The 1,153,433-nt window shown below is 40.6% G+C and overlaps 7 protein-coding genes, 2 long non-coding RNA genes, 3 other non-coding genes and 3 pseudogenes across 22 annotated transcripts; 8 read left to right on the top strand and 7 right to left on the bottom strand.

The window, feature by feature from the left end:
* Positions 1-83,985: 83,985 nt before the first annotated feature.
* On the top strand, positions 83,986-185,948 carry CYYR1 (cysteine and tyrosine rich 1). The gene is made up of 4 exons (XM_047099359.1): positions 83,986-84,058; positions 89,332-89,434; positions 173,715-173,872; positions 185,764-185,948. The coding sequence occupies exons 1-4, from the start codon at positions 83,986-83,988 to the stop codon at positions 185,946-185,948; spliced, it is 519 nt and encodes a 172-aa protein (XP_046955315.1).
* On the bottom strand, positions 91,149-135,865 carry LOC124526382 (uncharacterized). Its single transcript, XR_006965656.1, has 6 exons — positions 135,824-135,865; positions 132,938-133,006; positions 130,942-131,314; positions 129,356-129,766; positions 99,800-99,910; positions 91,149-91,383 (listed from the first exon to the last, which is right to left on the bottom strand). It is a non-coding gene; the product is annotated as an uncharacterized LOC124526382 (long non-coding RNA).
* On the top strand, positions 103,361-103,463 carry LOC124527396 (U6 spliceosomal RNA). The gene has a single exon (XR_006965854.1). It is a non-coding gene; the product is annotated as a U6 spliceosomal RNA (small nuclear RNA).
* Positions 185,949-204,281: 18,333 nt separating the features above from the next.
* LOC124527293 (uncharacterized) lies at positions 204,282-418,542 on the bottom strand. The gene is made up of 4 exons (XM_047100468.1): positions 418,214-418,542; positions 413,186-413,380; positions 322,087-322,124; positions 204,282-204,499 (listed from the first exon to the last, which is right to left on the bottom strand). The coding sequence occupies exons 1-4, from the start codon at positions 418,540-418,542 to the stop codon at positions 204,396-204,398; spliced, it is 666 nt and encodes a 221-aa protein (XP_046956424.1). The 3' UTR covers positions 204,282-204,395.
* LOC124526383 (uncharacterized) lies at positions 211,032-220,821 on the bottom strand. The gene is made up of 3 exons (XR_006965657.1): positions 220,790-220,821; positions 220,369-220,419; positions 211,032-212,330 (listed from the first exon to the last, which is right to left on the bottom strand). It is a non-coding gene; the product is annotated as an uncharacterized LOC124526383 (long non-coding RNA).
* Positions 403,250-403,447, top strand: LOC124526381 (SNRPN upstream reading frame protein-like; annotated as a pseudogene).
* APP (amyloid beta precursor protein) lies at positions 418,492-691,266 on the top strand. Of its 7 annotated transcripts, XM_047099050.1 has the most exons (18): positions 418,492-418,691; positions 482,147-482,314; positions 504,856-504,985; positions 533,093-533,205; positions 535,596-535,789; positions 571,577-571,779; positions 587,543-587,710; positions 589,987-590,043; positions 604,703-604,836; positions 611,014-611,088; positions 611,756-611,914; positions 628,442-628,570; positions 629,463-629,562; positions 662,682-662,903; positions 671,612-671,665; positions 678,283-678,383; positions 681,867-682,013; positions 690,044-691,266. In XM_047099050.1, the coding sequence occupies exons 1-18, from the start codon at positions 418,635-418,637 to the stop codon at positions 690,143-690,145; spliced, it is 2,313 nt and encodes a 770-aa protein (XP_046955006.1). In that variant the 5' UTR covers positions 418,492-418,634; the 3' UTR covers positions 690,146-691,266. The 7 variants fall into 7 exon arrangements, with proteins under 7 accessions (XP_046955006.1, XP_046955010.1, XP_046955008.1 ...); XM_047099052.1 differs by lacking the exon at positions 589,987-590,043 and having other exon boundaries at positions 418,493-418,691; XM_047099051.1 differs by lacking the exon at positions 671,612-671,665 and having other exon boundaries at positions 418,493-418,691.
* On the top strand, positions 638,198-638,304 carry LOC124527395 (U6 spliceosomal RNA). Its single transcript, XR_006965853.1, has one exon. It is a non-coding gene; the product is annotated as a U6 spliceosomal RNA (small nuclear RNA).
* Positions 691,267-800,306: 109,040 nt separating the features above from the next.
* On the bottom strand, positions 800,307-840,014 carry GABPA (GA binding protein transcription factor subunit alpha). Of its 4 annotated transcripts, none has more exons than XM_047098961.1 (10): positions 839,916-840,014; positions 832,533-832,635; positions 829,834-829,978; positions 824,916-825,000; positions 820,508-820,753; positions 811,868-812,062; positions 808,470-808,523; positions 807,391-807,531; positions 806,719-806,911; positions 800,307-802,669 (listed from the first exon to the last, which is right to left on the bottom strand). In XM_047098961.1, the coding sequence occupies exons 2-10, from the start codon at positions 832,607-832,609 to the stop codon at positions 802,441-802,443; spliced, it is 1,365 nt and encodes a 454-aa protein (XP_046954917.1). In that variant the 5' UTR covers positions 832,610-832,635; positions 839,916-840,014; the 3' UTR covers positions 800,307-802,440. The 4 variants fall into 4 exon arrangements, with proteins under 4 accessions (XP_046954917.1, XP_046954916.1, XP_046954919.1 ...); XM_047098960.1 differs by lacking the exon at positions 839,916-840,014 and adding an exon at positions 839,406-839,875; XM_047098963.1 differs by lacking the exon at positions 839,916-840,014 and adding an exon at positions 833,734-834,069.
* Positions 839,897-850,328, top strand: ATP5PF (ATP synthase peripheral stalk subunit F6). Of its 2 annotated transcripts, none has more exons than XM_047098965.1 (4): positions 839,897-839,997; positions 844,207-844,383; positions 849,222-849,346; positions 850,144-850,328. In XM_047098965.1, exons 2-4 carry the CDS (start codon positions 844,220-844,222, stop codon positions 850,179-850,181), a joined length of 327 nt encoding a protein of 108 aa, XP_046954921.1. In that variant the 5' UTR covers positions 839,897-839,997; positions 844,207-844,219; the 3' UTR covers positions 850,182-850,328. The 2 variants fall into 2 exon arrangements, with proteins under 2 accessions (XP_046954921.1, XP_046954920.1); XM_047098964.1 differs by lacking the exon at positions 839,897-839,997 and adding an exon at positions 840,042-840,129.
* A 6,154-nt stretch (positions 850,329-856,482) lies between these two features.
* JAM2 (junctional adhesion molecule 2) lies at positions 856,483-906,243 on the bottom strand. Its single transcript, XM_047100467.1, has 10 exons — positions 906,180-906,243; positions 882,110-882,175; positions 876,086-876,193; positions 873,690-873,842; positions 871,861-872,063; positions 869,931-870,030; positions 863,248-863,355; positions 861,313-861,328; positions 858,655-858,697; positions 856,483-856,515 (listed from the first exon to the last, which is right to left on the bottom strand). The coding sequence occupies exons 1-10, from the start codon at positions 906,241-906,243 to the stop codon at positions 856,483-856,485; spliced, it is 894 nt and encodes a 297-aa protein (XP_046956423.1).
* A 30,612-nt stretch (positions 906,244-936,855) lies between these two features.
* On the bottom strand, positions 936,856-936,962 carry LOC124527365 (U6 spliceosomal RNA). The gene has a single exon (XR_006965829.1). It is a non-coding gene; the product is annotated as a U6 spliceosomal RNA (small nuclear RNA).
* Positions 936,963-945,929: 8,967 nt separating this feature from the next.
* Positions 945,930-966,102, top strand: MRPL39 (mitochondrial ribosomal protein L39). Its single transcript, XM_047099776.1, has 10 exons — positions 945,930-946,013; positions 946,779-946,985; positions 948,720-948,859; positions 951,510-951,609; positions 952,795-952,862; positions 955,714-955,826; positions 958,344-958,409; positions 959,312-959,465; positions 963,695-963,742; positions 965,999-966,102. Exons 1-10 carry the CDS (start codon positions 945,950-945,952, stop codon positions 966,047-966,049), a joined length of 1,011 nt encoding a protein of 336 aa, XP_046955732.1. The 5' UTR covers positions 945,930-945,949; the 3' UTR covers positions 966,050-966,102.
* A 120,919-nt stretch (positions 966,103-1,087,021) lies between these two features.
* On the top strand, positions 1,087,022-1,087,838 carry LOC124527291 (60S ribosomal protein L7-like; annotated as a pseudogene).
* A 30,061-nt stretch (positions 1,087,839-1,117,899) lies between these two features.
* LOC124527290 (peptidyl-prolyl cis-trans isomerase A-like) lies at positions 1,117,900-1,118,412 on the bottom strand (annotated as a pseudogene).
* Positions 1,118,413-1,153,433: the final 35,021 nt, after the last annotated feature.

Here is a 1,153,433-nt window from a genome sequence, read left to right as displayed (position 1 = left end):
TTTTTATCACAATAATATATTTAAAAGTTAATTGGTACATTTTTTTAAATTTTTTTTAACATTTATTTATTTTTTGAGACAGAGAGAGACAGAGCATGAACGGGGGAGGGGCAGAGAGAGAGGGAGACACAGAATCGGAAGTGGGCTCCAGGCTCTGAGCCATCAGCCCAGAGCCCGACGCGGGGCTCGAACTCACGGACCGCGAGATCGTGACCTGAGCCGAAGTCGGATGCTCAACCGACTGAGCCACCCAGGCGCCCCTAAAAGTTAATTGGTACATTTAAAGCAGATGTATTTCAAGGAGGTATTTTTGTTGACAACATCTTTTTATTGTTAATTTTTAAATTTGTTTTATTTTTTGTTTTATATAATTTATTGTCAAATTGGTTTCCATACAACATGCAGTGCTCATCCCAACAGGTACCCTCCTCAATGCCCACCACCCACCTTCTCCTCTCCCTCCCCCCACCAACCCTCAGTTTGTTCTCAGTATTCAAGAGTCTCTCATGGTTTGCCTCCTTCCCTATGTGCAACCTTTTTTTTTCCCTTCCCCTCCCCCATGGTCTTCTGTTAAGTTTCTCAGGATCCACATAGGAGTGAAAACATATGGTATCTGTCTTTCTCTGACTTACTTCACTTAGCATAATACTCTCCAGTTCCATCCACGTTGCTACAAATGGCCAGATTTCATTATTTCTCATTGCCAAGTAATATTCCATTGTGTATATAAACCACATCTTCTTTATCCATTCGTCAGTTGATGAACATTTTGGCTCTTTCCATAATTTGGCTATTGTTGAAAGTGCTGCTATAAACATTGGGGTACAAGTGCCCCTATGCATCAGCACTCCTGTATCCCTTGGGTAAATTCCTAGCAGTGCTATTCCTGGGTCACAGGGTAGAGATCTGTTTTTAATTTTTTGAGGAACCTCCACACTGTTTTCCAGAGTGGCTGCACCAGTTTGCATTCCCACCAACAGTGCAAGAGGGACTTTCTCCACATCCTCTCCAGCATCTATAGTCTCCTGATTCGTTCATTTTAGCCACTCTGACCAGCGTGAGGTGGTATCTCACTGTGGTTTTGATTTGTATTTCCCTGATGAGGAGTGACATTGAGCATCTTTTCATGTGCCTGTTGGCCATCTGGATGTCTTCTTTAGAGAAGTGTCTATTCATGTCTTCTGCCCATTTCTTCACTGGATTATTTGTTTTTCGGGTGTGGAGTTTGGTGAGCTCTTTATAGATTCTGGATGCTAGCCCTTTGTCTGATATGGCATTTGCAAATATCCTTTCCCATTCCATCGGTTGCCTTTTAGTTTTGTTGATTGTTTCCTTTGTAGTGCAAAGGAAAAGCTTTGCAAAAAGAAGCTTTTTATCTTGATGAGGTCCCAATAGTTCATTTTTGCTTTTGATTCCCTTGCCTTTGGAGATGTGTTGAGTAAGAAATTGCTGCGGCTGAGGTCAGAGAGGTTTTTTCCTGCTTTCTCCTCTGGGTTTTGATGGTTTCCTCTCTCACATTCAGGTCCTTCATCCATTTTGAGTTCATTTTTGTGAATGATGTAAGAAAGTGGTCTAGTTTCCATCTTCTGCATGCTGCTGTCCAGTTTTCCCAGCACCATTTGTTAAAGAGACTGTCTTTTTTCCATTGGATACTCTTTCCTGCTTTGTCAAAGATTAGTTGGCCATACATTTGTGGGTCCAGTTCTGGAGTCTCTATTCTATTCCATTGGTCTATGTGTCTGTTTTTGTGCCAATACCAAGCTGTCTTGATGATTACAGCTTTGTAGTAGAGGCTAACGTCTGGGATTGTAATGCCTCCTGTTTTGGTTTTCTTCTTCAATATTACTTTGGCTATTCAGGGTCTTTTGTGGTTCCATACAAATCTTAGGATTGCTTGTTCTATCTTCGAGAAGAATGCTGGTGTAATTTTGATTGGGATTGCATTGAATGTGTAGATTGCTTTGGGTAGTATTGACCTTTTAACAATATTTATTCTTCTAATCCATGAGCATGGAATGTTTTTCCATTTCTTTGTATCTTCTTCAATTTCCTTCATAAGCTTTCTAGTTTCCAGCATACAGATATTTTACATCTTTGGTCAGGTTTATTCCTAGGTATTTTATGCTTCTTGGTGCAATTGTGAATGGAATCAGTTTCTTTATTTGTCTTTCTGTTGCTTCATTATTGGTGTATAAAAATGCAACTGACTTCTGTACATTAATTTTGTATCCTGTGACTTTGCTGAATTCATGTATCAGTTCTAGCAGACTTTTGGTGGAGTCTATTGGGTTTTCCATATATAGTATCATGTCATCTGCAAAAAGTGAAAGCTTGACTTCATCTTTGCCAATTTTGATGCCTTTTGATTTCCTTTTGTTGTCTGATTGCTGATGCTAGAACTTCCAGCACTATGTTAAACAACAGCGGTGAGAGTGGGCATCCCTGTTGTGTTCCTGACTTCAGGGGGAAAGCTCTAAAGAGACTAGTGAAACAAGTTCCTTCCACCTTCATTTTGTAGGGTACATATTATAGGGTAAGTATCATATAGCTCCTCCATAAACATCCCACCAAATCCTGTTCTGATTTTGTTTTCAAAATATCCCAAATTCTTCTGCTCTTTTCTAAAACACTGCGGTTACCCAAATCTAGAACTTCAAACTCATACCTCGAGTACCGAGAATAATTCCTTACAACAGTCCTGACTATTCTCTAGGCTTTGAATTTCTACCCACCCCAAACCAATTCATTCTGCTACTAATGTAAAATTTTCAAACAGCTAAAATTATGACTATCATTCAAATATAAGATGAGCAAGAGTCAAAGTGAGGGAATTAATGACTGAGGGAATCAATGCTAAAGTAGTTCAAAGGAGGGGCGCTTGGCTCAGTTGGTTAAGGGTCTGACTTGGGCTCGGGTCATGACGTTGCAGCTCGTGAGTTCGAGCCTCGTGTCAGGCTGTGTGCTGACAGGTAGGAGCCAAGAGCCTGCTTCGGATTCTGGGTCTCCCTCTCTCTCTGCCCTTCCCCTGCTCACACTCTGTCTCTGTCTCTCTCTCTCTCTTAAAAATATATTTAAAAAAAACATTAAAAGTAGTTCAAAAAAGAACAGAATATATATATATATATATATATACACACACACATATATGTACATATATATGTATATGTGTGCACATGTATACATAGGTGTATATGTGTGTATATAAAATCAGGAATGCTAAACTGAAGTTGGTAGTAGATGCAAAACTGACAAATATCCAGTAAGACAATAAAATGTGGTGTTTGAGCTCATCTTTGCTAGAGAGCAGAAATTAATTTTAGCAAAATTTATTTGTATCACTATCAGATTTCTACAACCCAAGTTCTTTCCCTACTGAGTTGCAATAGTCAATATGAACAATCAAAGGTGACTATTTCTGTACAATCAGATAAACCCACCATTTCACTGAAAAAACACCCAATAATCACTTCTGTATTAAGTTGCTTATAATTACTGTTTATTTCTGTTTCAGCTTTTAAAATACAGTCTACAGGGGCACCTGGGTGGCTCAGTCGGTTGAACTTTCGACTTCAGCCCAGGTCATGATCTCACCGGTCAGGGTTCAAACCCCACGTCAGGCTCTGTGCTGACAGCTCGGAGCCTGGAGCCTGTTTCGGATTCTGTGTCTCCCTCTCCGTCTCTGCCCCTACCCCGCTTGCTCTCTCTCTCTCAAAAATAAATAAACATTAAAAACATTAAAAAAGAAAATAAAATGCAGCCTACATCATGCCTCTCCCCCTGCATCTGAATTAATTATCCCTCCACTCAATCCAGGTCAATGTTTGTCATTCCCCGCACATTCCAGCAGTTTAGTTTTCCACTACTCAACCTTCCTCCAAAATAATTCAGCCACCCTGTGTGGTGGGTTCTCGGCACACAATGAGAACGACTATATTTTCTACCATCATGAGGATTTGCAGTCTTAAATGCTTTTCTCTTTTCTCTATGAACTTAACTGCTCTTTACGGTTCAGTACCCAAAGAATTCCTCTACTCCCACAAGAAGCCTTCTCCAGCTGCACCAGCCACCAGTGAGCCACACAATAACTCACCTGCCACAGACAGAAGGTGTCACGTGGGCTTGGAATTCCTGATTGCTTTACGCCAACATCGAGGACAGTCACTCTGCTTTAGCCTTTTATTTTTAACAACTTCTACAACATCTACGACTTTGTGGTTTAAAATGGATAACTGTTCCTTGAGAGGCAGGGATGATGCATAAGGTTCCATGATTCTTCCAGTCTCTGGAACACTTTTGCTATCAAACTTTTTCAATGTGGCTAATTGAGTTTATTCCAATTTATGATTCAAGACGCTTTGATTTCAGAGTGAGAGGTGTCATGCAAATGTAGATTAAAATGAGCATATATATGCAGGTGCTGTTCTATAAAAAACATCTGTACCATGAAGCAAATCACTTTGAAAACACCAACGAAAAAAATTTTCTAGGGTAGGAGGTAGACATGGTTACAACCCAAATGTTTGATAAAGACACTGCTATTCCCTTGATTCCTTCATTTATTGAGAGCTTCCACCATAGTGGCAATCTTATTCTCTTCTGTTAAGAATGAATAGGTACCCCCAAAACCAAGAGCACGCTATACACACTGCATGTTAGCCAATTTGGCAATAAATTATATTTCAAAAAATGCAAAAAAAAAAAAAGAAAGAGTGGGTAAAAGTTACACATCTCCAGGAAGCTGCGCTTTTCAAAATGAAAGTAAGAGAAAATATAGTTCCGTAGGGTTAGACTATCAGCATAAAGCAATTTCAACTCCCTGGTGATATTATTATGGGTCTCTACTTGTAACAGTAGATCCTGAATGGTTTCAATATTTTCAATGGAAATAGAAGATACGACCTGAATACAGAATCAAATGAGCATCTACGACTGCACTTTTTATGTTGATAGTTGTATCATCTTGTTACTAACTCTTGTAACAAGAACATGGTGCAAGCTTCGGTCAGGAGGCTATTTTTTAATTTAGAATGTCATGCCCTACTGTAAAAGTTTCAAAGGAAGCATATGCATCCCATTACTTTCCCTTAGAAGCACAATACTAAGTTTAGGTAGAGCCAAATTGCTTGCCTCATTGGTTACAGGTAGATGATTAGGAATAAAATGACAATGAACTTGCACTTAGGACTGAATGGATGAGATAATCCCCTAATGACTACATTAGAGTGAGGAAGAGCTTTATTTCCATCTGTCCATAGTCGTCCAATCTAGTCGACTAAACTCCATAAAGGCTGAGTCACTGAGGCATACAGGCAGAAATAGAACATTTACTCAAATGATTTTTTTAATTTTTATTTATTTTTTTATGTTTTGAGAGAGACAGAGACAGAGAGAGAGAGGGAGCACATGAGCAGGGAAGGGGCAGAGAAAGAGAGAGAATCTTAAGTAGATTCCATGCTCAGCACAGAGCCAATGCAGGCTCAAATCTCAACCATGAGATCATGACCTGAGCCGAAATCAAGAGTTTGACGCTTAACCAATGGAGCCACCCAGCTGCTCCTCAAACAAAGTTTTTTTTAAAGTATCTTGCTTTCTTCTGAGCTCTGTTCCTACACCCCTCCTTGTTTTTGTTGTGAGAATTGAAAATGAATTCAGTCAACAATTTGAAGGAATGGAAACTAAGGTTGTTTCCTTGTTGGCCATTTATCGTGAAATTATGGAAATCCACATTACTAGCACTTTTATACTCCCTCTGAAAATAAAAGACCAAAACGTTGGATCAAGTAAAATAAAATTATAGCTGCTAAAAGCAATTCTGAAACCAAAGACTTTACGACTGACTGACCTAGGTAACCAAAGCATTAGAAGATTTACCAAGAAAAAAAATTAAAAGGCTACCCATTTTCTGTAAGATTGGAACAGCAAAAATCTGAATGAAAACAAAAGCATGGGCTTGAAAGAACATGTCGTGTCCGAAAAATAATAAATATGATTTTAACAGAATTGATGAACAGAGTGTATTCAGGGGCCAAAAGGGAAGCTATTTTTATGGAATTTGTTCCACCTAAGGAAGAATAATCATTTTGGATTTGATATTAAATCATTTGTTGCCTTACACCATTTCTTTTTTTTTAATTTTTTAATATTTTTATTTTTGAGAGAGAGAGAGAGAGACAGAGTGAGTGGGGGAGGGGCAGAGAGAGAGAGGGAGACACAGAATCCGAAGAAGGCTCCAAGCTCTGAGCTGTCAGCACAGAGCCCGACGCGGGGCTCGAACTCACCAGCAGTGAGATCATGAATGACCTGAGCCGAAGTCGGACACCCAACCGACTGAGCCACCCAGGCGCCCCACCATTTCTTTTTTTAAAGTTTATTCATTTATTTTGAGAGAGTGTGTATGTGTGTGAGTGGGGGAGGGGCAAAGAGAGAGGGAGAGAGGGAATCCCAAGAAGGCTCCGGGCTGTCAGCACAGAGCCCAACTGTGCAGGAACTCCACGGCAGAAACCATGAGATCATGACCTGAGCCGAAATCAGGAGTCAAACACTTAACTGACTGCACCACCCAGATGCCCCTTCTGGCACCATTTCAATGGGAAAAATGACTTTTGTAACTATTAAAATTTAATATTCACTATATATGTTGCAATCTGTATGGCAAAAGCACGGGTCTATTTGCTATTACAGTCAATGTCCTTTCTAATACATACATAAAATGCAAATTACCAAGTTTGGAGCCCAGTAATGATCATATATTTCATGAATGTTTGGTTCTTTGTACGGCTACTTTCCAGTTACATGCTTGACCAAAAGTAGTTTAAAACATTTAAATACCTGTCTCGTCGGGGCGCCTGGTTGGCTGAATCGGTTAGGCGTCCGACTTCGGCTCCGGTCATGATCTCCCTAGTTTGTGGGTTCGAGACCCACATCGGGCTCTGTGCTGACAGCTCAGAGCCTGGAGCCTGCTTAGGATGCTGTGTCTCCCTCTCTTTCTGCCCTTCCCCAGCTCCCACTCTGTCTGTCTGTCTCAGAAATAAATAAACATTAAAAAGAAATTAAATACCTCTCTTGTCTACTTAATAGGATTGGACAATTGGTGACCAGGAAACATCTTTTTAAAAGTACCCAGATGATTCTGATGTTGGTGGTACAAGATCATACTTTAAGAAAAAGTGCTTTAAAAAAATCACCCCCTCATGGATGCTGGTATTGATTCTTTTTTTTTTTTTTTTGAACGTTTATTTATTTTTGGGACAGAGAGAGACAGAGCATGAACGGGGGAGGGGCAGAGAGAAAGGGAGACACAGAATCGGAAACAGGCTCCAGGCTCTGAGCCATCAGCCCAGAGCCTGACGCGGGGCTCGAACTCACGGACCGCGAGATCGTGACCTGGCTGAAGTCGGACGCTTAACCGACTGCGCCACCCAGGCGCCCCTTGATTCTTTTTTTTTAATGTATCTTTTGGTGAGGTGTGATGGCATCCATCTCTCAACTATCCATGGTACTTGAAGGAAGAGACATGATATAACTTATCTAAAAGAGTGGAGAACATAGGTATTGTTAATTGACTTTCCAATATATTATTTGCTTTACTAACTTTGCTTAATATAATTTTGAAGAGAAGTGATGTTCCTAGCCACATCCTGGGTAGGTTGTGAGAAAAGATGGTCCCGTAATATGCTGAATCATTGAGAAGAGATCAAATTGATGGTTCTCTATTACAAGCTTTTGAAATATGGTACATTACTGTAATATCATAAAATGTTGGAATAGACTCTTGGTCCCATTATGCCAACGTCGGATGATGCCACATTGACTGGAATTTTCCAAACCGAAGAAAGATTCAAAATGACAGTGGAGGGCAAAACAAATGATCTTATAATTGACTAAAACCTCAGCTAGTTATGATACTCGATCCCCTCTCCAAACACAAGAATGCAACAAAAAGCACAAAAACATGGACTAGACTTGGACAAGAAATGTTTGGTGCACGTGCCAGGGTTTCAAAAGAGCCGCCACTGGTCACTTCCCACGTCGCTCTAACAATCACCGGAAATGGGAATTTTCCAAAATGGCTCCAAGACCAGAAGCGTTTGTGTGCAGTGGAAACTATTCACCCTTTAATTTTCAAACGAGCAATTCCTTCCGCTTCAACTTCTTCTGGGTCCCAAATAGACACCGCTAACGTACCTTTAAAAAAAGAAGTCAGAATTTTAAAGAAATAGTGCATGAAACCGTAAGACCAGTTCATTAAATGTGCATCATTGGTGCTGGTTCTCAATCTTAGCTCTTTTCTCCCCTCATTGGGCACACAACACTTTCATTAACATTCAGGGAGTTGCATGGATGCAATAAGAAGAAGAAAGTTCTTCCAGAGTAATGAGGCCAGAAATGTAGAACAACATCATCGCTTCTCCCTCTTGCTTCGTACTTACATTCAATACCCCCTCTGCTCTCCCCAGATAAGCCTTCTCAGCCTTATTTTCTAAACACAGATATACGAAGCCACTCTTTGTTAGTTCCTGACCACTGCTACTTTAATTTTACAGAAAGCTAAGCACACTGGAATGTGTGTTTTTGGAAGGAGAGGAATGACTTAAATGATTTCCTTTAACATCTGCTAACTTCCATGCCTGGAAATGCGTTGAATTCTGCCTACAAATTTGCCAGGGCCTATTAAAGAACTCGCAGAAGAAAGTCCCTGCTGTGTCCATGCTTACGACTTAAAGAAATAAAGCAAATAATAAAATAAGCACAATAATTTGCATCTGTATAGCTTTGGTGATTAACAAATCGCTTCCCCTGCCTTATTTCAGAAGTCCATGCTCCAAACTACCTTAAAAGACAAGCATTATGACATTGTTACTCCAATGCTGTGTACAGACTTACTGAAATTATAGAAGCTTTAAGCGACTCAGGTCAGGGGACTAACAGACAGAGCTATGTTTGTGTTTGCTGACTCTTACACCAGTACTCTTTCCATGTGCCAAGTTAATACGACTTTCTGATAGTTGCTTGTACATTATCCCATGGGTGGAAAGATTAGATTGCCGGCCCATTGAGAAGAACAATAAAAGCCTTTCTTATACTATTTGCATAGTTTTCTGACAGTTGATGGAGTTGAGCCTTCTGAGGGGAAAGAGATAGAGACAAACAGAGAGACCTAATTTGAACAGAACCTGAGGAAAGCAGAAGGAGAGTGGGGGTGGGAAAGAGAGAAGAAACAAAGACTAGATGCTCTAGAAAGAACACGAAATGATGTAGGGAAGACAAAACCGAGAGGTGACTCTCCATGAAATAAAGTCACACCAAATGGTCTAGAGAGGATGATGTTTGCCATTTCTAAATGCGGGGCACTTTGGAGTTCTTTTCACAAGTGTGGTTAAAGGGGGGAAAATCCATGGCTCAAAGTAAAAACTGACCAAACCCTTTTTATATCTGAACTGAACCTAAAATGATCTGGGGTTGGGACCCCTGGGTGGCTCAGTCGGTTGAGCAACCGACTTTTGACTTTGACTCAAGTCATGATCCCTGAGTCTTGGGATCGAGCCCCTATATAAGATTCTTTCTCTCTCTCTCTCTCTCCCTCTCTCTCTCTCTCTCTGCCCTTCCCCTCCAAATAACTTAAATACATACATACATATATAAAATAATCTGGGATAGAAATTGAGAAATGCACATTAACTACCGGGAAGAAAGAAAAGTGCTAGAGACCTGAACCACAGTGAGAACATGAAGAGGCCAGCGAAGGAGAGAGGACATCAATCAGTGAATGGTCAAAGGTCTTACCTTCTAAAGTCCAAGCTCTGGGATGCACAGTACAATTATCCCACAAATTAGGAAAACGGGGAAGGAAACCAAGAAGTTTAGTTGAATTCTGACTACAAATTTGCCAGGGCCTATTAAAGAACTCGCAGAAGAAAGTTTCCTGAAATCCTATGATTCTGAAGATTCGGGTTGGAAATCTCTGAAAATAAAAGAACTCAGAAGGTAGTTGATCCACATTAATTAAACTAAGACACCGTCAAGAGTAATACATCGAGCTTACAGGTTGATGAATTTCTGCCTCTTTTGACTAGTCAATATCAACCAGGACACCATTAGCTGCCTTATGTTAATGGATAAATTCTGTTTCGCTGATGTTTGGATAATGATATACTGAAATATCTTCTGGTGCGTAAAACAGCAACAGTGCCTACGTTCTGATGGGCAGATAGCTCATTTTTTCGAAACCAGATAGGATGCTTGTCTCACCTTTTCTCAGGTTTTGCTCTTTGATTCAAGTTGATAAAAAGGGAAGAAATATCGAAATGAGTTTCATATTCTGTTAATCACATTGGTCTTCAGGTCAGAAGTAACCAATCAAGCTCGCGAGCTGACTGACCTTCTAAGCTTGGTTATACTCAAGTGGCTGACTTTTAAGATTAGTGAAGCAGAACCTGGCTCATTTTTATTTCTTTTTATTTATCTTAATTGGATGTGTAATTTTATGTTACACAAGAAAAAGAGTTTTAAAACAGGTTACTTTTTGGTTCAATTTGGGAAAACCACTAAACCATTCTCTTTCACCTTTTGGGTTATTAAGACAATCTTTAAACAATGGTTCTAATTATTTCAGACTCTTCCCAAACACAAAATAAACTAATTATTGTAGTTACATCGACTGCAGTTTTCTTTTGTGTCAAACCAACCTTCTAGGTTCTGAGTACTTCTTTTTAACATATACAACAGAGAACACTTAAAAGCGCTTAACCAAACAGTTAATACAAATGAAGCAAAACAAACATGAGTGTTTTCTTTGAGAGTTTCACGTTATGTTAATATAACATATGCTGACGATTAAAAAAAATTTTTTTTAACATTTATTTATTATTGAGAGACAGAGAGAGACAGAGCAGGGGAAGGGCAGAGAAAGAGGGAGACACAGAATCCGAAGGAGGTTCCAAGCTCTGAGCTCTCAACACAGAGCCCGACGTGGGGCTCGAACTCACAAACCGCGAGATCATGACCTCAGCCAAAGTTGGACGTTTAACCGACTGAGCCACCCGGGCGCCCCTTTATGCTGACGATTTTAAAGAATAATTTCCACAGGCCTAAAGTTCTTCTTGTATGTAAATCAGGTGTCTGTGTAAGTAACATTAATCCCTTTTTTAGTTCGAGAGTGAGGAAGGAAGAAGACTTTTAAAAACATAATATTTATGGCCAAGGTTTCTTCCTACTTACCACATGATCTAGGAATACCAAAGCAATGCCTTTCCTGATGTTTTGATTCTGTTTGCTATGGGAAGAGAAAACAGTAGTGATATGGTTTATGTTCACAGCTAGTCAGTCTCTTTTCCCAGTGAATCATGTGTTTCTCTGCTCCATTTGCAATGCAAAGTGAAGTTTTCCCCCTGCCTCATTAATTTAAATGATCAGTCAAATATGTTTATGAGACCTAAGTAAAGAAATATAATTTCCATCCTAACTTGAGCTTCACTGGGCTTTTCTCCCCTAAGGGAGGATATACTCAGTTTTATCGCCAGTGTTGTAAAACATGAAGGTCTTGCAGTGTGGGACTGAAAGATTCCTCTACACTTTCACGCTCTCCTTTTGGTGGTTTTCGAACTGCTTGAAACTGCTCTTATTTATGCCACTTTTAATTTGTAGAGATAGTAGAGGTGTCAGTGACTTCTTTTAAGCAGAAGGAGAGAAACTACATTCCTTAGAGATTGAAGCAAAAGCAGACTTGAGTATCTGGATAGCTCTACACTCACTCCAACAAAATACTGTTCAGTGCTTGTGTGCTTGGAACAGTTCTTACCTTAGCCATCCTGTGACTTAGGAGAATAATGCTCTATCACCGTCTGATCACCCAGCTGTGACAGTGTGACTGTTCTTATGACATTGGCTGGCAAATAGGAGTACTAAAAGAGCAAAACAATGAAATCAGCAACAGTGTAGAGTAGCCGAGCTTCCTGGGCATTTGGGTCTAAGAAACTGAAGTCCAGAAAAAAATGTGCAGTGGTTGTGAGGTCAGTAATTACTGCAAGTGTTTTCTAGATTGAGCCTGCTGAGGACATACTAGGTTGAAAAATGGCCTAAAATGGAGGTTTGTGGGCCCTTGTGAGGATAATGAAGAAGGAAGGAAGGAAGGAAGGAAGGAAGGAAGGAAGGAAGGAAGAGAGAAAAGAAAAGAGGGAGGGAGGAAGGGAGGGAGAATGGAAGGACATAATGAATGATACATATATCACTTTCTTCTGCCAGGCAAATATTTTATATATTTTATCTTAATTCATCACTGCCTCAACCCTATGAGATGGCCTTATTACCTTCATTTTTCTTTTTTTTAAAAAAAAAATTTTTTTTAACGTTTTTATTTATTTTTGAGACAGAGAGAGACAGAGCATGAACGGGGGAGGGACAGAGAGAGAGGGAGACACAGAATCAGAAGCAGGCTCCAGGCTCTGAGCCATCAGCCCAGAGCCCGACGCAGGGCTCGAACTGACGGACCGTGAGATCGTGACCTGAGCTGAAGTCGGACGCTCAACCGACTGAGCCACCCAGGCGCCCCCTTTCTTTTTTTAATTTTTTTTAACGTTTTTATTTATTTTTGAGACAGAGAGAGACAGAGCAATACCTTCATTTTTCAGCTGTGAAAATGAGGAACAGAAAATTTAAATAATTTTTCTAGTTAGTAACAGAATCATTGTGACATGGTTAAAAAATGTGTAATGTTAACCTGGTTCATCACTGACATAGGCTAATATGATTTACTATATATTTATTAGATGGGGTATTAGAAGTTTGATAAATTTAACCCCTTCTCCTCTCCTCATTATTATTTAAAAGAGTGTAAAGTCCTTGGTGACCTAAGAATTTATTGTATGTCAGAGAAAAAAGTATGGCTGAGGAGAAATGGATCAAAAAAATTGACTGATAAAACTGACAGACAAATTGATTACACAAACTATCAATGTTGTTGTAGTTCAATATTTATTCCTTCCTTTGTTCAGAACATCAGTTTCTAAAGAAACAGATACCAAAAGAAATAATTTTACACATATTCCCTTAAGATTTTCAGTATCATTTCATTTCATCACATCAACAGTAAAGTCAACTTACTTCAGCCAACAAAATCCTGAGAATGAGGAACTCTTTAATTGTTAAGCCAGCATTAGATTATTTGAGAATTCAAGTACAGCTGAATACATGAAAGCAAATACAGTAAATCTACATGAAAGGCGCAAATTATCTATGATTTTCACATACTTCTAAACATTGAAGGGATGTTAGAAGTTGTCTCTTTTTTTAATTTTTTAATGTTTATTTATTTTTGAGAGAAAGAGAGAGAGAGAGAGAGAGAGAGACAGAGGGCGAGCAGGGGAGGGGCAGAGACAGAGGGAGACACAGAATCTGAAGCAGGTTCCAGACTCTCAGCTGTCAACACAGAACCAGACGCAGGGTTCAAACCCACGAACTACAAGATCGTGACCTGAGCTGAAGTCAGATGCTTAACCGACTGAGCCAGCCAGGCGCCCCAAGAAGCTGTCTTGTTTTGTTCAGGCCGCTATAACTAAGTCCCAGACTGGGTGGCTTATAAACCACAGGGATTTATTCCTCAAAGTTGTGGAGGCTGGAAGTCACAGGTAAGGGTGCCATCATGACGGGGTTCTGGTGAGAGCCCTCTTGCAGACTGCAGACTATCATCTTCTCCCTTTATCCTCATATAACAAGGATCAAGAGAGTTCCTTTCACGAGGGCACTAACTCCATTCACGGGGGCCCCACACTCATGACCCACCTCCTAATGCCATCTCATTGGAAATGAGGATTTTGACACATGAATTTTGCAGGGACACAAATATTTAGTCCTTAATAGATGGATAGCAGACAACTAACACCAAGAAGAACATGATGTGCCCTCTTAACACGTAGGATAGAATATAAATCCTGCTCCCCAACTGCCTAGGCTCAAATCCCAGCCGTACCACTTACCAGCCATGTTACCTTAAGCACATGACTTAAACTTTGTGCCTCAAGGTCATCATCTATAAAATAACAGTGTCTCACATGTTGGTTTTAAAGATGAAATGAGTTAACTTATGCAAAATTCCTGGTTTATAGGAGATGGTATATAAATATTAACTATTATTAGGATCAGCTGGGAGAAAAGAAAACTACTCTGTGTATTTTTAAAAAGTAGGGATTTAATACAAGAACTTGTTCACAATGATGTTAAAAAGGGTGGAGGAGGGGCGCCTGGGTGGCTCAGTCAGTCAAGCGTCCGACTTCGGCTCAGGTCATGATCTCATGGTCCGTGAGTTGAAGCCCCACATCGGGCTCTGTGCTGACCGCTCAGAGCCTGGAGCCTGTTTCAGATTCTGTGTCTCCCTCTCTCTCTGCCCCTCCCCTGTTCATGCTCTGTCTCTGTCTCAGAAATAAATAAACGTTAAAATAAAATTAAAAGAAAAAAAAAGGTTGGAGGAGCAAAAAGAAGGGGAATTGTTAGATAAGAAAAAAAAGAAAGAAGAAAGAAGAAAGAAAGAAAGAAAGAAAGAAAGAAAGAAAGAAAGAAAGAAAGAAAAGGAAAGGAGGGAGGGAAGAAAGGAAGGAAGGAAGGAAGGAAACATCCTGAAATCAGGAAATTGTTCAAGCCCATTAGCTTGAGCAATTGACCAACAGAAGTTTCTCCACTGTTGGGGCTACTGGAATCTTTCTTTCGGCCCTGCCGCCTCTACGGTAAACACCAACAAGTGTGGCCACTGTTGGAGAGAGCAACGAAATGCTTCTTCTCTCCCCTTTCCTTCTAACCTGCCAGCACACCGCCCCCTAACAGGACTTAACAGGAACACGGTTGGCCAGATAGTCTGGGGAATGTAGCTTACAGGCATCCCACCCCACAGCCTAGATGAGTTAGCAGAAGTCCAGCCTGAGCCCCACCACCTGAGGGGCTCTGGGCCACGAATGGCACTACAGCCTCGTCCTTTTTTGAGGCAAAGAGACAAAGAGCCTTTTTTGAATCTTTCATATTTCCATCTTTGTCGCATGCTACCTCCTAGGGTGCAGCCTAAGCCCTCAATGATTTCCCAGATGGGTGGGGTGGCTTCTAACAACTCAGGGCAAGTCTCAGACGGACGCAGTGGGCTATTGGTGGCCAACACTCACAAGTGGGACACGGGTGCACTGGCTCCTTAAAATAAAACCTGTCTATTGGTGTCTTTGGCCTAAGAATTTACGGAGGGGAACACGTATTAAGTAGGGGCACCTGCTGGCATCTGTCAATTCATCAGTCTTGAAGTTTCAAAATCTCTACAAGAGGAGGGCAGGGGGGAACCCCACCGAACTTTAAGAAAACTTTAAATATGGAACTACTTAGAGGCACCGGGGGGGGGAGGGGCTCAGTTGGTTAAGCGTCTGATTCTTGATCTCAGCTCCGGTCTTGATCCCAGGGTTGTGAGTTTGAGTCCCACACTGGGCTTCACGTCCAGTGTGGAGCCTACTTAAAATTTTTTTTAAATAAATAAATACTTACAGTAAAATAAAAATTTGCATATTAAATATGGGGTGCGTGTAGAAAATCAGCCAAAACCTTTCATTAAAAGTAATCTTTAGAGATAATTAGCTGCTTCTGGAAGTTTTTTCCCATCATTTCCGTTAGATTTTACCATTGATCTGTCACCAACCTTTTCATACCTAAGGTAGTTTAAAATCAGACTGAAGACTCAAATTCACTATTAGTCCCACGTCTTTGATTAGACCATTCAAAACTAGTGTTCGACATTCTACAAGGAGGCACTCTCGAAGCTCTCCTGAGCTTTCTACTCTCCGTCTTAGAAAACGTCATTGCATAAGAAAATAGCAACAAGTTTTACATGGTGGTGGTTATCGGTGCCATGCTTCTGCATTAGAACTTTCCACAAGCTTTGGCTGGTGAGATTTTTCAGTCCCACGTACTGTATTATGAAAGTTGGAATGGATTTTACACATGCAATCTCTCTCCCTAGTGGCATATAAGAACATTGAGGATTATTGAAATGTAATGACTTTTACAAAATATCAGGGCTAGTTAAGGGCGGAACAGGAACCAAACAGCGATTCTCCAGTTTTAGCCTTGCTACTGCACCACGCATATGTGCAGTTGTTGCTACTTAATGCAGACTGAATTCTATTATCTATTCTTATCTGTTATCTATCTGTTCACCGGTCGATCATCTATCTATTTGCACATCAGCTTGATTCGAAAAGGATACAGGCTGGCTTACAAAAAAACAGACACAACACAACGAGACGGTAAATACTTAATACACGAAGTGAAAGGAACATAAATTTGGGAACCATAAGCTGAAACCATGCGTGAGGATAGTAAATAAATGTCTTTGGTGGGAATTTTCCACTGGCTAAAGGTGAGATGTTAATTAGGACCTGAGACTTCTACTCTGCCAACCAAGAAACAAGGATCCCATGATCATACCAGGGTAGATCAGATAACTGATTCACTGGTTACAATGGATCACAGGCTGCAAAATACAAATAAGCCAGTTGTTTAAGAGAGCAGTCAATACTTTCTGACAAAAGTAATAAGCTGTTTTCTTGAAGAAAATGGCATCTCTCCAAAGAAAGAAATTGCAAATAAAATCAGCTTGATGCTTTTTTCGGACCATGTGTTCCGTCAGTGCGTAGAAAGAACTAAGTGCAACATTTTTTCGTTATAGTTTTGCAAGAATTATAAATAGATCTGTTAAAATGTTATAACTTAAAACACGGCCTGCCTTACTATAATTATACCAGCATATTTGAGGATAGTTTCACGTAAAGTCACAGTAGGTAGTAAAATTGCTAGCCCACAATATCATTTTCCTACTGAAGCCTGAAAGCCGGTCATTTTAAGGTGAGAAGCCTAAGGTAGAGGGAATGTCCGGAAGGTGGAAAGGGCGTGAAAAGTCCGAAAGATGAGTGATTAAGTCTGTGGTCACAGGTAGCAGTCACCTAAAAATTTCACACTTTAGAAATAAGCTCAATTTATTCATTTAAACTCTACCTAGTTTCTTTAAACACTGTTTGAATACAGTTTATTATGCCTCCAAGAATGATTAAGAAATCTGTAGAAACGGAAATATGGCTCCAATTACCTCCATACCATTTCTAGGTCAAGCTCACTGATGTTACATAGGTGGAAAGAAGGTTGCCCAGTAATTTAGTGTGAAAACATTTCTGGTTGATGAAAGCAAAAACCCTTTATCTTTGATCTCTCAGAAGCTCAACATTATTTTTCCTCCAAGACATTGATTCAAATCAGCCATATTGTTATTTTTTTTTTCTCTGTATTAGCTGTGGCTTTCCATAGGATCCAGATTCATGTTTGGGTTTTTTTTATGTTGTTTATTTTGTCTCATATTTCATGTCCATAGTCCCTTTGGTCAGGTAAGCAAATTTCCTGTCAAACACATTCTTTCCAGAACTCATGAGATGGACTACTCCATTCAAAAGACATGTTGGAATCATACATCATTCGGCAGAAAACCAAATTGCATTTTCGCATCAACTTTGAGGAGGAAAATTTCATTCTGTGTGACAGATAAAGGTAAAAGATTTCCATGTGGCCTCAGTCATCAATTGTCTTCCAAGATTTCAATTGCCTTAATATTTCTAGTTCATTCTCATAATAGAACTTGCTTCTGCATAAATCAGTAGACATGGGAGTTTCGATGGGTTTGTTCGTTCTCAGAAGTTTCTTTGCTGCATATGAGATACTTAATGTGAGAAGACAGCTCATCTATAAAATACACTTTGCCACTCGTGCGCCATTTCTCAGAAAATTATCAGTAAGCATAGTTCTCTCTTTCTTGAGAGACCAGAATCATCCTTCCAACCATCAAATTACCCCCTTTGTTCCCTGTGGCATTGGGTACTACCGTTTAAGCAGCTCTGGAATCAGCCTCCTTGAAAAAAGGTTTTACCTATTGCCTGATTTACAGTGCCGTAGAACTTAGAGTAATTATTTTAAGCACCATATTTTTTCTCATTGGCTTCTTGATAATGCTTTTGATATTGCTATACCTTTTTAAAAAATGCCTTTTTGACATCCTTCCTGGATTATTTTTTTCTTTCTATCTAGCAGCTTTTCATCTTTACTAGTAGATTAGAAAGGAGGGGAGTGAGGCTTATACCTTTGACCTTGTGCTCAAATGGTCCAATCTGTTCTCAGAGCACCAGTACTCGGGAAATGTTTTGGCTCAAGATGTCAAATAACACAGCATATATCTGCATGTTATTAAAATAATTCTTTATGTTTCCATACCAACAACTGGGACTTGGGTAAACTATAGTCCTCGTTGCCTACCCTGTGTATGTACACACACACACACACACACACACACACACACATTTCATCTCCTATTTTTAAAACCCAGAAAATTATTACAAGTGTATATGGCAAACCATCTGTTTTTAACACTTATTTTACTGTGATTGCATAAATCAGGAAGCATTTTCAGAAATAAAGCCATGAAGTTAGCCCAATCTCTTTCCCGTGGATCTCTGCTAATTGGGAAAACTTTGAACGATGTCAACCTAGCTCCTTTCTGTATGTTCTCTATTGTGGAATCCTTGGTTTTATGATAATATAATACAAGTCTACTAACTTGAAAGTATGGGCTTTATAGACACATATCCAAACTGCAGATTTAGTTGTTGTATCAGCAGGGGTGTTGGTAAGAAAAGAAGCCATGCTCAAACCGAGTAATTTATTATTTTTTTGGGGGGGGTGTAATTGTTTATTTTTTTCCAATATATGAAATTTATTGTCAAATTGGTTTCCATACAACACCCAGTGCTCATCCCAAAAGGTGCCCTCCTCAATGCCCATCACCCACCCTCCCCTGCCTCCCACCCCCCCATCAACCCTCAGTCAAACTGAGTAATTTAAAGAGAGTTTAATAGGGGCGCCTGGGTGGCGCAGTCGGTTAAGCGTCCGACTTCAGCCAGGTCACGATCTCGCGGTCCGTGAGTTCGAGCCCCGCGTCGGGCTCTGGGTGGATGGCTCGGAGCCTGGAGCCTGTTTCCGATTCTGTGTCTCCCTCTCTCTCTGCCCCTCCCCCGTTCATGCTCTGTCTCTCTCTGTCCCAAAAATAAATAAAAAACGTTGAAAAAAAATTTAAAAAAAAAATAAAGAGAGTTTAATAAAAGGCTGATTTAAAAGGTGCTGTCAGGAATTAGGGAAACTTAGTAAGGAATAGTGTTGAATTTGATTCCAGTAACTTAGAGGGGTGTTATCCCTAGGTTAGAAGGGGAGGGGTCAGAAGCAATGATTTGAATTTGAAAAGGACATTAATATCGAAAGGGATTCCTGAAGAATCTTTGGCCTCCGGTAGACGGAAGAAATAACCAACACTCAGGAGGGGATCTGAGGAATATAAAGCCTAATTTCTGTGCTTCCCATTGGTTGAACCCACCCTGAATTCAGAGGACTGGAGACCTGTGGTCTAGACCAGCATCCTGGGGCAAAGTAGGGTGGGAAGCGGAATTAGGGGAGAAAATGGAAAATATTCCACAAATAGGAGACCGAAAATGGCAACCACATGAGGACACACAGCAGGCACAACAGGACACATCTTTCAGTCCAAGGCAGACAATCTGAGCTCTAGAATGGCATTCCAGAAGTGGGATGCTACAAGTAGTCTCTTTAGAATTCAACCTGCACAATCTATCATCATACCCTTACGATAACTTCTGAAATAATTTGTCTCGGTATCTCCTATATGGTCACATATAGTCTCATCACAGTAAATTCTCAGTAAACTCTTGTAGAGTCATAAAATAACTTGCCTCTTCGGTCCCCAGCCACAGCTGTCAGCTTTTTATCTTGTATGCATTTCCATAAACAATGTTTCCAAGTTCCAAGTCATTGTGTCCACATGTAATGACCCACCAGATCTGGACAAATAATACAGAATGCTGTATTTTAAAAGTTGTGATCAAGGTAAAGGATTCCTGCACTATCCAAAAGAAGTGGGGTCAGGAGCAAAGCACCTGTGTCAAATGAATTCATTTAGAAAAGCCTCGTGGAATAGTTTGTAGTCTCACTCTGACGCTGTCTCGTAGTCTCGCAGAGTTAAAATGATATGGATGAACATGTTCCAAAGAGATTCACAAACTCCTCCTTTCCTCAATTTCACTATGGAAAAAAAAAGGGGAGTGCTGGCCAGTTTTGGGGGGAAACAGGTGCAAGAACATCTTCTTCTGCCCCACAAGGATGAATAATTGCCTGCCATTTGAAAATTGCGGTCTCAAATTCAAAGCATCAACGGCGTATTTTAAAAAGCAGGTAAGGGGGCGCCTGGGTGGCTCAGTCGGTTGAGCAGCCGACTTCGGCTCAGGTCATGATCTCACGGTCCGTGAGTTCGAGCCCCGCGTCGGGCTCTGTGCTGACAGCTCAGAGCCTGGAGCCTGTTTCAGATTCTGTGTCTCCCTCTCTCTCTCTGACCCTCCCCCGTTCATGCTCTGTCTCTCTCTGTCTCAAAAATAAATAAACATTAAAAAATAAAATAAAATAAAAAGCAGGTAAGTACTGTTCTAATGGAAATGCACAAGGTTCACTCTTATGCAGAATACACTGCACCCAAGAAAAGGAGGGTTTTTTTTTTCTCCTCTAAAATTTCAGTATCTTGGGTGACCTATGGGGGAAAAAATCTGTATTGGGTAGTACAATAAAGGCTGCATACACATAAGTATGCGGCTGTGTTACTTTTTAGGCAGACGAGCAAATTCTTTATGTTCTAGAAGCTAATTAAGATAAAGATTTGCTTGGCACGCAATTTTGCTTCCTTAACGTCTTTTATATTGAAGTCACTCTGACTTACAGAGCATCCTACGTTTTAGTCACTGACCCATAAAATACAAATGCAAGCTGGTTAAAGGATAACAACATGCATTCTGAATGACTTGTGAGGAAATGCTTCAAACTTGAAAGACATTTTAATAATAATTCACCAGCCAATTCCATTAGTCTTAAAGACTAGAGAAACACAAAGAGAAAATTTGAATTACATAGCTCCACTTGCTAGAATTTAAAGACATTTCAAGCTAAATTTAAACCTTTTGGAGGTGGTATCGTGCCGTTTTTGAGCTAGCGAAACGCGAGATCCTAATGGCAAAACCCAATTAATGATAAACTCGATTTCTGTACTTCGCACTCTGCTCCTAGTGAGTGTCATTTATATCTCAGCATTGTATTTTAAAAGCTTTCTTCGTTTAAAGAAACATACCAAGCAAAGGTGACTTAAACCGGTTTCATGATATAATGATGACACCTACTTTTTAAAAATAAGGTGTTTCTCCTGTGCGTCAACTTCAATCTTTTTCTCAATATCTCCTGTAGCGTACGTTTTTGTTCTACCCGTGCTGCACACACACTGTCGGCAGGCCCTGTGAGTGAATCTATGTGTTTCTGACCCCTGTTTCAAACGATGATTTTGGGGGTTTTTCATTTTCATAGGTTTTTGCATGTATGTTAATTTTCTGGGACTGGTGTAGCAAAGTGCCCCAAACTGGGCAGCTTAATCCAATAGACATTTATTGTCTCACAAGAAATACCAGAGGCTGGCAGTCCTAGATCAAGGCGTCTGCAGACCTGGTTCCTTCCGAAGGCTGTAGAAGCATCCGTTTCATTGCCCTCTCTGGGATTGTGGCGGTCTGCAGGCAATCTGGCTCTCCTTGGCTTGTAGATGCATCACCACGATCTCTGCCTTCATCCACGCATGGCATTCTCCCTGGGTGTCTGTGCCCAAACTTCTCAGTTTTTAAAAGGACATCAGCAGAGGGGCCACTCTAACTCCAGGGTGACCTAATCTTAATTAATGACATCTGCGAAGACTCTATTTCCAAATATTGTCACATTCTTAGACACTGGAGGTTAGTACTTCAACATATGAACGGCGGGCAGCGGGGGGTGGACAGCACACAATTCATCCTACGACAGCATGTTGGACCATGACTTTCAGTCTTTTTGTGTGTGTGTGCCTACGTTTCTAGAGTTTCAATTACTTCCCTTTCAAGTTTACTAATGAACTTCTAGACTTCAATGTCTATTCTGCATTTAAGCCAATGAGTTGTTTCTTGATCCTTGTTTTGCATGTTCTTTGTTCAGTATGTTCTTTGTGTGCTGTTCTATTTCTATTCTCATTATGTTCCTTTCCCTTTAAATGCTTGAACACATTGAGAATATTATATAAGCTCTTTTAATGTCCTCGTCCGCTAATTCCATCATTTTTGCCACTTAGGATTTTTTTCTATCACCTATTTTTTTTCTCCTGTGAATGTGTGACATTTTTTTTTCTTCTTTGCATGTCTTTGCATGTCCGATAATTTAGGACATGGTGTGCTTATGTTAATGAGGACTAAGTTTTGTAATCTTCCTTCCAAGAGTGTTAAACTTTGTCCTGTCAAGTATTTAAGTTCATTGCAAAGCAGCTTGGTCTTCTCCGAGCTTCTGTTTCACCTTTGTTATGGTGGGTCTAGAGTAGCCATTATTCTGGGCCTTAGCCCACTACAAAGGCATGGCCATTCTGTCAGTCTCACTGGATGTCCCAGGTATTGAATGATGACACTCTTTCTATCAAGCTGAAACATAGTGTCTTGCAGCCCTTGGTGAGGTCTGAGAACCGTTCAGAGTACATCCTCCTGGTTGTTCTTTTCCCAATCTCATGGCATTTTGCCCTATCCATAGAAGGCTTGGTAAACATCAACTCAGTCAAGGGTATCTCTATATGATTTCTAGAGCTTCCTCCACACAGTTCTCTTCCTCCCTAGTACTTTTCCTTGCAAATTGTTGCGAACTCATTCTTCCAAAACTGGACTCCATCCCCTCAAATCCTGGGGACTATCGTGCTCTCCCTATGGTTCCACTCCCTGCATCATGATCCAGAAAGTGCTTCCACACAGATTACCAGAGTGTTCCTCCACTCCCTTCCTTTGTTCCCCTTGACTCATGGATCACTGTTCTGTGTTCTGTTTTCAAATATCTAAAAACCACTACTAATGTTGCCCAGCATTCTCATTGTTTATGGCAGAACCCACTTATTCTCCCATGATCGTAGCAGAAGACTTAATATGCGTTTTGATAAAAAAAATTTCTTTAAGAGAAATTCTTCTTTAATGGTTAGTGGGGGGGGAGTTGTCCTGTTTCATCAAAATTGGGAAGATACGCACTTGAATTTTCCTCTAATATCTTCATGGTTTCGCTTTTAAGCAATTTTCTTCTGAAAAAAAAAAAGTTTTCTTCTGTAAGGTGAGTTAGGGCCAAAATTATTTTTTCCACATTGAATATCCACATAGCCTAGTCTATTTATTAAAAACACCTTAATTAATGAACTGCTCTGTAATAATCTAGAGAGAAAGTATAAGACTTTCAGCTTTGTTTTGTAAAAGATTGCCTTGACCATCGTTGGCCCTTTGCATGTCCTAATGCGTTTTAATTCAGCCTAGTGATTTTCAGTAAATCAATACATACGTAGATACATACACAAATATTCATGCTATTTTTTACTCAATCTTATTGAATCTAAGGTTAGTATGAGAATAATTTAAAACTTTACCACAGTGGGGGCATCTAGGTGGCTCAGCCAGTTAAGTATCCAACTCTTGATCCCAGCTCAAGGTGATCTCTGGGTTATGAGTTCAAGCCCCACGTTGTGCTCCACGCTGGACCAATGCATGAAGCTCAATTAAACAATAAATAAATAAATAAATAAATAAATAAATAAATAAATACTTTATAACAGTGAGACTTCTAAAAATTCATGAAAAAAATCTTTCTAAAATCTTTCTATCTTTCTTGTAAAAATCTTTCCGTGTATATAAGCTTCACTTAATTTCTGCCAATTCATTCTTAGATTTTAGTAAAGAGATTTTGCCCATCACTGTTTAGATTTATTGCCACATATCTGATGGCTCTGATGTTATTATAAGCACTATCTTTCTTACAACTGTTTTTATTAATTCATTGCTGGTACATAAATGTACAATTGTTTTTTGCTTTAATCATCAACATAGTGACATTGCTCAATCTGCTACTAATTTAATAGTTTTAAAAGTATTTTAGAATTTCCATGTGCATGATCATCTTATTTTACAAGTAATGACATCTTCATTTTCCTCTTAATTATCCTTATACTTTCCTTTCCTTCTTGCTTTATTTTATTGGCTAAGGACCTAATTAAAATATTGACTAAAAGAGGTGTCATCATCTTGTTCTTAATCTTGAGGGGATATTTTCACCTTAGTGTATGATTTTTGCTATGGGTTATTTACTGAAATCCTTCGTCACATTAAGAAAATGACTATTTCTAATTCATAAAAAGAATTGTTTGTTTTAATCATGAATGAGTATTGAATTTAACCAAATGTTTTTCTCTGTATCTACATAACCTTTACTTTTTATTCAATAATGTAACAAATTATGTCGATTTTTTTTAAATCTACCTAGATGTTTATCCACTGGAACAAACCCCATTCAGTCTGGTAGATAGAACTACCTAATATCTCTTAAAACATCTTCTCAGACAAGTTGGTTACGAATACACATAGAGTTTTTCCTGAAATTTGTCAGAAAGGAAAGAGCTATGAACATGACAATTCAGGTAATTCCTCTGAGAGGGACATTTCACGAAGGAAAATGGCTATAACAGTCTTAGATCATGTAAAATAGTCTTAGACAGTGGTTAATAGTTTAACAGCTGGCTGAACATTGTAGACTGCGAGATCGGTTTGAGGACGTTAGGTTTTCCTAAGGGTGAACACCATTAGGATTTTAGGAGAGGTTCTAAAGTTTATCAACGCCTATCACAAAACTCCTAGAGAATTTTATCAGGAACAGTAATTACTTCCAGAAGGAACACCTAATCACATTAGACAGTTAAAATCGTCTCGGTTTTGGGCAGTTCTTTTTAATGTCAAACAAAAGATCTGTTCCTTAACTAAGAGGGTTATGAAAAGCTATGAAACCTTCCCAAGATTTCATCCCGTTGTAGAACGAAAGACTCAGTTCACAATGGAAGTTTAAAGGACGGTGGTGGGAAGGTTAAAGATGATGTTTTCTGGTGTCCTATTGAGTCCAGCTGATCGCTATACCATGGCACATACTTTGTTTTTACTTATTTCTTTATTTTTTATTTATTTATTTATTTTTCAATATATGAAATTTATTGTCAAATTGGTTTCCATACAACACCCAGTGCTCATCCCAAAAGGTGCCCTCCTCAATACCCATCACCCATCCCCCCCCACCCCCCATCAACCCTCAGTTTGTTCTCAGTTTTTAAGAGTCTCTTATGCTTTGGCTCTCTCCCACTCTAACCTCTTTTTTTTTTCCTTCCCCTCCCCCATGGGTTTCTGTTAAGTTTCTCAGGATCCACATAAGAGTGAAAACATATGGTATCTGTCTTTCTCTGTATGGCTTATTTCACTCAGCATAACACTCTCCAGTTCCATCCACGTTGCTACAAAAGGCCGTATTTCATTCTCTCTCATTGCCACATAGTATTCCATTGTGTATATAAACCACAATTTCTTTATCTATTCATCAGTTGATGGACATTTAGGCTCTTTCCATAATTTGGCTATTGTTGAGAGTGCTGCTATGAACATTGGGGTCCAAGTGCCCCTATGCATCAGCCCTCGTGTATCCCTTGGGTAAATTCCTAGCAGTGCTATTGCTGGGTCATAGGGTAGGTCTATTTTTGATTTTTTGAGGAACCTCCACACTGTTTTCCAGAGCGGCTGCACCAATTTGCATTCCCACCAACAGTGCAAGAGGGTTCCCGTTTCTCCACATCCTCTCCAGCATCTATAGTCTCCTGATTTGTTCATTTTGGCCATGGCACATACTTTGATCAATTATTTATATTTTTAGTTATTTGACATAAGGAATAATCAAGTATGAATCACATATATAGCTATTAAGATTTTCATTGTTAACATGGCTTATACCAAAAATAAGTAAGAAAACAAGACAAGGCGAGTTAAGGGGGAAAAAAAAACAAACTTCAATGCTTATCACCAAGGAAATGATTACAGAATTAGGATCCATTAGTAAAACTAAATAATTCTCAGAAACCATTCAAATGACCATTACAACATGTTTTCATTAACATTAGTAATAGCCACACATTGTTAAATGAACAATATTCAATGAATACGAATGGTATATTCTCATTAAAAATAATGCATATACAAATACTGTACCCAGAAATCATTTATACAGTGATGTGAAAGGCTATGTTAAATTATTTCTGGGATGATAGCTTATTTTGATTTTCCTTTTGATTTTTTGATATCTTTATTACATGGGTTTTTCTTTTATAATAAGAAAAAAATCAATCTATTTTGCTGTGAGAAACAAATACAACCTCCGCATATTACTTTATAAAAGCCTCGAATGAAAGCCTCTAAAACCCCTTTATTTTTCTTTTAATTAATTTATTTATTTTGAGAGAGAGTGTGTGTGTCTGTGTGCGCAGGGGAGGGGCAGAGAGAGAGGGAGAAAGGAAATCCCAAGCAAGCTCTGCTCCGCGGTTGCAGAGCCCAACGCAGGGCTCCATCTCAAGAACTGTGAGATCATGACCTGAGCCAAAACCGAGAGTCGGACGCTCAACTGAATGAGCCACCCAAGCACCCCTCAAACCCCTTTAAAAAGATTTCTTCCCTGTGAAGCAATTCTCCAACATGCTTTACTGAATGCATAACAGAAGGCCAAGAGAGGTTCCCCGTTTCACTTTTGTCTTATTTCCTACAATGCCCTGTTGAGAATACCGCATTAGTGTGTTTTTATTCTGAGTATGTCCGCCACAAACAGAACACGTTATTTCACCATACTCCGCGGCATCCTTCATGCACATCAGCTGTCAAGTAACCCACCAAAGGCAATTTATCCACTTCTTACACTTGTTGGGGATCCTGGAATTAGAGTCACTGGCCGTTTTCCCCATAATATTTGGTTACCCCTTCAAGCACTAGAATTTGCCTGTACAACAGGGACAGACATAAGATGCAGTGAACCTAAATGTCATCTAGTCACCGGTGGCGACAGTCCTGAAAGCAGGTCAATAACGAGGGGACAAGTGCTTGGGTGAGTCAATCAGATTCCCGTTCTATGTTTGAAGAATGTATTGCCAAGTCATAGTAGCCAGCTGCCCGTCAGCACAGCACGGTTTTTACAGAAGCCAGCAATGAGTACAGGGTTCTGGAGCTCATCAGCTTCTTTTCGGCGGGATTCAGATCGGAAAAATGATCGCTGAAGTGTTTCAAGTCCAGTGTGTATCCTATGGGTTCTTACTATCGCTGCATATCCTATCTCAGAGATAATAGACAACCCAGAAAAAGAGGAGATACTGTTCCCATGTGCAAGGTGGAAATCAGTTTCCAAGTGCCAGTATATGTCTCTTATTCATAAGTGACACATTAAATTTCGCGGGACTACATCTCCTATTAGCCATTATTGTTTGCAACGAAATTAATTAACATAAAAATTTTCCTTTCAGATATTCCATAATACCTCATACCATACACAAACACTTGTCACCAAACGACAAAATATTCATTGAATGTGTTGATCAAACCACAAATAACCAGTTCTCTAGAAGAATGCAATATTCTAGACAAGTTAATTATCCAAATGACTGGAACATCACCCTTTTGGTACTGAATTTTTCATTGATAGCTTTTAAAAGTGTTATATATTTCTAGCTTTCTAAACCATTATATAAAATATAATGTAAGCATTATTAGTATATAGCCCCAACTTTTGTGATAACCTATAGATATACAAATTTAGGCCATTGGATAAAATATATGTTCTCCTGGGCACCTGCTTTATTAAAAAAAATTATGATTTCATTGTTCTTATTTATTACTTGTACCTTTCTTTTATTTTTTTTTTAAACAATTTTTTTTTGTTTATTTTTGAAAGAGAGAGAGAGACACCAAGTGTGAATGGGGGAGGGACAGAGAGAGGGAGACACAGAATCAAAAGCAGGCTGCAGGCTCTGAGCTGTCAGCACAGAGCCCGATGCAGGGCTTGAACTCACAAACCACAAGATCATGACCTGAGCTAAAGTCAGATACTTAACCGACTGAGCCACCCAGGCATCCCTGTACCTTTTTTGTAAATGTGAAAAACTAGTTCTAATCTCTATAGCACAGTTATCTGTGTATACACAAAAAACATTTAGAAGATTATCTTCTTGGCTGTTGCCATTAATAATATTTGTAGTACTATGGTCTTCATAATATGATTTACAAAATATTTATCACTGAAACAATGTAGCCTCTTCCTTATTAGTTTAATCTTATCTGCTTTCTCATTGTATGGCATTTTGCGGTAGGGTGTATGAAGGGAACTTAATTATCAGTATTTGTGAATTGTTATTTAATGAATGGCTTATGATTTTTTTTCATCTAAAACATAGCATATTGTCACATAATTTTTCCAATTTAATTTTTTATGTTTAGCTTTTAACAGATATCTACATGGTAGCAAGAGCCTTGAATGTAACAAGATAAACATTTCATGTTCTCTTCAAGCAATAGAAGACTAGCTTGTTTCTAGTGAATATTTCCATTAAGAACAATTAGAAAAACTAAAGAAGACTTAGATATAAATATATATACTTGAGGACATTAGAAGGCTACCAAGCCAGCAAGGATTTGTGAGACTGAGAGGATGTCAAGAGAGATGAGCTTAATATTTAGTGCACCTTCCCCTTAAGAATTTCCCTTTTTTAATTTAAAAGGGAATTTTATTTAATTTAAAACAAATTAATTAATTAATTTTATTTAATTTAAAATAAATAAATTAATTAATTTTATTTAATTTAAAATAATTTTTTAACTTTTTATTCATTTTTTTGAGAGAGAGAGAGAGAGAGAGAGAGAGTGTGTGAGTGGGGGAGGGGCAGAGGGAGAGAGAGACACAGAATCTGAAGCAGCCTCCAGGCTTCAAGCAAGCTATCAGCACAGTGCCCGATGCTGGGCTCGAACTCAGGACCCAAATGGCCAAAGTCAGAGGCTTAACCAACTGAGACATCCAGGTGCCCTATTTGAAAATAGTAAAGGGAGTGAGAAGTTGAGCAGCTTCATAGAAATAGATTTGTCAATGAAAAGGAACCCTGGTAAACTCCCAAGGCTTTCAACTTGAACATCAAAGACTATAGCCTACAAGTTTGTCTACCAGAAATAGACTAGCACTTATAAGGACTGAAGCCCAGATTCTAACCTGTTCAAACCCTAACTAGATTGATAGATTATAGTAATAAACTAATAGCTCAAGAACCTGCCAGTAGGAAAATTAAATCCTCTCTAGAGAAAAACAATAATTCAGAGACTCAAATTATGTTTACATTGTTTATGCACTATATCTGGAATCAATCAAAAATAACTAGGCCTACAAAGAGACAAAATATTTCAAAAAAAAAAACAAGAAAAAATAGAATCAGAATCATAAGAGAAATATCTTTGAAAAATGAAAGCAAGAGACTTTCACTGCTGGCCATGAGTATCGTATATGCAAAAAATCCAATGTAATATGTAGATAAACCATTAGAATTAATAAGGGAACAGTAAGATCACTATAAATAATGTCAGTATACAAAAAGCATTTACATTTTTATCTATCAGCAACAAAAAATGAGAAAAAGGAACTCTTAAAAATATTATTGATAGCATCAAGACTGCAAATAAGTAGGAAAGAAAACTTTTTAAAGTGTGTAAGAACTCTGTACAAAAAACTAGGAAGCATTATTAGCAAAATTAAAGGTATCCTAAATAAATAGAGGGACGTACTGTGTTAATGGAAAGACTATTTAAAAATGCAGCTGTAACAAATGGCTTATTATTCAATATAAATCCAATCAAAATCACAACAGATAAATTTTGAGAAATGACAAGCTGATTTTAAAATACATATGGAACTGAAAACAGCAAAAAATATCCAAGAAAATCTTGAAAGACCGAAAAGGACAAAGCGGGAGAGATTTGTCCTCCCAGTTACAAAAATTTTTAAATCTTTAGTAATCACACATGAGATATTGGCACGGTGACATATAAATAAACAAGTAAATCAGAATAAAAGACCTAGAAACAGACCCACACATACATGGGTACTTGACTCTGACAAAGACAGAATTAAAGATTCCTGAGGAAAAATACTGTCTTTTCAGCAAATTGTGTTAGATCAATAACATATCTGCATGGAAATAAATTATCCTTCCTATCACACTGCATGCAAAAACCAATACCAGGTTGATTATAGCTCTAAGGATAAAAGGTAAAACAATAAGATTTCTGATAGAAACATAGGAGAATTTTTTCTTGACCTTGGGCTAGCAAAGATTTCTTATCAAGTTAGCATGAACCGTTAGGGTTTAATAAAAATGGACTATAGTAAAGGAGGGACACATACTAACCAAAAGACATCATTAATACAGTGAAAATACAAATCACAGAAAGGCAAAAGACATTTCCAATATCGACAACCAACAAAGGCCTTGCATCTGGGGTCGTTCTTTTTTAACTTTAAAAATCAATGAAAGATTGAGAATACGATAGAAAATACATGAGCGAAAGATTTGAACAGTCTTCTCAAATGACCAATAGACCTGTAAAAAGTTTCTTGGCCTCACAAATAACAAGGAAACGAATATTAAGTACATGCTGTCCTCACCCAAGTTAAAAAGACTAGCAACATGGCGTTGGCTAAAATATGAAGCAACAGAGATCATATCCTGCTGATGAGAATGTAAATGTATGTAACCACTTTGGAAAGCTGGTGGTAGTTACTAAAGCTTAACAAATGCATGCCTTACGACCCAGCAATTACACAGATCGGTATATAACCAACAGAATTCTGTATTTATGCGTGCCAAAAAAGGAAGAGTGTGCATCACAGCACTGATGAATCTCCTATTCTCATTCCGAAATATTTTGCAGTGCCATTTGCAACAGCCCAAACTCAACACAAGCATATGTTGGTCAACTCCAATGTCTGTGAATTTTGGTGTATTTATGGAATGGAATGTCACGGGGCAATGAAAAATAAATGAATTACTGCCGCAGGCATTGGCAAGGAGGAATCTCACAAACGTAATGTTGAATAAAAGAAGGCAAGCACGGGGGCGCCTGGGTGGCTCAGTCGGTTGGGCGGCCGACTTCAGCTCAGGTCATGATCTCGCAGTCTGTGAGCTCCAGCCCCCCGTCGGGCTCTGTGCTGACAGCTCGGAGCCTGGAGCCTGTTTCGGATTCTGTGTCTCCCTCTCTCTGACCCTCCCCCGTTCATGCTCTGTCTCTCTCTGTCTCAAAAATAAATGTTAAAAAAAAATTTTTTTAAAAAAGAAGGCAAACACGAAACATGACATAGAGTATGATTTCACTTTTACCCAAATACACAACAAAGCAGTAGTAAATTGTGGTGTGAGAAGTAAGTACCATAGGTATCCTGTGGTTGGAGGAAGAATTTCCAGAAGGAGGCGTGAGGGGGCACCTGGGATGCTTTTCTAGATTTACCCTCTTTAGGAAACCTTTCGATTTGTGCACTTTTCTGAACATATGTCTTAAGTCCATGAAAGTGTATTGAAAACATTTTTAACCATGCAAAATTAATCTATGGTACTAAAAATCAGAATAGCAATGACCTTTGGGTAGGGATCGGGGTGGCGCTCTGGAGCAGGTCTGAAGGGGGCACCTAGAATGTTGGTGATGTGAACACTGTTACAGAACTCGAACCATGTTTACATGAGTGTTCCTACTATGATTTGTGAAATTTCTCCATATCTATTTCAGTGAAAACATTATTAATCATTGTTTAAGATATACATTTTTGGTATTATTTTCCTTATGTGTGTGCTGTATTTTACATTTTTAAAATGTTTAAAAACAATGATATCTTCATCTAATTTTTTTTCACTGATAGGCATGTCAACTACATAATCAATATTAAAAACTATTTCTGTTAGGGTAACTCTAAATACATATAGCAATACAATGAGGTTCTCTATTATAAAATATATGTGCCTGGGGTGCCTGAGTGGCTCGGTCGGTTAAGCGTCCACTTCAGCTCAGGTCATGATCTCGCGGTCCGTGGGTTCGAGCCCCGCATCCGGCTCTGTGCTGACAGCTCGGAGCCTGGAGCCTGCTTCAGATTCCATGTCTCCCTCTTTCTCTGCTCCTCCCCCTCTCGCACTCTCTCTCTCTCTCTCAAAAATAAATAAACATTAAAAAATTTAAACAAAAATAAAAAAATAATCTGCCTATTTTCTAATTATCTAAATAAAGGTTATCACTCATCATTCTCTTACATGATACATATAATAAAGTAGAACTCTTTAAACTGAACCTTTTTGGATCTTTCCTCATTGAGATTCTTGTCAACTTTTTAAAGCCGATCAACACAAAATAATATCAAATGCCACATGAAAAGCATGACATGGCAAAGGAAGGGACTGTGCAATCTCTTCTCAAGGGTATTGCTCAGATTCAACCAGAGCCAGAAACCACATTGGGGGAAATCTAGCAGTGTGGCATTTTGGAACAAGGGTATTATGCCAGAATTTGAAACACACAAAATCTAATTAATGTCTCGGCTGTTTTGCCTTCGTTCTTCGGTAACATGGAAATACTAATGCCTAAATACTAAACTTCTAAGGAAATACTAAAGAAAAAAAAACCCAAAAACCTCTGAATAAAGAGTACATCTGGGCAAATCTATGTCTATACTATTGGCATCCAATGCTTTTCACCCTGAACCTGGATGGAAAAATAGAAAAATGTAAAAGAACGTAGAAATAAGAACAGCATCCGAGACGGCAGAAGTGTCCCAATGACACGATGTGAAATTAGCATTATCCATAACTTAAGTAAGCAAGTTGGGGCTAGAATAAAAGATTTGCCTAAGAGCCTACTGGTAACCCTCTTTCCCAAGAAAGCAAGGGAGGGAGAAAGGGCTGGAGATGAGGCTGGCAGACCCTTTAGCGGAAGAGAACGCCTCCAGGACGCCCTCCATGCTGCGGCGTCACAACTGGAAGAGGATGATTGCCCCAGGAAGGGAGTGGAAGGTTACAGTGGTCCCCGGTGTCCCGCCAGATACCCAAACTGCCTAGGCTTCCAGCTCCCTCTCTACTTCCTTCAGGTTCTGGTCTCACAGAACTGGTCAGAAAAACTGATATTAATGTATGTCCACAAAAGACTGACCCCAAATGTAGCAGTTTAGTCAAAGCAGTCCCAGACAGGGAACAACCTAAAATGCTGGTGATAAGAAAATAAAACAAAATGATGTTCGAATTGTGTTCGCCAGCGCCGCCTCTTAGCAAATCCGAGCTCCAGCGGAAGGAGAAGGGGGGTAGGTAAGGCGGTCTCTCTACCGAGGCTCCTCCAAAACCCACTGGTCCCAAATATACCGGTAGGAAAGCACCAAGGAAGCAACTGGCAAGAGTGCGCCCTCTACTGGCGGGTGAGGAAACCTCACAGTTCTTGGCCTGGTGCCAAAGCGCTTAAGGAAACGAGAAGTGATCAGAAAAGCCCCTGAACTTCCCATCCGCAAGCTTCCTTGCCAGCGTTTGGTGGAGAAATTGCTCAGGACCTCAAAACAGATCCGCACTTCCAGACCATTGGTGCTCCGCAGGTAGCAAGACCTAGCCGGTGGGCCTTCTGGAAGACGCTAACCTGTGTGCTCTCCACGTCAAACGCATTAACATTTGTGCCCGAAGACGTCCAGCTGGCATGCCGCGGACGGGAAGAACGTGCTGACGAAGAATCCACTATGATGGAAAATATTTCTTCCTTAAAAAAAAAAATCCTCTTCTTATTGGTAGTTCTGAATGTTACATGCTCCGCCCCACCCCGTGGGATCAAAAGGTACCCTAAGTATATGATTGCAATTGGAAAAGTAAGGGATAGAAATCGGGTATTGCCAGTGTTTCCATTTTCATTTGTGTGTGAATTTTTAATATAAATGCAGGGACCGAAAGCATTAATTGATGCAAGTCAAAATATTTCAGTGAATGCTTTAGCAGTTCACTTTTATAACAATTCTAAATAAGCCTCTTAAATTTTTCTGAACAATGCCAGCATTTGGATTTTTCTTAAATACATTTCTTATTGATAGCAAACACAAACACACACACACACACACACAAAAGCAAGCAAACAAACGCCCCCCAAAAAGCACGAGTACCAATAATGCAGCAACATAAACGAATGTAAAAACTTTCTCTTACCAAATAATGCATTAACCAAAGAATGCATCTTTATGAAAGTATCCTTTATTGTAAGGTTCAAGAACAGGCAAAACTAACCTATGGTGGTGGAAATCAGAAGAGCGATTATCTGGAAGAATCGCCTGAATGGAGTCTGAGAGAGTTTGGGGGTGATGGTAACTTTTAATGTCATGTTGTTCGATGGGTATATTCGTTTGTGACAAATGATTGAATTTAATTCCTAATATCTGTGCATTTCACAAAATATCTGTGCATTTCACAATTTAAATACATATATGTGTGTGTGTATATATATATGTTATATATATATAATATATATATGTTATATATATAATATATATGTTATATATATAATATATATGTTATATATATAATATATGTATGTTATATATAATATATATGTTTTATATATAATATATATATATGTTTTATATATATATATATATATATATATATATATATATAACTATGACTCAGTTATATGCTTTTCATTGCTTTCCAAATTCATGGCGCCCCTAACTAAAGGGATGATTCTGGCTCCACTGTATGATGAGAGACTTTCTTTTTCCTTCTGTTTTTCCAAAAGCAACTCTTTTATCCTTTGATCTCAGCTAAAACACACTACAGGGAAATTACCAAACATGAACAAAACCAGCTTTTCTGTTGACTGCACCCATCTGAGATGAAACTGCTTCCTCTGGGCTAGACTAAAATCACAAGATAAGAATTGTTAATATAACTGCTCCAGTGACTTTCTTTGAACTGAATGCTTAATAAACTTAGAAGGCAAAGAAATTCTATTTTATCTTGTTATTATCTTTTTCTTGATATTCTAAGAGAACCATTTATATGGTGACTATATGTAAAAAAAAAAAAGAGTCAGGTAATCATTTCAACCCTATCAACATCAGGATAGATGAGGGGGGGAAAAGTTCCTTATTCCTCACTCCTGTTTTATGATATGAAAAGTTTTACCCACCCTGGTATCGCTCTGTTAACAAGTCCTGCAAGATATACATCTTCTGAAAGAAAATATCCAAAGAGGAAACATAAGTCATGCTTATTGAGTTTTTGTGTTTAAAGAAAAACATGTCAACGAAAAGGGCTTCAACAACCAACATCATAAGATAGTAAAATAAATTCCGTGGGAGCTATTCTGACCCTCGTTCAGCCTTGCTGGGTCCATTTCTAAAGTATCTCTATGGTGTCCTTTTCTGTCACCCCCAACATTCCGTAAGCTGTTGTTTCCTACAACCATACTCTGACACCTAGGATTTATTTATTCCTTCTAATGGCAATTGTCCATTGCCAAGGTGGTCACCTACTTCAGGTACACTTTTTACCTCCCCTGGGTTTCATTTATTTATTTATCTATCTTGTCTATCTACCTATCTATCCATCTATCTATTTATTTTTGAGAGACAGCAGAGAAGAGGGGCAGAGGCAGAGAGAGAGAGAGAGAGAGAGAGAGAGAGAGAGAGAGAATCTGAAGCAGGCTCCATGCTCAGTGTGGAGTCTGTCTCAGGGTGGACCCCACAACCCTGGGATCATGACCTGAGCTGAAATCAAGACTCAATCACTCAGCCTGCTGAGACACCCAGGCGTCTCCTACCTGGATTACTTTTACCTTCTATCTGGTCTCCACACCTCTAATGGCTCCTAGGGGTGTGGCATTAACGGCTGAACACTATATTTTAGTTAAGTCAGACAGAGATAACAAAGTAACACAGACTGGGTGGCTTTGAAACAACAGAAATCTATTTCTTACAGTTCCGGAAGCCGGAAGTCCAAGATCAAGGCTCCAGAAGATTCATTGTCTGGTGAGGGCCCACTTCCTGGTTGATAGACAGCCATCTTTTTGCTGTGATCTTGTAGAGTGAAAGGGATGAAGGATCTCTCCAGAATCTCTTTTATAAGAGCACTAACCCCATTCGGGGTCTGCTCCCTACCAAAGGCCCCATCTCCAAAATACCATCACAGCAGGATTAAACTTCAATAGAAGAATTTTGGAGGGACACAAACATTCAGTCTCTAGCACACCAACACAACAATATTGAGCACACTATTTCCCTGCTCAGAAACCTTCAGCTGTTCTCCTGTTGCTAAACAATCTCCACCTGCTCTCCTAGAACAGTGCATAACTGGCCTACACCCTCCCAACTACCTCTGCTCTGCTTTAATCCTCCTTACATCCGTACTTTTGAAACTTGTAACTAGAAAAGTAACCTATTCTGGACACAAAACAAATCAACTTGTAGAGTGTATAACAGAAAAGATGGCAAAGTCACTCTTTTCCCACCTCTTTCTCCCCATTTCTAAACTGGCTATTGCTGTTAATATTTTGCTCTGTTCTTCCCCCCATAAACTAAATACACTTGCATATTATATAGGGACAGAAATGTGAAGGTAGAATTATGTTTGTGGACTTAACTTTTTTCTATGTAATTTTTAGATATGAATATTTCTTCAAAGTCATGAATGATTTATTCTTTTTATAATTGCCTTTATTCTATTAATAAGATATACCATAATTTATTTAATTGGTCTCTATTAGTGCATACGTAGGCTGCTTCTATTTTTAACCCTTTTGTACAATATTAAATGGAATATCTTTGTATCTATATCTTAGATGCACCTGTGCAGAAGTTGTAATTTTTCTCAAAGTGAAATAATTGAATCAAATGTCATGTTCATATTTTTGAAAAATATTACCTAATATTTCTCTAAAAAGACTGCACTAATGTATGCCCATTTACCTCCTTCCTTGTTGACAACCGTAGGTAATAAAAATGACTTTAATCTCTCTAACAGCTAAGGAATGGTATGTCCTTTTAAATTTTTCATTTAAAAAATCATTAGTGAATTTGAACATCTTTGCTAATGTCAATAGGTCATATATGTCTCTGTTTTGAACTGTTTATTTATTCCACACCAGAATTTATGGAGTTCCTGGTCTTTTCCATATTGATTTCTATGAGCTCCTTTGAACTAATCAATTTTATCATTTCTCCATCATGTTAGATACAAATAACTTCCCTACTTCATTGCTCGCATTTACACTTTTGAATGATATTTTTGCCCGCTTTTGCCACAAATAATGATCTTTTAATGTAATCAAACATATCCCTCTACTCTTCATAGAAGCAGTTCTCAAATTAGCCTGTGTAAGAAGCCTATGAAATGGCTATAATAAATGTACCTTCCAGGAAAAGAAGAAACCAACGTTATGCTGATTAAATAAAAGAATTGAAGCATTTTCCTTCTTTTTCTATGCTCTTGAAGAGTTTAACTAGATTTAGAAGGATCTTTTCCTTAATGCTAACAAACAATAATCTTGTGAAACTATCTGGTCTTATCCTTTCTCTGCTGTGTGTATTAGCTCCTTGACAAGTATCTCATTTTCTTCATTTCTTTTAGCTATTTTTTTTCCTTCTGGGCTCAGTATTGGTAACTTACCTTTTTCTTTAAAAGCATATATTTCATATGAGTTCTCAATTTGTTTTCAAAGATTTGTGTAAATTAATTTTTTTATGTTTTTTATATCTTTTCTATGTGTGTCTGTGTGTGTATATTTTATTTTTCTCATGTGTAATCTGAATATAACTGGAACATGATACCGCTATGTCATATCTCCACATTTATGAGATGAAATTTCCAAAGTTAGAGATGAAATTAGACCTATATTACTTAGATGAAAATGGTCTCACAAAAGGAAAGAGTTTTTCAGAATTAAAGCAATTTCAGGTACTTGAATTATTCATAAAAAGGTACAGATAATACTACATTTTATAATTTTAAGCCAGATATACAAGTTAAAAATTTAAGACTTACTCCTAAAATATAAAAATGAATATAAGTTTCACACCATAAAAATAAGAAAAGAAAGAGACAAAGACATTTTACTAGTCTAATGGAAGGATAGGAAAAAAATAACAAAAGCATGGAAAATCAAGGTAAATAGAAAGAACAAAGTAAGGTGGTAGAAATAAATCCAAATATATGAGTCATTACAATAATATAAGTGGGCTAAATAGCTTTTAATAGGTAGATATTTATAAATATAACTTAAAACTCACCTGTCTACTGTTTATGAAGTCCACATTTAAAATTTAATGACACATAAAGGTCAAAAAGAGTCATGAATCACCTATAACATCAGACAAGCTAGAATATGTAACAAAAATAAATCAATAGAGTAAAAAAAGTTACTTCACAACAATAAAAATAATATATCCAACAACAAATAGTAGCTGTAAACTTATATACACATACTAAAGCAGCCTTTAAAATGCAGCAAACAGGGGCGTCTGGGTGGCTCAGTCGGTTAGGCGTCCAACTTCGGCTCAGGTCATGATCTCCCGGTCCGTGAGTTTGAGCCCTGCATCGGGCTCTGTGATGACAGCTCAGGGCCTGGAGCCTGTTTCCGATTCTGTGTCTCCCTCTTTCTCTGCCCCTCCCCCGCTCATGCTCTGTCTCTCTCTGTCTCAAAAATAAATAAACGTTAAAAAATTTTTTTAAATAAAATAAAAAAATAAAATGCAGCAAACAAATTTTTATAGAATGAGCAAGAATATGACAATTCATATAACGGGAGTTTTATACAATCTCCCAGCAATTGATAAATCAAGCAGATAAAATACTAGTAAAGATACAGAAGAGTTGAACAGCATAACTTAACAAACTTTATCTATCGGTCATGTATAGATGGCTGCATCTTATAATCACAGAATATATGTGAAATTCTGAAACTGACTACATTTTAGAACTCAAAACTTATTTTGAAAAAGGAAAACGTTGGGGTGCTTGGGTCCTTAGTTTAGGTGTCTGACTTCAGCTCAAGTCATGATCTCATGGTTGGTGAGTTCGAGTCCCCCATCGGACTCTGTGCTGACAGCTCAGAGCCTGGAGCCTGCTTCGGATTCTGTGATCCCTCTCTCCCTGCCCCTCCCCACTTGCACTCTGTCTCTTTCTCTCTCTCTCTCTCTCTTTCTCTCCCTCTCAAAAATAAGTAAACATTAAAATTTTAAAAAATTGAAAAAGGAAAAATATTGGGGTGCCTGGGTGACTCAGTTGGTTAAGCAGTCTTGATTTTGGCTCAAGTCACAATCTCATAGTCGTGAGATCAAGCCCCACGTTGGTGCAGGGCATGGAACCTGCTTAAGATTCTCTCTCTCCTTCTGCTCCTCTCCCACTCACTCACTCACATTCTCTCTCTCTCAAAAAAAAAAAAAGTGGGGGGGAGATACTGCCATCACATAGAACGTGACATTAAAATAAAATTAATAATATCAAAGGCTAGGGGCACCTGCCCGGGTGGCTCAGTTGGTTAACCAGCCTACTTTGGCTCAGGTCATGATCTCACAGTTCGTGAGTTCGAGCCCCACATCCGGCTCTGTACTGACAGCATAGAGCCTGGAGCCTACTTCAAATTCTGTGTCTCCCTCTCTCTCCGCTCCTCCCTCGCTCATGCTCTGTCTCTCTCTCTCCTTCAAAAAAATAAATACATAAATAAATACATAAAATAAAATAAATTAATATCAGAGGATAATGTGAGGAAATGCAAACATTTCAAATTGCAAAACACATACATATCTAACTTCACAGGTGAAGAATCATAGTGGCAATTATAAAACACAACACTGAAAATGATGAAAATATTTCCATAAAACTTTTTGGAATTTAGGTAACTCGCTTCTTAGAAATTTGTAGTAATAAATTTTTATTTCGTGTAAAAAGGAAACACAGAACACTAGTGGTGAACACACAGCAGATGTACAATTGAAGAGGTTAGAAACAGAACAGAGAATGTCTACATAAGAATGATAGGCTGGGACACCTGGGTGGCTCAATCTGTTGAGTGACCAATGTTTGACTTTGGCTCAGGTCATGATGCCAGGGTCTTGGGATTGAGCCCCCTGTCAGGCTCTGTGTTGAATGTGGAGCATGCTTAAGATTCTTTCTCTCTCTCTCTCTCTCTAACAATAATAATAACAGGGGCGCCTGGGTGGCGCAGTCGGTTAAGCGTCCGACCTCAGCCAGGTCACGATCTCGCGGTCCGGGAGTTCGAGCCCCGCGTCAGGCTCTGGGCTGATGGCTCGGAGCCTGGAGCCTGTTTCCGATTCTGTGTCTCCCTCTCTCTCTGCCCCTCCCCCGTACATGCTCTGTCTCTCTCTGTCCCAAAAATAAATAAACGTTGAAAAAAAAAATTTAAAAAAACAAAACAAAACAAAAAAACCCAATAATAATAACAATAATCATAGCATAAAATTTTAAATATAGGAGAAAAATATAGATATAAACTCAAGATTTATATATATCCAAAAGCTATTTGTCTGAAAAAGCTCCTTACATAGACAAACATCTAGCAAAACTCATTAAGAAGATAAGAGCAAAGTCACAAATAAACAATATAGGAGCGAAAATACACTCTGACAAAATCCTACATTGAGCAATTTCACACGAATGAATTTGAGAATTTAAATGAATTTCAAAATTTCTTGGAAAAATAAAGCTTGTCAAATCTGACTGAGCACTTATAACATTTTACTACTTATATTTTACCATTGTCAGCTTGAGTAGTGAGACAAGATAATGAAATAAGAATCAGATAGGAAGAACTCAATCTCACAAATGATATCATTAAGTATATAGAAAAGCTAAGACAAACACAAGCATCATTAGAAGTAATAAGAATCAGTGAGTTTATTGAACATAAGGATCTAACATAAAAATTACTCCTCTCCCTATTAATTATCAATAAAAAATGTGTGATGTTAAGTTTTATTATTATAATAAATAATGTTTTCTGTGAATATGTACCAAAATCTGTAGTAAAACTGTATGGGAAATAACATAAAACTTCATTAAAAACTTTGATTTTACATTTATTTATTTTTGAGAGACAGAGTGAGCAGGGGAGGGGCAGAGAGAGAGAAGGAGACACAGAATCCTAGGCAGGCTTCATGCTCCTCCGATGCGGGGCTCGAACCCACGAATGGTGAGATCATGACCTGAGCGGAAGTCGGATGCTTAACAGACTGAGCCACCCAGGAGTCCCTATTAAAAACATTTTTTAAGCCTCGTAAATTAAATGGAAACATACAGTCACAGATAAGAAGGTGTAATACCATAAAGACATAGAGTCATTAAATTATGGATAAACTGAATGTAATTACGATAAAAATTCTAGCAGGATTTTAGATGAATTTAACAAACTCATTTCAAAATATATTCAGAAGGACAAAGGGTCAAATATATCCAAAACAATTTTGAAGAAATACTTTAATTTTGATTGGTGAAGAGCATATTTTTCTACTGAATATCAAGGTTCATTATAAAACTACACTAATGGGGCGCCTGGGTGGCGCAGTCGGTTAAGCGTCCGACTTCAGCCAGGTCACGATCTCGCGGTCCGTGAGTTCGAGCCCCGCGTCGGGCTCTGGGCTGATGGCTCAGAGCCTGGAGCCTGTTTCCGATTCTGTGTCTCCCTCTCTCTCTGCCCCTCCCCCGTTCATGCTCTGTCTCTCTCTGTCCCAAAAATAAATAAACGTGGAAAAAAAAAATTTAAAACTACACTAATAAAGACAATATAGTCTTGACTTCGGAATAAACAAATAGACCAATTGCACAAAACAGACATCCCAGGGAAAAAAAGAGACTGGTGTGAATATTATAATTTGATATAAACCAGAGATGGTATTAAAATTACAAATAAGGGGGCCCCACAGTGGCTCAGCCAGCTGAGCATCCAACTTCATGATGTGGCTAAATGTGGGTTCCAGCCCCGCATCAGGCCCTCTTGCTGTCGGCACAGAGCCAATTTCGGATCATGTCTCCCTCTCTCTCTGCCCCTCCTTCACTTGCGCTCTCTCTCCCTCTCTCAAAAATAAATGAACGTTAAAAAAAATAATAATAGGGGCGCCTGGGTGGCTCAGTCGGTTAAGCGTCCGACTTCGGCTCAGGTCATGACCTCACAGTTCGTGAGTTCGAGCCCCGCGTCGGGCTCTGTGCTGATGGCTCAGAGCCTGGAGCCTGCTTCCGCTTCTGTGCCTCCCTCTCTCTCTGCCCCTCCCCTGCCCATGCTCTGTCTCTCTCTGTCTCAAAAATAAACATTAAAAAAATTAAAAAATAATAATAATAATAATAATAAATAAAATTACAAATGAGGAAGAAGTAATGGGGCCATTTAATAAATGGCGATAGGATGATTGATTATTCAAATGAAGCAAAATAAATACCTGTAACACACAAATACATGCCCGTGCACATGTGCTCATACACACACATACAGATACACCCCCTCCCAAGTGGGTTAAGACTTTAAAAAAAAACAACATTTTTTTTATTGTTTATTTATTTTTGAGAGACAGAGAGAGAGTACAAGCAGAGGAGGGGCAGAGAGAGAGGAAGACCCAGAATCCGAAACAGGCTCCAGGCTCTGAGTTGTCAGCACAGAGCCGGACATGGGGCTCGAACTCACGAATGCGAGATCATGACCTGAGCCAAAGTTGAATGCCTAACCAACTGAGCCACCCAGACGCCTCGGGTCAAGACTTAAAGTGAAAAGGCAAGACATGAAAAATTTTAAAGAAAATATGAAAGAATACGGATATTTGAAACCAAGGTGTGGTAAATTTTTCTATTAAGAATAAAAGAAAGACAAACTATAAACCATAAAGGAATAAATTAGACTACATTAGAATATGTCAGAAGATACCGTTTAGGAAGCAAAACCGCAAGCCCCTGGCATGAAGATGATCTTTGCATATGATTCATAAAAACACTCGACGACAGAATGTGTCAAAAAGTTAGATACATCAAGAAGAAAAGTGCAAAGAACCCAACAGAAACATAGCTAATGGATATGGTAAAAAATTCCAAAGTGTGTGTATGAAAATATGCCCAATCGTATAAACTTGAGAAACACAAAACTGAGCAACATTGAGATAACGTTTAACCTAGTCGGATCACCAAAATCAAAAAGAAAAGAAATCAAACCATCACAACTAGGCAAGACTGTGGAGTAACTGGAACCCTCCTCATACATCGTTGATGGTTATACAAATAGCACCCGGCAACTTGGAAAGCAATTTGGCAATATCTTGTAATATTGAGCATACATATACCCTGTCTTAGGACCTAGAAATTCTACTTTAAGGTATCTGACCTAGAGGAGTTCTGACATTTATCTGTAAGGATTATGATGAGATTGTTCATTGCATCGTCGTTTCTAGCAGAGAAAAAAAATAAAAGAAAACAAACAAACAAAAAAAACCCTGAACATGTCGCCAGTAGGTAAACGAATAAAAAAGTGGTGGTATATTCACACGTACAAGTAATGTGAAACAAGAGTTACAAACATGAACTAGATGTATTCCAATATGGATAATTGCCATAACATAATCACGCTCTCCTAAAGTTCATAACTATCATTGCAAGCTTAGTATTTTGTGAGATAAAGCCTTTCGATTTTCTCTTACCACTTTAGAAGAGCATGACCACATGGGCAGCCACTAACCAAATTTATTGGACTGGTGACTTACCCCTGAGATGGAGGCAGAAAGGACATTTTCACATGCATACATCTTACTTTTCAATTATATTTTGAAGTCTTAAAAATCAAAGTGTGCAAACATAGAGCATTACCCAAATTTGGTATTCAGTTGAATGCTTTCTGATAAAATTTTAACAGGAGATGATCTGAATTACTTCCATGTCATTAGCATTCCGTTTGCTTCTGTAATGATTTCTCCATCATTTTCTATGCAGTAGTACAATTGCATAAAATATAAATACAAAATTGATACGAAAAATGCTCTACAGAAAAAGTCTATTATTTCCAATAGACAGGACTGCGATTCTTTTTCAGAATGAAAATACACAGTTTGAAAGTGTAGCATATAAAATAATGATTATCCTTTTCTATTATGCATTATGCTATAGAGACACAATGAAAAATTAAAACATTTATTTTATTTAAGATAGAAAGCGCAGGATAATTGGCACGGTCTCTTCTTCTTTCTAGAGGTTTCCAGGTTCTGAAACTGCCAGAGGCTTTTTGCCTAGGGCTTTAACAAGCAGAAAAGGTCATTAATCCAAGGTCATCATAGTAAACTTTCATGGGAGAATAATCAGTCATGTAGAAATTATTTAAATGACCACAGAAGCGCATAACAATTTAGCTTGGTGTTTTGCATGATCCCTGTTGACCACTTTTCTACACATTATAGCAATACTTCAGAAAGCTCATCCTTGGAGGAAGGGAGATAGATACATTTTAATTTTCAAACTCTGTTAAGTAAAGAAATGGAACCAGCACAATTAGCACACGATTAGCTCAAGTGCCACGCACACGCACACACACACACACACACACACACACACACACACTCACCCTCCTGGAAAATGCATGCCTACCTTAGTTTAAAGCTTGAGCAAAAGATCTCTTACCCCAATGGAGGCCGTGTTGGTAAGGATTTATCTCTGTATAAGTTTTAAAGTTGCCCCCTCAGCTCTAAAACGGTACCAATGACACTTCTCTTGCGTTTTTGATGGGGATAAAAATTTAAGTAACATTTTATGTGCAGAATCTAACAGAGTGGCGAGCAGTGATACATGCCCCCAAATGGTAGCCTTTTTTGTTAGGTATTGTGCAAAACCCTAACAGACAATGATAAATATTAACCAAATGTTTTTCCTTCTTCAAACTCACTTCAGTTTAATGACATTTGCTGAATTCCTACAGTGTATTAGGCAATGTGATAGGTAAATAAGAAATAGTTTGGGGCAAGAAATGCCATGTCTAGCAGGAAAGATACAAGTAAAATATACTTATAATGTAATAAATAAGATATAATGGGGAGCCTGGGTGGCTCAGTCGGTTAAGCGTCTGACTTCGGCTCAGGTCATGATCTTAGAGTTCGTGGGTTCGAGCCCCACACAGGGCTCTGTGCTGACAGCTCAGGGCCTGGAGCCTGCTTTAGATTCTGTGCCTCCTCTGTCTGTCCCTCCCCTGCTTCCACTCTGTCAATTTCCCTTTCAAAAATAAATAAACGTTTAAATAAATAAACAAGCAAACAAACAAATAAATAAGATATAAGGATCAATTAATAAATAAAAGATAAAAGACTTCCCGAGAGCAGGGAAACTTAATCCAACGAAGTTATAAATGGAAGATTTCATAAAGAAAGCAATGTCTTAGTTAAATATTGAAGGATAAATAATAAGCCGGATATTTTTAAACTGAGAAAGACGTTCCAGGCAGAGAGAACAGGCTGAGCATATATGTTTGAGAAATATAAATTCTTTAGTTGGGTAACAAGTGAAAGAAGTAAAATGTCAGGCCCAAATTAAAGCAGTGAAACTCCCGAGATGGGCGAGGGCCAGGTCATGGGGACTTCATATGATAGGGGCAGAGAAAGAGCATCTTTAGATGGATTTTTTAAAAGGTCACATTTATTTGGGATAATTTTTTTTTTTCTGGTGGTGGATGGATTTCAAAAAGGTCAAGCCTGAAAAAACGGGAGACCAATTAAGGAATTATTATAAAAGTTCAGGTGTGAGAGTCAATCAGAGCCTCAGTAAGATGGTGACTCAGGACAAGGTTGTAGAAATATTTAAGAAGGTTAAGCTGGGGTGTGTCTGGGTGGCTCAGTCTGTTAAGCGGCTGACTTCGGCTCCCGTGATAGTCTCATGGTTCATAAGTTCGAGCCCCGCGTCGGGCTCTGTGCTGACCGCTCAGAGCCTGGAGCCTGCTTCGGATTCTGTGTCTCCCTCTCTCTCTGCTCCTCCCCTGATTGCTCTCTCTCTCTCTCTCTCTCTCTCTCTCAAGAATAAATAAATGTTTAAAACAAAATTTTTTTTAAACAAGGTTGAATTGGGAGGACTTAGATGTGTGGGTTAAAGGAAAGGGTAAGGTTAACATGATTCTTGGATTTCATGCTTGGGTGGCTGACGGGGATAGAGAGCGACATATCCGAAGCATGGATAAGAGAGACCAATAGATATGGAGCAAAGACGACAATGAGTTAAGTGTTAGGAGCCTTGGGAGAATCAGGATGGCTGATGCTGACGATATCAAGCCCATGCGCAATGAAAACGCACCAAAACCAAAACCAGCAGGAAACCGAAAAAGGGAGGCAGAGAATTCAGGGTTCCAGGGAAATGGATTTGAGCAGAACTCTGAGGAAAGACTGTGCTGAGAAGAAACAGAATATGAAAATGGATGAAAAAAATAAAACTGAAAGAGAAGAAAAGTCCTCTTACAAATCCTGAGGAAGAAAACCTTTAAGAAATCAGCAGCAGTGTCATGAACGGAGCTCCACTTGAAAACAATCTACATTTCCCCCCTACTTTTCCATGAAGATTTTCTGGTCATTTTAATGTACCTGAAGATAAACAGTACTTACGCTTTAATGCATATCTCCCAGAGCAGGTACGGTCATATAAAGGAAATTTTCTGTACTCCCCACTTAAGTTTTGCTTGTTTGTTTCGTTCTTTTTCTATTTTTCTATGTCTTATTGAAGTAAAACTTCCGTGAGATGTTGTCCTCATATCTCTACAATCCCTGAAACCTTGTTGGAAATGACATCCAGTCTCACTGAGAATGTAAGCCCATTCTCTGAATAAGGAAAGAACCTGAGAGTTTAAAGATCTACATTCACCAACCACAAGAAACAAACATTTTAAAGAAACCATTAAGAAAAGACACGAGAAGAATTCACCAAGTATTTGGCAGGGATTTGATTTGTGTTCTTCAATAAAGACTGAGTGCCTCCCAGTTTCCAGGCACTGTGCAATATGCTAGGGACAGAATGACAATGACCACACAGTCCATAGTGTTGACAGCTTCCCGGTCTGTAGAAGACAGAAATAAAAGAGCAAACTGTCACCTTAATGGGCCAGCAACTCTAAGAAGGATACAAGATGCTATCAGAACTTGGTGGAGAAAATGGTCAAAGTGCTATTTTTTATATTAAATAAATTGCCACCTTTACATTTTTTAAAATATTTTTAAACGTTTATTCATTTTTGAGAGACAGAGCATGAGAGGGGAAGGGGCAGAGAGAGGGAGACACAGAATCTGAAGCAGGCTCCAGGCTCTGAGCTGTCAGCACAGGGCCCAACACGGGGCTTGAACTCACAGACTGAGATATCATGACCTGAGCTGAAGTCGGATGCTCAACCGACTGAGCCACCCAGGTGCCCCAAATTGTCACCTGTAAAAGGGAGTAGGGATGCCTGGGTGGGCGAGTCGGTTAAGCCTCTGACTTCAGCTCAGGTCATTGAGTTTGGGCCCTGGGTTAGGGCTCTGTGCTCACAGCTCAGCGCCTGGAGCCTGCTTCAAATTCTGTGTCTCTCTCTCCATCCCCTCCTCCGCTCATGCTCTCTGTCTCTCTCTCAAGATAAATAAATAAAAACATTAAAAATTTTTAAAAAGGGACTACATATTTAAAAATTAATACTTTACAAATTAAGGTAGAACACTGTATTAAACTCCTAATCGCGGAAAGCTCTTTTGCTCTTCCCCAGTGTGGCCCTTAGTGTCTCTACATTGAAGAAACAGGTTTTCATTTCCGTTTGGTTTGATTTGGAGTTCTCTCATCTTCCTAAATAATGCAACCTGGGTTGCAATAACATTTAGAAAAAGAAATTGGTGTTTGTTTATGGAAGCAATTAACAGGACATCTGTTATTATTATAAAATTTAAAGGGAAAAATGTTACTGAGAAAACTTAATTCCGTGGATGCTGCATTTCTTGTAAATCAACAGATAAAATTAGCAGGTTTAAATATTATTTATGCAGTATTTCCACATGAAAAGCTGTAAAAAAAAAAACCACAAAAATAATTTTCTAACTTCCTAGGCTTTTTCTCCTTTTACCCTGTGTGCTGAACAAGTACGAAAAGCTATTTTTACGTATATTTTCCATACAACGTGTAAATGCATCCTTTTTCTTAGAAATGCCAACATCTTCTCTCCATGTTTTCTACCTTGTTATGTAAAAAGACGACTGTCCTTCAGATTTACATGCCTCGCTCTCCTGCCCTAGAGGTGCCTATTAAACAAAGAATAGAAAGGGTGAGAGAATGAGAAACAGTCTTAACTCATGGGCAGTCAAAATCAGAAGAAGGTTGCTCACATCGATTTCATCAGGATTCACAAAGGCAGTCTCCATAGCAACATCATTTTCACAAGGCACAGAAAGGCTGCATTTTATTTTGTTTTTTAATGGAAATGCCGAAGGTCAGATGATCATCTCCCCCCCCCCCCCCATACTGTTTATCCTCCACCCTCACACAGTTCCCATAGCATTTAAAAGGAACTTTAAGGACATCAGAGATGGGTCCATTTTTAAGTGGAATAATACTCTTAACCAGGTTTCTAATAGACATATATAGTGTTAGCGGATTTGGGATAAATCCGAGGTGAACTACTCCTGAAATTTGAAACATATTCCTTGACCCTCACTCTGAGGACTTGGGAGCTACTTATTCAAACATGACTGTGCAAATCCAACAAAGGAACTCCTTTAAGAGTCAAGTAAAATCCAATTTGTGTGACCAAAGAGCTTGGGACACATTTGGCCTCTTCCTGTTTTTCCACTTGCTTTGAGGATTAAGTTGAGAAGGAGGATGATTAGAGGTTTCATAGTTTTTCAGTAATAAAAATATATTTATATTCTCCCTCAAGGTATTGTTGGTTTCTAAAATGTTTTCTTTTGTTCTTCATGAAAGATAGTTGTGGAGGAAGAAATCGAGGGAACAATTGACAATAATTCCTTACTCACTAGATTGTTTAATGAATTATCCCTAGAAATTCCTTACTAATTTAAAATTATCTCTTCTCAGTATTCAAACACCGAATATCTAACATCTCTGGTTTTAATGCTAAACTGCATCTTAAGATTCTAATTGTATTACAATTGTATAAATGCATTTACCTTTTTTTTCTGAAAAATTCTAAAATAGACTTTCACGCAAGAGACTGGAATAATTCCATCATGAATAAATGCTTGTTTACTCAATAACCTAGAATGAGTTGAGCTCTCGTGGTCCATTGATTAAATACATAATTAGGTGAGAAATTTTCTGATGTTTTTAAACCAATCAGTGCATACATTAGGCACACCAGAATGATGCTGATAAAAATATTTTATGTGATTAGTGAAACAAGTAATTCTTTCATGTTGATAAAGCAACTATTTTTCTTAAAAATAATATTTCTTCCAAGTAAATATCATGTTTTTTTCTCTCTCTTTTTTTTTTTTGCTTCAAGTTTTTGTTTAAATTCTAGTTAGTTAACACATATGTTAGAGTTGGTTTCAGGAGTAGAATTTAGTTATTCATGACTTAACACACAACACCCAGTGCTCATCACCACAGTGCCCCCCTTAATACCCATCACCCATTTAGCCCATCGCCTACCCATGTGCCTCCATCAACCCTCAGTTTGGATATGAAAGATTTCTAAAGTTAATTTGCATCAATTACAGTTACAAAAATGCAGAAGAAAGTATTAAATTCAAGTACCTAGATAGTATAGACCTTAACAGGTCCTCCAATACCATACGTTTTTCTTCTGTTACTTGCTTGGAAATAATGGAGCTGAGGCTATTAGAAGGAAATTAGGCAACAGCAATAAAAAAATCACTTTTATCCATTTTATTAAAACTCACAATATCAATTATAGAGCTTCTAGGCACAAAATATAACTTTTTAGGTTAGGATTTACATTTTCTGAGAAGAGTAAAATTTACTTGTCCACAAAGAATATTGGAAGAATGGAAAAATAGAAAAAATGGAAAAAGCTTAATTAACATCAAGAAATCACCAACTCTAATGAAATACAGCAAAATTGACCAACAGCTAAAAATTCTAAACAGATACAAAGTCAGTGAAGTAAATTGAGTTTCTAAAGACAAACCAGTTTTAAAGATTGTAAAAATATGTTAAACAAACATCAATACCTAACTTTGATGTTATCCTTATTTGAATATGGAATATTTACACACGGCAACATTTCCTATTATATGAAAGGACCAAAAGAAATCAAATACTATTTATCTTAATACACATTAATACACATTGAGTAAATGTAGTCTCTTTATTGCTTATAACATGGTAGCATAATTTTACCCACATATGGTTCTAGAATAATCTGTCAGCATAATTCTAACTTTTTTTTTTACTTTAATATGTTTGCTTTTTAAAACCCTCTAAGCACTTTTGGATCTTTTATATCATTGAACCAAATAGAAACTTCTTTAGTATCCAACAGAAACTTATATTGCATTTGCTTATCTCTGGCAATATTTCTCATTTCATCCATCTGTTCTGATACCTATCATTTTTCTTACCCGCAAACACCTTCCTTGCCAGCCTTGACTTGGGGGTCATCTACACACATTTCTCACTTTTCTACCTACCCACCTGAGTCTTCCTCCAAGCCCCAGACCACTTGAAACAGCTTTTTCCATCCTGCCTGCTATCTCGCATCCCACGGCTCCTTTAAACAGTGCTGCAAATCTTGTATCTTTGGAAAAACTTGTCCCAGAAAACCTCACCTTTTCTTAAACCTACCAGCAGAGTATCCATCTATGCAGTTTCTATAATTACTGTTCCCTTATATGTTTTTAGGCTCCATGAATACTCCCTCTTTCCCTTCATGTTGTCAATTGCAAGGACAGGGAGAACATACACTATGTAATACACAATGTATTATATTACATAGTAAATATTTAATATACAAAAATTTGTAAAATAAATAAAAAGATTAATATATAATATAATATAATATAATATAATATAATATAATATATATAATATTATATAATATACATAAAATATATAATATCTTGACCAGGGCATGAGTTCTGACATTGAGTCATTGTGGAACTTCTAATTTGTTTATTTACTTTTTAAGTATGCACACTTTTTAAAAATATTTACTTTTGAGAGAGAGAGAGCACATGAGCAGGGAGGGGCAGAGAGGGAGGGAGGGAGACAGTGGACTCTGTGCCGAGAGCAGCAAACCCAACGCGGGGCTCAAACTCACAAACTGCAAGATCATGACCTGAGCTGAAGTCAGATGCTCAACCAAGTGAGCCACCCAGGCATCCCTGGGACTTCTAATTTATAAAGTGCTTTCAAATTTCCCCCAAATGGCTGAATACTGGGGTTTATATATGATGTAATTGTATAAATGAATTTTACCTTGAAGGTATACCCACCAAACAATGTGATTATGCAGAAACTATCACTGGTAAAAGTTCATGTTTATGTTTAACTGGCACCTGGCCCCTCACCACATCTTCTCCAACGAAGACCTGAGTGGGCTCAAGGGGCCATGGTCATTGAGCGTTCTCCAGCCTGACAGCCACTCATGCTTTTGCTACAAATTTGTCCCCTGAATTTATCAGCCATAATTTCCATAAAATCTGTGTGTCAGAGTGATCATTTTCCCCAAGCAGGATCTCTAGGACATTGCAATCTTTGTCTAGTTTACGCACAGTTTTCTTTTGATATTCTTTGATGTATGGCCTAAATTACATTAAATGTTTTTTAATGTTCATGATTGATTTTTGAGAAAGAGAGAGACAGAACATGAGCAAGGGAGGGGCAGAGAGAGGGAGACACAGAATCTGAAGCAGGCTCCAGGCTCTGAGCTGTCAGCACAGAGCCTGATGCAGGGCTCGAACTCTTGAACCGCGAGATCATGCCCTGAGCCTAAGTCGGACACTTAACCAACTGAGTCACCCAGGGACCTCTGGCCTAAATTACATTTTAACCACAAAAGTTGGGAAGGGTATACATAACATAATATACAAATACATATTATACAGCAAATAAATAAATATAGATGCCTATCCCATCCCCCATTGACAGGATATATCACCCCAGAAAAGACCACATTTTTCTTTTCTTTTCTTTTCTTTTCTTTTCTTTTCTTTTCTTTTCTTTTCTTTTCTTTTCTTTTTCTCCTTCTTTTTTTTTTCATGTTCATCCAGTGTCCAGTGGCTGAAAAGTCTGACATGGCCAGTCTCAATTTGAACCAACTGTTGTGTCTCATGATGACGGCATTTATTCCTTGGGCTCTAAAATCTCCAAAGCAATACATCCCAGAGTTGAGGGACAGAAACAACATTTTGCATGCATGTGTAAATATAAGAATTGCCACCTTCACTTCTGCACCCTACTCTCAGAATATATTTGGGCAGTAGGAGAATTGGCAATATATATTACCTTCTGGTTCATACTGTATCTTGCAAAAATACACTTCCAGCTTGGCTATAACTAGGTCACAATAATCCTTTTCTTTGTTCTGGAAGACTAGAAACTTCTAACTTACAGGGCACATAAGAAGACTAGGGAATCCAATGAGTCTCAGCCTTCACTTTCTTCTTTTTTTTTTTTTCATTATAAAATGAGTTCTTTGATTAGAAGCAATGTTGTACTTGGTACTATGATGAATTTTTCAGGTATTCGGTGATTTCAAGGATGAAGGTATTTATAGCATGGTAGGAAAGGTAGAAAATCCAAATCTAAGATGAGAGTGTAAGTCACAAAGGGGAAATTATTTCCTTCCATGATGGAAGGAGCCCAAAGTAATCAACCTGGAGCCTGGAAAATTGCTGATATCCCCCATGTATGGTTCTATATTAAAGGGAGTATTCATTAGAAAGTTTTCAGATGCAAGTGAGAGCGCAAACACCCAAGATGTAGGCTGAATAATGGCTCCCAGTGATATTCAGGTCCTAATCTTTAGAAGCTGTGAATGTTACCTTACATGGAAAAAAAGGGACCTTGCCGATGTGATTAAGTTTAGGATCTTGACAGGGAAGATTATTCTGGATTGTCCAAGTGGACTCTAAGTATAATCATCAAGTGTCCTTATAAGAGGAAGGGAAAGGGAGATGTGGCCTCAGAGACAGAAAGCAATGTGAGGAAACAGAGACAAATTTGGTTTTAAAAATGGAGGGAGAGACACAAGCCAAGGAATGCAACAACAACAGCAAAATGTAGCTCTAAAAGCTAGAAAAGGAAAGTAAACTGATTCTCCCCAAGTATGATCTTGCCTACACCTTGATTTCAGCCTAGCAACACTGATTTTAGAATTCAGACCTCCAGAACTGTAAGAGAATAAATGTTTTGCTCTGTTTTGTTTTAAACCGCCAAGTTTGTAGTCGTTTGTTACGGAAGGCTTATGCCACTAACACGCCCAAGAAAAAGTGGTTTAAATAATAAAGATTTATCCTCTCGTGTCACAGCAGTCCAGAGGTAATTCAGCAGCTCAAAGACGTTCAGGTGTTTGGGTCAAGTTTTTCTGTGAATCTGTTGGCTCTCTTCACCATGTGGTAAAATGGTTGCGAGAGTTCTGAGCTTCGTGCTATGCTGTGATGCTATCCAAAGGCAGAAAGAAAGGGCACGTATTTATTTCTTCTTTGTATCTCTCCTCTGTCAGGATATAACTATTGAGTAGGCAATCAATGACATCTGCCATACGGGCTCAGATTTTACTTCTGCTTGTGGCAAATTGGACATCCAGTCATCAGATAAGACTCGGTACAGTGCAGTCCGCATTATTAAACTCACGCATTTCTGTTATCTTGGTCCCTTTAACACCACTGAGCCAGGGATGGGGTTGTTGGAGAATGAGATTGGCTGACATCTACAGAGCGGGTATCATTGTCCACCTGGTTATTAAGAGCTGTCTCTTTAGAAAGGGCCCTTGGATGAATGTCTTGTTCAGTTTAGGCTGCTTTAACAAATTACCACAGAGTGAGGAGCATAAACAAACATATATTTCTCACAGTTCTGGAGGATGGGAAGTCCAAGATCAAGGTGCCAGCAGATTGCATATCTGGTGAGGTAACTCTTCCGGATCTGCAGACGGTGGTCTTCTTGCTGTGTCCTTACATGGCAGAGAGCAGAAAGAGGTCAGCTCTCTTCTTCTTCTTCTTGTAAGGACACTAATTCCATCATGAAGGCTCCACCCTCATGACGTAATTGCCTTCCAAGGCCCTCACCTCCCAATACCATCACATTAGTGCTTCAAGCATATGAATTGGGGGATGGGGGTGAGGGACATAAACATTCAGTCCATAGCAGTGAGCGTTCACATGGAACCCAAGTAACCCCATACTTTAGTCTCATCCACATGTCTCTACCCAACCTTTTTTCTCCCCGATTTTCATAATCTAGACCAACCGACAAAACTAAGGAAATAATGTTAACCTTGACTTCAGACCCTTCTTCCGGGTGAAAATGGACAATCCAGTGGAAAGCTCTGCCTACTTTCCTTTCTCTGAAAAGAATTCCATTCTGCACTTTCCTTCAGAGTCATACGTGGTAGGATTGTAATGTTGCACGTCTACTTACAGCCCATTTTAGAGTTTTGGGAAGAGCCATCTGTAAACTGGGATTTATACGGGGATTTTCAGCCAACATCTCAAATGGAACTCCCCATGAGACCCTAGCTATAGATTCTGGAACAGGGGGTAGCTGTGAAGCATGACGGATGCTAGGAGTGAGAACAATCTATTCCCATGATTTAGTTGGGCGCTTTGGATCGGGCGGTACCCGATCCCATATATACAATTCCATTCAATAATACTGTGGCCTGGGCAGCCCCTCCTTTATGGACCAGTGGATCAGAGAACATCCAGTTCGAGAAGGTACTATGCTCCTCCAGTGTTACCATCAGGGACTCAGTCTCTATCTTCCAGTTCCCAGTACCACGCCAAGAACTCTTTCTTGAAAGAAAAGTTATTTGACCAAGCAGGCATGACTTCGCTCAAATATCCTAAAGAAGTGGGTTTCCAAAATCGTGGCATTAGGATGCTGTAGGAAATGCATTTTAATTTGTAATCCAATACACTCAGAAGATCTTGAGCAAAATAAACAAGTTTTAATGAACGTTGCCCTTACTACAGGCAATGTACTCTGGTATTTTCCTTTCTATCCTATCATCTTTCATATTTTAAAAAATGCTGCTCTAGACTTGTTAAATGGATTTCACAACTCACTGATGGGTCACAACACACAGCGTGAGGCATGCCGCCCTGGAGGCCTCACAGTCATTCTACCGCGATTTGCTAGAAGAACCACGGAACAATCCAATCTGCTGCAGAAAGTTCAAGCAAAATTGATTCTGCTGGCTCAAAAGGTCCAAGTGGCATAGTCGCTTGCCCTCCAGGACCTGCTGAAGAAGCTTCTCTGGGCCACACTTCAGCTTAGCAGGCAGAGGGTCACCCAGTAAGTGGCTCAGAGCAGCACCTCCCTGCCTAGCATGATAAACATCGCCATCAGAATTAAAGGGCCCACGAAGCAATTTTTTTCCTCTCCTAATACAAGATGCAGCGACTTGGTTTTCACTTGTAAGGGATTTAACTATTATTCTTTTGCAGTAGGAATGATATGATTCAAACAGTACTCGAAACACCCTTCTTACTGCTAGGGAAGGGGGAAGATGAATCCCACTCTGGGAAGTTGAAGGAAAGAACTGACACAGGAGAAGTCCCTGCTAGACAAAAAGGGAAGGAGAGACTTTCTAGGTTCCATGTAGAGCCTGAGGAAAGAGGAGGGAAAAGAATGTACAGGAGGTTAGACACTCATGCTCAGGCTTATGCAATGGTGAATTTGCTTCCAGGCGAATGGCCTGGAAGGGAGTCTGACTTTTTCTTGCCCTCAGTGGCAATGGAAGGTTCTTAGGAATTCTTGATCAGTTATGGAAAATAATGACACTATTACACTTTATAACATAATGAGTTTATATGTGTACATAATGGATCCTACTACCCCTCTGATCTGGGTTCAAGTTTATGAAACCAAATGAAGGTGTCATGCTTGAAAGTTATTTGTGCACCAAAACGATCTGTGCATGTTGAGCTATAGTGAATGAGGAAAAATTCATTTTCTTTGGAAAAAAAACATATTCATTCAAACGTATTCATTCATCCAATGAAATGTTGGCTGGACAACGTCATCATGAAGCATGCGATCCAAAACTACACTTTGCAGATGTAGTAAATGTATAACTGAGACCCAGAGAGATACAACTGCTTGGTTGACATCCCACACAAAGTTAATAGCAGAGGCAGGACTGAAATCCAATCGAGTACACTGTTGACTTCAGAAATTAATGCCCTTAAACTCTCCTTTATGTAAACCTAACCTAGATCTGTAAATGGAGCATAGAAGTAGAATAACATCTGTATATTAAATTTCTACTCACTACTCATCAGCTGAAAAGGTGATGCAGGAGATAAGTCAAATACTTCAATAACCTACTTCTGCAGTATTCATGCATTATGTATGAGCAAGAAGGATATCTAATTGCCATTATAACCTCCAAACAGAGATTAGAGGGTAAAGAGAATTTTTCATTAAGAACCTGTGGTACACAAGTAAAACACACATCAGGGAGATAGATAATTATCAAGACAATAAAAATGTTTAGCCATGGGTCTAAAGGCAGAAAGTTACGTAAAGTAATAGATTTTATATAAAACGGCATTTGCTTTGAAAACAATAATAAATTGTGTTTATAACATATCGAGCCATATTCAGGTAAACCAAAGTTCTAGACTAAGGCCACAACTCTAAAGACAGAAATGCGTATAAACTCTCCTTTGAGCAAACTTCTTTTTGGACTCGGAAACAGGCTGAGATTCCAACCCACATCTTCCGTTCTTCGAAGGGGCTGTAGTACTACCTGCCTCCCACCCATCCATTTCTCCTGTCTCTATCTCACTTTCCATCCCTGTAACCTCCAAATAGCCCGTGTTCACTCCCCTCAACCCTGGCTGGGAGATGATCTAGTTTGGCTCACGGATCCTCCTTCCTGACCGATGGGCTCCTACGCCAGGACTGAGTGCCCGTCTCCTCTATGTGGTTATTCTCCACAAACGAAGGCCATCCTGATCCAAGTCACGTCCCCTTCCCAGGGGCTGCCGGCATTCGGTGACTGGGAGACGGGAGGGTACAGAGGCCTGGACCCCGACCCTATTTGGGATGACTCTCGAGGAGCCTCCTCCTCGGCAGCTTCAGCTGCCTGCCAACCTGGCAGAGACCTGATTGTGGTTACGTGAGATCTGGGCTTCTCTCCCCCTCCAGTTTCCTGCCTCCATTCTCCCACAAAGTTGATCCCGAGAGCACTCCTCAGGGACAGCTTCCTGAACTCCAAAATCTGCCGCACAGCTTCCCAGGGAACCTGTGCTTAATAGACCGCCCTTTCGCTGAAATACTAAACTCTCCATGACGCTACCCATGTTAAGGAGCTATTTTGTTCCCTCACGACCACTAAAATTCGTATCAACAACTACCTACAGATAATGAACACAAAATCATATTTATGGTTTATATTTAAGAATTTTTTATGGTGATAAAAAGCACATAACATGGGGCGCCTGGGTGGCTCAGTCAGTTAAGCGTCTGACTTCAGCTCAGGTCATGATCTCTTGGTTTGTGAGTTCCAGCCCCGCGTCAGGCTCTGTGCTGACAGCTCGGAGCCTGGAGCCTGCTTCGGATTCTGTGTCTGCCCCTCCCCTGCTCACTTTCTGTGTCTGTCTCTCAATAATAAACACACGTTAAAAAAAACTTTTTAAAAAAAAGCATATAATGTGAAATCTGCCATTTTCACAAAGTTTTAGGTGAAAAGTACAGAACTGCTAACAGCATAAGCGTTGTTGTATGGAAGATTTCTAGAACTTTTCACCTTGCATGACTTCTTCATCTTGCATGACCCATTGCAAGAAGCAACGTTCCATTTCCCCCTTTCCCTAGCCCCTGGTAGCCACCATTTCACTTTCTACTGTTGTGAGTTTAACGGCTTCAGATCCCTCATATAAATGAAATCATACAGATTTGTCTTTCTGTGGCTGGTTTATTTCACTTAGTATAGTAGCCCCCAGAGTCCTCCGTGTTGTCAGGTATGACGGCCTTTCCTTCATTTTCCATTTTGGATAATATCCCATTGTGTGTATACATCACATTTTCTTTATCCATTCATCCACTGATGGATAGTTAGGTTGTTTCCACCTCTTAGCTATGGTAAATAAGCCTGTAATGAACATGAAAATGCAAGTATCTGTTCAAAATCTTATTTTCAGTTCTTTTGGATACATACTCAGACGTGCACTTTACTATGAATTGTCTTGTTTACTTACTGATCTTATTATACACATACCTTAATATCCTTACTGATCAATAGAAACATATAAAAATACACACATTTGGATTCTGTTTACAATATCCTAATCTTTGCACATTATGCGGCTATAAACCCCAGGAAATCTGAGGAGGGGTATTATTTACAGGGCTGATTTGATCTTGCCGAGATGAAGGGCATGAACTAGATCAGCTTTTCACAATCTACGATTTGTAAATGTCCAACAGTGGGTCAAAGCACTTGGGAGAGTTCGTGACAACTATTTCCATTTCTCCAATGTTAATCCATTCATGAAACAAAATTTTTAAATGTTTTCTTTGTAACGCAACATGGAGTGAGCTAGTAGAGATCAAGTGAGAGATGTAATTAAGCCCCTGAGTATCACGCACGGATGTATGTATGTATGACTCAGTTGTACCTGACTGGACACCAAGGTAGTTTTGAGGGGTATGAAAGTTTAATTTTTTTTACTACTTTTAATTTTGATCATATCCTGTGTAATGTGTACCCATATTAGATCATTCATTAAAAGCAGGAAACATGAAGAATGAATGGATGAAATTTAATGAAAGGCATACAAAGGACAAAAATCTAAAATTTTGTTTCATGGTAATCTTTACTATATCTAACTGGTCAAAATTCTTAATTGGAACTTTAAATATATTCTTTGAGCTTAAAAATCAATGCTAAAAAGATAAAACACCTGGATGGAATACCGCTAACTTGACCTTTACGTCTTTGGAAATAATGATTACCCAAACTCACAAAGCATTTTGCAAAATATGACTGAAATAATTTTAAATGGCCTCTCTTATTTGTTCACCTATAAACAAAACACAGAATTATTGGGAAAAAATTACAAATTGCAAGATTTCCCAATAGCGGATAAAGAAAGTTGCATCTGTAAACATTTAATTTTTTTTTTAACGTTTATTCATTTTTGAGAGTGAGAGAGACAGAGTGTGAGTGGGAAGGGGCAGAGAGAGAGGGAGACACAGAATCTGAAGCAGGCTCCAGGCTCTGAGCTGTCAGCACAGAGCCCAACGCGGGGCTCGAACTCACGGACGGAGATATGACCTGAGCTGAAGTCGGATGCTTAACTGACTGAGCCACCCAGGCGCCCCGCTTCTATACACATTTAATACCATCATACTTAATATTCCATATACATTTGACTTCAAAATAAAGTGCATCATTTAATTTTTATTATTTATTTTTAAATCACACTTTTCTTGTATAATTAATTTAAAAGAAATTAATGGGTAGATGTCATTTATCGTTTGTAAAAAAGCTAAAACTTCTATGTCTTAAGAATAGCCATAAAATGTACTAAAATGTAACAAATTACACCAGGGTGTCTCAGGAGACACTGTATCCTGGGTCTATCTCAGCAGAGAGAATACATTTAGATGAAGCATCACTGCGACATCCAAGAGAAATTGGAAGGCAATTTAAATTTTTTACTGCTGCTTTTGGAAAGCATTAAAGAGAAACTATATTTTTAACTCTGAGCAAAATGTGTTTAAAATCTCTTTATCTGAGACTCTCTTTCAGTGTCTTTGGCAAGGCATTTGCCCTTAATCTCCGTTCTCTCTCCTCACGCCTCTGAATTCTTTCTCCCTAAATCTTTGCATGCTTCTGATTAACTTACATATGTAAAACCATATGAAATAAAAAGGCATCCCGGGGAGCTACTCAAGCAATAAGGGGCTCTTTCTCTTAATGCGGGTATCTACACTCTTATTTTCTTCTAATATTCTTTCTTTTAAATTGATTTATGATTTACAGTCTGTAAAATGTATAGATCCTAAATGTACAGCTTGGTGAGTTTTGACAAATACATACACTTGTGTAACCAATTCCCAGTGTTAACTATGATAGAACATTTCAATTAACCCCTTTTCACCCCTGTCAGGCAGTTCCCCGCAATTAACAGAGCCAATCAGCATGATAATTCCTAATAATCATTTTGGGATTTATCCATATTTTTCATGTAGCAGTACTTTGTTCCCTTCTGGTGCTAAGTGGTATTTTGCTATATGAATATAGCATCACGTGTTTATCCATTGTCGTGTTGAGGTACGTTTGGACTTTTCCAGTTTTTGGCTGTCTTGCTACTTTGTGTATAGTAACATATTCATCTATCATGACTTTGCTTAAAACCACGTTGTTAATTTCTTATCCATCATACCAGCCAACATTTGAGTCTAACAGTAGCATATTTAGGGCAGATTATGTAGCAACCAGAACAATTACATTCTGCTGGATGGGATATAAATTATTGTAATCACTGTGACAAGCAATTTGGTGATCTTTAAGAAAGTCATAGGGGCACATTCACCACTATCGAGTAATCCCACTCCTGTTTATACCATTTGAAGAAATTCACAGATTCGTGTGTAAGGAGTTCTCCACAAAAATGCTCACAGCAGCACTTTTTACAAAGACCAAAAAACATTAAAACAGCACAGACGTGTTGTCAACAGAATGGATAAACTGTGATATATATCGTTAAATTAGATATTAGATAGCAATGAAAATAACTAAATATGAGCTACTTGGGTAATTGTCACAAATGTAATATTGAGCAAAAAAAAAGCAAGTTTAACAGATGTTATGATACTTTTTGTTTAGATACTTAAAAGAATAAAAGAATAGCATATATTATGTGAGAATATATCAAATATATAGAAATGGTAACCATCATAGGGAGAATATTAGCTACCTTCGCAGAAATGAAAAGAGAATAAGAGAAAGCTTCAACTAATTTTTTTCACTGGGATGTGGATACCTGAGTGATCATCATAATATCTCTTGTGTTTTCTTGTATGTCTGAAATATTTAAGAATAGCAAATTTTCTTTCATGGTACTAACTCACTCAGAAGCGACCCTGTGATTCAACAAATTCCTAAGAGGATATCAAAGTAAAAAGAGTTGACGCCAGAATGTTTGGGAGACGTTGAAGTAGCTGAAATTCTAGGTTCTTGATTCTGTGAATCAGCATTGCAAATAGTTAAGCATGATGAGTGAGACACTGGGTAACCATTAAAGAATATCTGATCTTTTCTCAAGACTGGGGAGGTTGCTTTGAAAACACATTTTCTGTTTGATCCTTTTTACTATGTTGTGCTCAAACATAACATTTAATTAGATCAGAATGTGAATATATAGATAACTTGGGGGCAGTGGTATGCTGGTAAATGTTTACCAACCTGTGTAGGGGCAGGAGGGCAATAAAAGCTTGATTTGTAGCAATGGTCCATTCCAGTGGTGTAAACATTCCACCATGGTTGATTTATGCTACCATAAATCAATGATTTGAAGAATGCAAAGTTGGGAAGAGATGTGCACAGTTGGCTAGTATGAGCAGGCTCTGGCATATTAAGGTCAGAAAGAGTTGTCACAGAAGACTTCTAGCGGTTAGAGAGGTCTGACACAGTAGAAGTCACCCACTGCCCAAGATGATACCAGATTTTCCCCAATGATTAAATGAATACGGAGTGACTCAACAAATACACTGGGGGAGGGGAAAAAAAGGGTAGAGGAATAGGATCTTTTTAAAAAATTTTTTCTAATGTTTATTTTATTTTTGACAGAGAGAGAGTGTGAGCAGGGGAGGGGCAGAGAGAGAGGGAGACACAGAACTGGAAGTAGGCTCCAGGCTCTCAGCTGTCTGCACAGAGCCCGATGTGGGGCTCGAACTCACAGACGGTGAGATCATGACCTGAGTCGTAGTTGGACGCTCAACCGACTGAGCCACCCAGGCACCCGGAGAATAGGATCTTACTAGAGAAAGTTAAGGGTAGTTCCCATGTTGATCTAAAAATACAAGTTTACAACCTTTCCTGCATTTCAGAAGGTAAGTTTTATCCTTCTCGAAAACAGATGTTTCCAGTAAAATGCTTCCATGTCTCAAATACTCTAAATCAGAGGTAGTACATTGTTACCACAATGAAATGATGACATCCTTGATAGAACAAAGTCAACAAGTAGTTAAAAGAGAGAAACCTACAGCAAAATATCTGGAAATGTATGGACTTGGTTACATAAGGGGGAGATTACACATAGGCACAGTTTCTCAATTCCCAGGACTTATCATGGAAAGAGCTAGAGATGGACAGCTGTGCATGATTTCATCTGTGAGGAGAAAGCATACAACCACGTGAGAGAAGTTTCTCGCACATCCGCATAGAGGTCTCAGGCCCTCTTGAACCTCCTTCTCATTGCCGCACTGTTGGAAAGTCTTAGAATATGACTCTGGCTGTTCAGCAGGTGCATGAATCCAGTGTAAAGCAACCCCCAAAACTAAAACGTTGCTAAACATCTCCTGAAAGTCAGGAGTCAATTTTCCAGGCTCTTTTCTAAGCCCATGCAGACTTCAGACCTGTTTGAAGTTTACTCTTCCTGAAGGCAAATTAAGAAAAACTTAGTGACAAGATTAAAACCTCAAATAACGTAGGAAATATTGTAATTTAAGAAGAATTTTTGTTTTGTGTCTCATTACCTTCAGCTCAGCACCCCTGACATCCACAGTCATTAAATGATGGCATTCAATACGCGAACTCTTTCTTTAACCTTAGATCAAAACTAGAAAGATGATCTAACCGCAGAAGTTTCTTGTTTAAAGTTAAAACGGATGAAAGCCTGACCGGTGGGGTCTTCCTAGGAGGACTTAACATTTCTATCTCAGCTTCTTTGTTAAAAGATTTAACATCCAATAAAATTTCTAAAATTTTCATTTGGCAATGTTCTGCACATGTAGCTGGCTTATAGTAAATATTGCTATATATATAACTTAAAAAAACACTTCTATTATTTCCAGAGAGCCATAAAAATAAATTTTGCTGTTCTCACTGTTTAATAATAGATTTTTAATTACTGTTTATTTTTTCCTTGGGATTTGGGAGGTTTGTTTCGTTTTCTGTCTACTTTATGAAGAAATAACATACCCAATTTATTTTTCAAGAATTTATGAACACTTTCAAGAACTTGTTTCTTATGTTGGTTCCGTGGTCTTTCCAGCTACCGAGGCTTTAAGGCACGGAAAATACTAATAGTAATTCAAAAGAGAGCTGCTTTTCAGAGATCCCACACAATTGACTATCAGATGACGTTCTTAACTTCTTTATGCCCTCAACTGAAATGCTTTTAAAAACGCATTTTTCATACATTGAACTGACATTTAGAAATTTGTAGGAGGGGGAGGAGTTTTTTCCCCTAATCTTTTGGAGTATAAACAAATGGCTTAGAAATTCCACCTAACTTAATTAAAAAGTAGCCCCATTGTAAAATATAATGACTTTGTTGGAAAAAAATATACTCCTTTTTATGATCTTTTTTTGATTCACTCAGTTATTTATCTACAATAGGTAACTTTTGGTTAATATCATATCAAATGCTAAAACCAATTGCTAGTATCTCAGGGAAGAGCAGGTTTTCTGAACTGACCCAGATTAATCAGATTAGATTGGAGATGATCGTCTATCCCCAAGCACTTGTCTCAGCCTGAAATTTCAATCAAGAGTTATTTCTTGGTAGTCTAAAAGTCTTTTTGGTCTTTTAGATTTCCACTGAAAAGAAATTCCACTATTTCTTTGTACCTGTCTGTATTTTTTTTTTCTTGCGGCAAAGAGAATGCATTCCTTTAGAGTATGAAAAAATATATGCAGTGTTTCTAGATAGGCTAATTCTTTAAGCTGCTATCAACTAATGTCTTGATGGAGATGAACTGACAGCTGGTTGAGAACTTTATAGGTACCTTTCAGGGCATAAGTGAGATGGAAATAGGAAGAAGACATAGAAAGAAAGGCGAAGAGGAAAGACGTACTTCCCCCTCGTTCCAAATACTGTCTCGGGGACATCTGTTTGAGAATGGCAGATTGGACAGGTGCATTTTCTCATGCTGCCTTCAGGAATCTAACCACAATGACAGTAAAGAGACAAAAAAAGGTAAGAGCCATCATCCCACAGGGTTAAAGAGAGTAGTAGAGAAGTCAAGAGCAGACAGGTCAAAAAGAAATCGAGAAATAGAAAAAGACACAGATAAATGATAAAGCATTCAGGTGGCTGGAGAAAACTGAAAGCTACCTGCCTTTCCAGAAAGCAGATCCGTTGTCCCCAGAGAACTACGAAAAGGCTGAGGACCGACATGTGGTGGGCAGATGCGTCTCAAAAAAGGAAGGATGGTTGAGATTCCCTATAAGAGGCCGTTCGGACACTGATCCTCCCTCACCCAATGGCCCAGAATTGAGCACACTCTTGAGAAAAGGACTTGGGTTGTGAACAGTGGGGATCACAGCCTCACCATACTCTATCCCCAGACCTGGACAAGAAGGAAGGACCAGGAAGGGGGATGTGAGTTTCTTGGGCACCAACACATGGTGTAATAATGAAGTTCTGAGGTCACTACTTAGATTTAAACAGACGTCTCTCCTGGGAATCTGTGGCACATAACTCAAATGAGCATATAATTAAAAAATCATTTCTGTTTAGTTGTGAATTGCATTGTAAAAATTGCAGCTTTTTAACTTTTTACACATTTTCTTAATGATGTTTTGCTTTGTGTGATATTAAAATTAGTTTTAATTCCCCATGCACTTGCTGGCTAAGAGTGAGGAGAGGTAGCCTGAAAATGGAGTGGGTGTTTACAAATGCAGAAACCACAACGATGGATACCTGGTACACACATTCTCACATAAATGGCAATGAAGTTAAATTTATCCCGGATCTCCAAGACTAATACAATTCCAGCCATTTTAAGAATCTGTAACAGTCAGTAATGATTCCAGGAATCAAGATGATCATTCAGGGCATATTTATTCCAAGTGAATAAAAGGCAGATGACTTGAATCAACAGCAAAATAGTCACAAAATTAAATGCAAGGAATGACATCATCTCAACAGATTTCATCTCCCAGAATAGTGGCAAAACTCAAGAATAGTCAGCAACATACACAAAATGTTTGATCTCCAGTCTTGTTACTTGACAGGTCAAAGATGCCCATCCCTACACGTTAATGTTGTGCAGTGGGTTGGATGAGAATCTTCCTCATTAAAAAAACAAAACAGCAAAACAAGGAAGCCACAAACCTTTTACAGAATCAGCAGCAATGGTTATGTGCCCCGAGTGGATTTTCATCTGCTCGTATGCACTGGTGGGCATAGGTAATCATCTGCATGTTTCCAGGAGGTATATGCTCACAAAGAGTTTTTAAATATATGATATCGCAAAATATTTTTTGTCCCAAGCCAGCTTGTGTCCAAAGAGAATTCATGTCTTCCTCTTTCATATTCTCTCTCACTTTCTTTTCTTCTTTTTCCTTTTTCTTTTTTCATTTTTTTTGGTCAGTTAGTGAGATGTTCATAAAACCATGGAAATAGATAAACCTTCTATAACACAGGGTTGCACTGCACATCCTCGCTCAGAGATCTTCTTTTCAAAGACGATTCTTTAAGTTATATGTAATTAAAGGAGGAATGAAGCATTTTATGAAGAAAAATGGAATGCAATTTTTCCAGTAAAACAAAGTTAATACATTTTTCTTGACATCATCTTAGCATTCAACATGTCAATGATTTAGAGTGCAATCATTATTTCTTCAATGCATATTCTCAGGGTTAGAGGAAAGACATTTTTCTTATGAGACAGGAAGGTAAATGAAGAGCTATTAAAGATAGTGATGTATTCACCAGGCTTGAAGGTCACATGTCTATGAATGCCCCAAAGTGCCACAACTCTGAGCCCATATCTACCCTCCTGGAAACTTAATAATATTCTAATTACATCTGTGAGTTTTCCATGATTCTTTCTAAATATGCTGTCCTTCCCATGGGGTTGGCCATTGATGCTTTGGCATAAGATTGCCACTCTGCCAGGCTCAGCCACCTGGGGCTAATAATGGGGAAATTACAACACAGAATAACGATCAGTGTCTGCTGTAAATACATGGCCTCAGAGACCCTGGGTTCATGGTCATTCACAGAGTCATAGAGTGTTCTTAACTGCTGGCCGCACTCAACATGGAGGTGTCAACTCACATCTCTAACAAAGCTTCTTATCATCATACCTCTCAGTATAGCCTCTCCTGTCCCGAGACCCCAACTGAAAGAATATCTCCCTTTCACCTTACTGTGAGCTTTGTCTTCTTGTCACAACTCTCCATTTTTTCCTAGTTGATTAACCGGAAACTAGTTTTTCTAGTTGATTAACTCAAGAAGAGACACTTCCCCCTACCCACACCCATCACGGAGATGTAGCCTTTTCCTCTGGCCCTAACAGGACAATTGTACCTGAACACAGTAGCCCTGCATGGAGTCATTTCTTGGCATCCAGGTCGTTCAGCTCTTAGACAAGCTCATTGCTAAGAAACCAAAGGCCCACAAAAGCGTTCACACACAAAAACAAATGTCCTCCCTTTCCTGGTTTCTTTCCAGTGCGAGTTTAAAATTATGTCTGTATCTCTTTCTTGAAGTCGTCTTCATCTGAGATTCTCATTCCAAAAAACAGCTGCTCAAGCAAGAATACATGCAATCTCAAAGAATAAATTATAGTATACAAGCAGCCGACATTATAAATATATTCATAAAGCAGAAACACATCTCTCAAAGAAGCAACAAAATCTGTAGAGACATAGCTTTGCCAAAAACTTATGCATAACAGTTAAAATTACCAAAGAGACTACATAGTTTCTCAGTTTATAACATCTGCAGTCATGTTTACATACTGAGGAAAAGAGCCAGAGAGGAAGGAGATGCTAAAATGCAGAATAAGAGATACATGCAGATAAAAAGATCTCTTAAGAGGACTCTAATTAGGGAACAGAATGAGATGGAAGTTGGAACACGAATGGGTACAGTGAACTTGGGAAGAAGGTAAAGTTGGTTAAGGTTCGGAAATAGAGGTCTTGGAAAAGACTTCAACCTAATAACAGAAACCTCTAATACGATTGGGGAATAGCTAGGATACAACATCAGATTTATTTCAATTCCCCTGGTAACTTCTGCGTGGTTAGTAAATAAGCCTCTTCACTGGCCTGAGTTTGAATTAACTTCATAAAACAGAAGTATCACTGTATCCCTGCTTATGTGTCCCATTAAAACATAGAAATAGCAAATGTGTGGCCATGGAGAAGTAGAAGACAGCCCTCAGGCATATAATATCTTATCTACAATCCAGAGGCCATATATACAAGAAGCCTTGTATACTTGCGGGATAATGAGAGCACAGGCACTAATTGAAGCAGACAGAAGGCAAGAGTCTCTCCTCATTAGTTTGAATGTCTCATACTGAAGGTAGTTAATCATTAGGTCCAAGACATGGGACATGAGCTGCATCAGATGTTGTGAAGGAGATTCCCAAATAGCACCATATTCACCATTTGGAAAGGTTGCCTGCTCTCAGAATTCTGGTGGAAAGAGAGTGAGTTTTGAAGTTCTGTTATCTTAATATTCCATCTCCGTTGTTTATTATCTGTGAGCCATACATGTCCATAAACCCCTTTAACAAGATGACAATAAAAATGGTACCTCACGAGTTGGCCAGCCTTTCTCTCTCATCTTAGTGAGAGAGCACTGGTTTGAGTCAGTGTAAAAGACAGAAGTGCAAGGGGAACCGCAGGGAACAGGATGATAAAAATGTCCAGAGAGTCTACGTAGGATAACATAAGTTGTCTATGTGGGAAGAAAATGCTTAGATACCACTGGGGTCAGAAACCAGTCAGAAACTGAGGCAACACCATAGAATCTCACAGATGGAGTGCCTCAGGGCTCAGTTATTGTATATATTCTCTGCATATATTCTATATATATTCTGTCACTGAATGTTTTCATCCAGATCCTCACCTTTAAATTTTTTTTTTCAACGTTTATTTATTTTTGGGACAGAGAGAGACAGAGCATGAACGGGGGAGGGGCAGAGAGAGAGGGAGACACAGAATCCGAAACAGGCTCCAGGCTCTGAGCCATCAGCCCAGAGCCCGACGCGGGGCTCGAACTCACGGACCGCGAGATCGTGACCTGGCTGAAGTCGGATGCTTAACCGACTGCGCCACCCAGGCGCCCCCAGATCCTCACCTTTAAATACCAACTTACTAGTTTCCTGGCATTGCCATAGCCTTGGTGGTTACCACAAACCAGGGGGCCTAAAACCACAGAAATGTGTGGTCTCACAGTTCTGAAGGCTAACGATCCAAAATCAGGGTTTCAACAGGTCCAAGTTTCCCTTTCCCCTGTAGTGGAGAATCCATTCTTACCGCTTCCTAGTTTTTGGTGGTTTGTTGGCAATCCTTGGTGTTCTTTGGTTTACAGCTCCATCCCTCCCATCTCTGCCTCCATCAACACATGGCATCCACCCCCTCCCATGAGTCTGTATTTCTGTGTCTATTCTCCATTTCCTTCCGATAAGGACACCCACCAGTCACATTAGATTTAGGGCCCATCCTAAATTAGTCCTCTTGCCTTGACTAATTAATTACATCTGCAATGACCACATTTCCAAAAAAGTCTATATTCGAAGGCACTAGGGGTTGGGACTTCAACATATCTTTTTGGAGGGCACAGTTCAACCCATAATAACATCCATACACTCATGATTCCCAAATGTGTATCTTTATAATGATCCTGAGCAATTTCCCAATTGCTTACTTGGCATCTCCACTTGGATATCTAAATGGGCATTTCAACACATGCAAAACGTATCAACTGTCCTACCTCCCCAAGCCGCCTTTGTCTTATTGTATGGGGCTGACATCTGCCTCACTATTCAGTCTCAAAATCCACAAGTCATCTGTTGTTCCTCCCTTACCTTCGTCTCCTACATATATCCCATTAACAGTTTTTTCTTATTCTTTGACCTCCACGAAGGGGGAGGAATAATTCATTTCTCTCATCAGTTCTGGCACCATACAGGTCCAAATCACCATGAAACACAAAAAAAGTAGTCTCCAAAATTATCTCCTTGCTTATCTCATCATCACTCTAGAATCCGTTCTCCATATGGCAATCTGTCATTTTTTTTAAAGACAAATCGAATTACAACATCCCTCTTCTTGGAATTCTTAAGTCTTCCTGCCATATTTAGAATGAATTTTGAACTTCTCACCACGGTCTGCCAAAACTAATGAGGCTTGAGTCCAACACCACCCTCCCGTCCCACTCCTCCACCACTTGTCTTAGCCCAGCCATGCTTGGAGTCACTGCAGAAACTCTCTCATTCAAATTGTCCAGGGTCCAAAACTGAAAGGCCCGTGAAAGTAGGGAGGAGAGGAGTGGAAGAGCGGGGAGAGAAGGAAAGAATAGCAATGGGCATTTCATGGTTGCAGGGAGACGTAGAGAGCACCCACTTTTATATATTCGCGTTCACCCAATCCCTTTTGTTTCACTGCTGCTTTCCAGTTTACCTGATACCTCCAAGTTCCGAGCATTGCAACCGGGTTACCTTTTGCAGATACTTCAGCTGAGGTGTCTTTTCTCTCTGCTAGGTCAGGTGCTTCTCCTCTAACGGACCCCCTAGCTTCCAAAACTCACAGCAGTCTCTTCTACAGATGTCTTCTCTCCTATTCTGTTTGGCCTTATGGATTGATACACTTTTAATTCTTACTTTGTTCCCAGTGAAGGTTGCGAGTGAGAGTAGATCCATGAGTGTAATCAATCTGCCTGATTTCTAGGAAGTATCCTTTCCATTTATTTGGTTTCTCTATTCCAACTCTTCTATTACCAGTGGCAGAAAACCCCTGGATTTTTAGCAAAGTAAATATGATGTCATGTGGGTAAGAACAATGAATGGGGGGATAGGTTAGAGTAGCATTTGTCCGCCTCAGCACTATTGACATTTGGGGCCAGAGAACTCTTTGTTGTGGGGAGCTGTCCTGTGCATTGTAGGATATTTAGCAGCATCTCTGGTCACTACACATGCTCCCAGTTGTAACAAACAAACTGCATTCAGATATCCTTAGATTTCTCCTGGAGGGTTTCATGAGGGAGATCTCCCCTGATTGAGAACCACCGATTTAGAGAAAAATGGGAGTACTGTTACCAGGGCAAGGAGGAGAGGGTGACAAACACAAGAACGATCCTCGATTTTCATCCACGAAAATATGCCTTAGAAAACCTCTCAGCAAGATATATCTTCATACTTTCCACCCTATCAAAAGGAGATAAACTTCCAGATATAAAATAAGTAAGTCACAGTGGTGCATTATTGGACAGCATGGCGACTATAGTTAATAACACGGTGTTGTATGTTTGAAAGTTGGTAAGAGAGCATATCTTAACACTTCTTATCACAAGAAGAAGATTTTTGGTAACTATGTGTGACATTGGATGTCACCAGACTTTCAGTGGTGATCATTTGGCAATGTCCGCAAATATCGAATTATTGTGTCCTCGACCCGAAACTAATATAAAGTCATATGTCAGTTATACCTCAGTAAAGAAATTCTTTTGACTCTACATTATCATATGACCTCAGGAAAAGGAAATCAGACCCGAGGAGAAGCAGGAAGTGGAAAGCGCCAAGGTGGCTCTGAGGAACCCAGCAGTAGGATCCTTCCATCGTCATACATATGTTCCACTATTTACAACATTCAGCATCTCTGCAGTGCAAAGTGTTTGTTTTCTGTCACCAACCTTCCAATATATGGCATATATAATTTTATATTTATCACATATTCTTTTAAGGAATATTTACTTCCTCCTTCCATATGTCAGAGACCACTGAGGGTACTGCACATACAGCAATTGTATGTGATATTCAGAGACGCTGCCTCCGTGGTGCTTATAATCTTGCAGGGCAACTGATAGTAAATAGCAAACTGATCAATAAGCAAATTAATTCAGGTGGTGATAAATGCTACACAGAAAATAGAAGAGCGTGATGTGTTAGAAATTAACGGCGGTGGGGGAGGAAGCAGAGAGGCAAGATTAGACTGGGAAATTGGGGAAGACTCACTAAAGAGGTGACATCTCACTCAAAACCCAAAAGACAATTGCAGGAGATAATTAAAGGTTTCCCGTATGAAGACCTAGAAAGAGAAATCTAGAAGTAAAGAGCCAGTGCCAAATGTATGTGGGTGTGTATGTGTATACACATGTGTGCATGTGCCCCATGATCTGAATGTTCGTGTCCCCCCATTATTCGTATGTTGAAATCCCAGCTCTCACAGGTGATAGTACTAGGGGAAGGGGCCTTTGGGTGGTGACTGAGCCATGAGGGTGGAACCTTCAGGAATGGGATTAGTGCTCTTACGAGGGAGACCCCACAGAGCTCCCTAGCTCCTTATACCATGTGAGGACACAGTGAAGAGACAGTCAACTAGGTGGCAGGTTCTCACTAGACACCGAATCTGCCAGCACCTCTATCTTGGACTTCCTGACTTCCAGAACCACGAAAAATCAATCTCTATTGTTCATATCCACCCAATCTATGGTGTATATATACACCATATATATATATATATATACATATATATATATATCTTATATATTTTTTACAGCAACCCAGATGACACTATGCACACACACACACACACACACATTTATGTTAACTTGTCTACTTCCTCATTCTATTCATTCATAGTAGCCTCTCCCTCATTGACACAGGCCAGCAAATGGTCATCGGAGTTGCCTGCTGTCTCCTAGTCCGACCTCCTCCACCTTGAGCTCCCACTATTACCTGCCTAATTATTGTGGTATTTCCCAACTTGAAATCATCTGATGGGCTGAATTTATCTTTTGGTTCCAAGTAATGCCATAAACTGCTTGCCAGTCCAGGGATTGACTTGTACATCAGATACCCTTTCCTAATGTCATCAAGTCTGTGACAGAAAAAGATCAGTTAGCACCAGAATACCTGCCTGGAGTTTCCGAAGAGCAGGAATGCAGTCACGTCAGTTTCTTTTAAAGAGCTTGTGGGTAAGCAAGCTTCCTGACTGACATATCTCTTGAAATCACCAGCTGAATCACCCTTTGCTGTGTACTCAAAGTCATTCTGCCCTTCAGCTCTGCTATCATTCATGTTCCATTTTTAATTTATCATCCAGAGAAATCCCTGGAAGGTATCAGAAAAATCGTCCTGGCAGGAGCAGAGGTTAAAAGCAAATAGGTAAGTATATGTCTCCCTCACAACACTGTTGAAACTGACTTTCTGTGGACACTGAAATGAACATATATTTTGTATTTCTTAGTTCACATTCTCTGGTGTGAATCATAAACTCGAGTACTAAACCAAAAATCGTTGCACAGCCATCTGAGCCAAATTACATTTAAAGCTCTGGGTAGACTATCCACAAACAGAAAAGATGCGATTCCTACCTTTAAGGGTTTACGCTGTGGTGGAGAAATGCAGTGGCTATTTACCACACGTCTGTGACTGCCCAGAACTCTTTGAGTACCCTTCCGGTGTTTTTCAAATTTTCCACATGAACTGGTCTGACTCAGGAAGATGCTAAAAACTCAACATCTCAGCCTCTCTGGCAACCAAGGCACAGGCATATGACTGTGCCCTTCTTGTCACATGCATTGTTAAGATATAAAATATAGAAGAAGGTACTGTGAAGATGAAGGAATAAATAGAATCTTTTTTTTTTTTTTTTTTTTTTTTGGTGAGGGTGGCATGGCTTTGCAAAGTCATCCAGGCCAGAGAGAAATAATTTATAGAGATTCTTATATTAGTTTTTGGTGCCCAAAGTGTAGAGTCCCCAGTTAGGCAGGCTTACGGTATAATTTGGCATTTTCTAGATTTGTGCCTCCCAATATGGTAGCTAATAGCTCTATGCATCTGTCCACCTTTCAGAATGTGGCTCATATAACTGATGAACTAAATTTAAAATTAATTTAAAGTAGTATTTTAGGGGCACCTGGGTGGCTTAGTCAGTTAAGTATCCGATTCTAGATTTTGGTTCAAGTCATGATCTCACAGTTCGTGGGTTCAAGCCTCACGTCAGGTTCTGCGCTGAGAGTACAGGGTCTGTTTGGGATTCTTTCTCTCTCTCTCTCTCTCTCTGTCTCTCTCTGCCCCTCCCCCAGTCACATGTGCACCCTCTCTTTCTCAAAATAGATTTTTTAATGTTTTTTAATGTTTACTTATTTATTTTGAGAGACAGAGAGAGAACGAGTGATGGAAGGACAGAGAGAGGAGAAAGAGAATCCCAAGCAGGCTCCTCACTGTCAGTACAGAGGGCTTGAACTCATGAACCATAAGATCATGACCTTAGCTGCAATCATGAGTCAGATGCTCAACCAACTGAGACACCCAGGCACCCCCCCTAAAAATAAATTAGTATTTTAAAGCAGCCACTTCATTTAGTTATTGGAAGACATTTAAGTATAGTATTTGGAACAACTTTTGGTATGTGTATCTACTTTTTCAACTATAAATTTTATGAAGCCAAAATCCAGATCAGATTGTCTGATGGAAGTTCAGTATTCAAATTGAGATAACCTGTTAAGGATAAAATACACAAAGAATTTTATTTTATTTACTTTTTATTTATTTTTTCAAGTTTACTTATTTATTTTGAGAGAGAGAGAGAGAGAGAGAGAGTTGGGGAGGGACTGAGAGAGGGAGAGAGAAGCCCAGGCAAGATGTTCACCATCAGTGCATAGGTCAATGTGGGGCTCGAACCTACAGAACCATGAGATCACGACCTGAGCCAAAGTCAGAGCTTAATCAGTTGAGCCACGCAGGTGCCCCAAATATACAAAGGATTTTAAAGACTTCTTATAAAAAAGAATGTAAAATATCTCACTAATACTATAGTTAGTAATTACTTATACCTTAATACTATACATTGATGGTGTGTTTTAATAATATTTTGGATTGATCAAGGTAAAGAAAATATATCTTTAAGTTAATTTCACCTCTTTCATTTTACTTTTTTAACATAGCTGTGGAAGACTTTCAATTACATATGTGGCTCGTGTTATGTTTTTATTGGACAGCAATTTCCTAGACCAGTGGTTCTCACATTTTAATATGCATCAGAATTACCTGGAAGGCACGGTGGGCACGGTGAACTAATACAGTGTTTTCATTGAGAATGGCAGAAGGAGATGAATGAAGCAGGAATCTGAAGAAGTGACCTTTCAGGTGAGGTCTGAAGGTGAAGGTTTGGGAAGAGGACAGCCACAAAGAGAAGGAATAGTAGGAAGTAGGATCAGAGGCAAGAGAATGAGCGGTACTTCTGAGAAGCTCCAAGAGGCTCTTGTAGCCAGATCGCAGAGCAGAAAGATGAAAATGTGGTTAAGAAATCGGAAAGGCAGATGGGAACCAAATTGTGCATGGCTCTGTCGGTCTTGGTAAGGAATCTGAACTTTATTCAAAGTGCAAAGGAAACACATGAGAGAATTTCAATCAGTGGAATATGGGATCTGATAATATTTCTTTTTTTTTAATTTTTTTTAATGTTTATTTATTTTTGAGAGACAGAGACAGAGCATGAGCGGGGAAGGGGCAGAGAGAGGGAGACACAGAATCCGAAGCAGGCTCAGGCTCCTGTCAGCACAGAGCCCGATGCAGGGTTTGAACTCATGAACTGCGAGATCATGACCTGAGCTGAAGTCGGACACTCAACCAACTGAGCCTCCCAGGCGCCTCTATAACATTTCTAAAAGACTACCCAAGCTGACACTTGGAAAACAGATTGAATATGAGCAAAGCAGGTATGGGCTGGGCACTAAAAAGTCTATTGCAACAATAAAGGGGGGGGGGGGGTTAAGTAAAATATACTAAAACAACCAAACGGAATTCTAAGCAGCTACTGACAGTAATGATTATGAAAATTGTACAAATGCTGAAAATGTTTAGAATTCAATATTACCTGACACAAACATGGAATATAAAATTGAGCAGACATTATGCTTCAACTATGTGAAGTTATATATGCATACAAAGACTACATGGGGATTTATCCCACCTACATCAAAGAAGAAAAATTAGTAAGAACATGGATGATAGAAATAATTTTACTTAATATTACTTTAGAACAATATAAATTGGGACACTTCCTTCTGTTCATTGAAAGAGTTCTCTTGCCTACCCTCTTAGTAAGGTGAGATATTTTTACCAGCCCAGAAGGTAAAATTGTTGATAATATAATTGTTGATAATATGAGCCACATCTGCATTTGTGTTTAACCCTCCACAGTGAGTTCCAGTTCGTGTTTTATGACGGAGACACTACTTTTTCTAGACAAGTCTTTGCACGATACCGCAAAGAAGATATTATCCACTTGAAGAATTCCTAATTCTTTTAAAAGTAAATGCATCAGATCTCCAATTGGAAAGCAATGGGGACCATCTGATTTCAAATCTCCTCATATAACCTCACACCAACAAAAACACGCAAAGTATCTTCTAACTAGTTATGATTTGTGTACTTAAATGCTTAATGATTGTCGCATGCTAACTTTATATCCTGCTACCCTACTGAACCACCTAACCACAAAGAGAGCAAAATGTATAAAATGAAAGCACACGAGGACTGTTTTTGGAGGTGCATTCCTCTATAACCTGGGAGTAAGAAGAGGCTCTCTAACCATGACTTCAAAAGTCAGATACCAAAAAAAATAAAAGTAAAAAAATTTGACCTCTTAAGAATTAAAATAATTTGCATGGCATAAGCACCAAAAGACAAAGGAAAAACTGGTAGAAAAAAAATTGCAAAACATGTAACTTTAAAAGATCAAACATGTAACAATTTTTTAATTGAGGGGAAAAAGCCCCACCAAACTCCTATAGAAAAATAAGCAAAGATGTGAATATCTAATTCACAAAATGATTGAAAGTAACCTATAGAAAGATGTTCGTGGTCACTCATAATAGCAGAAATGCAAAGGATACCACCTTTCCCATCAAACTGACCAAGCAGAACAAAAATCAAAAGCTTAACAATGCATTATGTTGGCAGAGCTGGGGAGAAACAGGCACTCATATATGCACTTCTGGTAGAAATGGAAAAATAGTACATTCTCTCAATGAGAGAATTTAGCAGTATTTAACAAAAGCACATATGCATTTACCCTTCAACCCAGCAATTCTAAATTTACCCTAAAAATACAGCAATAATACATATTTTCAAGGCTATTTATTGCAGCATTGTTTGTAATTGTACACTGGAAGCTATAATGCCACAACATACTAGAAAAGTATGGTACACATCTTCGACAGAATACTATAGAGCCTTAACAAATGATGGAGGGTATTCGCGCTGGTTGCTGTAGGAATCCATGTATCTACGGTGAGGGGTAGGAAGGACCTGTGCCCACCAGCTCTTTTGTCCTTGGAGAGGTTTCCTTAAGATCCCCACCCCTCACTTGTTCTGAGGTTAGTACACAAATATCCTTCCCAATGCCCCAGGCACCTTTTAAACTGCTGCTTCTATGCTGTTCCTAGCAGGTTGTTTGCTATGCTGGCTCTTTAAGGGCAGGGGACTGTTTTCCATCCCACCCCCCCCCCCAGATTTTCTCCTGCCCACTGAATTTCTAAAGTTCCTGATGGTAAGCCTGCTGGTTATAAAAACTTGCAAAGTTAAACGCCACTGATTTTCAAAGACAAATGTTATGAAGACTCATCTTCCAATGTGGGTCCCCCATGCCTGGGGTGCCTGGTGTGGGTCTACTCCTCTCCCCTCCTTAGGTTTGTGGGGTTGGTTAATCTCCCTAGGCGTTTAGTTCCTGATCATGTCTCCACCCCTTTCATCCTTTTGATGTGGCCTCCTCTCTGTGATTTTCTGGGTTGGGTGCACTGATGTGGCTGTCGTCTAGGTGCATCCATGGGACGAGGAGAGCGTAGGATCCTCCTACTCCACCATCTTCCCAGAAATCCTGGAGCAATAAAAAAATGAATGAAGACAAACCCTATGAATTGATACGGAGTGATTTCCAAGATGTATTATTCAGTGAACTTACTTCCCTATAGACAGACTTTTTAAACTAAATTAATATTTCAAAGCATATGGTTATTACATGAACTCTCTCCCAAATTTCCTTTGAAAAGCTGATATAGCCATATTGAGTGAGGACCCCCACAAACTCAAAACCCACTTTTAATTATGAGATGCCCGTCAAATATCCTTAGGAGACATACAAATGAAGACTTCTAAAGGGTGGTTTGCCTAAACCTAGTGTGAATCAGGGATAGGTTTAAAGATCTGTGTTTTAACAGACCTGCAGGTATTTCTGAAGCCCACTAAAGCTTTCAGAACTATACTTCTAAACTATAGTGATTATAGTAATACAATTTATTTTAGGATTGTTGGGTTGATTAAATGAGACCTAGTTATTGAAGCTAACTGTAATAATTGCTGTTGAGAGAGCTCATCTGGAAGTACTTTGTCTCTTGTGTTTGATATGGTCCAAAGGGGAATCTTAAACTTCCCCCAAACCAAACAAGCTATTCGTTTTGAAAGACAGTGTAGCCCCTGTGGTAAAGGGTAGGAGCTCTGCTCTGAAGTTACATTTTCAGGGCACCACTCCTTGCTGTGTGACCTTGGGCAAAGTTATTTATTCGTGCAGGGTCTCAATAACTCTGCTCCTACAACAAGGGTGATAATAATTGCATCCACTTCATCAAGAGGTTGAAAGTAATTACAGTGTTAAAGAACTTAGAAACGGTTCTGACACAAAGTAAGCATTCAATACTCTTCCTGTGCTCTGAGTGCCGTATTTTAGGTTATCTCCTTTCTTCTCTCTTTTTCTTCCCCCCTGCTTGCTTTCTTCTAGATTTTTTGCCTTTGTATGAGTCATGCTTTTCTTGGCATCCACACATCTTCTAATGAAGATAAAGACCAGATACAAGTAGAACCCTAAATGTACCCACTTTTTTTTTTTTACTTATTAATGAGTAACTAATTGCAAGGAGTTATACTGATCTGACTCTATGGTGAAATATATTATCTGAAGAAAGAAAGTATGTGTCAGAAGAACTCAAAGGGAACCATCATAAAACTCAGACATATTCTATCATATCATACCAAAATCCGATATGCGACCTCTCCCCATGGGGACTGCTGGGCCTCAGAAACAGACCTGGACAATCTGTGAAATCCTGTTCTCTTCTAACTCTCTGGTTCTAAATAATACTATAGGTTAACATTACTCACCTCTCATATGTCACCCATAGCTTTTTAATCATCTTCAGACGTTTAAAATGTTGGCTTACGTATCATCCAAAGGCAGAACTATAATATAAATCCAACAACATCAAATTACACATGATACATAATAAATGCTCATTGCTAAATATACATCTTAAAGTTTCTTAAAGTTCTCAAAGTTTCAGAAAGCCCACTAAAGAACAAATTTAAAGTTCTTAAAGTTTCAGAACTATGGCAGGAATTAAAATATCTTCAGAGATAAAACTGTTCAATTTTCAAAATGCGTTAGTACGTAAAAGCTTTCATATTGTTAGGAAATATCCACTCTAAATGACATGACCAGACTAAAAGATTTTATTTAAAAACCCATTTTTTTCACTATACAATAATACACGCTTATTGTAAGATATATGGAAACCATAAGCAAGAATAAAGAAGTATGTATCTATGTGTTCCCTAAATTAGTATCTCAAAGGAAATACAATTTTGCTTCTTCCTTGGAAAGACTATGAGCATTTTTCTATATTATTATTCTCCATAGACATGAGTTTAATAATGTAATATTGCAAAAGATGGATGCCATCTTTTTTTAAAGTTTGTTTATTTATTTATTTATTTATTTATTTTGAGAGAGAGAGCACATTCGCATGCAAGCAGGGGAGGGGCAGAGAGAACGGGAAAGAGAGAATCCAAAGCAGGCCCTGCACTGTCAGCATGGAGCCCGATACAGAGCTTGAATTCATGAGATCATGACCTGAGCCGTAACCAAGAGTCGGACGCTTAACCGACGGAGTCCCCCAGGTGCCCCTGGATACCATCTTTTTAAAGCCAGTATTTATTATATGCTATGAGCTATGTATAGCTATAGTGAAAATTCAGGGGGAATTATTAAATAACAATTAATTAGAACTCTAGCAGTCAAAAAATAGCTATTTTTACAAATTTGTATGTACTCTTATCTCCCGTGTATGTATTAGCAATAGCTTTTAAAAAATCAACTTCCGGGGCGCCTGGGTGGCGCAGTCCGTTAAGCGACCGACTTCAGCTAGGTCACGATCTCGCGGTCCGTGAGTTCGAGCCCCGCGTCGGGCTCTGGGCTGATGGCTCAGAGCCTGGAGCCCGTTTCCGATTCTGTGTCTCCCTCTCTCTCTGCCCCTCCCCCATTCATGCTCTGTCTCTCTCTGTCCCAAAAACAAATAAACGTTGAAAAATCAACTTCCTTGAGGTATAATTTACACACTCCAGAACATGCATATTTTAAGTGTACTGTTAATGTGCATTTCCATGACTTCAGCACATGTATGCACCTGGGTGATGGCCACCATTATTAAGATATAGAACTTTGCCATCACCCCCAAACATTCCCTCATGAGACTCTGCAATAAAACTTATATTCCTACCCCATTCCAAGGCAATCATTAATCTGCTTTCTGTCATTATAGATCAATTTTGCCTTTTCTACAATATCATGCAAACAACATTATGCAGTAATTTGTTCGTGTCTGGCTTCTTTGCTCAGCATATTCATCCAGAGACTCATCCATGCTGTTGCATATTCTTCAAACTTGTTTTTACTGCCAAGTTGTGTTTCACTGTGTGAATATACAGCACAACATGTTTATCCATGGATTACTTCCCTTGGATACTTTCCTTTCCCATTTTTCGTCTTAACTATGTATCTCAAGGACTTTCCCCATTATCTTAAAGTACTGGATATTAATGCATAATATGGAAGTATCCTAATTCACTTAACTGGACATGTAAGCTCTTTATCATGTTTTGAAGTTATTATAAATACTGTTATAAACATGTTAACAAACTCAAATGTTAATGGAATCCGATTTGGAAATAGGATTCTTGGGCTATTGTCTTTATCTTTCAAAGGTACAGAAATATTTTTGCTCCCTTAAATTTTGCAAATGAGAAGTCTGATGTCGGATTCTTTTTCTAAGCAAACTTATTTTATTATACAGAAAAATTTATATTATTTTAAGTTAATGCTAGTTCAAATAGGTCTCTAGGATATGTATATATGCATTCCTCTTTTAAAAAAAGGTTTCCTGGAACTCACTCACCATTTTAAATTTGAAAATTCAAATTTTATTATAGCTTGGAATTTTAAACAATAATCTTTTTAATATTTGTTTCTTCATTTTTTTTTCTTTTAAAACTGCATCTAGCTTACATATTATTTTCATATTCGGTCTCTTCTCTATGCCTTAGCATTTTTTATATTTTTATTCATGGTTTGTATTTCTTTGCATATTTTTCTGTTAGGAAATATGCCCTCTCCTTGAGCCTATACCCTCTAACAGCCTAAGTTGGTTTTTTTTTTTTTTAATCTGTGACAATTTTGTAATTTTTCTGTGATATTTTAAAAATTCCAAGTCAAGTTTTATTTTAATTTCCAGAAACTCTTTTCTTCCCTCTCATGCTGTGCTTTAAGGGTTTTCATTTCATATAGATTTGTGTAGGCATGTACATACATATATACATATATATTTCGCACCTAAAGCACCTGAGTACTTTAAGGTGGATTATCTTTTGCAATGGCAAACCAGGAGGCAAGCCTGCTTGGCCTCTTCCATTGACATGTATGAAGAGAAGCAAGCTGGGATCAACATATTCCACTTGCCACTGGCCTCATTGGCAACAAGCTGCCAGTCCCAGAGCTGTGTGCAACAACTGGGTGGGAGCAGTCCTGCCCTTCATCTCCAGATGCCTGTCCCCACCACCCCAGTCCTAGGGTTCTGCATCCAGTTTTATCTGCAGAGGAAAGCATCTTTCCTTTCCAAAAACCTTCAATATCCTTCTCCAGCTTTGCAAATACTCACTTACATGCGTATCTTCTTCTTTTAGGACGTAAAATCCTATATACCTGAGACTTCCTCCAGTTATTTACAAATTCTCACAGCTACTTGGCAATTGTGTTCCCCAGCAGAATGTTGAGATCAGGTTAAGAACAACAGAACCCACTGATAAAGTTTCTCAAAAACCATGGATTAAATGTCTGGATTTTAACCCAAGAGCAAAACGAATGCACTGGGTTTTAAACCAGTGAGTGAATGTGATAAAATCTATAATTCAAGAAGAAATATTCTAGTTTTAGTCTAGAGAATATCCTTGGGAGCCAGGGAGACTGGTTGTAATGGAGACTCTAAGAGCCTAGCTTAGAGCAGAGATAGAAGGCAAAATGCAAATATATTTGATTGTTGTTTGGGTGCACCATCAGAAAAACTGTGTGATAGATCAGCTGTTAGAACTGAGAGAGAGGAGCAATTGACCGGGCTTCTTATTGGACAGGTGGATGGCTAGGCCTTCGCTGAAGCATACAGCCTGCTAGGGCTCTCCGGTTATATTTATTTTGAAAGTGGTTTTTCCTCCCATCTTCTTACACCAAAGCAGCAGCATATTGATAGGACTAACCTCCTAGAGGAGGACAAACTGCATTAAACTGAATGTGTATTTGCATTTTGATACATATTGCCACATTGTTCTTAAAAGTTGGGTTGTTGGTTTTTATTTTTTATTTTATTTATTTATTTATTTGGTTGATCTGATATATGAAAGAATGATGTCTCACTGTCATTTTGGTTTTCACTTTCTTTTCTTTTTGGGGAGTTAGGATGTTTAGAAGACTAGAAGACCTAGATAGATAGATAGGTAGATCAATCTATTAATATTCCTGCTCAGTTTTCTATTGGTTTTGTTTTCCTTATTGATTTTGTTAATTTTTTTAATGTTTATTCATTATTGAGAGACAGAGAGACAGAGCATGAGCAGGGGAGGGGCAGAGAGAGGGGGAGACACAGAATCCAAAGCAGGCTCCGGGCTCTGAGCTGTCAGCACAGAGCCTGACGCGGGGCTTGAACTCACAAACTGCAAGATCATGACCCAAGCGGAAGTCGGACATTTAACCGACTGAGCCACCCAGGTGCCCCTTCCTTATTGATTTTGAAGTTCCTTACATATTAAGGAGATCAGGACTTTACCTAGCCTATGCATTGTAAATATTTTTCCCAGTTAGATGTGTGGCTTGTCATATACAGACAGTTTTATTTCTTATGGAGTCAAATTGGTCAATTTGTTTCTTTTATGACTTCTGCGATCGTATAATGCTTAGAAAAGCTTTCCATAATTATTTACATGTCATCTTTCCATTTTTTATCCAACATTTTTATAATTGCATCTTTAAGTTTAAATACTTGATTCGTATGCTACTGTTTTGATGAAAGGAGATAAGAATCCACAGATGCTTACGTAAGGCCCCAGCACTATTCACTGGGTAACCCATCATTTCCTCTTCTGCTTTAAAAGTATCTTTTTTAAAACTATAAATTTAATTTCTATGCATATGTATCTCCATTTTTGGATTCTCCAGTCTGATCCATTAAGCCTATCTATTCTAGTGTTAATGAAAACTGTTTCAATCATTGTGATGTTATAATATGGTTATTTTCTGTTGAGGCTTATCCCATTCATACTCTTTTGAATTTCTTTAATAAATAAAGAGAATTATCTTTATTCACTTACTCAAGCTTTTTTTTTCTTTCATGACTAAAACAGAACTTTCTAATCGATTCTAATTTGCATGAAAGAAAATGATTGAGTCTCTGTAACTCTATTTAAGAGCTGTATAGTTGATTCTGTCTGATTTTCCACATACACAAGCATATCATTTGCCAGTGGTAATTTTTGCTTCCAATTTTTATAACTTTTTTCTTTCTCTTGCCTAATTGCATAGGCCAGTAACTCCAGAACAGCATCAACCAATAGCGATGACAGTGCACATTCTTGTTGTGTTTTCCACTTTACTGACAACGCTTTAGGTGTTTAACAAATAAACATTTTATCAGCTCTCAGCAGAGAAGCTACACACGGCCTCTGACTTTCCGATTCTTCTGGGCCTTCTTTAGTGGCTTCCTTTGTCCAGAACCTTCAACCCTGCAACTGCCCTACCTTTGTTGAAAGGTGAAAAGTTAGATTCTTCTTCACCTATTGCCTCCAAAGGAAAAACTGGAGTGCAGGGCTGGAATTCAAAGGAGCAACTGCCAGAGCCCCGGGCTGGAAGAAGTTCCCTCTTGCTCCAGGACTCAGGCCACAGAAGGAAGAACCCGAGGGTGGGGAGGAGTCGGGGCCACCCCCGCCCCCAGCCCCACGTCGGTGCCACCCGCGGAGATGAAATGTGAGCCCGGGTGGCCCAGGACGCCGGAGCGGCTGCCTCGCCTGCCGCCTGAGCGCCGCGGGCAGAGACAAAGAGACCTCGGCCCCCGCGCAGCCCCGCGCGCCCCGGCCGGGCTCCCCTCGAAGACTCTCAGGGCAATGGCCCGGTCCCCGCGCGACCCCCCTCTCGGGAGCGCTGCCCTCTCCCTCTGACCGCGCTCCGGTTCCTCCGCGGCCCGGGCTCTCCCTTCTCCACCCCCATCAGCCCTCTCTCCAGTCTGTGCGCCTGTCCGTCTGTCCTGGCGCGCAACCTCCGGCCACCGGCTTGGATGGACGCGCTGAGGCTGCCCGGGGGTCCAGGAATCTTGCTTCCGAAGCTGGTCCTGCTCTTTGTCTACGCAGGTCAGTGGCCTGGGGCGGCGGGAGAGGGGAACGAGACTGGGGACTGAGCTCGGGTCGCCCTCTGGCCACGCGGGTTGGGCGGGAGGCACGGGGACCTCGGTGGGAGAGCCGAGACGGGGTGGTCCCCGCCGGGAAGCCAGGGAAGCCGGCGTGCTGCGACCCTCGGCTCGACCTCCCCCGAGGTTTTGTTTTGTTTTGCTCCTTTTCTTTAACTTTCCCTTTCCCCTTTCCTCCTCCCTTCTCTCTCTGCAAGCAATTTAAAACTCCCAGTCCAATTTAAAAATCCCAAACGCACATTTAGAGGATTTCACTCTCTGGATAGCGTTCCATTGATCCTGTCCACGACTCAGGAATCTGGGGGTTGAGGGCAGAGACTGAGGGGTGGGAGAAAAGCATTTTTTTTTAAAGTACCCGAGATTCAGAGAGGTGTTTGCTGAAGTTTTAACATGAACTAATGTGGTGACTTTTCCATTCCAAGGTAGTCTATCTCCTCTCCTTGCTACCCCCCACATTCTGAGTATGTCGAAATATAAAGCCTTAGACCATCGGGTTTTTTGTTTTGTTTTTTTTCACTTTAGAAGATGATTCTCAAGTGTGGTAGTCTGGATAATTGGATGCTTTGAGTTCAAATAGGAGGTTTTCGGGAGGCGTAAATTCACCCAGAGTCTAATCCTGTTTTCATCGATTTCGTGAAGCACTGTTTATAGGTGAAAGGAATTTCATTTCCCTCCTCCTAATTATTCTTCCTGAGAATTGCTAATAATTGATGGAGCAAAGCGGTTTTCTTGTTTCATGATTGATATGGAACTCAAAATGGCTTTTCACTGGTTATTCATGTATAAAGTTAATTACACATGTGGTTTTGCATTTGCTTCCTATTCACAAAAGAAGCTGAAAGCAAAGTTCTTTGTAAAATGTTTTCATGTCTCTTGCTTCCTAGGACAAAAAAAAAAAAAAAATCACAGGCTTACCTGTGACCTTGCAATAGTAAATTTATGTAGCACTGTGATTTATTTCTTGATACTTAACAAAGATTGCGACTGACATGAAGAGGTTCTTCCACATTATTGAACGTGAACGTCAAGAGAATTGAACTTCTCATTCAACCTTGCCAGAAATGACTCCCCAAACTTCTATAGAAATTTTCAATTTATACACTAAAATGTGAATTAGTGGCTGTCTTTAAGTTATTTAAAAGATATTTTATTGCAAGGAAAATGCTGACTTTCAAGTGCAAAAATTCATCAAAGTAGGAAAAGAACTTCCTACTTAATGAGGAGAAACTGCATTCTAATCCGTTTGCGTATTTCTGTACCTTAAAGTGTATTCCAGAATTTGCGAAGCTAAAAGAAACAATTGCGTTATTGGCTTTATGGTAAAATCTTCCCATTCGTTCATTTGAAGCAATGATTCTTTTCACCTCCTCTGTTTACCCAAAAACAAAAATAAAAATAAGAAAATAGAACAAAACCTCACTCTTCTTTACTCAAGCACACCGTTGAACAACAACTTACTCTTGTCTATTTTATTCCCTGTGGTAAACTGAAAGCTTCTAATGCACAGGCTTTTCCTTCCTTTTGTCCTGTGCCCCCACCCCACCCCCACCCCACCTCCACCCCCACCCCACCCTGTGCTTGGCGAACAATCCCCAGGGTTCAGGAAATCTGCAAAGCCTTCTGGCAACAAGTTTGGTTAGTTGAGAAAGTTTCTCTGCATTCATTTCTTCTCTTCTTAGGCATACCCCCCTCAAAAGCTACAGAATAACTACAAGCCAATAATACTAAATTAACTATCTTTGATAAGAAATATTTAGCCAGTGTGTTCTTTGGTGTTAACTCCCGAACTCTTTGCTTCAGAAATCCCTTTATGCTTGCCTTATTTATTTACCCAATATTCACTGAGTGAGGCATGTTGAGTGTTATATAGGACAGAGGCCTTGCTCTGAGTTTCATCTGGGAGATAAAGGAGGCCTATTATAATGTATAAAAGGCTGTGTGTCATAGGCGAATTACAGTCATGTGCCACAACTGTTCACAGGAGGGAACCTCATAGCTGGCTTAGGAGAGTAAGCTCCAGGAAGATGATGTCTGTTTTGTTCAGCATGATGTTCAGAGACTGGCAAAATACCCGGCCCGTAAGAAGAACCCAATAAGTAATCGCTCAGAGAAATTGAACGTAAGGAGGAATTTAGGGACTAGCTAGGGAAGCCTTGGACATAAGGAAATGGAGGAGGATATAATGTGAACAAAGGCAAAAACCATGAGATATGTATTTGTAATGATACAGAATTCATTTTGGTTGGAACTAAGACATGTGGCTGGAAGTGAGGACTGGGGGATGATGAGGAAACAATGCCGATCTAACAGTTGAGACACCCTGTTAAATAAATTTCCAGCTTTAATGGGACAAAAACCTATGTAGATGCACCGCCTATAACCTGAATTATTTTCCCCCAAAGCAGATGCACTAAATTCATGCTCCCTTTGATAAGGAGGTACGGGCGAAGTTTCTGTGCCTAAAGCATCACGTTTTGCTGTGGAACCACCTTCGGAAAGAGACCCGATGACATTTATGCTGTTATCCAACTCCCACCGCAGGCAACAAAGACAGGATTTGGCCAAGGTCTTACCTTCCCAGCCTCAGCCAGTGACTGCTGTCCCCTCCCTTTCCTTCCTCCCTTATCCTCAGCTGTAGCTTACAAGAGCCATTTCTGAGCATGTACTTTGCAACCAGATGTCGCTTTTCCTGTGCCACGGATTCCTTGAGGTGGGGGTGAGGGTTGGAGAACCTTCTTCCACATCATGCCTTTGATTCAAGTCACTGAAGAAAGTTTGAACTGGCTACTTTTCAAGAATATTCACTCGAATATTAGAGGTAATATCAATTATCTTCTGAAACAATTGGAATGTTCCATTCCTTACAAGTGAGAAAATGCTCTGGTGCCTTCCAAATCCGATTTTCACAGAATTGCTCTCCACTAAACTGGAGAGAGCAACTGACATAGAAGATTTGACGTGTGGTCAAAACCTCAGTTTGAGAATGTTGTGATTGTGAATCTGTTTGCCATACTCTTACATCTGCCCTTGTCGTTTAATTCTGGGAAGTAGACAGGAGTGCTAGAAAGTGCCATCAAAATAAGGAACAACTTGTGACACGATCCTGATGTTTGCTGCAGGTATAATCCAGCTCCTTGGCTACAAGATGTTGGTTTCCTGTAACATTGGTTCAAAATATTTTGATAACACCACATCCTTATAATAGTAGTAACTGGAATACAATAATAGTAATTGAACCTTTGGTATTCATGGAGAGTTTAATAAGACGTCACTATCAAGGGCATCATTCGGAAGGCACCCCATGAAGCTACTTACATATGGGTTGTCCTGCTCACACAGAAAAAATGGGGACATCGGCTCTTCCACTCTCCGAATGGCTTTAAAGAACATGCAGCAAAACATCCCGGTTAAGCCTCTTGAGACAACTAACTAATCTAAATGTTTGAATTAACTAAACAGCACTAAAAATGAGAGCTATAGAAGTTCATAGGGAAAAATGAGAAGATAAATAGCCTTAAAAAGTGTGATGCACTCTGCAAAGAGCATACCTTGTCAGTAGGTCATTAGATTGTGCTTCTGTCTTCAAAATTTAGCAGTGGTTTTCAGTAGAGTTACTGAATCTTACAAAGTAATTATTTCTTCCTCTCCTTTCTTCTTACCTCATCTCAGAAGAAAACATTAAGGTTTATTAATTTATGGGGTAGAAGTAAAATGGAGGGGGAAAAAAGGTGAATGTTTTCACGTGTTCTGCAAAGGCCATGCATTATTGAAAAAGATCAATGAACTTTGCTACTTTGTGATGACATTCATTTGTCAAGAATCATCCTGTCAGGGAGGTGATTTAAAAACAAAATCTAGGGGCGCCTGGGTGGCTCAGTCAGTTCAGCGTCCAACTTCGGCTCAGGTCATGATCTCACATCTTGTGGGTTCAAGCCTCGTGTTGGGCTCTGTGCCGACAGCTCAGAGCCTCGAGCCTGCTTCGGATTCTGTGTCTCCCTCTCTCTTTGCCCCTCCCACCTTGTCCCCTCTCTCTCTCTCTCTCTCTCTCAAAAATAAATATACATTAATTTTTTTTTTAATCTAAATTTTTCTTTCTGGATAAATCAATCACCTGGACACACAGACATAATGTAACATCTTGTACTTTTCGGTTATGGTTTGACAGGCAAGCAAAAGTGTTACATAATTTAGATAAGAGTTGATATTACCTCTAGGGATTGAGTTGGAAAGGACTTCCTTTGTGATTCTTGAACATGTAACTTAAATTACCAGACTATATTTAGTGCGTTTCTAATCATGTACCTCAAACTCACATATCCATGATAATTTATACCAGTGATCGTAATTAAATAATCATCTGAACTTGTTAAACATAAATCATTTAGGTGGCACGAAGAATTTTTAAAAGCTAGGGCAATTTTTATTCAAATGTGGGGTCTAATTTTCCTTGCCGAAAACATATGGAAGAAAAAAGACAGTAATTTGGCTTTATCAGCTCCAACATGTCCTTTCTGCTCAGAAAGCACCTTTTTCCCTTCCCGTAGTGCTGTCTCATAACTTGTTGATTCTTAAATCTAACATTAAATAAATTCTTAATTATTCACAAGATAGTTATCTACGGAAACGCCTTCCTACAACTAACCCGTTATCTTCCAATCCAGATGAATTGACAGGATATGCACACTCATTTGTGTTACCATATGTGTGCAAACTGTCATTACGAGGGTAAAACAAAATGTACAGAAAGAGTAACATAATGCATTGTCATAAAAATATACATTATCTAAAAAGTATCTCCAGTTGACAATATACACGTCAATAACATATGCCATCAAATGACCTTAATGTGACCCTCAAGTCAAAAGACTTTATCATTTCGAAATTGTTATAAGAATTCTGTGGCAAAATTGAATGGCTGATCTGTTGGATCATTCATTTCTCCTTCCGTTGTCCCGTTCAGCACTTCCAACTACCAGTTATGGTGTTGGATGAAGGAAATTCAAAACAGAATGGTCTTTGCCTCTTCTGGATTTACGTCCAATAGGGAAGGAAGACTAGTTTAGATGCTTATTCATGTTTTAGAATTCTGAGTATGCAAAATGAATACCTAAATGCACCGAAGTGTGGTCGCTGACCGATGGAGATATAAAATAGAATACTTTTCATGAAGCTGTGATTTCAGAACTGTAAAGGACGTGTGTGGTGTTTCTTTTGCAGAGGATTGCCTTGCTCAGTGTGGCAAAGACTGCAGATCTTACTGCTGCGATGGGGCCACGCCCTACTGTTGTTCCTACTACGCCTATATTGGGAATATCCTCTCGTGAGTACTGGTCAAGTTCGGCAATACTGATGCTCTTTCCATTCCTCAGTTACGTGTTCACAAAGTACCAAGGTATAGAGGTAGGGGCAAGAAATTTTAAAGGGGGTTGTTTTTTTTAAGTTTATTTATTTATTTTGAGATGGGGAGAGAAGCGGGGCGGTGGGGGGGAGCCCCAAGCAGGCTCCGCACCGTCACATGAAATGCTACGTGCGACCTGAGCTGAGACCACATGAAACGCTTGATCACATGAAACACTAGATGTGACCTGATCTGAAATCAAGGGTGGGACGCTCAACTGACTGAGCCACATGGGTGCCCAAAGAGTGGTTATTGACATAAAACCTTCCCTGGAGATATTAAACACTCATCACTATCTACAGTGTTATATTATCTAACAAAATATGCAAAGTGATATGCAACATAAGCTGCTTTTGTTAGAAGAGGGTTAAGAAGTATTCTTTTACGCTTAATTTGTGTTCTATAATAACAATGTTTCTAGTCGACCACATGCATATTACTGATCATTTTTTAACATTGTCAATTATATGGTTTTGTCTGCTTTGTTGAAGGATTTGTAAGTTAGAATTTGTCATTTAATTATGGCTAGTATATTTTGCCATGTATTTGTCTATCTCATTCAGTAGATGAGAGACATTATGAATAAAAACAGTTAAGATACGAAATGTCAATTTTCTACATAATGTATGTTGAACAACTTCGGGAAATAAGCTTAGAGCCCAAGAAAGTCTAAGCATCAACCCTATACGGTGGTAACCAAGTACAAACACGAGTGAAACAAACACACATAGACTGTGTTTAACATTCCTCCATAACAAATTGAGAATTTATTTTGGAGATGCCCCTGGGCAAAGGGACATGGAGAAGCTGGAACGGCCTTCAGGGTTGTATGTCTGAAGGGTTTGCAATTCTTTGTTCTTCTACATGGATCTTAAAGTCAAGAAATTAGAAAATTAGGAACGTAAAACTTTTCAGAGTCAAAAATCACACGTGGCTTTCCAATAACAGCCAGGATCTAGTCTTTTAGACTAGCTCCTTAGTTTTTATTTTTCAAGTGAATATCACGATAACTCATTCTCCATTCCCTGAGGACAGAAGAGCTGGCACCACATACACTTTCTAAAATCAAAGTTGGGGCTGATAGTGGAGATCATAACTGTCTGAATAAGGCCAAAAATAATCATACTTCAGGATACTCTTGAAGTCTGCCATGGCTCTAAGACTTGTCAGGCTATAATAAAGATTGATGAACGGAATTTAAGCATTCTTGAAATGCAAAATAAACTCTAAATAAAATGTTTGACATTTTCTCCCGGAAGTCTTGCTGAAAAAGGGTTTAAGTCTCCTTCTTATATTAGAGATCAGTCAGAATGATATTTACGGGATTAATCAGCTCAGAATACGCTCAATATAAATATATAAGGATGTTTCACATTTGTATGTCACTTCTCACTCTTGAAGTACTTTAAAATAGGGGCGCCTGGGTGGCTCCGTCGGTTGTGCGTCCAACTCAGGTCATGAGTTCCGTTTGTGAGTTCGAGCCCCGTGTCGGGCTTTATGCTGACAGGTCAGAGCCTGGAGGCTGCTTTGGATTTTGTGTCTCCCTCTGTCTCTCTGCCCTCCCCCGTTCACGCTCCGTCTTTCTCTCTCTCTCTGGAAAATAAATAAACGTTAAAAAAAAATTTGCAATTTAAAATAATTTAAAATACATATTTACTAAATTCCAATTTCATTTTCCAGTGGATTCCACATGCCAGCTGTTGGTGTTTCAGGGAGAGGTGCAGGTGGGCTCAAAAGGTGGTATGGATTTGAGGAAACAAGCTTCAGAGTGATTCCGTGATTCTCTGGTCCCCTGGCTCCTGGTCCCATCCACTAATATCCATTACTGTGTGCGTTGTGTCCTTACTTGTCACCTCACAGCTAACTGCACCCTGGGGAATACAGAGAGAAGAAAAAATTACTAAAATCAGAACTTTAAAAAATTTAAGTTTACAGATGCGCTTTGTATGTTTTATATTTGCATTCAGATTTACATTTTTATGGTAGGCGTTGTAACTCTTTAATTTTACCCTTGGTTAAAGTAAAGAGTTAGTGGAATTGATCTATTTGGGTTATTAGGGCCATGGACTGGTTATATTTGAAGAGAAGAATTGTGTTTTGAGTTGGGGGGAGAATAAACACAGATGGCGTTATATTTCAGGCGGTTATAACTGAATTCTGTGTTCAAAATAGAAGCCATTAAGTAAATCCTTTGGTAAACAATTCTCAGGAGAAAAAAAAAAAAAGAGAGAAGCTTTAAAGTGTTTTCCCCCACTGAATAAAGAATACATTTTCAGGATTTCCAGTAATTGTTTAAGATTTGAAAAGAGTTCTTAACTCCACCCAAAGCTTTTTTTTTTTTTTAAGTTGTGGGGGGAAAGGAGATAGAAACAAAATCATTCCAAGAATGCTTACAAAAGTTCTTTCATGCACATGTTTTCAAATATTGCTATTTTGGAACACATAAACTACCTTCCTCTCTTCCAAGTATCCAGGCACATTCTTGCTAAAATCATTTTAATCATCTTAACGGAAAGTTAAATCTTTGTCCTTATTAGAAAAGTAATAAGGAAGAAAGCTGTAAACACAATGGGATGTAATGTACCCTAAATGGCTAATTTTATAAATTGGTTATAATTTGCTTCCTATTTTTATATGTTTTCAAAATAGAAGATATCTTGGCTCAGCTTAAAATGAACTAAAAAGAGTGCAAAGTACAATCTGGGTCATTCTAAACTGTTCACAAATCGGTAAGGTAATGTACAGTCAATCCTCATCGCTGAGGCCCCTCTAAAATAATCAGAGAGAAGTGTTCAGCCCTAACTCTGTTTCCTTCAACTCCCTTTTCTGTTTTACAAATGAACCACTAAGGTTCATTTGTAAAGAGATCCCAAGAGTTAAATTTACCTTTTAGTTGAAAAGCCTTACTTACATTACTCAGGTCCCTTGTTTTTAGACATTTTACATTCTAAATATGAGTTAATTTTGACAAATAAATTTAGATTCTACATCCCCACATTTTTTTTTCTTTTTTCAGTTAGGAATTTTTTAAAGTTTATTTGTTTATTTTCAGAGAGAGGGAGAGAGGGAGAGCATGGGTGGGGTAGAAGCAAAGAAAATTCCAAACAAGGTCCACACTGTCAGCACAGAGCCTGACACGGGGCTTGAACTCACAAACTATGAGATCGTGACCTGAGCTGAAATCAAGAGTTGGACGCTTAACCGACTGAGCCACCCAGGCACCCCTTCAGTCAGGAATTTTTAATTTTACATGTGTCTCCTGAAAAATTTTAAAAATTCAACTTTTAAAATGGCATATCTACTTTTTAATTGGAGTATAGTCAGCATATAACATTATGTTAGTTTCAGGTGTGCAACATATTGATTCAATATTTGTACATATTGCAAAATGATCACCACAATAAGTCTATTTTAAATAGCATATTTATTTTTGATCATTATGGTCACACATACTAAGTTCAATATAGAAAAATAGTCCCATTTTCCAGAATTTAAGAATGTTTTCACAGAAGTCAGCATATACTATGTAATCAGTTATTTACAAATACATATTGAGTGCTCATTAATTACTCTAGCAGTAATGAGCTAGGTTCTGGGATCCAAGGATGAATAAATGATATACCTTGACCTCTAGGATCTCACAATCTCATAAGAGAAGAAAGTGCAGAACATTTAATTCTGATTCAGTGAATTAATCTATCAAGTGTTATTGGAGGGCCAGGAAGAGAGAAAACAGCCAAGTCTTTGTGTGTAGTGTTTGGAAAGAAATGTTTAGGGAGAGTCTCATAAACATGAAATTGGATCAGAGTATTGAAAGATATTTATATAAATGGACAGCCAAGAAAGGGAGGTACATTCCAGGGAGAGACTGTCACTTGCAAAGGCAAAGATATAAGAATGGAACTGGTCAGTTTGAGAAAACCCATGTTATTCAATGTTGCTGTAGAAGGAAGGTTAAACTTTAAATATAACATATGAATAAGTAGGGAAGACAAAAGATAGGTCCTTACGTTCACATACTTTTAGTGGTCATGCTTAACAAAACTGAAACAAAATAATGTATTATTTTTCTTGATTAAGATAGCTGGTTTTATATAGAAATGACATACTCTTAGGTACTACTATGACAAAGGACATGGGTGAGAAGGGTACCAAATGGACATTATTTTATTTATGCCATAAAGAAAGGATTTGGAATAAACACTTTGAGATGTTGCGTTATTTAGAACAACTTATGACAGGACATGTGACCTTGGAATTACTTCTCCCTTTTTGAGACTTTTTGTCATCATGAGGGTAATTACCTGAAGATTAAAAGCCTCACTGTGCTTGAAAAAGAGAATTGGGTCAACTCAAGAAGTAAACAATTTCTCATCAAAATGATTCTCAAACATTTCATTTAGCCACTCTTCCCCGTGAAAAATAAATATCTGTGATGAATATGGAAAGGGATATTTCAATTTTTTGCTGCTGATGAAGTTTAATTGACATGTCTGAGGGAGAGGATCCAGCATAAAGACGTGGTTTGTAGAGTACTCTTTAGCATTGGAAGAATTCAAGGGGATAGAGGGTGCACTTGAGTGGCTAATTACTGTCAGTAATGGAATAAAGTAAAAACTTTACTGGACGTGAAGGGAAACTGCTATGTGAGTAAAAAAAAGTATTGTCTGGTGTCGAATAGGAGCCCAGTAATGCCTAGGATGGACTTAGTGAGCCCGATAACAAGATATAAGATTTAATCCTTTTATTCAGAAATAGATATTTACTTTTCCAGTATGCCTCTGTAAAATACAGCTCTGTCGAGGGATTCCTCAGAGCACCATCTGGCCAACATAAAATCCCCGTGGGGAAAAAAATCAAGAGGAAGAACTAATAATGGAGATCCTGGTGGGATTAAGTTTCTTTTCTCCTCAATGAAATGTGAAAGATGTATTGCCCACAGTTTTGCAAAGACAGCTAATAAATATCACCACTGTGATTTTAGAACCATGTTACGCATGAAAGCAAAACCGAGCTAAAAGATAAAGGTTTCATATTTTCAAATGGCATTTGAAGCGTATGCTCATTAAGTAGCTGAACGTTCTGAATAAAACACGTGGGGCTCTTCAAATACTGACTGGGACATAATGTATTTTGAAAGGCCCTTTGGTATTGGGAACATCATTTAAAGTAATTAAAGTAAAATATTCTTAGTACTTAGATATGAGAAAAACAACTCTGAAAGGCGTTTACTGAGCAAACCAAAGCTGGTGGGGTGAGGGGGGAGGGTCTTACCTTTAGTGTGACACAAAGATAAATAATGAATATAATGTTAAAACAAATATGAATTTGGCTTCAAATGTAGTAACAAATTTTGTTTGATTAAGAATAACGTCAGTGTGTCTCAGAAGGTATTTCTATTTTATGGGTTATTTTATAAAGATGTTTATACAATAAACATCTAGAAATCTAAAACTCTTCTCTGTCAAATCTTACGTTCTATTTCATCGTAACTGCCTCTGTAAATTAAGCTTCAATGTCAGAAACATAATTTGTGTTTAGAAAGAAATGGATGAAGTTTCTAGAACATGTTCTCAGGAATTTGTATCTATAAATATGTAGAGAGAGATTCTGTGTTCTACACCAGGTTCTGGGGGATAGAGCCTTGAACCAAACATGGTTCTTGCCCTTGAATTATTTATAAGCTACTGGGGAGCATAGACCTATAAAGAGATAGTTTAATCTACTGGGGAAAGTGCAAAATGCAGTGGAATTAGGGAAGAGAAGCTTTTAGTACAGTTTGAGGGTTCTAGGAAAGCTTCTTGAAGGAGAGTAATTCTAAGATTAACCTCGAAAAGAAAAGCAATTGATAAAATGCATCGCTTACTTGGAGTTAAAAGAAAAGATTTAGCAAACTAAGAATACAGAGGAAAGTCTCTCCACCTTATAAATATCTCAAAAAAGAAAAACCTCCAAAAAGCAAAAAAACCCTATGTCAAACCCCAGACTTAGTGGTACAATATTATATATCTCCTTTCCCTTTAAAGCCACCCATAAGGCAAGCTGGCATCTAGGGCTTCTATTCAGCATCCTGGTCAGTGTAACTAACAAGACAAGTTAAAAAGAGGTGATAAGAATTGGATAGGGGGGAGCTAAGTTGTTATTTATTAATGGTATGATTGCCTGCACTCTTCAGACTATAAAAATGAATGAGAATTCACCAAGATTGCCGTATATAAGCTCAGCGTACAAAAATTAGTGCATCCCTCTATATCAGCAACATTCAGACAATGTAATATGTATGTGTGTACCCAAATCTCATTTATAACATCAAAAATAATAAGATACTTAGTCAGAGATCCAGTAATAGTATATGCATGGCATTTATGGAGTAATATAAATGTATAAAAATTTTGAGAGAAGAAAGAGAGAGCTACAGAAATGAAAAGATCTATCAAATTTTAGATGTGAATATTGTAAGGATATCAATATTGGTATATGTCAGTTCTTCCTGAACTGTATGTAAATTCAGTGGAATTCTAATCACAACCCACAAGACCATTCTTTTTGTTGTTGCTGAGTTTGATAGACTGAGTGTAACGTTTTCATGGGATAGCAAAGGGTGTAAGAAAAAAAGAGATGAAGAAGAACAAAGTGAGAAGATATGCCTTGGAGACATCAAGATTTATTATAAAGTTATAGTAAATAAATTGTGTGATATTGGTTTACAGGTAAACCAATAGAATATAGAACTTAGAAATTGACATATATATATATTGGGCTTTGACAGATAACAGATGGCCTTACAGACCAGTGGAGGCGGGTGGGTTATTTAATAAATGGTGCATTAGCTATCCATATGGGTAAACATTAAATTCGCTCACTCCGTCACACCGCACCCAGAAGTCTATTCGTTCCTATTGGATTAATTATATAAATGCAAGAAGCCAACATTTATCGCTTTTAAAAAAGGGAGAGAATGACATTATGGTATCAGGATAGGAAAGAGTTCTCAAATAAAAGGTAAAAACACAAGTACAACTACTAAAACTGAAAACCAATGAACTGTATACTTCTTAAAAAAAGATTTTCATCCCCATGACTTCTTTATTTTGTGACAGGCAGTTTGTATCTCTTAACCTTAACCTTTAATCCACATGACCAATGTGCGTGCACAAAAAAAATAAGAGAGCAGAGAAGTGGAAGGGCAATAAATGTATAGAAGATGCTCTACCCAGTGAGCCAAAGCTGGGAGATGAAATACCATCTCACACCCCTCAGGCTGGCAGTGCTGTTCAGTGTGACATGAGCCGCTGTTCAGTGAGCCGCATGAGCCAAGGTGAACGGAGCTCACATTGCTGGGGAAAGAACGTCACCTGTCATCAGCACTTGGGGAGCAATTTGACCAAGTACAGTAAAGATGAATGTGGGCATACTTTGGAGGTTAGCGATTCCTCTTCCACGTATATTCCCTACAAATTTCCCAAATATGCAACAAGATTTATAATACTGGCAGACGTGTTAAACTAGCAAAACATTGGAAGCAACCTCAATTTCCATCAGAAGAAAATGGATCGAGTATATTCATACAATGGAACGGGATACAGAAATTACAATGAATCCGTGCATGTTGGGGCACCTGGGTGGCTCATTCGGTTAAGCGTCTGACTCTTGGTTTCGGCTCAGGTTACGATCTCATGGTTTTGTGAGTTCAAGCCCTGGGTGGGGCCCTGTGCTGGCAGCACGGAGCCTTCTTGGCATTCCCTGTCTCCCTCTCTCTCTCTGCCTCTCCCCCGCTCATGCTGTCTCAGTCTCTCTAAAAAATAAATAAATAAGCTTAAAAAAAATCTGTGCATGTTAATGCCTCACTATAGTAAATCTCAAAACTGGTAATGCTATGTGAAAAAGAGCTAACAGAAATAGACTGTGCAAAACATACTACTTGTGTGAAGTTAAACACATAAAATAATTCTGTGCATTACTTAGGAAACATGGGCATGTGGTAAATGTGTAAATATCTGAGGGAGCGAAGGGTATACATGAATTTGAGGATTTCCCAGGACTGAGGGATTTCCTGGAATGCAGAATTTTCAGTGCCACAATGGAGACAGCCCTTGGCAAACTGGGACAAGTTGGCCGCCTAGACACCGTTGAGCAATGAACTCCATTCTGCTACCGTGTGGAGAGAGCCTCAGATCCCAGAGGTGAAGGCCTCCATCGTACAAGACATCCTTCCACTTCAACCATCAAGGGCAAGTCCAGGTGGCCACCTGTGCTTCTGACCAACCAGCTACAGATTGATGAATTTGTTGGAGTGACCCGCAGAACCCAGAGAAACATTTTACTTGGTTATAAAAGGATCCAACTCAGGAACAGCAAGATGGAAGAGTGCAAAGGGCAAGGCCTGGGGAGAAGACTCCGAGCTTCTGTGTCCCCCTAGCAATCTGTTGTCCCCAACTCTCTGTGTGTTCACCAACCAGGAAACTCTCCAAACTCTGTCCTTTGGGGGTTTGATGGGAGCTTCATTCCAGAGGCATGATTGGACTCAATCTCCAGCCCCACTCCCCTCCCCAGAGGAGGGTGGGTGGGACTGAAAGTTTTCCATCCCTTATTACCCGGTTGGTTGCCCTGGCCACCAGCCCCCATCCTCAGGTGCTTTCCAAAAGTCACCTCATTAACCTAACAAAAGACACCTTTAGGAAATTTCAAGCATCTGGGGAGCTCCGTGCCAGAAATAGAAGGAGGGCCAAATATAGATTGCTTATTATAAGCCTCTACAGCCCCTCGTTATCATGCAGATTCTGGTTTGGTAGCTGTGGGATAAGACCCGAAATTCTGCAATTTTCACCACCTCTGATGAGCTGTCACAGCCCAGCCTCCAAGCACACTTGGATAGAGGAGGCTGGCGTGACTTGACAACGTCCTAACCTATGGAATGAAACGGTAGAAGAGATTAGGACTGGAGGACTGCTGGCATGCGGGGCTAGTGACTGGGGCTAAAAGAAAGAACAAGCCCACATTTAATTCTGGAGCTTCTGCTTTGGATGATTGGGTGGATGGTGTGCTGGAACTAATAGGAAATATTCAAGAAGGTTCTGAGAGGGGAATTAATTCCATTTTTAATATGTTGAGTGGCGGGCCAGTAGGGGAGCAGCGGTAATAGACTTTATAGCCTATGGGCTCAATTCAGTGGGTCTTCAAATGGTGAAATGGACTAATCTGAACTCCGTGGGAAGCCTGGAGCAGGCACAGATAAATTTGAGAGGACAAAGCCTAGAGGTGCTGGTTGAAAAAGGTGTAGAGAGAGGTGTATGAAAGAGAACAGCAAGCCAACCAGAGAGCCCCGGGGAGATTCGGGAATACACTGTGAGTTCTTCCCTTTCTATATTTAATCAGTCTTTTGAAAAGTGTTCTACATCTATTTCAGCCTCCCTTAGAGTGTTTTCTATCCCTTCGATATTCCTTCGCCTCTGTGTGAATCGATCTGTTCTTCACTAATCAGCCTGACTCTACCTCCCGTGGTGGGGACCCTAAATGTCCTTATTTTCTCCTATGTGCTTTTTGTGTTTTATTATCTAAAATATATTAGTTTAAATTAAATTAATTAAATTAAAAATGTATTAGTTTATTAATCTTCAGAATGGCCCTCATGACCGAGGTATTGTTATTCCCTGTCTGTACAGATGAGGAAGTTAAGCTCAGAGCTGGGTAATCTCTCTAATTTTATACAGCTACCGTGTAATGAGCTGGCACTTAAAACTGTGTGTGCTCGATGTCTTACTGCCACTGCCCTCTGGCTCCAGAAGATCTGAAGATTTCAGAAGGGATGAGTAGACACTACTCATTGCTGTAAGACCTTATGGAGACCTAAACACCGTACTTTGGGGAGAGCGCTTTTTTGCCCCTAACATCTGGATTAAATTCCCTCCCTTATGCTGCCATAACATTATCCTTTCTCTACTCTGTTATTATTTATCGCTTAGCTCAGGTTCCAAAATGATCTTTCTGCCCTTCCATACTCTAGACCCTGAGAGGGTAAGAAGCCAGTGTGGCAGTTTACCATCAAAGGTAGAGGGGTGGAACCAACTGAATGATCCATAATGAGCTGTTGTTTTTTTTTTTTTAAGTTTTTATTTATTTTTGAGAGAGAGGCACAGATTGGGGGAGAGGCAGAGAGAGAGAGAGAGAGAGGGAGAGAGAGAGAATCCCAAGCAAGCCCCATGCTGACAGCAAGGAGCCCAACGTGGGGCTTGAACCCACGAAACGCAAGATCATGACCTGAGCCGAAATCAAGAGTTCGATGCTTACCTGACCGAGCCACCCAGGCGCCCCCATAATGGATTGTTTAAATGCAGGTCAGTCCTTCATGTGCTCCCGAAGAACCGGATATATTGTGGGTTCTACACAAATATGTATCACCTGGATAAATACAAAACAAATTCGGAAATGTTATTGATTTCAGAGAATTTCTTTTCCTGCAGTATAAATCAGGTGTCATTAATGGAATGGTCTCTATGTAACCACGCATCAGTTTCTAGTCACACCGTTTAGGATAAATTATAATCAGATGATAGGGATCAGACTTTGAAGACCGATTTGATTATGACGATTTGACCTCCTGTCACATCTCTGGAGTGAATGTGCTCCTTCCAGGATGCCAGGCCATGATTACTAAGGGAACAGCCTCCTTGCGACTCGAGTCACTTGCATAATTTGGGGAGATAAAATGTTTTGCTGACAAAATTGAGAAGGGAAGAATTAGGCACACACGGTGCTTTTTACGGGATTATCCTGGGCGAGTTCTGGTGGGCAGCTACGGGCCAGAACCCATGTCTCCCGCCTACAAAATGTTAGGATGAACACACCCCTAGCTGATGAAAATTTCAGAGGGCAGTGATAACCTCATAAAGTGTAATAGGATTCCAACCGAAAGGGCACGGTGAAAGCCTCGCCCGTTTAACCCATAGTAACTCAGAGACAAATGGAATTTGTAGTTTCAGTATTCATTTGTAAGGAAAGAGGAAGAAGGAAGATCTGACACGTAACAAGAATGCTTTTTTTTTTTTTAATGCCCCTGCACCAATCTGCCAAAAATAGAGCAAAACATGACAAATGACTCCAAACATACTCTGTATGAATTCAGGCTGTTAAAAAAGGTGGGCAGAACTGTATCTCCCTGAGCTGCATTTTGCAAAAAGTAAGTGCCGCCTGTGGTTGCAAATAATCACCTGCGCAACGTTGATACAACGTTCTTTCTCTGCAGACACCAGGAATAATATAAGGTCAACCTCCAAAGTATTATACGTGAAGAAATACTTAAATGTATCAAGTTAGTGGTGAAAACTCCACTTGACAATTGCAATCCTGAGCAATACGTATCCTTACGTTGAGCAAATAGACCTCTTTGCCCTTTGCCAGGTGGAATTCAACAGAAAACAATTCTTTGTGATTTCTCTTATTAACTGATAGAAGTCTTAGTGATAGGAACTTGTAGAAGAAAGACCAAGAATGTTTGGATTCACAAAAAATGCATTTGAGTTTCTCTTGCTCTTATGCTCTGCAAACTATTCTCCTAATGTCACCAAGCCTGGGTTTATTAATTTGTAAAGAGGGAACAGTAGTAACAACTTGCCTACCTCTCCGAATTTAGCTAAAGGATATATTTGTTATTAAAAGCATTTAGAAAGGGGTGCCTGGGTGGCTTAGTGGGTTGAGCATCCGACTTCGGCTCAGGTCGTGATCTCATGGTTTGTGAGTTGGATCCTCTCATCCGTCTCTCTACTGTCAGCATAGATCCTGCTTCGGATCCTCTGTCCCCTGTGTCTCTCTGCCACTCCCCTGCTTGCTCTCTCTCTCTCTCTCTCTCTCAAAAAAAAAAAATAAACTTAAAAAAAAAACATTTAGAAGAACTGTGCACATTTTCCTGTCATTAATGAAAACATCGGGCTTTGCAAATCTCTGGAGTTGAGAAGAGAGAAGCAAAGTGACTTCTCCAAGGTCATTCAGAAATCCATGACTGATCTGCAAAGTGAGTGCCACTTTGGGTGTAAGACCTCCTTGGTCCTCCAGGCCAAAACATAGGCTTCTGTCCTCAGGAAAGCACCCTCAGCCTTGAATGAAATAAATGACCTTTTTAATCAAACGTGATTACCATCTCTTAACTGCAAAATCTACTGATTAAGCACAGTGTTCTGCCGCCCAGCAATTGCTAAAAGCGTAATACAGCCCAGAAAGTCACGTGCATGCAATAGACAAACGCTCCGTGTTGCCCTAGGCTGACCTATGAATCAGAGAAGCCAACTCAACACTGGGGTAAGGAAGTCCAAATATATAAACCTGATTTATTAAAAAAGCACACAGGTAATAGCAAATATCGGGGAGGCAATGATTTGTTTTACTAAACTATTATAGGGTTCCAATTAATTCCCCTTTCAAAATTTATTTTATTCACAATTTTTCAGAAATGTATATTGTACATAAGCCTGGTTCATCTCTGTGGATGACATGTCAGTAATTAATACACAAAAAGCGTGTTCTACCTGCTGACCACTTAGGGGCACGTGGGTGGCTCAGTTGGTTGAGCGTCCGACTTCGGCTCAGGTCATGATCTCTCAGTTCGTGGGTTCGAGCCCGGCATCGGGCTCTGTGCTGACATCTCCGAGCCTGGAGCCTGCTTGAGATTCTGTGTGTGTGTGTGTGTCTGTGTGTGTGTGTGTCTCTCTCTACCCCTCCCCAGCTTGTTCACTCTCCCTCTCTCTCTCAAAAATAGATAGACATTAACTGCTGACCATTTCAACAGTGATCACAGTACTCTATAGATCTGAGTGTGCCTTTGCATGTAAAAGCTTAGAAATGCCCTGATTAGGCTTTTTAAAAAATGTCTTAATCAGCAGTAAGTTAGTGCTTAAAAGACAAAAATTAAAAAGGCAATGACTTGCCTCTGATGATATAGTACATAACCTCCATTTGCCACATCGCCAGATTGAAAATATTTTCAGTGGTAACGAGTAAATGCCAGATGCTATGCTGAGTAAAAAGCCATTGATCATGGCAAGGATCAGCTGAGGTCTATCAGTCCTAAAATGAATTCCTGTGTACTCAGTGTGTTGGCTTGAAACAGCCAGCTTATTGCACATGCTATATATTTTGCTTCGCGTTTGTGGTACAATCGTTTCGTCTCACTACCGTGCATGGCAAGGATTGGCTCCAGTTCTGGGGGAGACACAGAAAGGGCGCTCCACTCTCTGCCTCCCGCTGAATGCAGCTATAGAATTGGGGTGGGAGGCAGGAAAAGCCCTTTCAGGTGTATGGAAAGTAAACAGTAGCAAACAGATTGGGGAACAAGACCAAAATTCAAAGTACTGCCTAACTAGCCATGAGTTTACCAGTTGTTTTCCCCCCCTCTGTTTACTCCACTCTGGACTAAACGTAGCCCAAAACACAGAAGCTTACACGGACAGTCAAGTAGATACAGCAGAATCTCTCCAGCTAAGTAACCCAGGACTCCTCGTGCCGGAAGACCGTGGGGGAAAATACCCCGATATTTTGTCTTTGTTCTGCTCTCTTGCGTAGCTCCCGAGTGATCCTTTGGTTGCTGCAGCAGGGCCAGGGGTAGTGGCAGCAGCAGGACCTGGCAGGAGCCTAACATTCCGAGAAAAGGGAATCTTCCTTTCTGATCAGAGTGATGTTATACCAGGAGGATGGGGCAAATCCCCAGTGCTTTTCTTCTGTCTTTGTCCTCCTGGGGTCCACCCTGGCTATGAGCCCATTTGTAGATACGCGCAGAGAGCAAAGTAAATAAAGCCCATTTTTTGACCAGAGAACTGCAAGTGTTGTCCCAGGGAACCAGAAAGTACCGGTGAGATCTTTGTGCTCGCTTTGGCTTCACATATACTAAAATGGGAACTATACGGAGATTAGCAAGGCCCTGTGTGAGGATGGCATGCAAATTTGTGCAGCGTTTCTTTCTTTTTTTTTTTAATGCATGGATCCAACCCTAAACGGTATACACAGAACTTGAGAGCTGAACACAGGCTAGGCAACTAGCAACTAGATCCAAACCTGACTGCAAAGGCTCTGGAAATGGAACTCACATTAAAACCACAACCAGCAGTCTGACTGAAGCTTGTGGTCTAAATTGAAACTGGTTGGTCACCTGCTGAAACAAAAATCTCAGAATTCTCCATGCACTTCACACCAAAATCCTCATAGCATAAGACTCAAAGTCCAGGATACAATTCAAAAGCACCCAGCATACAAACAAACAATCAAACAAACAAGGAATCTTAACTCGAAAGGCAAACAGTCATCAAGCAACAGACATGTTGGAATTCTCTGACAGAGCCTCTAAAGCAGCTATGATGAATAGGATCCAAAAAGTAAGGACAAACACTACTTGAAATTCATGAGAAGACTGAAACAGAAAAAAGAAGGAAATAGGAAACCTGAAGAACCAAATGGTAATTTCAGAACAAAAAAAATTCAGGAGATAAGGCTTAAAAGATTCACCGGATGGGCTCAGTAGCAGAGTAAAGCATACGTGAACTTGGGGACAGAGTAGTAGAAATTACTCAATCTGAGCAACAGAGAGAAAAAATATTGAAGAAGAAAAGAACAGAGTCTCAGGGAAAAGTCTAGCGTTGATGTCACAGAGTCCAAGAAAAGAGGACCACGATGCTTAAAACTTCCCAAGTTTGGTGAGAGAAACCACATATTCAAGAAAATTCAACAAACTCCCAAGAGGCGAAACTTAAAGAAATCCATACCAGACACATCCTAATCAAACTACTGAGAAGTAAAGAAAATAAGATCTTGAAAGCAGCTAAAAAATAAGCAACAAATTACCTCCTGAAGAGCTACGATTTGAAGGAGTCCACATTTGTCATCAGAAACCATGGAGGACAAAGTGTCAACATTTTGTGATGTGATTTATGTGATGAAAGAACAGAAAGATGAGTCCACACTTCTATAGCTAGCAAAAATATCCTTCCAGAATAAAAGTGAAATAAAGATATTTTCAGATTTTTTTAAAGTCTATTTACTTATTTTAAGAAAGAGTGGGGGGTGGGGGGAGCAGAGAGAGAGGGAGACACAGAATCCGAAGCAGGCTCCAGGCACAGAGCCGGATGAGGGGCTCAAATCCACGAATGGTGAGATCATGACCCGAGCTGAAGTTCAACACTTAACCAACTGAGCCACCCAGGTGCCCCAAGACATTTGCAGGTTTAGAAAAACTAAGAAAATATTTAGCAGTCAGACCTGATCCAAAAGGATTGCTAAAGGAACTTCTTCAGAAAGAAGGCAAATGATGCCGGAAGGAAACTTGCAATATCAGAAAGGAAAGAAGAGTACAAAATTGGCATGTATTTGGGTAAATATAATAGCGTAATTTACCCCTTTTGAGTCCTTTAAAATATGTTAGACTGTTGGATGCAGAAACATATACATTGTAGGTTTGTGTTTTCAGTGGAGGGAAATGCTATGCATAACACAACCATAGCATAACGCGGAGAGATTAAGGGATCTGTAAGACAGTGAGGTTCCGCCTTCCAGCTAAAGTATAGAAGTGATTCTCAGTAATGATGAAAAGTATGTGTTCTGCAATCCTGAGAGCATCCACTAAAAAAAGTAAATGAAAATAATTTAAAAATAAACAGAAAGCAAAAAACAAAAACAAAAGAACCAACCCAAAAACCTATAGCGTAACACAGTTAAAAGAAGGCAGGAGAAAAGGGGAATTGGAATGAAAAACAAAGAAAACAAACAGAACGTAAATAATACATGATAGACCAAACGTATCAGTAATTACATGGGTGGTCAAAACACATCAACTAAAGGACAGAGAATGGATTTTGTTTTTAACTGACATAAATTTGTCCTGTCTACCTGATACTTCAATGACAATGATATAGGTAGGTTAAAAGAATGGGAGGAAGGAAAATGGGGAGATGTTGGTCAAGGGGTACAAAGTTTCAGGTATACAAGATGAATTAAGTCCTGGAGATCTGCTGTGTAACCATGTGATTATAGTTAGCAATACTCTATTGTGTGATTGCTAAAGGCATAGATCTTACATTTTTCTCAACACACACACAAAAGAAAAAGGTAACAGTGAGGTGAGGGATATGTTGATTACCTTGATTGTCGTGATTAGTTTACAATATATGAAAATATTGAATAACCAGGTTGTATACCTTAAATCTACGCAATTTTTAAATTAATTATCTCTTAATACAGCAGGGGAGGGGGGAAATGAGCTATCAAGCCATGAAAAGAAAAAAAAAAGTAAAAGGATAGAGAAAATACAGACCGTGCAAACTTGAACCAAAAGAAAGCTAGTGTGGCTACATGAGTGTGAGACAAAGTAAAGTCCAGAGCAGAAAGTATTACCAGAGATAAAAAGTGATATTGCATAGTGAGAAAAGGGTCCATCGATCAAGAAGACATAACCATCAAAAAGAGAAATTCAAACTGTTGATGTTTGGTTTCTGTAAACAGCAAATAGACTCATTGTTTGTTGCTGAAGCGCATCTTAGGAGAGAGCAGTGTGTGTCTCTTGACGTACATACAGGGTTAGATGAAATTATTTGCATTTTCCCTTTGTTCATCTTTTTTCTTTTTAATTATGAGTCATGTCAGCGAATTGTAGATAATACCATGGAAGCTTAGATTTACTGTATTCTAATTCTAAACCAACCTAAAACTTGGCAATTCCTGGCATTTTTATGTGTAATCACCTCAACTAGGAAATGAGATATTTAAGGAGGTGCCCCACACGTGTGGTGCACCAAAAACCCGTCACAGTGATGGCAGAGATATTAATTTAATGGTACCAGATGCAGGGGCGCCTGGGTGGCTCAGTCAGTTAAGCATCCGACTTCAGGTCATGATCTCACAGTTCGTGAGTTCAAGCCCCACATCAGGCTCTGTGCTGACAGTTCAGAGCCTGGAGCCTGCTTCAGAGTCTGTGTCTCCCTCTCTCTCGGCTCTTCCCCTGCTCACATTCTGTGTGTGTCTCTCTCTCTCTCTCAAAAATAAATAAACATTAAAGGGGGGAAAAAAGTACCGGATAGACAGAGTGCCCTGCAGGTGACGTGAAAGGAAGATAAAGACACAAGCAACAGAAAATGAAGAGAATCGATAATTGAATTTTGTGGTAAAAGTGACTACAATAATGAATTTCAACTTGGGCTTATTAAGAGAAATACATTACTTCATGAAATGTAGAAGAGAATTTCAGAAGGGAAAAGAATAGAATATTAAAACCAAGAATCTAATCAGTGGCAGGCTTTCCCAACTATGTTCATACATTTAAAAAAAATTCATTAAACTATTTAAAAGAATGATCTTGGCTTTTCTCTTCTAATCTAAATATTTATGAGAAAGGAGAACTCACCAGGAACTGCAAGACCCAAAAATTCATTCCTTTCCTGGTGCAGGAAGAAAGTAGTTCATGAGGGAAAAGAGCTTATCCTGAAATGATTTATCCAAAGCCAGTAAAATCTGTTCTACTTTTCAGATTATGCTATTAGGAAGACTAACCCCCAGCTGTTTCCATTAATCGATAGTATGATTTAAAGACCTGCACAACTTTGTAGGTTTTTTTCCCCCGTGCTGCGTCATTTATTTCAAATAACGCTTTTAAGGCTATATTAGCATACAAGAAACAAAAACGTATTTATCCATTTCTTAAATCACACCCAAGCTTTTAAATGCCCTGCAGTTGTAAACACCAGACATTAATTATGTCTGTTCATAGGAAAGTAGAGATTTCACAGCATTTACATTAGTTTACTTATTTTTAATTTTTTAACATTTATTTGTTTTTGAGAGAGAGCATGAGCAGGGGAGGAGTAGAGAGAGGCACACACAGAATCCAAAGCAGGCTCCAGGCTCTGAGCTGTCCGCACAGAGCCTGACGCAGGGCTCCAGCCCACAAACCTGAGCTGAAGTCATGACCTGAGCTGAAGTCAGTCCCCTAACTGACTGAGCCACTCGGGCGCCCCTACATTAGTTTAAATTAGAGGTTCCTAAACTTCAGTATGCATCAGAATCACCTGAGAGTGCTTGTTAAAACTACATTTTCCTGGGGCGCCTGGGTGGCGCAGTCGGTTAAGCGTCCGACTTCAGCCAGGTCACGATCTCGCGGTCCGTGAGTTCGAGCCCCGCGTCTGGCTCTGGGCTGATGGCTCAGAGCCTGGAGCCTGTTTCCGATTCTGTGTCTCCCTCTCTCTCTGCCCCTCCCCCGTTCATGCTCTGTCTCTCTCTGTCCCAAAAATAAATAAACGTTGAAAAAAAAAAAAAATTTAAAAAAAAAAAAAAAAAAACTACATTTTCCTAGGACCTAATGTAGAAATTCAGGTTCAGTAGGTCCAAAATGGGAGCCAGAAATCTATATTTTTATTAACCAACAAATAGCCCTTGGGCTACACTAGTCTAAGTTAACTATACCAAAGTACATTTCGTTTTGGACTCTACTATCCTGTTTAGTTATCAAATTAAGAAATAGAATCGAATCGTCATATAACGAACCATAACTTCTTTGCCTTTATGCAGACCTAATAAAGACAGTTCAAATAACTATGGTAAGTGTTTCCAGGAGTATTTTTACTGAAAATAAAAGGCTATAAAGATTTACTTAGGTTTGATCAAAGTAATTGAATAGAAGGAATGACCAATGACTTCTTGGTAAGCCCACAGCAGTCATACTTAAAACAGAGCTTTTACCATTACCAACAGTAAGATTGTAAAATGGTGATAATATTAGAATCTGTCCCATGGGTGGCTACGAAGAATAGATTAGTTTGAACTTATGGGCCACTTAGAACAAGAGCTAGTGCTCAATAATTTTTGGCTACTATCTCTTCTTCTCCATGATTATCAGTTATATGCTACATGTTGGGCAAAGCAGGTAATGGCATGAGCGTAACACAGAAACTGTGCTGGTTCAAACGTTTTTTCCTGGGCAAAGAGAATCAACAACGTAGGAATATAAATACAGTCTTCACCAGGAAAGGCCAAGACCCTTAGCTTAAATGCTGCACGTGGGAGACCTTCTCTTGCTCTATTGTAAGAAAAATAAAAATGAGTCTTTGCACCTGGGGTTCCCCATCTAGAAAAATGTACCCTCCGCCTTGCTCAGCTCTTGACTTTGGGTAGATTACGCTTCCGTCTGCATTGCCTCAGTGCTGGGGAGCTGGCATTTCCACCTGATTGTTTTTGTGCCTATTTATTTATTTATGTTAAGGTTTATTTATTTCTGAGACAGAGATAGAGCCCGAGTGGGGGAGGGGCAGACACAGAATCCGAAACAGGCTCCAGGCTCCGCGCTGTCAGCACAGAGCCCGACGCGGGGCTTGAACCCACGAACCACAGGATCATAACCTGAGTCGAAGTTGGATGCTCAACCGACTGAGCCACCCAGGCACCCCTGTGCCTTTTTAATATCCTCTGAGGCAGCCTCCGGCCACGGCGAGCTTCCTGCCTGAGCTGGGCAAGTTATTTCCTGAGCATCCATTACTGTTGCTGGAATACTCAGTCTGAGCTCAGTAGAATCTATGGTGGCCCTAATGAAGCTTTCTTTTTATTGCGTGGGCCCCTTCATTGCATCGAAGGGGATGCATTTTTGTAGCACTTGTAAAGTAGGATATTTTGACTGTTTCTTTTAAGACCACAATCTTTCCACTTCAATTACTTCTCCCTCAGGGGCTTTGGAATGGCTGTACCGTTTTAGGGACCAGCTGGGGGGTAACGGGAATTGTAGGATATATTTTGTCTAAGTTTAGTATATATTTATGTGGTTTATAGTGACTTCCATATATAGCTGTAACTGTTAGCCATTTCTGTATAGGAACGCTTCCCCCAAATGATCAAACAGCCCCATCCATCATGTTAGAGGAAAGACTGCATTATCTTTCTCTTCTCTGTCTAGGAAAAGATATTACGAGTTACTGTTACATGAAAAGGAGCTCAAAGAATTTGCAGCCACAAAATGTAGTAAAACATAAAGGAATTCGTTCTGCTGAGTTGTGTCAGTCAGTTAATCAAATGTATCTTCTGCAAAATAAAGGGTCCTCAAAAGTCTGCAAGCTTCAGACTCCAAGAAACGCTGATCTACCTACCACTGGTTTTTGATTACCTGACCTGTCTATACTCCGTAGTCCTATTACTTTTAATTTTTAATTCACGATATTGTAGAACTTTTCATAACCCAGGACTACATACATCATGTTATAGCAGAAACATCAGTTGCTGTTATGTTATTACCATTATTAATTATTATTATTGTTATCAATGCAATTATTGGACCTTGGGATGAGGGGAGGGGGATATATTGAACCAAACCTGTTCGATAATAGGAAGTGATTTCCTAAAGTCGTTTTGTATTTATGTTTTATTTATAAATTTTTATACTGTATTTTTGAAATTACATTTTAAGAAAAATCAAGAGACATAAAGCACATAGAAATATTATCCTAACTTTTTCTTAAATTGAAAACTAAGCAAGGGTGCCTGGGTGGCTCAGTTGGTTAAGCGTCTGACTTCGGCTCAGGTCATGATCTTGCAGTTCATGAGTTCAAACCCAGCGTCAGGATTTGTGCTGCTCACAGCTCAGAGCCTGGAGCCTGCTTCGGATTCTGTCTCCCTGTCTCTCTGCCTTCCCCCACTCACACTCTGTCTCTCTCTCTCTCTCTCTCTCTCTCTCTCTCTAAAAATAAATAAACATTAAAAAAAAAAGACTAAGCATGGGGTGCCTGGGTGGCTCAGTAGGTTGAGCATCCGACTTCGGCTCAGGTCATGATCTCACAGTTCATGAGTTTGAGCCCCACGTCCGGCTCTGTGCTGACAGCTCAGAGCCTGGAGCCTGTTTCAGATTCTGTGTCTCCCTCTCTCTCTGCCCCTCCCCTGCTCATGCTCTGTCTCAAAAATAAATAAACATTAAAAAAATTAAAAAAAAAAGACTAAGCAGATCATAGTTTTATTCATATCTGTACTGAAATTGTGTTTTGTTTTAATAGTTACAATTTCTTCCTGCTTTATTTTGTTTTGGAAATCTCTAATATCTAAAGGTAGCAAGGTCCATCCCATGTCCGTCTGAGAAAACACCTAATGTCAGCACTTATTCAAATTATTTTAAAGTATCTGTTTAAGCTTTCATTATTGAAAAGTGAATAAGGTGAACCACCTTTCACTTTGTTAGGAGTACCGAGTTAACCAGGAGGTAGAAACTTCACCATAGAACTGTCTGCGTGTGCGATCACTCATTCACTTTGCTATTTGGGAATTAACCTTCTAGTTGCTTCTTTGTAAAAAAAAAATTTAATGTTTGTTTATTATTGAGAGACACAGAGAGAGAGAGAGAGCATGAGCGGGGGAGGGGCAGAGAGAGAGAAGGAGACACAGAATCCCAAGCAGCTCCAGGCTCCGAGCTGGCAGCACAGAGCCCGACGCGGGGCTTGAACTCACGGACCGCGAGATCATGACCCGAGCCGAAGTCGGACGCTTAACCGACTGAGCCACCCAGACGGCCCTACCTTCTAGTTGCTTCTTAGTATCTTTCAATAAATAAATGTATATATAATTTCGAAATTATATAAATATTTATTTCAATAAATAAGCTTAACTTGAGAGCGATGTGGGTGGGCCCTAGAGATGTGATATTTGAGCAGAGAAATAAAACCAAATGAGGAAGTCAGCTAGATTAAAGAATACCATTTCACCAGGTGGGAGGCAGATCTGGAGATCCTGAAAGAATGTGATAAATGAGAAAACAGAACTTTAAAAGTAAAGTATGTTGAAATAGTACAAATATCTTGTATTTGTAATAAAATTTATAATTTTAACATAGAATTGTTTTCCAAATTAGGAATTAAATACGGACCAGAATTCATAGTACAGAAATGTCGTATTAATGTTTTCTGGAACATTTAACCTGTTCTGAAATGGTTTTGCCATTTAGCTAAATTGTTCTTTTGGTGTCATTTTATACTCAAATTATAATTTATGTTATTCTCTAAATATTTAAACCCATCTGTCTATAATAGTAAAAATATATAAATAGATGCTATGTTTTAATTACAAAGTTAACCTTTAAAACCCATTTAAATGTTAAGCAAATTTAATAAAATTATCTTTCCTTCTGATCCTGTCATTAACCAATGTAACCTAAGTATTACCAGTATACATCACAATCTATACCCGTCAAAAGTGTCATCAGAGATGGACCCTGACTACAAAGAGCTTATAAATTTAGTTGTGTAAGTCAGACAAGATTTATAAACATTGCATTCTTATGATAAACATTCAGCTAATAAATCCTAAATAAGTTTTGATTTATAAATCCTTTCATTGCCCTTGAGATTCTAGGGACTGATTTATGAGTCAGTATGCTAAAATCCATAATTTGATCAGGCATAAATCTTATTCTGTGACTTCTGTTTTAGCCTGTAATTCATAAATCCTGGTCAGTGTAGGTTTTCAGTTTTCTAAGTGTTCTGCATTTACAGTGGGTCTCAGAAGTACATATTTTAGGGTGTTAATGATTAAAAGTGATAATTTGCATATAATTCGATTAAATAAACACAGCAGCTGAATAGAACTTGCTCTGTATTCTAGGGAGTGAGTTTATAGAAATGAACTCTAAACTCAATGATGATTTCAAAGTATTGTAGCTGGAAGAACAATAAAATATTAAAATTAAAGTCATTGTTGACTGTACCTGCCAGGTTAGGATTGGTGTGCCAGAAACCATTAATTGTCTTCAAGTATCCACTCTCTTTTTCTGTAGTAATGTAATTTTCACAGAGCACAATATCTGCCCAGGATAAACACTACATTTCCCAGTCCTCCTTGCAGCTGGGTGTGACCATGTGACTAACCTACAGCCAATGGTACATGGGCAGAGGTGATAAGTACAATTTCAGTATATATACTCTGGCTGGAACGCAAAAGTGGTTCAGGTCCAAGTGGGGAAGGAAGGAGTGTAGCCCCCTGTATGACGCTATCTTTTGTTGTCTGGTACACTTATTCCATGACAGATAGATGAGGGAGAAAACAATTTCTAACATCCTAAGACATTAATTAAATCTCTGTTGTAGCGCACATTTAATAAATATTAAATTTTATATATTTATGCATTAAATGTGTTATTTTTATATTGTACATTTTATTTAAAAAATTCCGTTTGCCAGGGACTCTGCTAATCACTGTGGAAATACAGGTAAACATGATTCAGTCCTTGCCTTTGTTAAATTTATCCCTAAGTAGTAACTTGTTTCTTAACACTTGAATACACGGAATTGTTTGTAAATTTGTTTTCTGTTTGCTGGCAGAATATAAAAATATAATTAGGGTTTGTGTATAAATCCTGTATACCACCCTACTAAATTCACCTAGTACCTCTAGTAATTACTTTGTACAGTAGTTTGGATTTTCCATGTAAAAAATTATCTGCAAACCGAGTTATACTTCTTCCTTTATGTGTATGCTTTTTTTTTCTTACTTCATTGCCCTTCATTGCCAATAGAAATATTGAATAGAAGTTATAATATCTTTGCCTTGCTCCAGAACTTAGGAAGAAGCAACATCCATTAATGTATGACAACTGAAATTTTTTTCATTGATCTTCTTTGTCAGATTGAGGAAATTCTCTTCTGTTCCTCATGATTGTGGGCTCAATTTCATCAAATACTTCTTTGCCTCTCCTGAAATGATTGTATGCTTAGCTTTCTTGTAATATGAATTATATCGATTTTCAAATTTTAAACCACCCTAACATTCCTAGGAGTATCCCTACTTAGTCATGATTTTTTTAAAAATCTTTTTATATGTTTCTGACTTTAATTTGGTAATGACTTTGTCACGAATTTTTGCATCTATGCTCATGAGGGAAATTGGTCTGTAATTTTATTGCCTTGTAAAGTCTTGTTGTGTACTCAGGGTTATACCAACCTCATATAACAGCTGAGGATGTGTTCTTTCCATCTCTATTTGCTGAAAGAATTTTGTGAGATTGACTTATTTCTTCCTTAAAGGCTGGATGGAATTTTATCAGTGAAGCCATCTGAGTCTACAGTTCTATTTGGGGGAATATTTTTTTTTTAATTTTTTTTTAACGTTTTATTTTATTTTTTTTGAGACACAGAGAGACAGAGCATGAACGGGGGAGGGTCAGAGAGAGGGAGACACAGAATCTGAAACAGGCTCCAGGCTCCGAGCTGTCAGCACAGAGCCCGACGCGGGGCTCGAACTCACGGACCGCGAGATCGTGACCTGAGCGGAGGTTGGCTGCTCAACCGACTGAGCCACCCAGGCGCCTGGGGGAATATTTTTAATAATGACTTTAATTTTAATTTTTAGTATTCATGAGGCTATTTAAATTTTCCACTTCCATTTGTATATTTTAAAAAATTCTTTTCACCTGAATCTTCAAATTTAATTTTATTAAGTTCATAATATTCCCTTACTATCCTTTACTATCTGTAGGATTTTTAGTGATAAACCTTCTTTTATTCTAAGTATTGCTAATTTGTATTCTTGTTCTCTTTCTTTTTTAAATTGGCCTGTCTTACCCAGGAGGTTTTCAATCTTATTGATATTTTCAAAGAAAAAAAATTTTTTTGAGGATGGGTTTGCAAGGGTGATCTTTCAACAAATATTTTTTGAGCAGTCACATCTGCCAGGTCCTGGGATCCACACAGTCCCTGCCCTCGTGGGCTTAGTTCCTGGAAGGAGCCCTGTGGAAAGTCTTGGAGAAACCTGAGGCAGTGGGCAGCTTCCTTTTCTTGGGCAGAGTGGCCAGGGATGTAAAGAACAGTAGCCTGGCTCTCAGACATGCCCTCTCGGCTAAAGAGGACTTAAGTCCCCTTGCCCAGATTCCATGTAGCACTTCATTCCTTGGTTTTTACCTTTGGGCTTTGTTAATGTTCTCTGTTGTTTTCTCACTCACTGATTTCTGGTCTTAGTTATTTCCTCCTATTTATTTTATGTTTGCACTGATCTTCTTTTTCTAGCTTCTTAAGTTGGAAGCTTAGATCACTGATGTTATAACTTCTTTTCTAATATAGCCATTTAAAGGTATTAGTGTCTCTCTAAGCATCATAGAGTTACATCCCACAAATGTTATGATGAACTTTCATGATCATTGACATGAAAGTGTACTCTAATTTCCTTGATGACTTCTTTTTTTGACTCGCCAGTTACTTGGAAGTGTGTTTCTTGAATTCCGGATATTTATAAATTTTCTTACTTAATATCATTTTATTATTGATTTCTAATTTAGTTCTCTTTTGGTTGGAGAACATACTCTGGAATATTTCAAATTTTAAACTCTGTTAAGATTTGTGGGGGCGCCTGGGTGGCTCAGTCGGTTGAGCGTCCGACTTCGGCTCAGGTCATGATCTCACGGTTTGTGAGTTCAAGTCCCGCATCAGGCTCTGTGCTGACAGCTCAGAGCCCGGAGCCTGCTTCAGATTCTGTGTCTCCCTCTCTCTCTGCCTCTCCCCTCCTCATGTTCATGTGCTCTATCTCTCAACAATAAAGGTTAAATTTTTTTTTTTAGAAAAGATTTGTGTCTAGTCCAACATGTGGCTTTAGTGAATGGTCCCTGTGCACTTGAAAAGAAGGCTGTATACTACACTTGTTAGGTGCAGTGTTCTATTAATGTCAATTATTCAAGGTTGTTGATAATCCTGTTCAGGCGATCTGTATTCTTCCTGACTTCTTACATAGTTGTTCTATTAACTGCTGAGAGAAGTTGTTAAAAGTCCAACCAAAATTGTGAATTTGTCTGTTCCTCCCTTTAATTCTACTAATTTTTGCCCCGTGAATTTTGAAACTTTTTGTTTCTAAGTGCAAATGCATTTCTGAATATTAAGTCTTCTGTTCAATTTTTATTTTAGCATTATGAAAGTATTTATGTATTTATATGTTTTCTTCCCTGTCTTTAAGAAAGTTTTATTCCAAGTTTATTTATTTTTGAGAGAAAGAGAGAGGGAATCCCAACCAGGCTCCCCCACTGTCAGTGGGGAGCCCATTGCAAGGCTTGAACTCAGGAACCATGAGATCATGACCTGAGCCAAAATCAAGAGTTGGGACACCTAACGTATTGAGCCACCCAGGCGCCCCTTTAAGTAAGTCTTTGAATTCAGAGTACATCTAACTGAAATTTTTTTATTTAAAGTAACTTCCAGGCAGACAGCATATAGTGCCTTTTAACCAACCAATTCTGACAATTCCTGCCTTTTCATTGGAGTATTTAATTTGTAATTCATGTAACTTTTGACGTGGCTGGATTAGGTCAACGTGGTTACTATTTGTTTTCTGTTTTCCCCATTTGTTTTGTGTTCCTCTGTCCCTCTTCTCCTATCATTTTGAGTTCATTGAAATTGCTTTTAAAATTTCATTTTAATTATCCAGTGGCTGTTTTGCTTACGTCTTTGTATTATATTTTAGTGGTGATCTACAAAGCACAACAAACGTCCTTGATTTTTCAGTCCATTGGAAGTTAATAACATAAAATGTAATAACTTTGCAATCTTTTTGGTTTTTTTTAGTGCAATCTTATAGGTTTTTTACACCCTGTAATTTATGTTATAGTTCTCATGTTTATTACACAAGCTATACATGCTAGGATTTTTACCTTAAATGGTCATAAATAGTTTTTAATTAAAATCTGAATTTTTATCTGGAATCATTTCCCTTGCACTTGAAGAACTTACTTTAGCTTTTCTTGAACGCAAAGGCTGCTGGAGAATTACCTTTGTTTTTGTTAATCTGAAACTGCCTTTATTTCACCTTTATTCCTAAAAGTTATTTCTGTTCCATGGAGAATGCTGGGTTCACAATTTGTTGTTTTTATTTGACACTCTAAAGATGTCATTCAACTATATTTTGGCCTCCAGTGTTTCTGCTGAGAGAAGTCATTGGTAACTTGTATTTTTGCCCTGTATATGTTATGTGTCCCTTTTTCTTCTGGAAACTTTTAAGATTTTCTTTATTTTTTTTTGTTTTCATTTGCTTAATAACTGTCACCTTTCCAACTCTTGTGTTCGTTTGTTTGCTTTTTTTCTATTTATACCACATAGAGTTCTCTGAGGTTTTCGAATCTATAAAATTTTGGAAACATTTGTCCATTCTTTCTTCAAATGTTGGGTTACCCAATTCTATCATCTTTTTCTAAAACTCCATATGTAGTCGCTCTTTTGATACAGTGCACTAATCACTGAGACTCAGGTTTTTTCCTATCATTTTTTTCCTCTTTGTTCTCCACACTGTATAATTTCAGTGGAGTGATCGTCAATCACTGACTTTTAATTCCAACATGGTTGTCCAGCCTATCCAATGACGTTTTTGTCTCAGATACTGTATTTTTCACTTCCAGAATTTCCGTTTGATTCTTTTCTTATGGTTACTATCTCGCTGTTGAGATATCCTGTTTATCCATTCATCACAAATATATTTTCTTTTATATCCTTGAGCATACTCATAACAGCTAAATTAAATTTTTTGTGCTCTAATTCTGGCGTCTGGGTCATCTCAGTTGCCTTTCCTCTTGACTATGTGTCTAGTAATTTGACATGTATCCTGGACATTGTGAAAAATACATGATAGAGATTATATTCTGGTATTTCCCTGAGTATTTGATTGTTTGTTTGTTTCATCAGGCAGTTAATGTGACAGGACTCAAGTCCTAATGTTTGTCACCTCCGCAGTGGGTATCTGCTAAAATCTCGGTTCAATTCTTTTAGCCTCAGGGCTGCTCACGGTTTATGCATGCATAGTTCAGATGCCATCCTGATTTTTTTCTCCCAGAATTTATGTGCACAGTTTGATATTCCCCTTCCCCCTTTCCCCAGAGTTTCTCCTTTCCCTGATTTCCTCCCTCATTTTCCATCTGCTTTGACAGTCCTAAATTCTGACCTTTAATTCTTAAAAATGGTACACTGCAAAGATTTCTATCCAAGATTTAGTGAATCTGTTTAATCTGGCCAGTGCATGTCCTTTAGCAAAAATCCTGATCAACAGGAAACTCACCAGTTCCTATTCGCTTCTTCCAAGTTTTGACTCTCTTCCAATTTATGCCTGCTTTTCGTTTCGCTCCAGTGACTTCGGGGAGATGTGTTTTATATTGACAAATAACTCAGTTGCTACCTGTGGTAGGGTTGTACCCATAAGAGCTACTCCACGTTTACCATTGTACCAGAAGAAAAAACTGCCCGCATCCTTGGTTGTTGACTTTGAGAAACTCAGTGTAGTGTCCTAAGCAGAGACACTAAAAGCAGTTAGGGAGAGTCTGAGAAAAGTTCTTTAAGAAATGATTTCCTAAAAACACAGAATAGATGTCTTCCTTAAAGTGGCATTGCATATCAACCTTGTTGTCTCACTTTTATATTAAATCAGAGAGAAGAAGATATGCTACTATGAGCAGAAAAAAAGATGTGAATCCCAGACACAATAAAATGCTACTTATGAATTTATGAATGCATCAAAGCGCTGTTTAAACAGCATAGGCTGAATGCAAATGTCTATCTGAACTTCCTCCTGAAGCCTCACAAAGCAATGACAGTAAAGGAATTAAGAGAAAAAAAAATTCACAAGGACAAAAAGAAGACAGCAGACAACAAAAGTAACATTTTGAAATCTGGGAAATAGTTTAACCACCGGTAGCTGCTTTAGACTGGAGAACGCAGCAATTTGAGTCTGTTGCGACAGCAAGCCAGAAAGCCAGTCATTTTCGCATAAAACTATGAAAATACTCAGACTGGAGACAACCCGTGCTTGGAACGCAGGTGTGCAAAAAATGGGGCTGAAATCTGGAGTGTGAACTGAACTTTTTTTTTAAAGATTTATTTATTTTTGAGAGAGAGAGAGAGAGAGAGAGAGAGAACACAAGTGGAGGAGGGACGGGGGTGGGGGGTACAGAAGATCTGAAGCGGGCTCTGCCCTGATAGCAGCAAGCCCAATGCGGGGCTCGAACTCACAAACTGGGAGATCATGACCTGAGCCGAAATTGGATGCTTAACCGACGGAGACACCCAGGTGCCTCTGAACTGAACATCTTTAAAAGAGAAGCCAGACTTCCCATCTTCCCTCCCCACGCTGGCTCTATCAAAACAAAACCTGGGATCTATTTTTAGAGAGGTTTGATCAGATAGCCTCTGGATTTGGAGACAGCAAGAAGAGTTGAGGTTGGAGGGTGAGTTACTATGCTGAAATCAGAGGGATTATGGGAAAATCTTCCCACTGAAGAGAGATTTGTTCCCTGCATGGCTCTGGAAAGGCCTGCAGCCAGGCATACATACTTGAGGTTGGAGATTGGTGAACTGCCTTCTGGAAGAAAATGGATCCACTCAAAAGTATAGACTTACAGTAGGATTTTTAACCATAGGGTCCATGAGCACAAAAATTCATTTTTGTTTCCACTAACCTGCAAATTAGCATCTCTGTCATTTTTGTTTTTTTTTTTTTATAAATTTTTTTTCAACGTTTATTTATTTTTGGGACAGAGAGAGACAGAGCATGAACGGGGGAGGGGCAGAGAGAGAGGGAGACACAGAATCGGAAACAGGCTCCAGGCTCCGAGCCATCAGCCCAGAGCCCGACGCGGGGCTCGAACTCACGGACCGCAAGATCGTGACCTGGCTGAAGTCGGACGCTTAACCGACTGCGCCACCCAGGCGCCCCATCTCTGTCATTTTTGAATGTAGGTAACAAACCATTGTAATAATCGCAGTACCCATCACTTTGTCACTGGTAGGAATCACGGTAATCTTTTTTATCACATTATCCATCGCGTATATCTTGAAATAATATTTTCATTCATCATTACTTCAGCAGTTATTAGATCAAACTCTAAAGCTTATTATATGATGCATTAATAAAAAGCACATATTATTGTATCACAGATTTATTTTTAAAACTTTGCTATAATTGGTTCCATGCATTTAAATACATCCTGAAATAGGGTCTACAGGCTTCACCAGACTGCCATGGCACAAAATAAGTTAAGAACCCCTAAAATGCAGATACAGGCATTTGGAGATTTCCCCCAGCCAAACAAATGATCTCATAGTGAGATGCACAGATCAGGAAACTACACTTATGCTTCCCAGTCTAGTTCATTTGGGCCTCACTTTTAAATATGATTTGACAGCTAAGGAAGACCAGACATTAAGGACAGCCTCTACTCTGAAAGGTAGAGCCGGAACAAAACAAAATAGGGAGAAACAAAGAAGGGAGAGGAACAAAGTGGTAAAATAAACTCGTGAAAAAAGAACATCGTGATTAATATCCAAAGAGAACTAAGAGACTCTATTTCATCTGTAAAACAAGACCAGAACAATACACATACAAAGGAGCAAAGAATCCAAAGGACTTCTTGAAAACTCAATTAAGATAGATTCAATAAGGGTGCCTGAGTGGCTCAGTCTGTTGAACATCCGACTCTTGAGTTTGGCTCGTGGTTCGTGAGATGGAGCCCCACGTTTGGGATTCTCTCTCCTCTCTCTTTCTGTCCCTCCCCACTTCCTGCTCGCTTGTGCACTTTTCTCTCTCTCTCAAAATAAATAAACATTAAAAACAAAAAGATTCTCTCTTCTGTGCCCCTCTAAAATAAAAGAAAAAGATAGCTTCAATAAAATGTTCAACAGATGGGTGGAAAATAACATTAAGGACAACATTACTCTTTTCCTTCTTCCAGGAAGTGGGAAAAAAAGTCAAAAAAATGAAAATGGTATTTTATTTGCTCTGCCTAGTCTCCATTTCCAAATCATTGCCGTGGTTAGTGAACACCTTCTGATCTCCACTTCTGCACCCTACCACTCCCCTACAATGCCCCCACCCACACCTATTCACCCATATAGGGGCAGCTGGTTGAAAATGAGAGGGCAGAAAATGGGTTGGTTTTAGGCAGGGTACCAGTAACTTGCTCTTTCCATGGACCACAGTATCTGATAAACGAAAGTTCATCTCTATGGTGACCGCTACTGTTCTTACCAGATATTTCTAGTTGTCTGCCTACCAGCCTCATGGCGGTAGGCTCCTCCTTCTCCGTAGTTTGAGGTCAAGCATTGCCCTGTGGCTTACTTCGATCTTACGTCTGCTCTTTATGTGTTCTGGGTGGTGAACCATAGGGGGATGCGACGCCACACCGAAGAACAACATAGAAGAAGCCAGCTTGGACCCTTTGGTATCTGAGCCTTGATCTTATTATGCATAAGTTACCTGGAGCCCAGTGGTTTTAAGTCAAACACTACATACATCAATACCTGATTCTAGCACCACATGGTCTCTGAGTCCCTGCCTATACCATTCTTTCTATCTGATAAGCTCTCCCTAGGCCTTCTCCTGTACCCTTCACTTAATTAATTAGCACACTTATCCATCACAGTCCTTTCCAATAATTCCCCTAGGAAAGCTTCTCTGAATCCACACATCATGTAAGTTTCCCTGGCTGTATGCTCCTACCCTTGTACTTTTCCTTCACAGCGTTTACAAATTCTTGGCTCTTTCGCATGATTCTTTGAATGCAGGATCTTTGGCTGGGCCTGGTACACAGTAGGTTCTCCATAAATATCTACTGAATGACGGAACAAGCGCACCTAGCATCAAGAAAGCTGAGAATAAGTCTGGAGGATATAGAAATGATGCGTTGGGGGAATGCAGAAATAAAGATCAGGGCACAGATGCAAAGAGCCAGTCGAAGGGCTGGTGTGGTGGTGCTCAGGTAACATCCAGAAGCAGGTCCATTTCCATTCCAGTGTCTCAGGGCTGCCAGTGTTATAAAAATAGTGACTGGAAATCAAAGGGGAAAAGTTACCACTTTCTTTCTACCTACGTATTGAATTTTAAAAGCAAACCTTCAGGCCCCTTATAATCACATTAGAGTGACTCCTGCCATGCTTTTCTAAAACGAAAGCCTCTGAAGTATGGAGGCCATGGTGTTTAAAATGTACTAAGGAGACTTACACCATCTGAAAAAAATCCCAAGTTCCTGCCATACCCGATTTTGAAATTCTATAATTTGATATTGCCTTCCTCTGGTAATGTACACTATTTCTTAATTCATAATAGATCATACACATGCCCATTTGTTAAAAGCACAATAAAACAGCTCATAGAAAAGCAGAGCTTAAGACCTGTGTGGCTTTCAACGATATATTACATCTTTCCCTTCCATGCTTCTCTGGAAACTCTGATTCTTAAGTAGCCTTACGTAAGGAGACATACAAACGCACTGGTGGTCTACTGGAGAGGCAAGTTACAAATATCTCCACGTGAAAGTACCTCAGAGTTCACTCAACTCTTGAGCCTGATAGAGAAACTGAAGCAGCCCTTGGCGGGTGGGATCTGAGAGTGACCATTGACCTACTGTGGCCCTCAGACAACCCTCAGAATGCTGACAGGGCGTATATAATGAATGAAATTAGAGAGTCTTCTACATTTTAAAGGGTGCTGTAACAAAACCCAATTTAAAGCTCATTGACTTTCCTCCATAGCCATAGTAAAGGTCTCCTAAGCCTGTCTCTCTCCACCCAAATGAATAGAATGAGCAAAACTCCAACAGTACTGTTCTTTCTTCGTTTAATGTTTTATTTATTTTTGAGAGAGAGAGAGAGAGAGAGCGGGAGAGAGGCAGAGAGAAGGAGACACAGAATCTGAAGCAGGTCCAGTCTCCAAGCTGTCAGCCCAGAGCCCACCACAGGGCTCGAACTTATGAACTATGAGATCATGATCTGAGCCAAAGTCGGATGCCTAACCGACTGAGCCACCCAGGTGCCCCAGTATTGTTTTTTATAATAGCTAAAGTATTCTGCATTCCTCCTTTTATAAATTTCCCCCTCCTGCTCTTTTCCCTCACTCAGCAAAACTAGTTTACTCCCTTAAACTAGTTTACTCTTTTATCCAAAAGAGAGACTCACTTTGAGCCAGGCTGTGTCTGTGCCACTCTGTTTTAACAGGAATTACACCTAGCAGCTGCAGTGTCCACAGACAAATGCCCAGTGGCTTCTGGGAAACAAAATGAACAAAGAATGAATGAGTGAATGGAAATAATGCAAGTTCTAGGTAGAGTGTATTTCTGTCACAGCCATTCTTTAAAATGGGAGTAGTCCTATTTTCCTTGCAAGCGTAAAGAGTAACATTAATTGTTTAAGAGTTATGCAAGCAGCCATATGGTGACTGTCAAGTTCCTAGCAGGAAGCAGCACACTCAAAGGGGAGATTGGAGAGAGTTTAAGAAAAGGATCTTTCATAAAGGTGCAGATGGGGACTGGAGAAACCAACAAAAGATGGTGCAATGTTCTAGGCTATCAACAGCTGAGAGCCTTTCCCAAGGGACAAGGAAAGAGAGGTTACCCAAGTCCAGACAGAGTACCTGTATGAAAAGGACCTCCCACCAGAGCTATGACTATCCCTGGAAGGCAGCCAGCTGACTGGAGGGATAGCCATAGCGTCCTAGGACTCATTCTCATGTTCCTTTCAACCTCCAATCCCCCATATCCAGTTTGGCCAAACCCAAGCATACGTCAGAAGGCAAGTTGGTGTATTGGCACAGTTGTTATGGGTCAGCCTTCCTGACTATTGAGCAAGACGGAGAGGGCTGGAAGGTGGGTCAGGAGGGGTAAGAAAATATCCAGTATATTAACACACAGTAGAGACGGAATGCATGGCCACCGACTCTGAAGCTGAGTGTGATAAAATAAGAAAGTGGTGACTCCTATTCATTGATTCACTCATTTAACATTAGCCCTTTATTCAGCCCCCATCCTGTAAAAGAATTCTGCTAGGTCCTGAGCGTACAAAGAAATAAAGCATGATTTCTGCCTACAAGGAGTTGTAATGGGGCAATCAGACACGTAAATAAGCAACTGACAACACATCATAGTGATATTAGTTAAATATTGACAACGTATTTTACAAGGTCATTCTTTTGAGATTCGGGTTGACAAATTCCTTACACTGATTTGAGACACATGCCGACAGAGTGCCAGAAATACTGGTGAATAGCATGACAGGTGTGCTTACAGCTCCATGTACTTAGAATTTGCTACTAAATTTTATATTATTTGAATCAGTCTTAGAGCAAATACATCTGAGTTTTAAATTCTTCAAACCTTCTAGGCCTTTTGCTGTGAAAGAGTAAGTGGCTTTGGCTGGTTATGTTCCACGACCAGTGTTTGCTAACATTCACTTTTGCAATTGGTCCCCTCTCAGAACCAATGCCAAGCATCGCACACAAAATACACACACACACACACACACACACACACACACACACACACACCCTGCTACCACCACCACCACCACCAATGACAACAGCAACAGCCTAGTTGATGTTTTGTCACGACCAGTTCTGGCACGCGCTGCATGCCGTGTGGCCGAAGTGACAGGATACTCAACTTCTATACCAGTAAAATTCCTCCATTAACAACACATAACTTGATTACGGCAGAAAACGATCGTGCGGGCTGGTTATGAAGGGCTTGAATTCCATAAGCATTTCTCAGCTCCGACGACTTTTATAACACACAAATACAAGCAGATTGACCAACCTAAGCTTCACAGTGTATGTCAAATGATATAGTGTGGGTTTGTTAGTCTCCAATGGAAGATCTGTTCATGTACTCACCATCGTTGTAGAGCTGCTGACCAATACATGTTTGTATTCCTGAAGATATCTATATCAGTGTTGTGCCATAACTCATCATTGTCACTAGAAAAAATGGGATGGGTGCAGTAACATAAAACTGTCAAGAAAGGAGTCCTCATGGGTATTTACCCAAAGAAAATGAAAACACTAACTCAAAAAGACACATTCACCCCTATGTTTATTGCAGCATTGTTTACAATAGCCAAGATATGGATGCAACCTAAGTGTCCAGAGATAGATGAATGGATAAAGATGTAGTGTGTATATACAATATATGCAATGGAATATTACTCAGCAACAAAAAAGAATGTTGCCATTTGCAACAGCATGGCCGGACCTATGGTATTTTGCTTACTGGAATAAGTCAGACAGAGAAAGGCAATTACCATGTGATTTCAATCATATGTGGACTCTAAAAAAAAAAAAAAACCAAATGAACAAATAAAAAGCAGAAATAGGCCCATAAATACAGAGAACAAACTAGTGGTTGCCAGAGGGGCAGTGGTGGGGGGTGGGCAAAACGGATGAAGGGGAGTAGAAGGTTACGGAATGAATGAATCAAAAGGATGAAAGTTACGGCACAGGGAACATAGTCAGTGGTTTTGTAACGTCATTGCATGGTGCCAGATGGTAGCGACATTGGCAGTGAGTACAACATACAGGATAGAGAAGGTGAATCACTGTGTTGTACACCTGAAACTAATGTAACATTGTGTGTCGATACTATACTTCAAGAAAAAATTAATTTTAATTTTTCTTAACATTTATTCATTTTTGAGAGTGAGAGAGACAGAGTATGAGCGGGGGAGGGGCAGAGAGACAGAGGGAGACACAGAATCCGAAGCCGGCTCCAGGCTCCGAGCTGTCAGCACAGGGCCCGACGCGGGGCTCGAACCCATGAACCGCGAGATCATGACCTGAGCCGAAGTCGGACGCTCAACCGACTGAGCCACCCAGGCGCCCCAAAAAATTAATTTAAAAAAAGGCAAGGAACTTCCAAAGATCTCTTGCTTCCTTATTTTGAAGACCCATTATTACCAAAGGTCTAAGAGCTAACTCCCTCTAAAGGCCTCCTAATATACCTCTGCTCGTCAGTCATTCTAGCAAACAGCTTAAGTGCTTAATAACGTAAAATCCAGTAGCACTGAACCACAGTGACCTCTGTCAAAAACAACATTACCTGCAGCTGATAATTTTAAATTAAGTGAAATAGAGACTGGTGGTATTGTCCCTGACGGTCGCAAGCTGTGTCTCCCTGTGCCTTCAGGATCTTGTGTCTTTTTGTGCCACACTGTTGGTCCAGCCAGCCTCCGGGTCTGCAGTAGTGTGCCCTGATTCCCAGCCCGTGCCAACGGCTGCTGCTGGCTCCAGCAAAACCGTGTTCTGTATACATTTCACCCATTTGAAGCAAAGCCGAGAGTGATCATTTGTATTCTAAGATTCAGTTCAAAGTTGTGGTTATCTGTTTTCTTCACACATTTTATGCTTTACAAATGTAATGCATAACACTCATTAATTCAATATATGAATTACATGTGTGTGTTCCATATGAATACGTGACTCAATCTATAAAAGGTCATTTGTATCCAGTTTATCAGAAGCTCATTTATTTCATAAAACTCTTGTACCTTTCTAAAACAATGCAAAAGTAGCATATGTAACAAAATCTGATGTGACAGACACAGAATGGGCTTTGAACTCAGTAAGTAGACTTCTATTCAAATCGCACATTTGCCACTTACTCACCAGGTGACTTTAGACAACTTAGTAAACCCCTCTGAGCCTTACTGTCTTTGTATGGTCAGTGGCAATGACAATACACAACTATTGGATTGTTGTGAGAAATAAGCAAAATAAGTAAAGTATCTTTGTAAAACATAGAGAGGAAGGACTCAGTATTTTAATTTCTTTATGTCCCTTTGTTTGCTATTAATAGTGGACTACGTGTGTGTGAAATAGATACCAAACCAACAAAACTTTATGGTTTAGCCTGCCTGTCCCAGAAAACCTGTGTTGAAAAGGCTCACGAGAGATTTATTTGAATGTGCTTCCTTCTTTTACACACTTTCTTGTCTGACGGCCACAGATACTCAGTAACCGAGCTCCTCAATAACAAGGCAAATTGATTTCCAATTCGGACATTTCTTCCGATTATATAAATAAAGATACCATCTCAGTAGATTGAACTGAATCTTAGATTTTATTTTCACATTTTTCCCCATTTTAGGGTCTTTCCAACAAATTTCTAGCAAATGCTATTTACAGGAATTTCTAAAAAGAGACCAAAGGCTTTTAATTGTAAACCTTTTGAGCTAAAAGCAGAAATTCAGTAACTAACAAAATGATAACATTTTGGCTCAAAATTAATATTTCTATTTCTCTTCTGCCAAAATGGTTTGCTTCTTTTTGATTGATAGTTAACCAGATTTCTACCAGAGCATTTCCAGATTTTTAAGTTTTTCCTTTACCCTTTCTTTATAGAATTGCTAAAGTTTATTTCTTGACATTTCTGTATGATGTTTTCATAAAACAGTCCACTCCTTTGTCTCACTATATTTTGTCTGAGCTTTTTTTTTAAAAAAGGTAACAATAATGCCTTAATATTCATTACCTCAGACTTTGTAAAATATCGCCTGGAGCCTGCTTCAGATCCTGTGTCTCCCTCTCTCTCTGTCCCTACCCCACTCATGCTCTGTTTCTCTCTCTCTCTCTCTCTCAAAAATAAAGAAACATAAAAAAAAAAATTAAAAAAAAAACAAATAACTGTCCTTAAAAGTGAAAGATTTCTAAATTCGTGGATAATATAAAGAACTACTATTAGAACTATAAAGAACTATAAAGAACTACTATTCTTTTTTGGTTGACTTTCTAACCTTCGAGGTTTATACAGCATTCCTTGAGAAAATAACAGTGGTTTGACTTTAATTTGTTATGTAACTGGGGTTATGCTACATAATTAAAATATAATGAGCTTACGGAACTTCATGCCTGAAAAAAAATTAAAAACCGTAATATTTTAGAAGTTGTGCTTGCAGCTTATTGACAGGAAACACTTGTTTTGGTAATATTTTGGCCTGTGGACAAAGACAAGTAGGAAGCTGGCAAGTGCTTCTGGCCTTTGATCTGGCTTTAATTTGCTTCAAATGTCCAAATGCCCTTCTCTATGTTTCCTGGACAGAATAAAGTTATGTGAGGGCAGCCTTTCCTTGACTTCTGATCATTCATGTCATAAACACAATATTTGCAAGAAAAATAAAACACGATAGAAGTGTCCAGAGCTTTTTCACTGAAGGAGTCAACTTTCTTTACTGTCTAATTCATTGCAAGCGATTGACTTGAACTCTTGGCTTATGTTGTGCCCGGAAAGGAATGCCTTCGCTCAGATTTTTGAGAATTAACAGGGCCGCAGTGTTTGGAGGACATGGGATTTGTTCCCTAGATGGGGTTCCTGAATCTTAAAATGCCTCACCTTCCTGTCTCCTTTGATATCTAGAACCCTGAAGTAAGGACAAGAGTTCCGACAGCACTGTAAAGATGCAAACAAACAAAACCAAGAGTCACAGAGGTGACGTGTTTCCCATAAGGCTCATACAGTCACTTAGTTAATACAGAGTTGTAGTAGTGGGCTCAAAAAGAAGATGGGAGAAAAAGAAATACAAATATACAGACGTTAGTCAGGATGTTCGTCAGGGCTGAGGCCTCTGGAGAATGATTTGATTTGTATTTTATTGTAAACGGCCACTCACTTTCATGTGGAGTCCGGATTGTAAGGGGCAAGAGAGAAAGCAGGGACCCCAGTTCAGAGCCACTTTGGGGAACAAGAGAGAGGAAGATGATTGTGATCCTTCTATAGGCTACGATAAAAAAGAAATTTCTATAAATTAAAAAAAAATAGGGACAAGAATATCTATTCTATTACTAATTCAAGATTTTTTTTTTTTCCAGGAGCTTCCTGGTATTTTCGGTCTGGCCTCGTCTTATCCACGAGAGTCAGATTTCTAAACTAATTCGATTCTCTCTCTCCTCTATACTTTTTCCTCACCTTACATACGCAACTCCAAACTCTTAGGATGGTCCCAAGGCTCTTTGGAGCCTGGCCTCATCTTTCCAGACTTCCTTTCAGCCAAGCTCTCCACCCCTGTCCCCTAAGCCTGTGTTCTCACAAAACTGAACGGTCACGCTTTCATACCTGTTGTTCTTTGTGCCCAGAACACTCTAACTTTCTTCCTGGCCTAGAAAAACATAGTCATCTTCCCAGTGCCAATAACCCAGATCTTTTCTGGGAAATCAGTTATCCCAGGGATAAAACCACCATTGAATTCATTTCCCTAATAATGTTTTTCACAATTTATGCTCAATAGCTGTGTCTCCATCTCTCCCGATAGACTGTGAGATTCTCAAGGTCAAGAACCTGGTCTTTTTATCTTTTCTCATCATTGTATCCCTCAGTCTATGGTAGGGGCTCATCAGTGCTGATTGAAATAAATTAAGGTCTGTCTCATTATAAAAAAATAATGACAGGTAAAATAAAATATTTTCTCTAGAAAATCAAGATGTGAAAGCAAAAGGTCCATTTTGATCAAAACAAAACTAAATTTTGTGAGCAATCAAACTGTACATAAATTGAGAGTATTCTTCTGATATATAAATAACCTTTAAAAAGTACCATCTGTGCATTTTTCCACGTCAGTGTTTTTTTAAGTTTTGTTTTTTCCAAAGAGGGGTGATATCACAGGTTCCTTTAAGATTGTGATAAAAACTGTTGGATCATTTCACAAATTCATATGAACACACAACTTTGCAAATAATTTTGGAGGCTTTCAAGCCCACTAAAATCCCCTCATGGGATAGATCAAGACTAGGTGAAAGTATCTTCTGTAAGCTTTTAAAAATATATGGTAAATCTTCTCTATAGTTGGAATATTGCTCACATTGCCAACTGTTACTGTTCTCATAATGTGTCAATGTGCTAATAACTAAAGGTGAAATATTATGTTGTAGGCAGCATATAGTTTTGACAAAATATCACATAGAACATTACAACATCAGTATAAAACGATGTGGATTTTCATTCCAGATAGAATTCATTTGCAAATGATCACAGTGTAACCTTTTCAATCCATACCACCACAGATCCTTTCCTGAAGGGCAAAACAGCTAACAAGGAGCTCCAAAAAAGAGAGAGACAGAGAGAGAGAGAAACATTTTAAATCCTACCTTAGTCAGCTAAAGAAATTAGTTGAATTCTTCCCAGATGTGAGCAAATATTTTATTCTCTCTCTTCCTGTTTTTTTTTCTTTGCTTTTAATTCAGAAGCTATGTCACAGATGAGCTATGAGTAGGTATAACAGAATGTATAGCATGTATCCAGGACTGATTTTGTTGATCATTCTCTTTGGGACGAGATACACTCAAGAGTTCAACAGAGGTAGCAGTTCCATCAAGGATTGTTTAAAAAAAAAAAAAAAAGATGGCAATATTATCACTCGGTCAAAATTAAAACAAATTAACGGAGGCCATTATTAGCTATTATTGATTGATGTGAATTTGAATGTTCCTTTCGGGTAAGTTAGTCCTGATGGTTCTTATGGGAGTTTGTTTGAAGTTGGTGTCCATTCATTGTACCACCTGCTCACAAAATGTAAGAATTAAAAAGCATACCCGAGCATTTCTCGAGGTGAAATGTATTGGCAGAGCTGTATCTATCTAAATAGATTTATTTAGCATATGTATAAAGTCATTTCAGTCTGGGCTAGCTAGCATTGGTAAGTTAACTCATGGGGAACCAAGGTCGCTGATTTCATCTCTGAAAAATACCTCTCACCTGGATTACTGCCATTGCCTCCTAGTCCTCTTTCTCAGGTTACCCTCACTCCTGACCGTCTCTTCTCAGCCCAGCAACCGGAGGGATTCCTTCCAAAACCCAATTTTGGATCATGTCACTCCTCTGCTCAGAGCCCTTTAGCAGCACCCTATGTCCATGCAGAGTAAGAGCCAAAGTTCTTAAATGGTCTCCGAGTCCCTCTGGACCTGACCTGCTAACCTCTGACCTCATCTCCTACCATTTTCCCCCTGCGGCACTCTCCCTCAGCTACGTTGACCTCCTTGCTTGACTATCTGAGACCCAAATTATGCTCTGGTGGCTGTGCCATCTGCTTGGAGTGCCCTTTTCCAGGTGTTCGCTTGGCCAACTCTTTCACTGCCTTCAAGTTGTTGTATCTCAACTCGCTTGTATCCCTTCCTCTGATCCTCCTTATCCTGCTGACTTATCGTTTTATTCCTTGTGGAATTTAATATCTTCTGACAATATTTATACTTTGTTATGTTTATTGCCTGTTCCTCCATTCCTTCCAAAATGTAATCTCTTCAAGGACAAGTGTCTTAATAATGTATTCCAAATATCTCAAATAGTACTTGGCACATGGTAGGCTCTCAATAAATATTTGTTGAATCAAATGAATGAATTGATTACTATACAGCCTAAGATTTACATATTAATTCATTCTGAAGATACAACAATGAATAAGAAGACAGGATCCTGTGCAAAAACTAACCGATGTTGTCTCTACCATTAGGATCTATATTAAACTGTTTGCCACTGACCACAGACAGCCCTGAGTAAAGGAACAAGGATGGTTCTAACCACATCTATTCAATTTTGGGAGAAAAGACATCTGTTGCAAGGATTTCAATGATACTTCAAGAATGTAAATTACTGCCTAATTTTTGAACTCAGAGTGAGACATGATCCTGAGCCCTTTCCCATTCTTAAGGTAATCAGTTGGTGTAAAGCTAAATCCTACCATTTGTTGGTATGTCAGCAGGCTGAACTTTAGGAGGATAATAGTCTGAGAGCCTCGTAAAACACGGATGTACAAGGAGTAAAGTAGCATAATTTCTTCTTTTCATAATGAGATTAAAACAATAGCTTCAAAAACTAGTGTCCTAGACAACCATGCTGGGTGTCTAAGTCTGGATCTCAGACGATTGCAGATGTAGGACCAGACACGTCTCAGCATTGTCTTCCCAAATGCTCAGAGAGTGGCACCAACATCTTCAGCAAGCTGTGTGCAGTCAGCATAGGTGCTGTGACACCAAGATTCATGATCTTGTCGGCCAAGACTTCAAGGGCCACGTGAGAGGAACACTGACAATCCTTATCCTCTCTCCAGTTTGCTGTAACAGAATACCATACTGGGTAGCTTCAACAATCGACATTTATTTCTTCTAGCTCTAGGAAGTCTAGACTTCTAGGGAAGTCTAAAATCAGTTAGCATGGTTGAGTGCTTGGTCCGGCCCCTGTTTCTGATTTAGAGACAGCTGCTTTCTTTCTCCACTGGAGGCGGGGGTGGGGTGGGGGGAGAGAGACCAAGCTCATAAGTGGACTAATCCCATCATGGGGGCTCTACCTTCTTGACCCCGTCTAAATGTAATTGTTTCTCAAAGGCCCCACCTTCAAATATATTGCACTGAGATTAGGCCTTCAACATACGAATCTTGAGGGGACACAAATACTCAATTCGTAATAGTCGCCAAGAAATATCTGTGGAAATTTTCCGGGGCTCCTAGAGACTTAATGAAGAATTGTCTGGTCTGTGTCAAGTCCTGGGATTTGCTACGCCTTCTCTACCCACCTTCATCTTACTTTTGCCAATATGTCTGATACCTCATCCACTTGAGTCTTCTTTTAGAGAAAAAAATAAAGAAGGAAATATTTTAATATGAACTGAATATATGTAAATGGGCGACTAAGTCTTCTGCTACATTTTTCTTTCAGTAGCAAGCCATTTCTAGGAAATAATTAGGTTTATCTGACAGCAGTACTTGAAAGATTAGAAGTAATACCATATTAAAACTGCATATAACATGAAAAGTAAAAAAAAAATGGATTCTAGAAAGAATCAGCTCAGATAATCCTATACAGGGTGTTCTATTTCTTTCTTATAATTCACTTTATTTGATAGGTACATTATTTTTAGTCTTAATCGTAGTCAATATTATAATTGGTTAGATTATCCTAGTGAATTCTTAAACCCTGGCTAAACATTTCTTTTATTATTCCATAGAATCCCTTCATTACTTGCTGGCTTGTAGAATAATCTTCATATTAAGTTAAGCAAAGAATTTTAAAGCAATATCCTTAAAGTATTTAACACATTCTAGAGGCCAATATAAGTGGCTTTAAGTTTTATGTATATTAAGCCGTAATTTACATGGCTACTATTGTCTATTTACACAGACAATTTAAAATGATTGCATTTTGGGAGGCCTCTATCAAAACGAGGGAGCTTATCCAGCAGAAACCATCAGATATTCTATCATTAATATTTTTCAGGTGCAGTTTCCAGAAGAATATATTTTATATTTTCAGCTTTAGTAATAGTTAACTTTCTTATAATAACTGCACACTCAAGATTATTTTTTTCATAATTTAGGACAACCCTAAATGGTTGTCCATCAATAAATGCATTAATATTTATCAAATGAGAAAAAAATACCTTTTAATACACTTTTAAAATGTTCTAAATATAAGTCTTTCAAGGGGTCCCTGTGAACTATCAGACTGTTACAATGATGTAAATTATACAATAAAAGAAATCATACAGTTATTTAAATAGCACTTCTTAGAAGAATACACGATCAGAGGAAGAATACTCGAATCAGTATTTTTGTTAAAGACTTTGAAAAACAGATTGTATGCCAATAGGCCTGTATATCCTACTGGTAGTGAAAAGTACTTTTAGACTCAGGTCCTTACATTGGCTTTGGAACTGGCATAAAATGAAAAGCCTTAGTTACCTTCAATATACCGTCGTCTTCCATTTCATACAACTGCTTCTTTGAAAGAATTCCAGTGACTAGAAAGAACTGTATTAATTGAAAAGAACCAAGTCAAACATAAGGTGAGTGTGGGAACAAACCTCCGAGGGAAAAAATGCCCACATTGAGGAGCCTAAGAAAGTGAAATTTCATGTGTACATTGTTCTTTAATACATTTTTGAACACTTTTTGATTTTTTTTTTCAACGTTTATTTATTTTTGGGACAGAGAGAGACAGAGCATGAACGGGGGAGGGGCAGAGAGAGAGGGAGACACAGAATCGGAAGCAGGCTCCAGGCTCTGAGCCATCAGCCCAGAGCCCGACGCGGGGCTCGAACTCACGGACCGCGAGATCGTGACCTGGCTGAAGTCGGACGCTTAACCGACTGCGCCACCCAGGCGCCCCTTGAACACTTTTTGTATGAATGCCATTCTAAGGCACTGTTGCTGGGGTGGGGGGTGGGGGGCGGACAAAAAGATGTAAACAAACTCTAAAGCTCCTGGAGCTTATATGCAACTATTATTTCAGGTTAAGGATAGAGCCATATAAATGGTATAGAAAGAAATGTCTATCAGAGTGGAGGAAAGAAAGAGATACCATTTCTGCATAAAGAGATCAAGGAGGGTTTTATTGAGGGAACATTTAACATGCAGGGAACGAGGTGTACCAGGGTTAATTGGAAGATGGTGAGTACCCAGGGGGACTGAGCACGCTAAAATAAATCTGGAAATGGAATTTGGACGTGTTTGTGAAAATGACTTGGAAGGCCAGAAATCCAGAGCACCTGACCACAGCAACCAATATGTTTTTAGATTTTTTCGTGTGCAGGTTGGCACATGGGACACAGAGTACCCATGAGTGAGTTGTGAGTTTGAGTTCAATGGGCCAGTAATAAAAGAGACAAATATCTGTGCTCTCACATTTACCATGTTGAACTGTAAAAAGACCGCTTTGTCATTTCTCTACCTGCATTATTCATTTAATAGATATTTATTGAAAAAGTGTGACGGGCAATGGTAGGTAGCAGGGGGAATTGGTGTGGCTTCATTTATGGCTGCCTTCTTACCTCAGCTCCACTAATCTCTAAGCCACAGTTTCTTCTTCTGTAAAATGGGGATATGCTGCTTCCTTGCAGCTCTTATGCATGTCAAATGAGGTATTGTAAGTAAAAGCCTTATCAAGGCCTGACGTGTGGTTAGGGCTCATTTAATTCTCTCTACCCTGGCCTTTCCCAGGCTTTGCTCTCCCCCTCCCTCTGCGTCTCTTGTCTTCCCCCACTGCTAGAGCCACTTAAGCCTTCTTTATAGATTTCTCTGCTCTATAAATCTCAGAATTAAATCCAAACCTAAGCAAGAATAATTTAAGGAGTCCTTACACGATATTTGGGACTCAGCTCCAGTCATTGTCTTGGTAGTAGCCTAGCTCTGACCTTGAGCGTGTTTCTGTCTTTGGACTTTTGCCCAGTCACCTTTTTACAACTCCGGTCTTTCTAAGACCCGGCTGCTATTTTCTCCTGGCCAAACACCACAGCCTCACTTTATCCCCTTTTTTATTGGCTCTGTTGCCCTGGACCCCGGTCTGGTGAATGGAATCTCACTACTTATTGAATGTTGCCGATGTTTAGGGCCTGTCTGTTCCTCGGTGTATTTGTCTGCTTCTGGATTGGGTCCTGGGCTTGTGCCCTTCCAAGATTTTGTTTGTTTTTATGGAACTGAGCCACCCCTCCCCATAGCAGCTTTATTAGAGCACTAACTTGGGTCTTTTGCCATGCCACTGGAATTTCCTTGGACACTGCAACTAAGGAAATACGTGATTGCCTGTGTGCAGAGGCCTGGATGGATGCTGGCATTTGTCCCTCAGTCTACCGGGATCGTCACCAGGCCTGTCCATACCCACACCATTCGTAAAGGTACAAAGGGAACCTAAGGCAAGTCCTTACACTCAAGGATTGCAGGACAAAGTAGGAGAAATGATACAAGAGTATGACTAAGTAGAGTGCAGGGCAAGATACGGTAAGTGTGTCAGAGAAGATCAAGACACTGCGAATTCACAGAAGCGAGGAATCCTATTAGGTAGACGCATCTCTAAGCTGCCAGGTTCAAAGTGACATCTGAGCTGGGATTTCAGGTTGGATATCAACAGACAGATGAAGCTACACAGATGTCAACACACAGCTAGAACATGGAAGCAACATAAAAAGCTACAGGGTACTGAGGAAAGAGTAAGTAATGGGTGGAAAGGCTGGAGAGAATCTGGTCTGGGCCTAGCTTATGGAAAATCTTAAATGCCTAGCTCGAGAAAAAGCACTTAAAAGGATGAGTATTAGAGATCAGGTTTAGTAGACAGCCACACAGGCTAGGTACTACTCAACCCCAGGAGATCCCATTTGCATAGTGGGGGCTGGCAAACTTCTGTTTTATTTGGCCAGATAGTCAATATTTGAGGCTTTGCAGACCATGTGGTCTGTGTTGCAACTACTCAAATCTGCCTTTGCAGCCAAAAGAAGGCACAGACAGCATATAAACAAATGAGTATAGATGTGCTCCAATAAAACCTTGTTTATGGACACTGAAATTTGAGTTTCATAGCATATTATTATTTTGATTGGTTTCAACCATTTAAAAATGTAAAAAAAAAAAAGGGGGGGGGGCTCCTGGGTGGCTCCCTCAGTTGAGCATCCGACTTCAGCTCGGGTCATGATTTCATGGTTTGTGACTTCAAGCTCCGCATCAGGCTCTCTGCTGTCAGTACAGAATCCACTTTGGATCCTCTGCCCCCCTCTCACTCTACCCCTTCCCCGCTCGTGCCCTCTCTTTCAAAATTAATAAACAGTTTTTTAATATAAAAGATGTTTTAAGGGGCACCTGGGTGGCTCAGTCCGTTAAGCGTCCGACTTCAACTCAGGTCACCATCTCGCAGTCTGTGAGTTCGAGCCCCGCGTCGGGCTCTGGGCTGACGGCTGGGAGCCCGGAGCCTGCTTCCGATTCTGTGTCTCCCTCTCTCTCTGCCCCTCCCCTGTTCATGCTCTGTCTCTCTCTGTCTCAAAAATAAATAAACATTAAGAAAAAAGATGTTTTTAGCTTATTAGCATACAAAATAGGCAGCAGACCAGATTTGGCCCATAGGTTATTGTTTGCTGACCTCAATCTAGACTCCATGTGAATGATACTCCTGGAATTAAGATACAGGCCATGATTGAAAACCATTGATGGCATTTATTAAAGACAAGCACGATACTGTCAAATCTGAATAAGAAAGAGATTAGTAAGAAGAGAGACAGAGATAAGAGATCATAGTTCAAGCTGTGTGTATCTGCGTTTGTGTGTGCATGTGCGCTATTTTGGACACAGTTTTTAACTGCCATGTAGAAAGTTCCTTCTGATTTGGACTGTTTATTTTTCTATACTCTCTATTCCAAAGTGTCCACACATGTATGGTCATCAACTTGGAACTGTGACCAGCTCTGTGAATGTCTTTTATCCATGAGAGCAGCAGAAGTGTTTCAAGAGAAGAAAAACAATCATTCTCGAGGTTGTAATCTTCGTGGGAGGTGGGAAGGAACCCAAACCCTTGAGTCAAGGCAATAGTACATAGAAGTTGTTAGTAAAAGGAAACAAAGGAGCATTCGCTTGGCAATAGCCCGGTTCTATTTTATCATAACATCACATAAAACATCCTATAAAATTCACTCACTGTGCTTTCTGTTACGCTCCATTTTAAAAGCCAGCACTTGGACATGTGTCAGAAATCTTGGTTCAGTGACCTTCTGCTTCAGAAAGCTTTATCTCATTGTTGATATGCTATCTGCATTCCAGCACGTGGCCGTGGGTATCTATTTGCAGCTGGCTTTATTCGATCCATTTCTTTTGTTCGTCACCGTAGAGTTATGTGGGCCAATGACTAGGCAGAAAAATTCCATGACAAAGTTCAATTAGCAGATTTTTATATGGATTTTTGTGGGTTGGTTACCACAGTACTGACTGGTTCCTGGACTCTAATATTTTAGGCTGTAATCGATCTGTAACCTTTCAATGACCATATAGGTGTTCCTAATGTTTCGTGTGTGTATAATACTATTACTAGCAGCAAGAAACGTTTTCTGAACTAGAATCATAGGGGAGCTTCTGTAGAGGCCCATCTGTTTAATGTAGGAAATACTCGTCTATCAGACATAGATACATGCAGGCAGAATGAGCTTTCTCAGAAAATAAATGGCAGGCTGAGTTAAAAAGAAGCTCTCTATAGGGACGGTTTGTCACTTTAAAACAGGTGACTTGGACTCTTTCTGTCATGATGCTGTAGATTTCACTGAGTTTTCCAGAGAACCCAAAGCATATTTTAATAGTAGAATTCACACGTTTGAGTATTTTGCATGACATCTATTTATAAGATTACGCCTGCTATTGATGACATTTTTTTGCATACGGAAAAATGATCAATAATCATGATTATCATTATTACCATTAAAATTTTACCATCACGAGCAATCTTGAGGTGACTTACAAAATAACTACATGTACGTTCAGTACCGTTTGATGTCTGACAACAAATATATTTATTAATTAGCCAAATCTGTAAAAATTGATGTCTTTAAAAGACTTTGATATCGCCTCAAATACATGGTAATGAAACTTTTCAAATAGCTGACAGTTGGCCAGTATTATACCCTGTCCTAACTACACATCCATCCTTGGAACATAGGGTCGGCTTTGTGGCCTAGTAGCTGATCTAGGTAGACGCTCTCTAGCAACAGAGCATCAGATACCATAAGAGCCGCCAAACTTGTGCTTTGGGTAATCTTTAATGTTTAACATATATCATAATTTCCTTTGCATTTTCTTCATACTCCGTACATAGAAAATACACGAGTGCTGATACGTAAACAGCTCCTTACTTCGCTGCTTAGGCGTCTCAGCCGTTAAGCAAGCAAGACTGGACATGGTACCGTTGTTTACGGCTCTAACAATGTTGATGTAGAACAGCACAATTCGTTATATCTCATCCAGACAGGCTTTCTAGGTTTCATACTGCATTATTTATGTACTTGCATTTGAACAGTCGCCTAAATATGGTAATTCTGCTTGCAGACTTTTGTAGCGGAAACTAAAAAGTCTCGCTAATACAAGCAGGGTAGGTATTATTTTCCCCATTTGGTGGATTTGAAAACTGAGACCCAGAGGTAATGATTGATTTACTCAAGGCAACATGGGTAGTGACTGGTTCAACAAGATCTATGCTCAGCTCTGCTAGATCCTACTTCTGTGCTCTCTCCATCTTAAGGAAGCCATTCCAAAGCTGGCTGTTGTGCGAAACTTGAGAAGTGCTCACCAATGCCCAGGGTTCCTTTCCTTGAAGGGCCCTTAGAAGACTATACTTCCCAACCAGCCCTCTTATAGTTAAGTGGGACCATGGAACTAGCTGACCATTGGACCATGAGCAGAAGTGATGTATGTCACTTCTGGCCTGAGTTATGTAAAAGACTCTGTGGGACCTTTCAACACAATCTCCTTCCTTTTGGGGGCAAGCATGGAGGCCATATGTTGACCGATTGGGGCCATGAACTACAATGAGCCTGGACTCCTGAGTCACTGCATGGAGGAGAGCCATCATGGTTAGTCACCTGACTTAAATAGACTTTGAGGAAGAAAGAAGCTATCTCAGTTAAGCCACTGAGTTTTGGGCTTGTGAGTCAAGGCAGCACAAGCTCAGCCTATTCTACTAAAACCCATCTAGATCCTTTCTACAGATGCTATCAACAGATGCTATCACCATTATCTCCCGATATGATGTTGGGAGGGAGTGCAAAAATTATACTTTGGCACTACTGAGAAAATAAAGCAGAAGGTAATATCAGGGTGCCTGGGTGGCTCAGTCGGTTAAGTGTCAGGTCATGATCTCACAGTTCACGAGTTTGAGCCCTGGGTCGGGCTCTGTGCTGGCAGCATGGAACCTGGATTCTGTGTCTCCCTTTCTCTCTGCCCCTACCTCACTCACGCTCTCTCTCTCTCTCTCTCTCAAAAATAAATAAACATTTTTTTAAAAAAAAGAAGGTAATAGGGATTGGTAAAAAATTAGTTGCCACAATTTAAAATCAATGGTCAAGGAAGGACTCACTTAAAGGTAACATTTGACCAATAAGTCAAAACCATGCAGATAAATCTGCAGGAAACACATTCTCAGCAAAAGGGAATTGTCACGTTTCTGACATTTGAGGAGTAGAAAAGAGGCCAGTGTAGCTGGAATACAGTGACTGGGGGAAGACAGTAATGAGAAATGGAGTCAGAGAGTTAAGGAGAAAGAGGCACATCATGGACAGCTTTGTGGGCTGTTATAAGGACTTTGGCTCTTACTCTGAGGGAAAGCAGAAACCACCGGGAAGTGTAGTGACATAGTTTAATTTATATTTTTAAAAGATTGTTTCCTAAATGCCTATTTATGACATTAAACAGTTATTTACATTGGATGATGTTGTTGCAATACAACCCTGATTTCAGGATGTGGGGTTTGGATACATGGCTAATTCACACCAAACCGACGCTGGTGGTGTTAACTCACACTGAAAATTATATGGATGACAATCAGACCTCTATCAAGGTTCCCAGTGACACCCTGGACTACAGTGCCTTTATTTGAAACACTTGCCATAAAGCTATCAAAGAAATCCTTGCAAGAGTCCTTATTCTCCTGAACCTCCACTGTAAATCATCAAAAATACTTGCACATAATTTCAAACCAGCGCTTGAAGTGTCCTAGGCAATGACAGAATGAAGACATTAATCTTCCAAACTCTTTGCTTTGTCATTTCCACCTGGATATTCAAAAGACACTTTTTGGCTCAGTGTCTCCCAAAATAGAACCATTCTCCACTCGCACTAGTCTACTACTCCAGAACTTAGGCCCACTGGATTCCTGGTCTTTGTTCAGAAAACCCTTATTACTCTAGTAGCTCGAGTCAGAAACCCCAGAGATTGCTAACCATTTCTAGAAAGTTCTTTGTCCTACACAATTCAACCCTTTCCCCTCACTTTCTCCAGTGCGACCTCGAATCCAGCCCGTGTTCCCTCTCATGCAAATTGCTGGAACAGTCCATAATGGATCTCCTAGGTCCCATTCTTTGCACACAGCTACATGAAGTATCTTTCTAAAACACGAATCTGATTGTGTCACTCCCCTCTTTGCAAAGATGAGCTAAACTCTTTGGACTTAAAGATCCCGTACCATCAAGTTCCTGCGTGCATTTTTAGCCACATCTCTTGTCACTTCTAGATTGCAATTTTTACAGCAGCTACACAAGACTGCTTGTTGTATTCCAAAATCCTAAGCTACTTCACACATCTGTGACTTTGCACGTGCCCTCTGCTGGAATATCGTTTCACCTTGTCTGACTGGCAAATTCCTACCGCTTTCAGCCTCTGCTTATAGGTCATACCAACTGTGAAGCCTTCCCCGACCCCGCCTCCAGGCCCCTCAGATGTAACTGTATTTCAGTGGTGCCTTAGAACTCATATCTGTTGCCCACACCACACAATATTTTATATGCCAAGCCCCTGAGACAGAGGGAAAGGATATATATAGTAGGTGATTAGTCCACGTTGAATGAATTAATAACTCTAAATACCATTCTGACTCTATTGCCTGGTGTTAATATAATTAAGGGGATGTCACATCTGTATGCTGACCCGCATCCTGTGCTGCTCAGTGGGTAGAAAAATGGCATTGTGTTACCACATCCTTCTTGAGGGAGAATGTAGTAATTTCTTTAAGTAGTTTGTTGGGTAAGTTGATTTAAAAAAACACTAATTTTGAATTTGTTTTTGCTCGGGTTTCTGGGTTGGTTGGTTTTTTTTTTTTTTTTTGGCTTTTTATTGCTTCAGATTGACTTATTTTTGTAATTCTTTGCCTTACAGCCGATGTTATTAAATGATTACCATTCTTCTTAGGGCTGACCTCATTTTCTTGTCCAGCGGACGCTTTGACTATGAAGGGGAAACCTGTTGAGAAAAATCAGCCTCTAGCTTCTTGGTTCCTACGGGGATCTGAATTCTAAAACTGTGTAAAAATAGACTTGAGTTAAGAGAGCAGCTACTCTAAAAGTAATAATCAAACAGTGGGAAAAAAGTAAAGATGCTTGATTTTTTAAGGGACTACATTTTAATGATACCACATTGTTTAGTATTTATATTTTGTTCTTTTTTTTTTTCTTATTACAGGATAGCGTATGTTCTATTGGGACATTGCTGTTTTTGCCTCATTAACTTGAAAGCCCTCTCTAGTCAGCATAAGGCATGTTTGGATGATGACTGCAATAATCTGCTGTTAGAACTGGCGGCTGAGTCATCTGTTTTCACAGGATGGTAGTGTAAAGAACTCAGTCATACATCTCGTGTCAAAATTGAGTGTGAATTTTAAAGTCAAACGTAAAATGAACCCTTGAGCGTACTCAAGTGAAAATCACGGCAACCCGAGGGCTGAGGGTTTTTGTAGCTACTATTTGTTTTTTGACCCAGTTGTATTATTATAGTCCTTGTATTTTCATGCAGCAAGTGGAAAAATCCAAGCTCAGAACTCACTAGCACTGTTATGAAAAGGATGATATTAGAAATGATTTGAGTTTTTCTGTGATTGTCTGTAAACTGTGATCCTTTGCTCATTATGGGCTTATTTTCTTGTACAGTCATCAGTGGTCTAGTGCTTAAATGAGAGGTTAGTGTCATTTTGGCAAGTGGGCACCCACCTAGATCGGGTAGGGAGCCTACAAAGGTCAGTGCACCTTGGGCCTGTTTCTCTTCCCTAAAATGGAAGGATTCCCAGGCTGGGCACCTGGGTCAGGTATCCGAGGTAAGATTCGGAGCATAGAACACACTGACGATAGAAACGTGTGGAGAGCTGCTTCAGACCAAGAACACCAAGCTCATTCTGCTGTTGCACCATGATTTAACTCTAACTAGGACCAGAAAATCTTCTTTGGGGAATTTGAGTTTGAAAATGTAGCTGCCCGGGGGCATCTGAGTGGTTCAGTCAGTTAAGCAACCGACGGTTGGTTTCCGCTCAGGTCATGATCTCATGGTTTGTGGGTTCAAGCCCCATGTCGGGCTCTGTGCTGACAGCACAAAACCTGCTTGGGATTCTCCCTCTCCCTCTCTCTCTGCCCCTCCCCCACATGCTTTCTCTCTCTCTCTCTCTCTCCCCCTCCCTTCTCTCTCTCTCTCTCTCTGTCTGGCTCTCTCTCAATAAATAAATAAACTTTAAAAAGAAAAATGTAGCTACCTGTACAGTTCACCTTCAGGTCTTTTTGAAGCTTATTTTCTCTGTCACCTTCTTAGCATTGGCCCAGGATGCTTTGGAAAATACAGTGCAATGATGGTTGTAGAATTTGTGAATCAAAAAATGCAACGAAACATCATTAATGTATAGTGGAGGGAAAGTCCCCTAAATATCAGAAGAATGTCACACAGTTCATCAGCTGTTCCTGTCTAGAGAATACTTAACATAGTACAGATTAATTAGATTAAGGGCATGTTGATGACAAGGTGACTGTTGGCTAGAGGCAAGGGGACATTGAAGGTGGGTGAAGTAAAGGCAGTGGATTGGGAGTCAAGTCTAGTTAGGGTACAGAATGAAGGCTTTGAATTTCTCACAAGCCCCTTTTCTAGATTGGAGAGGGGATCCGAAGCCTCATATCAACAGAGTGATTCCTTTGGGGCCTGGATGGTGTTTTGACTGTTAGTGAGCACAAGGGGGCTTATTGAGATGGTGGCTAAGATCTACATGTTGATGAGTAGGGGTTTACATGACATATGCATAAAATCATTCATCAAGCAGTATTTTTAGTATTTAGGTACTTTGCTTATGTAAGTTATACCTACACACACACAGACACACACACACACACACACACACACACACAAAACAAACAAAACAGATGGGATAGAACTGTGCAGGACCTTGGTTTTATACTTCTCCCAAGAATAAATAGTTCCTAATGCAGCATTACCGCCATTTCTTCTCTCACATCTCCAAGAAGCATTAAAAACACTTTTTTTTTCTAATCTTAACCTAGTTTCTTCAGAATGTACTCTTTGGTACTATGTAGACAATAGCTTCCTTTTATTTTCTTAAACAGCAGTTCACAATTAGCTATGTGACTCTGTCATTGCCCTCAGACTCAGTCTCAGAACTTTATGATCCTATTGGGTTAATATAACTTAATAGGAATGATAATGATAATAGCTCCTGTTTATTAAGTGCTTATAAAGTTCCAGGGACCTGGTTACATACCTACTTATTTGATTTTCATAACAACCTTAGGAGTTCAGTACAATAAATACGTGCATTTTTCTTGTAAAAGAAAAATGAAGTTTAGGGAGGTTGAACAGCCAATACATGGTCACATTGTGAAATATGGCAGAAATTTAGTTTTGTCTGTTATTAAAGCACAATCTTAAGCTTTTTGGAATGTACCACCTCCCAGCAGCCTCCAAATGCTCATGGAGAGGCACATCTTAATTGCAGTTCGGGCTTGTATGGCTTTTTACTTGCTTGGAGATAAAGAATTTTGGAGGAAATGTTAATTCTAAATAATGTACCATACCTTGGCGACCATGAGGCACTGTATGCAAAACAAAGTGTAATTAATAGCATCAAAGCCATAAATGTTTAGCAAAGAAGGGCCGTTGTTTTCTTTCTAATTTCATCTCTGAGCTGTGTTTTAATTCACATTACATTTCTACTTTACAAAAGTTTTTTTCCTTTGAGCATGAACATTTAAAAAATAGTTTATCTGCCAGAAATGCAAAATATTACTCAAATACATCCTAACTTCTTAAACAGGGCACACCTTCCACCAAATATTAATCTCTTCTTGATCCTTGGACACCATTAAGATGTGCTGCACTCTTCGATCCTAATCAGAATGCCCCAAGGTGATACGAGGCTCTTCTGGGTTTTCTTTACTGGATTTATCCGTATTATTTTATTATATTCCAAAATTATAATTATGTCATCATTCTTAACACCTGTCACCTCATGTAGTTACCAAAAGGTTTTTTTTTCCCTTGTAATAAGAACTTGTAAGATCTACTCTGTTAGCAGCTTTCAAATACACCATACAGCATTAATTATAGTTATTTCATTTCCTTTGCGTATGTACTTAGAAGTGGAATTGCTGGATATGAAAGTTCCACTGCTAATTTTTTGATGATCCTCCATACTGTTTTCCATAGTGGCTGCACCAATTTACATTTCCACCAGCAGTGCACCCAGAGAAGGTTCCCTTTCTCCACATCCTTGCCAGCATTTATCTCTGGTCATGTTGATGATGACCATTCTAACAGGCATAAGGTGATATCTCAGAGTGGTTTTGATTTGCATTTCCCTGATGATCAGTCATGTTGAGCACCTTTTCATGTACCTGTTGGCCATCTGAATAACCTCTTTGGGAAAATGCCTATTCGGGTCCTTTGCCCATTTTTAATCGGATTATTTTCTCTTTCGTTATTAAGTTGTATGAAGTCTTTATATATTTTGGATATTAACCTGTTACCAGATGTATGATTTGCAAATATTTTCTCCCATTCTGTAGGCTGCCTTTTCATTTTGTTGATTTTGCAATATGGAGTTCTTATAGCTGTGTTTTATCTCCTTCACTCACTTTTTTTCACAGTTGGCCTTATGTAATTTTATTGAATTTTCTGCTTCACAACTCCTTTGGGCTAACGAGAATGTTAATAGAAAAATAACAGAGCTAAAAATACAGATAGTAGAGCCTTTTAGAATAGTTTGAAAAAAATAGTTTGAAAAATTGGGGGGAGTTGAAACGTTCTTCTATTTAAAAAAAAAGTTGGGGCGCCTGGGGGCTCAGTCGGTTGAGCGACCGACTTCGGTTCAGGTCATGATCTCACGGTCTGTGAGTTCGAGCCCCGCGTTGGGTTCTGTGCTGAGAGCTCAGAGCCTGGAGCCTGCTTCAGATTCTGTGTCTCTCTCTGACCCTCCCCACTCGTGCTCTGTTTCTCTCTGCCTCAGAAATAAATAAACATTAAAAAACATTTTTAAAAAAGTGCACATTTAGGTTTTTTGTCCCACCTCCTTTTTGTATGGATTCGTAGAACTTAGATTTTTCTAAAGGTACTTTTTCTTCTTTGTATCCTATGCTTTAGTTGTTACAGTTACCTGAAATACGTAATATCCAGACAAGTGCTTTATGGTGATTTAAAAAAAAATGCTACTTTCTCAGGAGCAAGCTGATGGTTTCTGTCAGCTCCTTATTAGATGCCTTAAATCTCCAAGAGGCCACAGCAATGGATGTTCAAGAGTGGTCTCCAGGCAACGGGATCCCTGGCAGTTACTGCAGAGAGAGGACACAAAAGTGAACAGAAATGAGATGAGACGGTTAGTTTGAGGAAAGGAAGAATTCAGCAGAAATGTAGATGTATTTGAGATATATATAGATATATATCAGAACTTTCTAGTATCTTGGAGATAGGTGTTGAGAGAAAAATTTTAATCTAGGATTTATTTCTTAAGTTAGATGACATGTTTAATCATTTATTCAGGACTTGTTAATAGCATTTACATTTTTATCAGTAAAATGTAATGCAGAATACTCTGAAAATATCATTTTGATTCAATTTGATCAAATGCTCAAGTGACTTTTATCCTTTTTAAAGACTAAACTAAGCAGTTTAGGAAGGCGGGACTTACATGTTTCAAAGTGTGTCCCACGGCGAAAGAACAGACTCTAAATTATGTCACTAGTATCCAAAATAAATGAAGTCCCGGAATATTCTCTCCATTATAATAGTATCTCCAAGTGCTTTTAATGGTGATAACATTGCCCTACTGAAATTAGGATCCACCTACTTTTATTTTCATTGTTCACTTACCTCCAGAATTGAGTGTAAAACAGACACCTCTAACTACAGCACATACACTGAGACCATATTTGGGGAAAAAAACAAATATTTGGGGGAAAAAACTAACATATGTGAATAAAGAATAAAAAGAAAAAAAACTTATCACAAAAAATATTTATCTATAAGAGCAAAGCACCATCTGTTCCACATGGTATTAAAGATCAGAGAATTTATTTCACCTTATTTTATTTTTTCAGGAGTAGAATTTAGTGATTCATCACTTACGTGTAACACCCAGAGCTCATCCCAACAAATGCCCTCCTTAATACCCATCACCCATTTGGCCCGTCCCACTACCTAACACCCCTCCAGCACCCCTCAGTTTGTTTTCTGTATTTAAGAGTCTCTTACGGTTTGCCCCCCTCTCTGTTTTTATCTTATTTTTGCTTCCCTTTCCCATGTTAATCTGTTTTATTTCTTAAATTCCACATATAAGTGAAATCATATAATATCTTTCTCTGACTAACTTATTTCCCTTAGCATAAACACTCTAGTTCCATCCACAGTGTTGCAAATGGCAATGGCAAGATTTCATTCTTTTTGATCACCAAGTAATATTTCAGTGTGTGTGTGTGTGTGTGTGTGTGTGTGTGTGCCATATATTTTTATCCATGTCAGTCGATGTAAATTTGGGCTCTTTCCATAATTTGGCTATTGTTGATAGTGCTGCTATAAATATTGGGGTACATATGCCCCTTTGAATAAGCATTTAAAAAAATTTTTTAGGGGTGCCTGGGTGGCTCAGTCGGTTAAGCGGTTGACTTCGGCTCAGGTCATGATCTCATGGTCTGTGAGTTCGAGCCCCGCATCAGGCTCCGTGCTGACAGCTTGGAGCACTCTGTCTCTCTCAAAAGTAAATACACATAATGTTTATTTACTTTTGACAGAGAGAAAGAGAGAAAGAGAGAGAGCATGCGCACATGAGTGGGGGAGGGGCAGAGAGAGAGGGAGACACAGAATCTGAAGCAGGCTCCAGGCTCCGAGCTGTCAGCACGGAGCCCAACGCGGGGCTCGAACTCACAAACCTTGAGATCGTGACCTGAGCTGAAGTTGATGCCCAACCAACTGAGCCACCCAGACGCCCCTTGAATCAGCATTTTTGTACCCTGTGGATAAATACCTAGTAATGCAATTGCTCGGTTATAGGGTAGCTCTATTTTTAATTTTTTTGAGGATTTAAACTAAATGTCTTAACATTAAAATCAGCTATAGCCCACTGGTGCATTACAACATAAAGACAAATAATATGGGAGAGAAAATAAATTTTTCATTAAATATATTATGAATGGACCTAGACAGCACTTTAAAGTATACAAGGAATTGGAGCCCTCTCAAAGAAAAGACAGACACTGCCATATCTAATGCTTCTGGGTGCAAAGACCAAGAGAAATTGTAAAGGCCAAAATAATTTAATATTTCCAGTTTGCTGGAGGGCTTTACAGCCCGGAATAATTAGTGTGCAGGAAAGAAACAGTGACTTTAACTTTCTTTTAAAATGCTCAGATTAATAAATAACATATTCGTCTCTTATTGCTCTATAAATGTAACTTACTACTGTCAAACTTGCTGTGCCTTTTCATCTGCTCCCCGACTATCCTCCAAAGCAAGCAATATTCATATCTGCATTTCATCTCTTTTTTGCAAGACCAACAACAATAAAAGCAGTTATCAAATTTATACACAGCAGATGAATTCTGCCCATGCCGCATTTTGAACTGGGGAGGAAAGTATCTTTGATCTCTTTGCCTTGGTTTTATTTCTGAACATCTCTGCCTTTAGTCCCTTGCCTTCCTCCACAGACTATTCTAAAATTTCAAGGCATACATTACATCGTGGGTGTGTGAACCAGTGCTTTATTTTAAAAATTAGCTAGATTTTTTAAGATGCAACGAATATCTCTCTATTCATGTGTTTACGGTCATGGGTGGTCAGGTTTTGTTTTTGCTTTATTTTGTTTTGCTTTATTTTTCTACTTGGATAATATGTATATTCCTTTCTACCCTAACTCATTGAGGTATTACGGCAAGCAAGCCACGATCCTTTTGCTGCATGAATTTCCCATGTTTATTAAAATATCCTTATCCATTGATACTTTTTAAAAAAAATTTTTTTAACGTTCATTTATTTTTGAGACAGGGAGAGACAGAGCATGAACGGGGGAGGGTCAGAGAGAGGGAGACACAGAATCCGAAACAGGCTCCAGACTCTGAGCTGTCAGCACAGAGCCCGACGCGGGGCTCGAACTCACGGACCGCGAGATCATGACCTGAGCCGACTGATACTTTTAAATGATACTTAACAACTCCCTTAGGATGTGCTCTTCATCTTCAGTGCATTTTGCAGACCATCATTAATTCTCACGACACTTCAGGGAGGTAGATAAGTGGGCATTACTGGCCAGAATTGTATTTGGTCTAACTGTGGGAATCCATGCATCAAGAAAACAGAATGAAATTGAGACCCATTACCACCACTGTACAGATGAAGGAAATGAGACCAAAAGATTAAGTGGTGAACCAAGGAGGAAAAGGGAGCCTGTGTGAATGGAATGGAAAAGCTTTTTCAGTTCTGCTGCTCAACCCTAGGTCTTTTGTATCTACCTGGTTGCACACCTTTCCCTTGGCTAGGGAAAACAAATGGAACCTGTGTGTGATGCATTCTGTACAAAAATTTCTCTTAAGAATGATAAGATGTCGCAAAGTTAAAGAAAAACATTGCTTAATAATCACACCATGATGTAGGTATCCTAAATTTAGCACTAGAACTGGGGAAGCATCTGTTCAGAGTGGACCTTTACCACCTTAGTGATTGTTTTCTGAGGAAATACATTGATTACTGGGATGTCTTAGAGGAAATGTCTGTCTTTTTCTTTAAATGTCTAAACAGTATATTGAACAAGCAGGACGTTTGATAAGCAAAATTCAACTCTAACCCACTACCTTTTCACAGGAAGCTTTTCCCCTGCCGTGGGTGAAAATTTGGTGGATCTGTGACTTTCCTGCTCACTCTTAGTCCTTAAACCTTCTAAGTTCAAAACACTCCTGTTTGTAAATTAAAAAAAATTTTTTTCTAATCTTTATTTTTGAGAGAGAGACAGAGCGTGAGCAGGGGAGGAGCAGAGAGAGAGGGAGACACAGAATCCGAAGCAGGCTCCGGGCTCCGAGCTGTCAGCACAGAGCCCGCCGCGGGGCGGCTGGAACTCACAAACCGTGAGATCATGACCTGAGCTCAACCCACTGAGCCACCCAGGCGCCCCTCCTGTTTGGAAATTTTAAATGCCTAATTTAAGATGCAAACATTTCAAACTTCGGCCCAGGCTTCTCCCCATCTTCTCACTGTGGACAATATTTGGTGGGTCACCTGTGTTTGGAAAGAGAAATGTGGCCAAGTGCTCTTTTCCCACCCGTTTCCCACCCAGCAGCTCCCCCCCACCCACCCCCCACCCCCCACCCCCCACCCCCACCCCCCACCCCCCAGTGCATATCCAACCAACCGATGTGAAAGCTGCAGGACAGAAGAGTGAAAAGAAGGGCACAGGAAAGTTCCAGCTCAGTTCCTAATACTTAGCCAGCTTCTTACCCTGTGCTGGGCCCCTCAGACAGCAGTCTTCAGGAGTTGGAGCTTCTCGGGGCACCTGGGTGGCTCAGTCGGCTAAGCATCCGATTTGGGCTCAGATCATGATCTCACGGTTCATGAGTTCAAGCCTCATCAGGTTCTGTGCCGACAGGTTGGAGCCTGGAGCCTGCTTCGGATTCTGTGTCTCCCTCTCTCTCTGCCCCTCCCTCTCTCATTCTCTCTCTCTCTCTCTTTCTCTCTCTCTCAAAAATAAATAAACGTTATTTTTTTTTAAGGAGCTAGAGCTTCTCCTCAGCCGTCCTAACCTCAATGTAATGATATTAGGCGGCGGGACCTTTGGGAGGTGATTGGGTTTAGATGAGCTCATGAGGGTGAAGCCCCCATGGTGAGATTAGTGCCCTTCTAAGACGAGGAAGGGACACTAGAGCTTTCTCTTCCTGCTGTGGGAGGATTCATTGGGAAGGAAGACAGGAACAAGATAGGAGGGGGGCCCTCGCCCAAAACCAAACCTGCCAGCACCTGGATATTCAACGTCCTAGAGTCCAGAAAGGCCTGTCGAGAAAATAAATGCCTGTGGTTTAAGTCGCATAGTCTGTGGTACGTTTATCGAAGCCTGAGTTGACTAAGACACTGTACTTGCTGGGGTGCAAATTCCCCACACCCAGCCCTTTCCCCCTCCCTCTCTGCACTGCCACAGACCCCCTTTCTGCCAAAAAGTTCTGCATTTTGTTCCTTTTTCCTCCCTTTCCAGTTTCTCTTCCCATTCCTCAAGACCATGGTTCTTCTTCAGCCGGTCTGATCCAGTCACTGACATTTTGGCATCCCATGTGCATTCAGACCCAGCATCTTTTCACCAATATAGCCCCTTGCTTGGCTGTCCACCCTCATTTCTGGCCTCTCACTCACAAATGCCCTTGGATTCTGCTCTGCAGACTTTTTTCAGTGTCCCCAATGCACTGTATTTCCGCCTCATGTGTCTTTTTCTTGCCTTGTTGTGTTAGTTACTTGTGGATGCTATAACAAATTACCAAAAACTGTTGCTTAACAGAGAACAACAGAAGTTTGTTCTCATATTTCTGGGGGCAGACATCCAAAATCAAGGTGTATGAAGGACCGTGCTTCCTCTGATGGCTGTAAAGGAGAATTCTTCCTTGCCTCTTCCAGTTTCTCATGGCTGTCGACGTTCCTTGGGCTCATGTTCAAACTTCTGCCTCCATGGTCACATTGCCTTCTCTTCTTCGGTCTGCCAAATCTCCCCTATGTGTCTCTTATAAGGATACTTGTCATTGGATTTAGAATCCATTTAGGTAATCCAGGGTCATCTCGTGATCTCAAAATCCTTAATTTAATTACATCTGCAAAGACTCTTTCCAAGTAAGGTAACGTTCACAGGCTCTGGGAATTGGGACATGGACATAATCTTTTGGGGACCACCATTCCAACCACTATACTTGCCCATTACTTCCCTCGTCTCTTTTGCAACCTTCCGAGTAGCATCTCTGTCTCCATTTTTGCCTCTGCTCCATATTCTCTGACATCTTCCTGAAACACAACTCTATTCCTGCTACCAACCCTTCTGCTTTATAGTTTCCTCTTTACCATGGCTTTCAAAGCCCTTCATGATCTCATCCCAGTTTAGCTCACCAAACTCGTGTGCAACCACTAGTCAGATATCTTCCTGCCATCAAAACTGTATACAGTGCTTGCTGTACTGAACTTTTCTGTTTTGAAATATGCCCTGTTCTCTCTCTTGCTTTTCCACAGGTTGTTTCTTCTTCCTGAGTACTTTCTTTTCATCCTGGGCTAACTCACCTTTCAAACCTCATTTTAATTACCACTTCCTTGATATTTCTTACTGTCTTTTTGTTTAGTTGTCTTTCTTTCCTGGTAGAGAGGCCACTCGGACACCTTCTATGTCACTGTTGTGTCCACAGCTTCTAGACGTATACCTGAATAGGTACTTCATCCATAGATAATGAATACATGAAGAGATATATCCATCACACTTTCTCAAGAACTTATCAAATGTAAAAGATGGAAATCTTGTACAGCTGATGACGAATTTAGCTGCTCAAATTTCAAACCAAATGAAAATATGACACAGGTGAAATAAAGAAAGTAAACGTGAGATTCAATGCAGACTTTCTAATTCAATGGAGAGCATAAAATCAATATTTACACCTGGGTCTCCCTAAAAAAACCATGTTTTCCTTGGCTTTCAGTGTAGAAAAGAATATGTATTTCTTATGTTTTAAAACACAACATTTAGGCACCTTGATCTTAAATTGGATTGATCCCCCAAAAAGCAATTATTAGTTTCACATTGTCATAATGTTGTTGTCAGGGACAGTATGTAGGACTCCTTCTCAGGTTGGTCATGTGACATGAGCCACACTTCACTGAGTCCATGGCATTTTAATAACTTGAACTTAAAATAGTAAAAGACCAAATTATATTTGTTAGCCTCATGTGGTGCAAGAACTTCCCTTAGGGAATGATACGAGAAGCAAACTATCCTCTAGTAGCAAAAGGGAAAAAAGAGGTCAAGATTTATGGAATGGAGCTGAAAGGCTTAATGGCTACTTTTCTTTGTAGGCATGCTTCTCACAGCACTCCTGCTAGCTGATTTGCGTTTAAAAAATGACCTTGTCTGTCTTATAGATTAAAATCCAAATTCTTGTTAATGGTTTATTTTATGTTCTGTGACTTGAGTGATAGAAGATTGATAAAACAGTCTTTGAAATCACAAAATGGTGAATTGATTGGCATAATCCCAAACTGTTTGCATGAAATCAGTTATTGGTGCTGTTCCCTAAAACTTTTTATGATTTGTATTTCCTAATGAGGGTACATTGGTGAGAAAGGATCATTTTTAAATTAAATCTGAGCAGATGTGTGAATATTTTAAGGACCATTCAAAATTATTAAGACTGCTGACTTTGACTTTAAGTTAAGAAGAGAAAATAGAAAGCTTTGGTGCCGATGCAACTTAGTTACATAAGCTGAGTATTCTTTAGTAGCCTCTGTACATCATCAAAAGCAAATAATTAATATGTCACTGTCCAATCAATACCTGTTGTTACCAGCAGATAGTTTTGAGTTTGTCATCTCACTGAACCTTAGCAGTCCAAAAACAGGAGAAATCTGAGTAACGGTTATAAATGACTATAGGAAATTAAGGGTCACCTTCCCATTAAGATTCATTCACATCTGGTAGGAAACTGATCTCCCTTGCTAAATGTGGGTTGATCATAAATAGAATAGGACATTGAAACAATGGGATTGAATCAGTATGGCAATTTCTAGATTGCCGGGATAAATTTTCTCCTCATTTGGGAAACAGCAATCTGCCTATTTTCATAGTCAAACATCTCTTTTAATGGCTATACATGTAAAGGTTGCAAGCATTGTTTAATTTCTGTACCACTTTATTAATGTTTTACTAATTTTGTATATAAACAATCAAATACTTTTCTCTATTGAATATTAATTTTGTAACTTCTTTCCACACTTTAAGTGCATTTAGTAGCTTTGAGAATCTGAAATAGGACTGAAAAGAAAATAATAGCATTCATAACAGCACTCTATTTAATTTCTGTAAATGAAAATGTGTTGACTTAAACTACTGTCTCTGTTTTGTTGAGAAATTGCTGCTAAAATCACCTTTTTTCCTCAGTTCCACATCACTGAATCCACCTGACTTTTCCCCTGGGCTCCATCCTTCACCTCCTGAACCAATTTCAACTGAGGCAGAAAGTCCTTAAGCAGCTTTAAACCCTCTTTGTTACACTTAGTCATTGATTACCAACTTTGACTGATATTAGCACCACCAGGGTAACATTAAAAATATAACCCCTAGCTGGATCTCATCCCCAAGGATTCTGATTTAATTGATTTGGGTTAGGGCTTGGGCATCAGTATTTTTGTGATGTAATTTAAATCTAATGCGAATCCAGAGTTGACTGCAGCCTTCATTCCAAGACAAAATGAGATTGGCTTTCATATTCTATACCAAGTCAGGTGCCCTGTGGGGCCTATTCAGCTCTACAATTCTGGGAGCCTGATAACCACACCTGGGTCCTTGGAAGTTTCATCTCTCTTGGAAGGTAGTCTTTCCAGGGCCCACCCGTGGGCTTCATTTTGTTTCCTGAGTTGGAACTCCGTACAATGTCTCTTTCTGTCATCAAGATTCTTGCCCCCAAAACAGAATTTCAGAGAGGTCAAGTCACAGAGCTCATTGATAATGGAGACGGGATTCAAAAACTGGTATGCTGATTTCATATCCTGTGCTCTGACTCACACCAGTGCATTAATCAGGATAATTATGCAGAAACTGATAAACCCTGAAATCTCAATGCCTTGGCCCAACACCATTTTATTTCTTGATCACATCAGCAGCTCACCCGCGTGGCTGTCTCAAGCCACGCCTCCTCAGTGACTCAGCCTCCTCCCATATTGTGAGCTTACCATCCCAGAATCCTTTGCTTCCAGTCACATAGACAGGCTAGGGTGGAAGAGGTGAAGAAGAAACACCAAATCTTAACTAACCTTGACAGGAAGTGATGCATCGTTCCCTTTAAGATTCTGTCGGGAAGAATTATTCACACAGTCCCTCCCCTCCAAACTGCAGGAGAAGATGAGAAATGGAGAGGAGCACGTGGCTGTTACTATTCCTGCAGCAACTGCCTGCCTTAGGTGCCTCTGCGGAACGAAAGATCATTATTTCCTTGATCTCCTGTGGCTGTGTTGCTCTTTATTGGATCTGCTTCTTTCTGTCCAATCAGCATTAATTTGTCAGAAGAATTGTTAAAGAAGAATCTTTAATCTACAGTAATGACTTACACTGTAATTTGCTATTCTGCCTGTCCACACAGGCAATAGAAGTTACTTGAGTAAGTATAGGTATTCTGCCAGGCTGCACGGTTTACATTGGCTAGTTTTCTTCTCGCTGGTAGAATTGTTATTTCTCAGGCCACTCCTCCTGCCTTTAGTTTTTCCTAATAGATGGGATAGGATGAAGTTTGCCTGACTTCTGAGACATGCAGAAAGATGGTTCACTCAGATGGTTCAAACCAGGCATAATTCCTTCCCTGTAGGTGGCATGGCTCTAGGAATGAGTAGCCCCTTGGCCTATTGGAATGTCAAAGAATACAGTGAAATGTTCAATCGCATTGTAATAGTTACTCTTAAAAATGCGCAGAATCCACTTGATTTTTGAATCTTTTTTTCTCTTTATTAAAAAATAGCATGTAAGATATCTTCTATTCTGTCGTGTCATGGTATAGCCATTTTTTGTCAAGATCCTTAAGATAAAACTACATCCAAAGTAGGAGTAATTAATTAAGAGCTGATTAGATAATATGAATGAGTACATGCAGTTATAATTACTTATGTAAGATATGTAATACTACCTTGGTAATTAATTACATCTCCACAGACTTGAGATTGTTGTTTGTATTAACTATAAATGAGATAAGAAATACTGAAAAGAGATAGTCTCTTTCCACCTCAGAATTGGAGGTGATGTTGGAAAAGAGATTTGTGTGAATGAATATAGCTTGAATTACAATTAGCCAACATTCATAAAATTCTGTTCTTGTTGGAGTGTAATTAATCATCACACTGAAATTTAACCCTCTTCTAATCTTTTCTCAGTGTTCATTAGGCTGAGATTTCCACCTCTGGTTTGCTTTCCTTTTTTTTGACCTGCAGCCGCTGTGTGATTAAAGTGGAATTTCTGCTAACTGGTTGTGGTGGTAGGGAGCTGGAGGGGACCTCTGGCATCATCTGATCCAGTTAGATTCTAACTGTACCAAGACCTGGATCAGAAGATCAGATTTCATGAAGCAATCTAAGAAAAACTCAAAGATTATTATTTTTAATATACATTTTACAGAGGTTTAAAGACAGTTGTTTCAAAGAAGGACGGTTAAGAGCTCGTTGATTATACAAATAAAGCAAACCTTCTATCCATGCATGCTCGTTATGTTCAAAATTTAAGTAATACAATATTACAGAGCAAATATGCCTTTTATAAACATATTCATCTTTGGAAAACACACTTGATTAAAGACAGACCAGGAAAATTTATCTCCTGCGCTTGGTGTGGCACCTTCTGGGCTGGACCCTTCCCTTCTTCCCTGTGACAGGTCTCTTCTTTGGGAGAGATAAGATTTCTGGTGAACTAAATCCCACTGAAGTGTCACACATTTACAGGGTAGTGTTGCACAGTGAAATAAGGTGCCTCCAGATTCAATGACTTCTAAGTCCTGGGAATGTCCAACAGCTTTGGATGACTGGTGGATAACACAGAATTATGATAATCCTTTCAGAGTTTGAACTTGACTTTAAGGCACTGCTAATTCTACTTTCTATGCTGTTCCTGAACTCCCTCCTGTCTGCCTTCCTCCGTATCCCACTACTGTGGTCAGGTTCAGTCTCTTGACATCTTTTTCCCAGATAATTACAAAGATCTTGTAATAGGACTGCCCGGACACAGCCTGGTACCCATCAACTCCACTCCACTCCACATTACTCTTTGACTGGCCTGTGCTTACAGCTTTTCACTTGTTTTCCATAAATTACAATAAAAAAACCAAGATCTCGGCAGTGTCAATGAAGATCCTCGCAATCTGCTCCCTAAATCATGGCTTACTCTTCAAGAGATTTGCCTCTTTCCTAGTCCAGCAGCCCTTGACTTTTCATAATCCCTTTAACATATCATGATACACTACATTCCTATGGCATTTATATGTTGTTCTTTTGATCTTGAGTGTGCTTCTGCTCTAATCTCCTCAATTCCCTTTGATTAAGTCCTAATCTTCTTTTAGTAATCAGAAGGGGTTTACCTCCTTCAGGAATCCATCCTCAAACACCCCCCAACCACTTAGACACTGCACCCGCTTTCACTCACACTCTCACACGTACCCAATCTCTACCCACACATGCTAGCACATACACTAACACATTTGGAATCGGCACTGGCTGCTCTCATAGAACCTGGACTAGGCTTCCCCATTTGCACCTAATGCCATGCATGACTACATGCATGTGTGTCTGTGCCTTCGTCAGTCTTTGTGTTTCTTGAACCTTCAACATCGTGTCTAAGCTAGAAGAGATACTAAGAAGTGTTTGATATTGCATAATTCATGATTCTCTCCAACCTTGAGATTAAATTATTTTTTTTTAAATAAAGTCAGCTAGAATAGATGGCCACTAGAAATCCTCATAGTTCTACACGTGCAAACCTGCCTGAAGCTACCTTTTTGACTTTGTGGCACCTTTAATATATTTGGATGAAGGACAGACAAAACCAGGATTTGAGGGCATTTGTCTTTTTCATTCTCTATCATTGTAGCCCATACTCATAAATTCAAACTTGGACCTGGAATCCTAATCATGTCAACTACACAAAGTTATAGTGTGTGTGATAGTCTGTGTCATTGTATGCCAAAACTTTTCCTTTCTTCCTGAATTGACCATCTCTATTTCCCCCACGTCTTTCCTCATTGGTTATATATTGCAGGTCTGGGGACAAGCATCCGAGCCAAGCTGGGCCAATTGTTTTTTTTTTTTTTCAACGTTTATTTATTTTTGGGACAGAGAGAGACAGAGCATGAACGGGGGAGGGGCAGAGAGAGAGGGAGACACAGAATCCGAAACAGGCTCCAGGCTCTGAGCCATCAGCCCAGAGCCTGACGCGGGGCTCGAACTCCCGGACCGCGAGATCATGACCTGGCTGAAGTCGGACGCTTAACCGACTGCGCCACCCAGGCGCCCCCAAGCTGGGCCAATTGTGATATTCCTGGCTGTGGGCAAGTGGGTTGATCTAGAGGTGGGTCCCCAACTCCAGCTAGGCCAATCTCATTCCTTCACTGGAAGTGTAACTACTGGAATGACACATCGTTAAAATCAGTTTTTCTCTCATGGCTAATTGTAAGCCATAAAGCTCAGAAATTGTTTGAAGCTGTGTAGAGGCAGCCACCTACGGTGAAAAAGAATGATGTTGATGCTATGGTAAGGATGTATTGATTGTGAATGACTTTAAGAGTCATTAAAATGAGCCTGAGGCTAGATCCTACAAAGAAGCCAAAGTGTAACACTTCCGATCAACCACATCAGGCTGGCACAGCTGAGGTTGTGAGCAAGACGTTCAGAGAGGTGTGATCCAACAGCACCTCTTGGGTCTGGGCAGTCCCAGGCTCGTGAGAGTTGTTGGCCGATACTAAATGTCAGAACTGAGCAAATCATTGACAAGCCTAAAACACAAGATGGCCCCAGCAGACAGTGATCAATTGCAGGCTTGTCTCAGCTGAGGATGGGGACTTGCTAAGGTCCAGGAAGAAGATCACAGTTGTTTGGGTGGGAAGGCCAACGTATAATGTATAGTCTAGCCATTGGTAAAACCACATGAGGAAACACCAGGTTAGGCAGCACATGGGCTCGCTACCAACGACCCATTACAATATCAAGGTCTGTTACCAGCTTCAGCAGTTAATTTGGAAAGGTTTACAACCTCCAACATCCACCCAAGTCCTATGGGAACCTTATTAAATTTTTAGAAGTCTACGCCTGGAGGGCAGCTGTTACTCTGCCAGGTCCATAACTGTGTGAGCCTCTCTCCATGCTGGAGTCAATGAAAAGGAAAACAGATTACTCTGAGGGCTCTGAATTTTCATATTCAGATTCACTCTCTTACATCTTAGATGCTCTCAGGACTTAAATCTCAACAAATACATTTTCAGTAGAAATCCCCATAGTCACTGTTAAGAAACTGGTTTGTGATTTTTTTTTTCCCCACTCAAAATATGACTTAAAAAAGTACAGAAAGAAAAAGATAGTCCTGCCTAAAGTAATTATCATAAGCAAGTTAAGGTAATTAGCTCAGTATGAAGTTGCAGCAAAGGTTACTTCAAAACGGTGAACTGTGCCAACGCATTGTAAATGAGAGTATTATATCTACAAGCAATTGGAAATTTTTTAGGTTTGAAAGACAAACTTATGTGGATGTAGGGAAAACCTATGTATCCATTTAAATCTAGCTTATGATTGCATATCTCAGTCTTCATTTCAGCACATTTTTATGAACTGCATTTCATGCAGCAAGGGGCCATGACCCCGAAGACATTCTGCACTCTGGCCTCTTGCTTACTCTCCAATTCAATCAGTCATCAGGTCTTAGAGCTTCAACTTCCCACACATTCCAGGAATCCTTTCTCCTCTCCTTCTCTGCTTTCCTTCGAGACTGTTCATCTTTATATGCCTAGTGCTTATTAGTAAAGGGACTCCGTAAACTTTTGCTGAATGGATGAGACAATGAGAGCAGGCAGTCCACTGGAATATAACCAGCTCTGTAGCGGGGATTAGGACCACTGAGCTCTATTCTTTACCATGAAACTGGCTAGAAGATCTTTATCTTCACCTCTCACAGATTTGGTTTTCTCACTTACAAAACAAGTGGGTCCATTTCTGTTTCACAACGGTACCCTGCAGATCAAAAACTTTTATATGCTACTAAGAAGTATTAAGAAATCATTGCTGCTGTCTTTAGTCTATGACATTTATACTGTTTAAAAAACAACAACAGTTCTCTTTTGCTGAGTCTGATCAAATCCTTTAATTATTTTCTTGTCTCCATCTTATATGCCTACAGATAGGGTCTAAAATTCTTGAAGGCAGGCACCATATATCATTCAAATTTTTTTTGTATCATTCAGATTTTATCTCAGCACCCAGAAGAGTGGCTACCACACATTAGATGCTCAGAACCGATTTCATGAATGAAATAATGAATGTTGCTATCTAGCGGCGGCCATTTAGAATTGCAGGCATAATGCTAGAACTAAATCAAACACCTCAAGGGCATGACTGGAAAATAAGCTGATTTAATTGTGGATCAATACCACTTTTTGAGATGTTGCTGTTTTATAAACAATGAAATGAAACATTTTCTGCATTTGCAAGAAAAAGGTTCTAGGACCTTCTGTAACTATGAATTGTTGCATTTAGACATTGACTGACAGTACATTATGTTGTGCTATCCCAAGTCTATATTGGCAGCTAATCGGATAAATGATATTTGGAATCCACACACTGTATAGAACATATCATGGAATATAGTTTAGGGAATCTTCAATCAGATTGCTGTTTTCCTAAATGAAAGTCAAATTTATAAATAACCGTTATTATCAACATTACTATTATTTTATTATATGCATTTGATCTTCATTGAACTTACTTCATAAATCTAATATAGGTGTGGGGAACTTGTTTAGAAAATTTGGTCAGTGGAGATAACTGAAAAGCAACCAATCCTCAAAGGGTATCTTCTGGTTTGAATTATTCTTGCTTTCTTCATCGGTCAAATCATTTACCATTGAACTCCAGTGATAAAATGTTATTGTGTAGATCACCCTACCAGTCACAACACATTCAAGATCATTTGTCATTTTCATTTTGTATTCTCTTTGACATCGAGGCATTGTAGTGATTTCTTGAAGGTCTCTCACTGAATCATTAAAATTTAGCTGTATATAAGATGCAAGATGAATGATCCCAATTTAATAGAAGTTGGATGTAGTCTCTCATGCTTTCTTGGTTTTGACATGCTTTTTTGGAACTTTTTCACGGGGATGTCAGAGTACCTGTATGCTACTTAAAACTGCTCTTCCATATTGAAGTTTTCTTTTTGTTTATACTGTATGCTAATCTTGGCAAAGGATCTGTATTATGTAAGCTTGGGTCAAGGATTGTGTCACACACACAAAAAAACACACACACACACAAAGTGAAATAACAAAGGTTTTAATATTTTTTTTTAAGGCATTTCTTTCTCTCTCATGAAATCCAGAGATAAGCAATTCAAGGCTGATACAGCATCTCCTTCAAACCTCCATCCCGAGGAGGGCTGTCTTCATTTCAGAAAGCAGGACAGATGGAGGGTAGGATGGAGGGACAAAAAAACCCATTCAAGCAATTTTTTAAGGAGGTTTCTTGAGAGATGTCACAAAATATTTTACTTACAACTTACTTTTCCAGAACTTTATCACATAAAAAAAGACCAGCTTTAAGAATCAGGGAGGTAAGCAATAGTATTTATTTCAGGTAGGCATGAGTTAACCGGCAAGAGTTCTTTTATTAAGGGGGAAACATACAGAACAAATACTGAAGTAGACAACTCTCTACTACAGGATTGAGTCAGGAGATTAGGTAGATTTATTCATGTAGGGAAACATTGTGCTCACTTTGGCAGCACATATACAGAGAAACATTAGTTTCTAATTTTGTTTTTAATTTTTTAGGGCTTATTTTATTTTTGCGAGGGCGGGGGCGGGGGGGAAGAGACAGACCGCAAGTGGGAGAGGGGCAGAGAGAGAGGGAGACACAGAATCCGAGGCAGGCTCCAGGCTCTGAGCTGTCAGCACAGAGCCCGGTGTGGGGCTCAAACTCACAAACTGTGAGATCGTGACCTGAGCCAAAGTTGGACACTTAACTGCCCGAGCCGCCCAGATGCCCCTAGGTTCTAATTTGACTATGAGGATAACAGAGAAGTTACCGGTAAACCACCTCTCCCAAAAGGATAATTTGAATGAAGTTAGTAAAGAAGATTAGCATGATAAAAGGCAAAATAAATTATCTTGAGCATATCTGAATTTTACAGGATTTTTTTTGCAAGTAACATAGACTTATTGGGAGAATCTTATGGATTGATGTTTCTACCCTCCTAAAATAAGCATTTTACATATGGGGTTATAACAATATTTGGTCATGCTTTAACCATTAGAAATTATAGTAGTCTTACTTGATTTATATATTCTGCATATATTTATATATTTATATCAGATATAAATATATCTGTATATATTTATTTATATATTTATATCAGATATACATATCTGATTTATATATTCTGATTGATTTATATATAAGAGAATATATAAATTCTTTATGATAGGTGTACGTGTAGCTGGCTAGAGAGAGACAGATATAAACATAGATACATGTAGTTCTGGGGTCCTCTTGTAATTAATGGAAGTTACGGAACTAAATATTTTTAATATTGAAAACCATACTCCATTGGGTTTGTTTTTCTTTCTTAACATTCTGTAATAACTTATCAAAGCAAGAAAATGCATCATTTTTAAATTAAGCAGTTCAGAATTTTACTAAATCCTATCTATACCTTATCGATTGTCAATACATTTAGAATAAAATATTGGTTTTAAAGACTTCTGGACATGAAAATATTATACCACAATATTTTAATGCATTGGATAAAAGAGCAGTTATTGAGCAAATGGAATAATAGATTGAGGAAAAAAATTTGCCAAGCTTTATTCTGTCCACATGTGCATTTTACTTTCAGCACTACAGTTGGGATATTTTTTTCTTTGCTTTAATTCATTGCATATGGATCACCATAAACAAATAGGATTATTTAGTAGTCCCTTCTTTAATAAAGAGGGCCTCTGTTTCACTTATAAATTTTCATTGTAATAGGAGATGAGGCCATTTTAAGTTTATTCTTTTGAAATCGTGGTCATTTTTTTCCCAGAAAACTCCCTCTTCTAAAAATTGTCTCTCCCTTATTTTTCATGTACTTCTTAAAAACTCTTTCGTCCATATGCAAAGTTTCTCCTAATGGAAATATTCTGTAGCTCTGCCTGTATCTTGTATGGGCATCAAATATTTCTGTGGCCCTTTTTATTATCTTATTTTATTGAGACTGGTGTTATTAGATTATTGCATAGAATATTCATTTGTCCTTTGTATTATGCTGTTTTATAAAATGCATTTGTAAGTTGGTTATGTCAGAGAAGAAGAGAAATATCACAGTGGTATTTTTTCATATCTACTATTTACCGCAAACATTATTTAATTGTAAAACCATGTCAAGATATCTGTATTAAGTTGCTAGATAACAGTGCTGACCCTAAAAGTGTGTCGTAAGTATTACTGTGCCAATGGCAACATTATGAGAATCTTTTTTACTTATGAAAAGCTATTTATGGAATGAAATATATTATCTCTGAGCCTTGTTATAGACCACAGATTTACAGTATCATTAGAGCCACTACAAATACATTTAATATCTTAATTATAAAGTCTCATTTTGGTACAGATTTTCAATCTATAATTTCATTCAAAAGTTTTTCATTATCAGCAGGTGGTCAGTATCTACCCATGGAGTGAAACAATACACACTAATAGGCATTTACAAATATTTTGGAGAACAGAGAAGGAAGCATGTGGGGTGTCTTTCCTCCTGACAGGAATCACTTCTCCTATCAACGGAGTGTCCTACAGTTCAGCTCAATTCTGACACTGAGTCCCTGAGTTGGCGTCAGACTCCACAGGTTTAAGGACTCAGTCCCACAAGACTGTCCTCATTTCAGATGCCAGTCACCAGTATCACGTTCCCGGGTTACCCACACTTCCATCTAACGTGGCTGTAAAGTCAGGGATTCCCATAGCCTCCTCCTTCGGGGTTGAATCAATGCTAGAATTCACAGGACTCAGGAAAACACTTTACGTGGAATTACCAGCTTACCGTAAAGGATACAATACAGGAACAGCAAATCAAAGAGCTGCATAGTGCAAGGTCTGGGGGGAGGTGGGGCACGGAGCTTCCAGAACTTCCAAGCACTTTTTAGATAACTCCCCCTTCCACAGCATTATCTTGTGCTCACCAACCCAGAAGCTCTCCGAACCCGTCACGTAGGGGTTTTTTTGGAGGTCTTCCTGTGCATGCATGATTAAATCACTGGTCATTGGTGATTAACTAATTTGCAGCCCAGGCCTCTTTCTCCGAGGTCAGAAGTAGAGCTGAAAGTTCCAACCCATTAATAGTGCTTAGGACTTTTTCTAGAGATCAGCCCTCTTCTTATAGCTGTCTAGGGGCCTCCAGCTACCAGTGATCTCATTAGCATACAAAAGACACTTTTATCACCGTGTAGATTCTAAGGGTTTGAAGAGCTGTATGCCAGGACCCTGGGACCAGACCAAATGTTTATTTATTTTTTTATTATACCACAAAGCAGGAGTAATTTTTGTATTGAAGTAGCAACAGAAATGAACTACGGTAAATATCAGTAGGGGTAATCAAAAAGTATATTCAAACTTGGCAACTCTCATGAGTTTCTAATTAATAGAATTAAAAGATCTTCCAAATACCATAGACTGTTAGAACTTCAGGACAAATTGCCCGGCCTATGCAACCACTTGCTTTGTTACAAGATCACTAGTGGCATAACGTTTTAGAAAAAGTCATCTAGGAAAAACCAACCTTAATTTATTCGCAAGTGAATTAAATCAGACATCAGTTTACTTTTTCTGTAACAGGTGAGAGTAACTATTTTAGACTTTATAGACCATGTGGTCTCACAACTATTCAGCTTTGACATTAGAGCACCAAACCAGTCAGACAACATGTAAACAGATGGGTTGGGCTTTGTTCCAGGAAAACTTTTATTTGCGAAAACAACTAGGCATGGCCTTAGTTTGCCTCCTGCGGGACTAGGCTGAGTGAAACAGCATTCACTATAATAAATGATTAAAATGAACAATTAAAAAAAATAATTTGCTTTAACCAACTTGGATTTTTGCCTATTGATTGTTGTATATAACCAAGAAAACTGAATGTTTTTGTTTAGTACTAAGCTTACAGAATTATTCAATACCATGAGAAGATAATTATTTCTGAAATGTTTTTTAGAATTCTTGAAAGGTTTTGCAGTAGTCTCCTGAAAACAGAGAATTGTCTTTGCATACATATTTATCCAAATTGTGCTTTAAAAAATTTTTTTTTATGTTTATTTAGTTTTGAGAGAAAGAGAGAGAGAGAGCATGAGCAGTGTAGGGGCAGAGAGAGAATGAGACACAGCATCTGAAGCAGGCTCCAGGCTCTGAGCTGTCAGCACAGAGCCCGATACGGGGCTCGAACCCACGAACATGAGATCATGACCCGAGCTGAAGTCGGACGCCCAACCAACTGAGCCACCCAGTGGTCCCTCAAATTGTGCTTTATAATCCAGAAATCAGAAGTTAAAATTTAAAAAATTAATAGCATCAAAAATTTTAAAAGTATTAAAAATTAACAGCATTTTCTTTTCTCAAGAAAACTGCCCTTTCAGGTTTAATTTAATAATAAAGAAGTGCCAGTAAGAAATACTTCCATTACATTACACTCGTCTGTAATGTAACACATGACACATGAAGAGATGCTCAGCGTCACTAATCATTCACGAATCAGCCATGTGAGTTACCACCTTACACCTGTCAGAACTGCCATTGCCAAAAAGAGAAGAAATAGAAGTGTTGGCGAGAATGTAGAGGCAAAGGAACCCTTGTGCACTGTTAGTGTGGCCCCTGTATGAAAATAGTATGAAATTCTTTAAAATAGATATAATTTTTATATTGATATATATTGTATATAATAAATATTACCTATTTGACATATTAATGTATATATGTACATACATATACATACAATGAAATATTACTCAGCCACAAGAAAAGGTAAAACCTTGTCATTTGCAACAACACGGATGGACCTCGAGAATATTCTGCTAAGCGAAATAAGTCAGACGGAGAAAGACAAATACCGTATGATCTTACTCCTATGTGGACTCTAAAAAATACCAAAACAAATGAACCTCAGGCCAAAAAAGCAGAATCAGACCTATAACTACAGAGAACAATCTGATGGTTGCCACAGGGGAAGGGGATGAGGAGTGGACAAAGTAAATGAAGGGGAGGGGAGACACAGGCTTCCAGTTATGGAATGGATAGGGGGATGAAAGGTACAACATAGGGAATATAGTCAGTAGCCCTGCAATAACGTGGTATGGCGACAGGTTGTAGCTACTCTTGAGTGTAGCAAAACCATAGAGTTATCTAATCATTACGTTGACCACTTGAAATTAATGGCACATTGTAGGTCAATTGCGTTTCAATTAAACAAAGAAATACTTTCATTACAGGGAACGAATTTTATAGGTGATATTTCCATCACAGTTAAAGAAATGTGAGATAGCTTCATTCATTGATTTATTAAAGATTTTTTGGGCACCTCTAATATGCACAGGAAAAGGTTTGGAATCCTATATGTATGTCAATGACATACGATTTTGGCCCTGCCAGCCTAAATTAACAGCTATATCTTTAAAGATATTTATCACATTTTCGTCTCTTCTAAAAAGGTGTTTCTATATTTCGCTTTAAAAAAATCACTTTATAATTTTAAACAATTACCTTTTTGGGCAGTATTTTATTTCTCAAAGCCCCATTGCCTGACTGGACCTACTTTTTCCTATTCTTCCCTCTAAGTACAACTTGAAAACCCTAGATGTTATATATAAAACAAACAAGAAAAGTTTGAAAGGTGAAGAGAAGGTGCTAGAGCAGCTAGGATTCCCATGCCTAAAGAACACAAGAGTGAATTCCTTGTGCTTTCTCTTGACTCATTTATCCCAGTCTTGGAGGTAACCGGCCACCCAGAAACACCAGTGGACACATACAATAAAAGCCCCAACAAAAGCCTAATCTTTCCAGCCGCGGCACCAGTAAAGAGGCAGCCTCGCAAGACAGAAATCTTTTAGACAATAACAATTTGACTACAAAACAACAAAGGAAACAAATACAGCCCCATCCTAACATCTACCGGTAAAGGTCAAACGGCAGCCCAAACCCAACAGAAGAGCTACAAAATACGTGGCGCAAAACTGATGAAAACGAAGGGAGAAACAGACAAATATTTAGTATAGTTGGAGCCTTCAACATCCTCCCTCATCAATTCGTAGAATAACTAGACAGAAAATCAACTAGGATACAGAAGAACTGAACATCATCAACCAGCCGGATCTAATCATTTACCAAACACCCTATTCAACAACAGAAAAATAAACCCCAGAAATAGTCCCAAATAAGCATGGCCAACTATTTTTTTTTAATGTTTATTATTTATTTTTGAGAGAGACAGAGCATGAGTCAGGGGAGGGGCAGAGAGAGAGAGGGAGACACAGAATCCGAAGCAGGCTCCAGGCTCTGAGCTGTTCGACACGGGGCTCGAACCCACAAACTGTGAGATCACGACCTGAGCCAAAATTGGACGCTTAACTGGCTGAGCCACGCAGGCGCCCCAGGGCCAACTAATTTTTTAGAAAGGTACAAAAACAATGCAATGGGGGAAGGACAGTGTTTTCAATCAATGGTACTGGAGCAGTTGGATGGATATCCATGGACAAAAAAAATTACCCTCAACCTCAACCTGACACCTTATCCAAAAATTAAACCAAAATGGACCATAGGTTTAAATGTCAAACATAAATCTAATAAATCTTTTAGAAAGAAACATAGGAGAAGTCTTCAGAACCTTGGGCTTGGTGAAGAATTCATAGGCACGACACCAAAAGCTTAATCCATTAAAGAAAAAATTGAAAAACTGGACTTTATTAAAAGTAATTTTTTGTCTCCGCAAAAGACCGTTAAGAGGATGGAAAGACAAAATACAGACTGAGAAAATATTTGCAAAGTATATATCTGATAAAAGACTTCTATCTAGAATTTATGAAGAATTCTTAAAAGTTCAATAGTAAAAACACAAACAATCCAACTAGAACATGAATAAAAGACATGAAGAGATATTTCACTGAAAAATAAATCCACAGATAGGGGGCCCCCCGCGGGGCTCACTCAGTTGAGTGTCCGACTTCAGCTCAAGTCATGATCTCACGATTTGTGAGTTCAAGCCCCATATCAGACTCGCTGCTGTTAGGCTGTCAGCCCAGAGCTCGCTTCAGATCCTTTGTCCCCATCTTTCTGCCCCTCCCCTGCTTGCACTCTTCCAAAAATAAATAAATATTTTTTAAAAAAAGATAATACACAGATGGTAACTAAGCCCACGAAAAGATGTTTATATCCCTGCCCTCAGCCATTAGGGAATGTAAGTTAAGATCACAATGAGATACCACTACACGCCTATTAAAAAAAAACTAAAATACAAAATAATGACAATACCAAATGCTGGCAGGGATGTAGAGAAACTGGATGTCTCATACTCTGGTGGTAGGAATGTAAAATAGTACAGCCCTTCAGGAAAATACTTTGGCTGTATCTTTTAAAATTGAACATATACTTTTCAAATAACCCAGCAATCCCACTTTGGGGCATTTATCCCAGAAACATGAATACTTATGCCCACACAAAAACCTGTACATGATTGTCCATGGCAGTTTTATTTGCAAAAGCCAAAACTGGAAATAACCAAAATGCCCAACAATAGGTCCTGGATAACCAAACTGTGTTATATCCATACCATGAAATACTACTTAATGATAAAAAGGAATGCATTGGTATGCACAAAAGCTAGGATGGGCTCCAAGGGTATTATGCTCAGTAAAAAAAGTCCATCTCAAAAGGTGATATACTACGTGACTCCATTTGCATAACACTCTTGAAATGACAAAATTGTAAAAATGGAGAACAGATTAGTGATTTGAGCAGTTATTAACAGTGGGGAGGAGGGAGATGGGTCTAACTATAAAGAAACAGCACAGGGAAAATATTTGTGGGCAAAATATTTGCTTGCCATAGTGACTGCATGATCTTTGCCTGTGTTAAAATGACACAGAACTATGCACACACTTCATCCTAATGTCACCTTCCTGATTTTGATGTTGTACTGTAGCCACCGGGCGGAAGAGACACAAGGATCTCTCCGTACTATTTTTACAACTTTCTAGGAATCTATAACTATTTCAAAATAAAAGCTTAAAAAGGAAAATATGTACACCTGGCAGTCCATTCTTTCAAAAAAAAGTACATTCCCTACACTTGTTTTCAAGATTTTCATGATGCCCAATTTCTCCCACGAATAGCTTCTCTCTTTCCGACAGTTGACGAAACCAAATTATTTATGTGCCAGAAGGTTACTGCTTGTTTATTGTTTCTCTTAATTAATAATGGAGTAAATAATGCTATAAATGTTTTACTTGCCATGTCTTTAATAACTAATTTACAGTTGCTAATGGGTGTCAAAAGATCAAGGACACCAAAATCATGATTTAATCAGAAACCTCATTTAACACATTAGTTGCACCCTCAGTATTGACCTCGCAGGCACTGTTGCTGGAGCTGCTGACAAGAAAACAAAATGTGACTCATTTTCTACTTTCCTCTGTTTAAAAAATGAATTAATGAATATAAATATGTACCAACTTGATATCTTAACAGCTTCCATAACACTTATTTCGGAAACTCTATGCCTGAATAATTGGGCCATTGATTACTTCTGAAGCATAAATTAAGCCCACCAAATCAATCTTATTTGGACTTCAAAATTACCATAGAAAGGTTTCCAGATGACTTTTGGTTTACCTATTTCAAATTATTTCCTTTGATAAATCTTTCCTTTTTGAAAAGACTTATATATTAAATTGTTAGACTCTGTCATTCTTTAAGTACTAATAACAGCACATCCAAATACATCTCACATTCTGCTTTCATAATTTACTCACAAAGTTAAGATGCATGTAGGAATATTTTATTTTATTTTTTTATGCTTATTTATTTATTTTGAGAGAGGGAGAGAGTGTGTGTACATGAGCAGGGGAGGGGCAAAGAGAGAGGAGAGAGAATCCCAAGCAGGCTCCACGTTGCAAATGTGAAGCCCCATGCGGGGCTCAATCCCACAAACCACGAGATCATGACCTGAGCTGAAATCAAGTGTCAGAAGCTTAACCGACTGAGCAGCACAGGTGCCTCAACATGTAGGAATATTTTAAAGAAGTCTATTGGAGTCTATTGGAATTATTAGTGGCATTCTGTTTTTTAAGAGCGGGAAAAGTCATAAAAAGGAAATCTCTTCTGAAAAGAACAAATACATGTTCACAATTCCTGATCTGCCGTTCTGAAATCCTCCAAACAAAACAATGACAAATATATGTATCTCCTCACCTTTACTGGGGCGCCTGGGTGACTCAGTTGGTTAAGCGTCCGACTCCTGATTTCGGCTCAGAGCATGAGCTCACGGTGCGTCAGGCTCTGCGCTAACATCTCAGAGCCTGCGTGGGTTTCTCTTTCCCTCTCTCTCAGCCTCTCTCTCTCTCTCTCTCTATCTCTCTCTGTGTCTCTCATAATCAATTAATAAACTTAAAAAAATATCCTCACCTTTACTGCAGAAATGTAAATGTGGGGGTGCCTGGGTGGCTCAGTCAGCTAAGCATCTGACTTCACTCAGGTCATGATCTCACAGTTTGTGGGTTCGAGGCCCACATCAGGTTCTGTGCTGACAGCTCACAGCCTGGAGCCTGCTTCAGATTCTGTGTCTGCCTCTCTCTCTGCCCCTCCCCTGCTGGTGCTCTCTCTCTCTCTCTCTTCTGAAATAAATAAAATAAAAACATAAAAAAATTTTTTTAAGGAAATGTAAATGTGTATGTGCTCGGGATGCTGGCCCTGGAAGAAGTATCCTACAATATATGGTGTATGTACTATATTCCCTTTACAAAATCTTAAAATTTCTGATTTAAGAGAAATATCTGGCCTCAAGGGTTTGGGATGAGAATCACAGACCTGTCTTAGAAAAGTCTAGGACAGATTATAGGATAGAAACAAAGTATAGGATAAAAAGGATAGAGGGATGCCTGCGTGACTCAGGGAGTTAAGCATCGCCCACTCTTGATTTTGGCTCAGGTCATGATCTCACAGTTGTGCGATCAAGCCCTCCACACCCAGTGTTGAGCCTTCTTAAGATTCTCTCTCTTACTCTTCCTCTGTCCCTCCCCTGATTATCATGCCCACACTCTCTCTCTCAAAAACTAATGAAATAACTAACTAAATAAATAAAAGTATAGGATAGATATTTATATGGCATGAAAATATGCCAGATATATATCTGGCAAATGAGTCCAGGAGTACAGATATGAAATCTGAGAAAAGAGTCAGATAATCACCAGGCTGACCTCCGTTTAATTAGTAAGAAAACTAGGTGGGTGGGGGGCATTCAGCAACTTGCCCAAGGTTACTCAGCTACAGCTGGAACCCCGGGCAGTCTGGCTTTAGAAATCATTCTTTTGAAGCACAAAAATTATGTTACTGAAGACTAATTTTGAATGGTTCCACTGTCGCAGCAGAGTGGGATGCAGTCTCTAAGTTAAAAGCACAAGGATTTGTGGAAGTTCATGCCCTTATAGGCAAAACTCTAGGCTCCAAGAAAGTGTCAGGCTGCCTCATACATAACATTGGAGGATCCTGTTCATTGGGCACCATGAACAGCCCCAAAGAAAAAACTATGGGTGCTCTTACACCGTGGATTTCATCTGTCCAATGGTAGCCTTCCACACTGAACTTTCAAGCAGCTAATCAGTGCTTCTTTTTTAAAGAGCAGAAAATTCAGGATCACCAGACATTTAAGGAAAATGCCAAACATGAAACAGATCAAAATAATCCATAAAAAGGAACCTAAACAGGACGGAAGAAATACAAAGTGTAGAAGAGAACATTTCAAAAAATTATACATCATTGTACACCATTCTTATAAGAGGAGCCAATAGATAATACATGAAAATAAAGGGGCGCCTGGGTGCTCAAGTTGGTTGAGCATCTATTTGTACCTTCAGAGATTAGAAGAAACTATATCCATGAAAGCAAAACAAGACATTATACAATAAGGGGGTGGGTGCAATGGACGATAAGATAGAGCATCCAGAAATTAAAAATATGACACCTGAAAATTCAATGAAACTTTGGAAGGTAAAGTCAATGAAGTTCCCCAGAAAGTAGTTCAAGAAAACAGAGATCAGAAAACTTAAAGAAGTTATCCTGGAAGTTATTTCAGAAAAAGCTTCCAGAAAGAGAAACACATAAAATGGTGGAACGGAAATCATCCATTTATGGAACAATTTTAAGAACTGAAGAATGAGTCTCCAGACATGAAAAATCCTAAGGGACTGGAAAAATAATTTATAAAAAAATCCAAGCACATTATGCAACTTCAGAATACTAGTGAAAAGAAAATGCTAACAACTTCTGATAACTGTTTGAAAATTTTCTTACGAATTTGGGGGTGGGGGCTAATAGCAACACGCATATGGAAAGATGGGAACTCATGGAAATTCCATAAACAAAGTAAGTGTAAGAGAGATGAAAGTTACCAATGTACCTTGCTTGACTCAGCAGTAAGCAATGTCATGGTAAATGTCAATACTGGTGACTGATTTAACCATGGATAAAGTTTGTCTGTGGGATCGAAATTCCCAAATACTTCTAAGAGGAGCCAATAGATAATCCATAAAAATAAAGGGGCGCCTAGGTGGCTCAAGTCCGTTGAGCGTCTGACTATTGATTTCGGCTCAGGTCATGAAATCACAGTTCGTGGGTTCAAGCCCCTCATCTGGCTCTGTACTGACATGTTGGAGCCTGCTTGGGATTCTCTCTCTCTCTCTCTCTCTCTCTCTCTCTCTCTCTGCCCCTCCCCCACTTGTGCATGCTCTCTCTCTCCTTTCTCTCAAATGAATAAACATTTAAAAAAAATAAAGGAATGTAACTGTATTAATGAGAAATAAGATGAAAGGTACTAAAACAATGTTTGAAAGAGTTGAAATGGTTACTTCTGGGGAGTTACCCAAATTAGAAAGTGAAATTTTTCTTTATTGTCCCATGTCTATACATTGTTTTTTGTTTAAAGTCTATTTATTTATTTTGAGAGAGACAGAGACAGTGCAGAGAGAGAGAGAGAGAGAGAGAGAGAGAGAGACAGAGAGAATCCCAATTAGGTTCCATTAGGTTCCATGCTGTCGGTGCAGAGCCCTACATAAGCCCTGAACTCAGGAAGTTGTGAGATTATGACCTGAGCCAAAATGACAATCCGGACACTTAACTGACTGAGCCACCCAGGCACCGATCCCATATGTTTAAAATAAATCTTTAGATATACATTCAAAATTTTGAAAATTAAAATATAATTTTCTCCTTGCAATCATCTGTCAATACTGGTATTCTGCGAATATTTGCCTTTTCACTTGTAGTATTAAGTTAACCATGTACCATGAACATTTCACCCCAATCCATGTAGATCTCTTCACCTTTTTAAGTCACTATATAGGATTCATTCTCTGGTGTATTACATTTTTTTTCTTTTTGTAATTTTCTTGATATGGATATTAAGGTGCTTCTGATATTTTGTTATTAGCAACAACACATTGAGAAATACCCTTGTTACATTATTTGCGCCCACACGTGCTGTATTTCCTCAGAAATCATTGCTAGAAATGATGCTGCCTGTTGAAAATTTACCTTTTCACAAAGATTTCCCCATTACTTTCCAAAATGTGGACAAATGTAGACTCTGACAAATCATACTGTGTGCACGTAATGATAATGGTGATTCTTTCATGCGGTATTTTTCCCTTCTATGATTTTGTTGTGAGAGATAAAAGCCTTCCAGAGAAAAACATAACGTTAAAGAACAAAGGTGTCGCTTGCATTATTTCCAAATTTAATGAGAATATTGTTTGTCGTAACTGTTTTCTGAATAATTTTTTAAAACTGTTTGGTTTGGGGGCACCTGGGTGGCTCAGTCACTTGAGCGTCCAACTTCAGCTCAGGTCATGATCTCACAGTTCGTGGGTTCGAGCCCCGCATTGGGCTCTGGGCTGACAGCTCAGAGCCTGGAGCCTGCTTTGGATTCTGTGTCTCCCTCTCTCTCTATGCCCCTCCCCAGCTCATGCTCTCTTTCGCTCTGTCTCAAAAATAAATAAATAAACTTAAAAAAAAAGTTTGGTTTGGTTTTCTCTGTTTTGTTAAGAAAAAAAAAAAATCCCAGTTCTACTTTGTGAAGAGTTTTAATAAAGATAAACGTTCAAGTTTCTTTAATATTTTGGTATTTATCAAATTGTTTTCAGTAAATGTGTACTCAGACAATAGGTAAATCCTTTGCTGCTTAAGTACACAGCAGAATGTTTTTTTTAATTATTGTTTTCGAGAGCATATCTGGATAATTGTGTTTCGTATAAATATATGGATTTCTAAAACCAGAGTTTGAATGATAGTTTCACTGTACTGAAAGAGGATTCCCTGACGGCTTATAACGTTTCCCTATCTATTGAAATACACAAGACTACTCACTTGACTGATTCAGGGAATTATCTTTTTTTTTTTTTTAACATTATCCTTAAGAAGATTTGTAAAGGAGCATTAGTCACATAGTCATGGAGCTGTATTTGAAAGACTTTTGAGCCTTTTCAACAAATGTACTTTTGTTTTTCTTTTTTAGGGGCACCGCAATTGCTGGCATCGTGTTTGGAATTGTATTCATCATGGGGGTCATTGCGGGGATTGCCATATGTATCTGCATGTGCATGAAAAACAACCGTGGGACCCGGGTGGGCGTCATCAGGACCACCCACATCAATGCCATCTCCTCCTATCCCGGTAAGCACAATCGCTTACTCCTTCTGAAGGAAGAGTCAGATTTGTTAGTTATGCTCTATGCCTTGGAGAGAGGAAACATTGAAGAGGTCACCACAATCATCTCCAAGAAGGTAGGGCATTTCTAAATTAACGTAGATTGAAGCTCTAACTTTCAATGGAGATGAATTAGGTCCAAGTAACAAAATCTACCTCACATCTGAAGGTATTCGTATTTTTAATGCCTGTCTCATTGACTGCAATTCCCAATCAGCCGGAGTTAAGAGAAATAGACAATTCACGCCCACTGTGTCTACCAGCCAGAGTTCTGACAAATAATTCTAGAGAAAGTGTAAGTGACATGTCTTAACAAACTGGCATCTGACCTAGTAGGTATGTATGTCTTAAGGAAAAGTATTAACTAAAGTTTTTACGTGTCCTCTTTATGCAAGGAAAACCCTCTTAACATAATAGCAAACTTCTCAACAAAGAAAATTCTCAACAAAGGTAATACATTAATAATTTGACAGGTATTTGACAAGAATCTGCTAGAAGTTCTACATATAAACATATTGAAAAGATATGTTCTTAAAAAGATAATTTCCCATCCACTGTATGTTCTTTCTCAGCTCCTTTATTTATTTTTATTTTTTTTAATGTTTTTTTTTTATTATTTTTGAGACAGAGAGAGACAAAGCTTGAGCAGGGGAGGGGCAGAGAGAGAGGGAGACACAGAATCTGAAGCAGGCTCCAGGCTCTGAGCTTTCAGAACAAAGCCCGACGCAGGGCTCGAACCCACGGAGTGTGAGATCATGACCTGAGCTGAAGTCGGACGCTTAACCAACTGAGCCACCCAGGCGCCCTCTCAGCTCCTTTAGAAAAGAGGGTACCTCGGGGTATCCTCTCCAGAGGAACAGTCAAAGCCAGGGGTTCCTCATTTTAGCCAAAGTAAATGGCAAATTCCTGACTGGGGGCTAGAAGGCAATGCATGAACTGGCTCCTCTTTTTATTTGTCTGACGTCATTTCGTTCTCTACTCCCTCTTGCCACTCTGGCTCTAGTCTCACTCTTCCTTGAACACAGAAACAGGCTCCGTGTACTCTGTGAACACAACAGGGCACACTCCCATCTTAGGGCTTTGCCTAGAACATGGACTCCCGCACTCAATCAACTCTTTGCTCAAAAATCACCTCCTGACTGAGGGCTGCTCTGCCCACTCTATTTAAGAGTGTATTGTGTCCCTCCCCATTGTGTCCTTATTCTACCCAGTTTTTTTTCCCCCAGAGTACTTTTAATCTTCTAAGATACCATATAGTTTATCTCATTGTTATATTTACTATTTTTTGTCCATCCCCTCCTTCTAGAATATTAGCTCCACAAAGAAGAAATCATTGTCTATTCTGTTCACCACTCAATCCCAAGTATAATACCGGGACTGGCACATAATGGTCATTTAAACAGATGTAGTTGAACAAGAGAGGAACACCACTCATGACAAGATCTGATGTAGTTATATACAAAAACCTAGAGAATTTACTTTAAATTCCACCCTGGAATATGTAGCTTTTACTCACACAAAAGCAATTCACAATGTGGATTCTTTCCAACTTAGTAAAAATATTGTTGGGATTAGTGTAATGATGTTAGAACTCGAGGAAAGGGGAGAAAAGGGGGGGTTGTTTTTTATTCTTCACATCTCCCTGTTTTTACCTGATCAGCCCATAACTCAAGAGAACAGAGGAGAGTCAGAGAGATACATTAACTAGAAAGAAGACAAGGAGAAGCCCTCTGTAGATAATATTCCAGATACACTTTAAAAAAAAAAATTCTTAATGTTTATTTATCTTTGAGACAGAGAGAGAGAGAGATAGAAAGCAAGTGGGGTAGGGTCAGAGAGAGAGGGAGACATAGGATCCGAAGCAGGCTCCAGGCTCTGAGCTCTCAGCACGGAGCCTGACGTGGGGCTCAAACTCAGGAACTGGAACATGATGACCTGAGCCAAAGTTGGACGCTCAACCAAACTGAGCAGCGCAGGAGCCCCCAGATACACTTTTGCTTGACCAAAAAAAAGCTTAAATTAAACATTAAACATTTTAAAACATTAAAAAATATTTTGGGGGGCACCTGGGTGGCTCAGTCGGTTAAGCATCCGACTTCGGCTCAGGTCATGATCTCGTGGTCTGTGAGTTCGAGCCCCGCGTCGGGCTCCACGCTGACAGCTCGGAGCCTGGAGCCTGCTTCGGATTCTGTGTCTCCTTCTCTCCCTGCCCCTTCCCCACTTGTGCTCTCTCTCTATCAAAAATAAATAAATGTAAAAAAAATTTTTTTTAAATACTTTTTATAAAAGTAGAATGTAAAATACAAAATATTTGAATGTGAGGGCTTATGTTTTCTCGGGTTTGAAGTTTCTTTTTTTTTTTTTTTTTTCAACGTTTATTTATTTTTGGGACAGAGAGAGACAGAGCATGAACGGGCGAGGGGCAGAGAGAGAGGGAGACACAGAATCGGAAACAGGCTCCAGGCTCTGAGCCATCAGCCCAGAGCCCGACGCGGGGCTTGAACTCACAGACCGCGAGATCGTGACCTGGCTGAAGTCGGACGCTTAACCGACCGCGCCACCCAGGCGCCCCTGGGTTTGAAGTTTCTATTTCATGCATGGATACATGTTTTTGAATGGCATCATATATTCTGGCAGATCACGACAGCATGTTGCATTTTCAGTAAATGCATTGTTCTGGGAACCGAATACCGTGAGAAACATAATAAACCTTATGGTGGAAGCATTTTTACTGCAAAAAGGCTAGGTCTTCACAGACATAATGTGCTTGATCACTTCTCATTTCCTTCACAAAGTAACTAATGAAGCTTTTACTTAAGAGATAGGAAAACACACAGAGTAGTATTGAATGCTTTTCAAAATCTTTCATCTGTAGACATATTACATATTTTACTCACAGTAATTAAATAACCTTGTGATAAATGAGGCAACCACCCAATTTATTGTATAGTCCTACAGCCTGCGGGCCACATGCATGAGTAGAAAATAATTTGGCCAAGGTCATCTTATTCCTTGCTGAAAGGGCTCAGTGAGGACACCTGCAGTGAACGCTATTTCTGTGCACTAGAGAGATTACTGAGAAAAGGTAGTCTGCCCCCCCCCCCCGATACTTTGTTGGACAATGACCTTCCAAAATAGTTTTTGTTCCCGCCATGTTGGGTAGAGTGAACAGTGTCCAGTTTAATTACAATTATTTGTCAAGTCTTATAACTTCCACTACTTTCCAGAACTTCATTGTGAGCAAAGGAAAGTGATCGTGCTAACCCTTTTTTTAAAAATAGGTTTGGATGATACACACTTGAAAGAAAAGAATACAGAAAGACCACAACAGAAGGCTTTGCAAAGATATAAAAATCAACAAAAGGAAAGCAAGGAATTTCAATGCTATCAAGAAATCTGAGATCTGAAGTATATTGTTGAGTCCCCTGCTGATTGCCTAATAGATGATAGATAGATAGATAGATAGATAGATAGATAGATAGACTGATTTGAGTAAACAGTGGAAAAGGAGGGGGAAGTTCCTGCAAACAGAAAAATGACAAAGGATACATGTAGAAAGGGGTTGTGGAATTGGAAAAAATCATCATTTTTAAAACCATCATAAGAAAAGTTTGGGGGTGCTTGTGTGGCTCAGTAGATTAGGCAGCCAACTCTTGGTTTCGGCTCAGGTCATAGTCTCATGGTTCGTGGGTTTGAGTCCCACATTGGCTCTGCAATGACAGTGTGGAGCCTGCTTGGGATTCTCTCTCTTCCCCTCTGTCTCTGCCCCTCCATGCTCCTCTCTCCCTCTCTCAAAATAAACAAATAAACCTAAAAAAAAAAAAGTTTGGGACAAGAGTCATTAATGATGCTGAATCTGGGGGAAGAGGCTGCAGGGGGGCAGGACATTTGCAAGTATCTACCCCCAAGTTTGCTGCTAGTTATAAGGGGAAAGATAGAAACCAGACAGTAGAGAAATCAAACAACATCTTGACCAGCCAGTAAAGTCACCAAAAAAGGACAGATGGACATCTTGCACCTTTGGGTATTAGTTACTCTGAAGATGACACAACTGTATATGTGTAGGATTCTGGTTGAAAGTTTACAGCTTGAATCTAAGCATGAAAAAAAAAATCTGACAAAGCCAAGTTGAGAAGCATTGTATAAAATAACTGACTTATGGTCTTTAAAATCTCCTGGAAATATTTCATTAAGAAATCAAAACTCTAGGGTGCCTGGCAGGTTTAGTCAATTAAACGTCTAACTCTTGATTTCGGCTCAGGTCATGATCTCACGGTTTGTGAGTTCAAGCCCCGCATCAAGCTCTGCACTGACAGTGCGGAGCCTGCTTGGGATCCTTTCTCTCCCTCTCTCTGCCTTTCCCCTGCTCATGCTCTCTCTTTCTTAAAATAAATAAATAAAGCTTTTAAAGAATTAAAAAAACCTCAAAACTCTAGGGGCACCTGAGTGACTTAGCTGTTTAGGCGGCCAACTCTTGATTTCAGCTCAGGTCATGATCTCACAGGTCATGAGATGAAGGCTTGTGTCCGGTCCTGTGCTGAGTGGAACCTGCTCTCTCCCCTCTCCCTTTGTCCTTCCCATGCCCATGCACTGTCTCTCTTTTTTAAAGTAATTAAACATTCAAAAAAAGAAATCAAAAATCTATTTGCATCATTGAATTCACAAATGAGGGTAACCTTATTAGTATTTGCACTGAACACACAAAGACTTTCATATACTTATCAAAGGATTTGGTGATATGAGGATAGTATCTTCTGATTGTGCCTATATTCTTACAGAAATTAGAAACAAGTCTTGTTCTGAAAGTGGGTTGAGGAGATGTTTATAGTTAAGGAATCTCAGAGGGGCAGGGAAATACCTAAAGAAATACATAATTTCCAAGCAATGCCAAGGGTTTCCACACTTAAGAATATAGTCATTCCTTGAAAGTGAAATCAGTTGTTATAATTGTTCATTTTTCTCTAGCCACTTTAAGCTCCTAGGTACCAGTCTGGGAGAGCCAAAATGTTGAATTTAATCAAGATTGGAGATTTATCAGGCAATGGGGAGAAAAAGAGATAAGAAAGTTGATAAATGCACAGAAATAATTTTACTGATGGATGATAAATCTAAGCTTAATAAAGAAAGATAGGAAGACAGGAAAGAGGTGACATCAGTTTAAATTAAATTTTTTAAATGTCATCAGTGAAACTGGAAATCTAGGTGAAGTTCAAGATATGTTGGCATGCGTATTCTAGAAAGATAAAGAGTCGCGGTCAGATTTACATACGTACCATTCTGTTATTGGTTACAGCAAGGGTGAGAAAAAGATTTTTGCAGGCCAAAAAGTTCAAGTGTTAAAAATACTGTTTAACACTTCATGAAATGGACAGTCTTCATGCAGAGAGCTGCAAAATAGGTGGAAGGAAGGGAGCTTTTAGAGGATAAAAAAATAAAGAACAAAGAAGAGAAAAATAGGAAATATCTGACTGGCTGCCGCATAAACCTTGTTTGGAGTGAGAAGGAACAGGAAGTAAGTATAGAGCTCAGAACTGGCTTGGGGTTTGGGGATTAGCTGACTGGATCTAGGTCAAGTGGAGCTTCATAGGGACATGACGGTTATCTAAGCTTTGGTTTGCTGCCATAGCACCCTGGGCAGAAGTAAGCTCCATCTTGGGGCTAGAAATTACTTCAACACATGAATGTTGAAATCATCAACAATGCTAATAGAAGTCATGATGTGGAGAAAGATAATGGGCCGGATGCTAAATCTTCAATGGATGAGACTCTAGAGCAGAGCAGACCACAGGTATTGATAACGAAGAGGAGTAGAAAGTAGTATAATCTCATAGTGTGTGCTACAAAAGAGCCCAGGTTTTTAAAGAGGGAACATAAGCCACGGTTTGAAAAATGGCTATGAGAATCCCAGAAGACACCCAGTGCACCTGCTGGCCCTATAGGACGTAGGATACGGGAGAAAAAGAAGACCTCTGATTTAATAACTGCTGTAGAGGAAGCTGCCCTCTCAGGACAAATCTGACTTGAATGAAAACAGGAAGTGAATGTTCACTTCCTGAGATAATTATCTCCTGTATTCTTCCTTCTTCTCAAAAGCTCAAAAACCCCTTTATTTTTCTCGCTCTCAGCAGATCTCATTTCTCTGGAAAACAGGCACAATTAGAAGAAGACTTCCTCATATTCTGAGCTAGAGTAAAGTGTAAAGGGGTGAAAAGGTGAGGATACAAAGGGCTTTTCTGACGACAGACTTTGTGGTCTACTGAGTACAGTGAAAGGGGGTGGGGAAAGTTTAGAAAATTAATTAAATTCATGCGTAAAGCCTTCCAGAGTTAGAGGTCTACAATGAAGGATGCTCTAGTAGCTTGTCTAGTAGCTTGTTTCTCTGGTAACAGAGAAATGTAAAACATGACTGGACTAGGTCTTGATGTCATCTGAGGGGAAGGGGAATGACAGCTTCTAATAATATCATCTTTTTGGGAAGTGCATCTTAGGCCACTATTGAGAAAAAGTGGGCAGGACTGGGTCTGTGTGGTGGGGATGGAAGCAGTTGGAGAGGTCCTGCTGGGAGCTCTGTGGGCTTCTGCTCTGAGTACGGTTCAGGCAAATTGTGAGTAGTGGGATTTGGGAGACGATGGAGGAGAAGATTTTCTCCTAGCAATAATATTAGGAGTTATCTTTAAAAATAAGTTGTGAGCTGGAGCCCTGGGTGGCTCAGTCAGTTAGGCAGCCAACTTCAGCTCAGGTCACGATCTTGTGATTCGTGAGTTTGAGCCCTGCGTCGGCCTCTGTGATAACAGCTCAGAGCCTGGAGCCTGATTCAGATTCTGTCTCTCTCTCTCTATCTGCTCTCCTTCACTCTCTCTCTCTCTCTCTCTCTCTCTCAAAAATAAATAAGCATTTTTAAAAAAATTAAAAATAAGTTGTGAGTGAACGCTAAAGTATATTAAAAGATAAATTGAGGCATATTAAAACTTTAAGAGTTTATCTGAGCAAAAATTGATTTGAATCAGACAGCACCAACCAGAAGTTGTTAGGAGTACCCTGCCTTATATAGAGAAAGTGTGGAAGTGAAGAAATGCTTGGCTACAGCCTAAATCCTAGTTGGCTCTTTGTGATTGGTTGCCTTAGTGTTTTGATTTTGTAACTTTGAAGCATTTACAGGCTTACGTCTTGGTTTGCTTACCGTGACAGTGGAGTCACCTCAGTGTAATGGGCTCCTTGTTTAATTAATATTACAGGTGGTAATCATATTGCAATATATAAACATGTCAAATCAACATTTTGTACATCTCAAACTTACATGATGCTATATGTCAATTTATCTAGTAAGAAAATTTTTTTTTGAAACATGTTAAAAAAAAGTCATGAGATTCACCTGGCCTACCAGATATTAAAACCATTTAAAATCAATAATAACTAAATGGGATATTAGTACAAAAATACATGTCTTGTTCATTGGAATAGAACAAATAGATTAAAATTTCACAAACAAAAGGAGAGACAACAAAGCAATGTGAAAAATGAGGATTAAGAAGGCATGTAGATAATTTGGCTTAGCCAAAAATTTTCCATTTAGAAAAAATAAACTTTGATGCAAATATACACCAAATAAAATAATACATAAATTTAAATGGAAAACCTCAGAAATAGTTTGGTTACGTATCAGATATCTGAAAGAGGAGATAAATGTCTAAGTTTAGAAACAACACAGAAGAGATAAAAAAGATGAAGCTTATATTTTAAGTACAAGTTTTCAACTGTGGTATGTCAAGGTAAAAACAATATAATTAATCATTTTGACAGTTATTTTTAGAAAAATACCTAGAAAAGATACATACTTCTGTATATTTGTTCATATCATATTATGTTAATTATATTTTGATTCGAATTAAGATCCCACTTTTTAAATTACCAACCTAAAACAAACTAAAAATCACCCAATATAAACTACAAACAGCAAACAAGTTGTAGAACAATGTGAAATCCAGCTACTACCAAAGAAAGGTAAAATAAAGAGCTATTGTTTTTACCATTAAATTACCAAAGTGTTAAGTGATAGCCAGTTGGTTGATTCTTGGAATTTTATTTTAACAAACTAAATCAAAATAATAATACAAAAAAAACCTATGTGTAGAAAGAAAGTCATCACTCCATTATTTATAATAATAAAAAATTGTTAATTTCAAAATAACTGAAGAGTCAGAATAATATGCAGACATTAACAATAAAGTTTATGAAGAATATGTAGTGAATGAAAAAGACTATGTTATAATACAAAGTAAAAAAAAGCATATACCCATTTTACATGACTACAAGGATATAAAAACCATAAATGACTAGAAGAGATTATATAAAGATAGTTGTTAAATCATGGCGACAAAATTATGGATGATTTTCCTGTTTCCAAATTTTTAAAAATAATGTTGTATACGTTTTGGTAGCACTGTGCATCTTCCCCTTTACGTTTGCTTTAGAGATGTTGGCCTGAGTGGATGAAAAGCACTATGTTTCTTCTATGAATTACATAACATCTGTAAATTTTATAATATTGTAGAAAACTATAGTGACATTAAGGATAAACAGCATAGGTGCACCTGGGTGGCTCAGTTGGTTAAGCATCTGACTTTAACTGAGGTCATGATCTCGCGATCGGTGAGTCCAGCACTGCATCGGGCTCCATGTTGGCAATGTGGAGCCTGCTTGGATCTCTCACTCTCTTCTCTCTCTCTGCCCCTCCCCTGCTTCTCCCCGTGGTTTCTCTTTCTCTCAAAATAAAATAGATAAATTTAAATTTTAAAAAAGGATAAATGGCATATTTTCCCTACTTAAATCATAGAATTGGAATATTGATTATGAAAGAATTTCAAAGGCACCATCCCTCCAGCTGCATCCATACATCTTTGAAAGATGATTTGACCTTTAAGAACAAAACCTCTTAGAGTTAGGAATTTTCTAGAATTGATACCTTAAAAAGTTTACTTCCTAGTGAAACCTTATTATCCCAAGAAGGAAAGATTATCACAGTCCACAGTTATACAAGTCTTATTTCAAAATATCTTCCAGTAGCTGGTACTATAAAAGATGTGCCATGTTTATTTCATGATGGATAGTCCTCAAAATATTGCTCTTCTGCATTATGTTATCACTTTATCAAAATTCAAAGGCTGTATGAGTAGAAAGCTATATGGCTCTAATCCTATCTTAAATTTTCATGTTCAACATGCAGCTGTATAAACCATAGGGAATCTCACTGAAATGTCCTCTAGCAGTTTTAATGCAGATGGCAAAACATAAACACTTTGTTACATAAATAGACACTGTCACGGCTTCATGACAGAGAATGGTGCAGAGTCAATCTGTAGAATCATTCTACGTGTGCTCCTCAAGTGGGAGGCAGGGAAACCTTCCGTATAAAAACAGCTTAGAACCACACGCTTATAAGAAACAGTTCAATGGGTATCCAGCTGTAACTTCCTGTTTTACATGGAGCCTGCATTTCTTGGCTTGGATGAAGTATATTATAAATCTCTTTGTCTCAGTCTTCCTAGATATAATGAAGCAAAGGAGTGGGTGTAATACAGCGGGAGTGTGTGCTTTGAGTCCACAGGAGTTGTTCCATTTTGTTATAGAAAACAAAGCTTGTGATAGCCCGGACTCCAAATGTTTAATTAAAGCAGGCTTAGAGAAGCTGTATACAGCTGCGTCCTCTGCCATGAGGCCTTGGCCTGTAGAGCCCACTAGACACTGGCAAAGCCTTTGCTCAGTAGAGCAGTCCTCAGAGGACATCCTGCCCAGTTCTGTGTCTCCACTTTCCTCTTTTCTCAGGTGACTCAATCCTGTGTCCTCACATCCCTGAGTACAGGCAGATCAGTAAGTGGTTCAAGTCATCAAGCTCTTGGTAAAGCAAGCCAAGTTAAAGGGATCCAGAAGAAACATTGTTCGTGTTGCATACAGGGTGAAGCCCTATGTTTGTGCACGCATATTAATCAGAACGCTATCGTAATCTTATTGGTAAGAGCACAATTTAGAAGACTTTTTTTAAAGATTTTATTTCTAAGTAATCTCTGCACCCAACATGGTGCTCGAATCCACCACCTGAAGATCAAAAGTCACATGCTCCACCAACTGAGCCAGCCAGGTGTCCCTGGAAGATATTTTAGAAATAAGTTTATTGAAATGTTGCTTGTTCTTTTCTTCCATTGTAACGTTTAAAAGGCTTGGCCAGGGGCGCCTGGATGGCGCAGTCGGTTAAGCGTCCGACTTCAGCCAGGTCACGATCTCGCGGTCCGTGAGTTCGAGCCCCGCGTCAGGCTCTGGGCTGATGGCTCAGAGCCTGGAGCCTGTTTCCGATTCTGTGTCTCCTTCTCTCTCTGCCCCTCCCCCGTTCATGCTCTGTCTCTCTCTGTCCCAAAAATAAATAAACGTTTAAAAATAAATAAAAATAAAAAAATAAAAGGCTTGGCCATTTTTTGCATTATTATGACAGTAGTCCTGTGATTTAGGCTACATTCATAGTAAGCAATTAAGGCATGTCAATTTCCAATGAGAATCATGATCGTGATAATTCAACTACTGCCAAATCATCAGAGGGGTTGCTCAGATGTTGCAGAATGATTGGTTCTTGAAGACATGGAGTACATAAGGGGTGCTTCTCTTCCAACCCTCGACACGGGATTGGCACACTACAAAATAGACATCCATACAGAGTCGTGATAAAGTGTATTAAATACGATTTAAAACACACTGACATATATTAACAATAAAAAATTAAGAAAATTTTTCAAATAATACTTAGAAAACGAAATTCTTCATTCCTATTCACAAACGTGCTTGCCTAAAGCGAGAAAAACCCTCACTTTTTTTCTTATTCCTATAATGGTTCCATGACCTTCTGAGTTGCAGGAGCCCGATAAAGGGTGCCCAATACCTGGACACCTTCTTTCACTCTCCATCTCTTTCTTCACCTACCCAGTCATCAAGTAAGCACTCAGCTGCTCAAGATCTCTTCTGATTTTTTCACTCAATGCCATGACTCCCTTACACTCTTTCACATATGCTATTACCTCATTTCTCCTTTCCTTCTGCCCACTTCAATCCATACGGCTGAGACAGTCACCTTCCCAAAGCATATTTACCAGCATATTAATATATATATATATATATATATATATATATATATATATATATATATATCTGTTGTGCCTGGGTGGCTCCATCAATTGAGTGTCCAACTTCAGCTCAGGTCATGATCTCACGGTTTGTGAGATCGAGCCCCGCGTCAGGTTCTATGCTGACAGCTCAGAGCCTGGAGCCTGCTTCGGATTCTGTGTCTCCCTCCCTCTCTCTGCCCCTCCCCCCACTTGTGCTCTGTCTCTCTCTGTCTCTCAAAAATAAATAAATGTAAAAAAATTTTTAAATATATATATATATATATCTGGTAAATGCACATCACACACTCCTTATGTGATATTCAGAGCCCTCCATGATGATGCTACAATCAGATTCCTCAACACTTTTTCCCATTTCCACCCTCCACGTACTTTTTGCTTTCAACAAAAGTGTTCTTCTGCTTCTGTGCTTTTGCTCAGTCTTGAATTAGCCCCTAGTCGTTAATTTATCTGCCCTTTCACATATTTCCAAGAAACTTCCCTAAGCAGCCAATTCTAAACATTTTGGCCAATGGCGCCATTTTTTATAGCACCTACCCTTTCATATACATGCATCTTCAACCAAATAAAACTAAGATTTTTTTTCAGACAAAAATTATGTCACCTCCCAAAGTGCTCAGTCCAGTGGCTGAAACATAGTAGACACTTAAGTATTTGCTAAATGTCTGACGCCCTTTACCTTTTCTTTTTCAGTGGCACCACCGCCCTATAGTTATGACCATGAGATGGAATACTGTGCCGACTTGCCGCCTCCCTACTCTCCCACCCCACAGGCTTCCGCGCAGCGTTCTCCACCCCCTCCTTACCCTGGAAATTCAAGAAAACAGTCCTTCTCCCAGAACAGAATATGTGCCAATCAGAGATCTTGCTTGGAATAAAATGCTTGCTCTAAGGAATACATTTTTGGGTGAAACAATATGTCGAGTGGAATGTCCAGGCTAAGAAACACTGAGTTTTTATCCTTCTCTGAGCTGACCCCATCTGACGTACTGTTCGATTTGATGGTATCATATTTGAAGAGATGTACTGGTCAATGTAAGCACATTCAGAGAAGAGTAAGAAGATAGACAAAACATCTGAAAATCATGTTGCTTAAGGAAATTGCAATACTGATCCTGGAAAAGAGAAGAATTAGGAAAGACAGGAGGACAGCCTGGACTACCTAAGGAGACAACTATATTCTGCGTTGCTTTAAAAGTTGGAACAAGAATTATTCTTTCTTTCATTCATCAATAAATACTATTCAAGTGCCTAAGAGCTCACTCTGTGTCTTCCACTGTTTGTGAAGCACTGGGTGGAAGCTACAGGAACTTTGGTTTCTGGATGAGAACAAGAAACTTTGGTTTCAGGATAAGAAAGAGGAGTTGGAGCTTCCTTATTCACTAGATTGTTTTGTGAAGTTCTCTATTACCAAGACTTCAAACAGAATCTGTCTATCTGATAGAGACATGCTCTAGAAAGGATAGCTAAATCAAATGGTAGATGGATCCACTGGGCCCCAAACATTCTGTTCATGTTTTAGGTAAGTGTGAAGTAAGTCTCTATGCCTCCAAGAATTAAAACAACTGGAAGAGTTGAATCTTCTCTATTTAGTTTGACAGCTAAAACAAGATCAAAGGGACTCAACAGCTGCTTAAAGCCAAGTGCTAGCTACTGCTATCTAAAAATCATGTGACTTTAAGTAGTGTTTTATTATGAAAAAGGTTATTCCAACTGTGGGGGGGGGGGAACCGTACTGAGTTCCACAAGCAACAAATACTTCTCTTCAGATTAAGAGATTAGAAGCCAAATATTCCCATGGGATTTTACATCAAGGAGTAGACTCATAGAACTTGACAAAAAAGATATACAACAATTTACAAAAAGAAGAGAGGAAAATAAAATTTGGATTCTGTTCTGTGGAATTCCATTCATATGTAGCTTAGTCAAATTTGTTTCCCTTTTCTTTTGTAATACTTTAAAAACCTAGTCCCTTGAAAAAGTTATACAGTTAATAGAAAGGTTATGATAGTGACACCAAACAGTTGCCTTTTGCCAAAATCCAAATGTTACGAAGTGCCTACCTTCAACTATAAAAGTTTTTACTAAATAATTCTAATGTGCCATATTTTGCTGCAAGTAACCTTAGCATTTATATTTTTATGTGGGTCCTTTCATGTTTTTAAAATTTACATTGACAAAATATTGGGGGAGAGTGATGTCACCAAGATGGTGACATACATCATTGCTGAATTTGCTCCCCCTCACAAGAAGAACAAGTAACAACTATCCAAAACCAGACACCACTGAGAGAATCCTAGAACACAGGAGTGAGGCTGAAGCACCCCCTGAACTTCAGAGACCAAGACACTGTCGTAGAGGAGTAAGAGAAGCGACTACATGTTGACTGCATTGCCCCTCCCTCAGGACAGTGCAGCACCACGGGAAGAGATGTCTCCTGAGCCTCCAGTTCCTCCAGCGGAAAAGAGAACCCAAAGGAGGACAACTAACTGCCCACCCCCGCCCCAGGATGGTGGATCACTCTGTGGCAACCCCTACTCTGATCTCATACCACTGGAATTGCAGGGCTCAGCCACTGTAAATATAACTGTGAAAGAGAATGAGGAGGAGCTTGCAACAACCAGCCCATGGATGTTGGCAGACCAGGTTCATACTGGCAGTGCCCAAATAGTAATCTCAACCAGGGGCTTTGCTCATCTGTAGAGCCAAGTTGGGAGCACACTCTGACCAGGGAACCCAGAGGGGTGCAGATCTGCCTTATTCACATCCTCAAACAAGAAGTTTGCCAGCCCTACAGCCCAGTTTTCTCACACCCAGGAAGGGTACTGAGTCACAGCCCCGCCAACTGTGGAGATTGCCTTCAGCCCCATCTGACCAGAAGGGCTAGAGACGACTCCTGGAAGCTGCGTGACCGAGTGATACTTGAGCTGAAAGAAGAGCAGACAGAGGTGATAGTTTGCAGAGCCAATGGCCTCATCTGGCCAGGGAACGTGTGTGATGTGGGTCTGCTTGAGTTAAGGCAACAAAGAGCTTGACTGGTTTTAGAGCTGCTCCTCTTCTTGCATCCAGGCAGGGAATCTAATTCATAGCCTTGCTTATTGCTGAAGACAGCCTGCAGCCTATCTGAGCAGGGAACTTAACCAGAGCACACAGGAAGCTGCATGGCCCATCTAACAGCCCTACATACCATGGGACTCGAAAAGAGTGCAGCCCTTGGCTTCGTCCATCTGCACAGCATCACCTGACAAGGGAATTCAGTGGACACTCAGGCCTGATTTGTGCCCCAAACAATGATTTGTATGGGTCCTGAGCCCTGGCTGCTGCCCTGCCAGAGCAGAGAAGCAGGTAAGACAGCTCCATCTACTACTGAATATAGACCCAGTCCCAAACATCTAGTAAGTCTGAGCAGAGAATAAGACAACTAAAAACCCCATCCTACAGCTTCATATGGATAGGGAACCAAGCCAGCAATCATATCCAAGTATTTTCAGCCAGTGGTAAACACACTCCATCCCTCTCTTCAGTGTTTGAATAGATGCCTTGCCCAAAGAAGTCCATGATAGCAGGTCCCACCTGCCCAAAGGCATTCCAACAGACACACCCACCTAAAATGAGCTGACTACTGAAGAGCTATCTCTGCCAAAACAAACCTGTAAAGGTCTGGAAAAGGAGGTTAATTACTCAAATGCTCAGGGCTGCCTGGGTGGCTCAGTCAGCCAGGTGTCTGACTTCAGCTCAAGTCATGGTCTCACAGTTTGCGGGCTCAAGCCTCACGTCAGGCTCTGTGCTGATAGCAAAGCGCCTAGAACCTGCTTCAGATTCTGTGTCTCCCTCTCTCTCTGCCCCTCTCCAACTCTCTCTCTCTCTCTCTCTCTCTCTCTCTCTCTCTCTCAAAAATAAGTAAACATTAAAAAAAAATTTTAATTACTCAAATGCTCAGATACCTATGCAAGAAATCAAGGCTCATGAAAAATCAGGTAAATACGTCACCACCAAAGGAAACAAATTAAGCCCCAGTGACTGACCCTAACGAAATGGAAATCTATAAACTATCAGACAAAAAATTCAGAATAATACTCCTAAGGAAGTTTAGTGAATGATGTGAAAGCAGAGACAGACAACTAAACAAAATTAGGAAAACAATGCAGGAACAAAAAGAGTTTGACAAAGCAACCAGCAAAAAATAAAAACAAAAACAGAAATCCTGCAGTTAAAAGATACAATAACTGAACTGAAGAATTCAATAGAGAGTTTCAAAAGTAGACCTAAACATGCAGAGAAACAAATCAGCAACCTGAAGGATAGGGCATTGGAAATTACCCAGTCAAAGGAGAAAAAAGAAATTAAAATGGCAAAGAAAACCCTATGGAAATTAAAGGATAATGAAAACCAACAATATTTGCATCATAAGAATTCCAAAGGAATAAAAGGAGAAAGGGACAGAGAGTCTATTTAGAGCAAAAATGGTTGAAAACTTACTGAACTTGGGGAGATAAATGGATATCTAGATCCATGAGGCCCAAAGGATCCCAAATAGGTTGAACCTAAGGGTATAGGGCTACTCTAAGAGGCATTATAATTATATTGCCAAAAATAAAAGGCAAACAACAACAACATTTAATAGAACCAGGAGAAAAGAGAACTTACATACAAGGAACCCCCCATATGACTATTGGTGAATTTCTCAACAGAAACTCTTCAGGCCAGGAGAAAATGGGGTGACATACAAAATAATAAAAGAAAGTAACTGTCAACAAAAATTCTATACCCAGAAAAGCTGTCCTTCAAAAATGAAGGAAGGATAAAGATTGTCCTGAACAAACAAAAGCTGAGGGGGGTTCATTACAACCAGACCTGTCTTGCAAGAAATGCTAAAGGGAGTTCTTTAACTCCCCTTATAATTAACACAAAAATAAAAACACAAAAAGGTAGCATAATCTCACTGACAATGGCAAATATGTAGTCACATTGGATTATGCAATATGGTAATAGTGATACACCATTCACAACTCTAGTTTAAAAATATTTTTTAAGAATGTAGCAAAAATAACCATAAATACAATAACCTGTTGTTATTTGCACCATATAAAAAAACCATAAATTGTAACAACAATAACCTAAAATGTGAGAGGCAGAGGGGAGCCTAGGAGGCTCAGTTGGTTAAGCATCTGACTTTGGCTCAGGTTATGATCTCACGGCTGGTGAGTTCGAGCCCTGCATTGGGCTCTGTGCTGGCTGCTTGAAGCCTGGAGCCTGCTTCAGATTCTGTGTCTCCCTCTCTCTCTGCCCCTCCCTTGCTCGTGCTCTCTCTCTCAAAAATAAATAAACATTAAAATGTGAGGGGCCGAAATAAAAATGTAAAGTATAAAAATTCTATTTAAGTTATTAATAGGTTTAATATAGGTTTAAAATAGAGTGTTATAAGTTTAAGATATATTATGCATGCCTCATAGTAACCACAAGGGAAAATCTTGTAGTAATAACACAAGAGAACACAATAAATAAGTCAAACTATATTGATACAAAAAAAAAAATCAAAAACACACACAAAAAAGACAGCAAGATAGGAAACAAGGAACAATGGATCTACAAAAGAATGAGAAAAAAATTAGCAAAATGGCAATAGTAAGCCCTTACCTATAAATAATTACAATAAATGTAAATAGATTATATTCTTCAATCAAAAGAATGGCAGAGCGGATAAAAAAAGTTCAACAATATCAGCCTTAAAAAAGACTCACTTTAACCTTAAATAAAAGAAAAAAAAGGCAAGTATAGCTACACTTATATCAGACAAAATAAACTTTAAAAATAATAAATAATAAAAAAGAGTCAAAGAAGGTTATTATGTGATGATAAAGAAATCAATACATCAAGAAGATACACAATTGTAAATATTTAGGTGCCCAAGAAAAGAGCACTTTAATACATAAAGCAAAAACTAACAGAGTTAAAAGGAAAAATAAACAGTAATCCAATAATAGTTGGAAACTTTAATACCCCACTCTCAACAATGGATAGATCATCCAGACAGAGAATCAATAAGGAAACAGTGGATTTGAACAACACTATAGAACAAATAGACCTAGCAGATGTACACAGAACATTCTGTCCAACAACAGCAGAATACACAATCTTCTCAAGAGCACCTAGAACATTTTCTAGGACAGACCATATGTTAGGCCACAAAACAGGCCAGCAAATTCAGGAAGACTGAACTCATACCAGTAGTGTGAAACTAGGAATCAGTAATAAGAGGAAAACTGGAAAATTCACAAACACATAGAAATTAACATTTTCCTGAGCAACCAGTGGGTCAAAGAAGAAATTAGAGGAGAAATAAAAGTTTATTGAGACAAATGAAAATGGAAACACAACACACCAGAACTTATGGGATGCAGCAAAAGCAGTTCTAAGAGAGAAGTTCATAACAATAAATGCCTACATGAGAAGTAAGAAAGTTCTCAAACAACCTAACTGTATGCCATAAGGAATTAGAAAAAGAAGAACAAATGGACCCCAAGGTTTGCAGAAGAAAGGAAATAAGATCAGCACGGAAATAGAGAATAGAAAAACAATAGAAAAGATAAACCAACTAAGAGTGCTTCTTTGAAAAGATAGAATTGACAAAATCCTAGCCAGACCAACCAAGGAAATAAGAGAAAAAAAATTAAACAAATCAACACAATTACAAAGAGAAAAAGAAACATTACAGCTATTACCATAGAAATTCAAAGGAACACAAGAGACTGTTAGAACATAAATTAGTGCAGCCACTATGGAAAATAATATGGAGGAATCATTAAAAAATTAAAAATAGAACTACCATATGATCCTGCAATTCTGCTCCTAAGAACATAACCAAAGATACTGAAAACACTACCTCAAAAAAGATATCTTGTACCCTCATATGAGTTCATAACAGCATTATTTACTATAGCCGAGACATGTAAACAGTCTAAGTATCCATCAATAGATGAATGGATAAGGAAGGTATGGGGTGTAGGGTGGTGTGTGTGTGTGTGTGTGTGTGTGTGTGTGTGTGTACACAATGGAATGTCACTCAGCCATTAAAAAATGAAGAAATCCTACTATTTGGGACAACAACAATGGACTTTAAAAGTAATATGCTAAGTGAAATAAGACAAAAATAATCCTGTGTGATCTCACTTATATGTGGAATCTTAAAACAGTAACAACTCATAGATAAAGAGCTCAGACTTGTGGTTTCCAAAGGTGGGAGGTGGGAGGAGGGGGGATAAGAGGAAGGTGGTCAAAAGCTATAAATTTCCAGTTTAAGATAAATAAGCACTAGGGATGTAATGTACAACATAATGACTAGAGCTAACACTGCTGTATGGTATATAGGAAAGATGTTAAGAGAGTAAATTCCAAGAGTTGTCATCGTAAGAAGACAATTTTTTCTTTTATTCTTCTTTACTTTCCTTTTATCGTATCTATATGAGAAGACGGATGTTAGTTAAACCTATTGTGGTAATCATTTTACAATATATGTAAATGAAACCTTCATGCCGTGTGCCTTAAACTTACACAGTGATGCATGTGAGTTATTTCTCAATAAAACTGAACAACAAAACTGTGTATCACTTCTATTCATTGAAAGAACACTGTGATAATCATAACTTTCTAGTAGCTGGTTAGAAAGATCTTTATTACAAGTCTGCTTAAACACTGCACTGCATGCCTAAAAGAACACTGGGAGCAGATGATCAAATGTTTGTGTCATCTGGCAATTAAATCTAAAAAGTTTAATCCAACGTCATTGTCATAATTTGGTGAAATCCCAAAATGACACTAAGAATTTTGCTGAATAAAATAATCAAAAGAAATGCCTTAAGGTTTAAAATTACAGTTCCGGTCCTCGTAGTTAGGAAACTTAGTAGTTAATATATGTAGCATATTTTTCTTTCAAATACATTGATCTGACTGAAATGCACTCTGTCAGTGAGATCTAAAAGCTGGATTTGTTTTGAATGTACTTGCTTGAGTCTTAGGCACTGACGATTTTCTGGCTTATAAGACACAAAGCATTCAAGAGCTCCAGCCTATTCTAGTGACTGAGATTTTAGCACAGTTTTAAAAGTACATGTGCCTTATCTCTCTCCTGTAAGTGTGATCACATCCAATTACACTGCAGCTATGTGACTCAGTGCTGGGGTCTCTGTGACGTTCACAGTGTTGGTTGCAAATGAACCGTAAATTCCTTAGGAAAAATGGAGAGGAAAGGAGCAGTGGAAATTGAATTCTCATCATCTTCACCATCCATAAACATTTACTGCGTACCTCCTATGTTCTGCAAACATTACCCCCATAGGAGCCATTTCAGTCCGCACCATATCTCTTCTTTGAGTTGTTTTATGGCTACCCTTAAGGCTCAGCACAGGCCCAAAGACCTACAACCGATGACTATTTTTACTATTTGTAGTTAGTGTCACAAGAGCATAAAGGTGAACGTTACCAGTATAGACTTTTGGAGCTCACTGATATTTTCATAGATGATACATCTGAAAGGAAAACAGCATATAATGTGAAAGCTTTGAATTATGGTTGTTCAGAAACCAATGTGTGTGCTGTGGCCAGCGTCTACAATATGCAATAAAGTGAAATGACTCATTATACCAAGGGTTATATTTTAATTGTCTTGGTTCCATTTTGTTTCACCCTCCATTTCTGCTGATTTAGCCTCATTCTTTTGTACAGAAACACAGGGCTGAAGCCAGATAGACTTTATTTTGAATCCTGTCTCCTGCCTGTATTATTTGAGAGAGGCCACTTCATCTCTATGAAATTTAACTTTCTGCTCTGGAAAATGTAAATAATATAATGAGGTTCATCAGGTTTTGTGAAAATTGGATGAATACATGCAAAATTCTAAGTATAGTGCCTGGCACATAGAAAATGTTCTCTAAATATTAACCAAAAATAAGTTAACAAAAGAATAACGTAAGGACGGCAGCCTCTGGAATCGTGCTGTCCAACACATTAGCCACCAGCTACATATGGTTATTTAAATTTAAATAAATCAAATTTAAATTAGATGAAAAATTCTTTTTTTTTTTTTGGAAAATTCACGTCTTCAGTCTCACTAACACATTTCAAATGCTGTATAGCCTCAAGTGACCAGTGGCTACCATACAGGGCAGTGCTGCTCTAGAAAAATCTAGGCAAAGTGCAGTGAGGTAGCAGGAAGGAGGTTACGAAGAAGGATACAGTCATCTCGTCCAGGAGAAACTGAGCTTTCCCAGCGAATGGTGACATCCTCCACAAATATGTGCAAAGAGGCCTTTGCTGTGCAAGTGAGGCTGGGGTCTGCAAGAAGCCCACTCGGTCTCTCCTCAGGGCCAGAAGCAGGGGAGGTATTGCAAGAGCTGAAGGGCTGAATCTAGAAGAGGGACCCTGGCCCAGGAGCTGGTGAGACAGAACCACAGGCCCTTCTCAAAGTCTACTCAGTTCTGCTGAACTGCCCTGCTCCACAATCTTGTTCCCACCACCAAATGAAAGCCGCGCTTACCATTCTTCCATTCTATTCCCAATCCGTCCCTGCTTAGCCAAACCCATTTTGCCAACTTTTGGCCGTGAGGTCAAGTCCAGGATGCATCAGACTATGTTGAGTCTGTCAAAATAGTGGAGAGCTGGGTGCTATTGCTTTATTTTTAACTTAATTAAAACACCCTAGGGGCGCCTGGGTGGCGCAGTCGGTTAAGCGTCCGACTTCAGCCAGGTCACGATCTCGCGGTCCGTGAGTTCGAGCCCCGCGTCAGGCTCTGGGCTGATGGCTCAGAGCCTGGAGCCTGTTTCTGATTCTGTGTCTCCCTCTCTCTCTGCCCCTCCCCTGTTCATGCTCTGTCTCTCTCTGTCCCAAAAATAAATAAATGTTGAAAAAAAAAAAAACACCCTAACACCACAATGCCAAAGTCATATGGTCACATAATCGCTTTCCAGATCCTCAACCTGAATGTGGTTGAAATGCGGTTTTAATTAAAGGGCCAAGTTGCAAGGGAGAGAGCTGAACTTGTAAGTCCAGTGCTTTTCTGGTGCGACCCCACTGTGTGGTATGACTCATTTCAAAGCGCGTCAGGACCTCCAGAAACGAAAGCAACATAACTGGATTCAAAAAGATCTCCAGGTGATTCTGATTTCCACCCTAATCCCCACCACACCCCTTGCCACTTACACTGGTTAAGGCAGAAGAAGGAATGAAGGCTTCAGAGTGAGAGACCGTGTTTTCTCTCACCTCTGTTGCCTTCTAGCTATGTGTTCTGAGCCGAGTAACTTGGTCTCCACAACCTCGGTTTTATCTAAAATATGGGAACACCACCACCTTTGCCAGGTTGTTGCCATGATTATAAACAGTATACAGAAAACAACTGTCATAAGGATTCTCTCTGGGTTGGTGAGTCCGACAGATACAAATATATATACCAATTCTCTTTCCAATGCTTGTTCTCCCACTTCTGAGCCTTACCACTTCTGTGAGCAGATATAATAGTTATCCATTGCTGCGTAACAAACTACCTGAGAATTTAGCACCTTGAAACAACGTTAACGATCTCAGTTTCTATAGGCCTGGAACCTGGGTATGGCTTAGTGGGGTCCTCTGACTCAGGGACTCCCACGGGTCACCTCCACGTGCACCTGACGAGGGACTGTCTCCAAGCTCTTTCCTGTGCCTGGAGGACTCTGTTGACAGGCTTCTATTCCTGGCGGGCTTTTGGACTAAGGGTCCGATTGACTCACTGGCTGTTGGCCAGGGACCACCTGCAACTTGAAATATGTCTGCTTGCTTCCCCAGCGCGAGCAAGCAACGAGAGCCATAAGGCGAAAGAACATGCTAGCAAAACATAGTGCCAACGAGAGGGGAGTCACAGAGTTAAACGCTAATCTTGGAACTGACATCCCATCACTTTTGCCACGTTCAGTTCCTTCGAATAAGGTCACCAGGTCAAGTCTGCCCAAAAGAGAAGGAGATTACACAAGGGCACAAATACCAGGAGGTGAGAGCACTGGCTATCTTAGTAGTCAGCCTACCACAGGAGGGATATTTTTTCTCATCCTCTGTGGGTCCATTATGTGGAGTTTAGTCAATCTTTCCTAACAGGACTGTACCAGCTCCACAGCTGAAAGAATTACAGGGCCAAGCTTGGCTGTGATCAAATTGCTTTTAGTGAACTGACGGGGGCAGAAAGGAGCCGTGACGATCCCAGAGGCATGCTGACTGGGTGAGTGTTGCATTCCTAAGAACACTGAACCGAGATCCACAACGTTTGTGTCTCTCGTGAACTTCATCTATGAGCTGCGATACAGCACATCGAATTTTGGCAGGGGAACGAAGTAAACCATGTACCACATACCTTATGGACAAGTCTTAACGTGGCCCCGGTTCTAACCTTTGTTTTAACTTCGTGCCAAGATATTTAATCTCCATTAAGAAGAGAAATCCCAGACGAGTTTCCAGATGAGTGTTCAGTGGACCAAGCTGCTACCTAACCTAATCTGGAATACCTTCACTAAACATGGAAAACAAATCTAAGGAAATGTTTGCAACCACAGGAACGTGTGCTGGGGACTTTGCCTTCTCTGGATGCATTAAGAAATAAATGGTTTTAAAATGTTCAGCTAGACCCTTCGATTTTAACCTGTTTCAGCTCTGCTTTCCCTTTTCCTACCCAGCTTTGAGCAGCTTTCGAATGTGTGCAGCCCGCCTCCTATTAGTGCGAAGGGGAGGCAGGGGGATCCCTTTCTGAATCACATTTGGTCATAGGCAATAAGTGAATAAGAGATCTCATATTGTCTCCATAATCTGAAGGATGGATAGAACCAAGTGATCTGATTTTCCCATTTCTGTATCTCATTGTGAGTTAATGTCTCCATTATCACACAACTTGCGCCTTATTTTCGGGGTGGACTGGGAAGAACGTGAAGGCAGTTCAGAAGAATTAAGTCATTAAAGTCCAGTCCTTTCTGCTTTGTCTATGAAAATGCATTGGAGACCACTCCCTGGGTCTCTCACCACTCCCTGAACACACAAGACAAACTTGCTTCTTCCTCTTCTTTTTTTTTATGTTTATTTATTTTTGAGAGACAGAGAGTTTGAGCATGAACAGGGGAGGGGCAGAGAGAGAGAGAGAGAGAGAGAGAGAGAGAATCTGAAGCAGGCTTCAGGCTCTGAGCTGTCAGCACAGAGCCTGACGTGGGGCTCAAACTCACAAGCCGTGAGATCATGACCTGAGCCCAAGTCAGACTCCTAACAGACTGAGCCAACCAGGCACCCCCAAACTTGCTTCTTCAAAAGGCTTCTCACTTCTGTGGACCCCCTGCTCATCTTCCCACATGTAGCAAAAGGGCTTATACTCTGGGAGGTGTGATGATTTCTCCCGTCAAAATTCACAGATTCCCACTTCTGCCCCTGCTTCTACCTAGTTTGTACCCTCCTTGTATCCCTTGTTACAGATTTGTTAAATGTCTGTTTTTAAGAATTAGAAGAGGGGCGCCTGGGTGGCTCAGTAGGTTAAGCTTCTGACTTCGGCTCAGGTCATGATCTCACAGTCCGTGGGTTTGAGTCCCGTGTCAGGCTCTGTGCTGACAGCTCAGAGCCCGGAGCCTGCTTCGGATCCTGTGTCTCCCTCTCCCTCCCTGCCTCTCCCCACTCATGCTCTGTCTCTCTCAAAAATAAATAAACATTAAAAATTAAAAAAAAAAAAAAGAACTAGAAGAAGAGAGTTTACAGTGAGTAGCATATTCTCAGTGGGGTCCGTAATCCAAGATAGGGGTCAGAGAACTGGCACAAAGGCTATAGTCTCAGTTTTTAATTGATGGTATACATCGATCCAGATGTAGCTGGATTGTGTCATTAAGTACGGTATTAACACATGTCACTCAAGTAAATGAACATGCTCCTCTTGACTGACTCACTTAGTGGGAAGGAGACCACACACCAGTTTGGGAGCTGTGCTCTTACAATTCTTCAGATTAAATCTGGGCTCATTTTTTACATAAAAAGAATACCAACCAAATATCAGAAAATAATTGTCTCATAAATCACATTTCCCATAGAACAGATTACAATGTAATTTAGACTTCACAAGCAGTGTCCAAAGGATTTGCTAAAGGCATTTTTACTAAAATAAGATTTCATCGTTTTCCCATTACCATTTCCTCAGGGTATGTTAAAAAAAAAAAAAAAGAAAGAAAGAAAAGAAAAGAAAAAAGAAAAGAAAACACTGAATATTCAGAAATGAAGCAAAAAAAAAGAAGAAAGAAAAAGAAAACTGGTCGAAATAGGTTATAAAATGGCTGCCATCCTTTGTGCCGTTATCATTTGATATGTATAGAGAGCATTAGTGCGTTTATCCAAGTTCTGAAAAAGCAGTTATACGATTGTAAAAAGATTCTGAATGAAAGGATCCTTAGAAATGTATTACCTTACATCATAATAATTTTTTTGGTGCCAGGCACTGTTCTAAACATTTTACATTTAATTACATTGAATCTGCCGATCTCATCGTATAGATATTATTATCATCCTCATTTTGCAGATCTAGGAACTGTAAATGTATCATTTCATAATCCTAAAAAAAAAACATCTTTCGGTGAGAATAGATTTCTAATGATGCAAAGAAATATATCCATATTTACTCTTTGCTTGTAGAGCTACCTGTGGTGATCCTGTCACTGATCACAGAAGCTGCCTTTCCATGGCTTGGGTTCTAAACAGATAATTTTACGTGTTTGAACAATCTTAATGACTCATATCCTTCCTTTCATCCCTCTGTTGCAATTCATCACTTTCTCTTCTTCAGTTCCCACTTTTATGTACACTGTCGATGTGATGGAGAGTAAAAGGTCCCTCTGTTCCCTGACAAAGCACCTGGTCCCAGCAGACACCTGCACCCAATTATCTCTCAGGGCATGACTTTCACCAATACAGAAACCACTCTGAATTTTCTGTGAATGCCCTATATTTCTTTGGACCAGTACAAATGAATGAGTCAATATTTATTTTAAAAAAAAAGAGAGAGATAAAGGAAGAGGATATCTGCAGAGTGATGTAAATTTTTAAGTGATTTGGAAGGGACAGTCATGAATGTTGATAGAGTATATGAAAACTGTGAACACTGGCATCTACTTTGTCAGTATCTCAATATTCCTATGGAACTGGTTGTTGGCTTTCTGTTATACATTCAAAAAGTAAAAGAAAAAAACTCAAGATCCCTGCAGAATTTTAAAGGGAAAATTACCTACAAGCAATAAAGTAATAAATTAGACAATAGCAATATGTTAGAAGAGTTAGGGGAAATGTTTAAATAAGAAAAAGGCAGTAATAGTCTTCTAGATAATTCTGCATAAACAGCAGCGTTCTCCAGGAATCCAGGAATAAAGTAGTTTTGCCCAGCACAAAGCTATATATGAATGAATGTCAAAATTAAAATATTTATGAGGTCTGCGTTTCTCCAGGCCAGAGCAATCTAATAAATGGTATTGCCCCATTCTGAGCCTCATTCGTTACTGTAGGACTTCCAGACTCCTGAAAAGTATAACCTGTGATTAGATTTGGGAGTCACCAGAGTATTTCTGGGACCTCTCAGTTATCAGGTAGCATCTTCTGCACCTCCTCTTTTACCGAGGTTATTTTTTTTTATATATATATATGAAATTTATTGACAAATTGGTTTCCATACAACACCCAGTGCTCATCCCAAAATTACCGAGGTTATTGACTGGACATGCCAACCACTAAATTGCACGAAGGTCACGTGGCACTGCCATGCTGCTAGGGACACTGGTAAGATGGTTTGGTGTGCCCAGCCACCAGCACCATCATTGCTGCGGGAGATCCTGTGTTGCATCGTCACTGTCCACTATTGCAGCGGCAGAACTATCCTGGAGAATGACTGGGGTGCTGTGTCTGCCTCTGGCTGTTGTTGAAACCTACTGGCTGCGGACTCCAATAAAGTTAGGACACAGACACCTTGAGGCCTGGGCCACTGAAAGGGTAGAGTCCCCAATATGCTAGCGCTTCCTATATTCTTTCCATCTTTTAACAAACGAATACAATGCTGTACCCTGAGCTAAATGGGAAAAGAACTCTTTCTCTTTTACTGAAGATGCCAAGCTCAAAGCAGTTCCCAATGTCTCAGGGGCTATCTTGTGAAACTATTTCTTTCATTTTTGACCTAGTATCCTTTTCTCTCCCTTAAACTTAGACCATAGATCTACAAGGAAATAACTGTAGGACAAATTCTCGTGATAGACATTGTGCTCTTTTCATTAAAAAAAAAATTCTACTCTTCTCTGAAAACTAGGACATTTTATGGGAACGTAATTCTGCCTCTTTTCCTCCCTTGAGATGAAACTTGCCCAGGAGACTTCATCATCTCTCATACAAATAAAATCTCAGTGGATCTGCTCTACCACTTAGACTTTCGGGCATGCTGGGAATGAACAGTTGAAACTCAAAGTGGGCAACTGCATTCTGCACTACAAGCAAAATACAGTGGTTTCAATGACTCCCAGTATGTCTCCCAGTAAAGAACAAATAGCCATGGGGTGCCTGGATGGCTCAGTTGGTTAAGTGTCTGACTCTTGATTTTTGGCTCAGGTCATGATCTCATAATTCATGAGTTTGGGCCCCACATCAGGCTCTGCGATGACAGCGTGAAGCCTCCTTGGGATTCTCTATCTCTGCCCCTTTCCTGCTCGTGCTCTCTCTGTATGAAAATAAATAAATAAACTTTAAAAACTTAAATTAAAAAAATAAGAATAAATTTCCATAAAGCAGAGCTTAATTGAAACTAGTGTTTGGTCAAATTCAGATGAACTGAGAAAATAATTTTATCAACTTATTTAGATGGACTCATTACTTATTTCAATTTTTTATGTGAATTTCACTGTCATTTTGGCAATCAGTAGACATGTTCTTAAAGACAGGTCAGTAGAAACCAAAATAAAGGCCAAATGTTTATCTATCATATAATAATTTTTAAGCAAATATATGGCATGACATAAGATAACCTAAAGTGTTGATGAAAAAAAAAAACACGTTGAATAGACAGAAAAGTTAAAAATACTCTTTGCATAAAGCCTTTCTGTATCACATACCTCCCATTCTGTCCATCCAGATCTAATCTCCACCCCTCTCCCCTGTATCTCTTCCCAGGGAGTCATACTATATGGACTACATCAGTGAGCTCCCTTGCCTATTGGGCTTCTGGTTGAGTTTGGCCAACAGGGAGCCCCCTCAAGAGAGCAGAAGGAAAACAAAGAATAGGATAGGGTATTTACTTGGGTTATTTATTTGGGCTGTGCCTCTTACACAGAAGTCTCGATTCTCATGGGATTCACTCATCAAGCAGCTGTCTCTGCCAACTCTTTCCTCTGCCCCATTCAGACCCAGGGCTGGTAACACTCCACACTGATACTAGCCTGGGTATACTGTGCAACCACTACCCACACATATCATTAAAGGCTCTTCCAATTACCCAGTCTGAGTGTGCCATTTGTTTCTTGTCCTGATTGAAACATGCATTCTTTTTTAAAAATTTTTTAATGTTTTTATTTATTTTTGAGACAAAGAGAGACAGCCTATGAAAGAGAGATTGGGAGAATCCGAAGCAGGCTCCAGGCTCTGAGCTGTCAGCACAGAGCCTGACGTGGGGCTCGAACTCACGGAGTATGAGATCGTGACCTGAGCTGAAGTCAGATGCTTAACCGACTGAGCCACCTAGGTGCCCGAAACATGCATTCTTAAGAACATATATCTGGGGCGCCTGGGTGGCGCAGTCGGTTAAGCGTCCGACTTCAGCCAGGTCATGATCTCGCGGTCCGTGAGTTCGAGCCCCGCGTCAGGCTCTGGGCTGATGGCTCGGAGACTGGAGCCTGTTTCCGATTCTGTGTCTCCCTCTCTCTCTGCCCCTCCCCCGTTCATGCTCTGTCTCTCTCTGTCCCAAAAAAATAAATAAACGTTGAAAAAAAAATTAAAAAAAAAAAGAACATATATCTGAATATGAATCATGTAATATATTAAAATAGACCAGAGGTCTCTTCTCGACTGCTCTGGGTTTTGTTACCTATTTATTTGAGAAAGCAAGCAAGGCACCTGAATTCTAGTCCCAGCTCTACCACTAACCAGCTTCAGGACCGTGAAGAATTCTCCAGAACCACTGTTTTCTTGAAAACAAAATAAAGGTGTTAGATTAAATGACCTCTAAGATCATTTCTAGTTCTGTGATCCTAGGAGGAACTAACAAATTTCTTCTGGCAGCTTCCAAGAATGAACAAGCCAATAAAAATAACTGCATAGACTCATAAGGATATTTTCATGTAACATCCCTATTTCTTAAGTGAGGAAATAGACACAGAATAGACAGACTTTTTCAAAGTCACTGGTGATAAGCAAACTTCCTAGTGGCCACCATCAGGACCTCAAAGTCATTGCTTTTATCCACTGCACTATGCCATTTCTCTCCACACTTGTTGGTTCAGCGTGTTATTGCCACACCCTTTCCTGTGCTTTGCACATACTGATGCCCCGTCTTTCTTATTTCCTGATCTCATTTGAAATACCAAATGATAATATTAGGGCTTCCCTAACAACCTGATCTGAGTAAGTCTCTAACGGCGCCTTACCATTGCTCTGCAGCACCATCTCCCGTGTGCTGCCTTCACAGCACTTATCTCCAGATGTACTTAAATATTGTTTACTTGTTTCTGTTCTGTCCCCTTTCTCCATTAGACTGTAAGTTCCCTGGGACCAGGGGCATGTCTGTTTAATGTACAACTCTATACCCAGCATCCAGTAAAATGTCTGGAAAAATATAGGCACTCAGTAAAAGTATCTGTTAAATTCATTACTGAATGTGTTTTCCAGAACTGCAAACTAGGGTATGGGATGTCATTGCCCAAATGCTACAATAAGAGAACATTTAAATTTAAGCCCACAGTTCTTAAATTTGAAGTGATCATCTCAAGAAACGCTCTCCTTCCCTCTTTTCTCCTTTTCTCTACAGCCTTCCCTGATGGGAATGATTCAGAATGACGGGTGGTACCACCACCACCAAGAACCAGGGAGTCTTTGAAACAATGTGGTAGCATTTCAGGTGACACTATGTCTATGGAGATGCTACTGGCATTTAGTACACCACAGATGGCAATCACATAAAACAAAAAATCGTCCTGCCCCAAATGCCCCAGGGGTCAATATTTTCTCCAAGATCTTCCTCAGATACCTCCGAGTCAACCCAAAAGGTACAAATCCATGATTACGTGAAGTATCATTAATTTTTAATGTTTCAGATAGTTAATGACCCTAACACATGCCATTAGCAATGTCAGCTGACTGGCTGGCCTGAGGAACAAAGGGAGTCGTAAACGTTCCACCTCTATTCTCTTTTTCGAACTTCAGAGACTGATGGTTACACAGAAAGAATATCTCAAGTAGCGTATTGGCCTCTCTCACTGCAATTTTGCTTTGACTGCTACGTCTCACCCAAGTGATGGCCACACATTGCTGCCTCCAAGAGACAGATGCAAATATCCATTGTTCGAGTCAGGATGTATTTTTACCTGAGAGCAACCTGCATTCTATTCAAAGCGGAGCTTCATTTTATTGTCGGTGAAGAGGCCAGTGATAAGTTGTGAGTGTACAAGTTGTTGGGAATATGAATAACTGACATTGAACATAAGTCCTTTTTATGGTCTCCATTCATTAGGGGAAAATCCAATCAGGCAGCACTGTTTTCTTGTCATCAGGCTTGAAATATGGTTTGGAAATAAAAACATTGGCTTCTACTTGTCCTCAGCATGGATTTAAGTAAGTCAGGCCTTAAAACTATGAGATAGCGGTAAAATTAAAATAGTACAGGCAATATTTCTACTTATATGAAGGGGAACAAAATAGAAAAGTCCATCAGGTTACCCAAAAGTAAGCCTGGTACATTTGTAGGCGTCCACTTTAAGATCACTTTTATCCACTTATTCATGCATTCGGGCATTTACTCAATCAACAGATTTTTATGGAGAACATATTTTGTGTCAGACACTAAAGGCTGGGTTGCTAGCAATGAAGAAAATGGGCACGGTCCCTTGACTCATAGAGATTACAGTAATCTCCGTGTTCTGTACCAGGAAAAAAAAAAAAACAACACAAAACACGAGTCACTACAAAATTAATGTATTAAATTCAATTGTAGGAATTTATCAAATGCAACTGTCAGGTCACATTATCCTAAGAGCAACCGTATAGGTCATTAAGATTGAACATGTTATCTCAGAGGCAGGAATGCTGACATCCTGGGGGGTGAAATGGCTTAGCTGAGTGTAATCAGAGGAAGCAGCCAGCCTGGGGCTCTTACCAGGTAAACACAGAGGAAGCAGAGAAGATCTTCATCCACACCTAAGGCTGACAGGACCGCTAAAAGACAAAATACAACCGTGTGTGCACTTCAGCTAAAGTTAGGCTCATAGCTCATGTCATCTAAAGATTCTTGCCACTTGCTACAGCGTGGATGGAACTAAGGTGTATTATGCTAAGCGAAATAAATCAATCAGAGAAAGATAAATATACAATTTCACTCATATGTGGAATTTAAGAAACAAAACAGATGAACATAGGGGAAGGGAAGCAAAAGTAAGATAAAAACAGAGAGGGAGGCAAACCGAAAGAGACTCTAAAATATAGAGAACAAACTGAGGGCTGCTGGAGGGGAGAGGAGTGGGAGGAAGGACTAAATGGGTGATGGGCACTAAGGAGGGCACTTGTTGCCATGAGCACTGGGTGTTGTATGTAACTGATGAATCATTAAATTCAACTCCTGAAACCATTATTACGCTATATTGGTTAACTAACTTGGATTTAAATAAAATTAATTTTTTTTTAAAAAAAATTGGTGTATCTGAATAAAGAATATAAGGGGGGGGGAGAAAGAACAATGGTCTTCGAAACCCAGGAGTTTTCCTTTTGTGTTTTTTTTTTTAAATGTGACTTACTTAATGGTGGCTGTTTTCATTTGGTTTTGTTTATTAAGCCTTTTGGTTATACAACTATGGTTCATTTGCTTCTTGGTTGGTTTTAGCAAGGCTCAAGTATGTTAGGGTTGGAAAAAGCCCTTTCTAGAAGCCAATGTGAAAGGAAAGGCTCCATAGTATATGATTCTACTATACGACATTATGGGAAAGGCAAAACGATGGAGACAATAAAACAATCAGTAATTGCCAGAGTTTAGGAAGGATTATTAGGGCAGTGAAACTAATATATGTTACTCTAATGGTGGACCCATGTCCATTATACATTTGTCCAAACAAATGTTCGAGCCCCACATCAGGCTCTGTGCTGAGGGCACATGGAACCTGCTTGGGATTCTCTCTCTCCCTCTCTCTCTGCCCCTCCCCTGCTTGTGTTCTATCTCTCAAAATAAATAGATAAACATTTTTTTTAAAAAGGATGTACTGGGAGAGGGAAGAGCAAAAGCTAAGAGGGAGGATTTCTGGTTCCCTGAAGTTTTGGGTGTTTTTTTGGGGGGGTGGGGTGGGGGGAGTTGTTTTTTACTTCTAAATGTCCCCTGCCTTATGCCTGGAGAATACTGTGGTCAAGTTCTACCCAGCCCTTCTTAGCCGGCTCAGAGAGGCACACCGAGAAATAAAATTTCACAGGATAAGATTAGGTCTCAAATATTCATTTTCATCTTAATTTACTTTTTTAAAGTAGGCTCCACGCTGGGCGTGGGGGCTTGAGCTCACAACCCTGAGATCAAGACCTGAGGTGAGATCAAGAGTTGGATGCTCAACTGAATGAGCCACCCAGGCTCCCCTCATTTTCATTTTTAAAAGCCCTTAGGTCTTCTCCCTGAAATATTCTACCACTCTATTTATTGTTTCCTGGACTGGAGAATCAGGTTCTATGTGTGGTTCTGTCTATAATTCTGAATGTTTATCATCTCTATGCTACCACACAAAAATACACAGCTGATTTTATCCCTTTTACGGCTGGTGAATAGAGACGAGAAAGGCTGTGCCAATAACTAAAAGTATATGAGGACTGGTAAGTCCTGGGATCTTATGAATGTTCTTATGGAATGTTTTACTAGCTTTCTGCAAGAACTGACACGCAGCATATGAACCTTTCACTTCCTAAAGGTATTGTAATTTGCGGTATATATTTAATATTCTTTGTGCATTCTTTTGGGCAGATATAAAGTAAAGATGGGAAATATTATTACCCTTCCCCTTTAAAATGAATTTAAGGAGTGTGTGCACATCTAAAGTAGAAATTTCTGGTTTATTGCTGTAACTTTTCAATACTTTCGACATTTCTAATGGTGAGTAATTTGGTGTGTGTATGTGTGTCTGATGCTCATTTAAGCATTCATAGCAGATGGATATGGAGGTAATGTTAAAATCTAGAGAACTCATCTTATGTTTATGAACACAAATTATTGTTTGTCCACAAATTAGTCAATTACTAAATAAAACGTACAAACCAACCAAATGTCTTCTATGTCAATTACCAGATTTAAATTGCTCACCTACCTAAAACATTCAAAGGAGAGATCTCCAATTGGAAAATAGCTACCCTGTTTTCCATTGTAAGATCAGCATTTTCCTTGAGTCAAGAGTTCATAGCATTTCCCAGCTTTCTCCCAAAGCTATCCTCATAAGGTGAGTCAAAGGAAAAAAAGATAAATGTGGACATTTTCAAGAAATCTGCTATCTCTGCAATCAAATTTCCTTTTTCTGAAATAACCATGCCCCCTCCTAACTCACAGACAAAACATGATGATTTAGGGGTTGAACGATTATATTCCAATGAAGTAGTGCCATTTGATTTCTAACTGCTTAAATTTCACATTTTATATTTCCCAGTGGCTTCAATGCACACACTGAATGTATGAGGGTACGCAATACCCTAAGATATAGCTATCTGATAAAAAATGGAATATTCTAATCTCCCTGAAAAGAGGGAAGGGGTAAGAAAGGAGTCTAAAAAGTTCTAAAATGCTCCCCAAATATGAAGACTGATGCTTCCAAATATACATATTTTAGAATACTTCAAATACTTGATAGGGTTATTGACTTTCCTCTTCAGCTCTGCTCATAGAATATTCAGCCCCAACTACAGATCCCTGAATAATTTTCATATGTCTGAAAATGGCGGAATATTTTCTTAAAAGACGGCCTAAACAAAATCATGAGGTTTCAGTTTGTTAGCGTAAGAGCTGCTTTCCTTTCTGACTCAGTTTATCCCCACTCGATGGTGTATCCACCTCTTCAGATGTCAGTGATTATGAGAGATGATAGGGGTTACTTTCTCTTTTCTAGGACGTGGATTTTCCAGGGATCAGGCTAAAAGGGTAAGAGAGGTTAATGCGTGGGGCCAGAGGAGGTGTGTGTGTGCGGTCAAGCGTGTTGCATGAATATGAATATGTGGGTGTGTGAAAGTGTGAATGTATGTAGGTGTATATATTGGGGGTGGGGCGTGAACATGCAATGAACACAGTAGACTTGGGAATCAGTCAGAGACAGATTTAAATCCCAGTCCCACTGCTTACAAGCTACAGGACCTCGTTGAACTTACATAGTTTCTCTGAGCCAAGGTTTCCTCATCTATAAATGGTACACCATTTAGTGTGGGCTATTGCTTTGTCTAAGCTTCCAAGAACCATCTGTGAGGGTAAATTCTGTGTGTCAAACTGCCTAGGCTACAGTGCCTAGTTGTTTGGACAAATACTAGTCTAGATGTTGCTGTGAAGGTATTTGTGTATATGATTAACAATAGCAACCAATTGACTGAAATAGATTACCTTCCAAATTATGGGTGGTCATAAGAACAAAGACTGAGGTTTCTCCCAAGGAGGAGGAGATCATTGTGCCTCAAGACTGCAGCATAGAAACCTTGCCTGAGTTTTCAGCCTACCAGTCAGATTTTGGGTCTGCCAGTCCCCACAATTACATGAATTAATTCCTTAAAAATAAAATCTCTCTCTCTCTTTCTCTCTGAACACACACACACACACACACACACACACACACACACACACTCACTCACAACATGGTTCTGTTTTCTGGAGAGCCCTAACATACTATCTCATATTGTTGCCATGGAAATGAAAGAAGTCCAGTACGGGGCTAGAATGCTGCACATGTTCGATAAATTTTGGTCCCTTACCCCATTACTCCCTCTCCCCCACCCCCAAAGTTACAGGAGATCCACTCATAAGGCAAATTCTGAAAGCAAACTGCCTTTGTCCTTTGGGCTTTGTTAGGTAAGTTGGGAAGGGGGCAGAAGGAAAGAAAGTCACACAGGATGGGCTCTCTCACAGGAGCTTCCTGGGACAAAACAAAACAAAACAAAACAAAACAAAACAACTCCAGTGTGTCATTTGCTATCTTTCAGCCCTAGGCTGGGCCTTATTCCACCAGAGGAGAGGGCTCTAAGCCTGGCTGGCATCATTATCTTTTAAATGAGAGCTACTGGCCTGATTTCTGGAAACCATCTCACATCAAACCCAGACCCAAACTGTGTTTCACTTGGGCTCTGGCCTCTCAAAAGCAATTGAAGAAAAGGGATTCAAAAATAACTCCATGAGAAGAAGCACTATAAAGTGAAGGTGAGGCTTTTCTTTGTCACTGAATGTGATAAAAATAATGCAATACTTTAAATACCATCACCACTCCTTACCAGAATTTCCAAGGGAGAAACTTAAACCAAAATCAGCTCAACTACAGAGTTGACACTATTCTCGTAAGAATATTGATACAGTCTTTTGTCTCAATAACCAGACATACAATTCACTCTCATCTCTCTCTAGAGTCCCTGAAACCTTCTAATATAGGTTAACATGATTTCACTTGGGACGATGTTGAATTTTATGATCATGGCTTACGAAAACACAATCACAAACTTCAACAGTCAAATTAAACCAATTCATGATTTCAAAATTTTGGTGGCTTTCTTAACATATCGAAAAACCTATTTCCAAAGACATGTGTCTAGTTAAGATGTGGGGTACGGGGACAACTCACGCCCCATTAGCATGTAAGTTGGGCAAATCTTCCTGAAGAGCAGCTTGATAACATACACCAAAATGCAAAATGTGCATATGTTTTGACTCTATATTTTCACTTTGAGGACACGATTTAAAAGAAGGAAGACAAATATGCACTTACTTAGCTATTGGCTGAAGATTATTTCCATATTTTAACTATGCTACAGCTGTTCTTATGCATCTTCGATTTATGCAACTGGCATTAAGACTAATTCTAGAAACCATGCCCTAAATCAGGGTTCCCTGAAGCCAGCAGTACAAAATGTGGGCATTCTTCCCTCCAAAGGACATTTGGCAACACCTGGAGACATTTGTGGTTGTCACAAATGGGGGAAGGAGCTATTAGCACTTAGAGGGTAGAGAGAAGGAATGCTGCTAAACGTCCTATGGTTTCCACAATAGTTACCTAATCAATTATACTTCAATTGAAAAAAAAAAAATGGAAAAATTTGATGGCCCAAAATGGCAATAGTGCCGAAGTTGAGAAATACTGCCTTGAGCCTTGCATAAAAGTTATAATAAAGTCTTCTAATAATATTCCTTTACGGAATTAATTGTTATTTCAGTGGCCCAAATAATCCAATAGGACATGACACAGAAATAACTTCAAAGCTGCGGATATCTGTGCTCCTCATAATGTGAAGCATCTCTCTCTTGCTCTTTGATAAGACACAGGAAACTTCAGACACAGTAACATCTTCAGATTAGTTCGGCATACCAAAGGCACTGAACAATTTACTTATGTTCCATTTGCAAAGTCAAAAATACCAAGCACAGATTCTTTAAGAATAGCCACATGTTCAGAAAAAATTGGCAAGTTATTTCCCCAAAGAGCTCAGATTAAACTATTAACATGAGCATAAGATGATTAAAAGTTTGTTATATGTAAATCTCCCTAGACAAGATGCTTTAAGAACTACTATAGACTGAATGTTTGTGCCACCCCCAAATTCATATGTTAAAACCTAATCCTCAGTGTGATGGTATTTGGAGGTGGGGCCTTTTGCAGTTGGAGGCAATCAGGGCAAGACAGTTGAGACCTCATGAATGGGATTAGTACTCTTAGGAAAAGAACCCCAGAAGGGCACCTGCGTGGCTCAGTCGGTTAAGCATCCGACTTTGGCTCAGGTCATGATCTCATGGTTTGTGAGTCTGAGCCCCCTTGTCGTCGGGCTCTGTGCTGACAGCTCAGAGCCTGGAGCCTGCTTTGGATTCTGTGTCTCCCTCTCTCTGTTCCTCCCCTGCTCGCACTCAGTCTCTCTCTCAAAAATAAATAAATATTTTTTTTTAATTAAGGGAAAAAAAAAACCCGGAGAGCTCCCTTGCCCCTTCCAACAGGTGCACAGACGGAGTAAAAAGACAGCCGACTATGAACCAGGGAGCAAATTCTCACCAGGCACCAGATCTGCCTGTGCCTTGATCTTGGACTCCCCAGCATCCGGAACTGTGAGAAATAAATTTCTGTTGTTTACAGACCATTCAGTCTATGGTATTTGTTATAGCAGCCTCAACAGACTAAGAGCAAGCAGCAGCATTTACCCCCATTCTTATAAATTTTTGTGTGTACAAGATGGAAGGTGACTCTGACATGACTTATTTCTAACTAGGATCTTTGGGGTCAAGATCCTTAACCAGTGGTTTGTATGTGTGAATGTGTGTCTGTGTACATGCTTGTGTCCGTGAGTCTAACAATCACAGACTTGATGACATCGCTGAAGTAGGAGTTTACAAATGCGCTGTGTGGCACCATTAGTGAGAAGCTTCATCCATCCTACAGAGAGAGGAAGGCTCAAATGCTTCTTGAGAGGAAAATGCTTCATGTTCTTGGAATTTTGTATTCTAGTATTCAGTATACATGCCATTAGAGATACTTGATTATTGAAAAGTATCTAGGTATTTTCCCAAGGCACATTTTAAGGAACTGTGGATTTAAAGGAGAAAAATCATATTTACGCCAGCCAGTGCGCAAACCCACTAAAAGGTAGAAAGATATATTTTTTCCCTCAGAATTATATAATCAAGACACATCCTATCTCTACCAATGGTCATCAACACAATCTGAAGTTGATGTGGTTTTTCATAAAGCACTTATCTAAAGCCAACTCCTATCATGAATCAACCATCCCTCTTTCCGCTTAGGAGAAAGACCTTTGCACAATTTGATGTCGCCCAGGCTTATCAGCAGTACAAATAATGCATGTCCAGGTACTTCAGAAAGTGGCATTTCTCAAAACAATATTTAATGGCCATTTTTAATGGTTCTTCCCCCCTGGAATTTCTCAGCCATTTATGGAGTTCTAGAACTCCAGACATAACACTGTTCTTTTAATGATCTCCATGGCATGGGATCTGCAGAAGGTGAATTCACAGAAAGACTTCAAAGTCATACACTTTTGGATATAGCAAGGGCCGAAGTGAAAAAATAGGCATAAAATAGCAACTTGCAATGTGAGCAAATATTTGAAAGTTTCTACCATGCATTTCTTCTACAAAAGCCTCTTCGGTTGCACAACAATGTGAATGTACTTAATGTTGCTGAATTGTGCACTTACAAATGATTAAAATGGGAAATGTTATGTTATGTACATTTTACCCAAAACATAAAAATACAAAATAAAAAGCCTAGTAGGAAAAGCCAATCCGTGGAGTGAAAATTCTCAAGATGAGTCTCTTTTTAGAATTAGATTGTATTAAAATCTGAGTCTGTGCTATAATCTCAGTATCAACACCTGTTTCCTGACCTGTCTACTTTGATGGGCTGGCTGTGTATCCCACCAGAATGTCTTGTGTATTGGATGTCTCTTGTGCCTTTTCTCATGCCCTCTTGGCTCAACTTTTTACTGCAAGCTGTCACTCAAGACCCACCTCAACGCAAGCGTAGCTTCGCGCACCTCTTCTCATCCGTACCACCCCCCCGCCACCACCACCACCACTTTCTACCCAATGGCTTCTCTGCTGCTACTGCCTGGTACACCTGTGGAAACCACTCAGACATTCTGATGCATGTGCTGTCTGGAAGTACGAGGGAGCCAACACCACACAGGAAATCAGGAAACTCTACATAGCTCATTAGAGGCTCCCCAACATATAGCATATTTATATCTGTAGATGTATATGTTTATATATGCAGCACAGAATCTCTTTGGAAGGATACCCAAGGAACTGGTGACATTCTTATCTCCAGGAAATGTAATTGGGTGGCTGAAAGACAAGGGTGAAGAGAGAATTTTCAATGAATATTCTTTGGTGCCTTTTGAACCATGTGAATATATTGCTTATTTAAAAATTAAATAAAATTAAAATTGAAATACATAAAATTATCCTTCATTAATATTAGGACATCTTATCTGATACAAGAAAACCTAAATATTCAGGTTGATTGCTGTCATATAGGTGGGGGAAAATAAATTAGATAGGCCACGGTTGTCACTTTGAGAAACTACCTTAAAAAGTCAAGCTTGTCACAGATTATCTGCCCATAAAGATGCTTTTTATAGAGGAAATAGCAGGAGAAGTTCAGAAAGCAATCATCACATTATCTTGGTCACATTTTAGACGGTACATGTCGGAAATGTTGGAATGAAACTGTTGGTTAGAAGCTATTTCTGCTGACCTCGAATTGCTTATATATCAAAGGTAGTAGAAAGGTGTGCATCATACAGAAGACTACTAAACTAACTGACAAAGGCAATTTGCTTTTCTGTGATATTTTATGCAGAAACCTTGATCTAGAAGCACATTCAGGTGAATCCGGACAAATTTTGTGAGATCATTTCAGAGGAATTCCTTGATTTGGGCAGACTTGAAAAATGGCCCAAAGTGCTTCTAACGCTATACCAAACTGTGGCTACAAAACAGATTTTCATATCACAAAATATGGAAACTCTGTCTACCTTCATGAAGTCTATTATAAACACAGGTGCTTTATTGATGGTTTCTGTCATGCTTCCAGCAAGCATGAGAAATGAAAATCTGTCTTGCAGGAAGATTAATCAATGACATTTCAAATAACCAGTTCAACCTTAGTGAATTTAATCTTCTATTCATATAATCTAGATATACAATGAAAACTTTCAGCAATGTTTTTGTGCATAAAACATGGGTATAATGTTCTATATTGCTTGAGGCAAATTCCTTGCTACTTTTTTTGTACCATCCTTCTAAAAGTAGCATCCATTAACTGCAATTTTTTCCATTTTTATACAGGAGAAAATAAGCTAGAAGATGGTTCTGGCTTGCCTTTCTCACTTAGTGTATCAGTACAGGAAAATATGTAAAGGTTTTCAACCTCCACGGCATGCACCAAAAGAAGGTACCTGCTCATTTGCATGTGGCTAAACCATGGGATGTGTTGTCCCTACTTCCCTTCTGCGTTTTGTTAATTACATAGAGATTTATTCTTGGTCAAATTACAAGATCAAATGTGAGTTAAATCAAATTAAAGAAAGATGATAAAACTAGGCATTCTTAAGCACAATAGAAAAGCATAAGAACCACCACACAATGCAGCTACTCTAAAAATTACACTATTGGTGGCTGTCCCAAGTGTTTGTCCACAATAATTCATAAGAAATACTATCACATGCTGGAAGATAGCATAATTCAGATTGCCTGTTGGCATTGCCCTGCATAATATAATTTGTTTATTCAGAAGCTCCACTTTGTCTTCTGAAGGTTGATTCAAGAGCTTCTTAATCCGACAAGATATGGTTTATTATGTTTTCCTTTGTAATGACTATTGGAATAGCTAATGTAGGGACTGATTCTTTATTGAAAACAATATATTACAGGGAAAAACTCTTATTCTGCCTGTGAGAGCAATCTGGTGTGAGTTTATTAACCATCTAAATTTGATCTTCTCATGAAGCTAATCTTTAATTGTCCAACAAGTACATGTAAGGTCTTTTATACCAAAATAAAAAAAAGTGACTATTTTAAGCTAAACACTTATTAAGTATCAAAAGCAACGAACCTCACTTAGTACTTAATAGGCCTTATATTTACTGAAACCTGAAACTCTAGGTTATTACCACTTATATAACATTAAACTTAGTGCTTATGTGAGAGCATGACAGAGGTGACATTGGCCAAATTTAAAAACTCCCCATTAGAAAGTGCCTACTGGTCAACAAGGGACGTTTTAGAACTACCTGGAGAGGCGCAAAACTAAAGGAAGTTTCTGGGGTGGTTTAGAAAGTAAGTCCTGGAATTCTAGGGATGAAACGTTTAATTCTGAAACATCAATTCCCCTTCCCCGGCTCGACACTACTATGGAAGAACACAGTTTTTCGTGCCAGATACGTCTTTCCTGGACTCCTCCTAACATCCATTTTCTTTCACCATTCCAACAATCCATAATTTCCCTAGGAACAATGAGAAGTTTTTGGTTTTTTGTTTGTTTGTTTGTTTTTTCACAAAAATAGTGTCTGTTCAATTCCAAAATAATCAAGGCACTTTTTTGGCAAATAAATCAGTCTCTTATTCAACCGAATCAAATCTGTGATGTCATGTTAACAACAACAACAACATCATTGGTGATGATATTTAATTATTTGACCTTTCATTTGGTAATTTTAGAGGTTGAAGAGACAAACTATGAATCTATGTCTTCAATTCCTAACCCAGATCAAATTTATTCTCAGTGCAACCTTGGAGGGGACCAGATGAAACACCAACGAGCTATTTCAAGGATCATGTTCTGGAGTAAATTTTTTTTTTAATTTTTTTTTAATGTTTATTTATATTTGAGACAGAGAGAGACAGAGCATGAACGGGGGAGGGTCACAAAGAGAGGGAGACACAGAATCTGAAACAGGCTCCAGGCTCTGAGCTGTCAGCACAGAGCCCGACGTGGGGCTCAAACCCAGGGACCGTGAGATCATGACCTGAGCCGAAGTCGGACGCTTAACCGACTGAGCCACCCAGGTGCCCCCTGGAGTAAATTTTAAGGAGTGAAGAATCTGAACTATTTTTGTTTCAGAACTTACCTGGAGCACCTTTAAACTACGGACACATCTTTTTTTTTTTTTAATTTTTTTTAACTTTTATTTATTTTTGAGACAGAGAGAGACAGAGCATGAACAGGGGAGGGGCAGAGAGAGAGGGAGATACAGAATCTGAAACGGGCTCCAGGCTCTGAGCTGTCAGCACAGAGCCCGACGCGGGCTCGAACTCATGGACAGCGAGATCATGACCTGAGCTGAAGTCGGATGCTTAACTGACTGAGCCACCCAGGTGCCCCCGAACACATCTTATCCATGCACTTGTTCAAAACATTCTTCTATTGGTGACTCTCGGTAGCAGACAATCCCCCCAGGAGCTACTCTGGGCATGTTAAACATGATGGACCTGACAATACATGGAATGAAAAATGACAGGCTGACCCTCCAGGTGAAATCGATCTGTTCCTTTAAACTTTGAAGCTTAAAGAGTTATTTGTCATTTTCACTCACTCTGCAGGTATGGAATTCTCTTGTAACAGTGTACAGGGTCAAAGCTTTGGTCACTGTGCAATACTCTATTTCTTTTCCTACTGCAGGGATGCAAGAACTCAACATGACTTATAGCCCAGGCAGTAACCAAAATGACAACATGTAAGAAAGAATAAATCGACTGACCCCAGAGCTCAGCATCCATCTCAGAGATTTACAGTAGGGACCATGAAGAGATATCTAGTAAGCCAAGAAGTACTCCTAGACTCTTTGAATTTATGGTATTCTTCACTGCAACCCACCTAAGAAATTGGGGTTGAAACAAGCATTGTCTTCTATTCCCCCACAAACTATAGTAATTGTGATAATGGTAGTCATGCTCTCGGTAGTAAGAGCAATAATTGTCATAGAAACATTGCAGCCTGATATTCTTAGAGTTCTATAATAGATTTGACTACAACTTTCTAAAGAAGGCTGACTGAATCTAACTGAAAAAAGAACAATCAGCCTATTCTATGTGTGGTAAAGTCTCTTTTTCCCCCATGTTATACTGAGATATCATTGACACACAGCACCATAAAAGTTCAAGGAATATAGCATAGTGACTAGACTTTCATATATTGTGAAGTGATGATCACAGTAAGTTCAGTTAACACACAGATACCAAAACAAAGCAAAACAAAATGAAACAAAATAAAGAACAAAAAACAAAAAACCATCAAACACAAAAAAGGAAAGAAAGAAAGAAAGAAAGAAAGAAAGAAAGAAAGAAAGAAAGAAAAAGGAAGGAAGGAAGGAAGGAAGGAAGGAAGGAAGGAAGGAAGGAAGGAAGGAAAAATTTTTTTTCCTTGTGATGAGAATTCTTAGGATCTATTCTTTTAAAGTCTCTTGCCAAGAGGAAAAAGGAAAAAGCTTTAGGTGCTGCAGAACAAATTAGTGAGGCCAAGCAAAGAATTTGGATGGCCAAGCAAAAAATGTATGCCCTTAATTAACTATCCAAACTTGAGTTATTTATTGAAACTCCCTGGCTCTCAATTTTATCATTCTCTCAGTGAGAGATTAAATGACATCTAATTTCCATCTCAACTCAGAAATTCTAAGATTCTATGATTAAATACATCAGCAAAAAAAAAGAGTGAATATTATTTTCTCACCAAAATTCCTGCCAAGCCCACATTTCACACTTTTGTATAAACATAAAGAGCTAATTTTTTTTTCATATTTAACCCTGAGTTAATACTTGAGGAGGTGCTTGACCAAGACTATCAGATACATTTATTTCCTCGTAGGGTGACCAGCAGTTAAAACAGGACTGTCTTAGTTTTACAACTCAAAGACCCATGTCCCAGAAATCTCTTCTTAATCCTGGACAAGCCAGGAATGCTAGTCACCCCATGTCACCATGACACTGCTACTGTCACTCTGACCCACAGCCTATAGGAACTAATTCCCCTCAACCAGAAGATTCTGTTCCACCCAGTTAGTGATTTCATTTCAACCAAGAAAGACTTTATATAAGGAACCGCCATTTAGATTTGTGGTTCTATTTCTCACCTGCCATCTAATGGGCCCGAAGAGGACATTGGCCAGATACTTGCCTACTGAGAATACCTTCCTGTACTGGATTTGAAATCGTGCTATAATGCCCCGACCTCTTATCTATGGGTTTAACAACCCGCCACACCCTTCCCCCCTTCCCACGAGAGGGTTATGCCTGCCATTTGTACTCCCTGATGAAGGCCAGAGTCTTCTTTTGAACCAGTTCAGCTTCTCATCTGACAGTGAGTTCCACTGCTCCTTTCATTTCTGTACAACAACCCCCAGACCTGGCTCTCCTCTCACTATTCCAAACCTCCCATTAGTTCCAGAAAGAGAATCCAGGCCAGCCCAGATCAAGCTGAGATGAACGTGTTTGAGCAAGCAGCCACCTCTGCGACCACCACTGGTTCTTCTCAGTCCTGGTCTCTCCATTCTCCCACTGGCTTACAGTATTGTTGGAGATGCCAGCCCAAGCCACAGCCAAGCTTGGCGACATTTGGATATGGCCCTATCATCCTAAGCATGACATGCCTCATATTTGACTCCTTCAGCTTTAATTTACTGCTGAAATCTGTCATGACATAGGTGGTATTAGTGTCCAAGGCTCTGCTTCTCCCCCACGTTGGTATCAGCTATGCCTCAATGTTGTTAGAACACAGCCACCGAAAGGATTAAATCGGTAAGAGAAGGCGACTGCTAACGCACTCGAGTCTCTTCAGACACTTAATGGACAATTAGAATTTTGTGCAATTTCAAATATACTTGTATTCTATTATTTTAATATGGAAACACTGTTATAGACGAGGAGTCATGATCTTCAACTTCAAAGGACACCTTCAGGGGATACTGGGTATGAATCAGATCTTCTGTCTTTGCCATTTGCTAGAGCAATCAGGAGAATTGTTTGAATCTAATTCACACTTCCTGGTGGAGCTCTTCAATCCTAAGTAGCAGGCCCCAGGAATAATGAGAACAAGCCCCATGAGGAGCTAAGACCTCCCCTACCCACTGAAGTTAAGACAGTGGCCAGGCTGCAACCTTTAGGAAAATAGATCCTCACTCTAAGCTAAGACATGCACCTCATTCAAGGCCCAGTCAGATGCGGAAGGAGATGAAAAGCACAAAGGTAGGTACTGTCCAGTAGCCCTTTCCCCAAGAGCAATGAGAAGACAGGATTCAAGTGACTAAAAGGCAAATCTGAGTCAAAAGACCTGTACTTGCTCCCTGCTGGTAGGGAAATGCCACATGGATTGGGGAGTCTGGGGTAAAGAAGACAGACAGAGGCAAATTAAGTAGCAACAGAGAGGTGAATGGTCAGGAGGCAGGAAGCCAAGAGCTGCTGGAGCTAGAAACTGCGGAAGACGCAAGTTGGCAGCAACTCTGAGAGAGATGACGGGAACCAATCAAGTCAGAGCAGCGACCAGCTGAGTCAGAGCAAAGCCGAGCTCTGTCTGCACAAGACAAAGCCAGACTGGGACCCAAAGAGATGTCATAGGGGTGACTCACTAACACGACAGGGAACCACAGAGATGGGGAGTTCATGGGTCTGCTTTCCCATTATGATGTCACTCTTTAAACTCTGGACAAAAGGCACACATTGGTTAGTTCTTGTTCCAGCTTTGCTTCCCTTTTCATGTGTCAGAAGAATTAGGTGTGTGAAACCACATCAGTGACCAACCAGATATGTAGGGAGCAAACTACCATATGTCCAAGACTGTACAGTCAAGGACAGCAGAGCAAAACAGTAGTTACAGCGATTTATACCCACTGAAAATTACACAGAAGGTGATGGAATTTGGCCAGACTCGCTTTGCAGATAGCTGTCACTGCTGCTATTGAATTTTGGGTGTGTGAGATGGAGTACAGGAGAGACAGTTGGCTTAGAAAAGGAAAGTGTCTTTCTCTACTGATCTTCCAGTTATTTCTGCCATGCCCCCTTACCCTAACAAGAAAACAAAACCCAAAAAACAATCCATATTGGAATAAGAAACTTGAAAAAAAGAGTTAAGGAACCAAAAGCCAAGATAATGATATGCCACTCGTAAATTATAAAATACTAGACATCACCTAAATGTTTAGGGACTCAGTTCCTTTATCTATAAAATGAGGCGGGGGGGAGGGGTGAGGTCGCTTTTTCAATTTTATCATAAATGTAAAATAAGAAAGTGAAATGTGAAGAAAGTTGAGGTGCTACAAATATACACTACAATTGTGACCGTATAAAGATAATGTGAGACATTTTTTAATCTCTATTTTATTTCTCTTTTACTTCATTTCTTCCTTGCTTCTCTTTTTACTTCTCTACTGAAGCGCATAGGGAATACACTACTTTCAGGTTGAAAAGCCTTCCAAAAGCAATAAAATATGAAGAAGTACAGAGAAGCCAAAAGGAATGTGGAATGTCAGGCTAATCAGAAATGCTATTTATTAAGAGCAATTGTTGGCTAATGTCTGCACACTTATCGCTGACGGAAGATTAGCATTAGCTCAAAAGCATGAAGACATTACCAACAGCCCTTCCTCTGTTTTCCTTCTTATCTTTCCCACATTGTACGTTTTGCTTTGCTCTCCCTTCAAAATGGTGTCATTTTCCTGATTTTCAGCCAAGTAAGTCTTCTGCCCTTATGTATCGAATTTAATTCGATACACTTGATTATACATAAAAAACATTACTAAAATAGATTTCATTTTAAAATGTCTACATAATACAGTGGCTATGTCTATTATTCATCAGAGACTCCATCTAATGGAGACAAATTCTGAAGCCACTGTTCTGGCCTTATAGCTTTCTTTACACTCTAAGAAAAAGAAAGAGGACAAGGGAAAGTAGAATGGAGAGAAATTGGGGGTGGCTGGCTTGTTTGGTTGGCGGAGTATGTGACTCTTGATCTCGGGGTTGTAGGTCTGAGCCCCATGCTGGGTGTAAAAATTACTTAAAAAATAAAAAATTTAAAAATAATAATAATAAATAAATGGAGAGGAATCAGAACATTGAAAATATTAGATATATTTTCATTTAAAAATCGAAGATGTCTTATGCTATGCACTGAATATTTGGTTTCCCATAAAATTCATATGTTCAAATCTCATCCCCGATGTAATGGTATTTGGGAGTGGGTCCTGTGGGGATGATTAAGTCATGAGGGCGGAGTCCTCAGGAATGGGATTGGTGCCCTTATAAAAGAGGCCACTGAGAGACCCCTTGCCTTTCCACCATGTGAGGAAACAGTAAGAAGGTGCTGTCTATGAACAAGGAATCAGACACTCACCAGATACTGAATATGCCAGCATGATGATCTTGGACTTTCAAGCTTCCAGAACTGTGAGAATTAAATCGCTATTGTTTAGAAACCACCCAGTCTATGGTATTTTGTTTTAGGAACCTGAATAGACTAAGACATTCTGGAATCCCTTCACTCTCCATTTCCTATATCCAACTGGTCAATACACCTATCTTTTAAATATACGTCCACTCTAGCCCTTCCCTCGGTTGCTGCCTCTTCCAAATCCTCATAATCATACCATCGACTCTGCCAGTATAGTGGTGTCATGCAAGATTCCCAAATCTGCATAATCCTAACTCTTATAATACTCTTGTAACTGCTTCATTCTCTTAGCCCTCCATTCTTTCAGTCCAGCCTATAACTGTCCTTAGGCTTCTCTGTTTAAAAGCTTCCAATGGTGGGGTACCTGGCTGGCTCGGTCAGTGGAGCATGCAACTCTTGATCTCGGAGTTGTGAGTTTCAGCCACACATTGGGTGTAGAGATTCCTTAAAAAGAAAATATTTTTTAAAAGCCTCCAATGGTTCCTTGTAGCTTACAGACTGACATCAAACATCTAGAGCTCACCCCCAGATCACACATCTTTAACACTTTTTCACTACGCATCCTTCTCTTCAATCAAATTGGACTATTTGTAAATTATCACCAGAGCATGATTTTTAAAAATGAAATCTCATTAAAAAAATCATTTTAGAATTATTATATGGTTTGAACTTTGAAGATTAGTTTTTCATGTAAAATTCCTTATGTTCAGGAAATTACTATTGTCCTCATAGAACTTAAGAGTCAGGGAGAAAAACATTACCAAGATGTGCTCGCTTATTTCTTTCATTTTTTCAATAAACACTTACACAGTGTTCATCATGCATCCCTTATAGTGCTTGGTGCAGCAGACCAAGTGAATGGTCGCTGCCAAATGGAACTGTTAAGGGATGTCTTGTAGAAGAAACAGAAATCCATTTAAGGCCCTGGAGATAGCAGGGATAAAGAACACTCCAAATGAAACGTTACAAGCATGCACACGTATGAGGGACAGGTTGAAGAATGACATGATTATAATGGGTATAGTGTGTTGGAAAATGTAAACTTAGTATAGAATGCCAAGGTCTAGTACCACTTAAACGTTAAGGAATTTTTATAGTAACTTTTTGAGAGAAGAGTCATTATTATCTGATTGGGGGTGGATCAAAGTTAAGGATAAGCTTCATGATATATCATAAATATTTAATGGGTCACCTTCTGCATCTAGGCATGACAGGGTTCCTCGTGTAGAGGATTTTTGGTGAAGCACATGTATGGAGAAAGAGGAAGCAAAAAGAAGGAATATCCCTAAATTAGGGTGTATGTAAATATCTTCAAGTATTTGGATCTTACACGAGAGACAAAATGGTACCCTGAATGGCTTCTTTGATGGCATCATATGTTCTCTCTACCAGAAGATGTGTTGATAATATTAATCTTTTGGGACTGACTGACTGACTTACTGGGTCAAACCATTTCTTTTAGGATTGGAGTTGAGTTTCAGCAATAATTTATTTTGAGAGCATACTAATTATTTATTTTCATGTTATTCTTGGAGTAGCAGAACAAAAACAGTTTCAAAATAGTTTCGGAACAGAGAATGCAGAAACAGACTCAGACATTTCTGTTCAGTTGAGTTGCAACAACCGGCAGAGAGTAGGAAACACTTGACAATAAACAAGGAATAACTACTGACATCCTCAAAGCCATGGACAGATCTCAAAAATAATATGATGAGCTAGGCACAGAAAACAATATATTGCACAATCCTATTTATATGAAGTCTGAGAATAGTCGAAACTAATCTATAGCGATAGAAATCAGATCAGTATTTTTCCTTGAGTAGGGAGTAAACATTGAGCATATGGAGATGCCAGGGAAGTTTCTGGGGCAAGGAGAATGTTGTATATCTTACATGGTATATCCTACTTTCCTAGGGCCACCATCACTAAGTATCACAAACTGAGTGGCTTAAACAGCAGAAATTTTTACTGTCTCATTATTCTGGAGGCTGGAAATCTAAAATCAAGGGGTCAGCGGAATCATGTTTCCCCGGAAGGCACCAACGGTTCTGACCCAAGCCTTTCTTCAAGTTTGGGTGTTGTTTGGCTTCTGGAAATGTAACTTCAATCTTCATAGGACATTCTCTCTGTGTGCATGCCCCTGTGTTCAAATTTATTCTTTTTATAAAGTTAACTGTAATATTAAATTAGGGCCTACCCAAATGACTTTATTTGAACTTGACCACTTCTGTAAAGACTCTCCAAATATGGTCACATTCTAAGGTACTAGGGTTTAGGACTCCAATATATCTCTTTTGAGGTGAGGGGGAGCACAATTCAACTCATAGCCCATGGCTTGTACATTTGGCACAACTCATAGAACTGCACACTTAAAACGTGTGCATTAGGCTACCTGTAAATTATAGACCAATAAAGTTGATTTTGAAAAATTGGACATGTCTGAAAATTCTGACATGTAAAATGCATATTAGAAACTTGCATTCTTCTCTAAGCACAATAGTGTGCTAAAAGGACAAACCTTGATTTTGTTCTGCATCCTTCAACTATATTAGAGCCGGCATATTAAACTCAGCAAAAAGACGCCATTTGTCCCATTCATCCTGTGCATAACATTAACCAAGTCTTGTTGAATGCTGCTTATATTTCATGCAAACCAAGTGATATCCTGATAAAGAACCGACTTTAAAACATAGGAATGTGAATCGTGTTAATGCTGAAGCAATAAAAAGAGTGACCATAATTTAGAATTCCAAATGATTTTAAGCCACTCTGCTTTGGTCTCATCCTTGGCATGCAATGCTGAAGACGGGTGCACTTCGGTGGAAGGAAATCTCACCCTGGAATGAATTGTTGGGAACTCCATAAATCCAGAGACTTGCAGAATGAAAAGCCCTCTTAGCAGCCAAGAAGAATACCTTCTTTTTTAGAGAGGTTAGGTGGTTTGCCCAAGGTCACATGGCTAATGAGAGGTAAAATGGAGACTGGAAACCACATTTCCTGACAATTTAACCGATGTTCATTCCAAACCCCTGCTCTGTCCACACTCAGTTCTTGTTATGCTCTGGGTGAAATGCAAAGGAAAGAAGCATTTAACCTGATCAGCACAGAAAGGAGGGGACAGAATTTCATGCCCAAGAATGTCAAACCCTAATTTCTTTGTATGATGAAAATGCAAGACTGGAAGAAAACAATACTCCAAAATTGAATAAATTATATTGCTTATATTTGGATATGTCTTTACTGTGGATATACAGTTTTTCAAGAAATTCCTGTCATGTGGTTACCTGATGTGTGAAAGCTTGAAAACACAGATAATTTTTGTCTTCAATGGTTCTCCGACTACAATTTAAGTATATTTGTAAGAATTCATATCTTTAGTTAATTAAGATACACTCATATTTTTCTTTCACTTATAGAATGTTCTTACCTTGAAACCTAATGGAGCCACAGACAAAGGATGTCACAATCTTTCTAAAACTCACAAAGCTAAGTGAAATATATTTTATTTGCCACACTAAATAACATTTTTAATATGGGAAGGATAGTAGCCGCAAAATAAGTCATCTGATGATCTAGTAATTTGTAACATGATCTCTGTGTATCCCATATACATATACTTGTATTCATTCTTTCATTTGTTCAACAAAAAGTTGCTGAGCACTTATTATGGGTCTGGTTCCTCACCGTGCGGTTTTAAAACATAAAAATGTAAAATGTTTAAAATGTTCTTTCTGTTTCCTTATCAGAAATAGTCCCTTGGACCATCACAACTGCTAGAAGAAGATAACTCCAGGCCATCTGTCAAATGCTTACCATTCTCAAAACTCTCCTTGGGGAAGATCCAACTCTGGCTCGCCTCACCAGCAATAATTTAATTTTTCCCAGTCTTAAAATGTTCGAGGTGCCCCAGACACAACAAAGAAATAAAATAAGCCTCTGACTCTAAGAAGCTTACATTCCATTGGAAGAAACAACAAAAACATACATATATAATTTAACGTTAGGCAGTAAAAAGTTCAGAAAGATAGCTGGGAGCAGGTGGGGAGTTAGTATTTGGAAACAGTGGTCTAGGAAGTCCTCTGAGTAGATGGCATTTTCACAGAGACCTGAATAAAATAATAAAGTAAGTCTGTACGGATTTTGTCAAAAAGCACTGTAGCCAAAGGACAGAGCAAGGGTGAAAATCTAGGTCCAAACATATCTAGGGTGTTCAAGGAATGGGGAGACCCGTGTGGCTAAGGTGCATGGGAAAGGGGGAGCATGGCAGAAACACAGGGCCTTGTCTTCGGATTTAGTGGCCAGTGTCATGCAAAGTCTTTTGGAAAGTTCTGAGATAAGAAGGGACAAAATCTGACTGGCATTTCTAAAAGGTCTCTTTGTTTTCTGTACGCAAACTAGACTCTAGGAGAGCAACAGGAGTGGAAAACCAGTTATAAGGCTTTTGGTGGCACTCCAGGCAAAGGCTTTGACCAGGGCAATAACGACGAGGAGCTTAGAAGTAGTTGGATTTTAGACATATTTCAGAGACAGAGCCAGAGGATGCATAAATGTATTTTGGGCATAAGGGGAAAGAGCCATGATAGTTGGGCTTGAGCAAGCAGGTGAGGGGTGGTGTCATTTACCGAAACGAGAAATACTGGAGAGAGGAGGAAATCAGTGTTCAGTTTGGGGTCCTGGTAAGTTTGAGACATCCACTAGGCGTCTAAACAGAGATGTCTAACAGTTGGACACTTAAGACTGCAGTTCAGGGAGAGCTCACAGCTAGAAAGAAAGATTGGAGAAACACCATTCTATTGATAATTTTTAAAACCACAGGATTGATGAGGGCACCTGCAAAATGAGTGTCTATTCAGAAAGAAGAGAGCCAAAGACAGAGTCCTGAGTTTTTAACAGCATCTTACAGACATGGAAGGCCAGGAAGAGTCAGCAAGGAATCTCTAGGGAAGAAGCAGGAAAATTAGAAAATGTGAGAGCCGAGAAGGCAACCGAAGTATTTTGAGACGGACAAAATTATCAACTGAGTCAGACATGGTTGAGAGAACAAGATGAGGACTAAACATTCATTGCATGGAAATCAAGCTGGAGAGCATTAATGGCCTCCATGAACAATATAGGGACAATGCCTGAACAGAGTGGATACCAGGGAGCGTGGAAGGTGATGGTAATGTAGCCAACGAGGATAAAAACATCTTCCAGGAATTTTGCTATAAAGAACAGAGATGTGTGGCAGTAGCTGAAGCCTGTTTATGTATCCCAGATTTTCTGGTTACAACTATAAAATAGCTTCTGCCCTATAATCAATTTAATGTCCACAGGTGGGGGTTTCTAAATGTGCAGGCATTCTCTTAAATTATAAATTTTAATTTTAATAATAGCCATAATAAAACTAATTGAAGCTCGGGGTGCACTTTCCATATTATCTGGAAATGTTCAGCAGGAAAAAGTGCTGAGAAATGCAAAGCAACATACACTTTCATTTAAGCTACCCAGCGTCTTAGAGTTTTTCTGGAGCTCTCAGAGGGCATAACCAATTACTGTGCATACCAAAACTCAATAAATTCCAGTTGGAATGACTTTTATGCCACCAAATCCAGAGAAATTAAGGTTTAAAGGAACGCCAAAACAAAATATCTGAGATTGCCTACCGATCAGGACTCTGCCAAGAAATCTTAATGGCCTTGTTCCTAAAGTGTAGCATTAAGCCAAAGCGACTACTTGGGCAATTTGGGTAAGAAACATCTAAAACGAAATCTGTAAAAGCTAGAAAACTGAAACTGAATTAACCAACGAAGAGATGGAAAGATGGTGGGAATTCTCCTACATTCTTATCTCACTGTTTATGGATTTCTTTACCAGCCATGGGGCGGGGGGGGGGGGGGGGACCTTTCCAAAATGTTGCATCAGTTCGCCACGTAATCATTTGGGTTTCTTTTCCCTGAGTCTGGCAACATTTGCAAGAGCATTTCCTTTAATTAAAATAATTTTGGCTCTGCATCCTGAGGTAACGTGCCCCCTCCATAACTCAAAATTCCCATCTTCTGGAGACAAGAGAAAACCTCATGTCCTCAAAGTAACACCCCATCTCCTCAGCCTCCACACATCACTCAGAAGCCATGAAGGGGGTGTCCTCACTCCTCAATACCTTTCCCTATTTGAAGACTCAACACCACTCTGCCTTGAGACTGCCAGGATTCATCACATGATAGCTGTTTGCACTATTTATATGCATCATCCCAAGAGGCCCAGATTCCCAGGCAACTCTTCACCTCTTTAAGGTATCTGTATGCTCGAGTCTGTCCCAATCCCTGACTCTTCCCCAACTCTTGAAACTCTTCCATGTGCCCTTATCCCCCAAACACCCAACCACCTCAACCTTCCCCCGGGGCTTTATCGCCCTTCTTAGTTTAACTAGTATCAATCTTGTGAGGGCATGTTGCACCTCAAGCCCCCTCAAGGTTGGTTGTCTTCTCCCACAGCCCTAAATGGGGATCTTGACAAGTGTCTTCTCTGTTTCTCATTGCCACTTCCACACCCTTGTATGCTTCCTAAGAAACCCAGCTTTGAATTTCTCTTGTTTTGCAAACAAATCCACAACATCCAGCTCACTGTTAACTCTCTTTCCAGAACCACTGCTACCACTCATCCTACTGATTTCAATATTCATATGAATGATTTCTCTAACACCACGGGCTCTTGGCTCATTAAACTCCTCTCACCCATAGTCACAATTTCAGCAATTCCTCAGCCACACACTCCCATGGCCGTAACCCAGGACTGTCATAATAAAGAAATGCAACTCCCCCTTGATCTCAATTTCAAAACTTCATTTCTCTGACATACAACAATCCCTCTGCTCCAATGAATCTTCCTTCCTTTAACCTTGCCCCCTCTCGACTCATTCCCCAACTGTCTCTGTTTTCCTCCTTACCTAAATGTAAATTCCATTTCAATCATTAGAGAACCTCCCTTGTGAACACTCCCAATCCCTGACTCCCCTCTTATTTCACTGCACTCATTGAGCAAAACTTGAACCCTGGTCAAATGCATCTCTCTACTTTATCTACACTTCCATCTATGCAACTAAGTGTGGCTCGAGTGAAATGTGCAAACATGCTGGTTAGTCCCATTTTAAATGTATGACTTCAAATTTCAAGTAAGCTTTTATTGATGTCCCCAAATTGTGTCACATTTCCTTAGGCCACTCACACTCCCATGTATTAAATGATTATAAGATACCTCCTCCTCTCTCTCTGAATCTTCCACACCTTCTTACCCTTTCACACTCCCAAATGATGACCTTTCTTTTCACCTCACTGATAATAGAATTGAAAGAGAACTTCTTTAAGTTCCCACCACCACTACATTGACCCACCCACCAGCATTGGCCCCTATACACTAACTTTGCTGCTATTATTGTGGTTGATGGGATCAAGCCCCGAGTTGGGCTCTGTGCTAACAGAATGGAGCCAGCTTGGGATTCTCTGTCTCCCTCTCTCTCTCTCTCTGCCCCCCCCCAAATAAATAAATAAACTTAAAAAAAATAAAGCAGTCTGTTTTCTTTTCTTTTCTTTTCTTTTTTTTTTAACCGGCAAAAAGAAGTTCATTTGAGAATAACAGATAATTGCAATTTGGGACATGCAAACTATGGCAAAATCATAGATAAGTCCGACAAACAAAAAAGAAGAATGTTATTTTATGGAGAAGAAGGAGGAAGTTGAGAAGGGTTGTTTTGAATGGAAGTCCGTTGCAGAAAAGCAAGAGTTCACGGTGATAATAGTTTCTCATCTGCTGAGCTGCAAGGATAGTCAATTTTTCTAGGAAATGCAATATACATCTTTCCCTGTTAGGTCCTGTATTTGATGTTTTTTCTGTTGAGGTTCTTCTGTTGGGGTCCCTAACTGACCATTCTTCCCCTAGTTGACAATGGGTGACCCAGTTCCCCTTTCCAGCCTCCCCTTCTAACCTCCGGGGTCCATGGTAGTGAGGTTTCCCTTTAGTAATTTCCACAAGGCCAATGGGGAGCCCAGCAGAAATCTGAAGTGGGGAAGAGAGTGAGGCTAGTCTCTTTTTCGCTCCTTTCCCGTGCTTCTTTCCGACAGTGTTGCAGGTCCTATATCCCTCAACCTCGGGTTACAGCTCCTGTCAGGCAGATTTCCAACACAGTTGTTTGTTACTCCAAGTTCCAAGAACCACTTACCAGTCACCCGCTCAGGCTCAGTGATGATCATAGGGCTCTACTGTCTCTAGTTGCTGAACACTATACCATTCTTGGCCATTTCCCTACAACCTATGCACTTCTCTAAACACTACACCGTTCTTTGTCATTTCCCCTACAACCCATGCACATCTCTGTAAATAATCACTTTTGTCAACTCTCCTCAAAATACCCCATTTGATTGAAACATTGGTCTCCTGCTCAGACTGATGCAGGGCCTTTGCATATGCTCTATTTCCTCTACCTGCAGCACTCTTCCCCACATCACTCACTCACTCCCAAGCCTTCAGTCTTTGGTCAAGCGTCACCTTCTCAGTGAGGCTTTCCCTGTTCTACGGATTTAGACTTGCACTTCTCACCTTCTTTTTCCTGTACGTTTTTCCGACTTTATTTTTTTTCTCTGGCACTTTGAATGTACACTGCACCAAGACCTCGTTCCCGCCTCTTGATCGTCACATGGAAGCACCTTCTTCATATCTCAGAAACCCTGCCACCCCTCTTGATGGATACGATGGGCAGAATCACACCAGAAGCTAAAGTTCCCCTCTATCAACTATTCACTAATTTATTTTATTTATGGCTTTCTCCCTCACTCCACTAGGTGCTAAACTCCCTGAAGGCAGAAATTTTTGTTTGGTTTTATTCACAGTGCCTAGCTGTAAGAAGTTATCATAGAATAAACATTTTTTAAATGCATGCAAAACTAAAACAGAAACAACAAACCGAAAGCCCTCCTAAACCCCCAGAAAGTTAAGAGAGCTTGAAAATCTTGCCAAATCTTGTGAAATTACTCTGTGATGAGTTTAGCCTTATCCAAAATCAGGTGAGTCATTTAACTAGAGATTTTATTGAGTCTCACCACCGGTGACTTAAGATTCCTATTTGAACAGGTAAAATTTAGAAAGACAGATTTGCCCTTCAAATTCCACTTTTAAAGTAAATGTTAAAGTCCATAAATCATTTCAGTTGCTTAATTAGACATAAAGCCAGGTCTCAGAAGTATACAGCAGGAACAGTTTTAGTTTGATAAGTGTGATTACTCAGTGTTTTCTATCTCCTGGCAGTGTATCGATCCTCTATTTTGCGAGTTTGCAACGAAAAGTAATTTTTTACTCAAGTAATTTTGCATGGATGAATCCCAACACCTCGGTGCAGTTAAATTCCCGACAGATGTCGAAAAGCCAACAGCCCTGCCTTTCTCTCTGTAATTCTCTGTACCATCTTCTTGCTCCCTTAGCTCATTTTTCTTTCATTGGAATTAGGAAAGTTTTATTCTTTTGTGAATGAAGCCCTCTTGACATCAGCCTACCCAAGATGCAGGTACGTAAACCATAAATAATTTAAAGTTAAAAGAGCTGTCACTCTGACGATTTCACTTGCACCTTCCTTTTAATATCTAAAGTGACTCCCATTGCATATGCCAATATCAAACTGACAAATATCAACCAATATGGCAGAACAATCATTTTCTTTCAGCTTCACAGGAGAACTCATAATTCCTTGATTTATTAGGATGGAATGTGTTTGTGTACATGGTAGGGGCCTGCACATAATAATCTGAAATGGATTCTTAATACGTAACTAACTGCTCAACAGTTAAGATTACTGGTTGCCATATATCATGTTAATTTTCATTTATTGTTTATTAAAAAGGCATTTTTATTCATTGCTAGAAAGGCGGGATACACAGAAATGCAAACTGAAGGAAAATAACAGTCACTCTTACTCCCATATGGCAGACATGGAGATCTGTCACTCAGATTCCTTTTCAAAGAAGAAATCACTGCCCAGCTTCAAGGAGCATGCCTGCCTGACAGCCTCCAACTGTTAACTCCTTCAGCGTCTGCCTCAGCTTTCAGGCGGAGGTCCTGCTCATCTCAGAGCAACCCCTCATCAATGACTGAGTAAGGCATGGTGGCCAAATTCATGATAACCAAAATTAAGGGGTGATGCGAAAGCCTAGCCATACCCACCCAATGCAACCCCTTCTGATGGGCAAACTTTGCTCCAGAACTCCTACCAGCCTACTGGCGACTGTCCGCATCACAGTGTGATAGGTCCCCTGCCTAATTCTCCTTCCTTTCCTTTTTCCTTAACAGGTGTTACTCCCCACTAATCTCTTTAAGTTGTGGCAAAATACACATAACATACAGTTTACCTTATTAGCCATTTTTAAGTATGCAATTCATTCATCTTAAGTATATTCACACTGTTGAGCAACCAACCTTCGTAGCTTTCACCTTGCAGAAATAAAACTCTGTACCCATTAAACAACAATTGCCCATCCCGCCCTTCCCCAGGCCCTGCGAACCACAGGGCCTGTTTTCTATGAATTTGTTTCTTTCTGTTTCTGTGAATTTGGGACTACTCCGGATACCTTATGCAAGTGTAATCATTTAGTATCTTTTTTGTGTGACCAGCTTATTTCACTTAATATAATGTAGCATGTTTGAAAATTTCCTTCCCTTTTTAAGCTAAACAATGGTACAGTATGTACATAGAATATTTTGTTTGCCCATTCATGGTCTATGGACACTGGGGCTGCTTTCACCTTTTGGTTATTGTGAATAATGCTGCTATGGACACGGACACAGAAAAGCAAAGATTTCATTGATACTCTTCTTCCAGCTCTCTTGGATACATACCCAGAAATGGAAAGGCTGTATCATATGGTAAGTATATTTTTAGGTTTTTGAGGAGCTACCATATCGTTTTCCATAGCGTTGCATTCCCACTAACAGCGCACAAGGGTTTTATTTTCTCCACATCCTCATAAACACATTTCTCCACATCCTCATCAACATTTGTTATTAATTTATTGATGGATTCATAGTAGTCATCCTAACGAGTACGAGGCTGTATCTCATTGTGGGTTTGATTTGCATTTCCCTAATGATGAGTGATGTTGAACACCTTTCAATATGCTTGCCGGGCATCTGGATGTCTTCTTTGGAGAACTGTCTATTCAAGTTCTTTGCCCATTTTCAATAATATTACTTGTTTGTTGTTACTGTTATTGAGTTGTAGGAATTATTTATATATTTTAGATGCTAACTTAATATCAAACATATAATTTGCAAACATTTTCTCCTGTTCTATTGGTTGCTTTTTTGCCCTGACGATTGTGTCCTTTGATACACAAAGGTTTTTGATTTTGTTGGAGTCCAATGTATCCATTTTTCTTTTTATTGCCTGTGCTTTCGGTGTCATATCTAAGAACCATCATCAGATCCAATGCTATCAACCTTTCCCCCTGTTTTCTCCTAAGGGTTTTGTAGTTTTAAGTCTTATATTAAGGTCTGCGATCCATTTTGAATTAATTTTTGTATATGGTAAGGGTCCAACTTTTTTATCTTACGTGTGGATATCAGTTTTCCCCAGCGCCATTTGTTGAATCCCCAGTAATCCTTTGGCATTCTTAACTGTGTCACAATGTCTGCTTCCCAGAAAACCCAACCTGAACCAGAGGTAGCAACTGCTAAGAGTTTGTATGTATCCTTCTAGTCCTGTCCCTGTTTCTCCCTCTCTCCCTACACACACACACACACACACACACACACACAGACACACACACACACACACACACAGACTGTTATATATGCTGCTCTTTAAAAATAACAATATATTGTGCTGCTTCATTATGTATTTTCAGCAGCATCAAGTTTAAAAACTCTGTAGTGATTCATTCTGTGGATGTACCATTATTTACTCAACCAATACATTATTTATAATGGACCATATATTTAAATTTTATTTTTTAAAAATTCTGTTTCCTTTAGAAAATTGGCTTATGAAAAAACTCTATGCTTGAATTGCGGAAAAAAGGTTTATTGGTAACTTACTTGATTATGTTCCAATTATTCTTGTTTTCACTCTTCTTTTACATGCTTTTGTGAAAAATACGCAAAAATACATTTTTGGCTTCCGTGCATTACATAAAAATAGAACTTGCTAGGGGCGCCTGGGTGGCTCAGTCGGTTAAGCGGCCGACTTCAGCTCAGGTCATGATCTCGCGGTCGTGAGTTCGAGCCCCGCGTCGGGCTCTGTGCTGACCGCTCAGAGCCTGGAGCCTGTTTCAGATTCTGTGTCTCCCTCTCTCTCTGACCCTCCCCCATTCATGCTCTGTCTCTCTCTGTCTCAAAAATAAATAAATGTTAAAAAAAATATAGAATTTGCTAGATCCTTCATGTGATGCTTCATGAGATCTAAGAACATGCTTCATCCAAGTCTGCTTAGAGGTGATGGGTTTTAATTTCTCAAGGGCAAAGCTATTCAGTGCTACTAATGCTGCATTTGACCTCAAGGCTGACCAATGCTAAGAAACCCATCCTCCAGCAACCTCCAAGCTCTCTTTGCCCCAGAACTCCTAAACCCAGGAACTTACTGATTTTACTGGCTGCTATAATGCTGAAAGATTCCTGACACCAGGGCAGGAGCAACCATAGGCAGAGAAAAGCCACGGAAGACAGAAAAATAAGTTCCCCTTAGCCTTTTGCTGGCTCTGTGACTCTAGCCACAGCCCTTATGTATTTTGAGCCCTGTTTTCCCCATCTCTAAATTAGCAGTAGTAATTACCTCCTCTTCAATGTTGTTATGAGCTTCAAATAAGGTGCCATGTTGGAAAGTAATATATAAATAAAATGCATAAAACAAATTTTGGTTGTTATTCTTAATAATTAGTAAGTATGGTGCAAGTATGCAAATAACTAGCGATGTCAGCACCCTGAGCTTCCTGGGAAAACAGGAGATGGGGCAAACTTCAATTCTTAACTGTAACAAACAACTCACCACAGCTGGTCACATTTTCGCCAAACTGTGCTAAGGCTCCCAAAGACTACTTATTGATCGACTGACCTACAGGTTTCAGCTCAATCAGTGTCAGCTCTTAAGTTACCATTGAGTATCTACAGGAGCCAGTGTGAAGATTTTGTTCATTCAGTGGTGCATTCAGTGGTGCCCAGCTAGAGCACCAAAGTCCGCTTACCAGAATAACCTTGGATTCCAACAGGGTCAGCAGAAGCCCCCGCCAGAACAAGCAAAATGGTTCCGGGCCATTTGACGTTGCCTAAGAGTGAAGTCACTGGCACTCCGATGTGAACAGTGCCAACTCCTGCACTTGCCCTTGGGAAAAATGAAAGTCTGCATCCAAGTACCAAAAGGCAGAGCCAACCTGGTAGTCTACATCTTCCAGCATCCTCTGTCTCTGAGGTATAAAAAAACAACTCCATCTGAGGAAGTGTCCCCACCCCCTTTACCCCTGCTATCTCCACTCCCTCCCCACCCACCCCCATTGCAATCAAATGCTTCTGAAATCAGTGAACTCCACCTTATTTAAAGTCTTTAACTTGTGAACATGAAGATGAAGATAATGTTCACGGTGGTCCCTCTATAAGATTATAAGTGCCTGTGCCCCTACCCCAGCTAAGAGAGGGTGAAGCTATTTCCTGATCCTTGTCTGGAAACACCTGAACTAGGACATTGTTCAGTCTTTCACTCAAGAGAGTGAGAGCTGGAATCGAGGACACAGACTGCTTCGAAGGGAGGAATCAAGACTTCTGGGAATAGAGAGTCAGTTTGACATTGCTAATAACTCCGGATACCGCAGTGTGTCAAACAGGCATCCCGGTCCGGCTCAAAATCTTCTGCCGGCAGTACTGTGGTAGGGACTGCTAATACTAACTTACTGAAAGAAAACAAATGTATTGGTGGTGAATTAAAAATCAGAACTTCTATTCTCCAAGTCCTATGCTTCATTAGATAGAAAAAAAGAGAGGTGAAGGAGGAAAGAAAGAAAACATAAACTATTTTATACTTAAAGAGGTAATATTTGTGCAGGTTGCAAGCCTGAATAAAGCTAAAAGGATACATATAAATAGCACCCCTCCTCCCCTATCTCACATGCATGTTTGAAACAAGTCAGAAATCTATTTCCGAGGCTTTCCAGCATAATCGTTATTCAAGAGTCATCTTTCCTTGGAGTTTCCTTGGAGTCCATCCCTCCCAAATCATTTCCACAGCCCCTCCCAAAAATCCTTCCCGTGACCTCAACCTGCCCTTAGCCACCATTGCACACCTCCCTTGCCTGGGCTGTTCTTTGGAACAAAGAAATCTTTTGAACAATGAGCCTGATACCATCAAATAAAATGGACATATTTCTGTTCTTACCTTACTTGTCCTTGTTGTGATATTTTCCATTGTTGCCCAATTCCTCAATCTGGAATCCCTCCTGGGTCTGGGATCTCTCTCTCCTCACTTTATTCCTATTTCTCCTTCTGTTTCCTCTCAGACTCTTTTTGCAGGTTTTCTTCCTCTTGTAAATCTACTAAATGTTCAGTTTCCACGGTTCTACCCTAAGCTCTCTGCTCTAATGAGTCTACCAACCATCCCTTGGTCAATTGCCCGTGTTTATGTGCTAACAGTTAGTTGTCCTCTAGCTCACAGCCCTCTATGGGGCTTCAATCCCGTACATCCAACTGCCGATGTTCTACAAGCCGCTCAAACTCAACACATCTGAACCCTTCCAAGCCTAATATACCTATATTTCTGCAAATGGCCCTACCTTCCACCCAGTTACCATGGCCATAAACCTCGCAAACATTCATTCTTTTACTTGTTCTTCCACATCCCGCTAGTCACCATCCCACAAATTATATCTTCTTCATTTGTCTCAAAATCATCTTTTCCCTCATCTCCACTGCTGTCGTTCCAGTTCCCACTCCCAGCATTTCCCTCCAGATTTAGGGAAATTGTGTGCTAACTCATCGCCCTGTGCCGATTCTGCCACTCTTCCCCCAGCCTCTTTTCTAGGCACCACTGATCATGGTGATGAAAAGTTTCAGAATTTCGAATTAGAGGTCTGAGAACCCTGAGAATCCCCATATCCCTATGGGAAGTTGTCTAAATTTCTGTTTCCTAAACATGAGAATGAGCCTAATAATACTTTCCCTGATAATAACTTGATTAGTTATTTTTCTTTCCTGATTAGAATCCTAAAATTGCTTTCCAGAGCACCCAGAATAAGTTGAGACCCTTCATTTTAATTTCTATGAACTTCATAATTTGGCCTCTGCCCACCTTTAACTTCATCTCCTTAATCATCCCCACATGCCGTCTCTTCCCTGGACACATGGGACCACTGTAGTTTCCCAAACATACCCTATTGTACTCTCAGCATCTCCACACTGCTATCACACCTCTATGTAAAATGCCTTTCTTGAGGTACCTGGGTGGCTCAGTCGGTTACGCATCAGACTTCAGCTCAGGTCATAATCTCACAGTCCATGAGGTTTGAGCCCCATATTGGGCTCTCTGCTGTCAGCACAGAGCCTGGAGCCTGCTTCGGATCCTCTGTCCCCCTCTCTCTCTCTCTCTCTGTCCCTCCCCCACTCACGTGAGTTCTGTCTCTCTCTCTCACAAATAAATATTTTTAAAAAATAATAAATAAAATGCATGTCTCCTTTTTATCAGCTAGAAGGTTCCTATTCATTCTTTAAAATTCAGACCAAATCTCAGGCTCCTGGCAGTGTCCTCTTTTCCCCACGGTCTCATTTACAGCTTCCTCCATATTTTGGGGAACAGCTCCTTGGGCATATCTACATCTTCTTGTAGCCATATTAAGGCTTTTATTACCTTGTTCTATTTGTACCGCTCAGCCAGACTGTCTCCCCCTGCCGCCCCCCCAACACAACCCAGTGCCATCTACTCCATAGTTATGAGAATCATGTCTGTCTCTTCGCCTCATTGTACATCTGACGCGTTAGTAAGGGCTCAGTACAAGTAGATGAATGAAAAAAAGAAAGAAGGTATGGAGTAACAAAAAGTTAAGAATGAATGGATAAAAGAAGGGAAAACAGCTATTTCTCACTATGCTAAAGTCTCTGGGCATTTTTTTTTCCTTCAGCTTCTGAAAACCCATAGACCCCATTATCCTGCCACAAGAGGTGTTTTAACTTCTCATGTAGAGTCCGTGACTTCATCTCCCTGCAAACAATCTCCCAGGCAGTTCTGTTCTGGCGCTCCCCACTGAATCAAATCCCTGCCTCCAGCCTTTTGTATCCACTGTGATCTGCCAATCTTCATCCTAACAAATGATCCTTTAGTAATTCCGGAGAGATTTATCCCTTTGACTTCTTATAGTACCCTTACAATGAGAGGAACAAAGGACAACCTGTAAAAGGAGCTAGAGAGAGGAATTTATGCTTTCCTTGTATTATTCCTCAGTAACTCAGGGATTCATTGAACAAATACATTTTGGGCACCTGCTCTTTGCCTACAGTGCATCCTGCACAAGAAATACAAAAGTTGATAAGCCAAGGTCTTCACTTCACAAGGAGCTCACAAATTAACCTATCTTTCAACTAACATTGCTTTGAGTGCCTATTGTATGCCAGGCACTGTACTAGGTATTGGGAAAACAGCAGTGAACAAAACAGAAAAGTTTCCTGCTCTCATGGCAGTGACACTCTAGTAAGGAAAGCAGACAATAAATACTTGGGCTGCTGTAAGGATAAAAAATGAAAAGGAGCAAAGGTGGACGTTGGGAGATCAGTTATCCACTCGAGGTTGTCCAGTCAAGAGGTAATTGGACATTTCTTAGCACAGGGTTGTAACAGTGGTGAAAATTTCTGAATTCTGTAAAACCAACTGGATCTGCTGAAAGATTAGATATGAGCTATAATAAGAAAAATGGGTCAATCTTGACACCGAGTATTTTGTCCGCATACCTGGGAGAAAAGAATTGCCTACACTTGAGTTTGAAAACTCAGCATGAGGAATAGGTTTTTTCAGTGAAATAAGAAGCAAGATCATGATCTGAGAGTAAAATGGAGAGGAGATTTAGAAGTTGAGAAGAAAGAAAGGAGAACCAATTGGGAAAGTATTTGATTGTCTATGCCCCCTGTGGTTTGAAGGTTAGGGGAAGATGAACAATAAAATGTTTAATTTTAGATGTGGTGCATTTGAGATGCCTAGAAATAATAACAGCAAACATTTATACAGTAACCACTATAAGAGATAATCCCAAAAAGATGTATAATGTGAACTTAAATCAGGATGTGTTGTGTTGGTGGAGTTATAACAGTGATGTAATATATAAGGTAGGTGTTCAGGACATCATTCTCCTGCATTAGAGTTAAGAGGGGGGAACATCCTGTATTTTAGAAAAGAACTGTTTTATTTTTTGTGGATTAGGATAAAGGATCACCGATCCTTTAAGAGTATTATGCTTCTTAATGGAAGTAGGAGCCATAGATCTTGAGTAATGGTTTATGTAGTAGAAATAAATGAACATTCACAGACAGCAGAGAAAAATTAACTCCTCTCTGAAGGGACATTGGTTTATTGCACATCCAGATTTATTAACTCTTTAGCCTCAGTTTTAAAACCTGTGGAAAGCACAACTCTCAGTTCGCTTCCCAGAAGAACAGAATGTGTCTCAAATGCTTATCATCTCTATTTTGACCATGGAGTATTTAATGGGTTTTAGTAGCCCTTGGTGTAGAATCTGTGTTGAGTTTTAATATTTTAATTACCAAAACTAATTCCCTGTTTACATGTTTTTTTTAAGTGCCTTAAGAAAGAAGAAATGATTGGGGCGCCTGGGTGGCGCAGTCGGTTAAGCGTCCGACTTCAGCTCAGGTCACGATCTCGCGCTCCGTGAGTTCGAGCCCCGCGTCGGGCTCTGGGCTGATGGCTCAGAGCCTGGAGCCTGTTTCCGGTTCTGTGTCTCCCTCTCTCTCTGCCCCTCACCCGTTCATGCTCTGTCTCTCTGTCTCAAAAATAAAATAAACGTTAAAAAAAAAAAAAGAAAAGAAAAAAAAAAGAAAGAAGAAATGATTGACTATGACAATTGCTGCTAATGGTTAAAATAAAATGAAGACTGAGATTTACCTTTGAATTGAACAACTTTCAGTCACTGGTGACCATGACAAGTGCAGTTTTTGAGAAGTGGAAGAGGAGAAAGCCTGACAGGAGGCAACACACAAGAATGAAAGAGAAGCTAGAAACATAGACTATAAGTAACTCTTCTAGGAGAGATGGAGTCATAGCTGGAGGAACATGTGGATCAAGGGAAGCACTTTTTAAACAGTAGATTTTATGGTTCATTTGTATGCTGATGGAAATGATATGGTGAGAGGGAAAATTGATGATGCAGGAGAACAGAAGACCTGGGGTAACAGAGAAAATGGGAACTAATGATAAAGTAGAGGAAATGGCTATAGATGAAATGAGGGAGGGCAGATCCACCACGGTTATTGGAGTTAAGGCAAAGAAACAAGTATTAGATATACTAGCAGAACATGTCAGATTCCCTTTTAATTGCTTTCAAGTTTCAGTGAAATAAAAATCGAGGTTGAGACTGAGAAATGGAGCAGTGTCGTTGGAGGCTTTAGAAGAGAGCGAAAGTTATGAATAGCTGCCTGGGAGAGTTTTTAATTCTCTGCCCTCTCTGTGGAATATGTACTGCAGAAGACCCTATCAAAATCTAAATTTGGTTAATCCCGTCTTCCCTAAAACCTAAGCCTTTTGGATAGGTCAGTAAGTGAGGACCTCACACAAGATGGATGAATACTGATTACTCCCGTGGGAATTTTGGACCTGGAAATGAGAGAGTCAATCTCCCTTGAAAGGCTTGATTTGTGGAGACATAAATCCTTGTTTCATGCCATGAGAAAATGAGAAGCATGTCTGTGGGGGCCTTGTGAATGGGCAGACTGGGCACTAACAGTATGAGGGGAGGGATTCAGGAAAGTGAACCTTGAGCAAAACATCTTCCCTGATTCACCAGCTGTGGTTTATGAAAGTCCACAGTGAGGACACAGTGAAAGGGTATCCCCATTTATTTACAGAGTACCGTCTAGAAGTCTAACCCCGAGCTAGGTGTCTTTAAAATATTATCTCATCTAGATAGTCCATCAGCACTGCAAAAAAAGCTCATTCTTCCAAAAACCATGGAAGAAATATCTCTTCCCAAAATTTATATGTCCAAAATAGTATTGTTTGCTCCAGCATTAGGTGGAAGTGACATTAATTGTAAAAACCATAGAATTTAGAAACGTTAAACATTTAGAAATGTTCTAAATGTTAACATTTAGAAATGTTAAAATTACAATTTAGTGACTGAAAAAAAAAATCAGTGAGCCAGCAAATAAAAATACCTGAACTGGAGACCAAGACATTGGAAATAGGATTGGGGCAGAGGACAGAGGGCTTGGAGTGAAGTGCGAGTCCCAAAAGGCACAACAACAGACAGGGGAAATCAGATTAAAAAAAAAAAAAATGCTTGAAAGCTGTAGGCAGCTATTGAAATAAACTTGTCCAGGGGGCGCCTGGGTGGCGCAGTCGGTTAAGCGTCCGACTTCAGCCAGGTCACGATCCCGCGGTCCGTGAGTTCGAGCCCCGCGTCAGGCTCTGGGCTGATGGCTCGGAGCCTGGAGCCTGTTTCCGATTCTGTGTCTCCCTCTCTCTCTGCCCCTCCCCCGTTCATGCTCTGTCTCTCTCTGTCCCAAAAATAAATAAAAAACGTTGAAAAAAAAAAAAAAAGAAAAGAAATAAACTTGTCCAGGCAGATAAAACATGTCTGGGAAAGAGAGAGACTGGTTCATGGAAATGCCTATTAAGGGAATCACTTAGTTAATGTCCTTAGTTATGAGAATTTCAAGAAAGATCTGCCGGGACTCAGATTAGGACCCAGTGCAGAAAAAAAAAATGCAACACGAAGTAAATGCCTATGAAAGTCAGTGCTCTATTCCATGGAAAGCTTTTTATTTCCAGCTAGAATAAATATGAGGATGTTGTACTTATTGTGATTTAGCTACCAAAACAGAGAGATATCTAATGCATATATATTTATATAGTATATATCCAAGATATATGGGATTTCTCTCTGATTTGGTAAATTATAAATATATAAATATATTTATTATACACAGAAATATATATATAACATACATACAACATACATATATATGTATATATACAATATACATATACACAAAAATATAAATATACTATATATAATATATACATATACAATACATACATATATACACATAATATATATACAATATATATAGACTATATATATATATACACACACACAATATATATACAAATCATATATTTGGTAATATATATACATATATATATATATATATATATATATATATATATATATATATATGCTTTCCCAGCATCCAGGGCCCACTGGAAGATAGCAGCTACAATCTGTGAAGTGTTCATTCAATTCTTGAAACTCAGTTCTTCCTTCCCCCTTTCCTTCTCTCATATGAGTCTCATTTGAGAGATACTCCCTCCAGCAAGTCTCCAATCAGGGTGTGGAAAAATATTTCTGAACAAAAGGAAATGTAATGCTTTTCGAAATGACATATTCGAATGTGATTTCGAATCTCTAAACCCAAACTTCAAAATGTTGATCATTATCACAGACACATAGAATGCTAGGTCTGGAAAGGAATTTAGAGGTCACCTGGTACAAAACATTCATTTTGTTCATAAATAAACTAAAGCCCAGATAGTCAAAGTGAGGGAGAGGGGCCAAGGCCACACTGATTGTATCACACAACTGAAAGGAGAGGAGAGGGATTGCACTTGCAGCCCCAACTTCTTCTGAAATATACCTTTTTGTTTTTTAAAGAACTTGCCTACAACCTTGATGACATTTGGATCCAGACACTAATAGATAATATAAAAGAGATCACTAAAAAAGACAACGAATTCAAGAATCTCAACAGCATATACCCTCTTTGTGAATGAAACTAAGCAATTCAGCAAAAAATGGAAGAGGGGAATTATAAATAATAAAAATAATGCTCTAGAGTTAAAGTTTTATGATCTAGTTATTCATGTACCACATAGATGATTACCATAAAGTTACCAAAAAACCTCACTCATTTATAAGTTCACCAAAAATGACTCTGAATAAACAAAAACAATAGTAGAAACCCGGAAGGAGTGGTTATGGGCAGAGGGTTTCCAGTTGAAGGTGTTCTGCTCCTTTCTCATCAAAAAGTGTTGGCCGAAGGCCACAGCAGGTCTTTGTCCAAGAAGATAGCTGACAAAATGCTAGGCCAGCTGGACAGACACACCAGAACTGTGAATGTCTCTATTAAATTTGGGGACTGTTTTAAACAGAAAAGAAGGTTTTTAAAATTTGAGAATGGAGGCATTGATTAAACAGTGAACCAAAGTAGATTTCACTGGAGCCACTGAAGACTCAGGGGGGCACTCACAGCAGCCCAGGCTTGGCCCCTCATTTCCCTAACCCGGCAGTACCCAGAGATGGAAAATGTCAGCTGACTGGAGTGAGGTCTTTTCCAGGGCAATTTAGGAAGGATGGAAAGACAGGAAACTCAATGTAGGAAGAAAGGTAAGGGAAAGCCCTGCAGGAATAGGGAGGAAATGGGAATAAAGTTGAGTCAGATACCAAGAGAGACTGGGGCCTTGGAAGCCAACAAGCACACTAGTTGGGTAAGTAAGCTGATGGGTCATCAGCCGCCCCCAAGGGCAAGAGACCCTGTAGGACTCCGGTAGCCATCTTGGTTCTGTCTTAAAGGACCCTTTGATGAGGCAACATGGGGTCTTAGCTTATTCCACACCATCAATGACTATGAATCATGTGTTTTAACATGAGCCATTCTAATATAATGCCAAATGAAACTAAAGAAAATAGGCTGCCTGCCCAAAGGAGCAGAAATGATGGGTCTGCTCTCCCCTCAGGGTATTAACCTTCAGGGGAAAAAATGACTTTACGGACATTGGAAGCAGCAGCTTCTCAAGCATTAAGAAGATTAAGGGAAATAGTATTGGACTGGCACAGAGAGGAAATTATTTGCCTGTCTCAGACAGAACAGGTCTGTTGTTATTGCCCCTATAAACTATCTTTACCCTCGATTCCAAATCGGGCAGGGCTGATGGGATTTGTTGAGGCAATATATCAAATTAGTCCTGCTGAGGAAACTCCAGAGGGAGGCCTGGTGCCAAGAGCACCCTGAAATTCATCTATGTGACAGGGAACATAGAGAAGCAAATGGAGCCCCGAGCTTGCCACTGTCGACACCATAGCCAAAATGATGCTAATTAGAAGAAGGCCCACGCCTTTGGTTCCAGGGAGAAAAGGAAGATTCAAAGAGTAAACCAATGACCACCTAAAGGCTTTTTACCAGGCTTGAACTTGGGTGGAAATGGAAGAAAATGCCATGAGCTCAATCAGAAGTTCAGGGATTACCAGCAGTGTTAGGAGAAAACACGAGGGCTATCATGATGCACTCGTGCCCCATGCATTGGATTACGAATGATCAAGATCGTGTAACTATTACAATAGCAAATAAACCGTCTACCTAGCTTTAAGGGAAGAGGATGTGGAAAGATATTCTGCAGCTGAATCAACCCTGAGGGTCCCCAAAGAGCTCTGAGGAGCCCTCTCTGCCCCTTGCAGCTTCCTTTTTATCACCCTCAGGGTATAGGAGGCATAAAGGGTGCATAGCAATGCCGCAAGACATATCCAAACAATCTCTGTGTAATGCACAGTCAGCTGTAACAGATCACAGCCAAGCACATTCTACTTATTTATGTTCTTGAGGGTTCGTAGACTCTTTTTCACCTCTTCTTCACATGAACCAACTCAGCCTGTCCTTCTCCCCGCACCCCCACTCCCCACCAATCTTCTCTGTCCCAAGCTGGTTTCCACAGGAAGCACACTCTAGGGCAGAGTTTTACATGCAAAATGTGCACTTAGGAGAGCCCTAAGATTCAACACCTGAGGAAGGAAAGAAAAGAAAGCTGGATTTGGCAGAAGCAGTTGAGTCATAATCCAGACTCATGACGGCCTCAGCAATGACAGCTCTGATACATCATGCCCCTTCAGAATTGTCCTGAGTTAGATCAAGATGGCCAGGACTTTAAACCGTCACTGAGCAGTCATTGGATGTGTGCCATTCCAGGAAAGGGTGCCTGTCACCCTTGGGCAGGGCAGCTCACTGTAGCTCAGGCAGTCCCAGAAGGGGCTGACAGGTGAGGGCTGATGACAACAGAATCCCAATAGCTGGAGCAACAAATCCTTTCTTTTCTTCATTTTTTAAAAAATGTTTATTTATTTTTGAGAGAGAGAGAGAGAGAGTGTGTGTGTGTGTGTGGGTGTGTGTGTGTGTGTGAGCAGGGGAGGGGCAGAGAGAGAGGGAGACACAGAATCCAAAACAGGCTCCAGGCTCTGAGCTGTCAGCACAGAGCCCAGTGCAGGGCTCGAACTCACAAGCTGTGAGATCGTGACCTGAGCCGAAGTCGGACACTTAAGCGACCCAGCCACTAGGCACCCCAACAAATTATCCCTTAAAGGAGGATCTGGACAGCACATCATGCTCTCTACCACACGCTCCTCATGTATATTTTCAAAATGCACAAAATCCCAGGAAGTGAAACTTCCAACCTTTTGAGTGCAGAAATCATAGTAGGAAAAGAAAAACTGTGAGACATGAAAAATTCTTTGACTCCAAGCGCCCTGAAGAATTAAAATAACTACAGCCTCTGGTCCTGCAACTGTGAGACAAAGACAGAAAAGTTGCCAGGCTCCGAAACAATGTCTTCCCTTTGTCTGCCTCCGAGAAATGTTTACGAGTTTCATTCAGTCAGCGACTTCTCACTGAGGCTCTGTATGTGCTCAGCATTACATTAGATCTAGCGACGGGAGATGCCAGGGAAATACATAACACGGTCTGTAACTTTGAGGATGCTGCAGGCTCCTGGGAGGTTGAGGTAACACAGTAGAGCAAAACAATCCAGAGGAACCTGGGTTCAGACCTTGACTCTTTTCTTTATGGGGTTAGAGCCAAACACATCACTCCTACTGTCTGGAACACCCAGTGATGAAGGCGCACAGGGGACAGAGCTGGGTCCCGTTAGTGAACTCAACCGGGCACAGGAGAAGCATGTTCCCCAGGAACCACAGCCACTGGGGCAGTGGAGACGAGCTGGGAGGAGCTTCCCACCAGACGTGGACCTGTGTTGGAGGATTGTGGGGAGGATTTAAGGAAGATGGAACAAGTTGTGGGCTGGAGACTGCCAGGAGGCGGGGTTTCTCATGACTGATTAGTTTATTATGTTTTATGTAGGAGGTGGGGGGGTTAAATCGAGGTTTAGAGTTATCATAGGTAAAGCAACAGACAGAAGGGAGTAGGGTCATTTTCGGGTCTGCAGTGTGACTGCGTCTGACCTGTGACTGAGCCCCAAATATGGTCACAGGGTGGCCACTGTTCACAGTCTGAACAGCGTATATATTCTGTGAAGATGTTTATGACCCATTGGGAGGCTGCCGGCACGACCGCTTTTCCTTTCTCATGTCGTGCATCTTGCCAAAGGCATTTGCGTAACTGTCTGGGTCCCCTTTGGTAGTCCTCTGAGTTTGCTACTCCTACGAGCTGAACTGTGTCTCCTTAAATTCCTATGTTGAACTTCTGGCCCTTCATTCCTCAGAATGTGACTGTATTGGGAGGTCGGGCCTTTACAGATGTGATTAAGTTTAAAGGAGGCCATGAGGGTGGGCTCTAATCCAATCTGTGTCCCTATAAGAAGAGGAGATTAAGGACACACAGAGACACAGCAGGGAGGTCTGGGCACAGCAGAAAGACCGTGTGAGGGCAAGTGAGAAGACGGCTGTCTTCAAGCCAAGCAGAGAGGCCTCAGAAGAAACCAGCCCCGCGGACACATTGCTCTTGGATTTCCGGCCTCCAGAACTATGAGAACATACATTTCTGTTGTGTAAGCTCCCCAGCCTGTGGTATTCTGTATGGCAACACTAGGAAACCAGAGCAGCTACCCTGCCTTAATCAAGGTACGACAGTTCGTGAGTGGGAAGAGAGGCTGAAGAGAAGCCTAACTGTGCCAGGGGAAGCTGTCACGGAGGAGGTGATGTGGAGACAAGTCTTGAAAAATGAGTTTGAACATGGCAAGTGGAGAAGGAGACAAAGCAGAGATTCTCAAAGTGTGGTCCCTGGACCAGCAGCAGCGGCCTACCTTGAGAACTTGCTAGAAATGCAAATTCTCGGGGCCCCTTCCCACCCCTGCTGAATCAGAAACTGTGGGCTGGGGCCCGGACATGTGTGTTGAACAAGTCCTCCAGGTGATGCTGGTGCAGACTGGAGTGTGGGATCCCCAGCCCTACAGGGGCAAAAATGCTCACCGTGAACAACTATGACTTGTTCAGTGTGGCTAGTAAATACTAGACGGGCCAGGGAAGGTGAAAAGGGAGAAATGGTCGTTGGGCTGGGCCTTAAAAAGAGGTGGAAAGGTGGCTGGGCAGGAGGTGGAGAGGCAGTCGGAGATACAGAAATAATGGGAGTGGAGGCTTCTGCCTCTGGCTTAATCCTTCACTTGGACCTTGAGATGCAAACACTGCAGTGCTTGAAGCTCAAAATGACCCTAAAAATAAGATGCTTACCACCAAGGGCATATTATTCTGGATTTTCTACCAGAACAAAGACTTACTGAAGAACTCTCTCAACATTAATCTGGTGAATTATGCGTTAAATGGTCCATCCGGGATACTTATCAGTCAGAGAATTATGGTCATTGAAAGAGACACTTTAGAGCCAAAATGAAGAGTATGTGAAAGTTGCATTAATCGTCCAACGGGCATCCTTTGTGTTGAATTTGAGAAGGCAACCTCTGCTGTAGGCTTTTAGTGAAATTAAATCTCTTCACACCTGCCAAACTGTGACTTTCCCGAATGAAGGACTGAACCTTCGCTCCTGGAAAAGATTACTACAGAGCTCATCTGCCAATGTCTTACAACAGGGGGGATGTGATGCAGAGGCTGAGAAAGAACAAAAACCCTGGTCCCTGGGAAGAAAAGCCAATCTCCATCATGACACTTTGGACTTCACGAAACTCTGTGCTAACAAACCGAGTCATTCAAATCTAAGACTGGAAAGGATTTTTGTTTTTGTTTTGTGTTTTTGTTTTTGTTTATTTATTTATTTTGAGAGAGAGAGAGCACGAGCAGGGAAAGGGTAGAGAGAGAATCCCACGCAGGCTCCATGCTGGCAGTGTAGAGCCCCACGCGGGGCCCCACACTCAAAGGAACTGTGAGATCATGACCTGAGCCAAAACCAAGAGTTGGAAACAACCGGCTGAACCACCCACGCGCCCCTGGAAAGTTTTAATTAGCCTCTCATTCACGTTGGTTTGGTTTGGTTTTTTGTTTTTTAATACAATCAGTTGAGTTCCTTTCGCCTTTCCATGCCACGTGAATGCCTCTGACCAATTATTCATCCTTTCTATCCCTTTGACAGTGATGAGTTTATGTTCTGTCAGTCATCGTCCCATTCAGCTTAGTGGCCTGAAACTTGGGACTTCTGTGTTGACGGTGTGTGACTAATGTTCACGCTCTGCCTCCTCCCCTTCTCCATACCTTGCACAGATGTTATCATCTATGCGTGAGCTTTTCCAGATCCCTTTATAGCATGAACGAGTTCCTTCATGTTCATTTAACTGCACCCTGAGAAATTATCTATCCACATACTCAGTGGCAAGAGACAATAGCAGATGGCCCTAAGATTGAAATAGGAGTTCTTCTGGAAACCTAAAGGGGAAGATTGTGTTCGGGGACTGGATTATGTCAATTTCACATTTTTTGGTTCCCATAAAAAATGATCACTTCCTCAAATCTGATATAGATTGGACAAAACCATTTATTCAGCAATGGCCAACTTGCCTTTCTTCAACAGTGGCCTAAATAGATGGCTTTAGGAAAACAGAGCATTTTCTTTCCTCACTGATAGGAAAACTATTCAAATGCACTGCCATAATATTTATTTGATTAGGCTGCAGAACTCTTTCTGTGGAGAAGTAAATGCAAGTCTTTCTTCTTTCCTCTTTAGACCTATAAAATAAAGCTGACTTCCAGTAGTACAGTACCTTTGTGTGATTTCAGTCTTCCAAAAGATGAAATTTGGAAAATACAAATTTAAAAGGAGCCTCATATAAACTGTACTGCTATTTTAATCAGCACTTCTATTCACATCCCCCCCCTTTTTTTTATTTGCCAGCTTTCCTTTTGATTGTATCATAATAACTGTCTAGACTCTGTTCTCAACCGTGATGGATTTTAGGAGACTTTGTACAAATGATGCTGGAAACAAAATAAATTAGCAGTACCATGCATTAAAGTGCCACAGTTTAAAAAGTTATGAATAGAAAAATCATTGACTATAGACATACCAGTGAAGATAGCCTGGTATCTATTCATTTCCTCAAGGTTATAACCAGTGATTGGAAAATTCTTATCCACCTGCTGTCAAAACGTACAATAAATAATGACCTAATAATAAAAGTAAGTTTCTACATCCCTATTTAATTTTTGTTTATACTAGATGCAAGGATTTCATGAGAATCTGGATTTGGGGTTAAGTCAGAGATGTCAGGGCTATGATTGTAATTGTATTAGGGATGGGTTTCTGGCTTCTTTCGTTATGGGAAGGACTGCCTTAAGGTTCAAAGCCACAGCTATTAAGGTTTAACTTGAAACAGCACAACAATCACAATGACAGCCTGAAACAACTCTCCCTGGTTGATATTTAGTAAGAGAGGAGATGATTAACTGTGCTCTGCAATGTCATAAAAGACATATTCAACCCCCAAAGTTAGAATATGGGAACATTTGTAGGGAAGGAGGATTCTGCCTACAAGCTTGCATGTATTTAGCAGATGTGCCCCCACACAGATCTCCTTCACTAGGTCAATGCAGCGTCGGCTGCTGGTATTGGTTTCCAGCGGCTCACAGATGCACCCTCTTCTGGATATTTGCCGTCAGCCATGGAGAGCCCCCTTGCCTGGAGATGCCTGGGAGGAATGCTTCCACCACCACTAGAGTAGCCTGCACCTAACGACCCATTCTATGCCTGGCATCCTTGCAGAACAGTCTTGTGGCACCATTCACGCCCCAGAGCTCCTGTGGAATCAGGCAGACGCTAGGTGCTGGGTCGCAGTAACCACACCTCTGTTTAGGTTCCCCCCTTCACTTTCCTGCTTTCTTCCTATCCTTGTAGATTTCTCCTGCAAGCACTCCTTTAAAGGATCCCTGTACACACTCCATTTTTAGAGGACCCAATGCATGTTTTAGAGACAGAATCAAAGACTTCGTTCTTTCTACTATAAATTGAAAAAAAGCTAAGTGGACAATTTTTAGCCCTTTTATCAAATAAATTTGAGGGATGTTAATGCTGTTTAACTTTGATTTTCTGTAAATTTTACCATTAGGAACCTAAAATAGATTGAAGTTCTGTTTTTCTTTTCTGTTGCAATTTTTTTTTCTTTTTGTTGGACCTTCATTCTTGACACACATGTTTTCCTTCTGTTTTCTCCCACTTCTGATTACCCAGCACATACAGATATGGAGGAAAGTGTCAATAGTTTGTAGACCACGAATTAGCCACCTCAGCTAATAAAGAAAGGTATCTTCATATTTTTGTTTGCCCTTCCAGATCCACTCTCTGCCCTTCTCCACTCTGCTCTGAACCCCAAGACTAACCTCTAGGGATGACGCCAGTAGGCTTCCTTGTCCTCTAATTTCTAGGGCAGCCAATGGAAGATATGTGCCAATAAATTGTAAGATCAGTGGAGAGTGAAGAGGGCACTTTTATCCAATAGCAACCTCCCTGCCATGCCATCACAAGTTGGCTCTGACCCTCTACCTGAGGCCACTGAGCAAATGTTTCCACCCAGTTACTCTATGTTCCAGTAACTAATTGCTTCCCATACAGCCTCCTCACAATTCCTGCTTTTGCTGGTTCCAGGCTACTACACCACCCTTTGTTGTGTTACTACACTTACCCCTGCCCACATCACTGGAAACACTCCCTTCCTTAAACTCTCTTCAATGGTCCTTTTGAGTATGTTGTTTCCTGCCTGGACACTGGGTGAAACAACAGGATATCCTAAATTGGCTAATATCGAAACTGAAAATATTTCTTACTTGGAAAAAAATGCAATGTGATAAAAATATTTAAGTAATTCCTATGGCATCTTATTACTTAACAACTCCTTTATACTCATTTTTACCCACTGATTTTTGGTTATTACATTCAATCATCCCTTTATTCATTTACTCCACAACCAGTTATTGATCACAGCTATGACTGATATATAAGCTATAGTAACCACGCACAGCATAGGACTGTAGTCTCATACACTGCATCACAAATTTCTCCCTGTGAGCAATTTCCAGGTTACCTTTGAACAGTGACTCTAGGTGAACAAAAATTATTAAAGAGTGGAAGGAAAAAACTCTGGCCTCAGATTGGGACCAACAGGAGAAACTTACGGATTAAAGGAGCGAAAATGACTTGTTAAAACCAATTCTCTTACATTTAGCAACGGAAGTATCACTCCAAAGGGCTCAACAAATGAAGGTGATAAACCCTTTGTACTGAAAAACCTGTGCCTGAGAAGATGTCTGGTAGTTAAGTGGATGGTCTTGAAGCTATGCTGATCATTTGGGTGCAAAAAGCTGTGAGTCCCAAATGCTTCGGAAACAACTTCCCAGGCTGTCCTACCTCAGGGGCACATCATCCCACAAATGACTAAACAGTCAATTTAGCAAAAACCAGTCAAATAAACTGCTTGATATTCTCAAGACTGAAAAAACCAATTGTGTGACTGAATTTTTCATTTTTCAAGGCAGTCATTGTAGAGAGAATCTAAATTTTGCAGATGATTGCTTTTAGAATAACACTGATGTTTAATCTCCGAGTCATTCTTTCTGCTACAGACAGCTTGAAACAGAGGAAATAAATGCTGTAGAGAAAGGAAAAAAAGAAAAAAGAAAAAGGAAAAAAATACCTTCAGGACAAAACCCTGACTTAGAGTATCACTTACAAAATATCTCTAAACTTTACCTCACTTTCTATAACTGCTGGAACATAACTCAGTATTTTCTCAAAAAAAAAAAAGTATTTATTCAAATAGAAGAAGCTGAGAAAATTCTGATACAATCAAGAAAAGGTATTGAGCTTAACCAAAGTAGCGAGGGTAGCCTAACCCTCGCCCGCCATTACCTAATCTAGTTCTTGGCACTTCTGTTGTGTTATACAGATTGTTGAATGACTAAAACAGAGCAGAGTTATTTGTAGATGGCAATAATCCCATCTGAGCAATGGAGAGATATTTGATAAAGACACTGACTGACCAGTGTAGCAAGTTGGCCGATCCGTATAATGCGAATTTACTTGAAATCACGTTACGCGGAGATCTGTAAGCCCATGTTGAAATATAAAGATTTGCTGACATTTTGGTGACATACGGTCTTATTTCTAGCATCTGCTCATATTCATCACTCCTGCCATACGCATCGTAAGACATGATGGGGAATGGGAAGCATTATCTGCTCTAGGTACAAATTTATCTTCCAGAGGAGTAGGACGGACTGATTGACACTCCTTGGCAAAATATCCAAATGCGGAACACTGTTGGTTAGTTGATTTCGGTTAAATACAAGGGTTCCCTTATAGGGTATGAAGTCGATGGTCAGCTCAGGACCTCTGAGTGCCTCGGGAACTGGATGGTACACCATTTATCTTCACATTCCAAAACCTAGGCCAGTGTTTGGTTGTCAGGTAGACACAGTGTATGCTGAACGCTGGTTGTAAACATGTGTGAAGTGAATCAGTGCATTCTGAGTTTTAGCAAAAAGTAACATTCACCGCACCTCCCTAGAGGGTGATGGTGTTAAAACAATAAATGACCTCGTTTGGTAGATAACATGTATTATAGCACAATTTAACATGAAGTAACTGTGGGGGATAAACATAATAAGTATGATATATGTATCTTCCTGGAAAACAAATAGATTCCATTTGTATCTAAGCCTAAAGGTTTGGTTCTTTATGTGTAATCCTCAGTGGTCATCTGGGGTAGAGGTGAATTTAGTCTAACATTAAGTAGAAGAAATAGCACATCTTTATTTACTGAAACCAACTTAGTTCAACTGTGACCCATGCCGTTGGAATTCCCACATATGTTTAATCCCATCCTCTAACTTCCCCACCCCTAGGTGTGCATGCAAGCACACACACACACACACACACACACACACACACACACACACACTTTATACATAAAGCAACGGTTAGGATAAAACAAAGTTACAGTTTTTGGAAAGGTCCTTTTAAGACCTTTCGATTTTCACTCTACTTCTGGGAACACTTATGTTCTCCTTGTGTCCTGCGATCTGGCCCCTGGGTCACACTTAGAGCATGTGGATTTGGGTGAGTCTGGGAAAACAGAGCCATTCCTTCTGAGGATTCCTCATTCCGCTAGTGTCGCTGGATTGCTCGAATCCACAACACAAGCAGCTTGTGGTCCTCTCTCCCCTTCCCATTCTGACTTAGCTCCTCCCCTGCTTTTCAAAAGCTCTCCCCATATCTCACCAAGTTGGAGACTTCACCTCCTCTAGAGGGCTAATGTTTATATACAGAACAAAAATGAAGCCTTGGATTTAAGATTGCTTATAGTTTCTGCCAGCCAAACATCCATACGGCAAGGAATCTCAAAGTCTGGATTCTGCCTTGAAATGGAGCAAGGAAAAGGGAGAGGCAGAACAAATATAATGTCTTAAATTATCTGCTGCAAGACAAAGTTCAAGAGCTCTTGGTGAATTCAAGGTGGTGGGTGGGAGTGGGGGATGTAAATGGATATCTCTAATACCCAAGCAGGCTAAAAATACAGGTCATGAAAGATGAATTTTAAAACCCTGTTTCAGGAATTGTTTATTGATTAATCATTATGATTTTGAAAGAATCACTGTAATTCCATATTTCTATTCTTCTTATCTGGAATTCTAGTCTATCAAGTAGTAGATGTGGGGTGGGATTGCATTCACTGTGATTTTTGAGGGGGTATCTGTGTGTGTTTCCATGTAGACTCTTATTTTGCAGTATAATTTCTCTCCTAGAAGCTTAGTTGCTTTGAGAAATAAATTTGGAACTCGGGTGGAATGTCTGTTAAATAAAACCACATAAGCCTGAAAACAAAAACAACACAGAAAGCCTGGAAAACAACTTTTTCTAATACAGGAATCTACCTCCAATTGGTACGATTTACCACAATGTTATTTTGAGCTTGACTCAACCTCTCCATACATACTTTTCATATATGGCACATGTTATCAAATATTTTATTTTAAATACAAAGAAAATCTCTTTGTGAAAAAAATGATTTTTTTCTCTGAAATGTGGTATAAAGCAATTTTTAAAACTAATATAACATTCTTTTTTCTTTTGACAAGATTATCCTTAGGCTAAAAAAGAAAAAGTGGTATTTGTAGTAAGTAGTAAGAAAATGGATGGATAGATGCATTTTGTATTAGGAAAGAGTAATAAATATTCAAGACCCATACGCATACCACTGAGCTATGTTCCATGGCTTTGTGTGAAGTATCGTTTCCTAAAATGTTGACCACCTAGTTTCTTGAGGAAAAAAAAAACAAAAAACAAAAAAGTTATATAGTCACTAAACAGACAGATACCTGTTTTCAAGGACAATTATACATATCGTATGTGTGCACATGGTTACCAAATGTTTTCAAAATGCTTTAGAACTCAAACGTGCTCTAGGAATTGGCATCACTCTCAAATATATCAAGGGTTCTATAGTTCCTAGTAATAACCTGAATCACAGGCCATTACTGCGTCCCTGATGGGCTCAACATCTGTTCTGAATATGTGTTTACTGGTGAACACTGTAAGAAGGTAGAGGTTAGTCTAGAAGGACCAGATCAACCTAACTTGTATTTTAATGTTCCATGTGATCTGTATTTAAACATTTTGCTGAATCTTCATACTTTTCCATTGAAGTTCCTGTCTAATATCAAAGACAAAAGGTGTGGGAGAATCCTTTTTATCACTAGTATTTGTTATAGGTGGTTAGCAGATGTAGTCTGATAAAGAATAAGGAGTCTTCACAGGTGAGAAGGGTCTCAGATGTGGGCTCTTTCCTTGGCTTTATAAACTTTATTACTGTTTCTGAAATGGACTCTTAACCTGTTATCGACAAACCTATTTCACTGCATGACTTATAGGAATGTTGGTTGTCTTCAGGGCTTGTATTTGGCTGGTATGTCTGGTTATTAAAATACTAAAATCCTTGAGTGTCCTTAGAATTATCCCAGTATTGCCTCCCCCACAACCTCTGTCTCCCCTGAACTCCCCGTGATCTGGCAAACACTCCAGTTTTATGACTGTGTCTATTCTGATCGTTTGTTGTCCATTCCATCCAGTTAAATATTTTTCATAGTATCTAAATTATCTTAATTATTCTTGCTATTCTATGCTTGGCAATAGTAAGCTAGATTTGATGGTAGGGTTACCAGAATATTCTTTGCTGGGTGAGCCGTTCCCCATTATGGAGTCAACCTTTTAATTCAAGCAGTGCATTACTTTGGAGACCCTACTAATATTATCAGCAGGGCAGGTAGGAATTGAAAATTAGGTCATACACCCAGTGCCTTTCTATCCCTAGGTTCTCCTAATGACCCACGGAGCTGGCCCTTCTGCTCTGTTGTGCAATGTGTATGTCTTCTTCCCATCCCATCCCTTCCCACTCCCTACATACATATACCTCACTCTCAGATTGATTTTCCTCATTCAACTCGCCCTACCTGGGACATCAATGTTCACCTACACAACTTCCTCCCATCCTTTATACTTACTCCCTCTGTCCATATGGTTCCATGTTCTCATCCTTAGAATGCTGCTTTTGGCATCTGGAGGAATCAATTGCCTAAACTTCACTGCTGTTGTGATCATTACTACTACGTTGAGAAGGAAAGACTTGTATCTGGTAAACTGGGTCTTAACTGTGACATTCTGGAGACAGGGTCCTCACCTGTCCTTTGTTAGCCGACCCAAAGTACACTCGCAGTCAGTGAGTCCTACAGACTTGGAAAAGCATGCTGACTCATAAGAGGCTGGCTGAACCTTGTGGGGCCACCATTACTCATGTCTCCTTCCCATCTGTGCAGTCCTTTCCGGGAGAATGAACATTTTCCAAAATGGTATTTATACAGCTCAAGTGAAGAAGAGGTTTTTGTACCATTATTTAACGAGTTCAGAGACTGTTCACATTGCCTGCCTGCATGGGGCAAACAAGAAGGAATAAATCAGTCTGCTTTAATTTTTCAGAATGGCTGGATCGGGTCCCAGATTATCAAGTTCTTATAGCACCTTCGTTTTGCTTTGGCTCTGGAGTCACTGCTGGGGAATATTATCTAACCCAATTATACTCGCCCTTCTCTCAAGTCCTCTTGGGTTCAATAAGGAGAAGCATTACTCAACGGTGTGTTACTCTTCAAAAACGTTTCAAACACATGAATATTAGACTCTATTTCTTCTAGCACATCTCACTGCTTGATACTTCATACCTAAAATATTTAAAGTCGACTCACTATTTGCTCATTCTGATTCAAATAAGAATCCATCATGCCAAACAAAATTTATCTCAGCTTGAGGGTCTTTTTGCGTGGGCGTGGAGAAGCCTGGATATTCTTCCTCTGCCTATATTCTGCAAGGGTATTTATGTGTTATACTGCTCTTAATCTGATATTTAAGAAAAATCATCAGAATATACAGGTTTGCTAAAAATGACCCAAACCACTTGAAGGAGAAACAGTAGCCAAGTGTGTGGAGGTGGAAATGGCAAATGTGTTGCTGGTTTTCAGAAATATCAAGACCATCTGCTATGTCAACAACATTTCTGCCACAGTCAAAACCAGCTGAAACCAGCCGGTTGAGAATAAAGGGTTTGCAGGATGGCTGCCCCTGAGATGAGAGGAGATGGCCCTCCCATCGTGGCGAGGCTTGTTTTGGAAGAGGTTCGACACTCAGGGGAGAGAGCCAGTCAGGAGCTGCAGGCCACAATAAGGTCCATGTTTGCAAACAAAGCATAAATCATACCGCTGATGAGTGCTGCTTTGTCCTGGACGCATCTCAAGAACGCATTAGTCACACATACGGCATTTATAGAAGTGAGCCACCAAATTACTCAGTGGAACCCCATGTCCACACCTTGACTGGAAGTGTTATGGGGCATCCATCAATTTGATTCTCTACTCTTCTTCTTGTAGTTGTCCTGGGAGGGCATGAGAAAGCAATATAAGGAAGCTGGGCATGGTGGAATGGGGGGAATGTCTTAAGAATATTCTGGGCAGTGGTGCATGCGCCTCCATGAAGAAGTAAAGGGTCAGATGACTAACTAGAGGAAGTAGAGAGTGCCTTCCCAGGAAAACGTTCCCCGAAGCTATGTTTACCCAGAAAACGGGTCATTCTGGTCACCATTTATTTCTTCTTGGCTCCAAATATCCAACAAAGCTCATGATTCAGGTTAATCTAATCACCTCATAAAGAATGTCATCATCATTTCAAGGCAGACAGAATATAATTTGATAAAAAGTATAACAAAGGCCTGCATTAGGTTAAATGTATCTTTAAGGTCTGATAATTAAAATGAAAAAGATGTGATTCAATTGTACTTGGGTTTCAACGCTGTAGAATGCTATAATCGGTATGACCTTGCCATTTATAGGTCCAGTCTTTGACATTATATAGTAGTTACCTTTAGCCTCCTTCAAACGTCTATAAATATAATAATTCAGAATATGTTGTGAAACCTTTATACATGGGTATGTGTGCACGCCCGGGTGCATCCCTGGCTTTAAATCCAGTTATTGACCTGTACTGTTCTGTTGTACTGTACTAGGGGCAATAGGTTTTCAATAAAATAAGCAAGTGATAAACTCTATTTTAGTACATATTGGATACTCTCCTAAAAAAGTAAAATGACTTCTTCTATGTCAAGAGGGAATAGTACACCCTCCCAATTTGACTTTATTTATATAGGTAATTCTCAAAATCCCTGCAGTAGCCAGTTCCCAAGACATTTCCCTCTAATAATCCATAAGATCACCTGTATTGCACTATAGTCCAAATGTGAATCTTGCAGACATTTTTTTCATGGCAGTTCATAAATATAATGTTTCCTTTTTAGCTAGATGTGTCACTAACCAGCGTTTTGTTATGACATTTACGAGGCGGGCATCAAAGCCAAGTTCTATTTCTTCATACTAAAGATATTTGTAACAATACTTCCAAAAACAACTACTCAGATTCATTAAGCACAGCTATAAATCTTTCTCTTGAAATGGTGATTCTGCCAGTCTGCACAAGTCTCTGCAGGAAGCACGGTGCTAACTCTGCTATAGGTTGAGTTTAGCCTGCAGATAGGCTGCTACTGAGAAACATCGTGGGCTGGTGGACACCGTGAAAATAATCCACTCCCCCATCCTGCTCTGAGGTCTCAGGCAACCTTAACCAAGTCATCTGGGCTTTTCTTTGCACTTTCATTTCTTTCTACAACAATGGAAAAATGTATACATATTTTCTCTTTGTAGGGATCATTCTAGTATCACCTTAATTTCTTCCTATTATGTGCATTCTCTTTATTATTGGTTTTCTATTTGCCAATCCTTATGATACAGCCATCCAACATTTCTGGTTAACTGTGTAATTACATCAGAGTCCAAGGAAATATTTCTTTGGGCAGAAAGGTAACTGAAAATGATAAGGGAACTGTAAAGGCCTATCATTGTCCTTCATTTCTCATTCTTCATTGAAAATTTATCCACTATGAACTGTATTTTCTTAATCGCCTTATTTCTTTCATATCTGCTCCATGTCCCTTCCCCAGTCTTCTTTTATGTAGCCCACATTGTTTCTCAACGTTCCAAACTCCCTAAATAAAAGAAAGCGCCCCATATTACTGAGTTCTAGTACATGCCAGATGCTTTATTCATCCAACAAGTACGTAATCAATAACAAAGCAACTGTCAGACAAAAACAGGACAATGTTGGGAGAGAGTTTCAAAGAGATAAATTTTGACTCAACATAAATGTTTTCTTCCCACGCAGACTCATCTGGATGAGAGACATGTAGGAGGAGAGCACTGCACTACTAGAAGAAGAAAAAGAAGGGAATTTGGGTTACCACCATGACCTGTGTGCACCCACCCCAGGTACAGTCTGGGTAGCAGAGTCACTGAGTGGTCCAGTGAGTTGTCAGAATGGGTCTGATAAAAGCAAGAGGTGATACCAGTGGGCTCAATTCAGTTATTGGGAAGGAGATCTGGCAAGGAGAAATCAAGGTGGCAGGCTATGATATGAAGTCAGATTTTAGGGTTTCACAACATTATCCTATCTTTAGCAGCCCCCTAACCATCACCACTGCCATTCTCTGTAAAAGGGACTGTCTAGAAATGGACATAGCATTAGCCCCAACGTACATGGACTGTGGCAGCGTCCTATCAGAAAGAAACTAGGCAAGAAAAGAAAAAAAAGAAAAATAGAAAGAAAAGAAAAAAAGAAAAAGGAAGAGGAAAAGAAAAAGGAAAAGGAAAAGGAAAGGAAAGAAAAGAAAAAGAAAAAAGAAAAGAAAAGCAAACTGGGAGGTATTACCATGTAAACTATTGAGAAGAGGAAAAAAGAAAAAACAGCTCTTGAACAAAACGTGGCCTTGCACGAATGGCTGGGCCATGTTATTCTCCTGTTGGATATAAACAATCTCAATGAATACCAACATCAGGCAAGGTTACTCAGAGACCATAATAAAGTGAGACAAACAAGTCTACTTCATAATTTTGTCTAAGTGCAGATAAAACCAAGGTCACCATATCACCCATAAAACACCAAACACTCCATCTCTTGGCACAAATAATTGACTGCTACTTCTTTCCTACTCCGCCCTCTCTATAGATAAGATTTATTGATCCTCAATCATAGAATTGCCCATGCTTTCTGAGAGCACTCAATCTAGGGAGAACTCCTGCTTTCTTAGGCCCTCCCTCATATCAACCAAAGGCTAAATCCTGCAAGTGGATCTAACACCCTCTACTGAGATACCCTGTGGTTTCCCGTGGTGTGTGTTCTCTCTCACCAACACAAGTAATAAACCCAACTGGTGGATCACAGGTATGTTCCCGGTGGTCTTTGGCTGGAGGGCATGGACACCACAAGGTTGGATTCAAGACAGAAGCCCAGGTCTAAAGAATGGACCAACATGTAGAGGATGAACACTTATTAAAACTGCAGCAAGTTAGGAGCTACACAGCAGCGAGGCTTGTCCCAGGGCCCAGGGTCTTGGAAATAGTTCTCAGCACAACCTAATTCCAAACCACACCAGGAAGCAGGGCTGATGTCACAGTTCCAGCTGAAAGTTGCCTCTTCTTTTTGTTTACTGTTTATTAATTTTTGACAGAAAGAGACGGAGCGCAAGTGGGACAGGGGCAGAAAGAGAGGGAGACACAGAATCTGAAGCAGAATCCGAATCCTGAGCCGTGAGCACAGGGCCTGATGAGGGGCTTGAACCCACAAACTGCAAGATCATGACCTGAGCCGAAGTCAGACACTCAACGGATTGAGCCACCCAGGCGCCCCTGAAAGCAGGCTGTTTAAGATGACAAATAACACTTGGGCCTACAGGAGGGACTTAGGGAAATAAGGGCAAATAGAGAAGAAAGCACCAATTAGTGAGCTGAGCTGTTTTTATAATGCTGGTAAACCCTTGGAATATTATAAACCAGGATCTTTGTGATCAGAATTGTCAAATCTCTCAATCACCCAGAGACACATTAAAGAAAACCAAAAGTAATAACAACATAGTTGCTAGAATATAGGAAAATCTTAAGGATGTCTAGCTTTAAGGCCATTTATACTATCTCCTTTTTAGTTTATTCTCTCTCAGTCTCATACCTACACACACACACACACACACACACACACACACACACACATATACCTTATCAATATATTTTTACGCTTTTCTTTTTTCAAGCCCTTTATACTTGTTGCCAAGGCTAGACGCTCTAACTTGTTTTATCCTTTGCTTAAAGCAGTGGTTCTTAAATTCAGCTACACATTAAAATCCCCCAGGAAATATTTTTAAAAAGCCCAGTGTCCAGCACGTACCCCAGACCAGGTGAATTAGAATCCCTAGACTAAGACTCTGATATCATCTTTGGTTTTTGTTTGATTTTTGTCTTTTTTCTTATGTGCAGGTGACTCCAATGTACAACCAAGATGGAGACCACCTGGCTTAGAGTTTCTTCCTCAGCTTTGACAACAGACTCATTGTGTAACTGGCGAATTCCTTTCCAAATAGTAGGCCATACCTTCAGGCTATGTTCTTCTAGTTCTTAACCTGCCTACAGATCCCACCTGGGGGTGTGGGGGGGTTAATGTGAGAGTTCCAGGGTAGGCTTAGTCACCGGTATGGACTCCAAAGAACCATGGAAGTTTGAATAAAGAAGTAAAAGAATAATGGAAGCCCTTTCACCAGGTGCACAGGCATAATATTTAAAATCACTAAGAACAAGTTGACACCAGCCAATCAATATGTGCAATGGCAATCGAGCTGGGGTGGGGGTGGGAGGATCAGAGAGATCTCCCACTGTGCTAAATGTCAAGTTTTAATTGCTGAATTAAAGTGAGGCCCTGAGGATCCTAAGAAGGGGTCCGGGAAGCCGGGGCACTGAAGGGTCATTTGGGGAACTTTAAAGAGTGAACATAAATCAGTAAAGAAGCATTCTAATGTTTAACAACAGGTGCAGGCTTTCCTGCAAGTACCCACAGAGTATCAGCCCACCCCAAAACAAGCCTGTAGCTAGGGTAGCTATCATTCTTATATTGCAATTATGTTTTTGCATATGTTCTCTTTGCGAATACATATCATGTGCTCAACAAATGCCTGATAAGTTCATGAATGAATGGACTTGTCTTATGTAGACAGCCCTTTAATTCTTTCTTGTCATCTGTAAAACTAATTTCCTCTTTTAGACCACAGCTGCCATTTCAGTGTTTTTATAACTGTAAACACTGTGATGTTTCATAATTGCATTTTTTTTCAGTATTACGTATCCTGTGTACTTACCATGGTGTCAGATATTACAAAAAAAATAAAAGTATAAACTGAGATTTCTGAGTGTCAGGTGCTTATGGACACCAATGATTCCACGTTAGACCCTGATGCCATTTCATCCCGTGGTGTTACCAGGCCCTGTTGAATCAGCACCCAGGGAGGCATCTACAATGACAGCATCTCAGGTCCCATGGCTTGCTTTTGGGGGAGGTCATTTTGGCACACAAAGATTTTTCCATTACCCTATTCCCCATAAATAACAAATAACTTCCTACTCATAGGCACAAGGGATGAAATTTCCTTATCTATAGATATCAAACTATATGTTCCTTGATGTATATTATTGTAAGAGATGCCTCTTGGGCCAATTACTTAAAATTCCAGTGGAAGTTAAGGTCAAAACATTTAACTGTCCTAAATCCAGTATGTCACTGATTCTCATTATTTTTCACGTCTCCTTCGCAAAGAAAATTAAACCACAAACCACCCGTAGGTAATAAAGCAGAAAATAAAACTGTATTTTATTCCCTAGAAAGAGCCCATAGTGGAAAGTGAGCAAACACTTTAGCATTCTAAAAATCTTAAAGTGGTTTATTGATTCCTAAAATGTCCCAATTCTAAAGAATCCAGACAAATACATTTCTTTGCATTTTTAAATATATGTGTCTCTATTCAATTTGGTTTATATTTTAAAGTTTATTTATTTATTTTTTTTGAGAGAAAGAGAGGGAGAGAGCATGTGCACACAGGAGGGGCAGAGAGAGAGGGAGAGAGAGAATTCCAACCAGGCTCCACGCTGTCAGCACAGAGCCCGACGCAGGGCTTGATCCCACATACCACGAGATCGTGACATGAGCTGAAATCAAGAGTTGGATGCTTAACTGACTGAGCCACCCAGGATCTTCTGATTTGTTTTAAATATTTTATATCCCCACAATGATTCAATATGATACATGCATTTAAATCAGTCTTTAGAATTAATAATGATTATACTTACTATCATGAAATATCCACCCAAAGGTGCTCTCATGGACATCCAGTGTCATAAACAAATGTGTCCCTGGACTATAACTTTAAGGACTACCTTCCTGGTGTTTCTCTAAAGACAGAATTTATGGTATTTCCATAAATACAGTGACTATCTTGACTTTTGGTACAACACACCATCTGGGCCCTGTTACTTTAATACCAATACGGCTATGGGTTTTCTCCTCTCTTTATCTTAGAATGTTTCTTTGCTACAGCGGCATTGATAATTTTCACAATTAGTTAATATTGAATACAGATTCATAAAGATAAATACTGGTGTATCCTATTAATGACTAATATAAATTATTCTATTTCCCACGCACAGGAAAAGCCCATTTACATGTTGGTGTCAGAAAACAGACCGAATGACCATAATTTAATCGTATCACCACAGAGTATTATAGTATGCAGCTCTTAGCATTCAAGAGCTTAATTTGATGGTTGGTATTCTTTACATTAAATGTCTGTGTAATATTAGGTTTTATCCCAGTTATTTGAATATGTACCCAGTGGAGCTTTAACATTCTGTTAAGGTCCACCTTCTGAAAATAAGCTGTGAGTTTAAATCCTTTTAATGTATTCCATATTTGCTATCTCTCTACTTTTTATTTTTATGAACACCTGTTTCAATAGGAGACGGCTGAGTGAATTTGCAGCTGGAATAATGCATAAGCAGGAAAATATGCTGGGAACCCTTATGAAGAGATGAAGCTTTGAATGAAAGGCTCAGCTAGCACCAAATTAGATGAAGCTGAGAAATACTAACTCACAGAAGGAGAAGTGGCTCCATGCAGAAGGAGAAAAACATTTATGTAACAAGGATAGGAGTAAACTCAAGCTGAGTCTTGGCCAGCCTAGAAGGGGTCTGTATTGAGGAACCAGGATGGAATGAGGCGCTGGAAGTTGTCTGCAATGGCAGCTGTTAACGCCTCACGTGAGACAAGGGGATTTGCAATTGGAGGCATGCATACAAAGTAAACACCCAAAAACCTGGGGCATGGGTTAGAATGAAATCGCAATAGTAAACTCCCCAGTCCACCGGCTGAGACATCAGTGTTAGCACTGCAGCCCACACCTAGCCAAACCCACAAATGGATCACACAGGAAAGGCTGTCACTGATAGGGTTGCAATGAGATGCTCCTGCCTAGCAGGTAAGGTTCCATTTGCCTCTGGGCACTTGAACATTAAGACTGGCTTGAAGGGTATTTCCAGACCTTCTTGGCCACTGGCTACTGACTGAGGGGACAGTCAAAAGATAGGTGTGAGAAATAAGTTAGAAAGGAGAATGGAAAGGATGGTAACAGAAGTAATGCAAAGTCTTAGGACTTACTGATATGGGGTTCCATTAGTAAATCAGGTCAGTTCTAGAGCATATCTGCCCTTCATCAAGACTAAGTTTTCAAATGCAAATTAGCCTCCAGTAAAATCCAACTAGATTCAAAATGAATCATACTTAAAAAGACAAATTTTTTTAACTAAAAAAAATCCTTCCTTTACATTTTGTACAGTTTTCCTGCTGCCCTCTCTGGGAATGGCTTTGAGAACACTGGATCTAACGGTAGGGTAGGTGTCCTCACTGTTCTTCGAGGCAACTCTCACTCTCTTTTTCTTAACCTCCCTCTCTGATCTCGTAACAATAATCATCAGTGTTTGGGGCCCAGTTGTGTCCCCCTAAATTCACGTGTTAAAGTCCTAACCCCCAGGACATCAGAAAGTGACTGTATTTGGAGACAGGGTCTGTACAGAGTTAATTACTATTAAATGAGGTCACTGAGGTGAGGACTAATCCAATATGACTGGTGTCCTTATAAGAAGAGCAAATTGGACACTGACATGCACAGAGGAGAGGACATATGAGGACAAAGGGAAAAGACAGCCATCTACAAGCCAGGCAGAGAGGCTTCAGAAGAAACCAATCCTGCTGACACTGATCTCAGATATATCTAGCCTCTGGAACTGTGAGAAGATAAATGTTGTTTAGGCTGTCCAGCCTGTGGTATTTGTTATGGCAGCCCTGTATGGCTGACACAACCCAGATACCCGCTTTCCTTGCTGCTGTTATCTGCAGCCCTCTCTGGAGATTTCAGAATTGGTTTGGTCCTACTCCTCTCTCCTAAACAACCTATGTCATAATCCTTGGTGATTTCTAGAACTAGGCCTCGGTGTTTGTATTTCAATGAGGAAAATGTGACTTTGCTGCTATACAAGAGACAAATTAACCTCTTATGCAAACCATAGTCTGAGACACAGCCTGAGAGTAGGAAATCCTTGTGGCAGCACTCCCACACCCACACGCCTCTCTTCTCACCCTCCACGTTGTGGTTATTATGGCAACTTTGTTTTCGGGGATCTGTATTATTGTTTTTTTTTAGATATTGCTCATCACAGCTGTTGACAAGAACATTTACGCACTTGTCTTCAAGGATAGGGTGAAGCCACTGCTGATATTCTGCAAAGGGTGGTTCCATGTGCTTTTTAAGAATCGGATGTGACGGTATATTTTGAAAGAAAAAAAAAATCACTCAACGTGGATAAGGAAAGGTTCAGTAGCCTACAGAAAATGGTGCAATCTGCTCAGATGTCCTATTATTACTTGCCTCGTATCTTCAAAATTCTGTAACTTCCTCTCTTCTAAAGGTTCATGTATGTATTTTCAAACTCTCCCGCTCAACTAATTTCGTGGAGCCATGAAATTGCAACGCTCGGCAAGACCGTGAGACTTCATGATAACTGCAGCTTCCCCACCAAGACCAACCCTCTCAGTCTTCCATATGCCATTGACTAGAAGATTTCACCCACATGTCCACTTAAAACTCTGTCTCTTTGGCCCCCCTCATCTTACCCCCACCTCTTCCCAATTATAGATGTTTCTTTTACTCTTATTGCTCCATTTACTTCACTATTTTACTCGGAATTACTTAGAGTCCAGATAATAGAAGCACCTGGGTGGCTCAATCGATTAAGCATCCAATTTCGGCTGAAGTCATGACCTCCTGGTTTGTGGGTTTGGGCCCCGCGTCGGGCTCTGGGCTGACAGCTCAGAGCCTGGAGCCTGCTTCGGATTCTGTGTCTCCCTCTCTCTCTGCCCCTCCTCTGTTCGTGCTCTGTCTCTCTCTGTCTCTCGAAAATAAATACAAATATTTTAAAAAATAAAAATAACTAAAAGTAAAAAAGTCCAGATAATATATGCCTTGGGAAAAGAGTAGGTTTCAAAAATATCAAAAAACATTATTGCATATTATTGTTCAGCCTACTGGGATTTTTTTAAAAGAATTTAATGTGTATTCTTATCTCAGAGTGATGTCCATGGATAGCTAAAACTACACATGGATTTATGATCGTTATTAGCACTTTGTTCATACTTTACAACACTTACTATTGTATATTACAGTCAACCTCTTAGGTGTCTGTTTCCCCAAATGTTCAGTTTAGAACTTATTGTTTAATAAGTTATTCAAGGGCAAGTACCAGGTCTTATTCATATTTATAGCCCCCTAATCTTGCCAAGAGACGAGAGCCTAGAATAAGTTGAATAACAATTTGTTGAGTGGAAAAAGATGACAGGAAGTCATTTAATTTTGTGTGTATATTTATGCAAAAAAATAAACTGGCTGTTGAGTTCTCCCCTCAAGAAAATAAATTAAAAAATAGGATAAAATTCTATTTCAGGAATTTTTGAAAGAGACCTATAACCAAAAATATGTCGTTGCAGAAGTAGAGAAGCAATCACATTGCAAAAATGCAATGCCACCAAGAATAGAAGAAATCTCAGCTTGCCAACAGAACACAACGTGTAATTCACATTTGAATCACTATTCTTGAGGTCAAAATATTTCTCTTCTAGTTTACTTTCTCTCTCTCTCTCTCTGTCTCTCCATATATACATACTACACATATGCTTCACACATATACAGACAACGTATATGCATATATACTCTCCGAATTTCAAGTTTATGCTTCATGTCAGTCCGTATAAAATTATACCCAACTATCTCGAGTCACTTTGGGAAGAAAAATAATGGATTACATTAGTTGAGTAACTGATTATTTTTAAAAACATTTTTTAATCTTTACTCATTTTTGAGAGTGAGAGAGAGAGAGAGAGAGAGAGAGTGGGAGCAGGGGAGGAACAGAGAGAGAGGGAGACACAGAATCCGAAGCAGGCTCCAGGCTCTGAGCTGTCAGCACAGAGCCCGATGTGGGGCTTGAACTCACACACCGCGAGATCATGACCTGAGCCGAAGTCAGATGCTTAACTGACTGAGCCACCCAGGCACCCTCAGCAACTGACTATTTTAATAGCCAACTGAATCTAATCAATTTATTAAGAAGCAGTTATTCAGTCATTCAGTCATTATTCTATTTTATGTAGTTTATCTGGGAAGAGTTTTATTCATCCCGCTCGCCCCATCATAACTGATTTCTTTCCTACGGATTACTGCTCATTTAGCAGCCACCATCTGAGAGAATTGAGAACTGACAATAATGTAAACCTTATAGTGACTATATAGGAAAAAATTTTGTTAAATAAAGAGACAATCTCCCACGTGAAAAATAATAATAACAATTGAAGTGAAGTTGGTTGTCTCCAATCTGATAGTCTAGGCATGCACACAGGCCCACAAGGAGCATTCATTAGTGATCATCGCACACAGACACCCTAATAAGAAATGTAAAAATCTGTGAAGCTGCCCCAAATGTAACGTTATGGGTAAAGAATGTTTAGATTCCCTTTTTTGAAGAAGAACATACATACTCTAGTATAAAGTCTGCATGGAAGAGCAAACCTTTAAATTTTCCAAAACCAGTCAAGAAATCAGGTACGATGAGTGAAATCTGGGAAAAGAAATCAAGTAAAATATTTTGATATCTTATAATGTATTATTCAGACATTCCTTTTCATTGTTTCCAAATTGTAATTTAAATAGAAGCATATTAGGGGTGCCTGGGTGGCTCAGTGGGTCAAGCATCCAACTCTCCTTTTCCGCTCAGGTCATGATCTCACAGTTTCATGAGTTCAAGCCCCACGTCAGGCTCTGCGCTGACAGTGTGGAGCCTGCTGGGGATTCTCTCTCTCTCCCTCTCTCTCTGCCCCTCCCCTGCTCACACTGTCTCTGTCTCTCTCAAAATAAATAAATATACTTAAAAAAACAAAAATAAAGAAATAAATTTAAGTATATTAGAGTTTGAAATGGATGGAGGTTAACTTAAAAAATGACATAACTTGCTCAATTTATATATAGTGATTTGGAGTAAAGAAACCTTTATGAACATTACTATTTTAAGAGACAAGATATGTTTTAAAAGTATCTTTAAAAACAGGAATAAGATATGATTTGACATTTTATTATTAAATGGGATAGACTGTTTATGGGAAATATATGTGGAGATGACCCAGTTAACATACGCTCCTACAAAGCCCAACTAGATATCCTAGTATGACACACTCTAAGAAGTCCAAATATATTTCACACAAAAATAAGCAACCAATGCCAAAAAAATTTACTTTATCCAGAAGCAACCCAGTATAAAAGTATTGGTATCTTATGAAAGGGCTACTTCAGACCAGTCAGACCTTATATAAAAGTAGGTTTTTTAAAGCAGAAGTCAGGAGGCTTTGGGATATACATTCTAAAGAGAAAACCCTATTCACCAGACTTAAGAGGGTTGTTAGTCAGCTCACACACTGGCTTACCCTCTTCCCAAAGAAGCACTGGCATCCATTTTGGATGAACACGTAGTCTTCCATCTTGAATTACTTATCTTTTATAGTCTACTTGGTGAAACCGGAGCTGGGGGAAATGCCACCTCCAGACTTGACTTCCCCCCACATCTCTTGTTAGAATAAATCATTGAGACAGTGGCAAATTAGCAAGAAAGTTTTTCTCTTGGTGTTTTGACTTCCTCATATGATTATGGCTGGTTCCATGGCTTTTGAACGGATATTCTCGTTTCTCTATTTCCTAAGAGGTGAATATATTCAATGCATTCATTTTATGAGAAACCTTCCCTCCCCGAGAACATTTTTCAATGCTGGCAACCTTCCTGGAAGCTGGAGAATTCACAAGAAGTAGGTTTTCTTAGTAGCCTAATCACAGCCTGGAAAGAAGTATGCTAATGTTTTCACCATGCTTCATCTACCTCACACAACATTATACAGATTGATTTTAGTAGAAAAATCACTCCCAAACTGGAGCTGGAAATGGAGTTAGGAAAATAAACGGGTTTTTTTCTTCACTTTTTAATGTCTTCATTGATATGACCCCCCAAAAAGGAAGATGTGAATACTAAATTCTACCTTCATATACACCAAATACCTTTGATTTGAAACAACACTGGCATTCATCCTTTGGGATTTTCATTAATAGTTAATAGCATTATAGTTTTCATTTATGTACGACATTGTATTATTCCAGTCTATCTAGTCTCTACTGAAGAGACTAAATAAAATGTTTCTTTTTCTATTTATAAATCAGAAAGTTAAATCTCCTAAGTTCACTCAAGTTCTCACCAAGATAGAACTAGAACCCGGAGCCACAGCCCCTGAAATGTTTATTCTGTATCATCAAGATTCATTGTTATCTGGACAAATATTAACTTACCATCTTCAGAGAAAACAACAGGCAATGCAGTTGCTTTGCACACAACGTATTTTGAAAATACACATGCTCATATATTTATTCATATTTCTTTTGTGAGACTTCTAACTAAAATCTTGGAGATTCATTTTTCCTATATGACACAAAATCAACCATCAAGCCATACAGATAATAAGCATAATTTTTTGAGGGTTGCATAAGGCTTTATGAAAATATTATCATACACACTTACATTTTTCAAAATATATAACATATATTCAAGAAAAGAAATTCAAATAAAATTATTACATTAAGTTCTAATCATAGTACTAATAGTAGAATTTGAAAAGGAAGGAAGGAAGGAAGGAAGGAAGGAAAGAAGGAAAGAAGGGGGGGAGGAAGGGAGGGAGGGAAGGAGAGAGGGAGGGATAGCCTACCTAAGCCTACCTAACCCACTAGGCTTTTTCTAACATCCTAAACTCAGAGAAGGCTGAATTCTGAATTCAACCCAGTCTGGAATGGATGGGTTGAAGAGTGTATCAGCCAAATGTATTAGACTGTGAATAGCAGAAAATACAGAATGCAGTTGTGCAAATAATTTATTTTTATCTCACCGAAAAAATCCAAAAGGAGATGCTTGAAGACTGGTGTACTTGTGTAAATATTATCAAGGGATTAGGCTCCTTCTATATGTCCGCTCTACTACCTTCAGTGTGTGGGTATTGTCCTCAGCGTCACAAAGTGGCTTCCAGGCCTACTCCTATCATTTGCTCATTCCAGGTAGGAAGAAAGAGGGGGAAGAGAAGGCAAAGAGCTTCTCCTGGTGGGACTTCTATATGTCATCAGTCCTCACTGTCACATGGCCATTTCTAGCTGCAAGGGAAACTGGCTCTCCAAGTATTTCCCTTTGAGGCCTGCATAGTACAGGAAGGCAATGGGAGAGGGTATGATTGAATGAATCCACCCAGAGCACCTCCCACAGAATGTTGGACTGTGAGGCCTTTCTAGAAGAGGAAAAATTGAAACAAACCCTCAAAACTAAGTCCCGAGTATAGTGCGAGAAGGGAAATGAAGACAGAAGCACACAATGAAAATTCTACAGGGTGAGTGTTGTTTTCTCTTTGACACTGTAAATCCTAATAAATTAAAATAGACCCAAGTAATATTCAAAGACAGGAAATCTCCAAGAAGCCCATATGAGTGCATATTATGGTCTCGATAAATATTTATTGAGCAACTGAAGGGATGGATCGTAGTCTTGCTTCTGTTGCCAATGTCATTTGCTTATTTAAGCTAAAGTTTTTGTTATGCTGTTCATGTTTCAAAGCGAATTCCTTGAGTTCAGCTCTTTATGGTGAAAGGTAAAAGCTTGATAGTATGCTTTCAATACTGATCACTAGAATTAAATCTGAAAGCCACTCTTACATAAGCCATTAGTGTTAGCATTTGAAGCCTAGAGAGAAACACACTATTCGTTTGTTTTTACTCCCTGATGAAACATTTCTAGAAAATAGATGGCTACAAAATCTCCATTACTTGCACCACTCCTCACTTTACTTTTAATTTCCTTTAAAATAAATGAAGCAGTAACTTTATAATATATCAAGTGAAAAAGTAATGTTGAGCTTTTGCAATGAACTGGACAAAAGCAGCTTTTTTTATTTTTTATTTTTTATGGGAGGGACCTCACCCAACTGATCTCACCTGAGCTGTAGAAAATGAAGGTAGACCATATAACGTACTAGACAGAGATTGACTCCTTTTCACAGGAAAAGAAAATTATAGGCTAAGGCTCATGTAATAATCTAAACAAGATGGAAGATTTTCTTGCTAAAAAATAAGAAAGAGAAATTGTGAGTACATAATACGATTTAGTTCTCAAGAAAACAACACCAACTACATAATGTTCTCCATTTCAGGAAACTATTGTCTTAGAAGATAGATTTTGAATGCTGAACAGGGATATGTAATGATTCAATTCCATGCAATCTGCATCTATTGCGTTCCCGCTTTATGGCTGTAGATTGTCATAGGCCAAGGGAAATAGACATGAAACTGCACGACCTCTGCCTTTATATTATTTATAATCTTGTGAGGAAGGAGGGGAGATATAAACAACAAACAGACTGAAGACTGCTATGAGGGTGTTTATGGAGGCACCAAAAAGACACATGTAAACTAATATACCTGGAGGACAAGGGAGAAGATCACAAAAAAGTTGATGGCCCCAACAATCTGGACCCCTGGTATTCTAGCTTCTGTATGGTTCCCTCCCACACGGCTCTGGTGACCAACAGACTACTGAGGAAGTGACACTGGTGGGGTCTAAGACAAGATCATAAAAGATATTTCCACTCCTGTCTTTTTCTCTCTCGCATCACTTACTCTGGAGGAAGCCAACTTCTGTGTTGTAAGAACACTCGAACAGCCCTAAGGAATAGTCTACAAGCCCAGGAACTAAGACCTCCTGCCAGAATCGAACACCAATTTGCGAGTAACCGTGTGAGCAAGCAATCCTCAAAGCAGAACCTCCAACTCTAAGCCTTCAAATTAACTACATCTTGACTACAGCTGCGTGACAGACCCCACGTTAGAAGCACTCATCTAAGCCGATCCCAAATTCTTGAACTATGTGTGAGATAGATGTTTATTATTATTTCCTGTCATTAATTTAAGGGTTAATCTGCTATGCAGCAATAGACAGCTAATTCAGGTCCTAATGGGTCCACTGGAAAGAGCCAGATAGAGGAGTGGTAAAATCCATTCCAAGAATAAGAAGCAGAATATGCAAAGGCACAGAGATGTAAAACAACACGATGTATTTAGGAAGTAATGAGAGACTCAAAATGCAGTAGTAGGGATGTGTGGAATGGCAGGACTGGGTATACCAAGATAAGGAGCTAGAGTTTTATCCCTGTAGGCACTGGGCGGCACTGAAGCTTCCAAGTAGTAGCAATCAGCAGCCGCAGCAGCAGCACATATAGAGGACTGACAATATGCCAGGCCCTGTTTGGTTTTTGTTTTTGTTTCAATTTTTTTTAATGCTTATTTATTTATGAAAGAGAGTGTGAGTGGGGGAAGGGCAGAGAGAGGAAACACAGAGGATCCAAAGCGGGCTCCACGCTGACAGCAGAGAGCCCAATGGGAGGCTGGAACTCACGAACCCTGAGATCATGGCCTGAGCCCAGGTCAGATGCTTAACCAACTGAGCCACCCAGGTGCCCCAAAACCAGGCACTGTTTTAAGCATTTTCCATAGATTCATTTAATCCTCACCACCATCGCATAAAATAGGCTCTTCTATTATTCCTGTCTTACGAAGTGGGGAACCAAAGAGCAGGAAAAGAGGGATAGAAATTGAGGATGTTTGAAAGGTAATGACTAGTAAGATAGATGAAGAGAATGGCATTAGAGATGGACGTGAGGTACTCAGGAGAAAGGACAGCATCGGTACTCACCCACGGCACCTCACAGTGAGGCTGAGGTCAAAGTATGGAGCAAGCAAACTAAAATGGAAGAGGTTGCAGTTTCAGAAAGGAGACCAAATGAAAGAGGAAGATTCCCACTGCAAAGAAGAAAGGAAACTATGAAAGAATAAGGTTCGGGAAGATACGGAAGATTAAACCCAAGGCACAATGAAAGGGAAAGAAATCTCATAAACAGAAGAAGAGAAAGACATTTACATGAGGGAGGAAGGAAAGTTTGAAGGAGTACAAGAAGAGGGCCTCGGTATGCTCTGTGAAATGAGATTTCAGGCTGCCTATTAAGGGTGAAGGGATTTGGTCTGAGACAGAATGTTAAGAAGAGTACAAAGGATTTGTGATGACAGCCATGGGAAGAGAGAGGGGAGCTCACAGTACCAAACACCATCACCAGGTAATACTAAGATCTTCTTGGATTTGGATGTCAAAGAAATTCTTTTTAGGGAATGATTTACTGGCTAGAGAATAATCTTCCACTTTTGTGGAAGGACACAGAATTAATCCATTCACTTTGTTTCTCACTTTAAAAAAAATTTAATGTTTGTTTAACTTTTGAGAGAGAGAGACAGAGACAGAGACAGAGCGCAAGCAGGGGAGGGGCAGAGAGAGAGGGAGATGCGGAATCTGAAGCAGGCTCCTGGCTCTGAGCTGTCAGCACAGAGCCCGACGCAGGACTTGAACCCACAAATCGTGAGATCATGACCTGAGTCGAAGTCAGCTGCTCAACTGACTGAGCCACCCAGGCACCCCAAGCCATTCATTTAGTAAGTAGTTAAGTAGCTTAGTGAGAGGAGAGAGAACCTGGTTTATATTATTTGTTCAACATTTTGTTCCGAAAGAATTTACTCTATTCAAAAAGTACTACGTTGTTGGGAGAGTGAAGTCAACACAGTGGTAGAAGAGGTGGCCCTGTCTTCCTGCAGGTGCACTAAAGACACAGCATCACATGGAGCACTTCTCACTGGGAGAAATTCAGAAACTAGTTGGTCCCGCACACCAGGCGACGGAGAAAGCACCCACCTTGAAACAGGCAGGTAAAGCTGAGACACATTCTTGCCATGAACCCCATCACTGGCACAGTACCTTACACTTGGGAGGGAACCCCCAACTCTCACCTTGTCCCTGAGCAGTGAAGGGTTTGAACCATACCTAGTGCCCCAACTTTTTCAGCTGCTACCCAAGGGACTGGTTCAGTCAGGTTTGCCTGTCCCTAAAGGCTGGCAGCCTGGAATTTGCTAGTCCCCCACGAACACAGGTGGGAAAGGGTGGCTTTAAATGGGCACGTGAACACTCCCCTATTTCCAACCTGATCAGCTCAGACTGAGCAGGCAATAAAGTCCCCCTCCCAGCTGCTTCCTGGAAAGAGTGGGACCGCACATCTAATTCCCCAATTTATCAAGCTGCTGCCTGAGGGTGTGGCTTTTAACTCGCTTGTCTCTGGGGGCTGATGGGGCAGTACTCCCCTGGGAGTTTGAATGGCTGTGAGGGCACTTCCTGAGGCTCCTCGCCACAGCTGGATTTAGCAATAAAACCAAGCCTGTCGCTTCTTCCTAGACGTCGTTGGACTACACATCCAGTGTCCCAACTTTTCTAGCTACTATTCGAGGCACTGACTTTGAACACACCTGCCTATGAAAGCTGATGAGGCCTGGCGCAGGGTCTGTAATGGTGGTGGGTAAGTCATTTTTAATTCTAATATAGAAGTTAGAAGACGAAAGTATTAAAAATGCCTATAACTAAATTGCTAATGGATATGCAATATAAATAGATGTAAATTATGACACCAAGGACATATAATGTGGAAACAGGAGAGGTAAGGATGTAGCATTTGGGGGGAACCTGGGTGGCTCAGCCGACTTCGGCTCAGGTCACGATCTCGCGGTTCCTGAGTTCGAGCCCCACATCGGGGTCTGGGCTGACAGCTCAGAGCCTGGAACCTGCTTCGGATTCTGTGTCTCCTTCTCTCTCTGACCCTCCCCCGTTCACGCTCTGTCTCTCTCTGTCTCAAAAATAAATAAACATTAAAAAATTTTTTTTAAAATTGTGTAATGTTTACTTTTTAGAGAGAGAGAGAACATGTGAGAGTAGGGGTGGGGGGCAAAGAGAGAGGGGGACAGAGGATTCAAAGTGGGCTCTGCGCTGAGAGCAGCGAGCTGGACATCGGCCTCAAACTCACAAAGCGTGAGATCATGACCAGAGCTGAAACTGATGCTTAGCCAACTGAGCCGCCCCGGCACCCCTGTTTTTAATTTAAATTTTAGTTAGTTTAACATACAGCGCAATATTGGTTTTAGGAGTAGAATTTAGTGATTCATCACCTACCTACAACACCCAGTGCTTATCACAAGTGCCCTCCTTAACACCCATCAAAACAGATGAACACAGGGGAAGGTGGGGTGGGGGAGCAGAGAGGGAAACAAACCACAAGAGATTCTTAACAATGAAGAACAAACTGAGGGTTGATGGAGGGAGGTGGGTGGGAAGTGAGCTAAAAGAAACTCATTTTATATTCAAAGATACACACTGGCTAAAAGTGAAGGGATGGAAAAAGATATTCCACGCAAATGGTAACAAAAGAAAGCAAGGATGGCTAACTTATATCAGACAAAATGGATTTGAAGGCAAAAACTATCTCTAGAGACAAAGAAGGTCATTACATAATGGTAAAAGGATCAATTCAGGAGGAAGATATAACAGTGGTAAATGTACACGCATGAAACATCACAGCATCTAAATATAGAAAGCAAATAAATATAGACAGATCTGAAAAAGAAACTAATAGAAATACTGTAATAGTAGGAGACTTCAGTACCCGCTTTCAATAATCAACAGATCATCTGGACATAAAATCAATAAAGAAACAGCAGACTTAAACAACTCGATAGAGCAAACAGACCCGGCAGCTGTCCACAAGCTTCCACTCAACAGAAGAGGACACATTCTTCTCAAGCGCACAGTGAACATTCTCCAGGATGGATCACAAAGTTGGGCTGCAAAACAAGTCTTAACAAATTTAAGATCGAAATCATACTAAGTATTTGCTCTGACCACAATAAAATGAAACTAAAAGTCAATAACAGTAAGAAAGCAGGAAAAGTCACAAATGTGCGGAAACTAAACAACACACTCTTGAATCACTGGGTCAATGAAATAATCAAAAGGGGGTTTTAAAAATATCTTGAAACAAATGAAAACAAAAACACAACAGGCCAAAACTTATAAGATGCAGCAGAAACAGTCCTACAAGGAAAGCTTATAGCAACAAACACCTTTAAACACCATTTAAAAAGAAGAAAGATCTCAGGGCTCCTGGATGGGTCAGTCAGTTAAGCGTCCCACTTCGGTTCAGGTCATGATCTCATGGTTCATGAGTTGGAACCCTGCATTGGGCTCTGCACTGACAGTGTGGAGCCTGCTTCAAATTCTCTGTCTCCCCCTTCTCCCTGCCCCTCCCCGGCTTGCTCTCTCTCTCTCTCTCTCTCTCAAAAATAAATAAATGTACATTTAAAAAAGAAGAAGAAGTAAGATCTCAACTTTACACCTTAAGGAACTAGAAAAACAAGAGCAAACTAGGCCCCAAATTATCCAAAGAAAAGAAATAATGAATATTAGGGTATAAATAAATCAAATGAGAATAGAAAATTAAAAAAAAACTAAACTAAAATTGGCTCTTTGAAAAGATAAAATTTGTAAACCCTTAGCTACACTAAAAAAGAGAGAAAACTAAATGAAATGACAAATTAAAGGGGAGACATTACAACAGATACCTCAGAAATAAAAAGGATCAAAAGGGACTATTATAATAATATGCCAACAGTATGGATAACCTAGTAGAAATGGATACATCCCTAGAAACATACAACCTACCAAGACAGAATTAAGGAAAACTTGAAAGCATTAACACACCAGTAACAAATAAGGAGATTTAATCAATAATCAAAAACCTCTCAACAAAGAAAAACCTAGGACCAGAAGTCTTCACCAGTGAATTGTACCAAAGAATATTAATCTTTCTTAGATGCTTCCCCCAAAAAAGGAAAGAAGAGGGAACGCTTCCAAACTTATTTTATAAAGCCAGCATCACCCTGATACCAAAGCCAAAGAAACCACAAAAGAAGAAAACTACAGTCCAATGTCCCTAATGAAAATTGATGCAAAATTCTTCAATGAAATACTAGCAAACCAAATTCAACATTACATTAAAAGGATTATATACCAGGGACACCTGAGTGGCTCAGTCAGTTAAGCATCCCACTCTTGATATCAGCTCAGGTTGTGATCTTGCAGTCATAAGACTGAGCCCCACATCTCTTTCCTCTTTCCCTGCCCCTCCTCTGCTCACACACTCTCTTTCTCAAATAAATAAACATTTAAAAAATAATAAATAAATAAATAAATAAATAATAAAGGGATTATACAGTATGACCAAGTGGGATATATCCCTAGGATATAAGGAGGATTCAACATATGCAAATCAATTAATGTGATACACCACATTAATGAAATGAAAGATGAAAACCACATGATCATCTCAGTAGAAGCATAAAATGCATTTGACAAAATTTAACATCCATTCATGATAAAAAATCTCTCAAAATAGGTATAGATGGAACTTCACTCAACACAATAAAAGCTACATACCAAAAGCCCACAGATAATATCATAATCAATGGGGAAAACTGAAAGTCTTTTCTCTAATATTTGGTACAAGACAAGGATATCCACTCTCACTATTTCTATTCAACATAATTCTGGAAGTCCTACCCAGACCAATTAGACAAGAAAAATAAATAAAAAGCATCCAAGTCAACAAAAGAAGTAAAATTACCTGTTTGTGGTAGATATGATTTAAATATAGAAAAGCCTAAAGACTAAACAACAACAAGAAACCTGTTAAAACTAATGAATGAATACAGAATCTTGCAGGCTATGAAATAAACCCTCAAAAATTGGTAATATTTCTATACACTAACAATCAGCTATCCAAAAAAAGAAATTAAGAAAACAATTTCATTTGCAACTGCAACAAAAATAATGAAATACTTAAAAATAAACCTAACCAGAGAGGTGAAGGATTTGTATACATAAAATTATAAGACATTTATGGAGGACATTTAAAAAGACATACATAAATGTGCTCATGTATTAGAAGAATTAATTTGTTTAAAAGTCCATACTATACAAAATTATCTACAGATTCAATGTAACCCCTATCAAAATCCCGATGGCATTCTTTACAAATAGCCAAAGCAATCTTGAATAAGAAGAACAAAGTTGGAAACATCATACTCCCTGATTTCAAAATATATCACAAAGCTACAAGAATCAAAACAGTATGGTACTGGCATAAAAACAAACATATAGATTAATAGAACACAACAGAAAGCCCAGAAATAAATCCACACATTTACGGTCAACAAGGGTTCCAAGAACACACAGTAGGGAAAGACAGTCTCTTCAATAAATGGTGTTTGGAAACTGGATACGTATATGCAGAATTAAATTGGACCTTTATTGCACATCATATACAAAGCTGAACTCAAAACAAATTAAAGGATTACAGGTAAGACATGAAATTATAAAACTACTAGAAGAAAACATACGGGAAAAGCTTCTTGATATTAGTCTTGGCAACCATACTATGGTTATGATACCAAAACTACAGACAATGAAAGCAAAAATAAACAAGTGGGATTATATCAAACTAAAAAGCTTCTTCACAGCAAAGGAAACAACAAAATGAAAAAGATGACATATGGAATGAGAGAAAATATTTGCAACTATATATCTAATAATACATACAAAATATAGGAGTCAGAGAACTCAATTAAAAAAAATGCCAATACGCTAATTAAAAAGTAGGCAAGTGACCTAAACAGACATTTCTGAAAAGAGTTCAAATGGCCAAAAGTGCATAGAAAGGCACTCAATATCAGTAATTGTCACAGACATGCAAGTCAAAACCACAGTGAGATATCACCTCACACCTATTAGAATGGCTATTATCAAAAAGACAAAAGATAGGGGTGCCTGGGTGGTTCAGTCGGTTGAGCGTCCGACTTCGGCTCAGGTCATGATCTCATGTCTTGTGGGTTCAAGCCCCAACTTGGGCTCTGTGCTGACAGCTCAGAGCCTGGAGCCTGCTTCAGATTCTGTGTCTCTCTCTCCCTCTCTCTCTGTCCCTCCCCCACTTGTACTTTCTCTCTCTCTCTCCCTCTTTCTTTCTCTCTCTCTCTCTCTTTCTCTCTCAAAAATAAATAAACATTAAAAAAAATTTTTAGGGGCGCCTGGGTGGCTCAGCCGGTTAAGCGTCTGACTTCAGCTCAGGTCATGATCTCACAGTTCGTGGGTTCGAGCCCCTCATCGGGCTCTGTGCTGACAGCTCAGAGCCTGGAGCCTGTTCCAGATTCTGTGTCTCCTTCTCTCTCTGCCCCTCCCCTGTTCACGCTCTGTCTCTGTCTCAAGAATACATAAACATAAAAATTTTTTTTTAATTTTTTAAAAGACAAAAGATAACAAGTATTGGTAAGGATATAAAAAAAAGGGAACCCTCATGCACAGCTGGTAGGAATTTGCACTGGTGCGGCCACCATGGAAAACGGTATGGAAGCTTCTCAGAAAAGTAAAAATAAAACCACCATATGATCCAGCAATTCCATTTCTGGGTACAGATCCAAAGGAAATAAAATCTGGGTTTCAAAATCATATCTGCACTCCCATGTCTACTGCAGCATTAATCATAACAGCCAACATATGGAAACAGCTTAAATGTCCACAGACAGATAGGTGTTTAAAGAAAATGTGGTAATACAATGGAATATTTTTCAGCCATAAAAAAGAAGGGAATCCTGCCATTTACAACATGGATGAACCTGAAGAACACTATGTTAAATGACAGATACAGAAAGACAAAAACTACGTGATCTTATATGCAGAATCTAAACCAGTTGAACTCATAAAAGCAAAGAGTAGAATGGTGATTGCCAGGGGAAGGAAGGAAAGGGAACAACTATCAACATTGATCAAAGGGTACCAAGTTTCAATTATGCAAGAGGAATGAATTCTGGAGATGTATCGTACAGCATGGTGACTACAATTAACAATACTATTGTTATACCTGAAATGTGCTAAGAGGGTAAATCTAAGTGTTTGCCCTTAAAAGAAACACAAAAAAAGGGCGCCTGGGTGGCTCAGTCGGTTAAGCGTCCGACTTCAGCTCAGGTCATGATCTCGCGGTCCGTGAGTTTGAGCCCCGCATCGGGCTCTGGGCTGATGGCTCAGAGCCTGGAGCCTGCTTCTGATTCTTTATCTCCCTCTCTCTCTGCCCCTCCCCCGTTCATGTTCTGTCTCTCTCTGTCTCAAAAATAAATAAACGTTAAAAAAAATTAGAAGAAACACAAAAAGAAAGCTAAAGAAAAAAAAGAAAATGCTAACTATATGAGGCGATGGATATGTTGATTAGTTTGATTGCGGTGATATTTCATAATGTATACAGACACCAAAACATTCAGTTGTACACCATAAACACTTATACAATTCCTGGGTGTCATTATGCCCCAATAAAGGTGAAAAAAAAAGAGAAAAAGTACCAGATTCTTAAGACCAAGCTGAGTATTAGGATAAAGCTCCCTGCCCATATCACTCTTATAGTCAGTTTGGTAAGGTAAAATCAATTCACATAAGAATAGAATCAAATATTAAATGCAGAATTATTCCTAGTAAGACAGGTAAACCTTTTGGTATGTATGGTTAATATCCAATCTGGAGGTTTATCACTTAACTAAATGCTGAGTGATACGGATAATAGCAAATATTTATTAAATGTTTGCAATTGTTATAATAAATAATGAATATGTCCATAACCAATAGTCATTGTGTAGAAAATGTAGTTTATCACAAGAAGACTCTTCCCTCAAGGATATTTTTAGGGTAGCTATAAAATGATCATATCACCTCACTTTCCTTTTCCACAGAGATTCTCAGGGAAAACTCCCTGTCTAAATGGAGGCTATGAGTTTTGTCACCTTCCCACTGGGAATTCTCAGTAACTTTGTATTTTACAAGATGCTTCAAACTCCCAGAGGGAAAAGGTGTTGTGAAATCACTATTATTATCCAGCTTGTGTTTTCATCTGTGTTTATTTCTCTAAGTCCTATTGATTGTTTCTGTAAAAGCCAAACACAGAATGTTACCTTGGGGTGTTAACAAATCATTAAAAATCACCCAGAATTGCTTCTGAAGCGAAGGAAAAGTGCAGCAAAAAGGAAAGACCATGTAGAAGGAAAATCAGAATGAATACACCTATTGTTGAAGATAAGCCTGCCCAAGATGTTGTTAAGTAATCAGCGATTGACCTAACTTATCACCTACATAGTGAGGTTCATTAAGAGCCACTCCATCTCGGTTACACCATCTTGTAGAATCAGTATGAATGGGGCCAGCACTAGCTCCCTGAAGTACCCGAGATCTCACAACAAGGTTTATCAACTACAAGGTTTTAAGTTCTGCATTTCCTCCTCTACTCACCCACACCGTTTGCATACTTTATTATACCACATATAATTCTGCATTGTGATTGATCATATTCTTGTTTTACCTACTTTTACTTAAATTTATCCAAGGAACTGGGGAGCCACTGGGTGGCTCAGTCGGCAGGCATCCAACTCTTGGTTTCGGCTCAGGTCATGATCTCGCGGTTCATGAGTTCGGGTCCTGAGTCAGGCTCTGCGTTGACAGTGCAGACTCTGCTTGGGATTCTTTCTCTCTCCCTCTCTCTCTACCGCTCCTGCACTCTCTCTCCCTCTCTGAAAATTAATAAACTTAAAAAAAATATTCATCCAGCGGTGCCCGGGCGGCTCAGTTGGTTGAGTGTCTGACTTCAGCTCAGGTAATGATCTCACAGTTTGTGGGTTTGAGCCCCGCGTCAGGCTCTGTGCTGATAGCTTGGAGCCTGGCACCTGCTTCTGATTCTGTCTGTCTGTCTGCCTGTCTGTCTCTCTTTGTACCCCTTCCCTGCTTGCCCTCTGTCTCTGTGTCTCAAAAATAAAAATAAACATTAAAAAATTATATATATACATATGTATATGTATATATATGTGTATATATATATGTATATATATATATATTCATCCAAGGAACTAACTACATCTTATTCATTTTGAATCACTGTAGTATGTAGCAGAGTTCGCAATAAAAGATAAATAAGTGTTCTAATACTAGGTTATCCAATTGATCAATTTTGCCCAAATATCAGTATGTCAGTTCTTTCACTGAAAATTATCTTTTTAAATATGAAAGGCAAAAAATATTAAGGTGGAAAGCAGTGGTAAACAGAAAACAAGCTGAGTGACTAGTCCTGGGAATATGTTAAAGGGAGACTGAAACCCATTGATGGGTCAAGAGCTCCTTCCCATCATCACCTCTAGGTTATAGTATATGAAATATGTTAATTTGTGCAGCACTGGATTTAGTTACTCGTGCTTTACTCGTCTGCATCCCCAGTGCTTGCCATAAGGTAAGTGTCCAATAAAATTAAGCTATTGAAATTTCTAAGCTCTGGGACTTAACTTCCTAAGAAAAATAAAGAAAATGGATGTTTACATATTATGATCCATCTTTAAAGAAGTATCTTTCTTTCTCTGTCCGTCTTCTCTTAAGCATAATAAACTCATTCAAGTTTCTGTTCAGTTCTCACCTCCTCCAAGAGAGCTTCCCTGACAACTTTTCCTGAAGCGCCCCCCGCCTTTGTACCTCTTTATCCTTTTCTTCTATTTCTGTTCTCGCTGTTGGCACTATGAGTTCCTCTTATACATATGTTTATGCTTGTTCTCCTTTTTCACACCAGAACATAGTTGCCTGTGAGCAAGGCCATCATCTGAGCAAGGTTTGCCATTGCATACACTATCTAGAACAAACATGCTCAAATCTGGCTCTATATTGGAAACACTGATATGTGTTTCCACATATCAGTGTGGAATGATCCACAACAGTTAAATCAGAGAGTCTTTGGTGCAAGACACTCAAGCATCACTGCTTCATCCTGGTGTAAGTTTAACAAGGAGTTGCAATTTGCAGCCAGATTTGAGAACCACTTACTTAGAACATAATGGAAGATTTAAAAGTATGAGAACAATCAACTAGAACTCACTGCTCATTGCTCAGCATTTAATTTTTATGTAGGAAACATCCCTTGGCTTAGTTTCAAAGCCACAGCTGTAACCCTAAGTAACTGTCTTGGAAACAATAGCTTTTAGGTAAGCATATCCTTTTGCTGCTTGCTACTGGAAAAGCTACTCATAGTAGGTCAGGAGCAGATTCTGTTTATCAAGGGCAGTGCACTGTGGAACCAGAATGAGTAAAGGGAATCCTTGGGATATCTGAAGATGAAAAGTCCTGTACATGACAAACGGATGGGTGTGAGAAGGGAATCGGTTAGCACGAACCATGCCAAACACAAGCCTTTATGAAAAATAGAGATGTCAGCTATCCAGACAAAGCCAACACACAATATTCAAAATCACCATAACATGAAATCTTTTGAAAATATTCTTGAAAATATTTGTTTTACCCTGCCTTCTCTCGATCAATAAACTCATGCAGTTCTCAGAGGAGGAGATTTTCAGAATGATTATATCTTGCCCTTCAGTGAACTTCTTGGGCTGGATAGATTTATGCCTGCGTTTTGTAAGTTATTTCATCACCCATTCACAGTCTCAGCCAGTAGTAGAGAAAATATTAAAAATCCTACCAACTTCTGACATTCTAAGAAACAGTCAAGATTCTCCCTTTCATTTTTCTTTAGTCTTTCCTATCAGGCACGGAATAACCAAAAACAAGAAGCTGGTTGAAAAGATTTATTCAACTTATTGGAGGGGAACCTTTTCTCTTCTTCACAAAATTCGGTTCCCTCCATCCTTCCTACAAGTGCCTGATGCCAGGCTATATGGATTTTGGTTAGGTATCATTTTATCTGATGTCTAAATCATTAAGATGCCACAGGTAACAACTAGGAATTATAGTTACTTAAGAGGACCAACCATTCTTCAGGGTCAATACATACATGGAATTAACTTTGGATTAAATATTATTGGCTAAACTATTTTTTTCTAAGGTGAGGATGATTGATTTGACTCTACATAATACTCAAAAAGATAAAAGAGATAGAAAGAAATCTTATAGTTTAAAAGAGATACCAACCAATTGCAACATATGGATCTTATTTAGAACCCAATTCAAATAAAATGAAAAATAATTTTTAAATTCTATAAGACAACTGGGGAAAGATGAACACCCACAAGGTATTTGATGATATAAATGAAATTATATTTTGTGATGATATAAATGAAATATGTATAAATGAAGGTTGTCAGGGTTATAAATGAAATATATTTTTGTGATAATGGTATGGTTACGTCATACTGAAGAGTCCTTTTCTTATAGAGAGAGATACATACTGAAATATGTATTATGAGATGATATGTCTGGGAATTGCTTCCAAACAATCTAGAAGTGGGAATGGATGGGGGTATTGATGAAACAAGAATCGTCATATATTAGGAAGTGTGGAAGCTAGATAATTAGTATATAGGGATTAATTTACTCCTCTGTGAGTGTATATGTAGATATATAAATATGTGTATGTATCTATACTTTTATTTTTTATTATGGGAATTTTAAAATATATATGTATATATTTCCATTATATATGTATATTTCAAAGTCCACATAATATACATGTATGTAATGTACATTGTATATAATATATAATGTATATAGATATACATAATGTATATAGATATACTGTAGATATAATATATAATGACACATAAAAATATAAATAATATATAAATATAAATACATATAAAAATATAATATATAATACATATTTGTATATAATTTCAAATATATATGCATATATATGTGTGTGTATATATGAAATTCCCCATCATAAAAGTGATTTTTAGGAGAATTTTTTATTATGGGAACTTTTATCAAAATTTTCAAATACATATATAGGTATATAAAATTCCCATAACAAAAATAAATAAACAACTAAAAACAAAACCCCAGAAAATAGTAAGGTCAAAGACTAAAACAATTAGATATTTCTTGGTGTGGTAATGCCAGAAGAAGCCAATAAATACAAAAGTGTACAGTAAAATTTTATATATTTATGACCCTCCTTCATATCATTGAATGAAGAAAAACCTTCAGTCCAGAACAATTCCATCTAGGACTCTATCAAAGGACGTTTCATTTTGAAGAGTAACAAAGAGTCTTACTATATAAAATAGTCCCCCACATGGGGTAGGAGTCTAGGTTGCTCTACTTAAGTGTAATGCTCTCCTTTTAAAATAAATTTCACTTTACCATTCATTCTTTCCATAAATATTCTTCAGTGTCTATTATATCCTAGAGACTGGTCTAGATGCTGGGGAGGTAATGATAAATCGTATGGTCTCTGTTCTGAGACTCTGGGATAAAAGCTATTAAACAGATAAATCAAACAAACATAACATATAACTAGATTTGTGGTAAGTGCTATAAAATAAAAATAACAATTTATTATACAGGGATATTGTTGTATGGGAACATAGAACAAGGCCATGTGTTCTCTCTGGATGAAGGTGATGGGTGGCAAACAGTTCGTAGAAGACTACCCTGAGTCTTGCTCCTAACAGGAATGGGAAGCCTATGCAGGCTTTTAAGTAGATAAGACACGATCAGTTTTTATTCTTGTAAACTAACTTATGCCAGTAGAACATAGAGGGTAAGTACATGATAAATCCCAGTTTTTCCTCATAGTGGCTATGCCATCATCAGTGTTCACAACCTTCAAAGTTGTAAAACAATAATTCCTCCTCTGAGGAGCCTATTAGGGATTAAATAAAATAATCCAGAGCAAGTGTTCAAAAATATTACCAATTTTTAACACATGAGAAAAAAGATGGGAACTTGGATCAGTTTGTCAAATTCCAAGGGTTTCATTTGATGATGAAAGAAAAACCGCATTTCCTTTCCATTAAGTATGCCTTTATAAAATCAATAATTGACTTTTGAAAGTCTGTAAAAGTATAACCCATTTTTCAAAATAAAAATAGTCAATTTTCAATTTGATGATTAATGTAGAATACTCCCATGTTAAAAGATTAATAACACTTCCAAAGAATCTATTTTATGTTCATATGCCATGCCCGTTGCTCATTTGCGAGAATATCAATTCAGCTAACATGCATTAATAACATCAAAGTATTCAACCATAGCAATATTTTTCTAATTTCATCATCAGGTTCTGTCATGTTCATAGTCATGAAAATTACAGCTTGGCTAAGTTAGGAATTAGCCTGATTTTTATTCCTACTTAAATATTTCATCTTGTATCATTCAGATAATTTCAGATTTTTATAAATCTCCATGTTTTTCATGTATTCTATCTTCATTACCCATGTTAAAAAAGAGAAAAGACGTACAAGGCCTTTTATTCACCAATTTTGGTTGCTGTGAACTTCATGACAAGGTAAAGAACTATGTTATTCCTTTGTTTCTTAAAAAATGTTTGCCATGGGGTGCCTGGGTGGCTGAGTTTTTTGGGCGTCTGACTTCGGTTCAGGTCATGATCGCACAGTTCATGGGTTCGAGCCCCACTCCGGGCTCTGTGCTGACAGCTCGGATCCTGGAGCCTGCTTTGGGTTCCCTCTCTCTCTCTTTCTCTGTCCTTCCCCCGCTCACACTGTCTCTCTCTGTCTCTCAAAAAAATGAATAAATGTTAAAAAAATGTTTTTTCATGTTTGGCAAATGTTGACATTGCTATTCTAATAACTGAGCTATGTTCAGAAATGTTTCCTTATTTTTGTTTTCCTTATGTAATAAATTCCATTGTTGGTGAAGTGACATACATCTAAAAATGAAGTGCAAAGATGAACTGTTCTGGTCACTACTGCTTGCTGCTTTCACCAGCACAGCATTGTGCCCATGGCAGGGGCTGCTTAGAGAGGAAAGAACACGACCCCAGAAGTGACTTCGAAATGGGATAGTTGTGTGGCTTTGGTAAGCCTTTCAAACTTACCAGAGCATATTATCCACCAAATAAAGCATGGTTGACCACACTAGGGATTGCACATTGGGTGTCTATGGACCACATTTCACTGCAAGCCAAATCCATTGTTTTTTCCAGCCTGCAAAATGTTATATAGGCAGGACCTTCACTTGCTAGGAGGTCACAGACCCACTTTTTTCCTTTAATCTTTTAGAAATTAATAGACTTCATTTTTTGAACAGTTGTAGATTTACAGAAAAATTGACAAGATACTACAGAGTTCTCACATATCCCCTGCACACCGCTTCCCCTGTTCTTACCGTTTTATATCAGTCATGCTACATTTGTCACAAGTAACGAACCAATAAGGATAGACCATTATTTAAATTTTTTTTTCAACGTTTATTTATTTTTGGGACAGAGAGAGACAGAGCATGAACGGGGGAGGGGCAGAGAGAGAGGGAGACACAGAATCGGAAACAGGCTCCAGGCTCTGAGCCATCAGCCCAGAGCCTGATGCGGGGCTCGAACTCACGGACCGCGAGATCGTGACCTGGCTGAAGTCGGACGCTTAACCGACTGCGCCACCCAGGCGCCCCAGGATAGACCATTATTAAGTGAAATCATTAGTTTATTTGAATTTCCTTCCTTGTTGCCTAATGTCCTTTTTGTGTTCCAGGATCCCATTCAGGTATTACATTCCATTTAGTCATCATGTCTCCTTAGGCTCCTGTGGGCTGCGACAGTTTCTTAGACTTTTCCTTGTTTCGATGACTTTGACAGTTTTGAGGAGTACTGGTCAGGTATTTTGCAGGCTGCTTATCTATTAGAATTCGTCTGATGTGTTTCTCATAACTAGACTCATGTCGTGGGATTTGGGGAGGAAGATCACAGAATAAAGTGCCATTTTTATCAAATCATGTCAAGGGTACACACAATCGGCCTGATTTATGACTGTTGATATTGACTTGATCACCTGGCTGAAGTAGTGTTTGTTAGGCTTTTCCACTGTAAAGTTACTTTTTCCTCCTTTCTATACAGGGAAGTAACTGTGCAGCCTACTCTTAAGAGTGGTTAGTTACGTTCCTCGTCCCCAAAGTGGAATATCTACATAAATTATTTGGAATTCTTCTGCCTGGGAAATTTGTCTCTTCCCTACCTTTCAAATGTGTTCAGTCATTTATTCATATCAATATGGGCTAATGGATAGTTATTTTATAATTTGGATTATACTCCAATACTACTTTATTGATTTCATTGCTCAAATTGTTCTTGTGTTTGCTATATGAAACTTTTGCAATTGGATACAGTTCTCCTTTGACACATCCCCCTCAATATAGGTTTTTTTTTTTATTTTTTTAGCACTTTATTGCTTTCTGATACTAAAAGATGCTCATGACTCATGTTTTAGATCTCCTGTGCCAGTCCTAGAATCATCCAGTTCTCCAAGGGCCCTGGTTCCCTTTACTGGAGAATAGTATTAGAAACCAAGATCTCCTCCCACTGGTCAGAGTGGCTAACATTAACAACTCAGGAAAAAACAGATGTAGGTGAGGATGTGGAGAAACGGGAACCCTCTTGCACTGTTGGTGGGAATGCAAACTGGTGCAGCTGCTCTGGAAAACAGTATGGAGATTCCTCAAAAAATTAAAAATAGAACTACCCTACGACCCAGCAATAGCACTGCTAGGAATTTACCCAAGGGACACAGGAGTGCTGATGCATAGGGGCACACGTACCCCAATTTTTATAGCAGCGCTTTCAACAATAGCCAAGTTGTGGAAAGAGCCTAAATACCCATCAACTGATGAATGGATAAAGAAGATGTGGTTTATGTACACAATGGAATATTACTTGGCAATGAGAAAGAATGAGATCCTGCCATTTGTAATAACGTGGATGGAACTGGAGGGTATTATGCTGAGTGAAATAAGTAAGTCAGAGAAAGACAGATACATGTTTTCACTCATATGTGAACTTGAGAAACTTAACAGAAGACCATGGGGGAAGGGGAGGGGAAACAATAGTTTCAAACAGAGGGAGGCAAACCATAAGAGACTCTTAAATACAGAGAACAAAATGAGGATTGATGGGGGCTTGGGGGAGAGGGGAAAATAGGTGATGGGCATTGAGGAGGGCACTTGTTGGGATGAGCACTGGATGTTGTATGGAAACGATGAATCACAGGACTCTACCCCTGAAGCTAAGAGCACGCTGTATACACTTTATGTTAGCTAACTTGACAATAAAATTATATTTAAAAAAATGAAAAGAAAAGAAAAAAGACACCAAGATCTGGGGGTGTCTAAGTGGCTCAGTCAATTAAGCTACTGGCTCTTGATTTTGGCTCAGGTCATTATCTCCTGGTTCATAGGACAAAGCCCTGCCTCAGGCTCTGCATTGACAGTGTGGAACTTTCTTGGGATTCTCGCTTTCCCTCTCCTTCCCCTTGCTCAAACTCTCTCCCTCTGTCTCTCAAAATAAACTAAAAAAAAAAAAAGAAAGAAAGAAACCAAGATCTGGGTGGTAGGTATGCTCATTGTTACTAGGGTGTTGTTTCTTTTAAGTCCTGTCAGCTAACGGGACCCCTTTTGGACTTTACACCTCGCCTGAGTCACACAGTCTGGCCACTGAAGACATCAGAGTTCCTGACCCAGGATCTAGATTACTTTTAAGGTTCCTTCCAACTTGAATAGACTTGTTAGGATTCTGTCAAGGAAAGGAAAGGTAATCATGGTTCCAAATTGAAATGCAAGGAATGAAGATAAGCAGATCCAAGACAAGCTTTCTGTGGGCTCTAACCAATCAAGCACATACTCCCCTGGGTTCATTCTTTATGAAGACTCTGACATACATTTCTTCATTTATTTACATTTCACCCTAGTCCAGATCTGTCTCATCTCCACAGGACTTCCTAATGCAAGGTGTCCCAACTTTAACACTACTAATATTTTAGGCTGGATCATCCTTTGTTGTGAAGGGCTGTCCAGCGCATTGTAGGATGTGCATCCGGGGTGCCTACCCACTAGATACCAGAAGCGCCGCCATCCATTTTGGTATGACAACTAAAATTATCTCCAGACGTCACCAAATGTTCTCTAGGGGGCCCAAGCACCCTGGGATAAGAACCAATGCCCTAATATGAAAAGTTAAATTTTCAGAACCTGTTGCCGAATCCTTCTGCCACCACAGTCCATCTGCCTGCCTAGACAGATACGTTCCCTGGCAACGGAGCCTGTACCTGTGAACTCAGGGTTCTCGTTTTCCTCCACTACCTTGGCCAATGACTGAAACAGCTCTGGCTGTGAAAAGCTCATCGTCTCTATCCTTTTGGTGTTTGTCAGAAGGAACCTTGAGCTCTTATCTCTTCACGTGAATGCTTCCATCTCCACATCTAACCCGCGAACACTTCAAAGTCAATGACTATAATCTGAGATCCTCTTTATCTCCAGCGTGTTTAGAAATGGCCATACTATATAACTTGGTTCATCGATCTTTATTTCAACTCTTTACATTAAGGCATCTCAGTACATCAGAAGAGTTTCTTAAAAACATCAGTAATAATTGGGAACAAGAGTAAAGCAAGTTTATCTTCTTTGTCAGTTAACAATATTACTTCAATAGAGTAAGAAGCTTTTATCGTTCTGGATCCCTACTCAAAAATTTATAAGGAGCATCGGGGGAATTATGTGTTCCCCCAACTGATGTTGGAGCTCTTCTACAACCTTTACCCCTTGGTTAGGGTAAATTTTTTGTAACTATGAGACTAGGGGAGCAGAAGTTTGAATAAAGATGAAAATTCATTTTTTATCTTGTTTCTTTATACTCTGGCCTATACTTCAGTGATGACATCATGTCTATACACAGTGGATGTATTTTCCGGTCTTCCCAACACCTTTACCTGCTTCTGCCAACAGCATTCCCTGACCTCCTTTAGGAAAACATACCTCCTCACTCAAGATATGACTTTGAAGGTTGAAGTCTCAGTCCTTTTCTTTTAACCACATAGAGCGGACACATGGATATGGCCCATCAGTCATCTTGCGGTAAAGCAAGAACTCCTTCTCACAAATTGGTCCTGCAAGGATATTCAAAACTAAGCCCTGTCCTTCTGCTTTTTGTTGCTAATTGGGGGAAGGTATACCTAGGACTGCTGAAGACTTCCTCCTACTTTCAATAGTTGGAACGAATGCAGCTAAAACAGAAAGAAGCATAGGTGGTCACAGATGTGCCCCCAATTCGATGTCTGTCCCCATCTTCAGTGATATGTCTCAATATCTGTGGTAGATTCTACTATTGTTCACAGTGATCTGTTGCCCTCTCTGCAAAAAGGCTCTGGGTCCTCCTATGGTCATATCACATGCAGAATATCTCTTTGGGGGAGGATTGGCCATGTGGCTTGCTTAAAACGATAAAATACCAGCAGAGGAAATTTATGATACAGCCACACGGAAACTGGTTGTATGATTATTTTTTTCTTCTTCCACAAGACTGAGACAGGGGCTGGAGACAGGAGACCTTTCAGCCCAGGTCCCGGAACGGGAAGGTATAGAGAATGCAGCCACACCAGAAGGTAACATGAATGACACACAAAACCTTTGTTATTGTACAACAAAACCTCCTTCTAATAAATCTGTATCTGTCTTTCTGTCTCTCTCTCCTCTGTCTCTATATCTCTTTCTATATCTCTATCTCTCCCAGGAGACAGTTCCACCAGGTTTCTATACCTGTGACTAGAAGCATTCTAATTACCCCATGACTAACACTGTTTATTCCATGACTAATACATACAATTTAGCATCACATTTATACAGCAAATTACCAAAGTCAACATGTGTGACAAGTATACATTAAGCTAGTCTATTCCAGAAATGACTATTTCAATGTCTAATAAAAAATTATTTTCAACATTAAACATATGCTCCTAGATCCTAGATAAGTTTTCATGGCCACCTTAATTTGTTTTAACACTCATATTTACATCATAGCTAGTGTTTGTTTTAAGCCTCTCATCGTCAAATACAATACTTATAATTTTCACTTCCTTTAATAATTCTTTCAACGGGGGCGCCTGAGTGGCTCAGTCCGTTAAATGTCTGACTTCGGCTCAGGTCATGATTTCACGGTCCGTGAGTTCGAGCCCCACGTCGTGCTCTGTGCTGCCAGCTCAGAGCCTGGAGCCTGCTTCAGATTCTGTGTCTCCCTCTATCTCTGCTCCTCCCCCACTCATGCTCTGTCTCTCTCTCTCTCTCTCTCTCTCTCTCTCTCAAAAATTAACAAAACATTAAAAAAATTTTTTTAATAATTCTTTCAATGTATTTTCACTATAAATGCTTCTTTTTACAGCTTAGTCAATTTTTTCAACGTGTATTTATTTTTGGGACAGAGAGAGACAGAGCATGAACGGGGGAGGGGCAGAGAGAGAGGGAGACACAGAATCGGAAACAGGCTCCAGGCTCTGAGCCATCAGCCCAGAGCCCGACGCGGGGCTCGAACTCACGGACCGCGAGATCGTGACCTGGCTGAAGTCGGACGCTCAACCGACTGCGCCACCCAGGCGCCCCTACAGCTTAGTCAATTTAATTAGCTCTTAAGAATTGTTAAATTTACTTTGGACGTGCAATATTGTTCGTTTTATGTTAAAATTAAAATACATCAACATTTTCACATATGTCTAGATATATAGTAAAAGGATGAAACTTCTCTATTTCTGTTAGCTCATGTATTACAGACTACTAGCGCATAGCTGTACCTGCTTCTCTTCCTTCCTATAAAAACCAGATGACCTCTTTCCCCCAGTGGTCCTGCAGTTACAGCTAAAGGACTAGCCCCAGTTCAGTGGTTTTGCAACAAGAGCAATTTTCTTCCCAACCTCCCCCAACCACCAGGGAACATTTAATAATGTCTGGAGATACCTTTGGTTATCACAGCCACAGGCAGTGCTTATTGGCATCTAGGGTGAAGAGCCCAGGGATGCTGGGATCTTACCAAGCACAGCACAGCCCCCAACAACAAACAACTATTCGGCCCCAAATGCCAAAAGTCAAAGTGGAGAAACCCTGTTCTAAGCAATGAAATTTAAGTGTAAGTACTGCAGGTCATTTCCAGACTGTGGCCTTCAAGAGCCTGTCTTCCCTTTAAGAAGCAACTACGGAAGTCATGTGTCGAAATGGACGTGCTACAAGAAGCCAATGGCCTGGCTTTCCGAGTCATCACATAGAGAGAAACTAACCTGGAGAATTGCCTGAACCTTAACAGTCTTTGTGTAACTATTACATAAAACCCTTGTCGTCCTTAACCTTTGTTGCATGTCTTAAACTGGATTTCAGGGCTAACTTGTTACCACAGCATAATCCATCCTAGCCTGACTAATAAATCTAGTTTCACAAATTGTCACTTATGTGCACATAAGGTACCACATTCTTAAAATGGCAGCTCATAGTATATGCACAGCATCAAGCACCTTTCAAATATAACTTATTTTTAAAGCAGATATCTTTTATTATTCCAGTCATTGATACATGCTGAAGACAGAGATGGCATTATTCAAGCAAAAACAGGATTCAAAGGATGTATATTAAAGACCAGTTGGTAGTACACTCAATAATCTTCAGAATGTAGAACACCATTGGGTGCATAGGAAAGAGATCACCCAAGTCTGCAACTGAAACTGAGAAGCTAGAAGTTCCAGGGAGTGTACAATGTTTGTGTCCAAATGTCATAAGAATATAAAACAAGAAATTTGAAAATGATTTTTTTTTCCTCAGCAGAGTAGATACCACGCTGCATTTCACGGCTGCCTAGCTACAGCAAGTTGATGTATGTTCACAACACAGTGGATGGTGGTTTAGGAAGGGAATCCAGTAAAATCAGTTCTGGAGCCAAGAACAAGATCCAAGGAAAATGCCTCTAGTTAATCACTCCAATAACTCCCCATGTGTGCTCGAGAAGGGCTCACTTCCCAATCAGTCTTACTATAGGTTATTGGAAATAGCCAAGAGCAGTGGTATAAGGCTAAGGCCCCCCCAAATTTTAACTCAAGGCAAAACTACCTATTTTTTATGCTTTCCATTTTTTTCCCTTCTCAGTGAAAGATGTAATAAAAATTTGTAAAAATTCAATTCATGCTTCAGAGTCTTTAATGGCCGTCCCGTTAGGAGACCTAGGTGTTGTGTGAAAAGGAACAAAAGGAAATAAGAAATGTGGGTCCTACTATAACTCCTCCAGCGTGCAAAATACTGACAAGCTCCAAAATGGTGATACATGCAGCAAATGGGTATTGACTTCAGGTTTTCCCAGTGGAAATAGTGTACTGCCAAGGAGGCAATTAAAACCAGAACTCATATCTACCATTTTTAAAAATCTGAAATTAAGGGCACCTGGCTGGCTCAGTAGGTGAAGCATCTGACTCTTGATTTTGGCCCAGGTCATGATCTCACTGTTTGTGAGATTAAGCCCCCCATCAGGCTCCATGCTGACAGTGTGGAGCCTGCTTGGGATTCTCTCTCTCCCTCTTTCTCTGCCCCTTTCCTGCTTGTGCGCACTCTCTCTCTCTCTCAAAATACATAAATAAACATTTTAAAAAATAAAATAAAAATCCAAAATAATTTCTATAGGTGCATATTCCACGGCTAGAGATCATTTTGATATAAGCGAAGGAAAAAAAATGCCTTGCCAGATAATTTCGACCTTGTGATACTGCTCATTTCTCTAATACAGTCCTGTGGAAGTGAGACTGCATGATGTTCTGGAAGAAACACCTGACTAGTAGTTCTGTGATTCAAATTCTGATACTAAAGAACTTTAAAAACTCCAGACTGGTTATGCAAATATTGCTGAACTTCAGACTCCACCACAAAACACAAGGACCTCACCATTACCTGGATAGGAGAAGAGGAGAAGTCCACATTTGAGATGACTAAATATTCAACTCGTTGTAGACATAAGAAAACAATTAATGTACTTTGTTCAGGGTCATGCAGAGAAGTCGGCCTGTTTCACACAGGTATGACTTCTCAAGAAGGTCCAATCCAAAAGATGGGATGGACCGAGGGGGGCATCAGCGACAACACTGGTTCCCAATAATGCTCAGCGAGGGATGAAAATCAAGTAGCTCGTAGTATAGGAAGGCTAATATAGCATCATGAATGAAATGTCAGGGCCTTGGCCTCACAGGGTTGGGTTCCAGACACTACAGGAGACAGAAGTACTAAAGATACAGAGATGCAAACCTAACCCTCGATCTGGGCTACCTCAAAAGAGGGATGCACAGGTTATCCAAGCACAAAGATGACCAGAATAGTGTCTATAATAACTATATTACACTACAGCACCCTGGTGTAACTAAAACTGCCAACTTACTCCCCACCCTAGTCAGAACTGGTTTCAAGACCAGAAATCAGAGATGTTCATTTCTACTCACTTCAGAGTCAGGGAAAGGCAATGACTGAAAAAAATATGAAAAATGAGTACATTTAGCTCCTGAAATCTTTTTTTGTTTATCTTACACTACAAAAAAATGTGTCTATACTTTCCCTGAAAGTGCTAATGCAATCTCCTTCTAATCCAAAGGCTTTTCAATAAGTAAGCATTCCAGCACTGTGCATAAATGGAGTCAGTATTATAATTTCATAATGACAGTACAGAAGAAAATAGAAATTCAAAGGTTACAAATAAGAGAAAATATACTCAGTTGCTTAGAATTGTTACATAGTCAGAAACCAGAATAAATATTGAAATCAGTTTGTTGGAAGTATAAAATAATTTATCATTGAGTGTAACATGTTATATTACATAACCTTTATTTTCTGACTGCATTTAAATTGTATCCACCCGAGCCTTTGCTAGACTGTGAAGATGGGTAATACATATTCTTCTTCTTTATAACTCTTCCAGTTACGTGACTCATAGTAGGTACTTCTTCAGTTAGTGTTTTCCAAAGCAATACATTCAAACCAAGGCTGTGACATTAATGAAAAACATTAGCTTTATGATCTCAAGTTTGTTTTTTTTTAAATTTTTTTTTCAACGTTTATTTATTTTTGGGACAGAGAGAGACAGAGCATGAACGGGGGAGGGGCAGAGAGAGAGGGAGACACAAAATCGGAAACAGGCTCCAGGCTCCGAGCCATCAGCCCAGAGCCTGATGCGGGGCTCGAACTCCCGGACCGAGAGATCGTGACCTGGCTGAAGTCGGACCTTAACCGACTGCGCCACCCAGGCGCCCCAATGATCTCAAGTTTGACAGTACGTTTACCACACTGAAAACTGTGGCTATTTTACCCAGATGATTGATCAATAAAGCAATAATATTTTTTAACAAGAACAAAACACCCTGAGGTTTCATGAATTCAGTCCTAATTTATCTATAGGGAAAGTCATGGTGATTCTAGCTCCAAAATACAGTTATCATACTGCAACCGTAGACCTTCATGCAATTGACTGGAGTTGGGTAATAGTTGTCCCTTTTAACTAAGCATGAGCTTAGTTTCCCATGATCACAACTGCTTCTTAACTCTGAGGTCTGCTATTTGCTTTCTGTCACTCCATTTGAGTAGTTAAACTCAGCCTGCCCAGTCCCTGTGGGCATTTCAGTTTGCCCCTGCTGTTTAGCCTTGACCAAAGAAAGGTCCTGCTTTATCTTCTCATCCCTCTCGATACCTCTAACATCTCCTGCAAAGCTCTGGAAAGGACACATGGAGCTGTGATTAAGGTGAAGGGCACTCACACAGCAGCCAGACCAACCGTCCTCAGCCCACAACACCAGTGGGAACAACTACTGCCCTCAAGACCTCAAAATCATCCTTTTTTTTTTAACATTTCACATGCAAATATCCATGAGGCCCATATGTTACCTTTGAATGCCCATAGTGATTTCCACTATGTATTCTTAAAATGCCAAGCATATCAAGAACCAGTTGTCCTGTTGTTTTATATCCCACCATTTTTAAAGGCAAAAACATAAGGCAATTTTCTTGGTATCATGATGTGATCATTATTTACCAGAACTTCACAGGCTATGTATGTAGTTGTCCAACTGAACTCAACGATGAGATCTTTATAAAGAGAGATAACAGGGGCGCCTGGGTGGCGCAGTCGGTTAAGCGTCCGACTTCAGCCAGGTCACGATCTTGCGGTCTGTGAGTTCGAGCCCTGCGTCGGGCTCTGGGCTGATGGCTCAGAGCCTGGAGCCTGTTTCCAATTCTGTGTCTCCCTCTCTCTCTGCCCCTCGCCCGTTCATGCTCTGTCTCTCTCTGTCCCAAAAATAAATAAACGTTGAAAAAAAAAATTAAAAAAAAAAAAAAGAGAGATAACAGGCCATTGAAAATATACTGTTTTTGCTGAAGGTCTCTACTCCTTCACCAAGTTCATTTTTCTGAATGCCCACTTTCTCCTTCAGTGGCTTTGATTAAAATTCTGGAAACAGATGCAACTTGCTAGTAATATAGTAGGCAAATGTAAAGCAGGCCATATTAATCTGCCACTAAGCTTTAAATATTCCTTCTCTTGTCTCATACAAAAGGAGCCTCATCCACCATGTATTTTCATTCCTCCAGCTCCTTTCAGGTTATTGATCTTTGTATTATTTCTGCAAGCACATGGCAAGGTTTTATGGGTATGAATTAAATCTATGATGCATAGAGGCTGCTCTACTCAGCTGAATATGTCTTTAATGCACTTCGAAGTGAATCCTAAAAAAAAATCCTCATTAAGAGTGTTTCCCATTATAACTTCTAAAGTTACTTGATAGCCTTATGCAGTTTTACAACATGCACTAAATATAAATGAAGAGCAAATAAAAATAAATATCACACATCAGGAATGCTCATAAAACCACTGTGCAATTGTTCTGTCCTCGATCCAAGCCCAAGAAAGTAGCACCTAAAATCCTGATTTTAATGTTCTATACTTTCTGTTAAAACCTTATGACTGTTCCTTAGATAAGGCCATATGCTTCAAGCCAACATTAGGCAATTTCTCTTTCTCTCCCCGTTAAAACAACAAAACAACACAAAAAATCCAGAAGCTAAGTAAATCTTAGCTTTAGGTTTTTAGTATCAACTTTTTAAAATTAGGATGATAAAGCATTTTAATATTAAAAGCAAATTATTTATTCCTCAGGGATTTATTTTTCATAATATATAATACTAAATGTTCTAAACACATTATTTTATCCAGTAGATACGTCTGTTGCCCCAGGGCAAAGATACACACCATGATATTCTAACAACCAAAACCAGTTTATTCTCTTATCACTTGCAATGGTTTTATTCGATAATAGCATTTATGATGTGTTAAGAAAATAAACCAAGAACAACTTGAGAGAAAACTATAGAACAGTCTCTACAGAGATCACAAAATACAGCTGAATGAAAAATATAAATCTGAGTAGTTGGGACGCTCCAACACTAATCTTGGGTATTCAACTTCATATAAATCATTTATTCTCTCATTAATCACTATCATTAATATTATTACCATACACATTAATTAATATTACATGTTAACATATTACTATAGATGTTACTACAATATTAATAATACAGTAATTGTATTAATGTGAATTGATATTTGATGAACAATGAATCTATAGAGATATATAACTTATATATGTATCCAAAAGATTGTGCATTCTGATAACAGACGATATAACAATGGCTTTATAATCAAAAATTATTTGGGGGACTACAATTAAGATAGAAAAACTGAAGAACCAGAGTCAAAATCTACAATGTATACAAAGATGAACACATTATGCGTCAAGATTTAAAGCTCTCTGAGAATAAATCAATGCACAGAAAAACTAAATTCTGACCATGAAGGAGTGACTATTTCTGCTCGTGATTTGCCCAAGTAAAAATAGAAAGGCATTTTCAATTAAAAAAAGGGAAAAAATAATGAGCAAAAGCCTTAAAAAGGCATTTTATGAAAGAGGCTATCAACATAGCAGATAAGCACATCAAAAGATGCTCAACATCATTACCCAATAGGGAAGTGCAAATTAAAATACAAAATAAAATACCTCTAACTGCCTACCTAAATGGCAAAAACTAAAAAGGCTAATAATTCTAAGTATTGGCAAGGATGTAAACAAGTGAAATTCTCATACACTGACGGTGGGAGTATAAATTGATATAATAACTTTGGAATGGTACTTGATAGTAACTATCGAAACCAAATACATGCCTACTATGGCCAATAATTCCACTCTTACATATATTTCCAAGAAAAACGAGTGAGTATGTCTACTAAAAAATAAGACAAGAATTCTTAACAACTTTCTTCATGATCACCAAAAACTAACAATCCAAATGTTCGTTAATAGTAGAATAAATCAGTATTTTTGAGAACTATTCACTCGCCTAGGAGTTAAAAAACAAAAAGAACTATTGCTTAATACAATTAACATGAATGATTTTTATGGATATAATCATGAACAAAATGACTCAATAAAATGACAACCTGTGTTTTTATAAAATTAGTTTAAATTAAAAAAAAATTTTTTAATGGTTTTATTTATTTTTGAGACAGAGAGTGACAGAGCATGAGCAGGCGAGGGGCAGAGAGGAGGCAGACACAGAATCTGAAGCAGGCTCCAGGCTCTGAGCTGTCAGCACAGAGCCCGACATGGGGCTCGAACTCACGGACTGTGAGCTCATGACCTGAGCTGAAGTCGGATGCTTCACTGACTTATCTGAGTTCTTCTTTCAGTGGAGAGCACGAGATGAACATTCCTGATGGCTTGTGTTCTTCCTTCTTGCCCAGCATGAACCATCAACAACAATGGGTCATTTGTTTTCTTCAGCATATTGTGCTCTGCCTGTATGGTGTGTGTGTTGATTTCTTGAGCTGCCATAATAAAATAACAGAGATGTATTCCCTCACAGTTCTAGAGACCAGAAGTCCAAAATCAAGATGTCAGTAGGGTTGCACTTCCTCAAAAGTCTCCAGGGGAGAAGTGTGCCTTGTCTCTTCTAGCTTCTGGTGGCTGCAAATGTCCTTGACTTGTGGCCTGTGTCACTCCCATCTCTGCTTCTGTCTTCCCCTGGTCTTCTCTGGGTCTCTGTGTATTTTCTTCTGCCACAAGAACACTTGTCATTGGATTTAGGCTCACCCAGACAACTTAGAATGATCTTACCTAACGACCTTTAACTTCATTACATCTTCCAAGACCCTTTTTCCAAATAAGGTCATATTCACAGGTTCTAGGTATTAGGATATGGACATATCTTTTGAGGGGGCACCATTCCACTACAATGTGTATGGATTAAAATGAATGCGGGGTGCCTGGGTGGCTCAGTCGGTTGGTTGTCCGACTTCAGCTCAGGTCACGATCTCGCAGTCTGTGAGTTCGAGCCCCGCGTCGGGCTCTGGGCTGATGGCTCAGAGCCTGGAGCCTGCTTCCGACTCTGTGTCTCCCTCTCTCTCTGCCCCTCCTCCGTTCATGCTCTGTCTCTCTCTGTCTCAAAAATAAATAAACGTTAAAAAAATTTTTTTAAATGAATGCAACTCCCCATTATAGTAAAATTAAGATAATATCATGTGTAACCTCTATCCAGTTAATAACAATAAAAGTGTATGTTTGCTTCATGTTTTCCAGATGTAAAAAGTTTTTATTTTTTAAATCTGATTTGACCATTATAATCGGACTCATTTAATAATTTAAAAGGAGAGATTGACTGTGGTAACAAGAATATATTTACTCATCACCTCTTCATTTATTTAAATAATAGGAACCCTATTAGCAGGATATAGTATTCAAAGTTTTAGTTCATAAGAGAAAATTGGTTTGAGTCCATTATAAAGGGGAGTATGGCACTTGACTCTTAGCTCATTGCCTAAGGAAAGACTTTGAAGTTACTTCAACAGGAACATCTATGGAATAGGATGGCATGTGACAGAGGACAAAATTCTTCAGGTAAAACTTCCTGAGAAACAAGTTAAACAAGCGAACATAGAAATGTTGCACTAAAAGTATAAAATTGGTCCTTAACTAAATCAAGAAGCCCTGTTTTCTGCTTTCTTCTTTTATGGTTGCTAATTTTGCCCACCTTAAACCAGAATAATATATTATTTCCTATAATTTAATACATTTACTTTTCAAATGTCAAACATTATACTTACAATTTTAGAAATATCAATGTCTTTTACAAATATGCATTGTTTCTTTTCTTTCTCAAACTGTTACAAATATGCATACTTTACATGTGCTCTGTATGTGTACTACATATGTTCTTTTTAAAAACAAATTCGCTACCATAATTAAGTAACTGAATTCACATTAGTGAATATTGAGCAACTGTTTATACAAAACAAACATTCTACTATTAAAAAAATCCTATAAGTAATTCATGGAAATTATATATTTAAAATGCAATTCCATTTAAGATTTTTTGCTTTTCATACAACTGTTTATCTATGCATAGGATGAGACTCATCTTGTTACTTATTTAAAATGCAGTGGTTATTACATTGTAAGAAACAACTTTGGCTTTCATGAACAGTGTAAGTAATTATCTCAAACCAAATATCCTTAACTACTCTTTTGTCCTCTCAAACTTGAGAAGAGAATTTTAATTTGCTAAATAGCTGCACAGAAATGGAGAATGGCCTTTTATTGTTGTGCAAAAGACAAGCTTCTATGAAAACTGCTAAGAAGCATTTTCCTGCAATAGGATATTATGAGGTGTAAACTTAAAAAGGCTTTTCTATCACCAAGATTGAAACTGGGCAGATGTCTGCCGCATATACCACATCTGCATTAAGAGGCAGATTTTCCGAACTGGTGACTATTGGGAGCATTTTAGATGATAGCACAAGATACTCATTGATTATTTTGCAAATGAAAATTTTAGTCCCCTTGACAATTTTGGTGGTGTTTTGGAAGATGGCCTTTAAAATGGAAAGTGCAAGGCAAATAGCAAACCAGATTCAAGACCATAAAGGAAATTAGCAGAAGCTGAAGGCTACACATTTTATAATAGCCAGTAGCTGGGTCCTGTCATGGATGCATCTTCCTCAAGACATGCTGGGATTCCAAATGGTCTGGCAAGATCAGGAAAGATACCAGAAACTAGCCTACCTGAGTTAGGAGAGACCACTTGGTTGCAGATGCAAGCTAGGGGAGAATAGTTAACGGTAGAGCAAAGTGTGCTTAAATCTCAGGCACACCCAAACTCAAAGACTATGTTAACTATTTGCTAGTTGTATGACTAGTAAATAATCTATTCTGACATCTTAAGGCTTAGTTTTCTTATCTGAAAAAGAAGGATTGGAGTACTGTCTACCTTATAGAGTTATGATTGACATTTAGTAAAAACTAAATAAATGGTATTGCCATTATTATTGTTTATTATTGCATAAACAGTTGATAAAGTAAGACTCAATTAGTTGTTAGTATTTAATTAGCATGTGAGCATGGTACAATGGTGTGCAAACAGCAAGTTTCTGGAAGGCGGTGCCGTTTGTTACCACGTAAGTGGTAGGTCTGGTCACTCTTCGATGTAAGCGTAAGACCTCAGTCAATCCTTGGTAGTACTGGGGACCTTGGTATTTAATGAGAGATATGCCTTAGAATTTAATAAAAATACACCTTTTCTTTTTCCTTTTTTCTGAAGTAGCTCTCTACTGATTCTGGTGCTTAACCTAAGGTGAGAGCCTCCACCACAAGGAGAGAAATTTGTTCAGAGTTAGGCAGTATATCCAGTCAGCACCATGCAGACTAAGATATAAGGAAGCTGGAACATATATTCAGAAGTCAGTCAATGTAAAAGACAAAATATGCAGATTTGGCAAACTCAACAGGGATTTGAGAAAATCTCATCTCTACAGACTTGTCAGTCTTAAGAGTCTTAGCCCAGACCCACTGGCTTAGGAAAATTCCTCATGCTGATGGGGCCATGGCCTTTATTCTATTACAGGACTTGTTTAGGATTATCAAGAGGGTCAGCCTCTGCTGGAGACAGGTTGCTATGGGTTGATTTGCACCCCTCCAAATTCATATAATTAAGCCCTGACCCTGCTACCTCATAACATAGCTATATTTAAAGATAGAGCCTTTAAAGATTAATTAAGTTAAGATGAGGTCCTTAGGGTGGCTCCAATTCAATCTGACTGGTGTCCTTATAAGAAGAGGAATTTGGATACAGACATGTACAGAGGGAAGATGATGTAAAGATACAGGGAGAGGGTGGCCATCTACAGGTCAAGGAGAGAGGCATGGAACAGATTCTTCCCTCACGGCCCTCGGAAGAAGCCAAACTTACAGACGGTGTGATCAAACGTCTGGCCTCCAGAACTGTGAAAAAGTAATTTCTCTATTTAAGCCACCCAGCTTGTGGTATTTTGTTTTGGCAGCCCTAACAAACTAAGGCAGGCCTTCATGGGCTCAGGAGGTTCTCTGACAGGCAGAAAGAATGGAAGTGTTTCTACTCAGTTCACGAGTTCTGGCCAGAAATAAAAAATTGGGACCAAAAGAGACAAATTAGTTCAAAAAGTGGAAATTTAAGGGAAAAAAGGGCAGAACAACAGTTTCAGTTTGCCAAGGGCTGTTGGGCAGGCTTCTTCCCAACCCTCCTGTGAGGTGTCTTTGAGCCCTTACCAAGCACCTGGTATTATCTGGGCACCATTAACCAGAAAATTTCAGCAATCCCCATAAGATTAAGACTAAGCAAAAATTGCTTCTTAACACTTACCTGCCTTCTTAAGTAAGAGACACTAGGACCTAAATAGATAAGCTCTGAACAATGGCAAGGTATTCTTGATGCGTGTGTGTGTTTTTCCCCCTTGAGAAAAAAAAGATGACTGGGTTTGCCCATGGTTTTCTTGTTGTCATCTTTTCATCTGTCTTCACTTAATCTGATAATGCAAATCACCCACACACATACCTCCTATCCCCATGCTTTAATAAAACCAACGTTTTGCACCAAAGATGCAGCTCCAAACCCCAACACTTCAAACCACATCAGTAGCTATATGAGAAAAACTACCAAGAGAGTGAGCTAGAGAATAATAGTGGGAGAGTAGCTATTTCATAGGATAGTCTGTAAAGACCTCTCTGATGAGATGGCATTTCTTTCAAACTTGACAATTGGACTGTAATCATGGCAAATTCTGTTCCATGGTTAGAAGAGCATTTTCGCTATAAGGTACAGTGTGAAAATGACAAATTTCTTCAACCAAACCAAAGTTACATGCCTCATATCCTTCTAAAAGCACGAAGATCCCCTGGACACTAAAAAGTTCATGTAAAAAGAAGATAAATGATTAGACTCTGGTGCACAGTCTTCTAGCCTTATGAAATTCCAAACTCACTGTAAATAGCTTACAGAAATACGCAGTTCATTGGGTTCAGTGCTTGGCAAGGCAGCACACGGCACTTAATCCCAGCCAAAGCACTACCTGTACATTCCAGTCCACAAGAGAAATAAATTTCAGCATTCAATTATCAGCTCTAGTCACAGTGAACAGAAAAAAGGGAAAGATGTACTTTGCCAGCATGAGAATAACCCAAGTCTCAAGCAGGTTAGCTGCTTTAGTAAGTTTTCATAAAGTACTACATGGTTCAGCCAATGGTATAGCCAAATGGATATAATATATACAGTGATTTCTAAGTTTTCAATGACTGTAATTTGCTTGATTTTGGGAATTTTCCTTTAGTAAACAAGCTAGAGGTGTTTATCCAGGAAAGATCACAAGATGCAGAAAAGCAAAAAAAAAAAAAAAAAAAAAAAAAGGTAAGAAAGGTAGTAATGGCCCCGGTTTGTCACTCCTTCCTGTATCTACAAACTTAGTCTGTAGCTCTATAGTGCTTTCCCGTTCTGTGCTAGGTCATTTGACTTGCTTTAGGCCAATGAGCTTATGACAAGTGTGATGCAAGCAAAGGCAAAAAAGGCACTTGCATGATTGAGCTCACTTGCTCAGACTCTCTGCCAACTATGATACGAAGGACATGCCCATGCTAGCCCTCTTGTGCCAGGAAGAGGAGAGACACAAGGACCAGAGCTCAGTTGCCCCAGTTATCCTAGTCAAAGTCATCCTAGAAGACACTTACACTTGTAAGAGATCCTAGCCAAGATCAGCAGAGCCATCTACCCAACCTACAGCTGACAGTAAACTCAAGATAAGCCCAGTCCAGGCCTGATCAGCTGAACCCTGCTGATTCAGAAGCTAAAAAAGCACTTGCCACTGTATCCCACTGAGACTGTAACAAACTTTATTAGGGGGAATTGTTGTGATAATCAATTTCTGATATGCTGACCACCCTGAAACAGAACAATTTAACATTGCTCTAACTTTACTTTAGTTTTTTGATCAATTTATGGACTTTTTAAAGGTTAAAGATAACTACCTTCATCAGCATAGAGCACTGTGAGTTCTAGTTTCCAGGATTTAATCATCACATTGGGGTAGAAGAGATATTAGCAGAGAAAAATCCAACTGTAGTTCTGACAGTAAAGTTTACTAGGGTAAAATAAGCAATTTCTGATTTGCCATTCAGGCAATCAGCAAAGAAAATCACGGGGAGTTGGGGAGAGTAGACTGTATCGTCAAGTCAGGAGAGTAAAATTAGCTAGATGTACAGAGTGAACCTGAAAGTAGGGTTGGCTTGGAGGAAGGTAGTCCAAATGGAAGTGACACTTAGGGCTCTTGCCAGGCAAGCAATTAGAGCCAACTGAGGTAAACAAAAGAACTTATTGGAAAGACTCTGGGTAGCTCACAGAATCAAAAAAGAAGACAACACAGCAAGCTTAAATAATATAGGAAAAGGGTACCCTTAGAAAGCTCAGTAATACTAATATGTCTCTTCTGGATGCTTCCTCTAGAACAAGTCAGTTTTAACCACCTTTAGCTTAAGTTGTTATTTTGCTCAGAATCAAAAACCTGGCAAAGATTATCCAAATGGTCTCAGGTTATATATGCCCCTCCCCCACTCAGTGAGCAGGGGAAGGGGAGATAGACACTGTGATTGACAGTGTTAAAAAGGATTAAAAAAAACACAAAAAACAAAATGGAGTCATTTGCCTCAATGTCCCCCCCCCCCATGACAGCAAACCAAGACTTAATTACAGTTTCAATCTACCCCAGGAATGCAACCTTTTAATGGTCAATCTGAATTTTGGTTGAATTTTATTGTTTAACAACAGCTACACCAGATTCATGGAATGAGTAGGAGGAATATCCATAAACTAAGGGGAAAGTGTTTCAGGACAGCAAGAGGAATAAATGTCTACTAGAAACCAGAAGAGCACGTGCAAATGTTCCAGTTTATATGAGACAATAAAGGGGAATAATCTACCTACTTTGGATTGGTCCCTGGTAGAGAAGGGAAATGGTCTATTTGCATCAAAAGACAGATGTCCCCCAGAAAGGTCTCACCATCTAAGTGAGGGCTGGTCTTCTATTGCCCTAAAGGAATTTAGCATCTGGGAGATGTCCTTGCCATGAAATTATGATTGCTTCCCAGCTTGGCTCCCAATGGCTCAGAGAGTACTGGAAAACAATCCTGTAAAAATAGCTACTCCAACACATATAGATCTGAGACAAAAGGCAGTGGGGGCCATATGACTGACTAGGACAGGTAGAAGTGAATCTGACTGTAATTCCTAAGCAGAAATTCTGTATACCCCATTTTCTTTTTCTAAACAAGGTAGACTAAAGTATAACATGAAAAAAAGTAAATTTTAGGGCTTCAGTTGGGAAAATTTTTACTTCTCACATGTGCTAAATTGATCCTTGTGTTGTGCAAATTTCTCCTGCCAAATTTATCCTACAGTGATCCAACAGGGATAGGTGATCAGCTAAACCCCCCTTCCACATTTGCAGGGCTCGGGGCAAGAGTATAAATGGGGGCTCATATTCCATCTGTCTAGAGATATAAAAAGATTTAAGCTAAGTGTTAAATAACATAGGTTCTACTCTTCTACCTTGACAAATACTCCTGCAAAACAACCTGGGAAGTCAGGTTCAAATTTAGAATTCTCTGGCCATTTGGGGTGCTGGGCCAGAATACAAAGTGTATGAAGAACCTGCCCCAAGCCTCTGGCCTGAGGCATGCTCCAATTTTCTTCCTACCACAGCTCCATCCCACACCTCAAAAGCCTTTATGAACACACATGTAGAAAATCCCAGCTCACCATCAATGCCCCATATCCGACAATCAGCCTTCCATTGGCCACACTGGGGAGCAGGGGTATATGTGCCAGTGCAGTTGTCTCCTCTTATGATGACAGTCCCCAGTAAAGGGTCTGTTAAAGTGAGCCCTGTGTTGTAACACCAAGATTTCCCCTCAGTGAAATACAGGGGGTTGCCTCATTTTATGGGAGTGCAGTGGGCAGATACTTTTTAGTTTATCAGCCCCTTTAGGATTACTTCAACTGCAGAAGGTTGCAACACCAAGGCCATGCTCATTCTAGGCACAATCCACATTCAGTGACTGATTGATGTGCCCTCCCTGGGCCTTTCACACAACTGATCACTTTCTCCTCTTTCTTTCTATCTCATTCTGCTTTCTTTACTTCGTATCGTATCTTCTAGTTTTTTTCTCTTACCATTCTATACTCTCCATCTCAGTCTTGTTTGACTACCCCTTCTTATCTCCCTATAATCCTAACTTCAGAATGTCCCTGATACTTACCTGTTTGGGGCTGAACTGTATCCCTGTAAAATCTGTATGCTAAAGGAGCCCTAATCCCCAGTACTTTAGAATGTGACTGTTTTGGGAGTTAGGGTCTTTGAAGAGGTGGTTAAGGTAAATGAGGTCATAAGGAAAGAGACTACCAGAGGGGCACACGCAGTGAGAAAAGGCCACCTGAGGACACAGAGAGCAGGTGCCATCTATATGCCAAAGAGAAAGGCCTCAGGAGAAACCACTACTGTGGGCACTCTGATCTTGGACCTCCAGCCTCCGTAGCTATGAAAAATAAAATTCTTTTTCAGCCACCCGGTCTGTGGTATTTTGTTATGACAACCTAGCAGACTAATATTCCATATTTGGATCCCTTCTCTTTTCTATCCACACATATTCCCTTGGAAATCTCATCCAAGAAGTTTCAAAATGTCATCTATATACTAGTAACTCCCTAATTTATACCTCCAGCTCTGGCCTTTCTTAAATCCAAACTCATATCTGCAACCACCTACTTCCCTTGAATTCCCCAAGGGGTGTAATAAATAGGTTTATTTAATATGCAGTTCATTTAATATTGATATTTAGTATGTAGAAACTTGGGCTCTGAATAGGCCTCCTCAAACCTTCCCTTCTCTCACCCACTTCCCCAAACCACAATTCTTCCAGTTTCTCAGCTCAAACACCTTGGGACTGTCCATGATTCCTAACCTCTCTCACATCCCATGTCCTATCCATCCGTCAGCAAATTCTGTAAAGTTCAGCTTTGGAATATATTCAGAATCAAACACATCTCACCACCTCGACTGCTAAGACTCAAGTCCAAGCCACAGTCATCTTTCTCCTGGATTCCTGCAATAACTTCCTACCTGGTCTCTACTTCCACCTTTGTCATCCTAAGAATTATTCTTAGTACAGTGGCCAGAATAATTTTTTTTATCCATGAGATTCTTCTGCTCGAAACTCTCCAGTAGTTTCCCATCAAACGCAAAGCAAACAGCAAAGACCTTCAAGTTCCTATGTGCTCTAACATCTTGTTAGCTCCCTAACCATTCTCCTCTTCTGTCACCTTGCAGCACCACACTGGTCTTCCCCATACTTCTGCATGCTCCAGACAGGCTCCCACCATGGGGCCCGTGTATTTGCTGTCTTCTCAGATGGAATATGTTTCTTACAAATAGTGACATGGTTCACTCCCTCACCTTCTTCAGATCTTTATTCAAATGAGAACTTCTCAATAAGGTCACCCCTGTCCATACTGTCTGAAATTACAACCCCAGACATTTCGTATCTCCCTTACTTTTTTCTCTTTGGTACTTATGAACTTCAGTATCTTATTTATTGTGTTCATTTTCTGCCTGTTGCACTAGAATGTAGCTCCCTGATGGCCAGAATTTGAGTCTGTGTCCCCATCCCTCACAACAAGGTACCTGGCACCTGGTCAGCACTCAATACATAATGGCCATGTTAGTTAAGTGAACGTTCTACAGTGGGAGGGGAAGAGCTCAGCACTGCTGGAGAAGGGAAAGGATAGTGTCTTCATTTAGGTTCCCCCAGAGGAGAGCCCAGACTAAGGACTTGGTTACAGTTGGTTTATTAGGAAGCTAATTTTAAGAAACAGGAGTGAGGGAGTAAAGAGAGTCCAAACACTGAAGAAGGAAGGCCATAATATGTTGCAGTATTAGAAACTCTGCTATTGGCAGAAAGAGTGGGATTCTGCCAGAAATCCTGAGAAGCACAAATGGAATGCCTCCCAGAATTGATCACCCAAAGGATGGGCGACTGGAACATTTTTTCACTGATTCCCATCTCCTTTCAGTTCAGGGCTCCCCCTGATGCGAATCCCCCGCCCCATTCATGTACCTTTGGGCTATCCAACGCCAGCTAGCTAGAAGACTCATGTGTTGGAGAAGGCCCTGGGGCAGACTGCAGACAGCAGCAAGCACTTGTAGCAAGGTTCTGGCAGGGAGAGAAGAGTCTGACCTTTCAAGATCTATCTACCACAGCTGGGGTTGAAATCAGATGAGAACCGAGTAAATGCAACACAGACACCAAGGGCCTCTGTTTCAAATGAGGACAAGCATAAGGAATGTTAATATTTGTGACTATCACTGAATGAAGATTTCTCATTTTGCCATAATGGCTTCACAACAATAATACTCCCAAATATTCTATTCATACAGCACTTTCACACATATTTGTGTCTCCCAGTTTCTCCATGAAACAACTATTATCATTATTTTTCAAGACTAACAAAAGGAAGGGAAGAATGATATTTCCTATAAAGCTACTAATGTAGCAATCAGAGATTAAAAGATAAAGATTTAAATTAAAAAATGAGAGTTTTTCCAAGCAAATTGGCAGAGTTGTTCTTAGCATCATATTCCCCAGCGTCAATGAGAATACAATGAAATGGCACCCTTCTATGTGAAGAAGGGAAAACTCACACATCTCTTCCAGAGAAGAAGTTGAAAATATGAACCAAACATCATTTAAAAACAGTCATTCATTGCAAATTGGTGAAGCCACTCTGGAGGACAGTATGAAGGTTCCTCAAAAAACGAAATATAGAACTACCCTACAATCCCACAATTGCATTGCTAGGTATTTACTCAAAGGATACAAAATTACAGATTCAAAGGGGGACATGCACACCAATGTCTATAGCAGCATTATCAACAATAGCCAAACTGTGGAGAGAACCCAAATGTCCATCGATTGATGAATGGATAGAGAAGATGTAGTAGATAGAGACAGAGATAGAGATAGAGATAGAGATAGAGATAGAGATAGAGATAGAGATAAATAGAGAGATGTATAGATAATATAGTGGAATGTTACTCAGCCATCAAAAAGAATTAAATCTTGCCATTTGCAATGATGTGGATGGAACTAGTGTATTATGCCAAGTGAAATACATCAGTCACAGAAAGACAAATACCATGTGATTTCACTCATATGTGGAATTTAAAAACAAAACGGATGAATATTTGGGAAGGGGATGGGAGAAGAGGAGACAGGGAAACAAACCATAAGAGACTCTTAACAATAGAGAACAAACTGAAGGTTAATGGAGGGAGGTGGGTGGTGGATGGGCTAGAAGGGTGATGGGTACTAAGGAGGGCACTTGTGATGAGCACTGGGTGTTGTATGTAAGTGAGAAATCACTGAATTCTATTCCTGAAACCAATATTGCACTGCAATAAACAAAATATAAAAATAAACAAAAAATAAGATTCACCATCTGTTTTCTAATATGTATATATATTATGTAATATGTATGTATATATATGTATATATATTAGAAAACAGATGGTGAATCTTATTTTTTGTTTATTTTCTTACATTTGGTCACAATACTTTATTTTATATGTATTTTATATGTATATATGTATACTTTATTTTACTATATATAAATATATATATTTTACTATATATAAATATTTTATATTTTTTATATGTATATATTTATATATGTGTATATATATATACACACATATATATACATAATCATTCATGACCCTTGACCCAGTGATTCCCTCAAAAGTAAGTAGAAAATGTATATATAAAAATATTAGTGTAATCTAATTTTTAATAATAAATAGTTAGAAACTACTGAAATGCCCAAAAACAGGATAGTAAAAAAAATATATGGTGTATTCATATGTTCTTATCCTTTGGATACTTTAAAATTCATATTTTTTGAAGAATACTCTAATTTAGGTGCCAAAGCATCTTTTAAAACTATTATGCGCCATTCTATAAATTTGGTTTAAGTATAACCATATACACATATACACATATGCTATACACAAATATGGTAATCTGTGTATTTATATATGTGCTAATATAGCTAATAGAAAAAAGCATGAGAAGAAAGTAAAAAAATAATATTAGTAGTGGGTAATTCTGAGTAGTTAGAGTAGTTATCTGAGTAGTCAATAATTCAAAGTACCTTTTATTTTGTTTGTGTACTGTTCAGTTTTTAAATTTTCAGACATAAATCGAGAAATAATTGTTTCAATGTGTAAGAAAATCAGTAACAGCTTTCTTTATTTAAGGAAAGAGGATCGCTAAGTATTCCAAAGATAAATAAAATATCAAATAATCCATATTCCTTTCATTTGTACCCCTTACATTTTTAATAAGCTGTTTATGCTGTATTTGGAAAGATGAATGACTAGCCTTCCTTTGTGCAAACTAGAATTTTAAATAAATCAATATTAAGGAGGTAAAGAGATCTACTGAGTTCTTCTGGGGGAAGAAAAAACTGTAGATTATATCGATTGTGAAAATTCTTCAGAGGAAATGAAAAACAAGGCAGCAAACTTTGTATTTCCTACAGATTCTTGCCTCCAGCTATGATATAGTTATCCAAGCTTCGTAGCTTGGGCAAGATCACAAAGGAGTCTGTCTGCAAAACGCCTCTACTGGTCAGGCAGGGTCACTGAATTACAGGATAGGAGCCAGCCTAAAGCAAAATTTGGAAACCAACAAATTTTGTCTTCTGCACTGTATGTGCCACACGCACGTGCACAAACCTATCCTTGTTTGGAGTCCTTCCTCCCACTCTGTGGCTGTAAAGCCCCCCGTCCGGTATCTGGGCACACTGTCACACTCACCCAGTTGTCAGAATTGGCCCATCATAGTTCATGCTGCCTTCTCAGTAATAGCTCAACCCATGTGACTTCTGCCACTCTTCCCCTTGTCTGTCCCCAGTCTCCAACCAGTCTGGGGAATCACTTTGTCCTTTAAAACAAATTTAAAGAGTTGACTGAGTATGAAAATTGGTTATGGGGTTTCCTTCTTCAGGCAGCAGACTCAGATTAACAAGGGCCTTCCAGAGGTCATGAGTAGGTCAGAAGTATGGTGACAGCCATGAGGACAGGGCAACAGGTACTGGTGTTTGACCAGTAGTGGAAATACTCTGGGGCAGGCAAGCCTTTTGAGTCACCCATATCAACAGGCAGCCATTCTGACTTGTAGTGCAAAGCCCTGTTCAATGGAGTAAATGTTAGTTAACTATAAGAATAATTAAGCAGCATTTCGCTGGAGTTTTGGGGGGCAGTAAAAAGGGAAGGGGAGGCAAGAAATGGCACGGAAGCCTAGAATCTGAGATGATGGGAATACCCAAAGCACTGCATGGAAACAGAAGGTCAACTCAACAGGCCATCCGCTGACTCTTTCCATTACACCAAGTCTACAGTAAAGTTGGAGACTCACACACGGTCTCATGTGCCCAATGGTCCTCACTGGGAGCAACTAAGTGAGGAAAAGGATCAGAATCCTCAAAATGACTAAACGAGCCATTTTCCGAACTTCTTCAGCAAAATAAGAGTCTCTGAGACAAAAAAAAGAAAAGAGAAAAAGAAAAACTGACTGCTCCCTGGGAGCCCTACGTGCTACTCAGTCTCTTGATCTTCTACCCCCAGTGAGAACGGGCTCTAGTCGGTTTCACAGGATCCTCCAAGGCATAAGACAGGTGAGCTACAGATGCTAAGTTGAAATATGAAACATCAGTGCCATCCCATAATCTCACAACATGGCCAAGATAATGGGTTCCCATCAGATCAGGCATTTCCTACAAAAGCCTACTGAATAAAAGCTATCAGGTCATGGTTTTCTTTCCTCCTCACCATTTCACTTAGGTCTTTCAGGACCAGAAGGTCTACCAGGGTGCACCCGAGCAAATGTCGCCCAGAAATAGTGAACCCAGGGCAGGCTGATTAATACTTTTTGTCAAGGATACTTTAGATCATTTGAAAGTAAGAGGGGTCATTATGTTGCATTTTCTTGTTCACAGTGAAGCTACAGGACACAATCGCTCAACCTGCCTAGTTGCTGTCTGGTTCAAACAAACAGCATCACCAGGTAGCACATCAATATTTTTAACTCTTTCCTAGTCGGCTGCCTTTTCCTTCTCTCCCCTCTCCCATCAACTCAAAATTTATTATTTTCTTGAATCTCTCAACCCAAATACCACCCCCTTTAACTCCCCAGTGACTCACTGGCACATAAGTAACAAGTGTTTACGCATGTGTGTCTCTACTTCTCCAAAATGCCTTCCTTGTTATATCAAAGACATGACCTTTGAGCTTGGCATTTAGGGAACATTTAGTATTACTTGTTGAATAAAGGAAAGGTCCCCTCCTCCTGTCAGGGGCTTTGCACTTCCCCTGGAATTCTTTTCCCACAGCTTTCTGGATGTCTAGCACTGTCTCATCCCGAGGTCTTTGACTCAACTGTAACTTTTTATTGGTATTTCTTTTCTCTAAAGAAGCCCTCGGCCCCAGTCACTCTCTTAGGCATCGTATTATTGATTTTCTTCATAGCAAAGGTCACAATCTGTATTTATCTTATTTCTTTTTTTTTTAATTTTTTTTAACGTTTATTTATTTTTGAGACAGAGAGAGACAGAGCATGAGCAGGGGAGGGTCAGAGAGAGAGGGAGACACAGAGTCCGAAGCAGGCTCCAGGCTCTGAGTGGTCAGCACAGAGCCCGATGCGGGGCTTGAACTCACGGACCGTGAGATCATGACCTGAGCCGAAGTCGGACGCTTAACCGACTGAGCCACCCAGGTGCCCCGTGTATTTATCTTATTTCTTTCTGTTCTTTTTCAGTAATGTCTGTCTTATGAATTATCTGAGAGCAGGAACCTTGCAAGTGCTATTTACAGCTTCCTCCTTAACATGTAGAACATAGAAGGCATCAGATTTTTGTTGAAAGGATGATTACCAGGTCTGGGTTGACAGCAGTTTTGTATTAGGACTTTCTGCCCAAGACATAAACTGAGAAATACCAGACATCCAGCCAGTAGTTTCTCCGTGTGAATGTTTTTGCCTACATGCTAGGTCTGCACTTACTTGTTAGGCCTGTGAGCTGTGACACTTGATACAACAACATAAATCTTACTAGCCTATCTGTGCAAATGGCTCTACACAGGGAACCATGGCAAACCCATCAGCCGAGGTCCAAATTCATGTTGGATGTGTTTACCAGCCAAGTGGTACACAGCTGAAAAGAATGCTGAAGATTTTCCTTTTAGACACATATAATTCCAAGGAGGCTTTGGTTTATTTTGTTCTCATATATCCATCGTTTTTTTTTTTTTTTTTTTTTTTTTTGGCGGGGGTTAGGGGGAGCAGAGAGGATTTGGTTCTTCCATCAAAAATGTCTGTAAGTCTTAAATTTAAATGTATTTAATCTTGTTCTAAACTTCCACAAGAGCAGTAATGTTTTTAGGAATGAAAGTTATATCTATCTATATGTCAGGATTACTTACCACACTAAGTATTTGAATAAATTTGCCTGTAAATCTCTGCATGTACACAGAGGAGCCTTAAGAAATCTAGAAAAGTGCACCAATATTTTTCTTTTTGGAAACTTTATCTTATTCTAAGTGCTTTGATGCTTTCTAATAATGGCAAATCTTATTTTAATGACACAACCCTCCAGATAACGTCATCATGAAAACTGACATTTTTAAAATTCTCTTTAGGACAAAGTTATGGCTTTGGAACATATGTTCATTTCCCTTAAGAATATAACATATCTTGGGGCACCTGGGTGGCTCAATTGGTTAAGTGTCTGACTTCGGCTCAGGTCATTATCTCACGGTTTGTGAGTTGGAGCCCCACATCAGGCTCACTGCTGACAGTGCGAAGCCTGCTCGGAATTCTTGCCTGCTTGTGAGTCTCTCTCTCTCTCTGTCTCTCTCTCTCTCTCTCCTTCTATCTCTCTCTGTCTCTGTCTCTCTGTCTCTCTCTCTCTCTCTCAGCCCCTCCCCTGCTCAAGCACTCTCTCTCTCTCAAAAATAAACATAAAAAAATATATATAACACTTCTTGATAAAGAGAACATTTTTTTCCCATGAAAATATCTTCCTACTTCTATTTTGTATGTACTTATTGAACAGCCCATTTTAATTTTCTGTCAAAAGCTAATGTGGAAAACATATTTTGTTGTGGCCAATTTTATTTCATTTGTCTTATTTTAATTTTTGTATGCAAATGTCACAAAGCCAGTCAGTCAGGAGAAGTAAATTTGTGAGTGTTTCTATATAAACCATTATCTGCTTAAAAGTAAAAAGCAAAAACAAAAAGTAAAAAGCAAATTATTTGCGGGGAGATGAAAAGCCAAGAAATCTAATATAAAATACGACTTTATGTATAATTGGTCAATAAACATTCTAAACCAAGTAGGCATTTTTTATCAATCTATTTTGTCAATTAAATTCACTATTCTTATCAAAACCAGTTTATACGTCTACTCACCAGTGAGAGACAGACCATCAGTGATAAAGTCTCTCAACCACCCTTATTGCTACATTTCAGCCTTCCCAATAAAGCAAAGGCTCCCTAGCCTGGCATCCAGGGTCCTCAAGATACAACACGTGGGTCCTTTTCCCCTCACTCTTCCCCACACTGTATTTTCTAGGCACAATGGACTATTCTCCATCGTCAGATCACTGGCACGAACACTCTGACTTCTGTGCCTTTCTGCATTATGTTTCAGGCTTTATAATTCCCAACTATCCAGCCCAGGCAAACAATTAATTCCTCTGTGTCCCCATACAACTTGATATATCTACTTATCAAATTAATTGTTCACAGGTCTGCCTCCCCATCTCCCACCTCCCCAACTCCTCTGGAATAGCAATCACGTCATATTAGTTTTTGTATTCCTAGTAATAGATCATCATGCTAGCATATTCTGAACAGTGAAGCACTCAAAAGTTGTCTGAACTTTGTTAAGTTAATTGTTTAAATCTGCATTACTGTTTCTGCTTTGGTCTGATTTTGCCAACTATTGCCAAAGAAAGTTACAACTAATAAAAATACTAACTGTTAATTCTTGGAAGACTTAAATAATGGTCAGAGAAAACTATAGAATTTATATTGGTATGTATTTAAAAAAAAATCCTGGGTGCCTGGGTGGCTCAGTCAGTTAAGCGGCCGGCTTCGGCTCAGGCCATGATCTCACGGCTTGTGGGTTCAAGCCCCGCGTCAGGCTCTGTGCTGACAGCTTGGAGCCTGGAACCTGCTTCAGATTCTGTGTCTCCCTCTCTCTGCACCTCTCCCACTCACACTCTATCTCTGTCTCTCAAAAAATAAACAAACACTAAAAAAAATTTTTTTAAAGCCTTATTGACTGACTGTTATGTCATTTTATCCGGGTGAATTGATCAATTGAATATCTTCCACGTTCTCTTTAAAACAGAGGAGACATTATGTGCATTATTCTAAGAACTAGGGGGAAATATCAAAATCCCTTACTCCTTACTAATTCTTACTAATTTAAATAATTCATATTATGTGATTAATTCCCTGAACCAGGAGTACAGTAGGAAATCAAGTGAAGATGAGTGTGTTTGCTGAAAGACCTGATGAAAACATTAAAAAGGATAAATTTACACCAAGAAATTATGCATCTATTATTAGCAATCTATGATTCATATCAGAGCAAAATCATAGATCACATTAGCTGTCTCTGTCAATCTTCTAACACAAATTACATTTCTACCTCTGTTCAAAATGAAAATTTTGTCTCCCCAGTACAAACAGAAAATTGCGTAAAATCTAGCTCTTTTTGCTATAGTCAGATCTATTTATATGGAGAGGAGTGATTTTTGTTTATGGCCATACCTTCATGTTCAATTTCACTGGAATATAAAGACACTGGTGGAAACACTGGGGCTCAGGGCTTTGCAGTGGCACAGAAAGTGAGGCTCTCTTAGGCCAGGCGACTGTCTCTGCCGCCAGTGTAGTTATAATGACAGATCACTCTCTCTAGGACTACCATTGCTATGTGTCTTCCAGGATTAATATATTTACTGGACAGCCAAAATGTTAAGTCTTCTATTTTTTGTACGTATGACTGTGTACTAAGATTTATTTTTCTAAACGTCTATTAAAAAAGTCGAATGACTCTACCAACCTCTAAAAACTCTCCGACTGTGACACTGTGTACATCCCTAAATTAAAGACAATCTTTAAAATCCCAACAATATAGGAATGAAATAATTTAAGGTATAGTTAGCAGAAGAATGGGTAGGAAGTTAAAACTAAAGTTTGGAGGATGGAAAAAATTCTGTATCAGAAATCTTACTAAATCATTACTATTTAAGACGAAAACAAAACTTCAAATCATTCTACATGCTGCAGAGGAATTAGCTATATATTTTTTGTCAATATCAAGAAAGGGACAGAGATTCTGTGAAGGATGGAAGAAAGAAAACTCACATCTGTGGGAGTGTTTTCTCCAAAAGATTTTCCTATTCAACATTTTGATTCCTCATTAATACACCCCACATCCTGTATTGAAAGAATAAGATTTTCAAATTATTTGAAGAATGGAGTAGCTAATATATTTCCATTTTTCCACTGCAGAATAAGAAAAGTAAATTTTCTCTAATGGGATACCAGCAGGACTGGTTTTGATTTTCAGAACATTGCTCAGCCATAAAAAAGAATGAAATCTTGCCATTTGTAATGATGTGGATGGTGCTGGAGAGTATTATGCTAAGCAAAATAAGTCAGTCAGAGAAAGACAAATACCATATGATTTCACTCATATGTGGAGTTTAAGAAACAAAACAAAGGAGCAAAGAGAAAAAGGAGAAAGACACAAACCAAGGAACAGACTCTTAACTACAGAGAACAAACTGATGGCTACCAGAAGGGAGGTGAGTAGGGGGATGGATAAAATAGGTGATGGGGATTAAGGAGGGCACTTGTTGTGATGAGCACTGGGTGTTATATGAAAGTGTTGAATTACTAGATTTTATACCTGAAACCTATTACACTGTGTGTTAACTAACTAGAATTTAAATTAAAAAATTTTTAATAACAATTTTAAAAATAAATAAATAGGGGCGCCTGGGTGGCGCAGTCGGTTAGGCGTCCGACTTCAGCCAGGTCACGATCTCGCGGTCCGGGAGTTCGAGCCCCGCGTCAGGCTCTGGGCTGATGGCTCAGAGCCTGGAGCTTGTTTCCGATTCTGTGTCTCTCTCTCTCTCTGACCCTCCCCCGTTCATGCTCTGTCTCTCTCTGTCCCAAAAAATGGATAAACGTTGAAAAAGAAAATTTAAAAAAAAATAATAATAAAATAAATAAATAAATAAATAAATATTTTAAAAACTAAAAAAAATTGCAATAGTCAATCATTTGATTAGCTTAACCTTCTTTTGGACCAGTTTTTATAGGAAACAACATTTGAGAAGAGTGGTAAAGAAAGAAGGCATGAAAGAATAAAGTAACAATTTTTATTGTTAGCGTATAGTAGTTCTTAAACTCTCAAAAACACGGAAAATAGCATAAGAAAAATCTACTTTAGAGAGAGGTCATAATGATATGCAGAATGTTACCAAATTGGATCCTGCTCATTTAAGACTATAACCTTGTGGCCTTTCTCAGAAGCAGAATTCAGCACCTGATGGTTGTTTCATATTATCTGTACATACATCAATGTGTAAAGACATCAAAGTGAAATCTGAAAATAAATAGCAAAGCATAATACATCAATGTCTGACAGGATCTTTTTCCCATTATAGAAACTATACAATATCTGTAACCTATTTAGCAAGTTACTTGGGGCAAAAATTACAGAGATGTGCATATACATACACACACTGACACACACACACACACACACACACCACCCTTCTTTTTAATAATTGTTTTATATTCTAGGGGCGGCTGGATGGCTCAGTTGGTAAGAGCATGCAACTCTTGATCTCAGGGGGTCATGAGTTCGAGCCCATATTGTGTGTAGAGATTACTTAAAAATAAAATCTCTTTAAAAATTTAAAAATTAAAAAAATAAATTTGTTTTCTATTCTAAAGTTTCTCAAGATCATAATACTATACAATGCTACTGCCCTCTCCCCTGGAGACTAGATAATAAGTCAGTTCATAGTGTGGATTTGGAAGTCAAAATACTCAAGTTTAAATCCCAACTCTTCCATTCAATATGTATGAACTTGGGAAATTTACTTGATGTCTCTATTTCTCAGTTTTCTCATATGTAAAATGAGGATTTTATCTATTCCTTATGGTTGTAAAGAAGTAGATTTTGAAATATGAAAACAATAGTCTATAAATATGAATATTGTAATAAAATTAACCCCTTTAGTTCCTACTCTGAAATACTGTTAGAAATTTAAAAGTAAACAAAATTTTCATTAATGATATGAAAGAGCCACAATTGGTTTATTTTCTTTTTCCAGATACGACTTATAATTATTATCACAAATGATGAGTTTTCTGTAAGCAAGCTTTGATTTGTTACTTATTTTCTATGTTCAATGTTAGCTAATTCATTCATTTAATTACTTATTTAGAGGGGGAAAAATCCCAGCAAATAACATTTAAATATGTTCAATATTAATAAATCTCTACTATCCACACACCAATCAAATTATTTTAAAACATAGTTTATTTCTAAAATAGCTACACTGTAATTACTGAACTTCAGGCTAAAATATGTTATCATTCCTTCATAACTTATCAGTCATTCATATGTTGGATAATGTCTTCCTAAGGCATAAGAAGAATTATAGGATCGATCTGGATTACATAGTTAACCAATACTCCAGTTGTGTTTTGTTTGTTAAGTCAATCATTTTAAGATATGGTGATAAGTTGTCTAAATTCCATTTGAAGTAGAAAATAATTGGTTCTAAGTAGACTTTGAAAAGTCAAATATATATATTGCAATCCCTAGACAACCACTACGTAAACTATATAAATATAATTGAAACTGGAAATCAACAACAGGTAGAAAGCTGGAAATTTTATAAGCATGTGCAAACTAAGCCAACACACTCTTAAAAAACCAATGACAGTGTGCCCAGATACCAGACAGGGCAGCTTTACAGGCACAGAGTGGATAACACATGTCATCAGGATTTGTGGAACACATCTAAGGCTGTGCTTAGAAGGTAATTTATAGAAATAAATGCTTATGTAGATAACCCTAGCTTTAGAAAGTCCCAATATACAAAAATTTCCTTTACCATAGTTTAAATAAACAACATCAGCCCCCAATAACACTGTTCAAATTTTAATGACTACAATATATTTACTATGAGTAATTGCATGACGTGAAAACTCCATAAATCACTACATAAATAATGGATGCACATCATGATAGGTGACCAATCAACTACTTCTTCCAAAGTTTGTCAATGATTGGTCACTGTACATCAGTTATTCAGTTCATGCACTTACAGCAGAAAGTATAATTGTGTTGTCTCCTTGTCTCCCAGTGATAAACCCATCTGGCATTTTTTAAAATGTACAATCAAAAGAGAAAACTGGCCAACAAAGATGAATGTGTAACAAAAAATAAAGTAAAATTTGAATCCAACATAAATGGGATTATAGAGGAAATAGCTGGCCATGGAAATGTTGACCATGCTATTTCCATTCAAATAGCTGGCCATGGAAATGTTGACCATGCTGCTCTAAATATGCAGCCACATGAATTCAGTAAAGGTGAGTGTGTTAACAGAAATGAGGACAGTGGTAGTGAAAACAGGAGAAAGATGCCTCAGAAGAGATGACAATGACAAAACTTCACATTAAAGGAACAATTGGAAATATTTTACAATATTTGAGGTACAAAGGATAAACTGTTGGAAACCAGTCGAAACTTAGAAAGCAATAAGACAAACTGCCAAAGCACAGATAAGATGCTTGTTCTCACTGTAAATTATACAATGAGAAGCTCACAGTACTTCTATTGCATTTTTATAAACAAAAGACTTCAATTCTCAAAATTCATAATGTCTTAAATTGTGGCCTATTAAGTAAGTATTAATTTCACTTTTTTTTCATTTGACAACCATTTATAATCCACAGCAAGACATATTCTAATGTATTTATAAAAAAAATGTTAACAGTCATGGAAAAATAAAAAATGTTCCTATTGATTATTAAGATTACTTTGAACAGTTTGACCTTACACGATCATTTTTATAGTGCAGCACTACCAGGCAAAGAAAGGACCACTTGTATTAGAAAAAAAGGAAAGTCATAACCCGATAATATAAGCTCCCACCTTAAATTACAAAAAGGAAAGCAAACAAAACCAAAGCAAGTATAGGAAAGAAATAATAAAAATGAAGGCAGAAACTAATGAAACAGGAAACAAAAGAAGGAAAAAATGATAAAGTCAAAAGCTCATTTCTTAGATCAATAAAATTGATAAATCTCTAGTAAGTCTCACAAAGAAAAAAAGAAAGACAGAAATTACCAATATAAGGAATGAAGGAGAATATGTCATTACAGACCTTACTGACATTAAAGGAATCCGAAGATTATACTGCAAACAACTCAGTGCACATAAATGAAACAACTTAGGTGAAATAAAACAATTCCTCAAAAATGTATGCAAAATGAAATAGACCCCTGAATAGTCCTATACCTCTTCAATTTAATTTCTGGTCAAAACCCTTCTGAGAATGAAATATACAAGTATAGATGACTTCACTAGTGAATTCTATCAAACTTTTCAAGAAGAAATAACACCAGTTTAACAGTCTCTTCCAGAAAAGAGGAAAGAAGGGGATATACCTCCTGACTCATTTTATGAGGGCAGTATTACCCTAGTATCAAAACCAAAGTGGGTAGGAAAAGAAAACGACGGACCAATATCTCTCATGAAGTAGACACAAAAAGATCCCCACCAAAATAACAGCAAAACAAATCCAGGAATATATAAAACTAATACACTCTGACCAATTGGAGTTTGCCCCAGGAAAGCAAGGCTGGTTCAACATTTAAAAATCAATCAATGCAATCTATCATGTTAACTGTTAACACAGCCTAAAGGAAAAACAAAACAAAACAAAAACAAAAAACAAAACAAAACATAGGGGCACTTGTACCCCAATGTTCATAGCAGCACTCTCAACAATAGCCAAATGATGGAAAGAGCCTAAATGTCCATCAACTGATGAATGGATAAAGAAATTGTGGTTTATATACACAATGGAGTACTACGTGGCAATGAGAAAGAATGAAATATGACCCTTTGTAGCAACGTGGATGGAACTGGAGAGTGTGATGCTAAGTGAAATAAGCCATACAGAGAAAGACAGATACCATATGGTTTCACTCTTATGTGGATCCTGAGAAACTTAACAGGAACCCATGGGGGAGGGGAAGGAAAAAAAAAAAAAAAAGGACGTTAGAGTGGGAGAGAGCCAAAGCATAAGAGACTGTTAAAAACTGAGAACAAACTGAGGGTTGATGGGGGGTGGGAGGGAGGGGCGGGTGGGTGATGGGTATTGAGGAGGGCACCTTTTGGGATGAGCACTGGGTGTTGTATGGAAACCAATTTGTCAATAAACTTCATATAAAAAACAAAAACAAAAACAAAAACAAAAAAAAAACAAAAAAACCACGATCATATTAGCTGATGCAAAAGAATATTTGACAAAATTCAATATTAACTCATGATAAAAAAAAACCCTCAGGAAACTAGGAATAGAATGAAATATCCACAATATGATAAAGGGCATTGATGGATAACCTACACCCATATAATACTTAATGGTGAAAGACTGAATGCTTTTATCCCAAGAACAGGAACAAAACTAGGCTGTCCACTCTCGTCACTCCTATTTAATATTATACTGGAAGTCCTAATCAGAACAATAAGGGGTGTGGGGAGTGGGCAGTCAAATAGATCATAAGGAAAAAAATAAAATTGTCTCTACTCACAGAAAACATGATTTTCCATGCAGATAATCTCAAGGAATCTACAAAAAAAAAAAAGGCAATGTACAAAATTCAATAATATATTCCCATCTACTAATAAAAAATGATAAGCAATAAAAAATGATTTCTTAATATACACATAATAACTGCAAAAAAATATAAAATCTATGTTCATTGATTGCAAGACCCAATACAGCAAAAATACTAACTCTGCCCCAGTGAATCTACAGATAAAGCACAGTTGCAATCAAATCTCCAGCAGGATTTTTGTTTTGTAGATATGGGCTAGCTGATTCCAAAATTCACATAGATGAGCAAAGCCAAAGTATTTTGAAAAAGAATAACAAATTGGAAGAATCACAATTGTTAGGCCAACAATAAAAATATACTACAGTGTTGGTGGAGAGATAAACATACACACAGTTCAATGAAACAGAATGGAGTTTAGAAATAGACCTCCACAGGGGCGCCTGGGTGGCTCAGTCTGTTGAGCGTCCAACTTCGGCTCAGGTCATGATCTCGCAGTTCGTGAGTTTGAGCCCCACATAGGGCTCTGTGCTGACAGTTCAGAGCCTGGAGCCTGATTTGGATTCTGTGTCTCCTTCTCTCTCTCCCCCTCCCCCACTCATGCTCTGTCTCTCTCTGTCTCTCGAAAATGAATAAACGTTAAAAAAAATTTTTTTTAAAAAGAAAGAAATAGACCTCCACATATATGGCCAGTTGATTGTCTTTGATTATCTCCTTCCCCCCGCACCAAATCCTCTGTGTTCTACCTATCTATCCCTTCCTCCTCATAACCCCTGGCAACCACCGATATTTTTACTGTCTCCACAGTTTTGCTTTTTTGAAGAATGGCATATAATTGGACTCATACAGTAGGCAGCCTTTTCAGATTGGCTACTTTCATTTAGTAATATGCATTTAAGGTCCATCCATGTCTTTTTGGCTTGATAGATCATTTCTTTTCAGCACTGAGTAACTGTCCATTTTTTAGATGTACCACAGTTTATGTTTCCATTCACCTAGTGGACATACTGATTGCTCCCATGTTTCACAATTATAAATAAAACTGCTATAAACATCTGTATACATGTATTTATATGGACATAAGTTTTCAAGTCCTGCGGGTAAATATCAAGGAACGTAGCTGTTAGATTGTATGGTAAGAGTATGTGTAGTTTTTATAAGAAACTGCCAAATTCCTTCCAAAGTGTCTGGACCGTTTCACATTCTCACCAGCCATGAATGAGAGTTCTTGTTGCTCAGTTTCTATACCAGTGCTGCTCTCAGTGTTTAGGATTTTGGTGTTTACTGATACCACATTGCGGTTTCAATTTGCAATTCACTAATGACACATGATATTAAGCATCTTTTCATATGCTTATTTGCCATCTGTACATCTTCTTGGGTAAGGTATCTGTTCAAGTCCTTTTTTGTGGTTGTTAAATTCAAGTTAGTTAACATACAGTGTAGTATCGGTTTCATGAGCAGAACCCAGTGAGTGATTGCTTACAATACAACACCCAGTGCTCATCCAAACAAGTGCCCTCCTTAATGCCCATCACCCATTTAGCCCATCCTCCCACCCACCTCCCCCCCAGCAACCTTCAGTTTGTTCTCTGTATTTAAGAGTCTCTTATGGTTTGCCTCCCTCTCTGTTTTTATCTTATTTTTCCTTCCCTTCCCCAATGATCATCTGTTGTGTTTCTTAAATTTCAAATATGAGTGAAATCATATGATACTTGTCTTTCTCTGACTTATTTCACCTAGCATAATACACTCTAGTTCCATCCATGTTGTTGCAAATGTCAAGATTTCATTTTTTTGATTGCCAAGTAATATTCCATGGTATATAAATACTACATCTGTTTTATCCATTTGTCAGCTGATGAACATTTAAGCTCTTCCCATAGTTTGGCTATTGTTGATAGTGCTGCTATAAACATTGGGGCATTGAGCCCCTTCAAATCAGCATTTTTGTATCCTTTGGATAAATACCTGGTATTGCAATTGCTGGGATGTGACATAGTTCTATTTTCAATTTTTTGATAAACCTCCATACTGTTCTCCAGAAGAGCTGCACCAGTTTGCATTCCCACCAACAGTGCAAAAGTGTTCCCCTTTCTCCACATCCTCTCCAAGATCTGTTGTCTCCTGTTCATTTTAGCCACTCTAACTGGTGTGAGGTGGTACCTCGTTATGGTTTTGATTTGTATTTCCCTGATGATGAGTGATATTGAGCATCTTTTCATGTGGCTGTTAGCCATCTGGATGTCTTCTTTGGAAAAGTGTCTATTCATGCCTTCTGCCCATTTCTTCACTTCACGCAGTATTTATTTTTGGGGTGCTGAGTTTGATAAGTTCTTTATGGATTTGGGGTACTAACTCCTTATCCGATCTGTGATTTGCAAATATCTTCTCCCATTCCGTTAGTTGCCTTTTAGTTTTCTTGATTTTTCCTTGTTTAGGTCTTATAACGATTTTTTTTAAGCTTATTTATTTTTGAGAGAGAGAGAGATAGAGCACGAGCAGGGAGGGGCAGAGAGAGAGAGGGAGACACTGAATCTGAAGCAGGCCCTAGGCTGTGAGCTCTCAGCACAGAGCCCGACGTGGGGCTCGAACCCACAAACTGTGAGATCATGATCTGAGCCAAAGTCAGATGCCCAACCAACTGAGACACCCAGGTGCCCCTCTTTTAACTATTTTTTTGAAATTAGACTATTCATTGTTTAAATGCTAGTTTTAAGAGTTCTTTGTATAGTTTGTATACCAGTCTTTTATCAGATATATATTTTGCAAACATTTTCTTCTAGGCTAGGGCTTGCTTTCTCATTCCCTTGAGCTAACAGGTTTTTACAAAAGGGCAAAGGTAATTAAATAGGGAAAATACAGTATTTTCCACAAATGGTTAGGACAACTGAACATACATAAGCGAAACAAAACAAGACACAACAAAAAACAAAATATAACCTCATTCAAATATTAACTCAAAATTTATCATGGATGTGCATATAAATACAAAACTAAACCTTTTCAAATAATAGGAGAAAATCTTCATTTCTTCAATAAGGAAAAAATTCTTAGATATTGTACCAAAAGCATGATCCCTACAAAAGAAATTATAAATCAGACTTCACCAAAGTTAAAATGTTTCCCTTTTAAAAGACACTGTTAAGACGGGGTGCCTGGGTGGCTCAGTTGGTTGAGCGTCCAACTTTGGCTCAGGTCATGGTCTCACAGTTTGTGGGTTCAAGCCCCACGTTGGGCTCTGTGCTAACAAACAGCTCAGAGCCTGGAGACTGCTTCGGATTCTTTCTGTCTCTGTCTCTCTGTCTCTGTCTCTGTCTCTCTCTCTCTCTCTCTCCCCCTCCCCTACTCATGCTCTGCCTCTCTCTCTGTCTCTCAAAAATAGATAAATGTTAAAAAAAATTTTTTTAAAGACACTGTTCAGAGAATGAAAACATAAGCTATAGACCAGAAGAAGTTATTTGCAAGTCACATATCTGGCAAGGATTTGAATTTAGAATATATAAAAAAACCCTCTAAACTCACCAGTAAGGAAACAATCCAATTAAAAAATAGACAAAATGTTAAAAAAAAAATAGCCAAAACATTTCACCAAAGAGGATATACAGATGGCTAGTAAGCACATGAAAAGATGCTCAACAATGTTTATTAGCCACTAGGGAGATGCAAATTAAAACCACTAGAAGATATCACTCCATACCTATTAGAATGGCTAAAATAAACAATACTGACAATACTAAGTGCTAACAAGGACATAGAACATCTGTAATTCTTACATATTGTTGGTGATAATGCAAAATAGTAAAGCTGCTCTAAAAAATACCTTGGCAGTTTCTAATAAAGTTACATATACTTACCATATCATCATTATGATCCAGCAATCCCATTCTTGAGAATTTACCCCCAGAGAAATAAAAATGTACGTTCATACAAAAATCCTTGCATGAATATTTATAGCAGTTCTATTGGTAATCAAACAATCCAAATGCCCTTCAATAGGTAATGAAAAACAAACTGTGATACATTCATAAATGCAGTGCCACCCAGCAGTAAAAAGGATTGAGCTATTTATGTATCAAACAACTTGGATGAATCTCAAAGGCACTATGCCTAGCGAAAGAAGTCAGTCTCAAGTTTACATACTGTACGATTCTATTTACGTGACGTTCTTTAAGAAACAAAACTACAGTGACAGAAAACAGAACAGTATTTGCCAAGGATTGGGAGGAGGGGAGGGAGGGAAGGGTATGACTTTGCTCAAGGGGAAACCAAGAGGAAGTTTTTTTAGAGTGATGAAATTGTCTCATCCTGATTATGGTGTGATCATACAAATTCATTCATGTGTTAACGTGTATAGAACTGTGCACCTAAAATAGTCAACTTTATGTTAATTTTAAATTTTAAATTTTTTAAAAGTTAATTCTTAGAAAAAGCAATGTTGGGTGAACTCATTTTAAGATGATTTTATCTTGAGATGCTTCTTTGAATAATTATTTTTATATCTTTTATATCCCTATACATTTCTTTTCCAATTTTATCATAAACTATCTCTTCTGCCTCTTTGTTTTTCTTGCTATTAGAACTTGCAGCATCATTCATTCTTGAGATACTTTAGAACTCCTTGTCCTTATATTTTAAAGAAAGCAGATATATGGCACCAGGACAGCATTCTTCAACTTTTATGACCATGGGAATCTGATAAGATGTGTGTCAAAAAAAGATTTCTTATCTTCCCTCTCAGAAGTCATTTAGGTGATCTAGATTAGGTCCTTCAAAATCACCACATGATATGAATGCGGGTGTTCCAGTGACTGCTCTTGGAAAAGCACTGCACTAGAGGCATATAAAATTAAAAAAATAAGAACTCCTTTAGTCTGTTGAGAGTCTCTCCATAAAATGACTCATTGAGCCTGGAAATTGGTAGAAGACAACATCCGTCCGACGAACTTCAGTTCTTATTGTAATCTAGAAGGTACTCATAGATTTGCCTATGAGGGTATAGACTTCATGGCCAGTATTTGAGTAATGTACCGGCTACTTGCTGGAGATTGAATTTTTGAGTGCAATATATTAAGACTGTTACTCTGATAGAAACATCTCCTACAACTTTTACAAAAAATGGATCAAGTTTTTTCTCACCAGAAAAATATAATCACAAATTGTACTTTCTCCAAAGATTTAACCACAAGTTAACAGATGTGCATAGCAATATGTGAAAAAACAAAGCAACAACTGTTAGCAGTGTATTTGTTTACAAAATTAAATGATACCTTGAGCCTTATAAAATGAATATATTTGGGGGCGCCTGGGTGGCGCAGTCGGTTAAGCGTCCGACTTCAGCCAGGTCACGATCTCGCGGTCCGTGAGTTCGAGCCTCGCGTCGGGCTCTGTGCTGACGGCTCAGAGCCTGGAGCCTGTTTCCGATTCTGTGTCTCCCTCTCTCTCTGCCCCTCCCCCGTTCATGCTCTGTCTCTCTCTGTCCCAAAAATAAATAAACGTTGAAAAAAAAAATTAAAAAAAAATGAATATATTTGTGTGTGCATGTGTGTATCAGTATACATATACATATACATATATATATACATGCAATATATATGTATGTACATACATGCATATACATACACTTTTAGGTATATATAAGTGTTGTTGATAACAATTCCAGGTATTAAGTACATTGAGCTAATTGCTTTGTATTCATTTTCTTGTTTCAACTTGGAAGGAACATATTATACTGTCACTTTACAGATGATAAAATCAACGGCCAATAAAAAAATGCTTACTATACTATTTAATTACATCAATTTTCTTGTTTTGATATTATACTACTACAGTATAGGAAGCTCGGTGATGCGTTCAAGGGATTATAGAATCCCTTAATTATAAGCAGATTATAGAATCTACTTTTGCAACTTCTGATAAGTCTGCAATGGTTTCAAAATTAAGAGTTAAGGGGCGCCTGGGTGGCTCAGTCGGTTAGGCATCTGACTTCGGCTCAGGTCATGATCTCGTGGTCTGTGAGTTCGAGCCCCGCGTCAGGCTCTGTGCTGACAGCTGAGAGCCTGGAGCCTGTTTCAGATTCTGTGCCTCCCTCTCTCTCTGACCCTCCCCCGTTCATGCTGTCTCTCCCTGTCTCAAAAATAAATAAACGTTAAAAAAATTTTTTTTAAATAAAGAGTTAAAATAAACTTGGCTGCATCCAAATATTTGAAGGCTTTCCAAAGCTAAAATAGGAAAATATGAAGAACTTGTCTTATCCTTCCATAATCCTCTCTGTATCTCAAACTAAAACTTAGAGACAGCTTTAGAAGAGAAAAGAAGTCTCATATGAATGTCAGGGGAGGAGAAGGGCAGGGGCAGGGGATAGCAGACTGAATACCAGTAAGAGTCCTTGGCCTTGGTACTATTGAGTCTTTGGATCTCTTTGGATGATTTCATTTGCGAGTAATAGAGGATCCAACACAAACTCACTTAAAAAGTAATGCACTGGGTTATGCAGTCTAGAGGACATTAAAACTTTCTGATATGATTTGTTAAGGACTCCAGACTATTTCTCTGTAATCCACTGAGCTCTGCCCATCCTGATGCATCAGCTTTATCTTGAGACTGGCTTTCCTCATAAGAGCAAAATATTTGTAGCAGTTCTAGGCCTCATATCAAGACATCACACCATCCAGGCGAGATGGTGTTTCCTCTCCCAATTTCTGAATAAATGCCACGGCCTATGTCATGTGACACTCCTGAATTAATTATTGTGACCAGGGAGATGGGATCGCACTACAGGCTAGGTCAGTTAGAATATACTTTGGAAGCTGGAGATCATATCAATTACCTAAATAGTTCAAAAAGATAAGGAATTTAAACAGAAATGTGTACTGATTTATTCTTGTTTCACTTAATATATATGGCTGCAACAATAGTGCTCATCCTACTTTTTCTTAAAATGTGATCTTTACATCACTCCCATCAAGTTGTAGTGCCCATGTCACCCTTTCTTTGAAGCTTGTTGGATCCAACCTTGTGACTGTCTTATCCAAGAGTATGGCAGAAGTGAGTTAATGTGACTTTCAAGGCTAAGTCACAAATGCCATCCATTTCAGCCTTGATCTCTTGGGGTTTCAGGTCTTGACATCTACCTGCCATGCTGTCAGGAAGCCCAAGCTTCCTTTCCAACCTAAGCAAAGGTATCCCTTCAACACAGAAAACCTGAAGGCCACAATTCCATCAGGATCTCCCTTAGACACTTTCCTAATACCGGCTGCTTTTCTTATAGACCCATTAACACAATAGTGAGTGATTAACTACTTGAATATTTATTCATTCACAGACATCATCTCCCACTAGAATTCAATTCCAGGAGGACATCAACTGAGTCTGTCTCATTCTCGTCACCCTTGCAGCTAAGGCGCCCATATTATGGGCAGTCAACAAATGGCAACTGAATTTAAGAAGAAATAAAACTGCCAAGCAACTGGTAATACCTCCCTTCAGGTATCTGACCATAAGGACGAGGTAAAGCTCTTTCTGGTGATTTGAAAGCCTCCAGAAGGACCATGGCTATTGTACTAAAGATTAAATGCTCATAAAGCTTATATCTAAAGAAGCTGGGCACTCAATACTCATTTGCACCCAAAATTAGTTATCTGGCACCACAACCCTCTTTGTTGGCAGGAGGATCTTCCCTTCGAAGCCCTCTCAGAAAGCTCTGGAGTCTTCATCAGGATGTGTCATGTGCTGGTGGAATGGATCAAGTCTTTGGTCCAAGGACATCTCCATTTTCCTTTCTTTATCAAAACCATGATAGTGACACACAGATGCTAGTTAGTCATAGACGGTGGCACTATTGGTATTTTGGACCAAATCATTTTTCATATGGTGGGGAGGGGGGGACTGCCCTAAGTATTGTGATATGTACAGCACCATCCCTGGCCTCCACCCACCAGACAGAGATGGTACTAATGTTGGAGAAGCAAGAATAGCATCCACTGCAGACAAACTCACATTTCAAGAACAGCAGCTGTGCCTGCCTAACAATCATTTGGATAGTATTAACCAGAGAGATCTGTTACTTCATTCAAATAACAGATCCATTCAATGACATATGCAGGGTGAAGGATGCTTTTTGCCCAATTGGCCAGCAAGCCATTTTCTTTTTAATAATTAGAGAATTGAATCATTATTTCACTACATTCACAAGATGCCTTGATAGAACGGGTATCCAAACATTGGTTAAATTTTGAGTGTGATTCAGACTGTGTTTACATAGGTCTGGTGTGTTTCAAGGATTTTACTGTCAATTTAAAGAAATCAATCAATTAAAGCAACCAAATAACTTACTCCTTTTAAGAGGATTCATCAATAACCAAGGGCTAACACAATTACACTTTGTGTGTACAAGGTAAATTCAACCCGTTGAAAAGGTGGGGAGACTTGGAGAGTAGGCAAGTATTTTCTTTCCTCTGCAAGTTAACATATAACTGATTTATTACTCCGTCCTCCTCTGCTCTCAAATTCACTTGTAATTTTATCAGATCAACTGGGTGTCCTGGCACCATAAAGCTTCAATATATATTCAAGCTGTTTGCCCAGTAAATTAACTGCAATATTATAGAAGCATTTTTCATATGCAAATGTGCACTCTGAAGTGTACCCAACTGAACACCACCAGCAGTTTCCTCTAAAACTTGAAAATCAACTCTTAAAATTTATCTTCTTTAACCATCTGGTCATGATGCTAAATGACTTAGTAGAAAAACTGTTTCACATTTTTACTGGCTTGCGAGAGGGTAAATTTTTGTTCTCAATATTTTCTATGAATCTTGCGTTCAAAGGGACAAGTAGAAAGACACTGACATTAGTATAAATTTCTGTAAAGCTCAGATACCTACTGTGAGTATATGTACAGTATTTTTGATCTTCTAGAATCGTTCTTTTCCAAAGAATCCCATTTAATGTGTTACTGTTATTCTCTTCTAGCCACACAGTTCTTTTTTAAGCAGTGGTTTTATACATACAAAGAGATCTTTTTTTGTTTTTTTAATCTTCTGATCCTGATGAATTCATGGTCATCCCCCTCTTTAATTATACTGTGCCATCCTCAACCTGACTTTCTTTTGCCCGTTAGGTGCAAATGTTCATGCACAAGCACTGAGTGGCTTTTATTTTTAAAACTCAATATACACATTATTTCTCCCAGGATTTCTGGATCAGGATATTTTTAATAATCAGATAATCTTCACAGATTTGCAAAAAGAAATTTTGCTCCTTTGTTTCTCTCAAGATCTGGACATCAGGGAGAGCTTTGAGACTTCCTAGACCAGAAAACAAGAGTGCAAGACATTTTTACTTATAGAAAAGGGAGTATGTCAACTGAGCAACTGTGAGAAGAAATATCCAAATGTAAGATTCTAGAAATTTCAAAACCACATCTTTATCTTTTTCTCTCTGACCTAAATACAGTCCTTTTCTAAATTATAATTTTTAAAAACGCAAAGCTAATTTCCTGAATCAACATAATATTCTGCAGCAGAAAAGATTAGGAACAGGCCTTCAAGAAGGCAATTTTCACCACCACAGCTATTTCCTTTAGCCATTTCCTCTTCTTTCTGCAAATATCCTTGAGAGAACTACAATACAAATTGTCTTGAAACGCAAATATATTGATTTCCAGTTAACGCCTTTTCTTCCTTATGTAACTTAATCTTTAACCAGAAAAGAAACGAGAAAGAAAAAAAGAAAAAAAAGAAAAAGAAAAGTAAAAGGGCACCTGGGTGGTTCAGTTAGTTAAGCGTCTGACTCTTGATTTTGGTTCAGGCCGTGACCTCAATTGTGAGATGGAGCCCGTGCATGGGCTCTGTGCTGGGTGTGAAACCCCTTTAAGATTCATTCTCTCGCTCCCTCTCTCCTCCTCCTCCCTCTGCCCCTCCCCCACTTGCACATGCTCTCTCTCTTCCTCTCAAAATAAATAAATAAGACTAATAAAGGAAACCACTGTTTTGCAATGATAGATTTGTCTTATATTCTCGGGGAGACATACAACAAGCAATTTAGTAATTACATGACCAGAGAAATTTTCATGCTTTTTCTTCCACTGAAATAACTAACTAACCCGAAGACGGCAAGCTTCATGGTTCTGCTGCCATGAATTCAGCCCAGGAGAAACCCCTTTGCAGCCGCTGGTCACAAGGCGGAAAGACCTCTCTGGCCATCTGTATTCTGCACACACATCATCCAACCTGAATTGCACTGGAGCGGGCCAGCACCCCACTCCACCCCTGCCCGAGCACTACAATGACTTCACGCTGACTTGTTTTCAGACCCTAAACTCTGCTCCAGTTTCTATTCATAACCTCTTCTCTTGTTTCCCTCCATTAGTAAGAAGGAGAACATTACAGTGTAAATCTCATGGAGTCGCTATAAAGGTTAATTGAGATTATACATCAAAGATGTATGACACATAAGCTTTACTTGAAAATAAATTCCTGGGGTGCCTGGGTGACTCAGTTGGTTAAGCACCTGACTCTGGCTCAGGTTATGATCTCATGGTTCGTGGGTTTGAGCCCTGTGTTGGGCTCTGTGCTGACAAATCAGAGCCTGGAGCCTGCTTCGGACTCTGTGTCTCCCTCTCTGTCTATCCCTTCCCCACTAGTGCTCTGTCTCTTTCTCTCTCTCTCTCCCTCAAAAATAAACATTAAAAATATATATTTAAAAAAAAGAAAGGAAATTCCCAATCTCACCTTTTTTCATCAAAGATCTAGAAAAAGGTTGTTTTTCCTTGACGCCTTTTCCTGACCCATATGGAGAGAGTTGAGGAAAACCTTCAAATGTCAACTCTTCACATCATTCGAATATATGGACTCATTAATAATCAAACAACATTTGGTTTTCCATACAGCAAAAGGCAAACCTCCAGCACCAAACAATGGCGTGATAGTTTAATAAAGAGAAAGTTGGTTCTCTCTTAAATTTTTCTTCAAAAAAACACAATGGAATATTATAACAGGAAACATCTACAAAGCATTTACTCTCTGCCATGCACGCATATTGGTCATTTATTAATACTAGGTTCTTATTATTAAACCTACTTTAGAGAGGAGAAAATGAAATGACAGAGAACTTCATTTTCCCAGGGGCACCAAGCAAACAAATAGTAGAGCTGTGCTCGAGACCACATAGGAGCTATGCTTTTAAATCTCCCCATGTGTGAGGTTTTATAATCACACCATTCTGATGTCATTAATGCTTAGCATTTGGTTCCTACAAGATGTGAACCAGTCCTTTCCTAAGAGGTATCTGTGCATCCCCTCTTGAGATGGCAAGAATCAATTTTCTATCCAGAGGTAAGAGTACATTTACAACACATCTGTACAGCTCTATCCGCTAACAGTTTGGCCTTGAGCAGGACAAAGGACCTTGAAAATAAATAGCTTTGATGACTTAAACTGTTTTCATGTTTATTAACAAAAATCATTCACAATGTGTTCCTTTTCCTCTTACATTCGCAATTAAGTATGCGAATTGCTGCAAATCTGCGGAAACTTGAAGCATCTAACACAGAAACTTCTGAAAATGGGGCAAACCTAACATTTCACAGCCATGTAATTAATCACTATTACCTGGTAATGAGAATAGTATGACAGATCATGGGCTTGATTCTGATGGGTTTTAAATTACAACTTATTTCCTCAAAGTAAAACTTCTTCTATGATTTACATTCGATAACCTAGGTTCTATGGCGATCATGGTATGCGCCTCAGGGATTCAAAAAATCTTCTGTGGCGGATGCTGTGATGTGCCCCCCCTCGGAAGTGAAATATTTATGCTGTTCGTGTCTAAAGAGAGTCATTTCACCGAAAGCTCTGCCCCCTCCTCTGGCTCAGCCCATATCCAAAGATGATTAATACCAGGACGTAAGGCCCTGGTCCCTTTGTCTCCAGTTGGTACACTCTAGGGCCATCTCAGTTCCACAATACCCCACGGGATCAGTCCATTCTCCCAGAGGTGTTGATGTCAATCCCCAATAAACTTTCTGCCACACACCTGTTTTAGAGTCTTTTCTGGGGTCTCGACCTGCAACAATTGTTTAACAAAAGAAGTCTGCACATCTTCTGGGGCAAATACTTCCTACCTTCTGCAGATGATCCTGGCCTTGTCCTCTGCTTTTACATGATAAACAATATTTGTATTCTATGATACTGTTCCTTCTGGCAAGGACATTTTCTCAGGTCAACATAATTATGAAAATGGTGTCAGCCAAGGGCTGTCATGGCAGGACTTTATTGTAAACTTAAGGCACAAGTTAATCCCATAATGTCATCTAAGAAATCCTTAAAATTTAAAGTTCAAACAGTACACTCTACAAAATAGGCAGGAATAACTTTACTCGACCATTGACTCCACCTGTGAACTTCAAATCTCTTAACAGAGACCAACAGTAAAAATGAAAAGTATTATTTCAATGGGCAAAATTTTTATAAACCATTCATTTCAGGTAAGATGGGGAGAATATTTTTCTGCAAAATGCTGCTTTTCGCCCAATTTTTCAGGAGTATGCATTTCACCTCTTCGGAGTTCTCCATTTTGTTTGCTCCACATGGAGAAGATTTCATTGTTAACAAATGGAGAAAAACGACATAAAAACAAGGTGTACTCCATCACAGGAAGCTGTTTACAATTACCAACAAATACCAGAGTGTCTTCTTTACATATCAATCTTGTCCAGCTTTTTTCTCAACAAAAATAGAATTTCATAAATGGGGAAGAAAAAGTTCTGTTAGACTACATCTTTAAAACAGGCAAAATAAAAAATAGCATCTCACTAAGAGCAAAACACTGTTTTTACAAAACCACTTTCGATTTACAGCACCCCTTGGCAACTAGAAGATCTTAAATGAACCTAAACAATTTTCGAAAGGATTGAAAACTTGACCATTAGGGGGCGCCAGGGTGGCTCAGTCAGTTGAGCGTCCGATTTTGGCTCAGGTTACGATCTCATGGTGCATGGGTTCGAGCCCCGTGTCCAGCTCTGTGCTCAGAGCCTGGAGCCTGCTTCGGATTCTGTGTCTCCCTCTCTCTCTCTGCCCCTCCCCTGTTCATGCTCTGTCTCTGTCTCTCAAAAATAAATAAATGTTAAAAAAAATTTTTTTAATCTGACCATAAGACTAAGATTCATAAGTTATTATCGTATTCACCAGCCTAGTTTCTTACAATTTGTAGCTTTTCGTTCAGTGATTATCTTTTATTGATTTAGCATTATTTCTTTATTTAGAGAGATCTTTATACTATCTCTATATTTCTTACAGTTTTATCTCTGGCTCAAAAAGATAAGGGATTTAAACAGAAATGTGTACTGATTTACTCTTGTTTCACTTAATAGCAGACTGCGTTTTCCAAATATGGCTGCAGCAATAGTGCTCATCCTACTTTTGCTTAAAATGTGATCTTTACAGGGGCGCCTGGGTGGCTCAGTCGGTTGAGCGGCCGACTTCGGCTCAGGTCATGATCTCGCGGTCAGTGAGTTCGAGCCCCGCGTCGGGCTCTGTGCTGACAGCTCAGAGCCTGGAGCCTATTTCAGATTCTGTGTCTCCCTCTCTCTGACCCTCCCCCGTTCATGCTCTGTCTCTCTCTGTCTCAAAAATAAATAAACATTAAAAAAAAAATTAAAATGTGATCTTTACATCACTCCCATCAAGTTGTAGTGCCCATGTCACCCTTTCTTTGAAGCTTGTTGGATCCAACCTTGTGACTGTCTTATCCAAGAGTATGGCAGAAGTGAGTTAATGTGACTTTCAAGGCTAAGTCACAAATGCCATCCATTTCAGCCTTGATCTCTTGGGGTTTCAGGTCTTGACATCTACCTGCCATGCTGTCAGGAAGCCCAAGCTTCCTTTCCAACCTAAGCAAAGGTATCCCTTCAACACAGAAAACCTGAAGGCCACAATTCCATCAGGATCTCCCTTAGACACTTTCCTAATACCGGCTGCTTTTCTTATAGACCCATTAAAACAATAGTGAGTGATTAACTACTTGAACATTTATTCATTCACAGACATCATCTCCCACTAGAATTCAATTCCAGGAGGACATCAACTGAGTCTGTCTCATTCTCATCACCCTTGCAGCTAAGGCGCCCATATTATGGGCAGTCAACAAATGGCAACTGAATTCAAGAAGAAATAAAACTTTGAAATTTGAAAGCCTCCAGAAGGACCATGGCTATTGTACTAAAGATTAAATGCTCATAAAGCTTATATCTAAAGAAGCTGGGCACTCAATACTCATTTGCACCCAAAATTAGTTATCTGGCACCACAACCCTCTTTGTTGGCAAGAGGATCTTCCCTCTGAAGTGGCCTCAGAAAGCTCTGCGATCCCCATCAGGGTGTGTCCCATGTGCTGGTGGAATGGATCATGTCATTTGCTCAGAGAGACCTCTGTGTCCTGCTTTCTTTATCAAAACCACAATAGTGATATGGTCAGAGATGTGAATTAGTCACAGATGTTAGCACTATTGACATATTGGACCAGATAACACCTTGTTTTATTGGGGAGGAGGGCACTGTCCTGAGCATGTTGGGATGTATAGCAACATTCCTGGTTCCCACCATCAGATGACAGTAGTACGTCTCCCCCATCCCCACCACACACACCCCACTGAATTGTAAGCACTAAAAATGTCTCTGAACATTGCAAGGTACCCTCTGTCAGGAAAAACTGCCAGTATTTGAGAAGCAGGGCCACAGAGAAAACACAGAAAAGTTGCTGCCAGCATAGCCACATACTTCTAGATATATTTCTGCAGGCAAAGGAAACAAAAGCAAAAATAAACGATTTGGGCTGTAGCAAAATAAAAAGCTTTTTGCACGATGAAGAGAATCATCAATAAAACAAAAAGGCAACCTACTGAATGTGAAAAGATATTTGCACGCGATGGATCCATTAAGGGGTTAACATACAAAATATATAAAGCACTTCTACAATTCAACACTAAAAAAAAATGAACAATCTAGTTAAAAAATGGGCAGAGGACCTGAAGAGACATTTTTCCAGAGCAGACACACAGATGGTCAACAGACCCATGAAAAGATGATCATCGTGTCATCACTAATCATCAGGGAAATGAAGATAAAACCACAATGAGGGGCGCCTGGGTGGCTCAGGTGGTTAGGCGTCTGACTTCAGCTCAGGTCATGATCTCACAGTTCGTGAGTTTGAGCCCTGCTTTGGGCTCTGTGCTGACAACTCAGAGCCTGGAGCCTGTTTCAGATTCTGTGTCTCCCTCTCTCTCTCTGCCCCTCCCCCACTCACAGTCTGTCTGCCTCCATCTCTCAAAAACGAATAAACGCTAAAAAAAATTTAAAAAAACACACACACAATGAGATATCACCTATACTTGTGAGAATGGCTAAAATAAAAAATAGAATAAACAACGAGCGTTGGTACCAAGGTGGAGAAAAAGGAACTTTCATGCCCTGTTGGTGGGAATGTAAACTGATGCAGCCACTGTGGAAAACAGTATGGAGGTTCCTCAAAAAATTAAAAATAGAAATACCATATGATCCAGTAATTCCACTACTAGATATTTGCCCCCCAAATGAAAATACTAATTCAAAAAGATACATGCATTCCTATGTTTATTGCAGCATTATTTACAATAGCCAAGTTATGGAAACAACCTAAGTGTCTATTGACAGACAAATGGATAAGGAAGATACGGTGTGTGTGTATCACGTATACATTTTTATAATGTATATATTATATATATAGGAATATTACACAACCATTAAAAAGAGGAGACCTTGTAATTTGCAGCAACATGGACGGACCCAGAGGGTATTATGCTAAGCAAAGTAAGTCAGACTGAGAAAGTCAAATACCATATGATTTCACTCACATGTGCAATCAAAAATGAAACAAAACAAATGAATACACAAACAAAAAGGAGAATCAGACCTATAAATACAGAAAACAAACTGAATGCTGCCAGAGGGAAGGGGGATGAGTGGGTCGGCAAAATGCATGAAGAGAAGCGGGAGATACAGGCCTCCAGGCGTGGAATGGATAAATCATGGGCATAAAGGGCACAGTAGAGTCTAAGCCAATGATACTGTAATCCTGCTGGAGGATGACAGATAGTAGCCATACTTGTGGTGAGCACAGTATGACAAATAGAGAAGCCGAATCACTGTGTGTCCACCTGAGACTAACGTGACGTGTGTCAGCTACTCTAAAAGATTTAGGAAAGGAAGGCAGGCAGGCAGGAAGGAAGGAGGAAAGGAAGGAAGAAAGGAAAGAAAAGCTTCCAGGCAGCCTAAAGAAGCCTCAAGTTGCTGCCTAAGGGGCACACTGCTATCTGTGTTGATCTCAAGGGTGTCATACCCACAGTGTGGCTGGTGGTCGCTCCAGCTCTATATAGCCAGTTCCAGGCGGGTCTGGCGTGAGGATACATTGTCTCATTTTGTTCCAGACAAGTGCATGCGCCTACTGAGCCTCAACAGGTGAGCGCTCCTCACCAACCTCTACGGCTACACTCTGCAATAAAAGCCACAAAACAATGCCTTCATACATTCGATACCTTGCAGAGGTCTTAGACAAATAACTCCTGTATACCTATTCTGTCTTTTATTGTAATCCCTCATCACAGGGTCTGGAATAACACCACATGCCCATCCAAAGTGCAAGCGATAGACACTGGGGCACTCAGGACCCCCACTACCCTCTCAAAGGACTCCTTCAGGACTCAGCACATACCCAAATATATAGGAATCCACAGATGAGCATGGCCTAGACTCAGACTGCTGCCTTTACCATAACTGTGCATGAAATAAGTAATGCTCATAGCGGGAAAGAGCAATAAGTAATCCTATTTCTATTCCCCAAACTAGCTAGAAAATATTAGCTAAAAACTATTAGCTAACATTTACTTTGTAACAATGATGCTCACTTACAGGGATACCAGGCAAGTAAGTGTCATGAAATGAATAGCTCTCCACATTTCTTAAAGTAGCCAGGCTTTTCCAGTGGTCATATTCCAAATGAGATTCCCTCAAACACAGTTGCACATTTCAATACATTAAAATTGATAGTGTCTCCCGAGTCCCAGACAGTAGAAATGCAATAACTCATACGGCTTTCTGCTTTCCTGCTGGTCTGTTTATAGAGGAGGCAGGCTGCTTACAAATTATTGAAACAGGAAAGCCAGATAATGATGTGTTTTGAGAACAGCCTCAGAAACATTGCTCATGCTCATTCCCTCTTGTGTTTCAGAGCTGTCTATATTATCCGGCTGCAAGGGCTCTAGTTTAATGGGAGTGATGCACTGTGGCCCAGCACCCACACAGCTCTCTTTACAAAGCAGGGGTCCCTGTACAGAGCATACAGACCCTCCCAGCAAACACGTGCTGGCCACTGTCTGTGATTTTAAACTTTGTGTTTGCAAATATTCTCACCTAGGATTGAAAAAATAGAATGGAGAGATTTTGTCTTCCTTGTCAATAGTATCCAATGGCTTGGAGGTGGATTTAAGGACATTGTTCAAGACTGAATGAATCACCCACCACTTCTCGGTTCATTTGCTATGTGGAATTTTCGAAAATTATTTTACGTTGTTTAGAAGTTCAGAGAAATCTTTACCTATGATGAAGTGATCTAACAGTGGAAATCTTTTTTTTTCTTGTAACTAGAATACTGAGAGTGAGATTTGAGGTCATATTCCCCTACAGTGAAATACGTATATGTGCTGTTTTTATTGCATCCATAAACAAGAAGTTTCTAGAATCTCAAATAGTCTAGGACATGAATATTCAGGTTATTTATGATGAAACAGAACTCATCACTCACATAGATGTCAATGACTCTCACCTACCTGCCCTGTATAATAGGGGACCTGTCAATGAAGCACTTAGGATGCACAGTACACGCTTCGGAGGGTCAGGAAGCTGAGCAGGGCAAAACTCCAAGCAAGAGGAGCATCCCGTACCTTCCCAAAGGGGACAAGTGAATGAGGAATCACAGGACACCAGCCAATAGTATTTAACAGTTGCCTGTACTATAAACAGTATCAGGCTCATCAGCTTTGAGTGGCAAAAGAATGTTCCTCCATTTTAGGCAATTATTTCGGTCAGCCTTTTAAAATCTCAATCCAACGAGGGGCACATGGGTGCACAGTCAGTTAAGTGCTCGACTTCGGCTCAGGTCATGATCTCACGGCTAGTGAGTTCGAGCCTCGCACAAGGCTCTGTGCTGATGGTGTGGAGCCTGCTTGGGATTCTGTCTCTCCTTCTCTCTGCCCCCTCCCCTGTTTGTACTCTCTCTCTCCCTCTCTCACAATAAATTTAAAAATATTTAAAAAATTTTAAATATCAATCCAATGAGAAAACTATTTCAAGCAGTAGTGTTTTTTGGTTCCCTAAAAAAAGTTAAAAGTTTACGAGAGACCGTGACTTTAGCATAATTTGGAAGGGAAGACAATAATAATAAATAATAAACTGCATCAGCAACCTGAAGAGCAGATCCCAAGCCTACTCAACTAGAGGTTTCATTTGGGACAAAGCTTAACAGCTTTTCTGTCTTATTTATTAGACTTTCTACATGCTTGATGCTTGATATTCATTTTTGCTTCAAGACTCTAGGGCAAGAATTGCTACCATTTTCCACTTAGACTCTTCCCTGAGAACCAAAGCAGGTAAGCCTCATTAGGAATATAAGCGAGGGAAAATGTAATGCAGAAGTCATGGTATTTGAAATCACCAACCCATGCTTGGGGTAGCATTTGGGATAGATTTCTGAGCTCTTCTGCTTCTGTTTATGTTGTCAGCTAACTGCAGAAAAGTAAATGTGGTGGAACAAATGAAGTAAAAATGGCAGAGAAAGAAAATTAAATAAGCATATTCTGAAATACTATGAGAAACAACAGGAGCTATGCCAAATAATGAGCATAAACAAAACGTGAAACTAAATGCAGCTAAAACTATCAAGACTCTCAATATTTACTTAAATGCCCAATTTTACCATTGCTGTGACCACTATTGGAATGCCTTTGTTGCTACCTTGGAAAGATCTAGTCTGAGAACTGAAAAATGACATTCAGGAGAAGAAAATGTGTTCAAATTCCGGTATTTGGTTGTGTCTATTCTAGTTCATTGTATACCTTCCCAACAGGGCGTTGTTGTCTAGACTTCCATTTGGCTATGGTGCCATGGTGCTCTGTCCAGATCCTTTTTTGGGGGTGAAGGCACCCATCTCCCAGTTGCTGAGGGCTCACAGCTGCATCTCACACTGGGAATTGCCACCGCCTTGTCTAAGGCTACACTTCCGGGGACGGTGGTCCCACGGCTAGTGACTGGTTGCTATGGCCAAGCACCCTGTCCTCAACTTGAATAACCATCCCAACTCTAGAACCTCTCTTGGGATCAGCTGAAGCCTCTTTTGTAACTCTATTGGAGGTCAGCTGCTCAGTGTTCTCAATCCTACCACCGATTCCTAACCAGTGAATCTACCAAAGCCACTCCCCTAAAACTTTCTTCTTCTGCTTACAACTTCTTATCTCAGAATCTCTTTCCAAGGAACCTAAGCTAAGTGAGTTGATGCCAGGAGGGGTTCCAGAAACAAGACGCTGACATGGGATTTGGGAACCAGATCGCCTACCAGTGGGCTGGCAATGAGGAAGCCACCAATAATGCAAGTGGGGTATGGAGAGCATTTGGCACGCTATGGCAGTGCAACTGTTCAAACGTTCACTAGTGGTACCATGAATGTGATACCCATGGAAGGCATGAATCTAGTGTTTAAGAGATATGAGGAAGAGAGGAGAGGAAAGAATGTTAGATCCAGGGGGAAAAGAGAGGAATGTGAAATTGGAACAGGGAGAGCTTATTAACATGGGCCATTCTCAGAATACAGATTTAATACTATGGCAAGAACCTTGGAAAATGATGCTTATTCACTATTAGGATGGCTCTTGGAAGCTTAGACAAAGCAGTAGCCTAAACTAAGCGAAGTAGAAATGCCAGAACCAGTATAATAGTGGATGGCATGAGGAATCAAAAGGCTCAGAAAAGTAGGCATGGTTAAGTGGCTATACTTCATAAAGTCTACTATCTTCTGCAAGAAGATACACGGAACACTCCCTTTGCTGACGCACTGGTGAGAAGGGCACCAGTACCACCGAGAAGGTTGCTAGTGGCTGTCCTCTGAAGAGCAGGACCAGGCTTGGCAACATAATGTTCAAAGCCCAACGCAAAATGAAAACGTGGAGTCCCTTGTTAAAAAAGAATTGCAGGACTGCAACAGCAGAGCACTAAACAAAGTATGGGACCCTTCTAAGCGTAGGGCTCTGTGCAAATGCACAGGTCGCATGTCCATGAAGCCAGTTATAAATAGGGCTAATGGTAAAACTTATGGTTACAGAACTGGGCTCCCTCATGATTAAGGAAATGCTGGGATCCTGCCAAAATAGAAACCAAGGGCCAGCATATGCTCCCAGAAGCAAGTGAGCACAAGTATCACAATAAGAAGCAAGGTTGGAATAGCTTTCACACAGCTTTGGAGATGCTCAATAGAAGACCGTGTTTCTAGAGGCAAAATACATGGGCAGTAAATGAGAGTAGTCCTTAACTTACATAAACAAGATGATCAGGAAGCTGACAGCGGCCACCTCAATAAAAATTGAGTACCACTTGCCCAATTTCCAGACATAAGCCTGTTCTCAGACCCAGAGCCCAATAACTAAATGAGAGATCAGTTCCTTTGAAGAAAGATTCTGACACATCACAGTAGATATATTCAGTAGTAAGCTCCCAAGTCCTTCAGCAAAGGGGCCCCAATGTCACTTACTTAACTAACCATGTGCTGAGGACAAAGGAATGCCCAGACCTTTCAAGAATTGAAAGAATCTAAATTAGCACTCATACCCAGGTATCCAAAGCATCACCACGGTCCGCCCATGTTGGGGCACAGAGAAACCAGTAATAAATGGAGTCCTAACTTAGGGCCATGCCACAGTTAAGCTATTGGACCCATGAACCTATCCAGTGGTCATTTCTTCCAGACTCCAACTACATCATTGGAATAGACAGACTTGACAGTTGAAAAAAGTGCTAATTTTGATTCCTTGACATTGGTTCCTTAATATGGTAGCATAAGAGCTTCATAATGAAGAAAGCCAAGTTCTTCCTTGACCAAGACAGTAAATCAAAACAAAAATGCTTGGAGGGAGGGGAAGGCAGGGTCACCTCGACAAAGGAGAGCAGACATAGTGGTTTCCATGATTTCCCAACGTAATCACCAGTCAGATCCCTCAAAAACCAAATGGATCATAGTGGAAGACAATGGACTGCTACCAAGTTAACAAAGCATTAGCCCGATTACAGCTGCTGTGCTAGATATGGTAGCTTTGCAATGACGGGTTTACACAGCTTCTAGCATAAGGAAGGATAACATTAATCTGGCAATTCTGCATTCTTTTCTATTCCTGTCATAAAGAACATCAGAGGCATTTTGCATGCACATAGAACAGAACATACATCTATGTTTTTAGCCCAGGGCTATATTAACTCTCTTACTCTTGTCATAATATGGTCTGAAGGCACCTGGACCATCTTTTTACAGAATATCACATTGGTCCACTATATTAATGACATTATATCAATCAAATCAGATGAACAGAACGTGGCACATACAACTGAGCCCTTATTAAGACATGTGTATACCAGAACATGGGATATAAACACTATAGAGTCTCAGGAGGCCACCACATCAATGACGTTTGAAGTCCAACAGTCCAGTAGCCTGGAGTTCACCAGAACATCTCTAAACTTAGGGGCAAATTAGTGCATGGTGAAGCTCCTCAGACAGAAGCACATTGCTTTAGCAAGGCTTTTCATATTCTAGAGGCAGTACATTTCCGCACTTGGGAATACTATTTTGACCCATTTGGCAGGTGACAAGGAAGGCTGGTGGTTTTGAGAGAAGCCAAGAGCAGATCCAGTCTGTGGTTCACACAGTCCTGTCTCTTAGGCCATACGACTTGGTAGACCCTAAGGACCTAGAGGTATATGTGGTGGGAAGAGACACCATGTGGAATTTAGGGCAAGTCCCAACAGAAGAATCAAAATGTAGGCCTCGAGGGTTTCTACAGAAAGTCTATAGCAAACAACTACATGCTATACATTCAAAAGGCAGCTTCCAGCATGTTATTGGGCCCTTACCCAGCTAATCATGTGGCCGGACCATTAACAGCTGACAGGTCTACTATGTTAACAGGCTAGACAGAGCCAGCAACAGCAGTCCACTATAAAATGGAAATAGTAAATCCTGGATTAGATGCAAAATTAGCCAGAGAACACAAGTAAGCTGCCTAATCAGATGCCCTAGACTCCCATATAATTCACCTCTCTTCCAACTCACACCTTTGACCACATGGAGGAGTTGTTTAGGACCAGTTGACCAGGGAGGAAAAAGGCCAAGCTTGTTTCTTAGGTGGGTCAACTCAGTAGTAGCTCCAGGCTTTACGCTGTTTGCTATGACCTCACTCAATCCTCAGGGCTACACTGAAAAGTTCATAAGGCCAGAAAGTTTGTCTATCTGGTTCACCATTTAATCACCAAGGCCCAGTACAGTGGTTACCTGGTAGGTATTCTATCCATGAATATTTATTGACCCCATAATACATACCAAGTCCTGCATGGGTGCTAGGAATACAGCAGTAAACACAACAGAATTTACCGAACCTTAGTAGATTCAATAAATACTTGTTGAAGAACGAAAGAACCACTCTTTATCACCCAAGGTCCTGCCAGGAATCAGAATCCAATCAAAATGGCTAAAAATTCTTTCTCATGATATGGTCAGAGACCAGAAAGAGTGGGAAGGTTTTACCACCCCTAGGTTTAAAGGCACCAAAGGGGGGGGGGTGGCCTTAGGGAATTTGATTTGAAAATATGAAGCTAGAACCATCCAGAAGCTACAGTTGAGGGACCCACACATTGTATGAAATATGGCCCAGAGCAGAAAGAGAGCCTAGAAGAAACACCTGAGCTCTCTCTCCTCCTTCACCCTCATGTCTCCACCAGTGTCTCTCTTTGGCAACAACTGGAAGCCAACTAACTGGAAAGGGAGGCCTGGTGATGTCACCCCCAGGGATCTCCTGCCACAGACTCAATGAGAGCAGAGAAGATGAAACAACGGATGGGGGGTAGGGGCAAAAGGACAAATGGAGAAAACAGAATACAGACTTTGAGAGAACTATCTTTTCCCAATTTAACAGATGAGAAAACTGAAACTGAGACTGATCCCACAAGTAAAATTATAATAGAGACAGAATTCAAACCCAGGACAAGGAATTCCAAAATCACTCCTTTTAATCAACACCTTATCTTATCTCTAGGCATTCTGATTTCTGGAGAAGTTGAATGTGCATAGATTTCATAAACTATATTTCTATTCCCACACGCATCTATAAATTAGAGTCTCAGTAAATGGTGCCCGATAAGGTAACAGAATCCTAATGAGAGAGCCTGGAAATTTGATCATAGAAAATCATGTGATGGGCAATTCATTTCAAAGGAGAGTGTGCACCATGTCTAGGGGTTGCTGACCTTTACCAAAGACAGTCCTTGGCATATCGGACCTACTGATATGATGGCGTGAAGTAACAATGGAAAGGGTCATACCTTCTGCTCCTCCTCTGTGCATCTGGATTGTGTACTCCTTAGTAGGGGTACCTGAAAACTTCCCTGAAGATACGCAACACGGTGGCTTTAAGTGAATCCATTTCCAGATCCTCAACTTCCATACGTAACCTTCGAAAATAAATTTGCCTGATGACATGCCTGCAGGTTTCTCATTCTTTACCACCTCTCATCTCATAATCACTATTCTCCCACTTTACAAAAGAAAGGCCTACCTCTCACTCATCCGGAGACCTTCCATGGTACCCTGCCCCATAGTTTACTAGCCTCCCCGGCACCAAACACAAGAACATACTGGAGAACCCATTGTCCTTGAGCGCCAGTCCTTTAAGCACAAATTAAGAAATACTCGAGGCAAAGCTCCCTAGTGAAGCGACCTGGCTAACTAGTTTTCTGCATCCAATTAGTTAATCGTCCTAGAATGCATATTCCAAAATGAGGCTGTCACATATTAACAAATTTATGTGAATGAAAACATTGCACCTGACTCTTTTCTGATGGGAAGTAAGCGATCTGACTGAATGACTTGACAATAAGCATCGGCTTTGTGAACGAGAAGGCTTGGTAACAAGCACCATACACAGGATGAGCCAAGTCCACAACTTCAGTTTTGATAAAAATATATTAAAAACTCACATGCAATATACAATGCGGTGAAAACTACGTTGTTTTGTAACTAATTAAACTTATACCATGTGGACTTAAAAATGTGGGGGCACATACCTTTTTAAAATTCTTTTAGGGAGCACATGAGCGAAACAGTTGGACGATACTATTTTAGATCCTATAGTAGGATACATTTTAGAGCAGGAAGGGATATGGTTATTTGGTGCAACTTTCTTTATAGAGAAGCAAATAAACACGGAAATTAAAGGGACTGCAACCAGTTGATGACAGAACTGGAGTTAGAACCTGAATCTCCTGGTCCCTGAGGCATGTTTCTACTTGATTCACTTCGCTCGGAGAACCCTGCCCTCTCTCCCACACCCCGCCAGTCCATCAAAAAGCCCTTAATGCAGAAAGCAGACATAAGTTAAATAAATGAACCATTCTCTTTAGAGCAGAAATGCCAAAGGAGGCAGGATCTACATGGCTGCTTATCTTTAATGGACCTTAGCTATGACACCGATGGGACTAAGTGGGGTGAAATCCTTGGAGTCGGAAAGGTTAACGTGAGTCACAAAACTATCTTGATTGGGTTACTTCACGGTCCCAGACCAGTCATGGAACTGAAAGATCAATTTCACCCCAGCCTCACACAGTGACCACCTCTGTCTTCTGAAATGTGTGCTCCTTGAACACACCCAGCTCCTCTCACTGTACCCCCAGACTCCGGCCTGACCCCTGGTAGCTTCCCAAGATGTCTCCCTTTCAGATTTAATTAGCATGGCGCTCTAGGGGAGCCCCTCACAGAGGTACAGTGGCCCGTGTCCAGAGCACATGTGATCACGATTTTGCCTCACAGGCAAAGAAATTATATCCCCTGCTGATCCAGTCATAACTTCCCTATGACACAGTTCATGTTCTCTGCTTTATTTATCTGCTTTTTCCCCCCTATTCTACAGAATTTCTATTTTTCTGTTCAGCTTAACTGAAGATGTTTACCTGCTTTGGGCTCAGAGGAATGAAGGCATATAAATTATGTCTGGGAGCAGGTGAGGGAAGGCATGGGAGTTTGTCAGATTCCGCTGGTTTTCATTTGCAATGATTAGTTGTGCTAACTAGACTAAAATCGAACACTATATGTTAATAGCAAAAGAATCATCCGTGTTAACTGGGCATACAATTACAGTGGAACATTTAATAAGCAAAAAACTAGGGCCAAGCGGGCTCAGGATAAAAATCATTAAAAGAAGTTCAGTGACTATTGATTTTGAATGGTTGGCATTAATTTATGAGCAATCAATACTCCTTTAATTGGAATTTTGCTGTCTCTGGGTACATACATAGCACAGTCTATTAAGGCAAACGATAAGTCCCCTTCGTTTTAGAGCTTATGGCAGAGGGAATTAGAGATGAGACCTTAGAATGGGGCCTTTATTTCACTCGCCAGTATCATTTACCTATGAAATAAAATCAAAGAAGCAGTTCTATTTACACCAGAGACTCCGAATCTAAAGAGGCGCTCTCCTCCTCTGTATATATAAATAATGCTGCTGCCCACCCCCGCCCCGCCTCCTTACTACCCACTATTTCAGAGAAAGCAAGGCCATGTACTTTAGAGATGGAATTTTTTTTTTCTGCTTGAGAGATTAGATACTAGAAAAATCTATAGAACAGAGTGAGAGCTCCAGGTTTCGTTCGGACGCCATCACTTATCCCATGCACGACTTTTCTGAGCTTCAGTTGCAGCCTATAAAAGAAGGATAATAATATTTACTTCCTCAAAAAAGAGGCAAGGATTGAATGGCAGAAGAATTCTACAATGTAAGTCAGTATGATGACCTTGGCAAATGAACTCTCCTGGGTGGATATTTCAATTGCCAGTCTTAAATACTCACCCACTCTACGAAACAGAAAAGTCTCAAGATTCTAGGAGACCAGGTAGGTCCACGGACAGTATATCATAATCATTTCCATATTACATTTCCCTGCCTCCTCTGCACCTTCAAAACTCACGTCGTTCCACAGGCCATTCCCGGAAAAAGCCAACTACCCTCTGAGCTGAGTTGAATAATATCAAACCATGTTCCAGTTTCAGACAAAGTGAAAACGGGGACTACCGCCCTCAAATCAAGGGAGGGGAGCGAGGGCAGATGCTGGAGGGGCTTGCTGTCTGTCTGGCCTGATTCTAAGCAAATCAGTCCTGAGTGTTTTTCTAAACATCATCTCTCACCTCTCAAGACTAACGTTCAACGGAGAAATATGTGAAGACGAAAGCCCCTTAAAAGGATAAGTTGCAGCAAAATTCTGAAAGCCTTGAAAATGAGCGAGAAAACTGCCAGAAGAGGAAACTAGGAGAGTGTTATGCCCAAATGCATCATCTGTTCTGACAGGCAAATTTCACGAGGAGCCAAACCTTGACAATTCTCCTCCCCTGTTTTTTAAAAATTGCTTCCCTGGCAACCTCTTACCAAGTTACAGCAGTCACACCACATTGCAGGTGCACACTCTCCTTTCATCCCCCTCTCCGTGAGACTGATGCATTCGGGCGAACGGTGCAGATGGAGAGAGAAGGGGCGGGCAGTAGATGGAGGTCTGTGCCCATCTCCACTGTCCCCCAGGACTGTGAGTCCCAGGTTTTGGGGTGAGATAGCACATTTTCCCTTTGTGCACAGCTCTTGTAATTTACAAATTTCCCATCTCTAAAATGCTACGGAAGGGTAGTGAGTTAGATTATTTGCTTGGGGGCGTTTGTTTTATTTCCTTGATGGCAAGTAGGATAGCAAAACAATGCCAATTCACTATAGGGTGTTGACATATTTTATAAACATCACAGAGGAGCCAGCAACATAATGACCAAATCTCGCACAGTGAGAGTTTTGTATATTTAAATTGTGGTAGTGGAAGGGAATAAAAAGGAAGGTTGAAAATAAATGAACAAAAACTACAAGCGTTGCTGAGATGATTGCATGAGATGTGAAGCGTGCGCGTGCGCGCACACACACACACACATATGCACACACATATGCACACACGCATACATACACACATACATGCACGCACACACGCAAATCTAAGCTTAGCAAATATTAGACTAGCATTTTAAAGAGGGGACCCTGTCCTTAAAATCTACTATTTTAGCAAATGAAGAGATACAGCTCTGAAATATTTTAATAAATATTTATTTAATACGGCTATCCAAAACCCAGAGGTTAAAGCAATAGGAAGTTTGCCTTTGGCATGGCTGAAATGCTACAGGCAGATGCTAATTCCATTTTCCTGTACATTTGCAGCAACAACAGGAGATATACCTCTCCACTGACCTACGTGTTTCTGTTTTAAGCTTTAAACCATCTCTACCGTCCTGACCCAGCGGTGATTGGGAAGTTGAACCAGAATATCCCACAGAAATATATCAGTCTTTGAGCTTTTTAAGGACTTTGCAATATTTGTCTCAAATGGTAACTCCTTTCTTAAAAGGACAAAAGCTAGATTGATGTGTTTTCCCAATAAATTGAAGTAAGTTTTATCTTCCAGTCCAAATCCCAACTCCTCTCCCCAGTACAGCTCCCTTTGTCAAAAAACATTTATTTACCATTCTAGAACGAGATGGTGACAAGGCAGGCTCCTGAATTCCCCTCCTCCCACACACGCACCAAATGTGCAGCTGTACACGGAGCAATTCCCTCCCCTGGAGAGAAATTCAGAAACTGAGTGACTCCCACATATGGGACTACCGGGGAAAGGCTGAGAAACCTCGCCATGAGTAACACCCCCAGCACAATGACACACAGTTGGGAGGGAACCCCCAAATACTAGCTTCTCCCTGAGGAGAAAGGGGTTTGGACCGCCACCTAGCTCCCCAACTTTGAAGACTTCCGCCAGACAGAGGGCCCCAAATCACTTGCCTCTGAGAGGCAGCAGGACTTTCACTCAGGAGTCCCAAGGCGCCGTGGCCAACAAAGCAGCAGCTGTTAACGGACAGAGAGCAGGCGAAGCGCGCATCTCCCAGTCTTTCCCTCCAAGGGTCTGACTGTGTACTTCACGATCGCTGTGGAAGAGTCCAGTTTCTAACCAGCACGCATCTAGGAGATCCTCCCCAGAGCCCGCGGCGAGCAGAGGCGGTGAGCACTCCCCAGCCACCCGGCTCTGGCGCACCCCAACAAGGAAACTCCAGAGTCTCCCTGGAAGGACCTTGTCCACGTAGCTAGTGCTCCGACTCTGACTGCAGCCACTTGACCTGGCTCCGAGAGCCAACAGACCTTGCACTGAATCCCACAGGACTACAACAAACAAAGAAGCAGCTTTGAAACCCCTGCGGGAGCCCCCCAAGCCCCTGCAACCATACTCCTGGGGCTCAGCACAGAGGCAACAGGCAGCCTGGCCCGGCTCCCAGTTTCTCCCAGGAAGGAGACTGAGTGCAGAGGGTCCCAGCTGCTGCCCCGGGGGCCCAGCTTCCAATCAGCCTGAATCATCAGGGAAAAGCAAATCAATACCACAATAAGATACCACCTCACACCTATTAGCACTTTTATGACTGAAAAGGTCAGAGTTAACAAGTGCCGGCCAGGCTGTGGAGGAAAGGAGACCCTCTTGGCGCTGTTGGTGGGAATGTAAATTGGGACACCTACCCTGGAAAGCAGTATGGTGGTTCCTCGAGAAACTAAAAATAGTTGGAGCCACTAAAAGCAGAAATGGCAATTTTTTACGCATAAATATGCACACGGGTACGCACAGAGCCACGGCTGGGTAGAGGTGGGTACTGACCCAACGAAGTCACCATTTGCTTTCAGGAAGAAACAGTGGACCCTTCCTTGGGTGGGGCTGGCCAGCGGGTCAAGGAGATCACAGAGAAACAACTGAATAATCCTGGCACTCTCCACTGCCTGGTGGGATCCAGTCCCTTGAAAAACATTTTGGTCAAAAGTCTGTTCAAATTTCGCAACATGAGGCGACAACATTTAACTTGTAGGAACAGCCTAAGTTAACGATCCAAATATGGGGAAGCTTCTTATAGGTGTCTATCACTACGTTATTAAAATGAGTCAAGTAAGTAGTCTATATCTGGCTGGAATCATGGTTACTTGGATGTAAGCACTTATCTAAACTCATTAAATTATTCACTTAGACTCTGTACATTTCACTGTAACTTTTATCTCAAAAAAACCACAATAAATGTGTATAAATAAAATTTCCTTTTTAAAAATAAAATAACCAAATAGCAATTGACCCAAATGGCCCTACACAGGAAAATACTACCCTTGGAGGATCCATTTGATTGTATCTTACATTATTAAAGTATGGATTTAATCACGAATATTTCTAATAATATAAGAAACACATAGTAAGATGTTAATTGAAAAGTAAATACAAAATGCTATAGAGAATGCAATCACAAGAATGTTAAAATATGCGTAAGGAGAAGACGAAAAGTGAATGTATCTAAACATTAATAGCAATTGTCATAATAGAATTATGAATGATTCTTTCATCCCTTCTATTTTTCTGTATTTTCTGCATGTTATACAAGGTGCTTCATTAAAGCCTGAAAAAAAATTTTTTTATTTTTTTAAATAGTGAATAAAGTGCTGCTCCCAGTCACTCCCTGCCCACTCTCCACTCAGTTCGTGAGCAAATTAGCAGGGTTGGATGACACTATCCCTGATCAGGAATAAGAATTAATCAAAAAGGATCTAACGTGAAGTCTGTGCATAAATAAAATCTAACACCCCCTTCAAAAAGGAAATAAGTTGGCAACACTGGAGACAAGGTTTACCAGCTGAGCAGCAAAGTATGGGGTTTCTAGAAGTGATAAAGCAATAGCAAATAGATTGGCAACATATTCCAAAAGAGGAACCCCTCTCAGTAGACAAATAAAACAACCCAAAAGGTGCTCTTTCCCAGAGGAACTCCAGAAGAATGCCACAGTCAGAGGCAGTGGATGCAGGAAGGAGCATGTCACAGTGTTTCAGGTCATCAACTGAAGAGTGGCGCAGATAAGACAGCCACTCCCCATTCCTCTGCCCCCCTACTGCATTTGTCCCCAGATGAGAGTTATGAGACCCCTTCTAACAACTCTGACATAAGAGACTACTAGGGTGGCTACTGAGAAAGAAAGAGTTTCTGTCTGCCAGGAGGTACTGGGAGCCTCGTCCCCAAAAGTCAAGTCTCATTTTTACTTTAGCCACACATTGGTCCTCTTTTCCTACAGACTCACCAAGGTGATTAGTTTGCATCAACTGCCAGACAAACGGGGATCCTCATTTAGCTTGAGAAAATACACTCCAAAAGCAATGAACTGTTCGATCTAGAATCTCAACCACAAAAGCAAACAAGAAACACTAAGTATTTAAGGAATTTAACACCATAAAAGAGACACTCTGAATTTAATAAATACCTATGATAGGAAAAAATTTTTTTAACTGAAAAAACCTTTACAATATTAGAAGAGGGGCGCCTGGGTGGCTCAGTCAGTTAAGCGTCCCACTTCAGCTCCAGTCATGATCTCACAGTCCGTGGGTTCGAGCCCCGCATGGGTCTCCGTGCTGACAGCTCAGAGCCTGGAGCCTGCTTCAGATTCTGTGTCTCCCTCTCTCTCTGCCCCTCCCCCGCTCACACTCTGTCTCTCTCACAAATAAATAAACATTAAAAAAATTAATAAAAAAATAAAGTATTAGAAGAAATAATTGTAAATATTGGAAAGAAAAAGACAAAACTATATTATCTAACAACATGAATGTCCACCTAGGACACACAGTCTACTAATAATCTTTTAGAACAGAGAAATTAGCTAGATGGACACAAGATCAACATATAAGAATTAATGGTTATTTTTTTATACCTGAAATAACTAAATAGCATGTATTTAAGAGCAAAGAAAATAACATACACATAATTAAGTCTAATAAGAGATGCACACTTGGGGAGTCTGGGTGGCTCAGTAGATTAAGCATCTTACTTTGGCTCAGGCCATGATCTCAGTTTATGAGTTCAACCCCACGTCGGGCACTCTGCTGACAGCTCAGAGCCTGGAGCCTACTTCTGATTCTACATCTCTTTCTCTCTCTCTGCCACTCCCCTGCTTGCACTCTGTCTCTATAGTTCTCTCAAAAATAAATAAACATTAATTTTTTTTTTTAAATAAGAGATGCATATTTATGAAGAATTTTGTAAAATTTTACTGAAGAAAGTAAAAGAAGTTCTAAAGTAATAGAAAGGCAAACTATGGGGGCGCCTGGGTGGCGCAGTCGGTTAAGCGTCCGACTTCAGCCAGGTCACGATCTCGCGGTCCGTGAGTTCGAGCCCCGCGTCGGGCTCTGGGCTGATGGCTCAGAGCCTGGAGCCTGTTTCCGATTCTGTGTCTCCCTCTCTCTCTGCCCCTCCCCCGTTCATACTCTGTCTCTCTCTGTCCCAAAAATAAATAAACGTTGAAAAAAAAAAAATTTAAAAAAAAAATAAAAAAAAAAAATAAAAAAAAAAGAAAGGCAAACTATGTTTCTAGATGGAAAGATCCCAGTATTGAAAGATATCAGATCTCTCTAAATTATATATAAATTTGACATAATTCTTTTTTTTTTTTTAATTTTTTTTTTTGAACGTTTATTTATTTTTTTGGGGACAGAGAGAGACAGAGCATGAACGGGGGAGGGGCAGAGAGAGAGGGAGACACAGAATCGGAAACAGGCTCCAGGCTCTGAGCCATCAGCCCAGAGCCTGACGCGGGCTCGAACTCACGGACCGCGAGATCGTGACCTGGCTGAAGTCGGACGCTTAACCGACTGCGCCACCCAGGCGCCCCAAATTTGACATAATTCTTAATCAACATCTTAATGAAATGAAATACGATAAAATGAAATGAAATAGATAGTACAATTTTGCAAAGAATAATGAAGAGGGACTTTCTGGACCATTCTAAATTTTAAAAAGAGTGTTTCACTGTTCCAAGAATCGATAAATAGATCAATATGAAAAGATAAAGCATGTGATATTTCAAATCAGGAGAGAAAAGACCAACAATTCAATAAATGATTTGGAATAACAGGATAGCTATTTATAGACAGATTAAAAACTAAGCTCAATAAAACATTAAAGGTATTAAAAATTACATAAGTATTGGGAAAAATACAGGAGGACTTGATGTCTTAAAGTGGAGAATACTTTCATGAGCAAAGACACAAAAACCATAAAGTGAAAACATTTTAAAAATTTAAATACTTTGAATAATGTAAAAATTCACCTAAAGGAGAAAAATCACAATGGCCTCAGATTTCAGCACCAAAAAAATTGGGAGCCAAGAAGTTTAGAAATAGCCCTCCTTGGAGAAAATCGCTTGATAATAAATTCCCATCAAACAAGTGCTGTAATCAAAAGAACTGAGAAAGAAAGAATTAATGGCATAAAACTATTTGTAATTTGCACTAAACTGATTAGAATATAGAAGGCTAAAAATTATGCAAATGTATAAACACTGAAGTGTATAAGTAAGCATATAGCTAAGAAAAAATGGGCAAGGCAGGGAAATGGGGTCAGGAGAAAAGTACAAATATGTCCATTTCTTAATCTTTCATATCAGGAGTTAAAAGATATTATTTATTCCTGATATTCCACGTTTCCTTCTTTAGCAATTCTTTAGCAGTAATGTAAGGTTGGTTTAACATTAAGAAAAAAAAAAATGTGAGTCACCATATATTAACAGACCAAAAAAGAGTGACGACATAAACATCTCAATACATGCTAGAGAAAAGTATTCTACACACTTCAACGCCCAATCGTGATAGAAACACGGCAAACTGGAAATAAAACAGGATCTCCTCAATCCAAAAAAAAAAAAAGGCATCTATAGGAAACCTGGAGATGGAAAACTACTGAAAATTGCTGAAAGGAATTTACAAAGACTAGAGAAATGGAGAAATGTACTGTGTTCATCAACCCCAAAAATACAACATTGTTAAAATAAGGTATCGATTCTCCTCAAATTGATCTATAGATATGACACCATTTCAAAATGTGTTTTGTGTAGAAATTACAATCTGATTCTCAAATTGATACAGAAATCCAAAACACCTAGAAAAGCCAAGGAAAAGACAAAGTTAAAAGTCTTTCAAAAATGAAAAACAAAATTGGAAGTCTTAAACTCCCACTGAGCATAATGCGCACACTTAAACTCAGTATAAATCTACAGTAATGAAGTTAGTGTTCTATTGACATGAAAATCAATGGAAAAAGCAGTGAGTCCAGAAATACCTACACATAATACAGCTCACTGATTACCAACAAAGGTGCCAATGTATTTCAGTGTGGAAAGGACATTCAACCCTTCTCCTCACACCATATCCAAAATTTAGCTCAGAAAGGAGAGACCTAAATGTAAGACTTAAATTTTTTTAACTTGTAGAAGAACATGTAGGAGAAAAAAAAATTTTTTTTTACCTCTAGTTACACTGGATTTCTATAAAAACATAAACTGTGGGGTGCCTGGGTGGCTCAGTCCCTTGAGCGGTAGAGCACCCACTTCCGCTCCAGTCATGATCTCATGGTCTCTCTGCCCCTCCCCCATTCACATACTGTCTCTCTCTCAAAACTAAACATTAAAAAAAAAAAAGATAAAAACATAAACCATAAAAGCAAAATAATAAAGTGGGCTTCAAAAATTAAAAAGTGTGTTCTTCAAAAGATACTGTTAAGAAAATAAAAAGGTAAGTCATAAACTGGGATAAAATATTTGCTAAGCATAATAGTTGACAAAGTATTTGTTTGGAGAATATATAAAGGACTCAGGACACAATAAGACAAACAATCCAATTAAAAAATTGGGGAAATTTTTTTAAAAGACACTTCATCAAACAAAATAGGTAAATGTAAGTGAGCATATACGAAGATGCTCAGTATCATTAGTCATTAGGGAAATGCACAGTGTTCAAACCACACTGATAAGCCACAAACACTCACAAGAATTAAAAAAAAACAAACAAACTGATTTACGATACAAAATGCTGGTGGCGCAGCTGGCTGACTCACCTGTTGGGGGCAGAAATGTAAAATGGTCCAGCCTTGTGACCAACAGTTTAGCAGCTTCCTTTAGAGTGAAATACACTCTTACCGAGCATCTCAGCAATCTCACTCTAAGTATTTCCCCAAGAGAAGTGTTAACATATGCCCAAAGACATGCATTTGAATGTTCATAGCCACTTGTTTCATTAACAGCCAGAAATTTGCAAATATCCATCAACTAGTGAATATAAACAAATTGTTGTATATCCATATAATGGAGTACCAAATGGAGAAGGCCAGACACAAAAAGATTGCATAGTGTACGGCTCCATTTATACTAAACTCTAGAAAGGGCAAAATTACAATGACAAAAAGCCATTTAGTGGTTGCCAGGGGCCACGCATAGGAAGAAACAAGAAAAAAACCAGAAGGGAACTTTCCGGAGGAGCTCTACATCATGATTGCGGTGGTTATTCACGACAGCGATATAAACTAAGTTTTTACGTAATTATACAAAAATACAACTTATAAAGTAGTTTTATGTAACTACGCAGAAAACAACTGTATACGTTTGTCAAAACTCAGAATTGCCAACTTAAAATTGTCAAATTCTGTTGTTTATATATTTACTTCATTCACAGTGATACTTTTTAAAGCAGGAAATCAGAAAGAAGGTCATATGGAAGTAAGTCATACAGAGAAAGACAGATACCATATGTTTTCCCTCTTATGTGGATCCTGAGAAACTTAACAGGAACCCATGGGGGAGGGGAAGGAAAAAAAAATAGTTAGAGAGGGAGAGAGCCAAACCATAAGAGACTCTTAAAAACTGAGAACAAACTGAGGGTTGATGGGGGGTGGGAGGTAGGGGAGGGTGGGTGATGGGTATTGAGGAGGGCACCTTTTGGGATGAGCATTGGGTGTTGTATGGAAACCAATTCGACAATAAATTTCATATTAAAAATAAAGAAAAAGAAAGAAGGTCATATTCTACAATAAAATCCATTCCATAATAAAAGTCTAATCTCATAGATAGGATGCTTTATATTCTTTGTAGATGATTATTGTGAACTTGAAAACCCCCCATAGAAATCCTCCAAAGACTGGCAGAATAGTAAAAAACAAAACAAAACAAACAAACAAAAAAAAAAACAAAAAAAACCCTGTAACAGGAAAACACCACCTTTAAAAATTCACAAATATACAAATTGATGGCTGGGGGGTGGGGGAGGGTCAGAGAATGGGCATAATGGGTGAAGGGGAGTGGGAGACACAGGCTTTCAGTCATGGAATGAGTAAGTCATGGGGATAAAAGGTATAGCATAGGGAATATCGTGGATGATACTGTAATAACATTGTATGGTAAACGAGGGTAGCTACACTTAAGGTGAGCTCAGCATAACGTATAGACTTGTCCAATCACTATGTTGTACACCTGAAACTACTGTAACATTGTGAGTCAACTATACCTCAATAAAAAAAAAATTAATTCACAAATATATAAAATACATCTTCAACACCTATGAAGAAAGTTTCAAGACACTCCTGAGAAAAAAAGAAAAAAGAAACAACAGGTAACTGTAAAGGCATACTCAGCTCTTGGTTAGTAAAATTTTGTACTGAAAGTCTTTTTTTCTCCCCTAAATTGAACTATAAATTAGTTACAATCTGAATCAGTAGAACAGATTCTAGAAATGGTCCCAAATATACATTCTCACTTTGAATATGACTAATAGGTTACTTCAAGTCATTGGGGAAAAGACAAAGTATTTAATAAATGATACTGGAATAATTTTCAAGCTTCTGGAAAATACGTTTACATGTATATCTCATTCCTTTTATGTACAATAAATCCTATTTACCTCAAACATTTAATATACTAAAAATAAAACCATAAAGTTTGGAATAAAATATGAGTTTTTTTTTTTAATTACCCTACAGTTGGGAAGAATTATCTAAGCCTACATAAAATTCAAAATTCAGAAAGATAAAAACTAATAAATTTGACTACATAAAACTTGTAACTGTCTGCAATACAAAAATTTACTGTAATTAAATTCAAATGATAAATTACAGAGTAAAAACAAATTGGCAACACACATGACAAAGGGCTAATTTCCTTAAAATTAAAATTGTTCTTATAAGTTAATAAAGAGACAGCTAACCAAATAGAAAATATGGCAAAGAACATAAAGAAGGAATCAGAGAAAAGAAGTGCAAATGGCCTATAAAATGAAAAGATGCTCAACCTCACTTATAATTTAAAAAATTAATATCAGATAGGAATGAGGTGGGGCTCCTGGGTGGCTCGGTGTGTTGGGCATCGACTTTTGATTTTGGCTCAGGTCATGATCTCATGTTTGGTGAGACCAAGCCCCGCATCCGGCTCTGAGCTGACAGCGTGGAGCCTGCTTCGGATTTTCTCTCTCTCTCTCTCTCAATCCCTCTCTATCTCTATTTCTCTCTCAAAAATAAATAATAAACTTCAAAAAAAAAAAGAGAGAAAAAAATAGGAATAAGGTGCCATTTTTCAGATAGACAAGAAGCCAAATTTTGGTTATTATCTGGCCATGGCCACTGTAGCATCCTAATGTGGTAAGAAATAGGACACAGAGCTTTGTAACTGTGGAGCAGCAGAGTTTGCCTTTTAGGAGAATAATTGCTCACTGAGTGCCAGTTTGGCTCCTACCTCATCCAAATGGTAGGAGGTACAGAGAATATGTAACCCTGGACACCTTCAAACTTGAACCAGAGAATTCCAGGTTCAACTCCAAGGTCCATAGAAGAGGCACAGGGGGGAACTGTGTCCTCATTTGATCAAACTCTACTGTGCCGGTTCTCAAACTTTGGCAAGTATCAGAATCCCCTGGAGGACTTGCTAAAACACAGATTTCTGGGCCCTGCCATGAGAACTTATAAATCAGGAGGTCTAGGGTGAGACCTGAGAACTTGCAGTTGTAACAATGTAACACACTTTGAGAACCTCGGTTCAGGGACCACCCCACGCCCTGCTTGTTTGCTGTTTCAGCGGCAAACTGAAATAAAAGCAACATTGATTGGAGTCTCATTGCCAGTCTTCAAAGCCAGACCAGCCCTCTGTGGTTTGGCCAAGTTTACCATTTGGTAAAGATGGATAATAAAATCCTTTCCCACAGTGCTAGTGAGAGAACAAACATATGCAGTCCTTCTAAATTTGGCAATATTTCTCAAAATTCACATGCATATATCTTTGGCCCAGGAATTCCATTTCTAGGTATTTATTCTGCATATATGCTCCTCCCAAAATGCACAAAGATTATGTGTACAAAGAAAGATGTTTGGTGTAGCATATTGGTAAAAGCTGAAAACCAGATGCAAATGTCAATTAGGAATTGTTGAAATAAATTAGGATACATCTTAAGGGAATTCTTTGCAGCCATTAGAATGAATGTGGTACATTCATTGTACTGAAATGAAAATATGCCCACAGTGTATAATTACATGCAAAAGACAAACTGCAAAATAGTACATGAGTGTGATCCATTTTTGTCAAAATTAGAAAGATACAACATATATATGACAAATGGTATGAATAATATGATATATATAATGATTGATATATATGCACAGTATACGCATGTGTGTATATAAGCAAGGTTTCTGAAAAGCCCCTTATAAACTTAGCCTAGAGAAAGGGGGCTAGAGTCTCAAAGACAGTGATACTGTCTGGCTAAGGGGAAAACATATATGACATTGAAAGATGTTAACTTTGGGGCACCCGAGTGCCTCAGCCGGTTAAGCGTCTGACTTTGGCTCAGGTCGTGATCTCACAGTTCATGGGTTCAAGCCCCGTGTCCAGCTCTGTGCTGACAGCTCAGAGCCTGGAGCCTGCTTCGGATTCTGTTTCTCCCTCTCTCTGCCCCTCCCCTGCTCGCACTCTGTCTCTCTCTCTCTCTCTCTCTCTCAAAAATAAACATTAAAAAAAAAAAGGAAGATATTAACTTTAAAATGTTCCTTCTTGAATTATTTTATAACAAGCACATATACCCTGTTTAATTTATTTAAAACCCATTTTTTTAAGTCAATGAAAGAGCAAGAACTTAACACCTCCAGTGCCTTGGTGTTAATTTTTATCTATTGGTCACAGATGGCTTGCCAGGACCTTTATCGGGGAACTCTATTAATCACTGTGTATAACTGAAATTAATAAAACAATGCCTCAGGAAAGATGTTAAAATGAGATAGGAAACAAACAAGGTACAAGCCACAAACAGATAGGGCCTGTACTGCTCTCTCGCCCTGTCTTTTGCCCTCATTTTAATTTACTCTCCAAATGACTTGAAGAAAATTTAGCATCATTATATGATTGAAAATGTAAATGTTTGGGGCGCCTCGGTGGCGCAGTCGGTTAAGCGTCCGACTTCAGCCAGGTCACGATCTCGCGGTCCGTGAGTTCGAGCCCGCGTCGGGCTCTGGGTTGATGGCTCAGAGCCTGGAGCCTGTTTCCGATTCTGTGTCTCCCTCTCTCTCTGCCCCTCCCCCGTTCATGCTCTGTCTCTCTCTGTCCCAAAAATAAATAAACGTTAAAAAAAAAAAAAAGAAAATGTAAATGTTTATATTAAGTATCCAATTTCTGGGGCACCTACGTGGCTCAGTTGGTTAAGCGTCTGACCTCAGCTCTAGTCATGATCTCACGGCTCTTGGGTTCAAGCTCTGCATAGGGCTCTGTGCTCACAGCTCAGAGTTTGGAGCCCGCTTCTTTGTCTCTCTCTCTCTCTCTCTCTCTCTCTCTCTCTGCCCCTCCCCTGCTCATGCTCTGTCTCTCTTTCTCTTTCAAAAATATATAAACATTAAAAACAATTTAAGTATCTGCAATTTCTCTGTTGACTCAATAGTGCTTTGGTATGACCCCTGCCTACTTCACGTGGCCCCCATTTCTATGAGTTCTGGGAATGTGACAATAATGACCGCATATGATACCAGTACATGATGACAATATATATGCCAGGATGTGCTAAAATACACAGGACCTAAATCCTCCGTGGCAAGGGTGTCCCTGAAATTACCATTACTTAGGAGAGTAACAGGAAATTACCAACTTGTAAGAGAAATTAATTAATTCTGTTGCGGGCCTGACATTCAAGACTTGCAGGCAGCTAGGTCAAGCTGGCATTTCAATATGCAAACCTACTGCTCTAAGGTATAAGGCCAGCTCTCAGGGGAGAGAGAGCAGGGCCAGAGGTACAATCCAATCTTAAACTTCTCCTTAGAGTCATGAAAGCTTAAGCCATGATATAAATATTTATATGTTCTGGATTTTTTTTTTTTTTTAAATCTGAAAAGCCATTAGGGAGCAATATCCCACATTATTTCCCAACCTGAAAGAATAAAATAAGACTCAGAATTCCAATGAATCACACATTTTCTCATTTCCCCAAAATCATATGGAGAGGCCCTATTGCAATCTCTTGGTTACTCCATAAAGAGGCACCAGCAGTTTCCATAAAGCTGGTATCATTTGGTGGAAAATTGTCTAAGAGTGGATCATTGACATCAAGACAGACCCCAAATTTTATGTATCAAATAATACAAACTAAGAAGTTTCTTTCCTCCTGGAACCAGCTGTCCTTTTTCCTTGGCAGGCCAGGAACATCATGTGTTACAGGTCATATGGCAAGTGCCAATGAACATAATGTTTTGGTATGTTCCCGATTGATTTCGGTCACTCAGTGATTATCTTTCTCTACTCAAGCCACCTTAATTGTTTTCTTTATTTGCCTTAAGATCGGTTCAAAATCCTCTAACTTTTCTATTTTTTACATTGATCCAAGGTGTTAATTGGATTATAGCACTGTCATTTGGGATGCGTGATATCATTGCATCCTTGTAATTGTGTAAAGGGAACTAGGGTAGAATTGGGAAAGCCACAGAAAAGCAGTTGAACTACAAAAAAACAAACAAACAAAAAAACATGGGGAATCAGAGACTTAAGCAATGCAATAAGACTTTGTAACTAATAATACCACTTAAATCTTTGTGTTCCTGGTTTTACTCTATGCAGCTCAAAGCTCTTCATGGCAATTATTACATGAATCACCCAAACATTCTTGCACATCAGCAGGCAGAAGGCACTATAATAGTCACAAAATGAGTTGGAAAAACTGTACCGCAGAAAAGTTAAGTGATTTACCAAATATGACAAAATGAGTCAGAATGACAACAGAAAATAGGTCTCAAGGACACTGATCTGGTCAACGGTCCTAGCTGAATAAGCACCTCTCTGTTTTAACATTCTTCCGTAACGGAGACTAGCAAAGGAATTAATCATCTCCCTGTTGACTGTTGTTTGTTGGTTCTCTTTTGTTTCTCCTGAGTTTTACTCCACAATAATGGAAATGATGCTTGTAATACTTGAACAGCATCATATGCGACAGAGTCTTTTACATTCACGATCTCCTCTAATTAAGCAAGCCCACCTCTGCCTTCTGCATTTCTTCCCTCAATCCTTGACTCAAGCTAACTTGGAGTTGTCAAAAGATACCACGTATGAAATACAGAAGGGAGAATGAGATTTCTCTTATCCACTATTTCCATTGAAGATAATCAAGATGTCCCTGTCATCTTGTGTTGCTTTATTTAACAAACATTTGTTAGGCACCGATCTGTGTCAGGCAACGCAAAGTGTGGAGGATATGAAGATAATTAAGATAGTCCTTAAATGAAGGAGCTTGTGGTCCAAACATGGGAATAATTCACAAAAACAATATGGCAGGTGCCTCCGTTGAGGTATGAATAAAATGTTCATGGAATATCAGTGAGAAAGCAACAAGTTCTGCTTGGGGGAATCAGAGGAAGCTACTGTGCAGAATTATCTTAATTTGCGCCCTCCTCCCCATATCCTCTCTCCACCTGCTCTGTACCCCAGGGAGCTAACTGTTGCGGACTGTACTACCACGTTTCCTTGCTTGTCTCCTAGGTTTTGGTGGGTTGGTCAATGGACACTCCCAGCAGGAGAGCCGAGGACACGCAGAAATAGGTTGGGTGCTTATTTTCCCAGATCCTTCCCTACCCTTTTACAGTTTGGCCCTGACTATATTTCTCTATCAAAGGCCAGCAGCCCTATTCTAAAATCGCAAGTCATTCTGGGTCACTGTTCCCTTGTTTGCTTCCTCAGGCCCAGGGGTGGTAAGCTGGCATTCTCACTAGCCTCAGAGACCTCCACTGTCTTTGTATCATCCTAACCCTTTGTAAATAATTTCTCCATTAAGTCTTTTCAGCAGGAGAGTGACCAAATGAGTTTAGAGGAGGGAGTTGTTCAGGAAGACTCTAGAGCAGGGGTCCTAATTCGAAAGCTGATGGGATCTTGCATTCATGCTTGAGGGCAGTGGTAGCACAGAGTGGAAAGGAGATAATGGACCTGCAACATAATTTTGGAGGCTGAATTGCGAGGCCAGGCAACTAACTGGACAGTGAGGAAAGTGAGTCAAGGTGAAGACAATTTTCAGACTTTGAGAAAAATACACGTTCCTTAAAAAATTGTTTTAAACTTTGCGGTGCCACCTGTGATACATTTTTAATTAAAGATAATTTGGCAATAATGCTGCTGTTTATTAAGTGTCCTGCTCTTGCATTTGGCATGAAATCAATACTCAACTTCAAGAGGGCTTGCACAGCAAACCAGCAACCTGAGCACACGTGTCCATCTTGGGTGCACTCCCCCCACTACTGCACACGCATGCAACCCACAGGGCCTCCCACGGAGGATGTGCAGCCATGCAAAGCCATGTAGGAGAGCAGAGAAGATCACATGCCCTTGGAGCCCACTCGCTCGTTTCACGTACAGTAAAGTCAATATCTTTTGACAGTCTGGACACTGAAATTATCCCTCAGTCTAAATATACTGGGATGGGGCCCAGTCAGTTAGGTGTCCGACTCTTGATTTCGGCTCAGGTCATGATCTCACTCACAGTTCATGAGTTCAAGCCCCACATTGGGCTCTGTGCTGACAGTGCGGAGCCTGCTTGGGATTCTCTCTCTCCCTCTCTCTCTCTGACCCTCTTCTGCTCACGCTCTCTCTCTAAATAAATAAGATTTAAACAAACAAACAAACTGGGATGTGGATAAGAGCATGCCACATTCTAGCATTCATCTGAATGGCAATAAACCTAGTGTTATTATGCCTGAGTGAGGTAAGTCGGACGGTGAAAAAGACAAATATATGATCTCATATGTGGAATCTAAGAAAACAAACTCGAGCAGCTGGGTGGCTCAGTCGGTTGAGTGTCCAATTTCAGCTCAGGTCATGATCTCATGGTTCCATGAGTTCAAGCCCCACATCAGACTCTCTGCTGTCAGTGTGTAACCCACTTTGGATCCTCTGTCTCCCCCTCTCTCTGCCCCTTCCCCTCTCACACACATGCACTCGCTCGCTCTCTCAAAAATGAACATTAAAAAATAAATAAATAAATAAATTTAAGAAAAAAATAAAAAATAAGTAAAAAAGCAGACTCACAGAAACAAAGGTTAGATTTGTAGGCAGGGGCGTTGGATACTGGGTGAAGGGGGTCAAAAAGTACAAACTTTTAGTTATAACATAAATAAGGTCTGGGGACTAACATGATATCTATAATTAACAATACTGTATCGTATATTTGGAAGTTACTAAGATAGCAGATCCTAAAAGTTCTCATCACAGGGAAGAAAATGTAACTATGTGTGTTGATGAATGTTAACTAAACTTATTGTGATCATTTCACAATACATGCATACATCAAATCATTATGTTGTAGACCTTAAATGACTACGATGTTATATGTCAAGTGTATCTCAATAAAACAGGGGGAAACACGCGTGTTATTGTTGCTTTCTTTCTAGGGCTCTGCTGTTGTCAGGGGAGGTCATCGAGAGGACGTGACCACTGGGTGACCCACTAGATGAACCGAGGCACTCAGAAGCTCCTCATACCCCCTGCCCTGTCCTTGGAATGTACATTCTGCCCACTGTTCCCACAGTGGGAGCCATTTCAAGGACACAGCCTCGAGAGAGTAATGTGTTATTGAGACCATCTGGACGGTATATAGGTGACTGAACTTCATTAAGGCTGCCATATAAACTTTTTTTTTTTAATTTTTTTTTTCAATGTTTATTTTATTTTTGGGACAGAGAGAGACAGAGAATGAACGGGGGAGGGGCAGAGAGAGAGGGAGACACAGAATCGGAAACAGGCTCCAGGCTCTGAGCCATCAGCCCAGAGCCTGACGCGGGGCTCGAACTCCCGGACCGTAAGATCGTGACCTGGCTGAAGTCGGACGCTTAACCGACTGCGCCACCCAGGCGCCCCAAGGCTGCCATATAAACTTTTAAAGATTCTGGCAGGCAGGTGCAGAGATCTACTCATCTTGCAGATGTCCAGAACAAGTCACATCAGTAAGTTTCCTTGCTTATTAAACCTGCTACCCACCAACCTCTTTCTTCGGTCTTCGCTTACCCTCTGCATATGGGGGCCAGTTTCAATTTCACATGGAAAGTTCCCAAGGGTGAAGACCAGCAGCTGCCCACCCACACTTCAAATTTCCATTAATTTTAAAAGCACAAAGTGAAAACAAAGACTTCTTTCATTTTATCATCAGATGACTTCCACATGGTTGAAATTCCTAGGGAAATTCTTGTAAAATATATACCTATAAATGAGTATAGACCTGGGTGAAGGTGAAATCCCAGAGGTCGTAAAAAATACATTATTCTTCCTGGAATATTAATAATCAGATATTATGACCACACTGTCAATGCATTCTAATTTTCTCAAAGATAGAAACTGAACCTTAACAACTATTCATACTCAAATAAAAACAGAGGCTCAAATGACCTTAATATTTCTTCCACTTATGAAATCAGAAAACTGTGTTAGGTCTTTATAAGAAAATCTTTTTCTTCAAATAAAATCACATCAAGTCCAAGGAAGCAGCAACTTTTCTGGAGGTACTCTGGCACAATGAAACATGTGACATGTGCATGGAAAAAAATGACTTAATATGTGCAAAAACGTATGTACAGGGATATTGATGATGTTACTGGTAATGGCTAAAAACCACATGCAGGAATATTCAAAAATAGAGAATTGGTTTAGTACATCTCCTTGGGCAACAAGGGATAACTCTTTTGTACATGTATAACACGGGGTCACTGGGGCAGTCTACTCTCTTCTCAAGGTGAACGTCTTTCTGGAGTTCTTGGTGGTCTTTCTCCTCTGCAGCGCTTGATCATTGCAAAGGTTTCCTTAACACTGAATTTTGAAAAGAAAGATTAGTGTCTCTTCCAGAAGGCACTGGGGCTTCTTATGCAAATTATCTTCCATCACTACCTGCATACAAAGAGGAAGGGCAGAAATGAAAAGTGACACAGCCCTTTCAAAGTGGCTCAAATTGAAAGCATGTGTTTATGTCTTCTGTTCTCCCTCAAAATACTGCTAAAATGATGATTTTAAAAAAATTCACCTGCAAAAATAAGAGGAGGAAAGGAAATAACAGCAGGCAAGCTCAGATGCCAAAAAGCAGACAGCAAAGCTGTAACTGAGAAAGAGAAAAATAGGTTGCAACCACAGGTCAGGAGTCAGAAGGACATCTGCCTTCTTAACAGAAACACTGGACACAAGAAGACAATAAAGTAATGCCTCCAAAACCCTGAGGAAAATGACTTCCAACTGGGAACTCTATATTAAGCTACACTCTTATTAGAATATGAAAGTAAAATAAAGATTTTCCCAGACATGTAAAATTTCAAAAAATGTTTATTCCCAATATAGCTTTTCCTCAGGAAACAACCAGATAAGTGTTCCCCCAAACAAGAGAATTTACCAAGACAGCAAAATCCAGACACCTTGGGGTCCATTTAGGACAAGCTACAAAATGTACAGGGCCCAGTGCAAAATGAAAAGAGCCTTCACAATGTTTGAAGACTTTCAAGATGGCGACGACAAAGCACTAACCCAAATGCAGAGCCTTTCGAAGTATAATTGTGCAGGACGCAGAAGTTATGAAACTGGTCTTGGGTCCGCTCCAGAAGAGGGAAGAGAGAATTCTCAGAATGATGACGAAGAAAGACCCCAGGACAGTAGCTGTGCAAGTCCAGACAATCACTAGTCCACACTGGAGCCAGAATGTGAAGTACATCAAGATGGATATCTTCAGGGGCACCCGGGTGGCTCAGTTGGTTAAGTGGCCGACTTCAGCTCAGGTCATGATCTCATGGTTGGGGAGTTTCAGCCCCACATAAGGCTCTGCACTGTCAGTGCGGAGGCTGCTTGGGATTCTCTCTCTCCCTTTCTCTCTCTGCCCCTCCCCCACGTGTGTGTGTGTGTGTGTGTGTGTGTGTGTGTGTGTGCGCGCGCGCATGCATGCTCTCTCTCTCAAAATAAATAAATAAACTTAAAGAAAAAAAGATGGATATCTTCAAGGAGAAGAATGAAATACAGAGATTACTCAATGCATTTTAATGGACTGAGAGGGCATTTCCACTTCTTGGGGAAAGTATATGAAAAAATTAGTGGTGGGCACAGTTAAAGCAACATTCCAGACAAATCAATTAGTGGTCAGTGTCAATATTTTATGACAAACTTGCTCTTACAGAGCAAAACCACTGTGCTCTAGAAAGTGTGAAGACACATAAGCAAGAAACTGACCTGCAAGCAGTTACATAGTTTTGGGATGTGCACATGTGAATCAAAGCCAGTCTTGGTACTACAGTAGGACTTTTCTAGGAATTCAAGATGGACAGTGACGTTCCGGCCCCACATTGAACAAGTACAAAGGCATGACAGAGCACGAACAATTCTGAACAAGCCTAGACAAACAACCCTCTTCACTGAGGATGAGTGCCAGAATGGGGAAATGTCCTAGATTTCTCTCTCACTGTCCCCCACAAAGTTCCATTCAAAGACAGATGTGCTAGAAATATATGCTAGTAAACAGATTTTATTTGGGATCCTATTTGGACCTGTAAAACAAGCACATTTTGTTTTGTGTATATTGATTCCAGTGTATCGATTTTAATTTATTTGCTGTAATTAAACTTGGGTAATTATTGCAAGAAAATTCAATGAAAACAGGCTCAGACATTTCTTTTACAGCAGTGCTCCATGTTGCTCTGGTTTCTTGGGATTCTCTTGTGGCTTGATGTTAGGAATCCACGGTCAAAGTCATATGTTCCCCAAATGCAAGGAGAGAGAGTAAGAGTCAGGTACCCTTACAGAACAGAATTATTTTTCCTTTGAAATTACATTTATTACTGTTCTTATAAAACATGCTGATATTTTGAAAGTTCAAACAGTAAAGAAAATCTCAAGGGAGAAACAAAAAGGTAATCCCAAGCCCTACCCCTTTAGAGGTAAGCACTTTTACCAGTTATCCTGTTGGTCGTCTCCTTATGTATACAAACACAAAGAGAAAAAGGTGAACACTTTCACACAAATGATAAAATGGCATTTTACTCTGTGATCCACTTTGTTCACTCAGGGATAGAGTAGTCCCCCGCCCCACCACCCCTTACTCCCCCCAACCTTACTTATGGTTTTGCTTCCCAGGGTATCAGTGACCTGCGGTCAACCAAGGTCAGGAAGCAGATGATCCTCCTGAACTTATGGTCAGGTCAACAGTAGCCTAACACTACATCACAGGGCCTTCATCACTCTCCTCACTTCAACGCATCATGTGGGCATTTATCATCTCACATCATCACAAGCAGGAGGGTAGGTCCAGTACAATAAGATATTTTGAGAGATCCCATTCATATAACTTTTATTATATTCTAACTGTTCTATTTTATTATTAATTATTATTGTTAATCTCTTACTGTGCCTAATTTATAAATCAAACTTTATCACATGTACGAATGCATGGGGAAAGCATAGTATATATAGGGTTCAGTACTGTCTGTGATTGCAGGCATCCACTGGGGGTCTTGGAACATACACGTGGATAATGGGGGACTACTGTATACCATGGGTAGTCTATGTGTCAAAATATTTCCATATCATCATTTAAAAAAAATTTTTTTACATTTATTTATTTCTTGAGAAACATAGAGAGACAGAGCACAAGTTGGGGAGGGGCAGAGAGAGAAGGAGACACAGAATCCGAAGCAGGCTCCAGGCTCTGAGCTGTCAGCACACAGCCTGATGCGGGGCTCGAATTCATAAACCGTGAGATCATGACCTGAGCCGAAGTCGGACACTTAACTGACTGAGCCACCCAGGTGTCCCCATATCATCATTTTTTAATAGCTTCATAGCATACCAACTTATGTATACAATAATTTAAAAAAACCTTTCCAATTATTCTTTACTGTGGAAAAATAAAAGCTGCCATCACTTGAGCACATATCATCTCCTACTTCTGTAATTATCTCATTGAGGTAAATTCCTATAAGTGAGTTTGTTGGCTCAAAAGAACAACTTGCCAAACTGTCTTCCAGAGTTTTTTTTTAAATCAATTTACACTTCCACTAACAGCCTAAGAATATACAAATGACCAAGAAGCACATGAAAAGATATTCAACATTATTAGCCATCAGGGAAATGCAAATCAAAACCACAATGAGATATCACTTCGCACACACTAGTATGGCTATAATCAAAATGACAGACAATAACAAGTATTGCTGAGGCCATGAAGAAGCTGGACCCCTCAGACACCACTGCTGGCAATGTAAATTGGTGCAGCCACTTTGTAAAGCAGTCTGGCAGTTCTCCAAACAGAGTCCTCAAAGGACCCAGCAATTCCACTCCTAGGTATGTACCCAAAAGAATTGAAATCAGGGACACAACAAATATCTGCATGGTAATGTTCATTGCAGCATTATTCACAAGAGCCAGAAAGTGGAAACAACCCAAGTAGTCATCAACAGGTGAGTCGATAAACAAAATGTGATCTATCCATTCAATGGAATATTCTTAATATTCAGAAAAAGGAACAAAGCTCTGATATATGCTGCAACACAGACCATCCTTGAAAACCTTGATAAGTGAAACAAGCCAAACACAAAAGGGCAATTATTGTGGATTCCACTTACATGAAATATCTAGAGTAGGCAAATTCATAGAGACAGAAGGGAGATTAGGGAGGCTCAGGAGAAGGGAGATGGGGTGCTACTGCTTACTGGTTATAGTTTCCATTCGGGGTGATGAAAACATTGGAAATAGTGGTGATGGTTACACAACATTGTTAGTGTTATTAATGCCACTGACTTGTGCATTTAAGAATAGTTAAAATGGCAAATTTCATGTTTATATATTTTACCCAATTAAAAAGGCGCAAAAAAAAGTTCTTAAGTTTAAAAAAAAAAAAAGATAGGAATGAAGCAGATACATGCTACAATATGGATAAACCTTGAAAACATTTTGCTAAGTAAAATACGCTAGTCACAAAAGACAGCATATTGTTTGATTCTATATAAAATGTCCAGAACTGGCAGATCTATAGAGATGGGAAGTAAATTAGTAGTTGCTTAGGGCTGGATGGTGGGGGTTTAGTGGGAGTGAAGGGAGGAGTAAGTACTATAGGATATGGGGTTTTTATGAGGGAGAGTGAAAATGTTCTAAAATTAATCATGGTGATAGTGTACAACTCTGTGAATATACTAAAAAAAAACACTGAAATATACGCCATAAATATATGAATTATATGGTATGTTGATTATATCTCAAGAAAGCTGTTATTTTTTTTAAGTAGGCTCCATGCCCAGCATGGAACCCAACAAGAGGCTTGAACTCATGACCTAAACTGAGATCAAGAGTTGGGCGCTTAACTGACTGAGCTACCCAGGCACCCCACGTTATTTATTTAATTGTATATATATATTTTTTTTTAATTTTTTTTTTCAACGTTTATTTATTTTTGGGACAGAGAGAGACAGAGCATGAGCGGGGGAGGGGCAGAGAGAGAGGGAGACACAGAATCGGAAACAGGCTCCAGGCCCCGAGCCATCAGCCCAGAGCCCGACGCGGGGCTCGAACTCACGGACCGCGAGATCGTGACCTGGCTGAAGTCGGACGCTTAACCGACTGCGCCACCCAGGCGCCCCTAATTGTATATTTTTTTGATGATGAGTTGGACCATCTTTTCACATTTGTTGCACATTTGTGTTTATTCTGTTGTAAATGACTTGTTCATCTTCTTTGCTCTGTTTTGTTTTTGTTTTTAATAATGCAAAAACTCATTTGGAGTCTACACTGACAAGTATTTTGTAAGTACATTATGTTCTTGAAGTTGATGCAAAATACTACAGATGGCATGCCTCCAGCCAATAGACAAGGCCAGTTCTAGAGGCTGACAGGCTAACAGGTTGAATTAATTTTATCTGTAACAGAGTGAACACAGCATGGAAGAGTAACACAAAGAGAAGACTCCTGGATTCTTGGGTGCCGTAACAGGTGCTTTGCAAATATGCTCTCATAGAATCCATCACCCCAATTTACAAAGAAGGGAGGCCAACTTCCTCAAGGTCACACAGCCAGCTGTTGCAAGTGGAACTGGAACCTGGTTCTCTCTGCTCCCAAAGTGCTACTGCACCTTAAGTGCCCTCTGAAGAGTGCTGATCGCATATGCATGACCAACAATAATAGGAAGCTATGATGATGCCCTTTGTGCCTTCCGAGCTCCAGACACTTATGACTGGAATGATGCTGAGAAGGCACTGGCATTATGAAGTTGAAGCTGTCCGAATACACATTTTCTTCATTGCTCCCAGGGAGGCCATGAGGAGAAATTTATCAACAGAAACATAAATTCTTCAAGGTCCCTCAAACGTCCCTGTGAGGAATTATGAGCCACTCTGGGTCATAAGAATTGCATTTGGACATCTCTGATCAGCCAAAGTCCTGATTCAGAATGGCACAGTAATAGGTCAGATGTCACAGAGACCCGGAAATGACAAAATCACAAAAAAAATGATAGACAGCCATTGAAGGAGCTCACAAATACCATATTTGGGAAATTTGGAGATTCCGTAGGATTATATTACCCCTCTGTGTAATTACGGATGGTGTCATGCAAGGATCAAATTTTTAATTTGAAAAAGACCTTAGAATTTATCTACTCAAACCTTGAACTTTACAGATGCAGTAACTGCGATCCTAAGATTTTAATGAACTATTTTACTTAGAAAAATCTCAGCGAGGGGAAGACAGAACAATTTCTGCTGACTCCAAACTCCAAACTCCTGGATTTGTTGCCCTTCCTCCTCACTCTGAGAAACCTCCCAAGTCGCTTTTCAATGGTAAAACCTCAGTCTGAGAATTTAATATTTTTCAGCTGTCTATGCCGCACTGGGGGTTGTTCAACTCTAACTCCCGTTAGCCATGAAGACTGGGAGAGAATATAATTCTCAGCACTGCTCATGTTTTCAAGTCACATGTCCTCAGGTTGCTAAAAATTTCTGGTCTGTGAAACATGAAATGAAATGCCAGGATGCTATTTTTGATTGACAACGGAAGCAAGGGAGCAAATTTATAACCATTGGCAAAATCTTACAATGACAGTGAGAAATTGCTAGTGATGAGCTATGTTATCACATAGCATTGATGAAGGTTCTACCCTTCCTGTTGTGAGGTTATTTCCCTCTAGCCTCCAGTTTCTAATAAACTAGACATTTAATTTTATCTTTAAATTGATTATAAATGTAATGGTTTCATAAGTATGATTTAGTGAGGAAGGGTGAAAAGAACCACACTTGGGAAGAAAATGCATACTATTTTTTTTTCCAATTTTCCATTTTACTTATGTTTTCCTTCACTTGGAATTTGTTTTAACAACATTTAATTTTTTTATTTTTTAAAGATTTTTTAATGTTTATTTTTGAGACAGAGAGAGAGAGAGAGTGTGTGTGTATGTGTGAGTGGAGGAGGAGCAGATAGAGGGGGTACAGAGGGTCTGAAGTAGGTTCTGTGCCAACAGCAGACAGCTCAATGCAGGGCTTGAACTCACAAACGGTGAGATCATGACCTGAGCCTAAGTCTCATGCTTAACCAACTGAGCCACCCAAGTGCCTCAATTTAAGTTTTTTGAAGTATACCCCTGCTTAAAACCTCCAACTAGTTTATTTTTTAAAACACTTATTTTGAGAGAGAGAGAGCATGAGTGGGCAACGGGCAGAGAGAGAGGGAGAGACAGAATCCCAACCAGGCTCCGTGCTGTCAGCGCAGAGCCCAATGTGGGGCTTGATTCCACAAAGTGTGAGATCACGACCTGAGCTGAAAGCAAGAGTTGGATGCCAGACTGAGTCACCCTGGTGCCCCAGTGTAATTTAATTTTTAAAAATACTTCTGTAACTGGGAATGCTCAGAAAAAGCAGACAAAGGAATGTTTCAAGTAGAGAAGGTATTACAGAAAACAACACCTAGCTCAGTAACTGTAAATGTTTTTTGATCCTTAGGTATATTCTAGGACAATAGAATGAGTTGCTCTAAAGGTAGAAAGCGTTCATTTAGTTAAAAAAAAAATACTTCATGTATTTTGGTCATCAGCCAGTCCAGTACCACAGCAGTAGGCAACTTAAGACAAGCACACTTGGGGCGCCTGGGTGGCGCAGTCGGTTAAGCGTCTGACTTCAGCCAGGTCACGATCTCGTGGTCCGTGAGTTTGAGCCCCGCGTCGGGCTCTGGGCTGATGGCTCAGAGCCTGGAGCCTGTTTCCGATTCTGTGTCTCCCTCTCTCTCTGCCCCTCCCCCGTTCATGCTCTGTCTCTCTCTGTCCCAAAAATAAACGTTGAAAAAAAAAAAAAAAAGACAAGCACACTTGAAAAATAAGGAAGGTACACAAAATATTAAGTCTGTGGCACATGTACATAGCAATAGAGAATTCTGCTCCACTCTTTGACTAACGAACAGACTTAAAAATAAATACTTCATATGCAGTATCTAACAAATTTATATTTAATATATGTTTATGTAATATATATTATTAAATAATATATGCTTACATTTAATGTATATTAAATAAGTATTTGAGAATGGAATATGATTGGAATCCTTAGGAAAATTCAAAATTTAATTCTGTATGTACACAGATAGGCATACCTATTCCGAATTAAATATATATTATTTAAAATGTAACTATAAATCAATATAAAATGTAACTACACATATATCAAACAAATATACATGTATATTTGACATATGTATATATTCACACACATCTATGTATATACATATACATATCTATGTATACATATTTGTTTGACATATGTATATATGTCTGAATTTTCTTTTTTTTTTTTCTTCCACTTAATTAACTGGTCATTTGTTTTCACCATCACGTAGTTACAAATACAAACAAGAATCCGCACTTAGCCGGCAAAGAACCTGAAGTTATCATCTTTTAATTTTAACTCCTCTTTTATTGTCCCTCATTTTCTAAGGGATTAGACTCTTTCCGGACGTCAGTGTCTTTATGTTGGTTTTTTCCAAGTTGATTTTGTTTTACTCTTTTAGTTCACGCCATTGTTTGCTGACATAGTGAAATGTGATTTACAGCACAATAACCAGCCGACTGGAGAACATATTAAGTGGAAACTGGGAATGCAAGCAGTAAAGGATGTCAGGATCCACTAAAAATAGAAGGTTCCATACTTTCAGTTTAGTCATCTTTGGTTGGTATAAAAATCTCTGACTTCAGCTCATTGTGAGTTTGTTTTTTGGGTGATTTTGTTTCTTTTTCTCTTTCTTTCTTTCTTTCAAAGCATAACAGAATGAACAATTCAATATGAAAATTCCTTTTTAAAAACTGGGGTACTTTTTTAGCCCATCAAATTTCAGTATACATGGTTAATAACCACTTCAAATTGCTATGCCAGGAGAAACTTTTACCTAATTGCCTGCCAAGGCTCATAAAGCACCTCTGTGTCATTGGCAATTCATTGGTCTATTGATGTCATAACTCACACTGATATTTTCTGGCTCTCATTTTTCACTCATACTGATGCTTTACATCCTTTGATAATTTTTACATCCAGTAGTTCCAAAACTCAGGGCTATGCCTTGACTATAAAATTTTCAGAAGGTTGTATTACACTTTCTTTTACATGGATTTTCTCTTTCCCTACAATACGTGCACATGCAAACACACGCACACACACACGTGCGTGCACATCAATGCATGCATGCACACACACACTTTAAATGTCTGAATACATTCTCCTCCAAGTGGAATTTTTTTCATTAGACTCAAACATTTTATTTTCGTATTGATCTACAGGTCCTTTTAAAGCTATTCCAAAGTCCCTCTTTATGTGACATAATAGTGATCAAACCACTTTACCTCAGAATGCCAGAATTTTATAAGATCACAGCTAACGAGTTACTTTCCAGCAAGGTGTCATGGGGATCAGTTCCTAGAACTGAATCACACGTCAGTTCTTTCCACAGGGCACACCTTCCTGTTGGTATAGAGTGCCCTGCATGGCCAGCACTGGGCAAAGGGAAAGAGCTCCTATCAGGACATCTCTGTCATTTTCCCCTAGATGACTGTAAGGTGTGAACAAAGAATGTTCACACCTGCCAATTCTGCCAAACTTCTTGCTTTCATGCCGCACACCAATTAGTTTCACGTTCTCTGGAGGAAGGCGAGAGTGTGAAAAGCTGTCTTTTGGCGCTAACCTAACTGTCCTCTACAACCTCAGAAGAGGATAGCAGTCACCTTCACTAGTGGGATGGAGGAAAGTTTGAGGTGCGATGGGAAATCGTTCCTCTAAGGAGAAAAGTTTTCTTGGACATGTCAATACCTTGTCAGCTCAGTGAACATGGCGACCCATGTCCAAGCGAGCCAAACTCCTCATTCCCTCAACTCCACTTCCTGAGTTATTTAAAGACCCAAGCAAAGGGTGGAAATGTGGTCAATGAGGGCTGTGTAACCCCCAGATGGGCAGGCTAAATGCAACAAAGAAATGAGTCATTGTACAAAGATTGGTCCATTTCATAGAGCTGTAGGGGTGCCACACGCCTCACAATTCTGAATGAAAAATGTACATTTGGATCATTTTCCAGAAAGGGGCGAAAGCATTACACAGCAGTTGTATGTACCTTTGACACTAATTAGTTCACATTTTTTTTAAAACCATACAAGCTTACAATGGTAAGCTGCTGAAGTTATTGCCCGTGTCCACCTCACAGATCTTGAGGTAACTTAATAGAGCCATCTGAATGACTAAATAGCAATCAAGGAAACATTTGCAAAATGATTTTCTCCATCAAAGATTGTCTCACTGACCTCCTCAGGTGAACCAGCTATTCCCCAGGTTTGGTACTACTTCTGTCACATTTTTTTTTTTAGTCCTAGGACTTTCCTTTTTCTAGTTGTTGCTTCATTAAAGGCCACATCCTGAAAATCTCAAAAGATATATGCTGTCAAGTCAGCGCTCGGCATTCCTTAGATGATGTTGTGATGTTGTGATTTATAGGAAGAAATATACATCGAGTCTTTGTCCCACTTCTGGCACAGAGCTCCTAAAACTCTCAGAATTTCCTAAATGTGTCTCTTGTTACGTCGATGAGATGACTTACAGAAAGCACAAAAGGATGAAGGCTGTTTGTCAAGGGAACCAACCCAGCAATTACAGGGTTGGAACTTTCAGCCCCACCCCTCTAAACTCTGGGGAGGAGAGGAGGCTGAAGATTGACTTATTGCCAACAGTCGATGACTTAATCAGTCAAGTTTATGTAATGAGCCTCCATAAAACCTCAAAAGGATGACACTGGGAAATCTTCTAAGTTGGTGAATGACACATGGAGATTCGAAGAGTGTGGTGGATGTGGAGAAACCATGGATGGGGTTGGGTATGGGATCTCTATGCCCCTACACGGTACTTCGCCCTATCCATCTCTTCCATCTGGTTGTTCCTGCATTATATATTTTTATAAGAAACTGTAACCCGGTAAGTAAAACGATTCTGAGTTCTGTGAGCCACCGCAGCAAAATCAAACCTGTAGCTGATCAGTCAGTTGGACTTTCAACTAGCCTCTTAAGTGAGGAAAGGGAGAGGGTCTTGTAGGACTGAGCCCTCAACCTGTGGAATCAGAAACATCTCCAGGTAGATAATGTCAGAGTTGAGTTGAATTACAGGACACTCAGCTGGTGCAGGAGACTTGCTTGGTGGTTTGGGGGTAACCCAAATACACATACACCTTGGAATTGGGTAGAGTTGGAGATGTGCCTTGAGGGGAGAAGAACCTGAGACCTGAAAGTTGTGAGCTTTCCTGTGTAGGGACGTGAGTAGTGGAGGATGGCTGTAGGGGGAAAAAGAAAACATCAGTGGGCGTAGAAACAATCTGTGATGAAGGGCTAATCGTTCCTCCAATTTGTATTTAAAAATAAAAACAAAAGAAAGGAAGATCTTGCAAGTCCAAAGCACACACAGAATAAGCCCACTGATTCCACACTTGGATATCACGCAATGTCAAGCTGCTATCGAGTTCTCTTAACGTTCACTCTCAATCCCTCACCCAGGACCTGAGAAGCAATTCACAGGCAACGACCTCACCTCACCAACGAAACCGGCAGCCATTGCACGTGGGCCTGCTGGTGCGTTAGATCTGGCAGAGTTTTAGGATCTGAGTTGCCAGTGTTTTTGCAGGCTGTGGCCCCAAGAGAGCAACCCCTTTGCTCTGGGTTGCTGTATTTCAGCCCTCCGGAGAGTCCTGGAATGCTGATTCTCAGATGAAAATAGGCTCTCTCAATCTCTGCCAACCTTCTTCTCATTCATCTAGAGATCTCTATGGTCCTGAGGCCTGGGGTTGTGTTCTCACCTCCGAGCTAGTGCAGTTTCCCAAAACATGTGCTTTCTATGTTAACAGCTGGTTTTACAGCTTGGAGAAGCTTAACTGCTTTCTTTATGCTTTTGGAAATGATGAAATGACCATTTTTGGTGGAAGAGGTGGATGGATTCCATGATCTTAATTTCTCTCTCTCCTCTTACGGCTTAGATGTATTCCAGAGCTTGTTCCCCAGCCCGCTTTGACCCTCTTGCTCAATGTGGGGGTTCGGTCTGAGAAATGCAACCTATCCACAGCTCATTTGATGAGCTCAGGTGATTTACATATGTCAGGCATATCAATGCTTCCTTTACCGGTCCAAATCTAATTTCGCTCCTAACGGCAGGATGCTAACTCTTGCCACCTGCAATCGTGGCACAAAAATTTGACATCAAAAACCCTCCCCACGCATTCAGGAATGCTGTCATATATAAAGACAGGAGAGTTGTTCTCTCACACCCCTTCAGGAAAGCAGATACAAGATTTATGGATGTTCGGTGGCATTTTTCCTGACTCCTGGTGACTGTCTGCACAGAAACAGGGAAGATTTATTTTCTGACTGGCCCTCATATGTGCAAGCTCAGTCATCCGCAACCCAGCTAATTAGAAAGGTCAGTGGTACCTTTTGAGAAAAGCAGAGAAAGAGACTGGAGCCAAACTGCAAATGTACACATTACTGATGACGGTGCCACACTGAAGCAACGGAAGGACTAAGAATAATGCTCACGCCTCCTGGAGAATCTTCGCGAGACATTTTTTTAAGGCAAAGGAGTGAATGCTACTGCTTGGAGAGGTCACTGTCAGCAGGCTTTGTGCAAAATTCATAACAGAATGTGGTCAGTCCCGTGCTTCATTGTTCCTGTGGAAGGCGATGGCTGCATTATGAAGAAAGGGCAATTATAAGGATAAGAAAGAAAAGATGAAGTATGAAATAGTCCAAGTTCAATAACAGACTGTAGCCGAGCATACAGAAACTACAAAGTGCCACCTGACTCTTTCCTCTAGTGCAAAAAAGGGCATCGTATTTCCTGGGCATTTGGTATGTTCCAGACATTGGATTAAGGTGATTTTCTATATTACAGAAGTAATATACTTTTGTCCTCTTTTTATAGTTGAAAAGCAGAGATTCAGAGAAGTTAAATAATATGTTCAAGGTCATACAACCAGCAAGGGGAAAAGCTGGGACCAATGTCTGTCTGAATCCAAAGCTTATTCTCGATGTACCAATTATCAGTGCAAAGCAGATGGGCAAAATGTCTTTGATATCAGATCACTGTATACATCATTGCTACTTCAATTCTACTTTGCTATCAAAATTAAATAAGTGTGAATTAATATTACATTAGATTATAATAAAAGCACTAGGACAGTGCATAGCCTGTGTCTGTTAAATAATGCAACTTAGAAATAATATATGAAACCTAAATATATAGTATATAAGTACACAGGCACAAATCCATTAATCCTTCTATATTATCCAAACAGATGTTATCAAAAGAGCTGCACAACATTTTATTCTATTAGATTACATTCCGATGTAAGAACTGTAAGTACACTCAGAACCTCAACACATTTATTTATCTGAAAGAACTTGACGAAAAAAAAAATGCAACTTCTCAGAACACCTCAGGATTTAACATCTCAGGAAATTATGCCACCCGTGGAGGTTGGAATATTTTATGAAGCCCTCTGCTACTGATGTGACTATTATTTTATTTATAATAGGAAGTTCTACCAAAAATATCCTAGTCCATTTGAGCTGCAAGTTCAAAGTACTATCTTCATTCCCAAGTGATGGGTTTGACATGTCTCCAGGGATAAGTATCTGCCTTAGGTATGAATACGACCCTTGTAAGAACCTATGTTTGTGAATATGCAGATTCTTAGACCTTACCCCATAGAACTTTCATTCCAATAGGCCTCAGGTAGGGTGCAGGAATCTGCATTTCAACATACATCAGTTTCTACCACAGGTGGTCTAATGCCTATTGATTGAAGATCACTAGACTAGAAGATCCTTCCCTCTGGTTTGGAATTAGTCCCTTAAATTCTTGCTTATATTCACAGTAGAGCTACCACAGGCTTTCCAAATGAAATTTTCCCAGCTTCTCAAATTGCTGGAGTATTGCTTAAACTGAACCAAGTCTCAATGTGATAAATCCCAAGGACACACCTGCAGGAGACTGGCCTTTACAAGCAGCAGAACTGCTGAAGTCCTGTTCAGATAAGAAGTTGCTTCCTTTTATTTGCTCTCCTTCCTACCTTAGGCTGTTCTAAAAATAAAGCTGTGAACTAGAAGAATTTGGTTCTTATATCTTACTTCCTCTGCCTTCACCACTTCTAACTTCAATATCCAAACCACAAATTGGTAACTAAAGCTTCTTGTCTACTCAGGATCTTCAACTGGGGCATCCAACCAAAGCAGTCTGGCCCTCCTTCCCATGCTCTGGATCTCTATTTCCTCCACCAACACGTATTTCATCCATTTCCCATCTGGTCAGGATCCTAGCATCAGAACAGTGACAAACTTTCATATAATACATTAAAATAAACTAACAGACTAATATTTTATTTAGGAACCAAACTAGCGTGAAAAGAGGAAGATTTTGTGTTGGGTCGAACACATTGCAAAAGGAAGTTGATAAAGTTAGAATAGTGGCATCAGGTGATGTGGAAAGGCAAAGACATTCCTTGCTCCACTTTTCTGCTGGAGAAAATAAATACCTACTTCATCAGTAATCCACAACCTTTGCTGACAATTCAACAAGGTCACGGAAAGACGTAGCCAGCTAATGGGACATGGAATTCAATACGACAAAAACTGGACCCTAAATATGCTTTAATTTTGGGGCGCCTGGGTGGCTCAGTCAGTTGAGCTTCAGACTTCGGCTCAGGTCATGATCTCGTGGCTTGTGAGTTCAAGCCCTGCCTCGGGCTCTGTGCTGACAGCTCAGAGCCTGGAGCCTGCTTCGGATTCTGTGCCCCTCTCTCACTCTGCTCCTCCCCAGCTCATGCTCTGTCTCTCCCTCTCTCAAGAATAAATGAAACATATAAAAAATATTAATATCTTAAAGGGAAATTCAAGATAATTTATTAGAATACAAAATATAATCAAAATCAAAGAGAAGGGGCACCTGGGTGGCTCAGTTGGTTAAGTGTCCAACTCTTGATTTTAGCTCAGGTCATGATCTCACAGTTCCTGGGATCGAGCCCCTTATCAGGCTCTGTGCTGACAGTGTGGAATCTGCTTAGGATTCTCTCTTTCTCTCCCTCTCTCTCTCTTTGCCCCTGTCCCACTCATGCTTGCTCCCTCTTTATCTCTCAAAATAAATAAATAAACATTAAAAAAAAAACAAAGATAAGGATGTGTACCAACAACCTGCTTGATTAAACATGAGGTTTCATGGCAATGTACAAAATCACAGTTCCAACCTGAGACCAAGTACTATAGCATTAGGACAGACCCAACAGTCAAGCAAAATTCTCAAGAGACAAAGAAGGAAACCAATTCTCCCATAAAGCTCTAAAAAGGAAGCAGACTCAGTATATTTTAGATCATCTTTGATGACCTCACAGTATCCACCATGATTAACACTTAAACATATCATGAAATATGAAATAGGCAGGGAAGATTCCATAATGTGTTGATTTTTTTGCAGCATTAGAATCATTCAAACTTTGGCTCTATCCTTGGATCCAGACATATCTAGGAGCCTTTGGTTTCTTAGTAATAAATCATTTAGCCATAACTTTCAAACTTCATGATTATAATTAACACTTAAGCCTTGATAGATGCTAATGGGTTACTTTTTTTAGGTAGCATGTTATTTTAATAGGGGCTTTTTATACACAAGGCCTTATCAATTCCAAGGAATGACTCTTAAAGATAGAAACTTCAGGTACTATGATAAGATAGGAGGAAAGACTTCAGGGAGGGAGGTAAGTGGGCTTGTAACCTCTAAAATAATTCTACATTGTCACCCATGGCCCCCAAAGTATAGGGGAAAAAAAACAACCTTGCTTTATTACAGGGCTTACCACATGGTACAAAATCACGTGTAGCATAAAATAAGGTGCAGTGCATAAATATGGTTCCTATTGAAAAAGATCTCCATCAAGAGATAAAACATAATTCCAGCTCAAATGGGTAGAATTCTTAGTATCAGAAATATGTTCAGGACAATTCATTTTGCTTTGCTGTGAAAGTCTCTCCTCTGGGCTGAACCATAGATTTCTTAAAAAAAAAAAAAAACAAAAACTTTTTTTTTTTTTTAAATTTTTTTTTTCAACGTTTATTTATTTTTGGGACAGAGAGAGACAGAGCATGAACGGGGGAGGGGCAGAGAGAGAGGGAGACACAGAATCGGAAACAGGCTCCAGGCTCTGAGCCATCAGCCCAGAGCCTGACGCGGGGCTCGAACTCACGGACCGCGAGATCGTGACCTGGCTGAAGTCGGACGCTTAACCGACTGCGCCACCCAGGCGCCCCCAAAAACTTTTTTTAATGTTTATTATTTTATTTTTGAGAGAGAGACAGAGTATGAGTGGGGGAGGGGTAGAGAGAGAAGGAGACACAGAATCTGAAGCAGGCTCCAGGCCCTGAGCTGTCAGCACAGAGCCCAACGTGGGGCTCAAATGCACAAACTTCAAGATCATGACCTGAGCTGAAGTTCGATGATTAGCCGACTGAGCCACCCAGGTGTCCCTGAACCATAGATTTCTGAAGAGACCTTGGTGGGCTTTGGAGAGTAGGAGAAGAAACACAGGGAGTCCTCTGCAGAACCTCACTTCCAGGTGAGGTGAGCTCCCGGGAAGCTGGCATGCCAGGATCGTATATTGTGTACATGTGAGCATACAGTGGGGGCTCAAAACGGACACAATGATAGTAATAACAGTCCTAGGTGCCACTGACTATTTCCTTAGCACAAACCACTGCGCTCAGCTCTGCACTGTGTCCGTGCAGCAGAGCTCGACATTTCTCTCACGCCTGGGCAATGATCATAATGATCCATGTCTCTAAGGCCACAGTGAAGATGAAACGAGATGGCCAGTTGCAACACATGACAACAAGTGTCACACAATTCTTAAGTGAGTGTGATCCGAAGTCAAATGTTTTTCTCTTCTCTGCATACCTCTCAGTAAATGAGTTGGCCCTACCCATATACAGAGAAGCCTTTAGAATCACAAACAACTAAAATTCTAACACTTGTTAAGGGAGGCCTATTTGCAAGCTGATTGAGTTTCTGACAAATAAAATTGGCAGAATTATTAAACATGTTTTAGAGACTTGTAAGAAATTTTACTGCAGTAGAGTAGGAGGATGATTGGAGAACCAGTGCCCCAGCTATTTATCTGCAGGACAGAGACCAAGGGATTAATTCCCCAACCCATTCCCGGTGTCCCAAACGATATTGACCTGGTGGTGGACATCTTGCCCTCGCTTCACAGGTAGTATTTCAGTTCAAGGTCATTTTCTCAGAGAAAAGCAAAGCACTGACCTCATTCCAGACTAAGTCAGACTCTTCTGTTACACTCTCTCATAGCATTTTGTATTTCCTTTCTTAGCACCTAGCATAACCGATAAATAACATTTATTTGTGTGATTCTTTGATTAATGTCTGCCCCCTCTCAAGTATAAGCTGGTTAGGGTGGAAATCGTGACCGCTGAACTCATCATTGTATCAACTCAGAGCCTAGCACAAGGTCTGGTACATGGAAGGAGTTAAATAAATATTTGGTGCTTTGATGAGGAGTGAAAACTTGAAGCCAAATCCTCTAACACCAAAGCCAGGGTTCATTTTATTACCAAAGAAATGGCTCCACCTAAGAATTACCTGGGCAGCCGAGAAAATACAGATTCCCAGGCCTTATTCTGACCCTGTAGAATCAGAAACTGGAAGAATTTGTATTTTCAAAGTGCACCCCGTTCGTGGACCAGCTGTATGAACCGCTGCACTCCACATACATATGCATCAGCTATAATCCAAAACAATGTGTTTATAAATAGAGAATCTAGAATTTTCACTGCCTACTCTCTGCTCCATGCTGAAAGAGTCCTCCAATCTGTCTCCTATTATTCCAAGAAAATGAACAAGTATCAAAAGCAGCTCCTATGTCTTCACATAGAACATGCACTGTGTAATTCTTTGCATTAAGTAGAATTCCATACATTTTTTAAAAAGATGAAACTTTGCATCATACTGCTCAATGGAAAAAGTCAGTCTGAAAATGCTACATATTATATGGTTCCACCTATATAGTTGCAAAAGGTGAAACTATAGAGACAGAAAAATGACTTCTGGCTTCCAGGAGCGGGTGCAGGCAGTGGTCGTGATAGATGGAGCACAGGCGACTTTTAGGGTGGTAAACTTGTTCTGTTTGAAACTATAACAACAGATACATGACATCCCCCATTTATCAAAACCCAGAGAACTATACACACACACAGTGAACCCTGATAGAAACTGCAGAGTATTGGTAATAATAATGTATCAATATTGGTTCATTAATTATAACAAAGGAACCACACTAATGCCAGATGTTTAATATAGGAAATAAGAAGGAAATGGGAGAGTGGCAGATACATGGAACTCTATATACTATCTGCTCAATTATTCCGTAAATCTAAAACTGCATTTTTTTAAAGCCTGAAAAATCAAAATGCACCAAAAAAAAAAAAAAAAAAAAAAAGTGACGCGGAGTGGAGGATGCCAGCAATCATTACCTTCACATTTATTGCTATTCATTCTGTGGGGAGCACCAAACTAAGCATTTTCAAACACTGTATTTAACCTGATGACACTCCTCTAAGGCAGCTGCTATCAATTTCATCAGATGCACTTAAGGGTTGAGAGAACTGACAGTGAGTGCAGGGAAGCCTTTGCTCAAAGCAAAGTGCCAGCCAGTGTTCCTAGGTTTCAAACTCGGGTCCCAGCCTTGCCCAGAGCCTGCATGTATACCCACTGTCCCAACCCACTGCGATGTATTGCTTTTGCCCACATACAAAATGAGTGGGTTACTGCAAAGTTTAATCAGTAACTATAGGCCAACATGATTAGAATATTGTAATGCGGAACCGGATGAAAAGATTCTCACAATCAGGCAATGCCTATTGATAAGCCAGGGATACCCAAGGAGTAAAACACAAACAGTGCCCTCCAGGAGCACGGGATGGTAGAAGGGCACATGGTATTTTCAGCACAGAATCATGTGTCCAATAAACCAATCCTGGGACACTGATATATGGACTTAAATGACAATATTTTGCATTAAAACTGGACTCTTTTATTTAAAAAAATGTTTTTAATGTTCATTTATGTTTGAGAGAGACAGAGTGTGTGTGTGTGAGCAGAGGAGGGGCAGAGAGAGAGAGGGAGACACAGAATCCAAAACAGGCTCCAGGCTCTGAGCTTTCAGCACACAGCTGGACGCAGGGCTTGAACCCACAGACCACGAGATCATGACCTGAGCCGAAGTCAGTCACTTAACAGAGTGAGGTGTCCCTAGACTATTTTTTAATAACAACAACAACAACAACAACAACAACAGAAACTCCACAAGAGGGGCGCCTAGGTGGCTCAGTCAGTTAAGCATTTTTAAACATTAAAAAAAAAGTTTAAAAAAAAAAAAAGTCCGTAAGAAAGAGACGCACTGAGAACTATCACAACTACAAGAAACTTAGGGGCCATATCTGCCTAATGCGATGGGTGAATGTCATATGGATCTTTTTTTATTTATTTTTTATAGTTTTTTTTAAATGTTTATTTATTTTGAGAGAGAGGGACAGAAACAGAGACAGCGGGGGCAGGGGGGCAGAGAGAGAGAATCCCAAGCAGGCTCTGCACTGTCAGCACAGAGCCTGATGTGGGGCCTGATCCCACAAACCATGAGACCATGATCTGAGTCAAAACCAAGAGTCAGACGCTTAACCAACTGAGCCACCCAGGAGCCCCATGTCTCATATGGATCTTTATTCAAACACACTGACTATGGCGAATAAACTTTGAACACAGACTGAACATTATATGATACTAAGGAGTTAAGTTTTAGATGTAACAATTTTATTAAAATTGGTTTTTTTTAAAAAAGATCAAAACTATTAAAGATAAACCCAGAGAGATTTGCTTCAAGACCATTTGAGGAGGAATGGAGTGTGGGTATAGGTCAAATAAAATAGACTGCGAACTGATAATTGTATAATTGTTGGAGCAGAATGATGGGAACATGGGGTTCATTGATACTATTCTCTCTCCCTTTGAATATATTTGAAATTTTCCATCATGATAGGGTTTTTTTTAAATTTCTTATCCACCATTAGTTCTATTGCTTATTCAACCGTGTCCATTGTCTTCATTCAATAAATACAGATATGAGTATTCACGATAAAAATAAAAATTGAAATTAAAACATATCAGTACCCTATTTAAGTATTCTCACTCAGATTGTAACTCCTGCCCTGTCGCTTCTGTTAACCTTTCTAGGAAACAGCCCACGTTGATCTTCATGGCTTCTGTTGTCCCCTGTCCTCTCATTACTCGTTTCTTTCAAGCACTTATGGCCAGAAAAGGACATCCAGGGCAGAAAGAAAAAGTCCAAGGGGCGCTGTTACCTGTTGGTGTTTTCCAGTCAAGTAGGGGCCAGAATAAGCTCGGGGATGTTGGCAGCTGCTCTGAATACAGGCAACAGGTCTCCTTCACCGTGGGCATCACCCACTGCCACAGACACCCATCCTTGGGCCTGGGGGATCCAGCGCATCTGAAAAGAGTCTGTATCATCCCCCCTGAGTTTGGATTAGTTCTTCACTCTTGAGATACCCAAGAAGTATGAATCCAAGGACTCTGAGTGATTCATCGGAGATACATAAAGAAAAATGAGGTTCTATCTCCTTCCCAAACAGAGCAGGAAAAGCTCTTGGCTAGCCACAGACATTGGGGGTCCCCACCCCCCAATGTTGGGCAGGCTGGTGCCAAACAAAAGGAAACAGTGAATATGCCATTTCCCCAGCAATAAAAGTATAAGTCAAAGTCATGAAGCACCTTCCTGAAATTCAACTTCAGAGGCTGGTACGTTATTTTGTTGCAGAAATTTCTTGACAGCAATGTCCTAGGTCTGCCCAGACCTAGATGACCATAGCACTCTGGACCCCACAGGCCTCCTTGGATTAAAAAAAAATTGGTTTTGTGTTATATATAATGTGTATTAATAAATATGCAGCACATTCTGTCTCCAGAGGTGGCAAGAGGTGAATGCTCTTACCTGTTACCCTCTTCTCCCTAAGGAGTCCCTTATTTGGAGGAAGAAAAATTCTGCAGACAAGTTAAATGAACATTTCAACTTTAGGTGATTCACTCAGCCAGTTGTTAGGGTGTTCTTTAAAACTCTTGTCATTTTATTTGTGCAGTTTTGCCTTCTGGTATTCAAAATATTCTAAGTGCCCGCATTCGTATGCCTTTCTACAAGTTTCCAAAGGTGTCTGGGGAATTTCACTAAGCCCAGTGATTTAAAATTCTAAAGGTCAGGAAGTGTATCACTGAGTACTTAAACAATGACCCTGCAATAGTACAAAAGTGAAATATTGATTATGAAAATTGACAAGTGCATATTATCTACCATGTTGCAAAATATTGAACTGAATTCCAGGAGGGGGTGGGGGTTCTAGTCCTGGCCTGTCCATTCACAAACTCTGTGATATTAGGTAAATTATCACAGTCCCATGAGCCTCTATAAAATAAGGGGCAAATTAGATGGGTGTTGATGGTCATCGAAGATGTCAGATTCAGTGAAATACTTATTACTCTAATGACCTTTCAATTTACAATGATTTGGTTTTTCTCTGGGATGGTAAGAATTTGAAACGTGATAATAAGCCTCCAAGAGACTGCCTCAAACCAGAGTTCTGATAACGCTAACTGCACCTATTGGTAGCTTTATCTGAAAACAGGCCATTTGCAAACTCCATTCCTGAGGGTAGGTCCATCTGGAACACCAAATTACAGATCAGACATGACTTAATGAATTTAGGATCAGAACGTCCGACATTGTGTTTTTAAAAACCTGCTTCTTTCAAACTAAAATAGCTTGTTAAACTTCAGCCATTACAGAAATACATCAATTTAGATACTCAACGTCAATCATGAGAATCACAGTGTTCTCTGCTCTGATGAATTCTAGAGAAATGCCTTTAATGCTCATTTTCCACTTCATTTGGCCTCATGACCCTACAACTACGACATTACCTCACCTCTATTATAAATAATTCGATAATGACTTTTGTTACACTCTCTGTTTCCTCTTCCTTCTAGCAGGCACTTGGAGAGCCTTGGCCATATCCCTTGGCCCACCAGATTTCAACACAACTATGAAGGACAATTCCGTGCAAGTGACCAGTGTAGGGGAGCAGAATTTACCACCCCAAAATATGTCTCTTTGGCATAAAGATTATTTTAGGGTGGCTATTTTTATTCCAGTTTGTTTGTTTGTTTGTTTGTTTAGAGCGTGAGCAGGGGAGGGGCAGAGAGAGAGGAAAAGAGAGAATCCCAAGCAGGCTCTGCACTGTCAGCACAAGGCCTAACACAGGCGCAGTCTCACGAATGGTGAGATCATGACCTGAGCCCAAATCAAGAGTCTGATTCTTATAGATCTACCCTATGACCCAGCAATGGCACTGCTAGGATTTTACCCAAGGGATACAGGAGTGCTGGTGCATAGGGGCACTTGTACCCCAATGTTTACAGCAGCACTTTCAACAATAGCCAAATTATGGAAAGAGCCCAAATGTCCATCAACTGATGAATGGATAAAGAAATTGTGGTTTATATAGACAATGGAATACTACATGGCAATGAGAAAGAATGAAATATGGCCCTTTGCAGCAATGTGGATGGAACTGGAGGGTGTTATGCTAAGTGAAATAAGTCATACAGAGAAAGACAGATACCATATGTTTTCACTCTTATGTGGATCCTGACAAACTTAACAGAAGACCATCGGGGAGGGGAAGGAAAAATAAAAAGTTAGAGACGGAGAGAGCCAAACCATAAGAGACTTTTAAAAACTAAGAATAAACTGAGGGTTGATGGGGGGTGGAAGGGAGGGGAGGGTGGGTGATGGGCATTGAGGAGGGCACCTGTTGGGATGAGCACTGGATGTTGTATGGAAACCAATTTGACAATAAATTTCACATTAAAAAAAAAAGAGTCAGATTTTTAATGGACTGAGCCACCCCCGGGTGCCCCAAGGCTAGCTACTTTTAAGAAACTGAAAAGAAGTTCTGAAAACCAAGTAGAAGTTAGCCTTTTGTAAGAGACATTTGCATTTATAAATGTGGGGGTGTCTCCTTCATTATACCAGGAAGAGAAGGATGACTCTTCATCTCTAGAAACTGTTATCAATAAAGAAGCATGGAATTTAAATCTTCATTACAGCCTTAACTCTTGTTTATTGTATTCGTTGTGTAATCTACCATAACTGACTTAGAATCAGCTGTTCAATTCATTTTGAATAAATCTTAACACTACCCCTTACATTAACATGCTTAAGACTTACCACTTAGAGATGATTTGGGGTACGAAAGGCATACCATCCTTGAAATTAAACCTGCTTTTACAAGGTAAAGACTTTTTGAATTAACACTTTTGAAACTTTTTGGAATTTACAGTAACTACCTAAACATTAAAAGAGCAAATATATTTACACTCATTAAGTCCAAAAACAAACTTACATTTGCAAATTTGCATTTTACAAAACCAAAATTCTGTCAACAGTTTTTTTTTTATTTTTTTTTTAACGTTTATTTTATTTTTGAGACAGAGAGAGACAGAGCATGAACAGGGGAGGGGCCGAGAGAGGAAGACACAGAATCTGAAACGGGCTCCAGGCCCTGAGCTGTCAGCACAGAGCCCAACGCGGGGCTCGAACAAACGGACCATGAGATCATGACCTGAGCTGAAGTCGGTTGCTTAACCGACTGAGCCACCCAGGTGCCCCTGTCAACAGTTCTTAAGGTAATTTTATTTACGTTATTAGTTCACTTTCATTTGGATTTTTTCTTAGTGAATTGTTTTACGTTTAAATAAATGATTTTTTTTTACAAAATACTAATAGTGCCCTACATCTGCACAGCACTTTCAAGTATTGAAATGATTTGACTTTATTTATTTTAACTGAGGCTCAACAAAAAAACTTTGTGAGATAATGATAAGGCCCTATTTTACAAATGAGGAAACTGAGGCCACACTGCTAGTAAGTAACTGTGTCCATATTCAAATCTAGGTCTCCCCGTTTGACACAAGAAGATATCCAGATGGCTAACAGACACATGAAAAGATACTCAACACCACTCGTTATCAGGGAAATACAAATCAAAACCACAATGAGATATCACCTCACACCTGTCAAAATGGCTAAAACTAACAACAGGAAACAACGGGTGTTGGCAAGGAGGCAGAGAAAAGAAAACCTTACATGGCTGGCGGGAATGCAAACTGGTGCAGCCACTGTGGAAAACAGTACAGGGTTACGCAAAAAGGTGAAAATAGAACTACCCTGGGGTGCTTGAGTGGCTCAGTTGGTTGAGCATCCGACTTTGGCTCAGGTCATGATCTCACGGTTCACGGGTTCGAGCCTCGTGTTGGGCTCTGTGCTGACATCTCAGAGCCTAGAGCCGGTTTCGTATTCTCCGTCTCCCTCTCTCTTTGCCCCTCCCCCACTCACTCTTTTTCTCTCTCTCTCTCAAAAATAAATAAACGTTTAAAAAAAGATAGAACTACCCTAGGATCCAAAAGTTGCACTTCTGGGTACTTATTCAGAGGATACAAAAATACTGATTTGAGGCGATATATGCACCCCGATGTTTATAGCAGCATCATCAACAACAGCCAAATTACGGAGAGAGTCCAGATGTCCCTCAACTGATGAATGGATAATGAAGAGGTGATATGTATACACAATGGAATATTGCTCAGCCATTAAAAAAGAATGAAGTCTTGCCATTTGCAATGATATGGATGGAGCTAAAAAGTATTCTGCTAAGTGAAATACATCAGTCAGGCAATGACAAATACCATATGATTTCACTCATATGTGGAATTTAAGAAACTTCAGAGATGAACATGGGGGAAAGAAAGACAGGGAGGCAAACCAGAAAACAGAGTCTTAACTACAGAGAACAAATTGGGGCTTGCTGGAGGGGAGGTTGGTGGGGGGATGGGTTAAGTGGGAGATGCGTATTAAGGAACGCTCGTTTTGATGAGCACTGGGTATTGTGTGTAAGTGATGAATCATGAAATCCTACCCCTGAAACTAAAAACAAAAGCAAAAACAAAACAAAACAAAAACACACCTAGGTCTCCCAGCTCCAACTAGAATACTAAGCCATTCCTCCCTTAAGTATTAACATTTCCTTGAAGAATGTCTTAAAAATCACCTCAAGTATTCTGGGGTGCCTGAGTGGCTCAGTCGGTTGAGCTTCCAAATTTGGCTCAGGTCATGATCTCACAGCTCCGTGAGTTCGAGCCCCGCATGGGGCTCTGCACTGACGGCTCGGAGCCTGGAGCCTGCTTCGGATTCTGTATCCCCCTCTCTCTCTGTCCCTAACCCACTTGCATTCTGTCTGTCTCTCTCAAAAATAAATAAACATTTTAAAAAAATCACCTCAAGTATTCCACAGAGTGAAATAGAAGCACCTTTTAGCAGTGGCATTCAATAAAAAGTCAAAAAGTGGTCTCTCCTTCACGGAATGAAAAACCGAAATAAGAAGCCATAGCAGTTCATCAAGAAGAGACATCGGTCACCTCCCAGGTGTCCGGAAAGATGGCTTCATTGAGCCTGCAAGGCAACTGCAGCAAGCTGATAAAACACAAGGGCTTTAAGAAACTCCTTTTGATTTATTAAATCAACGGTCCATCAAGTCAAAAATCTCTCTAAAGTAGAATTTGCCATGATAGACTGTAACAATTGTGTGACTTCTGTTCAGGCTTATTTCATTCATGGCATTCCGCATGTAGCCAATAGACTAGAGCAAATCTTAAAGGCATGTTGATGCTCACAAAAGAAGTAACTATTGATCAGTGACATGACCTGGTGGGGTGTTAATGCTGGAGTCCTAGGCAAACGCCCCCTGTGGTTCCTTCTGAGAAATTCCACCACCACCAGCTTCCGTGTGAAGGTAACTTTGCTATGCTCCTGTCTTACTCACTGTTTTATTATATTTTGCAATTATATTTTGAGGAAGCCAATGCCCATCTCTCATATGAAATGTGTTTGGTAGTCTGTGACCTAGCAAAGTAACAAACGAGTTAAAATGGCTTAATACCAGGAAAATATTAAGAGTGTTAACTCTGATGATATCGAAAGGTCAGTCCCTCACAATCACAAACTCTAGGACCATTTCTAAGCAGCAAAAAAATAAATAAAAATAAAAATAAAAAAGGAACCATCACAAAAAAAGACTGAAGGAGGGAAAATGGGCCCTAAAACTCCATCTGTTTGAAACTGTATTGGTGACTCACCTCTACCCCCTTGAAACCATTGATCAAGGCTCTTTCTTCCATGGTGCTGCAAGTCATTTGCCAGCAAAGCATATCCTTCATCCCACACTGTTTTTATAAACCAATAGCAAACAAAGAAACAAACAAAAAAAAAAACTCACAAAAACAAACAAAAAAACCCCCTCCCTTTCCAGAAATACACCATCTTTCTCTTCACAATATACTAAAATAATAATACATATACTAATATACTAATATACTAATATACACAATATACTAAAAATAATAATAATAATACATTAAATTATTTATTTTAGAAATTTGGCACTTAATAAATCTAATGACTGGTGGTTCCCTTTCCATTTGTTTCTTTCCTGGAGAATTTAGTCATGAACCCAATAAATTAGGGCACAGCAAAATAGGCAAACAGGCCAGCAGGGGTGGGGGCATGGGGAGCTGAATGGCTCAGCTCAGGGTACCGCAAACAGAAGGCAGTGAGGACATCTGTCCAGGAAGGCTATCCAGGGTGGGGTGTCAAAGCCTAGAAGAGCAAGGACAGCCTGGTGCAGGGCAAAGAGTAGCTGGGGCAATGGAAGTGTGGTTACATACAGGGGTGTGATCAAATAAGCAAATATATTCCATATAACTGGAGCTGGGTTTCTCACTGTCAGAGAAGAAAGATATAAATATTGAAATGGAAAAAAAAAAATAGAAAGAACTCAATGGTGATAAGTTGAAATTGAAGGCATTGGTATGAACTTACGGATTTCAATCTATCTGCTAGATAAAGTAAGAAATTGGGGCATCTGAGTGGCTCAGTCAGTTAAGCCTCTAATGGCTCTGGTCATGATCTCACGGCTCATGAGTTCAAGCCCCACTCAGGGCTCTGCGTTGGGCTCTCTGCTGTCAGCACGGAGCCTGCTTTGGATCCTCTGTCTCCCTCTCTCTCTGCCCCTCACCCCCTCTCCTGCTTGTACATGCACACACACACACTCTCTTTCTCTCTTAAAAAAAAATGGGGGCGCCTGGGTGGCTGAGTCAGTTAAGTGTCCGACTTCGGCTCAGGTCACGTTCTCATAGTTCTTGAGTTTGAGCCCCACATCAGGCTCTGTGCTGACAGTTCAGAACCTGGAGCCTGCTGTGGATTCTGTGTCTCCCTCTCTCTCTGCCCCTCCCCACTCACACTGTCTCTCTCTCCCTCTCTCTCGAAAATAAACACACACACAAATTTTTTTAATAAAACTAAAAATTAAAAAAAATTAAAAAGAAACAAATATATCTGTGCACATATGTTTACTTTCATATACTCTTTAGTTTTACCCTCTGAGTTAGTCTGGAAGAAGTGATGCCCCAATAGCAATGAGCACATTTACCATCCAAACCTTGGCTTCTAAATATTCTCACTAGAAGGAACAAGATTCCTTAGAAAAATGACGAATACTAGGATGGGACAGGAAAAGTATAAGATGAGACCAGAATGTTTTACTATGCTGGAAAGTAAAGAAATGCTCAAAGAATAATGGAGACACATCAAAAGAATATAGAAACAATCAAAGTGGCTCCCACAACAATTTTAGCATCAAAAGAAATATAGTAGTGGATTTTAGTCCATTAAATAAAACAGCAGACCATGAGTCTATAAAAACATAAACAAGTAAGTGAATAACTCAAAATCTGAAGAGGAATGAAATGCTTACACTGTTTTAAAGTACCTCCCCATGAAATACTTACTAGCTACAAAGAGTGAGTAACTGTACTGTGAATAAACCTGCAGAAACCACTTTAACCTAGTTATCAAAGTGCACATCAACAGTAATTGGACAGCTCGAAATCCTGCACCTCTGCCGAGATGCGATGAAAAGAAAGCAGCATCACTTTTATAATATTCTTGCCAAAGATGTATTAATTTAATCACAAGGTAAAACTAGACATATCCAAATTGAAGGACATTCCACAAAATAACTGGTCCTTAAGCTTTAAAGGTGTTCAATTTATGAGATTTAAGGAGACTGAAGACTTTCTTAAACCTACAGAGTCTAAAGAGACAGCGCAGTTAAATACGTGCATTATTCTAAACTGGATCTTTCTACTAAGATGGGCATTATTGAAATAACTGGGGAAACTTGAATGGGATGGAGGAATGGATGATAGTAATATAGCAATGTTAATTTCCTGATTTTGATGGTTCTCCGGTAAAGTGTCTTTGTTTGTTGGCTATGGAGGTATTCTGGGGTCATGGGGTATGATGTTGACAGCTTGCTTCCAAATGGATTTGGGGGTCCAAAATTCTTTGTACCTGCTAAGAAGATATATTCTTCATTGGGAGTGATAAAAAGCTTGCTAATTTGGGGCTATTTCTGTGTTTGTCTTCTGATATGCACACCTGAGGACCAACCCGAGTAATATGAATCATATTAAAAATTCAAGCTATTTAGAGGATACCAATGAATCAGTAAATAATAGTAGAAATGTATGGACTGAGGAAGCAGTAAATGGAATCTATAAAATGTAACATACTTTTGCTACTTCAAGATTAAATTATTTTGTTTATTAAGGCTTTTCTTAGAAATTATCTACTTTGAAATTAATTTTCTTAGAAATTAACAAATGAGGGCACCTGGGTGGCTCAGTTAGTTAAGCATCTGACTTCGGCTCAGGTCGTGATCTCATGGTTTGCAGATTTGAGCTCAGCTTCGGGGTCTCTGCTGTCAGCATGGAGCCCACTTCAGATCCTCTGTCCCCCTCTCTCCCTGCCCCTCCTCTGCTTGTGCTCTCTCTCTCTCAAATAAACAAACATTAAAAAAAAGAAATTAACAAATGAACTATGAATCAGGTTATAACTATTTGAATTCTGAATGTTTCTTAAGGTATGTAATTTATGCCCATTGTTTCATTATGCGAATTATTTGCAGAATATAAGCCTTTAACAATGTGGTAAAATGAATAGAAGGTTGATAAGTAATATAATTATTCCTCATTAGTTAATTTTCTCAGAGATTGAATATTGAAAAAAAAGAATTCTTTGTCACATCAGATAAAATATTGCTTTTCTTTTCAATTAGGTATCCACTCTTCTGTAGACAATCCACTTGATCCAAATGGATTTTTAAAAATCCAACAGCCCATAGATTTGAGTAGGAGGCATACTCCTGAGCATTAAGTTGACACAGGCACAATCACACCGGTAAGAGTCTAGTGATGAAGATAATCTATATAAAGAATTTGTTTATACACTAATATAAGGCACAGAAGTGTAAGACTTATTCTCAGACGGTGTGGTTTTATAAAAAGAAAGACACTTAATGGAAATTCAAAGTGGTTCCCCAAGTCCAAATTTCATTTACATACTTCTATTTAAAAATTAAGATAAAAATCCTTATATCATTAAGAGAAAAATAACACTCGTCCATTAACAGATGAAAGAACCATCATAAATAATTTTCTTTAAAGTACTTGAGAAATTTATTCCCATCGATTTATCTCAAAATGTGGTCAAAATATTCACCAAAATGTAACAAGCTATATTAGCACACTGGACCAAACCCCTGTTCTATAGGAGGTTAACTTTCAGCTACTTATTCAGAATTCCAAATGCTGTACTCAGCAAAACTCACACACTATTAAAACATTGAACTTACTAAGATAAAATCCTCAAAGTTGTGACAAATCAGATGTCATGAAAGATATTCACAAATACTAGTTGCTATGATTACTGAACTATAGATGGGTTAAGGACTGAATAGAATAAATAAATCAAGACATCAAAATCTAATGCATGATACAGGATGGACTGACTAATCTCTTAAACATGGGAGTTCTTGTGTCCAAAGTCTTGAAGAACTTTACAGCATGGATGCTAACCTTTAGCATCAAACTCCCAACGATATAAGTAGCATTTTCATTTTTTCAGGAAAAAACAATTAAGACACATAATATTTAAAGACAAATACTCATACATTAAATCATCATAACTACAGGATTATTTAGGGGAGGGGTAAAGGCAATAGATCCAATTTTCCCTGTGACAATTCTGGAATATAAATTAACAGAGGAGTTTAAGGCAATCGGGAAAGGCTTAGACATTGTTAAATATTTGAAAGCCCTAGGAAACCACAAAAATGTAGACAGAGCCTATAAATTCCAGAAATCATTTGCAAAAAGGATGGAAGTCAGACCAGGAATGATTACAGCAGCAAATTTGGCTTGGGAGCTCATTTCTGCCTTTTCATGTCTGTAACCACAGCAACAAGCATGGGACCCCAGAACAGAAGAGGTGCTCCTTAAATATGGGTTGAATAAATAAATGAATGAGCCTCAATCTCAAATCTGTTGTCTTTTTCTTTAGAAAAATCAGGACAGAACTTCTCATCCAGTGTCTGACTCAGCAACTGGCATTTCCCCTTCTGCTCATTCCCGAGTTTTGTGCTTTTCTGGACTTACATAAACTCCTCTGGACAGATGGGAGTCCAGAGAGATGACAATATTACAGACAGATGTGAGTTTTATCCTTTGATCATTTAGGGTAAAATATGATTGTTCCAATTTCATTGCCCTTTGAGAACCCAATTTAAAACTTCTGTAATCTTTGTCCTCTCCAAACCAACAGTCAACACTTAATAAAGTGCATTAAAGATTCTGTTTTTACATGATTCATAATGTTAATGAATTCATCAATCCATTATTACACTTCTTTCTGTAAATGTCAAACAGGATGTAGCTGACAGGGTCATGATCATTAAATGTAAGTTCATAGATGTACACACTTGTTCTTGATGGGAGTCATCTATGGACAACTTTTGGCTTTCTGTGCTTCAATTACTTGAATGTCAATCATTGTATATAATATTCACATTACTCTGTCACTATATGTCAAACTTTCCAGACATCTATGCATATTTTTATAAATTTAGATGGATATCCTTTAATACTTTGTAAAGTTCCTTTTTCCAAAAATGGTTTCTATTGCTTTGTTTTATTTTAATTTTTTTTTATATTTACCCTCATTTGAAACTAATGAGTGTTTTCACATAGAGTCTCAGATGGGGTTTCTTGAGGTGGGCCCGAGATAAAGATCCTTACACAAGTGATTTATGGAGGGAGTGTTTCAGAACAAACTTGTACAGATGTGAAGGAAGCAGGATAAGGTGGGAATGAAGCAAAGTAAAGATGTAGTTACAGCTGAAGTCTAGGCTCAGCTTGATCCTACCGGGAGTTTGGAAACAAGAGTAACACACAAAAATTGTCCCACCCTGAGGCAAATGGGCAAGTTGGGCAGCTGTAGCCATTAACAGCTCAAACAACAGCAGGGCAGAGGGAACGGAGGGAGGCCTCCCAGTGGGTTTCTTTCTGATATTTAATTTCCCAAAAGAAAATAGAACTTCCTATGGATTGATGGTCTACTTTCATTGTCTTAGTAATATACATATAAATCATGTTTTCTATATGTAAAACATTTTCTGTAAAATAATAAAACTGAAGTAACTTGGTAACCCACCACTGGACAACTAAAGACTGATGAAGCAGATGAAAATAAAATGCGTAAGTGGTGCCTGTACTAAAACCTTAAATTCCAAACAGCCTTATCCTAGGCATTCAGTTCTGGAAATCACATTCCATGAACAACAGCCACCATGGAAATTTCAGATTATGCAACTTTAAAATTTTGAGGTCACAAATGGTGGTAATTCTGTGACTCGAAAGTGAATAGCAGCTTTACCAGCAATGATGGAAATTTCACTTTCACCAGGGTAAGGTCTTCCTTTATTAATCACAATGCACCCACATCAGCAATGGCTCTTCTGAAGAAGTACTGTAAAGGAGAGTGTACTATATTAAATGATCCTAGAGCAACTTGAGAACATAGGTATTAGTTACTTAATTAAACCTTTCCTCCAACATCATAGCGTACCTTTAATTTGTTCTTTCTATGCCCTTTACATTTAGTGTCTTGCAGGTTCCATCATGTTCCATGCCATTCAGTATTTGTTCCTCTTTCATGGAGATAACTATTAAAGAAGGAAGACAACCTCTCAGACGGATCAAGTGGATGGAAGAATCAGAAATCTTTCCCTCTTGTGCTTATGTACACTTACGACTGAGCCCATTATTTGGGGACAGTTCTGTTTGGGCATCAAAGCTACTCCTGGTCTTCCTTATAGCTTTATCAATATGGGGTGATGGATAAAAGCAGAGGCTCTGGAGGTAGGCACATGTCAAACTTAAAGAGCTGCTGTGGCTCTTTCTATTCTCTCTGCTTGTGTATGGACAGTAAATGAAGCTAGAGACAGTAAATGAAGATAAAAAAATAAAGCTGTATAGGTTTCGAAAAGGGAGAGGGGAACTAAATGACCACTGCTAGCATACATCTAAGAATAAAATGTGATGCAGTCCTTACAGAGTTTCCTATATGATCTTTTTTTTTAAGTTTACCCATTTATTTATTTCGAGAAACAAATGAGAAAAGGGGGGGGGAGAGAACCAGCAGGGGAGGGGCAGAGAGCGAGGGGGACAGAGGATCTGAAGCTGGCTCTGTGCTGACAGCAGAGAGCCCGACACGGGACTGGAACTCGAGAACTGTGAGATCATGACCTGAGCTGAAGTTGGACACTTAACCAACTGAGCTACCCAGGTGCCCTCCTCCTATATGATCTTAAAGACATAGAAATATCCAAATTTTACAGGAGAAGGTAGCCACCACTTTATCTATGAAGAAATGAGTACTGAGTACTATGGGATAGCTACATAGCTTACAATGATCTACAATCCACAATCTGCCGAGATGCCTCAAGTGTTCCAAAACAACTATTAGGGGAGGATTTGAAGTCAGATAAAAGGTGTGCCCTTTTCGTGATTCATGAAGGGTGGAGCTGGAGAAGGATAAGAGCAGACTTGAAATTGGGGTTTGGAAATTTTCTTCTGTAGGCGGTTGGCATCAGTGGGGCACCAAGCCAGGTTCCAAATTCATCTGCTTCCTTATTTCAGAGTCCTTTACTTCAATCTGTTTAATCTGGAATCCAATCTATGACATATCTCCTCGATCCTATATAGTTTTATCTGTCCAAGCCTTGGCTATATTTGAGACAATATTAGAAAGTTCATTAGGACTTTAATTTTGTTTTAGCAATTCATGGGTCACTTTAGAAAGGAGATATCTATAAAGTGTATTTCCCACTCAACATTTGATAACAAATGAGGCACAGAGAGGTTAATGGCTTGTCTGATATCACACAGCTATTTAGTGGGGAGTTGTAAATCACTGCAGAATCTTTGCTCTCTTAACGATTAATTCCTACCGGCAGGCCACACATTAAGCAATTATATTTTCCCTCTGAAGATTCTTTGTCCCAGAAGCACGCTATAATCCAGCAATACCGAATTATTCGTACCATATTTCTTTCTTCTGCATCTGCTTACACCAATTTCTCTTCCTGGAAAGTTCCCTAAACTATCTCTATATCCATGTTCTACATCTCTATATTTCAGTAAGCCTTCTGCAGTAACCCCAAGATGGATTACGGACATTTCACCAGTACCATATTGTATTATACCAACCTATTTATGTGTATTTCTCTCCAATAAGAAGTGCATGTCTTAAATATCTTTATATCCATCAAGTCTAGTACAGTGATTGACAGGAGGTAGGTGTTTAATAAATTGTATTGAGTGAATGAATGAGCACAATAATGAATACAAATATGAGTACATAAATAAGCAGTGAAAGAAGCTTCTATGAGAGGGGCGCCTGCATGGCTCAGTTGGTTAAGTATCTGACTCCGTTTCAGCTCAGGTCATGATCTCACAATTTGTGAATTCAAGCCCCACACTGGGCTCTATGCTGACAATGAGGAACCTACCTGGGATTCTCTCTCTCCCTTCCTTCCTGCCCAACCCTCCGTCCGTCCCTCCCTCCATCCCTCCCTCTCTCTCTCTCTCAAAATAAAAAAATAAACTTTTTTTTGAGATGCTATTTTTTATTTTTTATTATTATTATTTTTTTCAATATATGACATTTATTGTCAAATTGGTTTCCATACAACACCCAGTGCTCATCCCAAAAGGTGCCCTCCTCAATACCCATCACCCACCCTCCCCTCCCTCCCACCCCCCATCAACCCTCAGTTTGTTCTCAGTTTTTAAATAAATAAACTTTTAAAAAAATAAAAGAAGAAGCTTCTATGAGAGGTTATAGAGGTATTTATAATAGGAGCTGAGAAATGATGACAGTTTATTTCTTATTTCTTAAATAACCAAGAAAGATGCAGGTTAAGTGCTATTTTTGCTTTCCTGTATAATGGAGTCTACAATTACGTTTGCTGCAGAAAAAAGTAGTTACCCTACTGTCAGGTTCTGTCTAGATCCTGAAGAGCCTGGAACCCAAAGTGCCCACCAAAGCTGCTGACGAGCAGGAACATTACTTGATAAGTAAAAGTTGCTCACAGGGAAGTATTTTAGGGAGATAAGAGTAGAATCACTAACTCTTTCCCGTCCCAAGGATAGGAGCACAAAGGAAGGCTGCAATCCAGCAATTCCACCCCGAGATACAGATGCAACAGAAATAAAAACATACATCCACACAAAAACTGGTACACAAATGATATTGCAGCATTATTCATAACGACAAAAGGGGAGAAGACAACCCAAATGTCCAGCAACTGACAAACGGATAAACAAGATGTAGGAATGTATACAATAGAATTATTTGGCCATAAAAAGGAATGAAGTACTGGAACATGCTACCACATGGATGAACCTCGAAAACATTATGCTAAGTGAAAGAAGCCAGTTACAAAAGACCACATATTACATGATGCCATTCACATGAGATGTCCAGAACAGGGAAATCTACAAAGATAGAGTGTAGGTTAGCAGCTGCTTGTGGCTGGTAGGGGTGGAAGGTGATAGGTAAAGAATATGAGGGCTTTTTAAAAAAAAATTTTTTAACATTTATTTATTTTTGAGAGAGACAGAGACAGAGTGTGAGCGGGGGAGAGGCAGAGAGAGAAGGAGACACAGAATCTGAAGCAGGCTCCAGGCTCTGAGCTGTCAGCACAGAGCCTGACGTGGGGCTCAAACTCACAAACTGCAAGATCGTAACCTGAGCTGAAGTCGGACACCCAACCGATGGAGCCATGCAGGCGCCCCAAGGATATGAGGGCTTTTTAAGGTTATTTATTTATTTTTGAGAGAGAGAGACTGTGAGTGAGGGAGGGGCAGAGAGACAGGGAGACAGAGAGAACTGAGGGTTGTTTTTTTTTTTTAAAGAGATGACGAAAATGTACTAAAATTGGGGCAACGATTGCACATATCTGTGATGTATTAATAACCATTAAAGTGAACACTTTAATTTTTTAATCATTTTTAGAGACAGAGAGAGAGTGTGTATACAAGCAGGAGAGAGGAGTAGAGGGAGAGAGTGAAAGAGAATCTTAAGCAGGCAACACAGAGCCTGATGCGGGACTTGATCCCACAACCCTGGGATCATGACCTGAGCTGAAAGCAAGAGTTGGACACTCAACAGACTAAGCCACTCAGGTGCCCCTAAAGTGTACACTTTAAGTTGTAAATTGTATCGTGTTTAAATTATGCCTCAATGAAGCTGTTAAAAAGTGACAAAGAAAAAGAGAGAGAGAAGAGAGAGAGAGGTTGAAAACATCTCAGACTATAGGCTGCCATCAGAATCCTCCCAGAATGTTAACAAGATTCATTTCAGGTATTTGCTAAAGATGTCCCAGTCTCTTACCCTCATTTCTACCTTGCACACTTCCAAGGCCCCAACCACAGCTCACTAACACTCAGCCTGTTTTTAGCCAACTATCACATCATGAACTCTTCTTTCGTGTGTGTGTGTGTGTGTGTGTGTGTGTGTGTGTGTATGATAACCAGCTGAGCCAGATAAAAAGTCCTTGTCTGTGCCACATCCACAGTTTCAATACCAAAGCACCATTTATTGAATGCCCATCATGTGCCCAGCACTCGGCATCTGTCATCACTAAGCCTCATAACAACCCCAGGAGGTAGGCTGCATTACTTCATTTCACAGAGGAAGATGTGAGACCAAGCCTCGCTAATTGCATGGGACCACTATGTGGGAACTGACAGACCCAGGTTGAAGATGTGTGTGATTCGCAGTATCTGTGCTCTATTTACAATTCGTGTCCTCAAAGTCTAGAATGGATCGGAAATAAAACTAGCCCAAGAGAGGTAATAAAGAAGGAGAGTATGGAACGGCTGATAAAGACAAATAACCTGATTGGTGTTCCAGAGTGGAACAGTGATATGACGATTCTGGTTTAAAATCCTGCCCTAATGGCCTGGACAATGACAAAGAGTTCTCCTGGGTCTGTGCCTACTCAACCTGTCTGCTTGGTGAGAGAGCCTTTAAATCTTGTTCTAGCTGAGCAAGCAATAGCATACTCTCAAGTCAGTTTCTTTTGTAAAAGAGCTATGCTTTTGCTCCTAATTCTAGTCGTCAGTCCTATTCCAGCAGGACTCGGTGCATCTTAAAGCCACATGAACTTTCCTGTGTAAAAACGTCAGACTGCGGGAGTGGAGTGGTCGCCAGAGATGCCCGACGGTCTGTTCTGAGGAGTGGCCAGCAGCACAATGGAGGGCACGAGGGACCACTGACACCTGAGACAGACTACAGATCAGCACGTACCAGAGGTGGAAATCCAAGTCAAACACAGAAGGACAGCCTCGCTGAGCAACCAAGAGTGTCAGTGTGCCCAAGGCGATCTCAGCCGCAGCATGTACCTGTGGTGGAGACAGGCATTCTTCGCTGAGACACCAAGAGGTGGTTAAAGCAATCCGGGCAGCCGATGTCCCAGTGACAGACCAGCTGACAATGTGCCAATGTATTTGATTCAGCTAATGTAATAAAAATATTATCCATGAAACATAAGTAAATAAAATATCAGATTGCTTTTATGTCTTACACCATCAACTGTGGTATGTAGCATCAGAGGCACCACTGAAGTTTGACTCGTTAATCTACGTCCTGTTATTTTTACGTGAGGGTGTCTGAGGGTGCTGTTTTTCTGCTACTTCTCACGCTCCTTTCTCCTCTTCCTTGGTGCACTTTTATCTAGACATCATCCTCCATCCACCCCGCTTTGGCCATTTTGAAAGCACACTGGCCAGTCTCTTGTCATGTGGTCCTTCATGAAATGCAAACTCCTTCTTCCTTGTAATATTTTAGAATACTAAATTCAGGTCCAGTAAATCAAACCCAGCTTTGCTACCATCAAATGGCGGGTGGTTGTTCATTTTCCCGTTTTCCTTTCTCCCCTGAAGTCAGTAACTTCAACTATCAGAAAATAAGAAAAGACTCCCTCCACATAAAGGAGCGTAAGCATGCAGACCAAAAGATTAAAAGGCTGGCGTAAGGACACACAGAAGAGGAAGCAGGGATCTCTGGAAGCTTAAGCTGGCACAGACTTACTGGGAAATGCCTGCCAGACTAACCTTTATTAGATAAGTGTGGCTGGCGTGGCACTTTTGGACTTTAACAGAGCGTATGACTAAGACTCTCGTGACACTTTTATGGACGAGCTATATTGGATTAGATAAGAACCTAATTGGATATAGCCATACCCGGCTGGACAGTCCTAATAAAAATATTATAACTGATGGGTACTTAGTAGCTTTGTCCTCACGAACTTACATAAAGATGTCCAAGGCAAGCATAGCAAATTCAGAGTGACTGCAAAGAATATTGCACGTTAAGTATGACTTTAAAATGATTTCGGTAGAGTGGATAGTAACTCAATGTTATCAGAATAATTTTTAATTGGTTATGTTCTGTATGTCAAGTTAGCAAAGGATAAGTCACATATATATATGTGTATATATACACACATATATACATAAAAGATTGAATATATTACAGTATTACAGTACGTTTGTATTCTGGAAAAAATGTCCTATAAGAAATCGTGCAACATTTACATCCTCATCATGACCACTTGGACCCATAGTGTCCACTATGGTGCCCACCAGCTACATGTGGCCAGCGAGCACTTGAAATGTGTGTGCTCTGAATTGAGATGTGCTGTGAGCATAATATCCACAACAAACTTCGAAGACAAAGTGTAAAAAAGGATGTCAAATATCTCATTAATAATTTTTATATGGGGGGGGTGCCTGGGGCGCTCAGTCAGTTAAGCATCCGACTCTTGATTTCACTCAGGTCATGATCTTGCAGTTCATGGTGTTGAGTCCTGTGTCGGGCTCTGTGCTGACAGAATGGAGCCTGCTTGGGACTCTCTCTCTCTCTGTCTCTCTCTCTCTCTCTGCCTCTCCCCAGCTCACTTGTACCCACACACACAAAAAAAAAAACTTAAATATTTTTTATACTGATTACATGTTGAAATGATAATATTTCACATATATTAAGTAACAGAAAATATGTTACTAAAATTAAGTTCACTTGTTCCTTTTTCTTTTTAATATGGCTACAGAAAAGTTTGTAGTTCTCTATGTAGTTTGCATTATATTTCTACTGCCTGCACAAATTTAGGCCAGCATGGCAAATTTCATTGTGTTCTTTTCCTGGTTTGTACTAGTCACCCAAAAAGCCCTAGATTCCTAGCACATCCCTCACCCTTCATCAGCCTTGAATATCCCCCAATCCAAACACCCTCCACAAATCCTGAATCTCTTTCATTGTGCCTTGTGGAACCAACGGCCCATCGTTAAAATTCCCCTATCCCTCGCCTCTTCTTTGCACATTTTCTTCCCCTTCTTACTCTAATTCAGTGGTTCTAAAACACATCTGTGCATTAGAATCATGTTGGGGATTTTAAATGAATCAATGCCCAGGACTCATTCTCAGAATGTTCAATCAGAACCTTTGCCATGGGGATAAAGCTTCTGAATGTTTTAAGAGCTCACCCAAGTGGTTCTAATGCGCAGCTGGGATTGAGAACTACCCATTAAACCAGTGTCAACCTCCCACCTACTCCAACCCCACGTCTGTACTGGTGAACATGGCCGGAGAAAAACACACAGCATGCTGACTAGTCTCCGTAGCCTACCCTAACGTGGATTTAAAGCTGTCCAGCGCTCCTACAATGTTTCCCTTGTCTGTGCACTATCTTTTATCTGCTAGAGAAATATCCTTTTCCCCCATCCTCACTCTCAGCCCATGACCTTGCTGTCTAGTTAGGCAAAAACATGGAAGAATTACTAACAACCTTCCACAAGATCCCTCCACCGCATCTAGCCTCCGTCCATATATATTCTGCCTTTCCCCATTATTATAGCTCAGGCTGTCCAACAGAACTTTCTGCGATAATAAGAATGTTCTAGGCTGGCGCTGTCCAGTAATGTAATCACTGGCCACTAAGGGGATCTGGCAACCAAAGCCTATGGGCCACAGTTCAGAAAATCAGATATTTAGGTGTGAGAAGAGAAGAGGCACCTAAGGGAATGCTGGAGAAGTGTTTTAAAACTTCTGAAGGGGTGTCCTGTGGAAGAAAGTGGAGTCACTCTTTGCATTTAGCTTTACTCCGCGTGGCAGAAATTGGACTAAAAACCGGAAGTAAAGAGAAGGTAAATTGTAATTAATTAATTTATTATTTATGTATAATTAATATGCGGCCTTCTACTGGTTTCAGGCGTATAACATAATGATTCAACATTTGTATACATTTCTCAGTGCTCATCACGATAAATGTACTCTTAATCCCCTTTACCTTTTTTCATCCATCCCCCTACCCACCTCCCCTCTGGCAACCATCAATTTGTTGTCTGTATTTAAGAGTCTGGTTTTTTTGTCTCTTTTCTTTGTTTTGTTTCTTAAATTCCACACAGGAGTGAAATCATATGGTATCTGACTTTCTCTGATTTATTTCACTTAGCATTATGCCCCCTAAGGCCACCCCTGTTGTCACAAATGGCAAGGTCTCATCCTTTTTTATGGCTGAGTCATAGTCTATCATATATAGGTATAGATGATATATTTATCCACTCATCTGTGGCTGGACACGTGAGTTGTTTCCATATCTTGGCTTTTGCAAATAAATGCTGCAATAAATAGAAGGGTGTATCTATCTTTTTGAATTAGCATTGACATTTTCTTTACATAAATATACAGTAGTAGAATTACTGGATCATATGGTATTCTATTTTTAGTTTTTTGAAGAATCCCACCAAAGTGCATGAGGCTTCCTTTTTTTCTACCTCCTCCCCAACACTTAATGTGTCTTTTTTATTTTGGCCATTCTGATAGGTGTGAGGTGATATCTCATTGTGGTTTTGATCTGCTCATTTCCTTGATTAGTGATGTTGAGCATCTTTTCATGTGTCTGTTGGTCATTTGTATGTCTTCTTGGAAAAACTGCCTATTCAGGTCCTCTGCCCATTTTTAATTGGATTATTTGTAGTAATCCAATTATTTGGATAGTAACGCCTTATTGGATATATCATCTGCAAATATCTTCTCTCGTTCTTCAGGTGGCTTGTCATCTTGTTGGTGGTTTCCTTCACTGTGGAAAGGTTTTTTATTTTGGTGTAATCCCAATAGCTTAGTTGTGCTTTTGTTTCCCTTGCCTGAGGAGACATATCTAGAAAAATGTTTCTACTGCCAATGTCAAAAAAATTATAGCCTGTGTTTTCTTCCAGGATTTATACGATTTCAAGTCTCACATTTAGGTCTTTAATCCATTTTGAGTTTATTTTTGTGTGTGGTGTATAATAAAGTGGTCCAGTTTCATTCTTTTTCATGTAGCTTCCCGTTTTCCCAGCTCCATTTGTTGAAGAGACTGTCTTTTCCCCATTGTATATTCTTGCCTCTTTTTTCACAGAAAAGGTAACTTTTAGCTTGATTTAACAACAAAAACATCCTAGTGAAATTTTTATGTTTCCTGAAGACAGCTCCTAATAACATAATAAGAAGGCAGAAACCAAATAATTGTCTCAAGAATACTGCAGGTGAGAGACCTCCATTCGTTGGAGGATCAAACAGGTGATTTCCACGTTGGGCTGCAACTCCCAAGTTTTTATTGTTTTTCATTTTTACGTTATTTATTTTTTTTTTAATGTTTATTTATTTTTGAGAGAGAGAGAGACAGAGACAAAAAGCATGAGCAGGAGAGGGGCAGAGAGAGAGAGAGGGAGACACAGAATCCAAAGCAGGCTCCAGGCTCTGAGCTGTCAGCACAGAGCCCAAGGCGGGGCTCAAACTCACTAGTCATGAGATCATGACCTGAACCAAAGTTGGATGCTCAACTGACTGAGCCACCAAGGCGTCCTTATTGTTTTCTATTTTTTAAGTTTATTTATTTATTTTTGAGAGAGAGAGAGAGAGAGAGTCAGGGAGAGAGGGAGAGAGAGAGGATCCCAAACAGGCTCTGCACTGATAGCACAGAGCCTGATGCAGGGCTTGAACTTACAGACCATGAGATCATGACGTGAGCCAACCAAAAGTTGGACGCTTAACCGACTGAGCCACCCAGATGCCCCAGCAACTCCCAAGTTTTTAGAAAGATAAACCAAGTTTAGATGAGGAAAAATACCAGGACTTTATAAAGTATGGTTGGCCTCCGTGCCTCGCTGCTTTCATGACTCAGGTCTGGCGAGATGGCCAGACGTGAGGAAATGAGAATGGGAAGTCAGGGGCACCAGGGCCAAGCTTTGCCCCTAAGGAGTCAGAGGACCGGATGCAAGTTACCCCACTTCTCTGGCGTGCCAATAAGCCCTCAACAGAGGAAGGCTCGGCCTGGATGAGCCCTACGTCCACTTCAGCTCTAAACACTATAATTCTGTGTTCTTTTTCAACTTATAGGCACTGAAAAAAGGGCTGGAGATGAATGGGTGAAGTGGTCACAGGATAGTACAAGATGAGGGAGGGGGCACCTGGCATGCTCAGAGTAAAGGAAAACCAGGCTAAATCAGATTCTTCCTTCCCAGATAAATGAAAGATAAGGTTCCTCAGGGCCAGCCGGCCAACATCTTCCCTTCAAGTGTGTGGAAGATGAGAGAGCGCCAAGCTTGAAAAATCAGGATGAAATTGCTACTTATATACAGAACTGCGTCTCAATCCCAAGGGATGAATAAAGCCCAAGGTTGTGCTGTTGTGGTTCATGGAGACTAAAGCGTACACTGAGTGATCATCACTGAAGACTGATTTCAAAAAAACGTAAGCCTAGGAGCGAATGCACCTCACTGTGCATGCTGGAGCTCCTTCGTCTCGACTGAAAGAATCTCTCATGGATGTTGTCTAGGTGTTAAATTATGGAGACTAATGAGACAGTATTAAGAACTTGAGTTACTCCAGCTGTTCCTAATATATCGGTCTACATTCTTCTATTTTTTTTTTAAAAAAAGTTTATTTTGAGAGAGAGGAAAAGCAGAGAAGGGGCAGAGACAGAGGAAGACAGAAAACTCCAAGTAGGTTCCGTGCGGTCAGCACAGAGACTGATGCAGCGCTTGATCTCACCAACCTGGAGACCATGACCTGAACCCACATCAAGAGTCAGACGCTAAAACCGACTAAGCCACCCAGGCGCCCCTACCTTCTTCTAGATATAACCTGTGTATGGCTTTTGGCCTTGTTTAGACATTTGGGTGGAAAAGCACCAAACAATGTTGATAGGATCTGAGTAAAAAAAAGAAAAAGTATTTCCCAGTATCACCCAGATAGGTGATGCCAAAACGCTCCAATGGAGTTTAAGCAAATCTATGACTTGCTTCCTTCCTTAGGCCAAAATTAGTACTAAAAACTTGACATTTTCTAAGATTTAGGTCAGGGTTGAGGCCAGGGCTCTAGAATCATCTGAAAACCAAGACTCGTGTCTTCACCGTTTCCTCTGTTTATTTCCATCTCATTTTATTCTTCCTCTGTGAAAGGAACTGACCTGCCTTGTTCCCCTTTTGATTTAGTCAGTATCTCTTACCAGGCTTCACAGACTCACCAGAACAAGGTGGTTATCTGGACCCTTGGCTCTGTGAAGTTTAGATAACAGAATCAATTTTTACCAGATAGTTGGAAAACAGAAATGACAACATTCCTTTCCAGACTGGGCTCCCTAAACCTTTTCATGATTTTTCTTTTTGGTACAATAATGAGGGCTGACGGGGCCTCTTGACACCATTAGCAGTAAATGAATTTTTCAATAAAGACTAACAGAGAAAAAGTATGGGAATTTGGATTTTTTTTTTTTTGACCCAGAGAGCTATATCTCCTTATGTCTTTACTTTCCATGTATACTCTATGGGAAATTTCAGCAAAAGCTTCTTAAAATTAATCCAATAGCTGTCTCCTTCAATTCTCTTTCCTGAAAGTCTTCACTCATCTATGGAGAGGTCCTGGCCACTTCTTAAGGGCTCCTATCCAGGAGTATTAAAGGCAGCGCAGTGAACTCAGGTTTTATCCTGAGGCATATCTTTGTAAACTTAGCAATACTTCCTTCTTTTTACATGAGGAAATTTAAAGCGAAGCAGGCTCAAATGTGAATTGGATTCTGTCCTATTTCTCCCCCAAACTGGGAAGACACTGGTCATATACTCGCACATTCGTATTATAAATATTCAAAGGCTCTAATCCGGTCTCCTCCATATAACACACATTTTAACTCCTACTTTAAAATTCCAGAATGCTTTTTTTTTTTGGCATCTCTTATGCCCTACTTTACAACGTCTGTCAGCCTAGTATTTCTACTTTCTTCTTTTATTAATCTATCTTCAAGGTCATGTGTGGAAACACCTTTCAGTGGAAAGAACCCATCCACTTTGACAAAAACGTACACTATAAACCTTCATTACTGCAAGGATCTTAAAAAAAACATTCCAAAAAAAAATGCCTTCAAAGCAGAGTTCCCTAAAATTTGCTTGGGGCAACACTGGTCCCAGGAGTTGATGCAGTAAACAAAAACAAAAACAGGGGAGCAAGGGGGATGCTGTACAAAGAGCTACAAAATTCAAAAAGCAATAAAATTCCAATTGTACAGCAGCATTTTGAAGGGTGGTAGACATTCTAAAGTAAAAATATATATTTAATTTTGTGTAATTGCATATTTCTCAAACTTCTTTGATTATGGAACTACTTTCATGTATGTATTTAACACTTAGTAACATACTGCTGTACTAGGGTTCCACGGTACACAGTTTGGAAATTGTGCTAAAAGACGTTACTCTTCCATTTTTCAAGAATTATTATTCTAGCTCATTCATGTATTGGAAAATAACCTTGCGATATAAATATAACTCATTTCTTCTTCACACTGTATTCACAGGAGTATTTATGGTTCATCTCCCAAATACCAAATCTCTGAGTGACTATTTGGCTGTTACAAGTAAACACAAAACATCTCTGCTTTTTTGTAATATTATGGTAACTTCATCTGAACAGTTCTTGGCTCATGTGCTGGGGACAGGCCATCAGTCATCCCAGACAATTGCCACACTCACATGGCCAATATTCATCTCTCATTTGCCACTCTTCAGTCTTCATATACCATATTCAAGTTACTGCCTATTTTATGTACTTCTGATACCTACATCCAAACAAACTAAAAGTCATATTTATTATTTCCCTCACTAAAAAAAAAAAAAAATGTAATTAATGGTGTCCAGGTGAGACAGAACAGAGTACAAATCCTTCCTCCTCTTTGAGGGAGGGAGGGAGGGAGGGAAGGAGGGGGAGGGGGAGAGAGAGAGAGAGAGAGAGAGAGAGAGAGAGAGAGAGAGACAGCAGGCACAAGGGAGGTAGGGACAGAGAGAGAGGGAGAGAGAGAATCCCAAGCAGGCTCTGTGCTAACAGTGCACAGAGCCTGATGTGGGGCTTGAACCCACAAACTGTGAGACCATGACCTGAGCTGAAACCAAGAGCCAGACGTTTAACCAACTGAGCCACCCAGGTGTCTCTGACCCTTTCTGGTTCTGTTAACCTCGGTCACCTCCTCGTCTGTGACATGGGAGGTTAACCCAACCCAACTCACAAGTATTCAGTGAGATCCTGCATGTAAATTCCTCAGCCTGGCACACAATAATCCTTTGTTCTTATTAGTAATGAAGTGTCCTACAATGATTTTTCACAAACTTTTTACAGATTTCATCCATGGTCATCCCTGAAACTTCTGGCAATTCTCCCCATTTTTCCCAATCGATTCCAACTTTTTCACCCTCCAAATTTCCCTACACCTTACCCACTGACAAACCTTTTTCTAGAAATAATTAGAAAATGCCAGACTGATTAGGAACCTGTAGTGAGCAGTATTAGCCCACTGCTGCCCATTCCAGCTGACCTAAATTCCTCGCTCCTCAAACATTAACATGTTCCCCCCACACCTCAGTCCCAATTACCAGCCCCATCATGAACCTTCTAGATGTATTTACATGGTTCTTCCTTAGAATATCCTCCCTCTCACCCCCTTTTCTTTTCTTTTTATTGTTAGTATCAAATCCCCTGCAAAAAAAACCCTCTTCCTGATGTCCCTGATTAACCCTTTCCTTTTTTTAAGCTTATTTGTCTGAGAGACAGAGAGCATGAATGGGGGAGGGGCAGAGAGAGAGAGGGAGAGAGAGAATCACAAGCAGGCTCCACACTGTCAGCAAGGACCCCGATGTGGGGTTCGAACGCATGAACTGTGAGATCAACCTGGGCCCAAATCAAGAATGGGACTCTTAACCGACTGAGCCATCCAGGCGCCCCCGATCAACCCTTTCAAGGGCTATAGATTTATGACTCTAATTTTCTTCTGACACATTCATATATATACACACACAGACGTTATACCAAGTTGTACTTACTGATGTTAAGTTTCCCACTCTACTATGCCTGTTATTTTTTTTAAGTTGAGATGTAATCGACATATAACAATGTATTAGTGTTAAGTGTACAACCTGAGGATATATGTATATATTGTGAAACTGATTACCACGGTAAGTTTAGTTAACATCCCTCACTACCATAATTACAACATTTTTTTCCCTTGTGATGAGAACTTTTAACATAGACACTCTTCGCCACTTTCAAGCATACAATACAGTGTTGTTAAATAGAATCACCATTCGCTTTGTCTTTTTCCTCCCAGATAGTTTTCTCACATAAACATAAAGCTTTTTAAGCGGAGTGAATGTATCAGGTTTTTCTCCTTCCCACAATGGAAGCGTAAAAATACTTGACTGATCCATCAATGCCAAACACTTTCATTCTCAGTAGTTATATATACTTTAATGGGAATAAAAATCCCATGGGACATTTGGGGGCTACAGCAAAGTAAGGTGTTTGTTTCAGGACAAAAGCTGTATACGGAGTGCCTGTGAAGTTGCCATTTATTTGTTGGTTGGTTTGAGTGTTTTGTCATTCAGGATGTTGTTTATTGACCAAAGGTGTTCATGAATACTTAAAGCATATCTGCCTGGAATCTTCCCAATCATTTTAGGGTTAGGTAACACTTCTCTGGCGATAGCCTTTGCTAGGATTTTGAAAGTTGAGTTACTTATCAAAGATTCTAGAACTTCTCTCTCCTTAAGGAGGCGAACGTAAAGGGCAATCTCTAAGTATGATTCGTGTGGAGACAAAGAGGTCTTCAATACCTTGCAGCAGAACATCCCTCAGCTTCAAAGTCTGTCACCTGTAGGGGCTGGCAATGGCCCCAGGCCACCGCGAGCTGTGGTTTCTGGCAGGTACTCTGGGAAGTTATTCCTCTTCCCCTCCATTCTGCAGGAGGCAGCCTGTCCTGTGAAATCCTCTCAGCACCTCTGCCAAGCAGCCTTTCCAAGCCTTTCCATCTGCAAACCAAGATGCATGTCTTTCACATACCTGCCATGTGCCCTTGGGAGGGGTCAAAGTTTTGCCTAATTCTTAGCATATCCCGTAGTCCTACATCTCTGTCCCTTTCTCCCCCACTCAAGAAAGCATATTGGAATACAAACGAATAGGCTGATAAAAGAGTCACCTTGAATCTGCTCTCATTTATGTGTTTTTTTTTATTTATTTTTTTTAATTTTTTTTTTTCCAACGTTTTTATTTATTTTTGGGACAGAGAGAGACAGAGCATGAACGGGGGAGGGGCAGAGAGAGGGAGACACAGAATCGGAAACAGGCTCCAGGCTCCGAGCCATCAGCCCAGAGCCTGACGCGGGGCTCGAACTCACGGACCGCAAGATCGTGACCTGGCTGAAGTCGGACGCTTAACCGACTGCGCCACCCAGGCGCCCCTCATTTATGTGTTTTAAAAAAGTAAATCACTCACGAATTTGGGACGTTTATCGGCAGAGCATTACTCAGGGATCCATCTAAGTAGCCCTGGCCTGACAGTTACTGTGCCAACTGACGGTCCCTGGCAAGGTCGATGCAAGGTCAAATTAAGACTATCCTTGTCACTAAATGACAGCTAATGTAAATTCCTGTGCTTTCAAGAAAAGAGAACTGCTTTCTATTATAAAGCAGGCACCGTGTTAAGCGCCTTCTGAGTTCGGCACCACACCACCTGACAAGGGGGGATTTTCAGTAATGGAGGCTCTGGTAGCTTCCGTTACTATTTTCAATAACGATACATAGTAGTCAAGATTTCTCAAAGCCTGAGTCCTTTTCCACCATCACTTATTGCTGCCCAATTAAAATTCTCTGAAGAAACAAATTGGTGTAATTTTCATCCAGTCTCCATTAAGCCTTCCTGCTACTGGGTTGATTTTACGCTTCTTACCTCCACCCAAGAGCTAATTTTAAAAGTATTGTATGGGGCGCCTGGGTGGCTCAGTTGGCTAAAGCATCCAACTCTTGATTTGGGCTCCTGTCATGATCTCCCGGTTCATGAGTTTAGGTCCCATGCTGGGCCCTGCACTGACAGTGCGGAGCCTGTTTGGGATTCTCTTTCTCTCTCTCTCTCTGTGTATCTCTCTCAAAATAAATAAAAAAACTAAAAAAAAAAAAATATTGTATTGGTTGAAGATATATGAACACTTCACGGATGCCATAGTGAAGTAAAGGCCCATGAATGAATCGTAACTGAAGAAAAATGGCAAGTGAAATGTCTCACCCTCTGTCTTCGTGCAGGCCTATTAGACATGTGGAGTTAAATGTAGGTATGCTAAATGCTAATTATCCACTTAAGATTTTCTTTACGTCTATTCGTTAGAAAGGAGAAAAAAAATCTCACTATGAATGAAAGCTGCGCTCATCATTGGGAGAAAACATTTTATGGTGAAAAGTTTGAATGCTATTTACAGTTTAGACTTCTGTAGATATTGAAGATTGCGGTCAAGTCAAGGCAATAATAATGTCCTGTTGTCTTTGGGAAGGTAGAAAAAGATGAGTGAGAATACAATTCAAGACCTCCTTCTGGTTTACAAAAAGGAATCAGCATGAAGTTTCAGAAGGGAAGACAAGTTAACAGGCATGTGAAACTCTCAAATACGTCACAGTGCCGTCACAGAAGAAACCAACCCTGCCGACAGCTTGATCGTGGCCTATTAGATTCCAGAATCATGAGAGACCAAATTTTTGTTGTTAAGCCACCCATGCTGGGCTACTTTATCATGGCAGCCCTATGAAACGAACACAGCACCCAACTTCCAGCTTCTGTGGAGCTTGCTTTCGGTGACATTTGCAGGGCGCAGATAACACCTTAAACGCACAACAGCAACACTATTCACGAAATACATTTGGGAGGTTTGGTAGTGAACGTGACCAGTGTGAATCCACAAAGTCAAAGGCCACGCTAGCCTGCAGACTGAGGCGGCAGTCAACTACTCCACGCTGCAGTGCTCACCGCACTCCCGGAGCACTAGGAAAAGACAGGGACAACCAGCACATGCTCAGAGGACAATGGCCAGAGGATGGGAGGCACCAGAACCCATGCAATTTGCACAACTGTTCAGAGAAGCGCTTCGGTTACTCTGTGAAGAGAGGACACTGGAGGCAGAAGCGGCGCGAAAACAGTTGGCAAATACGTGAAGCTCTGTGGTGTGGAAAAGACTAGTTTGGCCCAGATATGGGGGTACAGAAAGGACAGCTAAGTGGAGGTTAAAGGAGATGAACGTGAGAGATGCCTGGGTGGCTCAGTCGGTTAAGCGTCTGACGTCAGCTCAGGTCGTGATCTCTCAGTTGGTGAGTTCGAGCCCCGTGTCGGGCTCTGTGCTGACAGCTCAGAGCCTGGAGCTTGCTTCGGATTCTGGGTGTCCCTCTCTCTCTGCCCCTCCCCCACTCGTGCTCTGTCTCCCTCTCTCTCTCTCTGTCCCTCCCCCAACCCCCTCACATTCTGTCTCTGTCTCTCAAAAATGAATAAATGTTAAAAAAATTTTTTTAAGGAAAGCAATGTGGCCCCTCCCCCACCCCCACTCACACTGTCTATGTCTCTGAAAAATGAATAAATGTTAAAAAAAAATGTTAAGGAAAGGAATGTGGGTTTTATTTTTAACTTTTTTTTTAAGTTTATTTACTTTGAGAGAGAGAGGAGAGAGAACAAGCTGGGGAGAAGGCAGAGAGAGTGAGGCAGAGAGAGAATCTCAAGCAGGCTCCATAATGTCAGCATGGCGCATGGAACTCAATGTGGGGCTCAAACTCACGGAACTGTGAGATCATGACCATAGCCAAGACCTAGAATCGGATGCTTAAACCACTGAGCCACCCAGGTGCCCCAAGGAATGTGTGCTTCAAATGGGGCAAGAACTTTCTAGTAACTAGAACAGCCCAAAGACAGAACGCACGCCTGAAGAGCGAGTGAACCTCTCCCAAGCCGAGGCATTTAAGCCTCAGAATGGTGTTGCAGACTTTCCTGCCAATGGGTGGTCAGTCCCTTCCACAGCTCTCCCGTGTTCTTGTGGCTAGGGATGTTCTTGTATTTCCTGCTCAGGGGATCCAGAAGGCACGTCAGGGCAGGAAATGACATTAAATGCAGAACAGAGAGAGTCGCTGGAAAGTAAAAGCCATCAGGATCTCTGAGTAGTGATAGAACAGGGGAAAATGTAAAGAAAGTCCATCATTCTGACACAGTCAGGACCTCACCCTCTTTCCCTGGGGAACATCTTGTCCAAGGGATGTGTGAATGAGGTGAATTTCAACAGGCAAAAGAGCAAATACTAAACCTGAGAACTTTTTATTTTTACAGATTATAACCCCACCTCTGTATTTTTGAATCTGTGCTTAATAACATCCCGTATTCTTAAAAAATTGCTTCCTCCTCTCTAGGACTGGCTTCATGGGCACGCGATCTGCACGACCGGGGCCTGGTGATTGGTTTAATGTTCTGCTGTCGCCGCCTTAAAATATTTCATTTTGGAACAAAGGGTCCCACCTTTTCATTTTGCAGTGCACTCTGCACAATTTCTAACTGGCCCTGTTCCCTCTCCATCTCGGAGTGACGCTCCTTTTTGCATTCAGAGGCTTTCAACTGTTCATACCAACCTAGGGAGAACAGGGAATTGGGGTGGTGGGTAAACGCGTGTTATTTGCTCTCAGGATTTGCTTAGGCAGCTCCCGAACTTACCACTGGGAATAACAGCAAGGGCCTCGCTGGCTTTTGTAGGTAGCATAGAATATAGAGCATGTAAACAAATATTGCACTATAACAAGTATTTGCTACTATTTTCTGGAGACCTTCCAAGAACGGGGGGCAAAGGAATCCAGGGGTCAGACTGGAGGCCTGGAAGGGGGAATGCTGGAAGACAACATTCGGGGGAGCGGACAGCTGAATGCTGACTTCTCAGGAAGGAAGCCAGCATCCTCCAGGCTGAGCCTTGATCCCAATGGCCAGAGTCTGTGGCTTGCTTCCCTCCCACTCAGCACCACAGTGGACCGTAGCTTAGCGACTTCCGCTCCTTCAGGTCAAGAGCAGGGAATACGGCTGGGCAGTTCTAGACCATTCTAGCCCAGCTCAACACTAACCGGGAATTGGAAGGCTTGTGTCTAATCTAGGAGACCGTGGCTTCCCAGCAGGTTCATTTCTGTCATCTAGGGCAGACACAATGGAGAACAAGGACAGAGTTTGAGGTCAGGAGTTCTCAGTCATGGGGGTCTAATAGGAATCCTCTCTCGAAATCCTTTCCCGCTGACCTTTCACTTCACCCTAGTCTCAGATGGATGTGACATCCCTACCTGACAACCCCCCTCCCCAAAACAGCAACAAAAAACCCTGCTGATTGTTCCCTTCCCCAAACAAAAACCAAAAACACCCAACAAATAAGCAAAACTTTTTTCTTAAACCCTTCCTTCAAGGAGAAGTAAATAGGTCGCCCCCTCGTTCACCAGGTCCAGGGTCTTTCTCCTTCGGTTTGTCCTAAAGATAGATATGCCAGGTTGCTCCCGGCTGCTTTTGACGGGAAAAAAAATATATATACATACGTATATTAAGCTTTTACTCTCTCAACAAGCAAAGAAATTCCTGTTTCCTTTCAGCTTGTCCGGTTCCTGGTCTCTTCCAGAAACGCCTCCCCACCCCACCCCCCCGCAAACCAAGACAAAAAAAAAAAAAAAAAAAACCGAAATGCGGATAAAAACACACCCCAGCAGCAGCCCTTTATACGACATCCCTGAGAGGCCTGCGGGGTCGGATGAGTCAAGCTCACGGGGACGAGCGGCGAGCGCTCCCGACTTTTCTGGAGCCCGAACGTCCTACGACTCACCTTTCCCTGATCCTGCACCGGTCCTCTCCCGGCCCCAGACTCTCGCTCCCGCTCGCGGAGGCCCCGGGGGCCGGCGGCCGGCGGCCGGGGCGGGGCGCGCAGGAGCGGAGGCCGCCGCACCTGTGGGCGCCGGGGGCGCGGGCCCCTCCCGGCCCGAGCGCGCGCAGCTCCCCGGCGGCTCCGCTAGGGGTCCCTCTCGGGTGCCGAACGGGGCGGGCTGGATCAGCTGACTCGCCGGGCTCCGAGCCCAGCCGCCGCGCTCCAGCTCCGTCAGTTTCCTCGGCAGCGGCTGGAGAGAGCAGCCGGAGCGGCGCGGGCGCGGGGGCCATCGGAGACGGCGGCGGCGACGGCACCGGCGGAGCCAGGGCGCGGCGGATCCCACTCGCACAGCAGCGCGCTCGGTGCCCCGCGCAGGGTCGCGATGCTGCCTGCTTTGGCACTGGTCCTACTGGCCGCCTGGACGGCTCGGGCGTTGGAGGTGGGTGCCGCGCCTCGGAATTGGGGGTGGGGGCTGCGGTGGGAATCCCATTTCCTTAAATCTTTAATCCGAAGAAGCCGGGGGCAGTCCAGGGAACCCCTCTTCCCCTCCACGTCCCACGCCCCCGCTTGCGGGCGCCCTGCGCATCCGCGCCTCCGGCCCAGCCCTGGCCCGGGAACGCGCGCTCCGGCCGGCGGAGAGGGAGCTCGCGAGGCGTCGGGCTCCCGGGGTCCGCGGCGGTTGTGGGAGAGGAGGGGTGGAGGCGATCCTGAGCTCTGACCCTGACTCAGTCCCTGCCTCGCGGGCGGGGGCTGGGGGAGAGGCGAGAGACTTCCAGATGGGGGGTGGGGGAGAAGGGGGACGGAGCACGTGGGGAAAACCGAAAACGCAGCGTCCCTGGATCCCGTCCTCGGCTCTTGATCGGTGCCCTTCCTTCTTTCCGACCCTGGGGAGGAGGAGCCGGGACAGCTCGAGAAGCAGCCCCCCTTTCCCTTTGCCTTTTCTGCCCCGTTTCACCTTCTCTTCTTATCCCCAGCACCTCTTGCCTGCCCGACCTCTCGCTCCTTCCCTTTGGCGGCCGCTCGGTGCGGCCGCCTCAGTGCGACCCCAGGAGGGTCGCGCACCACCTTCCCTAGGCAAACTTTGTACATTCTGCGTCTCCCTTTTGTGTAAGTTGAGAGAGATGGGAGGGGTCGAAGACCCACGGCCACCTCGCACCTTCCCCAAAGCCTGGACGGCCCTGGCGCTCGCTCCGCACCTTCAGCTCCTTCCGGAGAGGGAGAAGGTTCCCGGGAACAAAAGCCGCGACACCCCGCCCTCGCCAGCCCGGGGCGCGGTGGCTGAGCCAGCCGCCTGGGTCTGTGCGCCACCGAGGCTCCCGCCCGACTCCCTTCCCGGAGCTGCGCGTCTGTCCCAGAGGGGGCTGGGGCGCTGCTGGGGCCGCTTTGGCGGAGCCTCGGGGGGCCCTCCACGGCCACTCCTCGTCACCTCCGAGGCTTGCTAATTCTGTGTCGGGCTGGAAAGTCCTTGGGGAGAAATTCGCGGACAGTGGGGTGTGCGTCTGATTAGGGCAGTGGCGGGCGGAGGGGAGGCGCGAGCTCTTCTCCCCTCCTGTGCATCAAAGGAGGCGTTTGTCTGATTAAGGCGCGGTCTCTTCCCTGGCAGCGCTGGGCAGTCTGGTTTAGTCCCCCTGGGGGCGCGGGCTGCCGGGGAGGGTCCTCAGGGTCTTTTTTTTAGGGTGCAGATAAAAGGATTGAATTGAGTGAAGATTAAGACGGAGAAGATGGCGCCTCTGCAGTGCAGCAAAGAAAAGCTGTGTGGAGGCTGCAGCCTGGTGAAATCCACCCACCACTAGGTGTATAACAAGTCTTCCCCATTCATCCAACTCTCGAACATTCAGCTAACGCCTGTGCAAAATGACTATTTTTCTTTTTACCTAAGGATGCTAAGAAGTTGTTTGCGTGACAGGAGGGGCAGACGAGCTTGTATGTCTCATCGTTTGGGTTCCCTTTTGGTATCTTAGCACTTGCAGTCTCTCCCAATTTTTCCATTTTTTTTTTCCTCCTTTTCCCCTACCTCATGGTAATTTTCCAAAAAAAGCAATTCCCAGACCAGTGTTTTTCTGTAATTACCCTGAGGCTATGCAGATTACCACACCACTATGGTTTTTGAGTCCCTAATTTACAAGGTCATTGAACTTTTCCCCCTTCTTTTACCTGTAAGTGGCTCAGAAATCATCTTAGGGCTGGTTAAGACTGATTTAAGAAGTGAAGAATTTGGTTTTCCGTATTTTTTAAAAACTGCATTTAATTAAGGGGATTCTTTTTTCCTCCAGTTACTTACATTTACTCCTACAAGTGTTGCTGTTATTTTCCCGATTGTCTTTCTACACGCTAAAAAACAGAAATTAAGTAATTAAAAGCATATCATAACCTTTACATTTGGAGTTTTTGCCCAAATGTGAATATTTAACTTTTTTGAGCACTGGTTTGTTTTTTTTCCTGTATAAAAAGAGGCAGCATTTAGGCAAATATGAGTCAGGTTTATTTTATTTTTTTGGCCTGTTTGCATTTCTTTGCTCTTTCTGCCATTCTTTTGGACATTTTTACTTGTTACTGCCACTTCTTTCAAATAGTGGAGGTGAAATTCACAGTCCGTTTTGCAAAGCATTGGTGGAAGGGTAGGCAATTCACTCTAATGAGGTTTGAGGAGGATTAATTCAGCTATATCTATGTCCACTGAAAGATGTAATTATGAGTTGAGTGTTTTTTGTAGGCCTTAGAAAATAGGTCTACTGCAGGTGGCTCTAAAAAAAGAAGTGAATAAGGGCAATGTTAATGGGGCCTCGACTTTTGGGGTTATTACCTGAGTCGATGAATTTGCCTGGTGTATTGACAGAGTATAAAATTAAAAGGCTCTAACATTTATTTGTTTAAATAATAGTGCTTCTTACATTTTAGTTTACCCTATTGAGGGGTTTAATCTAAACAGGGGAGGTTAACCTAAAAACAATTACTTGTTTTGATAATGGTGGTAATTCACAGATTATGGATACCTAGTCATACTGACTAGTCCTGCCTTGGGAGTAGACACCTATACACAGAATCGTGAAGCCCAGATTTGATCGTGATCTTTAAGGAGTCACCGTTCCTTGCTAATCAATGGGAAATCATGCTAACTGGCAGGGCACAAAAGCTTCTCTCTTGTCACCCTAGCCAGAAGAGGTGCCTGATGGCATTTGGGAAGCTATTAGTACTGCGGAGAAGTATTCCAGATAGAATAATGATCCCTGGTCCTGATGGGGGAAGTGAAAAGGAACATGCAACTGAACAGATCTCAAGGTTAAGTTAGGAATGACTGATGGAAAAAAAATACAAAAGAAATAATGTGGCCCACTGAATAATGGTTTAAAGGAAAACAGATTGTGTTTGTGGATGAGGCTTTCTCCTTGTTGCTAGAGGATCCCTATTGTTATGCTACTGTTAATGGCATACTGGAGACTTCTATAGAGATATTTATAAGAAGATGAAGGGTGTCAGTCATTCCAGAAATAAGCATAGCTATTATATGCCTTTCATGTAGCCACTAAACTGTCACCAAAGAAATGCAATAAAATTCAGTAGAAATGTGCATTTTGTTTCTGCAAATTTGATCTAAGTGGGGACACGTATTACCTTAAGAGACTTACAAAGCATCTTTGATATATATTCCTTCTTTATTCCCAGCTTCATTATGTCAATTACAAATGCAAAGGTAAACCTTACAAATGTATTTTAGATGTAAAGCCCTGGGTGGGAAGGTTTAATTTGACTGTATTTGCCTCATTACCACCCACCCGCATTCCCCTGCTCACCCAAAGTTTGCAGACTAAATAAGACAGGCACAGGATTGTTAAAGGAAATAGAAAGTGTTGAATACCAGGAGGAAAGGACAGATTAAGTGGTTTACTGAATAAAAGCTTTACAGTGTAAACATCTATATTTGAGGAATAAAGAACAATGAGATGAGATAATCCTAGAGAATTTCCTGGTAGGAAAATTCCAGCCAGTATTGTACCCCAGGTCTGGGGAAGGGAGTTTAAGTCTTAGCATTTACAGCATTTGTTTACATGCCTCTCCCAACCTTCTCCCTCCCAGAGACAGAGGGACACACACACACACACACACACACACACACACACACTACCCCTGAGGTGAGGGTGGAGCCAATGTGGGGTTTGATTTTCCTAAACACTGCATCTATTCATTTGGGACAGTTGTATTGATTCTCTTCTTGGGCCAAACACAGTCCACAGCTCTGAAAACGTTGTGAGCAACGCAGTCTTTTCCTTCATGAAGCTTCCAGTCTAGTGGGGAGGACAGACCATAAATCACTATAAATGAATGTTCATGAACTGAGATGCCAAGACAGAAAGGAGGGGGCAGGGTACAATCTGGCGAAGAGTAGGGGCTTCGGAATAAGGGGTTGAGGGGCGTGAGGGAAGGGGCTGCAAGTAAGATCTCAGAGTTCTGCTGCAGTACCTTCAGTAGGACCTTCACTAAGGAAGTGAGTACATGACGAAAAAAGTGATTCGCTGGGCCACTGGGAGGAGGGTGGGAAAATACAATGTTAAATGTCTGTTTTGGTTTTTGCTGGTGGTTTCTACTTCTCCGCATTCTACATCATTGTGAAATGGTTTCCTTTTCGTAGTGGGATCCCAGATACAAGTGTACGGGGTGGGGGGTGATGCCACATACGACCTCCTGCAAATCTCTGGAAATGCTGTCACCCTGTGTCTCAGAGCCAGTATGCAGATACACCCTCATAAGGGGCTGGAAGGAGCGGGAGGGGTGGCAGGCAGAGGAAGTTAAGGAATGAGCATCCCCCCTGATTGAGTAGCAAGTTTAATCAAAATGTCTATTTCTTAATTTGTTGTTGTTAATAAAAAAATACGGTCGGGGCACCTGGGTGGCTCAGTCGGTTGAGCGTCCGACTTCGGCTCAGGTCATGATCTCACGGTCTGTGAGTTGGAGCCCCGCGTTGCGCTCTGTGCTGACAGCTCAGAGCCTGGAGCCTGCTTCAGAGTCTGTGTCTCCCTCTCTCTCTTCCCCTCCCCTGCTCATGCTCTGTCTCTCTCTGTCTCAAAAATAAATAAAAACATTAAAAAAAAAATTACGGTCAACAGTACCTAAACCCTCAAACTGAATTTGCAGATGAAAACCATGGTGAAGAGGAAAATGTTACGTAACCATTTCTTCAGTGTCCTAGGGATAGCTTAAGAAATAACCGTGTCTGTGAGGGCACGAGTGTTTTTTCTTTGAAAACAGTGTTTTGTGAGTTTTCCCTCTTGAGAGTAAATCCTGATTAATAGATAGGCATCCTCTTTAGAAGTCCACCAGAAACTGGGTTAGAATGACTGGTCAAGAAATAAAGCACAGTACAAATAGCCTACTCTTGTAGCCTTACCGATAGCATAGTTCGTTAGCACGTAGTTTGTATATGAATTATGTACAAATATATAGTTTGTGTATGTATTATGTACGGATTCTTAACAAAAGAGGAAGCTGGAGAAAAGATGTCAGTAGGCAAATCCTAAGGAAGAGAAAGTACATTAATAGGAGTGTATTGTATTTAACAGAAAAGGTCTGCGTGTAAGTGGACCCTTGTTCAAACCCTTGTTCAAGAATCAACTAATTCGTTACAAAAAAAAACCACTCCAACATGTTCATCAGTTAATAGGTTTATGAAAATGTGATGCTTAATAGATTAGTTTGCCGACTCTTCAAAGTAGGATGGATACAGGGGACTCCCGTTCATATGTATGAAATGTTAGCTGCAGTAAGGAGCTTAGATTTAGTTGGGCCACATTTCTGAAGAAACCTACAATACAGATTTAGCTTGAACTATGTTAGGATTATAGTATTTTATGAAAGAAGGTAGTGCTGCTTGAAATGGGGAAGACGAGAGGTATTTAAAAGCCTGCCTCTGTGGTAAGGAGTGGAATTGTCCCCACATTTGTAATGGTAATTTCGGTACCCATGTGATGTTAGGCAACACCTGATTATTGAGATTGTCACATGTTCAGGGAAGGTAACATCTCACACTGATGCAGAGCCCGGACTAGAGCAGGATTGCCTGGGCTTAAATCCTGGCTCTGTCCCTTGTGAGCTATTGACTGTGGGCTAGCTCCGGACCTCATTTTTTCCTTTGTGAAATGGGGACGTATGTAGAAAAACATATATGTGTAAAATGCTTGCTTGGAACGGGATATGAGTTAATATATACAGTATGATGTGGCACTTTATAAGAGCTGTGTGTTAGTTACTACTGTATGTGATGATGATATAAAATGATATATTTAAATCACACAGAATTGAAAGGTACAAAGGCAAGACAAAACTCCTATATGATGTTTTACTTATATATTGAGTAATGCACTTAACTGACCAGCTAAGATTATTGCAGGAAATGGGCAGTCCTCTAAAAAACAAATGAATTTTATTTAAAGGATGACATACCACAGATAACATTTGCAGAATACATGTTTTAAAATTTCATTTACTAAACATGCATATTTTGGTTTTTTTTTGTTTTTTTTTTAAATTTTTTTTTTCAACGTTTTTATTTATTTTTGGGACAGAGAGAGACCGAGCATGAACGGGGGAGGGGCAGAGAGAGAGGGAGACACAGAATCGGAAACAGGCTCCAGGCTCTGAGCCATCAGCCCAGAGCCCAACGCGGGGCTCGAACTCACAGACCGCGAGATCGTGACCTGGCTGAAGTCGGACGCTTAACCGACTGCGCCACCTAGGCGCCCCTAAACATGCATATTTTGTATTTCAGTTGGCTTTTTAAGAAAACATTAAAATATATTGTGTTCATTGAAAAATTTTAAACAGTACAGAAATGTGTAAAGCAGCATAAGCAGTTTTTGCACAAATGGACAGACCGATTTTAAATGTATGCATATGGGCAGCCTGCCACATTTGTCTAATATTGAGCGAATTTGTATACTGGCTTGATTATTAACTCGCTATTAGTTGACTATCAGCTGTATGCAAGGAGCTGTGAAAAAGCTTGGTTTAGTTTTTAGCAAAATCTCTTCTAAAAAAAATGACTAAACAGGTTTTGCCAATCAAGGCCAAAATGGAAGGTTTCAAATGCCAGCTAAAGATTTTTGGTCTTAAAATGAAAGTGTGAAACGAGCTTCACCAGCATGTACAAGGAAACCGAAAAGCAGACTGCTTGAGGGTGCAGCATTTCTATAAGAACTAGGTTTTAAAATAAAACGAATTAGTTATGGGGCGCCTCGGTGGCTCAGTCGATTGAGCGGCCGACTTCGGCTCAGGTCATGATCTTGCAGTTTGTGAGTTCGAGCCCTGCATCGGGCTCTGTGCTGGTGGCTCAGAGCCTGGAGCCTGCTTCGGATTCTGTGTCTCCTTCTCTCTGCCCCGTCTCTGCTCATGATCTGTCTCTCTCTGTCTCTCAAAATTGAATAAACATTGACAAAAAAAATAACGAATTAGTTATCAGTCAGATGATGAGTATAATGGTCTGCTTAATTAAAAGCAGACTCTTTAAGAATCAGCGTATTTTGTTTATTATATAATACGAGGTTTCAGTCTCAATTTCAAAATTAGGCTAAGGATATTTGAGAGTACACAGAACTGGTGTTACTGAAGTTCAGGAGCGATTAACACATTGGAGAATGAATAAGCAAAGTCCCAAGGAATCTGTGGGTTTTTGTTAACACCACTTTTGTATTTATCCTTGTCCTACTCAATCAAAAAAAAAAAGTGGGTTCAAGTAAGAGAATGTATCCATGTTTGAAATAAACCTGCTCAGACTAGATCCAGTGAGTAGCGAATGAGATGGGTCCACAGCCACATGTAAAGGTCAGTGAGGAGGGACAAGGAATACGCAAGACAAGCGTTTCAGAAAAGGGAAAATAACAATGAGAGTATTATTCTAGAATTCTTAAGGTCTTATCGGTGATGGACCCCAAATGGTGTTTGTATCTTTCAATTTCCAGATGGTCCTTGTCTATTTTTTCTTCCCAAGTGCAGATGATTTTTAGCTGAGAAATTTGATTGAGCGAGAAAAGTCCATGTTGTAACCAAGGAGGGGTTTATTTTGTTGATGTGAAATTGTTTTTGGCCTAATTCTTTCTTTGAGAATCTAACAGTTTGTCCTATGCTCTCAATTTGCTTCCACACAAACCACATCCTGTCTTCATTGAAGGATGTAAGGAAGTCTCCTAGATGATAGAGACTGATAAATTACTCTTCGGCCTTAAAGGATACTTCGTGAGAATAAGAGATCTGGTATATCAAGAAAAGTCAGTTGTATTAAGTGAAGAAATGGGTGATTACTCTTGTGGCTTGGTTAAACTTCAAACCTTTAATGACTAATATATTTTGGCCATATATGGAGAAATTTTGCAGGAAGAAACACAGGAGATTTAATCCCACCCTTGAGGTATTCATGTGTACCTTAGACCTGACCCCTTACCCCCAGCTACCACAAACTCATTTGTTCAGTTTTCCATGTCTGCATGTGCTTAATTACGATAAAATTAATGAGGCAACATAAATTTAAGTTTTAATCAAAAATAAAATAGTATTGTCTGTCAGGGCTTGATTAGTCCAAAAAGGAACTTAAAAAAAATTTTTTTTTTAATGTTTATTTATTTTGAGGTGGGGGAGAGAGGGAGAGAATGAGCGGGAGAGGAGAAGACAGAGAGGAAGACACAGAATCCGAAGCAGTTTCCAGGCTCTAGCACAGAGCCCGACATGGGGCTTCAACTCACAAACCACGAAATCATGACCTGAGCCGAAGTCGGACCCTTAACTGACTGAGCCACCCAGGCGCCCCCGAAAAGGAACTTTTTATATCTGCCCTTACTGTTGGGGGAATTTTCATAAGCATAATTATTGTTTTTATCAATAACACTACTCAGTTATTTTATAACGGAATTAATAGACACACATGATAAAGATAGACATAATGCTGTCTTAACCATATTTATTGGAAGTATCCTCATTTTTTTTAAAGTTTATTTATTTTATTTTATTTTGAGAGAGGTAGAGACAGTGTGAGTGGGGAAGGGCAGAGAGAAGGAGAGAGAATCCCAAGCAAGCTCTGCGATTTCAGTTTGGAGCCTGATGTGGGTCTTGACCTCGTGAAACAGATCATGACCTGAGCTGAAACCAACAGTTGGACATTCAACCAGCTGAGCCACCTAGGTGCCCCAAAAGTGTCCTCATTTACTTTGAAGGTTGAACCTTTAAAACTGATGCAGATTTTTGAAATCATAGCTTAACTTTCAGACACTCAAATTAGAACCTATCATGCAAATTGATATTGGAGAGCAAATCTTTCCCTTACTGATGCTCTTATAATTGCTTATTATGGTTTGTTTAAAATAAATAACAGTTTTGTCAATGCAGCATATTAGTTTGAAAATGTAAGTGATGAGTCTTAAGAAACTCCCATAGAAACTTGCAAATATGGGGTGCCTGGGTGGCCCAGTGGGTTGAGTATCCGACTCTTGATTTCAGCTCGGGTCATGATCCCAGGGTCATGGGATCAAGCCCAGCGTGCGGCTGATCGTAGAACCTGGTTGAGATTCTCTCACTCTCTCTGCCCCTCTTGCCCACTCACCTGCATATGCATGGGTGCTCGCTCTCTCTCTCTCAAATATAAATAAATAAATAGAAATTTGCAAACATGCAAACTAATCATCCTAAGAATAATATAGTCACAGACACTTACCTATTAAATCTATTAGCAATTCAAAATTAAAATTAAATTTTTATAAGAAAGTTAATAGCTTTTTTTACATAGAGGAACAGATCTTTAAGGGCACACCATGCAAAAGAAAATTCACTTTTTCATATAACAAATATTTCTGAGTCCCCTGCCCTCAAGGGAGCTTACAATATAGTGAGGGGCAGACAAAATAAACAGGATGTAGTAGACTTGGAAAAATTAAGTTGGGTAAGGGATATAAGGGAATGCTATGTGGAAGTCTCTTGTGGATGTAATCATATTTTATGGGGTATTATCGGGAAAGGTCTCTGATCTTGTCACTATCCAAATGTAAAGTTAGCTATCTGGAGGAGAGAATTACATACTCACCGTAACGTAAGAGAATAACTGGGGACAGGGATCTACTTTGGAGTGGTTAAATAATTAAAAACAACAATGGTGGGGTAGAAAATTAATATGGATTGGGATCACAGTTTACCACACCTGTTTCATCACTTACCGCCACCATTGCATTTAGCATTTACTAAATATTTGATAAATATTTTTAATGAGTGCTCTAGAAATTTTATATTGTGACGGTAAAGAATTGTGTTTGATTCTTGACAGTTGAATTAACGTACATTTAAAAAATTGTGAATGACCCTTAACTGTAAGTGTAGGGAGAATATTAAAGTCTTTTAAAGAAGATTTATTTTTTTAGCCTTTTCTGAAACATTTTGTTGTGAAAAGATTTCACATAAATGTTGTCAATAACTTAATGTTCAGTCATTTGCAACTCTTTATTTCAGAAATTCAGTTGACCTAGCAAAAAAGGTCTCATTCTTGAAATGTTTTGTGAATCCTCAGATTGAATGGGACAGTTTCAATTGAGGGTGCCTAGAAATGATTTTGTTTGAGTCAAATTTGCGTACAGGAATGAAATCGAAATGGAAATTTCATTATCATTGTCTTTTTTTCAGTTTGTTGCGCTTTTTTTTGCTGTTATACAGCTAATATTTACTTTTACTTTTTACTTTAGTGTGAGCCAGGATCAAAAGTTTGCCTTTAAGACAAAAACTGAGGGCTGTTACTTCTATTCTCTAAAAGAATTGTGCTGTTCAAGTTCAAGGGCTTGAAGCCAATGACACTATATGCTATTAACTTGACAGGCATTGAAAATCTAATTGAGGTCATTATGATGAGTCTTGTATCTTGCTAGTGTTTTCTCAGGCTTGTTTTTAATGTTTTATGTCAAGTGTTAAATCCTCTTACAACCCTGAATCCAGAAAATTTAAATCCAATAAAAGTAAACTAAATTTTAAAATCCTACGGTTGTTTTGTGTGTGCAGCGTTCTTGGCTGATAGGATATTTGAATGTGAGGGCAGCTTGCATATTGCTGTTAGTTTGAGGAATGAGAAGGGCCCCACTTTCAAGAGTACAGTTGTGACAAAATTGCAGTTTGGAAGTTACTGCATACTTGTTCAGTGAAGTATGAGAGGAGGGACTGCTCCCAGGGTAGCCATGTGACTGGGTGGCCCAAGCAGTAGGAGCGAGGTGCTGGATTGAGAGGTCCTTAAAACAGTGCGAGTCCTGGGGACTGACTAATTTATCAGCATGGCCATTGGAGATACCCAGGACAAAGGTAATGAACATTTGGTGGCAGGGAGGACATACTTCAATGAGCAAGATAGGAAGTACTTTGTTTCCAGGCAATTCCTTTCCTTGTCTGTGTTTGCCATTTGAATATTTCACATCACTTTTGCGAGCTGGACTCAGATTAAATTTTTTATCATTGTGAATTTTATTATGGTGAAGTTTTTGTCATGTTGTAAGGGCACGGATGGGAAGTATTCAGTTTGTTGGGAGTATTTCTTAATGTGTGTATGTTTTTAGTTGTATTTATTGATTTTGTAAAGAACCAATAAAGAGATCAGAAAGAAATTTTAGCATAATTCCCCCCCCCCGGGGGAAAAAAAAAAAACATTGGTTAAAATAGAATTCTAAAGGTTTATTGCCATTGTTAAATTACTTATGCTTTTTAAAAATTCTGACACGTAACCTCATTGCTTGCTTGCTCATTCATCTCAGAAGTAGAACACCGAACACAAACCCAAGCCTATTATTGATCGATTCTTCTAGCAGATGAGGGGAAGCTTTAATGCAGCAGATTTAATTGGCTATTTGAATTCTGCATTCATCTGCTTTTTCTCTATTCCAAATCTTCTCAGAGCATTTGTGATTGACTTCTGTGATATTGACCCTGATTTGGAGTTACATATTTTTTATTATTACTAATTTATTGTCATTACTATTAGTAATTTATTGTCATATTGCATTTTTCTCCCCTTTTTCTTGAAATTTTAAAAACATCATTCATTTGATGGACGTGTACTGGATGCCTTCTGTGTTTCAGGGGTGATAGGAGCACTAGTATCTTTGTGGGGCTGCAAGGAAACAAAGAACTCACATTGTGTCTTGAAGGATTTTGCACCCTGATGGAGGAAGAAAAAAGATGTAGAAATAATTAGGCCCGGTATGCCACGGGCTACAGTGGAAGAATATACAGAGTCCTGATAGCAAAGGCAGCCAGTATTTAAACTGGGTTTCCAGACTGAGTGGAGGTTAACTCTGGGGCGTGGCAAGGATTTCCAGACTGAAGGAATAGTGAAGGTGTAGACAGGTTCAAAAGAGGAAGCCAGAGGAATGTGGGTAGGGGAGATGATGTGGGGACGGTAGGAGGTTAACAGTTGGGGATGCCTTGAGGAGTTTGAACTTCATTTTCTCAGCAGTGGGGGTATTTTTAGATGTTCCTAAAATGGAGGTAGCCATTGATAACTATGGTTCACCTGCATTTAGTAGCCTTTGCCGAAGTCCTTGTCAATCAATGTCTGCTTAATCCCATTAGCTAGACCTTAGCACACAATTCCAAGAGAGGCTGGTACCTGTAGCGTATTAGCTGGGAATATTACCACCAGGAATACATTCTAGATTCTTATGGGATACGGAGAGGGGAGGATAGTGAGTGACAAAGAGCTGGCATTCGGGAATGTGCAGGACATGCGGTACAAAGGGATGTAAAGGAGAGTGGGTAGATTCGGAAACATTCTGATTCAAACCAAAGGAAAGATTCTACGTGAGCAGTTAGAGTAGGTTTTTGTGATTTGCTCCCTTCTTATCTATCTCTTGGCTAGCCACATAGGAAGCACATCTTTAAGAATGGAGGAGGAGGTGGGGAATGCTTTTTTGTTTTTATGGCAGGAACACCCAAGAGCTGAGCCTTCACTCTGGCCATTTGTACCCAATGTGGTTTAGACTTGTGTTCCTGGGAACCCCTTCCAATCAGAGTGATGGAAAAAGGGATAATTCCAGTGGCCCTGTGGAAAGTAATGGCAAGGTCAGTTTACTCTCCCTATACTCTCCCTCTCCCGGCTTTCATTTGATCTAGAGCCTCCCCTAAAGCAACCTTGTGCTCATGCTTTGCAAGGACTAGCAGGTAAAACAAGCTTTGACATTTTTAGAAAGTATCACGATACTGAGAACCTCTTTTGAGCTAGAATTGCCTACCATGCTCAACTTGTTTTTCATAGCTACACAGACTTTGAGATATGTTTATGTGCACCTGTGTCATTAAAAGTTTCCTCTATGAAAAAGAGGAAAATAAACCTTAATACATTTACATGAGTAACAATGGGACCGCCATTTAAATTCATCTTAATTATTTATCTATTTTTTTTTTATTCATTTCAATTATTCTAGAAGTGGCCGAATGAAGATACTTACCAGGAAGTGTGTGATGATATAAAGATGTGGGAACAACTTAGAATCCTGAGCAGACAGGGTATACTTATTAACATAAGGGAGTGTTTGAGGTTTTATAGTACATATTTTATTAGCACCTAAAGATGTATTTAACATATGTCCTAATAGTTTGATATATTGTACATGGTTCCATCGTAAGGAAATGTCTAAAATATCAAGGTTCCTCTTGGTTTTATTTCTTGTGTTACTTCTTTTTGAACCCTTGATTCTCTTTAAGAGGAATCAAAGTGTAATTCGAGACTGATCATCTTAAATCTGGCATTTATTTTCTTTTTGTTTTGATTTTGAAGTATCTATCAAGGAAGTATTTTATCAGTTCTAGAGACTGCGTTCAGAAAAACAGATGATGTGGTGCCTGTGTGACTTAGTTGGTTAAGTGTCTGACTTCCACTCAGGTCATGATCTCACATCACAGTTTGTGAGTTCGAGCCCCATGTCAGGCTCTGTGCTGACAGTGCGGAGCCTGGAGCCTGCTTCAGATTCTGTGTCTCCCTCTCTCTGCCCCTCCCCTGCTCATGCTCTGTCTCTCTCTGCCTCTCAAAAATAAATAAACATTAAAAAAATTAAAAAAAAAAAAGAAAAAACAGATGATAATTTGCATGTGTCTAGAATAGTTGTTGATTGATTGATAATGAGAATCAGAACAGCCATTGTGTATTTGAATATATATTGCTCTCATGTTACCCTGGCCATGTTTTGAAATTCTACTTTTTCTCTCCCCCCCGCCCCAAAAAAAGAGTAGGTAGTCATTATATAAGTTTGAAAAAAATTTTTACATTATGGTAGATGGAATTTGAAAGTATAAGAAAATCGTGTTCTTTAATTCCAGTATAACTTTATAATGGTCATATAGTGTGTGTATAATTTGAGAAACTAATTTCACCAAACGACATGTATTTTATGCTGAATTCTGTTCTATTTTTATATATTTGAAAACACTTGACCTGATAACTGGTTGTGACTTAAGGCCGGTCTGAAATGGGTTTGCCTTTAGTTGGCTCTGGATGGTAGAGTTCAGGACTATTGCTGCTGGCTTTGTTGACTTTAAACAGTTGGTAGTTTATTTTGTGGGCAGTTAGATGTATGCCTTTGTTTAAGATCACCTCATTGGAAAAGTTGGCAGTCCAAGAATATGTTCTGAGAAGAATACTTGAGTATTCATTCTCAATTTACCTGAATCGTATAAATATTTTATTAGATTTGTTCATAATCTATTGTATTTCTAAGTAAACAAGCTCTCTAGAAATGATTTCTACTTCTTTGATCATTTAAAATGCATCAGGGGCGCCTGGGTGCCTCAGTCTGTTGGGCAGTTGGGCGTCTGAGTCTTGATTTCGGCTCAGGGCATGATCTCACAGTCATGTGATCATGAGCCCAGCCCCAGGGGCTCTGCACTGGGTGTAGAGCCTGCTTAAGATGTTCTTGGGGCGCCTGGGTGGCGCAGTCGGTTAAGCATCCGACTTCAGCCAGGTCACGATCTCGCGGTCCGTGAGTTCGAGCCCCGCGTCGGGCTCTGGGCTGACGGCTCAGAGCCTGGAGCCTGTTTCCGTTTCTGTGTCTCCCTCTCTCTCTGCCCCTCCCCCGTTCATGCTCTGTCTCTCTCTGTCCCAAAAATAAATAAACTTTGAAAAAAAAAAAAAAAAGATGTTCTCTCTCTCCTTCTCCCTCTGCCCCTTCCCCCCTGAAAATAATAAATGAAAATTAAAAAATACATTAAATAAATTGATACAGATCACAAAGATTAGTGGTATCTATTAGCTAGATACCAGTGAAATGTCTCTCTGTGCAAGTTCATTTTAGTTGTTCCTGTTAAATTCAAGTGTAAGTTTTAAAAAAAGATTGTGGTCTTGTTTATGAACTAAATGATTATTTTGCATATTTAATTCAAAGGGAACTGAAAAACAGGCTATAAGTGCCTATGGAAAGACACATGCATTTATGATTATGCTTAAAGCTTGCAGTTGAAAATTAAGATTTAGCCTCAGAGTCAATGAATTGATACTAATTTTAGGCCAATTATTTGCCGTTTGTTATCTGCCACTGATTCATTGTTGGTGAGCAAAATGGCTTTAAAACAGCCGTCTATACATTTTGTATGGAAACAGTTAAACTCCAAGTCCTAATGGTGAAGAAGCAGGGAATGACTGCTTCCATTCTGATGCTCTCCTGGTGTCATTTCATCTCATAATTCCCCTCGCCTTTACTTAATCCTCAAGGCTAACTCTAAAGCAAAACTCTTCAATGAAAGTATAATGGGATCACAGATGCAATTCAGACTCTTCTAGAAGCCACATAAAAGAGTGAAACAAAACAGGTATTATTAGTTTTAGTATGTTGTACTGAACCCAATAAATCAAATTATTATTGCAACATGTACTCGGTATGAAAACTATCAATAAAACCTATTACATTCTTTTTTTTACTTTATATCTTGAGACTTTTATCTGTAGAGCATATTTTAATATGGACCAGCCACATTTGAAGTACTCAATAGCTACGTGTGGCTAGTGGCTACCATATTGGACAGCGTAGCTGTAGAAAGGCCAACTCAACATACTGGTGTCCAGGAAAGAAATCAGGTTTGGGAGCAGGTAGTATCCATAGTGCTTTCTAAGTTTCCTCATTTTACAGATGAAAAAACTGGAATCAAGAAAAGTTGGATTGCCCAGTATCAAAGCCCAGACCCTTTCCTCTGACTTCTGGTCTCTTTCGTCATCACCCTGACTCTTCCTTTTCCTGTTCCACATTCTGTGACTACTTCAGTGTGTCCCAAATGTTAGGTGGTTGCCATCAGTTATTTAAGCGAGGAGCCTTAAGATCTTCCCCACTAAAGAACATATGGTCCAATCTGGACAAAACTCTGTTTCGGGGCAGAGTAAATAAAATTGCCAGGTATATCTAGAACCTTTTTTTGGTATGCGCACTGTTGGAGTAGGAAATGGGGAGATCCTTTGGGACCCAGGGTGTGTGACCCAACACTAGTTGGATTGTCAGCTGCCCACTGAAAGGAAAGATCTCCAGGGCACTATTACAAACATTTTGTTGTGTATATGCAGTCTGTTTCTGGAAACAATGGGGTTAAGTTTTCCTTTTTCTTCTTTCATTTTCTGGAAGGCTGCGCCTGTGTGTGCCCATAGTTCTTACCCAATTATACATAAAGTGTGATGTTTTTTGACAACTTAAGCCCAGTGCACTCCTGGCATGTTATTTTCAGAATGTAAGCAAATGTGGAAAGCTTTCTGCATGGCATGGTGGGTTGGCAAAGACGGGATCACCGTGCTCCTGGGATCATTGCTGTAAAGTATTTGTTTTACAATATGAAAATGCATGTTGGGTGAACTTTGAGAGTTGGAGGTTATTTTTCTAAAATATTCATCAGCCTGGATGTTGTAGATTGTGTAAGAGTGCTTTGAAAAGAATTTTAAGTTTACTCATGTGACTTAGGTTCAGTGATTTTAGGTTTCATGTTAAATTTAACCATTTTTCTATATGAACCTTAGGACTTCTCATCTGGGCTAGCCTTTACCCACAAAAGCACTCCTGATCGTTAATTTCAGCATGCATTATATTTTCTTCATACTCTGTGAATAAAATAATTGTATCCTGCAAATCCTGATGTATGGGATAATAACTGAGAAGATACACGTCTTCCAGGAATGACTTAAAAGTACAGAGATATCTGTATTTCCTTTAGCAATTGTCTATTAAAAAATTATCTTTAAACTTAAAAAATTCACCGTTCTTTTTAGCAATTTTGCCAATATTTTGCATAGTAAATATAACCAAGAGGAATAGAAGTTTAGAGATTTTAATGTTTGAGGGAGTCTTTTTTATTATGATTCTGTTTAAGTTAGAATTTTTTAAATGGAAAAGTATTACAAGTACATTGTAGGTAACTTAGAGAAAATATAAAATCACATATAATCCTACCGCCCACAAATATGTGTTTTATGTCATGTTTTTAAAAAGTTTGTTTGTTTGTTTGTTTATAAATAATACACACACACATGAATGAATGAGTTGGGGAGGGGCAGAAAGAGAGAGGGAGAGAGAGAGACTCCCAAGCAGGCTCTGCATTTTCAGCACAGAGCCTGATGTGGGACTCAAAGTGTGAGATCATGACCTGAGCTGAAATCAAGAGTCAGGCACTTAACTGACTGAGCCACCCAGGCTCATTTTTTGAAATGTCATTTTTAAAAAGCAATTTATTTATTTATTTATTTATTTATTTATTTATTTATTTAATAATTTACATCTCTAAGTTAGTTAGCATATAGTGCAATAATGATTTCAGGAGTAGATTCCAGTGATTCATCCCCTATGTGTAATACCCAGTGCTCATCCCAACAAGTGTCTCCCTTAATGCCCCTTATCTAGTTAGCCCATGCCCCCCTGGGTGGCTCCGTAGGTTGACTCTTTATTTCATCTCAGGTCGTGATCTCACGGTGCATGGGATTGAGCCCCGCATCAGGCTCTGTGTGGAGCCTACTTGGGGTTCTCTCTCTTCCCCCCCGCCTCTCTCTCTCTATCTCTGCCCCTTCCCTGCTTGTGCTCGCTCGCTCTCTCTCTCTCTCTCTCTCAAAATAAATAAACTTAAAAAAAATACAGCATTTTTGAGATCATGCTGTAAATTCTATCATATATCCTGCACTTTATTCCTTAACATTAAATCTTAAGCTGTGATAAGCTCTTTGTGAATATAATGTTGAATGGGTATATGAATCTGTTTAGGGCAACAGGAGCTATATAATTATGGGTGTGTGCTTTTTAATTTGGCATTTCCAACCCAAACTGAGGTTGGAAGTAGTGACGTCAGAAAGGATCGTGTACCAAATACCTATTAATATTTTTTAAGTGTTTAATGAGTGACCTATATTGCTGCCCTCAAGTAGTGTTCAACATGGTAGTCCTTCACCTATAATGTAGTACTTAAAGAAAATGAGATGGACAGAAACCGTGGGATTAACCACCACAAAGAAAGAAGGAAAACCTGAGGTCCCAATTCAGTCACGCAATCCTCTTATTTAATAATTCCATGATCACTTGTGTAGGAAGAAGTTTGACCATAAGAAGTTGTTAAACTTGACAGGCAGACATAGCCAGGGCTCGAATGTAGACATCAGTGAAACTGTGATTTCAGCCATCCAGTGGAAGCATTAATTTTGTTACATGATTACACGGATGTAAATAAAGCTCTGTCCTTTCCATTTCCCTGCTTTTCAAAAGTCTCTCCTGACAGGTCACCTGGTTGGCTCAGTCGGTTAAGCATCAGACTTCTCAGGTCATGATCTTGAGGTTTGTGAGTTCAAGCCCCGCACGCATCGGGCTCTCCACTGTCAGTGCTGAGCCCGCTTCTGATCCTCTGTTTCCCCCTCTCTCTGCCCCTCCCCTGCTTGTTCTGCCTTTCTCTCTCTCTAAAAAATAAACAAACATTTAAAACAACAAAGTCTCTCCTGACTTAATGTGGCTAAAAAATGTCAGAAACATTTAGTCTCAGAAGTTCCCTAAGGTAGGAATATTTAGCCACAAAAAAGAACTAGATTTGTCTTTATTTTTTTTAATTTTTTTTAACGTTTATTTATTTTTGAGACAGAGAGAGACAGAGCCTGAACGGGGGAGGGGCAAAGAGAGAGGGAGACACAGAATCGGAAGCAGGCTCCAGGCTCTGAGCCATCAGCCCAGAGCCTGATGCGGGGCTCGAACTCACGGACCGCGAGATTGTGACCTGAGCTGAAGTCGGATGCTTAACCGACTGAGCCACCCAGGCGCCCCCTAGATTTGTCTTTAAATTTAACAGTGTGTGATGAGATTCCTCCTCCGTAGAACCTTTTGTAAGGTTGTGGATCTCATTTAGGCAAACCCATATAATCTGTGATTATTAACTGCTGTTTACATGGCCAGTAAACCAGTTTTATAGTCTGTTTCACATTCTAGGTTTTTGGAGCAGGGACTATGTTGTTTACTTATTCTTTACTTATTATAAATAAATATAGTGCTGTAAATTTATAGTGAATAAATGCCACCCCAGTAGCCTAAACCTTTTTCTTTTTCTTCTCATGTCTCCACAATCTACTGCTCTTTGTTGAAATGGAATGTAACCTTTCACAACTAACCATATCTTTGAGCTTCCACTTTTTTTGTTTTTTAACTTTCTTTACCCTCTCTTTCCCCCCATCCCATATCCAATAAAATTTATAGGCCTTTTCTCCTGTTGATCTGCCTTTTGTCAGTTTAAGTTGCATGGCCTCAGTATGCTGAACCAAGAGGGTAGAGGAAAACCTTTTTCCCTTTCCTTTAAGTATATGCAAAGGCTGTGAGGTGGGACCATGCTGGGGCATGCTGTCTGAGGAGGTATGTGAGCCATTACAAATGTCCCACCAATCGTGTATACGTAATTTATCAATAACAGTTCACGTTGATGAATCGTTTGTAAAAATCGGCAGTAAGTGTCCTCCATACTGGATTTACTCAGTCTTGGAGAAGAATGTATATTTCAATCCAAAGGAATTTATGGAAGACCTTCTGTATTCTAAACACTTAAGATAGCTCTTACAGTACATAATAAGTTCTCTTGGCCTCTGCATTTAATGATTTTTTTAAGACAGGGAAAAGTACTGTCTTACAGTTATTTTAGTTTGGTGTGTGTGTGTGTGTGTGTGTGTGCGTGTGTGTGTGTGTGTGTGTGTGTGTGTGTGTTTTGTCCCAACTGAAAGAACTTGGCGTTAGAAACTTGGCAGTTAATCATGTCATACTGTTGTGATTTATTAGTTCTGAGATAAACACCTCTATTTTTAGCATATGTAAAAATAGATGCTTCCTTGGCTTTTGCTAGAATAATAAGAATAAGAAGAAACTTACATACCTCTTTCTATGACCCACGCACTGTGGGAAGTGCTTTTCATGTAATCCTCAACAGCATCCTGTGAGGTAGCTACTGGTATCTCCATTTCTTTTTTGTTTATTTGTTTTTAAGAGAGAGACAGAGAGGGAGAGTGGAGGGGGGGGTAGCAGAGAGAGAAGGAGAGAGAGAATCCCAAGCAGGCTCTGCACTGTCAGCACAGAGCCTGATGTAGGGCTCGAACTCACAAACTGTGAGATCATGACCTGAGCTGAAACCAAGAGTCAGATGCTTAACCGACTGAGCCACCCAGGTGCTCCTGGTATCCCCATTTCTTATATCAACTGTCAGCTGGCGGGGGCAGGGGACAGCTTAAAGAGCTGTCTTCTTTTTAATGTTTATTTATTTAGAGAGTGGGGGAGGGGAGGGTGGAGGAGGGGCCGAGAGAGAGAATCCCAAGCAGGTTCCATACTATCAGTGCAGAGTCGGACACAGGGCTCGATCTCATGTGAGATCATGACCTGAGCCGAAATCAAGAGTCTGACGTTCAACTGACTGAGTCACCCAGGTGCCCCTTCGCTGTCTGTCTGCTTAACCACTTCCGTCCCCTGCCTCCAGCAAAGTGGAATGATGGGTGGAGTTCAGCCAGTCTTTCCTCTTGGACCAGGCAGTTAGCTCCTTGAGGAAGCAAGCTTTGACAGCCACTGTTTGATAAGAAGAAGGTCTGACCAGTTCCACCCTCAGTTCTGCTGCTCCCCTCCCTCCGGCCTCACTTGTATGAACTTCTGAGCACCCATGTCTCCACAAGAAGTCTTTCCCTTCCTCTGCAGCCACGCCCATTCCTCCCCTTTCTCTCACTCCAGATAGAATGATCCAGACCGTAGGCGTTGGAGTTATTTAGACTTTGCATCTGAGTTCACAGCTTCTTTAGTTACTAACTAGAGCTATGACCGCAGGAAAATGGCTTCACTTCCCTTAACCTAAATGTCCGTGTCTGTGAAATATCTGTAAATAGGCTGATCAGCAGAGAAATTTGAACTAAGAATAAGGTAGAAAGTCCAGAGCCTGGCCCATAGTGGGCTCTGAAAGAACAATGGCTCTGATTTTCCACTTCAAGCCTCTTTGTAACATCTCCTCTTGGACCCTTCAGAACTGTCCTTGATGTTCAAGTCAGCTACACTTTACCCCGTGAAGATGCCACGGCTGGGGGAGAGGTCCCGTTGCCTATGGCACTGCACCCCTTTTTCAGCTCTATCAAACAGCTGCAAGGAGGTAGCATCTCCACATTTCGTTGGTAACATTTTTGACATCTGAAAATAGGAATGACATTTAAAATTATGCCTAGGGACGCCTGGTGGCTCAGTCACTTGGGCGTCCGACTCTTGATTTCGGCTCAGGTCATGATCTCACCGTTCATGGGTTCGAGCCCCACATCGGGCTCCATGCTGGTAGCACAGAACCTGCTTGAGATTCTCTCTCTCCCTCTCTCTCTGCCCCTCTCCCTCTTGTTCTCTCCCTCCCCCCCTTCAAAAAAAAATAAGCATTTAAAATAAATACATAAAATGCTACGTAAACTTTGAGTTACTAGAGTTTGAAACGTCTGTGAACCCAGTAGAAAAAAACCACTTGGGAAGGAATCTAAAGAATGCTTGTCCAGGATGCAGCTCTGTTGCCTGTCCCCTTTCCTGCCCCTCCTCCTTCTGCCCCTCCTTGGCATTTTCAGCAGTGACCCTGCACACGTGACAGCTTTGGCTACTTAAGACCAGCTGGAGACAGCCACCAAATTCCTGACTGCTATCTCTCAAGGATCTCTGCTAACCCCTTTGAAAACAAAGAGATTGTTTACCACACGTCACAGGGGACTGGAAAGGAGGTAATTGAGAGATCTTTCTGGAGGGACCTGTGGCTTCTGAGCCCCGGCAGAAGATTCCTGAAATGGTAGTAGGCAGGACTTATGGATCTGTTCACGTGTAGCATTGACTGTGTATTAGAAATGTGCATTTCTTTTCTTTTTTTTTTTAACGGCAGGGAACTTGTGTTTATTTTTTTAAGTTTATTTATTTTGAGAGAGTGAGCATGAGTGGGGGAAGGGCAGAGAAAGAGAGAGAGGGAGAGAGAGAGAGAGAGAGAGAGAGAGAATCCCAAGTAGATTTTGTATCATCGGTACAGAGCCCGAACCGTGAGACTGTGACCTCAGCTGAGATCAAGAGTAGGACGCCCGGGGCGCCTCGTGGCTCAGTCCAAGCATCCGACTTCAGCTCAGGTCATGATCTCGCCGTTTGTGAGTTCAGGCCCCGTGTCGGGCTCTGTGCTGACAGCTCAGAGCCTGGAGCCTGCTTTGGATTCTGTGTCTCCCCTTCTCTGTGCCCCTCCCATGCTCGTGCTCTGTCCCTCTCTGTTTCTTGATAATAAATAAACGTTAAAAAAAAGAAAAAAAGAGTAGGACACTTAACCTATTGAGCCACCCAGGTGCCCCTAGAAATGTGCATTTCCCATCACATTTAATCCCTGTATTTCTGGACTCGGGTCATGAGGACATTAGATTCAGGAGAAAATCGCCATGTACCTTTGGTGGTTTCAGGCGACTTTTAAATTTTGTGAATTCACAAAAGGTGATTTCAATGTAGCAGTCTGTGTTTTGGTTTGTGTAGGTTTAATTTTAGGGTGGGGTCTTATTCTGGAGTGGGGGAGGGACTGGAGTTTTCAAGACAAACCCAGGGTACTAGTGGGGTTTTGATGTTCTGATTCTAGAAGGATATACTCCACCCCCTCCCCCCCCACTTCTTCCTTCTGTCCTGGCATGTGTAAGGCCCTATCAGGTGTTAGTCTGTGTGATCCTATTACACCCACATCCTGTAGCTGCATCCAAGTGCTTTGAGGCCGACTTAATATGGATTAATTTAACAGTTGCTCTGTGAAAGCAGTTGCTCTCGGCTTCTGATCTCTAATGAATTAATCAAGCCACATAAAAGGTGTTTTTCCCCTTTAAGAAGTCACATCTTCCTACAAATCTATAGACCGATAAAGTGAAACTAAAATGCTTCCCTCTAAAATTAGTGTATTATATTTAAAACCTTTAGCCTGAGACTGGTTATGATATGCTCCTTTATTAAATTCCTAGTCAGGTGCTTCTTCATAAAAATAAAGCTTATATAAATGGTAGTCCTCAAAGGTTACACTATTCTGTTTTGGCAGTTTGACCTTTCACAGTAGCCAAATAAATATTTTTTACACTGAGAAGAGAATTATTTAACATTTGTGCTACAGCAGTATGCCAAGTGAATTCAGAGCCTGAACGCAATAGATGAGACTCTAGGTGGAAAATACACTGATGGAAGAGAGAAGACCAGTCTATACTGTGTTAGGGAGGTAGCTGTATAGGGAGGGATGTTTGTAATAGACACTCAGGAAAATTGACACAATTAAGTCATCTCGGAAAACCATTAGGGTAAGAATAGCCAGAAAAGTCTAAAGAAAACCGTAAAACTGTAGAAATCACAACTGCATAGCGAGTGCAAAGACAAATCAGTGGGACAAAATGGAAGCGTAGAATTAAGCTTGTGTGAATATTACATTCATACGTAACTAGTACAGGATATGAAATTAGCGCCGGAGAAGGGTGCCGTCCCACATCAGAAGGGTAAAGGATGGATTATTCAGTAAGTGGTATTGGGATATCTGCCCACAGAGAGAAGCTAGGTGATTATAATATTTACAGTCTGTAACAAAGGGCACATTTCTTTATTCCACAAAGTGCTCTTACAAATCAATTAGAAATACTAAATATGAACATCCTGAGGGAAAATGAGTGAGACGTTTTAAAAACTTTTATGAAAAAGATGAAAACATTTATAAAAGAGAGTAGTATGATGAATCCCCCAATACCTGTCACCCAGCCTCCGAAATTATAAACTTCTCACCAACCTTATTATCTCTTATTATCTTTAGCTAAATGCCTCCCTCACTTTTCCTCACTGGGTTCTTTTGAAATAAATTCATTCATGTCATTTTACCCATCATATTTCATTGTGATATCCTATCATAATCAATTCCGAAAGAATTAAAAGGAAATACCCAAGGGAAAAATATTTAATAGAGCGTAGTCAGGAAAAATATACACAGCCAATAAACCTATGAAGTTATGCTCAATCACATTAGTAATTTGGGAAATGCAAATTAAAAGTGGGCTAACAGTATTTAGCCATCTGATTGGCAGAGACTGAAAAGTCTTGTCAGAGTTGGCAAGAATGTGAAGAAACACACTTTCTTCTACTGTCAATGGTACAGAAGTCTTTAAGAGCAGTTATTCAAAACTTTACATGCATACCCCTCGATTTAGCAATTCTAGGAATTAGGAGCAATGTATATTGTATGAGTGCCCACAGAAGAGGACATTATTGGAGCATTGATTGTATCAGTTGAACAAATGTATCTTTTCTACTGCACCAAACTTGGAATAGAATTCCATCATAGCTCTAAAATAGTGTTGAGTGAAAAAAGGAATTTGCAGAAAGCAAGCATAATGAATACTGAGGAAAATTTTATATATATATATATATATATATATATATATACACACACACACATACACACACAATATGTCTATATCATATATGTAATAAGTAGATATAATAATATATAATATGCATATACACACACACACACATATATATATATATAAAACAAAATTTATGTGCATTGGACATAGCTGGACAAGTGGGAATATTCACCTCTATACTAATGAGGACAGTGGCTGCATAGAATGTCTCTGAAAGAGTCAAGTAAATCTAAGAAAATTTGCCTCTGGATAATGAGACATTGGAATGGAGGAGAGGGTAGGGCATATTACTTTTTATGCTGTCACCTATATGTTTTAGTCTTTGTCACTGTAAGCAGACACTTTATTTTTTTAATGTTTATTTTGAGAGAGAGAGAGCAAGAGAGAGCATGAGCAGGGGAGCGGCAGAGAGAAAGAGGGGACAGGATCTGAAGCAGGCTGTGTCCTGACAGCAGAGAGCCTGATGCAGGAAGACCTGTATTTTGATGTGATACGTAGAATCTTTCCTATATATCACTAGCTATAGATTTCTTTTTTTTTCTTTTTTTTTAACGTTTATTTATTTTTGAGACAGAGAGAGACAGAGCATGAACAGGGGAGGGGCAGAGAGAGAGGGAGACACAGAATCTGAAACAGGCTCCAGGCTCTGAGCTGTCAGCACAGAGCCCGACGCGGGGCTCGAACTCACGGACCGTGAGATCACGACCTGAGCTGAAGTCAGATGCTTAACCGACTGAGCCATCCAGGCACCCCTAGATTTCTTATCAGTTGAATGGAAATGTTCTCTCTCCCACTGAATGCCATACTGGAATTTGTTATATTTCCTGAATTTTAATCCAGAAAGTTACTGAAAAGAATGGACCATGAGAAAATATTTGTTTTTAATCTTACTGATAGTTTCCTAATAGATGGAAATTATAACTGCCTTTTTAATTAAAGGTTGAATGTAGACCCTCGTAAGTTAAGAAATGTTTTAATGACTCTTTGGGTATGGGAGATTCTAATAAAACATACATCGCTTAAGATGAAAATAATCTGTGCAATATCATGCCTAATTAAAACAGTAAATTGAGAGTGTATCAGGCAATAATGTAAACTAAATACGATATATGAAGAACATTATTTCCTTCATAACAAAGGCAGGGCAAAGACTATCTCAAAATGAAAGATGAACAAAATTAGGTTTAGTGAGTCTGCATAATTTGCCCCCAAATCACAGGAACAACAACAGGGCTGAGGTTGGAACTCGGGCTCCTGATATTTCATGTCAAAGTGACTTGACCACAGCCCCTCTCTGCAGTATAAAGTAAAAAAAGGACAGTAACCCCAAAAGGCTTGATTTTCAAAACTTCATTATTTTTGAAGGCATCTTTGTTACTTACCTTTTAACATGTTTTTTTTTTTTTTGGCTTAAATGTGAAATACTTAACATTTAAGCTTTTTTTTTTTTTCTGTCTTAAAATTCATTTTCCGTGTTCACTTGATGGATCAAAACTATATCGGAATCTGTTCCCTTTCCACATTGGCTATAAAAGTTGGAGGTTATGGCAAGTGAAGTAATATTGGATTTTTCTAAAGCTGTCTTTGACCTTGAATAAATTAAATTTCTGATCAACTTCAGTGATTTTTTTTTTTTATATCGACCTCTTTTTGAATTTTTTTTTTTTCGACGTTTATTTATTTTTGGGACAGAGAGAGACAGAGCATGAACGGGGGAGGGGCAGAGAGAGAGGGAGACACAGAATCGGAAACAGGCTCCAGGCTCCAAGCCATCAGCCCAGAGCCCGACGCGGGGCTCGAACTCACGGACCGCGAGATCGTGACCTGGCTGAAGTCGGACGCTTAACCGACTGCGCCACCCAGGCGCCCCAATCGACCTCTTTTTGTATAAATACAGTATTGACGCTTCCACCATAAGTTTTGCTGATAACTGAAATACAGGTAGGGTGTATTTTTACTCCTTTTCTTAAGTGACACTGAGTGACAGTGTCTTAATTTTGAGTCCGGGAACCTCTAACAGGATTGAAATGGGTCTGCAGAAAAGTGAGCGTGAAGCTTGGTGAAAATGAGCACATGATACGTCCGCTTGGAGAAGTGTTTACTGCAGCAAACCAGCCACAAGTTTCTTAGCAAACCCCACAGGGAGCGTTCAGGCTAGAGAATTCTGGTAGCGAAGCGTCTTCAATTTCCCTCGGTCCTTAACACGCCCGCTTTGGTGGCCAAGATAGGTCACCTGTTCTACAGTGCATCCTGCCAGCTTTGAAGGAGCCCCCGTTGGTATTGATCAAGCCACTTACACCCCCAAACATGTTACATTGAAATGCCAGCATAGTCGCCTTAATGGTTGCAAACATCCCTTTTGGGTACCCTGGTTTTTTTTTTTTTTTAACGTTTATTTATTTTTGAGACAGAGAGAGACAGAGCATGAACGGGGGAGGGGCAGAGAGAGAGGGAGACACAGAATCCGAAACGGGCTCCAGGCTCTGAGCGGTCAGCACAGAGCCCGACGCGGGGATCGAACTCACGGACCGTGAGATCGTGACCTGAGCCGAAGTCGGACGCTTAACCGACCGAGCCACCCAGGCGCCCCGGGTACCCTGTTATCTAGACCTGACATCTGTGTACGGCTCTCCTTCCCCGTGCAGTGCTGTCCATGGGTTACATAGTGTGACTGGTAACACACGTGCTCCTTCACAGTTGGTTATTTATCTACGAGCTGTTCGCCTTCTGTGCAAGTCAGAGGCCTTCTTCATTCAGGTCCAGCAAAAACAGCTCATTATCTTTCTGAATTCTGGAACGCTTTATTTGTGAAACTCTTTACGTAATAACTGTTTATATTATAGTTTCTTTTTGAAAGCTCATCTTACTCTTACGAAGATTAGAAGAGATAATACAGCCGGGAGGACAATGGTGTCAGCACAATAAATATTTATTATTACTACTGCCGTCAGCCAGCGTTGGTGATTGGCTCAGAACATTCGCCAGATGGTTTTAGTGGCTCTGTCCCTGTACACACCCATGTTGATGAGTGACAGCATGTAACCTTAGCCCTCTGCCTTGTCCCCAAAGTGAAAGAACTCAGTCATCCACAGTCCTGCCTATACATATTGTCAGTGGAAAATTACAAGCAGTCTGTCGTCTTCCCTTTGGTTTTGTTGCTTGCTTTCCTCTTGTAATGTGGCTGTGCCCAAAATGTAGGCAAAATTAGGAAATTGTAAAATACATACTGTCAGGCTATTAATGAAACGTTAAGTAACATTCAGGTTGATTTGTGGTTTTAGCAAACTTCTGAGGCTTATAGGGGACAAATGGCATGTAGTTTTCCGAGAGTTTTAATGAGACTCTTTGTGTTGGTATTTGCAACTTTAGATTTACATGTCCTTGTTGGCATTCCTGTTGTTGCTTCTTAAGCAATTTTCATCTCATTCTTACAGTGTTCTCTGAGTAGGTACAATTTTATCCCCTAATTTACAGATGAGGAGCCCAAATCACGGCCTTTTGTCCATGGTCACAGTCAGGGGGTCGAATTTAAGCCTGTATGCTGTCTGATTCCAAATTTCTTCTCTTTTCTACTCTAGAATGTCTACATAAATGAATTGTTTTCCTAGACTCCTAGTGTCAAAGCTAGAAAGGAACTTGAGAACCTTAACCCAGGCACTCACCATGATGGTTGTAATACGTGTTGCCATTCTTTCAATAGTTAATTGCTTTAATTTGGCAGTTGAAAGTATCTATTGACCCCAGCACCACTCCCACCCCTGCTGCCTTAGCTTCTAGTGTTTCTTTATCACCAGATTTTTAAAGGTGTTAATTCAGCCATTTTCTAATAAGTTTCCTATATTGGTTAAACTTAAGTTACTCTCCTTCTGGTTGAGATGCAGTAGACTTTGAATTTGCTGAAATCCAAACTGTCCTCTTGATTCCAGCTGTGTTTTTAGAGGTCTGATTTGGACGAAGCAGTTAGTGAGAATGAACTCACTGGTAAACCTCTGACAGAATTTCAGGCCATCCTTGTTTAGCATTCTGCTCCTCCTGCCCTGTGCTGCCACTATGCTTTGTGTTGAGAAATTTACAAAAGGAAATTGTTTTACTGTATCCGGGCTGTGGTTGTCCATTGTTGGCTCTACATCACCTCTTAACTTGGCCCCAGTGCCTGTGATCCACGCCTAAATCGCATGGCCTTGCTGTGCTCAGTGGGAATTGGGTTAGTTCTGATGCCCTGGTGATTCACCCTGCCTGGGACAGAAAGGTCTGACGAGTGCGGGTCAGTTGTGGTCACTGTAGCAACAGTTTGTTGATCTTCGGGAGCATTCCACAGCTGCTGATGTAATTGGAAATGATTGGAGCAAGGACCCCCCCCCCCCAGATTCAAATGGACCTATGAGAGGGCCTGGCACCCAGCTTATTAACTGTTTAAGCGAGTTCTGTGAAGGATGCATTTTTTGTTTTAAGTCTGTGTTTGGGTAAGGTGAAACTGTTCTCAGACATTAGTATCTTTCTGTAAGTTGCAACATTATAAAAATTTAGAACTATCAGTAGGGATGACGTTTACAAATTATTCAGTACTTTTGTAATTTGTGAGTCCCTGAAATGCAATTCTCTAACCAGGGTGATAACTCTTTGTAAAACACTCTTGCTCTGCCTGAAAATTCTGTTTAGTGAGATGCTTCTCATAGAAGGTGTATTGGGCTTTTAAAAATTATAGCTCCTTTTAAAAAAAAATCTGGTAATTTGCAGGAATGGATCATGGAATAACCCCTAGTGTGGTCTGGGGGAAGGCCAGTGATTTAATTTTTTTTTAAATGTTTTTACTTATTTTTGAGACAGAACATGAGCAGGGGAGGGGCAGACACAGAATCTGAAGCAGGCTCCAGGCTCTGAGCTGTCAGCACAGAGCCCAACGCAGGGCTTGAACTCACAGAGTGTGAGATCATGACCTGAGCGAAAGTCGGAGGCTCAACCGACTGAGCCACCCAAGTGCCCCAAGGCCAGTGATTTAATGATCACTCTAGTGGATGCTGATGGAAGCTAACATCACTAAAGTATATTTACCTGTAGAGTTACAAAACGTTGACAAGACTATGAGCTTTTAGAAGCAACCCTTTGGACCCTTCACAAGGGAAAAGGATAGTTTTATACACAATTATTTGATAATGAGTTACCTTTGATTTTAAAGTTTTTCCTCATGATAAAATGCATTCTTCTCAAGGGCAAAGGGGATGCACTGTTAGCTCTTCTGTGTATTAACATACCTTCTTCCCTTTCTTTACTTATTTCAGATCTTTTACTTACGTTGCCTCATGGTGTTTCTTGTAGCCCCTGCAGTTCAAGATATTGATCAACGTTTTCTACCATATTAAAACGTACAGATTCGATCTGAAATCATGGTTCAGAGTAATATGACATCTTTTTTTTTTAATTTTTTTTTTCAACGTTTATTTATTTTTGGGACAGAGAGAGACAGAGCATGAACGGGGGAGGGGCAGAGAGAGAGGGAGACACAGAATCGGAAACAGGCTCCAGGCTCTGAGCCATCAGCCCAGAGCCCGACGCGGGGCTCGAACTCACGGACCGCGAGATCGTGACCTGGCTGAAGTCAGACGCTTAACCGACTGCGCCACCCAGGCGCCCCTAACATCTTACAAAAGTACAGTTGACTTAAAATTTTTTTTTTTTTAATTTAAATCCCATGTTAGTGAACATAGTATAATAATGGTTTCAGGAGTAGAATTCTGTGATTCATCACTTGCATATAACACCCAGTGCTCATTCCAACAAGTGCCCCCCTACCGTTGACTTTTGAACAAAGCAGGGGTAGGGTCACTGACCAGCCAGCCCCCCGCTTGGGTCGTTGAAAATCCACATATGATTTTTGACTCCCCCAAAACTCAACTACCAATAGTCTACTGTTGACTGGAAGTCTTATCAATAACATAAACCAATTAACACATATTTTAAATATCATAATATATACTGTATTATAAGGTAAGCTAGAGAAACTATTACTAAGAAAATCATAAAGAAGAGAAAATACATTTACAGTTTTGTAACGTATTGGTCAAAAAAATTTTGTATAAATGGACCCACGCAGTTCAGACCTGTGTTGTTCACTGGTCACCTGTATGAGAGTGTCATGATGTTTCCCCACAGTCTGCATACGTTTGCAAACACCTCATTGCTTGCCAAGAAGGTAAGCAATAGTGTTGAAGGAAGTCTTCCTTTACCTTTCCTTAGATCAAATAGTAAGTAACCAAACCACAGTTTGCTTTTTGAGTCAGTTAGATTTCCATTTTGTGTTTGCAGTTGATAAATATTGAGTAAGAGTTACCATGATGTTATATTCATTGGAAACTATCTACTGACAAATTATTTATGAAATTGGGAGAATGATATTTTATAAATTCTTTTAATCCTTTGGTTTAATCCTGCATTTTAATCGTATAACATGCATACCGTTTGTGTGTAGTTTACATAATCTGACAAATTTCCAAAGGGATTCAAAACATTTTTGTAATGTTTTTTTTTGACAGAGAGAGAGAGAGAGAGAGTCAGAGCACAAGTAGGGGAAGGGCAGAGAGAGAGGGAGACAGAGTCCAAAGCAGGCTTCAGGCTTCAAGCTGTCAGCACAGAGCCCCTCGCGGGGGCTCGAACTCACAAGCTATGAGATCAGGACCGGAGTTTAACCGACTGAGCTACCCAAGCACCCCAAAACATTTTTATTATGAAAAATTTCAAGCATACGTCTCATTCACCTTCAACAATGGACTACCTTTTGCTGTTCTTGTTTAAGTGCACACACACACATATATTTTTGTTAGTTGTTTGTAGTATTTTAAAGTAAGCTCTAGGCATCATATCATTTTACCTGTAAATACTTTTGGTCGTAGGTTTCTAAACGGATCTGATGCAAGATTTTACATTTAGAGCGGTATCGACTAGAAAAAAAGCCACCAGATATTAGTACATGTTTTGTTATTAACTTAGAGAATCTTGGTGCATCTGGGGGGCTCAGTCCTCTGCCCCTCCCCCACTCATGCTCTGTGTCTCTCTCTCAAAAATAAACATTAAAAAAAATTTGGAGAATCTTTATAAAATATATTAAAGTGCTTATAAATTTTCTAAATATTCATTAGAGCCACAAAAAATACCAACAATTCCCGTTTAAGAGGCAAATGAGTTCCCTAGGAAGCTCTTTGTTTACAGAACAAATACGTATTTTGTTTCATCAGTAAAATCCTAGGGACGGCCATGACTCATATCCACTAAATGAAGGAACAGAAATGAGATCTCTCCTGTCTTTTTATTTATCTCTGGGATGGAAGACCAGAATATTTTTATATTATTGCTAAGTGACTTTTGAAGAACTCTGACATATTATTTAAATTTTAGGGTTATATATATATATACACACACATATTTAACTGAATTCTACATATACATTTTTGTCTAGTGTTTCCAAATGAGAGATTATAGCTCCTAAAATTTGTCTGGTTTTGGTGTCTTGTTTTCTTCTCTCACGCTCTACAGGGAAGGGGTCTTGTTGGGAGTGTTTCCTTGTTAGGATGACAAAGCCTCCTCCCCCCAGCCCACCTCCCACCTACTTGTTTTGTGACAGGTGAAAATTATAGCAACTTGAAACCTTTTGGAGTGTGATCACTATTACAAATTTGAGATACTGTAATTGGCATATAACATTAGTCTCAGGTGTACAACATGATGCAATATTTGTATGTATTGCAAAATGATCCCCAGAGTAAGTCTAGTTAACATCCATCATCCTATACAGTTTCAAAATTCTGCTTCTAATTATAATGTTCTAGAGTGTGTAGGGCATGGGTTTTCACTGGGGTTAAAGAGTAAGGCAGCATAACCAATTTTCCTTTTCAAACATTTTGTTTGATTAGGTAGGACCTCAGTCTATAAAACTGGTTGTGGAAACCCGTTTGCTTTCATTGAAGCCTTAACAACCCGTACCCTTACTTAGCGTCCTCTCAACTACCGAAGCACCTCTAAGGAACCCCAGGGTTCCAGAGAGTACAGTTTGAAAACCAGTGACCTAAGAGGGTTGGTTTCTGGTTTATCAGGGGGAAGGTCATTGTAGCCTCTTCACAGATCTAGCAGCAGGAGACAGATGTGCCTTGCAGTCAAGGCCAAGACTTAATTCTGCGTTAGAAACAAGCTTTAGTTTTTCAGAAAATAATCAACCTGTGTTCTGGGTTTAGCGTCCACCTTCTAGGTTGCTCATAGCTTAGATACAAGGAAGTAATCACAAATTTATACAATAGCATTTCTGAAAATGGAATAGGTACACTGAGGTAAATTACCTGCTCATTAAAAATCCATATTCTGACAGGTGCCTGGGTGGCTCAGGTCATGATCCCTTGGTTTTTGAGTCTGAGCCCCGCATCAGGCTCACTGATGTCAACACAGAGCCCTCTTTGGATCCTCTGTCTCCCCCCTCTCTGCCCCTCCTCTGCTTGCGCTCTCTTTTTCTCAAAAAGAAACATTTAAAAAAAATCCACATTTTGAAATTATTTATGACTCAAATTGCTATAGAAGCCAAAGACGAATTCTAGAGTTCAGACTTCTGTCTTATAAAATTCAAATGTCAGTGTTTCTTAGGGGGGGCAAACATTGTAGAAACCTTACTGAGAGCCTGAACGATTTTGTGCACGTTAAAAAATAACATTCCTTACAGCCTGATGGCACCGAGATGGAGTAGAATCATCAGATTATCTATTTTTTTAAAGCTTTATTGTGATGGGTGATTGCATTTCACATGTGTGTGTTGTGTGTGGGGTGGTGGGTGTGAATGGTGGGAGTGGGGGGGTTTGTGTGGGGTGTGGAAGCGGTAAGTTTGGTGCATACGAGTGTGTTGGTTGGGTAAGTCGGTGTGTGTGTGTGTGTGTGTGCATGTGTATGTGTGTGTGCATGAGTCTATTCTCACTCAGAGAGGCAGTGGGGTACAGGATGAGAGGAGCACATATGTGCACGTGACAGAACTACTTCTGAAAGACAATTCCGAATACTCCTGCCTCTTGTTTTCTCTGTTGCTTCCTCAGTGTATACAAAACACTCCTGGTTTAGTGAACTTGAGAAGATGGAAGTCTAGGACAAGAAAGAGGGAAAGTCAGGTAGGGCTCTTAGACTTCCAGAATCTTCAGGAAAGGCTTGCATTTAACATTTGGCAAAGGCAGATATTTCGGAATGAGTTTGAGAAAATAGTAAGTATGTCGACTTCCCTAAGTAGCTTGCATTTTTCCTGAGATAGGACAGTAGAAATCGAAAATGAAAATTTGGGGTGGTAAACATGAACAAAGGTCTGTATGAAGTGATTGGATTGAATTTACATTGAATTAAGAAGAAAACTTCTGGATTTGGAATGTGTTTTTTGTGGTTCTGTGGTTACAAGTTAGCAAGTGGTAGAAAATTAAATAATTTCCATTGATATGTACTTGAATGTCCTTCAGTTACGGAAGTCTTTGCATCTCAGGGGGCTGCTTTCAGTCCCTATAAGCTTTCTGACAGATTGGAGAGGTCTTGAATCCGGGGTGAGAAAGTCTGGTGCTGCTGCTATAGAGGTAGTAATATGCACCTGCTTTATCTTCTTGATAAGCTAAGAATTTAAGAAGGTAATTCTAATCCTGGCTTTATCTTTGGCTTGCTGTCTGATTATGCTCAGAGCATAATTATAAGGGATAGTGTCTCTTGCTTCCTATTCACTAGAAACAGAGTAAGTGCATAGCTGTCTTCAAATACTAGGGAGGGCTTCTGGGTGGCTCAGTCGGTTAAGCGTCTGACTCTTGATATTGGCTCAGGTTATGATCTCCTGGTTAGTAGATCGAGCCCTGAGCTGGGCTCCGAACTGAGTGGAGCCTGCTTGGGATTCTCTCTCTTCCTCTCTCTCTCTCTTTCTCTCTCTCCCCCGCTCCTCCACTCACGTGTGTGTGTGTGTGCACGTGCTCTCTATCTCAGAATAAATAAACTTAAAAAAATACTAGAGGATGGGCACTGTTGTATATGCAGAGGGATGTGATGAAATGTTAACAATGCTGAATGATTTTGACTGAGAATCTTGTTGCAAGTGGAATGATGAAAAATTTTATTTTTAGATACTTGGAAATATTTGGGTTATAAGAATTACCAAGTAGGGGTGCCTGGGTGGCTCAGTCGGTTGGGCATCCAACTCCAGCTCAGGTCATGGTCTCACAGCTCATGAGTTCGAGCCCCCCGTCAGGCTCTGTGCTCACAGCTCAGAGCCTGGAGCCTGCTTCAGATTCTATGTCTCCCTCTCTCTCTGCCCCTCCCCCACTCACACTCGGTCTCTCTCTCTCTCTCTCTCTCTCTTTCAAAAATAAACAAACATTAAAAAATAAATTAAAAAAAAAAAGAATTACCAAGTATCTTCACTTCAAGAAAATGTTCAGTTGTGGTCTTTTGGGAAATCATTCTAAATCATGTATTAAAAACATACAGTCTCATTCTGAATTTTGACATCTTCACAATAGATTTTACAAAGTAATTATGGAAGATTATTATTATCACTGTTCTGGGGCAGAGGGGTGGGAACTGAAGAGAACAAATGGGGGGTTCTGCATTTTCTCCTAGAATCACACTTAGAAAATTGCTGTGCTGTGAGAAGCAAATTGTTTTAAAAGAAAAACATTCACATTTTGTGTTAACTAACAAAGGGTGAATATTCCTATTGGAAGGATTTCAAGAGTGGATATATATTTTTTTAAATTCTGCTTCACAAAATGGCCTTGATTTTGTTCTCCATTGATTACCTTTTGGAGTTAATTCTCCGCTCTGTTAAGCTGATTTTTAATTGATTTGTAGCCGAGGTTGTCTTATTTGCACTATTAATAATACTAATGATTTCATATTTATTATTGTTGGTACTTTTATTATTATTATTATTATTATTATTATTATTATTTGAGAGAGAGAGAGAGAGTGCACGAGTGGGAGAAGGGCAGAGGGAGAGAGAGATTGAGAATCTCAAGCAGGCTCCACACCCAGCACTCCATCCCACGACCCCGGGATCTTGACTCAGGCCGAAATCAAGTCAACTGACTGAGCCACCCAGGCACCTCTGTCGGTACTTTTGAAAAGAGTATATTTTAGGGTATTGCTTCTTAGATATGCAAAATATGGGCTGGGAATGGAAACAAGTATGTAGATAATCATAGACCAGCAAGCATTGCTTTTCCTTTAAATGGTATATTTTAACACCTTGGGAATTCCTGGAAAGGAGTAAGTCAGTATAAAAGGTTGAATGTCATTTTGTAGTTGTCTGAGCGCAAGATCATTAACCAATTTAAGTTCTAGGTTAGAGCCAGGCAGAGAGATTTATATCTAGACAGCTGTAACATCTCCATTTTGATGTAGGAAATTTTTCTTGTATTGGTTCTGATTGGTTTTATATTGAAAAGGGAACACTTTCTTTTATTCTAATTGTTAATCAACTAATAGCCAAAAAGATATGGAACAAGATTGTACACCTAATCCATGGTCTAATGATTCATCTCCTCAGTAATTGTAATGAGTAATTAAGACATTCAGACTTAATCTGGATCTAGTATCATACAAACATTAGGTGAGTCCTAAAGTCAAAATGTTGTGGCAAGTGTGTTAATAAAAATTGCATATGCAGTATTAATAGTTTCCTTCTGATTACTCAGGAGCTATCAGATTTTTTTTTTAATCTTTTTGACATTGAGCTTCAGCAATGAAATATTTGTAATAAACTGCTAGTGTAGAATACATGAATCAGAAATCACACATTCCTTTACTTTCTTGTATCAAATAAAGCCAGGTTGTTTTTTTTTTTTTTAGTGTTTATTTATTTTTTTTAAATTTTTTTTTTTTCAACGTTTATTTATTTTTGGGACAGAGAGAGACAGAGCATGAATGGGGGAGGGGCAGAGAGAGAGGGAGACACAGAATCGGAAACAGGGTCCAGGCTCTGAGCCATCAGCCCAGAGCCCGACGCGGGGCTCGAACTCACGGACCGCGAGATCGTGACCTGGCTGAAGTCGGACGCTTAACCGACTGCGCCACCCAGGCGCCCCTAGTGTTTATTTATTTTTGAGGGGCAAAGAGCGAGGGAGATACAGAATGTGAAGCAGACTCCAGGCTCTGAGCTGTCAGCACAGAGCCCGATGTGGGGCTTGAACCCAGGAACTGTGAGATCATGACCTGAGCCGAAGTCAGATGCTTAACCGACAGAGCCACCCAGGTGCCCCCAAATAAGGCCAGTTCTTAATGCATTTTTACTTTTGGCATCTTTGCACTTAGATTTTAATAGAGGCCCTCAAGAAGGGTTCTTTTTGGAGTCAACACAGATTATTTCCCTTAGAAAATAATCTGGCTGGCTGGCTGGCTTAGCCAGAAAAGCATATGACCCTTGATCTCAGGGTCGTGAGTTCGAGCCCCACTTTGGGTGTAGAGATTACTTATAAATAAACTTAAAAAAAAAAAAAAGGAATGGCTTTAAAACTCAAACTACTGTATTTGGTAACATAATTTCCTGGGTTTTTAAAACTAAGTTGAAGTAACCAAATATTTTGTTCTTTGGGCAAGCACTACGCCAGTGGATTCAGGACTTACGGAGATAAATATATGCTGTGGATGCTAAACCAATATCCAGGTAATAAGGCAGATATCATATGCTGCGTAATGGAAAATTTAAAGTTCCGTCGTAGGTAAGGAGTAAGAAAGATTTTTATTTTAATGTGGGGGACAACTAAACTTAATTACTTAAAGAGGCGTGACTTTTATATCCTGGAGTCTAGAAGTCTTAATTCAGTGCGCTGGGACCTTGTTCTTTTTGTAGATTTTAGTTTAATGAGTTTTAGTTTGCTGAAACATGTAATGGGCGCAAGGTGCAGATTTAATCACAAGGCTGAGCTGAAATCGGAATTAAGGCGTATGGCATTTATAATATTAATTTAAAACTTTTCCCCACCGGACTGAGTCCTATCTGGTGAGCTTCAGATGGCATATATGAGTAACTTCTTACTATGGCCAAGCAACTTTTTCTTGAATTTGTTTGTCTTAACTGTCCCCGTTTACAAGATTAATCCTTTATCTAGTGGCAGAGCTCAACTGATCAGTTGTCATTGAGAGCCTAGATGGGCAGTTTGTTTATTTGTAGCTGTTAAATATGGTGAGGACTTTGTTTTAGAAAACAAGGTCTGGGTGAAAAAACCTAATTAATTCACACTAACCTGTGTAACGTAGAGACTCCTCTGTGATAAATTGAGTGCCAAATTCAAGTTTCACAGTTAATTATTCTGAAGGTTCGACATGCCGGACTATGCTGTCTTTTAACCGTATCATGTTATATATAACATTTATATTATATCAAGTTTCTCACTGATGAAATCAGTTAGGTTGATCTCTTAGATAGATTGAATTAGGTATTCAAGTTAATTGTCAATAAATTAGGCCTTGCAATTTAGAGGAGCTTGTTATATGATTGGGTGTTTTTCTCAGTTGTTACTGAGTAGCTTGTTTTGGCTATAAAAATTCTCCATCAATACTTAAATTTTACTTAGTACAGTAGACATTTTCTTATTTCCTTAAAAAAAATTTTTTTTTTTTAATTTTTTTTTTTCAACGTTTTTTATTTATTTTTGGGACAGAGAGACAGAGCATGAACGGGGGAGGGGCAGAGAGAGAGGGAGACACAGAATCGGAAACAGGCTCCAGGCTCCGAGCCATCAGCCCAGAGCCTGACGCGGGGCTCGAACTCACGGACCGCAAGATCGTGACCTGGCTGAAGTCGGACGCTTAACCGACTGCGCCACCCAGGCGCCCCTCCTTAAAAAAATTTTGTAATGGTTATTTATTTTTGAGAGAGAGAGACACAGAGTGTGAGCAGGGGAGGGTCAGAGAGAGAGGGAAACACAGAATTCGAAACAGGCTCCAGGCTCTGAGCTGTCAGCACAGAGCCCGACGCAGGGCTCGAACTCATGGACTGCGAGATCATGACCTGAGCCGAAGTCGGATGCCCAACTGACTGAGCCACCCAGGCACCCCTAGACTCGATGTCTTTAAGGGAAAAAAAAAAGCTTATAGAACCACCGTGAACTATAAAATGGTTAACATTTTGCTAGAAAACTGTGGTGCTCCTTGGGTAAATAATGAAGTGTTTTACTTTATGGGCCTTTTCAGTACTTTATTGATAACATAAATTTATATTACCCAGGAATAGGCATGCTCAAAGGAAAAGAATAGAATTTATTCTTAGTAGTGAACTCCCATCTAAAAGATGGTTTGGGCTGTTTTAAGTAGATTTTTTTTTTTTCCCCTGCTTTTCTGTGGTGGTGAGGGATGGAAAGAAGGGAAGGCTTACCTACTAAAAATATGGATTGTTAAGTAGAAAGTAGAGTCTTTTTGTTTGGGCGTTTAAAGCTCACATATTTGTGCTGTCCAGACCTGACACATTTAGAAACAGGAATTTTGCCTGTAGCATAATCTTAACATAACATAAAACTGTTTAGTCATTCCGGGAGATTTTAGTGTTATAGAATATCCTGTGGAATGTTCTGAATACCTAAAACCGCTTTCCTTGAAGATTTTGAGTGTTGTAAAATATGGAGACATAGGGGGATTCGCAGAGCGGGTACCGAAAATTCAATGACTATTGGTAGCTGGTGTGCTTTTCAGCTCTAAGCCACTTTTTTTTTTTTTTTTTTTAAATTTTTTTTTTTTTCAACGTTTATTTATTTTTGGGACAGAGAGAGACAGAGCATGAACGGGGGAGGGGCAGAGAGAGAGGGAGACACAGAGTCGGAAACAGGCTCCAGGCTCTGAGCCATCAGCCCAGAGCCCGACGCGGGGCTCGAACTCACGGACCGCGAGATCGTGACCTGGCTGAAGTCGGACGCTTAACCGACTGCGCCACCCAGGCGCCCCTAAGCCACTTTTTTCATGGGCAAGCATGTCTCCTTATGAAGAAAGTCTTTGTTCTTTTCTGCAGAAGCGTCGTCTTTCCTTGAAAAATCCGTGCAGTGCTACTGCGTCCAGAGAAACCACTGTCAGTCTTCAAACAGAAACTCAGAGCAAGAGACTTTTCCTTCATAGATGTTTTAAACTTTACCGTTGAATCTATTCTGTGAACAACCAGAGGACCTAATTTATGGCAATTAAAACACACACACACACACACACACACACACACACACACACACAGATTCTGCTGTGTCTTAAACATAACAGAATAATGCTCTGTGTCTAGTTTGGATTCTGAATGTAGCCTTCATAGAAATTACAGTCTGCTCATTTCTCATGGGAAGTATGACCAGTCTGGCTTTCACGTGACATTGAACCCTTTATAGCTTCTTCATAGTGAAAATTAACCCACCAGTTCAATATAATATTTAATTAAAGGAAAACATTATTTAAGAAATAGTGAAGTTCCAGGGGCGCCTGGGTGGCGCAGTCGGTTAAGTGTCCGACTTCAGCCAGGTCACGATCTCGCGGTCCGTGAGTTCGAGCCCCGCGTCGGGCTCTGGGCTGATGGCTCAGAGCCTGGAGCCTGTTTCCGATTCTGTGTCTCCCTCTCTGTCTGCCCCTCCCCCGTTCATGCTCTGTCTCTCTCTGTCCCAAAAATAAATAAACGTTGAAAAAAAATTTTTTTTTAAAAAAATAAAAAAAAAGAAATAGTGAAGTTCTGGGTGTTATGTTAAATTATCTTTTACTTATCTGGTGTTTTTTACTTATCACCATCGTTGAGCTCCCCAATGTCACAAGACAGGTATAAAGATCTGTAAAGTTTCTTCTAAAGGACTTTCCTTTGTAGGAAGGGAAGTTTAAGAGTTGGGCTGATTTCACTCTCACTTGTGTGAAAATGGGAAAATCAGAAGTAATTTGTATTCTCTATTGTGAAATCAGTAACAGCTCATGCTCATGCAGAAAGAAAAGCATTAATTGTTTCTACACTTAGCTATGTGCTTTTAGTTCAGAGTTAACTATATCAAGCTCTTCTGCCTTTTCTTAGTTCTTATCCATTTGTTATTTTTACTAGTATCACATTATTGAATTTTACAACTGTGATATTGGAATCCAGGGATGTGATTTAGGTGTTCGCACCTGTCATCAACCATCCCACATTTATTTCACTAAATGAAACTCTAACTTTACTTTTGTAATAAACCACATTGATTCAGTTTACCTGTATAGTTTAAGAGACGAAAGACGTTGAACTTTGCACTGTATTGAAACCTTATGAAGTTCTCGATTTTTACTTTTTTTTGCGTGTTTCTAAATGCCCATGATTTATTTTTGAAATATTCTGGTGGTGAACACGTATTTATTCTTATCCTCTGTTTTTTTGCTCTGCGTGCTACATGTCATAAAATTACTTTGTCTAGAGCCAGATCTGACGCCTTATTATCATACATTCTGTGGGCACTTGGTGACATTGACTGCCCTTGTTCCCTTAAAGACTTCTTTTGGTTTTATTTATTCTGATATACTCAAAAAGGTCTGATTAAATTTTGCTTGGTCATTCATTTCAAATGTCTTAGCATGTTTTTCGAATTCTGTTCCAAATATGTTAAATGTGCTATATTAGAAGACTCCCGTGGCCAAATACGTTTGGGAAACTTAGTGTAAAAATAGTTAAGCTGGCTTCATTATTATAGGATTTTCACAAAGCCTCCATCTTGAAGGGTCCATTTCCCATATGTGTTTGACAAGAGTAGCACCCCATCCTCCTTGCCTCGGGAATAACTGTTAACATCTCTTGGAAACTGTTTTTGAGGACACTGATTTAGGAATTACATGAGGGATTTATTAATAATTTGAAAAATCTCTCTTACACTTCACTTAGTCCCTTTTGAATAGATGTTTCTTAGTGATTAACAACTTGCTAGTATGAGCTTGCCACAAAAAGTTTCTTATGTAAGAGAAGCTCTCTGTAAAGAAATGCATTGAATACGTTGTGGCTAAACAAACCAAAAATTCTTACCATCTTGAAATTTGTTACAGCCCCTTGACCCAGATTAGAGTCCTGGCCACTCACGGATAGTAAACCGTATCGGAGTGGACTTCATGAACCTTACAATAGACATTTTAAACCTGCACGAATGAAAATATCTTCAGTGCTTCAAAAATACTATGTCAACGTGGTGAGTCAGATCTGCCACACTGAGCATGCAGGTTGTGGCTGGAAATGATGGCACTGTGTCGTTACTAGTTTGTTTCTCTTAGAAACAACTTGGCAGGCAGACATCTTGCAGATAAATGAGGAAAGATGGTCTATTTCAAGTGGCATAAGACATTCTTTAAACCAGTGTGTCATATCTGGTTATATAGTCAGCATTTTCTTCAGAGCAGAAAATCCTCTCTCGGGATTCCTAAATAAGGAGCAGACGTCTTTGTGGGGATAGCACTCAGGAGAGTTCAAGTGCCGCATTTCCTTTTGTTCAGTCTCTCCGGGTGTCCCAGAAAGGTCTCATACTGGAATAATTTCTTTGTTCCTGGCCAAATCCAAGTAGAGTCAATATGATTAGCTCTTTTAAAAACAAATGACCTGCTATCCATCTTATGTGTATTATTGGATTTTAACCTCATAGGAACATGTGAGGTAGGGTGTTGTTACATCCGTTTTAGAGATGAAAAGGATCAAGAGGTAAAGAGTTTCCCTCCAGGGGCACCTGGGTTCCTCAGTTAAGCCACTTTGGCTCAGGTCAGGTCTCACGGTTCGTGAGTTCAGGCTCCACATCGGGCTCCACTTCCGATCCTCTGTCCCCCTCTCTCTCTGCCTCTTCCCTGCTTGCACTATCTCTCTCTGTCTCTCTCAAAAGTAAACATTAAAAAAAAAAAAGGTTCCCCCCCCCAAATTTCCCTCCAAACAGGTGGTAAATACCAGACAGAATGTGACCAGTTTTCTCTTTGGATTCCAAGATTCATATTGGTACCTTCAGGTGTGGGTTCCCTCCACCAGTTCCTCCTACCAGGATCGTGAGCCATCTGTAAGCTCCCTGAGGTCTCTCGAAGTAGAGACAGTGTTGGATTAGACCAAGTTTATAGGTGTGCAGTTACAGGGCGTGAAGAAGTTTTCTGGAAACAGTATTTTTTGGTCATGTCTGTTTATAGGGCTTTTGATTTATGTAACCTGTTAGCATACACATGTAATTCTTGCAGAGTTAAGAAGTCATGCAGAGGGATTCCAATGGTTTAGCCCTCTCTCGCTTTGTCTGAGTCCTTCATTATGAAAAGAGTGGCTAGAATGAGGCCAGAATTACCCATGGACAGAAGGGCTGGTTGGATTCCTTGGTCGTGCAGTCCTTGTAATGAGTGCATGGTCCTGTTTTGTCAGCTTTGCTTAGAAGCAGTTACCTCGCCTTTTGTGTATGTTTGTAGATTGGACAGTTAGCCCTCAAGGCTTCTTAATTGTTGTTAGAGTATTGCTATAGATTGACCCCACAAGGGAGTTAATACAGTAAAGTTATTTTTTTGTTATTGTCTACAAAATAATCCCGGGCCAATCTCGACTGGGATGCTTTATCCTGCTTCATGTTAATAACTTTTGATAGTCCAGGCACCTTTCAAAAATTAACATGTGTATCTGTTTTTGTATCTGTGGGAGGCAAAGTATATTTTGTAGAACTTATATGATTGTACTTTTTACATTACTTCAGTTGGATTAGTTATCTCAATGTGTTCTGGGAGAAATTCTATTCGGTTCAACCAGTATTTGGGTGCCAATATTGTGCTAAGTATTATCCTAGAAATATAGAGACGAGTAAGACGTGACTCTTTCACGCTGCGGAAGAGGCTAGATCAGGGTTTTCTTCAACCTAGGGGCACCACTGACGTTTAGAGCCAGGTGATTCTTAGTTGGAGAAGGCTGGCGGAGGCTGCTTGGCGAGGGTTTAGTAACAAAGGCCACACCCAAGTCGTGACAGTTAACTTTCCCTAGAACCTCGAGCCTCTACCCGGAAACAGTTCATGGAGCTCAAAAAGCAAGACGGCTCATGATCCGTGTGGGCTGAAAAGCCCTCCCTGGTAGAGCCGCACCGCACAGCTGAACAGCATCGGAAGGCGAGTGCCAAGTTAAAGCAGCTGTTTACGAAGGTTGGCTTTGCGTGTGGATATTTGAGACTTTTGCCTTCCTCAGGCCAGAGTAGCTTCGTGTGAGGTACACACTCCCATCAGTCGTTGCCTCTTTAGGAAAAAAGCCAGGCCTGTGAAACACCTTCTAGCAAATCTGAAAAAGGTACCTCCATTCCAATTACTTAAAATTCTTATTACTTAGGATGATACACCGTGAGCAACTACGGTAATGTGCGAAGCCTGAATCTATATGCCGTCGAGTGTGTGTGTATGTGTGTGTGGTCACAGTTGTGTACTTCTCTTGCTTTCTTTGGACAAATTTGTTTTCTTGAAAAAAATTTTTTTTAACGTTTGTTTTTATTTTTGAGAGAGAGCACGAGCAGGAGAGGGGCAGAGAGAGAGAGAGAGACAGAATCCGAAGCAGGCTGCAGGCCCTGAGCCGTCAGCATAGAGCCCGATGCGGGGCTCGAACCCACGAGCTGTGAGATCGCGACCTGAGCTGAAGTCGGAAGCTTAACTGACTGAGCCACCCAGACCCCCCTGGACAAATTTGTTTTAAAAGTTTAGCTTACATAAACACTCCATGGTTCGATTTCTTGGTAGAACTTAAATCTTTGCAACACCGTATAAAGGGGCAGGGGCAGGGTGTAGCCTTTGTGGCACGTTCTTTCTCTGTTTGAGGGCTGTTCCTCTGTGCACATGTGGGCAAGACTTCCCTGTGGCTCAGGAATGGATTAGTGATGCAAGACTGCGGACCATCCTTTCCCCAGGTTACATAGACACCACCCCATGAAGCGTGTGCTAGTTTTGAAACTTAAAATAACTTCCCATCACTCAAGGCAACGACATGCAGATGGGTTGATCACCCATACTGAGTACGAGAACTCCTGCTGGGATGTGGGGCACACGGAGGTGGTGGCCCAATAGGCTGTTTGCTGATGAACCAGGGAAGTGGTGACTAGAGCGTTTCTTTCCTTCCTCCGTTCCACTGGGACGAACTCGAGTTCTCCAGCATGACGTATTCTGACACCCGTTGCGGTTGGCTGGGAAGGTACTACAAGCTCACTTCCCACCACCAGCACCCCATGTGTTGCCATCCTTGACATTCACAAGCCTCAGAGTTCTGTCCACCCCTGCTTCCGTTTTCTGCCTTGGCTGCCTGTTTTCCTCATGCGTGCTGTGCTTCTTGGCTTCTCCCCTGTCCCTCACCCCGGGCCCGGGTTCTCCGCTATTGCATGGTAGGCACGGTGCTTTGGGCCCATGAAAATATTTCAATTTTTTTTTTAGATGTTTATTTATTTTTTGAGAGGGAGAGACAGAGTGTGAGCGGGGGAGAGGCAAGAGAGAGAGGGAGACGCAGAATCTGAAGCAGGCTCCAGGCTCTGAGCTGTCAGCACAGAGCCCGACGCGGGGCTCGAACTCACCAGCCGTGAGATCATGACCTGAGCCGAAGTCAGATGCTTAACTGACTGAGCCACCCAGGCGCCCCGAAAATATTTCAATTTTAATTTCTTTTAAAATGAGAAGGGAAAGGGGGCACCTGGGTGACTCCATCTGTTAAGCATCTGCCTTGACTTTGGCTCAGGTCATGATCTCACAGTTCGTGAGTTTGAGCTCTGCATCCGGCTCTGAGCTGACAGCATGGAACCTGCTTGAGACTCTCTCTCTGTCTCTCTCTCCTCCCTCACTTTGTGCTCTCTCCCTCTCTCTCTGTCTCTCTTGCTCTCTTTCTCAGAATAAACTTTAAAATCAGAAGGAAAAAAATGACTATAGTCAGGAATATATGGTAATGAATCTAGCCTGAATTACAATCACCTTTATGCAAACACAGCCTTAAAACATAAGTTTAAAATTTTTTTAGACACAGATGGGCTGTTGCTCTCTGTGAAATGTGGCTATTGTTCTCCTTTGCTTTGGATATTATTTCAAATTCAAGGTCATGTATACGTAGCCCTGTCTTACCTTTCACACGTGCTCTCCCTATATTCCTCCCATGTCCATTTTCTGCTCCAGTTTTGGTCTGCCTACTCCTTGCCAACTCTGTCCATCTCTTCCTTCTCCAAGTCAACCTAGTCACTGCTGTGTCACTTCAGCACCTTTTTCACTAGTGTGCGGGGCCTCCTCGTTTTTGTCTTCTTCGTTCACTTTGTCCACTGAAGTCAGGGATGTTTGGCTCCCCCCCCACCCCCAGGCTTGCGTGTGATCGGTACCTGGGAAATGTTTATCTTCATATAAGGCATCAAGCCAGAACTTTCCTGAAACGTAACCCAGGAATCAAATTCTGAAACCTTCTCTGTTAGAAGTGAGAAGGACAAGTATTTGATAGCAATCAGCAAGTGCTGTTGAGCTTAGCTGTCCAACAAATAGTTTCTGTCTCCTCCTTGTAATATTTTCAGGTGTATTTTTTTACACTAGCCTTCACTTTAGGTGTCAGGTTACGTCGCAGTCTCTGAGAATCCGTTTCATGCCGCTGAGGGCCTTCCGCTGCAGGAATGTTTTAAATAGTTGATTGGATGCTTTATGAAAGGAGTCTGGCCGCCCACACCGTTTGTGCAAATCTTGGAGTCTAGTGCGATAATCTGATTTTTTTTTTTTTTTTTAAATGCTGCCTGAATTGTAGAATGATACTCCTCTCAGGAATGGGTTACGGAAGAGTCAGGAAATTAACATTGAAGGTTACTGAGCCATAAGGATCACAAGCCACCCTGCTTTTTGCACCCTGCTGTTTTTTTTCTTAGAGGAACCGGAGGTCCTCAAACAAGTCAGGCTGTGGCTGGTACCTGGGAGTTGGTAAAGACAGGCGTGTGGGTGCTGTATTTTCTTTTTTCCGCGTTAGGAAATGACTCTCCTGGTGCCACAGTAAAAAGAATCTCATGGGTATCTAAGTTGGAATGTATTTTGTATTGTTCTATGCCTTTGTCAATGATGATGGATTCTACATGCTGGTTCTTACTGTTCGTGTTTTTCATGCCAGGCATTCCCTAATGCTTTCCATACTTGTTTATTCAGTGCTTGTATGTGGGGAGAGAGAGAGGCAAGGGGGTCTCAGGTGGACAGTGAGGTACCGATGATTCAACGTAAGACTTTGTAGTTTCAGGATAATGTGAAACAAAAGCAATACGCTTTCAGTATAAACTGTACTTTTGAATTTGAATCTTTTCCCGGGTTGGCAGTCTGTGGTACAATCCTCTCTCGTGATCCTGGGTGGCAGCAGCCAGCCACAGCTCCCAGGGTAAACGGGGCAATCGCGAGAGTAAACAGCCGATACAATGACAACCATTCTGGTTTTTGCTTTCGGTACCGTGTTTAAGAAATTGCATATGAAGTAGTCAACACTTTAGTATGAAATAGGCCTGTGTTAGGCACTTTTGCCCAACTGTGGGCCAGTGTAAGTGTCAGCATGTTTAAGGGAGAATAGACTAAGTTATGATGTTCAGTAGGTTAGGTGTATTAAATGCACTTTCAACGTGAGATGTTTTGAATTTACAATGGGTTTATGGGGATGTAACCCCACTGTAAGTCAGGGAAGATCTGTAACTCATCTTGTTTGCGTTTACATTGAAAAAAAAAAAAAGACTTGGGAATCCTTGTGCACACGCTTGAAGCATGTACACATTCTCTTCTGCTCTGACAGATAAAACTTAGGTGAATACTTACAGGGGGTACCATCAACTGCATCCTCGTAGTAATAGCACCATTTAGATGTTTTGGCACTGAAATTGACATTGGAAGTAAATGGAAAAGGCTCCAAATACATACATACATCTATCTATCTATCTATCTATCTATCTATATATATCTATATATCTATATATGTAGATAGATATATATATACGTATATCTACACACACACACACACACATATATATATATATATATATATATATATATATATATATATATTCTTTTGGTCCTGGCCTTCTATTGTTTCTGCAACATGTTTTTTAACATAGCCAAGAAAATAGAAACAGAGTCTTCACTTGACCTCCCTTCAGAATGATTTTCTCCTGGTATTGTAGTTCATAATGTTCTTTATTCTGATAGGAAAGGCAATTTGAACAATTCTCATTGTGAGTCTTGAGCTCCAGAAAGGGAAAGCTTCTTTGAGAATTGCCTTGGTGCCTTATTTAAGAAGGATAATCTGCCTCTGCTTATCAAGCAAATAGCCTGAAATTTAAACCTTGAGTACTCTTCAGTGTTACAACCCTGGAGGAAAAGAAACAATCTTGGCTTACACTAAAAGTGGTGAGTTCACAGACTACAGTTTGAACAATGAGTAGGAATGCTGTTTGAATGTTATCGTAGCGTCTTCACATCAACTTAATACTCTCTCCGACTTTCTATTACATTTTGCAAAGCGGTTTTCTCCTATACCGAAAGTCCTAGTAATAAAAACACAATAAATAGCATGAGGCTTTTAAGCGGACCGGGAAGGTAGACGATAAGTAAATATTATGCAACTTTGGAAGGAAATAAACCAAAGGGCGTAATGTAAATATCTTCTCTGCACGTTAAAAATAAGGTACTTCATGTTCTCATTCTGAAACAGTTCGATAAATATTCTAAAAATAGCATTAAGTTTAAAGATCATGAATTCCCTGATGCCACTTGACATACAGGTATTCAAATTCTTACCCCGTATAACATGCTTATTTATAATCTTTCTTGGTCCAGCAGACTGTAGGTGGCTTCTTATCTATGGTAAACATGAAAGTATGTGTGAATGTGTATATGTATGAAGAGGTATGAACAGAAGTAAATGATAAATATCTGAATTCCTTGGTCTCAGCTTTCACAGAGCAAATTCTTTTATTCCCTCTTCTTTTTCTTCCTGTGTGCCTGATCTCCTCTGAACATGACTTGCTTTAAAGCTGTTTCAAAACACTTTGCCTATAATTTGTTATTTATCATTCTCCCACTTAAGAGCTTCCTTGTTAATTGAAAACAGTCTACTAATGGTGATGGCCAGTAGGTACCATTTTCTAGGACACGAGCTCATGGACCCCTGCTAACACATACAAGTCCCTTAAATTTGGCACTTATATGACAGCAGGCCAACGGACTCGAGAGTGTTCTAACACTCCACCTCAGGCTAGTAGGAAATCAGGTGGAAATGACTTCCTGGAGAGGTTAGCGAGGCTCTGGGGTTTATGTGTGCACCCCTTATCCCCCTGAGAGCTGTTCTGAGAGTGTAATGTAATTTGAAGGACAGTATTATATCTTAACTTACCTACGAAGTGAGCATTTTTGTAAGGAGGAGCTGCAACCTTGTAAGTAGTTTTGTACCATTTTAGTACTAGAAATTATAGAGCTATTAAAGGAGGTGGATAGTCTGGAATGTACCAGGACAAGATGTGTGTATACTGGCTCCTTCCCTAAGAACAGCCCAAGACCAAAGATCCCATTCACCACCTCTACCTGTTTTAGCTCCGTTTGTCTCTCTGCCTACATGGGGTTCACAGTCGCCTGAAGCCTGACACATGATAGAGACTGTGAAGGAAAATAGGGATGTATTTCTGGGCTGACAAAGGGTAAAGGAATATGCCCATTCCCTCCCCACCCCCCTGCCTCCCCCCCTCCGCGGTCGGTCGAATGGATAACTCTAAGATGCAGCCCTGTGGGCGTGGCCCTCCTGTACATGTTCTAATTAATTGATAAACTGGCTCCGTTTATAAATCCACAACCTGTTCTGGAAGCTCGTTTTCCATTTTTTCCCGCCAGCTACAGTTTGTTCAGAAACTTCCTGTTCTTTTCTCCCCATCTAATGATCCCTTGGGACTGTTTCTTCTATGCCAAACACGACCGACGAGTGGGTCAATAATGCAGCGGGAAAAGGGAAAAGAGAAAATAAAAGAAGTAAACGGTTTTTACATTTGCACTCGCTTGTACCTTAAGCAAGTTAGCCTGAGCCCTGTGCCTCAGAATATCCATTGCAGCGCTACAGATAAAGTGCTATCAATAAAGTCCACTTTAGAGCTGTATCATTAGACAGTGATGAATAGGGTATTGGATAAAAGATACAGATAAGTGCTTCTGCCGGATGACGAGTGAGGTATCACAAATACCACGTCAACATCCAGAGTCCCGTATCAAAGAGAGAAATGACCCCCGGGAATAGTCCTATTTAGCTTGCAGATTATATGGGGATAGTATATTCCCAGGTAACGTGATAAATTATATGTAGAACTCATAAGTATTCTACTTTACTTGTCTGTGTGCACTAAACCCAGGCGATACGGAGGCTTTAACTTCAGGACTTGTTTGGTGCCATGTGGGAGAAATCTGGTATGATCTCAGTGTGAGGTATCGAGCGACGTAAGTGCTTGTTTCCATGTTCCCAATCTCCATGCGTCCTCGTTTTTCTTACACACCTCTACCTTCTTGGGGGGGCTGCTCCAGGCTCTGCGTGGCAAGTATCCACAACTGCTTGTGTTCATACTGCTTGGTGGGGTGTGATCTTCGTGCTTAGTGATGAAATTTGCATGTTCTTTGCCGGGAGAAGTGTAATTAGAACATGATTTTGCATTCACACAGCCACACGTGAAATGTGAGCCAGAAGCCTTGTCTATTCAATAGCCTTAGACTGTTTTCATTAAAATACTTCCCTTTAAAAACCTATTGAGTGAAAACCAAATACATTTAATTAAAAAAAAAATCTGTCCTTAAACAAAGTGTCATTTACAGAGATACAAAGAAAAAGAAAGAAAAGATTTAGAAGCCCACAAAATCAGATTTAAAGATAGCAGCAATCGATTGCTATCTTCTTAAAAGCTTCGCTGCATGTATGTAGAGCATCTTATTTATGCCTTAGTTTTTAGCTCTAGGAGATAAAGCAAAGAGAATATGGCTCGTATGCCACAGCTAAGCCATTGTTTTATCTCATCCCTATCTCATATCAAATATTCATCAGGTTTCTGGATATAAATGTGCTGGTCTGGGCCAACGGAACTAATTGAAGTCCTCGCTTTCCAAGACTTGTTAAAAAAGACTGAGAGGAAGTGATAGGAGTGCAGTAAGATTAATTAAAGAAAATGGGTAACATGTTGACATGAATATTTCATTACAGTTTTTTGTTTTTTTTTTCAATTCTGCATTGGCTTGTGCCTGACATGGTTAAGGTGGCACTGTCCAATAGAAATGTAACTGTGGGGCGCCTGGGTGGCTCGGTTGGTTAAGCGTCGGACTCTTGATTTCGGCTCAGGTCGTGATTTCATGATTGTGAGATCTAGCTCTGTATTGGCCTCTGTGCTGGGCACGGAGCCTGCTTGGGATGCTCTCTGTCCCTTTATCTCCGCCCCTCCACTGCTTGCACTCTCTTTTTCAAAAATATAACGTGATCACATATGTAATTAATTCTAGGAGCCACATTTTAAGAAAGTAAAGAAACTATTGGAATTAATTTAAAAAAATTTTTTTAATGTTTATTTTTTTATTTTTGAGAGAGAGAGAGAGAGAAAGCGCCAGTGTGAGCAGGGCAGGGGCAGAGAGAGGGAGTCACAGAATCTGAAGCAGACTCCAGGCCCTGAGCTGTCAGCACAGAGCCAGACGCGGGGCTAGAACCCACAGACCGTGAGATCATGACCTGAGCTGAAGTCAGACGCTCAACCGACTGAGCCACCCAGGCGCCCTGGAATTAATTTTAATAATATTCTTTTATTTGACCCAGTGATTATCATCTGGCATGTAAAAATTATTAATGAAGCAGTTTACAACATAATCTTTCATACTAAGTCACCACAATCTCAACTGGAACACTAAATTTACCTCGAAAAGTTTTGAGAAGAGTTGATAAAATTTACCCTCAAAAAGTGGATTTGCTTATTCAAGTTATAAACATCCTTAGAAGTTTCTCAATAATAGGACTCATTGGGTTTGAAAATTTTTTAATTTACATTAATTACAGTGAAATCAAATGAAAAATCAAGTATCTTCCATTGAAACAGCTGGTGTTCACCCTTAACCGGTTCAGGGTACTCAACAGTATAGTCATTTTCTTGAGACCTGTGTTAAGTATGTGGTACCAGAAGGGAGCAAAGGTGTTCGAGGGTACAGGGTAGTAAGGCCCATAGGCTAACAACAGGAAAGACAGCAGAAAAGCAAATCTGGGGAGAGACCAGTGTTCCACAAGCTGTGTGAAGCTGAAATCCAGATTTAGAGGGGGAGGTGCCCAGCTATGAGGGGTTCACACAGAATTTTGTTTGAGCACAAGATCCTACTGCTTTAACCTTCTGAAAACTTCTCACCTCTTCCACCTTCCCACCCCATGGAGCAGCCTCCTCTGAAACTCTGACAGATGGTTTTCCGTCCACCTGAGTGGCTCCTTGATGAGGTGCTCGCCGTCTGCTTGATGTCCCTTCTCAGCCACTCTCCATCACTGTTGTCATATTGATAGACTTGTCCTTGTGATGTTCCTTCAGGTGTTGGCTTCCAGGTTTATCTTTTCTTATTTTCTCTAAAGTTGCCTGATTGGGGGGGCGCCTGGATGGCTCGGTCGGTTGAGCAGCCAGCTTCGTCTCAGGTCATGATCTCACAGGTCATGAGTTCGAGCCCCGTGTCAGGCTCTGTGCTGACAGCTCAGAGCTTAGAGCCTGCTTCAGATTCTGTCTCTGTCTCTCTCTCTGCCCCTTCCCTCCTCACGTGTTCTCTCTCCCTCTCCCCTCTCTCTCACATATAAATACACATTAAAAAAAATTAAAAAAAAGTTGTCTGATTGGGGCACCTGGGAGGCTCAGTGGGTTAAGCATCTGACTCTTGGTTTCGGCTCGGGTCATGATCTCGTGGTTTGTGAGTTCAAGCTCCTGTAAGGTTCTGCACTGACAGCTCAGAGACTGTTTGGGATTCTCTCTCCCTTGCTCTCTGCTCCTCTCCTGTGCGCGCGCTCTCTCTCTCTCTCAGAAAAATATTTTAAAAATTATAAAAGAAAATAAAGTTCCCGAATAAAATTTTGTTTCCCTTGTCAACCTTAAAACTAAACCAGCAAAATGGGTTCATTTGGGAATAGCAGAGGAATTGCATCTTGGGACACACAAGCTGTGGCAAACCGAAGGAGATCAAAGGACGGGAACTGTTACTTCATATAGAGAAAAGGGGGAAGTTGGGAGGGGCTGCTTTGAGTAAAAGTCCTTCGAAGGAAAGCAAGAGTTCAGAGTGGTGATGGTTTCTCAGTGGCTGAGCTGGGGAATTTTCTTATTGGCTGCGCTTGTTGCTAGGCAAGGAGAAATTCCTCCTCCTGCTGGGGTAGCAAAGTAAGCTTTTTCCTGTTGGGCATGCGAGGTTCCTCTCTTCCTGTCCGTCTGCAATTGAAGACTATCCATAGTGTGTTAGACCTCTCCTTTCTGGCCTTCCGACTCAGTTTTAAATGAGGTGTCCTTTATTCAACTGCACACCCTCTGGAGGAATCTTTTTTTAAAAATTTTTTTAATGTTTGTCTAAAAATGTGAATACGTACGTCCTTGTAGATGTGAATTGGCACAGCAAGACTTGCCCTGATCATCTGGAGCCTTGTATTTGTAAAACATAAAAAAAAGTGAGTTAGCTCGTTTCCCCGCACCCCCCCCTTTCATTTTCATGTCTTAAAACCTTTGGAAGTTTTTCTTATAGAACTGCTCCCCAGCTGTGCCTTTCCTGTCCTGCACTTACTTCAAAGAATTATTTCAAGCAAAAATACAGGATATTGTATATACTTAAAAAATTCAGTTTGAAAAAGTTTCTACCTTCTGAAATAATTTTGAGCCCTGATTCTATTACTTAGTATTTTAGTATTCCTATCAAATACATGCCTGTATTAGTTTCTGTTGCAACAATAATGGTGCAAAGCCACAACCCACCCCAAAATTCAGTGGCTTAAAATAATAACCGTTTTAATGTAGCTCGGGCCTATGGGTCCACTGATCTTGGCTGAGTTTGGACAGATTTGGTAGAAAATAGTAAAACTTAGGAAATTGAACATGTATAGAATTGTTCTTGTGTCAAAAATGGAGAGGAGTACTCTCTCTCTCAAAAAGAAATGAACATTAAAAAAATTGAAAAACAAAACAAAACCGGGGCACCCAGGTGGCTCAGTCAGTTAAGCATCAGACATTTCGAGGTTCATGAGTTCAAGCCCCGAGTCAAGATCTGTGCTGACAGTTCAGAGCCTGGAGCCTGCTTCTGATTCTGTGTCTCCTCTCTCTCTGCCCCTCCCCCACTCTCTCTGTGTCTCAAAAATAAGTAAAACATTAAAAAAAATTTTTTTTTTAATACAATGGAGAGGAGTAATAGAATTTAAATGTTCTGTGTTGCATTATGTACTGAATGCTCATATGCCCTAGCTGTCAGAACTAGTAGAAATTATACTGGAAAACTGTCCATTTGTTATCATCAAATTTCTTCACAATGAACGTCATTCAAACCAGCATCTGTGAGAAGCCCAGTTTCAAGGTCTTCCAGCTGGTTAGCAATAGGACTTAAATGCATTAAGTCTAGAATGAGAATGTAAGGAAGCACTGTCATTTGAAATTTCCTTTAATTGATCTCCATCAGTAAACCACGTGTGTGTGCATGCGTGTTTACTGCTATCCCTAGCTAGCTGGATAGTATGTTTATATACAGGGATATGTGTATATCCCTGAAAATATAGACGAAGTAAGGTAAGGATGGATGCGCATACGTTAACAGTTGGAATGTTGGGGATTCTGGGCCCCTGCTTTGTAGATTCAGTTGGCTGCTTCCGACTTAAGGAAAGAACAAATTTAGGAGGAAGTTTTCATTTGCATTTCAAGGGAGATTCCAAACATTACGCTAGGTTCTAGTAATTTAAATTTAAGAAATGCAGATTAAACACTTACACTGTGGATTTGCTCCCCCCTTTTACTTCCTCGAAGAATAATATTTTAAAAAGCCGGTAACAAAGAACCACAAAATATTACTGCCATCGTGGGAAAAAGTTGTTTGAAAATAATATTCAAGATTTAAAAATAAAAAAGGCTTGGAGAACTAGTAGAAGGGATGCCAGCTGGCTTAGTATGAAGAAAAGCAAGCATAGGCTGTAGAGTAACAGACTTGATTAGACTCCTAGGCAGGTTTTGAGCTTTTCTGATTATTTAAGCAGATGTGAAAGGGACTATCTCAGTTTTTCTCAGTCAAATGAGATCATGAAAGGAAAGGCCTAAGTAGATGCTTTGATTTTTGCCCCTTCCCCTTTTCCTATCTCCCGGTTCACAAGGTCAAGGCTGATAAGACAGCAATGCTGAGTGAAAATAGTATGAAGATGTGATAACTGTGTGTTTTTGTTGGGCGACTATATAAAACATACCAGTGAAACTTACAAGGAAAGACTGAATTAAAGGGATAAACGATTTCTACATCAAAATGACCTTAAAAAGAATTTTTGAGGGGCGCCTGGGTGGCTCAGTCAGTTAAGCGTCTGACTTCAGCTCAGGTCATGATGTCACAGTCCGTGGGTTAAAGCCCCGCGTCGGGCTCTGTGCTGACAGCTCAGAGCCTGGAGCCTGCTTCAGATTCTGTGTCTCCCTCTCTCCCTGCCCCTCCCCTGCTCATGCTCTGTCTCTCTGTGTCTCAAAAATAAATAAAAACATTTAAAAAAAATTAAAAAAATTTTTTTGACTATTACCAATATAAGTACATTAGACAAATATAGGGCATAGTATATATGATATATATGGTATATATAAGCATGCAGTCTATACTACATATCAAATATAAAACATTTACTGTTTAGGACTAAATGGGTGTTAATTAGATAGTTATTTTTTAGGCATATAGTTTGATTGCCATCTATGAAGCGCTATTTTTTTTTTTAATTCCAGTATTATAGCTGTTCTAGACAATGGACATCGCTCTTTCTTGGGCCTGCCTAAAATTCATGCTTTAAATGTTGATAATTTAATTTCGTGGGTACTGAATAACAAAGGTTTCTGTTGAGAGAGCTCCTGATACTGGCCACAAGCAGCAAGAATTATTTACTGGACTTGCTATGAAATGGAAGGGGCTTGGGGCCTGATTTAGAATATCCGTCTTTTGGGCAGAGAGAAAAGCTTGATATTGTCAAATGACAAAACTAAAACATTTTAGGTTATGAGTTTGATGTCCTTCAAAAGAAAAGAGCCCATGAATTGGGGGAGCACTGTGTTCCCAGGGATTTGGGGAAAGAAAGAGTTTTAAAGAGCTTTAGAAGAGGCAATCCGGAAACAGGCATAATTGGCCGAAGTGGGAAATTTCCTTATAAAGCTAGCAGGTCCACTTTTCGAAGGTAAAGTAAACTAGCTAAAGCTTAGTTGGCACATTGTGAATGGTGTACGTTAAAATTCCCGGACAGGTGTTTTCCCTTAAGTGCCGGCTGATTTAGGTTTAGATTTGTGCTGTGGGCCCCAGCCACTGGGGTGGTCTCCATTGTGTGGGTCCCTATATAAGAACTAACTTTATCCATATCAACAGAGACGATGTACTCATCAAAGAGGGATAACTTGTCATTTGAAGCCAGGTCAACAGCGTTCCAAAAAGAATGTCAGATTTTGGGGTGCCTGGGTGGCTCCGTCTTTTAAGCGTCTGACTCTTGATCTCAGCTCAGGTCTTATATCAGGGTCATGAGTTTAAGCCCTGTGTTGGGCTCTGAGCTGGGCCTGAAGCCTACTTAAAAAAAAAAGTCAAATTTCAAGGAGTGAAATCTGCAGATTAGTTCTCAGAAAGAATGTTTTCTGTCTTGCGGCAAATCATTGTTAGCCTGAAACCGGAGATCTGAAATAATTGTGCAGCAGACGGTGGGTGTAATGAATTCGTCTACTCTCCACACAGGTAAATCAAAACTGTGTACAGTTTCTATAATCACATTTCGTTTTTCTGTATGCGTTGACTGGCCTCTCTGTTCTTTCCTTCGGCAAATACATGCACCCACACACAGGGGGCAAAAGCTAGGAAATTTTCAATTTTCTGTTTTAATTTGAGAGTCATCCTGGTCATGTAAACAAAACCTTGATGGAGTAGGCCCAACCCCCACCTTTTGGTCTTAGTGACACTGTGGCCTTAGATGAATCCTTATCAGAGCCTTTTCCTTCTCTTTAGAATTGGAATGGGTGATTTTACAGATTCTTGAGTTCTACGAATCTTAATTTCAATGTCCCGTTGCCCTCTTTTAGACACAAAATGGGCAATTGCGGATGTTATGGTTCTGCTTATGATTTGGGGGGGGGTGCATTTCAAGGGAATAGTCTTTTTCTTTGGAGAATACGAATTTGTTATGTTAAGTGTAAACGTACTGCATTTCCCTTGAAAGGGGTTCACTCTCACATCCCCTCCATTGTGATTCTAGGGAACAGTTATAATTACATTGAACATGGAAAAATCTGAATGTTTTAAAAGTAAACTTAAAGTAATTTTGTGGGGTATAATTGAGTTATGCCCAGGTTAAGGGAAAACTGTGTTTACGTGAGGAAACCTTGCATGTGAGAGAAATGGTATCGCTGTGTGCTTTTAAAAAGATACTGTACAAGAATCCGGGGCCCCGGGGGAAATCGTGAACTGATTAAATAGGACGGTATGAGGCTGGCCATTCAGACCAGTGAGAAGTCCGTTTAAATGCAGAAACCAGATGGTTTTCATTAGCCACAACCCCTAAAATTACATAAATCCACGGATGCAACTAAGCTATGGATCCCTGCCCTCTTCTTGCCAAGCAGGACTTTTCAGCCAGCAAAACAGAGCGTTCCTTGTTCCCTTTCCCTTTTAGTCAGGACTGCGTGGGAGCATGTCTGCCAAGCCAGCTCTATAAGGAATTTTGATCTCCTTGATGATAATAAAGAGAGAAACTTTTTTGGGAAAGGGAACACCCAGTGTGAAAGACTGCAGGGGACCTTGTTGGAGAAGCTGGCTTTGCCCTTGCAAAGTGCATCAGTTCTTGGTGTAGGTTTCCAGGTTCACCTCCACGGATGGGCTAAACTAGGTAAATATGTTTCTTTCTGTTTAATTTCCCTGTAAGCCCTTTTAAACCCCTTTTCTAGCTAACTTGCTTTGAAAGTCCATTTTCACTTCAGTATCCTATATATTAAGGCCCTACAGTATTTTTCTGGTAGTCAAGGATTGTTTTTAAAAGATTTACAGCATTTTTAGGTCGTTAGGTCTCTGTCGTTCAGACATTCTGTAACAGACAGGCTGTTGCTTTTGAGGCAGCGTGTGGATGCACCTTTGTTTTAGCCAGTTATTTTGTTCATTGTCACTGAACGCTGTTTTCCCATGGGAAAGCGTCTCTGGTCTTATGATGTCAGTGGAAAGTCATTCCATTTACAAGAATTATCTTCATTTTCAGTCTCTCAGAAATGCGTGCACCACGAATGGCCAATTATGCCAGGGTTCCAGTCTTGTAGGTGTTACCTTGGATTTCCACAAAGTAACCTTAAGTTACCTTAGTGTTCAAATGAAAACAAAATTAAAATACAATCATTATTTAAGTGGCTGTATTTCCCATCTACTAGAATTTTGTATTTCTTTTCTGTTTAAAGGAGTAAAGTTTTGGGGCGCCTGGGTGGCGCAGTCGGTTAAGCGTCCGACTTCAGCCAGGTCACGATCTTGCGGTCTGTGAGTTCGAGCCCCGCGTCGGGCTCTGGGCTGATGGCTCAGAGCCTGGAGCCTGCTTCCGATTCTGTGTCTCCCTCTCTCTCTGCCCCTCGCCCGTTCATGCTCTGTCTCTCTCTGTCCCAAAAATAAATAAATGTTGAAAAAAAAAAAAAAAAAGGAGTAAAGTTTTTTTTTAATTAATTAATTAATTGTTTATTTACTTTGAGAGAGAGTGTGTGCACATGCAGGGGAGGGGCAGAGAGAGAGGGGGGAGGAGAGAGAGAGAACCCCAAGCAGGCTCTGTACATCAGTGCAGAGCCCGACATGGGGCTTGCACCCACAAACCTTGAGATCATGACTTGAGCCAAAACCAAGCGTTGGACACTTCACCGACTAAGCCACCCAGGCACCCCAAAAGGAGGAATATTTATTTTTAGGATGACTTTGACAGAATATGCATTTTCACTGGCAGCAAATGACTTCCTCTAGGACCAGATGATTTCAGTTTTAAGACTGCCCATGTTAACAGGTCCTGAATTGGACCTTGTGTATAATTTAATAAGCCACTTTTTAAGGCTTCGTTCAGGAAAAGGGATTTGAGTAAAACTGTCAGGCCCTTAGATGATGGCTCAGTATTCTCTCCTGTGTGACCGTCTTGGCTGGCGATGGTTTCCCTCTGGCTGGATGCCAGAGAGGGGACTGCTTTTGGCAGCCGGGCTTTGTTTCTTAAATCCGTTATTTCATGCAGGTGAGGATCCTTATGGGTTATTCTTCTTTTAATTAACAGAGCCAGGAAAATGTTACTTAAAACATGGAATTCTTTGCAGGTGGGCTTCAATAAGAAGAGAAAAGCTTCTTGTTCTGTTTGCATTTCCCAGCTAATTGCTGTGATCTCCTACACAGCTGGTATTGCTTTGGGAGAGAATTTTTGCCCGAGAAACGTGTTTCTGTGAATTGAGTATTAATTTGTGAAGGGCCTCTTGTAATGTCAAATGTAACAGATGTATACATACCGCCAATTTCGTAATTTCTAGTATAATAATTTGCCCTAATTATTGAGGAATCAAAGTTTGAACTATTAAACAATGTCCACCGTCAGCAAATGGAGCATGTTAATGGTCATGACTCACCATAGTTATTTTTTAAAGTTAAGATTAGATCTCATCTAGGGGCATGTGGGTGGCTCAGTCAGTTAAGCATCCGACTTTGGCTCAGGTCATGATCTCGTGGTTTGTGAGTTCAAGCCCCGCATTGGGCTCTCTGCTGTCAGTATAGAACCTTCTTCAGATCCTCTGTCTCCCTGTCTCTGCTCCTCCCCTGCGTGCTCTTTCTCTCTCTCAAAATAAATAAATGCATATTAAAAAAAAAAAAAAGATTAGATCTCATCTAATGGAAAATCCAAAAGGAACTGAAACATGTATCTTCTGGCCTTAACTGCCGTTGTTCAATGAAAGAGATCATAAGGCAATTAAAAATGTTTTCCAGTAATATGATAGAGCCATAATCCATTCATTTGAGATGTGAGAAAGATTACCACCATTTGGTAGTGGGCTTGTGCAAACACACACGCCGATGGCCTCAAAATAACTATAAAGTCAGAAAGAGGGAAGGATGACGAAGTGCAGAATGGAAGAAATAAAAAAGAAGAAGTCAAGGTAGGAACAAAGGAAACACATCTACTCAATGTGTTTGTCCCGTAAGATGACGTTGTCTCAGCCTGCCAGGGACTTTCCCAGTTTCAGCACTTAAAAGTCTTGCATCCTGGAAACCCCACAGTCCCAGGCCAACTGGGGTGGGTGGACACCCTGTTGTCAAGGCAAGGACTTGGCCTGATTTACCACTTTGTTCCCAGAACTAGTTCAGTGCACGTGTTGGGTCCTCATAAAGAAGTGTTAATTGCTGTCCTTTACAACTGTTGTGGTTGCATTGGAGTCGCCTCTCTGCAGCAAGGGGTTCGAAGAGATCATGAAGACTTTTGTAAGGAAGGTAGAAGAGAAGCGACGCTCCCCTGTCTTTAGGAATGTCTTCTGCTATGGAATTGCAGGCTTGTGAGTTAGTAATGGGATAATCAAAGGGGTAAGACCTCTGATCATTCCAACAGAGTCCGAGGGAAAAGACTCACAAGGAAGAATTCGTCAATGGCAAAGAAGTTGAAAAGCAACAGGTACTGAAGAAAAAGCCTATTTGGTTTCTGCAGAGGTCCTATGCAACCTTTGAGAAGGCAATCTGAGTTGATGGGTGGAATGTAAAGCAGACAGCAGGGGGTCTACGGGGCAGGCGAGAAGGTGGTGTCAGTGAGTGTTGAAATCACCAGCTCATATAATTTGTTGGAAGAAATGGGAGGAAGATAGTTCTTCTAGAGAAGGGACAGGGAAATGACGGCCCATTGGCCGAATCTGGCGGACTGCCTGCTTTGTAAATACAGTTTTGTTGTAAAACAGCCACACCCATTTGCGTGTTGTCCGAGGGTTGAGTCGTCACAGCAGAGACTGGCTCACAAAACGTAAGATATTTACTATCTGGCCCCCAGCAGAAGAAATTTATTCACCCTCTGCTCTGGAGGATAAGAGAATGGAGGAAGTTTTGTAGGGGTTTTTTTGTTGTTTTTTTTTTTGGTCTGTTGTTTGCTTTTTTCAGTAGAGGAGATCAAAGGCTATTTGTGGATGCCTCATAGGGCTGGAAAAGAAAGAGCTTGTTAGGTATCTGCTGCTGTGTAGCAGGTTACCCCAAACTTAATGATTTAAAAAAAAAACAAAACAAACATTCAGTCTCTCAGTTTCTGTGGGTCAGGAATTTGGGAGTGTCTTCTGGGTGGTTCTGGCTCCAGGTTTCAGTCATGCCAGCCAGGACTGCAGTCATGAAGGCTTGATGTGGCTGTAGGCTGTTGACACGGAGGCCTTGCTTCCACATCTCATCACGTGGGCCCCTCCGTAGAGCTGCCTCAATGTCAGCACAACATGGCAGCTGACCTCCTCCCAACGCGAGGGATCCCAGAGAGCAAGAAGGACGCCGGGGTGCCTTTTTTGACCTTTCCTTGGAAGTCACATATTATTTTTTGCCATATTCTATTTGTTGCACGGACAGACTTCTACGCATTAGGGGATAGCACTGACAAGAGCTTGAACACCAGGAGGCAGGGATCCTTGGGGGCCTTGTTGGAGGCCGGCTGCCACAGGGAGAGAAAGTGGCACTGAAGTGTTCTTGAGGAGAAGGTACAGAACGAAGGGCACTTTTACTGGCGAGGATGTAGAAGCCTGTAGTGAACAGATTGTGGAGAGTCTGAGGTACAGAGAAATTTTGAGCCAGCAAGGGGGAAATTCATTCAATAAAATAATTACCAACTGTGCTGGGGGATCAATAGTCTCTCTGTTCAGTTAGAGATAAGTTACCAAGATTCTGCTCAGACTGGAGATCTTGGGGACAAGGAATGAGTTGGAGCAGAGTAAAGTATCATGGGGAATACAGTGGTGATTTCATTACTAGATTGTACATGCCCTGAAGGCGAGGCTTATATTTTACGTATGAATAACTAAATTTTATATATTAAAAATATCTTTATAACCTTCATAGTCTCTAATACAGGGCCTTACCTATAGGTGCCTGATTATTGTTTGCCTTTCTTGCAGTGTCATTATCTTCCTCCTTACTTCAATAAAATTGGCAAAATTTGTATTCTGATTTTAGGAATCAAGGTTTTGAACTTCCTCCTATGCCCTCAGGAAAGCTGTGAAACTTAAAGTTTGTGGAGCATTCTCCTTAGACTGCTTTTTGCATCTGTTGGAGAAAGAGCCTCCCAGGTTCCGGCTTGGAAATTGTGGGAGGTGTGCAAGGGGCCCAGCTCTTCTTGTTGATGACCCGATGCCGTGGCCTCAGCTGCTGTTTTGTTCCATCTGGCAATGTCGAGGCCAAATTCTGTTTGGTATGCCTTACAGAGTACAATTAGACATGGAGAAAATGTTACCTGAAATATGATTCTAGAGATTCTGCCAGGAGCCCTTGCACTCAGGTCTGTGATGGGTCTCAGCTGGGTTCAGTGCAAGATTGTTTTTTTCTGTTTTAAACAACAGATCTTCTGCTGTGGTTGGACAAAATATATATGAAGATGACTAGAACGGACAGATGTTTGGTCTATTTTTACATTTCTGTGGGAAGAAATGTCAAGAAGCTATTTCTTAACTGAAATCTCTCAGTGCAATTTTAGTATTTTGTTTTTTATTCCCTCCTGTGAACAATTTTTAGAAATGATACGCTTTATTATAGAATCCTCCAGTCCTTGGCTGCATGAATGGCTTCTGGTGGCAGTTAACTCTTCTCGACACGGGTCTCACACGCTTCCTCAGCAGCTGGCTTTAACAGAGGAGGAATTACTTTGCTTAATGTGTCTTTTGATTCCCTGGTTTCAAATAACGCTTTTACTCCTGTGGATTTATTTATTTTTTTTATCCCTCGCTGTTATCTCTCTTCTTGGCATTTCAGAACGTCCATTTTCCCTTTTTAAAATATTTATATGAAAAAAAAATTTTTTAATGTTTATGTGAAGGTAATACCTGTGCACAGAAGGCTTTGGAAATACAGAAGGGCAACCTTTTCCTTTATTTTGGGCAAACGGTATATTGCCTCCAGTGGTAATGGCCAAGACCTACTAAGAGCTTACTACACAGCAGATACTCTGACAGTCTCAGAGAGTCTGCATCCTTCCATAGCAAAGTTGGGGAGATGAGACTCGAGCACCCTTAATCTATTCTTAAGACCTGAGAGAGTGATAACCAGAGAATCTTCTGGGTAAAACCATTGGAATGGCCGACATATTCAGTCACATTTGTGCATGGCAAATTCTACAGTAGTTTTTATGTTCAAACGATCATAATGTCCACTTGCTAGCTAATAAGCACACTAACACTATGGCGTCTGCTCCAGGAGGCACTGTACAACCTTATTTTTAGACCTGGTCATCAGGCAGGGACTTGGCATTGTTCTTTGTGTGAGTCCGTTGGAGATGATTAGGAGAATATGGTTTCCTTCAGGGTGATTACATTTATTTCAGAAAAACACCTTATTTTATTTTCAGAACCTTTTCAGGAGGCACGGCAAAATCTGCTGTGGGGAATCGCATACACTTTTCAGTGAATAAATTCTTCTCCATCTTGTTAATTCCTGTGTTTCAGTGTGAAAAAAGCACTATATTGTAGGTGGCTGGAGATAAAGGTAACACACATTCTACTTCACTCAAAGGAACGTTGAAGGCAAGGCTAATCCCTGCTTGGAGGAATCTCCGAAAGCGAGAATAAACTATTTTTGGTGCCGCTCTGTGCCATGTTCCTCTTTACCACCCTTCCCCAACCCCATCCGCGGAGCTGTGGATTTGGATAACTAACCTAAACTTCTTTTTTTAGGTGCCCACTGATGGCAATGCTGGCTTGCTTGCGGAACCCCAGGTTGCCATGTTCTGTGGCAAGCTGAACATGCACATGAACGTGCAGAATGGGAAGTGGGAGTCCGATCCATCGGGGACCAAAACGTGCATCGGCACCAAGGAAGACATCTTGCAGTATTGCCAAGAAGTAAGTCCCTTCTGAGAGCCAGCGATTCTTGTGGGATCAGACGCGTTCGGTGTTTTTTTTTTTACTTTAACTTCTTAAATATTTATGTTTTGTCTCTTGTAGTAACGATCTTGGTTCCTAATGATCCACTATACTATTTTTTTTAAGTTAATTTATTTTGAGAGAAACAGACTGAAAGAGCGAGTGGGGGAGGAGCAGGGCGAGAGGGAGACAGAGGATCCCAAGCAGGCTCCGTGTTGTCAGCACAAAGCCCAATGCGGGGCTCCAACACATGAACCCTGGGATCATGTCCTGAGCTAAAAACAAGAGTTGGGCCCTTAACCAACTGAGCCACCCAGGCGCCCCTCACTATGCTGCTAATATATTTACTTGCTTTGCCATATATAATATGTATAAATTTTTTAAAAAAATTAGGATGTCAGGGGCGCCTGGGTGGCTCAGTCGGTTGGGTGTCCAACTTCGGCTCAGGTCATGATCTCCCGGTTTTTGAGTTCGAGCCCCACGTCGGGCTCTGTGCTGACAGCTCCGAGCCTGGAGCCTGCTTCTGATTCTGTGTCTCCCTCTCTCTCTGCCCCTCCCCCACTCGCTCCCTCTCTCTCTCAAAAATAAGTAAACATTAAAAAAATTTTTTTTAATTATGATATATTACAACCATCAATAAACCAACTGAGTAAAGTTTAAGATATCTTGGCACTCCATTTATCTTTAGAATGTATCTCATTATGACTTTACAGATTTACAGATAATGTTGTGTTTTTTTTTTTAAGTTTATTTATTTATTTTTGAGAATGAAAGAGAGAGAGCTTGAGGGAATGGCAGAGAGAGAGAGAGACAGAGAATCCCAAGCAGGCTCCACACTGTCAGCACAGAGCCCGATGTGGGGCTCCAACTCATGAACCATGAGATCATGACCTGAGCTGAAATCAAGAGCTGGTCACTTAACCAGCTGAGCCACCCAGGCGCCCCAAGATAATGTATTTAAAAGTTGGTAGAATTAATTTTCCCTACTTATGTTACCCGTTTGGTATATTTTACTTCTGTTTATCTTCAATTTTAGTTTTTCCCTCCTTATTAATTTTATGTCTTGAAAACGTGAAACATTCACATTGCTAAAACTTAGAAACTCTTAAAAAGTTGCCCTTGTCCTCTGTTGATAAACATTTTCATTGTTCCTGATATACCCTTATAACAAAGAAGGATATATGGTTTTCCTTCTTTTTCTTATAAAAACGGTGCTTTCAGGAAGCATTCATAAAGATTTTCATCCTTTTTGTAATTTTTCTCGTTTACTTTCTATAATTGTATAGGGTATTCTTTCCTTATTAATTCAGTTTAAGATAACTGGAGTCCGGGGGTGTCTGGGTGGCTCAGTCGGTTAAACGTCCAACTTCGGCTCAGGTCATGATCCCGCAGTTCGTGGGTTTGAGCCCCGCATCGGGTTCTGTGCTGACAGCTCAGAGCCTGGAGCCTGCTTCCGATTCTGTGTCTCCCTCTCTCTCTGCCCCTCCCCCGCTCACAATCTGTCTCTCTTTCTTTCTGTCTCTCAAAAATAAATAAACATAAAAAAAAAATTAAAAAACTGGAGTCCAAGACATTTTATCCCACGCTTCCAGACAATTACCTATTCTAGGTTATGTGGCTGTTTGTGTTTTAAGAACATTTAAAGGAATTAGTCTTATGCCTCGTGGCAACACTTCCTTATCCTTCATAGAAACAGCAGATAACCTGGCAACGTTTTCTTTGTTGTATTCTCTTATGTACTAGAAAATTTCCTTTAGTCTTTTTGGATCCAAAATGAGTATTTAATGAAGTATGTGTACGTGTGTGTGTGTGTATTGTTAATAATATTTGTATTAAAATATGTAATTTTTTACATATATACACAATTTTTTTGGTAGCACTCCAAGAAAGGACAGTCTCTAAATATTAACTCTTTTGTTTTGAGAAGCAAAACTGCATCCATATCATCACAATATATTATATATCAAGTCACTTGTATCTTGAAGAAGTATGAACCATGCTGTAAAAGGATAATTCTTCTAATTTAAGTAAAAGTCACTAATATTTAAGTCTATTATATTTCTTATTACAAGCATTTATTAAGGGACACCTGGGTGGCTCAGTCGGCTCAGGTCTTGATTTCACGGTTCGTGAGTTCAAGCCTGGCGTTGGGCTCTGTGCTGACAGCTCAGATTCTGGAGCTTGCTTCAGATTCTGTGTCTCCCTCTGTCTCTGCCCCTCCTCCGCTCTCTCTCTCTCTCTAAAATAAAAAACTTTTTTTTTAATTAAAAAAAAAAAGCATTTATTAAATAGGGATTGATAAGAAATTAACTTTTGCCCGGGTATGGCATTTCTAAAATACACATTTTGGGGGCGCCTGGGTGGTGCAGTCGGTTAAGCGTCCGACTTCAGCCAGGTCACGATCTCGCGGTCCGTGAGTTCGAGCCCCGCGTCGGGCTCTGGGCTGATGGCTCAGAGCCTGGAGCCTGTTTCCGATTCTGTGTCTCCCTCTCTCTCTGCCCCTCCCCCATTCATGCTCTGTCTCTCTCTGTCCCAAAAATAAATAAACGTTGAAAAAAAAAATTTAAAAAAAAAATAAAATAAAATACACATTTTGGAAAAATAATATTCATATTCTATGAAAGAGTTCCTCTTTGCATTTTAAAAAGTCATCCTCTTGCTTTATCACTCTGACCCTACATCTAGATTCTGGGTTCCCTGCTGGAGCCTCTGTGCTGTTAGGTAAGTATGCTCTAGTACAGTTTTGTAATGAGTTATGAGTTGGATAAGTTGGAACTTCTGTGCATGCTTATAGGTTTTTCATATCATTTCACTCCACTTGATACACATAGAGATTATGCATTCGGAATGTTAGATTAATTTTTTTTTTTTTTTTTAAAGGCTAGAACTCAGACTCAGTTAATGATGTTGACCACATCATCTTTTTCGGTTGAATGGCTAATTGATGACGCGTCATAGTTTGCGTCTAAAGTTTTCCTCCGTTACTGCCACTTCTGAGTAATCACATGCTTTTGCATTTGTATGATGACCCTATAAAAATTACTTTTCACGACCCTGAGAACAACCCTTATTCACTCCCACATCACTTAGCGATCCCACTAATGTCTAGCTTCACTTCTTGTCTTAGTCTGTTTTTTGTTCCAGGGCTAAGCCACAGGGTAGTTCTTCTGGGTCCCAGACTTCTGGGTCCCAGATTGTTGTGGCTATGGGACTGGAGAGTAAGTAAGCTTCTTGGTTGTTTCTCGTTTGTCTCGCAATTCTGGTATGATTTGCCTGTCTCACCTCACTACCCACAGAGGTCTTCTAAAATGATGTGCGCAGGTCAGAGACTTAAGGTGGTTTAAACAAACATTAGTCCATAGAAGTACGAAAGGGCCAGAACCTTGGACTTGTGAGCCTCTTAATGAATTGGTTTTTCTCCATAACAGCAGGAAGTCATTGGAAGTATTTATTTATTTTTAAAGAAGGGGAAGGACTGTAGATTTGCATTTCAAAAAGTCATGCTTTGTCACTCTGACCCTATATCTAGATTCTCAGTTCCCCACTAGATGCTGTTCAGTAAGGTAACCACTAGCCACATGTGGCCGTTGAGTATTCCCAGTGTGGCTAGTCCAAACTAATGTGTTCTGGAAGTGTAAGATAAATACTGTATTTTAAAGATTTACATGAAAAAAGAATATAAAATGCCACATTAATTTCATATCCATTTCATATTGAAATATTTTGTATATACTGACTTAAACATCATGTGTATGTTTTTAAATTGTAAATGCTATGTTATTAAAATGAATTTCACCTGTTTGTTTTACTTTTTAATGTGGCTACCAGGGAATTTAAAATTACATAGAAGTATATTTCCATTATATTTCCATTGAACTGTGTGGCCGTCCCCGCTGCCTCATGCCGCTAGTGAGTCTGGGCTTAAAGGGTCTCAAATCCCATCATCTGCGAGTGGGAGAGGGAAGCCGAGGTGAGGAGTCCCCCCCCAGACCTTCCACCAGAACCTTACTGGTGATTGGGAATCAGGGAAGAAGGCTTGTTTGGGGGGCATTTTTAATACATCTTTCATTAGAAATATTTTATCGCAAGGGGATTATATGAATACCTTTTGAGGGTCCAATGGTCTCTCGCTCCCTCAAACATGTATCTCTGGGCGCTTAAGGAGGTTGTGATACGTGGAACACATGACTTGTTCTTAAAGGGGGATCTAGAGTGGGGCGCCTGGGTGGCTCAGTCGGTTAAGCGTCCGACTTTGGCTCAGGTCAGGATCTCACATTTTGTGAGCTCAAGCCCCATGTCAGGCTTTGTGCTGACAGCTTGGAGCCTACAGCCTGCAGCCTGCTTCGGATTCTGTGTCTTCCTCTCTCTCTGCCCCTTTCCACTTGCTCTCACGCGCTCTCTCTCTCTCTCTCTCAAAAATAAATAAACATTTAAATATTTTTTTAAAAGGGGGATCTAGGGAGAGAGAAAGGCTTGTGGAATACTTTTAGCAACTTAGAAACCGACAATGTTGATGATGCTAATACCAGCTAACTTTTACTGAGCATTAACAAGGTGCTAAGCTACCTTGCTAAGTGCTTGCTCTCATTTTACCCTTATGATGCCTCTGGGGAAGAATCTGGAGAAGAATCTTGCTGAATTGCACCATTTAAGGAGAACAAGTGAAAGAGCACCATCCAGCCATCCATCCGTGGAGGAGGAGCAGTGGCCAGAGACCTAGGAACAGAACTAGGAGCTGTCATGTGCAGGAAGTCAAGCCAGGTTAATTTCTACATGAAGGAAATGATAAGTGCAAGTGTGATGTAGACCAAAAGGCTGAAGTATAAGTTTTGACAGTGCAAAAGCTTGGCTCTTGCAAAATGAACACACATCAAACATTTTATTCAGTTCATTAATGAATGAGGTGACCTGGAAGATGCTAAAACTGGTTCAGGTTGACCAGAAGAGATTTAAATTCCTTTCCCCACAGAGTTCATGTGCAGGGCTACGAAAGGGACCCATCTGACTGGCATCGCATGGGACAGGAAACATTTGCACTGCTATCCAATGTCTACATCATCTACCCTTACAGAGCTGTAAAATAGCCCAGTCAGTAGCAGCCGCAAGTTACTCAGAAGATACACCCTGTAGAATCAGATCTTTTCCCCTCCCGCCCCTGGCTCTCAAAAACCACACCTGCATGTCACTGCTGAGACACCCAGTAATCTCTCTTGCCCATTTCTTTTCTTTTTTTTTTTTTTTTTTTAGTTTTTTTTTTTTTTTTAACATTTATTTATTTTTGAGAGACAGAGACAGAGAGTGAGTGGGGGGCGGGGGTGGCAGAGAGAGAGGGAGACACAAAATCCGAAGCAGGCTCCAACCGTGGATCATGACCTGAACCGAAGTAGGACACTTAACCAACTGAGCCACCCAGGCACCCCTTCTCATGCCCATTTCCAAGTCACAGGTATTGTTTCGTAATAGAACAGTCTTGTAATTGGCATACAGGTCATTGTTGATCTTTATGATAACAATTTCAGTGGAAGAGCCTGGGACAGGTCAATTTGCAAGAAGTTACAGGAAGAATAACATGAATGGATGGTGAGGACATCTGTGAACTCTTTGAGGAAAGACCTAGAGGCAGAGAGCTTGAGGGCAATTCAAGGAAAAGAGAAAAGGCTTTGTTTCTTGTTGTGTCTTTGGTTTTTTCTTAAAGGGAATTAACTTAAAAGCCAAGAGAAGCCTAAGCTAAACTTAGGGAGGAGGGTAGATGTCCACTAAAAGAAAACTAGGCTCAGGTATCTATAGGAATCAAGTAGGGATGAGATCCAGGGGATAAGGCGGAGTCTTAGAAGGAAGAAAAGATGGGAAAATTGTAAGGGTGGGTTAATTAGGCAGTTTCTGTTGCCAGGTGACAGAAACCCACTAAACATTTTACACATGGAGAATATTTTGGTTGGACCAAAAAAGCAGGGCCTACCTGTGTATCAGTTACCGTATCTACAAGGACTCAGTGCTTGTAGACTGGGACTGGTCCACCTTGGCCTTGAAGGCATGTGGCCTGTTTGACATCCCAACCAGATGGAACGGGGAGAGGGGCTTTTGCCAGAAAAAGGGTGAAGAGTGAGTGGCATGGGGATGAAATAAAAGAATGGCCATAGTCCCAACATAATGGACTTAGAAAGATTCAGTGCATTAGACAAGTTATAGGCTTGGAGAGTAGGTAGCTGAGAGAATTCATAGTGTATCACGACTGTAACTGGCTTTTGAGAAACCGCGGGAGGTTAGAGAGATGGTCACTCAGAACTTTTAAGCAGCGTTTGGCGTTTTCTTATTGAGTGGTGCATCCTGAAGTATCCGGAATATTCCTTATTGATGTTTTAAGGTCTTCCTGCCACTTCTCGCTTTGTAGGTGTTCTGATAGTTTGCTTTTATAATTTGAAGTAAAGAATAGTTTTCTTTTGTAGGATTGAATTTTTTCCGTATTGTTGGAAAATAGTTCTTTTCCTTTATTCCTTTTTTTGACTCCCATGTTTTTGTTTTAGGCAGTATTGAATGTTTTTTTTTTTTTTTCTTGCTAGGAACGCCAAGAGAAATAATATTCACAATTTTTCTATCTCCTCAATTTTTCTGTCTCCTCACAGGGTTTATAAGTTACAGTAATTTACTATTTTCAAAGTTGTAATACTACAGTCCGTTTCATTGCCATAATAATCACAGTGGCAGGTTCTTTTTTTAATTTTTTTAATTTTTTTTAACGTTTATTTATTTTTGAGACAGAGAGAGACAGAGCATGAACAGGGGAGGGGCAGAGAGAGAGGGAGACACAGAATCCAAAACAGGCTCCAGGCTCTGAGCTGTCAGCACAGAGCCCGACGCGGGGCTCGAACTCACGAACCTCGAGATCATGACCTGAGCCGAAGTTGGACGCTTAACCGACCGAGCCACCCAGGCGCCCCAGCAGGTTCTGACTTTAACTGGGTTCATTGTTGATAACGAATCCTTCCACCAAAGTATCTCTCCTATATTATTATTTTTGTTGGATGACCATTATCTTGGTTATTTCTAACTGCTTATTGAACAAGGGCTTAGTTTAGAGTTAGAAATGGCATATTTGTTCAGCATCACGAAGATATTTATCCACTGTATTCTGACATCTATCATTGTCCAAATGCCTTTTTTTAAAAAATAAGCAGAAACCAATACTATTAGTTACCGTTTACAGTGCTACTCATTTCCTGATTATTTTTCTCCTGATAGTGATGAGTAATTTTTTTCTTTATGTTCTCAGTCCCTCTTGTGACCAAAACACAGATGTTTTAGAGACAGCTGGCTGAGTCGGAGAGGCAGCTGTTAGCAGTCTGTGGTCCGATGACAAGACGAAACCAACTGAACTCATGACCGTGACCTCATTTTGACCTTTTGCTAACCAATTTAACTCGTTAAATTTATTCTTCCAACGGGTTGCGTGTATAGCTGCACAGTGTATGTGTTGATGCTTCGTTTAATGTGACATGTCAAATAGTATTATTTCTTTTTTATTAAAAAAAATTTTTTTTTAATGTTTATTTATTTTTGAGAGAGAGAGAGAGAGAGAGAGACACCGAGCATGAGCGGGGGAGGGTCAGAGAGAGAGGGAGACACAGAATCCGAAACAGGCTCCAGGCTCTGAGCTGTCGACACAGAGCCCGATGCGGGGCTTGAACTCACAAACCGCGAGATCATGACCTGAGCCGAAGCTGGACGCTCAACCGACTGAGCCACCCAGGCGCCCCCAAATAGTGTTATTTCGATGGTGAATTACCTAGTCCATGTCCTTCGTATTCTCATGTTCCTCTCAATTTGTGTTCCCTGCTCTTGGTTGTTTTGTTATCAATATTGTCATTTTTGCCTCCTGATTTCTTCAGCAATATCCTTGTTCAAGAGCAAGATTAGGCACATAAAGTAAAAGTTGAGTCTTTTATTTTTGTACCTGGTTAAAACCCCTTATGCAGTTTGATTGGGAAGATAGTTTGAAACTTGGGGTTTAAGTTGAGTATTTGTTTCATCTGTATTTTATCCCTAATCATCCATTCTTGGTACCCATAAATGCCCTGTTTTCTCTAATCATAATAGTTACCCTTCAAATCTTTGCATTTCTTTACTTCCTTTCTGTTTGTTTTATTAACACACTCAGTACTATTTGAGGATTTTCTTTCATTTCTTCATCAAATATGTATTGAGGACTGCAATGCACTGAATGTTTGTGTACGCCCCCCCCCCCCCCCCCCCCCCCCCCGCCAATTTCATATGTTGAAGCCCTGACATCCAAGGTGATGGTATTTGGAGGTAGGGCCTTTGGAAGCTAATTAGGGCTAGATGAGGTCGTGAGGGTGGGGCCTCATGATGGGATCAGCGTCCATTGACGCAGAGACAACAGAGAGTGGTACCATTTACCGCTGTGCACGCAAGGCCTGGTTCATCCTTGCGGCCTTCCTTGCAGTAGTCTGGCCGGCAGCACCCTGTGGAGAATTGCTCAGTTAACCCACAGAATAGTGAGAAATTCTAAATGATTACGTGGTAGCTACCTAGCCTCCCGGCTGCCTTCCAGCGGAACTTGCACTCACTCCTGTGCCTAGTCTTTTCCTACACTCTGCGGGGCTGACACCCGCAACCAGGAGGACATCACAGAAATGATGGCGTGTGACTTTGAGGGTAGGTCGCGAAGACCCATGACTTCCACCTTGCATACTTGCTACAGTAAAGCCAGCTGCCGTATCGTGGGGATGTGACTTGGGCGTGAGTGGTTATCTAGTCGTCAGCGTGGGACGGGGTGAGCTTAGGGTCCCCCGACTCTGCCGCCTTCCCGGCACCCCTCAGGCAGCACCGTGGAGATGTACGTGTGGTGAGGAACTCAAGCCTGCTGCCCACAGCCGGCACTAGCTTGTCAGGCACGAAAATGGACCTCCTGGAGGTGCTTCCCGTAGCCAAGTGGAGCCTTCGTGTGACCATGGCCAACATCTTAACAGCGCCCTCATAAACGTCCATATCACTCCCCGATTCCAGACCCACAGAAACGGTGCGAGCTAAGAAATGCTTATTGTTTGAAGCTACCGTGTTTTGGGCTGGTTCGTCCGCAAGGGTTGCTGACCACAACAGATACTCGCTCAATTATTACTTTCCTCTGTGGTCCTGTGGTGGAAAGCAGGACCTTTCCTCTGTTCTCTGCTAGACACAGAAAGTGCCGCCATCACGGAAACAACTTGAAACTAACCGTATGAATTATTCATCATTTAACAGCCTAAAGTGGCCACTTGCCTTAATGAACTGTTACATTACCCCAACCGTTAGATTCTTCTAAGGAGCTAGGAGTCTTATAAATAGAGCAGACATAGGATAATACTCCCCTCGAAATATACAGCGAAGCCTACAACAACTATTGCAATTTTTAGATTTTATTGTCCTGTTTTTCTTTTGAATGAAGTAAGATTAAAACAACAACAACAACAACAACATTGTTTTACTTAAACCGAAGGCTTCGGGATGGGAGAATAAAAAATTGGAAGTGTAGGGGCACCTGGGTGGCTCAGTCGGTTAAGCATCTCTGACTTCAGCCCAGTTTGTGGGTTCAAGCCCCACGTCAGGCTCTGTGCTGACAGCTCGGAGCCTGGAGCCTGCTTCGGATTCCGTGTCTCCTTCTCTCTCTGCCCCTCCCCCACTTGCGCTCTGTCTCTCTGTCTCTCAAAAATAAATCAGTGTATAAATTTTTTTTTTTAATTGCAAGTGTAATAAAGAATCTTGTTCCTTCCCAAAGTTAATTCAGGCAAATTCAGCCAATATTTACGGAGTGCTGTTCAGGGTCGGATTTTGTGTCATGTGTGGCTGAGAGGCGAGACACCATGCTTGGCTCCTTAAGTCGTTTATAAATATACAACTGGATAAATTGAGAATTCAGAAAATTGGAAAGTAGAAGGTTTTGATTCGAAATCTGGGGATTTCAGGTCTAATTCTGGAAATAAGAGCTGTGGGGTTGTTTTTCAGCATGAGTGTTCTTCGGTCAAGATGCTTTTAGAAAACTTGGCCATGGGGCGCCTGGGTGGCTCAGTCGGTTAAGCGTCCGACTTCGACTCAGGTCACGATCTCGCGGTCCATGAGTTCGAGCCCCACGTCGGGCTCTGGGCTGACAGCTCGGAGCCTGGAGCCTGCTTCTATTCTGTGTCTCCCTCTCTCTCTGCCTCTCCCCCGTTCATGCTCTGTCTCAAAAATAAATAAACGTAAAAAAAAAAGAAAACTTGGCCTGTATCCGAGGGTAGGTTGGATTAGGAAGAGAAGGGGATTTAGATGTTCCAGAGGTCAGCGTGAAAAGGTGAAGTAAAGGATCATCCTGGTGTGGAGAAGATCATACAATAAGGGAGGAAAGGGGAACATGGGCTTCACCGGACAGACCTTTCAAATCCAGCCTTTGCTCTCTCGACACCTGAACGGTCCAGGAAAAGCTGCCTAACCAGTCTTAGAGCGTGTTCTCGCTGTGTGATAGGAACCTACAGGTGTGGGCTGTTCAAGTTAAATACCATCCGTTAAATGAGAGATTATACAAGCCCCACCATTATCACTCCTTTTTTAAGGAGAGAAATGAAAACATAGGCCCTGCTGTCCTCTGGATCCCTACCAGTCAGAGCACCTTTTGTAAGGTAGGCCTGAGAGCAGGGGGTTGACTCACCTGGGAGCAGGTCTCTGGAGGAGGGGTCTGGAACAGGTTCAGCCTCGAGCAGGGGCAGAGATTCCCCGCTGGGAAAGTCAGGTGAATATGGCTGTGCTTGTAATCTCTTCAGTTCAATTATGGGTTATCCTCTCTTTTTCCTAAGTGTTAACCACAGCTAACAACATTTGTTCCCTGTTTTGTTTTGTTTTTTTTTAGTTTTCTTTCTCTAAACGAACAGCTGTTTTGTCTGCAAATTAACAGGATCACCAAACACAACAAAATCTGCCTGTTTGATAAGTTGAACAAAACCATTTCCCTTGCCGGGCTTCCTTCTATAAACCGTGTCACCAAACGTGGGTTTCCCAGGCAAGAATTATTCTTCACCCTTGATTCTGCAATAGCGTGGAATTAAAATTAAGTTAAACACACAAGCATCACGCGTGATTCTTTTAATCTGACCAGGTTTGAGGACGTGCTGCATACACAGTGAAGTGGTAAAGCTGTGGCAGGTTCTTGGCCGTTATTATTATTTTGCTTTGTGCTCCATCCACCCCTGTAGACTTAAAATGGATCCACAAATTACAGGCGCAGATGCTTTGTGGTTTCAGTATTTGAAAGATCCAAAAATTCATGTGAGGTCAGACAGTTTTCTAATAGAGGCATCCGGGCCGCCTGTCTATGAGAACGGATATGTTTTATGCATTAATGGCTTGTATACTTGTAAGGATTGTTTGCACAAACCATAGGGTTTAGAGCTAAATAAAAGAGATGCAACAAGTTAGGATTTTTTTTTTTTAAACGCATTTGTCATTTAATCAAATTAACGTTTGATTTAACTTTTGTCCTTGTTCTCACGTAGCACTTTCTTAAATGGGTAATTATTACACATTTGCAGGCATACTATGTAATTTTGTAGTATAATACTATATTCTGTAAGGTTATAGATAATACTGTGTACTTTTATGTACGCAGTAATACTGTGGACTTGTGTATTTCATATGTAATTAATTGATATGCTGGAAGTCTTTTCCTGTAGCATATTTTTTTCTCTTTTCAGAGGTATAATCGTCAAATAAAGCTGTATAGTTTGGGTATTTTAAAAAATAGCCGTAAACTGACAAAGAATGAGAATGTAGGTTATATGCATACATATCTGATTATGTTTTCACAATCGCCTATTTTAGTAATTCTCCCTGCCCCATCTGTTCCTGCACTCAGCACTTCTGGAGTAAGACTTGTTCCTTATGCATTGAACAAAGTTCTTTGACAATATTTTCCAACCCTGAATATGAGTGTATGTATATAACACTGTATGTATGTCCAGTGTCGAAAGCAGACTTGGGCCAAATTATTGGGAAATAGGCTGGTGCCCTGCATTTTACATCCCTGGCTTTTGCATAAGATCGTCGTTGTGCAAACCCAGCGCCACTCACACCTCCCACTGTTGCACTCATGTTTCATCAGCTGTATGCTGCCCCTTAGCACCTTGTTACACCATAAGCAGAGACCGTTTTCGGTTTCCAGTTCTTTCTCAATTAAATTAGATCTTGTGTTCCCAATATCCCTAGCATTATTAAGAGAATTAGAGTGGAGAGCAGTTTTATAGGCTTTTTCTTTGTATTTTGGAAGACTTTAAAAGGAGAAATCAGTACATTTAATCCAGAGACAGAAATGTATTGTCTGGGACATACTTTGTTTTGGCTTACATACTGAAGCGTAAAACTTATTTTAAACTTAGAATTAATGCACTCTGAGTGCTCAGAAATGGCACTGACTTCGGTAGTGGATGACTGGCTCCATCAGTTTGATCTGTGAAACGGAGCAGTTGCTGAGGATGGCAGGCTCTCGGCTGCACGTAAAACCTTTGCAGTGACTCTGGCACATGGGAAGTCATTACTGTGTTTTTCTTAGTCTCCTCTTGGATATGTTCTTTGAAAAGGAACTTGGTATGTAAAAGCTTTCACATGAAAGTGTCTCCCGTTTACCTCCCTACCACTTTGCCGTGGAGTTTCCGATTCTTTGTTTCTTTTTTTTTTTAATAGAGTTTTTATTGTCAAACTGGTTTCCATACAACACTCAGCGTTCACGCCAACAAACGCCCTCCTCCATGCCCATCACCCACTTTCCTCCATCACCCACCCATCCCCCCCCCAACCCTCAGTTTGTTCCCAGTCCTTGAGAGTTTCTTATGGTGTGCCTCCCTCTCTGCAACTTTTTTCCCCCTCCCCTCCCTCCCTCCCCCATGGTCTCCTGTTAAGTTTCTCAAGATCCACATGTGAGTGAAAACATATGGTATCTGTCTTTCTCTGCCTGACTTATTTCACTTAGCATTACACTCTCCAGTTCCATCCGCGTTGCTGCAAATGACCAGATTTCAATCTTTCTCATTGCCAAGTAGTATTCCATTGTACATATAAACCACATCTTCTTTATCCATTTGTCCGTTGATGGACATTTAGGCTCTTTCTATAACTTGGCTACTGTTGAAAGTGCTGCTACAAACATTGGGGTGCATGTGCCCGTATGCATCAGCACTCCTGAGAGACTGTCTCCAAGTCTTTGTTTCATGGGTATACATGCCCACTGCATTCGTGCATATGCCGTTTGGATCTTTGTGTTTTCACTTGTAGATTTAGAAATTGGACTCTGTTTCCACTGGACTAGTTTTGTTGTTGTTTTACCTTTAATTCAAAATTTCAAATGCATATAAAAGCAGAAAGAATGGTATACTGGATGCCCCAGGTGCCTGTCACTCAACTGCAGTAATGATAGAATCTAGTCACTCTGGTTTCTGGGGGAGTCTGGAATGCACGTGCTCTATCCTGCCTCCTTCAAGGTCTGCATTGTTTGGCCAGCCCCTCGTGCAGATATGTGGCTTGTCCCCTTGGCAGAGCTGTAAATGGATTTAAGACAAACCAAAGCATCCTGTTATTTGTTGACTTCATACTTAATATGTTTAAAACATAATTTTATTAAGTAATGTTACATACTTTCTAGCATTTCTTTTTCCAAAAAGAAATATCTTTGGGAATTTGGTTATAAATTTATGTCAAAATTTAATAGGCTAGAAGAACAGTAGGCCATTTATGTTCAGAATTTGTAGCAGTTCTTTTTATTATGACCGTTAATTCTGTTTTCAGCTTTTCCCTAGCTGCATTTGATTTTGTGGTCTTGAATATCCTTGATCACTTGGAATTTAGCTGTCTTGTCAATAGGCCTTTCGGCATTAATCATTTGTCCCGGGGGCCTGTTTGCAAAAGGGACTTGGAGAGTTCCCCTCTTTGCTTTAAATGTTGGAAATAGAAGAAAGTTCTGCAGGGCTTTGGTAACATATGTCAGATATATAACTATAAAATATATACATAAGATATATATGTAAATGATATATAATAATTTATATGACATATTATAATAAATAATATAAAGATACATGAAGTATTTTTATATATTGTATATGTAACAGCATGTTCTTGGCCTTCTTAAATATCATCAATGTCGGGGCATTCACTTTCCAATGTCCCCTCTCTATAAAGAGAGCTTTCCTACTATTCTTACTTTCTAATCTTATACTTTAATAAACTTTAAAAAATATATTATCAGTGTCTTTTCTCGCTTTATGTTCTTGACAACTGAAAAGTTATCTTTAGGGGCGCCTGGGTGGCTCAGTCGGTTGAGCATCTGACCTCGGCTCAGGTCATGATCTCGCTGTCCGAGAGTTCGAGTTCCGCGTTGGCCTCTGTGCAGACAGCTAAGAGCCTGGAGCTTATTTCAGATTCTGTGTCTCCCTCTCTCTCTGCCCTTCCCCCGCTCATGCGCGCGCGCGCGCGCGTGCTATCTCTCTCTCTCTCTCTCTCTCTCTCTGTCAAAAATAAATAAACATTAAAAAAATTTCTTTAACTTATCTTTAGATTAATATATTAATCATATCAATATTAATATTATTAATATGTTTCCAGTTTTGATAGAGAGAGACTTTAGGTTTTTTAAAATGTAGAATGAGAATGTTCTGATGGTGACCAGGTCTTAAGGTATTTTTCGATAATGAGGAAAAACACTTAGGCTACCATATCACGTTCTAACGTGGATCTAAGATTGTTTTTACTCTTCTCTTCTGGCTGTTGATTTTTTGAATTGCTTCAACTCTTTTTTTTATTAAATTTTTTTTAACGTTTATTTATTTTTGAGAGAGACAGACAGCACGAGTGGGGGAGGGGCAGAGAGAGAGGGAGACACAGAATCTGAAGCAGGTTCCAGGCTCTGAGCTGTCAGCCCAGAGCCTGACGCGGGGCTCGAACTCACGGACCGCGAGATCGTGACCTGGCTGAAGTCGGACGCTTAACCAACTGAGCCACGCAGGTGCCCCCTCAAGTCTCTTTAAAAAAATAATAATAATAATTTATGTACTGATAACATATGCTTTTCAAAGATAAAACCTATTTCTATGGCCTGGAGAGTAGGCCGCTTTTCAGGTTCCTGGAACCAAAGTGTCTAAGTAAGAGCCTGACTTCTAATTCTTGCTGTGCATCTTCTCTCTCACTTTGTATTTATTAACATTAATGTGCTGCCCCTTTTCTTTTAAGTTTATTTTTTTTAATAATATATATATATTTTTTTGTTTATTTATTTTTGAGACAGAGAGAGACAGAGCATGAACGCGGGAGGGGCAGAGAGAGAGGGAGACACAGAATCTGAAACAGGCTCCAGGCTCTGAGCTGTCAGCACAGAGCCCAAAGCGGGGCTCGAACTCACGGACCGCGAGATCATGACCTGAGCCGAAGTCGGATGATTAACCGACTGAGCCACCCAGGCGCCCCAAGTTTATTTATTTTTGACAGAGACAGAGTGCAAGCATGAGCTGGAGAGGGGCAGAGAGAGAGGGAGACACAGAGTCGGAAGCAGGCTCCAGGCTCCAAGCTGTCAGCACAGAGCCTGACACGGGGCTCGAACTCACGAACCGCGAGATCATGACCTGGGCTGAGGTCGGACGCTTAACCGACTGAGCCACCCAGGCGCCCCACATACTGCCTCTTATCTGAGGCTGTTACTTATATAAGTTGTCACATCACACGTGGCAGAACAATATTGGAGGGCACTGAGATGCTTATTTTTCTCAAATGCTCATTGTCCAACTGTAGTAGTATACTGTTGAGATTATTTTAAGAGACACATTGCTAATACCTGATGGGAGTTTAAAATATCCTGAGTTTCCCTATAATTCATGGATTTTGAACTTAAGCAGGGTTAATTATATATAATAGGTATAAGTAAATATCCATTAAGTACCTGTCAGGCACTTTCTGTGCTGTCCCAGTGTTGGCCACAGTGAAGGGAACACAAAGATGAATCCTGTTGTCCCTGCCTTCGAGGAATGTGTATTGTCATAGGGCAGAAAGACCCATAAGTGTCACAGAAGGTAGAAAGTGGTAAGCGATCGGATGAAAATGGTCAGATAAAATGCTCTGGATTCAGAGATTGAAGGGATCAGGGAGGGTTTTGTGGGGTTTTTGTTTGTTTCTTTGTTTCTTGTTTTCTGTTTTTGGTGAACGAGCATTTGAGCTGGGCCTTTTCCTTGGGTGTGTTCAATTGGAAGGAAAATAAAGCTAGCAGAGGGGGCTTGTAGGAGGGGCCCCTGGAGTTAGAGGTATGCCGTGCGTTCTTGGAGTTGTGGGTAACTGGCAGCCCCTGTCTGCCCCTCTGTCTTGTCCGTCTGTCTCCGCCTCGTGTGCCTGCCTCGCTCAGCTCTCTCCCTGCGCGCACATCTTCCTGCTTCATCCCGCAGCCCGCTGCTGCTTCCAGATGCCTTATTCTCCTTCGCTCGCAGGTCTTGAGATGTGCGCCGTCTCTGACGGTGATTCATCTGGCCTGCCTGCCAGCCAGGGGTGGTCCCCTGTGTAGCCAGACCTCATAGGTGTTCATTCAGAGCTCTGGAGGAAGAGAATACGATTTACAGTTTGCCTTCCTGGGATTCTCATTAGCTACAGGGACAGAGCCACAGAGTTACAACACAGCCACTAATGAGGACTCCTTCAGAAGGCTGCGGGCTGGAGCACCGCAGAGAGCGGGAGGGGGTGGGCAGCCTCCCCAGAGCCTTAAACCAGAGGTAATGAACATGGAGAACCGGAGGGAGGCTACGGGGCGCCATATTGTGTTTCCTGCCCTTCAGGAAAGTGCTTTTGCCCTGGGAAGCCGGTATACATATGTATTTAACACAAAGGAGAGGCACACTGTGATAAATACCATAAAGCATTCCTGAAGTGGGAGAGAGGGATTAACATTGCATTACACTGCGAGTGGGGGAAGTTTGTCGACGTGGGGGAACCCTAACAGACTTGGGCATCTGCAGTATGGTGAAAGGGTCTTATGTAGGAGTGTGTTTAGAGCATACTGTGCGTATTTGTACAGCGATTGTTCTGGGCAGCTGTCATTTAGGAAGATTTGGAGGCACGGAGGGCAGTTTCCTTTGCCAGTAACTGACACAGGTCTAGATTTGCTTCTGCTTTAAAAATTGATTAATGTAGCTCTGGTCACCTAAATGTTTTTAATTAATCAGGAAAATGGTTGCTCCTATTTGGGAACAACAGGAAGCATTTTAGAAAAGAAGGGGGCCAGGGCACCTGCTTAGTCGATTGAGCGTCCGACTCTTGATTTCGGTTCAGGTCATGATACCCAGGTCATGGGTCATCGAGCCCCACATCGAGCTCCACACTGACCAGGGAGCCTGCTTAAGATTCTCTCTCCCTCTCTCTCCCTCTCTGTCTCTCTCTCCCCACTCCCTCGCTCACACACACACACTCTCTCTCTCTAAAATAAGAAAAAAAATTTTTTTTGAAGAAATGAAGGGAGCTACATAAAAAGTTCATTTGCTAATCCTGCAGAAGCACATTAGTAATGCTTGTTGTGTTAGCACATGCATTGCATGTGTTGGAAACTTGCAGAGGAACTCAGATACCTTTATTTCTTTTATGTTAAGGTTTGAGATGCCACAAAGAAAATATGGAACATTGAACCGATGCTTATAATTAATTATGGTGTAAAGTCAGGGACTTAACTAGCCACGAATACATTTGTGTGTCTAATTACTTTAATTTTTATTCTTGCCTAACCCTGTGAGCTATGCTGGCTTTTTCAGTATAAAATGGTTATCTCTGGGCACCTGCTGGAGCTGCTTAATAAAAAACTAGGTGTCTAGTACTTGAATTTTTTGGTCAGAAGCTGTTACATTTTTTTTCATTGTATTGTTTTGTTTTTGTTTTCTGAGTGGGGGCTTGTGTGGCATGTGGTAATTGCTTGGACCTCCTGGGGCTTCCTGTGTGCTTCCAAAGAAATTTTGTTACCTGTCTTGTTGATGTTTCTCCCTCTTTCAAAATAAACCTCCTGATTTTGGGGTGCCGGGAGGGGGGGGCCTCTGACTCTTGATATTGGCTCAGGTTGTGATCTTGTGGTTGTGAGTTCAAGCCCTGCATTGGGCTCTGCAATGAGCATGGAGCCTGCTTGGGATTCTCTCTCTCTCTCTCTCTCTCTCTCTCTCTCTCTCTGTCCCTCTCTCTCTGTCTCTACTCCTCCGTCAATCGTGCTGTCTCTCTCTCTCAAATAAATAAACATTTACAAACAAAGCAATAACAAATAAATAAGATAAAATAAGATAAAATAAGATAAAATAAAATAAAAACCTCTTGATTTCAGAACAGCAAATTTTTACTATTGGCAGATCCAAATTCGTAACTCCTTGTCTCTGAAAAATAGGTGATTCAGGTTGAACTTACTTCTGCAGACTGTGTGTGGAATTCATGCAGTTCAAGGTTTCTCATCTCGTCATCCGCTTGCATATTAACACGTTCATTGTCGGCATTCTGGAGAGAGAAGTTGAAGCACAGGAAGTAACACATATGTCCTATGTTGCATGGTCGGAACTGGAAGTAAATTCTGTGTTTATCACTTTCTGAAGCTCTAGTAGTGATCTTGGGGAGAAGCCTTGTCTTCGCTGATTTTATTTTGTCAGTATGCAACTCTGTCTGCTGGACAATTACCAACTGAGTAAGTTACTGCTCTGTTGCCCAGAGATTACTATTGTAAACTGAAGATGGTGTGCAGCATGATGAGAGAGTCTTCCTTTCTTCCTTATCAATTTGCACCCTGCAAATGTTTTGTCGTTGGTGGTGGTGGTGGTGGTGGTGGTGGTGGTGGTTTGGAATTAAAAAGAAAACAATGTGACTTATCTGTGCCTGCCACAGACAGAAAGCTCGGGAGAAAATTCTCAGCAGGGTAGTATTTCTGTGAAGTGGCCAGAAGCCCTTAAGAAAAATGTAGTAACTCACACTTTAAGGCACATAAAATCATGTCCCTCAGGGCAAACTCTCTAGTGTCATAGAGTTTATGACTCATGAGTGCTGTACTTTTGTGACCTAATAAACAAGGAAGAGTGGTGGGAGAATTACATTCCTGTACAAAGAGCCACTTTACCCTTCATTGTATGGAAGAAAGCCATGGAGATATTAAATTTTTAGTGGCATTTTCAGGTTGAGCATTATCTGTGACTGAAATGCATGCATCGAGGTGTTAAGGTACTTAAGAACAAAATAAAATAAAGGGAAGGTGGCTGTTTCCATTTGGAGCTGAATTACTGGCAGTGTTTTTGAAAAGTAACTTCCTCGGTACCCACCCCAGGATTCTGATTTAGATCCCCTTTTTTGTGCGTGTTCTCATAGCACATACCTCTATCAGTGTGCCCCACACTACACAGATCAGTGCCTTATTGGGGTTTTTTTTTTAATGTTTATTTATTTTTGAGAGAGAAACATGAGTGTGAGTGGGAGAAGGGCAGAGAGAGAGGGAGACAATCCAAAGCAGGCTCCAGGCTCTGAGCTGTCAGAGCAGAGCCCGACCTGGGGCTTGAACCCATGAACTGTGAGATCATGACCTGAGCTGAAGTCGGACGCTGAATCGACGGAGCCACCCAGGCGCCCCTTTTTAATTGTTTAAAAAATACACTTTATGTTTTAGAGTAGTTTCAGGTTCACGGCAAAATTGAGAAGGTGGCCCAGGGATTTCTTATGTGTCCCCTGTCCCCCCTCTTCATCATCCCATCATCCACACCCCCCCACCAGTGGTACATTTCTTCCAGTTGATGAATTTACCCTGACATCGTAATCACCCAGAGCCCAGGGTTTACGTTAGGGTTAGCTCTTGGTCTTGTACATTCTATAGGTTTGGACAAATGTATTATGACACATACTCACTATTATAGTATCATATAGAATAATTTCACAGCCCTAAAAATCCGCCTTCCCTTTCCCTGACTCCTGGTTACCACTAATCTTTTTTACTGTCTCCATGGCTTTGCCTTTTCCAGAATGTCTATAGTTGGAATCCTACAGTATGGAGCATTTTCAGATTGACTTCTTTCCCTTCGTAATATGCACTAAGGCTCCTCCAGGTCTTCTTGTGGCTTGGTAGTTCGTTTCTGTTTGATGCTGGATAACGCGTTGTCTGGATGTACCACGGTTTTTTTAATCTGTTCTTGTTCCTTTACTTATTTATTTTTTGACTGCTTTATCTCGGGGCTGGGACTAGAGTGCGGTGAGTGAGGCACTCAGGAACCAGATAATATTTTAACGCAGTATTTTAAAAATCAAAATTAATCCCAAAAGCCCACCGTGAACAAAATAACAAGTTCAAACGAAGATAGGATCGTGGCAGGTTCTTTCCGAACGTCACTGACAATCAAAAGCGGAATTCCCCATACCCATAGCCCACGCTGCGGGTGTTATCTTCTTGCTTGGAAACCTGGTTCTCCCCCACAAGCACTGCTCCCCCTGGTAGAAGTTCTTCCCGCACAGCCCTCCTAGCACTGTGCCTACAGAGGGGGATGGCCTCCTTCCTGTCCTTCCTCCTCGTTTTCACTTCTGAACCATGTTTCCTCTCTTCCCCGGGAACGCCCCCCTGCCCCACACATAAGGCGCATGCGTGCGACCTAGATTACCTTTCTGTTCTGTCTGTTGGAGTCCTCTGGATGCCTCAGTGGCATTCCCCCCCCCCCCCCCCAGTCTTCGAAGGGTTTAGTTCTTGGCTTTCTGTAACCCAAACCACGTCAACCTCGACGGCCCTTCCGCGATTCCAGTGTCCCCAGTTCCTTGATCTTTCATTCTGCCAGTGATCTTGCCACCAGCCATTCCCTCCCATGGCCGGATTGTACTCTTTGAAATTACTCATAACGTCACTCCTCCAAAGTCGTAATTTCAACGCTCTGATGTTGCAAGTACCAATTCCAACCACCGCACTTGCTTCGGTACCTTTACGCCAAAATTCTGTAGCCCGCACCGGGACTCCCTGATACTACAGCCTTTGGAGCAGGTATCGTAGCGGGATTCTCGCACAGAGAGTCGTGACCCGGAGGCTTGTCTTTCCAGGAAGCAACTTTATTCCTATCGGCATGGTTTAGTTGGGGTCGTACCCGAAGAACGGAGCCCCCCAAACGCCACGTGGTGTAGTTTCTTCTATATTTGTCTACTTCTTCGTCTCCCATATATGGTAACACACAAACATGTGGTCTGATTAAGTGATTTCGCGTTACAAGGTCATGAGGGATGTTGTCACTAAGCCTATAGCCAGGTTGCCTTGAGGTTGTTGTTTTTCCTTTTTTTCTTTTTTTTTCTTTTTTTCTTTCCTTAGGGAAGGAATCCTACCACAGTATCCCACCTTCATATTCCCAGTTTAGATTTCACAGCCCATCATTATAAGCATTCGTTTGCTGATCACCTCAGTTGTCTTAGGCTTTTCTCTCTTTATTGTCTTTAGGACATTAGCAACCCTGGAGAAGTACAAGATTCATGCAAGGGAAAGCCTATTTGGGAAATACATTTTTATGGGTTTTTTTTTCTTTCAAGTCTCTACTTTTCAAGTCTCTACTCTATTCTAGTCTATTCTAGTCTTTTCAAGTCTCCACTCTATTATTAATAGAAGTGATCTGGTATTTCACACATACAGTTGACCAAGTTTTCACATTTTATTCCAAGTGCTCAGGAAACACCATGATTACAGAGATCAGTGATCAAACCGAAGGGCTGTAGTTAGTTCTCAAGGGAAGAGATTCCTGAATGCGATTCTTTATCTAAATGACACCCATGATAACTGTTTGATAAATTATTTTTATATAAAATTACATTGAATAAAGAGAAGGGTTTTTATATGGAAAGCTTGCTATGTGTCAAATCCTGTATGTAAAATGTTTGCTTAATTAACAAAATAGGGGTGGGTTGAATTTAAGTAATGGTAATATTCCCAGAGGTATCTACTGTAACATTTTTTTTTTAATGTTTATTTTTGAGAGAGAGTGAGCAAGCCCAGAGGAGGGGCAGAGAGAGAAGGGGACAGAGGATTTGAAGCGGGCTGTGCACTGATAGCAGAGGGCCCAATGTGGGACTTGAACTCCAGAACTGTGAGATCATGACCTGAGCCGAAGTCGGCCGCTCAATGGACTGAGCCACCCAGACGCCCTTGTACTGTAACATTTATTTAGGGCATTACAGAATATCATTCTCATACCAGTGTATTTTGCATTAAGATAACCCTGTACTTATTAGAGGGTCCCCTTCTGTTTCTGTTTTATCTCCCCTGGAAAAAAAAAAAGTATCTTGACCCCAAATGGGTGCAGGAAGATTTTATAAAAGTCACCTCATTTGATATTTTGAATGGAACGATTAGGTTCTTGTCACTTACATCTTTTTCTCTACCCTGAATGTTCAAGGCTTGTGCGAACGCCGGAGATCGCGGTGCCTTCGAACAGCAACCATGGATCGGGTGTGTGCACACAGTTTCACGGTTTTTCTGCTTCACAGTTTGTCCTTCTTGTGTGCTCCCCCAGGTCTACCCTGAACTGCAGATCACCAACGTGGTGGAAGCCAACCAACCAGTGACCATCCAGAATTGGTGCAAGAGGGGCCACAAGCAATGCAAGACCCACGCCCGCATTGTGATTCCCTACCGCTGCTTAGGTGAGCTGGCCGGCCGCGTAACTGCCGCGGATTGTTTTGGACTTTGGGGGTGAAAAAGAAGGAGGTTGTTTGTTTGTTTAATGTCTATTTTAGAGAGAGAGAGAGTGCATACACGCGCGCGCGCTCAATTTGGGGAGGGGCAGGGACAGAGAGGGAGGCATAGACTCCAAAGCGGGCTCTGGGTTCTCAGCTGTCAGCACAGAGGTCAATCTGGGTCTCGAACCCACAAACCAGGAGATCATGACCTGAGCCGAAGCCGGACACTTAACCAACTGAGCCACCCAGGCGCCCAAGAAGGGTGTTTTAATTAAATCTAATATGCAGTTTCTTTCTGCCACTGTATATTGGACTGTATTTTAGACTATTAAGGTGTCAACACAGGAGCAATATTTCCGAACTCCCTGCCTCAGAATGAATTTACCTAATATGTTTATTCAAATGACAAATTCTTGGACCGATTCCATAACTGCTGAATGAAAAGACCTGGGGGCGGGGCCCAGGAATTTTCATTTTACCAAATCCCATAGGTGATTCTCATGCACGCTAACTGTCTAGACTTGGAGAATTGGGGCCGTGTGTGTTTTGTCTCCTGACTCCATAGAAGAGAAAATGATACGCGAAGCTCCTCCATTCTGTTCATTTCTTAAAAACCTCTTTTCCTGAGACAACTTGATTATTCCTCCTGGCTATAGTTGGGACAGTAGAGTTGGCGAACTCTTTTTTTCTGCTTCTGTCAAACTGGAGGACCCAGTGAGATCACTAAGGTTTAACTGGGTGCTTCTCGCACAAGCCTCAAATTTTACTTCCCCCTTCTATTTTAAAAACTGAGCTGTTTAATGTGATGTCTGACTTTTTTCCTCTGGAAACACTGTCACACTCCATATTTAATCTGACTTGGTTATTAGTCTCTTCCTAGTTGATATTTTTATATAACCAGGCAATGTGGAAATCCGCAGTCTTTGGTCTGGTGGTTAACATGGTGGTTTATGCATGGTTATAAACAAGGACATAGAGGTCTATACAGGGAGACCTTGGACGAATACTGATATACATTCTAGCGACTTCTTGTAAAGACTAAAAGGGATCTTTTTTTCACAAAGTCCCAATAGCAAACTTAGGATAAGTGCCGAAGATTCTGGAGATCTGTTTAATACTTCATCAAACATGAATGTCATGAGAGCATACGTGCTGATTACTGTTCATGCTTGTGCATAATTTGAGACATTCATAGAAAACACTAGCCATTGGAATGAAGTTTTCATTTGGTGGATTTACTGCTCACAATAGAATTGATGGACAGAGCGTGGAAAACCAGATTCTTAAACATTTGATGATTCAAGACTTCCCCTGTTCCTCCTTATTCTTTATTCTTAGATACTTTACAAGGGCTCTAGCCCTTTTCTGTCTGACTGGTTAAGAACTGAAAATTTAATAAGATGAAAATAAGTAATGTTTAAATATAGAGGTCAGCTGTCTCCGGGAACTGTGTATTTCAAACCCATTTAGTTATTATGTCAAGAGACCGTTTAATTCAGTGTAAGCTAAGAAGTAGATCATGAACCAGTTACTTAGGGGGGCCAGATCTTGTTAATGATTTGTTTTCTTTTGGTTCTCACCCATTCTGTGAAATGTTTCAGATATATTTCGATGAGAATATAAGCTCACCAGGAACTAGGTCTCAGGTCTTTGGATGAGCATCATTGCTGATGACACCTGCTAGGTCACTTGCAACTGCACCTGTTTCCAAAGTGAACATGTATCATTTTGCTTGCGATCTCCCCACTTCTTAACTATTCAGAAGTGTGAGAATTGACTAAACGGTGGAATTGACCGTAAGATTATAGTTTGCCACCATGGTGCCGCTTAGTTGTGTCAAATTTCCTTTGACCCCAAACTTCCTGTGGCCCCAAACTGATTGTCTTCCCTCTCCTTACCCCCACTCTGTGCCCCTCCCCTTGGCAAGAGGGAATTGAAACTCCCAAGGGAACAAAATACTGTCAAAAGGAAGAAACGATGTATGAAATGTCTTCAGATCTAAATGTGAAGTCAAAAGATTTTATGATAATGCTGTGATGAACTGTCAGGATGTTTTTATTGTGAGAAAACATGTTATACCCCATGCAGGAAGGCTCATCCTAAGTGGTCTCACTTCTCAGGCACAAATATTGAGAGTCACGGGGATGTCTCGCTGCACCTCACACAGGTGTTTGTGGCAGAATTAGGACCAAAGCCCACGACCTTTCAGTTAACACTCCAGTGTTCCTTACAGTATTAACAGAAAATTGTGCTGGAGCTAATAACCACCTGATTTACAAAATCAGATCATTGAGGAAAAGTTGTGAATTGCAGGCAATAAATAAGTTTTTTTTAAAGTCACAACACACGTTGTGTTCATAAAAGAAACGATCCTGACTCTGGTACAGAGTAAATCTTTCCTTGATAACGTTTTCCACTTTGTGGTAGGAACAGGCAACATTGTTGTAAATTACTTGCTGCTTGAACAAGTAATTAGTGTTTAGCATTAATATAAGTACTCTGCAAACTCTATGGCTATATGCAAACATCCTTTAGACAAGAGATGATTTTACTGAAGGTAATTCTCAGAAAGGTGCTACCTAGAAAACAAAGTACAACGGGCTCAAACATTAAGCATATTAAAACCCAAAACAAAGCTTGAGAGAGAAATGCCAGTTACATCTAGCACGCACCCTTCCTGACCCTTCTATCAGATGCAGGATCGGTGTCATACTGGCTTGTTTTTCCTCAAATCCTGTATTTGTCTTGGGCATACTTGCTCGGCACTCTCTTGCACTCTTTCTCTAGTTGGAGAGAGTATATTAGGTTGTGGTTGACACTTTCCTTCCTTGGAGCGAGTGGGTGATGTCCCTTGAGGGTGAGCTGGCTTTCTCATCTTACCCTTTGCTTTTGATTGTGTTTCTAGAATCAGAATGTAAGATCGCTCTTAATCATATGAACATTTTTATTGAACTTTCTGTCAATATTTATTTGAGAGAGAGAGAGAGAGAGAGAGAGAGAGAGAACGGGGGAGGGGCAGAGCGAAAGGGAGGCACAGAATCTGAAGCAGGCTCCAGGCTGTGAGCTGTCAGCACGGAGCCCAAAGTGGGGCTCAAACTCACAAACCATGAGATCATGACCTGAGCTGAAGTCGGATGCTTAACCAACTGGGCCACCCAGGCGCCCCTCATATGAACATTTTAATCATGATCTCATGCGGAATTCAGCACATCATTACCATTACTCAAGGAGAGTATTTTCTTTGCAAAGCCTTCAACCCCTTTCTACTTGAACGACTGCTCTTCATGGTGTAATAGATCTACCGCTGAAACCGGAGCTCCTCTGGACTTGGTTCTGTCCAGTACAGGCAAAGCGGGTTGCGTAAGACAAGTTACTGATCTCTGAGGGCAAAGTCCGGTTAATAGCTTAACCCAAAGGAATTTAGAAATTAAAGAATTGCTACCTTAAGTGTCATTCTATTTAATTTTATATTCAAGACTCTCCAAACATACAAGTAGTAGTGATCAGGAACCATTCAGATAGGGTCAGATGAGAAACTGAAGATACTTGCTTCATTGATTTTGAATTTTCTGCTTTAATAAAGTTTGTTTTTTTGTGTGTCTTTTTTTAAAAAAACACTTATTTATTTTTGAGAGAGATAGAGACAGAGTGTGAGCATGGGAGGGGCAGAGAGAGAGGGAGACACAGAATCGGAAGCAGGCTCCAGGCTCCGAGCTGTCAGCACAGAGCCCGACGCGGGGCTCGAACTCACAAACCGTGAGATCATGACCTGAGCTGAAGTCGGATGCTCAACTGACTGAGCCACCCAGGTGCCCCAGTAAAGTTTTAAGACAGTCGTACCTTGTCTTTTGGTGGCTACTTTTGTGTGAATTGTCTACAACTATCTTCATCCTCTGTAGTGTGAAAAGTTTGTTGTTGGATATTCTGACAGATACTGCACCAGAGTAGTTTTTTGGATTTGACGCTGAACAACAGCTACTCTTGAGTCCCATCATATAGCAGAACAATATCCAGGAAGGTTGCACGAGACTTAACCTAATTTTTAAAAAAAAATTTTTTTTTTCAACGTTTATTTATTTTTGGGACAGAGAGAGACAGAGCATGAACGGGGGAGGGGCAGAGAGAGAGGGAGACACAGAATCGGAAACAGGCTCCAGGCTCTGAGCCATCAGCCCAGAGCCCGACGCGGGGCTCGAACTCCTGGACCGCGAGATCGTGACCTGGCTGAAGTCGGACGCTTAACCGACTGCGCCACCCAGGCGCCCCTAACCTAATTTTAAGAATGGGGCTGGGCACGGAAGAACGTTTTTATTGTAGATTCTAGGCTCTCGCAAATGCCCAGATGCCCTAGCGCAGTAATCCGGTGTGATTCTGAACCGGCGGTTCTTGCAGCGTTCGCTGACCTCTGCGGTCAGTACAGCCGCTTAGGAAGTCCGGGGAGATTGTGTGTGGGGTTATATACGTACACACCGTGGGAGTGGTGCTTGATGAGCCCGGCTTTTACACACAAGAGGGATAGAAATTCTTGAATATCCTATGGGTTTTTTTTTTTTAATTTATTTTATTTATTTATATATTTTTAAGTTTATTGATGAATTTTGAGAGAGAGAGAGACAGAGACAGAGAGAGACAGAGAACAAGCTGGGGAGGGCCAGAGGAAAGGAGAGAAAGAATCCCAAGCAGGCACTGCACTGTCAGTACAGCGCCCCATGCCTGGCTCGGACTCAAAAAAAACATAAGATCATGACCTGAGCCTAGATCAAGAGTCGGACGCTTAACCAACTGCACCATCCAGGCGGCCCGAATATCCTGCGTTTTTAAGAACTGTCTGCATCATGCTATCACAAAGAATGGCTAGAATCCCTGGGCTTCTCTTCATCAGGGAAGGCTGATCACTCATTGCTCCTTGAGTGTTCAGTCTGATATCACTGAGCTATCAGACTTCTTTCTTATGTGGTCTTTCACGTGAGACCTTTGAATATTCCAAGTTAGTCACACTTCAGGACCACTATGTCCAGGCTGATTCGCAACTATGTAAAAGAAAACATGAGTGGAAAAGAAATCTTAGCAGTGTTTATCTACAACCAATGGGATTACGGGTGATTTTGATTTTTTTGAAGTTTTTTTTTTTCCTGTTAATTTCTATAATAGGTGAATTTTATCAGAAAAACATCTGAAATCATACATAAAATGTCATATCCATCAACGGGGAGTGAGAGTTGAAAAAGAACTCAAGGGGCACTTGGGTGCCTCACTCGGTTAGAGTTCATGAGTTCGAGCCCTACATCAGGCTCTGTGCTGACAGCTCAGAGCCTGGAGCCTGCTTCCGATTCTCTCTCTGCCCCTCCCCTGCTCATGCTCTGTCTGTCTCTCTCAAAAATAAATAAACATTAAAAAAAAATTTTTTTTAAAAGGAAAAGAAGTCAAAAAGCTTGAAAGAGCACACGGAATAATCGTTATATCTGCTGGTTGTTGTGCTTTTCAAGCTTTATACAGTAGTAATAACTTCTTATGGGAAAATATTTTAGTTTTAAACACAGCATACTGCCAAAGTAAAAGAAAATGTCTCCATTCTTTAGCTACGTACAAGCAGCATTCATCATTACTAATTCTTCAGAAATGTCCTTGATCTTGTTTTGTGCTTGTTTTCTCCCCAAATTTGTATATGGGAGCTACATTTGTTCCAGGGAGGATTGTTGAATGGGAAGAAACTACGTTTTCCCTATAGATTCCTTCGTGTTGGAAAGGACATTTCATTAAGTAGGAGAAGTGATGCAAATGATTTCCTTCTGGGTAGGTTATCTCCCTCTGCCGGCTCCCCATTCGCCATAATTATATTGGCCCCAGATGGATTTGCTTTCTAAAGTAGAAAAGATTGATACTTTAAAAATAAATCCAATTTTGGGGCACCTGGGTGGCTCCGTCGGTTAAGCGTCCGACTTAGGCTCAGGTCATGATCTTGCACTCCATGAGCTCGAGCCCCGCATCAGGCTCTGTGATGACAGCTCAGAGCCTGGAGCGTGTTTCAGATTCTGTGTCTCCCTCTCTCTGTGACCCTCCCCTGTTCATGCTCTGTCTCTCTCTGTCTCAAAATAAATAAACGTTAGAAAAAAATTTTTAAATAAATCCAATTTTGAAAAAAAAATTAGTCTTTTTTGGCTCCAATTCTAATTTAGTTTCATCTTCTTGTTTTAATTATTGTATCTGCTATGATGGCTTCTTTCTGGGACTTTTAACAACTTGTGTTTTGTCTGGGATGAGAGCTAGGATAACATGAATGATTTGCTTAGTTAAATCCTTAATTTTGCCTTTTTTTTTTTTTAACTGAAGATAATATTCAGAAGTCATTAACATTAATTACATAAAGAAAAACAACGATCTTTGAAAGTCTCCTGTTATGACTTGTGGGGGTGCTGTGTTGTGAGTGCTTTATTAAAACACAATTTATTGATGCAGGTCCCTAATGACAGGCATAGAAAAGAAACCTCCGTTTATTTATTTAAAATAGCACTGTTCCCATGCTTCTCAGTAATGCATTGAAAAGTACATGGCGTAAGGTTAATGGGCATTGTCCTTCGCAGTACGTGCTAGAATTATAAGCGTGTACTCAAACTTCTCTGATTACAAAAGTAATACCTGGTCATCATACCAAGTTTAAAAAATGCAGCCACTACCAAGGAATAACAGCTTCCTTTCACTCTGTATTTTCTGCTTATATTTTGCTTTCAGTATTTTTAGCAGTTATGGGTATTTTTTTAACTTTATTTACTTATTTTGACAGAGAGAGAGAAAGAGAAAGTGTGCGTGCACACGGGGGAAGGGCAGAGAGAGAGGGAGAGAAAGAATCCCAAGCAGGCCCTGCTCAGTGCAGACCCCGATGCGGGGCCCAATCTCACAACTGTGAGATCACGACCTGAGCCACCATCAAGAGTCAGGTGCTTAACCGACCGAGCCAGCCACCCAGGCACCTCTAACAGTTACGTGATTCTTGTTTCCTATTTTGTGACCTTTGTTTCACTAGCATTTTTATAATACTTCATGCATGAAATGAAATTATCTTGGAAAGCACAGCTTTTAAACTAACATTATGCTGGACACTACAATGTGTTTTATTCCTTACTTTGGGTCATTTAATTGTTTACTTTGTAGTGGTGGCTATTATAAAGGGTGCATTGGTAAACATCATGGTAAATACTTTGCATTCATTTGTGGGTTTTCTGGGAACCGATTCTTGGCCGAATGTCTTGCAAATCTTGTAGTTGCTTTAATAAAGTATATGCTATTTAATTCTATGAAAATATGAAGGAAATTTTTATAAATTTTGTTAATGCATATTTATTTTTAAGAGATAGAGACAGAGCGTGAGCAGGGGGTGAGCAGAGAGAGAGAGAGAGGGAGACACAGAAACTGAGGCAGGCTCCAGGCTCTGAGCTGTCAGCACAGAGCCCGACACGGGGCTCGAACCCACGAACTGTGAGATCATGACCCGAGCTGAAGTCGGATGCTAACTGACTGAGCCACCCAGGCGCCTCTAGCTGTCTAACTTTTAAGTGGAAAAAACTAACCTCTGATTTGATAGCTGAGCTTGTTGTGGGGTATATATCGACCTCATAAGATGTGTGCTTCTCCTTGGCTCTAATTTATGACTGTACGTAGATAAAATTACCTTTATACCTATTTTATAGAATTTAGGGCATTAACGACATGGGATGTTACAGAGGTTTGTATTTGTGATAGTCTTTACTCTGGAAACACACTGATCCTCTCTAGTTTAGCAACAGGGGTTTGTTCAGGGACCAGACTCAAAGATGATCAAAACCAGCCTCTTCTTCCCTGGAAGTTTCCCCCCCCACCCACCCACAAATTTCCAGTCCTAGTAAGCATCCACTTCATGACCGGATTAATGTGAACTTTTTTTTGGTTAAGTATTAGGATGAAGGATTGGTTTAAGAATAGGAGTTAGGGAGACGGTGATGGTGATAGAGTGCCCTGGAGCAAAGGATAGAAGCTTCTTGAGAGTAAAGGGTAAAGGATCGTTTTAGCAGAAAATCACTTTTGAATACCATGTATAATGGTAATGGAGTTTAGAAACTTCTTTTGGATTTTCATGTTGTACCTTAAGAGTTAGGGTCGTAGGGGCACCTGTGTGGCTCAGTCGGTTGAACATCCAACTCTTGATTTCAGCTTGGGTCATGATCTCATGATTTGTGAGTTTGAGCCCCACGTTGGGCTCTCTGCGACAGTGTGGAGCCTGCTAAAGAGTCTCTCTCTCTCCCTCTCTCTCTGCCCCTCCCCTGCTCGTGCTGTCTTTCTCTCTCTCTCCCTCAAAATAAATAAAATCTTATTTTATTTAGAATTCCAAGAAAAGAGTGATGTTTATGAATGCTGACCATTAATTCCTATCGTATTTAAATGCTTTTATTAAATGATGGGATGTATGTGGTGTTTAGTAGGTGCTTGATGTGTAGATGTAAACCTCTCGAGGGGGAGTACTTATATCTTTTTATGACATTAAAATTTGGGGCCATCCTGTTGGTTTGTTGATTAGGTTCATGCATTTTCAAGAATGTGTCACCCAGCTCAAATTTCCCCTAAACCTTACCCTTCGATATGAACTACTTTGCTAAGAATGTGGCATGTGACCTTGTTTGTGTTTATAACCTAACGGTGTGGCCGTCACTGAAGAAGGCCCCCTTCTTTATTGTGGGGTGTGTTTATCAGTTCAGGATTGCTAGATTCTAATGATTGGGTCATGTGGTTTTCTGTTTTTGCTTTATTGAGAACGTAGAATTATCATATCAGGGGCTATGATATTCTGTATTCTCTAAAGCATATTTAATACATGAGGCTCATGTTCAATGTGCCAAGAAGTTACTGTCTTTAAAATTTGAGCTTTTTTCTCTTCTTCCACTTTTGTTCTCAATTTAAGTTCTTAGAATTCCCGATTGAGTCTAAATTCATGGGAACCAATGCACATATTTTCTTCAGTAAATTTTAACTGTGTTGTCTATGATCTTTGACTTTAAGTACCTTTAGTCAGTAGACCCTTCACTGCACTTCATATGTCAGTAACTTTTAACCTCCTGGTATTTCCCTGTTCCCCAGAGACCCCTGGGCCCTCACATTAGTCACTTGACCCCACGTCTTTAACCTCCACCGATCAGTGCGCGTTCACTGAGCTCTGCTCGCTCACAGCTGTGCTTCTTGACTTGACATGGTGGTCAGCCATTCCTGTTTGATCTTCCTAACCTCCGGCTCCCTCCACACGCAGCTGTTCCAGGCATCCCTCCCTTCAGCTCCCTGGGATGAGCCCTCTGCTGCCTTTCCCATCAGGTCCTTCAGACGCCTCTCTGTCCTCTTTCACCTCCCAGTGGTCTCTAACTCTGTGGCCCAGTGCCTTCTCCCCGCACCATTATTATGCTGCTGCTTCTGCTTATCTCTCTGCTGACTCTCCTTCTCCTTCTCCGGCTCATTTTTCTGTAGCCCCCTTCGAACATCCTCAATACCGGTGTTGCATAGGAGTCCTCCCGGGTGGTTCATTTTCTCGCAATACACATAACTTCCTAGGAAGCCCCAGTCAGTGCAGTGGCTTCCAAAGGGCTGGCTTGATGATTCTCGAGCTATTAATCCATGGTTATGTGAGTTTCCATAACTATAATCAACAAATGGTAAATGTGGCCTTCTCAGATTAAACAAAGAACACAGGAGCATGGGCTATGCCTATTCCATTTTTCTCTGTTGGTTTATTGTACCATTTGGGATACAAAATCTGTTTGAGGCAAAGGGTTGGATTGTTTTCAGCTTCTATTAAAAGTCTCCTGGACCCTTGATTTCACGCAGAAGAATTAATTGGATTTGAATGAGGTTAATGTAGAAACTCTAATATTGATGCAGAAATACACCTCACACTGGGCAATCTGTCATGTTTTGAGTTTTCTGCCCGTCAGTGACGACTAGTAGCAAGAATAAAATGAATCAAGTTTAAATCCCTAGGGAGTACTTATATATTCACTTTTCACATATATTTTTAAAGAGATGAGGATACAATTATAGAAATAAAGAAATGGATGACAGGCTGAACCTCAAAAAAAAAAAAAAAGAAATGAAGCTAAACATGGTAAGCAAAATTCTTTCTTATATTTCAAAAAGCATTTTTAGATACTTTAACTTAAATAAGATTTCTTGCTTTATATATATATATATACACACACATATATAGATGTGATCTCAGTGTTGGAATTAGCATCTTCCACTGTGAGGAAATGTTACATTTGTACTAAAAGTGTAACTTGGAAAGAAGAGAATTAATTTCTTCTGAAGGCAAAACGTTTTTGGAAAACTGCCCTAATGTAAGAATGGCAATTCAACAGCTGCCCAGATGAGTAAAGTTACCTAAGGATTTATTGTTGCAGTTAATGAATGTTCACTTGTACGTGAGAACTGTTATCAGGGATGTCTTTTGTACTCAGTGGGATTGTTGGCTTCTCATGCCATTACCTCTGTTTTTCAAAAAAGGGAGCCTCCTATATATGGTTTTAAATTCACCTCTTGTATGGATTTAGGTAAATAGCCAGCTATCCAGACGGTTTGAACATCAACCAAAAAATGAAACATCTAGAATTATCACGTCATGAGTGGCATGAGTGGGAAGGGTGTCAGGCCAAGAGAGGGGACTGACCTTTTGTTTCTTTTGACTGGGAGAGAGACAGTCATGAATAAATACTGCATTAAACCATAAAATGTGTTGCTTTTAACTTAGGTGATGGAGATCCTGTGTCCTGTTAGCCTTGTGCATTATTAGAAAGTCTACTTCTGGGGCACCTGGGTGGCTCAGTCAGTTAAGCGTCCGACTCTTGATTTCAGTTCAGGCCATGATCTCATGGTTTGTGAGATCGAGCCCCACATGTTACCACAGACCCCACTTGGGATTCTCTCTCTCCCCTCTCTTCTCTGCCTTTCCCCTGCTCTCTCTCTCAAAATAAATAAACTTAAAAAAAGAAAATGTGCTTTTGCCCATGAAATGGCAAATCAACTTACACTTTTCTTAGAAGGTTCGGATAACTAGTGTTCTTACCCCAAGTCAAAGGTCTGTCCTCAGCTTTTTTCTAAAACCACAACATTTCCGGGTTAAAACAACTGAGACTCTAAGTATAACTTTCGTCTAATCTACATTTCAGTCATGTTTATAATTTTAAGTGAAAGACAGAAACTGTAATATTTGGAATGAGAGGTACCCTAAAATTAATCACCCCGTGTCATTATCAGCCCTAATCATACTCAGATTCCTCATTTATAAATGTGAAGGCTAAATGAGAGCTTTGCCCTCTTCAGACACCTTCTGTGTGCTCCAGGGCCTTCCTTTGAAAAACTACTTAAAGATCTAGTTTGATTTAAAGGCTGAGCTCCCGCATGCCTGAAATGCTTCCTCTTCAAAATATTTGCTCCCTGGAGAGGTCAGCTGAAGATGAAGTTTTCATGTGACTTTAGATTGTTGACCTGGAAGACCATTTGGGTCATGGAAATGGCTTTGGCACAGTTTCACCACTTTCTGGTTGACAAGGGGCCAGGACGGGAGGGCGGGGCCGGCTGTGCAGAGCTGGGAGGAACTAGGCTGAGAACTAGGCTGAGAACGTTTGAAGCCTGAATGCACCTACCTCTGGCGCCTTTGCTTTTGCTTGAGAGAATTTGAAACTACGGCATGTGTAAATGTGCCCTAGCTTGTATGGGCGCACCTTTAAATGATTCTGCAGCTACAAAATGCATTCGCTCTTTGCCCGGCGTGTAAAATTTGAATGATGCTCGTGCTCTGTTGGAAGGGCACAGACGTTTTCATTATAAAATTCATTCAAGCAGAAAAGGAGCAGAGTGAGCAGAAATTTTCATTTACATCCGTGATTGAAGTTGCGACGATAAAAGAAAATTACTAGGTTTAAGAATAGCCATGTTCTCATTCTCTCACACGACCCAAGGAGTTGCGTCAATATGGAAAATAATACGTTATTGGGGAAGGCTCTGATCAGTAGTCTCAAGTTTTGCATACCCTTTAACTGACCTCAGATTTTTCTAGGGTTTTTGAGTTATCTTGAAATAGATTACAATACTCCCTTTTTAAAAATCAGGTCCCTTATTTGTTACAATGTGGGCTTTATGTTTCATTACCACAGAGATTCACAGCAGTTTCTTAGCTTTTATTGTATTAGCAGGTGTAGACAGATAACTCAGTTAGGCCAGTCTTAGAAGCCATGAGATACTGGATTAGAGACGTGGAATCAGAATTTTCCGGGGAGAATTTTCTGCTAAACAGTTTGTGATATACATCTTGGAAGCCTTAAGGTGGTAATTTCATGCCCCAAACCCTCTTCGTTAGAAGTCCAGAAATTCAGTTCTCTCGGGAATGGCAAGCCTTGGCAGATTGATTTATAATAATGAAACTAAGCCGTGTGTATGAGTCTGAGTGGCGATTTCTAAGTCCACAGTGGAGTGGTAAGGCAGGGAGAGATTCTTTTTTTATTTTTAAATATTTATGTATTTATTTTGAGAGAGAGAGCATGCGCATTTGAGTGGCAGAGGGACAGAGAGAGAGAGAGAGAGAGGAACAGAGAGAATCCCAAGCAGGCTCCATGCTGTCAGCTAAGAGCCTGATGCAAGGGCTCAGGCTCATAAACCATGAGATCACGAGCTGAGCGGAAATCAAGAGCCAGACGCTTAACTGATTGAGCCACCTGGGCACCCCAAGACAAGGCAAGATTCTGATTTAGCTGAGATCCATCCCCATTGAAAAAAATCACATGATTTTTGAAACACAACTCAGTGGAACTGGGTAATTTCTAAAACATATTTTTATTGAAGAGCTTGATGAATCGTGTATCCTTATTATATTTATTCTATTAGATAGAATAAATCCTTCTTCCCTAGATGATGTTGCAGGTACAGTGACAGAACTCTAATTCTTTTTTCAGTGTTTTTAACAAAGCCTTGAGCACTTAGCAATGTTCTGATACCAGTAGAAGGTTGTGCTGATTCCAAATACTGTACCCTAATTATTTCCTAGCTAGCTCTTTTGTTAAATACTGTCATGTCTTTTCATTTTCATTTTTTATTCCCTCTTTACCTCCTTTTGCCCTAAATAGCTATGTATCTGCTATGTATATATAGTTTTTGATAGAGAGCATGAGCAGGGGAGAGGGGCAGAGGGGGTAAAAGAAAGAGAGAGAGAGAGAGAGAGAGAGAGAGAATCTTAAGAACCTGACACAGGACTCAATCCCACAACCTTGGGATCATGACCTGAGCCAAAATCAAGAGTTGGACGCTCAACTGCCTGAATCACCCAGGTACCCCTATATTTTGTTTTTCCTAGAAGTTTTGAGTTGGAGACCCCCTGAAATATAAAGCACTATTTATTCCTCTGGTCACTAGGAGACGACTCCATTGTCTCCTAACGCTGGACATTTCAAGTCGGGGCTGGACACAAGAGGATCCAGAAGGGACACTTACTAAGCGCTCAAGGGGCACAGTGTGGCAGCTGGGTCTCAGAGGTCTCACGCTTACGAGAGAGACAAGCTGGAACAATAGGTGTGAGCATGATGAGTGCATGGGGAGGTCGCTAGCTGATGGTCAGCACTGGTGATTCACGGATTCGTGTCCCAGGCCAGACTGGCAGGGACTTGGGAAACCTTCTCTGCCAACCTTAGTGAGTGATGAAGAGTTGGGGACTCAGGGGCATAATGAGTAGCTGTAGTGGATGAAGAGGAGTAGGGAGAGGTCAGAGGTAAGTTTCTGCTCACAAAGTGGTTCACTGGATGGAGTTCAACATTTCAGAACATTTCCACGTGTGACACGATAGGTGATCCAGCTTCTGGAATATGGACAATCTGAGTGTTGCAGAGGTACAGTCCATGAGGATTGGCACATGAATTGTGACACATATTAATTGAGAAGGCAGAAGCGTTATTAAGTGAGCAGGGGGACCTGGGTGTTATAACCACGTAGAATTTGTTCAGCAGGCCCTGCCATGTTTGGCTCCCCTAAAATGTTGGATGTTGGCGCTATTCCCTTCTCTTGCTTCCACATAAGATAGATTTTTGACCTGAGGCGCCTGGGTGGCTCAGTCGGTTAAGCATCCAACTCTTGATTTCGCCTCAAGTCATGATCTCATGGTTCATGAGTTCAAGCCCTACGTCGAACTCTGTGCTGTCAGCTCTCTGTCTGCTTGGGATTCTCCCTCTCTCTCTCTTTCTGTCTTTCTACCCCTCCCCCATTTGCACTCTCTCTCACTCTCTGTATCTCTCAAAATAAATAAATAATCATTAAAAAAAATAAAAAGATAGATTCTGACCCAGTGAAGAAGTGCTTATTATTCTTTGGGTACAGTTCTAAAATTTGGCGGTCAGGTGTCCTTTTGCTAAAGTCAGTACCCTCTCAAGTAGGTGTCCAGCTGGTGACTGGAATGTCAACTGAAAAGTCAACATTGAAAGACTAGAGGAAGTTGTTGAACCCCTAGGCATGGATGACAATACAGTTGACTCTTGAGCAACATGGGGTTTAGGGGTGTTGAGCCCCGACAAAGTCAAAAAATCACATATAACTTCTGACTCCCCCAAACTCAACTACTAGTGGTCTCCTCTTGACCTTTCTGATACCATAAAGTCACTTAACACATACTTCATATATTGTACATATTATATACTGTATTCTTACAATAAAGTAAGGTGGAGAAAAGAAAATGTTACTAAGAAAATCCTAAGGGAAAGAGTACTGTACTGTGTTTGTTGAGAACATTTTGTGTGTGAGTGGACCCGCACAGTTCAAACCCGTGTTGTTCAGGGGCCGATTATATCTGAATGAGAAAGTGGGAGCAGAAAGTAGAGGGCGGTTGTCTTGTTTTAAAATCAGAATTACTATTTTTTTTAATGAAACACATTTATTTATATTCTGCAACCTAGATAATAAAACAATATAGGAGGCCTGAAGTGAATATAAAATGGCAAAGCTAATAGCATAATCTTATATTCAGCCTCTGATCCAATTATTACTCCTTAGATAAAAATTTCTCTACATTAAAAACTGACTTGAGATGATAAAATCAGAATTATTAAAAGATGAATCAGTGAGGGATGCCTGGATGACTCAGTCAGTTGAGCATCCGACTTCGGCTCAGGTCATGATCTCGAGGTTGGAGAGTTCGAGCCCCACATTGGGCTCTCTGCACAGAGCCTGCTTCAGATCCTCTGTCCCGCCTCTTTCTCTGCCCCTCCCCTGCTTGTGTGCCTGCGCTCTCTCTCTCTCTCTCAAAAACAAATAAACATTAAAAAAATAAAAGACCCAGTAAAAGGGGAAGAACAAGTAGCTCAGGACAGCGAATGAAATACAAGTGCTGTCTCCAGAATCGGGAAGCTAGAGAAGAAGAAAAGAGCCAACTACTGTGGTGAAGAAAATGGACAGCAAACTTGAGAGCAGATTAATATGCTTGTTGCTCTAAACCTTAAGAGAAGACTTGAGGGGCGCCTGGCTGGCTCAGTCTGTTAAGCATCCGACTTCGGCTCAGATCATGATCTCACGGTTGGTGAGTTCGAGCCCCGCATTGGGCTCTCTGCTGACAGCTCAGAGCCTGGAGCCTGTTTCAGATTCTGTGTCTCCCTCTCTCTCTCTCTCTGCCCCTCCCCTGCTCATGCTCTGTCTCTCTCTGTCTCTCAAAAATAAATAAACGTTAAAAAAAATTTTTTTTTTAAAAAAGAGAGAGAGAGAGAAGACTTGGGGAAGATTGTTCCAGCAAGGCCAGATGGTAATGGGCTGGAAAAAGGCAGTCAGGGGTTTGGAAGTGATAGTCCCCAACTCTGTTGAGAGGTTTATCCGTGAAAATGCCTCTTCCTGTCTTGATGACGGCCTACCTCACACGTGGGTTTCTGAGTATGGTATGGGGAAAAAACGGGCTGTGTATTTTTACCTCTCTGTATAATTTAAGGTTTTGGTAATAAGTGGTGGTTCTCTGGCCTCACGGCACCTCACGCTGATTGGTATTTTGTTAGCAATTATGCGGCTTTTTAAAAGGCCCATATATAACCCTCATTAATTGCATCTTTAAAATCTATCAGGCTATGAATATTTTAATAAGGCAGAATGAAAGTGTTAGGAGAAAGCAGCCAGTGAGGATACGTGTGTTTCTGAGAGACAGAATAAAGAATTTAGGACACTATCCCTCTACTTTCTGCTTTTCCCCCTCTCCTCTCGATATTCAACACTGGGCTAGGCTAAAGCTGAGGAGGCTTAGGTATAAAGGAAGCCTGATTTAAATTTCCACATCCGAATTGATCACATACTCTATAAATAAAAATTAAAATATGAGAACTGCAAAAGGAGAAGTGAGAGAAAAGGGCTGTTTGCTGGTAAATAGGGTTAATGGTGGTAACAAACTGAATTGTAGTGATCTTCCTCTCGGTGATTAAAATGTACGATATTCCAGGGATGCCCGGGTAGCTCAGGCGGTTAAGCGTCCGACTCTTGCTTTCTGCTCAGGTCATGATCTCCCGGTTTATGGGTTCGAGCCCCACATCGGGCTCTGTGCTGATGGCCCGGAGCCCGCATGGGATTCTTTCTCTCTGCCCCTCCCTGCTGTGCTCTTTGTCTCTCTCAAAATAAATAAATAAACTCAAACAAAATGTCTGGTATTCTGATAGCATATAGAACTATGAATACAGCCTTTTCCGTGTATTCACACTTGGGATTTATTTCTCCGTGTAGGCCTTTATCTTTGGATTCAGATTTTACCCCATAACCTCAACCTGCCCACATCCAACGGCTCACTCGTTGAAAGATATTCCTGATCTCTGAAATTTGACCCCAAGCTAGTACTGCCCTATGGTGGCCACCAGCCCCGTGTGGCTGTTGAGCATTTGAATTGTGGCCAGTCCAGACTGACACGTGCCATAATGTAAAATACACGGCAGATATCGAAGAGTTAGTCTGGAAAATGGCAGGGGGAGAGTGTAGACCGTTTTAGGGATAATTTTTTACATGGATTGCGTGTTGAAATGACAACGTTTAGGATCTGCTGGGTGAAATAAAGACTATTACCAAAACTAAGTTGACCTTTTTTAATGTGACTCCTAGAAACTTAAAACTGCTTCCGTGGCCTGTGTTCCAGTGGACAGCCCTCCTCTGTGCTCTTTCATGAAGGACTCTGTGTCTCCTCCATGGAGCTGGGTCCACAGTGGGATTCAGCAATACTGAGTGGGAGCAGAGATGATCTCTTAAAATTAAACCAAATTGTTTCAGGTGTTAATTTGTATCCTTGTCCCGCATCTTATCTGAGCTCCTGTGGCCAGAAGGTATCATTCTCCTCCCCTTTTCGTGCATGGAAATCACTAAATCCTCCTGAGTCATTCTGTCACTTTCTCCCTTCCGGCTTCAAATGCAGAATTCTTTCTACCCTATTCCTAAAATTGTGCCAGAATGAGAAATCTATGGGACAAGACCCAGGCTTATGGGAAGAAGGCATGAATAACTTGATTTTATATATATATTTAACGTTTATTTATTTTTGAGAGACAGAGACAGGGCGCAAGCATGGGAGGGGCAGAGAGAGGGGGGAGACACAGAATCTGAAGCAGGCTCCAGGCTCTGAACCGTCAGCACAGAGCCCGACGCGGGGCCCGAACTCACGGACCGCGAGATCATGACCCGAGCCGAAGTCGGCCACTTAACCGACTGAGCCCCCCAGGCACCCCGTTATGCTGTGCGTATTTTAACGTAATTAAAAGAAAAGGCAAAAGACAGGCCATTGTAACAAGTGTTTCATAATAACCTGTAACCTGAAAAAACAAAGCAGCCGAAACGTTAATAAGATTAGTTATAATGGATTACCTTCAGTCCATTCTCGCTGCCTGAAGGAACAGCTGAATCAAATCACTTGGGAACTTGTTACACAGGCAGACTGGGTCCCACCTTCAACCTGTCCAGTCAGAGACTGTGCTTTAACAAGATCCCCAGGCGATGCGTGTGCGCCTCGAAACCCGAGAAGCCCCCTGCTGTTTGCACAGTTTCTCAGTGTAGTCGGTGAACCACCTGAATCAGAATCCCTCTGGGGAGGTCTGTTTTTCAGGCACATCCCACACGCCCAGATGCAGGTGCTGGGATCAGAGGGAGGAAGGATGGGTCTATATGCTGAGGCCGCATGCCAGGGGTTTCCGAAGCATTTTAGAGTTTGTACACCCCTGATCTGGAAAGACTTAGCCATTATTTTCATAATTCTGTCTTTTAACTGATGTTGGAATTACTACAGATGTAAGTAACAAAGAAGGCCCATTGTTGATAAAACAATGAATATGAGTAACACAGCAAAAGAGAGGCAACAGATTTAACTAATCTGGGGTCGGTTAGCCAGGAAGCCGTGACGCAGAATTTGTGGAATGTGGTAACACTTTACTCGGGTGTAGTGAGCATTACAGTTGAGCCAGACCTGGAGCCCAGCCTGGTTCTGTTATTAGCTGTGCAGAAATTACTCTTCAAGCGTGAGATTCCTCACTTGTGAAGGGTAATTGAATTCTATGATGTCGCGTGTACATTTCTAAGTCAAGGTTAAACTTAGAAACCAAAGCATCTCCTTTCCTATTGATATGTGTGAGGACTCTGAAATTCTTCAGGTTTTTAAAAGAATTTAAATGCTGCACATCACACAAATGATTCGCTGAGAGATTTGCTTAGAAGACTGTAAACCAAACTCTGTCTAGTTATTATAAATGCCATAGAAGAGAAGCCCATCTTAGCAAGATCTTTTTAACCCCAGTTTCTTTGCAGCTATAGTGATTTCACAGACACCGTTTTGAAGGCCAGAATGGTGATGCAAAGGCAAATAGGTATGAAATTTTATATGGAGACTTCCAAAAAAGTTTTTAAGTAAACTTGAAGTTTTAGACTTAGAGAAAAATTGAGATGATGGCCCAGAGGATGCCCATATACCCCCTCAACCAAGTTTCCCTTATTATTAACATCTTCCATTGGTCTGGTACATTCCTTGCAATCAATGAACCAGTTTTGAAACCTTATTATTGATAAAGTTCATACTTTGTTCAGATTTTTTTTAATTTTCAGGGTCCCCTTTAGGAAACCCATCACATTTGGTTGTCAGATCTCCTTAGCCTCCACTTCGCTGTGACAGCTTCTCAGACTTACCGTGTTTTAAATGACCACGGCAGTTTTCAGGGGTACCTGTCAGGTATTTTAGGTCGTGCTCCTGTGTTGGAATTGTCTCCTGGTTGGACTGGTGTCACGAGTGTTTTGGAAGACCACAGAAGTAAGGTGCTCTTCTCATCGTATGTCATTTGCGCATGTTATCAACTTGGTATGTCACCGTTGATACTGACCACGATCGCCTGGCTGGGGTGGGGTTTGTCAGCTTTCTCCAATGTAAAGTTACTCCCTTTTCTACCATTGCCTGCTGTGTTCCGGAAGGAAGTCACCATGGGTAGCCTATAAGGAAAGGAGTAGAGATTTATGCTTCACCTCGTTGAGTGAGGGTAGAGTATCTATGTAGATTGTTTGGAACTCTCCTGCACATATTTGTCCCTTTCCACCTATTTATTTATTTATTCAGTCATTTGTACTTAGGAATACTTTGAGTTATAATCCAAGACTACTTGATATATTTTATGGCTCAAATTATTTCCGCGCTGGCCACTGGGAGCTTTTTCAGTGGGCTCTTGTGCTTATTTGAAATATCTTCTTCTTTCTTTCTTTCTTCTTCTTCTTCTTCTTCTTCTTCTTCTTCTTCTTCTTCTTCTTTTTTTTTTTTCTGAACAAGATGCTCCAGGCTCCTGTTGTATATTTTCTGCACCACCCCCTAGAATCAGCCATTTCTTCAAAAAGACTGTGTTCCTTTTATTGGAGAATGGTATTAAAAACTGAGGTGTGGATGCTAAGTGTGGTCATTGCCTCCAGAGTACCTTACCTACTGGGTCCTCTCAGCTGAAAGAGGGAGCAACATATTTCTGTACACTCACCCTTGTATTCTACATATCTGTACATACTCTTAAAGCCACGCATCTGTATCTGTATTAAGCCAGATACGAGTTCATCTTGATGTCTCCAACTCTCCTGTATTCCTACCACATGGATCATTTCACCTGCTCTACTTATCGGTAAATTCTCATTCCAACAGTGAAAAGCCTGGCTTCCAGCAGCCCTCATCCATTTAGTTAATTATTCAATTTCAGCACACTTGCATAACCCAATCAGACTTGTTAACTCATTCCTACGCGAGGTTTTTTAAAAGCTGCAGAACTGCCAACAAATCTTCATTTTGTTCCTGTCTTTTAAAAATGTATCTGTTGCACTGTTTTCATTGGTTAAGACCAGTGTTATTCAGAGTCTTGGTCAAACGCTATTTCTGTCTTTCACCCAACCTGGCATTTATGCGTGTGTATAAGGCTGTGCTCCCCTCACTTGAATAAATCAGAGAGACAATTTAAGTGAACCTTCTGGTTTTCACTTTATTTTTGCCTTTACCTTAACATGATCCATTTAGTGTCTGCCCTCTGGCAGAGACTTCTGAGGCTAAGAATGCTCAGTTCTGTTATCTAGTAATAGCTACAATGAAATGTTGGCGGTAGCAACAGTCCCTTCTTAAAGCAGTTTGTAATTCACCCTTTTGTCCCCTTGGAGAACCCAGTAACTCCCTCTATGAAGTAAAACTTAACCACAGTTTTATCACAGGAGGAGGTTTGTTGAGAAATATTTTGGCTACTCCGTAAGTATTCTTCCCATCTCTTGAGTACAAGTGCCTCCCAGAAAAATTTCTGTTTGTTAACATATGGAAGTTACAGAATACTGATGCGTAATGAACAAATTCAAGAAAAAAATGTCCATGGAGGGAGAATCTAAAATGGTAAAGTAAAAATTTGCCTGAGTCAGTATCTGTCTGCGGTCCTCATCATGCTATGCATTATGTAGTTGTGTGGGTTAATAAGCATGTAAATCTAGGACATTCTACTTGTCCGCATGGCCACGAGGGACAGATGGAAGGTTCTTGTCCAGCCTGTTTTTGGTCATTGTCAGTATAAAGTATCCTCTAGCTACTGGAATAGGAACAAGTGAGATCCTTGACTCTGTCCTACACCCTTAGTTGATCCTTCAGATTCTTCCTTCAGACTTTATCCAGAATCTTACCATTGCTCACCATTCTCTACTATCATCTTGGTGCAAGACATTGTCATCTCCCACCTGGATTACTGTAACGGTTCCCTACCGGGTCTTTGTACTTCCAATCTGGACCTGTAGGACAGTAAGAATTCATTTAGAAAAACACTCCAGAGTCTTCTTGTGTTACTTAGGGTTCTGGCCAGAGTGTGGGCAATGTTTAGGACCCCGCACAGTCCACTGTCACTCACTCACCCATTGACCTCCTCCCCCTGTCATTCCTTTGTGACAACACTGGCCTCCTCCCTATTCTGTGAACTCAGCAGGCATGCTCCTGCCTCAGGACCTTTGCACTTGTTCCTTCCTCTACCCTGAATATTCTTTCCTCTGTTATCTTTCTGATTTGTTCCCTCACTTCCTTAGGCCTTCACTCAAATGCCGTATTTTCAGGGAGGCTTTCCCTGACTACTCTATTTAAAATTCCACCTCCTCTGCATGACCCCCTCCCACCAATCCCTCTCCCTTTATCTGCTTTATCTCCGTAGTGTTTATTACTGTTTGACCTTCTGGTTTGGGTTTTTTTTTTTCATCATTTCCCACTAGAATTTCATTTGGTTTCATCTCTTTTGTCCACTGTTGTATTCTCAGCATTAATTAAAAGTAGAAAGTATGCGGTTAAGAGTTGGCACAGGAAGCACTGACTGCCAGAGGGAATCCAGGAAACCCCGCCCCTCACAGCCACGCCCTCTGTAGAAAGTGAAAAGATTGGTCACGTGGATTCTGCACTCATAGGGACTCCATCCCGCTGTGTTGACCATGATTACTTATCCATTACATCATAAGCAATGCGCCAGCATAGAACCGTGGGACTATAACTGAACAGTGATAATGTACTGAGAATAAAACCTCACTGCCTTCAGTAGGCACATAGTAGGTGATCAGTAAACAATGAAGAGTAGTTGTTTCTACTCTTATTAACTATAATTAATATTAATACGAGAAGCAGTAGTGGTTGATGAATGGATGCTGGGGTGGGGGGGGAGTAATAATACCAGCAATAATAATTGTTGCAGGCACGGAGCTGAGTGCTATATGAATATTAACTCATTTCGTTTTCCCAGCTCTCCCATTTACTGTGTGTGACCTGGGCTGATTATGTAATTTCTCAGGCTCACCTTCTCCCCTTACACAGTGAGACCATTGTAGTTGCCTCTGAGTGTGGTGTGAGGTGATGTATGGCCACGCCAGGCACGGAGTCCAGAATCACTGAAACCATCCACATCTTACCTGGAGGGCCAGGTCTGGGCCATGTCTCATCTCTCATGGTCAAGTATAGCACAAAGAAGCAAACAGGCTTTGCCACTTTTCAGTGATTATGTTGCCGGAACATTCTTACCCCGACCCCCTTTCTCATCTCCCCTTTCCTGAATCGTTTTTAACTCGAGAGACCAGGAAGGGAGGACGCCCTTTGACCAAATCCATAGACCTCTGACATTTTTAGCCCTTTTATTCCCACGATTCTGGCCGACACCACTTTAGTCTTTGCAAGTTCATAGTAATATTTTTTAATTCTGAAATCTCTGTACCTTGAAGTTCTTAATTATGGTTCTGGAATCTGTAATCAATCTATTCAATCCCACTGTGACTCTGAAAAATCTCAGCCGTGTGCGATGTTGCTCTTTTCCTCTGACAGCCCCCACCCCGTTTCTCCCCGTGCCGTGAATTCAGGGTCCAGGTGGTTTTCATTGTAGCACCTCATACTCAATTCTGGCTTCTTCCTGGAATCATCTGTCTTTTGAAAAGGCAGCATAAGAAAATTGAAAAATACATTCCTATATTTGAATTCCATGATCCGGGAGACTCCACTACTTGCCTGTTTAATATTTATTCCCACTTCTTCCTTTCTAAAAGAACCCCAGATTTTTTTTGTTCACACTGACAATGTGCTCTGCTGAAAATAGTCTCACAGATTCCCTTGCAGCTGAGTGCGGCCAGATAACATAGTGCTGGCATGTAGGATGTAGATAATGGGGAGGAGGGTGTCCATCCCGTGTAAAACAGCCAAGCTGCATTAGGGCAGGAAAACAGGAAGCCATCATCCCTTGGCCTGTTCCTCCTGTTTCCTGCATGCAACTTGGACTTGAAATGAAGACTTGGGTTACCGTGGCCATTTTGACCACGGAACATGAAGACAAAAACCACCGTGCTAAGGATGGCAATACAGAAAGATGGGAATAGCCTGGACCATGAGTGCATCATTGAAAATGTCTAGCAGCCCTAGCCTCAGTACCAGACTTCTTGTGTGAGAGAAAGAACCCCGTCATGTCTTTAAGCCACTGCTCATCGTGTGTCCTGTTGTATGCCGTGCAGTGCATCCCCAGCTGTTTTATGTGGCTTGCCAGGTAATTTAAGTCTAGTTTTATCGTCAAATAGACTGCATCGTCGGTTATAACGTTTCAGCCCTTTTTAGTCTAAAAGTGAATCTGCTTTTATAAAAGCCGAAGAGAATTTGCCAAATAACCCATTTCAACCAGAGTTTAAACAATGAGTTGAGTTACCACTCCTGGATGAAAAGCTTAGAGACTCAGATTTTTAGGCCAATTCCACCGCCAACTGGCTGTGTGGGCAAGCCACTTGACCTCCCATCTGCAGAATGAGGTAATTTGAGCTAGACAATCCTCTCCAAGACCACCAAGGAGCCAGTGGATTTAAGGCCTGCAGAGACCCGGTTGAACTGGGCATCATTGTGCATGTTGCCAAGACTTTTTGGCCAAACCCAGATCTTGTTCATTAGCTTTGAAAATCCCCTTTCAGTTGGAGTGTGTGTGGTGTGTGTGTGTATGTGTGTGTGTGTGTGATATAAATTGTGAATTTTTTTCAACAAGAAACCAGATTGTATGCTTATTCATAAATGTGCACAGTATATATTGATGAATTTATCCCTAGGATTAAATGGTGCCAAATGCCCCAGAGGTCAGCATTAACAGGAATCTGATTTCTCATTATGGTACTTAATTTATTTTGATCGCTTTCACTTGAATTCTTTTAAAAATTGTGTGTATTTTTGGTTTTGGTTTTGGTTTTATTTTTGTTTTTTACCTGAAAGATCAAACCAAAGAAAACCAGAAGGTTTATTTAAAAAATATGTTTCATACAGAAACTCCAGGTAAATACTGTCAGGGTTTTTTTGTTTTGTTTTGTTTTAATTAAAAGACTATTTTTTAAAGCAATTTTAGATTCACAGCAGCACTGAACACAAAGTACAGAGTTCCCATGTGTCTCCAGTTGTATCATAGACATTTAAGAATAATTCTTTTAGACATTTAAGAATAATTCTTTTAGAATTAAAAGGGGAAAGAATATAGGCCATATTAAGCTAAACTAGCTTGTGAGAATGGATTTGTTATATTTTTACCACTCCTTTTTAATTCTTTATTAAAAATTGTTAACAGATTTTTGTGGTTTAATTGCTTAAAATTTCTGATGTGGAACATTCTAGGATGTTTCATCCATTTTGAAAGTAATAATTTAAGCAGGGCTGTAAAACCATCAAGTCATTGCCAAATTTTATTTTAATGTTAGAGTACAATGAGTTTCCTATTTTGCCATTAGTCCTGAGGGCTTATTAAATAACCAGTATTTATCCTTGGGGAAAAAAAAGCAATTTCATTTGAGGAGGCATATATTTCTTGGCTATATACATTGTTAGAAGCCCAAGAGCACCTTTACAATGCTAAATGGAGGCTCCTTTTGCAAATTAAAAAAATTCTAATATCTTTTTACAAATTAATGCAATACGTGTCCTTTTGATGAACATGACATTTACCAAGGCAAGTATCTTTCAACCACTTTGGCTTTTTGCATTAAAATCTAGTCTTCTGAAGACTGGCCTAAAGGCAAGTAAAACAAGACCTTCTGTTTGGGAGCTGTTAGCCAGTTTATGCTGCAAGAACTCTTTCAGGTCAAGGTTGAGAGTATCCAATATTCGCTCCTTATTGTCTCATGAACTGATTTAATAGCCTTGGGCCAGGCATTTATCTTTCCAATAATTACTTGTAAAATTAAAAAAAAAAAAAAAAGAGCACTTAGTGGTTGGACATTTGTGAATATGGTGGTATGGCTTGACTGACCAGAGCCAATAAATGAAGGAGATTATCTTCAAGCCTTTGATCACTTCTGGCCTCCTGTGGCCTTGAAAATTGGGATGCTGAGATATCAAGTATTCTTGCTAACAGCTACAGTTGACTGCCTTTCCTGAGAAACCATCAAGAGTCCACCTGGGGAAGGTGTATTGGCTTTGGATGAGATTACTTTTATTTTCCATTCTCCATCTCCTCTGGATTTTAGTTTGGTTATTTTTGTTTTGTTTGATCATATTCTATGTAAAAGAAAAGGGAAAACGTGATGTCACTTGCATTATTGTTATTTCCTTCCCTATACTGTACATCTTAACGTTCATCTCGGGGACTAGGTTATCATCTCCTGAGAGTAGGTGGCCTTCAGCACGTGTCTTGGCAGTCTTTTCTCCCGCGGGAAGTGAGATTGATACTATAAAAGGTCTGCGCACGGCTGTTGTGACGCTGAGGTGCAGTGACATATGTGACTAGGTGTGTGGGTCCAAGGTGCCCAGGACTCCTGGGTTCCTTTGCCACGCCCCCTACTTGCAGCCCTTGGCGGCTCATATTTCTTGCATTCTCTGTGACTCACAATACGTTGCTCGGAGCATCATAGACTGTCTTAAAAGATTTAAGGAATGACAAGACGAAAGGCTCTTTATCCTCTATGATTTGGTTAGGTTTTTATATAAATATTATTAATTAGACTAAGTGCTTAAGTATCAGGAAACATCTTGCATGTTTGAGCCACAAACCGACTAAAGTTTAAGCGCCTTTATAGAAAGTTTTAAAGAACCCTTTTCTATAACGGGAATAAACAAGTTTTTTTTTCTGCCCCCCTCTGAGGGCCTTTATTGCTCTTCAGGGTGCATTTCAGAATATTTTATGTTAACACACTGTGAAAGAAGAAAATGTGTTCTTTGCTGGAGTGTGGATAACTTTTATATCTTATTTGGAGTCATTGGTTTAAATATGTTCGTGCATGTCTTGCCCAAAGGATGGCAGCACCCTACTCCGTGGTCTCCCTGCTTTCCTGGTCTACCTACGCTCACTTGATAAAAGAGTTTCTCAGAAAAACAAACTTGAGCATGTCATTCCTGTTTAAAGTATCTTTTGGCTTATGTTGCCTCCAAAATGGTATCCAGAACCTTAAATTCTCCAGGTGGGAGTCCAACATTTTTCTCCAGCCTCATTTACTTCTGGACTCCCTTATCCACTCACCTTGTATTCCAGCCATATTGTGCTTTTGTCTCCTCTACAAATACCCTTGCCCTTTTTTCTCTTTTTTACACAAGAAATTCCCTTCTTCTGAAGGGCCTTTTGCCATTCATCCATCCATCTCTCCAGGATGCTCATGTCTGCCAGAACTGGGCCAGGGATTGGGAGCTGAATGTTAAACAAGACAGGTAACTGTCCTTACATCATGGAGCTTCCATTCATTTCTACACGGCATCCTCCCACGTATCCATTTGGACTCATCTCTGATGTTGTTTCTACTTTGAGTTTTTCCCCAGTGCCTCCAAGCAGTGTTCACTCTTTGGGCCCAGTCTACATGTGTTACATCTCTTCTTTATCTCGGTTACAGCATTTCGTGTCTTCATCAAGATACCGGTTGCCTGTTGTGTACAGAATCTGTGCTAAAAGCTGGGGATACTTGGGGGATACTAAGTGTGGCTCAGTCGGTTGAGCGTCCAACTTCGGCTCAAATCATGATCTCGCGGTTTGCGAGTTCAAGCCCCATGTCGGGCTGTGTGCTGACAGCTCAGAGCGTGGAGCCTGCTTCATATTCTGTGTCTCCCTCTCTCTCTACCCCTCCCCTGCTTGCTCTCTCTCTCTCTGTCAAAAATAAATAAACATTAATTTTTTTTTTTAATCTGGGGATGCTCTAGTGAACAAATAAAAAACTAAGCCTGTAGCTTACATATTGGAATTATCCAACTTTTACCCTCATAAGAATGTAAGCATTCTTGTAGGACTTTATGTAATATCTTTATTATATCTGTGGTACCAGGAATGCTAGAAATAATTTGCATGATCCACATTTTCTTTAAAAATACAGCAAAAGTCTAAGGCACAGTCTTCATAATTTAATTGAATTAATCTCTGTGTGTGTGTCACATATATAAACATATGTATGTCTATAATTTTAGGAAGTAGAAAAATGCTAAATTTTGTAATAGTTTACAAACAGATTAAATGTCCAAGAAGGGGAGGGAGGGATGAATAATTATTTATATTGATTCCACTCAAATGATTGCCCAGACAGTGTCAATCTGCATTTTTTCCCTCCTCGTTGTAATTCACTGGAAGCCTTTTGCATGATTAACTTTGCAGTCAGAGATATATGTTAATTACATAAAGATTTCGCTTAAAACATGTAGGAAGTATTTTCTTTTAATTTTTTTTATGTTTATTTATTTTTGAGAGAGAGAGCAGGGGAGGGGCAGAGAAAGAGAGGGAGATACAGAATGTGACACAGGCTCCAGGCTCTAAGCTGTCAGCACAGAGCCTGACATGGGGCTCGAACTCAAGAACCGCGAGATCACGATGTGAGCTGAAGTCAGAAGCTTAATCGACTGAGTCACCGAGGTGCCCCATGTAGGAAGTATTTTAACCATGAAGGTTGATATAGCAAGAAACTGGGCTCAGGACACAGGACTGTACATTGTAACAGTACTTGTCTTTCAGTACTGGATTGATTACTTGGTCATTCAAAAAGCTGTATAACTTCTGAAGTACTTTTAGCCCTTCTTTGCTCGATATCAGCCCAGTGATAAGACATCTGTGATGCAGATGGAATGACACGAAGTGTTTTCCTTTCTTGCAGTTGGCGAGTTTGTAAGTGATGCCCTCCTTGTTCCTGACAAATGCAAATTCTTACACCAGGAGAGGATGGATGTTTGTGAAACCCACCTTCACTGGCACACCGTCGCCAAAGAGGTACCAGCCGTACATTTGTTCTTTTAAAGTGAAGATTTCCTAAGGAGACGTGTCACGACATGTTAGAAGATGTTTTCAGGCAATAGCTATGTTGATAAACAAGCTATAATTTTTAAATTTTATTTTAAGGATTTATTTATTATTATTATTTTAATGTTTATTCTTGAGAGACAGAGAGAGAGAGAGAGAGAGAGAGAGCGCGTGTACGCGTGAGCCAATGGAGGAGGGGCAGAGAGAGAGAGAGAGGGAGACACAGAATCGGAAGCAGGTTCCAGGCTCTGAGCTATCAGCACAGAGCCTGGAGCCTGCTTCCGATTCTGTGTCTCCCTCTCTCTGCCCCTCCCCCGTTCATGCTCTGTCTCTCTCTGTCCCAAAAATAAAATAAACGTTGAAAAAAAAAATTAAAAAAAAAATATTTATTTTTGAGGGAAAGAGAGAGACAGAGTGTGAGCAGGGGAGGGGCAGAGAGAGAGAGAGACACAGAATCTGAAGCAGACTCCAGGCTCCGAGCTGTCAGCGCAGAGCCTGATGTGGAGGAGATCATGACCTGAGCCAAAGTCGGACGCTTAACCGACTGAGCCACCCAGGCACCCCTATATTTATTTATTTTTTTTTAAGAACTGTCGAGCAGTAAACTTTTAGGAGTCCAAAACAGATTTAGTTAGCTAGATCTATTATGTGTCTATGCCATGTTGTATAAATCAGAAACTAGAATCTTACACTGCATAAACCTTATAATATACCTTTTTCCCGATGATTTTTTGCCAAATTATTTTTTTTAACCAATTGCTTGCTTTCTTTTGTCATATACAAAGCTTTTGTAATTTGACCTTTTTCCCTGTCGTCTCTTGGGGAATACAGTGGCGGAAGAGTACCAGTACCAGTGGTCTCTTCAGTTACGCCATCCAATTTTGTGTTTGCCACACCATACCGCCACCTTCATTTTTCCACAGTGGTTGAATCACTGGATTCACCAGTGCAAACCTTTGTCAACCCCTGCTTTTGGCAAAGTGGACAAGACCTAAGACAATTAGCATAAAATGTCCCTTTTTATTATCATCTTCAAAAGTGCTTTGTGCCTTTGATATATCATGAAAGTGTTCTCGTAAGTGTATATAGTTTTTGAGGAAGACCAGTCTCCTAGAATTAGGCTCCCTTGTCTAGTCTAGTTCATTGGTTCTCAAATGCAGTCAATTTTATTTCCTCCTCCTTCCCCAGGTACATATGCCAACGTCTGGAGACATTTTTGATTGTCACAGTTGGAAGGGGAGGTGTTACCGGCATTTGGGGGCTAGAGGTCAGAGATTCTACTAAACATTCTTCAGTGAACAAGACAGCCTCTCCTCCCTCTGTCCCCTGTCCCCAAGAATTATCTGGTCCAAAATGTCAGTAGTACTGAGGCTGAGAAACCCTGATCTGGCTCACATAGCTTTGAAGTTGTTAGGCAGAAAACACCCCTTAAGAGTTAGCATTAATTTTGCCTTTTATAAAAAAAAAAAAACAAAAAACAAAAAAACTTTTAATTTACTGTAAAACAAAATTTTCTTTATAAAAAAGGAGAGCTTTTTCAATCTTAAAAAAACAGACCAGATACTTTGAAGCTTAGCTACCCATCTAATAACCTCATTTTCTTTTCTTCTTGAGTTAAAAAAAAAAAAAATTGTTACTAAGAAAGAAAAATGACTTTAATTCCTATGAGGTCAAAATACAGTCTGTAATATTTTCATTGTTTATCCATATGTGTTGAATTATTAATCTTTCCTCTGTCACCAGTGGATGCCTTCAAAGCTTTATGTTAATCTCGAGTTGTGCAAACCTCGCAAATCCCAGGAAAGCAAAAAAGATGTTGAAAGAGAAATCTCTAATTTAGACTGTAAATTTTGATTCATAGCAGAGGATAATTTCTTTTCTTCCCAGGATTGTTATTCTGGAAGTGAGCCAAGAGAGTTCAAATTTCTAGAGTAAGATACATCCAAGTGAGAGAAACTTCCATCTGTAACGGAGATGGAAGTAAGCTGGGGATGTACATCGAGCCGTCACGTCTTCCTGATACGCTAATGACACAAGAAAGCACTGGTTCTCTGATATCTATTCACAATACAGTTCTCTTCTAGATCCTTTTTCCCAATTAGTTTCCATTCCGGTTGTTTTTATTAATTTCCGTAATATCACAACATAGCCTTCTTAAATAAGTAATACGTAGGTTTTAAAATAAGGGTGCCAAAGTGGTCTGTGCTGAAGACACTTGTAAATCCACTCAAAAATGCAGATGGTCCTTTGCACTGTCCAACTGGCCCTTGGTACGTTGGGTCTCTGTCAGTTACGAGATTGGGGCTTTTCTTACAAAGAAACCAACGCACTCTCACTGTTTCCTCCTTACCTTGCTGTAGACCTGCAGTGAGAAGAGTACCAGCTTGCATGACTACGGCATGTTGCTGCCCTGTGGAATTGACAAGTTCCGAGGAGTGGAATTTGTCTGTTGCCCGCTGGCCGAGGAGAGTGACAATATTGATTCGGCAGATGCAGAGGAGGATGACTCGGACGTCTGGTGGGGCGGAGCAGATGCAGACTATGCCGATGGGAGGTAAGGTGGCTTTTGTGTTTGTTCTCTCGTGGACGCCAGAACGTCCAGATTACAGTCTTGTTTCTTCTACAGATGTATCTTCCCGTTTCTCATTAAAGGGATCTCTGCCCACTCCTGTCCAAGTTTGCTTGTAGGAGGGAAATAAAATCTAAACCACGAAGTCCTATTATGGTAATGGCCACCTGTGTAACCTAATTGATCAACCACCGCTGAGTTACTTTTAGCTGTTTTATGTCGGTGTCCAAAGTTGGGATCAAAATACCACTGATACTATAATAGGTAGTTCTGTAGAGAATTGAAATCTGAGTGAGTGACTGGCATTCTGTTTTGGTCTAGAATTTAGAAATATTTTTTAAACAAGATTTTGGAATTGCTTCATCAGTCAGTAGCTAAGTCTGAATTTTTTGTTAGAAAGGTTGGTTTTGTCTTTTGGTTCATTTTTGTCAGTTTTTTTGGCATTTAATCATCTCTTTGTGAATGACGCCAGAGGCATTCATAAATGTTTGCTTAAAGTTCTTTATCTTTGATTTCATGATAGTTAAAAGAATTGTATTTTCACCTCTTTGGGATCTTAAACCCATAACTTCTAGATGCTTATGTTTTATTAAAAGCAAACCTCTATATTCACATCATCAAGTTATAAAACTAGAAGTTGGGGGTTAGAAAGGTTACCTGCTTCGGTCATCAGTTTCACGCTCCATCATCCCCCAGTGGTGATGATTATCTCACTTCTCTTTTTCCTTCAGGACCCCCTCAAATGTTCCCTGGTGTCACAGGTTTTCCAATAGAACATTAAGTATGAATTTGTTAAGACTGATGGTTATTAATATAAAGTTTTCTGACTTACAGAGTCAGGTACAGATCTTTTATAATGTATTTTGTAGAATTAAAAAATTAAATTTAGGGGCGCCTGGGTGGCGCAGTCGGTTGGGCGTCCGACTTCAGCCAGGTCACGATCTCGCGGTCCGTGAGTTCGAGCCCCGCGTCGGGCTCTGGGCTGATGGCTCAGAGCCTGGAGCCTGTTTCCGATTCTGTGTCTCCCTCTCTTTCTGACCCTCCCCCGTTCATGCTCTGTCTCTCTCTGTCCCAAAAATAAATAAACGTTGAAAAAAAAAAAATTTAAAAAAAAAAATTAAATTTAAAAAATAATTTTACAAAAATACAACTAGATTTTTCAAACATATAAGGCATCCTAATTGTCATTTCTTGCCAGTTTAATAATATCAGGTTTCCCTTTAGGGGCTATTTTCCAGTTTTACTGTAACTTTTTTTGTTAGTTAAGCTCTTTTGTGTTCCCTCTTTGCTAGATTGAGAAAAATTGTGTTCAGTGTAGCAGGATATGGAGCTAAACAGACAAATCGGGGAATTACAAAAGAGAGAAAGAAATAAGGGAAAAGCCAACTGTATGCTTCACAATATTTCTCTCTGTAAAAGTTGGAAGTTTATTAGAATAAACTCCTTCTCTGAGGCCATTAAACCCCAGGGAGAGCAGGACTTGCCAATGGGAAAGCGTCTGAGCTCTTTTTCCACAGGATGGATGGATTGTGTTCTGGGCCGTGGCTGGGCCCCCACCAGTATTCCATGAGCCAGGTATAGAGAAATGTCTGTTGGTTTGGGTTTAATGGCTGCTTTGTCTAAAAGTTGGAATTGCCTAGTTCTTTTTGCTTTTATGATAGTTTTTTTGTATTTTTCTTCAGTCATATCTAGATTTGAAATTTTCAGAGTGAGTTCTTGAAAGAATTCTTGTCATCGGGGCTCTTACTACATTATGCCAGTGCAACCAGTATTGAAAAGGGAATTTGAAGCTGGACAGCCATTTTCTTTGTTCATAGCCTGTTAGATACTTGATCATTCCACATCACTAAATTGACTCCGTACTTCATCAACAACCCAAATAATGCCGAGTAAACCAAGAGAGCTCCATGATTGCTGTTAAAATTAGACAGCTAGCTGTGCACTTGTAACCCTGTATCAAGGTTGGTGACCAACCATTCATGACCATTCATATAGAAGGGACTTCTGTAATTAAGAGTGGGTATTTTGGAGCACCTGGGTGGCTCAGTCGGTTAAGTGTTTGACTCTTGATATCAGCTCAGATCATGATCTCACAGTTCATGAGATCAAGACCAATATCAGCCTCTGCACGGACAGTGTGGAGCCTGCATGGGATTCTCTTTCTCTTTCTCTCTGCCCCTTTCCTGCTCATGTGTATGTGCACCTGTTCTTTCTCTTGCTCTCAAAATAAATAAATAAAAAGAATGGATATTCTTGTTGTATCCTGAGAGTGACAGGCTTTTGCCAGGGTCTCTTTTTTCCCTCAGTTAACACTTTTTTTTTTTTATGTCTTGTAAAACCTACTTTCTATTGGGAATAGATTTGGATGTGTCTTTTTTTTTTTCCTTCTGCAATCCCTTCAATTTACTGACCTAATTGAAAGCATTACTAACATGATATTTTATGAAACCTTCTCAATGGCCCTTTCTTTTCCTGCACCCCTTCTCACCAGTGTTGGAAAGAGATCCATAGGGCTTCCTCATTTATTTATTACTGTTATTCAGTAATTAGATTCTTTGATATCCAGTCTCTCTGGTTAAAACCACTGTCTTCTGTGGCAGTCACCAAACTATACGATGCCAGTGTATTATTCTTTAATGTTGTTTGTTGTTTTTTTTAATTTGCTGTATTACCTACAACTAGGGCAACTATGCAATATATTATTCAAACCAGATTTGACCCTAGGACCACAGTGTATAAGCACAGACTGAGCTATATGGTCATACTAGCTATCTCTATCTTTAGCCATATCACCATCCAGGTTGGCAGCTAGCTGAAATGCTAGCTGGCTCCTTCCTAGTCCCCTTTATTTAAATTCCATTTCTGCTGGCTGCAACACAGATATCCCTTGGACTCTGTCATCACTTAGAAATACCGTACCCATAGGGTTTGTCAGCTTTGACATTCCTCTCTGACCAGGATCTTCTCATCTTACACCCAAAACACTCATTGAGTCTTCTTGAATTTCACCCTGCTTTCATAATCCCCTCCCCAATTCAGGCTCTTAATCCATTATCCTCTTTTTCTTTTCTTTTCTTTTCTTTTCTTTTCTTTTCTTTCTTTCTTTCTTTCTTTCTTTCTTTCTTTCTTTCTTTCTTTCTTTCTTTCTTTCTTTCTTTTTCTGTTTTGGTTAGGAGGGAGGGCCCTTCCTAATGTGGATGGACCCAATGGGTAACTATTTCTACATATTCATTTGAATATCCTGGAGTTGTCGATACCTGTCACATTTTCTTACCAAATTTTGTCAATCTTTTGTATTTGGGAAAAAGTAGTTTCTCCCTTTTAATGCTTCCGAGTTTTGTAAGGTTGATGTATCATGTCATGTAACCCTACCAGTTAATTCTATTTCTTATTCATGCTGTAACATCAGCTGGGATCTTAGTGTTAGTAGATGTGTCTAATTGTCATTATTTGATGACCTATCACCTTCCACATAGCAGCTGACCCAAGCCACCTTCATTCTCCTTGGTTCCTGGCATCACTCTCCTTCATGCTCCACACATGACCCCTAAATAGTCCCTTATCATGAATTTCTGCATCATGGTACCTGGGAGTTTATAGGTGCTTGTACATGTTTATTGAGTAAATTCATGAATTTTCTTGATATCAGCTTGAGGTATCTTGAGAGGTACCTCAACATCTTTCTCTTTCTACCTTCTTCCATTTCTTCGTTTCCCATTTTCCCTGTTACGATTATGTTCTATCTGAACGCGACTTGATTACCTCCACTCCTTTTCTTGGATTTTTTTAACAAAATGTATTCAAGACTTTTTTAATGTAGTTTTAGGGTGACTCAAGTCAGTTGAGCGTCCGACTTCGGCTTTGGTCATGATCTCACAGTTCGTGAGTTCAAGCTCCACATCAGGCTCTGCGCTGACAGCTCAGAGCCTGGAGCCTGTTTCAGATTCTATGTTTCCCTCTCTCTCTCAAAAAATTAATGAACGTTAAAAAAAATTTTAAATAATAAAGTAGTTCTAGGTGAGCAGAATGTACACAGAGGTCCCGGATATCCCCGCCCCCTTCACACATGCATAGCCTCCGCATCATCAACAGCTCCCACCAGAGCAATACGTTCGTTACAATTGACACATTATCATCCCACTTCCCTACTTTCCAGTCAGGGCCCAGCTCACCCTTGGGGTGCATACTGTGGGTTAGGACAGATGCGTAATGACATGTACCCATCCTCACGGTGTCGTACAGAGTATTTTCACTAAAATCCCTTTGTGTTTCCACCTGTTCGTCCCTCCCACCCTTCAGCCCCTGGCAACCACTGATCTTCCTCTTGTCTTCGTAGTTTCACCTTATCCAGAATGTCACATCATTGGAATCATACAGCATGTAGCCTTTTTCAGATGAGGTGCTTTCGCTTAGTTAGTAATATGCATTTAAGATTCCTTCATGTCTTTTCATGGCTGTCTTTCTAGCTTGTTTCTTTTTAGTGCTGAATAATACTTCATTGTCTGGATGAACACAGTTTATTGGTCCATTCATCTACTCCAAGACAGCTGGATTGCTTCCAGGTTTGGGCAGTGTGAATAAAGCTGCTGTAAGCATCCATGTGCAGGTTTTTGTGTGAACCTAAGTTTTTTGTTCCTTTGGGTAAATACCCAGGAGCCCGATTGCTGGATCATATGGGAAGAGTATGTTTAGTTACAGGAAAGCGGCAAACTGTCTTCCAAAGTGGGTGTCCTGTTTTGCATTCCCACCAGCAGTGAGTGACAGTTTCTGATGGTCCACTTCCCCACCAGCTAGTGGTGTCATCAGTGTTCTAGATTTTGGCCATTCAAATGGGGGTGTAATGGTATCTCATTGCTTTAATTTGCATTTCCCTGATGACACACGACGTGGAGCATCTCTTCATACGCTTTATGCCACTCACATATCCATTTTTTTTTTTTAATTTTCAGTCTTCCTTATCATTTATTTGCCCCTTCACCTCTACCCACAGAGTGCTGTTTGTGTCCCGAACTGACACTGCCTGAGTTCAGGTCATCATTTACTGGCTACTAGGCTAACTTTTGTGACTGTCCCTTACTACCTCAGCGGCTCACTTGCCCCTGTTAACCTTGGTGCTTTTTTTCTTAAAGGACCCACCATACCTTGACTTCTTATTACTTGGCATTCATTCTACCTGACCCACAAACCTCTGTTTATTCTCTTCCCAGATCATTCTCCATGCCTGAGTCATGTTCCCATTTTGCGTTTCTGATCCTGTTCACACTTGGTAGAAAATACTGGATGATCCCTGCAGCCTATAGGAAAGTTCAGATTCCCTTGCAGGCCATCCAGAAGTCATTACCTGGCCCTAGCCTGCATTTCACCATTCTACGTATGCCTCACCTTACCTACTGCACCTGCACACCTCGACCTTTTCTTTGCCTAGGCTATCGATCCCACCTTTCTAACCCCTTCTGCAATCAAATGCTCTACCCCTGAGCTATACCCCCTCTAGCCCCTTCTGAAAATGTGTTTCCTTTTTCAGAAGATGGTGTTAATACGCCACAAAGACATTTGTCAATTCTAAAGTGCTAGACCTGTAAAATCCTATGTATTTTTTAACATTCACCCCAAAAGACCCCTCTTTTACAAGTCTGCTCTGATTATCCCTTGAAATACTTTGCTTCACTGTCCTACCCTTGCTTTGTATTATTTATATTGAGTTTTCTTCCAGTTGATTGTAGTCATTTCTTTCTTTATCTGACACAATCTAACCTGTAGTTTATGTACCAAAAATGTCTTGCACATTGGTCTTCAAGAAATATTAGCCAAATTCAATTATTTATTTAAAAACATTTTTCATAGCTTTTGGTAAGGACTTCATGGCCCATAAATAGATGTTATAGACACGCTTGTGTTTCAGCTCACTTGTGTCCCTTAGAAATATAAGGTGAGCCACACAATGCACATTATACTTTCTAATAGCCACTTTTGAAAATAGCAAGAAAAAGCTGGTGAATCCATTTTGATAAGATTTAATCCAGTATATTCAAATATTATCATTTCAAGATGTAAATAATCTGAAAAAGTTGTTAATGAGATATTTTTTGGGGTTTTTTGTTTGTCTCTTTCATACAAGGTCTTTAAAATCTAGCACATGCTTTCCGCCTATAGCCTGTCTCATTGGGACTTGCCACATTCCAAGTGTTCTGTGGTCACACATGGCTGGTGGCTCCCGTACTGGACATCATAGCCCTTGATACTTCAGATTTCGAATCACTCTTTATTTTCCGTTAAGACAATGGGTTATAGGGGCGCCTGGGTGGCGCAGTCGGTTGAGCGTCCGACTTCAGCCAGGTCACGATCTCTCGGTCCGGGAGTTCGAGCCCCGCATCAGGCTCTGGGCTGATGGCTCAGACCCTGGAGCCTGCTTACGATTCTGTGTCTCCCTCTCTCTCTGCGCCTCCCCCGTTCATGCTCTGTCTCTCTCTGTCCCAAAAATAAATAAACGTTGAAAAAAAAAAAAAAAAGACAATGGGTTATATAGCCAGTAATACATTCTAAGGTGGAATTCTTACTTTTTTATTACTTTTGTAACTGTCCGTGTTTTTAAAATTTAAAGGAATTGTTTTGAACTTACTATAGTTAGGGTATCCGGTTCCTTGTATCACTTCATTTTTTCAGTGTTTGTCTGTTAGCCCTGCAGGCGTGTATTCCTTTATCCGCATCTGGCAAAGCAAGTGGCAAAAGGAAGAGCTTTTGCATCACTGACCTGCCCACAAGCTGGGCTCCTGCCAGCTGGCAGCTTCCCAGTTCCAGGAGCTAGCCCTCCTTGTGACACTTGAAATGCAGAATCAGTACAGGAATTTGACACATCTTTCTTAAAACTTCCTCTGGGGACACCATATGACAGTTTTTGAAGAGGAGAAAATGTAGCGTTACTCTGATCCTCCCAGAAACAAAATTTGACCCACAGTTGAATACGCTTTGTTGGTTGGTGGGTAATGAGATTTGTTTTGGTAGGAGGTGAGGGCTTTCCTATGGCTAATGCGGCGTTTAGAAGAACATTCTTGGTAGGATGAGCTCTGTGTTAATGACCTTATTGAAAAAGAGGTAAGTCTTTCGAAAGAATGAATGTGGACAAATCAGTTATTTGTAAAGTTCTTTGGTAAATAACTCGGTATTTCTCTCTCCAGTGTTAACAGTGATTAAGTTCTCAGACCCCCTCAAAATACCTTTTTATGCGATCAGTAATGTAGCTTGCTTATGTGAATAGGATGCGGATTCCAACTATCATGGGTAAGAATTTTCTATTGGAAAATTCACTAGAAAACTAACATACGCAGTCTGGCCTTGCGAGTGCAGATCTGGGGTGCAAATTTGCTCCCACCTGGATCCATAGAATACAACCGAAAATCCGTTATCATCCACGGGGCTTGTTGAATTTGTAACGCAAATAACATAAGGGAAGACCCTAGTAACAGCATTTTCCCTCGGGGGAGTGGGTCCTTCCTCTCCAAAGTAGGTCCCCACATTGTTTCCCCCCAAACAAAATCTCAAATGATACAGCTTCTTGTTTTCAGGGTGGCAAACATAGATGAGTCTGTTTTGAGAGGTAACCTAGTGTATCTTCTTAGATAATGAGAGGATATTTCTTTCTTTTTAATTAAAAAAAAAAAACTCCACTTAAAATAGATCCAGATGACTGATGGCTTTTGACTGCATCTCACTGTGCCCTTCTTTGAACTGTATTTTGTAGCTCAGGAGAGTTTTCTTTCATTGATTAAGGTTTCCTCAACAGTGTGTGTGTATGTGTGTGTGTACACGCATGTGTGGGCACCTGGGAACACACAATATCTTAACAGCACTCACTGAGCCCAGGCAACTGAAACACTTCTGACGGCCTTGCCCTGCTTTGTACCATAAAAGCCAGCCCAGCACCACTGACTTACCAAGGTACGGAGGACCCTTTATATTATTATGATTTCTAATACTTGCAATTATCTTACAAAAGTAAGAATAAAGGGATAGTGAAAAATAACTTTGTTTAGAAATTTTAATAAGAATTAATATAGTAAAGGGGCACCTTATAGTAAAGGGTGGCTCAGTCGATTAAGGGGCCAACTTCGGCTCAGGTCATGATCTCACAGTTCGTGAGTTCGAGCCCCGCGTCGGGCTCTGATGCCTGGAGCCTGTTTCAGATTCTGTGTCTCCCTCTCTCTCTGCCCCTCCCCTGCTTGAGCTCTGTCTCTCTCTGTCTCTCAAAAAAATAAACGTTAAAAAAAATTTTTTTAAAGAATTAATATAGTAAACATTTTAATTTGAATTAAAATTTGAGTATGGTAAACCCAGATTTTTGTTACATCTTTTCTTGATTTTGAAGGTAGAGATTTCTGAAATGGGCAGTATTTTGTTTTTAATGGAACTAGCTGCTAAACAGTCACCTGCTGTGCATGAACCTGGGCTATATTCATCTTAAAAATACCGACTGCAGATTTAAAATACATCTCTATTAGGTTACATCCTGTTGTACTTCTTGGTTTTTTTTCTTGAGTTTTCACTGATAATTGTAAAAAGAATTGATACTTTAAAACTTGGAGAGCTCACAATTTTGTTGAAGAGACCAGCCACTTTCTGTCCATTATTACAAAATATTTCTAAGTTTGGATATATAAATCCCCACGAGATTCATCAATCCTTTTTTTTTCTTTTCAACTTTACATTGGTTCTTTACTTCTGATCACCTTTGTACACCCTCCTGCCTTTGGTAGTTGTCTGTTTACAAACCACGTACAAAAAATTTTGTTGCCTAAACATGATAAAATTTATTATGCAAGGATCCTAAAGGAGGAGAAAATGCTGTCACACATCTTTTTAGCAAAAATAGTGAACGGTGTTCTCCTTCCTGTGGAATGACTCCTTGGATGAGAATCCTGTATTTCCTTCTTTGCTTAGAATTCTAACACTGCTCCCTCTTCAGTTCTCCGGCCTGAGAAAATCCATCTAGGATATCGTCATCTGAAGATATCTGATATCTGATATCGTCTGTGGTCTTGCCTGTGTGATCAGTTTCATTCATAGCCAAATTTGTCTAGTATTTGTGAAGTACCTCCTGTCGCTTTTCTTCTGTTTGCTAATGTGGAAAGTGAGCATTTTTGATTTTCAGTTCTGTTCAATTAAAGTCTCCTGACGTGTTTTATAACTTCTGGAAAGGGGATGCAGTATTTTGGAAATGCAGGAATAAATAATCTGCCTGTTGCCTGTAGGCAACTCCTTCAGCCCTTCATTCTTTTTTTAAATTTTTTTTAATGTTTTTATTTATTTTTGAGACAGAGAGAGGCAGAGCATGAATGGGGGAGGGGCAGAGAGAGAGGGAGACACAGAATAGGAAGCAGGCTCCAGGCTCTGAGCTGTCAGCACAGAGCCTGATGCAGGGCTTGAACTCAAGACTGTGAGATCATGACCTGAGCCGAAGTTGGACACTTAACCGACTGAGCCACCCAGGCACCCCAGCTGCTTTTTTTTTTTTAAAGTAGGCTCCACCCCCAGTATGGGGCTTGAACTCAAAACCCTGAGATCAAGAGTCACACGTGCCACTGACTGAGCCAACCAGGCGCCCCTATTCTTTCATTTTCATATTATTTGGTCTTTTTCAGCATAGTTGGAAATAGTCAATCAGAAATGATGAAATAATTCTTGGAATGCTAAAAAATAGGAAAATGTTGCAAAAAATTTTAGTTACATAAAAAGTTGCGGTGGACTGGTAACAGTAATTACAAGATAAAGCAAGCTTTTATTCAATTTTTAAAAAAATAAAATCTCTCTAAAAAGGGTAAAAGCCAGACATATCAACCCTTATAAGAACTTTTCAAAATGAAACTCAAAAGGTAAAATTATGTCTAGTGGATCCTCTTGGTGTTCTGAGGGTTAATAGCTGATTGTATTTCTCAGGGGTTTATATTTGTTAGGAGATCTCTGTGACTTGACACATTAAAATATTCGGGCTTGGGGCGCCTGGGTGGCTCAGTCAGTTAAGCATCCAACTCTTGATTTCAACTCAGGTCACGATCTCAAGGTTTGTGGGTTCAAGCCGCACGGTGCGGAGCCTGCTTGGGATTCTCTCTCTCCCTCTCTCTCTGCCCCCCCCCAAATAAAAAACTTAAAAAATATATATGGCCTAATTTTCTGCAAACTAGGGGCCCAACACATACTAATGGAACTTTAAACAAAAACTACTAAGAAATAACATTCCAGATAGACAATAGTTAAGTGAAATTGCATCGGAAGTCTCTAAATATTTTTAAGCTGGAAATACTGAAAAAAAAAAATGCTAGGACCTCTGGAATATTTTTAACAACTGCTTAGCACCATTACTGTAGTTACTACTTGAATATCTTTTGATGGCTTCGAAAAATGAAATAAAATAGAATGACATTGGAATTCTGAATGAAGGTAAGATTCATCTCTATCTGAGCTTTGGAAGAAAAAGTCCATTCTTAGAGTAGCTTTCCTATTTGAACCAAGTAACTACCTTTTGTTCTTCGGTGTCAAATTGGACGTCTTGGCTACAAATAAAGAACAGCAGGACGTACAAGTTACAGTCATGAGACTTGCTCAGCCCGTTAGCTGTTGGCAAGCACTGTGTGATTGTAAGAAACAAATAAATAAACATCACTTTAGAGCCGTGGTTCTCAACTGGGAGTGATTTTGCTGCCCGAGGGACCATTGGAATTGCCTGCAGACATTTTTAGTTGCCACAGCTAAGGAGGGTGGGTGCTCCTGGCATTTGGTGGGTCGGGGCTGGAAATACTGCTTAGCACCCCTAACACACAGGGCAGCCCACAGCAAAGAAATGTCAATAGAGCCGAGGTTGAGAAACTGGTGCAGAGGTCTCTTCAGTACTGGGAAGCTTGGGAAATGATTCTTTAAAAAAACCCCAAAACCAAAAACAAACCTCCATTCCAAGATTGTGTCTCACCCTGATCTCCTGTGGGCAGAAACGCAAACACCGCAGGAATATAGGTCTCTTAAGGGCAGCTCTTGTACAGATGGAAATGCTTGAGATGAAAACAAACTTTGCAAACATCTGCCTCCATAGCTTCAAAGACCATCCTCAAGATGCACTCAAACACAAAAAAGATGATTAAGGCTTCCGATTTGGACCCAGTTACTTCATTAATTCTAATCATTATGTCATTTTTTTTTCCTTTTATTAGTATCACTGCTCTCCATTTTGACTACAGTAAATACTAACATTTTCCTGGGGCTAAATGATCCCATTTGGAAGTATTTGATGTATTTAGAAATATATATGTATTTCCTATCTTTACCTAGAATGTGTTTTTCATTGCATGTAACTAGAAAAATAATTGAAGTATGATATTTTCTTAGAAGGTTTTGAGTTAGGGAAAATCACCTGTAATTTGGCCTTGTTGTAAATTTTGTGTTCCTATTTGTTTTTGTTCATATGGATATGTTTTCATTTAGTTGTGGCTAAAATATCAAATCTTTGTTTTTAAATACTATTGTAAAATTTAAAAATACACTTATAGTCTTCATATCTATTCCTTTAATTATGTCTATTCCTTAAAAGTGTGTGCATCTATGTGACTATATTGTCAGACATTTTTTTGCTTTTTCTTTTTTTTTAATATACTTTTTTAACATTTATTATTTTTAAATGTTTTTATTTATTTTTAGACAGAGAGAGACAGAACATGAGCAGGGGAGGGGCAGAGAGAGAGGGAGACACAGAATCAGAAGCATTCTCCAGGCTCTGAGCTGTCAGCACAGAGCCCGACGTGGGGCTCGAACTCACAGAGTGTGAGATCATGACCCGAGCTGAAGTCAGATGCTTAACCGACTGACCCACCCAGATGCCCCAAACATTTATTTATTTTTGAGAGAAAGAGAGAGGCAGAGTATGAGTAGGGGAGGGGCAGAGAGGGAGACAGAATCTGAAGCAGGCTCCAGGCTCTGAGTTGTCGAGAACGTGGGGCTCGAACTCATGAACCATGAGATCATAACCTGAAGTTGGAAGTTTAACCGACTGAGCCACGCAGGCACCCCTGCTTTTTTCTTTTTTAATGTTACAGGGGCCATGCTTTTGAATTCCTTAATGACCCTAGATTTTCTCCCCATATTATATAATTGCTTGAAGGTATATTTCCAAAATTAGGATTACTGAGTTAAAAGATAAGAATAGTTTTGACAATACCTGAAATGCATCTCAATAATGTTTATGCATCATTGCATACTCCCCAGTACTGGATTTTAGTTGTTGTTATTAATAACATGGCCCCTGCCTCATAACCTCCAAGCTTGTAGGGTCTTCTAGGCTGAATTTCATGAGCGTATGGACTAGGTTTTAGTGCCTTCTTATACCTTTGTCTGCACATGACTAGGAACAATCATCGTAGATGTTATAGGGTCTTGCTGTGTGCAAACCACTGTTCTGAACACCTTGCAAATGTTAACCCGTTTTACGTTCACAGCTTTTTTAAGGTCTATAGTTATTTGTTGGATGATTTACTGAGTTTTGTATAGGCTTTTCCAAAGTTAGGAATAAATTTGTGCTGATGTATCTGTAGTTGAAGATTTCATTTGTTTATTTTTGTTGTTTTTTTTTTGTCTTGTGCCAAGCAAATAGTATAGGTATATCAAATATAAACTTCAGCAGAACTCACTTGCAGATTCTCATTCCCTAAGTTCTACATCAATGAAGTCTAATTAATACTCTGCACTTTTCTCATTCAGCTACGTTGCTTCTATTTCACCTAAGAGCACATACAAGTCAGAACTTTAATGACTAACTTTTTTAAATTTTATGTGTTTTTGAGAGAGAGCGAGAGTGAGCAGGATAGGAGCAGAGAGAGAGAATCCCAAACAGGCTCTGCACTGTGAGCACAGAGCCCGATGTGGGGCTCGAGCTCATACACCGTGAGATCATGACCTGAGCCGAAACCAAGAGTCGAATGCTTAACCGACTGAGCCACCCAGGCACCCCATAAGTCATAACTTTAAAAAGTGATTAATTCGTTTGACTTTAACTGTTACAAAGTTTCAGATCATAAAATTTCAAACCAATAATTAATTTTGACTGAACGATTCATATATATTTCAGGGAAGTTAAAAGTCCTTGATTTTGACGCATTACATATACAGTATATGTTGATTCCATAAACAAACAGTTTAATCTGCCCTAGTTAGAAGCTTTAGATTTGTTTAACACAGATGGGAAAGAAACAGGAAGGAAAATGTAGGTTGTGACACATGCCTAGAAAAGACCAGAAACTGCAGAAGGCTTACTTACTCCACTTGAAAAACATCAGTTGGACCTAAACTGAGCAAGCTATTCCTTTCCAAGTTCCTGCCTTTTATTTATTTGTGTGAGAGTGGGGAGATAGAAGGTATATAGATCCTGCTTCTGCATCAGTAGAGGTCTGTCTAGTGTAATTCTCTTCCAAAGAAGAGAAAGCCATCTTACATTTCTGTGCAGAATTCCCACAAAGATGTCTTTTTTTATAGAGACTGGGTTTATGAACATAGAGAAAGACACATAAAAATTGCATCGTCATTTGATCAGCAGCTAGGCCATCTAAATGCTGCTATTTTGGGCTAAGGTGGTCCTTCTTTGAGTCAAGTAGGATAGAGAGGGAACTAGTTAGGTAGCTTGTAAGTCCATCGTGTTAAAACTGTTTGTGGAGGGGGGAAAAATGAAACTATTTATGGAGGGGAGATGATAATCCAGGAGCCTCAACCCAAGATAACATGTCACAGTATAAAAGATGGGAATGCTAAACTTATCTTATTCTTTTTTTAATTTTTTTATGTTTTCATTTTTATTTTTGAGAGAGAGAGAGAGAGAGTGCGAGGGGAGAGGGGCAGAGAGAGACACACACACACACAGAATCCGAAGCAGGCTCCAGGCTCTGAGCTGTCAGCACAGAGCCCGACACGGGGCTCGAGCCCACAGACCGTGAGATCATGACCTGAGCCGAAGTTGGAAGCTTAATGGACCGAGCCACCCAGGTGCCCCTAAGCTTAGCTTATTCTGAATTGAGGACAGCCAGGTCCATGGCTTCATTTGAAGCTGTTGGTGGTCTTACAGCATAGAGGACAGGAACATGACTTCGCGGTGTCTTCATCTACCTTTCCTCCAAGAACTTGGGGGCACAATAAATACATCAACGTAGCCCATACAGTTGGGAGCATTTTTCGTACCCTACACACGAGCACAAGTTAGGAGATACTTTAAATCCATTTATCAAGCCCCCCAGGGACGTGGACTTGGGCATTCCCTCTTCCAGAGAGAATGAAAGGTGGTCATAATGCTGGGTGCTGCCCCATATGCACTCGAGCAGAGGCCCACACCAGCAGATACTGAGCATAAGGGGGGAGATCGTAGTCGTGATCATTACCGCGGTTCGCATAGAAAGTGTTTGTTAAGGCTCCATTTGTGGTAACGCAGTGCTGGGTGTAGATGAAACCTGACTGAACTCTGGTCTGCGTGTTCCAAGGGCTCTTCTCAGAAAATAATCACCGGATGGTAGTATGGAGGGAGTGCATGTCACAAATACAGTATTGGTGGTTTATGAAAACTTATCGTTGAGTCATGTGGTATGTTATATACGTGTTGGCTTCCAGTTAGCTTGGGATGTGGAAACATTCATGGCCTCAGCTAATCTCAGGCTGTCTTGAAAATACAGGGCTGTTGGCGGGTCCGTATTTTTCTCTGTCTTTAAGATTGGTTTTGACAAAGAATGGGAGAGGCTTTATCTGACTAAATCTTACTTGGAGCTCTGGAGTTAAAATCCTTTGACTATACAATCTTTCAGCTGCCTTTGTGCCTTGCATTTTGAGAAAATGGTATTAAATGCTCAAAGGGGGAAGAAACTAACCACTTCGGAGGCGAATCACAAAGTGAATCATCGAAATGATAAATTACAGGCTTAAATCTTTGCCAGTGGATGAGTCAAGTGGAATGGATTTGATGAAACAGTTTGTGGCTTCGAGACGTAACGGCCACCTTGCTGGCTGGCAGCTTCCAGCACTGTTTGAGGCTGCGACTGTATCACTGTGTCTTGTGCTGAAATAAGGGAACTAATTTGAAAATGATGAATAGGAGAAAAGCAGAAGCTTGCATTTTCTCTTGAGGCAACTGGCCGCCAGCTCTGAGGTCTTAGTAAAAATGCTGAATTTCTGTATTTAATAAGCTTGGACCTCGTGTACAGCAAGAAGAAAAACAAATTATTTTAATAGTCTTAACCAGAGTACAGTTGCGTGGCCAAACCAGTAGGGTTTGGTCTGATTTCCAAGTTTTGCCAACCGTTCATTTTGTAATAGTTACTCAGAGGGCTGGATCCTTCACTGCCAAGGAGTTTACACCGTTGAGGAAAGGAAGACCTCTTTGTCCTCCCGATGTCTTTGAATTAAACTGTTGAGGTTTCCTGGATTCCAAAATAGTAAGAAAAGACGAAGGAAATCGAGAGCCTCGTGATTTAAACAGTCCTGGCAGTGGTGTCCTCACACATGAATTCCATGTTGAAACCAACATGGAATCTGGGTATTGTTATTCTCACTGTAAAACCCCTAATTTAGATGGGAATCACCATTATTCTACGTAAAGGTGGCCCTTAGAAATATGCATTATTCATTTTTTTTGGTTTCTTTTCCCCTTTGGACTGAAGATCTACATCAACGTGTTAATGCCCAAAGAAGTTTCTGTTACTTGAGCCATGTCACTCATCAAATCTTTGGTAATAATAAATTGCATGCTGGAACGTTATTTGGTAGTTAATAATAATAAATTAGCTTCCAGAAACCCTAAAATAGGAAATCAAGCTATATTGTACATGATGTCTGTGTCTCCCCATCTAAGTCTAAACTAGTACCAAGAACTTATTCCAAAAAAATGAAGCAAAATTTTAAGAAGCCTGTGTATAGTTTGGAAGGAAGCCATTCATAAGGAAAAGAATTTGGGGAAACTCAAAACTCGTTTCTTTTGATGAGAGGTAGAAAAGAAACAAAATCTTTCCCAAGTAAGGACTAACTATAGCTTCCTTCTTCACCCTCCATATTTACAAAGTCACACTTTTCAGCGTCCCCGTGTAAAGTTTCAGAGGGTGGAATTATTCTACTTCACTGACGCCGGTGGTCACGTGGACCGTCTGCCTATGTTCCCCATCTGCATGATCTCTTGATGCTTCATTTGTTTTGAAACGGTCCTAAAGGAATAGTGTTCTTTCCTCCCTTCCGAAATAGGCTCCCTTATCTGCAAATGAAATTGTTTCCTCACTTAACCTGTAGTAAATTTCCTGTAAGGAGACATTAGAACACTAATCTTAATTAGTTCAAATTCTAGAGTGCACACCATTTTTAAAGAAATGTGTTCATTCCTATCAGATAAATACAGCCGCTCAAAGTAATGATTTTGTATTCCAGTTATTATCCATAGTATTTTTGTCTACCATTTGTATATTTATTTTGTGTATATATATATTTTTATAGATGCATTTATAAAAAAACATTTATTTATTTGTAACTGAGCAAAACAATATGGTGTTGGTAACAGTATTTACTTAACTTCCCCCTCCCACCCCCGCCCCGACACAGATCATATAAATATAAGCGCATTTTTGTCTTTTGTAAAACTGTATCACTGATCATATTTAAGCAGCTTCAAATGAGGGTGATTTTACTTGCATCAGATGTTGTGGTTATCTTTAATCAATGAGGTTTCTGTAGGAAATAATAACATTACACATGTAATGTTTTATTCACCGTGGCCTCTTTCCCTGATGTCTTAATTGTATACATAAACTAGTATCATACTGTTAAATAGCAAGCGTCTCCATCAACTTTTTGAAGGCAGCTGAAGTGCAAACTATGAATGTTTCTGTATTTTTAAATACTCCAAGTAATAGTGGTTTCTTCAGCTCCACATCTTATAATGTCTATTCATGCCTTGTTAATTTCAAAACTAAGTGAAGGACACACTGAGCATCTTTCTGGTCGTGTTGACGCAGTTAAAGACACAGCAGATGGGTGTTCATTCTTGTCATTTATGTCCTGTTTTCTACCAAACACGTTTTGCCCTTATTCTAAATCGTTATAAAGAGAACTGAATATTGAGCATCTGATAGGCTATGAATGTTTGTGTACTGACTAAATTGTTTTAGTAAAGTATAATGTGTCATTCTGGGAGGATTTACCCAAAGATATCCGAAAGTCCAGTATGGTGTTGGAAGTTACTTGAAAATACATTTGTAGGGTAGCAACGTTTTATTGAGAACAACGGTAAGTCAGCCTATATAAATGATTTGTTATTGTATGGTCCTTGAGGCATATAATTGAAATCTTCTTTTGCATTTGAGACCATCGTTTGAATTTGGTCCTAAGTTTTCTGCTTAGCGATCTCTTGCCAATCTGATGTGAGGCTATAACTGTATCGTTGAAGGACACAGTAGATATCTGCTCCCCTTCTGTCAGCTGCTCCAATACAGGTAGTTACGAGATTAATGCTGTTGGGTACTAAAACCATTAACATAACACTGGCTACCAGACTGCAAAAGAGATTATCATTATGATGGAAAGGGCAGTATGACATTTAGAATCATTTAATATGTTTGTAAATCAGATCTGCATAAAAAGGCACAGTGAAGAAACAGAACTCCAGTGTAATAGATGCACCCAGAGAGTTTAGAAAAGACTTGTTAGTAAATACGATGATTCTGGCTTCAGAAATGTCTTCAAAGGTTTTAAAGGATGCTTTGAGCCTAATAAAGTCTTCTGGAACCTATTCCTTTACATCGAACGTGGAGAAAATTGCTGTCACCTGTTATCGTTGTACTTGCTTTCAGAACGGAGTTAAAGATATGGTAGCGTGTTGAACTAAAATGTGCAACAGGCTCGTTCATGGTGCCTTGAGTGGAATTGTAAGGGAGGGCAGGCCAGGGTGGGACTGCTGGTTCCTTAGTCGGTCTACCCTCCCACCTCTTAGCTCACATAGTCAAATAGAAAAGCTCTCCTTAGGGCATAATGACTGATCTCCCACCTCTGGTTTGATAATCATGGCTGTTATAACATGTTCCTTTTTAATTAGGTCTTTAAAAAGTATCGTGGGCCTTGTAATAATTACAACCAATAGTAATAGGTAATGACTTCAGCACTTTCCGTCCTAGATGAGGTTTAGAACATTATTAAAATAGGCTTTAGTAGGAAACAAGTAATGCTATTCCTATTTTATGAATTTAAATACATATGTAGGGAGTCCTTTTTATTTTAGGGAAGCAACACATTAGAAAATGTGATTTTTTTTAGGATTGGAAAATAGCCATAAAAATTAATATGGAATCAGTTTGGGCTCTTTGGGACATTTGAAATAGAAATTCAGTAGATATTCAAATAGCAGTAAGGTCATTCTACCCTCGACTTCTGTGTATTTGCAGATCTTCAATTTTATATTTAAATTATATTTCAGGAATAGTTCTGAGGCACCTGGGTGGCTCAGTTGGTTAAGTGTTGGACTTCAGCTCAGGTCATGATCTCACGGTTCATGAGTTCGAGCCCCACATCAGGCTCTGTGCTGACAACTCAGAGCCTGGAGCCTGCTTCAGATGCTGTGTCTCCCTCTCTCTCTCTGTCTGCCCCTTCCCTGCTTGTGCTCGCTCTCTCGCTCTCTCTCTCTCAAAAATAAATAAATAAATATTAAAATTTTTTTTTTTAATAAAAAAGAGAAATAGTTCTAAAAGAGTGATGACATCTTTAACTTTACTAATAAGTAGGGGCAGCCCCATCACAGTTTTTTAATCTTTTATTTCCTGGAATATGCTGTTCATTTGTTCCCCTTTAAGTGTTTCATACATCCTTTGAGTGGTAATCAGTTAGCCTCAAGTGGTTCTCAGGAGAATTTTATAGTTACTGTTATTGGAAAATTGGAACCAAAGAGTTGTATACCTGTCGACACAGTAATGAAGCACTTAGGTTTTACAAAACTGTTTACAGGGTAGTCACAGGACAACAACACTGCATTTAAGGTAATTGATGATGGTGGCACCAATCACAGAGGAACAAGATGCCGAGACCACACTTTAGAGCATCTCTGTACCTGGTCCGGTTTCATATAAAACTCCCTGTTGGTGCTGAAACACACGTAGCAGCACTGACGTGCACAGAACATTTCATAATGAGGTAGCTTTGTCACCTCTTCCTATTTGGAGAGTGTTCTTTTCCAACATGCACATTGGTAAGTTGACTCTGTGTGTCACATCTTGTCTTGAATACTATATATAGAACATCTGTGATCTTTGGCCATGAACCCTCAATAGGACTGAATATGCTCTTGCTCTATCTTTGCTATTAGTTGACAGACGAATAAGGTAGTACTTTTCCTCATAACCTCTTTATCTGCCTAATCAAAGTACCAGTGCAGACAGACCCAGATGCTTCTGGAATTTCCATAGAAAGCACCTTAAGGTTAATAATCCCTTAGAACCGATTCTTTTTGCTTTTTCTCAGAAGCCTTTTTTCCTATATAACTTGTTTGTCTTTATTTCCAGTCTGTCTTTCCTAGACATTCTTTGCACAAGGCTTTGGAGGTTTTCTGTTTGCTTCTTTTTAGCTCTCCTGACATCACTGTGTTTTGTTTCGCTTTGTTTTTAAATTTCTGACTCGAGTTATCTCCTTTGGATTATTATAGTATTTCCTTTACTGGACCGTTCATCTTGGTTGCTGTAATCAACACCCTTGACTTTATATACCAGTTGTATTTATTAGCCCTGGCTAGCTGGGGTGAGTCCCCCAAGTGGGAAGCTCAAATGTCTATGTGGTCAGATTGAAGAACTAAAGCCAGATGGATGGTTTCCTAATGCGTCCGGGAGAGTTCTTAGTTTCTATACCCCACACCCATCTTGGTTCTCTTGAAGCTGTTCTGTCGTGGTAATGGCCCCACCCCATCTCTTAGGAGTTACAGCTAAGTACCTGGGACTCATGTTACCCTTTCCACAAATCCGGCCTGTTCTGGATTCATGCATGCACTTGTCTCCCATCTTCTCTAGTGCAATCCTAGTACCATTATTTCTTGCTGGAGTTACTGTAGTATCCTACTGATTTCTGCTCCCATTGTGTCTCTGCTGTATACCCGCTGGTTTCCACACACAAGTCTTAAGCCACTCTATACACCACAGCCTGGACATGGAGCATGTATATGTGTGTGTGTGTGTGTATTTATATTTGCATTTGTATTTGTATTTATGTTTATATATAAATAAAGCTGATCTTGGAACTCCCAAGGCGAAGGTGGGCTAGTGGCTTTCCAGCACATTTAACAACCAAATACACAGATAAAAAACAATGAGCCCTTTTGTTGGGATGCCAAGGATGATGTTGACCGAACACTCAACATGTATTTTGCATTCTTATCCAGGTATGAATGTATTTGATCCAGCTTCTCTGTACCTTCCTGGCATCATCACCCTGTTCCTCTCTTTCCTCACTGCTGTCTCTGTATCACGCAAAACATGGCAGGCCTTCCCCACCCCACAGTTGACGAATCTCCCTGTAAAATTTCCCCAGTTCTCTAGGTTTCTTTTTATCCTTAGCCTCAGCCCCACTGTCCCGTTCTCAAAATACATTCCCCTGATCACTTTGCAAAACACTCTCCTCCCAATATTCCCAGTCTTCGCAGCCTATTTATTTGATCCTGACATGAGTTATGCCTTTTAGTATTGTAGCTGCTGATCGTTTTTCTCCCCGCTAATAGAATGTAGGCTCCCTGAAGGCAGAGATCTTATCCTTTTCTCTTTCAGAGCCTCAGATCTGGCAGACTGCCTGGTGCATAGTTGATATCCACTAACATTTGTTGAGTGAATGACTTTTCTTCTGCTATTACAGTAGGATGTAGTAGGATGTTCCTGATTAGGCTCTTTAATCAATACAGAAAACATCTCCTTGGGGAATTTTTCACATGGATCACTGAATCGGGAGGCAGCTTGCATTCTGCTTGTGGGGAAAGAGGAGAAGCGGAGAAGAAAAGCATAATTAGACTTCAGAAGGCTAGATTTTGTTTCTAGTTAGATAGGATATCATAACAGGACATACCAACAGGGCAGAAAAAGCATGGCTGTTCTGGTCTATTATCTGCAGCCTTTCAAAAATGGTAGCTCTGGAGTTTTTAGAAAACAACAACAAAAACGTGCATTGCTGTTGACCTAATGGAAGTAGAAACACAATGGCTCCCGGATCCATATTATATTCTGGGCCCGGACTTCTAGTGCTTTGTTTCTGGCTAGCGGCTGGAGGCCCCCGATACCGTCTTACAGCATCCGAAATCTATCCTGGTCCAAGCCGACCCTTCTTCCCTCTGTTACCCTCAATAGCCTTTCTCCATCAGTCGCTCCATCTCAACACATCAGCTTCATGCTGTCACCAGCCCCCTTCATCCAGTCACCAGTGCTGCTGGGTTCTTTTTCCAAGCTCTCACCTCCCTCATCCTCCTTGGCCAGGCTTCTGGAAGAGCCTTCTCCCACGCCCACCTGTCACTCCTCCACCTGTCTGTCCTTCATACTTCCGCCAGCTCATACTTCTTGAAATACAACTAACTTTGCCACTCTTCTGCTTAAAGTTTCTCTCCTAGCCTCTGAATCACGAGTAGAATGAAGACAAACTCCTTAGCCTTTCAAACAAGGCCCTTGGTAATGTGTCTGCATTCCACTCCCTTCCCGGCGCCCATCCTGTCTCCCCAGCCCCGCTCAGCTACCTGCACTTCCTGCCAGACGCTTCCTGTCTTTACAGGTGCTGGGTCCGGTCTCTGCCATGCCCCTTGGCCATCGTCCTCTCTGTAGATCTCTGTTCACTCATCAGTTCCCCGCTCACCTCTAAACCGTCTCAATCCGTCCCTCCCAAGTCCTATTAACGGACCTTTTTAAAAATCCGTTACAGTTAATGTTCGTATCTCTTACATCACTGTTCTGTGCTTGTTTATATATCCATCTCTGCAGGACTCTGAGTCTGTGGTCAGCAATTGGGACTTTACTAGGCACTGTACCTGGGGCGCCTGGGTGGCTCAGTCAGTTAGCGTCGACTCTGGCTCAGGTCATGATTTTGCAGTCCATGAGTTCAAGCCCCGCATTGGGCTCTGTGCTGACAGCTCAGAGCCTGGAACCTGTTTTGGATTCTGTGTCTCCTCTCTCTCTCTCTCTCTCTCTCTCTCTCTCTCTCTGCCCCTTCCCTGCTTATGCTCTTGTCTCTGTCTCTCACAAATAAACATTTAAAAAATTTTTTGAACAAGAATAGGTCTTTATAGATTTTTTTTCTGAAATAATAAACCCCAAGGAAAGTACTGTATATGAAGAACCAATGATAACTTTTTATTTGCATCATTTTCAAAACCTAATAACATTAAAAAGGAAAAAAAACATATCTGTCATACATAAATTTAAGCCCTAGTCTCATAACAGCAAATAGGTATGGTATTTAGTGCTACGCTTTTTCTAAGTGCTTGTCATACGTTAACTGCTCACAGCATCTCAAGAGGTGGGTAGTGTTTTCATCCCATTTTAAAGATGGAGAAACTGAGTCAGGGCAGGATAAGTCACATGTCCATGGTCACACCATAGCTGGTAGGTGGCTTCCAAGAATGTGCCTTTAATTACCATAGTGTTTTCCTTCTGTATGTCCCAGAGAATGAAGACACTGAATTAACTGGAGTGAACTGCAATGTAATTTTCCCTTCAGAAAGAATTTTCAAAAATGGCTATTATCAGTGATTTAACCTAAAAAGTAATGGCTCAGTCGGTCAGGCTTTGGCTCAGGTCGTGATCTCGCAGTTTGTAAGTTCGAGCCCCGCGTCGGGCTCTGTGCTGACAGCTCAGAACCTGGAGCCTGGATTCTGTGTGTCCCTCTCTTTCTGCCCCTCCCTCCCCCCGCCCCCTCTCTCTTTTTCTCAAAAATAAACACTAAAAAAATTTTTTTTAATATAAAAAAAAGTAATGCACTTCCACATTCATTTTACCCCACATTTGTTGCATCGTTCGTGCAGGATCAACACGTGATATTTTGACTTTACAGCTTTCTCAAATGGCAGCTACAAATACTTCTTAAAAGCAACTTAGGAACAAGGAAGCAGGCTTGCTGGAAGAAGAAGCTGACTCACCTGTGGAAATGAACTAGAGGTTTTACTTCTCCAGTTCATGCTTTTCCCATAAATCTGCCTGATCCAAGACTTGCATCGTCAAGCAGACTCTGCTTGTCATTAGTTCTTGTCTCCGTCTTTTCCACACGATTCGGAATACTTGTTTCAGGGCCACCTGGGTGGCTCAGCGTCCGCTTCTTGATTTCAGCTCAGGTCATGATCCCCGGGGCCGTGGGATCGAGCCCCGCGTTGGTGTCCGTGCTGAGGCTGGAGGCTGCTTAGGACTCTGCCTCCTTCTCCCTCTGCCCCTCCCTCGCTCTCTCTCTCTCTTCAAATAAAATAAAATACTTGTTTCAAGCTGTAAAAACAAAGGGGCAAAGGCGTCCTTGGGCTTGTTTTAAGGATAAATGGCACTTTGCACCACCTGAGGATGGGGGCAGGTGTACCCATGGGCCCCACTGCAGACTCTGGGGGAGGACAACGGATAAACTGTTGCAGCATGTGTGGTAGCAGGAGCAGCAGGGTTGTTTTCTCTTGTCACAGGAGAGAAGAGGAAAGCCCACAGAAGCGGCAGGGTGCTTCCCTTCTCTCTAAGGACAAGGTACTTCACAAGGTGTCTTTGAAAGAAAGCTGCCTTGTGGCTTTTCTAGAAGGCTTTGTAGCCGTTGTATACACAGACCATCTGTAGCTTTATAGTAGTCCCTGTGTGTATAGACACGGTGGAAGACAATGCGAAGCACATAGTATTTGCTGAAAGGACACCTGTTCAGGGCATTGTTCTCTTAATATTCTCTTGATTTGTTTTTGTGTTTTTTTAACGTTTATTTATTTTTGGAAGAGAGAGAGAGTGAGTTGGGGAGGGGCAGAGAGACAGGGAGACACAGAATCGGAAGCTCTGAGCTGTCCGCACAGAGCCCGACACGGGGCTCGAACCCACAAACCGCAAGATCATGACCTGAGCTGAAGTCAGACTCTTAACCTACTGCGCCAGCCAGGCGCCCCGCTCACTAGTCTCTTGAAATGTTAATTACATCAAACCTCCCTACTGTCCCCTCCCGCACACCTCATCTGGTTTTCCTGCTTTCAGACTTGCCCATAGCACCTGTCACTCGTAACATGCAGTGTAACCATCTTCGCTTTGGCTTCTTACACTGTCACCTGTCCCCCGAGTAGACCGGAAGTGCCACGAGGGCAGGGAATTTTAGTCTCTTTCCTTCCCAGCAGTAACTTCCGTGCATGGAATGGACCCTTCAGAGCCTAGTTCACCCTCAGATATGTTAAATGACTGAAGAGCATGTGTTTCCAATTCTTCGCCCAAAACGTATGCAGACCACCTGCACTTAGCAACACCCAGCTTCTCTAGGTCTGAGGAAGGTGCTCACAGTTTTCTGGCAAAGCGTCTGATTAACCAAGGTTGGGTCTCACTTATCAAGATTTTTAAAAGACTCTGAAAGTTTTTATCACCTTAGGTGCTTCTCCTTAGTCCTAGTCGGTTCATAAAGCTGTCAGGAAAAGAATGTGCTTTTGATTATATATGGCTTTTCATGCCTCCGAGATGGTCTTTAAGAAAGCAATTTAGCTTTTTACTATAATTACATGCTAAACTTTACATTCCTTAAGTCTTGCCAGAATATCATTTTCCCCCTTTCCAGCATACCTTTTTTTATGATTTAAAGTCCTAGCAGCAAATATTATTAACAACTACTTCTACATCTTTAAAAATCTAATCACATTTTTCTGCAGAGCTCAAAGGATACCATCTCACCCACAAAATTAACGGTCATTTTTTAAAAAATATCAGCAGATACTGAGTCCATAGTCGGATTTTCCCTGAGCCCCAGACATGGCCTTCGTGGCTCATTTTTCTACACCACATTCCTTCCATCCAGCACCAACCCCGGCATCCTACATCCTTCACACTCAGCACTGGGAACAACCCTTTTTGTACCTTTACACCAACGTGCTGAAGAAGCTTCGGCAATATTCTGTGAAGCCTTCTCCGGCTTTTGATGTGTCTCGTGTCTTAGGAGTATCACTTAAATTGGTTTCCTCTGTTCTGCAACGCTTCTTACTCTGCGTATGTAGGGAGAGGGTGGAGAAAAGGGACATTGTTCCTCCCGTGTTCTAGCCTTGCTAGTTTACATCCAGGCTTGGATTCTTCTCTTCTCTCTGCCTATTTCGGCCTCATACTTTACAAGTTCACTAAATCAAATAGGCCAGAGTTTATAGGCCAGTCTGAAGAGCAGTTGATTTTATACCGAACCACCCTTTTCGTAACGTTCCTTCAATTTTCTTTCATGCGTGGCCCTTTTTAGTGAAGGCAGTTAGTTTTATTCCCAGTGTTGGCAAAAACCTTCGTAGCCAGTACACTACCTGAATTTAATACTGGGTCGTGTGGTGGTATCCTATTAATGTCATTGTGCCATGTGGTGCTAGAATTCTGAAAGTATCGTCTGTAACAGGATTTCTTGTTTTCCTTTAAAGATCAACTGATTTGGGGGGCGCCTGGGTGGCTCAGTCGGTTAAGCGTCCGACTTCGGCTCAGGTCATGATCTCACGGTCCGCAAGTTTGAGCCCCGCATCGGGCTCCACGCAGACAGCTCAGAGCCCACAACCTGCTTCCGATTCCGTGTCTCCCTCTCTCTCTGCCCCTCCCCTACTCGCGCTCTGTCTCTCTGTCTCTCTTATAAATAAACATTAAAAAAATTAAAGATTACATAATTGTGTATTCTCTTAAAATCTTTTCAAGAGAACGACCTAATATCTGACCCTTTTATGTTTTCTAATAGAGAGGAAAATCAAACTGTGTGTAATTGTCAGAGAATACACCAGTTCTGAGTGTTCTGGAGGAATGTCTCAGCGGTATTTAGTCCTAACATTCATTCATTCAACACATTTTTTTTTTTTTTGAGCTATTTTCAGTAGCTACTGTTTGAGCTATTGTCTGTCAGGTGCTGTGTGTGTGGCCTTTGCTTTACCGCTTACATGCTACTCATGGTGAGTCAGGTGCTGTTCTAAGTGCATCCCAAGTATGAACCCGATTTCTCGTCGTGCCCCTGTGAACGGAAGCACCTCCTGTAAGTTTGCCATTTTACAGATGAAGACATGGGAGGCACAGAGAGGTTAACTAACTTGCTCAAGGCCACAGAGCCAGGATTCAAATCCAGGCGGGCCGGCCCCAGGGTTCACAGCTCCACCATGCGGCAAGATACCCCGTCTCATTGTGCCCTGTGTTCTGCTGGCTCCGAAGGAGGCAAGAAGCAAGGATCGCTGTTGTTTCTGCTCTAGAATTTCACAACTTGGACATCCTAGATGCTTTTTGCTTTGTTTCGTTCTATCTCATTTCAAATCAGGACAAAGCACCGTTGTTTGGTCTTTCCATACCCACCTCACCCCATAGTTCACCTTCTATGCAAGGAGTCCACACACTTTCTGTAAAGGGCCAGATAATAAACATTTTAAGCTCTGCAGGCTGCATGCCATCTCTGTTATATATCTTTTTTTTTCTTTTCATAATTCTTTAAAAATGTAAAAACCGCTCTTAACTTATAGGATGTGTAAAAATAAGCTAGGAGCCATATGCTCCATGCCATTGATCATTTGTCCTTCTTTGATTACTCTCTGTGTTTTCAGCCAACTCTGTTTCAGACTCTCAGGATTTCCTCCTACCACCGGACCTTTGCATATGCTCTGCCTGCCCTGGTGCAGAGTGGTCTTTATCCTCCAGACCTCATTCACCTTGGTTCTTCTATAGGTCACATTTCAGTCATCCCTTCCTCATGTCTTCCTTGCTGTGCACCCCAGGTCTGGTCAGATCTTATTCTTTTGGGTCTCGTAGTCATTCATAATTGTTATCACCACAGTAATGTCACATTTAATATGGATGGTGATGTCATTGTGCTTTTGACTTTAGCCCCATGAGCTACCCTTGCTCCCCAGTGTGTTTCTCCCAATGTCCCAGCTGCCATTCTTGTCTTCCTAGAGTCCACTCTCCACCCTAAGTAGCCAGAGCCATCCTTAAAACTTATATCTCATTGAGTCATTTCCGTTGCACATGAGTATACTTGCCGTTTCTTAACATGACCAACATGACCTCCCACCCTTCCCGTCTGGCTCCAACCTTAATTTCTCCTGAGAACCTCATCCTCTGTCCCCTATGCTAGCTGGCTTTCTCTGCATCATGCTAAGCTTGCCCTCACCCCAGGGCCTTTGCATTTGTTCTTCCTTCTGCCCCAACCATCCCCCCATGCTGACTCTTCCAGGCTTCTCTGTCTCAGTGGCCTTCCCCGACCATCCTATTTGAAATGCTGCTCCCATCCCTCCCTCCACAAACACATCTATTATAGTCACTGATTAGCACATTAGCCCCTTTCCTTTCTTTGTATACTTATGAATTTTTTTTTCTTATTTATTTGCTCCTCTTGTGCCTTACCCACTAAAATGTATGTTCCAGGAAAGCAGAAGCTTTGTCATACTCACAAGTCCACTGCCGGTGTCTCGAATAGCACCTGGCACTTGGCAAAAGCACCGTAGACATTGTTGATCAGATGGCCAGCGTGCAGTATAGACAGGGCTCAGTGGATAGGTGAACTAATGCCTTGCCCTTGTTTTTGCTCATTAAAGTTGATGCCCATTTCTTTCAACTCAAATACTTAGCTAACCATTGACTAAAGGAAAAATGTCTGGATCCTTGGTCTCTGCCATTTAGCGTTCCTCACTGTTAAAATTCAGTACCACATTGAATTATTTTATTGTCAACCTTATGTATTTGTTCTTCCTGATTGTGCATCCTGTGGCTATCCCTACCTCATCCTTACACCCACTTTCCATGTCCTTACCAGCTCACACACTTCTAGCTCACAAGAATCACTTCCCTCTTTGAATTTCTAAAGCATTTAATAGGCAGTGTGTCTGTTACTCATATAGTAATTAGTGTGATTCTCTTGCCCAGAAGAGAGAGTCGTTAAATCTGTAACGATGATACGTTCTCATTTCAGATGAAGGTTTGTCTATATATCTCACCCTTAATGCCTGAGTCATGAATTTTTGGTATCTCAGTTTCGTTCTTATCTTCCTTAAGCAGGAGTCCATAACCTAGTGTCTGGGGGAAGCATTTAAACCATCTGCAAGGAATGCTTTTAGCTGCGAATAACTGAAAACCCAGATCTTGGTGGTAGGGAGCCCTTCACTGGTGCAGCAAGGCAGAGATGTGACCTTTCTGGATCTTTCCATCCCAGCACCTTTATCACCTTCTGCATCTGAATGTTTTATCAACTAACCCTTGACAGATGGCTGTTGCCCTTCCAGGGAGAAAGTAGAAACATAAGAGGGCAAAGGAACAAAAACACTCCGACTACTCAGTATGATGAGTGTTCTCATCTGGAAAGTAAAACCTTCCTAGACACCCCACCTGGAGGTCCAAGCAGATGCCCTCTGGCATCTCATTATCCTGAGACGTGGCAGTCGCATGACCTTCTCTACCTGCAAGGGAGACGGGGTATGGAGTGTTCAGTGCCTTACTATCTCTGATCGATGAAGGGATGGCAGAAAGGAGTTAGGTATGGCTTTGGGGTAGCTTACATTTTCTGCTACGGCACAATTTTGGGGAGAGAAGGCTAACCAAATTCTCTGAGATCCTTTAAGCGAAAAATGAACAATACCTAGTACCTGAGGAATGTCATCAGAACGACTCTACTGAAACTCAGTAGACTAAAGAGAAATCTGTGGAGATCTGTTTTCACATGATATTACCTATAGATGGGAGAGATTCTAATAGTACAACATTAAAGGAGGGTAGCTTTTGTTTTTCTTTAGTAATCATCAACATATGTGGATTGAATTCTATACGATCCTCAAATTCATTTATAAAATGTATTAATGAATTAATTACTTTGGAGAATTAATTACTTAACCAATATAGTCTAGTTAGTGAGGCCATGGCTATATATGAATATATATGGCTCCTTCAGCCATGGCCTCACTAACTAGACTCACTATATGTGTGTGTGTGTGTGTGTGTGTGTGTGTGTGTGTGTGTGTGTGTAGGTACATATGTATATGTTTATATATGTGTTTATACGTATGTACATGTGTATGCATAAATATGTATAAACATATACATTATTACTTGCATTTCCTTCAGATCATGATTTTCACTAGTGAGAAAATTCATACATATATTATGTGTAATTATTATATATAATATATCATATACCATTATTATTATTGTTAATATTATCATGCTTCTACCTTCATAACTTGTGCCCTAACTGGATTGAGGGTTTGGAGTGGAGAGGTATTTTTTTCAGATTTGGAGACCTTGAAAATACAATTATTATATCAATTAAAGGGGCGCCTGGGTGGCACAGTCGGTTAAGCGTCCGACTTCAGCCAGGTCACGATCTCGCAGTCCGTGAGTTCGAGCCCCGCGTCGGGCTCTGGGCTGATGGCTCAGAGCCTGGAGCCTGTTTCCGATTCTGTGTCTCCCTCTCTCTCTGCCCCTCCCCCGTTCATGCTCTGTCTCTCTCTGTCCCAAAAATAAATAAATAAATAAAAATAATAAAAAAAAAGAGCTCTTATTCTAGCCCAATTGTGAGAATATTTAAGAAGAGTGGGACAGTATAATAACAGCATCCTCTCCCTTTTTTTTTTTTTTGTTAAAATTTTTTAGGGGCACCTGGGTGACTCAGTTGGTTAAGCCTCCGACTTCGGCTCAGGTCATGATCTCATGGTTCATGGGTTCGAGCTCTGCATCAGGCTCTGTGCTGACAGCTCAGAGCCTGGAACCCGCTTTGGATTCTGTGTCTCCCTCTCTCTCTGCCCCTCCCCCACGCATGCTCTATCTCTGTCTCTCAAAACTAAATAAACATTAAAAAAAAATTTTTTTTTAATTTATTTTGAGAGAGGGAAAGGGACCACATGAGGGAGCTTGGGGGAGGGACCAAAAGAGGGAGAGAGAAAGCAGGCTCGATGCTGTCAGCACAGAGCCCGACACAGGGCTCGAACCCGCAAAACCTGTGAGATGATGACCTGAGCTGAAATCGGGAGTCCAACACTCAACCACCTGAGCACCCAGCCTCCTCTCCCTTTTATCCCTCTTTCCTGAACTGTAACTTACATAAAGAGAAATGGCACATAACATGGGTACACACGGCTCGTGAATTTCAAAATTGAGCATACGGGATAGCAGACACCCAGATCCCAGCACCGCCTGGCCAGCCCCCGCAGAGGCCTCTCTCCTGTTCCCTGCCAGTCACAAATCTCCCCCTCGCCAAAGTGCAGTGCCTCTGAGCTCTGGCAGCAGCGTGGAGGGTGCCTGTTTTCACACTGTATGTAAGTGGAATCAGGCCCTGCATCCAATTGTACATTTGGCTTCCAACAGTCCCTTAAGATGGGAGAGATACCGGCTTTTTCTTACTTAGCTCTGCCCCCTCTTGAACCATTTACTGGGAACCATGAAAAATAAGCTTCCATTCTTTTCTATTTTCTCACGTTTTCTGACAACTAATTTTCCTAATTTCGCAGCAGCAGTTTTCTTTTTTTTAGTGTTTATTATTTAAAGAAAGACAGAGCGTGAGTGAGGGACGGACAGGGAGAGAGGGAGACACAAAATCCAAAGCAGGCTCCAGGCCCTGAGCTGTCAGCACAGAGCCCGACGCAGGGCTCGAACCCACACACCGTGAGATCGTGACCTGAGCTGAAGTCGGATGCTTAACTGACTGAGCCATCCAGGTGCCCTGCAGCAGTAATTATTATAGATACTGCTTTCTGGAACAGACTCTTCAGCCCTTGTACCCTCCAGGTTAAACTCTGAGAGCACGAAGAACTGGGGCAGAGAAAAAAATTTGCTTTATTTTCCTCTCCTATATCCTGACTCTGGGTGACGCTTTCTTCCCCTTTCTAGTTCAATAAACATACATGTGTCTGGGCATCTTCCTGTTGAGACTTGCCCCCGCCCTGGCCCGGGGTTGATCTTACATTTGGAGAATTGACAGCTGTAATGTTTCATATCCCCCACCCTCCCCCCCTACTCCCCCCACCTCGGCCATCACTGGGTGTTCAGGTCCCATGATTGTCCAGTTCACATAAAGCATGGGAATCACAGCTTTTTTTCATGCTGTTTCCTCTCCTTTGTCCTACAAAGGGGCGGAAGAAAGTCGAGTCTTAGGAGACACTATGAAAGAGTAAACACAGCTCTTTTAGAGAATGCAAATGGTGACTTGTTTTGCATGACTCAAACAAAAAGGAATTAAAACTGGTATGTGAATCAAAATCTTTCACTGTCTGAAGGGAACATCACAGAGGAAACCACAAGTGGAAGGTATTAAGGTCAGCCTTTATTTAGAAATTGAAGGAGAGTCACCTTCGTGATGGAGTGTATCCTTCACTAAAGTAAACTCTTGCATGCTGACACATAAAATTTCATTCTCGGTGATTTAATTCCTCATAGAAATGTCCCTCTGACCCTTTAACCTTCTTATTAAAGTCAGGTACTCCTGAGATGATCAGCATTTTCAGATAGTTCCCTCGTTCTTTAGAAGCGTTTCTCATTATTGGAATTTAAAAGCTATACAAGCTGTCTACTATACATTGACAGACGCAAAGATGTGTGAATGTGATACGAATATTCCACTGTGTTACCAAGGGACTGTTTCCTTGTCAGTCCTTTGATTATTTGTAAGGAAATTGCTTCATGACGCCCAGCCTCACACTTCCCAACTGGCCCCTCCTTGGCCCTTTCTTGCGCGGTGCTCAGCTCGCCTCAGTCACATCCAGGAGCAGAGCCGTCCAGCAATTGAAGAGTCGGTGGAAGATTAATTTTTCTCCCCTTTCTGGGTTTCCTGCTATTGGTGAAAAGTGCGGCAGGCAGTGGAATGCTGGCGTTTGGCATTCTTTGTGAAGATGCACCATTGTGAAAACATAAGTGCGCGCTGCTGTTTTAATAGTGTCCAAATAGATCATTGAATTTATGGACATCTAAATTTAATTCCAGAAATCAAAGCTATGGTAATAAGAGCTGGACCTGCGTTCTCTTAGGCCAAGTAATTTAATTCCTCAGCGAGTTGAACTATTATGTATTTCTGTTCCTTATTATGCCAGTAAATTGCTCAGGCAGATGCAGTGATGGATGATAGGCATGTATTTCACTCCTTTTTTTTATGGCTAGACACATTCTAGAATGCAGATCACTTTATTTTTTTTTATTTTTTTTTATTTTTTTTTTTTAAATTTTTTTTTTCAACGTTTATTTATTTTTGGGACAGAGAGAGAGACAGAGCATGAACGGGGGAGGGCCAGAGAGAGAGGGAGACACAGAATGGGAAACAGGCTCCAGGCTCTGAGCCATCAGCCCAGAGCCCGACGCGGGGCTCGAACTCACGGACCGCGAGATCGTGACCTGGCTGAAGTCGGACGCTTAACCGACTGCGCCACCCAGGCGCCCCAAATGCAGATCACTTTAAACGCAGCTGTTTTCATAACCGTGTTTTCTGTTTGGAGCCTAAGTCAAGTCCTAACAGGGGAGGTGGGGGAGGTTCTTGGGGGTACCCATAGTCATACTTTTATTGTCCCGCCTAGAAGCACAACGCTGTCTTAACCCTGGGTCACGTCCTTGGACGCTGTCATTCCATTCGTGCCTCAACACAGCATTTATACTTCGTGCTTTAAGGAGAATATTGGCTTGGTCTGGTTTCTCTCCTGGGCTCTACCTCACTTTTCTACTTAATTTGGAGACATAATTTGACTGGACACAGAAGGGAATAAATCAGCGGGGGGCCCACGTCGGATCATTCTTCTGTGCACACGACTACAACAGTGAGATCCTATAGAAAAGTGAGGAAGCAGGATACTGTGTAAAATTCAGGGCATCTGAGCACCTGTTAAGAATTCTTGGGAACTGTTGCCTCAACTAGACTTCTGTGCGGGAATGCAGGCAGTCGAGAAATAACGATTGCACCCTGTTTATCTTTAAGTGGACGAAGGCTCCTATCACCTGATTATCAATGGCAACATTTTCCCTTCTTACTTTTTCTTCATGGCCTCATGGAAGTGTTAAAATTCCTGGTCAGGGTCTTCTCTGTGCCGTTTGTTTTATTACCACACTAATAAGTTACCATTGATATTATTCTGCTTAGTAAGTTTCTCCTTTTTCTCTAGGCACATGCTTCAATTTCTTTGGATGTGTTCATTCATGATCCTTGCATCATTGATCAGCATCAGAAAGGTGGTCCACTTGGCAGGCCATACACATTTTTATAGAACTTCCATAAAAGTTCCTTACGTTATGAGTTAATTGATAAAAGGAATTCCTTCTAGTGCTATATCCATCTCTTTACATACCTTTTTTTTTGTTGTTTATTTTTGGGAGGAAGAGACAGTGCAAGTGGGGGAGGGGCAGAGAGAAAGGGAGAGGAGGACACAGGATCTGAAGCACAGACCCGTCAGCACAGAGCCTGACGCGGGGCTCGAACCCACGAACCAGGAGACCATGACCTGAGCTGAAGTCGGATGCTCAACCACCTGAGCTACCCAGGCGCCCCTCGCTTTTTCTTTTTCATTCTCGGCGAAATGACTTGGAGCTGTCTTTCAGACTTCATTTGCAGGCGCCTTTTGCCATCTCCCTTCCTGTCCCCCCCACACCACAGAATCCTACTGTTCTAGTTCCGTAACATGTTCGAAATCTGATTCCCTATGCAATGCCCAGCTCACTTGGAGCTTTCCCAGGCTCCAGGCGTGGCTCACACAAAGTCTTTAGGTTCCTGTCGCTTCTCCCAACCACAAGCTTCTTATAGGCAAGAATCAGCTGTGGGGCCACAATACCCCGGTCTCTTTTTTTTCTGTGGACAGAAATTGTCAGCATGGCAACCCTCAATCCTATTCTTGTGGTCTGGTCACATAAGACCTGTGGCAGTTGCTCTGGTAGCTTGAAACGCCCAGCACATGTAGATCTTCTTCCTGTACTGTTTTTGTGATCTGAGCTAGGATGAAATGTGTGTTTCTGCTATCTAGCCAGATGGTATGTGATCTATACTTTCACTTGTTTAATGCTTAGGTTCCTGTCTTCATTTATCACCTTTCAAATGCTCTTGACCATGCCTGCACTGCAGGTACTTGATTTCTACAAGGGTGTCTCGCTCGGGCTTTCTGATTTTGTTCGAGACTACCCTTCTGCCCTCCAAATGTGTTGATTTATTATTCAACACTGTGCATCAGGATATGCATACTTAATGCCTTATGTATTATTTCTGCTCCCCTTCCCAATTATACTGTGATTTACTGGCTATCTGTTAACCATTATTCTCAGCATTGCATATTTCAGTGGTTCTCAGAATACCATACCCTGAATATACCAGCATCAGTATTGCCCAGGAAGTTGTTAGAAATACAGATTCTCAGGCCCCGTCCTAAACCCACTGATTCAGAAACCTTGGTGGGTGGTGCCTGGTGGTCTGTGTTTCAAGAAGCCTTCCAAGTAATTCTGATAGTCGCTGACATTTGACAACCCCTGAAATACTTGATATTCTACAGCATGCCACAGGGAGCAAGAGTAGGGAAGACAACTGTATAGTTTCAGTAGGTCTCGCTGACCGCTGGGTATCACAGATTTATTTACACCAGTTTCTTTTTCCTCATCTATATCCAGTTGAATAGCAGTATTTCAACTGATTTCCGCCTTTACTGAGTGTCTGCCATGCAGATGCTGTGTGGTATTTTCGCATACATTATGAGAAATCATCCTACACAGCAGATTCAGCTTGGATATTCCCCTTCCTCTCTCCTGTTTAAACACGCTTTGTTTTTTTTTTTTGTTTTTTTTTTTTTGTTTTGTTTTTCAACGTTTATTTATTTTTGGGACAGAGAGAGACAGAGCATGAACGGGGGAGGCGCAGAGAGAGAGGGAGACCCAGAATCGGAAACAGGCTCCAGGCTCCGAGCCATCAGCCCAGAGCCTGACGCGGGGCTCGAACTCACAGACTGCGAGATCGTGACCTGGCTGAAGTCGGACGCTTAACCGACTGCGCCACCCAGGCGCCCCTGTTTTTTTTTTTTTTAGAGCACTTTTAGGTTTACAGAAAATTTAAGCAGCGAGTAGAAAGACCGCCCCCCTCCCCTCTCTCCCCCTACCCCCACACTTCCTCTGTTGTTAACGTCTTTATTAGTATAGTACCTCTGACCCAATATTGATACATTAGTGATAAAGTACATAGTTTATATTAGAGTTCACTTCTTGTGTCGTACAGTTGTGTTGGTTTTGACAAATGCATGTGTCCTGTGTTCACTGCGACAGTATCTTACAGAGCCTGCTCTAAAAAATCCCCTATGCTCTGCCTACTCATCCCTCCCTTCTTCACCCCGACCGCCACCCCCACCAGGAACTACTCCGTAATTTTGCCTTTTCCAGAAAAGCATTTAGTCGGACTCATGGTATAGCATTCTTGCAACCGTGTAAACTAAGAAGAGCTGTGCCCAAGGGGCAGAACGCTGTGGACCTAGTGAGCTAGGATTCCCACATACACCTGCTGGCTTCCAGCCTTGTGTGTGTTGTTTGCCTCGAGGGCCTCATTCCCTCCAAAATCACTACCATCCTTTGTTGTCGCTTCCCCCCTCCCCTTTCTGAAATTTGTTTAAATGACTGTCACCGTTGTTTCCATTTCCTGCTGCAGTGAGGACAAAGTAGTAGAAGTAGCAGAGGAAGAAGAGGGGGCTGACGTCGAGGACGAAGAGGCCGAGGATGACGAGGATGACGAAGATGGTGATGAGGTGGAGGAAGAGGCGGAAGAACCCTATGAAGAGGCCACCGAGCGAACCACCAGCATCGCCACGACCACCACCACCACCACGGAGTCTGTGGAAGAGGTGGTGCGAGGTAATGCGCTGTTTGTTGGGATTTCCTCCGTCAGGGAAAAGGAAAGCCTCATGCCCGCTACCCAGCCTAGCACCACCGCCGTCCCCAACCAAAAATAAGATGCACGATAACGGGTCTTAACGCTTGTGAAGCTCTCTTTGGCTTAACCAGCAGTCCAACAATTCATTTCAAATGATGTGAAGTCCCGATGATACGCACTGTTCCGCTTGGCACATGCCAGCTTGTTCTGCAAAACTCCAGCCGACCGGGTGCGATCTCACTCGGCTGAGTTAGGTGACCTGGTTGGTACGTCCCTGGCACTGGGTATTTAGTACAGTCTTATTACCTGTTGTCTCTTTCACCACTTGAACTATGAGCATCTCGAGGGCAAGGACTGGCTTTTACTTATCATGCAGAGTGCCTGCTTTGTAGAAACTTCTAGATAAATCTTAGGCGAGTGAGTAGTTGGAAGTAAATGCCATTGAACAACAACTTTTGGTGGGTTATCACATTACTTTCTACTTTGGTACTTAATTAATGCTCTTATTAAGAATGTTGGGATGCGAATGAACTAACAGACTTCCTTTTTTGTCTCCCTGAAACGAAAGCAAGCGTTGAGTTTACCCTGAACAACCAAATGTCATGATAGCAACTAGTGAATTGTAGGGTTGTGTTTCTTAAAGGGGATGCCTTTGTTTTGCAAATAGTGAAAGATGGTCCTAGAATGAGATCCAGTGACTATGGATGGATGGAGTTTTAATGTATTCAAATACTTTTAAAGTCCGCCACAAATGCTACAATATTGTAAGTTTTCCTCTCACTTTTTATTAAGGTAAAATGAGTTCAGCGCCTTTGTTAAATTGGAGCTTAAAATGGGTTAGTTTCTCTGCCTTAAGTAGATTCCTAATGACCACAGTAACATCTTCTTTCCTTCACTGCAAATTATCTTTAATTTACATATAATTTACATATAAAATTCACTCATTTTAAGTATATAAGTGTATAAGTCAGTGGCTTTAATAAATTTACCAAATTAAGCAACCACCTTCATAATCCAGTCTTAGAACATTGTCATCATCCCGATAAGATCCCTCACACCCATTCAGTTCATCCTTGCTGTCACCGCCAGCCCCCAGCAACAACCAATGTGCTTTACGTCTCTACAGATTTGCTTTTTCTAGACATTTAGTGTAAGTGGGATCATACATGCTCTTTTGTGTCTGGCTTCTTTCACTTAAAATAGTGTTTTTGAAGCTCTGGGTTTCTTTACCTTGTAGCTTTTAAGAAAGACCGACATTACTCTGGGGCGCCTGGGCGGCTTAGTCAGTTAAGCGCCGGCTTCGGCTCAGGTCATGATCTCAGGGTTCACGAGTTCAAGCCCCGCGTCAGGCTCTGTTCTGACAGCTCAGAGCCTGGAGCCTGCTGTCTCCCTCTCTGTCTGCCTCTTCCCTCACCCTCTGTCTCTCTCAAAAATAAGTAAACATTAAAAAAAAATGTCTTTAAATAAAACACTCAGACTTAACTGAACATTCATTGAAAGAGTCACATATTCTTTAAAAAATGTAGCAGAAAATAGATTGCTTAACTTTATCATTCTCTGCTTAATGATAACTTCTTATTGCATTTAGCACATAAGGGCTTCTGTGAGTAGATCTATATTTAAGTAAATGCAGGTTTTATTTGAGCCGCTGCTTTCTCAAAACTCCAGACATCCTTTCCTGGAATGTTCTTCGTGTACCTCTTAGGATCACCTGTGGCAGATCTGACTAAATGAACTCGTTAGCTTCTCTTTTCCTAGAAAGGAAAAGAGGGATTTTTTTCGGAGCTTCTCTTCTTGAAACCTAAAAGATGTGTGACTACAAATTACTGCAGTTAGTATTCTGCAGTGACTCTGACTTTTTCGGGGTCTCCACCAGGGTAGCTATTTACATAATAATGTCCGTCTACTCAACATTGGTTTTTGGGGGGTGCCTTTTGGGTACAAGCCATTTTGCTGGGCTTGGTGAATCATAGGATGAGAACACACGGGATAGCCGGCCCTCATGGATGTTAAAATCTCGTAGGAAATTTACATCAAAGAAACACAGAGAGTCATCTGTGTTAAAAAGCAGGAGCCCTGAACCTACTTCAAAGAGTAAGAGATTGATCAGAGAAGGATCTATGGAAGGAGATGGAAGTGGAAAGGCTCATGGCAGCGCTACCAACGGATTTTATCTTAGCGTACCTTAGAGTCCGTGGGGATGGCAAAACAGATTTGCCCTGGGAGGGTACATGGCAAGTCTGGGAGACAAGGGTAGTCTGATTTAAACTAGAGCAGATGTCTTAGATAAGAGAGTTACAGGGAATTCGGTTGGGGCTAAAATGTGGAGACCTTCAGTGCCAGGCCGGCAAGCATGAGCATGAGCTGACGGGGATCACTTCTGCCACGTGCGGAGAAATTTTCTGGTAGAAACAGTGAAGGGATTTTGTTGTGATGTTGCTGCCATGAGGAGATAGGGGAACAGGGAGTAACACAATGAATGCAGTGTAATGAGAAAATACCACGTAAACTTTTGCCGATATTCCAAACCAACAGAATTCCCTTGAGATAATACGGTCTTATTATGTTCTGAATAAGAGAGAGAAGTCTCTTGAGATAATGGGGTCTTGTTATGTTCTGAACAAGTCCAGATCTTTTGCCTGAGTTTTTCTCTCGATGTAGCGTGATTAGCTAAGATCAAACCAGAGGGGGACGTATGTTGCAATATTTTCTGTAGGAAGACAAAGGCGATTAAATGATTGGTTTTTTTTTTTTTTAATTTTTTTTTTCTTTTTTTTTTTTAAATTTTTTTTTTTCAACGTTTATTTATTTTTGGGACAGAGAGAGACAGAGCATGAACGGGGGAGGGGCAGTGAGAGAGGGAGACACAGAATTGGAAACAGGCTCCAGGCTCCGAGCCATCAGCCCAGAGCCCGACGCGGGGCTCGAACTCACGGACGGCGAGGGCGAGATCGTGACCTGGCTGAAGTCGGACGCTTAACCGACTGCGCCACCCAGGTGCCCCTAAATGATTGGTTTTAAATCTCCAAGCAAGAGACTTTTTTTGGTGTATTGGGTCCATGTCAGAGAGTTTGCTGAATTCCCAGCTAACTCCAACAAAGAGGTAGAAGTTTAAACGGTTCATGTTAAAGGGGCCAGCTGCAGAGAGCTCATTCCCTCCTGGTCACTGGTGTAGGTGAGTTATGGTTCCTCCCTGAGGAAGAACAACGGTAATGCCATACGTGATGGCTGACTTTGTACAACTCTGCTTAAAAGTAGCCCAGCTCCTGTGCTGAAAATAAAAACCACAAGTGACTTGCAAGGAAGAGATATTGAAAAGAGGCTCACAATATAGTTGTCCCTGGTAATGTTTCAGTGCCTGAGAGAAAATGTGATTCACACCTATACTTAATAAGAAAACTGTTTCTTCATTACCAACATACTGCTACTAATACGATTCCTTAACGTGCTTCGTAATAAAAACTCAATCCCTCTGTAACCTGTTTAAATTTGAAAGAAATAAGTAGGGGGAAGGAAAGTCTAAGACGCTTCGACATGGTCATCAAATTTTCAGCTATTTTGTATTAGAATCAATGACGCTGAAGTGGAAGATGTCAGTTCTAACTCTGTTAGCAATTCCAGAGGAAAAAGTGAACACACCACCATATCCATCCTGGCTTCAGGATTTATTGGTTTAAGTACCTAAGGAAAACTTGGATATTGATCCAGTGGAATAAGCCAATACCAATTTGAGTGAAACCACAGTATATTTAGACTCTTGCTCCTAATTTTCTTTGATTTGAGAAGGAATAACACTTCATGAACCCAAGACGTCAGGGCGATTTCTGACTCACTCATGGATTCTAAACTGGTTGGACATTGGTATTATAGGGGCACCTGCGTGGCTCAGTTGGTTAAGTGTCTGACTGTAGATTTCAGCTCAGGTCATGATCCCACGAGCCCCACGTCAGGCTCTGCCCTGACAGGGCGTGGAGCCTGCTTGGGATTCATTCTCTCTCTCTCTCTCTCTCTCTCTCTCTCTCTCCCTCCCTCCCTCTCTCCCCCTCTCTCTGCCGCTTCCCTTGACACACTCACTCTCTCTCTCTCAAAATAAATAAATAAACTTTAAAAAAGCAATTGTTTCGGGGCATCTGGGTGGCTCAGTCAGTTAAGCGTCCGACTTCGGCTCAGGTCATGATCTCACGGTTTGTGAGTTCGAGCCCCGCATCAGGCCCTGTGCTGACAGCTCGGAGCCTGGAGCCTGCTTCAGATTCTGTGTCTCCCTCTCTCTTTGGCCCTTCCCCTCTCTCTCTCTGTCTCTCTCAAAAATAAATAAACATTAAAAAAAAATTTTTTTTAAAGCAATTGTTTCTATCTTTTAATCCTTGTGACAGTGCTGTGTGGTAGAAATCTCATTTCTGCATTTACAACTAAGACAACTAAGGCCTAGAAAAAAAATTTTTTTTAATTGCCCATGGTCACAAAGGTGAGAGGCATGAAGGCAACACTTAGATCCAAGTGGACCAGGGTATTTCTACTACATTAATGTCAAAATTTTCTTTTTCCTTTTCCTCTTGTTTACAAATACTATTTCAGTTTAACCCGTGCTCCCTGGTAGATATGGATCCCTTTTCTGTAGTCCTATATTCATCCTATAATATTTCACATCCTATAATATTCACTTCCTAAATTTTAGAATTATTACTTAAATATAATAATAATCGGGGCACCCGGGTGGCTCAGTTGGTTAGGCATTGAACTCCTGATCTGGGCTCAGGTCGTGAGCTCGGTGAGATCAGGTCCCAAGTCAGGTTCTTTGCTGACAGTTCCCAGCCTGCTTGTGGTTCTCTGTCTCTCTCTGCCCCTCCCCCACTTGTTCTCTCTTTCTCTCTCTAAATAAATAAACATAAAAATATTTTAAAAATAACAAAAAACACTGTGATAAGTAATAAGTAATAATGATAATCAGGGGTCAGCAAACTATGACCATGGGGCCATATGGCCAGTTACCTATTTCCTAATACAAAGGTTTTCTTAGGGCACAGCCAATCCCCTTTGTTTATATACTGTCTGTAGCTGCTTTCGTGCTATGGAGGCAGAGGTGAGTATTTGCAAGAAAACGCCATATGGCCTTCTAATCTGGGTCCTTACAGAAAACCGAAGAAACTGGTCATTAGAAAAGTATGAGGGAGTTTTTTTTAATTTCAAATACTACTTTCATTAAGGTAGTTTGATTAAGTTTAGTGGCAGACTGCTATGGTGTTTAATAGAGAATTTTTAATGATTTCATGGCCTTGGGCTGGTTAAGTAACATGTGAGTCTATTTTCATGGGTATGGTATAGACACTGATAGGACGTTCCATGTGTGTTGAACAAATTACTTTGGACAATCCATGTTGAGCATTTACTATAATGCCTGGCACATTGTAAGTATTTGGTTTCTTTTAGAAACACAGGCTGCCTTCGGGCACCTGGAGGTGGGGGGGGGGGGGCTCAGTCGGTTATGCATCTCTTGGTTTCAGCTCAGGTCACGATCTCACGGTTCATGAGTTCGAGCCCTGCGTCGGTCTCCACGCTGACAGTGGGGAACCTGTTTGGGATTCTCTCTCTCTCCCTCTTTCTCTGCCCCTCACCCGTTCACACTTGCGTGCACTCACTCTCTCTGTCTCTGTCTCTGTCTCTCTCTCTCTCTCTCTCAAAATAAATAAAACTTATTAAAAAAAATTAAAACAGCACAGGCTGCCCAGAATCAAATCCCAGTTCTACCACCTAACCATGTAGATTTGTATCAGTCAGGGAATCTGTAAGTCACGCTGCTTCTGTACGTCATTTTAATTGTTTTGTGAGGATTCAATGAAATACAATCTATGAGCAACATTTAGCACAGTTCTGGTAGACAGTAAGGGTTCAATTAACCCAAAGTGCTATAGCTGTCTTGATTATAAGCATTATTCTGATTTTTCAGAGAACTAATGTTTACTACTAATTAGGAATGACCAAGGTAAACCAACAGACTGGTTTTTTAATAATAAAAAACATAAATGTGATACATCCCCATCTATCAGTATAATAGAGGTGGTATTCATAGACATATGTTAAGAATAACGAGCAACTTAAACTCAGTTTCTTGGTTAAAATTTTAAGATTTTTTTGTTTTGTTTATTTATTTCGAGAGAGAGAGCAATCGTGGAGGAGGGGCAAAGAGAGAGAGAGAGGGAGAGAGAGGAAAGAGGATCCCAAGCAGCCTCCATGCTGTCAGCACCGAGCCTAATGCGGGGCTTGAACCCACAAACCGTGAGATCATGACCTGAGCCGAGATCGAGTGTTGGCCGCTTAACTGACTGAGCCACCCAGGTGCCCTTGTTTAAAATAGTTTTTAGGAATATACATTGTATATTAAAATACCTGCAGTTAAAGTTTATGTCTAGGTGACGATTAAACCCAGACACTATTAAATGCTACTGCATTTCAAGATAGTGTTTCGCTTCTTGCGGGCATTTTGAACCTCTTGGAAGTTCATCTATTAAATGGACCGAGACACAGATACAGGTAGCTCTTTAAGCATCGCACACTGATGAGGTTAAAAAGTTTGATCTCATGTTGCTTGCCTTGGGCTAGATGACCGAACGCCACAGAATTATACAATTTTTCTTCTCCCTCTCGTAGCCATTAACCTGGGAGTAGCACGATGTGATTTACTGCTGTATATTGTACCAGCATCAACCCCTCGTAGGTACGGGGCATTGCGCTGGTTCCTGAGGGCACGGGGACATGATTATGGTAGCTCGCTCAGGTTGCTTTCCAGCCACACCTGCTCTCGCCTTCCTGGGGAGGGACGCGAGTGTGTCCCACCTGGCTGGTTAGGGAACTTCGGCAGCAGAGGGGAAGGGAAGTGCTCAGTGCGGACAGCAGTTATGGCCAAGGTGTTGATGAGAAGTTGGCATTGGAGTGACTTTGAAAGAAGAATAGAGATTTGCCAGCTTGTGGAGCACCAAGTAGAAGGAATTCAAGAACTATCATAAATCAGAGTGGCTTGCACTCATCTCATGGAGAGAGGAAACAAGCCTCAGCCTAATTCTCACATCTCCATCGTTACCTGCCCGTAATGGGTGTCACAGTCCTGCAGTTCACGAATAGGATTCCTGCTTATCACTCACATTTAACTTTTCACACAATTTGGGGGAAAACTGAACCGAACCGGCACACATGAAAATGTGCTCACATACTCTTGTCAGAAGCCTCGTGGCAGCGTGCTGCCCAAAACTGAAAATAAAGCTCCAATTTGTATTTGGGAACAAGGCAAAGGGATAACGGCTCCTCCCTTTCCTGGAAGCCTTTGCCTCAGTATTAATGACTAAGGGCCAGCAAGATCCACCCCTGTTCCCGGACCAGAACGTAGCATCCTTCCTAACGATGTCAAGAGAACCCGTGTTGGCCCTGGGCCATGGATGTGACAGGTGGCAGCCTGTTATTTTGTGCCCATGGCATGGCAGCCATTGATTTTGAGGTATTTGATGTTTCCATATTGCTTGATAGTCCTGATTCAGAGAGCCCAGTCAGGTAGTTTGGTTAAAATGTGACAGTGAGGAACACAGTCATATAAAAAATTGTGTGTGTGTACAGACATAACTTTCTATTTTTTAATAACAAATTTATTGAGATATGATTTGCATAATCGTAAAGTACAGAATTCAGTGGTCTTAGTATATTCACATAGGAAATGTTTTTGAACTTCATTTTGCTTGGTATTTCACATGACTAGTAGTGCTCATGGCCAGTACTTTCCATCTCCCATTTCTACCCTGTGTGTATAAAGACGCCATGTCAGAGGGGCGCCTGGGCGGCTCAGTCAGTTAAGCATCTGACTCTTGATTTCAGCTCAGGTCATAATCTCACGATTTGTGAGTTCAAGCCCTGCATCAGACTCTGTACTTACCAGCATGGAGTCTGCCTGAGATTCTCTCTCTATCCCTCCCCCGCTCATGCGTGCCCTCCCTCCCTCCATCTCTCTCTCTCTCTCTCTCTCTCAAAAGTAAACAAATGAACTTAAAAAAAGAAAAGATTCAATGTTAGAATAATGGACATAATAAGCCAAAGGTATTTTAATGCAATTATGTTTAACTCTATTAAAAATAAATATTTTCATTCTAGTTCAGTTAAAGTCCAGAAACCTGATCTTTCTCATGTTTTCCCCCAAATCAGTTGCTGTTCAAAAAATACACAAATGCCTCAGATAACAACAATTGCATATATCTCCACAACGTGAAGTTTGCAGTTAAAAAAATCAAGGGGCACCTGGGTGGCTCAGTCGGTTAAGCGTCCGATTCTTTGGCTCAGGTCATGATCTCACAGTTGGTGAGTTTGAGTCCCATGTCAGCCTCCACACTGAGCATGAGAGCCTGCTTGGGATTCATTCTGTCCCTCTCCTTCAGTCCCTGCTCGCTCGCTCGCTCGCTCTCAAAGTAAACACTTTTTTAAAAATCAACCCTAATAAAAGAAATCCAGCAAATGAGAGGAAACTTCATTTAAACACCATGTCGTTTCCAGAGGCACTGCCTTTTAGCGGTCCATACACCTCCCTGAGGAGGGTCTCAGATTCCACCGGCAGATCCCAGAATCGGGGGTTTTCATGGAAATCTGTAGTTCCCTTGTAGACAGATGCTTTCTGGACTTTGTAAGCAGGGTGGGTTACACCTCTTTCTCTCAACCATGAACCATTTTGCCCTTCTGACACTTCATTGCTGGTTTCCAGCCACCCTTCCAACGTATGACCTGTTAGGATTTTGTTAAAAGTGTGAGAAATCAAGGTGAGGCGAGGCTGATATTCAGGAAAACCCTTCAGCCTTCCAGACAGCAAAAAAAAAAAAAAAAAAAAGCCCAAATTTTAAAAAGTAAGACACTCCCGGTGCACCTGCCTGGCTTGCTCTGAGAAGCATGTGACTCTTGATCTCGGATGGTGATTTCAAGCCCCATATTGGGTGTAAAGATGACTAAAAAAATAAGTCAGTAAATGTTAAAAAAAAAAATAAGTAAAAATATGAAAATTAAGAGACTCTTGAAATGGAAAAAGGAGTTTTGAACAGAAGACTGGTAAAGCTGCACTGTGTTTAGTTTATAATGGTAAGACTGTTCAGGTATTTAACTGTGAGGGCAGGGTTATCTCTCTTTTTCTTGAATTTATTTATGTTCTTGAAACATATGAAAGTATCACAGACTAGGGACAGAAATTTTGTGTTCTTGCATGCAAGCTCGAATTCCTAATGTTTCATGCTAGAAGCATAGAAAGCCCTTGCTGGGCAGTCTCATGACTAAATCCGTTCTGGAATTTTTTTTTTTTAAGTTTTTGGGGTTTTTTAAAATATTTATTTAATTTTGAGAGAGACACAGAGCGTGAACGGGGAAGGGGCAGAGAGAGAGGGAGACACAGACCCGAAGCAGGCTCCAGGCTCCAAGCTGTCAGCACAGGGACCAATGCGGGGCCCGAACCCACAAACCGCAAGATCATGACCTGAGCCGAAGTCCGACGCTTAACCAACCGAGCCACCCAGGTGCCCCGGAATTGTTTTTTAAATTTATTTATTTATTTTGAGAGAGAGCACGCACACAAGCAGGGAAGGGGCAGAGAGAGAGGGAGAGACAGAATCCCAAGCAGGTTCCACACTGTCAGTGCAGAGCCCCACATGGGGCTCGAACTCATGAACCGTGAGATCATGACCTGAGCCGATGTCAAGAGTCAGATGCTGGGGCGCCTGGGTGGCGCAGTCGGTTAAGCGTCCGACTTCAGCCAGGTCACGATCTCGCGGTCCATGAGTTCGAGCCCCGCGTCAGGCTCTGGGCTGATGGCTCGGAGCCTGGAGCCTGTTTCCGATTCTGTGTCTCCCTCTCTCTCTGCCCCTCCCCCGTTCATGCTCTGTCTCTCTCTGTCCCAAAAATAAATAAACGTTGAAAAAAAAAAATTAAAAAAAAAAAAGAGTCAGATGCTTACCCGACTGAGCCACCCAGGTGCCCCTGTCCTGAAATTCAATGCCAGTTGTTAGGCCAGACTTGTGAGGTGTCAGTGACTGTTGCTTATTATCCCCCCAGTCTCAGGATTGGGCACAACTACTAAAATGCCGTGTGAAACCTTCTGGTAGTTGGTTGGACTGAGGCAGGGCTTCTCAGCCGCAGCATTAACAGTGTTTGGGGCCCGATGGTTCTTTGTTGGTACTCTTCTGCTCATTTTAGGATGTTCAGTAGCACCATCCCTCCAACCTGGTACCAGTAACACCCCCCAGCTGTGACAGCTCCAACTGTCTCTAGGCATTGCTGGATGTGTCGTGGGAGGGGATGGTTGGGGACAGATCCTCTCTGGTTGCAGACCACTGGGCTGTGCTACTGAGATCTACAGTGATGCCCAGCGTTAAATCTATCTGAGCAGAGAAACTCCCCTGCAATGTCGTGTCTCGTCTTAATGCCAGCCGTAACCCTTCGCTCGGTGCTTTGCACATTCGTAGGTAGCCGGTGAAGAATAAGCAAACAAAACCTATGCTAAAACAAAGAGGGTAAATATTCATTTATAAGGTGAAAAACAGATATTTGAGATGTAATGTAGTTTCATAGCTTAGAGACAAGTCACAAAATATTTTTTAAATACTACGTATGCACATTTGCCATATAGGCAGTGAGAGATGGAGAAAAACTGCCTTCCTCACTTTGTTTTATATTCTTCCAAAAGCAGTTTGCTCTCCCCTGGTGCACTGTTTTAAAATCGCAAATGGGGGGCGCCTGGGTGGCGCAGTCGGTTAAGCGTCCGACTTCAGCCAGGTCACGATCTCGCGGTCCGGGAGTTCGAGCCCCGCGTCAGGCTCTGGGTGGATGGCTCGGAGCCTGGAGCCTGTTTCCGATTCTGTGTCTCCCTCTCTCTCTGCCCCTCCCCCGTTCATGCTCTTTCTCTCTCTGTCCCAAAAATAAATAAAAACGTTGAAAAAAAAATTTTTTTTAAATTGCAAATGGGTGGGTAGCAATCAGAGACACGTGTTCTCAGCTGGAGGCTGCCCAGCCTTCCTGCTGGGCTCTGTGACAAGAGACCAGCTAAAATGGCAAGGTGGACATGCTCAGTCTCCTCCAGAAAAGAGCCTGAAACAGCAGGACCCTCCTCCAACTTCTGCCTCGCTTTTCCTGGAGCATCCTTCTTGTAGGAAGAACAACCCCTGCATAATAACCCTTTCTTTTTTTTTTTTTTTTAATTTTTTTTTTTTAATTTTTTTTTTCAACGTTTATTTATTTTTGGGACAGCGAGAGACAGAGCATGAACGGGGGAGGGGCAGAGAGAGAGGGAGACACAGAATCGGAAACAATAACCCTTTCTTTAAGGAGAGGTGCTACAAAGAAAGTAAATTTCAAGTCTCCTTCGTTGTGTCTTTATTTGTCTAAATAAAAATAATAGCTGTGATATTTCTGGTGTTCTGGCATGGTCCAAGAACATCACTTGAACTCAGATTTCGGGGAAGTTCTCATAGACTTAAATGTAAGTATAGTAGTTATTATCTCAGTATTGGATTTAAGGCACACGTATTGAAACTCTGTCAAAGAAATATGTATCTCTAACATATTTAAATTTTTGAGATGCAGCGTATTTGAGTTTTACAGCTCTACTGAAATATGTCCTATTCCTCTTCTCCCAAATATATGTGGACTTCTTTTTGTAAGCCAAAACCTACGCTGCCTTTTACTGATCCTTCCCCTCTTGGTCATTTTGGAAAGTGATTGGCTCTTACATACCTGGCTTTGACATTTCAACGGCTCATAAGAGGTGTAGGGTTGATCACGCTGCTTTCTCAAACATTAACGCCCATTTGGGTCACTGAGGCATTTGCTAAACGCGGATTCGGAGACAGCGTTCTGGAGTGGATCCCGAGTCCCAGGTATGCTGGCCCAGCGGATCATGGACGGCATTTCGAGGGATAGTTTCTAGTAGCAGATCATGCCCCCCATTCTTTGCAGTTGTAGGAGATTGAGACAGGGAATAAGAAACGGAAAGGGAAAACCATCCTTACCTTTCTCTTTCATACAAAGTGTGAAAGAACCCTGATGTGTCTTCCCGCTGAGCAGCTTTGTAAAAATTCAGCTTTCAAAGACCAAGCAAATTAGAAGAGTCTTACTATCTTCCTACATGTACCTGTGACTAGTATCACTTGTGCCCTTCTTTCCTCTCATTGGCGTGGTGTGGACAACTGCTAGCCTGTAAAAGATAATTCAAGGGTACAGGAATCTGGTGAGCCACAGCCACTGGTAGCTTGAAATACCCATGGCGGGACTGTTTACACCGTGGACATCATTGAACATTATAAATCACACTCCCCCACCCCCCACTGGAGATAACCAGTTTCCCAGCATACCCTGCCATTCCTGTCAGTGAGAATAATCGCTTTGCCTTGTTTCCAGCAGAGGACACGGCATCTTACCTTATTCAGAGTTTGGAGCTTCTTGTAATACTGTGTTGCACTTCTACACAGCTTAGTGAAAAACAGGTTTATTCCCATAACAAAGTGGAAACAAAGGACTCAGGAAAAGTCCCAGTGGTGCCCTCTTGTGAATGCTTGCCAGCACGTCACCACGAGAAGACTGATGGGTCTAAATACTTACAAATGGATCGCCTTGAGGTGGCATTTTATAAAAATACTCTCTCCTCATGGAGAGATGTGAGAACTGGGTCAGGTGTAAATGGAGTGACAGATGTATTGGGTAGCCTCAGAGAATCGACACAATTTGGTAAAGGGCCAGTCAACCACAGATACCTTGTAGAGACTTCCGTGACACCCGTCATTTCATACTGAGTCCGTGAGTTCATTACCGCGCACAGCTGTTCCCATCATTTGCTTATCTGGTCCAACGCGTATTTGGGGCTTAAGTGAGATTTCTAATAAGACGTTCGTTCAGCCTTGCTTACCTGTATCTATATGTCTCTATTTAATAAAATATGATTACTATATAATAAATACCCGGTCATTTATTGCCCTGATCAGAATTATTTTCTGTTGGGCAGGTTTTCTGATAACTACTTGCTAATTGCAGGCACGTTATAAAATCTCCTTTTAATTAAAAGTACATATACCGGGGCGCCTGGGTGGCCCAGTCAGTTAAGCATCCGACTTTAGCTCAAGTCATGATCTCACAGTTTGTGAATTTGAGCCCCACGATGGGCTCTATGCTAACAGCTCAGAGCCTGGAGCCTGCTTTGGGTTGTGTGTTTCCCTCTCCCTCTGCCCCTCCCCTGCTTGCACTCTGTCTCTGTCTCTCTCTCAAAAATAAGCATTAAAAAGAAAAAAAAAGAAAGTACGTGTATCTATTGTTGCGAAAAACACACTCTTAAAAAATAATTGTTTTTCTAGTACGTTGACTTTCTCAAATTTTTCTTAGAAGAGTTCAACACAGATGTGGCCACTTTATTCTTCAACAGAATATGAGATGTGTTCTAATAACTTAGGCTCACAAAGTTGCACCCTAGAGCGATGTTTAGAATTGCAACGACAAATGAAGCTGAAGAGTAGCTATTATATAAACTTGTCATTTGCATTTAGAACATAGGAGATTCCGTAAAAACGGGTCTCCTGCCCCTGCATAGCTGTGATGTTGGGGGGGGGGGGGTGTCTGTGGCAGACAAGTACAAGAAGACACATTTGGTACTCCTAAGAGGTCTAAAAGGGGAGGACTGCTATGAGTTACAGAGCCGTGATGAGTTTTGTTGCCTATGCTCCTGGGGTCATGCCATGGGGGAGAGGCATTCGAGTGCCAGCTTCAACCACAGCGGAGACCCAGAGGACACCGTTGTCTGGGAGTCTTGTTGGAATTAGTACAGCCTGAGGAAGAGGTTAATGATGAATACTGTCATGTCTTAGAAACAAGAAAGAAAGAGCATGTCACATGAGCATGTACAGATTGGTGAGGGGAATGCAGAAGAGAGAGCCTGTAGGTATTTCTTACAACTGACAGGGAGAGAAACTAAGGTCCGTGAGTGGAGACAGCTTAATGGCTGTGGTTTGCCAGGGACCCCGCATCTGGGGCATGTGGCTTTTAGCTCTGTAGCCCAGAAGCTGCTTTGTCAGTAGCTCAGAGGTGATCAGACTCTCTCCCCTCCCAAAACCGTTTGACCCTTTAGAAGTATGAATACCAGTTCTTTAATTTGTGGGGGATAAATCAGACTGCCAAGGGGGTGGGAAACTTGTGTGAATGGATTGGCAGATTTTCATCAGACAGGAGAGCTCTGTGCAGAAATCAAATTGAAAACACATCATGGCTTGACAAGGATGGACTTTTAAAGCAGCAGTTGAATGGGAAGACCTTAGTGACGGTGCCATGGAGCTTGATGCTCCCAGAGCCAGATATTTCCATCCGAAAACCGCCTAAAGAGAGCCAGAAGCACCTTAGGTATCTGTTACACTGGCGTTTCTCCTGCACAGTGTTTGACCTCCACCTTCTGAGCTCAGTGCTGACCGTCCTTCCCTACTCTGTTGACGTCATCATGGTGGTGGTCACTTCTGGTTTTGCTCTGACCTCTTTGTCTCAATAGGAAAGAGCCTTAAGTGGTGTGTATAAGCAAGTTAAATAGTAGTTCTCTTTTACATAGACGTTGTCGATCTTTGAGTGAATGATTAGTCAGTCTGTTAAATATTCCTACTTTGGAAGCTCTGAACTCTGCATGACTTTTATCTTTTAGAAGGATGCTTTTCCTTGGTATGACAGTAAAATTAATAAGCAAGACATCTGTGTGTGCTAAGGCATCAGCAGGCTCTCTAGAAGCCTAGCTAGGGCAAGACATAAAGTCAGAGGGAGAATTGTTTTCCCTTTAAAAAAATGGAATCTACGTGGGAGGTAAGGTTCCTATTCTGATCACGATAACTTTGCAAATGGAATCCGATAAGTTATTGCGCTTGGATCAATCAAGGATCATGAAATTGATCTTGGGGAGGGTGGCCAAGCATGCTGACAGGTAAGATATATTTTCACGTAAGAGCATACGTGGTGTGTGTTAACAAATCAGAATTGATTGACTTTGTTTTGTTGTTTGGGGCATTATTGTCCAAGGGACGGATTAATGAAAAATCAAAAATTATATTTCACTAGAGTTAATATAACTGGCTGTCAGTCCCATTTACAGATGTTGACATATGTTTTCAAATATGGTCAGTGGACAGGCTGGTTCTCTGGGAACTGGATCACATTCGAAGTATATTTATTTTATACTTTATAATTTTTTAATGAAATTTAATACTTATTTTATACTTTATAATTATTTTATACTTTGAGTCAAGGCTTTTCTTCGTGAAGGAAAACAGTCAGATGTTCGTGAGAAGATAACGTTCTTTGCATCCTAAACAGACACAACCCTTTTACCTTTAAAGCTGACTGGAGGTTCCTTGAGAAATTTGTTTCTTACCGGGAAGAAATGTTTCCGCGTGCAGACCCTTTGGGGCATTTGCTATCAATCTAAAAGCAGCTACAAAATGTGCTCACGTCTAGCAGGAATCCTTTCATTCCTACTGAGCCACTCATTAAACCAGATGAGAATGCACTGCTTTGTTTCAGAGGGAATTCTAACCTCCTGGCTGGCGATTAAAGTCCTCGGTAAATGTTTGGCAGAGCCCACCCAATAATCCCAGCCCCGGTGACCCCCCTCCGGGGGGTGGGGGGGGGAGGAGTAAGGTGTAAGAAAAGTAAACATGCACGCGAACGGCGAGCAGGTGCCTTTTCATGCTAAATGTGGTTCCCCACGTCTCCTCTGATTAGAGGTGTGCTCTGAACAAGCCGAGACGGGGCCATGCCGCGCAATGATCTCCCGCTGGTACTTTGATGTGACCGAAGGCAAGTGCGCCCCGTTCTTTTACGGCGGATGTGGCGGGAACCGAAACAACTTTGACACAGAGGAGTACTGCATGGCCGTGTGCGGCAGCGTCAGTAAGTGGACCTTCCCCGAGCCTGGCCACCTCTCGTCTTTTCTCGCCACTGACTCTGCTCTTCGTAACAGATTGGTTTTCCTGGTTCTTGGGAGTGGGTCTGTCGCTGCCACTAACCACGTTTCTGTCCACTTTTCTAATTGCCCGGCGTCTCCTCCCGTATGTTCGATCCCGAGCACCCATCTCCGTCTTTCTCTAATAAAGCATGGCCGCGGGTGTGTTCCCTTCCCAGCTGTGGTGCATCCGTCTTGCGGTCTCTAGGGACTTCTCTCGAGTGCCCCTCTTGAAGCCACGCCGGAGTCGCTGTGTTGTCTTCTCGACTGTCTGTGCAAACGGATACTTGTGTGTTTGTCTGTGCACATGCGTGTTCAGGTCTATGCATGTGCAGTACATGTGCCAGTAAGGTTTCCCGCCGGAAGCCTGGCGGGTGCGGCTTCGGTTGCACTGGCAAAAGGCGCACTGCTGTGATGAGCACCTTTAAGCTGTTTTGTAACGTGTGACTTTTATTGCGGCCGCAGAGAATGTGCTTGAATGGAGCATACGCACGCACGTCGAATGCCAGAAGACAGAAAGGGCCCCAGGGGCCTCTGAGCTCACACACGGACGCTTGCAGTATCAATGTTTCATGCCTCCTCTTGGAAATAGAAGAAAAGTCTTCACTTAACATTAGAAACCTGGAAGGACAAAAGACTCAGGGAATATAATTTTCAAAGCCTTTTCTCTTGAACTTTCAGTTTTTCATAACGCTGGGGGAGAGAGACGCGGAGTGATAATGACTTAACTACGAGATGAAACTCTGTCCACAGAGGTGATACTCAGGAGGGAGTGAGCCAAACATACGGGACTTCTGTGCCTGTGAACAGCCTCCCAAGTTAAAGTCCCCATTTTATTTATTTACTATTGTTCGTGAGTAGGACATTTGAAGTACTCAGGGAGATTTGCTCAACTTGATAAATTAAAGATTAAATTCATTAATTGTGCATTTCTTTAAGAGACTCCTGCCTTTTCTCCCTTGTGCTTAGGCAGGTGACGGCTCCCACTTCCTGCCTGGGATTCCTAGGGAAAGTATACATTGGTCTCCACTGCGATCCTAGGCTTAAGCTAAACACAAAAGGACCTGCGCCATTAAGACCTATTGTGAAGCCGAGCATCTAAGTGGAATCTAATGGAAAAGTTCCCACTGGTCTCCTGTATGAGGGATGACTCCATTTCTGTCATGTGTGAGAACAGGTGTAGGAATTGGTAACCCCAAGGGCCTCTTTCCTGGCCGCCATTGGATGATTGTGGCTTCTTGCGGCAAGGACTCCTCTCTTCAGTTTCAAACAAAGAAGTTAATTAGGTCAGGTAACCGGGAACACAATGGGGGATTCTGTTGCCTGCAGCCTCTTGAACAAAGAACTTTTGTTACAGAGATTCTAACTGGCTTAGCTGCCGAGGGAGGTTTCTTGGCACATTTCCAAACTGTTTTCCTCTATTTCCCTGAGGTGGATTTATTTTTTGGAATATAAATTGTGTGCGCGCGCGCGCATGTAATAAGAAAGGGTTTTTGAAAATTATCGGCAGTGAGGAATTTGCCTCGAGTTGGAAATAATCCCCCCACCAAAACACGACAGCGGCCTATACGCACGCAGTCTCCCTTTGATCAGTCTGATTTGACTCAGGCTGGGAGCGAACAGTGGGCAACACAGGTCATTTGGAGCCTCTGGAGGTGCCCTGGATGGTACACCTTTTGCGGAAAGATTTGCAAAAGGCAGAGATTCCCAACGCAGGTGTAATGGATAAGCCAAGCCGTCCGTATTTAGTTCCAGGGTAAGGAGGTTATAGAATAGTTTATCAAGAAAGCAAATGTGAGAGGCTTAAGGTCAGTCAGAAGGGTGGACAGATCTAAGGGGACAGTGAAGCCTCAACATGTGGCCGGAGATGAGAGCTGGAGGCTGCCCTACGAATGGGTGAAAGGCGTGGATCCTTGGGACCTTGGTGATGGTTGACACTAAGGAGGGAGAATGGGAGCAGGAAATCCTCAGGATGTTACTTACAAGTGGTATTGGAGACAAAATACCCAGCACGCTGAGATATTATTGGGCAAATATATTTATGTTTACTTTGGTCCTGAGCTGGGGCCAAGCCTGAAGGTGTTTGTGCAGTTTTGTTTTAGTTTTTAATTCAATGTTTGTGTTTTTGTTTTTCCCTTTGGTCAGTGGAATCATGTAAGTTTCAGCCACCATTCCCATGTTTCTATTTTTTGTTTTTAGTTATGTTCTCTTATTTTCTCCATAGTGTCCCAAAGCTTACTCAAGACTACCCAGGAACCTCTTCCCCAAGATGCTGTTAAACGTATGTTGTCGTTCACTGGAGGGGGTTGGGGGGAAGGAGGAAGGAGATAGTACAGTGCATGGCCATATAACTCCAGCATCATCACTTTCTTTGCATGGTTCTGTGTTTCTTGAACACCTGTCTTTCCATAAAATGTGTATTTCCATTGCTTTGCTTGTAACTGTGTCCAGTTTTGCCAGACAACTTCAGATGCCAGGCTCCGAGGATTGACTCAACTTCTATTTCTGATGAAAAATTTTTTTTGATGAAAAATTTTTTTTCAGCTTCATGTCATTCTGCTACATACCGTACGTATAACATTACTGTGTTTTATTTGGCATCACTATTCTATTTCCTAAAGCTGTCAAGATGCCATAGCTTTACAAGAGGCCATGAATATAAGCGACTCGTTTCCCAGAAAAATACATCCTATACATGCGTGGTGCTGACTCCACGGACCAGTGTGTATGCACGGGCTTCACTTATGTGTTGTAAGGCAGATGTTAAGCCTTAGGAAGTGAAAGACTACCTTTAGATTCCCTAACCACCTCTTCTTCCTCTCCCTGAATGCACCTTACTAGGGCAAAAGTGCCCGACCTCAGGTTTGATCATTAGGTTGTGGAAAGATTCTTCCAAAGAAATCATCATCCAACCTTAGAATGTCTGTGTTTTGTGATTGATTTCACTTGGTGTATCTGACTACCTTGGTTTTAAAATGTTAACACACAGGTATTTATTATTATTTTTTTAATGTTTATTTTTGAGAGAGAGACAGAGCGTGAGGAGGGGAGGGACAGAGAGAGGGAGAAGCAGGCTCCAGGTTCCGAGCTATCAGCACAGAGCCCGACATGGGGCTCGATCTCATGAGCCGTGAGATCATGACCTAAGCTGAAGTCAGACGCTAAACTGACTGAGCCACCCAGGAGCCCCCACAAGTACTTATATTAAAATGTGGATTATATCCATAAATAAATTTATCCTTCTTTAAGTTAAGGATGATACATGTGCACACACACACACATTATTGATGCCTATAGTTGCTAGAAAAAGAGACACGATTTCAGCTCGTGTTCATATATAATGAAAATGAGCATATATTTATATTATCCTTAAAAAACCTGGTCTCCAAATTGATGAAACCAATTACCTTTAAAAAAAGGGATAAATAACAGTTGGAGAATTATGTAACTTACAATTTCATCATAGACCATTAAGGTTTTTTAATGGCCACCATGAGATTCACATTCATTCACTTTATATATAACTTGAAAGATGTGGGAGTTTCACTAGTATAGTCCACATATTTCTGTGATTGTGACAAAGCATTTTTTCTAACAACATTGAAAGTATTACAAGTGAGTAGACACACAGGACTGGAGAAAACTGGATATTACACTGTAGGATTGATAATATATTGATCTTTGTGGCAGGTTGCAATTTACCCGGTGTTTTCATGGATCATTTATTTTTCTCAGGAACACTTTGTGGGCATTTTCCTCATTTCCTTTATACATACGAGAAAATGAAGCTGTGAGAGCCATCAAACGTGGCAGGACCAGCTTTGAAACCTAAATGATATTGTGGCTCTGCACTTATACTCCATACGGTCAAGTATTGGGCTCTGTTTTTTACGTTAGAAAAATTAGTATTTGGAGTTCAAAATGCATTTTAAGAATACAGAAAATAACAGAAAGAGGAAGAATATTAAAAACATTTTTTCTAAATGCAGTAAATAAAGCATGCATCAATAAATGAAATATCTTCCCCCCTTTTATAAAAACTATTTCATTTCATAGCATGTTAGCATACAATTGTATTTTTCCATTTTTAGTAATTAACAGAAATGAACATGACTTGATAAATTTATTTTCATGAAGTACCTGCGTCCTCAGATTTTCCAAACAGACGTTGAAGATCTCTCGCAATCTTCTCTTTCCCAGTAATTTTCTCCGACTACTTGCAGTGTATTTGGGATCATGACACCTTTCCTTTCTAGGAGGGGAAGTGATTTTGGCGGCTATATTTTCTCGTCTACCTGCAGAGACTATTCATCACAGCGAGTGAAGTGATCTGCAGTGCTGGTACAAACAGACTAGAGAAAGCATATAATTTCCAGTTATTCATAGCCTGCACAGCTATGCTTCCTTATTTATAGCAAAGTTACACATCTGATTTAAAGGATTCACGGTCATCTGGAGGTCAAATGCAGATGGCAGGATGTAGTCGGAGGAAAAGAGCCCAAAAAGAAGGTGAGCAAGCCCATAGGATTTAGCAAGATGGGCTTGCACTTGGCTTCTCCACCAGTCTGGGCTTTACTGGAGGATCTCTCTTTTCCCCAGAGTGGTTTGTTTGATGGGTTTCTCAGTTTGAGTTGCTTCTAGCCAAATAAGAAATATGAAAGGAGATAGGAAAAGCTTCTCCGTTAAACTGATGTAACATTGCACACAAGGAGAAGATGTGTGATGGCCTACATTACACGTACAATAATTTTCCTCTTCAAAGCGGATTATGATCAGGTTAAATCTTTGTCATAAAAACCACTTCTGAGCATTGCAATTTTAAGGAATACTGATTTTTTTTATTATTATTATTTTGTTCATAGAAGATAAGACTCTAAACCACAGGTAGAGAGAGAGATGAGGCTAAGAGCTTTCATTTTTTTCATAAACTTGTGGATTTGAGTCCTTTAAAGAAAAAATCCTTTCCTGTTTGAAAAAACTATCTGGTGAGACCTGAGTTGTTTCTGACATTATTTTGTGTCTGCCCATTTGGGTTTAGAACAACACAGAAGGTTCACATTCATTCTGCCCAGTGCAATGTTTGCTAACGACAGTGAAAGTACTATATAAATATCTATTGATTAGTTTCTGTTTCAAATGAGAGAATAATTTTTTTTCTAGTGTTCTTCCCATCAGATTGCATCTCAAAAGGCAAACAGAATGACTCCTTAATGGCATTTGATGTCACACAGAGCATCGTGCCCGTATTTAGTCAGCTGATTGCACAAAAGGCTCTGGCCAAAGAGAATGACAAATGACCCATCTTTTCCTCTTTTCTTGCAGTGAGTTGTGGCACAGACAATAAATAAACCCAAGTCTCTCAACCTTGACACTGTTGACATTTGGGGCTAGATAATTCATTCTTGCGGATGCTGTCCTGTGCATGGAGGACGTTTAGCAGTATCCCAACCCTCTACCCGCTGGCTGCCAGTAACGGCACCCCAACTGTGTGAACTTAAACTGTCTCCAGACTTTGCCAGATTGCACCCTGAAGCAGGGACGGGCAAAGTCAGCCCCAGTTGAGAGCCCCTGATCTAGACTAACGGTGAGCCCACAGCTGACGGAAAGATACAACCAGCCTGGTGCAAACAGTCACACTTTGCACGAACTCTGAGGGCATGTTGCTGCGTTGCCGGTCAGAAGCCTCCGATTCTCGGTTGACGTTTGTGAAAATTGAATCCGTTAGACCCGCATCCCTGCTCTCCGTATGTACAAGTTGGGGTAGAAGTCGCCGTTGCTGCCCTGACTGTAGTCTTAGTTAGAGGTCTCAGTTTTTCTACTCTGACGCGAGTGCTGCTGGGGAGGCAGAGAACAGGCCAGCGAACCCCTGCCCCACCCCCTCCTCCTCTGTGTGTTTCATCTTCGTTTCACAGAATCCCAGCATATGCTAGAGAACAGCCATCTGTCATGATGCCGCACAGCCTTGCCACACAGATGACTTGGCATCTAGGATGCTCTTCGGGATCGTGTTTGTGGCCTTAGGGTCTGTGCAAAGGCTGGATCTGGCCTCATGCAGGATCCAGAAAGGAAAAACATTATTTTTGTCCTCACATCAAAATGGCCAAGATACCATAGAATAGACTAATACACTGCCAGAGTGTATAAAAATAACAAGGACAAGGGTGCTCTGCTGAGCATCTGACTCTTGGTTTTAGCTCAGGTCATGATCTCACAGTTCATGAGTTTGAGCCCCGCTTCGGGCTCTGCACTGACAGCGCAGAGCCCGTTTGGGATTCTGTCTCCCTCGCTCTCTCTGCCCCTTCCCTGCTCACACACGCATGTTCTCCCTAAATAAATGAATGGGATTCTGTCTCCCTCTCTCTCTGCCCCTTTCCTGCTCACACACGCATGTTCTCCCTAAATAAATGAATGGGATTCTGTCTCCCTCTCTCTCTCTGCCCCTTCCCTGCTCACACACGCATGTTCTCCCTAAATAAATGAATGGGATTCTGTCTCCCTCTCTCTCTGCCCCTTTCCTGCTCACACACGCATGTTCTCCCTAAATAAATGAATGGGATTCTGTCTCCCTCTCTCTCTGCCCCTTTCCTGCTCACACACGCATGTTCTCCCTAAATAAATGAATGGGATTCTGTCTCCCTCTCTCTCTGCCCCTTTCCTGCTCACACACGCATGTTCTCCCTAAATAAATGGGATTCTCTCTCCCTCTCTCTCTCTCTGCCCCTTCCCTGCTCACACACGCATGTTCTCCCTAAATAAATGAATGGGATTCTGTCTCCCTCTCTCTCTGCCCCTTTCCTGCTCACACACGCATGTTCTCCCTAAATAAATGAATGGGATTCTGTCTCCCTCTCTCTCTGCCCCTTTCCTGCTCACACACGCATGTTCTCTCTAAACAAACAAACAAACAAACTTCAAAAAAAAAAATAATGAGGACGTCAAATCAGGCCAGATCACCACCCCAAGTTCTAAAGCTGCCGCAGTGGCTCACAATTTGCAAACCACAGATAGCTCACCGTGCACCCTTTGAATGGAACGTGTCTCCTTTGCCGCCGATTTGTCATATCCTGTCCTAACACACAGGCATTCGGTGTTTGTCCAGACTTGAACCATTGTTCTTAATCACACTGTACGTGTTCTTCTGATGGCAACAAGCAAGTATTAGTCCTCATTAGCACATTCTCGAATACTAATGGAACTGTGATATTTTTCTAAAACTGCCAAGCACTATTAACAACAATTAAAACCATTAAAACATCAGTGGCAGTAAAATCTATTAGATTGACACATGAGAAGCCACATCTTTGGTATTGAGAAATAACCAGAATAAAAAATGGCTTTTTCCTCCAAGCTATCAGAGGGAGAGATCCTGAGATTGACAGGAATCGATTTGCTCAGCAAACTGGCATTTAAAAAAAAAAAAAAAAAAAAAAAGCTCATCTACTCAGAATAGTAAAAAATGCCCACCATATATATATATATATATATATATATATATATATATATATATGCTCTATTCTCCAGCTATTTCGAAAGAAGAGTAAGTAGATAGTTTAATAAAAGTTTTGGCAAAAATTTTTCCACAAAAGGCCAGAGAGTCAATATTTGAGGTTTTGCAGGCCATATGGTCTCTGTTATACATACTCAACTTGGCAGTTACAGCTGTGAAAACAGCCACAGACAATAGGTAAACAAATAGATAACAACTGTGTTCCAGTAACACGTTATTTGCAAAAAAAAAAAAAGACCAGCATGCCAACCTTTGATTTAATAAAGCCGTTAACTTCTGAGCTCAGGATGTGCTGGTGCTAAGCTGGGTATTTTGAGGGACACCAACAAAGTAAACCAAGTTCCCTGCTTCCAATAACTTGACAGTTTTATTGATGAGATGAGACCTCGGTGTGTGATAGGATTAAATAACAATATAACGTTAAAACACACAAGTGTAGAGAAAGACTGGTGTGGACGGCCTGAGGAAAATGAAATTGGTTTTATCCTTAAGACCTCCGTCGAGGTTAACAGCTTCATCTGGCTTTTACTGCTACAGTTCCTTTGCAAGTAGATAATATTGCAGATTTTGACTCTTTGAACTCATCTGTGGAGTGTGTGACAGGTAATCTCTTTATGATCCACCATTAATGAAGTTGAGAATGGCTTCGGACACATGGACAGAAAACAATAACCAGAGGTTAAGGCAGCCTAGATGCCAGTTATTACGGCTGTGGCTGCACATGTGGTTTTCAGATGCAGACTCGAGGTTGCTCTCCAATTTTGCGGTGCACTGTGATATTAATAAAAATAACGCCAGCCTTCATGCCTCCACGCTCCTTTCACAGATCGACGAAATTCCCACATCAGTACGTGTCCATAAGACATAAAAAAGAAATGTAGCTTGACTAGAGTAAACACAGCGTAGATTACATTTTTATTACCTTCTGTCGGCACGATGCAGGGTCGGCCAGCTATGATCGCACTGCCTATAAAACAAGCGTGGAGCCAGGGCGTGCCGGGGAAAGGGCCTTTGTTCCTTTTTTCTTTTTCATTTTTTTTTTTAATTTTTTTTTTTTCAACGTTTATTTATTTTTGGGACAGAGAGAGACAGAGCATGAACGGGGGAGGGGCAGAGAGAGAGGGAGACACAGAGTCGGAAACAGGCTCCAGGCTCTGAGCCATCAGCCCAGAGCCCGACGCGGGGCTCGAACTCACAGACCGTGAGATCGTGACCTGGCTGAAGTCGGACGCTTAACCGACTGCGCCACCCAGGCGCCCCTCATTTTTAGAAGAGTCTGAAACGATATTTAAGGGTCGCACAAGCTGTTTTCGCATCACAAGCGGCCCCTCTCACCTGGACCTCGCGGGTGTGATAAATATTTGAGTTTAGGATGTGTTTGGGATTTAAGTAAGTCATTTGGAATGAGAGAAATGGACTTTTCCTTCTTTTTCTTTTCATTAAAGTCAGGGTGGCAATCTGCATGCTCTGCCTTGTTTCGGGGTTAAATTTTCAGGTTCATGTTTCACCCGTATGTGAAGGACCCTTACTGCCACCTCTCATAGGAAGCACTGCCATTTCTGGTCCCACTGTTGCCAGCACTGGATCAAAGAGTATTTTCAGCGATAAAGCAGTGACTGGAATAGGTCTTTATTGACTTTCATCTTCTGTTGTCAGTGCTGTGGAGATAAATTGCCTTTCTCCTGATGAAAGGAGACTAACCAGACTTTCTTGTTAGAATCTAACACTGGTATATTGACCAAATGCCATTCACGGGCCTCTGTTTGGGGAAACGTTCTGCCTTCTGGCTTGTAGGTCGTCATAGTTGTTACTGTTTGAAGGTGGGGTCATTCCTCCTTCTACATCCTGAGCCCTTCTTGACTGTAGAACTATGTATCCCCTACGGGGCACCTGGCTGGCTCAGTCGGTTGAGCATCCACCTTCAGCTCAGGTCATGATCTCACAGTTCGTGAGTTCAAGCCCCGAGTTGGGCTCTGTGCTGACAGCTCAGAGCCTGGAGCCTGCTTTGGATTCTGTGTCTCCCTCTCTCTCTGCCCCCCTCCTGCTCGCACTCGATCTCTCTCCCAAAAATAAATAAACATTAAAAAAAAATTTTTTTATATTATGTGTCTCCTAGAGATTGAGGAAACAAGTGAATGTCAAAATGATGGAGGCAGTTTTTCATGATGTCTGCAGTGTTTTGACTCTACATTCTTGCCGTCTTGGGTATGAAATGGAGTACATCGTAGTGATTATATAGTCAGAACGAAAATGAACTAAAAATTTAGCATCAACTTTGATTTATTAGCTGAATTTGATCATGTCCCTGATACAGAGCTTCTTCCTAATGGGCAAGGGGAGGGACTTTTACCACATCCTAAAAATAATACCAGTTTTCCCCTCGTTTGGAAGTGAGTTTCCTAAAAATTGTAACATTTTCTCAGGGGAAATGCTGCAATGGAAACGTTTCATTGGCATCGTGTCCCCAGTGATGGTGATGTATTTTGTTACAGGAACATAGGGTGCAGCACCAGGCGTCATTAATAAACTGAAAGCAGATGTGTGCCAAACTCCATCCACCAAAAAAAAAAAAAAAAAAAAAAAAAAAAGGCTCCGACAGGTACCAAGAGAGTTTACAATCAACGTGAAGTGAGAATATTGTGACACCCATTGGTACAAAATTATTAAAACTGAAATGAACCCCCCCCACACACACACACATATGAAAAGAGTTTCTCCCTTAGTATCTGGTTACCTGTGGTTTAGGTGATGAGAAAGAAGCAAATCTGTGATTCGTCTTATGTCTGGGAGGAGGGGTGGAGAGCCTTCCAAGAGAACGCCTCACTATCTCCTGCTGCTTTTCCAACCCACCCTCATTTTTATCTTTTACCCTTGAGAGACCTCCTTCCTCTGCTTTGCCCCTTGGCAGAGACAGAGTGACCTTTTTTTTTTTTTCTTTTTTAATGTTTGTTTATTTTTGAGAGAGAGGGAGACATAGAATCCATAGCAGGCTCCGGGCTCTGAGCTGTCAGCACAGAACCCGACGGGGGGCTCGAACCCACAAACCGCGAGATCATGACCTGACTGAAGTCAGCCGCTTAACCGACTGAGCCACCCAGGCACCCTTAGAGTGGCCCTTTTAAAGCATCATATCACATATTTCCCTTTCTCAAAACAACTCCCATTGGCTCCTCGCCATCCTTACGGAGGGTAGCAGGCCTCGCCTGATGTGACCAGCGTTTCCTCTCTGCCTCTGCGCTACTTACTGTCTCCCTTGCTTCTTCAGCTCTGGCCACACTGACCTAGCTTGTCCAGGAATTTTCCAGGCACTCTCACCTCTTAGGGCCTTTGTGCTCGTTTCTGCATCTGCCTGCTACGTTCTTGCAGCTGCTAACAGGGAGGTGGGGCTTCAATTCTTTGTCTAAACATCACCTCAATTAGACCCGGCCTGGCCACCTCCTTCCTGCTGTGGTCTCTCACCCACCGCCAGCTCCCTTCCCCTGCACCCCCTGATTCTTGCCAGCCCTGCTATAGTTTTCTTTTTTCTCCGTGTCTTAATTTTGTCTTTTTTTTTTTCCTCCTGAAGCGGTGGTTTCTCTCTCTAGAATATGATTCCCCAAGAACAGCGGTCTCTGTTGTCTTCATTGGTTTGTCCCATGCGTCTCACATTAGTGTGGGGTGTAATTTTTGTGAAAACAGAGGGATAAAGGAATGAACGGGCACACTCGAGGCGGCACAGTCTACATCCGAGCCGCTGTCTCGGCTTTTCAGATACCTCTGACCTCCCAGAGTAGCAAACAACCCAGGATGAGGTTCATATGGAAAGCATCAGTCATCCAGAATGCGCTGGATTTGGGGAAGCAGAATGTTCACCTTGAGGCGGTAAAGTGCTGTGAAGTAGAACTGCTTTCCTGTAGCGTTTTTTTTTTTTAATTTGGTATTCCATTCAGACACCCAGTCTTAGTATGAAAAGGTGTATGTCCTAACATAGTTTATAAGGCTGTTTTAAGACACGAAGAAAATCGATGGGGCGCCTGGGTGGCGCAGTCGGTTAAGCGTCCGACTTCAGCCAGGTCACGATCTCGCGGTCCGTGAGTTCGAGCCCCGCGTCGGGCTCTGGACTGATGGCTCAGAGCCTGGAGCCTGTTTCCGATTCTGTGTCTCCCTCTCTCTTTGCCCCTCCCCCGTTCATGCTCTGTCTCTCTCTGTCCCAAAAATAAATAAACGTTGAAAAAAAAAAAATTTTAAGACACGAAGAAAATCGAGATGAAGGTCATTTGACAGTTTAGAAGCCCACGCATAGGACGGTGCCATGTGCTGCTAATGATTCGGCGGCTAGAGGTCAAAACCCAGAGCTAAAGGCGTTTAACCCTGAATTTTAAGTCCAGTTTTCCGTGAAAGGGGAATATATCCAGCGAGCTTGCTTGCAGAAGGCATGAATGAGCACGACAGAGCAGGGGCCGAAGGCTAAAAGATCATCCAGCTTCACACACCTGACCCCAGTCTCATAACCCTACTTCTGCTGAACCTTGGTTGGAGGTCATTTGCCAGGTAACATTCAGGGCAGGAACGGCTGTTTGCTAGAAAACGGGTCTGCAGATAACTTAGCAAAGCATATTTTTCGCCAATTGTCGTTCAATAACAAAAGCAAATACTTTCCAGTGCCCTGGGCGTATCCATGGGATTAACCCTCTTCTGCTCTAACGGTTCACTTTATAAGCCTTTTCATGGTTTACCTAATCTTAAATTCAGACCTGTTTGTGGGTCGGGGATATGAGGAGCTGTGTTAAACGCACAATAAATGCAATGGGGTAATTTTTGATTCTCCCCACGTATTAAATGGGGACACCTGGAAAGCACCTAGCGCAGTAGAAGCAAATGAACCTGGGCTATTATTATTTGGCCAACTTGGAAATCTGAACCTGTGTCTCAGTTTTTAAGGAGCCTCAGAGGTCTCTGGACAGCACAGACTGCTGTATGTTAGCTTATAAAACCACAACAAAAGTAAATGTCCTAAGTCCAATTTGCTTCCACTTTCTTCGTTGTTGAAATGACCTATGTTTTGGCGTGCCTGGGTGGTTCAGTCGGTTAAGCATCCAACTCTTGGTTTCAACTCAGGTCGTGATTTTGCAGTTTCATGAAATCAAGCCCCACATCGGGGCTCTGTGCTGACAGCATGGAACCTGCTTGGGATTCTCTCTCTCCCTGTCTCTCTCTGCCCCTTCTCATGCTACTTCTGTCTCTCTCTCAAAAAATAAATAAATAGATGCGCCTGGGTGGCTCAGTCGGTTGAACGTCCAACTTCGGCACAGGTCATCATCTCACAGTTTGTGAGTTCAAGCCCCGCGTCCGGCTCTGTGCTGACAGTTCAGAGCCTGGAGCCTGCTTCCAATTCCTGTGTCTCCCTCTCTCTCTGCCCCTCCCCTGCTCACACTCTGCGTCTCTCTCTCTCTCTCTCTCCCTCTCTCTCTCTCTCTCTCTCTCAAGAATAAACATTAAAAAAACTTTTAACAATACATAAACTTAAAAAATATTTTTTAATGACCTATGTTTTAAGTGACCCGTGATATACAGCTTCCCGTTCCTTTGTGGCCTGTAACATACCCTGTTGTTCCTCGATCCACTCTTTTCCCAAAGGAAGCACGTTTTTGAAAGGGCACAGGGTTCCTGCCCCTGCCCACTGTCCTCGTTATCCTGTGTCTGGCCTACTGTGGACTTTATCACAAACCATCAGCTGTTCCTCGTGTGACCATGTCTTTAGGACATGGGAATATTAGAGAAATAGAAGCCGAGCTCTCTGTACAAACCCCTCCTTAAAAGCATTCTTCCCTTCCTCCCTACCAGCTGCAGGGTAGTGATAATGAAATAGTAAATTCATTTTCACATATCAAGATGTACCATCATTCTTCTGTCCTTGCCTGTACAGTGATCTGGTTTGCTCATTGGTATGAATACAGGAATGTTTCACTCCCACTAATTGAAATGGAAGGTTAGTGTGAATGGCTACAATGTTTGATTTAAAGATTAAAAGAGAGACTGCTTCCTTTAAAGTCCTTAACTAAAGGAAATAACAAGAGCCGCTTACAAGGATTTACTCGAAGGGAAATACTGGGTTCAATGGAATAAATCAGTAATACAGTATTTGTATTTATTTCCATGTGCCTAAAAAGAAGGTTTAACACTTGAAATATTCTTAATCGTATTAAATATACCTTGCATGCTCATTTCTTTATGATTCTTTTATTCTTAATATTGCAAAGCTACATTTTAACATAGGCTATAATGCGATTATACTGACTCGGATTTTCGTGTTGATCTCCTTTTCCATAAAACGGTAGACAATATTTGCAAATCATAAGACTTGGAGAAAACCATAAAATTTGCCAACCATAAAAATTGGATGGAGAACTTCCCCTACTTATGTAGTAACTTTTATAATTCCAGTTTTCGAAGAGGATGCTGCTATGGTTCTTTTTTTTTTTTTTTAATGTTTATTTATTTTTGACAGAGAGAGAGAGAGACAGAGCATGAGTGGGGGAGGGTCAGAGAGAGAGGGAGACACAGAATCCGAAACCTGCTCCGGGCTCTGAGCTGTCAGCACAGAGCCCGACGCGGGGCTCGAACCCACAAACCGTAAGATGGTGAGCTGAGCCGGCTTCGGACTTTCAACCGACTGAGCCACCCAGACGCCCCAGTTGTGGTTCTGACACTTAACGGATGGCTATCTCGATCAGTGAAAATAGCCTCAAACATTTATACATTTTCATGTGTTCAAAATGAAAAGTACTGTTTGCCTAATTTTGTCATTCTGCCAGATTGCACTGTGCTGAAAAGAACTTTAACTCGTTCTCGCTTGAGCCATACCAGTTTAAAGATGAAAAAATGATTAACACCATGGGAAGCAAATTTAACATGCTAAACATCACTTCCATTTCAAGTGGGGAAAATGATGAAGTAAAATAGACTTGCATATTGATTTGCTTGAATTTATGCAGAAAAATACTTGCCTTTGATTTCCTTTAAAAAAAAAAGATTTTAAATTGAAAATGATTTTCAGTGTTAAAAATTAAGGACTCATTTTCAATAATCTGTGGGCCTTTTATGTGGGTTATACCGAAGATCTTTTTTTTTTTTTTTTTTTTAACGTTTATTTATTTTTGAGACAGAGAGAGATAGAACATGAACGGGGGAGGGTTAGAGAGAGAGGGAGGCACAGAATCCGAAGCAGGCTCCAGGCTCTGAGCCATCAGCCCAGAGCCAGACGCGGGGCTCGAACTCACAGACCGCGAGATTGTGACCTGAGTCGAAGTCAGACACTTAACCGACTGAGCCACTCAGGCGCCCCCCCGAAGATCTTTTAGAAAAATACCTACTGCTTTTCCCGTGGGTGGTGGTCCTGTGTGTGAAATAAAAGCTCATTTTTTCTATGGTTTGTTTACGCTCCAAGATTTGGATTACGTGTGATGCCAGGGAAGAGACTGAGGGCACTGACGTGAAGGACCCTGGGTGGCACCCTGGGTGCAGGCTGTGTAACACACATGGGGTGGCATCTCATTTTCCCAGTGCACCTAGCATGCTGGCTGACAGATAAAAAAACTGGTACATAGATGACTCACGTTACCTGCCCTGGGTCACAGCCAGTCTAAGAAACACGAGCATCAAGGTGTGCCTAATTCCAACGCTTTCCCCGTTCACTGCTGAAACACATTCTCACTCATCTACCCACACAGAAGATGGGACCAGATGCTTTTTAATATGTACGTCCTGTGCCAGTCCCAGACCTATTGACTCAGAATCCCCTGGTGGCAGCCGAAGAGGGAACACAAAGTGTTTTGAAAAATAATTCCAGGAATATGCCCCACTTCCTTCCTTCCACTTAAAAGCAGCCATCTATATAGACACCTAAACTGCTCTTTTTTTTGTTGTTGTTAATAATAATTCTTAAACCTTGATTAAAGAAAAAGGGGAAGAAATCTGAACAGATATTTTCTCTTTAAAATTAAAGATATTGTTTGATTATGTAACGAAAAAAGCCTTCTGGTTTTGGTTCAAATCTTGGAGCCTTTGGGTTGTGGAGATTCCAGGCGTTTTTTCTCAAAGCATGTATAAAAGACATTTATCTCAGAAGTTAGTTTCCAAATGATTTAGCCATAAATACTTCTCATTTAACTCTTTGGGATATTATATCTCAAATGTAGAAGTCAACAACTAGATAAAATCAGTGAAGAGTAGTGCCTAGAACATGGGTGATATTTTAATAATCTTTTGAATAAAACACTTGAGTTGATTTGACCCAAAAACATAGTGAAAACACCTAATTTCACTGTTTTGGTTGAACATACTCTATTCTTTAAATCAAAGTCTTTTTTTTTTCCTTTGTTTCTTTTTTAAATTATTTTTTAATGTTTATTTTTGAGAGAGACGGAGCACAAGCAGGGCAGGGGCAGAGAGAGAGGGAGACAGAACCCGAAGCAGGTTCTAGGCTCTGAGCTGTCAGCACAGAGCCCAACGAAGGGCTCGAACTCACGGACCACGAGATCATGACCTGAGCCAAGTCGGACACCCAACCGACTGAGCCACCCAGGCTCCCCTCTTTTTTTTTTTTTTTAAGTATGCTCATAAATGCTCTGAATTCCCACTAATCATTGCTAATCTTTTGGAAAATTGCTTGTTTAGGCATTACAATTCACTCGGCTCATGAGTTAAAATAGTTTTGTTTTATCATACTCTTCAATTTTATGGGTATTTATGTTTCCACATAATTTAGCAGTATATGTTGCAACTCAGTAATATTGCTTAGCAGTTTTAGTTGAATTCAAAGTAGAAATCACTTTCTTTCTTTGTGACAACTCTAATGAATTGGTCGGCTCTTGTCAAATTTTGCAAAGGCAGAAAGGTCCCTTTGTGATTTTGAAAATGCATTTATTGACGTTTATGGGGTTTGGGGTAGTGTTTCAAACACTCTCACCAAAAGATGGCTTTGAAATCAAGCTATCTGAAGATGCTGTAGAATTTACCTTTTTACTCTATGGTGCCATTATTCTGCAATAGACTTGGAGATTTGTTCAGTTTCTGTAGGAATCCTAAGCTGTGATATTGACAACATATCTTACTGTCAAGACTACAAAAGTTAATTTTGCAAGGCATCGGGATTTGGGACAAAATGCGTTAAACACCAACTGGTTTCACTCTACGCACGCTTGTTTTGCAAAGAAATGTAAATATAACGCTACACTTTCAAAATGGACTGTTTTATAGATTTTCCTTCACCCTGTCCTTGAAAGGTGTCCTGTGCTGGGAAGTGTCTCATGGTGTTCTCTTAAACAGCATTAACTTCTTGTCTGTGCTTCTCTACTAAAGTCTTTGTTTTGGAGTAAACGGAAAAAAAAATGGCTTTCTTTGAAATGATTGGATACCGTTTCCCTTCTCAAACCTCCTTCTTTCTGCCTTCTAGTTCCTACAACAGCAGCCAGCACACCTGATGCCGTCGACAAATATCTTGAGACACCCGGAGATGAGAATGAACATGCCCATTTCCAGAAAGCCAAAGAGAGGCTGGAGGCCAAGCACCGCGAGAGAATGTCCCAGGTAATGTGACTTTTCCGTCCTGGAGTCTACAATAAAGGGGAAGTCTGGACTTGCCCCTGCCTCAGAGTCTCCCCAGGGACCCTATGGCTGATGAATGCCTAGGAATGGGAGGGGTCTTTAATTTTATCCAGCTCTTTAAAGGCGTAAAGTCTTAGTTTTAAATGTTTGCTCTGAGGGTACCCGTTTGGGGTTTTTAGAATCTTCTTTGAGCATGCCACCTAGGAGAGATCCATTGACACTAAGGATAGCAGGATTTTGTAAGCACAAATTCGGTTACGTCTACAACATTCCCTCTGGTTTTATTACCTGGGTGTATGCGGACCCATAACTATGGTGTTGTCCATTAAACTCCCTTAGAATGATCTGTAGTCAAGATGAGTATTTTTTTATCAGTTGCCAAATTATTATAACTTTGAACCTAACATGTCTTACAAAGCAAATTCATAGAACCACAGGAACGTAAAAGCAAAGTGAACCATAACGATCATACCATCTTGTTTCATCAATGATAGATAATGCAGTGTGGTTCAAGAGTGTGACTTCGCACTCTAGAAGAACGCAATATAAGTAACGCGAGAGACAGGCATTTGGAACTGGAGCCTTTCTTGCTCCTGATATAGTGCTCTTTTCAGTACACTGTGCGGCAAACACTGGTTTTGTTTGTTTGTTTGTTCGGGTTTTTTTTTTTTTGGCAGATTCTTTATGAAACAAATTAAAAAATAATTTGTTAAAAACTGATTTACATGTAATAATATCAATTTATGATGCCTATACCAGGTGCTAGATGTTGTATTTATTAGAGATAGATAATATTAATTTTAGCCCTTTCTCAGATTCTTCGTTCATTCATTCATTCATTCATTCAACAAATATGTATCAGCACTTACTTGCCAATCACTGGCCAACTTGCGTCCACAATTTAGAGTGTGAATAAAACATACGAAGAGTCAGATTTAAGGAACCATAAGTGAGTAAATGAGGAAAGCTCTCAGGTTAAAGTCAACCATTCCCTTATTTGGTGTTAACATTCTGTGGTAAATATAGGAAGGTATTACTAATTCTTGTACTGTTTAGCAGAAATACTTGTAAGTTTTCATAATAGACATTAAATAGGATTCATTAATTAGTCTGCTGTATGTTTTCTAAGACCACAATAAGTCTTTAGTAACAGCATTAATCATGGTGTTTTGACATGTGGGGCCTTACTAACTGTAGGGAGACCTCCCCCTCCAAGAGTTAGCCAGTTCTAGAGGTAGCAAATGACTAGCCTTTGGGCACACCTTCCATCGTCAAACCAACCACTTCAAAGCCCATATCCCCCAACTACCTTCTTCAGGCTCTTACACTCTGACCCACTATCTACCTCCTCACCCCAAGTCTAGGTATCAGACATCTAGGGAGAGCCCCTGTACCCCAGAACCTACCAAAACTGTTCAAACTAGCCGAATCTAAGCCTGCTTACCCTGACTCACCCATTCCTTCTCAAGGAACCCAGACTCCTGGCTACATTTTCCCTCATGCCCTCTACCTCCTGACCCACCCTGGTGCTTCCCCGCCCTCCTCCCCTCAATGACATGGCATGTCGCCTCCTCTTGGGAACTGTGTGTGAGTAACAGTCTTTTTTCAATGGCATTTTTCTCCTGATCTGTTGACCTCAACATACTTGAATATTTAAAAAAAAAAAAAAAAAACCTGTATTTTTTATTTTATTTTATTTTTTATGAAATTTATTGTCAAATTGGTTTCCATACAACACCCAATGCTCATCCCAACCAAAAAAAAAAAAAAAACCCTACATTTTAAAACAGAACTGCTAATGGATCTAGAAGACACAACACAATTAGTTGGGGTTTTTTGTTTGTTTTGTTTTGTTTTGTTTTTAAGAGGAATGACCATAACACTTGGATCCTTTTTGGAATAATAACAAGTGGGGGGAGAGTTAAAATTCTTTGAATCTGGAATGTAACGTGCAATTGTAGTTGTTGGCCATGATGAAAACATAAAAGCAAGTTGAACTAGAAAGCTAGGTAGAATGGAATACTGAGGTTTCACCCGAAGGCAGTCCCTCTGAAAAACAGGACTTTTCATTAGGAAAAAACGCAGGCTGGTATATAATCACTGTTAAGAAAGCATAGGATGACTTGGAGTTGTATTTATTACCTCTGAAATAACACCTTTTAAGCTTAAATCCTGTCTCACTTTTTGCTTCTGAAGCTTTCAGAGCCTTCTTGCTAGTCTCAAAATCATTTCAGGCACAATGAAGTCCAAAAAAGAATAATAACAAAAATAAACACTGAAAGCTTGGCTTGGCTTGGCTTTTCCAGTACTGAGTGATTTATTAGTGATTTTTTTGATACATATGTCAGTTTCAGATACTCCAGATCTCTCCTAGAATAGCAACTTAATTTTATTTTAGCAAATCTATTTAACCCATGACTTAGTCCATATAAATCTTTACAGAGTTTCCTTATCTCTTAGTTATTAGTTATATCTGAGATATGAGATGTTATATAAGATATAAGATATATATATATATATATATATATATATGATGCTATATAAGATATAAGAGATGTTATGCTAGAGCAGAGAGTGCATTGGTCTGCTAATTCCAGTGGTCGTAGGAAAGCGAGATGCCTGAGATTAACATTTATCTTCATAATCTGTGGTCCTGAATTCTGGGGACTGTTTGACTTTGAACTTGCCTGCCTCTTAAATCTCTATCTATGTACTAGTTGCCATTTTTTCTACATAAAATAACTAAGTCTTTGAAGATCCATAAATCCAATGATAACTGATAACTTTTGTTCATGCAGTAGAAAATTGCTTCATAAGACTATATGGAGGAACCAGAGACTTCTAATTGAATTTTTTTGTAATTTTTGTTACTATTTGTTTTCTTATGAAAACAGACATTTTGGAGGGTTTTTTTTTTTTGGTATTTGGTTGCTGGGGCTCATGATAACTAAACTTACAGATTGCTGTTGAATAGGGTCTAGCAAATCTAAGATTCTGAATAGTCTATGAATGCTTTTTATTCTATATATATATATATCATGTAATAATTATATATGTTACTTATTTAGTAGTTTTACTATATCATTAAAATGAAATTTTTCAAAATGAAAGTTGACATTTCTCTAAATTTATTATTTTTAAGATAAGCATCAACATCTTAGGAACAATCCTTTTCCTGTCACCAAATAAAAAGAAACTTAGCTCACCTATTGAATTTGCCTTTGTTTTATGTTATTATATAAATATTATATATTTTATATATATTTATGTATATTTATAAATATACATGTATAACATTTATATATTATTTATGTGGATATATAAACACATAATTTATATAAGTTATATATATATACATATATATAATGTATATGTAATTTTTGTATTTTTTAATGGCACATTGGGCCATGGAAGATAAAAGCACGGTCTTTAGAGCTACAATGATCTTGGTGTATATCCTTCCTTCTCCATTTTTTTTTTCATTTATATAAGTTATATATATATATACATATATATAATGTATATGTAATTTTTGTATTTTTTAATGGCACATTGGGCCATGGAAGATAAAAGCACGGTCTTTAGAGCTACAATGATCTTGGTGTATATCCTTCCTTCTCCATTTTTTTTTTTCCTCCGTGACCTCCAGCAGCTAGCTTAACCTGATCCATAAAATAGAGACCGCCATGACTCATCTCATGGACTCCTTAAGTCATCAGTTAAGCAAGATAGACTTTATGAAGCTCTTAATACAAGATCTGCCATGTAGCAAATGTACAGTAATGTTTGTCATTGGAGCATTGCAGTGGAAGCCGCTGTTCCAGGAGAGAGACTGAGCCTGTGGTGTGTGTTTATCTTGCATTAAATAGGCCTAGGGTGATGGTTTGAGTGAATTGTTTTCTTTGGGAGGGCACAGGATATGGTTAAATTGCTCTGAAAGTCAAAATTCAATTTCATTTTGTAGTAGTGTTTATTTTCAATGCATCAGCCAAATCAGTCTCTTTAATTATTCCATGTATTTCCCAAGCTTAAGGTTTACAGACCAGGTTCGGAATGTACTAGGTGAGATGGCAGAAATGTAAAGGTAATACAGGAAATCAGTCTTCGCATTCCAATAAGCCCCTTGGTTTCTCTCTCAGACGAATTTTGAGATTCCTTGCCGTAAGAGTTCATGGTAGAGCACCGCCACCGTGAACATTCTCAAAGCAGGAAATTGAAATATTTTTTTTTGCGAGCCATATCTCCTCCATAAAGCAGAGGTGGTCTTCGTAGCCCCCTCCCTACAGGTGCCCTTTATTAACTCTTAGAGACACCAAAGCATCTGGGACCACGTGTTCTTTTGTGTTCTGTTCATATTCATAACAGTAGGACATTGGTTCCAATTTTGTTGTGACCTGTTTAGGTTATTTTTTACATGTTCTTCAAGTATAATAGAAAATTCACTCCATTCTGTTTTCTCCATAATTTCATAAAAACAACACAAGGAAGCTAGTCTTGTATCCTATATAACAAATTAATGCTAGTAGCTAATAAAATACCTACATAAAAACCTACATGGTGATTTGATATGGTGCTATCTCATAGAAGTTCTCTGTCAATAGTTTTTATCCTAAGTCTCTCTCTCTCTCTCTCTCTCACTCTTTTTCTGATCTTGAAGGATGTCAGAAAAAAAAAAAATCAGTGCTTTAGGGATAAATACCTATAAATAACAGGCTTTGATAGTGCAGATATTAGGTTCTTTTGTGCTTTGTGTAGCTACAAAGTATGTAAGTACGTATCTGTCAACAGACCTTTATTTTGCTTACTTGATCTTTCTATTCTTTATTCTACCTAGTTCCGGTATGAGTTGCACTTAAAAAAGCTCTGCCTGACAGAGTATAGTACACTGGGAAAGGAAAGGCAGCCATAGGTGGTAAGAATCTAGTTTCATTCCATTTCAACAACACGCACGCAGCTGCAGGCTTCTTGGCATTCGGGCCAATGAATGAACCTCTCTCGGCGTAACCCTGGGTGGACTTCGAGGATGAGAAGAACAAGTGTTCTTCTCCTACAGAGCAGATTAGCCTGGTTACTAAATTAGCAGTACTTGCTAAGAATACGTTTTGCTACATTCGGAACATTATAATGTGTACTCTCTTGGAATTTCTGGAGGTATATAGGGTCTTCTTTGCTGTTCATGATGGGGTTTGGCCAGCAAAGGCCCCCCTTACCTACCATCAGTGGGGCGGACCTGACGATTTCTGACAATAGAATTCTTCTTTTTCTTCCTCCATTATGTACTTCTTTTGGGGAGTGTGTTCATGGCATGTATACACATCCGTTAAATATTCATGCCTTGGGGCGCCTGGGTGGCTTAGTCGGTTAAGCGGCCGACTTCGGCTCAGGTCATGATCTCGCGGTCCGTGAGTTCGAGCCCCGCGTCGGGCTCTGTGCTGACAGCTCAGGGCCTAGAGCCTGTTTCAGATTCTGTGTCTCCCTCTCTCTGACCCTCCCCCATTCATGCTCTGTCTCTCTCTGTCTCAAAAATAAATAAACATTTAAAAAAATTAAAAAAATAAATAAATATTCATGCCTTCCCCACTCCCCCACCCCCCACCCCATTTACTGTTTAAAAATACACAGTTGGAAATTTTGTAACTCGCTTTCACAAAAAACTAAAACTAAAGTATTCAATTTAATGTTGGAAATCCTTGTTCAAGAAATATATATAGAGGCGTCTGGGTGGCTCAGTCGTTTAAGCATCTTAACTCTTAATCTCGGCTCAGGTCATGATTTCACAGTTCGAGAGATAGAGTCCCACGTCAGGCTCTGTGCTGACAGTGCAGAGCCTGCAAGAAAAAAAAAAATACATATCTATATGCCCTTTATGGATCGTTGACATTTGTGCACATCAAACAAAATGACTTGCAGCCACTTCTCAGGAAAAGAAAAAAAGACTACCTTTGTTTCAAAGGGCCATATTCCTTCGATGAACGTGAACATTGCTGTGTAATATACTGCTATGAGAAATGATACACTTCTTAGTGGGAGGTCAAACAGTTTGGAGATAGCACTGGAATGCGATAATTTTCTTAATGTTTACAGTGTCGAATACAGAAAGAATAGATCTTTGAGAAAAGAACTGAGGGTTTTAAATCGAAATGTTTTCTCATCTTGTAGGTCATGCGAGAATGGGAAGAGGCAGAGAGGCAAGCAAAGAACTTGCCTAAAGCGGACAAGAAGGCAGTCATCCAGGTAAAACCCAGGCGGGTTCTCCACCGGGCAGCGTGGGCTAGCACCTCTAGAACCCCCAGGGTGATTGTTCACATTCCCACTAATTTGGACTATTGTTCATCATTGTCCAGGAATTCAGTTTCTTCAGCTCTTCCTTGTATTTGTTCTTAATTAGCTCAAGTTTTAATGCATTGCCATAAAACCCCTATTGTTCCTTGCATTCTGCTTTTGGTTGCCAAATTCTTCCTTTACCTCTTCCCCTGGCACAAATCACACGCCATGATTAGACTTTTGCGACAGGAACTCCTCTCACAGCTGCCTTAAGCAAATTGTAAGATCCTCGTGGTCACTTTCCTATTAAAATACGTTGAGGAAGAGCGGAGTTGTTTTGGTTGGTTTTTCTTTGTTTGCAACGTAATTTCGAGTTTTAAAAGTAACAGAAATTTAGCCTGTGCTACGGCTCGTCCAGTCAGTCTTCGGGGGCCATAGAGAAGAATGATTTACAGTGAGAAATCGGGATTGAGGATGGGGTGCAGGAAAGGGAGGCAACCCATAGAGCATGCCGAATTAGTCACAATGTTGGAAGGACTGTAAATCTTGGAGTCAAATGGAGTAGGATACCCCCTTGGGAAGCCCCATGCTGCACGTCCGGTCCCGTGTTGATGTGTGCACGTGTTTGCAACGGCAGCATTTCCAGGAGAAAGTGGAGTCCCTGGAGCAGGAAGCAGCCAACGAGAGGCAGCAGCTGGTGGAGACGCACATGGCCCGAGTGGAAGCCATGCTCAATGACCGCCGTCGCCTGGCTCTGGAGAATTACATCACTGCCCTGCAGGCTGTGCCCCCTCGGGTAGGTCTGGCGAGGCCTCCTTTCACAACTCGCTTCGGGGCCCAACACAAACAGGAGGCGTGGGGGCACGGGGGGTGCTGAAGGCCACCGGAAGGAAATCTGGGAACTGTTACGAGCACCATTATGTACAGGTTTGGCCTCGGTTCCCTTGTCTTGAAGGTTATGGGGTCACAGGGGAGCCGCCTACACAGGGTCATCTCAGCGCAATAGACACTCACGCCTTTCCACAGAGCCGTCAGGCAGGCTTCCCGGGGACTCAACGCGCAAGACCTGACCCCAGTTAATGTGCCTGGGACAGTGACACGTCAGGAAACGTGTCAGTGACAGCCGAAGTCAGGAAACCGCAAAAGTTGACAGGACTTTCTATGTAACCATCTAATGACAAATAACTGAGGGTTAAGAAGAGTTGGGGCGTGGTCGGGCTGTTAGGATTTCTGTCAGGATTTTGAGGAACTAGAACTCAAGTTTCCTGCTGAGGGAAGCAGTCATATTCTCTGGTGGGAAACCCTCATCAGTTATAGTGTCCACAGAGAAGAAGCCTTGTTTGAGGTTTTCAGCAATAAATGCCCAGAAAGGCTTCCTGAGCAATGTAAGCAGATCTCCTCAGTGAGGCTTCATGGGAGAGTTTACTTTGGACATAAGGAACATTCTGAGCGGGAGTGTGTGTGTACTATGTCCGTTAGTTTATCCGTTACTGAGTGAGCGACATTAAAATCTCTGCTATTTTCTCATGTGATGCTATCAGCTTCTGCTTTTTATATTTTTGAGGCTTTGTTTTTAGGCGCAGAAACATCCAGAGCTCTTACGTCCTCCTTCGCGCCCCCCCCCCCATTATCATTATGACATGACCTCTTTATCCCTGGTACTGTGTTTTGCTGTGAAGTTACTGTGTCTGATATTAAAGGTATTTCAGCTTTCTTCTGATCAGTGTTATCATAGCATATCATTTTTCCATCCTCGTGGAACCTGTCTTTACAGTTGAAGTGCATTTCTTATAGGCAGCATGCAGTTGAATCTTGCCTTTTAAAATTGTGAACACCATGTAATGAAGTTATTGATACAGTTATGCCTAAATCTGTCGTCTTGCTGCATCTCCTATTTGTTTCATCTATTCTTTGTTCCCTTTCTCTTCTTTTTTCTGCCAACTTTTGGACTAATAAGATATTTTTTTATGGTTTTCTTATATGCCCATTGTAGGGTTTTTAGAACTGTAACTCTTTCTTTTGTTATTTTAGCGTTTGCCTCAGAGTTTTAGAAAATGTTTCTAACACTTCCCAATATTATACCAGCACAAGTGATACTATGCCACTTCATGTACATTACAGGAACCTCATCAGATTCTTCCATTTCCCCTTTCCCAATCTTTGGTCTGTTGTTGCCATACTTTTTCCATACTACATTATTGTTAGTTTTCTTTTAAACAATGAATTATCTTTTAAAGAGTTACATAATAAGAAAAATAGTTATCTAGATAGTTACCATTTCTGGTGCTCCTTAATCCTTGCATAGATCCATCTGGAATTATCTTCGTTCTACTCAGAGGACTTCCTTGAAAGTTTCTTTTAATGCATGTAGATTGGTGAAGAATTCTTTTGCTTGGGTATACCTGGAAAGATCTCTATTTCACTTTTGTTTTTGAAAGACATTTTTGCTGGGTATAGAATTATAAGTAGAAGTTTTCTGCAGCTACTTTAATGATGATGTTCCATTGTCTTATTTGCATGGTTTCCAACAAGAATGCTAATACCCTTTTCTTTATCTCTGTAAATAATATATCTTTTTTTTTTTTTCAATCTGGCCACTCTGAGGATTTTCTCTTTATCACCAGTTTTGAGCAATTTGATTATGATGTGCCATGTGTATTTCAGTCAGCTATTTATCCCATATGGCTGTTTTTTGTCTCCCACAGTGTAGCTTTCACATCTAGAAGTTTAGTCTGGCTTTTGTTTGTTATTTTCATATCTCTCATTTCTTCACCTAAGTTTTTAAACTTTTGGAATGCATTTATAGTTACTTTTAATATCTTTGGTTGCTACCTCTAATATCAGCTTTGGGTCAATTTTGATTGATTTTGTTGATTGTTTTCATTATATGTAGTATTTTCCTTCATTTCATACCTAGTAGTTTTTTATTGGCTGTCAGACATCGTGAACTTGACTTTGTTGAGTGCTGGGTACTTTTGTACACCTCTATTTTTTTTATATATATTTTTTAATGTTTATTCATTTTTGGAGAAAGAGACAGAGACAGAGTGCAAGCCGGGGAGTGGTAGAGAGAGGGGGAGACACAGGATCTGAAGCAGGCCCCGGGCTTGGTGCTCGAGCCCAACATGGTGCTCAAACTCACAAACCACGAGATCGTGACCTGAGCTGAAGTCAGATACTAAACCGACTAAGCCACCCAGGTGCCCCTGTATACCTCTGTTCTTGAGCTTTGTTCTGTAATGTTAAAGTACTCAGAAACGGTTTGATCCTTTTGGGTTTTGCTTTTAAGACTTGTTAGGTGGGTTCAGGGCAAGTTATCAGCTTATGGCTCATTCAGCAATACAGAGGTAAGATTCTTCTGAGTAATCTACTGTGAACACTGAGCTTTCCCATCTGGATGGTGGGAATAGGTGCTATCCCTGACCCGGTGTGAACACCAGGCGCTGTTGCCGCTAATCTTTTTGGGTGTTTTTTTTCCCCCATGGTCTCAGCTGGATTCTTTCACTTGCGTGCTTTGATCATGAGTCAGCTACTTTTTGCATAGGGTAATGTCCCTGTGGGTTCTCTGGGTTCTCTGAGCAACTCAGTCCTCCCCAGCACTCCTTCAGTTCTAGAGCTCACCTCCTTCATGTCCCCTTTCTCAGTGTTCACTGTCCTTCACCTGATGTCAGATGTCTTTTAGAAGCATAGTTCTGTATATTTTGTCCATATTTTGGTTGTTATAGGTGGTCGGGTAAATCTGGTTCTCATTACTCCATCTTGGCCGAAAGCAGCAGTTGGCATGTATGATGTGACTAAACCAAAAAGTCTCCCACTTACACTGATTCTCCTCATTTTGATTTTTCCTTTGATGCTAAAGTTACAGCCCAGAAAGCTCGGAGGAACCATAGAAGAGCTTCCAGTACTCTTGTATAGATAGTGAGATTGAATTGACCTTGTTCTACCAGTGACATCACTGAGATTGAGTGTCTGGTCCGGGGTGACACCACCACACTGGTTCATGGACAGGGTGGAGCTGTCACAGCCGACCACTGGAGTGCCTTCTTACTAGACCACACTTCCTCTCTGAACAAAAGGCTTTTGAAAAAGAATATCACATTAGCATTTTCATGTTCTATTCAGAAAAACAGTCTCTGTCCTAGCACTGTTCGGTAAAATCCTGTTTACATGCGTTTGGAGAAGAAGTTCCTTGGTTACTCTCTTTTTCTAGAGTACTTGATTTTGGAGTCAGGGCCGTTAGGATCGTTTGCCAGAGCAGGGCTGGGTGTGGGTGTTGAGACCAGAATCTCAATCACTGACAGTTTACTGGAATGTTCCAGCTGAAAGTCCGGTCTCTGAAGTAGGGTCTTTGCAGTGTGGTCATTGATGGAGCTAAAAATAAGATGGGGACTGAATGGAGTCCTGCACCAAAGCACATTTCAGAATTTTCAGTTCTGTCCCATCTGCCATCACAGGAAAGATGGTGATGAGAAGAGTATTTGCCAAAGCTTCCTGTATTACCAAAGGGGATACTTTCAGACTGGTCACAATCGTATTCATTCTGGGCCTGTTGATCTCTTCATGCAGAATTAAACATCATGTTAATTTGAAATAAAAATTAAAGACTGGATTAGGGGCTATTTTACTGTCAAAAAAATCAGATTGTTGTTGATTGATCCAAGAAGTCTATTGAATTCTTCCCTAGAAATGCATAAAACTCTCCCATGTAATAAAAACTGGGGCTGGATAGTCATGGGGCTGCAATCTTGCTATCACCTGCCATTTTAAAAAAAAATTCTTTTTTAGGGGCACCTGGGTGGCTCAGTTGGTTGGTGTCTGACTTCAGCTCAGGTCATGATCTCATGGCTCGTTGAGTTTGAGCCCCACATCAGGCTCTGTGCTGACAGCTCAGAGCCTGGAGCTTGCTTCGGATTCTGTGTCTCCCTCTCTGTCTCTGTCCCTCCCCACCTTCTCTCTCTCTCTCTCTCTCTCTCTCTCTTCTCTGTCAGTAATAAATAAACACTAAAGAAAATTTTAATTAAAAATTAAATTTAAATTAAAAATTAAATTTTAAATTAAAAATAAAAAATTGTTTAACATTTATTTATTTTTGAGAGACAGCATGAGTCGGCGGGGGGGGCAGAGAGAGAGGGAGACACATAATACAAAGCAAGCACCGGGCTGTGAGCTGTCAGCACAGATCCCAATGCAGGGCTCAAACCTACTAACTGTGAGATCATGACCTAAACCAAAGTCAGACACTGAACAGACTGAGCCACCCAGGCACCCCCATCACCTGCCATGTTTAAGTTAATGAGCATCTTAATTTAAATTTTATTTCACGTGTTTATTTTAACATATAGCTGGACCTGGCTCTGCACTTCGGAAAAAATGCAAGAAAATTCTAAGTCCCCTTTTAAGGACTTTTCTGTATTCCTGTTAAAAGACAAATCAGGAGCATGCCGGTTACTGTCCAAGGAAGGTGGCATCTTATATTGGAGCCATAAATACATTTTTCTGAGATCTCCCTCATGCTTAACACAGTGCCTGGAAAAGATGAAGTATTCAGTAAATGTTAGTTGAATATAGGAAATGAATTAGTCAGTGTTTTTTCTGTGGATTCTATAGCTGATAGCACCTTCAAAATAATTATCCCCTTAACCCTGACCATACTGTGCCCGTCCTGGCCTTGGCACATGGGAATCTGAAACAACGTGGATTGTTTTCATCTTTGAGGCTCATATTTAATCTGTATTTTTATCTATAATTTTGAACCCAAGCTTGGAAGTGTTATCTGATGATGTTTTGATGATGTTTTCATGCAGCTAGAATTCCTTGCCGTACTATGAATTTCATTTGTGAGTCCCCATGGCTGTGTGTGCTTTATGTTCTAAAATTTCCTTTTTAATTAATTATGTGCCTGCTGGCCAATACCGTAAATGGCTAATCTAAAAGTGCATTGGAATTATACTTAGAATTTTGCCATGTCCAAATACTTCCAACATCACAGGAGATAAAACAGTTGAATTTCCTCAGGAATAGTTTGGTCTTTGCACTCAGGATAAACTATTAATCTGTAGAGGGCGACTGACTCTTCTAAGGACCAGCCCCTTTCATTTTAACTCTTTTCTTAAAGTTTCCTTGGAAAATCAAGGAGTTGCACCCTTTCTCTTTCCCCTAGAATTGTTAAATTCCTCTCCAGAGTTGCATCACACATGGTCAGCCTTCCGCCACTCTTCGACCACTACCAAACTTAAGTACAACTTAAAACTGAATTATCATTTGGCCACCAGATCTCTCTACCTATGCTTCTCACTTCTTACTTTATCAGAGCTCATATTGAGTCACCTTACGGCCTCATGAATGATGAGCTGAATGTGATCTGAGCCTTCCTTTTTGTAACTGTCAGGATTCCACTTCACAGACGGAGAGAAGACGAAGCTGTTGCCTTACTGTCCATCATTCTCTTCAATATGCAGACCAGTTAGCCTTTAGCAGGCCCCCGTACAGTTAAACTAAAGGCTAGATCAGAATTTCTGTTTAAGATAAACATGGTAGGCTGAGGTCTGAAAAAACTTAGGAATTCCTAATTAGTAAGAATTGAAATGTGTTAAACATGGGAGCCAAATAACAAAAGCTTTCTTTATAATTCAGAGATTCTCGGTGTCTTTACAGATACTTATTCCAGATCTTCCATTAGACAGCGTTCTAATTATCATCTTGACCACAGAGGACTTTGAAGCATTTTCTACATGGAAGTGAGAATGAGGAAATGTTTTCGTGTAGATCTGTCTTGTCTGTGTGCCCCTGGTGTTGTGTGTTTGTGGTGGTGGTGGTGGTGTTTTCCAGTGTCTCACAATTGCAGTCATCTTCTGTGCGCTAAAATTAATTTCATGCTTATATCGGATGCCTCACATTCACATTCAGACTTCCAACATTCAGCTGAGGGATAAGAAGTTCCTTTAGCACCAACACTCTTTCCTTTCTCATTTCTGATTAGTTCAGCCAAATGTTAAATTTCCTGAGATTCCGGAAAACTGCCTCATAGAATTCCTTGGTAGGGCATTAATGTAACGACTTGTGAGATTTATCATCAAGGAACATGGTTTTGTCCCTAGGTGGAGATTTTGCTCAGTGCTGTTTAGTGAATTCTAACAGCAGGGAAATAAATATCCAATGAGAAGCAGCACAATAATTGGAGAAAATCAAGGACAGAAATTCATGAGTGCGAAACAGAGGCGTTTAACTTGGCCATTTTAAAAAGTTTTCCTGTAACCTTGCAAACTGCCCTTCTCCCTACAACTCTTCATTTTCTGCTAATCGCTTCGGGTCCAAAAAGAGATATGAGCATTTATAGAATATATGCAGACAGCATGCATCCACATGCCAAGGTAAATCTGGTACATCTGCACCTCAATATAAGGGACAGGAAATAAGTTAAAAACCATTTGCCTAGTTCTTCATATGTGAAGGACCTGAGACAGAAGAGTCCCAAGATGTTTGAGGCATTCTATCCTCAAGCTTTCAGTATAATACAGACTTTGTAAAGCTGATATGAATGTACTTAAAAGTTAAAAGACTGCTAGGTTGAAAATCACCTTTGAGATATATAAGTAATTATCTTAAACCTTACATATTTACTATTCATCCATTCATCATTCATTTATTTTTAGTTGCAATTTGTAAAATTGGTGGGCACAAGGAGACTCATTAACTTGAGAGCTTTTTTAAAAAAAAAATTTTTTTTAATTTTATTTATTTATCCTGCGAGAGACAGAGATAGTACAAGTGGAGGAGGGGCAGAGAGAGAGGGAGAGAGAGAGAATCCCAAGCAGGCTCCACACTGCCAGCACAGAGCCCGAGGTGGGGCTCAGACTCACGAAAGCATGAGATCATGTCCTGAGCCGAAACCAAGAGTCAGATGCTTAACCGACTGAGCCACCCAGGCGCCCCTAACTTAAGAGCTTTTAAGGACAGACCCAGTAACAAACAGATGGAAAGGAAAACAGGAGAATTAGCATTCATTGGACAAAATCCTAGAGACTCTGCTGACTGATTTGCACACTATTTCCGTAAAACCTCTTAATATGACCGCCTTACCTTGCTTTGAATCTGTACCAATCTTGATAGACGGATCTAAAGACCAGCAGGCGATATGAAACCAGAGACACTAGTGCTTTCTGTTTTTAATTGAATTAAGTTAAACAGAAAATTACGAAATATGTAGTGAAGGCGTTAGCTTGAAAGCTGTCCTGTGCCCCTGAATCCACATTCATCACCCGGATTCCCTCCACCGCAGAGCCCTGCTTTGGGACTGCCTTCAAAGTCGGAAGGGCTCTTCATCGGATACTGTCAAACCCTACAGCACTGGGATGTCCTGTTTCTTTCCGGGATAGGTTGCATGTACACATTTATATGATGACATCTGTTTTCGTTTCATCCTTGAAAATCAAAACCCATCACGAAAACGTAAATGTTTTTCAGACAAATGCATAATAGCGCATTATTTAACGACGTAGGGGTTACTTACCTTTCTGGCCTCACAGACGTCTACCCTGTGGGGGCAGATAGTAGCCCGGGTCTTCCCCTTAGAAACATGCACGCACATGATGTTCATCCACTGATGAATTTAATTGCATTTGGGTTTTTATAAGCATTGTTTTGGGTTTCCTCGCATTAATGTTTCCAGTAGGTCAAGGCGCTGTGGTTAGCTGGAGTGTGAGGAGAGGGGGAAATTAAAAGAGATATGAAGGTACGCGTCTTTGAGCGTGGTGCAGCCAGTTGGAGGATGTGGGAAGCAAAAATGCCAAAATGCAAGTATGGAGATGCAAAATGGAAACATACTATTTTACCTCTCTTCTAAAAAGTCAAGATTATGTCACAGTTGGCATTTGTGGGGTGATCAGACCACTTGGCAAATCATTGCACAAAGTTCTGTGGTATCCTTTCAAACGTGCTTCGTTTATGGTTTCCTCCATTAACTCCGTAGGCTTTGCCTTTGGGGTTGTATTAATAATCCAACTCGTCATGAAGAGCTTCAGCGTGTTTCACTGCTTGCCTAAATAAGAATTGAGTACCTGCAACTCCAGAGAATTTCTGGCCCTTCTTGGCTCTCAGCTTGGTTGATCTAAGCTCCACATCGAGTGGATGCTACAGTTGATCCAAAAGCATTGATCCTGGGTTTGGATCAGGTGTTGAATTTCAGTTCTGTATGCTGTCTTCGCTGATTTATAGCTGTGGTCTGTGTGACTCTACTCTCCATATTCTGACACCAAATGTGAGGATTTTTTTTCCCCCTCACATTTGATGATTATGACACTCCCCATCATTAGCATAAGCCCTACAGATTGAGGCTCCGTCCTACCAGACTGCCCCCCCATTTCAGCCACCCATCCCAAGTCTCAGATTTTCACTCACATTTTTTCCTTCTGACCAACCAGCCATGCATCAGAGGTTCCCACGACCCCCTTCTTGGGTTTGATAATTTACTAGAACAACGCACGGAATTCAGATCAGTGCTTTACTTACTGTTAGCAACATATTCTAAGGGATATAACCCAGGAATAGCCAGATGGCAGTGACACATGGGGCAAGGCGTAGGGGAAGGGATGGGGCACTGGGATGTCCGCTCTGTCTGTGCTCTCCTGGCACCCCACTGTGTTCCCCAAACGGGAACCTGTCTGAACCCCACTGTGAGCATTTTTTTTATGGGGAGGTTCCATTAGGTAGGCACAACGGATTAAATCCCCGGCCTTTGGTGACTGAACTCAATCTCCAGTCCCTCTCCCCTCTCAGGAGGGTGGAACTAAAAATTCCAAACCTCTAATCACTGGGTTTGAACCATCCTCCAAGAGTCACTGGGAGAGTGTACCAAAGACAACACTTTATCGCTTCAGGGGTCCTAGAAGCTCCTGTGGCAGGAACCAGAGGCTCAGACTGAATATTCTGAAAAAAGATGTTCCTGTCACCCCTGTCACTCAGGAAATTACTAGAGTTTTAGGAGCTCTGTGTCAAAGACTAGGGAAAGAGACCAAATAATAGATTTCCTTATGATGTCACTGTACCCAGAAAAAATGATTTCTGACAACTAGATTAAAACCACTCTTATTTTCTAAATTTTATAGTAGATGTCAACACCTGTCTTTAATTCCCAGGTTCGCCATCCATAAAACCTGTAACTTGGAACAGACGACTTAATTGAAAGGATTCTTCCTCCTTCATTTGCAAAATGGGGCTAATTGTTCTCTTTTACAATTAGCCTTGTTCTAGCTTTCTTAGCCATATTCGAAAAACAAAAGGATTAATCAGAGGTTGGGCTGAGATTGTGAAGTAGGGAGATACCTTCCTCCCTGAGAAGAGAAAGGCTAGAATATACTGTAAAAACACCAGAAACGGAGGCATTGTTGCCAAGTCCCTGTTAGGAAGTCCACTTCCCTGTGGAGGAGGGAAGGGGTAGAAGATGACTTTCTGTTCTCCTGGGGGCCACCGTCTTCTGTTAACAGCACAAGGCCAAGAGCCGAAGCAGTTACCTGGATAGGCGGGGAGGGGAGGATATCTAATGCCTCCCTGTTCTCCAACCTTGAGAAATACTGAATGGAGGCAGGCCCAAGAATCTGGTGCCATTTCCCCGGCCGCTTCCTCAAGACTTCCTTCAGTGTTCAACTTGGCGTAGAATTGTCATTTGCCTTCGTAAACTCATTTTAAACTACAGAAATCGTGTATGTGCTCTTCTGAAGAAAGGAATGTGGATGAATTTTGCAGTGAACTTTAAAAATTTAGTTCAACTCCTATCTTTAAAGACAAACACAGCTGTGATCCAAAGGTTCCCGTGGACGCTTCCCTGACTGTCTCTTTTATCCCCCAGATTTTTCTTGCAACAGTGAAGGTACTTGTGAAATGCTGAAATTCTGAGGGCCAAAGTATCGAAAAGAACTTAACTGAGACCATCTCAAGCAGAGAAAGGTTTAACTCTAAGGGTGTTTTTTAAAACCTGCACAGAAATTGTATACATTTTACATTTAGATGCTTAAGATTTCTTGAAATCCAAGATGAAAATAATGGCCTTAGCCTGTTTGTGAAAACAGGAGAGACTTGTGTTTTCTTGATAGGCAATTAAGTTTCCTGGTTACATGGTTAGAAACCAGTGGGATGCAATTTAATGCTCCAGGAGGCGGCTTTATGAATAGGTCCCTAGCCACCTGGAAAGTTTCGGGTGCTCCTCATAAAGTGACCCATTTATTTCCTCCTCCCTGGTGAGATTACACCCAGTGCCTTTAAAGACTCTTGACATATCATTCCCTCTCCTCGGGAAAATGGCTTAAGACACAAGTGTATTGTGATAAGATGCCAGATTTCCAAATCAAGCATAAAGCATGGAGTAAAATAGGATCAGTTGGCCATGTTTTAATATGCCTCCCACATGAACTGCACATCCAGACATGATTGCATGGAATCAGTTAGACGTGTGTGATTGACCCCAAGTCCAGCAACACGAAATGTATGAAATTGCATAAAAACCCAGTGAAAAGGCAATACAGTTGAGAAGAGGGGAAATCATTTTTTTTTAATGTTACATTTTATAGAGGAGGGCCATGAACTTTCCTTCAAAATTATTTACATCAACCTGGCATCAAAACCCAAACCATAAGACGAGCTATGTCATCTTTTGAAATTAATGAGATGAATTCTTGTTGATATTAGTTTGAACGTGCCATGGAGTGCATGAAATATTTTCTGGGAAGTGTTCCTCGTTAAAACAACGTTCTAAAGGACTCCAGCATACTGGATAGATAGGTCAAGTGGGGTTGAAAAATCAGTATGTCTCATGAAAATCGGGAGTGCGTCTTAGTGGAGAGATGCTTATTATCAACTCAGATACCATGAAGGATAGATTTTGTTACTGGAACCACGCGTGAAATTACAATTAGGTCTAGGTTATTCGATAATTTAATTAACAAACATTTTTAGCAACCAAATTGTGCCAGGATCTGTGCCGGCAGCCAGAGTTATGCTCTTGTTCCAAGAAAAGAAAATGGTTAACGTTCCAAAAGATAAATCTTCTATTTTAGGTTAAATCTAATCCATTTTAGTAATGCCCAGTCTCAATCCGTTAAGAAATTCTTTCTGAAATGATTTTTGAAAATGCATTGTGATAGTGAAGTGAATTTAGTGCAAACTGAAAAGTGTCACATCACATGCAAATAGACACTTTGTTGTTACGGGCTAAACACCCGGAAACAATAGTGACGATAAAAACGGATTGGATGTAATTAGTCCCCCTGGGGCAGATCTTTTCCTTTTATTTTCTCTGCTCTTTGCTATAAATTTTAATAATAAGATCAGCCATCCTATGCCAATGTAATCAGATTGTAGTATTTATATGTACAATATGTAAATTGTGAAATAAGGGAAATTTGTCAGGAAAAAAAACGTGATTTACTAGTTACGGAAGATTTAAAGACTTGAGAATGATTGGAAGTAAATGCATAGAGGTTAAACACAGGTTCCTTACACTCTGTTTCCTGTGAATATGTTTGAACCACTGAATTCTTACGCTCGTATTTCTAATCATCCGAACAATCTTGTCATAAATGTAACTATTGTGACAATAGTAGAATCATTTACTTTAAGAGAATACATTTCTGTAGAGATGTTTTTTTTTTCTCTTATTTTTGTATATTACTGTGCTTTTAATTACAATTTTAAGAAACTTATGTTTGTCTTAGCATAATGAAATAAACCCCCGAGAGATTCCCTTTTATCCTGAAATGCATGGATGGTACATCTCTAGAAATAACTCGTTTTAATCCTTGGTAATTCTGTATTCTGGCTAAAAGTGGTAAAAGCAATTACTTCTTTGATTAAAATATGCAATGAATCATATACCAAAGGCAACGCCCTTTTTGGCTTTTTTTTTTTTTTAACTTAAAGCAAATGAAAGATATAAAAGCATAGAGAAATGTTAATGTTTTTCTTTGTTACCTAAGAATGATATTTGTTTCTCAGGTGCAGACATAACCACCATTTTATTTGGTGTGATATATCTGCCTGTTCCAACATAAGAGCTAATCTGATTTTTTTTTTTTTCATTTCTAAGCACGATTCTTAGAAATGTGTTTGCATGGATGCATCAACCGAGCAGAACCATGTAATTCATTTATTGAGGGGCATGGTAATGTCTTCCTGAATTATCTCATGTCCCGAGGCGTAGGCATTAGGAAGAAAAAGGCTTATGTTTATATTAGACACACACACACAATGTGTGTCTGAGCTCATATAAACAATGATGAGGTCATAGCTTACAATGGGCTCTTAGGGCTCATTATTCTTGCCGGAGCTTTGTTTCCTGGTAAAGTGAGGGCAAGCCATGCTGAGGCCTTGGGGAATCATGAGATCCTGGTGTGCTTCTGGTTCATTGTCAAGCTCTAGGGATTTGTTGGGGGAAGTTAGAAATATATTTCTGAAATGAAGAAATGTTGGTGTTAAATAAGATAAACAATTTTAAACACGTGAACACAATGACCATTTAATTTTCCATCTTAATAGGCGATAAGTAAGGAAGGATGGATTGAGAACTAGAATCTGTGCGTGTCATAAAAGCCTGACTTTTAACTAATACCTTTAATCGTTTTCTAGTAATCCTAAACAAATCGACAAAGGACATTCCTGTCTTGCCATTTCACCTCCCTACATCTGACACACTAGCTGAAAATGGAGCGCCAGAAAGCAGGAACAGCAGTTGAGAGACTGAATAAGCTAAATCTGGATGGTCTTCTGCACAATGGCAAGAGTGGGTGTGATCATGTCCCCAAAGAATATCATCTGAGCTTGTAAGCACTAGAGATTTAGGCGAGGACTCCTAGAACAGACTCATTTCTAACCACTCAGTTATTTCCCTCCGTCTTCAACTATGCAAGTTGCTTTTGGAATTATTTTTAGCTTGACCCATGTTAGAGTTTCCTTGAAAGGCATGATCACTTAGCAGATCGGGAGAACAGGGTTAAGAGCCAGAGCCAGACTCTGTGTTCTCACTGTACCACGGACTAGCTCTGTAACTGGCTGTGTAACCAGCCATATAACCCTGTACCTTCTTTGTGCTGTGTTTTATCTATGATAAAACCCCAGCCATAGGGTTGATGGGAAGATTTGGTGAGTTACTATGCATAAAGCACATGGTCTCACTCATTCATATAAATAGCCAATAAGTGTTGAGCCGTTACTGCTTAGAGGAAAGACAAGGGGCTGGGCATTGGAGGCAAGGACTGAGGGGAAGAAATAGATGTGTACTGTGCACCTGCCGTGAACTAAGCATTACCCTCGACAGCTAACACAGAACGTGGTTAATACTCAGTGTACTCTGTATGAAAGGTACTCTTATCTGAATTGCACAGAAGAAAAATTTGAGGCCTGGATAATATGGGGGACTCTCAAATTCATTTTAAAATTCATATTAACAGTAATAATTTGCAAGTGGGAATGTGTGCTGTTTTGGGCGATAGTGGAAGAAAAAGGGGAGACCCAAATGTTAGTTGTCAGAAGTTACCCCTCCATTGTCCAATTTGAGATTCGGCTTTAATGCAGTAATGACAAGGCCAGTGTGGCGCCTTTATATTCTGGTGCACACGCTCTTTGGTGACCGGCGTTTCAAGACAAAATGCCTTATAGAAACATTCATAGGTGACTGGCTGCAAAATAAATAAGAAGGAAAGAAGGTTATAAGAAAGCAATCCTTATGTTTAATTGAAGTATTTTTTCTTATATGAACTCTTTAAAAGAAAAAAAATTTCCATTTTCCTCAAAACAATGAAGCCTTTTCAAGAGAAAATAATGAAATAGAGCTAAGAAAGCACATGCAGTCAATCAGCTTGCACACATCAGGGGCAGGGACATTGTGAATAGATGCAATTAGATCCCTTCTGTCTCCAGCCTTGGAGGGATCATCATGATAGAAATAGAGGGAATTATTTATTTTTTTATATTAAATATAATTTACTGTCAAATTGGTTTCCATACAACACCCAGTGCTCATCCCAACAGGTGCCCTCCTGAATGCCCATCACCCACTTTCCCCTCTCCCCCACCCCCCATCAACCCTCAGTTTGTTCTTAGTATTTAAGAGTCTCTTATGGTTTGCCTCCCTCCTAGAGGGAGTTTTTTAAAGGCTTGTTGTTAAATAACAAGCAAGGGGATCAAGGGTTTGTAATATCCTGACTGCACAATCCTGCATATAAAGTATCCATTATATTCAATAATATCCTGCCGTTAAACGAATCGTCTTTTAAATACACACACACACACACACACACACACACACACACACATATGTACATATATATAATCAATGTAGCTGGTCAGTTGTTATCTCTTTTATTACTTTTCTGCTCTGGAGTTTAAAAGATCATTCTCTGATTTGTAGATTCAACTAGACTTCAGAGTACAAATGAGAATTATAATGATGCATTGCCAAAAGCTATGTTGCTAGCTGTGATGTCTGCCTTTTTTTGGAATTATGGAGAAATACGTTTCTTGTAGGATGAAAGAAATAAGGCAGATGAGCACAGGCTTATTTTCTTTTTATTGTATTTGTTTCCTTTCTTAAGTGTAGGAAGGTGGCCTGCAGACAGCTAAAGCAAGCAAGTACACGGTACCCTCTCTGCATCAGGCACTGGGTGCTGTGTGATCCCTGATAAAGACAGACCAAATCTGGCCCTGAAAGATGTCACAGTTCAAGAAAGCAGTCAGAAACATAAGTAATTGGGGGCGCCCGGGTGGCTCAGTCAGTTAAGCATCCGGTTTTTGATCTTGGCTCAGGTCATGATCTCATGGTTTGTTGGATCCAGCCCCACGTCAGGCCCTGTGCTGAGAGCAGAGCACAGAACCTTCTTGGGTTTCTCTCTCTCTTTTCCTCTCTCTCTCTCTCTCTCTCTCTGTGTCTCTGTCTCTCAAAATAAGTAAACTTTAAAAAGAAAATACAAGAAAAGTAATTTAATAGACTGTGGTAAGTGCAATAATGGAGATATATGTAGCATTTCATGGGGTATAAAAAAAGGATACCACTTCTCCCCGGGATATCGGGGAGGTGACCCCTAACTCAGCCAAAGGAGAAGGGCAGGAACATCCCATAAAATGCTACGGCCTTCGCCCTACTCCCAATATACCATCTCTGGAAATAAATTCTGTACCTTCCAGCTAGTTTTCAAGGTGCCCATGACCTGGTTAGTAATAACTGGGTTTGCCCAAATGACGAAAATTCTATTCCTGACATGAACTTTCATAGGGTTCGTTTGCTTGTTTGTTTGTTTGTTTGTTTTAATGAAGAAGAAATATGTATCTTTGGAAATCACTTCACAAAATCACATAGTAGGATGCTATAGTAGAATACACATAGCAATGGAATCATTGAAGGCAAAGGAGCCTTTGTCCTTTTTTTTATTAGGATGAATGTTTTCAAGTAACTCTAGAGTAAAAATGAAATATAACCAATCAGGAAAAAAAAAAAAGCACCCAAGAAACTTAATTGTTGCTGAAAGAATTAGAATCTGATGGCATAGAAAGAATTTAATTACATTTCAAAGTAAAATAACTACAGTTTCACATTGGCCTTTCTCCTGGGAAACTAACGTGCCTGAAAGCTTGTGAGTTATTCCTTGGCCTACAAATTAGTAGTGGTTAAGTTGTCTATTATTTTTCTCATCTTGATTATTGTATTTTATACGCTACTGGTGATGGGGTTATTTGTGCAGTGTTACTATGGAGATAAGCACTAAGACTACGCATGTAGAAATGTAGTCTTACATATGCCCCTATATATTTGGTTGGGGAGAGGGGAGGGACCTAACATAAATATTACAGCTCCAAAACCATCTCTTTGGGGCACCTGGCTGGCTCAGTTGGTTGAGCGTCCGGCTCTTGATTTTGGCTCAGGTCATGATCCCAGGGTTGTGGATCGAGCCCCGCATCAGGCTCTGCGCTGAGCATGTAGCCTGCTTAAGATTCTCTTTCTCTCTCCCTCTGCCCCTCTCCCCCCCTTGCACATACTCTCTCTCTCTCTCTTAAAAATAAAAATCATCTCTTTCTGTAGCAGTATACTGCCATTTAAAAAGAAAATGTTGATTAAGGACAGTCATCCTGTATGCCGAATGCTAAATGCTCTTGTCAAAATGAAAAATGGCCAATCAACTAAGTAATTACCCATTAAGAAAGTAGTGGGAAAATTGCAAAAAGATGACTCATAATCCTTTCACATGATGGGATGAGTTCGTGGGACCTCTGACCCAGAGCCCCTGGAAGAAGCAGTATTTTGCACAGACCTGAAAGGTGTGGGTTTTTTTTTTTTCCACGACAGCCTCGTCATGTGTTCAACATGCTAAAGAAGTATGTCCGCGCTGAACAGAAGGACAGGCAACACACCCTGAAGCATTTTGAACACGTACGCATGGTGGACCCAAAGAAAGCTGCTCAGATCCGGTCCCAGGTGAGCACTGAGTGTGGTCATCATGTGCAACCTTGATAGCACAGTGGCCTTGCAAGGTATTCCCTGAGTACTTGTGGGCGCTTGACCTCTGTAGCAAGAGTTCTTTAATACCTGGTAAATTCTACAGGCTTGTCTTACACCAACATGGGCTTTGACATTTCCTGATTTATGAAAATAATAAGGAATATAAAAATCCTGAGTGTCCATGCTGCCGATTCTTAAGGATCCATTTAAAACTCTGATGACTAAAGTGAAGAAAACCAAAGTTGTATTAACCGAAACCTCTAAAATTCGTTCAATTAGATTGTGACAGGCAATCATAAATTCCACTGCTACCACAGAGCTTGGATATAATGGGAGCCTAGGTGAAGCCCTTGTAATAATGTGTTTTATTCACATTCCCAATGGTTGACAGATGAAATCTACCTCTGGCAATCTGAAATTTTACATTTCCTGAAATAGAAGAATTTTAAACAGGTAGGTAGGTGGGTAGGTCGATCAATCGATCGATCGATAGAAAAAGAGGGAGGAAGGAAAGGAAGGAAGGGGGGAAGAGAAAGATCCAGTCAAATTGAAATGTGTGCCTATCTTTTGGAAAATTTGTGCAGAAATATAATTAGAGCATTAGGGGTTATTTAGGGAGTCTAAATATTAGGAATCAGTGTTGGGCAGAAATGCTCTTTTCAGTTGGCCTTGTAATTTATGGCTCCAAGCATACAATACAATAGGAACTTGAAAACAGCTCTGAAGTTAGAGAATAAAAAAATGGAAGAACAAGAAAAATAAGAATGCCCTTTTAGGTCACAAGTTCCAGCATTTTGTCAGTTTTATTTTGGAAATTTGTATCTATCTGTGGTGCTCGGTGAGGAAAAAACTTTTCCTTTTATCGCAGGTTATGACACATCTGCGTGTGATTTACGAGCGCATGAACCAGTCTCTGTCCCTGCTCTACAATGTGCCTGCCGTGGCCGAGGAGATTCAGGATGAAGTTGGTAAGTCAGCTGCTCTTTTCATGCCGAACCTTTAAACATAGTTCTCTCCTGTAGGAGAAAATCAGGTAACTGAGTTCGTCTGCAGCAGGAATCTCCAGTGCTCTCGCGGGGCAGGGCGGGGGGTAGGGGGGAAAGAACTAATCATAACCTTACACGTGGGCATGATATTTCCATTTTATGGGTGAAAGAGCTCAAACCTAGAATTTAAGAAACTTACTTGCCTGTGTCACATGTCCTCCGTAGTAGAGCAAGAGCACAAAACCGTGTCTTCTGACATGGAAGTTCAGTAACCGTTCTTTCTGATGCCCCACCCCCAATGGCCATGTGTGTTCTCTGAACCGTGTTGTTGTTTAAACTTCAGTAAATATGTGCCTCTCATCTTTAATTAAGCCTTTATTTTGACATAATCACACACTCATGGAACACTAATACAGAGAGGTCCAGTATACACATCACCCCCCTTCCTCAACAGTAACATCTTACAGAACTATGATACGTCATCAAAACCAGGAAATTGGCGTTGTGTGTCCACTGTCTTTTATGTCCCTAGTTTTCCTAACGTCATATTTAATATTTCAAATCAGTGCGTTTTCACATTTTTGTTTTTCTTAGAAAGGGAGTGAAGTATCGCATAATATCATTCTCCACAACCCGCCCCCCACCCCCGCCGAATGCCCATATTTGTTTGGCTTTACCACGCAAAAGCCCATAGATGGCAGTTATGTTAATGAATCTTTCAATCTAAAGGAAATGTATGTGTCCTGGAGATTGGTCCATCAGCTGTCAGGAAATAAGCAATATATCCCTGTCCATAACAAACCTGCCGTTTGTTAATTGGGTTGGAAATAGAGGTAGGTTGTCTGAAATCAGAACACCCAGGATGTTGTAGATGGGTACACCCATTACAGGAATTCCTCCTGTAAAAGTGCCTGAAACACCACTTGGCTTGCTTTGTTACATTTCGTGCCAATGCTATTGTACTCTTTCTTTTCTAGCTCAGTCCTGCCTTGTAAATATTGTGTGTATTGCTCTCAAGTATTCGGCATGTAGCAGGTGATGGCGGTCTGCTCATACTATGTGTTAACAGATGGATTCAAGTATCCTTCAGGCTACATGGTTAAAAAAGAGACTTCATGATAGTGTTCTCTAAACTTCTACTCAAGTCAGTGTTGACCAAGATCTTAAGAGGACAGTCCGGAGAGTTTTTAATGTAGACCATGGATTGAAGACAGGCTTTCCAATTAATCTTTCATGCTATTATGTTTCTAAAAGAAATGAGTATTCTTGTTCGATGTATTTGGGGATAGAAAATTGGAAGGAACCTTTAAATACTGTGTGTTGAGGAAGTATAAGAAAGTCCTCCAGGGTCGCGTGGTTGGCTCAGTTGGTTAAGCGTCTGACTTCAGCTCAGGTCATGATCTCTCAGTTCGTGGGTTCAGGCCCTACATCAGGCTCTGTACTGACAGCTCAGAGCCTGGAGCCCGCTTTGGATTCTGTGTTTCCCTCTCTCTCTGTCCCTTCCCCACTCGTGCTCTGTCTCTTTCTCTCAAAATTAAACACGTTTAGAAAGAAAGAAAGAAAGAAAGAAAGAAAGAAAGAAAGAAAGAAAGAAAGAAAGAAAAGAAAGAAAAGAGAAAAGAAAGTCCTCCAGGGATGCCTGGGTGGCTCAGTTGGTTAAGTGTCTGACTTGATCTCATGGTTCATGGGTTCGAGCACCTCATCAGGCTCTGTGCTGACAGCTTGGAGCCTGGAGCCTGCTTTGGTTTCTGTGTCTCCCTCTTTCTGCCCCTCCCCAGCTCACTAACTCCCTCTCTCTCTCTCTCTGTCTCAAAAATAAACATTAAAAAAATAAACATAAGAAAGAAAGTCCTCCAATAAGTTGTAGAAGGGACAAAATCAAAGAAATCCTCACTCTTAATGAAGTGGAGTTCAGATCTTCTGGATGAATGCATTTTTGCCTTGTACCTGTCTTAATAAGCTTATTTTCTTATGTGTCTTCAACTGAGATGCTGTTAGTAATACCAAACTATAGGGGAATAAGCTATTGCAAAGGATTAGAAAGTTAATGACCTCACCCAGTAATTATGGTGGACTCTTTCTCACTAAATTATCAGAGCTTTTTATTCAGCAAAATGCTACTGAAAACAGTGGCCACTCATGAGTTCCACTTCCACAGAACAGATGGTGATTCAGCTATCTTGAGTGTTGCAAAATGCCTAAGAATAGGACAATATAGTGAACTTCAGATCTCAGTTGACAGGGAAGATATTCACATAATTTAGAATCGTGGGATTTTTTTTTTCTTACAAAAAAACAAGCCTCAACTCTGAAGTTGGATTGTGAGCATGTTGTTTAAAAAAAAAAAAAATTGTCCTTCTAAATGTACTAGATATCAAATCCTAAAATAATCTTTTAAAAAAAATCCTTCTTGCTTCCATTTTTAAATGGCTGTTTTCTGTAGAACAAGGCGTTTGCCTTCATGAATGTCCATGAAGTAGACCTATTTACCTCCGATTAGAGCTCCCAGTATCAAAGCTATGGAAGAGAGCACCCTGGGGAGAATGCCTTTTCTGGATTGAGCTTAGTTATCTTCTTCATTTGAAGGAAGATTTAAAAATAACTCACTTTTAGGGGCGCCTGGGTGGCTCAGTTGGTTGGGCAACCGACTTCAGCTCAGGTCATGATCTCACAGTTCGTGGGTTCAAGCCCCGCATTAGGCTCTGTACTGACAGCTCAGAGCCTGGAGCCTGCTTCGGATTCTGTGTCTCCCCCTCTCTCTGCCCCTCCCCTGCTCACTCTCTGTGTCTCTCTGTCTCTCAATAATAAATAAACGTTAAAAAATTTTTAAAAATAACTCACTTTTAAAGGACGAATCTAGATGAAAGAAGGTCGGCAACAGTGCTAATCTGTTTAAGCAGAGTGGGAGCCCTTCGTAGTATTCTCTTTCCTTTTGTAAAAGTTTTAAATTTTCCACGGTAGAAGTTGTTGGGGTTGGTTTTTGTTTGGTTTTTAGCCTACTTTCTAAATAGGATCTTCATAGATTTCTTCCAGTTTACTTCTTGTACTCTTTCTAATAATTTCGGATAGTCTTTGTCATTAGTCTGACTTGCATTTTTAATATAATCAAACTTTAAATGATTATTTATTTTTTGAGAGAGAAATAGAGAGCAAGCAGGGGAGGGGCAGAGAGAGAGAGAGAGGATTCCAAGCAAGCTCCACACTGTCAGCACGGAGCCTGACTCAGGGTTCAGGCCCATGAACCATGAGATTGTGACCTGAGCCAAATCCAAGAGTTGGATGCTTAACCGACCAAGCCACCCAGGAGCCCCTATATAGTCAAATTTTAGATTTAGAGCCAGTTCTGTGCAAGTAAGAAGGATACTAAAATTTAGATCCACTGGCAAAGCAAGATTGGAAGTACCTGTGAATGCATGCCTGCTGTATAAAAGTTTGTGCTTATGAATGTGGGCAATTAGGACATGTTTAATGCAGTAAAATATCTAGAGAAAAAATAACAGTAGTTTTATTAAATAAGGAAAACAGGTGCTCTTGAAGGGTTTTTGCCAGTCTCAGGAACTGCTGGAAGCTTTAGTGACACAGCTGTATCTGTTTCACTAAATTTATGTTCCCATTAGAGTAGAATTCTCTGATAGGAACAAAAATGAGGAAGAAACTAGCCATAGTAGAAAGAAGGGAAGGGCATGGATTGGCATGAAATTTGTACGAACGGTAAAGTGACTGACTGGACCATAGCATTCATCATGCCAGTGAATTCGGCTCTGGCCTTGTTCGCCATTTTGCTTTCCTGAGGAATCCGCTCTGTCTGTGCTATTTCACTGTTAACCCCAGGAAATTCCAAATCCCTTGGTCTAGCAACAGCCTGTCCACTAAATCCCAGTAACATATCCCAGACTATCAGAATATCCCACACATTGCTCACACTTCAGCCAGTGTGTATAAGGAAGAAATCACTGTATTTCTCTTGAAATCGATTCATACTACAGTCTCCATTATGGGTTCTCCCAGTTGACCTATATTTATCCATGACACCTTCCTCTCCTGCAGCCATGATTTCTTACCATTCTCAAGACCTGTAAATGGTTCTTCCTTGTTTCAAAAATGGCATCCTTCAATACTCAACTGAAAGGTCCATGCTCCTATAAAACCTTGACTAGTGTATAGGGAGCAAGAGAGAAGGGCTGGTAGTTGAGTGACAGCCATGTAGCAAACTAATGTGTGTGTGTAGGATGATGTTGACAGTCCAAGTTGTTTGTGAACATGCACCCTTGAGGTCCAGGGCCACCACATACAGATGCGGCAGGTGGTTTAAGTGAAGAGTACAGCTGACATTCTGCATCCCACTCACAGAGCCAAGCCCTCTGATGTTGGGCCATGTCCACTTGAAGAAGCAGAGCTTTCTTGTAATTCACCCAAATGCAGCATGGGAGCTAGCAGCATGGGACAACACTGATGAATTCAATGATAGCATCCGCCGTCTGCAGTTGCAAAAACGAACCGAACCTTAGAGAGAGGTTGCTAACTTGTCCTTACAGATTGTAGTGGTGATGGTGACATTGGACCCAAGGTCTACCCAAGTCCAACATTCATGCTTTCTCTACTACCCGTTCTCCTCTCTCACGTAGAATTTTCTTCTACTTAACCACAGCGTCTAAAGCACCATGTACCCACCTCTAACACTCCACTTGGTATTTAATTATTTGTTTACATGTCTACCCACCCCACATCCTCTTCCCGGACACGTCTTGGTCTTCTTTGCATCCTTAGGATCTAGCAGAGGACCTGGTGTTTATAGGTATTAGTAATTGTAGACAAGGTTGAAGCAAATCCCCAGGCTGCAAGATAGATGCTCCTTCACTTAGGTTGATCAGATGGACTCCTTCATAACCCCAAAGACCCACCCTGAGCTCCTTCCTTAGCGTCTAACAATGTTGCACCAAACAAATCTCTTTCCTTGGCTGCAGCGTCCTCTGTGGGTGTAAATGATCAAGCCAACAAACTGGGTGCAGTTGGCAAAGGTATCAAAGCAATTTGATATAATTTCCATGACCCTCTGCTCTTTGGTTATCTGTCCAATTCACATATTTTGACACTCGACTTACTAAGTATGTTGTCTGGTTTGACTCTCCTGTCGATCAGAGTCTGAGGCTATTTATTTGATTTGCTTCCCCAGTAAGAAGGATTATCAAAATGGCCCTCTTAGTTTTATAAAAGCTTCTTTTCTTATTATTTTATAACAATTTTTCAGTTCGGTTTGAATTATTATGTGCAAGTTCCCAGGCACAGCCATATATTACTTAATGTTTTCCCTTTAAAAAAAAGTCATTTGCATGCAAATTATGAAGTTTTATTGCAAAAAAAAAGGGCTTAAGACATTGTAGACGGGAAAAAATCCCCTCATTCATTTAAAATAGCTGTTTAGGACTTTGCTTTTCATTCAGCAAATGATAGAATCCATATTTTAATGAAAATATGCACCCTCTTGACTGTCCACATTCTGTTTTAATTGTCTTTTAACCCTTCCAAAAGGCAGAGTCCCTTCACCTCTGCTGTTCAGCCCAACCTTCACGTTGGCAAATTGCTATCTCAGAATGGTTGGGTTTTTTTGCCCTTTGTAATCTTCCTTAAGTCTGTGCTAAAAGATTCTTTTCTACCTTTTCTATCAGCTCTGAGGTTATTTATCAAACGTGCTTCCTTTTGCAGCTACCTCAAGGCTAAAACTATTGGCGCTCACAACTGAGAGATGGCTGTATCGCAGAACGCGGTGATAACCAATTTATGAGAAAGGCAGTAGGAAGGAAAGGGGAAAGGAAGGCATAATTGTTTCATACCCTGAGATTGTTTTTTTTCCTTTTAGCATTCAAAATTAATAAAAACACGTATTATTATAAAACAGATGTTGGAAGGATCTCTGGCTGAATAAATCCACAGTGAATGGGGTAGGATTGAAATATGTGGCAGGAGACCAAGAAACTAGTGCTAATGAAAGAATGCTTCTAATTTATTATTACAATTTTACTGTGGCCTCTTGATAAAATGTTCTACTCTTTGGGAAAAATTCAGCATGTTTATTTCAAAGACAGTGTTTCCATTCTCTGCCCCTAACAAACCTATTGATTTTGGGATTTAATGAATCCAAAGTAGTCTAAGTTTAAAATAGAATATTTATAGCACTTGCCAAACCGACAGAATGGGACATTCATTTGTACCGAGAATTTTAAGTATCCTTATATGTATAACTGTTAGTCAAGGAAGGGAATCAAGGAGAAAATAAATCCTAAGAGAAAGTGAGAGAGAGAGAGAGAGAGAGAGAGAGAGAGAGCTATCAACTTATTCGACTCATACTCTTCATTTTTCATAACGAATGACTTCTCAATTAGGTAGATTTTATATTTATTTTATTTTATTTATTTTAGACAGAGTGTACACGAGGAGGGGGAGGGGCAGAGAGAATCCCAAGCAGGCTCTATGCTCAGCGTGGAGCCCGACTCAGGACTCCACAACCCTGGAATCATGACCTGAGCCGAAACCGAAAGTCAGATGCTCAACCAACTGAGCCACACAGGCACCCCTGGGTTTGTTTCTTGACTCTCAATTCCATTCCTTTGCTCTGTATGTCTGTCTTCTTACAGTATGACACGGTTTTGATTACTGTAGCTATGTAGTAAGTTTTGAAATTGAGAGGTATGAGTCTGCCACCTTTGTTCTTTTTTTAAGATTGTTTTGGCCGTGTGGGGCCCCTTGCTTTTCATATGAATTTTAGGGTCCTTTTTTTTCCCCCATCTCTGCAAAAAAGAGAGTGGCAATTTTAAAAGGGATTGCATTGGATCTGTAGATCAATCTGGGTGGTACTGCTGTTGTTTTTAAAGCACCATCGCTCCTTGAAGAGGTATCCATTATGAGATGATTCCACTCTGGCCCCATTTATGAGGGTAACTAACTGTCTAGAAGTAGGAGGAAAATTGATTTAGCAAACTGTCACCTTTTACTCGGAATTTTGCTTTTTCTTTAATTACGATGAGCAGTACACATCAGTAGTTTTTGTCTGTTCTCATGCCGTATCTCGTGTGTGTGTGTGTGTGTGTGTGTGTGTGTGCACCCTGACCACGTGGGTGAAGCTGAGGCAGTGCCTTCCACACTAAGCTCTACCAATTCCTCTGATGATCCAGCGCAGCTCAGGAGTTTTCTATTAACTCATCAGCTCTTACGTATGGCCCTATAATTTGAATCAAATTCCAAAAAGAAATCCTTAGCAACTAAAAATGATTGAGGAGTAAAGTTTGACCACAGTGGTGGCTGCTAGGCTACTTCTTGGCATAGAACCTTACAGCAGATGTGTCCTGAATTTTTTTTTTTTTTTTTTGGTCGAGTCTTGGGAACAACCAGTGATTTTAGACTGGAAGAAAGCTGGTGATTTTGTTTTTTGCAAGCAGCTGCCGTCAAGGTCCGTATTTTTAAAAAAGGAGAAAAAAATGGCAGTATTTCTGCCACCCTGGATATAGAGATGCATTGAAATTGAGATTAATTTTGAAATATATTTCCACAAAGACTCACCAGGAATGAGATGAATGTGTTTGCATGTGAGGCAAGGTATGGAAAGAATGTTAATTTGCCTCTTGCTGTTTAACTCAGAAACACATTTGACAGTGTATTCCCCTAGTTAGCCCCATTACTTTTGGTTAACTGTTCTCCTGTCATATATACTGTGGGCTGCTTGAGAAAGTCAGTCATGGACAGCGGGGAACCATTTCTGATCGAGAATAAGAGATCAACCCATTAACCTGTTTCAAATTATGAGGCACTTGTGCAAAGGAATGTTGACTGGGTATGAATCAAAATACTATTCAGAAAGAATCTTTTGGACTGAGAGTCAGAAACCAAGTGGTCAGAGGCCCAGGACAGGGGTACTACTTAATTTCAACTATTATGCACAGATTTATTGACCTAAAACAGTGGGTTTAAAATAGCCTATTTAATATGTTTAATTTTTTATAAATATTATTTATTTACCTATGCTCGTGGAAACATGAGTTAAGGGCACCTGGTTGGCTCAGTTGGTTAAGTGTCCAACTCTTGATTTCGGCTCAGGTCATGATCCCAGGGTCATGGGATTGAGCCCCGGGTCAGGCTCTGTACTGTGCATGGAGCCTGCTTGGGATTCTTTCTCCCTGTGCTCCTCCCCCACTCATTCCCTCTCTCTCTCTCTCTCTCTCTCTCTCTCAAAAATAAACATTAAAAAAGGAAAACTTTTCTTTCCTTAATGACTATGACCAAACAACATACACTTCTTGCTGTTTGTAAGTCTCCAATGATACCAGTAAGTCATTTTCTAAAATTTTCACTTACGAAACTTTGTTCATAGTTACAGCTAATAGTTACAGTTTTTAAATTGTTACAGTTTTCTATTATCAAACAGATTTTATTAAATAAAAAGAAAACTAACATTACCTTTGCCACTGACCTATCACTAACAAACGCTGTAGTTCTCAGTAACCACTCACAGAATTTGTAAGCAGTACTAGAAGGTTCTAGTACTAGTACTAGAGTACTAGTAGTTCTCAGTAACCACTCACAGAATTTGTAAGCAGTACTAGAAGGTTTCAGAAGTATCTCCGTGGGGCTTACTTCAGTAGCACACCTGCTAAAATTGGAACAATGAAGAAAAGATTAACACGGCTCCAACGCGAGTATGAGATGCAAATTTCTGGAGTGTCCTATATTTTTTTTTATCTCACTTATATCTAGAGTATAACTAGAGGTATCTGGCGTAATAAATTCAGAGACTGGAAGTTGAATGGTACTTGTCAGGTCCTGGGGGAAGGAGGAAATGGAGAGTTAGGGTTTAATGGTGCAGAGTTTCAGTTTAGGAAGATAAAAAAGTTCTGGAGAAAGATGGTGGCGATGATTTCACGACACTGGCTGTATTTAATGCCAATGAACTGTACACGTGCAAATGGTTAAAATAGTAAGGTTTGTGTTATGTACGTTTTGCCATAATAAAAGTACATACACATTTATTTATATCATTTGCTGTGGTAAACAGCCAGGGAATCCAAGAATCAAGGATGTTGGGTCTTCCATAAGTATTTATTAAATGCCTACCATATTCCAGATTCCATGCTCATTGGTAGATATATTGCATGTGTAGAGCACAATCTTTCCTACTTAGAATCTGCCTGGGGAGACTTTGGGTAAAGATAGTCGGGAAGGAGACTTTGCTCATTAAGCTGAGGGATGTCGATTGCCATGTCTCTTGGTATTAGGTAGTAATATCTGACAGCCATTCCTTCCTTACTCACTGAAGATTATTAGAGGAGGGAACCTTAGTTTTTAGCTGGCTCAACTACATCGTTTCATAAGCTCAGAGAAACGGTGATGTGCCCAGCATCATACTTCTGCTTAGTAAGACCTGAAGACCCACTCCGTTCTGATGTCTTTGTATCCCCTGGTATTTGTTCTACCTCACTGCTGACACCTAGCTAAACAAAACTGGGTTTGGAGAGCTACTTAATTAGCCTCAACAACTTTTCTTTGAAAGTGTCCCCTCTTTCAGCAGATGTGACTCAGGAGAGATGGCTTCCAAAGTTCAAAGACTCAACACCCTTGAATACTTAAGTCAATGCTAAGGTGTTTAGAAAGGACATAAAAATCGGCTACGTTGCACCTTTTGCAGGATTTTTTGTCACATTTGTATTGTGTATTTGCTTAAAAGTCATTTATCAACACACGGAAATTGACAACTACCATGCCTTCTCGTACATAATTGCCACTAGATTTTTCTATGCAGGACAAGCACAGATTTCTCTGAAAGCGTAAGGTAATAATCGCTAGCCAGGGCTTAATCGCTTGTCAGGGATCCCACATAAAGGTTTTAGCTCTGTGAATGTCAGTGGCTGAAGACCTTCAAATCATACACAGCGTTAGGCAGTCTCCCAAGCCAGGACAGGGAACCATTTTCACGACTGTGCGGGCGTAGTTCATTTGGTGCCACTCAAATGTATTTAGAAAAAGGAATAGAGGAAGAAAGAAAAATAATTTAATGGAAGATTTTATGGATATTTTTTGTAAGTTTATCTTACGTACTTGGTTACCTTCTTTTTGATGACTGATTTTCTTTTTTGCTTTCTTTTCATAAAGATTCACTTGGTCCTCAAAATAACCATGGACAGGCAGGGCAGATACTTATTCCTTTTGTTCTGCGTGAACCTGACTTTCCAGGAGAGCTGATAATATCCCTACAGTCCTGGCCTGGATACATTTATTGATGCTGTTCTGTTTGTCTGCATGCCCAATCAGCTTTCAAAACCCCACCTCTCATGTTATCTCCCTTTCTAAACCTTTGATTAACACAAAACATCTGTCCTCTGATCATATATTTTGTATATTACATGTGCCCACTATTGTTTTGATGTGTGGATAGTCAACTAATTGCCGCATCCTAAGTAAAAGCTCTTGGAGGGTATGACTCAAATATCATGCATTTGTCTCTCCTGAAGCAGATTTTCAATATAAGTAATTACAGATGCCTGTCTCCAAGGAATTCTTCAGTTAGAACCGTTCTAGGACTGGCACTATCAGCATCCCCTGCAAACTTGTTAGAAATGCACATTCCCCGGGGCGCCTGGCTGGCTCAATCAGTAGAGTAAGCAACTCTTGATCTCAGGGTCGTGAGTTCAAGCCCCATGTTGGGTGGAAAGATTACTTAAATAAACTTTAAAAAAAAAAAATGCACATTCTCTGGTCCCAGCCCTGACCTTCTGAACCAGCAACACCGGGGTAAGGATCAGCGATCTTTTAGCAAGCTGTCCAGCTGACCCTGATGCATGCTAAACTTTGTGAACGACTGATTTAGAATGTATTTAACTTGCGAAAAGTGAATAAACAGTAAGGATCTGTCCTAGCACCCCAGGGAGCCCATTTTATCACGTAAATCCACATGACAAAAACTGCATGCCACAACAAAAATGTTTAAGAAAAAAACCTGAGTGAATTATTGTATCTGCTTAATTCATAGACTACAGCAGCCCTAGTTCACAGGGAAAGATAAATAATTACTGAGCAGTCATAGACGATGCACAACTCTCATGATTAAATAGTACAAATCAAAACATAATTTTTTCAAATTAGTCATTTTAAAAATCTTGTCCTACTGCTGTCACGACAAGGGTAACTGGAAAGTCACTTACCTTAGCTACGGCCCAGTATAAGGGTGTAACCTGCAGGACCATTTGACTCTCCCTAACAAACATAAAACGTGCCGTCTTTTCTAATTTCGCACCAGATGCCTGCGGATACACTGGGACACTTGTGGAGACACTGCTGCTTATAATTTTCATGCCCCTCAGTACTGCTTATACTTTTTTGATAAGCATTACGACCTTTAAAGTAACTATTAGAAAAGGATGAATGATATACAAGACTCAGTTTCCCCCTCTCAGACACCTCTTTAGTTTATCGTTCTCTCGTTTTGGGGTTCAGTGCCTCTAAAATTATAGGGGAACTGCAGTATGTGATGTTGGCTTGAAATGCAACGTTCCAAGAAACGAAATAGTCTAAGCCACCAATTTAAATAACCAGTGAAAGCATTAGAGCATCTCTGTTTTCTTCTCCCAGGATTTTATTTAAATTCCATGGTCACCCACAGAGCTCTCAGTTTTTCTGTAATTCTGGTGAAAAGGAATGGAATACTTCCTACTACACGATTGCTATCCTTTCTATTTATTAGGGTAGTTGATGTCAGTCAAAGTGAGTTCTAGAAGTTCTTAGCAATTTTCTTTTGTCTTTTTTTAAATATTTTTTTAAGTTTATTTATTTAGAGAGAGAGACAGCATGAGCCAGGGAGGGGCAGAGAGAGAGGAGAGCGAGAATCCCAAGCAGTCTCCATGCTGTCATCACAGAGCCCAGTGCAGGGCTCGAATTCTCGAAACCGTGAGATCATGACCTGAGCCTGAACCGAGAGTCAGGTGCTTAGCCGACTGAGCCACCCACACGCCCCAGCAACTTTTTTTTTTCAATACTAAGAGCAAACAGTTGGAGGAAGCTAACCAAATTAAAGTGTTTTGAGGATAGTAACAGCAATAGGAACAGCCCCTTGATTGTCTGCTAAGAATCAAATTGAATAGTTGCCAAACTGCTGTTAGCAAATGCCCATTATCATGAGGAAGAGAAAAAAGAAACTGCTTCAAGAAAAGGAGGGATAGATGAGAATATTGGGAGGCATCTCTTTAATCCAGCATTTAGGCCATGCCGGAACGTGTTTAGAATTTATAGGATGAGTCCCTCCATCAGTTGTCTTGCCTCCTTTTCCTCTTTAAGGAGGAAGTCTTCCTGTACCTGAAGTATTTCCTTTAGGTATAAGAGAACTTAAGGTGACACTATCTATGAGTTTACTAAAACACAGTTATCAAAAAAGGGGGGGGTCCTAGAGAGCCTATCGATTATCATGCAGTCGATGTAAGTCAGATGTAGTATGAAAATATGAAAGAGACCTTGCTTTCTAGAACTCCTTGATGTAAAATGAAGAGGTACGTCCCTTCCTACATTCAGTATGGACCTGTATCCACTCTGCTGCCTGTACCTCTTCGAAGGAGCAGAAAAGTGGAATCAGACCTTTCGTTGTTCAGATTAAGGATTCTGGCTGATTTAGAGTCTTGATCAAAATCAGAGACTTGTGAATGTGCTATAAAAACAGCCAAAGGCCAAGGGGTTCCATATGTCTTGCCATAGCCCTTCAGAAATCAAAGCAGGTCTTCACGTACTTGGGTGTGGACAAATACGATGTGTTTTCGAAAAAATAGTCACATTGGAACAGAATGTTCGCTTGTGTGGGCGATTGGGTCTGAGTGTTGTGGTTTTACCTACAGCCTTGTTCATCTGGGCTTCAAGCCCTTGGAGCAACCCACTAATCGAGCAGGCTAGTATAATGAGCTGATTGATCCATAGCACATAACTTGAGCTTTCCTCACTGTTTTGTGTGGTTGCTTCACCTTTGTGCCATCAGCCCGTGGACACAGAGTATCTGGCATTCACTGATGTCTTCAGTCTGGTTGCTCTAAGCCCTTGGACCTGAAAGGCATCTCGGAGTTCATCCAACACACACCCTGTGGAAATTGTTATTCTGGTAGCCATTGTTTCTTAATGTGTTCTTGGGACCAGTCGAAGCACAATAACCTGGAGGAATCCTTGTTAAAAATACACGTTCCTAGGGCCCCTGGGTGGCTCAGTCGGTTAAGTGTCTGACTTCAGCTCAGGTCATGATCTCACAGTCTGTGAGTTAAAGCCCCGTGTCGGGCTCTGTGCTGACAGCTCGGAGCCTGGAGCCTGCTTTGGATTCTGTGTCTCCTTCTCTCTCTCTGCCCCTCCCCTGCTCATGCTCTGTCTCTCTCTGTCTCAAAAAAATAAATAAATAAAAACATTAAAAAAAAAAAAAAACCCACATTCCTGGGCCCCACCTCTGAGCTACAGAAAACTGCATTTCTCTTACCCCCTCAGTTGATTCTTAAATACTCAGAAGTCTTGGGGCACCTGAGTGGCTTACTCAGTTAAGCATCTGACTTTGGCTCAGGTCATGATCTCATGATTCATGAGTGAGTTTGAGCCCCACATCTGGCTCCCTGCTGTCAGCACAGAGCCCACTTCAGTTCCTCTGTCCCCATCTCTCTGCCCCTCTCCCACTCGCTCACATGAGCACTCTCTCTCTCTCTCTCAAAAATAAACATTTTTAAAAAATATTCAGAAGTCTTATATGAAATAGCAAAAAGTTAAGAATTCTTAAACAGCCTTAGATTACAGTTAGATTAGTCTTGAAATAGAATAGCCATTGTTGTCATTGAGAATTAATATATCCTGGTAATTAGGCCATGTGGATTTCTAGTCGTCGCTTGTTTCCAATGCTGTGACTTGTATGAAATATGAAAGTGAAGCATTATTAACCTTGAGGTTCAGATTCGTTGGGAATTGGTTTTAGGTGCGACAGAGTTGATGGTTTTATTTATCCAAGTTAAGACTTCTTATTAACTATGAAAAAGGATTAGCATAAAGTGCTTATCAGTGTTGATTAACTGTATCTAAAAGGACTAAATAGTACAAGCAGAGAGCAGTCTTCGGTCGGAAAATGCCATCTTTCATAACGTTTTCCCCATTTACTTTTTCATGTGCTCTTCCAGAAACTGTGAATCTACTACTCTGTCTTTTCTTCCCTCTTTAGATTCTTCATTTTTTATTATAGATACTGACATTTTACTTGAAGAAATTACCCATTTAGGCTCTCTTCAAATTCAGAGTGATCTTATTTTAATAAGAAGTGAGAGGGGAAATTGACAAAATACACTTGGAGTTGTCAGCGTTGTACATGGCAAACAGTAAAAGCTTATTCTTAGAGGATTGTCAGAGAGCTTAGTGCTACCTCAGGTTGTCAGAGAATTTAACGTGTGTTCTCAGGGAATTGACAAAAAAATTACCAAGAAAAGGCGTGCTCTGAACCACCTCCAGGTGCCCAGCCTGAGAAACAACTGACTCTGTTAAGCAACGGCATACGTATTTTGCAGGTTATACGGGAAAGCAAATTATATTCCTTTGCTTCTTAAACTATCTTGTGTGGTGACTTGGTATGGAAAACATGTACCATCTCCTCGTTTCCCTCAAAGCAAATAGACAACATAACTAGAAATGCCCCAGACACATAGGGAAGTTGTCATTTGGACTTTTCCCTGCCACCTATAGTGAAGGAAGAAGGTAGCAGAGGGGAGCACTTGAGAACTTCTTGGCGAATGGCCATGAAAAATAAAGAAAACTGAAAAGCCCCAAAGGTCAGGTGCACTTCCAAACCCCAAACTGAATCACACCGGAAATAAATCACTTCCTTGTCATTTCCATGAAAGGTGCAGTACAAGACACTCCCTGGTGACCTCTTGATCACTTATACTACTTTTCTCATCTTTAGCTGTTGTCTTTCTTCAAACACACATACACACAGAACAAAGAAACAAAATGCCGCAGAGAAAGCTGTTCTGACCTTCTTCTTTGACGTGGGTATGACAAAGTGAGTGTCTTAGTGACTTCAAGCTGCCATAACAAAACTCCACACACCAGGTGGCTGAAGCATCAGAAATGGGCTCCCCCCCCCCCCAGAATTCTGGAACCTGGAAATCTAAGATCAAGGTCTCAACTAGCTTGGTTGACTCCTGAAGTCTCTCTCCGTGGCTTGTGGGTGGCTGCCTTCGTGCTTTGACACGGCCTTTTCTCTCACGGAGTGACAGAGATGCTTGCTGTCTCTTCCTTTTGTGAAGGACACCAATCCTATCGGAAGAGGGCCCCTCCCTGATGACCTCATTTACCCTGAATTACCTCCTTAAAGGCCCTGTCTCCAAATATAGTCACATTGAAGGTTAAGGCTTCAACATACCATTTTGGGGGGAAAACATGGTTGAGTCTGTAACATTTGACTAAACGTGCATTTGTGTATATCCAGTGTACCGTACCCCTCTCTCTTCAGCATTCCTTAACTTTCACCTTTGTAGTGCACACGGGTTCATGTTAAGAAAGTCAGGGGAGGGCGCCTGGGTGGCTCAGTCAGTTAAGCGTCCGACTCTTGATTTCTGCTCAGGTCATGATCTCACGGTTCGTGAGTTCAAGCCCTGTGTCAGGCTCTCCAATGACAGTGCAGAGCCTGCTTGGGATTCTCTCTCTCTCTCTCTCTCTCTCTCTCTCTCTCTCTCTCTCTCTTTCTCTCTCTCCCCCTCCCCAACTCATGTGATTGCCTGCTCTCTCTCAAATAAATATACTTGAAAAAACAAGAAAGGGGTGACCATGAAAGATATTCTCCCTAAATCATTGGAACTAGGTTTCCCTTTGGCAGCCTACAGTCTGCCTTTATGAACTTAATATAAGACCTTGTTGATAAAAAAAAGGTCTTATATATATAAGCATACATTTGACGTGGAGAGAGATTTGGTGGGTTTTTATAATTTGTTTCTAACTAATTTATCCACACACTCTTATGGGGTTTTTTTGTTTGTTTTTTAAATGTTTATTTATTTTTGAGAGAGACAGACAGAATATGAATGGGTTAGGGGCAGAGAGAGAGGGAGACACAGAATCCGAAGCAGGCTCCAGGCTCTGAGCTGTTAGCACAGAGCCTGATGCGGGGCTGGAACTCACGAGCTGTGAGATCGTGACCTGAGCCGAAGCCGGACGCCCAACTGACTGAGCCACACAGGTGCCCTTGTTTGGTTTTTTTTTGGGTTTTTTTGAGTAACTAAAGCCAAGCATTCCCAATAGGAATGTGGAAGGACAGACCAGACAGTGTAACGAAATATGTAACACAATATGGCCTGTAACCTGGCATTGGTAGCCATATTTTCCTCCTCTCTTGAGCCAAAGGGTCACAAATAACCCAGAAGTTGCTATTAAACACTCTACTTTATAAAAGTATTCTATTCCAATCATCTGTGTGCCATACAAGAATAAAGAAAAACTTGGGGCACCTGGGTGGCTCAGTCGGTCAAGCGTCTGACTTCGGCTCAGGTCATGATCTTGTGGCTCATGGGTTCAAGCCCCACGTCGGGCTCTCTGCTGACAGCTCAGAGCCTGGAGCCTGCTTCAGATTCTGTGTCTCCCTCTCCCTCTCTCCCTCCACTCACACTCACTCTCTCTCTCTCTCTCTCTCAAATATAACTATTTCAAAAAAATTTTTTTAAAGAAAGAATAAAGAAAAACTTGTAGGCAACAGAGTATTTTTTTTCAAGATCTGACTTGTCGAATGTGAATTTTAAATTGCCCCTGATGAGCTCAATGCTATAGATTGACTCCAAGCTGTTCCAGCTTCCCTCAGTGTAGTTGCTGAATGCAGGTATGGTAGCAAACTCAGTTCTGGCATTAGTGATGGTGGTGTTTTCATCACCCTGGAGTTAGTAAAGCCTGAAACCTGCCAGGCATTTGCCACACGGTATGCTACCAGGGAGGGCTCAGCTTCTGGCTTCTTAGAGAGGATATGGCATGACCTTTGTGCTTAACAAGGTATTTGAAACCGAAGCCTTTTCACTTCCTTGCTGAGCTTAAGAGTTGACACTGGTGTCCCAAATTCCTTTGGCCTTATCAGGATAAAGCATGCAGTCATTGATGGCCAAGAAAGGGAAGTGGATGGTATTCTCTCTAGATGGGAGAGAGTTGCTGAAATGAAGGGACCATTTAGTCTCCCCAGAACACTTGCTGGTGTTCAGGGGAAAACATTTCTGCACTAATGGCAGAGCTCTTTACTCTTCTCCCCAGTCTGCCTATTCCAACCTGGAGTAAAGGGCTCAGGAAGAAACCACATTCTATTCCCAGGTGATTATTATAGCCAGAAATGGTTGTCTTATTTGCAGATGGTTCATATTCACCTGTATGGGTGGTATTTTAGTTTCTTAGGGTTGCTAGAACTAACTACAACAAATCGGGTGGCCTGAAACAACAGAAATCCCTTCTCATCATTCTGGAGACCAGGACTCCAAAATCAAGATGTCCACAGGGTCATGCTCTCTCTGAAGGCTCTAGGGGAGAATCTCTTCCATTTCTTTCTCTTGTTTCTGCTGCTGGTGACAATCCTGGACATACTTTGACTCATAGATACTCCAGTCTCTGCCTTCACGTAGTGTTCTCCCCTCTTCTCCAGAATGATCAAGAGCCCACCTTAACTCCAGTGGGGTCTACCCTACTCCATATTGGATGAGGGCCTGTCTTATTCCAGTATGATCTCATCTTCACCTGATTACATCTACAAAGACCCTCTTTCCATATAAGGTCATTTTCATAGGTAGTGGGCATGAGGACTTGAATATATATTTTAGGGAGACATAACTTGACCCATATCACGCAGCTATATTTTTTCCTTTCCCTTGACTTTCATGAATCTGAAAAATTGTCCACGTTTCTTTCTAAAACACTGCCAAATTTAAGTCAAAGGGCTGCATGTCTTGAATTTATGACCTCTTCTTTTAAAGAAAAATAAGTTCCATGTAAAATTGGTCCAAATTATGAAAGGCTTTAAATGCTTTGCATTTGCTTGAGGCTGATTAATGGGTAAATTTGTAAACCATGGTTGTTTTAATTAGCCGGGGTTAATTAATGTTTACTGCGCTTGGAAGATGAAAAGACATGTATAAATGCACCATAATGTGAATCATTTTTTAATTTGTTGTTGAAGCTTAAAATATATTCAAATAAAGATTTGCTTACATCACATCAAAAATTTTAAAAAGCTGTTGGAGCACTATGAGAATTAGTATAGAGGACTCTGAATTATAAAGCGAATTAATTATGGGGGCACCTGGGTAGCTCAGTAGGTTAAGCATCCAACTTCAGGTCAGGTCTTAATCTCACAGTTCGTGAGTTCAAGCTGCTCATCAGGTTCTGCTCTGACAGCTCAGAGCCTGGAGCCTGCTCTGTTTTCTGTGTCTCCCTGTCTCTCTGCCCGTGTCCCATGCACACTCTGTCTCTCTCTCAAACATAAATAAATGTTAAAAATAATTTTAAAGTAAATTATGTATTATCGAAGATGATCATGTTTTAGTATTATGTATTCAGAGAATGGTAGTTACATTTTTAAGGCTGATTACGTAAAAAGGGAAGAGTAGAAATCTCAGACCCAACTGATAACTTTTCATAAAATGTGTCATAATTTGAGGTGAAGTCTGTTTTTTGTTTTTGTTTTTTTTATTTCTAAGTCGAGACTTTTTCAGAGCAGGGTGGAGGACAGACCAGATTGAACTGTGCTGAGATGAGAATAACACAAGCAATTTTTTTGAAGAAACGACTAGAATTCCATGTAAATTTTCAACAGGAAAAGCATCGGAGACCTGGCCGAGGTCTAGTGCAGAGACCCGGAAATGTGGAGATTAGAAGCCCTTTAAAAAGGAAATAGCGGGGCAAGGTCTCCCACATGGGGCTGGAAGCTGTACGTCATGGAAGGCGGTTGTCTCTGGCAGCGAAAAGGGCTATCCGTTCTCAGTAAGAAAGTGGCCCCCTAGGGTAATTTCCCAACATGCTCAGTGGAATATACCTTCTGGCACCAGGATTCATGGTTCACTTGGTAACTTTAAAGCACAGCCAGACTCAGCGATAACCAGTCCCCTTTGGCTTGATCATTGTCTAAGAGGAGAGCGTCTCCAAAGTTAAATTAGCAGAAAGGTTGGGTCTACTTTATTTTTCACCTCCCACACAATTTTCTCTTTGTGCTTTGCAGAGTAAAAAAAATAAGGTTGATTTTTTTTCTTTTTAACATCTCATGGATATTGACAATGAGGTGATTGGAGAAAAAACAAAAGACCCATAACCCTAATAGCTTGCTCCTTGTAGTTCTTACCCATAACTGCTAATTTGACATTATTGGCAAGCACTGCAGGTTGACACTCGAAAGAGTCTTCAGCTGGAACGAGGCACTTCATTCTGGGTGGCGCTGTGTCGTATTATCTAACAATTCAATTCATGATAAACCCCTCTTCGGGAATCGAGTATGGGCTTCTCCCCCCAGAACACTTGCAGGATTGTGCTAAAATCTGGGAAATTTTCCATTTTCGCATCTGTGCTTCCCCTTGGGCTGTTTCAACATGGCCATGAGCTCTCCGGGCCCATATTTCCAGGGGCTGCAGGACATCGCCATCCCAGTGTGCTGGAGTATCACAAACATGTCTGAGGAGAAGTTGTCTTTCTCCCCGCATCTTTGCTCTTCCGATAGACACAACTCCAGTCAAGACTGAAAAATATTAACGGCTCTCCTGTCCCGGTCACAACTTCCCCCACCCCCACCACCATCAAAATAGCACCGTTCTTCCTCCTATCACTTCCTTAAATGTGTTTCTGGTTTGATCAGTGTAGTATACACCTTGCCCACTCCCTTGCCCGGTTTTTTAATGTTGACATGTCTCTCAAGTATCCTATAATTCCCCTGCCTATTCATGAGCTGCGGGTACCAACAGAACCCATAGAATTTGTGAATGGCATACACCTAGTGTAGGTCAGCGTGTTCCTCTCCCCTCTGGGTTCCACACACTAGAGCTCCTGGCTTCTGAGCTGCTTCCTTTTCACTGCCCTCGTGCCAGAAAGGTCCCAGCCTTTGGGCAGCCCACTCTGTATACCTTGGCAGTCTCTCTTCCGTAATAGCATCATCCACTGTCTCCAGCTGGAAAATCCAAGCTCATTTCTTTTCTCACTCGGTCCATACCCCTTCCCATAGCACTGGCATGGAATTACTTCTATGCTCATCTGTCCTCTGGGCCGTGAGCACTGAGTAAAAAGAAATTACCTTAGTTAGTTCCTGCACTGGCCTGCAAGATAATAGGATTGCTGAACAGGTAGATAAGTGAACAAATAAATGAATGAGCTCATTCATTGATGATAAGATGTTTTTATTTTTCTTGGCTTCAGATTATTTTCCTTAAAGCGAGTTCTTTCAGTCTCTCCACTCCCCTGCACTGTTAATGCTTAAGACAGACAGTTCCCTTCTGTCTCCAAGCATTTTCCATCTCCAGGCTAGGTGTCCCTATGCGTTGTTGAGGGATTGTATGAGTCAGCTGATTAGAAGAGGAAGGGCCATTGCTGTTCCAGAAACGTTTAGTACAGAGCGAGTTTTGTGTTAAACACAGCTATGTTTATGGTCAGAAGACCATACAGAATTGATACGGGCTTTTTTGATCTGCATAAACGTACATTTCAAATGAGCTATCGTATATATAAATATGATGTGCTGTCTACAGGAACAGATCTCTTCCTCCCCTGTCATGAGATATATGTCTATCTATATCTGCATAGATAAATACATATACATGGATGGATGGATAGATATAGATAGATAGATAGATAGATAGATAGATAGATGATAGATACATAGATACATAGATACATAGATTTGTGCTGATCTTATCCATACTTGCCTGTTACCCTTATAATTATCAGCATAAATCCTTAGGCTCTTTGAGTGAAATTAACTATTTATGAATGTTGAAATCTTACTTTCTCCCATGACCTGACCTGCCTTGCTTAACCAGTACTTTCCATCATTCTAAATATAGAATTCCACCAATGAAGCACTTATCAGATAGGAGTGCATTAGAATGCACTTTTTTCCAGAGAATAGCAGAGAACGATTGCTCACTGTTGAGGGGGGACACTGTGTGCCATTCCTCTGGCCCACCTTCAGGGTATTTCTTACTCCGGTAAGAAGGGCTAATCTCACAAGTCTGGGAAAGGGTGCTGATCGGGCAGGATCACCACTTACCTTGTGCAGGTTGGACAGGACACAGGGGTGTCGCTCAGACTCCCTCTTCTGTCATAAGAGGGTGCAGCTGAGGGTACAGGTTGGAGCTGAAATTTGTCTACACTGCACATGGCTTAACAAGCCATGTGCCCTACATGTGACTCACTCCCCAAAGAAAGCATTGTGTGGGTTAGTAAGGGCCTGGCTTTTGTCACAGGTAAAGATGATGTTTTCATCTCTACCTGTTCCCTCTTAATTGGCTCAGAGCTCAGGGGGCAAGGCGGGGATATTACGGATGGATGCCCAGAGCACCCCAACACGAGCAGTGGAGGCTCCAGGGGAATATGAGCCCAGATTGTATGCAGTTGCCAGAATGACTTGGCCTTTATAAAACCGCAAGAGCAGTAAAATTGTCTTTTCAGTATTTTGTGTTTAAATAACCTTTCCCGTTGTACTTACTTGGACTCACTAAACGCATTAGCAGTTTTTAAAAAATGAAATGTGATACTAGCCCCGATAGAGCAAGCCTCAGGTTTACTTTAGTTTTCCAGTTTGCTCCGTATCTGATAACCTAGTTGGAAGTAAAAACAAACAGAAAACTGCACCAACTATGCAGAACAGCCTACCAGAAAAATCGAGAAATGCATACTGAAGAATGAAACTGGAGGAAAATTCCCTTCATGATTTCATGTCTGTGTCCTCAGACCTGATTGTTCGGATTCCAAGGGCCTCCCCGCCTGCTTCAGGAACCTCATAGAATCCATTCTCATTGGCCACAGTAATAAAAATTAGATAATAAAATGATTGAAGCTAATAAATGATATTTAAAAAATATCTTGGTTATCTTGCTGGTGGGATTGCAAGTGAATTATTGTTATTTTTTTGTTCTGTTTTCTGTGTTTTTTGCACCAAATTTATGTTATCCTTATAATTACTACCAATGCCACATTTTTTTTTAATTTTTTTTTTTAACGTTTATTTATTTTTGAGACAGAGAGAGACACAGAGCATGAACAGTCATGAGGGTCTGAGGGACCCTCCCATGAGGGAGGGTCAGAGAGAGGGAGACATAGAATCTGAAACAGGCTCCAGGCTCTGAGCTGTCAGCACAGAGCCCGACGCGGGGCTCGAACCCACGGACCATGAAATCATGACCTGAGCCAAAGTCGGACGCTTAACCGACTGAGCCACCCAGGCGCCCCCTGCCACATTTTTTTTAATGTTTATTTATTTTTGAAAGACAGAGAGACAGAGTGTGAGCAGGGGAGGGGCAGAGATAGAGGGAGACACAGGATCTGAAGCAGGCTCCAGGCTCTGAGCCGTCAGCACAGAGCCCGATGCAGGGCTCGAACTCACAAACCATGATATTATGACCTGAGCCAAAGTCAGACACTTAACAGACTGAGCTACCCAAGGCACCCCTCAAATGCCACGTTTTTATATAAAAGCGGAATCACAGTGAAGTCCTAGCTTGTGCTGCTGGGGTTAGGCTCTTTTTAAAGATAGATTTGAAGAGAAAATTCCTCAATCATAATTACTTGGAAACCCCTTCAGTGAAACAGTAAAAGTACACATCTCTCAACTAGCCCAAGACTGACAGCTTTTCCTCCAGCACGTGAAGAAACCAGTGTTTCCTGGCTTGAAAATCATATGAAATAATTGACTTATGTTTAAGGGGGATGACTCATCAAAATGTTCATCCATTTTTATTTTATGTTGCAGAGGACGTGTCATTTGTATCTGTTTATGCCAATGGTCATATGTGCTTTTCCCCTATATATTGACTGGAGGAAAACATCCGGATAGATACAGGTTAAAGCCGGCACTACAGTTCAGTGCCACGGTCCTGAACTTTTTATTTTAATGTAATTCCAGACTTAGAGAATTCCAAGCAGGCTCCACACTGCCAGTGCAGAGCCCAACGCGGGACTCCAACTCACGAACCGTGAGATCATGACCTGAGCTGAAAAACCGAGTCAGAGGCTTAAGCGACTGAGCCACCCAAGCGTCCCATAAAATTTCTTTTCTTGAGAGGGACTTGAAGACATAGTGGCTCTTTACCCCTAAGTTCTTCACTGTGTGTTTCCTCAAAACAAAGACACTTGTTTGTATATGCAAATTATAACCTCAGTACAGCATACTTTCAAAGAGTCTCTCTGTAATCTGTAAACTTGGTTTGTTGTCTAAACTTGAGAAGGTTTTTCCTCTCCGGAGTGCTTAGACTTCCAACCATGTAGGCAGGACCAAGATTCCTAAGGTAGTTGGAAATAGGATCACAACTTTGGCACAGATTCTACAAAGAAGCACAGAGAGGAAACTCTTTAATCTGTTTTTTGATGCCAGGGAGATGGACTGACTTTTCTCTTGATTTCTGACTGATGCCATTGGTTAGATCTAAGTTGTTTGATCTCTGTTGTTTGAAAGTCAAAAAAAGGAAATCTGTCTTAAATAGAAAGGGACTTCTTTCGTACCCTCAGCCTTAAGCTGGACAAGTGATACTTTTAAGCAATGTCACTTGGCAGTAGGAAATATTCTCACAAGTAACGTGTAGCTGTGTTTGTGTCCCCTCCAGGGACAGATTGTTGCCACGAGTGGACGAAGCATGCTTCGTTTAAAATCTATGTCCAAGAAAGTACTAAAGCAAAATAAACCCAGATTCAGAGGTGAAATCTGAATTTTGAGACTGTAAGAGATTCTCAATTGCTAGTGTGGCTAAAAATAAGAGGACTGACCCAATTTTATGGAGGTCGAAATACAAACTAGATTTGTGGAACAGCATTACGTTGTGATAATACATCTATAATCTTTTGCCCAAGGTGGAAATGCAGCATCCTACAGGGCTGTTTCGCTCTTTTTAAGTTCTTTTTTAATGTTTATTTATTTTTGAAGGAGAGAGAGACAGAGCATAAGTGGGAGAGGGGCAGAGAGAGAGGGAGACGCAGAATCCAAAGCAGGCTCCAGGCTCTGAGCTGTCATCATAGAGCCCGACGTGGGGCTCAAACTCACGAACCGTGAGATCATGACCTGAGCCGAAGTCGGACTTAACTGACTGAGCCACCCAGGTGCTTCCTAGGCCGTTTGGCTCTTGACCACTGAAGTGTTCAAGTCCCTGCACCATTGATGAGAAGGGATATTTGGGATAAGTATGCAGGGTTCAACCATTTACTTGGCTCAAAACCCAAAGGTGTCTACTTATCTTAAATTTGACTCCGAATTGATGATACCTGATAACAGTTCACATAGCTACCCTACTATGCCAGTCTTCCAGAGAAAGGGAAATCTAAAGAAGTGGGAGATACGTGTCCACAGGGGATGGGCTGTCAAAATGGCTCCTTTAATTAGAGGAGGGAACAGTGGATGGCTGTGCAGCTGGGAACCACCTGGCTTTTCAGCTCTGCTCCTTCATCATGGAAAAGCTCTATGACCTTGGCCCATGGCAAAAAATCTCTTATCTTGGTTCCTTTGTGTGGAAAAAAAAAAAAAAGATACCACTGAATTCTTCACTTTCCAAATCTGTCAAAAATTATGAGAGGGGCATCCGGGTGGCTCAGTCATTTAAGTGTCTGACTTCAGCTCAGGTCATGATCTCGAGGTTTTTGATTTCAAGCCCCGCGTCGGTCTGTGTGCTGACAGTGCAGAGCCTGCTTGGGATTCTGTCTTTCTGTCTCTCTGCCTCTGTCCCACTCACTCTCTCTGTCTCTCAAAATAAATAAACCAACTTTAAAAAAGATTACGAGAAACAGGATGCATGTGATGATAGATGTGTATGTATTTCTATAATATTAGTCAGTAATCAAATAGCCTTGTCAACCGTAAAATAGAATGTTTCATGGAATAGTGAAAACATTTGGACTCGGAATCAGGATACTTGGGTTCGGATCTCAATTCTGCCACCTGATAACTGTGCTTTCTCAAGAGGGATGTCACAGTTTGGTCAGCCATCAGTGGGGATAGCATCCCACAACGCAGACCATTGTGGATATGAAAGGAGCTAATGGATATGAAAAAGCAACTGAAGTGGAAGGTGTCTCTGTAGGGTTGATCTCCTGCTTTCGAGATGCCCTAGCATAACACAGTCCCGCCACTGTGGCTGTCCCACAAGTCACACACGGATCAAGACGTCCCGACCATGTACAGTAATCCCTTGAAGACCACATAGGTTCTCCCCCAGGTTACCATTTTATTTATTTTTCTTAAATTTTTTTTTTCAACGTTTATTTATTTTTGGGACAGAGAGAGACAGAGCATGAACGGGGGAGGGGCAGAGAGAGAGGGAGACACAGAATCGGAAACAGGCTCCAGGCTCCGAGCCATCAGCCCAGAGCCCGACGTGGGGCTCAAACCCACGAACCGTGTAAGAGATCATGACCCGAGCCAAAGTCAGACGCTTAACTGACTGAGCCACCCAGGCATGCCACCAATTAGCATTTTAAACAGCTTCTGCTCCATCGAACTATGCTTAGAAGTAAAAGAGTCACCAGCTAGGGCTGGTCTTCAGTAGAGGGAAGCAGAGCAATGAAGTGTGTCCTCTAGTACTCTTAATACTTACGTATTAAGTTCATATTCTTTTTCTCAGAGTCTGAACAATGCTGACCTGTCTGCCGAGCACTTCCCTGCTCTGGCTCCTGTGTAATTTCCTGCCTGACAAATGTTCTGGCAAAAAAGGAAATTCCTAACTAGCCTTTCCTTTTCCCGTGGCTTTCTGACTCAGAAACGCTGTCGTGAATGGTAGTTTCAAGGCAACGGAGTGGGTTGGGTTCTGAGAACGTGACTTCGAGGTCTTCAGACGTAAGGCTTCTTCTGGCAGTATTCTTTGTCGACCGTGCTCGTCTTGCACACCTTGTTTCCAAGACTTGTTTTGTCTTTTATGAAGCGATAACTGAGATAGTTGTGTAGTGATGCCTCTTTACAGCTTGTGGCAGTGGTTGGACTGTAACGTGACTAAGAATCATGTGGGTGGGGGGAGCCTGGGTGGCTCAGTTAAGTGTCCGATTTCAGCTCAGGTCACGATCTCACGGTTTGTGGGTTCGAGCCCCACGTCAGGCTCTGTGCTGACAGCTCAAAGCCTGGAGCCTGCTTCGGATTCTGTGTCTCCCTCTCTCTCTCTCTGTCCCTTCCCCCCTCTCAAAAATAAATAAAACATTAAAAAAAAAAAGAATCACCTGGGGACCACAGTGGGGTGCAGATTCCGGTTCCCTCGCTCTGACAGGGGCAGGGGCACACCTACCTAGCAAGAGTATAGGTAATAGAATTCAAAGTGAAGGAACTGCTAAGACCATCCATCCAACCTCCTCTAATTTGATGGGTGAGGAATTGCAAGCCTTAGGGGGTTTCATGCACAGAACTGTGATTGGAAAATTAAATCTGATCTCCTCGTCCTGGTGTGGGCAAAATGCCTAGAATGGATGACAGCAGATTTATAGTAGAGCTTCTTGATAGGAGAAAAATGACATCCCTTTCATAAATACTTCCCATGCAGCTGTGGTGGCACGGGGGAGGGGGTGCATTGTTCAGAGGTGGAATCCTCAATCCTTTGAGATGTGTAAGTATTTATGAAACAGGTAAGAATTGTGAAAACATAAATGGACGGATCACCGCAGAGAAACACATAAATTATGCTTTCTTATTTATTTAAAAAAAAGAGGTAAGCATTGGTCATATAAGAGTCCCCTGTTAGAGTTGAAGGGAAATTTCCATTTTGGAGAGAGGCTATGGATAAATACATATTTTCCACGAGGAACCAGAAGAATCAGAAAATAGAAAAAAATAATAATAATGAAAGCAATGCCGTTTCAATCCTATAAGTAGAAAACCCAGCAAGCCTAGGGGACCTCAGTTGGTGCCAGTGTCCAAATCAGACCTTTAATAGGTGTGTATTACAGAGGAAAAGGCTGAGGCTGAACTTCCTTTACATGAAGGAGATTGTCCTCCCCCTCCCCCCCGTCCAAGCGTGTTTAAAAGGTAGAAGAGATAGTTCATCGATTATAACTGAAGCTTGTGAAAGAGAACTGCTTCAATGTTTATAAACTGTATTTCCTTGAAACCGAAAATATGGCAGTTAAATCTTTAGGAGGTTGGCGAGGAGATTAATCATTTGAAGAGGCATGTGAAACAAATGATCTAGAATTCCTCTGTTTTCCCATTCAGCAATCCTTTCATGAGGCCATGTCTCTCAAACTCTGGTGGAAGTCTATTCCACACCACAAAAACAAAGTATTTTAGTCATTTGAAGATGGCATCACTGTTGGGTGACTCTGTTGATGTTGCTTTCTTCAGAATATTTTTTTAGGTTTTTATTTAAATTCCAGTTCCTTAACAGACAGTGTAATATTAGCTTCAGGAGCCCAGTATAGTGATTTCCATGCTTTCGTACAGCACCTGGTACTTATCACAAGTGCCCCCCCTTAATCCCCATCACCTCAAAATATTTTAAATATTTCCTCCGATAACTACGTGCTGAGGCGTTTTTTGTTTCCTTTTCTCTTTACTATTAAGTATGCCTAGTGTAGGTTCTCAGCACACTTTTCAAAAGGGCAAGGTTTGCCATATGTTTTATATTTGAAATTGAGTATCTCTGTTTGGTTTAAGCTGTAGGTTAAAATTACCATCACTGAACCCAGTTGAGTATTCCCGCTTCTAACTACAGCGCTCGTGTGTGCTGAGTATTCTAGAAGAGACTAAATCTGACTCCGGAGATAATTGCCGCAACTCTGGGCAATAACAAATAGCTTTTAGAAAGGGGGGGAAAAAAGAGGAGAGTCTTGGGGGAGAAATGAACCTAGCGTCTTAGTTTAATATAGCAGCTGGCAAATGTAGACATTTAAAAGCTTTGGAAATCACCATTATATGGCATCGGGCGCATTGTAACAAAATATTAAATTAAGTCCGATAAACAGGTAATCCATCAGGGCCAGCAGCATACCAGATGTGTGGTTTCTGTGTGATGAGTCTTACCACAGAATTCAAAGATGAAGCCCCACTTAGAAGGAGCAATGAAATAATTATATACGTGGCTCTGTGTTGTTTTGTTTTGTTTTTTTAATCACAGGCAGAATAGCCTGGTGCCGATTATCTTAGCCATTGGTAAAATCCTGAGCCCTTAATAATACCAAGAGGTAGCTGGCTGCCTTCGACATTTTATGATCACAAAATGGAATAATCCTTCACCAACTAACGATAATCCATCATTTCCACCTGCTTTTGGTCCCTTAAAAACCACACAGACGGACCTCATTGTTCCAAATGAGATAACCAGAGATGGTTGTTTCTAAATCTCCCGTGTTAAACTGAGGTGAGAGCACTTACTTCTGCTCTTTTGTACTCCCCCAAAAAAGCCTAAGTGCTTTTCACTCTGCCAGAAATGTAACATTTCTTGAATGTGTCATTCTCTAATTTTCTGCACATGAATAAACCAGGCAAATTAACCACCATGGGGCTCAACATTTTAGTGGCCATTTGGAGGAAATTTTCTGCCAACAATAAAAGAAATAAAAGAGAAAAAGAGGCACCGCAATTTGCTGCAAGCCAAAGTGTCCTGGATATTTTTTGAAGCACAGATGTAAGGTTTTCCTCTGTGACTGTTCCCTGCTTCACCCTTTTCACTGCCGTGGGCCGAGATGGGGACAGGACTTCCTTCAGCTCCTGGGCCTGGAAACTGCCTATTTGAAGGCGCAAAAGCAATATAGCCATTCCATGGGGCTGGTGGTATTTGAGTCCGGTTGCAGCCCTGTAAATGTGCAGAACATTCTGGAACAGTCAGACGTACAATCACTCTGCAAATGAGCAGCGCAGTACTGAGACCAGGAGTGAGCCCTCCTTTGGTACCGTGGAGGCTAGATGGGTGGGGGTTGCAGGGAGGAAGGCTGGTTTTCTGCAGCCCAGATCTTGCACTTCAGCACAGACGCTTACTGACCATGGGATCTTAAAGAGATTCAGCCACCCCTCCTCGCCTCAGTTTCCTGGCCCATAAAAGTCATGATGCTTGTAACCCTCATAAAGTTGTTGAGAGGAGAGTTAGAGAGGAGAGGGCGTTTGAGCTGGGCTTTCAAGAGTTCATATAATTTAGGGGCGCTTGGGTGGCTCAGTTGGTTAAGCGTCCAACCTCAGCTCAGGTCAGGATCTCACAGTTTGTGAGTTCGAGCCTCGCGTCGGGCTTTGTGGTGACAGCTCACAGTCTGGAGCCTGCTTTGAATTCTGTGTCCCCCTGTCTCTCTGCCCCTCCTCCACTTGCACTCAGTCTCTTCTCTCTCATAAATAAACGTTTAAAAAAACTATTAAAAAAAAGAGTTCATATAATTTAGATAAGCAGAAATGGTCTTCCTGTGTAGCAGGAACAGAGAGCAAAGGTGCCCTGATGGGAATGCATGGTCCCATCTGGGGATAATCCAAGCTACTCAGCTCGAGAGAGCTGTGGGTCCAATTCCAATGTGTGGGTTTTTCCCCACACCACCAAGCAGTTTTCCTACATCAGCTGGAGAATTCAATCATTCAACCCAATTCTGCCACCATCTCCCCGGAGGTAGTGCAGATCCCACAAGAGTTACGGGCTCAGTCCTCGGACTCCCCTCCCCCACCCCCAACAGCCAGTCGAAAGTCCAGATTGTCACCTGTGCTGCTGATGACCAGTTGTACATCAGAAGTTCCTTCTCCTTGGGTTCTATTAATTTGCTAGAACGGCTCATAGAACAGAGGAAAACATTTCACTCACTAGATTACTAGTTTAGTATAAACAGATACAACCCAGGAAAAGTTAAAAAGTAGGGTAAGGTATGTGGAAAAGGGCTCACAGCTTCCAGCACGTTTGCCCCCCACCCACCCACACCTGCACGTGTTCATCAACTCGAGGCTCCCAGAACCCTGTCCTTTCAGGTTTTTACGGAAGCTTCATTACATAGACTTGACTGATTTATTTATTGGCCATTGGTGATTGAGCTCAATCTCCAGCCCCTCTCCCTTCGCAGAGTGTGGGACTGAAACTTCTAACCCTCTGATCACATGGTCACTTCCTCTGGGCACCAGCCCCCCATCCTTAGGTGACCTACAGGCTTTTCAAAAGTCACTTCATGACATAACGAAAAATACCTTTATTCCTCCCATCACCTATGAAATTCCAAGGGTTTTAGGAGCTCCCTGCCTACAGAGACCAAATATATGTTTCTTACTATAAATCACAGTAGCATAGGTATATACAGCAGAAAGTTTAAAAGCCTCATCGTTAGAAAGATGAGGTGAGCCCAGATCACAGAGGGCCTTTACCATCTGGCAAAGTAGTCTGGGATTCATTCAGTAGGAAATGAGTTACCGAGACGAGGCAGAGCCTTTCGGAGAGGGATGAAAAGTAGAGCAGAGACCATCACAGTGATCAAGGCAGAAAGTAACGATGGTTCAAGGGAGGTAGGCAGTAGAAAGGGAGAGTGAAAAATGAATAAGAGAGCATCCGGAAATGGAATTTTAAAGGGAGGTGTCAGTAATAGAAGTATGGGACACAAAGAAATACAGAGAGCCGCAGACGGTTATGAAGGTTTCAGCCTGTAGCTCTGAAAGTTCATGAGAGATATAAGCTAACAGACCCAGCGGACTTAGAAATGCAAAGAGCCTGGGTAGGAGGCGTGGGAGGGACAAGGGCAAGCTAGGAATGTACATTTCAGATTCATCCGTAGAGTTTCAGGAGTGGAAGGGATTTCCAGATGAAAACTTGCAGAAAGAGATGGATGGAGATCCGAAAAGATAATAGATGGACAAAGAGATTTTAAAAAAAAGGAACAAGAGGAGTTATTCAGAGAAGTCACAGGGAACCAGCTTGGTACTGGGTATGCAAGACAAAGACAAAACGTTTCCAGATGGAAGGGGAGGTGGTTAAGTGACTGTAAATGCCACAAAGGTACCAACATGGCCCCAGGTGGGGCCGAGAGTGGATCATGCTGGTGAAGGTTATTCCCTTCCAAGATGAACTTGTGAGCACCAATAATTATTCCAAAAGATCATCTCTTCAGTATTGTAAGTGCTTAACAGTCACAAGCATGAGATTTATATAAAAGAAATGCCCATTAAATTCATTAAAGCAGACATTGGCTAAGTTATTAGCCATTACCTATGAGTCTGTAAGACATGAAAAAGTTGAAGTAGATCTAATGGGGACCTTTCATCTGCATGGGAAAGTCATTACAAGCATCAAATATTGAATTTAGAATGGTGCTGCAGAAAATAGCTATATATTATAACTCAAATTAGACTTCAGGAGGACTGATTGGCTTGAGATTTCATCATTTAAAATAATATCTTGCAATAAACCTGACTCCATAGGAGGATATTAATCTCATGCTTTAATGCTATCCTATCAAATTGTTTTAATAGATCTATTTGAACAGAATTTTAATTTTTCAAGTAAAAAAAAATTCCATTTAAAAGACAATGTGAGGGATGACGGTAAAATGTTACAAATCAAATTTAAATCCTGATTTTATTTTCTTCATTTTTTGCAGCAGTAATACTAACCAATACTTGGTTTGAAAGATCTAGTACAGTAAATTCTTGACAGAGGTATGATTAGGAAATGAGATACTCTGGTGAATATCATTTCTAATGGCGCCCATGCTATTCATGGGTGTCTCATTTTTAAAAATACGTCACACAGAAAAATCTGGTGAACTGTGGCCGCATAATAGGGGATTCACTAATCTTGTGATAACCCTGTATTTAAAGCAACGATTACAGTTGGTGCCGGGTTATATTCCCAGCTCTCTTTTCTAGTAAAAATGCACTGCCATCATGAAACGTATAATTTAGGAATTTTCACCAGCCCACAAGGACTTCAGATAAGTCAGTTCTGGTCCTCAAAGTCGATGTAGTTTAGTTCCGTGTTTAGAAAAGGGGGTAACTGATAGCATCTTTTTTTTTTTAACGTTTTATTTATTTTTGAGACAGGGAGAGACAGAGCATGAACAGGGGAGGGTCAGAGGGAGAGGGAGACACAGAATCTGAAACAGGCTCCAGGCTCTGAGCTGTCCGCACAGAGCCCGACACGGGGCTCGAACTCACGGACCGCGAGATCGTGACCTGAGCCGAAGTCGGCCGCTTAACCGACTGAGCCACCCAGGCGCCCCCGATAGCATCTTTTGCAAAGAGAGGCAGCAGAGGGGAGAGGCGGGAAATCTGGTCTGAGGTGGCGTGAGATGTGCCGGGAGTCAGGGAGGTTTCACCCAAGGAAGAGGCTGGAGCAGAACTTTGTGCCCATAAGGCCACAGCCGGGAAGGCAAGGCGACTGCTTCCCTGTTGCCTCAGAACACAGATCATGTGGCCCCGAGGGGGCCTTTGAGGAAGGCAGATCTATGCAAAGCAAAACAGTGAGAACTGTTCGAGAATAGAGGAGGCTGCCGTCATTTAGGCTCCCGCATGTTCAAGGGAAGACTAGGGAGGGATCCACTAGATTATATCCTCCAGCGTGAAAGTAACTGTACCTCGTATGATGCCACCGCTTCCCGTCAGACACCTCACCACAGCACACTATTGATTCCTCTGCAATCACAGGATCCTAGAATCCGTGTCAGAGGAGGAAGTGGAGGTACAGCTCTCGAGGTCGTTCATCCCTGGGAGGAACGGCGGGGTCATTCGGAGCATCAGCCTGGGTGTTAGCCATTCTCCCTGGGCTCCGGTCCTGCCTTGAGCCCTTGCTATGATTTTGCCCACGTGGCTCAACTCCCACGGGCCTCAGTTTTCACATCTGTAAGATGGAAACGATGCCGGTGCCCACCTCACGGCTCCACGTGAGCTCACGGGTGTAGAACAGTTACAGTCGTGTCTGGCAGACAGAAAATGGGAGCCACTGCTGCATTGTCACCGGGACCCACCAAAGGCATGGCTTTCTTTTGTTTAGATGAGCTGCTTCAGAAAGAGCAAAACTACTCCGATGACGTCTTGGCCAACATGATCAGCGAACCAAGAATCAGTTACGGAAACGATGCCCTCATGCCGTCTTTGACCGAGACGAAAACCACCGTGGAGCTTCTTCCCGTGAACGGGGAGTTCAGCCTGGACGATCTGCAGCCCTGGCATCCTTTCGGGGTCGACTCGGTGCCGGCCAATACAGAAAACGAAGGTAAGAGGCCCCGGAGAGAGCAGGAACATTCTAGTATGGGTACATCTTTCTGATATTCTTGAGTGGTGACTTCTTATATGAATTTGAAAAATGTACTTTCTCACTGAGAGGTATTCTGTTGCCTCTGGGGAAAAAAATTTAAAAAAAGAACAATATTCAGTGTACGCTTATGAGGCAGTGGCCATTCAGAGCAAACAGGATGAAATGATGTGAATCACAGTTCACCCCGTGACGAAGCGTTTTCGCGGGCCCTGCATAAATGGAGGCTTGAAAAGCACCCAGGTAGTTTTTGTTGATTATTTATTCTAATGCATCAAATTTCAGATTGCATTGAATGTTAAAGACAAAGGTAAAAAATCACCTGCAAATAAAATGTAATTTTACTCAAGACTTAAATAACTTTGTGTTTAGAAAGTTAAATTTAAGACCACTGTCAAAATTAGGATGCGTATTAATTAGTACAGGTTTTTTCCTGTGACAGCTCAGAGATTTTCTCTGTCAACAGATTTGCACATTGGATGATGTACTTTCTGATGTACTTTCTTTCACAGGGATTTCTTAGCAGAAACTTCTAAATATCTCTTCAGGAGAGGGTATCTTTTAGTTCTCTTCCGTGATCGTTTTTACAGGTTCGGAAGTATAAAATTTCAAACGCAGGAACACCTTGATTTCTAAATACTAATAGCATGTTTTTTAAGAACACAAGATTTTACCTGTGAGTTTCTTTGTTAAAGTAGCAAATTTGGATAGTGGTAATATTTGTGATACGAATATTTATAGTATGGATATCTCGAAACGCAATCAGTATACACATCAGACTAAATATGAATTCAAGAGTAGACCTTCAGTGTACTACAAAAGTTTGTTTTTTTTTAAGAACCATTACAGAAAATATTGGACCGTTTCCATATGAGAAATCACTCCAAATTTGTTTTAATTTGAAAAAGGGCACCTTATACTCATAATATCAGATCCAAACAGCGATGTTCTATATAACATAAAAGTAAGACTTTACCAGTTATAAAAATAATTTTTACATAGAGGAAAAAAATTAAGACTTCTGCAGAAATTTAAGAACTTTAGTTATGAGGCTAACTTCCTTATTTTTTTTTTTTTTAAATTTTTTTTTTTTTCAACGTTTATTTATTTTGGGACAGAGAGAGACAGAGCATGAACGGGGGAGGGGCAGAGAGAGAGGGAGACACAGAATCGGAAACAGGCTCCAGGCTCTGAGCCATCAGCCCAGAGCCTGACGTGGGGCTCGAACTCACGGACCGCGAGATCGTGACCTGGCTGAAGTCGGACGCTTAACCGACTGCGCCACCCAGGCGCCCCCTTATTAAATTAAAATAGAGTGCTTGTTATACCATTTTTTTTTTTAATAGGTGGATGCATTTTGGCCATTTAAAATCCTCATCATTCAGTCACTAATGAGAATTCTTTGTAGAAAATGTCCAGTCTCATTTGTAAATTGAATGCACACTAGGTTTCCTCTTTTCCTTTAGAACATTGAGTTGTTTAATTCAGGGAGAAATAGGTACCACATTTGAAGTCTGATGAACTTCCTTGAGTAGAAAATTACAATCTTAATTCCCTTTATACCAAATAATGTTAAATGTTTGTCATTTATGTTCACCTCCTAGCTTTTTATGAAAAAATTTAAATCTATACATTAGACTTTTTTTTTTCTTAAAAAATTCCCTCTGCTTTGGAGAATTTATTCATCTGCAGTGATTCTAAAATTATAATTTGTAAAGAATTTCGAATTGGTTTCTCATAATCTAAGACCGTTTCACATCTTTGAAATGTATAGTTTCTATAAATAAAATGTTCCCATTTAATACTTTCCATTACTTATTGATTTTGGAAAAGTAGGATAAAGCCTATTTCAAAGCCTACCCGAATTTTTATGGCCACACACACACACACACAAATAATAGAAACTAGAAATTATAATTTATTTACGGTAAACTTTATAGAAAGAGGTTTAGAAAGCCAAAGGAAGCTAGATCAGAGTAAAAATTAATTTACAGAAATTACTGTGTACGTTTGATGTAATACTTGGTATTTCTCTTAAATGTCGTAAATCCTTTACAAATGTAGACTGTACAAAGTTAACAACAGAGAAAAAGACACTCAAGCCCTGTTTATGTTAACCTTCAAGTTTAGTGAATACAGTGAAATGCAATGATCTTGGTCCCACATAGCACAATCTAGAAGAGCCAAATAGTGCATATTTTTCTCAAAGGTGTTGCATTTCCTGAATTTCAGATTTTTCTCTTTACTTTATCAGATACTGAGAGCTTAACTGCTTACTGTGAATATCATATTTTCTCGGTATCTTTAATGAGGTAAATTTAACTTTACATTGATCATATTAGTAGTATAAATAATACCAACAGGTAAATAAATCTGCCTTTATATGCTCTAAGCATTTCATCTTGACTTTGTATGTATTCATGTGCATATATGTGGCCTCCATTAAAAATTACATGCATTCTGTTAAACACTCTGCTTATATTAAAGTTTTTAAACAGTAGCCAAACTGACCCATTCTGTTTAGGGGGAAAAATGCAAGGATATCGGTTGTTCTTTTTGCGTAGAAATAGAGAGAGGAACTATTTTACCGAAGCAACTTCCTACAATCCAAACCTCGATGCCATTGTCAGCATATCCACTGTTTGCCTGGTCTTCTGCCCCTTGACAATCCTCCCAAATCAAATAAGAAAGAAGCCTTGGTCCAAGCTAGAAAGCAAGTAGTGATTCTCCCTGCAACTCTTGCTAAATAATCCAAAGAAAGAAGATGAGATTCACTACTGGGTTTCCCCAAAGTGATCAGTTTTTGGAAGACTAGGAACAACAGATTTTGGGTTCAAACACATCTGCTCAGAAGTAGACTCTGAGAGTGGCCTGTGGCCATTGGTGCTAGGAGACAGTCTCTGCTTTTGCACATATACACACACCGTGGTCCCTTGGGTGTTGCCAAGATGCCCCCTTGGGCTCAGTCCTTGAATGCCTCTGGGTCCTTGACAGGCAGGACACAGCTGTTACATTGCCCAAGCCTCATCAGAAGAGCTGATACTCTTGTTAAATAAAGATGTGTTACTGATAAATAGTGAAATCTTACATGAAAGTGTTACAAGGCAATAATATTTAGGATCTCAGAGCTTGAGTTCTGGTTCTCACTGTTACCAGACCCAACACTGCTTTTATCGCATTTTGAAAAGCCTTCTTAACAATGAATCTTAAAACGAGCTGACCAAATAAAGAAAGAAAGAAAGAAAGAAAGAAAGAAAGAAAGAAAGAAAGAAAGAAAGAAATTTAAAAAAACGATCTGACAATGTTTGGGGGGAGAGGATAAATCAATATAATGGGTGTAATTCATAAGTATTTCACCATGTAAGTATTGAGGCTTGACTACTAACAGAAATAATGGCATGATCAGATGTTTGTCCTGAATGGATGTGACAAATACAAATGCAGACTGATATAAGGGCTGATTCCATGATTCAGGCTTTGTGAGCAACAGTGGATGATTTTCCAACACCGTAAATAACTCCTGAGAAGGCTCTAAATAAAGCAGTCTTTCCTCGTCTTGCCCAATGGTGAGCTCTTAAGGGTATCCAGATTGCAGTAAGAATTGCGCAAAAAATGCTTTGTGTTTCACCTGAGTTAGGTTCTGGACTCACATAATCATAGATAAATGAATGTCCAGCAGGAATTTAGGAGATCGTATAGGATGCTATTTTGTGTGTGTGTGGGATTGCCCTGTGCACGGCGTCTAGCATCCTTGGTCCCCGTCTGCTAGAAGCCAGTAGTGTCCTCCCTTCCCCCGTGGCCGTGGTGACCACCAAAACCAGCCCCACATCCCCACCATCCCACAGGATAGTAGCTACCCCACATTCCTGAATGGTGTGGATCAGAGTTTAAATTCCAGTGCTGCTGTGTGTTGTGGGCGAGTTAGAGAGCCTCTCTGGCTAGTTCCTGGTCTGTCAAACAAAGGTGACAATAATTCCTAATTCAGAGATAGGGTATGAGCATTAAAAGAGATGGCAGAGAAAGCTCTTAGCTAAGATTCTGCAACACAGTAAATGTTTAGTGTAGCTTGCTCTTCCTTGCTTGCTTGCTTTCTTCCTTTCCTTTCTGTCTCTTCCCTCCTTTCCTTCCTTCCTTCCTTCCTTCCTTCCTTCCCTCCCTCCCTCCCTCCCCCTTCCTTCTTTCCTTCCTTCCCTCCCTCCCTTCTTTTCCCCTTCTTTCCTTCCTTCCTTCCTTCCTTGCTTCCTTCCTTCCCTCCCTCCCTTCTTCTCCCCTCCCTCCCTCCCTTCTTTTCCCCTCCCTCCCTTCCTTCTTTCCTTCTTTCCTTCCTCCCTTCCTCCCTTCCTTCCTTCCTCCCTTCCTTCCTTCCTTCCTCCCTTCCTCCCTTCCTTCCTCCCTTCCTCCCTTCCTCCCTTCCTTCCTTCTTTCTTTCTTTCCTTCCTTCCTTCCCTCCCTTTCTCCCCTCCCTCCCTCCCTTCTTTTCCCCTCCCTCCCTTCCTTCTTTCCTTCCTTCCTTCCTCCCTTCCTTCCTTCCTTCCTTTCTTCCTTCCTTCCTTCCTCCCTTCCTTCCTTCCCTCCCTCCCTTCTATTCCCCTTCCTCCCTCCCTCCCTTCCTTCCTTCCTTCCTCCCTCCCTCCCTCCTTTCCTTCCTTCCTTCCTTCTTTCCTTCCTTCCTTCCTCCCTCCCTCCCTTCTTTCCTTCCTTCCTTCCTTCTTTCCTTCCTTCTTTCCTTCCTTCCTTCCTCCCTTCCTTCTTTCCTTCCTTCTTTCCTTCCTTCCTTCCTTCCTTCCTTCCTTCCTTCCTTCCTTCTTTCCTTCCCTCCCTTCTTCTCCCCTCCCTCCCTCCCTTCCTTCCTTCCTTCCTTCCTGCCTGCCTTCCTTCCTTCCTTCTCTCCTATAGAACCAGGATCTTATCAGAGAGGTTTTACCAGCTGGTCTTAGGGAGAATCACCCTATGGCTCAAACAGTATATCCTTAAAAATGCATGACTGTAACAAGCCATATCATGACACAGTCCTAAAATCTTGCCCTTTCTCTCTCCCTATCTCCCTTTACTCTCTCTCCCCAGGGCCTTATTCCTTGTAACCATCTCAGACAGGTGCTTACACACAGTCATGGCAAACATCGAAAATTCTCAAAGGATTTCCTTTCGTTGTTCATGCAGTCCTTACCATCACAGCTTCAAACGCCTACAGTTTATTGCTTTTTTTTAAGAACAGTCCAGAGAGAGGGTCAGGCAGCCAGGCATTCTTTTAATTTATATTGAAAAACTAAGCATATCACAGTTTCCCAATATTTGAGGCTCTTTGACCAGCTGTAGTTTTCGTTGAGGGGTTTTCTGTGGTTTTTTTCAGATCCACGAACCCTAACTGGATACACTGAAGTGAGGCTGTTGTTGATCAAACCCTCGGTCTTACGGACCGTGAAGTCATCTGGCTAAAGGCATTTGTGTTTTTCCACAACTGCCTGCACAGGCCCGCCAAGAAGTGGCCACCGGTCAGCCTCTTCGTATAGAATGCATGCACGAAATACTATAATATTCCCAGAGAGGCACAGCAGGTTTTGGTAAGACCGTATGCATGTAATAGAGAGGCAATGACCAAATCACTTTAAATGGTGAATTTGAAATTAAGTAATGTCCTTTTCACACCTGTGTTCTGTACGTGTAACACTATTTTCCTGCTGATTCCTCCATTACCTTTGGCCTGGTGACATGTTCAAGCAGCATCCAACTCAGGATTGGTCTGTTACAAGAGGTACGAGAAGAAACTCAGAAGCCCCAGAATTTTGATCAGTTTCTCCCCTGCCCTAGGGAAAGTTTTGACTCAGAGCTGCTGAAGGCAGGGGAATAACGCATTTCTGCTTAAGGTTTATCTAAACTCTCTAAGATGACCTCCTTCTTATTTTTAAGTTATGAAACAGCTAGTGTAAAATGTCGTGAACACTGTACTGAAATTACTTTCAGGTTCAACCTGTAATAGTTCATTTGGAAAATTAGAAAGTGTTTATGTTGGGCTGGGAAATAACGCACCACTTTGTCCTGTTGATATGTATTCATTTGGGGCAACAGTGTCATAAATGTCTTCTAAAAAAAATTGATGTCTGCTCACTGAACACAAGAGTTACTTATTTTTTGAATATTAATTCATACTGAATCAGTCTCAAGCCATGAAAGCAGACGAGGGCTTAAGTCTGTAAAACTACTCATTGTTTTATCTTCCAAAAAATAGACAAGGTTTTATTACTGTTTTCAAATAATACACACACATTGGGAAGAAAAGACAGAGAAGTTTGTAAAAAAAAAAGTCTTTTCACCCAGAAATAACTAATGATAGCTTTTGGTGGTAATAATATCTTTCAGACCTTTTTCTCTACATACATTTGATGCTTTTTCCTTAAGCATCAAAGCATCAAAGCAATTTCTTTAAGTAATTGGGGAATGGGGCTTTATCATTTGTAAGGTTCTTACGCGTATGTGTACACATTTGAGCCCTGGAGATACCCTGTTTACTTAGAACAGAACTGAGAATAGGAGAGAATGTGGCTTCCCAAGATCACAGAGTAGACAAGTGGTGCCATGACACTGGACCCTGGGACCAACCACCAGTTCTTCAGCCTGCGTTTAAACCACAGATGAATTGCTGCTTCTCTCATGAGTCAAATACAGTTTCCGATGATTTAGCCATTGATGAATGGGATCACCACTTAAAGATACTTTTTCGCTCTGTGAGTGTGCTTTGGCACACTGTTACCTTCACCTGAAGAACCGTCGGAGCTCTTGTTAGAGCTTCTTGAGGAAATTCTCAAAAAAGAAATAATCCCTCTGTTAACTCTATTTTACAAGGAATAATAAAGTCCCTTGCTGAATACTGTTGCAGATGGGGGAAAAAGTGAAATACAGAGCAACTCTATCATTCAAATGGATAAGGATCATTCAAATGCAGAAGGAAGCATGTCTTTTAATCTATCATACCAGTAAAGTACTAGAAGTTAGTCATCCTTCTCCATAATAAACAGGACATTCAATAAATGCAGTCGTGTAATATTTGAGCGTTTCTGAACCAGCTTTTTCATTTTTGGGGTATTTCACTACAGTTAGAAGATGCTAGCTTACATATGAAGAAATGGCCTCAGAAGGGGTCATTCGCCCACAGTTGCTTCCATCGTGAACGTTGGGTTTAGACACCTCCATCTCCCCCTTCACCATGTTGCCGGTCTGCATGATGAAGGACCAGCCCACGCTGCTCTTTTTGTTTCATCCAAATGTCTCAGAATTCTCAGCAACCTGATTTTTTCATATTTTGAAGGCTTGACTTGCTGCCACTTTCTTCTCCCTCGCTGTTCTGCCAACATGTGACGTTCAGAATCAATTTGGGTTTGTAATCCCACCTTGGAATGCCTGGGCTGTGTGCACCAGTAAGCTGTGTGGTCTCATTGAAATTGCTGATCCCAAAGCCATCCTGTCGAGCACACGTTATCTTCCCGTGGACGTCGCCCACCTTTCTTTCCCTTCTTACCCTGTATTTCCCAGGTTTTACCCAAGGGGCTTTTCCCCTCCCTTGGCTTCATTCGCCCCTTGTTCAATTATTAATCCTTAAACCTTGGTTTCTCTCCTTTGCCGGTTTCTTCAAAGACCAGTCTAAGTTCAAGTTAATATTTTCTGAGGATCAAGGGGCACCTGAGTGGCTCCATCAGTTAAGCGGCCGACTTCGGCTCAGGTCACGATCTCACTGTTCCTGAGTTCGAGCCCCGTGTCAGGCTCTGTGCTGACAGCTAGGAGCCTGGAGCCTGCTTCGGATTCCGTGTCTCCCTCTCTCTCTGCCCCTCCCCCACTCACGCTCTCTGTCTCTCAAAAATAAATAAACATTTAAAAAAAAATTGTTTTATTTTTTTCTGAGAATCAGAAGCACTTTGGAAATACCAGCTAATTATAAGCAGTGGTGGGGCACCGTTGTCCCACCTGCACTGTTTTTTTGGGTCTGGCCCAGAATACTCACAAAGGAAACACAGTGAAAGTTGAGAAATACGAAAGGAAATACTCACATCGCACACATTTCAGCTGTATGTCATCTATGAGAAGAGAAACCAGCCTTTAAAATTAGAGAGAGACTGACTTTCCGGATTACTTCTTTTACCCCCAAACTGGGAGCAAATTTGATTCACTAAAATGGCAGATTATGTGGTGAAACTTTTCTCTCCCGATAAATTCACGTTGGCATTTCCCCTGGGGATTCAATGGAGCCCTTTTGTAGTTAATTAACCGTAAAATAAGGTAAGATCGGACAGTTGTAAAAGGAGGTATCTTTAAGATTTTCCGCCAGGCTGGGTATAATGTATTTTATTTCTAATCAAAAGCCAAGAAACCATCTCTAAACCTGATGAGAGGTAAATCCACGCTCCCCAGCCCCTCCTCTTTGATGTGTCCTGGTGGGTGCTTTTATGAGAAAACTAAGTAGTAGGGTTGGCCCATCAATAGCGAGAAGCCTTTTGAGGTGGTACCCCTCCCCTGTTCCTTGATACCCAGGATTAACTCACTGTGGTTCTTTTCCAGCTGCTCCTTTTTTTATAACTTGTGTATTTCACATGCTTTGCCCTGCCCTGTGTTCAGGAGCCACCACTTACCATCTTGATTTGTCTTGTTTGCTTTCCGTGTTTCTTGCTTCCTGTGCCCAGTTGAGCCTGTCGACGCCCGCCCTGCTGCCGACCGAGGACTGACCACCCGACCAGGTATAACCCGGTTACTTCTATGTCTCTGCATCGTGCGCTTGAGCAGACGCTGTCCCCTTCCTTCATCAATGGCCTCTCTAACCTGCAAATACTGAGAGAGAGGATGTGAAATGACCTTGGAAGCCAGACTTGCTTTCCCTTACACTTTACCTTCCGAGTTCCTATTTAAATAATCTGTTTTTTTCTTTTCTGAGCTTCCCTTTTCAAACAGTAAAACAGCCCTTCCAACTTAGGGTTTGTTTTTTTGTTTTTTTGTTGTTGTTTTTTTTTCTCCTTAAGTAGAGAAGATTAAATAGACCTCTCTGTCCTCAAAAATGGAAACCAACAGAGATGCAGTTTCTGTCTGGTGGTGACTTGGTGTCAGCTATGAATATCTCCTCCTTCCTTTCTTGTCTGGTATGCAGATGGGTCCTTTTCTGCCTGAATTGGGCTCAGACTTTAGTCGGTTTCTCAAGTCGATGTGACTTCCTAAAAATACCAGGATGGGACTACCTCTAGAGCCCTGAAATACTTGCATTTTCTCTTCTGTGGGTCGTATGGACTTATTCCCCATGAGTAACTAAAATGACAGAAAGGATGTGTGTGCACAGTTTTATGTAGAAGTCTTTTATTTTTCGTACCACTTAACATTGCCATTAATACTAAAATAGACACTTTTTTCTTTCTTTTTTTTTAAATTTTTTATAGTTTCCCAAGCGTTAAGAAATGCACCTTCACCCTTTTTTCTGTATTTAGCCTCTGTCTCAGACTGTTTTCAAAATAATGTCGCACCACAACAGAAGCACACACGAGCCTGGTTTTTGACTTTGTGGACAACTCTGCCCAACTCACAGGAGCCATCGTTTTCAGTGGATCAAAGACAGTAGTTACTAAATTGACCAATCTGTATACTCTAGAAAGATTTAACTCCACAAACGGTGCATACCTTCTTGTATTTATTTCCTTCCTCATCCTCATCATGTCCCCGTGGGATCATGAAGGAACAGGGAATTCACCTTGTTCGGAGATGCTAACCCTTGGAGGTCCCTGTTTCCAGTACAGTTGGTCACAGGCCGAGAACAGAACCTGCCCGTCTCATGGCCGGTGCAGGCTCGGGCCACCACTGTCCCCAACCACAGTCATTGATGAGAACTCCAAATCTGCCCTGTGGCATTGTCATGCCCTCTGTGTGGTTGTTAACAGGGCAGCAGGGACAGTGGAGTGACACATCTTGACGGCTGATCTCATTGATTTTATGAATCTCTGCCTTCAGGGCTTTTCAGAAGAACTTACATTATAGTAAGTCAGACACCGTTTTGGCTCTCCTAATGTCTCCCTTATTGCCATTGTCACACCGGTGAATTTTAAGGAGCCAGCAGTCGACATCCAGTTGACATCCCCATTCTGCTCAGCCCGTGGTGGAGCTCAGGGCTGAGGGCCAGCTCCATTGTAACTGTGACCAAGACCAGCTGAGGACTGTCATTTGCCTTGGGCCTTTTTTTATGGCACTTTCTATTTTGTTTTTAAGAAAGAGATGCTTTTCATCTACAAGAATAAAAAGTGTATTACAAGCACTCTTTCAACCAATTTTATAAAGTTCCTGCATTGGGCCTTCTAGGCTAATATGTTCTTATTGAAATTTGGGCAGAGGTGGGGAGAATGACACCAAAAAAATCACCCAAGTTGATATTTTTCCCCCATCTTTTAAAAAAATCTAACATGAAAGTAACTTTTCCGTACATTCCCCAAAACAATCTGCTGTAAGGGGAGAGCTAGAAAATAGAGGTGTTCTATAGAGGGAAGAAGCCATCTGAAGTCTTTATTATAACAATATTTCAGTAACAGCAGTGTCTCATTTTGATATTTCACAAAGATCAGTGCATTAAATGCTATGGTGGGTGGAAAGAAATGAAATGAGAAGGTGCCCGTTCTCAGGGGCTTGATGTATAATAGAAGGAACACAGTTTGCGTATTTAAAAGAGGAGATGGAATTAGAAAGGCAGAGGAATCCAAAGCACCGTAAAAGTATAAACCAGGGTATCTGTGATGTAAGCAGATGGGGCACTCACCAAGGGATGTGTTAACCTGGGCACGTACTGGAAGACGACTTGGAGAAAGGTTTTGAAAGATTTGAGTCTCATCCATTCGCAAAGAAGGGGGAAAGGAGTCAAAGATGAGAGAATGGCCTCAGTTCTGCTCTCTTCTACTGTGTAAGGCTAGGGTTTCCCAAATAAAACAAGGCCATAGGCAAGAAAGACCGATCAGATACGAAGTGAGGAAGATTCTAGTTTATGAATAGCTCTATTTGCTGGATCTGTATTAAGACATACATACATATGCTCTCTATTTCTGTGCTTACAGTGAGTCTCCCAAGCATCTGGACCAATTCCCCGCTACGTTCGTAGCATTAGTTCTGGTTCTTCCAACATCACACTTCAGGAGACCGCATGCTTGAGTCTAATGTGCTAAAGTATATCTTTAGACTTTCCAGACTTAGAGACTCTTCCCAGGATTGTCCTATCATGTCATTCCGTTGATGGCATCGCTGTTGAATGATTGCTGTTGTCGCTCTGAAACGAGTAAAGAAAGGGTTTTTGTATAATCATGACCGAGGAACATGACTTCTCTTTGTCTTTCATACCTGAAAAACCAGGGCACTGGAACTTTCAGAAAGTAGGATCATGTCAAATAGGGGAAACAGTGGTAGCAGTGGAGATTTCTGGGCAGAGTGGCCATTCCAGCTACTCCCCTGGCTTATTTCCAGGGAACAATGGACTCTGAAGGTCAAGTTACACCTTTTGACGAGAATAAAGAGGAAAAATACTTAGCAGGCTCTCCACAGGGGGAGGAAAGCTACTCTTTCCACTATAATTTATTACCACCCTTCTCCAGTCCCCATGAAAGAGACCAAGTCCTTGACCCCAAGCCATGTGACAGGTTTCATGAGGGACATGCCTCCTTCCCCCTTCAAGTGAACTACAGATTCTGCTCACTTACTATGATGTAGACATCTGGAGCCACACCAGGGCTTAGAATGGAATCCACACAACTGAGAAAACACTGTCTGACGAGCCTGTAAGCCAAGGTCCTTGTGGTGTATTTAAATCTACGCTTAATATTTAATCACGTACGTAGTATGAGCTTGTTACCCATGATGTTTGCCTGTATGCAAACATTAATTTTTCTTACCTTGTGGTGAGATTTGCTTAGTGTATAGACAGTCTTTCCACTAAGTGATTGTACATGCGATACAAAAAATGACCTAGAAAGATCTCTTTCTGCCAAGAATCTCACAAACTGTTGAACTATATTATCTGTTCTGACTTGTTACACGAATTTCAAATTTTGGGGGGCTCTCAAAAGTATTTTCAGTATTCTTTTGGAAATAATGTGGGCTTTTACAATTTTGAGTGGAGAGCTCATATTTTTTTAAGTAACTGGTCCGCTAAATTTTTAAAAAGACTATTCAAGATACTTTTTTTAAAATCTCAGAAATATAGGGGACGTCTGAGTGGCTCAGTCGGTTAAGCGCCCGACCCTTGATTTCAGCTCCGGTCATGATGTCACAGTTGTGAGATCGAGCCCCAGCTCGGGCTCCATGCTGAGTGTGGAGCCTGCTTGGGATTCTGTCTCTCCCCTCTCTCTCTGTCCCTTCCCCACTTGCATGCCCACACTGTTTCTCGAAAATAAATACATAAACATTAAAGAAATCCCAGAAATACAATTTTAACTGTTGCGTTGCTAGATCCTGATGACAGAAAAAGGGTAGGCTATAAAGAAATCACTGTGGTTACACCAGCATCTCAGATTTAAAAGGGGCTATAGAAAGATAAAAATATACAGCTGTTATATTATATAGGCAAAAATATTCTCTGTTAGGAGAAACAACAGAGCATTAGCATCACAGCCCGATAAAAATAGTGTCAGGAAGATTATAGGTCAGAATGAGTTGAAAAATCATGAGAAAATGGGAATAATTTTAAAGCAATTTAAATAGAGAACAGAGAGCCCTGCAGCTCTCAGGACAGGGCCAGGCGTTAAGGGATGGTTGAGAAGACGCCAGCAAAAGATGAGAGAGAAAGGGAAACTGTCCTACTTTGTGCTTCTGCCTTTATGTCTATAGCAAAGATAGTAGGAAATTAAAGCCCAAGGTAGATCAAGACAAAAAAAGGAAGCACTTGTTCCTTGTAGTAGTTATCTGCTAATGTAACAAATAAATAATTCCATAACTTAGCAACTTAAAACAACAAGCATTTCGTTTCTTACAGTTACTGCAATGCTCAGGATTTCAGGCATGGGTTAGCTGGGTGCCTCTGGCTCAGAGTTTCTCATGAGGTTGCAATCAGAACATGGTCCAAAGCTGCAACCATCTGAAGACTTGAATCTTGACCCTGGTGGGTCTGTTTCCAGGATGGTGCACTCACATGGCTGCTGGCTTTCCCAGACCAAGTGATCCAAGAAAGAGAACAAGAAGGAAGCTGCATTGCCCTTTTTTTTTTTTTTTTTTTTTGACCTAGACTCAGAACTCATCCAGGATCACTTTCTCTATTTTCTATTCATTAGAAGCAAGGAACTCCATCTAGTCCACACTGAGGGGAAAGGAATTAAGTCCCACCTCGGGAAAGGGGGAGTATTAACAGATCTGTGGGTCTGTTTTAAATGTTTTTATTTATTTTTGAGAGAGACAGAGCACAAGTGGGGGAGGGGCAGAGGGGGACACAGAATCCAAAGCAGGCTCCAGGCTCGGAGCTGTCAGCACAGCCTGATGCGGAGCTCGAACTCCGGACCCGTGAGATCATGACCTGAGCTGAAGTTGGACGCTTAACCTACTGAGCCACCCAGGCGCCCCCTGTGGGTCTATTTTAAATCTACAACACCTCTGTACCCACATCCAAGTCCTTGTGACCCAGACAAATTGTAGGCTAGGAGAACTTAGGGGTGAAATCCTGGAACTGCTCTCCATAATCGTGGATGTCTGGGAAGATAGAAGACTAATTCTGATCAAGAGGAGAGAAGATAGGGTGACAGCCTACAGGCCAGGGGTAGATTGACATTGGTCTTGGATCTGTTTTCGGATGAGTTATTAAATGGAAGCTTTGTGAACAGTTTGACAAGGAATCAGGTATCTCTCGCAACCAGCACGGGTGTCCATGGTCTTGTCCAGTTATCCTCCCTTTCTTTTTATATGAGCCGTGCCGTTAGACTGGCACACGGTATTTTGTGGACATTGTGCGTTTAATTTCCAACAAGGTGTGTGACAAGTCTCACAGCCCCTGGTGGACAAGACTGTAAGAGTGACTAGACAAAAAGCAAGAAATTAGGTCCCATGGGAGCTGAAGGACCTGGTAACATGTAGCCTGAGCAAGAACCATCGGGAACATGATGCCTCTCCTGGAGTGTCTGATCTGTTCAAGGCCGTAACACAGGGGGGAGGTTTTGGCTTGTTCTGCTGCACAGGCTCAAAGAGTCGCTGCTGTAGGGGACCTGATTTAGGCTTAATGGAAGAAAGGACATCATTCTTGTAGTCAGGGCTGTTTGAAATGGAGGTAAATGTATAGATTTTTTTTTTCCACTCAGGAGCGGGGGGTTTGGCGCCCACCCCCACCCCTGCCCCCCACCCCCGTAGGAAAACTGTAGAGGATGTGATTTTGTTAAGTCTTTCTCATCCTAAATTTCTGACACTTGATCTTTAAATGCTACAGTATGGGAACTGATGTTTATATTTTGTGCTTTCAGGTTTTGTGTTAAAACTGGCTTTATATTTTGTTTTTTAGCCTCAAATTATTATTTGAAAAATGAAATGTATTATAACCATTAGTGTAAGGAATCATATAGCAATTTGTAGAGAAGGAGTTAGTAAGTTTCAAATTCTGTTAGCCCCACAGAAACATTTTCAAAAATTATGTACTGCAGCTCTTTATTCAGCAGATGAACTGATTACATTCTGTATCTATAACTAAGTCACTTAATTAAATAAATGATAGGATTTTTACAATGCTTCGCTGCATAGGTACACGAACATAATTTATATGTAGTTGGAACAAAGCCCTAAAGTAGCAGATTGATTCTACCACGTAATTAATGCTCATTTTTTAAAGACTTTTATTATTTTTTCTGGAGGAATGAGAACACATGAGAAAAGACACAGAATAGACTAAACTATGAATAAGCCCCCAAAACAAGCCAGTATATTCTGGGAACACATCCTTGCTAACCTCCCAGCTGGCATTTAACTTCTGGTTTTCCCCATGAAAAATATATGTGTGTGTGTGTGTGTGTGTGTGTGTGTGTGTGTGTGTGTGTATATATATGTATATGTATATATATTTAAAGGCAATTGATATATTATATATATATATATATATATATATTAAAGGTGTGTGTTTAAAGGCAGTAGAAGCTTTAACTTTGGATTTCTTTAATCTTTAATTTCTTTTTGTTTAAAATAGGTAAGGGTTAAGGGTTTAAATACAGGGTGTCAGTTTCCTTGAAGAAAGTCATTAATCTATTTCCTCTCACTCCAGGCCTAGAAAGAAGGTTTTGGTAACCTTTGTGTTACAGTCTTATTGTTTACAGATAAAATGAATTGACCGCCCTGTGTAATTTAATTACGGTGCGATGCTTATGGATTAATGCAGGTTCGGGCTTGACGAACATCAAGACGGAGGAGATCTCTGAGGTAAAGATGGATGCCGAGTTCCGACATGAGTCAGGATACGAAGTTCATCATCAAAAACTGGTACGTCAACTAATTTACCTCTTCCTGCCAAATGACCTGTTAACGCTTGTTCGTTCTGGGCCAGAAATCCACAAAAATACAGCGCTTGCCTATATAGGATCATCATGGAAACGTAAAGAAAAGGAGGGTCTTTATATAGTAGTTTTTTACACCTAGAAGGTTAGCTGAGCCCAGGGAGGGCTTAAAGTGGAATTAATTTATATAATCATATCCACTCTAGGGCGCGCCTGGGTGGCTCAGTCAGTTAACTGTCCGACATCAGCTCAGGTCATGATCTCATGCTCCGTGAGTTCAAGCCCCACATCGGGCTCTGTGCCGACAGCTCGGAGCCTACAGCCTGCTTCGGATTCTGTGTCTCCCTCTCGCTCTCTCTGCCCCTCCCCATCTCATGTTTTCTCTCTCTCTCTCTGTCTCTCTCTCTCTCTCTCTCTCTCTCAAAAATAAATAAAAACGTTAAAAAATAATAAAAATATCCACTCTAATTAATTTCCACTCTGTTTTCTAGGAAGACAGGTGATAAGAGGTGGATTTGAAATAACAAAATCTCAAATGAACACGTGTGCGAACATTACTTGGTTTCCCAGAACACGTTTTATGGCTCTTCTCTTCAGTTGGCGTTTATAATTGTCTTGCTTGTGCCACTTCGTCTCTCCTTCTTGTCCCTCCCTGTCCCTTCCCCAACGCCCACATTTTAGGTTCTGCAGGGCCAGGATCTTTGGGTTTCTACCGAGGTGGGTGGAGGCAGGAGGTAAGCAGGACATGACTTTCCCAACAGGGTCGCTCATTGAAAGGTTGGAGCAAAGAAGATGGCAGCTTCCTTTTCAGACAAAATCTCCTCCCTCTCCTCTTTTCCCCCGAATATTAGAATCATGGTAAATCAAAGAGCACCTGTCCCTTTGGAGGCAGCTCCAGTAGATACATAAAATCTTTTACCAAAAGCTTCAGATAAATGAATCCTGCATTATGTTATGGTTTCTTTCATCGTTTTTTATAATTTTTTTTTATAATTTTTTTTTAACATTTATTTATTTTTGAGGGAGAGAGAGACAGAACACAAGCAAAGGGGTGGGCAGAGAGAGAGGGAGACACAGAATCCGAAGCAGGCTCCAGGCTCCGAGCTGTCAGCACAGAGCCCGAGGCGGGGCTCGAACTCACGGACCGCGAGATCATGACCTGAGCCTAAGTCTGACACTCAACCGACTGAGCCCCCCAGGAGCCCCAAGGGTTTCCTTCATCTTATCAGTAAGCATGGTAAGGAGGTTAAATAAACAAAGAAGACGATTGTATTGCACAGTCAGTACTCAGCAAAAAATGGTAACAAGGTTCTCCTAGCAATAATAATGCTTGAGAAGAACTCGCTCTCAGGCACGTAAGTGTACGCGTGTGTGTTTGGGCGCGTGCGTGCTCTTTCAGGGGGGAGTATCTTTCCAATATTTACCAATAAAATGTATAAATCTCAGTAGTCAATTCCAAAAGAAATGCATGTGAAGTATTGTGTAGGCCTCTTGTCATTTAACAATCGGTGCAAATGCCAAACTGACTTGTGGTTCAGATTTGCATTGTGACTCCCATAAGCGTTTTTGTACAAGAACATTTCGCTTTTTTTGAAGCACGATTTTCATTGGCGGGTTAATCCAGTCTCGGTTATTATAGAATCAGGGACACTCTTGATCTGGCTACTGCTGAAGAGGTTAAAAAACCCTGTTGGGGGGTTCCCTGGGTGGCTCAGTCGGTTAAGCATCCGACTTCGTCTCAGGTCATCATCTCACAGTTCCTGAGTTCAAGCCCCGGGTCGGACTCTGTGCTGACAGCTCGGAGCCTGGAGCCTGCTTCCGATTCTGTGTCTCCTTCTCTCTGTGCCCCTCCCCCACTCACTGTCACTCTCTCTTTCTCTCTCACTCTTTCAAAAATAAATAAACGTTAAAAAAAAAACAATACAAAACAAAACCCCGGGGGAACTACTGAAGAGTTGGGGGCTTGTGGGGCACAGAGCCGAAGATTAATGTGCAGACTTGCATTTTCTGGAGCCTGTGTCATAAAAACCCATCTCCACGGTTACACTAACTCCTGTAATGTGACAGTGACTAATGGCAGTGCAGCAATTAGGAGAATCCGCTCCCTCAACTGAGCTACTTGATAAGATAATGTACTATAATTAGTGCGATGAATATTACAAAATTACAGTATTTTCTTAAAGGCATAGGAAGATGTCCAGGCTTGCACTTATTCCTGATTACCTCACTCTTGTATCATTAGCTAATTAACAATTTGCTTTTTTATAAGTCTGTTGAACTAGCATATTTGTTGAGAAAGTGGAATAATTATGAACAGTTTCTCATTTTGTTGCAGCTACACCCTGAGTAAGACTCCTTTAGAAATTGGCTTCATTGGCTGTATTTTATGTTGCCTTTTCAGATTGCTAGGATGTTCCTTTTCCCTGTGAAAATCAGTCATTTTACTATGCTGCGGTTGTACTGAAAGAAATTATTTAGGGAGCTGTTTTTATTAATTTAGGTGCTAAATATGGTGCGTGTTTAGTAGTCGTGAGGCCCAGTGATCTGGCATATGGTCATCTCCTTACATAACAGGATTCTAGAAGGTGCAGTGTGGTCTTCTAATTCCCTTTAGCTTAGATGAGGTTGAAGATAGTGACTTGCTTTACAAACAGTAGGAAGGAATGCTGCGCAGCAAAGTGAATGCATATCTTCGGCCGTGTTTTCCAAATTTTTTGTATGTTAAATCCAAATGGACAGCAAGAATAAAACGACAGGTTTACTTGGGTTTCTCGAGAAAACAGCCAGCAGGAGTTCTGCGTCGCTATTAAAATTCTCACCTCGTCGCCTCCTACCTCTTCCCTTTGAAAGAAAACTGTCTTTGAAGCATCACGCTTCTCAAGGTTAAGTATCGTCCTCTTGAATTATTGAAGTATTGGCTAAAAGGAGGTAACAAGATGTCCTTTTTCTTCTGATGAACTCCTTTGTTTCAGATGCTTGATTCCTACGTATTAATGTCCATCTGAGGAAGTTGGGACATCTGGGGGGTTTGAAAAGGACCTAAGGCGTCGTGGTCACGCATCAGGTCTCCCAGCTGATCTGCTTTCAAAATCACGCTCGGTGCCTCTACGGCCGCTGATAGGTCCCCGCCCCACCTCTCACCGGTGTTCCACCTGCCAAGGGTTTCAGGGTTCCTCTTGGCTTCTGTTTTGCCTTTCTAGAGACATGCAGGGGATGGCAGGGGAGGGAGTAGACTTCCCAGAACTGGGGAAGCCACATGCTGTACTTTGTTGTGTAGACCACAGATGTCATTCTTGATAAATAGAATGTGTGGGTTTTTGGGGGGTTTTTTTGTTTGTTTGTTTTTTCCCCCAAGTACACAGCAGGTAACAAAGTAGCCACCAACTCACACTTCCATACTGAAACTTTTCACATACCTTCTCCGGTTGTCGCCTGCGATTACAGTCCTTTTTCTTGATTTGTTTTCAAGGTGTTCTTTGCAGAAGATGTGGGTTCAAACAAAGGTGCCATCATTGGACTCATGGTGGGCGGCGTTGTCATAGCAACGGTGATTGTCATCACCTTGGTGATGCTGAAGAAGAAACAGTACACGTCCATCCATCATGGTGTCGTGGAGGTAGGTGACCTTGGCCGCATGCTTGCAAGTGGGAGTTGAAGGCTACGAGGGAGGTTGTCCGTGGCATTAAGCTCAGAATCCTCTAGGTGTCTCTTCTTTGAAAAGGAAAGTCCACGTTCCCGCATGGTGCTCACTCAGGGTGGCCGCTGTGTTCTTAGTCTGTCTTCATGCACGCCGACTTAGAAATACTGTGATCAAGGCACTGGGTTGGTTGCTGCTCCCTCAGCTTCTTATAATACGTATGGAAATGTCAAAATACTACTGAGTATAAAGCCTGACTTCAAGAGATTGCGATTACCCTCCAGCATGTAAAAGAAAAGAAAAAAAGACAACAGAAGTCAGAAGTGAAAAGGAATGAGGAAGTCTGCTTCAAAAAAAAACCTAAACCCTAGGTTTATTCCCTAACCTTTTTAAAAGTTTAGTTATTTATTTTTGAGAGAGAGAGACAGAGAGCAGGGGAGAGGCAGAGAGAGGGGGAGAGAGGGAATCCCCCACTGTCAGCCCAGAGCCTGACGCGGGGCTTGAACTCACGAACCGTGAGATCATGACCTGAGCCGAAATCAAGAGTCAGACGCTTAACCGAGCCAGCCACCCAGGCGCCCCTGTTCCCTTATATTTTTTTTTTTTTTGTCTTAAAGACTGACTTGTAACTAAAACCAGGGAATAGTAACTAATGCTAATTTTCGGGTGAGTTTCACAGGAAGTGACATTATACCAAGTAGCCAAGCAGAGCCTACAAGGTCATTCCAGATGTTCAGCCTGTTACCCTGCACGTCTGGCTGAAATACCTTACTTTTTCAGAGTTTAGTGCAGTCACACTGGGGGTAGAGAGAAGGTTCACCAAGTGACAGTCACGATTACTGCACAGTTACGCTTCAAGATTTTGTCCCCATGGGCCAATATGTGACTGACGTGTGTATAGCACAGAAGTCACGAGTTGCACCAAGAAAAGACGGTAGCTGCAAGGTTCAAATATGACTTTTGGGGGCACCTGCGTGGCTCATGCCATTAAGCTGTCCAACTGGATTTTTGGCTCAGGTCATGATCTCATGATTTGTGAGTCTGAGCCCCGCATCGGGCTCTGTGCTAACAGCACAAAGCCTGCTTGGGATTCTCCTTCTCTCCCTCTCTCTCTGCCCCTCCCCAACTTGCATGCTTTCTCATGCTCTCGCTCTCTCTCTCTCTCTCTCTCTGTCAAAATAAATAAAATAAAACATTTTTTTTAAAAAATATTTTACCGGTAAGTCATCTCTACCCCCAGCGTGGGCTTGAACTCACAACCCCAAGATCAAGAGTTGTACGCTCCACCAACAGAACCAGCCAGGTGCCCCCTATGCATTTAAAATACGGTTCTGGGGTTGTGGCAGAGAGATCCTCGTAGTATATGCAGTTTTTTAGGGAACTGTTGGAGAAAGTGAATGAATACATCTTGAGAAGTATTCGAATTTTTCAAACTAAGGAGATCTCAGTGACCAATCAAATTTATCTTTTCATTTTGTAGATGAGAAAACAACCACACAAAAGTGCTCACCCAGCGTCAAATATAGGGCCAAGGTCCAAATACAGATTATCTCATGTCCTAGTCATTGTTTCTTCTATCAGAGAAAACTCCAGATACTTCCAGTGAGCCAAACTTCTCATCAGCCCCACATGGGCTCCAAATCATTCTTGATCAGAGAAGGGCAGGAAAAGTTTAAAGAAGTTAAATGTATGGCAAAGCCAAAAACCTCGTTTTGTTCAGCACTTACATTCTCGAGGCTACTTGCTTATGGGATCTGCTGGTGGAAATTGGGTTTGAGTCTTCTTTTCCCTCTCCGTGCTGGTGTGGACATGCTAGAGATCTGACCCAGGGAAGCACTAACAGGTTTTCAGTGTTGTTGGCCTGTGTGTTTGAGAAGCCTGAACTCATTAAGATAAAACCTAGCATCAAAAATCGGAAGGCAAGTAGCTTGTGCAGAAGGAATAGAAAACATTGGCTCGTTTGGCTAAAGCATAATTAGGGCAGGATGCATAGGCTAGATTTTCTGCTTTTCAAAAGTTGGAATTGTAATAAAAGTTTTTTGATATGCGAGTTCAGTTTTCAGTAGCAAACGTGTGTATACAGGCTCTTATTAAAATTGAGACTTGCTGGGGCGCCCGGGCGGCTCAGTTGGTTGAGCGTCTGACTTCGGCTCAGGTCATGATCTCCCCGTCCATGAGTTCGAGTCCCACATCGGGCTCTGTGCTGACAGCTCAGAGCCTGGAGCCTGCTTCCGATTCTGTGTCTCCCTCTCTCTCTGCCCCTCCCCCACTCATACTGTGTCTCTCTCTGTCTCAAAAATAAACACTAAAAAAATTTTTTTTTTTTAATTGAGACTTGTTTGGGAAAAAAAGAGAGATGGGGCACCTGGGTGCTCAGGGCTCAGTCGGGTAAGTGTCCCAACCCTAGATTTCAGCTCAGGTCATGATCTCCTGGTGCGTGAGTTCGAGCCCTGCATCGGGCTCTGTGCTGACAGCGGGGAGCCTGCTTGGGATTTTCTCTCTCTCCTCTTTGCTCTCTGCCCTTCCCTCTCTCTCTCTCTCTCTGTCTCTCTCTCTCAAAATAAAGAAACATTTTTTTTTAAAAGAGAAAAAGCTGTGAAAGAACAGAATGATTGACAGATTAGACGGTCAGCACATCAAATAAGCGATGACGGCACCATCGACTCTGGGGTGTTGCTCTTATAATGGTATTTCGGAGCTTGCGTCTTTTGAAACCGTGTGAGGTGTATCATTGTAAGCATCAGCTGACTTCCTTTCTACTCAAAACATGACTCTTTTCATTTCAGGTTTGGGCCCAAAAAAAAAAAAAAAAGTGTTTTCATACTTGGGTAATTAAACCGCCCCTTTTTAATTCTTTATTGTGCCGTATGGGAATTTCGTTGTTTTTAATTGAAGATGAAGACACACCGTGTTTTGGTCGTTGCAGGTGTACAACCAAGTGACCTGCCAATTCTGTGCCTTACACGGTGCTCAGCACAGTAAGTGCAGCTGCTGTCTGTCACCTGTAATTGTATGTTTTGACACATACAATTAGCCTGACGGATCTCCCCCAGAGGCCTCTTCCTTTTGATCAGTTCCAAGTGCCCGTTCCAAACAGCCGATATTGGTAAACAACAAAAATTTATCTCCTCACAATTCTGGAAGCTAGAAGTCTCAGTTATCTTTTCCTGTTTGTTTGTTTAATGGTTTTTATTTCTGAGAGAGACGGAGAGCGAGCAGGAGAGGGGCAGAGAGAAAGGGAGACACAGACTCCGAAGCAGGCTCCAGGCTCCGAGCTGTCAGCACAGAGCCCGACGCGGGGCTTGAACTCCTGAACCGTAAGATCATGACCTGAGCCGAAGTCAGTCGCTCAACCAACTGAGCCACCCAGACACCCTGCTTTGTTATCTTTTTATAGAGTTATGGCACATGACGTTTCCTGATGAATGTGCCATCATACTGATGTGATTAAAAAAAAATATGTCTAGGGAGCGCCTGGGTAGCTCAGTCTGTTAAGTATCTGACTTCAGCTCGGGTCATGGGTTTGAGCCCCATGTCAGGCTCTCTGCTGTCAGCGCAAAGCCTACTTCAGATCTTGTCTCCCTCTCTCTCTCTGCCTCTCCCCCCACTCATGCTCTGTCTCTCTCAAAAATAAATAAACATTCTTTTAAGTTACTTACTTTGAAAAAAAAAAAAAAATATATATATATATATATATATATATCCTTAAGGGTCCTTCCTGGCAAGAAGTGGCGCAGAAAAGTGTGGCTGGACCCAAAATCTCTTGTGGCTGCAAGCAGACAGCCGGGAGAGGTTTTGGGAGGTCAAAAGAAAGCATCAGTGATCAATGACGATGAAGGCCTAGCAAAGAGTCCATCGCCTGCCTGAAAGATCCCTTAAACGTGGGCAGTAAACCTAAGTGAACCAATTCTAGAAAGATGGAATTACAGTTAAGAAAATGAACGTGGGGGCGCCTGGGTGGCTCGGTCGGCTGAGCACCTGACTTGGGCTCAGGTCATGATCTCGCAGTTCGTGGGTTCGAGCCCCGCGTTGGGCTCTATGGAGCCCACTTTGGATTCCGTGTCTCCTTCTTCCTCTCTTCTTCCCCCACTCATGCTCTGTCTCTCGCTCCTTCAAAAATAAACATTTTAAAAAATTAAAAAAAAAAAAAAAACATGGACACAACTGAACAGAAAACCAACAGTGCGGAATTAGAGGAGGAAGAATGACCAACTTGAAAACGTGGTTGTTGTTTGCTCTGTTTTCCTTCCCGCAGTACGAGCTCCTTTGGTCGTCTTGCCCTCTATGCGGTTGTGGATTAAGTCGCTGTGATTTATCTTATTCTCCTTTAGAATAACAGCTTCGTTGTTGTGTCATTCCATCCAGAACAGGCAGCTCTGTCTCCAATTTCCCCCGACTGCTTTAGGGGAAATAATAGTGAGGTGTTCGTGCTGAGGCCCTGCCTGCCCGGGGCCGCAGTGGGCTGGCCCGTACCTGGTGGCCCCCACCAGTGCGGTAGCTTGGCCGTGAGGGACCTGTCGCCAAGCCCCACTGGGGAGGAAGGCTCCCCGTTAACCTGCCGTTCTTCCTCTAGCTGTAGGTTTATCCCTGAATGTGAGTACCCAGTGTTTCACTTCATGCTCTCATGGGGCCGGGGACAAAGAGACACAACCCAGGCTCCTTGGGTGCCATTTTGTAAAAATAACCCCCCTGCTCTAGCTCCTGAGCCAGCCGTCTGAGGGTCTGAGGGCTAAGCCTCCCCACCACTTGAGCTGCCCTCCCAGCAACAAAAGATAATAATGAGGATTAGCAGGGAGAAAGGAGGCCAAGAAGACAGGAAAGTTAGATGCGTGGGTTGAGCCCCGGCCTCAGCCTGGAATTTCTGACAGGGCTGTTTTAAGCGTTTGGCTTTGGCCTTTGAAGAAGAGAGAAACTATTAAGTTGCCGGGTGTTCCCCTGACCTTGATGAATGCAGATGACAGGTGACAGCCAGTGTGAGGGTTGATGTGCTTCCTGGAGGACATAGAGCTCTGATATTCTAACAGTCGAGCAGCGTTTTTTTCTACACTCAGAAATACAGCAGCTTTGTGCTGGCTCTTTCCCTCAGCGAGACGTTTTGTTGTTGCGTTTTCGTTTTGTTTTCTTTTTAAATCCTGACGCTCTTTGAAATATCAGTTAAAAGGTGGCACAGAAACCAGAAGATGGCCCAAGTTCGAATGGCCTCATGCTACATACAGGCCGTTCCCTGGCAAGCAGATCTGGAGAGTGGTCAGAATCTCTTACTATCGGTGCTAATCTTTGATGATGACATTTTAGCTTACGAGTCCGGGGCTAATTACCCAATTGCCAATTAACGCACGGTGACCTCATTTGTTGACAACATAGCGGGTCAAAGGAAGAGGAAGGGATGGGAAAAACATCCATAATTATTCCCATAAGGACAGGGGTGCTGAACATCGACTTGCGCGGTGTCGTCGGGGTACCGACTTGGCGAGAGCTTGTTTGGTGGCTTTGTTCTAAGGGGAAGTGCCCAGACTTGTCACTAGAACAGGAGAACTTACCCAGAATGCAGCAGCTCTGACGAGGCCACGTTAGGGGAATGTTCTGTGGATGGGGACTCGAGAAGCATGCACGTGATGGGCAGTCTGAGGGAGCTGCCCTGGGATTCGCTAAAGCAGTCATTCCAGTTCATTCTGGTGAGGTGGAGTCCTGTGCAGGATCCCTGGCAGAGCCAGAGTGTTCCGGTCGTATTGAAATGGAACCGACATATAACGCCATATTAGCGTTAAGTGCACAACATGATGATTCGATATGTGTGTGTATTGTGAAATGATTACCACGGTATGAACTGAGCTAACACCCATCACCAGACAGTTACAGTTTGTTTCCTTGTGATGAGAACTTTTAAGATCTACTCTTTTAGCACCTTTGAAATCTACAGCACAGTGTTACCAACTTACGGCCACCATGCTATACACGTGGCTCCAGAACTTACTTATCTTATAATCGGAAGTTTGTATCTTTGGGCCACTGTCACCCGTTTTTGCCACCCCTGGCAACCTCTAATTCTCTGTATCTTTGAGTTTGTCTTTTTTTTCAGATTCCACATATAAGTAAGATCACACGGTATTTGTCTTTCTTTGTCTGGCCTGTCTCACTTAGCAGAATGCCCTCACGGCCCATCCACGTCAACAAATGACCGTGGTTCCCTCTTCGTGGCTGTGTAATATTCCACTGAATAATAATCCATTCCTCCGTTGGTGGACACTAAGGTTGTTTCCATGGTGTGACTGTTGTAAATAATGCTGCATTGAACATGAGGAAGCAGATACCCTTTTGAGGTAGCGATTTCATTTCCTTCAGATAAATGCCCAGGAGTGGAATTGCTGGCTTGTTTTAGTGTATTCAGAAACTCCACACTGCTTTCCATAGTGATCGTACAAAAATTTCAGTCTAAATTTTCCATTAGCCAGTGTGGTTTAGTCCTATCAGGCTGCATCCCTAGACCTGGTGTCTTAGCCTCCAGCACTCCTGCTCTCTGGTATTTTTACTTCTTTGGGTTCAGGGATGGTGCTTCAAGAAGACAGGTGTGTGGGTTCAGAACCATGCCACCAGACGGGCTGTCGGTAGGGAAAGATGTATAAAGAGCTGAATGTCACCTTGCAACAACACTCAGCTGTGGGGAATGGGCAGGCCGTATTCTCCTAAAATGATGGGGACCCCAGTTCCATCACGGGCAGAACAGACCGCATCCTTTTGAAGGAAAGACCGTCTTCTGCACAGCACATTCTAACTTTTCGGTGGAAAACATGCTTCTCCATTCTGGTTAAATTTGTGTCCATTCTCTTTATCTTCCAATGGTCATACAGAAGAGGAATTTTTAAAATAACAAAACTAAGCTTTCACTCACTCAGCAAAGAGTTAAGTACTTTGGCCCATCTGTTCGGTGTGAGTGGTACAGCAGATAAGAACAGCCACTCCCCACCTTACGGGACTAAGTCCACCTTGCCTTGCCGGGTGTGAAGAGAGTCAATACCCCTGCACAGCTCTGTCCTAACCGTGATGCGGGGGTGGGTGTGGGCAGGTTTACAGTCCACCCGATCTTGGAGGGAAAGCACCACATCAACACAGAGGATCTGTTTGCAGATCTTTAACTGGACATACTTCCATAGTCTTAGTGCTCAGTTTTTAAAAAAATGCATGGATAGGGGCGCCTGGGTGGCTCGGTCGGTTGAGCATTGAACTTCAGTTCAGGTCATGATCTCGCGGTCTGTGAGTTCGAGCCCCGCGTCGGGCTCTGTGCTGACCGCTCAGAGCCTGGAGCCTGCTTCGGATTCTGTGTCTCCCTCCCTCTCTGCCCCTCCCCCACTTGTGCTCTGTCTCTCTCTGTCAAAAATAAACATTAAAAAAATTTTTTTAAATACGTATATACATGTACAATCTGCAACAGCATATTCTTTCAATGTTTCCTTTTCTCCTGCGCCAAGTAGCGCCTTTGATATATGTAGATCATTTTAATTAAAAGATTCTCAGACCTCTCGTCATGTTAAATTTAGTGAAAACAGGGACAAATTAAAATGAGCATGGCAAGATAATCAGTCTACATTTATTTGCCTCCCGGTCTACTTTGCTGACGCTCCGTGATGCTCTTGGATTTTTTTTTTTTTCCAGCTTACCACCACACTTTCAAGTAAAACAGTTTTTGCACTGTGACCTTTTTATCCCTTGTTGGGCCAACAGGGAAGAAAAAAAAAGATTTATTGTGCCGCATACATCCAGTTACTGTTAAGTTGGGAAAGCAACCGCCGCGGAGCACTTTGCAAGCCGAGCCAGCTGGGCAAGGTTTGAAGCGCCACCTGGTGGCCGGACGGAGCATCTGTGTAACTGGTGGGCGCAGGCGTCGTGCTCTGAGATGGGAGAGGAGGGAGAAAAGAAGACCCCGCTCTTTCTCCTTTACTGTTCAACGTGAGCGCTCCTGAAAGATTGATTTTCTTTTTTTTTATTCATTTTTCCTCGCCCTTGCTTTTCAGGTCGACGCTGCTGTGACCCCAGAGGAGCGCCACCTCTCCAAGATGCAGCAGAACGGATACGAAAATCCAACTTACAAGTTCTTTGAGCAGATGCAGAACTAGACCACCGCCACAGCAGCCTCTCGAGTTGGACAGCAGAAACCATTGCTTCACGACCCATCGGTGTTCATTTATAGAATAATGTGGAAAAGAAACAAACCCTCCCGTTTTCTTCTTTACTCATTATCGCCTTTTGACAGCCGTGCTGTAACACAAGTAGATGCCTGAACTTGAATTAATCCACAAATCAGTAATGTATTCTCTCTCTTTACATTTTGGTCTCTACATTATTAATGGGTTTCGTGTACTGTAAAGAATGTAGCTGTATCAAACCTAGTGCATGAATAGATTCTCTCCTGATTATTTATCACGTAGCCGCTTAGCCAGTTGAATATTATTCTTGTGGTTTGTGACCCAATTAAGTCCTACTTGAAATATGCTTTAAGAATCGATGGGGGATGCTTCATGTGAACGTGGGACTATAGCTGCTTCTCTTGCCTAAGTATTCTTTTCCTGATCACTATGCATTTTAAAGTTCGGCATTTTTAAGTATTCCAAATGATTTCGAGAATTTTTTTTCCATGATTGCATTTTACTGTACAGATTGCTGCTTCTGCTATATTTGTGATATAGGAATTACGAGGATACACATTTATTTCTTTGTGCCTGTTTTATGTGCACACATTAGGCATTGAGAATTGAAACTTTTTTGTCCATGTATCTTTGGATCTTTGATAAAGAAAAGAATCCCTGTTCATTGTAAGCACTTTTATGGGGGGGGGGGAGGGGGGCGGGAGTGTTCTGCTGGCCTCAAATTACCAAGAATTCTCCCAAAAAATTTTCCGCAGGACGATTGTACAGAATCATTGCTTATGACCATGATAGCTTTCTACACTGTATTACATAAATAAATTAAATAAAATCACCCTGGGCAAGAGTTTTCTTTGAAGGATAACTATGGATGTTAAATATTCACAGTAATTGGGGAAGGGGGGAGTGGAAAGAGGCAGATTCAGTTTCTTTTAACCAGTCTAAAACATTTTATTTATGATAGCAAAAGAAAGTGAGAGGGGAAGGGGCAAAATCAGGGAATGGGCAAGTCCTGCCTGGACAAACCCTTTTAAGATTTGTCTTCAATTTGTATAAACTGGTGTTTTCATGTAAATAAATACATTCTTGGAGGAGCGCCATTGTGCTGGTGTGAATGATTCCATGGTAACCACCGTTTGACCATGTAGTCCTTAAAGCCTGGTGAGAAACCTTCTGACGTAATCTGCTCTTGGACATCCAACAGATTTGTATCTTAAGTGCAAGGTGTCTGAGTAGGAAACATGCATCTTCCAGTGCTAGTAAAATACCTCATTGATCTAATTCAGTTTTTAGCTTGGTCCAAAGTATGTTTGCTGCTGTATCGTGGTCCTCAAGTTGGTCTCCGTCGTAGTCTGTTCGGACCGCCATAATAAAATACCGCAGACTAAACAACAGAAATTTACTTTTCGCAGTTCTGCAGATTGGAAGTCCCGAGGCAAGGTGCCAGCACGGCCGTGTGAGGACCCTCCGGCTTGCAGATTCCTCATTGTACAAGGTCACTGGTCCCATTTCAAGGATCCTCATGACCTTAGTCCCCTCCCAAAGGCCCCACCTCCTGGTAGGAGCACACTGGGCATTTTAATTTCAACACAAGAATTGGGGGAGAGGGGACAGACATTCAGACAGACCATAACAGTCCCAAATAAGAGCTGAAGAGAGAAGCTCCAGGGAAGTAAAAACTAAGACAAGCTGATGGCCAGCTCTAAAGCAGATCTTCTGAATGCTGACACAACTGACATTTTGGAAGGAATCCTTCCTTGCTGGGAGTCTGTCCTGAGCACTGATGGATTTCCGGTCTGTACTCCCGAGACGCCAGGAGCACTCCCCACGTGATAATCAAAAATGTCTCCAGACATTGCCACGCGTCCCTTGGGGGGAACTAAATCGCCCCCATTTACGAACCACAGCTCTGTAGCTTTTTTTTTGCTTTTTTTTTTTTTTTTTTTTTGAGATAGCATTAGTGGGTGAGAGGCAGAGAGAGAGAGAGAGAGAGTCCCCAAGCAAACTCCACACTCAGCCCGGAGCCTGACACAGGGCTCAATCCCACCACCTGAGTCAAAATCGAGATTTGAGTGCTCAGCCGAGCCACCCAGGCACCCCTGTAGCTATTTTAAAACAATGTCCTGGGCACATGATTTTTAGTTGGAGAGCCTGTCCCATCTGCTATCCCAAAGGTCTAAGAACACATTGATTGACCTGGTGTTTTTGCTGTGTTGTGCTTGGAACCAGGTGAGCACGTGCATCAACCTTCCCATTTGAGCTCTGGATTTAACCTTTCAAACCAAAACACGAAACACAGAATTTTAAATTCGTTTCCTCACGTCACTGTGCTCTAAGAACAGACTCCATGAAAACTCGCCCGAGTGAGGGCGCCTGGGTGGTTCAGTGAGCTAGATAAGCGTCCGACTCTTGATTTCAGCTCAGGTCGTGATCTCACGGTTCTTGAGTTCGAGCCCTGCGTCAGGATCTGTGCTGACAGCACGGAGCCTGCTTGGGATTCTCTCTACTTCTCTCTCTCTCTCTCTCTCTCAGAATAAGTAAATAAACATTAAAAAAAAAAAAAACTCGTCTGTGTCCTGTTCTCTTGTGAACAAAACAACTCTCCCCCTTATCCTGTTAAAGGCAAGTAGACGTGAAGGCTATATGAAGGTGTGTTAAGGTATGGCCATTTGGGTATAAGCTGCGATTCCATTTTGCCTGGCTAGAAGGTGGCCAACGGGGGGAAAGTTAGTCCTAGTATGACGGTACATTTCTCATGACACTAATGAATTAAAACCGAACTTTCTCATAGGTGTGGAATGTTACTCCCAGGCAGGCTTCGGTCCCAGTAACTGCAAGCTTTAGTTTTGATCATTTCAGAGCTAATGAGGAAATTTTTAAAGCATAGAGAGAGAGCTTAGAGAGCTATACAGATAGAATTTATGAAAAGAAAGGATACTGCCTTATAGTCTTGGTTCTCAGATTGAGGTATAATGAAAGGATTCTCCAGATGGCCTGGGGATTAATCAATAGGTAATTTATCCAGCCCAAAGATCAATGAGATCTTGGGGGGTGGCGGGGAGGGTTGCACGACCGACCTGATGGGTGAGGGATGGCCTCTCAACACGCTTTTCATTTGCATTTACTTTATGATGAATAAAACTTGATATGCTCAAGGACCATTTTGTATCTCTGAATTTTCTCTTTACATCTTTTTGTTTGGGGCTTGAAATCTATTTTGCCATCAGGATTGCAGTCCCTGCTGTCTTACTGTTTCCATTTGCCTGATAAATTTTTGTCCAGCCTCTTTATTTTTAGCCTTTTCAATTGCTGCATTTTCAGGGCATGCCATGTACACAGCACAGAGCTGGGTTTTTGCTATACGCGCCAATTTGGAAGTCTTTTTGGTTTAATAGGCAAGTTAGACCCATTCGGTTTTATGATATGATATGACTATGTTTGCTCTGAGTTCTGTCAATTGTTGTAGTTACTAAGTATTATATTTAATGTGTCTCTATGGAAGGAGGATTCTTACCCGCGTGTGTAAGTGTGTGTGGTTTATAGGAAGCGTATTTTTATTCTAGTGGTTACTTTTTTACAAATGATTTTTGCAGTGCTCTTAAATCCCTTTTTTTCTTAACCTTTACTAGCTGTCTTTTCCAAATGATGTTCTTTGATCCCTTCCCACTGTCAACACAACAGTGAATGGTCTTACCCTACCCTCTCCCTTTTCTTTCCCTTCTCCCATTTTGTCAGTTGTTATTTGTTCTATTTATTCAGACATAAATGTTTATCTATTTTTCTTCAACCCTGATCCCACCCGATTTTAGTCTCTACAGTGGAATATGTGAAATGCTCTCCACCAGTCTTTTGTCCCCAGACATCTTTTGGTTGGATGAAGCTCACCCTTCTAATTAGAAACTGTTAGAATTCCTCAGCAAGAGTGGCTAAAATGAACAAATCAGGAGACTACAGATGCTGGCGAGGATGTGGAGAAACGGGAACCCTCTCGCACTGTTGGTGGGAATGCAAACTGGTGCAGCCGCTCCGAAAAACAGTGCAAAGTTTCCTCAAAAAATTAAAAATAGATCTGCCGTATGACCCAGCAATAGCACTGCTAGGAATTTACCCAAGGGATACAGGAGTGCTGATGCATAGGGGCACTTGTACCCCAATGTTCCTAGCAGCCCTTTCAACAATAGCCAAATTATGGAAAGAGCCTAAATGTCCATCAACTGATGGATGGATAAAGAAGATGTGGTTTATATATACAATGGAATACTACTTGGCAATAAGAAAGATTGAAATCTGGCCATTTGCAGCAACGTGGATGGAACTGGAGAGTGTGATGCTACGTGAAATAAGTCAGGCAAAGAAAGACAGATACCATATGTTTTCACTCCTATGTGGATCCTGAGAAACTTAACAGAAGACCAGAGCGGGGGGAAAGGGGGGGAAAAAAAGTTACAGAGAGGGAGGGAGGCAAACCATAAGAGACTCTTAAATACTGAGAACAAACTGAGGGTTGATGGGGGGTGGGATGATCACTGGGTGTTGTATGGAAGCCACTTTGACAATAAATTATATTTAATAATAAAAAAAAAAAGAATTCCTCAGCAAGAACATGTGTGAGGGGCACCTGGCTGGCTCAGCCAGTAGAGCATGTGACTCTTGATCTCAGGGTTATGAGTTCAAGCCCCTCTACACGTTGGGTGTAGAGGTTACTAAGAAATTAATTAATTAGTTAATTAAAATAAAAACACATGGACCGTATCTCTAGAGTCCTAACACATTCAAAACTGATCTTTATGACCTTGAAACTTGAAAGGCAGTTTCTTTATCCTTCGGTGTCTAGAAAAATGCTGCTCTACTGTTTCTTTGCTTCGTAATGTTATTTTTGAGAAATCCGAGGCCGTCTACTTCCCTTTCCTTTGTTAAGTGTTTTCATTTTTTGCCTAGAGGCTCTGACAATTTTGTTCCTTTAAAGTCTAATAATTCAAAGTTGATTATACGGGGTCAGTTTTCCAGGTAACCCCCAGGACTCTTTCACTGTGTGGATTCAGTTCCTTGTTTCTGGGAACTTTTTCTTGGATTACAGTTTTAAATATTCTGTTCCATAATTTTATTTTCTTTTTCAGATATATCATTAGCACACACTTTGGGGCTCCTTTGCCTCATTTCCATTTCAACCTCTTTCTGATCCTTTTTATGTATTTGTTGTCTCGTGTTCATTTCTCTTGGTTGTTTCCCTTCTTTTATTCGGTTCCCTTCATTAAGTTTTTATTTGAACCCATTCTCCCGCGGGCACCTCGTGACCTGTTCTTTATCACTGATACAGTTCTGTGATTTTCCTCCTCTGTCTTTCCTAAATTCGATCAGCTCTTGTTTCATTTCTTCCTGATTTTTTCTTGATCTCTCTACTTAGTTTTTCTATTTCTGATCCGGGGCATTTTCCATCTTCCCAGATGCATGGTGCAGACTGTTTAATTGAATCTTGTGTTGCATGGTTTCTGTTCGTATTCGTGTCTGGGCAGGTGCCTGGTTTACAGCACATTCTTCTGTCTGTCCTTTCATGGATGGCGTTGGGAGGGCAGGACGCGATGTGTCTTGTTCCTGCTTTCTGTAGGATCCTCCATTTCGCTCATTTCCTTCTTTCCCTTCATTGCCTGTCTCCCAGGAGCACCCCCTCTTCTCCATATTTCATTCTCCTGCAGATTCATGGCTTCTGCAAGTCACCCGCTCTGGTCCTGCACACTTTGAGACAGCTCTCTATAGCCAGGGAGATAACGCTACCAGTCCCCCTCTCTGTTCGTTATTTTTGTATATGTTCTTTCACTTTCTCTTTTGAGGGTGGTTTTGCCTTTTTTCCCCCTCAAACTCCCTTGCTTCCCTCCAGTCTTTCCCCAGGATTTCCAGACTTCTCTCTGCCCCTCTCTGCACCCACCCATTGGTTCGGGGTGGCTGCAGCAAGCCAGCAGAGGACATGCTGTTGGCATTGATTTTGCTTTGTTTGTTTCCTCTGCTTACACACAATTGGAAGGTTGCAGTTTCTCTTCCTCTCAATAATGCTGAAGAGGGAGAGTCAACCAGCATTATGGGGAAATCTCCACAATGGTAGGTTTTAAAAGCTCCCCCAGGTGGGGGCACCTAGGTGGCTCTGTCTTAATCATCTTGGTTTCCGCTCAGGTCATGATTGGCGCGTAGCCCGTTTGGGATTTTCACTCCTTCTCTCTCTGCTCCTCCCCCGCTCATGCTGTCTCTGGCTTTCTCAAAAATAAATAAACTTTAAAAAAAGTTAAAAAAAAATTTCCCCCAAGTGATTCCACTATGCAGTAGGGTGGAGACCCACTTACTATATCACAATTATATCACAATAATAAGTGGAGAACCACTTATTATAACACAATTATATCACAAACCACATAATATATCACAATTATATCACAATGTGCTTTTAATTTGTTTTACACGTATTGCTTCAAAAATCCTTCGGCTTCCTGGCCGTGACTGTCTGGCTTTCTTTCTACCCGCACCCTCCATGGAGTGCTGGTCTTCAGATCTGTGTTTCTCAAAGGCTCTTTCATTCTCTCATATCAGAATTACCCGGAGGCCTTGCCAAAAGAATACAATTTCCTGGATCTCATCTTGGATCTACTTAGATAATCTCTGGACCCAGGACTCCTCATTTTGTATGATTTTTTTCATGTTTATTTATTTTTGAGAGTCAGAGAGAGAGAGAGAGAGAGAGAGCAGGAGAGGGGCAGAGACAGAGGGAGAGAGAGAATCCCAAGCAAGCACCGGGCTGACAGCACAGAGCGATGCGGGGCTCCAACTCACAAACCGTGAGATCGTGACCTGAGCCAAAGGCTGATGCTTAACCGCCTGAGCCACCCAGGCGCCCAAGGACTCCTGATTTTGAATAAGCAATTCTCCCCATGATTATTCAAGCCACGGAAGGTCATAAGAATTGCAACTTTAGATGTTGGGGGACCCCAAGGCTCTGGCCTCAGTTTTCCCTTCTATACACTGTCTCTAAGTTACCACGGCCACACGGAAAGTATTAGTTATAACTCGTATACAAAGCTTAAACGTCGATCTTTTCCCTGGGTTTCAGGCCCAGATGCCTATTTCTGCTTTAACAATATATGTCGTGATTATAAATGCTGTTTGCGTTAATTGTACGTAAGACAAAATGTAGGAATAAAAAGGATTCACCCATAATCCCACCATCCAGACAGAAGTACCGTTAATACTTTTGCATATGCACTATCAGTATTTTTAAATCACATGCATTTATCTCACTTTCCATTCTCTCATATCTCGTAGCCTACATGCTGTTTTTCCATTTGCTTTAATATATGCATATTCTCATATCACCTAAAAACTTCTTAACTATTTTTTAAAATTTTTTACTATATTTATTTATTTTGAGAGAGAGAGAGAGAGAAAGAACAAGATGGGAAGGGACAGAAAGGGAGGGGACAGAGGATCCAAAGCAGGTTCTGTGCTGACAGCAGAGAGCCTGATGTGGGGTTCAAACTCACAAACCGTAAGATCATGACCTGAGCCGAAGCCCAATGCTTCTCCGGCTGAGCCACCCAGGCGCCGCTCTTCACTATTTTTAATGACCACATAAGGCTATCTAATCCACCTTCTTTGGGAAATTCTTCTGCTATGATTTTAAGCCAATCTCATCGACCACAAATCAATGTGTTCTTTAGTTTTTGCTTTTTAATAAAAGATCGTTTAACATCTGCTTCAAGACTGCACACCTGAGTCAGGCTCTGCCTCAGTCTCCCGCTTTGTAAAAATAAAATAATAGGTCTTCATTCACGAGGATTAAATTTGTTAAAATATATGAAGTTTTCAGAAGTAAATGGTAGAGAAGCGTTAGCTACTCAGGAGAGTGTCAGAGAAGTAGAAGGGCGTTTTTACTTCTTATCCCTTTTTCAGAAAAGGAAGTCCCACCCTCATCAGTAATATAGGTGAGTGCCCTCTCAAAGTACCGCAGGACTCAGGGGGACTTGGGTAATGTCACATATTGCCAAGTTGAAATGAAAAAAGAGAGACTAATTTTGGCTTCACTGTACACACCATTTTCCTATGAGGCTGGTCATCTAGGAATAATTCTCTTGTAGAAGATTCCTGAAAGGTCCCTGTGGCCATTCTCTTCTATTCCTTCTTTCCTACATGCAGATCTAAGGGCCCTACAGTAGTGTGATTTTCTATATATAGGAAAAATCAGAGCACAAATCACCATGTAATTCCCTTGCTTTGATTACATTTACATTTGCAGATCACATCGGAATATCCATTGGGGCTATTAAAGCAACAAAAGCTATGCCTCTTCAGGCAACAGGCTCTGAGGCTACCCAACAGGCAATGTCGCTCTCTCGCTCTCTCTCTTTTAATGTCTTATTTATTTTTGAGAGGTGGGGGCCAGAGAGAGGAAGACAGAGGATCCGAAGCAGGCTGTGCATTGACAGCAGAGAGCCCAACGCGGGGCTTGAACTCACGAACAGTGAGATTATGACCTGAGCCCAAGTCAGACACTTAACCAACCGAGCTACCCAGGCACCCTGGCAATGTCTCATTTCTGACCTCGCGGTCTTTGAAAAGGTTTTAGAGTGATTTCCAGGGTTGATCATTTTAATTGTAAGTTGTCTGGGATAACAAAGTATTCTTGGATAACCTGCTTTACACACCTCAGAGCATACTATAATTTTTAACCACCCTAAATTTAGTTTTTTCTTTTTTTTTTTAAGTTTATTTATTAATTTTGAGAGAGAGAGAAAGAGAGAGCGGGGGTGGGGGGAGGGGTCAGAGAGAGGGAGAGAAAGAATCCCAAGTGCGCAAGGAGCTTGATCCCACAACCACACGTTCATGACCTGAGCCCATATCAAGAGTGAGCCGCTTCACGGACTGAGCCACCCAGGTGCCCCTAAACTTAGTTTTTCTTAGGCTGAACTCTGTTTCTCCAAACTAGGACTCTTTCTCAAACAATCCTCCTCCGGTGTGTAAGGTGGCCACAGCGGCTTCATCTCGAGTCATTCGTTCACGTAACACTCTTATTGAATGTCTACTGTATACACTCAGACAATACCAGTGATGGGGGATACAGTGGTTAAAAAAAACAAGCATGTGGTTCCACTCTCAAGACCTTACAAATCTCCAAGTAACCGTGACTAAACGGTGCTTATACACTAACAATTTTTATTTTGCCACAAATCTGCAATTTGAACAGGGCTTGATGGAGAAGGGTCGTGTCCCCATAGTATCAACTGGGGCAGCCCGACTAAAGCCTAGAGGATCTGTTTCCAAGATGGCACATTCACACGGCTGGCCGGTTGGTACAAGCCATCAGCCTGGGAGTTTGGCTAGAAACCTCAGTGCCTCTAAACGTGTGCCTCTTCACGCGGCCGGGGCATTCTGATAGCGTGGTGGCAGAGTTCCAACGGTGAATGTCCCAAAAAGAGGGCAGAAGCTATATTGCCTTTTATGTCCTGGTCTCGGAATTTCCATGACATCACTTCTGTCATACCCAATTCATGGAGGTAGTCACGAGGACGTTCCCCAGGTGAAGGAGAGGGCACAGAGACCCTTATGTCTTGATGAAAACCATGTCAGAAAATAAAACCACAACATTAAGAAAAATATATATATTCCATTCAGATAAGTAGAGGTGACAGCCATTCCTCTTTCTTGATCTGCCTAGCATAATTGACTGGTGATGAAAGACAGTTTGGGGCACACAATGATGAACGATGTAGCTCAATTCCCTTGGGTAGGACAATTTCTTTTCACATTTCCCTTTTTGGACCTGTCCCCTGGACTTCAGATTCCCTGTTGCCTGCTGATACCTGCTTCTTTTTTTTCTTTTTTCTTTTCTTTTCTTTTTTTTTATTCTCAAGTTAGTTAACATACAGTGCAGTCTTGGCTTCAGGAGTAGAACCCAGTGGTTCATCACTTACATAAGACACCCGTGCTCATCCCAAGTGTCCTCCTTGATGCCCATCACCCGTTTAACCCATCCCTCCCATCCCCCTCCCCTCTAGCAACCCTCAGTTTGTGCTCCGGCTCTAAAGGTTTGCCTCCCTCTCTGTTTTTATCTTATTTTTCCTTCCCTTCTCCTACGTTTATCTGTTTTGTTTCTCAAATCCCACGTATGAGTGGAATCATGTGATATCTGTCTCTCTCTAACTTATTTTGCTTAGCATAATACATTCTGGTTCTATCCACGTTGTTGCAAATGGCAAGATTTCATCCTTTTTCATTGCCGAGTAGTAGTCCACTGTATAGACATACCACATCTTCTTTACCCATTCTTCAGTCAATGGACATTTGGGTTTTCCATAATTTGGCTATTGTTAATAGTGCTGCTATAAACATTGGGGTGCCTGTGCCCCTTCGAAACTGATATCTCCATCTGAATATTTCACAGACATCTCGTCCTTAACATGGTCGGCATCCAGCTCCAGATGTCTTCCTCCCCTTTTTGCCTTTCCGTTCTTTTTAAAAATTTTTTTAATGTTTATTTATTTTTGACAGAAAGAGAGAGACAGCCAGAGCACGGGTGGGGGAGGGGCAGAGAGAGAGGGAGACACAGAATCCGAAGCAGGCTCCAGGCTCCGAGCTGTCAGCACAGAGCCCGACACAGGGCTGGAACTCACAAACCGTGAGATCATGACCTGAGCCAGAGTCGGACGCTCAACCAACTGAGCCACCCAGGCACCCCTGCCTTTCCCTTCTTATTAAACAACTCTGCTCTCCCAGTTGCTGGGACCAAAAACCACAACCCACTGGTTATCCATTCACCTTATTCCTTTATCTTCTGTAGGTCTTTGACCCAATGTCATCATTTTGATGCTATTGTTCCTGACCATACTGGTTAAAACCAAACTCCCTCCCTGCCCCCGACCATTTCCTACACCCCTGCCCCCCATCGTTTGTCTCCTTGGCCCCATTTTACTTCCATTTGCTCACGGTTCTCCTTTCATTACAATACAAACTCCACAAAGGCAAGACTTTGTTTCTATTTTGTTCACTAATGAATCCTTAGTGCCTAGAACAGCGGCGCACCCATGATTGCTCGATGAGTATTTGTTTGAATAAATGCATCAAATTGAGTTGTCACACTTGGACAATGAGCACAGAGAAAAGACTGAGAAGGGGGAAAACTGGGAGGAAGGGGAATGACTTACTCAAATATCTTAGAAAAACTGGAGAGAACCAACACAGCTCCATATCTTGCTTTGCGTTCTCAAGATCCAGTCACAGACTGAAGAGTCTTAAATACTCTTCACAGTGTGTAGGCTTTGCTAGTTTCAGTTTCCTATGGTAGTTTCCTCCATGTGGAAATGGAGCAATGGCCTGGCAGGGGACATAGGCTTCTGCTACGTTTCCGTGGCAAAGAAAAACCAGCTCTCAATTGCCCCCAGCGTTTCTATTCATCCTTCCAAACCAGAGGGTTTTTATCTACGGCCAGCAGCCCTTTTACATCAAGGGACAGAGCTCCAACCATAAGAAAAGGAAAGCGGTCGTTTAATGAAAATTACACCTATTATTGAAGAATTGTACTTCAGCCTAAAAACTACGATCCAAGCTTTGGGGAATTGCACCATGAAATACAGATAGTTAATAGAACAGAGAAAAATGGCGAACTCAGAGAAATAAGCACCTCAGGAGTAGTCAACCAAAGGCAAGCGCAGTGTAGAATCTTTAATAAGTTTTAGGAATTGAAGAAGCAGAATTGAGAGGAAATGAGCCTGAGAGAGATGAGTTTCTGGAAGTTTCGATTTCAGTGTATATTTATAATCACATGTCTGCTCTCTCTTGGCTCATTTTAAACTAAGGTACCCCTAAAAGCTCTGCATATATGGAAGAAGATTCATTTCAAACCTAAAGGTGATCCCTAAAACTCTGGAGTCCCACCAGCTACCTCAGCACTGTCCTCTCGAGCGTTCCCTGACAGAGGCCCACGTGCCTGCAGGGCCCGGCCCCTGGACTCTTCTGAGACTCTCTGAAGATATTTCTGGCTCAAGGTTTTGTGTCTTTATCTCCAAGAGAATGGAAAAGCATTCCATCTGACTTTATGACTGCTTCTAAAAAATAAAGAAAGGGGCGCCTGGGTGGCTCAGTCAGTTGAGCGTCCGACTTCGGCTCAGGTCACGATCTCGCGGTCCGGGAGTTCGAGCCCCGCGTCGGGCTCTGGGCTGATGGCTCAGAGCCTGGAGCCTGTTTCCGATTCTGTGTCTCCCTCTCTCTCTGCCCCTCCCCCGTTCATGCTCTGTCTCTCTCTGTCCCAAAAATAAATAAACGTTGAAAAAAAAAATTTTTTTTTAAATAAAGAAAGAAGTAGTTCTCAGGTCCCCATGCTACCCGTCTCATTCCAGTCACCCAAATTTTGTCCAAATGCTTCAGATCAGAGAAATACCAAAGGTGAGGGGGCATTAGAGATTATTTGGATAGGTCCCTTATTTTACTGAGCAGGAAACTAAGGCCCAGTGATGTGAGGTGACTTACCCGCAGCTCTGGAAGATATAAGCAAGAATCTGGTCCATTCTTTTTACCTCCAGCTCTCCCTGAAGACTCCATACTACAGCCTGTAATACGCTCCCTTAAAACGAAGTCCTGGCTCCCCCAGATCTCTACCTTGTCTCCCCAACAGCCTTGTCAGCTGCGGCTTCCCCACTGTCATCCAGTGGTAGAGTGCAAAGTGCCCCTCAGCGAATTCAAGGAATTTACCTGACGACAGCATTTAGGGTAATCTCACCAGAAGAAATAACCCATATGGGGGAGGATGCCAAAAAGTATCATTTGGTCTTTCTCCCAGGTATACCATATAGAATCAGGTATGTGCCACTTTTCACAATGGTAAATGTTGGACTGCCAAGACCAAATTCATCTTAAATGTCACAGCCAAATTGTATAAATACATTATGTTTGGTTTCCAAACTATGTCAGGAAAAGATGAACCGCCAGGTGCTAATAAGGTAAAATAGAAAGTCATGTCGCTAATAGGCCACACAAATAAGGGATGTGATAATTATCCCACAATATCCTCATACTCTGAAAGTCCCCCACCCTGTCATCAATAGCGTTAACCACGTAAATATGATTTTGTTGCGTCAGCAGAATGAGTTATGTCTCCAGTTTTCACTGTGGTGAATAACTGCACCTAAGATTGTTGAAGGGGCCAAGGAGGCCAGGTTAGGACTGAAAATTGACTAGAAAAAAATTTACAAGTCCTCTGGTTCTAATGATTTTATTCTCTAATGGGCAAAAACTCAGGGGCAAAGAGATAAGAAGAAAAATGCATGCCATGGTGGTATTTCCCACCCACCCCCCCCCCCCGCCCCTTCTTTCCAGAAGAAGGTTAAAAAGCATCTCCATGTCTTGGTTACAATGGGGCTGCAGTTGCACCGTGGGTTTCAGCTGCTGTCTGCTGAGAAGTGCTTACACTCTGCCTTTTGCCTTTCGAATGTCAAGACCAGCAGAGAGAGTGCCACCGGCAGTTACCTAGAAGGATGGAAGCAAAACCACAGCACAAGCTGCCCATCACTTCTGCCCATCATCTTGGAGGCAGGAACCGCTTCTGCAAAGGAGAAACAATTAGAATTTTCTCAAAGGACAGCTGGAGGGAAAGGTTTCTTTTTCCTGTCCTAGCCAGTAGGCAGAATTTCTAACATCAGAAAACTTTGAGGAAAAGAGAAGACACACACACACACACACACGCAAAAACCCTAACAGAACACAGATGTTTTATTTAGAAAAAGGAAAGGCACAAGAGCCATATATAAAGGAACCTAGAATTAATGTCCAAAAACGGTTTAGCCTATTATGATGTAAATCGCTCTGACACCAGCATTTTCTTTGTATCTGCATTTTACTAAACTAATTGCAAAGCCAGCCCTGTGTTGTCTGACCATTGGTCTTTTTATTGTTTATGCTAATGGGTTTTGTGGGTCGTGGATTAGTTGCATTTTAATGCCCAGAGGCAAAAAGATGAAAATATTCCAATGACAGTAATGGATGAAAAAGCACCCTACTGTTTGCCGTTTCAGACACAGAACTATGTGATTTTTGTTTTCATGTTATGTTGCCTGTGCCCGATTAACCATTTTGACAATAGCCACAGAGACTTTTCGCGAACAATCCAAGGTCTCCTGCATATGATTTTTCTCTAGACCATCCTCTACATTGCTCCTTAAAATTTCCTAAAATTATAGGGGCGCCTGGGTGGCGCAGTCGGTTAAGCGTCCGACTTCAGCCAGGTCACGATCTCGCGGTCCGTGAGTTCGAGCCCCGCGTCAGGCTCTGGGCTGATGGCTCAGAGCCTGGAGCCTGTTTCTGATTCTGTGTCTCCCTCTCTCTCTGCCCCTCCCCAATTCATGCTCTGTCTCTCTCTGTCCCCAAAATAAATAAACGTTGAAAAAAAAAAAAAATTAAAAAAAAAAAAAAAAAAAAAAAAGTTTAAAAAAAAAAAAAAAAATTTCCTAAAATTATAGATGAGTCTGGCAAATGTATATGGCTCACTGTACATGAATCTAATTCTCACATGTATAAGTGGATTCAGGTAAGGGAAGGAAAATTACATGACTCTAATATATATATACACACACACACACATATATATGACGTATATGACGTATATATATGTTAAAGTTGGCAAAATTTTGAGAGGAATGGAGAGAAGGTTTGGGGCTTATAGACCAGCCAAGGCTTGGAGAATATTTACTCTGCTGAGCGGGTGAGTCTATCTTAGCATGATAAAATACTGGATCTTACCCACAACCAGTATAATGTTTCCTGTCCTGAAGCTTGGCAGACACAAATGGCCTTGTTAGATCTTGTCTTTTCTTTCGGAAAGCAAGTGCCACAAACATTCCACAACTTAATGCAGTAATTATCTGTTCTCAACTACCAGTGTGGAGCCTTCTTAGATTAAATTCAGATGGGCCAGAAGCACATGCTCATTTCACTGGCAGTGAGGCTCCAGAGGGTTTTTTTTTTTTTTTAAATTTTTTTTTCAACGTTTTTTATTTATTTTTGGGACAGAGAGAGACAGAGCATGAACGGGGGAGGGGCAGAGAGAGAGGGAGACACAGAATCGGAAACAGTCTCCAGGCTCCGAGCCATCAGCCCAGAGCCCGACGCGGGGCTCGAACTCACGGACCGCGAGATCGTGACCTGGCTGATGTCGGACACTTAACCGACTGCGCCACCCAGGCGCCCCTCCAGAGGGTATTTAAACAACCCAGACAACAGACTGCCGAGGGTTCCTCTCCCTTTTCTTTGGAGTGAGGAGGGAGTAGTACGGGAAGTAGAGAGAGCTTAGAGATGCTGCAAATGACTCTTGCAAATAAATCTTTTCCAATCTGAATAGCAAATTGATCCTTGAACTTTTCGTGTATGGCTCCTTTGTTCATCTCGTCAATCAAGCACATATAAAAATCGTTGAATCACTATGTTCTACACCTGAAACTACTATAACCTATGTCACGTACATTTTTAAAAAAAGAAAAAGAGCACAAAACCAAGATGTTAACAATAGGGGAGACTGGGGGAAGGGTATATGGAGTGCTCTGTACTATTTTTGAGCCTTTCTGTAAGTCTAAAAGTATTTCAAAGTAAAAGATTAAAAATAGTATTATATGGTCCAAGACTATTAAAAGAGAGATATAATAAAAGTCCAGAGTCTATGTGACTGCCTCTTTTTTGGATGATTATCAAGTTAATCCTTGTGGCCACTGCCATTATGTATGAAAAGTTAAATACTTTCATGGGGACTCAATAGCTATTGACAATGAAAACCTCAAGGTGCTCCAATTTGAATCAGAATTTAGATTGAAATGACACGAAATATACTCTAAGGAAGAACCAGTTAATCAAGAACCATGAAATTTCCAGATAACCCAGAAGTCTTTATTAGCAGTCTTGTAAGGGGAAATAAATTTGGTCCCAATGGAAGGAAAGAATACATTTGGGTCCCTATACTTTTTACATGGTCTGCTGCCTGGTTCACTTATTTCTAACAATCCCTCCAATTTCCACTTCAATACACTGATTTTGAACTTTCTTTTTTTTTTTTTAATGTTTTTTATTTATATTTGAGACAGAGAGAGACAGAACATGAGCAGGGGAGGGGCAGAGAGAGAGGGAGACACAGAATCGGAAGCAGGCTCCAGGCTCTGAGCTGTCAGCACAGAGCCCGACGCGGGGCTCGAACTCACAGACTGTGAGATCATGACCTGAGCCGAAGTCGGACACTCAACTGACTGAGCCACCCAGGCGCCCCGATTTTGAACTTTCTATACAAAATGGCAATACTGGTAAGCAATTCGCATGGAGTACTTTAAATTTACTTTAAAATTTTCTGTACTATTACTCTTTTATCTTCTATACTATTATATCTTTTACCCTTTTATTTTTAAAATAAAAATATCAAGAATTGCATTTGTTAAGAAAACAAATACTTTTTTTTATTTTTTTAGTTTTGGGGGGGGTAAGCATGAGTGGGGGAGGGGCAGAGAGAGAGGGAGACAGATTTCGAAGCAGGCTCCAGGCTCTGAGCTGTCAGCACAGAGCCCAATGCAGGGCTCGAACCCACAAACCATGAAACCATGACCTGAACCCAAGTCGAATGCTCAACTGACTGAGCCACCCGGGTGCCCCAAAAAACAAATACATTTTATTTTAAAATATTCTTGTATACACATGCCATGTCCCTTGGCATCCTCAATCTTCTAATTATTAAAAGTACGTGTTCTGTGGCCCGAAATTGTGGCACTGAAAGTCACCTGGGGACAGGAAAAGAGGTGAGGGCACAAGTTAGAGAAAAAAAATGTCCTTGAACCCTTGAACAGCAAAGGGATCAATACACTCCTGTGGAAACATGGGTAGGCAATTAGTATGTGGTTAAATGAATATTTCAAATAGTTTGCCCCACGGAAGCACTCCAAAGGCATGGGAAGGAGGAAGGGCTGACTATAAGGCTTGGTCCTGCCCCGACTTGGAAACAATTGAAACAAATGTGTAATTTACAAGATAAAGCAAAAACCACAGATCTTCTTGGACAACATGAACCAATGGATGAAATTAAAAGTGGAGAGACTGCCAGTCAGCCAAATATTTGAAAAATTAAGGTTTTTAGCTGCCTGAATATTCTGTTTAATTAACCTTAAACAGATTTGGATTGCCACTTAAAAAAAAAAAAAAGGAAATCAACAACATTTGACTTTTATTGAATAATATTTGGTCTTTGTTTAGCTTTTTTTTTTTTAATGTTTATTTACTTTTGAGAAAGAGAGACAGAGTGTGAGTTGGGGAAGGGCAGAGACAGAAGGAGACACCGAATCGGAAGCAGGCTCCAGGCTCTGAGCTGTCAGCACAGAGCCCAACTTGGGGCCCGAACTCATGAACCACGAGATCATGACCCGAGCCAAAGTCAGATGCTCAACCGACTGAGCCACCCAGGCGCCCTGTTCAGCTATTTAATAGAACCGCTGAGAACTTGCAGTGCTTTTGTGTGATTCATTTCTTCATTTAACAAATATTTATAAAGTATTCCCGGTGTTCCAGGTGCTGGGGATAGAGCAGTTAACAAAATAGACAAAATGAGTGCCCTGTGGACTTTACATTCTAGTGTTAGTCTGGAAAATGTCAGTTATCACAGATGTTCAGAGATGTGGTAATTTCTGTTAGTTCATGGACCACTGAGAACGTGTTGAAAACTGTGAGTCTTCTGTCTATAATTAATTCACTGATAGAAAAATTTATGAACATATTCATATAATTTGGTATAAATATCAGCTGTGACTATTGTTGCCACATCATCTGAGATTTCAGACCTTCTACTCTGGTTTTTGAGCTCTGAACCTGTAATGCATAGATTTATTCAAACAGAAAGCAGGTATAAATTGGTCTACGTTGGCTAATTTCAGATTATTTTAAAGAACCACTAAGCTGTCTTCTGGAATGAGAAAGTTTACATATGATATATAATGACAGAAGCCCCCTGGCCTTTGTTTTCTTTGAGTCATATCATTGGATCATTGGGTATATCCTATTGATTGCCCATGCCTTGGGTTAAATTATTAAATTATTAAACTGGATTAAATTCTATTCTAATACAGAGTCACTCTTTTTAACAGAAAGCAATTATGAATTGCATGAAGAAACACTGACTTCAGCCAAAAGGAGAAAATGCATCATTAAGTTATTTAACTGTTACAGGAACCATGTTTAGAAGGCATATCTTTAGGTTACTAAATATATTCTTTTTTAGCATAAAAAATTAGAGCAGACAGCATTCAGATGAAAGGATAATTAAGAAACACCCTTGGTTGCTGAGTTGTTTTGTCATGAAATGAGGCACTCAAATTTTCATAACCCAGGAAAAAGAAATTTATTTACCACTAAATCAAATTTATTCACCACTAAAAATTCATTTGCATTTTAAAGTGATATAAAAAAAAACAAAAAACAACCTGGTAATCTTTTCATAGACTATGTAACTTAATCCTGAGTCGGGATCCCCTGAAGAGACTCTAAGTTAATCCTAGGTGCCAAGGGGAGAGGTATAGTAAAAAGGTGGAGTGGGTGAAGCTCACTAAAGACTGAGTTATTGAATTTTAAACCAGTCTCCAAATCCCCTTTTACTGCAAGCAAATATTTTGTCATGAACACAAAATGGCACCGCAAAATAACCAAGCACCTCAGTCTCTTTCTCTGTGGGGTCAGTAATACGGAAGCCGCTGCTGCTGGGGTCAGGTTTGAACGGAGTAGGCTAGGCAATGTTGATTGCTCTTAGATGTCTTTGACACCAAGTACTGTCTGAACTGTGGGGGTCACAAAAAAGAAAGAAAAGGAGAAAAATGAGAAGAAAAGAAGGTAAATAAGGAGGAAAGGAAGGAGGGAGGATGCTTCCTGATCTCTATACTAGATTATAACTTCTTCCCTCCTGAATAAGGAAAGCAAGTGACGGGCCCAACTAAGCTGGGAATTCTATTACTTTTATAAAGATTGTCAACTTTAATTGATGATCCCTATAACCAAAACCACGTCCTTTCATATCATTTTTTAGAAACTTCCTGGCAGTTGATCTATTACATTCCTCATTAGACATCCTGGCTCTTAGCTTTGTAGCCCAGTTTCTTGGACTTGAATCGATCTTGCGACCCTAAGGAGATTCCTAATAGATGCAACGCCAAGCCCTTTTGTTTGATCAAATTGTGATAAGTTAATGACTTCACCAAAGTGTATTCTTCATCCAAGCTTCCTCGAGCACACAGACTTTTTAAAGGAACAGTATTTTCATACTTGGAGAAAAATACAACAGAGCTTTAAAAATATTCAATTTCCTTTCTTGGCGTCCTGGCTGAAAGCTGTCTTAATCCTCCATAGAGGTTTTAAAGGAAATAAGCAAGTATAAATCACCTGCTTGACTAAAGTTAACCTTCAAACACTTAGGTGGACTATAGGTGATGGTCTTTTCTGATTTATATTATACAACTCCCCCAAAGGGGCTAGTGAATAATGAGCCAGTTCAGGAGAGGCAGAAAGCCCGGGGTACAAGCCCTGCTGAGCGACCTTGATTAAGCCTTGCCTTTTGGTTCCAGATTCTATGTCTCTGAAGTAGGCTCCCAGGACTTTTCTGAGAAAGGGGTAGAGAGGAGATGGGCAGAAGCACGAATAACTGCTGAGGTCATTAGAGGCAAGAAATTGAAGATCCAAAAGGGTTGCCTGTCAGCTAGCTGCAGTCAGGCAGAACGGCTTAGGCTCCGAACACTAGCTCCTTTCCAGAATCGGATGTGATAAGCGAAAGGCTGTTGCAACGATAAACTCCTATAGTCAAGGTAAATGTAGTTTCCAGTTACAACTTGTTAGTGTGAAATGTAATTTATGAACTCGGCAAGTAGAACATTGTCTTTCAAAATAAAGTTATCCATCTTGATTAAAAATAGGAAAAAAAAAAAACCCGGAGTCATTATGGCTGTATTGGTTAAAAGCAGGGTGGGGTGTCCAGGTGGTTCAGTCGGTTGAGCTTCAGACTTCGGCTCAGGTCATGATCTCTCGGTTCATTGGTTCGAGCCCTGTGTCAGGCTCTGTGCTGACAGCTCAGAGCCTGGAGCCTGCTTCGGATTCTGTCTCTCTCTCTTTCTCTCTCTGCCCTTCCCCAGCTCATGCTCTGTCTCTGTCTCTCTCTCAAAAATAGGTAAGCATTTAAAAAACAATAATAATAATTAAAATTTGAAAATATATAAAATATTTAAATATATAAATATATATTTATTAATTAAATATATAAATATATTTAAACATAAAATTTTAAAAATGTAAAATAAATTTTATAATTTATTTAAACAGCACTAGTGATGTTTTGGGCCAGGTAAGTCTCTGTTGGGGGTACTGAGTACTTGGCCCGCCAAGCACAAGGCGCCATTGCAGCATATTTAAGCAGCATCCCTGGCCTCTCCCCGAGTGTTAACGGAACCACCCCCACCCCAGTCGTGACAATAAAACATGTCTCCATACATTGGAAAATGTCCCCCGGAAGGCAAGATCACCCCTGGCTGAAACCACTGATTTGGATTTTGGTGGAAAGATAGGGAGCCACTTATGATATTTTAAAAGCACGTTTCGTTTTTGCGCGAAACCCTCAGGTCCAAATTTTTGAGGCTTTGGCGGAGTTCATGAAGGACACCCACAGCTTCTCATTTGAGAGCTCTCACTTTAAGAGACTGGGACTATGGTGATTATGGGAGGCTTGAATGTTTGCAAAGGCCAACAAGGCTGCTCCCTGGGGACAGAAATCGTGGCTTTCCCACCTAGGCTACACGCCAGCTCCTGGCTTAGTGCCAACACATAGTACGCCCTCAGTAAGTACTAGATAGGTGAACGGATGGATAGATGGAAAAGTCCAGGAAGAATGAAATCAAGCTAGGGAGATTTGGATTTATTTTCTTTGCTTGTCTCTAGGTGTACATCAGGTCTCCTTTACCTACACGAGTGTACTGAAAAGAGCGTCTTAGTGATGAAAGCAGAGTCAATGCGTCTGACTCGAAGAGAAATCCCACTGAGTTTCTGAAGGAAAGGACCAGACGCCCCCTGTGATACTTTGGGCCTTTCATCCGTTCTGCAATAAATCATGCGGGTAAGTTGCGAATTACATCAGCCATGGTCCTGGTCTGGGGAAGCAAATAGGCACATAAATACACCAAGGTGTAAGACCTTCTTCTATGACCTGCATTACTCTGCTCGTTCCTTCCACCGTTTTGGAGAAAAAGAGCTGCAAGTAGGTCAGCAGTCGGTATAGAAGATGCAAGCTTCTCAGGGAAAGCTCTCAGCGCCAACGACACTTGATGTTTCAGGCCGCCTGAGGTCTGTGAATGCAAATTCCTTTTCCACAGCAGTAATTTAATATGCCATCCTCTATTGCGGTTGGCCAAGTTTGCTAAATTACTTACCCCTTCTGTGACGCCGAAACTTGACCTGGTACATTTGTTTTTGGAAAATTCTTTTTGTAGTCTGAAATCAGTTGGTTTCCAGTTTGAAGATACCGCCTTTATGTTATATAAATAAACAAACTTCTAACAAAACAACCCCAGGCTCAGTGGGCTCTGACTTTTCTAAAAGAACAAAGTTGGGGCCTGTGGGAGGCTGGGGATGGACAGTTCCTGATGTTTCCGTTTTGTGGAAGGTGTTTTTATTGCTATAGAAGTAAGTGGAATATTCCCCACTGGTCCCAATTACCACGGCCCCTTCATTAATGGATCCTGCCAGGACCCCGTCTCTTCAGTGGGGAAAATGGCTTGTTCACAAAGCCATTCACAGCAGGACTATTTGGTTCCCACCCACAAATGTACCATAGGGATTTTCTGCTTCCTGGAAATGATTCTCTTTCTAACCCAGGGAAGAGACTGCTCTTGACTGTTTTAAATGGCACCCTGTGCTCAGCAGGCTAAACAAGGAAGAGAAGCTAATCAACCCTTTTAAGGATTAAAATTGAGCACCGAGGCAGAAATGGCAAAAGATGAAGAAGAAAAGAAGAAGAAGGAGAAGAAGAAGGAGGAGGAGGAGGAAGAGAAGGAGAAGGAGAAGAAGAAGAAAGCTTCAGAACATTGGAAATACAAAGAAAAAGAATTTAAGTATTTAATAGTGTTGCCTTCCACCTCTGTGTGGAAGCCCAGTGCTTTGTGACCCACTGTGCCTCCAGTCTCTCTGTGCACAGGGCCCCAAAGCTCAAAGACAAGTAAGACCAGAAGGAGACCAGTCCCTGATCCTCAAAGACTGAAAACCCAGATGTGTAGTCGGGCGAGAAATAATAAATACAAATAACAACAAAAGACAGAATATGATGGCATGAATGTCCAAATGGCTCTAAGGTCTGGTAGAATGACAAAACATTCTGGGGGATGGAGGGGTGAACGATAGTTTCATGGCTTGTGAAATGGATCTTGAAGAATGGATTGAATTTGTATGGAAAGACATGAGTGTGTGCAGGAGAGGGAAGGCTATATTTCACGTGACACCAAATATGAGCCAAGTACAACTTTGGGAAAGCTCTCAGGAGTGGGAAGGAGAACAGGAAGAAGTCCATTTTGTACTTAGAGGTCACATCATTCAGGGTCTACACAGGAGCAAGAAATCACATCAGCTACGAGAAGTTAATATAAAGAATAGTTAACTAATATAAAATTCTGAACTACGTAAATGAAAAGGCAGTGCTGTGCTGAGCCATATTGAAGCCTGAGGCAAAAGGAAAAGTTGTGCATGACTGTATCGTATTGTATGTATTCTTTAAATACCAAATTCTTCCAGAACATTAAAGTAGTTGAAAATATAATGAAAAATCAAAAATTAGGTGTATTAAAATTCACAGTGTTATTTTAAATTTAAATATTTAATTTATGCCAAAACCTAATTTTTATCATTTTACATTAGCTTAAGCTAATTCAGAATCATTCAAGATCATCCCTTGGACAGGAGAAATGATCAAACATGGTAATTCTCGCAACTGGAAATGAAGTAAGCAAAGAAGTAAATTTTGAAAATACTATTGATGAGCTTGTTTCTATTAAAGCCAGTGGAAATATCCCTGATGAATATGGATGCAAAAATTCTCAATAAGATACTAGCAAATCGAATTCAACAGCATATAAAAAGAATTATTCACCATGATCAAGTGGGATTCATTCCTGGGATGCAGGGCTGGTTCAACATTCGCAAATCAATCAACGTGATACATCACATTAACAAAAAAAAAGAGAAGAACCATATGATCCTGTCAATCGATGCAGAAAAGGCCTTTGACAAAATCCAGCACCCTTTCTTAATAAAAACCCTTGAGAAAGTCGGGATAGAAGGAACATACTTAAAGATCATAAAAGCCATTTATGAAAAGCCCACAGCTAACATCATCCTCAACGGGGAAAAACTGAGAGCTTTTTCCCTGAGATCAGGAACACGACAGGGATGCCCACTCTCACCGCTGTTGTTTAACATAGTGCTGGAAGTTCTAGCATCAGCAATCAGACAACAAAAGGAAATCACAGGCATCAAAATTGGCAAAGATGAAGTCAAGCTTTCGCTTTTTGCAGATGACATGATATTATACATGGAAAATCCGATAGACTCCACCAAAAGTCTGCTAGAACTGATCCATGAATTCAGCAAAGTTGCAGGATACAAAATCAATGTACAGAAATCAGTTGCATTCTTATACACTAACAATGAAGCAACAGAAAGACAAATAAAGAAACTGATCCCATTCACAATTGCACCAAGAAGCATAAAATACCGAGGAATAAATCTAACCAAAGATGTAAAGGATCTGTATGCTGAAAACTATAGAAAGCTTATGAAGGTAATTGAAGAAGATTTAAAGAAATGGAAAGACATTCCCTGCTCATGGATTGGAAAAATAAATATTGTCAAAATGTCAATACTACCCAAAGCTATCTACACATTCAATGCAATCCCAATCAAAATTGCACCAGCATTCTTCTCAAAACTAGAACAAGCAATCCTAAAATTCATATGGAACCACAAAAGGCCCCAAATAGCCAAAGGAATTTTGAAGAAGACCAAAGCAGGAGGCATCACAATCCCAGACTTTAGCCTCTACTACAAAGCTGTAATCATCAAGACAGCATGGTATTGGCACAAAACAGACACACAGACCAATGGAATAGAATAGAAACCCCAGAACTAGACCCACAAACATATGGCCAACTCATCTTTGACAAAGCAGGAAAGAACATCCAATGGAAAAAAGACAGCCTCTTTAACAAATGGTGCTGGGACAACTGGACAGCAACATGCAGAAGGTTGAAACTAGACCACTTTCTCACACCATTTACAAAAATAAACTCAAAATGGATAAAGGACCTAAATGTGAGACAGGAAACCATCAAAACCTTAGAGGAGAAAGCAGGAAAAGACCTCTCTGACCTTAGCCGTAGCACTCTCTTACTCGACACATCCCCAAAGGCAAGGGAATTAAAAGCAAAAGTGAATTACTGGGACCTTATGAAGATAAAAAGCTTCTGCACAGCAAAGGAAACAACCAACAAAACTAAAAGGCAACCAACGGAATGGGAAAAGATATTTGCAAATGACATATCGGACAAAGGGCTAGTATCTAAAATCTATAAAGAGCTCACCAAACTCCACACACGAAAAACAAATAACCCAGTGAAGAAATGGGCAGAAAACATGAATAGACACTTCTCTAAAGAAGACATCCAGATGGCCAACAGACACATGAAAAGATGTTCAGCGTCGCTCCTTATCAGGGAAATACAAATCAAAACCACACTCAGGTACCACCTCACGCCAGAGTGGCCAAAATGAACAAATCAGGAGACTATAGATGCTGGAGAGGATGTGGAGAAACGGGAACCCTCTTGCACTGTTGGTGGGAATGCAAATTGGTGCAGCCGCTCTGGAAAGCAGTGTGGAGGTTCCTCAGAAAATTAAAAATAGACCTACCCTATGACCCAGCAATAGCACTGCTAGGAATTTACCCAAGGGATACAGGAGTACTGATGCATAGGGGCACTTGTACCCCAATGTTTATAGCAGCACTCTCAACAATAGCCAAATGATGGAAAGAGCCTAAATGTCCATCAACTGATGAATGGATAAAGAAATTGTGGTTTATATACACAATGGAATACTACGTGGCAATGAGAAAAAATGAAATCTGGCCTTTTGTAGCAACGTGGATGGAACTGGAGAGTGTGATGCTAAGTGAAATAAGCCATACAGAGAAAGACAGATACCATATGGTTTCACTCTTATGTGGATCCTGAGAAACTTAACAGGAACCCATGGGGGAGGGGAAGGAAAAAAAAAAAAAAAAAGACGTTAGAGTGGGAGAGAGCCAAAGCATAAGAGACTGTTAAAAACTGAGAACAAACTGAGGGTTGATGGGGGGTGGGAGGGGGGGGAGGGTGGGTGATGGGCATTGAAGAGGGCACCTTTTGGGATGAGCACTGGGTGTTGTATGGAAACCAATTTGTCAATAAATTTCATATATATATAAAAAAATAAATAAATAAAGCCAGTGGAGCACATTTTTCTTTTTGCCTCAGGCTATAATGTACCTCACCTTGGCACTGGTCTGCAAAATGTTGATATTTTGTTCATCATGGTTTTTTGCATTTCATTTTGATTTTTTGTTTTAGTGTATTTATTTATTTATTTAGAGAGAGAGAGACAGAGAGAGAGCACAAATGTGGGGGGGGGGGCACCTGGGTGGCTCAGTCGGTTAAGCGTCCAACTTTGGCTCAGGTCACAATTTTGCAGTCCGTGAGTTCAAGCCCCACGTCAGGCTCTGTGCTGACAGCTCAGAGCCTGGAACCTGCCTCCGATTCTGTGTCGCCCTCTCTCTCTGCCCCTTCCCCACTCACGGTCTGTCTCTCTCTGTCTCTCAATAATAAATAAATAAATGCTAAAAAAAAAAATTAAAAATGTGAGGAGAGGCAGAGAGGAGAGAGAGAATTCCAAGCAGACTCCACACTGATCTCACGTCTTGTGAGATCATAACCTGAGCCTAAATCTAGAGTCAGACACTAACCGACTGAGCCACCTGGTGCCCCTAATTTTTATTTTAAAAATATTGCATTAGGACGTAATATATCGGAGTTCCTGAGTATTCTGGCGAACCCTTCAATTTTGTGTCTGAGGAAAACGCCTCACGGACCTCACTCCAGTCCCTGCCCTGTGAAAAGGTAAAATGAGAATCCACAGCCAAAGTGAAAGGGTGTTGCCAGCTCATAGGAGCAGACAGCCAGAGGGAAGGACCCAGAAAACAGAGAAGGATCAGACCCTTCTTCCTCCTCCAGCACTGCAATCTCCATCACCCCCTCTAGGTAAAGTCTAACAAGGAGCCTGCCAGCAAAGTAGAAATGCAGGCTGTTGAGTCCTGGCCCCAACATCACAAAACCAACCACAGAGGGGTGAGTTTGGAGCTAAGAGGTAACAGACTAATAACTGGCAAATAGGTGATTTCTCCTGAGTTAGATACTGAAGGGCAAGCGGGATAATATTTTTTCAGGCATCACACTAAGCTCTTTACAATGCCACACAGTTAATACGTGAAAGTGTCCTGAAATCCACACCTAGTTCAATCTCACTCCAAAGCACATGCTCTCAACCACTATGCTGTAATGAAGGAGAGGACGTTCCAGGAAAACAATACGGTAAGACGAAGAGTTGAAAACTAACATGGCGTCTGATGGAAACAAGTAGTGTGGTGTTTCTCTAACATTATAGACCATCTATTATGTGTCAGATGCTTTACTGAGTGGTTTATAATAATTATTTGATTTTTTATTTTAGGTGCTTTTTAAAAATTCTTTAATGTTTATTTACTTTTGAGAGAAAGAGAGAGAGAGAGAGAGCACAAGCAGGGGAGGAGCAGAGAGAGAGGGAGACACAGAATCTGAAGCAGGCTCCAGGTTCTGAGCTGTCAACACAAAGCCCGATGCGGGGTTCGAACCCGCAAATCGCAAGATCATGACCTCGGCTGAAGTCAGACGCTCAACCGACTGAGCCACTCAGGTGCCCCTAGGTGCTTTTTAAAATTTATTTATTCCTACTTTACATATGGAGAAACTGAGTTATAGAAGATTAATTAAATTTGCCCAGGGTCACTCAGCTCACAGATGAAGCAAACAGAATACAAATACAGACACTTAGACTCCAGAGCACTTGCTTTTAGTCACTTAGCCATCCTGCCTCCCCCAGAATGGAAGATAAACATGAGTCCAGAGATATGTAAGAACCAGGTCATGAAAGCCACCCTAAGGTGCATGGGCTTTATTTTCTGAAGGAAGAAGGACTGCTAAAGCATTTTATTTTTTATATGTTTAATGTTTATTTATTTTTGAGAGAGAGAGAGAGAGAGAGAGAGAGCACGAGTGGGGGAAGGGCAGAGAGAGAAGGGGGACAGAGGATGTGAAGCAGGCTCGGTGCTGACAATGCGATGCGGGACTCAAACTCGTGAGATCACACCTGAGCCAAAGTCAGATGTGTAACTGACTGAGCCACCCAGGTGTCCCTGCTAAAGCAGTTTAAATAGCAGCAGTTTTATATTTGGAATGGATCACGCTGGCCTGAGCCCAGTTTGGAGGATGGATTTAAAATACAGACCTAGGGGCGCCTGGGTGGCCAGTCGGTTAAGCGTCCGACTTCAGCCAGGTCACGATCTCGCGGTCCGGGAGTTCGAGCCCCGCATCAGGCTCTGGGCTGATGGCTCAGAGCCTGGAGCCTGTTTCTGATTCTGTGTCTCCCTCTCTCTCTGCCCCTCCCCCGTTCATGCTCTGTCTCTCTCTGTCCCAAAAATAAATAAACGTTGAAAAAAAAAATTAAAAAAAAATAAAATAAAATACAGACCTAGGAATTAGACATAGTAATTAAGAAGCTCTTGCAATGATTCTTTGGGCAAAGCATGGAGTTCTGATAGTAGAAGTTGAGATTAGGGGACATGAGAGGCTAGAGACATTTATGACACTAACGATTCAATATGGATGATGAAGAACAGGGAAGAATATTGGACAAGCAGGCTTTTTTTGGATGGCTAATACGTGAGCATGCCATCCACTGATCGAAATACTAGAAAAGGAACAATCTAAGTGCAGTAGATTAGTTACTTTCAACATTTGAGTTCTCTGGAGCTTTGAGCATATGTGGAAGCGTAAGTTAAGCCAAATCCATATTTTCTTGGCGATTCAATGCCAGCTAAGGAATTTTAACTCAATTTTATTGGAAACGAGGACCTCAAAAAATTATTTCTTAATAAAATGCTATGACCGCACTGAAAGAACCCCAGATTTGCTCCTCCCTTGGTAGAAACACATGTGGTAACTCAGGTCTCTAGAACATACCCAATTTTAAATATGTTTCAACACATATATCTACTGAGCTAGTGAGTATCAAGCTACTAAGAACCTGATCAGTACTGTAAAGTGTCTGATACTTTACCTGACTTTCTAGCCAACACATTATCTTACCACAATTTCAGAGGTGCCGCAGAAGACAAGAGACTCCTGGTCAGAGACAAAGGACTCTATTACCTGTAGCGATAGCTATAGGCAGAGAATCAGCATTTGTACCAGTTTTCTGAGACTCAATTCCCACAGGACAAGGTGCAGAGAGAGAGAGAGAGAGAGAGAGAGAGAATACCTATGTAAATGTGTTACAGGAGAAACCCAAACAAAAGAAACCCTTATCTTTTGCAATGAGCATTGCACTACTTTGCTCCAGAGGGAGATAACTCGTTTTATCTTCCCAGGCTGAGCAAACTTTCCTTTGGTTCTGGAGAGAGACACCATCCCTAGCTTCCACGACACAATTCTTGAGAAGATAGCCCGGAAAAAAAGGCAGCTCTGATCATAAGACATGTATAAATGTGGGATCTATGAAGATTAAGCTTTCAACAGTTAAATATTTTTTACAATTTTCAAGTAACTATACAGAACACTTGGCTTGGCTTGGCGCGTGTACGCCACCAAAGTTTTAAAAGCATAAAACATAAGGAGAAAGAATTAAGGTGGCCCAACAAACGGAATGTGTAGTAACAGCTAACACAAATAAATTAGCTAGATCAAACTCACTGGGAAATCGAGAGGCACCCACAGATACCGATTCCAGCAATGCTTTGGGAAGTGAGGAACAGGGGGCCAAGAACAGACTACAAAACAGATGCTACTTATCTCCAGAAGAAAGAACAAAAGGACTGGGGGGTGGTTCCCTTGCTTGCTGGGGCTGACATCTGCAGTTGTCTGCAGCAGAAGAATATACCAGAAATTGGAGACCAGTGATTCATATCCTGGCTGCAAAGATACTACAGTAAGGAGTCAGGGATTAGAATGGGTTTTAATGAGAAGTAATAATCCCATTTTGTACTCACACTTGACTGTCTGAAACAGTTTTTTACAGATGTCGTCTTATATGCTTTCAATCAGCCAGAGATCAACATAATAAGAAAATACAAGAGGCTCACAGGAAGCCGGGAGTGAAAGGAAAGGAAGTGTTTCCCACTCCCCCACCCCCCGCCCCACTTTTTAAGAAAGCCACAAACTTGTACTGGGAATGATGTTGCTAGGCAACCACCAACTTCTATAGGCTTTGGGACTAGATGTTCCTGCTCACTGGTAGAAAGAAATATCAGATTGAAGGCACGGGGCAGAGAAGAATGATTTGCTTGTTGATGGCGGTGAACTTGCCTATACCATGAGGGGCATTGATCCCTGGGTTAACTCCAAGGGAAGTCATGGACCCAAGGCAGGCCTCACGCAAATTGAATTTTGGAGATTTTTTGAAAGCTTCTCTAGACAGCTATAAAATTTATTTTGCCTTTCAGAGATTATCAACCAATCAAACATAATTACACACAGCCTCTGGAGAAGCTCGTGTGGCAGTCTTGAAGTGCCACAGGACGAACGAGTTCAGCTCCCTTTCATGCTGCCCAAGTTTTTTTTTTTTTTTATTTACAGAAGAGAAGAACAGGGAGACGGAGAAAATGAGAAGGCCAAGGCTCTCTGGGCCATGCATTATTTAAGAAAATAAGAAGAATGAATATTAAAACCACTCAAAACTCCACCCACAAATAGGCCCAGCTACATGATTTTTTCCCCAGTAATATTCATCGGCATCTATGCAGTCAAGGAAAAAAGGGATGGTGTTCTAGGGCTGTTGATTTACTAAATTAGCTATACTGGAGGGAGAGAGGGATAAGTCACTTGGTGTAGATTCAAAGAAAGGATATAATGATGAATTCAAACATCTAAATTGGGTAAAGAGGAAAGTGAAACCACAAAGTATTAAAGAGAGAAGACAGTGAGTTGAAGATCCTTATAGAATATAGCAAAATTGGGCTCAACACTTTCCTTCTATCAATAGATGGAACTTATTTTCTCACTCCTTAGGTTTGAGCTAGTGTTATGTCTTGCTTTGATCCATAGAGTATGGCAGAAGTGATATGCAAATGAGCCCCAAGCCTTGACTTTAAAAGCCCTAAACACTTCTTTTGTTGCTCTTAGAATTCTTCAAATTACACGTGAATAAGCCCAAGCTGGCCTGTTGCTGGAGGAGAGACCACATGGAGGGAGACTTCAGCCATCCCAGTAGTCCCAGCCATCCCAGTTGAGGCCATCATCACCCAGCCAGCTCTAGCCGCCCCAACTGCTGACCACAGATGCACAAGAAAGCATAGCCAAGAGATCAGCTGAGCCTGGCCAAGAATTGAAGAACTTCTCAGCTGAGTACCTCCCAGGTCGTCAATATAGAGAATCGTGAGCTGAAAAAAATGGGTTCTTGTTCTAATCCACTAAGTTTTGGGGTAGTTGATTATGTAGCAAAAGCTAACTTTTACATACCAATGAGAGAAAAGAATAATTTTTATGAGGTATTTTACGCAAGTGAGCTACAAAGATAAGGAGTCGTTGTTGGCGAATACGATGTTCAAACTCGTAATGTTCACAGTAATGTTCCTGTTGAAGACAAGGCCCAGATGGTGGCCATTCTTAACCATGTGGCTAAGAAAGAGTAGATGAAAACATCTTTGGGAGTGGGGAGGTAGAAAAACTTAGAAGTTAGAGTAATTGATGGCACATGGACACTACCAAGGATGATAACAGGAGTAGGACTAGAAAAGAAGTTACGATGTCAAGGGCAAAAAATAATGAACAACCCAAGTGAGGACAAAGTGAAGTTGGGTGATGGGAAAGCCAGATGCCACAGGCTGTCAAAGGACTGGTGTCCTAGAAGTGGGCAGAGGAGTAGTGGTCTGAGACGGGCATCAGAGAACGAGAAGACGCTGACATGGCACTCCCGCCTTCGGTATCGGTGGGAATGTGTGAAGATCTTGTCCTTGAGAGCAGTGTGGACAGAGTACCATCCTCAGAAGGCACAGTCTACGCTGGGGAGAGGAAATGAAGGGTATGGAGTAGATGAGAATGAGGTGCAAGAGAGGAGAAGGAAAAAGAGATAGAGGTGGGAAGACTTTGAGAATATGCAGAGGGTGGCACCCGCTGAGATGGCATTCCCCAAAACCTCATAAACAGGTCGAGGGAGTTGTATCTAGTGGTGAGGGGGTGGCATGAACAAAGCAGAATAAGGTGAGATTGGGGGAGATCATGGACAGTTAGCCAGGCAGAGTATAACAAGGATGTGGGATTTGGTGGAGTTAGTCCCTGGAGTCTCAGGCAGAGTGGTGAGAACTTGGTCATGGTGGTGAGGTCCTAAAGGTGCAAGGCAATGGCTCGGTGCTGAAGGAGTTAAGCTGGTGTATCGTGGGGGGATGCGGGAGCTATTCTGGCAGGCGTCAGCTCGCAGGTGGCCTGTGTGGCGTACTTTTGGTAAACCTTCCATGTTTGAGAAGCAGATACTTACCGGTCCTGCTCAGCTGCAAGGGAAACTAGCCCCACAGGAGGGGGTGGCAGGGGCTCTCCTGCTATTTTTTTTTTCAACGTTTATTTATTTTTGGGACAGAGACAGAGCATGAACGGGGGAGGGGCAGAGAGAGAGGGAGACACAGACTCGGAAACAGGCTCCAGGCTCCGAGCCATCAGCCCAGAGCCCGACGCGGGGCTCGAACTCACGGACCGCGAGATCGTGACCTGGCTGATGTCGGACGCTTAACCGACTGCGCCACCCAGGCGCCCCTCTCCTGCTATTTGAGGAGGTGACAAGTAGATGCCCAGGCAGGGCTATGTCACATGGCCTCATGGCTGGACCGGGGATCCCAGAGCAGTGTGGGTATGGTCTATGGCAAAGCCATGGACACCACACTTCACGGTGAAGATGTGAGGTCTGGGGCGCCTGGGTGGCTCGGTCAGTTGAGCATCCAGCTCTTGATTTCAGCCCAGCTCGTGATCTCACAGTTTGGAACCCTGCCTTCGGGCTCTGTGCTGACAGCATGGAGCCTGCTTGGGATTCTCTGTCTCCCTTCCCCCCCTCCCCCACCTGCCTCTCTCTCTTTCTCTCAAGATAAATAACGAAGCCTTTAAAAACAAAAAAATGTGAGGCCTGTAGCCCAGTAGAATATAGATGGGGCCAGAGGATCAAGAGGTCAGTCTCTTGCATTTCAGAGATAGGACCCATGCCAACTGAAAACAGAATACAGAAGCTGACTTCAAGACCAACACTTGCTACTCCTATAGAAGCTTCATGTGAAAAATACAGGTCTTGTTTGGCACACAGATGAGGTTCTTATCCGGAGAGAGACTGAGAAGTGGACCCTGAAGCCTCTCCCCGAGATCTCAATCTACACTCGAACACATAATTGGGAAAATGGGAACTTTAGCAGACAGGAGCAGAGATAAAGGTCAGGGCCCTTATTAGCATCCATCTTAGAGGACACTCCACGTGAGGGGCAAAGAACGCTCTGGGGAGCCGCGGTGGGTGTGCTGAGGGATGAGACGAGGTCGAGAAACTGCCTTCTAAGTGTTAACCTGACTGTGTGCTTAGCAACGTGGATCTCCGCAAGTCTGGAGAAATAACGAAGAAACTGAGCATAGCCCCCTATATCCCCACTCCTCTTCTTTCTCCGAACGGCACTTGGCCTCCTCTTCTTACCCACGTGGGAAATTTTTGAAAGCAGTTTTGCTCGGAAGGATGCCAGATTTGCTAGTCTGCCTCAGTAGCCACTTCTCCATCTGGCTCTGACTTGTGGTAACTTGTTTTCCTAACCAAATGGCATTTTGAAGTCCCTTAAGGACTACACCAAACTCTCTGTAGTTTACCTCTTTCCAGGCCCGATCTGGTCTGAAACAGAGCTCATCAGGGCGCTGCATTCATAGAAGATTTAAAATGTCTCTTTGAGGAAACGCACATAACATCACAGAGGCAGAGGCTGCTGGTAACTTTTTACATTATGTCCGCCTCGCCCAAGAACAGATTCTGACAGTGAGCAGTCCATTGTTTTCTAACACTGAGTAGCTCAGGGAGCAAGTAGCTAATCCCTGGTCCTTTACATAGGGGTATTCAGCTGGTTGATCTACACGACAGTGCTGTCATGACGAATCGTATCAGAGGGATGCTAGGCGACACTGAAGAAAGGAGATATAAATACTGCCCTGAAAAAGAATTCTCTAGAATGGGAGACTGATGAATCAATTAGTGTAAGGCAGGTTTCACTGCCGGTCATCCTCTAAGTTTAAATAAAGATGTTTATGCTCCAGAGCAAGAATTTTGAGATGAGGGTATTACGAACACACGTCTTAATAGCATATGATAACCAGGTTACACAAATAGATAAATGCAAACAAAGACTTGCCAATAATACCAAGTTGACCATGGCCATTCCCAGCCACGGAGAACCAAGAGTTCCAGCTGCCTGTCTATAGCATCTATGCGGCAGGTGACAAAACCAATGTTGAGAAATGAAACAGATGGGGCGATTCAACTGTAATGTACCCTCTAGGACGGGCATTTGTATCTATACACATAGATCTGTAAATCTTCTATTGGTGGTGTTTTTCTCCCCCCATCGTTAACTTACTATAACTCAGGGCTATATGCACTAGATTCTGGGGATGAAGAAATAAAAGATGGTCCTTGCCCTTAAGGTAGACAGAGAACAACGGAGGAGAGAGTTATGTAAACAAACAATTGCAGTATGAAAGGTTCATTGCTATGATAGAGGTATTAGGTGCAGGGGAGACCCAAAGGAGCTAAGGCAGTTCCCCAGAGAAGTAGACACCAGACAATGGTTTAGATGGATGTGCTGAAACTATAAAACCCGAACGAGGACAAAATCTCCAAGCAAGTCCTCTGTGAAGACATGAAGTGGGGTCCTCAAATTACAATTCTTTTTTTTCCACTTTGTCTGCAAATCCCTGCTAGTTAACACAAAATGTAATATTAATTTCCGTTGTGCAATTTAGTGATTCAATCCATACCTCCAATAGCTGCTGTTCATCACGACAAGTGCCCTTCTTAATCCCCATCACCTATTTAACCCATCCCCTCTGCCCTCCAATTGCAATTCTTGATAAATGTGATGTATGTGCCATAGCCGTAGACTGCAGAAAAAAATTATCATCTTTGCCCTCAGAGGATTGAGACGGAGTGATTCGTTGAGCCAAACCAGACGTTGATATCAGGAAAAGCCAGCAAAATTAAAACCTGACCATCATCTCAGAGATTTACTTCTGTTTAGCCCACCATCCAATGAATACATCTGTTTGTGACCCGTTCCCTCCGTCAGAATGCAAGGTCTTTGAGGGCAGAGATCACTGTGGTGTCCCCTCAAAGTGCCTGGCATTTAAGAAGAGTTCAATAAATATTTGTTGAATGAGTGAGTATACATATGAATGAATAAGATGTTATGTGAGTTTTTGAGTCTCTTTATCTGTAAGATATCTCAGAAACAAGTTTCATGAAGACATTGAGGTGGCTTACATAAAACCGGTTCTGTCTAACACTGTGACAACCACATAAAAATCACTCAATATTAGCTATCATTTTTCTGAGTACTGTCTTCATCAATACTGTCATTTGCAACAAGGCAGTCACTGAGTTAAATACGTTAAAGACATTATAGCTTGTTCTCTCCCCAGTCCTTTCAAGAACCCAAGAAAAGTAGATAGGTAGGCTTATTTTCACTTTGTAGATCAGAAAGTGAGATTTAGAGAGGCTTACTAATTTGCCCAAGGTCACAGAGAGAGTTGAGTAACCAGGATTGTGATCTTATCTCCAATGCCCACTGTCTCCTTCACCATGATCCAGCGAGAGCTAGTTGTGTGTTAAGCACATAACGTTTGCCCCACTCAGCTGTGAGCTCCCCAAGGGAAGGGGCTGTGTCTGTCCATCTTTGTAGCAACTTGCAGAAGCAGGTTTCCAGCTAAATTCTGCAAGCCCAAGAGGTTGTCTTGGTGTTCCTTGGGGACTCCCACAAGGCAAAAGAGCAGCGGAATTCTCTGAGCCTTGTTTCCCACCTCAGTTATTTGCTTTTCCAAATAGGTTTCGATACCGTTTCCATTGAAGAGGGGACTCTGGGTAGGGAAAAAAAAGTCAAGCTCTAGAATTCATCAGTGCCTGAGCAGTTAATGCTGTTAAATAAAGCCTACGTAGAAGCAGAGGACAGACTCTAGGTGTGAGGAGTATGGAAGGAATTAGTGTTCTTCACACTTTAGTCATTTCTGTGTTACTTATGTGAATAAATCTAAACCTTGAGTGGTATCGTCCCACATCACAAGCAGTTTAATACATATAATATGGATGCAAGAGAGAAATTCAATCTTCTACCTCAACCGCTTCTGGTATGAGGCCACCTGTTACACTGGACAGCAAAAAGGGAACATGAAACTAATTTTTTTTTTAAGGCCAAAAAAGGCGTACTTAAACTTGCTTATATAACTGAGAGACAACAGCCTTGAAAGGGGGTGTAAATTTAGTGTCACTCTCAGAGTTGAGCCTAGGAACATGCCCACATATAACAGAGCCAGGAGAAGACACGCTTTCTCCATAGCAACGACCTGGAAATACAGCGCCACTCTCATTACCAGAGAACATTTGACAGAGAAATCTTGACAGGCAGTTTCCCGCGCCACCAACCCCCCCACCCCCCCTGCCCCAAGAGATGTATCAGGCTGCAGAAAGGGACATGTGGAGGAGAAATTGAAAAAGAACGAGTGCCAGGAGACGGAGTTACCAAGGTGTGGGAGGTGCTAAATGGGGGAGAAGCAGAGAGGAATCCACAGAAATTATTTCAAAAATTCAAAAACATTGATGCCACATAGGATTAACAGAGTGCTGAACCACTCCCCCACAAACCCTAATCCTTCTGCACCAAAGCAGGGAGGGTGAAGAGCAAATTACTCACTCTTGACAAGGAGGCCATGCCTGTCCCTCAAAAAGTGGTCGTGATGTCAGACTAATTTGTCCAACTACTGACTCTACAGATGGGCCCTTGCCAAGGAGGGTCCGACCCACGAAGCTACCTGAGGAGGCACTGTGCTGAGACGCGTCAACATTCCAAAAGCTTCTCCAGCATGTGAAAGGACACCAGAATGCCCAGGTGGCCACTTTCTGTGCCAGTCTGAGAAACTCCATCAAATCTGGGGTTAAAATTCATTCATTCAATCCATTTCGGAAGCATTTATGGAGCAGTTAGACACTGAGGTAGAAGTTATAGATGCGAAGATGAATTACATGGTCTAGGTGCTCAAGGGCCCCATTTAGAAAGGCATTTGGTTGGTACCGTACTGGAGGGTTGAGGACAGGGTGGTCTTTGGGTCCCTGCAGTCAGAAAGACCTGGGTTTGAGTTCTAGGTTGGCAGTTTCCCAACTGTACACATTGCTTTAATCCCCCCTTGCCTCAGTGTGGAAAGGAATCATTCCTCCCCTGCAGGACTGTTTTCAGGACTTTTGTGCTGGCCTAGAGAAGGTTCCCAGCACTGACGTGAAAGCATTATAATTGCTAAAAATATTAAAATAAATAAATAAATAAAAAGAGGGAGAGATTTTATTCCTTACTATTTACTGTTACGTACCCTGCGTCGAGAACACAGAAAATGGCCGTGCGACTTGTTTCTCTCTCGACTCTTGAAGATTCTGTTCTTAGCCTACAGTTGGCAGCTGCCAAGACACCGATACCAAAAAGGGATTAAACTACCCTTCTGGATCGAAACAGCAAACACACACACTAGCGACAGCGCCACGGCGTGAAACAACATGGCACCCAGGGTCACACCGCAATAATTGGCCAACCCTCACCACGTGCGTCCTTCCTAACAAGTCTCCCACGTCTGTCAGTGCGCACGTTGCCACAGCGTCCAAGGGCATCCATCCTAACTCCGGGGCTTAAGGAGCCTCCACCTGAATACCGCCCAGATTAAGGCTGTTCACTTCCTTTGTCACCTCAGAGCGTGAAGGACACTTCCCAGAGGGAAAGTTTCAGAAATACCCTCGTTGCAAATCACTCCAGCGGAAAGCAAGAGAGGGTCTCAATAAGCCACTGTAATGAACAGCGGCCTCTGAACGTACTGTCAAAAATGTCATCTTCTCACGATACGCGCCCCTGCTCAGAGTCCGTTCTTTATTTCTCAGCCCCCAAGGGTGACAGAATCGAATTTCAAGGGATCTGGGAACGAGGAATGTGGGCAGGGAATAGGTAATGAGATCCCAAGGCACTGGCTCTCTCAGGAGGTGCTAACCCTTCTCAGGAGAGGGTGAAGAAGCCTCTGGCCTGACTCCGAACAGCAGGCCTTGTTTGAGGCCGCCATGCTGTGTGCCTCGGGCAAGTCCCCACCGTGCTTTCTGCTTTGCTTGTGCCACTTACAAAATGGAACCCCTTCCATTGCCTTCTCTCCTCCTCACGAGGGGATATGGTGTCCCCTGCTTGCTTCGTTTCGGCAAGCCAACTTGGACGACCGTGAGCAAGTTGTTGGTAACATTCACGCATAGGAGAGCTGGGCTTCACAAAATAAAATACAGACCTGGAAAGTGAGGAGCTCAGATGGTTTTCCTCCGTCTCTGCCCTGCTTACCCTGCCTCCCTCTGAAGACCCGCTTTCGTTGCTCCAGCATGCATAGGCCCAGGTAGACTTGTCATCAAGTTCATGAAGCGTAAGCCTCAGGATTTCTCCCTTGCAGACTCTCTTCCAAATATGTATTCTATGTCACACTCTATTTTGTCTGTGTGTGTGTGTGTGTGTGTGTAGGACCCTTACATTGTACATGCTTCCACAATCTGAATCAGTCCTTGCCCGTGAAGCGTATGTTACCAGAGCTTACACATTTCATGCTTCACATACCTACCATCTAATGTTACTTAGCCCCGAATTTAAGTGGCCTTCATACCTGGAGTTTTAAAGAAGTTGGCTAGATGATTTTTTTTTTTTAATGAATGGATTTTATTTTCTTAGAACAGTTTTAGGTTTACAGAGATACTGAGCAGTCAGGACAGTATGCTTCCCACACCCAGCTTCCCCTATTATTAACATTTTACATTGGTGTGGTATGTTTGTTATAGTTGATGAACCAATATTAATATGTTCTTATTAACTAATGTCCATAGTTTACATGGGGTTCACTCTTTGTGTTGGACAGACAGAGTTTTTGAGTCTCAATTCCAAGGTCCTAGATGAGAAAACCTAATGGGCTTCATTAAACAGGTATTCACCACAGCCAGGGGGTGAAACTATAAGGTCTGTTGCCCACTCAACGGGGCTAAGAACAGGTCCAGTGAGGTGGGAGGGTGGCCATGGCTGTGCCAGTGATAAATGGGGTGTGTGTTGGGCAAGCATCTCTACAGACGAAAAGAGGTATTACGTATATAAAGGAGTATTATGTATACAGAGGATGTGATTCCTGCTATGTATGTGAAAAAGCTTTTCTTCCATTGTCCATTTCTGTCTGAATGGGTCCAAACTGGTTCTAAGAATGAGTCAGATTTTTGCTTGATGCCCTGCTCAAAATCATTGGATTTGCTATTTACAATCAAACGTTGACGCACCTGGGTGACCCAGTCGGTTGAGTGACAGACTCTTGATTTCTGCTCAGGTCATAGTCCCAGGGTCGTGGAATCAAGCCCTGCTTCAGGCTCTGTGCTCAGCTTGGAGCCTGCTTGAGATTCTTTCTCTCTCTCTCCTCCTCTGTCCCTCTCCCCTGTTCACTCACTCTCTCTCTGTCTTAAAAAAAAAAAAAAAGTCAAATAAAATCAAACATTGACAGTTAAAGGAAGAGGGTACTACAATTCCATGATCTGATTTGGGCAGTGCGGATGGTGGAGACAATAAAGCAAAAACTGGGTGTAGTTTGAGACTTGAGATTTCAATTATCTGTCACTCCACCCAGTACCAGAATGGCTAAATATATTTATATTTTTATGAAACATATTTACCAAGAAGAACAGTTCTGGAAAGCCTCCCACCATTTTTAGCCAAAGAGGACATCTATTTACCCCCTGCTCTGAGCTGAAGAATGGGCCCCCGAAAATGTCCATGTCTTAATCCCCAGAACCCGTGGATATGTCAGGGTAGGTAGCAAGGGAAATTAAGTTGCAAATCAGCTGGATTAAAACAAAATTATCCTGGGTTTCCTGGGTGGGCCCAAAGTAATCACAAGAACCATTAAAAGTGGAAGAAAGAGACAGAAGTCAGTGTCAGGAATGAGACATGAGTGAGACGTGACCAGTGATTACAGCCTTTGCAGATGGAGGGGGGTGGGGGGGGGGATATGAGCAGGAATGCAGGCAGAAGCTAGAAAAAGCACGAAAACAGACCCTCCTCTGGAGCCTCCAGAAGGAATCGGCCATGCCAACGCTCTGAGGTAATCCCAGAGAGACCCACACCAGACTTCTCACCTCCCGAACCGTAACATGATACACGCGTGGTGTTCTAATTCACCAGATTTGCGGTACTTTGTTACAGAAACAAAAGAAAACTAACACACTCAACATTCTGCCGTTCCTGCAATTGGTTCATTCTTGGGGAATTGAGGCAATAAGATGGCTGAGGGCAGAGATACTTCCGAGCCTAGATTCTCTGTGAGTTCCAGTCTTTAATGCATTGCTCTGCACACAGCAAGCCTTCGGGAAATAGAGACTGAGTTCATGCTTCCATCTCAATGCAGATCAACACGAAAGAGGAATGTGGAAAGGACTATCCAATTCCATTATTTACCAGTTCTATCTGCTTCTCAAAACGTTTTAATTAGAATTTCTGAACACTGATATAAGGGAGGAAAGATTGATATCGAAAATTCTCCTTTCAAGGGACTGCTCACCCATTCTGCCAATGTTTTGGAATTTAGCAGACTGAATTATTTGTGACAGCTGGTGTAATGAAAATTATTAGCCCTAGCCAGCTCCAAAACACGCGGGTCCCTAGTGACGGAAAGTCAGTTCAGGAAGAGTTCTGTCTGCTATGACATCTTTGAGCCCAAGGAAAGTAACAGCACAGATACACAATAATATAAGAATTTTAAAAATTACAAAACAAAATGAAGCCAAAGGAAACCGAGAGCAAAATCATTCTAATTGTAAGGAAATAAATACTTGGTTTATTTTGAAAGACCTTAATACTCAGAGTACAATTCATCATGGAAGTCACTCAAATACAAAGGCCAAGTCAGCCAAATGCCCTAAAATAAGCTATACCAATTTTGATAAGTTCTAGGGACCCTGGGGCATCATCAGGAGAATGCCTTTCTAGCCTCAATGCACATAAAAGTCTGAGAGTTGAATGTCCTGATTAAGGAGATGGTACTCTCCCAAGGTACAGCATATCGAAAACGACTACAACTTTGACTAATTTTAAGTGGTTTGTGGAATTTTAAGAGTGTATGCACTCTGTTTTGCAGTTTCCACGTCAGACTTGCTCAATTTGAAAGGAGCGAATGTTCTCTTGAGGCTAGACTCGGGGGGTTAATCTGTTTTCCACTACCAAAAATTCCATGATATAAAAAAATCTGCGGGATTTTTCATTTTCCCAGAGAGATCCCAGCTTTGACCAAAGCTTGAATACAAAAGTCATCATTTGTTACTCAGCACACCATGCTCATTCCCTGCATGCTAAGTATTGACTCTTCTGTTAGGCTTATCTACCTACTTCTCAGTAGCCTTCTGTTGTTGGTTGAACTGAGTCCCCGCAAAAGATATGTTGAAGTCCTAACCTTTGGTACAAGTGGATGAAAATCTATTTGGAAAATGGATTTTTGCAGATGTAATCAAGTTAAGATGAGGCCATACCAGATGAGGGGGAGCCCCACTTCCAATGACTTATAAGAAGGTCATATGAAGACACAGGGACACACAGACCCACAGGGAGAACACCATGAGGTGATGCAAGCAGAGAGAGAGGAGGGATCCAGTTGCAAACCAAGGAATGCCAACGATGGCTGGGAACCATCAGAAACCGGGAGAGAGGCATGGAGCGGACTCTCCTTCAGAGCCTTCTGAAGAACCAGTCTTGCTGACACCTTGATTTTGGACCGTCGGGCCTCCGCAATGGTAGGAGAAGACATTTCTGTTGTTTTAAGCCACCCAGTTCTCCGTGATTTGTTACGGCAGCCCTGGGTGACGAATGCATCTACCAAGGCTCGTTTCAAAATCCGATCCGGTTTTTGCTTTACACTTGGTTTTCATTCCCAGCAAGGTCCTCAGAAGGAATTATTATTGTTATTAGTTTCAGGAAAAGTAGAACTCTCTTACGTAATTGCTGACGAACGAGTAAGATCACGGATCATATTCTGTGCTCTTATGCCAACACACACAGGGTGCGGTTGCTGGAGCCTGAAGAAAAAAGTGGGGGCCAACCACTCAGGCTGATTTTTCCCACACTCACAAGCCCACCGGCCTCAAATCGCCAGTGCACAACGCACAGCACAGAGACATTTCTCATGCCCGTGGATTTGTGCAATTATTATACACTCATGGTGTACTGTGTATCAATGTGTATCATCGATATTCACAAAAAAATGGTTAAGATGGTTACCAAGGCTCAAATTGGATAAGAGTGTTCAATATTTAAAAACCAAACTGGGGCGGGATCCCTGGGTGGCTCAGTCGGTTAAGTGTCTGACTTCAGTTAAGATGATGATCTCACAATCTGTGAGACAGAGCCTCATGTTGGGCTCTGTGCCGACAGCTCAGAGCCCAGAGCCTGCTTTGGATTCTGTGTCTCTCTCTCTGCCCCTCCCGCCTCATGCTCCGTCTCTCTCTGCCTCTGAAAAATGAATAAACCTTAAAAAAAAATTAAAAACAAAAAACAAAAAACAAAACCGGGGCACCTGGGTGGCTCAGTCAGTTGAGCATCCGACTTTGGCTCACGTCATGATCACACAGTTTGTCGGTTCGAGCCCCACGTCAGGCTCTGTGCTGACAGCTCAGAGCTTGGAGCCAGCTTCAGATTGTGTCTCCTTCTCTCTCTGCCCCCCCCAGCTCACACTCTGTCTCTCTTTCAGAAATAAATAAGCATTAAAAACAATTCTTTTTTTAAACAAAACAAAGTTCACTGCTTTAAATTTTGTTTACCTCCATTCTGGTAATTATTAGAACTTGATTTGTATAGTTATGCTGGGGGACTCTAGATTTTATATCAATCTGTCTGTGTCATAATATGTGAATGTGTGGTCTGAAGCTTGTAGGGAAGACATTTTAAAAAAAAAGGCAATATATGAGTCTTTGCAATTTCATTAGGTACCAGACGTGAGGAACCGGAGAGGGGTCAAGTTCCAGTAGGTGACAAGGAGACCTGCCTTAGGAGAACACATATTTCGAAAGCACGCTTTCTCAAAAGGCTTTCCTCTCAACACTGGTGCCAAAGCCTCAGCAAAGATGCCTCTGTGGACCCAGACCTGCTCAATATAGAGTTTAGAAATGGTCCCAACGTACAGAGCGGAGACCTGCTGAGTGCCACCTTCAGAGACGGTCGCTCATTTCCAGTGCTGTGTGGCATGTCCAAATATCTCTCATCTTAAAAACAAAAACCAAAAATCGAAAACCAATTTCCTTTTGGCCCAATGTCTACTGAGGAGATCTCCCTCCTCGGTTCAAAAAAATTCTTCTTAAGAGAAACCAGGGCGTCTGTGTGGCTCAGTCTGTCGAGCGCCCGACTTCGGCTCAGGTCATGATCTCACAGTTCTAGAGTTCGAGCCTCGTGTCAGGCTCTGTGCTGACAGCTTGGAGCCTGGAGCCTGCTTCGGATTCTGTGTCTCCCTCTCTCTGCCCCTCCCCTGCTCACACTCTGTTTCTCTCAAAAATAAACAAACATTAAAAATTAAAAAATATATATATTTTCTCTTTCTCTCCCTCTGCCCCTCTCCTCTGCTTGCACTCTGTCTCTCTTTAAAAAAATGTGTATATATATATATTTTTTGATCTATGTATATTGTGTATATATATAATATATACACAAATATATATACAATATATAGTATATATATTAGTATATACTATATACTCAATATAATAATTGATAATATAATGATAATATATACAATATGCTCAATATAATAATTGTATAATATATATTGTATATATAATATACATACAAAACAATATATATGCATATATATTTATATATACACACACAAATATATATATATTTATATATATACACAAATATATTTATATATATAAACACACAAATATATATATATTTATATATAAACACACAAATATATATATATATATATATATATATATGAAACCTATATTCCCCCAGCTCTTGTTTACTCCTCAAACCATGGCAATCTGGCTTTCCAAAAACTCTTATTCAGTCATTTCAAAAAAGCTCTCACTAGCACTGACAAAACCTCTTTAGATAAGAAACCAAAAGGTTTGTGGGAATCTCTCTTGACCTTGCTGAGGCATTTCATCACTTTCCCTGGACAGTATCTCCTCCCTTACCTCTTCCCTCTGTTCTCATGTTCATTGGTAACTTCCTTGCAAAGCCTGTCCTAGATCTCTCTTTGATATTTGTGTTCTGTGCAGTTCCTTCTGGGACCCTCCTCTCCTTCTACTGGTCGTCAGAGCCGTGGCTTGAATCAAGTCTGATTCAATGAACTACACCTCTCCCTTTAGCTCCAGACTCCTATGTCTCCAGCTGTCAGCTGGGCGTGTCCACAGGAGTATCCAAACAGGCAGTTCAAAAATCATCAGACTCAAAACTGGTACCATTTCCCTCTCCTTCCCACCTGACCCTTTCCCTACGATTCCAATCTCAGGAGCTGTTCCAGGTAACGGGAATAAGGCGACACACAAAGTAGCCAAAACTCCTACTCCTGTGGAGTTTTATTCTAGCTGGAAGAGATGAATAATAAATAAACTACTAAGCATGTAAAACATCAGGTGGGAGGAAGTGCTGGGGAAAACGATTGGAGCGGGGCCAGTGTTTAGAGAGGGAGACAGAGATGAGCTTTGTGTGGGTGCTGAGGGAAATCTCACTGATGAGACGGTAGGTTGGGCTTGGAGCACTAAGGGGTTCTGGGCAGCTGGGACAGAGTGAGCTAGAGGTGGCTGCTCGCAAGGCCAGAGAAGTAGCACCCAGCACATGATGCAGGACCTTGTCGGCTAGAGCAGGAACTTTGGATCGTATTTTTATTGGCACCAGAAGCCACTGCAGATAAGCCCTGACATGTTTTAAAACTATTCTCCTGCCTGCCACGTGGAGAAGAGACGGCAGGGAGGTTATACATCAAGGTCCAGGCAGGAAATAGAAATCACCCCAGGTATTTCAGGATGATCCTGAGCAGAGCAAAAAAGGAAAAAGAGAGCCTTTTCTCCTTCCTCCTACTTTCCAGTATCTTTCTACTGCCCTCCTTCATGGGGACTAGCAGGAAGCCAAGGGGCAAAGGAGATGGGGAATTTGTGCAAAGCAGAATCCAGACAGCAGTTTGTATCACTAGGGATGAAAAAACATGCAAGTCAGAAAGAAATTCACTAACAGTGGCTTAAATAAATAAGGAAATATTTAATAGAAAGAAATGTGAGCGTATGTGGCTACAAGTTCAGTTATTTAAGGCGTCAGACACGCATCTTGGAAATTCTCTGGGTGGCTACAGTTCCAGGCATCACACTCAGAGCGCCTGGAATGAGGAAGGGTAGCCTCAGCTCACAGAGACCCTTGATCACAATTCTTCTGACCTTTCATTGACCGGAACACTGTCCAATGACCTCTCCCCACTGCAAAGAAGCCTTGAAGTGAGTGCTGGGTTTCCAGCTTCGCTAGTGGATATTGGCAAGGGAGAAGGGCATCCGTGTTGAGAGAGACAATAGTGACGACCACTGCCCTTGATCCAAGGGGTCAAGCTTTTGAATCCATTTGAGCACGAGTAGAGAATACTATGAATGACTCAATGAACAAGGTTACTAACGAATGTTCCTCAAGGAAAAGAAATTCCTACCTGGCTCTGTCCGAGGCAGTAGACTCGAACAGCCACATGTGGCTATAACTGAAATGTAGCTAGTCTGAATTCAGGTGCCCCGTATGGGTGAAGATCTGAATTTGTAATGCAAAAAAAAAAAAAAAAAGTATTTAAACTATCTCATCAGTAGTATGTTATATTGATTACATGCTACAGTGATATATTGGATATCTATCGAAAATTGATCTTACCTGTTTCTTTTTACTCTGTTTGATGTGGCTGCCAGATAATTTTTAATTACATATGCGTTCGTATAATATTTCTATCTGATAACGTTGTTCTTGATTATTGAATGACCCTTTCTTTCTCGAAGGCAAGTCCCTAGTTTCTAGCCTCTAAGCCAACATTTCCCTCTCTGGAGATGCTGGTTGTCATGGTTTTCTAAATCTGGGAAGATCTTACCAGAAATGCATGCTCCATGATCTTTATTGGTCTGACAGCTCAAAAAGGTATTTTCTGGTGCCGGGTTAAACAACAATAACAACAACAAATTCTTTTCATAAGGAACAAACTGTGACCGTTGTGGATAGTTCAAGCTGAACTAGATAAGATACATTATAAAGATGATTAATTCAAGGAAAAGATTCAGGGGAGGAATCAAAGTAGTCACCATCAGAAACACCCCCAGGCTATCAAATGAGCTGATTTGAAAAACTGCTGGGAGCACGATCGCAGTTTTACTTGGTGCTTTACTTAATCTTTAACTTTTTTTCATCAGATGCAAGGAATCATGAAATTCTAATCTGCTACATGCTACAAGCTTTTCCATGACTTCCCATTAAAAAATTTCTTCAGGGGCACCTGGCTGGCTCAGTTGGTTGAGCATCTGACTTCGGCTCATGTCATGACCTCATGGTTAGTGAGTGCGAGCCCCATGTCCCAGGCTCTGTGCTGACAGCTCAGAGCCTGGAGCCTGCTTCAGATTCTGTGTCTCCCTCTCTCTCTGCCCCTCCCCCACTGGTGCTCTCTCTCTCTCTCTCTCTCTCAAAAATAAATAAACATTAAAAAAATTTTTAAAAGACATTAAAAAAATTTCTTCAGTGACTCTGGTGAGAAAATGGATGTTGGAACATGAAATCTATAACCAACCTGCAACAGGCAGAGTTATGTCCCCCAAAGATGTCCATGGAATTGACATCTTTCCCCATTGGAATCAGAGGGAGATGTGACTACAAAAAAAAAAAAAAAAAAAAGGCGGGGGGGGGGGGACCAAATCATGCAACATTGATTGCTCTGGAGAGTTGGGAAAGGAGGACTGAGCCAAAAAATGTGTGTGGCATCTTGAATCTGGAAAAACACAAGGAAATAGATTCTCCCTGACAACCTCTAGAAAGGAACACAGCCCTGCTCACACCTTAGCCCAGTGTGAACCGTGTCACCTTCTAACCTCCAGATGGTAGAATAATATGTTTGTGTCATGGGGTGCCTGGGTGGCTCAGGTGGCTAAGTGTCTGACTTCTGATTTTGGCTCAGGTCACGATCTCACACTTCGTGAGATCGAACCCCATGTTGGGTTCTGCACTGACAGTGTGGAGCCTACTTGGGATTCTCTCTCCGCCCCTCCCCTGCTCTCCTGTGCGAGTTCTTTCTCTCTCTCTCAAAATAAATAAACTTTTTTTTTAAACTGAAAAAAATAAATTTGTGTCATTTTAAGATACTGTTTGTCTTAGTAATTTGTTCCGGCAGCAATGAGAAACTAGGAGGCAACTCAGAAAAACAAACATTAAAATAAAAAAGAAAACAATGATTTTTTAAAAATATTGCTATCCGCAAAAATTTTACCCTCATAAAATTCTCACCAGCCTCCATGCCAGCTATCAGAAGCTAGAAGTCATAGAACAACTGGCTTATGAGAAGTTATTCTGCTGTGATGTTCCTGATTTCTAGTTCCATTATTCCTCCCCCCCCCCGCACCCCCTCACCCCCCTCACCCCCGCCCCTGAACTCAACAACACACACAAGAAAAACCTCATTACCATTTCTTAGAGGATTAAAAACATACTTCCCTCTCTTGCCTTTCACTGTTTTTAAATAATAGAAAATATCACTAAGTTTGGAGGAAGAAGGATTTTTCTTTGTTCATGTTTATACCTTATCTTAACTAGCTTACAGGTTGATTTCTTTTACGTTACAATTTTTCTTAGTTTCTTTCTTACAAGACAGCAGTCATTCTAATCCATTCCCCTCAACTACATTGTACTTAAACTACCATGACTTGCTCACTATCTTCTGTCTGTGTAAGGAAATATGTTCATGCAAGAGAATTTTGCTGTCAACAATAGGGGGGATGAAAACCTCTATCCATTTTGTATTTAGACTAGTTGAAGTTGAACACAGTCATAAATGATGAAACACTATCTGCTTCCTAAGCAAGAGTTTATTTGAAAATTCAGCATCAGGGGTGCCAGTTAAGCGTCCGACTTCAGCTCAGGTCATGATCTCACGGTCTGTGAGTTTGAGCCCCGCATCAGCCTCTGTGCTGACAACTCAGAGCCTGGAGCCTGCTTTGGATTCTGTCTCCCTCTCTCTCTCTGCCCCTCCCCTGCTCACGCTCTGTCTCTCTCTCTCTCAAAAATAAGTAAACATTAAAAAAAAGAAAGAATATTCAACACCAGGCTGACAATAAGAATGACAGAAAACTAGGAAAACGTAATAATGAAAAAAAGAAATGGTGAGGAGATAGCCATATGTTTTCCAAGTCAAGGTTCCTCTTTCAGATCTGCAGGGAGACTTGAGAATGGTTAGTGAACCTCTTACTATGTAACTGAAAGTTCCCAGGTCTTCCAGTTATGAAATAGGTTTAGATGGGATAACTCAAAACCTGTGCATATAAGTCTAGGGATTCTGGCACACTTACCCATGATTCTGAGGAGTCTCAGACCAAAGTCCTGCTCCTATGTATTCTTCCATCATGTCTGACAGTTTAAATCTGCCTCTTGATACTGCTTTAGGTCTCTCTGGTCTGCCTGCCTTGCTCCTGAGCCCCAAAACATGATTCATTAACAAAGTCTATGTAGTGTATGAAGATTTGGATTGCTGACAACAAGACAGCAGGCCCCAAATGGAGTCATTTATGTAAAGCCCCACAACATCAAATCAAGACTTGACTTAATTTCAGTTTCAGCTCTCTCAGAAATGGAATCTTAAACCAGCCAACCAGGAATCTGCCTGGTAGATTCCTTTCATCCTCTAAAGGAAAGTAACCTTGAAATAACCAATATGTTTTTGTGCTTAGTATAACTTCCTTTCTCCTCCTCCCTTCTGCCCATGAAAGCCTCTCATTTTGTACATCTTCTTGGAGCTCTTTTCTATCTGCTAGATTGGATGCTATCCAATTTGAATCGTTTCTGCTAAAAAAAAAACACCTCAATTCTTAAAATGTTTAATATGCCTCAGCATATCTTTTATCAATTCAAAAGAGAATAATTTGCAACAGGCAGAATCAGACAGCACTGCTTCTAAAGTTGATCCGCCATTCCCTGCCCCAGGGCATCTTTTGCTCACTCTCCCCTCTAAGCATCTCCATTATGTCACTTCAGCCCCTTCCCCCCTGTCTTCTCCAAGTTCTAGAGATCTGAAACCAACTCTTTCTGGAGCGTGGTCAATGGAAACCCACATAGCAGTTGCCATGTTAGATCATTCTCTCCACCCCCAGGGAGGACATCATTTTATCTGGCCATGAAGAGCAGTTGAACACCCCTTGCTACTTCCTCTCTGATCCAGACTGGTTTTATGACCAAAGGGCCCACTAAGCAGTTTTTCTAAACAAAAGCATAACATTTTCCATGAATCTGCTATCCCTACAGAATAAAAATGTGGCTAGTCAATTGAGGGTTTTTTTTAATAATAATATTTTCCTTCCCACTGCAATATAAGATATATTTTTTCATCTGTTTTTGTTGTGTAAGCCCACAAATAGTTGCATTAACATGGGATGTTGGTTTTAACAAAATGCTATCACAGCACATTGGAAAGTGTCCCTGCCTATCCAGTGAGGGGTATGAAAGTGCTTTTAAGAGGAAGAAAGCATTGGGTTAGATACTAATTGTATCTTATGCCCTGAAATAATGCCCAAAAGGACACCTCAAAGTGAAATTTTCCTCTACTCTAGCATCATATAAATTGAAATGGCAACTTCTGAGTGTATCCAGAATTTCTCCTAATTTCCTGTTATAGTTTAGGTCTTTTTTCTCAACATGTATATAGTCTAGAGACCACTGGATTGGAATAACCTGTGCTTGTTAAAAGTATAGATTCCCTACAGACAACAAACTGAAGGTGGACAGGGGAGAAGGGAGGGAAAATGGGTGGTGGGCAGGCATCGAGGAGGGCACTTGTTGGGATGAGCACCAGGTGTTGTATGTAAGCCAATTTGATAATAAATTATATTTTTTTAAAAAAGTATAGATTCCTGCCAGGGCCTCCCTATCCAAATGAATCAGAATCTTCAAGGGTTGGAACCCTGGAAAGAGCTTTATTTTTAAATTTTTTATGTATTTATTTTTTTTTAGAGAGAGAGAGAGGGGAGAGAGACAGGTGAGAGAGAGAGAGAGAGAGAGAGAGAGAGAGAGAGAAAGAGAAATACAGAGAGAATCTTAAGCAGGTTCCATGCTCAGCATGGAGCCCAACACAGGGCTTGATCCCACAACACTGGGATCATGACCTGAGCTGAAATTATGGCTGGCCAGCCTTCTTATCCATGGGAAAGTAGATTCAATACATAGGTTAAACAATTAAGCATTCCAAAAAGCATATGGTATCCCTTGCATTCATATCTCCCCAGAATAAAAAATGCAAATCAAAATAAAGAGCAACTTTACAGTGGAGAAACCTGACAAATACTTCCTCAGCCAAGTGATTGATGTTGACATCAACAGTGATAAATTATATTGATGTTATGCACCTGGATATGATATGATATGATAAAAATGGCACTTCACCCCTGGGTCTTTACCTCTGAACCCATAATTCCAATCTAACCATGACAAATGCAGCAGACAGATCTCAACGGAGAGACATTGTACAAAATCCTGGCCAGAATTTCTCAAATCTGTCAAGGTCGTCGAAAAGCAGGAAAGTTTGAGAACTGTCAAAGCCAAGAGAAGCGTTGGGAGACATGATGACTGAATGTGATTCCCTGGATGGGATCTTGGGACAGAAAAGACATTAGGGAGAAACTAAAGAAATCTAAAGAAAGTATGGGCTTTAGTTAATAATAATATATTGACATTGGTTCACTAATTGGGACAAGTAAACAGTGGAAGATGGATGTGGGTTATATGGAAACTTTCTGTACCTACCTTCACAACTTTTCTGTAAATCTAAACCTGTTCTAAAGTTAAAAGTTCATTTAGAACATTTTTCTTTTAATGGGAGTAAGACAAAGAAAACTTAAATTGATCTATGCTCATTTACTTCACATTCCCTCTAAAAACCAACTACACAGTACATTGGTCAAACCTTCATCTCACACAGGTTAACATCATCAAGATGAGAAAATTGATCAGATGAGTGACATCAAGGTATATTTAACCAATAGGCTTAATTCTTCTCTAGTGTTTACTCACAGGGCTCCCGTGTTATACAATTCTATGGTGTTCTATTCCCACAAAGTGTGAGTGAGGAAAATCATGGCTACAGAACTATAGGAGAGGAAAGACTTGCCTTCTACACTCTTAAATCTAATAGTTGGGTCTGAAATAAACTGAAAATAGGTCAACAGGAAATAAGGTTTACAAATCTATTAACTGTTAGGATTAAGTGTATGAAGGCACCAGAGGGGAAAAAAAAGTGAATGCTCAAAAGAAAGGTGATATTTGAGAGCGTATGAGTGCACTGTCTTACTAGGAGGGGGGTAGGCCACATAAAGGAAAGAAAGTGAGTTTTAGGAAAGATGAAGTGGCCCTTAGAAGAATAAATGGGAGATAGAATAGCTTGTGACAAAGTTTGCCTGGGTGTGGTGTCCACTTCTAGTCTCTTCCTGTGATGAAAGCCAATCTTCCCCAGTTAATGAAACTCCTGGAGAGAAGACTCATGACAATTGAGTTCCTTCTGGAGGACCTGTCTTTAGGTAGATAAAGGGTGTTCGGAGAAAGCCTCCCCCTGCATTTGCTGTTTTTCAAGTACTCCCAACTCAAAAATAATCAATATACCAAAACAGTATATTTTGGGGTGGCACGTCCTGAACTGCAGAACACAATATATCTCTAGGATTATTAACTGCTAGCTTCCTTACACATTCCAAGTAGAAATTATCAATTTAATTAATTTTGAATTAAATTTGAATTATTCAATTCAATTTTACCTGTAGATGGTAAAAAAAAATGGGGAAAGGGGTGATAGATGCATTTAAATAGATATGATACATTTAAATAAATTGGTGTGCCATATTTATTTCTCAAGTGACTCTACCATGAATAAAATAAAAGCCATCTCTATATCTGCTCCCCACACCGCTAATCTTCACTTAATGAATACTCTATTCATCGTCTCCACTGACAAGACACTGCTTCTCTCCATCAGTAGTTACCTGCCGTTCTCTTTCCTTCTCACTGCTTTTTAGATAACTCAGTCTCCTCCAACTGAGATCCCACTTCTTTCCACTCAGGTCAAAATGAGAAGAGAAGAGTGTAAAGGGAAACATGGCCTTGAAGTTCTTTTTCTCCCCAACCCCTACTCCATCTGGGGTTCATTAGAGCAAGTGTTTAATGACTTGCTTGCAAGAATCTGTTGTTAAATTTACAGGAATCTTGTAAATTGGTTGTTAAACCAATTCCATCGCGGTTTAAGTATTTATATAATTCAGGACTGCTTTTCCCCAGCACTCCCCACCACATCTTTTTTTTTTTTTTCATAAATGCATCTACAGACCTCAGAGCTCTGCTCTTCTCCTCAGTTCCTGTAAAGGCTTGTGGGGTTTTCCTCTGAAAAGCAGAAGATAGGTCTCTTTGAGCCTTAAAGACCTAGCTTCATGATCTTGGTCAAATCGTTTTGTTCTCAAGAAACTGAGCTCCTGTCATGATAGCTGGAAAAAAAAAAAGAAAAAGGTTTGGGATAGGAACGGAAAAGACACAGAAGAATCTCAGACAAACAAGGCAGAAAGGACACAGTCTGATGTTAAGGTACACTGGAAACCCAACAGATTTCCACCAGTGAGAATGACCCGATTGGCTGGTCTATGATACACTCAGCCGCAGGCTGGGGACTCTCTTGATAAGTTTGTCAGCGCCTTCCCTTCGGGGGCCAAAGTTCACACAGGCTAACCCAGTGAAACATGGCCAGTATATCTTCCTATAAGATTCATTGCTTGTTGTCTTTCCTTAGAGGGTCGGGGTGAAAATAGATGCCCTATTTTTATTTAACTGTTTGCAATGAAATTGACAATATGCGCCAAAAAATCTGAGTTGTTACACCAGTGACAGAAGAAGTAGGAGAGAAACTATCAAATTATACAATTCTCCTTGCAACCGATCAGTAATGGTTAGAAACTGGAGGGATTTCATGTCAACAAATATAAACCCCTAATATGTGAAGGACAATGTGGTTAGACAGTCATGGTAAGGGCTTTATCAAGGATCAATCCTTTAGGAACTCATTGCTTAATAAGAAGCTCATGATCTAACTTAAAATAAGTGTAATAACAGCAGAGTTTGTAGCATGCTATAGAGTAAGCCCTGGGAGCCTCAAAAAAGCCGATTAATTTCAGACGTTTTCCTGCAGATGGTTCTTGCTTTGAAGGCTCTTTGTTTCCACCTAATGTCTCAATCTCATTCTTTGGTCCAGAGGAAGCCACTTCCTGCTTAGGAGGAGAATGGAGGCATCATTACTTTCAAAGACAGCAAGTGGAGGGTGGAAAGAAGTGTGGTCCCTAATTTCACTTTTTTAAAAATGTTTATTCATTTTTCGAGAGAGAGGGAGACAGACAGACAGAGCATTAGTGGGGGAGGGGCAGAGAGAGAAGGAGACACAGATTCCGAAGCAAGCTCTAGGCTCTGAGCTGTCAGCACAGAGCCCGACGTGGGGCTTGAACTCACAAACCATGAAATCATGATCTGAGCCCAAGTCGGATGCTTAACCGACTGAGCCACCCAGGCGCCCCCTGAATTTCACTTTTAAAAGAAAGATGCATTTCTGGCTCCCTAAATGGAGAGTCTGTAAATATCTTTGCTTAAGATCATTACAAATGGTGGCTGGATTTTTTAGTACCATTCATATTGAATTATCCTTCATCAATAGTGAGACTAATAGGATTCCTTGGGCTGATTGTAGAACCTACTGCCTAATATTGCTACTCTAGGAAAAATACACTTCAGGTAGCACCACCAGATCGTATGTGCTTAGCTTTTGGAACCTACTGTATGCTTCCCAGCCAGCAGAACTAGGACTGTTGATCAGGACACAGGCTCCACTCTACCAGCCTCCCCTTTCTCACCTTGCAAGTATGCTTGCAAATTAGGAGAAACAGAAAGGGAACACTGAGAGCGGAATCATGAGTTATTGTGGCAAATTGATTGAATTCTTGACTGGAGACTTCCCAGACGCGGAGGGCTTCCTATTCACATATAGATATATTTCTGGAATTATTTTTATTCTTCAGTTGTAAGAGTAAAGGAGATTTTGAAGTGCATGACTGGGAAAATTATGGATTCACAGTCTCTCTTTTCAAGTCTAACACTCCAAAAATAATGTTCTAAGCACTTTTCATAGATGAAAACAGCTAATGTGGAAATAAACTTCCATCGTCTGAACTGTGGTTGTTACAAGACATCACTGTCTCCCTCTAGGACGTGCTGAGCTCTTTTTGTGTTTGGGTTATGAACATAAGCAGCCAGCTGCTCCTAATTCCTAAATTACAGAGTCTAGGGAAAACAAGAAATAAACAAGGCAAGAAGGCAAGATGAGAGCCTTGCCAGTCACCCCATGTATTCACTCAATTGCTATTAAGTCACTCCCAAACATTTATTGAGCACCGCTATTTGCCAGTCACTGTAGTTTGGCACTGGGGATATACTGGTGCACAAAAAAGATATGTTCCCTGGGATGCCTGAGGGCTCAGTTGGTTAAGTGGTTAGCTCTTGATTTCAGCTCAGGGCGTGATCTCATGGTTTGTGAGATCGAGCCCCAAGCCAGCTTGGTATTCTTTCTCTCCCTCTCTTTCTGCCCCTCCCTTGCTTGTACTCTCTCTCAAAATAAATAAATAAACTTTTTTTTTAAAAAGATATGTCTCCTGTTAAGAGCCCTAATGAAGAAGTCCTAGCTAACGTTTATACAGTGTTTACCAGTTTCAGGCTTGTTCTCAGCATTTTCTTATATTAAATTTATTTAATTAAATCTATCAAGTAGGTACTGTTACTATCTCTATTTTAAAGATGACAAAACTTAAACAGAGTTTGAAATGGTAATCACGTAATCTCGTGAGTATATATAATTTCAAACTAATCTAAGGTCCCTGAAGGAAGGTCCCTGAAGCTTGCTTCAATAACAGAAAGAGAAATCAAGGAATCAATCCCATTTACAATTGCACCAAAAACAATAAAATACCTAGGAATAAATCTAACCAAAGAGATGAAAAGTCTATACACTGAAAACTATAGGAAACTTATGAAAGAAATTGAAGAAGACACAAAAAAATGGAGAAAGATTCCACGCTCCTGGGTAGGAAGAACAAATATTGTTAAAATGTCGATACTACCCAAAACAATCTACATATTCAATGCAATCCCTATCAAAATGACACCAGCATTCTTCACAGAGCTAGAAAAAATAATCCTAAAAATTTTATGGAACCAGAAAAGACCCCGAATAGCCAAAGAAATCTTGAAAAAGAAAACCAAAGCAGGAGGCATCGCAATCCCGGACTTCAAGCTGTACTACAAAGCTGTAATCATCAAGGCAGTATGGTACTGGCACAAGAACAGGCAATCAGATCAGTGGAACAGAATAGAGAACCCAGAAATGGACCCACAAACATCTGGCCAACTAATCTTTGACAAAGCAGGAAAGAATATCCAATGGAATAAAGATAGTCTGTTCAGCAAGTGGTGCTGGGAAAACTGGACAGCGACATGCAGATGAATGAACCTGGACCACTTTCTTACACCATACACAAAAAGAAACTCAAAATGGATGAAAGACCTCAATGTAAGACAGGAAGCCATCAAAATCCTTGAGGAGAAAGCAGGCAAAAACTTCTTTGATCTTGGCCGCAGCAACTTCTTACTCAACACGTCTCCGATGGCAAGGGAAACAAAAGCAAAAATGAACTACTGGGACCTCATCAAAATAAAAAGCTTCTGCACAGTGAAGGAAATAATCAGCAAAACTAAAAGGCAACCTACAGAATGGGAGAAGATATTTGCAAATGACATATCAGATAAAGGGTTAGTATCCAAAATCTATAAAAAACTTATCAAACTCAACACCCAAAAAACAAATGATCCAGTGAAAAAATGGGCAAAAGACATGAATACATGAATAGACACTTCTCCAAAGAAGACATCCAGATGGCCAACCGACACATGAAAAAATGCTCAACGTCACTCATCATCAGGGAAATACAAACCAAAACCACAATGAGATACCACCTGACACCTGTCAGAACAGCTAACATTAACAACTCAGGCAACAACAGATGTTGGTGAGGATGCAGAGAAAGGATCTGTTTTGCATTGTTGATGGGAATGCAAGCTGATGCAGCCACTCTGGAAAACAGTATGGAGGTTCCTCAAAAAATTCAAAATAGAACTACCCTATGACCCAGCAACTGCACCACTAGGAATTAATCCAAAGGACACAGGAGTGCTGATTCATAGGGGCACATGTACCCCAATGTTTATAGCAGCACTATCAGCAATAGCCAAATTATGGAAAGAGCCCAAATGTCCACTGATGGATGAATAGATAAAAAAGTTGTGATATATATATGTGTATACACACACACACACACACACACACACACACACACAATGGAGTATTACTCAGCAATCAAAAAGAATGAAATCTTACCATTTGCAACTACGTGGATGGAACTGGAGGGTATTATGCTAAGCGAAATTAGTCGGTCAGAAAAAGACGAATATCATACGGCTTCACTCCTATGAGGACTTTAAGAGACAAAGCAGATGAACATAAGGGAAGGGAAACAAAAATCATATAAAAACAGGGAGGGGGACAAAACATAAGAGACTCTTAAATATGGAGAACAAACAGAGGGTTACTGGATGGGTTGTGGGGGCGGGGGGGATGGCCTAAATGGGTAAGGGGCCTTAAGGAGTCTACTCCTGAAATCATTGTTATACTATATGCTAACTAATTTGGATGTAAATTAAAAAAAAATTAAATTAAAAAAAAAAAAAAGATTTGCTTCAAGCAGTGGGCCCTGGGATTGTAAAGGATTCTTTGAACATCTGTGTGAAAGGGCAGATCCGAAAGATGTGTTATTATGCACGTGGCTTTAATCTTCAAAAAAGAGCAGTCAGTTAACAATAGGGGAACTGTCTCCCATTCTATATCTCTTTCTACCATCACCCTTCGATGAAATGTTGTCATAAGTCTTGGTCTTCCTGTTTTAGGGCAAAACATCTCCTACAAGACTGATGTCTGAATGAAGTTTGAACCATTTTCAGATATTACTGTAAAAAAATGTCCTATTGGCATGCCAACCAATGCATTTGAATTTTGTGCTGTAGCAACGATGGATGGGTACGCCTCCCCCTGGTGACCCAGTGACGTGCATTGGTAACATGTGAAGTGAATCAAGAGTTCTAATCTTGCCAGGGGGACAGTTTCCTCCTCCTTAGAGGTAACTAACACCTTTGTCTCATCAGCTCTGTGCTCTTATCAACCAAGCTTACTAGACCCGCTCAAGCGCTAATTGCAATGGCAGAATCTACCTCTCCAAAGAAATGTGCAACGTTAGGTTACAACTAACATCATTTTGCTGTGTTTTTGCAATTTCAAAAGATGCAAGCAAAGGAAATGTTCAGAATAGGGAAATGGCTAATTAAATTAGGACCCAATCATTTGAAATTCACGCATGCATTGAAAAGAATAATAGAAGACTACATAGAAACAGTTCCGTGAAAATGATAATACAAAGGCTATAGAGAAACATAATTTGTGATTTGAATTGATGGGGGAAAAATAGGATTTAAAACTACATGAACTATATTTATAGCTAAATGATATACGGGAACACCAAAGACTAGAAAGTCACAGAAATGAAAAAGAAGTCAAGATTGCATCAGAGTGAAGAAATTATGACACTTCCTGTATCTTTCTAGCTTTTTGTAATGGGTTTTGCCTTTTTAAATTGAAAAGAAAAATGTAATGTTTACTTGCCATTTTAAAATGTCAAAGGCCTTGGTTTAGTGCTAACTGCTCTTGTCAAGGTTCAGAAATGAGAGCCATATCTCAACTAGAGCTTATGAATCCACAGAGTTAGCATGGCCTCCATCATCAAAATAGAAATCCTAAAAAAGAAAAAAAATAATCTGCATATCTCCAGCACACAGAAAATCACGTAGTAATTTTGCTTAATAAGACATACACAGTCTTTTTTTTTTTTTTTTTAGCCAGGTTCTAGAATACTGCATATTTGTCTCCAGTCTTAAAGTCACGTGATGCTCTGGGCTCAAAGAAATTAAGGCTTTGTCAGGGTGTCTCTGTTCACCCAGGCAGCTTCCAGTGGTCAAGGCTGGCCATTCATGCCTGGGAAGGGTCTGAAGGAACCAGTAAATTCTGAGACTTTGTCACACGGACATTTATACACTTGATAGAGTTAATGCTATTCCGGTGATTCCCAAATTGTGGTTCCTTGAATAGTAGCCGCAACACTTAGAATCTCATCAGAAATGCACATTTTTTTCAGCTTCCCCCACCACCCCCAACCCCCTGCCCCTCCGATCTACCTAATCAGAACCTCTGGGTGAAAGCTTAAACAAGACCTCTGGGTGATTCTGATGCACACTATTCTATGCACACTATAGAACCGTGCTGTTCTATAAAACGAATCATAATACGTTTCTATTCAGATACAAACACAGCAGCAAGAGTATATACCACTTTTTATTTCTTCTTCTTTCTTTTTAAAAAATTTTTTTATGTTTATTTATTTTTGAGACAGAGAGACAGAGCATGGTGGGGGAGGGGCAGAAAGAGAGGGAGACACAGAATCCGAAGCAGGCTCCAGGCTCCGAGCTGCCAGCACAGAGCCCCCCACTGGGGGCTCCAACCCACGCACAAACCCTGAGATCATGACCTGAGCCAAAGTCCAGCGCTTAACTGACTGAGCCACCCAGGAGCCCCTAACGCTTTTAATATCTAATTTGCTATTGTAGCCACAGATTTTCTTAACATTTCATTTTTGAAACAATTATAGAATTATAGAAGAATTGCAAACAATGGTACAGAGACTGTCCATATACCCTCCACCTTGCTCCCCTGTTTTTTTTTTAATATTTATTTATTTTTGGGAGAGAGAGAGAGAGAGAGAGAGAGAGAGAGAGAATCAGTGGGGGAGGGGCAGAGAGCGAGAGGGAGACAGAGAATCCCAAGCCGGCTCTGAGCGTTCAGTGCAGAGCCCAACAGGGGTCTCCATCTCAAGTGAGATCACTACCTGAGGCTCCCCTCACATAATAATGGTGTTAAGTAGAAACTAGACTCGAGCAGTGGAAGGAAAGCCCGAGGCAGAGTCCCAAGTCCTTGAAGGACAATGATACAGGCACGAGCTGGTGGCTAGGACAGTGATGAATAGGTTGCATATTGGAAGCCTGGGGCACGACCACGTCCTGACCCGTGCTTAGAAGACCTTGGGCTTGACAGATTAAGAGCCACAGGTGCAGAGCTGGTTCTCTCCTCTTCCGCCTCAGCCCCAGGATAACCCCTAGACCCATTAAATGCATTTGCCTTGTGGTGATAGCCCTCCGCCCCTTGGAGAACGGCAGCCTTGACCTTTCCGGTTCAACCCTTATAAGGTCAAAAACTCCCCCTCCCAACCTGTGGGAGGAGTTTCCCAAAGGATTGGAAGCAGCCTCCTTTAGAGACCACCCCCACTGGCTCCTCCCAGCCCAGAGAGACTGCAAATACCCAAACCCACAACTACCTGGGGCTAGTTCCACTTGGGATCCCGCCCCCTCTCCCACCTTGGGAGTGTACTTTTGCTTTAATACACTGCTTTGTGCTTGCTACTTTGCTTCTGCCAGTTTTTATTTGAGCACAGATCCTCACGTAACACTTTTCCTGGGAAATCCAAGGTGCGAGACCTCCATTCTCACAGCGCAGACTCTCCCGCGCCAGTAACAATGGGACGTGAGTCAAAACCAGGAAATTAATTCTGGCACAAGACTATTAATTGAACTACAGTCCCCATTTGGATTTCGCCAATCTTTCCACCAATGTTCCTTCACTGTCGCAGGATCCATTCCTGGAGTCCACTTTGCATTTAATCCTCACGTCTCCTTGGTCTCCAATCTGTGACAATTCCTTGGTCTTCCCTTGCTTTTCATGATCCTGACATTTTTGAAGAGTACTAGTCAGTTGCTTGTAGAATATCACTCCATTTGAGTTGCTCTGATATTTTCTCAGGATGAAATTGAGGTCATGTATTTTGGGGAAACACCACAGTTGGTGACGCACCTTTCTCATTGCATCATGTTAGGTGACACGGTATGTTGATGCATCTTACTGCTGGTGATGTTACCTTGATCACTTAGTTGAGATGCTATCTGCCAGGTCTCTTTACTATAAAGTTACTATTTTTCTCATTATCATTAATGAATACATATTTGGAGGAAGACACTTTAGGACTATGCAAATACCCAGTTTCTCTTTAAACTTCCATTCCACTGGGGCGCCTGGGTGGCTCGGTTGGCCCTGGTAGGGCTCTGCCCCAACAGTGCGCACGCAGCCTTCTTGGGATTCTCTCTCTACCCCTCCCTGCCCCCTCTTTCAAACTAAATAAATAAAATAAAATACACCGTTAAACTTTCGTCCACTAACTTTAGTGCTCTTTGGATAATCACATCTTTTTAAAGACACTTCCCTAAATCCACATCACCAGAGTTTAGTGGCTCTGGCTGAGACACACTGAGTGGTATACACAGGTCTCGTCTGTGACAATGACATTTGGGGCATTTGCTCAGATAAGAAACAGAAGACCCGGGGAAGCAGCACAAGAGGATCACAGTTCTCCACACCAGTGCCAGGAATACCCGGGACCCCTGTAGAATACAACCGAAGGGAATGATTTCCAGCAGAGATTTGAAGAGATGTGTGTCATAAGCTGTACTGCAGTGAAGCTCGGGTGACAAAATGGAGCCCTGAGCTGGGCAGAGAGGCGTACTCGTTTTCGCATGGAACACAGAGAAAGTGCAGTAACTGCAAAGAAAACACAGGAAACTTTCTAGCAGGAAAGTCACGTCTTCCTCAGGGCGTGAGTGAGGTAAATTCCATCTAGGGACTGGGCAGCCACCTTCAGTGAGGATGTCAGAACCAAAAGCAAGAAAAAAGAGTGGTCCTGGGGCGCCTGGGTGGCTCAGTCACTTAAGCGGCTGACTCTTGATTTCGGCTCAGGTCATGATCTCACGGTTTGTGAGTTCGGACCCTGCGTCAGGCTCTGTGTTCACACCTCGGAGCCTGCTTCAGATCCTCGTCTGCCTCTTTCTGCCCCTTCCCCATTTGCACTCTCTCTTTCTCTCAAAAATAAATAAACATTAAAAAAAAAAAAGTTCTGTTTCAGAGCTGGGGGAAATTCTATGAGGAGGTAGCGAGAAGGGTAGAGGTAGGAATGTGAGACAGCGAGTTGCCAGATGAGTGAATAAGCCAGGAAACAAGAATGATTAGTATCGTGTCACTGCATCTGCACCCGAAGACTCTGGTGGAGGCAGAGAGGAAGCGTCTGGGCAGATGACAATGCAGTCGTACATTCAATTCATCAAATTTGTCACATGACCTGATCAATGCTATTTTGGCTGTATTATTGTGGGTCTGCCTTACCATCTCACTTGGAGGAGATTACTGAAACATAATCTTCAGGTTTGTGTGGATTCCATCTTTATTATTGGCCTTCGGATGTAGCATGGGTTCTGTGCCCATCCCCACCGCATCACAATGGAGTTCTCAAACTAGCTTTTCTTGGTTTTTACCCCCTTTTCTTATCACTGGCAACCATTATGTTGGTCCCACTTTCCAGTCCCTCACCTTAGACCAGTTCTGGAGGATCCTCTAAAGCTTGTTGCTTCTGAATATTTTCGAACTCTGGTCACTACAAACACACTAGAATGATCTTAGATGTTGAGACCGCATGAGCCCACAAGGCCCTGGGGGAATATCTAGTATCCAGTTAGATGTCGTTTCGGTGTCTAGTAAGAGTTGTGAGCTTACAAGATAAGGAAATATGAAGAGGATGCTGAATGCTCTCAATTCAAAGTGTTTAGACCTATCCGTGGAAATATTGAAATATATGAAGCACGTGCACACACCCGCGCGCGCACACACACACACACACACACACATCAAGTGAACTAGTATCCTAAGTTTTAGGTTGCAATTTTGTATTAGCAGAGGAAAGAAAGAGGTCATGGTATCAGGCCAACTCAGTTTTGATGATTGACTTTATGCATCAACTTAACTGAAGTAGCGGTGCCCGGATATTTGGTGAAGCGTTATTTCTGGGTGTCTCTGTGAGGTTTTTCCAGATGAGATTCGCACTTGAATCTGTGGACTCAGGAAAGCAGATGGCATTCTCCAGCGTGGGTGGGCATCATGCAATCCACTGAGGGCCCGAATAGACAAAAAGCAGAAGAGAGTGATGGAGTTTTGGAGTGGTTGGGGTCCAGAGTTGATGGCCAAAAAAGAATTCTTGACATGTCTTTGGTGCAAAAAGATGATTTTGTGAAAGCACAGGGATGGGACCTGTGGGCAGAAAGAGCTGCATTATAAGTGTGAGAGGTGACTGATTATATACTTAGGAGTTAGGGGAGGTAAGGAAAAGGGAGAGTTCCAGAAGGACTTTCATATGCTATAGAAGACTCATGAGACACTGGAGGCCTAGCTATTGTCAAGCTAAGGTTGTTTTTTCTCTAGTAAGGCATTAACATTAAGACAGTAGGGAGTTCTTGGGGCGCCCGGGTGGCTCAGTTGGTTGGGCGACCGACTTCAGCTTGGGTCATGATCTCGCAGTTTGTGAGCTCGAGCCCCGCGTCGTGCTCTGTGCTGACAGCTCAGAGCCTGGAGCCTACTTGGGATTCTGTGTCTCCCCCTCTCTCTACCCCTCCCCTGCTCACACTCTGTGTCTCTCTGTCTCTCAATAATAAATAAACGTTAAAAAATAAAAATTAAAAAAAAAGACAGTAGGGAGTTCCTTGGAGGAATGTTCTACTAGGCTTGTCTCAAGTGTTTATCAGTGGGCTGCAGGTTGTAAGGAAATTTAATTTCACCTGCTATTTCCTTCTTGCTTGTTCCCCACATCTCTATGGAGGGGAGGATGATGTTAGGGCTCCAGGAAACTGGGTCTTTGGGTTTCTGGAGGTTAGGTTATTGATAAGATTGCCTTTTTCCTGGAATTTACTAAGACGTTTGTAACCTGAGGAGACTCCTGTCTTGCATGACTGTGATCTCTATCAGTTAACCATTCGTCTTCTCCCTTTCTCAGCTTTAGGGCAGCCAGGAATGCCTGAGGAATGTCACACATATCCCACCTGAGGTGGAGGGTTTTGTGGGGTCTCAGCTTGCCTTATGCTCCCTCATCAGGAGAATTCACCCCTTTTTTGTCTTCCTGTTTGAGCTGAGACATGGATCTTCTCTGCTTTTGGGTCGAGACTTACACCATCAGTTCCCCTAGCATTCAGGCCTTCAGACTCAAACAGAACTATAGCATTGACTTTCCTCAGTCTCTAGATTGCAGATGGCTAATCAGGAGACTTCTCAGCCTCCATAAGCATGTGAGCCAATTCCACACTGTGTATACATATACCTACATACATACACACACATACATATACATACATATATATCTGTACATATATATACATACATATATACTCTGAAGAACCTTGACTAATAAATACTCAAGGAAAATGACAACCACCTTCTCTAAATGCGGAAATCATGATACAGGGACTGAAAGTCTTGGCTTATCTGTTGGGGATTGAAAAAAACCAATCCAGTCAGTATCCTGGCCAAAATTTCTGTTTGTCATGCCACCTCAACCAATCATGTTCTGGGAATCTTTAGAATTGTCCAGAAATGTTTAGGAGAATCAAGCCCATGGTATAAATATTTTTTTGGTATCGTGCTGAAGAAAAATACCCATAGTATTTGGTACTTACATCAAACTTGTCACACTTAAAAGAATATGGCTTAGAAACATTTCAGTCTTGTGATTCCAACTTAAAACGTGTAAATGTTAATTGACCTGAACTTACTATTTTAGTGGAAAAGAATGAGAAAAATTCTTACTGAGCTGATGACATTGAAGTTACAAGAAGATTTAGGATTAATATAGATTATACTATATTAATACATTTTATGTATTAGAGTTAAACAAATTTAAGTTCCCTGGAAGGTTTATTTGTCAGATAACTGAAGTTTTAAAAGGTTTTAATTATTTTTTTAAGTTTATTTATTTATTTTGAGAGGGGGCAGCAGAGAGAGGGAGAGAGAGAGTCCAAAGCAGGCTCCTTGCTGTCAGGGCAGAGCCCAGCATGGGGCTCAATCCCATGAACTGTGAGATCGTGACTCGAGGCAAAATCCAGAGTCTGATGCTTAACCGACTGAGGCACCCAGGTACCCCAAAGGCAATTAACTATTTAAACTAAAGTTTTCATTGTTTAAAGAAGTTTGTTTATAAATGAAACCAAGGATCAATCCTCCCCCACTCATACCGATGTCTATAGCTGCTGTAAAAATTGCCACCAACTAGGTGGCTTAAAATAACAGAAATGCACTGTCTCCTAGTTCTGGAGGCTGGGAGCCTGAGATAAAGGTGTCAGCAGGGCCATGTTCCCTCTGAAGTTTCTAGGAGAGAATGCTTCTTGTGTCTTCTTGCTTCTGGGGGCTCCCGGCTTTCTTTGGTTCATGGCTACATAACTATAACCTCTGTCCCCATCTTCACAGGACCTTCTCTGTGTATCCTTTTTGTCCCTAGATGGACACCCTCACTGTATTTAAGGCCCTCCTAAATCCAGTGTGATCTCATCTCTATCATCACCTAAATCTCATCTGCAAAGATCTTATTTCCAAATAAGGTCACATTCTGAGGTTCCTGGTAGATATGAATCTGGGGAGAACACAGTTCTACCCACTACGTCCCCTTAAGCGTGGTCATTATAGGTTGCTAGATTTATAAGTAGAAAAATAAGAGTTTTCATTTTTAAGACTACTAAGAACAAGGCCTTTGGAAGTGTTTCTTTAACCAACTGATTATTAATTTGAAAACCAAGGTAACCTCTGAGTAATCGAATTCTGCACCCAACTCACTCTCAAGGTCACCAAACAATGCATATTAACACCAAAGAGTTCTTTGATTAAAAAACTCTGGCAAGATAGCTTTTCTCATTCTTATTCTACTCTAACATTTCTCTCTGAAGAGACCAGAGTCTCTGCCTGAGATTCACCTAACCTAAGAAGTCCTGGGAAAAATGAATCCCCGTCAGGATAAAGCAGCTTAAGGATCGGATTCCCTATCGAAGGCCAAAAGAATACTGAAAAAATGGATATGAAACAGCACTAAAGAACACAGCTACAAAGATTCAGTCTCATGTTGAGCCAAAACACTCGTTAGCCAATTAAAGGAAAGTAGACCACAACAAAATCATAATTCATTAGTTTTTGCTATTTTGAAAGCCTTCAGAAGGCAGAATTCTAAGACAGAAATGATTTTCAGATAAAAACATCTTGGGTAACTCCAGTCTATCTTCCAAAAGTCAAATGATCCTGAGTAGAGAGGAACTCCTTCCAGAATTCTTGGATAATGGATTTGACTCCACTGAGGTCAAGGCCGGGTTCAAGGCAGTGGGGCTGCAGGGGCTGAGTTCTGCCTATGAGAACATTCTAGATCTTCATTACATCCTAGAGACAGCCTACAGCAAGACACTGGAGGAAACGGTGTGCAACATGGCCGTCCCCAGGCTCCGGTGTGCAACAGGGCCAGAGAAGTAATAAGGAAGCTTCTGTTTGAAAGAGAGAGATTAGAAGCCGCACAAGATGCGCCACTCAAATCAGCGTTACAAAGATCAAGAGAAGCAAAGTCCCGATGGCAACAATTCCTGGAGGCTGATTTACCTGAAGGAAGCCTACATAAAACTGTATGCAATTGTAAGAAATAGGCTTTGTTTTTAACAGCCACTATATGTAGCTTTTCAAAAAATAGACTTCAGATTGGGGATGCGGTGGGTGCGGGGGAGAGAAGAAATACAGAAAATAGAAACTCTAACTGACATAATCGTTGGGATGGGGGCGCCTGGGTGGCTCAGTCCCTTGAGCGTCTGACTTCGGCTCAGGTCACGATGTGGAGTTCTGTGAGTTCGAGCCCCGCCCCGTGGGACTCCGTGCTGACAGCTGGGAGCCTGGAGCCTGTTTCCGATTCTGTGTCTCCCTCTCTCTCTGCCCCACCCCCGCTCATGCTCTGTCTCTCTCTCTCTGTCAAAAATAAACATCCAAAAAAAAATTTTTTTTTAAATCATTGGGAAGACTTTTCTAGATGTAAAAGAAAAATGTATATAAGATGCTACAAACAAATTAAATACAAATAATAAGCTAAAAAGACGTTTTCAAATAATAAAACTATAATGGAAACAGTTAACAGCCTTAGTTTATAAAGAGCTCTACTATCAATGAGAAAATAATAATAGGCCATTACAATCTGGCAAAGGACTTGAACAAACATTTCCCAAAAGAAAAATAAATGACCCAAAACATGAATATTTCACATTATTAATCAACAAAGACATTTACCACAGAAGCCATTTTCAGCTAATGACAGGCTCAGATTTAATGCGTAGGTAGCACTTACTGAACACTGTTATATAGCACTATTCTAAGTATTTTACATCTGCCAGCCACTTAATCCTTGCAACAACTCAACATTAGTAGGTACCATTATAATCCCCATTTTACAGACAAGGAAGCTGGAACCCAGCAATGTGAGTAATTTAACGAAGTTCATGTAGCTTTAAACCCAACAGTCTGGCTCCCTACCCGTGCTCTTAACCACTATGCTTCACTTCCTTCCCGAGCGCTTGCAATGGACTGAATGTTTGTGTCCACTGCAAATTCATATGTTGAAATCTTTGCCCCAGCGTGATGGTATTAGAAGCTGGGGCTTTTGAGGGGTAAGCAGACCATGACCGAGTTCTCACAAAGCGGATTAGTATCCTCATAAAGGGGACCCACAGAGAGCTCTCTCATTCAGTGAGAAGTCAGTAGGCTGAAACCTGGGAGAGGGCTCTCACAAGAGCAGGGCTATGCTGCTCTTGAACTTCCTGCCTCTAGAACTGTGAGAAATAAATGTCTAATCTTGAACTTCCAGCCTCTGGAATGGGGAAAATAAATTTCTGTTGTTTATTAAGCCACCATCTCTATGGTTATTCTTTTTTTTTTAACATTTATTTTTTTATTTTCATACATATATATGTATACATATATGTATATATATATATGTACATATGTATATATATATTTTTTTTTAATGTTTTATTTATTTTTGACAGAGAAAGAGAGAGTGCATGAGTTGGGGAGGGGCAGAGAGAGAGGAAGATAGAGGGTCTGAAGCTGGCTCTGTGCTGAGAGCAGAGAGTCCAACGTGGGGCTTGAACTCACAAACTGTGAGATCATGTCCTGAGCCAAAGTCCATGCTTAATTGACTGAGCCACACAGGCGCCCCAATTTTTTTTGAGAGAGAAAGAGGGAGTAAGTGAGCAAGGGGGAGAGAGAGAGAGAGAATCAGGGCCCACCTGAAGTGGGGCTCCTGTTTTTACCCGAAGTGGAGCTTGAGCTCACGAACCATGAGATGTTTAACTGACTGAGCCACCAGGCGTCCCAATGTCTACAGCCTGAACTAATACGCGAGTGTTGGGTGCAGTGAAACTCCCTTTCACATACTGTTGAGGGGACAGGCCAACTGGTACGGTTGTTGTATGGGTACAAATGGCAAGGGGAGCAGGGGCTTGTGTGAAAGTTCTGAAATACCTTTGGATGCGATAAGATACATTCTTTCAAAGGGATGAAAGCGTTGATGACAACGAATAGCCTCTGTGTGGAATGGACCCCCCTGGAAGCTTCGGCACCAGGTGTGAACACAGAGAAAGGGTCTCACTTCAGGGCTGGGTTGCGGGCAAAGCTGCAGCCAGAGAAACACAAAGAAGTAAAGGGTTAAACACGTGTGACTGAGGGAGTCGCATTCGATGGCCTCATCTTTCCAATAACTTTCGAGGCCCGGTCACTGGCAGAAAGCTAAGTCACGGAAAGGGAGAGAGAGGGGATGTCAGGCGCAATCACCCACGGATCGTGGTGGGGAATCAGAAGAGATGAATTCCACGTTTTTCTGAGATGCAGAAAGAGGACATTTGAGCCAGGCAAGGGGAATTTTCGACCGACTTGGATTTGGTGGTGAGCTGTGTTAGTCTAGACTCAGGGGTTCAAGACAGAGGCAGGGATCCAAGGATGGGGGCTGACAGGAAGTCAAGGGAAAAAGACATTAGGATCATGTTGGACCGTTACATCAGGATTCCGGGTAAATGTCAGTCAACAGTGCCCAGGAATACCAGGCACAAACCCCGTAGGTGCGCATTTGTGAATCAAGTCAGCGGGAGTTCTTAGTATCACCTAACTGAAAATGTCGGAGGACAAATCAACATTCTTACAGAAAACCAAGCATCTAGAAGAAAAAGGATGAAAATTTCTTACTGTCGCTCACGGCCTTTATCAGAACCTTGGAAATCGGCTTTCAATGAGTGAAAGACTGTTGCTTTCTTCCTCCAGTACTGATCGCAGAAATGGCCGCCGACACAATGAAGATATAGAACATTTCCGTCACCCTAATCAGCTTCCTCATACCCCTCTGCACTCAATTTTCTGCCCCTCCTCTTCTAGCCTCATCTGCTGCCACCATTAGATTCGTTTTGCCTGGTCTAGAAATTCATATCAATGGTTCATAATACGTACTCTTTGGTTCTGTCTTCTTTCACTTGGCATTAAACATTCATCCTCATTGAGTATCAATAGTTTGCTCCTTTATATTGCTAAAAAGTATTCCAATGTATGAATATCACAATTCATTGATCCATTTACTTGTGGACGGATACCCAGGCCTTTTCCACTTCCGGGCTATTAATTAAGCTGCTGTGAACATTCATGTACATATCATTTTGAGGACATGTTTTCATTTTTTTATGGGTATAACTGTAGCAGTGGAATCTCTGGGTCTAAGGTAAAGCATGTTTAACTTTATAGGAAAGTGCCAAATTGTTTTCCAAAGTGGTTATACCATACTGTTTTTTCATTTTTGTCTTTATTTTCAATTGTGGTAAAATACACCTACCACATACCATATTAATAACCATTTTTTAAAATGTTGATTTATTTATTTTGAGAGGGGTGGGGTAGAGAGAGCGAGAGGGAGAGAGAGAATCCCAAGTAGGCTCCACACTGTCAGCACAGAGCCTGACCCAGGGCTCAATCTCACCCCTGTGAGATCATGACCCAAGCCTAAATCAAAAGCCGGATGCTCAACCCACTGAGCCACCCAGATGCCCCTACTAACAATCATTTTTGAGTGTTTGGCTCAGTAATGTTAGTACATTCACGTTGTTGTACAACTGATCTTCAGAACTCTTTTCACTTTGCAAAACTGACACTCTTCACCCATTAAACAACTCCCCATGCCCCTCCTCCCTTCCCACCTGCCCCTGATAGCCACCATTCAATTTCTGTCTCTATGAATGTGACTACTCTAGGTACCTCATATAAATTGAATCATATAGTATTTGTCTTTTTGTGACTGGCTTATTTCACTTAGCATAAAGTCCTCAAATTTCATCCATGTGTTCTTTGTTTTTAAGGCTGAATAATACTCTATCATACATATATACCATATTTCGTTTATCTATTGATCTGTTGATGAACACTTGGGTCGCTTCTCCTTTTTGGCCATTATAAATAATACGTGGATTATTTATTTTACATGGAACATGGATATACAAATATGTCTTCACCATCTTGATAGCAATTCTCTTGGCTATATGCCCAGGAATGCAATTGCTTGATCATATGGTAAAAAAATATTTTTGTTTATTTCTGAGAGAGGGGCGAGGGGCAGAGAGAGAGAGAGAAACAGAGGATCTAAAGTGGGGCTCTGCTCTGGACCTGATACGGGGCTCAGAACCATGAACTGTGAGATCATGACCTGAGCCGAAGTCGAATGTTTGACTGAGCCACCCAGGAGCTCCAGTAAAAATATTTTTAATGTTTTGAGGAAACTCCATAGTGTTTTCCATAATGGCTACACCATCGTAGATTCCCACCTACAGTGCACAAGAGTCCCAGTTTCTCCACATCTTCATCAACACTTATATTGTTTTTTGCTTTGTTTTGTTTAATATTTACTTATTTTTGAGAGAGAGAGAGACAGGTGGGGAAGAGGCAGAGAGAGAGGGAGATATAGAATTCAAAGCAGGTTCCAGGCTCTGAGCTGTCAGCACACAGCCTGACATGGGACTCGAACTCACAAACTGTGAGATCATGACGTGAGCTGAAGTTGGACACTTAATTGGCTGAGCCACCCAGGCACCCCAACACTTGTTCTATTGTTTGTTTGTTTTTTTTGATAGCCATTCTACTGGGTAAAGATCTCGTTGTAGTTTTGGTGTGCATTTTTCCTAATGATTAATGATGTTGAGTATCTTTCTATGTGCCTTTTGGCCATTTGTATATCTTCTTTGGACAAATGTCTATTCAAGACTCTTTGCCCATTTTTTAAATTAGGTTATTTTTGTTGTTGCTGAGTTGAAGGAGTTCTTTATATTCTGGATATTAACCTCTTATCAGATATATGATTTGTAAATATTTTCTTCCATTCTGGAGGTTGCTTTTCCACTCATTTTAATGAGACCTCCCGATGATTTATATGCAAATTTCGGTTTGAGAAGTGGTAGCCCAGATCTTGTTTCTAGGTTGATTGGAACTCACAGCCAATCTTTTATTATAACTGGCAACAAATCCAGATACCACATGGGTAGATATATTAGAATGCATCTGTAAAAGACAAGAACTCTTTAAAAAACATATCCACACTACTTTATCACATTTAAAACAACTGACAATAACTCCATAATACCATGAAATATAGAACAGTCTTGTTGATGGTTGAAGTTGCCAGTTATTGTGACAGGAATTGATGTAAATATCAAGGTTGACAGTCAGGAACCGACATACACTCCCTCTCTCCCATGAGCGGAAGTGACAGGGTTGTCACCAGATAATGAAGATAAAGAGAGGGGACGTTTTCAAGTCCCGTAGCTTAAACCCCAAGGGTATGGGTGAAATCCCAACACCCCTCACCCCCATCTCCAAGAAAGGTGGAGACGTGGTTTGGAAATGGCAATGAGAAACAAAGAGGGAAACTTTGAGCTGGGTGCAAGGTGTATAACAGCAAAAATGGCCACTACTTGAGAGATTTGAAGGAAGAGAGTAGTCACAGGGAAAGCCAGGTTTCAGGTGAATTCAGGAGGTGAAAGAGACTGAATGTATGAAGGTCACTTGATTGCAGACCTGGAAGGCACAGTGAAAAATATGGATATGGGTGAGAATGAGGCAGGTAGAGAATTATGTCAGATTTATGGGGGAGATGTTCTGGACAGTGTGGGTCATGATTAGGATGACAATACATCCCCAGTTTTCCCAAGACCATCCTAGTTTATATCTGTCATCCTGACATGCAATTTAGCATATGTCTGGGTTCAGACAATGAATTATGTGATCTCCCCAGACATAAAGTCTGATTGAAAAAGTTCGTTCTCCAGGCAGTGGCTGGGTGAAGAAGGATGTGCAGTGTGGTAGGTGGGTCCTGAGAGCCAACCTGTTCTAGTTCCACGTAACCTTGGAGCGACTAACCCACTTCCGTGCTGGGAGCCAGTGTCTAGGATGGTCTTTTCTCCATCCGTAAGCCCATTTGGGGTGAATAATGTTACACTTATGATGCAGAAATTCTGTAGCTGAGAGTCTCTCCCTAAGAAGGCAATCAATACTGCAAAGATTATTTATGAAAAGGTGCTGTTCCAGTATTATTTATAACAAGTGGAATTCCCAAGATAAATTAGAGAATAATTAACTATCTTTAAAAGAAATAGCTTTACTTCTCTCCTGGGGAAGAAATTACGCAGAATTATCCATGCTTGACATATCTGAGTCTCTTATTTGACCTACAATCACAGTGCCCGCCATTGTGACCTTTGATTTTTGAGACTCATATTGGACACCATTTAAATAGCTATCTGTGGAGGTTTTGATAATATCAGTGAATTTAAAATACTTATTATTTGTTGAGTTTTCTGTTTTTCAAGCTAATTTTAATGCATGTTTCCTAGATACTTAAAAATGTTGTGTAATTTTTCAAAACGTATTGGTATAAAGTTGTTCAGAGTGGTCACTCATGATTTCAGAATTCCTTATATTTTTATTTGTTCTCTGTCTTGTAATTTGATCCAGTTCTAGTTTTCTTGACTTTATTATTTCTTGTTTTATATCTCATTCATTGCTAGTCCTGCCTTTCTGTCCTTATACTTACCTTATTTATTGATCAAGCTCTTGAGGTAACTTCTTAATTCATTTCTTTTCATATTTCTTGCTTTCAAACGAAAAAGAAGGCATTTAAGGTTGTAACTTTACTTCTAAATATGGATATTTGAATTCCACAAGTTTTGATACACCATACTTTAGTTTTAAGTATTTTATAATTCTCTTCCATGAATTCTTTTAGAGTAATTTTTTAGGATTTAAGCCATATGGTATTTTTTAAAGTAATTTTAGTCTTGATTTCTCATTTAATTGGATTATGGTGAGACCACATGGTCTGTATCATGTTGACTCTTTAACAATTGCTGAAATATCTTAGTGATCCAGAGTGTGGTTCATTTTTGAAATGGCTTGTGTACTTTTCGTGAATGTACTCTAACAACGTATAATATCTATTTGTTACAGGCAGAGTTCTAGATATCTATTAGATAAAGCTAGTTTATCTTGTAAATCTTCTGATCCTTACTAATTTGGGGTCTAATTTATTGGATTCTGATAGAGACATGTTAAAGTATGCCACTATTTTGTGGTTTTGTTCATCTCTTGTGGTAATCCTATCACTTTCTTTCATATAATTCTGGGCTTTGTTTATTATAGATATAGTCAAGCTCATAAATATTACATTTTCTCCGTGAGTTTTCCCTTCAATTATTAGGGATTGATCCTTTTTATCACTAATTTTATCACTTTTGATTTTGTATGGTAATAATATTACTACACCCCTTTCTTTCTTTTTTTTTTAAAGTAATCTCTATGCCCAATGTGGGGTCCGGACTTACGACCCTAAGATCAAGAATCACACATTCTACCAACTGAGTCAGCCAGCGACCCCTTACCCCTTTCTTTTGGTTATTTGAATGACATATCTTTTCCCCATCCCTCTTTTTAAATATAATTCTTTATTTTGAAATAATTATATACTCCAGAAATTTGCAGCACAAAAAAATGTAACAAGGAGATTCGTGCACACTGCAGCTTTCCTCAGTGTTCACATCTTGCAGAACTACACTTCTCTTCATTTTAAATGTTTATTTATTTTGAGACAGCGAGGGAGGGCAGAGAGAGAGGGAGACACAGAATCTGAAGCAGGCTCCAGGCTCTGAGCTGTCAGCACAGAGCATGACTCAGAGCTCGAAATCACGAACTGTGCGATTGTGATCTGAGCCAAAGTCAGATAGATAGATAGATAGATAGATAGACAGATAGATAGATGATAGATACACATACTCACACACCACATCTTCTTTATCCATTCATCTATCATTGAACACTTGGGCTGATTTCATAATTTGGCTATTGTAAATAATACTGCAATGAACATAGGGGCGCTTACATCCTTTCAAATTAGTGTTTTCATATTCTTTGGGTAAATACCCGTAGGGTGATTACTGCAGTTCTATTTTTAATTTTTTGAGGAAACTCCATACTGTTTTCCAGCAGCTACACCAGTCTGCATTCCCACCAGCAGTGCACAAGGGTTCCTTTTCCTCCACATCCCTGACAACAGTTGTCATTTCTTGTGTTTTTTATTTTAGCCATTCTGGCAGGTGTGAGGTGATTTCTTATTGTGGTTTTGATTTGCATTTCCTTGATGAGTGATGTTGAGCATCTTTTCATGTGTGTGTGGCTATCTGTATGTCTTTTTTTTGGAGACATGTCTTCTGCCCATTTTTAATTGGATTGTTTGTTTGTTTGGTGTTGACTCGTATCAGTTCTTTTAAAAACTAACCTTTTAGGGGCGCCTGGGTGGCGCAGTCGGTTAAGCGTCCGACTTCAGCCAGGTCACGATCTCGCCGTCCGTGAGTTCGAGCCCCGCGTCAGGCTCTGGGCTGATGGCTCAGAGCCTGGAGCCTGTTTCCAATTCTGTGTCTCCCTCTCTCTCTGCCCCTCCCCCGTTCATGCTCTGTCTCTCTCTGTCCCAAAAATAAATAAACGTTGAAAAAAAAAAACAAAACTAACCTTTTATTGGATATGTCATTTGCAAACATCTTCTCCCATTCTATAGGTTGCCTTTTAGTTTTGTTGATTGCTTCCTTCACTGTGCAGAAGCTTTTTATTTTGATGTAGTCCCAATAGTTTATTTTTGGTTTTGTTTCCCTTGCCTCTAGAGACATTTCCAATAAGAAGATGCTATGGCCAATATCCAAGAGGTTACTGCCTGTGCTCTTTTCTAGAATTTTTATGGTTTCAGGTCTCACATTTAGGTCTTTAAGCCGTTTTGAGCTTTATTGTTGTGTATGTTGCAAGAAAGTGGTCCCCTTTTATTCTTTTGCATGCAGCTGTCCAGTTTGCCCAACACCATTTGTTGAAGGGACTTTTTTCCATTGCTTATTCTTGTCTCCTTTGTCAAAGATTAATTGACCGTATAATTCATGGGTTTATTTGTGGGCTTTCTGTTCTGTTCCATTATCTAAGTGTCTATTTTTTGTGCCAGTACCATACTGTTTTGATTACTACAGCTTTGTAGTATAACAACTTCCAGTATAAAATCTGGAATTGAGACACCCCCAATTTTGTTTTTCTTTTTTAAGATTGCTTTGGCTGTTCGGGGTCTTCCGTGGTTCCATACAAATTTTGAGATTATTTGTTCTATCTCCGTGAAAAATGCTGGTGCTATTTTGATAGGGATTTCATTAAATGTGTAGATTGTTTTGAGTCGTATGGGCATTTTAATAATGTTTCTTCTTCCAGTCCATGAGCATGAAACATCTTTCAATTTATTTGTGTCTTCTTCAATATCTTTCATCAATATTTTATAGTTCTCAGAATACAGATCTTTCATCTGCTTAGTTAAGTTTATTCCTAGACATTTGATTATTTTTGGTGTAATTATAATTTCAGTCATTTAAAAATTTCATTTTTTATTTTGTTTATCTTATTTTTTTAAAGATGTTTTTAGTATTTATTTGTTTTTGCGAGAATAAGAACACACAGGAGCAGGAGGAAGGGCTGAGCGAGGGAGACAGAAGATCCAAAGCAGGCTCCGCTCCGACAGCAGAGAGACCCACGTGGGGCACAGCTCTTGACCTGAGCCAAAGTCAGATGCTTAACCTACTGAGCCACCCAGGTGCCCCCAATTTCAGTCATTTTAAAAGGTGACTTTAATCTGTTGCCGTTAGAGTTGTTACTGATATCGCTGGGATAGTTTCTACTTTCTTTTTCTTTTTAAGTTTATTTATTTATTTTGGGGGGGTGGGGGCAGAGAGAGAAGAAGAGAGAGAATGCCAAGCAGGCTCCATACAGTCAGCACAGAGCCCAGTGCGGGGCTCAAACTCACGAACCGTGAGATCATGACCTGAGCCAAAACTAAGAGCCCAATGCTTAACTGCCGAGCCACCCAGGCACCCCACCTCCCCTTTTTTTTTTTTTTTAATTGTCAAGATGTGTGTAGTAAATTCTGGTCTTGGTATATCTGTCATTCTCTGAATATAAAAGTCTAGGTGGATAATTATTTGCCTTTAGGACATTTGAGATATATCTCTATGCATCTATCTCTGCTGATGATACTTCTACAGTCATTAAAATGGGGAAATCTGTCTTTCTGCTTGATAACTTTTCTTAGAGAGTTTTATTATAATATATCTTGTTTAGATTTATTTTTATTCATCTTCCTTGGTACTTTGAATAACTACCCTTTTCATTTAAAAACTCTTGTTTGGGGGCACCTGGGTGGCTCATTCGATTGAGTGTCAAACTCTTGATTTTGGCTCAGGTCATGATCTCAGGGTTCTCAGGATTGAGCCCCTCCTCAGGCTCTGTGCTGACAGGTGAAGCCTGCTTAGAATTCTCTCTCTTTCCCTTTCTCTCTCTCTCTCTCTCTCTGCCCACCACCCCCCCATGCATGTTCATGTGCTCTCTCTCTCTCCCAAAATAAATAAACTTAATAAATAAATACATACATACATACATACATACATACATACTTATGTTTGGATTCAATTCTGGAAAAGCCTTTACTAATCTCTTCAAATATAATTTTTCCACCCTCCTCTCATTTTCTTTCTCTGTACCTTCCAACATTGCTTTTCAATGTAATCACTATTTCTGGGTGCATATTTCCATTAACTAATTTTTTCCCCTTCCATTAGGTGCAATAGTTTATTCCCTTTCTTAAGGTATATTCATGCCTATGTTTTTTCATTTCTAATATTTATAACTCATTATAGTTCATATCCACACATTCTTGGTTCATCTATGCCAATTTTGTTCCATAATATTTTCTTTCCCATTTACTTTTCTTTTTGAGGAAGATGTTTCCATTTATTGTCTAAGCATCTTAAAATATTTATGTTACAGCCTTTTCAGAAATTCCTATCATTTTTAATTCATCTGAACTGCGTTTACTTCATGATTTTGCCAGTTGTCTTTCTTGACATTATAATTCTATCTGCATTATGAATATTCGCTTTGCAGGCTCTTTGGATGCTGTTTCCCTTTTTGTTTTCACCCTCCCAGTGTGCACCCCGCATTGTCACGTGGTTGTAACTGCGCCCACTCACTGGAGGTGCCCCTGGAGCTGTTGCAGTTCAGTCACTGAGCCGCTAGGCGGCCTATTTCGTGCATCTCTCGCCCTCTTAACACCGCATTTGTCCCAGAGACCCTAGTGGCAAGAAGCGTGCACAGCAGGAATTCTGAATTCGATTTCAGATGCAGAGGATCCACACCAGCCTTTGCTTCAGTAGAGAGCTGGCTCTGGCTTCTGTCTTTTGTGGAGCGATTGACCCTCCAGAGCCCAGTGCCCGTTTCTCTCTGCCCGGTTCCAGAAGCACAGTTCTGGTCTTCCTTCAACCCACTCACTTCTCGCTGGTTGCTGGTCTACGTTGATCTTTATTTTGTTTTTGAACATAATCATGTTTTTGTATTTTTCCGTTTTATGCTCTACCACTGCTGGGTGTTTGGAAGGGAAGGAATGTCCCAAAGAGTGAAGTTAATGCCCACTAGAGTGTAGATTCTGTATTAATTCAGACTCAAAGGACTTAAAAGGAAAAATTGTCTCTTCAGCAAATGGTGCTGGGAAAACTGGACAGCGATATGCAGAAAAGTGAACCTGTACCACTTTCTTACACCATACACAAAAAGAAACTCAGAATGGATGAAAGACCTAAGCTTAAGACAGAAAACCATCAAAATCCTCAAAGAGAAAGCAGGTAAAAACTTTTTTGACCTTGGACACAGCAACTTCTTACTCAACACACCTCCAGAGGCAATGGAAACAAAAGCAAAAATGAACTACTGGGACCTCATCAAAATAAAAAGCTTCTGCACAGCAAAGGAAACAATCAGCAAAACTAAAAGGCAACTGACAGAATGGGAGAAGATATTTGCAAATGATGTATCAGATAAAGGGCTAGTATCCAAAATCTATAAAGAACTTATCAAACTCCACACCCAAAGAAACAAATAATCCAGTGGAAAAAATGGGCAAAACACATGAATAGACACTTCTCCAAAGAGGACATCCAGATGGCCAACTGACGTATGAAAAAAATGCTCAACATCACTCATCATCAGGGAAATACAAATCAAAACCACAATGAGATACCACCTCACACCTGTCACAATGGTTAACATTAACAACTCAGGCAACAACAGATGTTGGTGAGGATGCGGAGAAAGGATCTCTTTTGCATTGTTGGTGGGAATGCAAGCTGGTGCAGCCACTCTGGAAAACAGTATGGAGGTTCTTCAAAAATTAAAACTAGAACTATCCTATGACCCCGGCAATTGCACTACTAGGTATTTATCCAAGGGATACAGGTGTGCTGTTTCGAAGGGACACATGCACCCCCATGTTTATAGCGGCACTATCAACAATAGCCAAAGTATGGAAAGAGCCCAAATGTCCACTGATGGATGAATGGATAAAGAAGATGTGGTGTATATATATACAATGGAGTATTACTCAGCAATCAAAAAGACTGAAATCTTGCCATTTGCAACTATGTGGATGGAACTGGAGGGTATTATGCTAAGTGAAATTAGTCAGTCAGAGAAAGACAAAAATCATATGACTTCACTCTTATGGGTACTTTAAGAGACAAAACAGATGAATATAAGGGAAGGGAAGCAAAAATCATATAAAAACAGGGAGAGGGACAAAACATAAGAGACTCTTAAATATAGAGAACAAACAGAGGGTCACTGAAGGGGTTGTGGGAGGGGGGATGGGCTACATGGGTAAGTGGCATTAAGGAATCTACTCCTGAAATCATTGTTGCACTAGATGCTAACTAATTTGGATGTAAATTAAAAATAAATAAATAATTTCAAAAAAGAAAATAAAAAGACTTGGATTATTAAAAAAAGGAAAAATATGGTTTTAACGGTTGGAATATTGTATTGTAGTTTCTCAAAAGTGTTGCAAGGCATAGTAACTATGTGCTCTGATAAATAAGGGCTGGTAACAACCCTGTGTTCAGTAGCTAAGAGGTGGGATTTGTAAAGCCTTTATATAGCAACTGCCCACTAAGCATTTCACTGTGTCTTGTGATTTCTTTTCTCTTTGAAAACTGGGACTTTTCCCAAATGTATGTCCAGACTCCTAGTCTTTTCGTGAGAATTGCAACAATCAATAAGGAAAATTAAAACCTCAGAGGACAAAATGCTGCCAAACTAGTAATGGCAGGTACTGAAAGCAGCAGAAAAATAGAATATCAGAACACAAAGAGTGACTTTATCTTTCCTAGTTCTGTTCCCTGATGGAAAGATGATCTTATTCCTCAGGGGTTGCTAGGAGAACGGAAGAGAACCTAAATTTCTGAATAGCAATTGGTTATGGGGGAGGAGAAAAAAGCTATGCCTTGGAGAATAATTTTTTTCCTAAAAACATATTTTTAGTTTTAGCTTCATGCTGTTTTAATTCTCTCCGGGTATGATGCCCCTGACATTTTCTTCAACAAAATTCATGCCAAAATGGAAGCTCTTCTTGAAATATGCATTTCTTACATTCAATTTAATGGAATGTTGAGTCTAAATTAAAAAAAAAATGTTTTTTAGTGTTTATTTATTTTTGAGACAATGCGAGAGACAGAGTGCAAGCAGTGGAGGGGCAGAGAGAGGGAGACACGGAATCTGAAGCAAGCTCCAGGCTCTGAGCTGTCAGCCCAGAGTCCGACGCGGGGCTCAAACTCACGAACCACGAGATCATGACCTGAGCCGAAGTCAGTCACTTAACCAACTGAGCCGCCCAGGCGCCCCTGAGTCTAAATTTTAAAGCGTGAATATAATAGAAATGGCTTGTGCATAGCTTAAAGCCTTATATTTGAAGACTATTCAGGATAGAGTTCATCATATTGATTCCTAGCTTGTTAGCATATCGGTGATGGTGCGTGTTTAGTCTAACTATATTGAACAAGTTACTATATAAATAACAACACAGAATGGTGAATATTGCATGGTTATTGGTCCCAATTATCAAAAGGCATCATCTCTTTTATTTTCCCATAGTGGGTTTAAGAGTTTTTATTTCTGGGTCACCTGTGCCTCCATTTCTCAGTTGGTTAAGCGTCCAACTCTTGATTTTGGCTCAGGTCATGATCTCATGGTTTGTGGGATTGAGCCCCACATCTGGCTCTGTGCAGACAGCATGGAGCCTGCTTGGGATTCTCTCTCTCAAAATAAATAAATAAATAAATAAATAAATAAATAAATAAATAATTGTTTAAGAGTTTTTATTTCCTTTACAAGCAATAAGCTCTATTTTTCTATATGTTGCCCACTAGAAAGAATTTTGGTACTTTTTTCAAAAAGAGTTTTGTGGATGCCATGCGCGTGAATGTGAGTCTAAATATACACACAGACATTTACATACACAATACGTATATTGGCTGAAAGAGACCTATCAATGAACATCCTAACTCCATTCTCTTAGGACAAGTTTTATAGATTTAACATCCTAGTTTTAGGCATAGAATTTCTAATTGTGTAAAGAAGGCTGTGAAGTTGCCTGCTCAACAGTAAGAGGAACGGTCAAATCCATAAGCCTCTCATACCAAAAGCCAAACTATAGCAGCACTTTGGGAAGGAAGGACGTTGCGAGAAAGAGAGCACTGACGGTGGAGCCAGGTGGATCTGGACTGGACCCTCCAGTGCCACCAATTCACTGTGTAACCTTGGGGACTTGGGAGCCTCTTTCTACGCATCTCCCTACCTGTACAGAGAAGATGACCTCTGCCTTGAACACTCCTGTGACGTCAATGACCGTTGTCACGGCGTCATGTCAAGAAGACGTCATCCTCTTTGACCGATGATGCATCCAGAAACTAGGACAGGGACGCTCTTGGAAGAAGAAAATAGGAGGATTACGAACATAAAAGTATGTTTCAAAGCAAGTGGCATGCAATGTAAACTAAATATCTAAAGACGCATGGGCGGCTATTTGCTGAGAAAAGCAGTCTTATCTGAGGTAGCCTAGCTTTATATGGTACATACTGGTCACGAGAGTCTGTGTCCTGAACTCTTTCATTGTTTCTCACTCCTTAAGACTCCCTAGCTATAACCTATTAAAACTCGTACAGACCACTAGGTGTCTATTCAAATGTTTTCTGACGGCATCGGGGATGGGTCACGTATCCCAACATTTGTTAGAAGATTAAGAAACATAGCAGGTCAACAAATTTTAGAGTGTCAGGAGCCATTTCGTAACTACAACAAGGCACCCTTGTAGGAGCTTTAAAAATGAACTTCACGTTGAAAGTGGCACCTGGAGGGGTGCCTGGGTAGCTTGGTCAGTCAAGCCTCTCTGCCCCTTGATTTCGGCTCAGGTGGTGATCTCACGGTTCGTGAGTTTGAGACCCACATCGGGCTCTGCGCTGAGAGCATGGAGCCTGCTTGAGATTCTCTCTCACCCCCTCTCTCTCTGCCCCTCCTCACTCACACTCTCTCTTTCTCTCTTTCAAAAATAAATAAATAGACATTTAAAAAAGGTGGGGGGGGGCACGTGGAGAGGATCTCCTACTGCAGTCACTGCTAAACTGTGTTGGACATTTCTGCAAACACTAACAACGATAAAAACTCACAGGGCACTGAAAACCAAACTGACATACAACGGCTGCCTGAGTGCCAGAGTTGTGCCCTCCAATTATAAGAAAGATGAAGACGAAACAGGAAAATTAGTCATGGTCTGCCCTCTGCCCTAACCCAGGAAGCACTTGTGGCGCCTTCCAGAATCACCTCCCAAACGCAACTGTCTTGCTCTCACCCCTTAGTATCCCAGGACACAACACGGGGGTACAAACACAGCACCCCTCCACGCCCGCCCGATGAAACCTACATTTGTCCCTCATATTTATGCCCAACACATTCCTCACTCAAAGTCTGAGTAGTAGTTAAAATGGTGAGGATAATAATCACCACCACAGCCCATCATGAGCCAGATACTGTTGGCATCAGTTTTATAGATGAGGAAACAAAGCCCCGGTTCATCTGCCTCCAAATCTGATATGAAAATAAAATGCACTTTTTATTGTTTAAGCCTCTGTGAATTGGAGTGTTCCAGTTCCTAGAGACCCAAACTAGGAGATACAGCAATATAATACCCCATCTTTGTTTGTTTGTTTGTTTGTTTGTTTTTTAATGTTTTTTATCTTTGAGAGAAAGAGAGAGAGAGAGTGCAAATGGGAGAGGGGCAGAGAGAGAAGGAGACACAGAATCTGAAGCAGGCTCCAGGCTCTGAGCTGTCAGCACAGAGCCTGACGTGGGGCTGGAACTCACAAACCTCGGGATCGTGACATGAGCCGAAGTCAGATGCCCAACTGACTGAGCCACCCAGGTGCCCCAATACTCCATCTTTTCTAAAGCTGATTTTGTGTGATCCATGATCCTTTCTCCTTTCTTTCAAAACGACTTAAAAAAAAAAAAAAGGGAAAGGAGAAAAGCAAGCTCTTGTTAACCTAAGCAGTTTTTGCAAGTCTCCGGTCATGCTGAACTTTCACTTTTTAAATGCTATTTCCAGAGATAACCTTTCTGTCTTTTCTCTATGTCCTTGCTTTTCTATCCCTTTTACACATGATCTTTTAAAAGCCATAAACTTATTTATATCCTGCCCCATTAGGAAATGGATGGCAGGTTAGGGCTTAGAGATCTTAGATCATTTCATATTCAAGGAACCCAAAATATGACTTGCCGGAGCCTTGGCTCTGTCTGACCTGAGCCACCCCAAATATACAGGTATTATTGTTATTCTCACAGTTTTTTTAAAAAGGTGTGTCTGCCAACTTGCTTAGTAATGAGGTCACCTTCTCAAGCCAGGTAATTAATTTTTAAAAAAATAAATTTTATTTGATGTATTTTTTTAATGTTTATTTTTGAGAGAGGCAGAGACAGAATGCGAGTGGGTTAGGGGCAGAGAGAGAGGGAGACACAGAATCCGAAGCAGGCTCCAGGCTCTGAGCTGTCAGCACAGAGCCCGACGTGGGGCTCAAACTCACAGACCGTGAGATCATGACCTGAGCCGAAGTTGGACGCTCAACTCACTGAGCCACCCAGGCACCCCAATAAATGTTATTTTTATAATCATTTTGGATTTACAAAGAAATTGAAAAAAAATAATATAGGGAATTCCGAGAGGTACACACGCTCTGTGCCCAGAGTCCCCTTATTAACATTAGTCTCAGGTAGTTTGTCACAGCTCTTGAACCAGCAGTGACACAACATTACTTTACTAAGGTCCAGCTTGTCATTCATTCCATTTGAATGGTTTCACTCATTTTCCGTACTGATTTCCTGTTTTCAATTTCAATGATTACTGCTCTGTTTATTTTATTGTTTCCTGCTTACTTTTGTCTTAAATTGCCCTTCTTTCTCTAGTTTCCTACAGTGGGAGCTTACATTATTGACGTTAGACCTTTCTTATCTCGTAACACGTGCACTTAATGCTGTGAATTTCCCTTGAAGCTCTGCTTTCACTGCATCCCAAGAATTTTGATAAGTTGTGCTTTCATTTTCATTTAGTGCAAAACATTTATCATATCTCTTAAGACTTCATCTTTGACCCATGGGTTGTTTAGGAAAGTGTTGCTTAATTTCCAAACATTAGCGTTTTTCTAACTACCTTTCTGTTGTCTATTCCTAGTTTAATTCCATCATGATCTGAGAACATTCTTCGTCTGATTTCTTTTAAAAAAAAAATTTTTTTTTTATTCAGGTGTGTTCCGTGGTCTCTTGATATATTTTTCATGTAAGCTTGAGAAGAATGTGTGTTTTGCTGTTTTGGATGAAGAATTCTGTAACTGTCTATTAGATCCAGTTGATTAATGATACTGTTCAAATAAACTCTGTCCTTACTGATTTTCTGCCTGCTTGAACTATCCATTACTCAAAAAGAGGAGCGTTGAAGTCTCCAACTATAATATCGGATTTATCTATTTCTCCTTGAAGTTCCATCCATTTTTGTATCTTGACACTGTGGCAAGGTGCATAAATGTTAAAGATCATTTTATCTTCTTGGAAAATTAACCCCATTAGTTTTATGTAATGCCCTGAAATATTTCCTTACTCTGAAGAGTTTATTTCGTCTGAAATTTATATAGCTATTCCACCTTTTTAAAAATTAATGCTAGCATGATATACCTTTCTCTATCCCTTTACTTTTAATGAGTCTTTATATTTAGAGTGGGTTTCTTGTAGACAACATATAATTGAGTTTTGATTTTTAATCCATTTTGACAATCTTTGTCTTTTAATTCATATATGTAGACCATTCTCCTTTAATGCAACTCTTGATATATTTGACTTAATACCTACTATGTTTGTACCTATTTTTTATTTGTTGTCTTTATTCTTTATTTTCCTCTTTTTCTGCCTCCTTTGCTTTTAATTGGGTATTTAATATGGTCCCATTTTACCTCCTTTCTTTGCATATCAACTATGCTTCTAATTTTTAGTGGTTGCTCTAGAGTTTGCATTACACATTTTTTTTTGCAATATACATTTTGACTAATCTAAGTCAACCTTCAGATAACATAATGCCACACATCATGCAGACACTCTATAACAGAGTATCCCGATTCCTCCTTTTCATAAAAGATTGTATTCCATTTTCACGTATCCCTTTTCCAGCATCTTCTTTCTTCACGTAGATCTGAGTTTCTACATCTGTGTCAGCTTTCTTTTCCTTGAAGAACATCTTTAAACATTTCTTGTAGGACATGTCTGTTGGCAGTGGACCCCCTCAATTTTTGCTTGCCTGAAAAAAGTCTTTATTTCCCTTTCATTTTTAAAGGATAATTTTGTGGGATTTCGAATTCTAGGTTGGTGGGGTTTTGCCTCTCTACGCTCTAAATATTTCACTTCACTCTTCTTACTTGTGGGTTTTTTGATGAGATGTCGGCCGTAATTCTTATCCTTGTTCTTCGAGATGTAAGGATTTTTTTTTTTCATTCAAACTTAAGATTTCTCTTTGTCTTTGGCTTTCTGCAGTTTGAATGTGAATGTGATATGCCTATGTACAGACTTTTTTTGGTATTTATCTAGCTGGTGTTCTCTGAGCTTCCTAGACCTGTTGTTTTATGTCTTATTAATTTTGGAAAATTCTCGGCTACAAGTTCTTCAAACATTTCTCCTCCTTCAGTCTCTTTATTCTTTTTCTGGTATTCTAGTTAGGGACAAGTTACACTTTCTGAAATTAATCCACATGCGTTGGATGATCTGTTCCATTTTATTCATTGTTTTTTTTTCTTTTTGAATTTCAGTTTGGGAAGTTTTCTATTGACAAATCAAACTCACTGATTCTTTTCTCTGTTGTTTTCCTTTAATGCCTTTTTTTTAAAATTTATTTTTGAAAGAGAGTGAGCGAGTGGAGGAGAGGCAGAGAGAGACACGGAATCTGAAGCACGCTCCAGGCTCTGAGCTGTCAGCACAGAGCCTGATGTGGGGCTCGAACCCACAGACCGCGAGATCATGACCCGAGCTGAAGTCAGATGCTCAACCGACTGAGCCACCCAGGCGCCCCTCTTTTCTCTGTTATATCCAGTCTACTAATAAACACACCATGAGCATTCTGCATTTCTGTTTCAGGACTTTGAATTCTAGCAGTTAATTTTGATTCTTAGAGCTCCCATCTTTCTGCTCACATTTTCCATCTGCTATTGCATGTTACCTACTTTTTCCATTCCAGCTCAGGCCACAGCAATCATACTTATTTTAAATTCCCTGCCTGATCCAAACCTTGTGTCATAGCTGAGTCTTGTCCTGATGCTCATACTGTCTCTGGGTTTTGCTTTTTTTTTTTGCCTTTCAGCATGTCTGGAAATTTTTCTGTTGAAGGCCGGACGTTATGTATCAGGCAATAAGACCTAAGTTATAAGGCTTTACAATGCGTTTTTTTTAATGTTAATTTAAGAAATCGGGCTGCGTTTACTGTAACTGTAGGTGCTAATGGCTTCAGACTCCTCTAGTGTCCGTGTTTTTGTCTCCCCTGTTGATTTTGCGACCCCTTAAGAACTACTCCGTAGCCTGCAGCCTGCACTTTTTTATTTTCTAAGAAAAGAATCGAAAGGAAATGCGAGGAATCAAAGACATTGTAACAGCAGTCCACTATTATGATACCGGAGCAGTGTCGGTGTGGTGATAAGGTGTGGGGGGCAGAGACGCATTCTTTAATCTCTGGATTAAATCCCAGCATTTCTGTCGGTCTCTGGGCTGTGACCTTCACAAACGTTTCTTATCTTCCCTCCTTAAGTGAGAGTCTGGTGGTGGGTAGAGTGGCAGAGATGCCCTTCCCCAGTGGAGATAATGCTCTGGGGAGGTCTATTCCACAGAGTTCTCCTTTGTCATGGAGAAGTTTACAAAGGCTATTCTTTCTCTCCACTAGAGTCAGAGGGGATCTTTCCTGGCTTTTCATCATGAGAAGGTGATGGGACTCCTGAGGTAAAACGTAGGGAGGTTTTAGGGGGCACCTGGGTGGCTCAGTGGGTCAAGCATCCAACTTTGGCTCAGGTCATGATCTCTCAGTCCGTGAGTTCAAGCCCCACATTGGGCTCTGTGCTGACAGCTCAGATCCTGGAGCCTGCTTCCGATTCTGTGTCTCCCTCTCTCTCTCTGCCCCTCCCCTGCTTGCGTTCTGTCTCTCTCTCAAAAATAAATAAACATCATTATTATTATTATTTCTAATGTAGGAAAGTCTTCGGTAAAATGTAGGAAAGGCCCCTTTAAGACTGGGCCTCAGGGGTTTCCAACCCTCAAGCTAATTCATCTGCAGCTTTCAGCAGTTGATCAAACTTGCGAGTTAAGTCTTCCTACTAGTTTATAGCTCCACCAAGTTTTGTTCGTTTTAAGCAGGTATTGGCTGTGACTCTGAATACAACTTGCCTCTCCACACTCTGCGTGGCCCTTCATCCACCCTGTAACTTCAACTCTCTGATGGATCCAAGAAAAGCTGTGGCTTTTCAGTTTGTTCAGCCTTTTCTTATTGTGAACCCAGGAATGTCAACTTTCAAGCTCTTTGCATGTTGGAACCGAAACCAGAAGGTCTCCAGATATTTAATTTTCATTTTTCCATGCTAAATTCAAGAAGAAGATGCTGTGAATGTGACATAATATTCCCACAGTTGAGATTTGTTCCCAAGTATAGGTAGAGGTATTTTCAATTCGCTCTCGTGCCGTATCCAAAAAGGAGCATAAATATATCGTATCATATCAGAATGCACCGTTTTAGGCCAAGAATTTCGTGCTCCCAGTGATTTGTTGATGTGACCGTCACATTTAGAGTGCCACCACCATGCCAAAGGCTGTACTGTTTTCTTTCCTCTCTGTGTTGAGTATCATTTGCTGAGGAAGTTTTTATGCATATGCTGACAGCTCTTAGCGTCATGAAATACTTTTGTGTGTTTTGTTAAGCTTTTTCCTACTGTGATGTAAAACCTTATTGTTACATCTCTTGTTTCATTTTCCGTGAACTTGGAAACTTAAAAACTCCTTGTCTCATTGGAAAACAGACCCCGGAATTTTAAGACTTGAAAGAACTGGAACTGGTAATCAGGTACAACATTTACAGAAGCACCAACGACATCCGGTGATCGAAGTAAACAATATTTTGATGCAATGTTTTTTTTAATGAATGCAAAAAAATCCACGATGAACAAAATACAAAAAGTTTTAAATCACATCAAGACATCCGTGTCTTGTCTAACGATGGCAAATCCTTCGCACATGGGGCAAGTGCAGAACAGCTCTTTGTTTTCTCCTTGCACAGTTGAGACAGGTTGCAGTCTTTAGTAAGACTTTACTCAAGGTTCAGGGTTATAGAAAGTCATTTCAATGCAATGGACAACAGTTTTCTTTTAGCTCGCAATGGATACTGCGGCTGCCAGAGCCCCTCGGACAAGAGTCACCCTTGTTGGATGCCTTGAGCCAACGTGCATGGAGACAGGGAGTCTCATTCTCTGCTAGAGTACCCTTGAGCTGGTCTCCTGACGTTAGCATCCCATCCTACCTGCAGAAAACCCACACAATGGAGCCAGACTCCATCCACTTCCCCGCTGAGTCTTCCTCTAGATGGGTTCACATCCCAAGCCAATCTAACCCTGAATTATCAGTTTCCATTCCCTCCTGTAGAATGCACTTCTTCCTGGGATAATTAACGTGAGAATATCCCTTGCCTACAGGGCTTTAGATTTGTCATAGGGCCTCTGTAGGGAATTAACGTCAGAACACACGAGTACAACATCAGAACGTGTCTCCAAATATGGATGATTCTGTTTTAACAGCTCTGCAAACAGCAGTTCAGCAGCATAGTCTGGGCTGAATGCCATCTGGGCTGTTACTTCCCTCTTCGTGCGAGATGAAGACGGGGCTTCCCAGGGTTTTCACCAACATCACGTCTCAGCTCCTGATCACTGGCGAACAATTTCTCAAATGACAGAAGCAACAACACACACACACGTCCATAAAAACGAGTAGCAAATCATAGGCGTGTGCGGTTAAATTCAAGCAGAGAAATGCGACACACTGTCTACAAGTGCCCCCCTGTCTTAATTCCTCCCCCCACCACCCCCTCTCTTTCAATTATATTACACAGACCCTTCTACATCTTTAGGCGTTCCTTTTTGGTTTACGGTATCTGCTTAATCTACCCCTAGCCAAATAATCCCTTCTGGCGGTTTCCCCAGAATGGAGGCCTCGGTATATATTTAGATCTTCACTTCCTGCAATGTGTCTGCCAGTGTGATTAAGGTTTTGAAATACCACATTTTAGTTAGAGCACCACGTTACAATTACTTTGTTCTCAGGGAGCCTGGGTGTCTCAGCTGGTTGAGCGTCCAACTCTTGATTTTGGTCAGGTCACGATCCCAGGGTCATGGGATTGAGCCCCGCATCAAGCCGCATGTTGTGAGCATGGAGCCTGCTTAAGATTCTCTCTCTCTCTCTCTCTCTCTCTCTCTGTCTCTCTCCCCCTCTCTAAAAAAACCCAAAAAACAAAAACCAAAAATAAACCCACAATTACTTTGTTCTCTCTTCTGGCAAATCAGCATCAGTCACTAATAAAGATGTCAAGATTTTGCTGGTCCTGAAAACAAGGCCATATCTATAAATGTTTGTTTTTAAAGTTGATTGTATTTAGTTTAAAGAATACTCCTTTATTCCTTGATTATTCTTTGAAAAAAAATTTTTAATGTTTATTTTTAAAAGAGAGAGAAAGAGAGACAGAGCATGGCGGGGGGCAGGGTGGGGGGGAGGTAGAGAGAAGGGGAGACACAGAATCCGAAGCAGGCTCCAGGCTCTGAGCTGTCAGCACAGAGCCCGACATGGGGCTCGAACTCACGGACTGTGAGCTCATGACCTGAGCTGAAGTTGGACGCTTAACTGACTGAGCCACACAGGGGCCCCTATTCCTTGATTGTTCTTTAATAATGAATCTTTTATTAATTAAGAAATTATTTAACACTTAATCATTTATTACTGATTTATTATTTATTCTTTTTTCCCACTAATAAATTATTTCCTATATTAAATTACGATAATAGTGAAGGGGAGCAGAATATACCATCCCAAAATATGCCACTTTGGCGTGATGGTTATTACAAATTAAAGTTACTTGAGAAATTGCCAGTGCAAGGACACTCTGACAATCCTTTGTCCCCCTGAGAGCAGGAAGTAGATCTCCCATCTGAAAGGTACCCACCTGCCCTCCCTGTACCAGGAGGGTAGAAGTCATTCTTATCATCAGAGGTAGACTTTAGAGAAGTCTGTGTAAGCAAACTTTGTTACTTCCTCACTAATTTACTACTCCAAACCCAAATCCCGTTGTGTTGTCAATTCTTCATGCATTTATTGGGGTTTTGTGTGTGTGTGTTTATCTAAAAGAATATCAACTTCCTGCTGTGGTCACTTTTTTAGTCCCATATTTTTCTGGGGCTCTCACATGTATGAAAATTACATCTGGCTTTTTTCCTGTTAAGCTGTCTTACTTCAATTTAATGATTAGGCCATCCAAAGAACCTCGAAAGGAAGAAAGGAAAAATTTTCCTTCCCTACAATATCATGTGTTGGTATTTTTAAACTCCTGACTTGGCCAAATAAAATGTCTGAAGCCAAGTGTCATCCACCTGGGATTACTGGTTTGTGGGTTTGTTCACCTTGTTTGCTGTGGGCTTGGCTATGTCTCCCCACCCATTCATATGCTGACCACTAGTCCTTCAAAATAAGGAGGATAGAATTTAGTCCTTCAAAATTTTAGTCTTTCAAAATAATACCTTTAAGGAGGTAGTTAAGTTAAACCGAGGTTATTAAAGTGAAACCTGACCCAATATGGCTGGTGTCCTTATGAGAGATTAGGACACAGACATGCAGACATATAAAGGGAAGACTGTGCGAAGACACAGACAAGATGGCCATCCATCCGCCAAGAAGAGAGAGTCCTCAGAAGAACCCAACTCTGCTGACACACTGATCTTGGACTTCCAGCCTCCAGAACTGTAAATTAAATTTTTATGATACGAGAAGATAGGACTCATTAGGCAGAGAAGGAAGGGTTAGGACCTGAGGTCCCTGGGTGGGAAAAAAACACACACTTGGGAACAAGGCTGGGAGGGTGTGACCACAGCAAACCCCCTCCCGTGTAAGGTTCCTCTGAAGACTGTAACAGACTCCACCTACTCCCCTCAGGTTTTCCTCAGGAATTGACAAAAGACCTAAGCATGGCCATACTTTTCATACCATGAAAACAAGCCAGTCAGGAATGGACAACCCAGCACCTAAGCTATCAAGCCAACAAGGGTGGGATCTGAGAAGCAACAAGGGGGAAGGGAAGGGAAGGCCGACAAGAACCTTCTAAAACAAGGACTCTCCCCTATAGTCCTCAGGCGTTCACTTTCCAACGTCCCCTCTCTGTAAGAACTTTCCTACTATTCTTCCTTTCTAATCTTATATTCTAATAAGCTTTGCCTGCTGCTCATTTTGTGTCCACCTCTTCATTCTTTGAAGCGGTGAGACAACGAATCCCTGGTATTGTGGTAAAAAAATCCTGCAACATTTCTGTTGTTGATACCACCCAATCTGTGGCACTTTATTAACGCAGCCCTAGCAAAATGAGATATTTTTGTTTGTATTGTTTTTGTAATTTTATCCTACCATGAAATATCAATCCTAGAGTCATTTCAATTTATTATGGGGCAGTTTGGTAAGGGTATCACAAATGCTTCTTTTATACTGCTAGCACAAACAGACATTTAATCAAAATTTGTTGAAACCTAGAGATACAGAGGAAATTCCCAGAAAGATCACTGGGAAATTCTGGATTAAGAAAATACTTCACCTGGCTTCGGCTCAGGTCATGATCTCACAGCTCGTGGGTTCAAGCCCGCGTGAGGTTCTGTGCTGACAGCTCAGAGCCAAGAGCCTGCTTCGGATTTTGTGTCTCCCTCTCTCTCTGCCCCTCCCCTGCTCACGATCCATGTGTCTCTGTCTCTTAAAAATAAATCAACATTAAAAAAAAAAAATACTTAAACACAGTTCCAACAGACAAATTGGCAACTGTCTGGCTACGAATACTAAACCCAAACTTGAAAAACGAGATTCATTTGGACCAAATTTGCTTTACAAGGACGATTTTCTTTCTAGATTTTCTTCTGTGAACAAGAATCATCATTTCCTCTCATCTCTTTCCCATTCTCCACTTCACCTTTGTTATTATGACTGTCCCTCTTCCTTGGATTTTTCTCTCCTCCTCCATGTGATTAAGTTACTTCAGAGATCTTTTCTAGGAACAAACTGTGTGTTCCTAGTATAATAGGAAAAGATAGGATTCAGTAGGCACAGACGGAAAGATTTGGACCCGAGTTCCCTGGGTGGGAAAAAGCACACATTTGGGAACAAGGCTGGGAGGGTCTGACCACAGCAAACCCCCTCCCGTGTAAGGTTCCTCTTAAGAATGTAACAGACCCCACAAACTCCCCCTCAGGTTTCCCTCAGGAATGTGACAAAAGACCTAACTAAAAATAAGTAGTTGACCGTAAAACATATGACCCACAAGGAACGATATGGCCACCCTTCGTGCAATGAAAATGAGCCAATCAGGAACGGACAGCTCAGCACTTAGAGTTATCCAGTCGATAAGGGTAAAACCTGAGAAGGAACAAGAGGGAAGGGAAGGTGGGGGGAGGGGGCAACCAGAACCTTATAAAACAAAGGCCCTTGCCTATAGTCCATGGGCATTCACTTTTGAATGTCCCTGCTCAGCAGAGAGCTTTCATACTATTCTTACTTTCTAATCTTACTCAATGACACTTTTTCCTGCTGCTTATTTTACTCTGTGTCCAGCTCTTTATTCTCTGAAACAGCAAGACAATGAATCCCGGGTATTGAGGTAAAAAAATCTGACAATACTAGGAATCCCATTCAAGGTCCACATGTTAGAGTAGGCAGTTTAGGTTCTACGAGGATACCTGGAGGCCAGCAAAGGGGAAGTCACAGCCAGCTATGGGGAAAGTCACAGGCCTGTCCTGGTGGCACTCCACAGGAAGCCAATCACACCAGAGGGGCCTAAGATAGCGCCTGCCATGACAGGAAATCCCTGACCAAATAAGGAAGAACAGGCAGGAAACTCCATTTCCAAGAAATCTCCACCTTGTATCTCCACCTTGTGTAATGAATATTTCACCTCCTAGCTAACTGTTTGAAGATAAAAACCCAAACCCCAGGGCGCACAGCTCGTGGGCTCTCTCAAGCTCACCCAGTCTCTTATCTCTCTTATCTCCAGAGTATACTTTTGCTTTCTTAAACTCTCCTCTTTGTGTTGCTTATTTGCTGTGCTGTCTGTCCTGAATTCTTTCCCTTTTTTTTAAAAAATTTTTTTAACGTTTATTTATTTTTGAGAGAGAGACACACACAGAGTGCAAGCGGGGGAGAACCAGAGAGAGAGAGGGAGACACAGAATCCGAAGCAGGCTCCAGGCTCTGAGCTGTCAGCACAGAGCCTGACGCGGGGCTCAAACGCATGAACTGTGACATCATGACCTGAGCCAAAGTCGAACGTTAAACCGACTAAGCCGTCTAGACGCGCCTGGAATTCTTTCTTTTGACAGAATTCAAAAGAATTCTTCAAAAGAATTCTTTCTTTTGACACCAAGAACCTTCCACAACATTTTTTGGGCTGAGCAGAGTCAAGGCCCTGGGGCCTAGAGTCTCCCTAGTTCACCAGCAATACGCTTGTAATCAAGTCCTAGTCAAGGGCGTGAAAACCCTAGTCACCTCTGTGGCTTTCAATCCATCTCATTGTTTCAGTGCCTGTTTTGTTTTTTGTTTTTTTAATAATTTATTATTTATTTATTTATTATTTTTATTTATTTTATTTTTATTTAATGATTTATTTTTATTATTTAATCTTACCCACGGACCGCTAGATCATGAGCTGAAGTCAGATGCTTAACCAACTAAGCCACCCAGGTGCCCCTCAGTGCCTGTTTTTAGAATACCTATGAGGGATTTAAGACACTGATTTTCTCCCATCTCTGCATCTGAGGGACGGAGTGCCTTCCACATAAATCCCTGCCCCAGGCCTTCCCCTGAGGGCTATGACTTTACCAACAGAGGACTTCAGCAGGCAAAGCTGTGGATGACAAGGAAGGGCCACACCATCCCGACTTTCTCCAGCAGAATTCCACATACATGCTGCGCTCCATGATCGTCATTGTTACTGATTCATAAGATTTAAAACAGGAAAAGCAATTCTTAGTTGATGTGTTTAGTTCTGGCTTTAGTATCAATGACATCTCACAGTCTTACCTTGAATTTCCTTCAGCTTTGGAAAAACCATTGTCTTCACTGGGGTGGAGTGAATTGAATCTTTTTTTTTTTTCTTTTCCAAATTGAATCTTAAGCAGATTCAGTTTCCTACTTTTGGACAGAAAGAAAACAATAACCCCAAACTTTTAAAAACCACACACACACACACACACACACACACACACACACAAGAATAGCTATTCTTGTAAACAAGGCAAGATGCAACTTATTGTTGTCTTAATTGGAAAAACCACCTTTCACATCAAGCATGACAACAGGAAATGGTCTAAAATGAGAATCTCCTTGAAAATCAAGGTCCCGTAAAGGCAGGTTTCGTCACGGAAAACATTCGTGTGACCTCAGCTCCCGCACTTTCCACTTGCGAATATCACAATATGCTCTGTGGGGAGTGTTAATGGATACATCTGTTTGCCTCCCTGCACAGCTGAATCGTGTCTGAAAACAGACATGTTTTTCCCATTTCAGAAAAATACCCAGTGAATGCTCGCTGATGAACGGTGGTGAGTTATGTAAGTTCCTTTACCTTGCCACTTAACACTGACACTGAGAGAGGCAGGTGCCCCCAAACAGCTGCTCGAACTTAAGGACCTATTACTTACTTTGGAGCCATAAAGGGCCCAGGCAGTCATTTTTATCCCGAACTTCTGTTGATTTTCAGACACTCGGAATCATTACCACTCCTTTTAATAAACAAGGCTGTGCTGGCTTCCGACTTCCTTGGTTATCTGTCCTGTGGTCCTGCGGGGGAGGGAGACACTCTCCCAGACATTGCCAGAAATACAGCCTAAGGGGTCCATTTCCTTCTTTCTAAAGAGCATAGAAGCCGCAGTAAAGGGTGTAACCTGCTACCTCAATGCTTCTCTGCTTCGGTGGCAAAGATTTACCTGCTCGGTCATCACAAAGAGAAGCCGGTTCAGCAGCTTCCGAACTCGTTACAGCTTTGTTCCTTATTTGCTGACTCAGATAAGATCAGACCAATGCGTCCCAAGAACTGGATTCTGATGTTTTGCCCCTCTCCCCATCCTCATTTTAGCAAATTTGCCAAAATATACGCCTCCTCTTGGTTCAGTCACATTATTAGGTTTGTATTCTCTCCTCTCTACTGCTTTTACGCCAGATGTTTCAGATACCTTTGCCACAGTGACATCAACTGGAAATAGTTGGAACTGGACCCTCTCAGCATCACAGAAACCCCCAAATTCATATTTTATCCTATCTTACTTAGAAATACTACTCACAAAAAAGTACTTCTCAAATAATCTCCGTATAAGTACCACAAAAAGAATCTCCGCTGTTTTTCAAAAAAGGACTTTTCAAATTCCAATTGTAAATAATACAAATTATTTTTTATTACTATAAAAACAACCATGAGAACTAACTAGTCCATATTTTTGGCTCGCACCTTGAAAAAACATACTAGCAATAATGAGTGATTTTATTTTATTTTTTAAATGTTTATTTTTTTTAAATTTTGAGACAGAGCGAATGAACACAAGGGGAGGGGTAGAGAGAAAGGAAGAGAGAATCCCAAGCAGGTTCTGGGCTGTCAGCGCAGAGCCTGAATTCACAAAACCGGGAGATCATGACCTGAGCAGAGATCAAGAGTTGGACGCTTAACTGACTGACTCACCCAAGATGACTGATTTTTTTTTTTAAATATAATTTGTTGTCAAATTGGCTTCCATACAACACCCAGTGCTCATCCCAACAGGTGCCCTCCTCAGTGCCCCCAAGATGAGTGATTCTTAAGCTGACCCTCATATTTTAAAAAAGGTAGAATTATACAAATTAGATGGCAATTAATACTTTTGGATAACTTTATGTAATAGTCATTTATTATTAGGCAAACGTAATTTTGAAATCAGATTATAATAAAGTATCAACAATGCAAGAGAGCTACAAATATGCATACATCTTGGGTCTTCTTGGTCTCCCAGGAATCTGCAACACAACTAGATAAAATCATTTACAGTGCAACTGGATAAAACCCACAAAATGTAGGCTCTGTTAAGTGCCATAAAAGAATGCTAAAGTAATTTCTTTTTTTTTAGTGGTTGTTCATTTTTGAGAGTGAGAGTCTGAGTGGGGGAGGGGCAGAGAGCGGGGAACAGAGGATCCGAAGCGGGCTCTGAGCTGACAGCAGTGAGCTGATGTGGGGCTGGAACTCACCAACCCTGAGATCATGACCTGAGCCAGAGTCAGACCCTCAACCGACTAAGCCAACCAGGAGCCCCAGAATGCTAAAAATAATTTAAAAGAAGAAAATCAATGGGAATGCAAACTGGTGCAGCCACTGTGGAAAACAGTACGGAGGTTCCTCAAAAAATTAAAAATAGAACTACCCTATGGCCCAGCAATTGCACTACTAGGTATTTATCCAAGGGATACAGGTGTGCTGTTTCAAAGGGGTACATGCACCCCCATGTTTATTTATTTATTTTTTTTTTAATTTTTTTTTTTTCAACGTTTATTTATTTTTGGGACAGAGAGAGACAGAGCATGAACGGGGGAGGGGCAGAGAGAGAGAGGGAGACACAGAATCGGAAACAGGCTCCAGGCTCCGAGCCATCAGCCCAGAGCCTGACGCGGGGCTCGAACTCACGGACCGCGAGATCGTGACCTGGCTGAAGTCGGACGCTTAACCGACTGCGCCACCCAGGCGCCCCTGCACCCCCATGTTTATAGCAGCGCTATCAACAGTAGCCAAAGTATGGAAAGAGCCCAAATGTCCATCGACGGACGAATGGATACAGAAGATGTGGTGTGTAATACAATGGAGTATTACTCAGCAATCAAAAAGAATGAAATCTTGCCATTTGCAACTATGTGGATGGAACTAGAAGGTATTTTGCTAAGCAAAATTAGTCAGTCAGGAAAAGACAAATATCATGTGACTGGGACAAAACAGAAGAGACTCTTAAATATGGAGAACTAACAGAGGGTTACTGGAGGGGTTGTGGGAGGGGGGATGGGGCTAAATGGGTAAGGGGCTTTAAGGAATCTACTCCTGAAATCATTGTTGCACTATATGCTAAGTAACTTAGATGTAAATTTTAAAAAAGTAAATTAAATAAAAATTTAAAAAAATAATAAAAGAAGAAAATCAATTAGCATTTTTACTTGGAATTTGAGGGCTAAGGTTTTTGTTTTTTTGTTTTTGTTTTTAATAATGTAATGAAGCAATGCTTTATTATGTTTAATTCCTGCTGGTATCTTTTTAATTTTTTTTTTATTAAAAAAAATTTTTTTTCAACGTTTATTTTATTTTTGGGACAGAGAGAGACAGAGCATGAACGGGGAGGGGCAGAGAGAGAGGGAGACACAGAATCGGAAACAGGCTCCAGGCTCTGAGCCGTCAGCCCAGAGCCCGACGCGGGGCTTGAACTCACGGACCGCGAGATCCTGACCTGGCTGAAGTCGGACGCCCAACTGACTGCGCCACCCAGGCGCCCCTTAATTTTTTTTAATGTTTATTTATTTGAGACAGAGAGCCCAGGCGGGGAAGGGGCTGAAAGAGAGGAGGACGGAGGATCTGAAAGCAGGCTACATGCCCATACCGGCCAGCCCGGTGCAGGGCTCAAACTCACAACCGCGAGATCATGACCTGAGCTGAAGTCTGACGCTCAACCGACTGAGCCACCTGGCTGCCCCCTTACCGGTAATCTGGAACTTCATCCTGGAATGAGGCTTGCTTTTTAGGCTTTGTTATCTGGGACCAGGGCAAACCTAAGTAGCTAGCCTGAGAACTCCACTCCGTGCCTCCTGGATGAATTGAATTCCACCTCTATCTGGTGGAAGCATGTATGGCTGTATGTGAGCTCCTGTCGGGGGGCTCTCTCCTGGCCGTGGGGAGTCCCACATATAGGAGCCCTGCCATTGTGCTCTGCACACTCCAGCTGCCTCGGCTTCCCGCTCTTCTCTCTCTGGGCTCCATGTCCCCCCACTGCGAGCTGCACGCTGGACTCAGTCCGTGCAGTAAACCGGGCCATCGTAGGGCTCATCTCATTTGAGCCCTCATCTCATTTCCTTCCCTGAGGATCCTGGTTCTGTGCTGCCTGGTATTCAATGTCTGAAAAAGGTTTTACATTCCCCCACCTCCTGGTTCTGCATATGTTTATGGAGGGAAGATGGATCCGGTCCCGTGTCTTAGTCCATTCGGGCCGCCATAACAAAGTACCTCAGACTGGGTGGCTTGTAAACAACAAAAATTCATTCCTGAAGTTCTGGAGGCTGTAATTCCAAGATCAGGTGCCAGCAGGGCAGGGGGAGGGCCCTCTTCCAGGCTGTCTTCACGTGCTGGAGGGTCCAGCGAGCTCTCTCTCAGGCCCCAGGTAGGTTATTAATCTCATTCATGGGGGCTCCTCCCTCATGACCTACACCTCCTCATCTCATCACCTTGGGTCCTAGGATTTCAACACGTGAATTTCGGGAGGACGCAGACATTCAGACCATAGTACCTCTTACTCCATTTTGACCATGATTGAAAGTGTGAGTACAGTAATATAGTTTTAATGTAGAAAATTTGGAATATACAAAATTTTTAAAGTCATAATTCTCTCACCTAGAGATAACAAATGTTTGTATTTTAGTGAATTACTTAAACGTCATACACAGATATACTCAAATGTAGACACACACAAACACAATGTCAGCTGGGAGGCTTTCCGCTCTTGAAGATTCAGTTACGTTTCTTGGCGGATTTGGTGCCTCCAAATGTACCTATTCAGTCCATTTGCACTGGAGACAGAATTGTGCAGGTGCAAGCAGGGGATAGTGAAGGGTATGTAGCAAGGCCAACATCTTAGAATTCCACATTTGGAATCCATCTTGCTAAGAGATTCTGCAACTCAACCTTCACAGACACCACACTCAGCTTTCCTCTTCTCCCTTATTTTCTGGGTCAACAGGAACAAAATTTTATCTTTTTTTCTTTTCTTTTTTTTTTTTTTTCATTTTTTTTAGAGAGAGAGAACTCGAGTGGGGGAAAGGAGCAGAGGGAGAAAGAGAGAGAATCTTAAGCAGGCTGCACGCTCAGCACAGAGCCCAAAGAGGGTCTCGATCTTACAACCCTGAGATGATGACTTGGGCCGAAATTAAGAGTCGGAGGCTCAACCGACTGAGCCACCTAGGCTCCCCCCCAAATTTTATCCTCTTATGTGGAACAATTCAGCTCTCCTCAAACCCTACTTGTAGGCTCAGTTCTAGGCTTTCTTTCACATGCCCAAAGTCATGAAGATTCTGAAGAGAGTAAAAAGGTCTGGTGAGGAACAATATCCACATTTCTTAAAAGTTAGCTGTAGTGTAAATATCACATATACGTGGGGCGCCTGGGTGGCGCAGTCGGTTAGGCGTCCGACTTCAGCCAGGTCACGATCTCGCGGTCCGTGAGTTCGAGCCCCGCGTCGGGCTCTGGGCTGATGGCTCAGAGCCTGGAGCCTGTTTCCGATTCTGTGTCTCCCTCTCTCTCTGCCCCTCCCCCGTTCATGTTCTGTCTCTCTCTGTCCCAAAAATAAATAAACGTTGAGAAATATCACATATACGTAAATGTACATGATTTACATATATAGCTGACCCTTGAATAATGTGGGTTTGGGGTGCCTGGGTGGCTCAGTCAGTTAAGCATCCAACTTCAGCTCAGGTCACGATCTCACAGTTTGTGAGTTCGAGCCCCACATTGGGCTCTGTGCTGACAGCTCAGAGCCTAGAGCCTGCTTCGGATTCTGTGTCTCCCTCTCTCTCTGCCCCTCCCCTGCTTGTATGCTCTCTTTCTCTCTCTCTCAGAAATAATAAATGAACAAAGTTTATAAAAAAAAAAACAACAATGTGGGTTCGAACTGCATGGGTCCACTTATGCATGGGTTTTTTTCAGTAAATACAGTACAGTATTTTAAATGTAATTTCTCTTCCTTATGACTTTCTTAGTAACATCTTTAGTTTAGCTTCCTTTATTGTGAGGATACAGTATATGATACATATACAAATTATGTATTAATTGACTGCTTATGTTATCAGTAAGACTCTTAGTCAACAGCAGGCTGTAGTAAATATTTGAGGACTCAAAAGTTACACCAAGCCCTGCCTTTTTCAAGGGCCAACTGTACAGATGTACATATACCTCAAAGTGAAATATTTGAGTAGTAGGTCCTAACCTGTTTTTCCCCCTTAATAAAATGTGCTTCATTTGTCCTTTAATACGTAACATCAGGTGTTTGTTTGTTTGTTTGTTTTGTTTTGTCTTGTTTTTGAGAGAGAGAGAGAGGGAGGAAGAGGGGCAGAGGAAGAGGGAAAGAGAGAATCTTAAGCAGGTGGGCTCCATGCGTAAGCCCGGGGCCCCGGGATCATAACCCGGGGATGGTCCTGGTCACTCAGGACCCCGGGATCATAACCAGAGCCAAAGTCAAGAGTTGGGCCCTCAACTTGACTGACCTACCCAGGTGCCCCTATGCAGTATCATTAAGTTTTTCTTAATTTTTAAATTATTATTTATTTATTTATTTGAGAGAGAGAGAGCACACCAGCAGGGGAGGGGCAGAGAAAGAGGGAGAGAGAGAATCCCAAGCAGACTCCGGGCTGTCAGCACAGAGCCCAATCCGGGGCTCAAACTGACAAACCTGTGAAATCATGATCTGAGCCAAAAGAAATCAAGAGTAGAACACTCAACCTACTGAGCCACCCAGACGCCCCTATGTAGCATCACTGTAAAAAAATTTTAATGGAGTGTATGTAACATTATGTTAATTTCAGGTGTCGAACATGATTCAATATTTGTACGTATTGCAAAGTGATCACCACAATAAGTCTCATTAACATTTGTCACCACACACAGTTACAAATTTTTTTCTCTCTTGTGATGAGAACTTTTGTGATATATTTCGTTAACAACTTTAAGATGTGCAACACAATATTAACTATAGTGGCCATGCTACACATTGCTTCACAATGACTTACTTGTTTTGTAACTCAAAACTTGTATCTTTTGACCCTCATCACCAGTTTGACCACCCCTCACCCCCTGCCTCTGGCAACCACTAATCTGTATCTATGAGCTCATTTCTTAGGGTTTTTGCTTTTGTTTTGTTTTTACATTTTTTAATTTTTAATTTTTTTTCAGATTCCACACGTACATGAGATCATACGGTATTTGTCTTCATCATTTTTCGCAGATCGAATTTTTATGGGTTTCCATAATAAATGTAAACAATACCCTTCTGAGAAATGTGGGTTATTTATAAATTTTTATAATTATAAAAAGACTGTAATAAATATTCGAAATTAACATATTTTAAAACTGCCAAGGGTGCAAAGAGGAAATGATAAGAGAAGTTAGAATATATTTGAACTGAATTACAATGAAACTATAATGTTCTAAAATTTGTGTGATGCAGATAAAGCTGTGTTTAGGAGAAATGTTCAGCTTTATTTTTATTTTTTATTTTTTAGAGAGAGAGAGCATGAGCAGAGGGGTTGCTAAGAGATTCTGCAACTCAGAGGGAGAGAGAGAGAGAGAAAGAGTGAGAGAGAGAGAGAGAGAGAGAGAGAGAGAGAGAGAATCTTAAGAGGGTTCCATGCTCAGTGCATAGAGCCCAACTTGGGGCTCAATCCCACAACCCTGGGATCATGACCTGAGCCAAAACCAAGAGTTGGATGCTCAAACGACTGAGCCACACAGGCACCCCAAGCTTTAAATATTTATGGTAAAAAAGTAATTAGTGTGTAAAATCAATAGACATAAGTTTCCATTCTAATAAACCAAAAGAGTATGATTATATTCAATCCAGACAAGAAGGAAAGCAATAAAGGTAAGAGTAATACATCAGTAAAGTAGAAAATAAATAGTGGAGAAAACTAATCAAGCCACAAAAATGATTCTTTCACAAGATTAATAATATTGACAAACCTCTAGTAACACCAGCCAAGAGAAAAGAAACAAACCCAGATTACCAATAACAAGAATGCAAGCAAGGTTATCACTATAGATTCTATAGACATTCAAAGAAAAATAGTATCTTTATGCCAACAATTTGACAATGTAGATGAAATTGACAAATTTCCTGAAGAAAAGATCAGCTTATCCTAAGTGACTCAAGATGAAATAAAAAATCTTAATTTTGCTAAGTGAAATAAGTCAGTCAGAGAAAGACAAATATTGTATGATTCCACTCATATGTGGAAGTTAAGAAACAAAACAAATGAACAAAGGAAAAAGAGAGAGAGAGAGAGAGAGAGAGACCAAGAAACCAACTCTTAACTGTAGAGAGACAACTGATGGTTACCAGCAAAGGGGAAGTGGGAGGGGGGGGTTGGGTGGGATAGGTTTTGGGGATTACCATGATGGACACTGAGGAAAGATGTATAGTATTATTGAATCACTACATGGTACATCTCATGTTAACTGTATGCTAACTGTACTGGAATTAAAATCATAAACTTAATGTCTTCTCACAAAGAAAACTCCAGGGCTAGATGATTTCAGTGGTGAATTCTATCAAATATTTAAGGAAGAAGTAATATCAATATTATCCAGAATTTAGAGAAGAAGGAAACCCTTTCAACTTATTTTATGGGGTCAGGAAAAAAAATGGATAACCCAAGTCTGACAAGAAAATAATATTACAGGTGCATATCGTTATAATTATAGAACCCCCCCCCGCAAAAAAAAAAAAAAAACCTCAACAAAATACTAGTAAATTCAATACAGCAATGTATCAAAATGATGATATATCAGGACCAAGTGGGATTAATTCCAGGAAAGCCAGATTGGTTTAACATTAAAAAATTACTCAATGTAACTTACCATATTAGAAGAGGCTCTTCCTGAAATCCACATTGAGTGTTAGGGGCTTGGACAATGGGGTTAGTAGTAGTGGGGGTGCAAGAGAGGGGATGAACGATATTAGTGATAAAATATTTACTGATAGATTGGATGTAAGAATGAGAAAAACAGAGGAATCAGGAAAATTTTGAGTCCTTCCTTTTGAGCAGTTGAGTGGATTGGGGTGCTATGTACTGAGAAGGGAAAAACTGACAAGAGCAGAAGTGAGTTGGAGAATTAAAACTCTCTCTTTTTTTGACCCACAGTAAAGCCTTGGATTGTGAGGAACTTGTTCTGCAAGTGCTCCACAAGACAAGCAAACATTTCTAATGCCTTTTACCTTGATAAACAAGTGACATCCTGCAATATGAATATTGTGTGATGCTGAACGTCACATGATCACAACTGAACTAACGGTTCTTCCCTCTCTCTCTCTCACGCACGCGTTGCGGGATTGTGGGTGATTGTCTCCCATGCTTGGATGCTCGGTCTCAGGCCGTGGGGTTTGGCAGAAATCAGTGATTTTTCAGAACGTTGGAAGGTGCCCGCAACTGGCGCTGGTGGATTTTTTGTCACTTCCAAGCCCCTATGGACAGTCCTTCGCTTTTCCATACAAGAGTAAGCTTAGGAATGCTTTGCTTCATTCTAGGTCAGGCTGCCTGCAGATAGAGACACTTTCCTCTGCTGCCTCATTGCCAGTTACATGAAATACAGTATATGACAAGAGCTTATTAACACTGTACATGTAGTCAATGTCCATGCGCGCATATACAATGGTCCCCATGCAGAAAAAGGTTGAAAAGAAAGGTGGTAAGAAGAAGGAGATGAGTAGAGTGGACGTTAAGAAGGAGATCACCAAGAAGCACGAACGAGGTATGTGAGTGGCTGAAATTGCAAGATTTTATAAGAAGTCTGCGTCTGTCTCTCATCTGCAGAGGAGGAGGAAGAGAAGGAGGAGGAATCCCTCACTTCAAATGAGATAATGGAGATGTGTAAAATGTGGAAAACTGCAAAATTTTGCAGAAAAGCACCACCCGAATAAGGCTGTAACATTGTGAGGGATGAATCTGTTTAACTACAATGCAGTGTCACATTTCCACGAAATCCTCAAAAGGAGGCAAACAAGTGCCATTGGATAGGTTCCTTGTTAAAGTTGTACAGAAAGAAGAAGATTCCATTGAGCCAATAGCAGCGATTCCCTTAGTGATGGTGAAAGTCATTCTACACAATAACCCTCCTCTCTCTTGTCTCCCTCACACCAACCACAAAGGTTTTCAAAGGTAAATACAGGTGAATTTATTTTTCTTTACATTTTGTATTTTCTTCATTATTTTGTATTATATTACAGGATTGTAATCATTTTTATATGACTGTTTTTGGGTTATGGAATGAATCATCTGAGTTTCCATTATTTCTTATGGGGAAATTTGCTTTGATATACAAGTGTTTTGGAATACAAGCATGTTTCTGGAACGAATTATGCTCACAGACCAAGGTTTTACTGTATTTAGATTAAAATGTTCTATTATATGTCCTTGTAAGCAGGTGAAGATATTATTCTTGGATTCTGGGAGAGGTCAAGTGTAGATAATTGACATTTGCTATCGCATCGATGGCTTAGATGGAAACGAAAGTATGTTTGAGAAGGAGAGAATGACCAATTCAGCACAATAAGATTTTTGACAGGCAGAGAACTGGGAAGAAAAGAAGGACAAAAAGAAAAAGCATGTCAATTAGAGAGAACAGGTTGAAGAAATACTGTCCCTATCCACACTCCACCTCAAAAGAGACACCATATTGATCTAGTTATCAGCAGCTTTTGGGGAATGGAGAAAATATAGGAAGATTTACTCCAGGAAACTAGTATCCTGATTCTGGAGTAAAGATGTCTAAAGCACAACATTCACTCCTTCTGATTTCTGGGATGCTTTTTAGTAGGCTGAGATAATCACCAGACACTCAGAAGGAGTGAACACGGCTTCTGGCTTCCACGGTGTATCTCATTTACTCTGAATGGGTCCCACAAGGTGATACAAGTTCAACTACTTCTCATCTGAGAGAGAACACTCAGGATCATTCTGTTTCAAAGATTTTGCCAATGACTTGAAAACCAAATAGCCAAAGGACATTCCGATATCGTCGCAAAGTGAAAATGTAGAAAATAACCTTACTTTTATTTTTCTTTGGGAAGATACGTGGCATTATTTATTTCTCAACAGGGATGAGAGGAGATCATTTTTACTCAGGAAATAAATAGGAGAGAATGTTTTCCCCAGCAGTATGAAAGTTTATCCAGTACATATCAGGGAATATGTCAGCCCTAAATCCACCCAGCTGAAAGATTTCACCTCTGAAAGCCTTTTGACTTCGTTTGCTAAATTCTCCTGAAACTTAACTGCTCTCAGACTTCACTGCCTTGCTTCGTTTGGTTCTCAGAATTTGACAAGAACTTGTCATAAGAATTTTGCTTGGCAGCTGCTTTTTTTCAGCTTGTGGAACAAGAAAGGTGAGGATGAATTTTGAGTCCCCGAATAATGTCTTAGCAGGATGGGAATCCTGCCACTTCTGGAACTCGACACCAAAAATTTTGGCTTAAAAAATACAATACCGCAGATTTGTCTAATCATCCCCTCTTTGCTTTTTTTTTTTAATTCCATTTCTTTTTTTTTTTTTTAATGTTTTCATTTATTTTTGAGACAGAGAGAGACAGAGCATGAGCAGGGGAGGGGCAGAGAGGGAGACACAGAATCCGAAGCAGGCTCCAGGCTCTGAGCTGTCAGCCCAGGTCCTGATGTGAGGCTCGAACTCACAAACCACAAGATCATGACCTGATCCGAAGTTGGACGCTTAACCGACTGAGCCATCCAGGCGCCCTCCCGGAAAAAAAAAATTTTTTTAAGTGGATATGTACTTTAATCTTTTTCATTTTGTTTTTCTAGCAATTCAGTTTTTAACTTCGTTGAGGTGTAATTTAGGTATCCTCATGCCTGCCATTTTAAATGTACATTTAAATGAGTTTTTGGCAAATTTTTCCAGCCGTGGAATCATTGACAAAACATAATGTAGGGATATATTCATTACCCCTCAAAATTTCATTGTGCCCGATACAGAAAGTTACCCTCATCCCCAGCCCTAGGTGGCCACTGATCTGCCTTCTGTCCTTAGAGATGAGATATGCCTTTCCTAGAGGGGCTCAGTTCTTTTTATTGCTGTCTGCGTATTCCACAATTTATTCAGTTCCCTGTCGACAGGCATTTGGATTGTTCACAGTTTGGGGCCATTATGAATAAAGTGCTGTAAGCACGAGTATACAGTCCTTCAATAGGTATTCTGTTTAGATAACTGTTTCTGTTAGGTAAACACCTAGGATTGGAATTGCTGGCTTGGGACAAAAATGTGTCTACCTTTTCCAAAGAAGTGTGCTAGTTTACATTTTCACCAGCAATGTGCATACTTTCCACGGGGCCCATGCCACCGCCAAAACTTGATGTTGTGAGACTTTTTAAATTTTCAACAATTTTAGCTTTCGTATGCTTTGCTGGATGTCTGTATATCATTTTTTTTTGGTGAAGTATTTGTTGAAACCTGTTGGCCATGAACTCTTATTAGGAGTTCTATAGTTTTTTGAAATAAGAACTTTGTAAGATTATGTTTTGCAATTATTTTTCCCAGTCTGTGTTTTGCCTTTTAAAATTATCTATCAAAAAACTGAGGTTTCAACAAACGGTGATGCAGTTGATTTTGCTGACCTAAAAAAAAAAAAAAATTATTTATTTTGAGAGAAACAGAGACAGGGAGAGAGGGAGCGAGAACCCCAAGCAGGCTCTGCAGTGTCGACACAGAGCCTGATATAGGGCTTGAAATCAGGAACCGTGAGTTCATGACCTGAGCGGAAGTGGGACGCTTCAACTCCTGAGCCACCCGGGTGCCCCGATTTTACTGACTTTTTAATGCTTTTGCTTTTTCTATCTTATCTAAGAAATCTTTACCCCAAGATCATGAAAATTTCGTTTTATGTTTTAGAGTCTTGGTCTTTATATTTAGGTTGACGATCTGTTTCTTTATCCGTCTGATGTTTACGTGTGATACGAGGTAGGGAGTGATGCTCATTCTTCTCCATAAACATATCCAGTGTTCCAACATTCATTGAAAAGACCATCCTTTCCCTATTGAATTACCTTGGCACCTTTGCCAAAAAATCAATTAACCTATCTACGTGTGAGTCTTTTTCTGGACTCTATTCTGTTCATTGGTCGTGTCTATTCCTATTTCAACACCACATCTTAATTACTGTAGCTTTTTTTTTAAGTTTAGCAACTTAAAACATTTTTTTTTAATTTTTTTTTTTTTTTTTTTTTTTTAGAGAAAGGGAGTGAGAGCAGGAGAAAGAGACAGACAGACACAGAGAGACAGTGAGAGACAGGATCTTCAGTCGGCCCCACGCTCAGTGAAGAGCTTGGCTTGGGACTCGATCCCACAACCCTGGGATCACAACCTGAGCGAAATCAAGAGTAGGATGCTCAACTGACTGAGCCACCCAGGCACCCCGTAGTGTGGTGTTAAATAGCAAATCTTTACATAATGCCACTACTCTAATTTCTTCTCAAAATTATTTTGGCTATTCTGGGTCATTTGCACTTACAAATAAATTTCACCATCAGCTCGTTTACAAAAAAAGACTCCTAGAATTTTGAGTTGAATTGCACTATTTATACACCAACTTAGGGACAGTTAACATTTACAAAATTAAGACTTCCAATTCACAATTACGGTATACCTCTCCATTCAGATTTTCATTAGTTTCTTAGCAGTTTCTGTGGTTTTCGTTGGATGAGTCTTGCACAAATTTTGTTACATTTGTCCCTAATTATTTCATGTTTTCAAAATACTATTGTAAATGGTAACTTTTACATTTCAATTTCCAATTATTTGTTGGTAGCATGTAGAAATAACACTGAGTTTTGTACACTGACCTGGTACCATACCTCACTAAATTCATTAATTCTAGTTGTTTTCATTAATTCTAATTGTTGTGGTGGTGGTTTTAAAGTTCATTTTGAGAGAGGGAGAGAGAATCCCAAGCAGGCTCTGCACTATCAGGGTTCAATCCCAAGAACGGTGAGGTCATGACCTGAGCTGAAGTCGGATGCTAAACTGTCACCAAGGAGCCTCTAATTGTAGTTGTTTTGTTTTGTTTTGTTTTGAATCTGTATGCTTTCTCTTATTTTACAGGCTCTATCTCTTTGCCTTTTCACAAATCTTAGAAGGAAGACAAACTATTATGTATGTTAGCTGCAGGTTTTTCAGAGATACTGTGTCAGGTTAAGGAAGTTCTCTTAATTCTAGTTTGTTCAGTTTTTATCAGGAGCAGATGTGAAATTTTACTGGATACTTTTCCTGCCTCTATTGAGATGATCAGGTTTGTCCCCCTGTATTGTGTAATCTGGTGAATTACATGGCATTATTAAATTCTTCTTGTGATTCGTTTTTCAAAAAAACATTTATATTGTGGTAAAATACACAATTTACCGTCTTGCCCACATGTATGTGTACAGTTTGGTAATGTTAAGTATATTCATTCTTGTGTAACCAATATCCAGAAATTTTTCATCTTGCAAAACTAAAAATTTATACCCTTTAAACAATTTCCCATGTCCTCCAGCCCTCTACTCATGCATCTGAGAGTTTTATGTAAGAGTTTTGGTCTCTGACACACTGGAAATAAAAAAGTGGTCCTTCACCAGAGGTTTTAAAATCAGTCTAAGTTAGTATTTTAAATCAGTTTGCTAGTAGTAAAAAACCTTTTAAACAAGTGGTTGGCTTGCAAATTAAGCTTTCGAGTCGAGTCGTACACACACACAAAAAGCCAGTGTTTTGAGAGAACAAATGCACCTAATTTTCCGATTATTTTCATGACTTCAAACTTAGTAAAATTAGACTGTGTTTTTAAAGCAGTTCATTTCACCAAGCCGTAATTTTTTAAGCATGTCAGAGTTTGGCTTGACCATAAATAACATACAGCACGTTTTTCCCTGAATCCTTTGATTCCGTATACTCTGGTCCTGGCTGAAGCGTCTTGTTGTTACACAGGCAACATAAACAGGTAATTTTTTAGTTTAAAAAAAAAAAAATGGCCTACCAAGAACCTCTACCTGAACAATCATTGGCTTGCTTTTGACAATTACTAACACTCAGTGGCCCCATTTCTTCTGTTGCTGTTCTAAACCAGTTTGGCTCTGTGGATGCGATTTCATCTATTTCCTCATAAAGACTCAACTCTAGGGGCATCTGAGTGGCTCCGTCGGTTGAGCAGCCGACTCAGGCTCAGGTCACGATCTCCTCGTTTGTGAGTTTGAGCCCGGCATCTGGCTGTGCACTGACAGCTGATGGTGTGGAGCCTGCTTGGGATTCTCTCTGCCCCTCCTCCTCCCCCACTCCTGCTCTTTCTCTCTCTCAAAATGACTAAATAAATAAACTTAAAAAATAAAGACTAAACTGTAACATCTAATTTTAGTTGTGGAGTCAGTTCTTCCCAAATCGATAGTTAAGTACATGGGACTCATGCACACAATCCAGCAGATGTAGACGGTCATATTTTCCTCCAACCCAATATTCCAGGAATTTGACAACCATTTTTTTTTATGCAGGGAAAAAAACTTCCAAAAACACAGAAATATACTGTATAATAGTTTTATTTTTCTCATATTACTATTTTTACATTTTATGCACAAATATTTTATCTGAGTAAAAATAGAAAATAACTGTTTTATGTAAAATTACAAAAAAAATAAAACCCACAAAGAAATACATAATTGTTATTATGACCGTATAAGTGTCTTTATTTAAAGAGTAAAAATGTAGGCAAAAATCCTCCTTCCTTTTACAAAAGACTGAGAATATTTTTTTTTTTTTCTGGCAGCAAGTGAAATATCACTGAAATATCAATATTTTTACACCTTCTAGATGTGAAGACATCAAGTTAGTCACAGGTTGTTTGGTAATTATGAATCTTAAAACATTTTTGTGCTATTTCAAAGATACACTAGTTCTTTTTAAAAGGCGGTAGCATAAAACGATGAGTATGGAAAACAGCTGACCTCAGCCAAAGTGATGGGAGGTACAGCCCTTGAAAGGAGTATCATACTCGAGTGTCCCCATTAATCGGGAGAGAAAAACAAGTACTTAACAGACATGGATGCACACACGCGAACGTGTCGAGCCGGTCGTTCCACGTGAAGGTCAACCACACGGCATTTCTGTTTAATGTGTCCGACTTTCCAGTATCAACACGCATCTTCCAACTCCGGGCTAGGTACATATGAAAGTTGGCTCAGGGAGAACCTCATGCGGAAAACAAGTTTTAAAACAAAAACGGGCATTTCCTTATTTTTGTACTTAGAGGGTACAAAAGATGGCCAATGATTCTTTCTTCCTTTAAGTATACTGTAAATTCTCCTATTGAAAATTTATTCATAAGAACAGCAAAGAGTGAATAACATGAATTCTATTTTCTCTTACGACACAAGTTATCTTTCAATAAAAGAAGAGACTACCTGGCTTTCTGATGATTTGTAACCTCAACACGGACGATGGGAACAATTTAATATGTAAGTTGAGAAAAAGTCACTCGAGTTTCTTGACTCCACTGTGGAAATGAGTCTCATGACTTCACCTATGTTACAGTATACGAAGTGATGATGACAGATGAAGAAGAAAGAAATAGCACCTGATCCTGTAGGAGAATGATCCTTGTTCAAGTTACAATGGGGAATAAAAACTGCCAAAGGAAGAAAAATGGGTAGGATGTATTTTAAAAAAAAAAAAAAAAGGAACCTGAGGACTTACAGAAAAGAAGCAATAGTTTGACTTTAGGATCTAAAAGAATGTGGGTGTTCCTTGCCTTAAAATACACATATACATATAATTGCAACATAGAGGAAGTCTGTCATCTTTGCTAAAACTTTAAAATAATGTCTCCGCAAAAGCATTTTAAATGTTAAAGTCAAAACTTTTAAGTTGCTGATAATATACCAGAAGAGTAAACTTTTTTATGGTTTTACAACTATAAGCAACGTGTCAACTCTCCAGACCAGAAGATGGGGCAAAACCTTTTTAGTGATCTATTTCTTACGTGAACCTGGAGCTTCTATACAGGACTTCATGCTGTCATTCTACTCAGATACTCTTACAGTCGCCGTGCCCAAATTAAACTAATAGTTTGTCAGTCTCTTCTGTATGTGTTTATAAAAAGGTAAAAATAGAAGTTACAAGTTTTATTTTTTTCCGGCATCTACTGGGGGGCCTTAAATGACTTGATAATATAAAGGGACTGACATTACGCAGTCCTCTAGCCACAGCACTTCAAGTCACGATCTGAGGTGACCAGAAAAGAAGATCCTTCCTCTCCTGCTTGTTCCTAAATTCGCCTCCTGCTACGGCTCAACACAAACGACCATCTGGTTCTGGTGGCAGCGACTGCAAGCGATGCCTCCTTGACTCACTACCACTGCCTTTCCTCCGGGTTAGACAAAAGCATCAGCTGAGCTTTTATAAAGCTGTTCAGGGAGATGGCTATAAAGGAAATGATGAGGGAGAAGGTGCATAAAGAAATATCTGAGAATCAATCTCCTGCTCTAAGAGGATTAAAAAGCTCTCTGCCAGTATGTCCTTTCGATTCATGTATCGCAGCCTTAAAACAAAAAACAAAAAGAAAAAAAGAAAGGAAACCAAGCAAAAAAGAAACATTTCTAGTGATTTCTGTTTAGTGTTGGATTGTGATGACGTTTTCATAGATATGGGGATCATTTAATTAAAAAAATTTTTTTTAAATGAGGTATTGTCTTTTAAAATACATTTCCTTTTGAATATCATCATGTATTCATATATGTGTACAGTTATACATACAACAAAATGGTCAATTGGACATGTATACGGATATACGGGTACTCACACATACATAATATTCAAAAGGAAAAAGTTAAATAGATGGGAAATTTGGTTTTGAGAGAAGACTTGCCTATACTGGAGGTCAGAATTTCCTTTTAAATGTACTGGCAACTAATTTGTTGTTGTCTCGAAAGGTAAGGTTAACTGCAGACTGATTTCAAGGCTTCCTTTGATCAGAAACACAATGACTCTATAAGCTGCTTTTGCATAATACACCTGCAGGCAGAACAGGCAATGAAAACAAAGAAAGAAACAAAGCAATCCATACCAAACCAAACTAAACCAAACTTTTATTTTCTGGCTGAGGTATACCTTTCCGTTTTTTTCAATCTCTGACAGGAAAAACAGAGATCATTTCAGGATTTTTGTAATAGTTGGTTTATTAGAATTAAATGCCTCTCTTAAAATAATTTAAATCCTGGCCTGACATTATGAATAATCTATACAGAAAATCCTTAAAATTAGCTGGAGTTAAGCCAGATTTCAACCTGGATCTCCTTCTTCGGCAGTGCTCTTCTGCCAGTCGACTTCTTATTGTCCTTTGCTTGCAAATATATAAACTATTTTAATAACTTGATACTCTCAGTTTAGTAACTTATTAATATTATAGTTTTATTTGATATGAATATTTTAGCTCTGCTTGATTAGATGAAACAGGCACACATGCTGTAGCTGTGAAAAATTCCACTTTCTGGTTCTATGTAAAGCAACATCTAAAGCAGCAGAGAGGGGAAACAGTTATATTTTCAAAAATAGTTAAGCCAGACTGTTTCCTGGAGATACTTCACTCATTCTTCATCCTCAGATGCTACTGGCTATTTTTGGTAGGGCTAGACATTAATACTGACCAGTTTAGCTTTCCTGACTGTTACCAAACTATCCCACAATGAGCCTGACTTCACGCTGAAGACATTGTGGTGATCCTTAACATACACGTATTCTAAAATATATGCTTCAAAGTAAAAAGATCCAAATTCACAAGAGTATGAAACATTTATAAAAAAATCATGCATCAGATTGTACAGTCTAGAAATAAAAGAAGATTCAAATTCAGTAATAAAGGTAAGAGCAACACTTGCTCTAACGTTTAAGAAAGACCTTGGGCTCCCAGAAGGTCCGGGCTCAATTATCCTTTTCCGTTTGCAGAGAAGCAGTGGCCAGGGCGACCGCCGTGACCGGCTGGGCAATCCCGTGAAGCTGCATCTTCGCCAGTTTCTTCTGTTCACACTCCGTGACCAAGCGGTTCAACTCTGCCGCACTGTATCCGATAAGAGTCTTCAAGTCACAGACAAACTTGTACACAAATCTCTTGCCTTGGACTTTACAAATCATGTCCCCATCATAATAATACCTTTAAAAAGAGAAGGACACATTGGGACCATGTAAAAAATACAGAATTTGGACTTCTTACTTACGATATTTCACAGATTCTTCCATAAACAGGAGCCTGGTAGAGTATTGCGTCTACCCCAACAGCAATTAACATTGAAGTTACGTACGGTCCAAGCAAACTTCAAAACATGACTTACTAAAATTTCAATGCTCAACACATTTTCACAATTATGATAAAATACTACTTTAAAAATAAACAATGTTAAACAAAACAAAAAACCGTGGGAGTGGTCACAGAACCTAAGAACAAGGGCCTGGAGTCAGAATGTCAAGGTTCAAAACCCCGAGTCTCTACTTAACTACCTTTGTGATTTTGTGACCACAGGAAAGCCAAATTTTCTCTAAGTTGTTTTTGTTTTTTAAAGTAGGCTCTGCACCCAATGGGGGCTTGAACTCATGACCCTGAGACCCTAGAGTCGGATGTTGTACTGACTGAGCCAGCCAGGTGCCCCGCAAAGTTTTTATTCTCCATCTATACAATGAGGTTAAAAATAGTACTTACCCTCACAGAATTGTTGAGAATTAAAAGGATTATCTTTGCAAAGTGCTTACTTAGCACACAATGACTGGCACACAGCCCTCTATAAAGTATAAGCTATGTCAATAATTAAGAACCCATATAATAAGAAGAAAATTTTAATATACATATTCAATGGATTGTGGGAATGTCCCCTTCTTTTCTGCATTGTACAAAATCCTTTGTGATGCAGCCACACCTTCACCATCACCATTTTAATATGTAAAGGCTCAACTTGGAGAGAAGTTCTCGGAATCTAACAGGGAGCCTCAAAAGTAGAAGTAAAAGGCCAGAAGAAAGACAGGATACAGAAAACCAGGCAAGAGGACATCATAAAGAAACAAGAGTTGCCTCTGTGGGAAACCCTCTAGAAGTCTAGCTTACTGCTGGTTTGTATGGAGATGGAAATAGAGCTAGATTTACACTCTGAAAAACAGACCTGATTTACTGTCATGCGCTGCCAATTCCGATAACAGGGAAAAGGTAAGTCAAGACTTATCTGGGCAGGTGGAATGTGAAGGCTTTGTTTTAAAACTGCACTGCCCATCTGTACCAATCTGACAATGAGCAGTTATGAAAGGAATGACTATTTGCCCAAATACCAGTGGTGTAAACTACCACAGTTGGCAGGATTTTATTACAAAAGTCATTCAATTTAATCAGGAGCCCATTAGTGAAAAGGCGGATCTACATGCAGGAAATTAGGTCACTTTTCTTTAATTCCAGAAGAGCAAAAGTGTCACAGTCGGTCACGTTGACTCTCTCAGTAAGAAAGACCACACACTGGGTGGGCACAGTTCTTGTGTTTCCTTTTGTGCCAATCACGTTAATACAGAATTTAGATCTCAGCCCAAAAACCACCAAGTTCCTGTCATCCAGTTTAAAACGAGATTCGTATTTCGACTTCTCAAGAAAATTTCTACGTAATACGTAAGGCTGTAACAGACACTTGAGAAAAAAGTAAAATAAAAGAAGAAAGTGGTTTTACATGTCAAGGAGAAAAACGGAGTTGGTATAATCTTCTGTCTCTTGGTAAGAACGGATAAAGAATACAAACACTAAATTTAATTTTACTTAACGTGTCTTTCAATCTACTAGACGCATCATACAACCACACCTAATAGCAAGCATCACGTCTGTACCCTCTCTACAATGAAGTCGAAAGGTACACAATACCTGTATTTTCCTGGATAGGATTTTTCTTAAACTTGTCTTTTTTTTAACCTTTTAAATTGTGAACTATATTACATAAACAGAAAGCACACCCAAGTGAACAGCTCAGTGATTTATTTCAGTGAACATTCGCCTGTTAACTACGACCTAGGTCAGGAGACAGAACACTGCCAGCCCCCAGAATCCCTCCAAGGCCCTTCCCAGAAATCACCACCCCTCCTTTACTCTAAAAGGTAAACACAATCCAATCCTGTTCCATGATGATAATTCATGGCTTGTATTTACACTCTCATCACCCAAAAGTGCATCCCTAAACTCTGCAATTTAGTTTTCGTTTCTTGAACTTTACACTATAAATGTAATCATATACAGTCTTTTGGGTCTGATTCTTTGAACATTACATTACATTGCATTTGTATCAGCGCTTGTAGCTTTGTTCATTTTCTTGGATACACAGTCCACTCTCGTTTACCATAATTCATTTATTTACTCTCCTGCAGACGGATACTTGGTTTCTGGATATTATAAATAATGCTGCTATGCGCACGTGTGCGGACATATGCAGACGCTTCCGTTGGGTAAATATTTAGGAGAGAAACCGCTGGGTTCCAGGTTCCGTCCCTACCAAAAGTGCAGAAGCACCCCCGTGCTCACAACACCTGGTACCAGCGATCTTTTTAATTTTAGCCATTCGAAGATATGTGTTGTGCCATTTTATGGTGGTTTCCAACCGAGTTTCCCTGATTACGAATGAGGTTGTGCACCACGGCATATGGTCACTGGCCATTTGTATCATCTAAATTCTGAAGTGTCTATTTAAGTCTCTTGCCTATTTTTTCTAGTTTTCCTATTGACTTGCTACATGGAACCGATTTCTAGTATAGTATAAGGAAGGGCTCAAGTTTCACTTTTTCCATATGGATGGCCAACTGTCCTGGCTCTGCTGATTGAAAAGCAAGTCTTTCCCCCACTGCCATCTTTAAATCAAATCCTCTTATATACCTGGCTCTATGTGGGCTCTCCATTGTAGTAACCTGCGGTCTGTTCGTCTCTCCTAAGCAAGCCATGTGCTGTCTTACTGTCGAAGCTTTCCAGCACTTCCCGCACTGCTCTCCTTCCTCACATGCCCTGCTTACTGCGCACTTTATGTTCCCATATATGTTTTACAATCAGCATGTCAAGTTCTACAAAGAAACTTATCCAGATGGTCTCTGCATTGAAACTTAATATCAATCTGGGGAGAACTGACATCTTAATGATTAATTCTAATAATTTATGTGTAATTTTGAAGGGACTTGTATATATATATACATATACATTCATAGCAACCATCAAAAATGAAAGTTTTAATTCTAAGTATATGGAAAGCATCTTTAGATAGCTGGCAAAGTGTGTGAGACTAAATAAGTGATAAGCACATTGAAAAGAAAGCATTTTAGTTACTTAGGAATGCTACTTTGGAAAAGTAAATAATCCTGTAACAGTACTCACATGATCATGATATATATATAACTGTGAATACTGATCTAACCACAATTTCCATGTAATTATGTAATGACAAGAGAGTGGAGAAAGTGTGTGTGTGTGTGTGTGTGTGTGTGTGTGTGTGTGTGTGTAGTGATGGGAGGTAAATCATAATCTCTCAGTGTGAAATTCACAATGTTCAAGTGAATCATGAAGTAGCAGTAAAAGCATATTATTTAGAAATACAGAGGTAAATTGCAAAGCTATTTTACACTATATTCACTCTTCCAAAAAAAAGACAGTAATTCCATGATATTTCTATATATCCCACTTCTCAGTTACTTAAATGAACATACTGAATTTCCCACTGTAGTAAGCATAATTTCTGAGAGTAATTCTGTCAAAAAAATTCATACAAGTTATGGGATATTATAAATAATTTTATTCTATTCCAATTCAGTGTGAAGGTTGGATATTCAGAGTTAGGCAGGTTGAAGGGGAAGAAAAAATAGAGGAATGGGTCGACCTTTTGCACCTAATTATAAAAAAGGGAAAATATCTGCATCTTTGCTAAACTTTACACTCAATTCACCTATGCAAATGACAGCATCTTTATCTGTTAGGTAAATGACAGAAAACTCAGAGATTAAACAGTTAAACACATATATTCTTTTCAACCAGATAAAAACAAATAAGCTTGGAATCAATCATCTTTTAAGGAAACTGTTCCTCAAAATTATCACTAAAGATCTTTGTAAAAAGTCATTTTTAACATAAATGTAAAACCTTTAGCTTTCTGGGGTCATTTTTTAGAAAGGTTTAATGTTGAAAAGAAAAAAAAAATCATCGCCTACCTTAATGCACGACTTAGTTTCTCATAGTTCATTGTAGGCTTATTTTTACGTTGTCCCCATTTTTGTGCAACCAGTTCAGGCTGATTTAGCTTAAACTCGCCTTCGTCACCAACCCAAGAAATGCAGTCTCGAGCATCCTTGTCAGTAAGAAGTTCTAGCAAAAACTGCCATAGTTGAATTTGGCCATTGTTTCCTACATGGACAAGAAGGACAAGTGCTGACCACAGTGCTATGAATTAACAGCAGGCCAAAGACAACAAACAGACTCTCTGGGTCATTCATTCCCAGCCATGCTAAAAATACATTTGTTTAGGGGCGCCTGGGTGGCGCAGTCGGTTAAGCGTCCGACTTCAGCCAGGTCACGATCTCGCGGTCCGTGAGTTCGAGCCCCACGTCGGGCTCTGGGCTGATGGCTCGGAGCCTGGAGCCTGTTTCCCATTCTGTGTCTCCCTCTCTCTCTGCCCCTCCCCCGTTCATGCTCTGTCTCTCTCTGTCCCAAAAATAAATAAACGTTGAAAAAAAAAAAATTTAATAAAAAAAAAAAAATACATTTGTTTACAAATGCTTTTTAAATACTGCCAGGGAAATAGCATATTCACATTTTCATACAATGAAATGAAATACACATTAATTTGACAAATTTTAAAATACCATTAGATAATGCAAAAATACCTGTTCTGTTCCCAGGAGAACTTCTATCTTCTCCTGAAATCCTTGGAGCTCTCTGTACTTTAGCTGCCTTTGCACTACTATTTATGACTTTAATGGTCGTTGGTGTAGCAGACTGCACGGATGCTGGGATAATTTGCACAGCTGCAAAGAAAAACAAGGAGAAATTTTCTTCTCTTCCACAACAAGCAGTGAAAAAAATTACTGAAAGACACAGAATGCAGTTAGTTTTACTAATGCCCCTCTAATTAGCTCAACAAAAGGCCTCGTTTCAAAAAAGCCTTAATCCACAACAGTTTTGAACAAAATTACCAAAAAAGTTCAGGGGATAAGGTATGATGTTTGCTGTATGGTTTGCGAATCTTAACTTGAGGAGTAAGTGTTGATCTTATTTGGAATTAACTTAGTGGTGTGTATATGTTAGGCAAAGAATTATGAAAACGTTTGTTTTCAAAATATTTCTTCATTAACAACAGTGTGTCAAATGTTGGAGAAAATATGGACAAACGAGAACTCCCATGCACTGCTGGTGAGAGCAAACCCCTGCCCCCACTTTGAGAAAAGCTACGGTAATCCCTCATCAGGTGGGAAGCACAGAACTCCTGGGATATAGAATCTCACACTCATTCTTACAAATACTCATTCAGTGCCAGTCACAGAGTTTTAAAAACAATATTTAACAGCAGTGAAAATGAATGAAATTACACCACCAAGTATCAATATGGGTCTCATAACTGTCAAACAAAAAAGCAAGTTACAGAAGGATATGTACAGTTTATGATTTTTACCGAAAAAGTTTAAATATGTGTAAAACAATACTATAAAGTGTGGTTACCTACTTGATAAAAATATAAAATATGCACAGAATAATAAACACCAAATTCAGGACAGTCATTTAACGCAATATATAGAAGTTCTAATTCTTATGGTGCACATAAATGGTTATACTTCATTTCTTGGTATGTCTAAAATATTTCATAAAAAGTTTAAAAATTAATTTTTCTTTTTATTACCTTGCAGTGAATTAAAAAAAAAATTTCTCACTGACAAATGGGCCACATGTTATGTGCATGAATACTCACGCTGATCAATTGTAACTATCTCATTCATCTGTTGTTCTTGGCTTGCCAACACATCTGAAGAACATACATAAAAATTTCTGTTTATATTTAAATCCAGAAAATCAAACTCAAGTTAGTAAAACCCACCCGAACCAACCAACCAAACAAAAAAGCAAAGCATTCAACAAAACTCATTGGCACAATAACCTAAGAAATAGTTGATAGTCACTTTGCAAGGAAAAGATATTTTTAAGACAAGTAGCAGATGGAAAGCTCTAATTCTTTGAATGGTAAGAAAAGTTATTCAGAGAATCACGGTTTTCTAAACATAAATATCTGTATCTATATCTCCTTCTGTATAAAACCATGTAAAACAGGGGACTCTTCAAGATCAGATCAAAGATGAGACTATATACACCACACTGAAATGGCTTAGATCTACATTCTTTAGATGTACGTTCTCAGTCAAGATGACAGATCTTCATAATTTATTAATCTAACAGACTGGATAAAAGTTTTGAATAAGATTGCTTTAACTTTATAAAGGCTCCTTCTTAAAAAAATTTTTTTTTTTTTTCAACGTTTATTTATTTTTGGGACAGAGAGAGACAGAGCATGAACGGGGGAGGGGCAGAGAGAGAGGGAGACACAGAATCGGAAACAGGCTCCAGGCTCCGAGCCATCAGCCCAGAGCCCGACGCGGGGCTCGAACTCACGGACCGCGAGATCGTGACCTGGCTGAAGTCGGACGCTTAACCGACTGCGCCACCCAGGCGCCCCAATAAATAAATATTTAAAAAATATATTAAAAAAAAAAAAAAAAAAGAGGCAACACAGGGAGTCACCATCGCAAAACCCATGTGTTACCAACCTGTAAGATCAGCTTCTAAGCTCTGAGTCTCAGAATGGAGTTTGGTCTGTCTCCTGGGAACTCTCAAGATTAAGGCACAACACAGAGGAGGTTTTGAAAACTGGGTTCAAGACCACACAGACTACCTATCATATTCCTCTACTGTAGTCCTCAAATCCTGGCCACGTACAAAAGAATCATCCTAAGAGGCAGCGCTCTGGGTGAAATGAATCCATTTTATGAAGAAACTTTAGACACTAAAGATACAAGGCAATTCTTTTTCCTAAAGGAGGTCCTCTGCAAACTGAGAGCTTTGGCTTTGGTGACAGCATTTCAAGAGGCTCTTCAAAAAGCTGTCAGAAATGGAATATTCCTAATTATCCTCGCCAGTACAGCAGGACTCGGATGAAGTTTCCAGATGAACTGCAGGAAGGTGGGGGTGACCAAGGTGGAGAATCTAACATAAATGAAGGAGAAGCTCTGTCTGTGCAGCACTGCTTCTTCTTGAAAGATCACGGAGGACGACTAGATGATAGATGCCGGGTTCGTAAGACATATGCTATAGACTTCACGCTACAAGACGGGCCAGAGTACCTGACTGTGCTCAGAAAAGCCTGTTCTGGGAAATGAGGCTTGTGAATTACAGAAAATCTGCCAGAAATAGCCTTTACACATCAACCTACCAATCCCCCAATTCAGAACTGGGCATTAGGATCCCAAACCAGATGGGACCTTCCTTGCCAGGACAAAGCGAAGAACCATGGCCAGATAAGCAAGGAATTTGCAAGATACTTATCTAAGCTGTGGGGCTTTGTTACTTTTGAAAATAACATTCCAGGGGCACCTGGGTGGCGCAGTCGGTTAAGCGTCCGACTTCAGCCAGGTCACGATCTCGCGGTCCGTGAGTTCGAGCCCCGCGTCAGGCTCTGGGCTGGTGGCTCAGAGCCTGGAGCCTGTTTCCGATTCTGTGTCTCCCTCTCTCTCTGCCCCTCCCCCGTTCATGCTCTGTCTCTCTCTGTCCCAAAAATAAATAAACGTTGAAAAAAAAAAAAAAAATAACATTCCAGGGCAGAGTTTTTCAGAGGAAGACCCACTCCACTTCAAGGAAATGAATGAACAGATACACGAGATTCCTCTACTCCCCATACCAGGAAAAGTCGCTGAATGAGCTTTAAAGATTTTGGGAAGCACTCGGGAGAACCAGACAGCCACAACAAAGTGCTGCCCTCAGGGAGAGAGAAAACCCGCCAATCTGAGAAAAATCAAACTGCAGTCTAAGCACCGTCATTGTCCTGTCCTAATCTTTAGAGTTCGTATACGAAAACATTTCAGTAAACATGACTCATATGCTAAAAATCTGAAACAATTCAAGAGTTTTCAATATTTATCTGAAAGGCACGAAGGAGAAAAAAAACCGTGAAATCAAGGACAAAACTTCAACTAGAACATTTAATTTCTTTACCTATTAAGAAAAACTGGAAATAAACCCTGTAAATGTAACAAATGTAGTGAGTCAGTGTCATAGATATGTTTTCCAATATTTAAGAGATTCCATAAAAGAGACAAACTATAATCAGTGAAGGAAAAACCCTGTCTCCAGAGCTCATTTCTTACTCAGCAGTAAAGAATGCACCCCAGGCGGTCAATTACTACGTAAAATCCCTCCAACCTGAGCTGTTCTTTTACTGGGCACATAACAGAATAAACCCTACCAGGTACCTTTATACACCATTACAAAACCAAAGTCAGAGTCTGTCCTGTTCACCCATTCTGAAAAGTATGTGTGTCTGGCTAGCATTTCTGGCCTCTAAACTGGGTGTTAGGGAACAGGTTACTGCTAAAATATTTTAACAGATAGTCACTGTTGGATTAAAGTGGATTAAGATGGATTAAAAATCAAACAAAATAATTTGCATTTACTTGAGCTTTTTGTTGGTCAGCCAAGTAGTTTCTAATTTCTGTATATAGTCACTTAATGATAATAATAATGTCTGTGGAGCCAACATGGAAACACTTATAACCAGCTGCTTTCGATTCAAGATGGAGGGATGCACACTTACACTTCTTTCTCTTAAGATCCCATTCAATTAAAAGAAATTGTAGAAGACTTAATTCCACTAATGATGAAAAGAAACAGGGACGACATCTGTGGACAATCTTAAATTTCTAGAAGATAAACAGTAAATGAAAGAACTGACGGATGAAATAAAAGTCAATGACTAAAATTTATGAAGAGAGCTAAGTATGCGGCACAGCATCTTAAGAACTGAGATTCTAGTGTTCACCAGCCTGGTTTTGGATCCTGGCCCTGCCACTCCCTAGCCTTGTACCCTGTGGAGCTGTCTAAGCCTCACTTTCCTATCTAAAAAACAGGGAAAGAAAGGATCTGTGGCATTAGAAGGATTAAATGAGATAATGCATATAAAGCTCCGAGCACAGCCTTATACAATTAAGTGTTAATTATTATTGCTATTATCTATGATCACAATGCACAATGAAGACAAAATTATAACGAAATAAAATTAAGCTGAAGTTACAACGCAAATAGGTAATAACTTAAATTTTATACATTTTCGAAGAAGCTCCAGATGACTCCACAGAATTTCTCCCCGAGGGACTCGCTGAAAAAAATCTTCTTGGTTGAGACTGCATAATTCTCTTCCGGAAATGTTGAGTGTAGTAAGGTCTATATCAGTCATGCTGAATTCCTTCATTACCCAAACCACCCAGTGCAGGACTTGGTCTGTGGACCACTGTATAGGATCTAAAGAGAAAAATATTACCATTAGCCTAGCTCTATCTCGACACTACATGAATTCACGGTTAATTTGTCAATACGTATAAATATATATATACACACATATATATGGAGATAAAATCCAGACAGGTTTTTTTCCCCCAAGTAAAGTATATAAACTCAAATAAAATTAAAAAAAATTTGTTTAAAGTTTATTTATTTTGAGAGAGAGAGGTGTGGGGGCACCGAGAAGGGGCAGAGGGAGGAGAGAGAGAACCCCAAGCAGGCTCCGTGTTGTCAGTGCAGGGCCCGATGCGGGGTTCAATCTCATGAACTGTGAGATCGTGACCTGCCCAAGCTGTGATCCAGAGTCGGATGCTTAACCGACTGAGCCACCTTAGGTGCCCCCAAATAAATTTTAATGATGTATTTTCTCCTCAGCTCCTTTTGAATTTTTCAACCTAAATCTGTAATGACTTCATCTGGCTTTACATCTGTTGGTCTGGAGTTTTACTAAGAAAAACAGTATAAAATTGCTCTCCAATGGGTCAACTGGAAGAATAAAATATGTGATTACTTTAGAGAGAATGGGGTTAAGTTATTCAAGTTTCAAACATTATTTTGTAGCTGTGTACAATTTGGTACACTGAAAAAAACCCCAAAAAATCCATAAGGGGCTTTTGAGGAGCTAGACTTATTCTCCAAAATCTGCACAACATAATCTTTCCTCCCTTTTGCTTCTTGTAAAAAGCTAGTGCTCCTGTATCTCTACCCTTTGGTGGCACTTACAACATGCAAATTGCATGTTTACTCAGCTGTCTTTCCCTGTAACACGTTAAGGTCTTGAATATAAGGGCTGTGTCTTGTAAACCACTGTATCTTCAGCGTTTACCGCAATGCCTTATGCATAATTTGTTAAATCTATAAAAAGTAAATACAAATAAATTCATTTTCCTAATCATTTGTTACTATCTAATTGAATTCACAAATGAAAAGGATGGCCAACATGTACGAATATTTAATTGTTGTATCCCTGGCATCTAACAGAATATTTTACCCATATAAATTTAATAAATACTGACTGAATTAATTTTGATACAGATACTTCTGCATGGAGAAGATGACCTATCCAAATAGCGTTGGTTACATGCCCTAAGCTGCAGGCTATTCAATAGGAGTAAGTGGGGAAAAAAACATTTAGGTACTTATCAAGAGCCAATTTATAGTAAAAAATGGATCAAACATAATAGAGGATTGATAGTCACAGAACTGATTTTTTATTTGATCTTTTCACAAAGAGGTGAAGGGAGGAGGATGGCAGTGAAGTTTTTTAATGTCTCTAAATGCACATGTTAAAAAAACACCACTAAAAGCAACTAGAGAGCAAAACCAAAAATCCAGGTATATTTACAATAAAACGAGGTGACAAGATATCCCCAGGAAAGCCCAAATACACACAGGTGAAGACAAAGCTGTAACAGTCACAGACCTTCATGGTGTCAGTTATCTGTGCAGGAGACAGCAAAGCGGGGAGGAAGCAAAGGGACATGTGACCCATTCTTCATTCTGAGCACGGGAGAATGCGAACACAGCCAGGGAGTTCTTACTGAAAGCACGACAGGCCAAGCCAAAGCAGCAGCTCAACCAGTCCTGCCCAATCCAGTAACAGGTGAGCCCAAAGGTCCGAGGTAAAGGTGAAGGGGCTGGAGGCAGTGTAGCATCTGTGAGCTCTAAAAACTGAGCCTGCGGATCACATCCAGGAGAGTGGACCACAATGAGGAGAAACTGGAGGGAGTGGGATCGAAATTGAGTAGCATAGGAACACCAAGGAAAAAGAGAGAGGAGGTCCAGATAAAAGTGGAGTAAGGGAACAGGCAGGAACTGAGCAAGCAAGTGGCTCTTTTTTAAAGTTTTATTTATTTAAGTAATCTCTACAACCAACGTGGGGGCTTGAACACACGACCCCAAGATCAAGAGTCACATGCTCTTCTGACTGAGCCAGCCAGGGGTCCCTACCGGCTCTATTTTTTAATATTAATTGAAAATAACAGATGAAGGAGTTCTGGGAAGTTAGAGAAGCTATCCTGAAACACAACTCCCTTTAAAAGTTCAAGTAACCTCATTTTACAAAAACATGAAGAAAGTGTCAAGATAAAAAAGTTGGGGGAAAATAGAAGTAGTCTGATTTGTTTTCTTAAATAACATTAGGACTTCTGTCCTACATTAGGACTTCTCTCCCACGTTAGGACTTCTTAACACAACTAATTGTCCATGCATATTCGCCTTCTTATTTTCTCTAAGACCCTAGTAAAATTATAGTTAAGGATTTTTTTAAAAGTAAACTCATAGGACCATGAGTGGAAATGACAAATGGATGGGAGATTTTCAACTTATTTTTGAAGACCATAAGCAGAGTGAAAATCCAGTGAAGCAGGAGAAGCTATGACCTAATATATCTTTCAAGGAGAATATAGCAAGAAGAGTTTCTTGCCTGCAGAACCCCCTTATTGGCTCGGGTCATGGTGGCACCAGGTAGCAGAAGAAGTGTACATGGTAAATGAGGGGACTGATTTCTTTCTTTCTTTCTTTTTAATATGAAATTTATTGTCAAACTCGTTTCCATACAACACCCAGTGCTCATCCCAACAGGTGCCCTCCTCAATGCCCATCACCCACCCTCCCCACCCTCCTGCCCTCCATCAACCCTCAGTTTATTCTCGGTTTTTAAGAGTCTCTTGTGGTTTGGCTCCCTCCCTAACTTTTTACTTTTCCTTCCCCTCCCCCACGGTCTTCTATTAAGTTTCTCAGGATCCACATGAGAGTGAAAACATACGGTGTCTGTCTTTGTCCGTATGACTTATTTCACTTAGCATAACGCTCTCCAGTTCCATCCACATTGCTATAAAAGGCCATATTTCATTCTTTCTCATTGCCAAGTAGTATTCCATTGTGTACATAAACCACAATTTCTTTATCCATTCATCAGTTGATGGCCATTTGGGCTCTTTCCCTAATTTGGCTATTGGTGAAAGTGCTGCTATAAACAATGGGGTACAAGTGCCCCTATGCATCAGCACTCCTGTATCCCTTGGGTAAATTCCAAGCAGTGCTATTGCTGGGGAATTAAAAGCAAAAATGAACTATTGGGACCTCATGAAGATAAAAATCTTCTGCAATGCAAAGGACACAATCATCAAAACTAAAAGGCAACTGACGGAATGGGAAAAGATATTTGCAAATGCCATATTGAACAAAGGGCTAGTATCCAAAATCTATAAAGAACTCACCAAACTCCACACCCGAAAAACAAATAATCCAGTGAAGAAATGGGCAGAAGACATGAATAGACACTTCTCTAAAGAAGACATCCAGGGGCGCCTGGGTGGCTCAGTCGGTTAAGCATCTGATTTTGGCTCAGGTCATGATCTCACGGTTCGTGAGTTCGAGCCCCACATTGGGCTCTGTGCTGACAGCTCAGAGCCTGGGTCCTGCTTCAGACTCAGTGTCTCCCTCTCCTGCCCTTCGCCCACTCATGCTCTGCCTCTCTCTGTCTCTCAAAAATAAACATTAAAAAAAACATTTTTTTTAATAAAAATAAAAAAAAAAAAAATAAAGAAGACATCCAGATGGCCAACAGGCACATGGAAGATCGCTCCTCATCAGGGAAATACAAATCAGGGGACTGATTTTAAGTGTATGGTGGTGTCAGAACCTTCAGGGCCTCTCCTTCATTCTCAGGAGCCAACTGAACAGAAGCATCCCTCAACACACATGTCCATAACCCTTCCCCCACTCCCAGGAACACTTTAAGATCAGTGACAGACATTAAACAGATCTTGGGAGAACAGATCCCAATAAAAGACCCTAATAAAAGTCTACAAACTGAAGAGTGAGACCCTCTCCCCTTCCCTTTCCACTTCCACAATGCAGCATTCACATACAAGTCAACCATAAATCCTCACTGCAATGTTCTACCCCTGTTAGGTATTTGGCCAATTCTCCAAGAAAAGTTAAAGAAACCCAGGAAAAAGAGCTATACATACTGGCACTTTCAAATCTTTTAATGAAATGACCAATACCCCATTTTACCTGTGTATGGTCAAGAAACCCCTTCCAGAGCTTCAAACTAATTAGCTTTAAAGTTATTCACTCTGGGGCGCCTGGGTGGCTCAGTCGGTTGAGCATCTGACTTCAGCTCAGGTCATGATCTCAGAGTTCATGAGTTCAAGCCCCACATCTGGCTTACTGTTGTCCGTGCAGAGCATGCTTTGGATACTCTGTCTCCCACTCTCTCTGCCCCTCCCCCGCTGACGCTATCTCAAAAATAAGTAAACATTAAAAAAAAGTTAGGGGTGCCTGGGTGGCTCAGTTGGTTGAGCATCCAACTTCTGCTCAGGTCATGATCTTGTGGTTCATGGGTTCAAGCCCCGCATCGGGCTCTGTGCTGACAGCTCAGAGCCTGGAGCCTGCTTCGGATTCTGTCTCCCTCTCTCTTTGCCCCTCTCCCATTCACCTCTGTCTCTCTGTCTCTCTCTCTCAAAATTAAACATTAAAAAAAAAGTTATTCACTCAATGAACAGATGAGCAGGAATAATCAGATATTTGAGTCTAAAAACAAACAAAAATAAACAGAAAAATAGAACCCAGAAAAGACAGAAATAATGCCATAACAAAATGGAAAACAAATTTTTACAAACCCAAACACAACGATGAAAATATTCAGAGAGGTAAGAGAAAACATGATATCCATAATACTGAGCTCAGAATACTAAAATCAACAAACAAATACCAAGAGTCCTTGTAAAGTGAAAGTAACTCTCAGATCAGGTTGTTATATAAGGACAAGAAATTTGGCAAAGTTGTACAGACAGATACAGAAATGACGGAAGAGTAAAGACACAGAGGATCAGCCCATGAGACTGAACAGGAATTTCAGAAAAAAGAAGAAAAACAGAGAAGGTAATTATCAAAAGACTAATACAGGAAAATTTCCCAGAACTGAAGGCTACAATTGTCTAGATTAGCAGCTGTCCAATAGAAATATAATGCAGGGTACTATGTAATTTAAAAATTTTCTAACAGCTACATTAAAAAATAAAGAAATTAGGTGAAATTTATTTTAACAATAATTTCATTTAATGAATCCAAATGTTATTTCAGCATGCAATCAACATAAACAATTTTACATTCTTCTCTTTTTGTACCAGGTATTTTACACTTGTAGTACTAAAAAAAAATTTTTTTAATGTTTATTTTTGAGGGAGAGAGAAAGAGAGAGACATGAGCAGGGGGACAGAGAGAGAGGAAGACACAGAATCTGAAGCAGGCTCCAAGCTGTCAGCAGAGCCTGACATGGGGCTCGAACCTATGAACCATGAGATCATGACCTGAGCTGAAGTCGGACGCTCGACTGACTGAGCCACCCAGGTGCCCCAACACTTGTAGTATTTTAAAATGTTAATATTTGACAATTTGGGGAGCCAAAAACGTGACTATCTTTCTTAATTATTCAAACAACTGAGAGAAAAAATAAAAATAAATAAATGTAGTCATCTTTTTAATATTCTTATTAAAAAAGGACAAGAATAAATACTTTTAGTCAGTTTGAACATCCCATTTGACCAGACTTCTAACTACTATAAATTCATTAATTTGAGTTTCATCTACAGCTTTTAAATGTGAAATAGTAAACAAAACAAAAACAAAACAGCAGGAAAATAGTTAGAGTCCTGGAAAAATCTAAAAGTGAAGGGATTGTACATATATGAACAGGTGGTTCTAAACTCCTCTCAAGATATAAAACTGATACGTATAAAATGAACTTTAAGGAACTGTCCAATGTGGACCAATATTTCAAAGAGATTTAAAGTAGCTACGACCAGTCAGCCATATTTCAATTTTGCACAGAATTAACAAGCAATTGCAAAATGACTACCCTTACGTGCAGAAAGAAACCTGAAACGACAGTTTCCTAAGAAAACAATAATTAGGGGCGCCTGGGTGGCGCAGTCGGTTGGGCGTCCGACTTCAGCCAGGTCACGATCTCGCGGTCCGTGAGTTCGAGCCCCGCGTCGGGCTCTGGGCTGATGGCTCGGAGCCTGGAGCCTGTTTCCGATTCTGTGTCTCCCTCTCTCTCTGCCCCTCCCCAGTTCATGCTCTGTCTCTCTCTGTCCCAAAATAAATAAACGTTGAAAAAAAAAAAAAAAAAAAAAAGAAAAAGAAAACAATAATTACATTCCTAAAACTTTCCAGTTGCTAATGATTTTAGGAACAACAACAAAAAAAAAAATGATTTAAAAAAAATCTTCCTATACCTAAATAAATGTCAAGTGTTTGAAAAGAGCTTTATTCTAAGTAAATAATACCCTTGGTAGGAACTTTGAGTCAAAGTTTATAATCTTGCTCTCTACAATTCATTTTTAAATATTATTCTCCATAAAAGATTCTGCTCCTCGGGGGAGAAGGCAAAATGGGTGATGGGCATTGAGGAGAGTACTTCTTGGGATGAGCACAGGGTGTTGTATGTAAGCAATGAATCACGGGAATCTACCCCCAAAACCAAAAGCACACTGTATACACTGTGTGTTAGCTACCTTGACAATAAATTATATTAAAAAAAAAAAAAAAAGGATTCTACTCCCCAAAAGGTTCTTGTTGCAAGTCTAGCAAACCATAAAATATTATTTCAAATGTTTTTATGCTCCTTCTTTCCTTCTCAGCATTTCCCCTCTCAGGGGTGACTCAGTAACAAGAAGGTCAAGTACAACATCTATGCTGGCTTCCACACGTCAAAAATAGGTAAGAATACTGTCAACTACACCGTCTCTGAGGAACAGCTTGATCTCCTCCAAACTGGACTTACTTTCTTATGTTGCAATTAAAAGTCCCTCTCCCTACCCTACCCTACCCTACCCTTTTCCAGCTAGTGCTATATCATTTATCTACATTTTATCTACAAATACTCAGCTTATCAACAACTCTTGAACCTTCAATAATATTTACTTATTCTCTCAACACTCTTCCCATTTGCCCTCCCCATCAAAGGTTAATATTCAGTTTTTTCCATTTCCATGTCTATTTATTTCCTGTAACTCATCTTTAACTCTACAGTTACTTTTTTCTAAATCTACCAATAAACCTCTGATCACCAAATTTAACAGATACTACTCAGTTGGCATTTTTTTACTTTGCTGGCAGTGTGGAGATTCTTGCCCATCTAAAACTCTTTCTCAATTTCACAGTCAACTATATACATTTCTTGTTTTCCTTCTATCTCTTCAGCCATTCTGTGTCTCCCTTCTTTTCTCCTCAAGCTGAAATTCTGACAAGCTCCAGGAACCAGTCTTTAACACTGTGTTCCTTTCCATTTTCTCTCTCTCCATCAGAGACTGCATATACTCTATGGCTTCAATATAAATTCAACACAGTGGAGTCCCAGAAAACATCTTTATCTCCAGTCCAAATCTTGTATACCTGAAAATACTTTCTGGTTACCTTTAGTTAAGTAGGTACTATTCAAAAGTAGAACCACTTTCCCTTGAAAAAAATCTTCCCAATACCAGACTTCCCCAACTCTCCCACTTAAGCTCCGGAGGGCATGGACTATCTTTCTTATGCACCATCAAAAGCCCAGCATTTAACATGATGCCTGGCATATGTAGTTCACTAAACATGTAATGAAGATGTCACCAATTCTCATCAATATCATGATTACCCTATATGCACCCAAGCTTGAGAAGTTGCATCAGTACTTGAATCTCTCCTCTCTACCCTCACACAATCCATGAGTCAGCTGCTCAGCCCCATCACTATTTTCATTCATTTCTTTCCCCAGAAATTATCAAGTTTAAGCTGACCTAGACATTATCACCTAGCCACAACTCAACTATAACATGCCTCTGTTTTCCCTTCATTCGGTCTCTATGTGCACCAACATATGCCATGCACTCCCACCACGTGGTCACGTCCATCAATCAAAACAGTTCTATACTTTTAAGAGTTAACTCCACCAAACCTCACTACTCCTGAATACTCACTCCCATGTCTAACTTTTGCACATGTGTTTCCTGTCTGGTCTGCCCTTCTCTGTCCATCAGTTTCTTTGTCTGTAATAAACCTTTTCCCAGTTTCCACACAGGCCACTGTGATCCCTTGAGACTGTGACAGCATATTCCCTTTATATATGTAAGTTACAGCTTAAAACCATGCTACCTTTTATGGCAACGATTTCCTTTCACTTAGCTTCTCTGTCTTCAACTACATTATGAACACCTTGAAGGCAGATTTTTTTTATTTCTTTGTATTCCCAACATCTGCAAAAATATTTGTCCAAAGGGGATAAAAAAAATACGGAAAACGATATTCTTTCTAAATATTCTACATTTAATAGATTATAACTTACTCACCCTAGTATCTTCTATGTCAAGCTTAATTCCTATTATACTACCAGCACATAATTAAGTATTTTATTACCATAAGGTATCCCGAGGCGTTCTTGCTCTTTCCTGTAACCTTCCAGTGCGGCAGCCCATCTTGTCACTTGTTCTGAGGTTTCATCTGAAATAGTCGTGATGTGTTTTGTGCCATCAAGAGTTATTACTTGAGCTTCTTCAACAAGATGTGCTTCTGCTTCAGCATGGTGGGCATCTGGATCAATAACTACTTCAACTGTTTCCGCAGGTTTAACAATTTCAAGGATGTTTAGTTTAGGCTCAATTCCTTAAGAATGAATAAAAAAAAAAGTAAATTCAAATGGATACATAAAAGTCACTAAAAAGTCATTAGCTTAGTTTATGCGCTCTCAAATGGTAGAGCAAATACTCTCTTGTAGACATAAATACAATTATTCAATGGAACTTTAGTAGATAACAGTATTGTGTCAAGATTAATTTCCTGATTTTGATAATTGTAATGTCATACAAAAGAATTCCTTGTTTTCAGAAAACACATACAATGATGTATTTGGGGACAGAAAAAGATCATGTATGCAACACATATTCTTTTTTTTTTATGTTTGTTTATTTACTTATTTTTAAATGTTTATTTATTTTTGAGAGAGGGAAACAGAGCGTGAGCGAGGGAGGGACAGAGAGAGAAGGAGACACAGAATCCGAGGCATGCTCCAGGCTCTGAGCTGTCAGCACAGAGCCTGACGTGGGGCTCGAACTGATGAACAGTGAGATCATGACCTGAGCTGAAGTCAGACACCAAATGACTGAGCCACCCAGGCACCCCACGTTTGTATATTTTTGAGAGACAGAGACAGAGCGTGAGCAGGCGAGGGGCACAGAGAGAGGGCAACACAGAATCTGAAGCAGCCTCCACGCTCTGAGATGTCAGCACAGAGCCTGACATGGGGCTTAAACCCATGAGCTGTGAGATCAGACTTAAGCTGAAGTTGGATGCTTAACTGACTGAGCCACCCAGGCACCCCCTGCAACTTATTCTTAAACAGGGCAAAAAAGATAACAAGGGGACAGGTGGATGGAGAACAAAGCAAATGAAATAAAAGTTAACATTTGGGGAATCTAGGTAAAGGACATCCAGGAATTCTTTTACTCCTCTTGTAACATTTTTGTTTTTTATTTTTTTTAATGTTTATTTTCAAGAGAGAAAGAGAGAGAGAGAGGGGGGCAGGGAGGGAGGAGCGGGGGAGGGGCAAGAGAGAGGGACACACAGAATCCGAAAGCAGGCTCCAGGCTCTGAGCTGACAGCACAGAGCCCTACGTGGGGCTCGATCTCAGGAACCACAAGATCATGTTCTGAGCTGAAATCTAACGCTTACCTGACTGAGCCACCCAGGCACCCCTGCAACTTTTCTACTAAGTCTAAGATAATTTAACACCATCACCACCACCACTACTACCACCACACGCACAGCTACTTATAAACATTTATTAGAAAGAAAAAGTACCAATATGGATTAGAAAATAAAAACTAGACTACGGAGAATATAAAGGAGTAGCTACTCACCTGCGGAATTTGTAGAAGTCCTTCTAAGCAAATTAAGATTATTTACTGACTGATTTTCTTTTAATTTTTTTTTATGTTTTTTTTTTTTTTTTTAATTTTTTTTTCCCAACGTTTTTTATTTATTTTGGGACAGAGAGAGACAGAGCATGAATGGGGGAGGGGCAGAGAGAGAGGGAGACAGAATCGGAAACAGGCTCCAGGCTCCGAGCCATCAGCCCAGAGCCCGACGCGGGGCTCGAACTCATAGACCGCGAGATCGTGATCTGGCTGAAGTCGGACGCTTAACCGACTGCGCCACCCAGGCGCCCCATTTTTATGTTTATTTTTGAGAGAGAGAGAGAGACAGAGCACAAGCATGGGAGGAGCAGAGAGGGAGACACAGAATCCGAAGCAGGCTCCAGACTCTGAGCCGTCAGCAAAGAGCCCGACGCGGGGCTCGAACTCACAAACCGTGAGTTCATGACCTGAGCTGAAGTCGGACACTTAACTGACTGAGCCACCCAGGCGCCCCGACTGCTCTTCTTTTCAAGGGTCAAAGTACATGTCTTAAAAATGAATTGGCACTGAGTTTGCTAAATACACATTATTAACTTCTGATTTCCATTTTCAATTGAATGAAAAAAAAATACCCCAAATTCTTAAGATATTCAAAACAGAATAAACTAAGCCTTTATAAAATCATCTCAGATACTTCTGTTATGATGACAGCTCTAAGAAACTATCATATTATTTAACAGCTACTGTTTGGTCATTGCGTCTGTTACAATCTATATCAAATTTAATCAAAGTATATTTGAAAGAAAAAACAAAAGTCAACTTTAAAGTTGAAAACCTTGAAACCTCTTTGAAAACCAACTCTATAATAAACTGTATTGCTTATCATTCATTTTCTGATACAAAGATAAGTCAGTTTTCAAATATACATGAGGAAAAGAACTAGAATTTTTGAAAAAAAATTTCCTAAAATTAATCTCTAATCCTCCATTCAAATTTCATCAAGTCAACTCTCCCTACACTTGCAAGAAGTCACTAGGCTTTTAAAGAAAACAAAGAATTTTTGGGAATGCAAGCTGGTGCAGCCACTCTGGAAAACAGTATGGAGGTTCTTCAGAAAAATAAAAATAGAACTACCCTACGACCCAGCAATTGCACTACTAGGCATTTATCCAAGGGATACAGGTGTGCTGTTTCGAAGGGACACATGCACCCCCTTGTTTATAGCAGCACTATCAACAATAGCCAAAGTATGGAAAGAGCCCAAATGTCCATTGATGGATGAATGGATAAAGAAGATGTGATATACATACACACACACACACACACACACACACACACACAATGGAGTATTACTTGGCAATCAAAAAGAATGAATTCTTACCATTTGCAACTACATGGATGGAACCGGAGGGTATTATGCTAAGTGAAATTAGTCAGTCAGAGAAAGACAAAAATCATATGACTTCACTCATATGAAGACTTTAAGAAACAAAACAGATGAACATAAGGGAAGGGAAACAAAAATCATATAAAAACAGGGAGGGGGACAAAACAGAAGAGACTCATAAATATGGAGAACAAACAGCATTGCTGGAGGGGTTGTAGGAGGGGGGATGGGTTAAATGGGTAGGGGGCATTAAGGAATTTACTCTTGAAATCATTGCTTCACTATATGCTAACTAATTTGGATGTAAATTTTAAAAAATAAAAAATAAAACAAGTTAAAAATTAAAAAAAAGAAGAAAACAATTTCTTATTGCCAACGATGGTCATTCTGGGGGAAATTGTAGATCAGGAGATAGCTACCATTTTCATAGTTTGAGAATACTTTGATTTGTGAAATGCGATTATAAGCAATACATTATGTTCAATTTTTCATAGTTTGAGAATACTTTGATTTGTGAAATGCGATTATAAGCAATACATTATGTTCAAACATTTAAATTAGTCTAAAACTGTGGTCAGAACTCCCAACAAGCCACATTTTTTATTTTTATTTATTTTTTTAATTTTTTTTTTAACGTTTATTTATTTTTGAGACAGAGAGAGACAGAGCATGAACAGGGCAGGGTCAGAGAGAGAGGGAGACACAGAATCCGAAACAGGTCCAGGCTCCAAGTTGTCAGCACAGAGCCCGATGCGGGGCTCGAACTCATGGACCGCGAGATCATGACCTGAGCTGAAGTTGGCCGCTCAACCGACTGAGCCACCCAGGCGCCCCAAGACACATTTTTAAAAACCAAAATTCAACCTACCCAAAATGGTTTCCTAATTTTCTAACTTTTGTACTTAAACAAGATTAGTAAAACACTGTGATGGATATAGGTGACTGAGTCACTCTATACCTTGTGCAAATTCCTCTCTCTGTGCTAAACTGTAGAGACTAGATTTCCTTGGAGCTAGGGTTCCAGTTGGGATTCAGGTTGTAGAATCACTGGCATAAGCCTGCTATTAGGAAGTGAGTAAAGAAGGGACAAGCAGGCATATGACATCCACGTTTTTGGCTAATGTGGATCACTGTGGGGGCAGCATGGTTCTAAGTTGACAGCTATAGTGGTGGCTTTTAGATCTGGCATTTTCCAGATCATGACAGGGCAACAGCTTCCTTGGCAATCCAGTTCTGCAGTGTGGCTAAACTGTTCTGAGAAAGTCAACCAGAACGTGTATTTCCACCTTTCTCTACTTTACAATATATTCTTCTCAGAGTGAACTAGGAGAATATGTTATACTATCTACCTCACCCTGACAGATATAATAATTAAACCAAAGACAGGAATATGTGACTACAACATCACATAAAGTAATTCAGACAACCACCTAAAACACCTAAAACTTGTAAAACTGCGTTCTCTCATAATTAAAAAAAAAACACAAACTAGACTTTAAAGTAACAACATTAAAAGCAGCTTACCTTGGTAAGAAATTACCTGTACACTAAGTTGTACAGTTCCATCTGTCTTTACTCCTTGGTCAAACAAACTTCGTTCTGGATCCAGCTAAACATGGGAAAATGATAAAGGCAAATTTTAGTTCAGTCATCTGGTTTAATATAAATGGATGTACCAAACAGGACTTAATTACTGAGGCATACTAATGGAATTATAAGAACACATCTAATTATCCAAGTTGTCATATCACTTAATTCTTTGTCGAAATTAAAAATATTTTAACCACCATGGTAGTAATTAAAGACAACATAAATTAACCAAATTTATTTGAGGTGGTGGTTTTCTCTAGCTCTGGAGTTTAGGATTTTAAATAATGTCAAAAGGCATTATTACTGTTTATTCTGCATATATATTTAAAGTAGAAGATAATGCAATTTTCCTGTCATAAATAAAGAAGGGTGTTTAATTAGTGGGGAGATTTATATAAATCTATTAACATAATTTTTGCCAAGTCCCCCGAATTACCAATGCCACACATTTAAGATCAAGGTTAACTCTAAATCTCTGGCAATACAGTTAATAAAGTTAAAGGACTTATGAGCTCACACCTGACCTAGCTTTGATATCTTCCACAATAAGTCTATATCCTTTCAGTATTAGTGCTTTTATCCTTCACCTCGCCTAACAGTCGATGCATTTCACACAATGGGAAATTGATGACAAAATGTAAGGTTCTGCCTTCCAGACATTCTGTCACCATTTTAAAAGCACACTAGCACTATAATTATCTTGAATAATGTATACATCTGTGTGTCTGCATTCCACGCAGCTGGAGGCACAAAGCTCCTCCCATTCCCCTTCCCAAGAATTCAGTCAATGCTGTAGTCATGGTACAAACACATTTTCTAATATTAAAAAAGCAGTCATACAAATAAAACCTAAAATCTTAAATGACTTTAGGTCTAAATGCGAACACAGACAAAACACTCTGTGTAACCCTGCAGAAACAGAGGGCAAACATGGTAGTTTCACTCCTTAAAAGAAGTCTCTCTGCTTAATGCTCTGTTAAAAACTCTCCCGGTACCCAGATTCCTCCTCTCTGAGGTAGGCACGGGTATGATCCAGCAGAAGCTACAGCATGTGGAACTCTGACAGTGAACTCTCACATAGTACTGTATATCCTAGCTAGTTCACATACTCCTCAAAGGAGCACAACTCTGCCACTCCTCATCAGCGTTCAAGTCGACATTCATCTGAAAATACAAAAGCATCACCACAAGCAGCAAGCATTCTGACTCCAGATGCATGTGGTTATTGTTATGAAGATGAGAAGCTGCTATCCTCACATTCTTTTTTTTTTTTTTTATATTTCAAACTAATTTTATTAGGAAATAAAGTTTTAGCACTAACTTACAAATTTATAGAAAAAAAATGCAGTTAACATATAAGAATGGAAACCTCTGAGTTTTCCAACCACTTATATGTGTTATAAAGAATCTGGCCTTGTCGGAAGAGAGGTCTGTTATTTTCTCAGCCTCTGGAAGGTAATCTATATCGTCTTTTTCTGTTTGGGTATCTTGGATGATACTGGATAGACTAACAACATGATTTAGAGTGGGTGTTAGAGACACCTGTATACTTTTAGACTTAGGGTCTAACACTGTCTAGTGACTTAGGTAGTGGCTTTGGTCATGTGGTATCAGTCCAATCTTAAGACTGACATTAACCATATGGTCAATCAAACATGCCTACATGGTTAAGCCCCAGTAAAATCTCTGGATACGAAAGCTCAGGTGAGCTACCCTGGTTGGCAATACTCTGTGCACACCGCCACACACGTAGACTGATAAAGTAAAGCATCTTGACTCTACAGAGAGAGAACAATGGAAGTTTTGTATTTCGTATTTTTCCTGGACTCTGCCCTATGCACTTCTTCCATTGGCTTATTTTAATTTGTATTCCTATAACAAACTGACCATAAGTATACTAGCATTCAGGAAGTTCTGTGAGTCCCTTCCAGCAAATCAAAACTGAGGGTGGTTTTGGCAACCCCTGGAACTTGTAGTTCATTTAAGAAATGAAGATGGTCTTGGAAACTGTACCCTTTGTAGTTGGCCTAGTTCCTCATAGTGCCTTACTAAATAGCCTCACATTCTTTTTAAGAGAGGAAGGGAGACAGGGAGGACTGCAAAAGGCTTTAGATACTACGGTAGCTCTGAATTCTGTGATACTACGAATGATGCATATTTCCAATATTATTCAACTAATATTTACTGAGAACTTATGATACTTTGGGTACTTTGCAGGTAATACTTTCATTTTGGTTAGGTCAGGTATGATTAAAAAAAAACACAATAAATGTTAGAGCTGAAAGACAAGAGATCAAGTCCAGATTCCCCTTTATTTTAGAGGTAAAGCCCAGTGACACTAAGTTAATACAAACTTTTTTAAAAGTCTGCCTTAAACAGGAGCTTGGAGTCACATAGGCCTGTGTTCAAATTCCAATGTACCTCTTTGTAGCTATGCATTGGGCAAATTTTTAACTTCTTTAAATTTCAGTTTCTACATCTGTAGAATGTAATTAAGAATATGCTGATTTGGGGGCTACTAGATGGCTAGTTGGTTGAACATCTGATGCTTGATTTCGACTCAGGTCATGATCCTAGGGTCATGGGATCGACACCTGTGATGGGTTCCGACTCAGGTCATGACCCTAGGGTCATGGGATCGACACCTGTGATGGGTTCCATGTTGAGTATGGAGCTTGCTTAAGGTTCTCTCTCTCCCCAACTCTGTCCCTCTCCTTACTCCTGCTCTCTCTAAAATTAAAAAAAAAAAAAAAAAAATGCTGATTTCAAAAACTGATGTGAATGTTAAATGATATAATGTAGCAGTGTCCTGCAATTATTATTTTTTAAAGTTTATTTATTTTGAGAGAGACATTTTTGACATTTAAGTCTTCTCTTGGAGAGAGAATAAATTAGCACAGTCTTTTTGGAAGATAATCTGGTATTTAGTGTCTACTAATATTGAATGTGAAATACCTAGTAGCTCACCTCAATAAATTGTTATAAATTGACACAGAGACACCAAGAATAGGGGAGAGGCAGAGAGAGAAGAAGAAAAAGAGAATCCCAAGCAGGCTCCATGCTGTCGGCACAGAGCCCAAAGTGAGGTTCAATCCCATGATCTTCCACAACTGCGAGATCATGACCTGAGCCAAAATCAAGAGTTGGGTGACTAACTGACTGAGCCACCCAGACACCCCTGCAATTATGTTTTCATTCAAGGTAAACTGCCCATACAGTTCCATTTCATCAATTTTTAACGGCTGTCTTAAATGCCAATCTACAGAAGGTATTTATCTAAGTCCGTTTTTGGAACATTTACGTTATTTTCAGTTTCTGCACAACAATGAATGAATATTTCAGATGTATAACTGTTCACCTAGGTGAGGATTTCTGTAAGAACAATTTATTGGGTGAGCTACTAGGTATTTCACATTCAATATTAATAGACACTAAATGCCAGACTACCTTCCAAAAAGACTGTGCTAATTTATTCTCTCCAAGAGAAGAAAAGACTTAAATGTCAAAAATTCTAATATTACTAGACTCACATACATTCTCTAATTCTAGAAGAGCAAGATCCTTGTCCCTTTCAACATTCACTAGATTTACTGAAAGGAAAAGATAAAAGTATGGTTGAGTGGCAAGTGAAATGCACAAATTTCATCTAAACATTTCAACTTATTCTACATCAAAATATTATTTAAAAATAATAGACAGGGGTGCCTGGGTGGCTCAGATGGTGGAGCATCAGATTCTTGGTTTCGGTTCAGGTCATGATCCTACGGTTCATGAGTTTGAGCCCCACATCGGGCTCTGCACTGACAATGCAGAGCCTGTTTGGCATTCTCTCTCTCTCTTCCCCTCCCGCGAACTCTCTCTCAAAATAATAAACTTAAAAAAAAAAAATAGACATACGATGATTTGAATTTCTAAAAAACTAAGGTAAAAGTCCTACAACACATGGAGTGCCTATGTCATAAGGCAAACAAAGGGAAGAAGAGATTAAACAAACCAAATAATCCCAAAAAGGACACCATTTGTATTCATATAATTTAGCATACAAAAACAGTATAAAACTCTAATACTTACTCTTATATTCAAGGAAGGTCTGGAGAAAGTATTTGAGCAATTCTATCTAAGCCACTACCTTTTATACATGAAAATACTACCTTTCTTGAAAGAATACCATAAAATACGACTATGAATATGCTGAAAACATAATATACTGTTAAAATACTACCACAGGTAAAATCCTATTGCAATAAACTCTAAGAAATATATACACTGGTACTTAAGTTCTTATCCGAAATGCATTGCTGGAGCAAATAAATATGGAAAGGAATATAAAAATCATTTAGGCAATTTTTTTCTTTTTGAAGATAAGGAAACTAATGCACAAAGAAGCTAAAAGCTAGTTAGAAACAGGATGTGAGGAGGGCACACTGCAGGTTCCAACGTCCATGTGCTTCTCACTACTTTATGTTTAGGCTTCGATTCACATGTATTTGAACTTATTTTATATTTGTAAAGTAAAAAGCAAATGTTTCGTTTAGTACTCAATCTTTTAAATAGAATTTTGAATGGAGAGAATTTTGCTGGAATAACTTTTACTCCTAAATGCTTAAATTTTGTAAAACAGGTCAAATTTAGTTATAATGACTATAGCTGTACAGATAAAAGGCTAACAAGAAAACATTTCTGGGACGCCTGGCTGGCTCAAGTTGGTAGATCATCCAACTATTGATCTGGGGGTTCTAAGTTTGAGCCCCACCTTGGGTGTAATGATTACTTAAAAAAAAAAAAATTCTAATGCAGACTTAAATGCTGAAACATAAATCTAAAAAAAAAAAAACCAAAACTTTTTTTTTACCTGGATATCTTGCAGGCAAATTTCATGAGCATCCAAAGAACACTGTAGTCTTGGTTCTAGTAGTTTCTTTAAATTGCCTATTGGCTCATTGATGTCTATAGCCTGGCTTACACATTCAGCCGGAGTGTAGGTTTGTTCTACAATGCTAAATGTTAAAGGATATAATTGTTAACATTTTTACCCTGGATATTAAAGTAACAGTATGCTCAAACCAAAACTCAATATCAAAACACATTTCTGGTCTTTGAAACTCATTTCTGCATAGACACTATTCACAGTGGTAGGCTTGTCACCAACTAGTGTTGCCAAATTGAATACTGAATTGCAGAGAAATGTGAGCTTGAAATGTGAAGATACAGTCCTGCAGACATATCTTTCTAGGTATATAAATGTCCATATGTGTGTATACATATAGAAATACTACATATACAATATTTACAGGGAAATGTTTGCATTATGTTACATTTTCAAGTCATTTTGAAAAATTTTAGGCCCAGAATGGAAGGTAAAAGTCTCCCTAAAATTTGTATGCCATCTCTACTAGTCAATTTCCTTTCCCAACATAAATGTAAATAATAAGGCACGAAAATGTAAGTTACATAAAATACTTCTGATTTAACTTAATCTGAGAACTACTGGTTATAATCAGCATAACTCCACATTAAAAAAATTACATTCCTGCTTTAAAGCTTTCTGAGGCTCTTCCGTATTGTTATTTCATACTTTGAATTTTATGAAATCGTAAGTTCCATGAGAGTAAAATCTTGGCAAACAATTCTACATACTTTTTGAAATCCTTATATGGTGTCGAATAGAAGACACACATCAAATAATATCTGCTAAATTAGTGAATCTGGAGTTCAACTAAGTTTCACAGCATGTTTAATATGATTTGAATCTTATTTGCATCATGTATTTAAAAATTTGTCCAGTTCCATTTTCACATAAATTCCAAGTATAATGTGATATATGCATGATATTCCTAAATATCACTTACTAGTGTACATAACCCGAATTTCTTCTAAAACTTTAACAAAAGTTCATAATAGAACACTCATGATTAAAAACAAAGATTATTTTTAAATACTAGTAAACTATTACTATTATTTTTATTAAGGTAAAACAATTGGGTCTTTTGGCCACGTATTTCTAACAAATTCCTTAGCTATAGCACAATAGGCTATCTTTTCCTTTTTCTGTAACAATCATTCTTTAAAAGAAATGTCACTTTAAGACAGATTTTAAAGACCCACTTTATGTGAGCTCAACATTTGAAAATTTTTTTAATATTTTGTTGATACTACTTAAACTTTGGAAAATTTCATGCAAAACTGAGAATGTTCTTATATCCCTCGACCTAAATTCCTGCACAACAACAATGTACAGACGACAGCTTCATAGCAATAACTGCTCCTTTACAAGCTACTCCCCTGGTCAATGTAGTAACTATCAATTTCTTACAAGAGACATCTGCAGAGATTTTCTATAAAGGGCCAAACAGTAAACACTTTAGGTTATGTGGGCCATTTGTGTGTGTTACATAAACATAAATACACGCAAGTCAGGCTCTAAGAGCCCAAATGATCCTCACCTCCTAATAATCTACCTTTTAGTAGTTACCTTCCACACTGTTTGGAGGTTGGACTGTGTGACCAAAAGACTAAGACAGAAGTGATATATCACCTCTTAGGTAATTTAGAAAGAGACTACAATGTCTATCTTGGAAAGCACTATGTCAGACCATTTGTGGTTTTTTTAATTTACATCCAAGTAGTTAGCATATAGTGCAACAATGATTTCAGGAGTAGATTCCTTAATGCCCCTTACTCATTTAGCCCATCCCCTCTCCCACAACCCTCCAGTAACCCTCTGTTTGCTCTCTGTATTTAAGAGTCTCTTATGGTTTTGGCAGACCATTTATTTTAGGGGGAGCCAGCTTCCATGTCATGAGTAGCCACAGAGAAAGCCCACGTGGGTCAGGAGGTGAGTGGTCCTGCCACATGCCACATGAGTGATCTTGGAAGCAAATATGCTCGCCCCAGTCAACTTTTCAGATGACAGTGGCCCACAGTGACAGACAGCTTAACTATAAGGTCATGAAATACCCTGAGCCAGAACCATCCAGCTAAATTGCTTCCAGGTTCTTGACTCTGAGAAACTGAATAAATGCTGCACGTTTCAAGTAGCTAAGTTTTGGAGTAATGTGTGACATAAACAAATGTACATACACACACACATGTATCTGATAATCAAAGGAAGAGAAAATAGCATAATCAAACATGCTGGAAAGCTCTATTAAAAACTTAAGTTTTAAATTTCAGCTCTACTCTCAATGCTCAGCATCCTTGTCAACCTTAGTAATTCTGTCCATTCAACACAGAATTGTTCTAAACCTTTTTATTCCACAGAAGTCCTCTACTCTTCAGTTCCTTTTACTCTCAATGTATTATGTCATCTGCTTTACAGAGAAAAGTACGGACCCATTATCAGCTATATTTATTACTAACTTTAGTTTAAAACTGTCTCTCCCTCCCAGCTACAAAGCCATTAAGTCAAAGGTAAAAAAGCAATACATTATCTCCCCAAAATGCTAAGGTCATTTGGAAAAAAAAAAGCCTCTCCCCACCAAAAACTATGGCTTGATTTTTAAGTAGGTATGCTGAGAATTATAAGAAGTAGTAAATTCAGAAAATACCAACCTTTCTTCTGTGCACTCTGGTTTCTCTGTCCCATCAATCTCAATTTCTATCAGCTCCTCTGCTTCTCTTTTAGTCATGGTTAGAGTATTTCAATAGGTCAGTCCTGCAAGAGTTAAGGCAGAAATGCTACACAAAAAGCAGAAATCCAATTTAAATAAAAGCAGAGGGTAAGCAGAAGAGGAGGAAGTAATCTTCGCACATAAAAGAAAATCCACAACGATTATTTATATTAACCTGACATGACTTCATCATTCCACTGTATTTGTTGGGATGTTTTCTGGCCCAAACTCTCGGTCAATAAACTCATCCAAGTTACTTCAAAATCAAGTGAAAGGTATGTCAATTCTATTATAGCAACTCAGTCTTAATAACAGATTCAAACCTGTACCCTAAAAATTAACATGGAGATGAACCATAGTTGTTCAGCTAAAAGCTATACATTAGTAGCAGAACTTACAGCAAAGCATTATAATGACAGAGTGATGTAGATTAAAGTTCATTACAGCTAGCATTTGTGTTACAAATTACAGGTCTTATAAAGGTCAGTACAGCATTCTAAAATAGCAAAATAAAATAGCAAATCATTATAGATAGGCACATTATTGTCCTGATTATATGTTATAATCTTGAGATTTTTTTAGATGTGCTTTTATGTATTTTAAACAAAGCACTAATTTCAATTTTTATTTCTCTCATGTAAAATTATTACCTGCTGCTTTAAACTATCATTGATACAAAACCATTATAATTTAAAAAAATGCTAAGCAATGCATAAGAGAGCTATATATATTGATACTTCTTTGTGGCCATTTCTGAGGTATTAATGCTGTTAAGTTCCAGGTTCTGTTACTATCTCACTGGAGATCAATGAATTTGTCTTTGGACTCCATATACAGTCCAGAGTAGAGTTTTCTAAGTTTATTATCATATCTAAAAGGCACTTCTAAGTGTCTTTGACTTACAAGGAAATGGTCCTCTAAATTTGGTATTCTAATATCTGCAAAAGAGTCTCCCACTTAGAAGACTTGACAAAATGAAGAATTTAAATATTCATTCCAAATAATAACCACGATTATGGAGCGCAGGGCACAAGCATTCAAATGCTTTAGAATCTTCACAACAGGACAATGTTATTTTGAGTATATATGAGTGTACACACACACACACACACACACACGCGCGCACGCGCGCACGTCCTCACATGACAACTATCCAGAGGTCAGTGACGCTTAGCTGCTTGTGGCTCCACGAGACACTTTAGGTGTAACAACCTAAGTCCACATTCTTCCAGGTGGGACTGAACCGTGGTTTGTTCAAAGACAGGCTCTATATCGCAAATGCACACGAGTACGAGAACCACCACCATCTCTAAGCTGGAATACTGCCACAACCCCTGCTAACACATTTCCCCCTTTCTGTGCCCTTGCTCTCACTACCGTCCATTCTCAGTCAGTACAACAGCCAGTGTGATCCTCTTTAAACTGTACCACTCCTGGGGCGCCTGGGTGGCTCAGTCGGTTGAGCGTCCGACTTCGGCTCAGCTCATGAGCTCGTGTTTCAGGAGCTCGAGCCCCACGTCAGGCTCTGTGCTGATAGCTCAGAGCCTGGAGCCTGCTTTGGATTCTGTGTCTCCCTCTCTCTGGTCACGCTCTCTCTCTCTCAAAAATAAATAAACATTAAAGAAAAATTTTTTTAAACTGTAGCACTCCTTTGATCAATACCAGTCACAGTAGAACCTAAACACTTCACAGTGGCCAGCAAGGCCCTACCAGATCTACCCCCAGCCCCACCCCCTTACTGCTCCAATTCTCGCTGCTACAGTCTTTGCTCCTGCTGTGCTGTCTGGCTGGCACCTATTTCCCCCACATGTCCTCCGGGCTAAATCCCTCACCTCTTTGATGTCTCTGCTCAAATCTCCTTTTCCCAATGAGGTATACCCTGACTACCCCCATTGGCCTTCTCTATACCCCTTTCTTCTTTCTTGTTGTCTGCAGCACCTAACATACTTTATTATGAACTTCTGTATTCACTGTCTTTCTTCCTCCATTCTATTACCATCAAAGCACAAAGACCACATTGTCCAAGTGACTCCAGGAACGTAAATTGGTTTGTCTAGACCAGGGACTTTGTCTAGCTTCTTGAGGTGGGAAGAGTTTTGCCAGGTTTCAACTTCTCAAGGGACCAAAGCCTCTGTGAGAGGCACAATAACCCCAAACCTGTGACTATATGAAGTTACATGGCAGAGGGGAATTAGGGTTACTAATCAGCTGATCTTAAAATAGAGATTATCCTGGCTTATCCAGTTGGGCCCAACAAAATCTCAAAGAGTCCTTAAAAACGGAAGAGGGAATCTGAAGAGATCCAGAATGATTCAAAGGGAGAAAGACTCAGGGGTCAGTTACGACTGACTGGCTTTGATGATGGAGGCAAGGCGCCACAAGAACACAGGCAGCCTCTAGAAGATGAAAAAAGAAACACATTGTCTCCTGAAATCTCTAGAAGAAACACAGTTCTGCCCACATCTGATTTTAGGCCAGAAAGACCCATTTCAGACTTGATTTCCAGAACAGCAGATAAGTAATTGATGGTATATTTAAACCACTACCCGTGTAGTAATTTGTCACACAGAAGAAAATGGTCTTTTTTCCCACTTTAGAAGGAGTATAACTCTCCTTCAGTCCCACCATCTCTAACAGCTGGGGCTGGTTTTCTGACAAGTTAAGTCTCTAGCTAGTACCTAAATCTAGACTGACTGGTGTAAGATAATCTGATTTTCCCCACATTATCAAGGTTGCTCTCACATCTGCCCTATAAGGAAGAATAAGGAGATGAGTTCTCCACTTGCATAGGTACACAACATGTACACCCAGCAGACTGACTTGGCCCCAGGTGACTTTTGTTTGGGATGGTTTAAAGATTAAGGCCTTTTCTTGTTGACTTCGGACTAATTAAGTTTTCCGCTCTCCCAGGAGGACACCACAAAGCCTGCCCCTTAACTGATGCTATGTATAAAATTGTGGAATTCAAACTGAGCACTATAGCAAAATAGGTGATGAGCCAGTAGGCACCTACCTCATAGGATTAACTGAAGCTCCCAGGGCAAGAGTATTTGTTTATACGCGTATACAAAGTACAGTACTGGGAACGGTGCCTCACCCTTAGCAGGCATTCCATTAATATGTGTTGAAAAAGCAAACGCTATAAGGACTATTACACATCATATAAAATTGACTCCAGATGTCTAAAAGGCTTAAACACGAAAGGTAAAACTATAAAGCTAATAGAAGAAAATGGTGGGGAATGTTTTGCAGTCTAAGGATAGAAAAGGATTTCTTAAATAAAATCCCAAACACATTAACCATAAGGTGAAAAACTGATGGATTTGATTGCATAAAAATTAAGATTTATGTTCAACAGTCAGGCTACAGAGTAGGAAAATATACTTCCAGTGTTCAAAAGTGGCAAGGGACTGGGGCACCTGGGTGGCTCCGTCAGTTGGGCGTCCAACTTCGGCTCAGGCATGATCTCACAGTTTGTGAGTTCGAGCCCCGCATCGGGCTCTGTGCTGACAGCTTGGAGCCTGGAGCCTGCTGCGGATTCTGTGATTCCCTCTCTCTCTGCCCCTCCCCCACTCGCACTCTGTCTCTCTCAAAAATAAATAAAAACGTTAAAAAAAAATTTTTTTTAAAAAGTGACAAGGGACTAATAATTGGAATACTAGAAAATGAATTCCTCGAATTGATAACAAAGAAATCAGGAAAAATCAGAAGACCAAAGCATGTTAAGAAAAGGAAATTCACATGAAAAGAAAACAAACTGGTGAAGGATATGAAGAAATGCTCAAATTCAAATCATCCAAAATGCAATTTAAAATAAAGAATTATCACTTTATACCATGTGCTGGTGTATGTATGGCAAAACTTAGAATATTGACTACAGAAAATAGTAGGGACATGAGGACATGAAAATCCTCTACCTCTGTATGGACAGGTGTAGCCATTCTGGAGAAAAATCTAGCAGCACTTGCTCAGCTGAAGTATGCTTATATTTACAACCCAGTAATATTGCCCTTAGATAAGCACTACAGATATTCTCACACGGATTGATAATAGGATGTCCAGGGCAGCTTTGTTGCTGATAGCCAGAAGCCGAAGCCAATAGGAGTATCCATTGTAAAAAAGCATGCTAGGAAACTTTATTAGCACAGAGAAACAACAAAATAATGTTTACACACACAATCACAAAGCTGTCCATATAGGAAAAAGCAAGAATACGATTTATAGCAGAACGACACTTAAAAAGATCACTTACGTTTTGTTTTCAGGGCTTACATTTATTGCTCACTTTCACCTCCATTACTTACTTATTTATTATTAGTTTTTTAATCAGGAGGCTCCACACCTAACATGGGGGTTGAACTCAGGACCTAGAGATCAAGAGTCGCATGCTCTACCAACTGAGCCAGCCATGAGCCTCTCCATTAGCCAACTTGGCAAAAGAATTAGAAAACAAGTGAAATTTCTGGGAACTATGGAAAAATAGAAATGAAGAAGTAACCAGAGGCTGAGAAACGGCCCTACAGGCTTCACAGCAGGGATACCTGTGGTTGGACTTAAAACAAGCACTAAAACAGGGAGGTGTTTAAAAGTAATTTATCCTGTGAGCTTCCAAAAAAGTTATAGATCAGTGCCCACAAGGTGCCAAATAAAGCAAAAAATGAGCACACTTTATGTGCTTTCGGAAAAAATCACATTACTCATGAATTGATCTCAGAATTGATCTCTTTCTCTCTCACTCCAGGCTAGAGAAACAGTGGCGAGGTTTGGGAAATGATCCAAATCTTTGATATCACTGCTTGAGCTTACCTCTTTTTCTGGAACCAATTCTCCACAATTTTATGTCAATGCTTAAGAAAATGAGGAAGAGAGCATTACTTGGTGCCTCTCCCCATGAGGGCTTCCCCCCAAAACCGTGGTTTCTCCTAGATTAAATCTAACCTGGAGTTCAGAACACTTCACAAAATGGATACAAACTAACTTTAAAAATTCCTAGAAAGACTAGTTTTCTTTAAAATACAGTTATGAATGGGACACCTAGGTGGCTCAATCGGTTAAGGGTCCGACTTCAGCTAGGGTCACGGTCTCTCAGTTTGTGGGTTCCGGCCATTTGTTGGGCTCTGTGCTGACAGCTCGGAGCCTGGAGCCTGCTTCAGATTCTGTGTCTTCCTCTCTCTGCCCCTGCCCCGCTCGTGCTCAGTATCTCTCTCTCAAAAATAAACATTAAAAAAAATTTTTTTTTAAATACAGTTATGTTTAATATTCTCTTTTGGGGTCACAGATAAATTTGAGGATTGTATTTCTTCATTGGAATGCATTGCTGCTTTACAGAATTTAAGAAAATTTTGCCCAATAAAGGAAAATAAAGAAAGGATAAAATAAATAGATGTATAGTGTGGCAGGACCTGCAAGGATGACAGCACATTTCCCCAAGCTAACAAACACTTTTAAGTATCAGAGGAAATTAAAAGACATTTTGAAAAATAAAGTCAACGGTTAAGAAAAAAAAAACAAAACACATACATCTGTGTGTGTAGAGAGTAAGAAAGCAAGTATGGAGAAAGGCTAACACTTGGTGACCACCACCACCCCCCCCCACCCCCCCCCCCCCCGCCTGGGGAGGTTTTCACTGCATAATTTCCAGGAATGCAGATTTGAAGTTTTACAAACAGAAGTTGGAGAGGGAGTAAACTCAACAGTTTTAATTTAGTAGTCAGCCTCCCCATAACTCAGCTCTTATAACTGATCTCAATTTAACATCTAGCTCCTTATTTTGTTACTTCGAGACTATGTATCTCTCATGACATACATACAATTCAGGTAAAATTGCCTTAAGTCCACCTAGTGCCAGACTATGTCTAAAAAAACAAACAAAAACAAAAAAAAACTTCGAAAGCCTGGGTCAAATCCTGATACACACAAGTTGTTTCCCTAAAGTTGCTGTTTACGAGTTGATCAGTTTCTCCTTAAGCTTAAAATCACACAGGACCTAGGAATGTTATCACTGCTCAGCTCTTTGCTCCCGGGAACCTTTCTAAATCTCCTCCCACGAGTCAGACCTGGAATTCCTGCTAGTGAAATTCACTAGTGGAAACTATGAAGTGGGCAGTATTTCTAAATCACTACTCATCATCTTGCAAGGCAGTATCAGGCACTGTTTGGCTGTTAACCAAAGCAAGTCAGGATTCCCTAATACACTGCAAACACGTACAGGCGGCTTATCTTCTAGTACACGAAATACTAAAAATGTTGGCAAACTACATTAACCCATTGTTTTCCCCTTTTCTCACTTCCCCATTTCTAAAATAGATCCCTACGGACATCATATACGGTAATAAATGGCTTTGATGCTATTGTAGGGCAGTTCTAGAAAGATAACTGGAGTTGAAGTGTTGGCGCAACGCTGGGTCGGCGAGGAGACTGGTTGAGAACATTCCTCTGAAATCCCGGGGGCGTCAGGGTCTCGTCCCGACCTCGGCGACTGCGGACCGCCAAGGACGGCGGACTGGCGAGGACGGGACAGCAGGGGAAGAGAGCAGCGAAAGGTGACACGGGTAGCCCGGGGCCCGGGGGCGCGCGGCTTCCCTGGGCCCCGCGCCGCGCGCCCCTCCCCTCCGCTCCCCGCACTGCCTCACCCGCCCCTCCCCACCCGGCTCCCTCAAGTCTCCACGAACGGAAATGGGAGTCACAGCGCCGGGGACCAGCGGAAACAAAACACAGAGGCGGCCGCGGGGGGGCCGCTGTGGGTGAGAAGGCCCCGGAACGAGGCCGGCCCGCGCGGGCCCGCGCTCCCTTCCTCCCCCGCGGCCGCACTCACCCGCTCCGGAATCGGCCCCGTCGCCCCCACCCGCGCTCCAGAGCCGGCTGAGAACAGCAGGGGCGCGGGCTCCACGTGCAGCGCTTCTCCCAATAAGACCCGCCGCTCCTGCGACTCGAAGTGTAAGGCCCCTAGGCCTTTCCCGCGGAATCGGCGCTGAGAAACTCCAACCCCCCTCCCGCCTCCCAGGCACCCCCGGGTCCAGGACTACAACTCCCAGCAGGTTGCGCGAAACAAACGCCCGAGGCAACGGAGGCTCACGAGGCACAAGAATGCCCAACGCCCCAATCCGCTTTGTTTTACATTCTCACTTTCCGGGCAAAATCATACACCTCAACAACCACAAAGAACAGGATGCTGACTTCGGTCCGGGAGGACTGAACTAGGGGACAGGCCAATCAAAGTGCGCATGCGTACACTACAAGGATTCCAGGAGGGAAAAAGACAGCAGGTCAAGTTAGGCGAAGGAAAGATGGCGGAGGCTTCGCCAAGGGACCCGGAAGCACTTACCCTCCACTTCCTCCTCCTGTTTGGCTTCTGTCTCACCTAGAGCTGTCCGGTCGCAGACCGCCTCCGAGACGTTTCCTGTCCGGTGAGTGTCGACCGACTGAAACGGCGGCCCATAATGCATTGCGATGGCGGGTAGGCGGGTGGGGGTGGAGCCAGGGCCGGAAGTAGAACGGTGGCGGCAGCGGAGGCCTGGCAGCTCGGGACTGAGTGCAAGGTGACTGGGAGGGTTGCTAGACTAGCTTGGCCTCTTGGGACTCAGATTCTGGGTTTCTTTTTGGGGCCTGGGCTGCCTATTACCTCTGTCCTTCAGGAGTATAGAGCAGCCTGGTGTCACAGGCACCTTTACCGTCTGGCCCAGGGTCACTGCTGACCTCGGCGCCCTTAGGCTTTGAAGTTTGCGGTAGATTCCGGCGTGGTCATCCCTGCTCTGAGAGTAAACCGGGGTGGTACGCGAGGCAAGGAGGCCAGGGGTTCCCGGACCCGCGGCTCAGCTGGGGCAGCTCAAGGTCATTCCCACGGGACAGGTCTGCGGCCAGGCCTGCCGTACCGGGGCGCGCAGGAGGTCGTGCCCAACTATTGAAAGCAGAATGCGCACCATAGGAGGGAAAGGGGTGACGGTAATCTTAAAAGTTTGCATCCCACCTGAAAATATTGATAGTGCTGAAACGTGGCTAGGCAGCTTTGTTTTACACTCTCATTTTCCTGCACAATCCTACACCTCACCCCCAAGAAACAATACGCTGACTGGGGTAGAAGGGGGTTCTTGAGTTAGGGGTGAGGCCAAAGTTCGCAGGCGAACAAAACAAGGTTTCCAGGAGGGCGAAAGAGAACGGGTCAGGTTAGGCGGGTTGTGGATTGACTTTAGGAATATGCACGGAATGGGCCGCGGAAGTACTAACCTAGGCTGGTCAGTCATCTCTGTAACCCTGCACCCTCTCATCACAAGGAGAACCCTGCACCCTCTCATCACAAGGCCTCTTCTCATGTGTACCCTTTCTTGCTGTTGCCTTCCCCAGTCTTTTGACGTCAAATCCCAGTCACAGGTTCTGGGGGGGTGGGGGGGGGGGCGATCGTACTTGAATAGAGAACTTATCACACTTGGTATTTTACACCTATTTGTGTAATAACATGTGTCTTCTGCGGGACGGTGGACTGACAGTGGACACTCATATATATTACTCAGTGAAAAAATAAAAGAGAGTAAAAGAGAACAAGTTTTGATAGTGAGATTGTGTGTTCATTTTTTAGACAGGTTGAATTTGATGGTCCCGTAGGACTTAGGAAAGGAAAAGACCTGTTGAATGGGTAGGTTTAGGGTTCAGAAAAAAACGACTAAAATTAGAGGTGTGATTTGGGAATCGTTAATACTTAGATGATAGAGGGGTCCCTGGCTGGCTCAGTTGGTGCAGCGTGCAACTCTTCATCTCCAGGTCTGAGTTCAAGCCCCACATTGGGCGTAGAGCTTACTTAAATAAAATACTTAGATGATAGAAATTGAAAAAATGAAAACAGACTTTACCTAATAGGAATAACACGATTTTTGCCATCGGAGTTAGAGCAAATTGACTGTGGAGATATGGGCAGTGTAATAACTTTTCTTTGACATAGTTTTATTTTCTGTAAAGGAGGGGTAAGAACACTTTCCCCTAATTGTTAATAATGTTTTCCTAAGGGTTGAAGAGGAGAATATATACGGAAATACTTTGCAAAGTATTTTGGGATGAACCAATGTTAGGTGAGCTTATTGCTGAGTATTAAGCATGTCCTTAAATTGCTATAAGGGAAAATAGCACCTTGAATTGCATGATTTTCTAAAAAAAAAATGTTTATTTATTTTTTGAGAGAACACAGGCTCCTTGAACCGGAGAGGGGCAGGGAGAGGGAGAGAGAGAAAGAGAGAGGGAGAGAGAGAGAGAATGAATCCCAAGTAGGCTCAGTGCTGATACTACGAACTGGGAGATCATGACCTGAGCTGAAGTCAAGAGTCAGATGTTCAACCCACTGAGCCACCCAGGCACCCTGAGTTGCACAATTTTTAAAATAGATCCGTGTCCACTTAGATTCTACCGTGTAACCTTGGGCCAGGTACTTAATCTCTAAGCCTCAGTTTATGTGTATGTAAAATGGGAATGGTAATATGTAGCACTTTAAGGTTATTTGTTGTTTGCTTTGAGTCTTCTTAAGTATTTTTCTCTGGTGGGGTATAAGGGGTGATATATGGTGAATTTCTCCAAATAGTTTGCTTTTGGGGCAGGTGAAGGATATTTTGTTGATTATGGGAGTTCTTTTGGTAGTTTTTATGTGCGATTCCAGGGCTTCTCAGCCTTTGCATTATTGACATTTTGGACCAGATAATTCTTTGTTGTGGGATGGCTGTTATTTTGTTTTGGTTTTTATAGGATGTTTAGCAACATCCCTGGCCTTTACCCACCGGAGGCCAGTAATACCCCGGTCAGGACAACCAAAAATGTCTTCAGACATTGCCAGTAATCCCTTGAGGTATACTGCTGTCCCAACTCAAGAACTACTGTGTTACTCTACAGTCTTCTAGCTGAGTGCTTCTCAAACTGTCAGTAGTAAAGGACCATTTTTCCCCTAACCCTGTGGCTACCTTTGAAAACTACAATAAAAGTTACTGTAAAAGTTAGATGAAAGAACATACAGTGAAGACACCCAAAATACGAACTGATTTTTTATTATTCAACAGATATATGTGACTCTGTCAAATTGTTATAAAAGTTTCTAAATCGTTATTAACGATTTTTGTTACGATAGACCAGTAACACAATTTGTATACTATTGCTGGCCCACAGACCACACTTTGAGCACTTTAATAGAAGTTCAGCATCAAGATGACAGTGATCATGGTTATTAATAGGTAATTTTGGAGGCTCATGGGACTCAGGTTAGCATGGCAGGTTTCATTTTATCTGTAAGATTCAGAAATTTTAACCAGGCTGTATTGAGGTGTGAATCTTGGATCCCCATTCCAATGTAGGGTTTAATAAACTCTGTTTAATAGACATCTTCTTTCTCAATCTGAGGGAAATGTCTTCTAATTATTTATGGCTTTCTTATCTATTCTTTTTCTTTTGGAATTCTTGTTTGCATTTATTTGTTGTAATTTGGAAATTTTTTTGGCATTTAATCTTTCAAGGTACTAAATTAGGTCTCAACTGAAATCATCTTCTGTTTTACCTGCTGAAATGCTTAAAAAAAATTTTTTTTAATGTTTATTTTTGAGAGAGTCGAGTTGAGCGGGGGAGGGGCAGAGAGACAGAGACACAGAATCTGAAGCAGGCTCCAGGCTCTGAGCTGTCAACACAGCACGATGTGGGGCTCAAACCCACGAACCCGCAAGATCATGACCTGAGGCGAAGTCGGACACTTAAGCGACAGAGCCACCCAGATGCCCTTATTTGCTGAAATGTTTTAGTTAGAAAATCATATATTTTAGTTTCAGGAGCTCTAAAGACTTGGAAATCTTTAAGTCCTTATTTTTTTTCTTTTTATTTTTTAAAAAATGGTTATTTATTTATTTTTGAGAGCCTGATGTGGGGCTCAAACCCACGAACTGTGAGATCATGACCTGAGCCAAAATCAAGAGCCAGACTCTCAAACGACTGAGCCACCCAGGCACCCCTTTCATTCTGTTTTATTGATTAGGTTGTACTGTTTGATTTTCTCTTTCTCACTGGTGGGCTCCCTTGGGCTGGTTCTTTTGAACTTAGATTTGGCTGTTACAGTATTCTTGAATGCCTGGAATCCTACAGTTGGAATAGGCAGAACACTTTCCCCTGCTATGGGGCCCGTGTCTCCGTGCTCAGCTCCCTTTTGGTCTTCTGAGGGGGCTCGGGGTAACCTGGCACATTAATCTGGGGGCCAGTGTTCTTTTCTGCCTGAGATGGGCGGTTATCTAACATGCTACCTTGACTATGCTTATTCTTGACCTGTGGTCCAAGACCAAGTTTATGGAGAAGAAATACCTCATCCTAGATTTTGTGCTTTCTTTCTGCATCTAACCCAGCACACAGGCCTGAGTTGTTTCTAACTGCCCCTAGGTCCCAGGGCCTTTTGGTTAAGAAGCAAAAAAACTTGCAGTGGGGAGTGGAGAGGGGGAAGGGAGCTCTGGTCAGGTGACTGTTCTTAGCATTCAGCAAGTTCTGGTGTGATTTATGATTGACTTCTGTAACAATTAGTAGAATTAGATTCCTCCTATATGATATACTTAGAGGTATTTTACAATTATGTACATTTTAAAGTATGTTAATACTCTCGTGCTTGTTTTCAGTAATAGAATCACCATGATTCTCCAGAGGCTCTTCAGGTTCTCCTCTCTCATGCGGTCCATGGTCTCAGTGCATCTGAGGAGGAACATCGGTGTTACAGCAGTGGCATTTAATAAGGAACTTGATCCTGTACAGAAACTCTTCGTGGATAAGATTAGAGAATACAAAACTAAGCGACAGTAAGTGGGTAGATAACCACCTGTGGAGTAAATATAAATATTCAAGATATATGTAAGTTGTGAGATGGGGAAAAGAAATTACTAGGTCTTTGAAACTGTTAAGACCTTCACTGAGCTGATTGCTGACATAGAGGTTCATTAGGTGTTCCAAAAGAAGATAAAGATCTTGATTCTTTTTTTAAAGTCCCAAATTTTATCTTATATGAGTTCCAAGGGAGAATTCCATTATATCTATTGTCATTTTAATGTTTATTTATTTTTGAGAGAGAGAGAGAGAGAGCATGAGCGGTAGAGGGGCAGAGAGAGAGAGAGGGAGGGAGGGAGGGAGGGAGAGAGACACACAGACATAGAATTAGAAGCTGGCTCCAGGCTCCGAGCTGTCAGCACAGAGCCCGACGCGGGGCCCAAACTCACAAACTGCAAGATCATGACCTGAGCTGAAGTCAGACACCCAACCGACTGAGCCACCCAGGCACCCCTCTATTGTCATTTTAGATGTATTGTCATTATAATGTCATTTATTATAAACTAGAGCCAATTCTTAGAAGTCTATAGGATCTTGGAAATCATTTAGGAACTATATTTGAAAAAATTGAGTCCCTTAGACATTAATTAGCCTAAGGTCATAAAACTAATTGTAGGAAAAACATATTATCAAAATATTCTAATTATCAATTTAGTGCCCTTTCTTTGACATCATGATTTGGGAGGGAAATGTATGAACCCAGCATTTTTTTCTTTAATGCTATTTCCATAGTTCTGTATTTCTGGGAATGTCAAAGGTCAAGAGGGAAGTGGCATAAAGCAAAGTCCAGGATAAACACAGTTACGGAACCACACAGCTTTGGAGGTGAATGATGACCTTAGCCATCATCAGATTCAACCCCCAATCTTATGAAAAGCGATACAGAGCAGTTTGGTGTTCATTTTATTTAGTTGTCTACCATGTGCAAAGCACTGGGCTATTAACTGTGGTAGGCCGCAGAAGAAAGCCATACTGCATTTCCATAATATTCTTGAAATCTGGTGGGGTGGAAAGCTTGTAGGAATGTATAAGGTAATCTATGAGGAAAAATGGGTTAGATACTAATATAGTGACACATTCAGTGTTTGGGGACTTCATAGAAAGGAATGTTCCTTTCTTGCTGGAGGCAGTATTTGAGATCCTTAAAAAAAAGTTTTTTTTTTAACATTGTTCATTTTTTGAGAGACAGAGACAGTACAAGTGGGGGAAGGACAGAGAGAGAGAGAGACACACAGAATTGGAAGCAGGGTTCAGGCTCTGAGCTATCAGCACAGAGCCCGACGCGGGGCTCGAACCCACATACTGTGAGATCATGACCTGAGCCGAACAACCGACTGAACCACCCAGGTGCCCCTGAGATCTTTTATCCCTTTTAAGAATATGGACAGCTATGGATCAGCCCTTCAGTTTAAAACTGTGAAGAACTTACTCACATGATTTTGTTTATAGCTTCAAAGGTTCTCAAAACCAAGAAAGGCTATCAGTACATATCTCTACCTCTGGTTATGAAACAATTGGTGTGAAGGTTGCACAGATAAATGGGAGGGGGAGAAGGATATATTTTAGGAAGAAAGAGTGGTGTGAGCTAAAGCATGAAAACTGAAACGACCAGGTCGGTTTGAGAAATTGTGTAATGCTGCTTCCCAGGACTGTAGAGTGTATGAGGAGAGTGGGGAGCAGTAAGGATGAGAATGGGGTCGGAATGAGGGGATTATGAGAGGCCTCGATTATAGATGGGCAGGTAAAGTATTAGATGATAGGCATTTATGAGGAATTAAAGGTTTTTGAGCAGGATGGTAGGATGGAACAAGGTTACTCTGTATTAGGAAGATGGTTTTAATCAGAGTATTAGGAAGATTGGAATGAGTAGAGAAGACAGACAGACATGGTAGGAAACTTGTAACAATCCAAGCATTGGATTGACAAGGTTGATGAGAACCTTGTCTTTACAGCAGTGGGAATATAAAAGTGACAGTCGAGACATTGAGGGACTGAGAACTGGGTCTTGGTTATCTGGTGGAGAGAGAGAGGAGAAGGAACAGTTAAAGAGCCCTGAGACTTTGAGACTGGGCAACTAACCAAAAAGGTTTTGTTCTTACCACAGCTAAGGATGGAGAGAGCTAAAGGATTAAAATGAAGACATTGTTAAGAAATTCTCACAACAGTCTTATAGATCTTATCCCCTTATTACATGTTAGAAAAGCAAGGCTAAAAGAGAAGAATTTGTCTAAAATCACACTATTCAGTAAGCAGGTGTGCAGGATCCGTTGACACTCGTTTGAGTGTCTCCTGTCCAGAGGTAGTTGGCATCTTAGTATTGATGCTGTTTGCACTCCAATTGTCCTTAAAAAGCCTGTCCAATAAGAAGTCAATCCTGAGGTGTACTCTTTTTTTTTTTTTTTTTTTTAAGTAAGCTCTGTGCCCAAAGGAGGCTTGAATTCAGGACCCTCAAGAGTTACATGCTCCACCGTCTGAGCCAGCTAGGTGCCCCCGGGATGTACTCTGAATCTAAGGGGACTCTAGTTCATTCATTTGTGCAAATTGTGTGGGAAAATGTTCTGCACACGGACTCTGACCTGGAATGCAGCTCTGAAACTTACTAGCACTTGGGCCTTGGGCAGGTTATTCAGCTGCTATACCTTATCTGTACGTAACATGGGGGTGATAATAACAGCATGTATTTCAGAGGATGTTATAAAAATGAAGTGATTCAGTAAGTTAGCATGCCTAGTATTTTTTACATGAAATAAACAAGTATCCTTTGAGTGTCTGCTTTGTCCAGGTCACCATGCTAGATCCTGGGGATATAATAATAAGATGGGCTGGGAGACATACTCAGTTGAGGAGGTAGATGAGATCTGGCCTCTTTCTATCGTAGGAATCCACATGAAAGTTCTCTAGCAGCCATCATCTGTCAGTAACCAGAATATTGGTGAGACTGGCCGGATGTACTCAAAACACTGTCTGAAACTTGTAGCTCCCAGAGTTAGAAGACAGTCGTTAAAAGTGTCGGGTTGAAGGCTCCACTGTCTATTTCATTAGCCATTGTCCATATGTGCCTATTGAAATCTAATTAATTGCAGTTAAGTATAAATACAAATTCAGGTCCTTAGTTACATTTCTAGTGCTCACTAGCCACATATGGCTAGTGGCCACCTTAATTAGCGCAGATACAATTCATTACGGAAGGTTCTATTGCATGTGCTGATGTAGAAGAAAACTGAGTCCATGAGAACAAGCATCATTAACAAGTTCTTAAATTAGAGCTGTCTCTGGAAAAACACAAAACAAAAAAACCAGAGTTGTTTCCATATTTTTGTGGAAATTCTGTAACATAAGGCCCTCTACTTTGATCATAGGCCTATGTAAAAATATTATTACCCTTAATGGAGTTCTCACTTACGAAGTTTTTGTTTATTATGTTCATGATAGGCGGGCAGTAACGTGACAAACACAGAATTTCTGCAAAGAATTAATTACATCTAATTGGCCCCACTGCTGGTCTTGATGCTATATTTATCTTCCCAAAGCACAACTCTAATTTTGTCGTTTTATTGCTTAACACATAAAATACACACCCCCTGCCTTAACATTCCAGGCCTCCCGTGACCTGAGTCCTGCTGGCTTTTCCATCTAGATGGCTGATTCTCCACATACAGCCAGTTTTTTATTACCTCCACTCTTTGCTTTTTCAGTCTTAGAATATCTGAAATTAAAATCTGACCCAAATCTGGGGCGCCTGGGTGGCGCAGTCGGTTAAGCGTCCGACTTCAGCCAGGTCACGATCTCGCGGTCCGTGAGTTCGAGCCCCGCGTCGGGCTCTGGGCTGATGGCTCGGAGCCTGGAGCCTGTTTCCGATTCTGTGTCTCCCTCTCTCTCTGCCCCTCCCCCGTTCATGCTCTGTCTCTCTCTGTCCCAAAAATAAATAAACGTTGAAAAAAAAAAATTAAAAAAAAATAAAATCTGACCCAAATCTGACCCAAACGCATCATTTGTCACAAATGCCACCTTTGTAAAATGAAACTTTTTTCCAATTAGCTCCGCAAAAATGCTCTCTCCTCAACTCGAGTAGCTGTTTGATAAGCCATGTCTTTGAAGCTTATCAATAACTCTCTTATAGCACGGATGTTTCTAAACATTTTTTTTCCCCTAAATGGCAAAATCTCTGAGGGTAAGAAATATTTGCAGCTTTGTTAGGCCCATATTATAGAGACTTAAAGTTACTAAGACCTTTTAAAAGACGTTTCGTGGTGGCCGAATTAAATCGGATAATAATAATAATAATAGCACTTATTGGCCACTATGTCACCTCACTGTGGGCCAGGCACTGTGTTAAGTGGTACATGTACATTATCTCTGTAATTCTCGTCACACCATCATTAAGTAGGGCCTTCAGTTTTAGATGCGGAAACTAAAGTTTAGAGTGTTTCATGCCTTGCTTCAGTTTATGTAGTTTCAATAAACTGTGGAGCTGACATTGAAACAGAAGTAGTCATTGACTCAGGGAACCCATGGACTTAGCCATTATATCTTATCACAACTTAGACCTCAAGAGATTATGACTTGATAAACATCCTTGATACTCAAACCTTGAATGTTAGAAGTTTGTTTGAAGTTGCCTCATTTATGTGATGCCTCATCATTATAGAAGTTTGAATTGAAATTCAAGCGGAAATGCTTTTTTTCAGAAGCTACGTTTTTCCCTTAATGATGACTTTTAAAAGGTCTATTGAAACTTGATGGTAAAAAGTAATTTTGGTTTTGTAAACTAGTGCATAAGAAGAGTTTTTACTTGTTCATTTGCCCACAACAGGGCATCCGGAGGACCTGTTGATACTGGCCCAGAGTATCAGCAAGAGCTGGAGAGAGAGCTTTTTAAGCTTAAGCAGATGTATGGTAAAGCAGACATGAATACTTTCCCTAACTTCAATTTTGAAGGTAAGTGTCTTCAATCATGGATTCATTCTTGGGGGAGATTTGTTTTTTTTTTTTTATAATTTTTTTTTTTTTCAACGTTTATTTATTTTTGGGACAGAGAGAGACACAGCATGAACGGGGGAGGGGCAGAGAGAGAGGGAGACACAGAATCGGAAACAGGCTCCAGGCTCCGAGCCATCAGCCCAGAGCCTGACGCGGGGCTCGAACTCACGGACTGCGAGATCGTGACCTGGCTGAAGTCGGACGCTTAACCGACTGCGCCACCCAGGCGCCCCGGGGGAGATTTGTTTTAAGTCGAGACTCTTTATGCCTTATACTTGGGTTGTTTAGAGGATTAAATGACAATCACACGTAAATTTATTAGGACAGTGACATTTGCATGAGAAGCTCTCGTACAAATGCTTGCCATCGGTATAGGAGATTATGTAACAGGTCAAATGGTGGGGATTTGAAATCAAACTCCCTAATCTTGAATCGTGACACTATCACCTATGAAGTGTGTGATCTTGGATAGTTAACTGGTGACTGTTTCCCATCTGACATTCAGGGAGAATTCTAATACCTCTCTCGTGGTTGTTGTAATTAAATGACATAAAATATGTGAAGTCAGTTAATAGCCTGGTTTATAGTAAGTGCTTAATAAATCGTTATCAATTGTAATAGTTCTATGTAGGTGTTAAAAAACCATAGATACTAAAAAAAAATAAAAAAATTGATCAGTTAAATATTGAAGCCTTCTAGATAATGCATTTTATTGCAATATAGCTAAGCGTGGACCTTTTTGTTCCTTTTCTTAGATCCCAAATTTGAAGTCATCGACAAACCCCAGTCCTGAAGAAATAGTGTAAAATGTATTTGGTAATTTGTCCTAGATTAGTTGTACAACTGGTCGGAAGTATCGGGACAAACGTACGTTTCTCAACTGTCAAATGTGTTCTTTTAATTCTGATTCCAAATAAATTATTTGGTGATGGTGAGTGTACATTTGAGTGTATTGAATTCTGTGTTTCAGCATTGTTTTTAAATCTGCCCAGTTGGCTCTAATGAAACAGGTGGAGATCTTGGGTCAGTTGGCCACAACTTGCCCACAACCTGCCAGGCTCCTCTCGGTGTGCAGGGCTCGCCTTTTACTAGTGGAGACTTCCCGCCTCAGGGGGCCGCCCTGACCTAAGGAATGTTTGCCACAGAGGGATGTTACATCCGTTCCCAGAATATAAAGAAAAGGCTTGTAAACCTTTTATCATAACTTTTCCAGGAAATTCAAGTTAAGCTTGAATACACACGGGAACATTCATTGTGTTTTAACTACCATCTCCTCAAACGTTAAATGCTTTTATCCCAACAGCCAGGTCCCTCCTCTTCCCTTGCAGTTTATGATCATAGATCTATTACTGTGCTACACAGATGGAGGAAGGAAAGCTGGGAGCAGGCGGGGTTCTACAAAGGAGCCTCCTTGGAAAGAGTAAGCTGTATGGTGTTTTGCCCAAGCGATGGGAGACCCAGCAAGTAGGCGGCATAACAGGCACATCAAGATTTCAGTTAGCGTAGCTGGCTCTTGAGGAAATGATTTTTTTTTTTTTTTTCAAAAGGAAATCAGCTGTGCCTTTTTATATCTGACAGTCTGACTTGTGTCAGTAAATATGGATCTTAATAAACCTTTAAAGGCTTTTTTTGTTTGTTTTTTGGTACCGATTTTAAATATAATTTTAAGACATTGTATTTTCCGCTTAAAAAATACAGTGCTTACAAAGTGCAATGTTTATTTCCTTTCCCTGGGCACATAGTCCATATTCAAGTATCAAGAATGACCGGTTTATTTACTATGGCAACTCGACTTTATAATAGCCATGGAATTTGCTACAAATTTGGGTCCTTCAAATGTTGTGTGTGGAACATGCCTTGTCTGGGCCCAGAGGAGGCAGCACCAGATGGGGGAGCTGCACCACCAGGGAAGCCTCCAGGCATTCCTCCCACGTGCCCCTTGCGCTTTGGTACAGCTTCGGAACCATGGGGTTGCAGACTTTCTCCAGCTCTTTCTGCTGATAAAGGTTTTTGTTTCTGTTTTTTAAATACGAAGTCAAAAGTCAGCCTTCTTTATGAGGTTAGCTCACTCAAAAAGAGGAGTAGATTTTTACTGTGGGTGCCATTCTAGCTGGAGTCAAACCTGCTCAGGACTACCTTTTCCAAAAGACCTGCAAACATTTCCTAGTGATACAGGTGTGATTAAACTAGTAAGATGTGTGGAATCGGAATTGGGGAGGGTAAAGTATTAGGAAGAAGAGCCCCAGTTTCTTCAAATGCTGCTAAGCAGTGACAGTTCAGTTGACCTCCTTTTATTTAAATAACTGCAGACACTGAAACAATTCAATGTTTTTTTTTATGGTGCTATTTAAAGGTAACCGAGGAAGCCGAGTTGCTCAGGTTCTTTCTCTAACCTCCCCTGAAGCACCTCCACCCACCTGCGGCAGGCAAGCTGCCTGACTCCGAGGTGCAAAGGCCCGTCTAGAAGGGCCTGATCCTTTTCAGCACCTCCTTCGTCTCCCTTTCCTCACTCTGCCACTCAGGTTAGTTGTATTTTACCTTTTATAATTTCACACCTACTTTCTCATACACGTTTGAGAGAGCAGAGCATGAGCAGGGAAGGGGCAGAGAGAATCCCAAGCTGGCTCTGCACTGTCAGCACAGAGCCCGATGTGGGGTTCGATCTCACAAATTGGGCGATGATCGTGACCTGAGCCTAAATCAGGAGTTGTTTGCTCAACCAACTGAGCCACGCAGATACCCCTCACATTTTTAAAAATCTGCCCTGCAACTAGTTGGAGTTTGCTTCAACATCCCAATCTCTTCATTCATTATGTAAACATAAGGATTCGGGGCTGTAAGAATACTGCATTAAGTACCCTACTCCCGGGCCCTACATCATAGGGCGTTTATTGCTAACTTTTGACCAGGGAAGTACGCTCTTTTTCCCGGCTGAATGCTACAGTAGTGCTTTGAGTCAGATGTTAAAGGCCTCATCTTCCTCAGAGCCCCTTCCTCTTTCTGGTGACGCTGCCCCAACCCTGCAAACTCCAGCCTTTATCTGTCACTTCAGTCTGCCAGTACACTCCTTATCCTGTACTTACTACCTGAGATGTTTATCACAAATGACCTCAGCCTCCTAGGTTTTCGTGTTGAAAGTAACTTTTCTTCTCCCGTGCCTGGTGTCACAGTTTGAAGTGTGTTCCCCTAAAATTCATTTATGGAAGTCCTAACCCCCAGCACCTCCGGATGTGATTGTACTTGGAGATACGACTTTTAGATGGGGTTGAGTTAAAGTTAGGCCCTTTGGGTGGGCCCGAATCCACTCCTGACTACCATCCTTATCAAAAGAGGGAATTTGAGTTGAAGAAAGGTACAAAGAACTGGAAAGGGACACATGTCTTATCTAGTGTTACCTCTTTTTTTTTTTTAAGTTTATTTATTTTGAGAGAGAATGTGAGCAGGGGAAGGGCAGTGACTGGGAGAGGGAATCCCAAGCAGGCCCCATGCTCTCAGCATGGAGCCTGATCCAGAGCTCGAACCCATGAACCGTGAGATCATGACTTGAGCCGAAACCAAGAGTCAGTTGCTTAAACAACTGAGCCACCCAGGTGCCCCTCTAGTGTTACCTTTAATGATAACCAAAGAAGACTTCTGTTCTAGGCAATTTTTGCTTATTTAAATCCATCTAGTGTGGGACTTTTTTGTCTTTGTTACTAGTTCTCTGCTGCTGCCCTTGCTTTAGCAGAGCCTATAAATGCTGGCTCTCTCTGGTTAGGGGCTGCATGTATAAATTCTTGGGGGGCTCTTTGGGGCCAGGAGGTCTTCCTGTTGTACAGATTACCTAAGTGGGAGGTCTGTTTCAACTCCACCTCTTCCAAACTCCCCTCTGTTCCCCATCCCAGTGGGACAGTCTTATTTCAGATGTTTGACCTCAGTAAGACACTGGCAAGAAGGCACAAGGCCAATTACTTTAGATGATGCCTCTGCTTGAGTACGGGAAACTTACCATCCTTGTCCTAAGAACCTGGGGAAACAGGTCCTTCACCATCTCCTGCTGTCTCCTTTGATACCTTTTGCCAACTCTCACCCTGCTCAAAAAAGCTATTTCCTTTTTGGCAGGCACTTACAATTTGCAATTTGCAAAATTTGGGGATAGGCAAGACAGAAAAAGGTTGTGAGCTGTGAGACTGGGGAGGGGTGAACTAGCCAGAGATTACTAAGGGTGAAGAGAGGGTGTGGCATGAGAGAAGTAAGTAAGGATCTAAAAGAAAGTATGTTGGGGGCAAGAGAAAAAACATCTTGTATGAAACATCCTGAATCAGATGGACCTGTGTTTCTTAGACCATGAGCCCTCACTTCCCTTTGTGAACTTGGCAGACTGACTCTTGAGTTTGTTTCCTGGTCTGCAAATGACCACATGATCCGCTTTATAATACCGTTGAGATGAATGAGATTGTATACACCTGCACCTCCATCCACCCCCACTTCACATGTATAAAATGTTTAATAGTTCTGACTTTTTATTTGCAAGGTATTTTCTTTTTCCCCCGGCATTTGGGAAGTTGGCAGGCACCCAGAAGAAAGAGGAGATTCTAATCTTAAGCAGCCGAAGAGGTAACCTTGTAGCTATAGATGGTAAGAGGGCATAGTTTCCCCAGGTTTTATTGAACGATAGGTGGATGACTTTTCCCCTGCACTGGTTAAGTGGGCCTAAAAAGTTGAACAAGTTCAGCTATTTTTATTAACATAGACTTTAATCAAACAAAACCACTCATGAGATGAAGGAAATTCTTCGCAAAGTTATACTAAAAAACAATCATTCCAGATTTAGTTAGGTTAAACCCCTAACTAAAAATAAATTAAATCCAGTTACAATAGCAACAACGATAATTAAAACCAAGCAAAACCTGCTATTAGAGATTTTAGAGCCCTCATCCTTATAGAACACAATTTCACTGCAGGAAAAGAAAATCAAAACTCTCTATGAATTATAATGAGGTTCTGCCTCAATATTATAATATTGTTAATATTCAAGTTCGTCAAAAGCAAATGGAAACACAAGTCCAGATATAGGTGGATATACTTTTAATAAATGGAAAACGAGTGTTCAACATTATGTCCTTTGTGTGGGAGCAAGCATCCTGTACACAATGACTTACTTAGCTACGTACAATATATTAAGATAATGTATAATACATATTTGACTCAGAGAGTGTTACATGTTAACACTTTATAAGATGAGTCTTCTAGCCAAATGGCTCAGCAGCTTTCATCTGTTAGTAAGGCACTGCATGTTTTCCCCCACAATCTGTGTCATTTAAATTGAAGAAGTTGATCTTGTGTGCTGGTAGGTATGCCTGAAGAGCCATCTTTGAGACTCACATACACTCTTGGACCCTTGGCCATGCAACAAGAAAGCATTCCTTATACCCAACCAAATCAAAGCATGGGCGACATTTAGCTTAATTTATTTTTTATTTTTATTTTTTTTGGCAAAAGCTTATAGATAGGTGTTTTTCTCATGCTTCAGCACCAGGCGTTGGGAAAGTATGCGTGTGGGTCCAGTCCTGTCTATGCCTGCTGTTTTTGTAAATTAAGTTTTGTTGGAACACAAACGTGCCATTTATTATTGTCTACGGCTGCTTTTGTGCTACCAAGGTGGAGTCGAGTAGTTGTAACAGGCACCATAAAACCAGTATGGCTTAAAATATCTACTATCTGGCCCTTTATAGGAAATATTGCAAGGAGTCTGGTGAGAAGCATCCAATGCCACAAAAGAGTGGGGGGCAAGGCACAGTCTGGCAACAGACATCTTCCCAGTGACCTGGTGTGGTATCCAGGTACCATTTGTTGGCCCAGTGAATCCTGGGATTTGCTTTGTCTATTGAGGGAAAAATGGATTCCTTTAAAAGTAGCTTAACCATGTTCAAAGTTGTCAAAGTTTGTAAGCTTTTCATCCAGATTTGCCCAGAACTGGAAATGCCCTACCCATATTTTATTTTCAAGATAAACTGAATAATCACAATAAGTTATAGAAGATTATGCTTTTTAACACAGCCTAGTTACTCTTACACGGATCATTGGAATTTTCACTTTGTAACACTAGCTTGGACACCGTGGAGAAACCAGATGATTGGACTGATTTTTCATTTCATTTGTTAGACAGCTCTTTCTCCTCTGTATCTCTGGCTCCTCAATAAGCAGGACTGGATTTGATTATTAATTCTGGACTTGACCCAGCCCAGAATTTCACTGCATGATTATCAGAGACAAATATGAAGTCCCCATCATGCAGAGAAGGGTGCCTGCCTGCAAGGTTATGTGTGTGGGGTCCAGTGGCGAGGTCTGATGTCAAGTTCACTGATGATCTTCAAAGCGGTCTTAGGAGAAGGAAACAGCAACAAGCAACTCAAGGGAAAGAAGACATTGGGTTTGGGTTTGACTCTCAAAGTTACGTTTAATGAAGAAATCAATGACATCAGGTGAGTGAGCTCTGGTCATTAGGTATTTCTTCGTGTTGTTTTTGGTTCTCAAAAATAAACACCAAGTGCAAATCCTTGGGAATAAGACCCACTCCTGCTACCTCCCTTCTGTGAATAGATTAGTGATAAATGAGCAGTGGAATAAAGATTGTATTAGGGGAGAAAAGAGGATTCTGGTAGAAATAAGATCAGAGGTTCCCTTTGCATCTGTCAAAGTGTTTTAGAGTGCATCTGTCTTAGAGTGTTTTCTGAACCCTCTAAATCAGACTCTTGTACAGAAAGTGGATACAGTTTATATTTTCATGCTCTGTGGGTTCATTTCACAATCGAACTTCCTCCAGAAGTTAGGGCATTTAACATCTCATAAACCCCAGAATACTATAAAGTATTGTGATTCTCTTAACTTTGTCCAGACACAAGAAGCCAGACCGTATTTTATTTAGGTGCTGACAGAACTATTTGTTTAAAATAACAATTTCAAGTAATTTAGCGATCATAAAAATTAGAATGAAATACCAATTTAATCTCCTCATGTACCTCCTTGCAAATGTAAGACAAAGCAGAGATTTAAATCTTTTAATAGCTTGTGTAACAACTGTGGTTTTGGTGTATCTCAAAGGTGGCATTATTTTAAATTATAAAAGATTTTGTATGCTTGAAATCCTAGGAAAAGGAAAAAAAAACCAAGTTTAAGTATAATGTATTCATTCATATTTAAAGAAATAAGTACATTTTATGAGTATAAAGCTACATGCACTATGAGAATCTTACAGGTACAACCCAGCATATATTTAACTAACTCTATTTTGCGGGGAATTAAATAAATACTAGGAGACAAGATCTTTGAAACTTTGCCTAAAGAGTAAGGAAGTAAATGTGGGAGTTAGAGCAGGAGAAATCTTATTTGCTAGGGGTATACTATTGGTATCGACAGGGTGGAGGTTGGGTGCTGCTAAGCATTCTATAATGCACAGTACAGCCCCCCCAGCCAAGAATTCTACAAAATTGTAAGATTTCATTATAGAAGAATTCATAGAAGAAATTACAAATATAATGGGGTGTGTAGGTGGCTCAGTCAACTAAGTGTCCAACTCTTGATTTTGGCTCAGGTCATGATCCCACAGTTCATGAATTCGAGCCCTGTGTTGGGCTCTATGGTGACAGTGCGGAGCCTGCTTGGGATTCTCTCTCTCTGGCTCTCTCAAAATAAATAAATAAAGCTTAAAAAAAAATCACAACATAAGAATTATAAGAAATTGTCAGTAATGCCAAGACCAAGAAATTCTGCTCTGGGGCAAATTGGAGGCTCGACAATTGGAGGCTCGACTTCTCAGTGGATGAGGGCAACTGAGAGGAAGACAGTGAAAAAAAAAAATAAAAGGTTTTTGCTCTTCTGACTCCACCACAAAATATCTTTAAAAAAAACTTTTTTTAATGTTTATTTTATTTTTGAGAGAGACAGAGCATGAGCGGGGGAGGGGCGGAGAGAGGGAGACACAGAATCCGAAGGAGGCTCCAGGCTCCCAGCTGTCAGCACAGAGCCTGACGTGGGGCTCGAATCCACGAACTGTGAGATCATGACCTGAGCCAAAATCGGACGCCCAACTGACTGAGCCACCCAGGTGCCCCACAAAGTGTCTCTTACTGTTTGGTAGGATGCGATTATTTTATTCCACATTTAAGGAGTATTTTCTAGAAATTATAGGAGTTACATATTGCTTTCTATAAATATGGAGTTATAGACTGCTTACCTACTAATGAAAATATGATTTTGGCGTAGTAAACCACAAATAAAGTGACTTCTATGATGGAGTTTGGAGTAGACAATTTTAGAAAATCAAATTTTGGCAGAAAACAAGAATCCATGCAGCAGTGCGTGGGTCATAAAGTTCATATCCATGAGGATCACTTATCTGTTTAAAATACGTGTCCACTGCCTACCGCAAGCTCTACAAATAGGATACCTAAGAGGATCCCTGCCGGAGTGCCAAGGAATTCAAAAAACCCATGCTCTGTTTCTCAAGAAAGCGCTTAGACCTCTAAAAACATTGAAAACCTTCCTTCCTTCCTTCCCGCATTCCTGAAAAATAATCCAGAAGGTTGAATATCCATGCAGAGAGCTACAAAGTCTGAGCAATGATGGTATTTACTGCTTCACTCTAGTATTGATGAATGCAAAAGGGTCCAATTTATGTTGCCTAAACCATCTGAGTTAGATAATTATTGCATCTCCTCAGGGATTTCTAGAATGTGCCTTTCAGTATTAGCAGAGGATCTTCCATATCCCTAAATTTTCCAACTTCTCTGTATAACCAAAGGAGAGTCCTGGAATCACAGATCTGTTGGAAGCCATCTGCTGAGGCAAGCTGACAAGAGTCAAGGTCCCTGAATCCAGCGCTACCACTGTAATCCTATGAGAACTTGTGTCTTAATGTTCTTATCTATGAAATGGAGCTGATAATACCAGACTTAATGATGCTAAGAAGGCTGACTAATAATAGCAAACATCATGAAAGAAAATTATGGTATGGCAAAGCCCCGACTGGTCTACAAATGCTGGGCAACTTTATCATACCGTCCTAGACAGAGGATGGAAACTAACATTTACTCAGCTCCCTCTAAAGACCAGTAATAATAAAAAAAATAATAATAAATAAATAAATAAATAAATAAATACCAGTAATAGACACTAGCACAAAGTATATTAAAAGTCAAAATTCATCATTTCTGTACAATCACTTCATTTCCCTGCCCCATTTCCCAAACACATCTGGTCTATAAATATGCTTTAAACATACTCACATTTTCACTCATTGTGGTGGCTTTAGATGCAGAATTACTTCTCCTGTTTATAGAATATAAAAGACAGTATTAAAAAAAAAAAAAAGGCCAGCAATCCCAACTGAATTTCTTCTGTTTGTAGACAAATTTCACAGAGAAAGCCGTGCAGCAAGGGATTGGCCCGGGAAACCCTAGGTATCTCATTGTAGCCCTAGGACTAAAGATTTCTGTGGATTATGTGAACAGAAACTCACTCACTTTTCACTTACCGATTTTTTAACATTTAGCATTTTGAAAGCTTGATCAATTATCATCAAAGTCCACTTTTTCCCATGGGAAGAAAGCTTTACACAGTAACTAGGGTTCTAGTCATCTGTTGTAGGCTGAACTGTATTCCCCTCAAAAATTCATGCTAAAGTCCCAGCTACCAGTACCTCAAAATGTGACTGTATTTGGAGATGGAGACTTTAAAATGGTAGTTAAATTCAAATAAGGTCATCAGGGTGGGCCCTAATCCAATATGGCTGGCGGCCTTATGGGAAGAGTAAATTCAGACACAAACACAGGCAGACAGAAGACAAGGTGAAGACAGAGAGAAGACTATCTATAAGCCAAGGAGAGAGGTCTGAAAGAGATCCTTCCCTTGTCGTCCTCAGAAGGAACCAACCTTGCGGTCACCTTGATCTGGATCCCTCCAGAAGTGTAAGAAAACAAATTTCTGTTTAAGCCACTCAGTCTGTGGCACTTTGTTACGGCAGCCCTAGCAAATTAATGTAACATCCAATTCATTATCCCCCAAATTTTGAGGGTGATGGATTTGACAAACGGCAAAAACGTATCTGGGAGTAAAGATATTGCCTCCCAGATTCCTACCTGCGTTAACAAAGACATCGTGATTGAAGAAAAGAATTACCTTCTCGCCATAGCAATGCCAGCCTTTCCCCTTGTATAGGATGATGCTGTCCAAAACCTCCCATTACTTTCTACCTTATTCAATGAAAGTGGAAGTCCCTACAATTGCCTAGGGTGGAATGCAGAGCGGCTATATCATCAGGCAACCTGTTTTCTGAACTTTCCCCCTTTGCTACTGCTATCCCTGATAACTTGGAGGTCATCTTGGACTTGTAGTGGCATATTATTAGACAGAGAGACCAGGGTTGAGTAGGAAGTCTGGGAACAGGAAATCAAAGGCAGCTAAGTCTTCAAAATGACTTAGAAGATGAGCAAGTATCTGAGGCCACGCAGCTGAGAGTAGAGGGGAATGACCATAGATCTGGGTTGGGTCTGCCACTTCCACGTACACAGAACGGACCGTCACAGATCAAGTGCACGTAAACTTGGTGATCTCTGATTCCTAGATTTCTAATCCTAGTTAACATATGTCCCCCAAACTCCAGGTTTATACATTCTGTTACTTACTAATATCTCTTTTTGGAAGCTTAGTAGGCATCTCAAATATTAAAATTCCAAAACATTCAGACCTTCCCATCTAAGCCCCCCAAACCTGCTCCCCCTGAAGTCTTACACATTTCAGTAAATGGTAACTCTATTCTTCTCAGATCCTTGGAGCTATCTTTGATTTTTCTTTTTCTCCCATATCCACATCCAACAAATCAGTAAATTGTTTAAAATATATCCAGAATCCTATCATTTCTCAACATCTCCAACACCATCGCTTTGGAACCAGCCACCATTTTCTCTCGGCTAGATTACTGGGTAGTTTCCTAACTGGTCTCCCTGCTTTCTCCACTCTATGTCACCTTATAGTTTATTCCTCACAGAACAGCTAATGTGAGCTTCTAAGAATTAAGTAACAGGATACTACTCCCTCATTCAAAACCTTCCAGCGACTTCCCATCTTACTCAGAATCAAAGTCAAACTCCTCACAACTGCCCGGAAGGGGCTGCATGTAATCTGGCCTCCATTACTTTTGTGCATCCCCTCTCTCCATTGTCCTCAATCTGTTTCAGCCACACCAATCCCCTCGATATGCCTCAGATACTCCAGGCAAGCCGGGCCTCAAGACCTTTCCATCCGTTCTTTCTCCTCTGCCTGAATGCTCTTCTCATGGGTATCAGACAGATTTCTGCTCCTTCGGGTCTTTCTCAAATATCACTTCATCAGTGAGGCCCTTCCTAACCACCCTAAAGGACAGTCTCCACTCCCACCCTGTGCATTCTCTTACCCGCTTTAGTTTTCGCCATAATACTATGACAATCTGACAAACTGCAGAGTTTACATTTGTGTGTATTGTCCATCTTTTTCAATGTAAGCTCCGTGAGGCAGAGAGTTATTTGGTCTGTTTTGTTCACTGCCGTATTGCCATTCCCTAGGACAGGGTTGGGCACAAAATAAGTATTCAATTAAATGTGAAAATGCTGTTAAGTAAAAATTTATTTGAAATTTTTCAATTTAGCAAAATACAGCAAATATATTTTCCAAAGTAGTACTACGGAAATGCCTACAGGGGCAAATTAGTGACTACATTTCTTCTCTAGGTAACTGAGCAACATTGACAGATAGGCATGAGGCATGAGGTGGGATGTATTTCTTGATAAGTATGAGTCACTTCCATAGGATACTTCACAACCAACTTTTCATGTTTGACTTGAAACAGATGATTAATGGAAAATTAGTTGAGGTGGGGGAAAGGCATGCATTTAAGAAAGTATACTTACTGGAACGAGGTCTCTTCTACAAAAGAATAAGTGTATATCATTAATGCAAGAGTTAATATGGTATGATGCAGATTAATATATTAATATATTAATATAAAATATATTAATATATTAATATAAAAGTGAGTTTAGGCTTAATTTCTTTTTCTCAATCTTGATTCTCTCTTGTTATATCCGTACTTTCTAATCAAGGTTGGCAAACATTTTCTGTAAAGGGCCACGAGGCAAATATTTAAGCTTTGTAGGCCAATAGGTAAAACTGAGGATATTATGTAGGTACTTGTATAATAAGAGAGACCAAGTTTCCAAAAATTTTTATTAATAAAATTCAACATATAAAAATAATCAAAGTCTTAAGTATAGGTCTATTAATTGGAAGACTAGAATTCTTCTTTGGGGAGGGAATAACATTTCTCTTAATTAAGATTCAAAGTTAGTGTTCCTTGTTATCAAACAGATTGCAAATGTTCATTTGTAAAAACCATTTTTAGCTTGTGGGCCACAGAAAACCAGGTGGCAGGCCGGATATGGTCCACAGGTCATAGTTTGCCAATTCTTATCGGAAATGCAAGCAAGTTTAAGAAAATGATCCTCTCGGATATGTTGTGGAGTAATATTCTTCACTAATGAATTCGTAATACCCAAGGAGAATCTTTAATTATTTTAAGAAAAATGTATTCACCAAGCCTCCAATAAAAACATTCAGACAGATACTTTTTACAAGGGGAGATAAAGATGGCAAGAATTCTGGAGTAATCTTATCTGTCTGTACTTTCACTGGTGGCCAGCAGGGGGACTCAGCTGGATTCCACGCAGAAAGTTCCATTTACACTAGTCTAAGATTGGAGCACTAAGCAAAAGAACTATTAATTCACAGAGCAGTTATTCTTAATTATAGGGAACATTCTTGAAACAATGCTCATGGAAACATTTTATGACATAGTATCTATTTATGGGTTAAGTTTTGTGTTGCATAAAATGTTTTTTAAACCTAAATTCTAAAATTAATGTTCACTGTGAAACAACGGGTCTAAAACTTGCTTATGCTATAAATGTACTATTCTGTTAAAAAGAAACTCTGCTTTCTACACTATTGCCAATGGACGCGATGAAGTTCTACAGCTTTTGAGCTCTCAGATAATTTTAAAGACCTGGAGTAGAGAAATATGTTAAGAGAATAAAACATTATTTTTTTAATAATTCATATTATAATCATTCATATCAAACATATTTTATCATCAAATGGGGGTTTGGAGTTATAAAAAGTCCAAACTTGAAGAAGTAAAAACTATGTGGGGCACTTAGGTGGCTCGGTAAGTGGTTAAACGCCCAACTCTTGATTTTCACTCCGGTCATGACTTCATGGTTCCTGAGATCAATCCTGGCATCAGGCTCTGCACTGACACTGGGGGGCCTGCTAGAGAGTCTCTCTCTTTGCCCCCCCCCACTTGTTTTTATTGAATAATTCTCTTGTATATACAGTGGTGCTAAATTTGATATTCCACATTCCACTGTTCGACGCTGATAGAATATTTCACTGAAACTTCTTATGATAAAAGTGGAAATCAATTTACATCTTGAGATATGTAATTCCTAACGTAAAGAGATCTTAAATACATGTAAATATACTGGAAATATCCATGGATGTTGACTATCTCCCAGTAAGTGCTGCGGCATTACGCCACTCCAGGGCACCTCTCACATATTCTGTGGTGTTTCCTGAATGTTCCGATCAGGCAGCTCTGCCTTTTGTCCCTATGTTTGCCAAAGTGCTTCATAACTCACCTACATGTCATGTTGAACACTTTCTTCTGCAGAAAAACCAATGAAAAATAGTATCTAGGGTTTGTTAGAACTAATTGGGAGAAACAATGTCTCATAAGAAAACTATATCCACCGGAAGTTGTCTAGCAAAGAAGGGTGAAATCCACTTACTTGAAAAGTAGCCTTTCCTCTGAGCATAGCACACACCAAGGCCACAAACAGAAATCACAAAGGCCACACCTACTACAGCTGCTATGATGCCACGTATGTTGAGATTGTCTGGAATGCAAAATAAACCATGCATGAATTTGGGTCAAACAGACAGACAGATGTAGTTATTGAATTGAAAAAAAAAATCACAAAAGCTCCCCTTGGCTTCTATACCATAAACATGGATAGTTTCATGCTGTTAAAGCCTGTTCAATTGACTCACTTCCAGGACAAGGTTCAAAACTGCTTGAAAATATTAACAGAATTAAGTTGTGAGGGGCACCTGGGTGACTCAGTCGGTTAAGCAGCTAACTCTTCGTTTCAGCTTAGGTCATGATCTCACTGTTCGTGGGATTGAGCCCCACCTCAGGGTCTGTGAAGGGCCCGCTTGGGATTCTCTCTCTCTCTCTCTCTCTCTCTCTCTCTGCCCCTCCCTCCCTTGCGCACACAATCTCTCTCTCTAAATAAATACACTTTAAAAAAAAAAGAATTGGGGTGCCTGGGTGACTCAGTCGGTTGGGCATCCGACTTCAGCTCAGGTCATGATCTCACAGTTTGTGAGTTTGAGCCCTGCATTGGGCTCTGTGCTGGCAGCTTGGAGCCTGGAGCCTGTTTCAGATTCTGTCTCTCTCTCTCTCTCTCTGCCCCTCCTCCGCTCACACCCTGTCTCTCTCTCTCCCTCTCTATCAAATAAACATTAAACAAATTTTTTAAATAAAAAAAATTAAGTTTTGCAAGAATCTTACATTTAAAGAAATTCTAGATTCAGAAATAATACGTATGGTATATTCTCTTGCAGTCATTTTAGAGGTAAAACTTCAAAAGATCAAATATCACACTGGAAGTGACCTTCAAAGTTCAGTGAATTCAAGTATTACACCATCACATACCCCCCAAATTCTACTTAAAATTCTTCTACATCATCATCTGTGTCAATTTCACCAATGCTGGAAAACTCAATCAGCTCCAAAGAAAGCTGTGCCACTGTTGTTCTATAAAACTAAGAATCAGTAACATCTTTCTTGAATTTAATCAGGCTTGTGTGTGTGTCCATATACACATATACACACCCACCTACATATATGCCATTAAGCTGTCATCCCATTAGGTTTAAAATGAACTAAACTCCCCAAGACTTTTTCCTGTTGTTATTAAGTCGTCTTCCCTCTAACCTAATACAATTGGATTTTTTGGAACTCGCTTTGAAATCACTACCATTGTTACGAACCTGCGAGGCTTTTTCAGATTCTGTTGTCCAAGAATTAGATTATTAACCTTTCAAGATTAATATTTATGTAACTGGGAACTGCCTCAAAAATACCCTCATTCAAGTAATTAATAAAATGATGATTATGATTTTGTTAGGGAAAGAACTATGGAAGAGGCTATTACACAACCCCCTTCATATAATAGGATCTATTACACCCTCTGGGTATGGGATCCAACTATGTGTGAATCCGTCTAAATATTTAATTTGGATCACATTTCTCCAGCTCATCCATAAGGATTTCATGAGCCTCACTCCTCTGTCATTTGGGTACTGCCTGTGTATTGATTAATATGTAGATTACGTATACATTTTAAAGGAACAATTCCTCAAAGGGTTCTTGTTTTTAAAAGCAAGTATTAATTAGCATGTGATTAAATAACTTGGAGAAAATTTTAGGTAGCATTTTCTCAACAGTAATTTTAGATATTTAAAAGCACCACACATTTGGGGAAAGATTTTTTTTAAAAGAAACATTATTTAAGTGAGTATGCTTATAAAACTCTCTGGTCTCAAGTTTTTTTTTTAATTTTTATTTATTTTTGAGAGAGAGAGAGAGAGAGAAAACGTAAGCAGGGGAGGGACAAAGAGAGAGGGAGACACAGAATCTGAAGCAGGCTCCAGTCTCTGAGCTGTCCACAGAGCCTGATGCGGGACTCAAACTCACTAACTGTGAGATTGTGACCTGAGCCGAAGTCGGACACTTAACCAACTGAGCCACCCAGGCACCCCACAAAATTTTTTTCTAATGCCAAGTGTTATTAATTTTCTCATATGTCTCTGATATGTTAACTGATTTTTTTAAGAAAGAAAAGTGGATACACCTTTTGAAAGGCTGAGTAATTTGACCAGAGTAGAAAACATTAATTATTGCTTGGTATAAACTCAATTCATTTTTAGGGTCAGCTGGCTGGCTCAATTGGTAGAGCATGTGACTCTTGATCTCAGGGTTGTAAGTTCGAGCCCCATGTTGGGTGTAGAGATTACTTAAAAGTAAAATCTTTTTTTTTATTTATTTTTTTTTTTTAAATTTTTTTTTTCAACGTTTATTTATTTTTGGGACAGAGAGAGACAGAGCATGAACGGGGGAGGGGCAGAGAGAGAGGGAGACACAGAATCGGAAACAGGCTCCAGGCTCTGAGCCATCAGCCCAGAGCCTGACGCGGGGCTCGAACTCACGGACCGCGAGATCGTGACCTGGCTGAAGTCGGACGCTTAACCGACTGCGCCACCCAGGCGCCCCTAAAAGTAAAATCTTAAACCAACAAACAAAACAACAACTCAGGAGCACCTTGGTGGCTCAGTTGGTTAAGCATCTGACTTTGGCTTAGGTCATGATCTCACGGTTCATGAGTTCGAGCCCCACTTTGGGCTCTGTGCTGGCAGCTCAGAGCCTGGAGCCTGCTTTGAATTCTGTGTTTCCCTCCCTTTCTCTGCCCTCCCCCTCTAAAAAAATTTTAAAAAATAAACTCAGTTCAATTTTGCTTAAGTATTCAGAGGTCAATGAGATCCAGCTATTTATTTACTTAAAACAATAGAGGAGGGGTGCCTGGGTGGCTCAGTCAGTTAAGCATCCGACTCTTGATATTGGCTCAGGTCATGATCTCATGGTTCGTGGGTTCGAGCCCAAAGTCGGGCTTTGTGCTAACAGCAAGGAGCCTGGTTGGGATTTTCTCTCTCCTCTCTCACTGCCCCTTCCTTTCAAAAATAAATAAATAAACTTTAAAAATAAAATAATCTTTATAAAAATAGCAGAGAGGGAATATCCACAGTATTCAGAGTCTTTTTTTCTTTTTCTTTAAGTTTATTTATTTATTTATTTAGAGAGAAATAAATTTATTTAGTGAGACAGAGGGAGAGAGAGAGAATCCCAAGCAGAGGGAGAGAGAGAGAGTTTGACGTGGGCCTCAAACTCACAAACTGTGAGATCATGACCTGAGCTGAAGTCAGACGCTTAACTGACTGCATCACTCAGGCACCCTACAATATTCATAATCTAAGGCAAAATGAAATTAATAGGGGAAAAAATCCACAATAATCATAATCTAAGGCAAATTGGTAACTAAATGAAACTCCTTAGAACCAAACTGTATCTACTATTTTCTTTGCAGTAGTCAAAGAATGTGGTATCTGTGGAGTTTTCAACCTCAAGGTTATTATCTGACAAAAATCCGTCTTACAGTTTGACAGTGAATTTGACATCTAACAACGACAAAAAAAAAAAAAAAGTCTTCTCCTGTAAGACACAGTATAAATTTTATTTTATTTTTTTTTAGTGAAATGGAAGGAGTCTTGTAAGTTAGAGGTAAGATGTTCTCATGCCATTTGCCATTTACTGCGAGACTGAGAGCAAGTTCTAAAGCCGCCTTATGCCTTACTAACGAGAAAATGTAACACACACAAACCTATTGTGTTCTTTCTTTGAGAAAAAAAAAAAAAAAGTCCAGTATGAAAGGAAGGTATCATTATTCTCACTGAAAGGAAAGGAGCCAAACTGTTAAAATACTAAGTGGGAGTGGGGTCTTGTGGAGTTTTACAGGGGCAGCTTGGGAATGATCACCAGACCCATGATTTACCTTCTTTCTGAACTTCAAAAAGAGCTTCTTTAAAGCAGTTAACAGATTCTGTTTGGGGTTACAAGTTACTACTGATGGTTTACCAAAAAAACCTTTGATACGTGATTTCATGAATTCTTACGGATTTCAAAAGATATACATTCCAAACCAAGGGCATGAAACACCTAGGATCAATGGATGAGCATTAAACAAACTAATTGTAACTTGTAAGCTAACTTATACCAGAAAGAGGAGATAATGGGAAAATCCTAGTCAAATTATAGTGGTGATACTAGCAAAACACCAACTACTGAATTTCATCTAGTATGTATTTATTTACTCCAGGCCAGGAAAAACATTCACTAGTCCATTAAAACCATGCCTTCATCGGGGCGCCTGGGTGGCGCAGTCGGTTAAGCGTCCGACTTCAGCCATGTCACGATCTCGCGGTCCGTGAGTTCGAGCCCCGCGTCAGGCTCTGGGCGGATGGCTCGGAGCCTGGAGCCTGTTTCCCATTCTGTGTCTCCCTCTCTCTCTGCCCCTCCCCCGTTCATGCTCTGTCTCTCTCTGTCCCAAAAATAAAAAAAAAAAAAAAACAAAAAAACCATGCCTTCACGGATATGATTTCTCAAGGTGAGACTACATCAGGCACTGAAATTAAATGGGACCATGTAAAGAAAAAAAACTAAAATAGTAATACTGCAGGGGGAATAAGGCTACCGTAAAAAACATGAGGATAGTAGGTGAATGAATGAAGTTAAGGAAACACTGTACTAATGCATTAATTTTAAACATGTTCTGATAAATTTTTCTAATGATAACTCCAAAGCAGCACTAAGAGGGATACTTTCTTTTTTTTTTCTTTTTTTTAATGTTTATTTTTAAGAGAGAGAGAGAGAGAGAGACAGAGCACGAGCAGGGCCAGGGCAGACAGAGAGAGACAGACAGAATCCAAAGCAGGCTCCAGGCTCTGAGCTGTCGGCACAGAGCCCTACGCAGGGCTTGAACTCCCAAACCGCGAGACTATGACCCGGGCTGAAGTGGGACGCTTAACCGACTAAGCCACCCAGGCGCCCCAAGAGGGATGCTTTCTGATATTTTAAGCAAACACTTAATGTTTGACTGTTACCGTCAACACTTGGAGTGAATTTGGTGGATAATATGCATCTCTGAATTTCAAAAAGACACTTGTGGAAATTAGAATACCCTATTGAGTTTCTTATACGTTAGGGTATCCTGACCTCTAACAAGATCATATTTTCTTTAAAAGACAATGCCAAGAATTTAACCGCACATAAACAACACAAATTAGTGTGCATGTATCTGCATATCTCCGAGCACACTGAAAAAACAAATTTCTGACCTCACAAAGATGAAGACAAGCTCCTGACCCCAGGGGAGCCATGGGTATTCAGCTTCAGGGTGCAGCCCTCCTGAGTGACCTTTCACCCCGCAGGTGCGACCCCCAGCCACCCCCCTCCATTACACAACCATTTGCAAAACACAGGACTTTCACAAAGGGAGAACTGAACCAAATTATTAAAAATAAAATGAAAGTAAGTATCTGCTCTGGAACTCATATAATCTGAAAAGATTCCTGAGTACTAATTTTTTGAATTCTAAGAAGCTTACGTTGTGAAATATGGCAGGTATGTTTTATAGCAAATAGGGATTCATAACTACATTTAACATGTCTCATTTTTTTTTTATTTAAATCAAAGTTAACATACAGTATAATAATGGTTTCGGGAGTAGAATGTAGTGATTCATCACGTACATATAACACCCGTGTACATCCCGAAAGTGCCCTCCTTAATGCCCATCGCCCATACAGCCCATCCCCCACCCCCACTCCAGCAACTCTCAGTTTGTGCTTTGTAAGATCTCTTATGGTTTGCCTTGAGAGCCTACTCTGATAAGTAAAGCACTGTATTTTAGGAGATTGAAAAAAATTACCAATAATAATCTGATAACAACAACTAAAATAGCCAACAATCTGCCAGTGCTATTTCAATAACCCTTTGAGGTTTTTTTGTTTAAAAAAAAATTTTTTTTAACGTTTATTTTATTTATTTTTGAGCATGAGCAGGGGAGGGTCAGAGAGAGAGGGAGACACAGAGTCCGAAGCAGGCTCCAGGCTGTGAGCCATCAGCCCAGAGCCCAACGCGGGGCTCGAACTCACGGACCGTGAGATCGTGACCTGAGCGGAAGTTGGACGCTTAACCGACTGAGCCACCCAGGTGCCCCTGTTTTGTTTTTTTTTTTAAAAGTAAGCTCTACTCCCAACATGGGACTTGAACTCACGACCCCAAGATCAAGAGTCTCATGCTGTACTGACTGAGCCAGCCAGGCACCCCCTCAAATACTGATTATTCGAATCTTCATAATAACCCTATGAAGACAGAGTATTACTACTTCCATCTTGGGGAGGCTGAGGCTAAATAATTTGCCCAAGAATATGTAGCTAGGAAGTGATGGAGCTAGAAATCCAACACCATACCGAATCCTTGACCCTGCGCAATTTATAACAGTCACAGTGTTTGTTTGAAAAAGGCCGCCTGGACAAGCATATTTTTAAAACAATTATCTGAAAAATTAAGAAACTTCAACAGTATAATGCTAAACATTCTTGGCTTGTTTGGGAGACGAACTAAGAACAGAATGTGTGCTTTTTGCAACACATCATGTCCAAGCGAATTTTAAACACTCCGTCTGGCTTATCTTTCCAATCACTCGGCCCGATCCTACCCCTTGCTCCTTCTCCCCAAGCACTCGTGCGTTCTGGCTGCAAACCACTGCTCCTCCCACTATCTCATGCTTACCTACTTGCATTCGCTTCGCGTGACACCTGCGACGTCCCACGGAATTATGGGCTTCACAGAAATATTCTCCACTGTCTAGTTTTGAAACAGTGTTAAATTGCTATTTGCGGAAGGAAAACAAACATATATGTTAAGCAATAAATCTCTAAGTAGACTCCTAAAGCAACCGCATCCTTTGATTTTAGCCATCAGTGGGCCTTTCCTTTTTCACCACCTAGGCCTTTATACCTTTACCGCGAATTCAAAAATCTGCCATGACTTCCAGGCGTAATTAGCTAGGTTTCCTGTTTATTTTGACAGAGAAGGACTTAAATATATACGGGGAAGTGTCTTTGTTTTGTGATACTGAGGAGGCGGTATGGTTAAGAAGGCAGTGGGCATTTTTCAAAGTTTACAGCACGTGGTGGTATGACGTTTTGTCAGTATTTCTAAGTCCTGGGATGTACCACTCGGAAAGGGAGGCCTCCTTGGTCTGAAGGGGCTAATGCAGTTTTCTCAGCCACGAGTGAGCTCGCTGCAGCAGCAAACAATCAACACTTCCTCTAAAGGGCCAGGACTCCTACCAGGAAGTAGCTTAGGGCCTAGGAAAATCGTAATCGGTGTAGCTTACAGGGTTACAAATCCTCTCCGTTGTAGAATTCTTGAAAATTCTGAAAGAATAAAGGGCTAACCTTTGCTCCTTCTACTCTCTGCCACAATGACTGAAAGGTAAGACTTTGGTATTATAGGCTTTGTAGTTTTTATTAGTGGATTTATTCCCTTTGTGAATTTCTGGCAGGAAGGAAGGAAGGAAGGAAGGAAGGAAGGCAGGCAGGCAAGGAGGGAGAGAGGGAAGGAAGGGAGGGAGGGAGGGAATGCAGTGGGTCCTGAACACCTTAAAGGATCCTGCCAGTGCAGAGGGTGAGAGGGGTACTCAGAATCATTCTTTTGGTGCCCTCCTGTCACACCCTCAATACTGCAGTGGTCACTGTGGACTGCATCCATGACAGCCATGAATCTCTAAGGAGCACCTCCTCATTGTCTTAGATCCTCATGCAATACATGTTCCTAAAAACCAGGCTTTTGATCCATGAACTCCCTTTTCTCTCTCCCTTTCCATCACCCACCGCCTACACATCGCCCTTTTTTTCTGTATACTTCAACATGATAGGACAGAAAGCTTCTCCTCGTGTATTTCACTTTATGAAATCATCTCTTACTGTCCCCAAAGCCAGACTATAAAAATATTCACCAGGAATGTAAGGCCAAGGGTAAGTATTAACAACAAGTTAGATTAAAACCATAAATGATTTACTGGTGCATAAGTAATAATTGAAAGGAAGTCATTATCATCCATCCACTGGAGTCTTTGTTGCTTATTTCTCAGGAAATAACCCATCCTTGTCCTGCCCTGATGCCTCCCTTTGACATCATAAGATATTTCAAGTGTTGAGGCTAAGTGGGGAAGGTGAATCTGTATCATTTCAAACTCACCTTGAGGCTTTTATCACCTGCTCTGAGAAAAAATAAATTTGAAAGTAAATATAGTGAAGTGTGACGGCAGGTCTTCTGCCCAAGTTCTCAGTGTAAAATTCATCGGACCTGCTGACTGAGCCCGCTGACGCTGCAAGGGCTGGAGTGTGGCCCTCCTCAAGGAGCCACAGCCAACAATATGCTTTATTATTTCCCAGAGGATCTGGTATTTAAATGTTACGGTGCGCGTGTAGATTGAAGGAACGAACCTTTTGACAGTTGTTAAAGTTATTATTATTAGTTCTTTGTATGGCCTTCCCATCACTTCCCTGGGCATGTGCCATCTTTCCAGCACCCCCCTCCCTCTCTCCACTTAAGCAATGGTTATCAGCCCTCTATTCTCCATCATTTTAGTTCTAATAATTTTTCTTCTCCAAATACAAGACTGCTATTAGGCCAATGCTTATCATGACCTTACCAGAGTCCCAGATTTTGTATTCATTGTGTATGAGCTGTTGCTGCTTTGGGGGCCACGTCTTGGATTCTCTAACAAATTGACGCCATCTTTAAACCACGTGTACTCAGGAGCTGGATTCCCTTCTTTGTCGTGACATCGCAGCTCTACCACAGTTCCACTCAGAGCAGAGCTGGGGACGTTACACAACGGAACTGCTGGAGCCACTGAAGGATGGAAGTCAAACGGCACTGGTTATTTACAAGCTAAACAAGAATTTTAACAGCCAGGTAAAGATGGGTTTATTGGACCCCTGGGATAGAGACTGGCTACTTGTTCAAGAGATCCCTTTCCTTTCTTCATGGGGACACAGCTAGACCACGTTGGCCAGGCCCCTTGCAGCCAGATGGAGTCACATGCGTGAGTTCTGGCCAATGGCGTGTGGGAAAAGTGATATATGCCATTTCTAGACCTGATTCTAGACCATAAACACTAATCTAGGTACTACTTCGAAGAGATTTTGGAGCTGTAACTAAGGTCCCAAATCTACTGTCTTTTAAAATAGGGAGATAACATAGATGGGTCTGACCTAATTGCATGACCCCTTGAAAAGTCATTTTCTCTGGTCGGTCACAGAAGGGAACGTCAGAGATTCAAAGCACAGGAAGGATTCAACATGCTTTTGTCGGACTCTAGGTGGAGAGGGCCACGTGGCAAGAGATGTGGCGCCTCCAGGAGCCGAGTGTGGCCCTCAGCTCACAGCCAGCATGGAATGGAGACTTCAGTAGTGCAGCCACAGGAACTGAAATCTGCCAACAGTAGTGAACTTGGCAGTGGGCATCTCTGCGGAGCCTCCAGGCAAGAACTCAGCCCAGCTGACTCCCTGATTTCATCCCTGTGATACCCTAGGCAGAGAGCACAGCCTTACCTCCTGGACTTCTCTGATCTACAGAACTGTGAGCTCGTAAGTGGCTGGTGTTTTAAGCTGCTAGGCTTGTGATCATTTGTTCTGTAGCAACGGAAGACTGATGTACCAGCTCAATCTCCTGCAAGGTTTTCTGAATTAAATTTCTACTATACTGGTGCATCGCTAGCATTTTAGGAAGACCCTGGGTTGTATAGAAAAAGGAAGAGGAGTTATTTGACTCTCTATGATCAACAGTTTATATTAATATCTATGGAGAAGAAAAGACCATGTTCCTCCACTAACTGTCAGCATGAGCTATTAGGATCTATCGATGAGTCTCAGAGTAACTAAATATATTGGCTTTGGAGTTAACTCCACCAGGGTCCGAATCCTGGTCCAGACACTTATTGGCTGTGTAGACTTGGGAAATCATTTAGCTTCTATTTTCTCATCTATAAAAATGAAGTTGTCAGTGAAGATTAAGTAAAATTACATATGTGGAAAAGCCTAACACATACGAGTTGCACGGTAAATGCTAATTTCCCCTCTTTACCAAATAACCTCTAACTCTTTCTCTGGCCTACTTTTTCGTTTTATTGCTTTTCCATCATCTCATGTGATAGGATTTTATGTGGTAAGAGATATACCACATATACTGAAAGGTACTGAAAAATAAACTCCTAGGGGAACTGCTCCTATGTACAGGATAGGGCCATTAAGATACCTTAATCTTAAATGATAAGAGATTTTGTCAGGAAAAATTAGTGAGAGTAAAATTTCAGCAGCAAATGAGGTGAAGAGGAGATATAGCCAAGATTTTGCAGGAAAGGTGCTGATTTCTAGAACTTTCCTGACTGGGGCCCCAGGTTGCCTCATTGTCCCAGGGCTGGGGGATGAGGGAGGGAGGGTGGACAACAGTAATGCCACAGATACAAGCGCATCATACCTAGTACTTCCAGAGTAACCGTATCTTCTTCCAGGTTTTGGCCTTTCTTAGATGGGGCACTAATTTCACAACGATATTTCCCAGCATCATTTCTTGTAACATTTTTGATCCGTATACTGAAATCTATCATCTCGGCTCGATATTTAAAATCACCTTTTAGAAAAAGAAGACAATGACGTTAATAAGAATGCAACTAACTTTCCCTATACTACCTTCCTCAAGTCACCTCGCTTTTATTCTATTTGTGCCTCTAAGCACTGAATTATTTTGAGGCAAATTATTTTATTTTATTTTTTGAGGCAAATTATTTTAGCATGTCATCTATTATTATCAATGCTTTAAAAGCTCATTACATATTCGACAGGAAAAACAGGAAGTGGAAAGAAGTGTATAATAAATTAAAAATTAAAAATAAAGCCCCACTAGGGGCGCCTGGGTGGTTCAGTCAGTTAAGCGTCTGACTTCAGCTCAGGTCATGATCTCACAGTTTGTGGGTTTGAGCCCTGCATCAGGCTCTGTGCTGACAGCTTAGAGCCTGGAGCCTGCCTCGAATTCTGTGTCTCCCTCTCTCTTTCTCTGCCCCTCTACCGCTCACACACTGTGTCTCTGTCTCTCAAAAATAAATAAACACTAAAAAACAAATTAAAAAAAATAAAGCGCCAGTTAAAGGTAGTTGTATTTACCCTCTACCCGCTCCCCTCCCCATAAGCCTAAGTCTTAACTCCTTAGGCTTGTTAGTGATGGCCTAGCTTTCTAGACGGTGATATGGACATAGGGTAACATGACTACAACTGAGCAATGACCCTCCACCACACTTTCACACCATCCCTTCCTCCTTTCTCTCAAGAGTCTAATCTACTGAGCCAGCAAGAACAACTGCATTTTACATCCTTTACAAATGAGCTGAGACATGAAGGGTCCAGGGTCTCCACGGACTTCGCCTTCTTCTGTTCTCTGTCCTGTTTGGGGGGTGTTGTGTTCTAGGTCTCAGTCATTGTTGGTTTCATCTCATACTTACAAAACATATTCTCTTTCACCATACACAAAAATAAACTCAAAATGGATTAAACCTAAATGTGAGACCTGAAACCATAAGAATCCTCGAAGAGAGCATAGGCAGGAATCTTTCTGACAGCAGTCATAACAACATTTTTCTAGACAGATCTCCTGAGGCAAGAGAAATAACAGCAAAAATAAACTATTGGGACTACATCAAAATAAAAAGTTTCTTCAATGAAGGAAACAATTAACAAAATTAAAAGGCAGCCTATGGAATGGAAGAAGATATTTGCAAATTATATATTTGCTAAAGGGTTAGGATCCAAAATATATAAAGCACTGATATGACTCAATACCCCAAAACAAATAATCCAATTAAAAAATGGGCGGAAGACATGAACAGACATTTCTCCCAAGAAGACATACAGATGGCCAAAAGACACATGGAAAGATGCTCAACATCACGCCTCATCAAGGCAAATCAAACCTACAATGAGATATCACTTCATACCGGTCAAATGGCTAACATCAAAAACACAACAAACAACAAATGTTGGTGAAGTTATAGAGAAAAAGGAACCCTTGTACACTGCTGGTGGGGATGCAAACTGGTGCAACTATTGTGGAAGAGTGTATGGAAGTTCCTCAAAAATTAAAAATAGAACTACCGTATGGACCAGGAATCGTACCCCTGGGAATTTACACAAAAGATACAAAAATTCTAATTCAAAGCAGTAACACACACCCCTATGTTTATTGCAGCGCAATTTACAATAGTCAAATTATGGAAGCAGCCTAAATGTCCATCAATAGATGTATGGATAAAGAAGATGAGGTATATATACAAAATGGAATATTACTCCGCCATAAAAAGAATGAAATCTTGCCATTTGCAATAACATGGATAGAGCTGGAGGCTATTACCCTAAAAGAAATAAATCAGTCAGAGGAAGACAAACGCCGTATGATTTTCACTCATATGTGGAACTTAAGAAACAAATGAGCAAAGGAAAAAAAAAAAAACAGAGAGAGAGAGAGAGAGAGAGAGAGAGAGACAAACCAAGAAAAAGATTCTTAATTGTAGAGAACAAACTTATGGTTACCAGAGGGGAGATGGGTAGGGGAATGGGGGAAATATGGGATAGGGATTAAAGAGTATCGTTATCATGATGAAAATAAAATAAAAATAAAATAAAATAAAATAAAATGAAATAAAATGAAATAAAATAAAGTAAAATGAAATAAAATGAAATAAAATAAAATGAAATAAAATAAAATGATAAAACCCCCCACATTGTCCATAATTAGCCCTGTCCTGTTTTTATTTGTAAATTAAAGAATCTGGGCTACATTTGGTGTTCTCTTGCTCTCACCTCCTCAAGTCTACAGCATCTTACCTTGAAGAGACTGTTGGTAGTAGACAAAGGAGACACTCCGGCCCAGTTTCTTCCACTCTAACCTGGAGGACATGGTCTTCTTTGCATATTTGCAGGCTAATATAACCTCTAGGAACAACAACAAAAATACTTGTTTTCTAATTGTTCCTATGAATTTATATTTTACTTAAGTAAATTGTTAAACAGCCTTCAGCTATTCCCATTCATTCATTGACTCATAAATCACTTCAACAGACTCCATGATGAACCTGAGAGCATTACAGCTCTTCTCCATAATAATTGCACGACACTATGTTACTCACCCTACTTCTTGAGCCTCGGTTACCATCTGTAAAATGAGACGGTATTTCCTAGAGTCGAAGTGAGTCCTCAAATACAATAATATATGCAAAACACACATGCCTGGACATAGTAAGTAATGTGAAAATGGCAGTCAGGTCAATGATTTATCTCACTATTCCCAGTCTCAGTCATCAAGATTACAGTTTGGTAGAAGAGGCAAACAAGATCATGTAATTTTGATCCATTGTGATAAGTGCCATGAGTGCCATGGAGGTTAACAGAAAGGGTGCTTCACACCTAGTGCCTAAGAAAGGCTCTCAGTCCAGCCTGTGGAATCCACAAACATTCAATCAACAAGCTACAATCTCATTCGGGTTCCTTTTTTGATAACCCTCTCTATGGATGTATTAATACAAACCCAGTATGGACTTCTACTAAATCATGGATTCCTATTCTTTCTCCAGATAAATTATGAAAAGATTCAGTCTTGGCATCAAGTTTAACTGCCTCCCTGTAGTTCATTTCAGTTACTTTATTACAGGAAATTTACTGCAGTCACATCTTTAAAGAATTCCTGGAACCCTGAAGGAACCCCCACTTAACTGTCCAAACAAGATCACCAAGGTGGGGAGAAATCCTGTGTCTGCTTTGAGTTACCAAAGGAAACTCTGCTTGTAAATATTTTTAAGGCACATTTCAATCAGGCAATCTAGAGTGTCACCTTCATATTTCTGAGATTTTTTTCCCCCACGATGCATCTAGTTTGACCCCAAAACACCAATCTTTGACTAGAAGAGACTAATTATGTTAAAATCCTTTCCATATCTCTGATTTTGATATAGGAGATTGAATGCCATTTTTAAAAAGAATTCAGGATATTACATGATATGGTAGATTAGAAAGTAATTCTTGTACTACCCCAGGTTTATTAATATACAGACAAATATGGACAAAAAGCCTGTAGAAATATGTATGAAAATATTAACCCAGCGGTGATTTTTGTGAGATAGGATGATGACTTTTCTTTTTGTTATATGTAGCTTCTAATTTTTCTTTTAGTTTTACACATGTTGTTAGGATAAAAGGTAATGGAAAAAAGAAAACAGAACAGAGAAAAGGAAGGCAAGGGGGGGGGGAAGCCCACAAAATTTGCTATCAAGAATGCCTGAAGTTTTTAGAGCAGGTTTACATTACGAAGAGACATCGTTTTACAGGCATGTTTACAATTATGCCACAAAGACAAATGTGTGCTGAGGGACTTGTCTGAGGAAACACGGTTCTGTTCTGTTGATTAAGGAGAATGGGTGGTGACTTTCCGGAGTCTTGAGTTTTAGATAGGTTTCCTTCCCGTATTTTGTTGAGTTTCCAACAATTAAACACACACCCACACTCATTTTTAGCCCACACGCCTACATCTTAGGAATAAATTTGTATTCAGTCACACTGCTCATATATTTCATATACTTTTAACTAGACACACACACGCATACACACACACAGCTCTTTTTACCAAGAAGATTTGACTTCTCTCCTCGCTGCTCCATGGAAAACCTCTGCAGAAATTATATTCAAAAATGAAACCAATGGATTGCCTAAATACAGTGACACCACTCCAGCTTCACTCCAATGACCATGTAAGATGTGGAGGAATGTTCTCTCCAATTGGTCCAACTATTGAGTACTTACTGTTGTGTCCACCTTTGTTCCTGAGCTATATCAGTGAGCAAAACAAAGATCCCTGTTCTTTTGGGTCTTGCAATTTGCAGGGGGAGTCAGGTACATAAGAAATATCATAAAGTGAATTAAATACCACATTAGGAGGCAATGAGCGCTATGGAAATAAAGTAGAGTAAATCAGAATAGAGACTGAGTGCTATGGAAATAAAATTGAGTAGATCAGGAATGTTGGGGTGCAGTAAAAAGAAAAAGAGAAATGGAGTAGTCAGAGTTCAACTCAATTAGAGAGTGACATTTGACCAAAAACTTAAAAAAAGAAATTAGAATTCTTTAGAATTTAAACACAAATTTCCTAGAATTCGAAACTGGAATTCATCACGTGTTTCTTTGGGAGTATTCCAAGCAAGGCAATGGCCAGTGCCTAGATCTGAAGGGGCCAACACCATGACCTCCAGAACTGTGAGAAACAGTAAGTCAAATGGAACCATGGCGTCAACATCTGAGGATAAAGAACCAAATGAATGGAGAAGCTAACTACCACAGACTCTCCTGTCTCTTTGCAGCTAAAATACAGCACTTATGATCAGAATAATTCTGTAGGTAGCCCTCAGGGTTACTAAACCCTAATGTAGTAGTTTAAGGCACGGACTTTGGAGTTGGAGCTCTGCCATATACAATGTGTGCGATGTTGGGCAAATTACTTAACTCTTTTTGAACGTTATATTCGCGTTTGTATAAAGGAAAAAAATGATGGTATTCATCTTACAAAGTTATTGTGAAGATTACATGAGGTAATATACTTATACACTTGGGTATGTACTTATATATATACTTATATGCTTGAGGTAATATACTTATATAGTTGGTACACAGCAGGTGTCCCATCAATGGTTATAACTGCTTTCACTCACGAAAAACTTCTTGTCATTGTAGTTGAAGTACGCCTTGACGTGATAGAAACCCACGCTTTCTACAACCCAAATTTACCTAAAAAAATCACTCGAATTTGAACTAAAATGTTATCTCAGTTGTAGACAGCAAAAAATAGGATACAGACATAAATCATATTTTCCCAAAGCAAGGCATACTGAAGCATACAAATGTACCATGTTTTTTAAATAAGATGATTATTTCATTTCCAAAAACATGTCTCTCTTGATTCGAGGAAAGAGATTTCTTTGTTTAGAAGAACTATTAGCAATAACTATTTTCATGTAGCAAAACAGCCACTTTTAGGAATCACCTCGATAGAAAGCACTGTGGGTTTTAGTTTTTCTAGGATTCTGTACTGCCACTTATCTTTTGATTTTATTCTCTGTGCTCAAGTTAAAAAATCATCAGAATCTGATGTAACGCAAAAACAGAATCCATGCTACCAAAGCAGTTCTGAAGACTTATGAAGAAATTACTTCTGTGAGAAAAAGGTGTTCTATAAAACTGATTTATAGCTCTCAGGATTGGACACTCTGCATAAAGGCTGCTTATATAATTTATAAGCCTAGCAAAGCTGCCCTCGCTTCAGTCTTGCTCTGTTCTTGGCACCGCTATGGGAAGTGACACAAAACAGCAGTACCGAAAAGAAGGAATTAATTCATGATTTGTTGACATCGGAGAGACAAGAAACAAAAAATGAATGAGGTGGAAAGTACCTACACAGAGACATAAATTACAAAATATTTTAGACTTGAACTGAAATTAAGTTACTGCGTAAGATATCCTGCAACTAAAATGTGGATGAAGATAGAAATTTATTTTTTGCCTTTAAGGAGAGCTAGGTTGGAATGACTGGAGCACATATGAAATCGAATCAAAGTACAATTCTTACGTAAAAGGAGCAAAGGGGAAACAAAACAATAGAAAATACTTACTTGGGAGTAAGACTAACATTTGATTGCAATACATCATAGAAGGATTTTTTATATTGAAAATAAAACACGCATTAAAAAGTAATGTAAATAGTACAAGATTTTATTTGGAGCGATGGAAATTTTTGCAACTAGACAGAAGTGGTTGTTACACAACATTGTGCATGTACACATGTACTAAATGCTACTGAATCACTCATTCGAATGTGAATTTCACCTCAATACATTTTAAGTTTATTTATTTTGAGAGAGAGAGAGAGAGAAAGAGAGAGAGAGAGAGAGAGAGGAAGGGAGCAGGCAAGGGGCAGAGAGAAAGGGAGAGAGAGAATCCCAAGCAGGCTCCACACTGTCAGTGCAGAGCCCAACACAGGGCTTGAACTCACGAACTGTGAGATCATGACCTGAGCCGAGATCAAAAGTTGGATGCCTAACTGATTGAGCCACCCAGGCACCCCTCATCTCAATACATTTGTTGAAAAGTAATGTAAGACTGAAGAATATAATTTTGGCGACCTCACTGAGATATCATGCCATAGGGCCTGGGCAGAAGCGGGGGCAGGGACATATATTCATGGTACCCAGCTGGTTCCAACAGTAAGAACCTCCAGAAAAGTACAAAGTAGGACGGTTCACTTCCTTTGTCCCTCACAGAATTCTTGCCCATCTTCTCTTCTCACTGTGTGATCCCTCTTTTGGCCTTTCTTGTCAACTTTTTGACATCTTGTCCAGCCCTGTTTATCCTCCAAAGCCCTAAATTACCCCCAATCATTAATTTGCTCTTCCCACTTCTTTCCACTTAAAACTAATTCATGATAAAGAAGAAGTGTTTTGTTACCTTAATCATATAAGATATTAGGACTTTTGAAAGAACTCAGTTGACTGAAATAGGTATTTAAGTGTTTTGTTATCAACTGAGGTGTTACTTTTGAATGGCAGGCTGGTGGTTACGATAGCACATTTTTACTGCACAAGCTTAGGTAACACTATGTGCCAGGCACTGTGTAAGTACTAGTTAAATACTAATCTACTTAGTTCCTCCCCACCCAGTTCTCTTCTTCAATCTTTGTCTCTTTCCTTCAAGCCTGTCTGTCTACACTCCAGGAACTTAAGACGTGCCTGAAGAAGAGGGATCAGACACATTTGAAACTTGTTTCTTAAATGTTTACAATCTCGGGCCTAAACAAGCAGCACACTTAGGAAATAGTAATTCTTCTGTCTGCCTAGTATTATTGTGTTCTAGGTAAAAGAGCCTTCAGAAAAGTAGCAGGTAGTCAATATCTGAAGTAAACTTATAAAGCCCTTAAAAAGTTTTTCTTGGTTATTAGAGCTTTGAAATTTTTTTCAATTGTGGTTAAATACACAGAACCTCTGCCATCTTAATAACTTTTAACTTTTTGCCACCTTAATGATTTTTAATTTTTCAGTAGTGTTAAGTACATTCACATTGTTAAGCAACCAATCTCTAGAACTTTTTATATTGCAAAAGTGAAACTTTATACCCATTAAACACCAACTCCCTGTGATAAAAATACTTGACAGGACAAAATCATAAGAAAAAATAGGCTATATAAATGTCATCTTAAATATGTTAAGTAGAGGGGCGCCTGGGTGGCTCAGTCGGCTAAGTGTCCGACTTCAGCTCAGGTCACGATCTCGCAGTTCGTGGGTTCGAGCCCCGCATCCGGCTCTGTACTGACAGCTCAGAGCCTGGAGCCTGTTTCAGATTCTGTGTCTCCCTCTCTCTCTGACCCACCCCGTTCATGCTCTGTCTCTCTCTGTCTCAAAAATAAATAAACATTAAAAAAAATTAAAAAATAAATAAATAAATAAATAAATAAATAAATAAATATGTTAAGTAGAGTGGAGTTTGCAGTGTTAATTTCCATTTGCCATATCCAGCTGGCTGGAAACTTTGCAAGACCTCCATCTACCAGTTTCACAAATTAGATTTGCTTTGTTGCAGATAATTTACGCAATAAGAGGCCTTCTTTGTACGTCAGGTCTTTCATCAAATGTCCAAAATTTCCATTGAGGAGGTGGGGAAAGAATTCCCAAGTGGAAATAGCACAGAGTGGCATGTTGGAAGGAAGGATCAGTATGAGGCAAGGCAAAGGGTCCCAGCAAATAGAAAGATAACATCATACGCATCATACTTTTGAGGTAAACAACCCAGCCCGTGAAAATCAGTAAGTTACTCTACCTTGATACTCTATTGCTGTGACTACTTGATGGCCTTTTGGGGCAGACGATCCATAGGCCTTATGATCTGAAAGATTAAAACAGATAAGACAATTAAAACAGCACCAAAGGCCACTTGCAACTATCTGAATGGAATGGAACAATAAGGAAAAATGGCCTAAAGTTTGATGACTGCTTCACACATTCGTAACACATAGGTGTTAAAGTATCAAAATAAGAAAAACGAAGCCAAACCGTGGATGTCTCTTCCATTTTTTTGTACTGTGGTTTTCTGCTTTTCTTTCACAAAGCCAAACCCATGAATCTATTAGGGCTCCATGACAGACAACACAATCTCTTAACAAAGCCTGATTGTTAAACAGGTGTTTTTGCCCTTAATTTAGCTTAATATGCAATATACTGCCTAAGATAGTGTCCCTTTAAGATAAAAGCTAATTGTTTAAGGGTTTAAGTTGCTTTACAAACTTGTCCCTTGACTATACCTATATTATATAGAAATAGGTCATTTAACGTATTTTGTACTATGAAACATATATATAATATATACTGCATATAAATTTTATATACACAATTTTGATGAAAAATGCAAGCAGAATATCTTTATTTTTTCCCCAAACATTTCAATGTTTTTCCACGATTGGTCGGTCTATAGGATTGAAATGACTGACCAGTTATGGTGTCTAATGTGATCTAATAATAATAATAATATGATGATGATGATGATGATGATGGTGTATCATCACTTTCATAAACCTACACAGAAATTTTCATTTTAAAAAGAGCTTTTACTTTTTTTTTTATTTGATACAATTCAACATTCAAAACAACTTGGTGTGGTAGGCATGATTAAGACTTCAACAACAAAGTAGTAGAACCAGGAATTAAAACTTTTTTTAATGTTTATTTATTTTTGAGAGAGAGAGAGAGAGAGAGAGAGAGAGTGCGCGCACGGGTGGGGGAAGGGCAGAGAGCGAGGGAGACAGAATCTGAAGCAGGCTCCAGGCTCTGAGCTGTCAGCACAAAACATGACGCGCGGCTCGAACCCACGAACCACGAGATCATGACCTGGGCTGCAGTCGTCTAACCGACTGAGCCACCCAGGCACCCCAAAACTTTTTTTATATTTATTTTTGAGACAGAGAGAGAGAGATAGGGAGAGAGAGAGAGAGACAGAGCATGAGTCGGGGAGGGCAGAGAGAGAGGGAGGCACAGAATCCGAACCAGGCTCCAGGCTCCGAGCTGTCAGCACAGAGCCCGATGCGGGGCTGGAACCCACAAACCGTGAGATCATGAGCTGAAGTTGGACGCTTAACCGACTGAGCCATCCAGCCGCCCCTAGAATTTCTTAACTATGAAATAATTTATTACATTTCTGGGAAGGAAGAAAAAATGTTTCCTAAAACATGCCATCTTTGATTTATCCGTATGTACATTGGCATGTAAATTAATCTTCCCTGTGTTGGGTTTCATCACTCCTAAGGAATACATGCTATTTTGGATAACTTTCTTTCTTTTTCTCTCTCTTAGAAGCCTGGACAGCAAATATAACTGTGAAATTAAAACTCTCAGAAACCTACAGGCCTCAAATGTCTAGCTCTCCTGTCTAACACTGTATAACTATTCAGGTTCTATATCTCTAAATTGCAAACATCTTTGTTAGGCAAGTCAGCAAAGGTGGTGTCTATGAGAAGAATGTAGAATTGAGCTGGTCCTTTTTATTGGCATTTGTAAATATATATATATATACATATACATATACATACACACACATATATATACACAAATATATATATATATGTATACATATATATATATTTTAAAATATTTTTAGTTTTTTTTTTTTTTTAATTTTTTTTTTCAACGTTTATTCATTTTTGGGACAGAGAGAGACAGAGCATGAACGGGGGAGGGGCAGAGAGAGAGGGAGACACAGCATCGGAAACAGGCTCCAGGCTCCGAGCCATCAGCCCAGAGCCCGACGCGGGGCTCGAACTCACGGACCGCGAGATCGTGACCTGGCTGAAGTCGGACGCTTAACCGACTGCGCCACCCAGGCGCCCCAAAATATTTTTAGTTTTAAGTAAACTCTACACCCAACATAGGGCTTGAACTCACAACCCCAAGATCAAAAGTCACACACTCCATCGACTAAGCCAGCCAGGTGCCCCCACAGTTGTAAATATATTTATATACAGCAGACTTATGTGGCTCAGTCTTAGAGAGGCTTCAGGTCACCAAAGAATGATCTCATAATATCACTTTTGCTTGTATAGTAATAAAAAAAAAAAAAATGAAGGGGTCCAAGCAATCTTTTTAAGTATCTCCCTTTTCCCTTTTCCATCTATGTCTGTCACATACCAGAATATGTGCCATAGGCCTCTGAACCCCACCGTCACCCCTATTTGCCTTCCTTTTCCAGTTTCTCCTGTCCTTCCCCAACTTTGTTTTGTAGATCCCAAAGGGAGGATCCAGATCTCCAGAGGTCATCGGGAGGGAAGACCCTAAGCTGGCCAAGCTCAAAGAGTCAGGATCTCGTACGTTCCTGCTTCATGATCGCGGACTGTTTTTCCAGTGATTCTGATTCCCAACCATTTTTCTGTGACACTTCCAAAGCTCACTTTGAAAAAGCCTCTATTCTCCGTTAGCAATGTGTAAATTAGTGCCCTCAGAGAAGTTCTGATTGTGACAGGCATTTCTTGTGATTTTTGAACTATTTTAGTACCTTTTTTAGACAAAACAATGAAGATTTCTATTCCCTAGAAGCCAGTTGAGGGAGAAATCTGGGCAGAAGAGAAAAAGAAAATCTTTGTTCCCTCCACATCATCACATCTTTGAACTTTTCAAACACTGCACTGCCTACTGAGAAAGTTTATTTTCTTCAGCAGGCTTAGGTCTGCTTTCATTTGAGGCGAATGTTAGTCTCATCTGAGATCGGAAGATTTAGCCCTGGCTGGGCTCAATTGTTTTCCCCTCTTCTCAATCCCAGTTTCCTATTTGCTAAAACATCCTTTGAGAAAGATTTCTTAAATTTGCAAAAATCGCTTGAAAAGTCCTATGGAAAAGTAGCAGCGGTGAACTTCAGAAACGTGATCAATTTCTTCAGAACTTGTATATGTATACATATGAATAGAAAAAAAAAGTGTCCCAGATACTAAGAGAGGATTGACTGAATGGGAAAAGCTATGAAGGCCAAACAAATTATAAAGGGGATTAGTTTTAGTAAATTAATAAATAGATGCTACTTCTTGATACCTGAATATTTATTTCTGTGATTTTAAGTGATGTCTTCTAGCTACCTTGCTTCCTCTGGTTCTATTTACTTCTAGGCTTGCTTTTATTTAAGTAAAAATATCAAAAATGTGTGGTCATCTATGATGAACTTATTTAAACAGAAAGCTGTGAATCTTAAAAGAAATCATTTATTATAAGATTTCTGTCTTGTTTCAAGCCTTTTTGGTCTTGGAATTCAGTTGTGTTTTGTTTGTTGGTGGTGGTGGTGGTGTTTAACTTGAACCCTGTAACTTTATGAAAACAAATGTTGGGTTTTATATCAACATTTTACTAACAGATTTTAGGAAGAGTCTCTGTTGGCTGTTTTCTTGAACTGATTTTTATTTTTTCTTCACTTTTCCAGAATGAGTTTAAAAAGAAAACAAACAAAAAATTGTCCTGTAGGTCTGCTGGCTGAGGTCAACAATTGTTTTAAAGTTAGCTACAAAACATCTCTAATAGTTTTTGGATGTGTTCCAAAATCACTGGCAGAAGTTCATAAAATGAGGTTAAGAGAGAATTATTTCCATAATTGTTAACAACTCCAAGTCAAGTAATCCCTAACCAAATGAAACCTTTTATGTTTCTTTTCTCCCAACTCTAAAAATAAAATTTCTTACACTATCGCTCATCTAAAATACTCTTGTGTGACTAAGAATAATCTAGTATGATTAAGAATAAATATTTATATTTATGCCACAATTTAAAAATTTACTATAGAAGTATTTTTAAAGTAACACTTTGGGGGCGCCTGTGAGGCTCAGTTGGTTAAGCATCCAACTCTCCTCCATGACTCAGGTCATGATCTCACAGTTCATGAGTTTGAACTTCAGGTGGGCTCCAAGCACGGAGCGTGCTTGGGATTCTCTCTCTCCCTCCCCTCATTCCCTCTCTCTCTCTCACGCACACATAAATAAACTTAAGAAAAAAGAAAGTAACACTTTTAATTGGACATGGTTACGAAAAATTGATGTGTCACAGAGGTTTTTTTTTTGCTTTAAGAGTACACTACAGAGAGTACCAAGCAAGTTCTAAAAACGGTGGATATTAGTTATTTCATAAGTTTTCAAAAATGATAATAAAATGTGGCTTTAACAGTCACTAATATACAATCATTGTGCTAATGAATATTGAAAAGATGCATGGGGCTAGTGGTAATAGATAAAATAATACCATCCAGTATTTATTATGGATTAGTGTATTTATAAGGTAGAAATAACCCAATGAAGTAGGAATTAGGAGTTAGATAATATACTTATCTATCTCACTATCATGCAAGGGGGGAGAGGATGAGAGGATCAGGGAGAGGGGGAGAGGGAAGGGGAGGGAGAGAGAGACACACACAAACAGACGTGTCCTAGTCTCTCAAACTGGACATTCTGGCCCTTCCTTTTAACGAGACCTTGATATCCTATATGCAGAGAAAGGGAAATCATGCCAAAGTATAAGGAAAAATAAAAGATGTGACTTTGGACCTACCTACCTGTGGCTGATGTCCTGATGAGTTAATGATGATCTAAAGAATTAAAGGGTGATTTTGACTATGAATAAATTTTCCCCTTAAGAACCTAGCATCTAAATAAGATGCGACTCCACTGTGTTAATATCCTCATTTGACAGATGTGACGATTGAGAGAGGTCCTTGCTCAAGGTCACAATGTTAGAAAGCAGAGAAGCAAAGATGTGCAGTTTCTTCTAGTTAGTGTGGCTGCACAGACCCTTTCCCCTCCTCTCATTCTCAAATCAGCACAAGGCATTGTGAGAAAGTCATATAAAACTGGATTCTGTGAGAAGCTCTGCAGATGGCCTCACATCCATTTTCTTCCCTTTTTTTTTTTTTTGAAGTTTATTTATTTTGAGAGAGAGTGTGAGCAGGGGAGGGGCAGAGAGAGGGAGGGAGAGAGAATCTCAAGCAGGCTCCGTGCTGTCAGTACAGAGCCCGACACAGGGTTCCATCTCACAAACCGTGAGATCATGATCTGAGCCGAAATTAAGAGTCAGACGCTTAACTGACGGAGCCAGCCAGCACCCCCACATTCACTTTCAATCTTTAGGGTTGTAAAGATATTGTTCTGAAATATAACAAATTGTCATTTTAACAGAGCAAGTGTTAACGGGCAAATATTTATGATGAATGAATAATTTGAATAAACCTTGTATATTTATTATATACTGCACTAAAGTTTTATGCCCTCTCCTCGTTTCTGTTTTTTTAATCACTTGAGTATAAAAAGTATGATTGGTGCTTCAGAATTGAGTATATAGTTGTTTTCATATAAATTATATGCTTTAGCATATTTAGGGAAACTTTCAGGGGATTCTGTTACCAAAACCACTGAGTGATTAAATTTGGGGGGGGGGTGATATTAGAGATGAAGTAAATTAACTTCTTACAGTAAAATAAATTCTCAAAAAATGTTTAAAATGTTCTTCAAGCCCATCTTGCAATGTTTAACGGTGGCCTGTGATATTGGAAAGCCATCAACTGGCTGAATTTCTCACTAGGTACTCCCCATTAGGACATGAAAGAAACCATTTTAGGATTCTGAGATCTTTCTTTAATATTCCCCAAGTGACAATCCCAGTCAAACACAGTATGTTCACCAATGGCATTAACCATAGATTTAAAAAAATTTTTAATGTTTTTTTGAGAGGGAGAGAGACAGAGGAGAGGAGGGGTGGGGGCAGAGAGAGAAGGAGACACAGAATCGAAGGAGGCTCCAGGCTCTGAGCTGTCAGCACAGAGCTCAACGCAGGACTTGAACTCATAGACGGCGAGATCATGACCTGGGCTGAAGTCAGGTGCTCAACCGACTGAGCCACCCAGGCGCCCCTAACCATAGACTTTAGATAGACGACAACAGTCAACTGAACTCCAGTAGGCTCTCAAGGTAAGATGAAGAAATGCCAGGGTGCCTGGGTGGCTCAGTCAGTGAAGTGTCCAACTCCTGATTTCAGCTCAGGTCACGATCTCATGGTTTGTGGGATGGAGGCCCGCATGGGGCTCTACACTGACATCACTGAGCCTGCTTGGGATTCCCTCTCTCTGCATCTCTCCCTCTCTCAAAATAAATAAATAAACATTAAAAAAAAAGATGGAGATGTTAATACGAATCACATACTCAATGGAAGGTATGGGTGTCGACCATTCTATGCTCTGATCGGTTCTCCCTAAGATTAAGGTGCCAGGAAGCCTAAATCTTTGTAAAAGTAAGGTAAATTGTTACTAAAGATGCCAGATATCAAAATAGACACATGGTGTAAAGGCAAAGAACATTAAAATGGGAGAGGTAAAGAATAATAAACCTGAGTGTCTCTCCTCACTAATTGACTCATGTGGTCTGGATTGTGTCTCAGGCACATCCTTTTATTAGAGATGGTGCATCAAGCTTTGAGAGCTTGATGACATTTTAACTTAACATTATTCATTGCCCTTTGATCTGAAATTGTAGTCACTAACTCCTAACTTGCAATATGGTTTTTCACGATTCAAAGTACAGAACCACCACCAATATCTGATCGTTATATTCCTAAGCAGAAATGGACATACTAGTGTAATTGTCAAATAAATAATTTTTGAGAGCAGGTATTGTAAATCATTTCTCCAGAGTTCGGATCAGCTCTGGGCAAAGAGAGCTAAAACCACGTTTCTGAATCTGGGTTCTGAACTCTGGTTCTGAGTCACCGAAGTGTGTGAGTCTGGGAATCCCTGCCCCAAATGTCCTAACAGCTGATACACACAGATCACTCAGTGGCTGACTGGGTCAGGGGATAGTGAAATGGTTATTCTGCAGTCATTTGATATGTATAAAGCCACTTAAGCAACATATGCGAGTAGAACTCTACCATCTACTAAGCTCTTTCCACCCTGACCCTACATAGATGCTTGTTTTAAACTCGTTGGACCTCCAGAGTCTTACTTCTCTGCTTTACTGAATGAATTTGGGGAATCACTTTGATGCATCCAATGTTTTCACGTTTTGAAAGCACAATCATGCAGTAGTGAGTACAAATTAAGTTTTACACGGATTAGCACAGAATGTCGAAAATATTCTCTAATATTTCTAATCTGTCAAGTTTATAGCCTGCAAATAAAGTTATCTTTGCATTTCTTTTTTAATTTTTATTTAATTTAATTTTTTATTTTTTAAAATTTACATCCAAATTAGTTAGCATATAGTGCAACAATGATTTCAGGAGTAGATTCCTTAGTGCCCTTTACCCATTTAGCCCATCCCCCCTCCTACAACCCCTCCAGAACCCTCAGTTTGTTCTCCATATTTATGAGTCTCTTCTGTTTTGTCCCCCTCCCTGTTTTTATATTATTTTTCTTTCCCTTCCCTTATGTTCATCTGTTTTGTCTCTTAAAGTCCTCGTAAGAGTGAAGTCATATGATTTTTGTCTTTCTCTAATTTCACTTAGCAGAATACCTTCAAGTTCCATCCACGTAGTTGCAAATGGCAAGATTTCATTCTTTTTGATTGCCGAGTAATACTCCATTGTATATATAAACCACATCTTCTTTATCCATTCATCCATCGATGGACATTTGGGCTCTCTCCATACTTTGGCTATTGTTGATAGTGCTGCTATAAACATGGGGGTGCATGTGTCCCTTCAAAATAGGACACCTGTATCCCGTGGATAAATGACTAGTAGTGCAATTGCTGGGTCGTAGGGTAGTCCTATTTTTAGTTTTTTGAGCAACCTCCACACTGTTTTCCAGAGTGGCTGCACCAGCTTGCATTCCCATACATTTCTTAAATGAAGACAGAGCACTGCTAATGTTTAAGTCTTTCTCTGAGTTAGGAGATTTACAAATAATGAATAAATGCATCAAGGGAGGCCAGACGTGAATTGAACAAGGCTTAAGCTTTGGGGCCCTCCCTCGCAATAGCACCTCCGAGGCCCTGGGTGGGAAGGCCTAGCAATGGGTGTACATTCTGTAAAACTTGCAAGGACAAGATTTTTTTTTTTTTCTTGGTACAATTTTTCTTAGCGAGGGCTCTAAGAATCCATCTTTGCACAGAATTATGGGCTTCTCCATATTGAGTTTACTTAGCTTTCTAGACTTGACTACCTATAATAAAGAAAGCGATCTCCAGAAATCATTGTCTGATAGTTCAACCTTTAAAGCACTAAGGATTTTATATGGTCAACAACTTAGTGCACCCCTGCCCTCTCCCTCTGTCTCAACTTTCATTTCTTAAAATATGGGGGTTGCATGAATCTTATTTTTCATCTCTCCTACTGGATGATGATTCATAAAAGCTTTAGCCTTTACAGGGCATACATACGTTATTAATTAAATTCTATTACCATAAACACTTGCAGAAGAGATCTGAAAACTAAGGGAAACCCTCCCAATTTTTATTGTTGCTTCATGTTCCCTTTCATTAGTCTTCAGGAAGCCAGAGGAACCAGAATCATTTATTCTGAAATGTAGAACATGGAAACAATGGTTTGGCATTGCTTAACTGTCATATTTTACCACTGTTAGGTAAGACTCCTCAGAATTAAGTACCCTGATTTCTCAGGTGCTTTACATCCAGGGACTATAATCCCCCCCCCTTTTTTTGTTGTTTTTTTTTTTAGGTAAAGACAGTTCTCTCACTCATTATTTTCATTTTGAAACTGGTTCTACACATCCAACAGTGAGCTAACACCAAAACATACCTTTTAAGGTCAGTCAACTAGACCAGTCAACTAGGAAATGGTTTAATGAAAGTTTGTGTCATGGATTGAATGTTTGTGTCCGTCCCCCCTCACTCCCAAAATTCGTGCATTGAAATCCTAACACCCAATATGGTGGGATCAGGAAGCGGGGCTTTGGGGATGAGTAGGTCATGAGGACGAAGACTTCACCACTGGGAATAGTGCCCTTATGAGAGAGACCCCAGAGATGCCCATCTCAGCCATGTGAGGACCCAACAGGAAGGTGGCAGTGTCTAACCAGGAAGCAGGCTCTCACCAGACACCGGATCTGCCACCACCTTGGTCATGGAATTTCTAGCCTCCAGAACCACGAGAAATAGAGGTTTGTTTCTGAGCTACCCGGTCTACGGTGTCTTCACTCTTGCAGCCTGAACTAAGACAATCTGTCGACATTCAAATCAGAGCTGCGTCCTGAGCTGCTCAGGACATGAGCAGGTACCATTCAAGATCCGATTTTTGAAACTTATTCACATGAAGCAGTTAAAAATGGACAAAGGTATCTGTGCACAAATAGGGTGTAGAAGTCTAATTGCCACAACAAAATTCAGGTGAAACGGTTGTTTGACATCTTGTGTAGCGTGGGGAAGACTGGATTTGTGACAGAATCAACCAGATAGTTTCAATGTAGAGGCAATCTTAGCACTTCATTTTTTGATGAGGTGCTATCAGAACTGACTTCTCATCCAATGGGATAAAGAGCGAAATACACCAGCGCCATTTTCAACAGCTTGGCTTTTTGACTAAACTGTTGATTATCTGAAATCAAACAAAGAGCAACATTCAAGCCCAGATGGCTGAGGAAAGCGTTGTCTGTTTAAAGGTGGCAGCCCAAGGCTTGATTACAGATGAGGACAGAATAAATCCTTGTCTTCAGGAAATCACAACTAATAGAGATAAAATGAGACCTAACTGGCTTTGAAACCCAGTGCTGTGAATTACTGGTCACACCGCCTTGGGCAAGCTACAGCCTTAACCTTGTAAACCTGTTTCCATTTTCGTAAAATGAAGCTAGTGGTGCCTTCCCTCATTGGTTACAAGATTAAATTAAATAAAGTATGTAATTGCTTAGCCCACCTCCTGGCACACAGTGGATGCTCTACACATGTTTGCTTCTTAGCTCGCCCCTCTCACTTGACTGCTTTTTATCCAATGTGACGATGCGAGTTCAGTGCATTACAAATGATTCCACGGATTGCATGGATGGATTGCAAAAACAGTGAATGAACTGGTAGGGTTATATTTTTTCTTCCTTTTTAAATGATTAGCACGATGTCCTCATTGCAGTGGCTCCTCAGAGTGGTGGGAAGTCCTGTGTTTAAATTCTACCTCCTCTTTATGCTTGCTGTGACATATTTGGGACAGCTATAGCCTCTCTGGGCTGCAAAACATGACGCATGACTTATGATGATGAAGCCTTCCCTAACTACTTTCACTGACACAAGTCACCACACCCTTCACCTTGGTAACACCATCTACTCTTAGCATCCAGGACAACACGCTTCCCTGCTTTTCCTTCTCACAAGTCTTACTCTTGGTCCTCTCCTCTTCTCTATGCTTCTTCATTAATACTGTGATCCAGACTCATGGCATCAAAACACCCCCAGATCCTAACAATTCCCAAGTATATGTGTCCAGTCTGGATCTCTGCTGAACTCTGGACTCGGATTCAAATGCCTATTTATCTTTGCCACTGGAAGGCTTAACAGACATTTCAGACACTCTGTCCAAACCTCATCTTTCTCTCTAAACCTACCTCACTTACCTCACCTCAGATGATGGCAACTCTATTATTCCAATTGCTCTGGCCAAAAAGTTTGCACTTGTCCTTAATGAGTCCCGTCGCTATAGCCCATGTCCAATTCACCAGCAAATCCTATTAGCTCTACTTTCAACATGCATCCAGAACTATTTCTTACTACCGCCACTCCTACCACCTGCTCTGAGCACCATACTCTCTGCCTGGACCACTGCAATAGACTCCTGACTGGTCTTCTACTCTATCCTGGCCCTCTCAGATCTAATGTCAGCACATCCACTAGAGTGATCTGTTAAAATGCTAAGTCGGATCACGGCACTCTTGCTCAAAACCTTGGACCAGTTCTCCATTTTCCCCAGACTAAAGGTAGAAGCCCTTACACTGGCCTGGAAACCCTACACAGTCTGGTCTCACTTCCTTTCAACCTCCTCTCCTCAATTCTTCCCTCCCTCTGGCCTCCCGGTTCATCCTCAAAACAGGCCAGGTTTAGGCTGCTCCCTCTGCCCCAAAGGCTCTTCCTTCAGATGTCGACTGTGTTCAAAGGACACCTCCTTAATGAAGGCTACTCTGGGCATCCTATTCAATATTGCAACCGCACCTTTATCTGGCCTTTTTCCTTCCGAACTTCCTGATTTCCTTTATCCTGCTTTGATGTTTCTTTTTCCCATCGTACCCATCACCTTCTAACATACTATATAATGTACTGAGGCACTGAAGGCAGGGACCTTTATTTTCCTACCTGTATCCCAAGGGTCAAGAAGTGTTTGATATGTAGTAAACACTAAGTAAATATTTGACAAATGAATGGAAACAAAGTTAATTTGTGGGGGGAATGAAAATGGAATATAAAGACCTATGCTTAATTTTTTTAATTAAGAGATGTGCTGCCCAAGATTGATCTGTGAAAGATTTTGAAGCAGCTAATTGTGAAATTAAAAACACTTTATCACAATGGAATAATTTTCACATTATGCTGCAGCAAAAAATAATGCTGTAATGGTAGCAGTATATAGTAGGTAGTATGTAGGAATAGTTACCTAAAATGTGATTTTATTTTATTTTATTTTTTTTTAAAAAATTTTTTTTTTCAACATTTATTTGTTTTTGGGACAGAGAGAGACAGAGCATGAACGGGGGAGGGGCAGAGAGAGAGGGAGACACAGAATCGGAAACAGGCTCCAGGCTCTGAGCCATCAGCCCAGAGCCCGACGCGGGGCTCGAACTCACGGACCGCGAGATCGTGACCTGGCTGAAGTCGGACGCTTAACCGACTGCGCCACCCAGGCGCCCCTAAAATGTGATTTTAAAAGGCACAAATCACCATTCTTGTTTTTAGAAATATGTCTTAAAAATGTATAATTTAGTAAAAAAAAAATTCTAATTTTAATAACACAAGATGAGAAGTTTTAGTTTTTTAATTTTTAAAAAAATGTTTATTTTTGGGAGAGCAAGAGACCACGTGAGCAGGGGAGGGGCAGAGAGACACACACACACACACACACACACACACACACACACACACAGAATCCACTGGTTCCAGGCTCTGATCTGTCAGCACAGAGCCTGATGTGGGGCTCAAACTCATGAACTACAAGATCATGACCTGAGCTGAAGTCGGACACTTAACAGACCTGGGTGCCCTGAGAAGTTTTATTTTTTAAAGTCAAATTATTTGCTTTAAAACTTTTGATATATAATTTAAAATAACATTGTGATGGTTAATTTTGTGTTACTTTGGGTGGGCCAGAATGTCAGATATGTGGTCAGAGATTATTCTAGATGTTTCTGTGAAGGATGAAATTAACACTTCAATGGACAGTTTTCGAGTCAAGCAGCTTGCCCTTCATAATGTGGGTGGGCTTCATCCAATGAGTTGGACTGACCTCCCCTGAGCAAGAGGACAGCCGGCAGACAGCCCCTGGACTTGGCTCTTCCAAGTGGCTCTTCCAGCGTTGGCTCTTCCTAAGTCTCCAGCCTGCTGGCCACTCTGCAGATTTTGGACTTGTTGGCCTCCTTAATCGCACAAGCCAAGTCCTCAAAATAAATCTTTTTATTTATATACACATCCTCTTGGTTCTGTTTCTCTGAAGAACTCTAATACCAGAATCATAATGAATTACAGTAATATATTAATTTGGGGGTGTCTACTTTAATACAAGTGTGCTTTGTATCTTAGCAGTTCTTTTCGGAGGTTCAGCAATGTACCGTAATATTTTAAAATGTTCCAGAGTCATTTATGTTCCAAGAAGAGTGACCTAGAACAAACACCCTGCTCTGAGCCATGTCTATATCCTCAAGGACAATGAGTAGTCTTCCTTATCTTTTCACACAGCCTTCACTTGGAGAGGAGGTGGGCACAGGAGTGGAAGCTCAGCCTCCTCTCCATTAAAATTCTCTCCGATCTTCAAGGACTCTCCTAACTCTCACCACCTCTAGCAAGTTCTCCTGTCAGAGCTGTAGGTAACATCTTGACTACCCATGGAACTTTCCTTCCCCATCCACTTAGAGAAAGTTAAATAGCATTTATAATTTGTCATAGTGGATGGCTTTTGTGACACCGTTCTCTCCTGGTTCTCTTCTCTGACGCCCCTTTCCTGTCTCCTCTCCCTCACACTGGCCACTGACTTTCAGCATTTTAGAGAAGGATGAAGGTTCCATGGTCATGAAAGTTTGAGAAAATTCCATTAATGAGTTAAACAGGGGGGTATTTGGCTGGCTCAGTCAGTACAACATGTGATTCTTGATCTCGATCTTGATCTTGATCTCGATCTTGGTGAGTTCGAGCCCCATGTTGGGTGTAGAGATTACTTAAAAATAAAATCTTTCATTAGATTTTTTTTAAGTAGGTTCCACACTTGGTGGAGCCCCAACATGGGGCTTGAAATCACAATCCTGAGATCAAGACCTGAGCTAAGATCAAGAGTTGGATATTCAACCCACCGAGCCACCCAGGCACCCCAAAAATAAAATCTTAAAACAATTAAAATTCTTCATTGTGGGAGATATTAGAGTCTTTACGCTAGGAAGCATTGTGACTCTCCAAGAGGAAGCGTAATTTAGAGCATGAACACTGGAGTAGAATAAGAGAGAAAAAAGCCCAAGAAAAACTCTTATAAAAGAGAAGAGAATCAGAGAAACAAGAAAAACTAGGGCAGAATGATGTCATAGAAGTCAGGGATGGGCAGACTTTCAAGGAGGGAGAGTCAACAATGTTGGATGTTCCAGAGGGTCAAGTAAGGTTTTGACTGAAAATAAGCTGTGAATTTAGAGACTAGTAAATCGTTGGCAATACAGTGATAGCAAGTTCAATGGCATGAGAAAGGAAGTCTGCAGTGGGCTGAACAGTCAGTAAAAAAACAGAGACCAATAGAGATCACCGATTCCAGAACTTTATTACAGAATCATGGTGAGTATTTTTCCCCACTGAAATTGTAGAGACTTGAACATGTGTGTAACCCATGATGAGAGAGCTGGCAATGAAAATAAGGTGAAGGTATATGAGGGAGGATGGAACAAAGGACCCAAGGAGACTCTCATGAGCAAAAGAAACTAGCTTTCAACAGGAGGGAGGGCTCTTTGGTTCAGGAGGGAAATTACTAAGGATGAGTAATGAATGTGCACAAGTTTGTAATTCATCTGCCTCACTCCTGCATGAGGTAGTTTCTTCTTCTTTTTTCTGTTACAAAGAATTTTTTAATTTATTGTTTACAAAGAATATGGGGGAGGGGCAGAGAGAGAGAGGGAGACACAGAATCCAAAGCAGGCTCCAGGCTCTGAGCTGTCAGCACAGAGCCCAATACAGGGCTCGAACTCATGAACCTCAGGAACCGTGAGATCATGGCCTGAACCGAAGTGAGATGCTTAACCAACTGAGCCACCCAGGCGCCCCATGAGGTAGCTTCTTAAAATACAATCTGATCCTATGTAGCTTCCTTCAGCGGCTTCCCCTTGACTTCAGGATCAATGCCAAATTCCCTTAAATAGCCTTTCAGAACTGGCTTGTCTTTCCAGCCTCCCCCTCAATCGCTGACCCCCCCCCCAACAAACCCCATGTTCAAGTCCCCCCATCTCCCATAGGGCTCCCATGCTCCTTGAACACCACATTTGCAATGTCCATCCTCTCTTCCTGGAGTCCCCTCCCTCCAATACTCCTCTGACAAATGGTGAACTTCTGTGGATAACTCAGTGTCCCACTCAAATGTCATGAAAGGTAAACCCTTCCCAGCCCCTTCCATCCTTCAGTGCATAGTCAGCCCTCCCTCTAACTGACACAGCACTTTTTATAAGCCTTTATTACTTTTTTATTACAAACCCTCTTTTACATGTCAGTTTCTTCCATTGAATAGTGTTAGGAACATGATGATGTTAGGAACTGTTGACATGTTTGTATCTACATCATACATACTTTGTATCTACATCATACAATAAGAGATAATTAAATGTCTGTTGTAAACAAAACTGAACGTGTCTTGTCTTCAAATGAGATGTACACACTTTTTTTTTACTGTATTTTATATATAGTATAACTATATTTATAAATAGCATAAAATATATTTTAAATATAGTATAGGGGCACCTGGCTGGCTCAGTTGGTGGAGCGTGTGACTCTTGATCTTTTGGGTTTGAGCCCCACCCTGGGTGTGTAGATTACTTAAAAATAAAATCTTAAAAAAAAAAAATACATATATATATATATATATATATATATACATATACAGTATAAACAACATATCTTTGTAATTTAGCATACCACCTGGCATACTAGACCCACAAATATTAGTTGATTTAAAATATAGTATTAGGCTTTAGTTATATTTTAACGATTCTTTGATAATATTAAAGGTTTATAGCCTCTTTGTACAAAAATCTACAAGGAATTTTCACACTGCAGAAATCTAAACTACCCTCACCATGACTACATATAAAAGGAAAATATGACAAACATTTTAGTGAAATGTGTGTGCTTGTACACATAGGTATTCTTCAGTGTATTCTGCAGAGTCATTTTAACATTTTTCTCCCATTTAATTTTTTTTCTCACATCAGCTAAGAATGAACCTTAGAAAGGGAAAAGCTAAAAATAGAATATATAATAAATTTCCTGTCTTCAACTGCCACAAACTGAAGAATTTACTGTAGTAATGAAATACATGTAATTTGCATCCATTTATTTTAATTGGTTGGTTTTCAGCACTACCAGAAGCTCTTTTTCTAATAAATTTTTGATGCCCTTCACTATCCTGAAACCATTTATGGGTAACATAACATTTATATGTTCATATATATATGTTATGTGTGTGTGTATATATATAGTTATATATATAGTTATATATATATAGTTATATATATAGCTATATATACAATTATATATATATAATTTATAATTATAAATTATATAAATATAATTATAGTTATATATATAGTTATATATATAGCTATATATACAATTATATATATAATTATAATTATAATTATATATATAATTATAATTATAATTATATATATAATTATATATATAATTATATTTATATAATATATTTATATATATAATTATATTTATATAATTTATAATTATAAATTATATATATATAATTGTATATATAGCTATATATATAACTACATATATACAACTATATATATAGCTATATATATAACTATATATATAATTATATATATAGCTATATATATATAACTATATATAGTTATATACACACATATATGCATACATCAAATTTGGAAAACTAAATATAATGTTCTTTTAATGTCAAAGAGAAATAAAAAGAAAATTTATAGTAAAATAATACATATTTCAACTGATAAATGTTTGTACACGAATACACTAAAATGACACAATGATGAAGAATTCAGATATCAGCCTGTACTTATAATGTTACATTGGATTTAGGAGAAAAAAAACCAGAAGCCATTCCAAATGGTACAGGAAAATGAAGAAAAGGCTTACTGTGGACACTGGAATAGAAGCGTGTATATTTAGTTATGTAAGAAGGTTGTGCAAAAAACAATTTTGTTTACAGCTAAATTAGTGTTAGTTATAGGCTCAGATGGTCATAAAGTCCTCACTTATAGGGACATTCAGTGAGACTTGGGAGAGAGTCCCTGCAGGGGGAGGCACACAAGGAAATTCTTTATTTTACCACATTGTCTGGCACATGGAGATTTATCAGCTCTGGTCCCTGCCCAGCAGATGTATAGCACTCAGCCGCTCTTGTGACAAATAGGTCCCCCGGAACCCCCACAACACTCCTTGGGGCAGTGAGGCCCCTCTTGTTGGTAGCTCCCCCATTGAATTCCTTGGACACACTTTCAGCTAACAGAAACTTGGAAGCTTTGCATTACAAACTGAGTGTTCTCCACTGAGCTGAGGGAACGTGGCTTATAAAGTTAATTTTTTAAGGGCCTGCGATTTCCCGTGTTCCACTGGTGGTACTTGTTCGCACAGGAAAAGTACGAAGGAGGTTTTGGAGAGGACACGGGATTTACTGAGGCCTTTTGGGTACAGTTTGGTGGCTTTTCAATGCTGTTATTTTCTATCCCACCTCTTGAGTTTTAATCACTCGCTGCCAAATCTAAGCCCAATATAATTCTTCCTACTCACAATATGCTGGTTTCAAAGGATAGCATTTTTAGCTAAGACACATTTAACCAATTTTGATGATTTAACTGAGATAATTGATGTCTCTTAAGTCTTCTTATCTGTCAAGAATAGTAAGCCTAAAGATATTTCTTTCCTTTTTTTTAGGCATGCACTCCCACGCCCTTAAATGATTTTTAGAGCTCTCTGCCCCAAATCTTTAATAAAAATCTTTGAAAAGCAAACACATCGTGCGATCATAACCCACTTTTCTTTACCTTCGAAGATGTAACACAGAGACTCATGTTAATTAAGCTGCAAGTGCCTGAAGCCTAATTAGGAATCCTGGACTCAACATTCCGAAAGAGTCCCACATATTTTCTGACTGATCCTGCTCCCATGGAAACTAAAGTTGGGAAGTAGTAAAAGCCAGAAGAAATTACAAAATGGTACCACAGAAATTAGCTAAAGGAGTTATTCTTCATTTCAAAATAAAGGGAAAAAAAAATCCTTGTTTCCTATCATCAGGTAGCACATGGTAATTTAAAAGGTAATACATATAAGAAATTTAGGAAGGGCGTGATATATGAAAATATTTATTTTTGCTTATGACAACATTAATGTTTTTCTTTTAATATCAACTTTTAGAAAGCAAGCCAGAAAATTATGGGGACTTTTTCTATTTCCCTTGTAAATGATCTGTGTTGCCGTAGTGTGACTAAATTTGATAATAAATCCCTCGACGATATTGCATGATCTCATGTTTGAGTATTTTTCCCCATTTAGGTAAACAATATTTTTCAGATCATGAAATACGTATTACAGGCTTATGGCTTACCCTTCAGGTGAATATCGCTTTGAATTCAATTTGAGTTGCGAATGCAGAAGGCATTTGTATATGTTAAGAGACAACTAGGCTACAAATATACTAAATGTGAGAAAGCATTTTAATAACATATTATGATATTGAAGCCATTAACCATGGCCTAAATGGAGGACTCAAATTCTTTTCTTTTCTTTTTAAAAATCTTTTTTAATGTTTTTCTTTATTTTTGAGAGAGACAGAAACGGAATGCGAGTGGGTTAGGGGCAGAGAGAGAGGGAGACACAGAATCCGAAGCAGGCTCCAGGCTCTGAGCTGTCAGCACAGAGCCCCACGCGGGGCTCGAACTCACGATCTGTGAGATCATGACCTGAGCAGAAGTCAGATGCTCAACTGACTGAGGCACCCAGGCGCCCTTCGAATTATTTTCTTATTATGACAAAAAACATCAGCCATTTTTGCAGTGCCCCTGCAGGATACTGTATGCTGAGTCTAAATCTGTACATGGGAGAGGGCCCCCCTCTTTTGTCCTTGGGACTTTATAGCGCCAAAGTGAACACCAGAAAAGAGCGCCTCCAATGGCGCCTTCAAAGAGCGCCTTCAAAATCTCCTCAATCCTTTACCTTTCCTTAGACTTTCCAGTATCCTCATCCCCCACGTGGAAAAACAAGGGATCTGGAGTCAGCAGTTCCAGTTTCTTCAAGTTCTGCCTCTGTGTGTCCGTAAAAATATTCTGAGCCTCTGCTTCTCATTTATGAAGACTTGATAAAAAATAGTTCCAGGATAGCCCGCAGGAACATTAACAGGAAAATCAAGTAATGTAATTCCTGTGAAGTGTTTTGTCAATCGTAATTCCATTCAAATGCTAATTTTTCTTTTTTAATCCTTCAGGTTAGCCAAGACTTCGCTCTGATCTCCCTTCCTTCTTTCTGGCCTCCAGATAATAACCGACTTGGCAAAATTCCTCCCTGCTTCCATGACTTCCACGATGCTGGTGCTGTTGGCTGTCTATTATTATTTCCTGGGGGCACTTTTTCTTCATTGTCTCTGCTCTTTTATGTTCTTTAACGGAGCGTGTTCTCAGGAGTTCAGTCCTTTGGCCCTACTCATCAGCCTCCATGTATTCTCCCAGAGAATGTCTTCTCCCTGAGTGAATGGAACTTTCTGTCTTTGTTTGCCACTTAAGTACAGGGGATAGGTACAGATGATTTACACTTTCATCCTCTTTCCAATGCTCTATAGAGGCATTTTTAGTTGCATATTTTGTTGCCTCCTGATACATACAAAATAATCATTCCTTCTTGGTTTAAATATAATGGTTTTCTGGTTCTTCAAATTTACAAATTGAAATTACTGTTTTGATTCCTTTGATGTCTCCCTCTATTTAATCAGCTACTAAATCTTACCAACTTCTAATTTCCAAGCCTTCTGGATTCAACTCTTCCTAAACAGCGGTGACAGCTGCTACCTTAATCCTGTACCCCATCACCTCATGCTTGGGCTATGGTCACCTCTTTCCTTCTAAGTCTATCCTATATATAAGGCTCAAAATTATTGTTTACCTTAAATACCATTTTTTTTAATGTTTATTTATTTTTGAGACAGAGAGAGAACATGAACGGGGGAGGGTCAGAGAGAGACGGAGACACAGAATCTGAAACAGGCTCCAGGCTCCGAGCTGTCAGCACAGAGCCCGATGCGGGGCTCGAACCCACAGACTGCGAGATCATGACCTGAGCCAAAGTCAGTCGCCCAACTGACTGAGCCACCCAGGCGCCCCCCATTTTTTTTTTGTATATTGCTTTAACCTTCAAAACTTCCAGCAACTTCCTAATAACTACTGCATCAAACAGAGACTTTAGGCATAATATATAATCGACTTCACATATACAAAGCCATCTTTTGCTTCTTTTCAGAACAAGCTCTGTGTTCTAACCAATAAGAACTGTGAAAAAGGCAGTTTAGACGAAAACATATTCTCAATGCCATACAAAATAATTTTATCATCTAAGTATGGTCCGTTTTTTTTGCATTTGAAAACAAAATATTAAATTATAAAGAACTCTAATCATCATTAAATCAAACCTCCTCATTTCACAAATAAGGAAAACAAGATGCAAATAAAATAGTTTTCTAAAGCCTTATCATAACCAAGACCAGAACTGACACCACCTTAGTTCTTTGCACCCCCAAGCTCCATTTTATTTAGACCATACTTTTTGCTTCCTTGTAAACATGTGACCTTTCTGGTTTAAAGTATAAGGAGGTCCTCTGACCCTCCAGTAGAGACTTTTCACCTGGACATTTAACTGATGAATCCAACAAGGTACCAAAGTCGAACATACTCAGAATTCTAATTTATAAAACTGAACAATTTAAAAAGTGAAGGTGATTCTGCCCACCATCCCAGTCAGGGGAAATGTGACTCATACTCTTTCAGGTAAAAGATGAGAATCCGTTGTCCTCTGAGAAAACAATGTATATTCAACACACTCACTGGTGAGATAACTCGGCTGTCTAAAAGCAGTGTTTCTGTATCCCATTTCCAAAATTATTTGTCCTTTTATTTTCTAATAGTAAGAAATAAATTTTCTCAAAACATTCTAGCCCATGAAATGAAAAAGTCTTACTTTTTTTTTTAATGTTTGAGAGAGAGAGAGAGAGTGTGTGCACACAGAGGAGGGGCAGAGAGAGAAGGACAGCGAGAATCCCAAGCAGGCTCTGCACCATCAGCACAGAGCCTGATGTGGGGCTCAAACTCACCAATTGTGAGATCGTGACTTGAGCTAAAATCAAGAGTCTGATGCCTAACCGACGGAGCCACTCCCAGTAAAGGCTTGTCTTAACTGATCTCATCATTACTCGGCAGATTTCGGTATCTCACCACCCAAGACAGCAGTTGAATGTATGGGAAGGCACAAGCAAGGGAGACATGACCTGTTTGTTCACATAAGGAGGACTTTAAATAAATATAAATTCTATTAGAGGACTGGAACGCGGGCTTCCTTCCACTCTAAACCTAAGAGGTTTGTAGGGGATGGGAGGTGAAGTGAAAATCCCGCCTCTATTTTCTCTTGCTCATGAATTCGTGGTGTATCTGGAGTAAGTGTTATCCTGCATAGAAACCGCTTCTGACATAAAGGGCTACAATGAGAGCGTGCGTACGCTGCCGACACAGGCTCTGGGCTGCCCATAATGCCTCTACTTCTTTCATTCTTCCCCCATAACCAGAGTCTTCTCTAGAGAAATCGTTAGAGCTTTGGAGTCCTCAAGGTTACAGGAACTATGGGAAATTAAGTCCTACCAGGAACTCATTTGGAACTTGATATTAAGTTATTAACGACACGGATTTGAACGTGAAATGAATATTTTAGAAAGCGTGAGCAATTCCGAAATGTGCTTGAGTTGGTACATTAAATGCTGGATATGCCCTTACCCCATAAAAAAGACTGTTGTTCAGAAGAGCCAGAGGGTTCACAAAGGAGGCTTGATTGGACCGTCCTCCATTAAATAAATGCAAGGGAAAAATTTTACGTTTTTAGGAATTTAATCAACTCTTTTTTACATTCACCTTTCTTGCCATCAGTCTATGACTGTGACATGCATTCATCTATTGGGTACTTTTACATTTTAAGGAATAAAATATTAAAGTCCCTTTCAAAGGAAATGCACTAAAAGGTTCATGCTACATTATGAAGAAAAATGTAGCTGTTATGCAGATTTACTAATGGATTTTGCCATATAACCCAGGATCTTGGAGTTCAGTTAATGACAGGGTGTTTTGTTTGTGTTAAGGCATTTCATTTTTCTGTTTGTGTGAAATAGACTAACTAAAGAGGGGGCTATTCAGACAGAATTTGGGTTTCTTATACTGACTGGCTAAGGTATAGAGCTTAAGAGAGCATATATTTCAGATATTTCAAGTAGACTCTGGTCTATTTATTCTTTCATTAAACCAGTAGACTTTAAGGTGGATTGTCCAACAAAACCCAGGTGAAGAAAATAAATATTGGATTTTTTATATATTTATCACACTCTTTTTTCTGTTTTTATGGGTTTAGTTTTTTTAGTATGACAAATTTTCTTTTTTTAAGTTTATTTTTTTTCAGAGAGAGCACACGTGAGGGTATGAGTAGAGAGAACACACGTGAGGGGCAGAGAACGAGCGAGAGAGAGAATCCCAAGCAGGCTTTGCACTGTCAGTACAGAGCTCAACCCGGGGCTTGAACTCACGAACTGTTGAGATCATGACCCGAGCTGAAATCAAGAGTCAGATGCTTAACCAACCAAGCCACCCAGGCACTCTTCAAGATTTATTTAAGTAATCTATACACCTAACATGGGGCTCGATCTCACAACCCTGAGATCAAGAATCTCACGCTTTACCAACTGAGCCACCCAGGCACCCCTACAACAAATTTGCAAATATACACAAAAGTAGAGCGAACAGAACGATAAGCTCCATATATTCCTAATTTTGATTCAACAGTTGTAAAGACTGCCACATTTACTTCATCTATCCTTTTAGTTGTTGAGAGTTTTAAAGCAAATCACACATATCAATCACTTTTCTTTATTATTTTAGTAGTATCGATACAAATTAAAGACATATAGCTATGATAACATTAAATAACAAATTATAATTCATTCCTTTAATATAATCTAATACCTCACCCTAGTCAAATTCCCCTAATATCTTGCTTGAATTGGGATCCGCATTTCAGTATTACACTTGCCTCCTGGGCTCTGTGTCTCATCTTGTTTTTAATCTAGAGTTAACCTGCCCTTTTCTCCCTTCTGCCTTTATTTTTTCCTTCCATGACATTGACTTGTCATGGAAAGCTGGTCAGTTATTCTATAGAATAACTTTCTTTTTTTTTTTTTTTTTTTTTTCAACGTTTATTTATTTTTGGGACAGAGAGAGACAGAGCATGAACGGGGGAGGGGCAGAGAGAGAAGGAGACACAGCATCGGAAACAGGCTCCAGGCTCTGAGCCGTCAGCCCAGAGCCTGACGCGGGGCTCGAACTCACGGACCGCGAGATCGTGACCTGGCTGAAGTCGGACGCTTAACCGACTGCGCCACCCAGGCGCCCCAAAACCACCCACTTTCTAAGTTTATCCATATCTTTAATTTGTGTATCTACCTTCCTATAAAGAGATGTTAGCTTGGTTAGAGGCTTGATCCAAATAAAGGTCAATTATTCTTTTTTTTTTTTTTTTTTTTTTTTTTGAGGGATGAGCATAAACACTACATGGGGAACGCTATATGCCTCCTGTTGTATCATACAATGTTTGAATGTCCTACTTTTAATGATGTTAAGATTAGTCAGTAGTTTCAGGTGATAACAGACTGGTCCTTCCATAGCCTCCCAGTAGTGGGGTTGATGAGTCAGAGCAGACATGTAATTTTTGTACGTATTGCTGAATTCCTCTCCATAGCAGATTAATCACTACACAGCCCATCAGCAGTGAGAGTGCCTGTTTGCACACAGCTTCAATAGTAGAGTATGCAGATGAGTTCTGTATTTTTGCTAATCTGGCAGCGAAGAGACGTTATCTCTGTGACAGTTTAATTTGCATTTAAGTGATGTTGAGGGCAGCGTTGTATTTGAAGAACTATTACAATTTTTCTTCTGGGAACTCTCTGGGGTTTGTGTTGTATGTACACCATTTTTCTATTTTGTTCTTTATATTTTTATTTTCTTTCCATATTTAGGGCTTGTTCGTACATCAGTGACAATACTGTTTGGTTGAGATTTAAATTGCAGACATCTTTTTTTAATCAGTCATTTGTCTTTTGACCTGTGTATGTTATTTTTGTTCATGCAGATGCTCTTTTGATATATATTTTATAGAAAAATGTACCCATGCTTTTGGGGTTTTTTTGGGGGGGGTGGTGAGTTTATTACTCACTTACATTTAGATCTTTAATCCATTCGGAGTTCATCTTCATGCACAGTCTCAGGATCAGATCCATTTTCCCTCAAATGGCTACCCAATCATAATGATACTTGTTAAGCATTCTCTATGCTTTGAGATGCTAGTATTTTATATTCATAAATAGAAAGATAGGTCTCACATCTATACTAAATTTCCAATGAACTTGGGCCAACTTATATTCTGTTCTATTAGTCTGTGAGTCTATTCAGTACCAGTCTCACAGAGTTTTAATGATAGAGGTTTTATCATATCAAGCAAGGGCTGTAATATGGGGCCATTACCACCTCATTTCTGCCCCAAGACGTTACTACTTATTTTTCATTATCTCATTTGTTTTTTTTACTTTACATATGTTTTATAATTAGTGTAATATATTGATACAGAAATACATGTATATAATCCATTACTAAAAATGTATGTTGGGGCACATGCTCTTTTTAAGAGAAGTAGGACATGGAATAAAAAAAAAAAGTCTGGAGGCCAGTGTTCCAGGCAGTGTTGTTCAAACATTTCAACACGCTCATTAGATTTTATGGGGGTGAGTAGCGCAAAGAGCTGAATTTCTTAGGATGCATCGAATCCTAGCATTTGCAATGAGACGGTACCCTTGGACCTTCTTGATGAGTCATCTGGATCTAGTAAAAAAATTTTTCCCTGCTAATGAGCAGGTGTCAAAATCCCACAAGAAGATACGGTTACTGGAGAAGAATGCCTAGGAAAGTCATCTTTGGTTTGGAAATAAAGATAACTTTATAAGCCCCCCCCCCTTTTATCAAACTTTTACCTACTGTGGGACATGGGTTGCTATGATACCAATTGTGGCAAAGGGATTGGACTGTGAGGGGAAAAACTGGACCCTTATCCCAGAGAGTACTTTGACCACTGTCTAATATCCTGTATTGTGTTTTATCTCAGGCAACTTGTGAGGAGGTATTCTTTTACTCATCTGAGCTTTTAGTCAATGCTTACTAATCCAAGAGCTTATATGGGTTTTTTTTTTCTTCTTACAATACAAGGAGGCATCAGGCAATCAGTAAAATGTCTTAAAACTCCCTAAGGCAGACCAGTCTGTATATTACCTTATAACTCTAAACTCTAGGGAAACTGTATTAACAGGAGAGGAGGGAGTTCTAAGAGCAGTAAAATTATGCATTCGTTAGGAAATATTCATTTTACATATGTCCTGCAACTTTTGTTATTAAAATGTTATTCTAGGGGCGCCTGGGTGGCGCAGTCAGTTAAGCGTCCGACTTCAGCCAGGTCACGATCTCGCGGTCCGTGAGTTCGAGCCCCGCGTCAGGCTCTGGGCTGATGGCTCGGAGCCTGGAGCCTGTTTCCGATTCTGTGTCTCCCTCTCTCTCTGCCCCTCCCCCGTTCATGCTCTGTCTCTCTCTGTCCCAAAAATAAATAAACGTTGAAAAAAAAAATTTTTTTTAAATGTTATTCTAAGGGCACCTTGGTGGCTCAGTCTGTTAAGCATCAAACTCTTGGTTTCAGCTCAGATCATGATCTCATGGTCATGAGACTGAGTCCTGTGTCAGGCTCCAAGCGGAGTGTGGAGCTTGCTTAAGATTCTCTCTCTCTCTCTCTCTCTCTCTCTCTGCCTGTCTCTCCTGCTTGCACTCGCTCTCTCAAAAAAATTTTTTTAAAAATTGTTAAATGTAATTTTAGGAAGGTAAGAAACAAATAAACATTACACTTGAGGTTACTTACTTACATTCAACTAATTACTAGAGAACCATTAGGTGTCAGACATGATTCTAGGTGCTAGAGACACAAAGATGTGTTCTCTCTGGCCTTAAGAAACTCACAATCCAGAGAGAAGCACATGTAAACATGGTAAGGGTACAGCCCTGTAAGTACCATAAGAGAACCAGGAACACACTAATATCACCGGGAATGGGGAATTGAGGAGGGTTAAGAGAACGAGGAAGGGGCTTAGACCTTCAGGGAGGAGTTGCATTTGGCACATGGAGAAAATTTCAACAATGACAACAGAAGAGCAGAGAAGATGGCTGGGAAGGAGAAACACTGTATCTAAAATGGCATAGTTCACTCCCTTACACACACAGGACACAAAAGCACCTGACTTGTTCTGGGACCAAAAGTATTGCATGGAGCCAAAGGGCAACAATCCATGGCTCCAATCAGCTTATGTAGAATTTTTATCCTATCTTTTAAGACATAGCCAACTGCGTGTTTAGATTATTGGACAGACACTCAAGTTACTATTCATGCTACTGTGGGAGTTCTGACTTCTGATTAGAATCCATTCCTATTTGAAAGTGCCTCTCGAGCCTTTTTTAAAACATGAGCACAATTCTGCCTTTTCAAATTTAGCACTTTCCCAGTAGTTCAACGTGTTCCCTTTTTATTTGCGGTCATTACTTCTTCTTTGGTCTCCTTTAAAAATAGCACCAGTTTGCACTTGTCTGTAAGTCTTAGCTGGTGCTGGTGTTGGTTTTCTCTGGGCGTTGGCCTTTACACTTTTCTTTGGACTTTTTCATTGCATCTGAGTTGGAATTTTTCCCTTCCTAGGTTTCGTCACTGGTCTGGGAATTTATCTCCCTCTGTTTTGTTCTATTCACTTACTCACTTTGTTTCACTATTTACTTTTGTTGGTTTGTTGTATTTTACCTTAAGGATTTTTTTTTTTTTTTTTATACCTTAAGGATTTTAAAGGCCTCTGCGAGATGCTGTCATGAGTCCTGTTTGTGACAAGTTGCTTTGGGTTGTGGCTTCATTACTAGTAAAAATAAAGCTTTGCAGGAAGTCACAGAATATCATACATAATATGATTTGGTTTGTTGGAAGGACAGAACAAGAAGCACAGTAAATTTTTATTTATTTTTATTTTTTTATTATTAAATTTTTTTAAACATTTATTTATTTTTGAGAGACAGAACACAGCATGAGTGGGGGAGGCGCAGAGAGAGAGGGAGACACAGGATCCGAAGCAGGCTCCAGGCTCCGAGCTGTCAGCGCAGAGCCCAATGTGGAGCGCAAACCCACAAACCGTGAGGCCATGACCTGTGTCAAAGTCAGAGGCTTAACTGACTGAGCCACTCAGGTACCCCTAAATTTTGACTCTTTATTTTTAAAGAAACTATACAGGTATGCTCATATATGCTAGAACTATATTTTTCCCCCAAGTTTTCTGAAACTATATGCCAAAAACTTAAGAGTGGGTTATCTGTGAGGAGTGGAATAGAAGGCCAGGGGTGGGGGGCTGGAGAGTTATTTTTCACCTTATAATCTTTCTGCACTGTTTGAACTTACCATATACATACACTGTTTTTAATTAAACATGTAAGTAAATGCATTCAACAGTGATCTATTTTTGTCTTTGATTATGGTCATAATAATGTATTGAGCAAGTTTTTAGAGTGTGGGCAAAGCTAAAACTAAAAACCAAAAACAAGTGACTGTTTTGACAAAATGAAAGTGAGTGAACTAGAAACACCCAGAATAATGGAGTAAGCCCAGGTCAGGCTTTTTCACTCTTTGCCATTATAAAAACAACTCAGTCCCAAACCGCCCCTGTAAAAAATGTTGAAAACTGAAACAGAACAGAAAATCTAATGAAACAAATAAAACCTTGATGCCGTTGACATAAGAAAGAAAGAGAGAAAGGCAAAAGTTTTCAGTTAAGCACTAAAACTCCTATCTGGTAAGATCACAGGGCTTCCTCCTCAGGGCTGTTTGACCCAAGACCATGCAGAGCTAAGAGGGTAGCTCTTGAAACACCTTCATGGGACCAGGTGCAGAAGCTCTTTGCTTCTCTGTTTAGAAAATGTAGGAAGAATTCAAACTACAGAACATTTCCAATCCACTCACCGGCCTAAAGGTCCCAAGAGTAGGATTTTGTGGTCCTGTTACCAGGCATTCATGTGAGCACACACATTCTCTCCCCCTCTCTCTCCCCACCCCTACCTCTCTCTTTCTGTGTCTCCGACTCATACGTGCACACCCTCACATACAGAAGGCTACTCCTCTCCCTATCAAATGCAATCCAGTCACCTAAGGATGGCAACATAGGAAATACGTAAGACAATACTGAAGGAAGACAAACCCAGGGGTGGGAAAGAGAATAATACTGAAAAATGATAAATAGTAGCCCCTAAAGCTACTGTTTCATGCTTAGATGTTAGGGGCTGAACAGAAACTTAGAAACATTTGCAGCACACACAATTTTTAAAAATTCCTTAAAAACCAATGAACAATTTTTTCTCAAATCCCTGGTTAAATTCAATTAATTACATCTCAGATATAAAACAATTTTCTGTGGGTGTGTGGGTTCGGCTTTTGGCTTTGACCAGCAAAGCCGAGGGCAGCAGAAAGAATTACTCAAGACTCCATGCAAGTCAAGAGAGGTGAGAGGGAGGCTAAGAGAAGTCTCCCCAAGCTGCTCTCAAGCTCCCATATTTATTAGGCATACATCAAAGGGAAGACATTGCGTAATATGTCAGTGGCTACGTGCCGGAAAGAACGTATGGGAAGCGTGTGCTTCCCAAGACGACAAAAGAGCAGATGCCGAAAGCAGGGTGGAGAACAAGATAAGATATTCCATAGATAACACAGTCTAAGGAATTCATGAGTACAGGTAAGACCTGACTTCTATATATCATTGACTAGATACTGGTCAGCTGTTTTCAGCAGGGCCAGAAAGCAGTGTAATGTGTTCTCTATAATCTCCTTAACCAGGACCTCGCTATTTGATTTCCCACGTGGGCAAATGTAAATGTCTAATTATATATGTGCACATATAGGGGCGCCTGGGTGGCTCAGTCTGTTGAGCGTCCGACTTCAGCTCAGGTCATGATCTCATGGTTCATGAGTTCGAGCCCCACATCGGGCTCTTTGCTGATGGCTCAGAGCCTGGAGCGTGTTTCGGATTCTGTGTCTCCTTCTCTCTCTGCTCCTCCCCCACTTGTCTCTGTCTCTCAAAAACAAATAAATTATATATATATGCATGTATAGATTTCAATAAGCCATATCAAGGAAATACTTAGGAAGTGATAGCCTGGACCACTCTACTAACATCTCACTGGGTTCCTCACTTCAACTTCCCATCCATCCACCCTGCCCATTCTCATTACTCCATCCAATATGTTCTCTTTGAAATGCAAATCTAACTGATATTCAGTGATTAAAAACCTTCAATGGGCTTCTCTTAGTTTTGAGGATAAATTCAAATATCCTAAATCTGTCCCACAAGGCCCTCCACCACCTGGGTGCTGCCTTTTGCCCTCTCCTCTCCTCCACGTTCTGGCCATAAGGGACTTCTTCCATTCCTGCTTGCTCTTGCCCAAGTACCTCTGGGCAACATCGTTCCCTCCGTATCTGAAGTGGTCTCCACCCCCACTTTGACTTGCCTAGCATGTTCTTTTCATGGAGATAGATATACAGATATACAGTCCTATTAGACAGGACTCTCATATATACAGGAAATCCATTATAAACAATAACATGAATGTTTAACTCCACTGCCTCCAAATGTTGTCAATACTAACAGGACCATTTTTCTAACGTGTGCTATACATGTGTACACATTTCTTTCTCCCTACGCCTCTAGGACGTAAGTCTATTACTGGGATTATCGCCAGTACAGATGGGTAAAGTGACACACACAGAAATCAAATAACTTGTACAAGGTCATACAGTTAGTTAGTAACTGAACGTAGAGCTCAGCCTCAGAGTGCATGGTCATTACTGCTACAATACGTGATCTGAAATATGACTCAAAAAACACAATTCTATATCACGATGAATTATAATTTAAAGGTAACTGTTACAGGGGATCCTGGGTGGCTCAGTGGGTTGAGCGTCCCACTTTGGCTCTGGTCATGATCTCTCAGTCTGTGAGTTCAAGCCCCACGTCAGGCTCTGTGCTGACAGCTCAGAGCCTGGAGCCTGCTTCGGATTATTTGTCTCCCTCTCTCTCTACCCCTCCCCCATATGCTCTCTCTCTCTCTCTCTCTCTCTCAAAAATAAACATTAGAACCATTTAAAAAAATAATAAGGGTAAAAGTTACAGTTGTCCCATGGGATCTAGAACATTCTTGGCTACAGCGCTGATTGCACTGCTTCTGTGCACTTCGTAATTTTGGTTGGTGCGATGGCCTCCCAGAGATGTCTACATCCTAATCTCAGGAACCTATACACGTGTTATTTTACATGGTCAATAGGATTTAAGATTGTAGATGGAATTAAAGTTGCTAACCAGCTAACTTTGGGATGGATAGATTATCCTGGATTACCTAGGTGGGCCCAATGTAATTATGAGGGTCCTTTTAAGTGGAAGAGGGAGGCTGAGAGACAAAACCAGATTGGTGGCAGCCTGGCACCGCTGGCTTTGAGGATGAAGGAATGGGACGATGAGGCGGTGGCCTCTAGAAGCTGGAAAAACACCTTGGAAGCTGATTCTCCCCTAGAACCTCCAGAAGATAGCTGCCCTTTGCGTACTTTGATTTTACTTTTTTTTTTTCTTTTTTTAGTGTTTGTTTATTTTTGAGAGACAGAGAGAGAAATGGAGTGTGACTAGGGGGTGGGGGGAGAGAGGGAGACACAGAATCCGAAGCAGGCTCCAGGCTTCGAGCTGTCAGCACAGAGCCCGACATGGGGCTCGAACTCATGACCTGTGCGGTCATAACCTGAGCTGCAGTTGGACTGATGCTTAACCGACTGAGCCACCCAGGCACCCCCAAGCGTAATGTGATTTTCGCCAAGTGACACCTATTTCAGACTTCTGGCGTCCAGAACTTTGAGGTAATAAGTCCGTGTTGTATTAAATCTGTGGTAATTTGTTTCTGCAGCAATAGGAAACTAACACAGTTGGGTTGTTTTTCTGAGTCCCAGTCATGTTAAGAGTAACCCCTCCCAAGAAAACAGTACCCGGTTTTAAGTTTTCTTTCTCTGCTTTTGCCAAAGTAAGCACTTGACCTACATTCTGGCCCCCTTTTCCTCTCCTCGATTTTATCTTCCTCAAAGCATCAATCTGGCAACACAGGAGTACTGAGTCAGCAGTGCTATGGGATGAAAAGGTTATTTTAAATAATGGCCTTTACAGAGATCTTCTGGTCCAACTTCGACAAACAGAGCAGCACTAGCTTGCATAGTTCAAAACATCTTCTCTACCAGCAAGGCCAGCAGGAGGAAACCAAAGTGATAGAAAATGGGTAGAGCAAACACACGTAAATTCACACAGACTCCTCTCATTAAACTGCTCTGGGGGAAAGATAAAGGAGTGTTCTCAGCCATGGGGAACTCACTGTTTTCTTTATGCTAACTTTTTGTTTTAGACTTATTTTTGAATGCCATTTGTGTCTGAGTCTTAAACCGGTCATCAGGTCTACCAGCAAGCCCAGTTTGACCTTTACGTTCATCAAATAATTAAGACCATGCCTGGATGGAGCCAGTTCTCCCCCCACAAATGGATTGTGCTTTGTTCTTAACAATGTTTACAGAGGGCAGGATTTTCCTGGCATTGGATCCCTGGTGTGCTGTTTTGGGTAAGTCCCACCCCTGGGGCAGAACCTTGTGATTCTGCAGAAGATCCAGATTTCTCCCTGCTCCACAGTCCTCATCAGTTGATGAGAGATTACAGACTCACAGGCCAAGTGGCCTGGCTTTGGTTCCAGTCCAGATTTGAGGACCGACTGCTACCAGCCATGTAGTGTTAAGAACAGCACATTGCTCTCATTCACATTTGACTCCTTGGCTTAGATGTCGCCTCAGAGAAATCTGAGACGTCACCTACTTAGAATTAGGGCTTCATGATGTATATCAGAATCGTTAATTCCACCCATACATTTCTTTCACTTATTCCACCTCATTCTCTTCAGAGCTGGTCAACAGGTATCTATTTACGCTTACTATTAGCCAGGCACTGTGCTCAGCATGGCACGTACACAGTGGTGTGCAAACATGAAGAAATTCTTCCCCTCGTGGAGTTCCCATTTTAATGGTAAAGAAAAATACAGTTCCACTAAACACACAAATAAATGTCCATATATCAACAGGTACACCGAAATCATAGTTTAAATAACAGCAGCAACCACAAAAATCTTCTAGACTACTAAGAAAGAGATGAAAATAGGGGCAAATAGAAATGAAAGAATGGAATAAGTGTGATATTATATATATAATAGGATCAAGGATAAAAGGGTGGTACAGTTATATTTGGGGTGGATAGTAAGAAGATGAGTATAGAATTAGAGCATAAGAAATCCACAAAGTCTTTTCCTGAATGAAGACAGAGGAAAGGGTTCAGTGCTTGGATTCAAAAAGAAAGAGAGAAGTCCAATAATCTATGGAACAAATCCTCAGATCCTCAAATCCCAGCTTCATTTCTTTTCAGCCTCCGTAAGTGAGCTTTCCTGAGCCTTGGGGGTCATTATCTGTAAGTTGAAGATATGTTCAGTCTTGTGCATTTTTGAGAACTTAAAAAGAGAATATTCAAGAAAGTCCCTAGAACAGTGGCTGATATATACATAGCCTGTAATACCCAGTTTTGGGATCTGGACATGAAACCTGAATGGATAAACCACAAACAGGATTGTGGAGTGAAACCTGGCCCTGAAGAAGACTCTTGTTTTTCAACAACACTGACAGCATGTTGGTTTCTAACCATTCTCCACTAAAAGGAACCAGGGCTCCTGAGAGAAATGGCTCATCCTAGGACTAGAGCAGGAAATACACACGATCAGCATGAAGCATTTTGTGTTGCCAGAAAGTGAGGAAGCACTAAAAACAAACAAAAATGCACATATACATTTATACAACGAGAGGGTTATGTCCAAGGATACAGAAACCACTGGAAGAACTCCCAATGGCCAAAGCTGGAAGAATGTTAGCACTAAAATAAATATAATCATATTAGACTGTAATCCAAAGTATAAAATAAATACTCACAAGCCCATACTGGTATAGAAATCATGAGAAAACATCAGAAAAATACCCACTAAGGGCCATTCTACAAAGTACTTCACCAGTACTCCTCCAACTTGACAAGGTAAAAAAAAAAAAGGGAAGTCTGAGGAATTATCACAGCCAAGAGCCTAAGGAGACATGACTACTAAGTGTAATATGGTATCCTGCATGAGATCCTGCAATAAAAAAGGACATTAGATAATAATGAAAGAAATCTGAATAAAGTGTGGACTTTAGTTGATAATAATGTGTCAAAATTGTTTCATTAATTATGACAAACGTAACGGACTAATGTAAAATATTAATAAAAGGAGAAAGTGGGTGTGGTATGTATGGGAAATCTCCATACTATCTTCACAATATTTGTTTAAATCAACTGTTATAAAATAACAAAGTTAATTAAAAAAAAAGACAAAGAAATGAAAACATTCTTGCAATGCCAGACTTTTAGGCATCCTAGGAACGATATAGAAAAGATCCCCCCACACACCCAAATTATTCCTCCACTGGAGTCAGGGTTAGAAGAGCCAATGGTTAGATTTAATCAAAGCCTGAAGAAGAGGTTATTCTGCCCATTTGATCACTGAATAAGAAGGAGCAGAGTAAAACCATTTGGTCTGTTTTCAATTAGTGACAATTCTTAAAGTCAGTCTTGTTTTAATTTGAAATTTAGGACCATCAACAAAATATGTATCTTTCCCAGCAGTTTTGTTACAGTTGCCCCACTGTGTGTCTTTGCTGCCTTTCTTCATCACTGCATTTCTTTTGTGTGTTCAACCTGATTCCAGTTGATATTTCAAAATTGCATAATGGTTTTATTGTGAAGCCTTGCCTCCCCGGTTTGATTTTCTATAATATAGGTCAGCGCACCCCGTTCCCTGAGACAACTTGTGCCTTCCTCCCCCAGGAACAAAGCTCACGTCACGTCGAGTTCAGGAATACTCACTTTGGCAGTAAGAGCGTGAGAAAAAAGTCACTGCATTATGGTATTAGACACTTATCCGGCGGGTTATTTTAAATATTATATTACCAGAACTTGAATAGCAACAATAACCCATTCTGTTAAAAAAAAAAAAAAAAGAGGAAAAAAAATAAAACAAAGTAAAAGGAGGATTGCTCAAGTGCTTCAGATCTATTGCAATTTCGTCCATTTTCCTAAAAAGTTAAGGCGAAGAAAACAAAATAATAGGAAACGTTCCCAGGATTTTAAATCTCATGAGCTCAGAATCCGTGCAAATCCTGTTTAGAACCACCCCGTGAAATTGGCTTTGGGACGTCCCCCCGCTACTCGTTCATTCAGCTTCTGAATCTTTCTAACAATCATTCCGCTGGAAGTCCCCTGAGGACACAGCAGCTGGCTGGAATCCCCAGACCAGACTTCCCTAACCGAATGTAGAAGTGCAGGTGGAGAGGATAAAAGGAATTCTGGCTCAGCAGTCACGAATTCCCCTCATCCGCTGCCCCACAAGTGCACTGCGTCGCACCCGTGCGGTCGGGAGCCTCGGAAACCCGAGAGAAACTCTGACCCGACCCCCTTCTCTGGTCCTGAGGAGTGTGGCCAGCGCCTGCCTCCCTGTGATGCCATCTTGAGATCTTAGCATCTTAGAAGTAGTGCTTGAGTTTTGCGTTCTGTTCGCGTCCCTGGGTCTCTGAAAACTTACCCCAACTTTGCAAGAAGCCTGCTGGTGTGGACTCTTAATGTTCTTGAACCAGAACTGACAAAATCGGAGGCTATCGACCGCGGATGCCCGCCCTCCCCCCGCCGCCCCCGCGCCGGCCCGCACCCCGATTCCCGCTCGCCGGGGTGCCAAGCCAGACGGCCCCCGCGGCACACGCGCGCAGCCCGGGGCGCCAGAGACAGCCGTCGGCGCGCGCCGCTTCCCGGGGCTGGAGGTCCGGGTGGGGGGAACGGTCCCAGCACGCGCGGGCGGAAGGGGGGAGGTACCCCAGCAACTTACAGCCCAGGGCGACCACCAGGTAGCGCAGCAGCAGCAGGAGGAGGCGGTGGCGGCTCCTCCTCGCCATCTTCTCGGGGTCCGAGCTGGCTGCGCCTCGGAAGCCGAGGGTCCCGGCGGCCGGAGCGCGGGAGGGCCCGGGCTGGGGGGGTGGGGGGGCCGGGCGGGGGCTGAACTTCTGGGGCAGGAGAGGAGAGGCCGGCTCCGGGGAGACCAGGGGAGCGGTGGGCGGACCCCAATGGATGTCAGTTTCCCCCTGCCGGGGGCGCCTTCTCAGCCGGCCGCCTAGGGGCAGGTCTGGCTTGGCCGGGGACTTGGGGGGGGGGGGTCTGGGCTGTTCCTTTTGTGGGGTGGAGGGTGGGAGCGGGAGGGCCGTGGATGCCGGGCGAGGTGTGGGCTGGGTCCTAATGAGGGGGCAGGAGGAGGCGAGGAGCGGAAGGGAAGCCCCGGCGGGCGTCCCTCCGCCCCCGCGCCGCCGGGATTGATCGGCTTTGTGTCTGGTCCGGCGCGGGGACTGCCAGCTGTCCCCGGGGTGAGGAGCCAGGGGGGGCGGGAGGCGCGGGCGGCGGGCGCTCGGGCGGGGTGGGGGGGGGGGGAGGCGGCGGTGGAGGGCAACTCCGCCCGCCTCGCTCCAACTCCTTTCTTCCCTCTCCTTGGCACAAAACTTTTCGGGTTTTCAGCCTAGGGGTGGAGATTTTTGGAAAATTTCTGTCCAACGGGTGAAGCTGCGGGGGGGCGGGGGCGCTGCCGGGAGATGGGATCCGCCGGCTCCGCCTTGGACGCGAGAGGGGAAAAAAAAAGAAAAAAAAAAAAAAAAAAAGCAATGAGGACTCACGCTGGAAGGCAGGGCTCCGATTTTAGCAAGAGCCTTGGCCCCTTCTCAGCGTAAGCTTTGTGCTCTTTGGAGAGTTAAGGTGTGTTTTGTGTTCTTTGCTTTTCACGTGTCAGAGTTGGAAGTTCATCTAACGGTGTGAAATATTTATTATGTTTCTTTTCTTTCCAGTTACATAACTGCTGCCTGTGGAGTTTTCCACATGTTAAAACTCTACAGCTGCCCTTTGTCAGGTTTATTTTTGGTCTACTGTGCTTTTAAAAGGGAAACCCATTATGAATGCTCTGTTGCCTGCTTTAAAATTGACCTGCACTTATACTGCACACACTCCAAGGGCTCAACAGACAATTTTTCTATTTGCTCCCAGGGACCAAAAATGTCTGGTGCATTCAAGAATAGTGACAGGTCTGGAAAAAGGCCATTCCCAAGAGAAGAAATTGTGATACATCAGTTTTTCAAAGGTAGAATAATGGATAAAGTTCTGAATAGAAGACAGTTGATTTAGTGGTGTGCACATGAAGAATTTAGCTCACTGGACAAAGGCGACCAGAGTTTAGATATGCGGAGCTGTGAGCAATGAGACCTCCCTGCTGTTTCCTTGGTGACAGGGATGGAAGCTTGATACTCAAGGCAGGAGACGGGCAGAGGACCCAGAAAGTCAAAATGGCAAAAACGAAAGAGCTACACTCCCGTCAAGCAAGGGGAGAGGACACAGATTTAACAACACATTTTTATGCCAGTTTTCTGGGCAGTGACCAGAAAAATATAATGCTTTACAAGAGTTGTTGGCATTCTCTTTTCTTGTTCTTGTCACTATGGATCTCTTTTGCTCCTCCCTAAAGACACACACAAAAAGGCATACTTCTTTTTTTTTTTTTTCTGCGACATCCTAGGTGAACAAGTGATTCACTCAGTTGTCATCAGTTAAAGCATTTGTCAAATAGCTACAGTGTGTTGGATGCTGGGGTACAATGATGAACAAGACTGAGTCTTTGCTACTAACGAGCTCACGGTCTTGAGAGAGAAAGTCCCATCTGGAAAGATTTCTAATATCACATAAGTGTTGTGGGAGAACAGAAAATAATAACAGCACTTTTTACTGAGTGCTTTCTCAGTGGGGGAGTCTGGCTAGTGCCACACTGAATCCCCCAACAACTCCGTAAGGGAGAAAATGTTATCATTCCCACTTTGCAGATGAAAACTGGACTGCTAGATGCCAATGGCTTGTTCAAGGTCAAGAATAAGGGGGATGTTCCTCTATTGAAGGGTGTGTGCAGGGCTTTATAAGGCATGAAAAATTGTAGTTGTTGAAAGGAAGAAAATAAGCAAATGGCATTCTAGGTAGAGAAAAGAGCAAGATGGAAAGCTGGAAAATTCTGGCTTGTTTAGGTAAAGCAATGTTCTACAGTGCCAGCAGAAGTGGCGAGAACCGAAAAGGCGGTTGGATTATGAGAGTCATTCAGTGCCATACTACAGACTCTGGACCTTATCCTGCAGTTAAAGAGCTTTTTGAAAGCACTAGAGTAGGATATGAAAAGAAGAAAAAAAAAATCATGTTTTAAAACTGTGCTATCCCATATGGCAGCCTCCAGATCCGTGTAGCTGTGTCGATTTGGATTCAGTCAAATTTAAAATTCAAGTCTCCAGTCATGCTAGCCATGTTTGATGTTCTCAATAGGAACATAGGGGGTAATGGTTAATCTATTGGCCAGTGCAGATATAGAGCATTTCCATCAGTGCAGGAAGTTTTACAAGACACTGCTGCCTTAGAATGATGACTGGTGTGGAAATGTAAAGTGGATTAGAGATCAGACAATCAGGAGGTTAGATAATTCGGAAAACTATTGCAATATTCTGAGAAAGAGCTGAGGCATGAGGTAAATGATCACAGTGGGGGAAGTAAAGAAGCAAGTAGCTTCAAATGATATTTCACAAACCTGGTTAGCAGGATTGTCATGGATTAGGTATGGGGGTGACAAGGGGGAGAGGGTAACTGAGATTTTTAGCCTGGGTTGGTGTATGCATTTGTTATAAATAGCACATTAACTGAATAAGAAACATAGGGAGTATACATAGTTCCAGCAGATTTGGAATGAGTTGACTGATTTGCTAGAATTGCTCACAGAATTCAAGGAAACTTACTGACTTACTGTCCCCTGTTTATTAAGAAGGAGGCAACCAAACAGCCAGATGAAGAGATACATAGGGTGAGGTGTGGAAGGGTCCTGAGCACAGGAGCTTTTACCTCATGGAGTTGGGGGACACCGTCCTCCTGGTATATGGATACATTCGCTAACCTGGAAGATCTCTGATCCCTGTAGTTTAGGGGTTTTTATGGAGGTTTTGTTAGGTAGGTATGACTAAAGAAATCATTGGCCATTGATGATTAACTCAATCTCCAGCCCCTCACCCCTCTGGAGGTGTGAGGCGGGGCTGAAAGTTCTAACCTTCTAATCATGCCCAGGTCCTTCTGGTGACCAGCCCCCAATCTGAAGCTGTCTAGGAGCCCCCAGCCACTAGACATCTCATTAGCATTCAAAAGACACTCATCGTTCCAGAGATCCCAAGGGTCTTAGAAGCTTTTGTGTTAGGAAACTGGGACTAAGATCAGATATTATAACAAAAGATGCTGCTATCAGCCCATCACTCGGGAAATTACAAGGATTTCAGGAGCTCTGTACAGGAATCAGGGATGGAGACCAAATCTATATGTCTTATTATATCACGATATCACACTATACAGTCTAGTAATTTTGCTTCTTGGAATTTATCCAAAGGAGCCGAAAAACTTATGTCCACACAAAAACCTGCTCATGGATGGTTGGAACAGCTTTATCCATAATTGTCAAAACTGGGAACCAATCAAAATGTTCTTCAGTAGGTGAATGGATAAATAACCTATAGTACGTGCAGACAGTGGAATACTATTCAGAGCTAAAAAAGAAATGAATCCATGAAAAGAACTGGAGGAACCTTAAATGCAGATCACAAAGTGAAAGAAGTCAATATCCCCAATGGCTACATCTGGTATGATTCTGACTATATGACATTCTGGAGAAGTCACAAGTATGGAGGCAGTAAAAATCAGTGGTTTTCAGGGATTAGGGGAGACAGAGGGATGGATAGGTGGAATACAGAGGATTTTGTAGGGTAGTGAAGCTACCTACCCTACAGCGGTGAATACATATCAACATATATTTGTCCAAACCCACCCATAGAATATACAACACCAAGAGTGAACCGTAATGCAAACTGTGGACTCTGGGTGATCGTGATGTGTCAGTGTAGGTTTATGAATTTAACCAATGTATCATTCTGGTGGGGGATGCTGATAATGGGGGAGGGTATGTGGGAAATCTCTGTGACCTTCTGCTTAATTTTGCTGTGAACCTAAAATTGCCCTCAGAAAAACCCCCAAGATCGAGCAACAAAATTAAAACAAACCAAAAGAAGACCGAGAGAAAGATCACAGAAAAGAGCAGCCAAAAAAGAGTGAGAGGAAATGGGAGAGAATTAGGAGCAAAGGTGTTTACAGCGTCACATGCCCAAAGAAGAGGACTGAGAATTTCTCCTGCAGTCCGCAATTATGAGGGCATTGACCCCTTGGACAACAGAGAAAGCAAGCCTCCACCCAACTTTTAGGAAAAATGTAGACACTTGTGTTCCATACTTAACAAGGTATAAAACTAGGGCATGGGATAGAAACAAATACTGACGTGATTACAAACATCAGCGGCCGGATGCTGGAAGGAATAGCAGTGGTTAATACTGCACAGTGAGTGCTTGGGAGCTGGTTTCATTATCTCCCTGATGGCAAGAATCCCTGCCCTGAGGCAGCATGGGGCGGTTTGTCCGGAGGCCTGGAGGGGAAACACAGGAGTCCCTCAACCTCCCTTCTATTCTCCGTGCTCCTACTGGGCTCCCCCTCTCCCCACGTGTCATAATCCCTCTTACTATGACACTATACACAGTTTTGTCAGGCCAGCATCCATGGGGACTTGGTGCTTTGGGACATCTTACCATTGTTTCTTTCCACCCACCCTCATTCTGAATTCAAGGGAAGGTTGAGGAGGTGTGGAGGCACACTTCCTGAAACGAGCAGTGGAGAGAAGGCTGGGTTTAAATTGAGTGACTTCTCACAACATCTCAGATTTGGTATTTCTGTGTTGGATGGGTTATTTTTCTTCCTGGGTGTGGAGAAGATGCTGGAAAGTGTGCCCACACTCTGCAATTTAGAGAAAAGAAGGGGGAAAAAAAGTCTTTCGTTTCCTGAACCACATAGATTCCCAAGTGTCTCTCCTATAAATTTTAAACTGTGGGTAGAATTTAAGGTCTTTAACTAATGGGATTCTTATGACTTGTCCCTCAATTATTATCTCCTCAGATCACTTTCTGGAATAAGCCTCATTTCGACATTCCATTCTGATATGTATATAAGCACACTCATGGCTTGTGTTCAAACCACATCCCTTTCCAGCCAGATAAACCTATTCAGAGAAACCCACAGTGTTTCCCCAGCATGCAGCCTTCATTACTGTCCCAAAGTGACATCTTTCTTCAGGTACATTATAACAAAACTTTCTTCCAAGAAAAACAAACAAAAACCTCTCACTAGCCTCACCTGGTTCTAATTACTACAAGCAGGAATATCTTTCACATTCTTTACTCTCGTATGATTTAACATCACTAAGGTGGTTCTACATATCAATTAAATGAAGTTCATCGGCAATCAGTAAATTATTAATACTTTCATTTTTTTTTAAATTTTTTTTTCAACGTTTATTTATTTTTGGGACAGAGAGAGACAGAGCATGAACGGGGGAGGGGCAGAGAGAGAGGGAGACACAGAATCGGAAACAGGCTCCAGGCTGTGAGCCATCAGCCCAGAGCCCGACGCGGGGCTCGAACTCACGGACCGGACCGCGAGATCATGACCTGGCTGAAGTCGGATGCTTAACCGACTGCACCACCCAGTCGCCCCTAATACTTTCATTTTTAAAAGCACATTTATTATCAACTCAATGGTTGGCGTCTTTATTGAATGACAATTAGCAATTTTATAAAGAATTAGATAATATAAAAATGGTATTTTTTTTGTACATGAAATTTCCTTGGGGGAGGAGCTAGCATCTAACAAACATTTGCTGGGATCAGTGAAGAAGGGACAGGCACCAATTAGTCTATAAGCATGGAATCATAACACCTACAACTTGGGGAGAACTTAGAGATAATTCGCAGCTCTGTTCCTCCCTCCGTTCTCCCCTTTCTCATGTCACAGTTAAAGATGATAGATAATGAGACCCAAACGGTGAAATGACTTACTCAAGGTCACATGGCTGGATAAGAAAAGAGCCTGGAAGGGACACTAGTGGAGTCCCCAAAATGGATCCTCTGCATTGGCTGGGAATAGGTTTGCCTTTCTGTATACACCTTGACCCAAACTATTACCTGATTTTCCCCCATGGATCCCTTGCCTGGGATGACGACACTTAACATGTCCTAATTAAAGAGAGAGTGGGAAAGGTAAGAACTCTCCATTGTGTTGCAGGGAACTCTGCCATCTCACTCAACATCTTGGATCTGGGGCAATACAGCCCAGAAGAGAGGATACTGAAAGAATTTAGGCAAGATTCAATGATTCCTCCATTTGGTCACTGCTCTCCAGGACACTCCTAACGATAATGATACTGTATTAATTGTTCACATTTATTAAGCACTACTTATGCCTGGCACTGTGCAAAGCCCATCATAGGTGTCACCTAATAAACAGCTTTGGGAAGAGGGGCTATTATTATCTTATAGATTGGAAGAAAGACTTAAGAAAACTAAGTCCCCGATTCAGGACTAGGCCACTACGAAATAATTGAGCCAGGTTTACACCCAAGTTATTTGGACTTCCGAGACCCATGTTCTTAACTGCTAAGGTATCTGAAAAGATGGACTCCAGTGGAATGTGTTTCTCTCTTTTCATAGGATGGAAAAAAAAAAGAGATATTATCATGGGTATTATCACTTAATCTCTATCATGATAATGGCATCTTCATGTGTTTGATTTCTGTTTGAGATTTTGCATGTTCTCCACAACAACCCAGTGACGGAGCTGGGGAGAGGTAAAATTATGCATATCTCTAACTGACAGATATCAGTCTGAACTTGAGAAACTCCAGATGCCAAGTCAATGGAAATATGTCATTTTTCTGTATGGTTAACATTCAGGGTAACCTGGGTGACCAGCTGGGTAGGTGTAAGCAGCCTGGCTACATGGGAAGCACGTTGTTGAAAGCGTGACTGGCTATGATAGGGTCCTACCTATGTCTTGTTCTTAAAGGAGACCTAGAGACTTAGCAGCCTGCCCACACAGGTAGTGACCCCAAAAGATCTGTCTCCAAAGGCCCTGCTATTCCCCATTCCCTTGCTTCAGCCATTTTGCGTAATGTTTTTATTTATTTTTGAGAGAGTGAGAGCGAGAGTAAAAGAGAGAGAGAGAGGAGAGGACAGAGAGAGAGAATCCCAAGCAGGCTCCACACTGTCAGTGCAAAGCCCAACACGGGTTCAAACCCACAAAACGCGAGATCATGACCTGAGCCAAAACTAAGAGTCAGACCCTAGGTGCCCCACTATTGTTCATGTTCTAATGACCCTAAACATGTCTCCAGCTTAGATCTCTCAAAGTCCAGATCAGTTTTCTCTATTTTTAGAACATCTGTACATAGATGGGCCACACAAAATCAATTTCAGTTGATTTTAAAAATGTGAAATTAAAACTGAGTCTAATATTGAACCGATTTCATTGATTCTTCACCCCATCTCATTTTTCTCCTTTAAAAACAATTTTTTTTTAATGTTTATTTATTCTTGAGACAGAGCGTGAACAGGGGAGGGGCAGAGAGAGAGGGAGACACAGAATCCGAAACAGGCTCCAGGCTCTGACTCAGCACAGAATCTGATGCGGGGCTCGAACCTACAAACTGTGAGATCATGACCTGAGCCGAAGTCGGATGCTTAACCGACTGAGCGACCCAGGCGTCCCCCCCCCACACTTTTTTTTTGTTACCTTCCTCCTCCTCTTCCAACCTTTCTGTCTTCCCATTACCTACTATGAAATCAACATCTACTAGAGGCCAACCGCTGTGCTAATGGTAGGGGACACAATGAGGCACAGTAACTGACAGTGCCTGGTCTCTGGAGATGTAGGTGGGGGAGACAGACCTCAATCAGGCAAAGCGAGCTTGCACTCTAGGGGAGCTATTAACTAGGGTTTGGCTGGTTGGGGTCAGGCTTCTCTGAAGAAGTGGCACTTAGCCTGAAATCTGAAGCAAGTAGGAGAAGACAGGTGGAAAGAACAGTCTATGACGAGGAACCAGCATGTGCAAAGGTGGGCAGGTGGGGCTGTATGTAGCACTATGCTTGAGAGGGAAAATGATGGAGACCCTGGAGTGCCCACTGCTTAAATCCTTCAATGGCTTCCAGCAGCTTTCAGAATAAAAGGAGAATTTCCAACAGGGAACGAAGCCCTGTGTTTGTCATCATGCTGCCCCAGGGACTTTGCATACCCTATTCCCTCTTTGCACTTGGGTCTTCATTCTTTGTCCTTCCCGCCGCCCCCCCCCCCCGCCAACTTTGGTATTCTCTAGCATTTATTAAATATATTCCGAATATTGGGCACCATGCTAAGCTCTTTTCATTTTGTCTATTTTGACTCTCGTAACAATCGTATTAAATAAGGAAATCTGTTACGTCCATTTTACAGGTGAGGTCACTGCTATGGAGAAATTGAGTGGCAGGCCCCGAATCATGACTGGGATTCTGTGGGTGGAAAGGTGAGCTTTGGGACAGCACCCGGCTCACTCCAGCCTCAATTTGCTTAACCATTATGTGCACTGCTTCCCATATGCTTCCCTCTCACACGGTCAAAGCCTACGTATTTTTCTGTCTCTGCTAAAATGCAGTTTCCTTAGGAAACTTCCCTGCCCTTCCTGATTGGATCAAATCCTACCGTTGCAAGCTCTCATTACCCCCTTCCTCTCAGGCATCCCAGTTGGGATATTAAACTCAATTAGTCATCACCAGTCACCAGTAGTAGACTGTGGACCCCATGAAGGCAGAAGTTTGTCTAATTTTTACTTCACTATTATAGTCTCTTTTACCAAAAAAAGGCTTGTCAGTTATTAAATGCTCAATAAATATTTGGCTACTAGATGAACATACAGATCGATAAATGTTTGACGAGAATGTGATTGTACTGTAAGTTTTTTTTTTAACCTAATAACTTAGTTTCTTTAGGCTGCTATAACGAAGTACCAGATACCAGGTGGCTTACAAACAACAGAAATCTATTTCTCACATACTGGGGGCCAGAAGTCTAAGATCGGGGTGTCGGCATGATCAGCTTTTAGCAAGGGTCCTCCTCTGGGTTGCAGACAGCCAACTTTTCATGGTATCCTCACGTGGCAGAATGAGAGCTGGTTGCTTCTCTGGCCTCTTTTTATATATATGTACATAGATGGGCCACACAAAATCAATTTCAGTTGATTTAAAAAATGTGAAATTAAAATCGAGTCTAAAATTGAGCTGATTTCATTGATTCTTCACCCCATCTCATGTTTCTCCTTTTTTAAAAAAATTCTTTTTAATGTTTATTTATTCTTGAGACAGAGACAGAGCATGAACAGGGGAGGGGCAGAGAGAGAGGGAGACACAGAATCCGAAACAGGCTCCAGGCTCTGACTCAGCACGGAGTCCGACGCGGGGCTCGAACCTACAAACTGTGAGATCATGACCTGAGCCGAAGTCGGACGCTTAACCGACTGAGCCACCCAGGCGCACCCCCCCACTTTTTTTTTTTTTTAATTTTTTTTTCAACGTTTTTATTTATTTTTGGGACAGAGAGAGACAGAGCATGAACGGGGGAGGGGCAGAGAGAGAGGGAGACACAGAATCGGAAACAGGTTCCAGGCTCTGAGCCATCAGCCCAGAGCCCGACGCGGGGCTCGAACTCACGGACCGCGAGATCGTGACCTGGCTGAAGTCGGACGCTTAACCGACTGCGCCACCCAGGCGCCCCCCCCACTTTTTTTTAATACCTTCCTCCTCTTCCAACCTTTCTGTCTTCCCATTACCTATTAATGGTATTAATCCCCTTCATGAGGGTTCCGCCCTTATGACATAATCCCCTTCCAAAGGCTCCACCTCCAAAATGCCATCACATTCGGATTAGGGCTTCAACATATAAATTTGTGGGAACACAAACATTCAGTCCATAGCACCCAACAGTATCTTTTTCAAGTCACTGGTACTTTTAAGCTTCAGTATCTCCATATGCCCATCTCATTGCCCAGTGCTCTATTTTCATTATCTCCTTCAATTGCACACTGGAGGAAGTGAGGGTAGGAGTGAGGTCCAAAACATTGACACAGGCCACCCAGTTGGTCAGTGGCAGAACAGAAGATGGTTCCATGTCTGCCTGCGTCTAAAGCCATTACAACACTGCCATGTGACCTCCGCTCTTGTGACCATCTTTGCGAGTAACCAGTCTATTGCGGCAGCATTACTTACGGCGCCTTTGCATTTATTGTAGGGATTTCATAATTATTTGATGGGTTCATATTTCGTTTACTTTGAGGTGGGTTTGATTTTTTTAACAGCACAAAGTATGATACACATTCTTTTTTTTATTAAAAAAATTTTTTTTAATGTTTATTTTGGAGAGCGAGAGAGACTGAGCGTGAGCGGGGGAGGGGCAGAGAGCGAGGGAGACACAGAATCCGAAGCAGGCTCCGGGCTCCGAGCTGCCAGCCCAGAGCCTGACACGGGGTTTGAACTCATGAACCGTGAGATCATGATCTGAGCCGAAGTCGGACGCTCAACCACCCAGGTGCCCCTATGATACACATTTTTATGTACCTGTCTCCAAAGGTCCCGCTATTATTATTGTCTGTTACCTCAACGTAGTTGTGCGTAAAAAATTCGGAAGTTTTTGGCTCGTGGCCAAACTGACAATGGCAATATTTGAGTTTTTAGTAGTAGAGTCTCTTACCTGCTTATTTGCCAAGAGAGTATTTCTGCCATTGAACCAAAAAAGAAAAACATGACTTAAAAGTATTCTTTGGGGGCTCCTGGGTGGCTCAGTCGGTTGAGTGTCCACCTCTTGATTTTGGCTCGGGTCATAATCCCAGGGTCATGGGATCAAACCCTGTGTTGGGCTCCACACTGAGCATGGAGCCTGCTTGAGATTTGCTCTCTCTCTCTCTCTCTCTCTCTCTGTGTTCCTCTACCCTGCTTATGTGCATGCTCTCTCTCTCTCTCTCTCTCAAATAAATTTAAAAAATTAAAGAAAGCATTCTTTGCATTTCGGTTAATTTTTCTTGAATTACAGATAGAAAAAGATAGAAGCCACTGCAGCCCTTTGTCTTTAGCCCTAGTCCTCAAGCCCTCTTTTGAATTTTTTTTAATGTTTATTTACTTTTGAGGGAGAGAGAGAGACAGAGAGAGAGGGAGAGCACGCTCGCGCACACAAGTTGGGGAGGGACAGAGAGAGAAGGAGACGCGGAATCCTAAGCAGGCTCCAGGCTCCGAGCTGTCAACGCAGAGCCCGCCGTGGGGCTAGAACTCTCAGAGAGCAAGATCATGACCTGGGCCGAAGTTGGACGCTCAACCGACTGAGCCACCCAGGCGCCCCTCAAGGCCCTCCTCTGAAGTACGGAGTTCAGTATGTCCTCCAACATAAGGCAGATAAATAGAAGTGCGTGTAGCAAACGGACTGTTTATTATTTATTTGGTGTTTATATCCCGAACATATTTTAATGTTTTGCATAATCAAGTTCTTAATGCTATACTTAGCATTCGATACTCAAAACAACTTTTCCTACCAGCATCTCAACTGTGTTCTTTCATCTTTAAGATCTTTGGGAGAGGGTTGGAGAACACAAATGAACTTGATGTACCTTGCTCTGGCAAAAACTGGATGAGGTGGACAAGGAACAGAATGATGCCTTTTTGCTCCCAAAGATTTAAGAATTCCACTGTGTTCTTGGATCCATCCTCTTTAAACCAGGTGGACAGTGTTAGTCTTTCCAGAATGCTTTTTTTTTTTTTTTTGGCCCTGATGAAAAGTAGCTCAAATTAACCTTTAGTTTTGCCACTAAAAACACTGTAAGTGACAACATTCTGTCCACCATGTAAGCCAAGGTTTATGTTTCTTTGGAAAAGTCAAGAGAGGGCATATTTTCTCATATGATAGGCTTTAAAACTCTGTCATCTCACCGAATTTTTAAGGCTTGCCTTGTGCCTTATAGATGTAAATACTTCTGCGAATTAGAACACTCTGCGAAAATATTTTTTTTCCTGGAAGTGTAATACTATAAAGAAAGCCAGGCTGTTGGTTCCCTGAAGGGCTCGGAATCATCTCAGGTGCAGAAGTTCAAATGCTTGTCTGCTGGCTTGGAGCCAGTGAACACAATGGCTGGCAACAGTGGAGACTTTGAAAATGCCCCGTGGGGAGGGATGCTGTTTAGCAAGCAGCATGAAGGATTAGAGTCCTGGTGGTGGGAGTGGCCATCCTCATCAGTCCTTCCTAGGATAGGGACTAAACATCCTGGAGTACTGAAAATCAGAAGTGAGGATATACGGGTCATTCCAGAAGTAACATCTCTGTTTCCTAGAGACACTCTTAGATGAGCCACCTAATGCCTCTGGAACCTCAGTTCCTAATATCTAGAAAATGGGTCTGAGGTAGGATTTTATTTTTTTTTTTATTAAAAAAATTTTTTTTTAACATTTATTCATTTTTGAGAGATAGAGAGAGACAGAGCATGAGCAGGGAAGGGGCAGAGAGAGGGAGATACAGAATCCAAAGCAGGCTCCAGGCCCTGAGCTGTCAGCACAGAGCTGAGGTAGGTGATTTTAAAGGCACTTTCCCGGCACCTGGGTGGCTCATGGTTCCTGAGTTCAAGCCCCGCCTCAGGCTCTCTGCTGTCATCCCAGAGCCTGCTTGGATCCTCTGACCTCCTCTCTCTGCCCCTCCCCTTCTTGCCCCCAGCCACTAAACACACACACATGCACACACACACACACACACACACACACACACACCACACCTCTGACCTCCTCTCTCTGCCCCTCCCCTTCTGGCCCCCAGCCACTAAACACACGCACACACACACACGCACGCACACACACACACACCACACCTCTCATGAACTGTCTAAAATATATTTAATTTTATCCTGGTAAGTCAAGATGTAGAAAGGGATATTGGGAGATAGAAGAAAGAGATGCCTTTTGAGCGGCATTTGAGTTGGGGTTTTGAGTTGAGTGGCATTTGAGTTGAGGTGAAGTTGTTTCTTCTCTCTTCTGATCTTCCTCTTACCTCTTTTCTATACTCTCTTCTCTTCCTTCTGCATTTAAAAGCTCCAACTTGTTAGCTGAGTTTCTTGATTAAGAAAAAGTGGCTGGTATTTAGCCTAATCTTCCACAGCATTTTCAACGAGGAGCACTTTGGCTTTTGGCCTAACTTGACCGCGGTCTTTGTCAATAGTGGAGAATTGAAGAGAACTTGGCTTTCTGCTGTCAAGGCTCCTCTGGAAACATCAAAAAATAAAGACTCAGCTGGTACTTGGACCAAGTCTGACAGGTCCAGGGTTTTTTTCTCATCCCTGTAGTGGGAGAAAACGCGATGGAAATAACAATGGAAGATTCGTGGTAGTGGAACTCTCTCTAGTGTTAACCTCAAAAGTCTTAGTTAAGTAAAACTCATGATAAATATTAAAATGTTTCAGAAAAATATGGAAGCAGCTACACGTAGCAGATTGCTCACCTGGGTAGTAGGTATATGGTTATTTGCTAGCCTATGTCTTCTGTATGACTGAGATGTTTCACATTTATTTCACACGCGTTTCAAAATTTCATTCTTAGACTCCCCCAAAATTAACGAAAAACTTAACTCTATCTTTATAAATGAGGAGCCAAAGTGAATTAACTCGGTATCCTCTCATCCTCATGCTAACTTGCAGGCTCTTTAAAACAGTCAAGTAGATAAAAATCTCTTTGCTTTATTACTGGCTCCTTCTGTCACCTGATCCAAGTGAAATTATTATTATCGAAACAGGCTTCATTTTATGGACAGCGAGGTGAGGCTTCATAGGGATTTTTCAGTTGCTTAGAAGGACATAAAATTAACCTTTCTCAAACAAACAAAACACACCCACTTCTGTGTTTAAGAAAATAATATCGATGGGGGGGCCTGGGTGGCTCGGTTGTTAAGCATCTGACTTTGGCTCAGGTCATGATCTCACGGTACGTGAGTTCGAGTCCCATATCAGGTGAACTCAAGCCCCGCCTCGGGTGAGCCACGCTTCTCTCTCTCTCTCTCTCTGCCCCTCCTGGGATTCTCTCTCTTTCTCTACCCCTCACTCACTTGCACACCTCTCTCTCTCTAAAAAAGGAAAAAAGAATACTGATGACCAAAAAAATTTGGTGTATTAGAACTTGCGAGGAAGGGGTGGGTTACCTAAAACCTGGTTTCAGGGCCCAGGCATATTCTTTGCATTCACACATTAAGTTAATGTTTCCTAACTGAGTAGAGGACTGTAGTCTAAACCAGTGCTTCTCAGGCTAATGGACATCTGAATTAACAGAAGATCATGTTCAAATGAGATTCTGATGGAGGAGGTCTGAGGTGGGGCTGAAAGTCTGCATTTCTGACAAGCTACTGGGTGATGGTGATGCTGTTGATCCATGGACCACACTGAATTAGCATGGCAATATTCGAGTGTTTTTCGGATGTATTTCTTTTTTAATTAATTAAAAATGTTTATTTATTTTGAGGGGGGGATGAGGGAGGGGAGGGGCAGAGAGAGAGGATCTCAAGCAGGCTCTGCACTGTCAGCGTGGGGCCAGACGTGGGGCTCGATCTCACAATTGTGAGTCCTAAGGTGACATCAAGGGTCGGATGCTTAATTGACTGAGCCACCCAGGCGCTCCTCAAGTGTATTTTTGCTACTGAAATAACAAATGGCAGGAGGAGGAAGTTTACCATGTAAACTTTGAATACTAGAATTAGGCCATGAATTCTCAATGGGTGCAATATTGCCCCCAAGGGGGGACAATTCTTTTGTTGGTGGTAAAAAAGCTTAAACAGATATATAGTCTAGCTGACCTGGAACAGCAGGGCTTTGAACTGCATGAGTTCACTTATACATGGATTTTTTTTTCCAGTAAATACAGTACTGTAAGTGTATTTTCTCTTCCTTATGGTTTTCTCAATAACATTTTCTTTACTCTAGCTTACTGCTTTGTAAGAATACAGTATATAATACACACAGCATACAAAATATGTGTTAATATACTGTTTGTGCTATCCATAGGCTTCTGGTCAAAAGCATGAGGCATCTGGATGGCTCAGCCGGTTAAGTGGCCGACTTCCGCTCAGGTCGTGATCTCGCGGTCCCGGAGTTCGAGCCCCGCGTCGGGCTCTGTGCTGGTAGCTAGGAACCTGGAGCCTGCTTCTGTTTCTGTGTCTCCCTCTCTCTCTGCCCCTCCCTATTCGCACCCTGTCTGTCTCTGCCTTTCAAAAATGAATAAATGTTAAAAAGGGGCGTCTGGGTGGCTCAGTCGGTTAAGCGTCTGACTTCAGCTCAGGTCACGATCTCACGGTCTGTGAGTTCGAGCCCCGCGTCAGGCTCTGGGCTGATGGCTCACAGCCTGGAGCCTGCTTCCGATTCTGTGTCTCCCTCGCTCTCTGCCCCTCCCCCGTTCATACTCTGTCTCTCTCTGTCTCAAAAATAAATAAACGTTAAAAAAAATTTAAAAAGAAAACAAAAATGAATAAATGTTAAAAAAATTTAAAAGAAAGCAGGCTATTAGGAGTTAAGTTTTGGGGAGGATTAAAAGTTATATGTGGATTTTCAAGTACGTGAGAGGTTGGTGCCGTAACCCCCTTGTTGTTCAAGGGTCAACTCTGTATCAGTGACACTAAAACGTCATGGAGGGGGCCACCTGGCTGGCTCAGTTTGTAGAGCATGCAACTCTTGATCTCGGGGTTGTGAATTTGAGCCCCACATGGGGTGTGGAAATTACTTAAAAATAAAATCTTAAAAATAAAATGTCATGGGGGTGGGTACTAGGAAAAAGTCTAAAAAAAGCTACTCAGGGAAGATATAGAACCACTGCTCTAAACTATTATAAAAGCTCATGAAAGTGTCACAAGTAAAAAACAAAAAAAGTCAGCCAGCCTGTCTGTTTATAAATACTCAGTTACCAACATTTGAGATATCTGTTATATATTACTACCTGGATTCTCAAATTCTCATTGACAAACATGATGGAAATTTTTTATTGAAGAGAACACTGAATTGAATTTTCCAGCTTGTCAAAGCATCTAAATACTGTTGATTGCAAAGGAAAGGGATGAGAATAAATACACGATGATTATCAGAGATGACTTATACCAACAGGAAAATTAACCTAAGTTGAATAAAAAAACACAATCAGGTTACAAATAAGCCAAAAGTTTAAAACTAGAATTGCAAATACACTCCCTTCTTTCAACGTTTTAAAGGTGCACTACATTCTATTTTTTTTTAAAAACAATGTTTATTTTTGAGAGAGAGAGAGAGAGAGAGGATGTGCACATGTGAGCAAGCAAGGGAGGGGTAGAGAGATTGGGAGACAGAGGATCCGAAGCAGGCTCTGAGCTCAGCGCAGAGCCTGATGCTGGGCTCAAACCCATGAACCTTGAGATCATGACCTGAACTGAAGTCGGTCGCTTAACTGACTGAGCCACCCAGGCGCCCTTTCAATGTTCACTATCTTCTAAGTGCATTTCTTTATACTCCTAATCTATTTTATGTGTAATTATTTTTCTAAGAGTGAGATAATATGTGTCCCTTTAGTTGTTACACACTTGATGCAGAAAATGTTCTAATTAAAAACACATAATTCCCCTTAACTATGGATTTGTACTAAACTACCTCCCATGCCCAAATGGCTGTGCTGCCCACCCACGGCGTAGCAAAGAGGCCTGGTGCCTTCTGCTATGTAACAGAGCCCAGTGAAGGCAACTGATGTTATCTCCATGTGAAGTAAAGTGAGAAATCATCCAAATGTGGCCGGAACTAGACCCACAAGGGTCAGAGTATGAACAGGCAACTCCCAGTAACAAAAACTGATCTCATTGAGTATACCCATTAGTGTGTTAAATGCCTATGTATTAACTGCTTTAATTGTCCCCTGATGCTACAAGGTGTTATAATGGCTCCAATTTTTTATGATTAATTAGAAGGATGAGGTGCAAATAAACTAATAAAAGTCAAGGGCTAAAAAGTGGAGAGGAGGGATTTGAACAAAGGCAGCTTATCTCTGGAGCTGTGCTATCTCACTGGCATTTCACGTTGGTTGTATCCAACTAATTTGGGGTGGCTTTAAGTGGTCAGGACCCAGCTTGCCTTCTCTCTGGGGCATGTCAAGTTTGCTGGGAAGAGGCAGGCAAGTGTCATGACCAAGGGAGTAGGAATAAGGTATCCTTTCAAAAGGCCAGCCAGACTGGTCAGAATTGTTTTTAAAAACAGCTTTGTTGGGGTGCCTGGGTGGCGCAGTCGGTTAGGCGTCCGACTTCAGCCGGGTCACGATCTCGCGGTCCGGGAGTTCGAGCCCCGCGTCGGGCTCTGGGCTGATGGCTCAGAGCCTGGAGCCTGTTTCCAATTCTGTGTCTCCCTCTCTCTCTGCCCCTCCCCCGTTCATGCTCTGTCTCTCTCTGTCCCAAAAATAAATAAACGTTGAAAAAAAAAATTAAAAAAAAAACAAAAAAAAAACAGCTTTGTTAAGGTATAAGTCCCATGCTATACAATCTACCCATTTAAAGTGTAAATTCAGTGTTGTTCAGTATATTTATAGGGATGTGAAACCATCGCCATATCTAATTTTAGAACATCTTATTTTGACTGTCACAACTGTTACCCACAGATACATCTATATAAAACAGAAAACAAATTTTCAATAAACAATACTTGTCTTCAAAAAAATTTTTAAAAAGAACGTTTTGGTCTTTTCCTAAAAGAAACCTAGTACCCATTACATTCACCCTCAGTCTCAACCCCTTTCCTCCAGTCCTAATCAACCACTAACCTACTTGCTGTCTCTATAGAGTTTCCTGTTCTGAACACTCAATACAAATTGAACCCTACACTATGTCATCTTTTCTGATGGGCTTCTTTTACTTCGCATGTTTTCTAGACTCATCCATGTTGTAGCATGTATCAGTACTTTATTCCTTTTCACTGATGAATAATATTCTGTCATATGGATTCACTACATTTTGGTTTTCATCCATTAGTTGTTGGACTTTTGGGCTGTTTCCACTTTTTGGCTATTATGGCTAATGCTGCTATGAATATTCAGGTACAGCTTTTTGTTTGGATGTATGTTTTCATTTCTCTTGGTATATGCCTACGAGTTGAATTGCTAGGTTACACGATAACTGTACATTCAACATTTCAAGGAACTGCCAGACTGTTTTTCAAAGCAGCTGTACCACTTTCCATTCACACCAGCAGTGCCTGAAGGTTCCAGTATCTCCATATCCTCATCAGCACTTGTTAACAACTGCCTTTTTAATTATAGCCAACCTAATGGGTGTGAAGTAATAACTCACTTGGTTTAGATGTGCTTTCCCTGATGGTTAGTGATGTCGCTTTCACGCCTGCTGGCTATTTGCATATCTTCTTTGATAAATGTCTATTCAAATGTTTTGCCCACTTTTAATTTAGATTGGTTGCCCCTTTTTTGTTATTGAGTTGTGTTTTTTATATGTTCTGGATACAAGTTTCTTGTCGGATATATGATTTGCAATTTTTTTCCCCATTCTGTGGAAATCTAATCACTTTCTTGATGCTTTGTGCAGAAAGTTTGATGTAGTGAAATTTATTTTTTCTATTTTTACTTACGCTTTTTTTTTTTTAAATCTAAGAAACCACTGCCTAACTCAAGGTCAAAATGGTTTACTCTTAAATTTTTTTCTAAGAGTTTTGTAGTTTTCCCACTTTCATTTAGGTTTATAATCCATTGAATTAACTTTGTGTATATGTTGTGAAGAAGTCATATAACTTTTGTGTATGTTGTCTGATATGGGAAATATATCTCAGAAATAAACTCTGTTCTTTTCATGTGGATATCTGGTTGTCCCAGGAATATATATTGAAGATATTGTTCTCTCCCTATTATGTCTTGGTACATTTGTCAAAAATCAATTGACCATAAACGTAAAGGTTCATTTGTGGACTCTCAATTTTTCCATCATTCTATGTTTATCTGTAAGCCAGTGACACATCATCTTAAATACTGTAGCTTTATAGTTAAATTTTGAAAGCAGGAAGCATGCTTCTTCAAACTTTATTCTTCATTTTTTTAAGATTTTTTTTTGTTTTTCTAATTTCTTTGCAATTTTATATGAATTTTACGATCAGCTTGTCCATTTTTTCAAATGCCAACTGGGATTTTGATAGGAATTATATTGCATCTTTTAATCAGTTTGGGGAGTATTACCATCTTGACAATATTAAGTTTTCTGATCCATGAATATAGAATATCTTTCCATTTTTTTAGGTCTTTATTTTCAATGATGTTTTGTAGTTTTCAGTGTACAAGTCTTGCGCTTCCTTTGCTAAATTTATACCTAAATAATTTACTCTTTTTGATGCTGTTGTAAACGGTATTGTTTTCTTAATTTTATTTTCAGAACTTTCAATGCCAGTCTATAGAAATACCATAGATTTTTGTATATTGATCTTGTATCCTGCAACCTTCTTGTACTCTTATTAGTTCTAATACATTTTTAATGGATTCCTTAGAATTTTCTATGTACAAAATCATGTCATCTTCAAATAGAGATAGTTTTGCTTTTTTTTTTTTTTTCCAATACGGATACTTATTTGCTCTTTTTTTAATGGAATGCTTCATGAATTTGTGTCTAATCCTGGTTCAGGGGCCATGCTAATCTTCATTGTATTGTTCCAATTTTAGTATATGTGCTGCTGAAGTGAGCACTTTTATTTCCTTTTCATGCCTAATTGTCCGGATATGACATTCAGTACAATGTTAAATAGACGTGAAAGAGTGGACATCCTTTTCTTTCTTGTTCTTCACTTAAGGGCAAGTATTCAGTCTTTTAGCATCATGTATGATGTTATCTGTGGATGGTTGAGCAAGTTCCCTTCCATTCCTGATTTGTTGAGCGTATTGATGAAGAAACCATGTTGGATTTCATCAAATGCTTTTTCTGCATCTGTTGAGATTATCATGTGTTTTTTTTTGTCATTTATTCTATATATAGTGTATTACATTGATTAATATTCATATATTACACCACCCTTGAATTTCTGGGATAAATTTGGTCCTGGCATACAATCTTTTTATATTGCTGGATTCAGTTTGCTAGTATTTTGTTGAAGATTTTTTACATCTATATTCATAAGGGATTTTGGTCTACAGTTTGTTTTTTTTCCTTGTGATATATTTTTCTGGTTTTGGTATCAGATTATTCTGGCCTCATAACATGAATTAAAAGTGTTCCTGCCTCTCCAATATTTTGGAAGAGTTTGTAAAGAAAATTTTAAATTACTAATTTTATCTCTTTACTTATTATTGGCCTATTCAGATTTTTAATTTTTTTCTTGAGTTAGTTTGGGCAGTTTGTGTCTTTCTAGGAACTTGTACATTTCATCTAAGTTATCTGATTTGTTGGCATACAGTTGTTCATAGCTTTCCTTAAAATCTAACTTATTACTAGAAGGTTGGGAGTAACGTGCCCTCTTTTATTCCTGATTTTAGTAATTTGTGTTTTCTCTCTTTTTTCTTGGTCAGCTTAGCTAAAGGTTTGTTGATTTTGTTTATCTTTTCAACTAACTGACTTTTGGATTCATTTTCTCTGTTGTTTTTTCTGTTCACTATTTCATTGATCTCTGTTCTAATTTCCTCATTTCCCTCCTTTTGCTGCCTTTGGGTTTCGTTTGCTCTTTCTTATTCTAGTTCCTTAAGGCATAATGGTAGCTATTGCTTTGAAATCTTTTTAAATGTAGGCATTTACAGATACACATTTAGGAAGGAATGTGGACTTTTATTTGGTATAAAGAAAGTCTAATAGTTGACCCAAAACCTACCAGTGGGATTGAGTTACAATTGTACTTGGGTGCCTTTGCTTAGATTCTGATTCTGTGGCACAGAAGCAACCAAAATACACAAGTTTAAATATATCAACTCCAGTAGGCTTGTGTTTCAGTGGTGACAATTATTCAGAGTTCGTATACTTTTTTTAATTTTGAAGGGCCATTTATTTGATGACAATTGTGAAACGTTCCCAAACCTGTCACATGTAGTAAGTCTGCGGTCTGAGAAAGCGTTACTGGCATTTGCAAGCATTGCAGAAATTTAATAAACTGTCGCCAAACCATTTGCTTGTTCGAATGCCAAGGTTTCCTTCCCCACATCACATGCAGTGTCCTGCTGCCAACACTTATCAAAATACTCCCACAGTTGTCACAGAGAACTGTTCAAGGAGTTTCTATTTCTTTCTCTAGTTGTCCCTGTATTTCACTGCCTTTGCCACTTCTACTTGGGGATTCATTTGAACAACCTGAATGCTGTCAGTACGCGGAGCAGTTGAGTATCAAATCATGGACTGAAAACCTAAGCATGGCTGAGATATAGCTACAGATATTGACATATAGGGTGCAGCGAGACTGGGAAGGACAACTCATGCTTTGCTCTCTATGGGTTTGAATTTTTATAGAGACGTTATGTTGTTTGTGTAATGTAAAACAGCAATAAAAGCATTAAGAACATTTGAGAGGGAATCTAGAGGAAAACACTAAGGAAAGTCTGGATAGAACAACTCATTCTAATTGCAGATATGCAATTAGGTAGTACAAGCATCTATAATAGGATTGAGAGATATAATCCAGCGCTTTGAAACAGAGATTGACAAATTACTGGCTCTGAGTTTGCATTTCCTCTGAGTACTCCAACAGATAAGTGCCAGACTCAAACAGGTAAATGCCAGGCCACATTTAAAAAGCTCTTGCATACGAAGCGGGAAAGGAGGAAGATGAGAGGGTGTGACTTTGGACCCCATTCACCAATTCAAAGATGCATGAAAGTGTAGCCTTTTACCACTACGATAATACCTGCAACTGTCATCTGGAACAAACACATCTCTGCTTTGTCTTGTTCGTTAATGGCTTTGATGGACATTTTGGCAGAGTACCTATCAAAATTTCAAACACATATACCCTGGACCAAACAATTTCACTGCTAGGAACCTCTTCTGAAGAAATATACCAGTGCACAGATTTTAGATAGCAGATGCTCACTGCAGCAAAATAGTTCAAATATCCTGAGTGTACTTCAGAGAGAGTATGTTTAAGTAAATTATGGTCCAACTGTCCCAAGGTCATAGGGCTAAGAAGTAGAGATCTGGGATCTAATACATGCTTTTACTTCCTCACGTAAATACATTTCATGAGTTAGTCAGTGGGTGTGGGTGGTTTTGGGGCATTCAGGACTCAGCTTGTGTGTTCTTCCCAGGGCAGGTCAAGATTGGATGGTGGGGAGAGGAGGAGGGACAGGCAAGTGTCATGCCAAGGAATAAGGAATAAGACAGGGGAAAGTCAAAAGTTTAAAACAACAATAAAAAGTGGGAAAAAAAGAAGTTATGCATAATTAGGGAGAGGAATTCTGGAGGAAAGTATTTCACTTCACCAAAGAGCATCACTTTAGCTAATTTTCACCCTCAGGAGCCATCCTGAAAGACGCTAAGTGAACTGGAAGGTACTCACTCTGAAACCGGATGGAGGAAGGAAGGAGGAGCTTAATTCTGGAGAATATATCTGTCCCTTTTCATCAAAGAAAATCCATATTAACATGTGTTTGAGGGATTAGTACATCTTTGAAGTCCTAAGCAAATGGGAAGAGAATTCTTGCAGTGTTCCCAGAACTATGAAATGAAGGGTTTGGTGTGACTGTTGCAGGGTGGGATGATTCAGAGCATTTTAAGGAGCACATGCCAATTTCAGAAGTCCTGGCATTTTCCACATGCCCTGGTGTTTCCAGTTTTCCCAGATGCTACCCTAGCATTCTGTATGACCTTGAGCCAAATACCAATCTTTCTGTGAATCATCTTCTCCATCTAGTAAATGAGGTGGGTGGAATAAATGATCCATACACTCCCTTCAACTTGTGATTCAATGTCTCATCTTCAAGACTTACTGAATCATTAACATTTTAAATCAGCATTACTTGGTATTTATTAATGAAGGTTAGAAGCAAAAAATGTACTTTCCCAGCACAATTCTTACATGCACGCACACACACACACACACACACACACACACATATTTGTCAAATGAAATAGAAAATATTACTTAAAAAAAACCCTTTCACTTTGGTGATTTGTGTCTCTGGTCCTCTCTTGTTTACTAGTAACAAAGAACGGATTTTCTTGTGGTGTGAGGAAGAAAGGAATGGTTTAAAGGAGGAATGCTAGCAGAAGGAGTGGGCGATACGTATATTTTTATATTCAACTGCATTTCATTTCTCCAGAAGCCCATGGATACTCTCTCTCTCTCTCTCTCTCTCTCTCTCCCTCCACTGCTGCCTCAAAGTAAAGGTACCAATTTGCCCCATGGTATCACACTAACAGAAAGAAAAGCCTTGAGTTGCACCTGATTTTTCCTGTGTTCTTATAATCTCAGGAGTTGTGTGTTTGTCTGTACCTTTCAGGCCACGTGGATGTGGAGGGTGTCGAGCCCTGCTATGAGATCATTGACAGAAATGTTTGTGTGGGATTATTATGTAGTAAGTGTAAAATGCATAGCAAGTGCTTCTTTAATTATTTGATTTCTTAAATACAGCTCGTTTTGAGTGCTTCATAGATGTCTAAATACAGGGGGGGGTGTCATGACCGAGAGCCCCAGATACTGAACTCTGAAATCCACCACGTTTGCTCCGAGGGCACACCTCCCACCAGCTGCTCCCAGCCGGGAGGCTGAGTGTGGCCGGCCTGCCCCTGGGAGACTGGGAGCCCTCTAGTGGTAGGCTTGGGCTTAAGGAGTCCCCCTTCCTTTCTTGGTCTTGACCAGGCTTCCTTATCCTGCTTGGGGGGGGGGAGGGGGTCAGGAATGCTTCCATTGTCTCTTCCTTTCCCTTCGATTTCACGTGGAGCCAGTCTTCCCCTCTTCTCTCACTGGTATGGAGCCCAAATGAAATCTTTGCATATTTAACTCTGTCTTGGTGCCCATCCTCAAGAGAACCGTACGAACAGATTGACGTTGATTCAAAGCACAGCTTTGCAAGGCAAAGAACTATGTGTTTGGTATGTTACATTTTAGGTCGTAAAGGGGGAGGAAATAAGTTTATACATTTGGGTTAGCTGATAGAGGCACCCAGAACTCTCAAGGATACACAAAAAATTAGTAACAGTGATAGCCTGTGTGAGGTTTTGGGGATGAATGGGGATAAGAACTGGGAGAGAAACTTTTCAAGGTATACCTTATATATTTTCTCGAGTTTTCAAGCAAATAAATGTATAACAATTTGAAAACGTAAAATCAAATATTTTCATTAAAAAAACACATGAATTTGAGAGAAAAACAAAGCATGACTTTTGGAGATGGATCTGAGCTGGAGTCCCTTATCAGCTAGTGATCTTGGGAAAATAACCGAGCTATTGGATTCTAGATGTCAGTGAGTTATTTTCCTCCTTGAATTCGATAACCTCATTCGCCGGATCCCAAGAAGGCATACACTGCCCACCGGATTGCCACTGGGCTTGGCCACTGAAATTGCTGGGGCTAGGGGACCATGAGGCCGAGAGCTAGTGAGCCTGAGAAGATTTCAAGAACCAGTGCACTGAGCAGACCAAACTCTCCCTTCCCTCCGCCAGGTAACCAGGCTGGTCCCAGGCTGGTCCCAGGCTGGTGGGGGGTGGCCGGGGGGCCGTCTGGATTCCGGAATGAAATTGCTGAACCACAGCTGGCCTGTAGCATTGCAATGTGAGCAAACTTCTGTGGTTGAAAACTGTGGTTTATTCCCCCAACTTTTCATTTTGAAAAATTTCAGAATACACTCGAAAGAGTAATATGATCAGCACCTCACTTAGCCTCATCAGGTGTTGACATTTTGCCACATTTGCTGAATTTCTCTTGCTTCCTCTCCAGATATAAAGCCCTCCATTTTTACTGAGCCATTAGAGAATTAGTTATAGGCAGGAGGATACTCACTCCTAAATATTCCCACATCCTACGAACATGGATTTCCTCCTTCATGACCATAATTCTGTTATCAAATCCAAGAAATACAACATTGATACAATAATATTTACTATACAGTTCATATTCAAATTTGTCATACTAATGTCCTCGTAATTTTTTTCTTTCACATCCCAAACCCGAGCAAGGATCATACATGGCCATTCATTGCCTATCTCTTTAGGCTCCCTTAATTTAGAACAGCTCCCAAACTTTTTTGGTTCATCTGTCGTGGAACCGATATTTTTGAAGAGCTTAGGCCAGTTGTTTTGTAGAATGTGTCATTTTCTGGATATATCTGATTTCTTTTCCTCGCGGTTCTTTAGAATCAGGTTAGACATTTATACTACATGGGTGATGTTTATATCACAACCAGGAGGCACAAATAGTGTCAGATGGTCCCATTTTGGGTGATGATAATTTTGACCACTTTGGTAAGGTGGTGTGCGGTAGATTTCTCCATTGAAATTTCATTTATCTCTTTGGGGGATAACCTCTGGGGTGATAGACACCAGGAGAATATCTTGATCTTGGAAAAATGTTCCCCAATGCTGTTAGCATCCACAGGTGACTCATTTCCGAAACAATTATTACACTGGTGGATGCAGAGTCGTGATTTTTCCCCATGCTGTTGTTCTACCCTCTGGATTTTGTAAAGAAAACTTCCTCTCTGCTCCCATTTATTTTTTAGTATCGCTATGAAGTGGATTTTTAACATATACAATAATGTTAGACTCCTTTATCAGTATTCTTTTAAACGGTCCTAAATTTGTACAACGAAAACCCTTGTCAGGCTGCATCCTGCGCCCTTTCAGCATGTTTCTGCCTGTCTTTGAGTATTTTCTTGCTTTCTGACACAATAAGACGTTCTATCTAGGCCGACCTTTGATAGTTACTGCCACAGACCTGATGACTCTTTTTGTTTGGGAGAGAGACCGAGAGAGTGAGGCTAAGACTTGGGGAGAAAGTTGGTAAAGAAGGAGGTGAGAAAGGAGATTTAGTGTAAGGAAATATTTTGGGGGAGTTCTTGATCTACTGTGGGTAGCTCTCCCAGGTTCTCCAAACCTGAATTTCCTCTTCTGGAAAATAAAGATTATTATGTGCCTATTGAAGGAGTAGGTTGCAAGAATTAATAAACCTGATTGATTGGCATATGTTCAACACCTGTTGGACATTACCGTTACTAACATCCTTCCAAGTTAATTTCTGTGATACTTGTGACTTCCAATTATCCTCCCAATGTGACATATATAGGATTCAACTTGCTTAAATTTATGTTCTGAGGTTTCGTTCAAATATGGCTCTAAAATGTTCTGAAGGCAACTAGATGGGGTTCAAGTCTAAAGGGACTGATAAAACAAAGATCTTTCAAGAGAGTAATTGTATGCAAGTTTAAGGAGAAAGCAAAAGACACACACATCATACATACATGTGTATCTATATTTCATAGTTTGAAATTGTATCTTAAATGAGAAGTGGCCTAGTAAAATTTGACTGGCATTATCAAAGCTCTACTGCTTACTTACATTTCTTCCCCTCTCCACCCCTCCCATTTCTTATTTTAATTTTTTTTTATGTTTATTTTTGAGAGAGAGAGAGAGAGAGAGAGAGAGAGAGAGAGACAGAGTGAGCAGGGGAGGGGCAAAGAGAGGGCCATGCAGAATGGGAAGCAGGCTCCAGGCTCTGGGCTGTCAGCACAGAGCCCAGTGGGGGGCTCGAACCCACAAACCTTGAGATCATGACTTGAGCTGAAGTTGGATGCTCAACTGACTGAGCCACCCAGGTGCCCCTGCATTTCTTATTTTAAAACCAAAGATAATGACACTCCCTGAGCCGTTGGGAATATAAAATTCAGGCCACGGAGACACATCTATGGAGGCAGGGAGTCTCTGTTGTCTTCCAGTTTTATAAGTGACGTACAACACTTTCAGTTTAAGGCGTACAGCACAAAGACTTAAAATACATTCATACAGCACGAGGATTAGCACAATGAGTTAACACGAGTCGCTTCACTGTGTTTGTGATGAGAACTTTCAAGACTTACTTTTTTTAAGCAACTTTCAAATACACCATACAGTACTGTTAATTATAGTCGTCATGCTGTACATAGCTCCCAAGTGCTGATTTGTCTTATAACTGGGAGTTTGTGATTCGTGACCACATTCACCCAGTTTCCCAAGGGAAGGCACGGAGCCCAGCCTGGTATTTGTTCCTTAGCAAGTACCGCCCCCTGGTGGTGATATGTTCCCATGGCAAGTCAGAACCCAGCGTGTGGGGGTGGGAGCGGAGGTGGGGTGGGGGGGGGGAAGGACATGGGTTGAATTTGTGAACTTAACAAGCCTTAAGTAAAGCCACAGCATTCGACAACTTTGAACAAAAAGCATTATCATACTTACCATCTACGGAATGCTTCCTTCAATAGCAATAACATCCTGGGGTATAACAACGGTATTAGACGCTGCTCTGGAACTGCCCCCATTCAACACGTACCTACTGAGCTCGTACCGTGTGCCATGCATCGTTCCGGGCCCTTGGGATGAGACAAAAATTCCACCCCAGTGAGATAGGGAAACTGAAGGGCTTCATAAAACTCTTTTTTCTTCCTTTTCCTGCTTCTATTTACCCCTCTGCTATTCTTGCTAGGACCTGCACCCCCATTTTACACATGCCTTATAATGCAAATAGTGGATGTCGTCCTTGTAAGGGACTTCTTTAGAATAGATAACTTTTTTATCCTATTCTATCCTAGTCTGGTGAGAATGACCAGAGGAAGCTATCATACAGTATTCCAGACCACCTGCGCTAGACATCTGGACACCAAGATACCCTGGCTTGAAGGAGTAAGACCTGGACCCTCATCTTTGTTCTCACTGGTTCCTGGATGCCTAAGAGGACACCTACACCCGACCACCGACTGTCCTCAGTGAAAAACCCCAGACCCCAAGCAAAGATGAGGCTCTCTTTTCCTTTGAATCCCCCCGACACTGTCTGTGATCGTACTCTCTCTGTACCTTCAATAAACTCTGTTTTCGCCTCCTGCACGCATCCAGGGACCCTCTTAAGTACCCCCTTAAGACTCTGGGTCCGCAGAACGGCCTGCCAGCATCACCGGGATGCCTTTTTACATGCTCTTTATATTCTCTGTATACTACACAAACGAATCTAACTTGTAAAGAGCTATACGAATTATAGAGTTCCCTTCAATGGCTCAATAAATGGAGAACCCTGGCGCAGACCACCCTTACAAAACCGAGAGTTAAGATGCCATTAGCTTGACCAGCCGGGCAGACCACGAAAGCAAATCCACAGAAGCTGTCTTTGCCCAGTTTTTCTCCCCAGAAATATTCTTTGCGGGGAGCAAGGGTTTCTCCCAGCCTTTCGGGCTCGAACTCGCGGAGGGAGGAGGGTGATGGCGCGGGTCGGACTCTGCGACCCCAAAGAGGACGCCCGTCTCCCTGCACAGCCCCCGGGGGTGGCGGACCCGTCGCCCTGCGGTCCAGCACCTCTTGGTCACCCTCTGCGCCCCTGGAACGTACCCCAGCTCCAGACCTCCTGACCTGCCGCCACTAATCCTCAACGAGACGCAAACGCGCCCCCTGGTGGAGGCGTGCAGCGCGGCCGACGGGACCGGAACAAAAGTGTTCTACGGAACGCGGTGCGGGCTCAGAGTTTCCGGGGAGGAGGGCAGAGGAGGACTTCCGCGAGGCGGTTCCTTCGGCAGCGGAGGAGGCAATGGCTTTGGGGGTCCGGGGGCTGCGCCTCTGGCGGGCCGCCCCTGCTGGCGGGGCTGGCTGGAGTGAGTTTCAGCGGCCGTGGGGACGGAGAGAGAGGATTAAAGGATTGTCGGCTCGGATTGGGCCTGAGGCGGGTCCTGGGAGGTCTCACGGGGCTGCGGGCGCAGGAGGGTCTTTACGTCCTGGCTGTGGCGGCCACCCCTTCCCGGCCCGGGGGCACAGATCTCGGGGCGCCGGCTGGTAGGGGGCCGTGGGAGGAGCTTGGGGCGCCTCTGAGAAGGACCCCGCGTCGTGGTGCAAACGTGTCCTTATTTTCCCATTGGAATACTCGTACGGGCTTTGTCAAATCCTCTGATTGAGGGTTTGGAAAATAAGCTCAGCATTTCTCGCTCCAGATATCGATAGTTTTGGCGAGGGATCCCCAGTCTCCTGGAGCTTTCTTGTCCCCAAAACGTTTCAAGGCGACAACTTTGCTCACCTTCCCAGTGACTAGTGTGACTTTGACTACTTCCTGGTTACTTTTTGCCTCTTATTGTAAAGCACAGATTGGAATACGACAGAGGAAATTGATGGGCAATGGGGATCTGATGGTGAGAGAGCCAAGTTGAAGGAAAGGTGTGGATCTGGGCTAGCTGCGGGTTTCTTCCCTTGGCATTTTAGTTATTAATATTAGAAAGTGGTTTAAGTTAATCTCTGAGCGCATTTTGGCGAACGGCGTTTTAAAATCGTGTTGCCCCGCATTCATTCTTGTAGGACGGTGGTGCGGGGTGGGGTATCATCGGTGTGTTACTCATTCACTGTTTATATTTATCGTAACTGCTACACAGGATTGATAGCAACATCGCCAGCTTCGCACCTGTCACCGACAGAACTGATAGAAATGCAGAATGACCTCTTTAATAAAGAGAAAAACAGGCAGTTATCATTAACTCCTCGAACTGAGAAGATTGAAGTTAAACACGTTGGGAAAACGGACCCTGGCACTATCTTCGTGATGAATAAAAACGTTTCAACTCCTTATAGTTGTGCTATGCGTAAGTAGTGAATCAGGATACAGTTTTGACTTTTCCCATAAGCTGTGCAGAAGGACTGGTTCAGAAGAGACAAGACTCGGTAATTGCTCCCTGACCTTATAGAAGTTCTTTATCCAGCATCTTCCTCTCTGTTCACTGTCACTTTAGCTCTGGAGGGTCCTGTGGGTCTTGAAAGGTTGGTACTGTGATGCACAGGTTTCCTGGCACTCACTTGAATCTGGCTAGGTTTGGGGTGCTGTAATTGTTTCTGGCAGAAGAAGACGGAGGTGAAAGCCTTGTTACTATATTAGTGTGCTTGCCTTTTTTAGACAGCACCCATGGGGGGCTCGTTAAAGGAATTTGGGATAGAGGGACCGCCCAGGCCTCCGAGGACCAGCTTTATAGGCCTTCTTTTCCTTTCTAGCTCTTTATGGCCTAACTTAAACCTTAGGTGCTTCCCGCTTGTCTGATTGTGTGTTATGTGTTTCTTTATACTTCCGTGTACATGTAGTGAATGTGTAAGTGGAAGTGTGCATGGGGTGAATGCGGTTAGGGTAAAAGTGTGTGTTGGGATTCATATCTTAAAGGAGAGGACTGTGCCCTGTGTGTGATTTGGTGTGTAAATGAAGGGAACAGAGCCTCTGTATGGATTATTTTTGATCAAAATGCTTTCAAAGCAGCTTTGATAGAACTGGTAATATTTAAATTTAGAAAGCTCTCCAAATAGGTATATACACCAGGATGCTCATTTAAACCACATTGTTTAAATGTTTGGAAAACTGAGTAGTGATTCCATTCAAGTAATTAACAATTTTAGTTAAAAGCTTAAGATAGTCTACATTCTCAGTCTTTTTTTCACTCTGGCACTTGGATGAGTCCTTATGACCGTTGTTTGGTTGTTCTGTGAACATTTATTTGAACCTTTGCTGTGTGATAGGCATTAGGATTACAGAGGAGGGTTAGGACGAAGCACAGGCCCTTAAGGGGTTTTGTGGGTTTTCAGGGGTGGAAATGAAACCTTTGTGTCCCCCCACAGCATGGCACCTGCACTGACAAGTGCTTCTCATTCATACTTTCGATCGTTCAGTACACTTTTGAGTATTTACTGTATTACAGGCCTGGGGCTAGGTTCTGGATATACTAATGAGTGAACAAAAACAGACATGATCCTCTCTCTGTGGGACTTATTTAGACTCTAACCCTGTAGTTTGAGCACTTCTGTGACTAGCTCTGTACTTGAAGAACATCTAATCAGGCTTAGAGTTAGAGTTGCATTCCGGTCAAAGAACAGACCAGGGCTGATGGGCTTATATGTGAATTCATACCCATAATTAAAAACTGTTAAGGTATTTGACTTGGACAGTCCATGTTAGGGAAGGACGAGGTGGTGTAGGAGCAAGACACCCAACCCATTTTGACCAGATTTACTACGGTTGTATATTTATATATACAAGTGTAACTCTTGGCAAATTGTTTTATTAGTTAATAATAGATTAACTTCAAATTAGACTTAGCCTCAATGGTTTTCGTAAATGGTTTTGGCAGTTTTGTTAATAATAACACATTGGGTGTGTTGGGTATTATTTTTTTATTGGTACAGAGGTACTATGTAATACCTTTTTTTCTCCCAGAGGAAGTCAGCTTGCAGAATCTCGCCTTTCTGTTGGTTTTATTTCTTAATGTAGCACTTAAACACGTAACTTTTCAATTTGAGTTTTGTTAGATTCAGACCTTCAATCTATTTTAAATTCCTAGATTTAAGTGAGTGGCACTGCAGGAAGTCCATTCTGGCTCTTGTGGACGGACAGCCTTGGGACATGTATAAACCGTTGACCAAATCCTGTGAAATTGAATTTCTTACTTTCAAAGATCGTGATCCTGGAGAAGTGAATAAGGTATTTCTACTTCTGTGTTCTTTTTTTTTTCTCCTAGTGTTCTTCTTCTTCTTTTTATTAACATCTGTTTTGCTTTGGAGTATGAGATGTGCAAACGTGGCCAAGGTCAAATGTAGTAATGCCCGTGATAATCAGCGTTTTGATTTTTTTGCATTTTCACAAGCTCCCAAAGTACCAGTGGCATCCTTTCTTTGTATTTTGGTTTGAGAAAACTGTGTGACTTGTATTTTACTTTCATGACTTTGTTCCACAGACGTTTGTTGATTTTCCTCTATATTTCATTCTCTCTACTGCTTGAATTCAGCCGTTGACCATCGTTGGATTATTTCAGTAGCTTTTTAACTCTCTGTCCCCACCTCCCTCTTTAATACTAAAGTCTTCCTTAGTAGGCCTGTAAGACTTTTATTAAGCGACATGACTGAGTGTTGTGTCATTTCTTCCTCATGACTTTTCAGGCCCTGTGGGATCTGACCCCAGCGTGGCTTTCATGCTTCACCTTCGCTGCGTCTTTCCACTTCCTCTCTGCTGTGGCCACATTTGAGGACGTGGTCACTAGTGGTTTTTGCTGTGTGAGCCTCCTGGCTTTTATGGGTGTCCTTCTTCAACTCGGGGTATTTTCTTTCCTCCCTGTTAAAATCCTGTTTATCGTTTATGGTTCTATTAAAATGCTGTCTGCTCTGTGGAATCTTCCCAGTTTCTTCTTGTCAGGATGAATCCCTCTGTTCTTTAGGGCCTCACACTTGGCTAACTTCTTCAGATATAGTATTTTAATCATGCCTTGTGATGTGAACTGTTGAATGCATTGGATTCTCGGCTCTCTGAAGACAGGGATCACATCCTCTGTTGGACCCAGTCCTTGACTTACATACAATAGGTATTTAATAAATACATGTTGAAATGAAACACTTAAGCAAGAAAACGATAGATATGATAATAGTAGCTTATATCAAGTATTAATTATGTATCAGGCACTGTCTTAGGTGATTTACAGGTATTAACTCATTTAATCTTCATAAAAACCACATAAAAATAGATGCTATCGTTCCCATTTCCCAGAAAAATAAACTGAGGCAAAGAGAGGTTCGGTAGCTTGACCAAGGTCACCAGTTTAGGAAATACTAGAGCCTGGATTTTAGTCCAGGCATTCTGATTCTGGAGTTCAACAGACATTAAACACATTTAAGTAGGATAGATAGGAAGTGCGTTTTGCTACTTGCCTTCAAGACCTGAGTTTGTACTCCTTTTTAGTGTATGTTGTGTGGTTCTGTAGGATACGTTCTGGAGCGGTCTCTGCTGCACACAGCGAAGTGGGCCCACTCTTGTCCGCAGATGTGAAGAGCTTGTGAAAGTCAAGTGCCCAGTTGTAGTAGTGCCAGTGTGGGGCACAAGATAGGCGGATATGATAGGACTTGTGTTTCTCTTTACGACTCTGATAAGGTCATTGCATGGATACCCACATTAGGCGTGTCCATGGGTCAAAACGTGCGAGTAAAACGAAAGCCCAGTTAATAGTGAGTTTGCTCTGCCGTAAATATGAGTAACTTGGGTGATGTGCTCTGTGGTGTTAGGCATAGGAGAGGAGTCACAAGTTCAGAAGAGTTCAGTGTTCCCTATTATATATGGCGTAAACAGGTGTATATTAATATGTGTATTTTTTTTACTTTAGTACAGGTTTGTTAACAAGTTCTCTTTATCCTGGGTTAAAGAGAAAAGTTGCTACCAGATAGTAAAACTATCTTGTGTTTGATAAACATCATAGTGTGTGATATCTTGTACAGAAACACTGCTAACAACAGAAGTTGGTACTTCATTCTTCAGTGCTTTTTGCTCGGTAGAGGTAATGTCGTGGCCTGATGTTAACTATTGCTACGTGCCAAGGATGGATAGAAAAATAGTTCCTAAGTCAAAAGTTAACCAAAAATTTTTTTTTATTTACTTATTTATTTTTCAATTTACATCCAAGTTAGTTAGCGTATAGTGCTACTATAATGATTCAGGAGTAGATTCCAGTGATTCATTCCCAGTGTGTAACACCCAGTACTCATCCCAACAGGTGTCCTCCGTAATGCCTCTTACCCATTTAGCCCATTCCCCCTTCCCCCACAGCCCCTCCAGCAACCCTCAGTTTGTTCTCTGTGTCTAAGAGTCTCTTATGTTTTGTCTCCCTCTTTGTTTTAATACTATTTTTGCTTCCCTTCCCTTATGTACATCTGTTTTGTATCTTAAATTCTTCATATGAGTGAAGTCCTATGATATTTGTCTTTCTTTGACTGGTTAATTTTGCTTAGCGTAATACCCTTCAGTTCCATCCATGTAGTTGAAAGTTAACCTAAATTTTAATATTGAAGAAACAGCGAATCTTAGTGTGTATTATGGTTTTTTTTTTTTTATTTTTTTAATTTTTTTTTTTCAACGTTTATTTATTTTTGGGACAGAGAGAGACAGAGCATGAACGGGGGAGGGGCAGAGAGAGAGGGAGACACAGAATCGGAAACAGGCTCCAGGCTCTGAGCCATCAGCCCAGAGCCTGACGCGGGGCTCGAACTCACGGACCGCGAGATCGTGACCTAGCTGAAGTCGGACGCTTAACCGACTGCGCCACCCAGGCGCCCCAGTGTGTATTATGTTTGTGTATGTTTTATTTTTCTAGGCTTATTGGCGTTCCTGTGCCATGATGATGGGCTGTGTGATAGAGAGGGCATTCAAAGATGAATATGTGGTCAGTTTGGTCAGAGCTCCAGAAGTTCCTGGTAATGTACATATGCGTGCACACACGGATTTTGTAATCATTGAATATTTTGGTACCTATTTTTGATATTTTATAGAGCTTCTATTTTTTCTTTTTTAATTTTTTTTAATGTTTTTATTTATTATTGAAGGAGAGAGAGAGAGACAGAACATGGGCAGGAGAGGAGCAGAGAGAGAGAGGGAGACACAGAATCCAAAGCAGGCTCCAGGCTCTGAGCTGTCAACACAGAGCCCGATGAGGGGCTCGAACTCACGAACCGTGAGATCATGTCCTGAGCCGAAGTCGGACACTTAACTGACTGAGCCACCCAGGCGCCCCGAGCTTCTTTTTTTTTTTTTTTTTTTTTTTTTAGCTCATTTCTAATTTTATGTGATAGAAATTACTGTCGTACATACATTCCATTTATAACCGGTAACAAAATCCATCTTATTTAATTACTGGAGGTCAATAATTAACATAATACAATTTGAGGATAATGTTTCTCTTGAATATGAATTCTGTGTAATTACCCTGTTTCAGTGTTTGTTTCCTACCACTTTAGGCACTTATTTCTAAATCGAATGTGTGGAGGAGGAGGAAATAGGAGTATAAATAGAATTCTGGAAAAAGCTATGTTTAGGAGGTACCGTTTCAGCAGAAATGACATGACTCTGGGGCGGGGGGGGGGAACACTTTTGAGAAGATGGAAGAGTTCACAGTCTTTGCAATTTTGCCAAGATTCCGCATCAGTATGTGCATTTGTAAATTTTCAAAAAAGATAGGAGTATATACGCCAAAAAACTTAAAAAAGCTCAATAAGTGATTCTAAGAACAAAACAACAAAAACAAAGCTTAGAAGACATTAAAAAATTCAACATTTCACGCCCACGTAGTCATTTGTCTACATATTAAATATCTGATTCTTTTGAAGTTTTATGTCTACTAACTGTGAAGTCTCTATAGTGATAATATTCTGGACGAAAATGTGAATGTTTAAAAAGTACTAGGGATTTGGGTTCAACAAAAAGAGAGTGAGTGAGGGAAAGCTGGTAGAGCTCTGGCAAGAGCTGGGATAATGGTAACTTTTATAATTTGTCGAGTTGGCAGAGATTGCTGGCCTTCCCTTTTATGGTCTAAATATTCAGTTGTTGCAAATTAGTAACTCTAGTAGATTTGACTTTGCCTCTCATTTTGGTTGGATTTACAGTAATCTCTGGAGCCTTCTGCTATGATGTAGTTCTGGATAAGAGACTTGATGAGTGGATGCCAACAAAAGTAAGTATAGTGTTTAGAATATGAATTTTAGAGTATGTACCTTCTTTGGTTAGAACGATTCTTGTGTCAGTGTTGTTGAGTGATACTGCATGTTGAGGATATTTGAAAGACCTTACCTGCCTACCTGTGTTGCATTTTCAGTGTATTCAAGACAGAGCATAGGAATGGGGGTTTTCCTCATGTGGTCAGCTTTATGTCCTGCTTGACCTTTTCTGGAAGTGCTTTCTTCCTTGTACTGTTCATTCCTTTTCTTAAGATAGTGGTTTTCAAGATGCCCAAGCTATCAAATTTACAAGTTTAATTGTCTTGGTTGATGTGGTGGTGAGGGCCCTGGAGCCTTACTAACTTCCTGGGTCCTCAGAGCACAATGTAAAACTCATTGCCCTAACCGTTTTAACCTGTTGCATACTGCGAGGTCTCCCTGTATACCAGGGTTACGTTGAGAGGAGGGGTGGAGGGGGTAGACGGTTAGTGAATTAAGAATCAGACTTTGACAAAGCTAAGCTAACTCAAATAGCAACAGACTAGACTCTTGGTGAATGGTCTGATTGCACGATGAGCGTTCTCCTGTTTGATCTGGGAGTTGGGTAGCATCAGGGACCTGGCTGACAAAGACGATCTGGATCAGATTCTCTGTGGGTAGGATGTGCCGGTGGCTTTCAGATGTCCAGCCCAGAGATTTTAGTTATGATTGGGGAGACAAGGCAGATGCCTGATTCTTAATTAAGCAAAACCGTATGTTCTACAGATTGAAAGTCTGGAGGTCAGAAAAGGAAAGGCAGTGTAGCATAGCATTTTATCAATTCCACAGTGTACGTTTTTTTCACATTTTAGTATCTCTGGAAATGTCTTTAAAAAAATTTTTTTTAATGTTTATTTGTGAGAGAGACAGAGAGAGAGCAGAGAGCGAGCAGGGGAGGGACAGAGAGACGGAGGTACAGAATCTGAAGCAGGCTCCAGGCTCTGAGCTCTCAGCACAGAGCCTGACGCAGGGCTTGAACTCATGAACCACGAGATCATGACCTGAGCTGAAGTTGGATGCTTAACTGACTGAGCCTCCCAGGCGCCCTCAAAATGTGTCTTATGATAGATGGCATCTTATGATTATAATTGCTAGTGTTTTTTTCCTTAGTGGTACATTTTAGTGAAATATTATAGTTCCTAAAAGCAAAATTTTGGAGTCAAAGCAGATTCAGGTTTAAATTCTGACTTTGGAAGTTATTTCTTATATAATCCTGCTCATGTTGCTTAGTGTCAAGAGGGAGAGAGGAGGGAAACAGGAAAGAACAAAGAAAGGGAGGGAAGAGAGGTAGAAAGAGAGATGGGGAAGGGGGCAGGGAAGGGATTGAAACTTTTTCTCCGTGATTTGTGAACTGTGTCAATATAATTTATTTTTCAGATATGCCCTCAAGTTGAAGAAGGGATTCTTACTTTATATATTTGCATTATTTATGTCATAAAAATGAACGCAATCAAGATTCACTTCTGAGCTGTAAAACTTGCTGCTTCTTTTTCCTGTTTTAAATATAAAACTTAAAAGGGCACCTGGGTGGCTCCCTTGGTTGAGCCTCTGACTCTTGATTTCAGCTCAGGTCATTATCTCACGGTTCTTTAAGTTCGAGACCCACATAGGGCTCTGTGCTGACAGTGCAGAGCCTGCTTGGGATTCTCTCTCCCTACCTCTTTGCCCTTCCGCCACTGTGTCTTTCAAGATAGGTAAATAAACTTACAAAAACAAGTTTTAAATATAAAACTTAAAAGGCACTGGCTAATTGCAGGCATCATGGTATTGGGTGGACTGCTTAGAAGAAGTGGTAGAGAGTTACGCAAGGAACAGCTGTATAAACTGTGAATGTGGATTTGTTATACAGTCAGTTATCCCTTTAAGAATGGAGAAGAGGGGCGCCTGGGTGGCGCAGTCGGTTAAGCGTCCGACTTCAGCCAGGTCACGATCTCGCAGTCCGTGAGTTCGAGCCCCACGTCAGGCTCTGGGCTGATGGCTCGGAGACTGGAGCCTGTTTCCGATTCTGTGTCTCCCTCTCTCTCTGCCCCTCCCCCGTTCATGCTCTGTCTCTCTCTGTCCCAAAAATAAATAAATGTTGAAAAAAAAATTTAAAAAAAAGAATGGAGAAGAGTCATTCGTGCAAAAAAAGTCTCATAATTTATGGAAATAATTTTATTACAAAAGTTGTGTAACAGTGCCTGGTTTTTCTGTATCAGTAATGAAGGATCTATAGTATGAAAACTCAATTATGGTTTTAATAAAAATCTCAGATATTGTTAATGTGTATTAATGATTTTAATTGCATAAAACCTCTTCATTAAACAGGTTTTTTTAGATATATGCCATATTTGGGGCAGGGCCAATGATGACATTACGTTTCCTGGTGAAACTTTCTGAATCACATAAACAGTGTTTTCCCTGTGCATTTATAAAAGCTTAGTTTTGCTTACAATGTAAACAGATTTTTATATCTTTTATTTCTTAGCGTTTCTAACTGCATCGTTGTTTTAATAAACATTTGTTTGATTATGTAATTCGAATAAAAACTTAAAATTTCTTTGTAGGATTATCTTTAATAATTATTAATATAGACTGATATCTTAATTACAAGTAAATTACAAGTTTATAGTTCATAGAGTTGAGATAAATTGTTGACCTTACATTTTACGGTCTAAAAATGGTCTAAATAATTGCTGCAAATTAATAACTTTCTTTCCGAATAAGTTTGCTTTTGCTTTTTCTTTTAGTTGGATTTATAATATTTAGCATACGATTTTATCTTACCTTCCTTATGGAGAAATGCTTTTAAGTAAATTGTTACAAAAGGTTAATACTTTCCTTTCGAAGGAGAACCTGCGTTCCTTCACAAAAGATGCCCGTGCTTTAATTTATAAAGATCTTCCATTTGAAACTCTGGAAGTGGAAGCAAAAGTGGCATTGGAAATATTTCAGCACAACAAGTAAGTGTTGGCTTCCTTGAAAGCAAGGCTAAACCCCCCAAAGTTACATGTAATGAAGGAAATTCAGCTCTTAAGAATCTTTATATCTGATGTGGGTAGGACACTGTTCTATTTTTAGCTCTAAGATCTCTTTTTCTGTACCAATCTATTTACTTTCATTCATCCCACTTCCCAGCCTCTTTACTTATTTACTTACTCATCCCATTATTTATTTCCCTGAGAAAAAAACTTCATTCACCTTTGGTAATTTTCTCACTTGGTCTCACTTCTCTGTTTCTCTGGCTGGTCCGTCCTCATATCAGCTTGGCGGTGTGTTTCCCTCTTTTCCTTCCATCGTGAGGTGATAGCATACATGAAGCTGTATCATTTTGCACGTTCGGCAGCCTTTCCTTCTCATCCTCTACTCTTTAAATGCGAAGGGTGAGATAGAGAATGCCCGTGGTCTGGAGGGAGCTAAGGGGAGAAGTGAAACGTTTACACAGCCGCGTGGGTCTTCGTCTTCTGCACCAAATTATCCATTAGGGGGATTTTCTTTGCCAGCATTTTAAATCCTCCCTGCGTTCTTAATTCCCTTTCTCACTCGGAAAACTTCCAGTTTACCTTTTACTAAATTGTAACAACATAAACTATGTTTTAGTATTAATCTAATTGAAGCCAGAACTAGTTAGGGAAATCTACATTGCAAAGAAAATAACATAGGTGCTAGATTCTGAAGACAGAATATGCTCTTGCAAATTGTTCAAGGTTCTGGATTGGAAAATCTTTAGGTATTTGTGAATTGAGACATACGTTCTCGTAATGGTAGTTTATAATATTTTGCGTAGCCTGGAACCAGTGAATTAGAAAGCAATAGGAATGTACTATTTTAACTGAACTAGAGTGCAGGTAGTTCTGTAGAACCAAACCACCGTTGATTCTATGAGAAAATTCCTTGGATTGTTGGAACATATCAAGACACTTCCAGTGCCCCAATTCTAGGGTCATGCTGTCCAATAGAGATATAATGTGAGACATCTAGAGAAGTAAATTTTCTGGTAGCTACAGTAAAAAAGTCAAAAGAAAAGGTGAAGTAAATTTTAATAATACATTTTATTTAAAGTGTATGTAAATGTTATTTCAACATGTGATCAGTATTTAGAAATTAATGATATTTTGTATTCTCTTTTTCATACTAAGTCCTCAGAATCTGGTGTGTTTTACTCTTGAGGCACATTTCAGTTAGGACTAATTACATTTAAGTGCTCCATAGCTTCCATAGTTTATTTACTCTAGCTGTTCATTCCATGTGATTTCCCATCCCCTCCACTGGACTTTCAAAGTCCAGGAGAGGCTTATAGGACTTTGGTAAGTTAGTTGAATGTGTGGAAGGACGTAGGGATGGCTTGGGGCAAGTTTGAAGGGACAGAGTTTTGGATGGTTGAAGGTAGATCTGTGATTGGGCTTTTCTGCTGCAGGGGGAGTTTTAAGTGGCTTCGGCTCCCCGGGGACAGGTGCATGTCTTCGAGTTGGGTCAAGAGAGACAGGTAGTCAAGGTAACTGGCATCCTTAGTACTGCATGGGGGCTTTGGCAGAAGGGGTGTGGGCAGTAGGTAGATGTTTGCATGTGAACTAATGCTTCCCGAGTTTGCCATATACAAACGTAATACTTTTTAGCACTCTGGCATGAAGAGAGAAGGCTCTTAGTAGTGAGTGGTCAAGTTATGGTTTGTACCTGGGCTGTGCAGTTCCGTCTGTGCTATTAGCTGTAGTGACAGAACTGGGTAGGTTTGAGAGACATTTAGGCAGTAGCATTGACGTGATTTGGCAATGCGTTGGATGGAGGGGGTGTGGTAGGTGAAGCAGGAATCGAGGAGATCCCTGCAGTTTTTCTCTCAGACACGTGGGTGGTTGGTGGTGCCATTTGCTAAGCGAGGAAATTCAGCAATGAGGGTAAGTGTGGTGGGAAAAGAAGGAGTAAGTTTTCACTCTATTTGAGAATTCAGGAGTGTAAGATGCTTGTGGAAGAGCCTGGTGCGTGTCCGGAAGGGTCTTAGATACATAGTTTGGGGCTCAGAAGAAGGATGTGGATTAGACGCTGAGATACGGAAGATAAGGACACAGAAGTGGTAATTAGAGCTTTGCGCATCAAGGAGCCAGCCCAGGGAGGATGCTTGCTTGAAAGGAGGCTTCAGGACAGGTCCCCTGAAGGGGACAGGGGAGGAAGAGTGGCCAGAGAGTTGAAATAACAAGCAGTAGAGAGTGCCACAGAAACCAGTGGAAATGAGCACTTTGACAGATGGAGGTGAACAGTGGAAATAAGGACAGAAAGGTGTCCGTTAGGGTGAGGCCAGGGAGGTACCTATGGTTTTGGCGGAGCAGTGAGCTTGTGGCCAGACTGAAGGAGGTGAGGTGTGAAGAGGAGACTCCAAGTGAAAACCCGTCTGAAAAACTCTGGCCAACGAGGAAGAGAGGGGAGATGTCCTTAAATCCCTTTTTGTGCATTTAGGAGTAAGTCGCTTTTTCTTTGTTCCTCTTCAGGTACAAAACGGATTTCATAGAAGAGAAGGCATCTCAGAACCCTGAGAGGATAGTCAAGCTGCACAGGTAAGTAAAAATAAAGTTGCTGTCCTGCTAATTTATAGAAAGACTTAGGCAGTGGAATTGATGTGACTCAACATACAGTTATGACTGAAAAAGATGAATCTGTGCCATAATTTGTTATTCTTGTTACCTTATTTTCTGTTGCTTTGTGCATTGTTTTGGTATGGTGGTAATTGGAAGGTTTAAATTCTCTTCAGGAGCCATTGTGGTTTCTGTTCCTCGTTTTGTTTCTTATTTCTATTTCCGCATTTCAAGAGTTGAAAACCATTGTTTAAAAATGTGATTTTTAAAACTTAACTTTGAAATTGGGCAAAATATTCATTGTTGTGAATTGAGCATAATTCACGTGTATGTGCAAATATGGATACTGACTGGTAACTACTTATGTTACGTGTAAGTGAAATAGGAATGTGCTGATACTGGGATGAGGAGGGTAAGACCGTGCATAATGGATTTGCAGAAATGACTTCATGGCCTGTATCTGTGTTCTCAGCTTCATGTTTTCATGACTCAGTTAATTTTTTTCTTTTAGAAAGCTGCTCTTTGGACAATCTGTCCTGTATAGTGAGTTCTAAACTCTATTACAGTGAGTTGTTATGAGGTCGTAGATGATCAGTTTTAGACATTGGATTCACTTGAGAGCATGATGTGTTCAATGATCGTAAAAATCTCTAAAGTTATATCAATGCTAGTAAGGAACAAGGTTCACTTGACTTTAATTTTCATAGTTTTAGCCACTTCACTTGAGATTATTACGTCAGGGGCAATTAGAGATTGAATTGAGCCATATAGAATGTTCTTGATTGTGGACATTGCCTCAAACAGAATGAATAGATTCTTTTTTCCCCCCAAACTACTCTAAATGATTTGATTTTGAGGTTTTATTTATTTTTAAAATCAACCAGATTTGGTGACTTCATCGATGTGAGTGAGGGTCCTCTTATTCCAAGAACAAGTATTTGTTTCCAGTATGAAGTATCAGCAGTTCACAATCTTCAAGCCACGCAGTTGAGTCTTGTACGAAGATTCCAGGGTCTGTCTTTACCGGTACACTTAAGAGTAAGTAAAGCTGAAAGTTTCAGGTCGTCCAATTTGGGAGCGGATGTCATTCTGGTTCTTGATTTTATACTAATTTGAAGAATGTACATTTTAATTTTCATTAAATTTTGTGACACTAATATTTTGTAAATTCACGTTTATGCTAAGAACAATATTGCTCAGAATGTAAACGGATAATTCACGAAAGAGATATTAGTTGAAAAAGTTGAATCAAACTGAGATAGTTATTTTAATTTTTCAAATTAATATAGGGGAGGGTGCATTGAGATTATTGGAGTGCATGTTGGTAAGACCCTCTAGAATGCCTTTTGGTCTTAGGTTTGGCATGATCTATTCATTATTCATGACTCAGAGTCTTTTATTTTCCGTATTGCTCCCACCCGTCACTAATTTTTTTTTTTTTTTTTTTTTTTACTTTAAATCCAAGTCAGTTAACACATAGTATAATAATGCTTTCAGGGGTAGAATTTAGTGATTCTTCACTTACATATAACACCCAGTGCTCATATCGACACTGGCCATCCTCCTTAATGCCCCTTGCGTATTTAGCCCATCCCCCCACCCAACACCCATCCAGCACCCCTCAGTCTGTTCTCTGTATTTAAGAGCCTCTTAGGGTTTGTCTCCCTCTCTGTTTGTATCTTATTTTTGCTTCCCTTTCCCTATGTTAATCTGTTTTGTTTCTTAAAATTCCACATATGAGTGAAATGATATGATATTTGTCTTTCTCTGACTTACTTCACTTAGCATAATACACTCTAGTTCCATCCACGTTGTTGCAAATGACAAGATTTCATTCTTTTTCTTCGCCGAGTAGTATTCCATGGTGTGTGTGTGTGTGTGTGTGTGTGTGTGTGTGTGTGTGTGTACACACATATATATTCACACCACATCTTTATCCATTCATCAGTGGATGGACATTTGAGCTCTTTCCATACTTCGGCTATTGTCGATAGTGCTGCTTTAAACATTGGGGTGCATGTGCCCCTTCGAATCAGCATTTTTTAATCTTTTGGATAAATACCTGGTAGTGCAATTGCTGGCTTGTAGGGTAGTTCTATTAATCAGCTTTGGATTCTGAGATAGTTCAAAATCTTTGTAGGTTCACATGCAGTTACAAGAAGTAATATAGAGATCCTTGATCCCTTTACCTAGTTTCCCCAATGCTGACACCTTGCAAACTTTCGCAACCGATGTATGGACTGTGACACAGTGAAGATGTAGTACAGTGTCTTCACACGGCTCTCTCCTATTGGCCATCGATAACCACGCCCACTCTCCTCTGCCCCACCCCCACCTCCTTGCCCCTGGCAAATACTCATCTGTTCTCTGTTCCTATGCATTTTCATTTCAAGACTATCATATGAATAGGATCATGCATTGTGCAATCTTTTGGGATTGGGTTTTTTTCACTCAGTAATAATTCTCTTGAGTATTCATCCAAGTTGTATGTATTGGTAGCTTGCTTGCTTTCTTTCTTTCTTTCTTTCTTTTTTTTAGATTGCCGAGTAGTATTCTGTGGTGTGGATCTACTGTGGTTGGTTGAACCATTCACCCATTAAAGGACATTTGGGTTGTTTCTAGTGCTTTGGCTATTACGAATAAGGCTGCTATGAACATTGGTGTACCGGTTTTTGTGAATATATGTTTTCATCTTTCTGGGATAAATGCCCAGGAGTAAAGTTGCTCGGTTAGAAGGCACATATTTAGTTTTTAGGAAACTATCACACTGAGTTCCACAGTGACTGCCATTTTGCCATTCCCGGTATTTGACATTGTCACTATTTTTTATCTGAGCCATTATGATAAGTTTGTATGATTTCTCATTGTGGTTTTAATTTGTGTTTTCCTATTGGCTAATTGTGTTGACATCTTTTCATGTGTTTATATGCCATCTGTATATCTTTTTTGGTGGGAAATTTATGTTTTTTGCTTATGTTCTAACTGGATTGTTTGCTTTTTACTGTTGAATTTTGAGAGTTTTTTTCCTAGTATATTCTAGATATCAGTCCTTTGTTAGATACATAGTTCGCAGATACTTTCTCTCTGTGGTTTGTCTTTTTATCTTCTTAACAAAAGATCAGAAGTTTTGCAGATCATAAGTTTTAAATTAAAAAAAATTTTTTTTAATGTTTATTTTTGAGAGAGAGAGCATGAGCAGGAGAGTGGAAGAGAGAGAAGGAGACACAGAATCCAAAGCAGGCTCTGAGCTGTTAACACAGAGCCCAGTGTGGGGCTTGAGCCCATGAACTGTGAGATCATGACCTGAGGCGAAGTTGGACACTTAACCGACTGAGCCCCCCAGGCTCCCCAGAAGTTTTTCATCTTGATGAAGTCCAGTTTATTAGTTTTTGTTTATGGATCATGCTTTTGGTGTTAATTCCAAGAATTCTTGGCCTGGATCTGGATCCCAAAGATTTGTCTTCCTCTTTTTCTCCCTAAAAGTTTTATAGTTTTATATAGGTTTGTGGTCCACTTTGTGTTAAGTTTTGTACGCGGCGTGAGAAGGAGGTGGAGGTGCACTTTTCCTGCCTGTACATGTCAAGGTTCTCCAGCACCATTTGTTGGCAAGGCTGTCCTTCCTCCAGTAAATTGCTTTCACCCTTATTAAAAATCAGTTGGGCATATTTAATGGGTCTATTTCTGGGTTCCCTGTTCTGTTCATTGATGTGTGTCTCTGTCCTGCCAGTATCACAGTCTTGATTACTGTAGCTGTAAATGGTTCTTCAAATCAGGTGGAATAATTCATCCCATGTTGTTATTATTTACAAAAATTGTTTTAACTGTTTTCGGTTCTTTGCCTTTTCATTTAATTTTAGGATAATCTTTCTGATTTGACAAATCTTGCTGAGATTTTGATAGGAATTGAGTTAAACCCGTATAATTTAGGGAGAATTGACATCATTACTAAATTGAGTCTTCTAGTCTATGAACACAGTATATCTTTTGTTTAAATCCTCATCTCTTTCATCAACATTTTGTAATTTTTAGCGTATGTTCTGTTTTTCGCCACATACCTGCTTCCTTTCCTAGCTTTCTGCATTTCAGTAAATGGCATCATCATCTGCTTAGCTGTGACGTGATCCTTGGCTTTTCTGTCTCCCTCCCAGCCATGCTCCGTCCCATCCATCAGCAAGACCTTTCAGCTCAACTGTGAAACCCTGAATACCTGAAACTCTGAAGCCCTGAATACCTTCCATCACGTAGCGTCTCATCTGTGCTCACCACTCTTTCCAAGCCCCTTACTCATCACCAAGGATGCTCCCCCTCCAAAGCACATTCCCTGCTTAGTAGCCAGAATGGCCTTTTTCATACTCAGATCATGTAATCCCTTTGCCCCAAACACTCCAGTGGCTTCTTGTAAACAGATCCCAACCCTGTAGCCTGTCTCACGAAGGCCTGCATTACCTGGCCCCTTCCTGCCCCTCTGATCTCTCATAGCACTTTCTCTGTCATCTGCTGTCTTCCAGCCACACACTCCGGGGTCTGCACCAGCAGTCCATTTGGCTGTCTTCCCTTTAAACATGCGATGCTGCTCTTTTCTCCAGAAGGGCTTATGTGTACATATAGTAATTTTACCTTTTATCATGGATTCTGCCAGGTCATTCATGTGACTTAGTAAAATTGATGTGGTCCTTACGCATTTGGCACAGTTTTCATCTGCATTCTGATGATCCCTTGCTATATAGAATTGTTAAGGATTAAGTAAATTGGTTTTATAATTTTATTATTGTCTGCGTTAGTTTTTACTTGTTCTTAGGGTGATTAGGTAAAACCTCTGGGGCTCCCATTTCAGTGTGAAGATATCAGTCGGTTCCTGATGAACCTCTCCTTGTGACTGCTGATGGTGTGGAGAATAACCTCTAGCTGGTTGTAAATGGCTATTTAAGGAAAGAACTACAACCTGTGGGAAGATGGGGCACAGTTTTGCTTCCTGTTAGAAGAAACACTGTCTATGATGGTGATGATTAAGGACAAAAGAGGAAGAATGGCATGTTCTTTAAAAAGTCTGAAAAAAGACTTAGTCTTTCTTGCTTAAATGCCAAACAAAGTGGCTGTCCCATTAAATACCTTTTCCCCTACTCTAATCCACTTCTGTAACCACTTAACCTCATTAGTACTGCCTTCCTTTTTATGTGTTTGCTTGCTTAAAACCTATATAAGACTCAGCTACTTTTGTTTTAACTTCATTGCTTTATTTAATTCATCGTGACTCTTTTCTTTTCAAGGCACATTTTACTATATGGAATAAGCTATTGGAGAGATCTCGGAAAATGGTAAGTATTTTTGACAGCTAATGAGTACTGTTCCATGAAGAAAGTTGTTTTGAAATTAAGCAACAACACAACAGTAAATAAAGAAATAAAAGAACACAGAAGAAAAAAGTTAATTGGTTGTCTCTGTAGCTAAAGCGGTGTTGTAGCTGTTGACCCCAGTAGTATCTTGGCAAGAGAAGAGCTGTAATTTGGCACTTCTCTTGTTTTTATTTGTGAACATTGTGCAAATGATGTTGTGGAACCTGAAGAAGAATAAGGGGACTGCTGTATAATAGCGATAGTTCTTAAGGGGGTCCAGTGGTGTTAATTGGGTCTTCAAGAGATGGTATTTTTTGTAAGCTTAATGAACGTTTAAAGAGTGAGATTTGTCACATGTATTTTGAAGCTGCCTTGACTGTTGGTTGACAGATGTGCAAATTTCCTGGGTACTTGGGTTTGTAGCTCATTCTGTGTCATTAGTATTTACATTTCACAAGTAGGAATGATTATGTTTCTTGACCAGTTCTATCCCTGTTTACTCTTTCATAGACTAAGTACTTAGTCTTTAGTTACATTATCTGAGAGCTATTCTGTGTAGTCTGGCCTCCTTGAACTCATCCTGGTTATTGTAATTTTCCACTGTAGTCAAGCTTGCAAATACACTCAAACTTTTTTTTTTTTTTTTAGTTTACATTCTTATATCACTTTATTTCTTCCCAGCTTTACTGAGATGTGTGACACCTAACATTGTTTAAGTGTAAGACGTACCCTGCAATCATTTGATATGTGTATGGATTGCAGACCGATTACACAACAAGGTTAGCTAGCATATCCATCACCTCACAGGGTGACATATTCTGTGTGTGTGTGTGTATGTGTGTGTGTGTGTGTGTGTGTGTGAGATGAGAACTTTTAAAATCTACTTTCAGCAACCTTCAAATATACAACACTAGTATTCTTAACTCAGACTTGTTTTCTGGTTTGTTTATTCATGGCAGTTTTTCTGTCTGGACTCTGTTTCCCTTTCTCCTCCTGTATATAAATGAAACATCCGACTGATTCTTCAGTACTTCGTCCAAGTCTTACTGTTTCCATGAAACCTTCTCAGAGCAATCACTGAACAAATATCTATTCCTGCAGTTTCTGCTGGCTTATATGCCTCCTCGTATAGTTTTCTAATTGTTTCTGCTAGTACTTTTACATTCAGTCTATGAACCCAGTCAGTGCTTGTTATGTATGTGTCATGCCAGATTTTGAGCTCACCCTTTGGTATGTGGGGTTGCTTGGGGCTGGGTTGGGGGGCTGGCTTGGGAGTTATCTCAGAGGAAACTGCTTGCCTAAAAGCACGGAGAAATGGAGAGCATGGTGACTAGAACATAAACCTGGGTGTACAGTCGTATGTAGGGTGGGCAATGAGTCCAACAAAGTGAGCTTCTTGGAATAGCATCTGAGGGGCTTGTCTTCCATGGTAGGGAATTTGCATTCCCCTCCTGAAGGTGATTGGAGGCAGCTGGGAATTTGAGAAAGGAAGTGACCTATTGGTCAGCTATTCCTGTTCCAGAGCTCACTCTGGGGCAGCATGGAAGAAAGCTGTGACGTAAGCCCGCAGTCTGTTAGAGGGATGGAAGAGATGAGAGCCTCAAGTTCAGGTGTTGCGGTGAGAGCCCCGGGTAGAGTTCGTTGAATTCTTGTTGATTGAAATGTGCACAGAAGAAAACCTGGATTCTGCAGCGGCAGGCTCGGGTAGCTGGGCAGAGCCCCTCAGCGAGATAGGTAATGCATGACGTGGGGCAGGTTTTGGGGTGATGAGTATAGTTTAGCTGTTTGATGGATGTGTTTGAGTGACACAGACTAGAAATAGGGACATACAGGTCCCTATTTCTACTAAACCTGTAATATTCTATGTTTAAAATAGAATTATGTCTCTCAAGAAAGTGTTGATTTAAAATACTGTGTGACAGCATTACGGGGCTTTTTCTCACACTAAGGGTTTCATTTTGTAATTGAAAAATAAAACGACAAACTTGGGAAGCCTAGATGGATGCCTCATTATATTTTGAGTGGAATTGTTGTACTTTACTTGATAATTTCTGTTGTGACCCTGGCCTTATAAGGTTTCTTCTTTTTCTACTTACCTTTCTTTAATAATTACTAACGAAGGAGAAAGACCAGGGGTCATTATAGGAGAAGGACTGTGGAATGATCTAAAATGGTGGGGGGAGGGTGGAACTAAAAGTTGTTTTTATTAGAAAAGTAAAGCTATTCATGTTTTTACAGGTAACTGAAGATCAAACTAAACCTACAGAGGAAAGTGCATCGACCCAGTAATTTCCTAAAAATTAAATATATATAGTAAATTAAAATAAAAGTTTTCTACAAAATGTTTGTGTGGGCTTATAAAGATTAACTGTCCTTTTCTCCCTAAGATTTATACTAATTTATACTTTTTCCTTTCTTTAAAGGATAAGACAGCTTATACTCTTCACAATAAAAATTTTACGCAGAAACAACCCTGCGCCCTCCAGCTCCCCAGATATAACACCTTGACATGTTTTCTCCATTCAGTTCTTTTTTCTACATGTATAAGCACATGTACAAATACAAGTGGAATCTTTTGAAAACAAAGGATCATACTAGTTTCCGTTTTTGCTGTCTTATTTTATTTTTTTATTTTTGAGAGAGAGAGAGTGAGTGGGAGAGGTGCAGAGAGAGAGGAGGATAGAGGGTCACTCTGACTGCAGTGAGCGTGATGTGGGGCTCGAACTCATGAACCACAAGATCACAACCTGAGCCGTGGTCAGACACTGAACTGACTGGGCTACCTGGGCGCCCCCATTTTTGCTATTTTAAACAATGGCACGGTAAACATTTTTGTACAAAATGTTTAAGTGCTTTGTGGTTAGCTTAGTTGAGTAAGCTTAGTTGAGTAGCTTAGTTGACCAAGTTAACAGTATTTCCTATGTTCTGGCCATGGTGCTAAGCCTTTCACATGGAATCTCTTATTTAATCCTCAAAATGTGTTGACAAGGTGTTTCCATTTTGTAAGGGAGGAAACCGACAGACCGTAGAACTGGCCAGTAGCAAAGCTGGAATGTGGACCCATGTAACTTCACCCGCATGCTCTACACCGCCTCACATATAAGTGACGTCAGAGGAATAGACTCTGGTAGTAGACTTATTGACAGATGCTACCAGAGCTTAGCCTCCACAAGGTTTTGCCAAATGGCAGTCCCAACCACAGTCTGGGAGTGCCTGCTTCCCGTGTCTGGGGCAAATCTTGATTATCAGCCCTTTTAAAACTGTTTGGCCAAAAGATTTCTTTCTGTTCCAGGTTGAACACTTTGCTTTCTGGGCTTAGTGCACAGGTTTCTTCTGAAGATTTGATTTCTTCCCTGGGTGGGATCTACTTCCTAGAGACCATATCTTCCTGTTCCTTTGGGAACTTTCTCATTGTGTTGGAATCTCTAGTGAGTTCCATCTTAAGAAAAAGCGTCTAAGAGGTGAGCCCTTGCATGTCTAAAGGAGCTTTGTTTTGCAACTTACGTGTGGTCAACTGGCTAGAGTTGTAGACTGAAATGTAATTTTCTTTTTACGCTTATTTATTATTGAGAGAGAGAGAGACAGAGCATAAGTGCAGGAGGGGCAAAGAGAGAGAGGGAGACAGAATCTGAAGTAGGCTCCAGGCTCTGAGCTGTCAGCACAGAGCCCAATGTGGGCTCAAACTCACAGACCGCAAGATTGTGACCTGAGCCAAAGTCAGACACTTAACCGACTGGGCTACCCTGGCGCCCCTGAAAGGTAATTTTCTGTCAAGATTTTGAAAGCAACTCAGGTTAACTTCTGGCATCTGATGTTGCTAATGAAAAGTCTGATACCCTGTCTGATTTTGTTCCTTTTTATATAAACTGTTCTCTTAAACCTGCCTTCCTCCATATCACCTGCCCTACCACACCCCCACATGCATACACACTTGGGGTACTTTTAGGACCTTGATGTTCTAGATGACTTAGATGTTTCATATCTATCTAGGTTTTTAATTATTCTCCTGGTGCTTTCAATTTTGATAACTCTTGAGCTCTAGGGAATTTTTCTTTTTAAATATTCCTTTTTCTGTTTCTCTAATACCATTTAGTTAGGTTTTAGATCTGTATTTTTCCCCTCTCTTTTCTTTCTTTCTTTCTTTCTTTCTTTCTTTCTTTCTTTCTTTCTTTCTCTTTATTCTTTCTTTCTCCTTCATTCTTTCTTTCTCTTTCATTCTTTCTCTTTCTTTCTCTTTCTTTCTTTCTTTCTTTCTCTCTATGTATATCTTTATCTTTTTAATTGAAATTCATGTATAACAGACACAGTGTATCTTTCTGAACCTTTTATTTTTTTTTTAAGTAGGCTCCAGGCCGAATGTGGGACTTGAACTCATGACCCTGAGATCAAGAGTTGCGTCCTCTACCAGAGAGCCAGCCCTCTCTGTGACTCTAAAGAACAGAATTATATTCATTTATTTCCTGGTCCCTGAATTCTATCTTTCCTCAAGTGATAGATTTTTTTGCTTATCTCAATTTTTCATGTTTCAGGGTTTTCCCCCCAGCCTCCGAAATCTAGTGATTGTTGGTTATTAGTTTTAGTTGGAAAGGTGGTTATGGGGAGATTGGATGGCAGCTCTGTGGTCCAGGCAAGGTTTAGCTTCTGTGAGGAAGAGTACTGATGCTGGCTGTCACGATGGGGATTTTCGAAATGCTAAAATGATGGGGTCTTCGGTTTCGGTGACAGATGCCTATATTGACTGCTCTTGTTCCTCCCAGACGGTTCTTTCACTTATGAGATCCCTCCAATATTTTGCCTGGGGGGAGATAACCTGGACTCAGGCCTTTCTGTATTTGGAGATCAGGGATATGGGGTTGAGGTCAACTGGTTTGTATATAGACCTCTAATCCCCCCTTTTAGCTCCTCTTCTGTCTTTTACCACCTCTGGGCTTCTCCAGGCCCATCTGCTCTCTCTTCTGATGGGCTCCCTCCACATCCAGTCTAGGTGGTGACATCCTCTACTGTTGTATTAGTCACATCTTTTGGAGATTGCTGGAAATTTCTTGTCTGCTCCTGCTTTCCTCTCCCATCCCCTTTGTGGATTTATACTTTGATTTTTTTTTTTTTTTGAATTATGAGCTATTTTAAACAAAATAGTTGTGTATTTTTATACAGAGACATGCAGAACTTCACCCTTATGTGAGTGGACATCTGTCATGCTTTTTGGGGACCTAGCACTGTGTGAACATCCACTCTGGTGACTTCCCCCCTTTATGGATCTTATCTCAGCAAGTGCAAGAGTGGAACTTACTTTCCGAAATTGCCTGGCAGCTGGGGCTCAGCCAGACTTCACGCCCAACATGGGACTTGAACTCACGATTCTGAGATCAGGAGTCACATGCTTTACCAACTGAGCCAGCCTAGCTCAGCAAGAGTCACCAGCAGACACACTTGTGTGACATTTGGGAGTGACACCAGGAAGACAGTGGCACATGGGATGCACTTTGTCGAGGGGAGCAGTGACTTGTGGCTTCCAAGGCAGCAGTGCTCCAAGGGTGCCAGCAGGTCCCCCTCTGCAGCCACTCTGGTGTAAGGGCATTTCTTCGAGCTGTGTAACCCGATTTCCAAGCCTGGGCCTGTCTGCGAGCCATTTGTTTCCTGCGTAAACTAGCTAGAGCGGATCCTGTCATTTGCAACCGGGCTTGTTGACGTGTGGCCACTACCCAAGTGTAACCATTGTTAACCTTTTCCCTTAGTTACTTCAGATCCTTGTGTTTTTAAATAAAAAGCTACCTCTTCATTGAAAATCTTCCTCTTCTCATTTCCTTCCAAGAACTGCTCTCCTTTTTGTGCAGAGCTGGACCCTTCATGATTTGCAGTGTGTCGTATCCTCCGTGTTTTAAACTACACGCAGTTGGTTTCGTGATACATGTCCCTTTGCAACGTCTTACTCGGCATTATGTTTTCACGTTTAACATGTTGATATGTGCATAGCTGGTCGATACGTGTAGTATTCGTTGTATGATTAATCCCATGATTAATTCATTTCTCCTATCGGTGGCCATTGAGGGTGGGCTTTTTAGTGTTACAAAAAGAACATCCTTGTGTAGGTTTCTTCGTGTACACATTTGAAGGGGAACATGCATCTTCAACTCCACGAGATGTTACTAGTCACGCCAATAGTTGTACCGGCTTACTCCCTATCAGCGGTGAGAGTCCTGTCTCCCCTCCCCCTCACACACACTTGCCATCGTCAGACATTCAGGTTGATTGGCTCTGCTTGATCCTGTCTTTTGATTTAGTTTGTTTAATACCGAACAGAACAGAGACCATGAGCATCTTTTCATTTGTTTTTTTATCCAGCACGGTTTCCTCCTCTCTGTGTTACCAGTTTATAGCCTTTGCCTCTCATTTTGCCTCCCCAACTGGATCTTTTGTCCTTTTGACAGGAGTTCTTTATATATTCAGAAAGTTAAACCTTTGCCACTGTACATAGTTTCTCTAGGCTGGCTTACCTTTTAACTTTGTTGTGCTGGCTTTAATTTTACTGGGGTCAAAATTACCCATTTTTTCCTTTATGATTTATATGTGTTTAAGAAACTTAAGAAAGCCCTTTCTGACTTGAAGTAGCTCGGGGTGTTGTGTGGAAATGACCAATCACTAAATTGTACGCCCGAAACTAATATTAACACTGTGTGTTAACCCACTGGGATTTAAATAAAAACTTGGAGAAAAATAAAAGGCATTGTTCTGTGCTTTGTAATATTTTCAAGTCTCGTTTTTCACATTTTTTAGTTGTGTACTTGACGTATAATTTTGCATATAGAGGGAGGGAAGGGACTGATCTGATTTTGAATTCCTGCCTACCCCACGCGGAGAGTCACTTATTCTCTGCCATGTTCTTTCTCTCCACCCCGTGCTCCTGCCTTGCTGTCCTGTGTCCGATTCCTTCACAGTCCCCGGGGGTTTTCACCGGCCCATGTGTCTGCCCTGTGCTGCTGCCTTGCAGTTTTCATTAGTACAGCTGTCTAGCATGTTCCGAGTTCTTGCTTATTCTCCTTTTTCAAAATTATGGTTATTGTAGGACCAACTTGTCAGCTCCTGAGCGACTTGTCTTAAAATCTGTTCTTCTGATTCTGAAATTTCTCCACCAGATTTCTTTAAGTGATGGCAAATATTCTTTTACTCCTTTTGGCCTTTCGTGTCGCAATGCGTTAGGTTTTCTCTTTAAAAAAAGCATGGGGGGTGGCACCTGGGTGGCTCAGTTGGCTGAGCGTCCGACTCCGGCTCAGGTCATGATCTCACGGTTCGTGGGATCGAGGGCCGCGTTAGGCTCTGTGCTGACAAAGCCTGTGTCTCCCTCTCTCTCTGCCCCTCCCCTTCGTGTGCTCTCTCTCTCTCTCTCAAAAAGAAACGTTAAAAAATAATTTTTAAAAAAGCATAGAGGAATCGTTTTCCCCCTAAATCCGCGTTCCTGCAAAGATTGTAGATCTGACAGTTTCTGCTGTAATTAAATTAGTATTTGCTCAATATTTTGAGACTATTTTGTTAGCACCATGTATTCTGGTTTGCGGTTTTTATAACTTGCTGGCAAATTGTTTCTTTTTTGTCATTAAATAAGGGTCTTCTGTATCCCTTATAATGATTTTATCCCCTTTAATTTGGTTTCTTTAATCTATTTTTTTGTTTAATCTGGTTCTATTATTACCTTGGTTTTTTTGTTGTTATTGTTCTTTTTCTTTTTCTTTCTTTTTTTTTTTTTGAGAGAGAGAGAGAGAGAGTATGAGCAGGGGAAACAGGCAGGAGGAGAGAGAGAGGGAAAGAGAGAGGGAGAATCTTAAGCAGGCTCCACACTCAGCACAGAGCCCGGCGAGGGGCTTGATCCCACGACCCTGGGATCATGACCTGAGCTGAAATCAAGAGTCGGATGCTCAATGACTGAGCCACCCAGGCTCCCCTTACTTTGGGTTTTTAACATTTTCTTGGTATATGTTTTTTCTGTCCCTTTACTATTAACTTCTCAACTTTTTTTTCTTTTTTTTTGGTCATGAAGTTTCAAGTCTTTTGCAAACAGCATAAAACTGTTGTTTTCTTTTAAAATCCAGTCTTGGAATTACTGTCCTTTACTAGGTAAGTTTTAGTGCATGTACATTTTACTGTGATTATCTATTTCTTACATTTTTTTTTGTTTCTTGCCAAGTATTAGATTGATCTGATTTTCCTTATTTTCTCTTCCTTTTTCTCTTCTATTTCAGAATTTACACATTTTGTTCCTATTCTTTCAGTAGATAGTATTGCATTTATAGGTGTACCATTATTTAATCAGTCCCTGTTGATGGTTGATTTTTAATTTTTGCTATTCAAGTAATGCTTCAAGTAACCCAGTACATACGATTCTACACATGTGCTTGTAGGTCTAGAATATAAATTCTTATAGGTGATCCTGTGGATCAAAGAGTATGTGTATTTTAAGTTTCGATAATGTAGACAAAGATAAATTTATTCAAATGAGTAGATTTTAGGTTTCCTACATGATTAAATATGTTGAAAGAAAGGGGAAATATTTAGGGGAAGTTTTTGGGAGAGGCTACTACTGCAATGTTATTTTGTTGCATTTATTAAAACAAATTTTAATGTTTATTTTTGAGTGAGAGAGAAAGAGAATGAGTGGGGGAGGGGCAGAGAGCGAGGGAGACACAGAACCTGAAGCAGGTTCCAGGCTCTGAGCTGTCAGCACAGATCCTGACGCAGGATCTTATGAACTGCGAGATCATAACCTGAGCCGAAGTTGGATGCTTAACCAACCGAGCCACCCAGGTGCCCGGAAAATTTATTTACTTTTAAGTAGGTTCCATGCTCAACATTGAGCCCAATGCAGGGCTTGAACTCACGACCCTGAGATGAAGGCCTGAACTGAGAGCAAGAGTCGGATGCTAAACCGACTGAACCACCCACCCATGTAATTTATTTCCAAGGGATCTCGAAGTTGGGTGTTATTGTGAAGCCTGCCTGTAGAGATTAAAAGGACAAGTTTTCATATATATTTTTTCAATAATGGAATTTCTTTTTTTTTTCAACGTTTTTTATTTATTTTTGGGACAGAGAGAGACAGAGCATGAACGAGGGAGGGGCAGAGAGAGAGGGAGACACAGAATCGGAAGCAGGCTCCAGGCTCTGAGCCATCAGCCCAGAGCCCGACGCGGGGCTCGAACTCACGGACCGCGAGATCGTGACCTGGCTGAAGTCGGACGCTTAACCGACTGCGCCACCCAGGCGCCCCAATAATGGAATTTCTTAAAATGAATCTGGAGACGGCCTCCTTTATGTGCAGAATTCAGGAAAAGCCAAATTGATGCATGAGCTGTCTGCGATAAGTCCATACAGGTCAACTTGAAAAACAGTTCTTCTAGTCGGGACATATACATATGCCAGGTACAGATAGTCTCCAACATCGGAACAAGCTGCATTTTTCCAAAGTCGGTGGAGACTTGGATACAGTTTCCCATTCTACTTAAGCAACTGTGAGCAAGGTCCTGAGCTGAGTGGGATACAGAAAAGTATAAAACGGTGTTTCTTCCTACAGGAGCTCATGATCTAGAAGAGAAGACAGCCTGCAAGCAAGTAACAAATGTGGGGGCACCGTGAGAAGCACTTGTTTATAGGGGAGCTACAAGCTGTACTTTGGGAGAACAGAGGAAAAAGAAAAAGATCACGCCGGATGGAACCCTTTGCAGAGTTCTTTTCCTATGTGCCGGACATGGGCTAAAGGATCAGAAATTGTTGAATGTCAGCATTTGGGAAAGGGTTGTATTTTCCTAAGGGGAGACCGGATATCTCGATTGGTGAAGCTTTGACAGCACGAGGTGAGTCAGGATGGCGGTGACGTTTTGTGATTGTTCCATCAGGTCAGCCCGCTCTTTCCGAGGCAGGAACCGGCACCCAGTCCCTTCTCCCTGACCTTCCCTAACAGCTGCCCTAAGCAGCAGCCGATAGCTTGGGCATGGATAGTTCAAGGTCATTGATTAGTTGCAGCTGGGGACAGAACGCAGGGCACCTGATTTCAGTGGGCAACTTTCAAGTCAGGTGGATTTTATGGAGATGGTTAGGACGTTTTTGGTGGGGAGGGCTAATGGGACCTGAAGTTGCTCCTCATCCTGCAAAGAGACCAAGGACAGGGCACCTCCCCACGCCACCCGTGTCACAGAGCCTCTCATTGCACAGAATAAATGCCGTGTAAACAGTAAACAGAAGCGCATCTGTGCACTGCAGGATTTCTGCTGAGCATTCCCAACTGTCACATGGACAGTAGTGCTGGGTATAAGCCACTGTCTCTCAGTTGGTTATTGAACCACTTGCCTCTAGGTCACTTGGTGAGCCTGGTAAAAAGGCAGTTTCCTCAGCTCCACTGCAGGATTGGGAGCTCTGGGGTGGGATCCTGGAGACAGATTCTCAAAGTGAGAATCACTGCCCCAGCTCTTCAGTTATAGGTAGCATTTTTCAGTCATTTGTTTGCTGCGATGAGCTTCTTTTTCCCAAAAATCGCCTCCTCGAGCCTATGGGTATAAAGTGAAATGTTCATGGTATTTAAATCTACTTGTTTTTACAACTGGACTTGGAATAATCAAAGATATAAATCTGCAAGATGGTGGAGACTGTCGCTTCTCACAGTGCGGTCATTTACACACCACAACCAGTTATGATGCATTGTGTTCAGTGCTAGTGACCTGGGAAATCCCTGAGTTCTGCAAAGAAGTCAGGAAGAGTTATATTTGAGCAATCTATCTAAAAAAAAAAAATCCATTACCTGAGTGGTTAGGAATATATGTGTTAACCAGCTGGAGATGAATACTGGAAGACTTAGATCTGTTATAATAGCAACAGAAAAAAACCCAACCCCTTTATGTGTATGTTAGTTCCTTATCCTTATTGCTCTGGGAGAATTTGAAGTCCAAAGTGGAAAGCTGAACTCTCACGTGTAAGTTTAATCTGTTGGTTTCACTGTTTCCTACTAGAAAACCACCTAATGGGTCAACTTTTCTTGAGTGCTTCCCATTTATAGACTTCTTATTTTCTTCAAACTCTTTTTCCTCTTTGACCAAAGTACTGGGGTCGTCTTTTTATTTTTGGAAAAATTCTAATACTCCATGTTTTCTGTATATTCTTCAATCTCCTGACTTCATCCCTCCCCTTCCCCCGTCCTTGTTCTATTTTTTAGCTACTGGGTCTTACTGCTGACACTGAATAGGAAAAGGCTGGTCTCTAATTCAGCAAATTTCTGGGGAAGTGGGTCAGATCCTAGGCAACCCTCTTGACATTCTTCAAGTTTTTTTTTTTTTTTTTTTAAAGAAACCATGTCCTGCATAATGTAGTGTTTCCTTCGATTCATTATTCTGGGTTCCTTTTACCTTCTCCATGTAACACAGAACACACTATTACTTCAAGCATCCTTAGTTTGTTGCTTCAACACACACACACACACACACACACACACACACACACTTTTTTTGCTACTTACGCCTTCCTCCAACCTAAACACACACCCAGTCTTATGCATGTTCCAAGAGTTTTTGGCATGACTGAACATATCGGTCAAGAGGACTCCATCTAAGACCAAGAGAACAGGAATCAGCAGCCTAACGAGATGAGAGCCGGGCATCAGAGAAAACCCAGCCACCCTGGCTCATCTAGGTTCTCTGGGTTGTCACCACGGGATTATGGTTAGGTTGGAGCTAATGCATCACCAGGGAGGTGTGCTACAGTAGATCATTTATTTGATTTAATGACTGAAAATTAGAACTTTTAAAGCTAGTGTTCATTATTGCGTAATAGACATTGTGCACTTTGTGCACTCACAAAGTGCACTATCTCACTTAAGCCCACCGTCCTTCTGAAACAGTCGTCATTTTACTGGTGAGAAAATTGAGGCCTACAGAGATTAAGGAACCCACCCAAGTTTCATGTAGTCTAGTGCTCTTCAAATAAAGCATTTCACAGCACAGTTTTTCTCAAGCTGCCTTTTTGGTGTTCATAGCTTTTCATTAGAACAGCAGGAAAAGGATACCTGATCAGGCCAAAACATGCCTAACATTCTGGCTGTAGGCAGCAAACAGGGTTTTGGAGAATTGGGACTCAAAACAAGGACCCCTTTTATGAGATCAGCAGTGTAGATAAAATGCACAGTCTGAAGAAACACCCTTGAATGTGACGTGCCTACTTCGGAGCTCCATGGAACCAGAGGTTCGTTCCAAGGGCTAAGAGGAGAAATTGATCTTGGCAGGACAAGAGCTTGACCACAAATGTGGGCTAGGCTGAGGGGATGCCCTCAGAGGAGAATACCATGTCCTAGGGGTCATGGCTGTTCCTTTGGTATTCTCATAATTTTTTCCCATTGTCTTTTTTTTTTTTTGGTGTGAATGACTTCTGAAGTTACAGTTTGTACTTTGCAAAAGAAAAAAAGGCCATAAATGAAACATGATTTTAAATCAACTAAGGGCTAAAAGAGATTTATTTGGTTACAGTGCATAACTGTTTGACAAAATGTTGAGAAGTCGCTAATACCAGTATACATTCAATAGGCTCACAATTACAATTAACTATTTATTTGTAAATGATATAGTCAATTATGAGGAAAAACTGCATGGAAATCCAAACCTGAAAAAATCTGTAAATTAAATCATTAGCTTTTCTCTAACAAAGTCGGGAAGGTGGGGGACTAGTTCTTGGATTAATTTTACTGTAACATTAATGTTATGCTTCGTCTTTTTCAAAATAGTTCTCTATTCCATGTAAGACTCACACCAACCTTGTGAAGTGTCAGCTGCATTCTGTGGGTAAAAAAACAGGCTTAGAGAGGAAAAGTGGATTCTCTGACCCCACGACATTATTATGTGGCCAAACTATTATGCTTGAACCTAGATTTGGGACTTAATTTCAAATACGAAATTTTTAAAATTAAGTCTTTGTGTCTTGTAGGGAAAAGACAGGGGTTGTCTCTCAGACATCATTTACCATGCAAATTGGGAAAATATTTCATTTTTTAAAAATATTTCATTAAAAAAAATTCATGGTCACAGCCTTTCCATTCCCTCTTAAGTTTCAAACAAAAGTCCTACCTTTATTAAAAAAATTTTTTTTAACGTGCTAACTTTAAAGTTGTGAATAGAAAATTGTCGGGGCACCTAGGTGGCTTAGTAGGTTAAGCGTCTGACTTCGGCTCAGGTCACGATCTCACGGTTCGTGAGTTCGAGCCCCGAGTTGGGCTCTGTGCTGACAGCTCAGAGCCTAGAGACTGCTTCACATTCTGTCTCTGTCTCTCTCTGCTCCTCCCCAACTCCTGCTCTCTCTCTCTCTCTCTCTCACAAATAAATATGAAAAAAAAATTAAAAAAAAAGAAAATTGTTAAGCAAGGGGGAAAATAATACCAACTTTTCTGTTTAAAAATGTTGCCAGACCATCCATGATGTAACTGGAGAGGAGCAGTCCTTCTAAGTTTTAACTACAAAGATATTCTAGAAATTTCTTGCAGAATGGGTTTAGTCCATATTTCTTCCAGGGCAGTTATGAAAAGTACTTCTGGACAGTTACGATGAATAAACCATAACTCTGAATTAAAAAATGACACGAATACGTTTTCCACTAAAAGATACAAAAATGGGGGCTTGAGGATTAAAGTAAAAATGCTTGCGTTCAGAATGCTGCTGATCAATCTTTTAAATGACGTTACTCTCTTAAAACTTAATTTAAGGTGGCAGGAACGTCCTGGTGACCAGATCATGATTAACAGAAAATAAGACAGCTTGAAGTCTTAAGTTTATCCAGCGGGGTGACTCATGCTTCTTTGTCGTCCTCCCACGGCAGCAATTTGTTCCATGCGAATGCTAGTAACAGGCATCATACCCTGTTAATGCTAACATGTAGGAGTCAGTCGGAGGTAAAAACCCCTATCACGATTAGCATTAACAGCATACAGCCTACAGCAAGCCTCGAGCATTCAGGGGATGAGGCATAAAGAATTTAAACCACAGATTTCCCCTTCCTGGTCTGCGCCACCTGCAAGAGAGAGAGAAATGGTTGTGTGTGCACATGCAGTTCTAAAGCTGGAGTGAGGGAATAGAAGTCTGAGAGCAAAAATGGCCTTTATTTTCTTTTCAAGGGAGAGAGTTAGCTCATGAAATCCTCGCAAGTAATTTGTTGGAAAGGCTAGAGAAATTGGCCATCACAAGACATTTTTACCTTTAGGTCTACTGGAAGACCATTTGTAAATTTATGGTTTGGGGTGCCTGGGTAGCCTAGTTGGTTGAGCATCTGACTCTTGATTTTGGCTCAGGTCATGAATCCAGGGCGGTGGATTCCACACTGAGTATGGAGCCTGCTTAGGATTCTCTCTCTCTCTCTGTGTCTCTCTCTCTCCCTTTGCCCGCCCCCTGCTTTCTCTCTCTCTCTCTCTGTCTAAAAAAATATGTTTTAAATTCTATTCTGTAGTTGTGAATTGTTTATGCACAGGTATCATCTTCTTTTGAAACAAAACAAAACAACTCTTCAAAAGTTGCCAAATGCTAAAATGCAAACAGGGGATTCTGAATTCTGATAGTACTATCTTTTTTGATTTATGTTTTACCTGGGAACTAGATGATTTAAGTAAAGGGCCAAAATATTCAACATAGTACTTTCTGATTTGTAAGAATTAAAACCGAATTAGCCTAATTTGTAAAGGTTGAGTTCAGGCTAGAATTGTATTCGTGGTAAACACTTGAGGCTTTACCTTTATTTTTTCCAAGAGATATGGTGCACGCAGTGGGGATCTCTCCTATAAATGAATCCATCACAAAATGGCCCCATCTGCTATTTAGAGATTCCTGTGGCCAAAGCGCTACCCGGTGGCTTTGGTTTTTGATCTACGTAAAGGAAGTATGACTTAAAAGTGCTGTTTCTCAAACTTCTTGTCTTCAGCAAGGAGTGGATTAAAAAAAGACAAAGATGAATTTGCTACTTCCTGTTGGAGTCTGATTTTACTCTCTCAGATAAAGTGACATTTCTCCCACAAGCTTCTGGTTTCGGTGTTACTATAGCAGAACCTAGAAGTTAGAGTACCATTCAAGCATGTGGTCTCTTCTGTGCAAGAGGGGAATCACCTTCTCCTTTATTTCATCATGAAACCAGCTAGATGTAAAACTGTGATTAAGTTCAAAAGAAATGTATAAAAGTTAAAAATTCCCCAATGAATGTATTTTGACAGAGCAGAATACCGTGGTTTGGAAATTTCCAAACCAAGGAAATATATCATTCTTACTGATAGTAATTTTTTTTCTTAACTTTGCTGTTTCTTGAGATGAATTAACTTAAGGATGAAGAGCCCTAAACAATGATGCCAATTCAGGATTTTAATTCATTTTTACAGATTTTCGGTCAATAAAGATTATAAAAATAACTTTTCCCCCTATCCACAGTGCCTTAGATACAGTAAATACTCAATACATGTTAATATCCCAATGTTGGTTCCTCTCCAACCAATATAATTCAACCTTTTCTTAAAGAGTTATGTCTAATTCAAATTTAAGGTAAATTGTTTGCATCTTGTTCTACCCATAAATTTTTCTCCTATTCTTTAAAGGTGACATCTGATCACAGGTATTAAAATACATGTAGTATAATAATTGGATTTTTTTCTCTTTCATCTTTTTTTTTTTTAACAGATTGCCTGACTACAGTGCTCAGAAAAGTGACCAGTTGTTCACAATGTGCTACACTATAGTAAACATTCTAACATCTTTTTTTTTTTATTGGTTCAAACTTGAAAAGTATGCCGAAGTGAAAAGGGTCACATAGGTCTTTTGTTCTCAGTGCTCAAACACAAACTGTGCTATTGTGTATCTAGACAGACTTCTCAGGCACAGTTTGTCTAACTACACTACACAGTCTGAAATCTCACTTAAAACATAAGGAGAGGTGAAAAACATTAACCCCAGTATACAGAATAAAGGAGAAAATATCTTAGAATGGCCTAAGAAGTATATTCAGTAGACTTTTAGATGTTCGATTGGCCAGATGGCCCGTTAGTGTGGAAGTGATGCTCACTTCCAGTGTTTTTGACCAGGCTTCTTAACCAAATTAACCAACAACTGAAGTTTTCTGCCTTCCACCGTTTTCCAGAATTGCTCCGTGTCTGAGTGGAAACTAGTGACCACAGACAACAAAGGTTAGTCTAATAGCCAAGACACTGGGCAGAAGATGCTGTCATGAGGCAATGAGGAGTGAAGTGGCCCTTTCTGGCACCAGTATAGTCACCCCACTGGCAGGAGAAGAATTAGACACAGTGATAGACCCAGCCATCGACAGCCCCCAGCTGCTAAGCATTTGATAAGAATGCGACAAGCATGATTTCCAATGTATAGCGATACAAGAGCAATTTATACGGCTCACTCAAAATAGAGTCTTCACTAGGGTCATTCTGAAAACCTACCTCAAACTCCCTCACTCCACAATACTTTCAGGCCCACATCCATTGTCAAGATAAGCTTTACCACTGAACATCTTTTGAATAATGATATAGGTTCCAGGCTAAATCTAGTACTTTGGAGAATTTGTTACTCAGTCATTGTCAAAACCATCCCTTCTCACCTTGGATAAAAAATCTACCAAGATGAAGTCCTGGATATGTACTAGATAAATAATAACACTGGATACCTTTTATCATATGGCAGGCCTAGTTTTCCTCTCTGGTAAGGCATTACCAGAGGTGTCTCTGAAGGGTGCATTCTGGGAAATTTTTCCTTAACTTATGCTTTTTCTGAGAATGACTTTTTTTCTTTTTTTTTTCTGGAGGAGGGCCATGTCATTTCAGTATATACTTTTTTTTTTTTTTTAAAGTAAACTCTGCACCCAAGTTGGGGCTCAAACTCACGACTCTGAGATCAAGAGTCGCATGCTCTATCAACTGAGCCAGCCAGGCACGCCCTGATCCTTTCATTCTTACCTTACTCATTTGCCAGGAAAGACGTTATCAGCTATGTATTCAGAGCAGAATATATCCTAAGTTTGTCACTAAGGATCTCTTCTCATAATGAATCATGACATATCCTTCCATAATTTTATATATCTCTATATTTCCCCATTTTTCTTATTCCCAGTACCAACTACTTAATTTTTGCATACCAGAAGAACTGCATGCCATAAAGTTTTCTTTTAAAAGAGTCACGTGGTTGAATTTCATAACTAAGCCATCATGAGTTGATTCATCCTGAAATGTGCAAATATTTGGAAACTATTAATTTGTTGTCAAAAAGTGAATATACACGAATTTCTACTGAAAGGCAGGCAGGATCCTGTATTGATGTAGCAGTAAGGGCAAATTCTAGTCCAAAGCCATCTTAATGGGTGAAAAGTAATTAGGCGTTCGAAAATTAAAATGATTAAATCTAGATACGTTAAGTATTTCCCATTTTCTTATACACCAGGGAAAAACATAATCATTAAGATGGCATTCAATGTGGACCCATATTGGGATCCGATCACTAGAAGTGCCTAGTATACAGCTGCGTAAGAGAGCATTGTCTGGCTTTCCCACCAGAACTCACGCTGATTCTCTATATTCTGAAATTGCTGTTTTGGCTCAGGTCATGAAAGTAAGCAGTGAAGATTAATGCAGGTATGTAAGGATCAAGGACCCGAGAAAATTTGGACCTGTCGTAGTTAATCTTTACAGTGACAATTTCTTGATTACCTTTTTGACCTAAGGTCAGAAGATGAAGGTGGTTGAAAACACGGGTCCTCAAAGACCTTCCCTCTAAAAATGCCACATCTGTCATAGTGCCTCGCGTTCCTTCCACTCCGTCTGCATTTCTTACCATTCGAACCATGTCCTTTGGGCGGGAGAAGCAAGGTGCCAGGTAGGGTTTCAGGTAAGCTGTTCTTGAAATGGAAAGGAGGTATCTGGAGAGGGAGAAGCCCCTCTCATTGGCACTGGAACTTGGACTTATTTAGTGGGTTGGTTAGCTAGTCATCTTTGAAAGCAGAGATCAAGGACTGAGAAGAGAGGACTCAGGGCGGGTAAGTGTTAATGGGGATGAAGAATGATTTAGAGGAAAGATGATGATGTACTCCCACCAGTTCAAGAGCTCGTCCTTTTCCCGTCCGGCATGAAACAGTCACCAATTGAGTACCTGAAGCAGTACTGCTTGAGTTTTAGTTCAGTCCTCTGTGTCTGAATTTCCTACATGGTCTAAAATTTCCTAGAAAAGTGTACCATCTCAGTAATTCCTCATACAGACCTTTAATATTGTGAAAAAATAAATATTCACAGGAATGGTTTTCTAAACTGTGTGTTTTTTTTTACGTGTGTGCAATGTTTTAATCGTATGTGTTCTGTAGCATATGATCATTCTGTGTTACCTCTCAGCAAATGAGAAGCGAAGGCAACTTCTGTGCTATCAGGAAACGGGCCAAAGAATATTATGTTTCCTCTCGAATTCACATGAATTCCCTCAGTAAAAAGGGGTTGACCGTGTGGCTTGCTACTGATTGAGATGGTCAGTGATGGGGGTCCATGTCTTCAAAAGCACACAAATGCATCTTCTAAAAGTAAAATGCGTGGTCTGTAAGTGTCATCCATATCCTGACCTCCGGGTGAATGGTAAAATTACTCTTCATATTATTAACTTTTTTCTTACATTTAAGAAAAACTCCCTATAGAAGTCATTGCTGGGGAAAAAATGATCATCCACTCTCTAGGTCATGATATTTTCTTTCACCTATTTTCACAAAAATCTAGCATCCCTTGATAGTTCTAATTATGAATCCTTTAAGGCAAATACCTGCTATTTGCCAAATAAGGGCTCCTTCTGTGAAACAGCTGTAATACAATATACCTTTCTGTATTTTGAAATCCAGAAAATGAATGTTTTTAAAGATATATGCCAGTAATGATATTAACACATAAAACTAAGCCTGACATACTTTTGCACTGTCTCAGAAGACAGCCAGTGTGGAATTCACAGGATCACTATGGAAACATCATATTGAGTGGCCGTTTTAACTGTGAATGTACAAATGAGAAAGAATCTGGACCTTAGAGGATTACTCTGCTTTTCCCAATTTTAAAACCAGAAAATTTCACTGAAACCACTTGTGGATCTTATGTACAAGCTAAGCAGCCTTCCCAATAGATTTTTATTACAGACAGTGATTAATACCTTCACTTTTTCAGATAAGGATGTGGGGAAAAAAACAGGTTAGAAGTATCTGCCCCCAGAGCCATTCTGTAGCGTAAGCAGAAGTGGGTCCAGAGCCAGCATGAGTCCCCTCCCCTCCTGTCCTGAACCAGCGTCTCAACACCGGACCTCACACTGGCTCAGCTGCCAGCCCCAAACTTGGGGAATATGTTACTAAGCAAACATGGATGAAAACAAGGAGCAGGAAGGAGAGAGCTTGGGATGGGGGGAGACGCATTCTTTCTCTTTAAATCACGGCCATTCATTCTTACTTCATAAGTACTCAAAGGTTTTTCCACGTGCCTAACCACTTAAACTTTTTAATATCATACTTCCATGAGAGAATCTTGACAATCATTTTCTTTGTTTGTAATTTATTTTCAATATCCTTGCTCCCCTCTCTATCCCCATCTCCCCCCAGAGAAAGGAAACGTGATGGCAGTTGTCAACTCTGGCATGCTCTGTCATCCTCGGAAGAGTCTCCTCCTCCAGAGACCTTCTCTGTGCCCTTGAATTCACTGTATTTATTCCCAACGTGGAACGTCAATAAAATGCCTCCTTTGGAACTTACTATGTGCAACCTGTTTGTCACTTACGTGGACTTCCTCGCAGGAAAAGTCCTCTTTTCTATTTCTACACACAGCGATGGCCCCACACAAGGAAGAATTTGTGTCCTGGGAAGGATGTGAGACAAACTGATGGAGTTTGTGGGGAACAAGAGGCTTGGTTTTTGCCTGCTTAAAAATCAGTTTTCTCATGATGTATGGCAAGACCCTGTTACACAGCAAACATCATCCCATCCCCTACTTACAGCCCCGCGGTGTTTTACGCAACGTCTTCACGTACCAAATGAGGGTCGTATTTGGTGCTCCCCAAGATGTCCTCTGCAGATGTCATGTCGCACGTACACTTAGGCACTAGGACACCTACTTCCAATTGCTCCTAGGATACGGACTCACCCGCCTTGCCTTCTTCTTCTTAGTTCTTCTCTCACAGAGCAAATTCTTGGAGGTTGGGCCCTCTTCAGTGCCCGGCGCGACCCTTCCTCACTGCCTCCCCCAAGACGGTTAGTCCTGGTTCTGACCTCCATCAAAGCTGTTTTCACACTACGCTGGGATGATTTCTTCTTGTCTCTTCTGAGGTATACTTGAGGGCAGAGACTGGGTCCTACCTCAGTGCTTGATACATGACTGACAGTACATGCTGTTGGGTAAACCCCTGAGATGCTCCAGAGGTACTTCTGTCTGCACACTCGCTTTGGCTCTGGCCCTGGGGCATGACTGAACTAACACGCAGATTCTTGGAGAACTGGCGTAGTGGCAGTTTATGAATGCGGAAATGTATTAAGGAGGTCTGTTGCTTTTCCGCATTAGTAACTCACATTTAGCGGATTTGAGGCTTGGAACTGAGTCCACAAAGTATAATCATTATAGGATAAAGCTGGAGAATGCTACCAGAAATAATCTGAAGTTGTGGGTAGAAACTAGGTTCCATTCCTGTGTTTTAAAACCACACTTGGATGTCATAATACATGTTTTCATTGTTGGTAGGGGTGTGCCCTTATTAGGAGATAAGTGCCCAAGCATCTAGAGGTGAGATGCCAGGTCTTCGTAGAGACAGAGAGAGATAGGCAGACGGACAGGCACAGAGAGAAAGAAGGCAAATGTGGCAAATGTTAACAATTAATGTCTCAAAGTGAAAGGGCGAGGCGTGTTATTGGTCTGTTGTTTTCAACCTGCCTGCGTTCTGTTCCTGACCACAGCAATGGTCCTAGCTGTGCAGTGTTCGGCAATTTAACTAAACTCTGTGTTAGCTGCTTCTTTAAAAATGGAGATAATGATAGATCCTGCTCAGAAGGTCGTCGTGAAGATGAAGTGACACAATGACCATAAAGCATTGAGGGTGGGCGCTAGGCCCACACTCAGGGCTCAATGGATGTTAGCTGCGGTACTAACAACATCGGTCACGAATACCTGCTGAGTCCCTGAAATTACCTGGATATGTACCGCCTGCTGCCCTGGCCGTTTGAAAAGTACAAGATACATTTACAACTGCATGGTTCAGTCATCCCCTAAATTAGAGGCTAGCAACAAACACATACAAGTCAGAGGAAAATCATCCTTTGGTATTCTAATCTTTGAATCATAAAGGTACGCCAAAATGTTTCCGTGGAAGCAATTTTCCAAAGTGTTTTATTAGTTTCTCGGGGCTACGGAGGGAAAAAAACGTATTATGAAACTGTTAAAAACCCATCAAAACCGAACAACCTTGTCAAGAACTTCTAGAGGCCATTTTGTACCTACATACCTCACTCTTTCGGACTGTTTTTGTATCTCACTTTCCAAATCGGTTTCTTGAAATACGCAAGATCATACACATATGCACGCTAAGTGCAAACACTTCTATGGGTCTCTGGGCCATGCACTCGTTTGACTTCTTCTTCCTCATAGCAGCCTTAGGAATGACTTTTATCATCCTCTCCATTTATCCCTGGTGGCACTGGGGCTCAGGCAAGTGAAGTCATTTGCCCAAGGCTAAAGCGTGGGTAAGCAGGGGTGCCGATAGAATACAAACTCGAGCAATCCGCCACCGGTGTCCATGCTCTGAACCACTATGCTGGCCCCATGGTGGCTGAACAACATAAAGGAGCACAGCACTTCGTTAGGACAGCCAGGAACTTACACCGTGTATAGAGCATTCTCATCATGGAGAATTGCGTAAATGCCACTGAATGTCATTCACTTCTCCAAACATCAGCTTCACAACTTGATCACACGAGCTGTGTGATATTCTTCACTAACCTTTATGCCTTTGCCTTAACCCCATCTACCCGCATGTGGGTATTGTTTTCCAGAATTGATTCCGAGGTGGCACAACCCATCAAGCCATGCCACTTGACCGATGTGAAGTCTCTTTTTCTGGCTAGAATGTCATCGGCATCTACGGGTGGGAATTGTGCCTTTTGGTACACTCTTCTTCCACGCTGCCGAGAGAGAGCCTTGGAGCCGTGAATGAAGATGCTGAACTACTCAGATGTGTGATGTGTTAATTTGAGGATAAATGTGCTTTTGGTCCTGACTCTTGTAAGCCCCAAGATAAGACTGATGGACACAGCTTCAGTGTTTTATGGCGGGTGAGTCTTATGCAGCAATGAACAAATTAACATTGTTGTTTTCTTTAAGAGTCTGAGATAAAGGGAATATATACATATAAGAAAGATGTAGTCAGAGAAAAGGTGGGATAAAGAGCGGCCTTTCAAATTTTAGCATTTTTCCTTGAGACAAAGTGTGTCATGATTTTCTTATTCTGGCCAACTCAGCAAACGTGTGACAGCTTTGAAGCCAGTAAGATGGATGAAAGACAAACATACATTCTCCAGTCAATTGTACTGGTGCTTACTCACTCTGACTCTTTGGACAGAGGGGATATGGATTCACTGAGTCTGGTTCTGTCTTAGAAGATGTATGAAAGTGAAGTGAAGTGGTAAGTTATCATGCTGGAATCACAGAATTTCTTCATCAGTTTGAGGGACTCTAGAGATGACTCAGTCCCCACCACCCATTTTAGAGATGAGAAGAATGAGGCACAGGAATTTGCACAGAGGTGGGACTAGAGTCCTACCATGGTTCTCAGGCTGGTACCTCTTCCAAAATACCAGGCTTTTGCTCTGTGGGCGGCAGGCCCACCACCAAAGCAGTAAAGCTATTAAAATCAATAGCTTGAGCTATGATTCACAGCTAGTGACTCACAAAAATGTAGAGACACCAACGAGTCAAGGACCAAGATGTCCTGTCTAGGTGCAAGGTGGAGTCCACACGTCACTCTCTATCTTTCAAGCTATTCAAGTTCTACCAGGTTAGAATAGGGATGGATGAGGAAAGTCCACCCCAGGAGGGTTGTGCCTGAGCTTCAAGGAAGGCTGGAGCCCACTGACACGAATACAAAATTGTGTGTGAGGATGCATATTTTCACTTCTTAACATTTCTGAGAAAAGCACACATGGCTTCCATTAGATTTAAGGTAGGAAAAAAGGGGCTTAAGAACTAATGCTCTAAAATGAAAAACCTCCTTTAGACTGAATGGTAGATCTTAGTCATGACATAAAATAGCTGATGAAAAAACTCTTCAGAAGTTGAAACCTAGGGGGCTTTTTAGGGGTGGATTTTTTGATTCACCGAAGACTGATCTGATGAGCTATGAAGAAAGATGAAGGTTATTAATTTTCCATGTATGCCACTGGAAAGTAGAGAATGACAAAATTCACAGCACATCCTAAGTAGTTTAACTACTTATGTTACATGCCGTTGACCCAGCAATGTACTGTTAGCCCTTCCTCCAACTTTTAAGATTCCTGAGGGTAGGGCTGTGCTGTTTGTTCACTGCTAACTGCTCTCCAGCGTCCAGCACAGTGTCTGGCCCAGACAGAACGTGATGATGGCCTTCCCATTTAGGGAACGTGGCATTTACGGATTTTTTTTTCTTTTAAAAACCAGTAAGTTATACTTTTTACATATGACTAGTTAGGTAAAAACAGAGTAGGAGTTTGTGCAAACGCCACTGTTCGGTCTTGAAACAGTGTAGGTCTCAGCCAGCACTCACGTTACTCTTTCTTAATACGTGTGGTGATGAAACTCTGTCCTGTGGCCAAGGTGAGCTGCCCCCGCCATGTGAGAGAACCCAGTTATTACAGGCCATTACGGAGTAGCCTGTGCAGCAGAAGTAATGACTAAAAGTGCTGTGGTTCTAAGGAAGGAATCAGGGAGGCAGCAAAATATGATGGGAAGGAGCCTGAGCTGAGAGGTTTCATGTCCCAAGTCCCCCACCCACCACCGGCCAACCCCCAACATCCCACATCTCACATCTGCCCCTAACAGTAGGCTTTACACTAAGAACCTAATGACCTTACCAGAGAAAACACAAATTCTCTGAGCCACAAGTCCCCACGGACAAAATGGGGATAACACCACCTAACCCTGCAGTTTCTTATCATTATGACTATTAGAGTAGACAATATGCAGGAAATTGCTTTGTCACCTTCATAGCTTATATCACTGTTCGCATAGATAAGCAATTAAATATACATGCCCATTTTAAAAGATGAGTCCTGTGATTATTAAAAGTTTGGCTGCCCTAGTTCATTTAGATTCTACATTATGTTAAAGCCATATAAAAGAGGCACTTCTTCAGGGAGATGAACGGAGATAATGAGCGACTTTGACTTTGAAACATCTACGTAACATTAGGGGAAAAGTCTATCTCCATTGAACCTCAACTATTTGGCGCAAAATATAAATTAAATTACAAGCATCGTTAGGTACTGTCGGCCTCTTGAAATCATAGGGGAATCCTAGATTTGTTGTGTGGCACCAGAGAAGTAACTTCACCTCTCTCGGCCTCAGCCCCCTCATTTTTAAAGACTGGCTTCTCATTTATATCTGTCAGCCGTCAGCTTCAGTAATTCTAGCTTAAATTTTATTCATAACCGTCCCAATATGCCTGCTTAGGACGATATAAAATTCGAAAGACCGGGCCCTGGGGTTTTACGACAATAAAGAAAGATATCCAACGTGCTCCGCAAAACCAAAACAAAACAAATACAGAAACTAACCCCCCCCACCCCCCCCCCCCCGCACCCTGGCACCACGGGGGTAAATCAATCCCGAAGTTCAATGGCCTTACGTCCATTATACAGACATTGGGATCTGATAAGTTAGGACTCGGACTTTTGTAAAATTAAACTATATGATTATGAGTTGCGTTTCCAAAGAAAATAGAAAGGACACGTGTTTTGAAGGCGGTCCCTTCAGATCGACCCTGTCCCTCCAAGTGTGTTTTGCACACACTTGGCCACCCCGCTGGTTAAGCTCGTCCAAGGCCAGGTCACGGGGACCTACCGCCTCCGCCAGCCAAGGGAACCTGGCGCAGAAGCTGCGTGCGGGTCCTTCCACCCTCCCTTCCCCGCGCTCCCCCCCCTCGCCCTCCGGGCTCGCCCCCCCCTCCCCCAGCGGCCTCCCGTCCCGGGCGCGGCCCCGCGCACTGCGCCCCTCCGACGGGCGCTCGGCGGCCACGTGCGCGCGGGGCGGGGGCCGCGGCTCCGGGGGGCTCGGAAGGGCGGGCGGGGGCGCGGGGTCGGCGTACCTGGCGGCCCGGGCGGCCTGCGCTGCGCCCGCGCTCGCGTCTGCTCCGGTCCCGAGGCTGCAGGCGGCCCGACGTGGCCGGCCGCGCACAGGAAGCCCGCGCCAGCGAACGTGCGACCCTTTTATAACCCACTTGTGACTCATAACCGAACGGCCGCCTTTTCTGTAAAACCCCCCGCCTCGGCCCCCTCCTGCCTGTTCTTGGAACCTACAGCTTGAAAACTTTTTTTTCTTTTTAAAGGAAAAGTCGAAAAAGCCCAGCGCCCCGAGGATTGGTGTTTTCCCCTCTCCCTTTCTCGTGGGTCAGTGTGTGTGTGTGGGGTGTGTGTGTGTGTGTGTGTGTGTGTGTGTGTGTGTGTGTGTGTGTTCTCTCTCGACACACGCCGCGAACTTTCCTGCCCCCGCGCAGCCGAGCTCGGACTCCAACCTTTGTTCTTAATGAAAAGGAAACGCATTCAAATGAGCGCTCAGTCGGCCGGAGGGGAAGTTGCTACTTTTTGCAACTGGGTGGCAGGGGTGTCTTTACAAAATCCTCGCGCAGGAGAGAGAAGAGGGAGCCGCAGGGAAGCAGATGGGAGACTTTTCCTCCCCCACGGAGTCCGCGGAGGCAAGAGGGTCCCTCACAGAGGAAGCAGTGGTCAAGCGGCCCCTCCATGGAACTCCTCCCGTCTCTACCCTTCGAGAGTCAGTGTTTGGTTGGGGAAGTATCCGTGGGGTTTGATACAGCCCGTATCACCCACATTTGTACTTGGGGATGCGAGGATACAGGGCTCGAATCTTCTTTCATTTTGACCTCAGCAACATTCTTTCCCTGATCCCTTCCCACTTCCAGAACATATTCCTGGAGCATGTGAGACTTCAGTCTTTCAGAGTGTGGACTTCATTGCCTCCCTCTGGACTTCCTCCAACCTACCAAAGGGTTTGGGGGGGGGGTGCATTTTCCTGGAGCAGGTCATTTGACACCCTGGATTGAAATGAATAAAATAGATCTAAGACATGGCACATGCATACCGCAAGGCTGGTTGGGTAACTCGTTCTTGAGCCTTGGTGTAATAAACTTTCAGACCTTGAGGAAGAAGAGAGGCATGTGAGGGAGAGAGACGAGGTGGTCTGGTGTGGATTTAGCCTCACCGACACGTGATTTGTGCCTCTTTGTAGATAAGACAGACTCACTCCTGGATCCCAGAGCGACTCTTTCATACTTGAATCTGCAGCCCAAGTGCAGAAGACATCTTAGAAGAGTTTGGGTTAAGCTGATGTCAAAAATTCGTTTCTGGGGCCTCTGAACGCAGAGAGCACATAGTCCTTAACTTACAGATAGCCCCAGTTGGTTAAGGAACTTGGGAGCATTCAAAAATTCTTCATTCTTAAGGCTTATATGGCTTTAATGATAGCAAGTAATATTTCTAAAGCATCTATAAATTTACCGTGTGCCGGGCCATATTCCGAAACTCCTTGCACAAGGGACCCTGAGGCACAGAGACATCAAACATTTAGGTCCTAGTAAGGTCACAGAGCTGAGATTCAGACCCAGCTCCGCCCCGTGTGCCTGGCTGGGCAGTACAGCCTCCCAGCCCGCTGGATCCACCATGCCTCCAGGATCTGGAGCAGAGTAGGGTGGTTGGCACTGGGGAGAGGAATCATGGTCCTCACCCGGGTGCGTCGTACCTCTCTGCCGGTTAGAGACACCTGCAAAGCGCTTCTAAATTTCCCTTTTTTCATATTAAGTCATATAGTGTGGGACACCCAATAATGGTGGACAAATAAATGGCTTTTGGGAGTCCAACTTGCAGCTCATTCCAGTTCTAGCTGTGGGACTGGGCTTAAGTTTCTTGTGCCTCGTTTCCTCATGTGTAAAATGAGGATGGTATTCTCTTCCACTGGGGATTGTGATGGAGTGAATTGTGTGTCCCTGCCTCCCCGCCTCCCCCCTGCCCTTCATATGTTGAAGCCCTAACCTGTAATGTGAGTGTATCAGGAAATGGGGCCTATGAGAGGGAGACTAGGGTTAAATGAGGTCATAAGAGTGGGGCTCTAACCTTTATAAGAAGAGGAAGAGACCTAAGCACCCTCTCCGTATTTGCATAGAGAGATCATGTGAGTACACAGTGGGATTTGCTGGGGCACGCGTGTTGTTCCCTGGATGTTGTTATGGGTTGAATTGTATCTCCCCCCAAATGAAATATTAAGTAAGTCCTAATCCCCCGTATCTTAGGTGGTGACCTTAGTTGGGAATAGGGTCATTGTGGATATAGGTAGTTACGGTGAAGTCTTGGGGTGGGCTCCTAATCGATTGGACTGGTGTCCTTATTGATAAAAGTGCTGTGTGCAGAGAAAGAGACACACATGAGGGGAGATGATGTGAGGAGACACAGAGAGAAGTTGGCCACCTACAAGGCCTGGACCCGAACCTTCCCTCACAAAGCTCCTGCGGAAAAGACGCATTTTCCCCCCAATACATTTCTGTTAAGACACCCAGTTGGCGTTACTTTGTTGCGACAGCCCTAGCAAATGAATCCAGATGTTGCACCAGAGGCTGACCAGGTCAACCCAGTGACTTCCCAGGTAAGGGCCGCACGTGTTGCTATTACTTTTTGCAGAGAATGATGAGTAGATGGTGGCAGCTGGCATCATTACCTACTATTGAAGAAATCTTGCTAAAAGCACCGTAAGTTCATGAAATCCTGCAGAAAACTCAGTAATCACAGGGAATGGTTAGGAACCAGCCTACAGTCTCACTCCTTAGAAAATTAATCACGGAGAAAAAATAAATTCCTGGGGGCTTTGTTCTAAACTCATCTTGAAGAATATGAGAGACGTTTCTGAGAGCGGATAATACTTTTTAGATGGTGGGTGAAGAAATAGACATTTCAGGCTTGGCCAGCGCATTTAATGTAGCACAAGGTTTCAGCTCATTCTTTACTCTGTCGGACAATAAAAGGAGATAATGCATGACTCTGTGAACTTGTGGATGCTCTCTCCCTGGGGATGAAGCGGGTTGAATCTGCTTCCTCTAGACCCCATTAGTGGCGCAACCATAATTAATGCCCGAGGTTAAAAATGTTTCCTCCATAAGATGTTCAGATTTAATAAATAGTGTTTGTTTTTATTTTTCAGACACAAAGCATCAGAAGTCTTTTTTTTTTCTGTCATAATTTAATTTTTATGCCTGTCACTGTTTATAACATCTTGGAAGCTCAAATCTGAACTCTTAGGTTTTTCTCAGCCACATTTCCTCTGTAAATGTGTTACTGGTTGAGAGTGTTATGTGACACTCTCACATGCTGGGGTGCCTTTCCCTTCAGAGGATAAAGCAGTGGTCTCTCTCTCTCTCTCTCTTTTTAAAATCTCTTTTGGTTGGGGAGCCTGGGTGGCTCAGTTGGTTAAGCATCTGACTTCGGTCGGCTCAGGTCATGATCTCTGGGCATGATCGCCAAGTTCCAGCCCACAGAGGTCTCTCTGCTCTCAGTGCAGAGCCCATTTCGAATCCTCTGTCTCCCTCTCTCTCTCTGCCCTGCCTCCCCTCTCTCTCTCAAAAATAAATAAACATTAAAAAGTCATTAAAAAAAATCTCTGTCAAAGAGATGGGGTTTACAAATTACAGGGAATTAACCTTTCAACTTTATCTTTCCCATTCACCCCCTCCCAAAGCACAGTGAAATGAAGACAGATCTCTGAATAGGACAATAGTAGTTATTGCAATGAGTTACAGGCTCTGATTAGCTGGGCCCTAATTGTGTAATCATTTGTATGTACCAATTGTCTGATGAGAGTCCTTTGTTTGCATATGTGCTGCCTTCTATAGATAACTTCTTTCATAATCTGAATGTTTAAACTTCTTAGTAGTGAAGATCGTTTGCTCCAGGCTCATTTCTTCTCCTCCCCCACCTCCTTTTTCTCTTCCTCCTCCTCCTCCTCCTCCTTTTCTTCTTCTTCTTCTTCTTCTTCTTCTTCTTCTTCTTCTTCTTCTTCTTCTTCTCCTTCTCCTTCTCCTTCTTCTCCTTCTTCTCTTTCTCCTCCTCCTCCTCCTCCTCCTTTTCTTCTTCTTCTTCTTCTTCTTCTTCTTCTTCTCCTTCTCCTTCTCCTTCTCCTTCTTCTCCTTCTTCTCTTTCTCCTCCTCCTCCTCCTCCTTCTTTTCTTCTTCTTCTTCTTCTTCTTCTTCTTCTGTTTTGGGAAGCCAGGTTGTCATTGTCTGTTGGAAGTATTTTATATGGGAAGTGTTAGGGTCTTGGAACTGAACTGAGATTCTGAAAGTATTTTGGTTCATGAATAACATTGGCAGAGACCATTCTGCTTCCCTGTCTCCCATCATCATATAGAGAGAAAGTTCCTCTGCCCACCCCCATCACTCACTTCATCCATATCTGACCTCAGCCTCATTCTTACCTCCCCCGGCCCGGCTCAGTGTTCTCAACTTCAGTTGGCGAATTGATGAGTCACTCTTAGTAAATCACTCTCCACTGTCTTTTTTTTTTCCCCTTCCTCCCTGAAATGACCAAGGAGACTTCTCTGAGTGCCAGCACTGTCTGTTCTTCTGTTTCTTCTGGAAGATCAATGCGTATAAATGGGCACTGGAACCAGCTGTAAACTCAGTACTACTCTGATGTTGTTCACTGTTTTGGCTCTGGCTGCCAGAACAAAATACCACAGAGTGGGAACCTTAAACATAGACATTTATTCCTCATAGTTCTGGAAGCTTGGAAGTACAGATCAAGATGCCAGCCAATTTAATTCCTGGTGATGACTCTCTTCCTGGCTTACAGATGACCACCGTCTTGCCATGTGCTCACCTCGCCTTTTCTCGGAACATACATATGGAATGTTCTCTCTCTCTCCTTTTCTTATAAGGCTATTCATCCTTGGATTAGGATCCTGCTCTTCTGACCCTCATTTAACCTTAATTTCCTCTGAAAAGCCTCATCTCCAAATAGAATCACACTGGGGGCTAGTTAGGGCTTCAATAAATGTGTTTGGTTTTCTCTTCGTATTCTTTTATGTGAATAGGATAATCCTAGTTGTCCTTTTACAGAAATTTGTTTTTAATATTATAGTTGTATTTTAATTATTTTTTAAATATTATTTAAATGTTCCCAGTGGCTCTTTTATCCTCTTATGCATCTCCATGCCTGGTTTAAGAACAGTATTCTAATGTTTATTCTGTTGACTATAATTTAATAAGGACTCCAGTGTTGGGCTTAGGAAATGGGAGTGGACTCAAGGGAGTAGCATTCACAAATTATCCTAACTGTGAAATGATACAAAAGAATTCAAAAAGGTTTACTCCCATTGGGTCAGTTGGCAGAGAACAGAAGATCCAATATCATATGGAGAAAAGGTATAGACAGATTACGAATCTACAAATAATTTTGGCCTCCCGGGGGGAATAAATTGTGTGTAAATACTAATATAATCTTTCAGGGAGTTAAATATCTTGGGACCACGCACTTACCGGGCAAGTGTTCAAGGATGAATAAAAGAATCTAGACAAGTTGCATATTCTTTTTTTAAGAACTTTATGTACTTATTTTTTAAGTTTACTTATTCATTTTAAGAGATAGAGAGCCTGAGCAGGGCCGAGAGAGGGAGAGAAAGAGAATCCCAAGCAGGCTCTGTGCTGACAGCTCAGAGCCCAGTGCCAGGTTCGTCCTGGCAACAGTGAGATCATGACCGGAGCTGAAATCAAGATTTGGATGCTTAACCAGCTGAGCCACCCAGGTGCCCCAGTGAGTTCATCTTTTGTCTCCTCCCTCTCAGAGAAGCTGCAAGTGACCCTTCTTGCTAAAGCTAGCTGCCCATTCCATTTTACTGCTCCTGTCTCTCCAGTTTGTGTGAATATGAGTTCTGAATATATTGTGGGTTTTTCTGTTGTTATTCTTCTCTTCTCCATTACAGCATTACTATCTTCTATAATAAAATTTTGCTTGAGTTTACTGAGTGTGAAGTGCTTTCACTTGCTCTTATGAAAACTATCTATCGGAACTAGGCCCAACACTGTGGTTGACCACGATTGATAGCTTTAAGCAGGAGGATACAGTTGGTTTCCATGGATCAAAGAGCTTAAGAGCACTCAGCCTGCTGGATTCGTGTTCGCTGGGGAAACATCATGGGCATAAGGGCAGTAGCAGACGTGAAATTTCCTTGTTTCCATTTATTCCCACTCTGAAGCAAGTTGCAGCAACGGGATGGGGCAAGATGCTAGCTTCTGGGAGACTGACCTTGATCCCTAGGCTGTAAGGCTTTAAGCATGACGATTAAGGAAGTGCTTGCCATTTTGATGTGATCAGGGCCAGGGTCCCAACTTTATGAAGCTGTACAATAGAACAAGCTAGTGACAAAACTCGCCACTTTCCTTTTCATAGTTGGGGAAGCATAAGCCTCTTTCCTGGCATGTTCTGAGTGGGATGCTAGGCAGAATAATGACCCTCTCAAAACTGTCCTTGCTCTAATTCCTGGGACCTGTGAATATGTTATGTTACATGGTGAGTGAGAATTTAAGTTGTAGATGGAATTAAGTTTGCTAATCAGCTGACCTTAAAATAGAGAGATTATTCTGGATTCTTCAGGTGGGCCCAATGTGATCATAAGCGTCATATAAATGTAGAAGCGGGAGAGAAGAAAACCACTGTGGCTCCCAACAGCATCAACATACCACATTTGCTTTATCCTACTACACATACACATGCACACTCACACACAGACACACAAACACCTCCATACTACTGAAAACAGCTTCATAATTTATAATTTTTTTTCGGTTCTCTTTGTCCCACAAAGAATATAGTCCACATTGGGACATGTGATCTATCTTGTTTTAAAGTCACTTGAAATAATTTCTCTCAGTTGGCTACTAACTTCATACATGATTAAGGTCATTTGTTTAATTTACTTTCAATTTTTAGGTATTGCTTTTTTAGGTTGAGTTGTTTTCATTTTATCTCTTTCCACAACGCATTTGCATGGTTTCAGACTCAAGTTTATAAAACAAGGTATATTTTGAGACTATCGTCTTTCTTTTCCTTAAAATGTACTTTTATACTTTATCCTTCAATTTTTTGAATCCATGCAAATATGTATCTCATTTTCCTTTTCTCTGACGAGTGTCAGTGTGCTGTCTACACCTTCCTCTTTTTTTTAAGTTTATTTATTTAAATTCAACTTAGTTAACATACAGTGTAGCATTGGTTTCAGGAGTAGAACCCAGTGACTCATCACTTACCTATGACACCCAGTGCTCATCCCAAGAAATGCCCTCCTTAGCGACCATCACCCATTTAGCCCATCCCCCCTCCCCACACCACTCTAGCAATCTTCAGCTTGTTCTCTATACTTAAGAGTCTCTTATGATTTGCTTCCCTCTCTGTTTTTATCTCATTTTCCTTTTCCTTCCCATATTCATCTGTTTTGTTTCTTAAATTCCACATATGAGTGAAATCATATGGTATTTGTCTTTCTCTGACTGACTTATTTCGTTTAGTATAATACATTCTAGTTCCATCCATGTTGCTGTAGATGGCAAGATTTCATTCTTTTTGATCACTGAGTAATATTATATTATATATATATACCACATATTTTTCCATTCATCAGTCGATGGACATTTGGGCTCTTCATAATTTGGCTAATGTTGATAGTGCTGCTATAAACATTGGGGTGCCTGTGTCCCTTTGAATCAGCATTTTTATATCGTTTGAATAAATACCTAGTAGTGCAATTGCTGGGTCGTAAGGTAGCTCTATTTTTAATTTTTGGGGAATATCCATACTGTTCTCTAGAGTAGTTGCACGAGTTTGCATTCCCACCAACAAAGCAGAAATGTTCACCTTTCTCTGCATCCTCGCCAACATCTGTTGTTTCCTGAGTTGTTAATTTTAGCCACTCTGACCGGTGTGAGGTAGTATCTCAGCATAAGGTTTTGATTTGTATATCCCTGATAATGAGTGATGTTGAGCATCTTTTCATGTGTCTGTTAGCCATCTGGATGTCTTCTTTGGAAAAGTGTCTGTTCATGTCTTCTTCCCATTTCTCCACTGGATTATTTGTTTTTTAGGTTTTGAGTTTGATAAGTATTTTGGATACTAATCTTTTATCTGATATATCATTTCCCAGTATCTTCTCTTATTCCATCAGTTGCCTTTTAGTTTTGTTGATTGTTTCTTTTTCGGTGCAGAAGCCTTTTACCTTGATGAGGTCCCAATAGTTCATTTTTGCTTTTGTTTCCCTTGCCTCCGGAGAAGTGTTGAGTAAGAAGTTGTTGCAGCTGAGGTGAAAGAGGTTGTTGCCTATTTTCATCTCTAGGATTTTGATGTTTTCCTGTCTTACATTTAGGTCTTTCATCCATTTTGAGTTTATTTTTGTGTCTGGTGTAAGAAAGTGGTCCAGGTTCATTCTTCTGCATGTCACTGTTCAGTTTCCTCAACACCATTTACCGAAGAGACTATCTTTTTTTCCATTGGGTATTCTTTCCTGCTTTGTTGAAGATTAGCTGGCCATACGTTTAGGGCCATACTATTCTATTCTATTCCATTGATTTATGTGTCTGTTTTTGTGTCAGTCCCACTACTGTCTTGATGATTACAGCATTGTAATACAGTGTGAAGTCTGGAATTGTGATGCCTCCAGCTTTGGTTTTCTTTCTCATCATGACTTGGGCTATTCAGGGTCTTTTCCGGTTCCATACAAATTTTAGAATTGTTTGTTCTAGCTCCATGAAGAATGCTGGTGTTATTTTGACAGGGATTTCACTGAATGTGTAGATTGCTTTGGGTAGTATAGACATTTTAACAATATTTTTTCCTCCAATCCATGAGCATGGAATGTTTTTCCATTTCTTTGTGTCATCTTCACTTTCACTCATAACCTTTCTATAGCTTTTAGTGTTCAGATCTTTTACCTCTTTGGTTAGGTTTATTCCTAAATATTTTATGGTGCGATTGTTTTTGAGAGCAATTTTTTGGGTTTTTGGTGTGATTATAAAGGGGATCAATTCCTTGATTTCTCTTTCTGCTGCTTTATTATTGATATAAAGAAATGCAACTGATTTCTGTACATTGATTTTATATCCTATGACTTTGCTGAATTCATGTAACAGTTCTAGTAGTTTTTTGGTGGAGTGTTTTGGGTTTTCCACATAGGGTATCATGCCATTTTAAAAGTGAAAGTTTGGCTTCTTCCTTGCTGATTTGGATGCCTTTTATTTCTTTTTGTTGTCTGATTGCTGAAGCTAGGACTTCCAGTACTATGTTGAACAGCAGTGGTGAGTGTGGACATCCCTGTCATGTTCTGATCTTAGGGGTAAAGCTCTCAGTGTTTTCCCATTAAGGATGATATTAGCTGTGGGTATTTTGTGCATGGCCTTTATGATGTTGAGGTATGTTCCTTCTATCCCTACTTTCTTGAGGGTTTTTATCAAGAAAGGATGCTATATTTTGTCAAACGCTTTTTCTGTACCTATTGAGAGGATCATGTGGTTCTTGTCCTTTCTTTTATTAATGTGATGTATCACAATTGATTTGCAGATATTGAACCAACGCTGCAGGCCAGGAATAAATCCCACTTGATCTTGGTGAATAATTCTTCCAGTGTAGTGTTGGATTCGATTTGCTAGTATCTTGTTGAGAATTTTTGCATCCATGTTCATCATGGAAATTGATCTGTAATTTTCCTTTTTAGTGGGGTCTTTGTCTGGTTTTGGAATCAAGATAAAACTGGTCTTATAGAATGAATTTGGAAATTGTCCTTCCATTTCTACTTTTTGGAACAGCTTTAAAACTTAGGTATTAACTCTTATTTAAATGCGTGGTAGGATTACCCTGGGAAGTCATCCAGTCCTGGACTCTTGTTTGTTGGGAGATTTTTGATTCCTAATTCAATTTTTTTACAGGTTATGGGTCTGTTTAAATTTTTATTTCTTTCTGCTTTTGGTAGTTTTGGTAGTTTATAATTTTCTAGAAATTTATCAATTCCTTCCAGATTTCCAAATTTATTGACATTAATTGCTCATAATATTATCTTATTATTGTTTATATATCTGCGGTGTTGGTTGTGATGTCTCCTCCTTCATTTGTTATTTTATTTATCTGGGAACTTTCCTTTCTGTTTTTGATAAATCTGGGTAGGGGTTTATCAATTTTGTTAATTCTTTCAAAGAACCACCTCCTAGTTTTGTTAATATGTTCTATTTTTTATTATTTTTATTTCGCTATCTTTGATTTCTATGCAAATCTTTATTATTTCTCTTCCTCTGTTAGTTTTGGGCCTTATTTGCTGTTCTTTTTCAGGCTCCTTTAGGTGTAACATTCGGTCATGTATTTGAGACATTTCTTCCTTCTCTAGGATGGCCTGGATTGCTATATACTTCCCTCTTATGACCACCTTTGCTGCATCCCAGAGGCTTTGGATTGTCATGTTTTCATTTTCATTGGCTTTCATGTACTTTTTAATTTCCTCTTTAATTTTTTGGTCAACCCATTCATTCTTTAGTGGATGTTGTTTAATCTCCAAGTATTTGTGGCATTTCCAAATTTTTTTCTTGTGGTTGATTTCAAGTTTCATACCATTGTGGTCTGCAAATATGCATGGTGAAATCTCAATCTTTCTGTACTTGTTGAGAGCTGATTTGTGAAACAGTATGTGTTTCACACATACTGGAAGATGGAGAATGTTCCATGTGCATGCGAGAAGAATGTGTATTCTTCTGCTTTAGGATGAGATGAATACACCTGTTAAGTCTATCGGTCTAGTGTGTCATTCAAAGCCACTGTTTCCTTGTTGATTTTCTACTCAGATGATCTGTCCACTGTTGTAAGTGGTGTGTTAAAGTCCTAATGTTATTGTATTATTCTCAATGAATTCCTTTATGTTTGTGATGCACTGATTTATGTATTTGGATTCTTTCAAGTTAGAAGCATAAATATTTGCAGTGGTTAGATCTTCTTGGTGAATAGACTCCTTAATTATAATATAACACCCTTCTTCATCTCTTGTTACAGTCTTTGTTTTAAAATTCAGTTTGTCTGGGGGAGCTTGGGTGGCTCATTCGGTGAAGCATCCTACTCTTGATTTCAGCTGAGGTTGTGATATTAGGTTGAAGACTTGAATTGGGCTCTGTGATGACAGTGTGGAGCCTCCTTGGGGTTCTCTCTCTCCTTGTCTCTCTACCCCTCCCCGTGTTTTCTCGCTCTCTGTCTCAAAACAATAAATAAATAAAGTTAAAAAATAAAATTCAGTTTGTCTGATATAAGAATGGCTACTCTGTCTTTCTTGTGACAACTATTAGCATGATAGATGGTTCTCCATCCCTTTACTTTCGATCTGCAGGTGTCTTTAGGTCTAAAATGAGTCTCTTGTAGGCAGCATATAGATGGGTCTTATTATTACTTTTTTTTTTTATCCATTCTGATACCCTATGTCTTTTGTTTGGAGCATTTAGTCCATTTGCATTTAGAGTGGTTATTGAAAGATATGAATTTAGTGCCACTCTGTTACCTGTAGGGTTGATATTTCTGGTGATGTTCTCTGGTCTTTTTTAGTCTGTTGCAATTGGTCTTTTTGATTTTGTTTTGTTTTTTCTCCACTCAAAGAGTCCCCCTTCAAATTTCTTGCAGGGCTAGTTTAGTGGCCATGAACTCCTTTAGTTTTTGTTTATCTGAGAAACTCTTTATCTCTCCTTTTATTCTGAATGACAGCCTTGCTGGATAAAGAATTCTTGGATGTACATTTTTCTGATTTAGCAAGTTGAATATATCCTGCCACTCTCTTCTGGCCTGCCAAGTTTCTGTGGACAGGTCTGCTGTGAACCTGATCTATCTTCCTTTGTAAATTAAGGATTAAAAAAAATGTTTATTTATTTTGAAAGAGAGAGAGAGAGAGGGAGAGAAAGGGAGAGAAGGAGAGAGTGTGTGTGAGCAGGGGAAGGGCAGAGAGAGAGGGGGCAGCAGAGAGCCTGATGTGGGACTTGAATTCACCAACTGTGAGATCATGACCTGAGCCAAAGTCAGACGCTTAACTGACTGAGCTACCCAGGAGTCCCAGGACTTTTTTTCCCTTGATGCTTTCATGATTCTTTCCTTGTGTGTGTATTTTGTGAATCTGACTATGATATGCCTTGGTGATGGTCAGTTTTTGTTAAATCTAATGGGAATTCTCTGTGCTTCTTGGATTTTGACATCTGTGTACTTCCCCAGATTAGGAACGTTTTCAGCTATAATTTGCTCACAGAAACCTTATGCCCCTTTTCTCTCTCTTCATGTTCCAGGACTCCTATGATATGAATGTTATTCCTCCTTCATAAGTCGCTGAGTTCTCTAAGTGACCTTTTGCCTTTGTTTCCCTCTTTGTTTGCATTCCTACCAAGAGTGCAAGAGGGTTCCTGTTTTCCACATCCTTGCCAGCATCTTTTGTTTTCTGAGTTGTTAATTTTCACCACTCTGACTGGTGTGAGGTGGTATCTCAGTGTGGGTTTGATTTGTATCTCCCTAATGATGAGTGACATTGAACATCTTTTCATGTGTCTGTTGGCCATCTGGATGTCTTCTTTGGAAAAATGTCTATTCACGTCTTCTGCCCATTTTTTCACTGGATTATTTGTCAGCTGTTGAGTTTGGTAAGTTCTTTATAGATTTTGGATACTCACCCTTTATTGGATATGTCATTTACAAAAATCTTTTCCCATTCCATTGGTTGCCTTTCAGTTTTGTTGATTGTTTCCCTTGCAGTGCAGAAGCTTTTTTATCTTGATGAGGTCTCAATAGTTCATTTTTGCTTTTAATTCCCTTGCCTTTGGAGATGTGTTGAGCAAAAAATTGCTGCAGCTGAGGTCAAAGAGGTTGTTGCCTGTTTTCTCCTCTAGGCTTTTGATGGTTTTCTGTCTTACATTTAGGTCTTTCATCCATTTTGAGTTTATTTTTTGTGAATGGTGTAAGAAAGTGGTCCAGCTTCATTCTTCTGCATGTTGCTGTCCATTTCTCCTAGCACCATTTGTTAAAAAGACTGTCTTTTTTCCATTGAATCCTCTTTCCTGCTTTGTCAAAGATTAGTTGGCCATACATTTGTGGGTCCAATTCTGGATTCTCTGTTCTATTCCCTGGGTCTATGTGTCTGTTTTTGTGCTAATACCATACTGTGTTGATGATTACATCTTTGTAGTAGAGGCTAAAGTCTGGGGTTGTGATGCCTCCCTCTTTGGTTTTCTTCTTCGACATTACTTTGGCTATTTGGGGTCTTTTTGTGGTTCCATACAAATTTTAGGATTGTTTGTTCTAGCTTTGAGAAGAATGCCAGCGCAATTTTGATTGGGATTGTGTTGAATGTGTAGATTGCTTTGGGTAGTATTGAGATTTTAACAATATTTATTCTTTTAATCCACGAGCATGGAATGTTTTCCCATTTCTTTGTGTCTTCTTCAATTTCCTTCATAAGTTTTCTATAGTTTTCAGCATACAGATCTTTTGCATCTTTGGTTAGGTTTATTCCTAGGTATTTTATGGCTATTGGTGCAATTGTCAGTGGGATAAGTTCCTTGATTTCTTTTTCTGTTGTTTCATTATTGGTGTATAGAAATGCAACCGATTTCTGTGCATTGATTTTGTACCCTGCGACTTTGAATTCATGTGTCAGTTCTAGTGGTCTTTTGGTAGAGTCTTTTGGGTTTTCCATGTAGAGAATCACATCATCTGTGAAAAGTGAAAGTTTGACTTCTTCTTTGCCAATTTTGATGCCTTTTATTTCAACTTGTCATCTGATTGCTGATGCTAGGACTTCCAACACTATGTCAAATAACAGTGGTGAGAGTGGATATCCCTGTCATGTTCCTGATCTCAGGGGGAAAGCTCTCAGTTTTTCCCCATTGAGGATGATATTAGCTGTGGGCTTTTCATATATGTCTTTTATGATGTTTAAGTATGTTCCTTCTATCACGATTTTCTTGAGGGTTTTTATTAAGAAAGGATGTTGCATTTTGTCAAGGGCTTTTTCTGCATCTATTGACAGGATCATATGGTTATTATCCTTTCTTTTATTAATGTGATGTATCACATTGATTGATTTGTGAATACTGAACCAGCCCTGCAGCCCAGGAATGAATCCCACTTGATGATGCTGAATAGTTCTTTTTATATGCTGTTGAATTCGATTTGCTAGTATCTTGTTGAGAATATTTGCATCCATGTTCATCAGGGATATTGGCCTGTAATTCTCCTTTTTTTGTGGGGTCTCTGTCTGCTTTGGGAATCAAGGTAATGCTGGCATCATAGAATGAGTCCAGAAGTTTTCCTGCCATTTCTATTTTTTTGGAAAAGCTTGAGAAGGGTAAGTATTAACTCTGCTTTAAATGTCTGGTAGAATTCCCCTGAGAAGCCATCTGCTCAGGACTCTTATTTGTTGGGAGATTTTTGATAACTGATTCAATTTCTTCACTAGTTAGGAGTCTGTGCAAATTTTCTATTTCTTCCCATTTGAGTTTTGGTAACATGTAGGTGTCTAGGAATTTGTCCATCTCTTCCAGGTTATCCAGTTTTTGGCATATAATTTTTTATAGTAATCTCTGATAATTGCTTGTATTTCTGAGGGATTGGTTGTGATAAATCCATTTTCATTTATGAATTTATCTATTTGGGTCATCTTTCTTTTTGAGAAGTCTGGTTAGGGGGTTATCAATTTTGTTTATTTTTTCAAAAAACTAGCCCTTAGTTTCATTGATCTGTTCTACTGATTTTTTTTTATTATTTTTTTATTCTATATTGTTTATTTTGGCTCTGATCTCTATTATTTCTCTTCTTCTGCTGGCCTTGGGGTTTCTTTGTTGTTCTGCTTCTAGTTCCTTTAGGTGTGCTGTTAGATTTTGTATTTGGGATTTTTCTTGTTTCTTGAGATAGACCTGGATTTCAATGTATTTTCCTCTTAGGACTGCCTTTGCTGCATCCCAAAGGGTGTGGACTGTTGTGTTTTCATTTTCATTTTCATTTGTTTCCATATATTTTTAAAATTTCTTCTTTAGTTGCCTAGCTGATCCATTCATTCTTTTTTTTTTTTTCCATTCATTCTTTAGTAGGATGTTTTTTTAACCTCCATGTATTTGGAGGTTTTCCAAACCTTTTCCTGTGGTTGATTTCAAGTTTCATAGCATTGTGATCTGAAAGTGTGCATCGTATGATCTCAATATTGAAGGCTGTTTTATGACCCAATATATGATCTATCTTGGAGAGAATGTTCCATGTGTGCTCCAGGAGAATGTGTATTCTGCTGCTTTAGGATGAAAAGTTCTGAATGTGTCTGTTGAGTCTATCTGGTCCAGTGTATCATTTAGGGCCATTGTTTATTTATTTTCTGTCTAGATGATCTGTCCACTGTTGTTAAGTGGAGTATTAAAGTCCCCTGCAATTACCATATTCTTACTAATAAGATTGCTGATCTTTGTGACTAACTGGTTTATATATTTGTGTGCTATCAAATATGGTGCATAAACATTTATAATTGTTAGCTCTTCTTGATGGATAGACCCCATAATTATGACATAATGTCCTTCTTCATCTCTTGTTACAGCCTTTAGTTTAATAATCTAGTTTGTCTTATATAATTATGGCTACTCCAGCTTTCTTTTGACTTCCAGTAGCATGGTAGATAGTTCTCCATTCCCTCACTTTCAATCTGAAGGTGTCCTCAGGTCTAAAATGGGTCTCTTATAGACAGCAAATAGATGGGTCTTGTTTTTTTTCTTTTTTTAATCCATTCTGATACCTTATGTCTTTTGATTGGAGCATTTAGTCCATTTATATTCAGTGTTACTATTGAAAGATATGGATTTAGAATCATTGTGTTATCTGCAGGTTTCATGCTTGTAGTGATGTCTCTGGTCCTTTGTGGTCTTTGCAACATTTCACTCAGAGTCCCCCTTAGGATCTCTTATAGGGATGGTTTATGGTGATTATTTCCTCCAGTTTTCATTTGTCTTGGAAACCTTGATCTCTCCTATTTTGAATGAGAGTCTTGCTGGGTAAAGGATTCTTGGCTGCATATTTTTCATATTCAGCACATTGAATATTTCCTGCCACTCCTTTCTGGCCTGCCAAGTTTCAGTAGATAGATCTGCTACTACCCTTATGTGTCTAGCCTTGTCGTTTAAGGCCCATTTGTCCCTAGCTGCTTTCAGAATTCTCTATCTTTGTATTTTGCCAGTTTTCCTATGATATGTTGTGCAGAAGATCAATTCAAGTTATGTCTGAAGGGAGTTCTCTGTGCCTCCGGGATTTCAATGTCTGTTTCCTTCCCTAGACTGGGAAAGTTCTCAGCTATGATTTGTTCAAGTACACTTTCCTCCCCCTTCTCTCTCTTCTTCTTCTTCTGGAACTCCTATGATACGGATATTATTCCATTTTATTGAGTCCCTTAGTTCTCTAATTCTCCCTTCATGGTCCAGAATTTTTTTTTAAATCTCTCTTTTTCTCATCATCTTTTTCCATAATTTATCTTTTATCTCACTTATTCTTCCCTTTGCCTCTTCAATCTTCGCTGCCATCACCTCTAGTTTCTTTTGCACCCCATTTACAGCATTTTAAAATTCATCATGACTATTTTTTAGTTCCTTGATCTCTGCAGCAATAGATCTTCTGCTGTCTTCTATGGTTTTTTCAAGCCCAATGAGTAATCTTATGACTATTATTCTAAATTCTTGTTGAGTTACATTGTTTATATCTGTTTTGATCATTTCTTTAGCTGTCATTTCTTTGTCGAATTTCTTTTGAGGAGAATTCTTCCGTTTTGTCATTTTGGCTAGTTTTCTATCCCTTATGTGTTTTAAAAGCTTGTTATGTGTCCTGCACCTGTGAGCACCACCATATTAAAGAGGAGTCATATACTGTCCAGGGCTTGGCCCTTCAGGAGGTATTTTTTGGAGTGTGGTACTTGCTCTCCGTTGTTGTGACTTTGATTACTTTATCTCCCTACTCCTAGTGATGTTTTGGACCCTCCACCAGGTGTGCTTTGATTTGTTCGTTGAAGTAGCCCTAGAAAGGAAAACAAACAAATAAACAAAAAACAAACAGAAAATAAAAACAAACACCGAAGCAAACAAACAAAAACACCCCAAAACAAAAAAAAACAGAAACACCAACTACAAGTAAACAACAGGGTGGAGGTGGTGCTGATGGAAGAGGCCTTATTCCACGCAAAGAGAAGTGACAGGGGCGGGGAAAAATTAAATAAAACAAAATTCACCAGACAGAGAAACTATACGGCTTAATCCGGAGAGAGAGAAAGGAAAGCAGGAGGTGTAGAACATGTGTAAAGAGAATAGATTAAATGCGTCTGCCTAAATAAATCAACAACCAGAATAATCAGACTAGAGGAGGGAAGAGGTAAGAAGGAGAAAATGAAGGAAGAACATAAAGAGTTGTCTGAGAATTAAAACAGGCAAGGCAGCAGCACTGGTCTGGACGAGGGACTGGCTGGCTGGTCAGCGTCAATCCAGCTCCCGGCTCCCGTAGATCCGCACTTAGCTGGTGCGGAGAGGCGTGGCTTGGTGTAGGCGGGTCCCGCCTCCACCGGGGGCCGGCTCTCTGTTCCCTGAGCCCCTACCTTGTTGGTGATGGAAAAGGTGAGGCCCCAGTCTCTCCTCCGGACCTGGTGTCCCAAACGGCTCTGTTCAAGCCGCTCTCACTGTGCTACGGGCGCTAACGAGGCGGTTTGTCCTGCTCCGCCGACTCCTGTGCCTCCCTGGTGCTCAGCTGGGTCTTAAACCCGGAAGTCTTAAAGGTTCCGGGCCCGCGCACCCCAGTTCCGGGGGAGTGCCGCTCCGCATCGCGGATATATGGCTTCTAGCTGGCGGGCACAGGCAGTCTTTGTCCTTTGAACGGGTGTATACCTTCTTGCCACAGCACTCCAGGGAGGGGACTGCTTTCTCCCACTGTGGACTGTGCCTCTGAACTAGCTACCGGCCCTGGACTGGCTCCCCTCCTCCCAAGGTACACAAACAGGGCAGCCAGCCCCAGTCTGTAGAAAGCGCCACAGTTCGAGATTGGATCTTTCTCCATCCTGGCCCATAGTTTTTCTCTTGTCCAGGTACAGTCCTACACTTCCTCAGCCTCTCTTTCTCTTCCTTTTGTCTCTCCCTAGAAGGGGATCCCTCCCCTCCATTCCTCTGCCACCCGTTTTATCTCTCCCGGTTCACAATCACGCACCCATGGCTCGCCGGGTTGTCCCTGTGGGTCCCTGAGGCATCTCTGTCACTTTGCTGCCCAGACTCTTAGAGTGCAGAGTCCTTTGGCCTCAACACTGCTGTGTTTGAGAGACGAGGGCACTTCGGATCCCCCTACTTCTTGGCCATGTTAGATTCCAACTTTCTCAAATCTCTTTGAAGGAAGGTATTTCTAGTTATGGAGCCATGAAGAGATTGGGCATTGGAGACCAACCAAAGGCAGATAACAAATTGAGGAGCCTTTATTCTTGGAAAGCTGCTAGAACTTCAGGTAAGAATAGTAGGAATACGTCTTCTCCACCCCCCCCCCCCCCAACTTAACTTGGCTGCCAAGAATAATAGTTTCATCAGCATGGGGGAGGAACATGAAAACCAACAGCTTTGTTGCCAGAGGGGATGAACTCAATCTGGGTGTGTGTGTGTGGGGGGGGGGTTGGTGGTGGTGAAAATATTTGGCTTTATTGTTTAAAAGGGGTGGACATGGCTGGGGACAAAAAAGGAAAGGTGCAGCTTTGCAAGCCTGACCGTATGGTTCTGGTTGGGGTGAATGGTGAGTGGTGGACCAGCCCGAAATATAATGGGGAAATCCTGGAGATGAGAGACCCACAGAAAGGCTGAGATAATCTCACCATATGTTCTTGACTGACTAGAAAACTCTCCATGCTTGGAGGAGACCTGAGGGAGGCTGGTGAACATTGAAAGCTGAGGGAGACTTGAGAATTGGCTGTAACTTGAAATACATTTTGCCAGCAACATAGAAATTAATCGACAGAGGTGAAAGCTTTGTGGGATTGAGGCATTTGACCTCAAGCTCTGCCCAAATCACTGGCTGACCACTAAGCTATGCACATAAAAGAGAGATCTTTAGGAAAATAGTCTAAAAACAAAAATAAGAATTAAAACACTGAGCAGAGACATCAGTGATTCCACACTTTAAGTACAAGTAAGTTACTAAAAAAATTATTTAAAGATAATGACCCCATAACCTTAAGAAAAATAAAGCAGAATCAAGAAGTAATGTCTTCTCACTCTATCTATTAAAGAAACAGTAAGAAAAGATACAATGCAGGAAAAACACCAACCATCCTTTCACGTCAGGCTGAGAGAAGCACAATGATTTTTTCTTTCATTCCCCAATTCCCATATTCCCACCCACGTCAGTAGAAAAAAAAAAAAGAATTGCTACAATATTTATCTAGAAATGTTGATTTTTAAAACGAAATTGGCTAGGCATACAAGAAAGAGGAAAATATAATCTACACTCAATTAAAAAAAAAGACAGTCAATAGAAGTTGCTCAGGGTGAGCCCAGATGTTGCTTTATAGACCAAGACTTCAAAGCAGCTATTGTAAATATGTTCAAAGAATTAGAGGGAATTATGGGGTGCCCAGGTGGCTCAGTTGGTTAAGCGTCAGACTTCAGCTCAGGTTATAATCTCATGGTGTGTGAGTTCGAGCCTCGTGTCAGGCTCTGTGCTGACAGCTCAGAGCCTGGAGCCTGCTTCGGATTCTGTGTCTCTCTCTCTCTCTGTCCCTCCCCCACTCATGCTGTCTCTCTCTGTCTCTCAAAAGTGAATAAACATTTAAAAATATAAAAAAAAAAGAATTACAGGAAATTATGTCCAAATAATGAAAGGAAAATTTAATGACACTGACTTAACATACAAGAAATAGAAGTAGAGAACTAGAAAGTATAAGAAAAGAACCAAATGTAAATTATAGAGTTGAAAAATGCAATACAGTAGTGTTTCCTTATCCAGGGGGATTATGGTCTAAGAACCCCAGTGGGGGCCTGAAACCTTGGGTAGTACCAAACCCTAAATACACTATATTTTTATCTATATAGACATACCTATGGTAACATTTGCTTTATAAATTAGCACAGTAAGAAATTAACAGCCATAACTAATAACAAAATAGAACAATTATAACAATATATTGTAATAAAAGTTATGTCTCTCAAAATATCTTTTTTTAAAAGTTTATTTATTTGTTTTGAGAGAGAGAGAAGCAGAGAGTGAAGGAGAGAGAGAATTCCAACCAGGCTTTGCTGACAGTGCAGATGTGGGGCTCAATCCCATAAACCATGAGATCATGACCTGAGCTGAAATCAAGAGTTGGATGCTTGACTGACTAAGTCGCCCACGTGCCCCTCAAAAGATATTATTGCACTGCATTCTTGTGATAAAGTGAGATGATCAAATGCCTGCATGATGAGATGAAGTGAGGTCAATGACATAGGCATTGTTACATAGTGTTGGGCTACTATTGAGCGTGTGACGATACATCAGAAAAAGAATCATCTGCTTATCCACTAGGGTTGACTGTGTGTAATTGAAACCATGGCAAGAAAACTGTGGATGATGGGGGACTACTTAACTGAAATAAAAATTTACTACATAGGCCCAGTAACATATTTGAGATGGCAGAAATAAAAATGAGACTTACAGAAAGATCGATAGAAATACTCCAATCAGAAAAATGAAGAGAAAAAAGATGGAAGAAAAAGGAAACTTTTGAATCACATAAAGTGTGTAACATACATGTAATGGCAGTCAATGAAGGAGAGGCAAGACAGAGAGAGAAGGGTGTAGAAAAAAATATTTGAAGAAGTAATGACCCAAAACTCCCCAGATTTGATGAAAAACTTTTACCTAGATACCTAAGATTCTCAGCGAATCCTATTAGAAACATTAAGAGAACCAGTTAGACATATCCTAGGCCAACTATCAAAAGCCAAAAATAAAGGGCAGTCTTAGAATCAGCAAGAGAAAAGCGACTTCCCACACACAGAGCATTAACAATACGGTAGTAAACAGCCAGCTTCTCATCAGAAACAACAGAGACCCAAAAGCAGTGAAATGACAAAGTGCTGAAGAAAAACAAGCCTGCCGATGGCCAACAAAAATACTCTTCAAAAATGAAGGTAACGCTAGGACATTCCCAGATAAACAGAAGCTGGCAGAATTCATTTCTAGCCATCTTTTACTGCAAGAAATGCTAAAGGGAGCCAGAGAGGAAGGAACTGACATGAGATCGTAACTGAGATCCACAGGAAAGATGAAGGCCATAGGAAATATTAAGTATATGGGCATACGTAAAAGACCACATATATATTTTTTTTCCTCTTTTCTCAGTTTCCTTAAAAAAACCCACACAGGAATGTTTAAAACAACGATTAACTAATTATAGCTCCATATTGTTGAATATATATTACCTATATAAAATATACATTTGAAAAAATATATATTTGACAACATGCAACGTAGGTGATAATAATAGCACAGAAGGAGGTCATGAAGCAACATCGGGGCAAATTTGCTTTACTTACCCCAGAGGTAATTACAGCAGCCAGCTGCCACAAGGGTGGCGGTGGTGACCCTATTCTGGATGCAGTTCAGTTCATTTCATATCATTCATTTTATTTCATTTCAGTACGGACGTTAATAACTTGGCTACTCATTTAAAGTAAACATTTACCAAGCCCATTGTTTACAAAATCAAATACAGAGACTGAAGTTTAAAAACCACAGTTCTGCCCCATCCCTCCCACTCCGGCTTCTGCTTCCCAGAGAGCAATTTTAAACACTTTTCCCTGCTTTTCCAGGTGATTTCAACCATATTTCTAAATGAAATATTTATATCACTCACTGTTCTTTACTTTTTCAGATTTAGACATTTCGCTCATTTACACCATACATTCCCTTCTTCCTGTCTTCTCAGTGTGATTCCATCATCCCCTTTGATTTCTGTATTGGTTACCTTCCGCTTCTTTATTACTTGTTACATCAGAGCCGTGCCTCATTTTGTAGGAAGAAGATATTATAAGGAGTGGGAGTTTTCCCTTAAGTCTCCTCTCCCTTTAATCTTTCAACTTCTTTGATCTGTATTTTTACTTTTACACGGTAGTGATTGGTGATCTTTACTTTCTGTTCTGCAGCCTTGGTTAAATCTTTCACGTTTGCTTACAGATGGATGCTACAAGTTGAAATTCAATATTCAGTGTTTATGTTACTTATTAGTGTAGAATATTGGAGGTAATAGAGTTCCCTCCTTGAAACTTCTGAAAGGGGCCAGATAGTAACTATTTTAGACTCTGTGGGTCACAGGGCTTATGTTGCAACTACTCAGCTCTGCCTCTGTAGCATAAAAGAAGCTATAGACAAGAGGTAAATGAATGAGTCTGGCTGTGTTCCAGTAAAACTTCATTTTCAAAAGAAGCAGCAGGCTGGATTTGTCCCACGGGATGGAGTTTGTCAATCCTTGCTTTAGAACTTTGAAGACATGTTTTCATTGTATTTCTAATGATGCTCAACTGACCCTTGTTCCTTTGTATGTGGCTTCCTTTTTTCTTTTTTCCTTTTTTTTCTAGCTGGGAATAGTTTCAATTCTTGCATGCTACAATTTCACAATAATATGTACAGGAGAGGGCATTTACTCATTATTATTTTTTGACTATTGTCTCTGTCTTTTTTTAATGGAAACTTTCTTGGTCTGATTATGGGCCACCTGGATTAATCCTCTTTTGTGTCTAATCTTTTCTGTCTTTTTGGGAAGGGGCGTTCTGTGTCTTATTTTTTGAAATATATTCAACTATGTCTCTTAGAACTTTTACTGATGCTTTGTGGCAGCAATTTAGAACAAATTTTTTTTTTTTTAATTTAGAGAGAGAGAGCGGAGAGAGGGGCAGAGGGGGAGAGAGAGAGAGAGACAGAGAGAGAGAGAGAGAATCTCAGGCAGGCTCCATACTCAAAATGGAGCCCAACGTGGGACTTGGATCATGACCTCAGCTGAAATCAACGGTCAGATGCTCAACCAACTGAGCCACCCACGTGCCCTATCAGCAGTAACTTTTAAAAATACTTCTTTCTTGTTCTCTGACCTTCTCCACCTCCTCTTTTTTTTGTGTCTGTGCTAGAGTAGATTTGCCATGAAGCTGATTTCCCCACACTCAGGTCCTGGAAGTTTCTGGGAATTATAGAGTGTTCTCAGTGGGAAGGTACAGCTAGATTACAATCAGGAAGAATTTCTGTGAAAGTGTTTTGGCTAAATAGGTTTCAGAAGAAAGGGATTGGAACCTCTAAGATTCTGTAACTTAAATTGTGGCATATTTTCCACATATAAATGTTTATTTTTTGTACCTAATTTTACATTCTAATTTCGTACTTTTAAAAAGGCCCTCAATATTGATTAAGCGTTAGGGTTACACAAAATCTAGATTTTCATTTTAGTTTAATTTCTCTGAGAGTACAAATTAGCATTTTTCTAGATTCTTTTCTGTGTTCTGTTTTGTTTTGTTTTGAATTTTATGTTTCCTTGAGGTAATTTTGTGGTTAGTATACTATTGTTCCCCACCCACCCCCCCATCCCCCCAAATGTCTGGTGATTCTTGGTTTTCCATTCTTATTTAAAAGTGAGAAAATAGACAAGCTGACTCTGGGGTCTGTGAACACGGATGGGACATGTCAGCTGGCACATTTTCCTTTAGGAAAGCTGGAAGGAGATCTCTGAAGTGCTAATCCCCAGCTGCCTTTGTTCTCCCAAAGAGTTCATTCAGTTTTTTCTTTTTTAAGAATTCATTCAATTTTTTAAGAGAAGAATTCCCCATGTTCTCTTCCTTAGGAAGAAACACCTGGCTGTTAGGGAAGGATTGACTGTTTCCTCTATAGCCTCTTGCTTTTGGGCCCATGCTTCACTTCCGCCAGCAGACAGGTAGCTCCTTCTGCCGGTACAGCCTCTGTCTGTGTGTTTTACGCTGCACCTTCCTGTGTTCTACAGTATTAGTAACTATTCCTCCTCATGCGTTGTGTCTTCCAGGAATTTATTGAGATTTCTTATTAACTGATAGTCACCCCCTGTTCTCTCAGCGGAGGGCCTTGGAAGAAAGAGATTAACGTGTACCCACTGCACCTTCAATCTGGAGTTTGTGGGCCTTTAATCTCACCAACCAACTCCTAGCCTACTAGATGGCTCAGGTTTTGCTGCTTATGCTTTTAGGGGTTTTTCAGGGTTTCTACTGAGAACACATACAAAAACCCTACCAAACTCACTTTTTTGAGCAAAACTCTCATTTGTGGACATTTGATATCTTCTTTGGGAGGACATCTGGCTCTCAAGTTTCAGCATCCATCTTTTTTTTTTTTATAATTTTTTTTAACGTTTATTTATTTTTGAGAGACGGAGAGAGAGACAAAGCACAAGTTGGGGAGGGGCCGAGAGAGAGAGAGGGAGACAGAATCAGAAGCAGGCTCCAGGCTCTGAGCTGTCAGCACAGAGACCAACGTGGGGCTCGAACTCACGGAGCGTGAGATCATGACCTGAGATGAAGTTGGACGCTTAACCGACTGAGCCACACAGGAGCCTCCAGCATCCATCTTAACTCCTTTGTATCTTCGAGAAATTCCTCACTGTTTCTGTCCAAGCCTTCGTGGCTTTCCTGCATTGTCATATTTGTTCATTTTTTAATATTTTGTCATTTTAAAGGGATTTGCAGTGGGGAGAAAAGTAAATGTGTGTGCTAAGCCAACCGTCTTCATCTGGAAGCTGGAACCTTCAAATTTCTAAATGGTGTAATTAAATGGTCTTTTCTTTCTTAATAAAATCCTCATAGTCTATAAATCAGAAAGCTTTTAGAAAAAGCACTCTAAAAATATAATTATGCACACCCACTTATAGAAGCTTTTCATTAACTTCTCTTTAAATGTATTTGATCCTAAAGACATAATCTCAAACTTCTTATCACTTACATTCCATTTTTGACTTATTTTCTTCTCACAAGATATTCTTATCTGTCCCTTCCTCTTTTGGTTGGATATTTAACGCCTTGATACTGTATGATTTAAAATCTCCCCGTCTTTCTTTGAAATTGTACTGCGCTCTTAATTCTTATGTGACTCTTCTGCCAAATATTATTGATATTTTAGATGAATGAGAATCTGTTGAAAATGATAGGAAATACTGTGTGTTATGTTATTTAAACTGAAAGGAGAAGACAGTGTTTTTCTGAATATTCTTAGATCTGTATATATCTATTAATTAATCCAGTAAGAGGATTTTTGAATGCATACAATGCGCCAGGCATCTTTCAGGCTCTAAAAGTGACTGAGTGATCACTGACCAAGACAGAAAGATCTTTGACCTCATGATGTTTACTTTCTAGTGGGAAACAGATGGCAAACAGGATAGCTAGGTGAGGATATGTGTATTAGGGTTCTCGAGAGAAACAGAACTAATAGGAGTATATATGTAAAGATTTATTATAAAGATTATGTGATTATGGAAGCTGGCAAGTCCCAAGATCTTCTAGATGAGTCAGCAAGCTGGAGACCCAGGAGATATGATAGTTTAGTTCTAATCTGGGTCCTAAGGCCTGAGAACCAGGAAAATCAAATGTATAGTCTCAGTCCAAAAGCTGGCAGGCTCAAGACCCAGGAAGAGCCTAGGTTTCAGTTTGAGCTTGAAGGCAGGAAAAACCAATGCCCCAGCTCACAGGCAGTCAGGTAGGAGTTCCCTCTTTAGGGGAGGATCAGATTTCTATTCTGTTCAGACCTTCAACTGATTGGATGAAGGCACATCAGGGAAGATGATCTACTTTACTCAGTCTGCCTATTAAAATGTTAATCTTGAAAATTAAAAAAGAAATTTAGAGATGAAACTGACCATGAGGCTTAGAACATATTCTTCTCATTCAGTTGTAACATATGTTTGGGGAACCGACTATAACACCTTGGAGATGCACAGTGGAAGACTACAACACAGAGCTGACAGTGGAAGTGGCCCTGGAATTATCTCTGTTCTAAGCATTCAAGTCAATAATGGGCTGTGACAAGTAGTGTCTCTCAACGTGAATGGAAACTATACTAGATTGGTTCTAGATCTAGATGCAGTCCACACTGCATCAGGCACAGCCCTGGGGATTCCACTGCTGCCCCAAACGTGCCTCCTCCTCCTTCAAACTCCTTCTAACAGCAACTCAATCTAGAAGCCCAACTATGATAAGATCAGTGGATCCTGATCTCTGCCTCTGCAAGAAACCTCCAGAGGAAAGACCTTCTCATCTATACAGTGCCCAAAACAGCCTGTCTGAAGTGCAATTCCTAGCTCCTTTTAGGGTAAAGTGTGTGATGACAATGGGTATCACTGAGATATTTCAGATTCGATGTCAAGTGTTCCTCTGCCAGATATACAAGAATTCCCCACTTACAAGGTTATTGACGTGTAGACACCCCTGTACTCAGCAGATCCAAATACCATCGATACAGACTATTACCCTGGAGGTTATGACATTGAAAGTGATTTTCTACCACCAGCGGAAGAATTTCCTGTGCCTGATGAGTTACCATCACTGCCTCTAGAATTCAGTGATCAGTTTCAATCAATGGACCCTCCTGGAGACATACTTTCTGCAGGTAGTTTGGGTTTTTCGTTGGGAAACTGGCAGGAGTTCAGCTTAAATCAGTTTATCTGCCCAGTTTCTAACCTGTCAATATGTCTGAACTTCCCCGAACAGGCACTGGTGAGAACAGTGCTTGTAGAGAACTACTCACAGCATCAAAGAAACTTTGAAGCCTCTTCTGTAGAAAACATACGCATGTCTGTGTGTACTTTCACAGCTTCTTGCTCTGATGTGTCGGCATGCTGTTGGAGTCCAAGGTCATGATGAGTGACCACAAGAGAGGGGACAGTGGGTGCTTCGAAGAGGTGACAATTCCTCCACCAGATTTGCAACAATTTAGGGAAGTCTGAGGCTTAAAACCCCCACAGTACCTGCACTTTAATGAAGTTATAGAGATTATGTAAATAATCTGCATTGTTCTGGTTTTTTTTTTAATGTTTTAAAATTTGTTTGAGAGAGAGAGAGTGTGAGTGAGTGGGGGAGAGAGAGGGAGACGCAGAATCCGAAGCAGGCTCCAGGCTCTGAGCTGTCAGCACAGAGCCTGACACAAGGCTTGAACTCACACACTGAGAGATTATAACCTGAGCTGAAGTCTGACGCTTAACTGACTGAGCCCCTTCTGCATTGTTCTTTGTAGCAGTGCTTAAGCACTTTTCTCAGTGAGCTAAAATGGGCCTGCCTACACTGATCCATATGCCTCTTGACATGTTAGCCATTTTCCGTGTCCTAACCCACTTTAACTGGATGAGATTTATGTTGGCTATGCCATTTTTGAACATCTTTTTGTATTAATGTTTGTGTTGAAATAATGAAATAAAAATCAGTCCTACTATCTTGTTAGCATGACCATAGATTTATATAAAATTGATTATTTTAATTTTCCTGTCTTTTGGGGGGTAAATTTTATGTACAGATTTAACTTTTCATAGTTTCAACTGGACTTTCAAGATATTTTGTGCATTTGTTTTGGACTGAATTTTGGTGGTGTTAGTATCATTACCTAGCACCCTGATTTTTAAATATAATCAGGAGGGGCGCCTGGGTGGCGCAGTCGGTTAAGCGTCCGACTTCAGCCAGGTCACGATCTCGCGGTCCGTGAGTTCGAGCCCCGCGTCAGGCTCTGGGCTGATGGCTCGGAGCCTGGAGCCTGTTTCCGATTCTGTGTCTCCCTCTCTCTCTGCCCCTCCCTGTTCATGCTCTGTCTCTCTCTGTCCCAAAAATAAATAAACATTGAAAAAAAAAATTAAATATAATCAGGATTTCATTAAATCTTTTTTCCACTAAAGTATGATTATTTCATTAACACATTTCTATACACTCATTCATTTCTAGCTGTACATATGATAAGGAAAGATCTGATATACCAACATGTCTTAAATGGATTGTTTAGAAGTGTAAACATTTTTCATTATTGGAAAGAGTAATTGTACCTTCTGTGTATCTGTTAATAAACCAAAATCATCATGACAGACTTTTAATGGTATCTGTATATTTTGATGCAATGGTGTTGTAAAGGTTTTTATTGAAAATGACCATTAGCCAGTCTTTCTTACTGTCAATAAATTATAAATAAAATAAAATAAAATAAAATAAAATAAAATAAAATAAAATGTTAATCTCATCCAGAAACACCCTCACAGACACATTCAGAATAATTTTGAACAAATATCTGGGTACCCCAAGGCCCTGTCAAGTTAACACATAAATGAACCATCACAATGAAGTATATTAGATAGAGTGTGTCTGTCATGTTAAGAAACAGCAATGTATCTGCAGTGGAATGAACATGGGGCAAAGAAGGAGGAGATGAAACCAGAGAGGTAACGGGGGTGCCAGATACACTGGAGCTTGGTAGGCTCTTAAGAGTGGGAACCAATAAAAGGGATTTGAACGGAGAAGTTTTTTGTTACTGTTGTTTGTTTGTCTGTTTTTAAGTAAGCAGTATGCCCAACATGGGGCTCGAACTCAAGACTTTGAGATCAAGGGTCACACCCGAACAGGGATGTCTTGATCTGATTTAAATGTTGAGTCCTGCCGGCTGCAGTATTGAGAACTGACTGAAGAAAGCAATGGCAAAATCAGAAAGTTTATTTAGGCTGCCTGTAGTGGGTTGAATGGTGCCCCTTTCCCCCAATAAGTCCATATCCTAATCCCCAGAACCTGTGAATGTTACATCATTTGGAAAACGGATCTTTGTAGACATAATTACACAAAATATCTTGAGATGAGAGAGAATTCTGGGGTATCCAGGTGGCCCTGATATCCAGTGACAAGTGTACTTACAAGAGAAACACACAGGAGGATTTGAGATGGACAGAAGAGGAGGACAGAATGGAGGCAGAGAGGAAGTGACGTGGTCACAAATGAAAGAATATTGACAGCCTCCAGAAGCTGGATGAGGCAAGGAAGGATTCTCCTTTAGAACCTCCAGAGGGAGCGCAGCTCTACGCATACCTTGATTTTGGACTCCTGGTCTTCAGAGCTGTGAGAGAATACATTTCCATTGTTTTAAGCCATCCACGTTGTGGTAATTTGTTGCAGCAGCTACAGGAAATGAATGCAAGGCCTTTGTGATAGTCTCAGTGCAAAAGGTCTCTCTGTTAACAATTTTCCATGAGCTCTGGATCCTGATTGCCTAATGGCTGTCACCTAGATTAGCCAACATGCCAGTCAATCACAACTTCAAAATAGAAAATATTATTTCTCCTTTTCTCAGATTCTGTTGCATGTCTTGAATTCCCTATATCAGTTGATGGGACCTCATTCTTCTCGGAGTTTTACTGTGACTAGTTTTATATATTACTCATTTCCAAATAAAGTTCAGCACTGTCTTTCGTTTTTCCCCCCATTGGACCTTGCCTATAGATCTCTAATAATATTTATTATGTTTTATTACATTTTTGTCTCTTTCACTACACACTCTGGAGAGCAGGGACTGTGTTTTGTTTATTTATCTTATGGTCTTATCACCTGGCGTATGGCCTGGTTAGAGGATAGGCTTAAAACGATTTGATGATTTTCAGAATAAATGATCCATCTTCCTAGCCACACAAGCCAGGAGTCTTAGAGGTGCTCTTGGTTCTTAATGCCTCATTAACCCCCTATACTTAGTTGGCCATTTACTTCAATTTACTTTACTTTCCAAGTATCTTTTGTATCGGCTTTCCATCCGCCATCCTTGCTGTCGTCAACTTGTTTTTCATAACTGTTCACTGGTACCATGTCAATGTCTCTTGCTTCCTCCAGTTCTATCCTTCTATGGTCTCTTCACCACATGACCACGAGGCTGAGGTTTCAAACATGCACGTTTGATCATATAATTTCCTGTTAAAATGACTTTGATAACTTTCAAAGACCTTATCTGGCATACAAGATTTTTCATGTTCAAGCCATTTTCCTGTATGTCCTTAAAATACTTCTGTCCTGAACTGCTTGCTCTTCATGCATGTAAATTTGTATATCTGTAAATTGATCTGTAAATTGATAGACCCTCAGGGCAGGGAGATTTATAACCATGATTCCTGTCCTTACTGAATCCCTGTTGCATATTGGAGACAGTGATTTTAAATAGTATAACTGCTCCAATAAAATTGATCACAACAGTGATATAAATATTTGAAAATAATATGAAACCTACAGAGAGGGATGGACTTGTCAGACACAGACTTCTGATAAGATGAATGGGAATTGAGTCAGGTCAAGAAGGAAAGGTAAGGTTTTAAATTTTTTTCCAGTTAGAACTACGTATGCAAAGAGAGAAGATGTGTTGGTAGGGAAAATGGTTGCATAAGCCTGTGTATATGAGTTGGGTAGAAATAAGACTGCAATTAATGGAAGGGATTAGATCAGGAATGATCTTGTATACCAGATTAAGGGGTCTGCATGTTATATTCAAGGCAGTGAAGAGTTACTGAAAGAAGTAAGCGTGTAAGTGGCATGATCATATTTGTGTTTTAGGGAAATAATTCGGTGAGGAATCTAATGAATGGATTGGAGTAGAGCAAAAATGGAGACAATGGAAGACCTTGGCAATGATCCCCCTGGTAAATTATGAGAATCTGAATTCAGTCAGTAGCAGGGAGGCAGAGAAGAAGGTATGAATTTGAAAGGTACAAATAGTAGTAATTGATGCCTGACGATATAGGTCAGGGAGAAGAATGAGTCAAGCAAGATGATCCTTAGGTTTCTAGTTTGGGAGAAGAGAAAAACAAGTATATGAAGAAGGTGTTGGAAAGAAGATGATCGGAGCGAACGAAGATGCTCATTGGACATCCAAGGGGAGATGTGCACGCACAATTAGAAACGATGGTTTGGAACACAAAACATTCATTTTGGTTTCAGAGGTATATATTTTGGAGTTATTGGAATATAGGCATTAGTTGATGCCATGGAGATTATATAATGGCAATTAGGAAAAGTGCTTGTGTAAGTGGAGGAGTTAGGAGGAGAAGTTTGTTTGAAAGTCTGAGAACCTCAGTATTTAAGAGTTGATTGAAGAGGAGAAAGTAGAGGGACAAGAAAGGAGAAAAACCAGGAAAGAGTCTTAAAGCCAACTGAGGAGCCAGCTGACAGGAGCCAACTGAGGAGGACGGAATGACACAGGGAGATGACGTCCAGAGTTAGGTGTGGCAGGGACGTCCAGTAACATAAAAATTTAAAATTTTTCTTTCACTCTGGCAGCAAGAAGTTCTTTCATGATGTTAGTGTAGCAGCATCGGGAAAGAGTGAGGCTAGAAACTGGCTTGCAGCCGTGGTTTGAAGATCAGATAAGTGTTTACAACTTGGGGACATAAGATTGGAGACAACTTTTTCAAATAGGAAGTCGTTTGGCATTAGAGAGAAGGATGTAGAGTTGTGGTCAAGGAGCAAGACTTTTCAAACAGGGAAAGTAGGAAGAATATATGCTGAAGGAAAAGAGCTGGAAAGAGAGAGATAGAGATATAGTCAAGAAGGGATAATTAGTTTAGTGATGTCCCTAAAGACATGGAGGAAGAATTAAATACAGAGCTCAGGGGAAAATACTTAACCAGAATTTTTCAGGGAAAATAATAACTAAGGAATAGGGAGGTAACAACTTAAAAGGCCTGGATGTGAACACTAGAGCTAGTTGAAATGAAGGTTCATCTAACTTACTTTATTAGAATCTGAGAAAAAAAACCATTTTCTCCTGAAAGTGAAAATATAGGATGCAATACTATTAAACTAGTGGCAAATATTTAAATATAAAATGTAAGATATTATTAATAACAACGGACAAATAATGGCGGTAGGGCTGGGGATTAAACATGTTCTAAATGAAATAAGACAGCTGGAAAGATTTTGACTAACTCCCACTCGGTCTTACAGTCTCCACTTAGATGTTGCTTCCTCCATAAAATGTAGTCAAGATGGGTCTCTTCTATGTGCATCTGTAGTATCTTTTGCTTTCCCTTAATTGTCTTAAAATGCTCAGTTGTAAACACCTTTTCATTCGCTTATATTTCAACTAGATTTTAAGCTGTGTACAGACAAGGACTAGGTTTATCTTTTTTGGCATTTGATTTTCAAATTTATTTATTTATTTATTTATTTAAATTTTATTTTTTATTTTTAAAAATTTACATCCAAATTAGTTAGCATATAGTGAAACAATGATTTCAGGAGTAGATTCCTTAGTGCCCCTTACCCATTTAGGCCATCCCCCCCTCCCACAACCCCTCCAGCTACCCTTAGTTTGTTCCCCATATTTAGGAGTCTCTTCTGTTTTGTCTTCCTCCCTGTTTTTATATTATTTTTGCTTCCCTTCCCTTATGTTCATCTGTTTTGTCTCTTAAAGTCCTCATATGAGTGAAGTCATATGATTTTTGTCTTTCTCTGACTAATTTTGCTTAGCATAATATCCTCTAGTTCCATCCACATAGTTGCAAATGGCAAGATTTCATTCTTTTATATATACAATGGAGTATTACTTGGCAATCAGAAAGATTGATTTTCAAATTTTATCACAGTGGTTGCACAGAGTAAGGGCTCAATATGTATTTGTTCAATGAATATATGAGTTTCATTTTTGATTCTGAAGTTTGGATTTGTAGATTAAAAATTATTTAAAAACAGGGGCAACCTGGATAGCTGATCCAACTTTGGCTCAGGTCATGAACTCCTGGTTCATGAGTTTGAGCCCTGTGTAGGGCTCTGTGCTGACAGCTCAGAGCCTGGAGCCTGCTTCGGATTCTGTCTGTCTGTCTCTCTCTCTCTCTCTGCCCCTTCCCCATTCACACTCTTTCTCTCTCTCAAAAATAAATACACATTAAAAATTATTTAACAGAAACATAACTATAGAATTTCTACAAATAGGACATATTTTCCTATATATTAAGACTAGCATAGATAGCTGGCTCATGTGGTAAAAAATGATTAAAAACAGCATTACAAGAGAGAATTAATATGACATATATACATTATAACAATATTTATAAATCAGTTGAACTCCTCTATTAAAAGAACAAGTTCAGGTAGGATTTTAAAAAGTCAACAAGTTAATGGTGAAAAAAGATACCATTCAAGAAAAATCACCTAAAAAGTTAAAAGTTAAAGAATAAGCACAGGTCAATGCAAACAAAAAGAAAACTGACATCCAGAGCAAAATTCATATTGATAAAAGGTAAAATTCACATTTTGTCATCACTTTTTCATCTATCTCTATCCCTTTATGTTTGTGTCTATTTAGTTAATGAGTTATTACTGTTGTGTTTTAAAGCATATTCTAGGTTATCTTAGTTTTTCACTAATAACCCTTAAACAATGTAGATATTAGGAATTATTGTATTCTATAAACAGAGAATATATTCTTAAGACATTAAAGCATGACCACACATCAGAACATATAAAGCTCCATATGTTACTTCAAAAAGCAGAAATTTACAGGACACAACCCTTGAACATAAGTAGGAAAACAGAAATATAAACAATATAATTTTGACTTAAAGACTCAATCACTTGGAAATTAAAAAAAATTACCCCTAGTAGCTTCCAGGTCTGGAGGAAAATAAAATTGCAATTACAAAATATTGAGACTAGTGTGACAGTCAGAATAGTAATAGTGTGCTTGAGAATTTTAAATATGTTATTTATTAAAGAAGAAAAATAGAGATTAAAGAGGCTAACATTAATATAAGAAGCTAAGAAAGGGCAGTATAAGGAGTCTAAGAACATCAGTAGGATAGAACAAAAAAAATTAAAGCAGAAAATTAGGAAAAGAAAAATTCTAGATATTCTTTCAAAACAGTTCATTTAGAGGCTTAATTACTAGACAAATTGGAACCAAACAAAGAAAACGATAACAGCAACAGAAGAGAGATACACATTATAAATGAAAATGGTAACCACCACTAATATGAAATTTCATTGTTATAGGGATAATAATTTTTCCCAAATCATTCATAAATATCATGCATTTCAGTTAAAGTTGTAAAAATTTTTCAATGGCAGATTTGATAAAATGATACTAAAGTCATCTGTAAAACTAATGTTTTCTAAAGTGAAGAAACAAGTAAAATGGACAATGTTTGGTTAAACATGTAAAAATTATTTTAAAAAGTGGGAAAATGATAAACACAAAATTGAGGATAGTGGTTATGTCCAGGTATGTGTGTGGGGGGAAGAGAGACAGGAGAATAGAATGGGAAGAATATGGGAAATGGAAGTTACTGTTAATGTTATCTTGGCCTGGGTGATGCATTTTTTTTTTTTAAGTAGGCTCTACACTCGACTTGCGGCTCAAACTCACAACCCTTAGATCAAGAGTCACATGCTCTACAGACTGAGCCAGCCAGGTGCCCTATGGGTGATGGATTAATGGGTATCCATCTCATTATTAAACAATCACTGAATAAATGTTAAATAAATAAAACAGTAAAATAGGTCTGTTTCAAGAACTAAGATTGACCAAGAATTATGATTAACCCAATTTCATGCACCCAAAACTCACTGTGAAAACTTAAGAGAATAGCTAAAGAAAACTTTAAATAGAATAATTGTGTGTATGATGGGCAGGGGGCATTAAGAACTAGGACTTAAACTTCTTGGTATTAAAATATACTGCATTTTATATTATTATATTTTTATATAATATATACTATATATATAATGTCAAATATATAATATATTTTTATTAAAATATACTGTAAAGCTACCATAATAAAAATAGTGTGTTTCTGGTCCAGGAATTACACAATCTGATGAAACACATTTGAAGTCCAGAAATAGATGTGTGTGTGTGTGTGTGTGTGTGTGTGTGTGTGTGTGTGTGTATTAATTATGATATATGATGTATTGAAGAGAATTTAGCATAGTGATCCTGGCTCATCTACTTCTCCATAGATATTTTTATTATCTTCATTATGTTGGTATTTTAAGTCAAATGTAAGCAAGAATAAACATTTACACATTATTTTGAGATGATCATTACAAAGAAGAAGATTAAATTCCATCCCTTGCTTCCCTAATAACTAAAATAAATTCCAGTTGGATTAACCTTAAATAGAAAAGAGAAACATAGAGATTTTTGAAAACAATATGAACAAATATTTATATAATCAAAAAGAATGTGAAAATCTTTCTGGGTGCTTTTGAGTCTTACTTCTTCCATTAAACAGTATCTCAGAGTGTGCCTTCCCTCCATCCCTTAGGATTTTGTGGATAGTTGCCTTCAGGAAGTCTTGGCCAGCCTGATTTCTGTGTCCTCTTCTAAGAAATTTGCTTTTTCTGGGTAGATATATGAATAATAATTGATTTTTCCTGACATTCCATCAATTAAAAAGGATAGTTATGAGGAAGCTATAGTTTGCAACAGACATACCTGAAACACACACTCTTGTGCTTGGCATATTGAAGTCATTTCTTCATTTTAGAAAGATTTTTCTGTATTACATCTTTGAATATTTTTAATAGAAGGTATTTTGCTGGACTTTGGAGGACCCATTTCTTTCTCTGCCAAATTTGAAAGCAAGCAAACCCAGGAGACAGGTTAATGGAGTTTAACGAAAGCTGGAAAATATGACTTGAGAGCTGAGGTCAAGTTTATGATATCAAGATTTGTGATATTCCTCCTGAATTAGGAGACAGTTGTACTCACCTGTGTCCCTCCGAAGCCTGTACCTCTCCACAGATAGGCAGACCAGAAGCAAGAGCCAAAGTGTACCCATCCACCCAGTTTCAGCCTTTTATTCTAATTTCACCCACCAGACAAATCACTCTGTCCCTGGGGAAAAGGGAATAAAGCACAGAGTAAAGATGAAAATTTTGTTCCACAGGTTTTCTTCTTGGAGAATTGAGTAGAGCTTCCCTCCTCTCTATAGAAGGATGAGGCAAGGAGGAGTTTGACAAAGGCTCTGTCCTTGACCAGACTTCAGACAGGCTCCTGAACCTTCTCCTAGACCCATGTATGTCCCTCCTTGTAAAATCCAGTTTTAGAAGAACTGTGCTGAATTAGTTTAATTAGATTCCACACTCTCAGTATCTGATCACCTTCAGTATCTGAACTGGATCCCTCCCCTCCACACCCCTTAAGGATGTCTGATCACCCTGGCCTGTCTTCAGCAAAGAATCCTGTCATGTCCATTTAGCCAGAATCTCTCCTCACTCCAGATATTTCCTCTTAGTAATTTTCTATCCATTGACCCCCACCCTGCTCCTGTAAATTCCTACTTGTCATGCTGTATTCGAATCTATATCCGGCACTGTAAAATCCAAGTGCAGGGGTCCCTATACCTGTCACGATGAATGGTCCTGAATAAAGTCTGCCTTACCATCTTTCACAAGGGCCAATGGGTATTTTTTTTCATTAACAGGGTTACTCCAACATTTTTGGGGGGTTTTCTGCTTCAGACATTAATTATGCCATACTATGTTTACCTGGCTTTCATCATTCTCAGTTTCTCTCTGATGTAATCTCTTTTTCATCTGCCTTCAGCATGACTGTCTCCATCTTTCCTCCATGTCAATTATTTTGTCCGTATCCATGTGTAATAGTTTCCTGTTTTAAAATCCATCCGTCAGGTCTTTGATAATAGCGTTTAGGTCCTTAAATAGTTTCATTAAACCTGTAATTTTCTCATGTTATCCTTCCTTTAAAAAATGTTTTTTAAATGTTTATTTATTTTTGAGAGAGACAGAGAGAGAGCGAGGAAGGGAGAGAGAAAGAGGGAGACACAGAATCTGAATCAGGCTCCAGGCTCTGAGCTGTCAACACAGAGCCTGATGTGGGGCTCGAACTCACAAATCGTGAGATCATGACCTGAGCCGAAGTCAGATGCTTAACCGACTGAGCCACCCAGGCGCCCCTCATGTTATCCTTCTTTTAAAAAAAATCTATCTTTGAGCAAATTTGTTAATGTTCTAAGTAATTTGAAGCCCTTGTGCGGAATTCTTCACCTTTAGGTTATACATATATCTCTTTTATGCTAGTTTCTTCCCCTCTCTTCCCCTTTCTTCCTTCCTTCTTCCCTCCCTTCCTTCCTTGCTTTCTTTTTCCTTCCTCTGTGTAGCTTCCATGCTTGCCATGCCATTTTTTTTTCTAGCTTATGCATGGTTAGGTGGCTCTGCCACGAAATTTTATTAAATCTGGGAGAGTGTGAGAAGATTCTTACTTCTCTCTTCACCATACATACCTTTGACACATATACTTCCTATACTGCTCCACAGTTTGCGTGCTGGATTCTTGGTGATCCTTCTGTTTTTTGTAGCACCATTTTTTGTGGCCAGGAGGATGCGCTCAGCTAAGCTCTCACCATTATTGGAACACCTGAGCTCTGCTGTCACTTCCAAGATTATGTAAATTAGTGGAGCCGCTGTAGGATCCCCTCGACTTGTTGGGGCTAGTATTCCATTCCCAGGGAAGAATATCTTTGCATTTCAGGTGGGATCCTCAATTTGGTTATATGTAGCTCTGGATCTTGTTTTCTGACAACTTTTCGCCAATTTCTCTCTATAAATCATTTGTAGTATTTTTGATTTAGAAGAGGGGAAAGATGATATCTCTAGCCCTTCACATTTAGCTCCTTTTAGCTGTGGGTATGGCCAACAGAATGTCTCTCTCTACCCCAGAGATGTCTGTGCCCGAATCTCTGGAACCTGTGAATATGTTATGTTACCTTGCAAAGAAGACTTTGCAGATGACCATAAAATAGGGAGGTTTTCCTGGATTATCCAAGATAGCCCAGTCTAATTACGTGAGCATTTAAAGGCAGAGCACTTTCTCTAACTGGAGGCAGAGGAGATGTGGCATTTTAAAAGAGAAGTCAAAGAGAGCCCAAGCATGAGGAGGACTCCACAAGAAGTTGCTGGTTTGAAGGTGGAGGGCAACATGATGAGGAATTCAGGTGGCCTTACAAAGCTGAGAGAGGCTCCTGGCTGACAGCCAACGGGGAAACAGGGATCTCACCTCTGCAGCCTGAATAACTGAGTTCTGTCAACAGTCTGAATGAGCTTGGAAACAGAGTCCCCCTCAGAGCCTCCAGATAAGCGTCCAGCTTGCCAAATAGTTGATCTCAGCCTGTGCAACTCAGGCCAGAGGAACGAGCTGAGCTCACCAGACTCCTGACCTACAGAACTGGGAGGTAATAAATTTGTGTTGTTTTGAGCTGCTAAATTTGTGGTAATTTATTATGGCAGCTATAGACAATGAACACGTGGAGATATTAGTAAGAAATGCCATGGTTTTGATTACTGACTAGCCTGTGATCAGGATGTGAGGAGGTATGGGTGGGACTCACCATGCTGTGCCGATTCTGCTTTAAGTTCTTCTTCTTGGGTACTTTTTCTTTGGGAATTGATATATTTAGACTCTGCCATGCCACCCCCCTCCCCACCCCAATTTTTCCAAGTACTATTGGTGAACTTATTTTGTTAATTTTGAAGTATTTGTGCTTTAATTCATACGGCGTTGTAAGAAAGAGGATCAATATAGCTTCATTCAGTCATCTGAATCCAGAAATGTCTTGCTCATCAAATTGTCAGAAATGAGAGTGAAGGAGCATTTCATAACTCTAGAATCAAAATATGTTAGTAAAAATAAAGGCTATTTGAAAATAAAATGAATTATATATATGTATGTGTGTGTGATAGTTACTTTTAAAAAATGTATTTATTGTTGAGAGAGAGAGACAGAATATGAATGGGGAAGGGGCAGAGAGAGAGAGAGAGAGAGAGAGGGAGAGAGAGAGAGAGAAAGAGAGGGAGACACAATCCGAAGCAGGCTCCAGGCTCTGAGCTGTCACCACAGAGCCCAATGCAGGGCTCAAATTCACGAACTGTGAGATCATGACCTGAGCTGAAGTTAGATGCTTAACTAACTGAGCCACCCAGGTGCACCAAATTTTATGTGTCATCTTTCCTGGGCCATAGGATGCTCAGATATTTGCTTAAACATTATTTATGGGTGTGTCTCTATCTGTCTATCTGTCTGTCCATCCATCCATCCATCCATCCATCCATCATCTATCATCTCCAATTGGTTCTATTTCTCTGGAGAACCTTGACTGTTACACTATATGTATATATTTATATGTACACAGACTTATGATGTGATATAGTTTCAGATTATTCGTATATTGAAGCTGAAAATACCAGTTCTAAAATATTTTTAATCTTCCTGCTGGAAAGGAAAAGTATAAAAGGCAGTATTACCTTATCTTTGAAGAGAACATCAATAGTATATTGATCTATTGGTGACAGAAATGAAAACATTCATCTTGGTGACAGGAGTGAAATTGGAATACAAGAAAAAATGAACAGACCTAGATTTTATTGTTTGGTCTTTTAGTTTTCGCATCCCACAAAAATCTGCTGGGCACCCATCTTATGTCAGGTACAATAATAAATGTTGAGGAGTCAATGGTGGGCAAGCTGGATATTATGTGTGTCTTTTTAGAGCATTTGTGGCAGCCCAAGAGAGCTGGTTTGGCCCATGAAATCAGCAAAGGTGGATTTTTACGGATATGAGTATGGTTGACACAGGTGCCCTTCTGGATCCTTGGACTGTGCCAGTGTTCCTGCTTTAGGGTGTACTGGGAAATACCAGTTGCTAAACAAATGTCATGGAGTATACGAGTCTATGGGAGTATGCAGTTGGGGACCACACCCAGTCAGTAGCCAAACGAATAAATTTCTTTAAGGAAGCCTGTAAGAGATGGTGTTTAGAAGTTAATGAGTAGAGGTGGTTCAGTCAGTTGAGCTTCTGACTTTTGATTTTGGCTCAGGTCATGATCCCAGGGTCGTGGGACTGAGCCCCGTGTGGGGCTTTGTGCTGAGCGTGGAGCCTGCTTGGGGTTCTCTCTCTCTCTCTCTCTCTCTCTCTTTCCTGCTCATGCATGCTGTCTTTCTCTGTCACTTAACTTTCTTTCTCAAACAAGAAGTTAGTGAGTAGACAAGGGAGGCCTGGTGAACCTGCCAGGCTGAGGCAGCAGCGAGCTCAAAGACCTGTTGTTTTCAGTCTTGACCAATTGCCACAATCACTTGAGGAATTGGGGGATAAGCCTGATTTTTATTTTTATAGCTTCATTGACGTATAATTGGCATATCACATTGTATAAGTTTAAGGTGTACAACATAGTGATTCCATACATATATTGCAAAATGATTACCACAATAAGATGCCTAGACACACCCGTCACCTCATTAGTTACATTTTTTGTGCATGTATGTGATGAGAACTTTTAAAACATGCTCTGTTAGCAAGTCTCACATGTACAATATAGCATTTTTCATTTTGTCATCGTGTTGTACATTACATCTCCAAAACGTATTTATCTTATAACTGGAAATTTGTACCCTTTGACCACTTTTACCCATTTTCTCTACCCCACACCCTCCACCTCTGGCAACCACTTGTTTCTAGGTGTTTGGTTTTTTTAAGTTCCACATATAAGTGAGGTCATACAGTATTGGTCTTCTCTGTTTGACTTATTTCACTCAGTGTAATGCCCTCACGTTTCATCCATGTTGTTACAAATGACAGGATTTCTTTTTTTATGGTTGAATAACATTCTATATATATGTTATATATATGTATATATAATAAGTGTGGTATATATGTTATATATAAATATATATATATAATAAATGTGGTATATGTATCTCTATTTTCTATCTATCTTTCTATCATCTATTTTCTATCTATCTATCTATCATCTATCTGTCTCACATTTTCTTTATCCATTTTGATAGATACTTAGTTTGTTTCCATATCTTGGCTACTATAGATAATGTTGCAATGAACATGGAGATGCAGATATCTCTTTAAGATAGTAACTTAATTTTCTTCAGACACATACCCAGAAATGGAATTGACAGATCACATGGTTGGTCTATTTTTTAGTTTTGGAGGAAACTCCACAATGTTTTTCATAGTGGCCGCACTGATTTACATTCTCACCAACAGTGCACAAGGCTTCCCTTCTCTCTACATCTCACCAGCACTATTGCCTCTTTCTTATCTTTTTGGTAATAGTCATTCTAACAGGTGTGAGGGGATATCTCATTGTGTTATTGATTTGCATTGCCCTGATGATGAGTGATGTTGAGCACCTCTTCATATACTTAAGTCTGGTTTTCTTTCTTTCTTTCTTTCTTTCTTTCTTTCTTTCTTTCTTTCTTTCTTTTCTTTCTTCCTTCCTCCCTCTTTCTTTCTTTCTTTCTTTCTTTCTCCCTCTCTCCCTCTTTCTTCCTTTCTTTCCTTTTCTTTTCTTTTCTTTTCTTTTCTTTTCTTTTCTTTTCTTTCTACACATAATCTCTACCAGACAGGTTTTATCCACACTCAGTAGAATGGAAAGGTTCAGGGAAGATGATGAGCCTCTGGGTCACTTGTTTGTCAACATATTATGTGTCTGGTGACGATGCTCTTATGTTTCAGGGACCCCAGAATGGGATTGCTAACTGCCCTATCTTTCTTTATTCACTAATTTTTTCATTCTTTCAACAAAAATTCATTGAATACTCTGTTCTTTTATTTGTTCTTAATTCTTGGGTACAGATCTGTATTGGTTTTCAATCACTGTCTAGCAAAATGCCACAAACTTAATGGCTTAAAACAACAGAAAATTATGATTTCATAGTTCCATAGGTCAGAAGTTGAATACTGACCTCACTGGGCTAAAATCAAGGTGTTGGTAAGGCTATAATCCTTCCTTGAGGTTCTAGGGGAGAATCTGTTTCTTTGCTTTGTCCAGCTTCTAGGGGCTCATATTCCTTGGCTTGGGGGCCTCCTTTCCATCTTCAAAGCCGACAACATAGTGTCTCTCTGACTCCCCTCCTCTGTCGCATCTCTTTCTCTGATTCCCTTCTTTTTGTTTCTTTTTTTCCACTTCTAAAGACCCATATGAAGACATTGAGACTACCCAGATAAATCAGAAAATCTCTCTAGTTTAAGGTCATCTGAACAGCAACCGTAATTCCATCTTCAGCCTTAATTATTTTTGTTATGTAACATATTCACAGGTTGTAGGGATTAGAACATGGACATCTTTGGGAGGCCATATTCTGTCAACCACATGATCCTTGGTAATCTACTTCTTGCCTTTTCTTATTGGATGACACATAACTGATTTCTTGGCTTTTTTCCTCTAGACATTTCTCTAGAGTAGTTGATCTCTTGCCTGTTGTCCCCTCCATGCTTTATCACTTCTGCGCCTCATACATTCCCATACCCATCAGCCGGGTTGACTCCCAGTCCTGACATTTTCTGGCCTATTTTTCCCATCATCTAGTATCAACCACAGTTTTGCATTTAGGCACATCTTATCCTTTGTGTTTGGGGAGCTACCCTATTAACTTCTTCCCAATGCTGAGAGTTGCATGGTTAAAATGTAGAGAGTTAATCATGCTGAGTGGTTCTAATGACCCCTCCTATGGTTTTTGCTATGGGAAAAGACAGATGTCGCCCTTCTGTGTTGTGTTATGCAGTCGTAGCTGCTGTTCTTAAAATTTCAGTGCTAGCTCATTCGTCACTTTATTTTTCGATTAGCTTTACCATAGTAAGAACACTGTTAGAGATGGATTATGAAGGAGGACTTACAGAGCTAGAGAGTATGTGAAACAGTCCAATTATCCCTTTAAATTTTTACATGGTGTGGAAAGTTCTTAGAATCAGGGAAATTATCTCTATTTGTATTTAGAGGACAGGTTAGTAGAGAAAACATTTTTAAACATTTTTTTTAGTTAGTTTATTTATTCAGAGAGCAGGAGGGGGGCAGAGAGAGAGAGAGAGAGAGAGAGAGAATCCCAAGCATGCTCTGCACAGTCAGAGCTGAGCCTGATGTGGGGTTCGAACTCACGCATCATGAGATCATGACCTGAGCTGAAATCAAGAGTTGGGCGCTTAACTGACTGAGCCACCCACGTGCTTCAGAGAAAACATTTTTAAAGAGAACATGCCAGCCAAACAAACTATTACTCATGTAAAAACACTGAAGAAGCTTTTAGCTTGCACTTACAAACATAACAAATTAGGTGAAAATTTCCCAACAAATCACAAAAACCTATTAAGTTCTTGGCTGACGAAGCTTTCAGTGGTATGACAATATTTTGTTATGCAATTTAGGTATTTTACTTAATTCTATTAGAAATCTAAATTTACTATCAATGGGAAAAATGACTTAAAGGCACAATGATGATACTAACTTTCTGACATAGCAACTCGCACAATTTGGTTATATTCTATTTTAATTACAGGTAATACTCATTTTCCTTTAATTTTTGATCAAAAGGAAAAGCAATATTCATTCTTATAAATTAAGTTCTTACATCTTAAATTTCTTGTGGACAAAAATTAAACCTACCTGGAAATATTTACATTTTCTTTCTAGAAGAAACCAGTTTCAAGGTTCTTGAAATATACAATAATATTTCAGTGTAAAGTGATAAAATAATATGTCCTTTCATGGTTTTTGAAAACTTTCCTTTTTAAAAAACATGTCAGGATATCAGCAGGAATGTTGTACATACCGTAGCAAGTAGTCGATGAAAAAAGAACTGGTTTTGTTTCTTTGATGACTTTCAGGCTGAATTATTTCCCTCGGAGATTAAAGCCGGGGTTCATAGCCAGATAAAGTGGAAGAATAGAGTCTTTAACAGACTTTCAGGCCATTTTACCTGCAAACAGCCATTCAGAAAAGAGTGAAGTTAAACCCTGAAAATGTCTGAACGTGACCTCTCAGAAACCTACCCATCTGCCCTTGTCCCTTCAGCAAACAAATTGGTGGCAGGTGGTGGGTGTTTGACACTATAGACATTTGACATCCTGAGAGAGCTAGAGAAACGTTGGGCCAGTCTGTGTTCTTAGTTTGGGTTTTTCTCCTAAGGATCAAAACTGAACAGCAGGTTTATGCGCAGCTATCTTAGACATTCAGGTGAATTTGTGTTTGCTTGGCTCGTTCAGTGGAGCAGATGACTTACGACGTGGCAACACAGTCCATTTAAAAGCTTTGAACAAATAAGGTACTTCAGCAAATTTTAGCGCCCCTGAAGTTCTAGATCAGCCGTTTGAAAAGTAATTTGCTTGTAACATTGGCAACAAATTCGATTAGTAGATGTTAACTTATCTGACAGATCTAATGTGCTTCTTTACAAGTGTACTATATTAGGAGGAGAGACTTTTATTCAGAATCTTCTCTAGACAGTATGAATCACACTCAGATTTTCTGAGCCCTGTGTTGGAAATGCTTCAAGAGGTCATTGGCAGGTCCTGTAGTTATCAGAAATCTGGGGGCAGAGAACAAATAAGACACGATGTGAGAGATACATAAAAAAGAATGGAAAATATAGTCCTTTATTTTTTAAGATATTGACAAAGTCAACTTAAAGAGCTGGTATTTGAGATGGAACATGAGCAGTATGGAGGGGGGCTTTTTTTTTTCTTTTTAGTGTGTGTGTGTTATGTTGCAGAAATGAGAAGAATCTAAATCATATTTCCTGTAATGTCCCGAGATTGAATGTTACATATTTGACTTTTAAAAAAGCACATGTTGAGAAAAAGAAACCAACACGTATTCTATACTAAGGAATAAGAAGGTTAGGACTTTGAGACATGCTTCAGAGAACAATGTGGGTGGGGAGTTTTTAAAATGAATTATCCACTTGCAACGTATTCAGAAAATTTTGATCAAGACAGTCCTTTGATTTTAGTAGCACATGGGATTTCACACTTTCTCTGAGCAATTCAAGTTTCCTTCTCTGAATCTTTTGACTGCTTAGCTTGAATTGTATCATATCATAAACTGAAGATTTTATGAGCTCAAATCTAAAATGATTCTCAAAAATAAAGTAGAAAAACAATTTTAGTAACAAACCTTTTTGGTTTGAGATTTGAAAATTCTTATTCAATGTCGTACTCAGTGGAAGAGAAAAGACTTCCCAGATAGAAAAAATAGATGCTAGGGACTCACCCTTCCATCCATACTTAAAGTCCTTATGCAGGAGAAAGGTGGACAGTCAGAGATTGAATTTTAAAATTAATTAATAAAAAATGCCTCCCATTTATGTAATTAAAAATTCAAGTGTGGGAAATTGTGTTAGGTATTTGGAGAAGAGTATAGGAGTAAAGAGTATAGGAGTAAAGTAATTAGTGAAAAATGAATTAGCATCAATAAAAAATAAAAATCATAGACAAAAATAAATAACAAAAAATAAAAATCGTAAGATTTAATGGATCTTATTCTGGGAGACCTACTATTATCTGTCAATATAAAGAAGTTAAAGCACAGGATTATAATATTGGTTCTCTTCTGATTAACACTTTAAAATGTACTTAGTGTCCCAGGTGCCTGGGTGGCTCAGTTGGTTAAGTGTCTGACTCTTGGTTTTGGCTCACGTCATGATCTCACGGTTTGTGAGTTCAAGCTCCGTGTCGGGCTCTGTGCTGACACTGTGGAGCCTGCTCAGGATTCTCTCTTTCCCTTTCTCTCCACCCCCCCGTGCCCCTGCCCCGCGTGTGGCACTCTCTCTCAAAATACATAAATAAACTTTATAAAAAAAAAAATAAAATGGACTTAGTATAAACGAGAGTTTTGTTAGATAAAAACCAAGGTTGGTGGAAAACATGATAGTTTGAGATAATTGGACATTTTGGGTGATTTTGTTTCTGCGTACCTCTTTCTTCCTAAAATTCTACTGAAAGAAAAATGCTTCTGGAAGCAGTAGGCAGTTATGCTCTTACCTTAAATATTTACTTGGGAAAAGATGATTTGAATTTTATTCATAAATGAATTTTGAAAGTGCTTGATTTTACAACGGTTGGGCATGAGTCAACATGGAGTTTTGACAAATAAATCCCGTCAAATAAATCGACTTTTCAAAAGCTGAAATAATCGTGGTCATAGATACATACCTCCTCCACACTTAAAAAAAAAAAAAACCTGTCTAGACAGTTTTTATATAGTTACAGTTTGGTTTTAGGATTCCTGGAATATAGTAATAACACCTACCATTTGCTGGGCAACTACTTTATGCCAGATACTTTTCCAGGAACTTTTCATGGTTTCTCATTAAATTCTCAAAAAGTTATGGGGCAATTATCTTCATATTACAGGTAAAGAAAATGATGTCTCAGAGGTTAAATGACTTGTCCCAGATCGTACTGTAAATGGCAGAGGCAGAATTGGAATAGAAGCCTGTTTTCCTGAACACCCTACCCTGTTCTTTGCCTCACCCTTCAGCTGCCTTGCCCAAGGTCAAAGATAGCACTGGCTCTAGGATGGCCAACTGTCCGAGGATTCCCAGGAAAGAGGGCTTCCAAGAATATGGGACTTCTAGGGCTAAGCTTGAGAAGGTGTTGGGCAAACCCAGGGGCATTGGTCTCTTTATGAGTACTTTGTTCTTACGGCTACTGCATGGTTAGCAAGGCCGTGCTGTTCTATTAGAAGCTTCCAACCCTATTAAATTATCTGCACTGGTGAGGCTATTTCTCTAACCAGGAAGATAAACCTCAGAGAGCTGCCTCCTGGAATAGCTGGAAAACTGTGCTGGCCCGCTCTTGACACATAGGAAGAATTAAGCCTGCGTTTTATAAATCCATCCTAATTTTTAGCATAACTGTAGAACTCTTAGATACAATTTGGAAACCTTCTCTCACTCCACGACTCTATAAAGAGAATATTAATCAAAGATATATTTGTTTATTTTGTCTCTAACGAAAGCAGAATTGGTATTCTCTGCTTATTAAAATGCTTTTCTTATAAATATAGTGTACCACTTACTGGTCCTTTACTTCTCAATCTAATCCCTTACCTGGTGAGTATTCTCACATCTTTTTCATCGGATATATGTTTTTTTTCCCAGTAGGATTGTAAGTTTCTTGATAGTGGAATGCATACCATTAGGTCAGCATAATAGGTAAGATCACAGACTCTGGGGACAGACTGCTAATTTCTAGCCATTGACCATGAGCAAGATCACTTAACTTCCCTGTTCTTGGTTCCTTCGTCTTTATTTTTTTTTATAATTTTTTTTTCAACGTTTATTTATTTTTGGGACAGAGAGAGACAGAGCATGAACGGGGGAGGGGCAGAGAGAGAGGGAGACACAGAATCGGAAACAGGGTCCAGGCTCTGAGCCATCAGCCCAGAGCCTGACGCGGGGCTCGAACTCACGGACCGCGAGATCGTGACCTGGCTGAAGTCGGACGCTTAACCGACTGCGCCACCCAGGCGCCCCCCTTCGTCTTTAAAATAGGGACAGTAGGGGTTCCTGGGTGGCTCAGTCAGTTAAGCGTCCATCTTCGGCTTAGGTCATGTGAGTTCGAGCCCCGCGTCAGGCTCTGTGCTGACAGCTCGGATCCTGGAGCCTGCTTCAGATTCTGTGTCTCCCTCTCTCTGCTCCTCCCCTGCTCATGCTCTGTCTTTCTTTCTTAAAAATAAACATTAAAAACATTTTTAAATAGGGACAATAATAGTTCTTACCATATAGGTTACTGTGGAGATTGAGTTATTTACATTAAGCACTTAAAATAAAACCTGGCACAAAGAAGTGCTATGTAGGTGCCAGCTGTATTCATCATGTTTACTTTTACTGGTTTTAGATGGTGCTGTGGTGTTCTTTGTATTGGGCGCACTCACGGTCACGGCTGACAAGTTGGCTACAGTTGGGGAGTGTTTGGCATGTAGCTTGTGTGCTGAAAACTTCACAGCCACTTTTTTCAAGAAATCAGGACTTGTTATTGTTCTCTGTTTTTAATGTACTCATCAATCTTATGTTGGAAGGAAGAGTACAATGATTCTTATCAGGATTCAGAGAGATAGCCGTCTGAAATTTGAGGCTAGAATGTTCTCTGTGTATGAGCTGAAAACAATCTCTCTGGTCATTCTTGTTGCTCACTTTTTTTTTTTTCCCCTGTGTAAATTGCAAACGATTCATAAATGTTGAGAATAGTTTTGTTAAGGAGAAAATGCTCCCTGATTATTTATTATTATAAAAAAAATTTTTTTAATGTTTTAATTTATTTTTGAAGGAGAGAGACAGACCATGAGTGGGGGAGAAGCAGAAAGAGAGGGAGACATAGAATTTGAAGCAGGCTCCAGGCTCTGAGCTGTCAGCACAGAGCCCGATGCGGGGCTCGAACTCACGAACCGTGAGATCGTGACCTGAGCCGAAGTCGGACGCTTAACCGACTGAGCCACCCAGGCGCCCCTCTCTGGTTATTTAAAATACACCTAAGGCATATTATTTATGCACACTATCAACTCTTTTTAGCTAGTTGGCTAGGGTCGTCTTTAAGACACGAAAAGATTGCCAAGCAGTGACACTTGGCAGTGGCCTGTAAAGATTTACCTACTGTTACACCGAAGTGCTTCCGTTAAAATGTAAATATCAAGTGAGAGAAATTACACCTTTGTAATTTTGCCGTCCGGAGACTGACACACACTTTAGGATATATGCCTTTTAAATACCAAATGACTCCACTGACATCTGCCATACCGACTTCATTGTGTCAGTGATTCAGAACACTTACTGACATAGTGAGTCACTCTACTCTTGGTTAATCAAGAGAAGTTGCAATTGCTTGAAGGAGCCATGGCATGAGAGTCTGTAAGGAAAGCAGCTGGCTTGTAGCAACAACCCACATGTGTACATGAAAAGACAGTAAACAGAGGTACAGCGTTGAAGGAGTCTGGATTCTCATTGCATGCTTTCTCTGTTTCATGTATAATGCCAAATTATCTAACATAACAATATTAACAATTGTTTATTAAATTTTAATAAGTGCCAAGAATTATGCTGAGGAGATTAGTGATAATTATTGTTTGGAATTAAAGGTGGTGATCAACTCTGTGAAACATGACTGCAAATGTGAAATAGTGACAGAAGCTATTAAAGGTATTTATTCTGGTTGAATATTTATTTAATATGTTCTATTACAATAGAATAATAATTCTGGAAAACGCCAAGGCACTTCTATCTGAAGGTGTTGTATTGGGAAAAATCAACATATCTTTACTGAAATTAGGGCTTCACCTTTTCTAAGAGGCTTCTGATCCTCTAATTTCCAAATATCTCCTTGGCCGTTATATTAGAAGTGATGTAGTAATCTTTGAAATGCAGGAAGTCTTTCCAGAGTATTGACCTTAGAATATTTCAGACCAGTATTGCTGGACTATCCATCATTGGCATCTAAGTGTTGGGGTCCCCCCAGTGAGGAATACTTAAGTATGGCTGAGATGTTTAGAAACAGCCAGGAGCCAGGAGCTGATTCAGTGACAAAGGTCCAGCTTCTTTTCTTGCTTGTCTTATATTACTCTGTCCTGAATACTGGTTTTTTGTGCTTGGGTACTCCTTTATTTTTTGAGAGATAGGGAGCAACGGCCCAGAGAGCTGATTATAAAGGCCACTAAAGGGCCAGGGGAGTAAATTAGAAGTTTGCCGCCAGTTAACTCAGCTTTCTACAAACCACACTCTAAATAATTGTTAATATATAATAATAAGTAAATATATAAACTTGCATCTCTCTCTGGGGACTGAGGGAGGGCTTTTCCTGTTCAGTAAAACCTGTCTGGAACATAGATGTGATGCTTGGGGATGAGGCAGCTATTTTGTGAACATAATGACATTAGAAATCTTGAGAGAAAAAAAATGACGTATGTGAATTTATTTATTTATTTTTTTTTCAACATTTATTTATTTTTGGGACAGACAGAGACAGAGCATGAACGGGGGAGGGGCAGAGAGAGACGGAGAGACAGAATCGGAAACAGGCTCCAGGCTCGGAGCCATCAGCCCAGAGCCCGACGCGGGGCTCGAACTCACGGACCGCGAGATCGTGACCTGGCTGAAGTCGGACGCTTAACCGACTGCGCCACCCAGGCGCCCCGACGTATGTGAATTTAGTGCTTGCAAGTGTAGATTATACACTATAATTACAGGTAGTATCACGGTCTCTTACGACCAGCCAGTCGATAGTCAGCTGAAGCTGATAGTTATCAGCAACTCAAATTCTGAAGTGAAATATGGCATACACATTATTTCATGTATGAATGTTTCCAGACTTTCATTTTTCTCTGCCTGCCAAGAGGATTCTAGTTTCTGTGGGTCAGCGATGTTCCTCTTTGCACCCTTTGCGGGTAGCTGCGTTGACAGAAGGATTCTTTTTGTCTCTTACGATGCAGAATCAAAACACAAGGGCGATGACAGGAAGGGCAATAGTCTTGCAGGCAGGTCAGGAGGAAAAGTTTCTTTTCTCTACCCTTTTAGGGGCTGTGTATAAAAAAGATACAAGAGCAGCTGTGGCATGTGAGGAAACTGGCGATGAGGTTCAAGACACCCACATCTGGCAGGTGCCGAGGGTTTAGAAATTTCATGCCGTCCAGCCCCTGTATCCCTTGCCTTTCTCTAACGTGGAGCCTAGAGAGCAATGCGCTCAGTGTCTCGAGCGCCCTTGCAGGTTGGAGGGCCATAAAGGTGATTCTGGCTGGGAAGGCATGGGATAAAATGTACGGAGAGGCAAAAATTACATTTCGGAATAAAGCCTTACTGGGAGAAAGCTCTTGATACATTTCCTGTTGTCCCTCTAGAACACGGAATATCTTGGAAACATGACAGTGAAAGTCCCTTGCCAAGGGTGGCAGCTTACGCGAAGGAAGGAGTGAAAGGCGGATCTCCCACCCTGAAACGGAATTGCCTACCTCTGGACATGGGGAAGTGAGGAAGGAAGAAAAAGGAAAACCTTATGTATCAGATACGGGCCTGGAAGGCACAAGATGTAGACCCAATCGGCTTTAAAAATAATTTCATGAGGGGCGCCTGGGTGGCGCAGTCGGTTGGGCGTCCGACTTCAGCCAGGTCACGATCTCGCGGTCCGTGAGTTCGAGCCCCGCGTCGGGCTCTGGGCTGATGGCTCAGAGCCTGGAGCCAGTTTCCGATTCTGTGTCTCCCTCTCTCTCTGCCCCTCCCCCGTTCATGCTCTGTCTCTCTCTGTCCCAAAAATAAATAGATGTTGAAAAAAAAAATTAAAAAAAAAATAATTTCATGAAGAGACTCTTTACAGAGATGTGAGGGAGGATACAGGAAATGTGTTGCAGTTCTACGGGGAAATAAAACCAGTAGGTTCTTTCCTTTCTTTTCTCCTTTCTTCCTCCCCTTCCTCCCTCCTCCTTTCTTTTTTTCCCTTTCTTCCCTTCCTTCTTTCTTTCTTGGAAGCGGTTCATGTCATTATGGAGGCTGGCAAGTCTGAAGTCTGCAGGACTGATGTCTCAGTCTCGGTCCGAAGCCCAGCAGGTTGCTACGGAGCTAAGAAGAGCTGGTGGCTTAGCCCGAAGGCCGTCAGGCAGGAGGATTCTGCCTTATCTGGGGAAGAGTCAGCTTTTCTGTTCTATCCAGGTCTCAACTGATTGGATCAGGCCCACCCACATCGGGGAGGACAATCCACTTTACTTGGTCTACCAATCCAACTGTTAAATCTCATCCCAAAACACCTCCACAGGCACACTCAGAATAATGTCTGACAAAATATCTGGGCGCCCCATGGCCCATGCAAATTGGCACACCAAACTGACCCATCACAGGAACTAAGAAGAGAGGATGCAACACCCAGGGACTAGAAGCAGTGGGGATTCTGACAGGTTAAGGGGAGGAACAGTATTCACTGGAGCCAGAGCCTGAGTCAGAGAAGAGATGCTACCTCATATGACCTGTGACTACAAAGGAAAGTAACTCTGCCAGAACCATAGCTGTGTAAGTAAGGGGGTGGGAGTGGAGATTATGGGAAATAATTATGTGATCCTTTCTCTTTCCACCTAAGCCAAAGGGCACTACAGCTTGGATGATGCTGCCCATGCAGGTCGGAGCAGCTCAGAGATTGGAGAACGTGAGGGAAATTAGGATTAACCGGAACACTTTAATAATTTAAGCCGTTCTGTAAATAATGACTTCATTATTTACAGAACTAACTTCATTAAGTTCCTTTAAAAAAGCCAGCGTAGGGTGATTCAGCCACTCAGTCAAGTGTAATCCTCGCTGACACAGAATGTGACAGATGAGTTTTTTGGTTGCCGGCCTTTGTGCCCTTGCTTGAAATACTATTCAGATCGGACCGTATGGATGGTGATTTATATGTCTTGGCCCACCAAGGCCAGTTTGCCTGGAGCAAATTGGACTATAGTGGTTTACTTTATTATTTACATGTTAAAGTGTATGTGTATGTTTCTTAAATTTTCCTCACTGGAATAAATACAAATAACAAATATAAATTAAATAGCTGCATACGATTTTTGAGAATCATAAAATTAGCTCCAGATTTTGGCTAAACGAATGTTGGATAAATACTTAAATAATATTTATTTACCGGGGACGTGAAGTACTTAGTCTCCCTTGTTCTCATGTTGGATCTCAGGTTCTAGCTAATTCCTACTTTATGGACCGAGGCGTCTCTAACGTCGGAAGAGACACTTTGGGCGTGTGGTTGGGTAAATACGATCTGGCTATTGCTGGGGCTTTCTTGGAGTTGACTAAGGTAGAGATTCATTTCAGTTGTGGGAATCAGCACATGGGACAATATCTGTGTCTTCCAGAATTCCAGCCTATTCCCATGGGCCTTGGAGTTTGGCTGAGGAAGTAGAAGGTTGTAGCTCTAGATTACATGATGCAGACCTTCTGGGGTTGGGAATGCTGGCCTTTCTGCTCATGGAGAAGACAGACGGTTTTCAGTAATACTACCAAGTGGTTTATCTGGAGGGTGGGCAAATATTTACGTCAAATCGGCCATTAACTCATAATTCCTACTTGAAAGCGGACATGGCCAAGTGCTTATCTGACTCTGCTCTGATTTTAAAGCTAAATATCTTTAAACATATGGGTGTGGCAGTCCAGGATGCAAACAAGCCAACGATCTGAACTGCTCAGAGAAAATAACAACTCCGCTGATCCAAACTTGGCAACACTCTACACTGTTATTAAAGAGCACTGACTCATAGCAGTTGTGGTCATTTCCAAGTGGCCAAAAGGATTGGACGAAGGAACAGGAATCCCACAGTGTGCGACGATCACCTAAATTGCATTGCTACGGTCCCTGGAGTGCTTTAACCTGTCTCAAGTATCCGAACCTGTGTTCCTTTGAGCCATCAAGGCTCGGTGGCACTTAGGGACCCCCATATACTGGAGAGTCCGGGTTTTGTTAACAGACCATAATATTGGCACGGTCTGGATGCTGAGAACTGGGTATTCTGTTAAGGACAGTATACCGCTTGGAAGATTCTCAGAGTCTAGATCTTTTCCAGAGAAATGGTGGGTGGGTAGTGCTCTTGGAGGGGACTCTTGACATAACCATGGAATTCTGACTATTTGTAGTCACTGTAAATTGTATGGATCACTGGAGATTTTTTCAAATCGTACTTCTTTTTCCTCTTGCTGAATTTTTAATATTTTGAGCTATTATCATGAAAACCCAGTACTTTCTGTATGGGTATGAAAAGCTTGATTTTTGCGCTAATTATTCAGAACTTCTGGTTGGTATTACATGTATTGTCCATATAAGGTATGTATGTATGTATGTATGTATTTTTTTTTTTTCTGAATGTTTATTTTTGAGAGAGAGAGAAAGAGAGATGCAGAGAGAGAGAGAGAGGGAGACAGAGGATCCAGAGTGGGCTCTGTGCTGACGAAAGAGAGTCCAATGCGGGGCTTGAATTCATGAACCGTGAGATCATGTCCTGAGCTGGAGTCGGATGCTTAACTGAGTGAGCCACCCAGGCGCCCCTGGTTTGTTTTGTTTTTTAGTGGACTCTGCCTCCAACGTGGGACTTGAACTCACAACCCCAAGATTAAGGGTGGCATGCCCTGCTGACTGAGCCAGCCAGGTGCCCCAATATAAGGCATTTATCTCTCACCTCTCCATCTCAGCACTGAGCTGACATCTCGAAAAAACTGAAAAGCAAATTAATTCTTTTCAGTGCAATCTCTTGAGAGACTGCATTCATAATGTCCAGTTGAGTGTCTTAAAAATCTTCTCTTCCCGTGTTTTCCCATGTGCCCATGTTATCTTTTGCTGTATAGCAAACCACCCCCCAATTTAATGGCTTATATCAATAACTAGGTTGACGATATCGGCTGGGTGGTAGTTCTCTTCTCATGCTTTTGTCGGGTACTGCAGTCCTTTGACAACTCATTTGGTGGGAACACCCAACTTGGCTCGTTCCCGGGGCTGGCGGTAAGCGCTGGTTGTCAGCTGAGAGCTCAGCTGAGGCGGTCAGTCAGGATGTCTTGATTTCTTTTCACGCCCTGACTTTGGAATTCTCACAGCATGGCAGCCAGGTTTTAGGAGGGACCCTTCCAGGTTTGCGTAAGAGACCACCGCAGATCTTCTTAGACTCTGCCTTGGAAGCTACACAGTTTCACTTCTGTCACATTCCGTTGGCCAAAGCAAGTCCCAGATTCAAAGGAATTGAAGAAGGCTCTCCCCCTGGGCAGGTGTAGTGGCAATTTGTGGCCACCTCTCTTCTCCTATGCCTGGCTTTCTCAGAATCTCAACCACATAGTGGCTGCTTCCGGATCTTTCTCTTCTCTCATTCTCAACTCTATCTAGACCTGCCTTGCTCCAGTTCTGTTTCTCACAGTGTTTCTCTCACTTCCCTCCTGCTTCCTTTCCAACCCATACAATGCATCCTGCTGGTATACCTCCGCCCTTTCCAGGGCTAACCCAACTAGCTAGCCTTTCAGCGTGTCTGCTATTTCTTCCTTACTCATTTACCTTGGTTTTCGTAATAAATTGTTAGTTTTTTCAGGATTATTAAGGGGATTCTTAAAGAGTGTCTTAAATTTTTTTTTTAATGTTTATTTATTTATTTATTTATTTATTTTTTTTAATTTTTTTTTCAATGTTTATTTATTTTTGGGACAGAGAGAGACAGAGCATGAACGGGGGAGGGGCAGAGAGAGAGGGAGACACAGAATCGGAAACAGGCTCCAGGCTCTGAGCCATCAGCCCAGAGCCCGATGCGGGGCTCGAACTCACGGACCGCGAGATCGTGACCTGGCTGAAGTCAGATGCTTAACCGACTGCGCCACCCAGGCGCCCCAATGTTTATTTATTTTTGAGAGAGAGAGACAGAGCGCGAGCAGAGGAGGAGCAGAGAGAGAGGGAGACACAGAATCCGAAGCAGGCTCCGGGCTCCGAGCTGTCAGCACAGAGCCCGACGCCAGGCTCAAACTCACAAACTGCGAGGTCATTACCTGAGCTGAAGTCAGACGCTTAACCGGCTGAGCCATCCAGGCGATCCCCCTCCTCCCCCACCCCCCCACTTTTGAAAAGTTTATTTATTTGTTTTGGGAGTGAGAAAGAGAGAGCACAAGTGGGAAAGGGGCAGAGAGAGGGGAACAGGGGATCCGAAGTGGGATCTGCTGAGAGCAGAGAGAGCCTGATGCGGGGCTTGAATTCATGAACCTTGAGACCATGACCTGAGCAGAGGTCAGATGCTTAACAGACTGAGCTCACCCAGGTGCCCCGTGGGCATAATGCTTCTTAATGGGAGCAAGCAGGAGTGGAGAGTGGATATAATTTTAAATGTTATTCCTGTTATATCCATGTTTAGGTGACACACAGCACAATGGAATTGATTCTGCTTTAACTGAAAATGACGTTGGTGGATTGTTAGCATGTGACACAGGGGCGGGCTAGCAGAGAAGATAGACTTGATTCAGGACTGAGTCCTGGAAATCACCCAAGGCACATCTTGGTGGGATGGATGGCAGTGGTACTTACTGGGCACTATGTTATCTTGAAAAGCAGTGCTGGTCCCAGGGAAGTCCTAAAGAGTTTAATTGTGACTTGACACTTAGGAGTAGATTCCTTGCAGAGGTTAGTTTCTTGAACTTTAGACGATGAACTTTAAGCATATAGGCCTTTCACAGGTCTGTCCCTAATATTGTCTGCAGGCCGAGAGTGCAAATTGAGGCCCACAAACCATGTCCATCAAAAAATTATAACTCAAGTGAATAATCTGTTAAATAAAACTTGTTTTGTCCTCCTTCCTTAACAAAGATACCTTTATATTGACCTGGGAGGCCAGGCAGAAATTCATAATTCTCAGACTTCTCAGAGTTCTGTGCTAAAACGTGGCATCTTGACATTCTGAGAGTTGGCCTGCTCCCCATCTCTCCCCTACGAGCAGCACCCTCCTGGACTAGGAGGGACCTCACCACATGTGTGTGGGCACCTCAAAGCTGTGTCCACAGTTCCTAAATACAGCAGCCCTTTAGCTACCCCTCTGCCCTGAGGGGGGCAAATGGCCACTGCCATCTGCTTTCAGGAGTGAAGAATTTCATTCTGGCCTTACAAGCAGGCTCAGTGATGGCTGGGTAAGGAATTTCAGAGGTCCAGGTAGCCAGAGTCTGGTCTGTAAGGGGAGGCATAGTTTCCACGTGAGCACGTTTAGTTCCATGAGCTTCTTGACTTGGGAGAGGCGTGGTGGCAGGGGCCCAGAATGAGACCTCTAAAGCATAGGACGCAGTGCAGGGGCCTCATCCAGGTCAAGGGAAACACTGCTTTTAGCCATGGGTGTGCAAACAGTCAACCTATTTTTTTCCACCGCAGGTACAGCGGCCAGAGTTCCATCCTGCACTTTTCTCCCCGGGGTAAAAGTCCGTGAAGGAATGAAACAGTTGGGGGTTTGGTTGGGGTGTGAGTGGACAGAAAACGCTGAGGTGAGTTAGAGAACGAAGGGGGCCCAGGCTGGTTGTGGGCTTCTGCTAAGAGGCAATTGGGTGCCGAGCCAGTGTGGAGGCGCAGAATGGGGCCATGTGACCTTGGTAGCATACGATTCTTGTCCAATGAGGCCACCTTACGTACATGGCCACACTGGGACTGTAAGGGTTTAGATTTTTCCGAACAGGCTGGTGTTCATAGAATACCCACGTGTAAGCTGTATGTAAGAAGTCCAAAATATTCAAGAGTTTTTTTTTTTTTTTTTTTTATGAAGTTTATTGACAAATTGGTTTCCATACAACACCCAGTGCTCATCCCAAAAGGTGCCCTCCTCAATACCCATCACCCACCCGCCCCTCCCTCCCACCCCCCATCAACCCTCAGTTTGTTCTCAGTTTTTAACAGTCTCTTATGCTTTGGCTCTCTCCCACTCTAACGTCTTTTTTTTTTCTCCCTTCCCCTCCCCCATGGGTTCCTGTTGAGTTTCTCAGGATCCACATAAGAGTGAAACCATATGGTATCTGTCTTTCTCTGTATGGCTTATTTCACTTAGCATCACACTCTCCAGTTCCATCCACGTTGCTACAAAAGGCCATATTTCATTTTTTCTCATTGCCACGTAGTATTCCATTGTGTATATAAACCACAATTTCTTTATCCATTCATCAGTTGATGGACATTTAGGCTCTTTCCATAATTTGGCTATTGTTGAGAGTGCTGCTATGAACATTGGGGTACAAGTGCCCCTATGCATCAGTACTCCTGTATCCCTTGGGTAGATTCCTAGCAGTGCTATTGCTGGGTCATAGGGTAGGTCTATTTTTAATTTTCTGAGGAACCTCCACACTGTTTTCCAGAGCGGCTGCACCAATTTGCATTCCCACCAACAGTGCAAGAGGGTTCCCGTTTCTCCACATCCTCTCCAGCATCTATAGTCTCCTGATTTGTTCATTTTGGCCACTCTGACTGGCGTGAGGTGATACCTGAGTGTGGTTTTGATTTGTATTTCCCTGATAAGGAGCGACGCTGAACATCTTTTCATGTGCCTGTTGGCCATCTGGATGTCTTCTTTAGAAAAGTGTCTATTCATGTTTTCTGCCCATTTCTTCACTGGGTTATTTGTTTTTCGGGTGTGGAGTTTGGTGAGCTCTTTATAGATTTTAGATACTAGCCCTTTGTCCGATATGTCATTTGCAAATATCTTTTCCCATTCCGTTGGTTGTCTTTTAGTTTTGTTGGTTGTTTCCTTTGCTGTGCAGAAGCTTTTTATCTTCATAAGGTCCCAGTAATTCACTTTTGCTTTTAATTCCCTTGCCTTTGGGGATGTGTCGAGTAAGAGATTGCTACGGCTGAGGTCAGAGAGGTCTTTTCCTGCTTTCTCCTCTAAGGTTCTGATGGTTTCCTGTCTCACATTTAGGTCCTTTATCCATTTTGAGTTTATTTTTGTAAATGGTGTGAGAAAGTGGTCTAGTTTCAACCTTCTGCATGTTGCTGTCCAGTTCTCCCAGCACCATTTGTTAAAGAGGCTGTCTTTTTTCCATTGGATGTTCTTTCCTGCTTTGTCAAAGATGAGTTGGCCATATGTTTGTGGGTCTAGTTCTGGGGTTTCTATTCTATTCCATTGGTCTGTGTGTCTGTTTTTGTGCCAATACCATGCTGTCTTGATGATGACAGCTTTGTAGTAGAGGCTGAAGTCTGGGATTGTGATGCCTCCTGCTTTGGTCTTCTTCTTCAAAATTCCTTTGGCTATTCGGGGCCTTTTGTGGTTCCATATGAATTTTAGGATTGCTTGTTCTAGTTTCGAGAAGAATGCTGGTGCAATTTTGATTGGGATTGCATTGAATGTGTAGATAGCTTTGGGTAGTATTGACATTTTGACAATATTTATTTTTCCAATCCATGAGCAGGGAATGTCTTTCCATTTCTTTAAATCTTCTTCAATTACCTTCATAAGCTTTCTATAGTTTTCAGCATACAGATCCTTTACATCTTTGGTTAGATTTATTCCTAGGTATTTTATGCTTTTTGGTGCAATTGTGAATGGGATCAGTTTCTTTATTTGTCTTTCTGTTGCTTCATTGTTAGTGTATAAGAATGCAACTGATTTCTGTACATTGATTTTGTATCCTGCAACTTTGCTGAATTCATGTATCAGTTCTAGCAGACTTTTGGTGGAGTCTATCGGATTTTCCATGTATAATATCATGTCATCTGCAAAAAGCGAAAGCTTGACTTCATCTTTGCCAATATTGATGCCTTTGATTTCCTTTTGTTGTCTGATTGCTGATACTAGAACTTCCAGCACTATGTTAAATAACAACGGTGAGAGTGGGCATCCCTGTCGTGTTCCTGATCTCAGGGAAAAAGCTCTCAGTTTTTCCCCGTTGAGGATGATGTTAGCTGTGGGCTTTTCATAAATGGCTTTTATGATCTTTAAGTATGTTCCTTCTATCCCGACTTTCTCAAGGGTTTTTATTAAGAAAGGGTGCTGGATTTTATCAAAGGCCTTTTCTGCATCGATTGACAGGATCATATGGTTCTTCTCTTTTTTTTTGTTAATGTGATGTATCACGTTGATTGATTTGCGAATGTTGAACCAGCCCTGCATCCCAGGAATGAATCCCACTTGATCATGGTGAATAATTCTTTTTATATGCTGTTGAATTCGATTTGCTAGTATCTTATTGAGAATTTTGGCATCCATATTCATCAGGGATATTGGCCTGTAGTTCTCTTTTTTTACTGGGTCTCTGTCTGGTTTAGGAATCAAAGTAATACTGGCTTCATAGAATGAGTCTGGAAGTTTTCCTTCCCTTTCTATTTCTTGGAATAGCTTGAGAAGGATAGGTATTATCTCTGCTTTAAACGTCTGGTAGAACTCCCCTGGGAAGCCATCTGGTCCTGGACTCTTATTTGTTGGGAGATTTTTGATAACCGATTCAATTTCTTCGCTGGTTATGGGTCTGTTCAAGCTTTCTATTTCCTCCTGATTGAGTTTTGGAAGAGTGTGGGTGTTCAGGAATTTGTCCATTTCTTCCAGGTTGTCCAATTTGTTGGCATATAATTTTTCATAGTATTCCCTGATAATTGTTTGTATCTCTGAGGGATTGGTTGTAATAATTCCATTTTCATTCATGATTTTATCTATTTGGGTCATCTCCCTTTTCTTTTTGAGAAGCCTGGCTAGAGGTTTGTCAATTTTGTTTATTTTTTCAAAAAACCAACTCTTGGTTTCGTTGATCTGCTCTACAGTTTTTTTAGATTCTATATTGTTTATTTCTGCTCTGATCTTTATTATTTCTCTTCTTCTGCTGGGTTTAGGCTGCCTTTGCTGTTCTGCTTCTATTTCCTTTAGGTGTGCTGTTAGATTTTGTATTTGGGATTTTTCTTGTTTCTTGAGATAGGCCTGGATTGCGATGTATTTTCCTCTCAGGACTGCCTTCGCTGCGTCCCAAAGCGTTTGGATTGTTGTATTTTCATTTTCGTTTGTTTCCATATATTTTTTGATTTCTTCTCTAATTGCCTGGTTGACCCACTCATTCTTTAGTAGGGTGTTCTTTAACCTCCATGCTTTTGGAGGTTTTCCAGACTTTTTCCTGTGGTTGACTTCAAGCTTCATAGCATTGTGGTCTGAAAGTATGCATGGTATAATTTCAATTCTTGTAAACTTATGAAGGGCTGATTTGTGACCCAGTATATGATCTATCTTGGAGAATGTTCCATGTGCACTCGAGAAGAAAGTATATTCTGTTGCTTTGGGATGCAGAGTTCTAAATATATCTGTCAAGTCCATCTGATCCAGTGTCTCATTCAGGGCCCTTGTTTCTTTATTGACCGTGTGTCTAGATGATCTATCCATTTCTGTAAGTGGGGTGTTAAAGTCCCCAGCAATTACCACATTCTTATCAATAAGGTTGCTTATGTTTATGAGTAATTGTTTTATATATTTGGGGGCTCCGGTATTCGGCGCATAGACATTTATAATTGTTAGCTCTTCCTGATGGATAGACCCTGTAACTATTATATAATGTCCTTCTTCATCTCTTGTTACAGCCTTTAATTTAAAGTCTAGTTTGTCTGATATAAGTATGGCTACTCCAGCTTTCTTCTGGCTTCCAGTAGCATGATAAATAGTTCTCCATCCCCTCACTCTCAATCTAAAGGTGTCCTCAGGTCTAAAATGAGTCTCTTGTAGACAGCAAATAGATGGGTCTTGTTTTTTTATCCATTCTGATACCCTATGTCTTTTGGTTGGCGCATTTAATCCATTTACATTCAGTGTTATTATAGAAAGATACGGGTTTAGAGTCATTGTGATGTCTGTCTGTTTTATGCTTGTAGTGATGTCTCTGGTACTTTGTCTCACAGGGTCCCCCTTAGGATCTCTTGTAGGGCTGGTTTAGTGGTGACAAATTCCTTCAGTTTTTGTTTGTTTGGGAAGACCTTTATCTCTCCTTCTATTCTAAATGACAGACTTGCTGGATAAAGGATTCTTGGCTGCATATTTTTGCTGTCTAGCACCCTGAAAATCTCGTGCCAATTCTTTCTGGCCTGCCAAGTTTCAAAAGAGAGATCAGTCACGAGTCTTATAGGTCTCCCTTTATATGTGAGGGCACGTTTACCCCTTGCTGCTTTCAGAATTTTCTCTTTATCCTTGTATTTTGCCAGTTTCACTATGATATGTCGTGCAGAAGATCGATTCAAGTTACGTCTGAAGGGAGTTCTCTGTGCCTCTTGGATTTCAATGCCTTTTTCCTTCCCCAGTTCAGGGAAGTTCTCAGCTATGATTTCTTCAAGTACCCCTTCAGCACCTTTCCCTCTCTCTTCCTCCTCTGGGATACCAATTATGCGTAAATTATTTCTTTTTAGTGTATCACTTAGTTCTCTAATTTTCCCCTCATACTCCTGGATTTTTTTATCTCTCTTTTTCTCAGCTTCCTCTTTTTCCATAACTTTATCTTCTAGTTCACCTATTCTCTCCTCTGCCTCTTCCATCCGAGCTGTGGCGGTTTGCATTTTGTTTTCCATTTCCTTTAAAGCGTTTTTCAGCTCCTCGTGCCTGTTCATTAGTCCCCTGATGTCTGTAGCAAGAGATTCTCTGCTGTCCTGTATGCTGTTTTCCAGCCCAGCGATTAATTTTATGACTATTATTCTAAATTCACTTTCTGTTATATTATTTAAATCCTTTTTGATCAGCTCATTAGCTGTTGTTATTTCCTGGAGATTCTTCTGGGGGGAATTCTTCCGCTTGGTCATTTTGGATAGTCCCTGGTGTGGTGAGGGCCTGCAGGGCACTTCCCCTGTGCTGTGGTGTATAACTGGAGTTGGTGGGCGGGGCCGCAGTCCGACCTGATGTCTGCCCCCAGCCCACCGCTGGGGCCACAGTCAGACTGGTGTGTGCCTTCTCTTCCCCTCTCCTAGGGGCGGGATTCACTGTGGGGTGGCGTGGCCCGTCTGGGCTACTTGCACACTGCCAGGCTTGTGATGCTGGGGATCTGGCGTATTAGCTGGGGTGGGAAGGCAAGGTGCACGGCGGCAGGGGGGGGCAGGCTTAGCTCGCTTCTCCTTAGGTGATCCACTTCAGGAGGGGCCCTGTGCAGCCGGAGGGAGTCAGATCGCTGCCGGAGGTTTGGCTCCGCAGAAGCACAGAGTTGGGTGTTCGCGCGGAGCGAGCAATTTCCCTGGCCGGAGCCGGTTCCCTTTGGGATTTTGGCTGGGGGATGGGCGGGGGAGATGGCGCTGGAGAGCGCCTTTGTTCCCCGCCAAACTGAGCTCTGTCGTCCGGGGGCTCCGCAGCTCACCCTCCCTTTGTCCTCCAGCCTTCCCGCTTTCTGAGCAGAGCTGTTAACTTATGACCTCCCAGACGCTAAGTCGCGCTTGCTGTCGGAACTCAGTCCGTCAGGCCCCTCCGCTTTTGCAAGCCGGACTCGGGGGCTCTGCTTGGCCGGCGAGCCGCCCCTCCGCCCCGGCTCCCTCCCGCCAGTCCGTGGAGCGCGCACCGCCTCGCCGCCCTTCCTACCCTCTTCCGTGGGCCTCTCGTCTGCACTTGGGTCCGGTGACTCTGTTCTGCTAATCCTCTGGCGGTTTTCTGGGTTATTTAGGCAGGTGTAGGTGGAATCTAAGTGATCAGCAGGACGCGCGGTGAGCCCAGCGTCCTCCTACGCCGCCATCTTCCTAGTCTCTCAAGAGTTTTTAAAGGCATTTCAGGCAGTCCTTTCTGCCCATGGATTAAAGGAAGGAGAAAGTTCTGTACTGGATGTCCCGAACCACCTTTTATTCTTGACCTGATTCAGCTTCCTTGGAAGTGCTTTCTGTGCGTGGGTAATTATTTGTTTCTGGTACTTTCTGAGTCATGGGTTAGTGCAGGTTTGCACCATTAGATACACCTTTTAAGTCGATCTCTAGAATTTTTTTAGTCACTTTTTGTGATAGGATTTGTGTGTGTGCGTGCGTGTGTGTGTGTGTGTGTGTGTGTGTGAAGGTGTGAGAAGGGTTAGGTGTTTGGACCTCTGGAATTAACCACCACTCAATCATTTCCTGAAGTTTGAGACTCCCTTCTGCTTACTGATAACACTGTCAATGTCACCTCGGACTGAAGTACGGGTGCAGATTAAGTGAGCCTTCCCGAAGGCTGCCACAGTGTACTACATGGGCAGCTGGTCTTCTGATCTGGACCCGGGTTATTCCTTTTTTTTTTTTTTTTTTTTTTAACTTCTGTGATCCCTAAGCATCATGTAGTCAATAAAACCCGAGCTTTTGCAACTTAGGCTAGCTTCAGTTTTTAACCGAATTCTTTTGTGACTGCATTCAGGGCTACTACGGAGGTCTAGGTTGTGCATTTCCCGTTTGGGAAAATGGGCGGTGGGGCTAGAAAAGGGTGGACAATGCAGTTGTATATATCTTTGTGTGTGTTCATGTGAATGTGCACACGTGTGTATGTGCCCATGTGCCGGGTGGCTACCCCTGGAATCAAGCAGGAAATCTAAGGGTGGGCTTGAGGAGAGAACTATCTCCCAGGCTTGCAGAGTATTGGGAAATACAGAGTTTTTCAAAATGGGAGAGAATGGGTTAAATATAGCTTTGTGGCCACTGCCCAGGAAATTAAAACTCAGTAGAAGAATCAGAACATATTCCTTCTCTTAGTTTTCCACTTTTCCTCCTTCATTTGAATCTGAAAGGATATAAAAGAGAACATTATTTTGATTTTGCAATTTACAGCTCCAAAAAAGTCAGGGTATAACAGGTGGTCATGTATTTGTTGAATCTAAAACAACACAAGCTTTCTGATTGAAAATATATCCCAGTCAGCACGAAATGGTGTTGGAAGTTTGTACCGTGTGTTTTACTTCACTAGATTAGGAGGCAGATTTCAGAAAGCTCTGTTGAAATCAGAAATGTTATCTGAAAAAAATTCACCTATTATTATCTCTCAGAAAGGATTGCATTTTATTCTAGATTGAGTGGAATAAACCAGGCAGTACAAGTACGTTCTATCATCTATCTATTATCTATCTATCTATCTATCTATCTATCTATCTATCTATCTATCTAATTTATCTTCTTCCAAGATTTTATTTAAATTGAAGCTAGTTAACATATAATGTAGTATTGGTTTCATGAGTAGAATTTAGTAATTCATCACTTACGTATAATACCCAGTGCTCATCACAAGTGCCCTCCTCAATGCCCATCACCCACTTAGCTCATCCCCCTACCCACCTCCCCCCAGAAACCCTCAATTTGTTCTCTATAGTTAAGAGTCTTATGGTTTGTCTCTCTGTTTTTATCTTATTTTATTTTTCCTTACCTTCCCCTATGTTCATTAAATTCCGTATATGAGTGAAATCATATGGTATTTGTCTTTCTCTGACTTATTTCACTTAGCATGATACATTTTAGATCCATCCATATCATTGAAAATGGCAAGATTTCATTCTTTTGGATTGCTGAGTAATATTCCATTGTGTGTGTGTGTGTGTGTACACACACATTTATCCATAATATCTATAAGTACCATATATTTGTCCAAAGGCTAAAAAATACTAATTCAAAGGGGTACATGCATCTCAATGTTTACAGTAACATTATCAATAAAAGCCAAACTATGGAAAGAACCAAAATGTCCATCGATGAATAGATAAAGCACAAGTTTTTGTTCTTGTTTTTATATTTTTGAGAGAGAGTGTGTGAACTGGGGAGAGGGGCAAAGGGAGAAAGAGAAAGAATCTTAAGTGGGCTCTGCACTGAGGGTGGAGCTCAACGCTGGGCTGAATCCCAAGATCCTGGGCTCATGACCTGACCTCAAATCAAGAGTTGGGTGCTCAACTGACTGAGCTATCCAGGTGCCCCCACAAGTACGCTTTATAAAAATCCCAAGGAGAGATCTGGGATGGGGAAGAGGCAGGTCTGTGTGGAGTACTTTTCAGGGAGGGCTCTGAATTACCAGAGGCTGGCTTGTGTGCATTGGGGGCCTGAGAGGAACAGTTGGAAGTACAGTAAAACTTTGGTTTACGAGCATAATTCATTCAGGAAACATGCTTGTAATCCAAAGCACTTGTATATCAAAGCGAGTCTCCCCATAAGAAATACTGAAAACTCAGATGAATCATGCCTCAACCCAAAAATATTCATGTAAAAATGATTACATACTGTGATATAACACAAAATAATAAAGAAAATAAAAAATATAAAGAAAAATAAACAAATTAACCTGCACTTACCTTTGGAAACCTTCGTGGCTGGGGTGAGGGAGACGAGAGAGGAGGGTTATTGTGTAGGATGACTTTCACTATCACTAATGGAATCACTGCTATCGATTGGCTCAATGGAATCTTATTCTTTTCATGCAGCTTTAACAAGGAACCTATCCAATGACACTTGCTTTTGCCTCCTTTTGAGGATTTCGCAGAAATGTGACATTGCATTGTGGTCAAACAGATTAATCACGTGCACTGCTACAGCCTTATTTGGGTGGTGCTTTTCTATAAAATTTTGCACTGTTTCCCACATATTACACATCCCCATAATCTCATTTGAAGTGAGGGATTCCTCCACGTCTTTCTCCTCCTTCTCTGTAGACGAGATGCAGATGTAGACTTCTTATAAAATCTTGCAATTTCGGCAACTCTCCTACCTCGCTTGTACGTCTCGATGATCTCCTTAACTTCCCCTGTAATCATCTCCTTCTTCTTACCACTTTTCTATTCAACCTTTTTCTGCATGGGGGCCATTGTATACACTCACACAGATGTTGGCTACAGTACAGTATTGATAAACTCTTGTCATAGACTGTATTTAACATAACTGGCAATAGGTCAGCAGAGGAAAGGGTCTCTATCTGCAGGCAGCCTGACCTAGAATGAAGCAAAGCATTCCTAAGCTTACCCTTGTATATAAAAGCAAAGGATGGTCCATAGGTGCTTAGAAGTGACAAAAAAGTACACTAGGCCAATTGTGGGCACTTTGCAATGTTCTGAAAAATCACTGATTTCTGCCAAACACTGCGGCCTGAGACTGAGCATTTGAGCATGGGAGATGATCACCCACAATCCCGCAGAGAGAGAGAGAGAGAGAGGGAGAGAGAGAACCAATGGCTCAGTTGTGATCATGAGATGTTCAGTGTCAATAGTACTCGTATTGCAAGACATCGTTCATTTATCAAGTTGAAATTTGCTAGAAATGTTGGGTCGTCTTGCAGAACACTCACAGAACAAGTTACTCACAATCCAAGGTTTTACTCTACTTCAGAGAAAACAGGGAAAAGAATATAACTAAGTTTTGACACTATAATTTTTTCTAGAGTAAACCTTGAACATTTATTTAGTGTCTTTCACAAATATTTGTTAGTGCTGTCTAAATGCCAACTATTACAAGTTACTTACTGATATTAGTGGCTACAAACCTCAAATTATGAGGTGGTTGCTGTTAATACTACCCTTATCACACACAGGTGAGGACACTGAGGAAGGGAGAAGTTAGCTGCGCAGGCATTTAAGTAGCCGTGGCCTTAAATCTAGGTGCTCCGAGTCAGCAGTCTTTTTGCTACACAAGCTGCCGGCCACACACACACAACACAGTCGTGATGAATGGCAGGGTCCATTGAGAAGCACAGATGTACTTACCCCTCTACCTTAATGTTTCTTTTAGAAAATCTGAGGATGATGATGTATCTTGCTGGTTTTAAGTTTGCTTCCAGTCTTTCCATTATCTAGGCCACATCGTCACATGCTGGGATGACATTCTTCCCTACTTCATTCATTCACTCCTTCCTTCGTGTATGCGTTTATTCCTGTGTGGAACACAGCACGGTGCTCCCTTTGTTTGGCTTCTCATATCTGAAGGTGGAAGGGCTTGTGGACTGTGTCACAATGCTTCAGTTTACAAGAAATGAGTATTTGTAGGAAAGACAAACCAGAAACTGTAGTTCAGTAAAGGTTATTGAACACTTACTATGTATCGGGTGTTGTTACGTATATTACAAGGATTTGCTCATTTAATACCTCCAACCTATGAAGTAGCTACTGTTATTGCCTTCATTTTATGGATGAGAAAACAGGATTAAAGAAATAAAGATGGGAGAAGCAAAAGCAGCAAAAACAAAACAAAACATCTAGAAATTATCAGAGCCTAGATTTAAACAAGGGCTCAAGCTGTCTACATTAGAATGCTGGATTCAGCTTTATTACTGTAGATGAAAAATATTAGCACATAAAAATGAGATAGATCCACGTAGTTGCAAATGGCAAGGTTTCATTCTTTTTGATTGCCAAGTAATACTCCATTATATATATATATATATATATATATATATATATATATATATACTGCACCTTCTTTAACCATTCATCCATCGATGGACATTTGCGCTCTTCCCATACTTTGGCTATTGTTGATAGTGCTGCTGTAAGGGTATTATGCTAAGCGAAATTAGTCAGAGAAAGACAAATATATGACTTCACTCATATGAGGACTTTAAGATACAAAACAGATGACCATAAGGGAAGGGAAGCAAAAATAATATAAAAACGGGGAAGGGGACAAAACATAAGAGACTCTTAAATACGGAGAAAAAACAGAGGGTCGCTGGAGGGATTGTGGGAGGGGGGATGGGCTAAATGGGTAAGGGGCATTAAGGATTCTGATCCTGAAATCACTGTTGCACTATATGATAACTAACTTGAATGTAAATTAAAAAAAATAAATTAAATTAAAAAAAGAGATAAACACCAGTTGATACAAAAGCAAGCCCTTAGTATAGAATAGCAATTAGTTTTTTTCAGTTTCAAAAGTTTTATGTTTTTTTTAGTTGATTAAACTTTTTTTTTTTTTGTAATTTTTTTTTTTTCAACGTTTATTTATTTTTGGGACAGAGAGAGACAGAGCATGAACGGGGGAGGGGCAGAGAGAGAGGGAGACACAGAATCGGAAACAGACTCCAGGCTCTGAGCCATCAGCCCAGAGCCTGACGCGGGGCTCGAACTCACGGACCGCGAGATCGTGACCTGGCTGAAGTCGGACGCTTAACCGACTGCGCCACCCAGGCGCCCCTGATTAAACTTTTAAAAATGAAAGCCATAGGTACATAAAGTGCACCTACCCTAAAGTGTAGAACTCATTTAGTTTTGACGAACTGACCACTCCCATGTAATCAGCACTCAGATCAAGAACACAATATGGCTAATACCCAGAGCTCCTTTTTGTCTCCTTCCTGGTGCTGTCCCTCAAGCCCCCAAGATAACCACTCTCTTGACTTCCAACTGCATTGATTGCTTTCCTCTGCTTTTGTTCTCATCTAAATGGAAGCATATAGTTTTATACTTTTGTCTTGGGCCTTTTTCACTCAAATTATGTTTGTGAGATTCATCCATATTATTACATGTAGTTAAGCTTGTTTATCTTACTGTATTACATTGTGGAAATACACTGCAATCTACTCATTCTACTGTTGACAGGCATTTGGTTAGTTTACAGTTTGGAGCACTTGCAGATAGTGCTGTCTTAAAGGTTCTAGTACATGTCTTTTTAAAAAAATTTTTTCAAAGTTTATTTATTTTGAGAGAGATTGAGAGACAGAGAGAGCAGGGTGGGAGCAGAGAGAGAAGGAAAGACAGAATCCCAAGCAGGCTCTGGACTGTCAGCATGGAGCCCGATGTGGGGTTCTAACTCACAAACCGTGAGATCAAGACCTGAGCTGAAACCAAGAGTTGGATGCTTAACTGACTGAGCCACCCAGGCGCCCCTCTACTACATGTCTTTTGCTGAGCATATATTAGCTATTTTTATTAACGATTATGTATGCTAGAGATAGTGCAGCATAATGATTTAGTCAGAAGGAGGTCAAGAAGAAGATCCCGAGTGATTAGCATGTATTCAAAACTAATGTCAAGAGTGAGAAAATATAGCAAAACATAAATAAAAGGAAAAATAATCAGAACTCGGTAGAGCTGGCCATCGGTTCTGTGGTTCAAACCGTGTTGTGTGAATGCGTGCCTTCAAAAAATAAGAAGCACTCCATAACTCACAGGTAAAAAGGGGACGAAGGATGTTAGACCACGGGGGGATTCTGCTAGAGTTTCCAGAAGTTTGAGAGGGGTGAAGGTAATGCTGAGGTGAGGGCCATGATTGCCCACAGCAGATTCCACGTGGTCATTCAGGAGATGTGTTTATTTTTCAGGGTCACCTCTGAGTTGGGAGGAAGAATCTGTCAAGACTCATCAGTCCACTCTCGACAGACCAAGCAGTTTGCTGGAAAACAGGATGAGTCATGTTAAACAAGAGCAATTGGTAAGGAGTGTGTAACTGTGGTCCCAAATAATCACAGTTGGATATAATCAGCGTGTATGTCACATGGGAACACACAACATAATAGGAAAGAGGGTGTGATGTGCTTCTAAATGTGATTTTAAAGTCTGGGGTGGGAAACTAAGTATGGGGTATTAATAGGTTCTTCTAATTGAAGGTTACAACTTGGAAGGGGAAGAGGATATGGATAGAAAATGGTTGGAGATAGATATTGCCAAAATATAAGAGTTGAGTTTGAGAGACGTTAGCTACTCACAAGAGACACAGTTGAAATGATAAGTACTGGGAAAAGTATGTAGGTCAGATTTGTTGAGCTGATAAAACTAGCTTTACCTTTATTTTAAGGGGCAGGGGAAACATTCAGCTACAACTGTTAAGATAAATAGCGTGTCTTCAACTAACTATACACACAACTCCCCCCCTGCCCCCCCCCAAAAAAGTAATGGGGATAGTTTTGCCCAAATCAGAGCATTGAACATGGACATGTTATCTTTGAGAAGGTAAACCAGGCAGAGGGGGTGTCAGAGAAATTTAAGGTTAACAGACATCTTAGAGATTCGTCCAACCCGCACATTTTATAGATGAGTAAAATGGAAATTTGAATAGGCTGAGTCAGGCTCTCAAGTCAGTCAGGCTGTCTGGGTTCAAGTCGCAGCTATCAGCCTTACTCTCTGTGCTTGCAAAATGGGCTAGTAATTATATCTATCTCTGAATTGTTTTGAAGATGAAATGACATAATCTATGTAGTGCTTAATGTCTGACATACAGCAAGAGTTAGCTACTGGTTTTAAGTGCCTGACCTACATTTTCACAGCTGGTTAGCAATCGAGTTGTAACTAGACCCCAAGTCTAGCAGGCTCTCAAACTTCCAATTTAGTGTCATCAAGCCATATCAGACTGTATACGTTGCTGGCATTTCAGAAACGCTTTTATTCTTTGCTCTGAATTCAGAACCAGTTTTGGGGTAGACATGAGGGTCAGGAAGATGAGACCAAACTAATCAGTTCTCTTACTCCTAAAAGTGGATTGGAGGTTATGACGAAGGTACAGGACAACAATTGGGTTCCTGCCCAATTTACTTGCCCCTGCCCCCACCTGCCCTAATTTAAACTTTCGTAGAGCACACCTAAAGGAAAATTTATCAGCAACTAAGACTGCTGTCTTGTTGGGATAGGGGTGAAAGTATGACAGAGGGGGAGAAAGGCAGAAAGATCTCAGATCCCTCTTGTGTAGAAGTTTTGCAATATTAGTTCTATTCAGTCAAGAAATATGGACCGATGACTGATGATGTAGTCTACCTTCAGAGGTTGATTATTCAGAAGGTCTCTTTGGGAGATGACCAAAAGTTGATGACCAAAAGTTGATCAGAAAAAGAAGGGAAGAAAAGACCTTCTGGGCAGTAGGAACAGTGCATGAATAAGTCACTCTAGGAGATCAAAACAGTGAAGTGAATGAAGACTTTGGAAGGAGGGATGCTAGCAAATCAGGAGCAAATCAGCTTTTTTCTCCAACTTTTTCTAATATGGAAAGAGCAATCTGAGATTTAAAAATCGCCCCAAAGAACTTGTTGACGATATGGAAATGAAGAGAACACAATTTGTTGAATTCACTCAACAAACGTTCAACAACTGCGTTTTTAAATGCAAGCCACTTTGTATCACTATTTTTAAAGCCCTCCAGTGGCTTATATTTGCACTAGAATAAAATCCAAACCCTTACCATGGCTTTCAAGGCCAAACCTGATCTGTCCTCTGCCTACCTCTCTTTCTTTCTTACTTGCTATGATCTGCTCACTTAGGCCTCTTTCTGTTCCTTGGGCAAGCTTGCTCCTGCTGTAAGGCCATAGACACTACATCCAGATCTTTTTCTTTCTTTCTTTCTTTTTTTTTTTTAAAGAAAATGTTTCAGAATCTTTTCACACCGAGCTTTATTGAGATATTACTGACATAAGATATATGTAAGTTTGGGGGGAATAATAGGATGATTTGATACATATGAATGTTGCAAAATGATAGGACCACAGTGATAAGGTTAGTTAACATATTCATCCTCTCCATAATTACCATTTTTGTGTATGTGTGTGGTGATAGTGTTTAAAATCTACCTCTTTCACACTTTTCAAATATATGATACAGTATTGTTATAGGCACCATGCTATACATTATGTTCCCAGAACTATTTACCTTATAGCTGGTAGTCTGTACCTTTTGACCACCTTCATCCATCCCTCATCCCTTGGGCCCTGGAAACTACCATTTTACTCTGTTTCTTTGAGTTCACTTTTTTTGGATTCCTCATATAAATGAGATCACACAGTATTTGGCTTTCTCTGACTTATTTTAGTTAACATAATGCCCTCAAGTTCCATTCTATGCTGCTGCAAAGAGTAGAATTTCCTTCTCTTTTAGTAGCTGAATAATATTCCATTGTGTGTATTTATGTACGTGTGTGTGTGTGTGTGTGTGTGTACATACAGATATCTCTTTGAGATAGTGATTTTATTTCCTTCAGATACATACCCAAAAGTGGAATTTTTGGATCATATGGTGGTTCTATTTTTAATTTCTCGAGGAACCTCCAAACTGTTTTTCATCATGCTGCACCAATTTACATTCCCACAAACAGTGCACAAGGGTTCCCTTTTGTCCACGTACTCACCAACACTCGTCTCTTGTCTTTCTGATAATAGCCATCCTAACAGGTGTATTGTGCTATCTCACTGTGGTTTTGATTTGCATTTTCCTAATCAGATGTTCTTAATCCTGCTTTTGCATGCCATGTGGATTGCAACTCAAGTATCATTACACAAAAAGGATTTGCCTTACCACCCTGTCTATATTACCCTCCCCATCACACTATTACTGGACTGTTTTATGTATTTTACTGGTAGCAGTTAACGATGGAAATTATCTTGTTCATTTATCTGCCTACTTGCTCATCGTCAGGCTTCATCCCACTAAGACACAAGCTTCCAGAGAACAAGGATATTGTTTGTGTCGTTCACTGCTGAGTTTTGGAGCCTGGAAGATTGGCATATAGTAGACTCTTGAAAAATGCTTTTAAATGAATGACTAAATGAGTAAATGAACGGACGAATGAATGTAACGGAGAGGCACCAGGAACTTCTGGGTCTGTAGTCCTTCCAGAACTCACAGTCTAGGTAATTCATTTCAGTGCAATGTGCTGAGAGTTAGTAGAGGCACATGCAAATGTCATGGAGGAACAGAGATGAGGGACTGGAAGGCTTTAGAGAAAAGTGATTACTAAGTAGATTTCCTTAAGGGATGACTGAGTTGGCCAGAAAAAGGAGGGGAGAAAAGCCATTCTGGGCAGAGGGAACAGTGTGTGAATAGTCATTCGTGAAAATCAGAACAAAGAAGGGAGCTCAATTCGAGGCACTTGAAAATGTCATTCTGGACTTTTGTGGAACAAATTCCAAATACAACTAAAACAAAAAAGTCGTGTCATTCCTAGTAGGGATCCTAGTGAGTAGATAGTGTGGTTCAAGAGGGATTAGAAGAATCTTTCTAAACAATGAATCCCTAACAAGAAAGAAGGGGCATCTAAGAGGTTCTCAGGTGTATTTAGGTTTTGAAAGAAGAATGAACAGAATATTGACAAAGGAGTGCCATGCTCTTGGGAGACCTGGAATGAGTGAGATAAACCTGAAGAATTAAGGACTCCGTGAAGTCAGAAGTAACTGCAGTTTAGAAAACTTGTAACAGCCCAAAAGGACTTTCAGGCCCTATGGAAAAAAAAAAAAAAGGGAGAGAGAGAGAGGGGTGGGGGAAGATACAAATTAATAATGAAGAGGCAGTTGCTCTACTTATGGAAGTTGACAGAAAGAAGGCACATTTTTCAGACTGGAAATGTTACAAGCAGCAGGAAATAAAGATCAAGATAGATGAGTGCCATTTTATATGTGTTTGTGCTTCCAGACTAAAACCACATTCAAATTTATGAAATAATTGAAAGTTTTGGTAGTGGAGAGATTTGCTAATTTCTCTGAAATAAGGAGAATGAGAGAAGGAAGTATCAGAACAAATAGTGGCAAGCACAGAAGAAAAAAGATTATTGTCCCATCCAGGAATGACTTATATAGGATATTTTAGTTAATTCTGGCTTAAGAGCACACAGAGATTGCTTTTACTCCCTCCCCAAAATACCCATTTGGATTATAGTAACTGTATCTAAATTCAGACATTTCCTGGCTTAGCTTTGTTGTAAGGAATTGGGTTTAGATTATTTTTAAGTACTTATGTATATTTTCCATTACATTTCTCTAAATCTCAGATATTTCTCCCAAAGGTGCCCTTTGGCTGAACTGTGAAATGTAGAAAATCTTTCAGAACCACAATATTTTGATTTGGGCATTGATCCCCTAATGAATATTAAAGAGTTGTGAAATATTGAGAGTTAATGAGCTTGTCCTCAACAATAGGGAAAACCATCATTCAGCTCACAGGGACCTGCTTTTCCACTCCTAATTACTTAGCAGGAAATATACGTTCTGAATGTCTGTGGTACCTATGCACACGTATGACACATAACTGGATTTTTCTGATGTCTTTAAAAGGCAAAAGACAGAAATGATTAAAGCATCCCTGGGGAAATGTGAAGAACCCTTTGAGTCACAAAATTACCCCCAAATAGAGCATGTTCAAAGGGACTTTTTGTCCACATTGTGAATAAAATCATTTTTTTCATGCAAACTACATATACTTTTGCAGCTTAGAATTTAGCAACTCATCTAAACCACTGAACGTTAGGAAGTATTCCTGCCCAGTTTCTTAGAACTTTCACTGTTCCCTTTTCTTCTGAAGCCTGTTGTTATGAGCATATATGCCAGAAATGATTTGTGTGCTTCAGGATAAGTCTTGGTCCATGTTGTTATTCAGAATCTTCCTGTGCTGATTCAAGACTGCATTGAAAACAAATTTATGAGTTGACATGGTTGAGCTGTAAAAAACTGATGTTAAGGTTTTAGATTATTTCAAATAAATTGCCTTGCCGAGTTTCACACCTCTTTCTGTTCAAGTGGTTTAATTTTACATTGCATGAAGTCCATACACATAGAGATATTTATCATTCGCACTTACTAACTTTAAAATGACAAACAAGGAGGAAGTGGGTTTTTTTGCCCTCAAGATATAGGTAATCATTTAGCAATACTTATTATATTCCAGATGATTGGTGTAAATTTTGTCTCAAAAAAGAATTTTTCCAATCAGTAGCCTTTTAAGTTATATTTTCTAAGCACATACATTCCCAGACCATCAGAACATGCGTTCAAGATGTGCTCAAAACCAAGTTTTTTCTGCTAAGTCCAGAAACTATGAAAGAAGAATCTATATGTATTGGAAGAATTTGTGAACATTCTTTAACTTTTTCCTGTCAACCTTATAGTGAAAAGGGAAGACTTTCCAGGAGGATACTGAGAGGCCCTGTAATGTATTGAAGCAATCCTAGAAATACTGTCAATAAATATGACCAAGCATGCTGAAATGTTCAAAGAAGTAAAGATCATCTGAGGGAAGATATGAAACAAAAAGAGAGGAGAACTGGGCTGGAGTCAATATAAATGTAAGACTTATGATATGAAACAAGATATTTATACCCTTCTGTAATGGCTATCTAAGACCAATCTCTTGCTGTAGGGTAGATGGTGGCTGTCACTCAAAAGGAAAAGATGGCTTGCAATACAAAACAGGACAACGTCATGCCCCATGTCTGTCTTCCATGTCTGTCCTTCCCCACCCCCTTTTCCTCTCTTCCTCTTTTTCTTCCTACCTCTCCTTTGTATACTTGCCATGTGCTCTCACTGTGGTAAGTACTGGCCACAATATGTTTAGCAAGAGAGGCTCCCTGCCCTTCTGGAGTTTGTCATATACAGATATACAAGTGGTGTCAGGAGGGGGATGTCCCTGAATTTTGTGCCTTGGTAGACTCTCCCAGTGCAAATGGCTGATTTCTTCTCTTGGCTGTTTCTTTAAATGTTCTCTTGCGTTTGCACTCTTAACAGCTTCTCTGTTAAAATGGCTATATGCTCAAGACTTTCAAATATGAAAAAAAATCTATGCTAAATTTTTGAGTCCCTTTCCTATTTTCTTTTCTTTGTTTCCTTTCAGTTTTTCTTTTTTTTAAGAAATGTGACACAGAACCTAGACAAACAGACGGCTTGGGTCTATAATCCCTATCTGAAAGGACAAAGGCCATTCTGAACTGAAAGCAGCTAAGAGGTGGAGCTATGGTTAGAATCTCTTGGTGGTGGAGAGAAGATAAGGGGCGGGGGCTACTCTGTCAAAGCAGGACAGAGGTCTTATCATATGCTCACTTAGCTCCCATCCTGTAGCCCACTCCACTATCAACCAGAAAAGATCCTGAATAGCCAAAGTGATGTTGAAAAGGAAAATGAAAGCTGGAGACATCACAGTTCCAGACTTCAAGCTGGAAGAATTCCAGACTCATCAAGACAGTTTGATACTGGCACAAGAACAGACACATAGATCAGTGGAACAGAACAGAGAACCCAGAGGTGGACCCAAAAATGTACAGCCAACTAATTTTTGACAAAGCAAGAAAGAATATCCAATGGAAAAAAGACAATGTCTTCAGTAATGGTGTTGAGGAAATTGGACAGTGACATTTAGAAGACTGAACCTGGACCACTTTCTTACACCAGGCACAAAAATAAACTCAAAATGGATGAAAGACCTAAATGTAAGACAGGAAGCCATCAAAATCCTCGAGGTGAAAATAGGCAACAACCTCTTTGACCTCAGCCGCAGCAACTTCTTACTAGACATGTCTCCTGAGGCAAGGGAAATAAAAGCAAAAATGAACGATTGGGACCCCATCAAGATAAAAAGCTTCTGCACAGCAAAGGAAACAATCAGTAAAACTAAAAGGCAACTGACAAAATGGGAGAATATTTGCAAATGGCATATTGGGTAAGGGATTAGTATCCAAAATCTGTAAAGAACTTATTAAACTCAACACTCAACAAACAAATAATCCAGTGAAGAAATGGGCAGAGGACACGAACAGACACTTTTCCGAAGAAGACATCTAGATGGCAAATAGACACATGAAAAGATGCTCAACATTGCTCCTCATCAGGGGAATACAAATCAAAACCACAATGAGGTATCACCTCATACCTGTCAGAATGGCTAAAATGAACATCCCAGGAAACAACAGGTGTTGGTGGGGATGTGGAGAAAGGGGAACACTTTTGCACTGTTGGTGGGAATGCAAACTGGTGCAGCCACTCTGGAAGACAGTATGGAAGTTCCTCAAAAAATTAAAAATAGACCTACCCTGTGACCAATTGCACTACTACATATTTATCCAAAGGATACAAAATGCTGATTCAAAGGGGCACATGCAGCCCAAAGTTTATAGCAGCATTATCAACAATAGTCAAATTATGGAAAGAGCCCAAATGTCCACTGACTGATGAATGGATAAAGAAGATGTGGTGTATACACACACACACACACACACACACACACACACACACACACACACACACACACTGGAATATTACTTGGCAGTCAAAAAGAATGTAATCTTGCCATTTGCAACAATGTGGATGGAACTAGAAGGTACCACGCGAAACGAAAGAAGTCAATCAAAAATAAAGATCACATGATTTCACTCACATGTGGAATTTAAGAAACACAACAGATGAACATAAAGGAAAGGAAGGAAAAATAAGGTAAAAACAATGATGGCGGCAAACCATAAGAGACTCTAAACTACAGAGAACAAACTGAGGGTTGCTGGAGGGGAGGGGGGTGGAGGGATGGGCTAAATGGGTGATGGACGTTAAGGAGGGCACTTGGTATGACCATTGGGTGTCATATATAAGTGATGAATCCACTAAATTTTACTGAAACCATTATTATGCTGTATGTTAACTAAGTTGGATTTAAATTAAAAAAAAAAAAGGATCTTTGTTGCTCCAGCTCCTCTTAGCTATAACAGCTTGTTGTTGTTAATTTTGTAAAATGTTTTTATGTATTCTTGAGAGAGAGGCAGAGTGTGAGCAGGGGAGGGGGAGAGAGAGGGAGACATAGGCTCTGAAGCTGGCTCCAGGCTCTGAGCTGTCAGCACGGAGTCTGATGCAGCGCTTGAACTGGTGAATCCCGAGATCATGACCTGAGCCGAAGCTGGATGCTTAAGTGACTGAGCCACCCAGGTGCCCCTACCCCATCTTGTAGGAATAAGCCCACAGACTTCACATTTATTTAAAAATCTGTACACAGAGAGAAATGAGGCGGATGGCCTGCCAGCCAGGAGCCCAGGATTATTTTAGTTCTCTTTTTATATATGAATAAAACCCAAGACACGCGTGATCTTTCTGGGTGTTGTTTTTGGATGTGAAGAGGAGAGAGTCCCTTGTACTCAATAAGAAATACACTTATAAACTTATACTTTTGAGAGATTCAAGTATATATTTTGAAAACCGGGTGAAAAAGATACCGTGGAGGTCATATGTATATTTACAGATTCAAATTTATGTTTTTAAAAAATGTATTAAAAATTTTTTTAAATGTTTTATTTATTTTTGAGAGAGAGAGAGAGAGAGAGAGAGAGAGCAGGAGTGGGGAAGGGGCAGAGAGAGAAGATACAGAATCTGAAGCTGGGCTCTGGGCTCCCAGCTGTCAGCACATGACCTGAGGGGAAGTTGGAAGTCGGATGCTGAACTGACTGAGCCACCCAGGTGCCCCTGAATTTACATTTTGAAAACAAGGAGAATTGTAGTAAACAATGCAAAATATACCTGTGAGAAGGTGTTTGGGTTTATTTAAAAAACAAAACAAAACAATGGAGCCACCATATTTGTTCCAGAGAACAAAGGGAATAATGACAATGAGGGAATACAGCCTATAAGGTATTGTCTGTAGGTTGAATTTTTTTTTTTTTTGAGAGAGGGCAAAAGAGTGAGGGGCAGAGAGAGAGAGAGAGAAAAGAGAGAGAATCCTGTGAGGGGCAGGGAGAGAGAGAAAGGTAGAGAGAGAAGCAGGACTCACCCAGGGCTCCTGTTTTACCTGAAGTTGGGGCTCCTGCTCACCCTAAACCAGGCTGGTGTTCACCCAAAGCTGGGCTCGAGCTCACCCAAAGCGGGGCTCGTGCTCACCTGATGTGGGATTCAAACTTGCGAACTGTGAGATCATGAACTGAGCCAAAGTCGGATGCTTAACAACTGAGCCACCCAGGCGCCCCTGAACTAAATTTTGAACACATGAAATCAATTTCTGTTGATTGTGATGGGGGGCCCTGATTTTCCTCATCAGAGGAGAGAGTGTAAGTGTGGATTATGAAGAAGGATAGAGCAAGCTTTATAATAGTTTTACAAACAATATCTATGGGAGCACAAAGAAGAGAGAGTTTTAACTCGGGTGGAGGGGGGGCAGAAGATACTTCATGGAAAAGATGTCAGTGGATGAGCCTGGAGGAAGAAGCAACATTTCTAAAGGCGGGAATGGGGAGGACAGTAATCTGGGATGATGCTAGCTGAGAGGGTATGGACAGTCATCTGTTTATTCAGAAAATCTTCACTGAGACTTTACTTTGTATCAGGTAATGATTTTCATTCACCAAGGGTGTTGTGTGATTGGAGCTTAGGAAGTGTATAAGGGGGATAAAAGGAGATAAGATTGGAAAAAGGAGGTTGAGGCTTGGTGACATGTAACTGGGTTTCGTGTTTAGGCAATTTTATGTAACTTTGGTCAGTACTTGGTATCTTATTTAAAGGAAAGATTGTACAGAGTCCCAACAAGGGAAGTTCCTTTTCTTGGTAGGGGGGCTTGGAGCCCAATGCAGGGCTTAACCTCCTAACCCTGAGGTCAAGACCTGAGCTGAGATCAAGAGTCAGATGCTTAATTGACTGAACCAGCCAGGCACCCCTAAAATAAAGATTGTAAAAACAGAGGTTGAGAGTTGAGGGGTTGACTCTATAATACGCTAGCTTGCTTTCCTGCTGTACATTTTTTTTAAATAGCTTCTGTTGGCCGTATATTTTAACCTCTAGAGGGAACTCAACCCCCCCAGAAGGAAATCCTTCTATCATCCCCCATCCATTCTCTAGGAGAATCATCTTTTTGTTTTACATTGTCTCTTTTGGAGATTTTTCATTTCAGGTAAGATGTCTGGCTGTGAACCAACTTTCAGAGGAATCCTGGGCCTCAGAAAGGTTTGGGAGTCCAGGGGTGCTTGGGTGACTCAGTTGGTTAAATGTCCGACTTTGGCTCAGGTCATGATCTCACAGTTTGTGAGTTTGAGCCCCACCTCGGGCTCTGTGCTGACAGCTCAGAGCCTGGAGCCTGCTTTGGATTCTGTCTCCTTCTCTCTCTGCCCCTCCCCACGTGTGCTCTGTTTCTCGGTCTTTCAAAAATAAATAAATGTAAAATAATTTTTTTTTTAAAAGAAAGATTTGGGAGTCTAGGGTAAAGGGAGGGTCAGGATGCCTTGGGTCACAGGTGGTCCAAATTAGGTGGCTGTTTAGGTGCTAAGCAACATTGGGAGGTCAGAGTCCTAGCCAGTCCTAGCCTGATTGTGTTCTAGGTATTATATGCCTGAGCCTTTACTTACTTGGAAATCCCTATCTCCTACATCCTAGAAATCTGAACATAATTTTAAATTTTATTTTACTTTTTATGTTTTTATTTTAAAGTGTAACATACATGGAGTAAAGTGGGTGAAACAGTATCCTAACTGTAAGACTTGCTGAGTTTTAAAAGTATCCATATCAAGATACTGAATATTTCAAACATCCCATAAGTTTCCCTCTATTTTCTCAGGCAGTAACTACCCTCTCTTCAGAAACATCCGCTATTTTGATTTCTGTCATTATCTAGTAGTTCTGTTATTGAACTTCGTACACGTGGAATCATATCATATGGACAATTTTATGTGTGGCTGCCTTCACTCAACACAGTGGCCATGAGATTCATTCATGCCTTGAGTGTGTATTTGAATGCACGCTCTTCTTAATTCCAAAGCTGTATTGCATTATGTTAGTATACTTCAATTTATTTTTCCGTTTCCCTTATTTGGGGCATTTGAATTATTTCCAGTTTCTGGTTATTCTGAATAAAGCTGCTTTGGACATTCTAATTAGGATTCCTATAGGAGTCGGATTGTGGATAGAAAGAAGTCTAACCTCAGGAGGTTGTACCAAGCAACTTTCCAAAGTGGTTGTGCCAATTCACACTCCACCAGCAAGGTTTGAGAGTTCAATTTGCTTCATATCCTTGCCAACACTTTATATGACAGTCTTATTAATTTAGACAGTCTGTGGGCGTAGGTTTGTCTTATAGGGCTTCAGTTTATCTTCTCCCGATGAGTAATGACTGTGAATATCTTTTCAACTTTTGTTGCTCATTTCGATTCTTTTGTGACGTACCTTTTCGAGTTTTTTGCCCATTTAAAAAATTGGGCTGTGTGTCATCTTATTATCGATTTGTGGAAGTTACCTCTATATTCTGGACACAAGTTCACTGTGGGATAGATTTATAATTAATATCTTTTTTCAGTCTGTGTCTTGCCTTTCCAGTACCTGATGGTCTTCCCATAAAAAGGTGCTCTTAATTTTCAATGAAGTCATATGAATTTGTTTCCTACGGCTGCTGTAACAAACTTAGCGGCTTAAAACAACACATTTCTTATTATACAGTTCTGCATATCAGAAGTCAGATGCAACTCTCACTAGGCTAAGATCAAGATGTTAGCAAGACAGTACTCCTTTCTGTGGGCTCCAGGAGAGAATTCATTTCTTTGATTTTTCTAGCTTCTAGGAATGCAGCTTCTGCATTTCTTGGCTTGTATTCCCTTCCTCCATCTTCAAAACCAGTAACCCTAATGCCATTTCAACCTTAGTTCTCTTTTGCAATGTAGTCTAATGCACACACAGATTCTGGGAATTGAGACCTGGACATCTTTGGGGAGCTATTATTCTGTCTACGACATCATATTTATCAGTATTTTATTTTGTGGTGAGACTTTTTATTTGTGTGTGTCCTTTTTAGAAATCTGACTGTCCCAAGGTTATGAAGATGTTCTGTGTTCTCATCCAGAAGCTTGATTTATTTTAGCTTTCAGGTTTAGGTCTATAATCTGTATAAAATTAATTTTGGAGATAAAGGTCATTTTTTTTCCACTCATAAATATTCAATGGACCCAAACACATTTATTGAAAAATCTTCTTTTCTCAACTGAATTGCAATCCTGTGTTGTTCAAGTTATTCTGTAAAGGTAGATCTGTGTTTGGAATCTCTTTTGTTTCTTCTTGTATTACTTTCCTAGGGTGGCCCTAAGAGCCTACTACCAAAATGGGGGCTTAAGACAAAAGAAATGGTCTCAGTTGTGGATACTGGAAGTCTGTAATCCAGATATTGTAGGACTAAGCTCCCTCTGTAGGCAGCCGGGGAGAATCATTTCTTCTTCCAGCTTCTGGTGGCTCCAGACATTTCTTGGCATGATTCCAATCTCTGCTTTCTTCCCAGTGGGTCTGAAGTCTGAAATGTCCCTCTGCTTTTCTCTTACAAGGATGCCTGTGATTGGATTTAGGACCCACCTTAACTACATGTACAATCTGATCACATCTGTTTTTCCAAATAAGATCACATTCACAGGTTCTGGAGTTTGGGACACAGATACATGTTTTTGGGGCTACCACTCAACCTACTGTGCATTTCATTGGTCTATTTATTTATTCTCACACTAATACTCAATACCTAATGTCAATTACTGTAGCTTTACAGTAAGTTGTGAAATTGAATTATATAAACATTTCAACCTCAACTGCAAATCACTAGGGGTCAGTTTCAAAGCAAAAGGATAAGTAGCTTTCAGTCTGAGGTTAATGAAAAGGATGCTTAAGTGCCTCTCTGGTATATAGGACTCTGCACAGCCTCATTGTGAGGGTCCTCTTGGGACATTAATAGAGTTCTTGTATGTGGAGTTTTCACTGCTCTTCTGCCTTGGGAATATCAAACTCTTCTTTGCTCAATTATATTTAGCACATGCTTTGAATGAGCAGCTAAAGTCATTTCTACTTTTATGATTGGTGGCTAACTATATGAGCACTTCTTTTGTTCTTCCAGAAATAATAGACATTTTGACAGAAAGTAGAGGCTAATCACTTCCAGAAACATCAGACAATTGGGGAGAAAGAGGTGCCCAAGGAATTCCACGGTTCTTCCCCGTTCTCGGTGAGGTCCTCTGAGATTCTCCTCCTGTCCCCAGCATGAAGGTTATATCCTGGCTTGTCCTAAATGCCATTCTCTGAACATGAATGATCCATTGCCACCTCAGTCCCATAGCTCACACTCAGTCCTTGATGTCTTAGTCTGCTCTCATGGACTGGGAGGCTTAAATGACAAATATTTATTTCTTACAGTTATGGAGGCTGGGAAGTTTAAGATCAAGTTGCTGGCAGATGCAGTGTCTGGTGAGGATCTGCTTCCTGGCTTATAGACCTAGCCGCCTTCTACCTGTGTGCTCACATGGCTTTTCCTTGGTGCGTGCTGGCAGGGGTGGGGAGGATGAGCAGAGGAGAGGGAGAGAGAGATAAGAAAAGAGCAGGCTCTGGTGTCTCTTCTAATTATTTTAAGGTATTAATCCCATCATGGGGACACTGTCTCATGATCTCATCTAAACTTAATTACCCCTCAGATACAGGAGTACTGATGCACAGGGGCACTTGTACCCCAATGTTCATAGCAGCACTCTCAACAATAGCCAAATTGTGGAAAGAGCCTAAATGTCCATCAACCGATGAATGGATAAAGAAATTGTGGTTTATATACACAATGGAATACTATGTGGCAATGAGAGAGAATGAAATACGGCCCTTTGTAGCAACGTGGATGGAACTGGAGAGTGTGATGCTAAGTGAAATAAGCCATACAGAGAAAGACAGATACCATATGGTTTCACTCTTATGTGGATCCTGAGAAACTCAACAGGAACCCATGGGGGAGGGGAAGGGAAAAAAAAAAAAAAAAAAAAGGACGTTAGAGTGGGAGAGAGCCAAAGCATAAGAGACTCTCAAAAACTGAGAACAAACTGAGGGTTGATGGGGGGTGGGAGGGAGCGGAGGGTGGGTGATGGGCATTGAAGAGGGCATCTTTTGGGATGAGCACTGGGTGTTGTATGGAAGCCAATTTGACAATAAATTTCATATATTGAAAAAAAAATTAGAAGAAGTCCTTGAGTAGGAAAGAAAGGACAAAAAAAAGGAATAAAGGATCTAATGTCCAAAGATTCAAAAATAAATAAATAAATAAACCTAATTACCCCTCAAAAGCCCCACCTCAAAATACCATCACATTGGGTTTTAGGGCCTTACATGTGAATTTGGGAAGGATACAAATGTCCAGGCCATAGCACTTGGCATACACTTACCCACTAGCTTCCCCTGGTGGGGAAGCCATCATTGCTACTGAGTGGAGGGCACTTACTATATCAGGCTCTGGATTATATGCATTGCTTAATTTAATTCCCCAAACAGGCTTAGAAGATAGGAATCATCATTACCAATGTCATTACCTTTATAAATGGTAAAATTGAGTCTCGAGAGGCTGAGACCTTTCTGAATATCAGCCAGCATGTTGTGAAGGCAGGAATCCATCCCAGGTGCTTTAAATCAGTGGCTCTCAAATTGTGGTTATTGGACCAGTGGAATCAGCATTGCCTGGGAACTCAAATGCTTGAGTCCCACCCAGACCTACTAAATCAGAAGCATTGGTGGGGCCCAATGATCCATTCCAACCAACTTCCCAGGAAATTCTGATGCATGCTCCAGGGGAGAATCACTACTCTAAATAAGTATGAGAAAGAAAATTATAGATAATCGGTTACTTATTAGTGGAGTTAGTTGTTTCCATGAATATTGGGTATATGTTGATGTGAACAATATTCATCAGATGTACTATAACATTAAAACAGGAACTTGTGGCTTAAAACCACCGTATGGAAAACCTCCCCAACTTCCAAGGCCCATTTTAAATTTCACCTGCTCCATAAAGGTTTTGTTTTGCTTTATTTTGTTTTGCCTTGATCATTTCCATTCACTTGTATCACTCCTGTGGTTGATGTAAAAATATCATCTATTCATCTCCTTCAGGGTTGGGGCTATCTTTCATCACTTTGATTCAGCACATCAACAGGAAGTGTTTATTTCCTATATACCGTTTGCTGAATAAACATTTGCTGGATTATGAATGGGATTCTATTTACAGAAAAACTCTGTTTGGCTCCTTCTTCTTAAAGTTTTATACCAGAATAAATATATATTATATATATATATATAATATGCAAAAAATATATAAAATCAATATCAATATATATGCCAATATGATATCTATCTATCTATATCTATATCTATATCTATATCTATATCTATATATACAAGCTAAAGGTTTTGTCCCTTTTCACTCTGGTATATATTTATTTTGAACTATTGCTAGCTCCCAACAGAGAGGAACACCCCATTACATTACTTTATAACAAAATCCACAGATACTTCCTAAATATGATGTTATTATTATTATTTTATTTGAGAGAGAGGCGGGGGGAGAGAGAAAGCGCACTTGTGGGGGAGAGGGGCAGAGGGAAAGAACGAGAGAGAATCCCAAACAGGCTCCACTCTCATTGCAGAGGCCGACGCGGGGTCGATCCCATGACTCTGATATCAGGACCTGAGCCCAAATCAACAGTCAGACACTCAACTGGCTGTGCCACCCAGGCACCCCCTAAATATGATATTAAATTGAAGGATAATACATAACAGTTTAAAATGCCCAAGCATTAAGGGAATAGGAGGGCTAAAGAAGGAAATTGGGAAATCTAAAAATATATAATTAATTTTTGGAATAACTGAACACGGGACACATGCTGAATTGGCTTAAGATGAAACAAATTTTTGACCATGCTATTACTTTCTATTGCCTCCTATCTGCCTGCTTTCCAGTCCATCCATATGCTGTGTCCATTGTTATTTAACACGATACTATTAGGAATTTGGTCTCGTTAGCAATAAAGATAGACCCTGGTGTATCCAAGTAACATTTTTGTCTAGTTTGTCATGTTTGTGCTTGTTTGCACTAGTACGAAAGTCTGCTCTTGCATACATGGTCTGCACCCCTGTTCTATGATTATATGCTGCTTCATTCACCTGATACATCTTTGCATCCTAACCAGGGTCCACATAGGGTCAAAGAAGGACTAGCCAATGAGTACTTAACTTCGCAGCCACTTGACCCTACAGATTCTATGGGATGCGGTGGATGTTGCTGACATCCATGATTCTCAGCTGACCAAGACTAATAGGGAGACTAAAAGCCAAGAGACTGCGTTAACTGTGATGCTTGTAGAGCTAGTTCAGGTCTTCCTGATGGGTTGGGAGGGGATGAAACAATGTTATGCATTAACTGGATCTCCAAGAAAAAAAGCAAGAAGAGCCTTGATTTGTAGCATTTTCTGATTTCAACTCACCAGCATGAAAATGTGTACAATTAATTCTCCAGCGTACTAGTGCGCAAAATGGAAATGGATTTTTTTTTTTTTTTAAAGAACTAACCCCAATGCTTGCCTCAAATGCTTTAATAACAACCAGGGATTTAGCAACAAGTAAATACACAACATATTTCAAATATGTTTTGATTTTGGTTAAAACGTCATCCTATGCTAGTCAATACAAGAACTGAAGGTTGAAATTGAGAAAAATCTCTTTAAATGTCTATTTCAGATTTGTCTCAGATAGGTACTTATCTCCAAGAACTAATTTTTCACTTCCTTTCTCCCTTGAAGCCAAATTTTACCACAATCTTTGATATGTTCAGAATCAATAGAATCGTGTTTCATTCTCCAGCCGATGTGTGGACACAAAACTTTCAGATACAGTGTCTGTGGTCGTGCAGGAAGAGATGGGGACTGAGGACAGGAGAGTATTTCTTGTTTTAGTTTATGTTCAGTAAAAACTCTTGCACTGCATATCAGGTAGGTTCCGAGGAATGAGTCTGACCAATGAAAGCGGGTAAGAATCTGAACAGAAAGAAAGGATGTATTGATGGTAGAGGGATAGTGGGTATATTTTTGATGAGCTAAAACTAGTGATGAATTTTCTTATACAACATCCACGAACATTTGAGAAATAGGAGGACGTTCTTTGTCTTAATGTTTTGCTCCAAATACAGAAGAAATATTTTGTCATTTGTCCTGAAATATCTGCAATCATTTTTGTCCTAATTGAGTAAATAACCTTCTGGAAATTTGTATAAATGCACAGATTTGTAAACTGTATTAAAAAGAACAATTTTTTGTGAGTCTACTATGAAATCTATGATCATAAAGGAAAAAATCAAAAGATGCAGACCAGCAGAAACGATCTCAAATTGGTGACATTTTCGTGCATATACTTTCTGACATTGGATTGTAATGCTATTTTGTTGCCTTTTTTCCTTGAAAGACTTTTCCATGCTAACAAACACTATCTACCACATGATTTGAACTGGCTTTACAGAATTTCATTATGTGGGTGTCCCCTAACTTAACCAATCCCTTTGTTGGATGTTTAGATCGTTACCAACTTTGCTATTCTATGCTGTGCTATGATGATCATCTTTACAGCTTAATTTTTGTTCACACTGTACTATTTTTTTCATATAATATACATCTACATTATTTTCTTGGTATATAGATGTGGGATTACTGGTCAAAGGTAAGAAATACTACTGGAATTATTTGCTTAAAAAATAGATGTGGAATTTTACGTCAAACATGTTATCCTGATTTCTTATACACATTGCCAATTACTCTCCCCAAACTTTTGACCAATTTATATACCCATCAGGCACGTGCTATCACATGTGATGTAATGCATTTCCCTACCACAATTTCTTTTTATATATTTTCCCAGTATAATAAGTAAGACATTATAATAACTTCTCATTGTCTTACCTTTCATGTTAGGAATGTCTTTTAACATGTTCAGGGGCACCTGGGTGGCTCAGTTGGTTGGGTGGCCGACTTTGGCTCAGGTCATGATCTCGCGGTCTGTGAGTTTGAGGCCCGCGTCGGGCTCTGTGCTGACAGCTCAGAGCCTGGAGCCTGTTTCAGATTCTGTGTCTCCCTCTCTCTCTGCCCCTCCCCTGCTTGAGCTCTGTCTCAAAAGATGAATAAACGTTAAAAAAAAAAAAAAACCTAAAATGTCCAGCTATTGGGTCTTTGTTATGTTAAGTAGGATGTATTTGTTACCTATGGCCACCTTAGAGGTATCACAAATGTAGCCATTCAAAGCAATCACAATTTATTATCCCCAGTTCTGTAGGTCAGGAGCCTGGTGAGCTCAGCTGGGTCCTCTGGCCAGAGTTGCACAGGCTGAGATTAAGTTGTTGGCAAGCTGGACGCTTATCTAGAGGCTCTGAGGGGAAATTTGTTTCCAAGCTCATTCAAGCTGTTGACAGAATTCGGTTATTCAGGCTGCAGAGGTGAGGTCCCTGTTTCCTTGCTGGCTGTCAGCCAGGAGCCTCTCCCAGCTCCGTGAGGTCACCTGAATTCCTCACCATGTTGCCCCCCACCTTCAAACCAGCAACTTCCTGTGGAGTCCTCCTCATGCTTGGGCTCTCTTTGACTTCTCTTTTAAAATGCCACATCTCCTCTGCCTCCAGTTAGAGAAAGTGCTCTGCCTTTTTTTTTTTTTTTAATGTTTATTCTTGAGAGAGAGAGAGAGAGAGACAGAGTGTGAGTTGGGGAGGGAGGGGCAGAGAGAGAGAGGGAGGGAGGCAGACACAGAATCTGAAACAGGCTCCAGGCTCTGAGCCCTCAGCCCAGAGCCCGAGGCCGGGCTTGAACTCTGGAACGGCAAGATCATGACCTAGGCCGAAGCTGGATGCTTAACCGACTGAACCGCATAGACGCCCCGAAAGTTCTCTGCTTTTAAAGGCTCATGTGATGAGGTTACCCCCTCTTGGATAGGATAATCCAGGCTGTTCTTCCTGGTTTAGGTCTAGAAACTTAATTATTTCCGTAAAGTCCCCTTTGCCACATAAGGTTGTTGTATTAGTCAGGATTCTCCAGAGAAACAGCTGATGGGATACGTGTATATATCCTATTTGAATATGTTCAAATATATAATGATTTGTATACATTATTATATATTATATATTATAATGCATTATTAATATTGTATAATAACATAACATAATGTATATTATGCATTATACATATATATTTAAACATAATATTTATTTAAAAATATATATTGATTTATTATGAGGAATTGGGTTATGTGATTATATGGGTACTGAGGAGTTCCATGATCTCTGTCTGCGGCTTGGAGATCCAGGAAAGCTAACGATGTACTGACAGTCCAAGGCCCAAACGCCTAAGGACTGGGGGATCTGATGGTATGAATCCCAGTTCGATGAGGGCAGAAGATGCCATGCGATGTTCAAGCTCAATCAGTGAGGCAGAAAAAAGAAGTCATTTCCTCTTCTCTCTGCCTTTTGTTCTATTCAGGCCCCCAGTGGGTTAGATGAGGCCCACCCACACTGGGGAGGGTAATTTACTTTACCGAGTCTGTCCGTTCAGACGCTAATCTCAGCCAGAAATACAGACATGCCAAGAAATAATGTTTCATTTGGGCATCCCATGCCAGTCAAGGTGACACAAAATTAATCGTCACGTAAGGTAATATGTTTTTCCATCTCAGGGGTTAGGGTGTGGGTATTTCTATGGAGCCATTCTGTCTACCACATCATACAAGGACTTCGCTATTTGATTTGCCTACCACATTCTAAAGCAGGAATATGAGGCTTTTGTCTTTGGGAACTGAGGGAAAATGTTCGCAAACATCTGTAATAGAATTATTTGCCACTATTTTTTTAAATGTTTATTTTTTTTTGAGAGAGAGCGAGAAGAGGAGGGGCAGAGAAAGGGGAGGTGGTGGAGGGTCCAAAGCAGGCTCTGTGCTGACAGCAGGCAGCCCGACTCGGGACTCAGATTCAGGCACCGGAAGATCATGACCTGAACCGAAGTCAGACACTTAACTGACTCAGCCATCCAGGCGCCCCATATTTACTACTTATTTATTTAAAAAAGAACATACTCGAAAATGCTCAAAAGTAGCATGAACAGCACAAAGAAGTCCACGTACCCATCGCACAGCTTCAACAATTATCAACATTTGGCCAATTTGACACAGCTATTTGTTCACACCCTGCTGTTTTGTGGTTTTGATATGTCTTTTGGTGCAAAAGAATCATTATTGGCAAAGACAAATGAAACTTCATATTTTATTGGGAATTGTAATAGTTTCATACAATACAAATTAAAGAACAAAACGGTAATAGTTTAACAAAGGCAAAAGAACACTAGTGTTTTCCTCTCATTTACTGGATGGGAAATCATGTGCGCAGTAGTAAAATCTTGCCCAACTTACATAATTGCCATTCTGATTCATTGACATTTGGGTTTGTCTCACATTATAGGATTCTCTCATTTCATTCATGTGCTGGTACATAAAGGAAAGTTGAATGAAAGGGTGTGTTTGAAGTAGACAGCTTGTCTCAGAGAATTTAAGAAATGAAACCCAAGTTGCATGACATTTCTGCTTATTTTCTTCTTTTCTCTCGATGCCAAGTCTTGGGTATTTGCAGGGTAAGTTATAAATAAAGCTTACTTAAGAAGATATTTTACTATTATAACATGATTACTGGCCGTCATTGGGGAGTACAGAGTTATATATAGACCAAAATCTGTGGCTAATCCAAAAATAACATTTCTGTACTTGCAATGTGTTTTCATATCATATTTAACCGAGCATGTGCTGATGTTCTGGGAATTTAGTTTGAACAGGATAATAAAAGTATACCATAAAAATCTGGCTTCGGTCTATGAACACCTGGCTCAGAGACTAGTACAGAATACTCTTTGCAAGTACTCCCTTGAATAGGGAAATCACGTTCAACTCTTCTATTTAAAAGGGCTCTGCTCGGTGTAAACATTTAAAAATTAAATCACATGTAAAGTACATAGTTTGGAGAATCATCCTCAACTTTGTAATTTATTACCACACTGCATTATCTCTTACTCTTTGCTTCTCCCAGTTTTAGAGACTAACACATTCCTCTTTGAGAAAATCGAACATTTGTGCCTTTGTTCCAAACTTTCTCATCTCCTCTGGGGTCACACTCCATTAAATATCACTTCTTTCGTCTCTCTCTGCCTTTCTTGCATTTTCAATCACTCATATTTAATTTCCCAGTCACTTACAAGTAGACACAACTTCTGTCCTATCTGAGAAACACAGTTGCTCTATTTCTTTTTCCCTTTACCAATGGAGGGATTAAATACCTACTTTTTCAGCACCCATGTGGTTTTAAATTCATTCTAATTTATTTTCTGTTCCCCACTGTGTTTACACTGCGTTCTGAACACCCCCTAGCTACTTACTATTCACTGAATCCAATAGCCACTTTCTCTGTTGTCATGGTCTTTAACCTCTTGTACCAATGGAAGACACCATTAACCAACTAACCCAACTGTCCTTTGCTAAAATCTCTCCTTCGTGTCTCTTTAGTCACTTTGTTTTCCTACTCTTGTGCTACTCCTCTAACTACTCTCTTCTCTTCCTTCAATATGATACCCATTTAGATACAGGTGTTTAAATGGAGCATCTATCTCTGGTTGCTTCCTTTTCTATTTTGCACTCTCCTCCTGGGCAATCTCAGCACATGACTTCAACTCTACTTTCCTCGTAAATGGCTTCTAAGTCCACGTTTACACTCCTGAGTTTCCCCCCAAAGTTCACTCTCAATTTTCCAATTTCTGGCTTGACATTTCTATCTGGATGTTCTTCTAGTACATTCTATTTTGCAATTCAAAGAATTGAACTCATCTTCTCTTTTAAATCTGTTTCCCTCACTATTGTCCACTTTTGTCACAACCACTACCTTGCCATTAGGCTCAACCTATCACGGCCATCTTTGATTCCTGTCTTTGCTTCCCATTGTCAAAACAACAAACGTTGATAAGCCTGTTTGATTCTATACCCATAATGAGTGTCTCCCTCTGTAAATAAATAACACTTAATCTGTCATTTCCAATTCCACGACCTCTTTTGTATTTCAGAACTCTATTATAATCTTTGAGCAGGAATATTGCAAAACATATCTTCACTTTTTTCTCTTGCCTGCTCCACCCAGTTAGCATGGGAAGTCTTGCCAGTTCAATTGATTTTATTTTTTGTGTTATCTGCTGCTTCAAATCTTCAATGAGTCTCTCTTTTTTCTAAGTTTGTTTATTTATCTTGAGAGAGACGCAGATGGTACAAGCGGGGGGTGGGGGGTAGGGCAGAAGGAGCGGGAGAATCCCAAGCGGGCTCTCTGCACTGTCCGTACAGAGCCCTGTGTGAAGTCAAACTCATGAAACTGTGAGATCATGACTTGAGCTGAAATCAAGAGTCAGATGCTTAACAGACTGAGCCACCCAGGCACGCCAACTCTTTCTTTTTAAAACCATAGTTCTCAAGTGGGAGCAATTTTGCCTCCCAGGGAATATTTGGCAACATCTGCAGACACGTTTGATTGCCGTAACTAGAGACAAGGGTGCCTGGGATACTATCAGATACCCTACAATGCACTAGACAGTTCCCTATAGCAAAAAATGATCTGGCCCATAATGTTAATGGTGCTGAATTTGAAAAACCCTGGTCTAAAGAATAATCCACAAATAATTAATTTGGCATTCTTATTTTCTTCTAACTTTATTTACAACCCCATGGGATTTTTATAATTGTTCCTCTTTTCATTTCTTATACACTTTCCTCCCTCACTGGTATTTTTTCTTATCTTCTTCTTTTATTTAGAAAAAATCCTGGGGCCCCTGGGTGGCTCAGTCAGCAGATAAGGACATCCAGTGGTCAGCAGATAAGGAAGACCAAGCAAAGGAGGCAGAAAAGGAGAAAAGGCAGGTGAGTGCGGATTCCATCTCCTCATTAGATTGTCAACTGTGTGAGGACAGGAATCCCATGTGTTTATTCGGTTGTTGTCTTTTTTTAGTATCGCATTCACAGGAAGCAATAGTAAGTGCTGACTGAATGCGTAGGACAAGGTATCGATAGCTTGTATATGAAGCAGAGTTCTTCTTTTCTGGGCTACCAGATTCGTGATTTTTTTTTTGAGGTACAATTGGTATATAACTTATAAGATTTAAGGGTACTTTCTGTAAGTCCTTCTCTCAGGTACAGTGATTGAAGATGTACAGATTCTTCCTTTTCAGATCCAGATGTGTCTTCCAAATGTCCTCTGGTCCTTTTGACCTGGTGGCTCTGACCCAGTAGGGCAGCCATTGGGTTATTCTTTTATTCTTCTAGATCGATCATGCAGGTCAAGGTGCTGTCATCTGGACTAGCTTTTTTTTTTTTTTTTTTGGCTCCTCTAAGACTCACAGATGATAATCAGCCCGAGGTTGCATTCTCAGGGAGCAAGAGGGGCCTTTGGTCTTTTCTTCTACGCTTTCCATATTTTCCCGGCCCATCACGTCCTCCTGTTTGATGCTTTCGTGTTTTGGAGGAGAGTCACTTATGACCTCTCAAAGTCTCTCAAAGAGACTTTCACAACTGCCCAGGCTTCTGAGCCTTAATTTAGTACCATTTGCAGCACCGAGCCCTGCAACCAAGGACCCAGTGAGTCATTTTAGTCCTGTTACTCTGGTAATATTGTAATATGGGTACAACAAATTATCTCCTTGTTGGTGCCTAGAAACCGTGTATGTTGTCCTAGTTACAAATGTTCTCCACATGATGCAAAACTATACAGTACGGAAGAATCTACTTGGACATATATTTTAGAGTCCAATGATATAATAAAGAATAAAACTCAGAATTTCACTTTCAAAATTTTTGCCTCAAGAAAAAGTAGCAAATTTGATACATGAGGCTCATAACTATCAATAAAAAAGGCATAGCAAGTATAAGAGAATACGGTTTTGAGTTTTACCTTTCAAATGTTCACGTATCACTGTGGCAATTCTAAAATTGGAGAGATCTGATAACAAATATGTCAGAATGACTGAGAAATTAGCAGTCTTTCGGCCAGCAGCCAAATGCGGTAGATATGATTTTTGAAGGGAAAAAAATGAAAAGAAAAGAAACAGCAAAAGCAGTGACCTTCAGAAGAACCAAACTATTGTCCTTCTTAAGTTGCCTGCACTTTCATGAAAATGTCAAGCATCTTTGTACTAATGGCTTAGAACATCCTTCTATTTAAAAGCTGGTAAATGTGAGAAAGTAACGTAGATCTGTATTTCTAAACCTACACTAATGTGGTCATTTGGGCATGATAACAGCAAATGTGTTAAGTGTGTGTCACGTTTCAGAGTTCATTGCCTTACTCCATAAAGGCAGCTTTCCTCCAAGGAACTCTATAGGGAGGGTGGATTTACAAACTGCTATCTTGCTAATTTTGGTCTGCAAATTTCTGATGACCAACTTTACATAAAAATCTGTCAAATCATGAGACAAATACGAGACATAAATGACATTTCTTTTTGTGTGGGCTCCTATGCTTCATAAGAAACACTTGAAGCATTTCCCCTCTCCAAATTAGAAAATGTAGTGGGCTATAGTTTGAAAGTAACACTTATGCAATGTGTTACCAATCTTTGATGAAATCTAAGAAGAGACGGGGCCATTTGCATTAGGCTAAAATGGTTTTCAAGCTTTATTAGAGTTAATCAAATATAATCAAAGAGCCCTCTGTCAAATGACATGCAGGCTGAATAAATGGTTCTGCAAAGAACAAACCCTTTTTGTGTTGAAAGTAATTTACAGCTCATATTTTAAATTCCCCCCTCTCATCTACTTTGTTATGTACTATTCTCAAGCTTTCAGGTTGCCCTTAAATTCACACATGTCAAATATTGTGCTAAAATTCATTCTTGGGCGATCATTATAATGACTTTAAGAAAGCCATTTTTCTTTGGTCTTGTTCATTGTCATAAAGCCAGTGAAAAGCATTAGCATTTGTACTGGTTGTTGATTTGGTCTCCTTGTGCCGCCATAACAAAATACAAGAGACTGGGTGGCTTAAATACCAGAAACTTATTTCCTCATAGTTTGGAGACTGGAAGTCCAAGATCAAGATTCTAACCTGGTAAGAGAGCTCTTTTCCTGGCTTGTAGATGACCAGTTCTCCATCTGTGCTCACATAGCTTTCACTGGTGTGTTTGCCCAGAGATGTCTCTTTTCCTCTTGCAAGGCCACCAATCCTATTGGGTCAGGACTCTGCTTTTATTATCTTATTTAACCTTAGTTACCTCCTAAAAGCCCAATATCCAAATATAATCACATGGCAGGTTAGGACTTCAATATACAAATTTGCATGGGGCAGAGAGCAAAATTCAACCCATAGCCCTGGCATAACAACAGATCTAACTACAGTATTTCCGGTGGTTTAACATCAATGTTTCAATTTCTACATTCAGCATTTATGGAGCATGTACTCTGAACCTGACACTGTGCTAGATTTGGGGCATTGAAAAGATGAATGAAGAGCCTTCTGCCTGTCAGCTTGTAGACGAATGAGCGACACTGATGTGCACACCCACTAACATCATAATACCATGTGAGACACCCAAAAAAATGTGCACATGCTCTTCCAGAAAGAATGTCTCTTTTCACTGTATTTCCCATCAATATATCTTTTTTCTTTTTTTGAGTAGGTTCGTGTCCAGCGTGAAGCCCAGTGCGGGGCTGGAACTCACGACCCTGAGATCAAGACCTGAGCTGAGATCAAGAGTCAGACGCTTAACTGACTGAGCCAACCAGGTGTCCCTCCCATCAATATAAATGAATCCGTGATTGTGTTTTTTTACATAGTAGTGTCCATTATTTTCTGCTCAGCTCTCTGACATATCGGGCACTGTGCAGTGAGTTATGCCCAGACTATGTTATGTTTTAGATAGAGTATTTTATTCCTGAGCTACTCTGGGATCTTGTGCCAGATTCTACTTGCTTCAGGGACTGTGACAAACTTGTCCTTGTGGCACATTTCTTAGCATTTTTTCTCTCTCGATGTTCAATCAATATGAGTTGGAATGTTAGATGATTTTCATATCCTCTCCAAGTCAATACATTGCCCCTATCAACTAGTAGGACTGCTTTAAAAATTTTTTCGTAAGTTTATTTATTTATTTTGAGAGACACTAGGGGTGGGCAGAGGATGAGAGAGAGGGGGTGAGAGAGAATCCCAAGTAGGCTCCACACTCCCAGTGCGAGGCAGATGTGAGGCTCGAAGCCATGAACTATGAGATCGTGACCTGAGCCGAAACCAAGAATTGGGCTCTTAACCCACTGAGCCACCCAGGTGCCCCTAGTAAAGACTACTTCTAACTGTAGTTGAAGCACTTGCCACTTACGAAGAATGATTTCTTGCCGACTATGAATTAAAATTGAACGAGTGTTAGTTTTACAATTGCATCAATTTCTGTTTTGATGTAAAATAAAATTAGGTGAGTCCATACACCAGTATGTTATGTAGTTTACGCTCGGTCATCCTTTCATTAGTCATGAATCATTCTGAAATCATGGGTGTCATGTGGGGCCAAAATTAGGACTGTATTTAATACCCTTTTGAAACCTTCTTTAATATCAATGCCAGTATCGGAACTTTTCAAGGATGTTCGACATTTAATTTCCCAAATTAGGCTGTGAAAGTTCAGGAGACACCCTGAAATTTGCAAGCAACGAACCCCGGCTTTGTCTTACCTGCTTCCTCAGTACTATTGTAACTGTTAAGTTTTAAAACTGTTACTATGTGTTTTGCCCTTTTATTTACTTTAGCCAGTGGACACACCTTTTCCTTTTTAAACTGGTGTGTCAGTGGCCTTTTCCTTGTAATAACAGTTGACATAATCCTGTTGATCTTTAAGAAAACACTACCAAGGAAAAACACTGGCTATTTCCAACTTTCTCAGACCTCGGCAAAGAGGGAAGTAGGTCTGAAACAAGGGTCAGGTGGAGAAAGAGATACCAATGGGCGCAACTAAGAATTTCAGGTTCTCAGGCATAGTTCTCTTTGCTTTGGATTTACTTCTTTGCCCCTGGCCTAGGATACTGAATTGCAACAGTAATACTTTTCACCCGTGAGACTGGGAAACGTTTTAAATAAGCAAAAACAGGGGCACCTGGGTGGCTCAGTCTTCCGAGTGCCCGTCGTCGGCTCAGGTCATGATCTCAAGGTACGTGAGTTTGAGCCCTGCGTTGGGCTCGTTGCTGTCAGCCCAGAGCTAGCTTCAGATCCTCTGTCCCTCTCTCTCTCTCTCTGCCCCTCCCCTGCTCATGCTCTCTCTCAAACAGAAATAAACATTTAAACAAGTAATAACAATTATTGCTGGCATATACTCAAGAATATGAGCATTCCAGTACTTTGGTGGCAATAGTGTGAATTCTACTGTCTTGGTAAATAAACCTGACAGTGCTCATTTGAATCAAAATGACTATACGTTATATGGAAATTCTAGTTCGTGAATCCTAACTTACATTAAAAAGTGGGTGGCTCAGTCGATTAAGCGTTGGATTCTTGGCTTGGGCTCAGGTTATGATCTCATGGTTTTGTGAGTTCGAGCCCCACATCCTGCTCTGTGCTGACAGTACAGGGCCTGCTTGGGATTCTCTCTCTCCCTCTCTCTCTGCCCTTCCCCCTCTCATGCTGTCTCTCTCAAAATAAATAAATAAACTTAAAGAAAGGTCACATTCGATAAAAGACATATATAGAGTAATGCTTTTTGTAGCATTGTTTATAGGGTCAATAAACCGAAAGCAATCTGAATGCCCCTGAATAGGGAAATGACTAAATTATGGCATGGGCACATGTCTGCACACACGAACACACAGTGGGAAATGATGTATTGGGATATATAAATGTCCCAAACAAGAGGGATGCTTACAATAAATAGTGAGGGGAAAAAAGCAAATTCAAAGTAAAGGGAATAACACCAACCTGTTAAAAAAATTACAAACTGGGGCGCCTGGGTGGCTCAGTCGGTTGAGCTTCCGACTACGGCTCAGGTCATGATCTCGCGGTTCGTGAGTTTGAGCCCCGCGTCGGGCTCTGGGCTGACAGCTCAGAACCGGGAGCCTGCTTCGGATTCTGTGTCTCCCTCTCTCTCTGTCCCTCGCCCACTCATGCTCTGTCTCTCTTGCTCTTAAAAATAAATAAACCCTTAAAAAATAAAAAAAAAATGATAAACAGGTTATGTGGTGCTCTTTTCCGGCTAGAGCCAGGGAAGATGCAGAAGAGAATAAAAAGATGGCTCCTGCTATGTCAGGAACCCCTAAGAAAAAGGAAAAGACAAACCAAAACAAAACAGACCAACAAAAAACACTTGAAAATCAAATGCTTAAGAAAGAAATTAGCCCAAAGGATGTTTTGAAAGGCAAGGAAAAAGCTTATCTATGAAAAAGATAAGCTATCACAAAGAATATAGATGGATGTACAGAACCGATACGAGAGTAGCTAGGATGGCAAGAAAAGCTGGCAAATTCTCTGCCCTGCAGAACCCAAATCGGCACTTGCCATCAGGATCGGTGTGACCCCCAAATTCTGAAAGGTGCTGTGGCTTCTTTGTATCCGCCAGACTTTCAGTGGTACCTTTGTTAAGCTCAACAACGCTTCCATTAACTGGAAGTCCGTAAGTGAATGTTTTTCATGCGTGGTTATGGCAGAATCAACAAGAGTTGATTGCCGCATCTCTTAGTAAATATGGCATTGCTGGAGCGGAGGATGTAATTCATGAGATCTACACTGTTGGCAAACCCTTCAAAGTAGCAAACAATGTCTACTGGTTCTTCCCATTATCTTCTGAACGAGGTGGCTGGAAGCACAAGACCATTCAGGGGCCCCTTAGGTGGCTCAGTCAGTTAAGCATTTGACGTGGGCACAGGTCATGATCTCATGGTTGTGAGTTCAAGCCCAGTGTCTGGCTCTGTGCTGACAGCCCAGAGCCTGGAGCCTGCTTCCGATTCTGTGTCTCCCTCTCTCTCTGCCTCTCCCCTGCTCACACATGCGCTCTCTCTCTCTCTCTCTCTCTCTCAAAAATAAATAAATATTTAAAAAATTAAAAGAAAAAGACCATTCATTTTGTAGAAGTTAGAGATGCTGGCAAAAGGGAAGACCAAATTAATAAGCTTATTAGAAGTGTTAAATAACAAAAATTCAACTGAGTACATTTTAAAGATCTAATGGGTTTATTAATTGATTTGTGAATGGGCCAGCGTTCCATCTAGCAAGTAGAAGGGATCTCCAAAAGGATAGAGAAGAGAAAAGGTTTAAAGGTAGAGAGGGGGTGGAAGAAAGGAGATTATAAGCAGAGAATCCATTGTTTCAGGTAAAGTTGCTTTCCTAAGGGGACTGAAAGGGTCTATCAGTAAATTTCCTAGCGCTGACCAGGAAATTCCCATGTTGACTGGCTAAAGGTTACCCTTCTAGGGGCTTGAAACTGCAGTCAGATTAGGTGTTAAGTCTTGGTTTACTGACCTGGGGCCTTAACCTAAGTGATACCACTTTTGGGTCTGTGGTTTTCTTAACAGAATAATAAAGTAAGGTATCTATCATGATTATTTTTGTAATCTGGTCAGTTAATAAACAGTTACTGCTTCCAAACTGAAATGTAAAACAAACAACCCCCCCTCCCCAAAACAACAAGAACAAGAATAACAACAACAACAACAACAACAACAACAGCAACAACAACAAACAGGTTATGTGGTTGACCAAAGAGAAACTGGGACAAGTACACACCCAATTCTTCACATTTGTTACCTAAGGGAGGTATGGTGGGGGGGGATCATTTACTTTCCATTAATGAATGAATGAATGAATGAATTAAATCAGAAAAGGGAAGACACAGGCAGGAGAAAAGAAAAAGTAGAACACCATCCTGGTGATGGGTGCTAGGTGAGAGAAGGGCTGGATACCAATATGGCAGCCAGCCTCATTCTCTCCTCTCTACTGGGAACAGAGAGCTGCTTCTGACTTTTTGAGTGCAGAGATTTGGAGAAGGATGTTGCCTAAGGAGGAGGAGTATGGCTGCACTACCCAAGTTGCCTGCAATTCCGGATAGCCCCTCTTCTCTGTAGAGTTGTGTTCAGGTTGCCCAGGGCCAGTCTCCTCCTGGTTATGTGCAGTCGTGCGGTAATATCCTGCCTCAGGAGAAGTTCTGCCCTTACTTGCGCCAAGTTCAAGCTCCTAGGGTGTAGGGATAAGGTCAGCGGAAGGCTATTGATGGATGAAGGCACATCAACTCCAGGCATGAGCGGAGGCATCTATACTCTTCTCCTCACCCCACCCACAGAGCAAGCACTGATTTGTGTGTGGATGTCACTGTCTAAAGTTCTTCTAGGAAAAAATATGGCACTATACTATGTTAAGTTATTAATCTGTGCTTTTTATGACACAATAATATGCTTTCTCTATTATGTATATTATCTCTCTATTAGGTATACATATTATATATGTCTATTTTATATTTATCTTTATATTTATGTGTCTTTTCCTCCTCATTTGTGCAAATAGTTGGTGCTCGGGAAGTGTGAGGCAGGATCATGTTTCTGGCTATTAAGTTCCAATAACGCAAGTCTGAAGAAGTCATGAAAGATTTCCAGAAAAGGCCAAGTGGAGGATTTGTGGGCATTGACCAAGTGCTTGGGCCAGACACACGATGGGAGGTGAATTTTCCAGGCTAGAAGGAGATTCCCATGGGAATAGGGGAGTGTCGGGAGGAGAAGGGAGGAGTCTGTGGGAGCAAGGACATAAGGTCCTTGCCTGATTTTCAACCATATAAAGAAGGGAATAATAAGACTTCATGGAGGAAATAGATGCTTGGAGTTGAGACAAATGAAATTAAGGGGATCCGTTCTTCCAACAACAAACATCTTAGAATTATAGAAAATGTTGTACTGAATATTCTAACGTCTCTGTGCAAGAGTTTTTCTGTAATTTATGCTTTAGAAGTTGACTTGCTAGGTACTAACCTTCAAACTTTGCTAGATATTGTGAAAATGCCTTAAACATTAAACCAATTTGCCCCCTCAATCTCTAACCTTTCTTTTCTCAAATTTAAACTATGCTCCATTTAGTAAAACTTCACTGTTCATTCATCATCAGGAATGTACATTAAGAATTTGAAAGTTCCTGTTTCCCCTCCTTCCTCACCACTACTTACTTTTGAATTTTTTCCAGTCTTGGGGACATGAAAAGGTACCTTGTTTTAATTTGCATGTTCCTATGACTAGCAAGTTACTTTTTTTTTTTTTTTTTAATATCTTCCTTGGTCATATAGAGATTCTCTTCTGTGAACTGAAGGTTTATATTGATTTCTCATCAGGGCTTTTTGTGGTCTTACTTTTAGGATATTTTTATGTATTCTATATTAAATTTATTTCTCAAAAGTACTGTAAATATTTTCTCTATCTGTAGCTTGCCTTTTAACTTTGTTTCTGGTCCCTAATGTATAAAGATTTAACATCTTTATGTCATCAAATATATAGTTTGTACTTGAGGGCTTAGTCTTTTTTTTTCTTCATAGACTTTATTTTTTAAAGTTTTAAGTTCAAACAAATTGAGCAGAAGATACACGATCTCCCATACACCTTCTGTTCCAACTCCTGTATGACCTCTTCCATTATCAGCACCCCTATCAGAATTGTACATGTGTTACAACTAATGAATCTTTCTGTATTTTAAGGAATCTTGCCTGACTTTCCTCGTATAAGATAGTCTCCTACATTTTCTTCTAAAACTTTTAAGGGTTGCTTTTAGCTTTTAAGTCTTTGATCCACGTGGACTTTCTATTTGTTTATGGAATGAGGAGAATTTAATTTTTGGGTATGTTTTAAGACTTGTTTCTTAATCACATGGGGTCAGCCCATCCTATTAGCAGATTCACCTGCAGCTCTACTGAAAAATCCAGGATAGCAAAGCTGTTCATGGCGGGCATCAGGACCAGACTTGTGGGTAAGTCACTGGGCTCGTAGATAAGCCTCAGAAATCAAAGAGCAAACTAGTGGTGTTACTTGGGTGAGTGAGTGATGTGACTTCTGTGGAGTCTTCTATGCGTGGACATTGGCCAGTAGGAAACCAGGAACATTCACTGATTGAAAAAGGATATAATTGGCCTGGCCTCACAACTCGATATTAGTCTTGGGATCAAAACAAGCGAACAACAAGCAAATATGGGAGACCTAACACTGCCAAAGTATTTTTTTTGAAGAAAATATGGATAACCTAGAGGAGATTTGTTTCTGGATGTTTCCTCCCTGTAGCATCACAAATTTATTTAACACATACTATGATCTTCTTCATGTTCTTAAAAAACTGAATGTGGTGGAATGGAAAAAATCCTATTTTAATGATTTAGTTGGGAAAAATAAAATTTATATTATTTCTCTGCGTCCTAAAAGAGAATAAAATAACATCAAGTTGAATAATTTGAGCAGAGATTCATTTCATGTTTTCCCAAAAAGTAAAACAATTACACAGAATTTCATGGTAATTTTAATATTTATACAGTTGTTTTAAAAGAAAATAAAAGAAAACCTTAACCTATATACAGCACTTCTACTGATGATTTCTGAAATAAAAGGATAATATCAAAATTAAAAAGTATAACCCAGAATCCAGTGTACTTTCTAAGATGAGTGTCAATTTCAGTATTTGAAATAGAGATCGATCTTTGTAATAAAATTAAAAGTAAGTTAAAATAATTAGCTGGGACTATCCCACATGCATTCTAAATCCCCCAAGTAGTGTAGGTAATTTTTCTTATTCTTCCACAACACATGGCATTCTTTCTATGAATGACATCAGTTTGGAAATACCCTGTGGTTTTCTGAGTTATAAATGGATATCTCACTATGAACGCCTGATTATATTATGATTCATACTTTCACTTCTGTTTTTTTATACTATCATTTTGCAAAAGTGAAAATGAAACTGTTTCCTTGGCCAACAGTGTACAAGGGAGAAGAAAAATAAGGTTGAATGTAATGATTTGCCAGATATTTAGGGATTATAGTCTGAGAATATTGTGAAAATAACTTCTTAAGGAAAAAGCAATGTAGTTATGACAAAAATTCTCTTAGAAACTTATTCTGGGACTTAACAATGGCTATTGCCAGAGCTCTGCTTTACATAAAAATTTTACTTATGATTTCTTTTGGCATCTATCTATCTATCTATCTATCAATCATCTATCCATCCATCTATAATTCTTTTAAAACTTTTTTTTTTCATGGAACTGGGTTATGAATCCTAGCCTTCTACCTGTAGAATTTGTTCTTTTAACCAGTACATTATAATAGAAAGATGATGATAGCTACCTAGCTACTTAGGTAGATGCTAAGAAAGAAAGAAAGAAAGAAAGAAAGAAAGAAAGGGAAAGAGCACGGAAGGAAGGAAGGAAGGAAGGAAGGAAGGAAGGAAGGAAGGAAGGAAGGATCATATGGAAAGTTCCAACATGAATCCATGTTTTAAAGGCTTTAGTGATAATTAAAGTTTCCTTAGGGCAGGGTCACACCTGCTCACTGCTGTGTCAGCTTCTGGCACATAGCAACATTCGACAAATATTTGTTGAATAAATGAACACAACAGAATAAAAGTAAATTCTTGTACTTCATGGTTTTCTGTGGAAAACCACAAGAAAAAAAATGTCTTCTGAGGTCTCAGCATTCTAGTAACCATGAAGTATCAGGAATCTAATGAGATCCTTCTCTTACGAGGTCTTTAAAATATTAATGCTCCTGGGGCACCTGGGTGGCTTAGTCAGTTGAACATCTGACTCTTGATTGTGGCACAGGTCATAATATCATGGTTGTGAGATTGAGCCCCCTGTCGGGCCCTGTGCTCACAGCATGGAGCCTGTTTAGGATTCTCTCCCTCTCTCTCTCTCTGCCCCTCCCCTGCAAATAAATAAATAAACATTAAAAAAAAAATACCAGTGCTCCTATCATGAGGTAGGAGATTGAAGGCTAGATGCCTCAATGCCATGTAATTCTTTAACATTACTTGTAGAGTGAGAATTTTGCTAGAGATTATAGACCCTTTGTAATGATGAATGTGATTAAAAAAACCTTTCTATTAAATGTGATTACCTTCTTGGGCTGCGGGTTGCCATTTAGCAGTTCCTACCAAAGAATTATGTCTTATGGGTCAACATGTGTTTCCCTATAAATTAATTTAATTTCTCACCTTCAAATATTATGCCCAGACCAAATATTTTTTTTCTACCTGTACTGCCTTGAAACTTGTATTTCAAAGTTACCAACTCCTTTAGCTTAAGGCATTGAAGAATGATCTTAATATCACCTGTATTTGTTTGTTTGTTTATTTATTTATAAATATTTTATTTTAAAATAATCTCTATATGGTGGGGCTTGAACTTACAACCCCAAGATCAAGAGTCTCATGCTCTACTGGCTCAGCCAGCCAGGCACCCCACTGTCACCTGTGTTTAACCGTCATTAACACCTTAAGATGGAATAGTCTAACAGACCAGTTAGCTGGTCACTCTTTGGATTTCTGAGAAGTCAGAATACAGGAGGGATATCACTGTATAAATGTAAGCAAGTAAAAAAAAAGTCCACAGTACAGCACATTTATGAGGATTGTTCACTAGGAAATATAAAAGTTACTCCTTCCAAATATTGTCTGTGGAACCCTAAAACACCATTTAACAATATTAGAACATCTCATTGTCAGTTATACCAATAACCTGAGTTGAAAACTGAGAATGTGCTGAGAATAGCAGTGATATTGATAAATTGGTTCTTGTTTTAAGACACTATGTTTTGTGATAACCAGCAGTAGACGACCAGAATGGAATTGTTTGAAAGATTAAATGGATATTAACGAAAAGAAAGTCAAATGGTGAAATTCTTTTCGAAAACTTAAGGAAATTAAGAGCAGAAGCATGGAAGTCATCTTACAGAGACAGAAGAGTTTATAAACCATTAAAACTTGACTTGTAACTGGTTAAGTATTTTTTTTTAATTTTTTTTATTTTTTATTTAAAAAAAATTTGTTTTCAACGTTTTTTATTTATTTTTGGGACAGAGAGAGACAGAGCATGAACGGGGGAGGGGCAGAGAGAGAGGGAGACACAGAATCGGAAACAGGCTCCAGGCTCCGAGCCGTCAGCCCAGAGCCGGATGCGGGGCTCGAACTCACGGACCGCGAGATCGTGACCTGGCTGAAGTCGGACGCTTAACCGACTGCGCCACCCAGGCGCCCCTGGTTAAGTATTTTTAAAAGAAATAATGTGTTAAACAGAAAGGGGTTTGGTCAGCCTGGCATATGAAAGAATAAAACAAAGAATTCATGAAGTACACTTTGGCAGAGAATTCTAGTGCTATTTGTTCCCAAGTTTCTTCCTTTCTGATATAAACTGTTGAAGTTATAGCATTAGTTATTCTTTGCTTGGTGCCATTGAACATCTTGTTTAAATCAACCTCCACTTATTCTGAATTCATTCTCAGGAAGCAATATTTTGATTATAATTTGATTTCTGCAATCGCTTTACAAGGTAGGAATGCTTTGGGTAGAGGATGTCTTGGTAGTTGTATCTCTCATCAGAATTGATGTTTTCTCCCCCCTGAATTGTATAGAAGTCTCCCGAATCTGGTTACAATTCCCCAGTTTGACCAAGTCTGGGACACTGGAAAGACTGAGTTTTCACATAGGCGAGAATGAGCCGTCGAGTTTGGGCTGCAGTGGCTTCCACAAGGCTTCTGCCATTTGGGTGAGTCCTCCTGACCTCACTGCTTGTGGGCACAGTGCGGAAGAATACCTGGGAAAATGTGTGGCACAGAGTGGTGCACAAGAAACGTTAGTTTTCATCCCAAAGTGTTTTCTCTGACGGCTTATATAGGGAAGACACAGAGCAGGGAGGAACAGGAGAGCAGTTTGCTGAAGGAATACTTGATTGACATATTAAGCTCTGATAGAAATCCCTCCTGTGATGGCATGTTGTGCCTTGTCAAGTATTCTGGCTAATTTTATGTGTCAACTTAACTGGACCGTAGGGTGTCCAGACATTTGGCCAAACGCTATTCTGAGTGTATCTGTGGGAGTGTGTCTGGATGAGATTAACATTTGAATTGGTAGGCTGAATGAAGCAGATTGCCCTCCCCAGGGTAGGTGGGCCTCATCTAATCAGTTGAAGGCCTTGATAGAACAGAAGGCTGAACTTCTCCTGCAGGAGAAAGAACTCCTTCTGGCCGACAGCCCTTGAGACGAACAACAGTATTTTATTGTTTCCGACTCTAACTGAAACATCAGCTCTCCTTGTGTCTCTAGCCTGCTGGCTGAAGATCTCGGAACTCGTCAGCCTTCATAATCACGTGAGCCGTTTCCTTGTACTAAATCTCTTTGTCTGTGTACATCTGATTGGTTCTGTTTCTTTGGAGAACACTGACTAAATAATTGGGCGTCTTATCAACTGGCGTAGTATCAGAAAATTTTACTTTTGCAAATGAATTAGGTCTTCTCATGTATTTACTGGCAGGGGAAAGATATTTCGCCTAAACTAGATTTTCTGTGACTCGGTGTGAATGTGTTTCCTATTTTTTTTTTCCTTTAATGAGGATACATCCCATCTCATTAACACTTGTCAAATTTATCCTCAGTAGTGGAAAATTATATGCAGTAATGAACTTAAAAATTTGGTGTACTCTTATGTCAGAGATGCCTGTGGTATATCTCGCCCAGTTGGCTTTATTTGTGAGGCCACTCCATTTCCTTTAGCTCAACCCGCTCTTCCCTCAAATCCCCAAACTCAAACCTGACTCATCTCCCCACTGAACCACCCACCACTGCGTCAACAGCTCCACAGCTTGCAAGTCCTGCCCAAGTGTTTTTAAGAGTGATGTATTAAAGGAAAATATACATCAACAAGTAGATATCCTCACCACAGCAACGTGAGACCGTTCATTAATTCCACAAGCATTTTTTGAGCACCTGCCAAGGTATCAGACTGGAGAAACAAAGATGAAACAAACACCAACCTTTTCCTTAAAGAGGAAAGATCAGAAAACATATATGGAGGCTAAGAGGGAAAGGCAGCACGTGAGGTTAACTGAGCATCTATGCTTTACCAGGCAGGCACTCCATTAAGGGCTTTCCAATGGATCTTCACAAGGGCTGTTCAAGGTAGGTACTATTACCCTTCATTTGTTTATGAGAACATCTAGGCCCAGAGAGGTCCTCCTGTGAGTTTAAAATTATAGCTAGCCTTCCCTGAGCCTCAGTGACAAGGTAGAGTTCAAGCCCACCTTTCTCTGCTTCACCTTGTTGCTTTGCTCTCAATCCACACTGTGTGATGTGATAGCCACTAGCTACGTGAGGCTATTGGACACTTGAAATGCGGCCAACCCAAACTGAGAAGTGCTCTAAGCGTAAAATACAAACCAGATTTCAAAGACTTTGTATGAAAAAGAATGCAAAATAACTCATTAATAGTTCTTGTATTTATTATGTGTAGAAATAATATTTTGGATATAACGATGTATCAGTCACCGTTTTCCAGAGGAACAGAACCCATAGTATTTCTCTGCCTATGTATCTATCAACAAAGGCAGAGAGACGAGAGAGGGAGGGGTGGGAATTTATGCCATTGGCTTGTACACTTTTAGGAGCTGGCAAGTCTGAAATGTGCGGAGCAGGCTAGTGGGCTGAAGTTGAGGTAAGAGTTGATGTTGCAGTCTTGAGTCTGAAGTCAGCAGGGTAGACCAGGCAGCTTGGAAACAGGCAGAGTAAGGGACCAAATTGTTGCCCCACCTCTACCAATTCACACGTTGAAGCCCTAATTTTTAATGTGACCATATTTGAATATATGTCCTGTAAGAGGTAATTAAAGTTAAATGAGGTCATAAGTGTGGGTTCCTAATCTAATATGACTGGTGTCCTCATAAGAAAAGTAAGAGGCACCAATGATACATGACTACAGAGAACCAGCCCTATGAAGGCATAGTAGGCAGGTGGCCCTCGGCAAGCCAAGGAGACCTCAGGAGAAACCAAACTGCTGACCTTGACCTTAGACTTCCAGCTTCCAGAAATGTGAGAAATAAATTTCTATTGTTTAAGCCCCCCAGTCTGTTGTATTTTGTTATGACAGCCCTAGGAAACTAAATAAGCAGGATTTATATATTGCCATCTTGAGGTCGAATTCCTTCTTTGGGAAACCTTGGTCTTTTCTCTGAAGGCCTTAAACTGATTGGATAAGGCCCACCCACAGAATGGAGAGTAATCTGCTTTACTTAAAATCTGATTTAAATGTTAATAAGGTATAAAAAATATTGTCACAGCAATATCTGGATTGGTGTTTGACCAAACGATTGGGCACCGTAGCCTAGCCACAGTGACACATAAAATTAACCGTCACACTTGGGCTCAATAAAACATATTAGTAAAATCATTTCCACCTCTCACTTTTTTGCTTCTTAAAATGTGACTACTAGAAAATTTTATTTATTTATTTAAAAATGTTTATTTGTTTTTAAGAGAGAGAGAGACAGAGCACAAGCAGGGGAGGGGCAGAGAGAGAGGGAGACACAGAATCTGAAGCAGGCTCCAGGCTCTGAGCTGTCAGCACAGAGCCTGATGTGGAGCTTGACCTCACAAGTTGTGAGATCATGGCCTGAGCCAAAGTCAGACGCTTATACAACTGAGCCTTCCAGGCACCCCTCCTAGAAAATTTTAAATTGTATGTGTGGTTCACGTTTGTCACTAACATTAGATTTCTTTTTTTTTTTTTTAATATATGAAATTTATTGTCAAATTGGTTTCCATACAACACCCAGTGCTCATTCCAAAAGGTGCCCTCCTCAATACCCATCACCCACCCTCCCCTCCCTCCCACCCCCCATCAACCCTCAGTTTGTTCTCAGTTTTTAACATTAGATTTCTAATGAACAGTATTGCTCCTGACATTTATGAAAATAGATAACAAGTTTCCTAAAGGATACACGCACAGGGTACCATGGAGCATGGAAGAAGTACATTGACATCTGCTTGGGGCTGGTAAAGAAGGCTTTGTAGAGCTGGGTAGATGATTAAAGCACAAACTCGAGCTGGGTTGCCTGGATTTGAATCTCTGTTCTGCCACGTCACTGGATAGGTAGCCCAGAGCAAGATATTTACCCTTTCTGTGCTTTGTTTCCTTCATCTGTAAAATAAGGGTAGTAATTAAGCCTTGTGGACAGGGTTTTTGTGAGGGGTAACTGATTTTATACATTTACGTATTAAAACAGTACGTGAGACAGTGAATCTCCGCGAATATTAGTCAAAGAAGGTCATGCTTGAGCAGAATCAGGACAGATGAGGGGTTGGACAGAGCCTGAAGGGCTTATTGAAAAGGGGTGAATTTCCAGTGAGGGGAACATCAAACCCTTTTCTTTGGGCTTCATTTACTGTTATATATGCTCGGCATATACTGGTATATATGCTCGGCAAGGTGCCTTTGGGTCCTCATTGTACCCTATCTCAGCAGTGCTCAGTTGTGCTGACCATGGCCTTCTTTTCAGAACATTGGATTTTTAGTATGATTGTCTCCTGGTTTTCTCCCACCTCCTTGGGTGCTTCACATTTGACTCCTTGGCACAGTCAGTCCTCTTCTGGGACAAGATCAATCCTTCTCTCTCTCTCTCTTCATTCTATGCTTCCCCCCAGAACATCCCATTCACACTCATGCATGGCCTTAGTTACCACAGATGTGACACATGACTCACAAGTTTGCATCTATAAACCAGACTTTTCCACTGAGCTCCAGATCTGAATACTCAAATGCCTACTTGTCTCAGAGTCATCTCATGTTCAACGTGTCCTAAAATGCATTCACCTGCCCCTCATCACAAACCTGTTGTTCCTTTTCAGTGTTTCCAACTTGTATCTTACAAAGCCAGAGACTTACGAGTTATCCCTTATCCCACTCCTTTATTCTCCAAATTTAACCCAACAGCAAGACTTACCAGTTCTGTTCCACTTAATCCAAGGCAGCCATCATTTCTCATCTAGATCACTGGATTACATCCTTGCATCTTTTTTGACTGCCCACCCCTTCCATTTTTTTGTCCACACTGTAGCCAGGCTGGTATTTTTGAATTTTATACCTCATCATATAATTTCTCTTCTAAAAATAATCAATGGTTTCTCACGCTCATTGGCCAAAGTTAAAATCTCTGTGCACTACCATTCCAGCCCCATTTCACATCAGTCTTCCCTTCATTTAACCATTTAGATCTTGTCATTTCCTTGTTCCAATCATGTGACTTCTGGCCATAGGACCTGTTCCCTCTGCCTGCACTCTCCAATCGTATTCTCAGAACATTATTCTCCTTCAGAAAATTTAACATTATTGAGATTTATTCATGTAATCTTTTGACTATTGTCTTTGTTTCCCACTAGATCATAAGCCTCAAGAAGTCTGGAAGGGACCGTGTCTTTCTTTTCTTCCTATTGTATCTCTACCCTAGCAAAGTGCTGGCACTCAGCAGAAGCTTGATAAATAAATGCATGGTCTCAATTAGTGCTCATATCAACTTTGCCTTCATGGTACTTTCATTCCTCAATTTATATGCACAGCCAGAGAAGTTCAGTTCATTGATCAACATGCCCAAGACTGCAAAACTGATAGGTGGAAGAATTTGGAAGTGAAACCAAGTTATACTGTTTTTACTCTTCCTTACTATATTTTAGAGCTCCTTGTTTCTTAAGCTTGGAGAATAACAGGAACCACATGACTACATCCATCTCCCCCCCGCCCCCCCTTTTTGTTGCTGGATTATACTGGGCATCTGGACTCTTAGTGATTGTACTTATTTCTGAACATGCATTTGTGTTTTGGAAAAATAACTTGATTAGCTTTTAATGAAATGTGATTAAGAAAAAATAACCTCAGATGGCCCCCGAACCAGGAACTCTGGATATTTTTGATTAAGTGGAAGAAAAATATAGACTCAGAAAATTGAGAATTATCTTCCTTGATGAATTAAAGGATTGTTCCAGATATACCAAAAAAGTAGGATTGGGAAAAGTTGGACGGTGTAATTCAAATATATAAATAACACATCAACAAAATTTTACCATCCGTATGCGTCATAATCAGGATGATTTGTCTGGTTATACTCATTATTCACTTGGACCACATAAAATTGCTGATATGTGACCATTTTTTTACCACAAAACAGCATTTTCTTATGGTTCATTTCCCTCATAAAGAGATATTTTTCTATCTCTCCTTTGTGTCCCAGGACACATTTCATTTCTCATGAACCCATTGAAAAGAGGCCAACTTTGATTGACTTTGCTGAAGTAGGACATTGATTCTCCCTTCTTCTCCATTACATGTCTGCATCCATTTTCCATCTGGAAGCCATGGGCCAGTTAGAAGGAATCTTCCATTTGATCAAGGGTAATGAGACCCCCATGTAATAAAAAGAATAGAGGAGCTCATGGAGATCCAAGAATCTACTGTAATTATAACTCTCTAAGAGAGAAGATGGCCTGAAGCAGTATCTTCCTACAAACTTTGATGTGACTCATGGCAATTACTCATGTTGAGTGGAAACAATGAATACAATGGATTGGACCAGAGATCAGGAGGTAGTATGTTAGAAAGGAGACCAGAAATCATGTTAACCAAGAGAGATGACTACATTTTCAGAATTTTTAGTTCCTAGTCTGTCTCTAAGAGACCCTGCTGTGCTTTATTTCTCACCTATGAATACCCATGAAAGTTTCCTTTTTGTAACTTTCTAATAAAACTCTTATTTGCCCTTGTGAAGGAAAACTTTTCCTCACCACCAAACAATCCCTGACCAAGACAAGAATTAAATGGGATGATGTATGTGAGTTCTTTTCTTTTGTAAATTATAAAGACAAATATGAAGAGCAGCTATTCTTTCTTTCCCTTGTGAAACTTGGCTTTCAGAATGGAAATTTATTTAATGTTGGCCAATTAGATTGTGAAAAACCAAGCAGAAGAAGATGTTGCATCAATGAGGTATGAAATGCATGTTATTAAATGGGTTTTATCTTAGGACAATAAGCACAAATGCACAAGTAAACATCATTCATTTGCAATCCAGAGACTTTGAAAAGTCATTCAGCTGAATTTCTCCTCTTTCCTTCAGAAAGGATTAATTGAGCTCCTACTGTTTATGGACAAGCAAAGAGATCACCTCTGGCCACACTATAAAATTTAGTTGTACATGGGCGCCTGGGTGGCTCAGACAGGAAAGTGTCCAACTCTTGGTTTCAGCTCAGGTCATGATCTATCCGTTTGTAGGTTCAAGCCCCGCATCAGGCTCCATGCTGGCTATGTGGAGTGCTTGTGCTAGGGATTCTCTCTCTGCCCCTCCCCCAGTTCACTGTTCACTATCTCTCTCTCTTTCTCAAAATAAATAAATAAACTTAAAAAAAATTTAGTTGTGGGTCGCCTGGGTGGCTCAGTTGGTTAAGCGTCCGCCTTCAGCTCAGGTCACGATCTCATTGTCTGTGAGTTTGAGCCCTGCATCAGGCTCTGTGCTGACAGCTCAGAGCCTGGAGCCTGCCTTGGATTCTGTGTCTCCCTCTCTCTCTGCCCCTCCCCTGCTCATGCTCTGTCTCTGTCTCAAAAATAAATGAAAACATTAAAAAAATTTAAAAAAATTTAGTTGTACAGCTATGAAATCAATTGGCCTGGACCTTAAGTCTCATTCCTTATGAAAATATTTCATCCCCGTGGCTGTGTGAACAAGTGTTTTTAGAAAAATTTTGTTGTTAAGGCATAGACAACATACTGCATTTACAAAATACATTTATTTTATTTATTTCACAAACTTTTTATTGACCTTCAGAGGGGGTTATTCAAACAAAGGCTGAGATGAACTTAAAGGATAAAGATCTGAAATCAGAAGAGTTGTCTTCCTTCCTTCCTTCCTTCCTTCTTCCTTCCTTCCTTCCTTCCTTCCTTCCTTCCTTCCTTCCTTCTTCCTTCCTTCCTCCCTCCCTCCCTTACTTCCTTCTCTCTCTCTCTGCTTCTTTCTTTCTTTCTTTCTTTCTTTCTTTCTTTCTTTCTTTCTTTCTTTCCAGTCATCATATCTCTCTAATATCTTGACTTTCCTTATCTATGGATAAGGAGATCAGGTTGACCTACATGATTTTTCAGTTATTTAGAGCAGATATCTTCATCTTTTTAATGTGTTATCCCTGGTACCAGATGTCAGTGGGGGGTATAGAGCCATTTTTTTTTTATTATATGAAATTTATTGTCAAATTAGTTTCCATACAACACCCAGTGCTCATCCCAAAAGATGCCCTCCTCAATGCCCATCACCCACCCTCCCCTCCCTCCCACCCCCCATCAACCCTCAGTTTGTTCTCAGTTTTTAAGAGTCTTTTATGCTTTGGCTCTAGAGCCATTTTGGAACTTTCTAGTTTCAAATGTTGGGCCACCTCTCCCGAGCACCCAGGTGGGGAGGCTTAGAGTTGTACAAATGGATCTGGAACTCTGCAGAGAGGCCCAAGTTGAGCCTATGCTTTGGAACTTATTGGCATCAAGGTAGTAATTCACGTCATTAGAGAGGATGAGATTTTTAAGGGATAGGATGAAGAAAGAGAAAAAAGAGGATGGGTAGTAGAAACTCCAATATTCAAAGGATGGGTAGAGGAAGGGGAGCCTGTGAAAAGTAAAAAGAAGGAAAACCCAGGAGGTCACAAGTAATCCAGGGCTGACTATAATCCATAAAACAAAAGCACATTAGAAATTCCAAAAGGGGTATTTGGGGAACAATTTCAAATTCTACAGAGAAGTGAGAAAAGATTGAAAAGCATCATTTGAATTTAGCAACAGAGGGATGATTGAAGTAACATTTCTGTTCACTTTAATGAAAACTCTCGTCCATCACTCTCTTCCCTGGGATAGGGTTTAGTGTGGTTAGAGATGGCTAGAGAAAGAGGGGCTAGCTTAGGGTTGCACACCATTCCGCTATCTGCAAAGAGGGAGCATGGTAGAAAGGAATTTCTTTTGGCTTCCTGAAGTAAAATTACTGAAATCAACTTTATGTATTCTATTTTTGCACCCCACTCACGGACATCAAGGAATTGCTCCTTGGAAGGAGACTGTCGCAGGAATAAGGGTTTCTCCTTTTCCACCTTCAGAGCCTCCCCGTGTATGATCTATATAGCAAATGCTGTATGGAGAAACTGTATTTTCAGCCTCAGAAGTTGTGCAGGCCCAAATTATATGAATGTGTAGATTAGTTTTAAGAATATAAAGCCTACCAAAAAAACAAAAAACAAAAAAGAAAAGAAACAGACTATAACTTCTACCAATCATGCTGAGTGAGACTGTGCTTTTATAGCTTCTGACACTGGGCAATGAATCAGAAATAAAAGCTTTTAATGGTTGAGCTTTAAGTCAGATAAGTGTGTGTTTGGACACTGCCTCATATATTCTGGGTGATCTTGTGCAGGTTACTTAATTTATTTTAGTTCCCATTTCCTCATAGGTGAAGTGAGAATGATAATATCTACCTCTTAAGATTTTTTAAGTATTTAAAAGATAATAAACATTGAGCATTTAAGAGAGTGCTTTGCACATGACACTCCTCAATAAATGTTAAACCACTATTATTTCTATTCTAGTTAACTTTTCTTCTCTGCCTGGAACCCATCCCAGATTGAGGCTTTTCAGACATTGCTCCCCAACCTCCGTAGGGTCCTCAACCTACTTTCTTTTCCTTCCTTCTTTCCTTCTTTCCTTCCTTCCTTCCTTCCTTCCTTCCATCCTTCTATCCTTCCTTTTTTCTTTACAAATTTTTTTTCTTGACATTGGTTATACTTAGAGGCCAACTACTTTAAACCAACTTTTTTCTTTGGATCCTGATGCCTATTGAATACATTTTACATTTATTTTCTTCCTTTTCATTACCAACTCTTCAACACAGTCTACACTCACCTTCACTTTTCCATGATCTGTTTTGTTTGTAAACTTTGAAAGGGAATGTTAGCCTCCTGACTCTGCTTATGGGAAGGTCATAAGCAGTGACCTGTTTCCAGTGAAAATCAATGACCTTTTAAATTATCACCCTCTGGAGTTATTCAGCTGCATATGATTCTGTTGAGAATCCTTTCTTTGAAAAATCTCTTCCCTTTCTTTTCTGTGTCACCACAACATCCTCACTCTTTTCTTCTTTTCCCTCCCACATCCTGGTCATCGGAATTTCTCAAGAATTACACGTTAGCCTTCTCTTCTTTTTGATACACTAATTTCTCCAGACTTTGATCTGCTGAGAGTTTATATTATAACCTTCATGATGAGAGACATCAAGTCTACACTTGTGCTCCGAGTTTTTAACTTGTGTTCCACCTTCATATTTCCAAACATTTAGAACCACTGCTATCTTCGCATCCTTCAGCAGGTAAGCTCAACTGTCACGCCTCTTTGGGGCTCTGCTACTTTCCAGCCAATAAAGATCTCTCCCTTTTCTATGTTTCTTTTAGGCTGTCCCATTCAGATTAGGATCTGTCTTAACTCTGTGAAAACCACTATTATACATAGCTTACATGTACTCAGAGGGCAGTACTCAGATTGATATTTCTTGTGTCAAACTTAAGTACTTGTTAATTACTGCTTCTACTTTTTACAAATGTCAGTGTGGCAGATCAAACACGAAACATAGGTAAACCTCAGAAAAGAAATTGTTTTACATCTAGAGTGGTCTAATACTTATTTAGGAATTTGTGTTTGTTGTCAAGCTAAGTTTATTTAATAATATTAAAAGGCATAATTAGAATATGAGATTTAAGTGTATTAAATATTGAGGATCATATAAAACAAACACACTAAACAAATATGTTTCCTCTTTTTAAAAATTATTTGGCACTAGAATTTAATGTCATATGTTTCTACATAACCCTGGTTAGGAAATGAGTAGGGATTTTTTTTTTTTCTGGAACATTAAAATGGGATATTTAGCAAACATTTTCTGACTCACAATTTGGAGACTGCAATTAATTCTCAATATAATTACTTTAATTAAAATCCACTACAATCTGGTTTGTGTAGTTAATTAAAAAAAATCCAAGGGTGGCAAGTCTTATGTTGAAAAAATATTTTGTTTTGTGTGGTATTGAGCAAAGCTTTCCTCAACTTTCATGTTTTTTATTTGAAAAGATCCAAACTAAATCTCAAATAAGCATAGATTTAGTAAAATAAAAATAAACAAGACAACCTCCTTGATACAAATCCATGCAAAAAGGAAGCGATTTTTTATTGATTTGAACAAAAAGACTATTTCTCGTATTTCTAACTAGTATACCTATGCCAATCTCAGAAAGTACATAGACTTGCTTATGTATTGTCTGGTTGAAAAATGACTAAGATTCTATTCTGGACAAGGCCATATGGAAAGCCTCTTGGTGGTGGTCAAATAATAAATATGATACTATTTGGGGCTATATGGTAGAATACTGAAAGCTCAATTTGAATTCTTTTTAGCAGCTGAGTCACTGCAGGGCTTAGCAAGTGACTTTTATTTTTGCGCCTCAGTTTTTCTTGATCACAATTCAAAGGGAGAATTTCGATCAGAAAATATCCTAAGTTGCTTAATAATGAGAAAAAGTTGAAGTCGGAGAAAGGGAAAAATAAAAATACTAATAAAGTCTTGTGGGAATTTTGCAAGCTAAGAGATGAAGGCCAAAGGTGGGTAAATTAACAACGTTGACAAGTAGACAACATCAGTATTTTATGGGAGTCTGTCCAAAAGAAACGTGCCTCCGGGATGGCCTGTTTCTGGCACCAGGTGCCCATTTATCTGATGTGTTGCTGCTGTGCCTTCATTTATTCACTCCCTTTATTCTATCAAACAGATTTGTATTAAATAGCACCTATGGGATAGAGTGCTAGTGATTGGTGCCACCAGTAATGTGCATGCTGATGTGACCGAACGTGACCTTGCTAAATTCTTCTCTTTCATCCTCACCCAGGCCTTATTTCAAGATGCGAGGCATTTGCAGGAATCACAAGATGTGGGTTAATATTTTAGGGATTGTGGGATCCATGGAGTTTGCGGTTCTGGGAAAACTTGCTTCTGGCTTTTGAACCCATCATCCTATTTCTTTCTTTCTTTCTTTTTTTCTTTTCTTTTTTTTTTTTTAACTTTTTAAAATGTTTATCTATTTTTGAGGGAGAGAGAACCAGAGCGAGAATGGGGTAGTGGTAGAGAGGGAGACATAGAATCCGAAGCAGCCTCCAGGCTCCGAGCTGTCGGCACAGAGCCCGATGCGGGGCTCGGACCCACCAGCCGTGAGATCGTGACCCGAGCCGAAGTCGGACGCCCAACCGACTGAGGCACCCAGGCATCCCCCATCATCTCATTTCTCTTGTTGCCTTTATGCTACTGGAAAGAGCAAGGAATTCAAGACTAAGAGGCAAAACTTGGAGAGTCTGAAACTTATTTTAAATAAATTTGGCTCCTGGAGAAGGAGATGGCCAGTGGGAGCTCCACTTGTGCATGGTGAGGGCAGTCTGCTGCCAAGATTATGCTTAACGGTTTTGTGATTTATGTTTAGGTGGTAGCTGAGACTTAGAAGATGGGAGACCCAAAAGAAAATGGACACAACCTTCTTTTAATATTTTCCCTCACTTTCATGAATCCCCTGTGTTCGCCCCTTTCAGTTCATGGGGTAATCTTCAAACAACTGCAGAAAGAATGGGTTTGTAGGTAGGTCCATTCTTTTTAAGAAGAGATTTTTTATTCCAGTTGTACTTTCCTTGTATCCTGTCTGCTTTCTCTCTTTCTCTTTCTCTCTTTTATTGTTACACTCTGTGTACCTTCAAAGATCTATTCCTTTTCTTTAAAAAAAAATGTAAAAGCTTTAGAGGTTTGTAAATCAGCACAGAAATGAACAATAGGTTGGTTTCTCCTTTTATAGTTAGGTTTATGAGAATGTAGAAGAAAATGACTTGGTTGGAAATAGATTGATTCCATGAAGCTAGGATAGGAAGGGCAAAGGAAAAGAGAATTTCTATGGCATTTTCATATGACACATGAATTCCATAGGGATTTGTCAGGTCTGAAGGATATTTTCTACATAGGGAGGACACTGACTGCTATGTAACTGATAACCTCCTAGGTCGTGTCCCTCCCTCTCTAGGCTTCTCTGACCCAGTGTAAGTTACAATCAGAGGGGAATTTCCTTATTTGAGGTCTTCTCACTTCAGTGACTTTCTAAGTAGAAATGAGAGAACCCAGAAAAGTTTTGAAAAAAGTTTTAGTTCTTCCTGGCAATTACATGTTCCCCCCACCCCCACCCCGTATGTCATTTGGACATGAGGAACTTTATTACCTTAGGAACAAATATGGAATGGTTTTCTTGCAAAGTGAACTTGATTTGGGGGTCAACAACTGGAGAATATTCCCTTTTTTCTCCAGTGGTTTCACAATAAAATGTATGCTCAGTATAACTGAAGAGAAAGACTAGAAATGTTTCTTTTTAGTCATGTGTGAATGTTTGTATAAGTACAGTGAAGATAAAATTTGAGTAGTTGAGAATATAAAGGCAACACACTCTTCAATTTTCTTAACACTTAAAAATGTGCATACTATGGACAGATATCTAGGAATTTGCTTCAAATTTCCACTGGCTATGTTATGTAGAAACAGATACCATCATATTCCTTTTCTAAAAAGTGAAAAAGAGAAGTAACAAAGAATAAAAGTTTCATGGGCCATTGATTATAGGACTCAATATGATTATGTGTAGTGTGTGGGTGTGTAAGAGTGAATGAGACAGAGAGGGAGAAAGAAAGACAATGAGAGAGAGAGAGAGAGAGAGAGAGAAAGGGAAAGATAGAAGAGAAAAAAGAGGTGTTTGGTGGGATTAGGATATTTCTTATAATAATTTAAAAAATTCTACAGCGGGGCGCCTGGGTGGCGCAGTTGGTTAAGCGTCCGACTTCAGCCAGGTCACGATCTCGCGGTCCGTGAGTTCGAGCCCCGCATCAGGCTCTGGGCTGATGGCTCAGAGCCTGGAGCCTGTTTCCGATTCTGTGTCTCCCTCTCTCTCTGCCCCTCCCCCGCTCATGCTCTGTCTCTCTCTGTCCCCAAAAAAATAAATAAACGTTCAAAAAAAAAAAAAATTAAAAAAAATAAAAAATAAAAAATTCTACAGCTATGTTTAACACATGAATAAACTCTAGTCACAAACTTTTAACTCAGTTTATTCTTTAGATTTGATTTTTGTGTTTTCCTTCATCTAGCTGGCAAGATGATCACTCTGTTGCTAAAAAGGATTCGGTAAAATTAAGATAATTATTTGTAATAATATCAGATCAATGAATTCGACCAGAATCATCCTCTGAAAGGTTTTAAAGTGGTCTAAATTAAATCTATTCAAAAATTTTGCCATAAAATAATGAAAAAGACTAGTTAAAGGGACAGTACCAAGATAGACACATTTAAAATTTGAAACCATTCTCTTCATATTGAAATATCTATTAATACTCTTATTTTCATACAAGAAAATCAATTTCCCAGAGTAATTCTTTTTCTAACTTTTAGAGAATTTTAAAATTTATTAAAATTTATTATTATTAAATTTTATTAAATTTATTAAATTTTAAATTTATTTTGAGAGAGAGAGAGAACACAAGTGGGGAAGGGGCAGAGAGAGGGCGCGAGAGAATCCCAAACAGGCTTTGCACCACCAGTGCAGAGCCCAATGTGGGGCTTGAACTCACGAACCATGAGTGCATGACCTGAACCAAAGTCAGACACTACTGACTGAGCCACCCAGGTGCTCCTGCTTTTCTAATTTTTAAAATGTTAGCTATTAGGGCATGAAACTTGACCTCATTTCTGATGCCGGTAGGTATGTGACATGTTAATAAACTCAGACATTGCTTTTCTTCTTCTCTAGTTTAACTCTTGAATTAAAAATTTGTTTCATACTGATTGCTGATCGATGCCAGCATGCTCCTATGCCTAGTATGAATTTTGAGGTTTTTTCACTGTAATTTAATATAAATAGCCTGTTTACCTGTGAGTTCCTTGATGTTTGGGATTATTATGTAGCACAATGTTTGGTCCATAGGAGATACTCAGTAAGTGTTTGTGGAAAGAATAAAATTTTCAAACTGACTATTCTAGATGGATCGGCTAGCTTTAATTTGCTCCCTAAAAGTAGACTGCTTTCCTAAACTTATATACTATTTTGTAACTTTCTACTGTAAGTCATAACCAAACCCAGGCCTCTTAAGTATAGATGTACCTGAACTGATCTATCACTAATTCTACAAAAATGATTGAAAAATTTGTCCAAGGATTATTCCTTTGGATAAGTACATCACATATTAGTTGGTATTCAAATTAAATAGTAATCTACACATAAAAATTAAACTTAACAAAATATGCCAAATTAAAAGTGAAAACCAAATATCTAACCTTACTACACATGACTGTTGCTGAATTGAGAATTGAGACAAGCTACTGTGCTGTCCATGTATTTGCCAAGGTCAGGTTCAATTAACAGCCAGCACCACGGAGCAGTGCACAAAGGTGCTGGTTAGAAGGACGTGCCCACCACCCACCCCATAAAACACTTGTAGGCAGTAAGAACTCCAGACACATAGTAGTGAAGAGACTCTTACTAACTTATACAGGAGGACTGAACCCCCGAATTTCCCTCTATATCTATACAGAGATGATGTTTGTGATGCAGAGAGCCTTAATATCCATAAATATCCAAATAACTCCAACAGACCATTTATTTATTTAAATTTTATTTAAATCCAAGTTGGTTAACATATAGTGTAATAATGGTTTCAGGAGTAGAATTTAGTGATTCATCACTTACATACAACACCCAGTGCTCATCCCAACAAGTGCCCTCCTTAATGCCCATTGCCCATTTAGCCCATTTGCCTACCCAACACCCCTCCAGCAACCCTCAGTTTGTTTTATAGAGCATTTGAATCTTATACTTTCTAGATTTTGAAAATGAACAACTTTTCCTGCAACATTATCTACTCTTTCAGGGAAGGTAAATAACCAAATGTCTTAAAGATACAGTGCTAAGTATGCCTCCTGATTTTCTTGTTTGCCCTTAATTGATGAGCCTGTGCCTCGTCTACTACAGACCTGAGTCTCCTTATAGATTATAGAATTTAAGGAGATTATAAATATCACTCATTCACTAATTCTTTAAATAATTCACCAACTATTGGGAGTTTCAATAGGTTTGTACTGGGGGTAGAGAAGTAAAAAAAAAACCCCAAACTGGAAAACAAAGCAGCCAAAATAAAAAACAAATAAAGCCAGAAGTAACTTGTCTTCATAGGATGAACATGAAAAAGTTCGTATACATAAAGATATTGTTATGAAGGAAAAGCTTAATGCACTATTATCAGATGTAAAGGTTGGAAGGACCAAATAAGAGACACAGAAGTACACAGCATGCTGGGGTGTGTGTGTGTGTGTGTGTGTGTGTGTGTGTGTGTGTCCCAGCTATTGCATGCACCTACAATGCCCCCTTCAGGAGAATGTCACTGACCACTGTCCCACTCCCGGCGGGGCTGAGGAAACCATTGCTGCCTTCTCCGTACCTTCTGTGACCTCGTTTGTAGTTCTTCAGTTGTCTTTACCATGTGATTAGAAATGATCTCTTTGGAGCACCTAGTTGGTTCAGTCAGTGGAAAAGCTTTACTTTGGGAGGGACAGGGAACTGAAGTTCACTCTTGGGCCGTCAGTAGCAAGGTTGTGGCGGGAGCTGGAAAGGACACGGCATGTCCTAGGGTGGCCTGCTTTGGGCACGGAGTGTGGCAGCGGCTCTTGGTAGCCTGCATTTCTTCCTCTTAGCCCACCTCTGATTTCAGCCCAGCTTTGAGTGACATACCCTGGGAGTCCAGACTCATCTGCTGGCAGGTGTGTCTTGTTTTCCTGGGAACGGGCTCAGAGAAACACAGACAGGGTGGCAGGGATACCTGTCCCTGGGAGCAATCCTTCACCAAGACTCAAATCAAGACACCAGCATAAGTAGCAGAGGTCACCAAGCACTAAGTGGCTGGCGCTTTTCTGCTCCAGATTTCCACATAATACCCAACACAATTTCTCTACAAGCAGACACACACTTCCCTTATTTGTAATTAAGTCCAGCCATGGACAACTTGACCGATACTTTTTGTTTTAGAACATCTATCTTCTAATTGCTGTGTAAGATTTATATCATTTTAATATTTGTCTTATTGGGTGTCAGGGAACCCTGGATAGGAAACATGTACAGACCCAGGTAATAGCTCAAGGGATAAGCTTGCACAGCTCTACTTGGAAACCTTTATAATGACCAACGGTAGATGCTACGAGTTGCAAGATTTAAAGAATCCTCAGGAAGAAGAATGTATGAGCTGAGCGTTCCCAAAACCTTCAGCCTTCTGGGGTTACTCTGTCCTTTCAAATACAAATTCAATAACTGAACCCCTCCTGCACAAAGGCACTAAATGATGCAGTCAGTCTAATACCTTGTCTCTTATTTCCCTGGATAGGGGAGTGGAGGAGAATGCGTACAAGATGCTCTCAGCTCATATATCCTCCCATTGGCTGTTCCTGTCTCCCTTTAATTCACTCCGTATCTGCCATCCTGCTGTACCTGTCTCCTGCCCACACCAATGCATTCTAAGCCACAGTCACCTGCCCTCTATTCCTCTTTTGTAGCACCAGCCCAGACCTGCTACAGAGAACTTTGCATGAAGGCTTGGTGAAAGTGGCAAGGAATTACAGCACAAATCAGTAAACAACCTAAGTTCGAGTAAGTGAATAACCTTATCTCAAGTTCATCGGCCATTTCTGCTCATATTTTCTTTTGGGCCACTGGCCTGCTGCCATTTTTGTGGGTCCATTCTCTCACTCTAGGGTCTTTCCCCCCCTCATCTTTCTCCTAGTTCCAAATTCACCTCCCACCCATTTCAAAGAAAACCTTTTCAAAATAGACATTGTAACTACATGTAAAATGTACTGATAATTCGTTCAATGGAAGAATTTAGCTTCTGTTTTTCAACCTCCTTATTCCAGTCTGCCCCAGACTTTGCCTTTTGAAGTCCCAATATATCCTCTCAAACAAAATGCCAGTTTGCAATACATATTTAGCAATCCAAGAATTGTTAGAAATTTTGAAAATCACAGCTTTTCTTTAACTGCTTAAAGATCAAATTCTTAGGTGGTTTCAGGGTCAAAGCATTACTCATAGCTCTGTGACCAGGGGCTTTTGTTAAAGGAAGCAGGACAGGAGTAGACTTTGTTACCCTTCCCTTTGTGAATAGAAAATCCAAGGGTCAGAATTTACGCTATCTGCCCCTCCTCATGGCCAAATCCAGCCCCAACTGCCTAATATGGGCTGTGGTCCCATTGAGAGACCTATACTGTAGCTCTAGAGGATGTCTCAGGTTCACATCATGGGGAAGGACCAGAAGTAAGAGAGATAGAAAAGAAGTTTTTACAACTTCTGCCAAAATATATATCTTTGAATTGGGCTTGGGATGCTACATTGACTGCCTTCTAGTGCTGCATCATGAAGCCAAAATTGTTTTCCCAAAATTCAGTAAGCCAGACTCTAGTTTCTAAGGATGGGTGAGGTGGGGAAAGCAGAGAGCTGTTGGTGCTAACTTAATGGTGTTATTCATTTCTTCATGTTCTTTTTCTGAGTACATTTCCAGTCCCATTCTCTTTCTCGCTCCTTTCTGGGACTCCAATGACACATAAGTTGGATATTTTGTTATAGTTCCACAGGTCCCTGAGGTGTCTCCCCTCCCCTTCCCCTGCCCCAGTCCTTCAGTTTTCTGTTTTCAGACTGGAAAATTTCCATTGTTCTTCTTCAACTTCATTGATTCTTCACTCTATCCTTTCCATTCTGCTATTGAGACCATCCATTAAGTTTTTTGTTTGTTTTTGTATTACATTTTTCAATTCTAAAATTTCCATTTTATTCTTCTTTATATTTTCTTTGCTGAGACTTTCCATTTTTTTTATTTATTTCAGTCATGTGTATAATTGTTTGCTGGAGCATGTTTGTTGGGTTGCTGCTTTAAAAATCATTGTCAGATATTTATTTATTTATTTATTTATTTATTTATTTATTTTAAGGAGAGAGAGAGAGAGAGAGAGAGAGAGCGTGAGCGAGGCAGAGGGGCAGAGGGAGAGAGAGAGAGAATCCCAAGTAGGCCATGCTCAGCACAGAGCTCAACATGGGGCTAGATCTCATGACCCTGGGATAACGACCCGAGCCAAAATCAAGAGTCGGATGCTCAACTCACTGAGCCGCCCAGACACCTCCATTGTCAGGTATTCCTAACCTCTGTGTCATCTGGGTGTTGGTGTTTGTTGGTTACGTTTTCTGATTCGTGCTGAGATTTTCCTGGTTCCTGATAGGCTGAGTGGTTTTTGATGAAAATATAGATGTCTGGATCTTATGTAAAACTTCTGTGATAGTCGGCCTCCCCTGACTCAGATCTGGTAGGTGAAGAAGGGCACTGCCTCGTGACTGCCAGGAGGGATGGAAGTCCACATTTCTCACTGACAGCTGGAGAAGAGGTGATCCTCATTATTGCTGGGTGTAGGTGTGGGTGGAAGGTCAGGCTTCTTGCTAGGTCTCTGCTGATACTACTCTGGCTTGGAGGCGGGCGGGAGTGCCTTGTTACTGCTCCTCACATGGCCTCCACCAACACCGTGGGGCTGAAGAGGTCCTTCTTACACTAGGCAGTGATCAAAGTTTTGATTTTTTTCTAGGCCACCTCTGACACCGCCCAGTGGGGTGAGGGAGGGGCAGGGATGGAAATCTAGCCTCCCCAGTGACACTAACGGGATGGGGTTGGGTGGCGGATGGGACCTGGCATAGTGAAGAGCCCTGTCGTCATTTGGGTCTCCTTTGATACCAGTCTAGTGGAAGGGTTGGGGCACTTCATTATAGCCTGGCAATGGTGGACGGCTGTGTACCCTACTTGGACTTTGCTGGTAAGAGTACAGTTGGGGGGGGCACAGTTTTCTCTGTGGTATTTAGCTGGATTAGGATGCTTATTTTACATAAGTTTTCTGTCTAGCTGTGATGTTCCTTTGGATAATGGGAGCAGGTTTACTGTAGCTTTTTTTTTTTTTTTTTGGTAGCTATTGGTGTTTCTGAATTCCTGGCTTATCCAGAAAGCAGTCTGGAATACCTGAAGCAAAGAAAACACAAAACCCCAAACCCAAAAACCTAGAGAACTTACCACTGTGTCTTTCCATGGTTCTCAAAATCTCTAGCCAGACTTCTTTGTTCTCTGTAGCTTTCAGGATCTTCTTACATTGGTTTTATGTATAATGTCTCAGTTTGTTTGTTTGTTTGTTTATGCTCTAGTTAGCATAAGGAAACTTATGCTGGGGAAACTACTCCAGCTCCATTTTTCCAGAAGTAGAAATATCTCCGATGTCAAGATAGAGTAACTTTGAGGTTTTAGAGGCTCAGTGGGCTCTCCTGAGACTCTCATTTGTGGTTATCTGTTTTGGTCTTAATGCTGAACCACTCCGAGCAGTATCTGGCTGTGTAAGAGGTGTGCCTCCTCCTGCCCAGACACTACCATGTTCCAAACCCAATACCCGGCTCCATCCTGATATCCTTATGTACGTATCTTCTCATGTGCTTCTACTAGGTCCTTCCCAGTGTCTAGTCTACGTCTGTACTCTGTTGAGAAACTGAATAAAAATTCTCTGTAGGATGGAGAACGAATACTAACAGGGATAAAAACAATCTCAATTATGCTATAATTTGACATGTTCTAATATTTGTTCAAGTCAAATATAAATTTATCATTTAGTGATTTTGTTTTTAAATGGGCGTATTTGAATTGCCCAAAACAACTGTTTTCTCGAGAGAAAAAAGTTTCATTCTCTTCGTAAGGAAACTGTTGTATGTGTGTTATATTGCTGAATAGTAGAGAAAGACTAAATAATATTGGAAATAATCGTGTAAATGAAAAAAATCTCCACTTAAATACTGTCGCTGTCTTGTTAGAGAATTACTTGCATAATTATTTTTAATTCCAAATGTCTCCATATTTGCCATCTGTTTTTTCCTGGCATTGAGAGTCAAGAAAGATGAGGCAGAAAGTACGTGAAATAAAATGGTTCCTAATGAAGAAAGTGTGTTTAACCTTAGAACCCTAATATCAAACCCTAATATTAATTAAACTAATATTATGGCTTCATGATTTTCTTTCAAAAATAATTTCCCCCCTCTGAAATGTCTTGGACAAGCTACTTCTTGCTACCAGCCATGTCTCAAGGGATGTGTACTGACTGGAAATTTTGAGCTTCTATAAAAGTGTTTATTAAATTTTTGAATAATTGTATTAAATACCAACAATAAGCAATCATCATTTTCATGTTTGTTGAGCAATTGCTCCTTGTTGAACCACAAACTTGGGATACAGAATTCAGAATAAAGGGCAAAGTACAAGAAGTTCTTTGCATGGGTAATGTATTCATAGATACTAAGAAACAAATAAACCAACCAATCAACCAAACAAACCTCAACTAAAAATGAATTGAACATGAAAATAGCATTAGAACAAGTTTAAAATACCTGGGGGAAAAATACAACAGTGTGTATTAAACACAATTTTTTTGAAGAGTTTATGTCCACCTTTTCTCTGCTTTATGCAACTTTCCCCCCTTTAAACTTAGAATGGTTTAAGGGGAAGAGGGTTGTTATATCATTTTATTTTTCTTTCAGTTACAAAGGAAACATGAGAGTGTGGAAATGTCTTCAGGACTCATATCCTCCAACTACCTGTCCAGTGAGGAAATCCCTTCTAAGGATCATGTCTGTCTAAACTACAGTAGGAGAAGAGAACTGCTCCCACTTTGAGGCATGACTTTTTTTTTCCCCTCTAGCTTCAATTGTTGGAGAGTCTTTCCTCATACTAAGCTGAGGTCCTCTATGTTCTAGTTTGGCCATAGGGAGTAATTCTAGGCTCTCTTCCATATGATGGGCTTCAAATGATGTTTTCTTTTGTAGGTTCAATATTCTCAGGTTCTTCAGCTATTCCATTTTGATAGTTATTCTAGACATTTTAGTACTGTAATAACCTTTTTCCTTCAATGCTCCCCATGTCACAAATGTATCTACTAAAATATGATTAGAAAGTCAATTTAAAAAAAATTCATTTCAGTTCAATTCAGGGAATAGTTGTCAAGCACTTTTGATGTGCCAGACACTCTGTTGGGCCTTGGGGGCTATGAGAGTGAACACGACCATCTGTCCTCCTGAAGATCACAGTTAGCAGAGACAGATATTCAGTGAGTAATTACAGCTGTGATGAGGGTTATGGAAGAAGTTGTAAAGTTGTCTAAAGCAAAGGGAGTTTAATGAATCCTGGAGAATCATGGAAGGCTTCTATGATGAGGAGATGTTTAAGTGAAGTCTTGAAGCATGAGTAGAAATTAGCCAGGATGCTAGAGGTTCAGGCAGTGGGAATGGTACATGGGGAAGCCTTCAGGTGCCCAAAGTCCAAGGGAAGACACTGTTTAGGAGGAGGATTCCACGGTCTCATATCAGTGCAGAGTCTTGAGTGGCTGTCACCGCTAGGTATCGGGAACTCCATTGTTCAGAAAAGAGCAAGCCCTTGACTCTTCTTTCTGTGTGTGTTCCCTGGCTTTCACACTGACGCCTCTACTTATTTACATCACAGTTTTAACAACTGTCCTGGTTATGTGAACATATTATCTCAGAAATAAATGCTTTAAAGGTTTTACGTTCGGAAAAAGTGCTCAAGGCAGAAAGTCACTCTTCCTACTTGGCTATATTTATGTGCCACATGGCCAATTAGATAAAGACCAAAAGGTGTTTAATAGATTTAGCATAAAGGAATTCATTGGTGACATTCCAAAGAGCTCTTCGTGGCTTGGTGGGAGAGGAAGTCAGATGGCAGTAGGGTAGAGAGTGAATAAGAGGTGAGCTAGAAAATACAGAGAATGCAGACACTCTAAAGGATCTTGGGTGTAGAAAGAAGAAAAGGGATGGGATAAATATCCAGAGGACAAGAAGAATAAAGAAATGTCAGGGTTTTGTTTTTTTTTAAAGGAAAGATGATCACAAGATTAAACATTGCTGGAAGTACACGGCTATTTATTTAAAAGTGAGAAATATGGGAAAAAGTTTCCCCCAAAAGAGGCCTTACCTATGACCTTTGGTTATTTCCAATTTGGTTTAGAAGGTAAATATAAAACATAAGTAATAGTAATGGCATAAGAATAAGACATCCTAAAAAAAGAACTTTTGTTGTGAACTAGTTGTGTGATGAGAAAGGGAAGAAAAGAGAAAAGAAAATTAGGTACTATACATTGAGGTGACAATGCTTTCAAAAGGTGGTAGCAAGCTAGGGATCAATGTGGGCTGGAGGTTTAAACACAGAAGAGAGCTTGAAGTTCATCTCCTTGACGTTCAGTCCGTTTGACTTTCGGCAAGTTATGTAGCCTTTCGAAGCTTCTGCTTTCTGTTTGTAAAAAGGGGATCATGATGCTGAACTCACACGTTTTGTGTTTGTGAAGAGGAGATAGTTCTTGTAAAGCTCCTACTTTGATTAACGTACAATAAATGATAGTTCACGTAAAATAATAGAACATGGGACTTGAATGGCAGAGACGCTATTTCTCTATCATGGTTTGCACATAGTAGGTGTTCACAAACCACTGGAGAGAAAAAAGAAAAAAAGTGAAATGCACAATGTAAGCAAATATGTGAAACTTAAAAAATATATGTGAGGGCAAATGATGACAAATTAGATGGATCTAAAGTTCATTGTTTTCAGGATATTAGGAAAATCTGGGAGATCAGGGTACTTGGAAGCTAACTCAGAAATGGTAAATCATGATATATGTGTTAATGACATTATCTGTTATAATAGGTATAAATCTTCGTTCAGAATGATCCAGAAATGTAAGAAACATAACTTGATTCTTCTATATAGCAACTAAATTTTTCTTTGAATTTTTTTTGTTGTTGTTGCTGTTGTTTAGTTTTTATTTTATAATCGTAACTTAACTCTGCAATACAGCTAGACCTGGAGGAGAGTAAGGAAACTATGGAACCCACAGTACTACAGTGAGAGCACAAAGATTATGGAATATTTCAAGCAGATGGGGGTGAAGGGGTGCTTTCCTGTGCTACAGAAGGAATGGTCTGATAGTTAAGATAAAACACAAGTCAAATTTATTAGGTTTGTCCGTAGTCAGCAATGGTGATCTTCTTCCTGGTCTTGCCGTTCCTGGGCCCAAAAGTCTCCACAGCTTCCACAATATTCCTGCCCTCTTTCACCTTGCCAAAGATCATATGCTTGCCATCCAAACACTCAATCTTGGCAGTGCAGATGGAAAACTGGGACCCACATTAGTGTGGGTCTAGCATTTGCCATGGACAAGATGCCAGGACCTGTATGCTTCAGGATGAAATTCTCATCGTCACATTTCTCCCTATAGATGGACTTGCTGCGAGTGCCATTGTGGTGTGCGAAGTCACCACCCTGGCACCTAAGTCCCAGAATAATCCTGTGAAAGCAGGAGATTTTAAACCAAATTCTCCGTCTCCAGTGCTCAGAGCTCAAAAGTTCTCAAAAGTCGTTGGAACTCTGTCTGCAAACAGCTCGAAGGAGACATGGCCCAAGGGCTCGCCCTCCAGCACCGTGTTGAAGAACACAGTGAGGTCGCAGGTGGCCTCAGGGGGCAGCATCTGCAAGACCTCTTTGAATCTTCAGTTCCTGAGGCCCTCAGACACCTACACTGTCTCTCTTTTCCCTGGCTTGGGTCTAAGTTCCAGGGAGATGTATGCAATTTCAAGATGTTATATGACCTATCTTGTTTTTGAGTCATCCATCCACAGAAATATTTGCTGACCAATCCATGGTTCCATTTAGTCTTTGCTCTCTGATCCATATAGTAAACTCTTGAGACAACTCTCATTCTTGTCCATCGAGGGCCTCAGGTCCAATGGATCTCTCTGGTATTTTCATGTCAGGCTTGAAAACTGAAACAAGCTTTTATGCTATTCCCTGGTAAGGGACTTCTCCTGGGACGTATCTATGGCTTCATTTGCCTTGATGACTAAGTTGTGCCTTTATCACTTCCTTGGGTTTATGATCTAAGAGAAGGGGCAAATAGCCATCTTTGTTCTCTGTCTCCTAAACCACCTCAGGGTCTTGCCTCCTCAATGAAGTTCTAATATGGAGAGCAGAGTCAATACTATCTCTAAACCACCATACTTTTTCTTTCTTCTGCTGTCCCGCAGCCTAGTAGATTACTTTTCTAGTATTCAGGGAAGATCCCTCCCTTTATAATTTTTGATAGCTCCCTCCCCCAGATTCATTTTTGCCCCTCAAATAATCATTTTGTGGCATTATGATTTTGGCAAATATAAGCCAGGCACTCATAGGAAGCTTCTGTTTTCTGCCTTACCCTGTCACGCCTGTATCCTGAGGAAATAACTAGAATAGACAGATTATTTGCCTGAATTAGGTGAGCAAGTGGAAAAGGGAAAGTGGGAACTTTAGGAAAAATCCATTCATATTTCAGCATCCTGTGATAATGACAATACATTGCATTACCTTATAATTTGCTGCATAACTTGTAAAAAGTAAATTGATAGAAGCCCTATATTGGTTATTGAAATTTGATCAGTCTCCTCCAGCAATGCACTTTTAGCACATTTTTATTCATCTGAATTCTTTATCCACATTGTTTGGAAACAAATTCTGTACAAATTCCTTTAGCTCACCTGATGAAAATTTAGACTAGTTGTTAATGTCTGACGATCACAATTCTGAGATTATAGTGGCAACATTTTTGGATGCTCATTACAGTTCATTTTACAAAGGAGATTACCCTAATCCAGACTCTGTTCTGTTGGAAGAGTCGTGGAAAGTCAGTATTGATTTTTGCCCAAGGTTTCTTGGTCACTTCCCAAGGGCATAAAATTACTCTTGGCAGTTTTGTGCTAAGTAGTATAGCATATACTATTTTTACTTACTTAAAACTTTATTCAATATAAAAATCAATTAGCAGGTTGGAAGATTCCCAGTTTCAGTCAATGCCTTCATGGAAATAAATTTCTGATCTGTGCTTTGTATCATTGGCAAAATATTAGGATGAATTTCATTTCATTTTTGAATCTAAGGAGTGTTACATGGGTTTGTAATTGCTTTTGTTACCCAGGCAGTTTCTCTACGAGATATCCTCTCCACACCAACCTCAGGATAAAAGCTGGCATCCCTCAGAGATACCTGTCGGATTTGATGTTCTAGCATCAACATTTTTAATAACACGGCACAATGAAATTGGGGATTGGCAAGGTGATGACTCATGGCATAAGTATTCAAGATTGCTTTTCTAAATGTCCAAGTTAATATTCTAGGTTTTGGACATAAACCTCCAGTGCTATGTAGAAGGATTCACAGTTAAGGGTAATACAACCCTTTGGGAAAGTTCCTAAAGAAGTTTGTGATCTGTACTAGTTGCGAAAGCCCAAGGACGAGTACAGCTGTAGGACTTCTTGCCCCCATGACAGCAGCAGGTATGTTGTTAAAATATACTACTATTCAAAGTGCGTGTGATGTTATTCTTGAACAATTGATGTCTCTGGGCCATCTGGCATTTCATGGGTAGGCACTGCACCAGCACCATGTGGTGAGGTGCCAGAGGCAGGAAATTGTGGTTTATTTCATTGTTTTGCTAACAAAGACTCAGAAGTCAGTCATTGCATGACATTTCTGCAAGTGTCTTCCAGTTGGAGAGAACACACTTAGTGGAATAACGAAAGGGTTGTGCAATGAGTTTGTATGTGTGTATGTGTGTGCAATACACAAAGTCACGCCAGGGGTATGTGAAGGTCTGGTTTTGTTTCTGGAGAAGATAGAGAGTGATATGACTGCTAGCACACTTCTGTTCAAACTGAGTGAAGTAATTCAAGGAGGCACACATCTTAAAAGGTTAGGATTCCATTTTTCTGTTTTCTTCCTGACTAAGATACATGATATATACAAATGAGGGACACCTCTTGAATCTTGCCTGAGTGTATCTGATATTAGTCCTGCGGTTCAGACACATTCACGTAGGATAACACAATAAGAATCCTAGGTGTCAGGGCTTTCATCAGGAGCATTAGAAAATTCCAGGCATAATCTTGCAAAACCACCTTACTTGTAATGTCTCTCAACAGGTGTCAGTTTCATGTCTGTGGTAGTGTTTGTAATAATCAAAATCATTGCTGCACTTGGCCAGAACGTCACAGAGTGGCTAACTACAGGTCTTACTGTACAATTATATTTAAAATCAGAATGACGGACTTGAGATTTTCATGAGTTAAAGGGACCAGGATGATTTGGGCCCTGATGCCTATTACGTCTGAAGAGGGGCAAATTACTAATCCCACTAAATCCATATCAGTTTCATTATGAAATCAATAATAACTTGCTTAAAGCATTGTTTTAAAGATAGTTGAGAAAACAAGTATGAGATCACAGACCTGGATTTAGGGTTCAATAACTTTTAGTTGAATCTTTTTAGGTAAATTTCAATTAACTTAAAAAATCCCCATTTCTAATGCGGTTTTAAATAAATAATGACTCCTAATAGAGTTTAGAGTACAAGGGGTGTGACTTTCTATTTGATTTTTGATTTTATTTTTTGAACAATGAATATCATTTCCCCCCAGATTTTCGGTATGATAGAATGGATAAGGGTTTTGGATTTGTGTGTGTTTGAATTTTCCATTTGTTTCAGCCTCTTAGATTTTAAGAGATGGGTGTCTGTTGCAGGAGCTGAGAGGTTGCAAGAAAGCAGTAGCGATCAGCTCTGCTTCAGCAAAGTGCAGAGAATGTGAATTGCCTAACAAGGTACAGGCTTTGAATAATGTTGCCTCTGAAACTCATTCATTTGTGACAACACGCTGGCCACTCTTACTTGGCACAATGTAAAAGATAGCACTGATCAGTTTTCTTTTTTTAATGTTTATTTATTTGATGACACAGAGAGAGAGAGAGACAGAGAGAGAGAGAGAGAGAAAGAGAGTGAGAGGGAGGGAGAGAGAAAGAGAGAGGGAGAGAGAATGAGTGGGGGAGGAGCAGACAGAGAGGATCCGAAGCGGGCTTTACACTGACAGTAGAGAGCCTGATATGGGGCTTGAACTCAGGAACTGTGAGATCAGGACCTGAGCTGAAGTTGGATGCTTAACCGACTGAGCCACTCCGGCACCCTGCACTAATCAGTTTTCAACTGGATATTTGGGCCACATGGACATAGCCAGCCTTCAGTTTCCAGAAACTTCTCTGGGTCATTTGGCATTGCTTTATGTTGGGCAGGAGAAAAGCTAGTCATCTGAATGCTTGTTTTTGAGAAATTCTCAGTCCTGAATAATTGAAGAATCACACATTTTTATTCTTAGAACTCACTTGATCATTTTAACACTTGATCATTTATTTCTTCATGCATTCAAGTTTTTATTTATTCAAACATTCATACATTCACGCATTCAAGAAATAAGTTAAATGCTGGCACAGGTAAGGCATTGGGCTAGATCACCTACTCTGACTAATTCACCTGGACGAATGTTCAATGTGCTCATCAGGATTGTGGGAGTCCTGGTTTGTATTAGGGCTCTCCAGAGAAACGGAACCAATGTGTTTGTTTCTTCCTTACAAGAAGTTGGCTCATGAAATTATGGAGGCTGAGAAATAAAAAAATCTGAAGTTTCTAGGCTCAAGACCCAAGAAGAACTGACATTTTAGTTGGAGTCTGAAGGCAAGAAAAGAACCGTCATCTTGGTTCAAAGCAGTCGGGCGGGAGGAGTTCTCTTTTGCTTGTTTGAGAGCCAGGCTTTTTGTTCAAGTCTTCAACTAACTGGATGAGGTCCACCCACATTATGGACCTGCTTCACTTAGTCTAATCCAATATGAATCTCACTTTAAAACATCCTTATGGACACATGCAGCATAATGTTTGACCAAATATCTAGGCACCCCGTGGCCCAGTCAAGTTGAGACGTAACACTAATCACCACACTGTTTTCACTGTTGAAATAATAAAATGTTAAACTCAATAAAACACCATATTATAAATCAAAATTCGTCTTTAGAATGCTTATTTTCCAGAGCTTGATAGTTCTCCTTTAGAGAGTCTGTCATTTCCTCTCAGCTCTAGGACTTATTTTGTTTTCTTCAAAATTCCAAGTACTCCTAAAAGTTATTGACCAGTGTCCTGTTTTAGAATCCTCCTAAAGTTTGTCTATTTACCTGTAATTAAAATATTCAAATATAAATCCAGCCCTAGGAAGGAACAAATGTTACTTCAACTTTTTAAAACTCATCACCATTTTGAGGACCATAATATTTAAGAGCACATTTGTCTTATATTACATATGTCCTCAGATATTTCAAACTTTCCTGTGTGCAGAATTTCCACTGGAATGATTGTCTTTATTCAATTGCCATAAAACAACTCCCACACCAAGAAAGCTGCCTTGGGTTTTTACATATTTTAAGCAGGTTCATAAAAAACAGGTCCCTTGCCCTTTTGTAGAGAGAAAAGAGCAATAAATATATTTAATATCATTCCAAGAAGTGTGAACATAAAGTGAACTTCATGCATCTTGATTCTAATTGCAAATCATTCTTGCTCTGTTATGGCCACATCACAGATAATCAGATTCAATCAGAGGTTATCTTTAAGAGCAAATCCTTGGCCCAGCCTACTTATTTTCTCCAACTCTCTGGCTCTCACCCTCCGGCACCCTCAGGGTCTTCTGTTCTCCCTGCTAAATTCAAGATCTTCCCATGGGCTCTTGCTGTGGCTCCGGGGTTTGGAGTCCCTCAACCCGAGTCTACAGCGATACCTCAAGATGAGAGGAAATAAGTGTGACTTCAGTGAATCATGCCCTTCAGTGAGAATGCGTGTTAACCCATATGCCCTTTCATTTATGCTCTTCATCCAGTTAACGGTGACAATTTAAATCCGGTGAAAAAAGATTGTTAAAAATTAAATTCGCTTTGTGTTAAGATACGCAACGAACCATGACCATGTAAATCACTTTTTTTTTTTTAATACTTGGCTCCAAGGTTGGCCCACCCTATAGCTAGAAGAGTTAGCTAGAATAGATGTGGTGTCACTTGGAGCGATGTGCCCTATGCTGTTCACCACGTTTCTCCTGTGTTCTGACCTGTTGACAATAACAATAGACACTTAGGTGGTACTTATCACATGCCAAGAGCCATTCTCCACCCCTCCTCTACCAAAAAGCGTTGGTACCCTGGGAGAAACTCTCAGCTCTCATGTGGTGGAACTCACACCCCCCATACCCTGCATTCTCCAGGTGGGAGTGTTTTCATTATCATTTCTCCACTGACTTCTTTTCCCTGCTAAAGTATCCACCACTCAAAATCCCACCAGAGGACACAAATCTTATTCTGGAAAACTATATATTCCGGAACAAGTCTTCCTAAATCTCACTAAAGAACCCTTCCTTCCCCTATGCCTTAGTTTAGGTAACACCTTAATTGATGAGTTTTTCATTTCAGTGATCAGAAATCTCATACCCTTGTTTTAGGTCTCTAACGCTTGACCGCTGAACTTCCTTCATAAATAAATTCCATCTGCCCACAAGGCAGGCATCCAATGGCTTATAGCTAGTTGAATTTTATTTTGAGGGCTAAATTACAGACAGATCTTTCTTCCTGAAATTAGTGAAGACTCAATTTGTATCGAATAAAAAAATTGACTCCATGAAATCAGATATTAGATTAAAATGCTTTTAGAACATTTTAATATAATTATAAGATGATTAAACTTAAATTCAGAAATTGAAAGGATAATTTTTTTTAATGGAACACTTATTCTAAGTAAGACTATTAAAAGATTACATTGAATAAACAATCTGAAATTTCAAATGTAAGTAATAACATAGATTTTTAGTGGAGATTTCAGAGGAGATTTTTAGACATCATAATTTTCTGAAACTGGCATATATTATAGAAATAATTAGTTGCAGATTTCTAAAGTTCTAAAAAGAATCCATTTAATCTCTATCTCTTGTGTATTATGATGTAGAATGTATTCATGTCCAGATTCTTTCTTTAGGTGAACTGCTTGACTTGAATGAGACAGAATATAACTGAATATTGATGGAAAAGTTTGAATATTTTTGACAGTTGAAATGGCTTCAGGCTTTCTACAACATTTATGACTTTCTTTTTGGTTTTACAGCAGTACTTGTGTAGGTTTTGTGTATCGCTCATATTAGCTCTCTGGAATTGAGAGATGAAGTGAGGCCTGGAAAACTCCCCCAACAAGGTCAAGTTCCTGTTGACTAATTCTATGATTGCCAAGAACAGTCTCTGAGTCCTTGAGGCCAAAGGCTGTGCTTGGAGCTGAATGTGGTTTCTGAGAGGCTTCAGCTCAGGGGATGAGGAGAGGCTCCAGGAGGCCTTCAGTCACACATTCACAAACCAGTGTGATGGGGGGAAATTGTGGGGCTGGTGAAGGGTCTGTGGGTGTGATGAATGTCTGAATGACTCATGGGGGAGGGGAGTGTTAACAGGACTCTCCATCAGATGCCATTTGCTATAATTTTCATACGATACACTTGGAAAGCCCCCCTCATGGAAGAGAGGTTACTGTTATTTGTCTCTTTCAAAGGTGCTCCAGTAGAGAAAAGCATTTTCATTTTCAAAAGCCCTGACAATCCCTGAAAGGCTGTCTAACTAGTCTATGCACCTCAGCCCATCCCCTCACCCAAAATATCGTTTCTTCTCCCTCTTTGAGACTTGCCTTCCTCCTACTGCAACTTGAATCACATGAGGCCCACACTGGGGTCAGTTGTTCATTACTTCTTTCAGCTGCGTCTTAGCTTCCCAAGGTTAAACTCTCTACTTGGGTCTTTGCTTTATATTTTAGTATTATTTTAAACACTGAATGAGCTTGGAGGACTTGTTTCCCCTATCACCCTGCCATAAAGGTAATAACTTCTTATTTTAGGAATGTTGGTAAAATAAAAAGAAAACACAATTATTTATGGTTCCACTCGACCAAAATAAACCATTGTTTATAAACACTAATTGTCCTAACTCCTCAGCTCCTACCTTTGGCCCTGCATACCACTGTGGGACTCCTTTCAGTGTGGACTTTTATCATATATTTATAACTGTTTGAAGAGTTGCACATATCCACTTTAGATAATTCGGGAAATGAAAAAATGTATGTACAAGAAGACATACCCACCACCAATGTTCACGTTCTAGCACCTTTCTCCACCAGTCACGGTTCACTGTTAGTGAGCATGAAAGAAGGTTTCTTTTATTGCCAAAACTTTCTATAAACATTACTTATGAAAGCTGAATAGAAGAGAACATTTTAGGGATCTACTAGAACTTTTTAAAAACAATGTCTTCAGAGTATTTCCAGTCTATTATTTGGTGAAGAAACAAAGCATATGGACCATCATTGAAAAGCCTCGATCTCAGAGTAACTTCTTGTACACAATCCTGCCTTTTCTCCCTTCCTTTTGTAGACTTTGTTCTTTAATAAACATCTTGTACCCAAACCACATCTCCAGGTCTGTTGCCCAACATCCATATCTATGACATTCAAAAGAAACCAGAAAACTTTTGTCTCATTTTGGTTTTTCCTCCAGAGTCCTGCAAATATGAATTCCCTGAAAATGTATGAAGAGTTACAGAAAGAAATGGTAACTTGTATTCTTTTAGTCCTTTTATATACTTCTTACTGCTTTGTTTTATCTGTATCTTTACAGATATTTATCTTTTATTTTATCTGTATTTTTATCTTTTATTTATTTGTAGTTCACATGGGATATTTCAAAACACAGATGATGATTATTTTTCACATAATAAAGAGTATGGAGTACCTTACTGAGGGCAAGGTGCATATTAAATGCACTTCCTGTTGTTGCTAAGAAATAAGACTGAATGAATAAATTCTATTTATTTTATAGAAGTAAACAGATTACAAACTCGAGGCCCTTCTCTGAAGTACAAGTTTTAAATTCAGACTCCAGAGAACCTCCTAATTGTACCAGACCACACCTGGAATGAGATTAGGAAAACAAAGATCCCAACTTCTGACAGTGTTTGGCAGAATCATGAATGTGATGATTTTCAAAGTTAGGATGTTTGAGTTAGAAAGCTTTTATTTAATGTTCCAAATAACCTTGAATTTTTCCTAGGTTTATTAACAAAAAATTACAGAAAGAAAGATTCTAGGAGCTTTTCACTGGCCATGGTCAACACAGACAGAATCATTTACAAAATTGCACAGGAAAAATCACAAGTAATGTTAATTGATCTAATTTTCTATGTGATTAATAAAGCATTCTGCTTACTATTCATGTGTGGTTAGAGATGTGACTTTTTTTTCTATAGAAAAATCCCCAAGGGGGTGATTTTCTATTATATTTTACTTTTCTCTGTTGAGCATTGTTTTGAGAAAACTTTTTGTTGAAGTACCACACATGCAAAAAGGTGCACAAATCGCAAGTATACAGTTAGATGAATTTTCACAAAGGGAATACACTCATACTACCAATGGCCTGACCAAGAACTAGAAACTTGGTTGTACCACACAGGCTTCTTGTGCCCTTTCTTCTCCTCCCCCTCCTCCTTCTCCTCCTCCCCCACCACCTCCTTCTTCTTCTCCCTCTTCTTTCTATTTTAATCACCCGGTACTCATCGCAACAGGTGCACTTTTTGATCCCTATTGCACACTTCTATTTCACCCATCCCGACCCACCTGCCCTCTAGAGATGTGAACTTTTTATTCCCCTCTCTCCTTCCCTCATTGCCTACCCTCTCGTTTCCTACTTCCCTTCTGCCCTCTTTCCCCTTTTCCCTCCTTCCTTCTCTTTCTTCCTTCATTCTCTATTTTCTTTTATGGAATTTTATTTTATTTTATTTTTTATTTTTTTAAATTGACATCCAGATTAGCATAGAGTGCAACAAGGATTTCAGGAGTAGATTCCTTAGTGCCCCTTATCCAATTAGCCCATCCCCTCTCCCACAACCCCTCCCATAACCCTCAGTTCGTTCTCCATATTTGTGAGTCTCTTCTGTTTTGTCCCCCTCCCTGTTTTTATATTATTTTTGTTTCCCTTCCCTTATGTGTTTTATGGAATTTTAAAGGGAGCTTTCAAGGTATAATATAAATGTGTGCTACAAAAGAGTTTTCTTTATATTACTGAGATATTACATATCAAATTACCATGGGATCCACCATTTCCCATATTTAAATGAGTATTTCATTGATTACAATAAATTTGTTTTAAAACAAATATGTTATGTGACTATTGAATAGTATTTTAAAACTAATTCACAAAAGAGTTTGTGTAAAAATCAGCAACCTTCCATTCGTGCCTGTGAGCTCCGTGGATCATTATCATTGAAATGGAGATGTGGGGAAGTGGTGTATTGACGAGGCCTAAGTTCTGGCAACTTTGGAGATTTTCTCTGAGGAGACATGAAGACTGAGCATTATTTCTGCCAACACTGAGCTGCTTCTTTCCCAGGTTGGCATGGTGATGAATAACATGAGCAACCTTGATATTCTCTCAGATTTGATTCTGGTTACACCAGTGGGTAGAGATAAAGGCATTAACGAAGCGAAGCAACTTGGACTCTGACTAGTGAAGTGTGAGGGAGAAATAGATCAAATGGTTTCAGTTATAGCACTGGGATAGAACAGAGGGAGTATTACAGGGAGCAGCTGGAGGGTTTGATCTCGGAATCAACAGCTTCCGCTTGAGGGACACATAGTAGAGGGTCCTACCATCCCTTTGCCCATGTGAAAGACCAATATTTCTCAGGCAGCTTAAATTTTTGTAGAAATGAGAGGATGGCAGGAGGCCAAAATAGGAATTTGCATCAGGGCCAAAATAGTGTCTAGAGGACAATTCAGTCTCTTTTGTAGCAGTTTGGGGCCATTCTTCAGTTTCAATGTCTGACATAAGCCATGGCGACTTGTCAACCTGCCTACTTCAGTTTGCATGGAGTGGACTGGAACTCTGATGAAGAGGGTCATGAGTGAGCTCATGAATATGAGTTAGGACTCCTATGACCTGAGAGGTCTGACAACTTAAGTACGTTACATTATTTATGGCCATTCTATCACCAGCGTTAATATGCCTGCACAGGAGACAGCAGTTTCAGGGTGCAGCGGCTCTTATCTAATACCATTGATTGAAATTGTCCTCTTGAAAATATGAAACAAATGACTAGCAAGAGGATCAAAAGCTCTGATATTCCCCTTCTGCCTTCTCTCTCTATTTCTCTCTTTTTTAAAAATAAACTCTAGCTCCAACATGGGGCTCCAACTCATGACCCCAAGATCAAGAGTTGCGTGCTTTACCGACTGAGCCACCCAGGTGCCCCTGATATCCCTCTTTTTGAGTGTTAGTTATGGGTAGAGAAATACAGAAGATAGGATACAAAGGCAATTTTCAGGAAACATCCCAGAAAAGTATTTATTCAAAGTTGGGGAGTTTTGATTTTTTTTTAAAAGTAGGATTCACACTCAGTGTGGAGCTCACTGTGGGGCTTGAACTCATGACCCTAAGATCAAGACCTGAGCTGAGATCAAGAGTCAGACACTTAACCCGCTGAGCCACCCAGGTGCCTACAGAGAGTTTTGATTTTATTTCTTGGCTGAGAGGCACCCAGAAGAATACCTAAGAAGGGGAGTGACACTGTATCTGTGAGAGAGGACGTTTCATCAGTCAGAGGTCTGCAGGATGTAATGGAGAGAGATACCTAAGGAAGGGGCAGTCAGTTGTCAAGGCATTAGCCCAGAGTCCACCTTCCAGAAAACTATTTCCAGTCCTAGAAAAGGGTGGGCCTGAGATAAATCCTCAGTCTCTGGAAGCCAACAACCTCTACTCAGACTGAAGGACATGCCCTTAACTTGTATCCTCCATCCAACTCAAGGATACCAAATACCATCCTGTGCAAATGAGAACAAATCTGTTGACATGAGACAAAGCACAGTCAAGGGGATACCATAGGTATCTGGGTAGGGAAGTGTTGAGGGTCCCCGCAAAAGGACCGCAGCCAGCCTCTTCTCAGAGCACTGAGACCTCCCAGCAGGAAACTCAGTGGTGGCTCAGACCACTGGGGTCTGATGCCATCTGGTATAGTCTGGCCAAAACACTAGTCACAGCTCTTCTTCCGACTGACTTGCTTCTGATTCCGTTTTTTAATCATCTTGACCTACCCGATCCTGCATGGGTGTTCATGCGTGATCGAGCCACTTCCGTCAGTGACAGATTGGCCCCATTGCTCTCTGGCAGAATCTCATGCTCTCATAGCCAAAACAATCGAGGAGATATGGGTATAAGTCAGTGGTAGCGGGAAGGGAGAAAAAGGTTTCCATTAGAGACATCTGGAAGGTTGAAGGGACAGAATGTGGTAGTAAACTGGGTGTGGCCATTCTAGAAGAGAGAAGAGTCACTAGGTCATGGTGTTCAAACTCTTTTGAGTTCTAAAGCTAAGGATAGTGTGAAGCTAAGGATAGGGTGTAAGGGAAGTGTGAAGGCTTGAGAACGTAACTGTGGAGAATGTCTACATTCATAGGTCTAAAAAGAGAAGGAGGCTGGCAAGGAGCTAGAGAATGAACAGAAAACATGTCATAGGAATGAGAGGAAGAGGAAGCTCTAGGAGGGGTGGTCTATTGGATAGGAGTGCGCTAGTTTGGCACTAATTCTCCAACTGCAATAATTCCATTGTTGTTGGAGAGTGTATGGATGTTTTTACCCAAGAAAGTTCAATAGTCAAATTTTAACTTCAAGAAGATGATTTTGGCCACACACAAAAAAGTATTGGGTTAAGGGAGAAACTGAAGTCCAGGTGGCCAGTTAGAAAATTAGGTAATAAGAACAACCCTGAAGACCTTAAGCATCTATAAAGCTGAAGAGAAAATAATCGTTTTCACTTTGAGAAGGAACTTTCCATTTTATTTTCTTGCAGTGAAAAATGAGGTGAGTGAAATTTTGGTAATTTAAAGCATATGTCTTCCGTTTATAGAATCCAGGAAAATGGGTCGCAATGAAGATCAGTGTCGCAGATGATTAAGGATGCTTTGTGTGAGAAAAATAGAAAGATGTCAAGAAACTCAGGACACAAAAAATATAGGATTTCTCAGAAACAAAGGTTGTCTTTTTGTACAATTGTCCCATGTAGGAAAAAGAGAAAAGAACATTATTCCCCATCCTTGAGAACATGACAGTAGAAAAGAATGGTTTTTAAAAAGACTTTTTTTCTGGAAACTCTGGCTCCGTAACTTCTGAGTATTTCAGATACTTGTGTTTACAAATTGAACCTACTGTGTCCTAGGACATCCATTAAGCAGACATTTTGATACATGAAATGATTTATTGGGAGCTCCATTAGGGCAAAGAATAGATCGAAGTCTATAAAAGTACCAAATTCAGGGTATCAAGTAAAATGAGCTGAACGTTTGAAGGTATTCGGTTCCTGTTTAAATTTATATTATAAAACCTTTGCTGGTTTAAAGGGAAGAGGAAAAAGTGGTGGCAAAGGAAAATCAAAGGAAGTGATCATATGAGGAAACGAAACAAAAGGGAAGAGGCTGATCAATTAAAGACACTTGGAAAATAGGTCAAATGGGGTGTATGAGTCAGACGCTGTGCTGGAGACTGTGTGTACGGAATTAGGATACGACCTTTATCTGTTGTAGATTAATAACCATAATAGTACTACTAAGAATAATAAATAGCAGTAGCTAACACTGATTAAACATATGCTATTTACCAGGTAGTGTTTACATGTTTATAAATTTTTGTTTACGTATTTATCACAATAACCTCATGCAGCAGTTATTACCTCAATGTTATAGATGAGGCACAGTGAGATTAGGTAATTTGCCCAAAGTCACACATCCAGCTCATTCCTGCCTCCTAAAATGTCAGAAAGACACCAGTTGTGTCAGGCAGGCTTGGCTGGGTTATGCTATGGTAACAGCATATGGTAACAGATTTTAAAAATCTTAATTGTATCTAATAATAAGTGTTTTGTTTTTTTTTTTAACTTCATTACAGGACATTTAGTCTGCTTCATTTCTGGACTTTTCCTGAAGAAGCAGCCCCTCTCTCGGACGCTGTTCATCTTTAGGCAGAGGAAATATAACACCATGGAAGAACCACGTGATGGCTCCTACGGCTTCTACTGGGTGTGGAACATAGCACTTTTTCTCACATTTCTTTGGCTTAAGTAAGTCACATGGCAAGCCTGTCAATGGTGAGAAGTGCAATTCTTCTCCAGGGAGGGCCTTTGGAGTAAGAGGTCCCACAGGGAGGGATTTTTGTCTTTTTGTTGTTGTTACAAGAATCTTCAGCTTTGCAAGCATGCAAACCAAGGAATAGTTGATTTGATGTCATTTCACACCGATGAGTTAATGTTATGACCCTGAAAATAATTCTTGGCAGTCAGTATTGACTGGGGAGTCACAGAGTAGTAGAGAGTCATGCAAATGGGGGACTATGAAATTGAGAGTAGCTGCTTCTCTCTATGACCAGGAAGGGCATCAAGGGCACAGCCCAAATCCTTGCTGACCAAGGCACCCGGAGGAAGACTGAATTTCAATAATATGTCCGGTCATACACCACTGAAGGGAAGGGTTTACTGGTTTGAGAGCTGGCAGGGAAGGGTAGATCAAGCAAGGATGTCACAATCTCAGCATCTGGTGAAGGCTGAAGGCTTAGTTCAGTTTTCAAGGGAGGAAACTTATTTTTGAGGGGGAAGGGCATGCCCTGAGTTCCTTTGTCTGAAAACCCCTCCCCTCCATGAATCCCCGGGGAGTATGCAAGGAACTCGTGGCAATGTATGCAAAGAAGAATAGTTACAGATAGTCCTATATATTAAAATGTAGAGAGATAATGGGCTCAACCAGATCTATACGAACCAAGCAGTTAGAACATAAACCCTTGCAGACAGTTAGGTAAAGCAGACACACGAGAAAGGAGAAGGACAATCTAATTCTTGAATTAATGTTACATTCTAGCCTGATCCTTTTGGGTAAATGTCTCATTTTCATGCAAATAAATCTGTTTTAAGGACTCTAAAAGTATCTCCACAATGATGTAAATCGTTCTGGATGAATTCAATAAAAGCAAGTAATGATCACCTTTTTGGAACTTCGAATAAATTCACATCAGGTGAGGGTATAACATTTAGAAATAAGACAATTTATTTTCTTTTCCAATGCTGAGGAACTGTAAAAGCTATGGCAACAAACTGGAGCATTTGGGAAATGGAGACAAATATAAGTTTTAATCTCATCCCTCATACATGCGACAGTTTTAATTTTTGTGTATTGTTTATAGTTTTTCCCATATACATATAAAAGCTGTGTAATTACAGACTCCATTTTCCATAAACAATCTTCCATATTGAAGCATAGTCCTTATGATCATAATGGCTGCAAATAGTCCATGGCATTGACATAATTTAATTCATTTAGTTTCTTTCCGTTTTCATCATTATTAATATTATTGCAGTAGATGGCTAAGTAGAACGTATGTGTTAAAAATTTTGTTTGTGGTTGTTGAAGCAAAATTCCAAAACTGGGGTTACTGGGCCAGAGGTTATACATACATTATGACGACATGTAAATTGATTTAAAAAAATGACTGCATCAATTTGAAATGTGAATGCAATTCACTACATGCTCACTGGGTTTAGGAATTACAGGACCTACAATTTGAAAATACAATTTGACCATACAAATTGAAAAATCAATAGGAAAATATGGTATTTTGTGTTAACTTTTATGTTTGAATACTTGTGAGGCTGAATATTGTTTCATGTGTTCATTTACCAACAGCATGGATCGTTACTCATTCATTCGATCCTTCTTTCATTCAGTCACTGCACAAGTACTTTTTTGAGCACCCACAATGTATGTGAGAGGCACTATCTCTGTTTCGGAGCACACAGCAGTGGAGAAAACAAAAATCCCAGTCCTTATGAATTTTGTTTTCTGGGGTAAAGAAGATAATAAACGTAACAAGTATTAAAATTGTGTAGTATTTGAATATTGTAACTGTTATGGAAAAAATAAAGCCGGATAAACATAAGGAATTTGTTGGGAAGAAGTTGCATTTATGAGTAGGGGTATCAGCGCAAAGTAAATGTTGGAACAAAGACTTGAATGAGGTGGGGCAGGTCCCATGTAGGTATTTGAGGACAGAGTGTTGAGCCAGAAACGCTAAATCGTCCAAAGCCCCGAGGGGAGGCATGTCTGATGTGCTGGAGAATCAGGCCAGGTCAGCCAGAGGGAAGGGAAACTTTGACTTTCACTAGGATGATGTTTGTCCGGTAGGAGGAGGATAACCAGAGAAAAAACGAAACCCAACAGAAGAAAAAGTTTCAAGAAAGAGGTTAACAAAGCCGAAATTAGCCAAAATATCCAAGGTGAAGAAAATGGAAACGATATTAACCACATTCAATGAAGATGAAGGCGGCCACAGCTCAGTCACGTGGTCACAACCCAGCTAAAGAGAGGCACTAAACGGAGTGTAGCTGTGAGCCCAGAATGAAGAGAATGCTGATGGTTTACAAAAAGCTTGCCAGCTTTGACCTCCAGTGTGGAATCAACAGGCATCATTATCAACTGGGATAATTGGGAAACTATCCCAGGCCCGTCCTCCAAACACGAGATCAACATATCAAGGGATGGGTCCTCTGAATATTTTTTTTAATGACCGTGTGGGGCATTCATATTTGGAGACCACTGAGGGAGTAATTTATCTTTTGGAAATGAAAATGTATCAAAATGGTTCTTAAAAAAAAAAATGAATAAAGTGGTTCTGGCTATAACACAGAAGAGCCACGAGGTGGCAGAAGAACTCCATTCTGTAAGCCTCTTGCTCGGTGCCTTAGCTCACCTTTCTCGTTCCTCCAGTTCCCACCCTCCCCGTCCCCCACTTTTTTTTTTTTTCTGGTTTGTTGGCTGGAAATGTATAGAAGTTAAGTTCCTTAAAAGGATTGATGCTAATAGTCTAGGTAGATCTCAATATTAAAAAATGTATAGAGAAGAAAAATACCTAGAGTATCAGGTTAGTGAACTATTCAGAATTAAGGCCATTAAATGTAACTTTTTGTTTTATGTTGAAGCAAAACGTGTTAACTGAATAAAACTAGATATTAGAAGGTCAAATAACCATAAATAGCTTTTTTTTTGCTGTGTCATATATTTTGGACATATTATTAATATGCATTATATATGCTAAATTTATTCTTAAGAAAAACATTAATTTTTGTTTTTATGAAGCTAAAAAACCCTAATGGTAATTTTATACACTGAATTCCAATGAGAAATGTCCTGGGCTCTGAAGAGTCAAAGGCTACTGGATTCAAACATATTCTGTTTGGATCCAGACTCCACCTCTTTGGAGACTGACCTTGAGCAAATTTCTTAGCACTTCTCCGCTTCTGCTATAAAATGAGGCAATAATGCCTAGTGTATAAGGTTGCCATAAAGAGGCAATGATGTCACAGGCAAGTACTTGATGCATACAAAATTAGGAAAGGAAAGCAAATTAAAAAAATTCCTTCCTCTTTTCAAATTTTTCCAAGTGGCAGTTGCTACTTGTGTTTTAAGGCAAGGCAGAATGCCGGATCCTAAACTAGACGTTCAAAAACATCATGCTGTTAAAAGATTTCAGAGTTGAAAACCTGTGTTCACTGTTCTGAAATATCTCTCTACTTCCTGTTAGAAAACACAAGATTCTTCGAGATGGATTTTTTTGGCTCTGTGTTTTGTAATTACACATTTGTTATATAAAGGGTATAATGACTTATGTACCATGGTGTTATTCAACACATTGTAGAAAAAGGAGAATGAAGAATGTGCTTTATCAGCAGGCAAGGATTGTCCTCTTTATCCTTTATCCTCTTTATCCTTGCATGTAATTTACTAAAGAGCTGACAAAGTCACAGCACAGGTGGCCTCTCACCAGATTATTCTGCAGACAGTGAAAAAACTGACACTGAGCCCATGCTTTCCAACGTGCGTCCACGTGAGAAATTGGATGAGCTTTTATACGGATTCTTCATTTCTCTACTATGAAAGAATGGGGTTGCTCATAAGAAGGAGACATAAAGGCCTGTGTTCCAGACAAGGCTACAGGTAAAGATGCCACGAGAATGCTTGGCCGCCCAGTATGTAAACAATGAAATGGCTTCAGATGCATCTTTCATTTGGCTGCAAAGGAGGAAGTCATTGAAACACAGATGAAGGAAAAGTTCTGAAAAAAATAGGAGGCACTGGGAAAAATATAGGCAGTTTGGGTCGCTGATCAAAGAGCTGGCTATGTGAGATACATGTAGTGATAGTTTGATACGTATGATTTAATTGTAAGTAAATTTTGTAATAACTATCTTTAAATCTAAGGATTGAAAACCTTAAGAGGATTTTAAATGTATAGTTAATTTTGGTACAGTACCCTGATGGACTTGAACATTAGGTTTCTTAAGTCCATTTGGTGAACATAAGGACCAGAGGGGAATGCTTTTGGGAGAACTTGAATGGGAGTGGGGGAGACCCTAGATTTCACGGAGCACCTCTTTATTCGTAAATATCAAATATTGCCTGTAGTGGCTGGCTTCTACTTCTCAGCTAGTTAGCAATCATGAAAATGGAAATTACCTTAGCAGATTGTTCAGAGCACGTTCTAGATGTAATTGAATAAGAGCCAATGTCTTGCTTCTGCAGTTGGAAAGCCTGGAATAATCTTCTCAACCTCTACTATGGAAATTCTCCCTGTTCTCAAGGTGTCTATCACGGGAAACTTCCATCTTATTTTTCCTGTGCTCTTTCCCTTCTCTGTGTCCACATAGCCATGAGTTTATCAAGTGGTATCCAGAGACACAGCTGCTTTTTATAACCTCTGACATTGGCGTATGGTTGTGGGTTTGGCATTTTTCTCAACTCCCAATATCAACGAAAATCAAAAACATTTTCTCCTCTCTGTGCACTCTCTCGGTCTATCTTTATGGTGGTAAAATAGACAAAATGTAAAAGTTACCATCTTAGCCATTTTAGGTGTACGATTCAATAACATTAAGTATACCCACATGGTTGTACAACCATTACCATTCTACTCTACAGTTTTGGTGCATGTGTGGAAGTTTTAGGGTTTCTTACATATAAAATCATATAATCTGTGATTAGAGATAAATTTATGTCTTCCTCTCCAGTTTGGATGCCTTTTATTTCTTTTTCTTGCCTACTTGCTCTGGCTAGAACTTCTAATACTATATTGAATAGAGGCCAGAAATAAAAGAACAAATATGATATGGTTTCACTTATTGAAGACCTAGAATAGTCAAATTCACAGAGACAGAAAGTAGAGGAGTGTCTACCAGGGCTCTGGGGAGGAGTAATGAAGAGTTATTGTTGTTTAATGGATATGGAGTATCAGTTATGGATGATGTAAAAGGTTCGGACGTGGTATATGAACTTTTGGCTAAGGCACTACTTTCAGAGGAAAACATTCAATATGTGACGTTCTTTTGTTATGATTATAAAATAGGAGTCTGGGAACCAAGGGAGCAGAAGTAAGATTGTCTCATTTAACTATCACTTCTGGCAATTCACTTGGGGAGCGGATCTGTCCTCATAATCTTAGGCTGTTCCAGAATACAACCCAGTAAGACTTCCACTGGATGAAGCTGTACTACCCCTGGTCACCCCTGGATCCTCATGTTGGTGGACCAGCAGGCAAAGACAGCAATTACTATATTGGTGGGGAACTTGAGTCTGATTATCATGAGGAGGTAGGTCTGCTGCTACATAATAGGATCAGAGAGGAGTAGGTCTGGAACATGGGAATTCACTGAGTTGCCTTTGGTGCTTCCCTAGTCAGTGACAGCTGTGAACAGGCAACTGAGTAACCTTGGCTAATAGATGGGGGAAAATCCTGTTGGGGACAGAATAGTAGTGATAACACCCATCATGGTAGGCTTGATCAATTAAGTGAAATAGGAAAATTAAAAGGGTCTTCTGAGGACATACGTGAATTACCTTTCAGTATTCCCTAAGAAATTCCCATCACATGCTTAGTTTCCTTCATTTGGAGATTTTCTCATTAGCCCAGTGATTGATTGAGTAGAATTAAGTATAAAAATTATGCCAAAGAAGTGTGGTGTATATTTTGCAGTTATTAATTGGCGTCCCAAGAACGAGAGAGTACACTTCTGCCTTCTAGAACTTCTCCTTGCTGGATGCCTGATAGGGAGAATGATAAACTCAAGATTAATAGCCAGAAGAGAAGTAGAGTACCATTTCATCAATAGTGAAATGTCAATTTATTAAAGCTGTCTCAATCCAGGCTCATCAGCTCAACCAAAGCCAGACTCCTTTTCCCCTAAATCTAACACTGTTCAATTACATGCTGAGAGAGAGAGAGAGAGAGAGAGAGAGAGAGATTCTGGAGAGGAGTCAGGCTTTGCCTGGATCTGCTTACTTTGCAAATATGGAAGGCAGGAAGAAAAAGCAGAGAGCTTTCAACAATACTCTTTAAGGACAGGTTAATATTTAAGGTAGCTAGTACAAGGTGCCTATGAACATCTCCATTTCTGAGGATTAGCTACTCCTCTCTTGTGAAGACTTCATAAGGGTGGGTGCGGGAGCAGAAGTGGGTGTGGGGGGAGACTGGAAGTGAAAGGGCCACAATCACACCTTGCACCCCAGGCACAGGCGGTGCTTGAGGAGGGGAGGAGGAGGTGTTTCCTTTGCTCCAAATGTTAGCATTAACTGTGTTCCCCCTTGTGCTTGGGGGATTTCACCTCAATCCCCCAACGCTTGATCTCCTGCTCAAGCTCTTAGTACCTGATGCATTAAGCAATTACCTGAGCCTGGAAGATGTATGCAAGGCAGTTAATCAAATGTTCAATAAGAGAGTCTCAGCTGAGAGCAGAGAAATCTGTAGTTCATTTATAAAAGGACTTTGCCGGACCATAAAAAAACCAAGGTAAACAAGACCCTCTGAGATTTACCTGAGAATGCAGAACACGTAATTCTTCACCTGAACCTGTTCCTGTGTTAGTCACAGAAGTGCAGTTTACATGAACTATAGAAGATAAAAATGAATCTGCTTTAGCTGCTTCTCCTTCTCCCCTCCTCCTCCTCCTTCTTCTCTTCTTCTCCTTCTCCTTCTCCTCCTTCTCCTTCTCCTACTTCTCTTTCTTCTTCTTCTTCTTCAGGGAAGGGGAGGAGGAGGGCTATATCTGTGGGCATTTTATCTGTGGAATCTTTTGAACAGGAGATTATTTATAATTACTCGGAACAAATACCGTCATGTACTAAGTAAAATCTCAGTTGTGTGCAACAACTCCTCTGTGAAAATGACTGTTCAGCCCAGTCAAGTTCAGAACATACGTCCAAGGCAACTCAACCAAACGGGACTACAGCATGTCCAGATCAGCCCGTGATCCTACTGAACTGTTTGCCTTGGCAGCTGTTAGGTGTCTGCGGCTAAACTAAAGCCAGGAGGTAATGGTGACCATCTGAAAAAGGGAATCTCCTGTAGTTAGTGACTGGCAATTAATTAATAAACTTACATCTGCAGAGTACCTTTGAACAGATTATGATGCAGGAAGTTTATTTGAATCAGATTATGCAGGTTGACTCTGGAAAACAGAATTTGCCTTGAACATGTCTCTTTTTCCCTTTTTAAGGACTCTGCTAACCCTAGAGTCACTTCTGATTATGGAGAAATATTGTTATTTTGGAAGGAATCTGGGATTTGGAGCTAGAAAAATGCTATGGTCCGAATGTTTCTGTCACCTCCAAAATTCTAATGCTGAAATCCTTAAAGCCCCACATGATTGAATTAGGAGGTGGGCCTCTGGGAGGTGCGTAAGTCATGAGAATGGAGTCCTCAGGGATGAGATTAATGTCCTTATAAAAGTGTCTCGGAGAGCTAGTTTGTCTCTTCCCCCATGTGAGGACACAGTGAGAAGGCGCCAACTATGAACCAGGAAGAGAACCCTCACCGGAAACCAACCATGCTGGTGCTTTGATCTTGGTGCCCAGCCTGAAGAATCGAGAGAAACAAACTTCTGTTGTTAATAAGCCACCCAGGCTGTGGTATTGTGTTATAACAGCTCAAACAGACTAAGACAAAAAAAGTGATATGTAGTTCCCGCTATGCAGCTGGCCAACTGTGTGGCTTTGGGTAAGTGATACAACCCTGTTGTGCTGGCACTTCCTCATCTTTAAAATAAGGATTTGAGGGGCGCCTGGGTGGCTCAGTCACTTAAGCGTCTGACCTGGGCTCAGATCATGATCTCACAGCTGGTGGGTTCGAGCCCCGCGTTGGGCTCTGTGCTGACAGCTGGGAACCTGGAGCCTGCTTCGGATTCTGTGTGTCCCTCTCTCTCTGCCCCTCCCCTGCTTGTGCTCTGTCTCTTTCTCTCTCTCAAAAATAAATAAACATTAAAAAATTAGAAAAAATAAAATAAGGATTTTAGGGGCGTCTGAGTCAGTTGGGTCAGTTGATCATTTGACTCTTGATTTCGGTTCAGGTCATGATCTCCTGGTTCATGGGATTGAGCCCTATGTTGGGGTCTGTGCTGACAGTGTGGAACCTACTTAGGGTTCTCTCTCCTCTCTCTGCCACCCTCCTGCTCTCACTCTCTCTGTCCCTCTCAAGTTAAAAATAAACATTAAAAAAATAAGGGTTCTAACAATACCTATGTTATGTGTATGAAGTTATTTATAAGTAGTAAAGTGCTGTCTACCTCCAAGTCCTAGACTTTCTTCTCTTCCTGGGAAAATCTTGGGGACCTCCACAACATGAAAGGGATGTTACAGATTGGAAAATTTACCTTTTCTTATGCCTGTCCTTTTGTCTGCCTTATTCTTTGTCCCATTTGGAGGGCACGATGCCATCCAACTGTGCGTGGTTGTACACCTCAATAACAGCTCTGCAGAAATTGAACTCAATGTATGCTGCGATACGTGTCTGAAAATCAACGAGCTGCGCGAAGGGAAATACCAGTTCTGCCTCCCTCCCAGTGAAATCAAGAGAAGACAGCTGTGCCCATAAAGGAGGCCATTTGAAGAGTTAACATGCAAGACAGCCCGACGTAATTGTGAACTCCTGTGGAACTACTCACAGACCATGCTCTAGAAATTAATAAAAGTACTAAAGAAGATGGGAAGGGTATACAAAATGAAAGCCAGATGAATGAATTAGTTTTCCCGTCTGGTTCAGCAGCATTGATTCCAAAGATTGCTAGGTTCTGCTGGTCTATGGCTTAAGTGGTATTTTGAATGATTTACACCAAGGCTATGTAGGAAGTCAAAGCCAAAGCCGGATAAAAATAAAGGATGATTACATTTGTGTTTCTGGTGGGTAAAAACACACTGGAAAAGAGAAATAAACTGGTAATTAAAAATAAAGAATCCCTTATGTTTGTCGATAACTTGAAAGCTAACACACCATGTCTGTCAACATTTCCAACATTCACTGAATTGCAAAAGAGCTTCTCATCTACCCTAATGTTTGTTTGTTCATTCACCCATTCATCTAAAAAAAAAAAAAATTACAGTTTCTTCTATGTACCAGATAGCAGACTCAGAGCTTAAATATACTCCTCATTTAATTCTTAAGACAACCATTCTCAACAGGCATTATTACCATTCCAAGTTTTTAGTCAAGGAAATCGAGATGCTGAGCTGTTAGTAACATGTCAACGTCATCAGTTTAACTAGAAATGGAACTGGGATTAAAATCCAGGTTTTTTTCCTTTTAGTATCCAATATACTTTTTACTATAATACTTGTTAAGTGCTCGACGGGTATGCTTAAGTGAGTTGAAAGTTTTTCAATTTCAAAAATGTACAGTGCTTTTTAGGGCGCCCTGGGTGGCTCAATTGGTTAGGCATCCGACTTCAGCTCAGGTCATGATCTCACGGCTTGTGGGTTCGAGCCCCACATTGGGCTCTGTGCTGACAGCTCAGAGCCAGGAGCCTGCTTCAGATACTGTGCCCCTCCCTCTCTCTCTGCCCCTCCCCAGCCCGTGTTCTCTCTCTCAAGGATAAATAAACATTAAAAATTAAAAAAAAAATGTACAGCGTTTTTAGCAATTTCTTAATGGCCTCTGAAAATTGGAGGCAGCCCAATCGGGTGCACTTACACTTACCTGTAGTGCAGCCTGAGTGGGAGAGTGTGGTAAACATCTGTCTTCCTATTTGTGCCACTGAGCTATATTTTTACTGCCTTAATATATCATGGTTCATTCTGCCAGGTAGAAGATAATGTCTCTATCTTATTTATTTCAGTTACCACCTAGGCCATGATTCCTTGTCAGAAACCTACATGGGAACCACCTGGCAAGTGTTATATATGCAGATTTGTGTGTTTTATCCCTGCCTTGTTGAATCAGACTTTCTGGGATTAGGCCAGGGAAGCTGCATTTTTAACAAGCAGACTGGTTCATTCTGACACATGCTCGAATTTGAGAACCAGTCTCCTACACGATCCTCTACCCAGAGCCCACCCACAGTGGTTGGTGGCAACCCTGCTGACCTTCTCAGAGTCTGATTCAGCTTGTAACTTCCAGGCTACTACTTCTGGGCCCACCGTGGAGCCCTCCCACGTATACCGCATCACACGAAATTGCATCACGTCAAAGCCCACATTCCAGGATGAGTCCTAGTTCACCCAAGTCTGACTCCGAGTTCAGAATTGGTCTCCATAGACACTAGGAGTTCTGGCACATTTCCTATCACAGCATTAGTCTGGGCTGTGGTCTTTGCTTCTCTACTGCCTTCAGTATCCTGGGCTACGAACCCGATGTGACCCCTGGATTCTTTCCTGGTCAACATAGACCTTTAATTCTACTGAAGAAATCTCTCACCACCCGGTAAATAAAATAATTTTTGTCTGGCTGATTTAGGTATTGAAATTAAAGATGTAAAAATGTTTATTTACTCAGTTAATGATAAATTAGCATCTTGCAGGAGTCACGATTAATCATGCTCCACCTGGAAGCAAGTGCCAAAATGACTCTGCTAACAGAGTCTATCAACGGTTGAAATAAATGTACCAAGGGCTGCCTTATTGTAAGTTCCTTAATTTTATATTCTACTTGCATATTGACATTCCCGACTAAAAATTGTTTAGATTCCACTCTGAAACATTTGGGGTGAGTCTCGAGGAGGTAATTTGCATTAGCTAAACACTGAGTCATAAAACGATTTCCATTATTCTGGTGAGGCAAAACATCTTTTCGTCTATGAGGTTTAAGCACTCATTTAACATGAATATTTAAGGAACCCTCAGGCATTAACCAAAACATTTCTTTTCTGCCTCCCATACATGAGTAGGTCAACATTTAGTGTGAGCAACGGCATAGCGGAGGTTAAGTGTAATCTTCCGGAAGTCTTCACTATCAATGATTTTCTAGCTCAGAAAGTATTTTTGCTGCCAACTCAACTAACCATTGGCAGTCAGAAAAGGCCTTCACAATTGTCTGTGTTACTTGTCAGTTGTTTGCTTGGACTTTATTTTGTTACTGATGGGAACGACTGATTCTACGAGGCATGCCCCGTAGAATCAAAGTGGCGAGGGCTGGCTCTAGACACACCTGTGGGGAATGGGGAGGCAATTTGATGTGTATTACCATCTTCAGTTCTGAACTTTGGTGGAAACGTACTAACGATGATCTTTATAGTCCAAACTGAGTCTGAATCCTGACTCTTCCTTTTACAAGGAATCTGAGAGTCAAACTTTGGGCTCTCCTCTTATTTGTACGTGCAGTGTCTTGGCCTGAACTATCCTTGCCACATTTTTAAAACCTGGCTAATCCCAGGTGAAATGGGTCCTTACGCTTCATGGGTCAGCTTAGATACTAATTGCTCTTGGAAACCTCTCAATTCTCAGGCCAGACAGGTGACCCTTTTCTCTGTGCTTCATATTACTCATCATATTTACTTCAATTGCGTGTGGCCATATCTGCACCTTTCTTTTATCTTTGAAGGCAGGTAACTTTGTAGCACAGTACATCAAGGATATGCGGATAAATATTCGTGGGAAACTTGATCTATAAAATGTGTCCCACCTGCATTGGGTGGGACCGAGGAGGTCCTTTGTGGCCCTGCCTTGCTTGGTTCATACGTTGGGAGTGCGATGAGTAATGCCTGACTGTGGCTACCGTCACCTTCATGAATGGGTACTGCCACCACGCCCTGAGAAGACTGTGACCTGGGCTCAAATGCTGAGGCAGATTGAGAAGCAGCTTGCAGCTGGAGATGGTAGTTAGCCACAGTCCTCACAGTTGGGCAGTGAGTCTGTTCTTGATGGGGGATCTGGGTGGTGCATCTCTGTGTTTGCCACAGTGACAGTTAAGGATTTAGAGAGTGTAGAGTAATTTCTTTTTTTTTTTTTTTTTAGGGATGTTGCATGTTTATAGAATTCTATTAAAGAGTAAGAAAACTTATGAGCCACAAGAGTGGTCTTTGTGGCATTGAGACACAGGCAATGTTTCAACTGGGAGCCTTTGTGTATCTTTCAAAAGCTCACCTCACCTACCTGTTGCCAAGATTCTAAAAATGTGTGTGTGTGTGTGTGCGCTATTCCTCCCTTCCTGTACCTTCCTCAGTCATGCCTCTTGGGACAACAGATTGTGGGAGTCTAATTGAGTCATGTGGTCCAAATCTCTCCTATCAGAGCACCTGGGTGGCTCAGTGGGTTAAGTGTTCGACTTCAGCTCAGGTCCTGATCTCGCAGCGTGTGGGTTTGAGCCCCACATTGGGCTCTGTGCTGACAGCTCCGAGCCTGGAGCCTGCTTTAGAACCTCTGTCTCCCTCTCCCTCTGCCTCTCCCATGCCCCCCCCCCCCGCCCCACCTCAAAAACAAATAAACATTAAAAAAATAAAAAAAATATCTTTCCTATGCAGGGAAGAAGGTCATGTGGCCAAGCAAGCTTGTGGTTCCAGAGACCTTTGTCCCTTGCACTGAGAGCAACGAAACGCCGTGAGCATAACAAAGGAGAGTAGTATATTTTAAGAGGCGTAGTGCATTTCATAAAAATTATGAATATGAATAGATGTCACTCTCAATCATATTTTAACATTCAACCAGAGAGTAAAAGTGCGTTCTTTTATCAGAAGATATATATATAGAGCGTCTTTCCATAAAGCTACAAGATACACAGTAGGAAGTGGAGAGACTAGAGTCAGGACACAGAATTGGGGTTATCCTCAGGGCTGGGTTCAGTGTAGACAGATCGACAAGCAGGGCATTTGAGGAGTGTTAGAATTTGTCTGGCTGCATGGGGTCTACCCTAGCTCCTCCTTACGAGTCAGTTACTGTTCAGAAGTCATAAATGTGTGCAGTGTTTTGTAAAATGTGTGCCATGTTTTGCTAAATTAATTTGAGAGAGGACTCTGCTACATGTTTTAAAGCTCAACTCATTTTCAGAGGATAAGAACACAATAAAATGTGTATGACATGTGAGTTTAATGGACTAAGGGAGTAAGTTTTTATTCAAGATCTGAAAATTGATTTAGGATTTTGTAGTATTCCACAACTCTGTAGCTGGGGCGGACAGGGCTTGTTAAGAAGACATTGCAGACCAGACAACAGAGGTTGGGCACTGACAGCTGAGTCTGCACTCGGGGTCTAGGGTTAGCTATGGAATGGAACGTTCTATGGAACATGTCGGATCCCTTATGAGGAGTGTACAGCATATAAAAACCAAGCGAGTTGTTTGCCAAGTGAGCGGTTCTCTGACCAGACTTCATAAGTCTGCTCACGGGGTAGAAGGTCTGGTAATGAAACACCGGGATTGCCGAGATGGGTTTGGAGCTCTTATTTTGGGAGTGGAGCGACCTCCAATCATAATACCTGCTAACTGGGGCAATGCATTGTACCACATCCCTAGGTTCAACTCGGAACTTCCCTGGGGATGGGAAGGGGCAGGCTCGCTGGTTTCTGTTTTACTGGATAACGTATTCACTCTGACCTACAGACATTTAGTGGCAGGGTTTCCAAGTGTCCCAGACAATCTCAATTAGCTCTTTTAAGAAATAACCATATTTCTTTTAAGAAATAACCATAATAAGAAAGTTCTGTTTATATTTCACATTTTGTCAGATTAGTCATTTTGTGCTCATGAAAAATACCTACTAACAGGACTTAGAATAGATTTATCCTTTATTTGTCTGCACAGTTCACAAAATACTTTCTTTCCTTTGGTTTATAATACTCCCAAAATGATTCCTAAAAATAATATGAGATGCAATGCAAGCTTACTTAAGACAAAGAAGCTTGTTAAAAGATGATTTTCATTTATTTGAGAGACATGAATTGCATCTGAATTTTTAGTTTTTTAAAATAAATTTGGTACATGTTTTGAATTACTAAAATAAATGCAACATCTGAAATATCCTTAAACCCCCATTGCTAATTTATTCTTTTTTCCCTTCCCTAAAGGACATCTTTATTATAAATCTAATGTATGTTCTTGCAGTCTGTTTTTTATTGTTTTACACAAATTAAGTATTCATGAGAAGTATAAAATATTATTTTGGCATTATCTAAATTTTTTCACAAATTATGACATATCTTAATATATTCTGCAATATGCTTTTTCCACATGTATTTTTGGGCTACATCTGTGTTGATGTAGCTCTTTTATTATTTTAAATTGCCCTGAAGAAATCTATTGTATGGCATGCCACATTTTATTTATCCATTTCCTCCCTAATGGGACATTTTTTAAAAAGTATGTCACTTAATGACATTCATCAATCTTGCTTTTATTTAAAGAGGATTTTCTGAACTAGTACTATGTACAGGGTGTTCCAATAAAATGTTTTGGTTAATGAAGACCTGCCTATGCTATATATAGGAGTTACCAATTTCTAGAGGGTTTAAATACAATAAAAAACATAACTTGAAATGTTCCCTGAATATATTTCTACTTTATTGTTTCAAACAATTCTTTTTGAAAAAATTTTATTTATTTTTTAATTAAAAATTTTTATACTTTTTTTTTCTTGTGCGCAGGCGTGCGCGAGAGATTGAAATGAGAGAGGGAAGGCCAGAGAGAGGGGGACAGAGGATCTGAAATGGGTTCCATGTTGACAGCAGAGAGCCTGATGATGTCTGGGCTCTAACTTACGAACTGTGAGATCAAAACCTGAGCTGAAGTTGGGTGCTTAACAAACTGAGCTCCTCCCCACCCCCCAGGTGCCCCCAATTCTCCAATTCTTTTTTTTTTTAAGTTTATGTATTTATTTTTGAGAGAGAGAGAGAGAGAGAGCGAAACAGCGTGCATTAGCAGAGGTGGGACAGAGAGAGAGAGGGAGAGAGGAATCCTAAGCAGGCTACGCATTGCCAGTGCAGAGCCCTACTCAGGGCTCGAACTCAGAAACCTTGAGATCATGACCTGAGGCTGAGATCAAGAGTTGAACGCTTAACCCACTGAGCCACCCAGGCGCCCATGTTTCAGATGATTCTTAAAGTTAATGTCAGGTTTTATGTACACATGTTGCTGTACTCGAGAATTGTGTTGGGTCATAACCAAAATGAACCTTTATACTCCTCTCCCATGGGGTCTTTACACCTATATCCCCCCCCCCAATAATTAGAATACTGGCAACAGTGTAATTTCTTTTCTTACTCTAGTTTTGAATTTTCATGTCTGAAGTTTGGATTTGAGGAGCCATAGCTCATGAAAATGGCTCCACAGAATACCAGTATTGTGTTTAACCAACTACAGGATAGAGCCAGTTATAGGATTATTTTAAGTTGAAATACTGCCGGTGTAAGTATTTAGAATGCACTAGACAGTATAGTCAATGATATATTTTATCATCATGATCTTCTGATCTCTATACCATAGCTATACATAACATGTATACATAAACTCTATGAATATTTAAAGTGAATTAGAATGCCTCGTACCTTAACAAAGCAAAATATAATAGATAGAAATATCTTCCTCGAATCTATAATTTTATAAAATTTGTTGCAATTATGAGCAGAGAGCCATTCTGAATAATTATTTTAGTTTTAGAACTGTTCCCATTGGGAACTTACATGAAATACCACGTTAATATTCTTTCAGAATATAATGCGTTTGCAAAGTATGGAGGCACTTTCTATTATCCTTATACACAAGAGACCTAGGGAATGACATTACGTAGATAATTTTACCTCAACAGAAATAATACAACCACAGACACCGATGATGTGAAAGGCTCAAGAGGTACTTCAGTTCATTAGCATGAAACACTGCTGCGTATCTTAAACTTCTTGTGTCGATTCTAATTTGTGTGCCTCTAATAATACCACTTCGAAAAATTTCTGAGTTATTTCTCCTTTTACCTAAGGTAATAACCAGAGACTGCATGATAGGAATTAGAAGCAATACATGCTTTAGATAGATGTTAGGTGGAGGCCTTTAGCTTTTTGTTTGTTCTTCTAAACATTAGTCTTGCACTCATGTTATCAAACCACAAGAATATAACACGAACTAGTTGACAAGGAGATCATCTGTGGATGCAATTATACTTCCCCGGTCAGTCTTGAACAGCTAGAGACGTATTGTTCATGTGCCCCAAACTCTTAAAAGCTACCTCTGGTCGCACTTGAAAGCAGATTCGGCTTCTACACAAGTATTTTCAACTGATGTTTCATGGAAAGTCCCTAGTGCTTTCTCCTTTTTTTTTTTTAGCTTTTAATTTTGAAATAATTATAAATTAACAGGAAGTTGCAAAGATCGTATATAGAGGTCCCAGGTACTCTTTATCTCATTTCGCTGATGGCTTCGTCTTATGTAACTACAGTAGGATATCAAACCTAGGAATTTGACACTGTTACAGTATGTGTATATGGCGCGATGCCATTTTATCGCATACGTAAATTTGTGTAAAAACCATCGTGATGAAGGCACAGACTGTTCCATCACTACAAATATCTCCTTTATGCTATCTCTTTATAATAGTCATTACCCCTCGACACCAGCTCTGACCCCTGAGAATCACTAGTTTGTTTTCCATCTCTGTAATTTTGTCATTTCAAGAATGTTATATAAATGGAATTATAAACTATGTGACACTTTTATCTGATGGTTTTATGGAAAGTCCCCAGTTCCTGCTCCTTTGTTTTTAATTTCCCCCTGGTTGTCTTCTACATTTCACGCATGTAGAGTTATTTTTAGCTCTGACATTTTATAATATTAGTCAAGAATCGAGTGCAAAAACGTAAAGTGACTTAATCACTTTGTTAGCTGCTATGAACATCTGGTGGGTTTTTTTTGGACAAAGTATCTATTATAAATGTATAGTTACTGCTGGATTTCATCTATACAGAAGGGTGGAATATGTCTTCTTTCCAAGAACATGCTTTGCTTATGACCATATATTCAGTGTCTAGTATAGTCTTTGACACATAGCAGGTGTTTAATAAGTTTTGTGGGAAGGACGCATGAATAAGGACCTTTTTTTTATTTCTAGGAAGGTTAAAAGCTTATGAAGTCCTGTATCTGTATGAATGGGCTATTTGTGCTAAATGCCCATCAAGAGGAGAATCAGATGATAACCCTACTGAGGATTATCACCTGCTTACTTTGTGATGGCTTCCTCTCTGGTCCGCAGGTGTATACAGGTGTCTCTCAGCCCAGGTCGACTCTCCCATTTGTAACTGAGGGATTCTGACCTGACAGAGCATGGGCTTCTTCTCCTAGGTTTTGTCTCCAACTTAGAATGCAGGACATCCTCCTGAGTACATCATCCTGATGGATTATCCACTTCTCTGAGTCATGGGGGGTCTCCCTTGCCCTTGACCTCAGGAGGTCCTGGTGCTCACCTTTTCTCTTCTCATTGGCCATTAGGTTAGTTCACGTTGGTTGCCAAATACAAAGTACAACCCCAATGGCCTTAGCCTAATACACTTTACAGGAGTATTTATATTGTGAATACACTATTGTGAATATACTATACTATGTGGGGCAGGAATAAGGACCTTTCACATAGGTGTTGCTTGGAATTTTGCTCTGTGATCATCTTCTATCAGATCTTCCAGGTCCTACTCATTGTGAATGCAGCCAGAACAAAATGAGAAAAAACCTTCGAAGCAGAGAAATATTTATTAAGAAAACAAACAGTTGTGACACGAATCTCCTCAAGTCCCTCCCCAGGTAGCACTAATGATTATCCCTACCTGTTGCATCAATAAGTATGTCAGCCTCAAAATATATGTGAATGGGGGTGTATTGTAGAATGTGGATTATTAGACTGAGGAATTTTTAACTCACTGTTAGGTCAATGGTACATCATTGCAAGCTTTGCATTGGCGAAGGACATGACCAGAGTAGTGTCCCAGGGAAAGCTAATCAAGTGGGGTAACATCTGGGAGGGAAAGCTATAGGTGGGCTGACAAACCATGGTAAGTGCTTGAAATAGCTAGTCGATAAAAATGCAAGTTGTTCACAACACAAATGAAATCTTCTATTTGTAGAATACCTTCACTTTATAAAGTTATTATTGTATTATTAAATTAAATATTCTTTTTTACAAAAGTCTATTGATTTATTTTGAGAGAGAGAGAGAGAGAAAGAGAGGGAGAGAGAGAATGCCGAGCAGTCTCGACTCAGCGCAGAGCCTGATGTGGGGCTTCATCTTACAACCCTGAGTTTATGACCTGAACCGAAATCAAGATTCTGATGCTTGATCGACGGAGCCACCCAGGCACCCCAGTACATTAGATATTCTTAACGTCTGAGTGAGTCAGGGTAGGTTTCAAAGTTGAAAAAACAAGGGAGAAGAGGGCATGTGACTTGCTCAAGGCCACACACGAGAATGTAAGCTTAGGGCTAGAGTCCAGATGGGCGTTAATCACCATCGATTAGTTTTATTTGTCTTATTAAAGCTTGGCCAGTGCGCTAACACGTGAAGGGCATCCTGTGCTGGTCAGTGTGACGTGGGACTGGTTGTCTTAGGAGGGGCCGAATCACACAGAATTAGAAGGCTCCTGAAAAGCAGGATAGAGGCTTTTTAGCCGGAGATGTCTTTGACTCACAAAGTGTGAGAACATTTCTTACATTCAGGTAAAATAATATCAGATAATATTTCTGAAGTTGCCACAAGATTGCTGCTCTGCCTTATTATACACTGACCCAGGCAAACATGCATGGTCCTTAATTCTGTGAAAATTGGCAAATGGCTCTGTGGACGCATGAATAAGGTACATTTTGAAAGCCCAGCTGCCTTCTGCACAGATTTGTCGATTGAAAATCTACTCAGAGCATGTAATGCATAAAAACCTCATTTCAATTTGTGCCCTATCTCTGTTAATAACAGCATCTACTGAGACCCTCTTATAAAAGGCTACGAAGTTAATATAACCAAATGATTCCAATTGACCCACATGAGACATTTTTCTGTCTGTTACGTGAATGCTGGCACCATAATAGATGTGTTAATTTAATGAGCAAATTATACTAATTGAAATAAAGACCTAGGGGTGTAAAAGTAGCAGAGTAACACTTGCTAGTCATCACCGAAATATTAAATTCCCGACGCAGAAGATCACCTTAACTATTATAGAATTAAAAGCAAGCTATTCACGCAAAAAGGAAAAAAAATAGCAATAGACGAAATACCAATAGCAAACAAACGGAATTGATAACAACATGATTTTATCATAATGCAGAAATGAAAAACTTGAAAAAAATCACACATGACTAACCCCAAAATATTAAAAAGTTAAAAAGGGGTGGATGAGAAAATTAATTTTGAAGAGAATAGTGCAAACCTAAAAGCCTAAAACATTCATTAAATATGATAAATAATGTTACAATAAAAACCTGTATCTTAGAATCAGCAGTTTGGTGGGAAGAGGGGACTTTGGATGTCACCTGGTTCTACCCTGTCTTGACAAATATTTATTTCAAGTCTCTCTTGAGGACCTACTCTGTGCCGGGAACTCTGCTGAAAAGTGGGAATACGATAATAAGAAAACAGGCACTGGCCTGCACTCATGGAGCTTACATTTTAGCAAACATTAGTAAAGTCATCATATAATAATAACTATGGGGCGCCTGGGTGGCCCAGATAAGCATCCAACTCTTAATTTCGGCTTAGGTCATGATCTCACAGTTCATGAGATCGAGCCCCACAATAGGCTCTGTGATGACAATGCAGAGCCTGCTTGGGATTCTCTGTCTGTCTGTCTCTCTCTGCCCCTCTCCCCACTCATGCACATGCACTCTCTCTCAAAATGAATGAACTTAAAAATATAAATTGTTTAAAAAATAAATATAAAATATGTAATAAAATATAAACATAAAGTTTTAAAACATGAAGAGGAAGGCATATGATAAAGGGAGCTGATCTGGTTTAGGTCAGAGAAGGCTTCCCGAAGCAACAATATTTAGACAGAAATCTGAACACTGAGGAAGTTCAACTAGATAAGGTTGGAGGAAAGAGAACTAGATCTGTGGCAAAAAAAAGAGCTTAACGTTCTAAGAGACCTAAAAGAAATCCACTGCGCTGGAACCCGGAGAATGAGAAAGCATGATGAGGACAAGAACTTGAGTAAAAAGAGGGGACCAGAAAGTGTGAAAGCTCTTGGAAGACACTGTCTAGGCATATAGTCAGTGATGCAGCAATGGATACACACTGAAGGGTCTCAAACATGGTGTCATATTGTCAGACTTGTTTTGAAAAAAAAATTATGCTATCGGATGGAGAATGGATGGGAAATGGAGCAAGAATGGATGTTGTCAGAAAGGTTAGAAGACTCTTGTGGGACTGGGAAGGTGATGGCCTCTTAAACCGGGGAGATAGTGGAGGAAATGCAAAGAAGTGAACAGATCTGGAAAATCAGTAGAACTTGATATCTTATTTTATGGGATGTGGAAAAAGGGAATATGTATTTGGTATTTAGGGTGCTGGCTTGTACAAAGTTGGATGGACAATGGTAAAGAATACTGAGATAAGGAGCATGGGAAGAGGAGATTTCAGAGGAGCTGGGAGACTGGGGTGGGGAGTTTGAGTTCAGTTTCGAATGTGTTGAATTTGAAGTACTTTGCCAAGACCACCATGTTGCATAATCCCAGAAGGTGCCATTCACCTACAATTCAATATGAACATTACCCCCTGGAATGATCTTTGTAGGGTTGCTATTTTGAGCATTCAAGTGGAAATCATGAGTAGATAAATATGGGTCTGGCTTTTCAAGGAAGGATCAGGGCTGAAAATATTTCACTGAATCTAAGATGCCACCATTTAAAAAATATACCATTATTTTATATGCCACTAAGAAAAATACAGCCACCACTGTGGCATGCCATCAACTGCAAGACCCAGCTTTATTTCAAAGATGTTAAAATGTGGAAAATTAAGTGTCTCATAATTGATGAAATATAGCATCACAGAAATAAATTTGGGTGACATAAACCTATGGTGTGTGATTTTATTTGTACTCATGGATGAAATGCCTAGGGAGAAAGTGTTGAGGGAGAAGAAAAGATGGCCTAATACAGTCTGAAGGAAATATATTAATGGTCAGGAAAGAAGAGGATGATTCAAGAAAGTCAAAAAAGAAAGGTCACGGGGAGGCACAGAAACCCAGGGAGGGAAAAACTATATTTAAAAAGGAGATACATAAATTGTGCTTAATACTACCAAAAATACCCATGGAATTTATTAAAACGGAAACATT

Source organism: Lynx rufus, unplaced genomic scaffold (genome assembly GCF_022079265.1).
Source record: "Lynx rufus isolate CCGP_SWC_20201006 ecotype Redwood Valley unplaced genomic scaffold, mLynRuf1.p SCAF_5, whole genome shotgun sequence".
Classification (NCBI taxonomy): Eukaryota; Metazoa; Chordata; class Mammalia; order Carnivora; family Felidae; genus Lynx; species Lynx rufus.
This window is presented reverse-complemented; position numbering and strand designations above follow the sequence as displayed.

Bases quoted from the DNA above. Each gene is read 5' to 3' on its own strand.
- CYYR1 (XM_047099359.1), top strand. From the start codon at position 83,986: ATGGACGCGCTGAGGCTGCCCGGGGGTCCAGGAATCTTGCTTCCGAAG. The intron at 84,059-89,331 runs GTCAGTGGCCTG...TTTCTTTTGCAG, and splicing joins CCTGCTCTTTGTCTACGCAG to AGGATTGCCTTGCTCAGTGT. The intron at 173,873-185,763 runs GTAAGCACAATC...TTTCTTTTTCAG, and splicing joins TGCCATCTCCTCCTATCCCG to TGGCACCACCGCCCTATAGT.
- LOC124527293 (XM_047100468.1), bottom strand. From the start codon at position 418,542: ATGGCCCCCGCGCCCGCGCCGCTCCGGCTGCTCTCTCCAGCCGCTGCC. The intron at 413,381-418,213 runs GTGAGTCGTAGG...CTTGGTTTGCAG, and splicing joins CGGTGCAGGATCAGGGAAAG to ATGGAAAGGCTTGGAAAGGC. The intron at 204,500-322,086 runs GTGAGTAGAGAC...TTTGTCTTTTAG, and splicing joins CATGGAAAATCATGTTTTCT to CGGTCCTGTCAGCCTTAGGT.
- APP (XM_047099050.1), top strand. From the start codon at position 418,635: ATGCTGCCTGCTTTGGCACTGGTCCTACTGGCCGCCTGGACGGCTCGG. The intron at 590,044-604,702 runs GTATGTTGTCGT...TCTGCCTTCTAG, and splicing joins TCCCCAAGATGCTGTTAAAC to TTCCTACAACAGCAGCCAGC. The intron at 611,089-611,755 runs GTAAAACCCAGG...TTGCAACGGCAG, and splicing joins ACAAGAAGGCAGTCATCCAG to CATTTCCAGGAGAAAGTGGA.
- GABPA (XM_047098961.1), bottom strand. From the start codon at position 832,609: ATGACTAAAAGAGAAGCAGAGGAGCTGATAGAAATTGAGATTGATGGG. The intron at 829,979-832,532 runs GTTGGTATTTTC...TTTAACATTTAG, and splicing joins CCAGAGTGCACAGAAGAAAG to CATTGTAGAACAAACCTACA. The intron at 807,532-808,469 runs GTGAGTATTCAT...TTTTCTTTGCAG, and splicing joins GATAGTTACAATTGATCAGC to CTGTGCAAATTATCCCAGCA.
- ATP5PF (XM_047098965.1), top strand. From the start codon at position 844,220: ATGATTCTCCAGAGGCTCTTCAGGTTCTCCTCTCTCATGCGGTCCATG. The intron at 844,384-849,221 runs GTAAGTGGGTAG...TGCCCACAACAG, and splicing joins GAATACAAAACTAAGCGACA to GGCATCCGGAGGACCTGTTG. The intron at 849,347-850,143 runs GTAAGTGTCTTC...TCCTTTTCTTAG, and splicing joins CCCTAACTTCAATTTTGAAG to ATCCCAAATTTGAAGTCATC.
- JAM2 (XM_047100467.1), bottom strand. From the start codon at position 906,243: ATGGATCTGATCCTGAGACTGTGCATGAAGATGAACTCCGAATGGATT. The intron at 873,843-876,085 runs GTAAGATGCTGT...TTTTTCTAAAAG, and splicing joins CTACCAACAGTCTCTTCAAG to GTGATTTTAAATATCGAGCC. The intron at 872,064-873,689 runs GTATGATGCGCT...TCCATCCTTCAG, and splicing joins GGTTACTCTGGAAGTACTAG to TGGCTCCAGCAGTTCCGTTG.
- MRPL39 (XM_047099776.1), top strand. From the start codon at position 945,950: ATGGCTTTGGGGGTCCGGGGGCTGCGCCTCTGGCGGGCCGCCCCTGCT. The intron at 946,014-946,778 runs GTGAGTTTCAGC...ACTGCTACACAG, and splicing joins TGCTGGCGGGGCTGGCTGGA to GATTGATAGCAACATCGCCA. The intron at 948,860-951,509 runs GTATTTCTACTT...TTATTTTTCTAG, and splicing joins ATCCTGGAGAAGTGAATAAG to GCTTATTGGCGTTCCTGTGC.